The sequence below is a fragment of the Marmota flaviventris genome, chromosome 10, assembly GCF_047511675.1.
Source record: "Marmota flaviventris isolate mMarFla1 chromosome 10, mMarFla1.hap1, whole genome shotgun sequence".
Classification (NCBI taxonomy): Eukaryota; Metazoa; Chordata; class Mammalia; order Rodentia; family Sciuridae; genus Marmota; species Marmota flaviventris.
The window spans coordinates 104,234,006-105,387,438 of record NC_092507.1 but is presented as its reverse complement, the minus strand read 5'-3'; the positions used below and the strand labels follow the sequence as shown (position 1 = coordinate 105,387,438).

Here is a 1,153,433-nt window from a genome sequence, read left to right as displayed (position 1 = left end):
ATCCAAACCCACAGCTTCAATGGATGGCGTCCTACAGAATGATAAGTATTGATCCAATTATGTTGGCTGTATTACAAATGATCCTCAAACTTAGTGGCTTAACTCCAACAATACTTCTTTTGCTCATGAATCTGCAAATGAGGCACAGCTCCGTGACGATAATTGGTCTCTGCTCTGCTAGGTGTCTTGAAGGCTGAGGGCTGGGGTTATCTGTGGGCCACTCATTCTCATGTATGTTGAGTCAGTGCAGGGGCATCTGGAGCACCTGCTATGTTTCTTTACATCTGTAAAGAGATCTCTTTACCTCTCTCCTTGTGATCTCTCTAGCATGGTAGCTTTAGGGTGGCCAAAATTCTTGCATGGAGATTAAGAGTTCTAAAGGCATATGGAGAGGGCGGAGAGAGAGAGAGAGTCATCTTTATCATCTTTCCTGACCTAGCCTTGGAAAACATGTGGGGTCACTTCTGCTGCATCATATTGTTTGAAATAGTTACATAGAACCTCCTAGGTTCAAGAGGAGGGAACACAGACCCCCATATCTCTCTCTCTCTGTTTAATTTTTTTAAAAAAATTGTGTTGGACACAATACCTTTATTTGATTAATTTATTTTTATGTGGTGCTGAGGGTCAAACCCCGCGCCTCCATGTGCTAGGCAGGCACTCTACCATGGAGCCACAGCCCCACCCTCCCATCTCTTAATGGAGAGATTGTAACATCCCATCACGAGAAGAGCATGCAGAGTGAGATAGCCACTGTTTTGGACATCTTTGAAAAATATAACCTTCCGTAATTGCTTCAAGCTTTTCTTTCCCTCAAGCTTCCAAATAATCCCAGCTCCATCTCTGCACTCTGATCAGGACCTGGCTTTCAATCTCACTAGGAAATTGCCTCAAGGAGTAGAGAATTTCCACAAGCTCTTACTGCCACCTCTCCCCAGTCTCTGTGCATTTATTCTTTCTTCCCTCCTAAAGGGGCAATGGCCACTCCCTGCTGTCAGCTGAGGCCTCTCCAGCATTTGGACACCTGCTTCTACCCCACCTCCTGGCCCCCTCAAGCATATTCTCCAGCATCATCAGATTTTCTTACTACTGGATCGTTCCTGTCAGCATACAAAAATGCTGATTTTTATTTTATGTTCCAAAGAAACGTTTATGTAATCCCATCCCCCCTCAGCCTCTACCTTTGTTCTTTCTTTTTTTTTTCAGCCAAACTCATTGTTTATATGTGCTGTCTCCAGATCTCTCCCATTTCCTCTTGAACCCATTCCAATCAGGGTTTGCCCTCATTCCACTGAAACTGCTCTCTTTAAGGCCATTAATAATTTTCATGGTGCTATAGTCAGTGATTGTTTCTCAGTCAATGTTCTTGACCCATACACAGCATCTGACATCCTGAATTGTTTTCATTTGTGAGATGCTTTTTTTTTTTTTTTTCCTCCACTGTCATCTGAGTCAACAAACTCTCTTAGCTTTTTCTCTGAATTTTCTGGTACCTGACTTTTCCCACTCATTTCCTTTTCCTCTTCATCTTCTTGACCTCCGAATGTTCCAACGCCCAGGGCCCGGTCCTTGGGTGCTGCTATAGTGTGTTGGGTGTCATTTAATTTACCTGGAAATTTGTTTTCCTAGAATCCCTTTCTCTGGATAGTTCCACATTGGAGTTGGCCATAGAGGAACTTACGTGAGATTTGGAAAGTGGAGATGAAACAGCAGGCTTTGCTTTGGAAGTTGTCATAGTCAGATGTCATTGGTCAGGACAAGTGCACAGGTGCCCAGCACTTTCCAGCAGACCCATGCTCTCCTTCTGTCCCTGTCCAGTTCTTCTCCACAACTGCTGGCCCTACTGACCAAAAGTTCGGCCTCAGGCTCATCACTGAACACTTGACTATGTCCTAAGGAAGCACTAGCCACACCAAGGCCCAGAAGCATCACACAGACCTAGCCACAGGTCCCCCTTCATAGGAGTTGGACGTTTCTGCCTTCCCACATTAATCAGCTCCTTCCCTGATCAACCGATTCTGCTTCCAGGTCTTTCCCTAACTCCTTCCACAATTTTGAAGGGTCTTGTTCTTATAATAATTCCCTTATTCCATAAGTTTTGTGGTGACTCTGCTCCCTCACTAAATCCTAACACCCAAAGTTTCAGTTATTGGTTCCAAAAGTGGATCCAGAGGAATCGAACCTGAAGGGGGGCGTCTCAGGTTGAGTCACTAATCCAACTAGTTTTTTAAAATATTTTTTTTAGATGTCGATGGACCTTTATTTTATTCATTTATTTATATGTGATGCCGAGAATCGAACCCAGTGCCTCACACCTGCTAGCCCCAGCCCCAGCCCTTCCAACTAGATTTGATGACATTAAGTACCACACTGCCAATGATCAAGTGGACACTGGAATGAAGTGTCAAAACTACCTAAATGACTGCCTACAGTCCCCTGTAATCAAGCTCCTAGAGAAAGCGGGGCATTGAATGACAAGAGGTTGCTGCCACGTACGATTTTAGTGCAAATAAAAGATATAAGGAACGTAGTTACTTCTAAATGAAGTGGAAAGGTGGGGTAAAGAAAAAAGACTAGGGCTGGGAATGTGGCTCTGTGGTAGAGCACTGTCCTAGCATGTGTGCGGCTATGGGTTCAATTCCCAGCACTTCAAGAAAAAACTAAAATGAGCTCAATGCTTTCCGTTCCCAGATCCACATCCAGGTGAGGATCCAGAAAGCTTCTATGACTGCCCTGAAAGGAAACCTTACCTTCTGTAGGTGCAGGGCTAAGATTCTTGAAATCTAAACCCAAGGTCTAATCTTGAAGATGACTGATTTATAGTGCAAAGAGAATTCACATCTGTGAATGTAAGAAAAATTGTTGAACCGTGAATTGTATGGCCTGTCACTTATATCTTTAAAAAGCTGTTATGAAAAAAAAATTCAAAACCTTGAAGTGCCTATATGTAAAAGTCAGGGCATTAGGCTGGAGCTATTGCTCAGTGTTAAAGTGCTTGCCTACCATATGCCCTGGGCCAATCCCCAGCACTGCCCCAAATACCCCAAACACAAAACAACAACAACAAAGTCAGGACACTAATTGGAAAGAAGATGGATCCTGAAGATTGGGGTGGTGATCTCTGGATAATTTCTGATGAAACTGAGGACCTCGAACCCTAAATTCTGCAAAGCCTTCTTTGTGGTTCAAGCCAACCTCTCTCCCTCAGAGGAAGTTAGTCTCCCCTGTCCTCACAACCTGTAATGGTCATTCCAGAAGAGGGTCAGTTGGAAGAGACTGCTGATTTTCACGAGGACCTGCCCCACCATAGACCAGGTTATAGTTCCATCTGCAAATCCCTGATGAAGGTGGGACATCGTCTCATCCAATCTCATGGCTCTAAGTGACATTTCTGTGCTGAAATGTAGGACTTCAGATACATCTTTCCTGAGTTAGAGACTCAAGCAATCAGTTGCTTTGTTTACATCTCCACTGGGCATCTCAAAAGGGCCGTGTTAAAAATGAGCCCCTTTACCAAGCATAGCGATGCATGCCCCTATAATCCCAGCGGCTTGGGAGGCTGAGGCAGGAGGATCAGGAGTTCAAAGCCAGCTTCAGTAAGGGTGAGGCACTAAGCAACTCAGTGAGATCCTGTCTCTAAATAAAATTCAAAAAAGGGCTGGGGATATGGCTCACTGGTTGAGTGCCCCTGAGTTCACTCCCTGGTACCGCCCCCAGCCCTCCCTCCCAAAAAAGACTGAGCCCTTTTTATTCCCCTCCTCTGGACTTGCCCCTCTGTGGTCTTTCCTGTCTGAATTAATAGCGACTCCCTGGTTAACATTCTTGGGGTCTTCCCTTTCTCTTCCATTCACAGCTAAAACATTATCTGCTCTTGTCGGTACCTTCTTGTTATATCCAGAACTTGTCACTTCCGCTATCAGCACTGCCATCATCCTGGACTCTGGGACCTCGCACCAGTGTTGTTGTTTCTAGCTTTGCCCCTTTCACTATATTTCCAGCACAGCGGCCAGGGCGATCCTGTTGAAATGCAAGTCAGATCACATTCTTACTTTGCTCAAAACCTGACAACGGCTTCCCATTTCCCTTGGGTATAAGCCAAAATCCTTCCAATGGCCTGTGTCACTGGATGACCTGTCCCCTCTCCCTTCCACCACCTCTGACCTCATCTCTCTCTACTATTCTCCTTATTGCTCTACTTGCCCTGCTGGTTGCTTTAGGGGTTCACCTCACCTCAGGACCTCTGTGAGATGCCCAGCACCCAAAGAGCCACTTGCCTTTTAAGTCACTTCCTCTGTGGGACCAGCCCTGGGACCCTACTTAAAAATTTCAAGCTCCCCTTCACTCTTGATATTCTTCATGCTTCTTCCTTATTATCATTTTCCTGCATGCTGTATTTATAGGTAGAGATTTTTGTCTTTTTTTTTCCTCTCCACTACTTTTCCCTCAGTATCTAACACTGTGCATGGCACACCGTGGAGCCTTGAGAAGAAATGATTGACAGAAAAAATAAAAGTATGTAAAGCAACATGGTGTATAGTAAGAACTCAATTAAGTTAACTGTTGCTGTTAACTGATGGTTTCAACCCTAAAGCTGGCAGGTGTCTTAGACTTCCTCTCTCTCTCTCCCCTTCCCATATCTAGCTAATCCTGGAATTCTTCATTTCTCACTTGGGTTATCGTCACAGGTTCCAGATGGAATCCTGCCCTTTTCTCCCTATTTCTTTTTTAATTTTTTTTTAAAACATTGCCGCTGGAATTAGTTTCTAAATTGCAAATCTGATCATGTCAATCCTTGCTTAAAATTCTCCACAGGCTCCTCCAGACCCTTCAGGATCAAGTTTACACTCCTTTCTTGATTCTACCCTTTGACCTTTTTCTCCTGAGATTCTTCCTCACACCCTCTGCTCTCACCAGACACAGCCAGTTGATGTTCCCCAAAGAATAATGCCGAGTTATACGCCCTTGCTTTTGCATATGCAGTTCCGCTGCCTGCAGTGACCCTTTCCTTCTTCTCTCTTTAAAATCCCACTAATCGTACTCATCTTTCACATCTCATCTGAAGCATGACGGATTCTAGAAGTTCTTCTTGACCTCTCAGTCTGATTTAGAAAGCTCTTTCTGTGCACGTCCCCATTGAAGCACTCAATTGCTAGTCTGCTGGTCTGCTTCCCCACCAGAGAACACAACCTGAGGGTAAGAGCCGTGTCACACTGTGCTAGCACAGGAGGAAGAAGCCTTTGCTGAATTAGTGATGGCCATACGGCTAAGACTGTTCGATTTTAGAGGCTGCCTGGTCTGGGAGAAGAGAGGTGAGCAGGAGGCCAGGAATCAAGACATCCCTGCGAGGGATAAGCTCAGGTGGACTTCTCTTGGGGTTAGTGAGAAGTCACTTTAGATAGCGTAAGGAAAGGGACAGACTCTATAAAATGGCAATGGCAATGCACTTTGAAATTCTGGCATGAAAAATATTTCTGATATTTCTGCCTTCTCAGTCACTTCCTGGGTGAGGTCCGGCGAGATCTTGTGCAAGTCCCTTTAATGGAAAATCCCAGCCTGCCTTGACTCATCTAGAATCATCCAGGAGAAAGAGTTTGAGTTCATGATTGAGTTGGAGTATTGCCTCATGGTGATGGCAGCAAGAGTCCTTTCCAAACAGAGAAGAACTTAGGTGTTAGCTCACTTTGGAGAGCTTTGGGCTTCCTTCTGATTTTTTCCTCTCTGGATACTTCTCTCTATAATAAAGTTTGTGTGGCCTTGAACAAACCAACAAACAATCTTTCCCTTTATGCTTTCATCAAAGAGAAGGTAAAATGTGCAGTGTGCACTCGTCTCCTGCAAATTCTCTTTCTTGAGCTGAAACCTTGAAGCTTCTGGGATTTTCTTTTATGAGAGACACTGGGGTCCCTCACAGATGCTTTTAATAAATACTTGAAATGAGAAGATTTTCTTTTTCCTCTGTAGTTTTAAAATTGGTGTATTACATTTGTACATAAAGGTGAGGATTGTTGTTGTGTGTTTGTACGTGCACACAATATAACAATATGATTTGGCTAATATTCCAGAATGTTCCCTTTTCCTCCCTCCTCCTGATCCTTTTCCTCTACTCCACGGGTCTTCCTTTGATTTTCATGAGACATCCCCCCCACCCCCAACACCTTTCTTTTCCTTTTTCCTCTCTAGATCCACAGATGAGAGAAAACACATGATCCTTGACCTTCTGAGTTTGGCTTATTTTACTTAACATATTCTCTCTAGTTCCATTCATTGTCCTGCAAATGATGAAATTTCATTTTTCCTTATGTCTGAATATAACTCCGTTGTGTGTGTGTGTGTGTGTACCGTTTTTCTTTATCCATTAATCTGTTAATGGACACCTAGGCTGGTTCCATACTTCAGCTATGGTGAATTGTGCTGCTATAGACATTCACATGCATGTGTCACTGTAGTATGCTGACTTTAATTCTTCAGGATAAATACTGAAGAGTGGTGTAGCTGGGTCATATGGTGGTTCCACGCCTAGTCTTTTGAGGAACTTTCATACTGATTTCCATAGTGTTTGTACTAATTTCTAATCCTACTGATAGTGTAAAAATGTTCATTTTTTTCTCCACATCCTCTTCAGAACTTATTATTGTTTGTATTCTCTTTTTTGTGGTGGGGGTGAGAGGTGGGTACCAGAGATTGAACTCAGGGTCACAGAGCCACATTCCCAGCCCTATTTTGTATTTTATTTAGAGATAGGATCTCACTGAGTTGCTTAGCACCTCACAGTTGCTGAGGCTGGCTTTGAACTTGTGATCCTCCTGCCTCAGCCTCCTGGGATTACAGTTGTGAGCCACGGTGCCAGGCTTACTGTTTTTTGTTTAAATATATATTTTTAGTTTTAGATGGACACAATACCTTTATTTTATTTTTATATGGTACTGAGGATTGAAGCCAGTGCCTTCCACATACGAGGCAAGCACTCTACCACTGAGCCAAAACCCTAGCCCTTATTGTTTGTATTCTTGATGGCTATTGATCTAACTAGAGTGAGATGAAATCTCAGTTTTGATTTGCATTTCCCTAATTGCTAATGATGCTGAGCATTTTTTTTCTTATATTTACTGGCCATTTGTATTTTTTTGAAAACATCTGTTTAATTTATTTACTCATTTATATTTGAGTTATTTGGCTTTTTATGGTGTTAAGGTTTTTGAGTTCTTTGTATATTCTAGATATTAATTTTCTGTCAGAAGAGTAGCTAGAAAATATTTTCTGTAGCTCTTTTCACATTCCTAATTGTTTCTTTTGCGGTGCAGAAACTTTTTAATTTGATGCATCCCATTGGTTAACCCTTGACATTCTTTCCTGAGCTTTAGGGATCCTTATTTAGAAAGTCATTGCCTGTGTCTGTATGTCAGAGTGTTGACCCTACGTATGATTTGGGAGTTTCATAGTTTCTGGTCTAATTTCTAGACCTTTGATCCATTTTGAGTTGACTTTCCTGCAGGGTGAGAGGTGAGGATCTAGTCTCCTTCTTCTCCATATGGGTTTTCTGAGTGGCTTTCCAGACACAGAGAGGCATCCTGCTTGGTGGGGCAGAGGTAGCCAGAGTGGATGAGGCGTGGTGGTGGGGGGGGAAGAAAGGTGATGTGAAGGCCCAGAAAACCCCCTCCCCACAAAGGCGCCCCCGATGGTGAGCATAGCACCCCTTCATTCAGCTGTAGGGATTGCATCCTTTTCAAATAAGCTGCGGTAAGAAAAGGCCCAAATGTTTAAGCAACCGTTGGAGGGTTTGTAATTACAACTCCCACTGAGGCACATGAGATGGGAAGAGGGTGAGAGAGGACAGTTGGCTTGGAACAGAGCGTGAAGACTGTGGTAATGGAAAGCAATCTGTTCACGGAGAGGTCTTGGAGGGCAGGGAAAGCAAAAATAAAACTAGGCAAGTGGAATGGATAAGTAATGAGAGAGGCAATGATGGCTACCTTGTAATTTCTGAGAAAATACCAACATTAATAAATCCTGAAAGACTTAATATAGGATGCTGGAGATGAAGGAGAGGACTCTCTTAGAACAGCCAGTGACAAGGAGGGACAAAGTGAAGAGGAGAGGAAAGCTACCCGTAACAGAAAATAACATAAGCTAGAAGAACTAACGGACACTGACCTGCCATTTGTTTTATGTGAGTATAGAGCACATCTGTCTCTATCGTTTCCTTTCTCCAAAAATGTCATCCATTCTTATAAATATTCATCTTCACGAAGCTAGGAGAGGATGATTTTAGATTTATAAAATTTTAGTGCTGGGGTTTAGAGGTCAGCACTTCCAACTGAAGTCCAAGGAGGAGACGTGATTTGTGCAGTATCACATTCCCAGGTAACACCCCGATTTCCCTTCCAGTGTTCTTTCCACAAGGACAGGTGTTCCCAGCTTTTAAAATAAGAAGACCCGCCCCCCCTTAATGTCAAATATGTTGAACAGCATCGCATGATCTTGGCTGTGTATTTCAGCATTCACTGGCAACAAAAATTATATTCAGTAATGCTTATAAAGTCTCCTGCACCATGTTTATTAGGATGGTACCCATGTGCACTTGAAAATGCATGGTATGTCTGTGAGGGGCATATGGAGTTTCAGTCTCTTTGTAGCCTGGTGCTCAAATAGTCCATAATCCTGGCAGCTTCCAGGCTGGAAAGAGGACTGTGAGTCAGCTTTTTTCAAACCAGAATGAAAAGAAGTAATTCCACTCTCTTAAGAACAAAGGAGGTATTGGGTGAAATGAAGTACCTTAGTTGAGAAAGAATTCCACCCGACTTTGGTTAATTTCAGACCACAGAAGGGGGTCCCGTTTCATGAACTTGGACCCATAGCTTTGGTCTTGTCAGGATCATCCCCAGGGGGCTCTGACAAGCAGTAGATTGAGAATAAAGCAGAACAGAGGAGCAAATGTGGCTCTTCTGTCTTCATACTGGGAAGGAAATCCATTCCAAAATGGGGGAGGGAATGAAGGTGTCTTGGCTCTGTTTTGGGAACTGGAGGAAAGATGGAGCAGGTGGGAAGGAGAAGCCTGATAGCTGCCGAGGCCCTAGACCTGGGAATCACTGAGCCTAGAGAATCTGTAGGTTCACAGATGGGAATCCTTAAAGTAAGCTACCATGTATTGAACACCTGCTGTGTGCTGGGCAATCTGCTACACGCTTCACACAGACCTTTCATTGAATCCTCACAATAGCGCTTGGAGGTAGACCCTATTACTATCCCCATTCACAGTTGAGGATAAAAAGCTTAGAGAAGCTTTGTAACTTGTCAAAGATCTCAGGCCTGGAATTAGAACCCAGACAGATTCTAAAGCTCCTGTTCCTTGCTTCACCAAAGCAAGCAAGAGTACAGCAAGCTCAATCGGGCTAATGCATGGAAAGTGCTTAGTGCTGTGTATGGGTATTATGATTTGGATATGAGGTGTCCCCCAGAACCTCATTGCATGAGACAATGCAAGAATGTTCAGAGGTGAAATGATTAGATTATGAGAAGTGTGATCTAATTAGAAGATTAATCCACATAAATGGATTAACTGGGTAGTAACTGTAGGCGGGTAGGGTGTGGCTAGAGGAAGTAGGTCCCTGGGGGTGAGTGGAGCTCTCTCCCTCTGCTTCCTGGCTGTGGGGTCCTGAGCTGCTTTCCTCTGCCAGGCCCTCTACCTAAGGTTCTGCCTCACTTGGCCCCAGGGCTATGTAGTCAGTCACCATGAACTAAACCTCTGAAACTGTGAGCAAAAATACATTTTTTGTCCTCTAAGTTGTTTTTATCAGTTCTTTTGGTCACAGTAATGAAAATCTGACTAAAACACATCTCCTCATGTGGGAATGATGATCATCAGTACCTTCAACATCACTTTGGAAATCTAAATTGTAAGAGATCAACAATACTGGGAATGGTAAGAAAATTAGAGTGTGAAATTACTCAGGATGAAGTTAAAAAGAAAGAGAGAAAGAGAGGGAGGGAGGGAGGAAGGAAGGAAGGAAGGAAGGAAACTGTGACCCTACGTCAGGGAGAGAAACTTCCCACCTCAGGGTAGTGACTGAGCCGAGGTGTGGCTAGGAACAGAGTTTCAATGTGGATGTTGCAACCTGCCAGGGATGACCAGGTTCCTTCCCCCAGGGTGACAAGGATTGTCAGCAATGCAAGGGGCATCGTCTGAGAGAGGCAGAATGTGGGTGAACCCTGCATGAGGGAGGCCAGCTCCTAGGGTTTGATTGAGGTTCAGAGACAAGATCATTTCATTAGTCTTATTTAATATTTTCCATTTTCTTGTGTCCATGGTGTGAGGGGGGCATCTGCCAGAAAATGACATCATAATGGAAAAATACAGAGGTGGCCAGGATCCAGAGCAGTGGAGATTCCATGGTAGAAAAGAGTGACTAAGTACTAATTAGTTAATGCACTTGCTAAACCAGGAGTGTCCCTTTGAAACGTTAGTCAAAATCTGTTTTAAAAAACACGGAACCCTTCAAAAGTAGTTTTACCATGATATGTAAAAAGGAGGCCGTGGCTTTCTGGATTGAATTTTCAAAATTTATAAGTTTCATTTTAAGAGAATTAAAATTGTATATATGTAGTAAAAATGTCTTTAAGTTTCAAGCAGTGTTTTTAAAACCCTCATTCCCAAGGCAGTTGATTCATTCTCCAGAGAGAAAAGTTCTTCTGCAGAGAACCATTTAATCCATGAAACTGGCTTTACGGTTCCTGTTAGGGGATAAGATTTTCTACTTAATTTGACCAAGTGATTGAACAGGTTTTGTGGAATTTGGTGGATTTTCCTGTGGAAGTTGATATTTTTTCTTTTTATTAATTGACAACAAGGAGGTACATATAACGACGATATCCATAGATGCCAATGCATTGTTTGCGATAATAGTTAATTTGAGGAGGCTCAGACAGTATGTGCTCCTGAAAATTACTCAAAAATAAGACTGAGCCATTCTGGAAAGACTGATGAAATGGGAAGTCTCAACATTTTTAAAGGCCTCTTTGGCGCACCATTTTCAAGGTTTATAGTAAGAGGGAGAAAATATATTAACACGTCATCTTCAGGTGACATCAACACCAATTGTCTAGAGAATGACAGAACTCACGTAAAGAGGTTGGTGCTCTGATGACAAGACTCCCAAGCAGAAATGCATCATAATAGGGACAAATGGGTGTTAATAACATAAGTGGTCTGGGACAGGCACTGCACGATAAATAAGGGCTATTACAAAGTCTGATCAGGATGGCAGACCACTGAGGACAGAAAATATGTCTCATTCGTCCATATTATGTACCCAGGAAGGGAAGCTGGCCTGAGAGTTGACTATAAAAAAGAATTTGAATGTTTCTCTCATAAGCTGAGATTCTCAAACTTTACCGGTCTGGGCTCTACTTTGCATGATCTGGGCCTGTCCTCAGCCATGAGGGTTATTGCAGATGGAAATGCCTCTGAATTGACCCATCCCTGTCGGTAGCTCCAGTGAGACCCCTCGGTTCTCTCGATCATTTCTAAAAGAAATTGGGGAATCAATGTCTGGGACTTTATGTGTCAACTTGACTGGCCTGTGGGGTGCTCAGGTATTTGGTACAATGTTTATTCCAAATGTACAGGTATTTCTGTAGGGTTGTTTCTAGTTGGGATTAACATTCAAATACATAGAATAAGAAGAGGCCCAAATGGAGGTGGGCCTCATTCAATCTTTTGCAGGCCTAGAATGAAAATGTTGATTGTTCCCTCAATAAGAGAGAATTCCTGCTGCCTGCACACAGCCCCCGACTTGGAGACATTTCCTACCTTGCCTTCTAAACCTCACGTGGGGATCTTGGCTTGATGGACCTGGGTCATGTGTAGAACACTAACTGCAAAGAATCTGAGAAAGGTGTTTTTTAGCTCTTCAGCTCATTGACCTAGGAAAGGACTTTAGGAGAGAGTTGGAGTGGGCAACAAATGCCTGAGTTGATGGGTTTGTCATGTCACCACCCTACTGCCCTCCATATCCACGTGTGGTAGAAAATGTCAGTGAGAGCCCTAAATCAAATGCATGTTAATTTTCCATCTGAAGGGGATCTCAAAAATCATCTAGATCAGCAGTTTTCAAACTCTGGTTTGCAGGTTGTTGGGGTTGGGGGGCGGGGGACAGGGCAGGAGGACATTAGGGACTGCCCAGCAATCAGGGAAGAAGATCAGGGGAGGTGAAGGTCAAATACACATTAATAGCTCAGTTTTGATGTGTTTTAGGTTCTGGGCTTAAAAAAAAAAAAAGGATTGCAAACCACTGGGTAATTGAACTTTTTCCTTTTTACTGATTAGAAAACAGAAATTCAGAGATACAAATGCCTTGCCCCAGGTCACAGAACTAGTGAATAGTAAAGCTGAGACCAAAACCAAGAGTCTTGTGCTCCTTCCCCAACTGCACTGTGACACCTAAAGGAGTGTCCAGTGGGAAATGTACAGGATGCAGGACTTTCTGGGTCCAGCACAGATGGTGATAATCATGTGAATTTGGCCTAACACCCCCTGTCCCAGGATGTTGTCCTTGACCCACGAGGTCACACCACCTCTCACTGTCCTTTGCCTCTTGAGTACTGAGCACAGTTATTATGAAGAATTTCATCTTCGTATTGCTTTACGTTTGTCTCCTTTGCTGGAAGGTAGCTCCAAGGAGTAAGGACTAGGCTGATCTTGTTCTTCACTATGTTCTCAGAATGTGTCCAGTTCCAGTGGATGCTTCAAACTCCAGGAGTGGAAGTCAGGGCAGTAAGGACAGGCCCTGCCTCAAGTCGTCATTATAGGGAGGGAGTAGTGACTTCCTGGCTCCCTCTGTGATCAAGGATGGCAGACTGAGTTCCACCCTGAGCTGGGTCTCTATTTCCTTTTCTGTTAAATGCGGCTAATAATCTCATTCTAATATGACTGTTTTGAGGAGGAAAGAGAATGGCTGTAGGTTGAACCTGAACATGGACGCAGATCTTCCAGGGCTGGGCAAACCTGTAGAACAGTAATTCCTGCTTAGGTGTTCTGATACTCAAGGAAGATAGCTAAGAACATGAGGACTTTGGCTGGTCCCTAGGTCCTTGGGATTCTGCTCCTTCTTTTTACAGGGTCTTCATTTCTACAGTCTGACAAAAAAATCATAATTCATGTAAATTGTAGGAAAAAATAGTACATGTAGATTTTACAAAGAAGAAAATAAAAAAACTACTTGCGTCATCTCAGCCTTTACACACACACACACACACACACACACACACATACACACACATATGTAAGCTGTTGATAGACCTTTATTTATTTATTTATATGGGGTGCTAAGAATAGAATCCAGTGCCTCACACCTGCCAGGCAAGTGCACTACCACTGAGTCACAGCTCCAGCCCCTCTGCCTTTTAAAAATATTCTTGTTTATATGTCATAGCTCATGCAGCTTGCAACCTGTGTGTTTTCACTAATAATATTTTATGAATATTTTCATATTTTAAATGTTCTTAGATAATTATGGTTTTCCTATATGTACTCTTTTAATTTTGATTTGAGACCTTTTGTGTTTTCTAAGGTAAGTATTTAGTGTGAGAAATTTCACTGTCAGGGTTGGGGATGTGTGTTAGCCCAGAAGGACTGGGCCAGATGCAAACTTCACGGATCAGCTCAGCACAGCTTTTATTCAAGAACAGAGTGATGCCTCTGATGGACCCATTTTCCTGGTGGAAAATGAACGATCTGCCAAAGGGGGTTATACTGAGAGGTGACTCAATTAATGAGCAGGTCAGTTTGGGCTATCTTTACTGGGCCAGATGGAAGGTATGGGGTCAGTGGTCAGTAGCTGGAAAATAATTTATTTGGGGTAGGGTCAATGCTTTGGCCCCTTCCCAGAAACTGTCATTTCAGACCTGATGGATATCTCCTCCCCGTGGTCTGTCTTGTCACTGGGAAAGAATGTATTGGGAAAGGATCAGTGTATTGCCTTCTCTCTCATTCTTTCTCCCTGGGCCACATTATTTTGGGGTTTGTCATTTTCCATATCCAACAGTGTGGCTCAGTGGGAGAACACTTGCCCAGCAATTGTGATATTCTGGGTTTAATTTTCAACACTGCAAACAACAACAACAAAATAGAACAAAACCAAATCCCCTCTCAGCCATCATTTAGCTGCATCCCATACGAATAGCTTGTGTTTTCACTTATTTCTATGCATTTTTATTTCCTTTTGAACATCTTTTAATCTAGTTTTTAAGTTATTAAGTTTAGCTTATTTGTATGGCAAATTCAAACAGCATAAAGGGGTGTTCAATAAGAAGAAAGCCTTTGCTCATCTTGCATCCCAGTTCCTTTTACCAGGATAACCATAGTGAATAGAGATTCTGTGTGTCTGACAGAAAGCTTCCAATCTTCCACACAATCGTGTGTGTGTGTGTGTGTGTGTGTGTGTGTGAGAGAGAGAGAGAGAGAGAGAGAGTGTGTGTGTGTGTGTGTGTTTGGTGTTTTATCTTTTATTGGAACAACAGGAGCAGACTAGACACTGTTGTTCACTTAGCCAGGAAGAAGATTCATTACAAAAATAGTCCCAATTATTCCCTTCCTCGTTGTGATATGTTTGGAAACATGACTTTGAAGCTCTTTCCACAGAGAAGGGGAAACTATTTCTCTATCCCTTGAACCTGAGTTTGGCCAGTAGAATATGCTGGAAGTGATGGTGTGCCTGTTCCACCTGTATGCATCAAGAGGCCTGGTATGCTCTCCTGGAATTTTACCACTGCTATATGAGCAAGCCTGGGCTAGCCTGTTGGGAGAGTCCACAAGGAAGTCCATTGTCCCAGCCTCAACAGTTCCAAATTAGCCTACTTCAGCAGACCGCCAGACTTGTAAGGGAAACCACCCCACGTCAGCAGCTGCCTAGAGTCAGAAAGAAGGTCAACCAAACGATAAAAAAATGTTTTTTTTAAAACACGTATTTTTAGAGCATTTTGTTATGCCATAATGACTAACTGAAATAGAGATATTTTCATAACAGTACATTAAATCAGTTAACAATTATAAAGCACTTAGAACAGTGCTTACACCTTAATAAGCTTTTAAAGTGTTAGCTGTAGTTATTATTATATACAAATAATCCCTTCAAGCTATAATTTATTTAACTTGTACTTATTTATATTATTTCCACTTTTTTTCTACTATAAAGAACACTACAGTCATCTCAGTGTATGCATTTTTGTCTGTTCATGGGGAAAATTCTTAACAATGTAATTGCTGGGTCACTGCATATATACACTGCGATCGTTTGTTCCCTCTGAAATTCAAGCTGAAATTGAATCCCCAGTGTTAAGTAAGAAGAGGGTGGACATTTAATTTGACTGTGGTATTTATGGATGGGGCTGATGGGAGTAATTAGGATTAGATAGGGTTATAGAATGTGCCCCATGATTGAGTACTGGTAGCTTTATAAGAAGAGAGAGATCAGAGCACACACACTTGAGCTCCCTGTCTTTTGTGATGTGATGACCTTGGAAGCCTCAGGACTCTGCCAGTAAGGGCCTCACCAGATGCAGCCTCTCCACCCTGGTCCAAAACCATGAACCAAAATCAACCTCTTTTCTTTGTAACTTACTCACTCTATGGTGTTGCATTATTAACAACAAAGCAGATCACATCATACATTTAAGCAATGATCTACAAAACCAATTCACCAACCAAGGAAGTTACTCAAGTTATTTCCACCAACAGAGTGTGAAACAACGGTTGCTCTTCAGCATCAGTGGTCCCGAGATTATTTAAATGACTGTAGAGTAGTCCATTTTAATATGTGCCACAATTTAATCAGTCCTCATTATTAAACATTTGTGTTGTTTCCTTTTTCTCCCTTATAAATAAGACTGTAGAAAACATCCTGGTAGGTAAATCTCTTCACACATTCTTGGTTATTTCCTAAGGATAAATTCCTAGAAGTAGAATTTCTGAGTCACAAATTTTGCACATTTTGAAGACTTTTGGACACATAACACCACATTATTCCTCAGAAAAATTATACCATATTACATTCAAATACAGCATTAAATTTTTTTAATTTATGGAAAATTTAAAAAATATATAAGAGAATATAACAATGGCTCCCCCACAGAGCCATTCCTCGGATTTGGTAGCGATGGGCTGATGGCCAAAGTTTCATCCACAACTCCCCCCTTTGGCTAAATCAGATCTAAAAGGGGGGGGGGATTCTCAGTATCCTTTCATTTGAGCAGCTAAGTGTTAGGAGACAAGTGAAGGGCTCCCATCTCAGAGGGGGCCGTGGCGGGAATTGCTTGGAATGTCATGTGATCACTCCCCAAGGCCCTTACCAGTGAAGGATCTCACTCTGGTGCACAGGGACCAGTGGGAAATCCTTATGTATTATGCTCATTCTCTGCCCCATTTGAACCAGTGATCTGGCAGGAAAAATTAGTTCAGCCCACTTCTGAAGGTTTCAGGGCTTTTTCTGAGTCTTTGTACTCCTCAGCTGAATGTCATCCTTCATCTACATAAAGCCGAGGTAGATCAGGCAATTTTTCCATGGCTCATGTAAGTGCAAATATTGTGATTTGTGTTTATCATGATTGCTGCTGAATGAGAGGCTTTTCTTTGGCTTCTGCTTAAAATTTCCAGGCTGATTGAATTTTGTCATACTAGTCGGTCACATTGCATCAATGAGTTGGCACAATCTTAGGACAGAAATGCAAGCAATTTTCTTCTGTAAGAAAGCACAGGGATGGTTCAGTTTCTTTCTAGCATTTCAGGCACATTACACAGGATGGTACCGGGAAGCAAACTGCACTGTAGCAAAGGTGTTGCTCTGAGAGGAAACAGGAGGTAACTTGAAGACTAAGTCAGTCAATTTGCAGAGAGTAGGAAGAGATCTGTCTTCTAGACTAGAATAGTAAGTGGATGGATGATGAATACTCAAAATTGATTTCAAAATGTCAGATTCGAAGCATGTTTAAGAGTTCACTGAAGTTATTCCCAAGATACTGTATTAGCTCCAGAGGTCATCCAGCCTCGCTTTAAACAATCCATGCAATGACACTGGTGTCATCAGAGTGCAAAGGAAAGACCATAGGCTTGGAGGCCAACGGGACTGGGCTTGAATCTCAACTCTGTCATCTACTTGCTGAGCAATTTTGGGCAAGTGGCTTGTTCGTCTCCTCCTTCATCTACTCACTCAACACCTGTTGTGTGTCATGCGCTGTTGCCTGGTGTTAAGGACTCAATGGTGAGCAAGATATTGTTTCTGTCCTTCAGGAGTTTACAGTCTAGTTTGGGGGATCATGTGATGCTATGCTAGGGGTAAGGACAGAGTGACAAGGGAACACACAGAAAAAACATCAGGGGTTTTCTGAAAGGAAGTGGCATCTCAGCCAAAATCAGAGCCATCAAGAATCAGCCAATCAAGGGAAAGCTGGAGCAAATAGGGACCAACACTAGTGGGTAAGAGGAGCCCAGGCAGAGGGAACAGCTTTCAAGGTCTGGAGAAAGAAATAAAAAGCCCATTATGGAATTAAAGTGGTCAAATATATGGAGAATGGAGTTCCAGGACTGGAATTGAAAGGTGACATTGAAGGGCGAGCAGAGCCGGATCATGAAGGGACACCTAAGCAGATTCAGGACAATTTAGGGAACTTTTGCATTTCAAGCTGAGCAGCAAAGGATCAGGGAGCTGAGAGCCATCTCCCTAGTTGTGATCCAGAATGGATGGGAGGGCTGCTCCTTAGAGGGCCCCGTTGTGGTAAGGAGGTGGCCTGAACCAGAACTGTGGCAGTGGGTGGTGAGTGGTGGATAGAGCCAAGTGCTCTTTCACAGGGAGACGGCTGCACTTCCCAACTGGGGGATAGGGTAGGTAAAGCAAAAAGGACCCAGGGATAAGCACAGGGTCCCAGGGGTAAGCATAGGGAATGGTGGAGGTTGGTCCTCAATGTGAGGCTGAAGAGGTTCTCTGGACAATCATGCAAATGTGTTGGGGACTTGGAAGGATGATTTTGCTTGACTGTGAATCACTAACTCCTGGTAGGTCATGGAAGCCACCTGAGCAGAGGTGACCACCAAGGAGGGCACTTAGCAAAGAGAGAAAAAGATGTCATTACCATAAAATGGCTAGAGTCAGAGCTGCAAGGAGTAAGCTAGCTAGCACATGTCACATGCCTAGGGGAGGGGAGGGTGGCAGTCCAGTGAGGGCTCTTCTCTTCATCTCAGGTGGTGAGACGGGCCAGTTCTGTCCCACGCCTGATGCCATTTTCAGACTCAAACCTGATCTCACTGGCTTCTGCTGCCTCCTTTTGATTGAAAACCAGCTATGAAAATGCAGGCCTCCCACCCGCTGCCACCTATGCCCCAGAAAATGAGAACGGGCTGCTTAAAATGCAAGCCCTGACCCAAATCCCATTGTGTTTAGACTTTTCCCAAACAAGCAGGATTGGAGTCAGAGACCGTGGCTGCTTGCCACTCCGGGGATGAATCTTAAAGCCATGGTTTGCTTCATGATACATGGGAGAGAAATCTGGTCAGGAAACTCCAGAAAATCATTTCTCAGCCATCTGTCTCCCCCTGAATGGCAGCCAGAGATCGCTCACCAAGTCGGGTATGGCAGCTCTGTTGGAAAGGAACCGGAGCTGACTTGCCAGGGTGCTTGTGATCTGCGTTGGTGATGGCAGCCGGCTGGCAGGCTGCTCCCCAGGTCAGCAGGACCAGATTATCCAAGGACAGAAAAAAATGAGTTCCCAAACCTCCCCAGATATTTTGTAATTGAAAGTAACTTTCCATCTGATGGAATGTGGCTGTGCTAAATCCATGGCCAAGCCCTGACTCCAGGTAATGGCAGACTTTTACTGATGTATTTTTTTTTTCAATTTAGTGCTAGTTTAAGAGAAAATGTGAACTGGTTACCTGGAATAGACTCTTCCCCGGTGCTTCGGGAGCTGCAGAGAGATTCTATCATGCCCTGTTGTCCTTGGGCCTCAAAGCAGGAGCTAACTGCTCTTGCTTAGCTCTGTGGAAGTGGGCTGGCCCAGTGGCAAGCTGTGTTCAATGAACAGTGCTTTCAGGGGAGGAAAAGGAAAGAAAAGAACAAACAGGCGGTGCTCTCCAGGAGAGGCAGAAAGTTGGTATGTGTAAAAAGAATCCTTTCTGACTTCCTCCCCACCATCCAGGAGGAGCTTTGCTGACTCTGTCTTCTTGGCAGAACACACGCTGTCAGTTCAGAACAACACAGAGCAAGCAGGCAGCCTGTGCTTATCTAACCCGGTCATTTTTCATTGATATGCATCAAAAAGCAATTTTGACTGAATTAGAACCCACTTTTTGCCATTGTTCTCGTCCCCCCTCCATTTAGATGCATGGAATTTATATTTTCTTACCAGAAGAAGATAGCAAGGATGTCATGATCTCTTCTCCACCTATCCCCCCCCACCCCACCTATCCCCCCCCCAGCCTGGGTTGCATCTCTAGAGAGATAAAGATCTGAAACCAGTGGAATCATTTTCATGCAAGATTTGGTGAGATTCTTGGCACACCCTGGGATGCTTTGAGACCCAGGTGACAAAGTATAACCTGGGAGTGGGAAGAGGTCGTTTTCCTCTCTCTGCACAGAACTGTGCCCTGCAAAGGACTGGTAACCTTGGAAAGGCTTCTTCAAGCCGCTAACTGAGTGGAAGCCAGAGGAAGAGATGACTCAGGGCAGTCACAAGCGGCTTCTGCAGCCGGAAGCCTGGCCCATGCCCAATGTAAGGTTCTCTTGCAGTGGTTCCGGAATTTACCAGGATCCCCTGGAAAGGAACTAGATCCTGCCTGAGAAAGTGAGGGGCTTGCTCACGGGCATTACAATTGGGGATTAACATGAAGGTAACCCCATTTTGTACTCCCTAACTGGGAGCCCTTAGGAGATGGGAGAACCTGAAGGGAGAGTGTTGGTACCACTCTTTCTTTGCCACCACCTCTCCAGCTCCAAATGAACTCAGTGGTCACATGCAGGATCTGCCCTGGAAGAGCAGGAGACAGTTCCTCAAATCACTTAAATGAGGGATTTGTCATCAAAGGGTAGACAGCCCTGCTGCTTCTCTGGGAGTTCTTGGTGTGTGGGAAGGGAGGAGTAGCAGAGAGCCTGGTCCTGGAGCCCGGGTCAGTCTGGGAGGGAGTAAGAAATGGTTTCAGAGGGTTCGTTTGAGCAATAACTGTTGCCACTGAGAAAATTTCATTTTCTTTAGAGCAGAGCAAATTGACATGGACAAATGTCTGGGCTTCCAAGGAGACAGAAGTCAAGTCAGAAAAGCTGCCTCTAGGATGCATTTTTTTTTTTTTTTGTATTCCAGAATTTCAGTAGTGGGTATTAAGACAGGAAGTTCTACCTTGGGTACCAAAATACTCTAAGTCAAAAAATGTCCAAAGACCAACCCTAGAAGGGGACAAATAGATGAGGATATCACAAGATTAAGAGAATAATTCTATAAAATGAGCTCACTGTACTGACTCCCTGCAATCTTTCTTTGCCAAAAAGCAATGTGCCTGCAGCCCCATCTGGCCTGAGAGGACAGGAAATGTCAAAGTCCTCAACAAACTGAGGCGGCAGTGGAAGGCCTGGCAATCAGTGTAGATAATGAATGACGGGGGTTGAGAAGAGGAGGGTTGGTTATCACTGGGTGGGTTGCTAATAGCTAACTTCGGGATCACACTTCCCAGCTCAACCGGTTGCTAACACCTCCAGGGATGGGGATGGGGAGAGGGACGGCATTTCCCAACATAAGTGACTATCCCTGTGGCTCCTTCCTGCCCTTAGGCAGGTGTGTGGAGAAAGAAAAGGTGCCCCCCCCACCCCCCACCCCCCGCAGGCACCCAGCTCTGGGCCCTACTTCTTTCTGGAAAAGTCTGCCTCTGTCCATTTCTTAAATAAAACTTGCTTTCTAGTCTTCTTAGATGCCTGGGATGAGGCGGAAGAAAGACGAGGAGGCACACAAAGCAGGGCTCTGCTAGTCTTGCTGGAATTTAAAGTCTGATCAGAGAGAACTAGAGATGAGGTGACCCAGGCAGGGGCCCCGGCTGGAGAATGTGGAAGCCTGGAAAGGTTTGTGTCTGCTCTGATTGACATTGAAGACAGACCATTTTGAAAAAATACAACAGAAGTAATAATACATATGCTGCATTTTACTTGATCTGATTGCATTCCGATCTTCACAACCACTCCCCACATCCAGCTCAAAAAAAAAAAGAAGATGGGAATCATTTACCATTTTACAGACGTGAGAAGTAAGGCTCAGAGAGGTGGCATCACTTGCCCAGGGATCACAAGACCCCAAATCAAGCATTTAGTTTTGTTACTTAGACATTATTTTAACATTATTTATCTTTAGTTATAAAAATGGTATGTATTCATGAACATTTTGGGGAAAATGTATAGGAATATGAAGAAAATGAGATTTATGCATAAATCTACATTTCTGTTACCATTTTATTGCGTTAACTTGCAGTGATAGACGTACACACACACATATGAAATACTATTTATGTTACAAATATAAAGTATATATTAGCTGTACATGTTGTATGCACTATTTATATGTACATATGTTATGTATATCCTAACATATATATAGGATATATATAATTATATGTTAAGATATATAGAATCATATTTTTAGGATATATAATATATATTATGATATTTATACATTGGATGTTGTGGCTTGATTTTTTTTTACTTTATAAGCTTATCATAAGCAATTTTTCATAACCTTAGGGAGTCTTTGATGGTAGGTTTTTAGGGACCACACCTATTGAATTATATGATAATATCTTAAATTAACTCTTTGTTAGACATTTTTTAGATTTGTTCTTTTTTTGTGGGTGTAGTGCTGGGGATTGAACCCAGGGATGCTCTAACACAACACCACATCCCTAGCCCATTTTATTTTTTACTTTGAGACAAGTTTCTTGCTAAGTTGCTTAGGCCCTCACCAAGTTGCTGAAGCTGGCCTCAAACGTGTGATTCTTCTGTCTGAGCCTCTTAAGTCGTTGGGATTATAGGTGTGTACCAACACACCCCTGGCTTGGGTTGTTTTTGGATTATCTGCTAACATCAACAACTTCAAGGATCTTTACTATTACCTTTGGATAAATTCCTTAACCAACAACAACGACAAATCACTGTGTTAAAAAGAGCAAATCCTTCCAGGGGCTGGAGTTGTAGCTCAGCGGTAGAGCGCTTGCCTGGTACACGTGAGGTACTGCGTTCGATTCCCAGCACCACATATAAATAAGCAAATAAGATAAAGGATCATGAACAACAACTAAAAAAAATAATAATAAAAATTAAAAAAAAGAACAAATCCTTTCAAGTCTCTAAGGGCCTCACATGTGTTAGAGAAGCAGCTGTAAAACTGAGCTACATCCTCTGACCTCCTTTTAAAACTCTTAATACATGTTGCCAAACTGCCCCACAAATTTGCACCAATTCTATGACAGTGTCCTTTTTTACTGAAAGGACACTCTGGTCTCTGTTGTGGCTCACCTTAGGGCAAGGACTTCGTATTATTATGGTAGTACTTAGAAAGAAGAGGGCAGGCGTGAGTCCACACATCTGCTGTCCTGGTCAATGTTTGCCAGAGAGGGAGATGAGCTGGGAAGTGGGATAGAGAGGTGACAGAGCAAGTGGAGCTGACCAGGACTTGGACCGGACAGGGTGCCCCCTGGCATGTGATAAGAGGACACAGGACACATGGCCTTTTCTTTCTGTCTTTCTGTGACGAGTTAGTCTTCCTGCCAACATGTTTCAAAGCCAGAGTTCCTTAGCTCTTGGTGCTTCACGACATTGGGGGACGGATTCTAAAGCACCAGATAAATATAGAAAACAGAGATTTGGGTTCTGAGCTGGAGAAAAACTCTTTTGTCACCAATAAGTCCTATGAAATGAAATCCATCCGAGCCTAAATCCCATTTCAAGCAATTTCCACAGAGTTGAGGGTGTGTTTGATCACCATGCTTATTGCTTCAAATGCAGGGGAAACGTGGTGACCTGGTGACCGAGGGCAAGGGGAAGACAGCAGTTACTCAGATGGAGGAGACACTCCCAGGCCTCCCAAGCTGCACTGCGGGCGGGGTCTGGTTCTGAAAGGCCCAAAGCAAATGGACTATGGGTCAATAAAAGGCCTGTTGTGTGGCTCCCTGTCACTGCTCCAATTCACAGAGGGAAATAGAAACTAGAGAGCTTGACCGGCCCATCTGGAGGTGCTGAGAGCAGCAGCCCAGGAGCAGCAGGGAGCTGACAGCTGGCCCTACTCCCCCTCCCACGGGGTGGGAGGGACAACTGTAGGCACATCCTGGGCCACCTCAGGGTGTTGGGGAACGAAAAGGGAGGCAGCCAGACCTTCTGGGGACTACAAAGTCAAGGGCCACTTCTTTTTGGCCTCTCTGTCTCTCTCTCTTTAGTTTCCTCTGTTTGGTCATCTTTCCTGAGCTCCAAAAATAGACACGTGGACCCCTAAGTCAGTCTGAGTTCAGTTCCAAGACTCTATCAAACGGCCAAACACTCGCTGTGTCTCTCAATTCAAATTCCTGAAAGAGAAAAGCTGACCGACCCAGAACATTCCATGGACAGCCCCCTCTTCTAGATCAAGTGACCACTGTTGGTCCCTCAGTCACAAGCAGAGGACCGATGGATCACAGGTAGAGAGGGCTGCAGGCTATTTTAGAATGTTTGACGTGGGAAAAGAATTCTATTTCCTCTTTTAAGAAAGCCTTGTATTGTCCATGACACTAAATTAGGGTAGAGGGGAGAAAGAAAGGTGCAGGGGCCAAGCCTCATTGCAGGTGCAGAGGTAAGGTGCACTCGAGCAAAAGGAAGTCAGGGTTGGAGTCAGGGGACCTGGGTTCAAATCCTGCCTGGTCTACCTGAGAGCTGTGTGGAGCCAGGTATTTCAACTGGCCTCCCAGAGAGGGGTTGAGATGAAATGATATTATCAATGTGAAAGTGGATTTTAAGTTGCAAATCATAACCTCTCCTGTCACCCCCTTCCTCTTTCTCTCCAAGGGGCTGATCTTTTTCTGGGCTCTTCAGAGAAGTGGTACAAAATAGGAAGGACTTTTGCTCTAGATCAAATTATTCTCAAAATTCTTATCCACATGACTTCTTTTGCATCCTGAAAAACCGTAGAGGAGTGCAAAGAGTTATGTTATGTGGGTCATGATTATATCCAAAATCAAAATCAAAAATTTTTTAAAAATTATATTTAGTCACTTGTTGTAAGAAAATGATAAACCCAACAAATGTTGATACATTGACATTTAATACATTACAATGATTTTATTTGCCAGATGTGGTGGTGCATGCCTATAATCCCAACCACCTGGGAGGTTGAGGTAGGAGGATTGCAAGCTTGAGGCCAGCCTTAGGAATTCAGCGAGGCCCTAAGCAACTTAGTGAGAGCCTTTCTCAAAATAAAAAATAAAAAGGGCTGGGGAATGTAGCTTAGTGGGAAGGTGTCCTGGGTTTAATCCTCAGAAATAACAAACAAACAAATAAAAACACTCTATTTTCCAAAACAAAACATCAAGTAAAAGGAGTGGCATCATTTTACATTTTTGTGATTTTTCTTTCCATGTCTGGCTTACAACATTCAATTTGCTGGGATATATCGCTCTTTTTGAAGTAGATGAAGAAAACCCACTTCCATACATGTGTATTATAAAAAAGTATTTTGCCTTTTCAGAGAACTATGGATGTTCTTTGATGCCACACCTACTAAACAAGAAGTACTTCCTTAAAAATAAGTGGTAATGGGAAATTCAAAAACAGTTCACTCAGTGAACGTTTCCTTCTCTTATGTTAAGATCCATTGGTTCGTTAGCATTTTTGTAAGATCTTTTACTCGTGTGTGATTTGGTAACGTCACGGCTCATTTGGGAAATATTGGTTCAGTGAGTTATGTTGACTTTCCAAATGTCGACACATTTCTTTCTAAGAGTTTTTAAAAAGTCTTCATTATTTTCACCACCACCCTCATCACAAAAGTCTCAGAGTAGTGGGACACTGTTATAGTAATGGATGTAAAGTTTTCCAAAATTTTTGAATTTTTGCTCGAAAGCTCAGATTTCTGTCACTGGCAACAAGTACTGTCGGCGGATCTCTTTGATGTGGCAGGCTCACTCTGTTCATTTGAAAGCAAGCGGCTGCCAAATACCCAAGTCTGAATAACCACATTTGGTCTACCCGTGATTCTTCTAAGGAAAAATGGTGTTCCATTCAGACAGAAAAAGAAAAGAAAGATAAAAGGGCTTGTGCAGCTCAAACTCCAGCCATCCCGGAGACCTTCTCTTCCAGGCAAACACCACTTTTCAGCCTGCAGCAGGATCTGTCAGAGAGGATAGTAAAATATCCATACTCAAGGGTCAAGATGCATAAAATTAGTAATTCTTACTGCTTCATAAAGAACATTCCTAAGCAAAGCCGTGAGCACGTGGCAGTGACGAATACAGTGACCAGACAGAGTGTGGGGCCTGAGTCACAGGCAGGGACTCCGGTTCGCTCTTGGCTGCTTTGGCCATCGGTGTGAATACCAACGGAGAGCAAAGGAGGAATGACATCATCACGTTATTACAAAGCATTGTTTTACCTTAAGTGCCTCCTGAGATAGTCGCAGGGACCCACAGGGGACTATAGTCTACACTTTAAGATCTACCTTTCTAGGGCATCTGAGTTGAAAGAATTGGCACAGTTCATTTTTTTCTGAAGAGAACCAACTCAGGTTTGGGGGGTCCACTGTGCTCAGTTTTCTGGGATGCTCTCTGCCCCTGGAGCTGGGCAACTAGCTTGGCGCACACAATAGGCGAGGGCCTTGGCCCCCTGTGGCAGCCGATGTGGACACTGCTCTTGGCCCAGGCCTCCTGGACTGCCCCAAGGCAGGCAGCTCTTCCAACCCGGAGCCACACTGGGCAGTAGGCTGGCGTCCCTGTCCTCACAGACCCTTGTTCCTCAATACTGAAGTGACTGGCTCAGGTCTTTGTTCCTCTGGAAACTGCAGCTTCCCCTTCTTCCTCGTCCCCACCACTCCTGAAGTCCAAGGCCGGAAGGCCTTTTCTGTCCTCCAACATTCTGGCTGACTTGACCAGTGGACCCAGAAGTCAGTGTCCCTAGACTGTGCGTAAGTTTGACTTACAAATGTCTTTTAAAAGTTTGTATGAACTGTATTTAAAATTTCACATATTCATCGACAATTGGTATATCTGTCCTCTCCGGAGGCCTCAGAGGACCTGGCCATGTTAAGCTTGCATTTTTACACGGAGGTGATTGGCTGGGGGAGAGGGGGTGCTCACTTCATTTTGTCAAATACCCACGGCTTCCTATTGCCCTGCAGAAGCTTACCTCGCTCTCTTACTTACCTGTCTGACCTCGTTAAGGTTTGAATTTGTCATCCCTATCCCTGTTTAAAGAAAAAAACAAACACCTTTTTAAAGGGTTATCTTCTCCTACCTGGTAAACTATGCACAGGTTACAGACAGTCCCCAACTGAGAGAGCTTGATTTAGGATTTTTCAACTTTATGTTGACGTGAGAACCATATGCATTCAGTAGAAGCCATACTTCAATTCTGAATTCTGATCTCTTCCTGAGCTGGTGGTGATATGCACACAGTACTCTACAGTCCCTGTTTTCTCCAGGGAAACAACCCAAATTGGACTGTGTTGCAAAGCTGTGATTTTTTTTTTTTTTAGTTTAGATGAATGAAGGGCATTTTATTTTTCATTGTTATTATAATTATTATGTAGTAATTGTGCAAATTAATCAATTTGATGGTGGCATTTTCACACATGCATATATGGAGCTTTGATCATGTCTACCCTCCCTTCTCCTACTGCTCTACCTCCCTGGTCCCCTCCCAATCCCTTGTAGTCCCTCTTCTACTTTTGGGTCTTGTTTTTCTTTTCTTTTTTTTTTTTAGGTTTCACATATGAGAGACAAGCCTGTGATATTTATCTTGTCAAGTCTGGCTTATTTTGCTTTACATGATGTCTTCTAGTTCCATCTATTTTCCTGCAAATGACAGGATTTCAGTTCTTTTTTTCTGCCCAAATAATACTCCATTGTACCTGTAGACCATATTTTCTTTAATTATCCATCTGCTGATGGCCACCTAGGCTGATTCCATGTCTTGGCAATTGTGAACAGTGCCTCAGTGAAGGTGGGCTTGCAGTATCTCCTTCGGATGCTGACTTCATTTCCTTGAGGTGTGTAACTAGGAGTGGGATAGCTGGAAGGTTTTGTTTTTAGTTTTCTGAGGAAGATCCGTGCAGTTTTCCACAGTGACCACACTAATTTACCTCCCCACCAACAATAGGCAAGGGTTCCTTTTTCTCCACATCTTTGCCAGAATTTGTTGTTGTTGTTTATTATCATCATCATTTACAATAGCTGTTCTGACTGCAGTGAGATGAAAACTCAGTGTAGTTTGCATTTCCCTGATGACTCAAGATATTAAGAAAAATTTTATATATTTATTGGCTATTTGTACTTTTTTTTTTGAGAAATATCTATTCACATCATTTGCCCATTATTAACTGGATTTTTTGTTTTTTGTTAAGTTTTTGAGTTATTTATATATTCTTTTTTTTTTTTTTTTGGTATAGGGGATTGAACTCAGGGGCACTCAACCTCTGAGCCACATCCCTGGCCCTATTTTGTATTTTACTTAGTGACAGGGTCTCACTGAGTTGCTTAGTGCCTCCCCGCTGCTGAGGCTGGCTTTGAACTCGCAGTCCTCCTGCCTGCGGGGCTGCTGGGATTCCAAGCATGTGCCACTTCGCCTGGCATAGTTCTTTGTATATTCTTGATACTAATACTCTGCCAGATGGATGTCTGGCAAAGATTTTCTCCCATTCTGCAGCTTTTCTCTTCACTCTGTTGATTGTTCCCTGTGTTGTACAGAAACATCTTAATTTGATGTAATTCCTTTTGTCAGTTTGAGTCAATATTGCCTACTTGAGTCCTCTACAGGAATTCATTGCCTATACCAGTATTTTGAAGTGTTTCTCTTGTGTTCCCTTCTAGTAGGTTTCACTTAGATCTTACATGAAGGTCTTCGATCTATTTTGAGTGGAGTTTTGTGCAGGGTGAGAGACAGGGTTCTAGTTTCAATCTTCGATATGTGAATATCCACTTCCCCCAGCACCACTCATTCAAGAGACAGTCATTTCTCCAACGTGGGCTTTTGGCACCTTTGCTTGACTGAAGGTCAAGTTGACTGAAGCTGTATGAATTTATTTCTGGTTCCTCTATTCTGTTCCATGGATCTGTGGATTTGTTTTTATGCCACCACTACTCTGTTTTTCTTATTATGGTTTCATGTAATGTTTTGAACTTGGCTATTACAATGAATGCCTCCATGTTGTTTGGCTTTCCACGTGATTTTTTTTTTTTGGCACCAGGGATTGAACCCAGGGGCTCTTCACCACTGAGCCACATCCCCAGCCCTTTTTATTTCTTATTTTGAGACAGGGTCTCATTAAATTGCTTAGAGGTCTGCTAAGTACTGAGGCTGGCTTTTGAACTCGCAATCCTCCCGCCTCAGCCTCCTTAACTATTTGGATTATAGACATGTTTCACCACGGCTGGTTTCCATGTGAATTTTAGGATAGTTTTCTTCTAGCTCTGTGAAGAATGTCACTGGATTTTGGTGGATATTGCATTAGATCTGTAGATTGCTTTCGGTAGTATAGCCATTTGATCAATATTAATTTTTCTCAATATGTGAACGTGAGGTGTGAGTCCATCTTCTACGTCTTCTTCAATTTCTTTCTTTAGTGTTCTGTAATTTTTGTTGTAGAGGTATTTCACAGCCTTAACTGGTTTAGTCCTAGGTGTCTTTTTAAAAAAATATTTTTATTAGTTGTTGACAAATTTTTAAATTTTATTTATTTATCGGTATGTGGTGCTGAGAATCAAACCCAGTGCCTCACACATGCTAGGCAAGTGCTCTACCACTGAGCCACAACCCCAGTCCAATTCCTAGGTATCTTATTTTTGTGTATGTGGCTATTGTGGGTAGGATTCTTTTCCTGATTTCTTTTTCAGCAAGTTCATTATTGGTATATAGAAAATCTACTAATTTTGTACATTGATCTTGCTACATTGCTGAATGTGTTTATGACTCCTAAAAGTCTTTTGGTGGCATTTTTAGGATTTTCTATGTAGAATCATATCATCTGCAAACAGGGATGATTTGTCTTCTTGCTTTCCTACCTGTATGCCTTTATTTCTCTCTTGCATGATTGCTCTGGCTGGAATTTCTAGTACTATATTGAATAAGAGTGGTGTGAATGGACTCTTTGTCTTGCTCCTGATCTTGGGGAGAACTCTAGTTCTCCCCATTCAGTCTGATATTGGCTTTGTTTTTTGTCATAGACAGCTTTTATTCTGTTGAGGTATGATTCTTCTAAACCTAGTTTATTCAGGGCTTTTATCATGAAAGAATATCGAATTTTATCAAGGGCTTTTTCTGCATCTATTGAGATGACCGTGTGATTTTTATCCTTGACTCTATTAAATGCATTTCCAACTTTGGATATATTCAACTTAACAACAGTTTTATTGGGAGGTAACCCTATCGTAAGTCGAGGAGCAACTGTAACTGTTTTAGTCACACAGTTATGGCCAAGAAGACAGAGAACATCCTGCCTGACAATGTTTTCTGAGAGGAGTGCTATGTGGTCCCAAGCCCGGTTTAAAAATGGAGCTTCCCTCATTGAAGTGTGTAGGGGCTCAGAGTACTGCCTGCTCCATGGCTCAGGAACTGCCTTCACAGGACCCCTGGGGTTCCACAGAGCACTGCTTGGAAACCATGGATCTTGCTTATGAAAAACTCCTAAGAAGAAACACAGCATCCTTGATTGGCCTCAGCCAGAGATGAGGGTGTGAGGTAGCTGACGAGGCACTGCGGAGGAGCCTGCAGCTTGGAGAATACACAACAAGATGGGTCTGGAACATTTGCTGCCTGCAGAGCTGTGCTGTATCAGCTGGGGACTCAGGGGTCCTCACCCAACCCTGTCTGAGCTTGACCTGTGGGAAGCCACCAGTTGTCACTCACAGTGTACATTGTTTTCATTCAGCTGTGATTGGGGGAACATTTTGGCCAACTCCTCCTACGGTGTGGAGCAGGCCCCGTCTGGGTGGTTGGGAACAAAACTATGTCCATCATCTTGGGGAACCCACAGGGTTTCTCTGGCCACCAGCCTATGCCATGGGTCAGAGCAAGAGTTCGGGCCTGACTTAAAACACCAAAATGAGTCAGCTTAGGGAAACTGGGGGCAGGAGGGGGGACTTCCAACTCAGCATCCCTGTTCCTTTCTATTTTTTTTTTGGTATAAAAAGATCAATCTCATGTCTAATTCATTTGAAAATTCTCCACTTCTCTGTGTGTGTTTTTGGTAAAAATAGAAGTCTCTGAGGATTGCAGGCTCCTGCTGAATTTTATGAGCAACTTTTCAAAGCTTGGTAACCAGGTTCTATAATCTTTCCTTGAGTGAATTAAGCACCCGTGGGAGGCTCACTTTCCGGATGACTGGTTTGAATAAAAGACTTTCAGGGTTGGGGGTAGGAGGCTTTTAAGGTCATTTAATCAATTCACAGGCCCCAGCAAAGCACAGCTGAGAGAGTGGACAAATTGGACTCATGACCCCCTGTTCCCCTACCTCCCCGCCACATTTCTGTTCCCAGCCGTCAGCATCTCTATAACAGATCCCCAGACAGCCTCCCTGAGTCTTGCCCTCCTACAAGCCTACAAGAGTCCTCCAAAACCAAACGCGATGGCACTTCTTTCTTGCTTCAAACCTTTGGTGCTTCTTTGGTTCAGACACTACTATGGTGTTAGAAGTCAGCTTTAAGGGGGAGAGAGAGAGAGAGAGAGAGAGAGAGAGAGAGAGAGAGAGAGAGAGAGGCTGGTGATGGGGAAGGGCGTGAACAGAGCTTCTGGGGCCTACCAGTGTTCCATTGCTGCCTTGGGTGCTGGAGACCTGTAAAGTCCTATTGTGGTCATTAACAGAGGTGCCGTTATGACGTGTGCACCTTTCTGTATGCATATCATACTGCCAGAAAATATTTTGACAGTTGGTTGGGGTGTTCAATACCATCCTCCAGTGCTTTCCAAGGTGAGGGTGAAGAATGGCTTTGAGTGCTGAGGAAGGGGACGGTTGGGATTCCTGGAAAGGGTCACTAAATCTTGTGGCAGTTTTGAAGCCGGAGTTATCAGAATAAGGAATGAAAGTCAATGACCGCTAGAGAAACCGACTTGTACCCTGCCTGACGAATACAGCCATGGGACAACAGAGTGCTGGGATAATGACCCTTCCAAGAAACCTCTAGAATCCATTCCAAAAGGTTATGGTTTGGGGCTGAGCATGGAGAATTAATCCTGGCTCAGTTCCCATTTAAGAAAGGATTTGTTTCAGATGAAGGTTGATTAGGCATGGGCTTGGTCTGGCTCTTAGCTGGGTGGGAGTTTGCTCTATAGGAAAGCCAACTGAAATTTGTGATCAGGGTTACCAAGCGGACAGGCGGCCACAGGACCTGGGAAAGATGCCAGGCCTTCCTCAGGGACAGGCTGGGAAACTGTCCTTGAGAAGTGACTCTAATGACAGGAGAACCTGAAGTCTCTGGAATGGCGGGCACGGGGCTAGTGGCCGGCGAGGTTGTGGTGGACGCGCTTCCGTATTTTGATCAAGGTTATGAAGCGCCTGGCGAGCGAGAAGCGGCTGCAGCGTTGGTGGAGGAGGAAACTCGCAGATACCGACCTACCAAGAACTACTTGAGCTACCTCACAGCCCCGGATTATTCAGCATTTGAAACTGACATAATGAGAAATGAATTTGAAAGACTGGCTGCCCGACAACCAATTGAATTGCTCAGTATGAAACGATAGGAACTTCCAGCCCCTTCCTCTGGTCAGAAAAATGACATTACCGCATGGCAAGAATGTGTAAACAATTCTATGGCCCAGTTAGAGCATCAGGCAGTTCGAATTGAGAATCTGGAACTAATGTCTCAGCATGGATGTAATGCCTGGAAAGTATATAATGAAAATCTAGTCCATATGATTGAACACGCACAGAAAGAGCTTCAGAAGTTAAGGAAACATATTCAGGACTTAAACTGGCAGCGAAAGAACATGCAACTTACAGCTGGATGTAAATTAAGAGAAATGGAGTCAAATTGGGCATCCCTGGTCAGTAAGAATTATGAAATTGAACGGACTATTGTGCAACTAGAAAATGAAATCTTTCAAATTAAGCAGCAAAATGGAGAGGCAAACAAAGAAAACATCCGGCAAGATTTCTGAAAAGACTAATTTGATGGGTAGAAAGGAAGAAAAGTTGGGCTTTCACAGAATGTCAGACATCTGAACTTTCTCTGAAATACGAAGAACAGCCTCTCGTGGACACCATTGATGGTCAAATGTTTAGAAACCACAAAAGATGTGGACTTTTGTATTAACTCTATTTGTATATCTTAATGAAATAAAGATTTTCAACTTGGTAAAAAAAAAAAAAGTGACTCTAATGGGTGAGCCAGTACACAATCCATGGAGGAAGCTGGGGATGTTGGTTTCTTCCTCCAGCTGGTCCCATGGATGAGTTGAGGACGTGTCTCAGGGTAAAGAAAGAACTGGTGTGCAGTGAGTCGTGGGGGAACAGGCAGAGAGGAAATGGCTCCCTTTGCCAACTGAGTCACCAACTTGCTGAGCTTTTGCAATCATTGAGCTTTTTCTTCATTGCATTTTAGGAAAAAAAAAATTCTTCACAGCCTGGGTCTCTCTCTACTTAGTAGATTGCACAATACCTTGCCAGTTACTGTCTCACGAGTTGGTCTCCTTTGCTGGAGGCCTTGCTATCCTTGATGGCAAAAATGGCCCTTTATAACACTGCATCTGACCCCAGCACAATGCCCAGCACCTTGCAGAGGTTTGGTGAGTATTCCAAGAACAACCAGAGAGTGCAGGTCACGGAGGGAGGGCCCACTTGCACTCCACAGCTACTCTTAGTCCATTTTCTGTCGCTATAACAGAATGTCACAGACTGGACCATTTATAAAGAAAAGAAAAAAAATTTTTTTCCTCACAGTTCTGGATGCTAGAAGGTCCAACAGCATGGCACTGGCATCTGGTGAGGGCCTCTGTATAAAATGGTGGGATAGCATTAAACAGAGAGTCAGCCAAACTCATCCTTTTATCAGGAGCCCACTCCCATGATAACTAAACTACTCAAATGATAACGGTGCAAATCTCTTCATGAGGGAAAATCCCTCATGATTGAATCATCTCTTAGAGGCCCAACCTCCAATACCATTACGTTGGCAATTAAGTTTCAACCTGAGTTTTGGAGGGGACATTTAAACACAGCACATCTGAGGAGTATGACTTGTCTGCCAGAGAACTGAGGCTAAGAGAGATTTACTCAAATCACACAGTTCATGAGTGGTGGTTAGAACAGTGATTCAAACCCGGTCCTTGCCCTGAATCTCTGTGCAGCACTGAGCCTCATCTACATTGTCCTGGTTGCTTCCACTAAGCAGTCCTGTGGGGTGCTGCCTCTTTATTCAGGATAACTTAACCCTCCCCCAAGTATCCTAAAAACCAGCAAAGAGCAACAGTCTCTCTGAGACCTGGGCTCTACCTCCACTTTTGGTCCCGTCTCTAGCAACATGGTATCTTCGGCTTTGGGCAATAACTATGCTGAAATATAGGCAGTTACTTGCTAATATCAGCTTCCTTGATGGGTTTTTCTTTCTAGAATTCTAACTTTCCCATTGCTACTGGCCTAGATAATTATATATACATGAATAGGTAGGTACATAGATATTATGATGCTCTTGACTGCAAGTGCTAGAAAACCTGCCCCCCAATGGAGTCAGTAACAAGAGGAATTACCCTCTCCCAAGGGAGGAGGAGGCTGCCAGTGCAGGGCTCCAGGACTCTGGCTCCTCTCCTCTGTGACCCCCCTGCTCTGCCTGTCTCCCCACTGGCTTCTTCCGTAGGCTGGCAGCAAGACGGCTGCAGCAGTTCCAGATCTCACATCCAGACACATCCATCTCCTGCACAGCAAGAAGATGGATGCCATAGTGCTGGCTGGCCAGGCCCTGATTACAGACCTACCCTAAAGCAAGGGGAATGTATTACCCAGATTGATTTGTCAGTGAGGTTATACATCTGTATATCCTGAGGGGCGGGCACCCAAAAGAGTGGGACTCTTGTCTACAAGACAATTGGAGTAAACTTTAAATGGTATCCAGCCCCACCTTTCTGCAGAAGGTTCTTCCAGCCCCCAGAAGGCCTCCTCCCAACCCCATTTCTCACCTCTCCAGCCCCTTGACCCACTGCCTTTGGGGAAGTGGCCCAGTGCACAGTGGCTCTCTGTTTGCATGGCCTGTCGGCCCCACCTGGTGCATCTGGTCCTTGTCCTCACTTGCTCTGCTAATTGACTTGCTCTGGTGCACTGCTGAGCCAGCACGCTGTGCCTTCTCTCTGACTGGTTCCCATGCAGCTTCTCTAGGAGACTCTACCAGATTAACCCCACGGATCCGTGTTATTCCCCTCTCAGCATCCATCCAGCCTAGGGGGAGTCTCTCCATGTCCTGATATTTTACATGCAAACTTTCCAAGTTCTAAGGCACTTCTTGTCTGTTTCATAGGTTTGTTTTCCTCCCAAACAAGGATTGGAGTTCTTGACCACAGGTGATGTCTTCTGAGTCTTTGGGAAGAACTGCCCCCCCTGCCTCCAACACACATGCTCCTATGTCTTCTGATCTCCATAGCACTGTGGGGTGGTAGGCAGCCAGTGTGCCCTAAGCCTCACTTTTTGCCCTTGCCCTTTTGCTTGCAGAGAGGACAGCTGCTTTTGTGCATATGGAAGGTAGCTAAAAGGCACAGTTCCAACGCCAAGGGCCGGAAAATTCAAGGAACCATTGTTCTTTGAGGACAGAGTATTATGTCTCTAGTAATAATTTAAGCTCTATCATGAAAACCCAGGCACGGTCACACTGTTAGGATACAATAGAAGGAAACAAGAGCCCACAGAGCACCTACTATGTGCCAGGTGCTAGTTGTTGTGTTGTACTTTCCTGTCAATAGTGCATTCACCAGTTCACTGTTCGTCCTTCCTCCTGTCTCTCTGCCTGGGGGGCTGGGTGGGGGTGGGTTCTGCTAACTCTGCTCCACTCAGCTCAGAGAACACCCTGGTGAAGCATCATCCAGAAAAAGTTTCCCCAGAAAAAGTTCATTTCTCCTCCTCTGTTATCTTTGCCCTTTGTAAAACCCTTTCATTTTGTCTTAGCCCAACATAAGAGTTCCTTACTCACCTGCCTGCCTCTGCTGGTGGGTGAGCTCTTTGAGGGAGATGCCATATTTTCCTGAATTGTTGGGTCCTGTGAGGACAAATGCATGCCTCTCGGGTAAAAGGAGCTTAATAAATCCCTATTGAATTAAATTCAATTAATTGTTGCCTAGGACAACAGAAAGCAAGATTCTGAAAAAGCGAATATGGAACTTAATAAATACAATGACTCCTAAATGGGTGTTTCTCTCCTTTGTTACAGCTTGTGGATAGAGAAAGAATGAGAAAAAAGAGTAGGAGATATAAAAAGTGGAGATTAATAAGGCTTCTCTCTCTCAAAATTAGCTGTTCAGGGGTGGAGACCCTTTTACAACCCATGGCAGAAGACTGAGCAGCCAGCCTCAACCTCCCTTGACCCCAGCCTCAACCAGTCTCCAGCTCCAGAGCTGGCAGGATTCTATTTCGGGTCCTGGACTGAGGCCTTGGGTCAAGGGGACGACCAAGTCTGCATGTGTGTCAGACCCCTGGCAAAAGGATCAGTGGAGGCCCAAGGATCATATATCCTAAACCAAGCAAATAAGTTGTTCAGTTAAATATGTGATCTCCACCTGCTCTGACGATACAAAACAATAAAACACAAAATGTGTATAAAACTAGTTTTCATATGATGAAATTCAGCCAGATACCAAATATGACTGAATTGAATTATTCTTGTGTGTATGCCTTAGTGTTTGTTTGATGGGAATTGATATTGGGGTGAGTAATAGAGTAAAAACAGACATCATTTATTTTTCCTGAAAATATTAGTCATTCTATTTCCTTTTTTAAAATACAGCAGGAAAAAAATTGGCCTTTCATCACTTAGAATTTTTCAGATGATTTTATATATTTTAAGTGCAATGACTGTACATCACAATTTTTACACAGATACTATCAATATTCAATGCACCTTTACTTATTTTTCCAAAGAATTCATGGAGAAAAAGAAAAAAACATTAGAGTTTGTTCTCTCACATATGAAACAAAATGATAAAATTGCAATTGTAGAATCAGGTGGTAGTAATGGTATAAAAACAGATTATCACACATTGCATACAGTATTGAAATACCGTACTGTATGCCACAAAAATGTTTACACAATTATTATGTGTAAATGAAAAAAAGATTAATGGGGAAAAGTAGGCATTTCAAAAACTTCTCTAAAAATGTCTTTGTATTATGGGCATGTGACCTGAATGAAATTTTCATTATATATAGAAAGTGGATGCTTTATGTCCCCCATTTATGTATTTTTCTTTCCTTTTGATTGTAATGGGTGACATTAAAATACATAATCTGCTTTTTTAAAAAGCATACATCATTCATAAATTATGACATATTTATCCCATACGTTTTCATTTCAGCAAAATCACTAAATATGTTAGTAAGTAATCAAGAACACACATATTCATATCATATGTGTTCTATTGTTGATAATGATCTGGATTTTAAAAATCTGATTTTATTCAGTGTCCAACATTTCAACAAATTTTCATCATAAAGCATAGATTAAACTAAATGTAAACTATTAGAACTTGTGTCTTTTTTATGTTTTCAAAACAGTAATTTTTTTCTTTTGAAATACTAAAAGTATCTGATAAAATTAAAGGTTAAATACAATTATAACTAATGGATATAAAAATTTTAATCAATATTATTTAAATAAAACTATTCTTCAAATTTCAGTGTGCAATAGTCATATAGTTGCCAGTGTAAAGAAACAGGATCACCCTCATGCACATTTTATCTAGAGAGGTGGTTCTCGAGTGGGGGTGATTTTGCTCCCCAGAAGTCCTTGGTAATGTCTGAACACATCTATTTTATTTTTGTGGTACTGGGGGTCAGTCATTTTATTTATTTTTGAGACAGGGTCTTGCTAAATTGCCTAGACTGATCTCAAATTTGCCATCCTCCTGCCCCAGTCTCCTAAGTAGCTGGGATTACCAGTGTGCACCACTGTGCCCAGTCCGAGCACATCTTTGATTGACACAACTTGATACTGGTGTCTAGAAGATAGAGAAGGGGGGATGCTGCCAAACATCCTAGGTCAGCATAGATCTGCTCCATGCCAAGGAAGCAGTCTACAATATCAATAGGGTTGAAGTAGAGGGTTGATTACCCACCCACGCACGCACACGAAGGTAATATGAACTGTTTCATATTGCAAAATATTCGTTAACTGCTGTATACAATTGTTGTGAATACTGCACTAATTTATGGGTAACTCCAGAATCACAAGGGAACATGATGAGCAAGAAAATGGATATGTGACACACACTGCATTATGCAAGAATCTATTGCATTCTTGCTATGTGATAGGAAGGATTTGACATGTTAATTGATTTGTCTCCTCTTTGACCTCAGTGTTTCTGCCAATCAATCACCTCCCCCTCCCCAGCTAACACACCTTCTGAACTAAGGTCGATCTCCAGCTTGGGAAGCAACACAACCCCAACTCTTGACATTTCAGACAGTCACCTTTTGTTTCAAGGACCTAAGACAAGAGATGTGGAGAAGCCATGTCCTGAGACCCGGATGGTGTCATTTTCAAGAAACTGTGATCGAGGTGATGTGCGATGCTGTACCGGGTTGAGCAGCAGATCCTGAGTGACGGAGGTGCCCATGTTTTCCTTCACAGTCTCTCTGTGTTGGAAATATGGGGCTGGGACTCTAAAATGTGAAGCCCTAGATAGTGGCTTCTCTTGTCCAGGACAAAAAGCAGGAGACATGTCCTAGTATCAACCTTAGATCCTGAAAGGGAACATGGGAGAGCTGAAAAGCTGTTAATATGGGATCATTAGCAGTTTCCCAGCTCTTTTGCAGAATAGCATGCTGTTTAGCTGCCAAAATATTAGGATTGAAAGCAGCTGGCAAAAATGTTCAAGAGGAAATGAGCCTGCTTGGAAAAGCCGGAGGGAAAATTCCTCTTAGGGGGTGACCTAAGGAAGAAGCTCAGTCCCAGGTCCTCAAGTTGGCCTCACTCTCAGATGAGGGCGTCCTCAGCCCCCAGCCCCCAGGGGGTCTTTGAAGCAGGTGTGCTGTTGTTCTGGGACCAGTGCTGATTGCAGGAACTTTCAGGGGCAATGAAACTGAGGACACTCTGTCACCGTCCTAAAGATGCACAGCCTAATAACAAATTTATTTTCAGCATATGCCTGATGAAGTTGGAAAATAAAGAGAAGGAAAGAATCCACCACCACATAACCTCAGCAATTTTTTTCTAAAGAGGCTGATGAAAGAGGGATTAAAGCACACCCCCCTGGAGGGGTGTCCTAATGGTTTAGCCTCGCATCTGATCACAAGTCCCTACAAGCCCTGTCACAGTCCATCAGTTGGTCTACACCACAAACAGCACAGGTAGCAGGTTATGTAGCAGGTTACGTGTTTCCATCTTACAGATGACAAGATTGTCTTTGAAAGTTAGAATAACTTGCTCAGGGCGGTACACCCAGTAGGTGGCCCAGAGGAAGGCCCAGGTCTCTTGACTTCCCAGTGACACGAGTGTGTCGGTGTGGATTCTGGCAGTTCAAATTGTCGTGAGGGACTTGTGACTCCAAATATCCAGTAAGCACCATTTATGACCTTGTTCAATGGATATGCAACCACTTTCATGTGAAGAGGGTCTAGCATTTTTTGACACTGATTTAGAATTCTATAGAAGAGTCTAGAAACTATCCACATCATTGTATGCTGCATCAAAGACCTCCTGGCAGAGAGGTGACATCACTAGTGATGCTGGTCACAAACACTCCTAGGAGTGGAGATAGCTAGGAGTGTGGCATGAGCATTGGGTGTATGTTTGTGATGTACAATGCATTTATAATTCACATAGACACAGAATACATAGTAGGGGCTCAAAGATTTTATCAAGTGAGCATTGGCTGAACCCAAGAAGAGAAGCCTCGTGCTGAAGGGAAACCAGTCCCTGAGGGTAATGAGAGGGGAAATCAGCAAGCACCTCCCCTTCCCCATTAGGGGAAAAGGAATGGAAACAAACAGCAAAAACATTTGGCACATTGTTAAACGCTGGAAAGCTGTTGCTTTTGAAATAATAACACAACTGTGCAGTCTCATTATGAGTCTAATGGGAAAAGAAAAGAAATACTCGCAGCCAATTTCCTTCCTGTTCCTGTAGTTTCTAGCCTATTTTTAAAGCACCAAGTAGGTTAAGTCCTTTTCCATCATCCTTTGTTCATTCATTCATTCATTCATTCATTCAATGACTGTTCCTGAGAGTTTATTCTATGCCAGGCACTAGAATCTAGGAGTTGAGGACCCCACCACGAGCAAAACAGACCTAAGGTCCTGCCCTCCTGGAGCTTACATTCTAGACAGCAAAGGAAAGGGGAACGTCACAGGATATCAGTTGACAAAGGTAGACGACACAGGTGGCAAGTGCCATGGGAACAATGAGGCAGGGAAAGGGGACGTGGAGGAAGAGCAGTTTTAAACAGGATGATCCAGTCAAGCCTCCCTGAGAAGGTGATGTTCCCCCTCCTGGGTTTGGGGAAGAGAAGCAGAAGTGTGACTTTGATTGTGTTAAGTTTCATATATTATATGTATATAAATTTATATTTTCTATCCGCCTATCTGTCTGAAGTTCAAGGTAAAGGTTTTTATTTAGAGAGGAAATAAAGCCAGAGAATTGGGACCCTGGGGTTTGAGCAACCGAGCAGCCTGTGAGGCTGGCGAGGGGTTGCTGCTGGGGAGTCAAATGAAAAATCTTCCAAGAAGCATCGGTTGTGTCTGTTGTGTCCTGAGCTGGCGAGAAGCCAAGCAAAGTGAGGACTCAGGATTGATCACTGGACTCAGTAACATGGAAGTCAAGGGTGGCCTTGAGAAGAACTTCCGTGGGCTGAGGAAGTCCAGCTGTCACTGGACTATTGAGGTTTAAGAGAAATAGATGGAAATGTAATCAGTAAACATAGACTGACTCTTGAGTGTTGGGGCTAAAAACAGGTGTAGAAAGAAGAAAGTGTAGCTGCAGGGGGCTGTCAGTCCGTGGAGGATTTGGCTTTTGTAATGTGGCCAATATTACAGCAGGTTTATGTAAACACCAGTCAGTGCCAAGAAAACTTGTTGTTGAGGGCAGGAAGAGAAGAAGGACTTTAAAGAATATGATAATGGAGGAAATGGAGAGGGAAAACTGGCTAGCTGCTTGTGTCAAAACTCTAAGCGGAATGACCTTGGTTGTAAAGTAAAAGAATGTACCTGTAAAATATCTGAAGAAATCTGCGCACACAGTAGGCCTGCAACCTATCCTATATCTTGTGGGTGCAACAGGGCCCTTCAGTATATCCTAAGCTGCCCTGTGGAGGAGCCCTTGAGTAATAAAATGTCCAAACCTTCTGCATGGAGTCTTCTGAGTTCTTTATAATACGCCGGGGCTTGTGCAGCCCAGGGATGGAACATGTGCTGATGGGATGTCCAATAGAAATGTCACTGAGTAGGCAAAAGGAGATTGGAATCCCAGCACAAGTAAGAGGCTGGCCTCAGGCGCGCAGGTGAGTCATCCCAACAACAAGGGAAGATGAATGTTCCCTCTCAGACACTGGCAGGTCGGAGGTCGTTGAAATGAAGGGATTTTTTAAAAAAAATTATACTGGGGAATGAATGAACCCAGGGGCACTTGCTTTACTGCTGAGCTACATCCGCGGTCCTTTTGTTTTTATTTATTTATTTATTTATTGTGGTGCTGGGGGATTGAACCCAGGGTCTTGTGCATGTGAGGCAAGCACTCTACCAACTGAGCTACATCCTCAACTCCTTGTTTTTATGTTTTAATTTGAGACAGGATCTCACTAAGTTGCTGAAGTCTTGTTAAGTTGCTGAGGCTGACTTCCAATTTGTGACCCTCCTGCCTCAGCCTCCTGAGTCATTTGGATTACAGGCATGTGCCACCAAACCTGGCTCAAATGATATACATTGTTTTTATTCTAATATTTCATGCTCAATTTGAAATTATAGAAAATACAGAAAGATATTCAGAGAAAAATTCTCTCATAATCGTTCCCTAATGAAAGCAGCTCTTAGCAGTTTGATATATAACCTTTCAATACCCTTTCTTAGAAATACATTTTATATCTATCTATATCTATATCTATATCTATATCTATATCTATCTATCTATCTATCTATCTATCTATCTATATACACATATTACTTTTTCACTTCACATTGTATTTGACTCTTTTCCGATGTCACTAGGCAGTGTCCAAAAATATGACTTAATGTCAACACAGCAGCCCATCATGTGACTGGTGTATCATTTATTTTAAAACTTTCCTATTTTGGACATTAAAGTTCATACCAACTTTTCACGTTTATAACACACACTACAAGGGACACCCTTACAGAGAAATCTTTACACTCTGATGAATTCTTTAGAGTAAATGCTTAGAAGTGGAATCATTAGGCCAAAGGTCAGGGACTTTTTAAACAGCTTTGGTTAGGTACTGCCAAACTGCCTTCCAGAAAAGTCATGCCAATTTACACTATTCCAGCCGCATATGACGGTGGGTGTATGACATTCTTAAAATCTTTCTAAGGCAGTTGAAGTTCTGTTTTAAGGGGAATGTCAATATCTTTTCTTAAATTCACTTCATTCCCATGTCTTGGGAATGCCTCTGTGTTTGGGATTGAAAAAAAAAAAAATCAAAGACACTCCTCCTCTCCGTGGAGACAGTCTGAAGCAGCTGGACTTGTCTGGTTTGATCCCTTTCTGTGACATTTCCCTGCATGAAGACCCAGCTCCCGGGAAGCTCTGTCAAAGACTCTGGCGAACTCCTGCCGCTGATTCCTCCCTCCCAAGTTCTCTGCAAGGCTCCTCCAGCCCCTTCCTGCCCCTAGATGGCACCTCCATATCAGGGCGACGTGGCTTTTGCAGGTTTCCTTCCAAACTCCAGTAGACGAAAGTCCTTTTTAATATTCCACGAGGAAGGAAAAAAAAATATCCACGAAGAGAAATTTCATCACACCCACCGACTGGCAAACAGGGGCGGCCACAGGCGAGACACAGCTGGGAAGAGGGGCGCAGCCTGCGGGTTCCAGGCTCCGCGGGGTGGCGGGAGGTGACTTCTTCATGTTAAACACCCCTCTCCACCCAACCCAAGGAAACTGAAACCACTGCCCTGTTAGCACTATGTATATATAAAAGTAAAAGAAGCATATAAAAGAAAAAAATATATATATATATTTTCTTTTTCTTTTAAATGCTTCTTTCCCAGATATCCTAAACACTCTTTTTATTCGAGAACCAGCTTGTCCATTTTTATCCACAGACTCTCTGAACAGAAGCTTTAGCCAGAAAGGAAGATTATTCTGGCAAATTTTTGGAAAATAGAAAAACTTCCCTTTCAAACTTCTTGTTTTGTTAGAGATGTCTTTATTCTCACTCTGCTTCATTTTACACACACACACACACACACACACACACACCACATACATGCCCCCATTTAGCATGTCATATCATGCACACGACCCCTCAGACATGAGTTCATACCACACACCATGGACCGCACTGCACGTGCACACACCTCACACAAGAAACACTCCATCTGTACAATTTACATGCACATGGGTACCACACCACATACACACCCCTACACATCCACACACGTCACCGCTATGTCTGTGCCCACATTCCTACCTTACTGTACACACCACACTGCGCACATACATAATACCATGTGCCTCATACGTAGGACAAAATTGACCTGCAGCACAATCACACCACCACACACATGGCAACACACGTGTACATATCCCAAAATCACCACCATGACCTGTGGCCCCCACATACACACACCTCCGCTCTCTCCTCCCCTCCACCATCCCAGCCTCCAGCCTTTGCAAACATGTGGTTCTGGGACGTCCATGCATTGGGACGAAAGGCATGTGTGCCATCCTGGCTGCACTTCCTGTCCCAACAGACACCTAAGTGCCTCAGGCGTCTTGATTCCTGCTCCTAAAGAGGGAGGGAAAGGAGCTCTGGGATGGATCAGAGGATTAATTAGAAATTAGTGAGTCGTTTGTGAGGCAGTAGCTTTAGTCCAGAGCAAGCCTTGGACCGAGACCTTCTCCCAGCCTGTTCATTAACATGGTTCATGGAATCCACAATCTGGACTAAATTAAGTCTAGGGCAGATGGTCAGGGGTAGACAATAAGAACCTCGAAGCACCCACCCTTCTAATTTTCCTCCATGTTCTTCATTTAAAGATAAAGAGATTTAAAAAATAGAGTCTCCGATGGATGAAGGAGCTATCGCTCCACAGCTCTGCTAATTAGAAAGAGCAAATCGAATCAGTGCCTACTGTCAGGCCTACAGATTATCTGTGGTAACGTTTTCATGCCGCAGTGGTTCCTGGTTCCTGCCCTTCCTTCAAAGTCACTCCCCTCTCCCCCTTAGCCAGAGTACTCTCAGAGACCATGAGCTATTTGTTTTATTTTATATATATATATATTTGGTACTGGGGATTGAACTCAGGGGCACTTGACCACTGAGCCACATCCCCAGCCTTTTTTTTTTTTTTTTTTGTATTTTATTTACCTCATATTTAGAGATAAGGTCTTACTAGTTGCTTAGTGCCTCACTAAGTTGCTGGGGCTGCCTTTCAACTCTCGACCCTCCTGCCTCAGCCTCCTGAGCAGCTGGGATCACAGGGCCTCCGTGCCCGGCTCCATGAGCTATTTTTAATACCTGCCTTGGAAATACATCTTCAACAAGCAACCCTCCTGCAAACCACCCCAGCCAGGCACGTCAGAACCAAAGCTGAACAAAGACCCCCGGACCCCTGGGTTGGCATCACCCATGATGTTTTGTCCTTTCCTTTAGGTTGGATGATTGAAAAACATCCCCTCTTGAATAGATGTGTCAGTTGTGAGTCACTCGTGCTGAGTAAATTATTTCAACCCTTGGCACATTTCCAAATGTCAGTACAGGTGGTAGATGGCAGTAGTTAAGATCTTGGGCTCTGGATTCCAATAGTCTTATGTTTGGATCTTGGCTGCATCCCTGAGCCACAGAGCCTGAGCCAAGGTCTCTGTGAAATGGATAGCAGAAATCACTTCTAAGAGTATGTAGAAAGAATTAAATGAGATGGTGCACCGGGCCTGGCGAGGCTGCAATAAATGGTAACTGTTACTTTTATGAGCGTGTTCTAAGTTTCTGGCCCTGAAATATCTGATGAATGAACTCATCATTGTGGAACTTTTCTTGCCCTGGTAGTACTCTACAAGAGGAGATAAGGAAGGGAGATTTTAGCAGCATACTTTAAAAAACATAGACTGTCGACTCTTAGTTGTGGTGAGAGATCAACAGGACGTCCCAGTGTTGCAATCAACCTGTCCTCAGCATCTGGGGCACTGGTCACCATAGCGAATGACCACTGGGTGACTGTGTCCTTTTCTTTCCATGAGCTCCCCTAAGGAAACCACCTTTGTCTGTTTTAACTCATTCATCCGTTTGGAAAGAATCCTCCCTTCTCTGTTACGCTGAATTGACGAGTCATTATTATAGTCAGAGTAGCTGTTATTCCCAGTCGATCTCTCTTTCAATAGTAAATTATTATTATGTACTTGGCTAAAAAGGGCTGTGCTGTTTTAATGTGTAAAGGCCAATTAAGCAGAACAATAAAATTTGAAGTAGTAATAATGACATCTTGCCTTTCCACGGTGCATTTATTTTGCAAGTCCATAGTACGTCAGCAGGCTGCTCTCTGACCGCCCTTGGCCAAGAAAGCCTGGCATTATGCCTTTTATTCTGTTTGGAACCCTAAGTTTTCAGGTCACATGTCCCTTTGGAAATCTCTGTGCAGTGCCTCCTCAGGCTCTTGACGACAGCTGTGCCAGGCTGAGCCAACCCTGGTTGTGGCGAGATGAGACTGTTTTTCTGCCAACATGTACCTCTGACCCCAAAGAAACAGTTTCTTTATTATGGCCATTTATTATTTACAAAGCACTGTAGGTGTACACGGTATTTTATGAGACACAAAGACAAGGTCCCTGCCCCGTGGACTGAGAGGTTTTATCCAGCATTTCATCTATCAGAGCAGAGCTGTGGAGATGCAAGGCAAGCAGGGCTGGTGACCCAAGAGCGGTGTCTGGGGCGTCAGAGAGGAAGGAAGGATTTTGGATGAGGAATTTTAATGGAGGGGAGCTAAGCAGGCGCGTGCAACTTGAAGCATCACTCGGGATCTAGCAAAGTGGAGTGGTGCTCTGTGTTCCAGCGCAGGGAAGACAAATTCTGCCCATGTGCCTTGGAACAGGCGAGGAGGAAGAAGTTCAAAGAGTAGGAAGAGAACAACAAATGCTCTGTCAGACTCAAGAGCCTCTTATACCAGCGTGTACCTCTTCTCCCTGGCTTTTGACAGTTAGTTGTTTGTTTGGGGGAGCGATGGAGACTGGGAGGAGCATCAGTCCCCTCTCTTTTAGTGTATTACTCCCAGTCACTGAGTAGCTTTAAGCAGATTCATTTTCTTCTCAAGAAGCGTGAATTTCAGGTTGTTTGGACTTTAGTCTTCAGCTGCTCCCTGCTGCTGTCTCAGCTGTCCCTACTTCGGTCTCAGCCAGGCCAGCCGATGGTGTCTCCCAGTCATTGTAGGTTCCCACTACCTGCCTGCACCATCTCTCCATTAGCCCCACAGACATTCATGGAGTAGCTCCCAGGGGACAGGCCCTGGACTGGAAAGATGAACAAGACCCCATTCTTGTCCCCCAGAAGCAATAGACAAGTGAGATATGTAAACGCAATGAGGTTGGGACCGAAGCTGTCCTTTCCTGCAGGAGGAGACAGGGGGCTTGGCAATGTGTGCCCACATTCCTCCAAGGCTTCAGTCATTCATTTGGCACACTCCTGGGTTCCCACCCTCTGGAACAAGGGCTCCCACCCTAGGAAGGCTCAGAAACCCAGCCTTGCCCTGGGCTCAGGAAAATCTGATCACGTCCTTGGCATGGGATTCTTCCTGCTCAGAGCTCAGGGCTTAGTCCAATACCAGGCAGGTTTTGCAGCCAGAAACAGATATAAATTTGGCTGAGCAGCACTAGTCAAAGTAAAATAGATTCTGTAATGTACCAAATAGGCACCAGATGGCTCTGCTTCCTACCAGCCCTCTAGGGCTGGTTAGCAAAGCCTACTGCCCTCCATCTCCATCACCACCACCATGATCATCACCACCACCACCACCATCACCACCACCACTACTGTCACTATCACCATTACTACCACCACCATCATCACCACCACCATTACTAACACCACCACCACCATCACTACCATTACCATCACCACCACCACCATCACCACCATCATCATCATCATCATCTTATTAGAAGCCCTCTGGTACATGGTGTTTGTAGAACCCTCTGATTCTGATGTCTAGCTGACTCTCTCCCATTCCCTCCCTCCTCATTTGACTCCTTCAGCCTTCACATCCCAGTCATGGCTGTGCTCCCTCCATAGGCCTCCTCTCTCCTCTTGCCTCACTCCATTTCCCACTCTGTTCCATCTATATATTCCATTCCTCTTTTCAAGCCAGTGTCTCTCTCCATTTGAGAGACGACAAACTTTGCCCCTCACATCTCTTGCATCAGAATTTATCTAGGGGATATGGTGATGGTGCAGACTTCTGGGAACCTGTCTGCCACTCCCCCGCCCCCAATTCAGAGTACCTGATTGTGGTCTGTGGGCATTTGCCTTTTAACAAGTTCCCTGCCACAGAGTTTGAGAAATTCTGTCTAACACTCTTTTGTTCCAACAAGAGTCAAAGATTCAGCCTTTCAGCTTCCCAGTTTAGAGAGACTCCAACCAGAAGCAAGTCATAGAAGGGACACCAAGTGACATGCTAGAACTGGCTTTTCACTTGCAAAAGCAAAAATCTTTAGGAAATTTGCAAGCTGGTGGTCAGCCCTTTGATAGTTTGAAAGTCACTATGAGAGGAGCATTTACACCACAGGAATCATCAAACACTATAAATCAAGGCTTTAGAAAAAGAACCGGCGAAGCATATCCCTGGCCACCACGTAGCATCCAGCTCACTCTGTGATACGCAGATGAGAGTGAGAAGGCCCTGTCCTGGTTGCACGAGAGTCCTTTTCCTTCTTCATAAATGCTTTGCAGCTGTTGGGAGGCTGGTCTGTAAGGATTTCTCCATAGAGTTTACAGGAGTATCTATCACTCTGTGAGTCAGTTGGGGTTCTTTGATCACAAGCCACAGTCTGGTTCCCCTAAACAGAAAGGAAGCCCAGCTGAAGGGTCTCACTGAGTTCACAGAGTTGGAAGGAAGGCTGGAAACCAGGCTCAGAGGATTGAGCTAGGGTGCTGAGGGAGATGTAGAAGGGCGAAGGCGGCCAGGGCAAGATGGCAAGAGAGGAGGTCAGGAGCAGGGTCAGAGCAAAGGAGCGTGCAGAGGGTCTTCTAATGAGGTCAACTTCCTGGTTGATGAAACTGTCCGTGGACACAAGCAGGGACCCAATTAGACAGACACTTCTGTACTCATACTCTAAGTGGGGGATCACCAAAACAGACGTGTGGATACAGGGAGCACCCCAATACCAATGAGCAGAGTGTGGAGAGAGGAGAAGATTAGGAAAGGAGGAAATTCCAGAGACCATATAAAGAACAAGCCAAAACTCCCCACTGGACTGCCAGCTCTGGGGCCCCTTCTCTTCAGAGAAGTCTGTCAGTTTTGTAATAAATGAGCTGCTTGCTTGCTACCTCTGTGTCCTGTTCTTCAATTCCTTGCTGAACAGAGACAATAAACTCAGTACCCCTAGATGGTAACAGTGTCTCAGGATTCCACAGAGCAGGAACTACTGGGAGGTCCCTTCAGGAAGACCTTGCTGGATTGAACCAACTCCAAAATCCTCTTTCCAGCATTGCTTCACTTCTCTCAAAATAGTAAGTCCTTGAAGACAGTCTGATTGCACTTTGGCCCCTTGCTCATCTCTCTCCCTCTCTCCTTTCTCTCTCTCTCTCTCACCAGGGATTGAACCCAAGGGCACTCAACCACTGAGCCACATCTCCAGACCATTTTATTTTGAGACAGGGTCTTGCTAAGTTGCTTAGGTTTTCACTAAGTTGCTGAGGCTGGCTTTGAACTTGCCATCTTCTTGGATTACAGTCTTGAACCACTGTGCCCAGCCCCTGCTCACCTCTTAGCTGGGAGTATACGGGGTACCTTGAGTGACCATCCTTAAAACTGCAACAAATGAGTGAGAGATAATTCCCCTCAAAGAAATCAGGCTCCATTATAATGAGAAATGAAAACGGATGCCAGGTAGAGAATAGCCCACAAGGCCCTCTTGGCGCTTCAACATGACAATGCACTCCATGGGGCCGAACTCGGGATCTCCTCCCTCTTCCCACTGATGCCCATGCAGGTGTCATGCCCTAGGTGTGTCCTGCCTTTGGCTTTGTGCTGGCATTGGGAAACTCGAATTCAGCTTTCAGATGCTCACCTCGGAGTTCCCAGCCTTCTGTCCACGCCCTGTACCTTCTCATTGTATTGACTATTATCTAGAAGTTAATCAGGTGCGTTTTTTTCCATTGCACAGCCCCACTCTGGAAGCACTTCTCAGACCCAACTCTCCTCTCATCCTTGCTGCCATTGCCTTAATTCAAATGTGCATCACCACTTTTTGCTCTTGCGCCAGCCTCTGGTCTCTTCCTCCATCTTCATTTCCTTCTTGCCCAACCCACACTCTACCTTGTACCAACTTACTTCTTAAAACTGCACAGACCATATCATTCCCATCTGCAAATGGCATCCAATAATACCTTCCTCCTCTTTTTCTCAAAATAAAGTCCATGCCCCCTACCTGCCATACAAGGTTTCTTGGGATCTGACCTTGACCTGTCCCCCACTCAACCCATCTGCCCCTTGCTGCAGATCCTGGCTTTTGCTGCTGGACCTCTCAGCAGACATACGAAGCCTTCCTCACTCTTGTCACATGTCCTGTGCTTTTCCTCTGTATGCAGTGCCTCTGCTCACAATCTGTCCCCCAAAATGTCTTACTCATCTTTTAAGACCCAGAGCCCAAGCTAGAAAATGTGGGCTGAATGACAATGTGTCAGGTGGATGGGAAAGTGGAGATTGCCGTGAGACTCCGCTGACCTGCTCAGCCAGGTTTGATTCTCCATCTTCTCTGTTTCCATGACTCCTTGTTCATGCACTCTCCCCATCTTAGTATTATATACATTTGTATGTACCTTTCAACTTAATGGGCATTTATCAAGTTTTTGGCTACCCAGGACCTTTGCACATCCTCCTATATTGGGGGAATCCTACTTCCAAGGGCATGTATGTACTCTCCAGGCCTCCCTTGTGGCTGGGTGCAGGATGTGTGGGTACCACCCATGCCCATGCAGGACTCGGAGCCAGAAGCTACACTGGAAAGCCATGACATCTAGGAGGAGCAAAGGCAACACACATCTCCCAGTCTCAGGAGACTCTGATGCGAACATCCAGGGCCCTACATGGATGGGGTCACTGGTTCAAGTTGCACGTTAGTGCTGACAAGAGCACCAGCATTGTCTTCTCTCAGCTAGTTCTGCAAAGTTTTAGGAGCATATTTCCTAGATAAACAGCTCCCCAGAGAGTTTGTGATCTAATATTCTTTTTTTAAAAAAATATTTTTTTTAATAGATGGACACAATACCTTTATTTTATTTTTATGTGGTGCTAAGGATCAAACCCAGTGCCTCATGCATGCCAGGCGAGCGCGCTACTACTGAGCCACAACCCTGATCTAATATTCTTTAAATAAATTCATTTTCTGCTTAAAGTAGCTAGAGTTGGTTTCTAGTTTTTGCAACCAAGAACCTTTTTAGTTTGAAACACCTCCCAGAACAGAAACCACAGCTGTTTACTTATTCATTCCCTGTATACAATGTGCAATACTTAGTTGCTTAGGACTGTTGAAAGAGCCATATTGGGCTGGGAGTATAGCTCAATGGTAGAGCACTTGCCTAGCATGTGGGAGGTACTGGATTTGATCTCCATCACTGGAAAAAACAAAAAGGAACATAGAACAACCCACAAGATTAATTTTTATGTGGAATTCCTTTACTGCTTGACTTTTCCATAAAGCCTGGAATTTCATTTCATGTCATTTGTTAAAAATGTCACTATGTTCTTTCCTTCTTTTTGTTTCTTCCCCATGCAGGTTAATGGAAGGATTAAATGAATTTCACCGCCTGAAATGTGAAAGCATTTCTCAGAGATAGTGACAGCACAGGCCGCCTGTGTGCCTTCTCCTTACGAGACCCTGGAAATGATTTCTTTTTGTGATAGGGGTCTTGGCTAGCATGAGGGCAGAATTCTGGAGGCCTTTGATTTCATAGGTGTTTGGTGGAGTCTCACCTTATTTTCTCAAGGTCGAGACAGAAAATGTGAGCTGAATGATAAGACATTAGGTGGATAGGGCAGGTGGAGATGGCTGGCTGCCCATGAACATCCCATCTCCCCTTCCTCCCCAGGAGCAGGACAGCTGCATTCCCCGCCTCCCTACAGGCAGCTGCACCTTTGAGTCTAAGTTCTCTCCACTGGCATGTGAGCGGAAGTAAATGCACGCCACCTCCAGGCACGACCACAAACCTCCCACCCTCACTCCTCCGTGCTCTTTTCCCCTTTCCTTTGGGATGGTGACAAACAGAGCAACTTAGGAAGCCACAGGCTGAGGACAGCAGAGTTGTTGCAGCCTGGGTCCCTGACTGATGGTGAGAAGATGACATCAAAGTGGGGACTGCCTAGACTTTAACACAAGAGTGTCTTAGTCTATTTTATGCTGCTATAACAAAATACCACAGGCTGGGTAGTTTATAATGAACAGAAAATTTTTTGGGCTTATGGTTCCAAAGGCCAGTAAGTGTAAGAGCACAGCACCTGCGTCTGGCAAGGGCATTTGTGTTTCATCATCCCACAATGATAGAAGAGCAAGAGAGCAAGGGGAAAGGCAGCGGTGGCAAATTTGCTCTTTTCTTTTTCAGTACCAGGGATTGAGCCCAAGGATGCTTAAGCACTGAGCCACATCCCCAGCCCTTTTTTACATTTTATTTAGAGACAGGGTCTTGCTGAGTTGCTAAGTACCTTGCTAATCTGCTGAGGCTGGCTTTGAACTTGTGATCCTCCTGCCTCAGCCTCCAGAGTTCCTGGGATTACTAGCATGTGCCACCACGCCTGGCTGCAAATTTGCTCTTGCAACAATCTACTCTCAAAATAGCCACCTCACCCCTGTGAAGACATTAATCCATTCATGAAGAAAGGGCCCTTATTTCCTAATCGCCTTTTTTTTAGGCCCAATCTCCCAACACCATTGCATTGGGAATTAAGTTTCCAACTCATGAACTTTGAGGGACACATCCAAACTATAGCCATTGGGAAATAAACTCGTCAGTCTGTTCATCCTCTGAGTTGTTGGCAGGGGGGCATCATTACTGAAATGAATTTCCTTTAATACCCAGGGTTAGCTGGCTTAAAGCATATCTGAAATACGGTGGGTACCAATGCTTCATTCATTATCAACATGGACTGAGAATACCAGTGGCATGTCATCAGGCTTTGATACTGATTCAGGCTACTTGAAGCAATAACTCAGACTAAACTGTGGGACCTGTACTTATCAGATTTACAGATGACACAGAGTGAGAGGGATAGCTGGACAGATTCAAAAAGATCTCAGCAAGATAAAAATAACAGGTGTTATTTTCTAAGCACTTAATATGAGCCAGGCTCTGGGTTTAAATGCTTTCCATACATGATCTTGTTTAATGCTTATGATAATCCTATGATAGAGGAATATTATCTCCTTTTCCAAAATGGGAAAGCAGTGATGTCCAGAGATTAAATACAAAGCTGATAAATGATCTCACTGGGATTGGAATGGGGATTCTGTTCCGGACCACTTGACTTAGCATGGCTCTGTGTCCAGGTCGGTCTGGGACAGTCCTGGTTATCTCAATACATTTGTTAACAGCCAATCAGCTCCCTCTTTCAGTCTCAAAACTGTCACAATTTGGGTGACAAATTATACAGTCACCTTAGTGATTCTGCTCAGTCTAAAACTAGCAAGATAAAATTTAATGAGAAGCCACGTAGAGCTCCATACATCAAATGCTCAAATATAGAAAACCCAGTGGAGGAGTTTTGGGCTCTCTAAGATGACATTGAGCCAATGGTATGTTATGGGTATAAAAATGGCCCTGGAAACTACCACATCGCCTAATAGGTGCAGTGATCCCAGAACAAAGTGCAGGGCAGTTCTGTTGCACTTGGTGCTGGGCAGGCCCTATCAGCAGTGTGGAGATCCTTTCAAGGAACTGTGTCTTCAGAGGAGTGGACAACCACCACTGGAGCATGTTCAGAGGATGGTGGGCTAGTGCAATATTGGTAAGTTAAGTCACAGGAGAACTGGGTGAGGGCACAAGGGATGCTTTGCCTGGAGTCAAGCAGACTTTGGGGACATGTGGGCTGTCCTCATATATCCCAAAGGCTGCCATGTGGGGGAGGGATCAGGCTGATGCCAGGGACTCCAGATGGCAGATCCAGGACTAGGTGGAATGACAAGGAAGCAGATTCCAGCTCAATTTCAGGAAGAACTTTCTAACAATCTGAGCTGTCTGACAGTATGCCTGCCTCGCAAAGGATGCAGCAGCCGGTCCCTGGTGGTGTTCAAGCCAAGGCAGGCTAAACCCCAGTCAGAGATATAGCATTGGTGGCACCTACCCTGGAAGTGGGGTTGAGCTAGATGACCTCTACAGTCATTTCTCAAATTCTGTGATTTCAACAACAGAGGAGCAAACTGCTGGCGCGAGAGAGAGCATAGAATTTATTCAGTGTGTGAATGGAAGAACCCATCACGGCCTAAATTTTATTAAAGGCAAGTAGACAGTGCCCTAGATTTGCTCTCTGGATGGTCCTGTGGTCCATAATCAGCTCTGGGTATCATGGTCTGCTCAAGCAGTTTGAAGACTTGAATGAAGCTATTCAGGGATGATCTGTACATGGAGTCAGGAGATAGGGAGTGCGTCTCAGCATCCAAGGAGAAGAGTGAAAGTGGAGGGAAGAATCTCTGACCAGCTCTTGTGTAGGAACAGAGGAGAAACCAATGGAACCAGCATTGCGGTACCCAGCCAGAGAGCAGGGTGCTGCCGGTGCCTGCCCTGTGCCACCCCTGATGGAGTTGCTAGTCCTCAGACTTCTCATCCAGAGCCAACAAACTTTTTCATTTACCCACAACCAAGGGCAGGGAGCTAGGCTGATGGCCGAGGACCCAGTGATGAAGAATTTTGAGTTAGGATGTTTCTTGATTGCAAGTAACAATGACAAAACAAAATCTCAAATTTGTTTAAATGTAGAGGGGATCTATTGGTCGGTGTAATTAGTCCTGTGCCGTGGGTTGAATGTGCTTGTTCCCTCTAAAAATTATGTTGAATTTTTTTTTTCCCATGGTGAGACTTTAAGAGGGCAGAAACAATCTGATTATGGTGTTTGTTGGGTCGGGGGTGCTTTGGGAGGTGATTAAGATTAGTCAAGCTCATTGGAGTGGAGTCCCCATGATTAAATATTGGTGTTTTTATAAGAAGACAGAGGGCCGGGGCTGGGGCACCGTGGCAGAGCGCCTGCCTCGCACATGTGAGGCCCTGGCTTGGGTTCGATCCTCAGCATCACATAAAAATAAATAAACAAAATAAAGATATTGTGTCCATCTATAACTAAAAAAATACTTTTTTAAAAAAAAAAGAGGACAGAGAGCGACCAGAGCACATATATACACATCCACTAGCTGTCTTTTGCCATGTGATGCCCTGAGCGACCTTGGGACTTTGCCAACAAGAAGGCCATCACCAGATGTGGTCCCTCAACCTTGGTCCAGACTGTGAGCCAAAATAAACCCATTTTCTTTATAATTTACCCAGTCTTTGTGTTGTTATTAGCAACCGAAAACAAACGAAAATACTGATATCTGGCAATTCTTGAAATCAGTGGCTCCAGAGGCTCAAGCAGAGTGCCCTGGACCCTGTTTCTTAGCTCTGCTTGGCTCTACTCCTGGCCAGACTCCACCATCACAGCCCTCAACTCCATCTAAGCTGGGTGGTTTCCAGTAGCCCAGGAGGCTACATGCCCAGCAGGGCAGAAAGGGTCCAGGGCTCATCATGTTCAGGCAGAGCCCTGACGCTTAGTTTGACTGAAGTGGCACCAGTCACGTGCCGACCTTGAGCCAATCAGGGAGAGCAGAGGTGGGGTATGGCAGGTTAGTTTAAGCTCCACAACTACAGCTGGGTGTTGGTGTCAGTCCTACGTGAGTCACAGCTGAAGTGGGGAGGCAGGAAGTATTCCCAAAGGAAACTGTTTCCCTGCTGAAGGGAAGTAACACTAGGCTTACAGACACCTAGCAGGCATGGTACCCGAGCACGGGGAGCCTACATGGAAGCACTGAACAGTTATGACTCCAAAGTGGTGTGCCCATTACAGAGGAAGTCTGGGTGCCCTGGAAGCAGGGAATTACCTCACCCAGGCAGGGAGTGATGGGGTTAGGGAAGTCTTTCTGGAGGAAGTGACATTTACACTGGGACCTCAGCATGAACAAGATCAAACCAGCTGCTGAGGAAAAGATGGTTCTAGGTAGACGACAGGGCATGACAAGCTCAGGGCTGAAAGAAATTCAGGGTGGCAGGCACAAGGAATGCCGGGAGGCAGGAAGTGGCATATTCCCCTTCCACTGCTCTGGAAGTGGACTGTTACTGCTGAGAGTGGAGGGAAGGGGAGGTGGGGGAGGCTCATTTTTCCCTAGGAGTAGCCAGTGGCTGCAGCGGAGGCTAAGAGCTCTTGGATTGGGGACAGTGCTGGCTTATCCTCCCACTGTCTCACGGGATGATGCAAGAACTCTGAGGGAAGAGGACACAGCATGGGTCAGTGTGGCTGACGAGGACAGAGACCTGGGGCTTCCCATCTCAGCAGGGTCTAGGTAGCCCAAGCTGCCACAGTTTTGCCTAAAGCTGACTTGAGATTAAAGGCTCTGTTAAATTATAGACTGAAGTAGGCTCTGCATTAATACCTTTGGCTAGATCTTAAAGCCTGAGGTATGATTCTTTAGAGAAAAGGTCCTTATCCCAGGCTGTATATCAGGATTTCCTAGAGAGCAGTTTTAGGAGTTTTTATGGTGACGATGATTGCATGGTGGTGGCCCAAGCCCCGAGTGTATTCCTGGGCATGCTGTCCTGACAGCCACTGTCCCCTTGCTACAGTGCTGGGGAGAACATCATGCTGTGGCTGAGAGTGTGGGCGGGGGAGTTTGACAACCCTGGTTTTCAATCTCAGCTCATCCATAGGCCGTGTGACCTTGCCAGGCCTTGTTTTCTTCCTCTATAAGGCAAGGATAATGGTAGTACTGACCTCCTGGGATTATTTATTTATTTTGGTACTGGGGATTGAACCCAGGGGCGCTCAACCATGAGTCACATCCCCAGCCCTTTTAATTTTTTTATTTTTTATCTCACTAGGTTGCTTAGGGCCTTGCTAAATTGCTGAGGCTTTGAACCTGTGATCCTTCTGCCTCAGCCTCCCAAGCCGCTGGGATCATAGGTGTGTGCCACCTCGCCCAGCTCCTGGGATCTTTGTAAAGATTAAATGAAATTCTGTTAGTAAATCACCTAGGATAGACTCTCCAAATGGAAACTATTGTTACTACTGTGTTAAAGATGACTCCATCTTTCCATCCGTCCAAATGTCATTCATTTATTCACTTATTTCAGCAATATTTCCTGAGACTCTAATCCCAGGTGCTGGGAATATAGCAGTGAACAAGGCATACAAATGTCCTTGTCCTGGTGACCTTACCTTGTATTCAGGGAGACAGACAAAAAACAGATAAATAAGTTATACGATATCGGACCAAAATAAATACATAAATAAAATACGAATTTAAAAAAGTTTTACTATATCAGACAGTGACAGGAGGCTTGAGGAAAATATAGAAGAATGAGGGGTTGGCAGGGGTGCAGGGGATGCTTTAGATGGGGGTGCTCTTTAAATCTCTGAGAAGCTGACACAGACCTGAGGGGTGGGAGGGAAGCAGACATGTGGGGAAATTACAAAGAGCAGGGGTGGGTTTGGCATATCCGAGCAAGAGCAAGAAGACTCCTTGGCCAGAGCAGCATGAGGCCAGGGATGGGCTAAGAGGAAGGAAACGGAGGCAGAGGCCACTTCATGAAGGCAGACACTGCCCTTCCATGATGGAGGGTTTGCAAAGGTAAGTGATATTTTCTCGCCTGCTTTTTTGGGGGCAGGGGACACACTGGGCTTGAGCCCAGGGACATTCTGTCACTGAGTCACATCCCAACCCTTTCAATTTTTTATTTTGAGACAGGGGCTCCCTAAGTTGCTAAGGCTAGCCTTGAACTTGTGATTCTCTTGCCTCAGCCTCCCGAGTTACTGGGATTACAGGGATATGCCACCACACCTGGATCACCTACATTTTATAAAGACCACTCTGGTTGCTGCAGGGAAAACGGACTGGGAAGTGTGGTTTAGGCACCTCCTGAAGGATCACATGCCTTCGTTCTACCCTTGGGCAGCCTCCAAGATGGCTTCAATCAGCCTCACCTCCTGGTATTCATACCCTGCTGTAATCCCCTCCCTGTGAATGTGAACTGGACCTAATGAGTTGCTTCCATTGAATACAATATGGCAAAAATAACATTGTTGTGTTTTTTTCCTAAGATTAGATTATAAAAAGATTATGACTTCTGCCTTGCTCACTCTTGATAACTTGCTGGGTTGTGAGGTGTCCTATGAAGAGGTCCAGGTGGTAAGGAAATAATTTCTCCAGCTGACATCCAGTGCAGACCTGAGGCCTGCCAACAAGCACCTGAGAAACCTTGGAAGTGAATCCTTCTTCAGTTGAGCCTTGGGATGACCACCACCCTGGTAACACCTTCTTTTCAGGCTCCTGCAAGAGACTCTGGGCCAGAGGCACCCAACTAAGCCACTCTTAGATTCTGTAAGATAATAAAATTCTGTTGCTTCAGGCCACTAAGTTTTGGGGTGATTTCTTCTGTGGCAACTGATAACTGATACACTTTGTAAGGGTTGGTAAAATATAAACCCAGGGCAGCCAATCATAAGCATGAGAATTAATAGAGGTCACTGGAAGTTTCTCCCTCAGATAGGTCAAGGCTCCTGCACCTCCTTCATATCTATACTCCAGTCATCTCGGTGAAAGTTTTCTTGGCCACCCTTTAAAACATGACAAGCCACCCCTGTCTCCATGCTCTCCTGCTTTGTTTTTCTCTTCAACACTTGTCACCATCTGACGTTCGTACATCTTACTCATTTGTTTATCATCTGTCTCTCGCTCACCACCCGCCTCTAGAATGCAGGTTCTGTGTGAGCAGAGATTTCTGATGGATCACCACTGTTTTCCCAGTATCTAGAATCCTCTGTTATGTAGTAGATGCTCAAAGACATTAGTCCCCACGTTTCCTGCTGCACCTGAGCAGGGAAGGCAGGAACAAAGGAGTGACCAGAGTTGGCTGAAGACTATTATTCTTTCAGCAGTACTCCACTTACACAGAGAACAAAGAGCATCCATCAAAGCCAACCACAGCGTCCGGGAGGCCGCGAGAATTTCAGAACACAGAACTCAGAGAGCAGTCAGAGAGAAAGTGTGAAAGATGAGAGAATGAAAGAAGCAACATCTGGGGGCAGGCATCACCATGGTGAGCCGAGCTGCCCTTGGGATGCAGGTCGGCCTGATGCGATGGCCCCCGGCTGCCCACACCATGCTGGCTGCAATCAGTCCTGAGAGTGACCCCACCAGACCAGTGAGTGTATCCAGGGGGTGATGGCTTCTCTGAACTAACTCCTGTGCTCTGTGGTGTTGACTGAATTATCTAAGGCCTCTTTTTTTCTCAAATGCACATAGAAAAATCATCTCTTACATTTTAGAAATGAAGCAGGGGGAGAGGACAAAAGGGACTGTGAAAGGGAAGCATATCCCCATGGGGACCAACTAGGGATCAGAGAGTTAGACTCTTATTGATCTTTGTTTTATTTTATCTTTGTTTGTGGTACTGGACACTGAACCTAGGGGCTCTCTATTCCTGGTCTACATTCTCAGTCCTTTTTATTTTTTGTTTTTGCTAAGTTGCTGAGGCTGGCCTTGAACTTGCAATCCTTCTGCCTCAGCCTCCTGAGTAACTGGAATTTAGGCGTGCACACCTGTGATCGGCTAGGAGGTTGGTTCTTTTCGGCTTATCCTTGTTGGTTTCTGCTTTAGGGATGGCCATGCTGATTTCCTCCTTCATTAACAATCCTGTGAACTTTACTTTGGGCTCTTCAAAAACCCAAGTTCCCTATCCCACAGCATCTGTTGCAGGGAAGGCTCCTGCCAGCTTACAGGATGTGTAAATTGGAAAAGGACACCCCTTCTGGACGGACACAGCTTCACCAGCACAGGGCTTGGTTGAGGCTGATGTCTGTGCCAAGACAAGGCCTCCCTTCCTGGGGGACTGCAGCCCCGCCCTGCTCTCCTCCTTCCCTGGGCTCCTGTGCATGGTGGATAAACTCACACCCATACAATGTGGGCCAGCCTCCGAGTTCTTTCTTGCCCTCATCTATAAACATGAAATACTTAAAAAGAGTAAAGTCTTGAAGCCAAAGGTGGATGCTGAATGGGGTTGTCAAGAAATGTTCTAGAACCTATATTTCTTTCCAAACGAGGAAGATCAGATTCAGTCTGGATGTAATTCTTGCTACTAAAAGGATCCAGTTCCCACCCCAGCTCACAAGAGAGGCAACTGAACAGAGGCAAGCAGATGCAGATGATGGAGCAGAACAGCACATTTCAAGTAGAAAAAGGAGCCGTTTTGGGGGGTTATAAATAACTGTCAGTAGGCATTTTGCAGAACACATTGGAAGGGGCGACCTCCCTAGATAGCAATTCATGTGGCCTTTGTTATTTAAAATCTGAACTTTGAGAAATTACAGATGTAGAGATTGAGAATTCTCTGCAATTAGTAACAAGAGCCTTGATAAAAGAAAATATCTGTCTGAACCCAGGTCAGTATGAGCCAAGAATTAGATGGAATCGAAGAGGCAGATCAGCTGGACTTGATGACATAAAATCAACAGAATCATCAATTCCTTAGTTTGGAAGGCGTGGAAGTCAACTCGAGAACCCAGCTGCAATTTTCCAAGTTACAGCACCATACAATAAATTTTAGGTAGTTCTCATTACATAATGTGATACTTAGCCATTCTCAATTAACCTTTGTCTTATCTTTATTGAATTCTAAATTAAAGAACACTTCCCAGTACTTTCATAAAAGGTATCTGACTGGGAAAAGAGCTGTGCCTAACAACTGCTGACAGAATCTTGGTGTCCAGAGGCAGAGCCGATGACACAGTTTCCCTTAGGCAATGTCACATTAACCAGCCTCTCCCAATCCAAAAGTCTGCATTAAAGTGACACTTCATATGGCCGCTGGCCAGGCTGGCTTTCTTGTAGCCATCTGTGTAACATTTTGCAACAAGTGGCCTTTGTGTACAGCACCTCATGGCATCATGGATAACCCAGCACATTCCTGTGTGCATCTTGCAGCCAGCCTTGGGCTATTCCACCACAGGAGGATTGTCTTTGCCTTGTTGCTACCCTCTAGTGCATGTCAGGTGGGAGGAAATCAGGGGCTAATAAAATGTAAGTAAAAACAATTTTTTTTCCTGGGGTGTGGTGGCGCACATCTGTAATCCTAGCAACTCCAGAGGCTGAGACAAAAGGATGGCAAGTTTGAGGTCAGCCTCAGCAACTTAGTGAGATGGTGTCTCAAAATTAAAAAAAAAAAATTTAAAAAGGGGTGGGCATGTACATCAGTGATTGGGTATTGGCTACTATGTGCAAGCCCCTGGGTTCAATCCTCCACACTGGGAAAATATGCATAACAAAATTTGCCATCTTAATCATTTTTAAGTGCATAGTTCTGTAGTGTCAACTATATTCACATTGTTGTGCAATGGATCTCTTGCAGAACTGAAACTCTACCCTCGTGAACAAAACTCTTCTTCCATTGTCTCCCCATCTATAACTCCTGACAACCACCATTCTACTTTCTAAGTCTGATTGCTTTAGATGCCTCATATAAGAGAAACCAGGTAGTGTTTGACTTTCTGTGATTAGGTTATTTCACTTAGCATAAAGGCCCCCAGGTTCATCCATTACAGAATCTCCTTCCTTTTTAAGCCTAAATTATATTCCATTGTATAAACAGTATATACCACATCATCTTCATCCATTCTGATGGATGGTTGGGTTGTTTTCACCTCTTGGATATGTGAATGATGCTGCAATTAACATGGGTATGCACTCTGGCTCTCTCTTATACTATATTACATTAAAAATATTCAGATGTCCTGGGTGCGGCTTACATACACCTGTAAGCTGAGGCAGGAGGATTGTGAGTTCAAAGCCAGCCTCATCAACTTAGAGAGGCCCTAAGAAACTCAGTGAGATCCTATCTCTAAATAAAATACAAAAAGGGCTGAGGATGTGGCTCAGTGGTTAAGAGTCCCTGAGTTCAATCCTCAGAAAATAATAATAATAATAATAATAATAATAATAATAATAATAATAATTCAGATGGCAAAAGGATCTGAGAAAATAAAGCTCCACTTTCCCACCATGGAAAAAAATCTACTGCCTACTTTGTCACTCATTTTGGAAGCTGCGTGCTAGTATGAAAGTTATTTTGCATAAAATTATCTATTAACTCAAAGCTTTCAACTCTATTTAAAGCTTCACTTTAAAGTTTGACTTTTTTTAGTCCTTCAGAAGTTTTTATTATCTGAAAGAATTCAGAAATGTCTCCATTCATCTGAGATCTGTAGAATGCTTTATTCTTGAACAAAGGTATCCTATAATTCACACTAATATGTGAGTGACTGCTGAACTGCTCCCTAATCAGCTTTAGCTTTTAAAACAATATGTCTTCACTTGGTGGGATTGAAAGTAAGTATTTGTGGGCAGAAGTCTTCCCTTAAATCAATAATTCCCAACCCTTCCAGTCTTTTCACAAGCAAGACAATCTCTCCTGTCTACACCCAGGGTAGTGACAAATTCATGCTTATTTGCTTTATCTTCACCTCTCTCACACCCACCCAAGAAGACAAAAAATACAAGCAAACATGATGGGTGTTGTTATAGGGATAACCTTGAGTTTTCTCTGTTTAATTTTTTTAAAAAGATAGATCATCTGCAAACTCCCATATTTTAACTATTAATAAAACAAATTGCTTGCAACATACCTCAAATGATCCACCGTGCAGTATGAGCATATTGTGGTTGACAATGTTTGTCTTCAATGGTGACATTCAGCTTATCTCACGTACTGGTGGATCTGGACTTGGGAGGGGTAATGAAAGGTATGTTCCTGTCCCCCAGTTCCTTCCATCTAGGAAAGACAGAAGAGGAAGAGAGCAGAGCAGCAATCTCCCTGAGGGCCCAAGATCCCTAATATATTGTCAGCCTCTCTGCAGCTTGGGTTATTTTGGAAACACTGAATGACAAACCCCAAGTATTCAGAGTTGGAATAATAGGGACCCTGGGGGTGATGCGACAGTTGAGCTGTAAGGGTTAAATATGCTCGTTAGGGACTTCGAGTCCAAGCTCTGTGGTTTCCTACTTTTGTGAACTTTGGTGAGTTACTTAACCAAACTGATCCATCCTTGATCTTCTCATCTGTCAAAATAGGCTGTAAAACATTGTTTCGGGAAAATCTGGTATTTCATCTGCCTAGAAGCCCTCCTCTACCTTCTTCTTTTTCCCTTGGCAACCCATTCTAGGAATGAGCCCCACTTCATTCTCCTAGTGACAGGGCCAGCAAGTGACCCTTTGTCCAGTCAGAGTACTTCATCCCTCTTCTTCCCTGTGGGTAACCTGTTTTATGAGAGGAGCCCCACTTCCTATTCTCCCAGTGACAGAGAGACAGGTGACCCAGATGTACCCACATGTCCATCCTCCTGAACACAGAGTTTGATTCAGGAAGGAGCGAATGGTCCAGCTGGTCAATCAGATCTTTCTGGTGGGACAAGGAACAAGGGTTCTTTCTTCTGGAACTGCTAAAATGAGGGAATAGGAGAGTGGGGACATGGTTATTCATCTATCCTGTTACACGGGAATAGGTTCTAAAAGAATAAAGCCAACAGAAGTAACCAGAGGTTTAAGGAGAAAGCAAGACTCCTAATCATCTGATCTGCTTGTTCCAGCCATGTCTAAAAGCAGAGGCAACTCTGGATTTCCCTTTTTTGTTGAAACTGACATTCCTCACCTAAATCCTTAACTAGTATTACCTAAAAGGTTTTGTGGGAGTGATGTCTGTAAAGGGATGTAAGGTTGTGTCATGGGGTTGCATCTTTCTCCCCTATGACAAGCTTGGGGTAGGCTGGGCTTTAGGTGCAAGCTGTAAAATCTATAGAGGCCAAAGCTTCTCCCTATGGCAAGGGTTTGAGGGGATGGGTTAGAAGAGAGGGAAATGCAGAGCCCACAAACTGCTTCCCCATCTCTCCTGGCTCCATTGATGTGCATGTGATCCCCAGAAACACTGGTTCTAGAAGGCAAAGCACCACCGCATCTCACTGCTCTTTGAATGAACTTCTCATCATTTATTCATACAGCTCAGTAACAACTATGGACAGGCCAAATCTGTACTGGGTTAATTTGGTTGTAAGTTTTTCTTGATTTTTACATTAAACTCCATTTATGGAACCACAGAATACCAGAGCCGTAAGGTACCCTACAGGAGGAATTATCTAGATTGAACTCTTCAGCTCTACCATTAAGCATTGGGTTAATGGCTGGCCACAAGTTCCATAGCCAACTGGCCAAAGTAGGTCTTTATCTAGTCTCCTGGTTCCCTTATCACTTTGCCACTGAGCTCCGTGGTCAGAGCTTGTGTTTTTATCTTAGTCATCTATCTGTCTCATCCTAAGAAAAACCAGAAAGAGTGTGGCCAAAACTCTGAATCCCCTTCCTTCTTAAGTATCTCTCCCATTGTCGAGGCCCTGTCTGTGAGAACCCCACAATTATAGACCATTTCCTTGTTCCTGCCCCTCATCCTTTTGGGAGCATAAACAGATCAAGACACTTAGGGGGGAATGGGTTTATTGGACATCTTCTCTGAAGGTGCCTGAAAGGGATATGGAAGGAGAGCTTCTGAAGAAAGGTAAGATCGAGGAATGCACAGAAGGCACGGGGGATGCCGGGAAGGCAGGTATTATGGTTTAGATCTGAGGTGTCCCCCAGAAGCTCAATGCAAGAAAGCTTAGAGGTGAAATGATTGGGTTATGAGAGCCTTCACCTAATCAGCACATTAATCCCCTGACAGGGATTAACTGGATGGTAACCGTAGGCAGGTAGGTTGTGGCTGGAGGAGGTGGGTCATTGTACTTGTGCCTTTGGGGTATATATTTTGCCCCTGAAGAGTGGAGCTTACTCTTGCTGCTTCTTGATAATTGTGTCCTGAGCCACTTTCCTCCACCACACTCTTCCACCATTATGTTCTGCCTCACCTTGAGCCCTGAGGAATGCAGCTGGCTGTCGGCGGGCCGAGACCTCTGAGACCCTGAGCCCCCAATAAGCTTTTTCTCTACAAATTCCTCTTGCCAGGTCTTTGGTCACAGCAGTGAAAAAGCTGACTAAAACAGCAGGCACTGTCAGCTTTGCCTTTGGACCAACAGGGAGAATGTTAGGGTCTGTAAACAAGTCAGGATGGCGCCTGGCATTTTGCCAGAGGGAGTGGTTTGTGAAGTAACGCCAGCGAGCCATTAAGTGTGGAGATTCCTTATTGGTTGACTGCTGTATCTAGTTTATGTTAATTAAGATAAGCTGTGTGGAATGTATATATACCCCTCCTGTCCTACAATAAACGGCTCCCACTCCTGCTGTATCCATGTTCACAAGTTATTCGTCACCCCCCCCCCCGCCCCCCCCCGGTTATTTTGCTGCAGCCGGACTGCGGCAGGAGAACGCAGGCCCTGCCTGTCTCCAGCTCCAGCCCAGCTGAACTTCCGGCTCCAGCCACAACAACTGGAGGAATTTCCCATTCTGCAGTGCACTCGCATTGGCCCCAGGGCACCCTGAAAGGAGTCTGCCCTCTCAGTTGAGCTGGGCCTTTTCTTTGCCCCATGTCTAGCTCTTTCCTCGCTCTCCTGGACACTCACTCACTGTTGTAACCCTCTAGGGTCTGCTTCACTCAGGATACGGTGGACGCTGCCCTGTCCCAGGGATTCTGAGCAGCATGACCAAGTCCCCACCTGCTCCCACAGTGGGTTCTTCTCTGTCCTCTTTCCTGACTTAGCTTATTCCCTTCTATCCTTCTGTACTCCCCTTGCTGGCTCTCTTCACCTTTCCTCCTCCCTCTCCCACTTCCTGTCCTGCTTGCTACCCTCTTGTCCTTCCTCCCAGGTCTGAATATCCCCACTATTCCTGGGAGGTGAAGTCAGACATGGAAGCCAAGGCTTTAAAAGTCAGAATTTCCCAAAATATTATCTAAGACTAACAATTCCAACAGTAGCTAATTTCAGTTTTGTGGTGTTTCGAAATATTTCTGTGGACAAATACGAGTTATCAAACTTGGATGCGCTAAACTGTCATTTTTGTCTTATTTGGTTAAAGTTCCATTGACTCTGAACCTGAGCCTCCAACCCACTGGGCTAACAGAAGATTCATCCTCCATCTTCACTGACAGGCCCTCCTGACCCTGCCTGTACCATTCCAGGGATGTGAAAAAGTTCTGAGGTAAGACGGAGATAAGGACCCTCAGGGCTCAGGTTGGAGTGGCATTGGCAATGGGCTCTCATCCCAGACCTGCGTGGCCCTATGAAGGCAAATGTTCTGACCTTGTCAGGTTCTGGCTTGGAGAGTTTGGCTAGGGTCAGAGCCTCAGTACCACAGGCCCTGCTTCCTCACACACCCTGTCAGGTCCTGGCAGCTCCCAAAGGGTCCTGCCTGAAGCTAGTTTCTCCCAGAAACTCCCAACCTCTGTGCCTTTCTCATCCTGGAGAATTTGGAGTTCCTCTCTCTGCTTCTGCCTCCCCATCTCACTCTACTAGGCAAAAAATAAAATTTGTCTTTTTTTCTTTCCCTTGGGAAGGATCTAGAATTCTCCCCAAGCAAAGGCAAAGGGTGGACAAGAAATGGTACTGGGATCCTACAAAATAAGTCTCCCCTCAGTCGAAAAGTCATAAAAATCTGGGGGCTTTTTTTAGAGAGAGAAATTGGGGAAGCAAGACCAAAATGCAAAATATTACCCCAATAAATTGCCCTGTCAGTCAAGGAGAGACTTGCACTCCCCAGAGAGCTTCTTGGAACTGCTGTGCACTGTGAACCTTCATGAGACAGATAGAAAATAAAGCCTCCTTTGTATATATTTGATAGTAACTCTTCTCTGCTCAGCATCTCAAGATTCATCCTGCGAAACCCACCCTGCGAACTTCTGCATTAGAAGATGGCTGTTAACTGTTCCCAACTCTTGCTTTTGCCTCTTGGTAGGGACCAATTTATGACGTTATCTAGTAGATGCATGAAAGGACAGAGAGACACTGGAATATAGTGGCAAGGGCATGGGCTGAGGGTTCAAATCCTGGCTCTGTCACTTTTACACTATGACTTCAGGCAATTCAGCTTCTTTGAAACCCAGTTTTCAGGTCTGTAGAATGGCATGAGTAACAATACCTACCCAGTAGAAATGGGTGAGGATTGCAGATGCATCCGTGCAGCTTCTGAAATGTAGAAGAGTCAGTAGTCGTAGTAACAGTTGTTCTTGTAAGCATTATCTGTCAGCCTGAATCTGAGTGTCTGCAGACAGTAGCAGGACTCATCAAAGTGGGCTTCCAAGATGCTCACCTAACAGGCTGAGTCCAAATGGGGTGCAGAGCTTGGAAGGCCCAAGGAAGAATGAGGGAGCAGGAGCAAAGTCCTTTATGGTCACAGCTCCTCAATGTGGAGTATTTTCTACAATTAAAAGTAGCATTTTACCTAATCTAATCTTAAGACTATGATTTTTTTTTTTTTTTTTTTTAAAAAGAGGCCTTGGAGCGAAAGCAAGATGCAGAGACACTGAACCACCAACTGAACAGCCCAGGCACAAGCCCGTCTTCTTCACCCTGCACAGTCTCACAGCTGTGAGGAGGCTGTTGCCACATGGATGAGGGTTTATAAGGCTCTGAATTAGAGCACTGTACGCAAAAATGGTAGAGCAGAGAGAGAGCGAGCCCCAAGGTGGTAGGTGGAATGACAGCTCCAGGCCACTGAGCTGCCCACCAACCCGCACTGCTCCTCTCCGGCCTGTGGGAATTCTCTTGGCCTTGACCTCCTCCAGCTGGCCTTGCGGGTAGTTTTTGGTGGCAGAAATTGGACTAAGACACGAGTCAAGGCTGGTGGTAGTTAGAGATGAGATTTTATTTCTTTCTGGGCCACTTACACTTAGCACTGGTCTTTTTCCTCCCTCCAAGGACTTTGTCTAAACGGACCTGCTTCATTGCCAATCTTGCTCCCAGGGCTGCTGGGGCTGACAGACAGACAGACAGGGATCACACAAGATGTGGACACTAATGCAATACAGCTGCTGCTGTCCCCACCAACCCCTCCACGGTTGGCTAAGGACCCTGAGAGGGGCCAGAGCATTGCAAAGCAAAGTGACAGGGCACCTTCTCTCTCCCCGAACGGCTTCATGCCCTTGGTTTCTTTGCAGCTCGGATTCAGGGCAGTGTGAAGAGGATCCACTTCGAACACAAAGCCATTTCACAGGCGCAGCTGGTGCTGTGCTCACCCCCTCCTGATGTTGCTTCAGGAGCAAAGTGATTTCGGCTGCGATATTAGAAACAGGCTGTCAAGTAGTAACGGCACATTAATTTGGAGCATGTGCAGAGGTACGAGTGGCAATTCGGAGCAGAGACATTTTGTTTGTATAGAATTGAGGCTTGTGACAGCTTCCTCCCTCCATCCGTCTTCATTCACCTTTGATGCGTGCAGCCATGTGGGGCTTTCTTCCACAGCTTGGTGACGGTGACAGGCTCTATAAAACATGAGGCATTGCAGGGTGGGAATGATGTCTTAGAATCATCAAATCATAGGCCTAGAAGAGCCTTGGCTATAGATCTAATCTCAGAGCCTTGTTTATGGCATGGCCCTGAAGCCCAGAGGGGGAAGAGGAATTCAGGACAGGACTCCCAGAGCTAGGAGAACAGAGCAAGGAGAATGCAGGACGTCTGACTCCCACCTAAGTGCTTTTCTCTGCACTATAATCCCTTCCCAGCATTTGTTTTGGTCAAACCTTTTTCTCTGAAATCTCTCTGCAGAAGGGATAGTGCCAGCTCTTCCTGGGGTTGGGCTGCAACAAATCTCCAGGAATCCAGGTCTGGGGGCTTGCCTGCTCTGAAGATCCTGGAGGCATCCTTGTTCACAAGGCCTTGTTTACTGGACAGTAGATCCACAGGTGTCCATTAAGCCTTCCTCCCCGTCACCTGCTCCTCCAGCTCCCTCCCCTCCTCTCTGTCTTTAAGAAAACCTGAAGGCTACTCCCCATGGCCAGGCCTGGGTTTGCATCCACTCTTAGAGCTAGAGGGGACCCCAGAGATTAAACAGTCCAGTTGCCTGTGGGAAAACTAAGGCCCAGAGGGACTAGTTTAAGGCCACACAACCAGGAAGCAGCTGTGAGATTAAAACCTAGCTTGATACCATTTCCATGTTCTTCCCTCCCTACCCCAGGACTGGATGAAGGCACAGAAGACTCTAGGCAGAGCTCCTCCAAGGGGCAGGAAAGGGGAGATGTGCCACAGGCTTCAGGGTCCCCTGGGAAACTGCTGAGAATTCAGATTTCTCAGGCCCAGACTGGGTGGATCACAGTGGGTGGGAAACTGCTTCTGACCATACCTTTGGTAACCTCTGTGCGTGGGTGTGGCCAATATAATGTTATTAATAATTCTTAGAGCACCCAATTCTGAGAATTGTTTATTTCTGAATAGAGCAGATACAATAGAGTGGCTGTTCCACATTTACACAATGTTCCACATTTCCATAGTTTGATCCTGGAGAAAAAGGAGCTACTGATAACCAAGAGGAAGAGGCTGTGCCCTAGAGCCGGAGGGTTTTTTTTGTTTGTTTGTTTTTTAAAGAGGGGGGGGGGGACAGAGAGAGAATTTTTTAATATTTATTTTTCAGTTTTCGGTGGACACAACATCTTTATTTTATTTTATGTGGTGCTGAGGATCGAACCCAGCGCATGCCAGGTGAGCGCGTTACCGCTTGAGCCACATCCCCAGCCCAAGCCAGAGTTTTTAATGTACCTACAACTGTGTCGTCTCAGTGATCTGACCCTTTATTTATGTTAGGCCTTCTCTCAGTGTTACATATCCTTTTTCCTGGAATGGGGGTTTGAACCTCCGGTTGCTTTACCACTTTACATCCCCAGCTCTTTTAATTTTCTATTTTGAGACAAGATCTTGCTAAATTGCTGAGGCTGGCCTTGAACTTGTGATCCTCAGCCTCCTGAGTTGCTGGGATCACAGGCCTGCACCATAACTGGTTCCCTGGATGGGTATTTGGGAGGGGGGTGGGACACTTGGAAGACAGGCGAATCTGGGTTTGGATCCACACTCTACCATCCATGAGAGGTTACTTAGAGTCCTCAACTTCTCTCAGTTCCAATTTCCTCATGTGTAAATTGGAATACTAGACTCTACCCCTTAGGGTTGCTGTGGAGATTAAATTTAAACAATTTAAATCCTGATGCGTGCATTTGGGAACAGTATTGATGTGTGGGGTTCCATTAGCTCCCTGCAGCCTGTGACGGGGCATCTGAGCCTTGCTGCCTGGATTCCCTGCTTCTGAGGCTAAAGGGCCCACGTGGCTGGTGGCTTGAAAGGAAGGTGTGCATCCTGCTGTGTGTGTGTGTGTGTTGGAGGGGGATGTCTGTGCTCAACACAGGCATTCGTCCACCCAGTCAGGGCTCATAAACGGAAGAGCGGCATCATTCCCAGCGAGTCTTTAGATCCTTTACCAACTATTGCCTTCCTTCTGCACCAGGGGTGACTAGCTGAAGCTGGGGTCCTCCCTCCCCACCCGCTTCCAGAGCAGAAATGTTGATCCCTGCCCTGAATCTACAGCTAGAACCCTAGCGGGGCGGGGCCTGGAGTACCAGAGGTGCTCAAACAAAGAAGCCACACCCTGGCCCTTGCAAGGCTTCAGGCAAAGGAGAGGAGGAAGGCTAACCCCAACCATTTCTGCATCACTCCTTCAGTGCGATTGCTCTTCCTTGGCTGGTGCGCTGTCTCTGGCATGGACCACAAGGAGAGGAGACAGCAACTCCAGCGCCTTCCTGGGGGATTTCAGGTGGCAAATTTGATCCCACACAAACTCCTCTCCTTCCCCCCACCCCTGGCTTCCTCTAGAAGCCTACCTCCCTGTCTAAAGCACTTAATAGGCTGCTCCTCTGCAGTTTCAGTGTATGGATAGGCAAGTGTTCACACGCGGCATGAAACTAATTTTCTTATTCACTGCACACACATTGACCTCATTAAGGCCCGTGGTATATGTGGCATTTCAAGAGGAAACCACCCCCAGGCTGGGGGCCTTTCTCCGTGTTTCAACTCCTCATAAATAATGGGTGGAGGCCCAATGGGGACCACTGTTCTTGTTAATCTGTTCCTCCATATCACTCTCACAATAAAGCAACAAATTCCAAACAAGAAATGGAAATAAGGAGTGATCTCAATATGGAATCTATACTCCTGAGAGAGAGAGAGAGAGAGAGAGAGAGAGAGAGAGAGAGAGGCCACCATGGTCCTGGGATTGGACTAAGAGGTTGAGAGGTGCCTTGGCTCTAGGTGAGTCTCCAGCTTTGGTTTCTGATTGCAGACCCCAGAGAGAAACCTTTAAACATTTGCCCCTTCTGATCCCCTCATTTGGCAGAAAGTGGACCTGTGTCACTATGGTCCTGTCTCCACCTGTCAGCAAAGGAGCTAATTAGCGCTTTTGAGGCTCACATCAAAGGTGGCTCTAGTTGCCATTTGTAGGAATCGGATTGTCTTTAATGATCCATGCTCTTGGGGGTGGAGCCCTTGGGACATGGGCGATTTTTAAAACTACAATTTCTCTAGAAATGACTGGTGACTGTAGAAACCTCTGAGATGATTAAAAGCAGTTTGGGTGGTGGGAGTAGCAGTGGAATAGAGTTAAACACTGGGTTTTGACTCCATCTTAGCCTATTAGTTTCTCCTTTTTGTTTAAGCTCTTGGATGTACATAGACTCATATGTAGGGGCAACTCAGACATGCATTTGGTAATGGCAGGGAGCTGGACTTGGATTCAGACCTTGTAACTGACTGACTTGTAGGTTTCATGGGAGAGAAGCCCATCCTACATGCCCCCTGGGGAACCCAAGGGGTTAAAACTACACTGGCTCCAGGAAGCTTCCCTAATGATCCCCTAAGCCTTCTAAATCTAAGTTAGGTATCTCCTGTTTCCTTAGCACCCTTGGTTCACTTTTAATGATTATATGTAACAAACACTTACATAGTATTGGCTAAGCACTTTTAGATATCTTTATTCATTGAATCCTCCTAACAACCAACGAGGCAGTTACTGTTCTCATGTCTATTTTATAGATGTGAAAACAAAGACAGAGAAAGATGGGTCACCTATTCAAGGTCACACAGCTTGTAAGTAGCTGGGTCAGAATTCAAACCCAGCAAACTGGTCACAGATTCTGAGTTCTTCACCACTATGCAAATTGCATCTACCATGGCATCAAATGCTTTGTAGACTCATCTATTCACAAGTCTTTCTCCCTCACCAGCCTGCAAGCCCTGTGAGGGCTGAGATTCAATGCCAAGCACACAGTGGATACTCCAAAGCTTCTGGAAATAACACACACCATGTATAGTCCTGCCTTGGGTCAGGGATGAGCACATGGTAGCCAGTAATTTTCTCTTGGCACTGGAAAGGAGCTGTTACAGGTTGAATTGTATCCCTCTAAAAGTCATATGTTGACTTCCTAATGCCTGGTATCTTAAAATGTGAACTTATTTGAAAATAAGTTGTTGTTTTTTTTAGACAGAGGTTAAAATAAGGGCATTAGTATGGGTCCTAAAACAATAGGGAAACTTTGCGCTCAGAGATGGACATGCATAGGGGGAGATGTTGTGAAGAGATCAGGAGAAGGTGGCCATCTATAATCTGGGAAGAGAGGCCTGGGACAAGAGATCCTTTCTCCACTGCCTCCAGAAGGAACCAATACTCCCAACACCTTGATTTTGGACACCCAACCTCAAGAGCTATAAGACAGTAAGTCTCCATTTATAAGCCACGAATTTGATGGTATTTTGTTACTGCAAACTAATATAGAGGTTTAACACAGGAAGGAGGCATCCTGGTTAGGATCAGTCGGGGTACCTGCTGATGAGGACGGTCCTCCATGTCTTGTGTTGACTTGTCTGGCTCCTCCCTGCTGCCCCTCTCAGCCTCCGTCTGTGGGAGTAGCCCTGATTCTTTCCTAGGAAGAAGGAACCCCTGAGCTGGCCCATCAATGGTGCTGCTGCTGGTCTTGCCTGTCCAGATGTCTCAGTCCAGTCCTGAAAGTGCCAGCTTCTGCATCAGACCACCCCGGGTTCAAACCCCAGGGGTATTGCTTTCTATCTATGCAAACACAGAGCAACGTCTCTAATTAGTCTAAACCTCAACTTCTTGTCTAAAAAAAATGAGCATTACTACTACCCTTTCCTACCAGCACTTTGGTTTTCTCTGAGGGAATCACTGCATTTTTGCTGAGCACAATTTTGGCAGGATTGTAAATGGAGGTAAACTGTCCTCCCTGAGGTGGTGAGGCATGGACCCCAAGTTAGGCCGCTTGGACTCTCTTTTTCTGGTTTGGAATCTGGAATACAGTGACACATAGATGGAAATGACCAGGTGACAGAAGGCACGCAGGCCTGCCTGCTCCCTTTTGCCTTGTCTGAACCTAGCCTGGATGTTAGGACTCTGGGTCTTCCTTCCTCCCCCTGCCCAGTACTCACCTTTGGATCTTGACCCTGGCTTACTTGGCACTGGGCTTGTGTGGTGTGATTAGGCCCCACCCTTGAACTCCAGTACACTTGCACCACGGGGAGTGACCTTTGCTGTGACCCTGGCAGTGACCCCACCCAATTGCCTACTCTTGCTGTGGACCTCCTGTGCTCAGCATCTTGTGTCCTAGGCCCTCCCTGTTCTCTCCTCCAGCGAGAGTTTTCTGCATGTTCTTTGGATTTGAAGCTATCACACATGCAGGGGACAGGCTGAGCAGGGGGGAACTGCTGATGCCACTTTTATGTCTTTGGTATTCAAATAAAATATTTAAAGAAGAAAAAGGAGTTTAGAAACTATCACCGTCTTGGAACTTTGTGAAACCATAAGTTTCCTTCTCTATCCCTGAAGCATCTGAGCTTTCCAGGTGTTCCAAAAGTCAGTTATCCATTTACTTAATAGTCCCTGAGTGCCCGTTCTGTGCCAGGCACTACTGGTGCTGGAGATATGAGATGAGGAACCAGCCTCTGTCCTCCAAATGCCCAGGAGCTAGTGTGGCACTCCTCAGATTCCATGCAATTCCAAATGACCTGGGGATTTTGGTTAAATGCAGACTTTGATTCTTCAGATCAAGTTAGGACCCACATTCTAGGTTCCTAACAAGATATTGCAAAGCTTTACAGTGTGAGTTATCAAGTGGAATTAAGAGCCCCGGGCTCCCTCTCTCTGTGCTTTAAAAAAATCCCAGTGTCCCGACTATGATGAAATCAGAATCTCTCCTGCAGGTACCGAAGCATCTGTCATTTTTACATATTCTTAATGATGCTAATGTGCAGTAAGATTTAAAACCACCAATCTACAGAGACAAACTGTATTCATAGCAAACTGCTACTTAGTTACAAAAAAAAAAAACCACCACAAATTTGTTATATTACAGTACTGGAGATACAAAGTTTGAAACAGGTCCTGCTAATTCAATATCACTAAAATAAAGGTGTAGGCAGGGCTGTGTTCCCTCTAGGGGATCCAAGGGAGAATCAATTTTCTGGCCTCTTCCTGTGTTAGACGGTGCTGTGCTCTTGGCCTCTGGCCTCTCCATCACTCTGATGGAGTCTTTGTCACACGGCATCAATGGAGCAGCTCTCTTGCCTTCCTTTTTGATTTGTCAGGACCCTAGAGATCACAATCAGCCAACCCAGACAATCAAGGATAATCTTCTCTTCAGAAGATCAGCTGATTAGTAATGCAACATAACATATTTAGACAGTCTGGGGATTAGGACAAGGACATCTTTGGGTGGGAGGAGGGGGGTGGACACAATTCTGGCTACTTTAAAGACTGTGACTAAGATTAAGTTGCACAGGCGGCTCTACCTAGAAGGACGTACACATAGGTAAGGTGGTTATGACTCAATCTTGGAAAGAGAGAGGGCAAGCGTCAGGAAGAACTTCCCACAGACTATGGGTGTGTGTGTGTGGAGGTATGCTGGAGGTGGCTCTCACCTGTTGTACAGAGCCCATGACCAAGTATCCAGAAATGCCACTCCTAACATCTGCTGGTGGCATGGGAGGTATATGTATGCCACAGAAATTGGAAAATGTGGGGCTGGGTATGTGGCTCAAGCGGTAGTGCACTCGCCTGGCATGCGTGCAGCCCGGGTTCAATCCTCAGCACCATATACAAACAAAGATGTTGTATCTGCCGAAAACTAAAAAATAAATATTAAAAAAAAAAAATGGAAAATGTGAGTGTGTGTGTGTGTGTGTGTGTGTGAGTGTGTGTGTTTCTTTCCCAGAAAGCCAGTTATTAAACTTGAACCAGCCCACCACTGACAAGGTACCCGCAGAGCTAAGTATTGAAAGAATAGACATTAGCTAGGTGGCTACGCAATTGCCTTTGAAGTCTGTCTGTTCTCACCAAACACAGGTACGCTCCCACTGGACAAGTCCCAAATTTCAATGCCTTCAGAGCAGGGCTTCTCAAGCTTATCTAGGCACACAAATCACCTGGGGAGCTCCTTAAAATGTACAGCTGATTGGGGGAGGGGGGGCAGGACCTGAGAGTCTGGACTTCTACAAATCTCCAGTGACACCCATGATATGGCTCCAAAAACCACATTTTAAGTAGTAAGACTACAGCCCCTATCTCAACAAGCAGTCACCAAACAATACATTTGGGTCAAAAAGAGAAGGTCCCCAAATTTGTATCTACTACGTTTTATTTATCAAAGACACCACCAATTAACATTATTTTTTGTACATTAGGAAGAATGTTCTACTTAAACAAATTAAATAATGGCATGCTATTGAGGTAAGACACATCCTAATTTCTGAAAACTTAAAATGTAAAAAATGTACTTTTTTCAATCAGTAAAATGTAGTATCTGAATTTTATTTTTAAAAAATAAGAAAAGCTGGTTGTGGTGGCGCACATCTGTAATCCCAGTGGCTCAGAAGGCTAAGGTAGGAGGATCATAAGTTCAAAGCCAGCCTCAGCAACTTGGTGAAGGCCCTGGGCAACACAGCAAGACCTTGTCTCAAAATAAAATATAAAAAGGGCTGAAGATGTGGTTTAGTGGTTAACTACCCCTGGATTCAATCCCCAGTACTTAAAAAAAAAAAAAAGACTAAAAAAATTGATACTTATCACTGTTTATTCTAAGAACTGATACAGGAGACCCTGCTTGGCCACGTGTTGGATGGTTCTGAACCACGTATGACCCAGAGAGATGCAGAGGCCCAAGTAGGGGTCCCACACCAGGAAGGATTAAAATGGAATCCTCACTTGTTAGCACACTTTTTTTTTTATTTCTAGAATTTTTAGTTTTTACTGAGTTAGAGATTATATAACCTAGCTTAAACAAATAGTTCTCATAAAATAGACAAATGGGTTGCAAGGATCCCTGTGGTTTGGAGTTAACACTAGTAAAGCGCTGAGTGAGCAGTCAGAAAGAGGTAGAAATGATGTGTCTCCTCCTGGTATGAGTTCTGCCTCTGACACATTAGGTACTAAAACTATAAGGATCTAGTCTGTTCTGACAAGACATTGCCCTCCCCCCCCAAAAAAAAAAAAGAAAGAAAGAAATTATGAGAAACTCTTTTGACATGAGTTATGCTTATTTTTATTGGGGATGAATGTCACCCTAAAGAGCATGAGGTATGGTAAATTATGGTAATACATGTATGCACATTTATTTTATATAAAAAGGGCTGGAGATGTGGCTCAGTGTTTAAGTACCCCTGTATTCATACAACCATGCTTAGAGGGAGCAGGTCTGCTCATCATAATCACTCAAGGGTCCATGCTGATGGAGTGTCACCAGCTTGAATATTGCGGAGGCCCTCACATTAGCAATTAAATGCCCTGGTTTGAAAATGTCACTTTTGTTTGTTTACCATTCATTGACCCAAACTAGCCAATGGGCCCAAGTGTCAGAGACCAGAAAGTGCCTTTTTGGCACACAGGACTAATCGCTACCATGTCTCCTGATTCCCACCTGGTTCTCTTTCTTAACCAGTTGGCCTGTCTCCTGTCCAACTGGGGTCATGATCATTACAAAATACAGATGGCCCTGGATGCTTCATGCCAGAGGAAGCTACCCTAGATTAGCCTCTTCCGTGCAGAAAAAACCTGCCTGGGCTTGGACATGCATATGAATACGAACGTATCTAACATTTAGAGAAATGGCAAAGCTTCTGAACAGATAAGAAAGCCAAACTATGAAGAAGTCATCAACAAGCCCTTGAGGAATTGCCTTCTCTCCCAAATCAACCCTGTTTTGTGCCAGGAAATGATAATATTCCCCTCTTAGTCTAAGGCTAAGACCTGGGCTGAGATCTTTTCTCACTCTCCCTTCCTGGCTGCAGTGGGCATCAAGAGTAAACAGGGTTGGTGATCACCCCATTGAAGAATGAATTTAACCATGGGGAGGACTATGCCAAAGAGATTTGAAAAGCAAAGTTCATTTAGAAAAAAAAAAAAAAATCAGAGCAGATCATCTGTCTGAAGAGAATTCAGACATTTTTCACCTTCAAAGGCACATATACATCCTGATTTTTTAAAAAGAGCACCATGTGATAGATCCTAAGTACCATGGGAGACATACCTTCTTGGGGACCCCATGGGAATGTGTCAGAGCTGAGTTTTGCATGAAGCAAACTTCATTCACATTTACTACTAAATAAATGAGTGGGAAACAAAAGGCAGTGTTTAATTAGGCTGTAATTATTCATCCATGGTGGGCTCCCAGCACCATGTCCTGTTTTCATTAGAGGAACATCATCTCCTCATTAGCGACCGGAGCTGTGTCCCAATTTTGCCCGCCTGGGGGCCGGAGATGTTTGGAAGAAGCAGCAGCTGTGGGAAATCAGTGCCATGTGCCCAGGGAGGAGGTGGCCGTGGGGCAAGGAGAATGGCTTCTCGGAGCATCTACTGTGAGGCTGGGGGCGGGGGACAGCAAAGGAACAAGGGAGTCTTTGACATGAGGCATTGTGTTGCTCTGAGAATGGAGCCAGTTGGGCCTATTAAATTAGTATTAAAGTTGGGATTTAGAAAAATTAATTCCTCTTCTTCTTTTTTTTTTTTTTTTAAATCTATTACGAAACCTTTTCAGGACTCAGCAAGCTTTTTCTGTAATGACCTCCTGGAAACCCTCAAGGCTGGGTGAGATGCCTCACCTCCGTGCATGTCTTTATACCTGTTATAATGCTGTCATTATAATAGTATAATTATGTGATGGTAATTGCTTACCTGCTCTCTGCCCACTAGACCATGAGCTCCCAGAGAATGAGACACTGTCTTGCTCAGAGCCATAGTCCTGGTGTGTGAGACACATAATGCACACTGGGTTTATTTGAAAAGATGGGCGGATGGATTGACTTGTTCCAAGCCCTCAAGTGAAAACCCTTTGAAATGCTGTTGGAGGATTTGGTGCATAGGTGTGTGGTTTTGTTTATAGCAGAGATTCTTAACGGAGCCTCTGGACCTTGTGGGAGTGGGGTGCAGTCCACACAAGGAATGCAGGGAAGAACACATAAATTTGATGAAACTGAACACATATTTTATGTGACGATCATTTTTTTCTGGAGAGGACACCCCTAGATTTTATCGGTTTTTCAAAAATGATTCATGACCCAGAAAAGCATTAAAAATTCATGTGCTTGTATAATGTTTGGCCTTGGCCCTTATGGAGGAGGAATGGGTGTAAGCTCTGGTCTTGCACGGTGGCACCAGCTGTCTGCTGGAAATACTGAGTGGAAGACAGTTGCTTCCAGTCCCTCAGCCTCAGCTGATTATGTACCACTCTGCTCAGCGTTTCTTAAATACAACGAGATCAAAAGTATGTCTGAAATTGAGTGGCAACATTGGAATCCTCCTGTTTTGATTTTAAAAATACCTGAAACAGCAATCTCAAGGTAATGCAATCAGGCATGTTGAACCCAAGGCAGGCAGGAAAGAGGCTTTGTGATACAGGAAGAATTGTGTGTGCTAGAGCCTTTGAAAGGTGGAACTGGTATCAATAGGTGAATGTTACAGGGAATTAGTTTCTGCTCTTATAGGGGAAGTACTTTTTTTTTTTTTTTTCTTCAGTTAAGCTGCTTAAAAATGGAATGAACTGTCTTAGAGGATAGTGAGTTCCTTGCTACTAGAGGAATTCAAGCCAAGACTGAATGAACAAATATCAGAGATAGAGAGGTAAGAATGATTCCAGGTTCTGAGTTTTCTTTTCAGTCTCTGCTTCTCAAATAATCCAGTTCATTTCAAAAATCATCTCACTTTTCTTTATTTGATTCCTGTAAGAGATCCCCTGTCACCAACCTCACTCCTAGTTTCTAAGCTTTTATCTCCACGTTGAAGTGGAGGGCTTGGGCAGACAAGCTGACTCTAAACAAACTGATGAGATTTTGAGCAAAATCTCTTTGGATAATGCAGTGAAATATATTCTCCTAAAATATGAAACAGATCAGCAAAATACCTTTTATTCTCTTTTTTGAATGTTCTTGATGTTCAAGAGCAGTTACTTGCTCTTGAAGATTGAGCTGTCAGAGTCAAAGGCTCTGAAATTAATGGAATGCAATTTTCTGCCATTTATGATAAATTCCTGGCCTTTTTATGCATATGAGAATCTTGGGCAAGTGCAAAAGCAAAACCACAAAGCAGGAGGTTATTTTGACAAGCTTCCTCCAGCCATCCCTCTATTGTCTTTTCCTGATCACAGCTTTTTGTTTTGCACTGAATAACAATAAAATAAAAAATGAGAACAAGTGAGAGAGAAATCCAACGAAGCAATTTTAATGTTCAGCCAACAATGCAAACAGAATTAAAATGTTCTTCGATTTTAGACAAAGGAAAAGGGATTTAGTTAAGGGCAATAGAAAAAAAAATTTAGCACTTAATGAAAAGCAGGTATTGGGAATACTGTAACTTTTCTGAGCTGCAAAGAGGGATTCATCTAGAATGTTGTTTTCTGTGCTAATCCATCCTTAGGCGCTGTCAAATAAACAATTAAGGTTCGGATCTTTGTTTCTTGAAGGCTTTGCTCAGCACTGTTCCTTTTTCAGACTTGGAGTCCTAATCTTTCAGAACAGGCCCCTAAATCTAGATAAATCCCGATCTTTCCGGTTGTTTCTTTAAGCAGACTATGCTTTGGGACTTGCCATTGCACTTTATTTTTTTCTCCCCCTGCAACATCCCACCCTGAAAACCATCTCTCTGGACCAACTGAACTAAAACAGCCCAACCCCCACTCCCAGGGCTGGACACCATCAATAACATCGCTTTCCATTTTCCTCCTAACATTTCTCATTATCTGATAGTACCGTGTTTATTTATTTATTTACTTTCTTGAATGAAGTATAGTCTCCATAAAATCACGGTCCTTGTCTGTCTGGTTTGTAGCTCATTCTCAGCATCAAGGAATCAATATCTGCCGCTGGACCTGGGCCTAGGGGTCAGCACCCTCACTCCTCTTTGCCGCTTACCCTATTTTTCCCCTCTTTGAATTCTTCAGTGCTTTGAAGAACAGGCAATCAGATTATACCATCTAGTTTCCTCCCTTTTTGCAATCATCTACTGTCCTCCAGAACACCCCACTCATGATTGCTTCATCACCTGAGACACTGTTTCTATTTGTCACGACACTTGTCACTCTGTAGCCATGTAAGTAAACACCGCTGGCCTTTCCATTCCTTGGCCTGCTCCCTGCCCTAATCCTACGCTCCTCCTCCTCCTCTTAGCCTCTGTCCCTCTGGCTCCCATTTCTTTGCCTGTGATGTCATTACGTACATATGAAGGACCTCCAAACCATCACATTATTACTCACCCCCTTCTCCTATACATGTCTTCCCTCCCTCCTTACCCAGTTTAGACTCCCACAGCCGCTGATATAATCACTGCTTTGCCTCATTATAATCAACTATCTTGCCCCTTCTCATGCTTGGTATTTGCCTGGCAAAATTCCAACCCTGATTAAATCCAACTCTCTGCCTATTCCTCACCTGCAATCATGGCTGGGAAAAACACACACCCATATTGATTTGTCTCATTTTAAATTCATGACCACAAACCTCAAGTGAGCCCTCAATGCTGCCGGGCAGTGTTCCCACACACACCTAGTTAATTCACTCTCTAACTCTCCAGGAGGACTACGACATACTTCCTCCTCAACCACTCCCGCCCCTACCTGTGATCCCCTTCTCACTCTCAGCTGATGACCTTACACGCCTTTTCACTGAGAATATAGAAATGACCACTATGTCCTTCAACCCGCTTGCTCCCTGGATCCGCACAGGGCATCTCCCTCCTATTACAAGGAAGGCAGTGCCCAGTGCCTCCATCAAAGGCCAAATCCTCCACCTCCTCCCAATTCCTTCCCTTCCTTCCTCAAGGCCATGGCTCCCGAACTAACTTCTCTTTCTTCTGCATCATCACTTTCACCTTCCTTATCAGCACACAAACGCGCTGTAATCTCTCTCATCTTAAAAATAAAGTCATCCCTTGACCCCACAATCCTCTCCTCATTTCTCTGTGCCTCTTTTAAAGCATATCTGCACCATCTCACCTACTATTCTCTCTCTCTTGCTCTCCAATCATGTTTTCCTCCTAACCCAAGGTAGAGCTACTTTCAAGGTCCCCCAGCTGTCAAATCCAGCGTGTAGCTTTCAGTTCTCCTGTTATTGGATGCCTGAGCTGCTTTGGGTATAATTTATCCTTTTAAAACAATGATTTCACTTGGCTTCCAAGGTACCCCGCTCTCCTGATCTCCCACCTCCCTGGCTGTGCCTTCCCAATCACTTCTGGGTTCTCTTCTTCTTTCTAGCATCTAAACAGTGCAGGTTTCAGGGCTCAGCATTTGGACCTTATCTCCTCTCTCTCTCATTCTCTCATGTCAGCCTTTTCAGGCAGCTGAAAGGAAACACTATTAACTGGTGGCTTATAAACAACAAATATTTGTTTCCCAAAGTCCTAGAGGCTGTGAAGTCCATGATTATGGGGCCAACAGGTTTGGTATGTGGTGAGAACCAACTGTTCCTCATAGATAATGCGTTCTAGCTATGTTTTCACATGGTGAAAGGGGCTGGCTAGTTCTCTGGGGTCTCTTCTATAAGGGCTCTAATTCCATTTATGAGAGTAGATTCCTCATAATTAAATCACTCTCAAAGGTCCTCTTCTTAGATCATCACCTTGGGGGTTAGGATTTCAACATACGAATTTGGGGGGAACACAAATTCAGGCCATGATAACTTGGATGAGTTCACTCATTCTCATAGCTTTAAAAAGCATCACCCAGATATTTATCTCCAACGCTGACCTCTCTCCTGTATTCCAATCTTGAATAGTCAACTGCTTCCTTCTATCTCTAAACAGCTAATAGACACCTCAAACTTAACCTGCAAGCTGGATGCCTGATTTCCATATCGGCCTCACCACCACCAAAACTTCTCTTCCCCAGGAATCTCTGGCCCAGTAAATGGTACCACAGTTCAAGCAGTTTCTCAGATCAAAATCTGTGGGTCATTGATGACTTTTCTCTCACACATACATCCCACATCTCTAATCCATTGGCAGTCTTTTAGTTCTACCTTTAAAATGCAGATAGTCTCTCTTATGGTTGAGATATGAGGTGTTCTTCAAAAGCTTACAAGCGAAACAATAAAATAATAAAACAATAAAATAAGAGGTGAAATGATTAGATTATGAGAGGTATGACCTAATGAGTGCATTAATCCACTGATATGGATTAATTGGGTGGTAACTATAGGCAGGTCAGGTGGGGCTGGGGGAAATCGGTCCCTGGGGGTGTGCCTTTGGGGTTAATATTTTAGTGAGTGGAGCTCTTTCTCTGCTCCCTGATTCCCATGTCATTAGCTGCTTTCCTCTGCCATGAACTTGTACGAGGCTGTTCTGCCTCACCTCAGGCCCCAAGCAATGGAATCGGCTGTCTACAGACTGAAACCATGAACCCCAAATAAACTTTTCCTGTATTGGTGAGCTCTGAGGTTTAGTAAGTTAAGTGTATCAAATGTATCATTGACTTGCAATATTTTCAATTTATGAAACCCTATTGGAATAAAAGCCCATTGTAAGTAAAGGAACCTCTGCATATCCAAAATCCCTACCACCTCCACTGCTTCCATCCAGGTTCAAGCTGCCATCTATCTTTCTCAGGGATTATTGCATCATTCCCCTAACCAACACCACTAATTCCATACTTGTTTCCCTGCACCATATTCTCCACACAGCCAGAATGAGCTCTTAAAGATGCAAATCAGGTCAAAATGCTTTTTTCCAAAACCCTTCCAGAACTCCCCATCATTCTTGGAATAAAATCCTTGGTCCTTACTGGAGTCTACAAAGCTCTATATCAGCTCCATCTAATAGCTTCCTGCAATGATGGCAATGTCCTGTTTCTGGTGCTATCCAAAATGGTAGCCACACGTGGCTATTGAACACTTGAAACGTGGCTACAACAACTGAGAATCTGAACTTGAAATTTTATTCCACTCTGATTTAAATTTAAATAGCCACACATAGTTATTTACATTTGACTGCACAACCTACACAGTCTCCATGACTTTGCCTCCTAACCCTTCCCCTTCTCTCCCTCGACTCAAGCCACATTGTCCTGCCCAAAGCTCCTCAAACATTTCCAGCACATTCTCACCTCATGGCCACTGCACTTCTCTTTATCTAGAATTTACTTCCAGACACTCAAATATTTTCCTCACTTCACTTTGGTCACATGTCATCTCTTTCATAAAAATAATTTCTGAACACTCTACCCACTGAGACATCATCTCTTGCTCTCCATCTTCTTTCTCTTGCTTAAATTTTCATCTTGGCATTTATTACTACCTGACACTTGCTCATCACCCACCTCCACCATGAGCTGATAAGTTTCGGGAAGGCTGGGAGTCTGATTTTTCTCAGTACTGTATCTCCTAAGCTTAGTTGGTGATTTCGTCCTTAGTTAAATACATTCGTTAATGAAAGAGGCTTTTGCCACAAGTGAGCACCTGTGTGAAAAAACTGTGGGCATACAATAGAAACCCAAGACAGACAGCCATCCAGAAGTGAACTGAACTACAGCTGCTCACAACTGGCCCAAACTCTATAAGATAAACTCCTCACTATCACCAGAGTCCACACGAATGAAGCTCTAATCCATTAACAATACCATTTGACAACTTGTGCAGCGTTTGTTTAATGTTTCTCTCTCTTGTCCACATTCTCTGTGCACCCCATCACATTTCATTTAAAATTTCTCATGATGAAGAGCAGGGAATCCTTTGGGCCTTGAATCATCAAAGCTGTTTTCTCCTTTTCAGTTTCACCTGCAATAAAACATATATTTGATCTCTGATTTCTGTCTATTTCTGCTCTGGAATTTGGAGCCCTGATTCATTGGCGCCTCAGAGACCTCCACACCTCCAGAACTGATTCAAAATGTCACCTTTTCGGAAGCCCTCCCTGACTCCTGCAGACTCAGTGGCTCCCTCCTCTGGCTGCATGATTTTGCTCACATTTAACAAAGGGCTTAAGAGATTGTCTGGGTTATCATGGCACCAGACAGCAAGTTTCTGTTGTGTCCAGCCTGTTCCTTATCTGTCTTCCCCAAATTTCAGCTCAGGACAGGCACCTAAACATAAGTGTCTAGAAAATCCAGGAAGAAACAAAAAGCCACAACTTCTGAGACAGGGCAACGTAAAGACTCCTGCCTGGTTTTATAGTGACCATGAGAGGCCTTTCCCAGAGGAGGGCAATTATAATAAAACAAAGAGAAAACTCTGCACCCCAGACTCCAACATACATCCCCAAGAAGGCCAAGCTTAAAACAGAGTTTTCTTTTGCCCTAGTCCTATCTTGGGAAACTGGGGTTTTCCTCCTGTCCCTACCCCAACATCTCCACTAATGACTGACCCGGCTCAGCTGCTGACTAGGTCATTCCATTAGGTCACCAACTTTGGATGTAGGAAATTAGAAGCTACTACTAACACCCAACCATGATGGATCAAAATACACCAACTACAAAAAGACGTATTAGACAAGTGGATAATTTGAGTATGTAGAGAATTATTATTTTGTTAGTTTTGCTAGGGATAATATAGGCAAAGTCATATGTATTTGTCAGAAGTACATGCAAAAGAATTGACAGATGAAATAATATATCTGGAATTTGCCTTAAAACACTTTAGGAAAATAAAGGGTTGGGGGCAAGAGATAAAACAATATCGGGGGATATGTCGATAATTTTTGAAGTTAGGTGATAGATATGTAGAATTTTATTATTCTATTTTATATATGTTTGAAAATTTTTTACCAAACAAAAGTCAACCTCTTGGTCTCTACCCTCTTTGGGCTATAAATTGACAGTACCCCTTCAGGCCCCAGAGAGTCACCCCCTTCAGCAGGTGTCCTGCGTTCTTTCTATGTGTCAGATCAATAAGGACCCACAGATCTATTAGAATGACAGTTTTATTAATAACTCTCAGATTGAGCTTTTTAAAAAAACAAGCCAGCAAGAATGTCAGTAAGCTTTAAATGAGGACAAGGTAATTCTGCAAAGGTCAAGGGATTAGGAGCGCCCAAAGGGGGCCTGCGCCAGACGAGGCCATGACCTTCATCACACTGAGAGAATCCTCCTGCTGCAGAAACAGCCACATGAACTGAGGTTGATGAAAGCAGAAGCTCCAGGCCCTGGGCTCTGCTGACTGTGAGCAGAATTTGCCTCCCAGGGCCTAGCACCAGAGCCCAGACCAGCCGTGGGAGTAATTAAGCTAGGAAAGGTCATTGATTCATAATTTATGTCTGAAGGGCTCAATTTAATCATCATTCACCACTTCCCCCATTAGTGTCCACCTCAGTGGAAGGAAAGGGGCCACCTGAAGGCTCTCAGTCTAGCAGACACCTGTTTCCCGCTTTGGGGCAGATCACTCTGTGGAGCTGAGGGCAGTTTCGGCTAGGTGGGCATTACTGCTTGCCTGAGTTAAGGTGCTCAACCCGTGACCTATCATCAAAGTCACAGTCCTGATTTTCACATGAGTCATTAAAGCCGTCATCAAATCCAAATAATAATCACATAGCTACAATTTATTGGCCACTTACTCTTTTTCTAGAAACAATTGAATTTAATTTTTCCAGAAATGATCATATTTAATTCTCTTGATAATTCCAAAAGGCGGTCACACTGTCCCCCATTTTATAGATGAGGAAACAGATGTTTGGGAAGGTTATGCGTATTAAATAAATTCTCTATCCCTGACCAACTCCAAGGCCCATCCTCTTAAACAATCTGTGTCTTGTCACCTGGAATTGTCTTGCACTGAACACAGGGTCGTCTAACTCTCTGGGTGACAGTTCACTGTGGTCTTTTTGTAAGATTTTACGAGAGCTGGGATCAGTGGTGTATGCCTGTAATCCCAGTGACTTGGGAGACGGAGGCAGGAAGATCACAAGATCAAGGCTAGCCTGGGTGACTTAGTGAGGTGCTATCTCAAAGTAAAAATAAAAAGGGCTGGGAATGTAGCTCAATGGTAAAGAGCTTGCCATGTGTGAGGCCCTGGGCTCAATACCTACACACACACACACACACACACACACACACACACACATACACAGAGCACTTTGGGTGACTGTTAGCTTTCTTCTCTCTTGTACAGCACAGTGACCACTTGGCTGCTGCTACAGAGCTTGGGATAAATGTCAGAATCCTTATTTCCACTGCTAATGGTGACCACTGAGAGTCCCCACCCCTACAGGCTCCACCTTACTGGGTTGGACCCAGGCAAGGTACCCGTGGCCTGGCACTTGCTCTTTCTGGTGGAAGTGTGATAAGTCTCAGATACCCCGAACTTATTGATGGGATCTGTAACTCCTTCTTCCTCCGTAGCTCTGAGGTTCTTTTCATTGCTGGCCCTACTGTGGCATGTCGAGGAAAAGCCAGGAAGAGGAGTTTGTCTTCACTTAGGTGAGGGCACAGGTGGTGGCTGAGCACCCCAGAAGCAGAATGTGGAGATGGCCGCAGAACCAACAGCAGATCCTAGAGGAAGGGAGGGAAAGAAAACTGCACCACTGCTTCAAGGAAGAAGGTTCCAGGGCCTGGAGAGGATCTGTCAGGAGCTGCCCCGCAGTGCTCTGTAGGACCCTAGTGCCAGTCTGCAGAAGTCAGAGGGACGTGATGGGGCAGTGTCTCCCAGTCCTGGTGGTTGCCATCTACAGGAAGGACATGAACATCTACCTGGGGGATCTTCAAGGCAGGAGTTCTCACCATGTGGCCAGATTTGAGGAATCCCAGGTAGAGGAGGACATGTTCCTTTCCCACTCTGTGCTCAGCATAACTTCCCTTTGCTTTTAGACACTTGGTGGTTTTCCCTTCTCTCCCTGGCAGGGAGGAATTGATTAAACTAAAAATAACTCCACTCCCCACCCCACAAACTTCGAAACACTCATCCCAGTTATTCCACCTAATTAAATTTTATTGAGCACGTACTAGGTAACAGACACTATATAGCAAAGGCTGGAAATGCCAAAGGGGTGGGGGGAACAGACACAATTTTGCCCTCCCCTTGCCTAGGGTCTTGTCCCTGTCTGATCCTGGAGATAGTTAAATTAGCAATTACCTAAAACCTCAGGATATTTAAAACTGCAGAAATAAAGGGCTCTAGGGGATCCAACCCAGATAAGGAAGCTGAAGCCCTCCTCCCAATAAAGATATCAAAACAGAAAAGGCTCAGTGTTTGTGGCTCTGGCCTGGCCTGTGGGGGAACAAAAGGGCATCAGAATTGAGGGGGGGCTCACGGGAGGGACTTTCATGGCCCAGGAACTCCCAGGAAAGCACTGCCCAAGTTCTGCTCATCATCTCTCTGCCTCCCCCACCCCGGCACCTCCCAGGCTGAATGAAGCCACATGAAGCCACTGTGAGCCTCCCAGGACTCAGCATCTCACTCACCAACTCGATGACAATTAGACGGACTTCCAGAGAAAGCAGGCTGCTATCCTTTGTTGTGCTGTTTGGCTCTAACAGTTTAGTCCAATGAATAATGAAAGTCTCCTGCCATCCCCGCCCCGCCCCCAGGTGAGCACGGCTGTGAGGAAAACAATTGGTTTTTGGCAATTTTCACAGCACAGAATCATAAAGAATTGGACAGGAGAGAAGCCAGGCCGGCCAATCAGCCTCCTGCTGGGGCTGGAGCTACCCCATCACTGGAGCTGTGGCCTGGGGCCACCCCCAGGCCTGCTGCTATTCCCAAAGTGTCTTGGACTTCCAGGCCCCACCTGGGTAACTCCTGTCCCTGAGGCCACCTGCTGGAGCTGGAAGCTTAACCATTTTTCCTCTTCCTTCCTTGTTCTCCTCTCTTCCTTCTCCTCTTCCATTCCTGGGTGGGACCCCATCAGCCACCATGGATTCTGCTCATCAGTCAGGGGGCTACTCCACGACCCGGTGTGAAGAAGCCCACTTGGGAGCAGAAGCCTCCTTGGGCCCTGGGCCCCCTCCATGATTTTCTGAGCAGATTTTAAATGTGACCCTCTCCATCCTACAGAGGCTGCTGAGGTTCCCTGACAGCTCAATAGTCACCAGAGGGGAGAGGTAGCAAGGAAATTATCATGTGCTTTCAGGAGCATGGCTGAGAACCCCTCTGGTGGCATGTGTCTGAATGTGCTAATGCCTCTGTGTGTGTGAGAGAGAGAGAGCATGTGTAGGGGGAATAATTACTCAGAATGAAACAAAATATGTTACTATTGAGTTTGCTGCTTTTCCTACCAGCAGCCTAAACAAACAGCATCACCTGCCCACAGCCCTGGTACCTGGTCTCAGCACGGGCTAGCTCTTCAATCCCCCTATTACCAGGACAATAGCCAGGGTCTCTAGGATGGCAGGTCACTGCCACATTACTTGAAGGGTAGGCCGCCTCCATAGGCTCCTGGCTTCCTCCCTTTGAAACGTCACTGATGTTCATGTCCAAGGCTAAACTCTTCTTCTCCTTCCTCCACATCCCTTTGTTCTCTGTCACTCTCCCAGCTTTACACACACTTTGTTAATTTAGGAGAATTGAGAGTCAGAATCCGGTTTCTGACAGCCCCACCCTGAACCCCCTCCTTCCCCTACTGCCAGCTCTGGGATGGAGGGGATGGAGGAGAATGTGTGTGAAGGGAGAGAAGAGGACAGAAAGAGGTAAAAAGAGAGGGAGGGAAGGAGTGGGAAGGGAACTTTGCATTCCTCATTAGCAGTGCTAATTGCGCAGTAATGACTGTGTGTTATTATCAGAAATTTATCCTGGCAAACAGTCAGCTGTCCCAGCAGACACACACACACACACACACACACACACGCTTGCTTCACAGCGATGGCTTGACACCTGAGAAAAAAAATGAGGAGTTTCTTCTCAGAAAGAAACTTTTCAGGCCCCAAACTCTCGTGAGTTTGCAGAGGAGTTTTTGTTGTTGTAGTTTGGTTGGTTTTTGGTCCTGGGGATTGAACCCAGGAGTGTTTTACCACTGAGCTATGTCCCCAGCCCTTTTTATTTTTAATTAAGAGACAGGTCCTCACTAAATTGCTGAGGCTGGCTTTGAACTTGCAGTCCTCCTCCCTCAGCCTCCTGAGCAGCTGGGATTACCATGCCTGGCTGCAGAAGAGTTTTGAGCTGGTGCCTCCCAGCTTCCTGTAGGTTCAAGGACATCTGCTGGAGGGCTGGGGTCCGGTGTCCCTTTGCCCAGCCTTTGGACTGACTGCAGGGTCTGGGCTCTAGAGAAAAACCCAGCTGAGAGATTGAACCTCCGAGTGGTGGATGTGGGAATACTTAGCACCAAGGTCCTCTCTCAGCTCGTTGCCCCAGGCCATAAAAGTCTATCTTTCTCCTTCACATAAAGTGCTTATTTTTTTTTGCTCAAAACTGATGTCTCGGGTTGTTCCTGCAGTCTAGAATGAATATGTTCCCCTGACTCCTTCCAGTTTAAACCCTGCCTGACAAAACAAGACAAACTCCCAATGCTCAAAACTCTCCTCTTTCTGGAAGCCTCCCCTGATTGGGCCCATGTTTCTACTCCGGGATTCCTCCCGCTCTCACTCCTCCCTCTGCATGGTGTTACCTCCACCCATTCCCTTCTCCCAAAACCAATAGACATTTGCTAAACCTGGATCCATTGGTGAGACACTGAGCTTAAGAATATGAGAAAGACCCCAGCTCAAGGAGCTCACAGGTGGCGATCAATGGTTTGCCTCGCTTAGATTCCATGACAAAAGAAAGCTTTGAGTGCAGTGGGCTGACAAGGAAGGGGACATCCCAGTCAACTCTGGAAGTCAGGCTGTTCTTAGTGCTTCATGTACATCAACTCATTGAAGCGTCTCAGTAAACTGATAAGAGAGTGGCAACTGCTATCACCTCCATTTTATAAACAAGAAAATGAAGGTCCATAGAGGTTTAGTAACTCACCCGAGGTTGCGCAGCTGCTGTGTCATTCGTTCATTTGGATTGTGGGTATAAATTTGAAAGCAGGCACTCTGGCTCCAAAGCCTACCCTCTTCACCTCCACACCCCCACCACACCCTCCAGGAGCCAGCCGGGTAATGAGGAAGAAGACAGATGCACAGGACAGAGAGACAAGTCGTTGCAGAGTTCCAGGACCTGGAGAGGGCAGAGATGGAAGACAACAAACTGAGCAGAAGCAGGGAAGGTGGGTGGGCAGTGAGGAGGAGAAACAGGCATCATTGCTCTGTGGCCACAGCACTGACTGCTTACAGGGGACACCACTGTAGAGCGTCTGGGGAGGAGTCTGCATAGGTGGATGGAGGCCGGGTCTGGAGAGTGTCAACTTTATCCCAGAGGACCCAGGAGCAGTCTCTGAAGGTTTGTGAGAGCGAGGGTGGCATAATTATATTATTCTATAAGTCACCGTCGTGATCCTGAAGAGGAATACTGAGCACCTGGGTTAGAGCAGTGACAGTGGATGCAAGAATGGGAATGGGGTGGGGGAGGGGTTCAAACCACTATATGGAGTAAAAAAAAAAAAATAACAAATTTGGAGATTGAATGCAGGTAGACAATGGAGAAAGAAGCGTCAAGGAGGCCTCTGAGGTTTTTACTTTAAGAAACTAGTTTGGTTATGTCCTAATTTAAGGAGGAAGAGCGGGTTTGCAAATGTAGAAATCTCTACCTTTGACATGATGAATTTATGAGGTCAGAAGTTTCTGAACCGCACATGTAGGATCAAGGAGAAAGGGACGGGACAGAGAATGGGAGATCCTTAGGTGTGGGCCCTGGGGTGAGACGGTCTGGTTTCCAGTTCTGGCTGTCACTTGGTACACTTAGGATAATTCAGGGTCATTGTGGGGATTAAATGATAGAATGCATATTAACCAAGCAGCATAGAGCCTGGATCAGGGTTAAAAAAGCTCGGTATGTGTTTAGTACTACTACTATTAATTTTAATTTTATTTAAAATTTGAAGCCCCTCAGGTGTAGGTGAGACTACTCAGCGCCTCATCTCAGGGATAAGAACTGAACCCTGGAAGGACAGAGTTAGAGCAGAGGAGAGAACTCAGAATAAGGAAAATCCAGAGAGAAGTGTGTCACAGAAGAGTTTCACAGCTGATGTGGGCATGGGCAACTATGCAGCAAAGAAGTGAAAGAACTCATTTTAAATCAATTTCACACGTGGCCTCTCTCCATGATTAAGTGCACTCCCTCAGGACAGAGCCCCCATGCTCAGGGCTCTGCATGCTGTGTGGCTGAAGGCCACTGGGTACAGGACACAGTACAGCAACCATGTCCCATGTTCCTGGCATGAACTGGCTCTTAATAGGACCTCAATAAATGCTAAATGAATAAAGAAGTAAATGAATGATGTGAAAAGAGAGGCTGGAGTTCTAGTTCTGCCACTTTCCAGCAAAGAATCCCAAACCAGTTATTTTCAGCCTGTCTAGGGCCTCACCAGGGAGGTGAGAGTAATAATATCCACCTCTCAGGGCTGTTGTATGAAATGAGATAACATACATGAGAGTGTTATATAAACTGTGTAATACTTTACAAATGGTTCGGGGGGCTGACTCACTCAAACCAGTTCCTGTGCCGTTAGCAAACAGCAGAAATACAGATAGGGCTTGGGGGCCAGGGAAGAAAAGGATTTTTGTTTTACCAAATACATGAAAGCTAGAATATGGTGAGCAGATTTGTTCTCTCCAGGTGCTCCAGCCACCTTGATTCCACAGGGGGGCTTCAAGCCCTTGACCCAAAGCATGCTCAGTGGACTCTTCCCACCTGACTTCTCTTAATCCAGGATTAAGACCTCCTGATTTGGGCAGAGCCTTTTTGGAGTTGTCACTTTAATTCGTTTTGGCATTTTATCTGGTTCCCTTTCATTAGTGGAACAGCCAGAGTCCTGAGGTTGCACGCTCTCTCCAGGCTCCTTGGGGAGAATTATAGTCACTAAGGTCTTGGTTGTCTAAGAACTACAGCTTGGCTCTTTCCTGGAAGCTGGTCTCTGACCACAGGACACAACTCAGGTGTAACAGCGACTCCCTTGTAGCAGACACCCATCCAAAAGCAAAGCAGCCAAACCAGTCCTGACCTGTGAAGCTGTCTGGCCCCCACCCTGGATTTTGTCAATGACACCAACTTCTCTCTGGACTAGCAATTGAGTCCAAGAGGCAATTGGAATGGCTAAATGCAAAGAGGCATAGGAATAAATCTTTCTTTCACTGTTGTATAGTTTATTTCCAAATATTTTATTTCTTACAAAGTCAATTTTTAAATATCATAAACTTTTTAAAGAAAAGATGATTTTTTTTTTCCACATACCTACCATCCTCCCCGGCAGAGGAGAAGAAGGAAGGGGAACTGATCTGGGATCAGAAGGCCTGGGTTCCAGTTCTCTGCTATCTCCTAGTTTGTATGGCTGGGACTAGTCATTTAATTTTCTCATCTACCAAATGGATTATTAGCATCCACTGATTCTACTTCTCAGGGTTCAAATGAGATAAAATCCTTCTTGGCAATTTTCAGACTTACTTGCCTGGAAGAGTACAGGTTGCCTCTGTATATCTGCTGGATGTCCCTCTATAGCTGAGAAAAAGACATGTCTCAGTAAGTAGGGGATGAGGGAGGTAGAGAGAGGAGATCAGGGGGTTTTCAAGGTTGGGTTAGTGTCCCTGTTGGCTCCCACTCACTTGGTAAAGCTGTGTCACTTGTGTCGATTCCCTGTTTCTCTCCCTGTACGTCAGACAATTCAACTAAGAGCGTCAGACTGCTCCCTTTACATCTCTGCTGGGGACTTGACAGGGAGGAGGGAATAGGAAGAGGGCTCCCTATTTAGAAATTGCATTGAGATGGAAAGACAATATGACACATCGGCTCATGTCAAAGGAGCTCACTCTTCACGCCTACAACATTAGCAATTTCCTACCAAGTTTCAATTTTTTAAAAAAAATTATTATTTGGTTTTAATTTATTTTAGTTGCAGCATAACTCAACAAGACAGTGCTAGTCAGAACAGGGTGGGTGCCTGCCCAAGGGCAGAGACTTAGGGGTGGGTGGGCAGAAATATGAACTTTTGTTGAGGAGAGGAGGGCATAGGGGTGGGAGCCCCCTGATTTCTGCCTTCAACCTTCTTATCCCACACCACTTCAGTCCCCTTATCTTTTTCTGAGCAATCTGGCCTGAAGGCCCCAGACTCAGGATGTTCCAGCCATAGCTGTATGAGCAGTGGGGGAGGGGAAGACAAAAGTGATTTGGACATGGGTAAAACCATCCCTTCTAGAGTGTTATTGCTGGAAGCAGCTTCAAAGAGGTCCTAATTCAACTTCAGATAAGGACACTGACCTTATCTTACAGAACATGCAAAGTCCCCATGGCTGGTTTGGTGCATGGGTCCTACATCCCTGGACATTGGCTATCTAATACCCTTTTTTGGCCCTATCCCATATTGCCTTCTCTCCTGCCCCTTACTCCAAATCCAAACACAGAATGGTCTTTCTCTAGAGATAAGGTTAAAGGGACAACTCCACTTATTCCTACTTTTCTTCCCTTTCTGTATTTGGGTGAGATGTGGGGAGTCTGAATTTTGACTCTTCACTGGGAAGAAGCATAGATGTGTTTTGGGTTTGGGCTTGTGGGGAAAAGGGTTCTGCAGAGAAAAAGTTCCCATCTTTACATAAGGATTTTTTCTGCTTTGTGTCTGGTTATGTGACCATCACCGTATCAGCAACTGCTGTGGAGGGGCAGGTTGAAGAAGACAACTAGGGTGAGGCTTTATAATGTAAGAAAAATGTTTTTAATATCACTTTCTGAATATATGTCCCTTTATAAGTGCAATGGTCTCTGTTTCTGTTCTCTCTGTCTTCTGCTATCTCTCTATGTATCTCTTTCATTCTCTGCCCCTCTGTCTCTTTCTCTGGTTTCTGCCTCTGTTTTATTCTCTCTGCAGCTCTCAAATACTCTCACTTCTGCACTCCAAATTCAATAGGAGCCAGGGAGCTCCAGCCTCTTGCTGTATCCCTGTCAGGTCAGAATCTCCTTCTCTTTGTTAGGTTGAGAAATGCCAGGTCCGGAGCTGCTGCGGAGAGCCCCAGAGAGGCTGCAGAACCGCCTGCCGAGTGTGGAGGCTGAATCCGGGAACAATGAGAAATTATCTGTTAATTCTCAGCTCCTGCCACCTGCTCTGCTCCAAACAGGCTCCTTTGCCTTCAGTTTAGATGCAAATTCCCCTACTCGGATGTAAGCAAAATATTGATTTCCCTGCATCACAGGCCTGGGCCCTTGGACCGGTCCTGTGTTTTTTTTCATTCTCTGCAAAGGCAAAACAAGGCGCTTTGTTCTGCGAATTTCCCCAGGAACTCGAGAGGGGGAGGGAGATATCGCCGCGGAGTGACAGAGTTGCCATAAACACGGGCAGAGAGCAGTTTATCTCCATTTGTGTTTTACATAAACACAAACCCGCCGCTTTGGAAACTGCTAATGAGCGTGTAGCCAGGGACCTGCGAGCTCCTGTCTCTTCCTGGTGCTGAGGTCTGCATTGGGTGGGGGAGAAGGTTATGGGGCCTCCGGGCTCCTCAGGTGGGATTTCAGAAGCACCGGAAGGTGAATGGAGACGCTAGAACCTTACCTGTTCTTGGAACAGCAACCCAGCACCACCCGCAGGAAGGTAGCCTGGACTGCATAGTATCGCCTGGATCGTGTTTGCTCAGTACCTCCTGCCTCAGTTCCTAATCTTTCAAATCACAAACGCCAGGGGTCAGGGTGGAAGCTACGACAGTCCCCCCACCCCCACCCCCGCCAAGCGCCCTTCCCCCTCCCCTAGCCCGTGCCCACGCAATGTTTCTTCAGCACCGTGGACAGAGCCAGGAACGTCCCGGGCCGAAAGACCGCAGAACTAGGCCAGGGACCTCTCAGGCTGCCGCCTGGTCCTCGGTACCCGGGGCACTAGCTGCCCCGGGCTCGCAAGTACAAGGACCGGGTGGCTCTTCTAGCGCAGATGGTGCACGGTAGAGACCGCCAGGAGCTGGGGCTCGGAATCTCCTCCCTCCAGAACGTGAGTCACTGCCCGAGCCACTTCCAATTAGAGTGTTAATTAGGAGGAAAGACCCTCCTCCACCACCGCCCACCCGAGCACACACCAGCCCCGCGGCTTCCGGAGGCTCCAGCTAAAGTTTCCATCCCAGCTGGGGAAGGAGCTTCGGGTGAGTCCTACGTAGAGAGGGGCTGCACCGCGGACAGGTAGAGGACAGAGACTCCAGTGACTGGGCTCTGCAGGGCCCCAATCCGCTGACCGCCACGGTCCACACATTTCTAGCGCTGAGTGAGGCATCTCAAAGCCCCCCAGACAACCTGTTCCTGGGCCTCACTCCACAGTTCCTGAGAGTTCTGCTTTTTAAGTCTAGCCTCAACCCTACGGTTTAATTTTCAGTCCTTCAGGTCCTTGTTATACTTAATTGAAAAAGATACATTGTTTCTGGTGGGGGTTGCACCTGATCAGGGAGGTGAGTCTGGCGGGAATAGGGCACCCTCTTGAAATGCCCCCCATTCCTATTCGCCAGAAACTTTCCCCTCCCGTTGCCATGGAGAGAGACGGCCGCTGTCTCCCGTCGCCATAGCAACGTGCGGGTACTGTGGACCGCAGGATTGCGGGGCTCAGAAAGTCTTCTTGCAGTTTGCATCGCTCCGCAATCTTGGGGTCTTCTATCTCCGAAGATGGGACCTGAGGCAAGTCTGACTAACTTCTCCTGGTCAAGGTCCTCCCACTCACAGTCAGGTCATCTATTATGGGGTTATCTATTAGCTGCCACTTGTGTGGCATGTGGCTATTTACCCAGCGTTTCCACAAGCACTATCTTTATATCCCATGGGGCCCATGAAACACTCATAATCATTATACCTCTTTTACGGGAGAAAAAAATTGAGGCTCAGGGAGGACCAAGGTCACAACCGATACTGAATGCGGAGAGGGATTCGGGCTCTTTTCCTGGTCTTGCCACCAACCCCCTCAAGGTGCGGGATAACGGGGCTGGAACCAGCCCGGACTCAGGCCAGTCCCTGAGTGTCGAGGGGGCGGCCAGGAGGCGCCAGACTTGCCAGCTGCCGCGGGATGCCACGTGAGGGGCGGGGACCCTGCGGGGAAGTGATTAAAAGCAGAACGGAGCCGCAGGGGGCCGCTGCGGGGAGGGTCTTCTTGGGGCCGCCTTGCCCCGCCCCAGTCCCGCAGCTGTGAGGGTTCGAGAGGCTGCTCTGCAGGCCTGGGTGTCCAGGGCATGAGCGGGGTGTGGGGGGCCGGAGGGCCTCGGTGCCAGGCGGCGCTCGCGGTCCTGGCCTCACTGTGCCGGGCCCGGCCGCCTCCTCTTGGGCTGGACGTGGAGACTTGTCGGAGCTTCGAACTGCAGCCCCCAGAGAGGAGTCCGAGCGCTGCCGACGCAGGTAACGGGAGACCCAGGACCCCCTGCCTTCTTGGATTCTCATCTTGGCCGTCCCCAAGCCCCAAACACTCGCCCCAATAGCCGGGAAGATAGAGAGAGAACTCCAGCCTGGGCTTGTGGATTCGCAACCAGCCTCACACCGTCCCCTGGCCCATCTCCTGCGGGGCAAGGAGAGATCTGAAGGGAATCGGGAGAGACAGAACCCCCGGGCCCTCTCGAGTGACTATTGTGGGAACCCGGCGGAAAGCTCCCGGGAGAAGACTCGGGGCCTCAGTTTCCCTCGCGTTTCTGGGCTCGCCCTACAGGCTTCTGCCAGGGGAGGGGTTAGTGGATCCAACAGGAGCCGAGGGACGTACTGGCTACAGCAAAAGCTTGTCCCCTTTGGAAGTGTCCAGGTGCTAGAGTTCATCAGTTGATCTGACCGTCCGTTGTTCTCTCAGTAAACGCCGAGCCCCCTGGGTTAGGGAGAGAGAAACTTGGGTCTGCGGCTGGCACGAGGTCTTTGTGTCCGGGTGTCTCTCCCGCTGCTAGTGGCTTTCTGCGTCTCCGATGGGGGGCGGGGGTCGGGGAGGCGGAGTGGGGGAGGCTGTCGCGGCGTCCTCCCCCCACACCCCCCTCGCCCCTATAACTCGCTCCCTCGGTCTCCCTCTGACTCACTCGGACTCCCGGCGGGTGCGCGACTGAGCCGGTGCCTCTCGCCGACTTTGCCAAGAGGGCGCCTGCTGCCCAAGCCTCGCGGACTCTGCGCCCGACGCAGCCCCAGGCGGCAGCCGAGTGCAGGCGGGAGCCCGAGTCGAGTCGAGCTCGCCGGAGCCGGTGAGTCCCGAGCCCGAGCCCCGCGGGGCCGGGGCCCGGAGTGCAGCTGCGACGTCTCGCAGGAGTCGCGACAGCGGGAATGGCTTGTCGCGCCCTGGCGGCGGGAGCCGTAGAAGGATCGGTGGTGTGACCAAAGGCTGCTCCTGGGTATTTACCTGCTGCACCAGTGCCCTGCGGTCACGCTTGCCGGCTGCAGTGGGGTTTCTTTGTCCCGTTGCGTGGAGAGTGCCGGTGGGAGGATGTACAGGGTCGCGTCCCCTCCGGAGGACCGGCTGGGAAGAATGCGGAGTGGGGGTGGGGAGATCCTGCAGGGACCAAGGCGCTGGGGTTCCTTGGGACTCCGCAGACTCCACCTCTCCTTGTCCCTCGACCCCCACCCCAGTGGCACTGGGCCAAGGGATATGCGGGAGTCTCCCGGTGGCTCCACACCGCTGGCATGGAGAGGAGGTTTAGGGGGTCGCTAGAAGTGGGAATTTAGTCTCCCACCCTCTTCTCCAGGGACAAGAGACCAGGGTCGGAAGTGGAGGTTCCATGATCATGTACAGGTGGGGTAAGCTCCCCAGGGGTGCAGACTCCAGAGCTCTGGTTTGATTTGAGGTTAAGGGTGGGAAATAGAGGTGTATTCCAGGTTAGAAATAGAGCCAAGGGGAGGCTTGTGTGTGTGTGTGTGTGTGACTGGTCTATATCCAGCCTTTTGGTGATTTGGAGCTCACCTCTGACCTGTATGAGTTGTAGGGGTCCCTGATCTAGCATGTTCTCTCTCTCTCTCTCTCTCTCTCTCTCTCTCTCTCTCTCTCTCAATAGTTAATCAATGGGTTGATTACTGCAGCAGAAGGGATGGAGATTAGACATGAAGAACTTCTAGAGGATGGTACTATGATTAAGGCTGGGCAGTTGGTTCTCCTTGGAAATTCTCAGAACAGATCAGGCTCCCCAAATATTATTAGACTCTGGTTCTCTGGTGTCATCTGCTTCTACACCACCCAAGTCCCCATACCCACCAGACAGAGAATTTTCCTCAAGCCAGAGTCACTTCCTGTCTCCCCTTATTACCTAGCTCTCTTCTGTCTTTTCCTCCAATGATCCATCTCCAGTGGGGCATTACTGCTGGTTCTGACCCCTCATAGCCTAGAGGGTGAGAACACACCTGTCGAATTCTACCTGGGATTCCCCCTGTCTGTTCAGGGCAGAAATCCTGGTGGTGGGGATGGGGGTTGTTGGGGTGTTTGTGTGTAGCACATCCAGGCAGTAGGGAGGCATTGGTGTTCTGTCCAGAGAAATGCCCTTTAGTCTGGAATGATAGGTGCCTGGACAGCCAGGTTGAGGGTGAGAGAAGCCTGAGGAGTAAGAGTCAGTCAGTCCGGATGAATCAGTATGCCTTCCCTGCAGGCTGATTCAAAAGGCAAGTTTGAGTTGTCAGCCCTGGGGAACTTGAACTTTGGTTGCTGAGTCACAAGCCCCAGGAAGCCCAAGAGCCAAGCTTGGTGACTGAAAGGGATAGGAGAAGTAGAGAGGAGACCCTGGGTCATAGCACAAGAAAGAAAGTGGTTGAGAGTTGCTTTGGGACCTTAAGAATTTAGGTGAGCACAGTGTCTGGGGAGATGGTGTAGAGTTCAGGACCAGAGCCCCAGGTGTCTCACCTCCCAGCCTACTCCCTACATCTCACTGCCACTGCCTGAATCCAGAATCTCCAGTCAGAGAAATGATGGATCTTGTCATTTGCAGTTTTATGAAAAATGCAAGCGGGTAGAGCATGCCCAGCTCCTTTTATCATTTAACGCTTTCCCCTGCCTTCCTCCTGTTCTGAGTCTCTAACTCATTGGATTTCTAGTAACACTCTGAGATACAGACTCCACTATCATTTACTGAGACCCTCCCAATGTGCCAGAATCAATGCTAGGAATTGCATGGAAAATCTCAGTTAATTAGACACTGACTTGGAAACACCCATGCCCCAACTGTTTGAGCTAAAAGCAAATACCCTTCTTTTTTAAAACTATCAAGGCAAAGGGCCTGCTTTCCTCCTTAATACACCCACCCAAGTTAGGGTTAGGGTTAGGGTGACAAGCAGTTCTTCACCTTTCCTGTATCATGTGCCTTGCAGAAATGAATGATCTCTTCCCTTAGGCCAAGTTGCAGAGGGTTAGGTGTGGGGAGTGTGAGTTCTGGGCTCAAGGTAGTAAGCAGAGATGTTCTAGAAAATGCAGGGACTCAATGGGAGACCCAAGCTGCCTCTCCTCTCCCAGGCTGACAGCCAGCTTACCCTTGGCCTTGAGCTGCATGTGATGTTTATTCACTTTGCTAATGACTCTGGAGATGGTCTGTGATTTAGCCACCTGGCTTTGAAGTTGGTTTTTTGCAACACAGAGAATGTTTTCCCTGTGTGTGATGGCAAATTAAGTGTACAACATTTCATTAAAACAGAGTCCTGTTTCTACAATTGAATAATCAGCTACTCCTTCACTCTTCTTGCTGAAAGGAAAGAATCCTGCAAATTTTGCCATTTTTGAAGAAGGGAACAATGCCCAATCCTGAAGCACCCATGGGATGATGTTCTAACTCATGTATTTTTAAGCTTTAGTTTTCTTCAAGTGAGGTCTAGTATCTAGCACTTATAGTCCTAGATGGTTCTCTTCTCCCTCTGAACGTGGCAACTACAAGTGGGGAAGATAGTTTCAGTGTGCATCATCCCTTCAAGCTCTGTACAAAAGCTGCATGTTTTTCTAATTGTTCCAACTTTACTCTGTCTTTTACCATCCACAGTCAGGGGTGAAACATACGGCTGCAAATAATTAGGACTGGCATTGAGGCATTAGGATCAGGCCAGCTTTCTTTAGGGCCTGTGTAGAGTTGTCTGAAGTTGGGGAGAGCATGGTAAGAGAAAGTCTGGATTGAGCTAGGTAGCATCTCTGCCAGTCCTGCTGAGGAGAAGGTCCTGTAAGGACTGAGCCACCAGGATCTGCAGTCAGAGGAACCTGTGACAACACAAGTGAGCAGGGCATCCTGATCTGGGTACTCTAGATAGGATGACACTTTATCTCTCCCTTTTCTTTTGGGGTGCTAAACTCTTTTTCCTGATCCCCAAGGACCCACACAGAGCTTTCCTGTCACTAGTTGCAGATACAAACAGAGAAGAGGACAGACAGAAAAGAATCTCTCTGGCTTTCTCTCTGCCCCTCCCCTCCATTGCTCCAGCCTAGATCTTGGATTCAGAGAGGCTACATGTCCTGATGGGTCAGGCAGAAAGGTACAGTTACCATCTGCCAAAATACTAATACTAATAATTGCTAAGTCAATGTCAATGCTCCGTTAGCTATGACACATTAGTCTCCAATATATTTCTGAGTTCCTTAATGATGGTGGAAGTGGGCACCTGGTCATAAAGCTTGGTGTGGCTGTAATTAGCTTGGCATTGTCTTCCCTCTTCACAGGTTTACCAGGAACATTATTAATTCCTTCTCTGTTTGGACTCTGCTAATTATCCCCATAGGTAGTCAGTCTTGGATCTCTAAAGAAGGGAAGGACACAGTGGCCCTCTACTCCCCATTCCCCTAACCCTGCATTTTAATTAAATCCAGTTCTCCTAATGAATTTACAAGCCACAACAGAGCTTATCATTAATGTACCATGTCTGAGTCTCAGCACAGAATAGCCTCTGTTCTCCCAACAGACACACACATACACACACACACACACACTCACTCTCAGGCATATGTCTGTATGGTACTTTTCAGGGGCCACTGGTTAGTTGTCTGGTGGCTGGATATTTACTGCAGGATATTTACTTTCCAGGGAAGAAGAAAGCTGGAGGTGCGGTGGGGGGGGGCAGTCATAATCCAAGTCTGCAGGGGTCTGCCCAAGTTCAAGGTTCAGGCCTAAGACTAGAGGATGCCGCCCGCCCCCTTACCATCTTCTATTGATCACAACTTAGAAATGCTTCTCCTTTTAGTTTCTCTGTCCAAACTTTGATCCTATAGTTCTTCAGTTGCACCTCCAGTGCCCTGAGATGCCTGATTCAAGAGCCTGGATCTTGGCATCAGAAAATCCTAGATTCAAATCCCACCTCTCCTTCTTAATGCAGTGTACCCTGAACAAGTTACTTAGCTAACATCTCTATCCTTAGTTTATTTATCTTTAAAAGGTGAACACCAGTTTCTCTGGGAAGCTGTAAAGATTAAATGAGATAATGTAAAGGGCACAGTGTTTACTGTGTAGACATAAATAGCCTATAAAATCATTAATATTAATGGATCTATCCAGAGTCTCTTCACTTCCCAGCCTAAACTGTTCCTTTAGACTCTTGGGCCTCTGTCTTACTTGCTTTCTGGTCCCTGGGCTGTGCTTTGCCCATGGCTCCATCTGTGTCTGAAGGACAGCTAGGCTAAGGCAGCTTCTGCTCTGCAGGGTCTGAGCACTTACATTCCTGAGGGTCCACCAGCAGCTCCAGGCACTGGGGAAAGCAGGAAAATGGTCCTTTCTTCTCGATTCCTCCCCCCAGTTTATCTTTTCAATTATGATCTGTTACCAAGAATGCCTGTTACTGTTACAAAAAGGATTTTCCTGACATGGGAGCCCATTAGAAAAATTGGAACAATAGCAAGCGATAAGAACTGGCTGAGGAATCTGAAAACGATGGTGGGAGAGGCGGGGAGGGGGCCTAGGGCTCTGTCTCTGGAGAAAGGATTGTCAGAGGGGTGAGAAGCAAGATCTGGGCTGCTAATTAATAGCATAGCATTTTCTGGAAGAGGAGGGAGGCCATGGGCCATCACCCTGACACCCAGTCTCACTGATGGTGATAGGCAGGTCTTAACATGATGGCCTTCAGGGAGATCTTGACTTCAGGAAAGAAGAGGGTCCTGGGGTCCCTCGGATGCTTTGCCATCTCATCTGGGATCTCCTTTCTGTTCCTCAAAGGCCTCCCTTTGGGTCTGTTCTGTACACAGTAAACTACTGTCCTACACACACACACACACACACAAAAAAAAAAAAAAAAAAAAAAAAAAAAAAAAACCAAAACCCCACAAATCACAAAGAATAACAGCAACTTGCATTTTGGGGGGTATTCACCATATACCAGCATCTGTGCTCAAAGTCTTAGCTTATGTGATACTCACAGTGATCCTGTGAGATAGGAGTCATTAGATTCCTCACTCAGTAAAATAGGAAAACAAAGTTTAGAGAGGTTAAAGGATTAGTTCAGGGTCACACAATTAGAAAGCAATGTGAATAAAGTGTGCTCTGTGGTCTTTCTGGCACGAGTGCCCATCTGAGATGTCTACCCTGCTTCCGAGCACCTGTGAAGTCCAGTCCCCCAGCCAGCGTTCAAAGCCACGTGCTCCTGTACAATGCCATGTCATTGGGGTGTGTCTCCAAAGCCTGATCCCATAGCTTTTTTCTCTTCCGTAGGCAACTCTGTTTCCCCAAACCAGAAGCCCAAGGGCTACTGGAACAGAAATGGACTTCTTTTCCTTAATTTCCAGAAAAACTGCCAGGTGTGGTGGTGCATGCCTATAATCCCAGCAGCTCAGGAGGCTGAGGCAGGAGGATCGTGAGTTCAAAGCCAATCATAACAACTTATTGAGGCCCCAGGCAACTCAGTGAGACCCTGTCTCTAAATAAAGCATAAAAGGAACTAGGGACGTGGCTCAGTGGTTAAGTGCCCCTGGGTTCAATTCCTGGTATAATTTTTTTCCAGGAAAACTTGGCAAGAACATAGGATGTTCTTGATTGTACATTTTTCTTTCACAATTTTATTCTTTGGAACTCTTTGGAACTCCTGTTCACCAGCTGGGTGGTAATGGTAACAATAAAACAAGGGGGAAAGTAACAAGCAAACAGATATTAACAGAAACTTGGAAATGTGTGATCTTTGACATGGTCTGTGCTATGTCTCAAAGCACAGAGGGTCCTGGAAATGTAGGAAATAGTTATATTGTTTCTGCTGGCAAGATTATTCTTGGTTTGTAATGATAAGGTTAAAGCTATCTATATCAGTGTTCATGGTTTGCAGGTGTTCTGCCCACTAAACAAATCTCAAAACTAAGGGATGTTCAAAACTAGGCAATTCTAATAAAAGTAGCCTAACGTTTATTCCACTACTTGCTACCTTCTTAAGCGCTGACCTCAGCACTTTTGATACACTTTTGACCCCATTTAAATTTCACAAGGACCCTATGAGGTAAACGATATAGTAGTTCCATTTAATGGATGAGAAAACTGAGGCTGAGAAAGGTTACACAGTTTGTCAAACAGTTTAAAATGGAGATGGACTTTCAATGAGCCCTGTCTTCCGAGCTTCATGAGCAAGGCTTCTTTCTCTTTAAGCAGAAGGAGAGAGTAAGAAGAAGAGTCAGAGGAAGAAAACAGACACTTAGGAAGTACTTTCTTTTTTGCTGTTCTGTGTTGAGCACTTTCTCTGTCATTGGAGACTTACCTCTTGGCCAGGAGCTACTCCAGGTATACACAGGAAGATCACGGAGAGGGACCAGAGGTGCCCTCAGAATTCCATCTGCCTCCCAGGGCTGATGTTCAAACAAGCTGTTAGTGGGAAAGGGGTTTTGAAGGCTATTTGTCACCTGTAATTTCCTAGAGAGGCGACACGTACTGATGTGTTGGCCCCAAAAGTCCAAGGTAGGAAGGTACTCAACTTAGGTCATCTGGGCCTAAGCATAGTCCTTAGGCCACCGAAGGAGCTTGCATCCCTTCCCAACCTCAGTGTACCTTTCCCCAGATGCTATGGTTTGTATCTGGGATGTCCCCCAAAGGCATTTGTTGGAAGGTTGTTTCCCAGAGTGGCACTATTGGGAGGTGGAAGAAGCATGAAAAGGTGGAGGTCTTCAGATTATTGTGTGTGTGTGCCCTTGAAGAAGAAAGCAAGACCCCAGCACCTCCCTCTCCCTTTCTCTGTTTCACTTCCTGGCCATGAGGAAAGCAGTTTTGTTCTGCCACATGTTCCCACCATCATGTGTCACAATAGGATCAACTGACACAGATTAAAACCTCTAAAACTGTGAGCTAAAATAAACCTTTTCTCTTTATAAGTTGATTATCTCAGGTGTGTGTTATAGTGACGCAAAGCTGACTAACACACCAGGGGATGAAGGCTGGTTGAGTTCAAGGCCACATGTGGTAATTTTTTAAAGGGGTTAAATCCTCTATAATCATCTCCTCCCCCTGGCCTGATTCCACTCTTTTTGTCGTTTTCACCACCTTGCATACCCTGTATGGATGAATCCTCTCTGTTTGGAAGCCAATTTTCCTTGCCTTGCCTGCCTGTGAGATGTCAAAAGCCCAGGCTCTCCTGGAAGAAGATCCTCCAGGCATAGGATGGGCCTCCTGGCCTTATAGAACCAGTATTGAGTGCTGGGTGCTGATTCCCAATAATCCATATCCTCTGCCTCTGTGATTAGGGAATCACGGCTCCAAGGGAACAACAGCTGGGGGTCACGTGGCGAAGCAATCAAAATAGCAACCACACTGAGGAAAAACTGATTCCCCTGGCCCCTCCCCTCCCCCCACCTCTCTTTTCATTTATGAATTCAGTTTTTTTTTTTTTTTTTTTGTCAGCCTGAACATTTAAATGCACTCTATGCTCTCTGGATTCCCCCCTTCTCATTAAAATTCTAATTATTACCAGAGCAAGCAAAATGTATGATCAAAGGAAAGCAAGGCCCTAGAAATACCTTTTGTTTTAAGGTGACTCATATTGCAGAGGATGCATCAGAACAGCTGTTAACAGAATGGATTTGAAGGGTCTGGAGATGGCCCGACACATAGAATAAGGACACATATATCTGTAGTCGTTTTCCTGATGATCCCGGGAGGATAAAGGCTTAGAAAAATAGTCCCCAAGCCATTTAGATCATGAATGCATAACAAAAAAAATATTGAGTTAGTACCTCCAATATATGCTTACTTGTCCCCAGGTTATATACGTGTTCTATAGCAGTGAAATTGAAGAGCCAAACTGGCTGGGTTATGGCCCAGTTCTACCCCTTACGGGCTGCATGACCTGAGCAATCTATATAACTCTCTGTGTCTGTTTCTATGTCTACAAAATCAGGATCATATTGTACCTATTTCATTGGAAAGGATTGAGTGAACAAGAATATCAAAAGCATTTTGAACCTTGGACATAGTCATGTTGAATAAATTGACTAAACCCAATAATAAAATGCTGTTATTACTATCAATCTGCATATAAATTTTTGCTTTCTTATATGAGATAATAAATATACATTAAAATGATCTCTTTTCCTGTGGCCCCAAGGCATGTGCTCACCACACTAGAGACCTTTAACCTAGTCGTTAACTTAGAATCAATCAATTTTTCTGGTCCCTGGCAGTCTCCAGAGGAAGGATGAGCCCCATCTCTTGGCCAGGGGAAGGTCCTGATGTCTCTGTGCAGGGTCTTGGCAGGAGACAGAGGTAGTGGTATGTGGCTAGGAACTTGAAGATTCTCTGCTATTATTCCCTCTTCATGGAGGTACCTGGTAGAGGATCTAGGAAAGTTACCTGCAACAGGGAGTTGAAAGGCAGTGCTGGCTCCCCAGAGAGTGTGGCTGAAGTTCTCACCTCCTTCTCAGATCCCTTTGGATGTGAGACAGCTTTCCTTGAACCTGTATTCAGGGAAAGTACCCAGCCTCCCTCCAGGAAGGACTGGGCATCTTTGTACCCCAAGCCTAGCTCAGAACCTGGCACATGCCAAATGCTCCGTAAATGTTGGTTAAACTTAATTTAAATGAGAGATAATCACACGCTTTAAAAAGAGAGAGAGAGATAATTACACCCTTTTATATGCCATTCATTCACTCGCTCACTCTCATGAGCCAGTTCCTATGCTAGTTCATGAGTCAAGTCAATGTGAAAAGAACAAGATCACAATAGCCTCCAGGAGCTTGTGGTTTCACCAGGGACAAACAGACCAGGACAGTACAGAGAGTGCCAGGCCGGGCAGTGGACATCTGGACCCTGGTCTGAGTTCTGCATCTGACCAACCTGTAACTGCAGGCAAATCTCTGCTCAGGGACACTGCTCCCATCTGTAAAGGTACAGCCTGGCCTCAGTACCTGTGGAGTCATTCCTCACCATCAGTCCTAAGATTATTAAGGCACTGAAGCAGACTAATCCAGCGACTGCAACCCACCAGCCTGCCGCGGGGAACAGGGAGTGCCAGGTTGAGCTGGCAGGGAGCTCAAAGGAGTCGCCAGTTCCCACTTTGCGGAACCTAAGTCCAGCTACCAAGTCATCAGCTTCTTCCAGAAAAGCCAGAAATCTGGGGCGATGATGTATGTAATTTGGTGACTTTTCAGTCATAATGCAAGCCAAACAAAACTCTTCTGCTGACTTGTCCACAGTGACCATTTTTACTCGCTGACCATTTGGCCCACAAGCAAGCCATTGGTTCAAAGCCTTCTGACTTTACTCGGAGCAAGAAGAGGCCTGAGGTTCAGAGCTTCATTCCCAGGTTTGGGGAGGGAAGTGGATGAGAGGTCTGCTGAGTGATTTCTCACAAAGGCAGGCACCCCGCTACAGCTCTCCTGAGATAATGGACATCTCTTGGTTCAGGAGTGGGCTGGGCATGGGGCAGTGGGTGTCCACCTCCAAATCAACCACCGTGCCTAAAAATACCAGCTTTACAGCAAAGCTCTCAAAGAGCCATAGAAATGGAGAAGGAGGGCTATCAGAATCATTTGTATTTTGAGGTTAGCTTTGACATACTGTATAGATCAGATTCTAAGTCAACACGAGTATTCATGGGGGCCTCCTGCATGCAGGGCTGCAGGAAGAAGAAGCCAATCTCTGCCTTCAAGGAGATGAGGCTCGACCCCATTTCCCTGAAGTCAACACAATGAGCTCCAGCCTTGGGCCTAATGGGGGTGGGACAAAGAAGAGGGGAGGGTGAGTTAGCTAGCCTCCACCCCTACCCCACAGGGCTTCACAGCCAGCTGGGGAAGAGATCTGTATACAAAAAATCACTGTTAAAAGTCTGCCCTTAGTAACATCTCTAATAGAAATTCCAACAGCATCTAAACATGCACGCTTCACGAATTTGCACATTTGCTTAGACTGCCATTTAAATCACTTTGCCTTCCCGGTGCACATGTCAGTAGGCAGTAGAGGAGGCAGCCAGGTGCTCCCAAGCTGGTGGAGGGTGGGGGGTGGGGATAACCCTGTAGAAACCAGACGGAGGTGAACATAAGGCTGCAGATATTTCACAAAATGGACCATCGGGAGTCAACCCTAAGACCGTCTCTCCCTCAGACTTGGCAGCTTTTCTCATGACCATTCTTTTCTCTTCTTCCGTCTTTGTCCCTTCTGTGTGCTGCCCCCCCCCCCTTCCAACACTGTCACCTGCTCTCCTGTCTGTCTCTGTCCCTCCCTGCCCGGCTCGTGCCGAGGGCAGGCACCTCTGTCAGCCTCCTCGTCTTGGTAGTTATTGTGTGTGGCGTGGCCCTGGTGGCAGTTTTTCTCTTTCTCTTTTGGAAGCTGTGCTGGATGCCCTGGAGGAACAAGGAGGCCTCCAGTCCCTCTGCTGCTAACCCTCCTTTGGAGGCCCTCCAGAGTCCCAGCTCCAGAGGCAACATGGCGGACAAGCTGAAGGACCCCAGCACCCTGGGCTTCCTGGAGGCGGCCGTGAAGATCAGCCACACGTCTCCAGATATCCCGGCGGAGGTGCAAATGTCAGTTAAGGAGCACATCATGCGTCACACCCGGCTGCAGCGACAGACCACAGAGCCAGCATCATCCACCAGGTGAAGGGGCCACCCCTCCTTTTCTAAGCCTCACATGGCCAACTTCCTTTTTTTGATGCATTAATGAGATTCCAGCCTGTGAAGATCAGAGACCAGGAATAATAGCAAGTGTCCTTTGACTAAAGAATAAATCAAAGGGCGTGGTCCATGCAAGGAAGATGTGGACGGCAGGAAAGGTGTCACTAAAGGGAAACGTTAAGGTGGAGTGCTGTGGGTGGGGTGCACACTTGGGATGGTTGTGGATGTGGGGAGAATAAGAGTGGAGTAGCGGGGTGTTGGGAGTTTGAAGAGAAGGAAAAACTTTAGGCAGGGGGGAAGAGAATATACAAAGGTCCAGAGGCATAAACATTCATGGTGTGTGAAGACATGTCAATGAAGCCCCATAGCTACATCTACAGTGCATGGGAGTAAAAGCAAAAGCCAACATTTTGAGAATGAAGATTCTTTTAAAACCCTCCAGAGCTCCTTGCATGACAGCAATTGTACACAAGACATCCTTTAATTCAAAACAATACCGACAACAGACAGTGATTAAAAATCTACTCTAAATTCAGAAAACATTTTTAAAAGATGTGGTGCATACATGTACAAGAAATTGTATTTACACAAATTTAGTGCTCTGGTGGATTCCTGAGCCCCTGTAATGTCTCTCCAGGCTCCCAGGGACCAACCAAAAGAAAAGGGAGTCTGGTCTTCAGACTGGAAGGGCAGGAATGACAGCGCTAGCAATCACAGGGACAGAGTTTGTCATATGGCCTCGGGCAAGTTGGCCGCCTTCCCTAAACCTCACTTTCCCCAATTGTAAAATAGGGCTAAGGACTCTTCCAAGTTTGTTGTGAGATGTCCATTAAAGAATCCATGTGATATTAATGAGAGCTAATATATATATTGATTATTACACCTGGTCCTGTCCTAAGCATTTTATATGTTAATCTATTTCACCCTTACAGCAATCCTAAATGATTGCTACTTTTATTATCCTTATTTTTATAGCACAGAGAGGTTAAATAACTTGCCCAAAGTCACATAGCTAGAAAAGCAGCAGAGCCAAAATTAACCCATGCAATCTGCCTATACTTTTAACCCCTCCACTGCCTGCTCTATGGTAAATCGTAAGTGGTGTTGCTGGTGATGAGGATCATGAGGAGGAGGAGGAGGAGAGGTCCTAAGGTGGGGTCATGGCTTCATGGAGGAACCAGAGTTATGCCTAGTTAGGAGAGAAACTTAGAAAGCAGATGACAGAAAAGCAGGGAAAATGATTACGATAACAATAACTAACGTTCATTGAGCTTGCTGTACACCAGGCTCCATTCCAACTGCTTTACATACATTAAGACACGAAATGCTCGCAGCCAACCTTGTGCACAGAGTGTGTGCAGGGGGAAGTGGGATTGGCAAGAGGGAGGAAAGGTGAGCCACAGGGGTAGGATGGGCCAGGGCCAACACAGTTGGGTCTGTCAGAATCCCCTCCTCCTGAGCCCTGACACACTCTTCTGCCCCCTCCGCCAGGCACACGTCCTTCAAGCGCCACCTGCCAAGGCAGATGCACGTCTCCAGCGTAGACTATGGCAATGAGCTGCCACCCGCGGCGGAACAGCCCACCAGCATCGGCCGCATCAAGCCTGAGCTCTACAAGCAGAAGTCAGTGGACGGCGAAGAAGCCAAGTCCGAGGCCGCAAAGAGCTGTGGGAAGATCAACTTTAGCCTACGCTACGACTACGAGAGTGAGACCCTGATCGTGCGCATCCTGAAGGCCTTTGACCTCCCTGCCAAGGACTTTTGTGGAAGCTCTGACCCTTATGTCAAGATCTACCTCCTGCCTGACCGTAAATGCAAGCTGCAGACCCGGGTGCACCGCAAGACCCTGAACCCCACCTTTGATGAGAACTTCCACTTCCCTGTCCCCTACGAGGAGCTGGCTGACCGTAAGCTGCATCTCAGTGTCTTTGACTTCGACCGCTTTTCCCGCCATGACATGATTGGGGAGGTCATCCTGGACAACCTCTTTGAGGCCTCCGACCTGTCCCGGGAAACCTCCATCTGGAAGGACATCCAGTATGCCACCAGTGTGAGTAGAGCACTGTTCCTTGGCTATTGTGGATTCACAGTTCTGGGTTGGGTGGGGTGGGGGATAGAAGAGCTACCATGAGGTGGGAAGGGAAGGGAGTTTTTATCTTTTGGTTCCGATTGTGTGTTCTGAGATGGTTCTGTCTACTTGCTAAGCCTCAGGTTTTCCATCTATAAAACTGTACATGTCTCCTTGATCAAAGGTAAGAATTGGGCCAGTCCTGTGGACTGAATCACCCAGCAACATCTACTGAGGCTACTGATGTATATTAGAAACTGGGAACAGGCAATCAAGAACAAGTTGTTATCAGTCGGGATGAGCCAGGTTATACAGTGGCAACAAACAATCCCAGGATTTTGTGATTTAAGACTACCAGCTTTTATTTCTCATTCATATTACATATACTCTGCAGTTTGGCTGAGGGCCCTACCCAGTTTACTCAGGAACCCAAGCCAACCCAGGCTCCATCTCAATGTGTGTTCCCACAGTTAAACGTCAGGAGGAAGAGGATATGGCAAATGCCATTAGCTGTGGCATATGTCATTAGCCAAAGCAAGACTTAGAACCCCCTCCCTTTTTTTTTCACTTTAAACTGTATTGGGGATTGAACCCAGGGGTGCTGTACCTCTGGCTACATCTCTAGTCCTTTTCTTATCTTTCTTTTTTTTTAAATTTGACACCTGATCTCACTAAGTTGCTCAGGGTCTCTATAAATTGCCTGGGCTGGCCTTGAACTTGCAATCCTCCTGCCTCAATCTCCTGAGTCACTGGGATTACAGGCATGTGCCACAGTACCAACCTCATATGGCAACTCTTACTATAAAAATGGTAGGAGCAAAGCAATCGTACCATCTATCTAACGAACAACACTAATGACTACACACAGCAGTCCCTTGTCTTCGGCATTATCCTCTCAGTGTGGTCTGGGAGATGGGGCAGTTAGCTAATCCACGTGTTAGAGTGGACACTGGGCTGTTCACAATCAAGTGGAACTGACTAGGGAAGGTCTCAAAAAGTTGAGGTTCAAGTTGGTTTTTAAAAGCACAGAGGACAAACTTTGCACAGAGAACTAGAGAGGGCATACCCAGAGCCCCTAGTTGGTGTGGATGGCATGTTCCAGTCCCCTGAGCTGATAAGGCTGTGTACCATGTCCTGAGGGTGTAGCTAATACATGTCCCCCAGAGCCCACCTGGGTGGCTGAGAGCAGGCGCATGTTTGCCAAGCTCCCATGGCTTCATATGTAATGTCTTGAGTTCTGCCTGGTTGAGGGTCTCCCTGGGTGAGCCATATCTGAGTTAGAGGGCTGACTGTACTCTGTCTGCAGACCCTGCCTTTGGACAGTCCTTACTCGATATCTTTGTTGAATTTGTAAGGAGGAAGGCTGGAAAAATCAGTTCCTGCTGTCATTGATCAAGGGCACAAATCTTGATTGGTTCTGAGAGATAGGGTGGCGGACTCCACTTCCGCCCCAGGAAGGATCTCTGGGGACACTCCATTCTCATAGTCAGGGCTGACTTTGACCAGTCCAACCGAATGTCCCTGTGCATCCCCCACGTAAGCTTTACTGAAATGATATCCCACACAAGGAGCCAGCCAGACGGGTCGGAAGATGGGGCTGGCTGAACAGTGGCTGTTCGCCTGCCCAGGCCCAGGAGCAACATGAATCACTTTGAAGTCTACATCTGGTGCCGCTCCTCCCTCGTGTCTCCTAAGGTGGCAGCTTCATTATGGTGACTGGACAGGTGAAGAGTAACTCGATTTTCCCACACTGAGGCCATGTCCAGGGCTGTGAGGTCCAGGGGCTGCGGAGCTGTCTCTGCTCAACCTTCCAAGGAGCCTCCTCTGACCCCGGCCAGAGTCCCCACCTTCTTATTCCCTGCTCCAGACAGGAGTACCAACTTCGTCCTGGAGTAGGCAGTCCATGTGCAATCACGGACCTAACTTCCTGCATTCTGGAACCTTGTCACTGTCCCAAACCCACTTCCCCAGCCCAGCTTCAGAAAAAGACAGATCACCTAAAGGGCACTGGACATATCTTCACCACCTCATCCTCCCCAGCCAGTGTCATTAGAGACCTCGTCCTGAGACCATTTGAGGTCCTGAGGAGGTGAAGGAGGGGCTGTGATAGAAGACAGCCTCTTTGACCCGCGGGAATTTAATTATAGACAGGTAACGTGCGTTGGGTAGCTGGCAGAGCAAACCAGCAGATACTGTGTGTGTATTATGTGGGGTTCCAAGAGCCCCAGGAGTAATGACAGCCTGGGGAGTTCTCCCAGGTGAGGGGATTATAATGGGTAGAGAAAGATGAGTATAAATAACCCCATAGGCCAAGAAGAAAGGGATGCATTCCAGTCAGGAGCTGAGTCCAGGCCAAGCCATTTGCAGAGCTGCAGAGCTGGGGACCAGGCTCACACTTGCTTGCAGTCTGTCTGAGCTGGAGATTCCTCCTGAGGTGAGTCCCCTGGGCCCTCCTGCCTGCAGCCCCATCAGCACTGTCCTTAGGAATAGGCTCAAACTCTGGCAGGCGAGGACTCCAGCAGAGTTGGGGAAAAGGATACTAATACACTGGTACTTTTACCTGCTTTGTGGTGCAGAGTGTGAAAATTTAATTATTTTGGAACCAGGGAGACCCAAGTCACAGTCACTAGGAATGATGTGAGCACTAAATATGTATGAAATCCTGTAGCCAGTGCTGTGGGGGCAGATGGATGCAACAGAAAGTGGGCTCCTATATCTCCTGTGGACCTGGTTGTGTCCCTGGAGCTATACTTTGGACCTGAGCTCTGAATGGCAGCTCTCTACCTCAGTCAGCCTGGTCCTCAACATGCCCATCATTCCTGCCTCTTGCCTCTTCTCACAAGGGCGCTGTTAGGCCAACCTATCCCCCACCTCCGACCAGCCCACACCATTCCACCTTTTAAAGTCTCTCTGTAGCCTCCTGCACTCACCACCTCTCTTATGTATATCCTCTGTGTCCCAAGGATATACCCCCATCATACTCTGTCTTGGAGACCTGAGTCCCCGTGGAGGATTCAGGCATGGCTCTGGCTCTCTCTTGTATGTCCTCTGAGCCTAAGAACTCAGCACACTCTTGTTGAATGACTGCTGACTCACTTAGTTCAGTTAAAATGCTGTCCAAGAAGAGGATCAGGAAGAAGCAGCTGGACTCGGGTGGAGTCACCCTGGGGAAGCTTCCTGGAGGAGCGGCTCAGTAGTATTTTGCAAATGGGTAGAGCAAGGCTTGGCGGGGAGGGAACCTGCCTGTGCATCTCTTCAGAGGCACGGGATGGCCCGGGGTGGCAAAGAGACTAGCTAGGTAGAGATTAGCCAAAGATCAGGTAATCTGGACCAACACAGAGGACCCACAAGCTAACCAGGAGAGGCACTGTGAGAATCGGGCCTCAGGAGGCTGCTCTGTGGTTCATGAGTGCCACAAGAGCCAGCTTCAGCCCGGCATGTGGATCCAGGCAGGTCGCTGCCCTGGTACTGGCGTTGGTATGAAGTTGCATTGGTCTTGTTTCTGTCAGCCACTGAACATTTTTGAGCGTCAAGGCTGGGATCAGGGAAGTAACCATGTGAGGAGTTGTCTAGCTCTTTGTTAATTGCAGATCTGAAGCCACAAGGGAGGAACCCTGGCCTCCCCACCTTCAGGCTGTTCTGGAGGGAAGCCCAGGCAGCCTAGCACTTAATTAATATACAAAACCCGACAGCGGGTGAAAAGCAGGCAAGCAGGGTCTGCTGGTGCGATCAGATTGGAGGCCTGTGGTCTTCCACTGAATCAAGACACTCATCTTAGGAAGGAAATAAGTGAATCCATGGTGCTCGTTCCAGCCCTGCGCAGAGTTGCCCTGAAGCTGCCGCACTCTCTCCTGCCTGGTGGTGTGACCTGGACGTTTCCAGAAAGGTGCCACTGTCTCTTCAACCAGAGCCTTGACTGGCTAACATCACCCTGCTCTTCCCCTCCCCCACCACTTCTGCCCCCATCTCATTATTTATATATAAAGCTGCAGATTTATCATTATAATAGAGCTGCCGTCACTGGGATTTGCTAACACCTCTGTAATCTTGTAGTTATTGCTACAGAGGCCTCAGACCCCAGTGCACACAACTATTCCTGTCACCGTTCCTGTGCCTTCGCTGCGGCAGGAGGTGAAGGCTGTAATTGGTGCCATAAATATGTGTTGTGCTTGGTGGTGCTAATGGACTCGGCCAGCTTCCTGCCTTGCCATGCCCCCCACCCCAGGTTAGAAGGTGCATGAGTGCGTGCACATGTATGTGTGTGTGTGTGTGTGTGTAGGGTAGGGGTTGGTGGGCATGGCAAAGTGCTCTGTATACTTCCTGAGAGTCTAGACTCAGGGTCTGCAGGGAGGATGAGAAGCCCTGGGTGGTGAAATAGCTTCTGGTCTGGGAATGAGCAGAACAGTGCAGAAAGAGCCCAGTCTTTGGTGCAAGACACACCTGCCCTGCATTCTAGCTTTTATGTTGTCTATGTTTGAGACCCCAGGATATTATCTGAACTGTGCCTTAGTTTCAGCATCAATGAAATGGAGATGATAATGGTATCTAGACCAGTGGATTATATGGGGTACATAAAATGTAATATACAATCCACCTGGGGTGACCAGGGGGCCTGCTGAGCCCTGTTCTCCCAGTGCTTTCCTGCTGGCTCAGCCTATGGGTCCCTTCTCTACCACTCTCAGGCCTGACTTTCCTTGTCAGTTCAGACTACCTGGTTGTTAGATAGTATCTCAGTAGTCACCCCTTATGCAAAGGGGTACATTTGGAGATCTCCAATGGATGCCTGAAACCTTGGAGAGTACGCAACACTATATATACTATGTTTTTCCCCCCTGTAAATATATATATACCTATGAGAAAGTTAAATTTACAAATTAGGCACAGGACTCTTAACAACAATGGTAAAATAGAACAATAACAATATACTGTGATAAAATCAACAGCATCAGAACTCTTGGGCTTGTGGCCATTATTAAGTAAAATAGGGTTTACTTAGACACAAGCACTGCAGTTCCACACCAGTCTATCTGATAACCAAGATAGCTACTAAGTCACTAACGGGTGGATAGTGTATAAAGTGTGGATACGCTGGAGTTGGACAGCAAGATATCACCAGGCTACTCTAACTGGCATGCAACTTGAAACTTATGAATTGTTCATTTCTGGAATTTTCCATTTAATATTTTCAGACTGTGGTTGACTGTGAGTAGCTGAAACCACAGAAAGGGAAACCACAGATAAAGGAGGACTACTGTGTTCTTGTTTTATTTCTTAGCTTAGCTTAGGACCTGCATTCTCTATGTGACCTTAGAAAAGTGATTTCCCCTCTCGGGGCTGCAGTTCCCTCCCTATTAAACTATCTCCCAAGTTCTGAGATTCTTACCTTCCCTCAGCTTGTCCCACTGAAAAGTTCTTGATAGGTCAGTGGGCAGAATTTCTAGCCATACCCTCTCCCCCCTTCAGTGTTGGTGAATCAGTCCTCTCCTGAAGCCCTTGGGGAGTGTCCTCCAGAAGTTTCTGCCCATAAGGGAGTCCCCACCGACAAACTTGCTTTCTTTCCCCCTGAGGCAGTCCTACACTGGAGCTCAGTTCCCTCCCACCTGCCTCCTTTCAGATCCCCCATGTGCCAGGAATATGTGGGTCATTACTTACTAAGCTCCTACTAGGTGCCAAGGGCATGCTCTTTATCAGGTTTCATCCTCACCAAACCCTTACAATTGTCCCTTATATGTAAATACGGAAATGAAGGTTCAAGGTTAAGTGACATAGCCAGCATCATCAGAGAGCTGTAGAGACAAAATTTGAACCCAGGTCTTCAACAGACCCTTGCATGGCCAGAGGGCAGCATGGTTACTTTGCTCTTGGGACAGAAAATAGATACTGAAATTGTGCAGTTCATCAAGGGGTTCAGAAGAACGTTTGGGTTTTCCTTGTGGCTGGTTAACTTCCCTCATCTGTCTCAAAATCGGGTCATTTTAGGAACCTGCATTTCTGCTGACACTGGTATTCCTTTACCTTTTTCCCAGCATTCCTCCCGTGTGCATCTTGGGTTTAACATTCAATCCTCTCTCTTAACAAACATTTATTGAATGCCAACTATGTACTGGTCAGTTGCATCACTGAACACTTGTTGGATACAGAACGGTGGGCCAAGCTATGAAAAGAGCAGAAAAGAAAGAGCCCCATCGCGGAGGGCCCAGGCTAATAGGAACTGTATAATACGCTCAGTGACCTCTGGGCCCCTCAGACATGGAGTACACGCTTTCAGGCAGACGGATTCAAAGTGCTTATAACACAGTTACGCGAGTGACTGTACTCCATACCCTGTGCAGAGTGTTTAGAAGAAATGGAGAAAAGAAACAGTCAGATGAGATTGGTCTGGAGAAGTTTCTAGAGAAGGAAAGTGTTTGGGCAGGATTTAATGGCAGTGAAGGAGAGAGAGAGAGAGAGAGAGAGAGAGAGAGAGAGAGAGAGAGAGAGAGAAACATGGGGAACAGAGATAGGGAAATATGTTTCTCTATTTTCTTTGGTCTAGGAGAAGGATCTAGAGAGCACCTCTATCAAATAACATTGGATTTCTTTTCATTGTGTAGAAACTGCTTGCCAGGTAATCACTGTGTACCAGGCACCAGGCTGGGAACAGAGTGTCTTCAACTTCAGTCCTGTCTTCACAGCCTCACAGTCTGATGGGCAAGGTGGGAAAGTGGCTCTGTTGTCCAGGGGACAGTCGGGTCCTCACTGCCCCATCATGCTAAAGGGAGGGAGACCTCCTGGAAAGAAATTGCCCTTTCACCTTATTCCTCTTTTCACACCCACATAAGTCAAGTGAGATCCAGGAGTGGCCATGAAAGAGTTTTCAAGCGGAGACGAAGAACCGGCTAATTGATGCACTGTGACTCACTGAATCACCCTGGGATGAGGCCTCCCAGATGCTGTCAATGACCAGCAGCTGGTGCTGTGCCTTTAAAGAGCCCAGTTCAGACCTCAGGCTCCCAGGTCTTTCCTGACCAGGGGGGAAGCAAGAGGGAAGCATGATGTCTTCCATGCACCCTCAGAGAACACCCTCAGGTCCTAGAGCAATTGGGTTTCGAAGGGACACAATACGTAGTCCTTGCTCTCAAGAAGCTTCCGCTTGAACAGAATTTTCAGAGCAAGCAAAAATATCATCAAAGGAACACAATCATTTAAATCACATTAGAAGGAATAAGGGGAGATAGAGGTGACTACTAAAGCTGGGAGAGGGAGTGAGTGGGTTGGGGCATACAGATGGCAGGAGGAGAATTCAGGAACAAGAGCTGAGCTCGGAGGAACACCCACGGTCAGGAAGAGGGAGGAAGAGGGGTGGCCAGCATAGAGTACCAAGCAGAAGGAAGTCCAAGAGGAAAGGGAACTGAGAGAGTTAAGGAAGTGACAATCCAGAACTACTCATTTGACAATGAGCTCTCTGAGCATCTTCTAGGTACCGAGCACAGCCCGGGCGCTGGGGACGAGGCAGGAAGCAGGGCCCTTGCTCAAATGGAGCTTCTGCTCTCGTGGGGGGAGGCGAGTAAGTAAGTCAGATCATCAGCAGGGCATCTAGAGAGATGGATGACGTGGAGAAAAGAAAGCAGGAAAGTGTGATGGGGGAGTGTTGGGGTCAGAGAAAGTGGGTTGAAAGGAGGATGGCAGGTAAAACAGGGAAATCAAAAAGACATCCTGAGAGGGAGCCATTGAGCAGACCTGAAAGACGGGGAGTAGAGAGCCGTCAGAGGTCCAGGCAGAGAGAAAGACAAAGGCAAAGACCCGGAGGTGGGAGGACACTTGGATGTTCAAAGACCAGTCAGGGGACCTGCATGGCTGAAGCCAAAAAGGGTGGAGGAGGAGAGAGAGAGTAACAGATGAAGTGAGAAGGGAAAGGGAGCAGGAGAGTTTGTAAGGCTCTGAAGAGCCAAAACTTTAAAAAGCTCTCTCGAGCTGGCAAGTGAGGAATGAACTCACAGGCAGGAACTCAGCTGGGAGCGACTGGAATAGAGATGCTGGTAGAGGTATGAGATGCGGCGGATTTCTGGAATATATTTTGAAAGTAGAATCAGGAGGATTTGCTGACAGATTGAAGATAGGGCCTAAGGTACAGGGAAAGAGAAAAAGCATCAAGATTTTTAGCCTGAGCAGCTCAAGATGGAATGGGTGTTCATTGGGTTAGAAAATTGAACCGGGTGCAGTGGTGCACGCCTGTCATCCCTGCAGCTTGGTAGGCTGAGGAAGGAGGATTGCGAGTTCAAAGTCAGCCTCGGCAACTTTGTGAGGCCCTAAGAAACTCTGTGAGACCCTGTCTCTAAATAAAATACAAAAAAGGGCTGGGGATGTACCTCAGTGGTTAAGAGCCCCTGAGTACGATCCTTCATACCAAAAGAAAAGAAAAGAAAAACCTAGAGAACCCATTTGGGGAGGAAGATCAGGAGCTCAGATTTGGACATGCTATATTTCAGCTACCTTTTGGACATCCAGGTGGAGATGTTAAGCAGGAAGCTGGATGTAGAGTCTAGAGTCTGGAGGGGGCAGCCTTTTGAGTCAAGACAGAAAGGTCTAGGAAGGTTGACTTCGCAGAAATGCCCAACAGGGCATTTCTAAGAATGGGCCATTCCCCGGGGAGAAGGTTGGGACAGGGACAGTGGGCACCCCCAGCACAGTCACAGCCACTCAGGCCAAGATATCCCATTCCATGTGGATTTTGCAGCAAGACCTCAATATCCCTAGAATTCTACTTTAAATTCCCAAGTGCCTGGACTCCCATGAAGGACCATACCAGAATTGAAGCAAAGAGAGAGTTTTCCAAAAGAGGCCTGCAGGAGAAATCAGGGTCAATGGAAGCCCCAGGAGGTGCCCAGGGAGCAAAGCTGGCTGGGCGGCCAACCCTGAGCTGTGGAGACTGCTCTCCAGGGCCCAGCCCTGTACCCAGAGCATACTGAATAATGCATGCAGATGGCCAGCTCTGCCCAGCTCTGCTCTTTGAGCAACCCAGCAAGGCCTGGCGGAGGCCCTCTAGACCCAGCCCCTAGCTCCCCACCACCATCAAAATCAGAAGAAGCCTCCCTGTCACGGATGGGACTCCAACTCCCCCTTGTTTACTTGCTGCTCAGCGGGAGCTGATGGCTGCCGATTGCCTTAGCTGGATGCTCATTTACCCCCCCTACTCCCTCGGGCCTGGCCTCATTATCCTCATTATTCTCTGAATTGCTTTTCTTTCCTCCAGCACCCCTCTCTCTCCCCACCATGTATTCCTTCCACCCCTGGCAACTCAGAGCTCAGGTCCTGGAAAAGTGGCTCATTGCATCCAGCCCCAGTTCCTAAAGCCAACTGGACCTTGACTTTTCTGGGACTGCCCAAGGGACCAAGAAATCCTTTTCTAGAAAAGGGTTTCTGAAAATCCAGAAAGAGAAAGAGATGAGATGTGGGAGCCAAGCTCCATCATATGTGCAGCCTTCACCAGGGTCCCCCTGCCACGGTGGGTGGGTTCAGAAGATGGGCCACAACTCCCAGAGCAGAGTGCCCACCACAGGCAAGGGTTTCCACGTTCCTGACCTCTTCCTCCTGCCGAGCCATGGATGTGCACCCACGCACCCACACCTCCTCACTTGGGCCATTTGGGACAGTAACTATCCTTGGGCACATAGGGTTAAATGTTTCCCATGTGGGGTTGGAAAACAAGGCTAATTGGTCCAGACAGGGCTCTGACCTGGCCTGAAGCAGAGTTGCTCGATAACCACTCCACTGGCCGTAGGTGTTCTTATTTAAGTCGTTTCTAAACTTGGCCTTTCTCAATAGGTCCTTCCCTTCAGCTTCAGAGGAAGTGGCCGCACAACAGCCAGAGGCTCAGAACAGTGGAGACAGCTCCACTCTGCCTTGATGAGTCCCTTAGCATTCAGACAGCTCCACTGCCTGTGGGAGCTGCTCGTTGCTGAACGTGGCTCCCACTGACATCTGGACCCCAGCACTGGCTCCCCTCCCCCTCCCCTCACAGCTGGCCATGGTGGAGCGGGCAGGGCAAGTGCACTCTGCCCTGCCCCCAGCCCAGTGTGCCCTCTTTCTTTCTCCCGCGGTGCCTCTCTATGGCGTAAATATCTAATCTTTCCCTTACAAGAGAATGAATGAAATCATTAGGCAACAAGCTCATGCATCAACGAGAATCTATGCTCCAGCCTGGGTGCGCTTTCTGTGTTTCCCCCGTCTCGCTGCCAAGAGCACATGCACCTGTCTGTGGCTTCCATCACCTGATAACTCGCAGTGACATTTTCTCCTGGAGAGAAATTATTTGGTCCCAAGGGATGCAATAGCCCAATATCCCCTCTGGACACTGTCACGGACATTTCAACTCCAGGATTCATTGGGGGGGGTGGGGGAGGGAATGCCCTGAATTCCCTAGATCAGCAGCAATTCAGAGAGACTAGGGTCATGGGGGGTAACTGTGACCAGAATAGTAACTGACTTGGGAGCATTTGGGTCCTTCCTGAGGAGCTTCTATTGTTCTTGGACTCAAATGCTATGAATCCATGTTTTCATGGACCTGAAGAAGGTCAGAGGTAGAACAGGCCTCAAAGATGATCAGGTCCAACATTTTTACCTGCCACAGATGAGTGAGTTAAGAGCAGAGAAGTCACACAGCTTGCCCAGGTGGCTCAGTGATTTGATGCAAACTTGGACCTTGGACCTGGGTCCCATGAGTCCCAGTCAGTGCCCTTTGTACTGCCTGCTTTGGCTCTAGGCTTTTAGAGGGTGTTCTTCTGTCCTGCTTTGTTTTTACTTACTCCCTTATTCCTCCCCGTGTCCTCCCAGGGACCCCGACATTCACTGCCACTGCTTTCATTTTGGGTGGCGCACATCTACCCCTCCGTCTTATTTAGGAGAGGCCAACGGAGCCCCTGGGCTGACGTGCCAAAGAACTTTTACAGAGCCAACTCTACATCCCTCTGCTCCACATAAGTGAGGTCTGCTAGAACAGGAAATAGGCAAAGAACAAGCCACGTCAGCAGGATAAGCAAGATGGAAAGAGAGGCCATTCATCACGGGCCTCGACACCAAGCCAGCCAACCCCCCACTCAAAACCTCCCCATTGTACATAAATATTTATACCTTGGTGGAGGAAGGAGACAAAGCAAGCTGTAGACTCTAGGTCAACCTTGTCCACTTAGTAGCATATTTCTGTGGTTTTTAGTGTCAGCAACAATGTAGAAAAATGTGTTTTGTGTGACAGCCAGCCCCCCTCTCCACCAGTTCCTCGGCCAACCCCAGGCCCATCTGGCCCTCATTCATCCTCATCAGACATCCCCTCTAGACATATTTTCCTCTCCTGTCTGAATTGACACCTACTCATTCTCCATGAATATTTAATGTCTTTCTTTCTGGACAAAGTCCCAAGACCTTGAGGGTCCCTCCAGGGCTGCATCAGAATCTGGGAATAGAGAGATATCCATGGAGTCCACATGGCCTTGGGACGAGGGAATTGGAATAGGTGGCAGCCCATGGGACAGGGGGCCAGGCAAGATGTTCAAGCCTCTGCCCCTCTCTAGCCAGCCCAGAGTGGTATTGCTCTTAGTCTCGCAGGACTGAGAAATAGCAATGGTCACCTCAGAAGACTTCCATGTCTGTCACCTTAGCGTTCCTCCCTGCTGACGGTCTGTACTTGACACAGCTTGGAGTTCACCAACATCCTGGACTTGGGGACTGGTTTCTGCAGGAGCTGTTCCATGTTGTCAACACAGAACCGTCGCCTGAGTGCATCTGGGGTGGTTGGAGTGGAGGTGAGACCAGGAGGGGGTGAGAGAACAAACACAGATGACAGTTTGTGTGCAGAATGACAATTGCTGGTTGAGCAAGATGTCAGCAGGGGCTGCTCGGCTGCCTGTGCCAGGCTGCACTTGCCATTATTTATGTGTAATCCTCGCCATCGCCCCGCAGGGTAGGTTTTGGTAAGGTCTCCAGTTTCCAGATGAGGCAATTCAGGCCACCCTTGCATGAGGGTGGCATGAGTCAAAGGGGGGTGAGTTGGCTCTGTGAGGTGGGCTCTGAAACCCTTCTCTGTTCCACCTCTTGAGAGCTGGCTAAGAGGGACTCTCCCAAGATTCCTGCCCCTGCCTGGTGTTCTCATATGTTCCCAGTCCTTTCTGGCTCCCATTTTCTGCTTTTTGCAAAATGTCATCATTTTCTTGGCCTCTGAAGGCTCTTCCTTCACTGACCCAGTCAGGGGATATAAGCCCAGCGCCACACACCCCAAGCCAAGCAAAGTGAGTCCCAGCACCTATCCGAAGGTCTGTTGTGATGGGAGATGGGGGTTTATCTCATCTAAGTGACACATTGGGCCATGTGCTAGGACCAGCACCCACTGCCTGGTGGCACAGTGGACCGCCCTGGCTCTGGCCCCAGAGAGTGCCCCCTCCATTACCCTGTTGGCTCTTCTCCACCTTCCCAAGGCCCAGACCTCAAGACCAAACAAATAAACATACAAGGCCACTCTTTAAATTGCTCAGGGTCATTTAGTTCTTTCTGGCCCCAGCCCAGGCTTAGTTCTAGCCCCATCCTCCATATTCAAATGCCACCAGGTGTTCGGTGAATAACTGGCCATCTTCCTCAGGGGCAGTGGAGTGGGGACTGTCTTGTCTGTCCATCCTCTACCCTCAGTAGAAGGCAATCGTGGTGTTTAATGACACTTGTCTTCTCTTATCTAAAATTTGCTAGGGCCATTATCATTCTGTGATGCTATAAAGCGCCATTTCCCTGCACATGCAGGGAGGGCCTCTCTTCAAGGGAAATGTTGGGGGGGCTGCCCCCCAGAGGAAAAGGAGGAAGCTGCTTTCCACCGTGCCCTCCCTGTTCTTCCAGCCGGCTGGGAATGAACCTGTCCTTTCTACCAGTATAAGGCCAAGGGGACCCCAGCCAGGTGGGAGGACTGGATGGGGTCTCTTTCAGGAAGGAGACAGGCTTTCCAATGTGGGGAAAGAAAGGGTGCCCTTCCCCGTAAATGGGCAGAGAGTCTCCCCCGGAAGAACCAGGGAGGGGCCTGTGAAGGTGTCCCCGCTACATGACTGGCACCCGGTACAATTCCCCTGGTCACCAGTAGTATTTAGAGGAGGTAATTACATTGCCAGGCTGGTCCAGGGGTGCGAGGGGAACCTAGAGGAAGAGTTGGGTCCACCCTAGCGTTGATGTTTGAATAAGGGTGCAGGGCAGGATGGAAGGGGAAGCCAAAACCAAGGAGGAAACCCTACGGGGGGGGAAACCCATGGGGAGAGATGGGCTCCCCACCAGGTCAGCCTTCTCTGGAACCTTTTGCTGCCCCCAGGAAGGCCTGCCGGAGCACTGGCTTGGGGCTCCTTCCCTGTGGGGCGGACAGAGCCCACTCCCTCAGGGCCTTCGATGGACTCATCCAGGTGACACACTGGGCCCTGTGCTAGGAGTGGTCCAACTTCCAGAGAGGAAGGCAGCTCTGTGACGTGTCCTGACAAAGCTGTGAGATGCTTTTCCCTGGAGGATCTGGGGACAGAGCTGGCTTTGTGACTTGAGGCACTCGCTTGAAAATGCCTCCTCCACGTTGTCTCAAAGTGTCTCCCGGCTGAGTCACTCCTGAAAGTCCTCTCAGAGAGATCCTGTAAGGAGCCCCGCCCGGCCCCTCACCAGGATCAACATGTCAGATTAACACCAGAGCAGGAACCAAGGGGCCCAGAATGACCGAGGGCTGAGCACGCAGAGGCCCCTGGAGAAAGGCAAACTCAGGTGAGGAGCGTGCAGAGCCCTAGCCTCCTGGGAGGGCAGGCCATTCTGAAGGGTCAGGGCTCTGCAGAGGCTTTAATAGGAAATCACCAGGACTTAACGTTCTTGTTTCTGTTTCTGGGCTTTTTTGATAGGTTGGAGGAGAAAAAGAGGCCAGGGGAAAAGGAGGAGAGAATGCCTTCATAATTCCAAGTCCTGCTGACAGGGCTTTTTTTTTTTTTTTTTTTAAATAAATCCCATCCAAGCCTGGGCAGATACCCAGCTCTCTTTAGAGAGTGAGTGTTCCCTAAGGAAAAATATCCCCCACCCCCCGACCCTATTTGGGAAATCTTTACCAGAGACACTCTGGCTCAACTCTCTCCTCTTGCATGAGATAGGAAAGGAGAATCTCAGCACCGTCCCCTGCTGCCCACCTGGAGTCCAGCCAGTTGGAGTCAGACCCCTGGCAGTCCCAGGCGTGTGGGTACATGAGCGCACTCACGCACACAGCACACACGCCAGATCCGGCACACCCCGGGGGAGCTGGGAGGACCTTGCTCCAATTCTGTTTGACTGTCTTTCCGTCATTCCTTCCTCCCCCACCAGAGGACTCCAGCTACCCCCCTGAGAGGGACACTTTTTGGTTCTCATAAGAAACTGCATTTGGAAGAGAAGATCTTGCACTCTAAAGACTATGCAGCTTATTAATACCTAGAAGGATGGTTATAAGTTTGAAACTGTGTCACCTTGGATTGTGTTTGAAAAAGAAGGATGACAGTGATCTCTGTCTCACTCATGGGGAAGCTGAGACACTGATAAGGGATAGAACTGTTCAGGGTCACACATTCAGCCAGGCTATGGGTCAGTATCCAGGAGGCCAGCAAAGCATTTGGATTTGGGACAGACTCAGGGCCAGCTCTCTAGAAACCTGTAGGGAGGCAGGGCTTGGAGACAGGAGACCAGGGCTTGAAGCCTGCCCCTGTTGTGTGACCCCAGAAAAATCACATCACCTCTCTGTTTCCTCAGTAGTCACATATGAAAAATAACCTCCATTGCGGGGTTGTGATTAGGACACAATAAAATCTCAACAAGACCAAGGAACTACCTGGGTTCTTGCCACAGTCTATTGCTCCAATACCTAATGTGTTTATAGATAATTTTCCAAGTATATTATCTCATTTAACCTTATCAATACAGTAAGAAGTCAGTATTTCCATTTTATAGATGAGGAAAGCTAGGGAAATTCCCTGGAGTCACATGGTTTTAAAGTAATAGAGCAGAGAACCCAAACAGAGCAGTTTTTCAAAATGCTGTATCACTCTAATATATATTTTACCCTGCTTTGCCTCAAGGCAAACTATTACACTTTTGTTTTAGATATTTTAGAAAATACAGATATAAAAAAAAAAAGAAAGAAAAGAAAAAGAAATGCCCACTCTCCCAAGGACACCATGATTAACATTTTGATAATACCCAGAGAATGTCTGTTGCTTAGAAAGTCATATGAATGCCACGGGGACAGGAATCTACTCTGGACTGCGAGAGGGGGTTGGTGCATTGGCTAGGTTAGGCCTGGAATTTTCCAGGATTAAGTGGTTCTGGAAGAATCCTGGAAAGAAGGGAAGGATGTGGTGTGGAGAATAGAGGGAAGAAGATCGGGAGGTGTGCTGGCTGGGGGCAGGCAGTGAGGTTCAGAGGTCTGATGGGCCCCAGGTCAGACTCTCACAGAAGACATGGCCACTGCCCATTTACCCTCAGTGAAGCTTTGGGTTCCCTGAGATGTTAGGAGTGGGAAGGGCCATTGGTCTCCTCTCAGATGATGTGATTGAGACATCCTGAAGACTCTCTGGAGCACACCTGTAATCCCAGTGGCTCGGGAGGCTGAGGCACGAGGATGTGAGCTCAAAGCCAGCCTCAGCAAAAGCAAGGCACTAAGCAATTCAGTGAGACCCTGTCTCTAAATAAAATACAAAATAGGGCTAGGGATGTGGCTCAGTGGTCAAGTGCCCCTGAGTTCAATCCCTAGTACCAAAAAACAAAACAAAATTCTGCAGAGCCCTGTAGTCTCACAGAGGACTAACAACCTAACTGGGTGAGCCCTAGAGTCATCACCTATCCCTCTTCTGCAGGTGGGCTCCCTAGTGACCATAGTAGCGGGGATAGGTTCAACTAAACCCTGCCTCCAGCATGAGAAGTGCAAGGTTTGGCAGAGCTCCATCGCCCCCCCTCCCCTTCAGTGCAGCATCAGTAGCTCCTTTGCACCATGCAACTGAGTGTCATTTCTGTGACATAGGACTAGATCTCAGCTAGCCAGGTTCTCCTCACCAAGCCCCGGGTCCAGACCATTCATGGCCCCAGGGAGAGAGACACCATTATTTTTTTTTTCTTCTGATACTGGAGATTAAACCAGGGACACATTACTACATTCCCAGCCCTTTTTTGATTTTTTATTTTGAGACAGGGTCTCACTAAGTTCCTGGGGCTGGCCTTGTGGTCCTCCTACCTCAGCCTCCTTAGTGGCTGGGATTACAGGTTTGTGCCACCTCATCCTGCTTTTGAATAACATTTTCAGGATCTGTTTGAGTCAGCTTTTCACTGCTGTGACTAAAAGACCTGACCAGAACAATAGTAGAGGAGAAAGCTTTATTGGGGGGCTCACAGTTTCAGAGGTCTCAGTCCATAGTCAGCCAGCTCCATTCCTCAGGGCTGGAGGGGAGGCAGAACATCGTGGTGGAAGAGTGTGGTGGAGGGAAGCAGCTCACATGATGATCAGGCAGCAGAGAGAGTCCATTCCACTCACCAGACACAAAATATCTACCAAAGGCACACTCTCGCCAGCGACCCGCGCTGACGAGATAAACTGGGTTCAAAAGAGCTGGCTGCCCAGGACACAGAAGTCATTTTCATATCGAGGGTGGGACTACTCTGCGACCTCAAGGGTCCTCTTCCACGCTGGAAGGGAAGAGAGCAAGTGCCCTTTATTTATAGGAAAAAGGAGACAAAGGATTTTCGACAGAATATTCTTCACCAAATAAGACAGGGGATAAGGTTTCAAGGGGCATCATGGATTCCATTGGGTCGAACCCAAGTCCAGAGCTAGAACAAACTTCTTTGCCGAGCGAAGGTGGAGGTCACCTGCATCGTGCAGCCTACAGCGTGCAATGCCAAACCAGCACCCCCGGACTCAAGGCTGAGAGAGGATGCTTAGCCTCCCACAGCATGCCCCTAATGCCCACCTCGTCCAGCCATACCCACTCACCACTCAGTTGATCCTTCTCAGGAGATTAGTTCACTGATTTGGTTAAGAGTCTCATAACCGTTTCTCCTCTAAACCTTCTTGCATTGTCTCACACATGAGTTTTGGGGGGTCACCTCATATCTTCAGCAGAACAGGGTCCTCCCTAACCTCATCCTCACTGTGTTCCTGGGTTCCACGGGAGCCCAGGCCCCTCAGCTCTCCACTGCCACCCACCAGGCTTGTTTCTGTGGAGGCCCCCTATGGCACTGAACCCTGGCCCTGTATTTAGTAAATGCTCAATGTATACAAGTGAGATGGAATTGTAAAGGAAGAGAAAGGGATTCCACCGTAAAGCAGGAGCCAGAAAATTCCATTTGGCATCGCAAGACCACACAACCTTTTAAAACCTCAATTTTCTGATCTGTAAGCCGAGAAGGGACCTTTGTAATCTCAGAGCATTTCTGAGCTCTCTCTGCCTACCACAGCGAAGTCTTCACTCTGAAACTACTAACTGCAGCAGAGGCTCCTCGGGGAATTCCTTGGAGGCATTAGGCAGGCAGGTCCAGTTCCCACCATTTCTTCCAGGAAGGAAATGGGCTGAAGCAGAGCCGTTGGGCAACCTGGCAGGACCATAGCATGTGGATGGCAGTGGTCAAGGTTTCCAGGAGCCGAGCCTGGTGGAGGAATCTGATTTCCCACTGCAGGACCCGCTGGGAAGGGGCTAACTTCCACTCTGCCTCCTTGAGAAGGAGTCGCCTCAGCTGCCACAGACAGGAGATGGCTGTGTCTGGTGTGAGAGGAGAGGCAGATGGGGGTGGGGGAGGCAAGAAGAGGTGAGAGAGGAAATGCTAGTGCTGTGTGGGAGGCAGGAAGAGCTGGGCACGACTTGGAGAAGAAGCCTGAGCCATGGGGAGAGCCAGGGAGCAGCAGGCCGCTGTCAGCAGCCACCGCAGGACCCGGGCCAGTGGGCCTGAGGGCCAGGGGTGTGGCCTGCAGTAAGACCCACCTCCAGGCCAGGCGGCGCTTCCTGGGCCAGCTGCTTTTCTTGGATCCTGCAGTGCAAAGAGGCAGTTCCTGTTAGACAGGGAAAGAAAGAAGGATCTGGAAACTGCTGTGGAGCTCAGGCAGCTCCCGGGCTGTGTGGTCCTGGTACCAGGGCAGGAGGAGCCTCAAAATTCTGCATGGATCCCTTCCTCCCACTCCCAGCCTGAGCCTCACTCACTGCTGGGGAGGGAGGAAATAACCATTAGTGTCACCTGCTCACCAGTGGGAGACATTAGCCAACTCTGGCAGAACATGCGGTCTATAATTTTTGGAGGAGTTACAATAATGGAGCTAATTTGGCATTTCATCATCTTCCTCCCCGGCGAGCAGAGGGAGGAGGGAGGCCTGGGGCCTGCTGCAGAACAACCTCCCAGCAAAGAGCTCCAGTCTTCCTTGAGCATCTTTGGGATCCTGGAGCCCCGTTCCCTCCTCCTTCTTCCTCTTCTCCCACACGACTTACTTCTCCTTCGGTGACGCAGTGAGGCGTGGTCCAAATGCATCTCAGAGATGGCTAAAGCCAGCCCCAGGTTGCCACCAGACAGTCAGCGGGACGTAGCAGGAAGGGGCACCACAGCTCAGGGAGGCACAGTGACTTGCCTACCTCATCCAGCTGGTCAGCAGCACAACGGCCATTCTAACCTAGTTCTCTTGGCTCTCAGCTTGACATTTCCCTAAGTTCATCTGTTGCTGGGCACCTGAGCTAGAACCTCAGTACTGAGAGGGCCTTGAAGAACCCCTCCCCAATCCCACCTGATGAAAGTCTGATAGGGAGGGAAGCCCAGGGTTGGGAGGGAAGGAAGAGGCAGCCTGCAAATCAGCATAGCTTCCCTGGGGTCCCTAAGCCTGCTCTGGCCTCTGAAACCAGCCCAGAGAATTCCTCATTCCCACACTCCACCCAGGGACACCCCCAAGGCAGCTGCCCCTTCCTCCTCTCAGATATCCACAGGGTATACCTGGTCCCTCAGCCCATCTGGCAGGCAGATGGGACAGCATTCTCAGCACATGCAGGGCCACTGCCCATATCCATATGGCAAGAGAACGAGAGGTTTCCAGATTGTATGCTTGCTGCATGTGAGTTTTGGTTTGTCTACTAGCAACTGGCCATGCCCTCCTTGTGGTTGCTTCCAAATCAGGGGCTTAGAGGACCTGCCCAATAGGGAGCCACCTCAAGCATGACAATACTGCCAATGGTCAGAGTCAGAGAAGTTCAGTGACCTTCATAGTCAAACAGCTGGAAATCAGTAGGGCAGGGATTTGAACCCCAAACCCCGTGCATGCCCCACTGGGACTGTTTGTACTAACGCCTGATCTCTCCCCTCTAGTTGTATAAAGGATCAATACCCCAGCTTCTCACTAGAGCCCCAAGTCAAGAGTTGGTTGTTGACGGCTTATCATGGATCTAGATGAAGGACACCAAAATGTCTAAAAATTTTAGAAGGCCAAGGGCTCTGAGTTTCTTTTGGAGAAGAGAAAAATTGAGTCAAAACTGATACAGGCTTTGATGACTATGGTGGTGCACGCCTGTATTCCCAGCTGCTTGGAAGGCTGAAGCAAGAGGATTGTAAGTTCGAGGCCAGACTTGGCAGGTTAGTGAGACCGTGTCTCAAAATAAAGATTAAAAAAAGCACGGAGGACGTAGCTCAGTGGTAGAGCATTCCAGGTTCAGTTCCCATTGCTGAAAAACAAAACAAACAAACAAACAACCCTGGATTTCAAGGCATAATGCCTAAGCTAGCTAGGAGGGAAGGGACTAGGTGCCCCAGCAGTCATTGGCTTGTGCCACCCCCATCCAGCACTGGCGGCTGAACTAAGGTCACTTGTGTGAATTTGGGGTGATGCAAAATAAAACACAGACACAAATTACCTTGATAAAAGCTTCAGGACGGCTTTCCCCGGCTCTCGGCCTCAAGCTCCCCAAAAGGGAGAGCAAGAGAAAGTCACAAGAGGCTGACGAGAGAAAGGGAGGCACATTCAGAAGTGAGCTTTTATTTGGGGAGACACTGTTCTTAGAAAGTTCTGTCCATAAAAGGGCAGAAGGGGTAGGATTACCAGGGAGCGGGAGAGTGTGTAACTCAACCCCAGTGTGTACGCCTACACCTGAAGACACGCCTTGCTATCCAGGCTGGTACAATGCCCGAGTCACTATGAAACTAGTAATTGGTCAGAGCCCCCTGCTTCAGGACTGGAAGGCGTGGTCATTCAGAGTGGCTCCCCATAGGCTTGGACATCAAGGTGGCAATGTCTGAGTTCCAGGGTAAAAGAACATGAGAAAAAATAGGAGTGAGTTTTTTCAGAGGTGTTGATTGTTTAGTGTGGTCCTGCATGGGATCCGGGACTGGACAAATTGACCCATCACTGTGGCCTCTTGCGTCCTAGTGATATGTGATTGGAATTGCCTTGCTATGGTCCTTAAAGATCCCCAACCGAGGGAAGGAATCTCAAGATTGACACCCTTGGCTGGGCACGGTGCTGCTTGCCTGTAATCCCAGTGGCTCAGGAGGCTGAGGCAGGAGGATCATGAGTTCAAAGCCAGCCTCAGCAAGGGTGAGGCACTAAGTGAGAACCTGTCTCTAAATAAATACAAAACAGGGCTGGGGATGATTGACACCTTTGACTTTCCCAAGAAGCCTATAAGGATGCATACCCGCCTCACTCTCTCCCCAGAACCCCAGGAAGCAAGAAAACAGAAGTCCAACTCTGCAGGAGATGGGGGAACATTTCACTTGCTCATAACTTCTTTATGTACAGGGGTTTCCTCATCATAGTGCTGGGGACTGTGCCCCAGTCAGCTTAGATGGAAACATCTATGCATGGGGACAAGAGCAGGGCCCAGGGGTTCTCTCCACTGCTGGCCCAGCTTCCTGCTCTTTCCTCATCTCCTATGAGGCAGTGACCACTGGAGCAATGTAGCTCTTAGTGAGATGATGACATACCAGGTGCTTCTGATGATAAATGACAGACTGAGGCCAAGGTGCCTCACTAGATGGTTCAAGTGAGCAGGAAATTGATTCTTTCACAATCTGTAATGCAGGGGGACAACATGCATTTGTCTCCTCTCAGGTGGAGGCTGGTAGAAGGGGGCTTTATACTCTAAGTCTTGGAGGTTCCTCACTAGTGCTTCTCCCTTCCAGAGTACCAACACAGGTCCTCAGCACCCCTCCACCTCAATAACCAAAGGCAGAAGGTGGGGTGGAGGGAAGTGTATATGGGTGGATTGAACTGTCCACATCACGTCCTATGATGCACAGGAAAAAGGCCAAGGATGATTGACAGCAAACACTCCACTTGGACCAGGACCAGCCCAGGCTTCCATCCATCAGAACCCTCATTTGCACCTAACAAAGAAGACTCCTCCCTACTTTTTTTTTTTTTTTTTTGGTACCAGGGATTGAACCCAGGGGCACCTAACCACTCAGCCACATCCCCAGTCCTTTTTATTATTTTTTAATTTTTGAAACAGGGTCTGGCTAAGTTGCTTAGGGCCTTGCTAAATTGCTAAGGCCGACTTTGAACTTGCGATCCTCCTGCCTCAGCCTCCTGAGAGCAGAAGAGGCCCTTGTATAGTTGTAACTAGCCCAGCAGCCCTGGTACCAAATGACATTGGTTGCTTTAGGACATATTCGTTGTTGCAATGGCTGTTCTAGTAGGGTCTGACCCAGGGCAGTCTCAGAATCTCCTCTTTCCAAAAAAAATCCTTCTCTTTTCCCTTTTATTACAAACCTAGGATACTTAAGACTCACCTGAGGAGCTTGTCAATAATTCAAACATCCAGGCCCCACATTGTGACCCTCCTGGGGAGAGCAGAGGCTGAGCCTGAGCATGTGCCTACTCCTGTCACCAGTTCTTTTCAGCACCTTCTTAACCAGGCAAGCCCCACAAGATTGAGTTGCTTATAATTCAACAATTGCCAGCATGTAGTATACACCAGCCCCTGTGCTCAGGACTGGAAATACAGTGGAGAGTAAAACATAAAATGCAGACAGGCCAAGGCCAGCAAGGCACCCGGGGACAACATTTAAGGGGCATTCCCTCTTTTTTTTTTTTTTTTAACAATTAAGCCAACAGAAGTTTTTCAAATTTTATTAGCTTATTTTTATGTGGTGCTGAGGATCGAACCCAGTGCCTCACGCATGCTAGGCAAGCACGCTGCCTCTGAGCCCCAGCCCCAGCCCCAAAGGGGCATTGCCTCTTGAGGAGTGCACAAACCCAAGAGTGAGCACCTCGTTCACTTTTGCACCTGGTACCTTGTTTGCCCCACCCTCATCCTGGTGAAACAGACCCAGGCCCCACATCATCTGGAGTGGGCCTGGTGAGGGAGGCAGCCTGAGGACAAGTGGGCATCTGCCATGTGAAAAGATGGAACAGAATGATCAACAGAGGGAACAGAAATGTTCTGGGGGCAGGAAAAACCCAGGTCCCCGTGAGGATCTGAAAGTCAGTGAGGCTGAGCACCGTAAGGAGAGCCATTGCCCGGGTGAGGCTAAACAGTCAGCCCAGTGGGGAGGGCCTTGGGGGTCTGGGGTTTTATTCCTCATACAAGGGGAAACCATTGGAGGGGTTTCTTTGGAATGGGGATTGGACCCAGGGGCACTTTGCCACTGAGCCACTCCCCAGCCTTTTTTCATTTTTTAAATTTTGAGACAGGGTCTCATTGAGTTGCCTAGGTTGGTCCCAAACTTGTGATCCTCCTGCCTCAGCCTCCTGAATAGCTGGGGTTCCAGGCTGGCGCCACTGTGCCTGGCCATCGGGGGGGTTTTAAAGGGAAGTGTAATGCCATCCTTCTGACATTTTGGGGACATCACCTTGGCCACTGTGTGGCGAATGGGGCAGGTGAAGGAAGAGAAGCAGGGAGATGGGTTAGGATGCAGCGCCTGCGGGCAGGTAGATACCACCTGGGCTCCTTGGGGCAAGGGAGGTGGAAATAGGTGGGGCACTGGGGACAGAATTTGGAGATAGAATTGGCAGAGCTTGGTGATGTTGGAACTCGTTGCAAAGGAGAGAGGAAGGCGGGGTCCACGTGCCGCCTCATTTCTGGTTGAGCAGAGGGGCAGATGGAAGGGCCGTTTCCTGACTTGGGGAAAATGAAAGGTGAATGTAAACGCAAGAGGAAAAGGTCACCTTGAGCCTCTGAGGCGTTTTTTGGCTTTGGGAGACCAACTGCGTGGCTATGTCATGCTGGATGTGTGAGTCTGGAGCCTAGAAGAGAGGTCTGTAAAGGGGCCATAAATTGGGAGTCATGTGCGTGGAGACGGGCATCAACATTGTGGACGAGCCAGGAGAGAAGAGGGCCCAGGCCTGAGTCCTGATGAGCTCCTCCACTGCACGGAGGCCCATAGAGGAGGCTAGAGAGGTGGGAAGAAGGCCCAACGGAAGTTCAGCAGGACCAAGAGGTTCTGGAGTGTGGGGAATAGGAGTTGGGGAAGGAGCTAAATCTTCAGGGTATCCACCTCCAAGGAGACAAAGAAGCCAGAGTCACTGACCAGCCTGTGCCTCTGGCTGAGAGGGGAACCCTGCCTGCGTGGCATCCCTCCTCCAGCCCATACCTGTTTACAGAACCAGCTGCCCCAGGGGACCACCTCACTAAGACCAGAGCATCGCCCCTCCTACAGAGAGGGACAAAGAGCAGATGGCTTCCTGCTGAGATGCCCACACCCCTCCCTGGGGGAACTGACATCCCCCAGAACAACTTGAAACAAGAAATGAAGGTTCCTATCCCTAAGGCCATTACTGTGCCATTTCCTCCAGCCCTGACCACCATCCGTCATAATGAAGAACCCGTGGCAGAGCAGATTTGAGGTGAGGTCCCAGGCACTGGCCTCTCATGGAAGAATGCTTCAGGGTGCAGACTCTCTGGCTTGACCAGTGGTTGCCCCCATCTCTTCTAGAACTTCTCCAAACTCTGCTCTCCTCAGGCTCCCTTCCGCACCCTGGTGTCCCCTCTCCCTCTCCACCCACTTTCTTAGAAGTCATTAGCCAACCCCCCAGTGTGGTTCTGACTCATGGATATTTGCCCAAAAGTAATGGTGCATGTGAAAGACTAAACCTCTTTTCAAGGGCGGGTTCACAGAGGAGGGGCTGAGGAAGTCTCCCAAATAAAACCATCTGTGTCCCCGAAGATGCTCAGATACAGAAAAATGTGCCTCCTGCTGATGTGCTTTAGTCTGTCTACGGGTCCCCCAGGATCCAGCACAGCCTGGAGGATCTCACCCTTCTCCCCCACTCCTCTGCTCCCCATGGACTGGAGGGCCCTTCTCCTCCAGGGAAGGTCCTGAACTGTCAGTGGCCACACTGCAGGCCAAAGCTGGGTGTACTGAGTTTGTTTAAGACACCTCAGTTCTGGTTCATCATTTATTCATGATGCACTGAGGCCTTTAGGGCAGAAAAGCACTTGAGAGAAAAAGAAGGCGTGGAACTCAGAAGAAACACAGGCTGCCCCAGCCCTGCAGGAGCCCCAAGCCAGAACGTCACAACAGACACATCCCGCCCTTCCACCCCAGCCACCCCCAGCATTCTGCTGGATCCCTGGAAGCCCAGGCCTGAGGAGGTTCAGGGAACCAATCCACAGTCACCCAGGCCCTGTGCTCACAGCAGGGAAGGAGCACCCACCTCCAAGGCTCCCCTCTCCCAGCAGAAAACAAAGCCAGCCATGGGGGTGCAGGGCCAGTGGGGCGGACTGAGTGTCAGTCTCTGCTCCCCTCAACAGCAGGTCACCAGATCCTGCTGATTTTCTCGAATATGTCCTGCCTTTGTATTTGAGTGTTATCACACTTGTCCCCAGAACTGTACAACCCAAGGGCAAAGGGAGCACACCTCCAAATGAGGGCAGGGAGTCAGGGGAGGTGACCTACAAGGAGGCAACAGGACAGCGGCCTAGAAAGGACAGTGTCATTGTCCAGCATATTCCGGGGCAGGGAGAGGTGATTTCAGACAGTGGGAAGAACAGGGAGGAGCGTGGAGGGGAGAGAGATCTCACAGAGTTTGGGGAGAGGGACTCAGAGGCAGGATGGGGTACAAATGAAAAGTGGGGACTCCCAAGCCTGGCTTCACAGCTCAGCTCTGCCCTTCAGGAGCTGCGCATCTTGGGGCCAGTGTGTCACCTCTTTGTGTCAAAAGTGTCTCTGTGTAAAAAGTGGAGAGGCTCATAGTAACCATCTCATGAGGTTTTTGTGAAGATTATATATATATATATATATATATATATATATATATATATATATATATATGCCTTAACATGTAAAAACACTTAGAACAAATGGCACATAGTAAGCACTCAGTAAATGTGAATGGTTTTTATGGCACCTGGGGTAGAATGGAGGAAGGCCAGGGCTGACTCATGAAGAAGCTTGACTGCCCTTTGACTCGGTGGGTCTGTGATTTTCAGGCCAAGTACTAGAAGCTCCAAGGAAGTAGGCTGAGGGATTGACTCAGGAGCTCGGGGTGCCCTTTCTCGGGGCCACTTTTCATCATTATATACATTTGGGCTTTGGGGGTGACACGTCATCTGAAGACCAGGTTGTCCAACTCCAAAACAAGAGTGAAATGGGGAGCCATTGAAGAATTTTGAGCAGGAGAGCAACCTCCTGACGCCAGCAGGGAGGCTGGATGGGAGGGGAAGGGCAGAGTTAGAAACAGCAGCGGTCAGGAGAGAGAGGGTAGAGGTGAGAGGTAAGGTAGCTCAGTGGGGAGGGAGAGGGAGGGCCCAGAGACACCTAGAAGGGAGAGTGCACAGCTCGGTAGGTGACCGGATGTGGGGGCTGCAGAGCGCGAGGACTTGAGGATCCTTCCACTCTTCCCTCTGCCATCCGCTCCTTCCAATCCTACTAGTCTCTAAACTGCTTCTACACCCGAGAGGGCTCTGCTTCTCACAGGGAATGAGAGCCAGAGGCCTTCAAGACTTCCCTTGTCCTCCCCCTTTCTATCTCTCCCTGGTCCTCATTCTTCACTGTAGCCAGGACCAAGCCACATCCCCTTCCACACAGGTGCCAGGCCCTGGCACTCCTTGCTCGCCTCTCTACCCACCACTGTCCCTTCTACTCTTGGCCGCTGTGTCCTCCTGATTCTTCGAAACCACTCTGTCTAAAGTGGCCCTTCGCCTGGTTTGTGACCCTCACTGGTTCCCTTGGGTACTGTCTCGCTTTCCTTATTTTTGTCTCCCTTCCCCAAAATACCAGCTCCTGGAGGGCAGGGACTCAGTCTACTTATCAGGCCCACCTCTCCAGACTCACAGTCAGTCGATGCGTAGGGAATGCGTGATGCCCACTCTCGTGGTCTCTGGCGTCAGGGACTGGATGGAAGGTGACAGTGTGGGCTGAGTGGGAAATGGAGAGCGGAGACAGTCTCCCATCACCTGCAGAAGGAAGGAAAAACACCTAAGTAAGGGCCACGAGGCCGGCAAGGCTGGGCCCTGCCCCTGTTCCCAGCCTCATCTGTCCCCATTCCCTCCCCAACCCTGCCTTCTGTCCACATGGAGCCTGGCACGCTCCTAAACGCTCCACGCCCCTTCTGTGTCTTTATACACTGCTGATCCCTCTGTTAGAAATGCCCTTGCTCGGTTTTCTCTGCTAAAAAAGCTCCTTTCACTCACCCTTCTAGATCCTGTCACCTATCAGGGCTCTGAGCAGCCTACCCTGATTCCCCTGGCAGAGTTTATTGTTCGTTCCTCTCCTCGTCCACATCTGGCCCACACCTCTATTTTTATACTGATCAAACCAAACAGTAATACTTACTTCCATGCCTTTCTCTCCCCTGCCTTACCCCATGACCACAAGTTCCTTATAACAGTAATAATAATCATAACAGCAGCTGATACATTCTCAGTGCTTACTCTATGCCAAGCACTTTGCACAAATTATTTCATTTAATCTTTGCAACAGCCCTAAGAGGAAGGTCCTAGATTATTCCCATTTTGCAGGTTAGGAAACCAAGGCAATGAAAGGTTCAGTCAGTTCAATGACTGCTCATAGGAGTCACAGCTGGAAATTGGATCTAGGCCTGACCCCAAATCCATATTCGCCCATCACTTCCCACGCATCAGGCACCGAGTTAGACATGAGAGGTAAAATGACGATTAGAACAAGACCCCAACCCCACCCTCAAAAGGCTCTAATAATTAGGAACCCAAGCATCCATCATATAACCCTCAAATTAATGTAAAAGGTAGGACAGGATCTTATGCAGAGAGGGGTGTTGCTGTGGGAGCTGATTCCCTGGCCCTGAGTGTCTGGCCTCCATGCTGAATCATCTCTGTACCCCCAGCACCGAGACTAGAGCCTCCACAGAGGGGTTGCATACTGGATGTTTCTGTGCCCATCAGAGCCAAATTGGCTTCCACCCATTTCTCTTCCGGCCCCCCTGCCCCAAAGTAACTTAACAGCACTTCCTGCCCAGTGCTTCCAAGATCATTTTTAGGTCTCCTGTGACTTTTCTGAAAGTGTAGTGGATGCTCCTCTGCTGATGATGAGAGACTCAGACAAGTTGCTTAATGATTAAGAGACTAGAAGTGTTCTCTAAGAGATGGGGAAGCACTGTTCTTGCTTTGCTCAGCTTGGATTCCCAGGGCAGACTTGGAGGCATTGATGCCACTCATCGCCTCTTTAGGAAGAAGCATGGCTAGCTCTGGAGAACAGTAGGGCATCCAGGGACTGAAGGAATGAGAGCATTTGGATTTCAAAATGAAAGTTCTAGATGCCTTGAGGAGGGCCACGGACACCAGTCAAGCACCATTGGGCTGTCTCAGTTGATGGTGGTTAATGATGGATTTTCCAGTTTGCATCCTCAGTCCTCACAATTGCCAGAACATCATCTAGTACAACCCCTTCGTTTCATAGATTAAAGCTCAAAGATGTGAAATGACTTGGTCAAGGTCTCATGGCTAGTTAGCAGCAGAGAGACTAAAAGTCAGGCTCTCTTTGACTTGTGGCTCACTGCTTTTGGGCAGCCAGCCCACAGATAGCATCCCCACCCCTCATGCCTAGGGCTATGTAAGTGCATCAAGGAGAAAAATCTGTAACCGCTGTGCAGGTGGGCCGCTCTGGTACCATCAAGAACAGTGCTGCAGTCAGTGGACCCTTCAGAATCTCTCTGCGCAGGCACCCTGGGCACTGCTCAGGAGCATGCCACTATTATAGGCAAGGATGTCAGGCAGACAGGCTGCCCTTGAGGACAGATGTCTCCTGGTTTTCCCTCCCCTGGCAGCAGACCCACCCCCTCCAAGCACTAGTCAAGACTTGAGGCCAGCGGCTATGGAGCTCAGATCCCCTTCATTAGCCCCTAGGTGAGGAGTTAGGAGGGCCAAGCTGGTTTCTGCAGCTTTCTGGACTACAGTGACCTCTCCTGCACCGGGGAGCTCATTACCAGTCAGGGGCCCTAAGGCGGCCTCTCCGACAGCAGGTAGAGATGAAAGCAATAAGGTGTTGGCTGTTCTGCTGCCCCTGGTCACCCCTGGTTTTATTAAAGTCCAAAGTCTCAAACATTTCTAATGTGGATTAGAAGTCTGGTAAGGTATGTGGAATCTAGGGCTGAAACCCCCTGAGACAGAATGGGGCAGAGAGAGGGTCAGGTGAGGGTGGCCATTTGGGTTGAGCAGGGCTCAGCTTGCCAGAGAAGGAGGGTGGCCACCAGGAGATGCTGACTATCTCTGTTTGCTTTAGCTCCCGTCTCTCTATTTACTCAAAATTAACCTATTTATTTTCCTTTATCAAATAACCCAGTCCTCTGCTGCCTGCTTGTTCAGGGGAACAGTACCTCTTCAATCTACTGAGTCAAGAACAGCCAACTTGCCCTCAGGCCTGATAAGGCCAGATCATCTAAAGCAGAAGCCCCAAGACTGGGCTTCAAGGGTCCTGGTCCCATTTCCTCTCTGCCTCCTTGTCCCAGTAGGATCCTGGATCTATCCCTGAGCTTGTATGGGCCCACAAATGGAAGGTGGAAGTCACTGTTGGATGCAGGGTCTGGAGTGGGGGCTCCACAGTGTACTGCAGACTCAGTACCCACATGTCCCTCAGGTGCCATGGTCCTATAAGGAAGGAAAGCCCTGCTAAAAAGAGTGTCTGTAGGCCCGAGCTCCTGGAAGGAGCCAGCCTTGAGAGCAATTCCTAGAGCCCCAGAAGGTTCCATTTACCCTGAAGGTCCACAAACAAACTAACTCAAACTCCCCAGTGGAGACAGGCTGTGAAAGTACAACTTAGCTTCTGTAGGATGGCGGTGGTGGGGACATGGTGACAGTAGCGTATTTACTCCCTCTCAGAGGGGCTGTAGCAGCTTCCAGAATTCTTCTCAGGGCCCTAACTTGATCGTAACACTGATAGAGAAAACTATTCTTGCCAGGGTTCTTTTAGCTAAAATGGAATCGTTCCCTTCCTGCAGGCAAATATGTAGCCACTCTTGTGTGCTGTTGGGTACCTCTGAAGCAAAAGTCAGAGTGAGGGGACTGGGGCTGTGGCTCAGTGGTGGAGTGCTTGCCTAGCACATGTGAGGCACTGGGTTGGATCCTCAGCACCACATACAAGTAAATAAATAAATGAAGGTATTGTGTCCATCTACAACTAAAAAAAAAAATACTTAAAAAAAAAAGAGTAAGGCAAGAATCTTGTCCCAAAAGGGCCTCTCATCATTATATGCTGGGGGTGGGGGGCACAGATGCAGGTCAAAGGTGACTTGGTGGTTCCTGTGAGCTCTTTAGGGCAGAAAAGACTGCAGGATGTGGGGGAGATGCTCAATGCAAGCTGGACCCTGAGGCAGGGTCCCTGGGGGTAAACAACCCTGGGTCCCATAGCAGGTATAGATTGTCCAAGCGAAGAGGAGAGAGAGAGGCATTCTGGCAAAAGTGACCAAAGATACACCAACCGTGTGGAGCAGAGAGCTGGCAGAGAGGGAGGAGAGAGAATCAGGTGAGGAGGTAAGACAGAGCCCAACTGTTGAGAGCCCCAAATTCAAGCAAAGAGGATGAGCCTTGATTCAGAAGCCAAATAAGGGGAGCCACTGAGGGCATATGAACAGTGGCATTGACACAAAAAAGTCTGGCACCAGAGCACTCACTGGCCACGCAACCTTGGGTGAGTCCCTTAACTTCACCAAACATTCATTTTCTCCCTCATGCAATGGGAATAATAAAGACACCTGCCTCATAGGGCTATGCTAAGACTCACAGAAAGAATTTAGCAAAGAACTTTGTAGAGTACCTGGCATGTGCTCGGTGGACAGTCCATTACTGGCTTAGCGAGTCTGAAAGGGCTTATGTAACTTTGGTCAGGCTCAAACCTCGGGGAACTTAAAAGGGAAATAAAGGGAGTTGGGCTACCTTGTTTCTCTGTCAGAGATGGACCATTCAGTCAGCTGCACCATCCCTGCCACAGGAGATCTGACCACGTTCCCACAACATTGGGGAATTCTTCTGTGTTTCCCTCCATTAACAAAGAGACTAGGGAGACAGGAGATGCACCTGAGGAATAGGGGGGTACTAGCATTTTCCTTGAACTGGCTACACCCCCCTAAATTGCATGAGTTAAGGGCGGGGTGGGGAGTGGGGAGGAATATATACTCTCCATGAAGCACCGTACCTTTGGCATTCAGCAAACATGAATGGATCATCCAACAATAACAAAAAAGAGTGCTGCGTGGTCAAAGGGACATCTCAAGGTTACCTTGAGATGCACCCTAGTGAGCTGTCAGGGGCTCGGCTCATGGTGGAGTGTGAGGAGCGCTCTCCCAAGAGATGGGGCTCAGCTAGCCGGGCAAGACTTTTCAACCTGAGTAAATGCAGGATGTAATGGCAACAATCCCTGCCTCCCAGAGCTGCTGTGAACCTCAAAGGTGGAAAAGCATCACAGACAAGCTGCATAGGTGGTGGTCTTGGATCACCGGCTCTGTGGAGGCCAGGGGCATGTGTGCTGGAGCAGGTGACTGGCCCTGCCGGGGTATCCCCACTCTGGCTCCAGTCTGACCCGCCTCCTGGGGAACTGGGGGTAGTCACCTTCTGTCACTATGCCTGGAATTTGACTGGGCGCGAGGATAGGTGGACAAAAGGCAAGTGTGGGGTTAGGGAAGGGTGGGTGCCAGCGCCACCTAGAGGGGAACTTTGGGATCACATGCCCTGGAAGGGGTTGGGTAGGGGGAGTCTTGGCTAATTCTCCAGGCTGGTGGGCTGCAACAGTCTCCAGTAGAGGGTGATCCTTTGAGAGGGGAATGGACAAAACCACCCAACTGCTCTCCTGCTCAGAAGTCACCTCCTCAGGAAGGCCTTCCCCGGCTAAAATTACAACTGTAACCCCATCCTGGTCATTTCATATCCTCTTCTCTGCCTTACATTTTTTTCCTTGATACTTTTGATTATCTAACTTATTTATTTACTTTTTAAAATTGTCCTTGACCCTAATAAAATTCAAGCTCCACACAGGCAGGGATTTTCTTGTCTCTTTTGTTCTCTCCTGTATTCCCAGCACTCAGATCAAGACCTAACACATAGCAGGTGCTTAATAAATATTGTTGAATGAATGTATGAATAAGCACAGAGGGCCCCATCTGACATCAGGGCCTCCCCAAACCCTGAGCTCCACTTCTTCAAACCTAGCTCTGGGAGCCCTATGGGAGCAAACATCTCTGTAGCTTGCAGTTCCAAGTCAACTTTACTCCATTTCAGTAAATGGGGAACAGGAAAAGGAAGCAGTCTGTCAGAGTGCTAACTGATACAACAGATGGACGTGCTTGCCGTCGTTCTAGGAAGATATTAAAACTTCTAGGGAGGAAAGTTCTGTTTTCTCAGAAAACTTCCAGGGATCCCCAGCCATGATGATTCTTGGGACAGGAGAAGCAGCGGAGTGTGTGTTCCTTGCTGGGTTTATTTTTGAAGGATGATCACATTTAAGGAAAAAGGTCAGAGCAGATCTAAAGCCTGGGGTCAAGCCAGGGATGGCAAGGGTACATCTCCTTGGGTGGCAGCATGTCCCAACCAGGGTGTCAGTTCCTTTTAAGTCCACACCAAGACTTGAAGTTAGAGAGCTGGGTGTGTTTCCGGAAAGTTGGGGATTGGCAAAGAATGACCGTGCTGAGGAGCAGAGGCAGAAAAGAATTGCAGATCTGCTAGGAGAGGGGCCACCTGATGGCTAGAGCTTGATCCCACCCAGGACATTACCACAACCACTAACCTGGACCCTGGATGGGCATGAAGTCAAGGGGATCAGAGATGGGGAAGGGTGAGCTGGAGAACTGGAATGGACCATCCAGGGCGGCTGCAGTCAAGGGGTGCCCACAAGGCAAGTCAAACCAAAGCAGAATGGGAAGGACTGGGACCAGAATCTGATCAAAAGCCAGAGAGAAGCTGGGCACATGTTGGCACCTGCCTCTCATCCCAGCTAATCAGGAGACTGAGACAGAAGAATAGCAAGTTTGAAGCCAGCCTCAGAAACTTAGGAAGACCCTGCCTCAAAATTTAAAAAGAAGTGAGAAACAATATTGAAGGGGGCAAATTCTATTGAAAGAGCAATATTATTATTTTGTACCCAGTTACTCCTAGCATGGAGGCTAGTCCCTTAGGTCTTGAGCACATGGTCCTGTGAGTCCCAGAGTTTTCTCCTGGGCCCCAGAGTGCCCCATGGCCCCTGCACAGGGAGAAAGCCCATGTGTGCCTCTCACCTGCCTTCTTGTCTGCTTCTTTGCAGGAAAGCGTGGACTTGGGAGAGATTATGTTCTCCCTCTGCTACCTGCCCACAGCGGGCAGGCTAACCCTCACGGTGATCAAATGTCGCAACCTCAAGGCGATGGACATCACAGGCTATTCAGGTATCTCTCTTACTCATGCGGCCTACCATGCAACCTCCCCAAATCCAGACATTAAGATTTGGTTGAGTGTTCAGGAAGAAAGGGCAAGTCCTGTGCTATTCTTAGACTAGGAGCACCAGCTCAGGAGGCAAAGACCTGCATCCAAAGTCCACTTCTGTCCCTTCTTTTCTGTGTAAAGACTGTGGTTTCTGTGTTAGTTTTCCTTCACTGTGACAAAATACCTGAGAAAAATCAACTTAAAGGAGGGAAGATGGGGCTAGGGGTAAATGGTGGGGCGTCTGCCTAACATGTGCAAGATCTTGGATTCAATCCTCAGCATTGAAAAAATTAATACATAAATAAAAGATTTATTTGGGCTTACAGTTCCAGAGGTTTCAATCCATGTCCTCTGGGCCCTGTTGCTTTGGTCTGTGGCAGCATGGGACCTCATGGTGGGAGCACATGGCAGAGGCCTGTTCACCTCATGGAAGCAAAGAGAGGGGAAGAAGAGGGCCAGGGTCTTAATATCCCTTCAAGGGCATGTCCCCAATGACCCAACTTCCCTCCACCAGCCCTTACCTCCTGAAGGTCTCCTCTACCTCCTATTAGTGCTATAGGCTGAGGACCAAGCCAAGAACAAATTGTCCTTTAGGGGCCATTCAAGATCCAAATTATTGCAGTTTCCTAATGTGAAAAGCGAGTTAGTCCACGTAAACATTTAGCCTTGTGCCTGACACATCATGAGCACTCAGTAGAGACGAGCTATTACCACCATTCTTTCTCTTAGAGGAAGGAGAGAGAATCCAAAGGAAATATATAGGAGACAATATATAAAGACAATCTTCACAGTTTATATGAGGCCCCAGGACTTCAAGAAGGGTTATGTCAAGTTTGTGCAAATGTTTGCAGGCCCACACAGGCCTAGGGCAGCAGCCCTGTGTACTGAGTCAAAGGAGCAAATCCACTGAAAAGCAAAGCGCATTTTTATCTGAGCTTTTCCTGCAGGGCTCCCAGCCTGAGCCTCAACACCAAGGGAGCTGAGCTCCAGCAGAATAGAAATACCGTGCCATGCCAGCAACGCAGGAGAGGCTTGTTTGGAACAACTGCAGAGACCTGCAGGCTGGACATGGCTTGATCCTCCATGATTCCACAAGTGTAGAATTAATTCTACAAGTGGTCGTCGAAGGTATTTGCACTTGGAGATAACGAAGAAGCAGCTTGAGGCCTGGGAACCTCCTTCTCCATCAGCTCGAATTGCCCCCAGGAGTAAGAGAGATAAAGCCTCCCAAACAACAGCTCAAGCTCAATGGCTTGTAGAATGTTCTGGACATTTAGGACAGCAAATGGGGGGAACGTCTCAATTTATTTCCCTAGACCCTCACCAAGAGGCCCTTGTAATGATTCCAATTACCAGTGTAAAACCACTCAGGAGACAACTCTGAACTTGGCTGGGAATGTATGGAAAAGTTTTCCTTTGTATTCGTTAATTACTTATTCTCTAGAAGACTCCTAGGTATAACCACACTTGTCGTACAGGGGAGAAGGTCCTGCTGAAAATACCTGGGGCAAAGAGCAACCTGGTGAAGGTGGAAGATGATGAGGTATCAGGCCTAGGAAACTGTGGTTTTAGGAAAGAGTGGTCAGGAAATATTAATTCAGTATAACCTGCATTTATTTACTGCACTTCCTCTTCCATCTCTCATACTGGCAATTGAGCCCAGTTGCTTTCTACCACTGAGCTGCATCCCCAGCCCTTTTTATTTTTTATTTTGAAACAGGGTCTCTCTAAGTTGCTGAGACTGGCCTCTGATTTATGATCTTCTTGCCTCAGCCTCCCCATGTACCTGGGATTAGGGGCATGTGCCGCTGGCACCCAGTTTATTTACTGCACCTTTGAACCTCTGGGAGCCTCTGCTTCAGCCTCCAATTGTTTCTGTGGTACCCTTCACCAGGCCAAAAGCCCCCCAAGGAGACCCCATTCCCCAACCTCCTCTATCTACCGAAGCTGCTGACACACATCAGGACACAGTGAAGAGCTTAGGGAACCTTTGCTGACATGCGGAAAATTCTCAGGCAGCAGTAAGTCAGCTTCCCTCAAAATACAGCCAATGTCGATTTTATTTTAATACCAAAATAAGTGTGTGCTGGGGGCAGAAATTCACTAAGGACTCTCGGGGCTCCTGAGGGAAATAGGATTTTGCTGTCCTGGTCCTCACACTATCTTCTCTGGTATAATTAAAGTGATGTGAGGGGGGGGGGCTCATAGTAAAGCCATAGGTAATCACAAAGACTGTTCCGGATCAGAGGGTTTGGGGTGAGAGGTATTTTTATGCCAAGTTCTAACATCCCTCTCACAATTATCCCTCTTCTCTACTGGGTTTTGAAATCTGGTATTAAATCTCAGATGGATTCTGAAAAAGTAGGGGTCCTCTTTGCATCAGAGATGTCTATTTTGTTCACCAATGTAAGTAAGTTTGTGGAACATAAGAAACATTCATTAAATACAGATTAGTGAATGAACGAGCGAACGTATTTGTGTGTATTATGAGGACCTTGGCCCCAAGGGTGGCACAGGGCATGTGTGGGTGCCAGGGGCCTCTCAGACTAGATTTCCTGTTTTCAAGGATGAGTTTGACGTTGCCTTCAGCCGAGACTGGTTTGATGTTGGACTGATCTGGGGAGTGAACGGAGTTTATTAATTGCCTGTTCCAGACATACATGGCATTGACCTCTAAAACCAAGGATCTGTTTTTCTTGATCTAAAATCCCTGAATCAATTCTCTAAACCCTTCTGTTAGAACCATAGCAATTAAAATTGTACAAAATAATGATAAGGACCAGCATGCTGCAAACGGGTGGGGAAGAGAGTCAACCCTCTCATCTGTACCACATCTGGTCTGTGCTGCTTAGAGTCTAGGGGTCAAAAATGTGAGAGCTTTGAAATCAGACCTGGCTTCAATTCTGAAGCAATTTCCTTCCTCCCCCTAAGCCTCACTTTTCCTATTGATGAAGTGGAGATTTGATGATAAATATTTCATAGGGTTGATATGAAGTTTAAAGGAACCTGATATGTATACAACTCTTAGCAGAGTGCCCAGCACATTCCAAATGCTGGATTCTGGTGGCTTCTGTGACAATGAGGTTGAAATGCACTGCTGATCTTTGAGCCCCCTCAATCCGCTGCAGAGAGGAACAGGCCTCACATATCACCAGAGGCCAGCATTCCACTAGACACCATAAACTTTTGTCCGGGAGTATCCTAGGGAACAGTCATCTCTGCTTAGCCTTGTGAGAGTGTTGGTTCCTGCGAGGAAATATGTTCACTAAATTATAAATTGGATATGCCTTGTAGGGATGAGCAGAGTTGGGGAGGGGTGCTGAGGCATTGGCCCAGCAGCCTATGGGACAAGTGGCTCTGCCTAGATTTTTCCAAGCCTCGTGACATGAACATTTGCTCTTGAGTGGGAGTATATGAAATCAGGTACAACAGAGAAAGGGGAAACACTTGGGCAAACTCATGCCTGAAGACACTTTCTAAAGCTATGGGCTTCCTTAAGACATTGAGTGTTAAAGACAGGTCTTGGGGCCTGCTCTTCTCACCTGTCTGCTAGGACCTGAGCAGTGTCCTGGGGCATGTCCATGGGGAATGAAGCCCATGAGCCAGAATGCTGTCTCCTGTGGGTTCATTCCTCTCCTCCCTGTTTACTGAAAATCCCTCTGAGAGGGGGCCCTTGCAAATGTGTATCAGAGACAGCAGGTTGATTGAATTCCTCATGGTCTCCCCAGTTCCTCCATAAACTTAAGTGTCCCCGTGGTTAAGGCACAGCTGCCACTGTCACATTGGTTAGTCAGCAGCTTATTTACATGTCTACAGAATAACATTAAGGCTTAGAGTTTCTGGTCGGGTGCTGCAGTTTCTCTAGTTTCCACCATGGGTATGCACCTCATCTGCTCCTGAATGAAGCCAGGGAGCCTGAGGGCCAAGTGGGTCTTGGCTGCCCAGGAGATAGAACCGTGCATCTCTGAATCGCAGAACCAGGGAGCGGCTGCCTTGACTAGCACCTCCTGACAGATTCACATGAGCCCTGGCTTCTGGGCATAAAGGTGTCTTGGCACATCAGCATCTCAACAGCTATTATTACCTGTGAGTCACCCTCTTGTTTCTTGAGCCGTCCAACATAAATACTAATTATGACGGTGACCAAGACACCTGTGCTATGAGATACAATAGGTGTCACTTCATTTGGATGAGAAGAAAATTTCAGGGTAGAGTGATGACCGTGAAATACCTATTCAGAAAACTAACAAAGAGACAGGATCAGGAGGCACATGGAGTTTAATAAAAAAGACATCTCTTTGCAGGATGGAGAGCGTCCAAGATCCCACTGAGAAATGAAATGTCAACCAGCTGCCCTGAGTCTCAGGAGACCACCTCACTCCCTCCCCTGGCCAAAGCTCCCTCCTCCTCCACTGTTCAGAAGTTGGCAGGAAATGGCTTCCAGGGAAGCAGAAAGCAGGGCCACTTCCTCCTTCTTGATGCCAAATGGCAATGAGATTATTGGGACACTGGGACCCAAAATCAAGTTGTCAGGTGGGGAGGACGTGAACGGCATTGCGATTGTCGCTGTTCATTGCACTCTGACATGTGGCTCTTTCTTGGCCATCTTTGAGTTCTATTTTTACCCTCTTTATCCTTTGGTTAATGATGTTGGCAAAGAGAAGAGAGAGAGAGAGACACACACACACACACACCACTCCATAGACTCCATATAGGTGAAAGAAACAGTGCTTTTGTCAGCTTCAATAGCCTTTTGAGCCAGCCAGCCATTGTGGGACTGAGATTCAGGGCTAGGAACTGCACACCCCTGGGCAAGTGTCCTGTCTGAATTGGGGCTGGCTTCCCTATTAGTGAAAGCCCATTAAGCAGTCTCCCACGAATACCGAGGTAGCTAAAGATTCTGTTTATTAAGCACAGAGCCTCCTCGGAGACAGGTGTGCTACATAAATACAAGGTGGTTTAATTATTTCAACAACCTACCGATACCATCTGAGGAGCAGCAGCAGGTCTAGGGCTTCAGTGCCTCTGCTGCAAATGATGTTTGAGGACATCTGTTGAACACATTCCCTTCCCTTTGCACTGCCCCCATTGGCACAGATCCCTACGTCAAAGTGTCCCTGCTTTGTGATGGGCGGAGGCTGAAGAAGAAGAAAACAACCATAAAGAAGAACACTCTCAATCCTGTCTACAATGAGGCCATCATCTTTGACATTCCCCCAGAAAACATGGATCAAGTCAGCCTGCTCATCTCAGTGATGGATTACGATCGGTAGGTTCCAGTCCCAGAGGGACAGGATCCCCTGCCCCTCTTCCCCCCCCCCACACTCCAATGCAGCATAGGGCTCCTTGACCTTGACCTGTGGTTCAGATCTCAGACGCCCATTGGCATTGGCTTCAACTCTGGCTCCACCTAAGAAGGGCATAGGAGTTTGAGAAAGAGTGCAGACTCCCCCTTAGCAAAAGTCTCCAGCCTCCTCTCCCAGCTGCTCTGTTTCCATTGATGAGGCAACTTTACCAGTCAGCGTCCCCTGAATTCACCATTCTTATTGGTCCACCTGGCACCAAGTCCTACCTACCATGTGTCCTTTAGAATACCTTTCTGTCCTCTCCACATCTGTGACTGCTACCACTCTCACTCTAGGATAGCTATTGAACCTCCATTCCTCCCTTTCCTGATCCAGCAAACAGACCAAGGACACACCTTCCTGGACACTTTCTTCCTGGTCCTGCCCTTTTCAAGATCCATCAATGGCTCCTGTTGTCCATAATCTTGACCCAGCAGATCCATCCCACCTGACCTCCCCTTCCTTGAATTTATTCCTTCTCTACTGTTTCTCCTGCTTTCCCATCAAGACTGGCTCAAAAACACTTTCCAACTACTCCAGCCCCCATGACCCCTTCTGTCCAAATGTTACTTTAGCTGGAGGCAGAAACCATACAATAAACCCTCTATCCTGGGTTTTTAGCTCAAGTTCTCAGGCATACTAGATGCTTCATGAACAGACTTGAGTGATGATTCACGTTCTTCCTGAGTGAATAAATCACACCCCACCCCTGGGGACATGGAGAAACGATGCTCAGAGCAGGTTGATTTATTTCCAAGATGTCTCCAGAGAGGCTGTAGTATGCTGGTTTAAGTCAAATAAAGGAAGAGACAAACTCTCCCAGTTTCCAGAGTCGGGCCACCTGCAACTGTGTCCTGAGATTCCAAACGAGTTTATAACCTTTTGTTCATCTCTCCATGTCCAACCCTCACCTGAGGAGGCCAGGCAAAGTCTCCCAGACGCTGACATCCCGAGGCCCCCCCCAGGCATCCGTTTCAGAATTTGATGCACTGGGCAGAGTCGCACCTGGAGGGACTTTCCTTTCTGACAGCGTGTCTTATAGCCAATGTTGGGACCTATGCTTCTCCCTCAGAGTGGGTCACAATGAGATCATAGGAGTCTGTCGTGTGGGGATCAATGCTGAAGGTCTGGGCAGGGACCACTGGAACGAGATGCTGGCATACCCACGGAAGCCCATCGCACACTGGCACTCCTTGGTGGAAGTAAAGAAATCCTTCAAAGAGGTGGGTGAGGTCACCTGGTCCCTGGCATGTTTGTTGCATGGCAGTGTGGGCTGGAGAATGGCAGTTGGCTGCTGCGCCTCCCTCAGCCTTTGGTGGGAAGGGGGCATGGGGGCCACATGCTTCTCACCCAGTGCATAACACATAGACGGGGAAAGAATGCGGAGGCTGCCTGGCAAACAGCCCTGATGTCAGCCGTTTGAAAGCAACAGTGAGTTCTTAATGGAAAATAAAAACTTTGAAGAAGACTTCCCAGCAGGCCACTGTGCCAGGCCTAAAAAGCCTTCACCAAGCTGGTGGGCCAAGTGAGTCCTTTAGGAGAGAGCCCCGAGGGGGTGAGATCAGAACTTGGCAAGAAGTTCTACCTCTGTGGGAACAGTGAGTTCCCTGGGGCTCAAGCCCAGCAGTCACTTGGCAGTTTTCACAGACTGGCTGGAGGTGTGGCCATAGAGCAGATTCCTCCTCTCGTGAAGGTTGGTTCTCACCATTGCGGGGGCGGGGGGGGGGGGGGCAGGAGTGTGGCCTCAAGGTGTCACACTTTCTGGCTGAAGCTGGGTTCCATCAAAGCCGTGGACTGGGCGTCCTGAGACTTGGGCTTCCATCTTGGCCCCTCCTGACTTGCTGTACAATCTGTAGCCTGCCACTCTGTCTCAGCTACCAAGAAAATGTCCCTTTGAGTAACGCCCCATCTCTACCCACCAGACCCCACCAACTTAAGATCCTTTGATCTATCACTCTGATGACCTGCTTTTTTCCCAATTGGCTTGGGATATGGGGGTGACCAGGCAAATCTGGAAGCTCATTTTTTAATATCGTATACTCCAGTATATCCAAGAAAGCTGGGCGTTTATTCTCTCATCTTAACAGGCTTCAACCCTACTAAGTCCAGAGAGCTGGATAAAATTGGAAAACTTTAAAGCTTTATCCCTTCCATCCTATGATCCCTCAATTTAAAAGCAAACTCACCTGAAAAACAGTTACCCCCTCCCACTACTCTGATATAGAAAAGGTAGGCGTGGAAAAACCCGGGGGCGGGGGGGACCTGCCGGCTTCCTTTCCTTCTCAGGGTGGGCAAATCATTTCCACCTGCTTTACAGCAGTAGGAAGTATGCCAGGAGAGACTGGGAGCTGAGGGAACTGGGCACAAGGAAACTCGTGGGAGATGGTGGCTTCCCAGGAGCCAGGCCCTTTGACTTACCTCTCCAGGGAGCCTGTGCTTTGTGAAGCTCCTGACCTATGGCCTGTAAGGCAGCATCAAGGACTCAGGCATAGATCCAAGTTCCTGTCAGTTGAGGCCTTGGGTTTCTGTCTCAGGGTTGTCTTGATTTTCCCACAGCTGTGGAGCATTAATGCGGCCAGACCCTCTGTCTGCAGCTACCCTAAGGTAGCCCTCCCCTCTCTTCCAGGAGGGCCTCCCTGCAGTGGGGGCAAGGTACCCACCACCAGCCACAGGGGGCGCTATTGGGCAGAACCCTAGGCAACCTGATGACAATCTAGGCCCTCACTAAAGGCAGTGTGGATTCAACCCAGGAAGTGGCCATGATAACCTGCCCCCACATCTTGTGGAAATATTTAGGAATAGAATAAGCGTACTAAACTGTTTAGAGTGGCTTAGGGGCAGGGCATGGAATGCAGCCAAGATACCTCTGGAGCAGACCCCTTGCAGCTAACCCCCTTCCCCATCTTTGCTTTTTAGGGAAACGTGGACCCTAAGTGACCACTGGGCCCAGGAGCCCACATGTTGCACTGTGACTGACTTTCTCACCTCCACTCTGTGTTTACCATAATCCATCAGGCTTACCAGGCTGGGTCTACCCTTGGCAAAGGAAATAACTGGTCAGAGCAGCAGCCGGAGCAGGGGTGTAGGGTACCACCAAGGTGCCAGAACTGGGCCCCCGAATGACAATGAGTACAACCTAATTAAGTCAAATAATTGAATCCAAATTCTGTTTCTTTGAGAACTCTGACTCACTAGTCCAGACTACAAAAGAAAGAAAGATAATGTAGAATCAAGCCCTTGAAAATGAATATTTGATGAGACAGTAAGAGGCAAGTAACAGTATATGGAAAACGAAAAGAGAATAAATTGATTCAGATCCTTTGGGTTTATTTTTTTTTCTTGACCTCACACACTGTGTGCCCGAGACTGCCCCTCCCACCCCTGCTATCCTACCATTTTCTGCTCAGCTGATCATTTCTCTGTATAAAGAAGCAAAAAATGACATTCATCTCGGCAACTTAGGATAGCAATAGTATGTATTTGTATAGAATTTTCACTGACACTTTTAGCACCCACGGTTTTAAGTATCTTTGTAAAAATGCATCTAAACCCCACCAGGCTGGTATTAAGTGAACCTCTGGGGTTCACGTGAAGCTTTGAGCTTGAACACACATCTTCTCAGTCACCTTGAGAGCTCCCACTCTGCCTTCTTTTTGGTTCTGTTCTGGCCATTGAGCAAGAGCCTTGTTCCTGAAACTTAGATCTCCTATTTGTATAATCCATAAAGAAATCTTCTCCAGCTCCCGGGAAGATAAATGGCATCGTATCGGTAAGCACTCCATATTTATCTTGCACCTTTCTCAGCAGAGCCTCAAGTGTTGTGATCATTTCTTTTTTTTATTAATGAGAACAGAGGACACCATACTTACGTGCTGGTTTGGTGCTTAAAATAATGTTGAGGGGAAACAAATTAACTGAAAAGGTATTTTTCCCTGCTGGGATCTCTCATGAATAAAAATTCATTAAGCTACAATGAGCGCCCTTCCCCAGCTGCAGCGCCAGCCCCTTCCCTCCCACCACACACAGGGCCTGGTTGACCAGTGACTTTCTCCAAGGTGCTTTATCAGGAAGGCCAACTTCAGATCATCTGCCAGAGATTTTAGATCTCTGCTGGAATGTGATCCTTTTCAGAACAAAAGACCCTCCCCCTGGAACAATAAGTTCCCGCCTGGAGGGGACAGGTTCTGTGCTATTTCAGAGCCATCTCCAAAAGCCTGGGAATCATTCACCTTTCCATTGTCCATGAACCTCATCTCCTCCCTTTGTTTATCTTCATGGGCAAAATCAGGGACTAGCAGGAGAGCCAGTGTTCCTTCTTCATTTGTTCTGGATAAACAATTATGCTCTGTGTGACTATTCTTTGGGCTGTTATATAAGGGTAAAAAGGTATTCTGTGTAGCCATTTCGTGTTTTCTCCTCTGACCTGGCCTATCAATCAGATTGTTTAAGTAGCAGGCTCACCCAGGGGAGAAGCCAGTAATTACAATGTACCTTTCACTGACATTAAAGGTTGGAACAGGAAAAAAGAAAAAAAAAATCCAGCTCCTAAAATGAAGGTCTGCTAAATGAAAGCATTAGTGATCGTCTTCTGTCACTTTCTGGTTAAGAAACACTTGAGTCAGAAGTCACAGTGGGCTCAACAACCAGGCATTTATTTATCTAAAATATTTCACCAGGGAAACCCTCGGTTGTGATTTCATTCACGTGGATGCTGCAAAGCAGAGAGACTACCACCTGGAGTTAGGAGTAAGTACCTGGTGTGGACCCAAGGAGGTTAGGTTTCTTATTACATTTTGTGTCTCCTTCCCCTAGTATGGCCACGTGCTAAGACAGAGGCAGGATGAAGGGGAAAGAGCACCCAGTTGGGAGTGAGGAGACCTGGTTTCAGGTCCTCGCTCTGCCCTAACTGACTACCTCTTGACACCACCTGTGTCTTTGTTCTCTTATTTGCAAGAACAAAAGGGTTAGACTGGAAGATCCTAAGCCTGTGTCCATTCTGACGTGCTGAGATTGCTCAGGTCTAGGTCATATAATGGTGGCCGTCGATACCTGATTGCCCAGTGCTTGGTTAGTTGTAAAGACCTTCAGGTTGGCCTATAAAGGGAGCACTAAGGAACCCATGCAGAATTGGGCCCAGAGAAGAACAATGCAGACTGTCCCTAGGTCTGGGGTCGTGGAGGTAGTGCCTTAGGTCTGGTCTCCCCTCAGCTTTGTGACTTTCCCACTTAGTCTTCCTGGCGTGGCTCAGCTCTGCCTAGAAACAGCCATGTTGAGTAGGGAACTATATCCTCCTCCAGTCACCTCCCGAGGTCCCCAAATGCACGGTTATAACCTCTACTCAGCCCTGTCACTCCACCATGGAGACCCCCTAAGCTCATGAGAAGAAGGAGGTTCAAGGCTGCCCTTGGGGTTCAGAAGACCATCTTGACCCCTTACTAAAATCCCTCACTCGAGCCGGGTCTCACAGGCATTAAGGGAGTATTCCGTCTCCTAAGCCCACGAAAGGGCGAGTGAGCAGGGGACACTGACTCACTCTGAAGTTCCGCCACCCCCAGACAGGTCAAGAATATTCATGGGGTCCGGTCCTTGCCTGGGAGACACTGCTACGGCTATGACTGGCTTTTCCATCTGAAGCCCTCAGCCCTCCTTCACTCCATTACACCTCATTGCATCACCCACTTCCACAGAGGGGTAGAGCCAGGCTGAGAGGAGGCCATCTGGGAGTCAGGGAGCTGGGGAGGAGAAAGGGTTTGGAGGGGCCCAAAGGGGAAAGGGTCCCCTGTCCTCATACCTCCTACCGCTTCACAAGCCCGGTGTGAATGCTCGTAGGATACATGAAGGCCAAAGAAGAGAGCCCAAGACCAAAGCAATATCAGGCTTTTTTCTTTTTTCCTTTTGCTGTACTAACAGCTCCCAGACAAATTGCTAATAATTCATGATCGTGGGTTCTTGGCAGTAATGCCACACTCTGCAGACTGCCTCTTTCGCTGCTAACATAATCTGATTTTCAGTGTGAAAAATGGCTGAAGCACTCAGAAATGGTCCAGTGGTAGCACCTTATTAACACACACACACACACACACACACACACACACTCTACATTGTGAAGAGAGCCGAAGTTACTTCTGCAGTAGTCTTTTTTCTTTTTCTTTTCTTTTCTTTTCTTTTTTTTTTAAATCAAGTATTCCAAACTAGAAGCTGTAAGCTGTTTTCCTTATGTTTTTGCATGGCTGACAGCAAAATTCAAGAAAGCTTACTGAAAAGCTGGGGAAGGTGAATTCAGTGCATGGGCCAGTTAAGTTTTGGAAGTTACAACGTTAATTCCCTTGGCGATCAGTAACTGGCGCTTTTTCTCCTCCCCACAGTGGCAGGGCAGAGCTGCCAGCTTCGACAGCGAGAGCTCATGCCCGTCTCCAAAACCACCTCCGACGCCATGAGCCACGAGGCCGAGCCACACCAATGGGACTCAGCAACGTTCTTTTCGCACTTGTTCAGCCGTCTAAATGCAGTGTTGTGCAACCACGGTGCGCAGTGGCCGTCTGCCGCTCCAGAGTCTTAACTGCTCCTGTGTAGGTCAAGGCCGAGACACTTGTCGTGTGGTCAGATCTGTCTTAGTCTTTTCTGTCTCCCAGGTGATGTTTTTGTGGTTTTCACTTTGTATGGGTCTGCTGTCAAGAAAAGAAGAAAATAAAAAACAAAACAAAACAAAAATCAATAAGGGGAGGGAAAAAAAAGGTTGGAGAGCCCAGAAGTTAGTTCTGTAAAATGAAATGTAAAATAGTAGTGGTCTTTGCAGGAGAGGTAGATTGAGTTTTTTAAGATTTTTGTGTCTCCCCCAACCTCTGCCACCTTGGAGAAGGAGGCAGTGGTGTGGAGCTATGGCTACCTTTTCAGTGCCCTGCAGGGACGGTGCCAATCAATTCAAGAGTAAGTGTTACTCTTTGAAGTTCTTCGCTGGTGTGACTTAAACCAAGTTGCGGACTCCTGATCCCATGTTGAAATTACAGGACCTCTGCGGTGTTTGTGAACTTCTGCTGATGTGCAGGGGCTTCTCGCTTGCCTTTCTTATTGGCTTTCCTCCTGAACTGAAACCATCTTGATTCCTCACTTTCTTTAGGAATGATTCTGCTAAAAACTAACCATGCCATATGTCTTCTGATGCATCACAGTTAATGATCACATTTGTTTGAAAACAGGATCTTTGTTCTCGAAAATAACCTTGGTTGTAAAGAAAGACAGGCGCATATGTTCCAGAATGATTTCTGCATTATACATAGCTTTGTAGTTTTATGAAGTGTCAAGCAGCTGTTTTTCAATGCCTCAAGAGATCAAAAGAAAACCTAGATAGAATATTCTTTTCTGGATGGGAAGTTTCAAAGTCCAAGTCACAGCTCGAGTCCCTCTTTCTGGGAAGAGGAGCTTCTTGATTGAAATCCAGTCAGCCTGAGCCTATTTCAACCCCCATGGACTCTGGGACAGTACTCATCTTAAATTTAGTTCTATAAATCACTAAGAATTCTGTGTTTGTTTTTGTGATAGTGAGGGGTCTGTTTTTGTTTTTTCCTTTAGATCTCTACCTTAGGCCAAATTCAGTTTAGAGAAAAAAAAAATGTTTGAACTAATCTGTATTGTAACGACACATTCCTGTTGTGTTAGTAGTGGCCTTTACACCAACCCCTATAACTAGGCTGATTTGCTCAATCTCTGTCTGTATGGTCCTGGGAAGTACACGGAGGAGGGTTTCCACTTCACGTTGTGACTACACAGTTCCAACTTCCAGAGCTGCGAGAATGTCCCACACATTCAAGAAGCAAGTCAGGAAACAACCCCCATCTTCCAACCGTGGAAGGTTAAGAACGTCAAAACTATTCACACACTTTGTGTCTTATTCTTATATATGTCACATGCCACAAGAGGAGCAACTTAAGAAAGTAACCCTCATTTTAAGCCAAGTTACCAGGTTTCTCTGCCAATATAACTTTAGCTAATGTCTGCTAGCCCTAAAAGTGACCAGATGGGCTAACAGGATATCATGGCAAAAGAAATTTCCAACCTAGAAAAGTAAATGCAGATGAATCTAAACTCTACTCTGTGTCGAGCTTTAGGCCAAGGACTAATGTGCAAGGTCTTCCTAGTCAGGTAGTCCTGCATTTGAAGTGAGAAAAAAAAAAATCATGACCAGACTCCTATTGTGTTTCTTGACTCTAGACTGACCCCATCAAGATGGCCACCTTAATCATTGAGCAGATGCAGCACGTCTTGCAACTATGAAGGGGACAGTTGAGTTCCCTGGGTTAACAAGGAGCCCAGAAATAGTGTGAGAGGCTCCTCCCAGAATTGAGCTCAAAATGCATGTCCAGCTGCCATCTATAAACCCTTAGGCAGGAGAGGATGGCCCATTCTAACCTTCTGGAGGAGGGAGTGTGATCAGTGTGAATTGTGGGATTGCATTTTTCATCTGAGAGATTTATATCCAAGTAGCTTTCTCCCACAAGGAAACATTCCAACAGTTTCAGATCATTTCCTGAAAAGATTATGGCCAATCCCACAGCTCCCCAACCAACAACTACTACTATGGCTCCAGCAGGCTAGGTAAATTCCTACAGGCATGGGAACCCACCCAGGAAGGCTCCTGGACCCCACCACCACACACACACACACACACACCCCAGCGCCATCAGGAGAGGCCAGTCCTCGACCTGATGCATGAATGAGACCTAAAGAGCTGCCAGCTTCATCATCTAGCCCAGTATCTCTTCCCTTGCAGATGAGAGTAAATTGAAATACAAGTTTCAGAATACGCTGAAATTCAAAGTGATTCATTTGTCCTCTGCTTCCTCTGGCATGAGAATCCTCCTGGGTGGTAGTTGTGGGCTTTGCTGAAGTTGTGATAACCAGGGCCATTTGCACACAGATGTTGATTTAAAAAACACAAAGTTCCCTTCTCCTTTATTTAGCAGTGTTTCTGGGCTGTCCCCTCCCCCTCTGCGCTTACCCAAGATGTTAATTAATTGTATCATCATTTAAAAAATTATGTTGTTAATTACTGCTTTGTGTCTTCCCACCCCTGTCACAGCCTGGAGTTTTTATTCAATTAAATCTCTGTCTCTTGCCCATTTCTCTTGTCATTTTGTGTTCCTGAGGTTGGGCAGGCAGCCCACGCACAGGATACTGACAAGCTTTTAGTTTTAATGTTCATTTCACATAGATAACCACTTCCCTTCAATTAGGGGGACACAGAAGGGCTTGTTGGTTTCTTACTCTGCCCCAGGAGTAGCTGTGCACCCCACCAGACTAGAACCCACCTGTGCTTTGTCAGGCTTGCGGCTCACAGAGCATTTGGGACACAGGTTCTGCTGTTCCTTCAGCTGTTCAGCAATACAAGCAGCCCCTCCAGATGCCGAATCCTCTCCAGGGAAGTGGGTCACATTGGTATCTGGAAAGTACAATGCTTTCCCCCACCAGGAGAAGAATCCTGCTAACTCTTGTAAAACACAACTTGGCAAAGCCATGGGAAAATACTATTCCAGACTCGAAAATTTAAAAAGAACATCCCAACTTAATAGAATAGCCTCTCTGCTCCCCCCACCCCCCAGCTTTTAATTAATTTAGAAGGTGGCCTGTAGAGAGGAGAGTGGAAGGTACATCCATTTCTGCACATCTGCATCTAAATTACTGGTGCTCTACAGGGAGCTGAACAGCTGAGAGAAGCACTCTGCTGCCTAAGGAGGCCACTCCCTCCATGCTAGTGCCTTCCATCAGGTCAGCCAGCAGGATTCAGTGATGAGCTCTTCATATCTACAGCTAATACCCAGCAGGGTAAAAGTGTCTGTCAGTATGGGCTGGGTTGTGCTACAATAACAACCTTCAGATCTCAGTGACAGAAAAAGGCTTATTTCTCTTGCTATGTGCCCACCATAGGTCAGTAAGGGGAACCCTGCTTGTGGTATTTATTCAGGGGACTCAGGATGACCAAGGAGCCAACATCTCAAACATTGCTATGGTCTCATTCATGCTTCAGTTGCCATGCTGGAGGGAAAAGAACAGTAAAGATCTCATATGGCCTAAGTGCTCTGGTTAAAAAAAATAATAACATGTGTTGCTTTTCTTCACAACCCACTGACCTCCCTTCACCTCCGACCTCCCAGAACATAAGGGGTTGGAGTGCCCAGGGGAAGAAGACTGGAAATACTTAGTGAGCAACCCTCGGGAAGACTACAGTGAACTTAACAGACCTGTGGAGGATGACAGCTACTAACAGCTGATTCCATAAAACCAAGAAAAGGAAACTCTATTCATTGTTGCAGGAAACTTGCCTACAAAAAGCTTTCAGTCTAGTAAAATCGCCATAAGTGACAATAGTTCAAGGTAGAAAGTAGAAGTACAATAGGGGAGGGGGAAAAAGAAAGTTAAAGATACCAAGAAAGCCTATCACAGCTTGCAGAATGAGCAAAGGCTTCCAGAAAGAAGTGGCATCTGATCTAAGTCTCTAAGAATGAGTAGGGCCAGGCATGGTGGTGCACACCTGGAATACCAGTGGCTTGGGAGGCCAAGGCAGGAGGATCAGAGGTTCAAAGCCAATATCAGCAACTTAGCGAGGGCCTAAGCAACTTAGCAAGACCCTGTCTCTAAACAAAATATAAAAAGGGCTGGGGATGTGGCTCAGTGGTTAAGTGCCCCTGGGTACCAAAAAGAAGAAGAAGAAGAAGAAGAGGAGGAGGAGGAGGAGGAGGAGGAGGAGGAGGAGGAGGAGGAGGAGGAGGAGGAGAGAAAGAAAAGAATGAGTGGGATTTGGAGATATGGAACTTGGGGAGGGGAGAGGCATAGTCCAGGCTGGGGGTCCAAACAAGTGAAGACCCAGAACAGAGGAGTTCCTAGGGCTGCCAAGCACCCTGGATCCAGGGGAGACCGTGAGTCCCATTCTCCAGCTGAAGTAACACCTTACTTGCCCTGGCCAGCCAGGCAGAAAGCAGGACTTGCACCTGAGGTTCTCCTGTCCCCTGTCCTGAGCTCCACACCACCATTCTAGCCCTGGCCCCAGCCTAGTACCCTAACCACCTCTCCTGGGAACTTGCCCCATTTCCCCCTTCCCTTTGCTGACTTGGTGCCTGCTCCCCAAAGGGCCCATCCCCTGGAAACACCAGACTTGCCCCATCTTGAGAATAAGCCACTTCCTGCTTAACCCCCTCCCCTCTCTGGGCTACTGCTCAACCAGAAGCCACTGAGTACCTTCTGATTTATGCTTTGCCCTTCTCCCCTCCAGGCTGAGACCTGTGTAGAGTCTGAGTCCCCAAGCAAGGGAAAAGGATGAGCCTCTCCCTGGCTTCCCTCTGGCTAGTTCACAGCAGCAAGCCCACAAGGGCAGAGGGGGCTCAGAGAGCAGTGGGCGGCTACAGAAGCCCACTCAGGAGGGGTGGAAGCCTGAGGCAGGGCAGGCACTACACTAGGGAACAAAATGTAGGGGTCGCCGAGGGGAAATGCAATCGGCCACAGTTGAGCTGAGCTGGGAGACAAGAGACAGGGAAGGAGGATTCCTAAGTGTTGTTTTTACACTTGGAAGCCAGGTGCTCTGTGTCTTCCCGAGAAACCAGCAATAGCAGAACAAGGAAAATCGATGAGTCCAGTTTGGTCCAAACTGAGTTTGAGATGCTGGAGGGATGTCTAGCCAGACAGCTGCAGTTCATGATGCGGCTTGGCAGAGAGGTCAGAGGGTAATTTGCAGAATGCTTACACACCAAAATGAGACGTGAAGACAGAAGGCGGATGCTGCTCCGTGAGTACCTGCATGCAAGGGAAGCCTCAAAAAAGAGGCTCTTCAGGAGCCATCAACATTTAGAGGTCAAGGAAGAAGAAAGTAAAAAAAAAAAAGGAAGAAAAAAGTGACGTGAATAACAATGGAGAGGTACCCAAGCCAAGTTGATCAATGAAGACTCGGATGAACAAAAACAGATCAATCGAGGGTGTTATAAAATGATTCTTCATAATAAACTCATCCAAGTGGCTTAAATATAATCCTATTCACAAAAGTCCATTTTCACTCACATTTATTTACACTTCCCCCACCCCGTCCTCTCAGCTCAGCCTTTGCCTTTTCAAATAAACATAACAAGATTTGCCAATTTAATCAGTTTTAAGTATAGCGTTCAGCCGCACTCAGTATATTTACGTGGTTGTGCGACTGTCACCATCCATTCATAAAGAACTTTTTTTCATCTTCAACAAGACCTCTCTCTTCCTCCCTTCCCCAGCCCCTGGTAGCCACCATTCTACTCCCTGTCTCTATGAATTTGACAATATGAGTTACACTTCACTGAGTGGAATCATTGGATATTGTTTTGCAGCTGGCTTCTTTCACTTTAAATGCCTTTAAGATGTATTCATCTTGTAGCATGTGTTAGAATTCCCCTCATTTTTAAGGCTGAGTAATATTCCATTGTATGCTGGGTGCAGTGGCGCATGCCTGTAATCCCAGTGACTCAGGAGGCCGAGGTAGGAGGATGGCAAGCTCAAAGCCAACCTCAGCAACTTAGCAAGGCCCTAAGCAACTTAGCAAGACTCTCCCTCCAATTTTTAAAAATAATAAAAAGGACTGAGGAGGTGTCTCAGTGGTTAAGTGCCCCTGGGTTCAATCCCCAGTACCAAAAAAAAAAAAAAAAAAACCCACCACTACCAACAATAACAAAAAGTTTCATTGTATGTATACATCACATTTGGTTTATTCATTCGCCTGCCAGTGAACACTCATGTTACTTCCACATTTGGGTCTTGTGAATAATGCTGCTATGAACATTAGTGTACAGATATCTGTTTGAGTTCTTGCTTTAAATTCTTTGAGGTATAAATCCAGAAGTGGAAACGCTGGGTCATAAAATTCTATGCTTACCCTTTTGAGGAACCACCATCCTGTTTTCCATAGCAGATGCACCATTTTACATTCCCATCAGCAGTGCAGAGTTTGGATTTTTCCACATCTTCCCCCACATTTGGTTTTTTTGATAGTAGCCATCCTGATGGGTATGAAGTGGGGTCTCATTGTGGTTTGGTTTGCATTTTCCTAATAATTAGTGATGTTGAGCATCTTTTCCTGTGCTAATCGGCCATTTGTTCTTCTTCTTTGGAGAAATATCTGTCCAAACCCTTGGCCCATTTTGAATTGGGTTATCTATTGTGTTGTTGAGTTGTAGGGGTTCTCTATACAATTTGGATATTAACATCTCATCAGTTACATGATTTGCAGAATTGCTTCCTGTTCTGGGGTTGTTTTTTAATCCTGTCAGTCATGCCCCTTGGATTACAAATCTTTCTATTATTTATTCTGTTCTTTCATTTATTTATCTATTTATTTATTTTGCAATATTGAGGATTGAACCCAGATCTACCACTGAACTACATACCCAACCCTTTTTAATTTTTTATTTTGAGACAGGGTCTCACGAAGTTGCAGAGATTGGCCTCAAATTTGTGATCCTCCTGCTTCAGCCTCTCAAATAATTGGGATTACATGCAGGTGCAACCGTACCTGGCAAGGTTTTTATTTTGATGAAATCCAGTTTGTCTGTTTTTTTTTTCTTTTATTGCTTGTGCCTTCAATTTCATATCCAAGAAATCATTGCCAAATCCAGTGTCATGAAGCTTTTCCCCAGTGTTTTCTTCAACAAGTTTTATAGTTCTAGTTCTTTATGGATAGCTGTTTGATCCATTTTGAGTTTTTTTTTTAATATGCTACAAGGTAAACGTTCAACTTCATTCCCTTCATTTGAATATCCAGTTTTCCCCGCATCATTTGTTGAAAAGACTGTCCTTTTCCCATTTAATGGTCTTGGTATTCTTGAAAATCATTTAACTATTTATACAGTGGTGTATTTCAGAACTGTCAATTCTATTTCATTAGTCCATATGTCTGTCTTTATGCAGCCAACATCTATTTTTATTATCAAAGCTTTGTGTTAAGCTTTGAAATCAGGAAGTGTGAGTCTCTATCTTTATTCTTTTCCAAAATAATTTTGAGGGCTGGGGTATAGGTAAATGGTACAATGTTTGCATAGCACAGACGAGGCCCTGGGTTCAATCCCCGACATTAGCCAAAAAAAAAAAAAAAAGTTGTTTTGGCTCTTTAGGTTACCTTGGAATTACACGTGAATTTTAGGATAAATTTTTCTATTTCTTTAAAAAACATCATTGGGTTTTTGATAGAGATTGCAATGAATCTGGATCACTTTGGGTAGTATTGTCAATCACCCCACATGGTACCATGGGCTTACATTCTGTCTACAAATTTGACCCTAGTGAGGATCCCACATGTTGTCATCCTTACTGTAGGACCAAGCATGGTTATGGATGTCAAACCTAACTAACCATTTCTTTAACATCAAACATTTAACTCTTGCCAATATCCTGTGGAAATCATCTCCCACAACTGCAAATGTGCTGGCCCAGTTCCCAATCTGCCAATAAAACTCTGCAGCCCAATTTCTCTCTCCCACCCCACCTCAGCCCCAGAATCCAAGAACTGCAGCTGGACTTAATTTCCTCAGACCTCGGCGTTCCTGCAGGCTAGCCAGCTCCCTGTCTTCTGGCATCTCTTTCCCTACGGTACCAGAGCTGTGACTCTCATCATGGCAGAAGGGTGTGGCAGAGGACAACTGTCCACCTCATGGCAACCAGGAAGCGGGGCGTGGGACTGAGATTGGAAGGGGCCAGTTTTTCTGCATGTACCTAAGTATTTGCTCATTTATTCATTGAAATATGTTGAGCACCAGGGATAACATGATAGAGTTAAGGATGAGCAAATTAATAATAACAACTAACACATATTAAGTATTTACTACATTCCAGATACTGTTCTAAGTGCTTCACATGCATAAACTTATGTGGTCATGGCCAGCAAAGTTGGGGGGTTCTTCTTTCTGCTGAGGAGGGTGTAAGACACTTGAGAACATACTAGAATAATTAGTAAAAAATAAAAGACAAAGAGTCAGAAATATATTTTCAAAAGTGGAACCCCTGATAAATCCAGTCCACACGGGAGCTGGAATTAGACAAGACAAAATGGCTTCAGTGGTTTATTTCAGGGGGTACATCAAAGGCAGGGGTAAGGTTTCAAGGGTGGAGTCTTGCAGTCAACAGGTTGCTTGGCATCTTGGCAGATTCCCGCCCCCCCATATCAGGTGCTGTGGGGGACATGACAGAACAGAATAGGAATTCACAATGTCTCTGGGCAATTTTACACAGAGGAAATGTCCACTGGTAGTTTCCAGACACCAGATGTTCTTATCACTGGGCTATGATGTGCGGTGGCCCATACACAGCCCATGGATGGCTCGTGACATAAACTCATTTAATTCTCCCTGCAATCCTAACAGTTTAAGGTACTTGCCCATGGTCACACAACTGAATCAGAGCTCACATTCTCAACCATGAGGCTAAGCTGGCTTCTAATGAAATAGCTCTTCAAGGATCTCACAATTCAGAGTAGAAGAGAGCCACATAAATAGAGTGCTCTGCAGTAGGGTAGGATGTAAAGCCTCCTAGAGAAGGTTCACCTGACCCAGACATCTGTGTATATACTCTTCATAGTGCCCCCCAAATGTACCTCTGAGACTCCAGTCTCATCCCTTCCCAGACAGGGATCTGCAACAGCCTATTTGAGAACTATCAGTCATGCAGACTAATTGGATCTCCGACATCAGTTACTCCTCTACAAACCACTAAGGCATTGTGGGACTGCCCATTGCACCAAATCCCAACCAGCTACCCCACAAATACGTTGCATATTGGTTAGCTTCTTGTTGCTGTGACAAAAATCCTGATAAAATCAACGAAGAGGAGGAAAGATTTATTTTGACTCCCAATTTCAGTCCATGGTCACTGGCTCCATTGTTGTAGTCCATCTCATGGCAACCAGGAAGGGGGGGGGGGTGGTACTGAGATTGGAAGGGGCCAGGGTCTCAGTATACTACCCTAAGGGCACACCTCTGGTGACACAGCTCCTCCAACTAGGCCCAACTTCCTAAAGTCTGCACCACCTCCCAATAGCACCCACATCTGGTGACCACGCCTTGAACACATGAGCCTTTGGTGGACATTCCAATCCACACCATGTTTTCTAGGATGAACAATGCAAGGAAGGGCCAAGTCCTGGTGCAACCTAGAAGCTCTGGAAGCAGCGTTGAGCTTAGTAAAAGCAGAAGGACCCATAACTCTACCACATGCAACTCCAAACAAAACCTGAGCCATTAGACTTGAAGAGAAAGGGAAGCTAATGGAGAAGGCATGCAGAATTGCAAGGGTTCAGAGGAACCCCGCAAACTCAGCGTTCCCGCAGGCTAGCCAGCTCCCTGTCTCCGGCATCTCTTTCCCTACAGTACCAGAGCTGTGACTGTCCAGCAGGGATCTCAGCTGAGGACAACTAGCTCAGTAAATTAGTATTAGAGGGAGGAATGGAGGAGGCTGGTGACTCTTTTTCCGCACAGATTGGGGAAATTTGGTGACACATCAGGGATTATCCAGAGAGACACTGAGCACCGACATAGGCAGGAGCCTCAGGCTTTCCCAAGACATGTGACATTTCCTCTCTCTGTGGCTTCATCGTGCAGTCTGCGCTTGGGCCAGGTTTATGGGACCCTTCAGGCTGCAGCAATGAGGAATAAAAACCTCTGGCTAGAAATTCTAAGAGTTTTTGGAAATGTGAGTCCCCGAGATGACAGAGGACTTGCTAATCATAGTTGAAAGGGCTGTGGCCCATTGTACCCTTATCTTTCAACTCCCTGGAGAAATTACTGACAATGACACACGGCAGTTAAAATAGATTGTGAAATCAAAGAACCAGGCGAGCTTCAGATACGATCTTCTTTAAATTACCCATAACTTTCTCTTTGAAATATGCCTGACTTACTATGCAGACAGATGCCTCGCGTCCGTTCTGGACTCTGACCTGTAGCTGCCCTTCTGTTTCTGGCTCACTCTCTCCCTGACAGTGTAGCTGGGGGTGGAATTATATTCTCCAGCTTAGATACTTGTCCTGTAATATTTCCTGACAGATTTGCCAGGTGAGGACAGATTTGGCTCTTTGACCCTGTGTTTCAGTAAACTCAGGAGCTCAGAGACATAATACTGGGTTAAATCCGGGCCTCTAGAGCTTCCCCAGTTGCTATGGCTTAAATATCCCCTCTAAAAGTCATGTTGAAATTTATCTGCTATTGTAATAGTATTAAAAGGTAGGACCTGTAAGAGGTGATTAGGTCATGAGGGCAGAGCCATTTTTATGGGCACGGATCAGTCATCACAACTGTGCATTCCTGATTTAAAAAACAAAATCAAAACTGGGCTCGCCAGATTTTCTCTATCTTGCATACTTGCCCTTCCCACCATGTTATGACACAGCACAAAGGCACTTGCCAGATGCTGCCACAGTATTCTCAGACTTCCTGACCTCCAGAACTGTGAGCCAAATAAACTTTTTTCTTCATAAATTACCCAGTCTGTGAGAGTCTGTGATAGTGGCAGAAAATGCACTATGACAGCAGTCTAGCCCTGGATCACTTAATCTCTTTGAGCTGCATTCCCTCGTCTGTAAAACAGGGGTCTGACAGCAGTGACAGCAATAATTGACTCAACTTCTGACCTGCAAACCTGAAGCCATATGGCAGCATAGAAGCCTGGACAGTCTCCTGGTTCTCTCAAGGCCTCTGCTCACCTCTCACAACTGGGTAACTTGAGAACAAAGAAACTACTGCACCGCTCTGAAACAGAAAGGGTAGGAGGGAGCAGGAAGGGGGGACGTAAAGAATAAATCAAGTGGCTGTGTAATTAATTTAGAATAACTTAAGCTCTCGGCATTAAAGAGAAACAAAAGTAGTGACATTTAATGGATGCGTCAGTCGATATCTCACTCATTTCAGCTGTCTTTTTAAATGTCAAATATCTCACAATTCCCTTTTCTTGGGGCTGGAAGGTGTGTGCTAACCACAACAGTTCTGGCTTCTGCCCAGTGGGTTAGCACAGGCACACGACTTCAGAAACAGGAGGTTCTGCCTGCTTCAGGAACAGGAGACCATGACCAGTGCCCCCAAGAGAGCTGGACCCTGCAGCTGCTCCTTGGTCCCCCACCAATTCATTCTAGTCCTCACTTACCTTCTTGCCATCCACTATAAAAAACCACACAAGATGTCAACACCAAGGGGAAAACAGTGTGTTCTCCTGTTGAGTCCCCATGGTGCCTCTTCAAACTTCTCAGAGCTTTGCAAGTTTTTAAGACAAAACCTTAGCTGAACTCCAGAGAGAGAGAGAGAGAGAGAGAGAGAAAGCCAGGAGATGGTAGCTCCAGAGAACTCCGGGCTCAGGAATTTCCATTCTGAGCTGATTGGCCCTTGGTTTGGCCCTCTAAAAATACCAGATACTGCTTCAGAGACAAACTAGGAGGGAAAAAAAAAAAAAAAACAGCTGGATTTTCACTTTGGGGGAAAATGTGAAGCCACGCAGCACCACCAAACAGTTTTCACCTCAAACTCCAATCCCCACCCCCTAGAGCAAGATTCCCACTTCCAGCCACAGCTGAGCCTCGGATCTCTCCAACTTATAGCCTGGGGTGCAAATAGGGGGAGCAGCTAAAAACCCGACACCAGCCAAGGTAGAAGTCAAAGTGACCTCAGGGGACTTCAAAATTCCAGCCAGCCCAGCTCATTCACCAGAGTGCAGCTTCTGGCTGGTGGAACCGAGAAGGGCCATGGTGTTCCAAGGCCACTTAACAGCTCAGCCTTGGCCAAGCACAGGGAATTCACAGTGACATGCTGAGGACAGGCCACCCCCCCCCCCCCACTGTCAGCTACAGCCAGCCTCTCAGGCCAAGCCAATGACACAGGAACTCCAGTGCCTAAGTGCACCCACATTTAGAGATGGGAGCCAGGCCACATGGACACTCACCCCCACTGTCTTCCCACCAACACATAAAGCCGATGGCTTATTAAAGGAAGCATTCCAGGCCATTTTCTTTGAGGTTCTATCCTTATCTGACTCTGGTCTCCTTCATGGGATCCAGTTTTGCTGTCATGCCAACTCTTGGACACATGGTCCTAGAAGCAGGAAGCCCCACAGCCCGGTCCTCAGCCTCTACCCAACTTCTGCCTTCCCCTGGACACTTCTCCACCAACGCCTGCCCCCTTCCCATCACCACCCGCTCTGCAACGGGTTGATCCGTACCCCCAGCTCCATTACCCTTCTGAGCGCCAAACTCCCAAGTGCCCTGAGACAAGGCCTCTAGATGTCCTGCTGCAACCTAAACCCAACATACCCTAAGGGGACCTCTCTTAAGAGCCAGTCTCTCTTCTCTGTGGACTTCAGTAGCATTGTCCTGGTGGTTTGACCATGACTCCCCTCCTGCCCTCAGTGACTGTCATGTTTATTTATCCTTTTGTGTTATCCTCCTTTTTCCTCATCTCGACACCCACTCTCTCTGTAGGCCACCAATACATCCCTCCTACAATTCTGCTGTGGTCTCTCCGACTTGGAACCTCAACTTCCCACCCTCCTCTGTGCCAATCCAGGGGTTAAATACTCCTGTACCTTCAAGGGATGGCCAGATCGCCCAGCCGTGTGAGGACATAAAGAAAGGTGGAGGGAAAGGCTGTGGGAACTGGAGGGTGAAAGAATCTGAAGATATCCAAATTAAAATTTGAAAAAAACAAAAACAAGCCCTCTGGGCAAACAAATCCTATTCAGAGGACCCGTTCTGCATCCTAATGAACTCTTCTCCACTTTGCTGGTAGCTCTATCACCCTAATAGCATTAACCAAAGATTTTACCACCTCCCCTTTTGCCCACAGGAGAGGAAAGGGATGATGAGTCTCCGAAAACATTGAACATTACCAAGGACTTTGCCTTACGTGAATCTGACAATGCATTCATCTGGTGCTCAAGGCAACTCGGGGACCTTGACCAACCACTGCTATAACCCAACACGACCTCTTCCTCTCACTGTGCTTTGCTTATCCACCCACGGGACGCCCTCCCCCATGCCCTGGAAACAACCTCATTCTGTGTTTGCAGCCTGGCTCCAGCCTTCCCAGAGCCCTGTGGGCATGCTGGTGTCTCCTGGCTTTTTCCTGTGTTCTCCAGTGGCCAATAGGAGCTCCTTTTTTCTTCTGGATCCCTTCCACTGCTCCGCCCACCTAGGTGCTTCATCCGCCAGGAAGGGAAAGTATAAGCCAAGACTGGGATCAAGTACCCAGGTCCAGAATACCAATACTTGGAGCTCAGAGAATACTTTCTAAGAAATCAAGCTTCAGAGTTACTGAGGAGCCAGGCATGGTGGGGCATACCTGTAATCCCAGCTACTTTGGAGGCTGAGGCAGGAGGCTCTCAAGTCCAAATCCAACCCGGGCAACTTAGCGAGACCCTGTCTCAAACATCAAATTGAAAAGGGCTGGAGATGTAGCTCAGTGGTAGAGTGACCCCAGGTTCAGTCCCCAGTGCCACAAAAAATAAGCCAAATAATTGAGAACTGTCTCCCTCAGCGACTCTCAAACTTCACTGTGCCTTGGAACCATCTGGAAAGATGGTAAAAATATAAATTCCTACCCACAGAGATTTTGATGTACTAGATGTACATTGGGGCCTAGGAATCTGTATTTCCACAAACTGGCCAGTGGTTCAGATGCATGGTAACATTCAGGTCCACATATCCAGGAACATTAGATCTTAGAGACTGAGCTTGGAGTGGGACAGTTGTTCCTGAAAAGACCCTAACCCAGAGGTAGCTCCCGGGTGATTGCTCTGAATTCCACCCAGTAGGGCATCACAGAGGTTTGTGTCTACCTCAGCCTGTTCATAAACAGTCTGGGGGTGTGGTCCCCACCCCTACACCCAGCATCTATCCAGCAGCCCCCCTGTGTAGCATGGTGCCAGCCTGAACAGGAGATGGTCTTGATGACCAAGCACCCACTCTGGAAGCTCGGCCCAGTGCCCTGAAGTTCATCCACCATCAATGTCTCTGCAACTCAGCCCCCATTACAGTAGGGCCAGCCATCTACTACTCATGACCACATCCCTGCTTCTCTCTCCAGAGCAAAAGCAGAGGCAGATGGTCGATCGTGACTGAGAACACCGAATACAACCAGGCTGACCTCAGGCTGGGGATAAGCAGGGGCAGGAGGCAGGGGGGAGTGCTGCCCTGGCCCTCCACCCACCCCCTTCCCAAAACCAATCTTTCCCTTCCTGCAGTCACCAGCATTGCCCAGGCTCCCAGTGACAGACACAGAAGAATCTTAGGAGGCAGAGTCCTGTTCCCTCTGCCTCAGACAATGGGGGGATTGTCTGAGGCAGAGGGAACAGAAGGAGGTGAGAACCTAGCAGGACACTAGTCCTAGCCACCAAGTCTGAGAATGAGAGGTAAATGGAGCCTCAGTTTCTCTACCCAGAAGAAAAGATTTTGAGTTGCTTCAAAGCAGGGACCTCTCTCCCAAGCTCCAGGCTCTTACCCTCCTGCTGGAGAGCGCGTGGAGAGCTACAGGAAGCTAACTCTGGGCATCCACCCGGACCACTCTCCTCTTGCCTGGCCCCAGTCCTCCTGTATCCCCTCTCCTAATTTTAGGACACCTTTAATATTCTCACCTCCAGGCCCAGAGCCCCCAGTCATCTTCTTTCCTCCTCCCTCTCCTCAGTCCCAATTGCTCACCAAATTCTGTCCACTCTACCTGTAGAACGCGTCCTACCTCCTCAACTGTGGGAGATGGCATGTGCTTTAGCTCAGGGCCTCATCACATCTACCCCAGGTGATGCAAGAGTGTACTAAGGGGTCTTCAGATTCCTGCTGGTCTGCCTCCCTACTTCTCTGGTTCCCAGTCTGGCCCTCTCAGATACCTAGTGGTCTTTAATACAAAACAAACAAACAAACAAAAAACTATTGTACATTTGCCCTAATAAAGTCTGCTGTACTAGTCATAAATGCGATATGTTGAATATTTGAAATTAAACTGTCATATCTACAGGGTAAATTAATGGAAGAGGCTTCTTGGGACCCACTGCCAGTCTCTATTCACACAGTCCTCTCTGGCCATCTCTCACGGAGTCTAATGTCACTTCTCTCCAGGGCCTCTACCTTCAGAGACCTCCCTGTGGTGTTCAGGTCCAGTGCCACTAGGCCCTACATACTTCCTGTCTCCAACCAGGACGCGTTTCCCAAACACCTATGCATTTCCACTTCTCTGTGACTCTGCTAATGCCATCCCTCCATGCTAGAATGTTCTTCCATCCCTCCTTGTCCCTTGAAATCTTTCTTATTCTTCATGTTTTCTGGGTTTGAACATGGTTTGTCCCCTCTGAAACTAACGTTGTTGAAATTTGAACCCATTGTGGCAATTAAATTTCAGGAGACAAAGTCATGGAAAGGGACTAATGCCTTTCTCACAGGAATGGGTTTATCCCCAGAGTAGTGGGTTCATTACAGCAAGAGCGGGTTTTCATAAAGCAAAGTCATCCTTTGTGTTTTGTTTCTTCTGCAAGTGCCCGCTTGCCATTTTGCTTGTCCACCATGTTCTGATGTAGCATGAGACCCTCATAAGATACGGCAGCCCAATCTTGGATTTCCAGCCTTCAGAACCATGAGCTAGATATAAATAAACTTAGTTTCTTTATAAATTACCCAGTCTCAAAATATTCTGTTATAAGCAACAGGAAATGGAGTAAAAAATGTTCCTACTCAAATGTCCCTCCTCTGTCTTTCCTGAGTTCAGCACCTTCTAGGTCTAAATTAACAGCTCCTTCTCCACCCCATGAAGTCCAGCGCTTGTATCTTTTTCTAGTACACATTCTGATGTTATGTTCTAGTTAGGGTCTCCCCCATCAGAGTAAAGCTGCTTGAGAACTGATGTCCCCATGGTTCTGGGCATAATGCCTAGCACATAGTAGGTGCCTGATGAATGTTGGGTAAATGGAAATGTGAATGAACGTGTACAGGTACCATCAACATCATCATAATGGCCCAGAATTATACTGACTCCTACCACAGTGCACTGAGTAACTTCTGATTGTCTAAGTGCACGCACTGCCCCTGTTGCCTGGAATGGTCACTTAGGACCAGAATGGCCCCTATCTTCCAAAGACATGAATGCCAATCATAGTGATTATTGTTTAATGTGTCAAGTCCTTTACGTACTTATCTGATTGAGTTCTGCCACCAACCCCACGAAGTAGGTTCTATTAGTATCATCTCATTCTGTGTATGAGGGAGGAAATAAGTACCTTGTCCAAGGTCAGAGGGAAATCTAAAATTCAAACATGGAAGGGACTGATCCTCACTGCTCTATCCTGCCTGGGAGGCACAGGCCACCTCCTTAGTCTACACCCCATTGGTTCTTGCTGGGCCAGCAGCACAGCTGACAGGTTCATCTCTTGCCAGAAACACGGTGAGGCCCACAAGACAGATTGGACCCACACACACAAAGGACAGACCACTGACTGGGCTTGCCCTGCCCTGGCCAAAGCACCGCTCCCCCACGGGCTCCAAAACCCTGCCAGGAAATGTCTTCCTTTCTGCCTGAGAAACTTGGGCCCAGGCCACTGAGTGTCATCAGATTGAAAAGTGTTGCTTTTGCCCCACACCAGCCTTCCTCCCTCCTCAGGGCTGTACCTGGGGTCCTGTGCCTCTGATGATGGAAGCTCTCAATATTTTGGCCAGTTCCACTAAGAAGGTTTGAATAAAAACTGGGCCAGCAGGAAAGGGTAATTAGGTAGCGTTTTCCTGATGAGGTAGAAGGATCAGCAGGGGTAAGCTCAGGGGTCTGGGTCCTGGTGTGCATTTAATTAAGTATCGCTGTTCTGTTCACACACTGAATGCCAAGGCTTGGGAAAAATCCCAGTCAACCTCTTTCCTCCTAATTCCTGGGGCCAGAGTGTAGAGGAAGGAGGCCCAGGGTGTACCCCCCACAAGACGGTCAACAGAACAAGACAAAACAAAGCAGCCAGAGGCCCAAGCCTTTTGCACACTCAGCCCTTGATGATGAAAGAACAACAAAATGGAAACAGAGAACCCTGAGGAGACAGGGCCCTGGACAACCCATCCCGGGCAGACAAAAAGAGTTGGAGGAAGAGGAGAAATGTTTAAAAATCAGTTAGGCTGCAGCTTCCAGTCACCCCATTTAAATTCCAACTAGGCCCTGTGTTCTGAGATAACAAAGGCCACTGTGTTTAATTAAGGGAATAAATGGTAGAAATATGAGACAGGAGCTTTTACGGGCTGTTAATGAGGTGAATGGGAAACCTCTAAAAATAAACCAGGGCAAGTTGAAAGGGTAATTAGGAGTGCAAAAAATAAACAGAGGGTGTCAAGTTGAAAGAAGTTCCACGAAAAGGCTCCTCCAACGTGTCCTTAGCAGGTAGGGAGGTGGAAGAGAGCCCCCCAAGGAGCCAAGACACACATGTCTTCTTAGCTTGCCTTAAACTTCTAATAAGATAATGAGCTGCCCACACCCAGCACCACCACCACCACCTAGATGCACTTCGAGGCAGGCTCTGCCTCATGGAACAGAGAGTCCCCAAAGACACTTGAGCAAATATTAGGTGATGAGAAACCTAAAGAGCTAAGTGATGAAAATCAATCTAGTTCCTGCCTTTGCGTTGGTAGCCAGGAATTGTGTTTAAGAGCGTCGGTGCACGGCTCTACAAACACAGTTGCCCACGCCACGCGCTCAGCACACACAGACAAACCCCCACTTATCTGTTGAGATTCCCAGCCAAGGCCAGTTGCTCATGAATAGTGAGTAGGTGGTTGCTAACCTTTGAGGTGCATTTGAGATGTTCTTGTGTGCCTCCCGCTTCCCACCTCCACAATATCTTTCTCCCCTTTGCCATTACTGCTTGAAGTACTACCATGTTAGGAAGTTGTTCTGTGGTCAAGTACACTTGGGACATTCTTCTTATAATATGCCCCTCTAGCTTGAGATCTCCTAGCTTTGTGATGCACTATGTAGTACAAGGTATTTATAATTATCAGATCAAGAACATGTTCTCGGTCCTTCTACACTCTCCTTGGTGATTTCATCCACTTCCCGTCTCTTAATTCCAAGGGACTGTTGAAGCATTGGGAAAACATATCTCCATCTAGAACTCTCTCCTGAGCTCCAAGTCTGCTATAGTTTAGGATTTATTATGAGAATATAAGCTGGGCATGGTGGCGCACACCCGTAATCCCAGCTACTTGGGAGGCTGATGCAGAAGGTTTGTAAGTTCAAGACCAGCCTGGGAAACTTAGTGAGACCCTGTACCAAAATAAAAAATAAGAGGCTATGGATACAGCTCAGGGATTGAGCACCCCTAGGTTTAATCCCCATTCATTAAAAGAGAAAGAGAGAGAGAAGAAAAGAAAGAAAGGAAAAGAAAAAAATAACTGAAACCCAATGAACTCCAAGGACAGAAAAAGAAAAAGTCACAAGATCTAGAAACCAGGAAACAGAAACAGCAGCTCTGTCTCTCCTTTTTGGGGGCCATGAGCCTCCAAGAGTATGCTTTGTTCTCCTCCCACCCCACCATTTTCCTTTTCATACTCATCTCCCCCACAGTGTTTAGGACCCAACTCCAGAGCCCAATCCAAATGATAATAAACTCTATGTCTTCTTGTTCAAATTTTGGGAGATGAGCCCATCCATTCAAACCAGACAACAGAAGTCATGGGATTGGCTACTCTGGGTTAAGTGTCCATCCCAGATTCCATAGCTATGACACTAGAGAGGGAGTGGACCACATGATATACACAGCTGTCCCTTCCAACATCACTGGGGAGGACAAATAATGGAAGCCTGTTGGTTTTATTCTTATAGCCCAAGTCTATAAGACCTTCCCAAGGCCAATGTCTACCACCAACTGCAAATAAATGGCTTGGTTGGTTGAAACTCTCCAGAGACAGAATCTCAGAATCTGATTGGCATAATTCCTCTGTTTGCCTGCCTGCCACATATAACCGTTCCCCTACTCAGACATTTCCAATGCTTTCATCTAACCCGATCACATTCACAACTCCAAATCATATACGTTCTCCCCATAGGAAATAACATGAAGTCATATCTGCTTCTCATTCAGAGGTAGCAAGTGTCATGAGATCATCTCAAAGTCTATTTGCCTGCCCCAGAATGCATGACCTTCAAATTATGCCCACTCCTCTTTTAGTTCTGTAAGATGGCCCTGCCCCCAACATGCAACAGCGTGGCAAAAACAGGGAGACAAAAAATAATTTACTTAGAAAAAATAGAGGAAAGAAAGAGATCTTTAGGACAAAAATCATGACCTATCTTCCTTGGCCAAGTACACATCAAATTCTGAAGCTGTAAAGGACCCTGGATAGCAAGGTAAGGCCAATGTCCTTGCGAGGCTACCTGTTCTCAGTTGAAATGAACCCTGAGGATAAAGCCTATGATTTTTCTGTTGTTTAGAACCCAGGATTAGCACCTTCAATCTATTCTTCTCTTACTGGTTGTTACCATATTTTAACCAAAGGGATGTAGCCAAAAAGCACTGGGTATGTCATTCCTGATCTGTCTCTTCTTATCATATTGCAATCCTAGTAGCGAGGCTTGCCTCTCAGTGGGAAGGAGTTTTCTTTTTCAATGGAGAAGGAAGAAATGCTTTGGAGGAACTTTTGGGGGTGTCATGTTCCCCAGCAACTGCTCCTCCCAGATAGTCCTTTTCCAATGGCCTAAATATCTTTGTCTTTGTCAATCAGAGCTTTAGCTTTGGCACCAGAAATTCAATGAGACAGAAAATTAGGACTAGAGCATAGTTTGGCAAGGACCATTAGTTTCTGAACTTGACTCTAAGTAATCAGAGAGCTCCAGCTACAGGCAAAATGGGCTTCCTGCACCAGAATTATATAATCATCCTGATTTTCTTATTTACTGATAGACAGGCATTCTGATAGAAACCTGTCTCTTCGCTGCTGGTTTTATCTAAGGGAAACAAATAATAAACAATAAATAATCCTCATTCTCTTACATTCAGCCATCAAGCTTCCCAAAGCTTTTGGTATGCCTGTGGTCTGGATCTCAAGGCACTGCAAGTGAAAATTAGTTGTTTTTTTCTGCCAAAAATAACAGACTGTAAACTTCCTATCCTTTATATCTCGTTTCAATGATACCATAGTTAGTCTCACATTTTAAAGCTCTAGTCCCCTGAAACCCCACTCCTGGTACCAAACTAAAGTTTCTTTAAAATTAAATATTTAATATCTAAACGTGTGTGTGTGTGTGTGTGTGTGTGCGTGCACAGAGGGAAAGAGGATGCAGAGAGGATTCACAAAGACAGCCAGGTTCAAGAAAACTAGAACTGAAAGTGGGAACATCAGCTAGGCACCTTCTCTTTATCTTTCTCTGAATATCTTTCTGTCTTAGAGAAACAGAGATGGCAAGATCATGGTTAATTCTTCATCAACCTGTGTCTGTTTCACTTTCTTTTCTTTTCAGGCCTTTTAGGAAGACATTGGGGACCAATTTGCTGTCCTCTCAACAATTCACACGTGAGTCCCATGGCTACCACAATCCAAGTCTATTAACACCTTCCCAGGAAACAAGTGGCTTGGTTGTTTGAAACTCTCCAGGGACAGAATCTGACTGGCATGAACCTGAACACATATGAAAAATGACTAGTTAGCCAGTGCATTGGTTGCCCTTGTTTCTGACATCTATCCCATGTCCTGTGAGCTTCCGTAGTCATGTGGGAACCGTGCAGTCTGTAATTCTGTCCCTTCCTGGAGTTATGAGCAGCCAAGCACCATAAAACATAAATAGCAGAATGTCCAAGTAATATACATAAAATATATATAATTACTACATGGGATCCATGGTCCCTAAAATGAGTCACAACTCAAACTGAAATTCTCATCTTTCCATACCCCAACGTGTCCCCCTTCCATGATTCTGATCTCAGTAAATGGTACCACCATCCGTATAGTTCTCCAAGTAGAAATGAGGTGTTAATCTGCACTGTTTCTTCTCCTCCACTCCCCAGATCTAAACAAACATCAGACTTTATTGACTTTATTTCCCAGATATCCCTTGAGTCCATCCACTTCTCTGCAACTCTCCAGCATTATCCTAGATCAGGCTATTCCAACTTCATTATGAGTTTATCCCAGCTGCCTTCTATCCCTCATCCTGTCTTTCTTTCTTCCTAAACATTTCCCATATGACATTCAGACAAATCTGGTCATGTCACTCTGCATAAAACCTTTCAGCAGTGCTCCAGCATTCGAAGGCCTTCATAGAGTAGCTTCTGCCCACCTCTCCAGCCTCCCTCTTGACTTCACTCCTAGAACCTTCCTGAATAGTTTACAGTTCCAAGTAGCCACATCTTCCTATTTTTCTTTGGGCTCAGTTTTGCCCAACACCCCTTCAGGAAACCTTCCCTGACCTCTCCTAGTCTAGATTAGGTGTGCTTTCTGTGTATTCTCATAAGGGTCCTAGCATGATCATAGTTACTATCACTCTGGATTAAAAGTGCCCATTTCCTTGTCTGTATATAGCACAGAAACTTCAAGTTCTTTAAAGGCAAGGACTGTGTCTTTTTTTATCATTGTACTTGACACACACTCAACATTTTGTTGAATAAAAAAGGTACATTTTCCTGTTGAGATATATGTACACACACACACACACACACACATCTCCCACCCCATGTAGGCATTTCTTGGTCATGACAATGATTACTAGCTTTTATGCAGGATCTTCTATTTTGTAAAGGGTATTCACAAGTCATATCTCATTGGATTATCCCAGCAAACCTCATCCAAAACATTCCCAGCTCTGGCACCATGTCAGGAAAGAAGGAAAGGAGGGATGCTATTCTTATTTACCTAAGAAGGTATTGTGCTTCAAATAAACTAAGTGACTTGCCTGGCTAGTTGCCGGTTCCTGTTGGAGAAATCCCACAGCCAGAGAGCAGATGCCAATCTCTGATAGCAAAGAAAACATAGGAATAAGCAGGTTTGAAAGAAAAATGTACTATGAGTAGTGAGATTGGAGACCCTATGAAATAGGGTTAGGAAGACAATGAGGGACCTATTCCAAGAGTTTGTAACTGCCATTTGAACATCAGGGAGGAGGGGTGACTTTGTGTTCCAACCATTAGAGTGGATGTTACAGTCCTTAAGTGATGATTTATGATGCTCCCTAATGGCAGCACACATGGCTACACTGAGCAAGGATTAGATACAATACAACAAGCTCAGTAAGCAGCTAAAAATCACTGGCCAGGGAAAAGTTAGGTACAGGGTGACCTGATTTTCTAGAGAACAGCATGACAAGGTAGACCAAACAGGGAGGGAATCAAGGGTCAGGAAGAATGATAGAATAAATACAGAAGAGGTCAACCTCAGGCGACATTGTCCCAGCTGTATTTCTTTTTCATTTTTTTAAAATATTTTTTGGTTGTACATGGACACAATACCTTTGTTTTATTTATTTATTTTTATGTGGTGCTGAGGATCAAACCCATGCCTCATACGTGCAAGGCAAGCGCTCTGCCACTGAGCCACAACCCCAGCTCCGTCACGGAGCCTCCTGTCCTGATGATCCATAAGAAAAGCATTATTGCTACTGTTGTTGTTTTTATTATTATTTTAGGGCCAGGACATCAGAATATGGTAACCAAAAAAACAAACAAACAAAAAAACCTACTTCACCTATATTCCAATAAAATAGAAGATAGTGAAGACATCAATAAATTCCTTAAGTCATATGATTTGCCCAGACTGAGTCAGGAGGATACTCACAACTTAAACAGACCAATAACAATAGATGAAATAGAAGAAGCAATCAAAAGACTTCCAACCAAGAAAAGCCCAGGACCGGATGGGTATACAGCAGAGTTTTACAAAACCTTTAAGGAAGAATTAATACCAATACTTTTCAAGTTATTTCAGGAAATAGAAAAAGAAGGAGCTCTGCCAAATTCATTCTATGAGGCCAACATCACCCTGATTCCGAAACCAGACAAAGACACCTCAAAGAAAGAAAACTACAGACCAATATCTCTGATGAACCTAGATGCAAAAATCCTCAATAAAATTCTGGCGAATCGGATACAAAGGCACATCAAAAAAATTGTGCACCATGATCAAGTAGGATTCATCCCTGGGATGCAAGGATGGTTCAATATACGGAAATCAATAAATGTTATTCACCACATCAATAGACTTAAAAATAAGAACCATATGATCATCTCAATAGACGCAGAAAAAGCATTCGACAAAGTACAGCATCCCTTTATGTTCAAAACATTAGAAAAACTTGGGATAACAGGAACTTACCTCGACATTGTAAAAGCTATCTATGCTAAGCCTCAGGCTAGCATCATTCTCAATGGAGAAAAATTGAAGGCATTCCCCCTAAAATCTGGAACAAGACAGGGATGCCCTCTATCACCACTTCTATTCAATATAGTTCTCGAAACACTGGCCAGAGCAATTAGACAGACAAAAGAAATTAAAGGCATAAAAATAGGAAAGGAAGAACTTAAATTATCACTATTTGCAGATGACATGATTCTATACCTAGAAGACCCAAAAGGGTCTACAAAAAAACTACTAGAACTAATAAATGAATTCAGCAAAGTGGCAGGATATAAAATCAACACGCATAAATCAAAAGCATTTCTGTATATCAGCGACAAAACTTCTGAAACGGAAATGAGGAAAAACACTCCATTCACAATATCCTCAAAAAAAATAAAATACTTGGGAATCAACCTAACAAAAGAGGTGAAAGATTTATACAATGAAAACTACAAAACCCTAAAAAGAGAAGTAGAAGAAGATCTTAGAAGATGGAAAAATATACCCTGTTCATGGATAGGCAAAACTAACATCATCAAAATGGCGATATTACCAAAAGTTCTCTAAAGGTTTAATGCAATGCCAATCAAAATCCCAACGGCATTTCTTGTAGAAATGGATAAAGCAATCATGAAATTCATATGGAAAAATAAAAGACCCAGAATAGCAAAAGCAATTCTAAGCAGGAAGTGCGAATCAGGCGGTATAGCGATACCAGACTTAAAACTATATTACAGAGCAATAGTAACAAAAACAGCATGGTGCTGGTACCAAAACAGGAGGGTGGACCAATGGTACAGAATAGAGGACACAGAGACTAATCCACAAAGCTACAACTATCTTATATTTGATAAAGGAGCTAAAAGCATGCAATGGAGGGAGGATAGCATCTTCAACAAATGGTGCTGGGAAAACTGGAAATCCATATGCAACAAAATGAAACTGAATCCCCTCCTCTCGCCATGCACAAAAGTTAACTCAAAGTGGATCAAGGAGCTAGATATCAAATCAGAGACTCTGCGTCTGATAGAAGAAAAAGTTGGCGCCGATCTACATATTGTAGGGTCGGGCTCCAAATTCCTTAATAGGACACCCATAGCACAAAAGTTGATAACAAGAATCAACAAATGGGACTTACTTAAACTGAAAAGTTTTCTCTCAGCAAGAGAAACAATAAAAGAGGTAAATAGGGAGCCTACATCATGGGAACAAATTTTTACTCCTCACACTTCAGATAGAGCCCTAATATCCAGAGTATACAAAGAACTCAAAAAATTAAACAATAAGAAAACAAATAACCCAATCAACAAATGGGCCAAAGACCTGAACAGACACTTCTCAGAGGAGGACATACAATCAATCAACAAGTACATGAAAAAATGCTCACCATCTCTAGCAGTCAGAGAAATGCAAATCAAAACCACCCTAAGATACCATCTCACTCCAGTAAGATTGGCAGCCATTATGAAGTCAAACAACAACAAGTGCTGGCGAGGATGTGGGGAAAAGGGTACATTTGTACATTGCTGGTGGGACTGCAAACTGGTGCGGCCAATCTGGAAAGCAGTATGGAGATTCCTGGGAAAGCTGGGAATGGAACCACCATTTGACCCAGCTATTGCCCTTCTTGGACTATTCCCTGAAGACCTTAAAAGAGCGTACTACAGGGATACTGCTACATCGATGTTCATAGCAGCACAATTCACAATTGCTAGACTGTGGAACCAACCCAGATGCCCTTCAATAGATGAATGGATAAAAAAAATGTGGCATTTATACACCATGGAGTATTACGCAGCACTAAAAAATGACAAAATCATAGAATTTGCAGGGAAATGGATGGCATTAGAGCAGATTATGCTTAGTGAAGCTAGCCAATCCCTAAAAAACAAATACCAAATGTCTTCTTTGATATAATGAGACCAACTAAGAACAGAGCAGGGAGGAAGAGCAGGAAGAAAAGATTAACATTAAACAGATACATGAGGTGGGATGGAAAGGGAGAGAAAAGGGAAATTGCATGGTAATGGAGGGAGACCCTCATTGTTATACAAAATTACATATAAGAGGTTGTGAGGGGAATGGGAAAATAAACAAGGAGAGAAATGAATTACAGTGGATGGGGTAGAGAGAGAAGATGGGAGGGGAGGGAGGGGGGATAGTAGAGGATAGGAAAGGTAGCAGAATACAACAGTTACTAATAGGGCATTATGTAAAAATGTGGATGTGTAACCGATGTGATTCTGCAATCTGTATTTGGGGTAAAATTGGGAGTTCATAACCAACTTGAATCTAATGTATGAAATATGATATGTCAAGAGCTTTATAATGTTTTGAACAACCAATAAAAAAAATAAATTTAAAAAAAAAAAAAAACCTGCTTCACACATAGTGGGAAAAGTTCAGCAAAAAAAGAGAAAAATTAGAAAAAGACCTGATTCCATTAAATAAGATTATATCTAGGAAACCCACAAGTCATTGACAGATCCGCAGTGACAGATGCACTTCTCCATTTGTATTGCCAGTTGTACAGAAAGGAAAAGAATGAAAACAGAAAGCTACCAACAAACAGCTTTGCCTGTGGGCAGATCTCAGCAGGCAGGAGTTCCTTTGTTGGGTCCAGTCCTTGTGGCTGAATTCAAGCTCCCTGACTGCTGACACGGTGGTTCTACAGCTGAACATGTGTTTGCATAATTGATCGAACTGAGAGGAAATTTAAGATCTGTGTTTCTGGGCTCTGTGGCTAGAACACATTGTCGTATAGCCTAGTATGGAAAAAGCAATTAATTCCAGGAACTAATAAACCAAGGGTTTTGCCTGAATATAGAAAACAACAATTTTTAATGGGAAGTGATTTCTTCCAGTTGTCTACTGCTATGGTTCCAATCTTTAATGTCCCCAAAAGGCCCATGTATTGAAGGCTTGGTCCCCAGACCACAGCACTACTGGGAGGTGTGGCAGAAACTTCAGGAGGTGGGTGGGGCCTCATAGAAGGAAGATAGGTCATTGGAGGTGTGCCCTTGAAGGGGATATGGGCCCTGGCCCCTTCCTGTCTCTCTTTGCTTTCTGGCCACCATGAGGTGAACAGGCATCCTTCCTCACATGCTCCTGCCATGATGGGCTATGCCACCAGAGGCCCACAAAGTGAACATGGACCCAAAATCCTCTGAAACTGTGAGCCAAAATAAACCTTTCCTCTTTTTAAGTTGATTGTTGCAGATATTTCATTAGAGCAATGGAAAGCTATAACAACCTTGTAAAATTGCAAAATTTTGCCAGGCACAACAGCACACAATTATAATCCCAGCAACTGGGTAGACCGAGACAGGAGGATAACAAGTTCAAGACCAGTTTGGGCCACGTAGTGAGACCCTGTCTCAAAATAAAATTAAAAAGGGCCTGACATGTGGCTCATGAGTAGAGTATCCCTGGATTCAATCCCAAATACAGATAAAATATATATGTACAGAATTTTATTCTGAACTTCTTAGCCAGCCCACTAATTCCCATAGTTGTACTGCTAGTGGAAGCTCAGCGTATTCCTAATACCCAGGACATAAATTTGACCTCAGGCATAAACAATTTGAAGTAGTTTAGTTCCCCACTTTTCCATCCCCAATTTGAGAAATGCAAACACTGGTATGGAAAAATGGCCCCCACACCGTCACTTTCATAATAAGCCTTGCCTGGGCTACTCTCACATCCCTCACATCCAGTCTGCACTGATGGCTCTGTCTCTAAAAGCTCGAGTTCCATCTCCAACTCCACCCCTGCCCCTTGAAATCGTCACCGCATCTTTTCTCTCTTTGGATTACCACAAAGGCTTCTTTACTGGTCTAAGGCAGCCCACAAAACTAGAATTTCTCTTCCTTAAAGTAAGTTATAGGAACTCTAATATTCCTCTGCCATTCTGTCTTGGAGCTATCCATAAAGAAATTCTCTAATAGCCGGGCACGGTGGCTTATGCCTGTAATTCCAGTGACTCAGGAGGCTGAGGCAGAAGGATCACAAGTTCAAAGCCAGCCTCAGCAACTTAGTGAGGCCTGAAACAACTTAGTAAGACCTGATCTCTAAAAAAAAAAAAAAAAAAATTTAAAAAGGGCTGGGGATGTAGCTGAGTGGTTAAGCTCCAATGGTCTCAATTTTGCCTACCCCCCCCAAAAAAAAATTCTCTAATAGTAGATCATAACCCCCACCACCACCTTTCAGAAGGAGTCTTGCCCCCATGCCTGAGAGGAAGGGATGCTTCACAGAGAGGCCAAGAAGAATCTGACAGACAGGCCTTGCTGGGTTTCCAGTTAGCCTATCACATCAGATCATACTCTTTTATCCAATCATCTTTCTACATGGGTGTTCATGTGTCAGTCATGCCCATGTCATCGTCTCCATAAAAACACCAAGGACAGGATTCAGAGGCCTTCTGGACAGCTCAACATGTAAAGGGTTACAGGAAGGTGAACAAGACCTCATCATATGCTGGGAAGGTGGCCACCCCATGGGACCAAGCTCTGGCACTCAGACCCTTCCAGACCTTCCCCCATGCATCTCTTCATCTGGCTGCTTATTTGTATCTTTTAAAATATTGTTTTATAATAAACCATTAAATGTAACTGATTCCCTGAGTTCTGCAAGCCACTCTAGCAAATTTATCAACCCAAAGAAATGGTCATGGAAACCCAATTGGAGCTGATTGGTTCCAGAGGCCTCAACTTGCAACTGGAACTGAAGAGGGGACAGTCTTGGGGACTGAACTCTCGAGCTACGGGATCTGCTGCTATCACCAGGTTGAGAGTGTTGGAATTGAAATGGATTAAAGGAGGTCCAGCTAGTGTCTGCTGTAAAGTTGTTTGTTCACTTGCTAATGGGGAGAAATGTCTGCACATCTGAGGTCACAGAAGTGATCTGTGTGGTGAGCACGTAGCAAGAGAAACTGAATTTAAAGTTTGTTTTTCTTTACAACGTGAGATCCCTCCAATCTGTTCTTCACACACAATAGCTACATTTTTGTCTTTGTAACTTCTAACATATTTTTTAACCCAGGACCTTGCACATAACAGGCAAGCATTCTACCACTGAACTACATCCCCAACCCTTAACATGAATTAAAAAAAAAAAAAAAAGACAGGGCTGGGGTTGTGGCTCAGTGGTAGAGCTGTGGCTCAGTGGTACAGCGCTTGCCTCACATATGTGAGGCCCTGGGTTTGATCCTCAACACCACATAAAAATAAATAAATAAAGGTATTGTGTCCAACTACAACTAAAAAATATTTTTAAAAAAAGACAGATATTATTACCCTATATACACGTATGATTACACTAGTGGAGTTACCCTGAACCATGTACAGCCAGAGGAATGAGAAGTTGTGCTCCATTTGTGTGCAATATGTCAAAATGCATCCTACTGTAAAATTAATTAATTAATTAAAAATTAATTAATTTAAAAATTTTAAAATTTTTTTGAAATATTTTCTGTAAACACTGAAATTGTTTATTAATAATTAATTAATTTTCAAAAGAAAAAGAAAGTAACAAGTGCAAGTTTCCCATCTAAATGTACTAATTGTATTGAAGCACTGTGATGTACTAACTCCTGGAGATGGGCACTGCAAAAAAGAAGGAAAAAAGAAAAGAAAAAGACAGGCAGGCATAGTGATGCCCACCTGTAATCTCAGCAACCCGAGAGGCTGGGGCAGGAGGATCACAAATTTTTCATACTGGGGATTGAACCATGGAGCCACATCTGCAGCCCTTTTAATTTTGTTTGAGACAGGGTCTCACTCAGTTGCTTAGGGCCTCACTAAGTTACTGAGGTTGGCCTCAAACTTGCAACGCTCCTGCCTCAGCCTCCTGAGTTGCTGGAATTACACCAGCACACATGGTTGTTTTCATTTCTTTATCAAGTTTATTACTATCTGAAATTCTCTTCTTTAACTTATTTGTTTACCTGTTTGCCAGGATGTTAAAATAGAGGTTTCCCATCTAAATGCCAAGAGACAATAAACGTGAAATTTCAAAGATAGATAACTACAGGCAAACTCTAGAAAAGACATGGTCAAGAATCTTTCTATAATTCTTGGACTCTTCAGTCAGATTAAAAAAAAAAAAAAAAAAACATTAGGAAGGGTTGGGGATGTACCTTGGTGGTAGTGTCCTTGCCTAGCATGTGGGAGGCCCTGGGTTCCATCCCCAGCACCACCCAAAGCAAACAGAAAAGATGTCAGAGAATGAAGAACAAGGGATTTATAGAGGATTTCTCTTGAGGGAGTTGTTGCTGTCTTGGAAGAGAGGTGGGAAGATGGGGAGTTCTTCAAGCCTGGAAAGAGAGGACCACTTAGAGACCTTACTGTGTGCTCTGTCCAATGGGAGAGGGGTGTTAGATATTAGACGTGTTTAAGTCTCACCCAAGAAAACTAAAGCAGGTAGGCTGGGAAATAGTAGAGAGACCATTTGGGGTTCATTCTATATCTCTAAAATCTATTGTAATGAAAGATGTTTGAGTATTTCTTGTGGACCCATGTAGACAGTTTTAGTCCATTTTATTGTTAAGTCAGAATACCTGAGGCTAGGTATTTTATTAAGAACAGAAATTTATTTCTCAAACTGTTGGAGACTGGGAAGTCCAAAATCAAGGTACCAGCAGGTTTTGGTGTCTGGTGAAGGCCTATTCTCTGCTTCCAAGATGGCGCCTTGAACACTACATCTTCTGGAGGGGAGAACGGTGTTCCTCATATGGCAGAAGAATAGAAGAGAGAGTGCCCACAAACCCTTATATGGCAGCACTAATCTATTTGTGGGGGCAGAGCCTCATGACCTAAAAGCCACCCCCCCAAAGGCCCCACTTCTCAACACTGTTGCACTGGAGATTAAATTTCCAACATGAGAATTTTGGAGGACACATTCAAACCATAGTCTGGGCCATGTAAAAAAAAAAAAAAAAAAAAAAAAACGGAGAAACGTGGTCTTGGGTGGTTCTGCCCAATGTGGGCACCTAAAAATGCAACACAAGAAGCAATGAGAAACTGAAAGTGAAGACCTATTCTTCCTCAAGGTTAAGGAAGAAGAGCAAATAACTTCACCATTAAGATGCATCTAACTGAACCAAAGTTAAAGTAAGTTTGAAGCACCCTCAGGCCCAGAGACCCCTCAGTCTCATAGGAACTGCCCCATTTCCTTACCACCACACACATGCATATTTAACCCCTACCCTCCAAAAAATTAAAATACCATCCAGAAAGAGATAAGATGGGGAAGAAGATGAAACAAGAGAAAGCAGAAGCTGGCTACATCCTGTCCTTAGTCAGAAAGTCATCAAATACAGGCTATAACTCAAAGATGCTAATTCAACTGTGGGATGAAATTGAAACATCTAATCACCTTCCACCAGACATTCCTGATTTTAGATGGAGGCTGTTTCCAACTTAAAGTGATCCAAAGGATTGTCTATTGCCTGGGAGTGAACAGAGCAACCAGGGGATCCACCCCATTTCCACCGCAGGAACAGATCACCCCACTTGGAATGGGCAGTGGAAAACCAAAAGTAAATTACACTGCAACATTACAAAGCCTGTACTTGACACACCTGCCTGTTGCCTCTCTCCACAACCTCAAAAGATTGGACTCTGTCATCCTAACATTGTACTCCCAAAACCAAGAAGAAGATCTGGTAGGTAGTAGGAGTAGGCACCCCATAAACACTTAAAGATAAATATCATCCAAGATATTTGGGCTCATCTTTAGGCTCCCTAAGTTGTAGGTCCTCAAATAACTGAGCTTCTGCTTTGGAATTCATTGGAAGTTTCTAGGATAGCTCTGTTAGATAAACTGTCATGACAACAACCCCATAAATGACTGGGTTAACACAGAACAAGTGTATTTTTTGCTCATGAAAAGTTCAAAGATAATACTGTTTCCCCTCCAAACAGTGGATCTGGGATCCAAGTTTCTTCTATCTTGTAATGCCACCATCTTTAACCTGCTATAAGATTGCTATAGAGGAAAGAAACAACTGATCATTAATATCGTTAGCTCAGAAACAACACACACCATTCCTACTTCCATTCTTTTGGCCATAGTCCTTTGGGCCCAGATAGAGAGAACTCTGAGGATTTCGGTGTCTCACTAAACAACTGCTTTCTGACAATACCTCTCACTGTGGAAGGAGAGTGCACATCTTTGATGGTCAGTTACCTTTGCTGCCACAATGGCCACCTGGAAGAACTGACTAGAGACCTGCCTTGCTTGTGCAAATAAGTCCTCCTCTCCATAGAGTACAGTTCAGACCATGGACCCCAGCTAGATAGCTGGGCCCAGCTAACCCCAGATGCATCTTCCTGGTGCCAACTGTAATTTAGTCCAACTCCCCACAAAAGCCTCCAAGAGCCCTGCACACCCATTCTTCACTTTACAGATGAAGAACTGGAACCTGGAGCTGACTGGTGTGTCCAAAGTCACTCAGCTTTGCCAGTGGCAGAGCTGGATCAGAGCGCCTCTCTTGTCCACTGTTTCCATCACACCACACATTATCAAAACCTCCACCAGTGCTCACTTCAGCAGTGCATAGACTAAAATTAGAACAATACGGAGAAGATTAGCATGGTCCCTGCACAAGGATGACATGCAAATTCATGAAGTGTTCCATATAAACAAAACAAAACACCTCTACCAGCTGACTCTTGGGCACCTCCTCTCAATACCCAAATCACCTCCTGTTCTACTGAAGCTGAATTGTCATTGTCCCCATACCCCAAGAGCCTTCCCACATCTTTTACTTCCCCCTCACCTCCTTCGCTTGACCCCCAAGTCTCACCTTACCCTAGCAAGTCTTCCACCTGTTAGTCTTGTATCTCATTCATTCTTTCTCCTCAGGTAGCACCTGGAAGTTTTATTCAATACAGAATATCAGAATCAAAAGGGAAGTCAGAGGCCAGGGCCCCATCTCCCTGGGCCTCACCATTAGGAAGAGGGTGCTAATGTGTCCTGAGGGTGGAAATGGGTCACCAGCTCACACTGCTGGATGTTATGCAGTTTGAAGAAAGTGGGTTTGAAGATACACCTTCTATTCCATCCCTTTGAGCACTCTTGACACTACCCCTCTGCGCAGCAGCGGGTCCTTCTTGAACCAGGCCACCTTCAGGTGCACACCTGGTCACCATCCCCTCAGCACTATCTCCCTCACACTCAGGGCTTCCTGCCTGTATCAGAGAAACGGGGAAATTCTGGGAAGCTTGCCTTGACTACTTTGTGGAGGGACAAACCTCTGACAAAGAGGGATGGGAACTGATAAATAAATTCTTTCTTTCTCTTTCCTCCAGGTACAGTTCTGAGACACATGTCAAATGGCTTCTCAGGCCGTCACACATGACCAAGCAACCAGCAAGTAGCCCACTCGATGACACGTCTTCAAATTCACTCTCTATGCTGCCTCCCTCCTCTGGCTCTCAAATGTCCTATCTAGTTCCCACTCTCCAGTAAGATCCCCACGCTGGTCCTCGTGGCACACACCTGTAATCCCAGCAGCCCGGGAGGCTGAGGCAGGAGAATAGCAAGTTCAAGGCCAGCCTCAGCAACCTAGTGAGCCCCGAAGCAACTCAGTGAGACCCTGTCTCTAAATAAAATATAAAGGGCTGGGGATGTGGCTCAGTGTTTAAACACCCCTGCCTTCAATCTCTGGTAATAATAATAATAATAATAATAATAATAATAATAATAATAATAATATCATCTCCACATGTAAGTCTTTGTCCTCTTCTGTCAAGGAACCCAGGCTCAGACGGAGACAGAGACTGACCCTGGCAATGACTGCTGCCCAGCTATGTCCCCTGAGAAGGTGTTTATTAATGCACTGTTCCTCTCGGCCTTGTTGGGTCACTAACTGAGCTCCTTCAGAACTTTCTCAAGGGCAATTCATGTTACCCAGGCCAGAGGACACCCACCTGTTTAGTCACCACAGAAAACATAACTGTCAAATAGTCCAGACCCTTGAGCACACCTTACCAGGGCATCTTCTCCCTGTAGGTGAGAAACTTGAGAGGTCACCTGGCCAGAAAGTCCTTCAGTGAGCAGAGAATCCCTAGTGATTCTAGGGGATTCTCAGCTTCTTGCCACATACCCCTCAGCTCAGTCGCTTGAGGACCTCTGGAGGCATCAGAAGTGGCCTTGTCAAGGAAATAGTAGGCGAGTCTGCTCAACCAAGAACACCTCTCCCAGAACAGAACACAGATGGCATCAGACATATTCACCCCTGTCACATCCTATTTTTATGTTTCTGTGTCATTATCATTGTTTTTACTGTTATTATTGTAAAGAGGGCAATATTTGGGGAAACCATTAACATGCTTTTTCTCTTTTGCCTTTCAGAGGGTACGACCTTTTCCCTTGGTTGGTCCTGAGCATCCATCTGCCTGGGGAGAGATTAAATTGTTACAGAATAATACAAAAAGAAATAAGAAGTTAATATTCCGCTATTGACATTTAAAATGAGATTTCTCAGCAAGGCACTAATCTTTAGATCCAGGCTATTATCTTGAGAGAGAGAGAATTTCCAATTGGCTGAAAGGACAGACTCAGAGGCACAATATCTGGGCCTCACCCAGGTTCTGCCAGTTATCAGTTATATGACCTTGGACAAGTGTGACTGAATTTCTCTATGACTTAGTCTCCTTATCTGTAAAATGGGAATAACAAGAATATCTACCTCAGGGGATTGTTATGAGACTTTAACAAGCTAATTCACATAAAGCATATGTTCAAGGAATGTTCATTGCGGTTTTTTTTTTTTTTTTTTAGACGCCAAGCGCTGTAACACTTAGAAGTAGTTAGGAAGTGTCTAGAACAAAATATTCAATAAGTACAAGCTGTCATCTTCGAAGTTCCTTGATCCTTCCCTTTAGTGTATCAAGAACCAGCTTTTAGAGTACCAGGGTGTCCAGGAAGCTTCTCGGCGGTGGATGGGGGCTGTGACTCTAGTGAGGACTCTTTCCTTTCTATCCCAAGAGTATGGGAAAAGGAGGTGAGAAAAAGAAAGAAAAGAGAAACTCTCCCCATCATACACATTCCACACCACACACACACACACACACACGCATACGCACCCTAGAGCCTACAGCACACATACCACAGCTATGCTATATACCACAGATGTGTACATGCTACACCATACATACACACCATATGTCACACATAACACATACCACACATACACACCATAAACCACAAACATGACACATATCATACCACATACGTTCCACAAACCTCCAACACACACATATTATTGGCGCTGTCTTTATGAAATAACTAGAAAATGAAAAGTACCAAGGACATAAAGACCTCATGTGGCAAAGCATAAATGTGAGGGCCAAGTAGCCGTCGGGCAGAAGGGGGTTTAATTTGCTTGCCTGTGCTTCTCTCAGCTCCAGATCCTTCCTGGAGTCTCAGCAAAGAGAAGCCTAGGAGCTGCCCTGGGGCAGGGGAACCTGGCAGAGGTGCAGCAGAAACTCAGAAGGATCCCCACCCAGCCAGGAATTCTGAAGTCAGCCTGGGAGTAACACAGGGCCCCCATGGGGCTGAGAGAAAGCAGGTCATAAATCCCTCTAGCTGCCAGCTTCAGCAGTGCAAGCCGTGAGTGGGACTAGAGGCCAGAGATAGAGCCCTGGTGACCTCAGGAAGCTGGGAGACCATCACATGATTCCAAGGCGGGGTGGAGGGATGGGGGAATGTAGGCAGAAGGCTTGGAGAGCCGGAAGACACAGAAAGACTGACTGTTTCCTGGAGGTATTGCTTACATGGTTAACTGGGAATGGACTGAATCCAGATTTTTTCCCCGCTTTCCCAAGGCTAGAGATAAACTAGAGATTCCAATTCCCTCTGGTTTCCAAGATGTGGGTGTTATGACCTTGACATAACATGTATTGTCATTTGAGTGGACACTATCATCTATTGAGTCCCTTTGTTTCCAGGACAGTCCCAGCCAACAAAACACAACATCTTTCTGTAAAGAAGCCCTGACTCTTCTCCCTTCCACCACTCAACCCCATGGATGACCCGTCCAGAGTGGACACGTGGCCCAGCCTGAGACCATCGGAATCTCTGCCCTGGGATTTGGAGATTTCCATACAAGGAAGATGAGCTGTTATTTCTGAGATGTGCTCATGGGATATTTCCAGACTCCCAACCTACTACAGCAACTCATTGGTGAGTCTTAAGTGGATTCAAAATGGCAAGTCCTTAAATGTGGAAGTGATTTTTATACCTAATAAAAAGGGGATGAACCAGGAAGAAGTCATAAGGTAGCCAGGTGGGTTGGGGACTCTGGAAAGAGGGTGGGGAACATATGCCCTAATGAGTGGGAACATACAAAGAGAAGTCTGAGAAGTTCTACTTCGTGCAGAGAACACCCAAAAGTGGCCAGCAGTATTCAAGTTTAGCATGACCAACCTTTGTCATTGTGCACAGACTTTTCCTAAAATAGATGCAATGATTAGAACTTAATCACTAAATTATAACCATACTTTAGTCCTACTTTCTTGAGATTCCCTAAGAACCTCAAGTGGAGTTTGGGGTGTTCCTAAATTCTTGACTCTCACATTATGGACAGTCTCTGAGTTTGTTCCCAGAGATAATCACGTCTATTGAAAGTTGTTTTTATTCCTTCATCTCGTTTCTCTCTGAGGCAACCTTAATTCTAAGCTCTTAGAGGGTTGCTCACTCCTGCTAAGCTCGTACTAGATTCTTTTTTTTTTTTTTTTCTAACTTTTAAACCTAACTGGATAGCCTCTAGCTCAGCCCTCAGCCTGGTCATCTGTCCACTATCCACGTGGGCTCCCTCACTTTCTTCTAACTACTTGATTATCTGATCCATCTAGTCAGATAGCACTTTAAGGCTAAAACCTATTAGTTCAACTGTTTTTATTGGTCGCCAATGAAAATGAATCGAGGAGCTTTCGTAAAGAATAGATTCCAAGGCCCCCATTCAAACCTGCAAATACGGACTTCCCTAGGAGCAGCTCAGTCATTTTGGGGTGGGGGGACTCTTCCTTGGTGATGCTAACAGACTTTCCTGATTTTAAAACACTGCTAAGATGTGGTTTATTCTTTAAGAACATTTCAGTATCCTCATGAAAGAAGACAAGTAGATGAGATCACTGAGAGGGGCCAGGGATGGTCACCTAACCACGCTGCCTCCAAGTGGGAGCATGAAGACAAAGTGAAGGAAAATCCCCCTCCACCACTACCTCTGCCTCAACAGAAGGCAAGAGGAGAGAGAGAGAGAGAGAGAGAGAGAGAGAGAGAGAGAGAGAGAGAGAGAGAGAGAACCATCGGGCCAAGAGTGGTGGTGCATGACTATATCACAACAATTTGGGAGGCTGATGTAAGAGGATCATAAGTTCGAGGCCAGCCTCAGCAACTTAGCAAGACCCTGTCTCCAAATAAAGGGCTGAGGATGTAACCCAGTGATAGAGTGCCCCTGGGTTCAATCCCTAATGAAAGAGAGAAAGAGAGAAAGATCCATCAGGACCCAACCCTATTCCAGATGAGAGATGATGGTGGATTTAATTGGGAGGTGGCCCAGGATGGCCAGAAGTACATGAGTCTGAAATATATTTAAAAGGTACAAGTTGCCAGACTTGCTAATTGAGGGCTAAAGAGAAGGGAAGGAGAACAACTATCAGGATTCAGGCTTAAACAGCTGGGGAGGGTGATGCCACTTACCAAGAGAAGAACAGTCTGGGGAAAGAGTGGAAATCAGGAGTTTCATTCTGGACATAAGTCTGAGCGCCTGGGAGGCATGCGAGGAGGAATGTCAATTAGGGGCTGAATGTGTCAATCTGGAGCTCCAAAGAGAAGTTGGGGCTGGAGATGGAAATGCGTGAGTCACCAAGGATAAAGATGTTATTTAAAGCCCTGGGAAGGGATAGAGCCACCTAAGGAGGGGAGGTAGATTCCTGCCCTTCCGGCCTGACCTCCACACTGCACCCCACTCCACGGGTCACTTTAAGATGCAAATCCAATCCTGGCGTTCTGCTTAAAATTACACAATGACATTTGAGGGTCTTTCTTCTTCTTCTTCTTCTTTTAAGCTTAAATGTTACTAAAAATTTTCTTTAAACTGTAAAAGGAAAAGCTGTGTTAACACGTTGTACATTGACCTAGTTTCACAGAAGAAATTATATAGCACTGATTAAAAGCCAGTACAATATTTGGAAAGTTAAGCAGAAACAGAGAACGCAAAGAAAAAAAATAATGAAGGCAAGCGAATAATTAAATTATTGCAAATGTGTTGCTTTTAACATCACTTTCTCAGAGTAATTAAGATAATTCATATACCCTGTTGAAGATTTTAATTGCTTCAAAGGCCACTCACTAGCTGTGTGACCTTGTAAACCATTTTGACCTGTCGATGTCTCCTTCTGCTTTTTCCTCTAAGGTGGGGATAACGATGTTGACACTGGTTTCCTGGAAAGGTTGTCGAGAAGGCCAAGTGAGATAATGGAAAAGTAAACACTTTGAAAAGTGTGCAGGAGGAGGAGGAGGAGGTTACAAGCTCCTTAAGTTCAGGGACCACAACACATTATACTATGTCCTCTCTGCCTTGCAAAGTGCCTAGAGTTCATTATAAGATTATTATCAGAGAGAGGGGAAAAAATGTTTCAAGGGCTCCCTATTAGCTTCAGGAAAAAAAAAAAAATCTCAGCAGAGTCTAAGATTAAGACTTAGATGCAACTGGATGCAGTGGCACACACCTGTAATCCCAGTGACTCCGGAGGCTGAGGCAGGAAGATCGTGAGTTCAAAGCCAGCCTCAGCAACTTAGCGAGGCCCTAAGCCACTCAGCGAGAACCTGTCTCTAAATAAAATATTTAAAAAGGACTGGGGATGTGGCTCAGTGGTTAAGCGCCCCTGGGTTCAATCCCCAGTACCCAAAAAGATGCATATAGTTCCCGAGGAGATCCAAAAAGCAGGCATGGTAGCAAGAAGGATACCACTACCAAAGGCAGTGGGGATAAATTCCGTGAGACATTTACAAGTCACTTCTAGAACCATCTACCTGACAGGTGGCCAGAATATTGACCCACCAGCCCCAGCCCCTCCACACGTGAACTTGTCCTGGAGGACATTAAGCACTCTTCCCTCCCTCAGTGGAGTTTTTCCTGTGGCCTGGGAGATGCCCAGAGGAAGAAAGTAAAATGTGCTTGAGTCGGAACCTGTCGTGAGCCGAGAACCTGAGCTTGCACAGAACCCTCCACCGCTACCCTGCCAAGAGACATGATGCAGGGCACCCAAGGCTGTCTGCTTCCGCCCAACACGTGTCCTCTTCTGTGGTTTGAATGTGTTCTCCAAAGTCTATTTTGCCGGAGCCTAAACCCTTACGCAACAGTGTCAGGAAGTGGGACGTTTAAGAGGTGATTTTTTTCTGAAGGCTCTGGATTAATGCCATTATCAGAGGAGGCCTTCACCAGATGCAGCCCCTTAATCTTGGACTTTTCAGCATCCAGAATCATGAGCCAAATAAACTTCTATAGTTTATACACTACCCGGTCTGTGGCATTCTGTTAAAGCAACGCACAGCAGACATCCCCCACACCAGCTCGAAGCCCTCCTAAGGCAGTTTTCCCTGCCATCACACTCTGCTGAAGAGGCAGCCCCAAGGGCTCTCTTTGTCCCTCATACCCCTGCCCACCTCCTTGTGCCACTATTGCCTGGATCAAGGACAGGTATCTATCCCAAGGACAGCCAAACTTGTAACTCATAACTAGATAAGAACAACCAGTCAGGTTTATTCAAGAGAATGAGTCCATCAGCAGTACATATTGAAATGGACGGATGAACAGTTAGGATGGGACTATAAGAATATATCAGGATAGGTAGAACCAGGCACGGTGGCGCGCACTTGTAACCCCAGTGGCTCAGATGGTTAAGGAGGATCCAAAGTTCAAAGCCAGCCTCAGCAACCTAGCAAGGCCTTAAGCAACTCAGTGAGACCCTGTCTCTAAATAAAATACAAAAAAAAGGGCTGGGGATGTGGTTCAGTGGTTGAGGGCCCCCAGGTTTGATCCCTAGTATGGGGGAAAAAAATAATAATAATAGGTCAAGTTTATCAGGGGAAAATTTATCACAAAAGAGATCATTCTTAACTTAGTCTGTATTTGTATGTTTTTTTGTTTGCAGTACTGGGGTGCTCTACCACTGAGCTACATCCTGAGCCCTTTTTACTTTTAAGACAAGGTCTCACTAAGTTGCCCATGCTAGCCTTGAACTTGGGATCCTCCTGCCTCAACCTCCCAAGTACCTGGGATTACAGGTGTGCGTCACCATGCCAATCTTGGACTGTCTCCAAGGTGACCAAGTGTTAGCCAACAGACAAAATAAGGTGAACTATGAGCAGACTAAGATGTTGAAAAATTAAAAGGCAAGATGAGGAAGGGTAAGTGAGGATGAAAATAAGACAGGTGGTGGCAGGTAGAGTGGAGATTCCCAAAGAGACAAAGAATTTCCTTAGAGGAAGACCCAAAGCTACCATGATGATGTTGTTCCTGCTGTGCCTGAGGCCAAGTTGAGAGGCTTCCCTATGACTGTCCCATCTGACCATCACACACCCCTTCAGATAAAGTGTCTCAGAGGTTCCAGACACCCAGAAGTCTGTCATTCTCTATTCGTGCCATCTGCTCTGATGTCAACCCTCCCTCAACTTCCCAGGCCACTCTGTTTACCCTTTAAAACTCAGTTCAGACATCAGGCCTTTCTGACTCCACTGTATCCCTGGAAACCTGAGTTACACGCCTTTCCTCTGTCTCCCCACTCCCCATCTCCATTAGAACATTCTTGGAGTTCTGATTATTTATATTCTTGTCGGTACCATTACACAGAACTCCCTGAGGAGGGGAGCAATTAAGTACCTGTTCATTTAACAAATACATGTTGAGTGCTAACTATGTGCCAGTCATTCATCAAGACATTGGGAACATAAAAATGAATAAGGCAAACAGAGTTCTTGCTCTCATGGAGCTTACACTTGACATGTTGGATGGATGGATGGAGATTAGTTGGTTGCATGGACAGAAAGATGAATATGGATCATGGGTGGTTGGGTGGATGGATGAGTGGGCAAGTCAATAAGTGAACGAATCTTTGATGGGGGAAACCCCACTATGCAGTAACAGAAGCCCCCTCCCACTTCAGTTAAACTTTTAGAGTCACCTCTTAGTCCCAGCCCAGATCCAACGCCATCCCTGTATTAGCTCCCTATTACTATGTCATGAATTGCCCTATGACTGAGCAGGTTAAGACAGCAATTATTACCTTAATTTCTTTGTGCCCTAAATGTGCCTAAGACTCAAAAGGAATGACTTGTTTCTGTACCTAAAATCCTCTGAAGGTTTAAGGAGGCAGTGTCTGCTTCCAAGGTGGCTCCCTCACAGGGCTGTGGCAGTTTGGTTCCTGTCTATGGAGTCTCTCCACAGGGCTGCCTGGGCTTCTTCACAACGCACAGTTGGCTTCCGCATGAGCAAATAATCCAACCAAGAGAGAGCGAGGCAGCACTGGTAACGGGTTGCGACCCAGCCTCAAGTCACACCCTGTCACTTTCACCATACTCTCGTCATTAAAAGCGAGTTACTCCATCCGGCCTGTATGATTAACATTAGACTTTGTCTTTTGAAGAGAGTAGTGCCAAAGAAGTTGTGGACATATTTTGTGCTCATATATTGGATTGTTTTTTTTTCTCCAACTTCTGGCAGACTCCTCCCTCCATAAACTTCCCCCCACCCAGTAGAATAGCCTCCCCAGCTTCACCCCATCAGCCCTCTCTAAACAAGTCTTGGCCCTTTACATTTTAAAGATCTTACTGCTGATCCCTACAGAAAAGAGAGGTTAAAAATGACAAATCTTGGAGCTGTGGTTGTGGCTCAGTGGTAGAGCACTCGTCTAACATGTGTGAGGCACTGGGTTCGATCCTCAGCACCACACACACAAAAAAAAAAAACACAGAAATAAACAAAATAAAGGTATTGTGTCCATCTACAACTAAAAAAAATTTTTTAAAAATGACAAATCTACATAAATTATAAAGTTATAAGACAATTGATAAAGAACCAAAGAGGTTACCATCCTTAGGATTCCCTGAACCCATCGGGTCTTTCAGATTCCCCTTTAGCCAGCCCCACAGGACATCAGTTCTCATCCTGAGACCCAGCGTACTTTCCATCTGGTTGATTGGCAACAATAAGCTTCCTAGGCTTTAGCACAAGGATATCTATTTGACACCTTTCTACACCTGATGGAATTTGGGAGCTCTTCCAGAACCTTCTTCCAACTCTCCTCATTCATTATAGGACCTTAGGCTATGAGCTGTTCTGCTTTTAACCCTACAGCTGCCCACCCTGGCACTGGATTGTACCTGATCCCTGAGCAATGGCAAAGGAAGACCTGGCTGCAAACCACACTTTCGGATTTCTCCCCTGGATTTGGGGTATCCTACACAGCTCAGGGCGGGGCACAGCCCTGTCATTTCTTGCTTGAAGAATTTCAATAGTACCCTAATTATTCTCCCTCCAAACTACCCTTCAACCTCAACCAGAGGGCCCTAAGTATATATCTGCTCACTGCTCCAGTTCTTGAGATGCTTCAATGCCTGCTATTGCCCCAGGACAAAATCCACACTTGTAGACAAGTCCACAGGCCATTCATGACATTGCTTTGATTCCTCTCCCCTGACAGCTTTCAACCAGAAAGATCTAAGTACACCTAGTTGTCTCACCTGAAGGCCTTTATCCATGCTGTTTGTTCCACCAGGGAAGTTCACCTCCCCTGCCACCAACCACGCCAAAGCCTGCCTTGTTCCTATTGGCTTTCAGGTGTCAGGTGGGGTATTGCTTTCCCAGGCTTCACCCCCCAGCTTAGCACACAGGGTTTGCTCCTTCTTTCACACTTGATTGTGTGTTCCTTGATTATTAGTCTATTTATGCTGTTAAAACCTTGAAAGCCTATGCCCAGCCCTGTGTCCTTACCCCCAGACACCACACCTGACTCATAGTTCTTGCTCAATGAACATCTGTTGATTAACAAGTGAGTGAACAGATGGTCTTTCACCACCCTCCTCTGGGCACCCATGGCTCTGTTCTCTGGAAGGCCTGCCCTGGTCCCATTGTGTTTCTGTCACATGCAGTAGCTGAGCAGCAGTGACCTAGGCAAAAGATGGCTGCTAAGGTGGTTTCAGCTCTTTTGTGACTTCTGCTGTCCTGAGACACTATCAGAGCTGCATCTTGCTAACTGGCATGTGATGTGGCAGACCAATGCCACAGTTAGCTCCAACCCAGTAATCCATGTGACAGGTCCCTCCTTCCTCCAAATTTCCAAAGGGCAGGGGGATTTCCTGCTGTTTGGTCATCCTCTCTGCAAGGGTAATCAAAACTGTGGTCCAGGCTGTCAGATGGCCACGGAGCGTGGTCTCCCCTTTGTTGACACAGGTTGGCTGGTCTTCACCAGACTGTTTGGCCACACCTCTGATGGCAGTTGAAGCAATTTCTTACCAGGGGCATCCAAAGCTATGAAGAGCCAGAGCACTAAAAGTTGTGTCTATCTATTCCATTTCCTTGAAGCAGTACGTACCGGGTTTCAGAGCCATGAGATGGAGCCTGGTGTCACCATTCACTAAGTGCCATGACCTTGGACAAGTCCCAGAAATTTTGGGTCCTTCAGTTCCTCATCTGCAAGACAGAGATGGATAGCAATAGTGCATTCTCAGTATTATGGTGAGGGTTAAATGAGACCAGTCATGGAAAAGTCAAGGATAACTCCAGTAAATGATAGCTAGTATTATTTGTACCTAAGGGGCAGCAAGGTCCCAGGTGGGACATTCCTCATTCTGTAACTCTCCTCTTTGACCCGCTTCTTCCACTTCCCAGTCCTCTGTTGAAGCCTTTCCCCCGTGGAGCTGTTCTTCCCCTCCATGGGATGAAGAGAGACTTGGCCGCCCCCTTCCTGGTCCTGCTAATCTCTCAGGTATGGCAGGGTCGTCCTCCTCTGCCGGGGCTCTGCTAGCTGGCTGAGATTTGCACATGTGTGTTGGGGGAATGAGGACCAGAGGTATTTGAACTCCATTTTAGTTTCTCTCCCCAGCAAAGGCTGCAGTCTGCTTTTCCCTAAATGGCCTAAAAACAAACACCCCTTGCTACAGCAACAATTAATCTTCTTCCAAAGACCACAGCCTAGTATTTAGAAGGAGTGCATATTCTTCCAGTTGACACAGCTTTGACCCTACTCTTTGAGAAGTAATTATCTTAGCCCTATTACCAAAAGGCCCGTCCACTTACTGCCTGTCCTGTTTTTGTTTGTTTGGTTGTTTGTTTGTTTTTATTATTACAAAGCATCTCCCCGTTAACCAAAAAGGCTTCCTTCTGAATGGAGAGACTAATGGCACCATCTCCTTGATGTAATTTCTCTGGTCCCCAAGTTTCTCTTTTAATAATGGTTGTTTTTCTTATTGCTCATCCTGTCTACTTCCATCTTCCTAGCCTGAAGCTCCAGGCCCTTATGGGAACTCCCACTCAGAGGCAGTTTGCAGCCTGAAGGGCACCGCTTGGTCCCAGCTTACTGCAGAGATGACTAACACATCCTAAACCCAAAGATGAATCACTAAGGTTAGCAGCTCCCCTCAGTTATCTCACAGACCCTGTGACTCCCTCCAGTGTCCACCCCATCCCACCCCTGTCCTCCTGGAACTGGGCACAATTCACACCTTCGTCCCTGTCCTTCCACCCAGAGTGCACCTGAGCCCACACTCCTAGCACTAGGGTATCCCTGGATGTTCTCTCTCTCTCTCTCTCTCTCTCTCTCTCTCTCTCTCTCTCTCTCTCACACACACACACTCTCTTTCTCTCTCTCCACTTTTATGCTTATTGGCATTAATTTTTTAAAAAGTCTTCAATCTTCAGTCTTCCACAACTGAGCTATACCATACACCCCCACATCCCATTGAGAATCTTTGTAATCTATCTATTGTATTCCTCTCCTACAATGTCTCTCCATTTCTTAAACATGCAACAACAACAAATACAATTCCTTCCAGGGAAGAGAAGGCTCACCCCTACTCCCCAATTCCCCAAGAAACCCTTGAGAGTTAACTCCACCTAAATCCCAAGCCCCATATGCCCAGAAGCATCCAATAACCAAGCGCCCATAATGGGCTCTCTGGTTCACCGCACCTCACCCTCCGCCCCAATTTTCTAAATCTGCTCAGCAACCAGAGCCATTAAATCCAGAAACTAATTTGTAAGGGAAACAATGAGAAGAGTAATAGTCTCTCTGTAGGATTCCAATGGAAGGTCCCATCAGGACTGGTGTGCTGTAAAGAACTGAGAAGGGCACCTGGAGAGAGATGCCTATTAACATTCAAACCCCAGTGGAATGGAAGCTGACCGCTGCAAAATGGAAATCTGCCCCAGCCCACAGGGGCCAGCACTCAGGTTCCCATTATTTATCCTGCAAACGGAGGAGTTGCTAATAGCAAGCAATCACTGACCCACTCCCTGCAGCTCAGGGGTAGCCCGCAGAGCTGTCCCCAGGATACCTGCCTCCGTTACTTTGGAACAGTGCTATTTAGAAAAGGAGAAAAAGGAAAATAAAGCTGGAAAGTAGGAGGGGGAGAAAGATCCAGGAAGGCTGAAGAGGGAGTGAGCGGCAGAGGAGGCAGTCTGGTGGTCTGCACAGCCCCCGCAGAGACAGCCAACCTTGCCCAGGGAAAGTACTGATGTGCTCTCCTGTTCTCAGGCACGGGGGCCGGGCTCAGAGATGGGTAGAGATTCACCTTGAGTCATCAGTGAGTCATAGGCAGGAGGCAGAAATAGATCACTGTTCCTTGTCACCGACGTCTTGTTGAATCTCTAACAACTGGGGATGGATTCCACTGCTCCTTGCAGCCGGGTGGGTTCAACTGATGAGATCTCGGTCTTCTTCCATTCCAAAGGCAAATGATTTAAAGTCAAGAAAGACCAGGATCTTCCAGCAACCTTTCCTGGCTAAAGCTTCACTCCACTCATCAAATATACCTGTTTGCATCCTAAGCAAGGTAACAACTCACTCACTTCCTTTTTCTCTTTTGCCTCTACTGCCTTCCGGCTTTCACATATCACAGGCCCCAAGAACAGCTAGGACTCTTAGATTTAACTGGGAGCCCATGCATTCCAGAAAGTCTTCCTTGATTAGATCGACCCAATTTATATGTGTGTGTGTATATGTATATATACATATACGTATATGTTGTAGATGGACACAATACCTTTATTTTATTTATTTATTTTTATGTGGTGCTGAGGATCGAACCCAGTACCTCACATGTGCTAGGCAAGCACTCTACCACTGAGCTACAAGCCCAGCCCAGATTCACCCAATTCTTATCTTTTCTCTTACATGAGTTCTTTTAGAACTTATGACAATGTGGACTGCCTTCCCAGCATTCTAGTGAGATGGGGACCATCACAGAAACCAAGGAGAGATGTACTCCTGAGGCCTTAACTCATGCCCATTAAAAGTATCACAAAAACTGGATGAGCCTGATCCTGCAACTATAACAGGACTTAGAGAAGCTACTTTTGCTAAAAAACACTGACTTCATGTGGACCTGCTCATACCTGGTGGGTAGCTAAGAAGGATAAAGGCTTGGCCTCTCTGCCTTCATTTGGTATCTGTCACCTTTGCCTTAAACTTTTCACTAGATTTCTGCTCAGCTCTGCAGTTAGGCATGATAATCACTTAAAGATAATCTAAAAACTGGTAAGACAAGGTTTATGAATCCTAAATTTACCTAACCTGTCTCTTCCCCTCTTTAGGACTGAGGACACCAAGAGAAGAGTAGCCAAGTTATTTTTTCAAGATTTACAGGAACACTCAACTGCCAACTTTTAAAATGTCCTATTCCAGACCCCCTGGAGTGAGACCTAGAAGTTCCCAGTCATTGCCCTAAACCTGCTGGATTTCAGGAACAACAGATCACCCCATGAGATCACCCACTAAGTGGAAGCAATTACCCCATGACAGGAACTGAGGCTGCCCCATAACAGGATAACCATTTCCTGGGAATTGAAGTGCCTCCTTAGGCAATAAGGGCTTCTTTAGAGTCACCTCGTAAAACCAGAACCAGTGATCAACTGGAGCATAGCCCACCCCAGATATCAAGTAGAAGGCTCATCTCTTCCCTTATCGCAGAAGCAGCCTGATCTCTTTCTCCCTTGGTACTATCTCCCCTCTCCTTGAGGTAAAATCCCCCAATTAAAGCTTTGGTCAGAAGTGCCTGTGTTCATTGTCACTAGGGTCCCTTCAGGTCCAGTGGCATGAGAAGCAGATTTAGCCCTGACTTCCCACTGTGCTCAGGAAAGGTGTCCCATCCCCCAGCCCATTTATGTTTTATGGACTCCTCATGTGAGAAGGTTCCTGTCTTAAAATGTGGGCTTTATTATCCTTCAGATAGAGTGAAGGAGGCAAAAACAAATAAGGAGGCAGTTGCAAGATCAGAAGAGAGAGCAAGGGAAAAGGGGGGGGGTGGGGCAGAAGCCTTGAGGCAAGGTAAACAGGTTTAGGATTAACTAGTTTAAATAATTTCAGTGGGCTCTGGAGCATAAGGACTGTCCCTTATGCTTGTACCTGACCTTGGTGTAACTAGGGCATGTAGATGGTGGCCTAAAGTGTGAGCACCTCATAAAAGAGGCGGTTAGGGGTGCTGGCTCTGGATTACTCTGTAAAGGAACAGAGCACTCCTGGGAAAATCATTTACTTTCTCCAGGAACTGACTGGCCCTGGGAGAAAAAAAAGTTTCTCCAGGGTCATCAGGCAACCAGAGGTCAAAGCATGGAAATACAGAAAATGAAGGATGAATGCTCTGTCCTTTGGAACTGCTGCAGCCATCTTGTGATGTAGGAAAAAGCCAAATTCCTGAGAAGTGCCTTCCAGGGCCCCTTTGCTTGTTAAACTATCAGGGTAAACAACCCTGAATTACCTGATTCTAATATTCTCATTATACGAGACAGCAAATCCCTTCCCACTTGAGCTACATTATGTTACTTGCAGATGAAAGCATGTTAACTAATATATTTAAGCCTTCAGTTTACTCTAAGGTAAGTACAACATGTTTTGTTGTGTTCGAAATCCCACAACTGGAAGAAACAGGGAATAATCTTTCCCACCACGAAAGATAAGCCATGGGAAGGCCGTGGATACCAGGACCAGAGGACCTCACCTTGGGCACCAACTCTGTTATATACCAATTGGGCCATTTTTGACAAACTACCATAGTTCTCTGAGATGAAGGAACATTGCTAAAATAATTGTCAGTAATAATACCACTTGGAGGGATCTGGGGTTGTAGCTCAGTGGTAGAGCACTTGCCTAGCAGGTAAGTCTGTGAGGCACTGGGTTCAATTCTCAGCACTGTATATAAATAAGTAAAATAAAAGTCCATCCAAGAAATTTTAAAAAAAAAAAATACCATTTGTAGGAGATAAGAATAGATTACAAATGGACATGTGGAAATGTTGTGTGGGGGGATAATACATTCATTATCTTGACTGTGGCTATAGTTTCACAGGTGTGTACATTTGTCAAGACTCAGCAGACTACATACTTAAAATATTTGTAGCTTATTTTACATCAATTATACCTCAATAAAGTTAGAGGAGAAAGATACACAAAAATGTAAAACAAGCCAGGCGCAGTGACTCATGCCTGTAATCCCAGCAACTGGGAAGGCTGAGGCAGGAGGATCATGAGTTCAAAGCTAGCCTCAGCAAAAACGAGGCACTAAGCAACTCAGTGAGATCCTGTCTCCAAATAAAGTACAAAATAGGGCTAGGGCGGTGGCTCAGTGGTCAAGTGCCCTTGACCACTGAGGAAGGAAGGAAGGAGGTATCCCTGTGCTCATCTTCTTTCGCTCCTGACTTTTGGATCTCCATGTCTGATGTTTCACCTTGAAAACACAGAGTTGAGGTAGATGGCATGGTTGGGAGGGAAGATGTGATTCGTAGGGGGTGAAGGTAATGAAGTACAGTCGCTATTAGACTATAGCACCAAGTAGTTAAAATGGAGAAAAACTCTCTTGGAAGTGAGAAGACAAAGTTTCTAATGGCTGGGGTGCAGCTCAGTGGTACAGCGTATGCTTAGCCGGCATAAGGACCTGGGTTCAATCCCCAGAATCCTCCTCCCGCTCCTCCCACCCATACGAGAATAGAAGACAAAGCTTCTAGACTCAGCTTCACTGCTGTCCAGAAACGTGCCCTCTGCCAAATCACATTACACTGCTGGTTTCAGTTTTCTCAACCATCAAATGAGGGAATTGAACTAAATTATTTCTGGTCACTTCAACCCTACTAAAAATTTCACAGTTCTAAATATAAACAGATCATCTCAACCCTCTTTGTTCTAAAATGTCAGCAGTATAGGATCAAGTTCATTAACAGAGACACAGACTGTTCCGTGAATGGGAAGAACAGGTTGTAAATGGTTTTGTTCTACTAAGATATTGAAGTGCATATTATCCATTATATTATTTTTTAAATATTTATTTATTTTTAGTTGTCGTTGGACACAATACCTTTATTCCATTCATTTATTTTTATGTGGTGCTGAGGATCCAACCCAGGGCCCTGTGCATGCTAGGCCAGCGCTCTACCGCTAAGCCACAATCTCAGCCCCCACTATATTATTAACACTAACATTGCAGGTTGACTTGGGTCCCTCTCCCCTAACCTCCAGTACCTATTTGGGAAAGGGGTTCCTTGGTTCCTTTTTGTGCTTGTTGTTTTTAATTCTCAATTTCATTGATTTGGGCTCTGATCTTAATTATTTCCTTCTTTTTACTGGATTTGGAATTGGTTTGTTTTTCTTTTTCAAGGACCTTGAAATGCATCATTAGGTTGCCTATTTGGGATCTTTCTGATTGTGTGATGTCGTCACTCATAGCTAATAAACTTTCCTCTTAGAATTGTCTCCATGGTGTCCCAGAGGTTCTTGTACATTGTACCACGATTCTCATTTGAGTCTAGGAATTTTTAAATTTCTCCCCTGACTTCAATCACCCATTCATCATTCAAGGTACGTCGCTTGGAGCCAGGTGTAGAGATGCAGTCCTGGAATCCCAGCAACTTGAGAGTCTGAGGCAGGAGGATCCCAAGTTCGTGGCCAGCCTCAGCAAATTAGTGAGACCATAAACAACTTAATGAGACCCTGACTCAAAATTTAAAAATTTTTTTTAAATGGAATGGGAATGGGCTTGGTTTGTGGCTCAGCAGTGGAGTGCTTGCCTGGCACACGCGAGGCACTAGATTCGATCTTCAGTGCCACATAAAAAAATAAATAAATAAAATTATAACAAAAATGGACTGGGGATGAGGCTCAGTGGTTAAAAACCCCTCTGTTTTCAATCCCCAGTACCTAAGAGCTGCTTTGTGGCCTAGGGAAAAGGGTCCTTGTAGGTGTGGCTAGTTAAGGTTGTGGTCCTACTGTTGTATTGGAATAGGGAAGGCCTTTAATCTTAAATGATTGGTCTCCTTATGAGAAGAGAGAAAGAATGCCAGGTGAAGACACAGAGACACACAAAGAGAAGGCAGCCAGAGACAACTGGGTTGATGCATGTCCAACCCAAGGAATGGAGAAGGTGTCAGGGAAGCAAAGCCCTGCAAGACCTAGACTTCAGGATTCTGGCCTCAGAACTGTGAGGCAGTGCCTTCTGTTTTCTTTTTTTAAACCACCCAGTTGGTGGTGCTTTGTTATAGCAGCCCTAGGAAATGAACACAGCTACTGATAGCTAATATTTACTGAATACTTGCTGTAGACCGGGAGCTGAGCTAAATACACTCTGTGCGGAATCTTCTAATTTTCACCTACAATCTTACGATGTGTATTTTTATCCACATTTTCCAAGCAGGGTATAGAAGCTTTGGGGAGTTAAGCACTTGCCCACAATCATCCGGGTAACTGATGGAGTTGGAGCTTTAAGGCGCAGGATCCTTTGTTGTAAGGATCTTAAGCGTGATGAGGATTTAATCTCTTTGAAGCCTCTGTGGGTACCAAGCTTTCTATACTGTTTGTGATGTTCTGCCTATTTATGATGTGTTTGTTCAACCAAACTCTAAATTATTAAGTCAAATTTAACATGTCCAAAATAGTAGTCTTCATTTTCTCTTCCAAATCTCGTCCTCAATTTCCCAAATGAAATGTTTCCTTCACTGTTCTCCCTAATCATAACCAGTGGCTCCGTACATTGACTCAAGCCACAATCCTCACTTTCTCCACCTACCTACCTCTCACTCCCCACCCCAGGAACCACCAGCAAATCCTGAGTCCTCTGACTGGATATTAAATCTAATCAGGTCTCACGGTCGCTACCCTGGTCCTAGCCACCAATGTTTACTGCTCTATCAAACAAGATCACATTACTATCCTGCTTGAAACCCTCCAAAAGGCTTTTCCATTGCACTTCAAATAAAAGCAACTGTTTCCATGATCCACAGGGCTACTCTGATGCGACCTTTGTCTCTATAGACTCATTAGCAATACTTTCTGTGGTCCTCAAACATTCCTCAAGACTTGTGTACAAAAACACTGTCTTTGCCAGAACCTTGAACTTGCAATCCTCTTGCGACGCCTGATTACATGCATGGGCCACTATACCAGGCTAGGGGCCCTACTATTCCAGGTTCATTTCAGAGAAAAGAGGAGACAATGGCCTATTGATTCAAATGTAAACATATATTAATTTTTAATGGATGTCTGTCCAATAGAAATTAAACTCCATGAGCCAGCCGCGGTGGCACACGACTGTAATCTCAGAAAGCTGAGGTAGAAGGATTGCAAGTTCAACACCAGGCTCAGCAACTTAGTGAGAACCTGTCTTAAAATAAAAAAATAAAATGGGCTGGGGATGTGGCTCAGTGGCTAAGTGCCCCTGAGTTCAATCCCTGGTACCAAAAAAAATAATAAAAATATAAACTCCATGAGTGGAGGGGCTTCATGTGACTTTTGTTATATTGCTTATTCCAATGCCCAGAATAGAATGTGACCCATAACAGGAGCTTCATAAAGGCTGCCGGGCTGCCTGAAGGAAACCTTAAGATTCTCAAACCAGGGTCTGTGTTTTTGTTATGTCTGTATCTTTTGCCACTCCCAGTTCACAGTACTCTGACCCAAGCAAATGTTCACCCAGTGCTTACTGGTTAGATGATCAGATAAAATTTTCTTCTAGAATCTCCATTCTTCTTGAATATAGAATTTTCTAGGTGACCCTAAAATATCACATTCAGAAACCCATTACACTGTGTGCCCAATGAGACTCACAAACATGCCCTCCATATTTGTTCTGTAGTGTGTGTCTCTGTTCACCAAGATAGTCATCTACCATGTGCATGAAGCGCTGACCTGCCTCAAACTTGGGACCTGACTGGCCAACTAAGCTTAGATATGTAAATGCTTCCTGGATTCTTAATTATCTCCAACACAGAAAACACATTTGGAGCCCCTTGCTAGTCATTCTGCATCTCTTACCACTCCGAACAGCTTAGGAAAATGAGTTTTTTTTCTGCCACAGGAGAGAAAGAAAAAAAACTAAGGTCTATTTTTTTTTTTTTAATTAAGTCTATTTGGTGTTATTCTCAGATGTGTTGCATCTATTTGTAATAAATGGAAGTCAATCGGGGTTTCTTGGAAGTTGATTTCTCCATTCCCCTCAGTTCACTTCTTCCACTGGCCCACTGACTTAAGCCCCTCCGAGAGCTGTTCCCAACTCAAAATCCACTGGACAGCTTGTCCGTGCCCAGCAGTAAGAACTGTGGCAACAGACTCCTTGAGGCCCTTGGAAAGTCTGCAGGAAGCCGAGTCAGCTGAGAGGAAACTGAGCCTTAAATGACAAGTCTTGGACACAGTTAATGCTATTGTGACAATATAACATTGCACAGGATGACAGTGTCCATCCTAGGGTTGTCTCCTGGACCCACCCTACTCACACATTCCCATCCTGGTCTAATTACTCCAAATCAGGAAGTAGAAGGAAAAAAGTGATTTAAAGAAAGTTAAGTTAGCCTGGCATTAGCCTCCAAGAAGGAATAAACAATTTCTTTTGGACAATATTACTTCCCAACCAAACCATCAAAATTCCTTTTTTGTTTTGTAAAAGGCATTAAGAAAGCAATCGGATTATCATTGCATTTTGGTTAAGGTAGTTTGGTTGCAAATAACAAAAATCCATTTGAGCTAGCTTAAATAAAATGGGAAAATGAATTATATGGATATAAGAGTATTTCATAGACCTCAAGATAAGGGAGAGGATATGGGTCTTAGGAAAGATTTAAGCAAGGAGTTAGAAAACCAGGAGGAACCCAATCAGTCGTTTCTTATCTTTCAATCTGGGATCACAATGATGTCCATCTCTGCTTCTTCTTGTACCTCTATTTCATGTTTCTCTTTGCAGACTGCCTTTTTCTTCTTCTCTCTACCTGATAGCAACCATTCAACACTCAAGTTCAAACGTTCTCAGTTCTAGGTACATATAGGACCTCACTCTTCCTGAATCACAGCCCCAGGTTCCCAGGAGAAGGAATGTGATTGGCCCAGCTGGAGTCAAGTATCCATTCCTGGTCCAATCTGATCCACTCGTGGGCCCAGGCACTGACATGTACTGGGAAACGTCCCCTTGAGTACATAGAGCAAGGCAAGGGGAACTCTCAGGCAAAGGGGTTCCTGGGGGCGCACCAGCGATACGCCAAAATATCTATAGCACATCAGTGCACGGCAGGGACATACAGCCCCTTGTTACCCTGCTACCGTTGTTCTGTTCCCTTAAACTTTGTTAACCTCAAAGTTGTTAAAAGGGACCATATTCTGGTCCTTTATTTGTTGCTTTTCTAGTTCTAATCAGCTTTTTCACTGCTGTGACTAAAAGATCTGACCAGAACAGTAGTAGAGGAGGAAAAGTTTATTTGAGGGCTCAAGGTTTCATAGATCTCAATCCATAGACAGCTGGCTTCATTCCTCAGAGCTCAAGGTGAGGTTGAAAATCATGGTAGAAGAGTATGGTGGAGGGAAGCAGCTCACATAATGATCAGGAAGCAGAGAGAGAGGGGGTAAAAGGGGGAGAGGGAGGGGCGGGGGAGGGGAGGCGGGGGGAGGGGAAGAGAAGGGGAAGAGGAGGGGGGGGGGGAGACTCTACTCTCCAGACATAAAATTTAGACCCCATAGCCACTCCCCCAATGAACCACTTCCTCCAACCCCTGCTCACCCGCCTCCAGTTACCACCCAGTTAATCCCACCAGGGATTAATTTGCTGATTAGGTTAAGGCATAACCCAATCATTTCTCCTCTAAACCTTCTTGCCATTGTCTCACATATAAGCTTTTGGGGGACACCTCACATCCAAACCATAACAGTACTATTTGTTATTAGGACTTTCAAATCAATCCTAAAATTCATTTTCCAGGATAGATTTTTTTTCTTCTTTCCGGATACCTGAACAGGGGTCTCTAATCCCTTAAGTCCTAATTACTTACTGTTTTTTGGCTACCATGACCAAAAGACCTGACAAGAACAATGAGAGGAGAAAATGTTATTTGGGGATCATGATTTCGGAGGTCTCAGTCCATAGGTGGCTGCCTGCAGTGCTCTGGGCCCAAAGTGAGGCAGCACATCACAGGGGGCGGGTGGGTGGTAGGGGAAAGAGGCTCAGGACATGGCAACAATGAAGCAGAGAGACTACTTCCCTCACCATGGATAAAGTAGAACCCCCAAGAGCATGGGCCATTGATCCACCTTCTCCAGCCACACCCTGTCTGCCCACAGTTACCACCTAGTTAATCCCTCTCAGGGGATTAATGCCCTGAGTAGGTTAAGGCTCTCATAACCCAATCATTTCACCTCTGAACTTTATTATTTCATTGCCTCACACAGGAGATTTTGGGGATACATGACATCCAAACCATAAATACTGGGAACTGAGGGAATGGTCCTGTGGCCATTTTAAGGTTAAGATATAATCACACCAATAATAATAACAGTGGGGAGAGGAAGGGTGAAGATGGAGAGGAAATGGTCAGGGAAAGGAAGGAGCTAGCATTTATTGAACACTTACAACTGCTAGGCATTGTTGTAAGTGAGCATCTTAAGGCACTCAGTGGCCAATCCCTTCCTCAAGCAATTTAGAGACACTGGTAGCTATAATTGTATTATCCACCCACGTTCAGGATTGCTTCTCTCCCCTAGAAGTCTCTGCAAGTGCTTAGTTTGATTGCACAAAATATACTGATTATTTTCATTTACACAAATAGCTTTCATTTATACCTAATCACCCTGTAGCACAAAGATGATTACGTGTTGATTAACTTTGCCTTAAGATTAATTTCAACATTAAACTGTGCCCATTATTTCAGGCTTCTTAGTGTGTTGTGTGTACAGAATTGATTGTCTACTCAAACTTAAAAATAATTAGAAGAAACATTATATCCTGTAATCCTGGGTTAGAATACAGATGGCTCCCAAGTCCTTCCCAAAGGAGGACAGGATAATTGAATATTCCGAACAATTGATCTTCAGATATCTAAATATCCTTTTGGAGTGGAAAGGATCTTTGAGTCATGGAAGCATACAATATGGTCTGATTGCATTTTTTAAAGTGCTAAATAGAGGGCTGGGCAGCAACAGGCTATAGAGGAGTGCTGGCAATCAAGTTCAATGCCATGGCCAGCCTGTACCCAACTATTGCTGGCTCCACTAACTCAGGAAAGTGGAGATGTGGGATTGTGTACAAGGAACTAACATTTGTTGGATATGTACTGTTATACGAACTGGTACTGCCAGATACTTAGTAATAGAAGCTGCAGTGATGATAACAATAATGCAGAAACAAGATAGCATCTATTAAGCCCTTTTTGTGTGCCGTGCATTATCATATTTAATCTCCAAAATAACCCTAAAGGATTGGTGCTGATATCATCCTCAGCCAACAGAAGAGGAAGCCAAAGCTCTGAGATGTTCATTAACGAGAGGAAGGTCACGTTGATAAATCACAGGTGGCCTGAATCCAGGTCCGTTGGGTGACAAAACTCCAGTTCATTCCAGTTCTTCTAGGTTTTTTTTCTCCAAGGTTAAATGGTCCCCAACCTCTCAGAATTTCAGTTTCCTCATTTGTAAAAAGCTTTATAGTGATATTTTACTTAAAACACAAGGTCTTTATGTGGTTTAATGGGATCACACAGCTGACACAGCATATATTATAAAACACTAGCAAATATGAATTTGTTAGACACTTAGAAAATGTATCCATTTTCCTTGAGCAAAATAGACTTTCTTTCTTTCCCTTCCCTTCCCTAGTTTTCTCCCTCTCCTCTTTCTTTCCCCCGACTCTTCTCTTCCCTTTCATCCCTTCTACTCTTTTATTCCCCTTTCCCAATGTCTGCTTTCTTTTCATCCTGAACCCAGCCCAACCTTGCCTAGTTCAGGAAGGAATTAACCACAGAGCCCAGAAGAGTGTGCATTTTAATTAGTCATCTATGAGTCACTGGAAAATGGCTTTGTTGCTCTGAAGGCAAGAGACCTGGAACTTTCTCATACAGAGCTGGCTGCACACTCAGCAGGGGCTCAGGGCATAGTTGTTAAAAGATGGATGATACCCTTGCTCCAGGTAGGAAACTCTCTGAATAAATAGGAGCGATGTCTTTTTATAGGATCATCTTCATTCTGTGTCCGGGGCACCAACCTGGGAATCTTCTACAAAGAAACTGAACATCTGCCTTTGGTGGGTTGGGTTGAGTCACAATTGTGACACTATTTTGCTCTGTAACCTTGGGGAAGTTATTTACCCTCTCTGAGCCTCAATTTTCTCATCTATAAAAAAGATAAAGTGAGCCGGGCATGGTAGCGAATGCTCACTGCTGGTAATCCCAGCAGCTGGGGAGGCTGAGGCAGGAGGATCATGAGTTCAAAGCCAACTTCAGCAACTTAGTGAGGCCCTAAGCAACTCAGTGAGACCCTGTTTCTAAATAAAATACAAAATAGGGCTGGGGATGTGGCTTAGGGGTTGAGTGCCCCTGAGTTCAATCTCTAGTACCCAAGTCTGCCAAAAAAGATATAGTGACCATGTGCAGTAGCTCATGCCTATAGCTGTAATCCCAGCTACACAGAAGCCTGGGGCAGAAAGATCACAAGTTCAAGGCCAGCCATAGTAATTTAGCAAAACTCTGTCTCAAGAGAAAAAATAAAAGTGACTGGGGATGAAGCTCAGTCAGTGGTACAGCACCCTGGATTCAACCCCCAGTACTCCAAAAAAAAAAAAAAAAAAAAAAGGGAGGAGGGGTAATGATTACTATGTGTTAGAAATGGGAGTTTTAAACGAGATAATGGGTTCTTCATAAAGAAATGTGATTAATCACAGATGCTAGTTGTGATTATAATCATAATTATGCATTTTTCCCGTAACAGGGAGAGAGCAGGGGCAAAAGCCAGACCTCTCAACAGAAGGATTTATAGAGAACACACCAGTTTTCTTCTAGGAGGTTCACTCATGGATAGTCCTTTTAGAATTTTCATTATTGAGAAAAACAAGCACAGATGTCACTTACCAGAGCACACAGAGTCACACCTGCCTCTGAGACACTCAGTGATGATGGGGGGCAGCTGGGAAAAGTTCACAAGACTAGGTTCTGGGGAACAGGGGCCTTTTCCCTGAGGGCTACTCCCAAGGGCTAACTGAAGAGTGGAGAGGCAAATGTCTCGTGTTCGGAGTCTGCCATCACCCCAGAGTCCCCATGAATCCCTACCCAGAAGCTGTGACCTTTATGAACTGTCCTCCTCCACCTCCACCCCCAGCTGTCCAGTCCAAGTCATGTTAACCTGACTTTGAGGGCAGGAATGCTGGCAGGAGGAAGAGCCTCAGTAAGGCTTGCCCCGGACACCCCTTCCCCTCAGCATCAGGGCAGGCTCAGATTTCAAACCTCCCCAGGTACAGGTGTGAAACACCCGGACTGGGATGGGGTTCCCCAACATGCACTGAGCTTCATTTTGGAAGACTGGGAGCCACATTCAAACGATAATGCAAAAATGCAAAATAACTATGGGCAAGTCTCTTAATATCTCTGAGTCTCAGCTTCCTCCTTTATCAAATGGAGATATTCAGATTTCCCGCCCCCCACTTCCTCACGTTGATAATATGAAAATCGCGTTTACAAGCAAAAACCATGAAAACAAAGATGCTATTTAAATGTTTCATTTTAGGAGAGCACTGAAACGGTTAACAGCAATAAGCTAGATGTATATGTGGCAATATGGTTGGGTTTTAAAAGCATGGTCTTGAATAGAAAATTCAAGCAACACAATGAGCTATAAAACATAATACTATTCATGTAAATTAAAAATGTGTTCTCACAAGGCAATCATACATGCTTCTTAAAAAAGATTCAACATTAAGTAAATCAGAATAGAAACGGGACTAAGGATGGAGGATAAAATGAAGTAATGAATGAATAGCGACAGGGACCTTCATGGACCAATGGTTACAGCGTGACATGAGCTGAGGGGAAGCTTCATCCAACCCTGTGTACTTGAGATCCAAGAAAAAAAAAAATGTTTATTATTATAAAGCATCAGCTTTGTGAAGTAAGAGATCGTTGACAATTCTCCCTTCTGGAATGTTCGATTATTTATTCATTCAATAAGCATTTGCTTAACATCTACAACAGCCAGACTTCACCAAGTACTGAGATTAGACAGCTTGAAGCAAATGTCCTGCCCTCACACCCTTTTGTTTATAGACAAGGAAACAAATGACCACAATATGGTAGGTAGTATCTGACTGAGGTCCAGACAAAGGCACCTCAAGGAGAGGTACCACCCCAGCCTGAGGGAGGAGGAGGAGAGATGCTCAAGCTGTGCCAGAGCAGAGGAAGAGTCAGTCTGGTGAAGAAGGTGGGGACAGAAATACCAGGCCTAGGACTGGGGCTGTGTGGCTCAGTGGTGGAGCGCTTGCCTAACACGTGCGGGCACTGGGTTTGATCCTCAGCACCACATTAAATAAATAAATAAATAAAATCAAAAGTTATGAAGGAGGAGGAGGAGGAGGAGGGGGTGGGGGATGCCAGGCTTAGGAAACCACAAGTTCAGTGGCACTGAGACCAAAAGGAAAGAGTGGCTCAGAAAAGGCCCACATAGCATAGCAGGACCAGAGACACAGTCACACTGAAGGACCCTGGGGACCAAGAGGAGTTCAGATTTTTCCCTGAAGGCAAGGAATCTGATGTGGCTTGACTGGGAGAAGTTCACATGCAGATGTGTGTCAATCCAAGTCCAGTCCTGGGCACAATGTGGAGAACAGATTAAGGGAGGGAAACTTGAGGGTGAGGAGCCCATTTAGGAGGCTATACAAACCCTGGGGACCTGAATGGAGGTAGTAGCTTTGGAAATGCAGAGAAGAAAGCAAGATCCTAAGAAAGTAAGAGAGAGAATTCAGGAGTATGTTGATAGATGTCTGACTAGATGTGGGGTAGAGCAAGAGAGAACCACAGATAATGTCTGGATTCCTGACTCAAAAACCAAGGCGTAGCAGTATGGAGATTCCTCAGAAAACCTGGAATGGAACCACCATTTGACCCAGCTATCCCACTCCTCAGCATGTATCCAAAGGACTTAAAATCAGCATACTAGAGTGACGCAGCCACATCAATGTTTATAGCAGCTCAATTCACAACAGCTAAGCTATGGAACCAACTGAGGTGCCTGTCAACAGATGAATGGATAAAGAAAATGTGGTACATATACACAATGGAATATTGTTCTGCCATAAAGAAGAATGAAATTATGGCATTTGCCAGTAAATGGATAGAACTGGAAACTATCACAGTAAGTGAAATAAGTCAATCCCATTAAACCAAAGTCTGAATATTTTCTCTGCTATGCAGATGCTAACACACAATAAGGGGTTGGGGGGAGGAAGAATAGAAATTCACTGGATTAGACAAGGGGGAACAAAGGGAAGGGAGCGGGAATGGGAATAGGAATGACAATAGAATGAATTGGACAGAAGTTTCCTATGTTCTTATACAAATACATGGCCAGTGTAACTCCACATCATGTACGACCACAAAAATGAAGAGTTATACTCCATGTATGTACGATATGTCCAAATGTATCCTACTATTGTGTATAACTAAGAAGAAAGAAAAAAAAATGGCTTGGTTCTAGCCATTCTCCAGAATAAGAAATCCAGGAGGAAGGACAGCTGCAGGTAAGACACTGAGCTCAGTTTGGAGAGAAGGGGTTTGGAGGGCTGGGTGGGTGGTTGTATGCACACACACAACTTGGAAGAGGGTACTGGGTTGGAAATAATGCAAAGTCATGGAGGAGATGACATCAGGGATAACGGAGAGCACAAAGAGAAGAGGGCCAAGGATGGGCCATCCAGTTAAGAGACAAATGGAGAAACTGGAACCCGTGGAAAGAACTAAATAAGAAACCAGAGAACAAATGAGGGGGACACTGCACTATGCACCTGTTGTCCCAGTTACTCAGGAGGCCGAGGCAAGAAGATTGCTTGAGCCCATGAGTTTGGTGCCAACCTGGGCAATAGAGTGAGACCCCATCTCTTAAAATAAAGAAAAAGAGATGAGTCATGGAAATCAGAGAGAGGTTTCAAGGAGATAGCAGGGATCAACAAATAATGCAAGACTGAGATGAATGTAACAACCAACACGGATGGAGATACAGGACCTACAGAATCCAGAGGAATGGTGGGAATGCCTGTCTTTGCCTCCTCTGATGCTGTTTTTTGTAACCAAGCATTTGGGAAATGTTGAGTTGCCAGAAGCTCAATGTTATACTATCTGACAAGTACATGGAGTTCAGCTCCTCCCTGTTACCAGTTGGGGGCAGACCCAAATTCTCTAATAGGCTGAGCTAGAGATGGGCTGTCAGCCACCTGTGGAAGGGGAACCTGGCTAGCATTCATGCTTGGCTGGCAGGAGAACCTCTCGCATATAATACCTGTCCTCAGTGCAGACAGCCTTGGCATTTAGGGCATTCCAACTTTAAATCCATATCCTCCTCCTTGCCTAAGAGCAGAAAAACAATTCATTCCCTCTTTTTAAAATTCTATCAACCCTTCAAATCCATCTCAAAAGCACCCATCAAGCCTCCCTCACTCCCTCCACACCTGCTCTTCTTCCTCCTCCAATTTCTCCATCCACCCTTGGCTCTCTTCTCTTTGTGTCCAGCCTCCTCCCTGTCTCCCTGTCCAACCTTCCTGGCCCATACTCACTGCAGGGGCAGGGGATTAATCAAGACCAAGCAGAAAAGGTGAGTACAGAGAGTGATTCATAGGACATACAGAGGTGGACAGATTGATTCCCAAACCCCCCTCACCTACTTCAGATATAATGCCTCAGTCTCACCAGATCAGCTTGGACCCCCTAAGACTTCAGGTCTGTTCTCCAGAGGAACTTGTCACTTTTGTCTTTACAAAATGTGCCTTTAGTCAGACCTGGTGGCACACACCTGTAATCCCAGCTATTTAGGGGACTGAGCAGGAAAACTGAAGTTCAAGGCCAGCCTGAGCAACTTGGCAATACCCTGCCTTAAAAAAAAAAAAAAAAATGAAGGGTTGGGTGTGTAGCTTAGTGGTAGGGAGCCCCGGGTTCTATTCTCAGTACCAAAAAAAGAAATATATATATATATTTTTTTTTTCTTTTTTTTGAAAAAAAATATATATATATATATATTTAAGTATATACTCAGCCTCCTGAGTAACTGGGACGACAGGTGCAGAGAGCAGTGCCCAGTTCATTTATTCTCTGGTTTCTTCTTTAGTTCTTTCCACAGGTTCCAATTTCTCCATCCATCTCTTAGGGCCCACCCTTGGCCCATCTCTTTGTGCTCTCAGTTATCCCTGAGGTCATCTCCTCTTTGCATTGCAGTGCTCCCTACATATATTTTAGAAAGGATCATTCCAAGGCACCAAAATACCCAGAAATGATATCTTTTTTTTTTTTTAATGTTTGTTCAGGACTTTCCCCATACCCAGAAAATGCCTGAGCATATTCACCAGATTCTCAATATCTAAAGAGAGTAAGAATCCTTGGGCTGGGGTTGTGGCTCAGCGGTAGAGCACTCACCTATCACGTGCGAGGCCCTGGATTCGATCCTCAACACCACATAAAAATAAATAAATAAATAAAGATATTGTGTCCAACTACAACTATAAAATAAATATTAAAAAAAAAATCCTTGTTCCCAGACAAAAATCATGGCCCACAGGCCAAAAAGTGGCCCTCAGAGGTTATTGGTTTGGACCTCACAGTGTTTGGGGAATTTCTGCCAACATATAAAAGTCAGAGGATTTCACACAGAATTTTGGAGTTCTGGCTTTTAAAAGATTTTGGGAAATGAGGCATCTCTGAGTCTACATTCCCTGGTGGCAAGAATTGGCCAGCTCAGAGTAGCAGCTGCCCTTCAGATGGGGCATCATGATCTGCCTCATCCCCGCTGGGAGCCAATCACTCCTTGATGATTCTGCCTTCCCTGCCCCAGTTTAGGGCCTTTGTTTTAGATTTTTATAAACCTTTCTCTTTCAGCAGTTGGTTTTCAGCGCTTCAAGCCCCTGCTCTCCATGGGTAGTAACTCTCCCCACCTGTGGTCAGCAGAGCCTCGTGCACATTCCTGCCCTTAGACCTGGTGGGTGGGGAGCTCTTCCTTCAGTCCTGTGGTGGCTCCACCCTCATCCCTGATTAGCCAACAGACAGGTGGGTAGAAGCTGCTTCCTTCCTGGCTGAATCCTCCTGGCTTGCAAGTGGGGCCTTCGTGCTCCTGGGCAGGAACTTCACTTCCCTCTAGAGGTGAGAGTTTTCATCAGTAACAAAGGTGATACTTTGTCTCCACAAGTCTAAACATTGTCTCTTTTCTCTTTAGACCCTTGCTCACCACTAGCTGTGTGACTTCAGCCAAGCCACTTAATCTCTCATCTTCCTCAGTTCCCTGGGCTGTAGAAAGAGAAGGATGATGTGAGTGTCACCCTCATAACACTGTCACAAAGGTAAAAATGAGATCCTCCAGTGTTAAAGGTTTAGCCTAATATCCAGAACTCCGTAACCACAATCTATTATGATTGCTGACCTCAAGTGATTTAAAAATTAAACCAAAACAAGGAAACCAAAAGCAAAATAGAGAAAAGCAGATTTTCTCTGCCTGGAGCCTGGTTGTTCAGCAGTCCCCTTCCTCCCTTCCATGGCCTCTGAAGGCTCCAGGAAAGTCCCAGGGGTCCTCTGACCAGTAAAACCACTTTCCTAGCTGTTTGGACAGCCCTCCACCAGCCCCATGCTGCAGCCAGACACCTGAGAGTCCCATTAACATGTCTCTCCCTCTGTGCATGCAGCCATCCCAGGTCCCTAAAGGCCTGGCAGGTACCCTAAACGCCTCCCACCTCTCCCCTTTCCCTGCCCCACTGTGACTAACCTTGCCATGTGGATTTTTCCTTTCATCCATGAAATTCAATAGTTCACAGATTAAAATTCAAATATCTAGTTGAATATTTATCAATACCTTCTGGGTGTGGAGGAGCACTGCTGTAGTTACTACAGTCAGCAGCGAGCAAGAAACATCTCTCAGGGAGCCTCCATTCTACTGGAAGGAGACAGAAAATAAACTTAAATAAAGATATGGTGTGGTGGGTAGAGAAAAATAAAACATGGAAGTAGCCTGGGGAGTAGAGGGTATGGACTATTTAAAATAAAATTGTTAGGAACGCTTCATTGAAAAGGAGACATTCAGGACTGGAGTTGTGGCTCAGAGGTAGAGATCTCACCTAGCATGCATGAGGCGCTGGGCTGGATCTTCAGCACCACATTAAAAAAAATAACAATAAAATAAAGATTGTGTCCATCTATAACTAAAAAATAAATATTTTTTTAAAAAGAAAAGAAAAGGAGACATTAAGGCTGGAAGGAGGTGAAGAAGTAACCATGTGAGAGCTGGAAAGGCCCTGAGGTTGGTATGACAGGCACCGTCAAGGGTTGGTGTGGCTGAGCCGGGGAAGACTAGGTGGGAGACAGAGTCATAGAGATGATGGGTCAGCCCATGTGCCACCTGGAGGGTCACTGTCATGGCCTTTGGCCCTTACTCTGAGTGCAAGGAGAACATGACTGAGACATCCCACTTCCCACTTGCAACCTGTTGTGGCTTCCTATCTGGCCTCCCTGAGGCATCTGCCCTGCCTGCTAGTGTCACCAGACTCAGCTCTTTACAACTTCCATTATTCAGACCTTCAACAGGATGCCAGAAACTGTGCTTCTCTCTGGAAGAGTTTACAAGCTTGTGATTGGGACTTAGGCTGACTTTTCTACTGCCACTGTCCCAGCAACACCCTCACCTCAGTAATGTGCAAAGGACCCTCACTCCCAGGGTCAACCACGGCCTCTCACATGTCTTTTATTCCAAATGTATGCAGCATATATCCCCTCTCCCTCCCTTCTCTCTAGCTGTTCAAGAGCTCTGCTAACCACCATGGAGGTGGGAGGAGATATGGCCAGCCAGGAGCTTCCCACTGGGGGCAGATCTCACTGTCCATCCATTCATCCATCTGCCTTAGAAAGCAGGACAATGTCTTTTATTTGTCTCAGTATGGCTATTGCTCAGCAACTCCTTGTATGTAATAGAAGCTCAATTAAATGTCAGTTTAAAAAGAACAAGCTCTTTTCTTTCCCTCTTGATACTCAAGCCATTAAGTTAGCATTGGTCTTTCTGCTCTCAAGCACTTGCATGCACTTGGGTTGCTGTACTCATCACAGCCCAATCCTTATTGGTTCTGAGTGTATATATGTTAGATCCTTACTTTACCCTTGACCCGGTCACAAACTAACTAACCATGGATTTTTTTTTTTTTTCCCTTGAGACAGGGTCTCACTAAGTTGCTTAGGACCTTTCTAAGTTGCTGAGACTGGCTTTGAAGTTGAGATCCTCTTGTCTCAGCCTCCCATGTTACAGGCATGTGCCACTATGCCTGGCTGGAATTCATTTTTATATCCACACTTCCTGGAAGGGTGCCTATCATAGGGTGAGTCTTATAAAACTAAGAATAAGAACTTTGGGATTAGTCTGGCTTCCTGCCCTGTGTGGCATTGGCCAACCATTTTACCTCTAAGCTTGGTTCTCCTTCCTTGCAAAATAGAGATGGCAACGGTGATGCCTATGTCATAGTGCTATTGAAGAAGTCAAATGAGCCACTGCCTGGGGTTTGCCATTGATTAAGGGCTCCACAAAGGTAGCTGTTGTTGGAGGCACTGTGGAGTATTTCTCAAACTTGTGTAAAGCCCAGTACTTTCTAAAAGAGGACATTTTTCACAGGATGCCTGAGAATACATATACAAAAACCCTGACTTAAAACTAAGTTTTGTCTTGCCGGGCACGGTGGTGCATACCTGTAATGCCAGTGACTCAGGAGGCTGAGGCAAGAGGATGGCGAGTTCAAAGCCAGCCTCAGCAACTTAGAAAGCAACTTAGCAAGGTTCTGAGCAACTCAGTGAGACCCTGTCTCTAGATAAAATATTTTTTAAAAAGGGTAAGGGAGGGGAGTGAGGGGAAGGGTTGGGTGGTGGGAATGGGAAGGATAGTAGAGACAGACAGACATGTTTACCCTATATACGTGTGTGATTACACTGCTGGTGTGACTCAGCACCACGTACAGCCAGAGGAATGAGAAGTTATGCCCATTTGTGTACAATATGTCAACATGCATTCTACTGTTATGCATAACTAATTAGAATAAATATAAATAAATAAATTAAATAGGTCTGAGGATGTAGCTCTGTGGTTAAGGATCCTTGGGTCCAATCCCCAGTACCAAAAAAAAAAAAAAAAAAGGCAAGCACAGGCCCTGGATTCAATCCCCAGCACCAATCAATCAATCAATCAATGGAGATAAATAAATAAATGGTACGAGAACTTTTGGTAAAGCATATTTAGGCAATGAAAAATCAAAACTTAAGCAATTCTTGGACAACTTGCAGAGCCTAAGATGGAGTCTTCAGGTCCCACTCTGAGAAGCTTCTGTTTACTAAGCTGACTTGGGGCAGAATCACAGGGAGAGGAAGGCGGGAGGCCCCTTCCCATGGCAGTGTGGTTTCCTTCCAGAGGACATTCTTCTTGGTGGTCTGCAGAGACCAGAGCCTTTTGTTCTGCCCACAGGGGCAGGAGGGAGTGCTATGAGGAGGAGACAAAAGGCCAGTGGTTTGTCCCTGGCAAGTCTGGCCTGGTGTGGGTCCAGGCCGGGTGTGCTCTGTGCTTGTCCTCCCCACCGGCCCCCAGCCCTGGAGCCAGCAGTGCTTTGCACAAGGCTGAGGGGAGCGGGACTGTGGCAAGAGCAGGGCTCTGGGGCAGAGGCAGGAAGAAGTTCAGGGAAAACAAAGTAACTCAGAAATGTTACTTGTCTAGCAGAAGAGAAACCACCAGGGCAGAGAGCTGGATACTAAATATAGAAGTCTCTGCCCCTGCTTCTTCCCTGGCCAGACCCACAGCATCAAAGGAAGCCCTGCAGGAGCTGAGGACCCTTGGGGTCTGCTGCACAGATGGTCTCTAAATGCCATTCTCAGCCCAGCCTCCCCAAACACTCTCCCTGCTTCTCTTCTCCAGCAGAAGCCAGTTTCTGGGAGTCACCCTGGCCACAGTCTCAGAGTGGAAACATCTAGAGATTTTCCAACGCGGGTTTTAAAGAGATCTGGAGAGCGCCCTCCCTAACAGCTGCATATGGCAGCTTTCCCCACATAGTTAGCGGGCCAAGGCCTCAGTAGTAAACAGATCAACCGCTCGCCGTTCCCCTTCCCTAAAACCTAAACACGAGTCTAAATGATCATGACAGCAGCCAGCAGCCTCATTCTGCAAAAGCAAAGGGAGATCACTGACATGCAGAATTCATCTGGGAGACAGCCTCTGCCACCCTGGAGGAGGGCTTCCTCCCAAGTCTGCTCTTCTCCCAGACTCTTCTTCCTGCTTGGAATGTCATTTTTCTTCCCCCAGGAGACTTTGGAAAGAGTGAAATGACATTAAAACAAGCCCAGCACCCTACAACGTTCCCAGTGGCAACTCCGTCAAGGCGCACAGAGCTGTTGTCCTGCAGAGATGGAACATGGAAGGCTCCTGGGAGCTGCCCCCGGCAGGGCTGTCAGCTCGCCCACGACAGCACTGGTGGAGGCAGAACCCCAGGGATAAGGTGCCCCCAGGAAAGGTTTTGGATTAGTGGAAGCAGCAGCAGTGTTCTAAATCACCACAGCACACAACAATCTACCGGTTCTAAAGGGAAGACTTGACTGTTGATCCACAGAACCCAAAGAACCAAGCAGAACCCCTGCTCCCTCAATCATCCCCCCCATTCCCCTCATCCCCAGCCTGGGCTTCCTTTGCCACTGTAAATAGGAAGGGCCTGTCAAAGATTTAATAAGTTTGACTTCTAGGAACTTACCCCAAGAAAATAATCTGTTTGGTTTTGTCTGAAACTCATGTGTCCTCACCAGGCATGGTGGCACACCCCTATAACCCCAACCGCTCAGGAGGCTGAGGCAGGAGGATTAAAAGTTCAAAGCCACCTTCAGCAACTTAGCCAGGCCCTAAGCAACTCAGGCCCTAAGAAACCTGTCTCTAATAAAATATTTTAAAAGGGCTGGGGATATGGCTCGGTGGTAAAGCACCCTGGGTTCAGTCCCTGGTACCAAAAAATAAAATAAAAAAGGGAAAAAAATCATGTGTTCTCTTTGGAATGCTCTTTGTAATAAACATAAATGACCTAACAGTAAGGCATTGATTAATTGATGAGATCTTTATACAGTGGAATATATCCAGCCATCAAAAATCTTTTGAAGAAAAAAACAAGAATGTCCAGGCATGGTAGTACACACCAGTAATCCCGGTGATTTGGGAAGCTGAGGCAGGAGGATTACAAGTTAGAGACCAGCCTCAGCAACACAGCAAGACCCTGTCTCAAAATAAATAATAAAGAAAGGGCTGAGGGTGTATCTCAGTGGTAAAGCACCCTGGGTTCAATCCTCAGTACCAAAAAAAGAAAGAAAAAGAAGAAAGAAGGATATGAGAAAAATTCTCATGCTATATTAGGAATCTTTAAAAAGCATTTTCCAAAACATTATTTGAGTATATTTTCAATGACAGACAGAACAAAAGTACAAATAAAAATGACTGAAAAGATATATTGTTGTGTGGTGGGAGTATGGATGATGTTTTTCTTTGTATCTTTTAAATTTTCCACAATTAACATATATTACTTTTTTTGGGGGGGCGAGGGATTGCCAGGGATTGAACTCAGGGGCACTCGACCACCAAGCCACACCCCCAGCCCTATTTTGTATTTTATTTAGAGACAGGGTCTCACTGAGTTGCTCAGCACCTCACTCTTGCTGAGGCTGGCTTTGAACTCACAATCCTCCAGCCTCAGCCTCTGGAGTCACTGGGATTATAGGCATGTGCCACTGAGCCCGGCTAACATGTATTACTTTTTAAATCCGGGTATTAAAAAACAATAAATTGTCTGTCTTCCTAAAAGATATGAGAAAAATTCTCATGCTACATTAGGAATCTTTAAAAAGCATTTTCTAAAACATTATTTGGGTGTATTTTCAATGACAGAACAAAAGTATAAACAAACACTTTTATTCTTACTAAATCTCTCTCCCCAATTTTTTATCACCTTGCCCTAAGAAAAAGCCAGAGTTGGCAAAAGGCAGATGAATACAGGGCAGAGCCACTGGCAATGAAAGTGCCATTAGTAGACCCAACTACATAATTTCGAGCCAGGCAACTTGGTGCCCACCTGTAATTCCAGCTACTCTGAAGGCTGAAGCAGGAGGATCACAAGCCCAAGGCCAGCCTCAGCAACTTAACAAGACTCTGTCTCAAAATAAGTTCATTTTTAAAAAGGGCCGGGGGTGTAGTTCGTTGTCGAGTGTTTGCCTAGCATGTGCGGGTCCCCTAGTTCAACCCTCAACATCAAAGGCAAAACCAGAAAGGAATTTCAGGACAGCGACAGAAAAACATCAAACCAGCCATGGAACCCGAGGGTCTTGTGTGACGGCCAGGGTCACACACCCAGGAAACCAGCCCTGGTCGGGACACCCGGACCCAGGGTGAGGGCCTGTAAAGGGCACCACACCTTGAGGTGTCGGAGGGAAGTCCCCGTGCCTCCTCACCTGTCACTGAGTAGATCTGCACTCTTGTGTGTCCTGTGTCCCAGCCATCAACCTTGGGAACAGGACCACACTCTCATATATATGCAAATCAGAGCCAGCCAAGATTATTTAAACCCTGAATCATAACCTCTTATTTTTTTTAAAGGTGGCTTCTTATTTATCTATTTTAAGAATACCAGAAAGATGTCCAGCCACCTGACAGTCTTTAACTGAGAACAGAATGTGGGTGGGGGTGGAGAGACCCTGATTCTGGTTATTTTCCCTTCAGAATGATCAGGAGCCCTGACTTGCAGAGTATCATGGTCTTTCCCTGGTCCAATGCCCATTTTTTTTTTTGCCAGTCCTTTTTTCTTTCTAAGGGCAGAGAGGAAATTCATTAACAAATTCACTACAGAGCATTATTCATTTTGCTTTTCTCACTCAGAGGTTTTTAATATCAGGAGTTACAGTAAATCACCCCTGAGTTGTGCCCACATGAATGGTAGAGCCATCTAACAAGGTCCACAGGGCAGCCTCGCTGCTAATAACCAAGCACAGGCAGGGGCGGAGGGAGCCTGTTGGTTCCCCTTATCTGAGGGGGAGCAAGCTCATTACCTAACCCTTGGATTAAATTATGTGCAAAGCAAATGTCTCCCTCTGCAACCAGTCCCAGCAGCTGCCTGCCACAGAAATGCAAACAGCAGATTCAGACCACAGCCAGCCACCTGCCTGGGCCAGAGCTGGTGAAAAATGGATGGGGATTAGTTCAAGCAGGAACATCCACACTGAACTTCTTCCCCTCACCTGAGGCCAGGTTGCAGGGGGAGAGGGGGCAGAAGCTCAGTTCTACCCTCCGCCAGAAAAATCCTTCTCATTTCCTAAATGCAGCCATGTGATGTTTGCCTAATGGCGGGCCCTTCCGATACCTTTGAACCTTTTCCCTCTGGACCTTTCTTCTTTCTCCCTTGCTAAAAGCTGAAACAAAATTTGCATGGTGGAAAAATATTGCAAAGGGCATCTATTTCCACTCCTCGCCTACTTCCAGGAACAGGGAGCTCACTACCAGAAGGGAATAAAGCCATCTTTGGCACACAGATGATTTTCCCTCCTTCTGTGAAGTGGGATTCTGTCTATGTAATTTGTAGCCATTCAGCCTAGTTCTGCATTTGGAGCCAAATAAAATAAGTATTGTCCCGCTTCTTTACGAGGACTTTCTGGTGTTCAAAGACAGAGCTCTTATTTCCCAAAGGTTTTTTCTTAGCAGTGTTTTTCTGTGATGTTATTTCCTCCCCTTCTCAGGGACCTTGGCATGAGACTTACCCTCTCAGAGGTTTAGTTTTCTTATTTATGAAATGGAGGTAATAACCATCTACCTTCCAAGATTGCTGTCAGGATTAAAGAGAATGCATGCAAAGCATCTCTCCGGAGCCTGACACATAGTAGGTGCAAAATGCTACTTCTCCAGCCTGTCCAGGGCAGAGCAACACAGGACTGTTTCCCCTCCTCCACACTAAGACTGTGTAATGCAGCCTAAGAATATTATCTTTCTGAGCAGCCACATCACATAATATCTATTTAAGAAATCTTCACACACTCACACACACAAAAAGAACACACCCTTAAGTCTTTTTTTTTTTTTTTCTCAAACCTATAATGCAACTATAGGTGGTTGTGAACTGGGAAGGTGCCTATCTAGTATATGGGGCAAGAGCTCAGGAAAGGCTAGCACTGTTGGTTGTTACCAGGGGACCATGATGGCCAGGAAGAGTTGATGGAATGAGGGACTGGCTGTGGGTCTGCTGCAGATGCAGTTGCCCCTCACTTCCCCTCAGTTTATTTCAATCATCTCTCATGGTTCCCTTCTGCTCTCCCTCCCCTGACTCTGAATTGCTCCCCATCCTCACCCTCAGCAGTTTTTTTTTTTTTTAACTTAAGGGTGCTTAACCAATTTGAGACAAGCTCTCGCGAGGTTGCTTAGAGCCTCCATAAATTACTGAGGATGGCTTTGAGCCTGCAGTCCTCCTGCCTTCAGCCTCCAGAGCCGCAGGGATTACAGCCACCTTGCCCGGCTCAGTGGATCATTTTCATGTTACTTTCCCAACGAGGGTGGGTTTTTCCAGCAGGAGCGGCTCCATTTCCACTGATTTCTTTGTCCCCTCACTCCAGTCTCTCATCAGCTTTGCCCCTCCTCCCTCCTCCAGCCTGGGCTCCTCCCTCTCTATTCTCCCCACTCTCCACCACTTCTTCACTCTCTGTCCAGCTCCTACCTACTCTCCTCTGGGGGAAAAAGGTTTCCCTTATCTTTAAAAATTCCTCCCCATATGTGATAATGAGCATGATAATGAGATGCCACTTAGCACTCTGGAAGCTGGCAAAAATCAACAGGTGTCACCACACTGAGTGTCGGGGACACGGGGAAATCAGAAGACAGAGTGGGCTCTGTGGCAGTGTCTGGGAAAATTAATGACAGACTGAGCTGGAGCACAGCAGTGCTTCCATGGCTAGGGATCCCTAAAGTGACCCTCTCCTGGGGCATGAGACATGGCCAGGCTGTTGCTCAGCACCGCTGCTCGCCCTGAGAAATGGCAGTGATGGAAGGCTCCAGCAGCAGGGAGGGGACGTGGCTGAAGCAACGATGGCTCAAGTGAGAGAACCAGGGCTGTGGTGTCATCACGGGCAAGCTCAAAAGGAACATGGCAGTTTTTTAAAACTACACATATGTATTTGGAGATGATCCCTTTTAGGTGAATCTTAAAAACACACCATGATACCAGCAGGATTAAGTCTGAGTGGTAGTTCATGGTTGCTAATTATGTATTATTTTCTGTATATACAAAATATTTCATCATTAAAAATATGTTTTAAAAACCTTCCCTGTAGATGCTTATGTAATTTCAATTCTGAAGGAATTTTTAAAATGCTAACTTATCATGTTCACTTTCTTGGGAGATTAAATAGTCTTTAAAATATGACCTTAGTAGCTATGTAATAATCAATGTATAAGTGTGTGATAATTTTTAAGGGTTTTGTTTGTTTTTGGTTCTGATTGAACCCAGGGTGTTTTACCATTGAGCTACATCCCCAGTCTTTTTTGTTTTGGGGTGGGGGTGGGGGATAGGATCTCACTAAGTTGCTAAGGCTGGCCTCCAACTTGCAATTCTGCTGTCTCTGTTTCCCAAGTCTCTGGGATTACAGGCATGCGCCACTGCACCCCGCTATAACTTATTTGTAGGTTCTATCTTGGTTGGCTGTTTCCATTTTTCTCTACCAAACTAGTACTGTTCCAGAAATAAATCAGTAAAGCCTTCCCTCAGCCCTGCTTCTTCCCTGCCCTCTCCTGCCCTGCCTGTGTGTCTGGTCAGCATTTCTGCAGGAGTAGCTGCTGTTTTTCTGCCCTTCTCCCTGCCTCGTGCCCGGCTGCACGTTCCCTTCCGTCTCACTATAGCTCCCCGCCCTGGTCTGCCTGACCTGGCTGAACGCTGGGGACTCCTGGCAGCCGCCTTCTTCTTGGACCTCTGTGGGATTCAGAGATGAGGACGTTTCCTGGTTCCACTCAGTCTCTCTTTCACTGGCTCCTTTTCATTCTCCCAGCCCCTGGACTCAGATGCTTCCTTGAACCTCACCTGTCCTTTCTCCCTCAGCAAGCTCACCCACTGCCATGCAGTCGCTACAACAAAAGGGTCAAGAGCATGAGCTTTGGAACCAAATGGCCTTTGGCACAATTTTCTACTCTGGGTGGAGACCTCATGAGGGGCAGTGATGTATGATCTTGGATAAATTTTGTGTCCCAACCTCAGTTTCCTCATTTAAAATGGGGATAACAACCACGCTAATCTGTAGGCTTGTAGCAGTGGTTAGGCAGGGTCCATACTGGTGACTCCACCCCTGTTACTTACTGATCATTCACACAGCTTCAACATTCTTAGCTTCATCCAAATGAGTCCCTGCAGCAATATGCCCTGGTTGGTTTTATTTTATTGTTTTTTGTTTGTTTGTTTGGTTTTGGATTCAGTTTTTTTTGTTTGTTTGTTTGTTTGTTTCATTTTTATTATTTTGTTTTGTTTTGCTTTGCTTTGCTTTAGTTCATGGGTTTTGGGTTGGTTTGGTTTGGCTTTTATCCTCTGCATTCATATTTCCATTCACAGAAAACTCACCTGGCTCTGTTCCCCGGCTCTGCGTGCGCCTGACCACTTCCTCCACTGTGTTGTGCTGGCCTCCTCCTGGAACACCCTCTCAGTCCCTCTTTCCTCTAAGAGCCACTTATACCTTTCTGAAGCCTCTTCAACAGTCCCTCACTGGAGTGAGACATATTTCTCTTTGGAATTCGCAAAACACACTGTCCCTCTCTTGAGGCACTTACCTTAAACCACTAAGGTGGGCTTAGGGAGTGGAGAGAAACCTATTTTATCATCCTATCCTTCACCTCCTCCCCACCCCAAGGAGTCGTAAGCTCCTGAGGGCAGAAGCTCCCATCCCCTCCTCAGCCCCCAGCACAAAGCCTGGCTCTGGTGAGATACCTGTTGGAGGGAGCAATCGTTTTGAAGCTTCAGACCACTGCACTAGTGCCCTGTCCAGCGGGTAGAAGGGGCCCAGCAAACAGCGCTGCTGTTCATTATTTCTGTGAGTGCAAGAGGCCAGAGGTGAGTGACCTGCAGAAGCTGTAGCCCAAGGCGATGGTGCATTCACGGTGAATTCAGAGTATCCAGGTGTCACTGGACACAAAGTTGGCAAAAAAAAAAGGCTGTTTCCAGATTTACAAAGAAACTGGGTGACAGCAACTGGGCTGTCTCCTGCCTGGGTTCTGGCTCCCTGGCGGCTGGCCTTGGGATATTTCTATTCTCAGGAGAGGAGCAGCTGCTTCTTGGGGAGCACACACCTGTGAAAAGACATGGCATCAGGGCGCTCATCCCCATGCCCATGGTGAATGCCCTGGGAAGAAGGGGACAGACAGCCCCTGGGCAGTCAAAGACCCTCCTTTCTTCCTTTGTGCCTTCCAGCCTTTTCCTCTCCTGAGCCAGACCACTAGTCATTGAAGTTGAAAAGAGAAAGTCACTGTCCTGGCTCTCCAGGAGGGACTAGTTCCCCACAGAAAAGGTCAGGTTCAGTCTATTCTCTAGGGGAGAGGGGCCCAACAAGGGAGGCGAGAGTTCCTACCCTGGAGCTAGGAGAAACTTCTGGCAAGGTTGATAGATGCCCCCTGCAAAAGCCAGTTCAGGGGCTGGGGATGTGACTCAAGCGGTAGCGCACTCGCCTGGCATGCGTGCGGCCCAGGTTCGATCCTCAGCACCACATACAAACAAAGATGTTAAAATTCTCTCTCTCTCTCTCTCTCAAAAAAAAAAAAAAAAAAAAAGCCAGTTCAGTGATCATGCAGCAGTGACTGTGGGTATGGAGAGGAGTGTCCCTCGGACTCAGAGTGTGGGCCATCACCCACCCAGGCAGGGCTGGGGTAGCAGGTCCTCTTACCACACAGAACCATTAGTCTCCAAGCTGAGAAGACAAGGCGATGTCTGGGATGGGGTGGGGTTCAGATTTATTTTGCTTTTTAAGTTGTTGTTTTTTTTTTTCCCTAGATGGGGTCTCACTCTGTTGCCGAGGCTGGCCTGGAATTCCTGGGCCCGAGTGATCCTCTTTCTGCCTCTCGAGTAGCTGGGACTACGGGCACACACCACTGCACCCAGCTTCAATGTCTTTCTTGTTTAATTCACTGTTGTGATTAAATTAAAAAAAATAACACACAGTAAACACGCCATTAATATTCATTAAGTTTTTAATTAATCAATTGTCTATCCCAGTTGGCTTTGACTCTGAAGTATTCCCACAGATTCTGCAGCTTACATGGGTTCCATTCAGACTTCAGCATCTCTCAATGGCCAGCCCTGACCCTAACCCTTGTCTTGCCCCTTGATTTTCCTTCTGCTCCATGAACTAAGCTCTTAGGTCTTGCTCTGCCCTGTCATGCTGGGTTTTTATTATTATTATTATTATTATTTTTATTTTTATTGTGAGATAGGGTCTTGCTAAGTTGCTTAGGCTGGCCTTGAACTTGTGATCCTCCTGCCTCAGCCTCCCAAGTAACTGGGATTGTCAGCATGAGCCACTACACCGGGCTTATCATAGTGTTTTGACTATGCACCCCAAATGCCATTTCTGGATTTGTATTTCCTGCCTCCTGATGACCACTCACAGAAGTTGAGAACCAACGTGGTCCAGGCAAGATGGAGTTCATATCCCCTCTGGGAGTCTGGGATATTCACAATTCACTTTTGTTTTTAATAGTTAGCTCCCCTAATTATGACTTTTCATTTGTACAGCATCCTTTTGCTTCTCCTTGCCAGACTGATTATTGACATGTTCTATCCTTGGCTGCCCCAAACCCAGCACAGACAGGAAACTCAGCTAGGTATTAAGTAAGTAATGAGAGCAGTGGCATTTGTGTAGCTTTATGATTTACAAAACACTTTTATGTACATTATCTCATTTAGTCATCACACCATGCCTGCAAGAGAGAGATTAATACTGTTGCTATCTTACAGATGAGGAAACCGAGATCTTGCAGACAGGAAATAGCTGAAGTACAGCTTTGAACGTTGGCCACCTGCTCTGCGTGCTTCAACTACACTGCCCTCAGAGAAACAGAAACGGTAAGCCTGCCTGATCCTCTCCACACCACAAATAGTAAGAGTGCCTTTCTGCTTCACCTGCCCTTGTCAGAAACCCACAGAACGTAAATCACATTTTTATTATTATCATTATTTCTGACCAATAATGTGTTGGTGATTTGTAGGCTTTCAAGTGAATACTGAGATTTGCTTCAACTAAGATTACTTCTATCTCAATGTAAAATCCAGTGGTACAATTAGCCTTTCCCATCTCTCCTTACATACTTAATTATCCTTAAGTGTTTTCAGATTATACTTTTAAAACTTTCCCTAGGCATCTAAGTAATATACCACAATAAAAACCATTTCACCTCAATTAGGACCAAAGAGTGCAGGAAAGGACAGAGAGGGGAAGAGAAGAGCATTTGCTAGATCATATTTAAGAATTAGGGGAAATTCACATCTATGTATGTTAGTCTCCCCTGTGCAAGAAGGAGGAAATGTGAGATTTCAGGGACCAGAAATCATGGCTTCCTTGGACACTACATGTACTTATTTTTGTAAGTCATGGCTGAACTAATACCGTGTGAGGAGGGAACTGGAGAGGGGTGTGTGTGGTAGGTCGGATACAGTTGCATGACTTGAAGGACTGAACCATTGGTTTTTATGGACTCTTCCAGCTTCAAGCAGAAGATGTTTCTGATCTGTGGAATACACTGCCATAATCCTTGAGTCTCCAATAAAGGGATGGCATCCATGCTGACTAAATTTTTCAAAGCCCTTTCATTCCCGTTCTGCCCCTGACCCAGAGTGGACAGCTGATTAGAAACAGTGATGGAGATTTCTCAAAGTAGACCCAGTGTCTTCAGGGAGAACTGACAGGTGACAGCCAAAGAGGAGAGACAAGAAACACTGAGTAGAAAAGCAAATGCATAAAGCAGCCACGTTCTGTGTGGCATAATTGGTTCTGAAGGCATCAGGGCATCGCACTGCAGTATAGTAATTGATGTTGATAATGACTGAGTCATCAAGAGAAGTTAAATTACAGCTATGTCACTGGGAGCTGGTCACTCAACTCATTTACAGAATATTTATTGGGCACGCAGTATGCCTTGACTCTGTCTTGACCCTGGGGGTAGAAAAATGGAGAAGGCATGATCTCTGCCCTCAAAGGGCTCTCTGGATTTCAGTTTCTCCAATGAAAAAGATGAGAGAGCCAAAGTAGATGATTCCTAAGAGCCCTTTCTAGAAGTTCTGAATGCTTTATGCATTAGGGTTTGAAACTCAACCGTCCTAGGAAATGACAATGCAGGCGATATAGCCCCATTTTGCAAGTGAGCAAACTGAGATGCAGAGGGGTTGGCATCTTCCTCAAGGCCACACATTTAACAAGGCACAGAGCCAGGACACTCTGGCACCGGGTCCACTCACGCAGAAATGGAAGGTCATCTTACTTCCACCCTTTTGCTCTTTCCACACTACCTCCCTCTTCCAAAAGGGCAATCAGTATAGATGGAGAAGAGCTCACGTGTTTGACAACTGCGTGGATTTACAGGTCTGGAACACAAAATTCTGCAACTACAAAACATTATTGTCATGTGCAATTGGACAGTAATAAATATCTGTAAGATGAAGTACAACCAAAGCTGTGTTGAAGGATCTGTCAAAATCAAGAGCAAGATTAAGTTTAAAAAGTCAATAGTGATGGCTACTAGGGACACATGCTGGATAACTAAAATATCTTTGAGAGAAGGGAAAAGCCAGCTTGGGACTACTATGTAAAACTCTCTCACTTTCTCTCTCTCTCTGACACACACACACACAGAGTTTCTGGCAGAGCAGAGCTGGTCCAGGCACAGAGGTGGAGCAGATGATGGACATACCTTGCTTTCTTCTCTGACAGTTGGAGCAAGACACTTGTCAACTCTACTGGTAATGCAGAGAGCTGTGATAAGAAACAGGTGCCACTTCCCAATAGTGCTATCAGCTGGGGACCGAGCCTTCTACACATGAGCTTTGGAGAGCCCTTAAGATCCGAGCTATAACCACCATGAGCAAACAGAACAGAAAAGAGTAACTGAGCAGGCTGCCTGCAACGGGCCGTGCCGTGGGGGTCTGACTTGAGGGATCCTTGGCAAGATGATTCAGAACAGGGCTCCCGCAGTTCTTCCATTAGTCCTCTGAGTCCTCTGGGAATAACACTCTAAGCAGTCATTGTCCCAGGAGCCCAGGGCATGGGGTGCTTTTTTTCATGGAAAGAGAAGGGAGGGAAGGTGAAGATGAGGAATTATCTTTGGGTTGCAGGAAACAGAAACCCAGTCATACTAACTTAAGCAAAAAAACAAACAAAGCAAATAACCCCCCAAAAGGGATATTTATTTTAAGGATTCAGGCATTTTGTAGAACCCAAGAGGGTTCTACTGTGAGCTCAGGAGGGACAGCTGGAGCCAGGCCCTGAACACCAGCCAAGATCAGCGGCTCTCTCCCTCCTGCCTGTTTCTGAACATCACCTCGCCCTGCAGTCTGGCTTTCACTGCCTCTCAGCGAAGGGCAAACACTTCCTCGGATCTAACATCTCAGATCTGTAATTCTTAATCCCCAGGAGACAGAGTCTGATTTGTTCCTCTTGGGCCACACAGGTATGGACAGGGAGCAAGGAGGACATGCTGGAGTGTTCTGAAGGGAGAGGTGTTGGACCAGAGGTATTGTCAGAAGCCCAGGTTTTGATGAGAAAGGTCTGGGGGCTCTTCTTTTTTATTTTCTCACCCTGTCCTTTCAATAATACACTGACTTCCACATTTCTAATTCTTCTGTGCAGTTATTAAGTCCATAGACCAAGATTTAATCTGTGAAGCTCTGCCTTGAGAGAGCAGAAGTTGAAGAGCAAGTGGAGAAGAACTTACCCTCCTTGGTGGCTGAGGCAGAGGAACCCGGAGGCTGCAGCGGCTGACAGGGCTGAGCTTGCAGGAAACCCTGCTCTCTGGCCAAAGAAAGCAGAAGACTTCCCTGGGTCACACTGCAAAGCTGTCAGAGAGAAGCTGACAGCAGGCCCTGAAGAGGCCTATCCTGAAGGTTAGGAGAATTGCCAACAGCCCAAGAGCTCTCAAAAAGAGCATGCTTTGACGTAAGCCAGGTGGACAGGAAGCAGTGCAAAAGGACATCCCCGGGAGCCTCAGGGAGGGGCGCCCATAGAAGAAGAGTAACTGAGAAGGGATCCAGAAAAACCTGAGGCTAGAGGAGGAAGAAAAGGAGGGAAAGGGTTTGGTTCCTGTTTTGCTCTGGTCCCATCCCAGAGGAAACAGTGACAGCTGAATCAACAACTCCATCCTTTATATCTCTGCCCTCTGCCTCCCCACCATCCAGGGCTCTGATGACACTGGCTACAGGCCTCGACTCAAAAAACCAGATGAACACTTGGATTTCTACTGCAGGCAGGAGCTAAGACCAGCATCGTGGAGGTGAGGACATTGAGAACAAAGGGGAGAGCTTAGCAGGTAGGGCAGGAAACCCTGACCCTGGGGGATGAGGGGACCCTCTCAACCGTGTCTTGTGATGGAAAAGCAACAGTTTGACCAACAAGCTGGGCGACTGTACCTCCACAGCCATGGCCATTCCTGGCTCCTGATGCTAGCCTCCCCCAGCCCCCCTCCTGGCTGCTGACTGTCCTAGGAAGGGGCTGGAGACAGATGCAGAACTTGGACTTTTAACCTCTTCATCCTCTATTAGGGTCATTGCCTTCCGCAGTCTTTTGTTCAAACAAACCAGAGATTTCCTCCAAGTGACAGGCCAGGGAGGGTCTGAGAAGGGGTGATGAGGATGATGAAGCTGCTTTTTGACCATAGGAGTCAGCTACCCAGGCTGTTTCTTTGAGCTGCAGATAAATTAGTTGAATGAATTTGGACAGTTCACTGCATCTGCCCACATGGTTCCACTCACCTTCCAAAATGCCTCTGAGGGCTGGGGATATAGCTCAGTTGGTAGAGTGCTTACCTCACATGCACAAGGCCCTGGGTTCAATCCCCAGCACCACCAAAGAAAAATATATAGATATATACCCCCCACACACACACATATATACATAGCTTCCAAAAATAGCACTAGCTACAGAAGCCAAAAAGGAAACTTGAAAAGGAATAAACGACAAGGCCCCAGAGATGTCTGCCCTTTTAGAAAAGTCTGAGTGAACTTCTCCAAGGAAAGTTTAAGCTTAAAAAAAAAAACAATTCCCAGAAACATGTTTTCCCTTTGTCATTGAGGAATGAGGCAAAGAAAGACACCACAGAGACAAGCACGCGCTTGTGTGAGCAGAAGGACCAGGTCTTCATGGGATTGGCATTAAAAATGTACTTTGTATACTTGTTCCTTGAATTGATGTCATCTACACACACAAAGTATTGGAGCTGTTTCCCTGTCAGGGTCACCAAAAAGCCTCCCGGATGTTTACTGCTATTTCAAGGAAACTACTGCTATTTCAAGGAAACTCCACAGACCCAGTCCCACCCTCTAGTAGCTCCCCATCAGACATGGCCAGTCACACTGGGAAGCCACCAGTAAGCCCTGCCCCTGCACACGTGCACACGCGAGCGCGCGCGCACACACACACTCACACACACACACACACAGTCCCCCAAGCCACACGCACACACACGTACACAGTCACAGTACCACACTGCAGTCCCTTGTCGCCTGGACCCTGCTCTCCAGGCCTCCACTGAGAACTCCCTTCCTCCTCCACACCCCTTCCTGTGCGCCCTGTTCTGGAGCCAGATGTTCCGTGGGCAGACCCCTCTGTGGGCTGACAGGCGGTGATTACTGTTGCCAGCCCCACATTAGGAGAGAATTGAATGGGAGTGAGCCCCCACCGCCCAGGCTCCCTACAATAGAGCCTTTGTGAGGTGCCTCCCTGCCTTTCTTTCTCCTTCCTCACCAACCTACGTCAGGAGCAGCTCTGTCTGAGGAGAAAAGAAAAGAAGACAAAAGGAGGATCTCAGGCCCTGAAGGATCCACCCTGTCCTGGGCGGAGGGAGGGAGGACTGCACTTTGGAGAGAAGACTGTGTTCCTTCCCCCTCCAGCAAGGATAAATAACCCAGAGTGCTCCCAGGGCTACCTCAGGCAAATGAGGCTAGTGCCTTTTGTCCATCAGGCTCCTGCGTGCTAAACGTGGGGACAGTGGTGGGGGTGGGGGCCATCGGGCAGAGATCAGCAGAAGCCTGAAGCTCCCCCGCCCACATCCTGTCTTCCCCAGATTGCCATGTGCAATCCTGTGCCAGAGGCTGGGCACTAGCCTAGGAAGGGTTAAGCTCCCAGGACTCTAGGGCAGTCTGCAGTCAGGTCCCAGGACTGGGTTGCTAGGTGGAGTGATGCGGTGGAGAGAAGGGGATGTGTTGGGGAACTGGTGAGACCAACATCTGGGATAGCCACTGCCCCTCCTCCAGGCCCAAACCGCAGACGCTGTGGCAGCAGGAAAATCAGAGCGGTTCAGACCAAGGATTGTGCAACCCAGCCCCGGGGAAGAGCCCAGAGTTGGATGTGGGAGTTGGGGTTTAGGGAGAGGGACAGAATCCACTCCAGAGGTAAGACTTAGTCTTCAGTAAAAACACATGTACTCTGCATTCTGGTTTCCACACTGGACTACAAATAAGTAACATCATTTTCTGGTTCAGAATCCTCTATCAGAATTGGAAGGGCTGCCCTAGGTCCCAGTGTCTTGTGGCCAGAGGCACGGCGCCACTGGCAGTTCAGGGATGGCTGCTGTGGTGGCTGGTGGGTGTGGAGGCAGGCCTTTTGTCCAACCTCCTAAAGTGGCGGGATTCTGCTGCTTCCCAGGCGCCTCACAGTAAAATCTGTAACCAGAGAAGCCCTTACTCTTGCAGCTCAGGGAGCCCAGCCAAGTTCCTAATGTGAGAGATGGGCGGGAGGGATAAAATGATGGGCCATGTGGAGAACTTGGTATGAGGTCTACCCAAACACACACAGGAGAGGAGGAGTGGATTTTTCTTTTAATGCAAAATATTGCTATACAAAATGATGCGGAGAAATCCCCATTCTTCAGACACTGGAGAGATTTTTTTTATAAAGGAGACAGGGCAGACGTGCGTCTCTGTTTTCCATTCTTCTCCCCACTGGGTCATACTGAGGGCAAGAATACTGTAGCCTGATGCCTGGCATTTTCCCATGAGGGAGGATCAGAGGACCGGGTCTGGGTCCTTTGGGGCCTAATTTGTGGACAGGGGGAAGGAGAACAAGAGTGAATATTTAGGATTTTTACTCTTTTAGCTATAAAAAGATTACTCAAGATCTGGAGTTCCATATGAAACAAAGGAGCTGTGAGAATTTGGTTATTGTTGGTTAAAAAATAGGGGATCTGAGGCATAACTTGCCTATATTTGAAGAATGAAGAGCAGGAAATCTAGTAGGGATATAAATGTATGGGGATAAGAGATGCAGAAACGACCAGGCTAGCTGCTCAAATTTCCTCCTCTTTCTTCCTCATCTCCAGCTTGTAGACAATCTGGTAGCCATCATCCCAGGCATAGAGCTGGCGCTCACGGGGGTTATAGCGGAGGCTGGCGTGGGCACCATATCGACGGGGAAAGTAAGAGAGAGCAGCCTGTTCAGGGGTCAGTGTCCCACTGGCATCAAAGGAGCACTGGATGCGGGCCCGACTGGCAGGGCGCGTGTTATAGACGACGTACAGGGTCCCACAGATGACGAAGGCAGCCTCGGCATTCTCCCTGGGACATGGCGTGTCCCACTGCTGCTCTGTGTCCAGTGTCTGTGGATCTAATTTGGCCAGACACAAGTGCCTGTCATCCTCCCGGGTGGCATAGACTGCCCAGATGCCCTCCTCATCAGCTGCCAGGTCAATGTAGGTGTCTGTCGTCAGCGCATAGGGGGGAATCAACCTCTCTGCGGGGAACACTGAGCTGTCCACCACTGTTCTGTTTGCCAGGTGGAATTTGATGAGTTGCAAAGTGTTCTCCAACTCACTACCCCCTCCAGGTCCTCCAGGAGGCCTCCGGGCATAATAAAGAAAGCCACCATATACCAGCTGCCCCGTGCCTACCCAGGGGAAGGGCACACGAACTCTGGAGGCTTTCCGGGCAGCCATGGTAAGGGTGAAGTCACGTAGCCGTGGGAACACAAAGGCTGTGTCGTTCTGCGTTCCATCCAACACGTAGATCTTTTCTGTTGGCCCCAAAGGATCCTTGGTCCATAGACCTGCTGGGCCACCAAACCGCTTGAGGATCTTCATTGATCTCACCTGAGAAATTGTGTAGCCACAGTCTGGTAGAGAAGGAGAAAAGGAAACAGAGGCAGGAGTTAGATGCCTACAGTGAGGACTCCAGCTGGGTGGCCCATCTGGGGAACAGCTGGCATCCGCTCTGTGGATGCTTCCAGTCTTAGGGAAGATGGAGAAAGACAGGACTCCAGAGACCCAGGTCCCTAGAAACTCTTCTTAACAAACTTGTCATTACAGAGATTTTTCCCTCTAACAGATTCCAGAAGCCACAGTGGACTGGGACAAAGAGAAAAAAGTAAGAAAAAGTTTCAGAAGGTGTGAGGGACCCGCTTTGAGATCACCTACCTGTCACCATATCGTACTTCTCATTTCTTCTGCCTTTGCCTTTGGTTCCAGGGCCTCCATTCACCTTCTCATCAAGCTCTACACAGGGTAGAGCTGGGTTCTGGGTCTCCAGATAGTCCACCTCTCGTTCCAGACGGTCCACTCTCCCAGAGATGGTGTCAGCCTCGGTTCTGAGTGCCTCCCGCTCCTTCTCTGCCACCTCCAGCAGGGGCAGCATCTTGTTCTTGAAGTCCCGCAGCTCAGCAGCATGCCGACTACTTTGGTCCTGGCACTGGGCCAGCCGTTCCTGAAGGGGTGGGGGCATAGGGAGCGAGGGTGGGCTGAAGGGTTACCACTCCCAGGCAGGGAGAGGCCAAAGCAGGGAGTCAGGAATGGGAAAAGGAACAAACTCAGCTAAACATGCCCTTCCACTCCCGCAGCAAAGGAAAGCAGATGTTCAGAGGTGCTCAACGTGCAAGGAGCATGGCTCAGATTCACCTAGGCCAGAGTCCTTCGACTTGTTCTCTCTGAGCAGTGCCATCTGGGCCTCTAGGGAGGTTTCAGTGCATGAGGGTGAGAAGGGCTCTCTGCTCCATTGTGCAATTCTCCTCTTGGGAATTAAGATGCTGTGAACTTCGATGTGTGTGGGGGGAAATGCTAGGGACTTGAAACGGTTTTTGAAAAGGAGGGTAGGAAGTTGGAGATTCTCTGGGAACCTCCAACTTCAAAAGAATCATCAGCTCTTCTTTAAATGCATTCCCTCAATCCTGGCCCTTATTTCCACTCTGTCCTTTTATCTCATCTAACCCCAGGGGTAAAACACAAAGGTCTATCTGCTCAGGAATTGCTCTACGTGGAGAAAGATCAAGGCTTGTAATTTTGAGGCTCATTTTTATTAAAAAGCAGAATTTTCTGTAGCTTCTCACAGAGCCCTGTCTTACCATTCCCAGAACCCTGATGAACTGGTTGAATCAATAGAAGATATTGCATCGTCCCAGGCTGGGCTAGAAGAAAAAGGGGTCCCTCACCTCTAAGGCTGCAAGTCGGCGTTCCATGTATTCCACAAGGTGGTGCTGCTGTCCTTGAAGGGGTCCGGACCATGACAAAAGGATCAGGACGAGGAGAGGAGCGCTGGGCCCCATGGCAGTCTAGAGAATGGGGCCAGAGTAGGAAGAGTGTGTTGTTGGCCTCTTCCCCTGAGCCCGTGGGTTAGCCATGGAGGCGGGGCGGGGGGTGGTGCCTTTGCTCTGTGATCTCGGGTCTCTCTCACTACTCTGGAATGCTTTCAGGCTCTCGCAACCCCCACCCCCTCCTTTCCGCCAGGACTGATCAAACACAGATGGCCCCCTTGCACAGCAGCCAGAAACCTCAACCACCTCCCGCCTCTCGGCTATAGGCTCCTCAGGAAAGGAAAGAGATGGAAATCTGAGGGTAGAGGCTTTCTGGGCAGTGACAAAGGGAAAGGAGTGAGCTGCAGGAGGCGGAGACCCCAAAGAAAACTCATCAAGCTCCATTCCTGCTCCTGCGTTTCAGGAGAGCGCTTCCAGAGCTGATTTGTAAGAAACTGGCATCATTAATCCTCCTCTTCTCCAGCAATAATAGAGTGGGTTGTCTGCCTTGTTCAGTGGAAGGTGGAAGCAGAGGCGATGAGCTTTAAGGGGAGGCGGTGGGAAAAAAAGGTCTAAGTGGTCAAGTGGAACTTCTTCTATAGCTCGCTGGCGCCATCTTGTGCTGAGCACCTGGTGCTATGTGTCTCATGATTAATGGTGAAACCAAGACTTTACTCCATTTGGAAAATTTTCCACAAAGCATGCCAAGTGAATTCAATTTACAAGAATTTTCTTCATTAAAATGCAGGCTTCCCTACATACTACTCAGTTTCTTTAAGAGCTATGCCAGCCTCTCTTAACCCAAAGATGAAATAAAAGTAAAACACCAGGGGCTGGGGGTGTGGCTCAGGGGTAGAGTGCTCGCCTAGCATGTGTGAGGCACTGGGTTTGATTCTCAGCACCACATAAAGATAAATAAATAAAGGTATTGCGTCCATCTACAATATCTTTATTTTTTAAAAAATCTGCTCTGTAGAAAATAATTCATATTCAGTGGCTTATGTTGTGCATTTCTTATTAAAAAAAAAAAAGTAGAAACACCAAAAAACAAATCATTGAGAGGTTGGTTAATAACTTAATTATCTGGAAGTGAGAGTAATAGCAGAGCTATTATTCTACATGGCTCTCCAGGGATATTCTCTTATCAAAATTGCAGAGAGTTCAGCAAGTTCATACTATTTTACATTCACTGGTATGGGGGTGGGTCTGAAAAAACATTATGTTGTAGTCTAAACCAAAATAAAATAGATTTTTACCTTCCTATTACTGAAAGAGAATAGACTGCTGGTCATTTCTCTTGATTAGGGTTGAAAAGGGTATTCCTAACAGCTGCCCATTTCTGTATTCCAACAAAAGTTGCAGAAGCCTAAAATTGATGCATCTTATTTTATTCACTTTAGAATCAAGAGAAATCTAATCAAAGTGCTCTGTCTCTAACAGTACAGCTCCAAAAGAGGGAAAGCATCTTCCTGTGGTGACTCTATTTTCATTCTGCTACCTTAGATGTTTGGTGAAACAAAGTTAAATTAGCTTATCTCAGAGTCTTCTACATTTTTAAAAGGGTCAGGTTCAGTCATCTTATCCTGGACCTCCATTCATGGGAAGAATTCCTTACCAAAGGATATTTGTTTCCATTATGTAGATTTGCATGAAGAATGAAATTGTTCTATGCTCTACTAATGTTCAAGTGCCATGTGTTTTTAGCCACTCCGAAAGTGTCATTTGTTGTACGCTTTTGTCCCCTTATAACAGAAATAAAAACAGCCACATGAATCAGAAAATTTACCCATTTTATTGATGCATTGCAATTGCTCTACATTTTACCATATTATGTAGAAAATACTGAAAATACAAGCTACTTTGTAAAACCAAAGACAAACATTGAATCCAAAGATAAACTATGTTTTACACAATGGACCCTTTTCCCGGAGTTAGTATTAAATTTTAAATATCTATTTCTTTTGTTAAAATGATTATTTTACATACTCCCTAAGTACATCTGCATCACAAACAGCTCAGTAATTCTCAGAGACTATCTGTTTCTAGAGGCTTGTTGTAAAAGGAAGTGCACAACCAGAAAAGGGAGAAAGCAAAAAAAAGTTTAAAATCGCGCACAATAACTAGCATATCAAATACATTTAATAAAGTAGGAATTCCACTGCAATATCAAGGATTCAAAGCAGAAATACTAACATCACATATAATGTACATATAATGTACTGCTACATGTAGTGAGATTATTTTTCAAGCTGAATTGAAACCACACATTATATAAAGTTTAGCAACAAACAACCATGTAGACATGCTGCACCATCCATCAGTTTAAAAGAAAAATCAAAATAGGAAGCAGGCTCGGGCCATTCCTTTCACTGAGAGGCAACTTCATTTCCTATTCTAAAACAAACCATCTCAACTAGTGGATTTCTGCATAACAATGCTGAATAAAACACACAAGACTGTGCTTGCCTGGTTAAGGGCAGTCGAGCTTAGCCCCTCTAGTGGAGGAGGATGGATGAGCAATCACAAAAGCAGGCTGAGAATGGCCAGAACTGTTTGAAAATGAAGTTCTGATTTGTGGGGTTGGCATTTCAGCTGAACACTGACAGTGGCATCACCTCCTGAGAGCTATTTAAAACTCCAGAGCGATCAAGTGTCCCGATGAGCCTCCCTGGCTCTACCTAACCCTTCCCCACACTTCCTCTCTCACCAGGAAGGGGAGAAGCTGGAAGTGCAAGTTCTGAGAGGACTTAAGGACTTAAAGCCTTAAGCTGGTTTGAGGTCAGGCCATGGTGACCCAGGCCAGCTGCTTACTACATTCACAACGCTTCCCCCATGCTGTCAGGGCCAGCCATATTAAGCCCCAGGGACAGAATGTAAAGCCACATGGAGCACATACACATTCAGCAGACACAGGTGGATTTTGATCTTGGCAAATCTGAAAGGTCAGTTGCAGACTAAGACTGAAAATCTCTAAGGTTTTTAAAGCCACACAACTGCTAGTCAGGTGACCACAATAAACTCTTGGGTGTTATCTTTTCCCATGGAGTTAAGACTCCTATCTTAATGGCATCTACTCATTAGACTTGGAGACAGGAGTGTGGGGTTTGTTTCCCCCCCTTCATCTCATCACAAAAACAACCAATCTTGTCCCTTGTTCAGGAAAGATAAGGAATAAAATGTGTTTCCATTAGAAACCAGACCTGCATTTTAAAGAACATCAGAATGTGCTTGGCAAAAGGGAGACACAAAAGGTGACACACACTGACCAGAAAACTGTATAACACTAGTGACAAACTACACAAACTGCTTGGTTGTCTTGACCAATATAGTGAACATACAACTCAATACAATGATAAAAAAAAAAAAAAAAAGTACGGAAAACACAACATGTTCCTGGGTAGGCTGTACTGACTACCTGCCCCATCTTAGAAGCCCTTACTCCCTATGAGGAAGAAACTCCAAATACTTTGACAGCTCCTCGGTGTTCAACCTGGTTCAGAGTTGGCTGACCAGGCTCCATGAAATCTCCCATCTCCATCCTGCACCTCCTTGACACCATCTCTCTAAATAAAACCAGTCCTAGAATTATCCCTCAAATATCATTTTCAATTCAGATGGAACACATCTGTATCTTAGGGTTAACCTTCTTCCCCCAAATCCTTTATGGGCAGGAAAGTCCCCGTCCCCAGTACCTTCTCTATTTGACCCAGATCCGAGGAGGAGCTGAGAGTACTAGGACAATTTCACAGCTTGAAGGGCCCCAAGAATATAAAAGTTGTTAAAAAGAAACCTCAGAAGTCTCAATGACTCAACAGGCTTTGATGCTTTCTTAATATTCTTCACCGGCTAAGAAACCTTTCTGTTGAGTTTCTTGTCACCAGCACAGCATGACAAAAACTCCTCCTCATAGTATGGGGACATGGTAGGCAATACAACAGGCTCTTTGGTATAAACACATCTGTTACATGTTTTTTTCAACAAGCAAATATTTTACTAGCAATGTCAACTATCTGCAGGAAGGACTGCCACATGGGAAAAGGAAAAAAAAAATCTTTTTCTAAAAGTGATTGCACATATTTTTAAAAAGAAAAAAGAGAAGAAATGCATATTAATATTGGCTTGACTTCCTTGCGCCTGCTTCCTGAATTCTCACAGAAACAAGGTAGCAATGCACAGTGAGAGAGCCATGTGGGGAAAATGCTTCTGTGAGAACTCAGCTAAGAATCCAAAATGTAAAGGGATAGGGGTGGTGGTAAAGAAGAAAAGCTGCTGTTTTTATTTTTCAATGTTGGCAGGGAAACTGAGAACAATGCATTTACACAACACAGCTACTAATTCTGTTCTGATAAATCCCAGTGAACAGCTTAGGGTCCACGGGGGCTTGCTGGTCCATCCTAAGGCAAGCTCACTGTAAACTCTATTAACCACTACATTATCATATAAGGCACTACAATAAGGGAAGGGAGGAGAAAGGGAAGGAAGAGACACACACTGAACAACTCCTCACCAGACACACCTGTGCAAAACAATTCCAAGGGTCTCCTCTCCTTGCAGGCAATGCCCCTGCTCATTCAGCACTACAGTAATATGCTCTAATATAATTGCAATTAGTTCACATACATTCCAACAAGTATCAGTTCATTTTGGTTTAAATACAATGGAGACATTAATTCCATCTCCGGGGTAACACTGGAGGATCAGATACACACTAAATACACAATTCAAGTGTAATCACTACACATTTGATTACAAATAACATTTTGGGTTAGCAGGAAAAATTGCTTGTTATATTTTTCTAATCAATATGTACATATTTAATTATGCAAAATATTAAAACACCACCATTACAAAACTTCTAAAATATTTTTAAATTCAGTAATAAACTTTTAAAATATTTTTTTGCAATTCCTACATGCACTTATTATATAAGTCTTAATAAGAGAGCATTCAATTTGCTGCTGGCATACAAAGGAAGCTACTTTAAAGTATAAAAGCTATACACAACAACGTTCTCATCTGGTTTCAGATCCTTTAGCTTCTCCCCAAATAAATCACATAAAACATAAGGGAGAGATGAGGAAAACACAGAGGCGTATTATTGAAAATTCATAGTGATCTTTAGGCCAAGTTCATCAACACCAACAACCTGTAGGCACAGCTCACCATACCAGTATCTCATAAGAGAAAGAGATTTTGCATATAGTAAGACAACTACCATACAATAATCACCACCTTCATGGCTTTTCTAGTAATAAAATGCAAGTTGGATCATAGAGGAATTTTTTAAAATTTTTAGAAAAAAAATTCATGGTGTTTCATTTAAAAGCATAGAATACTTGGTACTTTCAAGGTGGGCACTGATTCTCTCACACTGAGTTACCAGCAGGTGGTGAGCTACTTTTTAACATCACTTTGTAATAAACGCAGAAGCAACTAAGAGAACTGCAAAACACATAACTGGTTTTGCAAAAATTAAAAAGTTGTCCTTTAAGTATAATTTGACATAAAAACAAAATAAAACACTGCAAATTTAAATGTCCCATAAACAAAGGTAAACTTTTTTTGAGGAGAAATGCCTGACAGTAAAATGTGGACTTGCATAAGCTGCTCTGAATATAAAACAGGCAATTAAGTTTTGGTTTTTAAACAAAAAATAATAATTCTTCTTCTCTCATTTGTTACCATATTTCAAATCCCTCTATCTGTATTTTCCTTCTGACCAGTAATGGCAATAAAACAAAGTTAAATAAAGAGGGGCTTCACTTATTTTCAAATGTGTTTATAGAAATCAAGTCAGAGAGACAAAAATTTTTCAAAGGGAAACTTCAGAATGATCTCTCTTCCTTGGTAACCGCAGAGGATGGGTTTCTGAACTCTTCCAAATACCAAAAATGCTGTCATAAAAATAAAGAATTAAAAATAGGGCAAACTGGGAGACTACAACAATGCAGTCAACACTGAGACAGGTTCCCCAGAGAAAAGCCTTCTGCTTCAGTGGGCCCCTGCAGAACAAGTTGCTGGCTAAGGAGTTTCAAGACAGGGTAAAAGGAGGTGCTTACCACAGCCCATTATTTAGAACTCAGGGCCAGGAGCAGGCAGCCATGAACCCTCCTCCCTCATGCTCACCAACTACAAATAAGAATACTGGCTGATCTTGGTAGGACTCAGCGGGTATCCAGTGTAAATTGTTGAGCCTCGGGAAGACCCAATGTAGGACTGGGTGGCAAATTGGTGTTGGTACTGAGCAGGGGCCACACTGGCAGAAGTGAGGAGGCTAGGCCCAACACTGACAGGGACCTGGTGCACCAATGTGCTAGGGTGGGTGGTGTAGGCTGCAGCATGCCTTGAGGAGCCCTGCGGGGAGAAAAGATGAGCAATGGAGCTGGTGGAGCCCAATGCAGCAGCAGAGGTGGGGGCAGCATACGTATACAGGTGAGGCTGGCTTGGCAGGTGAGCAGGGGCCGGGGCCAGGTGTGGGTGCCCCGTCGAGTGCAGTGGGCTGCCATGCTGGAAGGCGTAGGGGGCTTGGGAGAGCGGGGCCACAAATGCCTGCTGCCTGCGGGGAGCAGGGTTGCTGCTTCTCTCCTGCGAGGTTGGAGCTGACGATGACTGCTGGTTCTGGAAGGAGGAAGAAGGGAATAAGGAATCTTGAGGTAACTCTGGTTTAGGGCACTACAGGCCAAGGGAAGAATGGAGGTTCTGAAGTGCACTGTTTCTGGACTGCCACAGCACAGAATCTCCCAAACTGGCAATGAATGCTGTCAGAAGTCACCACCCATCCCTCTACCTCTAGGCAGAACTGATCCTAACCCAGCTCAGACAGCAGCAATTTGTTCTTAAGTGTGACAGAGGAAGGGGGAGAATCAAGAGTACAAGGTTCACAGGGTTGCCCATTCCTGCAAGTTAGTGACTATTAATTCACCCCCATCCTGGCGTCAGTGATTTTGACTTTCCCTAACCTTTTTTATTGCTATTGCTTTCTTTTGTTCTAAGTTCTTCATGTCCCTCTTGAAACGTGGAGCCTAAAACACATGCAACTAATTTAAACTTACATTTGCATGTGCATGTGGTCTCTTTCTCACACAGTTATACCCTATTGACACCTTCTCATTATTGGTAGGTATCACATGAGCACCAGAATTCTGGCTGAGAAAAGAGTGAACATAAACGAAAATAAAGTAACCTCACTACTCTATCAGATAATGAGAGGGCAGGGGCAAATCCAACACTTGAGCCTCGAGCAACAGGGAGAATTAGAACCAGATGATTAAATGAAGGGGTGGGTGGAAGACACACACAAAAAACTTTCCCTGTCTCTTGACTCAAGTAAACAGTGTGAGGCTCAGGTTATTTATGGCATGGGAGGGAGATAAGAGAAGAGTCTGGTCTCAAAGCATGTGGTGATGCAGGACCAGGCATGGCTATAGTATCCTAGGCTCTATCTAAATTCCAGACATTTCTCTAATGTTCCAGGCTAGAGAAGGAAGTCTCCAGGAAAACCTGGAATGCACATCCCAAACACATTCACAGAACAAATGTAGACACAGCACATGCAGATACGACGCAGGCCACAGAACACCAAATCAGTGACACAAAAGGAGCTTCATTTGGCTTTATTCAGCAGTCCAGCCAGAAGCAGGGTTCTTCAGAGAGTAACAAGAGGAGGGCACCCAAACAGAAAGCTGCAACCCCTAGCACTTACCTGGCTCAGGTTGAGTGGCTGTGCTGCGCTGGTCCCCCCGCGTTGCGCTCGATAGCCTGTAGGGGTGATACAGCATCCAGATGACTGCCCACTCACTGAGGCCACTGGCTTGGTCTTACTGCTTAGGAGACCTAAAAAGGAGTCAGGGCTTAGTATCACTGAGCTAACATTAGTAGTCCACATTTGCACAAAGTTTATGAGAGTTAAGGTCTCAAGTGTATCTTACTTCTTTAATTACATCTATACTGGAAGAGAAAGTTTATTATCTATTTCTTTTCTGTATTTCTAAACTTCACAAAGGATCCTCAAAAGGTTACTTGAATAAATATTATCTAATCACCTATTATATACAAGACACCACTGGAAATACAAACATAAGGATACCGTCCCTACCTCCAGGGAGCATACAGTTTTATGTAGGATAGGATTAAGTAAGTAACAAGATGACAATGTGAAGCTGATACATTGGTAATTTTTAGGATATTTAAATGTCAAAAGGCAAGATCCTATCCTATTGGGTACTTGCAGTCTTCACATTTCATTTGAATGCATTTTTTTTTCCTTTCTATGTTTCCCAGTAGGCAAACTGAAGCACTGAATTCTCATTTACTTCTGAGAGTCTATATTCTTTGGGCCTAAAAGGGGGCAGAGGTCCTAGTAGAATATTCAGTAGCCTGGTATCAGGAAGTTCTACCTTATATTCTTTTTTAAAAAATATTTTTATTAGTTATTGATGGACCTTTATTTATTTATTTGTTTTATATGTGGTGCTGAGAATCGAACCCAGTGCCTCATACATGCTAGGCAAGTGCTCTACCACTGATCTAAAACCCCAGCCCTCTTCCTTCAATGGGGGCAGTCTGAAGAGAACTGAGGCTTGAAATAATATCCTCAAATTAGAATCCTGTTTGAGTATGGCAGTAACTTAATCCTAATAAAACACCATTTATACAAGTATAATACAGATGGCTATGCTGGTAACCAAAAATTAATCCTCCCCTTCACTGGCATAGAGTTGCCACTGAGAAGCTGCTGCCTAGACAGACTATACTTATTAGGCCTCCCTGCATGTATCAGGGGCCCTAGTAGTGGTGTTCACTACACTTCCAGGCTAAAGAGGTTAAGAAAGGAGGCTTGCCTCCTCTAAACTTCGTTTCTCCTTTTGATTGATGCTGAGGGTTGCAGGGTTCTGTGGTCCTTAACTTACTATAGGCCAACCAGAAACACTTGCACTGGGAAGTGACATGAGTAAAAAAGTATACTATCATGTTAAACCACGGAATTTTGGGATTTGTTACTGCAGCTCAGCTAACACAATAACTGAATCAGAGAGCCTAAGTTCCAGTATCTAACAGAGCAAAAAAGAGAAGAGATTAGGCTAATAATAAAACCAACAAAAGCATCACTACTGTGACATTAGGTCAGAACAAAAATCTAAAGGACATATGTTTTCCAAAACACTTTTGTGGTCATAGTCAATATTATCAAGTCTTGTCCTCTTCTAGATTGCCATATTCAAACTATCTGTGACAAATCTAATTGCCTGCTCATTCTTCCTGCCATACGATATAAGTCTTGTCTACTTCCTACCATCAGTGGTGAATGTGTTTAAGAAACTAAAATGACACCAAATACAATCTCATTTTTATATTATTCCAAGTAAAACAAATCCTGGAAGATAACTGATGGCAAAAATTAATTTCAAATCATAGAGAACTGATTTCTGAATTAAGTACTTTTTAAGAATATCTATTCCACTGGTCTGGACCATGGCATAAGTATATTATAACAAAATTCTAAGCATACACTGATTAGAGAAGAATTCATTTCTAGCTGTGAAGATACCACCTACCTGAGGCCTGTGTTGCTACAGTGCAGTCACCAAGCTGAGTTTTCATTGGAGGTACAATGATGGTACGGGTGCCAGTGCCATCTGCCACAACTCTACCAGGCCCCTCCAGCAGCGGCCCACTATTGCCCCGAAGAGCACTCAGGGTATCAGTGGAATATGGGCTGCTCAAGGAGGAGTCAGAGTCTGGAGAATCATTGACAGTGACATAACTGATGACATTAGACCTCGGCTTCAGGCCAGAGCTGAGGAAAAGAAAATATGTGAAAATTCAACTGCCCTTTTAAGCAATATGCCTTACATGGTCTCTCATTCTTTCATGAGAACAATTATAATAGTAATGATAACAGCAATAGCAAACTTCTAAGTGCTTACTATCATGCACTATTTCTTATGTTCTATGTGCATCTCGCTGAGTCCTTACAATAATCCTATAAAGTAGTTACTATTATCCCCATCTTTTTTAAAAAATTTTTTTAGTTGTAGTTGGACACAATACCTTTAGTTTTCATTTGTTTTTATGTGGTGCTGAAGATTGAACCCAAGCCCTGTATGTTCTAGGCAAGCACACTACCGCTGAGCCATAGCCACAGCCAATATTATCCCCATCTTTCAGATGAAGAAACTAAGGCAGAGGGAGATTAAGGAACTCATTCAAGGTCACATAAAGAACATATGACATTTCATCTCATAATGGTTGGAGATTTTATGCAAATTTTTTTGCAAAACAGTGGGGTACAACCATTATTTGAAGCTTCCTTTTTAAAAAAATGCACTGGTATTACTTAAAAATCATTCTCTTTGGTGCAAGTTTAGGATTCATGGAATACTCATAAATATATGCTAATGTGGTGGCGAAAATTATGCAGTAAAATAATAAAATATGGTAAATGGTAAAGACAGAAACTCAGACTCAAGGCAAAAATGACTCCAGAGTTCACACCTACTCCATGTTGCCTCTTAGTCATTCTCATGCACAGTTATTTCAACAATATTCTTCAAACACCACTTTTTTTCCTAACACCTCTACAGACTATAAATGGTTCCTTACTATCCTAGTCAAACTTCTCACTATACTTTTTTTTTTTTAAAAGATTCCTTTGCTGATTCCTCCCTTACTGTTACAGATTAGATCTGGAATATTCCCCTCAAAGACTCATGTATTGAAGACTTGGTCTCCAATGCAGCAGTGTTCAGGTGGGGCTTTTGGGAAATGATTGGAAGGTGGTAGAAACTTTGGAGGTGGACCTAGTTAGAGGAAGTGGATCACTGGGGGGATACTTTGTTGAATCTCTCTCTTGTTCTGCTTTGCTCCACCATACCCTTCTACCACGATGTATTATACTGCCTCACTACAGGACCAGAAATAATGAAGCCAGCTGACAATGAACCAAAACCTCTGACACTTTAAGCCAAAATAAATCTTCCCTACTTTTGTTTTTCTTGAGTATTTTCTCACAGTGATAAAAAGATAACTAACTTTAACTTTACCTTATTTTTTAATAAAACTGGGTCCAGTCAAAGCAATCAGGCTGATTATAACTCATACATAACTTTTGCTATTAGTACACCACTTTCCCTCACTGGAAAGTCTACTTTTTCTCTTCCCCGAATCAATTCAATGACACCTTTCAAATCCCTATCTTACAATAGCCCTTTTGAACTAAGAGACTCTAAATTCTTTCTAAATTTACTCTTTCAAATTAATTTAAATTTTACATTTGTATGACTCTGTAAAGTCTCTGAAGTTTCTTTCCTGTGTGAATCCTAATTTCTCAGGTGAAAGCAGGATTATTCCCTCTTCTATATGCCTAACACCAAAAGCTCAATGAAGAATATAATACAGAAGAATCAAGGCAATCAACTATGCTCACACTGAGAGAGAGGTATGTATCATAGTTCTTAAACTTACCTACTTCCTTTCAGTAAACTGCCTAGTTAAGAACTTGAACTAAGGTGCTAGGATAGGAGGGAATATCCTGGTATTTAAATTCTTCAGCTTTCAGACCACATAGCAGGGGGCAAAAGAAAGGCAAGCCCTACCAACACTGTACCTCTTAAAAAGAGGTCTGTTCAGATTAGGAAATTGAACAAATTTCAAGTATCTCTTATCTACCTACTCATTCTAATTAACTGTTCATATATTCAGAAGTATGGTATCTATTTTCAGATTATAAACCTCCCTGAGGATAACAGTCCTGTCAGTGATATAATGTTCATTCCAAGCTAGAGTAGTCAAACTTCTTGATATAAATCTGTTCTCTTATATATCAGGAAGACTGATTTAACAGACAAGTATGTCTAACATTAGGGAAAACTTAACAATGCTGTTACGGGAACTTAAGTGTTTTGGCTGACTCATCCAAGGTCACACTTCCAAAGCACCTTCTTTTGTCCTTTTTTTTCATAGTCAAAACTGCATGCCATGCCTGAAGCCAACAGTCTAAGTCCAACAGAGCCAGGGAACCATTCATCTGTCTTACCTATTGGGCTTATATTTGTTGTCTTCTTCCTCATCAGTGTCACTACGGATAGTGATGACACTCACAGGAGGGCTGGGAGTATCTGGAATGATGATCGGCTGATGCTGATCTTGGACAGGGACTAGGGAATTATAAGATGTGGTACGGAGAGGACTGCTCCCAACCAAAGAATAAACTTGGGAAGGAAGAACATCCAGAGAGGATCTGCAGGGGAAATTCACAAGGAAAAACTGATCAATTATTTTTTTTTTTTTAATTTGGAGATGGACACACAGTATCTTTATTTGTATGTGGTGCTTAGGATCAAACCCAGTGCCTTACACATACCAGGCAATTGCGCTACCGCTGAGCTACAACCCCAGCCCTCAATTCTTGGTCCCCCTAATTGCACATCTTCTCCTGAGACTGCTTTCCAGATTACTTTTTGATTCCTTTTTACCTAACCATTAGGCTAACACACTTAACTATGTAAATTTTGTTTTACTTTGTTTTATAGTACTGGGGATTCAACCTAGGGGCAGTCTATCACTGAGTTACATCCCCACTGAGTTAAATCCCTCTTTATTTTTTATTCCCAAGCTGGATGTGAATTTATAATCCTCCTATCTCAGTCTCCTGAGTAGTTGGGATTACAGGTGTGCCCTATAACACCTGGCTTTAACTATGAAAGTTTTGGTGAAAAATTTACTACTCTGCCTAGAGTTTCCAGGGACAAGAATAGCAAAATACAAAAGAAATTTATTTTTGTGTGTGCCCTTTACCCTAGAGTTAAATTTCACTCTACAAAGTGGGCAAGAAAAATTAAAGTATCATAAAAGTGGCCTAGATTTAAAGATGCAGAAGAGAGAAAGGATGATCATAACCAGGCACACACCTGGTGTGCATGTCTAGATGAAAATGTCAGCTCTTGCTCAATTTGGCAGGTACTGCTGCTCAGACCACAAGTATGTATACAACATTCCTACACTGGGCAATATGTCTCAAACTGGCATAGTTTTAACCATCAGCTCTAATGAAGACTTACTTAGAAGAGACTGAAGTAGACTGCTTATTCTTCTTTGAAGGGAGGGAACTGGATTGTTGTCTTACAACATGAGCAACACCAACATTCAGGGGCTGAGCAGTGGCCAATGTCACATGGTTAGTCAGCAAGGATGGCTGCTGCATGATAGTGCTGTACTGGTTACCATGAGAGTGGGCATTCCTAGACCAACAGAAAGAAACAGAAGACTGAATCCCAAAACCACTGAAAAATCAGGACCAAACAGTTATTAAATGTGCTTAAGACAACTAAATACAACTGCATTTTAAAGTCAGGGTACCTGGATTATAAAACTTGAGGATTTTAATATATCATTTCTAATTACTTAAGACTGTTTTTTAAGTATGGAATGAATGATTCCTGATCTTAAAACCTATTATTTTATTATATTCAAAATTTACTTATAATTCCATCTCCTTGCTATTATGAAGTTTTTAATTTATTTATTTATTTTTTATTTTTTTAATCTTTTATTGATTTTATTTTTTTAAATACATGACAGCAGTGGAATGCATTACAATTCTTATTACACATACAGAGCACAATTTTTCATATTTCTGTATATAAAGGATATTCACACCAATTGATGCCTTTATACATGTACTTTGTTGTTGTTTTTTTGCATTATAATTCTTTTTTTTTTTTTTTAATTTTTGTTGTTGGTTGTTCAAAACATTACATAGTTCTTGATATATCATATTTCACACTTTGATTCAAGTGGGTTATGAACTCCCATTTTTACCCTGTATACAGATTGCAGAATCACATCAGTTACTTGTTCTAATTAGTTACACATGACAGTAGTGAAGATTTTTTTTTTCTTTTCTTTCTTTCTTTCTTTTAGGGTTTCATTTCAAATAGAGAAAAATGGAAGGTACTTGCCTCCAGTCTGCTAACTGCTGACCACTCCCCATGGACTCTGGAATCACCGCTGTGGGCTGGACAGAGTTGTGTAGTGCTACCCCAGGCAACTGTTGCCAAGTTGAAGGCAGGAGAATTTGTTGAGTTCCACCAGGCCAAGCTTGCTGTAAGGAAACACACAAAAAAACATCCAAACTTGACTCATTTTTGCCTTTTTCTTCTGATTTTTTTTTTGTTGTTTGTTTCTTGTTTTTTTTTTTAGATTGAAATAATATTTTTGTATCTTAAAAAAGTTGCTTGTAGACTGTTAACTTGCAGTGATTAATAAAGAAAGTTCAGAAGGGCTCATGGCTACAAGTCGTATGAAAAGCAAATAGAACATACTTTATTTTTGGCGGTGGGGGGGCCTACCTCCACAACCTAGCTAACAGGGTGCTAAAAAAAATGAAGATCCCTGCAGTTAAGACTTCATATTATACTGGAGAGAAAAGAAGTCTGAAAGTTCAGAGGTCAGCTCTGGTTAAATGTTGGAGCACCATTTTTGTAAAAATTGTAAAATATACATCCCTAGAAAGAATTTAGAAGACTCCCTTGGGATTAAAAAATAGAAATGCTAAAACTGGAGTGTGCCAATCAGATAAGACATCATGTCAATTCAACCCATAACACATAGAGCAGAACTGTTCCCTTTTTTTTTTTTTAAAGGGTACTGCTTAGAAAAAGGAGCCAAATGTAGATGAACAAACATGCTTGGCATAAGCATAACACCATCATTTGTAGCCATATGAGAGAATTAAAAATTAAAGCAGTAAAATATTTGAGAAATCCATGCAGAACACATTATATTGTTTTTAATAGTTGTCTAGCTATATTTGCTTTATGTATCATTTATAGAATTATCCTTCAACATTAAAATTAATTACTATAAGAAAAATACATGAGTTCCAGTTTTTAACAAGCTATGTCACTTGCAAAAGACTGAGAATAAATGTTTTCTGTACATCTTACAGAAATTCTGGCATTTTCTGAAAAAAATGAGAACATATTTGGAAATTTCTTTTTTAAACTTGAATTCTGCAGTACAATTACCTACAATACTTGGGTACATATGGTTCTGTTTCATGAATTTCAAACTGCAAGGCCATCAACACCCTGTTTTAAAAATATTTCTGCAAGTAACAGATCCACTTGTTACAAGTACCGGTTCCAAACAAGAAGCCTTCAAAGCAGAGAAACTGCAAACACGTCTGCTACCATACGCAGAATTTAAAACAAAACAAAACAAAACAAAACAGAAAATAAGAGAAATATGTTAAGTCACACCATGCGTCTTTCCATAAGCCAACACCTGCACAAGACAAAGCATGTAGTTTAATACAAAGCAAGAAATAACATTCCAACGTGAGGCAGAAATCTGGCGCTCCAAGCGACGAACTGTTTTGACAGAGGAAGAACAAAAATATGCAAAGCTTAGCAAATGGCTAGTGCAAACTTAAGAAAAGCAGCAAAGGAGAAGTATCAACTAACATTCCCAATCTCAAAACTACAGGTGAGTGAGCTGAAAGCAGAAGCTTGGATTGACCAAGTTGGAAATATATCTGATTCCCTTTGCATTCAGGTTTTGTTTATGACAAAATTGATCTAGAAATGACAGAGACTTTTAAACTGGAAACCAAACAAGTTCCAACCAAATATGTTTCTGGAAGCGTTTTCACTCATGTAAGTATTTTTAAAAGAACAAAAAAAAAATTTAAAACTACTTTGAAAGATGAGAAATATCAGGATTTAAAAGTAGCAATTAGGTCTTCAAATGTTTACCTAATTTTAAATTTCAAATAATGAAATACTGGAAATTCTAACTCCCCCAAATAAACAAAAACAAAAAAACAAAAACCATCCAAAGATCACTCTGAAGGTTACTAATCCTGAAGTACACCTCAAAGTCCTATTTGTTTTTCCTGTTTCTAAGCCTGACACTACTACAACTGCATCTATGAATTTTCCCCATGACTTTTAATAACAAAGATGTATTCACATAGTTTGTCAATTGTGTTTTCATTCTTGTATTTGTAAAATAATTAATTTTTCTAAATACCCCTAAAAATGAATCCACTTTTAATTTCAATAAATCAAGTGATCTATAGGCACTTTCCAAAGGGAACATCCTTAAATGGAAGATAGAAGCTGCCACTGATCATGAGTGCCAAAAAGAGCTATCTTCACATGTTCATAGAAGGAAGGTTAATGTTAACTGATTAAGCAATCAATTCAGAGCATCTTAAGTATTTCTACATGCAGACATTTTAGAAGCTTCAAATAGCAAAAAAGGAAAGAAGCTAACTTGCCAAGGAGTTCAAATTTTGGCCATCCAGGTACCTGTAGCAAAGCCCCACACTAAAGGCCATTTCCTTTATTCTCAAGGATCAAAGCATAAAAGGTAGGGCAGAAAACAGGTAATAGTGTTGAAGCTCTTCTGAAGCTATATCAAGAGCTTTGACCACACAGGGCTGGCAAAGAAGAATCAAACTGGCTCTTTATAGAGCCTCACTGAACATCAGAGTCAAACAGTGCTTCAGCAAATGTTGAGGAGGAAAACAATGAGACATTAAAGATGTAGCAAGAACACAGCCACAAGATGGCACATGCTTCCATGCCCTCTGCAAAGACTAAGCTAATTTTTTTTTAAATAAGAAAACCAGAAAAAAAAAAAAAAAAAAAAACAGAACAAAAACAAACAGGAAAAAATAAAAAAAGAAAGAAACCAAAGAAACTCCGTTAGTAACACAATCAAGTGAGGGGAATTACCAGTACAGCAGCAGTCTGTTCAACCAGCGCCGGCCGGCCGGCTGCGCAGCTCAGAGTAAAGGGCACCGCATACTGCGGTGTGATGGTGGCTACTTGAGGGTGGAGAGTTGCTACCATTAGTGGTGTACAGCTTCCCTGAAATGTAGATTAGGCAGGTGAGTGAAACAAACACCGAGGCAGGTTATCTGGATTCAGAAGGGTTCTCATTCCCCCCAAGTTATTACCAACAACCGTCATTTCAAATCACCTAAAATGCATGTACAGAATATAACTTTTCCCCTTCAACTAGCAAAGCATGAGCCCATTTGGTCAAGTATTAATGGCATAAAGCAAAAAAGTGTAGAAATCTTTCTTGGGCCAGATTCAGATGATCAGCTCTAGGAAACAAAGGCATTTATCAAGAATTCTTCCTCCTGCTCACAATGTAGGGTTTTCAGATTTCAGAATTTTCTTTGTGTTATGAGTCATAAACATTTCCATATAGATTTTATAAAAATCTCAAAGTTGTTATACTGCATAAATACTTCATGGTTTTCTCAATCACCTTAGTTTTCTGTCCCATGGCAAATGTAATTTTCAAAGCACTGTACAACATGGTTAAACCCAAAGAATGAGAGAATATAATACTTGAAGAGGCATCCTGATGTGATTCAACCTCTCAAATGATAAAATTCCAAGAGTAATAAGCAAAAGGAACACAAAAGGAACCTTATCTTTTGGAATCAAAACATTGCATGTGTACTATATCTTTAAAATGCGGTGGGAGAGAGGACTTCATCCCACAAAATTAGAGTAAACTTACTCAAATGACCACTTCTCAGTGTCTGGATACTAATCCTAGCTAGACACTGGAAGAATTGCAATAATGTTAGGAATGAGAATACAGTTCCATTATAGATGTTTCATTTTAAGACCACTGAATCATAACCAAGAAAGATCTTATATTCCAAGCAAATACCATTTTCTAGGATGAAACACCTGATTCTCAGTAGTACTTCAGCAATACTGAGGTTCCACATTGCTCTGGTTTTTACCTGTGTAAGAACTCCTGACTGTATCTGTAGCGGCTGAGCAGCTGGCGCCTGGGGAACAATTGGCACAGCGTTATCCATCCTCACAGGGAATCCAGAATGCTTTGTTGTTGCTTGCAGGCCAGCTAGTGAAAAGAGTATCACAATGAAATTGCTTAGCTGGATCTGAGAGTACTATTTGGGAAATTTTTGTTGTTTATTTTTTAGCTTTTCCACTACTTAGACTTTAGTTCTAGACATTTAAGACAAGGGAGTTTCATTCACAGAACTCTCAGGAGTTAAAAATAAAAAAGTGTTGGGGGGGGGAGAGGTGGAGAAGTGGTTCCCTTCAGGTTAAATTAATGCAAAGATGTGTGCCACAGAAAGTGGTTTAAGGGAATTCTAATTGTTTTTAATGTTATAAAATTTAAAACCAATACTCATCCCATCCCCATCAATAGTACAGGCAAAAAACAACCAATCACCCTTCAGTTAATACACTTTTTTTGTTCTTTTAATACACTGGGGTGGGACAGGGGGAGATTTTTAAGTATCTCTAAAATGATAATCTATTAAATGAGAAGACTTGATTACAGTTATAATTTTGGGTTAAACAAGAAAAATTATGAAACTCAGTAATTTTAAATCTAAGTTACCTTTTTACTAAGAATGCTTCAAGAATTTTTTCCCTCATTCCTCAAAAAATATAACCCAGTTCACAGTCTGGGTTTGTATCAGCCAACAAAAAATTAAGAAATTATGTCTAGGATAAAAGTATTTTAAAAAATAGACATTTTGGTTCGTGGAAACTTTCTTTTTATTTTAGAAATCTGTTCTTGTCATTGACAGTTTTTAAATATGATTCATTTGTGGCCAACTAGGAAAATCAAAAAGTCTTTGCTGCCATTAAAACACTGACCACGTCTTATATTTCTTCTTATTCTTTATGCTCTTCACACACATTCGGAATAAATATTTCCAATAAATAAGAAAATTTCATTCTAGGGAAAGGGGCTCAAGATAGTTGTTGCTTCTTGACAAGCCTCAAAAAACAGCTTGCCAATGATTTCTTCTAAACCTAACCTATTTAAAACTTTCAATATAGAAATTTCAAGTTCCTATTATGCCTGATCCACTTATGCCTACAATGACAAACATTTTAATTAGAAGACTCCATCACTGACATTTTCTTGGTATCATCAACTACTTTCTCTTAACATTACTAAATTAGTGTCAAATAAGTATAACTCATAAACCATAATATTGCTATTTTCACCAAGTCAGTCTTCTAATTTTTCATCTCAGTAACTTAGAATATCCTAATGATAACCTTTTTAAAAAAATGATACTTATATAACAACAAAAAGTAACAAATTGAGATATCAAGAATAAAAGTTGCCAACCATGTTACTTCAGGTAAATAAGAAAGTCAAGCAATAAAATTTTTGTCTATAGTCCTAGGACACATGGCTAACTTCAATGGCCTCCTATATACTGACAGGAACTGAAGAGGTAAAATTTAGGAGGAAATGTTCAGTATAGAAACTCATCTACGGCTCTCAGAGTAATAAAGTAAAAGGAGACAAAAATTACAAAAGAATAGTTACCCCTAAGCAAAATGTGTATCTATTTTTGTCAACTGGAAGAATTTGTGGAAAGTAATTTATAGTACTGACCTACAAATGTGACTCTGAGTATGAGATTGTTATAGTTATTTAGGCTAAGCCACAACAGTGGAGGTAAATTAAAATTCTTGCTTCTTTCCTACACAAAATGGAAACAAAGAGTAACAAAAAGGCAACACTTTGGAAAGGTTCTTCCTGAATCCTGATCTAAAGGATTAGTGTTCTTTTCTTTTTTTTTTTTTTTAATGTTACTTTTATTTTAATAAATGTGGTCCTTGAATATAAAAAAACATGGATATATGGAAAGAAGAGTAAAACTGCCTAACTGATGAGGGTCTTTCCTGCTCTAAGTATAGGCATCTTACAAAAGAATGGAAGGTGAAAGAAAAGTGGGCAAGCTAGACCAGAGGATTGGGGCAGAAATGAGCATATGGTGATGGCTGGCAAGTCAACTGATACCTCTTTACAATTATATGAGTTTAAATACTGAAAGGCAAAATGGAATAACACTTCAAAATACCTATATCATGAATTCCCTATCTGGGTTCAAATCACGGTTCTGCCATAAATAGTTATATAAGACTGGGCAGATGAGGATTTCCTCATTTATAAATTGGGAATAATGATATTACCTACCTCCTAGGATTGTGTGTGAGGATAAATTAAAACATAAAATCATCCAGAATATTAACTAGAATATGGTAATACATACCAGGTATCATTATACCACCTGAATTTCAAAAATCCCTTTCATTTGAAAAATTTAAGTTTTCTCTATTAGCTCCTTATGTTATTTAGACTTCCTGGATAGAAAAAAAAAATTCTAAATCTTATACTTACCTAATTATACTTTCCCCCTCTACCTCTTTAGTTTACATTTTGTTTTATTAAAAGAATCTGAAAGTTCTTCTGCTTCAACTGTGATGTATCATCTGAGAGGAAGCAGTAAACTTTAGGGCCCCACATCTGAAAATTGTTCCAGTAAAACCCACTTTCGAAAAGGCTGGGGAAGGGGTGGCTAATTATCTAAAATTAGTAGAAGAATCACTCAGTATCTGACAACTCAAAGTACAGATTTGACTACTATGAAGCATATGTAGAAAGTAATTTGGTAAGTTAGGCTAAATTTGCATTTACGGATTTTGAATCTGCTTCTCCGCTCTCCCTATGGTTTCTCCCTGGTTTACATCGCTATCGCTCTCCTGTCCTCCCAGTAATCTGTCAGTCTCCCCCAACCCCTCATTTCCTTCTGCTTGCTCCGACTCTGTCAGACACCAAACACACACAAGAGTCACAGTCAATAAAAAACTAAAAAGTAAAAAAGATAAAAAGGCTACCTGCTTTTATGTAAAATGCTATGACAAGCCTGAATCCCGGTTTATTCCCACAGGGGACTAACACTGACTTTCTATTAAGAAAGTCATGCATGTCACCATGAAATATCTATAACATAACTAAGCCTTCTACATGGCTTATCCAACCAATAAACAAACATTTCCTATATTTGAGAAAAAAAAGGAACTGGACAGACTGGATTATAGAACAACAATAAAAAAAAGAGAGAAGGATGGGAATGTGAAACTTAACATCTTACTATAACACATGGAGAAAGTCTCTTTCTTTTTTTTTTTTAATCTTCATTTTCCCTTTATTGTTTTTTTTAAATTGGTTGTTCAAAACATTACAAAGCTCTTGACATATCATATTTCATACATTTGATTCAAGTGGGTTATGAACTCCCATTTTTACCCCGTATACAGATTGCAGAATCACATCAGTTACACATCCACGTTTTTACATATTGCCATACTAGTGACTGTATTCTGCTACCTTTCCTATCCTCTACTATCCCCTCTCCCCTCCCCTCCCATCTTCTCTCTCTACCCCATCTACTGTAATTCATTTTTCTCCCTTGATTTTTTTTTCCCTTTCCCCTCACATCCTCTTATATGTAATTTTGTATAACAATGAGGGTCTTCTTCCATTTCCATGCAATTTCCCTTCTCTCTCCCGAGAAAGCCTCTTTCTTCAGCTATTTTGTTCCTGTTAACAGAACTTGCAGGAACAATATGATTCATAAACTGAAGCATATAATCTTAATGCCTCCCCACACAACAATTTCAGCTTGTAGAATTTTTCAGTTTAATAAATGATCTTTCTTACTGATACAATTTAGGAAGTTTTTATATTCTTAACCATGATTTTTACATTTTAAAATAAAATAACCTTTTATTTGGGACCTAATTTTATTCTATGATGGAATGATATAGAAAATTAGACTCAAGATACAGCAATTATGCTAAAAAAATTTTTTCCCCAAGATGTGTATATTCTACATGTTGGGAGATACATGTTTATACAATATATTGATACAAGGTCTCAATGGGCAAAAAAATTAGTAACAGATACATCAATTAAAAAACATAAATTGAGTTTATAGTGTGTCAAATAGCATCATAAGTAGACAAATATAAAAAGAAAAATCACCTTTGTGATATTATCCAATTTCAGTTATCATTATCATCAGAAACAGAGTTTAAACTTATTAGAGATCAGAACTAAACAGCTAGATCTGCCTAACGCACGCAGGTCTGCTAAAATACCATACAACATAGTTTCCCCACTTACTTTGAAAAGCAGGTGGACATACTATAAATGTTTGTTGGAATGGATCCGTCTGTGTGCATATCTGAGTTGTTCCAGGCTGCAAGGAAACACCCTGCTGTGCAACTCCAGGAACTGGTGCAGCAGATGATGGGTACAAAGCTGACTGGTAGTTTAGTAATGAGACGTCTGAATTAGCCAGAGAAAGAGTAGCAGCTGCTGCAGTAGAACTGGAAGCTAGAACACTGGCCTAAAAACAAAAGAATTATACTTATATACTGCCATAAAGTAGAGATAGACAATATATATATATATATATATATATATATATATATATATATATATATATATATATATATATATAATCTATCCTGAAAAACCTAGAATAAAGTTTTAAAATGCAATGTTCATTATCTTTGAAATAACTCTGCTTAAGAAATTTTCCCAATCCCTAAAATTAAGGCATACTATATGGTCAAATAAGCAAAAAGATAACAAAAGAATAACAAGTAGTTATTCTTTAATCCTACACTGATTATAGCTATCTAAACCTTAATTACCTCTGCACAAAAATTGCTAGATGGGAGATCCCACTACACCTCATATTCCCTTCCATTTGGAATGTAGACCTAGTTAAGAAGCCGTGAAGCTTACAAACTTCTGAAACAAACTTAAATGTAATTATCACTAAGTTAGCAAAAAAAAAAAAAAAAAAAGCAAAAAATTCTGCAGGAAGTCACCCATGAAATGTGTGTGAACCTTTTCAACACTGAAGGCAGCGATGGGGAAGGTCTGATGTTTGGGAGCTTAACGTGGCAATTCCACTGTCAAAATGGCTTAATACAAATGAACTCCTTTCTCAGTTCTGCCCAGAAAGGTCCCATGTAGCACTGGAGAAGGGCATGACCCATTAGGAACCGAGCAGTCTACCTGCCCCCACCTCTATCCTGTTTTGGTGAAGAACTTTCTGTCGAATCCCTTTGATCTATTCCAATATAAATACAGCAAGCCCAGGCTCCCTTCTTTGTTAGAAGATGCACCTGTCTGGTCAGCTTGGCCCAATGCTTCCCCAGCTCTGAAACTATTTTTCTGTGGTCTGTGGTTATTTCATAGTACTACTTTCCCAGCTTTTATTTCTTAGCCAGCCCATCCCTCAAGAGGAGAACCTTTTCCCTTGCCCACATGGGACATGAGCAAGAAACTACCTTTAATGTATTGGAAATACTCTTCAATAAAGTAGTAAGACACAGGTCCTTCTCCTAACTTGGAGAAAGCAGTAAATAGTACAATAGCCCATTTATTTGATTATGCTAAAATTTATGAGGGAATGGATTAGGCCTTTGTTTTTTTGTCAGCAAGCGACTGATAGGTAAAAACCAATCTATATTGTCTTCCATCATTTTTGCCAAGTAGAAAATTCTTATGAAGTAACAAGACCACCAAAACAAAGACTCATTTTGGTTTCTTTACCTCACCCTGCACTCCTACTAGTCTCTATACCACTTAGGCTTGAGTTTCCAAAATCATTTACTGAATACCTGATTGTGCACTGCATTGAGCTGGTTGCTGAAGCTCATGGTTAGGTTTGTGCTTGTATTTGGTGCAACATGTGTAGTGAAGGGACTCTTGATCTGACTCACTGTATCATACATGTGAACCCTCCGCTTGCAGATCTCCATGTTCTGGAAACAAGATTTAACACTGAAAGAGATTAAAGATTCACTAAATGAATGCTGAAATTTAAACAGACAGCAAATAACTCAAGACAACTACACAAGTTTTTTTTTTCCCCCACGCACTTTCAGAAAAAACAACTCAAGAGATTTTATAATCAAAACAAGGAAAGATATGCATCTAATTTTTAATCTTGTGACTTATCAATGAGAAAGAAAAGTATCAGTAAGTCAGATAAACAAACACCAAAGTTGCTTTTAACTTGATAGTTCCATATAAGACAGCAATTCAGTCAAGAACGATATCCTGGCAAAAGTCCCAGACTGTACCATACTTACTGATTGCTATGTGGAAAATCCAGAAGGTGAGTCATTGTCACAAACTGATGGTTAAGAGTTTTCAGAGGAGTAATTCTCTTATCTGCATCAATTGTTAGCATTTTTTTTAACAGATCAATGTATTCTCTTCTATCTGCCTTCTCTGCCAACATGTCTGTTCCCTCTAAGTCAGTAGACATATTCACCTTCCAAGGAAAATTTAGAAATATTATATTCTTCATTTAAGATAAACAGTAGACTTAGCACTTAATGCATCTGCTTTTTTTCCAAAAAACAAAAAATAAATATTTAATGTTGGCATTTGAAAAAAGAAAAACCTAGGGAAATTCTTTTTATTATAGTAAATTATAATACTATAATATAATTCACAGAAGGGAACTCCTTATGCTGCCTAAGTGGTAGAATAAACCTGAACCAAAACCATCTTTAAAAATTGGAACAGCCAAGCATGGTGTCACACCAGTAGGCATGGTGGCACACACCTGTAATCCCAGCAACTCGGGAGGCTAGGGCAGGAGGATTACAAATTCAAGGCCAGCCTCAGCAACTTAGTAAGACCCTATATCAAAACAAAGCTGGAATGTAGCTTAGTGGTAAAAGTGCCCATGGGTTAAACCTCCAGTACCTAAATAAATAAGTATTTAAAACAAATGCCTTAAGCAAAAGTGATTATTATTAATTGAATATAAAAGTTTCTATTGTTGAAAATTAAATGGCATAGTAAGTAAAAAATGTTTGAACAGAGTTTGGAATGTAAGAAGCACTCAATAAATGTTAGTTTTTATGTAGTTAATTATTCAGACAAACAGAACAAGAAAAAAACCTTCATAAACAATATTTTAAAATACTGATATGTAATAAGACCATGCTTAATGCAAAAGCAAGAAAGAAATATACTCAGATTGAATATCCCATATTAAAAATTCTTGGATTTTGAATATTTGCATTGACTTTACCAATTGGTCAGGCATTCCTAACTATAAAACCCAGTAAGAGGGGGCTGGGGATGTGGCTCAAGCGGTAGCGTGCTCGCCTGGCATGCGTGCGGCCCGGATTCGATCCTCAGCACCACATACAAACAAAGATGTTGTGTCCGCCGAAAACTAAAAAATAAATATTAAAAAAAAAAAAAATTCTATCTCTCTCGCTCTCTCTTTAAAAACAAAACAAAACAAACAAACAACAACAAAAAAAAAAACAGTAAGAGCTGTAATCTAAAGCTCTTTCAGCATCCTGTCAGTGCTCAAAGAGTTTCAGATTTCAGAGCATTTCCGATTTGGGGTTTTTGGATTAGGGATGTTCAACCTATAATCCTAAAAGTATTCTATGTTAAGATTTAAATATTCTTTTAACACACGGCAGAATACTAATTTTTTTTCTGTAAAAACTGAAAACTAGTACTAAAAGACACAGATTAAATCTGTCTTTAGTATAACCAACAGAAGTGTGTCTCTGATTAAAGAAAGACGTAAATGTCTTTATGAAATTTGCCACATTTACCTGAGCCATGTCATCCAAACAGTTAAAAATGTACTTCCGAGCTTCTTTTGATTTTATTCCAGTCTCCAATTCGTGTTCTTCAGGTGTCTATAAAATATGGATTTTTAAAAATTCAATCTGTATGCTATTTTCACATTTTAGCTAATTTCACCTTTTATTCTAAATTAAAACCAGAATACAAAGAGGCAAGTATTGTCACCTTGCCAACCGTAGATGGCATAGATTACAACCAGAAAATCTTCTGGTAGAGAGTTGTGATTCTGATAGCTGCCTACCCTTTCAACAGTGATTAAAATAAACAAGCAAGAATGATGCACCACACCTCCTGAAGAAAGTCAAATAAGATCCATTACCATTTTTCTAGGGAAGCCACTTTGAAATGAACTGATATCGCAAATGCTAACTGTTCAAGAGACTCAGAGGCATAGTGTCACAAAGTTAATCAAATCACTCTGATTTCTCAATTTAAAGGAGTAGGCTCAGATACTTGTTTCAAGAAAACATAAGGCCTAAATGAGGACAGTTTGAAAAATATATTGTTTTATCATGTTTATTGAAAATTCTCTACAAAAGTCATTATTTCTCTAGTTCTTCATACCACTTAATGATAAGCACTATTCTCGACATCCCCCTCAACTGCTAAATCAAAATATACAAAATAATCTCAGCTAACTGAACCAGCACTTATTTTGTTTTTAACTAAGGATAAGGCCCACACGGGTACAATGAACAGTTTTTAAAGTATCTCCTCCTGCAAACATACCTTTCCCACCTCCTTTCCCTCTTCTACCTCAAAAATTTAATAACTGAAGTCTGAATTCAAAGTTGTGGAAGGGGAGGACAAGCATAGGTAATACAGTAGCAAAGACAAACCTTAAGCCTCCACAGTGGATAACCCAAATTAGGATCTCTGTTGAAAAACCTGGTTGTTTTTGTTCCAGCACTGAGAAGATATTCAGCGGGCAGGCCTTGAGTTTGTGAAATGTAACGAATCTGAAACGTTAAAACCATAAAACATCAATTTGGAGTGAAAAAAAGGAAATCACTGAACACTTTTACACTAAAGCATTAACACTAGCCAAAAAAAAGGAAGGTATTGCAAATAAATGAACTCTTTAATCAATACAACTGAAATTTACCTGTAAATAAACATAAATATGTAATGTTAATCCATTCACTTGTACTACCCAAATATTTATTTAGTTACTACCATGCTATGAGAGATGCTATTTAAAAGGAAACCCAGTCTTGATATTTATTTATTTAGTTGGTTAGTTAGTTATTTTGGTATTGGGGATTAAACCCAGAGATACTTAACCACTGGGCCATGTTCCCAGTCTCTACTTGAGACAGGGTCTTGCTAAATTGCTCAGGAACTGAGGCTCATCTTGAACTTGTGATCCTCCTGCATCAGCCTCCTGAGTCCGTGGGATTAATGGTGTATGCCACTGTGCCCAGCCCAGTTTTGAAAATTTTGAGTGTAATCTCACTTTTTTGTTAGATTTCTGATACAAAGTTCAGAAAACTTTAGATTTCTAAGACATACCAGAATAGTTTTTAAAACCTGTTTTTCATGAAGTAACTTTTTAAAATGCATTATCAAATTGGAAAGATTAGGAAAAAGTTCTGCAAACTCCTTCTTCGTTGGGTTCTATAGCTCTTATCAACTGTCCCTACTCTAAATACCCACGGAGTTTATTTCTCAACTAACACATTTAGTACTTAATTTAGCTTCTCTAGCCCCACATCAATAGGGGGCTGGTACTATATTTCATTCAGTTAACATTTAATGATCACCTCCTGTGACTAGGATAGCAGTTCTCAAAAGTGTGCTGAGGCTCAGGGGTAAGGGGTCCATGAAGTGAATACTATTTCCATAATATTAAAAAGTTATTTACATTTTTCACTCTCTTCCCAGAAATATACAGTACAGATTTCCAAACGTGATGTGAAGATGTCATTGTTCTGATAGCTATAAAATGTGTATGTATATTATTTGTTTTATTGGCTGGGCGTGGTGGCGCACACCTGTAATCCCAGCATCTTGGGAGGCTGAGGCAGCCCTAGCAACAGTGAGGAACTAAGTTCAAAGCCAGCGCTAGCAACAGTGAGGCATTAAGCAACTTACTGAGACCCCGTCTCTAAATAAAAAAGAGAAAGGGCTGGGGATGTGGCTCAGTGGTTGAGTGCCCCTGGGTGCAATCCTCGTACAAAAAAAAAAAAAATTGCTTTATTGTTCACACCTGTTTGCTTCTATAACAACTCTGCCTGACCAGAAAAGCATCAGAAGGGTAATCTGCTTCTCTCCCCTCCCTTGAGAGTAATAAGAGGCAATTTTTTTCTTACAAACCCCCACCACATATAAATGGCTATAATTAACATGAAATTAGAAATAAATATGTAAACAAGGAAAAGAATCCTGGCCAGGAGCAGTGGTGTATGCCTATAATCCCAGCAAATCAAGAGGATGAAACAGGCCAACCTCAGCAACTTAGCAAGACCATGTCTCAAAATAAAAAATAAAAAGGATGCAGGATGTAGCTTGGTAAAGTGAACCTGGGTTCAATCTCCAGTATCCTCTCTAAAAAAAAAAAAAGAAAAGAATCTTATTTTCCATCACTCTCCACCTCCAAAATTCCCAGCTTTAATTTCTAATGCAGTATGTATTGATAATAATAATATAAGATCCATAAACAGAGTTCTTTAGGATCAATTACTTTTTCAATTAGTGGAAAGCAGGAGTAGAGAAACTATGGCCTATAGGCCAAATGTGGCCTACCATCGTAATGATTTTAAACAAGTTATTACTCCAAATACATGGGCCCTACCTCACCAGAAACAAAACAGCATTAGCAAAATGGGGGTGGGGGATCTTAACCCTGAATAAGAACATTTTAAATGTGAACTACTTGTGTGTATGAAAAGGTGAAGTATGTTTTAAATCCAGGATAAAATTTGCATAATGAAATATTATGTGGACATTTTAAGTGATAAGGTAGAGGGTATTTATTGACATCTAAAAGTATTTTACAATAGATTATGTAGAAAGGCATATTATAAATTAAATAAATCTCATTTTTAAAAACAATCACTACAAAAAAAAAATCACTACACCGATTCCAAGAGGCACATTTATTCACATTAACATCTTTGAAATCAGAATATGTGTTAGAATTGATAGCTATCATGGTTTAACTGGCACATTCTTTTCTTCTTTCTTAGAAGTACAGAAAATCATGCTGTCTTAAATTTGATGAAATAATGTATGTGCTCCTTCATTATCCACAATATATATATTTGGAATGTATATCTATTCCATATATATATATCCACAATATATGTATTTGTAATGTATATTTTGAATGTAGTATCTAGTCATTCTTTCTTTCAATAAGTGTTTATGGAGTCAAGCAGTGAACAAACACAGTTCTTGCTCTCATGGAGTTTGCATTCTAGTAAAGGAGACAGAGACTGAATGTGTAATTCAAACTGAGTTAGCATTGTGAAGAAGAAAGAAAGTCTTCTATAAAAATACATAAAAAAAGAAACCTGGCCTCGACTGAGGACTGGCTCTTTGGGGAAGTGACACTTCAGGGGAAAAATGAGTAGACACTCACTAAATGAAATGAATAGGTGAGAGCAAAGTATTCCAAAGGAATAGATGAGAGCAAAGTATTCCAAAGGAAGGGTGCAGCATGTGCCTGTGCTGAAAAGAAGCATATTATTTCATTCTTAGTATTAGGGATTGAATCCAGGGGCACTTTACACCTGGGTATATCCCCAGCCTTTTTAGTTTTTATTTAGAGTCAGGGTTTCACAAAGTTGCTGAGGATCTCGCTAAAGTTGCTAAGGCTAGCCTCAAACCTGTGATCCTCCTATCTCAGCCTCCAAGTCGCTGGAATTACAGAGATGTGCCACCACACCAGCAAGAAACATTCTTAAAGTATGTTAAAATGATGCTGATGAGGGCAGAGGAGAAAGGTAGGGAAGGGGCAGTTCCACATAGAAGAAGCTCAGAGGTCATATTAAGGATGTAGTCCTTCATTCTAAAAGCAATGGAAAATCATTGAAGTCAAAAGGTATGACATATTCAAATTCGTGATTTGAAAAAAAAAATTACTCTGGAAAAAAGATTGTTGAGATACCAGAGTAGGAAAGGGACATGGTCTAGTAGGTAAGTGACAAAGACAGCCTGGACTCATGTAGAAGCACTGGAAAAAAAATGAATATATTATCAAGAGGTATTTAGGACATAAAAAGTTACGTGAGGGCTGGGGTTGTGGCTCAGTGGCAGAGTGCTTGGCTAGCATGCGTGAGGCACTGGGTCCTATTCTTAGCACGACATATAAATTTTCCTGCATAGAATTTATCTTAATTGGACTATAATTATCTGTGTGATTACTTATTTAATGCTTTTCCCATTATCAAAACTGTGGCCTGGGGCTGGGTTTATAGCTCAGTGGTAGAGCGCTTGCTTCGCATATGCAAGGCCCTGGGTTCGATCCTCAGCACGTAAAAACAAATAAGTAAATAAATAAATAAAGTTAAAAAAAAAAAAACTGTGGCCTTATTCAAGGGCAAATACAATGTTTGTTTTATTTCTGTTGAATCCCTAGTGCCTATGGTACCTGACAGAAAATTTGGCACCCAATAAACACATAATAAAAAATTGACAATATATAATAAAATAAACACAAAATATACCAAAATATAAAGGGTTACCTCCAAGTCATACAGGAAGTTGAGATCTTTGTCTCTTGGCTTATACCATCTTTTCTGATTTTTCTATACTGGTGCACTCATGGAATTTCTTTGTTTTGGTTTTTTTTTTTTTGGAGCTGGGGATCGAACCCAGGGCCTTGTGCATGCAAGGCAAGCAGTCTACCAACTGAGCTATATCCCCAGCCCCACTCATGGAATTTAAACATTTAAAATTTTTGGTATTATAAAATGAAAAGTGTTTCATTATGAAAGTAGAATCACCCTAATTTTTCCACAAAGCTTATCAACAAGAAGTCCATATTTAAGCAAATAAAAAATATTGTCATTTGTTATTTTAAACAATTACAATGTTTTTGACAAATTTGAAGCTATTAACCAGTTTATAAAGAAGGTACACACACTTCTGACTGACAAACATGTGATATAAATCTCAGCTATAACATCTATGAAAAATTCACAGCTAACATTATACTTAACAGTGAAAAACTGAACACTTTTCCCATAAAATGAGGAACACAACAAGGATGTCCACCATAGATATTTCTATTCAACACTAAACTAGCACTTCAGTGCAAAGCATTTGGATTAGGGAAAAAAGGATCAAGATGGAAAGGAAGATATAACACTATATTTGTAAATGACATGATCTTGTACATAGAAAATCGTAAGGGACTCATAAAAACTATTAGAACTACAGTTATTAATAGTTCTAATAGTTTTTATTCTATTAGAATCAACAGGATATGAACTAAATTACAAAAATCAACATTATGTCAATATACTAGTAATAAATAATCTAAAAGTAAAAATTTTTAAAAATCCACTTACTGCCAGGTGCAGTGGTACACACCTGTAATCCCAGTGATTTGGGAGGCTGAGGTAGGAGGATTGCAAGTTCAAGGCCAGCCTCAGCAATTTAGGAAGGCCCTAAGCAATTTAGCAAAATCCACTCTCAAAATAAAAAATAAAAAGGGCTAGGGATGTAGCTTAATGGTAAAGCACCCCTGGATTAAATCCCCAGTTCCAAAAAATTAAAATTAAAATTTGAAAAAAATTCATTCACTAAAGCATAAAAAAAAAAGACTTGAAAATAAATTTAACAAAAAAAGTACAAAACATGTACTCCAAAATTACAAAACATTGCTAAAGAAAACCTAAATAAATGTAAAGTCATCCCAGGTTTATGGATCAAAAGACTTATACTGTTAGGTGCTGATACTTAAACTGATCTACAAATTCAATACAATCTCAATAAAAATCCCAGCTGGCTTTACGAAGAAATTGACAAGTTAATCCTTCTGAGTTCATATGGAAATGGAAGAGTCCCAAATAGTCAAAAGAATCTTGAAAAAAAAGAACAAAGTTATAGGATTCATACTTCCTGATTGTAAAAATTACTACAAAGCTTAAGTAGTCAAAATGATGTGGTCATATATAAAAAGATAAATATAGATGCCTACACAATTTAATGAGTAAAGAGGTCTTTTCAGCAAAGGTTTTTTCAGACACTGTGAGAAATGAATATCTGTATCAAAAGAATTAAATTGTCCCCTTACCTTATACCATTAACAAAATTATCTTAGAATCAAAGAAACTTAAGAAGTTAAATTATAAAACTCTTAGAAGAAAACAGAGAGGAAAAACTATAGGACGTTGGATTCAGCAATGACTTCTTACATTTGATACCAAAAGTATAAGCATCAAAAGAAAATGTGGGCAAACTGGACTTTGTCAAAGTAAAAAACACTGGTACATCAAACAATACATCCCTAGGTAAAATGCAACCTATGGAATGAAAGAAAGCATTTGCAAAACACTGTATATATATCCAGCATATATACAGAACTACAACTCAGCAATAAAAACACAATACCCATGATCAAAAATGGTCAATGGACTGAATAGACATTTCTTCAAATAAGCTATACAAATATTCAATGAACACATGAAGAAAGACACTCAACATCACTCATTACCTGGGTGTGGTGGCACACGCCTATAATCCCAGCAGCTCAGGAGGCTGAGACAGGAGGATTGTGAGTTCAAAGCCAGCTTCAGCAACTTAGTGAGACCCTATCTCTAAATAAATACAAAAAAGGGCCGTGGATGTGGCTCAGTGGTTAAGCGTCCCTGGGTTCAATCCCAGGGATCAAAAAAAAAAAAATTTACTAATTAGGGAAATGAAAATCAAAAGCACAAAGAATACCACCTCATGGGCTGGGGATATAGCTCAGTTGGTAGAGTGCTTGCCTTGAATGCACAAGGCCCTGGGTTCAATCCCCAGCACAAACAACAATTTTAAAAAAAGAATACCACTTCATACCTACAAGGATGGCTACTATCATCAGAAAACCTCAGAATAAAAAAATGTTGGTTAGGATGTGGGGAAGTTAGAACCCTCATGCATTGCTGCCAAGAATGTAAAAATGGTGTGGCCTGTGTGGAAAACAACTTGATGGTTCCTCAGAAAGTTAAACATAGAATTACCACAACCCAGCAATTTTGCTCCGAGTTATATAACCCAAAAGAACTGAAAACAGGGACTTACATATTTGTACACCAATGTTCATAGATGCATTATTCACAATAGCCCCAAACAGTAACAACCCAAGTGTCTACCAATAGATGAATATATTTAAAAAATAATGGAATACTGTTTACCATAAAAGGGAATGAAGCTCTGAAGCAGCAATAGGGAAGAACCTTGAAAACATGCTAAGTAAAAAGAAGCAAGTCACAGAATACCACGTTATATGTGATGTATATGATATGCCAGAATAGGCCAATTTATAGAAAGAAAGTAGACTGGTGGTTGCCGAGAGGTGGGAGAAAATAAGGTGGTTAGGGGAGAATTGGGGATTAATTGCTAATAGGTACTGAGTTTATTTATGGAATATGGTGAAATGTTCTAGAACTGACCATGGTGATAGCTCTACAACCCTGTGAACATACTAAAAGCTACTGAACTGTACACTCTAAATGACTGAATTGTACAGTATGGGAATTATCTCTATAAAGTTGTTTAAAAAAAAAAAAAGCTGGATCTTTCCATAGGAATCCTTGAGACCCAAGGAGGAGTAAGAATCAATGGCTTGGTTCAACCAACACTGTGGTTTTGCAAAAAAATAGATTAAAAACTTATGAAACAAAACATAACTGATTATTTTTTTTTTTTATTTTTAGTTGTAGATGCACAAAATACCTGTTATTTTTATATATCCATTTTTATGTGGTGCCAAGGATCGAACCGAGTGCCTCACATATGCTAGGCAAGCGCTCTGCCATTGAGCCACAGCCACAGCCCCATAAGTGGTTACTTAAAACAAGCCATTTTTATATTTCACTAAGTCCAAAAATGTCAAATTTTTGGAAGGTGGTAAATATTGCATCTACTCTACAACAGACCGAGATAAAAATCCTAGACCGAATAGGAGAAAATACTGTTTCGCTATTTTTTTTCCTTCTAATCGTTCATTTTTTGAAAAAAAGAAAAACCAAAAAAAAGTAAACAGTGTCAGAAGGAGCTTCTATATGTATAGAGGGTAAATATTTCTCCCTTTTTTTTTTTTTTTTTTTTTTTTGGTGGTTCTGGGGATTGAACCAGGGCCCTCTACCACTGAGCCACATCCCCAACCCTTTTTATTTTTAGACAGTGTCTCACTATGTCACTGAGGCTGGCTTTGAACTCATGATTCTCCTGCCTCAGCCTCCCAAGTCACAGGAATTACTGGCTTGCACCACTGGGCCCAAATTAAAAAAAAAAAAATCATCTAAAGAACAAGATAATTCACAATTTACTTCTATGGCAAAACTGTTCCCTTCAATGGACCAATTACTTGAAAAACTGTAACTACCCTCTCCTAAAGCTTTTCTGTTTTAACAAAGAAATTCCTGTATTAAAATACTTTACAACAGATTCATCTCATAAATTCTATTTTACAGTGACCCAAACTATCATAGCTTTTGGCACCTAGGTATGCCAGTCTGAAGACAGTATTTACTTCAGTATGTGTCACATATGTATAAAAGGAAATAAAAACAACTTAGTAAGCCAAAGTTCAGTCTTAAAACTCCAGTCCTTTATCCTTACTTTTACATCTCAACTCATAAGATAGTCGTTAACTGAAGCTAGGTCTCTAATAAATCATAATAGATATAAAAGTACCAATCTTAAGTAATAGAAAATAAAATCCTTTTGTTTATTGTAGATTTGCAAATATAATATTAGACCAAGAAAGATGGTATAAATACTAGACCAAGAAGAAAAGTAGAAAAAAATTCTACTATTTGTTTAAAAACTCTTTAGTAATAATTGGATTCCTCTTTTCCTGTTATCTAAGTACTTCTATTCCTCTGGAATCTACTTCACTAGTAACTACAGTTGACTGATCCTTGAACAATGCCATGAGGTGCTGATCCTCAATCCCATGGCTGAAAATCCACATGTAACTTTTGACTACCCCAGAACTACTAATAAGCCTGCTATTGACCAGAAGTCTTACCAATAACATGAATGGTAGATTAACACATATTTTTATGTTTTATATATATATTACATAGGTGAAAAACATGCAAGGACCACAAGATATCACTTTTTCCTGCTATATGCAGTTTACAGGAGCGAGTGTTAGAGTGGAGACGATTAGCATCACTTAACATTTTAGGCAGATAATCAACTACACTTGAGCTCACCACAACTGCAACAGGAGACTGCTATGAAATTATTATAATAGTACAGTATGTACTACAATTAATTTCATGCAGTTATGATTTAATATTTCATGTTTATATTTCTCTTAACTGAATGGCATCATGTATAGTCTATATGTATAAATTATGAACTTTTTATAATAAATGTACATATATTTTATGGTAATAAATGCTAACAAACCATTATCTACATATATTTTATGCATCCATGACATACCTAATTTTTCTTAATTTTTTTCAATATTTCTAGGTTACATGGTTGATCAGTGAGTTTTTTCAAATTATTCAAAAAAAAAAAAAACAGTCCATTCAAGTGGACCCATGCAATTCAAACCCATGTTGCTCAAAGGTCAATTGTATTTGTTATTTCTATTTCTATCCACATAAACATTCTTACCTGATCATATTCTGAAGCACCAGGATAAAGAGGCCATCCCAGGAACAGCTCAGCTATTACACAGCCCAATGACCACATATCAATAGCTTCACAAAATGGTAATCCAAGAATAATTTCAGGGGCTCTAGCCAAAACAAAAATATCAGATAAAAAAGTAAACATTAATGGGAGAAATTAACTATGTTGACTAAATCCTGTTTTAGCATCAGCTAAAAATTCATTTATTTAATGAAACTAAAAACAACCAGTCAATTTAGAATTCAGAATTTTTTGAATCTTAGAAAGATAATACAGAACATAAACCATGTATTACATAATAATCCCAATGGGCAGAGCAATGCCCCATAATCAAACACACTGATATTTCTGCAACAAAACCAAGAACAGGCATACGAAGCTAGCCAAATGAAGACTTTATTTTATTTATTTTTTTTTATTTATTTATCCATTCATTCGTTCATTCATTTATTTATTTATTTTTGGTGCCAGGGACTGAACCCAGGAGCATTTAACCACTGAGTCACATCCCTATCCCTTTTTATTTTGAGACAAGGTCTCGTCAAGTTCCTAGGGCCTTGGTAAGCTGCTGAGGCTGGCTTTGAACTTCCGATCCTCCTGCTTCAGTCTCCTAAGCCACTGGGAGTACAGACATGTGCCACTGTGCCCAGCTAAACAAAGGCTTTAAATAGCTCCACAATGGTTTAAGTTAGGTCTTGACAATAAATAAATTGTTTATAACAAACTTGGGGAGCATTTTCAATTTTTGAGAGCTTTCTGAAGGTTGGAATCATAAAGAAGCATAATTTTTTCTTTTTATTATTAAACCTTTTTAATTATTAAAAAAAATCAAGTAAACGTCCTGGTCAATAATTACACCTTTGTGACAAAAAAATTTTTCTGAGAAGATATGGTGGTTGTCAGTTCACTCTAGAGCCAGCCGATCAGGGACTGAAACCTAGCTCCATCATTTAACAGCTACGGTAGACACAACACTAAATCTCTGTGCCACAGATTCCTTGTCTATAAAATGAATTAAGAGTATCTATCACACAGTGTTGCTGTGACATTTAAATAAATACATTCAAGTTCTTGGATGAGTATCTGGCACATGACAAGCGCTAGGTGTTATATATAATAATAATTACTGTTATCATTATTTTAAAACTTTGAACTCTTTTTTGTGCTTGTAGAAAAAAATCATTTCTATTAATACTCACATAAGAAACATAACCATCGGGAACCTTAAAGAGAAGAACAAAGTAATTCATAAACTAAGAGTTTTATATATATGAACACATCTAAAATATAAGTGTTACCCCATTTATAGAGGATGAAACTAAAGTAAAGAAAGATTAAGTAATTTGCCCAAAATCACAATAAATAACAGAGCAGTCTGTCTGGCTCCAAAATTAATATAACATCCTATCTTTCAATGAATAAAAGTTACAAACATAACCATCTACATAAATCTATTTGGCATGGTGGTATACATGAGTGTTTCTGGCTAAAATTAAGAGGAAAGAGTGGGTTCAAAAAAGGAATGGTACGGTCTGGGGTAATAATTGAGTGGTAGCAGACATAATGCCTTGGGTTTGATTCCCAAATATCTGCCCCCCTCCAAAAAAAAGGTACAAGGGTGGGAAATAATAATAATAGGTAATACTACTACTAATAATAATAAATGACATATAGTGCTTACTATGTGCTATGCATTGTTCTAAGTTCTTTATAAATGTTGAATCACTTAATTCTTATAATAAATCCTAAAAAAAAAAATTGGCATTATTGTGTGTCACCAACTCTAGCTGGGATTATAGATGTTTGTCAACATCCTTTCTCAAAAAAAAAAAAAAAGAGCTGGGGATGTAGCTCAGTGGTATGGCACTTGCAGGCATGAGGCTCTGAGTTCAATCTCCAGTACTGCCAAAAAAAAAAAAGATTGTTCATGTTATAGGTAGCTAGAACCATGTATTACTGATGGAATTTCAGAGTTCTATTAAATTTCCAGCATTATGGCATATTTTTAAGATCACATAAAATTGAAGCATTAATAAAGTAGAGAGTAAGAGTACCCAGAAACAATACAAAAGCTTTTCTAAAATTGAAAAAGAACAAAACTTTCTACTGTCAGTGAGCAGAATCATTAATTTTCAAATTTATGACAGTGCCAAAAATAGCTGGCAAGGAGTGTGCAAATGGCTTTGTGCCAAAATTAAAAACTGGGCTTAGAACATTGAAAGCATCAACTGGAAAGCAGAATGATTTTGCCATTCTCATAATGCCAAGAAGACATTTTAAAGCCCAAAAGGTAAGTCACAAGGGAATGACCAGACCACCCAAACTTACTTCTTTAAAAAGGTAGCACATGATATATGATAACTGGTAATCCTGTAAATCTTAAAGTCTCAAGGAAATTAGAGGAAATACTAATTCCACTCCTAAAACCCCATTAAAACACACACCCACACACACACACACACACAACTGAAAACTGGCTGGAATCAGTTTTTTCATTTGGTCTCATCCTGCTTCTGTGACAAGAAGCAGTTACGGATTTTCAGCAAAAAACTCACTCAAAACAGCAACTATTCTCTTACAAACAGCCAAGTGTTAAAAATAAAGCCGCTCAGTCCAAGGGCTTTTTTCATCATTAGGGCCTAGAAATGTTAGACTGAGCTAACTCTGGGAAGCAAGAAGACTGAAGTTATCTTCTCCTTTACTGAACAGTAAAGCATCATTAGGAGTTTTGCCTCTAAGAAGGTAAGAACTGAATGTTTTAAACTCTGATTTCAGATTATAATTCTTGGAAATATTTTCACTACATCTTTTCCCTTGGCCTCCATTCTTTCTCAATCTGTCAAAATAGAGTCTACAGAGGGAATGGGAATATCATCAGTGAGAGCTTACATTAATGAGGCCCTAGGTTTAATCCCCAACACACACACACACAGTCTATGGACACTAAAACCCTGGTTCTACATCATCTATATAAGAAAGCTGAATTAGATAATGACTTTTCTAGGTGCCTTTCCAATTCTAACATCCTAACTGGGCAATTAAAAAGATTATCTACTCAAGCATAGAAAAAAGAAAGCTAAAAACAAAAACAAAGCAAAAAAAACTTGACAGCATTCACTTCAGTAGGAAAATGGCATTAACTGTGCTTCGAACACAGCAGTCTCTTCTTTGAAGATACATCCCATTCTCAAAACCAAACACTAAACATGTTCTAATTACTATTGCCAAGTGGAAGAAATAGCATCCCTGCCTTTTGGATTCCTAAATTCAAACTTCTTTGTATTGAAAAGTTCCTTCAAGATCATAAAGTTTTATTTCACTGGCACCCAGATCAAGCTGAGATTGGGATAGCTTAAGAGTTCAAATCATTTTCTGGTCATTTTCATGAATAGTCTTGTTACTTTTTCCCATTTCAGATGCATCAAATCTACTTACTTGCCAGGTCAGAGATGTTACATTAAGTCATACATCTGTGGCTTAGTTGAAACTGTAGTTTAACTGTTAGAGGAAATTAGGTTGTTGTTGGCTATACTTACGCTATTCTTGTCTTCTCTAGATTTTATCCTTCTATAAGTAACAAACAGCTTGAAACAGAGGCTAGTTAGTTTGTTCAAAATGGAAAAGCATTACACTGGGCATGGTGAAATCTCAGCAACTCACGAGGCTGAGGCAGGAGGATCACAAGTTCCTGACCAGTCTCAGCACTGTCTCAAGATAAAATTTTAAAAAAGAGTTGAGGATGCAGCTCGGTGATAGAGTGCCCCTGGTTCAATCCCCAATACCACAAATAAATAAATAAGAATAAAAAGCATTGAGCCTGTAAGTATGGCAAAGCTTTTTCCCTAAAACCCAACCCCAAAAGATGGCAGCTTTTCTTGGACATTTACATTGTATATTTACAGTGGGCCAGAGAATAAAGTACATTACTTCTACTGCCAGAATCATTTAGCCATGCCCATGGCCAACAGAAATAGCTCTATGGCAAATTTCTGTCTAATGAAAATCTTTTGGCATGTATTAGTAAGACAAAACAATGTAAAATTAAAAAGGAGGGTAAGAAAGAAGGCTATGTTTGGAGCCAGAATGATTTGCCAGCCAAAAAGATTTCACAGAGATTTTCTGAAAGAAAAGGTGAAGACTTAACAGATTCTATAATGGCAACAAAGCAACAACAAAAGAAGCTTAAGAGGACACAGTGATAATGAAGAAATGCCTGAGCTGCTATTCCATCTGCCTTAGGCTCATTATCCAATGTTACTGTTAAACAACACAATGCACATGTTAAATCCTAAACACAGTTAAGTCATGGATGGTTAACTTCAACATTAATTTATTATTACCAGTAATTAACCTGGTAATAAACAGAATGAACTCCTGTTTTTTAAGAGCTAAACTTAGTTCAACCTAAAATTATTTTTATGTCAAAGACCAAAATGCATGAGAAATACAGGAAACATTGTTAAGCTCAAACGACAGCTTAAATTAAAAGGATAAGTAAAGGGTTACAAAGATCAGCAACTTAATACTGAAAATAATTCAAATGAATTGCACATTAAACTAAATGAACCTCTTATACCCTCAAATCTTGTATATAGCCTTTAAGTGAAAATTCCATCAAAAATGATTTCATGAAATAATAATTCTCTTTGCTAGCATGCACAAGGACCTGAGTTCCATCCCTGGCACTGAAAAAAAAACTGCTGTTACCTGTCTTTAACAAGGCACACAAGTAGTTAAAGAACACCTGCAGGCATGGAGTAAAGATTGTGAAAGCTGATAACCCCTCATCCTTCAGCTGTGATCACCCTCTTATCTCCTTCAATACTCTGAAGGGGATGCTGAGCTGAACTTCACTTAGTGCCCCTATAGTGTTTTATATAGTTGTACCATATGTACGCAATACACAACAGTGATGGGATTGCTCAAAGGAGAGTATTAAAAGCAACTGTAGTTGGAATCTAAAACTTTTAAGGTATAAATAAGTGAAAGTGAAAATCTCAAAATGGGCCAAGGATGGGGCTGGAGTTGTGGTTTAGTGGTAGAGCGCTTGCCTAGCATGTGTGAGGCACTGGGTTCAATTCTCAGCACTGCATATAAATAAATGAATAAAATAAATGTCCAATAATGTTTAAAAAAATAGATTAAAAAAAATTAGCCAAGGTTGCCTTATGACAGCATGAAACCAGAAACCAAAGGCTCTCAGTTTCCTTACCTTGTCTCAAGTAAAAAATGGCATAGTTTTATAAAACTATAAAAATATTAAAATAAATAAGTATGGATAAAACATAATGTTAACATGTGAGAAACAGTTTGGTGGTTCCTCAGAAAGTTAAACCTAGAATTACCATATGACCCATTAATTTCACTCCAAGCTATGTACCTAAAAGAACTGAAAATAGGAACTTAATAGACTTGTACAGAAATGTTCACAGCAGCATTATTCACAATAATCAAAAGGTGGTAACAACCCAAGTGTCCATCATCAGATGAATGGATAAACACAATATGATATATACATACAATGGAGTATTATTTAGCCACAAAAAAGGAATAAAGTTAAGATTCATGCTACAGCATGGATTAACCTCAAAAACATTATTCTTACTGCTAAGTGGAATAAATGAGACACAAATGGACAAATATTGTATGATTCCATTTATATGTAGACTCTAGCCTTCTAGACAAATAGAAAATCAAATAGAGGTTACTGGGGGTAGGAAGAAGAAAGAATAGGGAGTTACTACTTAATGGTTACAGAGTTTGTTTTGGGTGACAAATAGTGTTGATGGTTTCATTTCTTTCTTTTTTTACAAAGCACTGTAACGTATTTAATAGATAGTGGTAATGATTACACAATACTGTGAATGTACTTCATACCCCAGTGAACAGTATCTGTTATAATCTGGATCTTACGTATCCAACAAAGGCTCGTGTGTTAAAGATTTTGTTCCCTGCTGATGGCACTACTGGGAGTTGGTAGGACCTTTAAGCGCAATCTAGTGGAAGTGAGGTCACTGAAAGCCTACCCTTGCAGGGATAATGGAACCTGGGTCCTCTGCTTTCTCCCTCGCCCCCTCTCTGCTTCCCAGTTAACATGAGGTGAACAATTAAGCTCTTATCACTATGATGTTCTGCCCTAGCACTGGCAAAGTGACCAGACCAAACAGCCTAAAACTGAACCCTCTACAACCATGAGACAAAATAAATCTTCTTTCTTTATAAGCTGTTTATCTTAGGTGTTCTGTCACATTACTGGAAAGTTATCTATCACAGTACGAAATAGCAAAAATAGTAAATATGTGAAATACAGATTTTACAATTTTAAAAAATTATGTAGATGGCATTTTTTTCTGAGTCTTTGTATGAGCAAAAATATTCTTCTGTTATTTTCACACAAACAAAATTCTTAGTTCAGTATATTTCCTCAGCTAAAGGCATTTGTCATGTTGGATATATTCCCTTATAAATATATTTTGTAGTTATCTATTTTTTGTTGATTGTTTGAACTGTTTCATTTGTTTCTTTCTTTTTCTTTTTTTGGTAGTGATGAGGTTCAAATCCAGTGCCTCGTCATTCTAGACAAGTGGTATATACCACTGAGTGACACTTCCAGCCCATTTCATTTCTTTATTGAATGCCTACATGATCTGTATTTGATGCATGACTACATATCAGACTCCTTAAAATTAATAAGTAAATAAAGGAGGTGCTAAGAAATAAAAGCACATTTAAAAAGAGCTTTGATTATGGTATAGACAAAATTTATGTACTGTCCCAATAATTACTATACATTAAAAAGGTAGCTACATTAGAGCTATCAAATCTAGAAATATGAATCACTAAAGTATAAGTTACTGCATATAAATAAATTAAATAAATGTCCAATAATGTTTTAAAAAATAGATTAAAAAAAATTAGCCAAGGCTATTCTAGGATAACCAAATAAGTTCCAAGTATTATAGATATTGTTACAAGACAAAGAGACCATAACAATCACCTAATCTAATTCTCACTGTTACAGAAGAAAAAAATAGAAAAGAATAAAATGCTGCTAGAGTTAAACCTGGAGTTATTCCCAAGGCATTTTATCTGCCAAGATATGAGTTTGGAAAAAATAGCAGCATATGCTGAAATTCATCACAAATAAGTAAGTATCCAAGACTTCTTAAAATAGGAAAATTAGATATAATGGTAGTAAAGACCAGATGTTAGTATAATTCAGCTAGTAACCTTCTGAATCAGACTGAGTTAATTTTTCTAGTGCTAAAAAAAATTTCAGAAAGATAACATTACATAGAAGAATGCCACATACATATGTAATGAACTAAAACATATCTTATTTCTACTATTCACTGTTAAAAGTTGTCTGTAATAAAATGTTAAATATAAGGACAGCTCTCTAGCCTAACATATAATTTTCAATATTTTCTACTTGCCTGTAGTAACGTGACTGTAGGTAGGTTGAACACACAGCTTTGGAAACGTGACTAGCAGAACCAAAGTCAATGACCTTCACTCGGTAGGGTTGGCGAACTGGATCGACAAGCATTATGTTTTCAGGCTTAAGGTCAGCGTGAATCAGACCAAGACTCTTGAGCTTCATCAGGGCTGTGGCCACCTGCTGCAAGATTGGTCTGATGTACTTGAGTGGCAGTGGGCTAAACTTGTTCTGCTTCAGAAAATCGTATAAGTTCTGCTCCAACATCTCAAACACAAGGCAGGTATGGTTCTTATGCTGAAAGCACTCATAAGAACGGACAAAATTATACTCATCTGCATTTTCACTGCTTAGGCGAGAAAGGATGCTCACTTCAATCTGTCCTTGTCTGGCATAGGAGGGGTGGTTCTTTAAGATTTTAATAGCCACAATTTCCTTGGTGCTCCGCTTCCAGCACTTAGCCACCTGTCCAAATGTCCCCCGGCCTAGGAACTCCAAGACTTCATAGCTATTGGTCATAGAGCAAAGGATTTCATGCTGGACCAGCTGATAATCCCCTTCTCCGCTAGAACTGCTACTCTTTGTGGTCACAGTGGTGGTTGTGGCAGCAGCACCCACCACAGTTCTGTTTTGCAGCATGAGAGGGGGATGTTCTTCTATGATCTGCACGCTACCGTTGCTGTCAACTTCCTCACTTTTTCTTTTCAATCCACATTTTTGATATGGCTCAAGCAAAGAAACGTTGCTTCTGTGAGTCAGGGTCTGGCTGTTCTGGAAGGTTGATGTAGCTGCACTGCCAGAGCTATCAGCTGCTGTTACAACAATATGCTCCACTGCAGGAGCCGGAAGGAGGAGACCCTGGTCGTAAGCAGGAATATTGAAATTTGCTACCTGGTGAGAGGAGTTGGCTTGCCCTTGTGTAGCTGGGAGGGTTTTGCTGTGGGTATAATATTTGTCGTTGCTGCTCTGTCCTGAAACATCCCAGCCAGAGGGCTCTATTTTCAGTTTCTTCGCACTGCAGAAGGCACTCGACGACACTGATGGGGGGGAAAACACCTGCAGCTGTGATGCCATACCTACATGGGGAGAAAATGAGAATTAGACCACAAGTCTTAGCAACAGCTTATATGAAAACACTTTAGTTGATAAAAGAAACATGATGCAATAACGTTCCCCTTTTCAAAGCTAATTAACCTACATTCACAGAAATAGTGTCCAGAATGTACCAAAGTGAAAACTTGGTACATTCACTCTGTGCAGGTCATACATACAATGTTTGAAAGAAGAAAGAAAAAAATAATGTTCATCTCTGTCTACTACATTTGAAAAGGAACACTGAAAAACTGACCAGAAGAAGTAACCAGGTTGATGACATGGTTAGACAGTATCTTTTGATGATTAAGGAAAATTAATCTTAGGAAAATACAGGGAGAGGAAAAGAGAACAAACAGATCAGCTGTCCTGAGTATCCCACAGATACCTCAAACACAATAAGCCCAAGGACTAAGCCAAATTTTGTTGTTGTTGTTGATGTTTGTTTGTTTTTTCAGGAAAAAAAAAAAAAGGCTAATAATATTTGACATAGCATACAAGCCATTTCATATTTATCTGCTCCTTCCTCAAACATCAGAGACCCTGGAATTCTATTTTAATACAACTTTTTTTTTAATTTAGTTTTTAGTTTTAGGTGGACATGATATCTTTATTTTATTTTTATTTGGTGCTGAGGATCAAACCCAGTGCCTCATGCATGCTAGGAGAGCACTCTACCACTGAGCCACAATCCCAGCCCCTTAACACCCCTTCTTTTGCTCCACTTTCCCCTTTCCAATAAATACTAGCCAGAATTAGTCATCTACAAAAGACTCTACTATCTCTATTTCTAATCCAGACCTCTCCTGAACTCCAATCCATAATATCCAAATGCCCACTTGATACTGTAATTTAGTTATTTTACAAACACCTGAAATTCAACATGTCCAAAATTAAACTTATGAGCCTCCACCCCATCCCCAGTTTTCTATCTCAATTATGAGATGACACAGCATACCCCAACACCTCAAGCCAAAAATCAGGGAGGCCGTGAGCTTCAGTATCCCAATCCATAAAACAGTAATAACAATAGCTACCTCATTATTGTTCTGAGAATCAAATGACTAAATACATGTAAAGTGGTAGTGCCTAGCACGTGTTTAATTATTATCATCCTGTCTCATTCCTCTCCCTATCCTCCACATATAATCTATATCGTATCAATTCTCCCTCTTAAGTATATTTCAAATCAGCCATTTTTCTCTCCCTTATTGGCACCATTCTAGTTCAAACTGCCAATAGTCACCAAATTAATTGCCTTAAAGCCACTTGGGATCTTTGCTTTTAAACAATGCAAGTCAGTTAACTATTCTTTCTTCTTGACCATCCTTCTCCCCTCCCCCAAGTTTTCCATTTCCTTGGGCATAAAGTTTTAAATTTCAACCTGCCTTAACTAGCTCTCCAAAATTTGCTTGCTGTCTTCCAACATCTGTCCACTTTGATTCTTCCACTCTAGCCACACTTTCCACTCTAGCCCTTCTTTTCTTGCAAGAGTACTTCATAGTCTCTGAACTCCAGGCCTTCTAATGCATTGAAGACTTTCTTCTGGGAATACTGTTCCCTGACATCCCACCACCACAGTACTGGGGGGATTGAACCCAGGGACACCCTATCTCTGAGCTACAACCCCAGCCCTTTTTATTTTGAGACAGTGTCTCAGTAAATTGCCCAGGCTAGCCTTGATCTTGCAATCCTCCTGCTTCAGTCTCCTGAGTCACTGAGGTTATAGGCATGGGGCCACCACATCCATGGCTGTTCCCTGACACCTGTCACAAACATACAAACACTCCCCACAATCATCCCACCACCACCATGCATTCCCATGGCACCCTGTTCTTTCCTTATAACTTGAACATATTTATTTAAGGCCATATTTCCAGTCACAATATAAATTCCATGCAGACAGGTACTGTCTGTTTTGTTCTTCACTTGTATCACCAGAGCTCATCATAGACTATTAACATTTAATATCTGTTGGATGAAAGATCCAACTCCTGCCTATTAACTTCACATCCTCTACAACTCCCTACCACGCACATGCTAAACTGCAGTTATTTTCAATCGCTTAAGTTAGATTTGGTTTTTGTTGTTGTTGATGTCTTTAAATCATCTTCCCTCTTATCTGCATGCATCATTCTTAAAATATGGAAGAAGTCCCCACTCCCATACATATAAGTTTTACTAGTCATGAGAGAATATACACAGACAATTAGGGAAAAAAGAAAAAGAAAACATGACAAAGAATATTACAGAACATCAAAAAGCAATGTGTAATAGCTAAGCTGTGGAAACAGTTTAGATGGCCTCCAATAGATGATTGGATAAGAAACTGTGATATATATACACAATGGAATACTACTCAGCCTTAAATAAGAATGAAATTATGGCATTCACAGGTAAATGGATGGAATTAAGAGAATATCGTGCTAAGCAAAGTAAGCCAATCCCCCAAAAAACCAAAGGCCAAATGTTTTCTCTGATAAGTGGATGCTAATCCACAATCAGCAGGAGGCAAGGGAAGAAGGGAGGAACTTTGGATTGAGCAGAGGGGAGAAGGAGTGTCGGGGGAGGCAGTAAAATGATATGGACATTATTACTCCTACATACGGGTATGAATGCATGAATGGTGTAACTCTACATCATGTACAACCAGAGAAATAAAGAGTTGTGCTCCATTTGTGTAAAAAAATAAAGGACTGGGGATATAGCTCAGTTGGTAGAGTGCCTTGCATGCAGAAGGCCCTAGGTTCAAACCCCAGCACTACACAAAAAAATAAATAAAATAAAAATTATTAAAAAAAAATACAATGTGTAGCTGGGCATGGTGGCACATACCTATAATCCCAGCATCTGGGGAGGCTGAGGCAGGAAGATCATGAGTTCAAAGCCAGCTTCAGCAAAAGTGAGGTGCTAAGCAACTCAGTAAGACCCTGTCTCTAAATAAAATACAAAATAGAGCTGGATTTGGCTCAGTGGTCGAGTGCCCCTGAGTTCAATATTCAGTACAAAAAAAAAGTAACGTGTCCATTTCCTTGTGACTGACTACAATTAAGAACTATCTGTACCAGACTAGTCAGCTGGAAAAAAGAACATATCTTCAACCTTCAATTTCTAAAATGTGGGTTGGATTTACTTTAAGCGAGAGTTTCCATAATTTATACAAACACTGAAGAGGAAAAAAAGTATAAATTAAAAGCTAAGGTCAGTGCAATTTTACTACAGGGTTACAAATACACAAACCATTCTGTTCTACCTCCATCACTGACATAATACCAAATTTAAAAGAAGTGTGAAACCAAGTAGCTCCTTTACAAAATTTACATATGAAAATACATGCAAGACACATACATCTATAATTCCAGTAACTCAGAAGGCTGAGGCAGGAGGTCACAAGTTTAAAGGCAGCATCAGCAACTTAGTGGGACCCTGACTCAAAAATAAAAAAGGACTGGGGTAAAGCACCCATAGGTTGAATCCCCAGTACCACAAATAGATAGATAATATGCTAAAGCATTTCTTGTCATCAGAAAATGGAACCAGAACAAATTCACTTTCCTTATCTGTTGAGCTGCTAATTTTAACAATGCATCAAAAAAACATGAAAATAACCTTCATGTCATTAAAAGTATTTAGTGAAATACTTTTTAAAAAAATATTTATTTTTTAGTTGTAGTTGGACACAAAACCTTTTTTATTTATTTATTTTTATGTGGTGCTGAGGATTGAACTAAGAGCCTCACACGTGCTAGGAAAGCACTCTACCGCTGAGCTACAACCTCAGCCCTTAGTGAAATAATTTTAATGAATACAAAATTTGCCCTCTGCAGCAACTGTCTAGGAATAGGGGTCATAATTATATAGCAATATTTTATTTTCAGTAGTATAATAACACTGAAAAGACCTCATGAAATATAACATTTTTAAAACATGCTCATAATTTGATAGTCTTTGAAAATATCACATTACCAGAGTAATGTTGCTGCTAACTTTTTATCCAATAAAATAAGAGAGACTGATGACTTGGTATCTTCATACTGAACACTGCAGAAAGACAAATTCTAGGACATTTTTCTATACAAATGAGTAGAATTCTTATTCTGAAAGACAAGTGTAATCTACCCAAAGGAAAAAGAACAACCCAGAATTTCACTGGCCTTCCCTCAGCAAGGGTATGCTATATGAAAATCAGTACACATCTCACCATCAAGGACTCTCTTAAAATGTGGCTGACACTCATTCCGACCTCAGCTAGCACAAGGTGAGAAGAAAACACAGAATCAAAGTGGCCTAGAAAAATCAACAGAGTCTTATTTATATTCCACTCTGAAATTAAGGTTAAAACAGCAATTTCTAGACTCAGGATAAAGTATATGTTCCACAATACATCTTCCCAATAGAAAGGCAATTTTCTTCCTAGGCAAAGACCTCCCAAACAAAAATGTGGGATAGAATTAAAATCTGTGGAAATTTTACTATGTACACAACTCTGTTAAGCAAATTACAAATATTTTCAACTCATAAAAGAATCCCCAATAAATATGTCATTTCTGATTTCCTGAAAATGTTGTACCTCTCTTTTCATTTAAAACTTCACACTCCAAGGACTTAACCAACTCAATATGACAAATTTGTCCAATGCATTAATCCCAAACTAGGACTGACAGGCAAAATGCTATTGGTACTTGTACTTACTACTAAAAATAAAACCGAGTCACGCTAGAATGCACAGCTTCCCAAAAGAGTCAAATTCACAGCTTCCCCATTCCTGGCATGGTCACATCTATTAAACATCATTTATTGGGATGTACTATAAGTACTATAGGCAAACTGATAAGAATTCAAAATAACCCTGAATGAAAAAGTTGGGCATAACAACCAAGTTAATAATTTTTCAATGTTTTGTCCTTAATCCTCAATAGCTTCCATCTTTTCCCCAACACACCTACAACAAATTCCTGCTGCTTTTGCTCAGTATCATCTTGGTCTCTTTGACACAATTTAATAATTAGTGACCTACATAATTTTAAATCAGTATTATATACTGATTTCTTCCTCTAGCACTTGTCCTTGGCTGACATGTACACGTATGTGTGTATTCTCCAGCACACACTCTGATAATACATGGTCTTATAAGGCAAATAAGAGTATGTATTTTGTAAAACACAAAACGTTTGGGAAGAAAATTCTTTCACTAGAACACCTAAATCTCTCTCTACTTCACTCAGTTATATCCACCACTCCTAGGGCACAATTCTGGACTACTTTTAAACAATCCAACTGGTCTCTCCTTAATTGTACCTTCAAGCCACCTTTCTAAGCTCCCCTCTTGGATTTATTCTTCACCTAAGTTTTTAAAAGTGCACATCTCGAGAAAAATGCATTCTGTCCCCCATATAAAACTTTAGGATAAAGCCTCAAAGCTCTATAATTTGTGCTACCAGGTCTTTCATGACTTGGACCTTGTTTCATCTACTTTACCCCAGGCACTCTCTTTCAGTTGTACTGTTTCTCTGGTTCCTAGAGTAGGCCTTGCTTTCTCCTGTCCTAGTTCCTTCATACATAATGTTCCCTTTGTGAACTTCATTTCCCCTCTGAGCCTTTTCCTAACTTGTATTTATCTTTCCAGTCTCTACTTAAAGCTCACTTCTATAGTGTGGCAGAAGCTGTTTGATTAAAATCTACCCTCCCCTTCATCCCAAGATGGACTACATTTACCAGTCCTTCTCACCAATGGAAAGTGACAAATGAGTGAGCTTTTCATATAGTTCCCTATCTACCAGCAGAACCCATGGAGACCAAGCTTTCACTAAGAGATGACACCCAAGGAAAGACGGATCAAACAAGATAGAAGGAACATGTGTCCTGAATGGTCATGTATAGCTGAGCTTACTGCCAACCTACAATAATCATTTTGACTTATAACACTTATAACACTTCAAGCTGTTATGAAAGGAGGAACTATTTTCCTTCAGCTCGATTACTATTTAGATAGTCTTAGGCTGACAAATACACTCAGAAAAGACTTCCCAAGGGTCATCTCATATTAGTTTAGTTTCCTGGTAAAGTCTCCTAAAACACCCTCTATCACTCCTTTCTAAGCTTCCCTCTTGGATTTATTCTTCACCAAAGTTTTTAAAAGTGCACATCTCGAGAAAAATGCATTCTGTCCCCCATATAAAACTTTAGGATAAAATCCCAAAGCTTACACTTAACTATTTCATTTACACTTATACTTAACTATTTCATTTATTCCTTAAAACTTATTGAGGACCTACTGTCTGTCAGGGACTGTTCTAGAGACAGGAGATAACAGTGGTATTCAAGATAGACAAGATCCCTTATCTTTTAGAGTTTACATTCTACTGGGGAGACAGACAGACAGACAGACAGACACACACACACCTTATCTTTTAGAGTTTACATTCTACTGGGGAGACAGACAGACACACACACACACATACTCTCTCTCTCTCTCTCTCTCTCTCTCTCTCTCTCTCTCTCTCTCCAAGAAAACAACAACTACCGATAAGTGCTATGAGGAAAACAAAAACAATGATGTGATGGAGATAGTGGTCAAGAAAGGCCTTGTTGTGGTGGAAGCACTTAAGCTGAGACTTCACTGACAAGGAGAAAGAAAAAATGTAATGCAAAGATAGACACATCCTTGGCCCTTTTGAAGAAGAGGTAATTGTAAAGGGAACAGAACAATGGAGGAAATAGTAGAAACAGGACCCAACAAGGCAGGCAGGGACCAGACCACATGATAACTCATAGGCCAATCTATATTTAAGTATGACCATTTGTAATTATTTATTCAAAACCTGACTTCCCATCTAAACTGGAAGTTCTAGAAGGACAGTCCTCAATAGTACAGCAGTGGTGTGTCATAGTCGTTTCCCCTTTTCTTTCTTTCTTTTTTAAATTATCACCAGCATCTATCACAGTGGCTGTCATATAGCATATGCCAAATATTGGCTAGAATAAATGACTGTAAAACAGATCACATTACTTCCCCACATATATAATGTAAAAAGAGCTCAGAAGTCATTCCAACTAAATTAAAGAAACACATGATAAATCTGGGGGCCGGCCTCATCATTTAGTGAAGTCCTAAGCAAGAGAGCAAGACCCTGCTCAAAAATAAAAAAATTAAAAAATAAAATTAAGGGCTGGGGATGTGGCTCAGTGGTAACGTGCCCTGGATTCAATTGCCAGTACAAAAAAAGAGAAAAGAGAAATATATAAGATAGAAATTAGTCTTATCTGCAAGATAATATATATATTAGTGTTCTAAATACAATAATACTAAAGAAAAAAGTAATCTGGAAATCCTATGAACACTATTTGAATCAAAGTCTCCCACTCCTTTTCCTCTAGTACTTCCTTCCTTCATGTGGAACTGTATGACAAGTCACTTCCCCAACCGGTATTGCAAAAAATAGGGTGTGGACAAAGGTGGTGGTAGTTGCCAGCAGAGTATACAATTCTATGTAACTTCAGCCATCTAAATCAATTTTTAATGTTTAGGTAAACTGCTTTCTAGGCAGGATTTTTTCCCCTAAATTTCAATAGTTCACTTATATTCATTGGTAATGACAAATCTATAGCAACAAAACAAAAGAAAAATAGGTGCTTTGTGTTAATAATAAGGTAATATTTTAGTATGTGTAAAAGATAGTCTACAAAATCTATACAGTTTAGAATAAAAAAACATGAGGAGTTTCCAACATAAGAAAAAGGCCAAATCAACAAAGCAGAGATCAATATGAAACACACATAATGCTTAAGAAAAGACCCTGTTTGGATCAGCCAGCAAAGGTGGAAGGAAAACAGTTACCATGTTTGGCAGATGGGAGGTAGAAGAATGAGGCCAAGCCCTGTGGCAACTGCCTGTAATCCCAGCTACCCAGGAGGCTAAGGCACAAGGATTGCAAGTTCTAGGACATCCTGCGCAAATTAGGGAGACCCTGTCTCAAAATAAAAAATGAAAAGGGTGGGGTTATAACTCAGAGGTACAGTATCCCTAGGTTCAATTCCCAGTATGGGGCGGGGGGGGGGGGGGGGGCGGGGATGAGATGACTTTTGCCAGTATACCAAGGGATGTAAAAAAAAATGTCAGACATGGTGGCTCACACATGTAATACCAGCAACATGAGAAGCTGAGGCAGGAGGATCACAAGGTTCAAGAACAGCCTCAGCAACCTAGAGAGACCCTGCCTCAAAAATAAAGAGCCAAGCACCACCATGCGTGCCTATAATTCCAGTGACTTAGAAGATTGAGACAGGAGGATCACAATTTCAATTCCAGCCTCAGCAACTCAGTGAGGACCCAAGGAACTTAGCAAGACCCTGTCTCAAAATTTTTTAAAAAGGTGAAGAGATGGCCCCACTGGGAATGTGGCTCAGTGGTAAAGCACCACTAGGTTCAATTTCAGTACCAAAAAAGTTTAAAAATTAAAAAAGAAAAATGAAAGATTGTATAGAGTAAGATGTGCTTGATTAGAAGACACTGGCAAAAAAAAAAAAAAAGTACAGGATTTTTATAGCTAAAAGGGACCTTAAAAGATCTGTTCTAAAATCCTCTAATTCCAAGATGGAAAAAAGGAGACTCAAAAAAGCCAAAAAAGTTTTACACAAAGCTAATGAGGAGCAATGCTGGCAAAGAATTCAGGTCTTCTGATTCTTTTTCATTAAGCATGCTGGGAAAGCACAGTACCAGGTGCCCTTAAAGAATCCAAAAGAAATACAACCAAGTTTCTCTACCTTCAATAACCTTGGAATGTTGCTGAGTTGATAAGACACACTGAAGAAAGGAAAGAAAGAAAGAAAATACATAAAGAATGTTAATCTTTTAAGTGCCAAATTACGTACTATACAAATATATTAGGCATCTAGGAACTGGATTTCAACAACTAAAGGAAGATTAGGGACAACACCAAAAAGAAACCAAGCCAGGCATAGTGGCACAAGCCTGCAGTCCCAGTTATTTGGGAGGCTCAGGCAGAAAGATCACTTGTAGCCAGAAGTTTGAGGTCAGCCTGGTCAACACAGCAAGACCCTGTCTTCCTTAAAATAAACAAACAGATGGAACCACAAGGCAAATCAGTGATAGCTTAAGTGGTAGTTGAAGCAAAACAATCTTGATAACTGGTGTTGGAAGGGAATGAAATATAAGGGAAGAAATTGAAGAGGAATTAATAGAAAGATTAAAAAAAATAGACTGCTGTCATTAAAATGAAAATGAAAACAAAGGGCAGATGGCAAATCAAGCAGCTTATGTTTACAAAATTACTTCAAATTATAATACATAACTAACAAGCTGCACAAGTTCTAAGTGTAAGAAGTTCACAAAGCAGGTTTTGGCTCACTGATTTCTACCAATAAACCACTGATGGAGCTGTGCTTATAAAAACAAAAACACAGAATGAAAGAATTCTATTTTCCAGACAATTGTGAACTTTGACATTTCTCTTCTTTTTTTTTTTTTAAGAAAGTTCTGGTTTGGTTTAAACGTTGTTACTAATCAACATACTCTAAAATCCATAAAACTACAATGTGCAGAGATGGACAGACTGTCCCTGAAGATGAAACCAGCAAAAGACCTACTTGTCAACCAGAGCCAGTATATTTATAAGATCTCATTCACCATTTCACTCCTCAGATCGTTTATGGGCTTGGCTGCCTCCAGTTTCAACCACAAGTACTTTACCAAAATATCCTTCAAGCCAAGAACACTATCTTAAAGTCAGTGACTACGTTCATCTTGCCCAGTAGTATAACATAAAACCCTGAGATATACTGCATGCAAAGATCCAAAATTACCAGCTGAGTAACAATGATTAGGTGAAATGATTTGTTAGTAGATGTTTTAATGTTTTACAGAAAGCTTTAGGCTTCTATATGAAAAAAAGCTGGTAATGGTTTGCATTCTCTATAATCTTACACACACACACACACACACAAAGTCTTACAGGCCAGGAATCAAAAATAGCTTTACACAAACAAGAGCAAAATTGTAGGTTTTGGTGAGGGCATCAGCCACTTAATTTAGCCCCACTTCATCTAAAGCAGGAAGCCACACTGCTGTTTCCATCAGAGTTACTAAGAAACAAATAAGATAAAGAACAGATTGAGGCGGAAGAATCTGTAGGTAAAACTAATATTTTGATGCAATTCCTGAGAATTCTCAGTGTCATTAACCGACAAGAAAAAACATCCAGGACTACCTTAAAATTCGCCTATCTAGAACTGAATCGGTTAAGTAGAGAAAAGACTTATTGGAGCTTGGGATTGTTTTTTCTCCCTTCCCCTTTTCAGCCCCCTCCCCAAACAGGAAGGAACGCGCGCCCAGCATAAACACAGGCCATTGCTCAAGGTTCGTCACCACAACAAACTGGAGGTTAGACGCTCCTGGAGACCGAGCCTTAGGTCTGGGTTGCTAGGCACAAAAAGGGACTCTTCCCCACAAACCTGTGAATAGTGTGGACCTTACCCAAGAGTTTTAGTGGTCTCCTTTTTCCGTTTTCTTTTTTTTTTAAACAAAGCTTTGAAAGTGGCGACAGGCAAGCAGCAAAAGTTTCTCTCTGAGCCAGACCTCTAGCCTTGCACACACACACATCAGGAGGGCTGTTCCCACGTCGTCTCCACCATCATTACAAATTACAAACGTAGCGATTACAGAACATAAGCGGAGAGGACAGAAAAGCTTCCACACCCACCCTCCCACCCCCACTGTCTTCTCCAGAAACCGCTTCCTGGTCCCAAAAACACAAATAACCCCTAACCACCGCGATAAGCAGAGCTGGGAAATATACACGCACAAGTCACACACTGGGAACCTGCCACAACAGCCGGGGAGGGGGAAAAGAACCGGCCGGGCGAGGAGATGCAAGGCGTCCCCCTGTCACTTGAGGACAACAACACGCCTAGAGGAGAAGTGGCAGGAGGCAGGGGGAGTTGCCCCGCCAACAAGCCCGCAGTAGCCCACTTTCCCGCGAACGCAATCCCGTTCCGTGACGGCGAGCTGCCGGGCCGCAGGACGCGGTGCCCGATGCCAGACGGGGGCGACTGAGGGAGGCGCCCCCCGCAGGCCGGGCGCCCAAGCAGAGCCCGCGGCCGGCCGAGCCCGCCTCGGGGTGCGGATGGGAGGTCGCTCCCCACCGAGGCCCCCTCCCGCCCGGCCTGACTCACCGCCGGTGTGTCTGGTTCTCAGCCGCGAGCTGGGGCTACCGTGAGGAGGCGGCGGAGGAGACGAGATCCGGGGCCCCGCCGCCGGGTCATCATACCCCCCGCGCGAGCCGGCTCGGGCCCCGGCCCCCGCCCCCGCCCCCCGGAGCCGTCCCTGCGCCCGTCCCGCGGGGGGAGCCTCTCCAGCCTCCCGCCCGCTCCGCCACCCGGCCCCTTCCCGCCGCCGCCGCCGCCGCCTCAGCCCTGCGCGCTCCCGCCTCGGCCTCCCGCTGCCGTCCGGGGCCACAGCCGGGCCCCTCACTCCGCAGCCGCCGTTGTCGCCAGACCCGACGAGCGGAGCCCCGAGCGACCGCCCCTATCTGGCCAGCCCCGCCTCGCCGGAACCATCCACCCGCCTGGCGCCATGACACCTACTGAGGCGGAAGTGCGAAGGAGCCCGCGGACTAGGACGACCGCATAGTACTGATGGCGGCGGGAAAGGGTACACCTCCGTGGGGAGCCAGCTTGGCCGAGTGCGGGGGTCGCACCCTCCGCACCACAGGCTCCGAGTGGTTTACAGGTGGCGGTAGGGGATCCAACTGTAAAATGTCATCCCAGCCAGTGTGACATCACCGTAGTTTAGAGTATACCCCAGAGATTGGGCAGCTCGCAGAGAGGCAGTGTCTACCCGGGAAACCTTCCTGGGGTGAGGAATTACCTCCACTTAGGCTTTCGTGTTTCGTTACCTTGTAGAGACGCCCTAGCAGCATGACATCCATGTACTGGATGTGAAAGCCTTCAGGGACATCGGATGCCCTTTAGGGATCTGATTGCTACCTTTAGAATCTGTATTTGCATTAAGAAGTAAGATGAAATAGCTGTGCTCTAAACGCATCCTCTCAAAACGCGAATGAGCGAATGCCAACATCATAATTTTCTTGCCTCTACCAAAGGTAGTAAGGGTGTTCAGGAAACAATGCACTGGGCACAACGTTCTTGAGAAAGCGGGCACTGCTTGAAAACTAGCTTATCCTAATAGAAAGACAGTCTCCCAGCCTCAAGAGATTCTGGAGATGCACCTCCAGTTGTGTAAAATGCTGTGTGTGAATTGGGGAATATTTTAGGGAAACTAATATAATTCATTTGTTGCATCCCACAAATGCTAGAGGAACCAATGATCTGAACCCTAGAAAGTGATAGGAGCCGGGTGTGGTGGCACAAGCCTTGTAACCAGATACTCAGGACGCTTAGGCAGGAGGATTGCAAATTCAAATTCCAGGCCAGCCTGATCATTTTAGCGAGAATATGAAAGAGTCTGGACCCGTGGGTTGTGCATTTATGCAATCCCAACGACTGGGGAGGCTGAGGCAGGAGGATCCTAAGTTTCAGGCCAACCTCAGTAACTTAGTGAGACCTTCTGCAATTTAGTGAGACACTGTCTAAAAATAAAAATGACGGGAAAAACTGTCCAGAATCATGAATATTTGCATATACTCTTTGAGGAGGGAAACAGATGTGGCTGAAACAGGATTCTGCTATCCATTTCTATTTCTATCTCACTCATTATACATCCTAGATTTCCTTGAATCCCTATCTCCTCAAAAAAAGACAAAATTTTTGTAAAATGTTCTAGGGTCCCTTTTAAGGGAAGTAATTTGGGTTTCTCCCTGGCTAAACGACACTGGGAGCAGTTCCATTTTATTGGGAACAGGGAAGTTTATTTCCCTAGAGGACCAGGGTTAGCAAAAGTGTTCAATCCCACAGGGCAGTTTTGTTTGCTTATTTTCACAGAAACTTCCTTCTTACTGTTTAGAGAACATAAAGTCCCCACATCGGGCTGACCCTGGAAACATTAAGACATGAAGAGTGAGGGAGGGTGCCTGCCTGGTAAACCAGGAAAAAGGCAGAAACCTGAGGCTGGGGATGAACAGGTCCTGCTCCAAAAGCAAGCTTCAGGCACGCTATTTACCTTGCCTTGGTTCAACAGCTCTCATCTCCTACTCTCCCAAGTTATATCTCTTTCCTCTTTTCAAACATACCTCAAAATTTACCCTCAGGGGATCCTTTCCCGAATGACTCCCATGTTATCTTCATTCTGCATTGCCTGACAACTTAGATCATTTATTTATTTGTACCTTATTTACTTGTTGATCTCTGTTTTCAACTGTTCTCAATCTGTCTTATTATGCAGGCAGTTCGTTTTCTTATTTATTTATTTATGTGTTTATGGTACTGGGGATTGAACACAGAGGCATTCTACCACTAAAGTGCATCCCCAGCCTCTATTTTTTTATTAAGATAGGGTCTTGCTAAGTTGCCCAGACTGGCCTAAAATTTGCAATTCTCCTGTCTCATACAGGTGTGTGCCACTGGGACCCAGCAGGTAAGGAGTATCTTAAAATCTAGTACTTTCTTCTTTCTAATGTCATTCATTCATTCATCCAGCAAACTGCTTGTATGCCTGCTCTATAGAGCCAGACACTTCCCTAGACACTGGAGCCAAATGTAAGATGAATGGTCTTTTCCCTCAGGGAGCTTACAATCTAGTGAGGAAAAAAAATGAGTGAGAGTCAGAGAACATCATCAGAGAAGGTAATATTTGAATATGATATGGTTAAAAAAAACTTAACAATTTAGAGTCATTTGTCCATTCGACACCTATATATAGGGCATCTTCTGTGTGCCAGACACTGCATTAGAAATTAAAGGTGCAAAGAAGAAAAGGCAAGTTCTATGCCCTGGAGAAGCTTATGGTTCTATGGAGAAGGGTGTGAAATTAATAAGGTAGATTGAGTCCATTTTTGTTTTCTCCCTTTTTGAGGTGGCTGGAGATTGAACTCAGGACCTGTGCAATGTTAGGCATGTGCTCTACCAGAGCTACACCACCATCTCCTGTGTTGGTCTTTGAAAGGCAATGAAGAGCAATTAGAGGTTCAATCAGACAGGTAATAGGAGAGAACTGATACTGGTAAGGGCAGCTGGCTGGAGAAATGCAGCCTAATTAGAAAACAGGATGAGGGTTCAAACAAAGAACATGAAGATAATGGGCCAGAAATGTGAAATATTTCCTCCCAGACAAAGTCAGGGCAGCTGGAAAGGGAGATGAGGCTGTTAGTAATTAGAAGCTTTGATGCCACAAGATGGATATGATCCCTCCAGGGCTTAGAGCCTGGATTCAGTGTTGCAAGCAAGAAGTCACTTGTTCAGGAGCTGCAGTGCTTAAGGACAAATAAGAGAAGCTGACCAGAAGGCTGTACCTTTGGAGAAGCTAAATCCAAAAGGTTAGCCAATGCCAGGTGTGGTAGTGCATGCCTGTAATTCCAGCTACTCAGGAGCCTGAGGCAGGAAGATGACAAGCTTGAGGTCAGCCTGGGCAACTTATGGAGACGCTGTCTCACAGTCAAAAATAAAAAGGACTGGGGATGTAGTTCAGTGGTAAGTGCTCCTGAGTTCAGTCCCCAGTACCACAAAAATTTTTAAAAATCTAGGAGCAAACAATCCAACTAGTAAGTCCAAAGTTTTAGGAAGAAAAAGAGAATTCAAGAAAAAGTCAACAAGTTGTAAAACTGGGAAATCCAGATGAGTGGGAAGGTCTGAAGTGAAGAATAGGAAGCAAAACCTGGGAAAATCCCCTGAGCCAAAAGGAAGGAAGTCTTGATGATTTTTTTTAAGTCCAGATCCCAGATATAATTTCAAACATACAGAAAAGTTGAAAGAATAATTTTAAAAAAGCACCTATGCACCCTTTACCCAAATTCACTGATATCATCTCTCCCCTTTCTTTATTATTTGTGTTCTTAGATTACATCTGTAGGTAGGTAGAATAAAGGTATAAAACACGTGCACATACACATACATTTTTTTCTTTTGAAAGTAAATTGCATGCATCATGCCCCCACTTGCCCCTCAATACTGGAATATCCTAAGTACATTGTCTTACATAAATATAATACATATAGTTATCAATTCCAGGAAATTTAACATTGATATGATACTTTATCAATAACCCATATACTAATTTTTGTCAATTGACCCAATAACATCTCTCTTAGCATTTTTCCCCTCCAGCACAAGATCCAATTTAGAGTTATATATTGCATTTAATTGTCCTTTCTCTTTAGGTTCCTTTAATCTGGAATAGTCTTGTAACCTTTTTTGGTCTTTGATTTTTTTTTTTTTTTTTTTTTTTTTTTTGGTACCAGAGATTGAACCCACTGAGCCACATCCCCAGCCCTTTTTTATTTAGAGACACGAGACACAGTCTCACTAAGTTGCTTAGGACCTTTCTAAATTGCTGAGGCTGGCTTTGAACTTGAAATCCTCCTGTCTCAGCCTCCCAAGCTGCTGGGATTACAGGCATGTACCACCAGAACAGACCTCCCCACTCCATAATGGAATGTTCCTTATTTTAGATTTTTTTGTTTGTCTCATGTTTATTCATTATTAGATTCAAGTTATCCACTCTTGGTCTAGATACTACATAAGTGATATTGTGTCCTCAGAATTTCTTACCCAAAGGGCGTGATGACTCTTTGTCCCTCACCTGGTCAAGATGCCTGATTTCTCTGAAATATATTTACTAATTTTTTCCTTGTAACTAATAAACAATATGTAAAGAGACACATTAGATCATTCATTATGCTTCTATGTTTATCATCTACTGATGATTCTTATCTATACCAGTCCTTCTTTATCTCTTATTTAGTTATTTGGTTGCCTATTTATTGCTGACAGGGATGCATGAGTTACTATTTTTTCTATGGTTTGTAATTCATTATTCTCCTTAATTATTTTTGTGCTAGAATTTTTGAAATTTAGTAAATAGGTACCCTTTCAAGTTGGCTTCTATATCCCTCTTTTTTTTTTTTTTTCTTTTTTTGTATGAGGATTGAACCCAAGGGAGCTTTACCATTGAGCCAGCCCTTTTTACCATCATCCCCAACCCTTTTTGAGATGGGGGTCTCACTAAGTTGCTTAGAGCCTTGCTAAGCTGGTGAGGCTGGCTGTGGTCCTCCACCTCAGTCTGATGAGTTGCTGGGATTACAGGTATGCACCACTATGTCTGGTTTTCTGTCTTTTTTTAGCATTGCTGAATAATAGAAGTTCCAAGTTCATCTTTGACTTATCCTGGCCGAGCCATTTCTCTAAGGAGTCTTAGTCCTTTTTGTGGGAATTATATTAGAAAAGATCTGGGCATTAATCCCAGAATGACTTATTAGATGCTTGTGGCCTTGGGTATGAATGCCAACCCTGAATGGACAGTGTCCTTACTATCCTTTCCCTGAGTACAGCAAGACTGGAATTCCCAAGATTTTTCTTTCCATGACTCCTTTAGGGTATCTTTAGTAGAGAAAGCTTGAATAGGGGAATGAGGCAGATTTTCATTGCCTATTCCATGAATACTTAGTTAGCTGCTGTAGCAGTCAGCCCAGTCAGCCTGTCCCCCATATCTCTGTGGCTTAACCCAATTAAATTTTACTGCTTGCTCACATCATCAGTTCATTGTGGGTGGTAAGAGTGAGATGTTTGTTTTGTCCCATGAAATCATTCAGGATTCCAGGAAGTTCATCCAGATTGTTGTGGTTTCACTATTCCTTTTAGCCTTGGATTTTACCACTAGATTTTAAATCTCAGACCAGAAAAAAAAGAGGGGGCGGGATATGGATGATTTATGTAGAGTTTTTATAGGCCAGGCCTAGAGGTATCAAATACATGAATCTATTCTACATTCATTGGTAGGAACTCTGGAACATGAATATTGCTAACTGTAAGGAAGGGTTAGAAAATGTAATCTTAATCATATACACAGAAGGAAAATAGATTATAGTAAAATTAAGATAAACCACTTTCTGCCTCACCCAAAAGCCATTCCCTATATTACTTCTTTCTTATTAATCCCAGTTTTGTTCAGGTAGAAAGAAGATCCTTTGGTTGCAAGGAAGGCAAGTTCCTCCTCTCACTCAGGAAATAAATCACAACTGGTCTAAACCAATCCTGGTAATTCCATTTCTCTTTGAAACTGATAGGTCTAGGGACGGGTCTGGGACTTAGTTCTGGATGATGAAATACGACAGGAAGTCTGCTGGGAGGCTCCTGAGGGGAAAGTCTTTTTGTGTAAAGAAGATAGTATTTTGAGGGGAAAAAAAGTCTTTTGCTCCTGCCTCTATCTTATTTCTCAGATAAAGGCAGGAAGACAGGTAGCCTGGAGCTCCCAGAGCTATGTTATGACTACAAATACTACAACAAAAAGCAACCGAGAGAAACAGCATGCTGATGACAGAGGAGAACATGGGAAAAGCAGGTCGTGGAGGAGGTGGTTCAGCTTCTGAATGAACTTGGCACTGCCCACTTCTGAACTTCCTCTTCTTTTGTATGGTACTGGAGATTGCACCCAGGGGCATTCTACCACAGAGCTACCCCCAGCCTTTTTTTATTTTTATTTTGTGACAGGATCTCACTAAATTGCTGAGGCTGGCCTCAAACTTGCCATCCTCCTACCTCAGCCTCCCTGTTATACTTTAACCTCCTGTTACATAAGCCAAACATGCTTACCTGATACTGGAGAGAACAAGGAGATATTTTCTAAAAGAAGGAGCTATTCTGTGCTGGCCACAGGTTCTGAGAAGTAAAGGAAGATAAAGATAGAAGTGTCCTACAGATCTGGCAATTAAATAGTCACTGTTAATTTTATAGCAACTTTAGTGGCATAGTGGGGGCAGAAGCAGCGTGGTTCCTCCATGAGATTATGCATGGTATGAGTGACTGACAGGCTGGGAAGGAAGGTTTGGCCCACCTTGATGATAGAATTTATTATGGGTAATACCTTTATTAATACCTTTATTCAGCCCTCAACATCCAAGGAAGTTTCTTGGGTTTGAGCTGTCCACATTGGCTACATCTGGGAAGTCATTAGCAGAATTATTTTGACTTTCTCTCACTTCTCACAGAAATAAGCCAAGAAAAGTTCTGGCCCCTTACCGGATGTCATGAAGGATAAATCTTAATCTAATGACTTATTAGAATCATAATCTAATGACTTATTAGAGGCCACAAGCGTCTAATAAGTCATTCTGGGATTAATGCCCAAATCTAGCATAAGTTATGGGGATTAGACTAAAAAATTTTGGGGACTGGGTTCCAGCAGAAATGATAGCTTGATGGAACAGGAGTCTGAATGAAGGGCAAGCCTATATGATTTAAGTGGAAGATTCTAATACAAGCAGTTAAAAGGGGAGTGACAGTGGAGAGTGGCAGCAGTTGCACAGCAATGCACTAAATGCTATTGAATTATACATCTTAAAATGCTTAATTGTATGTTATATGAATTTTACTTCAATAAAAATGGAGACCAAGGGAGGTTTTCAGAATTTAGAATGTGTGTGCGATTTCATCCTTAATTTTCAAGGGCCAATCCTGAGACTTGTTTTGGGAAAGAGCAAATTCCTTAAATTTTCACAAAACCAATGTTTACTACTACTCAGACCCTCCTTCCCCCATAATTATTTCCAATGCCCCCTTTCTCCACATAAGCATCTTACTCTCACTTTTATCAAGTACCAACCCTTTATCCAGCAAAACCAAGAGTCGGGACTTTTCCCCCCTTTCCCTGGGCGGTTATTCCTTGTTGTCATGTTGGCTCCGTTCTGTAGCTTCTTACCTTTCTTTAACCAACTCTACACACGCTCTTAGCACCTACACCCTATATGTCTTTCCCTATCATCAGTTCTAAGCAACATCAACAACCAAAATAAATGCTCTGGGAAGGCATAACAGGTATCCACAAAGGAGAGGGCAATGAATCAAGAACTTGAAATTTGATAATTGAAGATTATTTGTGTTAAATTACTTTATACTTCCTGCAGACTCAGAAATCAAAAAGGCCCCCATGAAGTGTTCCTTGTGCAGCACAACTCCTGACATGTGGTTGGTACTAATAGCTGTTCTGGTGAGTAACCTACTGAATGTTTATTCACAGTGCCCCAAACTTCAGAATTCAGTTAACTAGATCAGGCTCAGTGGCCCTCGCCTGTAATCCCAGTGGCTTGGGAGGCTGAGGCAGGAGGATTGCAAGTTCAAAGCCAGCCTCAGCAACTCAACAATGCCCTAAGCAACATAGCAAGACCCTGACTCAAAATAAAATTTTTAAAAAGGTTTGGGCTGGGGATGTGGCTCAGTAGTTAAGCACTCTAGAGTTCAGAACTTGTTACAAAAAACAAAACAAACAACAACAAAACCCCACCCTGTCTCAAAATAAAAAAGAAAAAGTGCTGAGTTGCAATCCCCAATATTGAGCATGCACACACACGTGTACACACACACACACACACACACACACCACAAATCCTAGAATCTGGGGAAATGTAACCTCTAACACCAAGGCTTGGGTTGATTCCACAGTCTGTAAAACACAATTTTTTTCTTTTAAAAACATAGTTATTGGGCTGGGGATGTGGCTCAAGTGGTAGCGCACTCGCCTGCCATGCGTGCAGCCTGGGTTCGATCCTCAGCACCACATACAACAAAGATTAAAAAAAATAGTTATTAAACATATCTCTTATAGAAAATAGTGTTCATTAATAAAATATTCCAGTTATTTACTTATATTAAAAATTAGCTCACTTGTTTTTTTCTTCATTTCTTCCATATGTGTATTTATATACTACTTGTGTGTGTGTGTGTGTGTGGTGTGTGTGTATGTATATTTTTTAACTATAATATATGTGTATAATATATGTACATATATATGTAACTATATACGTAGATCCATATATGTACACTTTTCCTTTGTAAAAGAAAAGATATTGCCCTGTATTTGCTTGTACTATAAAAGAGGTGACTCTAAAACATTCATTTCATACCCAATAGCAAGCCCCTTTCCTCCCAAACTCCAATTTAGTTCACCACTATCTCTCATTGCTGCAAGAACTTCCTGACATTCTGCTTTCATTCTTTCCCCATTTTCCATCTGTTGTTTTTAAAAATATACATCAGATCATATCACTCCTCTGCGTTAAAGCACTCCAACAGCTTCTTGTTGCACTTAGAATGAAATCCAAACTTTGTGTACATGGGTGCAGGTACACGTGTGTATATGTGTGCATGTGAGTGAGGTTAGTGTATGTGGTAGAAGAGAATGAACCCAGTGGCACTTTACCACTAAGCTACATCCCCAGCTCTTTTTAGTTTTCATTTTTGAGACAGGGTCTTGGTAAATTGCTGAGGCTGGCCTCAAACTTGCAGTCCTCCTGCCTCAGCCTGCTGAGTCACTCGAATTCCAGGTGTTTGCCACCATGCCTGCTGGCCCAAACTTCTTTCCTTAATCTATCAGTCACTTCTGATCCAACTCCTGCTTCCTCTGTGAGCTCATCTCTTTTTCCTATGTCCCTCTGACACACACTTTTCTTGAGGATTCTTAGGCACAAAACTTACTCCCATCCCAGGGTCTTTGTGCTGATGCTACCTGTGCTCTGTACCCCTAGGCATCTCCTTTCTTTTTTTTTAAGTTTAAAAAAAACATTGGCGTGGGGCGGGGGCGGTACTGGGGATTGAACTCAGAGGCACTCAACCACTGAGCCACACCCCAGCCCTATTTTGTATTTTATTTAGCGACAGGGTCTCACTGACTTGTTTAGCGCCTTGCTTTTGTTGAGGCTGGCTTTGAACTCACAATCCTCCTGTCTCAGCCTGCCGAGCTGCTGAGATTACAGGTGTGCACCACCATGCCTGGCTTAAATTTTTTTATTTGTTCTAATTAGTTATATATGACAGTAGAACAAATTCCGACTCACTGTACACAGATGGAACACAACTTTTCATTTCTCTAGTTGCACATGATGTTGAGTAAAATCATACATGTACCTAGGGTAAAGATGTCCATCTCATTCCACAATCTTTCCCACTCTCCCTCCCCTCCCCTCCCCACACTCCCCTTTGCCCTAGCCAAAGTTCTTCCATTCTTCCCACGCCCCCCACTTCCCATTATGGATCAGCATCCACTTACCAGAGAAAACATTTGGCCTTTTGTTTGGGGAGATTGGCTTACTTTGCTTAGATTGATATTCTCCAACTCCATCCATTTTCCTGCAAATGCCATAATTTTATTCTCTTTTAATGCTGAGTAATATTCCATTGTATATATATACCAGTTTCTTTATTCATTCATCTATTGAAGGGCTTCTAAGTTGGTTCCACAGTTATTATGAATTGAGCTGCTATAAACATTGATGTGGCTGCATCACTGCAGTATGCCGATGTTAAGTCCTTTGGGTATAGATTAAGGAGTGGGATAGCTGAGTCAACTGATGGTTTCATTCCACGTTTTCTAAGGAATCTCCAGATTGATTTCCAGAGTAGTTGCACCAATTTGCAGTCCCACCAGAGATGTATCAGTGTACCTTTTCACCCACATCCTCGCCAACATTTACTGTTGTTTGTATTCTTAATAGTTGCCATTTTGAGTGGGGTGAGATGAAATCTTAGTTTTTTTATGAAAAAAAATTTTTTTAGTTGTTGATGCACCTTTATTGTATTTATTTATATGTGGTGCTGAGAATTGAACCCAGTGCCTCACAGATGCTAGGTAAGCACTCTATCACTGAGCCACAATCCCTGCTTCCCTTAGAGTAGTTTTGATTTGCATTTCTCTAATTACTAGAGATGTTGAACATTTTTTCATATATTTGTTGATCGACTGAATATCTTCTTCTGAGAAGTTCTGGTTCAGTTCTTTACCCCATTTGTTGTTGTTTTTTTTTGTTTTGTTTTTTGTTTTTTTTTGGTGTTAGGTCTTTTGAGTTCTTTATATATCCTGGGATTAGTGCTCTCTCTGAGGTACGTATAGAAAAGATTTTCTCCCACTCTGTAGGCTCTCTCTTCACATTACTGTTTCCTTTGCTGAAAAGAAACTTGTTAGTTTGAATCCATCCCATTTATTGATTCTTGATTTCTTAGGCTGTAGGAGTCTTGTTAAGGAAGTCAGGACCTAATCCAACATGATGAAGATTTGGGCTACTTTTTCTTCTAATAGATACAGGGTCTCTGACCTAATTCCTAGGTCCTTGATCCACTTTGAGTTGAGTTTTTGTGCAGGGTAAGAGATAGGAATTTAATTTCATTTTGCTGCATATGGATTTCCAGTTCTCCCAGCACTATTTGTCGAAAAGTTTCTATCTTTTCTCTAATGTATGTTTTTGGCACATTTGTCTGGTATGAGATAACTGTATTTATGTGGGTTTGTCTCTGTTTCTTCTATTCTATGCCACTGGTCTACATGTCTATTTTGGTGCCAATACCATGCCATTTTTGTTACTGTGGCTGTGTAGTATAGTTTAAGGTCTGGTTCTGTGATGTCTCCTGCTTTGCTCTTCTTGGTAAGGATTGCTTTGGCTATTCTGGGTCTCTTATTATTCCAAATGAATTTCATGAATCCTTTTTCTGTTTCTATGAGAAATGTTGTTGGGATTTTAATTGGAATTGCATTAAATCTGTATAATGCTTTTGGTAGTATAGACATTTTCACAGTATTAATTCTTCATAACCAAGAACATGGGAGATCTTTCCATCTTCTAAGGTCTTCTTCAATTTCTTTTTTTAGTGTTCCGTAGTTTTCATTGTAGAGGTCTTTCACCTCTTTTGTTAGATTGATTCCCAAGGTTTTTGGTTTTTTTTGAGGCTATTGTGAATGGGGCAGTTTTCCTAATTTCTCTTTCAGAGGGTTCATCACTGATGTATAGAAATGCATTTGATTTATGGGTATTAATTTTATATCTTGCTACTTTGCTGAATTCATTTATTAATTCTAGAAGTTTTCTGGTGGAATTTTTGAGATCCTCTAAATATAGAATCATGTCATACTGGAGATTTAACCTAAGGGCTCATAACCACTGAGCCACATCCCTAGCCCTTTTTATTTTTTATTTTGAGACAGGGTCTCACTAAGTTGCTTGAGGCCTCATTAAATTGCTGAGGCTGACTTTGAACTCAAGATCCTCTTGCCTTAGCCTCCTAAATCACTGGGATTAGAGGCGTGTGCCACCACACCCAGCTAGCCAGCTCCTTTTTATCACCCAGGTCTGATCTTAATTGTCAGTCCCACAGAGACGCCTTCCTTGACCACATCTAGAGTGCTCCACACCACCATTAGCTAATTGCATATTCTTTACCCTATCACTCTCTGATCTTTCTTTATGTATACCGCCCTTCTCTCCTTTAGAATTCCATGTAGAGAGGACTTTATATCCCCAATGTCTAGAATAGTGCCTGAGACAACATAGATGGTCAATAAATACTTGTTTAATGAACAAATGAATGAATGGATTTATCTACTCACAGGATAGCTGCAAGATATAGAGACATATAAATTGTCAAACTGAGCATTCAGTAGTTGTCAGCTCCACAGGGCTAAGAATTCTGCTTTATTCCCTGCTTTAGAGAAACATTATTGATGGAAGATTACCTAAAGAATGTTCAACCATCCATTATTCGAGATTCATTCATTTATTAATTCAACAAAAGTTTATTAAGAAACTGCTATGGCCAGGCATGGTAGCACATGCCTGTAATCCCAGCAACTTGGGAGGCTGAGGCAGGAGGATCACAAATTTAAAGCCAGCCTCAGCAACTTAGTGAGGCCCTAAGCAACTTAGTGAGAACCTGTCTCAAAATTAAAAAATAAAAAGTTGGGGTTGGGGATGTGGCTCAATAGTTAAGGACCCCTGGGGTTCAATCTCTGGTACCACCCCCTCCCCCCAAAAAAAGGAACTTACTATGTGTCCTAGACACTAGTGACGCAGCAGTGAACAAAACAGACCAAAACCAAACAAAAAATCCTGGGTTTTACATTCTAGTAGAATAAGAAACACAGTAAATTAAATAAGCAAATGATATAGTATAACAAAAATATAAGTGTTTTATGGAAAAACAAAACGAAATACACCAAAAAAATGGGGGCTAGGGAATTTCAGATAATGTGGTTGCAATTTTAGTTAAGGTAATCAAGAAAAGGCTTGCTGGACAAAAACTTGAAGGAGATGAGGGAGCCATGTGGGCATCTGGGTTGAAAACACTTTATGGAGAGGGGCTGGGGATGTGGCTCAGGCAGTAGCGCACTCGCCTGGCATGCGTGCGGCCCAGATTTGATCCTCGGCACCACATACAAACAAAGATGTTGTGTCCGCCAAAAAATAAATAAAAATTCTCTCTTTCTCTCTCTCAAAAAAAAAAAAAAAGAAAACACTTTATGGAGAGAATAAATGAAGCTGAGAGCACTCACCCAGCACAGCGCAGTGGGGGAAACAGAAGTAAAGGGTGAGGGAAAGTCGACAGGGCAGGAAATCATGACGGGGATGCAGACCACCATAGGGAACTTTGGTTTTTACTGAGCTGGATTTCAACAGAGAAGTAGCATGATCTAATTCATCTCATCCTTCCTTTGGGGACTGGACTATATACTTGGGGAGTAGAGAGGGGCAAGACTAGAAACAGAAAGAACACTCAGTAGCTCGGAGAAAAAATATGTTGCTTGAACAAGGGTGGTAGAGAGAAAGATGGTGAAAAGCAGTAAGATTTGAGGCATATCTCAAGGTGGAGTCAACATGATATACTGAAAGTAGTAGTTTGGATGGAAGGGGAAAGAAAAGAGAAAGGGAGAATAGGAAATGGAGACCACTAGAGAAACATAATAGGACTCCTTGGCAGTAGGGAAGGCCATTTTGATATGAGATCATGAATTTTAAGTAAAATCAGTAGGCCTGGTTGAGTGGTTTTTCCAACAACATCTAATCTAGCTGCTCCATTGCAGACAAAGAGTAGATCGATAGTATGATCTATCCGGAATTGAAGTTGGATCATGGGATACAGTCAAGTCCAGATTCAAAGGGAGACTGGGAGAGGACTTATGAACAGTAGAACATTGGCCAAGCAGGTACTTGAGCAAATAAGCTGGGCAAGAAGAAGGTTCAAAATTGAAATTTCAGATGTAATACAATTTCTGGTAATGACAGAGTGGTAAACTAGAGGGAGAATAAGATCTTTGGAGATGGGGGAGGTTAAGAAAATTGAAGCACTGAAGTCATCTGGAATGATCAGAGTAAACCAAGAGAAGGCTGTGAATCAGTGACTTAAGCCTCAATAAATGTGAAGAAAGGGTGTTATGGCCTGATGGCAGGTGCTTCAGAGGAGGAAAGATTTTCACAGGCAGGAATGGGATGATGGTCAGAGGCAACAATGGGAATAAGGAGGATCTCAACTTCACCTCCTTACCCTGAGGTTGGAGAAAAGAAAAATGGACTCTACTTGAGAAAGCTGGCCAGAAAGCAATGTGCTCAAAGGAGAGACAGTCTTCCATTTCGGCAAGAAAAAGGAAGGCCTTCAGAAAAGATATTGAAGCCACAGGGGAATTTGTTGATCACAGAGCTAGAGATCTGAGATCTCAGTGAAAGAGGGTTGGGAAGTGTGAAGATTAGATCTTAAAGACTTGGACTTAGAGTAACTGGAGTTTAAACAGGGTTTCAAGTGTAGAAGGATTAATTCTACCATTTCTGGGATTGATGGTCCGGGAAAGTTGCCACAGGATATCACTGCTTGGTACTCCTAATGCTGAAAGACCTCTTTTAAGGCTTCATATGTTGTAAGAATTTGAGTCATAACAGTTTAGAATAAACACTGAGGTACATGGGAGAAGGGGGTGGATCAAGGTCATAAGGAAATGAGAAGCAGCTTTAAAGATACCAGAGGCTGAAATCTGTGACCATACCAGTTATATGGTTTGTTTCTCTGATGGTTCTGCATTCCTTCTGTAGGAGTTGAAAAGGAGAATTCTAGAATCAATTCAAAGTTGATGGTTTATAGAGATGATGTGGGAGAAGAATTGAGAAACCAGATCAAGCACACTGCTGGCCCTTCATTTGTGCACAGTATTCTGAAATGTTCAGCTCAGGCTGCTCTGTTCTGCACAACTCTTTAGACTCTGGGTCCCTGATCTGCCACTTGTTCTTGGCCTTGCCTTGGTGGAATTTTAGTTAAACCTACTCAGCATCACACTTGAGACTTACTGTGATTTCAACCTTACTCTCCTTTTTCATCTGGACAAATGCATCTTTGAATGCTTCAGGTACTGGCTCTTTCTCTTCTTTTCCTTTTTTATGTTTTTAATTTTGGGTACTTGGGATGAAACCCAAGGGCACTTTACTACTGAGCTACATCCCCAAACCTTTTTTTTTGCGGGGGGTGGGGTGGGGGTGATGGTGGTACTGGGGATGGAACTCAGAGGAACTTGCCCACTGAGTCACATTGCCAGCCCTATTTTCTTTTTGTTTTTGTTTTTTTATTTAGAGACAGGGTCTCAGTGAGTTGCTTAGTGCCTTGCCATTGCTGAGGCTGGCTTTGAACTTGTGATCCTCCTGCATCACCTCCCAAACCGCTGGGATTACAGGTGTGCACTACTGCACCCAGCCCCCACACTTTTTTATTTTTTATTTTGAAAAAATGTCTCACTGAGTTGCTGAGGTTTGGGCTCTGGGTGTAATTCAGTGGGGTGTAGTGCAAAAAAAAAAAAAAGGGGAAAAGAAGATCAAAAAATAAAATGCTAAATTGCTGAGGGTAGCCTCAAATTTGTGACCCTTCTGCCTCATCTGCCTTAGCTTCCTGAGTTTATGGGATTACACACTTGTCACTGTACCTGGCCCTTCTGACTGGACTGGGCTCCAGGGATCTCCTTACCAAGGAAGTACCTTGATTAGCAAATCCCTCATTGGATTTTTGAGTCTGAAAGGTAGGATTAGCTAGTGGCATTATATAGAGCATGCACTGGGAATATCAGCCATTGACTACCACTAAAATTGAAGATATGGCAGGGAGAATAAGGCAACATTTAAAAAAAATGTGTAGGATAATTTTGTCTGCTTTGGTCACTTTGTCTCATGTCATTCTCTTCCAAATCCTATGTGGTAGGCATTATTAATTCCTATAAATGAGAAAAATTAAGTGCCAAAAAGCTAAATTATTATATACACAGCTAATAAGTCATGGGATCACTATTCCCAGCACAACTCGTCTAACTTGAAAATCCATGCCTTTTCCACTGTGGCGTACTATTTTGCGGATAGGAAAATCCTGGGAGATAAGACTAGGGACAGGTTGGGCCTCAAGACTCATGAACCTAAAATATTCTGCTAGATAGTTTCGGTCCTTGAAGGCTTACCAGTACAGGAAATGTCTACTCAGTAAAAGGTAACTTAAGAATTTTTATCCCATTGACAGGGAAATTCAAAAACAGATTTTATGAGCTGGGCATATAGGCACACACCTGTAATCCCAGCAACTTGGGAGACTGAGGCAGGAGGATCACATGTTCAAAGCTAGCCTCAGCAATTTAGCAAGGCCCTAAGCAACTAAGTGAGACCCTATCTCAAAAATAAATAAATAAACAAAAAGTACTGGGCATGTGTCTCAGTGGTTATGTGCCCCTAGGTTCAATCCCTAATGAGAGAGAGAGAGAGAGAGAGGGAGGGAGAGGGGGAGAGGAAGGAGGAAAGAAAGAAAAGAAAGACCCAGATGGTCAGTGTATGAGCTAGTAAAATGGGTGTGAAAATTTAAAGAAACAGCTGCTCAAGGTTTTGTTTTTGTTTTCTCTTCCTAAAGGCAGATGTCCAAGTTTTTATTTTATTTTTTATCCCTGACTCCCTAAACACCAGAAATCTGGGCCCTCCTAATGTTTTGTTACTATAGAGCCAGATCCAATTTTCTTTGTTAAAAGCACATTGAGGATTGGACTATAGCACTGAGGACAATTCTGTCCTTCACTTGTAAAAAGTTGTGTGGGAGGAGTTAGGACTGGCAAAATAGCCATAGTACTATGGTGTTTAAGTATGTATATATTGTAAGGGGGGTGGCCAACAAGAAGTTCAAATCCAGCCTATGCAACTTAGTAAGGCCCTACACAATTTAGGGAGATCCTCACCCAAAATAAAAAACAAAAAGGGCTGGGGATGTGGCTCAGTGGTTAAAACATCCCTGGGTTCAGTCCCCTGTACAAAAAAAAAAAAAAAAAGTAAATATTGCAAAGGAAAGACTAACCCATGGTGAGCCAGAAATTTTACACAATTGAAAGATGATTCGATAAGTTATCTGTCAAGAAAAAGAACAAAGCCTCAAATCAGAAGGGCATTTCTTGATCTAGGAATGAGACAGACAAGGTGGAAGGGTGTAGCTAAATAAAAGCATTGTGGTCAAAACAAAGACAAGCTTAACCATTCTGAGAATCCCTGACAGGCAGTTGCTGATTCAGATTAATGATAAGGAAGAGCAGCAGCATTCTGCACAGGTGTAGGCGGTATGTCCTGGGGAAGAAAAAAGGGAAAACACCATGAACCCCAGACAAAAGAGCTGGAGGTGGTGGCAGTTGGGGACAGTGGGCAATGGGAGGCAGGTAGCACACTAACAACTACTAATTAATGTTGCATCTAAAATATGTGCACATGGACCCCCATACAGATTTTATCCTGCTTAAGAATTACTCCAAGAATGCAGAGAGAACTGTCTCCCCAGTCTTGGGTTCTCTACCCCAAGTCTGTTCTTTTTTTTTTTTAGTATTGGGATTGAACCCAGGAGTACTTCACCACTGAACTATATCCCTAGCCTTTTTTTTGGTACTGGGGATTAAGTCCAGAGATGATTACCCACTGAGGCACATGTCCAGCTTTTTTTTTTTTTTTAATTATGAGACAGGGTCTTGATAAGTTGCATAGGGCCTTGTTAAATTGCTGAGACTAGCTTTGAATCTGTAATCCTCGTGCCTCGGCCTCCCAAACTGCTAGGGTTATAGGCCATGCGCCACCATGTCCAGCCCCTTTTTGTTTTCGAGACAGTTTAAATTTCTGAGGCTGGCCTGAAATTTTCAATCATCCTGCTCCAGCCTCCCAAATCTCTAGATTACAGACAGGCACCACTGCACCTGGTTAAATCTCTTTTCTGATTAAAAGAAAAAAAAAAAAAAAAAGCATATCTATCTATCTCCTATTTCCTAACACAAAGGACAATCTGGGTTAAGAATGAGAGATGGTCCCCAATAGCCTGTCAGGCAGATATTTTTTTAAAAAGGGACTTAAGCCATTATTACAGTTCTTGTGGAAAAGTACAAGTTCTCCCACTGATCATGAAACAACTAATGGATCTCTAGGGAATTTTCTTTTTTAGGCATCTTCAAGCCTAATTGCAAGATCTTCATACTTCTTTGGGGTCATCTTTAGATTCTAAAAATAAGTTAATTTTAACTGGCTAGTTAAAGATATAGGCAATGCCGCATTTTTATATAAAATAGCTTTAAAAAAACAAATAAGGCACTACCAATATCTATTATGTCAGACATTTTTACCTTAGTAGTTTCTTATTATTTAACATGCAAACATGTCACCAACAACTAAATTCCTTAAAGCCTTTTGTTTCTGCTCCCCCATCTGAATTCACACAGATCCACTTTAAGTAATATGTGTGACACAGCATGTGCCAAAAATGGACAGGCTTTCTTGTTGCTAGAAGATAACACAAATATGGGGGGCCCTGTACTGAGAACTTCCTTATCTCTCCCAGCCACCTGTGGGTCACACGGAGGTGAGATAACTAGAGGCTCAGAGAAAGTCAGACATAAATATTATTATTTATTATTATTACATACTTCATTGCTATTAGTAAATATTTATTGACTTAACACAGAAAATGACTTTCCACATCTTAACATGTACCACTCTAGTAATATCATTTGAACTTAACAAATCTTCAAGGTATTTTATTTTTTGTTTGGTACTGGGGCTTGAACCCAGAGGCACTTTACCACTGAGCTACATCCCTAGCCCATTTTATTTTTTATTTTAAGTCAGGGTCTTACTAAATTACTAAGGGCCTTGCTAATTTGCTCAGGCTTGCCTCAAACTTGCAATCCCCCTGCCTCAGCCTCCCAAGTGGCTGGGATTATAGGCAGGTGCCACCAACCTCTGCTGCTCAAGGTATTTTAATGTTCTCTTCTGCAGAAAAGATGGTAAAGAAACTTTTCTGGGAGGTAATTTGGCACAATCTGCAATAACATTAAACAGAAATCCTACTCCAGTAATTTACTCTGAGGAAATAACAAAAATACCAAGATATGTGCATAATGATATTCACTGTAACATAAAAAAATTTTAATAGTATGCAAAATGTTGGATAATATGGGATTTCAATAAGGCTTATTCACATAGTAGGGTATTATACAACTATAAAAATGTATGCTTTTGAATAATTTTAATGGCAGTGAAATGCTTATTTACAGACTAGATTTCTTTTTTTTTTTGGTACCAGAGATTGAACCCAGGGGTACTTAACTGCCAAGACTCATCCTCAGCCCTTTTTCATATTTTATTTAGAGACAGGGTTTTGATGAGTTGCTTAGTCACTGCTGGCTGTGAACTCGTCGTGATTCTCCTGCCTCAGCCTCCTGAGCCCAGAGTAATTTTTTTTTTAAGAACCAGAAGCTAAGAGCACCAACTGTGAGTGTTGCTTGAAATTAAACTTGAGGCCTCATGCACACTAAGAGTGCATTCCTCCTGCCTCAGCCTCCACTAAGTTTTATCCCTAGCCCCAAGAACCAACATTTGAAATACCCATCATGTGACAGATGTGGAGCTAAGAGAATTTTACCTATTATTTAATTTCCATAGCAATCATGAGTGGTAGGTATCTCCATCTCTATTCTATAGCTCAGGAACTGAGGCTCTACTAAATTTAAGCATTGTGCCCAGGGTGCCCTGGATTCAAGCCCAGACAATACCCAAGTTTCCTGCTGTACCACGTTTCACCTGCTGTGGCTCCTAGTAGACCCTTGGGAGGCTTACAGTGAAGGTCACTGACAAAACAGAGCTGTGTATAGCTTTCTCAAGAGCAAGGGCTTATTTGGCTTTCTAACTCTTCATTTCTTCCTCCAAAAGTAGAAAACTCTTAACCCCACTATTTTGTATAATTAGTAAGTACAAATTTTTTTTTAAAAATAGTACTATATACATATGTATTTTATTTTATTTTTAAAATAGCCAACTCTTTCCCCCTTAGGTAAGGAATAGCCTTCATTTCTAAGGCTTGAAACTCCATGCTGAAGCTCCAAGTGTCTGTGCCCTCTCAGAGCCAATTTCCTCATAGCCATGGGATCAGCTGTCCTGCTTATTGGTTTGGCATTTTGTCAGGTTATGAGCAAATGGACAGGGCAGAACTGCACACCCCCATCTCTTCCAGCCAGCTGGTTCCTTGGTCTTTTCCCTGGATACTAAAACAAACAGGCTGTGTGCTCTGGCTCCCTGCTCAAACCAAGGGGGGTGGGGGGCACAAAAATATCCCAGCTATGTGAACAATCAGAGGAATATCTGGCAGCACATTTGATCTTTTGTAATTTTATTTACACTTTATCCTTCAGCCAAAGTCAGTGCCTCTAGGCAACCAGAAGCCCTCATACCCTAAGCCTTAATGATCAGCTGGGTACTGCCTTGGTGAGGGGTACCCAACCCCCTTGCTGGTTCTGTTCCAAATGGGTCCCCAGTGACACTAACTGCACCTCCTCAGAAGAAGGCAGATGTGGAATTTTTCACCAGTGTTCCAAGGCCTCTTCATCATTTCCTCTTCCCTCCCAGAGGCAGAGACAGGAAGTTACTTGGATGGGGTCAGAGCAAGTCAGTGACACCCGGGTTTGGAACGTGCTGCTTAGGTCACCACTTTATCCTTCAGCACCACAGTTCATAATTAAAAAAATAAAACTACCTAGGGACTTTCATCTGGAAAGAGAAGAAGGGGATGTGGGGATGGCACATGACACAAAAAATAACAATGGGAATAACCTGATCCTTTTTGATTCACACTCTGACTCTTTCTGCACCCACATAAAAGGACTGTATGTTCATAAAAGTTTGAAAAATAGAGGGTTAAACAAAGTTAAACAGATTAAGTTACTATAGGACTACTAAGAACCTTTAATGTGCTCATGCACACTCTGAAGGGTTTATAATGAAAAGTGTTTCTTAAACATAATGAACTATTAAACTAAGGAGTTCATAGACACCTTGACTCCAATGAACAAGCTTTATGAAGTGCTGCTCTAGGGTGAGCACATAGGATCCTGAAAAGAGAAGTAAGGCCCCAAAGAAGCTTTCACTATAGTCTTCAGTTACTATCTTCAAAACTGTAGTAGTGTATCTGACAAAGTTGTAGTTCTCCATTCTCCTGTCTCTACTTCAGTGAGGGCTGATGGTATTTTTCCACCTGCTGGTCAAAGCTTTTGGAAGAGAACCCTGCCTGGAAAAAGTTCACTGGAGTCAGAAGGTATTTTAGTGCCAGGCTCCTGAACTCAGTAACTAGAAGTGGGGCAGCCTTGCTGCTGTGAGATGGGGGAGAATCATGGCTTATCCAATCACTCTGGTCCCCTGTGGCTGCTGGGCCATTATTGTCTTCCCTAGGTATCAAGGGTGGATCTAAGCCAATTTCCTCCCTGGGTTTTGGAGAGATAAATTTTTCATCTGGAGTCTTTAACTGCACTGAAAATCCCAAGGGGGCAGTCAACACAGTCACCATCTTCTGGGATTCACAAAAAGGAGCTGCCTTGTCCCATTCTTGGCTGCAGAGGTCTGGGAAAAACTGCTTCTTGACCCTCAAAGAATGGGGGGGATGTTGCTTCTCAAAGTCCCTTGGCCAGGGAGAAAGGTTTTCTTTCTTGGTCTTCTTAGAGTCCCTGTCAGCTTGCGATTGATCAGTGTTTTCCTCAGGGGTTTCAAACACAACACCCTGGATTCTTGGCCTCTTTAGCTTCCTTTCTAACAGCCAGAGAAAGCTTGGTTTTCTAGAGGAGGAACTCATGTATTGCTGCACAGAGTCCGGAATCAGGGGCATAGAGAGCCTGGGACTCAGGCTGTCCTTAAAATAGTCTCCACAGGGCTGTCGACTGACAATGGGCAGGACCTGACAAGGCTTCAGTGCTGCAACAAATGTACGAAGCTCAGAGTAGGAGGAATGGTCAGAGTAAGGGATAATATGGATATCAGGGTGAGAAGTGTGAATTTTTCGGCTTGTGGGAAGAATAGCAATGGTAGGGTGGGACTGGTTCCAATGCAGCATGGAGGAACGGCAGATCTCTGTATGGTCCACAGCATGGATGCGGCCAGCCTTCTCTTCCACTGTGAAGACATCTGCCAGGCCCAGCAGCTGCACCAACTCCAGACGCCGGGGACTCAATACCACCCAGGTCCGAAACTCTAGGGCCAGTTGCTCCAGCAATGACTCCTTTCCTAGACTATAGAGTCCTAAATAATGTTAAAAGGATTAGGAAAAGTAAAAGGAGAGAATGAAGCTATTGGAGAATCCTAATAAATCAACCAAATGTTTAACAAAAATAAAAAATTCATGGGGAAAACCAGGGAATCAAATCAGGGAGGAGGTGGCATTCGAGCTGAGATAAAATGGAAAATGGAGGACAGGAGCAAACACAATCTACTCATTCATTCAGTTCAACAAGAGAAAGCACCTACCAAGTGTGAGGAACTGCAAAAACTAACAAACTATAAAAAGGTCTCGATCTTCCAGGAATGCCATCTGGACCCAGAAACAATGCAATCAAGAACAATAATAGAGATATACATACAGTGTTAGGAGGGCACAGAAGAGTAGCTAACAGCCTATGGAATTAGGGAGTTTCTGAAAAATGACAGCTGAACTAAGTCTAAGAATGGGTTAAGATTAATCTGGCAAGGAAAGGTTATGTCAGAAAACATTTTAAGAGGAATCATTCAATGTTACTAAAGTAAAAAAAAGAATTGGTAAGTAGTGATACTAAAGAGGTAAGCCAACATCATTAATTAGCCGTCCTGCATGTATTGGTAGGGAGCTGGGACTTAATTCTGAATGGCCTGAAGCAGGAATATGGCAAATTCTAATCAGAAGAATAATATGATCAGAGCAGGACTTTAGGAGAAAACACACACACAGTAGCAACATTAACTGATTACCTGAATGAGAAAAAACTTGAATCAATTGGAAGGCCCAAATAGTACTCATATAGAAAGAAATAGAGACGTAAATTTGGGCAATGGTTATGGAAATAGATATGGGAGATATTATTTAATAATTGTTCTCAGATTTTTTCTGATGTCTCTATCAAATCCATAACAAGATTGTGAACTACTTAAAAGAACATATATTTGTTAGACATCAACTTCATTCCTGATGGTTCAAATTTTCATTTTGGGGCACAAACATACTTGATTTTCTTCCCTTTACATACTCCTAGTTTTTTCCTTTCCCTAGGCATACAGTAGGGATTTACATACTTGCAAAATAATCAGGCTCTACCACAGCACCCTCCTAGGTACTTCTATGGAAAATTCCTAAATAAAAATTTTAAGAAAAGCTAGGACAGATGTTTCTTTACGAGCAGTCAAGCAATCCTGAGGGTAGGGAATATTTCTCAATCAATTTGATAGTCACCTGGAGGGTCTATAATTTTTTCAATATTTTTTTAACCTCATTTGAAACTCCTTTCAGGGTTGCGAATGTCCTTTTAATATATTCATAATGATGGCAGATCTTTTGCCTTTTGTGGACTTAGAATTTTGGAAATAACCAAAAAGTCATTTAGAATTATATCCATTAAACTTTTTAAAACAAAGATTGATTTTCATAAACTATCTTCCAAAAGGCAGCTCTAATTGAGTCCCCAAAATGTGTTATATCACTAGAATCACTAGAAATAGCAGTTGTTTTTTCAGTGAACCTAATTTAAAGCATAACCCTCACTTAAATATCTATGTTCTGATAAATTTCATTCATTCAAATAGCAAATATTTATTAAATGCCTCAGTGGTAAGCACAGAACTTACATTCTAGCAGGGAGACACAGAAAATAGAAACTAAATACAATAAAGATATACATTATGAAATATATTATAAGGCAATGAGTGCAATATTGTCCCTCTTCTACTTAAAACCCTTCAACAGCTCTTTGTTAAGTTTAGGATCAAATTCAAAATGGTGCTAGGTATGGTGGTGCAAGCCTGTAATCCCAAGACTTGGAGGTTAAGGCAAGAGGACTGCAATTCAAGGCCAGCCTCAGCAACTTAGTGAGACTATGTCTCAGAATAAAAAAATAAATAAAAAGTACTGGGGATATAGATTAGTTAGAGCTTCCCTGGGTTCAATCCACAGTACCAAAAAAACCACAAAGTCCAAAATGACAAAGCAGCCCTCTATCCCCTCCCACCTTTCCAGCATCCTTGCCCACCCAGTGTCTGTCGTATTAGCTGCTGCTTCTTTGTTCCACAAATACACAACTTCTTCCCATTTCCATCCATGTTCTCAAGGAGTTTAGGTGTGTGTGTATGTATGCACCAGGAGAAGTGGGGAATAGGCAATAAATAATAAGCAATAACATATTAAAATGCAGGGTATATTGGGAAGTGATGAGTAGTATGAAAAATTAAAAAAGAAGTTGAATTGATCTAGGGAATCAGGAGTTAGAAATGTGAGAGTAACAATGGAGGGCAGGTTTAACTTCAATAAGGAGGTCAGAATAGGGTTCATAGAGAAGGTGAGAGCTGCTTGTGAAAGATTTGAGAACACTCAAAGAACCTAGATTCACTAGCTATAGGTGGAAAAAAAAAGGAAAGGAAACAACTCACCAATCTTTATGTTATGTTGTGGGTACTTGCGAATGAGCCGGATAATCTGTTGGGCAGCTTCTTGTCGAGAAGGAAGAACCAATGCTGGGTTGCAATTGGTATTGTCTAGGTATAAAGTATGGATCTGTTTCCCCAATGTCAGGGCTGGCTCCTTCAGCATGGATGGCGTATATCGAAAATCACCTGGAAGAGAATATATGGAGGGCAGAAGGTCAGAGACAAAAGAATAGAAGAAAACTCTCCCCCGCCTCCAACAACAGATTGGTTGTTGATTTGTGGAAAAACTAGCATGTGTCCTGGCACTGAACAGTATATGCATTACAGCTTCTTTGTGGAAATGTCTCCATCCTGCTCCCATTTATACTAGGGGTTGAGCCCAGGGTTGCTTAACCACTGAGCAACATCCCAGGCTTTTTTTTTTTTTTTTTTTAACGTTTTGAGACAGAATCTCACTAAGTTGCTAAGATTGGTCTTCAACTTGCAATCCTCCTGCATCCGCCTCCCAAATTGCTGGGATTACCGGCCTGCACCACTGTGCCCTGCTCTGCTCCTGTTTTAATCTTCACAAGGATTGAACTGTCAAAGAGTGGGCAATCAGATGAGAAGGGGTCACTGCTTATAAATGATGAAGCCAGAAGGCCTCCAGACTTCTATTGTGAGTTAAAGTTACTCAAGAAAAGTAGTATCTCAGCTGGGAATGTGAGCAGGATCCCTTGGGAGACCCACCTGTATAAAGGATGGTTCCAAAGTATCCTTCAAAGAGAAACATGACAGAGCCAGGGCAGTGATTGGCATCGATGAGGGTTACAGTCATGGTCTCTCTTCCAGTTTCATCTAGAGGCAATACATGGCTCTCACCAACCTCCAAGGTTCGGATCCATTGCTTAGACACCTGAGGAAACAGTTGGGTCATCCCAGTAACCACAGACTCCCCTCCTGGAAGTACCCCTTACATTGATCAAAGAAAGGTGACCAATCCTGAGCCACCATGGAGTAAAAATTGTAAAGAGGCTTCCCAAGCAATCCCCTCTTCTACTTCCCACTCCCCATCCCACCCTTTGTATAGCTTTAAGAGTTTGAAAACAGTCTAGATAGTGATTCTCGAATTTTCTCTAGAACATACTAATCCTTTGGGGACAATTGTTAAAAAAAAAAAAGAAAAAGAAATCTTGCCAGATTTTTCAGGATCTCCACAAGCCATAGCTGCTGAATCAGATGGGACAAATGGGGGCTGAAGAGTTTGTATATCCATGTTACTTTTAGTCTTTTTTGGGGAAAGGGGACAGGTACTGGAGATTGAACCCAGAGGCACTTTTATCACTGAGCTGTTTTTATTTTTTGAGATAGGGTCTCACTAAGTTGAGGCCTAGCTAAACTGCTGAGGCTGATCTAGAACTTGTGATCCTCCTGCCTCGATGGGATTACAGGCATAGGCCACCACACCAGACTAGGTGGATTATTCATTTGTTTTTGGGTGCTAGGAATCAAAGCCAGGACCTTGGCAAGCGCTCTACAGAGAAACCACATCTCTAGCCCAGATGGATTCTTAAGGCAAGTTTGGGAGATACTAGCCTAGCTTATGTGAAAGAAATAATTCCTTTGGCTGAACTGATCTACTTAAAGCTAAAACATCTCAACATCCCCAGTCGTTCTGTTGAAAGCCGCACTCCTAACGATACATTTTGGGTTTAAACAATTCCTGCATTCGTAAAAATTTGTCCTGTTGGCCCCCACTTTGTGACTCCAAGGTTGTGACAGATCAAGTCCCCACCCAGATGCCTGGACCAGCTCTTAGAGAGGATTACTCCAGCTCCCATACCTGTAGGTGACGGTGCAAGAGGTGGGCGGTGATGGGGGAGCAGTAGAGGGGTCGGGCCCAAGTGCTAGACAGGCCTACGGTGTGGTCCGAGTGCATATGGGACAAGAAGAAGAGCCGAGCAGTACTAGCCCGGCGCAGGCTCCAAAAGTCCACAGCAATGGGCGTGTGGGGAATCAGGACCCCGTTCATGGTGGAGAGGATGGGCTCTACTGGAGCAGGGCTCCTGCGTGAGGATTCCACATCGGCGCCCCGGTGGAAGACATGCCGGGGCAAAAACAAGGCCGGAGGCCCTAAGGGAAAGCCAACCCAAAGGAGGAATAAGTTACTAGAAGGAGCAAAAAGGAAGTGACAGTGTTCGAGGGAGTCGGGGAGAAAGCCCACATCGCGGAAGTTGCTCTCTTGAGTGCCACTCCCACCCGAGCGCGGGATCCGAGGCCCAGCCGGCACTCAAAGCGCGCGCTGCTGGGAGGAGACAGGCCCAAGTAGCCGATTTCCGATTGCCAGTCGCAGCTCCACTAGGAGCCGCGCGGCTGCGCCTGGAGGTGACAGGTTGGGGGAAGGGCACCTTAAGGTCGGGTTCGGCGCTCAAGGCGAGAACTCAGTGAGGACTCTGGGGGAGAGGGCGGGACTTCCGCCAAAAGCGTGATTGGGTCTCTCCGTGACGGCCAAGGCGCGGAGGCAGAAGAAAGGCTGGAACTGGAGAGGGAGGGATCTGCGGCCGGTCGGCGGCGGGGATGGAAATTCCGTGCAGGCCTCGAGGTAGCTGGAGAGGTCTGTGGGCGGGGCGAACAGCCTGCGGGGCTGGGGTTGGGCCTGAAGGCCTAGGTTGGGGCTCGCCCGGGACGGGTGGGGGTTGTAGCCTGAGTGTCGGAGAGAATGGGTTCCAGCTCTGGGGAAGCTACTAAGGCTGGGGCGAGATGTCGTCTTAAATAGTGGTTTTTGTTGTTGGGTTTTGTTTTTGTTTTTGTTTTGCACTGACCCAAATTTTCTTTGCTCAGGATCCCACATCAAGACTGAGAGTTTCTTAGGTACCGCGGGAACTGCCCCGTGAGTGTTCGAGAAGATGCCGTATCTTGGCTCCGAGGACGTGGTGAAGGAATTGAAGAAGGCTCTGTGTAACCCTCACATTCAGGCTGATAGGCTGCGCTACCGGAATGTCATCCAGCGAGTGATTAGGTATCGCCCAACTGCCTCAGCCTGCCAATCCTCTGCACTCCCCTTGCCCCACCTTGTAGTCCCCTTCAGGGATCGCCACCCCCAGCCACTCTGAAAGAGTAGAGGAACTTTCATACTGTTTTACCACTTCATCTTCATGCTTCTTCTCCAGATTGCCACCTCATTCTCCTTTTTGGGAAATCCTTTACTCAGCGAAATCCCTTCATAATACGGACTGAACAATTACACATTACTGTTGACTCCCTGATATATCTAGTATGGAGATCATTTATAGCTTCAGACCCACATTTACCACTGCCTGCTTGGCATTTCCACCTGGATAGTTCTTCAAAGGTATTCCCAAAACAGCACCAGCGTTCTTCCCTCTTTCCCAAACCTGTTCTTCTACTATCGTGTTGATGAATGTCACCAGCCAGTCTAATAAGCATGTCAGTCAACCTTGATGACACCTGATTCTTCACTTTGCATGTCAGGTGGTCTGAATAATTCTAAATACCCACTTCTGTTTTGATTGAGGCCTTCATTACCAAAGCCATTGTAGTTTACAATACACTGGTTACCTTGCTAGCTCGTTTATTTTTATTTATTTTGTTTTTTGTGGTACAGAGGATTGAAACTAGGAACACTTTTTCACTGAACCACATTCCCTGCCCTTTTTATTTTTTATTATGAGATCGGGTCTAAGTTGCTTCAGAGCTTGTTAAATTGCTGAGGCTGTCTTCGAACTTGCCATCCTCCTATCTCAACCTTCCAAGTTGCTGAGCTGCTCATTTTAGTTAGAATTTTTCCACTATATAAATCTGAGTTCATAACTCTTGCCTACAGCTGTCATTCACAGTCTTTAGTATGCACAAAGGTCCTGTGGGGTGCTTTTATGTTTTTTTTTTTTAAGGAAGTCCAGCAGTTGATTCTAATTTTAGTAGGATGGGATGGAACCCTAACTAACATCTCTCCTGATGCCAGTAGTTTGATTCCACAGTTTAATAATCATCTACAGAATAAAGTACAAACTTACTACTGCCCAAGGAAACTCTACTAATGCAACTGCCTGTAGACTCTCAGAAGAATGTTCTCTTTTTGTTCACATCTATATGTCTCGCAGCATGTATCATTAACTAGAATATCTGTCTGATGAATTTCCTGATCATTTGGCTGAGACATTACTTCTGTGGAGAAACATTTTCTGACTTCCTGGTAGTGTTAGACCTCTGGGTCCCCTCTGTACTTTGTACATGACTTCTGTTTAAATACTTATCTATTGTACTGTAATGGTATTCTTGTCTGGTTCTTTAGTTGATTTTGAGTTCCTTGAGGTTTGAGACTTCACCTTCTTTAAGATTATGACCCCAGAGAATAAACTTGGAATATAAAAGCTGATTCATTGGAATGTACTAGGGATTCAACAAATGTTGAACAGTTAGAACAACAGTGTTTATTGCATACCTACATTGTGAAATATTGTGTGATATAATAGACAAAGTAGACCTGGTTGCATCCCTCTGAAAGATCATAATCTAATTGGATAACCAGAAAATGGAAAAGTAAAACTTCCTCTGTTGTAGGTTGGGGATTTTGTAATTTACTTCTTCCTGCTATGTATCTTGATTTCAGGCACATGACTCAGGGCTTGGACATGTCTGGTGTTTTCATGGAAATGGTAAAAGCCAGTGCCACTGTAGATATTGTTCAAAAGAAGTTGGTTTATCTATACATGTGCACATATGCACCCCTGAAACCAGATCTGGCTCTCCTGGCTATCAATACACTGTGCAAAGACTGCTCGGACCCCAATCCAATGGTGCGAGGGCTGGCATTACGAAGTATGTGTAGCCTCAGGTGAGCAACCTCTTCCCTGCCTGGTCCTCAGAGGCTGATGAGTTCAGAAAGCAATGGGGCACATTTTTTGTTGGTTTGTTTTTGTGATGCTGGGGATCAAACCCAGGGCTTCACACATACTAGGCAAAGAGCTTTACTACTGAGTTACAATACCAGCCTATGGGTCAGGTATTTAATGAGAACAATTTATTTGAGCTCTTAAGTACTAGGGAAAATACTGCTATACCCTTAACTCAGATTTTCAGCCATCGTTGACTTAATAAATTGTATCATGTGGTCTTATTAAAGGAGGTTTTTTTTGGGGTACCAAAGATTGAACCCAAAGGCACTTAATCACTGAGACATATCTCTAGCCCTTTTTATTTGTATCAGGGTCTCACTAAGTTGTTTAGGGCTTTCCTAAGTTGCTGGGGCTGGCTTGAACTTGTAGTCCTCCTGCTTCAGCCTCCTGAGCTGCTGGGATTACAGGCATGCACCACCACACCAGGCTTAAAGATTTTTAATTCTCACTCTTGGTAACAGCCCTCAGTTTGGACTAAAAAGTTAGATAACTACTACTATGGGGATTTTTACTGCCCTTGTAGCATTATTCTAAATGAAAAGTAAAATTATGGCATTTTAAGTTTGGGATAGGTTTTCTCTAGTTGTTTGTGATATGACAGATGCATACTCTGACACCTACTAAACCCTCTGTTAAGTGAAGAGGGACCTAATTATTTCAGGATCTGGTTGACTCCAGGATTTGTCGTTTAGGATGCCTGGTGTGCAGGAATATATCCAACAGCCTATTCTCAATGGTCTGCGGGATAAAGCTTCATATGTCCGGAGGGTGGCAGTCCTTGGCTGTGCCAAGATGCATAATCTTCATGGAGACTCTGAAGTTGGTAAGTTCACAGTAATCCACCATGATCAATATTTATTCATGCTTCTATTATGTGTATGACTTTATAAAAGATTATATAGCCTCAGTAGAAAATAATGTAGTTGCACTTCTGTGCATGTCTCTTAGTAGGATTCAGGGCTAGGTAGTTTCTGATATTAGAGAACTCATTTTGGGGGGCCCAAGAAAGAACTTTGCTTTAGTTACTTAGAACAATTTGGAGATGGAAGTTTTTTGCTTTACACATTTTTTTTTCTTTTTTTTAAACTCCTTTTTTTCATCCTTTGTTTCACTACTTTTATCTTTCTCCCTCTCAGTCTGCTTACATTTTATTGCCTTTGTCATTTTTATAGCAGAGAAGTTCAGCTTTATCTGCCTGGAGCTATTACTCTGGCCCTCTTCCTATAATTCTGAAGCTTTTCTTCTTTATCTGAGATCTTTGTTCTTTTTTATAGATGGTGCCCTGGTAAATGAATTATACAGTTTGCTGCGTGACCAGGATCCAATTGTGGTTGTGAACTGCCTGAGGTCTCTAGAGGAAATTCTGAAACAGGAAGGAGGTGTTGTCATTAATAAACCCATCGCCCACCATCTTTTAAATAGGTTTGGATGCCTCTGTGCTCTTTTTTATTATGAGGTCTGCATCCTGATAGAATTTTGTTGATGTATTAAATTAAGGAGAAATCTTACTGGGCATGGTGGTGCATACCTGTAATCCCAGTGACTCAGGAAGCCGAGGCAGGAGGATCATACCCTATCTCAAAATAAAAATAAAAAGGCCTGGAGATGTGACTTAGTGGTTAAGTACCTGTGGGTTCAATCTCTGGTACCAAAAAAAAAAAAAAAAAAAAAGTCTTGAACAACTTTTTTAGGATAGAAAAGAGAGGAGACTTAACCATGATTATTATCTTCCTCACATTTCTTTTATTTGCTTTAATTTCTCTGACTGATATGTAAAATCATAAAAATATCCTGTGGGAATACGTTCTTTCCTCATGTACAGTCATTATGTCCCCAAACTAAGCCTTAATTATATCTTAAAATTTAGGGAATCTGGCCGAGTGTGGTGGGGCAGACCTAAAATCCCAGTGGCTTGGGAGGCTGAGACAAGAGAATCCCAAGTTCAAAGCCAGCCTCAGCAAAAGCAAGGTGCTAAGCAACTCAGTGAGACCCTGTCTCTAAATAAAATGCATAGGGCTGGGGATGTGGCTCAGCGGGAGAGTGCCACAGTTCAATCCTGGTACCCCCACCCACCCCCACCCACCCCCACCCCCGCCAAGAAAAAAATTTAGGGAATCTGGCCAATGTGTAGTGACACATGCCGTAATCCCAGATCTACAGGAGTCCAAGGCAGGAGAATCATAAGTTTGAGGCCAGCCTTGGCAAATTAGCAAGATCCTGTCTCAAAAATAAAAGGGGCTGGGATGTAGCTCAGTGGTAAAGTGGTTGTATAGAATTCACAAGGCATCGGATTCAATCCTCATTACTGCCGGAAGGAAAGGAGGGAGGGAGGAAAGATAGATATGAATCTACTGTATACTGATTGTGGGATTAGTTAGGTGAATGTGAATTTGTACCATCAAATTATCTTAGAATTTTCAGTCTATTTTGCATAAATTTAAAGAACATGTGAAAAGAATGATTTGATTATGGCTTACCCCATTTTTAAGAATTCTCCCCATGTTATGATGAACATAGCAGTATCATGGAGATGGTCCTAATTTTGCTGTAAAAATAATGCTTTTGTTTTCTTTGTTGAATAGAATGTCAAAACTGGATCAGTGGGGCCAGGCTGAAGTATTGAACTTTCTGCTCCGCTACCAGCCCCGCAGTGAGGAGGAACTATTTGACATTCTCAATCTGTTGGACAGCTTTCTCAAGAGCAGCAGCCCAGGAGTGGTGATGGGAGCCACCAAACTCTTTCTAATTTTGGCAAAAAAGTTTCCCCACGTACAAACTGATGTGCTTGTGCGAGTCAAGGGACCTTTACTAGCTGCCTGTTCTTCAGAGAGCCGAGAGCTTTGTTTTGCTGCCCTCTGTCATGTGCGCCAGATCTTGCATAGTTTGCCAGGTCACTTTAGCAGCCACTACAAAAAATTTTTTTGCTCCTACTCGGAGCCCCACTATATCAAACTACAGAAGGTAGAGGTGCTATGTGAACTGGTAAATGATGAGAATGTGCAGCAGGTGCTAGAGGAGCTTCGAGGGTACTGCACTGATGTGTCTGCTGACTTTGCACAGGCTGCCATCTTTGCCATAGGTAGGTATCTGCTGCTTTTCCTTCTTGGAGAAAGAGCCTAGATCAGCCAGCTTGAAAGCTGTAGTTAGAGGAACCATAGAGGATAAAAGAGAATGAATCTTGCTTCAGAGACAAAGTAACACACACTATGGAATTGGGTCAATGATTACAAGCAAGGGGGAAAGGAGACTTTTTTTTTTTTTTTTTTTTTTTTTTTTTGGTCAAGACTGGTGTTGTCATGTCTTCCAGGCTAAAAAATTCAGGTAACTCAAACTATAATACTTAATTTTTTTAAAATAATTTTTTAGTTGTCAATGGACCTTAATTTTATTTATTTATAGTCAGTGCTGAGAATTGAACCCAGTGCCTCACACATACTAGGCAAGTGCTGTATCACTGAGCCACAACTCCAGCCCCTGTGATACTTAATTTATATTGCCTTTTGTGTCTTCTATCCAAAATGCTTTCCTGTACTTCATCTTTTTTTTTTTTTTTTGGTACTGGGGATTGAACCCAAGGTGCTCTACCACTGAGCTATGTCCCCAGCCCTTCTTTAATTTATTTATTTTGAGACAGGATCTCACTAGGTTGCTTGGGTTAGCTTCAAACTTGTGATTCTTCTGCCTCAACCTCCCAAGTCACTGGGATTATAGGCATGCACCACCAAGCTTGGCTTAACTTCATTTTAAAGATGAATAAATGTGGATATAAGATTATTACATTGTCTCTGGGCATGTGGCTCACACCTGTAATCCCAACAGTTTAGGAGGCTGAGGCAGGAGGAGTGCAAGTTCAAAGCCAGCCTCGGCAACTTAGTGAGGCCCTGAGCAACTTAGACCCTGACTCAAAATAAAAAATAAAAAAGGCTGGGGATGTACCTTAATGGTTAAGTGCCCCTGGATTTAGTCCCTGGTACACACAAAAAAATCATTTTTTATATATATAATTTACTTATATTGTGTGTGTGTCTCTCTCTCTCTCTCTCTCTCTCTCTCTCTCTCTCTCTCTATATATATATATATATATATATATATATATATATATATATATATAATATATATATATATATATAATTTTTTTTTTTTACTTATATTGCCAAAAGTTCCTATAGTACCTGAACTGGAATTGGAACCCAGCTATTCTAACTCAAAGTCCTGTGTCAGTTCACCAGTCATTTATTGACCTTCTACAATCATAATACTGAATGCAGGCTAACACAGAATAATTCCTTGATTTTAGAGACTTTGGAATAAAGGCTAGAGAGACAAAAAAAATAAAAGCAGCTGAAGAACTGTTTTAGAATGCTTCAAGTGGAGAAGGGGGAAAACTCTCATATTTGGAATAAAGTATGGTTATTAGAGGCAGAGAAGAGGGGCAAAGAACAGAGTAGAAATCCTCACAATTAAGAGATTGCCATCAAGTGTCCACAGTGGAAATATTCATGGATTGATGCACTGCAACAAAAATGGTGCTCCTATCTAGCTCATAAATACTTTGTTACTGTGTTTTTAACCTTGTTCTGTGGGAAACTTTGTGTCCATGAACTTTCAGTTATCTAGTGGTCAGTGAGATGGATTGGATTCTTTTTTTACCCAAGTTTCTTTTACAGAAAACTCAGAGTCTTATTTTATCAAGTAAGGAGTGATTGTTTGTTTTTTTGCTTGCTTGTTTCTGGTTGTCTTTAACTAATGGAAAATAATTTTAGAATGACATGCTACTATTAGACATAATAGTAACATTTTTATCTATGTTTTCTTCCTCTGTAGGTGGAATTGCCAGGACTTACACAGATCAGTGTGTGCAGATTCTAACAGAGTTGCTGGGGCTTCGTCAAGAACACATAACTACAGGTAATGGCTACCTTTCTAAAATTTTTTTAAGGAGCTGGCCTATTGTAATTTCCTCCCAAATATTTTTGTTGTTGTTGTTGAATGAATAATATAGAATTTTGAACTTTTCCTTGCATCATGTGTTGTTATCAGAGAAGCTTAGGATCTATAGATATAATAGGGTGGAGGCTTAAGGCTGTCATGAGTCACCTGGTGAGGCCGTAATAGATATATTATAGATAGGGAAGATACTACAACAACCTTTCTTGTCATTTCCCTATCATTACTTTTTTTTTTTTTTTTTTTGGCTACGTTGCAGTGTACTCTAGTCAATTGTTTCCAAGACTAGGACAAGGGTGAAGCAAGCCAAGTTCCCTAGGATGCAAAATTTAGGTGAGCGCTCACTCTTAGGTTCATGCAAATGCCAGCTCTTTATGTTTCTTAAATTTTGCACCTTAGCACCTCTCTTGCCTCACACAGTCTCAGTCCTGGTGACTTTATTTTATTGTCTTTAGAGTATCATTCAACAGCAACAGTACCCATGTTTGCATGCAGCTTTATATTTTACATAGTGCTTTTCCATATATTAGTTCATTTATCTCCATGTCAATTTGATAATAATAACATTCATGCAAGAAAATATTGTTCATTGGGGCTGGGGATGTGGCTCAAGCCGTAGCACGCTCACCTGGCATGCGTGCGGCCCGGGTTCGATCCTCAGCACCACATACAAACAAAGATGTTGTGTCTGCCAAAAAAAACTAAAAAATAAATATTAAAATTCTAAAAAAAAAAGAAAATATTGTTCAGGTAATCAGTGATCCCTCCAGAATCTTTTTTCTCAGGAATCTAGTCCAAATGTATAACTTCTTAAGATTCTTGCCTGTGTGGAGGCTCTAATGCTGTGCTCTTGTATCCTGGGCTATGTTGTAGTGGTGGTGCAGACGTTCCGAGACCTGGTTTGGTTGTGCCCTCAGTGTACCGAAGCAGTGTGTCAGGCCCTGCCCGGCTGTGAGGAGAACATCCAAGATAGTGAGGTAGAATATAATTTTCCTTTACTTCTTGGCATAGAGGGAATGCTTAGGACTTGCTCTTCTAAAATGTAATCTAATCATTCTTTCAACCCTATTTCTGATGTGCAAATCTTAGGATTGATTTCACCTCAGATTCTCTTTTGGATGTAAATGACATATAAATTATAAAAACAGGATTTATGTATGGCTTTTATTACAAATCCTATATATGAGGGAGGGCTGTGAGGTACTAGGGATTGAACCCAGGAGTGCTCTACCACTGAGTTACATCCCCAACCCTTTCTTTAAGTAATTTTTAAAAATTTGAGATAAGGTCTCACTAGATTGCTGAGGCTGGCCTCAGACTTGCCATCCTCCTGCTTCAGCCCCTGAAGTAGCTGGAATTACAGGAGTGTGCCACACTGTTCAGTGTATACGTTCTTTGCTATTGCTGTTCTCTTTAACAATTTTGAGTCAGATATTTAGACTATGAAGATTTCAGCTGGAATCAGAATCAGAATCATTTGTGGAATCTTTAAAAAATTTGGATGTCACCCAAGGTCTGCTGAATTAAATGTTCAGGGGTTCAAGGCTGAGGTTGTAGCTCAGTGGTAGAGCACTTGCATAGCATGTGTGAGGCAGTGGGTTCAATCCTCAGCACCACATAAAAATAAAATAAAGGTATTGTGTCCACCTACAATTAAAAAATAAATATTAAAAAAAATGTTCAGGGATCTGTCTACCTATGGACCTGCACACTGCAGTGTGCACTCTAGGTTAATAACCACTTTCATGAAACATTTAGAAAAATTATTTCAGTAGCTTCCACTGAAACATTAAACCCCAAATTGGGCCAAAGGCCCCAAAGATGAAGAAACCTTATTTATTGCTTAATCAGCATAAGTTATGAAAGTTTGGGGTTTTCTCCTGTGCATTAGAATTTCATTCTTATTTGTTGTAGAGAGTTCAGTAGGAGAGACCAATACAGTGCAAGTTGAAATAAATAAAAGATTACCTTTTTTCTGCAGGCAAAAAAAAAGCAAAGCCAATGATTGTTCACTATCTTCTGTTTGGGAGAACCAAGTGTTGAGCACCTGTTCTTATCCTTCCATTCCTAGGGAAAGCAAGCACTTATTTGGCTACTTGGTGTTCATGGGGAAAAAATCCCCAATGCTCCTTACATATTAGAGGACTTTGTAGAGAATGTGAAGTCAGAGACATTTCCTGCTGTTAAGATGGAGCTACTCACTGCACTCGTGCGCCTTTTCCTCTCTCGCCCTGCTGAATGCCAGGACATGCTGGGACGTCTGTTATATTACTGCATCGGTAGGTTTTTTAGAAGGAAATAGTACTTGCCATGGCCCATGTTAGAAATTCTCACAGCTTTCTTTGTTTGTTGAATCACATCTGGGACCTGAAAAGAAAATGTTAATGCTTTTTTAGGATTTCCTCTCTACATTTTTCTCTCCTACTGTGGTTGGCACAAGGGTAAGAGGAGAGTGTTTTGTTTTTAGTTAACTCTTTTGTTTGATTTCAGAGGAAGAAAAGGATATGGCTGTGCGGGACCGAGGTCTCTTCTACTATCGCCTCCTCTTAGTTGGGATTGATGAAGTTAAGCGTATCCTGTGCAGTCCTAAATCTGACCCCTCTCTCGGACTTTTGGAGGATCAGGCAGAAAGACCTGTGAATAGTTGGGCTTCTGACTTCAACACTCTGGTGCCAGTGTATGGCAAAGCCCGCTGGGCAACTATCTCTAAATGTGTAGGGGTAGAGCATGGTGGTTCAGAGCATTCTCACACAGCATCCTTTGCTGTATCAGGTAAAGATGGTCCTTTCCTTATATCTTGTTATGAAAAATCTTTAACTTTTGTAATGACTGGTAGGAAAGTAGAGTACGCTAGCTAAATACCAGACTATTACCTGAATTCAACACCTTTGAGCAAGAAAAGAGCTCATTATTGTTTATTTAAAACAGTCACGGTGTATACTTTTGGGAATGTAAATTTAAAATGTAGCTCCTACAGATTCATAAATCTCTTACACAAGCTTTCTGACTCTTTTAGGACACCTGATTTCTGAAGAGAACAAGGGGAGAGTACAAGAAGCCCCTGATTCTGAAACTCTCATGCTGGTCCCCAATTGCCAGCTTACCGCTGAGTATTTTGAGAAAACTTGGCTTAGCCTCGAAGTTGCTCACCAGCAGGTGCTGCCTTGGCAGGGAGAAGTCCATCCTGACACCCTCCAGATGGCTCTACAAGTAGTGAACATTCAGACCATTGCAATGAGTAGGGCTGGGTCTCAACCATGGAAAGCCTACCTCAGTGCTCAGGATGATACTGGCTGTCTATTCTTAACAGAATTGCTGTTGGAGTCTGAGAACTCAGAAATGCAAATCTCTGTGAAACAAAGTGAGGCAAGAACTGAGACACTGAACAGTTTTATGTCTGTATTAGAAACTGTAATTGGAACAATTGGAGATATAAAATCATAACAGATCCTTGCTGCTTGGCCTCAGTGCAATGAATAGCTATCAGATTTCCTTTGTTTTCCTTATTTTAGCTGCTTATGAGTCCAGATAATATTAGAAACAAAGGAGAGTTGGAAATACAGAAATCAGGATTCTTGTGGGTGGGGTTCACCCCCACCCCCCATACCAGGGATTGAACCCTGGGGTGCTTAATCACAAAGCCACATCCCCAGCCCTTTTTTATTTTTTATTTTAAGACAGCATCTCACTAAGTTGCTTAAGGCCTGGCTTACCTCAGACTTGTGATCCTCCTTCCTCAGCCTCCTAAGTCACTGGGATTATAGGCATGCGCCACCATGCCTGGCTGTTCTCATATTTCTAATCATGCTTTTTAGTCCAGGGTCCAAAGTCCTTTGTGTACCATCTAAAGTACCTCTTTAGTGTCATGTATCACCATTCCCAAACATACCCTCTTCTGACAAACACAAACCACTTTCAGTTTCCTGAATGTTCTTATGTCTGTGCCTTAACACCTGCTTTTATTTCCTGCCTAGAACATTTCCTCACCCTTGTATTTTCTTTAATTAACACCCACTGTGTCTTTCAGTATTTAGCTGAGTTACAGCCCTTTCACAAAGTATTCTATGACCCTCACAGCCTACATTTTGTTCAGGCTGTCAGAGTGGCCAGTGCATACCTCTAGCACTGCTACCGTAACTTATCTCTTGTCCTCACTTTTTATTTTATTCATACCAATTACATCTTGTACGTTGAGACCACTAATACAAAAAACAGTTCTAATAAATAATGGTAAAATATAAATAAGACTAAACTATCCAGTAAGGGGAAAATGAAAATATTGGTTAAGGCCAATTGGGTTGGGATGGGGAAATATACAAATGTTTAGGCTAAAAGGGTCGACACACATAGTGTGTCTCAGCTGTGACTCTATAGATGTCTAGGCAGTCATAGTGAAAGGAAACATATAATTGTCAGCAAAGAGGAAGAAATTTTCCATTTTTAATTTCAAAGAGAAATTTATTTATAGTTTCATTTAGATGGGCACAAAGCCATATATATATATATCTCCCTATAGGAAATTAGTAAAACTTTCACATGACTTTTTTTTGCAGGAGGGGTACTGGGGATTGAACCCAGGGGCACTTACTTTACCACTGAGCTAAATCTCTAGTCCTTTTTTAAAAAAAAAAAAATTAATATATTTTAGTTAATATTTTTTTAGTTATCAACAGACCTTTATTTTATATATTTATATGTGGTGCTGGAGATTGAACCCAGTGCCTCAAACATGCTAGGCATTTGCTCTACCACTGGGCCATAACCCAACCACCCCCCATCTTTTAAAAAATATTTATTTTTTAGTTGTAGTTGGATACAGTACTTTTATTTTACTTATTTATTTTTATGTGGTGCTGAGGATTGAACCCAGGGTCTCGCACGTGCGAGGCAAGCGCTCTACCGCTGAGCCACAACCCCAGCACCCCCAAACCCCTTTTTGAAATTTTGAGACAGGGTCTCACAAGTTGCTGAGGCTGGCCTTATACTTGTAATTTCCTACCTCAGCCACCTGAATTACTGGGATTATAGGAGTGTGCCACTGCTCCCAGCTGTATGTTTTCTTATTGGGTTCTTCAATAAAATCAGAGAGCATAACTTGAACATGGAGTTTAATTAAGGAGTATCTTCAAGGACTTCATATAACATTGCCCAAGTATGTGGTCTTCATCATCCAGCTTAATTCCAAGACTTCTACACCTAGATTTATAAACTCCATGTGCTTTAGATAAATTTTTGCTTGTCACTTTTCTCAACTATGTGTTCTTCACAGGAGTACATAATAATATTGAATTTTCTAGTAAGAGCCTGAACTTTTTAAGTTGTTTATTAAAGGGTCTTCTCGCCCCACTGGACAATTTATGAACAGTGGATGTCTTTCCTTCTGTGTTCATGGTGCCTGCCACATAATATTACTCCGTAAATAGTAATTGACTGTAAGTAATTAAGATTCCAATAGTGTTTTGAGATTGCTGCTTTATTATATTGTATCAATTGTAGAGAAAATAATGGAATTTCATCTAGACCAGGACTTCTTAAAAGTGGCAGTTTTGACATTTGGGGAAGGATAATTTGTTATGGGAGGATAATTTGCTGTGGAAGGATAATTTGTTTCCTGTGCACTATAAGATAATTGTTGGCAGAAACTCTGGGCTTCTACGTAATGGATGCCAGTAGACATTGTGTTGTGACAACTAAAAATGTCTCCAGACATTTCTAAAGGACCTTGGGCTGGGGGCAACATTGCTCCCATTTGAGAATCATTAATCTAGATTATAAATCCCCCGGAAATGGAAAGGGAGAAATGAGAACTTCTTCAGAATTGCTTTTTTCCCGTATTTTTATTTGTTCAGTTAATCCGTGAATGTCTAGTTAAGGTATTATGAGAAATGAAGTGTGAAGTGCTTCCAATTTAAAGTATGGCAAGAAAATAGGATATAGGTTTAGAACTTGACTTTTTAAAACGAACTACTGCAGCCAGGTTTGGTAGCACATGCCTGTAAACTTGGGAGGCTGGATTTCAAGTTCAAGGTCAGCCTCAGCAACTTAGGCTCTAAACAACTTATCCAGGTCCTATCTCAAAATAAAAAGGACTGGGGATGTGGGTCAGTGATAAAGTTCCCTGGCTTCAATCCCTAGTACCAATAAAACAAAATTTAAGACTATAATTGAATTGTTAACCTAAAGAAATTTTTATATGACTCACCAGTTGAATAAATGTTACTAAAGCACGCGAGGCTCAGTGGTGCATGCCTGTAATCAGAGCCTGAAGCAGAAAGATTGAAAGTTCAAATCTAGCCTGGGCAACTTAGCAAGACCCGGTCTCAAAATAAAAACTAAAAAGGGCTAAGGATGTACCTCAGTGATAAAGTGCCACTGAGTTCAATCCCCAGTATAGGGGGAAAAATTGTTTTTAACCTAAAGTGATCCCAACTACTGGAGCTTTTAAAAGAATAAGTTCTAACTTGATTGCTTTTTGTAATAAAAGAAGCATATATAGCAGAGTATGAAATTGTTTCTGGAAAGTGTATTTATAAAATTTTCTCAGTGGAGAGGTGTGATGGCACACATCTGTAATTCCAGCAGCTTGGGAGACTGAGGCAGGAGGATCACAAATTCAAGACCAGCCTCAGCAACTCAATAAAAAGGGCTGGGGATGTGTTTCAGTGGTTACGCACCCTTGGTTTCAATAATTAGTGAAGGGCTGGGATTGTGGCTCAGTGGTAGTGCACTTGTCTGGAATGTATGAAGCACTGGGTTCTATCCTCAGCATCGCATATAAATAAATAAATAAAAAGGCATTATGTCCATCTGCAACTAAAAATATATATATACTTAAAAAATAATGAAGAATTGATTTTTTTCTGTAGCTTGTTTTTTTTTCCATTTTTCTTTTTTAGTTTTTTTTTTTTTAAACTGGTACATACATATTTACATTGTATGTATTTATGGTATCATGTGGTGTTGTAGTTTGGTTTTAATAATTTATAAACAATATGACCAAAGTTCAAGTATCCTATGAAGTTAATTCTTAAATGTTTCTTGCCCTTAGGAACTATATCTAGCATCTGCATACATGTGGATTTTTGTGTTTTTGCTGCTTAAAAACCCACTAAAGTACTAGGGATTGGACCCAGGGGTACCTTACTACTGAGTGATATCCCAGCTCCTTTGTATTTTTTGAGACAGGGTCTTCTGAAAGTGCTTAAGACCTTGCTAAATTGCTGAGACTGGCATTGAACTTGCGATCCTCCCGCCTCAGTTCCTATCAGTGGGATTACAGGCACACACCATCACACCCAGCTCATACGTCTAGTTTGATGGTGTGATGTAAGTGGTTGCTTACCTTTTTTAAAAAATATTTTTTAGTTGTAGTTGGACATAATACCTTTATTTTATGCTGAGGATCGAACCCAGTGCCTCACACATGCTAGTGAGCACTCTACCGCTGAGCCACAACCCCAGCCCCCTTGATGCTTTTCTTTAAAAGTCCTTGAGGGTAGTTGATACTGTGTTCTGAGAATAATAGTCTTCTAATGTTAGCCTAAGTTAATGAGTAATCAGTATGTAACTTATATAATGAGTACCCAGGAAGACATGGTGTGGAACATGGCAGAGGCAGTCACTTCATGATTACTGATCATAATCTTATAGTTGTGGACCAATGATTGTAATATGTCTCCATTCTCCCTCTTTTTGAATGGGAGTTCTATTAGAATTATTGTGTCCCTTTCTCAGATATTGGGTGGTTAGGGGAGAGGAGACATATGACTTGTTTTTTATAGGTTTCCATGCTGAGAAGAACTGCACCCTAGGATTCATCCACATATACATTTGGTGCAAATGACAAGATCCTGGACTTCCATCCAGGATAATATAATAAGAAAAAGTTTTTCCAGGAGGGACATAAATTGTTCTGGCCAGAGGGAGGCAAGAGAAACAAGTAATAATACCAAATTCTGGCTTCACAATTTTTCAGTAATAATTAGGAGTGCAATAGTAAGACTTCAGGGGTGAAAGTCTGTGGGTTGAGGGGAAAGGATAGTTTGGAAGGGTGCTACACAGAAGGCCCAAAGTGAAGTAAACAAAGGATGAAAATTTATTCCACACTGCCCATTAAAGCCTATCCTGTTTCTATAGCCTTACAACATTGCTTATATGAAATAATGCAAAGGCATCAAGATTAGGTTCCAAAGATGGCATTTTCCATAAGCGTATCAACAGTGAAATGAGGAGTTTGAGGTAAAATAAGTCAATTAGACTAACATTCCCTTTTTTTGTAATAGACTTTGTAATCTAATTCATGAATGCACTTGATATAAGAAAATCACAAACAGATACCATGATAGGTAAGGCTTTTCTTAGAAATACATATTGATTCACAGAGTTTTTGCAGTTTTCACTCCACATCCTTAGCCACATGTCAAACCCAACTCAGAAATACAAAACTCTGAGGGCTCTTTTGATGTTAAAGGTCTTAAAACTATTAGTATTAACTCAAGTTTCAGTCTTTTTGTCTTATAAAGAGGATGAGTGATAGATGATAACAAATGAAATTGGCCCTCTAGCTACAAAGGAACTTAATTTCTCTTCCTAGTGCAAAAGCGATTTATGATTTATTTTAAAGATTTTTTTTTTAAGAATTTAACCTTTTATTTATGTGTTTTTATGTGGTGCTGAGGATCAAATCCAGTTCCTCACTGTGCTAGGTAAATGCTCTACCACTGAGCTACAGCCCCAACACTAAAGATATATGTGTGTGTGTGTGTGTGTGTGTGTGTGTGTGTGTGTATTTTTTAAGCATTTTTAGGACTAGGTGTGGTGGCACACTCAGTATCCCAGCAACTCAGAAGGCTGAGGTAGTGAGGTAGGAGGATCCAAGTTTGAGGTCAGTCTTGGCAACTTGGACCTTGTCTTAAATTTTTAAAAATTTAAATTTATAAAAATAAAAAGGGCTGTGGTTGTAGCTCAAAGTAGAGCTCCCCTGGGTTCAATCCCCAATACCTAAGATGAATAAGTAAATAAAAAGCAATTTCAGGTTCACAGCAAAATTTAAAGTATAGATGTTTCTCATATACTCCCTGCTCTTATATATACAGTCTTCCTCACTATTAACATCCCCAACCATATAACTGTTACAACTGATGAATTTGCCTCATCAATTATCTATCACTTGAAGTCTAGTCATCTAAATTCTTCCTTGTCATTTTTTTGGGGGTGGGGGTGGGTTGGAGGTACAAGGGATTGGACCTAGCAGGACTGAGCCACATCCCAAATCCTTTTTTATTGTTTATTTTTAAGCAGAGTCTCACTGAGTTGCTTAGGGCATCACTAAGTTGCTGAATCCGGCTTTGAACTTGTGATGCTCCTGCCTCAGCCTCCCAAGCTGCTGGGATTACAGGAGTGCACCACCATGCCCAGCCCTCCTTGTCTTTTCATTACTTGATGGCTCATTTCTTTTTAGTGTTTAATAATATCTTATTGTCTGGATGTGTTTAATGTTTATTCATCCCTATTAATCTACTGAAGGACATCTTCATTGCCTCCTAATTTGAGCAGTTATGAATAAAGTTTTCATAAATATTTATGTGCAGGGTTTTTTTTTTTTTGTGTGTGTGTGTGTGTGTGTAGATATAAGTTTTCATTCCTTAAGGTAAATACCAAGGAGTGAGTTGGCTGATTATATGATAAAGTGAGTATGTTTAATTTTATAAAAAGCTCTTCTAAAGTGGCTATATCATTTTGCATTCCCACCAGCAATTAATGAGAATTCCTATTACTACATATCCTTAGCAGCATTTGGTGTTGTCAGTATTCTAGACTTGGCTATTTTAATAAGCGTGTAGTAGTCATTTGTACTTTTAGTGTGGAACAGACAACAAGATTGGCTCTGATTATTCTGAGTAATTGACTTGCTATTTATGCTTGAATCTCATTAGTTAGGGCTGTTAATAATTTTATCAGGTCAGACAGGTTTAAATGATAGGGTTGTTAATAGGTTTGAGTGATGCTTCTAAGATGCAGACCCAAAATCTGGATTTAGCAAAATTAAGAATGCAGCCATCACAGGTAAGTGTCTAATCCTCAGATCTCTTAAAACAATAATGGAATTTAATCCTTCGGGAAAATTCTCTTGTTAGTGAATTTCTGTTCTCTTTCACCTTGGTCAGTAGGCCTTGGGCTAAAAGGAAGATCCTTAACATTTGATGCATACCTGACACTTAAGATAATCCCCATAACATTATTTAATTCTCACAATTTCCCTATGTTTTGTATAATCACTATTTATGATTCATCAAACATTTAAGTTGGGATTTTTCCACCTCTTAGTCATTATGTGTGCTTTCCCTTCCACCTCAAATAGTCTTAATTTCTCCTTTTTTGCCTGGTGAATCTCCTTCAGAACTCATCTCTGATGTTACCACTCTTAAGGAAGCCTTCCCAATCCCCTAGGTTTGCTTCCCTATTATAATCTCATTTTGTGTGTTATGTGTCATTTTCTGTGTTATTTGTGTCAAGTATCATTTCTTACTACATATAGGTGCTCAGTAAATAATCACTGTATGATTATGTCCAGTAAGTACTATAATCAGAAGTTGAATGTTGATCTCTTCAAAAACTTCCTTTAAATTACAATATACACAAAACCTAACAGGAAGTATTTCTTAATGAAATTACCCAAGAGACTCTTCCTCAACTTGATCTCAGATCTAAATTGGCTATCTAACAATAAAAGTTATTCATTACTCTATGTATACTGGCTAGGGTGTGATTCTGAGCTAAGAAACTGAAAGTCTTCAACAAGACTCCCCAGTTCCATTTGCTAGGCAAATGCTCTACCACTGAGCTACAGTTCAGCCCTTCTCTTAAGAGAAGTCCCACCTTTCTGATCAGCTATTTCTAAAGAAAGCTGGTGGAAAAAAGTTTCCAGAACTACAAATTCAGTTAGGAAAGTACAAGCTGTGGACACATCTGCTGTTTTACCAGTATTTCTAACTTCCTGTTGAGCTGAAAACTGCTTGTTTTGTGGAAGAGCAAAATTTAATAGCAAACATCTAAAATGAAGAGTCCCAAAACTTTTGAGGAACAAACAGAATGCATCGTGAACACTCTACTCACAAACTTCCTGAGCCCAACATTGCACATTGCCAACCGGGACCTGGGCTCCATAGACGAACCTGACTCAGGTAAGGCTCCTGACCTGAGATGGTGATTACAATGAACCAGAGAATCTGAGTGTACTTTTTTTTTTTTTTTTTTTCATCTTAAATAAACTCTAAATTTCTAGCAACCCCTGAAGGGAAAGAGATTCTCAGTGAAGGTAAATTTTCTGACTACTGGTGTTGATAGCACATTGAAGTTCTTGGGGAGAAATTGTTTAAAAGACTAGAGAAGTTTTCCCCTTTGCCCAGATTCCTGATACTTATTCCATCAAGCATTGTGACCAATTTGTTTCCTCTTTCTTAGGAGAGGCTTGCTGCTTTGATGTGGCTATCATTGCTGGTCGCCTTCGGATGTTGGGTGACCAATTCAATGGAGAATTGGAAGCTCCTGCTAAAAACGTCATTGCAAAAACCATTCAGGGACAGGTCAATTGTTTACTTCTTGCTATTGTTTTTTACTCTTTTCTATTTCAAACCTCCTTTTCTTACTATATAAACTGTGACTAGGAATGTCCTGTGAAAGATTTGAGGGCTTATATTTATCTAAGGGGATACAGCAGGAAATGCCCATTGCCCATTCTTTTTTTTTTTTTTTTTTTTCTTTTCTTTTTTTGGTACTGGGGATTAAACACAGGTATACTTTACCACTGAGTGATATCTCCAGTCCTTTTTATTTTTTATTTTGAAATAGGGTCTTGCTAAGTTGCTTAGGGCCTCATTAAATTGCTAAGGCTGACCTTGAACTTTCAATCCTCCTGCCTCAGCCTCCTGAGTTGCTGGGATTACAGGTGTATGCCACCACACCTGGTGCATCCTATCAATTGACACAAGATTTTATTTTGCTTTTCCACTGTGAAGTTTACTCTTTTCCCCTGTGTAATTAATAAGTTTTATAAAGAGGTACTTTGCAACTATGCAAATATCCTATAACCCATCAAAATTTCAATCTGTTTACTTTTATATCACTACAACTTATGAATTTCCACATTATTCAAATATTCACATTACTCAACAGGAAGTTATCATCTGTTACTATCATTATTTAGATGCTCAAATTGTCTCGTATTTCTCTGGTGAGAATCCTTTTGATTAGGACCATGACTCTTTTATGTGTACCATACTTTGAGTACTTCTTTAATTTCTAGTAGAAGATCTTTACTTTCCATGCTGTCTGGAGTCATCCATTCTCCAGGGAGCTGTGTTTCTTTTAATGAAAAAACGATGTTCAGAAACTTAGATCTGGGTCCCCTTCCATGTGATTCCCTTCTTAACTTGTTTGGACTCTTGACACCTTCCTCTGACTGTTAGTTCCCCAAACCCCAAAAGGCCATGTTTGGCTCCACCTAATGGCTTTTGGATGAAGTCATTTGGAAAGGGGAAAGGAAAGATGAAAAGGAAGAGCTTTGTTTCTTTTTTCTTTTACTTTAGAGTTGCCTAGAATTTTCTTAGTCATGCAAACAATACGTTTACAATTTGGCCTACTGTACTTTCATGTACTTAATATTTTTCTTTCAAAAGTCATTTTTCTTTCATTTTATTCATCCTAAGCAATCTGAAACCATGGATCTGATGGGCTATTTCCATGTTTTTCTAATACTCATTAAAATGTTAAAAGGAGAAAAGTTTATCCATCTGTCCCCTAATATTACTTCAGGTATCACCAATGGCACATTGGCCACTCTTTGGGAGGCACTTTCTCTACTGGATTCCTGTATTGGCAGTCTCCTGTACTTTTTGAGTGATGTACTCTACTGATAGATCCTCTCTCTCCTCAGGTAGGAGCTGTACTCCAAGACACAGTGCAGTTCCTCAGCAAGACCTGGTGTGCTCAGGATTCCAGCCTAGTTTATGAGAGAGCCTTTCTGGCAGTGTCAGTGAAACTTTTTGAATATGTGGCCCATGTGGCTCCTGAAGTGGTGAGACAGATGGCTGTCCCCATGACGAGTATGATCAATGGGAACCAAGCCATCCGAGAGTTCATTCAAGGCCAGGGGGGATGGGTAAGTATGTTGGGGCCCCTACCTTTGCTATGCACCTGCACTGTTTGGTATTAATACCTGGGACTCTAACTATGACCCTTTTTGTAAATTGGAAACCAAGCCAGAAAACAGGCCTCCCTACTTGGCTGAAATTGTTGCCATGGGAAAGGGGAGTAGAAGAAAGCTCAGCCTGTGGGGGTTGGGCTCCGGAGTCATATTGCCTAAAGTGTTGTCTACAGACTCTATATTCATCTCCACTTCCTTCCAATAATCATATATATGAAGTATACTGTTGGTAGAGTTCTAATCTCTGCTTGGCTTCAGTCTGTTCCCTGGTGAATTTCTGGGTCTTTTTTTTCTAACATCCTTTAATGTGTTTTAAGGAAATTCAGAACTTTAATATTATCTAACAAAAAAGCAGTTTATCTCATCTGTTATAGTGGTAACTAAAAGACATTCTAAGCCTAGGTCTTAGTAATTGTTGGAACCTCTGCTATCATAGAGTGTTTCTCTATTTCTAGGATGTGGGGTGAGGAGCAGTGTGTGGGGGGTGCCTATAACCTCAAGAATTTGGGAGGCTGAGGAAGGAGAATTGCAAGTTTGAGGTCAACAAGAGCAATTTAGTGAGACACTGTCTCAAAATAAAAAATAAAACTGTAACTCAGTACAGCACCCCTCAGTTCAATCCCCACCACCAAATAAATTTTTAAAAATTAAAAAACAAAATTGTTCCCTAGATTATCTACAGATCATTCACTGATTTCTTAGGAAATTTTTTTTTGGGGGTGGGGGAGATTGGGATTGAACCCAGGGGTGCTTAATCACTGAGCTACATCCCTAGCCCTTTTGATTTTTTTATTTTGAAATAGGGTCTTACTAAATTGCTTAGGCCCTCACTAAGTAGCTGAGGCTGGCTACAAGTTTGGGATCCTCTTGCCTTAGCCTCCTGAGGTTCTGGGATTTACAGGTAATGCATCAAACTCCTGACACTTAGGAAGTTTTTAAAGACCATTCTTTGACTATAGGATTTTCACTATTCTTCCTAGGAAAATCTGGAGAGCTGAAGAAGTGGAATTATTCCCCAGACCAACATCACTTCCTCTTTGACTGAACAGGGACTGATTTCTGGCAATTAAAATGGACCAAAAAAAAAAAAATCAAAACAACTCACTTCATCTGGCAGAATTGAACTTAGCTGAATAAGTAATTTTCTACTGATTATTAAAGTTAGGAGAAACTCCCAGAAGCCTACAGAGATTTTATACTTTCTTTCTTTACATGAATTTTAATGAGATTTTGTTGAAGCAGAGACCTCCAGACACAAAGTAATGACTTGTTATGAGTAAACTTCTAGGCAACAGGACAGGCCTTTGCTGGAGATATTTTGGAGGAAACAGAGAACACTAGAAATTATTCTTTCAGATTTAGCCCTGTATTTTGGTAAGGATCTTGTCTACTAATTTTGCAATCTAAAGGGAGACTTTTGGTTGAAAAATCTTACATTATTTCAAGTTGATTTTCTCTCAAATTTATCCCTAAATTTCATGTTAATTTCACCTGAGCAGAATTAATTTTATGTATTTTAGAGGCTGAAAGCCAAAAATTGCAGTTTGTTCATTTAGCCTTTTACTAGAAAAGGTCAAAGGAAGATTAAAAATTATTGCATTTTTATTACCACAGGATGTAGGAAGTGCCAACCCACATTTAGGACTGTAGGGCCACCCCAGTTTAGATGAAGCTAGTTGCGTACCACAGAGTTTTTGTTTGTTGTTTTTTGTACTGGAGATTGAACCCTGGGGTGCTTTACCACTAAGCTATATCTGCAGACCTTTTCATTTTTTGAGACAGGGTCTTACTAAGTTGCTTAGAGCCTCACTAAATTGCTGAGGCTAGCCTCAAACTTGCAATTCTCCTATCTTAGCCTCCTGAGTTGCTGGGATTACATAAGTGATCCAATGGGCCTGTCCAGAGTTTTTAAAAGTATGGTCCACCTAGCACTTGTGAGTCTTATTAAATTGCTGATTCCCAAGTCCCACCCCTAGAAATTTTGATTTTGTAGGAGCGGAGACTGGGGCCTGGGAACCTATCATTTCAACTCCATAGGTGATTCTAATGCACATAGAGTTTGAGAACCATCACTTTAGAAAAAAAGTTGAAAAATTACAAACCATAGGCCAAATCTATCCTGCTCTTTTTCTTTTTCTTTCTTTCTTTTTTTTTTTTTTTTTATAAATAAGTGTTATTGGAATGTAATGTCACTCATTTGTCTATATATTGTCTGTGGCTGCCTTAACACTACAACAATAGAGTTGAATAGTTAGGGCAGACACCATGTGGCCTATCGAGTCTAAAATGTTTACTAGCTGACTCTACAGGAAAAGTTTGCTGATCTCTGCTCTAGAGCTAAATGAACATTTCTTCTGGAGTAATTTTAAACTTTGTTACAGTTCTGATAATTTCTATAAACACAGTTGTAATTAGGAATTAAACTCAAAGTTACTAAGCCCTTTTTTCAGAACTTAGTTTGAAGGTGTCTTATTTTTGTTTTTTAAATTTTTTTTAGGTACCAGGGATTGAACCCAGGGGTGCTCAAACACTGAGCCATATCCCCAGTTCTTTTTATTTATTTATTTTTTAATTTTGAGACAGGGTCTCACTAAACTGCTTAGGGCCTTGCCGAGTTGCTAAGGCTGGCTTTTGAACTTGCAATTCTCCTGCCTCAGCATTCTAAGCCTCTGGGATTACAGGCATGTGCTACCATGCCCAGGAGAGAGGCTTCAGTCAATCAGAGAGCTCTGTGGTTCCTGAGTTTCTGATAAAAGGTATATATTTCTTTGGCCTTACAAGTGAAAGTGATTGTAAGTAAAAATTATTCTATGATCTGTGTGTCTCACAGTAGTCCTTAAAAATATAGTCAATTAGTAGGCAGTCATCAGCTACAGATTCTAAAACAACAACAACAACAACAGACTATTTACTTGAATGTCAGGAAGAAAATACTGCTATATGTACTTATTAAATCAGGTGTTTGTGACTTTGGCTGAATTTTACCAAAGCTAACTACTTTCCCTCCCTCAGCCAGCCATCTCTCTGGCTTTTAAGTGCAGAGAAGTAAATATACGATTCTGTTAATATATTTTTGCTTTTCCATGTAATACTTATTTTTTCTATTCCTGGAAAAAGATCACAATAGGTTAATAATCCAGAGACAAAATTTCTTTTTTCTTTTTAGTAGAAATTAGCCATGTTTACTACCACCTAAGACAGTTGATATATATCTAAGTCCCTTATATAAAAATCAAGATGGTGAGTTTTGTGATATTTGACCTCTTAGGCAAAAGCATAATATTTTCACTTTGACTAATGCTGTTTATGAAATAAAATTATTCTGTTTATGCATTTGAACTCAGTTTTAGCAAGTGCAATCTAAATTGGATAGTAAACTGGGCATGGTGGCACATGCCTATAATCCCAGTGGCTCAGGAGGCTGAGGCAGGCTTTTGCAAGTTCAAAGCCAGCCTCAGCAACTTAACAAGGCCCCAAACAACTTAGTGAGACCCTGCTTCAAAATAAAAAATAGAAAGGACTGGGGATGGGTCTCAGTGTTAAAGTGATGCTGGGTTCAATCCTGGTACCAAAAAAAGTCAGGCCAGCCCCTCCTTTTTCTTTTTTCCCTCTTATCATACCAGCTCCCTATTTCATCCTGTTTTGCCCCATAAAACATCAGACTGTGAATTTAGTTCCAATTATACCGCAGTGTATTGAGGTTAGAAGATACAGTGCCCCTTGAGATGATACCAGGCAAGTGGGTCAAGCAGCTCTGGCTTCATGTTGCATCTGTTGCTAGGTCATCCCATCTTAGGAAAGCTTAAGTGATTGGGCTGCTGGAAGAAGACCTTGTCTAGCTCAGAGATGACGAATGCCTTCCGATTACCTAATTTTAACAATTTAATTTCACTGTAGGGTAATTATATGACTTTGGGCAAGTGACCTAATTCCTCTGTGCCTTACTTTCCACATCTGTAAAACAAAGATTATTTAGTAACTACTTCATAAGAATATTGTGATGGATATATGAAACAATATACTCTGTAAAGGGCTCATCTTAGTACCTGGCATAATTTAACACTGTACTGTTAGCAATTTGGAACCCCTGTGATTTGGAGTTCCTAAGGTTCTAGATTGGCTTTTTTTTCCTCCATTAATTTTGTCTCTCACATACATAAGTCAGTCTTAGAGCTTCATCTTTCACTCAATGTGAGTGATTCCTAAGTATGATTTATTTTTCTTCTTCTCAAATCCACAAACTAATGCTTATTTCTGCATGCCTTTCTTATCTCACACTCTCCTAGATTGCCATCCAACTGGCTCAGTCATTTTTACCCTTTTCCCTCTTTCGTCCTAATCATCCAGTTAATCTTCCTCTTTTATTCCTTCCTGTCTTCCCTTATAATATGTGGGTCTCAGAGTCAGAAAGCATTACTCACTGTTTTTTGTTTTGCTTTGTTTTTTAACCAGAGCGCTTGCCTTGCATGTGTGAAGCACTGGGTTCAATCCGCAGCACAACAAACAAACAAACAAATAAATAAATAAATAAAGATATTGTGTCCATCTACAACTAAAGATAATATTAAAAAGAAAAGAAACACTTTCCAGAAGCATTAGTTTGTTTCCATGCTCTTAAAATCCTTTACTAAAACTTTTTAGGGTAATTGAGTATGTTTATTATCTTGATTGAGGTAATGGTTTCATGGGATACATACATGTCAAAAGTGTACAGTTTGACATATGTAGCTTGTTGTATGTCAGTACTACTTCAATAAAGTTGTTTTTTAAAAAGAAATTTGAGGTTGGAATGTGGCTCAGTGGCAGAGTACTTGCCCAGCATGTGTGAGGCTCTGGGTTCTATTCCCAGCATGGCAAGGTTCCTGGCTTTCCACCAGCCTGGGATTCAAATCCCCCCAGGATGTGACCCCAACTGCCCTTTCTAGCCTCTACTGCTTTCTGTTTCATATTGCTTTTTCTCATCTCAACCTATTGAAATCTTCAAGACCAACTCAATGATCACTTCCTCCATAGAGGCTATCTATAGATAACCCCCAAAAAGTGATCTTTGGCTCTTTACACTTATTTGCATCACGTTTATGGTTCTTTTCACAAATAGCCTTCAATTGTAGTTATTTGTATATTTGTTGTTCCTATTAGAAAACAGGATCCTTAACGGGTACTTAGTTGTACACTTCTCTAACACCCCTCTCCTCCATTCTCTCACATGTGTATGGATGTTATAAATCTTCATTAAATGAATAAGTGATTAAAATGAAGCTTCAGGTTTGATTATACATTGAGCAAGATTCAAAGCCTCACCAAGAGTCCTGACTCTCTATTTTTTAAAGGTTAAATTGCTTCAATTGCAAGTTATGAATTGACTTTTGCCTCTTGGGGTTTTTTTTGGAACCAAGGGCAGAGTATGATCCCCTATGTGGAATATGGGAAGGTGACTCTGAAGTCTGTAGCAGGTAAACTGAAGAGCTTGATGAGGTTTCAAAATGTTGTCATGATAAACAGCAGATTAAGGGACCTTTCTTCTGAGGACAATGTGAAAAACACGACAAATTAAACAAGCTTCATTATAGGTATTTTATGAGTCTCTTCTTCATTGCTTTTGATATACCTGAAATTATAGGTGGCATTTTGCATATCCTCTTTGGAACAAGTTTCTCTTTTAAAATAAGTCTGTTCTGGAGCTGAAGGAGGTCATTTCTTTCTGGCCTTTCTGAGCTGGACTCAGAGCCTCAGTAGCCCTACCACTTGGGAAGCAGCATTTGGGGAAGTGCTCTTTGCCAAGTTCCTGGGCCTCCCTGTAGTGAAGGCCCATCTGCTCCTGGCATAGTGAAACGGCCCAGCCAGAGACTGGAAACCTAGACTGTGCCAGCATAGAGACCTGGAGTAAATAGTGTAATGAAAAACCAAGATGAAGTTGATTTTTCACCAAAGCCGAACCACTTAATACAGCATACTTTATCACAACAAATTTCTTTTAAGTATGCTCAAGACATGTTGAGTACAGTGAGTTATACAAATGCATGGAAGACACTATCATTGCCTTTGATATACCTGAAACTATAGATGGCATTTTGCATACCCTCTTTGGAATAAGTTTCTCTTTAAAAAAAAATTATGGGGAGCAAGAAGCATATGAATAATTTTAAAAACTTCTATATCTGAATATAAAGACTTATATTGTAGGGGCCCAAACTAAGAGAAGATCATGGCAAGATAGAGTTAGGGGCAAGAGTCTTAAAAAACAGGTGACTGAACTTTATGGCTTTATTTTCATGCTGGGAAGATAGGGGTAAAGGTAAGAAGTAGCAAAAGAAGTGGTAGTAGGTGAACAGTCTGTAGGTGATGTGATTGGAGAGGTTGGGTGGGGACAGATGATGGGGAAGGATCTGGCAACAAGCTGAGGAATCTGGATTTGTTCCTAAAGCCTATCAGTAAGTATTTTGGTACTTTTGTATTAAAGTGAAATATAAGAATTTGGGGGCTGGGGCTGTAGTTCAGTGGCAGAGCATTTACCTAGCATATGTGAGGCACTGGGTTCGATCCTCAGCACCACATAAAAATAAACAAAATAAAGGAATGATATCCATCTACAACTCCAAAAAGAAAAAAAAATAAAAGAATTTTCATCTACCTTTGTTGCCAGGAGACTCTAGACTGGAAGATATATAAATATATGGAAGATCACCTAAGAGCTCATTGCTACAGGAAAACAGATGTGAAAACTGGAATGGTAGTTAACATGAGAATAGACAGGACAAGTTGAATCTAAGACATTAAAGAGAAAGGACCAACAGGCCTTGGTGAACAAGAGAATGCTTACAAGGGACTGAGCATTTCACAGATAATGCCCATAGCCTACATTGAATCAATGGCCCAGGGATATATGGAAAGGTAAGAATTGTGAAACTAAAGCTAAGATCGGGTAAGTGGCTTCCCTAGGGTAAAACATGCCTCCTCATAGAAGGTTGTTCTGAGAAACTGGAGTGTTTTTCCTATTTGATTAGTTTATCTTGCCCTAATAACTTCCCCCTGTAATTCTCCTTAAACTTTCCTGCTCTCTAATTCCTAATTCCTTCATGATGGTGATATTTCCCCTCAAACTGGCACACCACCCTCTTGTTGGAGCAGGTGACTGGGACTGGCACTCCTGTTATCTTCTTCCTTCTGAACATAAGAGGCAGCAGTGAGATTTTAACTCCTCCAAGTGCACATCTGCACTTTCACTCCCTCCTAGAGCTCACCCTTGATGGTTTTGGCAAATTGCTTATGAGTTTTTCATTGCATGCACCTCTGAGCCTGGCTAATCTATTTTTGCTCAACCCCATATTTCAGAACACTCTCTTATGGTCCATGCCAGACTGGTTTAAATGATTCATCTTAAATTCTTCTAAGTATTTGTCAAACTTTGTTGCATGACTTGGTTCCCCTCTGCAGCTCTTGAACTTCCCATAAGATACAAATGAATCAACACTATCTTCCTTGAAAAGCATTATGCTCTTCTTGCCATCTAGTATCTATAGAAGGAAATATGTAAAAAAAAAAAAAACTAAATAACAGCTCAGATTGTTAACAATAAGACTAAAGGTTATTTTGTTTTGTTTTCTCCTTAAGCTTGTTTTTTGCTCACTTGAGTGGTCTACTCAGGAAATAGCCCTGTAGCTAAGTGGGTTTTTGAGGTTAGTAATTTTACAATGTTTCTATACCTTTTGGTTTTACAGTAGAGTCAACTCCTAAGAATAGCTGCTTGCTTTAAAAAAAAAAAGTGCTGCGATTCTAATAAGACACTATGTACAGATCCTTAGATTTGAGGTAAAAAAAAAAAAAAAAACAACTATGTATGGCAGTATGTAAGAAAGTTTCTTTCTTACATTTATTTCTCTTTTCCTTCCCTAAGGAAACTGTAAAAGAGTGTTCTGAAATTGGGGGTTGAGGAAAAATAGATTAGCCAAGCACAGAGGTGCATGCTTATAATCCCAGCAGTTTTGGAGACATAAGGATCACTAGTCTGAGACCAGCCTGAGCAAGACACTCAGCAACTTAACAAGATCTTGTCTCAGAATAAAAAGGACTAGGGATGTAGCTCAGTAGTAAAACATCCCTAAGTTTAAGCCCTAGCACAAAAAAAAAAAAAAAAAAAAGATTTAAGTTTTATTAGGTATCTTTTAACTTTTATCTAATAAAGAATAAAGTTCTAATTTTGATGATAGTGAGGAACTACTAAGGTGACAGATTATGAAACCATATATCTTATTTGTTTGAACATGGAAGATTATTTTCATTTTAGGATTATGCTTTGCTACTCTGCAAATAATTTAATTTGGAATATTTCAATTCTTATCAGTAATCATGTCTAATACCTTTAGTTCTGAGATGTTTTATTAACTGGTTAAGGATGTTACCATTTTCTGCTTTCTTACATTGTATATCCAGAACTAACAGTGTTTTGCATTTAGTGGGTACTCAATAAAATTATTGAACAAATTAATAAAACTTTTAAAGGTTTTTTTTTTCCTAAGTAGAAAGCAAACTTTATTTTATATCATACTAAGCTTTGAACTTCCGAAGTATAAAATACCAAAGCTTTTCTGTGTCAAATAAAAATCAGGAATGTTGGGACTGGGGTTGTGGCTCAGCGGTAGAGCGCTTGCCTTGCACATGTGAGACACTTGGTTCGAGTCTCAGCACCACATAAAAATAAATAAAAAAATAAAAGTATTGTGTCCATTTACAACCATATATATATATATATATATATATATATATATATATATATATATATATATATATATAAAATCAGGAATGTCCACCTTTACATTAAAACCAAAAAAGAAAAAGAACAAAGTCAAAATATTCAAGCCAGGCACCATGGCACATGCCTGTAATCCCAGCAGCTCAGGAGGCTGAGGCAGGACGATCATGAGTTCAAAGACAGCCTAGCAAGAGTGAGGCGCTAAGCAACTCAGTGAGACCCTGTTTCTAATAAAATAGGGCTGGGGATTTGGCTCAGTGGTCAAGTGCCCCTGAGTTCAATCCCTAATACCAAAAAAAAAAAAAAAAAAAAACCACCAAAACAACAAAATTCAAGACAAGGACAAAATTCAAGACAAGGTTCAACAATAATAATGTAAAATCTGGAGCGAATGACCAAAATTTCAAATTATCAATATAGCTCAGTTCGATGGATCTCTCAGTAAATTTCAACTTGAAACAACAAAAAAGTACTATTTACCAACAGTAAGTATAATAGTGATACTGTTTATATCATCTAATTTGAGGTATATAATCCATGGCAAGTTAAAAAATACAAACCACACACTGACCAAGGGAACAGAAAATAAAGCAATTAACAATTATAGGAATCAAGAGAACACCTAAGCTTATAAAAACTTTCTCAATTAGTAGCATATTCTGTATATGATGTGCAGAAAACTATAATTAAAACAAGGTAGTTTTTTTATTAGTTGCCTAATTTTAAAAATGAGGAAATTTTTAACTATATCTCTAAAAGACCACAGAGTTATCACTGAAATATACATTTCTCAAGACATTGGGCAAAAAGTTCCCATTTATGGGAAATATGTTCTTTTTTTTTTTTTTCCCACACAGTGAAACTGAGAAAAATCATATCAAATGATAAATCTTCTCTAATCTTAAATACTCCAATAATGCAAACCTTGAGAAATGTAATTTTTTAAAATTCAGACTTGATACAGGTTATTATTAAACAAAGATGTACAAATATTATTGCTTTTTTCAGATTTTTCAAAATTATACATTGTTTAAACAACTATAATTCTCTTAAATCATACTGTAAACTTTTTTTTTTAATTTAAAGCATAATTTATTTAAACAAATTGATATCTTTTTTTTTATTATTAGTTGTTCAAAACATTACATAGCTCTTGACATATTTCATACATTCAAATTGATGATATCTTGTAGTTGCATATTTATCATGTTTTCGTTGCTGGTTTTTTGTTTTTGTTTTTTTGGACCTCAATGATGGTTTTTTTGTTTGTTTGTTTTTGTTTTTTATTAGTTGTTCAAAACATTACATAGCTCTTGACATATCCACTTGAATACTGTAAACTTTTATACCTGCTTTTATTTTCTTAATGAAAACTGTTCAATCCAACAATCTAGGTTGAATCCTGTACTATATAAAGCAAGTCACAGTTCACATAAAAACAAATGATCAAGCCAGACGGCCTGGTGCACACCTGTAATCCCAGAGGCCTGGGAGGCTGAAGGACCACAAGTTCAAAGCTAGCCTCAGTAATTCAGAGAGGCCCTAATAATTCAGCAAGACCCTGTCTCTAATTAACATATAAAAAAGAGATGGGGATGGGACTCAGTGGTTGAGGGTCCCTGGGTTCAATCCCCAGTACCAAAAAAGAAAAAGTGGTCAATCTTCAGTTTTTATTAAAATCATGATGTTAAGATAACAAAACTGGGGCTGGGGTTGTGGCTCAGTGGTAGAGTGCTCACCTAGCATGCATGAGGCACTGGGTTCGATCTTCACAACCACATCAATGTAAAATAAAGATATTGTGTCCACCTAAAACTAAAAAATAAACATTTTTAAAAAAGGTATTTGGGCTGGGATTGTGGCTCAGCAGTAGAGCGCTCACCTAGCATGTGTGAGGCCCTGGGTTCGATCCTCAGCACCACAAAAAAATAAATAAATAAAATAGAGATATTGTGTCTAGCTACAACTAAAAAATAAATATTTAATAAATAAATAAATAAATAACAAAACTGGGTTCGATTCTTAGCACTGCATATAAATAAAGGAGAAAAACATTCATTTTAAAAAAAATTAACTAGGATTTACCAGTGGACAACAATGGACCCACAGAGCATTGTCTTTTGCATTCTGTGAAAAGTCTGTTTGTTTCTTCTTTACTTTCAGCTTCCTCTTCTGAAACATCTTCTTTATCAGCCTTTTGTTCCTCCTCCACTTTTTTCAAAGGTTGAGAAAATTCTAGTAATGAGTTTTTTTTTTTAAGGGTATGGCTGTGGTTTGTGCGCTTTTGAAGGACAAAGGCAGTCCGCCATAAATATCATACAAAGTCCTAATAACGGTCCTGAAAGCAGAGTTGCTAAAGCAAAAAGTGTGTATGATCCCCAAACTGGTAATCCAAGGTCTTCAATAAAATAGTTGTGGCAAGTAGAACAGAACCTGGACAAAACCATGATGAAACAGGTTCAATGTTCTTTACTCCTTTTCGATTATAAAGTTGATGGAGTCCTTCTTAGCCCTTGATTCCAGATAGCGCCTAAATTCACCATCTTTACAATGATAAATTGTAGAAAGAACAGTTGTGATAAACTCAGTCCTGTCTGCTCTGTGACATCTACTTTTGCAACGTTAACCTCAATAATTCTCTCCATTCGGCAAAACTTTCCAATTTTGGTTGAAGATTTTGACACACAGGACACCAAGTGCATGAAATTCTGTCATCCACTCTCCTTCCAGCAACTCTCTCCAGTTAAGCAACAGCACCAACATGGTCAGGGGAACTATGAGATGCCCAGAGGGTGCTATGAATTAATGAATTTCTATGAGTTTTTTCTAATTAAGAAAGTTGTATAAGTTTAAAAGCATCCTTAATTCCATTACACACAATTGACTCTTTTTTTTTTTCATCTTTTAGGCTTCACTACATATATTTTATTGTGATTTTAATTTTTTTTTGTACTAGGAATTGAACCCAGGGGCATTTTTACCATGGCCTTTTTTATTTTTTGTTTTGAGACAGGTTCTCACTGAGTTATTTAGGGCCTCACTACGTTGCCGAGGCTGGCCCTGAACTTGTGGTCTTCCCGCCTCAGCCTCCTGAGTCTCTGAGAATACAGGCATGGGTTAAAATTTTGTATTCTTTTTAATGTAAAGTTTTCCCATATTTTATGTGTTTTTAAATAGTCAAACACTGCATTATTTAGAGCAGCAAGAAAGTCACCTTAATGCTAGGTGGGGATAATCTGAGAAATATTATCATATTCCAACATTATTGCTGAGGAATTATAGTTCATTTTAATTTATGTGGACTGGGATCAAAACTATTTGGAATATTGGCTTCAAGTTGCCTGTAACCAAGACACCTCAACTATCTCCTTCCTTACTGTTGGGCCCAATAAAAAGGATGCAGCCTCTTGGTAATATTCAGAATCATGATTTCCTGAAGGGAGTTTGAATAATGTTGGGAAAACAGAAAGGATTGCTAATATCTTAAATAGAGGAAGTCCAAACAACATATTTCCCAGTTTTCCTCAGGATTATTTCAGACTAATTTTGTTTTCATATCATTTATTGAACCAAGATAATATGCTCATTTCGGTTTATTCTCACACTGAATTAGACCTTGGGTGGATTTGTACCCACTGAGGAGAGAATTTATGCAAACTGAGGCACTGAAGCTTTTTCAAGAACAGCTGTTTGTCAGGGCCAATGCCACACATACAGAATGACTTCCTGAAACAATATCTGTTCTAAGACATTCATTGCAGAGTAAAAATGTCTACTCTAGAAATTGTTCTTCAGGCTTTGTTTGTTTTGAGACAGAATCTGTGTATGTTGCCCAGGCAAGATTTGAACTCCTAGACTCAAGCTATCCTCCTGCCTTAGCTTCTTGAGGTGCTGGTACTATAGATATGCCTGGTTCTCAGGCTTGACCTAGAATTCACACTGTAGTCAGAAAGGTAGTTGATTTTACTTTCTTTTTGTTACTGTTTGCCAGCATTACATTCTGGAGATATTGTGCTGCCTTGTCAGGTACTCTTGTCAAGGACCACTAGCTCCTGGTTCCATGTAGACCAGTGCTCTTGGCCTTTATGTCCAGAACCCAGGTGAAGCTCAAAGAGCTGCTGGGGGGTTGAAGAGGTGCTGAAATCAATACTTCCCTAATGGAGTGCAGGACTTCCCCAGCTCTGGGAGAGACATAGACTGTTAGAAGCAGCTGACTTTGCTTCATCCAAAAGAAAATATGAGGTCTGTATGGCAGATTTTAAAAGCTCTGAATAAAAATCCTTCTCTGATGAACAGAAGTTTACTGTTGATCACACTGACAAGAAACTTTTGGGAGAACGGTCCAGGTAGAAGATGTGTCACTCCAAACACGGTTTCCTTTCTGGGCCTAACTGAACTTTGTAGAGTTCATATGGAACATGAAAAAAACCAAGATGTCAACAGAGCCTTTATACTCACTGACAAAATGGGGAGAGGCAAAAGTTATCCATGAGAACTGTAGTTCTGCATTTTCTCTGGAAAGCAGAAAGAAAGATGAATTTTGCTTAAAGGTGATGGGGTGGAACAGTCTCAGAGCTAAGCAGACAATATTTTAAGTTCTGGTTAGCCTCTTGTTTGTTAAAAACTTGAATTGTAACCAGCTTTCTTTGTTGAAGGAAGGCGCTAGGGCCCTGGAGTGAGATGATGGCTTTGTTGTGTGACCACAGAGGCTGGTTTCATACTAATTTCCTCTAGAGCTTGTGATGAAGTCAGTAAACCACAGCCTTCAGCATGCTATGTTCAGGCAGCAGCAGTGGCTTCTTGGTGGTGTCTCGGCCATGACACACATTTGACATGCCCTCCCTTAACCTACTCACAGACTGTTTCTCTTACTCTGCAGCATGGACCAAAGAGAAATTCTGCAGAAGTTCCTGGATGAGGCCCAAAACAAGAAAATTAACAAAGAAGAGTTTGCCAGTGAGTTTCTGGTGAGTCCTGTGTGTGACGCTCTCAGAGCAGTTACATACACTATTTGACTATAGTGATTCAACTCTTCTAGACCAAATTGCTCTCAGGACAAAGTAATTATCAGACCTTGAAGGAGAAGAAAGAGGGCAATCTAAAAGTCTGACTGCTCTGGTTTTGATACATTTAGGTATTTTATTAAAAATACTGTTTTTAATATTCTGTTTGCTAGTGTTTTAGAGTTTGGAAATCCTACAGAGGCAAAACACAACTCCAGATGTATAAATACTAATGTAATATTAATTGAACATTCAGAGTTCCCTAGGCATCAGAGTTGTGGTTTATACTTCAAATCACTAATTTTAATTAATATTAAGAAGAAAGAGAGCACAATTAATTTTTTATAGAATATTGTTTTTAACCTCCTCATGGGATGCCATTTGGATGACAGAGGTTTTTGAAAAGCATCAAAACTACTGATTGTCACTTTTTTCTTTTCTTTTTCCTATGAGAAAAATATTAAAACGTGTTTTTATAATAACAGGGTTTCCCTAGCTTACATTGCTTAGAGAGGTGGAAAGGCTGGGGTAGGGAGTAGAGACAAGTGAGGGCCATGGAGAGAAATACGAGCGTAGCCTTGGGTCAGATAGATTGATTTTGCAGAGGAACAATGCCTTCCTCTGAAGGAACTGTAGGTATTGGTGCAATGGAAGTTGGATAGACCTCATTCACTCTATTACCTGGCACATCAGTGAATATAGGATGTCCGATAGTACCTCTCATGTGTTTTGGAATACTTGCAGCTGTATTTCAGAGCTATAAGAATCACTCTAAAGAAGAGGGAAAAAACAAGAAAACTGATACTTCAATTAAATTGTAGACTATTTGACATGTTCCTTAATCTTCCCAAATCGCTGTTTAAAAAAAAAAAAAAAAATATATATATATATATATATATATATATACTATATACATATACATATATTTTAGTTGTAGATGGACACAATACCTTTATTTTTATGTGGTGCTGAGGATCGAACTCAGTGCCATACATATGATAAGCAATCACTGTAGCAGTGAGCTACAATCCCAGTTCCCAAATCTCTTATTTTCTATTTTATAAAATGGGTATAATAATTTATGTCCTAATCATTTTTATAGATTTGTTGTGATGATTAAATATCAATAATAATAATAATGACTATAGTGATAAAATGTGAGTCGTGTGCTATGGTGCAAACTTGTAGTCTCAGCTACTCAGAAAACTGAGTGAGAATGATTGCAAGTTCCAGGCCAGCCTAGGCAACTTAAAAAAAAAAAAAAAAAAAATATATATATATATATATATATATATATATATATATATATATATATATATATATATATATATATATAGTGGTTATTTGGTAATATTTATTGAGCATGTACCATGGATCAAGTTCAGTTCTAGGCAATACAATAGCGAACAAAATGAATAAGTCTTTGCCCTCCAGAGCTAACATTCTGGTACCAGAGAATAGATAATAAAATACTTTGTAAAGTCTCCAGTGATCAGATATTATGGATGAATGATGAGATGTTATGATAGGAAACCCCTATGTTAGTTCAACTTGGAATAATATCATGGTGTCATAAAAAAAAAAAATGTGCTTCTACTGCTACTAGCCAGGCATTCTGAGCCTCTCTGAAGAGATTTACCAAAGAGAAGGTAAGGAGCATATTTGTCTGTGTAGACACATGCCTGCTCTGGGATTGTGATTCCTGATCCAGATTCTCCCAAGGATAGAGGCAAAAAGTGAGCTGACAGGCAGTGCCAGCCTCTGTTCTATTTTGACTGTATTTTTTAAAAATAGTACAGACTGCTTTCCTAATATCTTACCGTTTTAAAGCTCAGGTCATTATACTCTCTTACCAAATTACAGCAGCTACCTTTAACTGGTTTCATTGCTTCTAGCCTTTCCCCACCTTCAATGACTTTTCCGTTCAACACCCAAGTGATCTTTTAATAATATAAATTTGGTCATTTTTTTCCTTTCTTAAGAACTTTTAATAGTTCGTATCTTTTAGTTGTTTATAATAGTAAAATATAATAACATTTAGAAGAGTATGTAAGACATGTAAGTATAATTATAAAGCAACCACCCAGTCAAGTAATAGAGCACTGTCAGACTCCAGAAGACCCCAATATATCCTTTCCCCAGCAGACCCCCTCCACCTACCCACCTCACCTTGCCACAGGGATAATCACTATCCTGACTTTTATATTAATCACTTCCTTTCTTTTCTAGCTCCTGATTTTAAGAATCTTGTTTTTGGGTAGTGATTAAGTGGAACCTCACTGTTCACTGACTCATGTCCTCCAGTGGAAAAACAGAGTCTCGCCCTGAGCCCCACCTAAAGGTTCAGCTGAGACACCAGAGGAATAGCAGTGGGGGAGTGGGGGTGGAAGTGAACGGGGTCAGATTGCTCATTTGGACAAGCTAAATACTGCCATTAGATCAGAGGGCTTTCCACCTGGTAATGTCCCACAACCCACCTTCAGCATTTAATGTCTTCTCCCAGCATGTGATGTTCTGAGAATTGAGGATTGTGTGACACAAGGCCACTGCTTGTAGGTGGTATTCTTTGTGGGACTTACCAAAAGGTATCCCTCTTCTGGAGAGATGCCCTGTGCATCTTTTCCCCTCCTCCATGGTTCAGATTTCAGTCCTCACTTCTGCCTTATCCATGTATCTTTGTGCAGAGCACAATATACTTAACTGGAACTGGCAGGCCTACTGTGACAGCTGATGTAAAATGCCATGCTGCTTAGGTCTGTTCTCTGTGCCAGGACTAAACTAAATTCAAAACTTTCCAGTGACATACTTTCCCTCTGCCTTGAGCATTCCTCACATTCCTCTTTACCTAGTTAACTTTTTTATTTTTTATTTTTATTTTTATTTTATTTCTCGCTAAGTTGCTTAACACCTTGCTTTTGCTGAGGCTGGCTTTGAACTCACAATCCTCCTGCCTCAGCCTCCTGTGCGGCTGGGATTACAGGCATGTGCCACCATGCCTGGCCCTAGTTAATGTTTCATAATTCTTTAGATCTACATTTGGTGGGGCCTTTTTTTCCCCTTCCTCTTTTTTTCTTCTTCTCCTTCTCCTCCTCCTTCTTCTTTAATATTCTTTTTGTGGTACTAGAGATTGGGCTCTGGGGCTGGGTGTGGTGGCGCATGCCTGTAATCCCAGTAGCTTGGGAGGCTGAAGCAGGAGGATCACAAGTTCAAAGCCAGCCTCAGCAATAGCAAGGGGCTAAGCAACTCAGTAAGACGCTGTCTCTGAATAAAATACAAAATAGGGCTGGGGATGTGGCTCAGTGGTCAAGTGCCCCTGAGCCCTGAGTTCAATCCCCCATACCCCACCATCCCCCAAAAAACTCTGAGCCTGGAGCATATGAGGCAAGTGTTCTACCACTGCACTACAGGCATCTTCAGCCCTAAAAAGTTTTTCTTGACCTCCCTGAATAGACCAACTTTCTTATTATAAAAGTTCTTATTGGCTCCATCTGGTATTTATACTTCTCAAAATTCCAATTTTATATTTATTTGTGTGGTGCCCATATAAGGACTTGGATCAAGAAGTAGGACACTGCCCACACCACAGAAATCCCTTGGGTATACTTCCAAATAACAGTCCTACACCAGTAAGATTAGTTATAAACACTATCATGATATAGTTTTTTTGCATTGCTTTAATATCTAGTTCACTGAACAACAGAGATTAATTGTATCTGTCTTTGAACTATATGTAAATAAAATCAAGTTAAATGTTCTTTTTTAAATATTTACTTTTTAGTTGTAGTTGGACACAATACCTTTATTTTATTTATTTTTATGTGGTGCTGAGGATGGAATCCAGGGCCTCGCACGTGCTAGGTGAGCACTTTACCTATGAGCCACAACTGCAGCCCCTAAATGTTCTTTTATGTCTTGTTTTCTCACTCTACATTCTATTTGTAAAATATCAATTTCATTGGGTGTAATTTTTTCTAATCATTTTTATGAATTCTATCAAGGGTCAATAGATGAAATTACTGATACATTGAGAGAGGTAAGTAGCCACTTAGGGTGACATGTCTATTTCAAATTGCTATAGTTAGTGTCCAATCTTTAGCTTTGCTGATCTAGAAATTCAGATGTTTTACTATATCCAGCATTGATCAAGAGCAAGCAACTGGCTCATAATAATCAAACACAAGAAATTCACTAGAAATCAGAAAACCAATTTATCAGTTTTTAAAGGGAGAAAAGTAACTGTCAAACAGGGTAGAAGTTTGGGCTGGGGATGTGGCTCAAGTGGTAGCGCGCTCACCTGGCATGCGTGGGGCCCGGGTTCGATCCTCAGCACCACATACAAACAAAGATGTTGTGTCCGCCGAAAACTAAAAAATAAATATTAAAAATTCTCTCTCTCTCTCTCTCAAAAAAAAAAAAAAAAGGGTAGAAGTTTGCATTGACTGGCCAGTGTATTTCCTCTTTGTAGGAAAGAAAGTTTGAAAAGTCAACTGTAAACAGAAAGTATTTGATGAACCAGGTGTTGTCACCTATAATCCCAGCAACTCAGGAGACTGAAGCAGGAGGATCACAAATTCAAGGCCAGCCTCCACAATTTAGCAAGACCCTCAGTAACTTAGTGGGACTGGTGATGTAGCTCAGTGGTAAAGCGCCCCAAGGTTCAATTCCCAGTGCTAAAAAAAGGGAAGTGTTTGATGAGCATGGTGATTTTAGTGGCCTCAACTATGATGGTGTGATGTCTCTGTCTCCTTGTTTGAAACTTCAGGCTGGTGACCAACAACCTATCCCAGATAGCACTAGGGACATAGTATAAGTGCTTGTTGTTGTTTTTCCTTTTTCCAAAACAAGGACTATCCTTTTCCATTAGCATATCCTTTGTCAGATACATTGCAATTTATAAAGGAATAAGTATCCTCTTGGACCAGTTACTGCGGCTACTTTTGTTCTTATAATGTGTATGTTTCAGTCATTATAAATCAGTTAAAGCTTGGTTATGTGTTATGTGTTGGTCAATTTTGCTGCATGCATTTAATGTTAAGAATTTCTTTTCTACACTGGAGGCAGATGAAGCATCTTCATTTAAAAAGTATGTGTAAAAGTATGAATTGTAAGTCAGGTATTGGGCTAAATATGTATATATAAGTTCCTTGGATGTCTACATCTATTTATTTGTAAGAATACAGAAATATGAACATAGCTTTACGCAGATATGGTAATTTGATTAATAGTGATTTTCTGCCTTAAAAAAAATATTTTGGTATCCAAATAGGAATCCAAACAACAAAAAGACAACTGATACCACTTTACCTATCAAATGGACCCATATTTAAAATATTATAATTCTAACATTGGTCAGAATTCAAATATATGCAGTTTTATATAATACTGAAATGACCTTTCTGGAGGCAAAATTTGTATACAGTTTCAGCAGACATAATAATATAGATCAAAGTTTATTATAATGAGAAAATTCTTTGACCATTCTTACAAATTCATCTGAAGGAAATAATAAAAGATATTTATGGTTTGGCTACATACTATAGTATTGTTATAATTATGAAATATTGAAAGTAGCTTTAATGTTCAACAATAAAAAATAGGTTAAGAAACTTTGGTTATATTCCATATAATGGAATATATATGCCACTATTTAAAAAAACAAAAAAACACCACAAATTGGTAAGTAAAAAGAGCAAATTACAAAACCCTGCCTGTGATCCCATCTTTATTATAATAATGCGTGGATAAAAAGTTGGAGGGTACTATTATAAAATAATAAGAGTGGTTAACTCTGGATAGTGGGATTATAGATGATTTTTATCATCTTATTTTTGTTTCTCTGTATATTCCAAATTTCCTTCAATGAGTATGTATTTTTTACCTTAAAAATATATACATTTATGGGCTGCAGTTATAGCTCAGCTGTAGAGCACTTGCCTAGCATGTGTGAAGCACTGGATTTGATCCTCAGCACCCCATAAAATAATTTTTTTTTAATTAAGGTATTATGTCCATCTACAACTAAAACAATTTTTTTCGAATATTTTTTTTAGTTGTTGATAGACCTTTATTTTATTTATTTATATGTGATGCTGAGAATCAAACCCAGTGCCTCACACATGCCAGGCAAGTACACTACCATTGAGCCCCAGCCCCAGCCCCAGCCCTAAAACAATTAAAAAAAAAAAAAAAATCTCTATTTAGGGCTGGGGCTATAGCTCAGTGGCAGAGCATTTGCCTAGCATGTGTGAGGAACTGGGTTTGATCCTTAGCACTGCATTAAAACAAATAGAATAAATGCATACTGTCCTTTTACAACTGCAAAAAAAAAAAAATCTATATTTACAAATTTCCTCTAGTGTTGTTGGATTCCATTCAAACAATAAAAAAACAAAATAAAAGTTTTATGTTTCTTGGGTCAAAGATATTTCTGTAGAAAGATAAATATGATATTCATTAAATATTAAGACATATTTACTAAGTATGAAGGATTCATTGAGCTCTAATAGGAAAAAAGATGCTCAGTTCTGAAGGTCAGGTTTAATTGCTAATGTTGGTTTAAAAGATACTAGAAATCAGACTGGTCTTATAGCAACTTCATAGACAGACCAGGGAAGACCTAGAAATATGTTGTTTCAATGTTTTTAAAGTAATGATACTAACTAACCAGTTGTGAACATAGTACCTCTTGCACAGCAAGTGTACAAACATCTGTTGAATTGAAATGATTCATTGGTGTGAGTCAGCTTATTGCTTGAACAGACTTATTAACATTTCTTGATTTTTATGCACATTAAGATGATTTTTTTTTTCTGTTGCCACCAGAATAATTATATCACATTCTCATCTCCAGCCTCTCACTAGGGTCCATCTAGTCCCACATTTTCAGTTGTTCACAGGACATTTTTAACAAATATCTTGATATTTCCTTCTATTTTATGTATCTAAACTTGCATAATACCAGTTTGGCTATTGCCTACCCACCTACCCATTTACCCCACTGGTGATTTGGAAACTAGCCTCCATAAATTTTGGAAACTAGCCTCCATAAATTTGATTATCTTGTTAAGAGATAATTATGTGCACACTCAGGGCCAGTTCAGTCTGTCCTCTTTTCCTACTGGTAGTACTCCTGTTTGCTGGGTTTGAAGGCCAGAGCTCCTAATTCTACCCCTTAGCAGTCATGCTTTCTTTCTCCTGTTGGAGGCTTCATATAATACTGACCTACAGTTGTAAGCTCTGGAGACAGTCCAACTTTAATTTCTTCTTTCCCTAGCACAACAGGCCAGGTTTTTTTTTTCCCCTTTCCAAAATACAACTTATATTATGCCTTCTATACAGTAACCTGGTCCTTCAAGGCAAAGATATTGTGGTCTTTTCTTTTTTGGAAGTGACTTTAGTTAATTTATAAGTCTATCAGATTAAAAACATGCAAAACTCAGCCCTGATTTCTAGAGTCTTAGCGCCAACCCCAGTTCTGTTCTTTTTTGAAAGGAAAACAATAATATAGTCCACAAACTGATTGAACTTACTATTGGCTTATCAAGCACACATAGATTTTGGTTTCTCATATACCACCCTATTTCAGAGCCCACATGAGATGCTGGCCTTTTCACTTGATTCTCCCAGAAATTCTCCCCTGGATTTCTCTTGATAGTGCCTCCTCCATGGAACTCACATCCCCTGCCTTGTGGCTGACCAAGAAATACCTAGTTTCAACAACAACAAAACAAAAGAAAAAACCACCTCTCTCCCCCACCCCCAGATATATACCATCTCTCCTTTGGGTTGGGAGTGTAGCTCAGTGGTAGAGTGCTTACTTAGCATGCACAAGGCTCTGGGTTTGATCCCCAGCAGTGGAAAAAAAAAAAAATCACTGCTAGTCATTTGAGAAAATTTCTTATTTCCTTACTTCTTTTTATTAGTTTACTCTGTGGAAGATAACAGACCATAGTCATGGCTGAGAAATGCAAAAGGAGTACCAAGGATATATTTATGAGAAAGGAAAGAAATGCCCTAGTTTAAAAGAAGTAATATATTACACATAATTGTCAGTGACATCAATTTGTGCCATAGTGAGAGAATCTAGGAGACATCTATAGATGCTTTGTAACTGGAAGACAGTGGGAAATATGGGAGAAGCAGCTTGGGGTCCAACTATAGAGAGCCTTGAGTATCTGGCTAAGGAGTTCAGTTTTTTATTTCCTAGTAGCAAAAGTGATTCATTGGGGTTGGGGCTGTAGCTCAGTGGCAGAGCACTTGTCTAGCATGTTCGAGGCACTGGACTTAATCCTTAGCACCATATACAAATAAAATAAAGGCATTCTGTCCATCTACAACTACAAAAAAATTTTTTAAAAGTGATTCATTGAAGTTATTTTGTGGATAAGACAGATGAGAAAAGCAGTATTTTAGTAAAATTAAATTAACAGAATTATGCCCAATGAATGTGGAGAAAGAAATGCATGAAGATGAGTTAACAAGTACCTAAGAGTTAACAAGATTTAAGGAAAAAGCCTAAATGAAGGTATCTCTAGTAAGCCTGGGAAGGAAGACTGATGCAAGACATTTCATGGTAAGAATCAGTTGAATGTGCTAACTAAAGTAGAGGTGGAATTGTGGAAAGGGGGGAACTCCACGTGACTTTCTAAAGTGTGGTTGTTTAGAATAAAGATAGTGCCATTGACAATTATAGTGGGGACGATTATGACTTTGGTTTTAAATGTACTGAGTCTGAGGCTGTAATAAGATTCTCAAGTGTCTAGGACATGGATTGGGGATATAATTCTATTTGAATCACTTAAATAAATCAACAAACACTTGTATGTCTTCTATAGGATATAGAAGGATATGTATAGGATATCTCTGAGTAAATGTATGTATAGTAAGAGAAGAGCAGAGAATTGAAGATTTAACATCGGAAATTTGTGTAGTTCTCGGAAGATAGAAAAGCACAGAGGATCAAAGAGGAGAACCAAGATAATTTAGACAAATAAGGGCCAAGGAAGGAAGAAATTTCAAGAAGAAAGTTACAGAGAATGAATATTGAGGAGATGCTGAGGGAGCTAGTACATAGGAGGTAATCAATGCTCCTCCAATGACCAATTCTCCAAGGTTGAAAATTAATAAAAGTTATTTTCTTTAGTTTAATTCAACACAAACTTTCATCAATTATCATAAATGTTTCTCCCTTTCTTCTTTAAGATGTTTCTCCCTCTCTTCTCACAAGTCAGATCTAGTTGATATGGATTCTTTGGTAAGGGAGATAAAATTTGGGACAAGTTTGATCCCTATCAAGGAGCCAAAGAGGAATTATTATTTCCTCTGACCTGAAGTTTTGATCTATAGTTACAGTATTAGAAAATGAGAATATAATTTTAAGGAGTAACTTCACTGTCTTGTTCAACCATATAATGCTAGCTCTTGTTCAACCATGTAATGCTAGCCCCTGCCAGCCTAGATCCTGTTCTACCAATAGAATGTCATGCTATTTAGAGCACTGTTTGGCTGAAGGGTAGGTTCAACGTTTAAATCACACTTGATTCCTTTTGGGACTGCAATCTTTGAAATTTATCTAGCTTTAGGCAGATTTTATTCAGTTTAAGTTCTATTTCCATTTAGAAAAAAAAAGTGATCTGAAATAAACTAATGGAACTTAGTAAGCTTCCTGTTGACCATTGAACTAAAGAGTACCTATAAAGAAAGTAAAGTCAACTTTTAATATCTCCCCCATTGGGCATAGCATGTAGCTTGCTTTCAGAAGACATTTGGTTTTTAAAATATTCATCAGTTTAACCTTTAAGTTTTAGCTATATGTGGCTCAACTGCAGTAAGTGTGATCTTTTCACTTCTCCAAATGTCACTGAATTCTGCAATTCTTGTGCCCTGTCCTGAATGGAGTCAACCCCAGAGGATGCTAAAAGGGTTGAAGTAGAATGTTTCGAAAGTGGAGAAGGAAAGCTCCCTAGAGGTAGCTTCTGACCTCCTTTCTTTAGGAAAATTAATTATTCTTGGTATTTTATTACAGAAGCTGAAAAGGCAATCTACTAAATACAAGGCAGACAAGATCTATCCTACAACCGTGGCACAGAGGCCCAAGAATATCAAGAAAAATAGATATAAGGATATTTTGCCCTGTAAGTTCCATTTTTCTCTATAAACATGTAATTACTCTCACGTTTAATCATTTTTCCTTTATATTGTACAAATTATAATTGTACAATTAAGTCTGCAAGAGATATTTATTTATTCATTCATTCACTCACTTACTCGACATTCACGGTATCTACTGTTCACAATATTAGGCTCCGACTTAACCCTCTATGTAAGCCTTTTTAGTTACACTATGTCTTTCTTTTGTTATTACAGATGATCATAGCCGGGTAGAACTGTCCCTAATAACTTCTGATGAAGACTCCAACTATATCAATGCCAACTTCATTAAGGTATACTAAAAGGAAATAAAAGCATTCCATTTTTTTCTCTAGGAACCTAAAAAAGGGAATGGGAAAAGGACTTGGTGAGAAGAGGGTATTATCTATAGACATCTCATGTAATTTTTGTTTTCCTTTAGGGAGTTTATGGACCCAAGGCTTATATTGCCACCCAGGGTCCTTTATTTACAACTCTCCTCGACTTCTGGAGGATGATTTGGGAATATAGTGTCCTGGTAAGTGCAAAGTTGTGTCTGTTACTTTATTCTCCAGTTCTTAGGGATAACAGGGCTAGAGTATCAGAATGTGACAAAAATTTCCCATTAAAACCAAAGTTTTTAAAATTGGTTGATGGGATTTTAGGGTTCAGACCACTTTTATTAAAATTACAATGTCATTCTTGTTCAAGGAAATGAAAGTTCCTACCTTGACAGGCTTTTGGTAAGACAAATTTTCTGATTTGAATAGAGAAAAGGGAAGTGGGGACAGAAAGAAGGAAGAGTGAGAGCAACATTTTATATAAGTTACTAGAATTTCTTTTCTGGTTAAAAAACAAAGCAAAACAGAAAAACAGTGAGTAATGCTTTCTGACTGAGACCCATATATTAAACTGCCCTTTCTGTCTCTATGGCTGCTTTAAGTTTCTATTTCATCTCTCCAGATCATTGTAATGGCATGTATGGAGTTTGAAATGGGAAAGGTGAGTTATTTTCTAGTACCTGTTGACCTGAAGGTAAAGGAAAAAGGGAAAATTGGCAGCAGAACTTAAATATGCCTAGGTAAAAATCATGTCATCTTCCTAGTTTTCACTTTGGGAATGCCATACGACTCATAGGGTTTTATCCACCCCTAAGAACCCCCTTTTCTCCATTTTCTCAGTAGACTTTCTCTTTTAAAATAAAAGCAATGTTTGCTTTTTAAACTAACAATTCATTTTCTAATTTCTTTTTTTAAAATATTTTTTTAGTTGTCAATGGCCTTTATTTTATTTATTTATATGTGGTGCTGAGAATTGAACCCAATGCCTCACACATGCAAGGCAAATGCTCTACTACTGAGCTAATACCCCAGCCCTCACTTTCTCATTTCTGTTAGTCAGATTTTTTTTTTTTGATAGTTGTAGATGGACAGAATGCCTTTATTTTATTTGTTTATTTTTATGTGGTGCTAGTGCCTCACACATCCTAGGCAAGTGCTCTGCTAACACAGCCCCAGCCCTACTCAGATATTTTTAACTGCCAATCAGAGCTTCTAATCTTGTGCTGTCCAAAATTGTATAAACTAGTCACATGTAGCTATTAAGCAATCAAAATATAGCTAGTGTGATCAAGGAACTAAGTTATCTTATTTTATTTTAATTGATTTAAATTTATAAACAATACTCAGTTTAGTTACTAAAAAACTTGTTACGTATGATTGGAACAACTTGGGCATATGAACCTTTTTCAAATGTGAATTTTATTTAATCTAAGTGGAAGGAAAATATTTCTAGTAAAAGTTAGCATCCTAATTAAATTACTATAAATATAAAATATACACAGGATTTTGAAGATTTAAAAAGAAAGAAAGGTTAAATATCTACTATTATCTGTTGATTACATGTTGAATTTTTTTTTTTTTTTTTGTACCAGAGATTGAATCCAGGCACACTAAACCACTGAGACACATATCCATTCCTTTTTAATTTTTATTTTGAGATAGGGTTTCACTAAGTTACTTAGGGCTTCACTAAGTTGCTGAGGCTGGCTTTGAACTTGTGATCCTCCTGCCTCAGCCTCTCGAGCTGTTGGGATTTTAGGTGTACACCACTGTGCCCTGCCAAAATTTTGTATAACACTGAGTTGAGACATATTATTAAAAATAATTTCTTATTTTTCATTTTTGAGTGTGGTTATCAGAAAATCACATATTTTTTTCTGGACATCACTATTCTAACATACTGTTGCCATTAAGAATTGGCAGTTCTAATGAAAACCAAGGAAACTTCTTGTGTAACTGTTTTTGTAAACATATAATTTCTTTTAGTTCTTTTGAAATACTAAAAATAGATCATAGATCCCTATTTCTATTTTTTCAGACTTCTAAGAAGTCTATGATTTCTATATCCTTTAATGTTTGTCTTCCCATCCTTTGGAGATTTCATGAGAGTCTGGATGTAGGGGTTGAATCCCAAAGGGATTAGAAGTGTCTAACCTAAGGTGAAAGACCTACTTCTGAATGAGGGTTGGGGTTTTATTTCCCAGAACAAACTAGATTATAAAGAAGGAAATCACTGCATTGTGCTTTGTGTAACAGAAAAAGTGTGAGCGCTACTGGGCTGAGCCAGGAGAGATGCAGCTGCAATTTGGCCCTTTCTCCATATCCTGTGTAAGTATGATGCCTGTTCCCATTATAGCTGAGCAAAATTCTACCTTACAGACAGCTTGTCTTTGAAATTGCCAATATTTTAAATCTTCTTTTTCTTAGGAAGCTGAAAAAAGGAAATCGGATTATATAATCAGGACTCTAAAAGCCAAGTTCAATAGTGTAAGTATAGAACAGAAATGAATGATAAACTCAAAAGCCTACAGAGATCAGGCAGCTAAATATATATGTGTGTTAGTGAGGCTAGACATGAGACTATGGGGAGTAGTGGGGTCTTTGGTATCCTGAAAAAGTCTTTATTTTCAAGAGACTTCTGATATAATGCTCCCCAGTCTAGTCTACATATGACATACACATAAAATGATAATATCTGTATGATGAATAGAGGCTGAATAGTGAATAGACTGGGGCCAAATTTGAGAGCTCAGACTGCCATAGGCCCTACTCAGCCTTTCTAAAGGTAAAGGGATTTAATATGTCAGCATGTCTGATGTACTACTTGGAAAGATCTGGTTTGGACCATTTTAAAAAAAATCTCTCTCTTATGAATGGGGCAATTGAGGATTAGGCAATAGTAAGAGACCTCAAATAATATTAATTGTTCTCAAAGGAACCTAGTTACTCGAGATCTATAGAGAATAAAACAGAGTACATTGCAAAAGGAAAAAATAGATGCAACTTTGTAGACTAATCTTTTGGTAGGATGAGGTGAAGTCCCAACCTTGAACTCTCCTCTTATTCTAGCTATTTTTCTTATAGGAAACTCGAATTATCTACCAGTTTCATTATAAGAATTGGCCAGACCATGATGTGCCTTCTTCTATAGACCCTATCCTTGAACTCATCTGGGATATGCGTTGTTACCAAGAGGATGACAGTGTTCCTATATGCATTCACTGCAGGTAGGTTGCCATATATGAACCTTCTACTTAGAATGAACCAAATGTCAGTCTGGCCAGGACTCCATGATTGAAAGGAAAAGGTCAAGAGCAGAAGAAAACTATAAAATTCAATTGGAGCATTAAAGTCATATTTTTCTGTTACTTGTGAATAATATAGCTCTAGTAACTCTTGGCTGTTGCCTAGGACCTGTCCTGAGATTCACTGTAGCATGGCAAACATGCTCTGATAAATGGTAGGGTTTAAAAAACTTAATTACCTTCAGATTTCTTCTTTTTTCAAATCTACTATTGAAATTTTCTGGCTATTGTCAATGATCCACTCTCTACAAGTATACATGTAACTGTGATCTTTAATTTCAGTGCTGGCTGTGGAAGGACAGGTGTTATTTGTGCTATTGATTATACATGGATGTTGCTTAAAGATGGGGTAAGTTTCTTTCAGCATGAACTTCCTGTTTGCTTACTCCATTGCTTTCAGACTTAGGAATAGTTGGTTTTTCAAAACACTCTCATGATTCATCTTTTGTGGAAAATTCACATGTAGATCCATTTTGTCAGATGATTAAACATCATTTCCTAAGTAGGTCGTTTTTAAAGTATGGTCCTGGGTGCTGAGGGTAGCTCAGTGGTACAGTACTTAGCTTGCATGAGGCCCTGAGTTTGATCCCCAGCACCGCAAAGTGTGGCCCCAAGACAGAAACAGCAGCATTATCTGAGAAGTTATTAGAAACACAAATACTTTGGCCTTATACCATGGGTTGATCACAGAAATTTTGGAGTTGGAGCCTAGAAAACTCTCCATGTGACTCATGTGCATGCTAAAATTTGAGAACCACTGCCCCAAATTACATAGTTATTTGCCCTTTTTTCATCCAAACTGCTTTAGCAGATGGATGATGGACTCAATTTACCACAATCAAAATTTGTATTTTAACCAAAAAATCTTTTGGGGGGAGGGATGGGGGGGATCTAGGGATTGAATCCAGGGCACTTTACCTTTACTGAGATTTTATTATTTTTAGTCTTTATTTTTTTAACTTTTATTTATTTTATTTATTTTTTGTGGTGCTAAGAATTGAACTCAGTGCCTCACACGTGCTAGCCAAGTGCTCTACCACTGAGTGACACCTGGGCCCCCTTTAATATTTTTTTTCCACTACCATGGATTAAACCCAGGGTTTTCCATATGATAGACAATTATTCCCATCCACAGCCCTTTATAAATAATTAATAAATACCAACTAGGATATGGGAAGTTTAAAATATGGGCTTTAGATCCATCTGCTAATTTCTTTTGTTTCATAAAACTCTCATATTTGCTTATCTACTGAGCCTTGTCTCGTGTATCTTTAGTTTCAGTCATTTGATCACCCCCATGTGAACTCACTTTAAACTTGTTTTAAAATCTTCTAAGGAAAATACAAGTCTTTAAATCATGATGCAACTGATGAGAAACCATATTCTTTTTAAAAATGCATTTTTTTCTGATATTATCCCATGGTAAGAGAGCAGATGTCACAGAAGTACAAGACTATGAAAGAGTGGGAATGATTTGTTAACAAAGGATATAAAGGAATAAGATATTTCCCCTTTTATTTAATAGATAATTCCTGAGAACTTCAGTGTTTTCAGTTTGATTCAGGAAATGAGAACACAGAGGCCTTCGTTAGTTCAAACTCAGGTATGCACTATAGTGAACAGATCAGAACATGTGTTTATGAGTCTTGCTTCATTTCTGTGTTTAATCGTAAGATATCCCAAAACCACTGGCTGTTGTAACACCAATTTGCTACTAAATGCTCTTCTCTAACTCTTTTCCCAGTATTTTTTCTATATCCCTCATCCTGAGTCAAATTATTTTCATTCCTCATATTTAACTGTCGTTTTGGAAAATGTTAAGAAGTCAATATTATATTTCTTATTAAGAATGTATTAAGGGACTTTCATGTCAACTAGAAATTTTGTAGTAATCTCTGAAATGATAGAAAAGCAGGGAATCATAATTTCTTTCTTTTTTTTTTAAATAGCTGGTGGGGGCTGTGAGGTATATAAAGGGTTTTTTTTTTTTTTTTTTAAAGAGAGAGAGAGAGAATTTTAATTTTTATTTTTTAGTTTTTGGCGGACACAACATCTTTGTTTGTATGTGGTGCTGAGGATCGAACCCGGGCCGCACGCATGGCAGGCGAGCCCGCTACCACTTGAGCCACATCCCCAGCCCGGGAATCATAATTTCTAGTTTAGAAGGTAGTAACATTTAAACTGTTTAAATGATCATTTTAGGAAACCACAAAAATTCAGATTAAAATCAATCATATTCTAGCAGGGTACAGTGGAATATGTCTATAGTCCCCACTGGATTTACTATCTGGAGGCTGAGACAGGAGGATCATAAGTTAAAGGTCAGCCTCAGCAATTTAGTGAGACTTTGTCTCACAATAAAAAGTAGAAAAGGGGAACTGAGGTGTTGCTCAGTAGTAAAGCGTTCACCTAGCACACGTGAGGCACTGGGTTCAATCCTCAGCACCACATAAAAATGAAATAAAGTTATTATGTCCACCTACAACTAAAAAATAAATATGAAAAAAAGTAGAAAATGACTGGGGATGTGGCTTCAGTGCCCCTGGGTTCAATCCCCAGTACAAAAAATTAATAATAATAATAATAATAAATTATCTAGAGATAGTTAGTTACCATTTTCTATAGTTTTTCTTGTCCTTAGTGTATGCATACTTAAAAAAAATAATTGCAATCATACTATATTATGTATCTTTAAACCCTCCCTCAGATTACCCATGCTTGTTTACTCTATTAGGATCTCTTCCTAGCTCAAATCTTTCATAGACTACAATATTAATTTCACTCATGAATCTGTATCAGTAATTTCTAAGTGGTCTCCATCTTTAAGATGGAATTTAGCATTTACTCTTTCACTCATCAAATATTTATTGATGTTTAGTATATGCCAGGGTTTTTTGTTTTTGCATAATTGTTTACTTTGAAGTAGGAAGACCCCAAAGTGTTTCAAGCACTTATAAATGAAGTTGCACCTAGATTTAAAGATAAAACAACTGACAATGGCAGTTTAGAAATTTTAATCTAGAATTTGTGAACTGAAGGGAAAATATGAAGGACTATTTGTTGGGCCCACACAGGCTTTCCACTAATAGCTTGTGGAAAAAAAATTATTTTTTTATGTGTTGACTGTAGGTGTTTTCTACAATCAACCTATAAGGGGAAAGTTTATGTGAAATGAAAGCATTAGCTGGTTTGGTGCTGTCAGACTTGAAAGAAGGGCGATCCATAAAAATACAGGAAGTATGCAACCCAGTTGTAATACTAAATTAATAAAACCATACCCCATTTTAGAAAAATTCTACTCCAGGTCTACTGTGTGTATGTGTGTGTGTGGTATCAGAGATTGAACCCAGGGGCAGTTAACCACAGAGCCATATCCCAGCCCTTTTTATTTTTTATTTTGAGACAGGGTCTCACTAAGTCCAGACCCTACTTTCAAGAGTTAGAGACAGCTGAAAAAGCCCTCACATTTTGGCATTATCAATGACTCGCTGAACAAATATCTTAACAGTCATAGCTGCTTTTTCTGACATTACTTTAACCACAAAATGACAGTGTAGCCAGATGAGTATTTCCTGTTTGATTTTTCTCTCTTAAAAAAAAAAATTAAAAGAGTGTACTATAGCTGTGTTGGGTAATATAAGACCCTACATTGTTTTCCTGCTAAAAGTACCTCTAGAAAAAGTTTTTTTTTTTAATTTGAGTGGGATAGTGTAATATATCAGAGAAAGTAGTTGAGTAGACATAAAGGAAAGCATTCAGTAGTGAAAATCCATAAACCTTATAATAGTAGAGGTATCATTTCTCTATGGGTATCCTTTTATAATCCCAAATTTCCAAGCCTTATTCACACATTTATTTTTCTTTGATATTTCCACTAGGATAAAGTTTCAGCAACTTGATTCAATTTTTAAACCAAGTTCTAGAAATTACTTCCGAATGACCTTGGACAAACAGTCTGTAAATAGGCATAATAACCTACCTACTTCGCAGAGCAATTGTCAAGTTAGATAAGGCATATTTTAGCTTGCTCTCTCTCTCTCTGTATGCCAACTGTTATCTACCTTTTTCCAGAAAAGTAAAGGTGGCTTACATGAAATGCATCTAGGATGAAATAAATTTTTTAATTGTGAGCAAAGAAAACGGAATTAGAGGAATGATAATGGAAGGAAAGATAAGTAAGAAAGTGGGGTTAAAACATAAAAGAAATATGCCATAAGATCTTGTACATTAGCTAAAATGATGTAAAATATTCAGCTATTTCTAGTAGCCTAAATGTGCTTTGAAATCTGAAATGGACTACATAAACATAAGGCATTGTTATTAAGTTTAATAAATTATGTTGGGTGGTCCTCTCAGGTCTGCCATATTGATATTTGATGGGTATTTATGTTCCTGAAATCTTATTCTGTAGTTCACCAAGATTTTTGGTTTTCTTCATTTGTTCTGGTTTATGATGCTCTTCAGGAACAGTATGAACTGGTCTACAATGCTGTGGTAGAATTATTTAAGAGACACCTGGATGCCATTGGAGATAAATACTCTGGGAGAGAGGTAAAGTTTAACTTGGATACTTTGTAATTTTTTTTCCATTCTCAGGTTAGTTGTATGATTTATCTATTTACACTCAACTAAATTAGAGTATCAGGTGTGCATAGGGCTGCACTGAAAATCTCCAGTAGAGGAAAAATTAATTTGAGGTGAAAGAACTTAGAAAATTAATCTTTTGGTTAACTTATTATTTACAGTCCTCACCTAAAGTTAGAAAACAGTTTACTTACTCAGGGCAAACATATATTCTGATCCCATGTTTTAGACAGTTGTTGGCAAGTTAGAAGTATAAGTGACAAATATAAAATGAAGTCATGGCCACACTAGTCTTATTTTGTTTGTAGATTCCCATCAAAAATTTTAAGTTTGAAAAATTGTTAAATAAAAATTCTCTGCATTTGTGGTGTACAACATGATGTTTTAATACATGTACACATAGTGGAATGACTAACTTAAGCTAATTAACAGACCTATCATTTTTTTGTGGTGAGAACCTTTAAAAATCTATGCTCTTAGCAATTTTTAAGTATACAACATATTGTAATTAACTATATTCACCATCTTGTATTTATTCATCTTCTCTAACTGAAATTTCATATCCATTGACCAGCATCCCTACAATACCTCTCTTTCCCCAGTCTCTGGTCAGTCTCAACATTGTGCTGTCTACTTTTATGAGTTTGACTTTTTTAGACTCCACATGTGACATTATGCAATATTTGTGTCTCTATCACAAATGACAGAATTTTCTTCTTTTTTAGGCAGAATAGTTTTCTGTTGTCCACATGAGCATATTTTCTTTATTCATCCATTGATGGACATTTAGGATAAATTCATATCTTGGCTATTGTAAATAATGCTGCAAAAAAACCCTAAGGAGTACAAATATCTATTCAGTATACTGATTTCAATTCCTTTAGATATACTCAGATCATATGGTAGTTCTATTTTTAACTTTTTGAGGAATATTCATATTGTTTTCTATAATAGATGTACTAGTTTGCATTCCCACCAACACTGTATAAGTGTTCCCTTTTTTCCATATCCTTGCCAATACTTTTTCTCTCGTCTTTCCACCTGCCCTGGGTGCTAGCAATTGAACCCATGGCCTTGTGCATACACCACTGAGCTATACCCCAGCTCTTGTCTTTCTGGTAATAGCATCCTAAGGAGCATGAGAAGATACCTCATTCTGGTTTTAATTTGCAAGTTGAACATTTTTTATATACCTGTTGGCCATTTGAATGTTTTTTTGAGAATCACCTTTCCGTGTCCTTTACAAATTTTTAAATCAGGTTGTTTTCTTGTTATTGAGTTTTATGAACTTCTTGTATATTTTAGATATTAACCCTTTATCATATTTATGGTTTACAAATATTTCCTTCCATTTCATATAGGTTGTCCCTTTATTTTGTTGATCAGTTCCTTATATCATTAGATTTTGAGAATATTTTAAAATGTACAAAGGATTTTTTAGTTGAAGTTCTAAGATAAAACTATTACAATTTGGCCAAATGCCAATTAACAACTGAAGCAAAAATATAATGCTGTCTGATGTGGTTTGAAATATCTTAGGAGAAATGTTTAAGATGATTATATTATAGTAGCAGGAAAGGTAAAGGAGATGATTTCTATACTTGAACTGGTACAGTGATAACACCAGTAAACTGATTTTATATCTATATCTGAATATACAAGCATACTTACATATAACATTGCATATTATATAACATAAATAATACATGTAATATATGAAATACCTAGAGCCACCACTAAAAAGTTTATATAAAGAGATACAGGCTGGGGGTATAGCTCTGTGATAAGAGTTCTTACCTAGCACAAGGAAGACCCTGAATTCAATCACTAACAACACAGAAAGAAAGAAAGAGATACACACACTCTTAAAAACACTACAGGTAGGCATGTTGCGAGCCAACCATGGGCTGTGTGTTTGTGAACTATGAGCAAAGTACATGAGTGGACTGGACTGACACTGCCTCTCTAACTGGGATGTGCACGTTATGTGTCCTTTTCGCTTGCTCTGCCTTTTAATCCCACATAGCACCAGAGTTGGGTGTGACCTTCCAAGATGTCAGTCAATCTGCTCACCACAAGACATCAGGAAGCTAGACTCAACCCCGAAACCTGACCCCTCCTCTTTGTGTCTTCCCCTCAATAGGAAGGGGCTTCAGAACATCCTCTTCCTCTTTTGTCTGCTTCCCTCGCCTCCCTTGTGGGAGCCGAAGCAGAGAGGCTTTGCTGAATAATCCCAAAGAAAAATGTACTTTCTGTGTCTGTGTATTTAGTCAGCCCAAATTCACCTGGAGTGATCCTGATTGATTTAGACGTGTGTTGGTGGCACATGCCTGTAATCCCAGCAGCTTGAGAGGCTGAGGCAGGAGGATTGCGAGTTCAAAGCCAGCCTCAGCAAAAGTGAGGTGGTGCTAAGCAACTCAGTGAGATCCTGTCTCTAAATTTAAAAAATACAAAATATAGGGCTAGAGATGTGGCTCAGTGGTCAAGTGCCCCTGAGTTCAATCCCTAGTACCCAAACAAAACAAAAGAAAAAGAAAAAGAAAAAAACCACTATGGGTAAATTAAATAAAATTCTAAAAGATTCAGGAAAGGGAAAAATTCAAGAAAAAAAAAGAGAGAAATGAGAAACAGAAGACAAATATAAAACCAAAATAAAATGTCAGAATTAAACCAAATCACATCAATAATTACATTAAATATAAATGGTCTAAATATACCAATTTATATTTGCTGTAGAGTGAATAAAAATATGCTAAGAGAAACTCACTTTGAATATAGAGGTTGATTGAAAGGGTTAGGAAAAGGATATATCATATAAACATAAGTCAAAGGAAAGCAGGAATAGCTATATTAATATCAGATAAAGTAGACCAAAGCCAAAAAAAGTCATTATTGAGACGGGAAAAGACATTATACAATGATTAAAAAAAAAAAAGGGCAGTCCACAAAAAAAAGATGTAGTAGACCTAAATGTTATGGACTAAACAACAGAGCTGCAACAAAATATGTAAAGAAAAAGGAGCAATAGAGAAATCACAAGGGGGGTTGGGGTTGTAGCTCAGTGGTAAAGCGCTTGCCTCGCATGCGTGAGGCACTGGGTTCAATTCTCAGCACTGCATATAAACAAATAAATAAATAAAGGTCCATTAATAACTAATAAAATATTTAAAAAAGAGAAACCACACAGATAATTAGAGATTTCAATAACCCCCCTCCATAATTGATAGAACAATTAGACAGAAAATCATTAAGAATATAGAACTCACCATCAACTGATAGGATCAAATTAGTACTCATAGAATATTTCATTCAACAATACAAAAATTAACATTCTTTTAAAGTGCCCCTTGAACATAGAAAATATCCTGAGTCACAAAACAAATATCAAAAATTTAAAAGAATTAGAATCACAGAGAATGTATCCTAATGTAAGGGTCCGGCGAAGTGTCGGAGGAAGAGACCACCATGAGACTGACTCATGCAATTGCAGAAGGGGATTTATTGGGGATCCATTCCAGTGCGCTGGGGCTCCGTGCTCACTCAAGAAGGGAGAGCAGCCCAGAGCCCAGAGCAGGGGCTGAGCACTGCTTAAGTACACTTCTTGGGGAGGGCGGGGACTTTACATACATCACAGTCTCCTTTAACAAATCATCATACACCGCGGGAAAATCAAACAACAATTCCTAAACATGATTAGTTCATTCATTGGCGGGAACAGGTCGGGCGGGGGTCAGTTCTAAAGCGGGGTACACATTCAAACTGATTGGTTTAGGCCCTGCGATGCCTACGTGCAAGATCGCACAGGGCCCTAGGCTATTAATCAACTAAATGGCCAGTAGGGCGTTGTCTTAACTGCCTCAGGAATTTCAGGTTCTGGGTGTAGCAGAGGAACTTAACAATACCTAGTCCTTCACTTTTTAACTCAGGCCTTGCAGCTTAGGAACTTTACAATGCCCGGTCTTTTACATTTTAACTCAGGCTTTGCAGTTTAGAAGCAGCTTAGAAACTTTACCCTTTCACTCTGACCACAGTGGAATCAAACTAGAAATCAGTAACAGGACGATACCAAGAGAACATCCAAACATTTGGAAACCAAACCACACCCTTTTAAGAATCCTTTGGGCTAAAGAGGAAGCCTTTTTGTTTTGTTTCAAGAAAACAGTTTATTAAAGATGATGTTCAGCTGAGTTGTAGCACATGACTGTAATGCCAACTACTTGTCTGAGGTTGGAAGATAAATCAAGTGCAGAGAGCCTAGACAACCTGTCAGGATCTCAAAAAATGTACAGGACTGGGGACATAGCTCACACAGAAAGCACTTACCTAGCATGTGAGGTGTAGGTGTAGAAATGCATCCCCAGCACCCAGAAAAGAAATAGCTGGGGACAAAACAGCACTTCTCCCTTGGCAGATGCCTCCCACCCTTGGACCTAGCACTGAGCAATCTTCCCATGCAAATCTCAGCAATGGCTAAACCTCTGCTGGTCCCAGGTCCAAACATTCCTAGCCCCCTTTGGGGTAACCAGACTCAAAGGTACATGGGAACCCAGAGAACATCTAAAGTTTGTAAAAACCCTGAATTCCCTTTGTAGCTGAAGGGTTAGGACTGGAAATTCCCCAAATTGGAACGTTAATGCCAAAACAATTGACTGCTAGAAATTAGGCATATAAAAAAATAGGCAGAGTTAGGTGTCACAGCAGGGTACCCAGTCATAATGCCTCTAGGGGAAACTAATTCCCTTTTCACTCTAGCCTCTCCTGTTTGGGTGGGGGGGAGCAGAGTAGGGTCCCTGAGAACAGGATTTTCACTATCGTCTACTCCTGACCCTTTCATTTAACAAGCTGGTCTTATTTTCATCTGAAGAATTAGTTCAGGCCAGGCTGGGAATGGTGGCTCAAGCCTGTAATCTCCAGAGACTCAGGAGAGACTCAAGGAGGACTGCAGCAATTGCAGGCCAGCCTGGACAACTTAGGCCATCTCTACAGGCCTGGGGATGTGGCTCAGTGGTTAACACCCCTGGGTTTAACCCCAGGAACCAAGGAAAAAAAGTTAGCCTTCTATGGTGGCATAGAGTGTTATTTTTGTAGAGCTGGACAGTGGTGCAGAAGTCACGGACATCCAGAAGTGTAGCTGTTGCAGCTTGCCTTTCTCTTTTCTCACAGAGATGTGGTATGGTATGTTGCAGGTCAAAGGCACACTCCCAGGATGCCTCCTCAAATAGTGATAAAGAAGAAGTCTTCAGGAAAAAAAACTGGGGGTGGGTACCAGAAATTGAACTCAGGGGCACTCAACCACTGAGCCACATCCCCAGCCCTTTTTTTGTATTTTATTAGAGATAGGGTCTCACTGAGTTGCTCGGCACCTTGCTATTATTGCTGAGGCTGGCTTTGAACTTGCAATCCTCCTGCCTTAGCCTCCTGAGCTACTGGGATTTCGTTTCAGGAGTGAGCCACAGTGCCTAGCCAGAAATTTTCGAAAAAGACACTTTGAATTGGGCAAAAATGAAAATACAACATATCAAAATTTATAGGATAGAGCTCCAACAGTATTGAGGGAAATTTATGTTTTATTAAAAAAATTTTTTTTTTAGTACTGGGATTGAACCTAGGGGCACTGTGCCACTGAGTTACATCTTAGCCCTTCTAATTCTTTTAGAGACAGGGTCTAGACAGTTGCCTAGGCTGGCCTCAAATATGCAATCTTCATACCTCACCCTCCTGAGTCACTGGGATTTGTGCATATTAGAAACTAATAAAAGTTTCAATTTGGGCTGAGGTTGTGGCTTAGAAGTACAGTACTTGGGACTGGGGTTGTGGCTCAGCGGTAGAGCGCTCGTCTTGCATGTGCAGGACCCTGGGTTCCATCCTCAGTACCACGTAAAAAATAAATGAGTGAAATAAAGGTATTGTGATTAAATATTTTTTAAAAAAAGAAGTACAGTACTTGTCTAGCATATATGGGGCACAGGGTTCGGTCTTCAGCACCACATAAAAATAAATAAAGGTATTTTGTCCATCTATAACTAAAAATATATTTTTTAAAAGTTTCAACTCAATAATCTAAGCTCTCATTTTCAAGAATATAGAAAAAGATAAATAATAGTGGGCAGAAATCAATGAAATTGAAAACATAACAAAAAGAAAAATAATGGAGAATATCAGTAAACCCCCCAAAATAGAGAAATAAGTGAATCTTTGAAAACATCAATAAAATTGATAAACCTCTAAGACTGACAAAGATAAAAAGGGAAATAATAACAATTACCAATACCAGAAGTGATACGGGAGCTATCAGTATAGATCCTGCAGATACCAAAAGGATAATAAAAGAATAGTATAACATCTGTACACACAGATATTTGAAAAGTTGTACAAAATGGCTTACTTCCTTGAAAAATACAATCTACCATAACTCACTCAGCATGACATAACTTGAATAGTTCTTAATAATTAATTAAATTATAATTTAAAAACTCTCCAAGAAGAAATCTCCAGGTTCACAAGTTTCATCAGAGAATTCTACCAAATGTTAGTTTGTACACCAGGAAATGGAAAAGGAGACATTTTCTAATTAATATTTTTATTGGGTTAAATACATCATTTCAATTTTCTATTTTTAAACGTACAGTACAGTAGTATCAAATACATTTACAATTTGTGTGACCATCATCACTCTTTACTTCCAGAATTTTCTCATCATCCTAAACAGAAACTCTGTACACAATACCTGCCCATTCTCCCCTCCCACTAGCTCTTAGAAACCAATATTCTACATTCTTTTTTGGAGTATATGTGTTAGGAATTGAACCTAAGAGTGCTTTACCACTGAGCTTAATCCCTGATCCTCCTTTTATTTTTTATTTTGAGACAGGGTCTCACTAAGTTTGCTGAGGCTGGCCTTGAATTTGTCATACTCCTGCCTCAGCTTCCTGAACCACAAGGATTATAGGCCAAACCTGGCCAAAATTCTACTTTTTATCTCTATGAATTCAACTACTGTAGGAATCTAAAAGGAATGAACTTTACCTTTGTGTCTGGCTTACTTCACATGGCCTAATGTCCTTAAGGTTATCCATGTTGTAGCACGTGTCAGAATTTCTTTTCTCATTAAGATTGAACAATATTACATTGTTTACCACATTTTATTTATCCATTCATCCATTGATGGACAGCTGAGTTGCTTTCATATTTTGGCAGTTATGAGTAATTCTGCTATAAACATGGGTGTACAAATATCTCATGTCCCTGCTTTCAATTCTCAGAAGTGGAATTTTTGGATCATATGGTAATTTTATGTTTAGTTTTTCGGGGAACCACCATACTGTTTTTCATAGAAGTTGTACCATTTACATTTCCTCTAGTAGTACATAAACTTTATGCTTTCTCTATATCCTTGCCAATACTTGATATTTTTAAAATTGGTGTAATATAGTTATACAAATAGAATTCATTGCGATATGTTTATACACGCACATGACATAGTTTTGGTTAATTTCATTCTGCTGTTCCTTCCCTTTTCCATCCCTCCTTCCTCCCCTTTGCTCCCCCTTCCTCTATCCCACAGTTCTCCCTTTTATTTTCGTGAGACCCCACTCACCTTTTAAAATTTTTCTCTAGCTTCCAAATTTAAGAGAAAACATTTTACCCTTTATTTTCTGTTTCTGGCTTATTTCACTTAGCATGATATTCTCCAGTTCCATCCATTTACTTGCAAATAACACAATTCCGTTCTTCTTTGTGGCTGAGTATAACTCCATTGTGCATATATACCACATTTTCTTTATCTAATTGTCTACTGAGGGACACCTAGGCTGTTCCCATAACTTGGCTGCTGTGAATTGTGCTGCTATAAACAAACATTGGTATGCACATATCACTATAGTATATAGTAGGTTTTTAAAAAAAATTTTGGTTATAGATAGACACAATACCTTTATTTATCTTTATGTGGTTCTGAGGATTGAACCCAGTACCTTACACATGCAAGGCAAGCACTCCACCACTGAGCTCCAACCCCAGCCCCTGATTTTAGTTCTTTTGGATAAATACCAAAGAGGGGATAGCTGGGTCATATGGTGGGCCCATTCCTAGTCTTCTGAGGAATCTATTACTACTTTACAAAGTGGTTATACCAATACTTGGTATTTTCTGGGTTTTTTTTCACCTTCTTTTGTATGATAGCCATCCTAATGGGAGTGAAGTAGTATCTTATTGTAGTTTTGACTTGCATTTTCCTAATGATTAGTGATATTAAACATCTTTTGTATGCTTATTGTGCATCTGTATATCTTCTTGGTAATTCACATGAAATACACTGATTCTTTCCTTTTTAGTCCTGGGGGTTGAACCCAGGGTCTTATAGGCAAGCACTCCACTACTAAACTGCATCCTCTGCTGTATGTCTTCTTGGAAAAATATCTCTTCAAAAAAAATCCCTTCAAGCCTTTCACGCATTTTTTAATCGGGTTTTTATTTTGTTGTTGTTGACTTTTAGAAGTACTCTATTCTGGCTATTAACCCTGAATCATATATTTGATTTACAGATATTGTCTCCTATTCTGTAGGTTGCCTTTTTACTCTGTTGTGAGCCCCTCTTTCCAATCATTTTTCCTTTTTTTTTAATGTGGTACTGGGGATTGAACCAAGTGGTGTTCTATCACCTAGCTACATCCTCAGCCCTTTTTATTTTTTGAGACAAGGTCTCACTAAGTTGCTGGGGCTGGCCTTGACCTCGTGATCCTCCTGCCTCAAATCTCCCAAATTGCAGAGATTATAGGCATGCACCCTTGCACTCAGCTTGATTGTATCCTTTGATACATGAAAGTTTTAAATTTTGATGAAGTTAAATTTGTCTATTTTTCTTTTGTTGCTGTGCTTTTGGTGTCATATACAAGAAATCATGGTCAAACCCATTATGTAAAAAATATTCCAGTTTTAACATTTTAGCTCTTACAGAGATGTACATGCCATACATAATTGTCTTTGATAAATTTCATGTTAATTCTTGGATATGCTTTTGTATATTTTGAAGGTACCTCATTCTTTTGGATATCTAGTTTTCTTAGAACCATTTATACTTCATTGAATGATTTTGGCACCTTTGTTGAAAATCATTTGCCCACATAATTAAGGATTTATTTCTAGGCTCTGTGTTCTATTACATTGGTTTATAGTCCATCCTACAACAATACCTCACTGTTTTGGTATTTTTTTTTAAAGAGTTGGAGTCCTGCCATGTTGCTCAGGTTGGCCTCTAATCCTTCTGCCTTAGGCATGTACCACCGTGGCTGGCCCACAGTGTTTTAATTACTGTAGATTTATAGCAAATTCTGAAATGAGGAAATATGAGTTCTTAAACCTTGCCACTGGGCTTTTGATAAGCATTGCAATGACCCTATAGATTACTTTAGGTAATACTGTTACCTTAAGAGTATAAAGGCTTCTACTCTATGAACATGGAATATATATTTATATTTTGTTTAATTTCATTCAGCAATGCCTTCTAGTTTTCAGTGTACAAGTTTTTTGCCTCCTTGGTTAAATTTATACCTAAGTATTTTACTTTATGTCATATATAGAATTATTTTCTTTTTTTTCATTTAATTTAATTTTTAAAATTTTATTGGTTGTTCAAAACATTACAAAGCTCTTGATATATCATATTTCATACATTTGATTCAAGTGGGTTATGAACTCCCATTTTTACCCCATATACAGATTGCAGAATCACATCAGTTACACATCCATGTTTTTACATATTGCCATACTAGTGACTATTGTATTCTGCTATCTTTCCTATCCTCTACTATCCCCCCTCCTCTCCTCCCCTCCGATCTTCTCTCTCTACCCCATCTACTGTAATTCATTTCTCTCCCTTGATTTTTTTTCCCTTTCCCCTCACATCCTCTTATATGTACTTTTGTATAACAATGAGGGTCTCCTTCCATTTCCATGCAATTTCCCTTCTCTCTCCCTTTCCCTCCCACCTCTCGTCCCTGTTTAAATGTTAATCTTTTTCTCATGCTCTTCCTCCCTGCTCTGTTTTTAGTTGCTCTCCTTATATCAAAGAAGACATTTGGCATTTGTTCTTTAGGGATTGGCTAGCTTCACTTAGCATAATCTGCTCTAATGCCATCCATTTCCCTGCAAATTCCATGATTTTGTCATTTTTTAGTGCTGAGTAATACTCCATTGTGTATAAATGCCACATTTTTTTAATCCATTAATCTATTGATGGGCATCTAAGTTGGTTCCACAGTTTAGCTATTGTGAATTGTGCTGCTATGAACATCGATGTAGCAGTATCCCTATAGTACGCTCTTTTAAGGTCTTCAGGGAATAGTCCGAGAAGGGCAATAGCTGGGTCGAATGAATGGTGGTTCCATTCCCAGCTTTCCCAGGAATCTGCATACTGCTTTCCAAATTGGCCCGCACCAATTTGCAGTCCCACCAGCAATGTACAAGTGTACCCTTTTCCCCACATCCTCGCCAGCACTTGTTGTTTGACTTCCTAATGGCTGCCAATCTTACTGGAGTGAGATGGTATCTTAGGGTGGTTTTGATTTGCATTTCTCTGACTGCTAGAGATGGTGAGCATTTTTTCATGTACTTGTTGATTGTATATCCTCCTCTGAGAAGTGTCTGTTCAGGTCCTTGACCCATCTGTTGATTGGGTTATTTGTTTTCTTATTGCTTAATTTTTTGAGTTCTTTGTATACTCTGGATATTAGGGCTCTATCTGAAGTGTGAGGAGTAAAGATTTGTTCCCAGGATGTAGGCTCCCTATTTACCTCTCTTATTGTTTCTCTTGCTGAGAAAAAAACTTTTTAGTTTGAGTAAGTCCCATTTGTTGATTCTAGTTATTAACTCTTGTGCTATGGGTGTCCTATTGAGGAATTTGGAGCCCGACCCCACAGCATGTAGATCGTAGCCAACTTTTTCTTCTATCAGACGCCGTGCCTCTGATTTGATATCAAGCTCCTTGATCCATTTTGAGTTAACTTCTGTGCATGGTGAGAGAAAGGGATTCAGTTTCATTTTGTTGCATATGGATTTCCAGTTTTCCCAGCACCATTTGTTGAAGATGCTATCCTTCCTCCATTGCATGCTTTTAGCCCCTTTATCGAATATAAGATAGTTTTCTTAATGTTCTTTTCATATGGTTCATTGCTAGTACATATAGAAATGCAACATTGATATTATATCCTGAAAAATTTACTGAATTTATTAGCTCTAGCAGGTTTAAAAATTTTTTTTTTATTTGTTCTAATTAGTTATATGTGACAGTGGAATGCATTTTGTTTGACACATTATACATAAATGGAGCATAACTTTTCATTTGTCTGGTTGTACTGATGTAGAGTTACACAAGTCATGTAACCATATATACACATAGGGTAATAATGTCTGATTCCTGTCCCCATGACCCCTCCCTTCCCTAAATTCCCGCCTAGTCCAAAATATCTCTATTCTTCCCACCCACCCCTAGCAGGTTTTTGGTGTAATCCTCCTGACAGAAGATCGTATCTGAAAATAGATAATTTTACTTCCTCTTTTCCAATTTGGATGCCTTTCATTTTTTTTTTTTTTTTTTGTAATTGGTTAGGCTAGAACTTTAGAACTCTACAACTTCAATACTATGTTGAATATAGGTGGCAAAACTGACATCCTTGTCTTGCTTCTGTTCTTAGGGCTTGTAAAGCTTTGAGTCTTCCATCATTGAATATATTGTTAGCTGTGCATTTTTGTATGTGATATTAATAGTGTTGAGAAAGTTTCCTTTTTTTTTTTTTTCCTGCATCACTGGGGATCAAATCCAGAGCTTCATACATTGTAGGCAAACACTCTACCACTGAGCTACATCTCAAGTCCAGGAAGTTTTCTTATATTCCTGGTTTGATAAGTATTTTTATCTTAGACTTTTCTGCATCGATTGAGATGATCATGTGGGGTTTTTCCTTTTATCTTATTATTGTGATGAATTATATCAATTCTTCATGTTGAACTATCCTTGCTTTGAGAATAAATACCACTTAGTGATGGTGTATAATCCTTAAATTATGCAGTTGAGTTTGGTTTGCTAATATTTTGTTGAGGACTTTAACATCAATATTCATAAAGGATACTATTTTTTTTCCATACTGGGGATTGTACTGAGCTTTCCCCAACCCTTTTAAATTTTCTTTTTTGGGACAGAATTTTGCTAAATTGCTGACACTGCCTCAACCTCCTGAGTTGATGGAATTACCGGGATATGCCACTGTACTTGGCTTGTAATTTTCTTTTTCTTGTAGTATCTCTTGTCTGGCTTTGGTAACAGGCAAATACTAAGTTCATAGAATGAGTTAGGACAGGTGCTTTTCTATTCAATTTTTTGAAAGAATTTGTGAAGGATTGGTGTTAATTAAAGTTTGGTAGAAACCTTTTGCTACTAGACATTTCTTTGTTGGGAGGTTGTAGGTTGTAGGTCTATTCAGATTTTCAATTTTTCTTTAGTTTTGGTAGATTGGCAAACCCATTTTTATCTAGGTTATCCAATGTGTTGATGTACAAGTGTTCATCACATTCTCTTATAATTCTTTTTATTACTGTAAAAGTGGTAGTAATGTCCACATTTTCATTTCTGACTTTTAGTAATTTGAGTCTCTTTTTTTCCCTTAGCCAATCTATCTAAAGGTTTGACAATTTAGTTGATCTTTTCAAAGAACAAACTTTTAGATTTGTTCTCTGTCTTTTCCTAGTCTTCATTTATCTCCCACTTTAATCTTCACTATTTCCTTCTTTCTGTTAGCTTTGGTTTGATTTAATTTTCTTTTTCAAGTTCCTTATAAAAGTTAGGCTATAGATTTGGGATCTTTCTATTTTAATGTATTCAGTTACAGCTGTTAAGTTTTCCTTTTAGCACTGATTTCACTGTTTCTTATAACTTTAGTTGTCTTTTTGTTCTCATTTGTCTCAGGTATTTTCTAATTTCTTTGAGATTTCTTGTTTAATCCATTAATTGTGTTAATATTGAATTTTCAGGTTTTCCTTGTGTTATTTCTAGTTTTGTTTCATTTCATTGTGATTAAGAAAATATGATTGCAGTCTTTTAAAAATGTGTTGAAACTTGTTTTGTGGTCTAGCATATGGCCTATCAAGGAGAATGTTCTCTGCACTTGAGAAGAATATGTATTCTGCTGCTGTTGGGTGGAGTGTTCTATATATGCTTGTTATGTCTCTTTAGCTTACAGTGTTTTTCAAGTCCTCTATTTCCTTACCAATCTTCAATTTGGTCTTTCTATACATTATTAAAAGTGAGTATGAAAGTCTCTATAATAGTTTGCTAGGGCTGGTGTAATAAGTATTACAAGTAGGAGGCACTTAAAACAACAGAGATTTATTTTCTAATGGTTGTGGAGGCTAGAAGTCTGAAATCTAGGTGTCATCAGAACTAGGCTCTAACAGCTCTAGGGGAAGAGTCTTTCTTGCATTTTCCTTGTTTCTCTGTTTGTTGGCAATCCTTTGCATTCATTGTCTTTTAGATAACATACTCCAATCTTTGCCTGTATCAGACCTCATCTTAACTAATTACAATCTGTTTAGACCTTATTTCCAAATAAGATCATGTTCACAGATATCATGGGTTAGATTTCATCATACCTTTTGAGGTGACACAAACCCATAGCAAGTAGTATTATTTTTTTTACATTTTCACATGTCTGAAATCAGCATATACTTTATTATTTATTCCAATCAGTTATACATGATAGCAGAGTGCTTTTTGGTTCATTGTACACAAATGGAGCACAATTTTTGACTTCTCTGGTTGTACCTAAAGTAGGGTCACACCATTTGTGCAATCATACATGTAACTAGGGTAATGATGTCTATCTTATTCCACCATCTTTCCTACCCCATGCCCCACCCCTCTTTGCCCCATCCAAAGTTCCTCTACTCATCCCATGCCCCACCCCAATTATGGATTAGCATCCACGTATCAGAGAAAACATTTGGCCTTTGTTTTTTTGGGATTAGTGTACTTCACTTAGCATGATATTCTCTAACTCCATCCATGAAATCAGCATATACTTTCTAATCAATGGTACCTTAAGAGTCCATGAATCACAGTAACAAATTTCTTTTTCTTTTTAAAAAAATATTTATTGTTTAGTTGTAGTTGGACACAGTATCTTTATTTTATTTATTTTTTTAATGTGGTGCTGAGGATGGAACCCAGGGCCTTGCACGTGCTAGGCGAGCGCTCTACCGCTGAGTCACAATCCTAGCCCCAGTAACAAATTTCTTAATTTTTTAAAAACAAAATAAAGATTGAGAGTGGCTACATAGGTCTGGGAATATGACTCTAGGTTGAGTATTCAGGGACAATTTCCTTATGCAGATGACATTTAAGCAGAGATCCAATTACTTAGAAAGAGGCAACCATGCAAAATCTGGAAGAAGAATGTATAAATCAGAGGGAATACTAAGTGTAAAAAGCATTGGACTGGAAACAAATTTGGCATGTGAAGAATGGCAAGCAGACCATTATACCTGGAGCAAATGAGAAGGAAGACTAAACAAGATGAGATAGATGCAGGGACCTAATAAGCACCTATTAATTGATTGACATGCTAAAATTTCTGAAGTTAGAATGTTCTAAAGATTGAAGTTACCCCTAAGAACATTTTAAAACTCCTGTGTTTGAAAAGATGATGCTATTAGTAAATTCATCCTTTATCTAATACTTTTTTAAAAATTTTATTTTATACCTTTATTTATTCATTTTTTTTTAATGTGATGCTGAGAATCAAACCCAGTACCTCATATGTTCTAGGCAAGCACTCTACCACTGAACCACAATCCCAGACCTATTCTGATACTTTTAATCTCAGTATATGAACAAGTTTCTGCTGGGTTCAATATTTCAGAAGCTCATCTAAATCTTTCATGAATTAGATTTTTGTATTTTCTGAAAAATTACTTCTTGGTCCTCTGAATGTTAAAATATTTCATGGACATGGCCTTACTAAAAAACCATCTCTGATTTCTTTCTTTTGAAGATTCAAGCAGTGTACTTCATTTCTGAACAAAATCTTACTCAACAAACAAATTCTTGTTTCCCTAATTTACCAGAATGGTGAGTACAATTTTACATACCCAAATGTTGACTAATTGGGAGAAGAATATCATGCTTGTACTTCATTGTTACATTGGGAAAAGCCCTCTTTGAGGCATGGTATTGTCATTACTCTTTTTTTTTTTCAGCACCATAAAAGAAGAGAAAATGATGAAACAGCAGAGCAAACAAAGGACAAAGGAAGGAATTGCAGAAGCTTCTTCCTTCAACTTTAGGGTTTCTGAAATAAGTGCAAAAGAAGATTTCACTTTGCACTCTGCTAAGTCAAGCCCTTCTTTTGACTTTTTGGAGTTAAATTATGATTGTAACAAAAATGCTGACACAACCACGAAATGGCAGACTAAGCCATTACCAGTAGTTGGGGAACCCCTTCACAAGCATCAAAGTTTGGACTTCAGCTCCAGTTTGTTTGGGGCTTATTCTAATTCTAAGCCTGTAAATGCAGAAGGAAGGGGTTTTAATTCAAAGGGGCCAATAACACGGACCAAATCAACTCCTTTTGAATTCACACAGCAGAGAAAAAGCAAGGAGTTGAACATTCAGGAAACCTTTTCATATTTGGAAACTCAACCTCATGATTCTCATTTTGTCAAATTGCAGTCTCAAAGAGTGATGCACGTTTCTTCAGAAGAACTGAATTATTCACTGCCACATAACTCTAAGCACCAAATGTGTAATGCCTCTAATGAAAATCAGCATGACTCCAGTGCATTTGGTGTCTGTTCTTATATGTCTTTGGTGGAAGATCCTTATTTTTCATCATTGCCTCCAAGTAGTTCTGACTCTAAAATGTCCCTTGATTTACCTGAAAAGCAAGATGTAACTGTTTTGCCTTCTTCATTGCCAACATCCTCTCCAACCCTTTTTTCTTATTATAATTCATATGATTCTTTGGCATTGAATCCTCTGACCAATTCTCCATCACTGAAACAAGAAGCAATCACAGTGGGTAAGTTACTTTTTAAAGTTTGTAGCCTGTTAGATTTCACTTTGCTCTACAGAATATTTGGTTTCTTCTCATCCTATCCCATCTCTTCCTCTGCTTCTTTTTCTTCTTCTCATCTTTAAAGAAATAAACTCCAGAGTATTTTAACAATGTGATAAGCTGAAAACAATATCAAATGTAGTATTCCATGAAACAGGTGGTAGAGAAGGCACTCAGATCTAATAAAGGATCTGAGTCAACAAGAGAATTCCTGAAGGAGGCAATCCTCTTTCCTAGAAATGTTTATCAAAGGCCCACAGTTAATATACATAAACAGCTTCCAAAGAACAGTGGAAAATATCTGATCAGTAGTATCACATGTCATTCAAAAGTTGTGTTGCACAATCATATTGCTCTAATGAATTTAACATATTGTTAAAGCATTCAATTCTTTTCCTGCAGGAGTTGAAAGGGGAGGACCTGATTTCCTGCCCTTTTTGTAATAATTTAATAGATGAGAAGATCTGCTTGGCATTTTGTGTAAAACTTTTATCTTAGGACACACCTTTACTTTCATATTTTATCTGTTTTACAATTCTGGATTCTGCATATTATATATATTGTTTAATGGATTCATTTGAAAGTAGAAGTGAAGATCCTGCTAAGAAACTATTATAATTATTACTTCGAGGGGCTAGGGATTGAAACCAGAGCCTCAGGCATGCTATGCATGTTTTTCACCACTGAGCTACATCTCCAGCTCAGGTTATAATAATTTGATGTGAAAGCAGGTGAGGGAAAGTAAAGAGTAATTTTAATTCTCTTAAGCATACCATCAAATAATTTACTAAGAACATTCTACTTAGTAGAGAAAAAGTTTTGTTTTATAACATTCTTTATTGTATAATTTCTTTTCGTTGGTCCCAGGAATGAAACCCAGGTCCTGATGTATGCCAGACAGGGCTTGACTTCTGAGCTACACTCCCAGCCCATGTACAGTGTTTCTCTATAGATAGATGTGTAGATTATTTGTAGTTTTGTTGCAAAAATATTTTATCTGAATTCTAGGAAGTTTCTTCTTTGATTACTTTATATACTTTGGTCTTGTTTTATAATTTAAGCATATCTTCTTTTTCTACACAACCAAAATACCTAAGATTTCTCAGAGCATCATAATCATTAAAAGAAAAAAAACAAAAAAAACCCCACAAATCCTTATTTTCAAGGATTGTAGCAACATTGACACATATGCCATCTGGTGGCAGTTTCTTATAATAGAATTTAAAATTTTCTGTAAAACCTTTGTTTTGTAAAAAAGAAATAAAAGGAAAAACATCCATATTCTTGGGATTTTGTGTGGAATAAAGAAGGCATACTAAAATCTTTATAATTTTATCTGCTGTATGATGGAATCTTCAGCTTGTCAAAGTGCTTACTTTATTATGTATTCAATATAAAAAAGAAAAGAAAAAGAGGAAAGAGTTATGCAGAAACCAGTCCAAAGCATCCTAATTCTTAGTGACTCAATCAAAAATACTTTTGGGCTTTTAGAATAAAAAAAATTTGAAGAATAAGTAAAAACTTCCTGGGTTTGCACCTAAAGACAAATTTGTTCTGCTGCTTTTATCCTTGAGTGAATAAATACCAGCTTTAATGGTATTTAAATATAAATTCTATTAAATTTATGTTTAGCATTAGGTTATAATGTAAGAATTTCCTTTGGATTGTTCTTATTAAAACTTGTGATTGTATTTCTGACATTGTGGATAGCAACTTTTCCTAGAATGGATGATGAAATCCCCCCTCCACTTCCTGAACGGACACCTGAGTCTTTTATTGTAGTAGAGGAAGCAGGTGAGTACAGTTGAATAAGTATATAATATGGTGCTACTTCTCAGTTCTCTTCAGTGTTCTGTGTACTACTGATGAGCAACATTTTGTTGTTGTTGTTCCTGGGATTGAACCTCAGGGTGCTTTGCCACCAAGCTACATCCCCAGCCTCCCCATCCCCCCTTTAAAATATATATATATATATATTTTAATATATATATTTGTCTACAGACCTTTATTTTATTTATTTATTTATGTGTGGTGCCGAGAATTGAACCCAGTGCCTCTCACATGCTAGGCAAGCACTCTACCACTGAGCCACAACTCCAATCCATTTCCAGTCCTTTTGAATTTTTGAGATAGGGTTTCACTAAGTTGCTTATGGCCTTGCTAATTTGCTGAGACTGGCCTCAAACTTACGATTTTCCTGCCTCAACTCTCAGCCACTGGGATTATAGGTGTGTGCCATGACACCCAGCAAAACATTTGATTTCTCAAAGAAGAGCACCACTCCTAAGAATTGGGCCATATTCACTTTCTTCTAGGCGAATTCTCAACGAGTGCTCCCACATCCTCATCTCCAACTGTGAAGGTGAAAATTGGAACCTCACTGGAATGGAGTGGAACATCTGAATCAAAGACACTTGATGACTCTGTGAGACTTAGGCCAAGCAAGGTCAATAACTTTTTTCTGATTTGGTTCATGTAGATTGAACAGACTATAATTTCATTCCATGCACCTATCATTCTCTTAAGTAGACACTACATACAATGTTCTAGAGGATGTGGGGAATAAGAAAAATGTGAAAGACACAATTACTGACCTTAAGAAACTTGAAGTTGAGATACAGAATGTATACATAAGTCTTCATCTTATTTATACTTATTATAGCAAGATAAATATGATCAATGTTCTGTAAAAGATAAGGAGAGTCAAAGCATAGAAGATACTTTCAGGTTGGAAGTGATCAAGAAGACAGTGAAAGAAGAAACATTTGGGCTGGTTCTTAAAGTTAAGGCAAAGAAATATTTTATATGATGGTAGCTTTTTCATAGTCTGTATCATGTTAGTTTTGATAACATTATAAAGAGTAATTTTTAAAATGACATGTGTACATATTATTTAAGATAGACCTTTGGAATATGTTTCCTGCATCTGGAAGAAAAAAAATCTACACTTCTAACAATCTGCTATGCATTTCTGTATATTCTTTGAACCAACAATATTAAAATTGCAAAAATAAAAAAAGTAACTAACTCAACACTTAAAAGTTCCTACCATTACAATGATGATAGGTAAAATATTTTATACCTCTTAAATTATAATTTTAATGTACCAGTAACTGTTGTTATTAATGTTAATAATATGTACACAAGTAATGGTCTTTATCTTAACTCTCAGAGTAAAGAACAATCACTCCTTTTCTTTTTTTTTTTAATTTATTGGTTCAAAACATTACAAAGCTCTTGACATATCATATTTCATACATTAGATTCAAGTTGGTTATGAACTCCCAATTTTACCCCAAATACAGATTGCAGAATCACATCGGTTACACATCCACATTTTTACATAATGCCCTATTAGTAACTGTTGTATTCTGCTACCTTTCCTATCCTCAACTATCCCCCCTCCCCAATCACTCCTTTTCTAATGTCATGAAGTGACTACAATTTCAACAACTTACTTCCAAGTAAATTTTCAAGAAAGTGTTTTAGTAGGAAAGAAATAAGTCAGAAGGGGATCAATGTTTGACTAATTGCCATGTGATATAAGAAAAAAATATGTAAAATTTTATATAAAACTGTACTGAAGCACACTTATGAATTAGGAAAAATTTGGTATACATTTCACCTCTATAGATATATTTTGAAAAATAATTTACAGAAATGCCATTTATTGCTTTGAATTTGTATAATGTATATATATACATATGTGTGTGTGTGTATATATATATATATATATATATATATATATATATATATATATATATATATTATTCTTTCACTTTTCTTTTTTTCTTCTAGAACGTAAAACTCCAGAGTCCCAAATCAGGTAAAAATTCTTTTGGTTGTATATGATATTTAGCCCTAGTATTTATACTGTAAGAACAATTCATTAAGTTTAGAGTAATTTACCTCAGGAGGTCTCATTGTTCTCATAGTAACCTCTGCTAATTTATTGATTTATTTCTGGTTTTCTCAAACTACAACGTTTGTTTTGTTGTGGGCAAGGTGAAGATGGATTTTAGCATTCTGTTCCTTATATAATCTTTTAAAAACATATTTCAGATAGGATCTTTTAGAATTGAGCAAAAAGAACAAAGCAAGGGAAGGGAATGAAAGGGAAGGGGAATGGGAGTAGGAAAGACAGTGGAATGAGTTAGACATCATTTCCCTAAGTACATGTATGAAGACATGAATGGTGTGAAAATAGTTTGTGTATAACCAGAGACTTGAAAAATTGTGCTTTCTCTATATAATATGAAATGAATTGCATTCTGCCATCATATATAACAATTAGAATAAATAATTTAATAAAGAGAAAAAAACAAAGCAAAAGGCATTATACTACCTAACTTCAAAATATACTAAAAAATATGCTGCAAAGTTATAGTAATCCAAATGGCATAATATTGACAGTAAAAACACACATAGTCCAGAAGAAAATAATAGATATCTTAGAAGAAAACTCATTCATCTACTGGTTTTCAACAAAGATGCTACAAATATGAATTGGAAAAATGATGGTATTTTAAATAAATGGTGCTGGGAACGTTAGTAAATATCTTAGTTCACAGTTTCAGTGGTTCAGCCTCTGGTGGACCAACTCAGTTACTCTGGGCTCAAGGTGAGGCAGAACATTGTGGTGAAAGGGTGTGGTGAAGGGAATGCTGCTCTACTAAAGTGGCCAGAAAGCAGAGAGAAAAAGGAGAACGGGCCTCAGGGAAGATGAACCCTTCCAGGGTATACCCCAAGTGACCTACCTTCTCCAGTCATGCCCCCTTGCCTATAGTTGCCACCCAGTTAGTTTGATTGTAAACTATTCTCACAATTCAGTCACTTTACATAAACTCCAAGTATTCCTGCATTAAAACAGGAGCTTTGGGGGCACATCTCATATGCAAACCATATCAGAAACCCACACGTACAGGAATGAAACTAGACTCTTATCTCTCTCCAGTTACAGAAATCAATTCAAAATAAATTAAAGACTTAAATGTATGACTTGAAACTATGAAACGACTAGAAAAAACACAGGGAAAATGCAAGGATTTCTTTGGACAAGACTCCAAAAAACATAGAAAGGCAAAAATAAATAGGATTACATCAAATAAAAGTATTCTGTACAGCAAAGGAAACAACTATCAGAGTGACGTGATAACCTACAGAATGGGAGATTGGTGGGAATGTAAATTAGCACAGCCATTAGTGAAAACATTTTGAAAGTTCCTAAAAATTTAAGTTAGAATACCATATATCCCAGCAATCCCACTACTGGATCTGTATCCAAAAAAAATGAAATCAGTATGTTAAATATCTGCCCTCCCATGTTCATTGCAGCATTATGCACAATAGCTAAGAAACAGAAACAAAAACAAACTAAGTGTCCACCCACTTATGAATGGATAAACTAAATATGGCACGTATACACAATGGGATACTATTCAGCCATAATAAAGATGAAATTCTTGTGACAACATGGATGAAACTGGAGATTTTAACAGTAGATATTGTTATAATTAGATAGGAGTATAAAGTTCTGGTGTACTAGTGCATAGCAGGGTGACTCCAAAAACAATTATACACTGTATATTTCAAAAGGTAAAAATCAAGGACTTTGAATGTTTTTATCATGAAGAAATGATATGCATTAGAGGAGATTTATTTAACCTGGCTTAAACATTACACATTGTATACATGTATCAAAACATCACATTGTATACTCCATTAATATGTACAGTTTTATTTTATTAAAATAAAATTTTTTAAATTTTTTGTCTTAATTAATTATACATGAGAGTAGATTGCATTTATGCGCTTTGATATATCAAACATCGATGGGATATAATTTCTCATTTTTCTGAGTGTACATGTTGCAGAACCATATTGGTCATGCAGTCACATATAAATAAATTTAGTTTAAAAAATTAGTAGCATTCCATTATATAGATTTTACCATCATTAATAATGCAAGTCTCAATTATTTCTGCTCATTGAATTCTTTAACTTTTCGGGAGCAGTGGTACACATTTGTAATCCCAGCTACTTAGAAGACTGAGGTAGAAGAATTACAAGTTAGAGGCCAGCCTGGGCAGTTTAACAAGATTTGAAGGACCTGAAAGCTAGTTGGATGAAATCTCTATAACAGGCAAATCTATAAAGCACAAAGCAGATCAGAGTTTACCAAGGGCTAGGGGAAAGAGGGAATAAAGGGTAATTACTTAATGGGTACAGAATTTCCTTTTGGAAGTAAAGGAAATGTTCTGGAATTAGTGGTGTTAGTTGCACAATACTGTAAATGTACTAATGGTAAATCTTATGTATATTTTACCATATACACAAAGATAGCCAGAGGAATTTAGTTTTGTGTTGTTGTTTTTTTAATTGCAGTACTGGGGATTTAACCCAGGAAACTCACTACTACTGAGCTACATCCCCAGTCCTTTTAATTTTTTATGTTGAGACAGGGTCTTGCTAAATTGCCCAGGCTGGCCTCAAAGTTATAATCCTCCTGCTTCAGTCTCCTGAGATACTGGGATTACAAGGATGTGCCACTGTACCCTGCTAGAAATTCAGTGTTAATGCAGTAAATAATCAATACTGTGAATCCTTCATCAGTGGAGTATTCAGATGAAACTGTATATTTTAGGAAGATATCTGCTAGGATATTTTTAATATATTCTAGCAGATATAGTTGACAGCTATAGTTTTCAGAATATTTCCTAATAGCAAACTAAATGATAAACTACTTTATCAAATATTTATTAAATGCCTATATATGCCAGTTATTATATTAGGTGCTGGAAATAAGTATTGTACTTTTACATATTACCCAGCATAGAGAAATAAACAAGAAAACTTGCTTAATAGACAAATTCAAAGACCTGAAAAAATTCCAGTGACCAATGACAGGTGAAACAATAGTACTTAACTGCACTTTCATTTTCAAAGGTATTCACATAATGTTTTTTTACAATATTTATTTTTTAGAAGTAGCCTCGCACGTGCTAGACGAGCTCTCTACCGCTGAGCCACAATCTCAGCCCCAAAAGTGAGGACTTCCTATTAGTTATGGTTCCACTGGGGCTCGAACCCAGGCACATAATATTAACAATACTCAGCACTGTATAATGAGAAGCTTATGTCAATGGAACATCATCTGAATCTTTAGGAGTTTACATCATGGGAAAATAGCTCTGTTATTTAAAATTCTTTATTATGGAGAATTCTAAATATATTTTAAACCTACCATAATAATATTATTATTAATTATTTTTGGGTTAATAGTAATTTCTTAATATTACATAACATTGAAACTGTTCAGTTTTCTCCACTTGTCTCAAATGTCTTTCTATGTTGATTTATTTGAATCTGGATTCAAACAAAGTCTATACATTGCATTGGGTTTATATATTACCTAAGTATTTTTAAAATCTTTAACATATCTTTCCTTTTTATATTTTCTCATGTATATCTTGAAGAGAGTGGAACATTTATACTAAAGACTGCTTAAAATTCTGAATCTGACTAAATGTACTTTCAGATTTTATTTAATATGTTCCTCTATTTCCTGGATTTCCCTGTCAAATAGGAGTTAGGATTAGAAGCTTGATTAAATTCAATTTCAATTTCTTTGGAAGAATTCATCTGCAAGTGAGCTATAAGTGTTTGATGAATCATAGACATAGTGGCTAAAGAGAGAGGAGAACAAAGTCTTGAGGTTGTGGTTAATTAATTATAAAATTAATTATAAAAGTTAAACAAAGCCAAAAGTCTTTCTTTTTTGTGGGGGTGGGTACAGGGAATTGAACTCAGGGGCACTGGATCACTGAGCCCATCCCCAGCCCTATTTTGTATTTTATTTAGAGATAGGGTCTCACTGAGTTGCTTAGCACTTTGCTTTTTCTGAGGCTGGCTTTGAATTTACGCTCCTCCTGCCTCAGCCTCCTGAGCTGTGGGGAATACAGGCATGTGCCACCGTGCCTGTGCCTGGCTTAGCCAAAAAGGTCTGGACATTAAGACTTTTAGCTGATAGTTTTGTTTTGTTGTATACTTTTCTCATTATAGATTTCCATCAAGATTCTTCTCCCTCACCACCTCCACTCCCAGAAAGAACCTTAGAATCCTTCTTTCTTGCTGATGAAGATTGTAAGTTGCAGTACTTTCTTTCCAAAAAAGTTATAAAAGTGAGAATGTTAAAAGGTTAATAAAGACCAAATGGAAAACAACAAAGAATGATTAAATAAGATAAAGGAATAAATATTCTTTTTTTCTGCAGTGCTGGGTATCAAACCCAGTTGCCTCATGCAGGGTAGGCAGATGCTCTTCCACTGAGCTAAAAGAACACATTTTCTAAAGCCCACAATGTATAGTAAAAATAAAGCCAAAGAAAGTCAAGAATTACTGAGTATATCTGAATATATATCTATGTATATCCTAAAAGCTTAAGAAACTATGCAACAAAACATTTTCCCCCCTTTTATCTTTGTTCAAGGTATGCAGGCCAAATCTGTAGAAACTTATGCTACTAGCTGTCCTGAAACAATGAAAAATTCAACATCTTCAAAACAAACATTGAAGACTTCAGGAAAAAGCTTCACAAGGAGTAAGGTAAAGAAGATTGGAGATTTAGGAAACATGCCAGAAGCTTTCCTTACTAAAGGTTTCTCTCTTCCCCAGCATTTAGATAGAAAATTAGATTAAACCTCTTTACTAAAACTGTTTAACTCACGATAATCAAAATTAACAGAAGCCAAAATGAAGAAAAAAAACTCTTTGAGAATTTATTTCTCCCTAAGGCTGATTAATAAATTTAAGAGATGCTTAATGAAACTACCAACTTCTTTACTACTGGAACTAGACAAACTGATTCTAAAGTTCATATGGGTAGAGGAAGGAAAACCAAGAATAGCCAGAAAACTGCAGATAAGCAAGCAAGGAAATAAATAAACAAATAAATATAATGAAAGGAGAGTATCCTTACTAGATATTAAAATATTGTAAGGTCTCAGTAATTGAAATAGTCTGATATTGGTGTATGAAAAGAACCACCAACAGAATAGGAAGAGAATAGATAAAGATATATGTAGGAATTAGTCTGTGATGAAGGCATATCCCAAATCAGAGGATAAGGATGGATGGTTTAATAATTGTGGTTGCATTAAATAAATAAACAACTACCTAGGGGAAAAAAAGGCAGGATATATAACTCCCATCTACACCAGAATAAATTCTAGATTGCTAAAGGATTTAAATTTTAAAAAACAAGTAAGCAAGCAAGCAAATAAACACAAAACTCCCAACTTATAGAGGTACTTAAAAAAATAACTTGGAAAGATTCCTTGGAAAGATTCCTGGAGTATTAATGACCTTTATAATTGGGATTAATAAGCCAGAAGCTATGAAGAAAAAGACATATAAATTCAACCAAATAAAACACAAAATTCTGCATTGTCTCCCCCCAAAAAATCACCTTAAAAACAAAAAACAAAGAACAAATTGGAGAAAAATATTCTTGCAACTGGCATAAAGCCCATAAAGGTTTTTTTTTTTTTTTAATAGTTTATAGTTAAAAAAAAAAAAGTTAGTTTATAGTTTAAAAAAAAAAAAAAAAGAGTTGCTAAACGGCTGGGGTTGTGGCTCAGCAATAGTGCTTGCCTAGCATGTGTGAGGCCCTGGGTTCAACCCAGAGCACCCGCATAAAAATAAATAAATAAAGGTATTGTGTCCAACTACAACTAAAAAATAAATATTAAAAAAAGAGTTGCTAGAAATTAACAGAGAATAATAACCCTAAAATAAAAATGGGTAAAAAATACATGCTCAGATATTTCAAAGAAAACAAATGAAGGGCTGGGGATGTGGCTCAAGCGGTAGCGCTCTCACCTGGCATGCGTGCAGCCCGGGTTCGATCCTCAGCACCACATACAAAGATGTTGTGCACACCGAAAACTAAAAAATAAATATTAAAAAATTCTCTCTCTCTCTCTTTAAAAAAAAAAGAAAACAAATGAAGTATGTTCTGCCCTTTAAACATCTGATATTCTCAACCTCATCCACAATAAGAGAAAAAAAGTCACAAATGAAAAAATGTTGCTTTTAATCTATCAGAGTGGCAAATTCCAAAAGTTTGACTATAATCTATGTTAGGGATGCTATGGGGAAATAAGCATACACCTATTTTGCTGGTGAGAGTATGAAATGGTACAATTTATGTAGAGGGTAATTAGTAATATAAAAATTACAAATACATATATCCTTTGACCTAACAATTTCACTTCTAGGAATAAATTCCTACACAAATGCTTACATGCACATGAAATTGTATGTATACCAAGTATTGATTTCAGCATTATTTATAAGCAAATGACTGGAAACATCACAAATGTTAATCATTATATATATATATATATATATATATATATATATATATATACACACACACACACACACACACACACACACACACTAGAATACTATGTAGCTAAAAAAAGAATGAAGACTCTCAATATTCTTAAAAATACTTACTTTTGCTTAAAAGGGGGAAATGTGATTTATCTATAAGTTTACTTGTATATCCATTAAGTAACTCTGGAAGGACATATAACAAACTAACTACTACTATGGGGCAGGGGGAGCATTAGAAACTAGGTAGATGGAGGACAATGATGGGAGCTTATTTATTTAGTGGAACTTGTGATTAAACCCATGGCCTCTCAGATACGAGGCAAGTACTCTACCATTGGGCTACCTCCCCATCCTGTATTTTTTTTGTTGTTAAATTGCCCAGGCTGGACTCAAACTTGTGATCCCCCTGCCTTGGCCTCCTGAGTAGATGTTATTATAGGTATGTGCCACCATGCCCAGTTTGAATGGGAACATTTTCACTAAAATTTTTGATTCATAAATAAATTACTTCCCCCGCCCCCACAGGTACTGGGGATTGAACTCAGGGCACTCAACTACTGGGCTACATCCCCAGCTCTATTTTGTATTTATTTAGAGACAGGGTCTCACTGAGTTGCTTAGTGTCTCTCCATTGCTGAGGCTAGCTTTGAACTCTGAGATCCTCCTGCTTCAGCCTCCCGGAACTCTGAGATCCTCCTGCTTCAGCCTCCCAAGCTGGTGGGATTACAGGTGTGCACCATTGTGCCTGGTAAATCAGTTATTAAAAATCTAAAAATTTCCAAAAAAATAATTTCTTAATTATCTATTATATGGAAGATTGTGGTTCTCTTAGGTATTAGAGAAATAATAACACTTGCCTGTATGGTTATTAGACAGAATAACTATGTGATACCTATATGAAATATTAAGAACAATAAAGTAAGAATGGAGCAGATTAAAAACATACATGCAAGGAAATGTGGAATAAAAAAGAAATTTGGGTGGGTTCCTGAAGAAGATGCCTCTATAAAGGAGGCTGACCAAGGACAAGGGCTGGCTGAATGGTGAGAAGGAAGTATCATAGTTACAGTAAGGGAGTGGGCCTAAGTAAACTGAATATAATAAAACATGATTGGCTGGAAAAATTCTTGGCTGGAATGGGAAAGGTTATCAGTGCTATATGCAGAAGTCATTGTGGGTTCTGGAATGCTCCTAATAAATGAGAGAAGTGGAAACTTCATTTTTACTCATGACATTCTAATAGCATTATTTCTAAATTTGTGGTATGGATACTTATATGGTAAAAATAGCAAGATATAATCAAGTGGAAATTGTACACTGAATTAAAAATGGAAAGATAAAAAATTATGCATTTTTCATGGTTGTTTTTAAGGAAATTAATCCTTTGTACTTAAATTTATATTTCTATTTGTTAAAATATTTTGATTTTTTATAGGGAAACAAACTAACCTTTTTCCTTTCTTCACTTTTGTAGAGTTTGAAAATTTTGAGAAACATGAAAAAGAGTAAGTTTCTGTGTATTATTTTTTACAATATCTATCATTTACGATTATGTAATTTTCTTTATATAGCCTCCTTGTGGAAAAAATGAATACTATCATTCCTAAAACAGAGCCTCTGCAGAGTCTTATGGATCAGAGCAGTCACCTCTGCACCTTGTACTATGCTGGGTTCCACAATGTTAACATTGGACAGGGAGTAAGGGGACCAAATGTTTTTTGTTAATAGGATAATAATTAGTACAATGTTTGTTTGTTTTTGGTCCCAGGGATTGAACCCAGAGGCGCTTTACCACTGAGTAACATCTCTAGAACTTTTTATTTTAAGAGAGGGTCTCTCTAAGTTGTTTAGGGCCTTACTAAGTTGCTGAGGCTGGCTTTGAACTTGGGATCCTCTGGCCTCAGCCTCACAGGCTGGCAGGATTATAGGTGAGCACCATAGTACCCAGCAGTACAATGTTTTACCCATCTTGAGATGCTGTCATACAAATGTGTTATTTAAAACTTCCAGGAGTCTAACTTTTTTGAAAATAGTCACAGCAAAGCATATTGTGAAATAAATGTGTTGATTTAATGAAATAAGCAAAGCATTGACACATTTCCATTTTTATCAAGTATTATTAGCAGGAAAAGTCTGTTGCTTACTATTTTCACTATGTTGTAATGAAAATAAAACTCAGACTCTTGAAACTTTGGGACATTATCTTAAAAATCCTATTTACAAAGTATATAAAACATGATGATATACCTCCTACAAATTCAGTTAGTCATGAAGGAATAAATAGTTGATAGTGCTATAGGGAGGGACAAAGAGCACTGAGAAAACTTGATTTAAAGTATAGACTAAGTAAGAAAGTTATAGTGGAATATTACTTTATTCTTCTGAGTTTGTACTAGCTACAGACTACAGATTGTTGATAGTTATCATTTGGCATCATAGTGGACGTCTAAAATGAACTGATTTCTTACGAACCATGATGGCTAAAGAGAGGTTATAAAATATATCATCATTCTCCTCATCATTCAAAAGAGAATTTAAATATTTCAATTAGCATAAAACCCATAGGGGTATTTTTGAATATAAAAGAGGAAATTCTGGTAGAAAACAGGAGAAATTAAAGAGCCAAGAGCCAAGAAATTAATGAATTGAGCAGTCAACCAAAGATGGATTTGATCTGCTTAGCTTATGAAACACCCAATTTTCTTTTTCAAGATCTAACACTGTATAGGGATATCAATAAAGAAAGCACAGACTCTAGGTAGATTTATGTTGGCACAGCTTCAGGATATGGTGGGACTCTTTAGAGACTGAGTCTTATTTCTAAGTAAGAGCTCCTAGGTCATTCTCTGGATGTAGGCTGGGCTGTATTTCCATTTTTTAACTACCTTGATCCTGTAATCTTTTGCCCTTAAGTGAAGAACAATATCTAGCCCCCAAATTGATTCTGAAAATTTTAGATTTACCCACCTATACTCGTGTATGTGTCCTCCACACCTCTAGATGTTTGGTGACTCCAGAATTCCCTGTTTCTCCCTAGACTTGCTATCTCTTACCATCCGATCTGTAAAGCTTTTAATGAAATAAGCACTTTTCATCTGTTATGCTATGTTATCTAAGTTATCATTCATTCATTCAACAAGTATTTTTTTAAGCACCTACTGTGAGCCAGGCATTATGCATGGCACTTGTTATATGATGGTGAATAGACCAGATATCAGCTGTTGGACTTTATTTATTTATTTATTTATTTTTTGGAGAGAGACTTTTTTTTTTTTTTTTGAGAGAGAGAGAGAGAGAGAGAGAGAGAGAGAGAGAGAATGAATTTTTTTTAATATTTATTTTTTGGTTTTTGGCGGACACAACATTGTTGTTTGTATGTGGTGCTGAGGATCAAATCCGGGCTGCACACATGCCAAGCGAGCACGATACGGCTTGAGCCACATCCCCAGACCTGGACTTTTTTTAGAATTTAAGTTTAGTGAGGGATTCAGATATCAAACAAGTGAATTCACAAATGTGTACAAAACATATTGTGATAAATGCTATGAAGGAAAACAAAAGAATTATAGAGAGAAAAACACAGGGGATCCACTTTAGAAGAGGTGGCCCAGGATTTAGTACTTTCTAAGGAAATGACAGTTGAATCTGAGACATGAAGGAACAGCTAGCCAGGCAAAGAATGGGGAGATGACTCTAGATACAGAGAACATTATGTACAAACTGAGGTGTGAGAGTTTTGTATGCTGTAGGAACTCAAATGAAGCCATCAGAGCAGCAGAGCAGTAAGGAAAGAAGAGAGAAAAGTAAGGTTAAGTCAGGAATGATGGAAAGACAGGGGAGAAGTAGTTAGATTTTTATAGGTTATATTAGAATGTCCTGGGTTCAATACCCGGTACAAAAGAAGAAAAGAAATATAGTTGCAAGTGACAGAAAACCCAACTTGAGCTGATTAAAGCAGAATTGGCTTTTAACCACGGGTTTGAATGATATAATCAGAACATAATTTCTCATTCCATAACTCGCAGATTTGTTTCATTCTGTGATAGCATACTCATAGGCAGGATTTTACCATGTGGCTTTAGGCTTGTGTCAGAAAAAAGAAAATAATAAAAGAAAAAGAAAAAGATTAGCCCTTTCTGGGTTGCTCAAGCAACAGTCTGATGACCAGTGCTAATTGGGTCTGATTGTCTTGGCTTGGTCCATTTGCCCATTCCTGAATCAGTTCTTACCAATATATTCAATATTAGGCAGAACAACATCCTATCTGATATTTAACAGTTGTTACACGTGGACACTGATTAATCAGGAGAGAGATCAGACCTACAAATCTGGTATGACCATGCTAATGTACCAAGTACAAAACAATGAAAATGGAACCTAGTTATTAGTCATTTCATTGATCTAAAAATAGAATCAGTTCACCAGAAATGTAGAAAACTGAAAATTAGGGAAGGATGAAAAGGAAAATTCAGTTCTATTTTCAGAAGAGGGAATGCATGTAGGGCAGATACCATAAAAATACCTTAGATAAGCTAGTTCACTCTAATAGACACATGCAGAATCTTTGCCTCTTTTGTAATAAATCAATATTTCCCTTTGGGATAGTTTTTTTTTCTTTCTGAGGGATGTTTACATCTCTGAGTTTACATGCAAATCTACAGATTACTAATATCTCCTGAACTTCCTCACCTTATGTCTATTCTTAGTGCCAATGTTTGAGATAGTTAAGTATTAGTTAACTGAATATGATTGAAATCTACTATATATTCCAGTAATTTGTATTCTAGTATGTCTCAAAAGGGCAAGGTGTTTCTAGAATCCTAGTATTATTTATGTATGTGCAAACACTTTTTGCATTGCATTTTGAAGTGTTGAAAACAAAAAAAAAATTAATAATTTTTTTCCATTTATATACTCTTTGTCAGAAAGTATACACAAACCTTGAATTACCCTTTTTCACTGTAAGACAGTGCATATGCAAAATGTGGAGCAAAATTTTCACTGGATTGTTTTCAAAACTGGGTAGAAACTGATACATGTACATATTGAAGTTCTGGGAAGACAATTATATTTTTAAGCCTACATATAAGTAACTAAAATAGCAAAACAAAGCTGCACAACAGTGCTTGTGGAAGACTATGAACCTAAATTAGAATTATCTATGGTGGGAAAAAAGTAGGCTGGAAAGTGGAGTGAACAGTGAAAGAGATTCCAGGAATAGAGGATAATGTTAAGAAAAATCAGACTTGCCATAAATTAATGTGGATATCTAGGAGTGTACTAAGAGTATATAAAATAAGATGGAAGTTCAAAGACAAAAATCTGAATCTCCCAAGAAATTGATTAATTATATATGATGGTTCTTATTCCTTTGGTAATTTCCCTTAGTATTGGGCTTTACTAAATAGTGTTATGCAAAACAAAACAAAAAAAACCCTTTTTAAAAAAAGAAACATCACATAAACGAGATTATAATGTCAACTTATCTATAAACATCTATATTTTAACATTTGATGCCGATGTATTTATTTGGAAGTGCTGGTTACTCTGGAAGAAATGTTTAATCTCAACAATATGCACTTTGATAAATAGTAATCTATCTTCATTCTTTCCCTTGTGTTTTTTCTTTTCATTACAGATATCTGTAGTTCTTCCCCACCAAGCAAGCCTGCAGAATCTATTCAGCCAAATAACTCAAGCTCCTTTCTGAATTTTGGTATGTGCTATTTTACAGCAGTTTTTAAAAATCTTGTAAATTATTCATGTATAGTATGAAACAACTTCAAATACCAAGAGATGTGGTTTCTTCTTCCTCTTCTGGTCTTAAGACACTGGCTTTATGTAGCAATATCATGTCAGCTCATATTCCTTTGAAGAGAACTTAGATGTGACATAACTAAATTATAAGAGACTGGCAAGTATTAATATTGCTGAGCAGATATATACAGTGTAACTTTTTAAGAAATTATTTTTAGTTATAGATGGACATAACATTTTTTTATGTGGTGCTAAGGATTGAACCCAGTGCCCCACACTGCAAGGCAAGTGCTCTGCTACTGAGCCACAGCCACAGCCCTACACAATGTAATTTTATTTCTGAGGAAGAAGCAGAGAAAGATTTTGGTGCAGAAGCAGCACCTGGGTTATGGCCCCTATCTCACTTAGAGAAAATATTTTAATTAGAATCTCTGGAGCTGCTTTTTGGCTATTAAGTTTTATCTAGTTTAAAATATTATACTTTTAACAAGTTATGGTTGTACAAAATAATTTAGTTGAAAACATTCATTTAGAATATTGAATAAACTATGGAAGAGGCACCCAACTTTGCCTGGGACATAAATGTTTTCTATTTCTTTTCTTTAAATTAGTGATCCCACTTGAGTAACTTAAGGTCCACCTAACTTTACAACACAGTCTGTGCTTCTTTTCAAATATGCCTAGATTTGAATAATTTACCTATTTGAAAAGCAGCATGTATTTTTCTTTGCTACCTTTTATAAGAGGCAATAAAATTATACGGATATGCTACTCAAAATTGTGGTTTATTTTTCCTGAAATGACTCACATGCAGGGAAAAAAAAGAGAAAAAGGCTTCTCAACACTATTGAGAACTGACCAGTGAAAGAGACTGAATTACATACATATATATAATATATATATATATATATATATATATATATATATATATATATATATATATATAATCACTGAAATTTAAGATACTTGAAGTGGTCAGGAAACACATCCTTTTATTCCCAACCTACTTGAGTTACAGTCAAGATTTATTGATGAGATGATTTTGACTATTATGTGCAGCTACTTAACCTGAATCATTTTTCTTGTTATCAGAGTAAAATGTACATCAAGTAGGCTGTGCATTCCTCTCCAATATTTTAAATCACTGCATAATTTTTAGTGGTTTCCTTCCTTTTTTTTTTAAATCTTCTTTTCTCCATCTCTACTCTTCTAGTTCTGATATAGTTTTTGTTTTAGGTTTAGGTAACTTATGAGTAGTTATTAAGTAAGATGATGAAATTAAAAGTTCAGGAATATCTGAATTTTCTATTATTTGTTCTCTCTGTATTCCAAACCTTTCATTTTCAATTTAAGCACTTAAAGTTGCTAAGTGCTACGATACCTTGAAAATATACCACCATCAAAGAAAAGACAATATTACAAGGGATAAAGAACGTTATCAACCTAAAAATCTTTTGAAAGCATCAAGAAGTAGCCTTCATTCTTTTTTTCAACTTTTTTATTGATGCATTATAATACTGGAATTTGTTGCTACATATTTGTAACACACACTGTATAACAATATAGTTTGGTTAGTTCCCTTCCCCACTAACTTCTCTTTCCCTTCCCTCCTTCCTCAGTAGCTTTGATTCTTTGAAAGATTTCCTCATCCTTCTTCTTTGTGGTAGTAGGGGGAGTGAATTTAGATAAATGCTATTATGCACTAAATTATCAAAGGCTATTTTAACCAGGGTTCTTTATTCAATTATTACTATTATTAAATTTACATACTAAATGTGCTCTACACATTTAAAATATGAATATTTGGGTTGGGTGTGTATATCAGTGGGTAGAGCACTTGTCTAACATATAATAAGACCCTGGGGTTCAAATCCCAGCACCACAAAAATAAAATAAAAAATTTAAAAAAGTATTCTATTGTTATCACTTAAGCTTTAGTTACTATAATGCTCTTATAATCTATCATTAAATTGCTCAGATGCTGTTTCACCCTTTGAAAATAATCCATGAATCTGCATATAATAGTCTAAAATTTATCTTTCTATTAAAAAAAATCCATTTCATTCCATTTTATTTTCGTTTCCAGGTTTTGCAAATCGTTTTTTAAAACCCAAAGGACCAAGGAACCCACCACCAACTTGGAACATTTGATAAACTCTGAATTTATAATATAGACTGCATCTGCAATAAAACTACTGGAATACACTAGCTAAAATAAATGCTAAATATTCATAATATTAAAAAATGAAGATATGCTAATGTGTTAGTGGTTTTTAACAGAAAAGCAATATGAAAAAAAAAATGCCAGCAATTTTGTATTTTCATATCTTACATTGGATGGGAAACTGCAAATAAAAGGTTGTGATTTAAGCTTATGTTGTAGAGAATGCTATATGAAAAAATTTAAAATGGATTTCTTTTTCATTTTTGGAAGTTATCCTATTTAAATGCACATTTTTTGTTTGGGGGTTTCTTTTGTTGGTACTGGGGATTGAACTCAGGGGTGCTTAAACACTGAGCCACATCCCAAACCCTTTTTATATTTTATTTAGAGACAGAGACTTGCTGAGTTGCTCAGGGCCTTGATAGGTTGCTGAGTCTGGCTTTGAACTCCGGATCTTCTTGCCTCAGCCTACAGAGACACTGGGATTACAGACCTGCACCACCAAGGCTGTCTGTTTTGGGTATTCTTGAGTCTGAGTTTTGCTATGCTGCTCTGCCTGGTCTCAAGTGCTCTTACCACCCAGCTCTCCAGTGATGGCACTATAGGTACACACCACCTCACCTAGCATAAATGTAAATTTAAGAGGTTTGTAAGAACCAGACCTCAATTGAAGTTTTACACTGTCAGAGTTTAGTATAAAAGAAAAAAAAGAAGTTAAAAAAAAATCTGACCTTGCAGTTGTACAAAACTACTGCTTCTGACAATAACTATTTTGGGGGAGTTATTTTTACCTAAATGGATTATTCTTCACATATCTTCCCAAATATTGTGGGAAAGCAGAGTAGTAAGAAGTTATATTTAAGAGAATAAAATGTGCAAATAATAATACTCATTTTTTAACATTGGCTTTACCAACTAACAAGACATTATATAATGTACATTGGGGTAAATTTTAACCAAAGTTACTCAATTCCCAGTCCTAGAAAAGTAATCAATGAAATAGCTATCTTTTGTTAACATCTTCATATAAAATATTCTATATAAATATTTGCAATTTATATCCAACCAAAGGTACTGATAGTTTAAATTTCTGTATAAACATGGAGTTGTCTTAACAAAATGTGGTATTTCAAACCTAATTTTATGTAGCCAATAAGTTAGAAGATCATTATTATTACAAAGGAGTCCTCGTACTTTCCCTAATGACGTAACCTCTTGTTTTAAAAAAGTTTAACTTTTAGAAACAGTATTACATATCATTTGCTCTTAATATTTTTCATTAACAAGGCTAATTATAGGGCAAACTGAAGGATACATTGTTACCTGTGTATTGTAGTACAATGTACCCAATAGGTAGAAAATAAACTTTTTGTTTTTAAACTAACTTCAATGCATTAGTGTTCTTTTAGCCGAAGCAAATATTTTCCAGGAATTGGTGGTATCAAACCACAGTAATTTTATCTACCGAGTACATCATTGTAACCAATAATATCGTTGTCAAGGACCACATACATTCAAAGAATCTTAGGCAAATGCCCAAGTGATGAGTTTCTTAATGAATTTCTGAGCAACAACCGCCCCTTGATGAACAGCGACGATTTTTGGAGGGTTCTCTGGTAGACACTTTTCAAATTTGTGCAACTTAATACCTAGGACTTCAAAAGAAAATCTTGTTACAATTTTCTAATTTTCACCCCCCCCCCCGCCAGCTGTAGGGGTATATTCAAAATAAATGCTGGACTCTACCTTTTCTGCATTCGCGGGGCTGCGGCTGGTGGCGAGGGGGGACCGCACTCACCCGGCTCCCAAGCGGTTCGTGCACCTGCCTTCGTAGTAACCAAAGCAAATGCCCCTGAAAATGCCCCCGAACACTTCCGACTCGCAGCCCCTTTACATTTGGGAACAAAACTGCCGTCATTTTTACACAAGTGCTAACTCCTCTTTTCCCGTTCGTTTTGTCAAGGGTAAAAGGCCGGAGATTCTTTTATCTCACAAAGGTTATCAAAGAAATGTGAAATTTAAAAGTCACTATGGAGACCACCTACTCCGTATCAAATGACGAAAGGGACAGGAAGACGATAATGTGAACGCGCCGCCACACTGAAAGCCACTAACATTGTTTGGGCCGTTAAGGCGGTTGGCGGCAACTCGCCGGCTGGCGGCGGTTGCGTCGCAGCCCGAAGCGTGACTCGGCGCACGCTCCCTTGCGGCTCCTCCACTCACAGAGCCGGGGACGCGGCGCGGGGCGCGGGGCGCGGCGGAACTACCGCTCCCGCGAGGCTTTGCGCGGCCCAGGACGCTTTACAATAGAAGCTCGGTTGGAGAGGCCTGCGGAGAAGCGCTGGGAACTGCTGCTTCCGGCATGTTCAGCTCCTCACGAAGAGCGGCCGACAAGTGGAGGGTGGGGGAGAGACTCCAATGCCCAGCGGGCCGTGCGCGGGCGGCGCTTGCGCGATACACGGACGGGGGGGCGGTCGGGCCATTTAAATGTGTGTTTGTGGGTGAAATGGCTGCGCAGGTCGGAGCAGTGCGCGTAGTACGGGCGGTGGCGGCGCAGGAGGAGCCGGACAAAGAGGGAAAGGAGAAACCCCAAGCTGGGGTCTCGCCGCGGGGAGTGAAGCGGCAGCGCCGGGCAAGCAGTGGGGGGTCTCAGGAGAAGCGGGGGCGGCCGAGCCAGGACCCCCCTCTCGCTCCCCCTCACCGGCGGCGTCGCAGTCGCCAACATCCCGGGCCGCTGCCGCCAACGAATGCTGCCCCAACCGTCCAGGGCCCTGTTGAGCCTCTGCTCCTGCCGCCTCCGCCGCCACCTTCGCTGGCTCCCGCCGGGCCCGCTGTCGCTGCTCCGCTCCCGGCCCCAGGCACCTCGGCCCTCTTCACCTTCTCGCCCCTGACGGTGAGCGCGGCCGGGCCCAAGCATAAGGGCCACAAGGAGCGGCACAAGCACCATCACCACCGCGGCGCTGATGGTGACCCCAGCTCCTGCGTTCCGGGCGATCTCAAGCACAAGGACAAGCAGGAAAACGGCGAGAGGACTGGAGGGGTGCCTTTGATCAAGGCCCCCAAGAGAGGTGAGAGCAGGCGAACTGCTGGGGCTGGGGTTCTAGGTCCCTTGGTTCTGGTATCCCGCCCCTTTAGGATTGAAAGACGCCTAACCCTTATTCCCTCCTGCTGCTCTTCTGCCCTGAGCCCACTGAGCTGGACTCTGGACTTCAGGCCGTGGTCACGGTTTGACCTACTTGAGGCTTCTCGCTCCGAGGCCGAGCTGTCAGTTACCAGCCCCCTTCGCAATCCCCCGGAGCCCTCGCAACGTTTGTTTTCAAAATCCGCAGGGTTTCCGCGCCGCGCGGTTCTTGGCTTTGGATTAATAGGTGGAAAACTAAAAACTGCCTTTTTGAAGTAAAGGCTTGTCTCTAAAATCTCTTCTCCCTGTTTTCCTTCCTGGAAACCTTTTTTTTTTCTTTTTCTTTCTTTCTTTTTTTTTTCCTTCCTTAAACTACCTCCTGCTCCAAAATACTCACGGGTCTGGTTCGGGACTTTAATGAGTTTGATTTCTTACAGAGGTTACACAACTCACTGGTTGCCTTAGCTTCTGCAAGGTTAAAAAAAAAAAAAATCAAACACGGTTTCCTTTTCTTTTTTTAACTTAGAGGTAAACATCGCTTAAACTTTTTTTTTTTTTAATTGGCTGTTTTAATTCTTAGAATGGGGATGGGGTTGGGGGAAGGTTTTCTCTCCCATTTGACCCTAGGAAATAGGACCAATAGAACTTCTGAAAAGAGGAAAGTGTGTAGTAGGTAGAAGGGACAAGAATTGCAGTTGTATTTTATTCTGTATAGCACAATTGGAGAATCTATGTAATTCCAATAATCCTCAAGAATATTCAACCTGGAAAATATAGGGCTATTTAAGTGTGTGTTCTAGAGAAATTAGGTTGGCCAGAATTAGTGTCTTTTTCCTAATTACCTGTAGCATTTATTTTTTATTATTTATTTATTATTATTTTTATTATTTATTTATTCTTTGTGGAAGAAATGAGGTGTGCTTTTGATTATGCCATTTGTTTGTACTTAATATATGATTACATAATCCGTTATATCTCCAGTTTGGTTATATGTGAATGTTAATGATGTTAATTAGCCAATTTTTCAATACAAAAATTGAAAAATGTTAGATGTTAATGCGCCAGTTTTTCAGTCTAAAATGTTGGAAGTCTTGCATTCTTTCCACATATTTGCTTAACTTTGAGCTATCCAGTTTTTTGTGTGCTACTTCTAAATACTGCGGTTAGGTTCAAATGATTGTTTAATAAGGATTTATTGACTAGAATTAAATCTTCATTTTGTGGTATCTAAATTTCATCTTCAGGCATAGAACTTGTGGTAAGTTGACAGGAGTGCCAGTTTCCACCACCAATATGCAATGATCTTTTACTTATTCCCCACCTGTGTGTGTGTGTGTGTGTGTGTGTGTGTGTGTGTGTTTATCCATACAGAGCTAAAGGGAATCTTAGCAATTTTTTGTTCTAAATTTGTGTTATAGAAGAAGGAACCAAGGCCCAAAATAGTGAAGAGACTTATCTAATTAATTCATGGTTAATTAGTACCAAGCACAAATATTTAAAAAAAAAATAATTAAATCAATTATTGGCCTAATAGGCAGTAGAACCCACACTCCTGAATCTTAGTTCAGCTTTATTGCCAAGCTGCATGATTTTGCTTTCTCTTATTCCTCCCCACCCCCACACACTTCTTTACTTATCTTTTCCTTGTGCCTAAACATTGTAGGCAGTACCTGACTTTAAAGATCTGACCTTACCCCCTTTTATGGTTGCAATGAAGTTGTTCTTCTCTGAACATTGCGTGCATCCCATGTGCTTTAAAAAAGCAAACAAAAACAAGTCTCTAATCCAGTACTGATGAATAGAACTTTCTCAGATGATGGAAATGTTCTCTTTCTGTGCTGTCTAATATGGTAACCATGTGTGGCTCTTGAGCGGACTTGAAATATAGCTAGTGTGACTGAGAAACTGAATTTTTAAATTTATTTAATTCTTATCTTAAAATTGGCCACATTTGGCTGGTAGCTACCACTACTTGGATAGTACAGCTCTCAAAATTGTAGTTTGCCAATATGTAAGAAGAAGGATGGGTTAAGATTAGGCCATTTTATATTTTAACTTTTGGCTGAGTGGGAAAAATTATAATGTAGGTGTTCTAGATTCCTGACATGCATTGGTATTTTAAAAGTTCTGAAAATTCTATTTTAACTGAGGGAGAAAACAAACTGGTTTGATGTCAGACTTACACAGAGTTTGGTAGTCCCGTCCCCCCAACGTCCCCATATGTTTTTTTGGTTACCTTCGTGTACAGGAAACATGCCTCTAGAGTTAATCTGAGTTTAAATTGTGGCTCTTACCACTTACAGTGTGACCATGAACAGATTATTTTAACCTCTTTTCAACCTCAGTTTTCCCATTTGTAAAGTGGGGTTGTGGCATTTTCGTTATAAGATTTTGTGGATTAAATGGGGTAGTGTATAGAAAGCACTAAAAATAGTGCTTGGCTCATGGTAGGCACTTATTTAAAAACTGGCTTTTATTATTTTTAATGCCTGGTCCTTGAAGGAGAGTGAATAGACACTTATTACTTATAGAGCTATGTCTTCCTTTTGCTTATCATCATATTTTTAGAAAGTATTTTAATTTTTCACTTAGAGATAATTATGGACTCACAGGAAATTGCAAAAATAGCACAGAGAGGTCCTTACCTTTCACCAGTTTCCTTCAGTGGTTACATCTTACATAACTATTGTATAATACCAATACCAGGAAATTGATATTTATTTGTACAGTGTGTAGTGCTGTGCATTTTTACCATGGGTAGATTAGTGTAACCACCACTGTAGTCAAGGTACAAAATCATTCCACCTCCAGAAAGATTCTCCTTGTGCTATACCTGTATAGTTTTAGGTACTCCCTCTGTCTCTTTTCTCTAACCCCTGACAATCATTAATCTGTTCTTCATCTTGATACTTTTGTCATTAAGAATATTATATAAATGGAATCGTACAGTATTATAATCTTGAGATTCACCAGGTGTGAGATCCATTATGTGGTATGTGTATTAATGTTCTACTTTTCTTGCTAAATAGTATTCCACAGTATGGATGTACCATCGTTCCCCTATTGAATCATTTATTGATTGAAGGACATTTTGGTTGTTCCTAGTTTTGGCCTCTTATGAATAAAACTTCTACAAGCAATTATGTTCAGATTCTTGTATGGAAGTACATTTTCATTTCTCTGGGGATTGTGATTGCTTGGTCATATTGTAAGCTTTTTTTTTTTTTTTTAAACATATTACCATTCTATTTTCTAGAGTGTACTAGTTTACATTCCCACTAATGTTGTATGAGAGATCAAGTTTTTTCACATTCTTGACAATATCTGGTATTGTTTTAGCTGTTTTTATTTTAGCACTTTCAATAGATGTGAGGTGGTTTTTCATCATGGTCTCATGGAAAATGATATCAATCAGCTTTTCATGTCATCATTTGCCATTTATATATCCTCATTAGTAAAATATCTATGTCTTTTGCCCATTTCTAAATGAATTTTTTTACTATTGTGTTTTAAGAATTTTTTTATTGAGCAATCTGTATATTACAGGCCCAAGTCCTTTGGCAATGACATCATCTGCAAGTATTTTTTTCCCAGTCTGTCGCTTGTCTTTATATCATCTTAACAATATATTTCACAAAGTAAAACAAGCAAAAGTTTTAAATTTTGTTGAAGTTCAATTTGTTGATTTTTTTTCTTAATAAATAATGTTTTCAGTGTCACATCTAAAGTCCCAAGGTTTTATAATTTTAACTTTTAAATTGTGATCTGTTGGAGTTAGTTTTGTGCAGGTGTAAGGTTTAGTTTGTGGTTCTCTTTCTCTTTTCCATCAATATCCAGTTGCTCTGGTATCTTTTGTTGAATTCTTCCATTAAATTGCTTTTATAAAAAGTGAGTTCTACTGCCTGTTTTTGTATAACCGGTGAGGAAGGAGTTTTTCTTTACTTTTTAAATAGTTGCAGAAAGCCTCATGAAGTGAAAATAACATGAAATATTTCAATGTCCAGAAATTAAGCTTTATTGGAACATGCTCTCTTCATTCATACATATTGTCTATGGCAGTTTTTTGCACCATAGTAGCAGAGTAGAGTAGTTGACACAGAGACCATATGGCCTGCAAAGACTGCTATCTGGTTTTTTATCGAGAAAGTTTGCCAGCCCCTGAACTGAGTTAAGAGACGTGATCCTGCACACTATCCCAGCAGCACTCAATCCAAATTCATATGTAGATAATTACAAATCCAGACATTGGGAGTTGTTCATAAATAGTTGAAACAAAAATTTAACCTGTAAATGCTGTGGTAAACTTGTTTTACCTGTAGAAAAGGAAGTAAAGTGATTTTTAAAGAGGTGAAGTAACATGCTAGAAATTTTTAGCTAATGATAGAACTGAATATTGAACTCAGTTTTTTTTTTTGACTTATGGTCCAGTTGGCTTTTTCCTTTCTGCCTTAATATGTTGAGATTGATAAGTGAACAAAGAGATATTAAAATGTCTTTATTTTTAGTGAGCAGTAGGCTGAAGTCTGAAACCTTAATTTCTTTTTTTTTAAAAAATATTTATTTTTTAGTTATAGTTGGACACAATACCTTTATTTCACTTATTTATTTTATTTTTACGTGGTGCTGAGGATCGAACCCAGGGCCTTGTGCATGTGAGGCAAGTGCTCTACCGCTGAGCCACAACCCCAGCCCTGAAACCTTAATTTCTTTCTCTCCTTATTACTACTTATAAAAGCATTGAACAGGGGCTGGGGCTGTAGCTCAGTGGTAGAGTAGCATGTGTGAGGCACTGGGTTCGAATCTCAGCAACATATATAAATAAAATAAAGGTCCATCAACTAAACAAAACAAAAAACCTTACAATCAAAAGAAGTAATGCTTTTTAAATACTTTGTTAGTACATTTATGATTTTAATATTTTAGTGTATTTTTAGAAAGAAAAGGAAGGGGAGATTATTCCCTAGCTCTATTCACTGGTGCCATTAAATGATAAGGATGCTTACATAGCACCCCTAAGTCAATCTTCCTTTATTATAGTTTTTCACCTTTTATCAATGACCTAACTGCTATCATAGGGATAGTGTTCCTAAGCCAGAAATTAATGGAAATTTTTGCACTTGTGTCAAAAAGACATTGACAGGAGTTTTGAATCTGGAAACAATTGATTGTTTTTGGTGATAGGGATGGAGGAGAATTTGGATTATAATGAGGAACAAGCAGATCATCTCATTTATCAGGTAACATAACAATGTCCTTAGGGACTGACATTTCTACTGTCCATCCAGAGAGACAAAAATAACTTTATGTAAGGGGTGAAAACTCATCTTTGTGATTATGAAAAATTATATAATGGTTAGTAAGTAAAATATTTTGTTAAGTAAAGTAATACTTAATACACCTCAAGTCCATTTATTGTACCTACTGGATGATTTAATTTATCACCAAGGGAGGGGTCGCAAGAGGAGGTGGAAGAAATAGAGTATAGTTTAGTGTGTAGTATTGGAAGGGTTTGAATTTTGAATTTAGGTGAGAATTTTGATTGTCACCTACTGGCTTTGTGATCTAATATATTAAATACCTCTTGTTTCAGACTGTTTCCTGCTCTGAAGAAGGATTTCTATGTTCATTTCACCAGTTTATTGGCAGATTAAAATGAGATAACATACATGGTCCCTAGCAGACACTTGGTGAACAATAGTTTTCTATCTTCTTTTAGAGATATTTTCTTACATTTTATGTGTTTCTTATGGTATCCCATATTGTGCTATAGCTAGTAATTTCTAGCTCTAATTTCTAGAATTGTAGCCAGTTATTTTAAGGAGTGTTACCTAATACTTTTATTATGATTGTGATAATCAAGCTGATAAGGTTTTTTATGTCAGATACTATGATGAGGACCTCACATTTACTGTTTCCTTCAATCCTTACAATAACTCTTGAGTTAGACACTAGTATTAATAATATTTTATGATAAGAAAATTGAAGTTTAAAATATTTTTGAGCTTCCCAGAGATCTTAATAAGCAGTAGAGCTGACACATTAACCTGAATCTAACTGTAAAGCACCTGATTTTATCTTAAATAGCACACTCTGCCTCCAGAATTTATCTGTTTGGGTGAAAAATATAGTAGTTAACATGTAATGAGTATTTGTTATGTTCTAGGACTATGCCAAGTACTTTAAATGCATTTTTCATTTATTCTACATATTAGTTTTGTAAGAAAATATTGTTTCCCCTTCATTTTTTTTAAGAGAGAGAGGAGGAGAGAGAGGGGGAGAGAGAGAGAGAGAGAATATTTTTTAATATTTATTTTTCAGTGGACACAACATTTTATTTTATTTTATGTGGTGCTGAGGATCAAACCCAGCGCCCCGCGCATGCCAGGTAAGCGCGTTACCACTTGAGCCACATCTCCAGCCCATGTTTCCCCTTCATTTTACCAATGAGAAGCAAGGTACAAAGCTATTAATTCATAAACGGTTATCTGCCTCATTCATTATTGGTAGAAATGCAAAATGGTATGGCTATGTTGGAGGACAGTTTGGTGATTTCTTACAAAATGAAACATGTTCTTACTACCTAACCCAGCAGTTCCACTCCTTGGTATTTACCCAACAGAGTTGAAAACGTGTGTCCACACAAAAACTTGCATATGGAGATCAATAGCAGCTTTATTCATAATTGCCAAAACTTGGAAGCAACCAAGATGTCCTTTGGTAGATGAATGGATACATAAACTGTGGTACAGACATCGGAGCATCAGAACAAGTAAATTATTCTTAATCTTAAATGCATATTACTAAGTGAAAGAAGCCAGTCTGAAAAGGCTATTTACTGTTTGATTCTGGCTAAATTACATTCTGAAAAAGGCAAAGTAAAAGGACAGTGGTTGCTACTGATGAGGTGGAGGGAGTTATGAAAGGCAGACCCCAGGATATTTAGGGCAGTGAAACTACTTTGCATGATACTGTAATGATGAATCCCTGTCATTGTACTTTGTCCAAACTCACATCAAGGGTGAACCCTAATGTCAACTGTGAACTCAGGTGCTATAAAGATGTAACTATGGTAGGAAGTGTTGATAGTTGGTGGATGGGGGACGATGACACGACGACAACTGTGCATGTATAGGAATGTATAGGAAATCTTTGTAACTTCTACTCAGTTTTGCTGAGAACCTCAAAATGCTCTAAAAAATTAAAGTCTTAAATGAAAGGCAGGGGAAAAGGTCCTACTGTCAAAGAAGTAGTAGAACAGTGTTTCAATCCTACCCAACTCCTAAACATTAGAATAGGGTAGGAGGGTAGGGTAAAGCAATGAAAAAAAAAAATACAATGATTCACAAAAATTTGGCCTTCAAAGTGAGTGTTTTTTTTTTCTTTTTATTAGGTTTTTATATAGAACTGGAAGAACTCCCAAGAAGACAAAAAGTAATATATTTTCAGAAAAAAATTTAAGTTCTTTTCTTTATTATGAATAATAATGGGTAAACAATTCCAATTGTTTTGCTTTTGTAAAACAATCATTTTTAGGAACTGAAGGTACTATATTTTCTAAGGTATAATTCAGGTGTATGAATGGTATTGTAGATTTAAGTTTTGTTATTGAAAAACTAATTTTTTGCATTAATTAAAAAATTTTCAATAGTGTCATATTAAATACATTATGCTGTTTAATAATTGATAACATTAGCATATGTGAATGTACTACTGATAGTGTCATGTATTAATCTTAGTTATAGTGATGTTCTTAAAGATAGCCAACAATTTATTTCTTAAATCAATGTTTGTATTTTCCTCTGCAGAATTACATACTTTTATATTGATTCTTACAGTTAGATATGTGAAAGCTTTCCCTAATATAGGTGCAGTGTAACTCAGCTTCTTGTCTGTAAAGAACTGATGCCAGGACTGGGTTTGTAGCATAGTGGTAAAGTGCTTTGTTAACAGGCACAAGGCCCTGGATTTGATCCTCTAGCACTACAAAACAACAAATTTGATGCAACAAATTTAGCTTTTGCATTATGGGGAAATACTCAAAATCTGACTTCCTGAATACATTCTCTATTAGAAACTAAAACACTCTACCAGAAATGGAAAGATTGTGAAGTCTTTAGACATAAAATTTAGACTTTTAAATGTTTTTAATTCAAGGAAAGGCATTTGGTATCTTTCATGCATCAATGGCCAACTTTTCATAATAACTTCCAACAACTTGTCGATACTTATGCTGTTCACAATTAATTGCCTCCACAATAACTTAAGAATAAATTTTGTTTATTCATGGAAATTCATTAGCAAGCATGGGATCAGTAGTCTCAAATTTCCCCATTTATAAAAAGACAAGCATGGGGCTGGGGTTGTAGCTCGAGGTAGAGCGCTCGCCTAGCATGCGTGAGGCACTGAGTTCAATCCTCAGCACCACATAAAAATAAAATATAGATACATGGCCACCTATAACTAAAAAATAAATGTTAAAAAAAGACAAGCTTTCTATATCAGCCTTAGAAAAGAGGAAATATTTGAAAAACAGGATTAGTGGGAAGGTAGATTGAAATTTATTTCATATTTAAACTTTTTAATCATGTTATTATATGAGATTATGGTCAGTTTAAGGCCCTTATTATTTCCTTGTACAGTTTTTTTTCTTTTGTGGAGATGGACTAATTGAATGGTTTCCATGTAACTAAATTTTGGAATAAAACCCACAGAGATTTAACCATGTTAGAAATACCATATGGTAAGATGATAGTAATCTAGACACAATGTGTTATAGTCAAGACCATTCCTTCTTGGTGTTAATTTCAGTGGCAGATCTAGGTCACAATTCATCTTCTGCATACCAAATACCTCTTCTGAAGCTTAAAACAACAAGACCTATTCAGAATGAAATATTTTCTTTTCCTGTGGAATCGCTAAAACATTTAGTGGAGTGTAATTAGATGGCTATTTTTAAATTGGCCTTTTATATTTGATGGCATTTAGTTGCTTAGGAGAATTGCCTATATTACTGATTTGGTATTAGAAAAAGTATTTAGATTAATTTTATTTGGTAAGAAACATAAGTGACTTGCTAAGTTTTAACTAATCAAAGATTTAGTTTTACGTAGAATAAAAAATTGACTGCATTTTCTTAGCAGTTTAAGCAATCTGATTTCATGTGTATGATCTCAGTTTAATTACAAATAATGTTTGCAAATGAAGTTTGAAGTTTTTTTTTGTTTTGTTTTGTTACTTAGCAGTGTTGGGGATCAAACCCAGGGCCTTGTGCATGTTAGGCAAAGGACTCTACTATTGATCTATACCCCTTTCTGTAGGGTTTTCTTTTTAATTGTTCTTAAAAGCAAATATTAGACATAGTGAAAGTTATTTGCCATTTATACGGTGTAAAGTCTTTTGACTTGAACTTTAAAACAGGTTTAAATTTTTAAAAATGTTTTTAATTGTAGATGGACACAATACCTTCATTTTATTTATTTTATGTGATGCTGAGGATGGAACCTAATGCCTCTCATATGCTAAGCAATGCTAAGCAAGTGCTTTACCACTGAGTTACAACCCCTGCCCTAAAATGGTTTTAAACTTTATAGAAGGTTTTATAACTTGCATATAACTTGTTTTACAACTTATATATTATACCAAGTAAATTCTTTTTGTTGTCGTTGTTGTTAATTTTTTTTTTTTTTTTTAGTTGTTGATGGACCTTTGTTTTATTTATTTGTTTATATGCAGTACTGAGAATCAAACCCAGTGCCTCCCACATGCTAGGCAGGTGCTCTACCACTGAGCTATAATTGCAGTCCCCCAAGTAAATTCTTTACTTAAAATTATTGGAACTTGTTCTTCCCAGATCTAAGAATAGGATTAATTGGAGTATGTTTGTTAACACTGAATTACTTGAATTATGTCAAAATACTATTGGTTGGTAGATAAATTCTATACAATATTTGCTAGACCAAGCTTAAAGATTGGTTACAACTACACCTGGATTTCTAGCTAGGTGTATTTTGCAACTAGTAAATCAAAGATGCTTTTCTATCCTGGTTATGTCAATCTATGATAATCCTTCAGAAATTTAAATTAAGTTTTTAAATTATAAGGTAATATGTTCATTTTAGAAAACAGAAAAAAGCTGGACATTTATTCTCCTACCACTCATACCATTAATACCACCCTATGATAATACCTTAGTATATATTTCTCCAGACATTTTTCTGTATATGTATTCACATTTCACATACATATACATATTTCTTAAAAATAGGTACTAAAGTCAAGGTACAAAGGTATAAAGTCAGGTACAGAGTCAAGCAAATTTTGTCTTTTCTTCAGGTCCTTTTGGGTAGTTTAAAAAAAAAAAAAGCTTGGGAGACATGTTTAGGCTGTAGGTACAGAAGTTGGATCAATTAGCACATATAATTAGGGATAGCATTAGATAGCATTAGAATGGAGAGGACATCTCCATTCTAAGGGTAAAATCCTGTGATGTACCTGGATTTAAGTATAGGTACATGGGAAGAGACCAGAAAGACTGGGATACAGGTTTCCAAGATTTTAAGAATGATATAGTGATAAAAATATTTACTAAGGTCCTTTGCTTCTCTCTAGAATATTTCCTCCTAAATCTTCATATGCTCATCTTATTATTTAGGACTCAGTCTAAATATCACCTCGTAAAAAGAGCTTCTCCAGCATCTAGAAAAACCTACTTATGGGCTGGGGTTGTGGCTCAGCGGTAGAGCGCTCGCCTAGCATGTGCGAGGTGCTGGGTTCGATCCTTAGCACCACATAAAAATAAATAAATAAAAGGTATTGTGTTCAACTACAACTAAAAAATAAATACTAAAAAAAAGAAAAACCTACTTATTACTAACTGTACTTTCTTTTCCTTGTTTGATCAGATTGTAATATTTAAGAGAGTAAGACCGGGCATGGTAGCTCATGCCTGCAGTTCCAGCGACTTCAGAGGCAAAGGCAGAAGGATCACTAGTTCAAAGCTAACCTCAGCAATTTAGCAGGCCCTAAGCAACTTAGTGAGACTCTGTTTCAAAATAAAATAATAAAAAAAGGACTGGTGATGTGGCTCAGTGGCAAATTGCCTTGGGTTCAATACCTCATACCAAACAAAACTAAACAGAGAGAGTAGGGATTCTACCTGTCTTAACCATTATATCCTTAGTGCCCAGATATATACCTGGCAAATGAATGTCTAATATAAAAATGGGATCAGAATATACCTGTATCTAGTGCTTTGGAATGAAAGGTAAGATATATATCACTGAGCTCAGTGCTTACAGTTTAGAGAGGAGGTGAAAAATTAAATATGTGATAACATGGAGTATGATAAGTGCTGTGGTAAAAGTACAGTGCTAAGGGAGCAGGGAGCAGGAATAGCTATTGCTACATATTCCCTTAGGTAGGGGAGGAGTTATTAGAGTAAGCTTTCTAGAAGAGTAACATTGTAAGCATTTTGTAACCTTATAATTTGTATGTCAATTCTTTTCATCTATGGTGTATAATGGCTGGGTAATATTTTATAATGTGTAAATATCAGAGTTTAATCGGTTCCTGATTATTAGGGGTTTAGATTAGGTTTTTGTTGTTTTAAATAATACAGTCATTGATATCTTTATAGATCTTCAATTATTTTCTTAAGTAATTTTGACTTGGAATTGGAGTTTGAGGTCTTGAGAATTGTAAATATTTTCAGGGATTTTGATATATATCATCAAGTTTTCCTCCATTTTTGAGGTTGTATATAATTTATAATTATAAGAACAATAATAGAGAATGAATCCTGCTTCTAAGAAATACCTCCCTCTAACAAAAACAAAAACCCATATACCAAAAAATAATGACAATTTTGTAGGCAAGATTTTGTCATTTTGTTTTATGACTTAATTCACTGTTGTTTGATTAGCCTATAGATAATTTATAGACTTAACAGTAAATATGAAATATGACAAGCTTCAATTTAAATTTTACAAAGTTTACTGAACAAATATTTTATACAGTATGTCAGATTTGAAATTACTTGGATATTTAGGGTTTTTTTTGTGTGTGGGGTAGGTACTGGGGATTGGATCAGGGGCACTAGACCACTGAGCCACATCCCCAGGTGTTAGTTTCATTTGTTTCCTGAGGCTCTAAGTTGTAATAGCAAATTCTGAGAATTGAGAGGAGGCTATTTGATTTGAGTAGCTTTTTAGTACCTTAAGAAGCTTGTATGTTGACATTAGTCCTAGCAACTAACTTTTTTTTAATTATTGTGGCCAGAAACACCAGATGAAAATGGTAAAACCCAGAGAGCTGATGATTTTGTCTTGAAGAAAATAAAGAAGAAAAAGAAAAAGAAACATCGAGAAGACATGCGAGGAAGACGCCTTAAAATGTACAATAAGGAAGTACAAACCGTCTGTGCTGGCCTGACCCGCATCAGTAAGGAAATTCTCACCCAAGGACAAATAAATAGCACTTCAGGAGTTAATAAGGAGTCCTTCAGGTATCTGAAAGATGAACAACTGTGCCGATTAAATTTGGGCATGCAAGAATATCGGGTACCCCAGGGAGTACAAACACCTTTTATGACTCACCAGGAACATTCTATTCGTAGAAATTTCTTAAAAACAGGTACTAAATTTAGCAACTTTATTCACGAGGAACACCAGTCCAATGGTGGTGCTCTTGTCCTTCATGCTTACATGGATGAACTCTCATTTTTGTCTCCAATGGAGATGGAGAGATTTTCTGAGGAGTTTCTTGCTTTGACATTCAGTGAAAATGAGAAAAATGCTGCTTACTATGCTTTAGCAATAGTGCATGGAGCGGCTGCTTATCTCCCAGACTTCTTGGATTACTTTGCTTTTAATTTCCCCAACACTCCAGTGAAAATGGAAATTCTTGGCAAGAAAGATATTGAAACAACAACCATTTCAAATTTTCACACTCAGGTAAGGTAAAATTATTATTATTTAGTAAATATAGTATCTCAACAACGTTGTCTTCATTCTGCTGCGTAGCTCACATCACCACAGTTTGATTGATAATGGTACTTGAAATTGTTCCTCCAGTTGTAAAGTCTTAATTACTGAGGTCTTTGTGTGGAGCTTTTATTTGCTTGAAGAAATGCTTTATACATATTATGCTTCATTACAAGTCTTTATGGAAAACCAACTTGAAAACTAATTCAGTCCTTCACAAATCAGCTTATTTAGTGTGGAGGATATGATTTAGATCTGATAGCCTTGGTAACTTTAGTTAAGACTTTTGGTCATAATCATAGAACATGTGAGGATATTAATCTATTTATTGGCCAGGTTTTAGTTGGGTTTGTTTCTCTTCTTTCAGTAACTTGTTGGCAGTCTATCCCAGAAATATACCCCATTTATGTGACTTGGGAGTGTCACTAGGAAGACCGCCATAGTCTCTGCTCCTTCTGCCTATGCACTCTAGTAGGTGAAGATATTTTTTAAAGCCTTGCTTAGGCAGCTAGGCTTAAGTCAGCAGGGAAACATTGCCTTCCTAACCAGTTTTTAACCAAACATTTTTTCAATGAGGTTATTTTAGGGCATTAAGAAGTTAATAATGTATCCGAGTTTTTTCTTGCTTGCTTTCCTCATAAGGATTGTGAATATGAATGGTCAGCTATAAGTTTATACTGTTTATACTGTAAATTTAAGTTTAGTAGAGACTGTTTCACTTTTTAGAGATTCATGATTATATAGCCTCTTTTTTTCAGGTTATCTAGTAATTTGCTGCCATTCTTTTCCCTTAGGGTTTTTTTTTTTTTTTTTCTCTTTTTTAAAGGTAAATAAACTGTTGTAAAAATAAGACTCTCAGCTGCTTACATTATAGTGGTTTCAAGCCACTTAGATTTATCTGAACCCTCCTCTAACATGAATCTTTTTAGTAAGTCTCAACATCTTTGCCTCCAGTGAGGGGAGTATCCAGTTTAGATTTATGAGCCTCAGAATTTCTCTAATTGAAGTTCTCTCTGCAGTAGAGAGAGCAGGAGCAGCCAATCTGGAGAGGTCGCAAGATGGGGCTGCCCAAGATGTTGGAACACGATGTGCAATAAAGGGCTTCGTCTTGGATTTTGGCCTTGTTACCACAATCAGGTACCGAAGTGCTGACTTTTGTAGTAGATTTTCTTTTTCTTTTTCTTTTTTTTTTTAAGGAATTTTTCCCTTCAAAGGTTAAGGAATCCTATTTTTATAAATATTGCAGAAGAGACTAAAAACGATTCTGATGTAGTTCATAATTCCCGTAAGTCCCTACTTAACAAAGAAAGAAATTGCTGAGAGCAGAGTTAACATGATCTATCCCTTTTTCAGTTTAGAGAAATGCAGCAAATTTTCTGATAGACCAGCAAGCATATTTGAGAAATAACCCAGAAATTTGGGGGCATGTCCTGGCTTTGTAAGGGTGACTATTTAACTTTCCTATTGTACTATATTGGATCAAGTTTATGTGTCAACCCAGTCTAAATAGTTAATAAAAGAAGACATCTTGAAATATTCCCTGCTGATTTTTGTCCTCCAATTTTTTAAAATGGAGCTGAAATTTAAATGACTGTACCAACAACTTACCTTGAGATTTACTTTGAGTTTTCTAAAATAACAACTTTAAAATAACAAATCGCATTATTACATTATATTAAACACTTTCACCACATATGAATATTGAGGACTATTGAATGGGTCTTGTACTCTGGTGGTCCTGGAACTTAATATTATTTATGAATTTTCAGCCATTGGAGAGAAGTATTAGGCAAATTTAGGAGGTTGAATTAGCCCATGAAGCTTTAAATTTGCATCTATAAAATCTTTCACAGATACTGGGATAGATGCTAGCACAATAATTCAGATTTGTTTAGTAGAAATGCTTTCAAATTCACATCTGAATATTTTAAATAACGGTGGGGGGGGGCATAGTAAGCAATTTTATCTATGTTATGCATTGAAGAAACAGGCTTTGGATGTGTATGATGTTATCCAAGGTCATAGAGCTAGAAAGTAGAAGTCAAGATGAAAACCTAGGCTGTCTGAACAATGTTCACAATATTTTGCCCTATTCTCTCTTTTACTTCAGCTATGGGAGAAGAAATTAGTGCTTTTATTTATCTACGCTGTGGTCAATGAAATTAAAGTATCTCAGTTTAAAACAAAATTCAAAAGGCTTTGTTTTTAATATTTTTAACAACTACCTTTAGATTAGGGGGAATTAAATGAATTCCTAGGGTATTTTTACGAAGTCTTACAAAGTTTTATTAACTTACAAATAAGATCAAGTAAAATTTTTAATTACCTTAGAGACATAGCTATTAGAAGTTGTTTGTTTAAATATATAGCTATAATAATTATTCATGACTATATTTATGGAGAACCTACTGTGTACTGGATACTCAGTTCTTAAAAGGACCAATTCATGAAATCAGATTAGTGGGAGAGATGAATAAACCAGCAATTATAATGCAGTTTAAGTAGTAGAGACTTGCAGTAAGGAAAATCCTACCATGGAGAGGGAAGCACAGTTACTTACATCAGACTTGAAGTGATTAGAAAAGGCATTTTAAGGCATGTGATGCTTGAGTATAATGTTGAAAGCAGATTAGTACTTAGCTTAGTAGGAACATTTTTAATCAAAGGGAATAATAGCCAATGTAGATGTACAGAGGGAATTTGAGAATGTGCCACATTCAGGGAGCTGTAAATAGCTTAAATAGGGCAAGAGGACATGCTTGCTGTAAAGGGGTGGTTGGAGTTGGGGGTGGGATAGCATGAATGAATGAAAATCAAGAGTGTGGAGAGTGTTATATACCTTAATATACTTTTTCCTAAAGGTAATGGGAGAGGTATTAATGAATTTTATCAATTTATGTTTGCGAAGATTACAAGGAAATGTGGAGGATGAGATTGAGGGAAATATGTGATGGCAAGCAAGAGTACTGGTTAGGTTGGGATAGTCATTAGGTCAAGAATGATCCATGCCCAAACTGGTATTGACACTAGAGAGAAAAGAATAAGATTTTGAGAATTACAAAATAGAGATTAAGTGGACTTTGTGAAAGAGAGGAAGAGTCTTAAGATGGGGTTTGGACAAAGAGAGGATAGGATGGTGCTGCATACAGGGTTGAAAAAGCTTGGGAAGTAAAAAAAAAAAAAGCTTGGGAGACATGTTTAGGCTGGAGGTCCAGAAGTTGGATCAATTAGCATATATAATTAGGGATAGCATTAGAATGGAGAGGAGATGGAGCTAAGGGTAAAATCCTGTGATGTACCTGAATTTAAGTATAGGAACATGGGAAGAGACCAGAAAGACTGGGATACAGGTTTCCAAGATTTTAAGAATGATAGGGTGGTAAAAATATTACTAATTGTATGAGGGATCCAGTAAGATAAAGATGGAAAAGTGTTAGGTTGATCAGTTAGTAATTTAATTGGAAACATTATCAAGACCAGTGCTTTGCAAACCCTGGACATTGAATTATTGTCCTTGCTACTCAAAGTGTGCTTGTGATATGAATTTGGCACCTCTGGGATGCTTGTTAGAAATGCAGTCTCATTTTTACTCAGATCCTCTGAGTCATAATTTGCATTTTAAAAGATCCCCAGATGATTCGTATGCACATTAAAGTTTGAGAATCACTACTTTAGAATTCATCTGCTCTAGCAAAAGGAAATAAAATGTAGGTTTGTTTTGTGCAAGAAAAATTATAGCTTCTGTTACTTTTATATATTTTTAGATTATTGTAATGGCTAAAGCTAGGATCCACTTATAGAACCTTTTTTTTTTTCCTTTTAACTTTTTATAATACTCAAATATTCTAACATCAAAGGAAGTATTTCATGATATCACTTTTACACCAGGCCAATACTTATTTGTTTACTGAAATTTCAGCAGTTTGGAGTTTCAGCTAACTTATTAAATTTGTTTCTAATCTAAAGGGCTACATGTATGTATTCAGGTCTAAGTTTTATTGGCTAACTATCAGTTTGAACTAAAAAAATCCCAAGTGTTAATGGGACCGGTTTCATTTGGTGGAGAAAAATTAATGTTCACATTGAAATGTACTTCTCTTAAGAAAAAATCTATACAAACACACACACTTTAATAGGAATGAATGTAATTTATTATGTTTTTGATTAGGCATTGTATCTTGTAATTACAATACTGGCTATCTGAAAGAATTTTAAGCAGCTTTAAACTTTGAATTATTATAACTGCAAGACTATGCGATCCTTGGCTCCCCCTTTTTATAAAAATTCTATTGCAGCAGATAAATTGATTAGAATTTCAGATCTTTGGGTTATCTTATGGACTAACAGGGCTTTAAAAAAGGAAAGAGCCATTTTTCAAGTACCATTTTATAAATGAAAAAGGTCATAATTTAGTTGGGATCTTCTCCCAGGACTATTTAATAATGGCAGATCTTCAGAGAGGAATTATTTTTCTGCTGTCTCTGAATGATATAATATCCTATAGGGTAGGGGATAGGAAATTTTAATATGCATATAATTCAACTGGGAGTTTTGTTAATGTGCAGATTTTGATTTTTGGAGGGCAAGGGCGGGATTTTATAGTTTACCAGGTCTCAGCTGATGCCGATATTTCTGGTCCATGGACCAGCAAGGTCTAAGTCTTAAACTCTACAAATGAATTGCAAATGAAAACAATAACAAAGACTAAAAATATAGTGAAATTAGTCAGGGGTAGTGCACATTTATAAATTCCAGCAATGTGGGAGGCTGAAGCAGGAGGATCAAAAGTTTTAAGACCAGCCTGGGCAATTTAGCGAGACCCTGTCAAAGAGCCTGGCTCAGTGATGCACACCTGTAATCTGGTCGGGTAGGAGGTGAAGGCAGGAGGGTCTCATGAACCTGGACAACTTGGCGAGAACCTGTTTCAAAATAGAAAATAAAAAGTGATAGGGATCCAGATTTGTGGTAGAGTGCCCCTGGATTCAATCCCTAATTGTAAAATAAATAAATACATAGTGAAGTTAAATGGGAATTGTTTTAAATATCACCATCTGAGAATGGTATCTTATAGGAACTAAGTAATTGAAGTGTGTATATGGAGAAGAATCAAGAATCAGGTTTATGTATGCTGCGGGGGATACTGGCAAATGTGCATGTTTTAATTTATTTTTTAAAAACCCTTCTGTGTATATAATATAGAGGATTCTCACTGAAAAGCATGGTGTTTTAACTTTATTAATGTAGCAGTAGTTCTTAGTTACTTTTATTACTCTATAAAATGGTAATATTTTGTAGGATTAGAGTATCCAACTTTAATGCCTACTGTTTCAGAGAAAAACAAAAAATGTTATTTCCCCATTGAGTGTTGGGGTAAGGCCTTAAATGGGCTTATTATATACTCTCTGATCTTTGATTAATGTAATTAACATTTTATAGTAAATTGGTAGTGCTAATGAAGAATGAAACTAGTAGAGTTTATAGTAAATTGATAGTACTAATAAAGAGTAGAACTTGAAGAGTGTGTGTTGGGGAAATAACTGAACCTTTAAGGAACTCTGCATATCAGTGCATTGTATAAAGTGAGAAATAATTATTTTAAGTAGTTGGCTTTATAAAACCACATAAATAAAAGTGGTGGGTTGGATTCTTTTTTTCTCTTATTCTAAGTAAAGCTTGTTATAAACTCAGTTGACCCACTCATACCATTTTCACTGTTTGTTTCAAAGTGGGAATTCCTTTCCTACTAACAGGTGACAAGGTTGGGAAGATTGCTGGCTAGAGTTTTCTTTTCTGTTTTTTAAGCATTTAGTTTAAATAAGCTTCTTCCTGAAACATGAGTTCTGTGGAATAATGAACCCCTACCCTCTTTTCACCCCATACACAGGGTTTCCATATAGTGAGTTTCTGCTTGGTGTTTCTTGAGTTTTAACTGATGTATGATGACCTTTTTTTTTAAGTTGTTGATGGACACAATAACTTTATTTTATTTATTTATTTTTTATATAGTGCTGAGGATCGAACCCAGTGCCTCACACATGCTAGGCAAGCGCTCTACCACTGAGCTACAACCCCAGTCCCATGACTTTTTTTTTTTTTTTAAGAAGTGTTAGGCCAGGTGCAGTGGCAGACACTTGTAATCCCAGCAGCTCAGGAGGCTGAGTCAGGAGGATCGCCGAGTTCAAAGCCAGCCTCAACAATTTAGCAAAGCCCTAAGCAACTCAGTGAGGCCCTGTCTCTAAATAAAATACAAAATAGGGCTGGGGATGTGGCTCAGTGTTGAGTGCTCTGAATTCAATTCCCGGTACCCCCCCCACTCCTGCCCCGCCCCCAGCAGAGAAGTGCTGCTTATAGGGGACAGAGTCAAGCTTGCATAGCTTTCAGAAAATTATACAGGATAACTTTGTCGAGTTTCTAATCTAAAGGATTACATACATGTTGACATAGAGCAATATGTATATTTAAAGATAATTATTTGATATTTTATAGCTATTGTAAATGCATTAAATATTTTGAATGCATGTAAAGCTAACTACTATTTTCATATAGGTATATTTCCCTTGATTCCACATTTTTCTTCCTCCCCACTATACTCTTCTGATTTTAATAAAAGTGTGAGTTTTCCCTGGCATATGTCTTTGGCTTCCATGGAAGTTTTACTTTTTTCTGTTCTTTGGTCTCTACTTAATTCCTTCCAGTCTTTACTTTTGTTTCTTCCTCCATTATGCCTAATACATACACAATGAGAAGCTGTGAAACAGTTTGTTTTTTTTGCTTTCAGATGTCATTTCCAGGCCAGAGTGTCCCAGACTTGCCAGATTCAAAGAATAATCTGGAGTTCCTAGTTTAAAATATATATTAGAATCTGAGGGTTTTTTCCTGGACATTTTGAGTCATTGAATCTGGAGCAAGGCCTGAGATAATTTACTCAAGGTGATTTCTCTGATCAGGCAAGTTTAAGAAACACATTTTACACCACATATGTCATCTACCATTCTCTAATTCCTTTCATTTGGTTTGTAGGTACTATCTTCTTAGAATTTCGTTGCATTATAATCTAGGAGACAATGTTGTCTAACTTCTACACAGTACAATTGAAAAAAAATTTTATGTATTCATTCGGGATCTTATTTGTTTATAAGGTTTCATAAGGCTTCCTGTTGGGCCTTCAGCATTGCCTAGGAAGCTTGGCGGTTTTTCTTCGGTCTGCCTGTTTGCTTGTTCTTCATAATGACTATTCAAAGTTTTTATCCGTATGTGTTTTTTCTTCATTTCTTCCTGTTATAAATAGAGAAGATATTTCGGTTTTTCCTCAAAGACTAATCCTTCTACTTGTGTTCTGGATTTCATCTCTAGGCCTGTTTAGGATTTTTAAAAAATTGTCATAAATATACATAACATAAAATTTGCCATTTTAAATGTATAATTCTATGGCATTAATTACACTCTCAATGTTGTAGAACCATCACCATTGTACATTTCTAAAACTTTTTCCATCATCCCAAATAGAAATATTGTATCTATTTGCTTAGGATCTTTTTTTTTTTTTTTTTTTAAATTTTTTATTGTTGGTTGTTCAAAACATTACATAGTTCTTGATATATCATATTTCGCACTTTGATTCAAGTGGGTTATGAACTCCCATTTTTACCCCATATACAAATTGCAGAATCACATCAGTTACACATCCATTGATTTACATATTGCCATACTAGTGTCTGTTGTATTCTCCTGCCTTTCCTATCCTCTACTATCCCCCCTCCCCTCCCCTCCCCTCTTCTCTCTCTACCCCCTCTACTGTCATTCATTTCTCCCCCTTGTATTATTTTCCCCTTTCCCCTCACTTCCTCTTGTATGAAATTTTGTATAACCTTGAGGGTCTCCTTCCATTTCCATGCAATTTCCCTTCTCTCTCCCTTTCCCTCCCACCTCTCATCCCAGTTTAATATTAATCTTGTTCTCATGCTCTTCGTCCCTACTCTGTTCTTAGTTACACTCCTTATATCAAAGAAGACATTTGGCATTTGTTTTTTAGGGATTGGCTAGCTTCACTTAGCTTGCTTAGGATCTTGAATGATAGTTACACATCCCCATTTCTTCAAACTTTTCCTCCTCCATTTCAAATAAATAAAAGTATAAATTGTACTAAATGAATTAATGCTTTGTGTCTTTCACTTTTTAAAAAAATAATTAACTTTTCCTTTCTCCCCAGAAGGTAAATCTTCATTTTGAATTTCTAGTTTATCATGTTTATTTTACTACCTTATATATGTTTTGAGGGTCCCCAGTTAAACTGGGGTTCTAGTACCAGAGCAACTAGCATCCCTGCCCTAATGAGAAATAAAGGGGAAATGGATATAGGTGTTTACAGTGTGCCTTTCGTGGGATACTTTTACCTGGTAGACGGCCTAATGCCTATTTGTTTGATCTTCACAGAAAATTTCCTTATATATGTATATCCTTATGGCTCTTATCTGATCCATCTCTAGTTTTTGCCTGCCTGCCCATCACTGTGGTGCTGGGAGCCTAACTTTGTGTTCCCCCTGGTTTCCTGGGGAAAAACCAGGCTTTTGTTGTCCCTGGTTCTTTAGATGGCAGGCTCCAAATTCTATTTTTTTTTTTTTAATATTTTTTTAGTCATAGGTGGACACAATGTCTTTATTTTATATTTATGTAGTGCTAAGGATCGAACCCAGTGCCTCGTGCATGCTAGGCGAGTGCTCTACCTCTGAGCCACAACCCCAGCCCTCCAAATTCAGTATAATACCATCAATAGGAAAAAAGTTCAAACGCTTTTTACTTACAGATCCTAGATAGGGAGGGCACAAGAGTTAGGAGGGTAGTCCTCTGTCCTCAGGTTATTTGAGGCAAGAATGAAGAGTCAGGCAAAGAGGGAGACAGAGAAGGAATTTGCTGTGCTAAAACATAAAACAACATATGTAACTATGTTTTAAAATTTAATAAATAATATATTGCATGTATCATTCTTCAGGTTGTTTTGGTTCAGTATTGTTTTATGAGGTTATGTTGATTCATGTATTCATTTTATTTTTTGGAGGTGGAGTTTACTGGGGGTTGAACCTAGGGCCTCATATATGGTAGGCAAGCACTCTACCACTGAGCTACATCCCCAGTCCCCTAGTTACTTCATTTTAACCACTATATTTAATTAAATTGTTATGAGTATATCATAGTTCATTGGATTTCTATTTTTTTCTTTTCCTGTTCTAGTATTCTATAACTATTACTTGACTCAAGTAAGACCTCACATGTATGAAATTCTTCTACTATAACATTTGGTTAGTAGTTTAGATAGATATAGAATTTTAGGTTGGAGGTCATTTTTCTTCAGATTTATGTAGGCATTTTTCCAATGTCTTCAAGCTTCTAGTCTCCTATTGAGAAAGCCAGTGTTGTCATGATTCTGGATCCTTTTTGGGTATCCTGTTTTTTCCTCTGGAATCCTTCAAAACCAAGCATAATATAAGGTGCTTTCAGATAGATCTTTTTTCCTTTATTTAAAAAAATTACTATGAATATTTCATACATACAGAAAAGTATAAGTAATGAAGAATTCTTCAACTGAGAACCCCCACAATTTTTACTCCCATTGGCTACAATTCTTAAAACTGAGTTATAAAAGGAGGTAAGTGATTAAGGGAATTTTGCTTAATCCCCTGCTTTCAGTATAACAACTCTCTCTTATAGCTGATATCCTCATGTCTGTAGTCCTTTTGATTTACTTTCTCTAAAAATTGATAAAGTAAGAAAAGGAGTCTCCTTGGTTTTTAGTTGCTTGCTTTGTTTCCTTCCTTCTATGATACTTAGCCTTTCCATGGTTCTGCAGCACAAACTGGCTTCTTGAATTCCTCTGTACCAGTACTCAGTATTACATTTTTTCAGTCAACTAATTTTCATATAACTTTTAAACTTTCAAAGATATTTTGGTAGTTTTTCTTTTCTTTGACTTTCTGGAATTTATAGCCTTTCTATGTTACTGTCACTTGATTGGAATTTTGATAAGGAACAGAGATAAATCATATGCTCAATCTGTCATGTTTAAATCATAGGCCTTTTTACTGTTTCACCAGGTTCTTCCCATTAGTATTAAAATATGATTCCTCGCAATCTCTTTATTTTTGTAGGGGGACCAACAAAGGAGTTTGATAGAATGTTCTTCACCAAATAAGGCAGGGGATAAGGTTTCAAAGGTGGAGTCTTGCTTTGTGATGTCTTGTGGTCAGCGGATTGATTGACCACTTGGCAAGTCATACCCATCTCAGGTGCTCTGTGGGATCATTAGCAGAGCAAGTGGAGAGGCGAACTAGCATTACCCAGCCCAATCAGTGTGCAATGCCAGACCTGTCCTCTCATATGGCTATAGTGCACATAGCTCACACACACAGCCTATGGATGGCTTGTGACAATTATCCATGATTTCTGAGGATTTGAATGCCTTTTTTCCCTTTCTCCACTAGACCAGTGGGAGGCAGATAGTCTAACTACTTAATACTGAATTTACCTATATGAAAACTTTACTAAGACATATGGGAGATACAAGAGAGGCTATGGGATACCAGGACATTCTGATCAGTCCACTCAGCATTCACAGTGTTTTAAAAAAAACAAAACAAAACTATTTTTGGATAAAGGGAATCAATATAAATATGACACTTTTCCTAAACTGCAAATTGAACACCATCTCCCCCAAAATATGAATAGTTGATTTTTCTGGGACAACCAAGCTAGTAAGCTAATTTTGAAGTTTTTATGAAAAAAATAGGCAAGTACAGCCAGAAAAGAAAAATAATGATGGAGGAGTTTCCTGCCAGATCGCAATACATTCTGAAGATTTAATTATTAAGTCAGTGTATATTAGTTTAAGAACACTGTTCAATGAATCAGAAAATTAAGTCCAGAAATAGATCAAAATACATAGAGGTATTTGATATATAAAAATATAATCATATCACTAGTGGCAGAGAAAAAAGAGAGTGTTAGGAAATCTGGATACCTACTTAGTATTTATTTTTGTATCCATATCACTGTATTCCAAGGTAAACTGCAAATGGGATCAAAGATTTAAATGTAAAAAATGGGGACATAAAAGAAGACATGGAAAACTTCTATTATAATTTTGAAATGGGAAAGGTCTTTTGAAGTCTTATCCCCCAAATGGAAAGCATGGTAGATAAAGTCATAAAACAAGTTATGAAAATTATTTACAACATATATCACCGACAGAGCATTAACTTCCCTAAGAACCCTAGTATAGATAAATACCAACAACCCAGTATGAAAATAAGCAATATGAATAGACAGTTCATAGAAAAAGAAATACAAATGACCCTTTAACCTCTAAAATACACATCTGCACTCCTGATAAAAAAGAAATTAAAACTATCAACATGATAAAATTTTCTTATCGAATTGTTAAACATTCAAAATTTTGACAAGATTGTGTCATTGAAGTGTGGGACAACACATACTTTTTTTTCTATTGTTCATGGGAATCCGTTTATACAGCCTGTACGGTCTTTCCATCTTAAACACTCTCCCTTGATCCCATTTCACTTTCTGTCGATCTAATTTTCACAGCCAAACTTTTTAGAAGAATTATTTATGTTCGCTGTCCTCACTTTCTCATCGCTTCTCAGATCATACAAATTTGATTTCTGTCCCCATGATTTCTTCAAAACACCAAATGAGCATTTTTCATCTTTTTTTTTTAAACTGAAAGTGTCAGCAGCATTTTGACCAAGTTTTTCATGAACTATTTTCTTAACATTGCTTCTTAATCTCTCTATTTAACTGTTCCTTTACTTTTTTCTTTTTCTTTCTTTTTTTTTTTCTTTGCCAGTATCCCCCACCCCCACCTTTTTTTTAACCAAAACTTTCTAAGGCCTCCTCTCTTTGAACTCTATGACTTTTCTCTAGTGAGATCTCTTAATTCTAAGGTTTCAGTTACTGCTGGTGAATAGGATTTATATTCTTAGGTAAGACTCTTCTAATTCCAAACCCAGTAGCCTTATTTTTACAGGGTGTAGGGGAGTACTGGGGATTGAATTTAGGGGCACTCAACCATTGAGCCACATCCCCAGCCCTATTTTGTATTTTTATTTAGAGACAGGATCTCACTGAGTTGCTCAATGCCTCGCTGTTGCTGAGGTTGGCTTTGAATTTATGTTCCTCCTGCCTCAGCCTCCTATGCCACTGGGATTACAGGTATGTGCCACCTGCCCGTCCCCAGTAGCCTTCTTTTTTTTTTCTTTTGTATCATCACTAAAAATTAATCATTGTTAACATATTTGATTCTCCTTTATTCTTTTTTTTTTTCATTTTGGTCACTTTATTAAATGACATGACATAGTTTGAAGTTTAGTGAAAACACAGTATCATACTGGAATGCTTTCCTTTAAAAACACAATTCCAGACCATATATATATATGTGTGTATGTATGTATGTATATATATATATATATATATATAGACTGTATATATACAGGGTCTTGGAAACTGGTTCTAGTTCTACACTTGGTTCTCTCTCTATATATATTACAAAACAGCCTTAAAGGAATAAGTGACATCTTTTTTACAGTACTCAAGATACTCAATATAGAACTGAAAAGCAGTCTAATAGAAACAAAGGCAAATCTCCACAGCTGTATGATTTCAGCAGCCAAAGCTGGATGATGGACTGAAACATTACAACTGGGACAAAACATAAACAATATCACAATACTATGCAAAAATGCTTTATGCCCAAAGAAATAAAGCAGGTTACAAAATGTGGAGAATTTAGCAGGCAAAACTATATTATAAGCAACATTTTAAATTGTCATTTTTAAGCCATTGCCACTATTTAAAACAAATATAAAAATTAGTTTTATATCTTCTTTTCTTTATAAAAAAATCACCATTTTGTAAAAGTTTTTACTTGCTTATGATATATTTTAATGTGGAAATGTAAAAATATTAAACATTTTATAATAGCCCAAACTCCTCCATCTGGAATTTTTTTTAAAGGAGATCACAATTAAAACTCCTTGCTTAAAAAAAAGCATCTTTTTAAAATGCAAATGTGAAACTGGAAAAATAAATACATATTTTTAAAAAAAAAATGGGTTCATGGGATAGAAACTCTTTTAAATTAAAAGAAACTTCATTTCATTTTATATTAATAGATGTGAAACAGAAAAAATTTTGAACTTCTAATAAACTCACTACAATAAAAACAATAGTCTCTTGATATATCTACAAAAGTGTTTGAGATGTGCTAGAGAAGAACTGGTTCTTGTTCTACAAACTCTGGTTTAAAACAGCACAAATTTAGTCCCTTACAATTCTGAAGTCCCTGAGGGAAAATCTATATTTTGCCTTTTTAGTCTATATTTATTGTGGCTCCTTCGTGCATCTTCAAAATTCAGCATTTCACTCTTCTTCCTTCTCTGCTCTAGTCAAATCTCCCTCTGCCACAGTCTTATAAGGACATCTGTAATTCTATTAAAGATAATCCAGGCAAAACTCCCCATTTCAAGATTCTTCATTTGTTCACATTTGCCAAGCTCCTTTTGCTATAAGGTAACATGCCCAGGTTCTAGGGGTTAGGACGTGTACACTTTGGGAGCCATTATTCATTCAAGCTCATGGTGTCCAAAATGGAAGATAGCATCTCTCTTCTCAAACCTGGTCCTCTTCCAGAAGAGTAGTTTCTCTGTATGTTTGCAAATGGCATAATTGGTAGTCATTTTTGATACTCTTTTTTCTTCTTTATCATATCCGGTCTTTGCAAATCCTGAGAATTTTATCACTCAGAAACTTTTTAAATGTCTTTTTTTTGTTTGTTTGTTTTTCTTTTTAAAAACCATTCTACTGCTATTAGTTTAGCTTGTCTGTCCTGATTTGGAAAATTATAAAACTCTCCTCACTGTTCTCTTTTTCTTCCATGCATCTCTTGAGAACAAGGATCACTTGAACCTGGGGTTAAAGAACAGCATGGGCAACAGAGTTAGGCCCATCTTTAAAACAAACAAAAAAACCCACAAAAATTTAAAAGGCAAATTAGATAACATTCTTTATCTTTCTTCAATCCCTTTAGTGACTGTCCGGAATCCTTAATGTGGTCTTCAAGGCTCTTCATAGTCCAATCACAGCTCATTTGCCAAGTCTCATCTTTTTTCTCTTTTGTTTTCTGTTTACTATTGTTAGCTTTCTTTTTGACCTTAGAAAAAATAACAGTAGATTTTGTTTGTCTCTAAATTTGTTCTTTATCTATTACCTCTAAAAGCACTTTAGTGTCTGCCCCTCCCTACTAGACTTTGTTGAGGACAGTCTCAAGCATATAAAATTATATTGAATGAATGGTTCCTCTTTCTATATAACTCTTTTGTTTAAGGTTATATAAATCTCTTTGTGATAAAGACTCTTTTAGTCAGATTTGTGTTGTTATAACAAAAATACCTGAATTTGGGTACTTTATAAAAAAAGATATTTAAAATAGCTCACAGTGCTGTAGTTCAAGAGCACAGCACCAGTATCTATTTGCTCAGCTCCAGTGTGGGCCTCATGGTGGATGGCATCACAGTTGTGAGAACTTGTATGAGAGTGGTGAACAGTAATGCAGAAGAGAGGTTCAGAAGAGGTGCCAGACTCCCTTACAACAGCCCTCTTGAATCCTGTGAGGACTGTGGTAATCTCTTCTGAGGGTCCTGCCTCCAATGACCTAATTACTTTCCACTTGACCTGACCACAGTGTAAGACCAAGCTGCACATGAACCTTTGGGCGACAAATCATAGCAGGCTCCAAATATTTGAAGACTGTCATGTTTCCTTCTTTAATCTTTTCAAATTAAATATTTTGAAATACTTTTAGTTTCTTGTACTTTTCTTCCAATTTGTATGATATGTAAATCCCTAATCACCTTCATTATTTTCTGTTGGGTGTGTCATAGTTACAGATTTCTTGTTAGCCCAGATTAGGAGATAATACTCCAGATATCATTTGTGTGATGAATAATATTTCCTAAAAAAAGTATTTAAGATATAGGCAAACCCATCATAACAAGGAGACCCCCATATACAGTGGCAGAAAAATAGTTTAACAATTCAGAGGTAAGCAACTCTAATTCCATGATGTCCTCCAATATTCTAGTTTCCTTTAAGTTTTGCTGTTCTTGCTGGTGGTGTAATGTGCATGGTTGAGCCTCGCTCTCCATCACTCTGTATTTCATCTGTAAAAAGAGAGAAAGAGGAAGTGGAAGGCAAGCCTTTTACTTATTAAAGACATGCTCTGGAAATTGCCTATGATACTTATAGTAATATCCTATTGGTCAGAACTTAGTCACAGTCTATACTTAGCTGACAGAGGCTGTAGCAATTGGCCATACACCCAGGAAGTTCTCTCACTACAAGGAAGAAGGATGGAATACTTAGGGATAATTAGTAGCTTGCTTGTTTGGCATCAATTGCACACAGTTGGTACATGTTGAATTTGTGGTCATAAATGTTGTTCATATTCTATCTTGTGTTGCTAATTATTAATATCACAAACATTTACATTAATAAAAGTTGTAATACAAGTGACAGACATTATTGATCAACAGCTTTTCCTCCTTTTTTTTGTCAGAGTTTAATAGTTGGTTACTTCATTTCTAGCCTTGGTATATATAAGTTCAACAAATATTTTTTATCATATACATATTAGACATTTTGTATTACGGATTTTTTCTAGTAAATAATACATATTATTCTCTTTCACAAAGTTTATATTAAAATATATTGCCTGATTTCTTTTCTGAGTAGTTTAAATTGGAGGTTGGCAAACTTTTTCTATAAAGGAATATAATAAATATTTACCCTCTAGGGGCCAAAATTTCTCTCTCACAAGTACTTATGACTTAACTGCCATTGTATTGTAAGTGAATGGGTTTATGAAATGGGAAGGGGATGAGGAAGAAGGGCTTGTAAATTCTTAGCTTGGGAACTTGAAAATGATTTTCATTAAGTGAACGGGTATAACTGTGTTCCAGCAATATTTTGGCGGTCCTGAATTTGGTCTTTGCATTGTAGTTTACCAACACCTGGTCTAAATCAATAATATGTGTTCCCTTAGAAATCATTCGTTAACTTCCTTTAACCTAATTATTTAGTGAAAATTCCTTCTGGGGAATTAATGCCTTCCTAGTCTGCCAGTTCTTCTTTCTTTTTCTTCTTATAGGGTGTTACTCTGTTGACAAGATTGTTATCCAACTCTTGGGCTTTAAGTGATCCTCCTGCTTCAACCTTCTTTCTAGCTGGAGTTCAGGTTCCTAACTTCACCCATCTCTCACAGTTTCATTAGCTAACAAAGAAGATCTTGTCTCAAATATCCATTTTCCCTTTAGTGCTGTTCTTGATCCTTTGTTTCTCTATATTCTTTTCCTCAGGTCATACTCGTTTTAAAAATGATGCTTTGTAGATAACCCTAAAGTCTGTGCCTCTTGTCCTTAAAAAAAAAAAAAAAAAAAAAAAAAAACTAGCAGTAACTCCAAATCAAACTTGTCAGATCCTATAAATTTTTAATGTATTTTTATGTTTTTAAACATAAAGCCTTATTTTGATTACTTTATTCTCTTTAATCTGCTAATCACCTTCAAAGATAAATAGAAGTTATAAAGGTGGACAATAACACGTGAAAGGTTGTGGAGGCAATCCAGATTATTAAGAATGTGGAAATATCTGTTTAGAATGTGGCAAATATGGCAGTTTTGTTTTGTTTTGCTTTGTTTTTAAATAATAGACTAGGAAGACTTTGCCAGCCATGAAAAAGATTTTGAGTGTTGATGTTGTAGGTAATACGGTACTACTAAAGAACAGGAAAGTTGAATGGCAAAATATTTTCCCTATAGAGATACTTGTAGGTGGTATGTTGACTGTAAGAATCCTGAAACAAGGATACTGGTTAAGAGGCTTTTGCAGTTAGGTGAGAAATGATTATTTCCTGAATTAAGGTAATGTTACTGCAGATTTAAAAGGATAGATTTTTATATTTAAGGCATGAGGAAGAAGGGCTTGTAAATTCCTAGCTTGGGAACTTGAAAATGATTCTCACTAACTGGTGAAGCAAATACAGAAGGGATAAAAGATGTGGCGTGAAGGGGGAACCTTATAAGAAAATGAGCTCAGTTTTTTAGGTATTGAATTTGAGCATGTCTGTGGGCTGTCCAAGAGGCAGTTGTATGTAAAAGTCTGACTCTGAGGAACAGTTTTAATTTATAGAAATAGATATGGAATGTAGCAGGGTACAGGTGGTAGTTAAATCTGTATTATAATTGAAACCACCCACAGATAATATGTTGAATAAGAAATAGGCCAACTCTGGAACAACCGCATTTTGGAGAGGATGAAGTCTGAAAGGGAAGTCAAAAAAAGAAAGACTAAAAAGCATTTCTTGAATTTGACTGTGAGGAGATCATTAGTGATTTGTTTTAGTGAACAGGCATGAGCAGAAGCCTGATTGCAAGGATATGAAGAATGAATAGGAAAGTGAGGTAGAACAGACAGGGAATAGAGACACATATTACAGAAGTAGGATTCTGATGTGGAAAAGGTGTCTCAAGCAAGTTGTACAATATTCAATTTAAAAGTTGGGTTTAAATGATAAAAGGGATTTACTGGTTTATTAAATGGAAAGGTCCAGAACTGTTCTGGAGTATTTTAGGTTTGGGGTTTAGAGGTAGGGGTGGTGAAAGGACTAGGATAGAATATGAAAGTGTTTATTAGAGGGATAAACCTTGAGAACAAGAGGGGACTGATGCACAGGCAAAGGAAAGCCATAGGTTTAATTTAGTGTAAAGTAATGAAAGCGGGAAGGACTTTGTCTAGCTAGGTTAACTTAGCTACAGTTTTCCAAATAGGCCTGGTACATTGCATCTCTCAAAATCGAGTCTTGGTGTTTTGTAGAACATTTATTCACTTGATAAATAAAGTAAATATCTTTTGCCATTAAATAAAAATTTAACACTGTTAATCATTCTTAATCTTTGGTACTCATGTACTCAGCTTTGGTATTCACACAAATGTTTGAACCTGAAGAGGCTTTTTAAGATGAGGGGTTTTTTTGTTTGTTTTTTGGGGGGACAGTACTGGAGATTGAACCAAGTGGGGTTTTACCATTGAGCTATATCCCTACCCCTATTTGTTTTATTATTCTGAGACAGTGTCTCCCTAAATTGCTGAGGCTGGCCTCCAAATTTTGAACCTCCTACTCAGCTTCCCCTGTAGCTGGGATTACAGGTATGTGTCACCAAGCCCAGTTTAAGAAGATTTTCTTATGCGTAGATGAAAATAAACTTGTTGGCCTTGACAAAATTATGAAGTCATAGAAGCTTTTTATCTTTTGTGTTATATCCTCTTTTTTTTCCTTCTTTTTTTCCCTATGCCCTGCTTTAGGTTTACTTTTTTTCTCTTTCCAAATAGGAAAAGATGCTTTATATTTATTCCTGTTACATATTAATTATTCTAGAAGTCTTCTTTTTTAAAGTTGTCTTCAAGTTCAGTGCTGTTGAATTTAGTGGTATTTGAATTAGGTAAACTTGAAGTAGTGTGATATAAAAATATGAATTCACTCTCTTTGCAAAATTTAAAGTGATATGAATTTCTTTGAATTAATAATGTATTAAAAGTAGCATAATTTAAAAGCTAGCAGGCCAAGTAAATTGAAAACTGCCACATGGAAATGTACTTTTTCAGGGTTGGTCTTAAGGAGCTTTGAAGTGTGATAGGTTTTTAGGGCATTGCTCTTATAAAATGCCACTGCCCTATATAGATTGAAATCCTTTCTTTGTAAAGGAGTTTCTGCTATGTGGGAGTAGTTGGAATGGTGTTTGGTAGGGACTGATATTTCTTGTTACCCCTGAAAACATATAATTCCTTAAACTGATACTGAAGATTAAATCTGCTTTAGTTGTTGCAGAGTGCTTGGCTTAGAGAGTTAGAATAATGATTAGAAAATCTTCCCTTTTCCCTCTTCCTATGTCTATACACCATGATGATCTTCTTTCCTGTGCTGCCTCCCCTGACATATCTTAGCATTGTGATCATATAGACCTACAGAAGATAAATGCATACAAATAAATGCAAGGTAAGGGATAGGGATGTACCTCAATGCTAAATTGTTACCTAGCATACATAAATCTCTGGGTTTGATTCCCAGAAGTGCAAAAAAAAAAAAAAAAGGTGTGTGTGTGTGTGTGAATTATATGCAAGGTAATTCTGGCCTGAGTGGTTTAGGTTGAAGATCACCTAAAGTGATCTTGGTGGAAGGATTTATTAGAATTTAAGAAACCTCCACTATAGAGTAAGTCAATCAGATCAGGGGTAGAGAGGAAAAGAGGGGAAAAGGAAGGTACTGGAGAATGAAATTAATGAAGTTATGTGCATGTCTGAGTAATGGCATAATAAATCCCATTATTATGAATAATTATAGTGCACCAATTAAAAAACTAGTGAAACTTCCACTAGTTGAAAAACAAGAGCTAAGGCCCCTTTTTCTGTGTATAAGTGCAGGTGATGTTAAATTATCTATGGAAAAAAAGAGGGAGTGCTCAAAAACTAATGGTGAAGAATTATTGTAAGAAATACTAAATGATCATTTATGCAAACTGCTTTCTATTAAGGCAAAATAGGTGGCATTTAAAACAGTTAACAATCGATTCTTAAAATCATTTTGAATATTCATTAGAGACCCAGCTTATAAAAAGCACAGCTATGTATTAGGCTTTTCAGTTTAATCTACATCTTTTTTTTTTTAAATGGATATCTTTTTATTATTCCGCCTGTTTCTTCACCAAGTTCCACTTGAACATTTAATTTACTGATGCAAGTTCTTGCAGTTTTTTTTTTAAGAGAGAGAGAGAGAGAATTTTTTAATATTTATTTTTTTTTAGTTTTCGGCGGACACAACATCTTTGTTTGTATGTGGTGCTGAGGATCGAACCTGGGCTGCATGCATGCCAGGCGAGCGAGTTACCGCTTGAGCCACATCCCCAGCCCTAACCTACATCTTAATTGAAGTAGAAAATGCTAGGTAACTGATCTGAGGTGAAAATTCTGGTTTAGAATTCAACATTTAAAATCTAGTCCATCTCTATGCACAGGAATGATATCAGATTGTCTAAAATCAATTGATTGATTCTATTTAAATGCTAGATAGGCTATGGCCAAATTTGTGTAGGATATGCCTTAAATTCACTTGAGGGTTGATACAGGTTGAAGCCTTTCTAGTCCAACACTCAAAATTTTCAGATTTTGGAGCATTGCGGATTTTGAATTTTTGTATTAAGGATGCTCTTTTGGTAAATTCTATGTAAATATTCCAAAACTCAAAAGATCTGAAATTCTTGTTGCAAGAATGATATATGTATATATATAAATATATATATATATACATATATCATTGAACTCAGGGGCACTCAACCACTGAGCCACATCTCCAGCTCTATTTTGTATTTTATTTAGAGACAGGGTCTCACTAGTTGCTTAACTTAGTGCCTGGTCCTTGCTAAGACTGGCTTTGAACTCAGGATCCTCCTATCTCAGCCTCCCAAGCCACTGGGATTATAGGCATGAACCACTGTGCCTGGCTTTGCAAAGGGTTCTTAATTTATACAGAGAAAATGTGTATGTGCTTGCAGGTAACAGACTTTAGAAAAGGGGAGGATAATAGAGGGTGATGAGGAAGATTTCTGTGGGGGGAAAAACCTTGAACTGATCTTTGAAAGATGGTTAAGATTTGGGTTGACAGAAAACGGAACGTTTCAAGTTGGGCAGATTCAAGAGGAAACTCACTGGAGATACAAATAAGCTTTTCATAAGTTGAGTGGAGAAAAAAGATCAGTCTGCCTGACATAAGGAAGTAATGGGAGACTGAATTTGGTAAAGTCATCCTGGTACCTGGCCTGAAGTGAAGACTTTGGAACTAGAGAATACATAAAGAATATGGAAGATTAATCTGAGCATGGTCTTTTTTTCCCTTCCCTGCCAATTTTACTATTTATTTATTTGAATTTCACTATTTTATTTTAATTTCACTAATTTTAATTTTAAATTTCATTATTTATTTTCACAATTTCACCAAGATCACACTGTAAAGTGGTTTTTACAGTTCAACAATCATCTTAGAAAATGTTTTCTGAATGTCTCCATATTTCTTTGAAACTATAGGTTAACTTGCACATTGAAATTTATTTATGGCACATATCATTCTAGCGTATTTGTCAGTGTGCTTGGCTGCCTCTCAATAACTAATTTTTATCTAAGAATATATTCTTAGTATGTAGAAGAAATAGTAATATTAAAAACAATACCCTATTCTCATTCTCTAATTGTAGTGCACTTCAGTCTTTTTCTTCCATCCTCCTTTTGTTTTATCTCAGGTCAACAGGACATACTGCTGTGGCACCTACCGGGCAGGTCCTATGCGACAGATAAGTCTTGTTGGAGCAGTAGATGAAGAAGTTGGTGATTATTTCCCAGAGTTCCTTGATATGTTAGAAGAATCACCATTTCTGAAAGTGAGTATTAATTCAAATTATTAAAGTTCTGATCATTACTTAGGTGAACACTTTAAAGTTAACCGCGTCTATTAAAAATAAAACCTTGCCTATTAAAATTAAATTTTATGCAGTGTTTTGGATAGAAATGTTTAAAAAATACTAGTAGAACATACTTATTTTCTTTTATATAAATTTATATAAATTACTATGTAACGAACATTATATCATGTGCAAAAAAAAAGCTTTTTAGAATTTTTGTCTGGGTGAGAGATATTTACCCTATAAATGGTGTAAAATTTTTAAGAATGTGATTCATTCATCTGATTTCTAGATGACTTTGCCCTGGGGTACACTTTCCAGCCTCCGACTACAATGTAGGTCCCAGAGTGATGATGGGCCTATAATGTGGGTAAGGCCAGGAGAACAGATGATCCCTACAGCAGATATGCCAAAGTCACCCTTCAAAAGAAGACGGTAAACATTTATTTTTCTCAAATAAGCAAAACTACTTTTTTTTTGTTTTAGTTGGTTGCTTATAAAATGATTGAGACCTAAGCACAGTTTGAAAACCACTTGTCTGGATTATTTAAGTAAATCTAATGGTGAGTTCCTTAATCCACTCTCTCTGTATCCAGTCATCAGCATGAGGCGGCATCCTAAACAACTAATTTTTACTTCTTTTCTTCAAACCCAGGTCCTGTCTGCAGGATAAAAGATCAAACTCTTTAGTGTGATATACAAACATCTTTCATAATCTAGCCCCAGTGGTACTTCAGTATCTGCTTCTCAAGTCTTCTTTAGCCATAGTAAATCCAGTTTTCAAACCATGGCCCTTCAATACTTTTTGTACTCACTTAGAATCACATCCCTTACCACATCTTCCTTTCTACCAGCAAACTCTTAATAAGTTTCAAAACAACTTAGATGTTACCTCCTTTGTAAAGCTTTTCTTTGTTCCTTTAGACAATTAATTGGGGCCTTCTCAGTGCGCCTGCAACATTCTATTCAATAATGATCTATTTATATATATATATATTTTTTTTTTTTTAAATAAATCTTTTTTATTTTTTTAGAGAGAGAGAGAGGGAGAAAGAATTTCAATATTTATTTTTCAGTTTTCGGCATACACAACATCTTTGTATGTGGTGCTGAGGATGGAACCCGGGCCGCACGCATGCCAAGCAAGCGCGCTACCGCTTGAGCCACATCCCCAGCCCCTATATATATTTTTTTAATGCTAAATATTGAGCTCCAGTACAGGGACTGTTTTATTCATCTCTGTCCTCATGATAGATAGTAACTAATCAGTATTTGCTGAATGAAACTAATAATGTGCTGTAATATAGAGCTTTGATAATTCATATTGTGCTAATGGTATTTTGTGTATCTACAAATGTAGATTAATTCATTCTAGTGCTTTGAAAAGTCTTATTTAATAAGACTGAAAGTGATTTATATCTGCTTATACTATGGAAGTAGCAACTCAAAATAGGGGCCCCAAAGTAAATTTTAATGAACTAGTTTAAACCTTAATTTAAACCACTGGAGAATGATACTTGAGCTAAGTATAGAAGAATACAATAACAAGGTACATGAAAATATTTTGTACAAAACTATGAGTACAGAGTAGAAGTGTGGTAAAACCTAGCAGTTAATCAGGATTTATTTAACTAATTCTTCTTCATTATAAATTGCTTCCGACTTTTCAGTATAAATAGTATCTTGACAAACATTACTTTTGTGCCAGAGCCAGTTTATACCTGTTCATGGGGGCATCACCTCCTGATTCTACATGGAATGCTATTATATTAAAGCCTGGAGATTGACCATGTTGGGAGTGTTTATACAAAAAAATTAGCAAATCATCTACTAATCAGCCACCTTCCCCTCCCCACAGCCAGATGTTAAACATGTATAACATACCACCGATTAAAGATGGATAGGTTGATGGTAGTTGATAAATATGTATCTTTGTGCATATGTATGTTTGTTTTCTTAGTAGAAATTTCTAAAGGCTTCAAAGTATACACATTTCTAGTGGATTTCCAGAAGTGTACCAATTTATATTCCTATCCGTATAGTAAGACAGTATCATTTTCTGCACATCCCCTACTAATTTCTTTTTTTTTTTTAACTTTGTTGACATGATCAAACAAAATTGTCTCATTTCAGTTTATTTTTCTTTGTTATTTCTTTCTTGATGATTCCCTTTTAATTTCCTTTACATTTCTAAAAATTTTAATTTGTTATATATGACAACAGAATGCATATTACACAATTTATATTACACATATAGAGTACAGTTTTTCATATCTCTGGTTGTACACAAAGTAGAGTCACATCCTTCATGTCTTTATACATGTACTTACGGTAATGATGACCATTGCATTCCACCGTCTTTCCTACTCCTATGCCCCTTCCCTTCCCTCCCCTTCCTTTATCTACATTTTTATTGATGTGTTTTTCTTTATTGTTTGTTTTTTGTAAAAATTCTGTGTATATTATGACTATGAACCTTTTTGTTTTATCATTGCAAGTTTTTTTCTTTTAACTTCAGTTTTTTTTCCCCTTACCCTCAAAAATTTTGTTTTTATATAGTCGGCATTATGAATCTTTTTCTCTGAGGTTTCCTGTAATAGTAGGCTTAAGAAAGGCTTTCCTCTAATATTTAATATTTAATCTACCTAGAATTGGCTTCCATATAGAGGAATAATTAGGCAGCTGGACCAACATCATTAATAATATATTGTTTCTTCACTAATCTAAGCTACCATCAGATTTTACCTCTATTGGGATTAAGTATTCTTTTTTTTTTTTAATATTTATTTATTTATTTATTTTTAGTTATCGGCGGGCACAACATCTTTGTTTGTGTGTGGTGCTGAGGATCGAACCCGGGCCGCACGCATGCCAGGCGAGCGCGCTACCGCTTGAGCCACATCCCCAGCCCGGGATTAAGTATTCTTAAGTGAAGCATTCAAAAACACTTTGAATTAGGATGAATGAATTGGAGTGTAAATACCAACTTTGTCTTTTTGTGTATTGTAATTAAAATTTCTTGTTGCTAAAAATAGTGAAAAACTGCCTAGTTATCAAGGGCATTGCCCATGAAGATATTTTGATTTATGAATGCTATAATTAAAGAAATGTATGCTTAGAGTTGTAAAGAAATTAAATAGAATAGTAGGGCTTATAATGAAAAATCTTGCCCATCTTTCCTTCCCAAAGGCAAATGTATTTTTACTATAGGCAAAACCCATTTATTTATAATGCATTTTTTTACTCCTTTTCTTTTTTTCCCCCTCTTGAAAGGCCCTGTCTGGTGTTGACTCTTTGGTACATGGATATTTCTTCCTTTGAGTTGTTCTGAATAGTAAGATGACCCCTGCTTTACCCCCTTCCTCCCAACTTCTTTCTGTTAACTCTACTTACATACATTGCTGAGGTAGAATCATTCTGTTTTAAAATAATAAGTAGAATTGGAAAACAAGTAAGTGGCAATTATGATATTATGGGTAGATATATTTACTGCAGATCCAAGTGGGCTCAAAATTAATTAATCAAATGTTCCCGTGTTATATTTTCATTCAAAGGAAGAATATGCAGAATAATCTTTCTTTCAGAATCTAGGTATTCAGCCATTTGCCTATAATCCCAGTGGCCCAGGAGCCTGAGGCAGGAGGATCGAGAGTTCAAAGCCAGCCTCAGCAATTTAGCAAGGCCCTAAGCAGCTTAGTGAGACCCTGTCTCTAAATAAAATATTAAAAAAGGGCTGGGGATATGGCTTAGTAGTTAAGTGCCCCTGGGTTCAATTCACGGTATTCCCCCCCACCCCCGCCAAAAAAAAAAAAAAAGAATCTAGGTATTCAGAATCATGCCACTATTTGTTTTTTTATGTAGTTCATATTTTAAAATATTTTTATTGTTCTGATTTCCCTTAGCGTCGGATTTGACAGAGGGCATACACTTAACTGTATCTGAGGTATCTTCTAGTCTGCAGGCTAAGATGCTTAACTTTCTTCAGGAACCACAATGACTTTCTCATCTATTTAACTTTCTTAAATAACTTTTTTTTTTTGAGGGTGTTATTACTTACCTTGCTTTTGTTTATATGTCCTCAAGACATTTTCAGAATTTTTGTCATATGCTATCTGTTCTTACACATCAGTTTAGTTTTTTAAAAAATTTTTAATTGGCACATAATTGCCTATAAATATACAGTGTGATAATTCTAAACATGTAAATGATATGTCATGATCAAATGGGCCTAATTAGCATTTCTAGTTCCTCAAATTCTTATCATTTCTTTGTGTTGACAACCTTTGAACTCCTCTAGTTATTTTGAAGTATATAAATATTTGTGAACTGTAGTTTTACCCTTCTGTGATGTAGAACACTAGAATTTATTCTTCCTATCCAACTGATTGTACCCATTTTCTAATCTCTCCCTTCTTTTCACCTCTGGTGACCTATATTATTATTCTTTCAACTGTGAAATCAACATTTTTTTAGCTTCCAAATAAACACATTGATTTTTTTATATGAAAATCTTTTGGAGGTCTGTGTTCTCCTACATCAGTGTGAAAGGCCTGTTTCACAAGTATCAACCTAGGAATTCCATTTAATGCTTTCCTGCATTAATCTGTGGTCATCATCCTTCCTGCAGTAATCTGTGGTTCATTTCCTTTACTTGTTTGAAAGTATTATCAAGTAATATTCTAAGAAAAGGAGGGTATTCTGAGTTGTTATATATTTGAAAAAAATTTTTTTTGTCATTAAACGTGATTGTTAGTTTAGTTGGAGTCCATAGGCTATATTTTTCTTTATAGGTTTAATCATCTGTGTAATTTTTGTTCTTTTCTGGGTAATGTATTCTTTTTTCTTGTCTGAAAGTTTACAGCATCTTCTACCACTGGCAGTCTGATATATTTCAGTGCATGTTGGTTTGGGTCTTTCATTCTTATTCTTCATTTTTCTTTTTCTTTTTGAATCATGCTTTTTATTGTTTAGTAGGCCCTTAAATTTAAAGATTCGTGTCTCTTTTCCTTTCTGGGAATTTTTCTTGCTTAATTGCTTTGGTAATCCCCCGCCCCCTTTCCCTGAAACTGTTAGCTGAATAATAGATCTCCTGATTGGATTATTTTTCTTGTTACCTTTTCCTTTTGATTTGGGAACATTTACTTGATTTTTTGTCTTCTAACTTTTCTTTTGAATTTTAAAATTTTAACATTTTTATTTTGGTCTTTATCAATCTGCTATCTTCAGATATCGGGTAATGCTTACGTGACTTATTCAATGTTTTGGAATAAAGCATGGGGCTTATTGGAAGTTCTATTTATATTTCATTTAGGTTGTCAATAGGTAGGTTTCACTTTAAATAGGCATAAATATGGACATTAAATGGTATGTCCAAATGTCAGGATTATATTAGTTGTATTCATGTGGCAAAGTCAGTGTGTTTCCAGAAGAACATGCAGATTTTTTGTCTGAAATTTTATTAGGATGGTTTTGGCTATAAGCAACAACAAAAAAATTGACTCAAAGTCGTTCATAAAATAAAATGTTATCCTATGTATTAAGAAGTCTGAACAGGTTGGCTGTAGGTACTTTTCTTATATTTCTTTCTTAGGAAACTTCCCAGAAGACTCCTCAGTAGATTTCATACTATCAACTAGAATCAGTTCATATCCCTTCTTAAAGAAGTCACTGGCAATGGGAATGAGCTTATCATAATTTGCTAGAACTCATCCATATCTACCTCTGGAACTTGTAAATGAGACCACATATAGGATAGGATCAAATGCCTAATGAAAATCAAGATCTGTCAGAGAAATAAAGGGTAGGGAATTGTTGCTGGGAGTAGCCATAGTACGCTCCATGGAGGTAATGTCTGCTTGCATTTCTGCCTGCACAAGTGGCAAGTGACAGGATTATCTGGAGAACTGTACTATAATTCCCCTTTTCTCAGCTTGACTTTATTTCTGTTCCTTATTATTTTGCCTGGTTGTTTTTTGACCCAGGCTTCTCCAAGGTCTGTTTGGTAGGTCTTCTACCTTTTTGGTTGCTGATCCCCTCTTGTATATTCTAGGTCTGTGGTTTATCTCAGCATGGTTTTATTAGTCCAAGACATTGTAATCATTTTCTGTCATGCAGAAGATTTTTGATACTGCTCACTCCCTAATTCCTTTCTTTTTATTCATTCTTTTACTATCACCTCTAGATTGTTTTATTTAGAAAATTTTGAATACATTAAAAACAGAATATAGTAAACTTCCATGCCTTCAGTATCAACAGTTAATAACTCACAACTAGTTCTATTTCACCTATATTCCCATCAGTTCCCCCATCAAAACTCTTCCCAACATTATTTTGAACCATTTTACTTTCATTATAACATGGAAGGAGGTCTCATGGATGCCCCGTTGCCATGTTGAATTAAAGATCTAAGAGATTGTTTTAAGAATTAGAAAAGAGTTGGCTGAGGTAAAACTTAAACTTTGAATTATATTTTCTGTTGCTAGACATTCAAATGTTATATGTTCATGTACTCCATTTGGTTCTTATCAGATATACAGCTTCTTTTTTATGGGTATACAAGGAAAGGAAGGAAATTATATTAATCAATATAGTATAAATGCTAATGATCAAAATCATCCTACCCCTCTCAGCCCTAATCTTATTTTAACCTAGTATTTCAGCACCTTTTCACCTTATTGCTATTAATTTTTGCTTGTTTCCTTCTTGTTTCTCCTTACTTCATAATAAAATCAACTCTAGATCAATGAATGAAATTAAAAATCTCCAGTACCTACCTCGGACCAGTGAACCCCGGGAAGTCCTCTTTGAAGATAGGACAAGAGCTCATGCTGATCATGTAGGTCAGGGGTTTGACTGGCAGAGTACGGCTGCTGTTGGGGTTTTGAAAGCTGTACAGTTTGGCGAATGGTAAGTTAATGGAACTTAACTGTGATGTTGTCTAGGAAAATGGGGACTCTCTTTGAAAGACTGGGTAGAGACCATTCTTAAACTATATGGGAAGTTTAACATTTTTTAAATGTATGTCCATTACTATGAATTATAATCACATTATTGTGAAACAAATCTCCAGAACTTTTTTATCTTGTAGAACTGAAACTCTATGTCCAACAACTCACTCCCCTTTTCCCCCCTCATCCCTTGACTCTGGTAACTTTTTTTTTTTCTCCAACTCTTTTCAGTTGTTTGCATAAAGGTGTTATACTAGTCCAAATTAAAAGCAGATCCCAAATGGTTACATTATACAAGCTGTGAGGTTTTTAAACCTGTGACAAAGGACAGAAGGGAAATTCTACTCATTGCAAGGAAATCAATCCTAACTTAAGCTTCAGTGAGCCACAAGAACTTAAAACCCATGAACCTTCAGTTGCTCATCCTTAGCCAGTCCAGTCTTTATCAGGAACTGGCATATTTCTTGCACTGGTCACCCTGTATGTAGCTGAATTACTTCTCCATATTCTGGATACTCAATTATAGTGCCATCTTAAACATCTTCACTAATTTCTTTTTATTGTAATCATCATGATTCCTTGGACAGTAAAGATCTTCCTGACACTTCTCTTTTGAATTCTTATATGGATATAATCCCCAGTGCCAGCAGGAAGCAGGTCATCATCCTTACTTGCATCAGCAAGAGGGTCAAAAGAGTGAAGGTTCTGGATAGTGGGCATATGATTCCTTTTCCTTGGTGGAAACGGCCTGATGAAATCTGCTGCAGGAGAAGGCAGGTGGGGGTGGGCTGGGATAGTGGAGGGGCAAGGTGTCTGGAAGCCTAGGGGCTCAAGGTGGAGGCTGCTGAGTCCTTGGTGGTGGCTCAGTGACTGGCCTCTTGTAACTACTTTCTGTTTCTTTAAACTTAACTACTTGAATATCTCATAAAAATGGAATCATATAATATTTGTCTTTTTGTGACTGGTTTATTTTTCTTATAATGTCCTCAAGGTTCATCCATGTTGTAGCAAGTATTGGAATCTCCTTCCTTTTTAAGATTGAGTGCAGTCTACCCCACCCCACCTCCACACACACATTTTGTTAATTGATTAATAGATTCTTGGACTGCTTCCATCTTTTGGCTATTTGATTCTGGATGTGGGTGTACTAATCTCTCTTTCAATTTCAATTCTTTTGGGTATATACCCAGAAGTAGAGTTCTTGGATCATATGGTAATTCTATTTTTAATGTTTTGAGGAGCTGCCAAACTGGTTTTCATACTAGCTACACTATTTTACATTCAGATGGAACCCAATTTTAACAAATTCAGGACAAAGAAATGCAAATTAGTAAGAGAATTGCAAATTTATCTCATTTAGAATAAAACTGTTCTTTCTAGGCATTTAAAAAATTTTATAACAACTAATGTGATTTATTTTTTAGTTGTAGATGGACACAATACTTATTATTTATCTATTTATTTTTATGTGGTGCTCAGGATCGAATCCAGTGCCTCACACATGCGAGGCAAGTACTCTGCCACTGAGCCACAATCCCAGCCTCTTAATGTGATTTAAAAAAAAAAAATAATAATTTTGTTAGTTTGTTTTTATTTTTGAAAATTGATCTCAAGAAGCAAGAAGTTGTTGTACCTTGTATTTCTTTGCTAGTAGTAGCAGTTCCAGGAACTGGGAGACTAAAATTTGTCATTGCTTTTTGTTGTGGATGCTTATCCCTAAAACATTAATTTTTGTTAATAATAGGAGTGACCAACCTCGCATAACCAAAGATGTGATTTGTTTTCACGCTGAGGATTTTACTGATGTTGTACAGAGACTTCAGTTAGACCTCCATGAACCTCCAGTTTCCCAGGTAATAACCCTTGCTTTTTATTATTCTTTGTGTGAGATATTAAAAATAAGTATTCATACCCATTTTGAGTTTTGCCTTATAACTGGATACATAGGATAGTGAATTTAATTTTTCTTGGGGCTAGGGGAGGCACTAGAGACATCATTAAAACAATTTCCCAAGCAAAATGCTTGAGATCCTTTTAATCTTTGGGATGCCAGGTGGATCTGGAATGGTCAGAGGATCCAGGGTGCTCAGTTCTGGCCATGAGTTGTCTCACATGTTAACCTTATTGCACTGTGGGCCCTCAGCAAAAAGATTGAAAGAAACTAAAGGAGGAGATAAAATTTTGCCTTTATGTGAAGCAAAGAATACTGATATTTAGCTACACTTTCAAGTATTTTTTTAAATGATTCTATATAGGCCATCTCACTTTAACCTGCTCTTTGTTACTAGAGAGGTAGTGAAATGAGAGGAAAAATGTTTCCCAATAAAACATTTTAGAAAGTTAGTCTCATTTAGTATTGCTTAAATTGTTGTTTATAACACATTTTATCACTGTTTTCCTATGCCAATTATAATGCTTTATTTGAAAGAATTGTTACATATGTTAAAGTCTTATGTAACTTTTTGCCTTTCTTTAGTGTGTGCAGTGGGTGGATGAAGCTAAACTAAACCAAATGAGACGGGAAGGCATTCGTTATGCTAGAATTCAGCTATGCGACAATGATATCTACTTCATCCCTAGAAATGTTATTCATCAGTTCAAAACAGTGTCAGCAGTGTGCAGCTTAGCCTGGCATATAAGGCTTAAACAGTACCACCCTGTTGTGGAAGCCACTCAAAACACAGAAAGCAATTCTAACATGGACTGTGGTTTAACTGGAAAGCGAGAATTAGAAGTTGACTCCCAGTGTGTGAGGATAAAAACTGAATCTGAGGACACATGCTCAGAGATGCAGCTTTTGACAACTGCTTCATCGTCCTTCCCATCTTCATCAGAACTTCACCATCTACAGCAAGATCAGAAGACTCAGCCTATTCCAGTTTTAAAGGTGGAAAGTAGACTAGACTCTAACCAGCAACACAATCTGCAGGAACATTCAGGCACTCCTGTGTGACATGTACATATTCAAACACATTTTTTAACTTTTTTAAATTTTGATGTGAAGTTATAGTTTTATAACTGGCTTAAGTTAAGTTTTATTGGAGAAATCTTGCCTATAATTCTATAAAGAGAAATGACATTCCACAAATGTCAAGCATATCTTTTTTACACAGATTATGCAAAGAGTTGTATCTTATCCCGTTAGTACAGTATGTAATAGTGGGTCTGCTGCTACTTTCTGTTTTAAGGTGTGAGGTAACAATTCAATCTCTTCTTCAAATCAAAATGAGAATTCTCTGGAATAACAGATTTAGTTCCTAAATTATTACTTCCCTTAATTTTATCTTGCCTTGCCTCTTGCCATGTTTGCTGTTTCTATGATAGAAATCGGATTTATCGTTTAGTACTGTGTCTTTATGGCACATATTCAGTTTCTTCAGTAAAAATGGCATGGGTTGCAGGAGAATTCCTGCATCTGGTACATGGGCAAGTAAGTTATTTTGTTCCAACCACAAAGAACAAGTAGTGTCTAAGGAAAATTCAGTGGCTCTCTGGTTTCTTAACAAAAGAGAAAGCACAGCACTTTCTGATCCAAACTGTCTTTTTTTGTATCTGTTATTTAAAGCCCAGTGGATATTTCAATTAAAAAAAATCTAAAGATAAATAGTCCTTGGTCATTCATTATCCATGGTTCATTAATCTCTTCTAGAATATATGGTAACTATGGAAGATATTTTGGGTAAACAAAATAATGTTGATATGATATTCTCTTATTCCACTTCCTAGCATCCTCACATTTCTTGTGGTTACTTTTGTTTCCTAAACTGATCACAAATATCAAAGTTAGATAATGATATCAATTTTTCTGATGAGGCTGCCATATTTTGAGCATCAAACTTAGGAAAAAATATTCTTGTGACTTGGCGTCAATCTCTTCATGCTGAATATCTATTTTCGAGACACTTTATAGTTTTAACTGGTGAATGAATAACTGGGTTTATTTACACTTACCTCTATGTTGCTATTTTCTAATAAAGAATATGGCACTAGACTTCATCCTAGAGTTGGAGGTAGCCTAAATTTAGCTTAGTGCCTGAGTATTTAATTTTTTTCTTTTTTCAAACAGGCACAGTTCATATAGCTAGTGTGGTCTTAACTTTCCATTTTAGAATGTTAATGTGATACACATTATACTTTCTCTTAGTTAGTAATACAGTAGGCCTTGTTTTTATTGAAGAGTATTCCCCACACCTAAGACCAGATTCTTGTATCTACCTGGTTACAGTGCAATTTGAAGTTTTTTGTTTTTTTTTTCCTGGATGGTGAAATTTGAAATATTTACATTAATATAGGCAAAAAAAAAAAAAAGATGCTGCTTTATTATGTCTGTCACCATGAAAACTTAGCTGCATCTTTTGAAATATCGGATATGAATTTTCTCTAAAATATTCTGAAATAGGTTAAATCTTATATAAATATTACTTTGTGCAATATTGTTGTGTAGTTAAATGCATATTAGCAAAGTATAGAGGTCACTGTGTAAACAGATAGAAAAGTAACCATCAGCAAATACTACAGTGATTAGTTAGAATCTGTATTATTCCTTATATATATGTATATGTATGTATTCTCTGTTACAAAGGATGAAGACAAATAGGGAAACATTTCAATGTAAACCATTTATGAATTGGAAGTGATGTTGGTTTTTAGTTATCTTTGTAAATAAGGTAATTAGAATGATATGAAAGGTAATGTGATTATTGCAGGGGTGTTTTTAAATCCTGTGTATAAATTCTAGGGTAAATTCTAGTTTATCAAGACTAGTTTTTAAGGGACCTTTGAGGGTGTTTTTGTTATTTTGGGGGGAAGGGGGTTAATCACAAAGTGTGTGGATTTGGGTTATTTCTTATTTTTATTTTTCTGTCCAGAAGAATTTCATAGAGCTTTACCAGGCTGTGCAAAAGTAAAATTCTTCTCAGGCAACATTTGCTTTTTAAAATAATCATGAAGAGCAAGGTTGTTAAAGCAAAAAGTTTTTATTTTTGTTTCTCTTGTCTTCCAAGATCCGATTTCCCCATTTCCCACTTGCCATCCAGCAGATGCCATCTGTCATCTAAGCTGGTCATTACTAATAAACAAGGAGACTGTCTCCTGACAGCCAGCACTGTGTGTAATCACTCAGGAACCAGCGGATCTGCAAAGACCTACAATCAAAAGCAAATCCCCGTTTTCCTTTTATAAAACATTCTACCCTCACCTCCAATATAAACACATTAAAGAATATAAAAAATGTTTAAAAATTATGTACTAATAAATTCATTGTATGTTAGAATTGCAATAGAATGAAGAGAAACATTTAGCTAGTAATGTATCTGGAAACTGAATGTCCTATGTGAGTATTAGATTTTGATAGCATGCTTTAAAGACTGATGAATATAAAAGCAGAAGTTTTAAGCTTCTTACTGCTTTCAAAACTGTATCCTAGTTTAGTGATACAAATGATTGCAATTTTCTGAATCATTAAATTATTTGGTTTGGTGGAGTGAGGCATGAAGCAATCTGGCGTCTTCTGATTTGTAAAGTAGTGATGGCAGTGAAGTTGTAATTGAAATTTAAGCTGAGCTTCCTTTTTGGTATATTATCCTTTGTGCCAACTCTTGAGATTACTTGCAGAATGTGGCTATACATTTTAGTACTTTGTGGAGCGGAGGGATATTTTGAAAATGTGCTTATAGAAAGACCTAATAAATGAATATTCCTAACAGTGAATAGAATGATTTTATGGTATCTATTAAAAAGGATAAAAGTCTTCCCCTTGCCCCAGAAATCATTCTATAATTACCAAGATATGCTAGGAGTACGATTATGATTTTAAGTGTTATCCCAAATTCATAAAGCAATAATAATAAAAACCTATGTATTAGTTCCCTCCTCCAAAGTTTTAACTCTTTTAAAAAATATATCCCTAGGTTTAATTGTACTTTTAATTTGCTTATTTAGTACTTAAAATTTGTTTAACTGTCCATCATTTTCCATTATTTTGGAAAGTGCCCTGTCCCCACAGAGACAGTTGGACTATTGGTTGACTAATATTACAAGCTCTTGTAGGGGGAAAATAGGGAGCTTATTAAATGAAATTCTTTACTAAACTTTAGAAAAGATATCTTGCATCATCAGTCTTAATAGGCATAAAGGTTATAAAGACTGGAGAAACTTTTGCTTATTGCCTTTCCCTGTATAAATATTATTGTCTAGACTGAAAGATAATATAGAAAACAAGACTCCAAAATCCGTGGAAATATATTCTTAGTGAATATATTCTTGATCATTAATATAATCCCATTATATTTTCATCTATATTTGCCATTAAAATTTATTTGCATTTATACTTTTAGGATAATTGAGTTTATGTCTTCAATAAGTCTGTTTCATCATTACTATAGGTTTTTTTAAAAAGAACCTTTCGGTAGCACATGCCAGAGGTTCACATTTGCGCTAAGTTTTATGTTTTAAAACAGGTTGTAGCTGTATTTATTGGTCATGCGAGTAGAGGAAATGCACAGTACATGTTTTTCTTAAGTGCATAAAGGACTTGTCCTCATCTGAAAGTTTTTTGCTTTAAAAGCAAGTACCTCTCCATAAATACTATGCCCTTCCATTTTCTTCATAAATTTTTTAAGATCCACTTGTGCATGTAGTTGAGACCACTGTCTCTTAAAATATAGCACTTTTCAATTCTCTCTAAAGAAATACTTATGTACTACTTCTATCACATGTTGTAAATTTTCATGTAATAGTGTTTCTGTGACTAAACTCCATTTTGATTGGCAGCTAAGACTTTTTTTTCCTGTGGCTTTAATTTATCTAAGAGGTCTTTGCATATAGATGAAATGTATAATTTGCCTGGCGGACTATTTGCGTTGTGTGGCCTTAGTTTGTTTATTGACATTAACAAGTGTTTTAAAAGGTTTTTAATGAATAGTCTTAAATCTAAATTTGTGTGAATAATAATCCTTTTAACAGTGCTTTTTTGTAGCTGTCTTAAGTGTGTTAAATTGTTAAGCTATTTCTTTGTAAAATAGGACAATGGAATGCATAGAGGTTTTTTTTTTTCCTGTAAAGTATTTTTTTAATAAACAAAGTCTGATTTGTCCTTTACTTATGTTTCAGCACAAAATGAACAGCACATGTGAATTCTAGATACCTGGACCATGTATTTATAGTACTGACACCCTTCCCCCTTACCCACCCCAACCCCACCCATTACACACACTAGCTCTATTCTGCTGTAGTATTATTCATATTTTTTTAAAGGAAATCTTGGACTTTTATTCCCCCCCCCCAAAAGGTCATAAATATTAGGAGAAACCCATCTATATTGAGATGAAGAAAAATTATGCTTGTGATGTGGCAGGACTCTTGCTTGAATTGGTTTATATATATTTATTATTTTTTGGTACTGGAGATTGAACTCAGGAGCACTACCACTGCCACATCCCCAGCCCTATTTTGTATTTTATTTAGAGAGAGCGTCTCACTGAGCTGCTTAGTGCCTCGCCATTGCTGAGGCTGGCTTTGAACTCAATCCTCCTGGGATTTCAGGTGTGGGCCACTGTGCCCGGCTGGTTATGTATACTTATGAGAAGACAATCTTAGATTTCTATTTGTAGATATTCTTGAAAATGCCTGAAGACAGTGCATAGACTTTTCAGATGAGCTGTGTGACACGAAATGGTTCTTTTATCCCCATCGGTGTTTGTCTGAACTTCTCTTTAATTGTAGTCCTAAGCACTGATAGCTCTTGGTTCTGATTAGGAAAGGAAATTGAGAGGAATGTTTTTGGAGTAACTGTTGTGGGCCAGGCACTTTACATGAAGTTATCTCATTTAATTCTCACAGATTTTAGTAGAAAGTTAACTCTGTAATTACAGATGAGAAAACAGGCTTGTTAGGTTGAATAAATTGCCTAAAATCACACAGTTCAGATCAAGGATTCGAGTGCAGCTCTGGGTTCAAATCCCATGCATGCTAAACAATGAAGTATTATTGCTATTAATGTTATTTAGGTCTTAAAAACAAATGTGAATCTTTATTAATCTTTTTTAGTCAAGCCTTTTGCCTTGAAACTAGACAGAACTGTTAACACTCAACTCTAAGGAAGGGAAAAGCTGACAAGGGGCAAAAGCAGTAGGAAACCATCACCGATGTGCTGGTGAAATAATTAAAAAAGATTAAGCCTGTGGGAGTTTAGTCAATTTTATTCCTTAGTAAAATGGAGATAACTTTCATTTTTACACCTATTGAACAGACCATAAGAACATCTACACAATGTTTAATACAGTACCTCTTAGGCTTTCTCCAGTGTTAGCTATTAGCTTTACCTGCCTCAAATGCTCCGTGCTGCAAATAGGCCAAGAACAGAGCTTCAAAAAGAGAATGGCCCTTAAGGGTTAGCTATTTATGGCAGGTGGGGAAAATAGATGGGGAAGAGGAGGAAAGCTGCTTGAAACCCTACCAGCGTATCTACATACTTAAGGACGCAATCGTTCTTTCTGTGACCTTTATCAAACTGCTTGAATTTTTAACCTGCCGCCACCTTCCCTAATTCTGGAAAAAGCCTTCAGCAGATTCCTAAGCCTGTGTCTTCCCTAATCCTTGAGCACCAGAAAATAGCAGTTGAGGGGCTGTAGAGGAAGACAATCACCGAGAGGAAGCCTGTCGGGCTCTGCGTCCCAGGGCTGCGTAGTAAATTCACAAACATTCGTTCATTGAACAAATGTGCAAGGCTTGTGTCAGGCCTCAGTCTGACCTCGTGGAGACCGCAGCCCACTGGCGAAAGCCGATATACGCAATGAAACAAACGTAAGTACTACAAATACACGAACTGGAAACCTAGAACATGGGAACCGACTTCCCACAGATCCATGGGTGGGAAAGTCGTTTTTGAGGAAATGATTTTTAAGTTGAGACTTGAAGGGTGACCTAGGGGAGCTGGTCTTGGCCACGGATCGCAGCGTAGCTCCGCAGTCCCTCCGTCCCGCCTCTGGACCGAGGCTCTGCAGGGAGGCCGGACGCCGGGGGCGGAGCCACCGCGGCAGCTGTAGCCGGAAAGCGGAAGCCCAGGCCAGCGGCGCTGTGGTCTGCAGAGCTGTTCTCGCCCAGCTCTCCGCCGGCTGAGTCACCGCCCGGCCGGGCCGGCCCGGCCTAGAGGGGACGCTCGCCGTCGCCGCCTCCTCCTGCCGCTCCTCCTCCAGGGCCCTGGGCCTTTGCACCTGTCTTTTACAGCCCAGCACCAAAGCTTTTGCCGTTGCTGTAGTGACTGGCGGCCTAGCGAAGGCCCTTCCTTTTTTATCCCCTTCATTTTCCAGCTCATTCTTTGCTTATTTTATGGCCCGTCCGGCGACCTCCTAGGTCGGGCTTGGAGGTGCAGTGTCTGTGTCAACAGACTGCTCTCCTCTGCGCGCAGGGCGGCCGGCTGCCTCCGAGGCCCGGGCGGCCGCCGCGGTCTCCATGGTAACGGCCCCGCCGGCGTCTCGGCCTCGTGGGGAAGATGCGGCCTGCCGGGCCCGCCGCCTCGCCCCCGGCCTCACGACCCGGCCGGGGCCACTGAGGAGGAAGGTCCCGGCCGCCGGCCAGCCGGGCAGCGAGCACCAGGTGAGAGCCCGACGCCGGGGGTCGGGGACGGGTCAACTGCGGCGATCTCCCTTCCCTCCTTCCCCTGCCTCCGCCGCCGTGGACACCCTGGCGCAAAGTATTGCAGAGGATCCTGCGCGGGTTTGTTGTTTGGGTTCCTCTCCGCTGGCAAAGAGCCAGAGGAGAGACTGCGGTTTATTGGAGTGACTGAGAAGTAGTTTCAAGTCTACCCAAACTGGGAGAGTAACCTTCACCAAAGAGACTCACCGACTGGGTTTCCTTCATTTTCAGTGAAATCCCACTCTCTGGCTGGAGACACAGATGGCCTCAAATGAGAGAGATGCTATATCGTGGTATCAAAAGAAGGTAATATCAGTCATTTTAATTTGTGAAGCATACTTCCTGCAGAAAGCTCCCCACAAAGAATATCATGGTACTTTCCCTGGAGTTTGGTAATGCCGGGTATTCTTACACCGTATCTCAACACCAAGGGGAAAAATTGATGTACAAGGTCATGATAAAACCAGTTCCAAGTCTCAGGATAAGATTTTCAAGGCACCATCTTTCTCCAGGATGCACACACAAGCCACAGCAATACTTTGAAAGTTTGCTTATGATTAACCTTTTTTTTTTTAATTTTAATTTTTTTTCTTTTTTAAACGACATGAATGAAGCCTGTATCTGTAGGGCTCATATCGGTACTATTGTCTTATTGAGCTGTCCCTTATCTTTTATTCCTCTCTGGTATTCCTACTGATGTTTTCATTAAGAATTGGAAATGTCTTTGAAGATAATATCTAATTTGAAATATTTTGGTTATTGCTTTCTAACTAACATTTAGATGCAGCTGTTAAAGATTTTTGAAGGGAGTAATCCTTAAAAGTATTAATTTAGCCAGGCACTTGGCAGCATGTCTCTGATCCCAGCAACTCTGGAGCTTGAAGCAGGAGAATCCCAAGTTGGAGGTCAGCCTTGGCAATTTAGTGAGACCCTGCTCAAAATAAAATTTAAAAACAGGCTGGAGGTGTAGCTCAGTGGTAGAGTGCCTCTGGGTTCAGTCCCTGGTACCACACATACACAAAAAATATTAATTTATTCTAATTCTAAAAATCATAAACATTTTCCAAACATCATAATGATACTTAATAGATTCATAACTTTTGAGGCTTGACTTTAAATACAAGGATTGCCTTTGCATCATTTATAAGCCTGCTCCTTATTTCAGATTGGAGCATATGATCAGCAGATATGGGAAAAGTCAATCGAACAGACTCAGATTAAGGTAAATTGATTTCTTTGATTCTAGCTTTATTTTACTGCATTAATGTGAAAAGTGGATATTTTTTACTTTTAAAAAAATTTGCACTTATCCACCAAGTATGGTATTCTTTATTTTTAAGTTTATAAGAAAAACAATGGAGCACGCCTAATGATAAAATGACTGTTGACATGTGACCTCAGTAGCAAATCTCCCATATAAATGGGACTATGGTTACTCAGCTCTGGTCAGTTTTTAATACATGGCGATTCAGGTCCAGTATTGCCAGAGTGTCAGATTTTTCAAGAGAAGCTGAAAATGTGTATTTTTAGGTTAAATATCCAGAAGAAAGTGGTGGTTCTCTTCCTTCTCCTCCTCTTCCTCCTCCTCTTTTTCTTCTCTGTCTTCTTCATCATCACTGTGCAAGCCAATAAAAATCCCTTTTTGGCCTGAATCCAGCCTGTGAGCACCCATTTTTTTGATCACTGGTTTAGAGTATGGCATTTAAGTTTTTCAGGTTCTTAAACTTTTTTGTATACTATTCTTAAAACTGAGCAGATAGATTCTTATGTTGTTTCATGCTAATCAAGAAAAACAGATGCCAGTTTATTACTTTTTAAAAGGGGAGAGAAGGGCTTAAATAATCTAATATATCAAAGTAATTTAATATACCAAAGTCAGTTTTGTCGGGCTAATGACGAATATCGATGCTGGTGCAAATTAGTCATCAAATTGTTGCTTGGTAGCCAGATGGAATTGGACAGTCTAAATGGGGGAAAGCTAGTTCTCCAAAGAATGTATCTCTCTACTGACATTAGTACTTAAATCTACATATTCAGGGTCTTGCTTCCAGATTCTTGTTTTTGGATTGTGTTTTAAAAGGTTTGTTGTAGACCCTTTATTTACACTTCTTAAAAAACAGGGGTGGGGTGTGGCTCAGAGGTAGAGCACTTGCCTAGCATGTGTGAGTCACTGGGTTCCATCCTTAACGCCACATAAAATAAAAATAAAGATATTGTGTCCACCTACAACTAAAAAATAAATATTTTAAAACAATGGATGGATATGACTTAATAGTATACTAGGACTTTTAAAGCTCTTTGGTGAAGTGCATTTAACCAACACTTAAGTGCATTTCTTCATATAAGCCAATCAACTAGAAAACTGAACTACATGGTACCCGTGGCTAACTTCATAGTTTTGTACAGGCCTTGATTATATTAATGGGAGATAGGTTTACGATTGATAAAAACATAAATTTTATTTTATAACTCTGTAAGCTTTATCCTATTATTTTGTGAGGCTACATAGTAACAATAAATACAGTGTAATGGGAAGAGCTTAGAACTGGGTGTTAGATTTTGTTTTGTGACCTTTAGCTTTGTGATCTTGAATAATTAACAGTAGTTTATATGGATTTTGGGTTCTTATCCTTAAAAGGGTTTTACTTCTTGCTATGGAGTAAGGAACCTCTTTTCCCTACCCAATTTTGATTTTCTCATTTGATACATATCTTCCTTTTGTTAACCTGTCTGTGTTCATAGTCCTCAAAGGCAGGAATTATGTCTGTATCCCTCACTTAGAAATCTTGATTCATACTAGGAACTTAGTGTCTATTTCAGTATTTAATTGATTTCCATCCATTGTGCATATTTTCATTCATTGTTTTCTCATAGGGTAATCTAACATCTCCTTAATGTATACTTTTTAATCTAGCAGCAGTGGAAAGAATGAAATTAAAGCCAAAATAAAATTTTACTGAGCTACTTAATATGCACACACATACCAGTTGCTAAGAATACAGTGAAAAAGATATATGGGGTTCTTGCCTTCCTGGGTTTCACGATCTAGTGGTGATGGGGAAAAAAGCCAAGATACTTTTAAAGTGTGTTTAGTTAGGTCTTAGTCTATAATTTGGTCAATTTTTTCCTATTTAATGTAATTTAAAGGTATGTTCATACAGCTGGGTATGGTGACACATGCCTGTAATCCCAGCAGCTTGGGAGGCTGAGATAGGAGGATCACAAGTTTAAAGCCAGCCTCAGCAAAAGCAAGGCACTAAGCAACTCAGTGAGATCCTGTCTCTAAATAAAATACAAAATAGGGCTGGGGATTTGACTCAATAGTCAAGTGCCCCTGAGTTCAGTGCCCCCGGTACCACCACCCTCAACAAATAATAATTTGTTGAGTACCTGCCTTTTATGTGTCAGCAGAAACTATGTCTACATAAGGGTGAACAACAATGCTCATTTTTTCTTTTCATGCAATTTGTGGTAAAGTGGGAGAGAGAGAGAGAAAGCAATAAAATTCTGGCAAATCAAATACAAAAACACATCAAAAAGATCGTGCACCACAATCAAGTGGGATTCATTCCATGAATGCAACGTTGGTTCAACATACGGAAATCAATAAATGTAATTCACCACATCAATAGACTTAAAGATAATACTCATATGATCATCTCAATGGATGCAGGAAAAGCATTTGACAAAATATAGCACCCCTTTATGTTCAAAACACTAGAAAAACTGGGGATAACAGGAACATATCTCAACATCATAAAGGCTATCTATGCTAAGCCCCAGGCCAACATCATTCTAAATGGAGAAAAATTGAAGGCATTCCCTCTAAAAACTGGAACAAGCCAGGGATGCCCTCTTTTACCACTTCTATTTAACATAGTTTTTGAAACACTGGCCAGAGCAATTAGACAGATAAAAGAAATTAAAGGGATACTCATAGGAAAAGAAGAACTCAAATTGGCACTATTTGCTGATGATATGATTCTATACTTAGGAGACCCTAAAAGTTTCACCAGAAAACGTCTAGAACTAGTAAATGAATTCAGCAAAGAAGCAGGATATGAAATCAACACCCATAAATCAAAGGCATTTCTGTAAATCAGTGATAAATCCTCAGAAATATAAATGAGGAAAACTACCCCATTTATAATAACCTCAAAAAAAAATACTTGGGAATCAACTTATCGAAAGAGGTGACAGATCTATATAATGAAAATTACAGAACCCTAAAGAAAGAAGTCAAAGAAAACCTTAACAGATTGAAAGATCTACCTTGCTCTTGGATAGGCAGAATTAATATTATCAAAATGACCATACTTCCAAAAGCACTATACAGATTTAATGCAATTCCGATCAAAATCCCAATGACATTCCTCATAGAAATATATTTATATAATTTCATAATTAGAAAATCCTAAGGCATCTACCAAAAAATTACGAATTGATGAGTTTGGCAAAGTCTCAAGAAACAAGGTCAGTATATGGAAATCAGTTACTAGCAGTAAGTAATCAAAAAAATGTAATTAAGAAAACAATCCCTCTCACAATAGCTTCAACGAGAATAAAAATACTTAGGAATAAGCTTGACATAGAAAGTGAGGACATGTACCCTGAAAATAAAACAGTGTCAGAGAAACTGAAGATCCAAATAAATAGAGTAACATTTCATTTTCATGATCTAAAAGACTGAATATTATTAAAATGGCTAGTCTCTCCTATTATATCTATATGTGCAATATAATCCCTTCAAAATTCTGGCTGTATTTTTTATTTTTGGTAGAAATTGATAAGCCAGTATAGAATGCAAAGGATATAAACATTTTTAAAAAAATGTTACAGAGTTGAATGATTTACATTATGTAATCTCAAATTATTATTATAAATCTGTAGTGATCAAGATAGAAGGTATTGGTATAAATAATAAATTGATGGAACAGAATAGAAAATCTAGAAATAAATCCCTGCTTTTTGGAGAAGTTGACTTTTGACAAAGATGCCAAAGCAGTTCAGTGAAGGAAAAAGAAATTTTTCAATAAATGGTGCTAGAACAACTGAAAACCCACAATATAAAAATGAACTTTGAAAAAAAAAAATTAACTTTGATTCTTACCTTATACCATACACAAAAATCATTTAAAAAGGATTATAGATTTAAGTGTAAGGACTAAAACTGTAAATTTTCTAGAATAAAACTTTGTCACCTTGGTATAGGCAAGATATTTCTTAGAAACACATCAATAAAAGAAAAAAAATTGATAAAATGGATTTCATCAAACTTTAAAACTTTTTTTTTTTTTTTCAAAATGTATTATTAAAAAAAATGAAAGACAGGGCTGGGATTGTGGCTCAGTGGTAGAGTGCTCGCCTAGCATGGGCCGGACCCGGGTTCGATCCTCAGCACCATATAAAAATAAAGGTATTGTGTAGTGTCCATCTACACCTAAAAAATAAATATTAAAAAAAAAATGAAAGACAGTACAGGCATGGTGGCATGCACTTGTAGTCTCAGCTATTCAGGAGGCTGAGAAGCAGATCGATTACTCAAACCCAGGAGTTCAAGGTCAGCATACACAACACATTGAGACCCTGTCAAACAAAACAAAACAAAAGCTACAGTCAAATTCTGCACATACTGGAGTGTCTGTATCCAGAATATATAAAGAACTTAGTACCCCAGTTTAAAAATAGGCAAAACATTTGAACTGACATTTTTACCAAAGTAAATAAATAAATAATGGTCACATGAAAAGATGTTCTACATTATTAAAGAAGTTATTAAGGAAGTACAAATTAAAACCACAATGAAATATAACTATACTCCTGTTAGAATAGTTAAAATTCAAAAGATCAACCATACCAAGTGTTGACAAGGACACGGAGAAACTAGGACTCTTGTATACTGCTGGTTTGCATGGAAAATGGAAAATAGTTTGACAATTAAATATATACTTCCCATATTACCTAGCATTTTCACCCAGGTACCAAAGTAAAAACAAACACATGCAAATGCTCATAGAACTATTCATAATAGCTGAAAAATTGAAAAAATCCAGATGTTGATCAACCAATTAATGGATAAATTGTTATATCCATAAAATGGAATATATTTCAGCAATAAAACCTATGAATATATTCTACAAGGTGAGAGAACCTCAAATATATTATGCCAAGTGAAAGGAGGACCCAGACACAAAAGACAACTTGCTATTTGTGTTTGTATGAAATTTTTAGAAATACATAAGTATATACGACAGATCAATGGTAGCTTGTTAATGGCAGGTAGGAACAGGAATTTACTGCCAACAGCTGCTATGATTTGGATATGGTTTGAGTATCATCCAGAGTTTCATGTTGAAATTTCATCCCCAATATGAGGTATTAAGAGGGTGGAAATGTAGTCTGACTGTGGTGTTTAAAGGGGGGCTTTTCAGATTAGGTAAAGCCATAAGAAAGGAGCTGCCATGAGTGATTCCTGGTGGCTTTATAAGAAAAGAGGGAGAGAGACCAGATGAGACATGTATACATCCATGTTTTCCTTGTCTCTTGCCATGGAAAATCCTGTGCTTCCTCAGGGCAGCCAACAAGAAGGCCATCATCTCCAGATATGGCCCTAGACCTTACAACTCCAGAACTGTGAGCCAAAATAATATTATGTAAATTATACCCTAATAAAACTATTAAATTCACACCAGTACCAAGGAAAAAATCATAATGTAGTACACAAGTTTATGCAAACAATAAAAATTCTCTTCTAAAATTTGAGAATATATTAAAATCCAAAGTCTGTTGGTTTTAAAATGAGCAAAACATTCTAATCTTTTTGAATTTTTTTTTTTTTGCTGTGTTTTCTAATATTAGAACAAAACCACTGTTTGAAAATGACTTGATTTTATCCTTAGAAACTAAAAAAGGCTAGTCAAGCTCAGAGGCTATTTTAGCTATATTATTTATAGTGTTTTGTTTCTTAAGCTGGATGCTGGATATATGACAAATGAGCCTCCTCATTAAAGATGACAGTTTGAATATGTGCATTAAACAACATTTGATCTCTTCCTGAAACCCCTCTAAAATTACAACAAATAAAAAAAAAGATATCAGTTCGCAGGGGGCTGAGAGTGGAAGAAAAGACTATAGTAAATGAGAGCTATTGGTGTAATTTTGAAAGATGAACAGTGAAGAAAGTAAAAGTCTTTAAGTATCTGTAGTAAAGAAGTTTGGTAAGAAACTACTAAAACCCCGTGTTTAAATTCTGAAAGATGGGAATTAGTTGTCTCAAGTAAATCTGCAGGAGAGAGGCGGAGCTGAAAATAGGACTATCTGAGTACATATGTAGGGGCAATAGATCTACCTCCAGATTTATTTCCTAATCCCACATAGCCACATAGTTCCCCTGAGAGGGAGGAGTGGCCAGAGGGCAGAAGAAAAGGTGGACATGATAAAGGCATGACATATACATGTATGTAAATATTGCAGAGAGACTAATTAGTTTGTACAGTTAATATATGTTAATAAATAAGAGTAAGGAACTTGCAAAATAGTTTGGTATCACCACCATAATATTAAAACAATGTATTTTCTAATTGTGTCAGTAAGACAATATAGACAATACACTTAAAGATGGCAAGTACAAGACAGCATTCTAATTTCAGATGTTTTTATTGATACTTAGAAATACTTTGAGAAATAAATGAAAACAGAAGGTAGAGATTTTTTTAAGTTTTTTTCTTCAATAGTAAGAAATGAATGGATAGCATCTGAAATTGAAGAAAACACTGTAAATATTTTATTTAGAAATAAAGAAAAAAATAGCCAGGAAATGGGAATCAAGGGTGAGGATGGTTGAGGCCAGAGTTATTTTTTATTATTATCCTTGTAATGAGTATTGCTCTAATAAAAATAAAGATTAGTTTTAAAAAGTACCCCTCGAAAACATATTAAATGAAGTTACCTGAGTAATAGCAGATGTGTGTGTGTGTGTGTCCATATATTTCTGTGATTTGGATATGGTTTGAGTGTCATCCAGAGTTTCATGTTGAAATTTCCACACGACATAGGTAGATACAGAGATATGAATGTATAGGTTTATTGACTCTACCAATACCCTTTATACCAGTGGCAAAAGCAGATCTAATTATCATTTAGGCATGAGCTTTCATGTCAGATAGACTTAACTGTGTGATACTAATTTTTTAAATTACATGCACTCTGCCTATATGTGCAGTACCTTCCTATGGGAGAATTCAACCACTTTGGTTGGCCAGTGGAATGTGAGCACAATGTGGCCTGCTTGGCATGGCTCAGTCCTGTTCCTTGTCTTACTTTTCATATTCAGTGAATGGCTTTAGAGTTTTTGTTTGTTTGTTTGTTTGTTTTGTTTTGTGGTGGTGCTGGGGATCAAACCCAGGACTTAATGCATGCTAGGCAAGTGCTCTACCACTGAGCCACATCACCAATCCTTTAGAGTTTTCCTGTGGCTTCATATTCATACTAATCACATATTTTCAGTTACTCATTTTTCTAGTTCTTACTAGCTAAATATCTTTTGTTTGTAAGTGCTTTTCCCAGTTCATGCTTCTAATTGGCTGCTCTGACCTATACCTAGTGTCTGTTCTCCTCTAGTTGATAAACTACTACCTCTGGGCAAATGTAGCTGGAACCCTTCTTGGTATGCTTGTTCTGAAACCATACTCCTAGCACAGCTGTGATCTTCATAGTGTGACTTCTGGTTGCCTTTCCAGTTTGCTTCCTTCACCCATTTCTTGTTCCCTTTTTGTTTCTGCTCTGTGCTTTAGGCCTCCTGAACTTTCTTCAGTTCTTGCCACCATTTCTCTTACTTCTGGGTCCTCTCATATGCTTTTCTTGATTTCCCCTTTTTGCTAAGTTTTGAAAATTCTTGCACATCTATCCTTCAGTTCTTTGTTTAGATATTACTTGCCTTTGGAGGTCTTTGACTTCTTGAATGTGAGAAGGTGCCCTCTATGCTCCTTCCTGTGTTGCTGTAATTGCCGTGTGCTTGTTTTGTTGTTCATCATCTGCCCTAGGTCAGGGGTGAATTCTCTTTTTTATGCCAGACAGTGTAGTAGTTTTGATTCTTTTAATGGCAATAAAATGAAATGTTCAGCCCACTAGGAAATAGGTATTATAGGGTTTCACTTGACTTTAATTCCCTGTTAAATACAAAGTCAATAATATTGTTACAATAACTTCAGTGTCTTTGTCTCTCTACTTAAAAGAAGGAACTTCATTCGGGTACTGAGCTCCTGATGATATTGCATAGTTATGTTGGGGCTTAATAACAAGTGACAGCTGAGTATGGCCTCCAGTTGGGGTCCTCAGAGAAGTTCCAGGCTGGCACTTAGGCAACTAGTATAGCAGTATCCAGAATTTTGCCTTGGGCTTCTAGGATAAAGGTTGTGGCCCATAAGGAAATCCACTCACAGCTCTCCAGATGTTATTCCTATTAAATTTTCAAAGTCAAGCTGTCTTGTTTGATCTTAAACAAAACCTCTTTCTTTATTGATTAGGGATGCATTTTTACCATAGAGTGAAAGCAGGATAATGTCATGGTTAAGAACACATCCTTTGGAATGTAGATGCCTGGGTTGGAATCTCTGTGCCTGGGTTTTTCATCTATAAGGTGAGGATAACATAGGTATATATCTCACAGGACAGCTGTAAGGATGAAATGGCTTAAAGAAACTAATATAAATATTTGTAAAGTGCTTTAAATAGTTCCTGGTTCTTGCTTCTTCCAATTATACATATTACACGATGTGTAGGATACAGCAAGGAATCTAAAACAAAAGCATGCCGTATGTTTCTCTCTGTTCAACATATACAAAAGTATATGAGTTCCATCTCTTTAGGGAAGAAAAAAAGGTAGGGGAGATTCAGGGCATTTTCCTAAGAAACCCTCATAGATTTGGCTTTATTATTTGTTTTCCTTTCTATACTGTGCATTCTTTGAAGATAGAGCCATGTTTTGAGTTACTTATTATTTTATGTTTAATAAGTAGAGAAGCTGGCATAAAAAAGAAGCATGTTGAATATTTGTTGACTATTTTTGTTGCTAAGGGAGGTTTGCATACTTTGGTATTTACCTCTAGTAAATGTTAATCCTAATTCTATAATGTTATAGGTAAAAAGTGTAAAAAGTGAAGAAAGTAGAAAAAATATTTTGGCTCTAAAGTGAAAAGCACTTGAAGCTCCTTTATTTAGAATGCTGTATTTCCACCACATTAACGTATATTTGAATATCCCATGCATCCTACTTTTGCACTAAAGACAGTTTAGTGATAAATGATTTAAAAATTTTTTTCATTTAGTTCTTTTTTTAAGAAAATTGTTCTTTTTAGACTTACATGACAGTAGAGTGTATGTTGACATATACACACACGGAGTATAATTTATTCTGATTAGGATCCCATTCCGTGGTTGTACAGGATGTGGAGTTACACTGCTCGTGTATTCATATATGAGCACAGGAAAGTTCTGTCTGATTCATTCTACTATCTTTCCTATTCTCATCCTTACTCCCTTCCCTTCATTCTTCTTTGTCTAATCCAATGAACTTCTGTTCTCCCTCCAGCCTTATTGTGTTTTAGCATCTGCATATCAGAGATATCAGGAATTGACTTATTTTACTTAGCATGATAGTCTCCAGTTCCTTCCATTTACTGGAAAATGACATAATTTCATTCTTCTTTATGGCTGAATAATATTCCATCGTGTGTGTGTGTGTGTGTGTGTGTGTGTGTGTGTGTATCACATTTTCTTTATTCATCTGTTGAAGGGCACCTAGGTTGGTTCTCTAGCTCAGGTATTGTGAATTGAGCTACTGTAAACATTGATGTGGCTGTGTCACTGGAGTATGCTGATTTTAAGTCCTTTGGATATAAATACCAAGGAGTAGAATAACTGGATCGTTCCAAGTGTTCCAAGTATTCTGAGGAATCTCCATACTGCTTTCCAGAGTGGGTGTACCAATTTGCAGTCTCACCAGCAATATATGAGTGTATCTCTTCCCCCACATTCTTGCCAACATTTATTGTTACTGTATTCTTGATAATTGCCACTGATGAATGATTTTTAAGTAATACTGGCATAGTTTTTTAAACAAAGTTTCACTATAATGGGCACACCTCACTTTTTGGTTAAAAAAATTCATAAAATCTACAAGGATTATGTGGTGAATGTGGTGGGGCTGATGCAAATGTACACAAGGTTTATGTCTACTAGTGTACAATACAGCAGTTTTTTTTTTACCTTTTACATTTTAATTTCTGATTTTGAGTATAGTATAATTGTTATTCCAATGAAAAAGTACTCTTATATAAGTAGACATGCTTCTTCAAAGGGTTTTTTTTTCCTCAAGATGTCTTATTTTCAAAATTCAACTTCTTAGATTTTATGTACAATTTAGGGTTTTGGGATATTTTTCTGAATAATCTGTAGCATATGGTTGAGATGACTAGAAACAGGGTTCACTTGAGAGAAATTACATTTATTAAACAGCTAAAAATCAATACCAACTCAATGTCTTATAATAGATAAATAGAAAATTACTGTAAGCTTTAATTTTTACATTAATTTTCAACTTTACATTAAGTTTTAATATTAGATTAAATAGCTAATTTTAAAAACATGATTAAGAATTAGCATGTACAAGTTCTGATTGAGCATGAAATTAAAATTCATATTTTAAGAGTTTAATTTATTAGTAGTAATAAAGCAAAACTGTTAGACAAACAGGAGTTTGAAACAGTAACAAAAGATAATTTCATACATTTACCCCCAATTCATAATATATATGGCAAGGTCATTATGACTTTCAAATTCTGAGTTTTTCTGTAAAAACATGCTAATGAATTGAGTTAATGCCACAGTTTTGAAGCAATAATGGTCAACTTAAGAAATATTAGAAATTGGGAATGTAACAAGTATACTGCAGAGATTCTGCAGCACATTTATCTTTTAAGAGAAATGAATATAGAATCTACTAACACTAAGAGTTCAGCTTATTTAATTTGAAATGGTAGGAGACTGAGGCTGTGAAAAATGTTCTTTAAAGAATTCATAACTGGAGGGTAGGATTAATTCATTTTCAGACATGCAAGGACTCAAAAATTATCTTCTGTGACTGTTTTCTCAGGAAGCTACTGAAGGATGTCTTCTAAGAAGACATGGGAGCTGGGTGTGGTAGAGCCTACCTGTAATCCCAGCTACTTGGGGATTGAGGCAGCAGTGTAGCAAGATTGAGGCCCTCCTGGATAATTTAGCAAGACTCTGAAAAGTAAAAACGGTTGGGGATGTGGCTCAGTGGTAGAGAGCTTGCCTATAATGCATAAGACCCTGGGTTTGATCCCCAGCTCTTGGGTGGGGTCGGGGGAATGAGATATGGGGAATATGTGGTTCACCACAGAGAGAGTTGAAGGGAACTCTCAGGATGAGAGTGAGAAGACCTGGGATTGTAGCTGTCTAATTGGAACAGGAAGATAGAAGGCTTTGGGAAGGGTGTTATGAGGATTTGTTTAAAAATAAATTCTAGCATTTATTCAAATTTGGATAATTTTCTAGCATTTATTTAAATTTAGATAATTACAAATATTTTGACTGATCTTATAGAGCAAATGGAAGAATATAAAATATAGCTTGTGGGGAACATATTTAACTGTGATCATACAATTAATACTGATTATGATTTTTAAGAATCAAACAAGTATATTGTAAGGATATATGTTTTAGGGGTACAAATTAGGATGTGGAGATTAGTGGTCTAAGAGCTTTAGTCTCACATACTATATTAAGTCAGTAGATGATTTCTTAAAGTCAGTAAATTAAAGAATATGAATATATTAGAATTACGGAAGTAAAATACAAAAAGAAACAACTTAAAAAAGAAGGGAGGAAAGGAGAGATAGTTCAAGGCATGATTATTTTTCACTTATTGATTTTTTGGGCATAGTTTGATTCTTTTAACAGTGATAAAAGCTTGTATATTATTTGATACGACTAAAAACTAAAACATTAATGATGAGTTTCTTAAAGGAACATTAGGATTAAAATGTCTATAGTAAAAGCTGTCAAATATAGAGAAAAAGAAAAAAGAAACATAAGTTTATCTTTTGTACTTAAAAGGACTCCTTTTTCTTTGTTTATTTCTGTTTTTTTTTTTTTTTTTAATCTTAGGGCTTCAAAAATAAACCAAAAAAGATGGGTCACATAAAGCCAGACTTGATTGATGTTGACTTAATTAGAGGTAAGTTTGTTTCTTGTGCATGTTGTTATGTTATTTCATAATGGAACTATGGATTAGTTTAAGATACCTTCTCTATTTGATGGTATACTTCAATTTCTAAGTAAAATTCTTTACTCATTTTGTGGACTTTAATCTTTTTTTACCCTTTGCCTTAGAACTGGGTGGTTTTGTAAATTACATGTTTTCATAAAGTTGAAAGAGGGTTGAACTTGTTGACTTGCTGTTGTGTAATTAAGAAAAACATATTATTTAACATTCAAGTGACCTGGCTTATTTTGAGATCCTGTCCTAGAGACGAGGTAAGAAGTTATTATATTTAATGACCATCGAGTTTTTTTGAACTGAACAGATTATGTGCTAAGTTGTGTTCTCACCCGTTTTTGTTTTTTTTAATATATTTTTTTAGTTGTTGATAGAACTTTATTTTTTATTTATTTACATGTGGTGCTGAGGATCAAACCCAGGGCCTCACACATGTAGGCAAGTGCTCTACCACTGAGCCACACCCCAGCCCACTCTCACCAGTTTTTGATGTGGTGCTACAATAGGCCAAAAGTCTAGTGTATATAAATATTTCTTGTTTTATTGTATGTTTAAAGGCTCAACATTTGCCAAAGCCAAACCGGAAATTCCATGGACATCTCTAACTCGGAAGGGGCTTGTTCGAGTTGTATTTTTCCCATTGTTCAGCAATTGGTGGATTCAGGTCACCTCCTTAAGAATCTTCGTTTGGCTGCTACTGCTTTACCTCATGCAAGGTAATTGGAAGAGCTGGAATAAACTATGACCGTTTCTTTTTTTCTGCTTTTGCTGTGATGGAAGGAAGACCTATTGTTCTTACCGTTACCCTTTCATTTGATGGTTGAAAGTACAAAGAAATGAAGGGACTTACCTATTTTGGGCATCATCTTAAAATTTGCTCTGAGAGAACAAACATATGATTATTTTTTTATTAAAAATTTTTTTTTTTCAGTTGTAGGTGGATATAACACCTTTACTTTATTTATTTTTATGTGGTACCAAGGATTGAACCCACTGTTCTCTCTTCAGTGTATACATTGCATTCCAGAGATATTTTCAGAAAGTGGGCTCTTTGGACTGTGGTTACATGACTTATAATAAAGGGAAGGTTGGGTGACATGAAGGAATTATGGGTGCTTATATTTTCTTTTGTCTTTCCAGTTAAAAAAACATTAAGTTATAGAGGGAAAAATATATGTGAATTTTAAATCTATAAGTTTGACATAGTTGTTCAACAGTTTATTTTTTTAAATATTTTTAGTTGTAGATGGACACAGTAACTTTATTTTTTTATGTGGTGGTAAGGAGTGAACTCAGTGCCTCACACATGTTAGGCAAGCGCTATAACTCTGAGCCACAACCCCTGCCCTTAGAGTTTCTTTAATAAAGGAAATGTTCTGTCTCTGTGCTACCCAGTACAGCGGCTGCTTAACCACACGTGGATACAGGTACTCAACATGTAGTGTCAATAAAGAATTGGATTTTGATTTTATTTGATTTTAATGATCTTTTTAATGGTTGCATAATATTCTACTATATGGACATACCATCATTTAATAGTACTGTTTACTGTTTGTATTGCAGTCTATTAACATTTACTACGAACACCTTTTTATAGCTACTTATTATTATAATAATACCATAATTTACATAACTTTTCTGCCTTAGTATGTTCAGCCTGCTACAACAAAGATATGATGGCCTAGGTAGCTTTTAAACAACACAAATTTATTTCTGTTAGCTTTGAGGCTGGGAAGTCCAAGATCAAGACATTGGAAGATTCTGCCTTCCATAAAACGGCAGAATACAATTATAGCTCATCGAAGTTCTTTGCTGCTCTATAACAAGGATTGTTTCCTTCATTTTCCAATAACATGTTATTTCTTGTTTCCATCTAATACCTCACTGGAATGGCCTGTACCCCACATTGTACCAACATTCTCTTCATGGTTACTTAGGTATTATTCTCCAAGAAAGTCAAGGCTTTTTCTATTATTTTCCTCTTTCCCTTCTGATCCTTCCAAATTCTTTTATGGAGATCAAGGCTTTTCTATAGACTGTTTAAAAATCTCTCTGGAGATCAAGGCTTTTCATTAGACTGTTTCTTAAGACTCTTTGAACCTCTAACCATTCATAACTCATTTCTAAAGTTGCTTCATGTTTTCAGGTATTTGTTATAGTAGCCCCTGTCCCCATTTTTCCATACCAATTTCTGTCTTAGTCTATTTTGGTTTTTTTAACAAAAATACCCCGGACTGGGTTGCATGTAAACAACAGAAATTTGTTTCTCGCAATTCTGGAGACTAGAAAGTCCAAGATCAAGTCCCCATCAGAATTCATGTTGGTGAATACGTGCTTGTATGCAGTCTTCTCACCATGTGGCTTATAAATTCTTACCAGAGCACTAATTTCATTAGTGATAGAGTCCTCTTGGCAAGCTCTTCTTTTGCTGTATTTTCAAATTCACTTTGATAATAATGGTATCTCAATCAACCATTCAACAAATACTTAATGCCTACTGTGTGCCAGGTACTAATCCAGGCCAGTCAGTGAACACAGTCACTTTTTAAAAGTGAATTTATGTCCACATTCACAAGTCAGCAAAGTCTGTAGTTGATTGTTCTGATGACATCATTGTATGTTGGGCTAGTGGGTTTGATCCTCAATACTGGGACGCGTAGGAGGAAAAGAAAAGAAAAAAGCATTCTTTTGGAAACTCAGCCGTAATTAAAAGTATTGAATCCACTGTGTATTCATTTGTGTATCCCATAAGAATTACTATTATGATAAAGTCTGAAAGAACTTGTCTATAAAATTGTAAATGGAATTTTAGAGATAGTATTTTATGTTTTCCTATTTCTTTCATTATTTATTTCTTTGAACATTTCATATACATATGCAAAGAGGCAATATAATATGGTAGTTAAGATGGTAGATTCTGGAGCCCAAATGCCTGGGTTCAAATCCAGCTTGGCTTATTGCTTTCTTTGTAACCTTGGGCCTTGGAGTATACCTTTTTTGAGCAGAACAGCACTGCAAAATTTATGTTTTATGGAGCCTTCAGTTCTGTGGTGGAAACTCTTTTGGAATATATAGATGATTGTGCTGCCAGAAAGGCAAATACTTTCAATATGTTATTCTTCATTTATTTGGCAACTGATGGCTTCATATTTTCACCAAGCTAATATTTAGCAGGTGGATGGTGTTCCAGGAAGTTATTTACTTTTGAATTCTCTTTAAAATGATAGATTGTAAAAATAGTTTGTATAGATAGTAGCATTCATTTTACTTATTTTTGGTATCAGGGATTGAATCCAAGAGTTGATCCCCAGCACTTTTTAAAAAATTTTTTATTTTCAGACAGGGTCTTGCTAAGTTGCTTAGTATGCATTTTAAAAATGAACTCTTAATGTTTTACATTTTAAAACCTCTTTCCAGTTATAGGGATTGTGTTGTATCTTATGATGCCTATTGTGAACGTAAGTGAAGTTCTTGGACCCTTGTGCCTTATGCTACTCATGGGAACTGTCCACTGTCAAATTGTATCTACTCAGATAACAAGACCATCTGGAAACAATGGAAATCGGAGGAGAAGGTAAGATGAGAAATTACCCTGTAGTTATGTATTTTCTGGGAGAGGTATTGTAGAGAGTTATAAAATTTTGATTAAATTAATTTAAAAATTTTTTTTCCCTCTTCTCTATATATTTTGCACCAATTTTTGACTTTTTAAAAATGAATGCTTATTCACTTTTCTCCTGATGGTTAAGAAATCTTATTAATTTTTAATCTCATGTGGGATTTTATCATTTACTACAGTTGTTTAAAAGGAAAATTCCTAACTGTATTATTCCTTATTAAAGTTTATTTTAAATAATGGTTTTGAGAAAGCATTCTGGGGCTAGAGTTGTAGCTCAATGGCAGAACACTTGTCTAATATGCATGAAGCCCTGGATAAATTCCCAGTGTTGTGGGGTGGGGGGAGGCATTCTCTTTGAAATTTGGCTTTAATCAGAATTTGTTGACAATTTACTATCAACAAGGATGTCGGTACATTAGATTGGTGCTACCAAATTTTTTACTTTTTTTTCAAAAGTGCATAACAGTTGATTTCAAGTGGTCTGAACTTTTAATTAAAATTGATTTGAATTTTTTACACATTCAATTCTTGTCAAGTTTTTACTATGTGATATATGCAGGGAACTGCTTAAGTTTTCTTAAGTATATTCAGGATCTCTCTAGGTTTTTGCTTCCCTGAGAAATTACTAAATAAGATTTTTCTTATTTTTTTCTTATTTTTATTTATTTAGTAATCCATTTGGTACAATGGATTACAACGTTTTCTTATTCCACCATCCCTTTTTTTGTGGTGCTAGGGATCAAACCCAGAGCCTTATGCACACGAGGTAAACACTCTAAACTATACCCTAGCCCAACATGTCCTTGTGCTTTATCTCATTGGTATTTGTAGAATATATCAATTAACTATTGTTAGTGTTGTCCTGATTAAATGTGCAAAAGGATGTTAGTTTTCTAACATCCATATTTATAGAAATGGCTTTTCTGCTATTGTGTGTCTGATAAGACTCTTGGTCCTAACATGTGAAAAAATGTTTTCTTTGTGACTAAACAAAATGATAGCATAGTACTTTAGTTTTGAATCTGTTTTTATCCTTAAAAAAGAAATGTTCTTGGACTGGGGTAGTGACTCAGTGGTAGAGTGCTCGCCTACCACACATGAGGCACTGGGTTCAAACCTCAGTACCACATAAAAATGAAATAAAGATATTGTGTCCACCTACAACTAATAAATAAATAAAGGTTCTTATATAATTTATACTCAGTATATGAAAGTAATTACCCTGATTTCAGGGAATCATCTGTTAGCATAATTTTCTATATTGATATTATGGGTATAAATGGAAAAGCTCTTGAATAATCTGAAACTGTGGAAAAATGTTTTTTGTAGAAAATTACGAAAAACTGTAAATGGTGATGGAAGCCGAGAAAATGGAAGTAACTTCTCTGATAAAGCCAGAGGACTAGAAACTTCAGAATCTGCGCCCATTATTGGTGGTTTTTGGGGGACTCTCTTTGGCAACAGGTGGGAGTCTTGCATTAGAATTTTTACTTGATTCTGCATTCACATAGTGAATAGTGTTTATAGGCTATATAATACAATTTAGCCATAGGAGTAAGTAGTATAGGCATGTTATCTTTGCGTTGTGATTTTTAAGTGTTCTAGAAGGATTAGCCTACTCAAAATGTTATCTGCAATGTCTTTCATGATACCTGTAAATCCAGTAATCTACCATTAAAGTTTCATTTTATTTGATTTTAATGGTTTTTTAGACCACAAGATTACAAAAGTATAAATACTCTGAAAAGTTAATATTTTAAGCCATATCAGCCAACATCTTGAGAGAAAAAGGAATTTAAAAGGATCAGGTTTGTGTGAGATGCAGCACAGGAGCCTGTAGGACAAAAAAAGCAAATGGATTAAAGACAGTTTTACCCCATTTGTAATTTTGCATGTCTGGATTGCACTAGTATGACTCAGAGAAATACTTATTTTATCATATATAAATGATAGGATTTTAAGTTATTTCACAGTTCCTTTTTGAACATGAAGTATGTTCACATCTTTTTCTAAAGACATATTTATACCCTTTAGTTTAGAGTGTTTGAGTTCTTGGTGCTGGATTCTGTACGAGGCACTGTGCCATCCTATTCTCAGTGATTTTACTGTCTAATTAGGAAGGTAAGAGTAGCAGGTATGGTGCAATGTAAGAATATTGTGAATGACTGCATGCTGACATGTAGCTTAGCAAATGATTACATGACTGTGTAGCTTACAAATGGAGTTATTATTCTGGGGTAAAGCAGTTAGCAGAAGTGATGAGGGAGTTGAGTCGCTGGGTTTTGAAGCTTGGGTGGTTTTTCTGAAAATGGACATAAAAGAGACAAATCTTCTATGAAGCATTAACAGGCAATATGAGGTAGGAGGTGGCATTGTGTTTAGAAGGATAAGTGGAGAGGACTGTGCACCTACTTCCTAGCAAAACTAAAAGTTTACACTTCTCTGTTGCCATGAAGAGATTCATATTTTCTGTGTCTCTGAGTGAATAGTTGGTTATTTTATACCCTTTGAAAGCTAGAAAATATATTTTATGAATTTTTTTTATTTCCAAAGTAATATGTTGTTCTCCTAGGAAGAAAGTAATTTCATGAATTATGTTACTCTCAGAAAAGTAGTTACTAAGATGTTTTTCCCTCTTTTTTTTTTGTGTGTGTGTGGTACTGGGGATTGAACCCAGGGCCTTGTGCATGTGAGGCAAGCACTCTACCAACTGAGCTATATCCCCAGCCCCCTTTTTTTTCCCTTTTAAAAATAGGATTAAAAGGGTAAAATTAATACCTAACAAAGGAACTGAGACCGACAATGACAATGACGCCAGTTGTCTCCATCCTATCATGAAGAAGAGACAGTGTCGACCAGATATGAAAATGTGGCAAACAAGAGAGAAAACAAAATTGGCAGATGGAGACAAGTGCCGTAGGGTAAGATCTAGATAGGTATAACAAAATATTTTTTTCCCTGTGTAAGATATTCCTATTCTTAGACTTTGCTAATGATACAAAATAGACACTAAGAGATTTGTAAGTTTGTCCTAACAAGTGGTAAAGCCACAGGTTATGAGAAAGAAAATATTGATTTAATGAACAGATTAATGAAGAGGTTGCTGTGTCATATTCCAGAGAGGCAGTGATTGTATAGTGAGGGCTTGGGAAACTGCTTTCTAGGTGTAGGAGTACGTGGTTTGCTCTGTGTCTATAACTAACTACACTTACTCTACAATCTTGAATTGTTTTCTTGTCTTTTAGACTGTGGCATTTAGTCTAATATCTATTGAGTCATTGCTACAGCTCAGCCTTGTTCTAAGCGCTTTACTTCCCTTTTTTCAGTAACCCTGTGAGATAGGTGCTTTTATTATCATTACTTTTCAGATGAGGAAACTGAGTCCCAGAGGTATGTAGCAAATTGCCAGAGGTTACATAGCTAGTAAGTGGAAGCGCTGGGACTGGGGCTTGGAGTTTGACCTGATCTTGCATTCTAACTACGGCTCAGCACTGCCTCATTATCTAGGCTGTTTAGTTTTGGTTTGTTTACTTTTACTGCTTGGTAGTTGATACACGTTTTTTGTTTTTGCATGTGCAACTTACTAGTGTCTTTCGGGCTGTCCCCTGTGAAGGCATTGCTGTTCTCTTTGTAGGAGGCTTACAGGCGTTTGGGTAATGGGATTTCAGATGATCTGTCAAGCGAGGAGGATGGTGAAGAAGCACGGACACAGATGATACTGTTGCGGAGGAGTGTGGAAGGGGCCTCAAGTGACAATGGCTGTGAAGTTAAGAATAGAAAATCAATACTTTCAAAGCACCTAAACTCTCAGGTAATTTTCATTTTTGTTCATAAAAAAAGAAAAGGAGTTTATTCCTAAATCATTGAATAGTAACAAGGTGTTTAACATGTTTTCTAGTTGTTTGTTGGTTTGGTTTTTTTTAGGTAAAGAAAACCACTACAAGGTGGTGTCATATAGTACGAGATTCAGATAGTGTGGCTGAATCAGAATTTGAATCAGCAGCCTTCAGCCAGGTAAAGCATCCTTCGAGAGATCAGAACTCAAGGTGTATTCTTGTGTGTAATAATTATTCATTCCCTTTTTTGTGGGTTGCCTTAAAGTAGTGTTTATGTGTGCCTAACCTTCCCCCGTTTCTAATTATCCACTGATTTATCTAGCGACTTTTAGATGACTATTCACCCCTAGAAAGAGAATGCATTCTTTTTCACTTTGAGTCTAATTTAAAAAGGATCATGATGATGCTCAAAAAAAGGTACTCAATCCCTTCATGATGAGATTACTTAGTATTTTTTTGAAATGTGAAGTTTATTCTTAAGTGGGGTCAACACTGTTAAGATCAGATTTTTGAGAAAGGATCTCTTTCCTTTCTCAAAGAAAGATGGGAGCAGTGAAACAATTTTCATCAAGGAAGCTAATAGGGATATTTGGAATATGATTTCAGAGGTGAGCAGAGTAGATGGTGATGTGTTTTTTTTTTTTTTTTTTCTTTTGATGGACAAGACAATTGGGCTCATGGAAAAACCTCTCATTTATGTTTGTAACTGCAGGAGAGTAGCATCATCTGCTTTCCTCTGCTCGATTATGCTTTAACATGTTGGGATTGGGCCCCTGGACACGACTAGGTCTACAATTAAGCTTATGATGATTAGAGTAAGGCATACCCAGTGTGTCAAAAGGCTCAGCCAACCCCATCGGGCAGGCCCACTGGGTGGGCACACAGGAGTCATTCCCACCCCAGGATGACTGAGTTGAACAGTCCTATGACTTGGTAATGACTTCTTAGAGTTCTTTTAAGGTCCTGCTTACTGGGTCATCAGAGTTTTAACACTGAAATGTTAAAATGTATTATATGACTCCTTGTGAGTGAATGAATATAAGGCGATTGGCTCATGGAAGCTTGACAGCCATTGCCATAGATAACTTGTTTTAACTTTATTTCAGATATATGATTGTTTTTAAAAATGAATGAAAAATTTTTTTTTTAAATTTTCATTTTAAGTGCTCTAGATCTGGTGTGAGTGGTGGCTCTCGAAGCCTCAACTTGTCAAGAAGAGACTCAGAAAGCACCCGCCATGACTCAGAGACTGAGGATATGTTATGGGATGACCTGCTGCATGGCCCAGAGTGTCGGTCTTCTGTCACCAGTGACAGTGAGGGGGCCCATGTGAACACCCTTCACTCAGGGACCAAACGTGACCCCAAAGAAGATGTTTTCCAGCAGGTGTGTGAAAGTAGTAATCATAATAACTGATGTTTATTAGGTACTTACCATGTGTCAGGCACTGCATAGTCTCACTTAACTTCAGAGTAATCCTATACAGTAATACCCAGTTTGGAAATTGAACACAGCTTAAACATGATGGTGTTGGGATGAAAACTCAAGGAAAATACTTCAGAGTTGGCCCAAACTCAGTTTTTATTATTTTCTTTGAGTGATTGTTAATATTCATTTTATATAAGAAGGGTTGTTTGATCAGCATGTCTGCCTTGTGCTATATTTTCAAAAACATTGTAAAAAAAGATATGAATTATTAGGAAATGGCATCATTTCCTTCTCTAGTAATGCATGAATCAAGAGGTGCTTTTAATTTCAGGTTTTATATTAATCATAAAATCAAATAATTCTCAAATCTGAGAGCACTCTTAGAAGATATTCAATCCAGGCATTCATCCCATATCTGTAGAAAAATATTTTTTTCCTACCATTTGTCACATGGTGATAATAGTTCTTACTTCTTAGGAATATTGTGAGATAAAGTGCTTGGCACAGTGCCTGGCAAGAGTACAACCCACTAAATGTTAGTATCTTTATGAACATCCCTATCAGATGGACAGTCAGTCTCTGCTTTAAAACATCTGGAGCTGGATGCTTGTTGTGTCCTGAGACAGCCTGTGCCACTGCTGGATAGATGAATGGTCAAGAAGAGGTTTTCAGATCACCCTTTCAGATGTTTAATGATAGTGGTTATGCTTCTTAATTTTGTTGGTTCTTTTGCCTTAATGTTTTCACATTGCCTATCAAATAGCAGTGGATGATAGATATACATTTGTTTAATTATTGAATTTTCTTGATCCTAAGATACCATTGGTTTAGTTTACATACATTCTGTCCTTGTCTACCCACCGTCCCTGCCCAATACAACGCCCAAAATCCTGCTTCAGGCTGGGCACAGTGTTACACCTCTACAATCCCTGTGACTTGGGTGACTAAGTGAGGAGGATTGCAAGTTTTAGATCAGTCTCAGTAGCTTAGTGAGACTCTGTCTCAAAGTAAAAAATAAAAAGGGCTGGAGATATAGCTCAGTGGTGGAGCACCCCTGAATTCAATTCCCAGTACTGGAAACAAATAAGCAAAAAATTCACTTAATTAAATGTGTACAATTTTTAAAAATCTAACCAGAAATAGCATTCATTTAAATCTTGCTTTTTCTAAGCTTTCTATCAGTTTGACTGTAAATGTTCTACACATTCATTCTAAAGGCTCATCTAAATCACATGGACCCTCAGTAGTAGCACATAGCGTCTAAGACACATCAAAGAATAATTGTGAGAGATAAACTCAACTATGTCAGAAAGAATTCATCATTTCCCAGTTCCCACCCACAAACTCTTTTTTTTTTTTCCCTCCCCTGATGTTTCTGAACTACCCAAAGCAAAGCGTCAGAGACATTCTAGATCCCACTGTCTGCACCCGTAATCAGTCACTTCAGGTCTCACCATCTGAATATCTGTGTGCTTGTGTCCACCTGTTCTCTCATCTCCATCCTCATAGCGGCTTCTCTAGCCTCCCGCATCCCACTTTCTTTCATTTTCCTCATTACAGCCAGTGATGCTTCTGCAATTCAGATCTAATAACGCCACTTTCCTTAAAATCGTTTTTTATTCCTTTTAGGTTTCTGTTCCTTTATTTATTCTAATATAGTCTGATCTCTAACCCTTTCTGCTCTTCACATAGTGTTCCTTTTTTTTTTTTTAAATGTTTTTTCTTAGATGTAGGTGGACACGATACCTTTGTTTTATTTATTTGTTTATTTTTCTGTGGTGCTGAGGATCAAATCTAGTGCCTCACATGTGCGAGGCAAGCACTCTACCACTGAGCTACAGCCCCAGCCCTCACATGGTGTTCCTTAACTCAACTGAACTCTTTTCCATTTCTGATACATTCCTGCTCTTGTGTGCTTTGGTCTTTACACATATGGCTTTTCTTTTCTTGGGACACGTTCTTCTTTAATACCCATTCCTGGACTCACTCTTTTTAATTTTTTTTTACCTTTTTTTTTTTTTTTCAGTATTGGGGAGTAAATCCAGGTGCACTCGTCCCTTGAGCTATATTTCCAGCCCTGTTTGTTTATTTTGAGACAGATTCACTAAGTTGCTGAGGCTGGCCTTGAATTTGGGATCCTCCTGCCTCAGCCTCCTGAGAAACTGGAATTACAGACATGTGCCACTGCACCCACTCCTTTTTGTTTTTCAGACAGGTCTTGACGGGAATGACACATCTCTTCAGGAAACCTTTCCTTACTCTTTCCTTTCTTTACCATCCTGTTAAAGGGACTTTAATTATGTCTCCTTCAGAAGCCCTTATGCTTCTCAATAGCAAGGACATGCATCTTGTTCTCTGTTGTATCCAGAGTTACATAGTAAGTGCTTAATAAATATTTGTTGGATAAATCAATGAATCAATGAATAAAATCAATACATGCTAATCAGCATTATGCTAAGCATCATGACAGAGAACAAATATACCATGTGGTCCATTTCTGGAAACTTATATTTTAGTTTGGGGACACAATGATTATATAGGAAATAAGTAGAGGATGCTATAAAAGCATTGTATAATTAGATGCTAATTTATCTCATACAGACTATAAGCATTTTTAATTTTGAAGAAGGGAAAAATTAGTAAGGCGCGTGATTGTTGAGAGGACCGAATTGGTAAAATTGTGCTTGATCTGGTACCGGAGAACAGGACATGCTCTGACAGAGGAGGATGGGGTCTGTTTTCTTTGTGGCTGTCTCCTTTTGAGCTCAAGTGCTTTGTTCTTTTCTGTGTCCTAGTTAGACTAGAGAAAGGCTTGAGTCCTCAGTTATTCGTGTGGTCTGTAAGGCTCCTAGCACCTCCCCTACTGTACTTACTGCTGCTCCCACTGTAATCTGGTTGCTCTAGACATACCTTCTTCCTTTGCAACCCTTGAATGCATTAAGCTCTGCCTCACTGGCTTACCTTTAGAGAGGGAAGCAACCTTGGAAATCGAGGAATCCTACCACTCCTCATTATAGAAGACAATTAGCCTCTCCCAGACAAAAAAAAAATGGTTTAGTAAAGAAAACATAACCAGAAATCTTCATCATATAGGTGGTTATTGAAGTGATGAGCTTTGTAAGAGAAGATAGACTGATGAGCCTGACCATTGCTTAGTATAGCCTGGGAGCTGGACTGAGGGTAAGAAAAACTAATGACAGGAGGAGTGGTTGGAAACAATTTTATATTTTTCTTCCCAGAACCATTTATTCTGGCTTCAGAACTCAAGTCCTGCTTCTGATCGAGTTAGTGCAATAATCTGGGAAGGAAATGAGTGCAAGAAGATGGATATGTCTGTATTGGAAATAAGTGGCATCATCATGAGCAGGGTAAGAGAAAATAAATTTTCAAGAAAAACTACTTAGGGGTCAGCTATTTCATAGGAATCTACTTGGTGATAAAACAATATGAGTGGTCTTTTTTGTTGTTTCTTTTGTGATGCTGGGATTAAATCCGGGGCCTCATACATTCTAGGCAAGCACTCTGCCTTTGAACTGTAACCCCAGCCTTGTGACTCTGCTTTTGAAACACAGATATATAGTTTTAATTTTGTAGTCAGTCTTTACTTGGTGGTGGTTTTTATTTTATTTATTTTTAGTACTGGTGATTTAACCCAGAAGTGTTTATTAACCTTTTTTGCCACATTCCCAGCCCTTTTTGTATTTTATTTCAAGACAGGATCTCACTAAGTTGCTTAGGGCTTCACTAAGTTGTTGAGGCTGGCTTTGAACTCATGATCCTCCTGCCTCAGCCTGGGATTGGGATTGAGTGGCTGGGATTATAGGTGTGTGCTGCTGTGCCCAGCATGGTAGTAGTTTTTGTTACATATTCTCAGCATGGTCAGTTGTTCAGGTGTGCTCTACAAATATTCCTTATCTCATTTGAGCCTAATTGGTAATAAGTCGTAAATCCATGTCTTGTTTTGTTTTGTTTGGTGCTGGGGATTGAACCAGGACCTCATGCATGCTCAGCATGTGCTGTGCCATTGGGTTTACATTCCCTAGCCCAAATATATTCCATTTTTATTTGTACTTCTTTTGAAATATTTTTGTTTTAAATAGCATTTGATAAATACTTCATAACTTCATTTCACTATGCAATAATGAATGTTAAATTAATTTCCAGGTTAATGCATATCAGCAAGGAGTAGGTTATCAAATGCTGGGGAATGTCGTCACCATTGGATTAGCATTTTTTCCTTTTTTACATCGACTTTTCCATGAGAAGAGCTTTGACCAACTGAAGTCCATTTCAGCTGAGGAGATCTTGACTCTCTTTTGTGGAGCACCACCTGTTACACCTATTGTTGTTTTGTCTATAATTAATTTTTTTGAAAGATTGTGTCTTACTTGGATGTTTTTTTTCATGATGTGTGTGGCAGAGAGAACATATAAACAGGTCAGTGAACAAGTACATAAAATTTCATACCTCTGTTTTTGTGTGTGATATTCCATTGAGATTTGTTCTCCTGATTTTGGTATATATGGGTTTAACGTTTGTGTTATTGACAGTTTATAGTTGTGGACTTAGGAGTTATTATATTGGTGATATGCACAAGAAATGTGATTTTGTATGGAAATACTATTTGGAAATAAGCCAGAATAATGTACAAACACTTGAGTTCGTGAAGTTGAGGATTTACCAATAGTCTCCAAAGAATATTCCTTGTGAATGTCAAGAGTATACCAATTTATAGAGTGGTATTTTGTTATATAATGTGCTTTGAATGAGACAGGGTAATTGAGCTATTAATGACGTTTTTTTCGTTGCCCATCTTAGTGGTCACTGATAAAAATTTCATTGTTTTTAACATTTAAAGATTTCAAAAATATTGTTGACACTTATATAAATATGCATGCAGAGATATATTTGTATATTTCACTCTGATTTTTTTAACCTCCTCTAGAGATTTTTATTTGCAAAACTCTTCAGCCATATTACTTCTGCCAGGAAAGCTAGGAAATATGAAATACCTCATTTCAGACTTAAAAAGGTGGAGAACATTAAAATATGGCTATCACTGCGTTCCTATCTAAAGGTGAGTTTTATTTGATTAACAATAGAATATATGCAGGAATACACAAGAGAATGTGTTCAATGAAGTTTATAGCAGCAGCTCCTTGGGCAGTATAGTTCTGGGTATTGAACAGATTATATCAGTAGCCAAGACTTTCGGGTACCAAGTTGGATGGATGTGTTGGTGAAACTGCTGGGGGTAAAATAAAGACTCAGAAAGGGAAGAGAAAATTTAAGTTTCCTAGGGAAGAGTAATAAATATTGCATATCTTTCTGACTTTTGGGGATATATTACAACTAAAATTGTGTGAATGAATCAGTTAACCTCTTAGTATGGGAAGGCATGGGTTTCATTGTTTGAATTGATGATGCCCAAAGTATATTAAAAATCCTGTGTCAGAAACTTCTTGTGTAGGAAGCAGTGTCTACTGTATATTTTTGTTGACCATGCCAATTTAATTAGAATTCCCTGTATCTAAAATGCTATCTTTTCCTTATGGAAAGGCATTTTAGTGTGGTTTATGTATAATGTTAAATAAAGAATATTTAATACTTCTCACATTTTATAGTTGATCTGTAAGTTCAGATGCTTTGAAGTCAGCACAGTACAATAGCAATGTAGACTTTACTTTTTAATTCTTTACTTTCTAAGACTAAGTTATAATTTAGGGTGTCTTTAAACAATTATTCAAAAACACAATACTATGGAACATCTGTGTATGTGTGGTTGGTAGTGGTGCTTTTTGCCAACTCATTAAATGGAAAGATTAAAGTAAAGGATATATAACATTAGTACAAATTTGCAAATTATGTGACTGTAAAATTTAAGATAATTAAAAACAATCACAAATCTTGGGGAAAAAAAACGAAAAGAAACTTCTTATGTGGTAAAATTCAGGGTTTTAATGTTGTGAGGGCTGTGGCTGTCTGACAGTAATCTAAAACATTACCATGTGTCTTTCTCCACAGAGACGGGGTCCACAGCGTTCAGTTGATGTGGTTGTATCTTCCGTCTTCTTACTGACACTTTCAATTGCTTTCATTTGTTGTGCCCAGGTAAAAGTTTCATATCTGATTTAATGAAAAATGAAATTCTATTATAGGGTTCATTTTCTTTTTTAAACCAGGTCATCCTGTATTTAAGTATACATTTTTAAATATGTCCACATGTCTTTTGTGATTTTGGATACTTGTTAATTTTTCTAGTGTTTTTGAAATGAATATACAGGTAATTTTGAAGTCCTTTAGTCCTTCAGCCCAAGTTTTAGTTGCATTGCTCACATTGTCTCTGTCCTTACGCATTTTTTGGTTTGCTTCTTCTATCGTCTGTCAGTAGAGGAATGTTCAGGTCAACTATGATTCGTTGTGGATTTGTCTGTCTGATTTTCCTTTTATTCCTGTCCATATTTGCTTTATGTACTTTGAGGCTGTAATGGGTATGTCCAGATTTAGAATTATTAGCCATCTTATTTGTGGATTGATGTTTATGTCCTATTTATAGATGTTGTTTTTACTATTGATTTTTCCTGAATCCAGATTCCAATTCAGAGGCACATATTGCATTTAGTTGTCATGTCTCTGCAGCCTCTTTAATCTGGAAAAGTGTTAGGCATTTTCTTTTTTTTTTTTTTTTTTTTCCTTCTGTGACCCTACAGAATGTCTCCATTTCTAATGTTTCTGCTTGATTTGGTATTAACTACATCAGCTGTGTTTTGGTTGTTTTATATTTTTACCTATCTATGTTCATTTTGGGAGTCTCACATTCTAGATGTGTGTCTCTGTGATTAGCATTTTCTTTTCTGGTTGCTTTTGTCTTAATCCAGCCTCACAGTGTTTGGATGTATGTGGCCCACTAAAACTTCACATGATTACTGTGACTACAGATACTATTTGGTATCTGTCTGATCCACCTGTTAATTTTCCTTTTTCTCCCCTCTTGTCATCTTTTTACTAATCAAATATTCCTTAATATTCCATTTAATTCTCTCCATTAATGTATTAATGTTTAGTAATATGAGAGATTAATTTATTGAAGTCTAATAAAATGAGTCCAATAAAATGATTAATTATAGCTTCCTTGATAGTGCTAAACCTTGGAATACTTTATATCATTTACTCCTTCATCTTTTGTATTATTGTCCATTATTTTAATTTTATATATATATTGAACCCCAAAAATGTGATTACTTTTTTTTCATGTAGTCAATTTATATACTCACATATTTATTATTTTCATTACTTCTTATATTTCTGTGTTTCTCTAGGATTATTTTCTTCCTCTCTGAATAACTTCTTTGCAATTTATTTTAGTACCAGTCTGCTGGTGATGAGCTCTCTGTCTTTGCTTATTTGAAATATCTTTTATCACTTTCATTTTTGAAGGATATTATTTACTGGGAAAGGATTATAGGTTGCCAATTAGTTTCTTCCTGTGTTTTTAGGATTCCCTATCTTCTAATTTCTAATTTTAGTTAGTTTTTTTTTTTTTTTGTACTGGGGATTGAATCCAGGGGCACCTTACCCCTGAGCTACTGAGCTACATTCCCAGCCCATTATGAGACAGGTTCTTGAGATTGCTTGAAGTTGCTGAGGCTGGCCTTGAACTTGCAATCTTCCTGCTTCAGTTTTCTGAGCTGCTGGGATTATATGTGTGCTGAAAGTTGTTAGCCTTATTGCTGGTCTTTAAAAATAAATGTTCTTGTGCTCACTTCGGCAGCACATATACTAAAATTGGAACGATACAGAGAAGATTAGCATGGCCCCTGCGCAAGGATGACACGCAAATTCGTGAAGCGTTCCATATTTTTGTCTAATAGACCACCATACAATAATCATGGGAGACTTCAACACACCTCTCTCACCAATGGACAGATCTTCCAAACAAAAGTTGAATAAGGAAACTATAGAACTCAATAACACAATTAATAACCTAGACTTAATTGACATATATAGAATATACTACCCAACATCAAGCAGTTACACTTTTTTCTCAGCAGCACATGGATCCTTCTCAAAAATAGATCACATATTATGTCACAGGGCAACTCTTAGACAATATAAAGGAGTAGAGATAATACCATGCATCTTATCTGATCATAATGGAATGAAACTGAAAATCAACGATAAAAGAAGGAAGGAAAAAGCATACATCACTTGGAGAATGAACAATAGGTTACTGAATGATCAATGGGTTATAGAAGACATCAAGGAGGAAATTAAAAAATTCTTAGAGATAAATGAAAACACAGACACAACATATCGGAATCTATGGGACACATTGAAAGCAGTTCTAAGAGGAAAATTCATTGCGTGGAGTTCATTCCTTAAAAAAAGAAAAAACCAACAAATAAATGATCTCATACTTTATCTCAAAATCCTAGAAAAAGAAGAGCAAAACAACAGCAAAAGAAGTAGAAGGCAAGAAATAATGAAAATCAGAGCTGAAATTAATGAAATCAAAACAAAAGAAACAATTGAAAAAATTGACAAAACTAAAAGTTCGTTCTTTGAAAAAATAAACAAAATCGACAGACCCTTAGCCATGCTAGCAAAGAGAAGAAGAGAGAGAACTCAAATTACTAACATACGGGATGAAAAAGGCAATATCACAACAGACACTTCAGAAATACAGAAGATAATGAAAAATTATTTTGAATCCTTATACTCCAATACATTAGAAGATAGTGAAGGCATAGATAAATTTCTTAAGTCATATGATCTGCCCAGATTGAGTCAGGAGGATATAGACAACCTAAACAGACCAATATCAATTGAGGAAATAGAAGAAACCATCAAAAGACTACCAACTAAGAAAAGGCCAGGACCGGATGGGTATACAGCAGAGTTTTACAAAACCTTTAAAGAGGAACTAATACCAATACTTTTCAAGCTACTTCAGGAAATAGAAAAAGAGGGAGAACTTCCAAATTCATTCTACGAGGCCAACATCACCCTGATACCTAAACCAGACAAAGACACTTCAAAGAAAGAAAACTACAGACCAATATCTTTAATGAACCTAGATGCAAAAATCCTCAATAAAATTCTGGCGAATCGGATACAAAAACATATCAAAAAAATTGTGCACCATGATCAAGTAGGATTCATCCCTGGGATGCAAGGCTGGTTCAATATATGGAAATCAATAAATGTTATTCACCACATCAATAGACTTAAAAATAAGAACCATATGATCATCTCGATAGATGCGGAAAAAGCATTCGACAAAGTACAGCATCCCTTTATGTTCAAAACTCTAGAAAAACTAGGGATAACAGGAACATACCTCAATATTGTAAAAGCAATCTATGCTAAGCCTCAGGCTAGCATCATTCTGAATGGAGAAAAATTGAAGGCATTCCCTCTAAAATCTGGAACAAGACAGGGATGCCCTCTCTCACCACTTCTGTTCAACATAGTTCTCGAAACACTGGCCAGAGCAATTAGACAGACGAAAGAAATTAAAGGCATAAAAATAGGAAAAGAAGAACTTAAATTATCACTATTTGCAGATGACATGATTCTATACCTAGCAGACCCAAAAGGGTCTACAGAGAAACTATTAGAGCTAATAAATGAATTCAGCAAAGTGGCAGGATATAAAATCAACACGCATAAATCAAAGGCATTCCTGTATATCAGCGACAAATCCTCTGAAATGGAAATGAGGACAACCACTCCATTCACAATATCTTCAAAAAAAAAAAAAAAATACTTGGGAATCAACCTAACAAAAGAGGTGAAAGACTTATACAATGAAAACTACAGAACCCTAAAGAGAGAAATAGAAGATCTTAGAAGATGGAAAAATATACCCTGTTCATGGATAGGCAGAACCAACATCATCAAAATGACGATATTACCAAAAGTTCTCTATAGGTTTAATGCAATGCCAATAAAAATCCCAACGGCATTTCTTGTAGAAATAGAGAAAGCAATCATGAAATTCATATGGAAAAATAAAAGACCCAGAATAGCAAAAACAATGCTAAGCAGGAAGTGTGAATCAGGCGGTATAGCGATACCAGACTTCAAACTATACTACAGAGCAATAGTAACAAAAACAGCATGGTACTGGTACCAAAACAGGCGGGTGGACCAATGGTACAGAATAGAGGACACAGAAACCAATCCACAAAACTACAACTATCTTATATTTGATAAAGGGGCTAAAAGCATGCAATGGAGGAAGGATAGCATCTTCAACAAATGGTGCTGGGAAAACTGGAAATCCATATGCAACAAAATGAAACTGAATCCCTTTCTCTCGCCATGCACAAAAGTTAATTCAAAATGGATCAAGGAGCTTGATATCAAATCAGAGACACGCCGTCTGATAGTAAGAAAAAGTTGGCTCCGATCTACATACTGTGGGGTCGGGCTCCAAATTCCTCAATAGGATACCCATAGCACAAAAGTTAATAACTAGAATCAACAAATGGGACTTACTCAAACTAAAAAGTTTTTTCTCAGCAAAAGAAACAATAAGAGAGATAAATAGAGAGCCTACATCCTGGGAACAAATCTTTACTCCTCACACTTCAGATAGAGCCCTAATATCCAGAGTATACAAAGAACTCAAAAAATTAGACAATAAGAGAACAAACAACCCAATCAACAAATGGGCCAAGGACCTGAACAGACACTTCTCAGAGGAGGACATACAATCAATCAACAAGTACATGAAAAAATGCTCACCATCTCTAGCAGTCAGAGAAATGCAAATCAAAACCACCCTAAGATACCATCTCACTCCAGTTAGATTGGCAGCCATTATGAAGTCAAACAACAACAAGTGCTGGCGAGGATGTGGGGAAAAGGGTACACTTGTACATTGCTGGTGGGACTGCAAATTGGTGCAGCCAATTTGGAAAGCAGTATGGAGATTTCTTGGAAAGCTGGGAATGGAGCCACCATTTGACCCAGCTATTCCCCTTCTCGGTCTATTCCCTAAAGACCTAAAAAGAGCATGCTACAGGGACACTGCTACATTGATGTTCATAGCAGCACAATTCACAATAGCAAGACTGTGGAACCAACCTAGATGCCCTTCAATAGATGAATGGATAAAAAAAAATGTGGCATTTATACACAATGGAGTATTACTCTGCATTAAAAAATGACAAAATCATAGAATTTACAGGGAAATGGATGGCATTAGAGCAGATTATGCTAAGTGAAGCTAGCCAATCCCTAAAAAACAAATGCCAGATGTCTTCTTTGATATAAGGAGAGTAACTAAGAACAGAGTAGGGTCGAAGAGCATGAGAAGAAGATTAACATTAAACAGGGATGAGAGGTGGGAGGGAAAGGGAGAGAGAAGGGAAATTGCATGGAAATGGAAGGAGACCCTCAGAGTTATACAAAAGTACATACAAGAGGAAGTGAGGGGAAAGGGAAAAATAATACAAAGGGGACAAATGAATGTCAGGAGAGGGGGCAGAGAGAGAAGAGGGGAGGGGAGGGGAGGGGAGGGGGGATAGTAGAGGATAGGAAAGGCAGCAGAACACAACAGACACTAGTATGGCAATATGTAAATCAATGGATGTGTAACTGATGTGATTCTGCAATCTGTATATGGGGTAAAAATGGGAGCTCATAACCCACTTGAATCAAAGTGTGAAATATGATATATCAAGAACTATGTAATGTTTTGAACAACCAACAATAAAAAATTAAAATAAATAAATAAATAAATGTTCTTTTTCTCTGGCTTATTTTAATAATTTTTCTTCATGTTTGATTTTGTAGCAGCTTGTTAATGATTTGTGTATTAATTATCTATTGTTGTGCAACAAATAGTGTATCCTTTCTGAACAGGTAGGCATATTTTGCTACTAGTTGTTACTGTCCTCCTTCTAGTTACAACCAGTTGTCATGGATGAGCCTGACCCAGACTGAGCTAAATGTATTCTTTGTTTTGGAAATTAGAGCTAAGAACCTGAGATATCAGTGATGGATTTTGGAGAATAAAGGTCAGAAGGGGTCAGTGGGTAAGGTGCCAGACAAACAAAGTTGCCAAAGTTGGCTTAAGCCAGAGTTAATGGGAAAGCAGAAAATACGAGTCTTGTAAGGCCATGGAATTGGTCAAGAGGTGTAGATGGGAGCTTGACTGGTTCTAAGCGGGGAAAGATGGAGAGGGCAGCTGCTGGGTGACTTCCTCTCTTTCAAAAGCTTGCATTTGATTTCTCTGAGTTCTCTGTATACTTTTCAATAAATTATTTTGCCTTGGACTTACTTGGGTAAATTACTTTTAAAAGAAATTTTAAAAACAATAAAAATTTCATCAGAAAACTTGATGTATAAGGGCTTGGGATGCAGCTCAGTGACAGAGTGCTTGCCCAGCATGAGCAAGGCCTGGGTTTCATCCCCAGAACCATAAAAACAAAAGAAAAACAAACAACCCGACACATTATAGGCACCCAATAAATTACAGATTCTGCTGCTATTATTTGGAATGCAGAACTGATTCTTAGGATTTCCTAGTAATACCAGTGTGATGGATCACACATTTTGGGGAGCTCATTAGACATGATGCAGATTTAATACTTTGAACAATGGTTACCAAATACTTGTGAGTGGGCAGTGGTGGTTAAGGTAGCTGCAAATGCATCTGTCTTGTTTTACCTACTGTATTATGTTTTTCTCCTTTGTTACTGTTAGACCCTTGCTGTCTTTCATGAAAAGGAAAAGTATCTAGGAAACTTTAAAGAAATATATATGGTTAGTTGAATAGAAAATACTTTATGAGGATCGAAATAATGAATTCTAAGTATTAAAATATTGAACTCTTTAAAATGTTTTAAAATTAAAAAAGGAGTAATTATATGATTTTAAGACAAATTAAAAACTGAATTTTTCTTGGGTCTTTTTATAGGTTCTCCAAGGACATAAAACTTTCCTAAACGATGCTTATAACTGGGAGTTTTTGATTTGGGAAACAGCTTTATTACTTTTTTTACTGCGCCTGGCCTCACTGGGGTCTGAAACCAATAAGAAATACAGCAATGTTTCCATATTACTTACTGAACAGGTATTGATGGTCTTTTCAGTTTTGCTCAGTGGTTAGAGATGGCATAATGCACTGCAAAATTTATGCTGCAGATTCAGGGTTGGATCACTATCTGACTTTCTAGCTGTATGATCTCACAAGTCACTTTGCTGCTCTGTAATTGTATAATCTTTATATAATGGATATAATATAACATATTCCCTTCACACCCCCAGGATTGTGAGAATTATAATCTAAGGGATTGAAAATACTTTGTTTACTATAAAGGTATTTTACTGGTAGTAATGGAGCATGCTTCCCCCCCCCCCCGCCCCCCACCCAGAGTAGGAATTGAAAACCAAGGGCTATTTACCACTGAGCTACATCTCTAGCCCTTTGTATTTTGAGAGGGTCTCACTAAGCTGCTGAGGCTGGCCTTGAACTTGAGATTCTTTTGCCTTAGCCTCTCTAGAGCTGGGATTATAGACCTGTGCTAAGGGGCATGGCTTGGAGCTTGCTCTTAATCTCATACTCTATATCTAGTGTTGGATTTTATTTGTTTATCTTTTTGGGTACCCGGAATTGAACTAAGGGGCACTCGACTACTAAGCCACATCCCCTATTTTATTTAGAGACAGAGTCTCATTGAGTTGCTTAATGCCTCGCTTTTGCTGAGGCTGGCTTTGAACTTGTGATCCTCCTGCCTCAGCCTTCTGAGCTGCTGGGATTACAGGAATGTGCCACCACGCCCGGCTTGGATCTGTAGATTACTTATCATTGAACCTGTTAAATCTTTTGAATTTCTTTATCAGCTATAGAATACATCATTTTCAGTGTTTGGAAAATGTGTATTTTTCAGTATGTGATATATATAATAAGATTGAGAAATGTTTCTTGTAAATACAGAGTAGTATAAGGTGATTTCTTCTTAACTTGGATTTTAATTTCAAGCTTATTTATAAACTTGTTAGGTAAAAACATTTGGAATCATTAGTTTTTTTGTTTGTTGCCTTAGAATCATAGTGGAGATTTCTTTCTCTAAGGAAAAAAAAAAAAAGAATTAGCAAGTTAAAAGCAGCTATTTTCTTTCTTTCTACAATGTTTACTGAGGATATTAAATTATTTAGGGGGTACTGAGATTAATAAAATAGTTTTTGAATTCAAGGAGTCTTCATGATAATTATAATTAATTTAAATATTTTCATTGTTTTGATATTTAAATTGCTTCATCATTACTGGTATTTTCTTTATTAAGTAGTTTTTCTTTGCCAAAAGGCCACTGATTAGGGATGAGGGCTAGGGTACATGACATATGTTTTCTGTAGAAATAGTTGCAATTTTTCAAGTAAAATTCATTTTACTTGAAAACATGGCCCTCAAAATCTGCCAGATTTTATGCAGTATAATATATACGTATCCTTTCTGTGAAATTTATCATATTCTCTATTCCTTCCCTTAGATTAATTTATATCTTAAAATGGAAAAAAAGCCAAATAAGAAAGAACAGCTCACTCTAGTAAACAACGTATTAAAGCTGTCCACCAAGTTGTTAAAAGTAAGTACTATCTTATGAGATGATTTGACTACAATTTAAATTAAGTCAGCTTATTCTCTGAGAAACAGCAATGGTGAGGTGGCCCTGGAGCCAAGGTGTCAAGGGTCAAGGTGGAGGTCAGGGCCAGAGCTTCTGGAGGCAGGACTGAAGGAAAAAGAGTGGCTCGCCATCACTACATTGAGCCACATGGTGGAAAATAAGCAGCACATGTTCACAGAGGAGCTCTGATCTGCCTCTCTTCCCTGTCTGCAAAGAATCAGAGGTCATTGACTTTTTTCTGGGGACATCTCTGACAGATGAAGTTTTGCCTGTGTAAAAGCAGACCCACGCTGGCCTGCAGACCAGGTTTATTACCATCAGGGACTAAATTAGCCATGTTGGCTGGGTGTTGGTGCTCCAGGGAGGTTGCCAGCACCATCAGATGGGTTATCAACAAGGTCAAGTTCTCTGTCATCCCTGTGGGGCGAGGCTGCTGGAGGAACAAGATAGCAAGCCTCCCGCTGCCCTTGCAAGGGCACTGGCTGCTGTGCCTCTGTCAGCGGCCTCATCCCTGCTCCCAGAGGTGCTAGCATTGTCTGGGCCTCGATGCCCCAAAAGCTGCTGCCAACGACTGGTATCCATCCCTGCAGGGGCTGCAGGGTCAGAGGCTGCACTGTCACCATGGCACACTTCACAGGGCCACCCTTGATGCTGTATGGAAGATCCTCAGCTGTCCCAGTCCTGACCTCTGGGAAGATGCATGTTTACCTGTCTATCAGGAATTCTCCACCAAGGCCTCCAGGCCCACACCAGAGTCTGCACAGAGGACCCGGGCTCCAGTTGTGGCCACCACATAGTGTTTTATATAAGAAAAATAAAGTGAATTAAGCTTGTTTTTGATTAATGAATTAAATCAATACTTCTTAGAAAAGACCCTAACAACAAATAGGTACAGGCTAGATTCAAAATGACAACTTGATTGTTTGGGATTAATAACTGTATAAGAAAAAGTTTCCAGTGTTATTACCCAGGTTCTGATGACTACTGATGTCTATCATATTTTTTAAATTACTTTTTTTCCTCCCATGAATGACACATTGCTCCAGTCTACCTTAAAAAGCTTAGCTTGTAGAAAAGTAGGTAAGAGTAGAGTCTGGATTTCTTGAGGGTAGCTTTTAAATACTAAGAAGAGATGTCCTGAAGCAGTCTCCCTCACCTGAGACTCAGAAACCAGCAAGAAATCACTGATGGCCTTTGAAAAACTGTCTTATTTCAGATTCTTGCATTTTTTTTTAGGAGCTGGACACGCCATTCAGACTCTATGGACTGACAATGAATCCCTTAATCTACAATATCACAAGAGTCGTCATCCTTTCTGCTGTCTCAGGAGTTATAAGTGACCTTCTAGGGTTTAACATAAGAGTAAGTGTGGCCTCTGCTCTGCAGCACCTTAGTCTTTTTTTCCTTTGGGGAGCTGTCTGAGTTTTATTTTACTTTTTTTATTAGAGCGTTCTGGCTGTGTCTTAGCAGCGCTGTGTGTTCTTCCTGTGCTCGCAGCACCAGGAGAGCTCTTGAGGTAAAGCAACAGGCACTCTGCTCGGCGGCCCGCAGGCTTCTCAGCTTAGGTTTCCTCATTTTACACGAGTTCAATAGACAACTATTGTCTGATCCAAACCTCAAGTTTAATGTTACTTTAATAGCATGGGCTAGGTAATGGGCTTCTGATTGAGGGAGATATACAGAGGTAGAATGAATGAGAACCAACAGCACATGAACTACGGTGTGTCATTATTTTTTTTTTTCCTTTTGATACTGGGGATTGAATTCAGGGGCAGTTGACCACTGAGCCACATCCCCAGCCCTGTTTTATTTATATTTTATTTAGAGACAGAGTCTCACTGAGCTGCTTAGGGCCTCAATAAGTTGCTGAGGTTGGCTTTGAACTTGTGTTCCTCCTGCCTCAGCCTCCTGAGCTGCTGGGATTACATGTGTGCACCACTGTGCCTGGCTGTAGTGTTCCATTTTTAATCCTGGAATTTTTAATAGTTTTTCACTATGATGTTCTATGGTTGCTGTTGCCAGAGTTGATATTTTTAAGATTCTTGGTTCCTAGTCAGTGAGTAAACCTCTACATCCCATCTGTCTTAAAAAAACTACCTTTGTTGGTGCTTTTCTTTTTTCAGCTGTGGAAAATTAAGTCATAAGCTGAGTCACGCACGTGCCAGGATTCTCTCTTGGCAGGCATCAGTACTCACCCATCAAGGAAACAGATGACTGCAGAAGCCAGTTCAACACCCACCTGCGTGGCCACAAGCACAGGTGCTCTCAGCTCTGCCCAATCTAACAAAGGGTGTTCCCGGAGGAACAAGTCCTTTCTGCCTGTGTGTGCGTGCTGAGCACCTGCACTCTCATGGTTTTCAAACAATAGGAATAGTCAGCCAACTAAAGACTGTGTGTGTTATGGTAACACAAGGGCAATTTCCTAAGTTAGGCAATTCATTCTGGGCACTTCAGTACTGTGATAGTTAAATTTACTGGATAGAGTCTTTTGGGTAACTATGTAGATGCCCAAAGCATGAAGCAAATATCTTTTACTGGAAATATGCAAATTCAGTACTTTTCTATTACAGTCTATAGAATTGGAGATTTCTCTATCACAGAGAACAAACAAACTATTTTAGGTTGAATCCAAATAAAAGAACTTTACTGGAGAATTTTGATTTCTAGGCTTTCTTTTGTGGTTGAAAGAAAAAAATAACATTTGAACTGACAGCTTCTACTCAATTGTGGAGAAATTTTTAATTAGCTTATGATTCTGAATTAATCCTAATAACTGTAGCTGTTGGTGAAAAGCTGTTGGTAAACTTCAGTATGAGAAATGTAAGTTAGTGCATTCATCCATGTCCATCCAACCTGGTTTCTGTGCTAATCTTGTGCAGCTTAACATGTCCAGCCGTCAGTACAATTTCAGGTTTTGGGTGTCTGTAATCAACAAGCCATGCCTTTGATGCTGAAGATTCTCTTATCAGTGCCCCCTATTACATACAGGTGCATATACACATGTTAATGAAAACTTCAGCATTCTTGTTCATTAAGTTACCTGCTTTGAAGACTCTTTTGAAGCAGATTGAAAGCCTGAACATTTTAATGATGAGGTTTTGTGAAACTTGATTATTACATGTAAAGCATGTACTAATTTACCATCAGTGTATCAGTTACACAGATTCTGTATGCAGGGAGATCTGTGTGAGGCTTCAAGATAAATTTCTCAACAGTTCAGGGATTGCGGTCAGATCTTTCTGGGTTTAAATCCTCTTTCTGGGTTCAAATCCTTGGCCCTGATGATTATTAGCGTCATAATCTGGGGCAAATTAACCTCTTTGTATTTCCATTTCCTCACCTGTTAAATATAATAACTACCTAATAGGGTTGTTACGGTTAAATGAGATTATCCTGTAAGGTTCTTAGCATGATGTAAAGAATTTAGCACTTTATTTGTTATTACTAAAGTTCTTCTAAAATCTCACTTCGACAATAGAAACATGAAGCAAGGTTGATGAACTAGAAGTGGATCACCAACAATTTGCAGCCATTTTGAATGCTCATGGGAGTTGTAATTTTTTTCATGGTAAAGCTCTATAGTGATTTATCTGTAGAAGGAACTGTTCTGTAGAGGTACTTCAACAGACAGTTCATAGAAACTCTGGCTTTACTATTTTCCCTGGGGAAAAATAGTAATTGTCTCAAATTCAAGACTGAGCTCAGTACAGATTTCAGATGAATAAAGCTGAAGCTTTCATCTTTTTCCCCTACCAAAAAATTTGCTATTTTAATCTGCAACTTTTGCATAGTGAATTATAGTAGTTTCCTCTTGTGGGTTCCTTTAGCTATGATTTTGGTGGTATGTGACTGGTTTCAGTTATTTTTCAGGTGGGTGAATTGTATGTAATTAATAGTTGATCATGTCAGAAACTTGAGAATCATTCTTGATTTCTTGCCCAAACCTCACATTCACTCACCAAGTCTGCATAATTATCTTTTGGATATTTTTCTGGTCAGTTCACTTTTCTCCCTTCCCACTGCCACTACCCTCGTGTATGTTGATATTCTTTGTTTTGTTTTTTTTGAACAATTTTCTGCTGGTTCTATTCTTACCTATTCATGGTTCCCCTCTTCCCCAAGCCCAATCCATTCTTCTCAAAAGATTCTACATCTTCTGAAACATTGGTCTCATCATTTAGAATCTATGAATGGTTTACTGTCATTTTGAAAATAACCAAAGTATATAGGGTCACTCTGTTGAGAGATAGTTTGAATCTTTACATTGAAAGTATATTTTGGGGGTCTGAGGCTGTGGTTCAGTGGTAGAGTGCTTACCTGGCATGTGTGAGGCACTGGGTTCGATTCTCAGCAACACATATAAACAAACAAATAAAATAAAGGTCCATACATCTAATTTTTTTTTTTTAATATTTTTGCTGAGTATAAAATTCTAGATTTAAAAATGGGGTTGATTCCTTGCTTCCTGGATTTTGTCATTTCTGAGAAGTTTCCTTCATTCTGTAATTTTGTGTTTTTTAAAAATCACTTTTATTTTTGTTCATTTTTTAAAAAACTGCTGTTCAGATTTTTATTTTATTTTTTTAGAGAGAGAGAGAGAGAGAGAGAGAGAGAGAATTTTTTAATATTTATTTTTCAGTTTTCGGTGGATACAACGTCTTTAGTTTATGTGGTGCTGAGGATTGAACCCAGCGCCCCCACGTATGCCAGGTAAGCACGTCACCACTTGAGCCACATCCCCAACCCCAGATTTTTATTTTTTTACTATTGAATTTGTACAATTTAATTGTAATGTGTATCTGGTATAGTTTTCTTCATGATTTTTGTTTAGGTTTGTTGGACTTACTGAATCTTTGGGTTCATAGTTTTCATATTGTTTTATATTTTCACAAGCAGTTATTGGAAACAGCTTCATCATTTCAAGGCTTGCTTTTATAAGCTTTGTTAGGTGGGCCACACGGTCTTTAGGGCTACCTTTCTCCACTGAGGCAGTATCCTTCTGAATATTGTACCTCATACTGTTCACTATGAGGTCTTTTCCACTTTGGCCGTGAGAACATGTATTGTGTGAGCTTCAGCCACTTTCCTGCTTGCTCTCCTTTGTGGCAATTCTGTCTCTGTCTCTGGGTACTTCCCCAGGTGCTCAGGCTGGTCCATCCTCAGCTAGGACCTGAAAGGAACTCTCTGCATGTCCCTGGAGCGCTCTCCTCCAGCTGAAGCTGCTGCTTTCTGGTGCTCCTCCTCAGCCACCCTGGCCCACATTCTCAGTTCTGTTTTCTCAGCTCTGGCAAGCCTACGAGCTTCCGTTTGGGTCCTCCCTTTCCCAGCCGCAGCTGAGCAGCTGCCACTAGGCAGTTATCTGGAGCAATCACGGGGTGCACCTTAATTCCATTACCCTGTGCTGCCTGTTGTCCAATATTCACTTCTTAACATTTGTTTCAGTTGTTTTAAGGAGGAGAGCAAATGTTTTCTCCACTTTAAGTGATACAAAGTTTACCCAGTTGCTCAAGTCAAAGGCTCCTTATCTGATCCAAGTGGAGTCACTTGGCATTCCCACCTCAACTAGGTTAAACCTCCTTCACACTCACCTGGTCTGCTGCCATTATTACCTGCTACAGTCAGTTCTCCCCAGCATGAGTGAGCTTAAAACATGGAAATATATTTCCATCGTTCCTATTTAAACTTTTCTTGGCTTCTGTGTGGTTGCCTCCAAGGCCCTTCTCTATTAGGCCTGCTTCTCAACCAACTTGATGCTCCTTCATTTACAGCCTCACTTCTCTTTACCTATGTCAAAGGACAGGGGTCAGATGAGGTTCTTTCAAGGGGGCAGTGGCACCTCCACTTGGCCTGCTTAACTTAAACACTGTTGAAAAGAATTCCTGGATGTGTCAGAGCGAGGCACATGCAAACTTATTTAAGAACATCAAAGGTAAATTTACCCCAAAGGCTGGATTATGGCCCTCACCTCTCAGTGCTGTGCCCAGGATTGAGCTCTCTGTTTATATGTATGATTTTCCTGGCAAGAAATGTACAGGTTCTCAGGAAAGCTTCTTTGAAAATTAAATCCCTTGACACTCATTTGATATTTGGGGTTCACAGTGTTCTTTTTGGTTAAGTAGTCTAGCTGCAAGTCAGATGCAGGCATATTATGTAAATCTTTGAATCTGTTGACATTTCAATTGATTATGGTTTTGTTCTAGTTCATCTGTTATGCGCATATGCTGAAGGTTTTGTTTATCTACCTCAAGTGTCATGCTTGTAGATCTGGGTCTCCATCCTCTTTCACTTCCCAAGAGCCTACCTAGCTCATGACCACCACAACGTAATATACCAAGTTCTTTCTCATTGTTAGACTTTTGAAAGTTTTTTTCTTTTGTATTGGGGATTGAACCCAGGGATGTTTTACACTGAGCCACATCCCTACCCTTTTTTATTTTAAAACCAGATCTTGTTAAGTTGCTTAGGGCCATGCTAAAGTTGCAGAGGCTGGCTGTGAACTTGCAATTCTCAACTCACAACTCATTCTGACAACAGTGGGCCGTTATCAGTTGTATCACCCTGTCCATTTCCTTTTCATGGTCTTTATCATTTCTTTTTGCCTGCTTGTGTGTGTCTTTTTCACTAAAGTGTAAGCCCCATGAAAGCAGGGATTTTTTCTTGTTCACTCCTAGGTTCCCAGAACACACATGACCTCAGCACCTCTATCCTCGGTGCTCAGTAAACATGTACAGGATGAATGAATAACAGACCTCTCGTCTGTTACCATTCATGTGACTTTTTTTTTCTGTTATAATGGAAGAGTTGTAATTCATGGTTCTCCTATCCTTAGTGTTTAATTTATCCCTATATAATTTCTAGAAACTGGTGCTTTTGAATCCAAAAGGGATGAGATTTTGGTAATATTTACGTTACTGAGAAATTAAGCCAAGATGTAAAGCTAAAATAATGTTAAATTATTCAAATATTTAATTGGAATAGAAATGACCATAAAAGTGTAAGAAAAATGCCTATCAATTTAATATTTCAATCTGCTTTTATAGTGGGGAAAACTATCCTTCCTACAGTTGTCATGGAGGTCTGATCTACAAACTTCCCAAGTACAACTCTGGCCCATGTATAACGTAAACACTTGAGAAGTTGAATGACCACATACTTGCCTAATTGGAGTATGGTTTTCTTGACTTTCAGGCCTAGGTGGAAAATTATAAATGCCAGGATGTTTCACAAAGTATAAATGTATGGGTTTGTCTTTACTTTTGGCTCACTGTATTTAGAAGCAAGTAGATCTCTGTACTGTAAAAATAATCCTTCAAGAAAATCAACTAAATGCATTTTTGAAAATTTTTAGATCAACACTCATAATAGGCCAGACTGGTCTTGCTCCAAAAGGTACTGTGTTGTTGGGGAATATTAAGAAGTGGAGCTTAATCTAATTATATATGTATTGTCTAGTAATTTTACCTTTTGCTTCTTACAGTTATTGGTGTCCATGTTGAACGATGTAGTTTAAATGTCTTGAGGGTGCAATGATTCTGTACCTCTCCTCAGAATATTCTGAGCCAATAAGCTGCAGATGTTATCCAAGTTGACAAATGGTCATCCTTTACTAAGGACAGAAAAAGCTTCTTGTTTGTGAATTTGTTAGTTGTTCTGTGTGGTTTTATTGTAAATATTATAAAATAGACACCCACAGAATTTTTTGTTAAAATAGATTAATGCTAAATTAAAGTACTTGGCTATGTTTTCATATTTTCAATGTGTAAGTAAGATTGAGTTTTCTGTTGAATTCCATCCAACTCTTTGTAAGACTTCATATTCTCTTTTTATACTTAATGCTACTTGTATAGCAACACTGAAAACATATCTGTCAGTGGGATTCTTAAACTAATTCAGCTAACTAAAGATTCTAGATTTTGTTCAATTATGGAATGCTTTAAATAAGTCATTATATTGCTGATAAACTCTTACCAGTATAATCAGAAGAGCTAAATAAACATACCTATTACTGTTTAAAAAGCAGAGATAGCTTTTAGGCATTGGAGCATGCCTTGAAGATGTATGAAGTAAATTTGATGTATTCCTCATATCAAACTGGAATGTCACATTTTGTAACAAGTCTGTGTTTATGCCAGTGTTCCTTAGTCCAAGAGCACATTACGGGCTAAGGTTTCAAACATATATTTGTGGGAAGTGAGTAGGCAGAATGCCATACAGTTTAATCTGTAGTCTCCTTGCTTTTTTGGTGGTGGTTCTGGGCAATGAACCCAGGGGTGCTCTACCACTGAGCTACATCCCCAGCCCCTAATTTTGCTTTGAAACAGGGTCTAAGTAAGTTGCTCAGGCTGGCCTCAGCCTCCCAAGTCATTGGGATTACAGGATGTTCAGCTATTCGCTTTTTTAAAAAAAATATTTATTTTTTAGCTGTAGTTGGACACAATACCTTTATTTTATTTATTTATTTTTATGTGGTGCTGAGGATCGAACCCAGGGCCTCGCACGTGCTAGGCAAGCGCTCTACCGCTGAGCCACAACCCCAGCCCAGCTATTCACTTTTTTTAACAGCAAGATAGTTTTGAGTAAAAATAAAATGCCAAATGCTTTTCTGAGTCCAGGATACCTGAAATAGGAGTTGAACCTGTTCAGAGCTGCCTTGATTCAGAGGATGGATGTGACTATATGAAAAGACAGTGCTATAGGACTGTAGGATCTTAGCCATCTGGTGTCACCGTGAGATGCCAAGACTCCTTTGCCTGGGTGACCAGTAGGACAAGACTATTTTGCTGTGACAGGTCCTGGGGTGGGGGCTGGGAACTAGGGTATTAGGTTTTATTTTAGTGTGAGTTCATGCAATGGCAGGTAGAATTTTTCTCCTCAAGAGTATTAAGTTAACCAGGGTATTGAAGCAGGTTTAAGGCATTTTGCATACTAAGGGTTAAATGAAATCAAAACAGTTCATTCTAAAAGTAAGTTAAGTAAGACCCACAAGGCTAATGTGAATGGCCATAGTGTGATGAAACTGGACTCATAAATATCTAGTAACTGAATCTAAAGAAACAAGCTGTATTTTCTCCCTGATAGCTTTATATAAATAATTTTGTTATACTATCTATATTCTTTACAATGAAATTTGAAAAATGGACATAAAGTATGAATAAGTTTAACTGTACAGGAAAAGTCACATTATAAGAATCTTGTTTTTTTTTTGCGGGGGGGGATTGAACTACTGAGTCACATCCCCATCCCTTTTTAAAATTTTTTTATTTTGAGACAAGATCTGACTAAGTTGCTCAGGGCCTCGCTAAGTTGCTGATGCTGGCTTTGAACTTGTGATCCTCAGCCTCTTGAGTTGCTGGGATTACAGGTATGTGATTGTACAATTTTTAATGGTTTGTTACTTGGGACAAGATCTATTTGAGGATTCAGACCATGATGGGAACTAGCTCCACAAACAGAAAACCACATTAAACAAAGCTGACGGTCAAAAAAATGCAGGCCATGAACTGTTTTTGGTTTTTTTTAATATCTATATAAAAAATAACGAGCAATTTACAGATCTCTTTCTCTAATCAGAACCTCATGTATATATAAAGGTACTGTACATATATAAACATTTACAACCAGTACATCCATATTTTGCTCAGCATTCCAAGGCCACATTGCTAAGTCAGTATATAATCAGTACAGTGACAAGTTACTTAGGAAGAGCCACATCAAACTGACAACATATGACATCAAATTTATGTCACAGTTAACAATAAAAATAGGATTTTTTGTCACTAATTGTGGACTATAGGGAAAATAAATCATTTCTGTGGTACTAAATTCTTAGCATTTATCAAGCCTCCTAATTTTGCTCTATTCAAGTAGTTACAATAGATGGTAAATATAGTTCTGGATGAAAGGGGATTTCAAAAGGCTCACTCTGGGAAGCATGTGTTATCTACAGGGGCTGATACAGTTGTTACATTAAAGAGTTTCACAGTCAGACTCGCAGAGGGAAGGGCCTGGACGTAACGTGTTTCACAACAAGATGAACTCAGGGTGACAGAAAAAGTGTGTTCAAATACTCCATGAGCATCTTATTCTGAGAGTGTGCCTGTATTTATAGATGCTACTGAATGCTGCTTCAGGGGACTGAAAAACTTGGGTCTAACAGACCCATCTCTAACTTCCAGCAAACATCTTTAGACTTTTTAAAAAGAACTCTGAAAAGTTTTACAAATCAAGCAAATACTTAGTCTCCCTTTTTTGTTTTAAAGTATGTTAATGCAGCTAAAAGTTAAAATTAGGACCCAGCACATACTATTTACCATATATGCCCTGACTTGCTGGCCACACAGGTTCTTTGAAATGCCTGAACTTGCACATCTGCCAGATGAGCTGGTACTTTATCTGGTAATAGACTATGAAACTGGTTTCATAATTACATCCTTTGCACAATCTAATATTTGACTCTTCAAATATATATTATGTATTAAAGACTAATGACTTTAGTAATAGATACAACCCAAATATCCAGAAATAGATAGTTGCTAGTTTTCTTTGAAAAGCAATAAGCAGTATTTCCACATGCTTTTTTGTTGGGAGGGGGAGGGATAAGGGTGACCTGAGATGCTGTAACTACATCAGGGTTGGATAGGAGGTGAACTCTTGCTTAGAGAACTTCCTCATTTTGAACATTCAATTTATGTAGGTGATATCTTTAACAGTTATTTGGAACACCTGTCCATCCAAATTAAAGTCATGAGAAAGCATTAATATCTGACTTTTTTTTTTTTTACAGTAGTGATGTTTTGGAGTTTCATTTTTAAATTGGGACATCATTGGTAGCTGTTACAAGAGGCAACTGCCATCTTTAATGATGAGCTAACAATCTCTTCTTCAAGGACTCAAATATTTCTCTCTGTAAACATGCAACATGCTATTTGAAAACATCGACTTCCAAGCCAAACCTAACTTTTTCATTACTGTGAAAATATCTGAATGAGAAAGATAAAACAGATATGATACAGCAGGTAACTTGGCACAAATACAGTGTGAGCTGTGACCACGTTAATATCAACATATATCATTTGTTCAGACTCATGAAGACGAGCCAGGCAGCCTGAGCAGATCATGTCAGAGGAGTGCCTAGATGCAGCTCCTTCCTGAGCGTGAGGGAGGGCAGCCAGGGAAGGCTGGTTCTTAGCAATCCTAAAGGCCCTTCATGCAGCCTAGGTAGCTCGATGCTCAAATTAAAATGTATCTAAGTATTTGACTTCCTGAAGGGGGGCAAAAAAAAAAATCTTTTGAGGTGGGGAAGGGGGTAAAGTGCTCTTTCAATTTGTTTTTCACCAACAGTCACAGCCGTTTCTCGGCCACGCCAGTAGTGCCTGTGACTTTCTTTGCACTTGGCACTTTCCAGGGCCCTGGAGTTATGGGTGCTTTCTTAACTAGAGAGCTACTCTCAGATTTGACCCTTCCACCTTCTTTGCATTTGTCAGCTGCCTCTAGATCTTTCCCTTTGCGATCATCTTCAGGTTCCTGCTTCAGCTTCTTTTCTGATACTTGGCCATTTTCTCCAATTCTGTCTTTACCGGGGCGCGTCTCTCCCGCGGTTGCCTGCCTTCCTCTTTCATTTTCAGACCCTACCCCACCTGCAGTGTTACCGTTCTTTTTGGATGGAAGAGACTTTTCATCCATTCTCTTGCTTTTTTTCTCTGGAGACCTTGCTCTATTTTTTTCCAGTGGACTCTGCTTCAGCTCTTTCCTGATGACACCCAATTTTTCCTTCCCATCTGGGATCTGTTCAGTATTGTCGCCAGCGTGGCCTGCTATTCTTCGACTCTCACCCTCTAATAACTTGGCGCTAGCATTTGCTGGGTCTTTGCCTTCTTCAAGTTTTTGCTGCTTCTTTGGGCTAGAAGATCGTCCTCTGCTTTTTCTGCATTGGTTCTGTTCAGAACCTGCCTTGGTGTTAATCGGACAACTTTTATTCTCCCCTTTCCTAGGGCTCAGTGAACGATCTCTGGGTTGCCTTCTGGGGTCATTTTTTAGAGGACTTGGATTTTTTTCCATGTGTTCCTCTAACTGACGATTAGCTGGCTTTTTGGGACTAGCAGATCTACCTCTTCGTGTAACACCATTTTCTATTTTCAGATTTTTCTTGTTCCGGTGCCCAGGACTGTTGGTTGGATCCCTCTTGTTCACATTTTTCTGGAGAAGAGACTGATGCTTTATTTCAGGCTGATTTTCATTTAAAGTGCTATTCTTTTCAGGTATAGTGTCCTTTAATTCTTCTGCCTTTTCACATATCTGAACTCTCGTTAGAGATTCTTCAATTACTGGTACGTGACACTCTTCAAATATGGAAGCAGAATGTAAAGATGGGGGAAATGGTGACTGTTCATCATAAATCACATTGGAAGATGAAGGATTATTAATATCCCAATCACCTAAAAAAGTGATTTGAATGGAACATTATTACATTTTAGAATTATATACGGGAACAATAAGTTTGAACTTTTGACAGCCATTTGGGTTGTACTGACTGCTTAGACAGCCGGAGGATGAGTATGTTACCCAGCTTATGTTTATGTATCTCTCTGTAAAGACAGATGTGTATACACATCTGTACATGGAGGGTAGACTGTTTATGTATATAAAACAACAGTTATTATTATCATAATACGTATATTATTATGTAAATTCTTTATTTATAAAGCCCAGTCAAATGAATAAAAAAACTGGACCAAATTACATGGTCCTAAAAGCTTACTGATTAAGGTGTTATTAATGGGTATCACTTAATGATATGTCAAAATCACTAATATAAAGTAGACCCAACGAGAGTGAGGTTCATGGGCATTTGCCAATAATTTTCTTGAATTAAGCTGTCAAATTTAATGTCAAAAGGAGACTGCAAAGGGCAGAAGATAGAAATAGATGTATTTAATAGCATCTATTTTTAATTAAAAAGAAAACAAAAGAAGAAAGTGATTTATAAGACATGCAAATTTACCAAGTCTTTTTAAGGAAAGACCAAGAAAAGCCCTGAAAGCCTTAATGTTGCTCAGGTTTCACGTAGGAGCACAGACCGGAAGGAGCCAAACCTGAAGAAGGAAGAGAAAAAGCCTAGGACTATGTGGAAAAAAAAAAAAAAAATCAGCGCAGTTAGCAAAGATGTCACTGGGAATGTATGATTTACAGGCAGATGGTGGAAGGTAATACAGTCAGAGAATCATAAGCTGGAAGGGCCTGGAGGAGGTCATGTCTACACTCATCCTACAGAAGCTCTGTGACGGGGCGGGGAGCCAGAGGAGACGAGTACTAGGTGTGGTACTGCGTTTAGGATCATGCACTCACAAAATAATTAGTGATTCTCAAGTCCTGTGACAGTTCAAAAATATACAGGGAAATTGAGGAAGTTTAGGATCAGCACAGGAGTATAGACGTGGTTCTTAGGTCCAACTCTGTGTCTCCAGGTAGGGCTATAGCAACTTGTTTCAGACAGGTGACCAGAAAAGCCAAAGGGCTTATGGTATTTACTCATTTAGAGACAAAGTTATCTTACTATAAGGAAACCAATAACATTTGTTGGTGATATGTAATTAGCCGAGGCAGGGAGATGGCTGGGATCTTCTGAAGACATTTAAAATGTTTTTCATGACATTTAAATTGTTGGCTTCTAATATGCTCATTTCTTACAGGCACATTTCTCTACAAAAGCACTGTTTTCTGATGAAATCAATCTAAAATAGATCTTATACCAACAAATGTCCTGCTTGATGTCACTTGTTTTATAATAATTCTGCTTTTAATGGTTCTGGTGTTCAACTCTGATTTAGCCAGTAAAATATCCATCCCCTCCAAATAAATACTCCTCTGCTTCTGCTGCCTGTTTCCTAATACACATGTTAGCTACCCATAGACCTTTAGCAACTTTACTTACCATGGTCAGGTATCAAGCCCGTTCCTGGTCTCAAAAGAAGAAGAACTTTATTCCCACCAGCTTGAATGAGCTCAATTGCTCGAGTATGTGTGATGCCTTGTGTAGGTTCCCCGTTGATTTCAACAATCTGGTCGCCAACCTAGACAGGGAATATTTACAGGAACATCATGAAACTCTCCATCACCCTTCAAGTTCTGCTTTTGCTAATTTTAGAGCCCTTCAACCTTGCTGGTGACATTGCTATCATGCTAGAGGTGATGTGTGAACAGCTGGTACTAGTAGAAAGGGACAATGTACAATGTTCTTTATTGACAAGAATCCTACATTGGAAATTTATATATGGCTACTATGTCAGGATGTGGGCATCTTGAAATCAAGAAACAAAGTCTAAGTTTTCCCTAGCATGTGTGAGGCCCTGGTTTGATCCCTAGAATTGAAAAAATTGTTTTCTTCCATAAGATAAACAGAAGAAGAGGTGAAGTTCTACAGTAATTCAAATGATACCCCAGAGCTACATCTGCATGTCTTTCTCCTTCTGTGTGTGTGGTTCTGGGATTGAAGCCAGGGTCTCCTGCATGTTAGGTAAGTGCTCTATCACTGAGCCCCACACCAGCCCCACAGAGCCTCTATGGGAATGAGGAATCTGGGAAGGGTACTTTCAAACTGGAGCTGAATCTCAAATTATCTCCTAGAACCTAGGAAGATATCTCCCTATTCTTGACACCTTTCGTAGAACTACTTACTCTTTGTGCTACCACTATACCATGTACAGACATGAAGCCTTAGCTAAGTGACACATTTAGAGTAAAATTCTAAAAAACAAACAAATAGTTGAATATGAATAGTTACTTAAAAGCAATCACTGGCTTTCACTTAATGACTTTAGTTTAAAATCATTTCCCTGGAAAACAAAACTAAGGATCAGAATAAGATGCCCCGGTACCATTGCCATATATTAGGAATATATTGTAAGAAAAAGGAAAAATATGGAAAGGACTTGATTAAAGCTAATAATGGTAGTGGCATTTTTTAAAAAAATATTTGTAGATGAACACAATACCTTTATTTAATTCATTTATTTTCTGTGATGTAGAGGATTGAACCCAGTGCCTAACGCTTGCTAGGCAAGTGCTGTCCCACTGAGCTACAACCCCAGCCCAATAGTGATTTTTTAACTTTTTTTTTGGTACAGGGGATTGAACCCAGGAGCACTTAACTATTGAGTTATACCTGCAGTGGGCCCCTCTCCTTTTCCCCTAATTTAAATCAGGGTCTTGTTAAGTTGCTGAGGCTGGTTGCAAATTTGCTACTTTCCTGCCTCAGCCTCCTAGGTCACTGGGATTACAGGTGTGTGCCACTGCACCTGGCAATGGCAGTGATTTTAAGATCTTTTTTTTTTTTTTCCATTTTTTTTTTAGTTGTAGGTAGGCACAATACCTTTGCTTTATTTATCTTTATGTTGTGCTGAGGATTGAACCCAGCGCCTCACATGTACTAGGCAAGTGCTCTACCACTGAGCCACAACCCCAGCCCCTTAAAATCATCTTTAAGGTGACATGCAACTGAAATGTTTGGCTTCAAAACAGAACAACTGAACAATGCAATATCACCAAAATTTCAAAAAGACAACATTCCAAATATTTGTAAGAGCTAAAACGATCCAGAAGCAACACAGAGAAAGGGACTCAGTAATTATTGAAAGAAGTCCACAGAACAACTCGGCCTCCAGCTAAAGCTTGGCACAGCAGTTGGGAAGCTGGACTTTGGAGTCAAAAATCTGTGGTTCAATCCTGGCTCCACTTCTTTTTAGCTCAGTGGTCTCATTTTTCCTCATTTGTTACATGAGGATATTAGCACCTACCTCCTGGGGTTGTTGGGAGAGTTAATGAGATAAAACACCATTGCATACCACCAAGTAAACATAAGTTGTCAAGTTACTGTAAAGTACATTTTTAGTGTGATTTAAATGTAGATGATATCTATGCAATTCAATAAAATAGAAAAATAGAGTAAGAGTTTTAAAAAAATTTTTTTAGTTGTAGGTGGACACAATATTTTTATTTATTTTATGTGGTGCTAAGGATCGAACCCAGTGCCTCATGCATGTGAGGCAAGCACTCAACCACTAAGCTACAACCCCAGCCCCAGAGTAAGTATTTTGTTCCATATTTATGAAAAGGAAAAAAGAGATGTCTCACTCTTGAAGAACAGATATCAGAAAAAAAAGATTGATAAATTTGATATTGCTGTTTAAATTGCTGTGGTTTGAATTCCCAGAATTCACTTGTTGGAAATTTAGTCCCCAAAGCCACATGTTAATTGGAAGGTGGGGGACCTTTAGGAAGTGGTTAGGCTCTACCTTCATAAATGGATTAATCCACTTAAAGGTTAATGGATTATTGAGGGAGTAGTGAGCTTTTTTTGGCATGCTTGCTCTGTCTTGCCAAGTCACTGTGCATCCCCATCAGCAAGAAGGCCTTCACCGGGTGTGTCCCCTTGGCCAAGGACTTCTAAGAAATTCCAAGAATTTCTTTTCTTTATAAATTTTTCAGTCTCAGGTATTCAGTTGTAGCAATAGAAAACAAACTAAGACACATACATAAAAGGAAAAGAACTTAAAAAAATCAAGAAACCAAAATAAGAAATTAAGGATAATAGAATGGAGAAAAATAACAACAAAACACTGTCCAGAATATATAAGTGAAACAAGAGCCAATACCTAGATTTCCCTTAGTATGTGATGAAAGAATCACTTTCATGAGGAAATACAGGTGATAAGTTAGCACTATATACATATAATCCTGTTGATAATTAAATGAAAATTAGATGATATTTGAAGTATGCTTTGGTTATGTTATAAAATGTGATTGAGGTTATAGTTAATTTCAATCATATTCTTTGGCTTAAACTGTCTAAAACAAAACTATTCTTTTAGGACATAAATAAACGGAAAATAAAACTTGTAATTGAATGGATTTGCCACCAGGTGTCATTTTTATTTTAACTTTAAAACCAAATTAGGGCAACAGGGGTGAGCTGTAGCTCTAAGATTTATAGGCCCACAGATAGGGAGACGTCGTGCACTAAACTACACACAGGTAAAAAACAAGGTACCTCTGAGAGGGAAATGGAGACATTCTAATGAAATTTTAAGTTAAACTGTGACAATGAATTTGGAAAAACTTCTTTTTAATAAAGATTCAAGTTCAGTTTTATTGAAAAATAAAATTGTAAGGAACAGAGGAAAGAGTAAAGATAGAGAAATGAAAGAAAAAAATGAAATAAAAGAAGAAAAATAAATTGGGTGTGGCGTGGCGCTGCGTGCCTATAGCTCCAGGCTTGGGAGGCTGAGGCTGGAGGATTTTGAGCTCGGGAGTTTGGGGCCAGCCTGGGCAACATAGTGAGTCCCCATCTCAAGAGATAAGTAGGAAGAAAGGGGTATAAAGAATGTTTCTTTTTAAAAAATAGTCTTTTAGTTTTAAAAAAGTATATGTAGTTTTAAAAACAATACTGACTGAAAAATATTAAAACTCCAGAACAACATTTCTAACCCATGTCTTACACTATCTACAACCTGTTAAGAAACTGTGAAATTAAGTGAAATCCACAAGGACACAGCCCTGGCCTGACAGATGCCAATATTTTCTTATAGTCTGGGGCAGACCTGGGCCTAACAGTTAATAGCATATTTATTTTCAAATTTATTTTTTTAAAGAAAAGTTGATTTAGTCATGAGATTCTAAAGTTTCTGCTCATCTTTAATGAATGACATTTTTTAGGATGACAGTGACTGCTCGAAGGTCTGTTTGCATTTTATTTGGTAAAATCATGAGGGTCCTATTTGGAACCAATATTTAAAAAACAATTATATTCCAATCTATCATTTAAGTGAATTTTTTTGTGCCACTATATATACAATAGGAGATTTAAAAAAAAACAAACATTTAAAACATGCCAACAGATGTGAGAGAGGGGGGATAGGAGGGGAGGGGCGGGGGAGGAGGGAGTGGAGGGTGAAGGGAGAGAAGAGAATCAGGAACGCCAGGAATGAGTTGCCATCTCTGTAACAGTGGCTCAAGGAGAAGCCACCTGAGACTACACAGCTGAGGAGTGGCAGACCGGAGCTTTGGTTCTTGGCCTCTTGAATTTCCAAACCCACGCTCCTCACTACTAGACTGTCTCTGCGTGAAAGTGACCTGAGGTTAGATGCAGCAGCTCTGGATATGCTGTACTGAGTGCATCTGGCCGTTAGTCCTTCTGCTTGTCCTGAACACTCCGTTGCTCTGCTCTGTGGCTCTGCATTCTCACCCTTCCCTCTTGTCTTCTCTGAACCACTAATCACAGGCCTTGCTCTGAGTTCTGCCCTTGCCCATGACTGATTTTATCCACCACCAGGGCTTCAACCACCACCCTTGTCTTCACCGTCGCCTTTCACCTGCTCAGCCAGCTGTACCTCCACCTCCACAAGACGAACCGACCTCATCAGCCTGCCAAATTCTGTCTCCCCTGGTCTCCCTAATGGTTTTTCACAGGCAGACTCTTCCTCTTATCCCTCACTCATTTGACACATGCCAGTCATCTAGGTTGGTCCTTTCCTCACTGACAGGTGATCTCCTATGCACTTTTTCTCCCCTTTAATCTTCTGTCCAAAAGGTCACCACTCAGGTTGCACTCCCACCACCACCCGGCCTGCGTGAACTGCAGCCCCTTCATCCTCCTGCAGCCGCGGATACACTCACTTCAGCAGCACATTGCTAAGGGGAAACCCTTGGCTCAAAAGGCTTCTGGGCTTCTAGAACCTCTATACTAGCGACTCATCCTACTTTTATGTTCTCATTTCCCTCCATTCCCCTATGTACCTCCTAAGGAACTCTACATGTGAAGTTCCCTAGACATGACTTACTCTTCCTTGGTATAACTCTGTTGCTCAATGACAGTGCTTTTGGTCCTCAATCTCCCTATGGAAATCCTGTTACCTTCCAGAATCACCTATTCTATGTAATTCTCTATTCACCTCTTTGAACTTGGGCACTTCTTTGGTCATTTGGAGGATGGAAGGAGTTACACTGGTTTTGGGTCATCCGTTTTCCCAACTCTTCAGTAGCAGGCATAAAGCCTTGGTTAGAGCAAACACTACATGACTTGGAAGGTTCAAGAATGCCACCAACTAGAAGCCTTTCCTAGTTATTGTTAGTATGCTACCCAAGGATCATTTGCCCTTCTTAGTAAAAGTGTTTTGTTTTGTTTTTTCTTCAAAAAAAGATTCCTTTTCCTTGATGCATACTGGTGGCAGATGGAGGAAAAGTTCTCTTGGGCAGTGAGTTATGGTTGTCTAATACTGAGAATGTCAACTGAATACAATGAATTAACTTTTTAAAAAATTGAAGACACTAACATCCAGAGAAGAAGGAAAAATGCAGATCTCTGTACAACCTGCTCTGCAGGGCCCTCTACCCAGCCAGCGTTTCAGAGTCAAGAATAAAACCTGTGGTGGAACACTATTGCCAGGAGTTCCAGTCCTTCAGATAACGGTTGGGAGAGACAAGGTTTTCCACCTCTATAGATAGCTAAGAGGGAAAAATTTCCTGGGCATACTGTTTCTTGGAAGAAATTGATGATTCTGTTTTATCCTGGCTTTTCAAGAATTTTAATAAGATGAAAGTGTATGCATTAATCCATTTGCCCTTAAATGTTGATTATAGAAATAATAAATGATTCTTCTCCTTGACCAAGGTTGAGAAGGTCAAGCAGTGTAACCATGACTAGCACAGCAGCTGAAGGGAACATGACTTTAGGAAAATCCTGCTTCTCAGATTCAGGAGGTTTCTGTGTTCCTTTTAAATCATTTTTTTTCAGAAGTTTCCAGTCTAGAGCCAGAAGCAAAGGTTGCAGACAGAAGCCAACTCACATGAATTCTGCCGTCTTTGATGGCAGGCCCGTCCTCAGCAAGGCGAAGGATGAACAGCCCCATGTTGTATTCCTTTCCCCCACGGAGGCTGAACCCAAAGCCCCGGGGGCCTCTTTCCAGCTCTACTGGGTAGCAACCAAGGCTCTGGAGAGAAAGAAGTACGAGCAAAACAAGTTCTGTGGACTGCTTTATTTACATTTTGAAGAAAAATTACTTTAATACCTGGGAGAAATGAGTTACACTCTTGATATGCATTTCTATTATCATAAGGAAGGAATGTAAGTTTTATAAACACAGCCTAAATCAATCTGAAGATGACACATTCTCTTCTAATTGGTCAATGTGCAATAGAACAATGTGCAACCAGAAAATAGAATTTTAGAAAGTGCTTCCTTTTAGTAAATCTTGACAAATTTTCCTGAAAAAACAAGCAAACAAACAAAAGCCCCCTCCATAGCTACACTATGTGCTTCCAAGTACTTCACTAAAGGATCAAATTTCTTCCACTAGAGGGTAAATTTTTGCTTGTCTTTATATCCTTTCAAGAAGCTGAAAAAACACATAGGAGGTTGACAAGAATTAGTAATTTTGGAAACAAATTTATCTGAACTGATTTGCAATAAAAAGTCACTAGGTCAGTGATGTAGCAACTCAAAAATCTCAGTTCACATGTGGGGCTTTGTTTACCTGATTGTGCCGACTGCCTACAACTGAAATCACTGCAGTGTCAGGCTGTGCAAGGTGCTTGTGGTCAGACCACGAATGTCTGTAAGAAGCAGAGACATCTTTTCCAATTTCACCTTCTAGGGCACTTCTACAGGAGAGAAAATAAGTCACTCTATAGAGCAAGACAATAAAAATAGTCCACAAGGAAAAGCAGACTCATTTCTTTTCAAGCCAACCCTTGCCATTCTCCCCTTGACCAACCCCTACAAAGACAGACTGTCTACAACCAGAGAGATGCTGGGGAGACCTGGTCGTTAACTTCAGCACGGCTTGAAGTCTGTGGGCATCCCATTTCTTGCATATCAGTATAGTTTATACCAAGGACAACTGCCCTCAACTAACTGAACCAGAGGGCAGACAAGTTGACCTTGTCTCAGTCAAAAATGTGTCTCTTGTAGTCCCAATGCCTGGCAAGATGCTGGATTTCCAGAAATCCAGTTTTTGTTTTGTGACTAATATTTTCAACAAAAGAAATATGTATAAAATTCTGGCCTGCTTTGCTCTGGTGGTCTACGAGGACAGCAATCCATGTGGGCCTGGGCTTCCCTACCAGCATTAGCTTGACCAAGAATACCAGAGCCTGACTCACTGGGCAGGTCCAGATGATCATGGCCTGCTTGGGATGTGGCTGGAAAGGGGAAGAAGGTACTGAGGGGTGAGGGTGGGGCAAAGGGAAGGTCCTGAGGGAGGAATAGGCAAGTTTTCATTTTGACTCAACAGCTGGCTTCTGCATAACTGCATGGGGTGGGGTGGGGGTGGGGATTGTGAGGAAAACCTTAGAAGAACAGCCCCACCTGTCCCCAGGTATGTGGTTGGCCTGTGACTGTCCCATGGGCCTGTGCTGCAGTGCTGGGCTTTGCCTGGCAGAGTTTGTTCCTGATGGTGGACCATGATGCTCTGTTTAAATGAGAAAAAAACAAAAATAAGAATTTGTACATAAAAATGTGAAGGTCAAGTGGATCTGTGAGAATGAAATGATAACAATGGTTACAGCTTTACCAACTTGGGTGACTAGCAGGAACCAGCACTGTTAGCTGTCCGCAATTGGAACTTTACCATCTTTTTAACATCTTTCCCCTGTGGCTTTTGGCTAATGTTTACTTTCAAGAGAATAGGAGCCATAGTCCTGCTTCTCGTTTTCACCTTGTTTTTGTCACTTGTACAATGTAAAAAACAGAAATGCACATATTCTAAGGGATCTATGCAGAAGACAGAGCTCCAGAACTGTCTTGCGGCCCATTGGGTGGGTTTCCAGAGCACGCTCCTCTTAACTGGTAAGCCATTCTAGGCAACAAAGCAAGGTGTTGGGAATGCTGGGACACAGGCCAGTCTGCAAACTACACATATATCTTTGAACATATATTTTAACATAGGAGCAGTTAGTTTGCCTGACACTGAGTACCAAAGATCAGAAAATCATCCTGAGGTTGACAAATGCTTATATAGATTCTACTGCTTTTGTTTTATAAGAATTTAAGTGAAAAGGTCTTAATAAGAATACAGGAGAAAAAGTAACATTCGTTTCTGTACCATTCCCAACAGCTCTGGATCCCCTGCTGCTCTTTGAAGGCGGACTGCATAGCCAAGCACAGTAATAGCTTGCATTCAGAACTAGATGGAAGTCATGGGAAATGACAGTTAAAAGATTCTTAAGACTGTCACACATTTTCTTTTATTTTTTCCTTCAGTACTGGGGATTAAACAGGGCTTTGCATGTGTTAAGTAAGCCCTGAGCTATACCCCCTGCCCTTTTTATTTATTTATTTTTTTAATTTTGAGAAAGGTTCTCACTAAGTTTCCCAGGCTGCTCTTGAACTTGTGATTCTCCTGCTTCAGCCTCCTGAGTTGCTGGAATTACAGGTGTGTGCTATTACGCCTGGCTCAGACTCAGATTTTTAAAGCTCTTTACTCTGTACAAATATTAAAGTGTGGGATATTTAAAATATCAAAGACATGGAGCATAGATTAAATTAAGACCATAAACACTGGAGCAAGATAGACAGTGGTTTTTGTGTGTGTGTGTGTGTAATTTTTTTTAACCTGTAGATGGACTCTATCTATCTATCTATCTATCTATCTATCTATCTATCTATCTGCTGAGGATCGAACCCAGTGCCTCGCATGCACTAGGCAAGCACTATAACCCCAGCCTGCTGCAGTCTGGCTGGACACAAATCACGAGCCACTCAAGCAGGAACAAACTTTATTTCCGAACTCCCCCGAACGCCACCCACGCGGCCCTCTCAGGGACACCACACACCAACCAGAACTCCCTCCACCAGAACTTCACCAACCAACGCGAACTCCCCAGGAATCCCCACGAGAACTCCAAAGTAGTGGGCGCCTGAGGCGGACAGCAGGGGTCTATATACAATTGAATATACAGCCTGTTTCAATCCAGCATCATCCAGTCACAGCAATTATAGACAGCTTAACTTAATTATCATCATCTTAATGGCTTGCCTCTCAACCATTACTTCTGGCAAAATGCCAGGGGCCATTCTGACTGACTGTGGCTCTCAGCATCCACCAGCCCACAGGATAGACAAGGTTTAAGCCATCATTTACTAGCTGTGTGTTCTTGAGCAAGTTAGTTACATACTTATATACTCTGCATTTCTAATCATCTCAACTATAAAAGGGGAATACGGGTTACCTCATGGAGTTCATAAACGTACATGCTTAGAACAATGCCGGGCAATATTCACTACACAAAGGTTCCTATTATAACTATCATCATTCTTATTGTCATTGTCATTACCAAAACAATATGTCTCATTTGAGAATACATTTCTCTTTAAGTAAGTATTCTGAAATATTTACCTTATTTACAATTTGTTCAATATGGAGGCCATTTTAGGTTAAGAGAACATATAGAAACTGACACATAAACAGATTCTTGGAATAAAATGGAAATAGAGAAAGTCTGATGTTAAAGATAAGAAATATGCATGTCAGGAAGCAATTTCTACTGAGGAAGCTGAAACTCAGGCTTTATTATTGTATCACCATTTTATAGCTTGGATTAAGTTATTTCTCTTCAAAGTTCTGTGGGACAAAAAACACAGATAAATAATATATTTATATTTAAGAACTACTTACAACTTGGGGAAAAAGGTAAAAAATGGCAGGAGGACAGAAAAATGGTATATGGTTAAGCCACAGGCCCCTGAGGATTCCTAAAGAGCTGTGGCTGCGGGTTTTGTGTGTTAACACTGATTTCAACTATGTGCTCCAGGTCTGGAGATGTAGGTAGGACCAATTCTTAGACCACAACTTATCCAGAGGGTAATATTTCCTCTTCAACATTAAGTATTCCAGCTATCACCTTGGACTTTTTTGGCAGGGAAGGTGGCTCTTTTTTTTTTTTTTTAATATATATTTTTAGTTGTTGATGGACCTTTCTTTATTTTATTCACTTATTTATATGTGGTGCTGAGAATTGAACCCAGTGCCTCACAAATGCCAGTGCTCTACCACTGAGCGACAACCTCAGCCCACGGGTGGCTCTTTTAAAGTACTGTTATCAAGAATTTTATTCTCCGAATTAACTTAAGGAGTTGCCTCCTAACTGGTCTCCCTGCACCAATGTGGCCTTCAATCTGCCTCCAGGACTCCAGTTTTAATACACAAATTCAAACATACCAACTGCCAACTATCTTGCTTTAAAAACAAAACAAAACAAAATGAAACAGTGCTCTTTGTTGTGTATAAGATACATCCAAATGTGTCACTGGCACTATTACCTTTTCACTTCACCTCCTGTTCAAAGTTTCCCCTTCTGAGATCCTTCCTGCCCTTAGGCACAGTCTTTACAGCACTTTTTGCTCTGTGCAGGAGTAGGACAAGGGCAGGATGCTGTTTCTCCTGTTAGAGGGCACCTCCTTGATTACACGAATCATACTTCTTCTCTTTATGTTGTCCTCATCAAGGTTAAATAAAACTTTCTCCCATTAGTATTCTTTTAATTTTTAGTTTAGTCCTTTAACTCATGCTGTGTGGTTTCCCCAATTTATTTCTGTGTTATAACCTATTCCACTTCTCAAAGTTAAATATTTATTCCATGTCAAGCAAGCCTATATTTTCTTTGAATTTTATCTGAGAAGTCTCTAAATAGTAAAGCAATGGGGTAAGCATCTCTCTCAATAAATATTAAAATTCTCCTAGAATTTCTGTGTGTAAATACCTAAGTATATTTATATTATCAGAGGATAAACATGAAATCCACAGTTAAACTATAGCAAGGAACATCATAATGAATTGATAATTATATTTACCAAGAGTAAGAGAGGCTGGGGATGTGGCTCAGCAGTAGAGCACTTGCTTGGCATGCGGGAGACCCTGGGATTGATCCATAGCAACAAGAGTAAAGAGTAAAGAAGAACCCTATGAGAGAGCTTTCTAAACTACAAAACTCTGTTGAAGGACATAAGAGATGATCTGGAAAACCCAAGAAACATCCCATGCTCTTAGGAGGAATAATTTAATATTTAAAAATATAAATTCTCTCAAGGTTAATATATTTATATATTTTTAATATATCCCAATAAGTTTGGATTTTTTTTGGAGCAGCTTAACAATCTGCCCTAAGATTTTATATGTAAAAGTTCAATGAATGTCCAGTTGATTTGGGGATAAGAGAGAAGGAAGGAGGGAGAGACAAAGGAAGAAAGAGAGATTTGTTTTAATAGATATAACAGAATGTATTATGAATTTATAGATAAAATAATCATTTATATGTAATTTACATGTATTATATATGTATGTGTATACATATTTATATGTACACACACACAAATATATCTCATATTAGCCCCCAAATAAATAAGTAGAACAGAGAGAGCCTTGTGGACTCTTGTTTATAGAGTAAGGTGATATGCAGGATGGATGGCATCATAAGTCAATGGGAAAAGGAAGTACTAGTTGCTGTGTAGGGAAACTAGCTCATAATAGGAATAAAAAATAAAACTGAATTCCTCTTAAAGCTATATGCAAAAGTCGGCTCCAGATGGCTTAAATCCTAAAGGCAATATGATAAATCTAATAGAAGTCAATGTTAGAGGAAATCTCTACAATGTGGGGCAAAATGATGATTTATCTTAAAACCTCAGAAGCTCAAGCCATACAGTAAAAAATAGGACTAACTTGATTACATTTAAGCTAAGAATCTTGGTCTAAGAAGGGACGCTGGTCAAAATTAACATAGAGGGCTGGGGATGTGGCTCTAGCAGTAGCGCGCTCGCCTGGCATGCGTGCAGCCCAGGTTCGATCCTCAGCATCACATACAAACAAAGATGTTGTGTCCGCCAAAAAAAAAAAAAATTAACATAGAAATGACAGGAAGAGATATTTGTACTTTCTAAAAACAAATGGAATTGGTGCCTATGTAATTCACAAGGAATCCCTAAGTACCAACAAGAAAATGATGGAAATCCCAAAAGAAAAATGTCTGTGACATGACCAGGCAATTTACAAGGAAAAAAAAAAAAAAATCCAAGCATGTGAAGAGCTGCTAAATTCATGGAAATTTTGGGAAATGAAAATTAAATGATGATGAGATAGTGCTTCTCCTGCTGTCGGCTAGCAAACTCAGAAGCCAATAATGCCAAGCACTGGCTGGGATTTAAAGCTATAGGGAGGAATCCTCAGGGATTTGGTGGTGGAAGTAGAGATGGAGAAGAATCTGACAGTACTGAGTCAAGTTAAACACGTGGATACCCTTGCTCAAGCAGTTCCACTTCCAGGAATTTTCAGTTTTATAAGGTACATGCATGAGGATTTATTTCATAGGATTGTTTATGATTCTGTGGAGATGGAGGCAGTCTGGCTGTCTATGGGGGAGTGAGCAGCTATATGTGGTAAATATACATTATGGAAGACTGACAAGTAGTTCAAGTGATCAGTTATGTTCACCCAGCAATGTGGATAAATCTTAAAAGCACACAATGCATCAAAGGATAGTGAAAAGACAACAGCAGACTGGAAAATACTTTTAAGTCATGTATTTGATAAAGATCTAGTGTTCGAATCCATAAAGAAGTCTTATGATTCAACAAAGATGAATAACTGAGGTATAAATGGGCAAAGGATTTGAATAGATATTTTTCCAAAGAAGATAAACAGGTGGTCAGTAAGCACACAAAAAGGTACTCAACATCGTTAGTAATCAGGGACATGCAAATCAAAGCCACAATGGGATACCATTTCACATCTACTAGAAGGGCTGGAATGAAAACCAACCAACCAATTTTCCCACCCTGTCCCCCCCAAAAAATCCAAAAACCAAAAATTAAGTGTTGGAGAGGATATGGAGAAACTGGGAGCCTCAATATATTGCTGGTGAGACTACAGAATGGAGCAGCTTCTGTGGAAAGCAGTTTGGCAGTTGCTCAGAAAGTTAAACAGAGGCACCAAATGATCCAACAAATACTCCTAGGTAATACTCATGAAAAATGAAACTGTACATTGGTACAATATTGTATGTTAATGTTCACAGCAGCATCATTCACAGTAGTAAAAAAGTGAAAACAACCCAAAAGTCTAACAAATGATTAATAAGTAAGCAAAATATATGCCTATATAATAGAATATTATTCATTAGTTATAAAAAGGAATGATGTGTACACACACACACACACACACACACACACACAAGGGTGAACTTGGAAAACATTTTGCTAAATGAAAGAAGCCAAACACAAGAGGCCACCTGTTATTTGATTCTATTTATATGAAATGCCAATAAATCTATAGGGACAGAAAGTAGATTTGAGGTTGCCTAGGGATGGGGTTGGAGGAGAATGGGAAGTGACTTTTATAGGTATGCAGTTTCTTTTTCGTGGACAAAATGTTGTGAAATTATGGTGATGGCTGCACAAACTGTCATGTTAGGAAAATGAGTTTTATAGTATGTAAATTATAGCTCAATCAAAAAGAAGAAGAAAAAAAAAAAAAAAAAGACGTGACAACTAAATGCCAGGAGGAATCCCAGATTGGATCTTGGAAAAGCAAAATATTGTTTTAAAAAGAAAAAAAAAAAAAAACAGGGTTCTGAGGGAAAAAACCCAGCATAAAAATTTCTAACACAATGTCATTTATATAACTCAAAAATAAATACTAACACAGAATAAAAATGTATTTCAAAAGATACATAAATAAAAATGAGGCATGTAAAACATACTAGAATGGCTGCCAGTGGGAGTAGTGAGAGAAAGGAGTGGAATATGGAGACAAGTGGGAATAAATAAGTGGGAAACAAAACCAAATCATGCCAACGCTACCAGAATCGCTCCAATGAGTCCTTGATAGCATTTGGTAACATGCTCAGTCTTGAAAATCAAATAAACAACACTTGACAAAATTGGAAATCAATTTGAAAGAATAATACCACACAAAGGTTTCTTTACAGCAAGGAGAAACTACCAGAATAGTCACTTTGTGTTCCATACTTGAGAACAAGGTCCCATGGGGGAGGAAGATGGGGTGCTGTGGGGAATGCCATGAGGTGGAGTTATCATGTCATGAGTGCCTAGCTCGAGAGTTTTCTGGGACTTACTCTGCCTTTTCCTTGGCAAAACAGCACAGATACTAAATAGTATCCAGTAAAAGGAAGGAAAAATGATGGTGGGAACAATAGTTCTTCTTTTTCCAGGAAACTGCCTGTTACCTATTAATAGTGAATGGCTCGGGGAAGCAGTATTGGATGAGAAGCAATGTAGTTCTAAGGAATGATCTGAATGTGTGATATCTGAAAAGAGCTTTAGAGCTACAAATATTCATTTGGCTGTGGTGAAGTTGATAGGTTTTATACTGAATTCAATGAGAAACTTGGAAGATTTACAAACCCCATGAATGAAATTTTTATGGAGAGAAGACAGACTTTCTATTTTTCCCTGAAAAAAAGAGAAGGGATTCTGAATGTTTCCAAAGTTTAATCAAAACCTACAGTACAATAAAATATTGTGTAATCACTGAAATGTGATTTTTACAAGTCAAATATGATTGTATTTTAAGAGGCTGTGCTTACGCATTGAATGTATTTTAAGAATCCATCTACTAAGAAGTTTCCTTCTCCACTTCTCTCAAACTGTGAATGCCATCATCCATGAAAGCTTGAGTCCACAAGTATTGGGCCAGAATGTCAAAGGAAACTTTTACTTTAAGAAAAGTGAGCATTTCTGGATGACCTCAGAACAGACACCATCAATAATTAATATTAATATTGGAAAAAATACTAAGAGAAAGAAATGATCTTTCTACTCAACTATCTATCCCAAGGCTACAAAGTATGGTTTGTGGGCGAGTGACATGAGCACCAGAAATATTATAGGATTGTTGACTGTTGATTATATTAATTAGTGTTGTGTTGAGTGAAAAAGTAAATTATGATAAGCGATGTGCCACGATGCAATGTGAACTGCAATACTTGGATAAATTGCAGAATTCAGATAGACTTAAGTTAATGATGTAAAGAGTCTACACCTGGGTGTACGCCCCAGACCTCACCCAGTTACCAGCTGCAAGCACCACTGAACTAGGACTTAAAAACCCAGACTTCTGGGGGGCAACAGGACTAATAGGACCCGGACAGAAAGAATGAGACCTCCGTTGCTGTTGTCCCCCCCGCACCAGACTCCTCCAGCTCAGATCGACTTCCAGCAACCCGGACTTCAGACATGTCACAGGTGAGTGTCTGGGACCCTTAGGTGTAGACTCAGTCTGAAGTGTGAGGAGCATTAATAAAATAGATTTGATTGAATGTAACTGCAACTCAGAGTCTGCAGTAACCACTCACGACAGTCAGTCAGCAATAAGATGTACAGGATGCCGAGTGTAAATATTCATGAATCTTACAACAATTTAACAGATTATTTTGTTTTTATTTTTCACTTGATTTTATTTTATTGTATTTCACAAAAATACTGATCTGAGATGGATTGGGGAAAAAACACTTGTCCTTTTCTATAGATGATATGACTGAACTTACTACTGCTAGTCCGTTACTTCTAGCCCTTTCTATCACTTAATGCCTACTGCATGGCAAAGACATAAGCACACTGCAAATATCATTTTTTTAAAAAACCCTGAAATATTATTTCTTGTGGCACAGAGGTTTGCTTTTACCCTATGAGTCATAGAATAAATGTTACAGCTAAAATGCAGGCTATGGAGATCAGATAAAGAAACCAAGAAAAAGAAATTTAACGTACATCATGTCTAAGTAACATTTCAAAATAATTTCAATTTTTTTTCATTCAAAAAAATTTTTCTTAAGTGTTTTGGACCCTTAATATTTAGCAGTAAACTGAAAAAAAAAATCTCTAACTTGAATCTTACACAAAACTTATATAATTCTAGATAATTAAGTAATCTCTAATGGCTCTGCAACAGTTTTCTACCAGGATGTGAAAATCACAATGCCTACCTAGTATTATTGTATTAAATGAGTTAATATGTTAAGAATACTAAGTGCTTATTAAGTATTACTATTATTTCCAGATGTGGTGAGATTTAAGCAGACACCTGAATGAGTAAGCCAGTCAAAACTAATGACAGCAACTTATGATATTTATATGGTTTACAGATATTTTCACCTTAATTCTTGCAATGATCTAGAAATAGATATTATTAAATCCATCTACAGGAAATGCAAATCAAAACCACCCTAAGATACCATCTCACTCCAGTTAGATTGGCAGCCATTATGAAGTCAAACAACAACAAGTGCTGGCGAGGATGTGGGGAAAAGGGTACACTTGTACATTGCTGGTGGGACTGCAAATTGGTGCAGCCAATTTGGAAAGCAGTATGGAGATTTCTTGGAAAGCTGGGAATGGAGCCACCATTTGACCCAGCTATTCCCCTTCTCGGTCTATTCCCTAAAGACCTAAAAAGAGCATGCTACAGGGACACTGCTACATCGATGTTCATAGCAGCACAATTCACAATAGCTAGACTGTGGAACCAACCTAGATGCCCTTCAATGGATGAATGGATAAAAAAAATGTGGCATTTATACACAATGGAGTATTACTCTGCATTAAAAAATGACAAAATCATAGAATTTACAGGGAAATGGATGGCATTAGAGCAGATTATGCTAAGTGAAGCTAGCCAATCCCTAAAAAACAAATGTCAAATGTCTTCTTTGATATAAGGAGAGTAACTAAGAACAGAGTAGGGTCGAAGAGCATGAGAAGAAGATTAACATTAAACAGGGATGAGAGGTGGGAGGGAAAGGGAGAGAGAAGGGAAAATGCATGGAAATGGAAGGAGACCCTCAGAGTTATACAAAAGTACATACAAGAGGAAGTGAGGGGAAGGGGAAAAATAATACAAGGGGGACAAACGAATGTCAGTAGAGGGGGCAGAGAGAGAAGAGGGGAGGGGAGGGGAGGGGAGGGGGGATAGTAGAGGATAGGAAAGACAGCAGAATACAACAGACACTAGTATGGCAATATGTAAATCAATGGATGTGTAACTGATGTGATTCTGCAATCTGTATATGGGGTAAAAATGGGAGCTCATAACCCACTTGAATCAAATTGTGAAATATGATATATCAAGAACTATGTAATGTTTTGAACAGCCAACAATAAAAAATTAAAAAAAAAATAAATCCATCTACAGATAATAAATTGAAGATTAGAAACGTTAAGTACTTGTTTAAAGTCACATGACTAGATAGCAGGTGGTCGTAAACTCTTTCTGTAGCAAGTCTTATTTCTATTAGGTTCAGGCATTTCTGTTCAGGAAATGGCACAGAAGTAAAATCTCCTGACTTTTATTTTGTTCATTTGTTCATTCATTTATATACTCATTCCTTCATTCAAAAACACTTACTGAGCACCTACTAAGTGTAACAGCCAATAATACCCTCTTCAAAGAGCTAAGTTGCCCAGGCTGGCCTTGAACTTGGTATCCCTCTGCCTCAACTCCTGAGTACCTGGGATGATAGGTATGCAATACTGCACTTGGCTCTGAAAGAAGATTTTAGAAGGAAGAATCAGCAGAGATTAGGCAGAGCCTGGGAACAGAATAGAGAAGGGAAAGAGCAGAGGCAGAGGCATCCCAGTATTTGTGGGATCCTACCTAGAACTGGAAAGGGCCTCAGAGAGCAGCTGGTGCTCATGTAGAGCTCCCCAACGCAGTGTCCTGAATGGAAAGAAGACTTTATAATACCCTAAAGAGAAAAGTATGAGAGTGGTTGGTGCCACAGGCACAGAAAGAAAGAATCAAGCAGTATAAAGGACCCAGGAACTGACTTTATTAGAGGGTCATGAGAAAACAAAACAAGAATAAACATCACAGTGTGAGGAATCTTAACATGAATGACTGGCCTTTCATGGTTCTGTTTTTGTCTTCTCCTCATTAGTTTTGAAAAAATCAGGAAAAATGAGATGAGCACGACGCACTGGTCACTTAGTAATTCATAAACAAAGAACATGGACTGGTTCAAAATGGTTCCCAATTAGAAATTCCTGATGATTAAAGAAAAGCTTTAAACAAAGGGTGACACTATTCAAGGACGGTCAGTCTGTGTCTTATGCCCTGTTTACCAGCCATTCCTACACGTTCCCCCATCCCCAGCTTATAAAGCAGCTGCCAGAACAAAGTCCTGCCCCCACGGAAAGACCCTGACATGAAAGGCTTGATATCAGAAGTGACCTCCTTTGAACTGTTTGAAGGATTTTCTCTCACTCAAGCAGAGACTCAAGACATTATTTAAGAAAATAACATCTAAAAAGTCTTACCAGTCTTTCTTTTGGGTGATTGCTTCTCCAGCACATAAATAAATGGCCACCACTCACTAGCTGGGTTATTTTTCTTAAGCTGTTGACAACTTTATAATAAACTGTCTTTTAAAGCCATTAAATGGAAAAGGCAAAGAATGAGACCCCAAAGCACACAGACAGCTCCATACTGCAGTGATGCTGGTGCACTGCAGGCTGTGCCTCTCGGCCACAGGGAAGGTGAGCCTAGGCTTCCTTACCTTCTTCAGCAACCACCGTCAGTGTGACAGTGATGCCAGCATCTTTGATCAGCTGAACAATGCTGTCATGGGATAGCTCAATGATGGACTGTCCATTCACTGCAGAGATGTGATCTCCAACCTTCAGTTTTCCACAGCGATCAGCTGGACTTCCTTCTATGACTCGGCCAATTTTATGAGGAATAACTATGAGAAAGAATCCCCAAGTTTTCCAATTATTTAAGGTAACTACTAGTGTTGGATTCATCATCATAATCATAATTTAAAAATTCAACATATAACATCAAAGAAATTCTCTGAAAATACAGCAAAGAAGCACCCCACATCACTGTCTATCCAAGTGCAGCTATTTTCAACTCCCCTCCCACTCTCTGACCACAAGCACACTTTACATAGTTATAACCACAGAGATAAAGTTCTTTGCTGTTTTCCACTTACCAGAAAACTGTTTTAAGATTGAAAGCCACTGACTTGATCTAAAAAACTTTACAATGACAGTAGCTGTTCTGCCAAAAAATGAGCCAAACGGCATCCAACAGACCACAGGTGAAGGTGAAGGTGGAGGTGAGGAAAGGGGCCAGGAATCCACTCGGAAAAGCAGATAACTATTGCCATGGAATTGGCAGGGGAGGGACAAAGGAGGGGTGTGCAAGACTGAGAATTCAAAAAAGGCTGGAATTCAAAAATTCAAGAATTCAAAAAAGGCCCTGGAGAATGTCAGAGCTGGATACGACAACAGCAACCTTTTCCATGGTAGAGGACAGGCAGGGTCCCACCTGGCTGCCGTCTGGAGACACGATATAGACACTGCAGTTGAGGGTTTGCCAAAGAGCACAGGAGAAAGTGGCACACCACTCTGGAAGGCACCCAGGGCAGTCCCAGGGTGGCTTGTGTTGGCAGCACATGTGGCCTCCAGCCACTTCTCCTTTTTTTAGCACCAGAAAGTGGCCAACGACCACACAGTCCTTGTCCAAGCCTCTTTCCTTCAGCTTCTTGTTCAGGACTTCCCTGGGGCCAGGCTCCCCACAAAGCCTTGGTGCTTCTGGGAAGTTGCCATCTTCATTAGGCTTACTCAGCAGCTCTGGAACCCATAACAGCTCTTGCTCCCTCCCTCCCCGATACCTCAATCCCTGGTCTTTTTCCAATCTTTGTAACGTAATCCTAATTTTCATGGCTAAGGGCTACTGACCTCACTGATATTGATAATATCTCACTGATCTGACATCTTGTTTGTTGTTGGCCATTAGGACTTTATCAAGTTTTCAGCTATTTTGAAATCTGATACAATGAATGAGACTCTCTATGGCCTTATTGAAGGGGCACTTATTCCCACAAGGAACCTTTTAGATAAATGCAGATCAAACTCAAGTTTAGGACTCAATAATTACTGATCAGAAATCCAGGTACAATGAAAAGACTGATCATTAAAATGAATCATATTTCTATAAAAAATTAATTTCTTTTGTGTCCTTAGATCTTAAAAGTCAAAAGCTGAGTGAAGTTAGAACATTACATATTTAAGGTTAAGACTGTTTGGCTCATGGATTCATTTCTGCTCTGAATACACAAAGCCTTGTCTCACATATCTGCAGACACTCTGTGCAGTGCTACAGCACCCCTACCTCAGAACACTGAGGGCTTTCCGAGCCTAACTGGCAAGATGCTTTGCTCTTATCACAGTTTAGAATAAATTCTTAGATAATCAGGAATCATATCAAACAAAATATCTTCCACTGTGCGATAAAGGGCATTTGTATTGGAACAAATGTTCCTTCCAGGGTCTCTTGAGAACTTCCTAGCCTAAGTCATAAACTTAATCAGGCATGTGGGCTCTGGTTGACTACTGATTGATATGAATAGGAATAATTAATATTCTTAGATGCCACTCCTTACTAGTTTTCTGAATCATATCTAAGAGTATGTTAGGGACATTTTAATAGAGCCTCATTTGGAGTGGAAAAGTTATTCTTGGTCATGATTTATGTCCTTACAGATATAGTACTTTGGCTCTTCTCAGATTATATAGTGGGAGATTTTATCTTAAAATAGAAAAAAGTCAATGTTGGAAGCAAGTGCCTTTTAGCTCTGACTTACACCCAGCACTTAAGATTCAATTTTCCTTGCAAAGAGAGTGATTAGAAATATGTCAGTGCAGTATGAGACATGTCCTGTGCCAGGCATTATGAGTGGATTCACTAACAGTACAACAGGTGGCGCATCACAAACACATGGTGAATAGCATGGTGGCCCTGTGATGACCTTCTAAATCTTCTTAGTTATTCTCCTTCTTAGAAAAGATTTCCTCGTACATAATGTTCATTCTAGATTCCCTGAGAAGAAAACTATTCAGCTTCTTGGCACACTGAATGGAAAGCAGCAAACAGAATTAACCTCTGAAGTCTCAGCCGTCCTCTATCTAATCATGCGAGCAATGTGGCAAAAAAGGAATTGGCAAACGGCACTATACAATCTCCTAAAGGGTTGGTTGTCTGGGTGAGGGGAGTGAAAGTAGATTGCTACTGTCTTGGTATTTATAACAGTGCCATCAAAACAGCTAAAAGTCACAAACAGACCAGCAGAAAGGTCCTGAATGGACTGGGACTGGAATTGCCAGGTGCTCCCTTAGAGCACACACACACACCTACAGGATAACCCCCAGCCCTTCCTTGGTTTTGGTGTGTACACAGCCTGAGGGCATTCGCCACAAAGCCACCTCATCCATCTTCATTCATCTGTGGCCTCAATCTGTCTTACAGTCTGCCTCCTCGCTGCTAAGATCACATTAGTGCTCTTCAACATTTCTTTTCAGGATCAGAAAGGACAGTAACTAGAAATGTCCCCTTCTTAAAGAAATCCTCTGCAAACAAGAACTGAAAACCAATACAATAAGAGTAACATTAAAAGCTCCAAAGTACTGGCAAAGTGAAAATGAGCAGGGCTTTTTCACCTTAAGAGAGGCCTTTTCTAAGCACAGTGCTCATTCAGCACTGAGGTATACTGGGACGCTAACCCAGATCCCAGTCTTCAACAGAGTCAACAGGGGAGAATCTCAGAATTTCTAAATGCTACGAGGAACTCTTTCTGAGATGTATATCACCTGATGAAAATACATTTACTCAGAAGAAAGTAACCTTGGTTGAGCAGAGTTCTAAGATGAAGTCCATAGTGAAGAATCTACAGACAGGATTCCTGCCTCTCCACTGCTACTAATTCCCTTGTAAACCACACCTTCTTTGCTACAGAGATTGCAGCAACTGCTCAGCCTCTGTGAGGGAAAGCTCTTCATACTCGCTCACCCCAGGACCAGTCTATCTGTATGAGATGAATGACATTCTAAGAAGAAGGCATGAGGGGTCAGCATTTTGTGAGATTATTAACTAGCAGGTCGGTGAATTCTGGTTTTGCAGCATAACAGAAAATCTCAGGTACTTTATATAAAATTTATCAACAACTTAAGCATATTTTAGCATTCAGACTGATAATCAATGAACTGCAAACACTCATTTCCTGCCACATATTAGCTGCTGCCTTGATTGTACATTTTAATTGAGCTTTAGTTCCCATCTCATTATTAAGAATCAACAAATGTTTTAAAATTTCTTTAAAAAGGTAGGTCACAGATGTGTTCGTGCAGACTAGAGTCTCAATTTTTCAGGAGACTGAGGCGAGAAGATTGCTTGAGCCCATGAATTCAAGACCAGCCTCTAGTTTGATGGAGATGCCTTCACAAAACAAAACAAAACAGGTCAAGAGCCAGTAGAAATTTCCTAAATAATGATGATGATGATAACAATGGCGGCATCAGTTAACATGTACTAAAGTTCCAGGCTCTTGATGGGTAAATAACCTACCCCAAATCAGATCATTATTAAAGACATACACAGGGTTTGAATCCAAGTTTGTATAACTACAAAACCCAACATTTAATGACACTACCTTATTTAGAGATTGATCATCTCTACGTGCAAAACCATCAAAATAACTGAAGTAAAAAAAAAAACATTAATAAGAAAACATTTAAAAAGCTAAATCTAAACAAATACTTACAAAAATATGTTTAAACATGTTTAATACAAGTTTTCACTGAATTCCTTTATATCACTTATTTTTATGGTAAACATTAGACTGCTCATTTTTGCAGTGCTAGTAAGGGAATACAATCTAAGAAGTGAGTGCCATCAAATGTCAATGTCAAGTGTCAATCTATGACACTGAGTAATAATCTTTCACTATTTTTGTTAAATGTCTGAGATTATTATATGGTATATGACAATGTAATTATCCTAAATAGTTATTTGTTTTTTAAAAGACTGACTTCCAATGATACAACACAAAAACCACCTAAAAGCTGCTTTCCTTTCATTTTTTTGACACAGGCCACATAATCATCCTCACAGCATCAGTGACAGTTCCAGTTCCAAGTGTTGCCATAGCAACTGCTTTCAGAAAATGGAAACTAGTATCAGTGAGCAGTGACCTGACACTATAGCAATAACTCATCCATGTCATAGACTCTTCTTTCTTTACACACTTGCATTAATTTTACCAATTTTTTTTTTGCAAATTGGTTTGGCTCATAACCATTTCCTGAAAGTGTTTTCTTTTTTCACTAAGGTTTTCATGACCATCTAGTCTATAAGGATCTCCCTATTCAAGATATAATCAAATCCACTGGCAAAAGCAAGGGCATATTTTCATGTGGTCAACATTTGTATTATGTGACTTAGAAAAATAAAGTTACCTTCAGACAAGCATAATATATACCAATGTGATGGTTCTCATTTTACATTCAATTGGATTTTATAATTATATATAAAGATTATCATTTCTTAGAAATATCAAGACAAGACAAACATTTAATTTGCTGAATCAAAACAGCCCCGAATTTCCCACATGTACTCCCTCCTTTGTTGATGGAACTGGAGCGTGTGCGCGTGCATGTTCATCCTTCCCAGATACAAGAATTCTGTTAAACTTGGTTCAGGATATTCAGATTAATTTTCAAAGGTTTAGCATTTAGTGAGATATATATGAAAGGTAGGAGAGAAGGCCTCTTATCATTCAACAATTTATAGCCAGAATATAGCAATTATTATTAAGTAATATGAAAGAACTAAGACATATTTGGGTTAAGATAGATATTCCATTAATCTGTTTTGCTTTTTCTCAATTGCTCCTAGTATTTAATTCATTTCTACACACATGACTTCTAAGTTAAAAACACTGTGCCCAAAAATTTAAAAAAAAATTAAAAAAAAAAAAAAACAATTTTCTTTAAATGTATTAAATCAGGTCACTCGTACAATCTTGATACAAACTGAGCTGAGACTTATTTTATGGAATCTGAGATGATGGATAAATCTGAAGCCTGGAAGATTTGGTTCAAATTTCCTACTTTTGAAAATAGAAAAATATTCACTATTTTAAAAAAAATAAGTCTCTAAGGACATTTATACATGGTTCCTAATTAATCTTATAAATTCCAGTGGGAGGCTCAGAACGGTAAACTTACAGGGAGAGATGATTATAGGAACCCTTACCTCCTGGAGGTGGTTTATTTTTTGAGGTGAGGATGACAAAACCAAAACCTTCATTTTCTCTTCGTTGCAAGACAACATCATAGGCCTCCTGGGGAGCAGGCCTAGCTGGGACCTCTGGTCGGTTCAGGCGGGGAGATCCATTCTGTGTTGAAATGAAGGCGTGAGAGCTGTCGTCCTCAGGTTGTTTCTCTACAACAAATATGGTTAGTTTTGATATTTCTGGAAAATCATAATTTTTGGTAAATAAAGTATTTTTGCTAAGCCTCTCAAATCAAATTTAGTTTCTAGTTACAAAGAATACAAAAGCAGCCTCCCAATGTGAGTTTTGAGTATAATCTGAGTACAGATATAGGCAGCAACAGTATGTGACTCCCTAAATACTTAAAGTATATATTGGACAAATATATATGATCTAGTGTCAACTCATTTTAAATAAAGTTTCTCAAAGCCTCTGTGAGGTTTGATAGTAAAAATATTCTTCTTGAAATTGTTTTAGTTATGTCAAGGTTTATAACCTTGACCAGTTATTTTAACAAAAGTAGATAATAAGGAACTACATGATAAACTTTCTTTTTATATCAACTATAAATATAAATTAATTCAGTGACGATATTCATCAATGTCTGGTCAAAGCATGAGAACACAAATGCTGTCCCATTCTAACAGTCTGCCATCTGCACAGGATTTGCCTTATATAATGTGTTTTACAATTGATGTTTCTGATCTGATGAGATTAAATGAGTTCATCATTAGCAGTTCTTGGTCTTTCTTTCCCCCACTTTCTGGGGCACATAACAAACTGTGCACATGAACAGCAGACTGTGCTGGGCACACATAAGATCATAAAGGATCTCCAGAAAATGGGCATTTAACTCACATCTTTTTCTGCCATTCAAGGATGACACTGGAATCTGAGAATGACATGATTTAGTTCTAATTGATTAAAAAAAAAAAAAAAAGGCTTGGGTAACCTGCTATCAGGTCCCCTCTTGCCTCTGTAAGAGTTCTGTTTCTATTCTTCACACTTAAATAAATTCTTATCATTTCACTCTTGCAAAAAAAAAAAAAAAGAGGCTTATTTTGTGTGATCATTTGGTTGGACATCATTAATAGTCCCAACATACTACTATGGTGGAATACACATTTTTAAGGTCTCTTTTGGCTGTAAATTTATATGATTTTAAGAATATGTTTCAGAATCTCAACATAATTCCACCAATATCCAATCACTGAAAAAAAATTCCTGCATAATGTATGGTTAGAATGAATTAGTTAAAATGTCTCTGATAATGCCAAACTACTATGATATTTCTTCATGCATCTTTCTCCATGATGTTTTTCATGATCTTACTGAATGTAGATAAGCTCTAATTCTAGCACAACAAAACTGAGGGAATTGCATTACATTCTATGTGTTTCTCTAAATGACTGATATTTACTAAGAGAGGGGGGGGACCATTTTTTTTGGATGTTGCAATCTTTTTTTTTTTTTTTTGTACTCAGGGGCACTTGACCACTGAGCCATATCCCCAGCCCTATTTTGCATTTTATTTAGAGACAGGGTCTCATGAGTTGCTTAGCACCTCACTTTTTGCTGAGGCTGGCTTTGAACTCAAGATCCTCCCATCTCAGCCTCCCGGGCTGCTGGGATTACAGGTATGCATCACCAAGCCCAGCTGGATGTTGCAATCATTTTTTAAGAGTGATGTTACAAAATAGCTGGGAGTGTAGCCCAGTGAGGCCCTGGGTTCCATTCCTAGCAGTGGAAACAAACAAATGAACAAACCAACCCCCCCCCCCCAAAACAGGAACAAACAAACAAAAAAGAATTATATGAATATTCATCAAGTTAACAAACATTTACTGATGTTTACTCTGTGCCAGGCATTAGGTGCTGGGGATACAGCAGAAACTAAATGAATAGAACAAATATATCCATAAGGTTTCTTGTGCTAGAGTTGTCTTTTTCTAAGTGAATTCGCTTTTAAAAATTCTATTTTAAAAATTCTATATTCACAAAGCTATTGGTAAGAAAACTGCAAGAGTTGTTCGTATCCTAATGTCATAGTTTAGACCCTGGGCTTGGCAATTAAACCATAACTTAATCCCAGCCTACTCCCTACCAGCTATGTGTCTCTTAATATTCCTGTGAGCTACTATACAACTAGTTCATGACAATATTTACAACACAGTGTTTTGAGAACTAAATAAAATAACTCATGCATCTGGGACATTGTAAGTACCCAATAAATGTTAAATTATATTATACTAAAACTTTTCTTGTAGAAAAATTTCACTTTCCTGGAATATCTGGGATTTCCTCAGGACCCCAAAACTTTTGATATTCAGCTAGTGGGATACCTTGATAAATAATTGTATTTGTCTAAAAAAATGAATTTTAGGGCTGGGGTTGGCAGAGCACTTGCCCAGGATGTGTGAGGCACTGGGTTTGATCCTTAGCACCACATAAAAATGAAAAAAATAAAATAAAGGCATGTTGTCCATCTGTAACTAAAAAAAAAAAAAAAAGAATTTAGCTGGGAGGCAGAGACAGGGGGAATTTAAATTTGAGGTCAGCCAGGACAATTTGGTGAAACCCTGTCTCAAAAAAAAAATAATAATAATAAAAATAAAAATAAAAAAAATAAAAAGGGCTGGGAGTGCAGCTTAGTAGTAGAGTTCTTGTCTAGTATGTGTGAGACCCGGATTCAATCCCCAGTACTGCAAAAACAAAACCAAACCAGATTTAAACTCTCATTTGATCTGCATTGCTATGTTGGTAAAATTATCAATATATCAATATAATCTTAAAGAGGTCCAAAACTTTTTCTTGTTTTTATAATGGCATTATTTCTGGATCCTTTTGACCTTACATGGCTTTCCACAATGGGGTCTTTGGTCATACCAAGTGGTTATTTCATATACTACTAAATATAATAAAATACCCTTCAAAGCCACCTAGAAAGAAGACTAAGTCTCTTTGTTTCTTTTTTAACTTTTCAAAGCAGAAACGATTCACCGACCTCCATAGAAGATCTTTCTTCTGACAGTTAATAACACATGGCCATTTCGAGCAGCAGTTGTCATTAGGTCCAAGACTTGTTTGTGTGACTTCCCTTTAACAGGAATTCCATCAATGCACATTAGTTCATCAGCTGCACGGAGTCGGCCATCTTTCTCAGCTGCTCCCAGGGGTATAATGGCACCAATATATATCTGGTAAGATAAAGTGTAGGTTGGTTTGTACTATCTACCAAGGTTAGCTGAAGATCTGAGGACTCCCTGACTCAGCAGTGTGCAAAACAACAACCTTCTGCAGTTCATCTATGAATTCAGTCAATTTCAAAAAGGTGATATCTTAGAAAGTGCCCATTCTCTAAAATGGCACTTCAAATAACCACAGTGCATAACGTAATCCTTCTAGCTTCTCAGAGTTGAGTAAATAAAAAAAAATACGAAGTTGTTCAATAACTTAAAAAGCACCATGATCTCCATCACCACAATGTAACAAAGCAAACTCAGAAAATGCAATTCTGTGGAGTAGCTACTAAGAGTACAAGTCTGATTATTCTGTCAGGAAAAATTTTCTACATATTTTTCACAGCAACTGGGATCATTTTTATGATTCTCCCATCACTGACAGTACAAGTGTTCCTCACTTGCATCTACTAGTATCCACTTGCATATCTGGTTCATTCTGCTCACCAATAATTAGACTCCTATAATTAGGCAATCCTGAATTTTAGGCTAGTTTCAGACCTGGGAGAACCTGACATTTAAGAGAAAGACTGTTCTTGAGTTGTTAAAAACAAATTCTTAAAAAGTCTAAGAAAATACTATGAATATGAAAAAAAAGGAAATAATAAAAAATACATATACCATCAAAAACAAAGTTTCTTATGTTTGCTCTATACAGAGCAAGGTGTCTTAAGCTTCATGTGGTTCCAATGATTACTGTAATTATAAACAATATGACTGTTAGAATATATTTATATATATAAAAAAGAGATCCACTCAGCTATAGAAAGAAATGTCATAAAAAAAATTAGTATTGCTTATCTAGCTTCCAAGTATAAGAAGGTAATCCTTTACTCTTTGTCATTCAATACCAAGGGCAAAACTTAAAAACAAAATTAAGTTTATGTGAGAATTATGCATAAACAAAATTCTAGATTGTAAATGCTTTGCAAATGTAGCTCTTATGCCTTCTAGACAGAAATATTAATTATTTTATATTCCTCTAGCTAACAAATGATGTAAAGTACTGAGCATGAAAACCCTACCCTATATCAAGACTAGGTGAAATAATATGCATAGGCTCATGCCAACTTTCTATGGAGCATTCAGAAAGTAGAGTGGTTGTAGCAAAGAGGACACTGGATTATAGGTCTTTTAAAGAAGAAAAATGTTTTAGAATCTGTTCAACAAAGGTAAAGGTAATAAAAAGTTAAAGTAGCCTTTCCTTCCCGGTGCTGGGGATGAAAACCAGGGCCTTGTGCGTGCTAGGCACATACTTTACCACTAAGCTATATCCCCAGTGTTACGGTTTAGATCTAGAACGACCCCCAAAGTCTCATGTGTTGGAGGGTAAGTCCTCAGTGCAGTAATGTTTGAAGGTGTGAATTTTGGAAAGCGACCTCTGACCTTATCAATAGATCAGTCCATTGATGGATTAATAATATGAATGGACTATGGCGAAATTGTAGGGTTAGGGTGGGGCCTAGTTGAAGGAAGTGGGTCATTGGGCATGTGCTTTAGGGACTATGTTTTGTTTCTGCCCACCTCTTACTGGTTACCATTGCTGAGCAGCTTTCCTCCACCAGACCTTTCTGCCTTCATGTTCTGCCTCATCTCAGGCCCAGAGCAATGGAGCCGGCTGACTGTGGATTGAAATCTCTGAAACCTTGAGCCAAAATAAATCTTTTCCCTTCTAAGTTATTTTTCTCAGGTATTCATCATAGTGGCAAAAAGCTAATACTTTCCACTCCAAACAAACTTCAATTAGTTCCAAAGAAAATAATCACTGTCCAATGAACAGCTGACATATTCAGTTTTTACCCTAAACTATACCAGGTTAACTGGGGGACTGTGATACTCATATAAATGCAGTTCTTCCTCATATTATTAAGAGAAAAAAAAAAAAAACCTTAAAATCCACCATATTTCACCAAATTGCTACTCAAAAATTTTAACAGGAATGGCCATATTCCAAAGTATTTACACTTACAGATTGGTCAGGTCCATCTCCTCCCAGCACCCTGAAGCCAAACCCTGATTCCTGTTTCCGAAGAAAAACATCCAAATCTTTGGTGTTTGGTGCTAAGAAAAACCAGAAAATGTACAGTAAATATTTTTATTTATTTAAAAAGGATCAAAACAAAATTATGTTCAATATTTAGTAGAAAAATGTTATAGAGCAATTCAGTAAACTATAATCTTTTTGATAGTGAAAATTAACATAAAAGTGTAACACACACAGGAGAATTCAACTATAAATCCTATGCTCTCAATATTATACTGCCACTAACTTTTAATGCTCTCCAATCAATATTGGAACTTTCAATTCAGAATTATTCAATTTGAGTTAGATATTTAATAGGTACAAACGATCTAAGGAACCAAATTTGAGCAAAGCACTTTAAAGCCTAGGAAAAGAGAGCCAGTAAAATGCCTTATTTCTAATCCTTTTTTATGGGGGTAAGAGAAGCACATAATTTTTATTAATATTTTCATGCATCTGAATTTCCAGAAAACACATTAGACATAGGGGCTTTTTATGCCCTAAGGAAATAAGAAGGCTTGGAAGCCAGCTTAGGAGATGCCATGTTGGACTGACAGGAAAAGAATGGAGTTCCGGAACCAAGCGCCATTGACAAACTTGGAATGTGCCATTTTCCAAAATATGAGATTCACAGCACCCGTTATAGGAGGTGCCCCCCATTTATCAGAGTCAGCATAGAAGGGTCCTGTGTTAGCTCTGTGGGAAACTTAAAATTACTCTAGAAAAAGTCAATTACGCCTTTAAAGTAATTTCTCTTTTCAATTAGCTTTGAGTAGGAAGAATGGAAACATATGGGTGAAGCGATGGAAGATGAGCCTGAGTAGTGGTGCTCACCTGTTATCAAGCCCAGGTGAAAGGCTGAGGCAGGAAGCATAGCAATTTCCAGGTCACCCTTAGCAACTTGGTGAGACTGTGTCTCAAAATCAGATTTCCAGCCTGCATTTTTCACAGGGTGCCTTATTTCTGCTCTAAAGCTAATACCTTCGTCTCAGGAAAATATCTGACATGAACCACTTACTTAGCCTAAATTTGTAAGATGGCCCCATTTTCTAGGAGGGGAAACCAAGGGCCTATGTGACTTGCCTAGTGTGACACAGAGAATGGTAGAGCTGAGATTTTAATCCAGCTTGATTTCCAAGTTCTCAGCTCTTCACCCATGCCATCCTGTCCCCAAAGGGCAGGTGGCATTCATCAGAATATTAAATGAGCAAAATCTATTTCATGACTAAGGTTTTATCTGTGGGAATATATTAACGCTATTCATGAGTAAGAAGTATATACTAGAAAGGGAAAAGAGAGAAACAATCAGGGAACTATATAAAAAGTAAGTAAAATGTGGTGTGAGGTAAATTCTTGATAATATTCTTTGGAAACAATCTCTGCGGGTAAGTACTTACTATAAGAATCACAGAACTTTAGGACTGGGGGTATAGTTCAGTGGTAGAGTGTGTACTTAACATGTGTGAGACTCTCTGTTCAATTCCCATCAGCAAAAAAAGAAGAAAAAAATCATAGAACTTTAGAAATTAGAGAAATCATGAGTCAAGTACATTTTTATGGGTGAGGCCCAATGGGACTGCAATATTAAAATTATATCAGGCTGTGAATTGGAAGTCTCAAGGAAGGAATTGTACAGTTATACTAACTTAAATTATTGCTTTGCCATGCTTACACCTGGTCTTTATCTTTCTAGATATGGCCTGGAGATATGATAATAAAGATCTACAACTAAGTTAAAAAGCATGAAGTGAATTACATATTATATTTCTATCTGGGTATATGTTTTTCATGGTACATACAGATCTCTTGTTTAAGAACAAATTTTTAAAAATTAAACCTACTTATAGCTGTAATTTTAATTTAGAAAAGATTTGTCATCAGTAGGTAAATAAATATAAAAATGAATTTCTGCATTGACTCTGGTTTCCTATTAAAATATACTCCTGCCAAAAAAATCTCTCTAAAACATAGGCCCCCAAATATTTTCCCTATAGTTAAAACCATTTTGTGGCTCTCTGTCATTTATGTGACCAACTCCAGCTTCTTCAGAAGTGAGTGATTGGCTCTCACTATCTGCCCCTGCTCTGTCTCTGGCTTCCCTTGCCAATCACACCCAGCCATACCTTAGAATCCAGGCCACACAAGGCCAACCTGCAAATGAATGCTACTCCTTCTGTCTTTCCTTTTTGTCTTCCTCATAAGCACCTCTTTGTCCTTAAGTCTTAGCTCAAGCTTTACTTCCTCTATAAAGCTTTGCCTACTACTGTGTCCCACTCACACTGATAAAACTGACCATTTCTTATTCTGGATCCAAATTAGCAGCTGATCCTTCTATAACTGTACCTGGTAGACTCATGTGTACTTATTTATATAAGTACTTATTTGATTATACATGTGGCTTTTCCATTTAGACTTAATAATATTTCTGGGTGCAGGGCCTATGTAACCTATTTATTTCTATATTCCAATTGCCTAATGTGATGTCTGCTAGACTGCTGGCAAAAAAAAAAAAATTAATACACAGTTGTTGTTTTTTTTAATTTTTTATTTTATTTTTTAGTTTTCGGCAGACACAACATCTTTGTATGTGGTGCTGAGGATCGAACCCGGGCTGCATGCATGCCAGGCGAGCGCGCTACCGCTTGAGCCACATCCCCAGCCCCAATACACAGTTTTTTAAAAAATAAATAAATGAACATTGAATGTACATGTAAGAAGCTGAGAGTCATATTAAAATGAGAATGAAGGAATAACTTCTTACTATTCTTTTGAAAGATGGGAAGGTTCTAGTTTAAAAATAAATCAATTTATCTTATTATATTCTCTCCTGAAATATTCCATCACTACTTACGTTTATCTTCATATAAAGTCTTAGACTTCAGGTAGACCTCAGAAGGATCCAACTTTGGGGATCCTGATCTGATAATGCTGGGTGGAAAAGGCATAGGCTGGGGAATGGGCTCATTTATAGTCTCCAAACTTCCTGAATTTTCCTTTTTATCTGTTTTCTGAAATGGAAAAGGGACTTACTTAGTATTTTTTAAAATAAAATGGTTGATTAATTCATAAAACTGCTGTCTGAACTAAGTACAGCGACTGAGTACAGCTGTATAATTGGCAGGGTCAAAGGCACAGTCTATTGACAGTCTTGGAATTCAATTTCATATATATATATATGAAATTAAATTTCATGTATATATCTGGCTAAAACATATTTAACTTAAATTAGAAAAAAGGGTTATAGTGATGTCAAGTGAAGCGCCTCAATTAGTCTTATGTTTAAACAACTTTTCCATTTTCTCTGTATCACCAAGACAAAAATTGACTTTGGGATGAAGACAAATAGGAATCCAACACAAGGAAGCACTTCTAAGTAAAGCAAGAGGGAGCCTCAGAGAATACCTTCATCAAATTCTTCATGAGCTCCACCTTCCAATCACTGAATTTAATTTCCAATGAAGATGTTTAAGATAATATTTTCTCCTAAGAAAATGGACTAGGGAGCGTTAACTCCAATTTAGGTTATAAAAATGATATTGAAAACTCTGCCTGGTCAATTCAAATAAATACATGTTAAGCAATCAATCAGAGAAGGGAAAACAGAGCAGCTTATTTTGATACCTTTTCTACTCAGAACTTTCCCCAAATAATTGTCGAGCAAAATGACTAAATTATAAATTTAGAAATGAAATCTAATAAATAGCCTACAAGTATAGTTTGAGATCAGCTTGTCATCCAGAATTTTTGTTAGGACAGGAGATTACAGATTTCTATAAGTAATGCTGACTAGAAGGCAAGGGCACCAGCTTGGGAAGAGGCAGTGAGGGGGTCAGGCACCACAAAGTATCATGCTACAGGGGAATCCCCCTGCTGACCTACACCCAGACAGATGGAAGAGAAGGCGAAAGCAGCCTTCTCCCATCACCCACACATCCTAGGATTCTGTCACAAGTTGTTCAATGTCACCAGAGCCTTCCATCAATTATAAAGCATTAGGGTGACTATGGCTGCAATGGCATCTAATAGATATGGTGGCATAGGAGTTAAATATGATGCTAGAGAGGCAGAGAAATGTACACAAAAATATGGTGTGACTTTAAGTGAATGGACAAAAATTTCTGTTCACACTGGACCTGATTGTACAGTTCGTAGAGAGGGTAGAAGCTGAGTGTTTCTTCCATTTTGATCCATACAACAGCAAATTTGCAAAGGATTCCTACTTAGTGGGCTAGAAGAAATTGATTCATTTAATATGGGATGGTCTTTCCTTTAATGGTGTATGATTTATGGTTATGAGAGACCTTTTTTTAATTTTGAGGTGAAAGACTCCAGAACTAAATTAGAATTTAAAAACTATAGACTTCATTTCCATATCTACATAATTTTATATATATATAAATAAAATAAATAGCCTAAAAGTATAGTTTGAGATCAGCTTGTCATCCTGACTCTTTCCAGCCACCATCTCATGAGCTCTCACAGAGAGAAATTTGACACCTCGCTTGTTGAGTAGGGAAGAAACACTTGAGGACGACTGTAATACTCACCATTTTGGCAGTTTTAGTTGGTGAAGAGGGGCCTTAAAAAAATAAAAAATGAGCCAAATTTTAAAAACAGCATTCTCAGATCATACATACTGCTAATGTTTATGATAAACTAGCTATGACTTCCAGCAGGCTAGTAAACTCTTTTTGTCTAACACTTTCTATGTGCCAGGCATTATATATCTATTGTCTCATTTCATTTTCATAACAATCCTAAGGCATATATGCTATTATCATTTAATAGATAAGGTAAACTAAGATTCTTTTCTACACCATAGAACCAATAAGTAAGGCAGAAAATGACATCAACCTGTTGGACATCAACTTCAGGTTTCTTTGTTATATTTGTCAAAGCCCTGGATAACTGTCCAGCACTAACAAAGAGATTTCCTTCTGACTTTCAGCACACTCTACCATATCACCATGAGAGAAAAACAAAAAGGTTCAAAGAAACAAGAATAAAGAAAAACTTGCTAATAAAGTGTTCATTTGTTAAAAAAAAAAAAAAAAACTTAACTAAAAAGCCAGAGTGATAAGAAAGTGTAGGACTAAATTTCATTCTTTAAAATATTAGTCATTTATAGGTACAGATGTGAGAAAGCCTATTAAAATGCAACTTTGTGGTTAGTGCTTGGAACTGGATTTATAATGCCTGGGAACAGTTTGTGTCAGCTGATGACCTTGAAAAATAAAAATTTCACCTCTTTCATATAAGCACAGTGAGGTTTAATTAACATTTACAGGCAGTCATTAGAGCTTAAGATAAAAGCTTTCTGAGCACAAGCTATCATGACTGCCTTTGCAGAACAGGTTAACAAAGCACACCATGTTTTACTTATCCATAGAGATGTGAGCTCTTTCAGAAGATTTTTGGTGTATTATAGAATCCAGATGAAACACCACTGGTTGAAAGAGTCAATTTCTATTATTTTCATCAACAGAGAAAGTGAAATTAAGAGAATATGTTTCACTTGACATAGCATAATACTGAGGCTCTCTCTGGTCATTAAACCCATAAATCAGATTTTTAAAAGAATACAGTGGGAAAGAAATCAATAATGGACACAAATGAAACCACTAGTAACTAAAACACTGCCAAAAAAGATACTGCTTATAGAAATAATCAGACAGAATCAGTGGATTACCAGTGAAATCTTCTGGGGAAAGACATTCTAACCTATAAAGAAGGACAATTAAAAAATATAAACACTTGAACATTAAGATTTTTTTCTTTGTTATGCTTTTACTCACCTCCTCTTAAGATAAGGAGTGGTACATCTGCACCTACTGGGAACTGTTTTAGCACTTCTACCACTTGGAGATGTGTTAAATTCTGCACATTTTGATGATAGATTTCCTTAATTATATCCCCTTTCTGAAGGCCTTGACACCACTGGCTATCCAATATCATTTTCACCTTCTGTCCAGTGGGGCTGTCAGCAATTGCAAACCCAAAACCTTTAGGACCCTTAATCAAAGGGATGGTCACTAGTTCAGGCTGGGAGCTGCCCGATGAGGCCATGGATGCTCTCTGCTCATTTGGATCTGATGCACCATTGAGACGATCACTAGTCAAGATATGTCCAGATTTTCCATTCTGGTCCAGAACCATTGCTCCTGGCTTAAAATCCTGAGTATTCATGCAAGTCTCTCCCTTGGTTAATGACTGTCCATTGATTATAGGGGTAGCAGCAACAATATCCACAACAGGATCTTCATTGTCATCAGGAAGTGGATATCCACGACATAAAGTGAGGTTTACATATTGATTGACAGGTACCAACTGAAACATTTGGACAACATCTGCATGGGTGTGGCCAAGGACACAGTTGCCATTGATGTCTACAATAACATCACCTGATAAAATATAATCATGTTAAAAATAACTTTTTGCTAGAGAAAAGGCAAAAGTAAATTTAACAACCAAATTTGAATTCTGGAATTACCTTACTGTTCATTAATTACTGAAAAGATAACATTTCTAACAGACATTCTCTCTCTCATGACTTCTCACTAAAAAATTTATATAAATATCTAAAAATCTTAATTATTTTAGCAGCAAAGAGTTTTGACTTCAAGTTCAAGTGAATCATTTGGGGAAAAAAAAAACTGCAAATTTTATTATCACCATTTGTATACAGAGTCCTACCTAGGTGGCCACACAAAGCTCAATATGTTGTGGTAAGTATTTAGTGCACAGAAGAGGAGCATCACTGGCTATTTGCACATACAAGCTATCCTTCATTGCCGCCTTATTTCTTGATTTTTAACAGGCCACAGATTACAAATATACTTAAAAATTTATTCTCATTGAGAAACGTAAAACTGAAATTTGAATAATGTCAACTTATAAATGTGTTTTCTTTTTTTAAAAATATTTTCTAGTTGTAGACGGACACAATATCTTTATTTATTTTTATGTGGTGCTGAGGATGGAATCCAGTGCCTCACATATGTGAGGCAAGCACTCCACCACTAAGCTACAACCCCAGCCCTGAATGTGTTTTCTTTTAGTGTCCTTCTATTTGTAGAGATTCTGAATTTATTATAAATCAGATATTTAAAAGCGGAAGCCACAACAAAAAATTCAACACAAAAAATGACTGTATTATTTAAAACACTGAAAAGTCAGCTAAATTAGTCTTTATAAAATTTAATTTTGGGCTGGGGATGTGGCTCAAGCTGTGGCGCGCTCGCCTGGCATGTGCGCAGCACTGGGTTTGATCCTCAGCACCACATATAAATAAGGATGTTGTGTCTGCCGAAAACTAAAAAATAAATATTAAAAAATTTAAAAAAAATTAATTTTGTTTTCCTGATTTTACAGTATTATAATCATTTGTATAATCCTAGCAGCACAAGAGACTGAGGCAGGAGACTAAAGCAGGAGGATCATGAGTTCAAAGCCAGCCTCAGCAAAAGCAAGGCACTAAGCAACTCAGTGAAACCTCATTTCTAAATAAAATACAAAATAGGGCTGGCACTGTGGCTCAGTGGTTAAGTGCCTCTGAGTTCAATCCCTGGTATCCACCCCCCAAAAAAACAAAAACTGCAGGATATAACAATTTGTTATCACTATAACCTTTTTAACAAAGAACCTTTTTTCAAAAACAATTATAAGCAAATCCTAGCTCCAAAAGTACTCTACATAATCAAGGAAAATCAAATGTCCAAATGGTTTTCTGAGATGGTTAATAAAACTGTAGTTTTGTATAACCAACGAATTATCTTAAAATTATACAAAATATTCCAAAAATTAATAAATTTAATGTTTCCTCTAATAATATCTGCTTGTTTTTAAAAATAGCCTTCCCTCAAGCTAGTATGCTTCTAATTTTGAGGCTAAACATTTTAATACAGTAATCTTCTTTAGTTCTATAATTCACTGTGTATATGTGTGTGTGTGTGTGTGTGTGTGTATCTCCATCCTTTTTGCTATAATATTTGTTATAGTATCACTGCTCTTCAAGTGATTCTGACAAACTCATTACCTGGTGCAATTTTCCCATCCTGGGCTGCAGGACCATCTTTAAGCACATTCTTCACTTGTAGGAACTCATCAGGCCTATCTCCACCAATAATGGTAAAACCAAATCCCATTGTGCTTTTTTTCAGTGATGCTCGAACAAGGACACCTTTAAGTTGGGATGGATCTCGAGTAAAGTGTGATTTTTCCACATCTGGGCCAAAACAAGAAATGGGTTTGAGGACAAAAATAATTATGATGAATATACATCACACACAAAGCCAATTTTCAAGATAGTCTATATAACTCAAGGAAACCATAAAGGATAGAAAATCAGAGCAAACCTAATGCAGAAAACTAGCAGTTAAGCTCATAAACTAAATCATTGAAATAATAGCTAATGAATCCCTTTCTTTTATAGGAAACCACCTACCTTTTCTTCTCCTAATTGTCTTATTTGTGCTTACTTTCTTTCACCCTAGAGTTGTTTCCTCTTATCATAGCTTTGCTGTGGTTTCAATTATCCACAGTCAACTATAAATCAAAAATATTAAATAGAAATTTCCAGAAATAAAAAATTCATGTTTTAAATTGCATGACTCTCTGAATAGCATGATGAAATCTTATGCCATCCTGTTCCATTCCACCTGGGATATGAATCAACTTTTTTTTTTTTTTAAATTAACCTTTATTTTTTATTTATTTGTTTTTATGTAGTGCTGATGATCGAACCCAGTGCCTCATTTGTGCTAGGCGATGCTCTACCACTGAGCTACAGCCCCACGAATCATCTTTTGTCCAGCATATCTGTGCTGTCTACACTATTCATGTGGGTTATCGGATCAACTCTCATGAAGTCAAGGTACTTGTCATCAAAAAACCCTTATTTTACTTAATGATCTCAAAAGCAACAAGAGTAGTGATGCTGGTGATTTGTATATGTCAAAGAGAAGCCACAGGGCTTCCTTTAAGTAAGAAAGCGAAAGCTCATCAAAGGCATTTGTGTGTGTGTGTGTGTGTGTGTGTATTATTAGCATATATATAAGGTTTTGTATTATTCATGATTTTAGGCATACACTGAGGATCTTGGAAGATATCCCAGCAGATAAGAAGTGAATACTGTACATTTCTACTAATAACAATAAAAGCATTTATTGATAGCCACAAGCCAAATATATAGACTTTTTTTAAAACATATTTTTTAGTTGTTGATGGACCTTTATTTTATTTGCTTATTTATATGTGGTGCTAGGAATTGAACCCAGTACCTCACAGGTACAAGGCAACGCTCTACTGCTAAGCTACAACTCCAGCCCAAATATTATAAACTTAAAAAAAAAATTCTTTTTAGTTGTTGATGGACCTTTATTTTATTCATTTATTTATATGTGGTGCTGAGAATCAAACCCAGTGCCTCACAAATGTTTATGAACATTTTTATGCATTAATTTACATATTTATAACCATCTTAAGAGGCAGATACTATTTATTTAGATACTGGGAATTAATCCCAGGGGTGCTTTGCCAGAGTTATATCCATAGTCCCCTTTATTTTGAGACAGGGTCTCACTAGGTTGCTGAGGTTAGCCTTGAACTTGTAATCCTCCTGCCTCAGCATTGTGGGTTGTTGAGATTACAAGCCTGTGCCACCATTCCTAGCTTTATTCCTACTTTATAAATGAGAAAACAGAGGCACAAAGGATTTAGGGAATTTATCCAAGATTACACAGATGAATTTCAAAACTACTCCTCAGCCTACACATTTAACTACTATGAATAGTTAAATGAATAGCACCTATCACCCCAGGCTACAATCATTAGTATAAGAAACTATGATCTCTTAATGGTGAGACCTGTCTTAATCTCCATCATTTTTGAAAACCCAGTGACTAGCAAGCCCTACCAGGCATATAGTAACACTCAAAAATATTTGTTAAACTCAAAATGTTTGTTAAAGCATATGCAAAACTTAAGGAGAGATTGGTCTATGATTTTAAAGAGTAGCTGCAAGAAAGAACCATTTTTTTCATAGGCAACCCAAGTAGGGAGTTCACTGAATTACTACAAAATGACCAAATAGACCCCTGGCTATAAATGACAGTTGAGAAAGGGGAAGGATATGAGAAGGAATGGATAAAATATAGGAATTTCCTGCACAGTTTTTTCAAAATACACATAACTAGGATCATTAAGATCTCATGGAATCAGGCATGTTGGTGCATGCCTGTAATCCCAGTGTTCAGAAGACTGAGGCAGGAAGATTCAAAGTTCAAAGCCAGCCTCAGCAACTTAATAAGCCCCTAAGCAACTTTTCCAGGCCCTGTCTCAAACAAACAAACAAGTAAAACAAAAATAAAAAGACTTTGTGTATTTTTAAAATGCCCCCCAAATAATTCTGATATTACTAATATCTACCTACATCATTATCCTACTAGAATATGATGTAGGCAAAGAATTTCTTAGACTTATTAGATGCTAATTAATACTAATTAATGCAGGATTCTGAATGGTTACAGACATTATATTTAAGCAATTAGCTTGGGAGAAGCACATAATGAACTAGAAATCTTGGGTGTGACCTTAAACATAAAGAAGTAATCTAATCTTCAAATTCAAACCTCAAATTAATAAAAAAATCTCTCCATTCCTTCCAATAATTTCATATTTTTTATACAGTCATGAGAAAAATCTCAGTATTCTCACAATGTTCAGATGTTTTATTAAGACTATTCATATCTTTTTAGTGGCAACAATTAGACACTGTATGTTCAATTTCAAAGCCCTAGCAATGAAAAGTTCAAACTCATTTTTATTAACTCAGCACACAAATTTCACAATTGATTTTTAGAAGAATAGTTCAAACACAAAGTTTTACCTGGTTTTGAAGACCCAATTTCAGCCTGTCCTAACTGCTTTTTTCTTTTGGCTTCCTCCACTGGATTTTCAAACTGGGTTTTCTGGTTAAGGTGACTATAAAATGAAGAAAAATATGAGAAAATTACATATTTTAAAATAGACCATCATACCATTTTGTCACCATAGATTAAGAGATTGATATGTATGTATTCAATAGGTTACAGAACACAGAGAGACTGACAGAGATAAAAAGGCCCGCAGAAGGAACCTGGAAGTCAAAGCTACTGAAGCTTATGAGACACATTAACTGTAGCTTCTCGGTAAATCCAGTCAATATAATGAGTAACAACTGTCGAAACTCCACTAAAAACCTTACCAAATGTAATCAAAAGTGCTGGTAAATTGGTCAGTTAAAAAAATTTTTTTTAAAGGAAGTTAATGATAGTAGGGTTTTAAGTTTCTCCAAAATGAAGCAAGCTGTAGAGATACTTTTGAAGAACTTTTTGAAGAATATCATAGCATATCACTTGCCCATGTCAATTCAGTAGCAACTAAGAAAAATGACTGTTTTATCACACTGCCTTATAGAATAACTCTTTCCTTTTACACTTACATTTCTTCACAATTATATAATAATTTACTTTTATGAGTACAAGATAAGTTTAACTAGCACTTATGATCAGGAACAGTCCCAACTGACTCTTGGAAAGCAGAGAAATCTGAGGGAAAGTAGAAGGATGTGGGAAGACTAGAGGGCAGGTCATTAGCCAATAGATCTCAACATTCCATGGGCAGCAGTTGTTTTACACAGGGAATACAGTGAGAGTCAGTTAAGTGAACACACTGATGTTAAAAAATAAATTAATAAAAATATGTGTAAAACTATTAGGTCTAACGTAGAAATAATGGGAACCATATTTAGCACTGCCACAAAGACATTTTAGCCAAATGATACGTTTTCCAGTAAAGTCCACTTTAACAATTGACATTACTGGGTAACAATTAAACATCAGATCATGAGAGTTTCAGGATATTATTGTTTTTGGACAGGCTTACTATTATAAAATCTACATATAAATAGCTACATAAATCAGATATATACTTTGTCATTTGTGAACATTATGGTGATAGTGGTAAAAGGGCAGCAGGGTCAAAATAAATAGCATATAGAAAAGAATGTTAGGTTTCTTTGTCATTTAGGCTTCTAGGGCATATAAATTCCACAACAAATGTGGCTGTTTAATTTCAGAACTCTAAATATGGCAAGTTCCACTGGAGATCCTCTGGGTTCCAATTTCACTAAAGCTTAAGCATGCTTCTGCCTCAAACTAACAGAGGCACATTAAGTTAACTGTTGAAACCTCTGTGAAAATGAAATTCTTAGGTTTTTATTAAATCTAAGGTTTTTAAAAAAATTATTAGGTACTGACATTTTACATATTCTTAAGAAAAAAACCAAACAAACTAAAGACTGACACTCAGAAAAGAACAAATCTGTTTAGAAAGAACCCTTGGCTCCCTTTAACATTATTATCTAGAATGACTCATTTTGCCACCCAGGCATTAGACCATAAAAAGTAGTGTTTTGTATTTATATCCTCTGTAATGTGTGGGAGAAGAGGGTAGAAGTATGCATATGATAAATCTTTTTCCTGAAAATTCTCTGACAAAAGAATAGAAGACTTAATGAAGAAAGTTAAGTGCATCTGTTACCTTAAATTATTCAGATTAAAACAAAACAAAAAATGAAAATACTCTCCTTTTCATTTAGTTACTTATATACACATATTATTAAGATGTAACAAACAAATAAGATGTAACAGATTTTGTTTTCCGTATAATTAGCCAGGGAGTTAGAGATATTCCATAAATAATTTTCTTCCTAAGAAAGAATATCATAGATTGTCAGAAAAATTAAATAAGGGTTGCAGATAAGCATAATTAAACATATAATATATATTTGGAATATCTGTATCACAATTTTGTGTCTAATATCTAGATTTTAGAAATTTACCTCAACAAATTCATGAAGAATTTGAGATAAGAAACCAGATATATATCAGAGGCCTTTTTAAAATTTTTTTTTTAAATTGTTGATGAATCTTTATTTAATTTATTTATATGTGGTGTTGAGAATCGAACCCAGTGCCTCGTACATGCTAGGCAAGCACTCCACCACTGAGCCAACAATCCCAGCCCAAGACGCCTTTAATATGATACAATAAAGCCAAGATTTTTAAATATGTAAATATTTTGTAAAGTCCTATCATTAAATTCTGAAACAAATTCATTTAAAAAAATAATCCATTTCAGAATATCACCCTTTAAAATAAAAATTCACGTAGAAAAAAAAATGCTATTGCAGTTGTTGTTACTCCTCAAAGGCTCCTGCCAAAAGCAATCATTGTGCCATCTGGTTTGACAAAGTAAGAGAGCCAAAGAGTAGCCATTCAAGTAACAGCTTTTTATCTCCATCAGTAAACTCACTGCAGATTACTACAGTTGAGATTCAAAATGTAGCTCATCTTGGAATCAAGCCACACTCTGTAGCTCAGCTGACTCCATACTAATGTGCATCTTGAGTACTGTCTGCTCTTTCTTAATCTAATAAATTATCTTCCTGTAAATGAGCTCATTCTGGGAATAATCACACAAAATCTCAGTGCTACTGCTGATGTTGTTGCTTTTAATTCAGGCTGTTCCACGTACCTCCATGACAACTGGGAGCATGTCACTTCAGGATTTGCCCTAAAGTTGCTTCAATATTATATTCTTGCTTAATGGGAACAAGATCATTCATCTCAAGATTTTATAACAGGCAAATGACTTTCACCTCTTGCCCATGTATTCAAATTTACTTGGAATGGCTAATAATGAGAATCATTATCTCAGAAATGTTCAGCAGTGTCAATGGCAAATAATAGTTTATTGAAGCCCAATTTAAATAGGCTAAACTATAAGAGGAAGAAAAAAAATCCCATAAAGCCTTTTCAGTTGGCTTTCAAATACCCCTTTGACTTGAAAGACAGCTGTTTTTTCCTTTTTTTAAAACTAAATATGCCTTAGAAAAAATAACAAAAGAGCTGCTGTATACTCTTCATATCACATTTCATCAGTATCATCAACATATTAAGTAACACAATGGAAAGAAAATCAGCATAGCTATTGAAAAGAACCAACAAGCTGCAACTGTGAAGTTATACACCTAAAGGTCAATCTAATTGAGTTGCTTTCTTAGGATACATATTGGATTTTAAGGAATTCCAAAAATCTCTCTAACCAGAGTGACTCGGTAATAACCTATATTTTAAAGACTACAGTAAAAGCCAGAGATCTTACTTTAGGAATAATTGCCAGGAAATGGCATTGTTCTATGTCAACAAGTGATGAAAAATTAGAAAGCAATCATAAAACTAGAAGATTTTACACAGGTGCAGTGGTGCACATCTGTAATCATGGCGACTCAGGAGGCTAAGGCAGGAGGATCACAAGTTTGAAGCCAGCCTCAGCAACCTCATGGGATTCTGTCTCAAAATAAAGAAATAGAAAAAGTACTGGGTATGTGGTTCAGTACTAAAGCACCTGAAGGTTCAATCCCCAGTACCAACAAAACAAACTGAAACAACCTAGATTTTTGTGCTTGTTATTTTTCCAAGTGAAAATATCATTTTTGCCTTCGCCACTCAGGCAGTAGGTTCAGACTCTGAGTTCTAGGTAAATAGTTATGTTCCTGATACAATTTTTGTTGATACAAGACACCTAGGGTTGAAATCCTATCTGTAGCATTTGGGAAAGAAGGCTATTCTAATGGTTGTAACAATGTAGTAATCAGAAAAAGAAAAATCAGTTGTGACACTGGTCTAATTTCTCTGGATAACATGCAGGTGTTTTGTGCTCCTCTCTGACACACATTTATACTTAACCATAACAGTTACACAAGAAGCAACGTTCACCCCTGAAAAAAATACTAAGCCTTCTTTTATTAACTCAAAGGAGAACACACTTTTAATTGTGTATTTCAAAATGTTGGATCCTGATGTTACGATGCCCTTAAAGTCCTTTAATTGTTTTCAGAAGCATACACACTGGTAGTGTTGGAAGTGACCTCAAGAGTTCTTCTATCCAGTGCCCTCATTTCAGTTTTCTATCTACTGCTTTTCTCTTTAAAGGTATAGAAGCAATGACATTATCTCCAGCAACTAACCCTCAAAGCAACCTGTCTCTTTTTGAGATAGGATCTCACTATGTTGCCCAGATTGGTCTTAAATTCCAGAGTTCAAGTGATCCTCCTGCCTCAGCCTCCTCTGGAGCTGGGATTACAGGCACATACCAGGCTTCCACCTCTTACTTTCTATATTTAGAAATTCAAAGCCAATTTCTGGGAGGTTCGAGGTCGGTGAAGTAAGTGCTCATTTATTGAGCACTAGCTGAAACATGCACACACTAGATTCACAGAAGCAAGAAGTGCCATATCTAGTATTCCCTAAAAGTGTATGCTGAAAGGAGAACATCTGAGAGAACATTAACTGAGATAACAAACTTACTCAACATAGTATGTCCCATACTGAGGGTCCTCTATCTTCTCCCAGCCATAAGGAAGTTCTGTAAGCAAAGAAAAATGAATGAAATGCTAGATTCAAAATCAAAGAATTATCAATGTATAAGTTTGCTCACTTTATTTCACTAATACTTGGGAGTTAGAAAGATGAGAGTTCACTTTCAAAGAATAAACACAATTTAAGTCACAGAAGCTTCTTCAGTAACCAGTGTGTATCTCAGCAAGTAATTAGAAATCCTAGAACAAAAGATGACATTAAACTAAAAATCGTTTATCTGACTTATAAATCATAAAATATAATAATTATTAAAAACCATTGACTATTTCTTTTATTTAAGAAGCCTGGTAATGCTGATGTGATATACACTTACTCTGTAGCCTAATACAAGTAGCAGTTGCTTGTTAAATTCTTCACTATTATGCATAATAATTTCTGTTATTACATTCTGACCCACTTCTCTTCTGAGGAAAGCTCAGCCTTGGATTTTTGCCATTTCAAGTGAGTAATCTGGATTTGTTTAAAACCTAAGCAAGCACCTGCATTAACTTGACCTGTGCATCTGAAATAACACCAGTTTAACTACCATAGTGCTTTGAGTAGCCTGTAGCTGTGTATTCTGTACTAATAGTAACAAAGAAATATCTTACTTTGCACTCTTTTTTTTGTTTGCTCTTTAGGTTTTTGGTGTTTTAGTTTGTTTTAAGAGGGAATGTCTGTTGCCCAGGATAGTCTCAAATTTGTGGGCTTAAGTTATCCTTCTGCTTCAATCTTAAGAGTAGCTGGGACTATAGGCATGTGCTACCATGTCCAGCTTTGCTTTTAGAGTGTTTTTTGTTTGTTTGTTTGTTTGTTTGTTTGTTTGTTTATGGTGGTGCTTGACCTTGCACTAATTCCTGGCAGGCCCTCTATCATGGACCTATGCTGAGCACTCATATATTATCTATTCTAAGTTAAAAAAATATAGTGAGAAAAACTGATAGTAAATTTCTGGTAGTTAAAAAAAAAATTCTGGCCTTTCCAATATAAACTGACTTTGTCAAGAAAGAATCTTTTTTTCCTTCCCACTTTGCATTCCTTGAAAAGTTAAGGTTTATGAAGAACCATCTCAATAGTCAGACATGGATCAAACTTGTAGGAATGTTCCTAGCAGGTAGTTCTAGTGCTATCAATTACATATAGGAGTTAAGAAGAAGGAATTTTTTAAAAAATCCACAAAATACACAATGATGTCTTATACTTTTATTTTTAATTTTTTTTTTTTTTTTTTTGTAGGGTGGAAGGTACCAGGGATTGAACTCAGGGGCACTCGACCACTGAGCCACATCTTCAGCCCTATTTTGTATTTTATTTAGAGACAGGGTCTCACTGAGTTGCTTAGGGCCTCACTAAATTGCTGAGGCTGGCTTTGAACTCACAATCTTCTAGCCTCTGCCTCCCAAACAGCTGGGATTAGAGGTGTGTGCCACCGCACCTGGCTTATTTTCAATTCTTTAGAGTGCTTCTGCTATGCTGAAACACGTACTTTGCCATGCTGGATAGCAAACAGGATTAGAATATATGAAGAAACTTATTAATGAAAGAGACAAGTTTTCTAAACTGTTTGCCCTAATAAAAATTATTATTCTGCATTCAGGATAAAAGAATACATGAATAACTTCTAGCCTACTAGAAAAATTCTGAAATCCCCTGCCCCTATTCTCCTGCATATGTTATTACATATATATTGTTTGGTGGTTTCAAAGTTTAGGGGGGATTTCCTTCTAAAAATTTGGTTGGAATGTTTGAGGGGAACAAACAAGAATAGTGGTACAGTTCAAATAATTATGTGAAAATGGTGGTAGGATGAGAAGTACGTGATATACTTCAGTTCATTTTGATCCTCTGTAGCTACAAAGCTCACAGTCATCAGTTAACCAGGTGTGATATTTTATCACCAACTAATTGTTACATAGGAAGGAATTTTTAATTATATCTGTAAAAATGCACAATAATAATATCATCAAAGCATTATAAGATTGTTATTTTTTTCTTTACTAGACATTTTCTTGAAATAGTAAGGGGACTGAATGGAGCTGAGGATGGATTAATTCAACAATGTACTACAAGTGGACTCACATTGTCTTTAGAGAAGGCTGGAAAAGTGAAGGAGCTATAGACACACTTGAAACAATACACTTAATATCTGAAAAATCTGCAACATTCAATAAAAAGAACATTAATAATTAATAAGGATGAAAGAGCCACATAAATATACTCCGGTGTTAATTTGGAAGTTGATTTAGCATTTTACTTATAGCAATTAGAAACTAACAGATTAAGTACAGCTCTTCTTTAGGATAGCAAACAAATGTAGCAATTTATCTTCAGAGTTAATATTAGTAATTTTAAACTCTCACCACTAATGTCATTTCAGCTTTTTTGCATGGTAGATTAATGTTGATAAAGAAGCAGTTCATTATTGCCTTTTAAAAATGAAGGTAATAAAAGCAAGACTAAACTACCTAATAATTTTATACACTATCTAACGGGTGGATTCATTCATTCATTTCCTTTTTTTCTTCCTTTTTCCCCTTCTTTCTATCTCTTCTTTCCCTCTCCTTCTTTATTATATAGAAATCAAAGTTAGAATCACCATATGGTACTTTTTAAAAAAAAAAATACATTTTTTTTAGTTGTAGACAGACACAATACCTTTACTTATTTATTTATTTTTAAAGAGAGAGAGAGAATTTTTTAATATTTATTTTTTAGTTTTCGGTGGACACAACATCTTTATTTTATTTTTATGTGGTGCTGAGGATCGAACCCATCGCCCCTCACATGCCAGGCGAGCACACTACCACTTGAGCCACATCCCCAGCCCAATACCTTTATTTTAATTATTTGTTTTTGTATGGTGCTGAGGAGGGAACCCATGCAAGGCAAATGCTCTACCAACTGAGCTACAACCCCAGCCCCACAATATGGTTCTTGACCTCAAGGAGTTCATAGTCTATAGACAGGAAGACAGAAGAGGCAATGACAGATGAAGATAAACACAAGCTTTTGTGGGGAGTGAAAAGGAATGATACCAACTATCTGGTAAAAGAAACTATGACTTACTTGTGCCCTGGGTTTGACCCCCAGGATTGGAAATGGAATAGGAATAGAATGGAACGAAATAAAATACAATAAAATGCCTAGTATACTGCATAGCACCAATGAATACTCAAGAAACAAGTTTTTAAATTATAAAGTTTAGAACTTTAATGTTATCAATTACATATAGGAGTTAAGAAGAAGGAATTTTTTTTTAAAATCCACAAATTATACAATGATGTCTTATACTTTTATTTTCAAAAAATAATTTTTTTTTTGCAGGGTACCACTTAGAACTTTAGAATTGATAGAACTTAAAATTAAAGTCAATATACTACAGAGATACACGCATACCCATGGTCACAACAGCACAATTCACAATAGCCAAACTCCGGAATCAACAATGGATAAATGGGCTGGGGTTGTGGCTCAGTGGTAGAGCACTTGCCTAAAAAATGCGAGGCCCTGGGTTCAATCCTCAGCATCACATAAAGATAAATAAATAAAATAAAGATATTGTGTCCAGGGCTGGGGTTGTGGCTCAGTGGTAGCCCACTTGCCTAGCATGTGTGAGGTACTGGGTTTGATTCTCAGCAACACATACAAATAAATAAAGTAAAGGTCCATCAACAACTTAAAAAAAAAAAGAGATATTGTGTCCAACTACAACTAAAAAATAAACCTTAAAAATGGATGAATGGATAAAAAATATGGAGTTTTATTCAACCATAAAGATAAATGAAATTATGTAATTTGCAGGAAAATGGATGAACTAGAGAGCATTATGTTAGGCAAATAAGTCAAACTAAAGGTCAAGGGTTGTTATGTTTTCTTTCATATGTGAAGCTAGAGAGGAAAGGAAAGAAAATGGGGGCAAGAGGGAGGTGATCACATAAAAAGCAAAGGAAGATGAGTAGAGGAAAGGGACCAAGGAGTGTGAGATGGGGAGGGAAGGGGCAAGTGCTAGGGAATGATATTGGCCAAATTATATTGTTACACTGTATGCATGTGTGGATATATAACAACAAATCTCATCATTTTGTACACTCATAATACAGCAATAAAAAAGTGGGGAAATGTGAAAAAAATGTTAGAGCTTGGTAATTAATGACATCAAAAAGGAGACAGGAAAAAGTTGGGGATGATAGCCAGTTTGGGCTTAGCCACTGGGAGATGTCATGCCATTTGTCAAGACAGGAGGGGAAGGTGCTCTGTGTGTGTGGCCCTAGAACATCCTGGTATAGATAGCTAACAAGCTTCTGGTAATATGAACCTGGTACTCAAAAGAGAAATACAGAAAGAAAAAGATTTGGGAGACATAGTGATTAAAGTCATGGAGATCACCTAAACTGTGAAGATAGAAAGGTGAAGAATAGAACCTTAGGAGCACTGACATTTCAGTGAACAGATGGAGAAAGTAAGAATAGTCAGAGGGAAAGTATCAAAGAAAGTGAAACAAAAAGGCATGATCAACATTCACAGATGCTTTGAAAAGCTGTCAGTCAGGAAAGGCTATAGTCCACCAGATTTAGCAATCAGATTAAGGGTAACTTTAAGAAAAGCAGTTTCAATGAAAAGAGGCAAAAGTCAGAATACTGCAGTCACTAAAGAGTAAAATAGGAGATATAGTCCTTAAGATGCCTTTTTGTTTGTTTGTTTTTAACTTGGGTTGTAAAAAGGATAGTGTAAAAACTATGGGAAGATTAGGGACAAGAATAATGTATTTATTTTGAGATAGGAAAGACCTAACCTAACCATCTTTTCTGAACATTTCCCCAACAAGCTGATTCCAAAGGCAAAACTATTTTTAGCACATAAAGCAGCTGGCTGGTTCTAACCCGCCCATGAATTTATCCTTTTTTCTTTTCTCTTCCCAAAATAGGATTTTCTTATTTAAGTGTATGAATTACAATTGCTTTCTCATAGTGGAAATCTATTCAGTTGGTAATTTTCTTTTATCATTCTCTAAGCACCAAAATGACATCAACATTCAATACATTTATAAGCAGCCTTTAGTAAAAATTTAATCTTTCTTTCATGGTAAGAGAAATGGGGTGGGTTGAGAGTAGAATGGATTCCTGATGCTGTATTTTTAAGATAACTACTTAAACCAAAACACTAATTATTTAATTTGAATGGAAGATAAACATGTACATCAATTAAACCATCACACACAGTGGAAAGACACAGTTGGGTTCTGAATATCAGAAGACTGGACAGGAAAGGGCAAGTATTAGAAACTGTAAGGACTTCCTAGATCTTAAATGTTCCGCAGAGGCAAACAATATCTTAAACTAAAATACTGTTATTGTTGTTATTCTTGTTTCAGTATGTACTTGATGAAAAGCACTCTGGAGAACATCAATGCGAGTCAGATAAAGTCTATCCTGAAAATAAGACTACTGTGGGAGCTATGCTCTCCCTATTGAGAGGGGAGACACAGTATATGGAGAAAGTAAAACAAGTTGGCTGAGCAGAAAACTAAGAGGCTCAATGTTCCACTTGTGGGTTCCCTGCCAGTACAGAAAATGTTAGAAAGCGGTACCCAGTTATGGGGATGAGAGGAGCCTTACATTAAAGGAGTTCAAACATTCCTAGCATACTGAATGCAATTGTGCTTCTTTTAAGAAAGATGACCATATAATGTACTGCTCACTTTCAGAATAAAATGGGGAACTATTAATTATTCTGGGACAACAGGAATAAGATGGAATAAGCCAACCAAGATGTATGGTCACCTTTAATGCAAAGGGAATTAGGGGGATATAGTCATCCTAATTCTTCAAATTTCACAGAGGTAAAAGAAAGAAAGAAACATTTTTAGTTTTCCTAAGCCCCTTTACTTTCTTCCCAATGATAAGTGGATGTCTTATCTGACTTGTGAGTTTTACAGAACAACCTCAATATGCTTGCTCAGCTAGAGACTCCAGAGTCTCTTGTTTTGGATGCCACCTGCCTGCAGAGGTGCATTCTGGTCTGTCCTCTGCCATGCCTGCCTCATGGGAGGAGACCTGCGGTTGAACACAGCAGCTAGAGACTGAGTGCTTAGCTCTGCCTCCTGTAAGGGTAAATAAAATATCATTAAGCCCACATAGCCGCAGGGCTGAAGTCACACTCACTCAACTGGCATTCTGATCTCATCTGTTTGCCTGTGTCTTATTTTTCTCTTGATTCCCAACTAGTAAATGAAGACAGGCTTACTGTTTATTGCCCTTTCCCAAACCTAACAGAATTAAAAAATATTTCCAAGGAAGGTGACCAAATTAATTCAGAAGACAGTAGCTTCTTTCCTGCCTTCCTTCCCTTCCTTTCTCCTTCCGCTTTTTATTCCTACCTTTCTTCTCTCCCTCTTTCCAAACATTTAAATCTCTACTGAAGGAATACACAATTGAATAAGACAAAACCATTGTTCTTTAAGACTGTGGTATCTAGCAGGGCTCGGTGGCACATGCCTGTAACCCCAGTGACTCAGGAGGTTGAGGCAAAGAGGATTGCAAGTTCAAGGCCAGCCTAGAAAATTTGTAAGACCCTCTCTCAAAACAAACAAACAAACAACAATAAAAGCCAAAAAAAAAAAAAGACTAGGGATGTAGCTCAGTGATAAGGCACTCCTGGGTTCAAAGTACAAAGTCAAAAAAAAAACATGGTATTATGTTATGATACAATATAAGTCATACTGAGTATAAAGAAGAGAACATTAATTTTGACATGGAAAAGAAAGACAGAAGAGGATAAGAAATTACACTTTAAGTTGGGCGAGGGCACATGCTTGTAATCCCATCAGGTTGGGAGGCTAAACCAGGAGCATCGCAAAGTTCGAGGCCAGACTTAGCAACCTAGTGAGGCCCTAAGTAACTTAGCAAGACCCTATCTCAAAATAAAACATAAAAAGAATGTACCAGGGATGTGACTTAATGGTTAAATGCCCCTACGTTCAATCCTTGGTACAAAAAAAGAAATCATATTTTAGATTTAAGCTTAGAAGAATAGTATGTATAAGCCAGGAAGACACAGGGAACAAGTTTAGTTCCTAACAGAAGAAATGGGCATATGACAAAGGAAAAAACATTACTACATCAGATTTATGACATGAAAATATTTTGAAAAGAAAATACAGAATATGGTTCAGTTATTAAAAATAATCTTTATGCTTTTTACCAAGGAGTCTGGGTGACAATAGAGAGCAAGGGAGAGGTAGTTACATTTTAAAAATATTAATTTAGTGGTATTAATTGGGTATAATTTAGTGGTATTAGTATTAATTTAGTGGTATTGAAGGTTTTTGATCCTGCAGGCTTCTCTGTAAAAATTTGAACATATACTCACAAGACATATATAAATTTATTTACGTGTACATATGTATTACTCTAATATGAATAAAACAAGCATATATAAAACCAGATGTTTAAAAAGGAAGCAATTAAATAATTATCGGTACCTTGCCACTGAACAGTGTCATACTAATTTGTCCCTCAGATACTGCAAGTAGCACATGTGATAATTTGACATATGGAATGAGTAAGAATGCTGTTACCAATCTGCACAGAAAATGATAATGAAGCTTAATTTACATATAGTAATACATTTATATTTATATATATTTGTAATAATTATATTATGGAAAATAAGTTCTAACATTCTCTTCCTGTATATCAATAGATAGTTTGAGTACCACTATTTTCATACCATTGGCATAAAGGATATATTTAAGGGATAGAATTAAGTAGAGGAAGAAAGATCAAGAATACTCAAATATGCATGGTAATCAAAATAATGAAGAAGATATAATATAAAGGAAAAAGCATGGATAGAAGAAAATAGATAACTAGATAGCTATGTGAAAAAGCAAGTGTAGGCTGGGGTTGAAGTTTAGTGGTAGAGTCTGCCCAGTGTGCTCAAGGCCCTAGGTTTACTCTCCAGTAAACCGCCCTCCCCCACCAAAAAAAAAGCAAATGTAGCAAAATGTTAATTATAATATCACAATGTGGGGATGGATATATCCATCCCCACAGAAAGACATATATGTGTGTGTGTGTGTGTGAGAGACTGCAAAATTCTGTCAGTTTTTTCTATATATTGAGTATTCTGAATAATAATATATTGGCAAAACAGGAAAAAGAAAAAAGCAACAGGGCTTAGAAACTATATAGGAAATAAAGCAACAAGAGGAGAAGAAGCAAATGTGATTGCAAGGATTTGGGTCCAGATGATTAGGAGGATGGTATACATGATAGAAAGAGAGGTGTGAGGTGAGGAGGATGTCAAATTTAATAGGTTTATTTTGGAGCTCGGAGTGTAGCTCAGTAGTAAATAGAGCATTTGCCTAGAATGTGCAAGGCCCTGGGTTGGACCCCTAGCATCATCTTAAAAAAAAAAAAAAAAAAAATTGGACAATCAAAAACAAAGGCTCAAAAACAAAAGAAAAACACAAATATAATTTGAAATAGAGGACAATACTAAAGATTTAGTAAATTGACAGTGAAAGCTACTTCTTTTGTGAAGTATGTAAGTCCTTTGGTTATTTATTTAAAAAACATTATTGAGGTATAATTTACATACTATAAAATTCATCTGTTTTAAGTATATAACAGTAATTTTTAATAATTTACTTAGTATGCTATTATCACTACGATCCAGTTTTAGAATATTTCCATCCCTCCAATAACATCCTTTCCTGTTTTTTATAGTTAATCTCTATCGCAATCCTTAGATCTGGGTAACCACTAACCTATTGTCTGTTTACATAGATTTGCCCATTGCTGACATTTCATATAAATGGAGTCATATAACATCTGGTTTTCTAGTTTCTTTCATGTAGCATAACGTTTTTAAGGTTCATGTGTGTACAGTATTTTGGCCCTTTTTATTGTTGAATACTATTCCATTGTAGGGTTATATCACATTTTATTTATCCATTCATTGGCTAGTGAACATTTGGGTTGTTTTCACTTTTCAGATATTATAAATAGTGCTACTACAAACACATGCATACAAATTTTTGTGTGGACATATATTCTCATTCCTCTTGAGTAGATATCCAGGAGTGGAATTACTAGGTCATATGATAATTTATATATAACTTCTTTTGGGGGGGGGTACTATGAATTGAACACAAGAGTGCTTTACCACTAAGCTACATCCTAGCCCTTTTTTATTATTATTATTATTTTGAGACAAAGTCTTGCTAAGTTGTTGAGGCTGGCCTTGAACTTCCTATCCTCCTGCCTCAGTCTCCCAAGTTGCTGGGATCTTAACTTTTGAAGACATTGGCACAGTGCTTCCAAAGTAGATGCACCATTTTACATTTTGTGCAGCAAAAGGATAAGGGTTACTGTTTCTCTCCATCCTCCCAACATTAGTTACTATCTTTTGAAATTATTATAATAGTCATTTTAGTGGGTATCTCATTATGATTTTAATTAGAAAACTACCCTAATTACTAATGATTTTAAGTATTTTTCATTGGTCATTTGTATAACTTTTTTAGTGAAGTGGCTATTTAAAAGTTTTGTCCATTTTCACTTTGGTTTGTAAAACAGTATTTTATAAATTCTAAACATAATTTCTTAGATATATAGTGCAAAATCTGTGACTTTGTCTATTCATTATTTAATGTATTTTGATGAAAAGAAATGTAAAGTTTTTCTTTTTTTATTGATTTTTAAAAAAATAAATGACAGCGGAATGCATCACAATTCTTATTGCACATATACAGCACAATTTTTCATATCTCTGTTTGTATATAAAGTATGTTCATACCAATTCATGTCTTTATACATATACTTTGGATAATGATGTCCATCACATTCCACCATCCTTGCTAAGTCCCTGCCCCCTCACTTTCCCTCCCACCCCTCTGCCCTATCTAGAATTCATCTATTCCTCCCATGGTCCCCCTCCCTACCCCACTATGAATCTTTTTATGAAGTACAAAATATCAGGTTTCTTGACAGGCATGGTGGCACAGACCTGTAATCCTAACAATTCAGGAAGCTGAGGCAAGAAGAACACCAGTTAAGAGGCCAACCTCAGCAATTTAGCAAGACCTCGTCTCAAAGTAAAAAAATAAAAGAGCTGGTGATATAGCTCAAGGGAAGAACATCTTTGGGTTTATTCCCTGGTACCACAAAAAAAAAAAATTTTTTTTCTTCTGTAGTTCATACTTTTCGTAGCTTCCCTAAGAAGACTTTGCTAATCCCAAAGTCATGAAGATACTCTTTTCTTTCTAAAAGTTTTATGGTTCTAGCTTTTCTTTTTAATATATTTTTTAGTTGTAGATGGACATAATATCTTTATTTTATTTTATTTTATTTTTATGTGCTGAGGATCAAACCCAGCGCCTCATTCATGCTAAGCAAATGCTCTACCACTGAGCCAAAATCCCAGATCCATGGTTTTAGCTTTTATGCTAGGCTTTTGATCCTTCTAAAAGTAGTTTTTGTGTATGGAATGAGGAATCACTGAAGCTCAATTTTCTATGTGAATATCAACTTATATCAGCATCATTTGTTAAAGACAATTTCCTTTTTTCATTGCATTGATTTGGCAATTTGCTTGATAATCAAGTAATCAGATTATGTGTGCATCTATTTCTGGACTCTATTCTGTTACACTGATCTATTTGTTAGTGTGCCATTAAAACACTGTCTTACTATAGCTTTATAGGAAGTCCTCTAAATTTGTCTGTTTTTTAAAGGTTGTCTGACTACCAAAGCCTCTGTATTTCCAGATTATTTTACAATAGGTTTGTTAGTTCCCCCAAAATAATCTATTTGAATTTTGATTTGGACAGTATTGAATCTAGAAATAAATTTATGAGAATGGATACCATTAACAATATTGTGGGATTCAATCCATGAGTGCAGTACATCTCACCCATTATTATGGGTCCTTATTAACTTCTTTCAATGATGTTTTGCAGTTTTCATTGTTAAGAACTTGCATCTTCTAACAGATATATTTCAAGATTTCCAATTTTTTTGATGTCATTATTAAAAAAGGCTGAATAATTCCATTTTCAACTGTTTTTTTTCCCTAGAAAAATTCTTCCTATTATAGTCATGCTGGACAAAACGTGGTAATTCTGTTTGATTGCACCTTATTTTCAAGAAGATATAACAAACAATTTTGGATGAGATAAATTCTACTTACTTAAAAACTATACAATTTATAGAACATATAACATACAAGACAGATAAGACTATCTAGTGATGTTTACAGAAATAATTTTTCCATTAAGTAAGAAAAATTTTGTGTGTGGCAGGGGGATATATTATAGACTTTCATTAAGTTTGTATTGCTGTCCTAATTTTAGCGAAGGAATAGTTATAGACACTAGCAATTATCCCAGTATATAATAAATTAAGTATATATTTGAATGCTCAACAGATATGACAGAGCTACATTGTGGTTGGGAACACACCTAATTTACTGAATAGTTACTTAGGATTTAAAAAATTTTTTTTAGTTATACATGGGCACAATCTTTATTTTGTTTATTTATTTTTATGTGGTGCTGAGGATTGAACCCAGAGTCTCACATGTGAGAGGCGAATGCTCTACCGCTGAGCCACAACCACAGCCTCAACTTAGAATTTTTACAGTTTGCATTTAGGGCATATGTTAAAAACAGGGAAATTTATTTTTATTAAATTTTTAAAGAGAGAGAATTACAATCCTCATACAGGAGATAAATAAAATTTCTCATAAATTATTTATATGCATATAACATAATTACCATATATGTATATGTATATATATGGCATAATTACCATACTCAGTTGATTATGATATCCATCCTTATTTATGTACACTATGGTTTGTTTAGGGTTTTGAAAAACTCACTAAGCAAGAAGAGTAAGAAAGGATTAAGAGGATAAGCATAGTATAAAAAAATTCTGAATCTCTACCTCCATCTTCACAGTCTTCAGGGGCTTTGGCTTTTTTACAGAGACGAGGATCCAACCAGGTGGTCGTCTTGGTATTGTGGCTGTAGAATAAAGATCTCAATTAGAAATAGCAAAATAAAGAGGAAGAAAAGTAATTCCAAAGCTAAGATTAAAAGTGACTAAAAAGCATATGGTATTGGAACATTTATCTCCTACAGCCTCCATTTGTATTCCTCAAATTCAATAATCTTATTGTTCTCAGTCTGTTACTTCAAAACTACCAAGACAGAAAGATAATGCTAGAGGCACTAATTTGAGAATGAAGACTTTAAAGAAGGGATCAAATGTCAAGTACAGAAAAACACTTTTTTAAGCAGTCAAAAACATTTCAAAGGGTGGGCACAGAGCCATAGACTGCATCACCTAGCCAGCTAAGTCGCATTTAAAACCTTGTTAGCTTGCTGGCTGAATTTCTTCTTTTCTTCCTTCAGAAAAATATTATGTTTCTTGAGTATCTATGATATATATGTACTGTCCTGGGGTCTAGGAATATAGAGACAAATTATCAGACAGAATTTCTGCCCTCACAGGGACTCCTTACAATAAATAGGATAAAATAAAACAAAAGTTTTAAAGTGGCTGTTTCTGCAACATGCAAGGAAAAACAATGTGTTTGTTCATCCTGCGGGGGTGGGGGGAGAAAAAAATAACTTGCCCCTGCTTCTTTCTATGAAGCAAGTCAAAGATACTTTCAGAGAGCAGTGTCTGTTTAATTCCATTACAAGCCAGTCAGCTAGCTTCAGGTCAGGTCACCATGCAGTAAATAGTAATGCTAAAATGAAACTATCACACTGCTAAGTAGACACTGTTAGCTTAAGTCTCCGAAATACAAAGATATTAAAGAAGAAAAATTTGCAGAAGAATATACAGATTGGCAACAAAATGTAAATTAATTATTAAAAGAACTGTTAGAATAACAACGTGAATACGTTTTTTCCTCAGTATCTTTAACATGAGATAAACTCAGTACTCTCTGCCTTGTCCACTCTTAGGAGATGAAGTCAGTGATTTCAGGGCATTAACCGTATCTCCTATGCCTTTTCTAACCCCAGAGCTGCTTAGAGAGACATATGAACATTTTTTTTTTTTTTTGGTCTGCTGATAACAGGTAATCTATGTAGAAAAAAAATGGAAAGTGTTTCTAGAAAGTCTGTGCTTATTTCACTCTTTCAGAGAGATAATCTCCCCAAGTGAAAATCAGTTAAATCAGTTTTAACAAAATAAAAGGAATCAGAACTCAAAGAGGTCTAGGAGTACACAGATGGTTAGAGGGAAAAAAACACCCACAACAAAAACCATGGAGGTATCCTGCTAACCCAAACTCAAAACTGCTATATGAGAAAAGCCCAACTTTGATTCCAATGAGCCAAAATTTTATTGATTAAATCAGCAGATACAGGCAATCCTGTAGAATTTTGCCTGATATTTCCCAAGGTTAAAAAAAGAGCTGTTTTTAGGCTATTCCTAACCTGTAATAACTAAAGACTATGGACCTATGTTAATATTCTTTTCTTACAGATGCAGACTTTAACACAAATACACCATGCTAGTTAAACACAAATCAAACATATTGACTATAGCAAACAAATAGCTTTATCTAGAGTAAATTTTCAAGTATTCTAAATATCAACCCCTTATCCAATATGAAGATAATTTCTCCTGCCAGTGTTCTTTGCTGTGTGGAAGTGTCCAAGTCTGATGTGGTCCCACTTGTCTATCCTGCTTTGTTGCCTCTGTTTTTGGTGTCGGAAGTTCCTGCCAAATCCAGTGTCATGAAGCTTTCCCCTGTGTTTTCCTCTAGAAAGTTTACAGTTTGGGCCTTACATTTATGTTTTTAATACATTCAAATAATATTAAACTATAAAGAGATTTCTTTTATACATTCTCTGCACCTCCATAACATACTTACTTATCTCTATTCGTAGAGTGAAGTATTGTCAGATCCAATGTCTCATAATCTGTTTCTAAAGATATTTTAGCCACTTCTAACCTTAAAGAATCCCTTAAGTTTCTGGGGTGTGGTAGCATACACCTGTAATCCCAGTGGCTCAGGAGGCTGAGGCAAGAGGATTGCATGTTCAAAGCCAGCCTCAGAAACTTAGTGAGGTCCTAAGCAACTTAGGAGACCCTGCCTCAAAATTAAAAATAAAAAAAGACTGGGGACGTGGGTCAGTGGTTGAATACACCTGGGTTCACTTCCCAATACTTTAAAAAAAAAAGTATCCCTTAAATTCCATAGACAGAAGTATATCTTGTTGTGTCTGTTTTGTATAATGTTTACATAAATTTATTAATTTCTGCATATGGTAAAGAGAATAACATATACTCAAGATCTATGTTTTATGAATACTAAATGCTACTTAGTACAGCAAGGTGCTTATTCTATGGGAAGGATCTGGAATTAGAACCATTTGAGGAAACAGATTCAAGTCCCTCACCTTAATTAACTTCTGAATATATATTCTTTGTGTGTAGTGCCCAGTCCTCAATACTTAACTGTTATTTGTCAATATTCTATAACTTCACTATATTAATCTTCTAACTCTGAACACACTGCTTTAAATGAGAATAACAAGTGCATAAAAATTTAAAAAAAAAACGTCATAATGAAACTTTTAGTAAATTATTTGCATAATATTATTCTCTGATGCAAACAACATTCAGTTTTAGGTTGATCTAATCATGTGGTATTCAGTACTTTATGAATATTACATTAATAATGCTTTCCATAAAAATTTTTACTTTTATGCATCTATAGTGTATCAGTTACTCTGAGGATCAGTGAAATTTCTTCCTATATTATTTACCTATATTGTTTGAATACATCAAACCTAAATTCTAGGACTGACAATACTTAGCTAAGATAATAATATGTACTCTGCCATGATGATAATTCTTAAAATGCTCATGAAGTTGGATAATCTACCCTAAAGTTAAAAAAAAGGGCAAAGCTAAGCCTCCTTTATTCTTTACATTTTCCATCATTAGTGAGGAGTGTATTTTCAATCTCCCTACTTCTATAAAATCAGAGGCCAAATATATTCTTCCTTTATCCAAGTCAAATAAAATGAAATGGTATCCAGGGAAATACCTAGATTAAAAATCAATTCTTACTTGTATTAAAAACATTTTTAAACAAAGAAAAAGAAATGAAAGGCACACAACCAAAATGAGATTAACACCATTCCAGACAATCCTCACAGTGACAGGGCAGATTAGAAGAGATACAGACATTTGCTTACTCAATGAAGTAGATCATCCCCGTGTCAGTGTAGGCCATCTCCCAGTTTTTGGGTAGTGGTTCCAGAGTCTCATCTCTCATCATATAATTTCTAAAGTCCACGGAGCTATTTGTTTGGTTATAACTTGGAACAGTCTTCATCCAGTCAGATGACTCAGAATGCCTCTCTCTGTTTTCTGTCATTGTTCAAAACAGAACAGCATGAAAAGTAGGCAAAGTTATACTCTTCTTTAAGTCCCTCTTCATTTCTAACAAAATGCCAAACATTTTTTATATATGTATATATATATAAAATATATAAACCCCACGAGAGAGCGTTGCCCCTTTGAATTTTCAGGCCTAATCAGCTCGTGCCGGTCCTCTAACGGACCTACTTAACCCAGTGAGGATGAGTGTGCAGCTGCTGTCCCCACTCTAGCGGGTGGGCAGCCATCTCCTTGCTTCCAATAAATCTCTTGGCTGAACCTCTATTTCGGTGTAATAGATCCACTTTCATTTCATATATATATATACACACATACACACACACATATTTGTGCAATTATATATTTCAAATTTACTTATTATGTCCTCATTCTGCTATAAATTTTGAGATAACAAATAAACATACCCAATTCTTTTCATTTACTAATTCACATTAACCCCTAGAGTATATTTGATGCTAGTATGGGAGAGTAGCAACAAAACAACTGTGGATTCAATTCAGTATAAATCCTAACAGTAGCATCACCAGTATTTATACATATATATGCATATGTCAAGCTCTATTCTAAGTGATTAACATTAACTCATAATCCTCACAGCAACCCAGTATATATTATTACTAAACTCATTTTATAAATTGAGAAAACTAAAAGAGAGGTTAAGTTAACTTAGTCAAGGTTACATAGTCATTAAATAGCAAAGCTAGGATTTTTTTTATATACTTTATTTTTATTTATTTATTTTTATGTGGTGCTGAGGATTGAACCCAGTGCCTCACATGTTCTAGGCAAGCGCTCTATCACTGGCCACAAACCCAACCCCAAAGCTAAGATTTGAATCTAAGTGGTCTTTGCTCTTAACTGCTACACTAAGCTGCTCATACATTTAAAAAACACTTTTTTAGTTGTCAATGGACTTTTTATTTTTTAATTAATTTATTTATACGTGGTGCTGAGAATCGAACCCAGTGCCTCACACATGCTAGGCATGCACTCTCGCACTGAGCTACAACCTCAGCCCATGCTCATACACTTTTAAAACAGGTCTTTAAATAAAATTTGTCTTTAAAAATTATACTCAAGGGGCTGGGGTTATGGCTCAGTGGTAGAGTGATGTCTAGCATGTGTGAGGCACTGGATTCAATTCTCAGCACCACATATAAATAAATTGATACATAAAATAAAGGTCCATTGACAGTTTAAAAAAAGAATTACACTCAAGGGCTGGGATATAGCTCAGAGGTAGGGCACTTACCTACCAACTAAATAAATAAATAATAAAATTATACTCATTAGACTTCGTTGTTAAATATAATTTTGGGGTAATATTAAAATCCTTTTAGAGTCCCAGATTCTATAATATCAGCAAGTACACTAAAATTTGGTTATTGTATAGGAAGTCAATAATTCATGCACTCACAATTTGTTTCTAGAATTTAAATGATGTTACACAATAATATCATTGTAAAAACTTCAAACTGCAGGCAATGACTAACAATCAGAAAATCTGAGAAAGGCCTTAGATATCATTCCCTATAGTATTTCAACTCCAACATCCTTTATCCAACAAAATCATACAATTCATTAATATTTCTACTTATTAATTTTCACTTTCTCCAACCTCTACCCATTTCCCTATTGCTTTTCTTATCCAACTTAAATTCCAAGATCAACCACTATAATCACTTCCAAGTACTCCTGATTCCTTTGCTTCAACCTGACTTCATCACACTTGCCTGGCTAAACCATAACTCTGCTTTTTCCACCTACTCAATGCTAGCACATGCAGTTGAACATAGACAATGCTAAGGAATTCAGCTTAAATTCATTATCACTAACCTCAGTGGATATTTGATGATACATGACAATCATAGTACATTTATTTAATTGATTCACTCTGACACGCTCCTAGTTAAATATTTCATACCTTCCTTCTCCTTCAGTCATCTACAGTAGTCCTCCTTTTCTGAGGGTGATATGTCCCAAGACCACCCCCTCCCCAGTAGATGCCTGAAACTATGAGTAGGAATGAACCCTATATACAGAGTACTTTGTCCCCCCCATATATACATACCTATGATAGTTTAATTTATAAATATGTACAGTAAGAGACTAGCAGTAATCACTGATAATAAAAGTAGAAAAATTATAACAATATACTGTAATAAAAGTTTTATAAATGTAATCTCTTTCAAAATATATTATTATACAGTAATATTTTCTTACTGCCATCAGTGTGGATAACTGAAACCACGGAAAGTGAAACTGCAGATAAGTGAGGGCTATTGTATGACTTTCCTCTTATCCTTAATTTCATTTGGTGACCCTGTTTCCCATTTCACCAAGAAAATGGAAGCAAGCAGAAGAGAACTCTGCAAATTCCCACCATTCCGTCTATACAGCAACTATACCCATTTACTTCACCATCTGTTACTTCCTGAGAATTGTCCATGTTCCTAGCTAAAGCTAATCCCCATTTATAAATATAGCCTGTCCCCTCTTGCCTACAGCAATTCTCTCATTCTCATTTTCTTCCCTATTTATTAGATCATATCCAGCCACATAAAAACATGTTATTCCCAAATTCCTTAAAAACAAAATAATTCTCCTTCTCTTCTGGCAACCATCTCATGTCTGTCTTTTCATACCAAACTACCTTGACAGAGTTTATAATTGCTACTCCCACTACCACTCTTTCAATTCTCTCAGACCTTCTCATAAAGGCTTTTTAACTTCCATTAAAAACAAACAAACAAAAACCCTGTTACTATCAAGGTCTCCAATATTGTCCACATTGCTAAATCTAATGATCAATTCTCAGTTCACATCTTACTTGTGCTCTCAGAAACATCTGAATGGTGGATCACTTTCTTCCTTGTATACTTAGTGACCCACTAACTGGTATCCCTGTTTATACCCTGCCATCCTGTGTCTATTCTCAACACAGTATGCAGAATGAGCCTGTTAAATCTGTTGTGTACTCTTTTACTCAAAACCTTATCATAGTTTCTAATTTCAGTTACAGCCAAAATTATTCTAAGTACCTACAAGACCTTGCGTAATATGCATTCCTCCCCACCCCTCATTATTTGACTGACCATACTGGTTTCTATCCTGCTCTTCTGTCTTTCATCTCTCTGCTCCAATCACACATAGTGCATTGTCTATGCTGCACTGAACCACACTGGTTTCCTTGCTGTTGTCTGAATATTGCAGGCATACTTCCAACTCAGGGCATTTCTCTGTCTGGAAAGCTCTTCTCTCAGATATTTAGAGTTTATTTCTTTCTTTCAAGTCTTTTCTGCCTATTTAAAATTGCAAACCCTGACCTATTTCTTTTCTTTTTCTTCTTCTTTCTTTCTTTTTTTTTTTTTTTTTTTTTTTTTTTGGTATTAAGAATTGAACCCACTATGCCACATCTCCAGTCCTTTTTATTTTTGAGAGAGGGTATTGCTATGTTGTTTAGGGTGTCCCTAAATTGCTGAGGTTGGCCTCAAATCCATGATCCTCCTGCCTCAGCCTCCTGAGTCTCTGGGATTACAGGTGTGTGCCACTATGCCTGGTTTGACTCCACTATTTCTCATCCATTCTCCTCTGCTTTACTTTTCTCTTTTGTACCGGCTAACACACCACCTGATATTCATTTATGCAGACCACTTCTGACTCTCTTGACTTTCCCATTATCAGGTAAAGTCCATCAGGACAGGGGTTTCTGTCTGTTTTGTTCACTGATTTATTCCCAGTATTTAGTACAAATGGCTAGCTAGCAGTTAGTAGTTTAGAAGGCACTCAACAATTATTTGTTGAGTAAATAAAAAATAAACAAAATGCATGATTTGTTTTCTATGCACAAAAATAACAAAAAAAGGTACCTAAAATAGAAATCAATCTGTAAGGGAGTTACATTCTTGGGAAATAAGTATTATGATCTATAATACTTCTAATATAGTTCCAAGTGATTGAGTAAGGGAGTTTGTATAACATCCAATGACTTGGGAACATGCTGTTTATGTTATACTTATTTTGGAAAAAAATTTTAGCATCACTACATAACATATGTCATCCTATGTGGGCATATTAGCAACCTTTGGGGTTAAATCTTTAGCAAGATATAAAATATGTATTGATGTATACAAATAAGGCACTACCTACCTTTTCCCTACTTCTACTCCTTAACAATTTTCTGGTTTTTCATTTAAATACTTGGAATATTTTCTCTTACAAAGAAATATATAACCTAATGTAAATATCCTGTGGTACCTAAACACAATAGAGAGTGTACAAACTGACTCCCACACACTCTTGGATGTGCTCCCTTTAAATATTAATATCAGAGTATGAAACATCTGGTTTAACAACTGTCTTACATGACTAGCATAAACTATTGATATTCAGATAGGTTTATCTCTTAGGGAATCACAGTGATCACCATAAAGCTCTGCATTTGGATGTTAAAAATAAAAAAGAATCTTCTTTCCTCCTAAGTCAAGAATATATAATTCCATATTGGGACAGATTCATGGTCTCTAATCCTAGTGTTCACCATTTTAAAATATTAACAGAATTAATTTTGTAGGACTGCAAATTTGACATGAATATTAAAAGTCTATCATATCATATTATGATATGATAATTTCCCTTAGTAATCTCTAAAGAATTAGGTATAAATTTCCTTAAACCTTTCCAACCCCAATTTCAGTCTTTACACCCAAATATATCAAGTAATTCATTTAACATTAAACATGCTATGTGGCACAACGGTGTGAGAAATTAGAATGATAAAATAGAACTCCCAATCTGGAGAGGGAAATAAACAATGAATATATTAAAACAATAAATATAATGTAAATGGCAATTTTTTTCACATGTGAAAAATATTCTTTATTAATTTCTCTCATTTCATTACAAAATGTATGTTGGAAACAATTTGAATAACCTACTTGTGGTTTTTTTGTTTGTTTGTTTGTTTGTTTTTGTTTTTAAATCCCTGGCTTCAAGGACTGAGAATCTCCCTATCTTTTACCAAGTATTGGGAAACATTGATTATTGTAGTCAATAGGTTATCATTCTGCTATTTATTTTCTCTTCTCAAGCTCTGAAAAAAATGTCCTCTGTATAAATTAAACAACAACACCAAAAAAATATAGAATGCTTCACAAATTTATGTGTCATCCTTGTGCAGGGGCCATAATCTTCTCTGTATCGTTCCAATTTTAGTATATGTGTTGCCAAAGTGAGCACTAAATGGCAAATTTTAATAACTGATGAAGAAAAGATCAAGGTCCTTTGGGAAAATGATATGGAGATGGGGACATGATATGCAAACTTGGGGACATGAACAATTTTTTTTTTTTTAGTTCCTACTTTGTGCCAGGCACTGTTTTTGGTACACTCCCAGTTACAAACTTAAGAATCACAGAATTATTTAGGGATACTGAATAGGATATTTCACCACTAAATTTCTGTTGGTTTTATATGTAATAAAAAAATAAGAGCATCAAAGCAAAAAAAAGAAAATTTTTTGAGTGAATTCAGAATTTAAATAAAAATATTAACAAACCTTTTGGATAATTTTTACTGGCATATATCTAAACTTCCAAGTACTTTTGTTTGAGCTAAAGGCTACATTATAAAACATCTATATTTTGCTTTTATCCTATAAAATAGGACGTAAGTCAATAAGATTTCCCTATTCCAGAGTCAAAGATGAACCTCAGATATTTTAAGGAATACAGTAATGGCATATTATTTTATTACTGGTAGTTTTTCATACATTTATTAAAATTGGGACAACCCATTTTAGTTTATAGATGGTCTACAGAAATATACATTACTCTACACACAGCCTTCTCAAAACATTGGAAGCTTTCCATGCTTCAGCAAAAACTTTACTACTTTCAATTAAATGTCAGTACAGCCAACCCATAACATCCATTAGAAGTTGTTCATCTGTTTACTGACCTGCGCTTCCACTGCCATTAATAGCATCCTTGTCTTCATCTTCTTCCTCTTCAGGAAGAGAGCTGTCCATTCTTTCCATCTTGCTGACAGATGTTGTTCGTTTTCTTTGGGATTCTGTGTCAAACTCATTATCAAAGAGGACCTGATCAACTGGATCTGGCTGGAAAGGGCTGGGTTCTGCTGGAGGCTTGGGAGTTCCATAGAAGTTTCCTGAAGTGGACAAAATAATAGCAGCTGAAATCTTCATGCTGAATTGACTCAGAATAATATGGCCTACTGTATATCCCTACTGTTTCTTACACTGAAGTTTTGGAATATCTACCATTGTCCAAAAGGTCGACCTAAGCACTCCTTGTGAGAGAAGGAGGTAGAAATAACAGAAAGAACTAATTTCTCAAGAGCCCTTTATCATATATCATCTAACATTTGAATACTACTAAGGCCAGGAAGTTGATCCATCCATCCTTCCATCCTTCCATCCTCCCTCCCTCCCTCCCTTCCTCCCCGCCCCCCCCCATCTTGATTATTGCTCCTACAAGACTTGCTTTACATGGGCTTTGAATTAGGACCTAACTTGTAAATTTAAAAGCATCAAAGCTGTCATGTAAGACGAACTAGTACAAAAGGTGGGAGGTAAAGACAATAAAAATAACTCAAATAATTTTGTTTTAATATACGTAATGTATTACTTTAGTAAGATGAGGAAATATGTGGGCAAAGGATAAAGCTAAGAACTAAGCAGTTTGCAAAGAAATATGGATTGCTGATATAATTTTTACTTTAAAAATTTTTAAATTTTCTGAGCATTCTAATTATATTATCTGACAATCTATTGAACAAATAGTGACATTATTAGTCTAATTCAATATTGGCTTATTCTCATGAAAGCAAGAAATTAATTTTCTCTTGAGGATTAGTGGTTTTTGCAGTAAAAATAAACATTCCAGAGTAGAAGGAAAACAACTGAATATCTTCTCAAATTGTCAAGTGGCTTCCTTCCTTGAGGCAGCCCAACACAATAGGAAAGCACAGCTACATTAACAGTGTGTAGCTTCCACTAGGTGTGACCTTATATTAGTTGTTATGCTAATTTTATAAAAAGTAAATATGATTAGAAAGTAAAATACTCATGATATTTTATTTTAAAAATCCACAACTTTCAATCAAATTCTTTGAAGCTAGGGAGATAATTAAGATGCTCATATATATAAGGTCAATTTATGAGGTAGATGCATTTTTTTCCTGGGTAGAAAAAAATCATAGGTTGCTCCCTGTAGCACTAAGACTCATTTACGAATGACACAGTTAATCTTAGGTTGGGAATGTTTGAGGGAGAAAGTGTCAAAATTAATTCCTGAAAGTTTAATTTTGAGTGGTGTCATTAAATAGTCAAGACAAAACAATAAACTCACACTAAAAAACTTTTCAACTACATCTGTCTCTCCCACTCAACTACTCCCTTGTTTCCAAATCCATGTTTGAAATGGTTGCTTATTTCACAAAGACAGATGCAAAAATCTGTATTAACACACTCCAGACTTTGCAAATTTCCTGGGTCCTAAGTACAAAACCAATGGAAAAGCAGGTTAAGGCTGGGAAGCAGCTCAGTGGCAGAGCACTCTCCCGACTATGTGAGACCCTAGATTCCATACCAACTATAAGAAAAAGAAAAGAAAAAAAAACCAACAACATGGGGCTGGGGTTGTGGCTCGGTTGTACACAGTGTTTACCTGGCATGTGTGAGACACTGGGTTAGATCCTCAGCACCACATAAAAATAAATAAAAAATAAAGGTACTGTGTCCAGCTAAAAAAAAAAAATATATATATATATATATATGTGTGTGTGTGTGTGTGTGTGTGTGTGTACACACACACACACACACACACACAAAAGGAAAACCACTACCATCAACAAAAACACAAATACTGGTTACTACTTCTCTGGGCAGAGAGTACAGAAATAATCCAAATAGAGGGGTGGCCAGGGAATAAAATATTCTAGGATCTCATTTTTCCTTTACTGTGGCCAATAATCATACTCTGAAGGAATAAGGATATATCCTGTGACAGAAATAAAAAGTCCACTTTTCTAAGGATGATGGTAGTCATCCATAGTCACTAAAAATTTAATAATTATTATCTAACTCTAGAAAGTTTAACTTTTTCCTAAGGGGAAAATTGGAAAAATGCAAGATATTAGAGCTGCTATCCATAATCACTGCAAAGATTTCAAAACTTCAGAATAAATTTTGGCAGTTTCCTTGTTTAGAAAGGTAATCATTGCATATACCTATAATTCCAGTGGCTTGGGAGGCTGAAGCAGGAGGACTGCAAATTCAAAGCCAGCCTTAGCAACTTGGCAAGATCCTAAGCAATTTAATGAGATCCTGTCTCAAAATAAAAAATCAAATCAAAAGGGCTGGGAATATGACTCAGTAGTTAAGCACCCCTGGGTTCAATTCATAGTACAAAAAAAAATTAATCATTGGGCTTAGTAATCTTAAACCATTGATAAATATTAACATTCCAGATGGCAAGGTATAAAATTCCAAGGTTTGTAAACCCTGACTGTAATTACTAACAGAAAAAAATTTAAAAAAAAATTTTGGAACTTTTCTTTTTCTTCCAAAGGCCGCTGCACTTTTATAATATAATTGCCAACAATTAAATAATTCAAATATACATAAAATTATAGATAACAATATTAGAATCATATTAGAAATATATATTTTATTTATATAAATTTATACTTATTTACATACACATTATCCAGATAGTACCACTGCAAGATTTCTTTGAAATTTTCCTTCTTTCTTTCTGAGGATATACATACCTAATCGTAAATACAATTGAAGCCCTAATTTCCTGACCAATCCTTCCCACTGCCTCCCTGAGTTGTCCTGAAGGTGGTACATGTCATTCTTCCTAAATACTGTATACAAATAGGGTATATATACATGCATCCATAACAAATAAATATTATTGTTTTTAGCAAAAGTCTGAGTGTTTTCATAATGTTTCATTATTTTCATAAAGAATATATTGTACATATACTTTTGTAACTTTCTTTTTATTCAATTATATTTCAAGAACATATCCATGTTATACATATAAACATATTTTATTCAATTTCTGTGTAATAAATCCATAAATCATAAATCCATCTTTATGAACAAAAAATGCATTTTATTCATTCCCCATCTACAGAAGAGTTATTTCTATTTCTATTCTGTCGCTATTTCAAACAGTGTTATAATGGATATTTCTGGCTCCTATGTACATAAATACATGGAAAACAGTTTCTCTAGGGTACATATCTAGAGAAGGAACTGCTAGGTCAGTTACTGAATTTACCAGTTATTGCCAAAATGTTCTCCAAAGCGACTGTACCATTTTATATTCTTGCCAACAATGTATGGAAAATTCAATTTCTTGCAATTATTAGACTTAATTTTTTTTTTAACCAATCTGATAGGTGTGAAATGAGGTATGATTGTTGAGCCATGTGTTGTAGCACACACCTGCAATCCCAGTGACTCAGGAGGCTGAGGCCAGCCTGAGAAACTTAGGGAGACACTGTCTCAAAATAAAAAAGTAAAAAAGGGGCTGGGGATATAGTACAGTGGGCAAAGCACCTCTGAGTTCAATCCCTAGTAGCCCAAAAATAAAATTAAATATATAATGTTTTAATTTACATTTCCTTTGAATTAAGCACATAGTAGACAATAACTGAAAATATGCAATATGCCACTTTATCATATACCAAGTTCTTATGCTTCATGGATGCAAATCTAAGAAAGTATTTTTATACTTTAAGGACAGAAGACTTTGTAAACAAAACTTCAAAAGCACAATTATAAAAAAAAAGTAATGAACTGATGTTTAATTTTTTTTAAATTTATTTTTTAGTTATAGGTGGATGCAATATCTTTATTTTATTTTTATGTGGTGCTGAGGATTGAACCCATTGCCTCACACACAGTAGTAGGTGAGCGCTCTCCCTCTGAGCCACAACCCCAGGCCCTGATTTTTAAATTTTAAAAATTCTGTTTAATGAAGAAATACAAGACAAGATTAACAGGTGACAGAATGGGAGAAAATATCTACATCTAGTAAGAGAGTAATATCTAAATATCTAAGGAAAACCCATAAATCAGAATATGACTGAGATCTCAACTTGGGAAAAAATGAACAAAGAAAATGAATGTAGTGCATAATTTGCAGAAGTTCAAAAGACTAATAGGCACATGGAAAAATGCTCAGACTCTCTTGACTACCAGAGAAACTAAAATTAGAATGAGATACCACTTCTATAACCATTAGATTGGCAAAATTATGTAACTGAATAATGCCAAGTACTGGGAGATGGTGCCATTATTATAGCTGCTACAGAAACCTTTGTGTACTTCTAGGGAGAAAAGAGACTGGAGAGGGACCAAAACTATTTCATCAGACAAGGATACATACAGTCTACAAGTCAATAACTCGGCTCTTGGGTATATATTCTACAGACATTCTCATACATTTGTAAAAAGACATGTGAGAACGTTCATCTTTACTTATAGTAACAGGGAGTTTGAGGGAAGGCCATCACTAGGAGAATAATTAAGTTAAGTGCAATGGATTACACACAAATACAGTATATCAACATGGGTGCATCTAAAAACAAAGTAATAAATGAAATGATAAAAATCTGAATGATAAATATATATGACACAGTTCAGTTGTAAACAATAAATATGCACACAAGACATAACATACATTGTGCAAGAACACATAGAAAAACATACATATTAAACACATCAGAATGATTAACTATAAGAGGGAGGCTATCTGTGTAAAAGTCAAAACAAACAAGCAGCTGTCCTTTCCTCTAAGCCTTCACTGGCAATCTTCTCTGAGGAAGATATTCCTATTCATTTCTTTAAATCCTTTGTTGTTGTTTTCTTCATAACAATTTATAGTTTTTTGACTATTTTCCCCCACTAAGAGATAGGATTAAGGCAGTGGCATTTCAGTCTTATTCATCCGAGTACTACTAGGCTCTCTTACAGTGTTTGGCACATAGTAGGTACTTAACAAATGATTGCTGAATGAATGAAATAGGACAAAATGAATGAGTGAATGAATGAATGAATGAGGGAGTCATGGTAGCTAAACCCAGAAAGGATAGTTAGATAAAACTTGTCAGGTAAAAAATGGCTGAAGATTTTAAATAGGAGAGGGACATGATCAGAAGTATGCTTAAGGAGGATCAGCATGGTAGCAATGGACAGGCTGGATTGGACAGAGGAAGAAATTGAACATAAAAGACCAACTGCAATAGGCCAGACATGAGCTGATTCAGTAGGCTTCAATGAGATAGTGAAGGTGAAAAGAAGGGCATTGTGAAAGTGGGTACAAAGGAAGAAATGACTAGATGTGGTAACTGACTGAAGTGAAGTGCAAGAAAAGGGAGGAAGTAAATGATGACTCCACTGTTTTGAGCTTGGGGTACTGCTACAGAGAGAAATTATGAAGAATTAAAATGCAAATGTGGATATGTTGTATTTAGGGTTAGATATTATTCTTCATCATCTGAGGCCCTGAAGATAATATCAAGTAAGAAAGACATGATCACTACTACTATCAGAGTTTATGGAATAGGCAATTATAATAGCACGATAAAGCAAAGATGGAAAAGTAAAGGGTGCTATGGAGTGGATAAGCTTGCCAGGAAAAAAGCATGTTAGATAAGGAAAAATAAATAGACCTAAGAGAATCATTTAAAAATTGAAACTGATCTCAACTGTACTTTCTGGAATCAAGTGGGTAGAGATATTAAAAGAAAACCAATTATTCTGTTTTTATTGCCCACCCCCCAGCAAGTTATGTTCCCTTCTCCAAGATAGTCAAGGTACATACAGGTTTTTATAAGTATACAGATTTTTATTCCCAACCACAATAGAGAGCAATCAATAAATGCTTGTTGAGTTCTGATGATGACTGTAAATTACTATGAAATAGGCATGCTAGTCAGTTTGATTTTTAGTATATTATTTACAATTAAATTTATAATATGAAGAAATGTTTCTATTTTGGTTTAATCCCATCTTATTTAGCAAATTATAAAATCTCCTCATCAAAGGAAAATTTTCCTAAGAAACTTTTAGAAATAGTATTTTACTGATCAAGTTCCCTCTGAATTAATTCATCATTCAGATAGTTTTCTGAGTGTTGTTAATATTAGGGGACATACCATCATAAGTTCCACTTTCTAACAATGCTCCACTCTCTTCCAGTGCTTTGAACTGTTCAACAGAAATGAAATTATAGTCCACCCCTGGAACTTCCCCATCCCTGGGGGCCCTTGTAGTGCCTAAAGAAAAAAGAAAAAAAACAGGTTGCAAAGTACTTTTAAACTTACAAAATATTCAGAGTATCAGAAAATTCAGTTTATAGAGGCACAGACTATTGGATATATTGCATTTGCTAGAATGAGGATCAGAAAATTTCAGGCAACTTAACATTATTAGGTGAAAGTAGGACAATAAATGTAGAATGAGTAAATATACTTTAATAAAATCTACAGATAGCCATGAAATTCAGAACCAAAAAAACCCCACTAAAATAATTTTAGTGCTAAAAAAGGCTTAATCTCTTAAAACACAACATTTAATCTCAATTATCATTACTTAACAATAAGTAGAAATAAATTCACCATTAAGAGACTTCATTTTCTCCCTCCAACTTTATTCAAGTAAAAGTTGACAAACAAAAATTGTGTCTACTTGTGATGTACAATGTGATATTTTGCACATATTGTGTAAGACAGAATTAATTAAGTACTGGGGATTGAACCCAAGGGGCCTTTTACCACTAAGCTACATCCCAAGCCTTTTCTATATTTTATTTTGAGAGGGTCTCCTTAAATTGATTAGGGCCTCATTAAATTGCTGAGGTTGGCCTTGAACTTGTGATCCTCCTGCTTCAGCCTACTGAGACACTGGGATTACAGGTTTGTATCACCACACCCTGACAACACACTTAATTTTTAAGTAGTTGTCCTGTGTATGTATCTTATTTTTCTTTCCTAGCATAAATGTAAACTTACATTCTATTTACTAGAGTCATAAAGATAACAAAAAAGAGAAGCAATTTTTATAAGTCTTTTAATGTCCTTTATTTAAAAATTTGGATAAATATTATGAAGTTATTTTAAACTAACCAAAGGTTTAAGATAGGTATTCATATATTTCATCTTAACCGTTATTCTCTTTAAGGAATTTTTAAAAATCACTGTTAAGTAAACTGATTTATAAACTGATTACAGCAACAGATCACTAAACTTCTATATATTAAGGAATTTATAATAAGGTAAAATCTTTCTTCTGTATAAATTCAGGTTGTGGCAGTATTGCTACATCTGACAAATTTCGCTAAATGAGAATCAATCACTTTTATGAACTGATATTAGCAATGTCATGTTAAATACTACACAAAACAAAAAAAGACCCAGGCTTTTCTCTGGACATGGTCTGAGACAGCCTTCCCAAACCTGTTCCTCCACATAGGCTGAGAGTCAGTCATCTCAGGCTCCTCCTTCTACTCCACATTCAGTCACCAAATGCTGTTGATTTCACGTCCTAAATACCTCTAGACATTTCTCCTGGTTCCCACAGTCACCTAATTCATATTACTGTTTGCAGCCTGTGTGGTTGGATCCCCCAGATCAACTCTTGCCTATCCTTGGCTATAACTCCCACCAAATTACAGTCAGAGACTTTTCTTAAAAAAAAAAAAAAAATTGAGCAAAAACAACAACAAAAGATCCTGTAAGCCCTTAAAAGGTTTCCCATGATTCCTGGCATTTTTACAAGGTTCTAGCAATCTTAGCCTCCTCTCCAGTTTCTTTCCCGTCTCACTCCTTTCACACTCCAGGCTTTAGCCATAGTAATCCTCTCTCCCATAACACAATTCTTTCATTGACCCCTTACACTCACTCACTTCCAAATAAGTGAATCCTTTGTTCCTTCCCTAGAGCAATTCCTATTTCTTTTCCCACTCTCACTTCTGCTAACTCAGTCATCCTTCAGGTCTTGGCTTACAAAATTTCTTTAGAGAATCTTCCCTGATTCTTACCTAAGGTATGGCAGCATGCAGAAATTATGTCTGTTTGGTTCGCAATACCCCAAGTCTTGACACAGTGCAAAGATCTTGAAGTGTTCAATGTACATAATTGTCAAATTAAGTGAAATTCTAAATAAATAATGTAATGCCTAGCAATATGCTATTATGTTATAGATTAATTAATGGGAAACTTAATTGCTCTCATATTTTAGTTGCATTACATTCGATTATATTCTGTAACATGAAAAAAATCCACAAAGATAATAATACATTAATTGTAATGACTTGAGAAAATAATGCTTAAGCCAACATTCCATGCAACAAAGACTATATTGAATTCCCCTCCTCATTTTTTAATCCAACTTTTTCTAAAAATAAATATTTCTGTTTTATATAAAAGAGGATACAAGCACTGGAAAACATTTTTTAGCATAATATAATTTTTCATTTTCAAGTATTTTGTGTTTCTCATATGAGCCAAACTACATTATTAGATTCCCTATGTCAGTAATTTTTAGCTTCATATTAAATAAAAATTAACTTTAAGAAGTAAATTCAGTGGGTTAAAATTATTATTTATAATGATCTGTAATAGATGGAACAAGCATAGCACCTCCTTCCCATTAAGAGGTGGGGCCTGTTGCTTCATCCCTTGAGACTCACCTGGATTCATGACTAGCTTTGATTAACTTAATGGAGAGCATGATGTTAAGCAAATTTAGGCGTCTAGACTTCCACCTCCACCCTTTTGGAATGTTCTTGACACCATGCAAGGAAGTTCAGGCTAGACCACTGAATAATTACAGAGTCCCAGCTGACAAACAGCACCAAGGCCTCAGACATGAGTGAGCCATCTTATTAGCCCCTCTATCCACAGTTGAGCTGCCAAAGACTGAAGTTGCGTGAGTGGTCCCAGCTGAGCCCAGCCAACTCACGGAATCACAAGAAGTAACACATGACAGTATTTTAAGTCACTGTGGGGCTGTTATGCAGCAAAGGCTAATTGAGATATTATCCAAATAAATTCTACTATTAAATATAATGACTATATAAAATCCAATTTAACAGCAAACTAGGTTATGGATAATACTGAAAAAAGAGGACTAACCCAAGGGCCAGGAGGAACTGTGTTAGTCTGAGGTTATTAAAAATGGCACAATTTGGAGTAAGACTTTAACCACTCTGGAATTCATTCTCTTTCTGCAAAGTGGTATTAAACAAAATGATTCATGGTTCTTTCCTTTTATATGTATGAATGATATATAGGATTACAACATATGTATATTTCTAAAGACGTAGTAGCTTTGATGTTAATTCTCTCTACAATATTATAAAATTTAACTTTCTTCACAAAAGCCCATACATATAAAAAGTTCTCTTCAATCCCCCATCCTCCTACTTTCCACATTACAGAAAATTTACCTTTATATTCTCCTGATACTTATATATTGCAAAGCTTTTCACATCCCCTCCTTCACTTACTACCACAGTTCTCCTTTTTACACTGATATTTTATTCATGTCTAAAATGTTTACTCCTGTCTCCAATCCCTCCCTCTCATTCTTTCCTGAGTGCATTCCAATCAGCTCATTGTCCCAGCCATTCAGTGACACATGTGCTCTGTTCAACCATAGTCTTCACTTGGCTGAACTCCATAGTTAATTTCAGTCATCATATTACCTGTCCTATGAACAAGTGATATAACTGATCATTCTCCTTTTTTAAAGTACTGAATTACACAGAAAAGTATATGAATTTTAAAGTTGAAAAACTAAAAGTAATTTCACCCATATGAAGAAATACGACACTGACAAAACCCTAAGGCCTGCACATCTGATTTTAAACCTTCAAATTTCCATCCCCCAAAGGAGCCACCATCTTGACATCTGGATGATTTCCTTTCCCATGGCTGCACTGACAAAGGAATGTGTTTCTAAGCAACATATATTAGGTTTATAATTTCATGTGAGTGGAATTATACAATAACATTCCTCCCATGTCCACACAGGATACTTGTTACTAGGTTTTAAAAATTTTTCAGTGTTGAGTGTATAAAGGCACCTCGTGGTGTACTTAATGTGCAAGTGCATTATGAGATTAAACATTCTTTTTTTATATATTTACTGGCTGCCATGATTTGAAAATGATTTGTCCCCACCTCAACTCATGTTGAAGGCTGGTCCCAAACGTATGATGTTGAGAAGTGGTAAATCCCTTAAGAGATAATTAGTTCATGGGGCTCCATTCTCATGAAGAATTTAATGTAGTTCCTAAAGAGTGGGTTAGTTTTCAAGAGAGAGAGTTGTTAAAAAAAAAAAAAAATGAGCCTAATTCTTCCATTTACTTTTTTGGCACTTGTGCATCTCTTGTGCATGTGCCCACTTTGCCCCTCTGCCATGAGGCCATTATCAGAAGAAGCCAAGCAGATACCAGTGCCAAGCTTAAAGACTTCCAGATCCATGAATTAAAATAAACCTCTTTTATTTATAAATTATCCAGTCTTGGATTTTCTATTATGGCAACAGAAAATGGACTAAGATACGAGGAACATAAATTTCCTGTTAGGAAGTGAGTATTCAAATCTTTTCTGCTCTATTGAGTTGTCTTTTAAAAATTGATTTATATTTCTTTATACTGTACATACTATAATGCACTGTCAAATCTAAGTAACCAGCAGTTTCTGAAATGCAGTATTATTTTATCTCTAAGAGAAAAAAGCTTGCCAATTATGACTGAAAGAGTACATTTATTGTAAGATGTTTTCCAACTGAAGAGATGTTAAAATGTGAAATAATTGTTTTAGTATTGAGTACTGTGGTCTGCTGGCAGATAAGTATGTTGCACATGGAATATTCCTGTGAAATGTGATTTCTTGAAACAGTGCTTATTGCACAATCATACACCCAAAACAACAGAAATTATAGAGAAAATGGGTCAGGGTTTAATTTTCAAAACAACTTTGTAAACAGAACACTAACAAAATAAAATATAATCCTAACTAAAAATATAAATACAGTTTAAAAGACATGTTAAATTCACAATAAAAAATTGTAGAGCAAAAATATTTGTCATTTAAAAATGAGAAAAAAAGATAGCTGCACAGAAAGGGGTAAAAGGATTGAAACTACTGACAAATGAATATTGTACAATCTACAATTTTAGACAGAGCACAAGGTCAAACAGAAAACAGTCACACTGAGGGGAATGGCATCACAGATACTAGTATAGTCTTCCTCAGTTACCACATTCTGTTGTGTTCATTTAGTCTATGTTTACTTACTGCTACTTGATGATACAAAACTTTAGTCTAAGGGAAATGGCACAAGAACTAATACAACCTCAGTAAAAGTGACATCATTCTCCCATTTACCAATCATATATGAAATTATTTGCATTAGAGAATAAATGTTATAGCAAGACATTATCTTTCCCCCCACTCTGATTTTCTTTTCACCTTTTAAAAACAATCTTTTGATAACAGAAGTTCTTAATTTTAATATAGTCAAATATATCAACCCTTTCCCTTATAGCTGGTGGTTTTCATTTCACATGTTAAAATGTGAAATCCTTTCCATGGAGACATTCTACATTCTTGTAAAAAAGAATTACAGCTTTGCCTTTCACCTCTAGAATTTTAATTAACTAAAATAGATTTGGAGGGTGGGGTAGAGATTAAAGGGAAGTAGCTGTCTCACTTTCCTTTTTTCCAAATGACTACTCAACAAGATTTACTGAAAAGTCAGTTTTCCCCCTTCTAATCAGTCATAGCACTTCTGCCACAGAAATATCTGTAACAGTGGGCATGTGTTATTAGGCTTGCTACATTATATTACATTATCATATTGTCATAATTATTCTGTATCATGATGAATCTTGAGATAGAGTATAGCAAGTTTATCTTAGTTTTTTTCCACTATTCATAGCCTTTCCCTATAAATTCTACAATCAAATAAATAAAAGGCTGGAATTTTTATGGAATAAGATTGACTCTATCAATCAATTTGAGAACTGATACTTTCACCATATTGAATCTTTAATCCATAAATAAGAAATCTGTCAGTATATCTACATCTTTAGTATGCCTTAATTTACCCTGCAGACGTGTTATACTTATTTAAAGGTTAATTTCTAGTTATTTACCTGCTATTATAAATGTTCTCTTTTGATAAATGTTCATTTTCTCATTGTTGATTGTATAAAATAATTAGGAAGATCTGTTCACTCTTATTGGGGCATAATTTACTTACAAAGAAATTCACTAATTTTTTTATTAATAAATTTTAATTAGGTATGTGTGACAGCAGAATGCATTTTGATTCATTGTACACAACTGCAGCACAACTTTACATTTCTATGGTTGTACACGATGTAGTGTCACACCATATATGCAGTCACACATGTACGTAGGGTAATGATGCCTATCTCATTCCACCATCTTTCCTGCCCCCATGTCCCCTCCTCACTCCTCCCTCCCCTTTGCCCAAAGTTCTTCCATTTTTCCCATGCCCCCCTCCCCATTATGGATCAGAATCCACTTATCAGAGAGAACATTCGGCCTTTGGCTTTTTGGGATTAGCTTACTTCGTTTAGCATGGTATTCTCCAGCTCCACCCATTTACCTGAAAATGCCATAATTTTATTCTCTTTCAATGCTGAGTAATATCCCATTGTGTATATATACCACAGTTTCTTTATCCATTCATCCATTGAAGGATACTAGGTTGGTTCCACAGTTTAGCTACTGTGAGTTGAGCTGCTATAAAACATTGATGTGGCTGTGTTACTGTAGTATGCTGATTTTAAGTCCTTTGGGTATAGACCGAGGAGTGGGATAGCTGGGTCAAATGGTAGCTCCATTCCAAGTTTTCTAAGGAATCTCCATATTGCTTTCCATATTAGTTGCATCAATTTGCAGTCCGACCAGCAATGTATGAGTGTGCCTTTTCCCCCACATCCTCATCAACACTTATTGTTGTCTATATTCTTAATACCTTTCATTCTGACTGGCGTGAAATGAAATCTTAGAGTAGTTTTGATTTACAAGAAATGCACTAATTTTAATAGTACAATTCTATGAGTTTTGGAAACCATCACCCCCAGAAGTTTCCTTAGGTCCCTCTGCAGTCCTGTCTTTCATAGCAGTCACTACCTACTTTCACTATACTTTTGCCTTTGATTAAATCGTATATAAATGAAATAGTATATTAATTTGATTCTAGTAGTTCTTTCTGTATAGCATGATGCTTCTGAGAGTCACCCATGCTGTTCAATTTCTTTTTATATTTGAGATCACATCACTTGTGAAAAGAGATTATTCTTGGTGGGTTTATGTTTATGGGAATTTAGTTCTCTAGTTTATCCAATATGTTAGTATATAATTGTTCATAGTGTTGTCATACCTTTTCTTATTTTTGTGACATCTATAAAGTTTCTTCTTTTACTTCTAATTTTAGATATTTCTGTTTTCTCTGTTTATCTTATTCTAGGTAAAGGTTTGTAAATTTTGCTGATCTTTTCAAAAACCAACTCTTGGTTTTATTGATTTTTTTTCTATTCTCTAGTTATCTCTGCTTAGTCTTTGTCATTTACTTCCTTCTGCTGACTTTATCTAGCTTATTCTTTTCCTAGTTCTTCAAGATGTAAGGTTAGGTTATAGATGTAAGATTTTCCTCCCTTCCTTCCTCTCTTCCTCCCTCCCTCCCTCCCTTCCTTCCTTCCTTTGGGGGGGGGGGTGAGTACTGGGGATTGAACTTAGGGGCACTCAACCACTGAGGCCACATCCCCAGCCCTTGTTTGTATTTTATTTATAGACAGGGTCTCACTGAGTTGTTTAGTGCCTTACTTTTGCTGAGGCTGAATTTAAACTCGTGATCATCCTGCCTCAGCCTCCTGAGCTTCTGGAATTATAAGCATGTGCCATTGTGTCCAGCAAGATTTTTCCTTTTTAATGTAAATGTTTCCTGTTATAAAATTCCCTCTTACTACAGTATTCACTATATCCCATAAGTTTTGGTATGTTGCGTGTTCATTTTTATTTGTCTAAAGATATTTTCTAAATTCCTAGGGTTTCCCTTTTGCCTCACCACATATTTAAGAGTACACTGTCTAATTTCCAAATTTACAGATTTTCCTGATTTCTTTCTGTTATTTAGTTTCATTCCATTAGGTCTAAAAAGATACTTGACCTTTTTGTGTGTGGCCTAACGTGTTCTTTCTTGGAGAATGTTCTACATATGCTTGGTAAGAATGTATATTCTGCTTGCTGTTCTTAGGTAGAATGTCCTATTTATGTCTGTTAGGCCCTTGTGCTCTATACTGTCATTCAAGTCCTCGGTTTCCTCACTGATAATTTGTCTTGTACAATTAAATTTACTTTTATTAGTGAATGATAATACATTATATGGACATACCATTCATTATTGATGAGTATTTGGGCTATTTCCAATTTTTGGCTATTATAAATAAAGCTTCTATGAGCTTATGTCATATATTAGACATATCTTTAAATTTATGTTGGGTTAATACCTAGGAATGGAATTGCTGGATCATATGATAAATGTGTATCAATTTTATATGAAAATGCCAAAATATTTTCTAAAGCAGATGTACCACTTTTCATTCTCCCTCACCCCCCAATAATACATAAGAGCTGCAGTTGATTTACATTAGTGTTTCCACATAAGAATTCCCTTCTGGAGTTTTCCATGGAAACTTACTTTTTCTAAATCCTAAGAAAAACCAATTGTGGGGAAAAAATGAGAAAACAGTATTATACTTACCTTGTGAGAATTAAATCTTAATAATTGGCATAGAAATATTATTGCTTTAAAAGAAATCAACTGACATCAATTGAAAGCAAGAGCATGCAACATTGAAAAGTAGAATCAGCTGTTATGCTGACATTTCCAGACACCAGGACAGAAGCACGGGGGACAGTAACAGTCACAATCTACTCAGTCAGTCTTATTAGCAGCTGTTTCCATGTTATTACTTTGTGTGCATGGTCCTATCCGCTAACGTGGGTTTTTCTTACAAAAACAACATTAGTAAGATTACATGTGTACTATACTTTATATAAATCCTGTGAGTGGTATTTCAAGAAATAACAGGTTTTGGAAGCTAAATAAGTCCTTAAATTGGCAGTTTCAACACATGACTCTGTAATGCTATTAACCTTGCTGGGAGATTTGAACGTTAGGTTATTTGAATACTATTCAATAATATTCTCTAGCATTTTCCATGTTTGAGTATTTGCTATGCACTTTGGTGCTCTGTAAATACTTTTTTAAATAATATTTTTTAGTTGTAGATGGACACAATATCTTTATTTATCTAATGTGGTACTGAGGATTGAACCCAGGGATTCACTTGTGCAAGGCAAGCCTTCCACTACTGAGCTACAACCCCAGCCATCTGTAAATACTATTTAAAAAATTCAGAGAAGAAGTAAATGTTATACACTACAACATTAAATCAGAAACTGATCCAAAATTTGAAGTGAAAGCAATACAGATTTCAAGTCAAAATCAGAAGAAGCAGAACAAATGTTTTCATCATTAAAAAGAAAACAAGATTATGTGGTACAACGTGTCCAACATGAAGATACTTTTGGACACAGTTTTAACAATTTGATGTCACTGCAAAATTAAAGAAATTTTTTCTATGTATGGAATATTTGCTACCAAAGATCAAGACCATCAGATAATGTAACTGATGCTTTGTAGGCTTTAGAAGGGAAAAGAATCAAATTTATATGTGTCATTATCTTTCAAAATTTTAAATGATTTTAACTTGGTAATTATTGAGTTAATTTCCCTTTTTTAAGGTTCTTCTATACCAAATGCCTGCACATGTAGAGATAATTTTAGATGTTATTAAAATCTTACTAGTTCATAACAACAATAAACTATCTGATTTAATCTTATCAAATACTCTCTGTAAGCACTTGGTATAATCAAGACATTTATTCCACACCAGTGTTTGCAGCCATCATCAATGCCCTAACAGCCAAGTGCAGCAGTCTTTTGGGCTCTCAGGGTACTGGGTTCCTTTGGCACTTCCTTATAATCAACCACAGGTAACACTCTTATTAAATTGTGTGCTACAGCGTAACATGAATTACGAACATACTACTTATTGGAAGGAACCTGGCAGTGGGCTTAAGCCCAAGAATAACCAAAACTAATCTCAGCCCCTTTTTGGAAGTGACTCCTGTGACCACTCTTGGTACCAAATCTGTGTAGGTCAGGATCTCAACTGGAGAGAGAAATCACATGGTGATCTGAACAAGGGCAGTTTGATTTAAAGAATTATTAACTATTTACAGGAAATTAACTATGAATAAAAGAGGACTCCCAAGAACTCCACCCCAGAGCTGAGGGAAAATATCCAAATAAGGAACAAACTTGGAAGTGAGGGACCCTTCCAAAGTCTGGGAGTTAGTCATCATTGATGAGGGTTTGGCAACACCCATGAATGATGATGAATTTTGCTGGGTTGTCTGGGTATGGGGCTGGTTTACAGTTGATGGATCAAGACTGGCAGGCAGGGAACTAACTAACCCAATGCAATTCACCAACAAGCTGTTTGCGGCTGTGGTAGGTAAAGAAGTGTTTGGTTTGGAGTTTGATTTGGTTTGGTTTGGTTTGGTTGTGGTGCTGTGGACTGAACCCAGGCCCTCCTGCATGCCAGACAAGCACTCTACCACTAAGCCACATCCTCAGCCCTAAAAGAATGTTTTGAACTTAACAGAAAACCAGATGGAATACTGGCTGGACTTGCCAGAAACCTACTGGAAAGCTATTTGCAGAGCTGTTTCTGAAATCTGAGGAGACAGCTGGGATCCACAGAATCCACCAGAAGACTGCTAAGGAGTCAGCAGGTGAGCTAGTAGAACTCGGGAAGCCACACACAAAAGTGTTGCTGACCTCCCTCCTGAAAGGACTCCCACCTTCAGCAAGTATGCATTCAATCTACCACTGGGAAGCAGTCTGCTCTAACTTTCTGAATATCTTCTTGCAGAGCAGGAGCAAAGAGAGGCTGGACCAGGAACACAATCCTCTTTATCCAGTATCCTTCCTGCGCCCTCTACTGACAAAGCTTAACATTGTGCCAGAGGACAGGAGAGAAATGTTGCAGTTCTCCAAAGCAGGGAAAAAAGAACAGATCTGCAGCCAAGAAACAATAAGTAACAAATGGTGTATTAGTTTTCTGAAAAATTCTATCATGAATGGAAGTTGAATTTTGTCATATGATTTTTCTGCATCTATTGAGAAGATCATATGGCTCTTCTTCTACAAGTCTGTCATAGTATTAATTTTCAAATGATACACCAACTTTACATTCCTGGGACAAACCCTGCTTGGTCATAAAATGTTATCCCTTTATACAGTGTTACATATTGATTTGTTGAAATACTATTAAACATTTTTTAGTCTATGTTCATAAAAAATTTTGATCTAATATTATTTTAATTTTTTTTTTTGGTCTGGGTTTTGAACTAGAATAATACTCAGATGAAAAAAATGTTTTGGGAAATGTTCCCTCATCTATTTCTTAGAAGGGTTTGTGTAAAATAGATATTCTCTCTTTCTCAAATGTCTAGAACAATTTATTAGTACTTATTTGCACAAGGTTAATAAGTTTTCTTTATGGGAAAGTACAAACTACAAATTCAATTTCTTTTTGAATAAAGAGTTGTTTGGGTCATCTATTTCTTCTTGAGTGAGCATTGGTAGGTTTTGTCTTCCAAGGAATTTGTGTATTTCATCTAAGTTGTTGAGTTTATTAGTATAAACTTATTCAGAATACTCTTTATTACCCACTTAATACTAGGATTTTAGCAATGCCACCTCTCTCATTCCTGATATTGTTGATTTCTATTTTCTCTTTTTCCTGAGCAGTCCACTAGAAATTTATCAATTTTATTGATCTCAAAGAATCAGTTTTGGATTTCACTGACTTACTCTATATTTCATCAATTTCTACTCTTTACTACAAATTTTTTTTCTGCTTAATTTTTCTTTATTTACTTTCCTCTTCTTATTTTAGATACTTAAGGTAGAAAATTATATCACTGATTTGAGAGCTTTATTATTTTCTAATATCAGTATTAAATCTAAGTTTCCCTCTAAGTACTGCTCTAGATATAGTCTAAAAATTGATATATTTGATACATTTTAATATATTGATACAATAATATTTTGTAAATTCCCTGGTAATTTTTTTGTTTTGTTCTTTTTTTTTTTTTTGGTGCACAGGTTATTTAGAAATGTTCTATTTAATTTCTAAATATTTGGGGATTTTTCAATTATCATTATGTTAATGATTACTAATTAAATTATATTCTAGCCAGATAGCATATTTTGTATAATTTGTATAATTTAACTTGTATTTACTGAGTCTTTTTTTGTGACCCAGAAATATTTCAAAAATATTTGAAAGTGCTTCATTTGTACTAAAAAGGAATGTGTGTTTTCCTGTTGCTGGGTAACATTAAAATACATAGCAATTAGGTGCTGTTGGTGGAAAGTACTGTTCATAATGAGGTGTGGTGGTGTACACCTGTAATTCTAGCTACTTGGGAGGTTGAGGAAGAAAGTTATAAGTTCTAGGTTAGCTTGGGCAATTTAAGTAAGACCCTGTCTCAAAGTAAAAAGGGAGGTAGCTCAGTGGTAGAGGGCCCCTTGTTTCAATCTCCAGTAACCCCTGCTTCCCTTAAAAATGAAAGAAAGTACTGCTCTGTTAGTCTTTCTGACTTTTTGTGTAATTTTTAAATTAACTGCTAAGAGGGAATATTGAAATATTCAAGGATGATTATAAAGTTACCCATCTTCCTTTCAGTTTTATTTCTCTGCTACTTGAAGAATTTCTTTTAATATTTCTTATAGTAATATTTCTGCTGCTGAAAATTTTCTTTTATTTGGTATGTGTGTGTGCAGGGGGGAGGAGGAAGGAAACACTGGTGATGGAATCCAGAACCTCACATATGCTAGGAAAGTATTTTAGCAAAGAATCAGTCCCAGCTCTCTCTCAACTTTGTTTTTCTGAAAAATTCTTCATTTCTCTTTTACTTTTGAAGGATATTTTTATTGTACATAGAAATATATGTTGGCTATTTTTCCCCTTTTAGCATATTAAAAATGTCCCCTGGTGGCTGATGGATTCTGGCTTGCACTGTTTTATTTGGTAGGCCTATCGTAGTCCTTTGCTCTCTTGCTGGTAATATATCTTCTCTTTTCTCCATCAGCCATTTACATTCTCTTTTGATCATTGTTTTTTAGCAATTAGATTATGATCTGCCTTGGTGTGGTTTGGTTTTTTTCCTTCTGCTTGCAGTCTGTTGAACTTCTTAGATCTGCATATTTATAGTTTTCATAAACTTTGGAAAAATTTCAGCCACTATTTCTTCAAGTGTTTTTTCTGCTTCCCCCACTTTGGCTTGATATTGTGCCATAGGTCAATATGAACGGATCATAGTCCTACTGTGGCTATATTTCACTATCTGAAAACAGATGCTACTCATATCTTGTTCGAGTGTTGTTTATGGTGAGGGTAAGTCCACTGGCAGTCTGTCCTTGGAGGCAGAAATAGAAATCTCTCTTACTTGTTCTCTTGTTGTTTGGTTGCTTCAAAAATAAGTTCACTTTTTTTGGTCTCTTTCCTTGGATTCAGTTGGATTCATTTATACTGCTATGTGTTCACATTCACTGATCTTTTTTTTTCCTCCCTGCAATTTCTAATCTGCTGTTAAACCCCTCCAGTGAAATTTTAAGTGCATTTATTCCTTTTTTTTTAATATTTAATTTTCACTTCATTGTTTTCATATTGTGCTTTAAATCCTTCAGCATATTTATAACTGTAAAATTCCTGGTATGGTGATGATATTTCATGTGTCATTTCTATTTTTTCTATCAGCTGACTTTAAAAACGTCATATGGAGAGAATCACAGGCTTTGGGAGAGGAGTCCCCATGTTTCTCCTTTGCTAAGAAAGCAATAAAACCTTCTCTTTCCTTTTTCTCAAACCATGTCCTCATTATTGGATTGGCATCCGGAATAAGGACTGAGCTTTCAGTAACAAATTTGGAGATCACGAAGGGACTTGAAAGCCTCCCCCGCTCCAACTTTCCTGGACAGGCCTGGCATTCCAAGCAACCCCGCTTCAAAGCTGAGGATACAGGGGAGCTGGTGAGTCTATTGAGGGCCGACTGCTGGAGAAATTGGGAGATGGTGTGAGTTTGCCTTGGACTGAACCAGAGGAGCTATTCCTATGAGTAAAGAGAGGACTGCTTCCAGCAGCTGCCGTCGCTCTTTTTGCTTCAGGGGACTTCCACCTTCTCTCCCTGAACTGCACAAGTTGTTCCAGCAAATGCTTTACTTTGAAAAAAGGAAACTGAACTCAGGAAAGTCATGACAACTTTGACCATTCAGTAAAGCTCCTCCAGTGTGCACACTGAGACCCTTGCTTCTACACATCTGGTTCCCCTTTGTAGGAATGTGTGGTCCCTCTTCGTGGGGATATCTGTGGTACTGCTGGTGTAGAAGTCACAGTTAAGCAGGAGTTGGGAACTTAGGATTTCCCCCATCTGGTCTGTTTCAAAGGTTCCCTGCTGTTGACCATGGTTTGGGAATTTCCTCTGGTTGCCTGTTTTGTGTTTATCTGCTATTGCCTCTTTTAAGACATGGCCAGTACTGCACTGATTCTATGAGTAGTGTTGGGAAAGATTGTGGCTGGTCAATTTAAAGGTTCTGCTGGCCATGGTTTGGGGGCTCCTCTCAGATTGTCTCTCTCTCTGTATTTCTTTTTTGTACAATCTTGCAATTGGAGTTGGCCTGTCAGAGGTAAAGTGAGTTGAACAAAGGACCACCTATAAGTCTGTCTACCATAATGTTTTACTGTAATGATCTGGCTTTTAAATAGATTTCTAGATTATTATATAATCTTGCATTTGGAGTTGGTCTGTCAAAGGTAAAATAAGTGGAAGAAATTTATATGTGCAGGTCTGTCTGTTTTAAAGGTTCCTGTCTGTCAGCCCTAGTTTTGGTGATCCTCTCTCTCTCTCTTTTTTTTTTTTTTTGTGTGTGTGTGGGGGGGGGGAGTCTGTTACTGTCCCTTTAAGACATGGGCCATACTGCATTGATCTTACCAGTAGTCTCTTGAGCAGAGAGATCTTAGCTGCATGGGTCACCTATGGGTAAAAGCTTGTCTAAGAGAAAGAGGATTTACTGTAATACAATCTGGCCTTTAAATGTTTTTTTCTGGATTATTATACAATCTTGATGTTGAAGTTGGTCTGTCAGGGGTAAAGTATATGAAAGAGATTCTGTATGCATAGGCATTGATGGAGTTGCATGCTAAGGGGTCTGAACCATAGGAACCAAGATGAAGGTGCAAAAAGGCACTGCCTCTGGTGTGAAGGATAGCAGAACACCAGAAGAAAGGGTTAAAAAGATTTAAATCTTTTAAACCCAGTACTGGCTCCCAGCACTGTTGCTCAGCCTGCAGCTGCATCTCATTTCACTATGGTCAAGGACACTACCCCTAAACCCTAAACTGGGGGACAGGGCAGGGGGATATAGAAAAGCTGCTGGGCTGCAGGACATGGCCAAAGAAAACCTGGCCTCTGTGGATAGAGACTGCTGGCCACAAAGGATGTGGCAGTAGGTTCCAGCACTGTCAGTTTATGACCGGGGGATAGGAATAATCTCCCTTTTTAAGACCTGACAGGAGAACCAATTGGCCAGGGGATATTCATCACTGGAGCAAAGCAATTCTTGGTGTATTAGTAGCCCATCAAACTAAATGCCCAGGGAGACTGGCAGAACACATAACTGCATCCAGAAAAGGAAAATACAGAAACTAAGGCCAACCTGTGTTTTGTAGGCAGCCTCCACAAGGGGGTCTCAAGGAAAAATAAAGAAAAGGATGAAATGGGCCTCCTCCATTGTATCAATATGCCTAGTATAAGAAAAAGGCCCCAGGGCTGGGGATGTGGCTCAAGCGGTAGCGTGCTCGCCTGGCATACGTGCGGCCCGGGTTCGATCCTCAGCACCACATACAAACAAAGATGTTGTGTCCGCTGAAAACTAAAAAAAATAAATATTAAAAAAAAAAATTCCCTCCCCCACCCTCTTTAAAAAAAAAAAAAAAGTAAAAGAAAAAGGCCCCAAAGGAGCCTCTGGGTACAGCTGACAATGAGGAACTCACTTGTTAAGTTGATGGCATTATGATTATGGTAACGGAGACAGGCCAGGCTCAAAAATATCCTGTGCTCCAATCCCCTGAATGTAACCTAGGAGGAAAAGATTACGGTACAGTTTTTCTGTATATGCTGGATTGTCTAATCCTCTCTTGGGATGAAATTTGTTGTGTAAATTAAATGCACAGATAACATTCATAAGGTCTGTTTTAGAATATGAATTTAAGAAATGGTCCAAAAGTAGAAAAGATAAAAGAAAGTTATAAGTATGGAAATATATTGTAGTACAGAAAATTCAAAGGTAAAAGAAATGTTTCTGGATGAGGAAGTATTTTGTCTGGCAAATTAATATTCTTTTGCTAAAGTTCAAGATGAAAGAGGGCAAAACTAAGATGTAAAGAAGTTTTGAACATTTAAGTAAGTCGCAGAAGGTTTGCAGACGGTAAATCTCAAAAAGTTTGTGTTTTGTTATTAAATTGGCTATAATTAGCACATTCAGTTAGAGTTATTTGAACTTTAATGTACTTATATGAAGCAAAGTCTGAAACATTGATCTGCTCTTACCTATTGATATAGTTTTCTTGTATTAAGTTTTGCTACTTGGGGAAATTAAGTCTTAAAGGAATTAGGGTTTGTACCTGTTTTAAAATCTTAAATGATTACTTTGTAACTGGTTAAACAAACAACTGTTATTTAGGTTTTACCCAAAATATATGTGACTAGATATATGTATGCATCTGAGAACTAACTAAGCCTTGTCTAAGTGTTATGTAAAAGTTTATAAAATGAAAGTTCATGTAAGTTTAAAGGCAAGATAACTAATAAGTGCTCTCTTTTATACATTTTATCTGACATAGAAGGTCCACACTGTCACTTGAAGACCTATCTTATATCTGTTTGCTTTGGCTAAGTCAACTTCTGATGATTAACACTGTTTGCTAAAAGTTATAAAAGATTTAAGGCTAGACTTTGATTATTGTTAAACCATTCAGATCTGTGATTATTGTTACTGTACATTCTGGATTCTAAACTGTACTTTAAAAGTTAAATTTAGTTAAATGTAAAGCTTTGGAGAGCACTTTGCCAAGTTGGTATTCTCAAAACTAAAATTAGGTGCAACACAATTCTTGGGTTTGTATGGAAATAACAAATTTGGTTGGTATTTATTTGTGTATTTGATGTTATGTAGCTGGATAAAGTAACCTATTCTCAATAAGTTAAATATACAATTTTGTGTTACTCTTCACCCTGGAATTACAATGTAAATGTATTTTTGGAAGGTATTAAGGAGAGCCTGATTTGTTTAAAGGTGACATTGTAAAACATGGAATCATTCTGCCACTTTTTCCACAAAAAGAAAGTTAAAAGCTCTCTTAACCTTTCAAAAGAAAATTAATATAGATCACATTTTCCTACTTTTGTGAATATCTATAGTCATTTTTGAGTAGATGCTGGACATTGTGGATATCATATTATTCAGTGCCATCATTTTGTTGTCTTCTATTCAAAAGTAATTTCTTTTGAAATTAATAAGAGCCCAAAATTTAATAAATGTCCAAATAAGAGCCCAAAATTTAATAAATGTCCAAACACACAGCAAAGAATAAAGGTCACAAACTGCTAAGATGATCCTGCGAACTTTTCTGGGGAAATCTAATGGAGAATAAGCTTTAGACAACCACAGTTGCTTAAGAATAAGCTTTAGACAACCACAACATAAGGACTGGGGTAAAACTAAATATGCATTTACTCACAGAATAATAATGATGATTACAAAGGGGAAGGTACAGTAATGCAAGAGTTGTTTGCTTTGCAAATGTAGACATAGCTCAATTATCAAAAATCTGTAAGAATAAAGATATAAACCTTCTTAAAAAGAGAGAGATCAAATAAAATAAGACTACATAGAAAAAGACTTATTATATACAAGACTTCCATATGGTAAAACAGAAAAACATGATAGAACTGAGGCTAAAGATGATGATTACATCAATAAATATTTTAAAAAGTTTCACAATGGTTATTGAGTAAAGATCAGAACTGCTTGTAAAACAAAGAGATCAAAAATTTTTAAGAATAAAAAAAATTAACAGGTACATTACGTAAATAAATTTTAAAGAAGGCAGGAGTTATATTTCTGAAATTTGACAAGTTAGACTTATGGAAAGAAATTATAGACAAGGAGTCATTTAAGGACAAAAAATATTTTATACCATGCTAAGGAGTCTGGACTGAAGGATAAATGACTGACCAGAATCATATGTATACTTTAAAAATGAACTGGACTAAGGTGACATGAGAGGGAGGGAATCCAGTTAGAAGGGGTCAAGAGACAAATTGCTGTAGTGCCTACTCTAGCTCGAGTGGTTTACACACAGGTTAACATTTTAATTTTGGTAACAATTATATGAGGTGTGTCGTGTTATTCTCAATTTATATATGGAGACTGAGGATCAGGAACATTAACTTGCCCAACTGAAGCAGTGAGTAAGATCCTGGAGTCAAGATTCTGAACTTAGTTTTACCTGGCTGGTACTTTGCCACTATATGATACTATGGGTTTTTTTTTGTTTGTTTGTTGTTTTTAAAGTGGGGGCAAGGAGAAAGAAAACAAAAAGAAAAATACTCTAAGCAAGAAAAGGTAAGGGTCTAAGGAAATGCAGAGGACCAGAGGAATATATATTTTTAAAACATAATTAGAGGGGCTGGCGTTGTAGCTCAGTGGTAGAGCACTTTGCCTGGCATGTGTGAGGCACTGGGTTCGATTCTCAGCACCACATACAAACAAAGTAAAGGTCCATTGACAACTAAAAAAATATTTTTAAAAACCCCAAAACATAATTAGAAACTTTGGTGACACAATATATTCTTCCAATTTTTCTACTTTTAAAAATCAAACCTCTGAAGTTCTCTGAAAGTTTTTCTCCTTATTTGTGTTTCATTCTTGTCCCCAACTTAGTCTTCACAATTTATGAGACACTGGATTCTAAATTATTTCTAAATGTCTTATTAGTTAAGCAAGGATATTTCTGCCTTGTTTCTTTTTTTTTTTTTTAATTTATTTTTTTTATTGGTTGTTCAAAACATTATAAAGCTATTGACATATCATATTTCATACAATAGATTCAAGTTGGTTATGAACTCCCAATTTTACCCCAAATACAGATTGCAGAATCACATCGGTCACACATCCACATTTTTACATAATGCCCTATTAGTAACTGTTGTATTCTCCTACCTTTACTATCCTCTACTATCCCCCCTCCCTCCCCTCCCATCTTCTCTCACTACCCCATCCACTGTAATTCATTTCTCTCCTTGTTTATTTTCCCATTCCCCTCACAACCTCTTATATGTAGTTTTGTATAACAATGAGGGTCTCCCTCCATTACCATGCAATTTCCCTTTCTCTCCCTTTCCATCCCACCTCATGTATCTGTTTAATGTTAATCTTTTCTTCCTGCTCTTCCTCCCTGCTCTGTTCTTAGTTGCTCTCATTATATCAAAGAAGACATTTGGTATTTGTTTTTTAGGGATTGGCTAGCTTCACTAAGCATGATCTGCTCTAGTGCCATCCATTTCCCTGCAAATTCTATGATTTTGTCATTTTTTTAGTGCTGCTTTTGTTCCATTACATACTTACATGGAATGGTTCTCAAGTAGAGATTATCTCTGATCACTTGCTGCAGTTTGTGGTCAATTGATCCTTTCTGAAACTGAAGACTCAGGTAATGTCGCAAATCTTTATTAATCACTTTGCCTACAAGAAAAAAAGAAAGAGAAAACAAAACATTACAACTGTTAGATGTCCACTTAAATATGGAAGCTAAGGACTTAATACCTTTAAACTATTTAATTATAAACAGGAAAAAGAAATCAGAATATTTTACATAAAGAAGTAATACCAAGGACCTCCCCGCCAATCCTCGAAAGAGCCAAGGCCCAGGCCCTGGCCCAGGACCGCCCCACCAATACTCCCCCACCCCCAGCCAAGGCCAGGCCCCAGCCCAGGACCACCCCCACCAATCAGCAGACCCACGCAGGAACCCAGGCCTACCCCACCTCCATCTTGGAACACTGCAGCCATAGCCATAGCCTTCCCCATGCAGTAGCCTCTACCTTGGGACAACAGATAGGGTCTGGAGGCAGCTGCATCTCTGAATAGGAAGCCCACCCTTTCAGCCCCATCTCTGAAAGTGGTTGCATCCATCTTGGGACACCCTCACTGCTATCTTGAGTTATCTCTGCTATTGCCACCACCACCTTTAGTTTAGTTGCAGTAGCATTTATTGTGAGACACTGGCGGGAGTTTGGAAGCCCAACACCAAGGTGAGGTACAGGTAATCTGCATGGACACTGTAAGATAGTGTAGAAACTGTAATACCTCAGATATGCAAGAAAGGAAGACAACATGAAAAAACAAGGGAGGAAAGTGCCCCAAACAAACCAAGATACTACAATAATAGAATCCATGGACAGTGCAGTTGATGAAATGTCAGAGAAGGAGTTCAGAATGTACATAATTAAAATGATCTACGAATTAAAGAATGACCTAAGTGAGCAAATACAGGGAAAAATTGATCACTCCAACGAAGAGTTGACAGCAAATACAGGCAACCACTGATCACACAAACAAAGAGATAAGGGAACCACTGCAGGCAGCAAAAGACTACTTCAAGAAAGAGAGAGAGATTCTGAAAAAAATCAGAAATCCTTGAAATGAAGGAAACAATAAACAACATAAAAAACTCAACAGAAAGCATCACTAACAGACTAGATCACTTGGAAGACAGAATGTCAGATAATGAAGACAAAATATATAATCTTGAAAATAAAGTTGACCACACAGTGAAGATGGTAAGAAACTATGAACTGAGAATTATGGGATAACATCAAAAGACCAAATCTAAGAGTTATCGGGATACAGGAAGAAAAAGAGATTCAAACCAAAGGAATGCACAATCTCTTCAATGAAATAAATTTCCCAAACATGAAGGATGAATTGGAAAACCAAATATAAGAGGCTTACAGGACAATAAATGTACAAAAATTCCAACAGATCTACACCAAGGCACATTATAATGAAAATGTCTAGTATACAGACTAAAGATAGAATTTTAAAAGCCACAAGAGAAAGGAATCAGATTACATATAGGGGGAAAACAATTAGGATCTCTGCAGATTTTTTAACCCAGACCCTGAAAGCTAGAAGATCCTGGAACAAAATATATCAAGCTCTGAAAGAAAATGAATGCCAACCAAGAATCTTATTTCCAGAAAAATTAAGCTTTGGATTTGATGACAAAATAAAAACCTTCCATGATAAACAAAAGTTAAAAGAATTTACAATTAGAAAGCCTGTACTATAGAACATCTTTGGCAAAATATTCCATGAGAAGGAAATGAAAAACAACAATGAACATCAGCAAAGGGAATCTTACACTAAAGGAAAAACCAAACAAAAGAGAAACCAAGTCAAGTTAAATATCAAAAATAAACAAAAATGATTGGGAATACAAATCTTGTCTCAATAATAACCCTGAATGTTAATGGCCTAAACTCACCAAATCAAAAGATTAGATTTAACAAAATGACTCAACAATATGCTGCCTTCAAGAGACTCATTTCATAGGAAAAAGACATCCACAGACCGAAGGTAAAAAGTTGGGAAAAACAGACCACTCACATGGACTGCAGAAAAAAGCAGGGGTTTCCATCCTCATATCAAATAAAGTAGACTTCAAGCCAAAGTTACTCAAAAGGGATAAAGAAGGTTTTCATACTGCTTAAGGGAACCATACATCAAGAAGACATAACAATTATAAATATATATGCCCCAAACAATGGAGCATCTATATTCATCAAACAAATTCTTCTCAAGTTCAAGAGACAAACAGACCACAACACAATAATTCTGGGTAACTTTAACATGCATTTTTCACCATTGGATAGATCTTCCAAATAAAAGCTAAGCAAAGAAACCTCAAAACTCAATAATACAATCAATAACATACTCTTAACTGACATAAATAGACTATTTCATCCATCAATAAATGAATACACTTTCTTCTCAGCAGCACATGGATCCTTCTGTAAAACAGACCATATATTATGCCACAAAGCAACTCTTACCAAATACAAAAAAGTAGAGATAGTACCCTGCATTTTATCAGATTATAATGGATTGAAATTAGAAATTAATGATGACATAAAAAAATAGAAGCTAGTCTAACACCTGGAGACTAAATAATATGCTGTTGAATGAACAATGGGTTGCAAAAGACATCAAAGAGGAGATTTTTAAAAAATCTTAAGAGGTAAAATACAACATATCAAAATCTCTGGACACTATGAAGGCAGTACTAAGAGGAAAATTCATTGCATGGAATTCATTCCTTAAAAGAAGAAAAAGTCATCAAATAAATGACCAAAAATTATATCTCAAAGCCCTAGAAAAAGAAGAACTAATCAATACCAAAAGCAGTAGAAGAAAGGAAATAATAAAAATCAGAGCTGAAATCAATAAAATTGAAACAACTGAAAAAACTGACAAAACAAAAAATTGGTTCTTCGAAAAAATAAATAAAATTGACAAACCCTTAGCTATGAAAACAAAGAGAAGGAGAGAGAAAACTCACTAATATAGGTGATGAAAAAGGAAATATCTCAACGGACACTACAGAAATATAGAAGATAATTAGAAATTATCTTGAAAATTTGTACACCAGTAAAATAAAAAATATCAAAGACATCAGCAAATTTCTAGAGTCATATGATCTGCCCAAACTAAATCAGGATGATATACACAATGTAAACATATCCATTTTAAGCAATGAAGTAGAAGATGCCATTCGATGCCTACCAACCAAGAAAAGTCCAGGACCAGATGGATACACAGCTGAGTTCTACAAGACCTTCAAAGAAGAACTAATATCAATACTCCTCAATTTATTTCATGAAATTGAAAAAGAGGGATCCCTTCCAAACTCATTCTATAAGGTCAATATCACCCTGATTCCAAAACCAGACAAAGACACATCAAAGAAAGAAAACTTCAGAACAATATCTCTTATGAACGTAGATGCAAAAATTCTCAAAAAAAATTCTGGCAAATTAAATACAAAAATATATTAAAAAGATAGTATACCACAATCAAGTGGGGTTCATTCCAAGGATGCAAGGTTGGTTCAACATTCAGAAATTAACAAATGTAATTCATCACATCAATAGACTTAAAGATAAGAATCATATGGGGCTGGGGTTGTGGCTCTGTGGTAGAGTGCTAGCCTCACATGTGTGAGGCACTGGATTCGACTCTCAGGACCACATAAAAATAAATAAATAAAGATATTGTGTCCATCTACAACTAAAAAAATATTATAAAAAGAGATAAGAATCATATGATCATCTCAATAGATGCAGAAAAAACATTCAACAAAATATAGCACCCCTTCATGTTCAAAACACTGGAAAAACTAGGGATAACAGGAACATATCTCAACATTGTAAAAGCTATTTATGCTAAGCCCATGGCCAACATCATTCTAAATGGAGAAAATTAAAAGCCTTCCCTCTAAAAACTGGAACAAGACAGGGATGCCCTCTTTCACCACTTCTATTTAACATAGTTCTTGAAACTCTAGCCAGAGCAATTAGACAGATGAAAGAAATTAAAGGGATACGGATAGAAAAAGAAAAACTCAAACTATCACTACTTGCCAACAAAATGATTCTATACCTAGAGGATCCAAATAATTCCACCAGAAAACTTCTAGAACTAATAAATGAATTCAGCAAAGCAGTAGGATATAAAATCAACACCCATAAATCTAAGGCATTTCTGTACATTAGTGACAAATCCTCTAAAAGAGAAAACTACCTCATTTACAATAGCCTCAAAAACAAAACAAAAAAAGCCTTGGGAATCAACTTAACCAAAGAGGTGAAAGACCTCTACAATGAAAACTATAGAATGCTAAAGAAAGAAATTAAAGAAGACCTTAGAAGATGGAAATATCTCCCTTGTTCTTGGATAGGAAGAACTAATATTGTCAAAATGACCATACTACCAAAAGCAATATACAGATTTAATGTAATTCCTATTAAAATCACAATGTCATTCTTCAAAGAACTCGAAAAAGCGATCATGAAATTTATTTGGAAAAATAAGAGGCCCAGAGTAGCCAAAGCAATCCTTAGCAAGAGTGAAGCAGGTGGCATCTCTATACCAGACTTTAAACTATACTATAGAGCAACAGTAACAAAAATGACATGGTATTGGCACCAAAATAGACTTGTAGACCAATGCTACAGAATAGAGGACACAGAGAAAAACCCACATAAATAGTTATCTCATACTAGATGAAAGCACCAAAAACATATATTGGAGAAAGGATAGCCTCTTCAACAAATGGTACTGGGAAAACTGGAAATCCACATGCAGCAAAATGAAATTAAGTCCCTATCTCTCACCATGCACAAAACTCAACTCAAAGTGGATCAAGGACCTAGGAATTAAACCAGAGACCCTGTATCTAATAGAAGAAAAAGTAGGCCCACATCTTCATAATGTCAGATTAGGCCCCCAACTTCCTTAATAAGACTCCTATAGTGCAAGAAATAAAATTAAGAATAAAAAATGGGATAGATTCAAACTGAAAAGCTTCTTCTCAGCAAAAGAAATGATTAGAGAGGTGAATACAGAGCTTACAGAATGGGAGCAAATTTCTACCACATACACATCAGATAAAGCACTAATCTCTAGGATATATAAAGAACTCAAAAAACTTGACACCAAAAAAACAACTCAATCAGTAAATGGGCCAAGGAACTGAACAGACACTTCTCAGAAGAAGATATACAATCAATCAACAAATATATGAAAAAATGTTCAACATCTCTAGCAATTAGAGAAATGCAAATCAAAACTACTCTAAGATTTCATCTCACTCCAGTCAGAATGGCAGCTATTAAGAATACAAACAACAATAAATGTTGGTGAGGATGTGGGGGAAAAGGCACACTTATATGTTGCTGGTGGGACTGCAAATTGGTGCAACCAATATAGAAAACAGCATGGATCCATTCCTTGGAATGGATCCACCATTTGATCCAGCTATCCCACTCCTTAGTTTATACCCCAAAGGACTTAAAAACAGCATACTACAGGGACACAGCCACATCAATGTTTATAGCAGCACAATTCACAATAGCTAAACTGTTGAACCAACCTAGATGCCCTTCAGTAGATGAATGGATAAGGAAACTGTGGTACATAAACACAATGGAATATTACTCGGCATAATACATAAAATATTAAAAGAGAAAAAAAATTATGGAATTTGCAGGTAAATGGATGGAGCTGGAGAATATTATGTTAAGAGAAGTAAGCCAATCCCAAAAAAACCAAAGGCCAAATGTTTTCTCTGATATGTGGATACTGACTCATAATGAGGATGGGGGGAAGCATGGGAGGAATGAAGGAACTTTAGACAGGGCAAAAGGCAGGGAGGGAAAGGAAGGGGGTACGCAGGTAGAAAAGACGGTGGAATGAGATGGACATCATTACCCTAAGTATATATATGAAGACATAAATGGTGTAACTCTACTTTGTGAACAACCAGAGACATGAAAAATTGTGCTCTATATGTGTATGGATGAGTTGAAATGCATTCTGCTGTCATGTATAACAAATCAGAATAAATAAATGAGTATGAAAAGACAAAAAAGGGATACCATTATTATAGGTAGTATGATTAAAATATGTACCTGCAATATAATGTAGGTATAATTTTACATGGTATGAAGAAAAGGTATAGGTCTGAGAATATTATAGATATCCAAGGTAATTTAATTCTGTCCCATGGCTTTAAATACCATCTACATACCCAAATTTCCAAATTCATATCATGTCTCTATCCTTGACCTATCTCTACCAAGCTCCAAACACATCCAACTCATTCATATACATCGTAGATATACCTGGAAGTTTCAAATAAGCAATTTTCAGACAGCCAAAATAGAACTCTTACTTCCACCCTCCAGCAGTATTTTCCTCTCCCTGTTTTCCCTGTCTTAGAATATAACAACACCATCAACTGGTAGAATAAGCAATAAATCTAGAAGTCACCCCTGATCTCTCCTTTTTATTTCTATCCCCTATATCCAATCCATTAGCTACTTCGTCAGCTGTATCTCCAAAACATCCCATTGCTCTTTATTTGCATTGATGCCACCCTTATCTAAGTCACCATCATTTCTCAACAGTATTTTTCTAATCATTCTCCATGAATTTATTTTATCTCCTTCCTGCCTCATCCTTCACATGGTAGCCAATAAGATTTAAAATGCAAATTAGATCAGCATTCCTATTCAGCCTCCTCACTGCCACCAGTCTCCAGCTCAAGGACTTTCTGTTGCAATTGGAATAAAATCTAAACTCCTGTTCAGGACAAAGAAGGCCCTACATGTTCTGGCTTTGGCAGTCTCTGACCCTAACTTCTTCACTCTTCCCCCATCTCAAATTATGCTCCACTTACTGTGCCATCTTTCTGCTCTTTGAAAAGGTCAAAACTGGGCCCCATATCAGGGCCTTCTGCCTGTCACTAGATTGAACAGTGCACTTGCTTGACTACTATAGACAATGTGAATAAATAATAGAGTCAAAGATTTTCTTTGTAGGAAAAAATGGGAGATAAATAGAGGAATATTAGGGATCTCAAAGAAATAGCAAACAGAGGATTGTAGAAAACTCACAGCAGTGAATTTGGAGCTTAAAAACAGAAATCAAAGCAGTCTAAACACTGCTCATTAGACAAAACTTAAGATAATAAGGAAAGATCAATATTAAGACAAAATAGATAATCTCACTGAAATAAAGAAATGACTAGTTGATAAAGTATACTCTTTGTTTTATTTGGAACAACACACTTATGACAGGTAAGGTAAACCAAAAGGTTACTATAGACCAGTTCATTCTAATTATTTTCCCATAATATTACATTTCTAACCTTTTCTTTTGCTCTTTTCTAACGTGTGAATAAAAACATACTCTATGTGGGACGGTGTTAATATAAGCAGGAAATCACTATTTCTAAAGTTCAAATATAACATTCAGACCCTAGACAAATAAACACAAACCAAAACAACTCCCTCTTTCACCTTGCTAAAAAGAGACAGTGAGGAAGGGGGAAATCTTTGTGATTGAAGGAAATAAATCTGAAAGGTGTTTATAGGAATGAACATAGAAGAATCCCAGAGGTTGATTCTGTCAGTCATTTAGGGGTCCCATTAATCAAAGTCTAATTTAGATAGAATTTTATCAGTACTTGTTCATTGGCATGTAGAAGAAATTCATAATACTGTATAGTCTCATTGCTTACTGAACCAAATTTATCTATTAAACAGTTCATTAAATGCTTTAAAAATCAGGAAAGAGAACTGGGCGTGGTGGCATAGGTCTGTAATCCAATGACTGGGAGGCTGAGGCAGAAGACCACAAGTTCAAGGCCAGCCTGGTCAATTTAGTGAGACCCTGCCTCAAAATAAAAAATATGAAGGGCTGGGGATGTAGCTTAGAGGTAGAGTGCCTCTAGGTTCAATCCCTAGTACCATCTCCTTCTGCCCCACCGCCCCGCAATAGTTAAGACTATCTCAAATGCATGGTAATTATTACACAACTGCTTTGGTTGCTATCGATGCTTAAAAGTGTGATATTCGGAGAAATTTGGTTAGAGTTTTTGAATGGACAAAGAATGCATCATTGTTTTTTTTCCCCCCATTTAAAATAATGACATAGACTCCAATATCCAAAAAATCTATCATTGGACATATTTTCAGAAAAACACTTAATATGGACAAAGGTTAAACCTCTCCAATTGGAGAAGACAAACTGGGACTGGTGCTGTAGCTCAGTGGTAGAGCACCTCTCTAGCATTTATGAGATGCTAGGTTCAATCGCCAGTACCAAGGGGAAAAAACTGAAATCAATACTTAGTCTAACTCATGATTTCCTTTTTATTTTTAATTTAAAGCTTTAAGATATGGCACAACTTAGACCTAACTATAAAATGCTAAAAACCCAGATTGGATTTTAATCTATAAAAATAACAGCCATTAAATTAGATACAATTAAAAGATACAGCCACAATAAAATCCTAAATCACAAATTATATAGCATAATGGGTCTCTTAGGGTGAATGGAGTTGAAACAACCCAATTCTTGTTTTAAGGGCCTATGAGATCTTGAGGTGAGTTAAAGCACAAAGAGATAAATTTAAAGAATAACACCTACAACTACCAAGGCTGGAATCAAAATGCTGTTTTACCCTCATATTCAGAGATTCTAGATTAATGCTTAGAGGAATAGTTAAATAAAGAAAAGGGTGAGAGAAAATTTTATTCAAAAATGTGATATTTTATCTAAAATGTACAATCATGGGCTGGGCATGTAGCTCACTGGTAGAGTTCTTGCCTAGCATGAGCAAGGTCCTGATTTGATCCCATGAAAGAAAAGAAAAGAAAAAAGGGAAAGGGAAAGGGATAGATGGGCTAGTACAGTGCTTGCCTAGCATGTACAAGGTCCTGGTCTCCAGCACCACAAAAGAATAACAATAAAAAATAAAAGTAAATAAAACAAAATGTGCAAGTGATGACTATTAAAAAGTCATTACTCCTTTGAGGTTGGAAACAAAATACTCTATCAATGAAATATCAATTATGAAAATTTAATGATGAGTACATAGGTTGACATTCTTTTAGATGAAAATTTGTAGGATATTGTAGTCATCAGAGACTTCCTTGTCTCAAGAAACCCAAAAGAACTTTCTTAAGGGACAGAATATTATGGTTCCTTCTATCATATGATTTCAAGGAATTTGTATTTTTAAAAGAGTTTAAATGTCCTGAATAGGTAGCTGACTATAGATTACAAGAAGGCCAAAAAGAAATATTAACTCTATATAATAAACTTCTGCCTTTTATTTAGGGTTAGTTCACATAAACTTGGCATTTCAAGGGTATAAAAAACATCTCCTTGGGGTTAATACAGTTGTTCCCCCAGTCCCCGGCATTGGAGATTGAACCCAGAGGTGCTCTATTACTGAACTACATCCCCAGCCCTTTTGTTCATTTTTAAATTTTGAGACAGCATTTCACTAAGTTGCCCAGGCTAGCCTTGAACTTGTGATCCTCCTGCCTCAGCCTCCAGAGTCACTGCTCTGTCCAGTCAATGTAGTTGTTATTAAACCCCAACAAGTAAGATTCTTCATAACATTAGCATTTGTATCTAGCCAGCCTTTGCTTTGAGTGTTAAGGTTATTCTCTGCCTTCTAAGTGATTTATAAGTTCAAGTGATTTATGAAACTTAAAAATAGATCCATATAGCTTACAATTATAGTTTGGCTAGGAAAAAGTCTATAACTGAAACCTCAATCATGTGGATAAATTCAGGCATTCAAGTTTCAAAATTTTAATCCTTAGTCAAAAGAACTCCAACCTACAAATTCATACTTTCTGAATATGTGCAAATTAACATCGCCAGCAATTTTCTTTGAGGAATTAGTGTATAGAATAACTAGCTATTACTTGGATACACCCTATAGCATTCTAGTATTGGCATGTCATGCAAACAGCTCTAAATCAACCCAATTACCCACATTTCATTATCTTTTTCACAAGGAAAGTCCAGGAGACTTTATCAACCACTTGTTAAAGTCAAGATACAACATGTTTTAACTATTCTGTAATACAGTAGTAATTATAAAACTTTTTTAAAAAGTAAAAAAAAAATGAAGTAAGTTTGGCGTGTCTTGTGCTTATAAATTCACACTAAATCATGGTGATCATTCTATTCTCAAAACTTAAAAAATAAACTCTTTAAATTTTGCCACATTTTAGTTTATATTAGAAAATTAGACTTTAATTTTCACAGTCTACTTCTTTTGGGAAAACTGGGACATTTGTCTCTCTTTAGTCCCTTGGTACTTCCCACATTCTCCAAGATTTTGCCAAAAAAATATATAAAATATTGTCAATAATCCTGAGATCCTGATGAGATCCTGAATCCCTTTAGCAGCTGGGAGACAACTTATTTGTCTTGAAAATGCAAATCCACTTACAGTGAATGATCCTTTTACATATTTTTTTTTTGTTTATTTTCTCCTGTTTCCAATTGTTTATTTTACCTTTCACTGTTGGAAGAGAATTCTGCTATTTCAAGATTATAGAGAAGCAAAATAAGAAATTAAGATTATAGTAGAAGCAAAATAACAAATAGGGATTGTCTAATACTGCCTATAAACTGCTGCCATTCTTCAGACAGTGAGCCTACCTTCTTGTTGCTCTTGCTCCCAACACAAACTTAAATGCTTTTTTTGTGCTCTCTGAAGTATCTTAGCTACTTTCAAGCTTTGACCTTTAAAAGGAAAATCTCTCATGTTTATTTCTTAAAGTCTACTTAGCACTGTGCAACTGTGTGATGATCGTGAGTTCCTTTCAGCTAGCAAGCACACATACCCTTTAAGAAATGGAGCTGCTTATAGCCTTCTGTATATCCATAAGAACCTCTTGACATAATTTTTTCTTTTGGAAATCTCTAGCCTTGAAACCATAACTGTAGGTGCTATAAATTTTTAAGACTCTTTTCCTCAAAGGAAATAATCATGTCCCAGTTCTCTTTCTTACCATGATGTCCAAAAGAAAACCTAGTGACCCGCTCACTTCAATAAACTGTTCACTAAAAGATAACTTGGGGGCTGGGTACGTAGCTCAGTGGTACAGCACCTGCCTAGCACATGTAAGGCATTCGGTTTGATCCTCAGCACCAGATACAAATAAATAAAGTAAAGGTAGTATGTCTATCTACAATTTATACATATATATGGTAACTTGACACAACTAATATTATTAACTATTCATTTCCCATTAGATCACACCTTAGAAGAACAGTGTATCTTACTGCTTCCTCTTCTTTATGAGCTCCACAGCAGTGAGGGGAAGCTCCATGAAAGTGGTGAGAAAGATAAAACACATTTCTAACACCAGACTGGCTCCTTGGCTCAAGGCAGGGGGTCCCTAAAACAAAGCAAACTATAGTCCACTTGTTGGTGAAAATGTTAATATATTTACAAGGCTCTTCTAAATAATTACATCTAGACATTCCATAATAAAATATGTACATGAATTGGTGTGAAATACTTCATACACAGAGATATGAAAAATTGTGTTCTATACGTGTAATAAGAATTGTGATGAATTCCACTGTCATGTATTTAAAAAATAAAAGCAATTAAGAAAAAAATATATATATATACATACACACATACATGCTGTGGCACAAAAGTTATCAAAAAACACCTTACACATTGTTAAACTAAATATCAGCCACCGCAGGGCCAAGGCTTGGTTGGTTTTAATAGACTTAGTCTTAGTACCTGGCATAAGGAAGAAACAAATTAGCTTAATTTTGCATTCTTAACTGTTCATTTGACCCTCTCTATCCTTGAATACATAAAAATTTAGAAGACACTAGTAAGCATTTAAATAATACAGCACTCTTTAATAGCCTGTACATAATTATGTAAAGACTTAAAAAATAAAAATGATTTTGATTTTCAAAATATGATAAAAACTGTTCATTAAGGAAGTAATCTATAAATCTATATAAATCTTTAAAAGTAGGTTTCATTTTAGTTTGTATGCCAATTCCTCAAACACTGTTAGTCCTTACTGGTATTTTAAAATGCATTCACAAAATGATATCTGGCTTATTCAAACATACAATAAAGCTAAGCTAACCATTTAAATCTGTTGTCTTCTGGCTCCACTGGGGAAAACAAGCCTAGAGTAGGGAAAAAAAAATCCCAACTCTTCTACTCTGGGAAGAAGGTATAGGAATGAGAATGAAAAATAGAAAAAGGAATGCTATTATTTTAGAATTAGTATTATTATTAGCAAATACATTAATTTATTTATTTTAACTCACTCATCCTAACAATCTTTGAGAGAGGTATTATTAGTATCCCTATTTTACAGATAAGAAACTAAAGAGTAGAGAGTTTAAATAATTTGTCTAAGGTCACAATGCTAATAAGCAGCAGAGCTGGCAGGTGAACCCATTACCTCTGGCTTCAGAACCTGCACTGTGCACTATAAGCACCATGCTAAAGTGTCTGTCTTTCTCTATATATTTGTGTGTCTTGTGATTAATTTCTTCTTGTGCATAAGCTTGTAGGTGCAAGCTGTTTTCTAAGAGCCCACCTTTCCATGAAATAGTCACATCTAGTCATTTCGAGTCCTAAGTAGTAGGCACATGGGGGAAAGCAGTGAATGAGCCCAAACAGAGTTTTAAGTCTCACAGAAAAGATGAACATTAATGAAGAATTTCAAACATGGAGACATTATAAAGAATCAGTACAAAGCATTATGGGAATGTGTAACCTAGATCTTCAGGCTGGGTATTCAAGGAAAATTTCACTGGTCAAAAGTTATTGGAGCTAGAACTTGAAGAAAACACAAGAGCTATCCTGGGATTTTGATTGGCATTGCATTAAACCTATAGAGAACTTTTGGTAATATCGCCATTTTGATGATGTTAGTTCTGCCTATCCATGAACAGGGTATATTTTTCCATCTTCTAAGATCTTCTTCTATTTCTCTCTTTAGGGTTCTGTAGTTTTCATTGTATAAATCTTTCATCTCTTTTGTTGATTCCCAAGTATTTTTTTTTTTTTAGGATATTGTGAATGGGGTGGTTGTCCTCATTTCCATTTCAGAAGATTTGTCGCTGATATACAGGAATGCCTTTGATTTATGCGTGCTGATTTTATATCCTGCCACTTTGCTGAATTCATTTATTAGCTCTAGTAGTTTCTTTGTAGAACCTAAATAGATAAAGCAATCATGAAATTCATCTGGAAAAATAAAAGACACAGAATAGCCAAAGCAATTCTAAGCAGGAAGAGTGAAACAAGCGGTATTGCGATACCAGACTTCAAACTACACTACAGAGCAATAGTAATAAAAACAGCATGGTACTGGTACCAAAACAGGCAGGTGGACCAATGGTACAGAATAGAGGACACAGAGACCAATCCACAAGATTACAACTATCTTGTATTTGACAAAGGTGCTAAAAGCATGCAATAGAGAAAAGATAGCATCTTCAACAAATGGTGCTGGGAAAACTGGAAATCCATATGCAACAAAATGAATCTGAATCCCTTTCTCTCGCCATGCACAAAAGTTAACTCAAAATGGATCAAGGAGCTTGATATCAAAAACAGAGACTCTGCGTCTAATAGAAGAAAAAGTTGGCTCTAATCTACATATTGTGGGGTCGGGCTCCAAATTCCTTAATAGGACACCCATAGCACAAGAGTTAAAAACAAGAATCAACAAGAGCTAGCCTGGCATAAGGGGTCAGGGGAGCATTGGCAGAGGGATAAGACAGGCACAGGTACATACTTGTGGTGGGAAAGAATGTGGTGAGTAGAGGAACTGAGAGATATCGAGTACAGCGGGCCCTTAGAAAATGAGGAAGAATTCACACAAGCTGGCACAAGAGTTCCTGGGACCAGTTGCTTGAGCAGAACCTTGTAACAAGAATTTAAAAGAAGATCAACTAACACAGCTGACACGAAAGCCCTTCATAATTGCTGTAAGCTAACAACTATGGACATACTCTTTCTATCCATCGCTATATTCCATATTGTTCTATCTTCTATCTGTAAGAGTATATCTAAGGTTATAAATTTAGAAGACCCATATCTACATAATTCTCTCAGTATGCCACACTCATTACAGGCAAACAGAAACATAATGAATTTTTAAAAAATTTATATAATTAAATTACTGTCCAGTCCCAAGTGTGAAAAATATTAAATACTCTGGAATCTCTTGAGCCATTTAAGTTCTTAAAACTAATCAGTTTTTAGCACTCTTCCAACTTGCAGTTTGAAAGAACAGGGAGACGAATGGAGCCTCATTGCATTCTTCTGCTTAATACTGTAGGTACTTAACTAGTTGGGACAAAGTCTGCTAACGGTGGGGGGCGGGGGGTCACGGTCTTTATCTATACTGAAAATTATGGCAACAGTACATGTTAAAATGGGAGTGCCCACCCTTCAAAGGCTCCTGGAAGCAGTCGTCATAAATACATTGGTTAGATTTCATCTATTGTCCTGGCTTCTACGTTGCTGAATTTTAAGGTCAAGTCTCCTGATGCACACCTTACACATCCCCAGGAAGGTTTTCTTTTTACAAATAACAATTTGTATTTACAAATAACAAATATTTCTCTGAAAAACCTTCTGATACATGCCAGGGATGAGTGGTAGAGAAAGAGTTGGTGCCCAGAGAAAAATGTTGTGTGTTTATACAGGTATTCACATGTTTGTTCATTCATTCTGAGGCAGCTATGCCAGGCCTGTCCCTTCTAACCTCCACACCTAACTGTTCACGTTATGGTTTCAGTTTTGTGTATGTTCTACTTGGCGCTTAACAGTTCTGTGAGCATATTAATATTACTAGAGCAAAAGGCCTGCTTAGCTGACCATTTGCCCACCTTGAAGCTCAGACCCAGGCAGAACTCTGGAGTAGACACAATTAAGGCCTTATGTTCACCTCTGCTCCTGCTGGTGCTAGCCACTCAACAGGGGACATGTGTCTGCTCCCTTGCTGGATCTTAAGTTATGTGAAGTCAGAAACTAGGCTTTATTCATCTTTGTGTCCTCTAAAATATCTAGCATAGCTCTCTCCTTGCTTCCTGACTGTTAGGTCCTGAGCTGCTTTCCTCTACCATGCCATCTCTGCTATAGTCTTGGGCAGATGTTCTGCCTCATCTTGGGCTCAAAGCTATGGAGTTGGCTGAACCTCTGAAATTGTGAGCCAAAGTAATTTTTTCCTCCTCTTCAAAAAAAAACCAAAAAACCCAATCAAACAAAAAACCTAGCATAGTAATGAGTAAACACTTGTCTTGCACACACACACACAAATGACATTTTAAATAATGTGACTACTACACTGAATTCATTTTAGAAAACTACTTTTATTTTGGTTCATTGAGACAGAGAAATTCTTTCATTAAGAAAAATTAAAAGCAAGGTTTCAACATATAACAATGTTATCAAATGTTTATATTGTATTTTAAATGGGAAAACGCAGGTTATAAAATAGACTTTTCAATGTTCTCCCAAATGGAAACATACTTGAGGATGTGCATATTTTAAAAATGTAAGAGGTGCACATCAGACAAAGTCGTACTTAAATACTGAACAGTACTTAAAGTATTATTGCATGATGGTTTTTAAAGTGAAAGCTCTAGTTTTCCTTCATAGTTCTTGTGTTTTCAAGAATTAAAATCTATTATTACAATAAGAAAAAGCTAATAAATTAGAAACCATATTTTAAAAAACTGTGCCCTTAAGGTCATTAGTAGAAAAGGAAGCCTGACCTTGTAGACTAATGAAGAAAAACTTCCTTCAGTTCTATGAGTCTGACATGGTTTGTCTAAGTTTTCCTTCAGTTGTTTGTCTTTAAAATAAGTATTATTTTCACCATATCTAGGTTAAACTGCAGCCCTTTTCCTTATAACTAGAACTCTCAATTATAAGCTACAGAACCAAAATCTACATTTGAAAAATAAATGAAAATCATTATTTTAGAAAAGACACAACTAAATCATGATAAATTTGCCTTAAAAAGGCGTATCTGGAAGAACAAAATAAAATGGAACCTTCTTAGCAGAACAGAGTAAAAACATAATGAATAAATAATCAAAATTGGGTCCTTTTCTGAACTTTTTGATGGGGTTATATAAATTTACTACTGAAAGAAAGAAAAAGGGAGAGAGAGAAAGAAAGAAAACAACTCAGTATTTTAAAAGTGCCACCCTGAGGCTATTCACAATTTTTTCTTTGTGACACTCACATCAGGAATCATTAACCAACCTGTCATAATGTCAGGTAACCAATGCCTGGTTGGCACACCAATAACTGCTGCATCCTTTTGACGGGAGAATACAAAGTCATCGATTGTGTTCTGTCATTTTCTCTGAAAACATAATAACTGGGTGTAGTAGACTCTGCAAACCAAAGTTATGTGCTTCAACAGAACACCCAGGACAGGACATGGAAGATGTGCTACTGATATTTCATTACAACAAGTGATAAAGAGAGAGCTGAAAAGAATACAGATGTATTTGATTACAAGTTTTATCTTACAAACAAAATTAATATTAGGAAGTCATACTATATTTTAAACGGTCTCATTATGTAAACAATCTCAACCTCTGGGTTCAAACTGTAGGCTGATATAATTAGCCACTATTATGGGAACAATTTAATAGGCTCTTCTTTAGTAGTTTTTAAAAACAGAGCTGGGCAAGGTGGCGCATGCCCCAGCAGCTCAGGATGCTGAGGCAGGAGGATTATAAGTTCAAAGACAGCTTCAGTAACTTAGTGAGACCCTGTCTCTAAATAAAAAATATAAAAAATGGGGATGTGGCCTAGTGGTTAAGTGCTCCTGGGTTTAATCCCTGGTACCAAAAAAGGGGGGGAGGGGTATTTATTATAATCCTTAAATATTTTCTAAAGCAGATAGGAAAAGGTCTCCAAAATTATGCTACACATCAAAAGTAATGACTCCAGGGAGAATCAACATTCATTCAACAAACAAAAAATTTAAGTATTTCCCATCTCCTTCTAATCTCTTTGTTTAATCAACACACTAACAAGAATTTTTAAATTATGCTTACAAAATATAGTTAAGTATAAGCTCAAGAATTATAAGAGACTTTACTAGGCAACATGACTTAAATGTAAGTCATTACAAAAAGCCTTCTCTCCAATGTACACCAAAATGTGGAGATACAATGAAAAACAGAAGAGAAAAAGTTAATCTCTGTCCATTCAAGTATCAATCCCCAAAAATAAAAAACAATTTGGACTACACTGAGAGAATGCTGGAGGTGACAAATTACTCTCTAGCCCATAATAAGCCCAGCATATTTTGCAGACTCTGAGTGGAGAATATCTGGAAGGCTGCAATGACATCCCCAGCTTATGTGGGGTCATGAGAGGGCAGAGCAAGATGAAGGAGGAACTGGAGAGGGAGGGTTATTTTCTTTCTGTCCAGGGTTCTCAACTAGAAGTGTGATGTCAGTAGACCACAGTGACTGACAGTGGAATGCTACATGTTGATCTACAAATGGAAAGCGTACGAGTTGTAACTGGGTGACCGATTAATCTACTATCAGCTTACTCTGAAGCAAAGAATCAAATTAAATCACCACCAACCCCCATTCCCATAATAAGGCAAAAAAAAAAAAAAATTAACACCTAGGAGCTGGAGGCAGAAAGATTCAGAAAGAAAAAAGATTCCCAAAACATAGTTGCCCTTGGCTTTAGCTCCCTCTCTATCCTCTACCTCTTCAGACATCTGAATAGTTAATTACAGTCTGTATGTCATACACATGGAGCTGGAGAGTCCATGATGCACTACGGTAAGAGCCAAACAGAACTGAGGTACATGGAAAAAGTAGTCAAGAATAGCTTTAAGCAAAGAAGTAACAAGATTAGACTAGCATTCTAAAAAGGTAACTGTGTGGAGAATGTACAAGGAAAGGGGTCAAGAATAGTGATGGGCATACAATCTCACTGTCCAGGTAAGAAATGATTTAGATTCATGATAGTAGTAAAAAAGGAGATGAATTTGATATGCATTCACAGTATATAGATTGAGAGTTTTTTAATACCAAAAACTATCCTTCGAAGAGGAAGCCATCTTATATTTGAATTTTAGATAAGTTCAGATTAAAGACTGGTCTACATTTTTTTTTTTTTTTTTAAAAAAAACAGAGCATTATCTGGAATAGACATGTCAGCCTGAACCTACAACAATTGCTTCAAGAGAAAATCTGACACACTAGTAAGAGAAAAAAAAAAAAAAAAGAGGAGGCAGCAGCAGAAGCAGAAAATAATAAGATTTAGTAATTATTCCTTGGGATGTTACTTCACAGTTTCCTTGTTAGATGTCACCATCCAGCAACCTTCCAATGAGCACTTGAAGAGTGATTTAGTACATACTTAGGTTGTAGGATCATAAATATACACCAACACAAAAACTCGGGTAAAAAAATTGCAGATTCAAAACAATACAATATCTCCAACAACCTGTATGAATGGAGGAGATGATCTGGAAAACTGTTAAGTGAGTCATTTCAGTGTTGACAAACCCCCAAAGAAGTAGGCTGATGAGTTTAAACTTTTTTTTTTTTTACATGAAACAGTGGAAAAAGCTGTATTTCTAAATTATTTTAAGTATATGTGGAATTAAATATTATAAGTAGAAATTTGATTATATTCTTAAAAGTTTAGACTCTTACTCTCCAATCAAAGAGGTATTTTTTTTAAAAAAACATGTCTTTTGAAAATTGGTATGGCATAAGAACATTATCTCCTCATATTTGAATACCTGGTATTGTGGGTAGAATGCAAAAGGCTTGGTGACTTGACAAGAGAGACCTCCCTCAGGGGAAGAGAGAGACCTCCCTCCCTGAAAAAAAAAAAAAAAAAAAAATCACTCCAGGTTTTCTAACATGAGCAACTAGGTAAATGTCAGTTTGATTTAAATAAAAGAAACAGAAAAGGAAGAGGTTTGGGAACTAACAGAAAATCAGGTTATGGCTTGAGATATAATGTTTTTGAGATGTTGGTGACACAGACATAATATGAAAAAAATCAAGTAAATTATTGGATACAAGTACATGGAGTTTGAGATTGGAAATTAGTATTGTACACTGGGAATCTTTAGCTCACAGAGAGGAACTAAAATCTAGCCTAGGTAGAGATGTGGGGCAAGAAGTATTTTTATGCACTGCAAATGGAAGTATAAGTTAGTCCATTTCCTTGAAAGGCATTAAGGCAAAATCTGTATCGAGAACAGACACTTGTGTACCCTCTGAAAAAGAGCTATACTAAGGTAATAGTCACACAAGTTCAAATGTATAAAAGAAGAATGTTCATCACAGCATTATTTATAAGGAATTTAAATGTCCAACTCTAGGAAACTGATGATTAAATGACAATTAAACACATCTTCCATTACTGACGCACTATGATATCTAAACAGACAGTTGAGCAAAAAACAGAAAGCTATGGGCTGGGGTTGTAGCTCAGTGGTAGAGTACTTGCCTAGCATGTGTGAGGCACTGGTTTGATTCTTAGCACCACATATAAATAAATAAAATAAAGTTATATCAACAATTAAAAAGTATATTGAAAAAAAATTTTTTTAAAAAACAGGAAACTACAGCATTAGTACATCAAAAAGCATCTGTGCACAATGCTATTTGTGAAATTGGTACACGTCTCATGTATGTATGCAAAAATGTATTCTAAAATATGTTTATCTGAGTAGCAAAAGATATTGAAGAAATTTGTCTCATCTTCATAATTTTCTATTTTGAGAAGCTTTTTGAAAAACAACAAATGCATACCTTTTTCTAGAAATTAATAAAACTTTTTTTTCCTTTTTATTAAGTGTATTTAAGAATTAAAACACAACATAATCTTGGAGGTAAAAAATAAAAACATGCGAGAAAGATCACTTTGGCTGAGCATAGCTGGCTTTCAAATTTCAGGCCTGTGTAACTAAGAGCACACTATTAAAACTGGGCACTGTTCCAGGCTTGAGACCAAACAATCAGGCTAGAGAAGTCAGTCCTGGTTGACCTAAGCCTGTAACTTGACAAACGAAATGGATAGTGACTGGGCCTTTCATAGTCACTTCAAAACTGGCTCCTGAGCCTGGAACCAAGGATCAAGTACGCTATAGCAATTTAGGGCAAGTTATGGTAAGACCACATCTTAAGGATTAGTAAATTATATAGGAGAAATACGGACAGGAGAAAAACAATAGCATGATGCCAATGAAAATAATCCCCATAAAAAAGGAAAAAAAGATAATATGATGGATCAAAATACTTCTTTAAAGTAAACAAAAACAAAAAGAATATGAGGGCAATAAAACAAAATACCAGGTGCTATGCTAGGTGCTGGGGATATAAAAATCACAAAACAGGACCTATTCTTGATATCATAGTACCCACGTTGGTAGCAGATTATCACAGATGAGTATAAACAAATAACTACAACACCCAGTTAAAAAGTACATACAGGGCATGGAGGAGAACCCAAGAGAAAACTGTGTCTGGTGCAGGAGGCCACTTAACACTGGCTGGAAGTACAGGAAGGATGGGATAGGGAGTACCATGGGCATCCTAGGAAGGGAACAGCCTGCTGGTGGAATGGGGGTCAAAAGCAGAGGGACAAGGAATTATAAAACAAGAGTGGGAGGCAGGAAGCTCTGATAATAGAAGGCTTTATTCATGACATTAAAAGATCAGAATTTTACTCTGCAGTGAAATCATTAAAATTTTATCAGGAGAATGATATGGCCAGACCTATGTTTTATATGGATCATTCTGACAACAAATGTAGACTACTGGCGACAAGAAGAACAGTGAGAGGGTACTAAGACCAACATAAGATTAATTTAATCACAACCCAATTAGTATTGGCAATAGAAGCAGTACTGAATGAGCAGCACAGCAGAAAACTGTATCGGTGAAATAGGAAATAGATCAAGAAATACTAAACATAAGAAATTAGCCAAGATTTGAATGAATGCTCACAGATTTGTAGGGAAGTGCTGTGATTCAAGCTTCAAATTATTGGTGTCTCTGAAGAAAATAAACTAAACAATTAATAAATAAGAAAACTTGGAAAAATTGAAAAGAAATGCAACTGGAATTTAAAAGTTTCACTATGGCTGGACACAATAGTTATACCTATAATGCCAACCTACTCAGGAGACTGAGGGAAGAGGATTCAAAGTTCCAGGTGAGACCCTGTCTCAAAATAAAATTGAAAAGGGCTGGAGGGCTGGGGAATTGCCCATGGTACAGCAGTTATATAGCCTGTGACAGGCCAGGCCCTAGGTTCCTCCCTCAACACTGCAGTGGGGGCAAAAAAGGATAAAAGGAAGGAAGGAAGGAAGAAAGGGAGGGAGGGAGGGAGGGGAAAAAGGAGGGCAGGAAAACCAAAGGTCTACCATGTCCCAAGGGGGGTGGGGAACAGCATCATAAAGACACATATATTAAATTCATTATTTTTTTTCTCAGAGCAGGGGAGGGTGATCTCTAAGCTATCCCCCCAAAAGAAGATATTAAAGAGTCAAAGTCTAAATAGATTAAAATGACAACTTCAAGGTGAAAGACACAATGTGATCTCTGTACTACACTTTCTTGGTAACAAAGTCTTCCAGAATTATGGTGGTAGTGGTGGTTGCAAATGAATGAATGAATTTCAACTACCTACCTCTGCTTCATAGAACAATGAAATGACTAATCCAGAGGTCTATGAAGTCAAAAGAAAAATCTTATAATTTTGAGTTGTAAATATTATGTTATATTGCTATTGTAATTAAAAAAAGATAAAATAAACAGGGATACATGAGAAAAAAAAAGAGACACAGGCAACAAGACCAACAGAGAAAGAAGGTACAATCCATACACTACCTTATTTTCATGATAGAATGTCAAAAGTTGCTGCTTTATATAGAGACATAAACTGATCATAATGAAGTTGGAAAACAAATCTATTGTAAATTCACATTAAGTCAAAAATCAACTTTTCTTTGTAGGTCCTTGAAAACACCCACATACTTTATATGATTGTATTACCTTGTTATTGATGTTATGAGACACATTTACAATTCACATGCTTGAAATTATGTTTTTAAATACTTTAATAAATATAGACAGTTCTCAACTTAAAATGGTTGAACTCTTTTTATAAATTATATAAATTATAAAAAATAAAATATAGAACCCTTTTTATAAATTACAAAGAGTGAGGGAGAAAAGGCTGCTAGGGTTTTTTTAACTTTTGTGACATAAAAGCTACACCATTCAGTAGAAATCATACTTTAAATTTTGATTTTTTTCCCAGATAGCAATATTAGGGTGATACTCTCTTGTGATGCTGGGTAGCAGCAGTGATCTGGTGCTCCCAGGCACCCATGTGATCACAAGGGCACACAACTGATAGTCTACAGACCATGCTGTGAAGCTATGCTGTTCAGGAGTCTGGGTGCATTAAATGCATCGTCAATTTATTATTTCCAACTTTAGATGGGTTTATGTAAGTCAAGAAACATGGGTAATGATTCATTTACACCTTGCCTTCAGTAAACATCAAGTAAAACCAAGTCTGCTTTTGATGCTCTTGAAGGATACTATTGGATTTAAAAGAGGAACTAGCACACAAAAACCACTATTGAAGAGAAAATTATTCTTAGTGGTGAAGATTTTAAAAGTCAGATGTGATAATTTTAGAAAAGACCTTAAAATAATAAGAAAAGCTGGCAAATAGTTGAACAGTTGTTAATGAGAAGATTAAATTTTTATCTTAAATGTTACTATTTTTATAGTTGGAAACAAAACAAGAAAAGGCCCAAACACAAAGTATACTTTGTTTACAACTATAAAGGTTATATTTATATAATTTATTATATATAGAAATATATACCTATGTACACACACACACATACACACGGAAAGAATTTACAGACATGAAAATAGAGTTTAATGTTCAATTCTGTGTCTAGAAAGCTCATTATATAAGAAACATAAAACATTTAAAAACATACGTGGGACACAAAAGATTCATAGTTGATCTATTAAAAGTATATATTCAATTTTTCTTATCAAAGTATGAACACTCTTTAAGCAGTAAAAAACATTTTAATTGGATTACCTAGTAGAGTCCATTGACAGGCCAATTTAACTGATCTTATGGTTAAATCACTGATTTCTAATTACTTGGGCCATAATTGTATATGCCATTTATGGTAATATGTTATAAAATTCAAAATTACCACTGATGATGTTTCCTTTCACTTTATAGCAGTGGTTTTAAAAAAATTAAGAATAGCATATCTGAGGAAATCTTATGTGAAATTCCAATGCATAAAAATAGACAAAAATGCAAAGTGCAATTGCAAAGTGCAATTTGAAAACTCTGCTTCACCAGTCATAGGTTGTTTATTTTTGGGGGGTGGGCAGGCTTACACACATGAAGTTGTTTGTTTTAGTTTCTTGTCTGGCTGCAATATTCATAAGCCATCTCAAAGGGGAAAACTGAATTCTGTTAATATATAATATAGTAAGGCTTCCCACGAGGCTGGCCAATTTAGTCAGATATGGTGCCCTGCTTTTTTGTTCTTCCAATAAACTTCTGTTTAAGTATAGAACTCTTTTTATAAATTACAAAGAGTGAGGGGGGAAAGGCTGCTAGGGGAAAAAAATGACATAATATTGCTGGGTGTGGTGGTGTGCACCTGTAATCTCAGCCTAGGAGGCTGAGGCAAAAGGATTGCAAGTTCAAAGCCAGTTTCAGCAACTTAGAAAGGCCTAAACAACTTAGCAAGACTTTGTCTCTAAATATAGAAAGGGTTGAGGATATGGCTCAGTGGTAAAGTGCTCCTGGGTTCAATCCCCAGTATCAGAGGCGGGGGCGGGGGGAGGATAATGATTAAGGAGTTTACAAAAATTTAAAAAAATGATCTTTGAGTTTATAAAATGATATTTGCTTTCACTCACAAGATAAACATTAATCAAATCAATACTGAGATACCATTTCTTACCCATCAGGCTGAGAAAACACTGAACAATATACTCAGAAACAGGCATTCTTATACATTGCTGGTGAATACAGTGGCATACCAAGAGTTGGGTGGTGGAAGCAAACCACCCTGATGTGCCAACAATAAGAGAGTACAATGTCTATAAGAATTTTAAATCTGGTCTGCTTTTTGTTATCATTTGCCAGCAATTCTAAACAATGTCAGTAATAAAATACTCCCTGGTGTGGGGGGGAACTTCTATTAGAAGCTAAGCATAGTGGTACACAACTACAATCCCAGCTACTCAGGAGGCTAAAGTCAGATCACAAGTTCAAGGACAGCCTGGGCAATTTATGGAGAACTTGTCTCAAAAAATAAAAAAGGCTGGGTAGTTTAGAGATAGAGCACCTGCTTAGCATGCATAAGGCTGTGAGTTCTAAAATCTAAATAATGACTGTTAAGCTTTAATATCATGTATGTAAGCTTCATTTAGCATACTTATTACTTATTTCTCAAACACTAAAATGAATTATATATGGAAGTTAACTTAGAGAACTTCTAGTTTAGCTTCTGATGTACATACTCAGTTAAACTGATTTCAGAAGTTAATTTTGTAATGTTTTGAGATCATTCAAGATTTCTCTGAATGCGGTTCACATTTTTACTCCCCTTGATACCACACATTCTTGCAACTAAACAGTAGATTCCAAATAAACAATCACAGTTATATGGGAATTCTCTTTATTAGGTTTTTTTTTTTTTTTTTCCTAGCAGGAAGTTTTAGATGAGTTAATCGGACTCAAAAATATTTACAGACAATGGGAATCAGACTTCAACAACGAACAGTAAAAAACAAAGCTTCAAAATTGTTATTTAAAGAACAGTACATGGAAACTGTGGTAAAGATCATTAACTATACAACAATAAGATCTAAGGAAATGGACATTTACATAGGAAAAATAAAAAAACTGAAGAATGCTAAGGGAGCCCACAAAGATGCTGCTCTTTATATTACTGAAGAAACCAAAAGGGCAATGTTTACTTGAATTCCTAGTTAGGAATCAGTGGATCAAATATCACCAATATTTACCAAGATTCAGTCATTTTCCAGACTTTACAAAAAAGAAAAACTTTAGAAGTTTTTTGTTTTGTTTTATTTTGTTTTGTTTTTTAAACAAAGTGTAATAGGAATCTAAGTTTCATTTTCTGGTGAAGATATTTTAGCAAACATTTTCTGTAATTTAATATTTATTTTAGTTTTCTTTATTTTCTTGACATGATCACATATTTAATATTCAATAAAAGAAAATATTTAATGTTTATATCTTGCTTTTATCCATTATTATATTCATTTCATTTCATGCTTACTACTAAAAATAATTTTCTCATATAAAAGAAGAATGTATCATAAACAAATTGTCTTGCCCCAGACACCAAACACATACTAGGTAAGCTGTGGAGTATAAAATGATATGACCAATATGGAAGATAAAGTAATGAATTATTTTATTCTGCAGATAAGAGTCATAGTTACTACTAGAGATTAAATGTAATCTTCAACCCACAAATTCATTGATACATTCTAATCCCCAGTGCAATGGTTTAGGAAGTGGGGCCTTTGAGAGGTGATTAGCTCATGAGGGTTCCAATGAGTGCATTTCTGCCCTTACAAAAGAGCACCCTTGTCCCTTTTGCCATGCTGAAGACACAGCAAAAAGATGGCCTTCTTTTTTTTCCTTAATGGTGCTGGAAACTGAACCTAGGGCCTTGCACACACTAAGCAAGTACTCTTCCACTGAGCTACATATCCCTAACTCTTTTAAAGATGACCTTCGATGAATCAGGAAGTAGACTCTCACCAGGCATCAAATTTGGTGCCACCTTGATCTTGTATTTTCCTGCCTACAGAAATATGAGAAATACATGTTTAAATTATCCATTCTATGGCATTTTTGTTTCAGTATTCTTAATGGATTAAGATAGTTATATAACAACAAACAAATAATAGGAGGTTGTCAGAAATAAGTAAGAATAGTTACCTATGGTGGAAATGTTGAGAGAAGTGAGGTAGAGGGTAGAAATAGAAAATAGAAGCAAAAATTCTCTAACGTACTTCATTTCCATATAATTTGACTTCTGAACCAACAAATGTTTTACATGTTTAAGAAAATTAAGCTAAATAAAAGAAAGCAATAAGCAAACTTTAACTGAAAATAAATAGAGATAAATGAAATTAACTGTGAATATAACCACATGAAAAATCATAGAAATATTTCAAGTCCCTTTTGGGTTTTTGTTGTTGTTGTTGTTTTGGTGGTACTGGGGACTGAACTCAGTGGCACTCTACCAGTGGCTTGGGAGGCTGAGGCAAGAGGATTGTGAGTTCAAAGCCAGCCTCAGCAACTTAGTGAGACCCTGTCTCCAAATAAAATATATATTAAAAAGGTCTGGGGATGTGGCTCAGTGGTTAAGTGCCCCTGAGTTCAATCCCTGGTGTCCCCCGACAGCCCCCCCCCCAAAAAAATGAAAGAAATCTTTAAATTCAACTAGTGGTTGTAGTATTAACATTGGGTTTTGTAATTTTATACTGTAGAATGCAGCATGTAATTATGTGACTATTATGTATTATGTGACTATTATGAGGAACCAAAATGTTCAGTGGAAGATAAAAGATACAACATAAAATTGAAATGTTAAATTTACACAGGTATAAAGATGAACCCATACCTTTAAAAATACACCTTTATATAAACAATTAGAAATATGCATGTCCTAATGAGATACACTAGAAGTAATGACACCCCAATAGTGATAAATATCTCTAATACTCATATTTTGCTTTCTAAATACATTAAGAGGAACCAGGACTCCTTGGAGAAACCACTGTTTCCAGGCCTGGGGCAGGAAAAGTGTAGGTGAGCCTACGTCATTATATTTTTCAAGAAAATAAAGAAATACTCTGAGACTAATGGAGGGCTGTCAAAGCTTTCTGAGCCTCACACTAGCTATTTGAGATAATTTGAATACCCAAAAGAATAATGACTAAAACTGATTATAACAAACTGAATAAATAAAAACCCATGAGTCCAAATGACACTCTACATAGAGAGGGGGGAAAAAGGAGCTCATCTCTATCCAGTGGAGGTGACTATAACACCAAACTTCTGTTCTCAAAACCTCGAACTAGGGCTGGGGTTGTAGCTCAGTGGTAGAGCACTTGCCTAGCATGTGTGAGGCACTGGGTTCAATCCTCAGCATCACATAAAAAATAAATAAATAAAGGTATTGTGTCCACCAACAAATAAAAATATTTTTAAAAAACACTATAAGAAAAAAAATGGCATTTATCCTGCCTTTTGGGGAAGAAGTAATTTTCCAGTTGAAAAGAGAATTTCTCCTTTGCCTAAGAATGTCAGTTAACAATGTAGAAGGAATGTCAGAACTCCCAATTCCCAAATAAATAATCAAGGCAAAAATCATCAGTAGATGCTAAACAGTTTCAAATGAAATTATTCCACCCAGATTACTTGCTAATATTAAAGTATACTATTATACACAAAAAATCAAACTCGGTATTATCAATGGTGGGATAATATGACAGCCTCCTGATGCAATGCAGCATAAAATGTATAATACCCCTATGAAGTATCCTTGCCAAAATGGCTAATCTGAATGTCACCAGCCTTTAGATTTATGTTCTAAAGGAACATAACATTCTAAAGGATTGAGGAATATAGTGTCAAGATAAATGACACTATGAGGAGACAATCAGACTAACAGAGAAGTTTAAAAACTGTTAAACTGTCTACATTCCCTATTATGTGTAATTACAATGCACCAATAAAAAGCCCATATTCCCCTTAAAAATGGTGTGAAATTATTCTGGAATAAAATAAATTAAATACATATAACACTTAAAGGCAACACATAAATCGTGGTTAGATCCTGTTAGGAGAAAAAAAATCTGTAAAAAAATTTTTTGAGATAATTAGGGGAATTTGAATACAGACTGGATAGAAAGTGATATTAAGAAGTTATTGTCAATTTTCTTAGGTATGATGGGGTATTATTGTTCTACTAGGAAATACATGCTGAATATTTTAGGGATAAAGAGTCATAAAATTTTCAATTGTTTGAAATGGTCTGGCAAAACACACAGTTAGATGAGTGTAGAATCTGGGTGGTGGTTCATAGATACTCATTGTCCTATTCTTTCAATAAGTTGAGAGCTGGAGATGTAGCTCAGTGGTACAACACCTGCCTAGCATGAGCAAGGCCCTATGTTTGCCCCTGGCAAAAGAGAAACAAAGAAAAATGTGCACACATACTTCATCAGTAGACACAACAGTAACAAATCCTAGTAATGTGTACTTACAGGACACAATCCACAAAGACTCAAGAACTCATTCGATATTCTCTGCCATTCTTCCAATTAGAAATCAATTTTACATCTTTCTATTTTCCCCAGTCAGAAACAAAACAGGAAAGTAATCAGCAACATCTTCTCTCCATTAGCAAAGCAACTTCTCTGCAGTTCTGAATTTTATCAACAGGCAAAGGATTTTCTTTCATCTGACTGCCTACTTTACCTCAGCCCAAGCAAACATAAATGCAGTTGTGTTGAATGCTGGAAGTTTTCTTTTTTTTTTTTTAAGGAGAATTTATTTTTTTTTTTGAGAGAGAGGAGAGAGAATTTTTTAATATATATATATATATATTTTTTTTTTTTTAGTTATCGGCGGACACAACATCTTTCATCTGTATGTGGTGCTGAGGATCTAACCCGGGCCGCACGCATGCCAGGCGAGCGTGCTACCTCTTGAGCCACATCCCCAGCCCATGCTGGAAGTTTTCTAAACCCTCCACTTGGTACCAAGTTTTACGCCTTGGCTTTTTCTTTTCTGATTTTTCATTTATTTTTGATCAATAACTGTACATATTTATGGGGTATAATGTGATGTTTCCATTCCAGTATACATTGTATGATGATCAAATTGGGGTAATTAGCATATCTCACCTTAAACATTTATCATTTCTTTGTGGTGACATTAAAAATCCTCTCTTTCTGCTATTTTGAAACACAATGCATCATTGTTAACTATATATAACCCTATTGTGCAACAGAACACCAGAACTTATTCCTCCTAACTATAATATTGTACCCGTGACCAACATCTCCCCATCCCCCATATTCTCCCCAGCCTCTGGAAACCACTAACAATTCTACTCTCAAAGTTGATCAATGAGATCTGGAACTTCCAGATCAACTCTGGAAATCACTAAAGATTTTACTCTCAAAGTTGATCAATGAGATCAACTTTGTCAGAGTGAATCATGGTATTTGTCTTTTTATCTACCTTGGCTCAGCCTCCCTAGTGGCTGGGACTATCAGCATGGGCCACTGCATCCAACATAACCCACATATTAAACTTCCTCCTTAATCATCAAATACTGTTGATATCATCTTCTAAATATTTCTCAAAATCATTCAGTTCTCCCCTTTTCAACAACCATTATTCTAATTCAGGTCACCATCCTCTTTGACCCAATTAACCAACAGTTTCCTAACTGGACTCCCTGCCACCAGCCTTTTTTTTTTTTTTTTTTTTTTTTTTAATGAAGTCAGGATAATTTTCCCAAAGCACAAATCTGATCACATTATACTTCTGCCTTTACACATAACCACCTGATGGCTTTCAAAAGAATTTAGTATAGCATTCAAATCCCTAATGTAGTCTGCTGCCCTACCTCCTACCACTCCGTAGTTTTCCCATTCTTTGTCCACACTCAGTGTTACTCCTAGATTCCCCAAACATTAGGCTCTCTTTTGTTACTGGGCTTTGAATATGAGGCTCCATTTCTCTGGGACACTCTTCCGGCAGTCCCTTGTTTGGTGTCTCATACACCCTCCACACCCATATTCATGTCTCTACATGGATGCTCTTTTTTGGAGGAAGCCTCCCTGATCTCCCAATTCTTTTATCTGCTCCTCTTGTTTGCTCCCCTAGTATCCTGTAATCCCCTTATCACATATGCCCACATGCCTTATCACACTGTACTATACTATACTGCCTAATTACTTTCCTGCATCAGTCCTAACTGCAAACACCAGAATAGGCCACAATTTAGCAAAAGTTCAACAAATACTTTAGAATAAATAAAATCAAACAGAAAAACTTAAAGCCTTTGTCGAATAAAATAACCTTTTTGGTCTAATCATATTTTCTTCTTTATAAAACTAATCTTATCCTCTAAAATATTCTACTCAAAATATTTACTTTTATGGTTTTCCAATGACCCAAATTGTCTCCATGATTCATTTATCTTTCAAAACTTTGAACTGCAATGATAGTTAAGTGAAAACTACAAAGAGGAAATACAGTTTAACAAAGTCTACTACCTTTTAATCTCTAAATGCAGTTCTCAAAAGAACATTTTACAAAGCAATTGTCCTAGACTCTTCAAAAATGTCAATGTCATGAAAAGACCAAAAAAGAAAAAAGAAAAGAAAGTGAAGGAAGACTAGTCTAAAGTAAATGATTGAAAAGTCTGGGCAACTAAATCAAAAGTGTTCTTCTCTGTATCCCAGATTTTTAAAAAGAAAGGAAAAAAAACTATAAAGGACACTTTCAGAATAACCAGGAAAACCAAACAGCCCCTGTTTATTAAGTGCTTTTATTATCTCATTCTTACATTTCTTGGTTGTGATAATGACATTGTGGTTATATTAAAAAAAAATCTATATTCTTACAAGATATGTGCTGAAGTATCATGATACCTGCATTACCTGAAAGTAAAGTGAAATGCAGTTGTCTAGTGTAAAAAATTACACACACATACTAACACATGGGGAAAGGGGGGATATGAGAGATAGGCAGTATGGATACTCATTGTTCTTTTTTTTTTTTTTTTCTTTAACCATTTTTGTAAGTTTGAGCTTTAGAAAAAGGGAAGAGAATAGCTAACATTTATTCAGCGATTACTATTGGCTGGTCACTTTCCTAAGATATCATATATCAACACACTTCATCCTCACAAGACCCTTTTGAGGTGAGTACCATTACTATTATAGATGAGTAGCCAGAGGCACTGAAAGGTTACATATTTTACCCAGTCACACAGCTAGTTGTAAAACTGAGGTAAAAGAAAGTATAGCCTCTAAGAGAACAAAAGGCAAAGACAGGCGGAGAATAACTGTAAATAAATAAGTAAATAAATAAGAAAGAAATCAAAGACTCACATATAGCAATGCAATTAAAGCAAAGGGAAAGAAAAGTTAGTGTCGTCCAGCAACAATAAAATATTTTTTTAAAAAAGGTCTAAACTACATTTATATTTATTTAAACCATATTAGCCATCACTAAAACAGGCATGATTTAATTGCTGTCTTCCCAAGCTATCATAATTATGATAAACTTTACCCATGAGCTTTTCAAATTATACTGCATATGCACAGAGAAGAGTTAACATAGCAGGCCTGTGATTGCTATCTTTAGAAAAGCCTGCTTGTAAATGAGCTTGGATTTAGGGAGAGTTTTCACCATTTCTTGATAAGGAAGTCTCATTGTGCCTAACCTGTGCACACCCTATGGTCTGTCATCCCTCTGGGAGTTGGGGACACCTATGTGATCAGTCTCCATAACAACTCTGGCCACTGAGTCTCTATGGAGTTTCCCAGGTATACATTTCAAAAGTGCTGTCACAACTCGACACTGGAGGAATTAAAAGTATCCTGTGTGACTCCACTGGGAGCATGAGGCTGGATTCCTCAGACTTTGCACCACTGGCCTTTTCCCTTTATTATAATACACCAGAGCTATAATTAGGACTATATGCTGAGTCCTGAGTCCTTCCAGCAGATTACCACACCTAGTAGTGGTCTTGGAGACCTATGAAACAGCATGTTGTATCAAAGGGTAGTCCCATTTTTCTAGGATAATAAAAAGTTTAAAAATCAACACATCTCCATAAAAAGTCATATCAAAAAGAAGTTTATGCCAGTCATGGTGGCACACACCTGTAATCCCAGCAACTCGAGATGGGTTCTAGGCCAGCCCCAGCAACTTGGCAAGACTCTGTCTCAAAATTAAAAAAAAAAATTAAAAAGGGGTGTGGTTATAGTCCACTGATAGAGTGCCCCTGGGTTCAATCTTCAGCGTCACCACCAAAAAAAAAGGAAAAAAAAAAAAAAAGAAAGAAATATAATAGGAGTCATTAGGATTTTATCTTAGGACTATTTTTGCAATAATTGCTTCCATCCAATAGTTAATGTAGAGTTCCCTTATGAGACAAGGAAGTGAAAAGATAATTAATTATGAGAAATTCAATAATACCTTGAAGCTATGAACTAGGTCTCAGCTTCAACATTAATGGAATTATTCTTAAGAAATCTCATTTACACACACACACACACACAAGTTCATATAAACCCCAAGACATATACCTCTAGAACAGGTTTCTGAACCTCAAAGATTACATTTTGAAAACCAGAATTCCTAATGCTTTTGTTTCTGTTGGCACAGACAGGATAAGAGTGATGTCAGAAGGCATCAGAGCCCATTCCCACGCACCCCCTAAAAATTATATGAGCTCATAGCAATGGAGGAAACAACTGTTGTTCATTCCTCTGAAGAGTTGAAACTTGAAAACAGTATATAACCAAACATGGTTAGCCACTTCCTGCGTTACATTTTCTACTGAAAAATAAGTAATAAGTTCTTAAACATTGTCTCACAATAAGTGTATTTTATAGAACATACTAAATAAATATAATTACTTTAAAAATTAAATCAGTTATAATTAGGATCCTTTTAGAGATAAAACACAATACACACTTTTTATCTATCACTGAAAATATATTTGATCTGACAAGTTTGACAGCAATTTTACTTTGGAGCAATTCTGGTAGCCACAGAAAGATTAGGTGCATTTGCCCAAACTTTAAATCACAGTATGAATGGAGGCAACTATTAAATGGGAATGGGGGTAGGAGATATGCCTTTCTAATTATAGCTGAAATTCTACTCTAATTAAACTGCCATGTTTAGGATTTAAATAATTATGCTTTTATTGCATGATATGTGGACATGCAAGAAAAATAACTAAGGTAGCAGACAATGTTAATGAATCAAAGCCAGGACACAAAAATATGGTCTTTGTCTCTGAGAACTTATGGTAGAGCAGAGGGCAAGATAGGTCGGCAATACAAGTGGTATATTTTAGAGATTCAGGGGCACAAAAGAGGATGCAGTCTATTTGAGCAATATTAAAGGATGTAACAATAGAGGGAAATTTTCCCTGCAAGCAATGAAGACTCATTAAAGGGTTAAAATAAAAGGCATTAGGATCACATTTCTGTTTTTAGACTCATCACTGGCAGCAAAGTGAAATATACATCAGGAGGAAGTAAGGTACAATGATCCAGGCTCTATAGCATAAGGAATCTGGAATAATCCCCACATATTTAGCTGGGAGGAACAAGCCAAGAGAATGTAGGGAAGATCCGATTTTGTGACTGAACTGTTTAACACTTACTGAGTTGGACAAGCTATGAAACACACAAGTACAGATAGATGCCCACTCTGCCACCAGACATAGATGCCTCATGCTCACTGAGACCAGCCTAAAGATTCTAATTCTATTGTCTTTCCTATGAAATTAACACAACTTTCCTAGCCCTGTATTTGAATACATGATCAGGGTAACTCCACATCATGTACAACCACAAGAATAGGGTCCTAAATAGAGTAAATTATACTCTTTGTAAGCATAATTTGGCAAAATACATTCTACTGTCATGTGTAACTAAAAAGAACAAATAAATAAAGATTCTGAATCAATAGTGTCAACATTTATAAGAGATAAGGGAAGACAAGAGAAGCTATAGACATAGAGAGATTGGAAGAGATACCTGCTGGGTGTCCTAGGCATTTTCACTACTATTATTTCTTTACTAGGGACACACTCAACAGGCACAAAAAAATATATCTTTTCTTTTATCATATTATTTATGATGGTAATTCTCTCAAATGGGGGCAGTTCTGTTCCCCAGGAAACATTTGGCAATTCTGGAGACTTTTTCTGAAAATAAAAGTTTTACTTTAGAACAGTTTTAGATTTATAGAAAAATTGCAAAGCTGGTACAGAGAATTCTCACATGTCACACCAATTCCTCTTATTAACATATTACTATGTCACAATTAATGAGCCATACTGATACATTATTACTAACTAAAGTTCATATTTTACCCACATATCCTAAGTTTTTACCTACAATCCTCTTTTTCTGTTCCAGGATTCTTTTCAGGAAATGATATTACATTAGTTGTCATGTCTCCTCAAGCTTCTTTTTTTTGGTGGGGGTGGGGTGGGTACTGGGGATTGAATCAGGGGCCCTCAACCATTGAGCCACATCCCAGCCCTATTTTGTATTTTAGAGACAGGGTCTCACTGAGTTGCTTAGCGCCTTGCTGTGGCTAACGCTGGCTTTGAACTAGTGATCCTCCTCCTGCCTCAGCCTCCTGAAGCTGCTGGGATTACAGGCCTGCACCTGGCATATTCCTCAAGCTTCTAAGATTTAAGGTTTTGAACAGTTTCTTAGGCCTTCTTTGTTTTTAAAAATATTTTGAGTACTAACAGTCAGGTATTCTATATAGTGTTCCTCAACTGACATTTATTGAGGCTTTCCTCATGACGATACCGGGGTTGTATGTTTTGGAAAGGAAGACTTTTGAAGCACAGTGACACTGTCATTAATTCATATCTATGATAGATATATATCTATATGTAGATATAGACATCAGTATGACTCATCACTGTTGACATTAACTCTGATAACCTGGCTGAGGTAGTGTGCCAGATTTCTCCTCCTTTCCACATCATACTCTTCAGAATCAAGTCACTATGAGGAAGGAGTTCATATTTAAGGAACAGGAGTTGGTTTCACACCTTGAGGGTACATACTTAAATAATTTTGAATTCCTCTGCACAGATTTTATGGTTTTGCACTCTTATTAAAATGTATACAATCATTTATTTATATGAATATGGATGTATGGAGATTTATATGATACTCTGAGTTATAATCCAATGTTTTATTTAATATTTGAGCTATTTTGTTGCTCAAATTATTCTAATTTTGGCTGTTGGAGCTCTCCAGTTAGCTCCTATGTCCCTCTGGCATACTATTATCATTGTGGAATTTTCTGTCCTCTCTTTTTTTGAGGCTAACCTTGCAGTTTTTTGACCCAGTCCTAGCATCTGACATTTCTCCAAGGAGCTCTGGTTTCTTAGTGGGAAAATGGTATTAGAAACCAAGATCTGAAGACAATGTGTCCTCATTGCTAATGGGGTGTCATTGCTTCTAGATCCTGTATGTTGACAGAGCAAAGAAATGTATTAATCTGTGTATAAACACATATCAATAAATATTTCTAATATTTCTCTGTGTAACTCTATTTCATTAAACTGAAACATGAAGTCACAGATGTTGGAGACATTTTTCATGGCCATAACTAGAGGGTGCTATAAGCACCTAGTGATAGAGCCGGTTAGGCCGCTAAACATCCTACACTAGACTGGCCAGTCCTTCAGAAGAAATAATTACTTGATCCAAAATGGCAATAGTTGAAAGTCAGGTTGGAAACTCTTTACCTTTATTTTACTTTATACTTCACTTTTACTTTTATTTGAGACAGAGGTCTTGATATGCTATCCAGGCTGGTCTCAAACTCCTGGACTTCTCCTGCCTCAGCTCACTGAGTACTGGGACTACAGATTCATGCAGAAGAGGAATTTTTCGTCAGAAGCCAAAATCAACAATTATTTGACTAGCTATATTGAATCTGATTTACCTGTACAGCTGCACAAGATATGCTTTAAAATATCAGGTAAAGGTTGACAATTAGAATATTGATTCAGAACTACTAGATGTCAGAAGTTATTTACTCTCTTGTTCTTCAGATTTTACATTTTAGTATTGTTTTTTTTTTGCCATCTGTCATATCCTGGAAGTATGTTCTGTGTATGGAATTTGGAATTGTAGTTTAAGAAAGCTACAAGAGTGTGAATGCTTTGCATTGTCATTAAGTAGACCACTCCAAAGAGGAGAGAATGAAAAGAACAGGCCATAAAAAATATTAAAAATTATAATCTCAAAAGAATATTTTAACTTTTCTCCCTTACAAGTTTAACAAACTATTTTCTGAGAAGAATGAAAAGGCCACAAAAAGCTGTAGATTATTTTGTAAAAAGTAAATCTCCCTCTAATTTTCAAATAGAATACTCCAAAATACTTAGATGTTTAAATGTTTGCCACAAAAAATTATGCTTGAATTATGCTCTATTCAAGGCCTGCAATTTACAATCAAAGTCAAATAAAGAGAGGTCTTAATATTTCATTTTTGAATCTTCTAGTTAACTTTTAGAATACAAAATTAATATGCTTACACATCTGCAAAGCATAACCTTGACTTCTTGTTTGGGGGCTTGGTTTTTTTGTTTTTGTTTTTTGAGAAAAAGGGGGAAAAAAAGTTGTATTGCTGCCAACAAAGGAGAAACACAGGGGACTCCTGTCCCAAAAGCTGTGATTCTGCCCATTGGCAGGAACAGAGAGCTTAGAAGAGGTGATTCAAAGGCTACATTCTATGTGTTCTATGTTGGAGTTGTAATTCACTTGTTAATTTGGGAGATAGTCATCTTTCTGAGATCTTCTAGTACCATCCCCAAAGTCTGGGTTACTACCTTACCTTGACTTCTAACACTGGATATATAGGGAAATGATTTTCTTCATGTTGGCTCCTTAGTCTTATGGATTATTTTTAACCATTTTTCTTGCCCTAAAAATAATCACTTTATTGATTTTAAATGTGGGATTGGAAGGACATTTGAATATTTTCAAGTTAAAATTACTGACTTTTGCCCCTGAAAAAAATCAACGACTAAATTTATGTCTATCAGTCTCACTCATAAAAAGTAAGGCAAGAAAACTTGAGCCAAGAAATTCAGCTTCTCCCGTACTTATGTAAAGAGTATGGCAGTAAGATGTAAAGATGATAATCACAACCTTAATCCTTAAAAATGATACTTTCCCCATTCACCTCAACTCCCCAGTACATTTACAACTGATGAACTCTAACATGTGAGAAACTGTATTTTCCACTATAATGATAATGCTCTTACATACCCAACTTGCTGCTACCCTAACAGCAATGCTCCTCAATTAATTCCATTTCCATTTAAATTATAGCTCCATATAAATTGGTTTCAGTAAATTAAGTATCCTATCTTAAAAATTATATTTTATGCAACTACTATCTGCCCACTTATAAACTACACAATAAGAAATCTTTCAGATTATCTAATCCTTTAATTGTAGAAAGAAACTGAGGAATAGTACAGATGCAAGAGCTGCCCAAGGTTGCTAAGAAAGTTAATACATGACTTTTTTCTTTCTTTCCTTTTTTAAATACTAGGGATTAAAACCAGTACCTCACTAAGCATATAATAACTCTGAGTTAAACCCTCCACCTGCATGAACTCTTTTTTGGTAGGTAACACTGGGGATAGAACCCAGGGCTTCACACTTGCTAGGCAAGCACTCTACCACAGAGCTATGTACGTCCCTGGTCCTTTCCCTTTTGTTTTTATTTTGAAAAAGGGTCTTACTAAGTTGTCCAGTTTGACGTTGAACTTCCAATTCTCCTGCCTCAGTCTCCAGACTAGTTGTGATTACAGGTGTGTACGCCAGGTCACAACTTTCTTATACTTATTTTTACTTCATCTCCTGACAATATCTAACATAATTATAAATATTAATTCTGGGTTTTAATGGCCTAAAACTAGTATTTGGAGTAAAACAACAATAAGGCATATTAAATACTCTAATTTAACTTCACACCAGAGAACAGCCCTATAATTTAGCTAAAGTGGGAAGATAGTAAGTGGGAAGGTAGGACCACTTTTTTTACTAAACCAATATAAATTCTCAGCCATCCATTCATTTAAACATTTATTGAATACCCAGTCTGTGCCAGGTTCTGTGACAAGTGGTGAAGACAAGGAGTTCTCATATCCAGGAAAAAGGGTAAGGCTGTCCCTTAGGATACTCCAACATACACCCTTCAGGATGTATGTGAAGAGATAGCTTCTCTTTCCTTCAAAACTATTTATGACATTCATTATAACTTGATTTTATTTAGTAAAGCTACTTTGGTCTTTTTGTTTGTTTGTTTTGGATGAATGGTGGTTAGTAGAAATATTTGCCCCATGAATGCAATTATTCAGTGCAGTGATATGCCAAATGTTCATGTACTGATAGGTAAATTTTTATGAAGACAGTAGCACAGAAAAATCTAATTAACCTATAATTACCTTGAGAAGGCAGAGAAGACACCTGCCATTTCATGAATCAAAATCTTCTAAACTAATCACCTACAGACATAAAAATAGAAAGTATGCACCTATGACATTTGCATAGCAAATACTGGAATTCTGTCATACTTGTGTTGAAATTTGAAACTGATATGTATACTTTGTTTCTGACTGAAAGTGGAAAACAAAGAACCAGATGAGGCAAAACTGGTATTTTTTAATTCACACTTTTAAATATTGATACACTCAATCCAACTGCTTTGAATGGCAAAGTCCTTCAAGTAATAACTGTAATGTTAACCATTTCATATTTGAGCAAAAACCAAACATACAAGTCAGACAAGCACAAACTATTTAAGAGCACCATTTAAAAATGACAATCCTTTACATTCTTTCCCAACTTGTGTTAGTATATGATGACTCTCTTGGACTATTTAACTCAGTTTGAAATACTCATCAAATAAATTATAACAAGGTCTTATAGGTCATACTTTAAGGATACTTCCCTCTGCCTGCAACTAAATTACCAGAATGCTCTGAACAGGCCCTGCTGAGATAGGAATTTAGGAAAAAAGAACACTGAGCCTCAAAAGAGAAATGTCCATAAACCACTGGAACAAAGAACAGACTATTCTTTAGCAACCCACCCATGTCCTTGCACTGACGTTCTTGGCCCCAGCTTGCTAATTGGCTGATGAAAAAACAACAAAACCTCCAAGATCACAAGGCATCTAGAGGAACCACTCCTTTAGAGGGCATGCACATCAAAGAATTTGGTCACTGAGAAATGACCCTAACCTTACTATAATGATAAGACATGCACTCCTGGGTGGAGATTTAATGTATGCTAATGTTACTTGCAACATAGGAAGTAGCATGATTAGAACATTTGAGGGTGGCAATGGAGGAGCGCAGGAAAACAAATGAAATTGCATAAGCCTGCCCTGACTCCATCTCTAGTTCAGCCTCGTAGTTACTTTAAAACCAAGACCCGGACAAGGTGACTCACTCTCTCTCTGAAATCACACGAATTCCCATTCTCTAGCGTGTGCTTTTCCTTTATAGTAAATCACATGCTCTGCTACTCGTACCTAACATGTTCTTAAATTCTTTTCTGTGATGTGGTCAAGAACCCAGAAGATCCAAGTAGAGGTCTCCTTTGCTCCTGGAGAGGCCTCCTCAGATCCCCAGATGGTGACACTACTTTGGAAGCATGGATGGAAAAATGGGTCCTGTATTTACTGGATATATTTATAGCACAGATTCTTTCAGGGGGAAAAACCCTACCCCTGAACCCGATTCAACAAAGGTGTATGGAACTACCACATATCAAGGCATCACAATGGGCATGGAAGGGGGAATATCCAAAAATAAAAACCAGTCCACACCTTTTAAAGAGCCCCTAGTCTAATGAGAAAGGCATAAACAATTAATTAAAATGCATAGTATTCATGCTGTAACAGCAATCTCGACATAGTACTATAACGATGCAGAGCTCTAGAGGTATCAAAGGATATTTGAGCAGCAAAGTAGGAGGAGGATACTCAAATCAAGCAGCACATGTGAAAATGGACTTGTGAAAGCCAAGTTTGGAAACAGCAAACAATTAAACATGTCTTAATGATATGGTGGTTGAGGAGGATCACAAGGCAGACTATGAAACTAATTCAATAGTCGAGGCCAGATCATCACTGATGGCCACTTAAGTATAACAGGACTCTCTTGAAAGTATTCTTTGCTCTCCCTTTCCTTTGCCCTTCTACTCCTCTCTAATTCTTTGGCTAAAGAGAAGCCCACCTAGATGTTAACTGCTAGACCTGTCTTCAGATTCACAGAACACAGATGGTCTTTGTAATACCCTTCCTTAGTAACTAGCTGTGGAGCTAAGGAAAACCTCACCCAGCCTCACTGCTTCCTTTCTCCATAAAAACCCTTCCTGCCCCTGACAGCTTTGAGAAACTAACCCCTCTAATTTCTTTAGAACCAGCTTTTAATAAACCTGATTCCTTCTCATCAACTCTCATCTACCAAATATTTGTACTTCAGCAGTGAGCAGCCCAGACATTTGACTCTTATAACTTAAGCTCATGCTAGAGATTAGAATTTTTCCTGTACACAATGTAAGACAGTGGAGATAATTAAGCAGGAATTTGATATGAGCAAGACTTTGTGTTTAGAAAGATAATCTGGCAATGTATGAAAGAGAACAGTCTAGGTATGGGAAAACTTTAGGGAGACATCTCAATTATAAAAAGTTTATTTTTAGTCATAGTGAAACCAGAAGTTATTAGCAGGAAGGATAGATTAAAGAATACTAAAAAGCCCAAACAGGTATTTGATGATTTGAATCATGTTAACCACATTTACACTGAGTACATCTACTTGAAATATCATGGGGACAAATAAAATTATCTCAAATGTGAAAGAAAACAAGTTAGCCCTGCCTTGGATTAAATTTACGTTAGATACATCTTTTTCTCTTAGAGGTAATTGTTCTTAGGTATAACAGAAGCATCTTATCAAACACTTGTAGGTTTTTATTACCTAAGTAGCACTTAAAATACCAACAGGAGATTATGACTTACAGAAAAATTAACAATTGCATGTTGTTTACATATTAAGAACAGGGATCATAAGTCTGATAAGTGATGACATAGAAAATATTGTACATAGATCACATTTGGGCAGGCAGGGGGGCCACTTGTGCATTTTTGTTTTACTGTTTATTAAAAAAGAAAGAATTAATTTTATGGATACATGTTCATTCTCATGCCAAGATACTGCATGTATATAATAAGGATTTAATTTATATGAAAAGATAACTGAATAATATTCATTAATGATGACAAATTGAAACATTATCCTAATTTCAGAGAAGGAATTTATAATTAATAGACAAAAATAACTCAGGGGTTATTCATTTTAGGGCTGATAGTGAAATTTTTAAATATCTTTAAAATGTGCACATGATTTTGTTGTTGTTTGGGCTGGAAAAATATTTCTGGATATCAGAATGGTAATTTGAGAACAAAAGAATCCTCACATCGGGGCATTGTAGGAAATATGCAGACAATAATAACAGCAAATTCCTCACAAAGACTTTCTTGCTTAATGTTAGGTTTGCCTAAGTGAAAATGGAATTGTTTCTATATAATATTATCATTTTCCCACTTTGTATAATTTCTTCCTACTCATTTTTAGACAGGAAAAAATCAAGAAAAGTATTTTCTCCACATTATTTATGCATAATTGTTTTCCAATTTTTAAACAGAAATGACAACATCCAACAAAGGATCCTGAGGGATTTTTTAGAAGCATCAATCATTTTCTCAGCAGGGAGGAACGATGTAGGATAAGCACAGATCAATAAAGCTTGGATGTTTCCTTTTGCTCTGGTTCCATTCTCCCACTAGAGAATACTTTCTGCATGCAGCAAAAATGTTATAGAGGTACATTTAAAGGAACAAGGAAAAGATTATCCGTGATGAAAGAAAGGAACGCATATCAGAACTCACACACCTCTCCCATTTCACGAAAGGTGCTCAAGCCAATTCTTTCCTTTCTCACACTTCCCATAGTTCCCCAAAACAAGCCTGGTTAAAGAAGGAACTGTGATAATTGCCACTAGGCAAGTTCAGTTAAACAAGGCGAGTGGTGATAGCCTCAAAGTGCATTTATTTACCATTTTAATGGACTTTGATCCTATGAGGAAAAACCACCCAGGCTTGCATAAAAACCTGCATTGCAGCCCTTTCACCAGAGGGATCAAGATCCTGATATAGAAACTTGGAAATGAAAGGACTTACCCTTAAGATTTCTATCTTTGGATCACTCTACAGAGTCTACTGCTTCCTCTTTCCTTTTAACAAAAATACTAAGGTATGCACTGCCTGTGTTTATATACCATGTTTCTTTTATTTTTAACTTGTACTTTTTCACAAATTGGCAGGAGTTAAAAGAGTGGAGAAGTGTTTGGAAATTAAATTCTTGGAGATGGACAATCATATTTGCCAATTTGTTCAACCCCCTCAACTTTCCTTTTAGTAATAAAATCTGCCTCCCTGTCCATTAAAAGGAAAACTTAACATAGGCTTGGCCCTTCACAATATCTCATTTGAGGCAGTAATAACTGGTCTAAAGGATAGACACATAACCCCCAAAGAATTAGAGTTCTTCAATAAAGTTGGCATGTAAATGGTAAGACGTAGAAGCTCTCTCTTTCCACTGGGGAAGTTAAACTGGGACAGTTAGTAATCACAATTTCCTGTCTCAGAGCAAACCTTTCTTTAATAGGTAAAAATGAGAACACATTACAAAAAGAGAACTAGTCTCTCCAGTCATTCAGTAAACATTCACTAAACACCTGCTATGTGTCAAATGTGCTGGGCACTGGGGATACAAAAACAAAACAGTATGGTGACCACATTTTGTGCATCAAAAATCAAGATATTATCTAGTCAAACATTTTCAAGTTACTTCTAGATGTGAGACATCATTTGAGAGAAACACTGTTTAGAATCAAAATGTAATTTTCAACCCCTCTGGGAGAAAAAAACACAGGATGTTCAAAGTTGGAAATAACAAGAGAAAAAGGCCAAATTTACAGGTGACACATAATACTAACACCATCATCCTATTCTTTCAAGTTTTCTTTATTCTCTCTCTCTTTTTGCGGGGGTCGGGGTTAGCACCAGGAATTTAACTCAGGGGTGCTCTACCACTGAGCTACACCCCCAACCCCTTTTTAATTTTATTTTAAGACATGGTCTAAGTTTCCTAGGCTAGCCTTGAACTTGAGATCCTCCTGCTTAGGCCTCCTGAGTAAATGAGATTATAGGTGTCCACCACTGTGCCCAGCTATTCCCTCAAACTTTCTATTTACAGTTTTTCAATATTACATAAAACAGAATAAAAACACCTACTGAAATAAGATAAAAAATGCTTCCTCTTACAAATAGGGGAGGTGACAGCATAAACTATAATATACCATGCTGAGAAGGCTTAATTGTTGAGTTGATCATCTGATGTCATTTAAAGCATACACATGTAAAACAGTAATAATAACACTCACTACCTCACAAGAGTTGAGGATGAAGGGATCTAATATACCTAAAACACTTAATGCTTTTCACAAGGTAAACAATAAATGATTTCTCTTACCTTAACTCTTACTATCATTACAACAGAAAAACACTTAGGGCCAAAGTCAAGTAAAAGTGGAGTGATCAACACCATTAGCAAAAACGGCCTATGACATTTTAAAGGAGTCTTGGAATTGTTCAAGATGAGATTTACAGGAAGACAAATTTTACTCACTAGCTTCCTTTTAATGTATCTGCTTTGTTCTTTACCAAAGGGTACTACAGAATTAATGCTGAGGGTACTAAAGTATGTTCAAATTTTAAAACATTTATGTGATTCCAAAGTGTACTCAATTAAAATGTATTAGCCCTTTCTAATGACCTTTAAGCTCCATTCCCTTAAAAATATATCTGAATCGGACCGCTTTCTCTCCAATTAACTCTGTGGTTGACTACCTTGAGTCTTGAATTCTTCCTTAAATTTCACTCTCACATCTAATCTAGTGTACCCCACATGCCTGTTCTCCTTCCTACTCCTGTTGCATTATCATCACCACAAAAACCAGGTTAACCACTTAGAATGCATTATTCTACTTTTGTATGCTACCACTATCTTATGAACATATAAATGTTGTAGAGACATATATTCATACATAAATACAGGATATCCAGTCATTGTTCTACAAAACGAATGGGATATGTTGATACATATATCTATATCAGCTGGCATAAACTCCCTCTAAATTGGCTCATACAGTGTTCTTTTTTATATCAATATAATAATCTATGCTATAATATTCTGTAATCTATTTGCCCATTCCACAATAAATAAGCATTATTTAAGGTGGAGGGTTATAGATCATGGTTGAATGCTTGCTTACCATGCATAAGACCCTAGGCTTAATCCCCTGCACTATACCAAAAAAAGGACATTATTAATATTTTTGAAGTTATAATAGTGCTGAAATAAAGGCCTTATACAGTTCTTTTATTTCTTAGTGACAGATCTCCTGAAGATTCCCTGTGGCCAGGCCTAGTGGTATACCATGTAAATGCAGCTACCCAGAAGGCTGAGGCAGGAGGATCACAGGTTCAAAGTCAGCCTGGGCAACTTTGAGACCCCGTCTCAGAATAAAATTAAAAGGGCTTGGGTTGTAACTCAGTGGTGGAGCACCTGCCCAGCATGCACAAGGCACTGGGTTTAATCTCCAGTAAAATACACACACAATTCCCAGGGACATAGAAAAGAAAATGTGTGTTTTAATAGACACTGTCAGACTGCCTTCCAAAATAGGCAATAACAACTCATATTTCTATCAGCACTGCATTCAAATAACTTCCCACATCACCATGGCCAAGTGACAGGTGTTTTTAATATTATTTTAATGTTTTCCAGTCTTATGAATGCAAAGTGAGAGTTTGATGGGGTTTTTTTATTTGTATTTTACTAACTGCTTATAAGACTCAGCATCTTTAAAGAAATACTGTTGGTATCTGAATTTGTTCTTCTGAAATTGCCTATTTCATATCTTTTGGTCATTTTCCTATTGGGTTGTTTTCTTCTTCTCACACTGTGTTTGAATATTATAAATACAAAATCTAGTATCTCTGTCATACTTTATTTTCCAAATTTGCTGTGAACTTTAAATTTTATGTTTTCTTTTACCATGTATGTTTTAAATTTTACATAGCCAAAATTCTTTTTCTTCTTTTTTTTTTTTTTTCCCTTGTCCAGCTTCTAGATTTTCTCTTTAATTAGGAAGGTACCAGGCTGGGATTGTTGCTCAGTGGTGGAGCAGTTGCCTAGCACGTGTGAAGCACTGGGTTCAATCCTCAGCACCACATAAAAATAGATAGATAGATAGATAGATAAAATAAATAAATAAAATAAAGGTATTGTGTTCATCTACAACTAAATCTATTTTCTTAAAAAGAAAGTACCCTACAAGGTGCTTTCTACTTAAATATCAAAGTTTCTTCCCTCCACATAAAATATGAGAAATCTTTTCTAAACTGTATTTTGCTAAGAGTGACCCCTCTTTCTTAAACATATTTGTTTTTTTTACTCTCTAGTTTTTGACCCTATGCGCTGCAAAATCTTGACATTCTTATCATTAAAGTAAACAGACTTTTCACAGAAATCTGAAGATAAAAAGGATAGTAGACGTCACCTGGAACTTCCTATTTATCATAGGGACTCTGTTCTTCAAAAATCACTCTCAAAGAATGATCTACCCTTTGCTCATTTGCTGTTATGAGATACTTACTTCTCTAGACCTTACCATTCCATTTTTCATAGGTCCCTATTTGTTGGGGACCGCAAATCAAGTCAAGATGGTGCCTGGCAGTTTGCCTGGAGAAGTGGTTTGTGAGGCAATACCACGAAGCCATTAAGATGGTGGGATTCCTTATTGGCTAACTGCTGTATCTAGATGATGCTAATTGAGTCATGCTGTGTGTAATCAGTTAGGTATATATACCTCTGCTGTTCCGCAATAAAGCGGCTCCCGTTACCTTGGGTTCTCCCTACCTTGAGTTCCGGCTCAGTTCCTCTGCAATAAAGCAGTTCCCGCTTCGACCTTCAAGTTGCTTGTCACCTCCCGGTTATTTTGCCCAGCCGGACTGCGGCACCTATTCATTTCATTCTAGTCACATATGTTTCATATTCTTGCTGAAATAACCAACCAAAAAATATGGAGGAGGATATAAATTAGACTTACTAATAATTTAAGTGTGATGTTCTTGCTACCGGAAGATTATTCATTCCCTCCCTCTTTTACTTCCAATGAATACTGATGCCAAATATCAGAAATGCACAAAGCTTCTGACCTCAAAATCATGAAAAAGTGGTATGCTTTTTAATATATATTCACATATGTGAATATTTAATAGATATATAGAGAGAATTACTATATAGATAAAATGCTACTCAAAATCAATTTTAAGAGCCGGGTGCAGTGGCACAAGCCTGTGGTTCAGGAAGCTGAGGCACAGGATCTTGAATTCAAAGCCAGCCTCAGCAACGGCAAGATGCTTAGCAACTCAGTGAGACCCTGTCTTTAAGTAAAAGACAAAATAGGACTGGGGATGTGGCTCAGTGGTTGAGTATCACTGAGTTCAACCCCTGGTACAAAAAAAAAAAAAAAAATCAATTTTAAGGAATTCTTTGGCATATATCAGAATAATTAGGATAATTTCAAACTAAATTAATAAGTTAATAAAGCTGAAGATTTAAAAAGTATTTTAAAAATTAAAGTTTTCACGAATTTGATTTAATTAATCAAGCTCTTAACTGTATTGTTTTATCTAGATAATCAGACAGGCCAGGCAACATAATACATATTATAAGAGCTCTAAGGAAGCTCCTAGATTGAGATACTTTGATCTCAATCAAAAAATCAGGTATTTTGAAGGGTTAGATAAAAATTAATTTTAAAAACATGTACCCAGTCCACAAATTTAAGATTGGATTTTCTTTGGTAATGAAAACTATCCCAAAACAAGAGTTGAAATTTGAAAAATCACAAACTCAAACATTTAAACGTCCTGACAATTTAACCAACTAAAAATTGGTTCATTGGGTGCAGTACTGCACACCTATAATCCCAGCTACTCAGGAGACACAGGCAGGAGGATCACAAGTTTAAAGTCAGGCTGAGCAACTAAATAAAATTTTGAAAAGGACTGGGGATGTAGCTGAGTGGTGAAGAACTTGCCCAGCCTGTACAAGGCCCTGAGTTTGATCCCCAGTATAGAAAGAGAGAAAGAGAAGAAAAAAAAAAATGGTTCAATATGAGGGGAGGAAAAATATTATTAAATGCAATCATAATTTTACTAAGAATTAAAAATCAATTAACAGAAAAACAAAATGCCAGAAAAATAAGAAACTGATTACCAATGTTTATTTAGTCAAAACAGCAGTTTACTCCTTCAAATAATTTCTAAAAGACTGCAGAACCTTACTTGTGTTTGGAGAGCAATCTGCTTGTTGATTCACTTAGTGCCAACAGTTACATTTAACAAAAGTAGGCAGGACTTCACAGATTGTGCTATCATCTCCCCATCAATCAGCATACCCATTTCCTTACTCAAACTTCAAACTCAAAAAACATGTAGTCATATGATTTTTCTGGGACAAAGATGCAGGATAGTTCTATTTATATTGATCAGAAACCCAACACTTGGCAAAGAAAAAAAAAATCAGCAAATCTTAAGTAGTAGTAGTCAATGAATATTTCAACCTGAAAATATGTTTAATTTTTGACATTGATAGTATCTGGAATTTTTTAAAGCATTATAAATAAACAAAAAAAAAGTAGTAAATTAAAGCACAATTCCTTTATCAGACTATCAGGCTAAAAGGTAACCAAAAAGTTCACAAAAAAATGTCAACCTCTGCCGAAAGCTTCACGAAGTATCAGTCAGGTTTATCCATCATGTTAAAGAAAACCTAGGAATTCTTAATGTACAATACAGACATTTACCAAATATAAAATTATGCTCTATAGATCTCAGCAGTTCTAATGATGTCAGCTGTTTTGATTTATATAGTCATAATACAGGTTAGCTTCATTTTAATATGGTAGAGTTAGTTGAGCTCCCTATGTGCTTCTAAGACATTTGTAAATCTTATTATAGAGTTTACTATAAATATTTGTTTACACCTCTTTTTATTAGCCTGTGAGGTTCTGGAAATATAAAGTTGTGTAACTTTATATCCCAATAACAAACACAAACTTTAGGCTTGAATGCATTATTCAGTTTATTAAGTTAAAGATGTTATATAAACAAGATGATCTTAATCAGATTTATTCCTATTATTTATTTTCATGAGACTTAATGAATTTCAAACATGAATTATAAACTGGCATTAAAATTAAAGGTACAGTATCCTCAAAAAATAAAAGCTGGGTGCTGTGGCACACACCTGTAATCCCAGCTACTTGGGAGGCTGAGGGAGGAGGATCACAGTTTGAGGCCAGGCCGGGCAAGTGCGGGAGACTCTATCTCACAAAATAAAATTTTAAAAACGGTACAGTACTGGCCTCACATGCACAAAGCCATGGGTTTAATCCCCAGTGCTACAGAACAAAAACAAAAGCAAAACACTACATTCTTTGTAAGTCTAAAAGCCAAATATATGAATTTTTAAAGCATATAGGCTTATTCTATTAAGTGTTACATTTAAATGATAGCCTGACACATGAGTTTTTCTTTTAAAAACTGGATCCTCTATTTTGTACTATTACTAGTCACTTAACAGTTATACTGGCTCCAATTATTTTGCATCTCAAAGTAAATGCAGAAAATGTACTCTAAGACATACTTTATAATAATTCCTATGAAAACCTAGAAAAATTAGAGTACTGACAAAAACCCATAAAGATTCTTTTCAACATAAATTTGGAGTTTTTTTAAACACTTTTAACTTATTTATTTTTAAATGTGTGGTCCTTTTTTAGGGATATATTTAAGCTATTAAAGCAGAACTGAAATCAGTGTATTTTTAAAAAACAAAAACAAAATCTAACTAGGTTAAACTATTATTAACAAAACTCATTAATTTGAATAAAGTATATAAAGGTACATACACACTGGCTCTCATTAAAAACTCTAGGTTGAGCAACCAAAATTCAAAAAAGGGGGGAAAAATCTTCAAATGGGAAAGGCCCCTAAGAGTTGTTGGTGGACATGTTAATTGTCAGTGGTCAGGAACCCAAGAAAATAGTGTGAGCGGTACTTACGAATCTATTATGATTCGTAAGTATGAGTCTATTAGATGTTCCCCCAAAGGCTAATGTGTGAGACAAGCAAGAAGGTTTAGAGGAGAAATGATTGGGTTATGAGAGCCTTAACCCAATCAGTGAATTAATCACCTGATGATCTTAATTGAATGGTAATTGACGACAGGTGGGGTGTGGCTGGAGGAGGTGGGACATTGGGGTGTGTGGCTTTGGGGTATATATTTGAATTTGGTAAGCAGAGATCTCTCCCTCTGCTTTCTGATCATCACGTGAGCTGCTTTTCTCTGCCACACTCCTCAGCCATGATGTCCTGCCTCACATTGAGTCCCCAGGAATGGAGCCTGCTGTCTAAGGACTGAGACCTCTGAAACTGAACCCCCAAATAAACTTTTCCTCCTCTACAATTATTCTGGTTGATCTTTTAGTCACAGCGATGAGAAAGCTGACTAAAATAGAATCCTACCCTTTGAAATATTTATAAAAATGTGGTACTAAAATTTTTTAAAGCTTATTTAAAGCAAAATATAATAATTTATATTTGGCAAGATAAAATACAAACACACATGCCATACCAAAAAAAATCATGTAAAGAAAGCACATTGCAACGTCAAAAGTATTATCATTGAATGAAGAGGATACAGATGACATCTATCTTTTTATTTCTACATTACTTAAATTTGTTATAATGTATTAATTTTTGTAATTATACATGATTCTCTTTATTTACAATACATATCTAGCACAAAAGCTCCTCTACTTTTTTGGTAAGTTAATATAAATTATACATAGCTTGTGCTTATTACTGCAATTAATTTCAGCTGAAGTTCTGATATAATCAGGAAGGTGATAGTATAGACCCTGGATTTCAACACAAAGAAGCTTATCAATTCTCACTACCCAGCCCAGCTTCTTCTGTGAATTTTACTACACTTTACTAATATATTCTTACAGCTCTTCACATACAGTTTACTTTCACTCATTTATTTATGTCCCACTTCTCCAAATTCTTTTTAATATTTATTTAGTTGTAGGTGAACACACAGTATCTTTCTTTATTTTTATGTGGTGCTGAGGATCCAACCCAGTGACTCACACATGTGAGGCAAGCACTTTACCACTGAGCTCCAGCCCCAGCCCTCCACTCAAATTCTTACAGATCAAGGGCTTTCTTAGATTTCCTAGAGCACCCAGTACAGTGTTACATATGTTACAGTTTGTAAATATCTGTTAAATTTTTTAATGCCATAGAATTTTGGAGTTCAAAGAGAACTTGACAAGAAATCTACCCCTAATTCCTATTCTAAGATTTTAGAGACTCTCTATTTTTATCTTCACAAAAAAGTACATAAATTATAAGAAAATATCAATAGTAAACAGAGTTTATGACCTCTCAACATTTAAAGATAGTTTTGCCATTTAGTCTTTAATTTATCTCAGAAACATTTTATTGGCTTTCAATGTCATTTTAAAAAAATTTTTTTCAGTTGTAGATGGACACAACACCTTTATTTTACTTATATTTTTATGTGTTGCTAAGGATTGAACCCAGCACCTCACCTTGTACATGCAAGGTGAGCACTCTACTGCTGAGTCACAACCTCAGCCCCTCAATGTCATTCTTAAGATGTATTCCTGTGAATAAGAATTCCATATTTTGGAAGTTATTGCAAATGGTGTTTTCATCTTCATTGTTCATTGCTAGTGTACAGAAATCTAATTCATTTTTTAAAGTTATTTATAATTGCTAGTATCTTTTTTCCTAAAAAATTATTTAGGACTTTATGCACAGATGAACATGCCACATACAAACAAAGACTTCATCCCTTCCTTTTCAACATGGATACCAGTTTTTTTTTATTATTATTATTATTCTAACTAGACCCTTCATCACAAGGTTGAATAGAAAAGGATAGGAGAGTTATTTTCCCCCCATTTTAGGAGGGAACTATGTAGTTTTTCACATCAAGTACACTGGTACCTCTACATTTCTTTCAGATTCTCTTAACCATGGTGAAGAAATCTCTTCTATGTCAGGTTTTGATTAAGGTTTTCTTTCTTTTTTAAAAAATAAGATTATTTTTTAAAATTTGTTCTTTTTAGATATACAGGACAGAGGAGTGTGTTTTGATATATTACACATACATAGAGTAAAACTTATTCTAATTAAAATCTCATTCTGTGCTCATACATGATGTGGAGTTACACTGGTCATGTATTCATATACGAACATAGGAAAGTTATGTAGAAAAGACAGTAGAGTCCATACACTCTACTGTCTTTTCTATTCCAGTAAACGCTCCCTTCCCTTTATTCCCCTTTGTCTAATCCAATGAACTTCTACTCTTCCCACCTTACCCTCTTATTTTTGTTAGCATCTGCATATCAGAGAGAACATTCAGCCTTTGATATTTTGGGATTGGCTCATTTCACTAAGCATGATAGTCTCCAGTTCCATACATTTACTGGCAATTTCATTCTTCTTTATGGCTGATTAATATTCCATCATGTATATGTACCACATTTTCTTTATCCATTCATCTGAAGGGCACCTAGGTTGAACATCTTTTCATATATTTGTTGACCATTCGTATTTCTTCTTTTGTGAAGTGCCTGTTCGGTTCCTTTGCCCATTATTGACTGCATTATTCTTATTTTTCTTTTCTTTTTTTTTTTTTTTGTGTTAAGTTTTTTGAATTCTTTATATGTCCTAGAGATTACTGTTCTAACTGAGGTGCAGGTTGCAAAGATTTTCTCCCATTCTGTAGGCTCTCTCTTCACATTCTTGATTGTTTCCTTTGCTATGAAGAGGCCTTTCAGTTTTTGATACCACCCCATTTATTGATTCTTGATTTTACTTCTTGTGCTTTAGGAGTGCTGTTGAGAAAGTTGGTTCCTAAGTGCACACGATGGAGAGCTGGGCCTACATTTTATTCTAGTAAGCATAGGGTCTATGGTCTAATGCCTAGGTCCTTGATCCACTTTGAGTTTTGTGCAGGGTGAGAGATAGGGTTCAATTTCATCCTGCTACATATGGATTTCTAGTTTCCAACACCATTTGTTGAAGAGTCTATCTCTTCTCCAATATATGTTTATGGCACCTTTGTCTAATATGAGAAAACTGTATTTACCTGGCTTTGTCTCTGTGACTTCTGTTCTGTACCACTGGTCTGTTTTGGTGCCAATACCATGCTGTCTTTGTTACTATAGCTCTGTAATCTAAGGTCTGGAATCGTGATTATGCTTCACTTTTCTCACTAAGGATTACTTTAGCTATTCTGGGTCTCTTATTTTTCCCAGAGAATTTCATGACTGCTTTTTGTATTTCTTCGAAGAATTTCATTGGAATTTTTTAAAATATTTTTTTAGTTTATCAATATTACTTAGTTTTTTCAAAGAACCAATAAAGATAGTTTTTAACAATAATAATAATGTTTATTAATTCCCAATTATTGTATAATTGTATAATCTCCAGGAACATGGGAGATCTTTCCATCTTCTGAGGTTTTCTTTAATTTCTTTCTTTAGCGTTCTCTAATTTTCATTGTTGAGGTCTTTTGCCTCTTTTATTAGATTGATTCTCAGGTATTTTACTTTTTTTGAGACTATTGTGAATGGAGTAGTTTTCCTAATTTTTCTTTCAGTGAATTCATCACTGATGTGTAGAAATAAATGCATTTGATTTATGGGTGTTAATTTTTAATCCTGATACTTTGCTGAATTCATTTATTAGTTCTAGAAATTTTCTGGTAGAATTTTTTGGATCTTCTTTTTTTAGTTGTAGATGGACACAATACCTTTATTTTATTTGTTTATTTTTATGTGGTGCCGGGGATAGAACCCAGTGCCTCATGCATGCTAGGCAAGTGCTCTACCACTGAGCCACAGCCACAACCCCTGGATCTTCTAGATTTAGAATCATGTCATCAGCAAATAGTGATAGTTTGAGTTCTTCTTTACCTATTTGTATCCCTTTAATTTCTTTCTTCTAATTGCTCTGGCTAGAGTTTCAAGGATAATGTTCTTTCTCTAAAATAGACTATATCTTATGACACAAAACTACTCATAGTAAATACCCTCCAGAGAGAGAGAGAGATAATACCCTGCATCCTATCAGATCACAATGGAATGAAATTAGAAAATCAACGATAAAATAAAGAATAGAAGCTACTCTAACAAATGGAGATTAAATAGTACACTACTAAATGATGAGTGGATAGTAGAAAAAAATCAAAGATGAAATGAAAAATTCTTAGAGGTAAATGAGAACACTGATACAACATATCAAAATCTCTGGGACACTATGAAGGCAGTACTAAGAGGAAAGTTTATTGCATTGAGTGCATTCGTTAAAAGAATAAAAAGTCAACAAATAAATGACCTAACACTACATCTCAAAGCCCTAGAAAAAGAAAAACAAAGCAACACCAAAAGCAGTAGAAGACAGGAAATAATTAAAATCAGAGCTAAAATGAATGAAATTAAAACAACTGAAAATTAAAAAAACAAAAAGTTGGTTCTTTGAAAAAACAAATAAAATAGATAAACCCTGGCCATGCTAACAAAGAGAAAAAGAAAGAAAACTCAAATTACTAAAATTCAAGATGAAGAAGGAAATATCACAACAGACATGTCTGAAATACAGAAGATAATTAGAAACTATTTTGAAAATTTATACTCCAATAAAATAGAAAATAATGAAGACACTGACAAATTTCTAGAGTCATACGACCTACCCAAACTATATGAGGAGGTCATACATGATTTAAACATATCAATTTCAAGTAATGAAATAGAAAACGCCATCCAAAGTCTACCAATCAAGAAAAGCCCAGGACCAGATGGATTCTCAGCCAAGTTCTACAAGACATTCAAAGAAGAATTAACACCAATACTCCTCAAAGTATTCCATGAAATAGAAAAGGAGGGAACCCTTCCAAACCCATTCTATGGGGCTAATATCACCCTAATACCAAAACAAGACAAAGACATATCAAGGAAAGAAAACTTCAGACCAATATCCCTGATGAACATAGATGCATATATTCTCAATAAAATTCTGGCAAATTGCATACAAAAACATATTTAAAAGATAGTGTACCACGATCAAGTAGGGTTCGTTTCAGGGATACAGGGTTGGTTCAACATATGGAAATCAATAAACATAATTCATCCTATTCATAGACTTAAAAAGAATCACATGATTATCTCAATAGATGCAGAAAAAGCATATGACAAAATATGGCACACCTTCATATTCAAAACACTATAAAAACTAGGGATAGTAGGAACATATCTCAACATTGTAAAAGCTATCTATGCTAAACCCAAGGCCAACATTGTTCTAAATGGAGAAAAACTCAAATCATTTCCTCTAAAAAGTGGAACAAGACAAGGCTGTCGTCTTTCACCCCTTCTATTCAACACCATCCTTGAAATTCTAGCCAGAGCAATTAGACAGAATAAAGACAGTTCTGATACCCAAAAGTATATTGAAAATTTATACCTTGAAATCTTTCTGGTTTAGCTGGGTGCAATGGTGCACTCCTGTAACCCCAGTGGCTCAGGAGGCTGAGGCAAGAGGATCGGGAGCAAGTTCAAAACCAGCCTCAACAAAAGTGAGGTACTAAGCAACTCGGTGAGACCCGGTCTCTAAATAAAATATAAAATAGAGCTGGGGATGTGGCTCTATGGTGGAGTGCCCCTGAGTTCAATGCCAGCTATCGCCAAAACCAGGAAGAGAAGGGAGGGGAGAGAAGGGGAGGGGAGGGGAGAGAAGGGAAGGGGAGGGGAGGGGAGGGAACGGGAGGGGAGGGGAGGGGAAAGGAGAGGAGAGAGGGAAAGGGGAAAGGAGAGGAGAGAGGGAAAAGGGAAAGGAAAAGGAAAGGAAGAAATCTCTCTGTCTTAGAACCATACTCCAGGGAACTCATTTAGAATTTGCCATAATTTACCATATGATAAATCTTTTTAACTCCAGGTTTTTCAAAAAGATTTTCAAATTAATAATGCCCTGTAAAAATAATTTGATATTTCAGAATCTGAACACTGGGGAAATTTGTATATGAACTATACAATATGTAATAAATAATATCATATCATAAAACTCCCTGAGATACATGCTAAAATATTTGGAAATAAAATATCTGCATCCAATTCTCAAAAAGGTCAGGGGAAGAAATTAACAGATAAATACATTACACACATACAGAGAAAGAAACACACACGCGCACAAAGAAAAAATGAGAGCAAGAATATGTAAACATGGCAAAATAATAACCATCCGTGACTCTAGGTAAAAGATATAGCTAAGTACTTACTTGCAGCTATTCTGACATTTGAAATTTCTCAAAATAAACAAATCCAAACCTACCTACCCGCCCACAAAAATATTCATTAAATGCCTTTAGAATTTTTAGATATCCTTCAAATAATAAGAGTTTGAGGCACAACAGAATTGAAACATTCCTATCTTAGCTCAGAATGCTACAACAGAATACTGCAGATTGGGTAGCTTAAACAGAAATCCGTTTCTCACAGTTATGGAAGCTAGAAACTCCAAGATTGGAGTATCAGTACGGTAGAATCTTATAAAGGTCTGTTTCCTGGCTTGCAGATGTCTGTCCTCCTGCTGCATTCTCAGATGGTAGAGGGCAGACAGAGGAAGCAAGCTCTCTAGTGTCTCTTCCTATAAGGGCTTAAATGATATTGGGAAGGCAATCATTCCGTTCATAGCTTATTTTTTTTCTTTTCACTAGAGATTGAACCCAGGTGAATTTGCTTTACCACTGAGATATATCCCTCCCCATCCTTTTTTATTGAGACGTGGTATCACTAAAAGTTGATATGTGTGAATGGTCTTGTTAAGTTGTGGAAGCTGTCCTTGAACTTGTGATCCTCCTGTCTCAGACTCCTGAGTCACTGGGATTACAGGCGAGCACCAACACTCCTGGCCGTTCATAGCAATTTCTAAGAAGAGTGAGCATCAGAAGTCAGTTATGAGGGATAGATCTCATGTAAATGTCAGCATCAGTTTGCTTTCATACCAAAATGTCATTCACATATGTTCAAATAAAAGGCACATTTAAATTTTCCAGTAATCTTTTTAAAAGTAAGGAAAGTAAAAGAAGAGTATCAGAGATACTCTTGTTTTTGATAATGACAAAGAAACTTAGAAAGGGCTTCATGTTCATAACCAGCACTGAAGCCCTTTCTGAATTGATGTGTAATATAAGTAATGTGGGTATAGTGGTAATACTAAACCAGAAATCAATAATTTAAGAACCTGCTTTCCAATTCTGATTTTATTAAGTAAGCATGCATTTCCTCTTACATACAAATTACAAGAGTAAGAGAATAAGATCTCTTACTTAAAAAATAGTTTAACAAACTGAAATAAATATGAAATTCTCAAATATTTTAATAAGTAAGACAGGATAAATCCTGTCAAATGACTTTTTAAGGCTTTTCATGTATATGAAAAGGAAACCGAAACCCTCAAAATTTATACATCATAATTATTATCACCACCCCGTCAATAGTAAAGACTTTCTTTTCTGTCTTATGAGCGGCACAAAAAAATGAAAGAACTGGGATAGTTCAAAGCTCAAGTTGTATAAAGTGAATTTAACTGCTAATATAATTTAATTAACACTTGTGAAACTCATTCATTTGTTTCTTTTAGTGTGTAATATTCTTTTTTGGGGGGGTGGTGGTAATACTCTTCCAGAACAATTAAAAATATGGAAATAAATTATTTTTTCCCCTTTACAATGCTAGGGATGGAGTACAGGGTCATGCATACTAGGCAAGCTCTTTATCACTAAGCTATCCACCCCCCAGTGCTGGAAAGATTTACATGGTGAATTACAAAGACAGACCTAATCTACAAACTTCTGAGATAAGTAGAGATCCTTTAATGTCTGAATTTCCACTGTGCGTAAAAAACAGGAAAACAAATATATATCTCACACTTTCCTTTCATCAGCTCATGGACACTTAGGCTGATTCCATTATTTGGCTAATGTGAATAGTGCTGCAATAAACATATTTCATTTCCTTTGGTTATATACTTAGTAGTAAGATTGCTGGATGATATGGTACTTCTATTCTTCATTTTCTAAGGAAATGCTATACTCTTTTCCATAATGGCTGTACTGATTTATATTGCTATCAATGATGTGTAAGGGTTCTCTTGATCCCCACATTGTTGCCAGGTCCTTAGCAATAAAATTAGCTAAGAAAAAGAAAGAGCTATATACTCAAAACTGAAATATAGTTACAAAAGAAATTGGAGATAGCACAAGTACACAAAAAGATATTCCATGTTCATGGATTGTAATACTTAAAATTGCTAAAATGTCCATGCTATTCAAAGCAATATACAGATATAAGGTAATTGCTCTCAAAATTTCAATCATATTTTCCAAAGAAATAGAAAAACAAACCTAAAATCCACATGGAACCAGAAAAAGACCTAGAAAAGCCACAGAAATTTTGAGCAAGAACAATGTATCTCACTACCTGACTTCAAAATATATTATGAAGCTGGCAGCTGGACCCAATGGCCCACTCACTGAAGCAGGAGGATCTCAAATTTAAGGCCAGCCTCAGCAATTAAGTGACACCTTTGGCCACAGCCGAGTCGGGATGACGCATGGCATTTTTGCCAGAATGGAGTGGCTGAAAGGTGATGCCAGCGAACCATTGAGATGATGATTTGAGTTAAGCTATATATAATTGCTGTGATGCTGGATTGATTGTATTGTATATTTGACATTTACTGTGGGGCAATGGGGCGGCTCTTGCTGCCTTGGGCGCCTGCCTGCTGCTTTGGAGTTCTCGAGCTACTTTGGAGTTCTCGTGGGGATTCCTGGAGAGTATACGTTGGTTGGGGAAGTGCGGGAGGAGGGATTTCCGGTTGGTGTGTGGTGTGTCCAGGGAGAAGGCCGCATGCGTGGCGTTCCCGGGAGTTCGGAAATAGTTTGTTCCTGCTTGAGTGGCTCGTGATTTGTGCCCAGCCAGACTGCGGAATTTGGCAATTTAGAAAGACCCTGTCAAAATAACAAAGGGCTGGGGATGTAGGCTAGTGGTAAAACACCCATGGGTTCAATACCTAGTACCTGTATATATGTATGAATGTATGTGTATATTACACCCCCCCCCACACACACACACAGAACTACAGTAATCAAAACAATATGGTACTGGCATAAAAACAGATACATAGACAAACAAAACAATACAGAGCCCATAAATAAATCCTTACATTTATAGTCATTTTATCTCCCACACAGATGCCAAGAATACACACCAGGGAAAGGATCATCTTTTTTAAATGGTTTTGGGAAAACTGGATAAACTGGTTATTATGGTTTAGATCTTCAATGTTCTCCAAAAAGCTTATATCAGGCAACACAGGAATGTTCAGAGGTAAAATAATTATGAGAGCTGTAACCTCATAATCTATTTGATAGATTAATAATTTGAATGGACTACCAGGTGGTAATTATGGGCAGATGGGGCATGATTGGGCAAGTAGGTTGCCAGGGGTGTGGCAGGGATTTTTTCTGTCCATGGCCCCTTCCTCTCTCACTTTATGCTTTCCTGGATGCCATGAGCTGAGCATTCCTCTGTTATGCCCTTCCATCATAATGTTCTGCCTCGCCTTGGACCCACAGCAAAGGAATCATCCAACCATGGTCTGAACCTCTAAGAAACATAAGCCCAAAATAAACTTTCCTCCTCTAAGTTGCTCTTGTCATGTACTTTGTAACAGTGAAATGCTGACTAACAGAAATTGGTACAAATACTTGGGGCTGTTGCTTTGACTGGGTGGTTCACAAGCCTTTGGAACTGGTTTGTGAAACAAGTTTGGAAAATTTGGAGATACAGGGTGGAGAAGCCTAAGAATTTTGTAAGCAAAGCTTAGTGGGCAATTCTGGTAGGAGTTCATAAGACCAGAATGCCAACAGGAATGGATAATAAAGAGGTTTCAGGTAGTAATGAGGACTCTACTGGGAATTGGTCTAGAGGCCATTTGTGTTATGTTTTAGCAAAGAACATTTTGTTCATGTTCTGAGACTTTCTGTGAGGCTGAATTAAAAGTAATGTACTAATTAATCAGATGAAGGAAATTTCAAGGCAGCACAGCATTTAGGCAGCAGCTTGGGTATTGTTGACAACTTTTTTTTTTTTTTTTTAGAGAGAGAGAGAGAATTTTTTAATATTTATTTTTTTAGTTTTCGGTGGACACAACATCTTTATTTTATTTTTATGTGGTGCTGAGGATCGAACCCAGCGCCCCACCCATGCCTGGCAAGCTCTTTACCGCTTGAGCCACATCCCCAGCTCTTCTTGGCAACTTTGAATCAGGTTTACAGTAAGAATCAAGAACAGGAAGTAGGGAGAAAAGATGAAAAAACAATTGGGGCCAAGGAAGCTGTTGAGGTGATAACTGCCACCAAAGGAAAGCAATCAGCAAGACACACCCATGATGGGGGTCAAGGGTTTAAAAGTGAAAACTCATTTAAGAGATCAATCATGGGAGCTCCCCACTTCCACAGAGGTGCCTAGGAACTTTTGCTCAGTCATCCATCCAGGCACTCAGAGACTGCCCAGCTGTGTTCCAAGGACCCATAAAGCCCCAATAAACTTTTCCTCCTAAGTTATTCCTGTCAGGTATTTTAGTCATAGGGACTTTGCTGACAAATACACCAATATAAAAGAATGAATTTAGACCCTTACCTCACACCATAAACAAAAATCAATTCAAATGAATTAAAGATTTAAACATGAAATCTGAAGCTATAATAACTGGAAGAAAACCTTAGACATTGTTCTGAGCAATGATTTTTGGATACGATTACTCATAGCATAGGCAACAAAAACAAAAACAGACAAATAAGACTGCATCAAGGGCTGCGGGTAGAGTGCTTGTCTAGCATGCACAAGGTCCTGGGTTCAATACTCAGTACCCTCTAAAAAAAAAAAAAAAGACCACATCAAATTAAATATACAAAGCTAATACATAATGGAATCTTATTCAACCTTGAAACAAAAGGAATTCCTGTCACTGACCACAGCAAGAATAAACCTCAAAGATACTGTTAAGTAAAATAAGTCAGGAACAGAAAGCGTGCCCATGTGATTAAGTTCTGACCAACAGTGTGTGTAACCTTCAGGTCAAGCACTTTTTACAAAGCTGTTTGCCTTCTACTTGTTTTTTCCCATTTCCCACAAACTAGAATGTGAATGTGGTATGACAGTGGTGACTCAGAATTATCTCTGCAGACAAGAGCAATACCATATGGGATGGTATAACAACAAGATAGAAGGAACAAGGTCCCTGGATGGCAGTGTGCATAAGAGCTGCCCAATGTTCAGAACTGCCTGCCAGCTCAGGCAAGCAACAGAAATAAACCTTCTATTTTCTGTGTGTGTAAGGACAATGCCTACAAGTTAATTCACTTCCCTACCTAGAATCTGCCTGAATATTTTGATAGCATATTTTCCAAGCTAAGTTTTCTAGAATGCCCTTACAAATGTATGAGCTCTCAAAAGATATGTCACTACCGAAAAAAATCATGTGAACAGGAAAAAACAAAAACAAAAACACCTCAGCATGTGTGGGAATTTGTGGCAGCATGTTAAAAATGAAAAAGAATGTATACTTTTCCTGTTGCTTCATGACTATTCATTTGATAAAACTTATTCAGAAAAATAACATTAGATTTACAATTAGATATAAAATAAAAATTTCCATGGGAAATGTTAATAGATAGCTCATAAGAAAATAAGCTTATATTCTTCATCTCCATAAGTAAAGTCTATTATGGAGCAGAAATTAACCCTTTTAACAAAAGAGAGAAAGTGATTCCTGGGACCACTATATTCCTTGCACCTTACCAGTGGCAACATTTTCTTTATACTTTTCTGTGAACTGTAAAAATAATTATTACTAAGAGTATAAACATAAAAGCTTATACTAAGTGGACAAAAATGAAGACTTTGATTCCTGAACATTAATAAATCTTAAATAAAAGCAGACTGTAAGTCCAAAGTAAACATTCTTCACTCCAGGAAAGCAAAGGAGGTGTCCCAGTGCCCCATATGCTGCCTAGGGCTCATACAAGGATTCATACAAATCCTTTCACAACCTGAGGGGTAGTTAAATAATTGTGGGAGATCAAAACTATACGACTTTAGCTGGGCATGTTCATGCACACCTGTAATCCCAGCAGCTTGGGAGGCTGAGGCAGGAGGATCAAAAGTTCAAAGCCAGCCTCAGCAACTTAGTGAGGCCCTAAGCAACTTAGTGAGACCCTGTCTCTAAATAAAATAAAAAGGCTGGGGATGTGGCTCAGAGGTTAAGCACCCCTGGGTTCAATCCCTAATATAAATATACGTGTGTGTGTGTGTGTGTGTGTGTGTGTACATAAATATGATTTAACATTTCCTTATCATATTGGCTAAAAATATACAAATGATAAAGCCAAACTTCCTGAATTCAAACTATAGTTTCACCACTAATATTTTTGTTTCTTAGGCCAACTAACTTAATATCTGCCTCAGTTTCTTATAAATGGGGATTATTAATAGAATTTGGCTTGCAGATGCCATTATGAGAACTTACTGATCCAACTGTGAGTAGAATTTGGCTCAAAAAATGCCTTCCTATGTCTCTTCCCCCCACCTTTGTGTAATGGTATTTATGTATATATCAATCATGTATCAAAATATACTATGAAACAGACATATACCTAAAATCCTTCAAAATCATTTGCTTTAATTAATTTATTTATTTGGTACCAGTGGCACTTAACCACTAGCCACACCCCTCGCCCTTTTTATTTTTTGAGGCAGAGCCTCACTAAATTGCTGAAGCTGGCTTGAACTCTTTATTCTTCTGCCTCAGCCCCGACCCAGTCCCAGTCACTGGGATTACTGACATGCCCCCCGACACCTGGCCTGTAATTTAATCTTTAGTTTCAATTCTTCAAAAGTCTTAATAGTTACAATTTTAGAGACTACTTATGTTTAATTGGTTACTGAGCACATTTTAAACTTAAGATGAAATAATCGTTGAAATTAAAATGAAAAAAATAAGGTCCTTGTTCCTAAGGAGCTCACTGTCACAGCAGCACTATCCTATAGAAATACAGTGAGAGTCACAAATATGAGCCACATGTGAGGCACTTATATTTTTAAAAAAGTAAAATAATACAGGTAAAATTAATTTTAATAATACATTCTACTTAACCAAACATAACCACACTACATTATGGTATAGATAATCAGTATTTCAAATTATTAATGACAGGGACTGGGGTTGTGGCTCAGTGGTACAGTGCTTGCCTCACATGTGTGAGGCACTGGGTTCAAGTCTCAGCACCACATATAAATAAATGAATAAAATAAAGGTCCATCAACAACTAAAAAATTTTTTTAAATTATTAATGACAAATTTATTCTTTTTTGGTAGTAAACCTTCAAAATTCAACATGTGTTTTACACATACATTTATCTCAGCACAGATGCTAAATTTTCATAGGAAATACTCTGATCACACTATAGAATGTATTTTGTGTTATGCTGCAGCCAGTAGTAACATGTAGCTACTTATACTTAGATTACTAAAACTTCAGTTGTAATAGCTACATTTAAAGGTGCTCAATAGCTACTAGTGGCTACGGATTATATTTGGACACTGTAGGTCTGTGAAGAAGACAAATGTGCAAGAATTAGATTTAGGAGGTGATCTTTAGACAGAAATGTAAAGGATAAATAGGAATTTGCTAGACAGACCAGTTGGGAAAGATTGTTACAGGAAAAAGGAATAAAATCATGAGAAAAGAGGCTTAAGAGAATTTACTAGGAAACCTATAAGTAGCCCAGAATTACTTAAGACATGAAATTGTCCAAGGCTTCGGCAGGGACCAATTCCTAAACAATTTTAGAACACATGATGTAACACAGCAGGACACTAGAGATTCACTAAAGAGGAAGTCTCTTCTCCCTAAACTCAATGACAAAATTAATAAAAAAAGAAGTTAGTGTTGAAATAGGAGGAAGAAGAGGAGAACCAAAGAAGTTATATTCATAGTCCAAGAGGCTAAATATTAAAGTATAAATATGAGCATAAACGTGTAAAATAGTAGTTTGGCAAACGTTATCTCCAATAAGCTTAACTGACCATTTTACTACCATCAACACCTTTAAAAAGCCTGTATTTTAAGTAGACAAATTTTTTTTTATTATTTATTTATTTATTTTTTAGATACTGCCTCTTTGGAAAGTTTTAAAAAATGGAATTGGAAGTGAATCTGGAGGGTCTCTTGACAATTGGTTTTAAATAATTTTGTTGTTCAATGATCTCATTTAAAAGCCAACCATGAAAATTTCAAGAGCCAAGAGACATCTGTATTGTTTAACTGCCATCTAGTTCCAGGAATAGTATTAAGAATTGTTCCAGAAAGTTTTATGATCTAAGCAGGCTTACACAACTGAACTATCACATATAACACAAAGAATTAAGAATTTAACACAAAATAAGTAAAACAAAGAATAAAGCCGAAGTTGTAGAGAAGGTATTTTGAGTCCCTTGAATCATAAAATAATAAATTTGGCTCAACTACATCTCTCAAACAAATCTTTTTTAAAACCATATTCAAAATCTAAAGTAAAAAATACAAAAACCTTCAGAAGTGATCAGAGTAAACTACTTTGTATAACCTTTACACTTTTTAGAGAATTTTTTTTTCAGGAAACAATGAAAAGTATCAAAATAGTGTTTTAATTATAAATTCATACTGCTCCAAACTGGCCCATTTAATAGATACTTGGTAAATCAGTTCCTATAGTAGAGATTTTCAAGAGTTCCTATATTTTAATTATTTGTTATTCAAAACCTATAAAATTTCTTTCAGAAACTGTTTTTCATAATTCTAAGCAATGTTCATGAGAAAATGATATGTAAAATTCTAATTTAAGACTATTCTAAATTAAATGCTATTTCAATTCATCTTAACATTTAGATAGCAATTTTGACAGTTCATATAAATCCCCAAAGAGAAGGAAATGGGATTTGCTTAACAAAGATTTCAATTTTTCCCTATTGATTTTCATCATAAACTCCAACAGGCCAGTACTAAATCTTTTATGTTTCTGATAGAGAAAAGGCAAGTTAATTTCTAGCAGAAGTTTTGTTGTTGTTGTTTTAACCAATATAACTCCCCAGCATTTCTCCCTACAACCCAGCCTCCCACCCTTTGGTACCCTTCCTCTGTTTTTTTTTTGTTGTTGTTGTTGTTGTTGTTGTTGTTGTTTTTTAAGTTAAAAAAAAAAAAAAAAGTAGCAGTTTCCAGTAACTGTTCCTTGGATTCCAAGACCTCTGGTCAAACAGTATCAAGTTACACACCCTACTACAGGTCTGCCTACAATTCCCACCCACATGCTTATCCCACAGAGGTGTTAGAAATTTAGCCTAATACATTGCCATGACTGAGAACTCATCATCATCTCAAAAGTCATCCCTTTCTCTTTAGACAGTTACGATTAGAAAATTAGTTGGAATATGAACTCCAAATTTGTCTCACAGTAGTTTATACCTTCATCTTGACTCAAAAAAATTCAATTCCTCTTCCACATGACTATGTTCCCAAATTGTGAAGAATCTTTATGAGTTTTCCATCTATTTATTTAGCAGAAGTTTTTAACATCAAAACTGAGAAAGGGAGGGAAAAAGAGTGAATTCCAGAAGAATAAAGCTGAAAAGGTTCTGCACTGTCCTTAGAGTATTAATATAGAGCCTTAATATGTTAATTTAAACTATAATAGGTCCCTGGCTCATATCACCAATTCCAAATACTCTTCCAATCCCCCAAAGTGAATTAAGAAATCCCTACCAACCAGTTTCTCTGCTAGTCCTTCACAAAACAATCTACTGGAAAAGTTGCCTCTGTTGCTTATCTCTACTTTCTCACTTCAACCCCAAACAGACTTTTGGCCTCACCTCTTCAATGAAACAGCTCTGCTCAAGGTCATCAAATATTCCTATTGTTTTAAAATAACCAATAGGTGAACTTCTCTCACTTTACTTTTTTACTTTTAATTATCTTCCATTATCCTTCAATCCAATTTATTACTTCTTCTTAAAAACACTCTTCACTAAATGAATCACAGGTTCCTACATCACTGCTTACACCATTTCAGTATCTTTTTCCTACACCAGACTTCTAAAATCTAGTGTGCCCAGGGCTCTATTCTTGGTCCTACTGTCTTTTCAATTTATCCTTATTTCCTGGTGATCCCATGAGAACCAAAGCTTCAAATACCATATATGTGATGATGACTCAATCTCAAGCTTAGCCCTACAGATTCCTATACACACCACTACCCCAAATCTCTAACAGAATAGACAAAAAGCATTTTAAATTCAATCCTTGGGAATGTCATAAGGATCCAATGGAGTGGAGTTGTATTTTTGAGCAATTATATTTGTAAGGATTAATATTTAATAATTTTTATTATTTTTTAGGTCTTTCAAAGAGTAAATAAAAATTTAACATATGTTTAAATAGAAAAACTTGCTGTGCTTAGTGGTGCATGCTTATAATCCCAGAAACTCTGGAGGCTGAGGTAGGGGAATCCCAAGTTCAAAGCCAGCCTCAACAACCTGGCAACATCCTGTCTCAAAAGAAAAAAGGGCTAGGGATGTAGTCCACTTGTAAAGCACTCCGAATTCAATCCCCAGTACCACGCACATACACTCATACACACAGAGAAAGAGGGGAGGAAGGGAGGAAGGGAGGGGGGGAGGGAGGGAGGGAGGGAGGAAGGGAGGGGGGGAGGGAGGGAGGGAGGGAGGAAGGGAAGGGGGGAGGGAGGGAGGGAGGGAGGAAGGGAGGGGGGGAGGGAGGGAGGGAGGAAGGGAGGGAGGGGGGAGGGAGGGAGGGAGGGAGGGAGGAAGGAAAGAAAAATATTTTTAATTTGCAATCACCATGCGTTTATTGGACTCTTTTTTAAATCTAAGACATATCATGGGGTCTCAGTGATCTTATTTTTTCTATATCTGGAAATCTTTCTAGTTCATCATCCTGAAATTATTTCATCATTATATAGCCTTTATTTGCAATTATATTTAAAAACTCTAATAAGAGAATAGAAGAATAATGGAATTGTCCAAAAGAATGTTATTACTGTATCATCCTTACATTTTCTTATTGTTTTACCCAAAGCATTGCCTCCTCTTTTTAAAATAAGCCTGAAGGCATCATTCCTATATTTCTGAAGATTTCAGTGAACACAGTTGAGAACTCAAAATATTTAATTTTCTACCCATAATGTCACAGAGAAGAAAGCTGGTAACAGAAAGACATTTCATAATTCCTGGATAAGAAGCAGGTAGTGGTCAAATTTCAGATTATGGATCTTCAGATGATGAAATTCTAGATGAATTTCCTCAAACTTAAAAAGTAACAAATGGACAACATATACTTTAAACACAAAAAGAAAATGTGGTATTCTTAGCCAGTTAGTATTTCAATAAGAAACTCCACCATGAAATATGTTTTGAGAACCTAGACCAATTCATTTAGTTACAAATCTTGTTATGATGTCTGTACAGCAAAATTCACTTGATAAAGTTAATAAGTGGAAAATTCTAAGGGAAGGTTATCTGTACAAAGGCATACAGAACAAAACAGATGATGTAAAAATAAAATTTATCATTATAATAGTTTATAAATCTAAAACACAAAAACATTTTTCATAGCAGTCATTCATTCTTCAACAAAATCACTAGGCATCAAAGTTTTCAAAAGCACTGCCTTTTGACAATAAAAATTTAAGAACCAGAAGTACTGATAAAATGAGAACCTATTAGAAATATATTTTAAGTCTGGAAATCAGTGTTTGTTAGGATAAATGAGAACCTATTAGATATATTTTAAATTTCGATATCAGTTTTTGTACAATGGGTATATTCCAGGCTTGTGCAGGGTCATTGATGGGCAGTTAGTTATAGTCAATGGATTTTCCCATTTCTGAATTATGTATTTGCCTTCAAAACCAGGGAAAAACAGAATAAAAAATTATGTTTGCTATATTTAAATTATTAAAAATTTCTAACAAAGTAGTTTTTGTTATTCCTATATACTTACTTCTATAAATTATTTGTAAAATAAAAAATATAAAAATTGAAAGTGAAAAAGTTACAATGGACTTATATAGTAAATGACGGGGGCTGTTTATCTTGCTGTACTGGAGGTTAATTCAGCCAATACAGAGCTTTCTCAATCTCCACCTCCAATCATGAGATTTGACAATTTCAGCAAATGGCACCACACTACCTTTGGGCACCTTCTTACAGATCAAAAAACCAAGGTAATCTTTGACTCAAGTCTTTAATACCAGATAAATTCTACTGGCTTTACCCACCAAATATACCCGGAATCTGCCTTGCCACCACCTGGACCCAAGCAATCAGCACATGCAACAATAGTGCCCTACCCATTTCTTCTACTGCCACTTTTGCCTTCCTCTTCCACATAGCCCATGAATGGCTCACTTTGTGAGGGATGGAGGGTAGGAACTCTCTAAAGGTTTTCTATCATATTTTTTTGGAGAGTTCTATATCATTTTATTGTATATGTAAATTTGTATAACCACAAACACAAACAGTACACGGAACTGTTCATAACCCCAAAGATGTCTTTCATCTACCCTTCAGAGTCCTAGCCTTACACCTCTCACTCCTAATCTATGGCAACCATCAATTTGTCTTCTTCTTCTTTTTTTTTTTTAGTTCTAATTCCATCACATTTTGAAAATCCCAACTCCTTTCTGTAGTCCACAAGTTTCTAACTGATCTGGTCCCTGACTACTTCTTACTTCTACCCCTTATCACTCTTTCTCTTTCTGACAGTGCTTTAGTCACACTGGCCTCTTTTCTTTCCCTAAACATACTAAGTTTATTGTCACTTTGTAGTCCTTTCTGCTAGAAATGCTCTGATAGCAGATTCTTAAGACTTCTCATCTTTTCGGGTCTCAATTCAAATGTCATATCTTCAGTGAAACCTTTTCTGACTCCAACTAAAGAGCTCTTGCTATAACCCATGCCATTCACAATCAACTAATACCTATTTACTTCCTCCATATTCATCAATAGTATCTTACCAGTAATTAAAAATTACTTACATACAGTTTATCTTTTCTAGCCACTCTACAATGTAATCCTCTTAAGGACAGAAACTATCTTGAATACCACTGCATTTCCACCACTGAGAACAAGGACTAGCAATTAATAGGTATTTGATAAATACTGGCACTTAACTGACAAAAGGGAGTCCATGAAAAGTATCATATACTCCTTGCTGAGGATAAGAGAAGTGTTACAAGGTAGGACATGATCTCTACTCCTACACTTAATTCAGTATTCCTTACTGAATAAGGAATAGGAATGTGTGTATATCGATAGATTATTGTCATAGAGCCTCAGATTCAAATATTGGTATTAATATGTTTAATCTGTCAGAGTCAAATAAGAAATTGAAGATGTGTGGACGGATGGTAGTGGGAGGGAGGAGGGAAGGGGGGAGAAAGGGGGGGGAGGGAGAGAGAGAGAGAGAGAAAGAAAAGAGAGGAAATATGATGTCTTTGCCCTCCTCCAAATTTCTTTCCCAAAACAAAAGCCTATTTACAAATATCAAGCAAATGAAAAGTTGCCAAATTTCAATCTCTTTCAACATTCATTTTGGTTTAGTTCCACTGAAGAAATATGGCTCAGAACATTTAGGGGCAAGCCAGGTTCTTTCTTTTCCCACGACTGCACACTACCCAGTAAACTTTCCAGCAAATACAATCCAATAAATGCAAGGGAGCTCAGAAAGTCTGAGGACAAATTAGTTTAAAAAACTTCTGTACTATCAGAGAAACAACCTACATACACAGTTGTGCTCTGCTGATTATGAATGAAGTGTTACTAACATCGCTATTTAAAAAATGCTCAAACAGATAGCTAAAATACCTAGGCATTTTATTGTCTGAAAATATCTAAGACACTTCTTTTGAATCTCTGATGGAAAAGCAATGTAAAACAATAATCCTATGAAACATACTCATAAAAAGTAATGCATTGATTGAAACTCATCAATGGCACCAGCATTCTATGCTTCTGAAAGATTAGTCAAACAAGAGCTAATATTCAGTACAAGCTAAACAAAATTATCTACATCCTGAAAGTACAGATAGATAAAACTTATAACATCTCAAATCGAACCACCAACAGTATCTCGAAACTTAAGACCATAAAATAACTACATTTTAGATGAAGAACATCCTCCTCACTTTTTAGTAAAAACACAATTAAACCCACTGTTCCATTGTCCTATATATAGGATGCCTATAAAAACTTAAATTGATAATATTGTGAAATGGTCATACTTACAGTTTCAATGAAAACCCAATCAAAATACCAATGACAGGGCTGGGTTTGCAGCTCAGTGGTAGAGTGCTCTCCTCGCATGTGAAAGGCACTAGGTTCGATCCTCAGCACCACATAAAAAAAATTAAAATAAAATAAAGGCACTGTGTCCATCTATATCTTAAAAAAATATTTTTACAAAATACCAAAGACATTCTTCACAGAACTAGGTTAGTTAAAAAAAAAAAAAAAGTCCTAAATTCATTTGGAAGAACAAAAGACCCAGAATAGCCAAAGTACTTATAAGCCAAAAAAGAAAAAAAATCAGTGCTGGAGACATCACAATACCTGATCTCAAATTATACTACAGAAGTATAGTAACAAAACCTGAATGGTATTGGCATAAAAACAGACACATAGACCAATGGTACAGAATAGAAGACGCAGAGGAAAACCCATACAAATACAGTCATCTGATCCTTGAAAGATGCCAAAAACATACAATGGAGAAAAGACAGCCTTTAAAACAAATGGTGTGAAAAAAAAACACCGGTTTTCCATTAAGTAGAAAAATAAGACTAACTCAATCACTGCTGGTGAGACTACAAATTGGTGCAGCCAATATGGAAAACAGTATGGAGATTCCTTGGAAAATTGGGAATGGAACCACCATTTGACTCAGCTAACCCTCCCCTCGGTCTATACCCAAAGGACTTAAAAACAGCATACTATAGGGACATAGCCACATCAGTGTTTATAGCAGCACAATTCACAATAGCTAAACTGTGGAATCACCTAGATGTCTTTCAGGAGATGAACTGATTTAAAAAAAAAAAAAAAGGTGACATATATACACAATAGAATATTACTCAGCAATAAAAGAGAATAAAATGATGGCATTTGCAGGCAAATGGATGGAGTTAGAGAAGATAATGCTAAGTGAAGTTAGCCAATCCCACAAAAACCAAATGCTGAATGTTTTCTCTGATATAAGGAGGCTGATTCATAGTGGGGTAGGGAGGGGGAGCATGGGAGGGATAGAGGAACTCTAGATAGGACAGAGGGGTAGGAGGGGAAGGGAGGGGACATAGGGTTAGAAATGATGGTGGAATGTGATGAACATCAGTATCCAAAGTACATGTATGAAGACGTGAATTGGTGTGAATATATTTTGTATACAACCAGAGATATGAAAAATGTGTGCTCTATATGTGTAATATGAATTGTAATTCATTCCGCTGTCATATATAAATAAATAATAATAATTATAAAAGAAAAAGAAAAATGAGACTAGATCCCTATCTCTCACCCTGTATAAAAGCTAACTCAAAAGGGATCAAATACTTACAAATCAGACCAGAAACTATGCAATTCCTAAAAGAAAATATAGGGTCAACACTACCAACATATTGATGCAGTCAATGATTTTCTCAATAGGACCTGTAAAGCTCAGGAAATAATGCCAAAAGTCAATAGATGGGATGATATCAAATTAAAAAGCTTTGCACATCAAAGAAACAAGAATATTAAGAGAGAACCTACAGAATGGGAGAAAATCTTTGCTAGCTGTTTTTCTGATAGAGCATTAATATCCAGAATATACAAAGAACTCAAAAAACTTAGCACACGCACAAAACACACACAAAAACCCTCAATCCAATTAATAAGTGGGCAAATGAACTAAACAGACACTTCTCAAAAAAAAAAAGAAATACAATGGCCAACAAATATATGAAAAAATGTTCAACATCGTTAGGTAAATGCAAATCAAAACTACACTGAGATTTCATTGTACTCTGATTAGAATGGCAGCCATCAAGAATATAAATACAGTAAGTGCTGAAGAGGATGTGGAGAAAATGTACATTTTTATACTCTGGTGGGGCCGTAAATTAATACAATCACTATGAAAATCAGTATAAAGACTAGGAATGGAACCACCATAAGACCCAGCTATACCATTCCTCAGTATTTATCCTGAAGAATTGAAGTCACCCTACTATAGCAATACATGAATAACCAAGTTTACCACAGCACAATTCACAATAGACAAACTATGGAACCAGCCTAGATGTCTGCTAGTAGATGAATGGATAAAGAAAATGTGGTATATATACACAATTGAGTTTTATTCAGCGATAAAGAAGAATGAAATCATGTCATTTGCAGGAAAACAGATGGAACTAGAGACCATTATATTAAACAAAATAAGCCAAACACAGAAAAACAAAGGGTCATATGTTTTCTCTCACGTGTGGGAGCTAAAGAGGAAAATGAAAGGGGCATCTCATGAAATGGGGGGGGCATTCATGAAAATAAAAGGGATATCAGTACAGTAGAGGAAAGAGACAGGGGGAAGGAAAGGGGAAATGCTGGGGAGTATTAGCCAAATTAATGTGTAATGTACAAATATGCCATGATGAATCTCACCACTATGTACAACTGTAATATATCAACAAAAAAAGTCAGGGAAAAACCCTAAGCTGAGCAATTTTATAGGTGTCCTATAAAATTTTATAGATGTTTATAGGTGTCCTATATATAGGATGATGGGACACAATGGATTAAGGAAAAGAGGGCCCAAAAGAACAAGAGCTATGTCATCTGCATCATTCTAATGCCTTTAAAGTTTTCTAAATCCATCCAGACATAGCAAAAACATTGCTATTTGCAAAATGTAATATTTCAAATTCTACTTTTCCTTACATTTTACCTACAAAATATAGTATGTCAAATTCTATATTATTCTCTTACATTTATAATTTGAAAACTTTCTAGAGCATAAACTCCATTAAACTTCTTATTAGACAAAAGAAAAGCATGTTCAGATTCCTACTCTAGTTACATCTGGTCATTCTTTGTCATTTGAAACTGGTTTTTTTTTTCATCCAACCCAGCTTCTGGGATAAATTCTAGTCCCTGTATTGCCACCACCCTTTTCTTAGTATTAACCACTTTCTTGCCAAAATGGGTTGCAGAGATATAGGAATATTTTAAAAGGAACAGGACTAAAAGTAATAAAGAAACTAGTGATGGCCATTTACAAGGGAAATAAAAGGAGAGTTTTCTCAGTTTCTCAAAACCCACAAAGGGTTCAAACTTAAGGGTTCTTAGAATTTGAGAGCAAAAATGAACTTTTGGGATCAGTCTACCAACCTCATTTTGCCAACAAGGAAACAGAAAGCATTCTGTTAAATGCTTTAATTAATTAATTCCCCACTTATCAATTCCTCAAAATTCTGTGTTCTGGATGAAGAATATCCACTGGCAATACAAAGAACAGCAATTTTACATTTCTTTCTTTGTTTCTATTCAGTGACTTTGACTTGAGCTCAATTTACATGCAATTCAAATCAAAGCATTTCATTCATTCTGCAAATATATATTGAACACCTGTTGTGCACCAGGCTCGAAGAAAACAAATGGGGTAGAAGGAAATACAAAATATCCTGCCCTCATTGAGCTTACTTACTAGAGAGAGAAAAAGATGAACAATCGAGGAGAGGAAAACACAGTAAACAAAATACATAAGCAATAAGTATAACATAGTATGTTAAAAATGGTAAGCACAATGGACAAAAGGCAGAAATGTAGAGTAGGTGGGGCCTGGTGGTGACTTCTAATAAGATAGTCAAGGAAGGTTCCCCTGAGAAGGCAACATGTAAGTAAAGATATGGAGGAGGTAATGGAACAAGCCATGTAGACATACAGGGGAAAATATTACAGGGACCACAACAGAATGGCCAAGGACCCTGAAGTGGAGGCCTGCCTGGCATGCCAAGGAAAGCAATGCAGATGAGTGTCTTCAGGTAAGCACTGATCTGCTGCTTTTTGTCACTACAGATTAATTTGAAGTTTCTAGACTTTTATATATATAGAATCTTCTAGTAAGAAGTCTTTAGTCTTTGGCATCTTTCATTCAACATAGTTATTCTGAAATGCACTTACATTGTTTTACATTGTTCGTGTATCAATGGATCATTTCTTTTTACTGTTGAATAGTAGTATATGCTTGAATATTGAAAGCAGGGGAGGCTCTGATGCCCCCACGAAGGTTTCCCACTTAACAAAAGCTGCTTTCAAAAAAGTATTCCCACCAATGACCAGGTTCCAGAGCTGCTGATGCCTAAGCTTTCCCTGCAATCCCGTCATATGCAAGGAAATTTGACTGACAAGACTTTCCTGAAGTGGTGGTAGTGAGCACCTCCACCATCTTTTACAACACAGTACAAATGGATCCAATGAGCACTGAGCAGATCACAGTGCAAAATGCAAATTTCTGTGTAGGAGCAAAGAGCTGAAAACATTTGTGCAGACATACTGGGATCATGTTCAACAGCTGACTGTGTGCCTGCTCAAGCCCACCCTTTTTGTCATATAGGCTTTATTCCTTAAGTCCTGGGAAAGCAGTCCAAAGACCCTATGCCATTTGCTCTTTCTTGTCTTACAGCATAAACCCTTAAAAACCTCATTTAGATGGTATTGTTTGCTTATCTTTCAGAGATTTCTATCTCAAATTGAGCAAAAGAACCCAAGGTTGATGACGCTAAGAGCTGGTAACACTAAAAGCTGGGAGCTGACAATACAATTTTTTTTAAAGCCATTCGCATGTTAAAGAGACATTTTGGATGTTTCCAATTTGGGGCTACTGTGGATAAAACTGATATGAACATACATGTACAAGTCTTTGAATAAACATGTTTTCATTTCTCTTGGGTAAATATCTAGGAATGAATTGGCTGGACTGTACCAGTAGGTACACCTTTAACTTTTTACATTTCCATCAGCAGTGTAGAGGGCTCCACATCCTATTTAACACTAGTATAATCAAGTTTTTAAACTTTAGACAATTTAACTCTGTTTCAGTGAGCTTTTAACTCTGAAGGGTATATGGAAAGCAGTAGCTCATGAGTTTTTAATTTATTTGCCTAATAATAATACAGATTTTTTCCATGTATTTATTGGCCATTTGTTTATCTTCTGGCTTATGAAGCTAATCACTTTTGGGTAGGGAGTGGAATTGAAACCAGGGGCACTTAACCACTGAGCCATATCCCCCAGCTCTTTTTTACATTTTATTTGGAGACAGGGTCTCACTGAGTTGCTTAGGGCCTTGTTAATTTGCTGAGGCTGGCTTTGAACTTGCAATCCTCCTGCCTCAGCTTCCCAAACTGCTGGGATTACACGGCAAAGCTAATCACTTTTTAAGTTCCTTTTTAGAAGCTCATATTGACTTCTTTTATACAATGGAATCTATTTCTGGGTTTATTCAAATGTATTTGTTCTTCTGAATTACATTATTCAAATTGTTGCTTTACAAAACCTGATACTTGGTAAAACTCTTTTCTCCTAATTATCATTCACTGAAAATCTTGTCTTAGTTTTTATCTTATATTTGCTCTTCTAAATAGATAAACTTTCTGGTCAAATTTCAAAAGAAATATTTTCAGTATTTTGACACAGTGAATGTATTAAGCAATTTGAAAGCATTTACATATTTAGTCTTTCATCTCATTCAGAATCATATATGGCTTATTCATTTAAATTTTCTTTTGTACTTTTCAGTAGAAGTTTATAATTTTCTTCATTTACTTGTCATATTTTCTTCATTAAGGTGTTCACTGATGCTATCACAAATAGAACATTCTTCATTATATTTGCTCATTTGATGAGCTACAGAAAAATCACCAACTTTATATTTTAATCCAACCTCTTAATATTAATTCCTACCTATTCTTATTAACTCTAACTTTTTTCATTTTCTCTTTGATTTCTAGATATAACTATTCTGCCTGCAAATAAATGAGTATATCTCTATTTTTCCAAAAGTCCAGTTTCTGATTTGTTAAGTTTTATCACATTATCCAGACTTTCCAAAACATGGCAACCTATGATGACATTTCAGTGAGCTTTTTTATTCCATTCCATTTCACAGAAATGTCTTTTCATCACATAGCATGATATTGACTATTGGTTTTAATTTGTTGTTTAACTAAAGCCTTTGTCTTTACTATTAAAGATTTAATGAAGAAGGAGGATTTGCCAGATGCAGTGGCAAAAATCCCAGCTACTCAGTAGGAGACTAAAGGCCAGTCTGGACAACAAAGTGAGATCCCACCTTAAAAAAAATAAATATTTTGAGTTTTATCAAACTTTTTATCATGTTGATTAAGATGACCATATGATTTTTTATTTCTGAAATAAAATCCATCCACACTGTTTTAATCAACTGAAAAATTCTGATTATGGCATATTATTCTTTTATTATCCTATTGAATCTCATTTGCTAACATTTTATATTGGCTTTTTCCATCCATGTCATGACTGAGCTAGGTCTATAACACTCCTTTTTGATGCTCTGTTAAACTTGAAATTAGGAAAAATGAACTGGACAGTTTACCATATTTATATAGGTATGCTATATAACAGTTTAATTTAGAAAATTACTTCCTAAAATGCTTGGGAGAAATATGTTCAACTCCCCCACCTTTTTTTTTTTTTTTGAAAAAGAGAGAATGGATTTGCAATTCTCATAATTAAAGAAGAAATAAAAATGCTATTTGACTACGTCAATATTTATTCACTGGATAAGTATTTATTCATTACCTCTCTATATGCCTAAGCACCATAGTTCCAAGGGAGAACAAAACAACCATCAACAATACCCTTGAAGTGAGTATTATCTGGTTGGAGAGAAAGAGACCTAAGTAACCAGAAGTAATTGTTAACAGTGTTACAGGAAGGAAAAATATGTGGAGCTGTGAGAACACAGGACATAGAGACCCACACCTAGTCTGTGAAGATTAAGAATCAGTTTCCCTGTGGACATGATATTTGAGCTGAAATCTCAGGATAAATAGAAATTAACCTTTCAAAATAGGGTTACAACACTCCAGGCAAAACAAACAGCATGTGCAAAGGGCCTGGTGTGAAAAAGAACAGAAAAGACAAGCAGTTGGAGGGCAAAAGCTAAAGGGAAAAGGCACCAAGTAGAAGGCAGAGAGGTCACAGCACAGAGGATCTGAAGATGTGCTGAAAGTTACAATGCAAAGGAAATTTCAAACAGAGGGGGAGTACAATCAGATTCTTCTACTTCTCTAGCCAATTTTCATAATTTCTGGCATAGTCTAATTTCATCAAAATTTCCTAATACATTGCCTCAAAACTGCATAGCACGCTCCCAAACTTTTAAGAATCTCTCCCAACTTGTAGTATTCCTCTCTGGCTTTCTAACTCATTTTGCCCTTTTCTCCTCAATTTAGATGGCTACAAATTTTTGTATTTTATTGGAATTTTTCAGCAAGTCCATGCTCATATTTATCCCACTGTTTTTCTGTTTTCTAACCAATTTCTGTCATTTTTATTATTTCTTCCACTTAGTTTTTATTTCCACCTTGACCCAGGATTTATCTTTTCATGAACAAGAGGTAAAGCCCAGAACAACGGCAACATTTCCAGACCACATGTGCCTTCCCTGGTTCCACTACTTCTTACCTATTTCTGTACCTATTCTCCAATATTGCACACCCCAGATTCACCCACAAGGCACATTTTCAACCTCACATTCTTCTTTCTCAAGGTTGATAAGGACGATGATGGCCATCACTTATTACTATACACGAGGCACTGCTATAAAAACTTTACTTGAATTAATTTAATTTTTATAGAAATTCTGTGTGATAGATATTAAGCCCTATTTTATAATGACGTTAAGTAATTTGCCCAAGGTCAGACAGCTACTAAGTGAAATGATACATGTGTGTGCTGGACAAATTTTTTAATCTAACTCTAGAGCCTAAACTACATTGCCTTCTGGCTAAAAAGCAGTTACCAACTTCCTATTCTTTTATTTTTAATAATATTTTTAGTTGTAGGTGAATACAATACTTTTATTTATTTATTTTTATGTGGTGCTGAGGATGGAACCCAGTGCCTCACATGTGCTAGGAAAGCACTCTACCAGTGAGCTATAGCCCCAGCCCACCAACTTCCTATTCTTAAGGAATTGAGTCAGGCTGAAGGTGAGACTCAACTACCCCCACAAAGAAGAAGAACCGAAAACCTAATTAAAAATATATATATATATATTCATCCTAAATAACAACTACCAAACCATTTTAGTTTTGTTGTTAATTTATAATTCTACTCAGAATTTATCTACATGTACAGTTTTCATACTTTCTATCAATTTTGGAGTTCTAGAGAGATTTGAAAACAAGGTAGTATATACTAGTTTTAGAGTACAATGTTTAATACAGAGAATGAGTCAACATTATTGTATTATTTTGCATACACCGTTTCCTTCTGATCCCTTGTTGTACATTGGACCCTGGAGTGCTAACATTTCCCACAAAGTGGGGATGGTGGTAAAGAGATGAAAAGCATGGTAAGTGCACAAGCTCTGAAATCAGATTATGTATTGCTCTCTTCTCATACTAATGAATAAATTCAGTTCTTTAACAAACCGCCTCACCAAATATTATTGTTAAAGGCCTTAACCATAAAGATCTATCATAGCTAATCATCCCTAATGAAAATACAGGCATCAGCTAAATCAAACAACAGAAACTCCCCAAATGACTCAATCTCCACTGTACATTTCCTCTATAAAACACACAGCTGTCCACAGAAACCTAAATGCTTAAGTTGAATAGACTATTTCATTAGCAGTAAGTCTTTACATTCTGTTTTCCCAAGTTACAATATATGTTTGTGTTCATTCTCATCACTTTTATGCCACTGTGTAATTATATAATTTACTATTTAATTAAATATTATGAAATACGTGCATTAAAAAGGGTGTTTCTATGAAAACTAAGATAAATATTTTGGGAAAGGTAATACCTAAAAATTGGAAATGAGAAATTATTGTTAAAAATCAGGCAAGTATGGTGGTACCCACTGTAATTCAAGCTACTTGGGAGGCTGAGACAGGAAGATCTCAAGTTCAAGACCAGTCTGGGCAACTTAGTGAGATTCTGTTTAAAAATAAAAAAATCTAAAAATCAAGTAGGATTCCATACTCAGTTTGCTTTGTAAATGTCTGTCCTTTATGCAAAATGAACCCAAAAGTAGTAAATAAGCATAGTAGGTTGTGAGGAAAGATGATTGTGGTCTATAGTCAATGTATAATGATTTACATTAAAAATCAAATGTTTTTTGGGGCTGGGGATGTGGCTCAAGCGGTAGCGCGCTCGCCTGGCATGCGTGTGGCCCGGGTTCGATCCTCAGCACCACATACAAACAAAAGATGTTGTGTCCGCCGAAAACTAAAAAATAAATATTAAAAAATTCTCTCTCTCTCTCCCTCCCTCTCTCTTTAAAAAAAAAATCAAATGTTTATAGAATGTGTTTATTAATATTTGTAATTCTCTACCTTACCTAACATTTTCAATTAATCAGTCAATTTTGTTGGCCCTACACATAGATATGTATAAGATAGGACTGGGTGATATGCCTTTCTATAAGACCCTATAATTTATAGTTACATATGCTTACATATGTATACTGTAAGAACCTGACCTTTGCATGCAAGGTAAAATGTACCCATTTGTTGGTCAACTATAGATTCCTCTTTACATTGCTTGATAATGAATAATCAAAGTCAGACTTCCTGTCATATTGCTTTGGGGATAGTGATAGAGAAAACCTTTTCATTTCCCTGAGTAAAATTCAATGAATCTTTGTAAACTTGGGTTTCCCTTTGTCCTGCTTTCCTTGTTTTTCCCTCATCTTATTTAAACCCCTTTACGTTTTGGTCTGTCACACACACTAGATGTCATTTAGTTCTATTCAAATCAACAGAGACAAAAATATACAGAAAATACTATGTTTGCAACTCTCCTTTTCTCACTATAAAATATTATTAAAGCAGTTGATTCAGATACTTTCCTGGACCACAAGTCACTGTAAAAGATTTTGGTGTGTGCTTAAAAAATAGAAGGAATATAAAACATTTGTACTTCCTTAACAGTATATGAAAAGAAGTCCAGTAATGAAAAAAAATTAAAACTTCAGGGAACAATGAGTTCCCCCTTCCCTCTGTGTGCACATAAAATTAACACATCGCGGGGCTGGGGCTGGGGCTCAGCAGTAGTGCCCTTGCCCGGAATGTGTGAGGCACTAGGTTAGATTCTCAGCACCACATGTAAACAAATAAAATAAAGGTCCACCAACAACTAAAATAAAACTAAAGAATAAAAAAAAAAAAACTTAACACATCAAGCTGGGCATTGGGGCACACACCTGTAACACCATCAGCTTGGAAGGCTGAGATAGGCGAATCCCACCTCAACAAAGGCGAGGCACATAGCAACTCAGTGAGACCCCGTCCCTAAATAAAATACAAAATAGGGCTGGGGATGTGACTCAGTGGTTGAGTGCCCAGTACCCAGTGCTCAGTGGTTCAATCCCCAGTACAAAAAAAAAAAAAAAAAAAATTAACACATCAAAACTTGGCTAAGTCTAATGTTAATGTAATAATCACAGAGAGATCCTATAGAGGAGTCATCAATCTTTGGAACAGATTCATATTAAAATTTTGCAAGGAGGTCATCATTTGTCTCACAGCTTCAAAAATTAATTAATGCCAAAAGACTTCACATGAATTTAAATTCCAAAATAGAATTCCCTACGGATATATACCTTGACTTTCTAAAAATTACAGCAGGTCTCCGGGATTGGTACATTGTCCTTAGTACTAATTCTGCTACATTCACCTTCCTGTCATTTTTTCTCTTCTACAAAAGGGAAGAATGGAGAAGTATGCAAGATCCTGTCTTTTTAGGAAAAAGAAGAGGAATCACAGTTTACATTCCAACTGCTCAGGCAAGAAAGACACTGATGTCTTTCTCTTCAATAAGCAAACACCATCCCTTCAAAGTAAAAAGTGGTCATATCAGCATGTGTAACTAGCACTTATAATGGAATACTTCAGAATCCCCAGAGTTATAGAAACATTTATCATCCATCCATCCTTGTTTACTTAACCACTTGGGGAATTGCCAATGAAAGGTGAGAGGACAGAGAGAAAAAACTTGTGAATACAGACATACTGCCATGGCAATTAATATCAGGCTGATTTCTACTATATGGTTACTTTCTCTGTAGAAAACTCGTATAAAAAAAGAAGAATGTACTAGAGAATAAAAATCACCCAATATCCCACCAGAAGAAATTATTAATACCTAGGATTATTTTCTCCCTATTTAATTAATGTCTATTTCTTTCTTTTTAAAATATTTTTAGTTGTCAATGGACCTTTATTTTATTTATTTATTTTTTATGTGGTCTGAGGATTGAACCCAGTTCCGCCTCATTCACACATGCTAGGCAAGTGCTCTACCACTGAGCTATGATCCCAGCTGGGCTGATGTTTATTTCTTTATGAGAAACAAGTCTCAAATATAATATTATTTCAGTAATGATCTTCATTATCATTTTCAGGAACCCTTGCTATGTAAAAGTGAGTCTTATGGAGTATCATAAATGAGAAAAGTGATATAACTGCATATGGGAGATAGTTTTAAGTATTTAATACTGTACAGCTTTTATTTAAAGACTTAATCTATTTAGCTATTTTCTAGGAAAATATAAATCATCAAAACTAATCCAACAAGATGAAGACTACCTGAAGAAATCAAAACCTGAGACCAAGAAAAAATACCCTTGAAGTCATTCAGAACAGGATCTTTTTTAAAGATTAAAGCCTAAAATAATATGCAATCAGTTAATTCTACAGGCTAACATAATCCTGATAATAAATCTGAATCAGAATAGTCTCTTCTAAAACAAAAGATAGATGAACTGCACTTAAGAAGATACATTTAAATTTTTCTTTTTAAAAAAACCAGCAAATTGGACTGGGGTTGTAGCTCAGTGGTAGAGCGCTTGCCTCTCACGCGTGAGGCACTGGATTTGATCCTCAGCACCACATAAAAATAAATAAATAAAATAAAGATATTGTGTCATCTACAACTATATATATAGATATAGATATAGATACAGATATAGATATAGATATTGTGTGTGTGTGTATATATATATATATATATATATATATATATATACCCAGCAAACTGAATATTGATATTGAAACTAATTCGATTGAAAAAATTTTTATTTGCAAATAACTTACCCAGAATTTCCAGGATCTGATCTGTTCTTTCTTTCCAATGGTTTATAAATTTTAATCTCAAAATGGTACAATAATGAATAAGTGTAGATCCAATGTCCCAAATCTTATAGTTGAATTAATTTATATTACCTTAACATAATAAAAATATTGAACACAACACACAAAACAAACACACACACACACCCCACAAATATGATGCAGCCCTTACCAAGGATTTCCAGTCTCAAAATAAGAATGGGGGAATTGACACCTCATGCATCACTTTCTGCATCATCATCCTCTGTACACCCCAGTGTCACTAAGTTAAGATCAGCACTTTGTGATCTGTTTTTGGACTAGGCATTCATGTCATCATTAATCCTTTACCATCCAGTATATCAAATTATCACCACCTGATATTACACAATGTTCTTTTTCTTTTAAACAACTAATGTAACATTTTTAAAAATGTGTTCTGATGAGCTGGGGCTGTAGCTCAGTGGTAGAGAGCTTGCCTGGCACGTGTGAGGCACTGGGTTCAATCTTTAGCACCACATAGAAATAAACCAATAAAATAAAGGCATTCTGTCCATTTACAACTAAAAAAAATTTTTTAAATGTGTTCTGATAATAATACAAATAAGAAATTGGGGTCACTAGTAAAAGAAATACCACTATCATTCTGAGTAGTTATATCACAGCAACCAAAGATATGTTAGCTTGCAGGACATCATCTCTAATAGACAAAGAACAGATATACTGACATACACAGATTATTTATCAATTAAAACAACCTTTCCTATTCAATATTTTAAAAAATATCTGATAATAATTCTCTTACAGGCTCACAAACACTGGTGATAATAATGTTAAAGGAGAAAGTAGGTTGGAGATAACCCAATTACTTCAATTCTCAAGCATCAGTTTGGGTAAAGAAAGGCACTTTATTATGTAATCTGATTGGCCTACTCAATAGGGAAGGACTACTCTAGTACTAATACTTACTCCTTATTCTAATGCAATCCTCAAGAAATACTTGAGAAGATCAAGTCAAGTTAGCTGTATATGCTCTCATAAAAAAAATCACTAAAAAACCCAGGCATGACTTTTAGCTTAGAGAATCATCTAAGAAACTCTAATAGCCATCTCCACATACAACTACACTGAAACAATCTTGTTGGTTTGAAGCCCAATTGAAAAAAAATATATATCAAAAGCATTATTTGCCTATTCCTTTCAATAATCTTATTTATAACATAGTGTCTACTACCAAAATTAGAACAAGACATATTCCTATTATAGCTTTAGTTTTTATTTTTGTTTTTAGTTACTAATCAATTTATCTGTGCAAGCCTACTAAAATAATTCGCACATTTTTAAAAGGGGAAGGCTTAGAATGCTATTTAAATTACACTTCTTTTTTAAAATTTTGTTGTTGTTATTGTTGTAGATGGACACAATGCCTTTATTTTATTTATTTATTTTTATGTGGTGCTAAGGATTGAAACCTAGTGCCTCACACATACTAGGCAAGCACTCTACCACTGCGCCACAACCCCAGACTCTAAATTACACTTCTTAAAATAAAAAATTAATAAATGGGATGGCATGCAATTTCCCTTCTCTCTCCCTTTCCCTCCCACCTCTCATCCCTGTTAAATGTTAATCTTCTTCTCCTGCTCTTCATCCCTACTCTGATCTTAGTTACTCTCCTTATATCTGGATATTAGGGTTATACAGTGGAGGGGGTAGAGAGAGAGGAGGGGAGGGGAGGGGGGAGGTGGGGAGGGGGGAGGGGGGAGGATGGGAAAGGCAGCGGAGCACAACAGACACTAGTATGGCAATATGTAAATCAATGGATGTGTAACTGATGTGATTCTGCAATCTGTGTATGGGGTGAAGGTGGGAGTTCATAACCCACTTGAATCAAAGTGTGGAATATGATATGTCAAGAAATTTGTAATGTTTTGAACAACCAACAATAAAAAATTAAAAAAAAATTAACTTCACTTCCTTTTAAAATTCAGTATATTTATTTATCTTTTCAAAATTACTTTGATTTATACCTGTTATTTCACATTAACAGTTTGATGTTGATTTTTATGCTTTTTTTCTTTCAAATTCTATTGCAAATTAATGATTTTATGTACCATTATTAAAGTAATATGGAATTATTTTATGGGACTTTTTGAAGAAAACATTAAAATTTTATATGTTAAAAAAAAATAAAATAAAATAAAATAAATGGGATGGCAGCAAACTAAAAAGCTTCTTCACATCAAAGAAAACAATTAAGAGGGTGAAGAGAGATCTATAGAATGGGAGAAAATCTTTGCCACCTGCACTTCCAATAGGGTGTTAATTTGCAGGATATACAAAGAACTCAAAAAACTTAACACCCCACCTTAAAAAAAAAATGGGCAAAGGAACTAAACAGACACTTCATAGAAGAAGAAATACAACTGTTCAACAAATATATGTTCAACATCTCTAGCAATTAAAAGAAATGCAAGAAATGAGGTGAGATTTCACCTCACTCCAGTCAGAATAACAATTATCAAGAAGGCAAGCAGCAATAAATATTGGTGAGGATGTGGGGAAAAGATACACTCATACATTGCTGGTGGAACTGTAAATTGATACAGTATGGAGATTCCTCAGAATGGAACAACCATTTGACCCAGTTATCCCACTTCTTGGTATACATCCAAAGGATTTAAAAACAGAATACTACAGTGACTCAGACACATCAATGTATATAGCAGCACAATTCACAATAGCTAAACTATGGAACCAACCTAGGTGCCCACCTTCAACAGATGAATGGATAAAGAAAATGTGCTGTATATATATACACAATGGAGTATTATTCAGCCATAAAAAAAATAATGACTTTAAATGGATGTATCTGGAAACTATCATGCTAAGTGAAATAAGCCAATGCCCTCCCCCCCCCCCAAAAAAAAACCAAAGGTTGAAAGTTTTCTGATAGGTGGAAGCTAACCCACAATAAGGTGGAAGGCAGGGAATAGAAGTTCATTGGATTAGACAAAGGCAAATAAAGGGAAGTGGAGAGATATGAAAAGGAAAGACAGTGGAATGAATCTGACCTCTCTTTTCCATCTACATACATGAATATACCACAGTGACTCTCACTATCCTGTACACAAGACTGGGTCATAATTAGAATAAGATATTCCATGCTTGTATAATTATATCAAAATGAACAATACTGTCATGTATAACTAAAAGGAATCAATTTTAAAAATCTATTCATTAAAAAAGTCTTCATCCCCCCCAAAATAAAATAATTACACTCCTAATCCTATTAGAATCAATATTAATATACCTACTACAGAGAATTCTTGTTTTATAATGAACATGAACAATAAAAGAAAAAGCATGTTCTCTGAGAATAAGTACTTATGCCTAAAATGTATAAAAAAACATAGTTCTCAAATTTATTTGATGAAATATCAGAAACATTTCTGAAGCATTTATATGTGTAATTTTTTTAAAGCACTAAATGTATAATTTTTTACATATGAAGCTAGTGTAAGTAATTAATAGTAGGTTTCAATTATTAAATAACATTTATAGGAAATATTCTTTTATAGAGAAGAGCCTGGAAATTCCTCAAGTGGTTAAATATAGTTACCATATTACTTAGCAATTGTGCCACCCAAGAGAACCAAAAACATATGCTCACATAAAAACTTTTATACTACTGTTCACAGCAACACTGAACATTACAGTCCCAAAATGAAAACAACTCAAAAGTTAAAACATTCTGGGGCTGGGGATATAGCTCAGTTGATAGAGTGCTTGCTTCACATGAACAAAGCCCTAGGTTCAATCCATTGCACTACAAAAAAAAAGAAAGAAAGCAGATTTACTTTCACATCAGGCGCAGTGGGCCATGCCTGTAATCCCAGCGGCTGGGGAGGCTGAGACAGGAGAATCGCGAGTTCAAAGACCAGCCTCAGCAATGGTGAAGCACATAGCAACTCAGTGAAACCCTGTCTCAAAATAAAATATAAAATAGGGCTGGAGATGTGGCTCAGTGGTTGAGTGTCCCTGAATTCAATCTCTAGCAACCCCCACCAAAAATAAATAAATAAATAAATAAATACACAAAAACTCAGCTCCCTTAACAGCTCCATCCTTACCCCTTTTACTTATTAATGTCACAAAATTATATCTTAACATACTATGTGTCACAAAACAAACTAATAATTCTTTTAAATATATTATGCTCTAAAATGTTGTAGAAAAGTGACAATAGTACTAGCTTTCAGACTAATAATTTTTTAAATTATTAAACACCAATCATGTAGAAAATAAAAAGTAGAATTATAAAATATTTTTATAGTAATACTTTTATAATTGCCCATGTATTTACTTTTTACCTTTTTTTGAGTTTGACAAAATTTATTGTTATTGTAATAAAGACATTTATCTCAGTTGTTTCTCTCTCCTCATCTTGACCTTAGGTTAATTTTTCACTTGGGTCAAGAAAAGAGTATGTAGGAGAGAGATGTTATTTTAACAAACAGTAAAATGGACAAAATGGATAGTTTGCCTACATAAAAGTACATTAAATTCATGTATCTCGATATAATTAAATCATATAAGAACTAATAGTTCTATATACATTTCCATTATTTTACTTGGGGCTTTTTCTAAACTTAAACACAAGTGAACATATGTTAGGAATATACACAGGCTACTACTTTGGAGTTACTACCTATTAAAAGAGCTCAGTGAGTAATTACCACCAATAAAATAGTCTGAAGCTGCCTCCAAATTTAACATTGTAGGAATTTTCAAGGAAATAGCTATAGCATGTTTTTGTTGTCCGTGACTATGCTCTTAAAGATGTGTTTAATTGTCACATTAAAAAATAATGTCCTTGGGGCTGGGGTAATGGCTCAGCAGTAGAGTGCTTGCCCCACATGTGTGAGGCCCTGGTTTCGATCCTCTGCATCACATAAAAATAAAGAAATAAGATAAAGGTTGTATCCATCTACAACTAAAAAATAAATAAATAAATAATGTCCAGGGCTGGGGTTGTGGCTCAGTGGTAGAGTGCTTGCCTAGCTTGTGTGAGGCACTGGGTTAGATTCTCAGCACCTCATATAAATAAATAAATAAATAAAGGTCCATCGACAACTAAAAAAAAAAAAAAAAGAGTCACCCTTAATTAAAAAAAAAATAATAATGTACATATACAATACAAAACTACAAAGCAAACACCCTAGAATACATAAATCTAACAGTATATGTGGTGGGAAAATGTTTTGAAATACATTTTCTTTTCTTCTACTTTTAGTTCCTAAAAATGTGCTTTTTAGAAGACACTGGTCAGTATGTATATACTTAAATAAACCATATAATTGCATCAATAAAAAACACTGCAGTACTTGTATTTGGGGTAAAAATGGGAGTTCATAACCCACTTGAATCAAATGTATGAAAGATGATATGTCATGAGCTTTGTAATGTTTTGAACAACCAATAAAAAAAAAAAAGAAACACTGTAGTGAGTTCAATTTAAATTGGATTTAACAAGTTAGTGACTTAAATGCTCAGACAAAAAGTTACAGAAAGTGCATCTTCTCGCTTTCTGTCTTCATACGTTAATTTTTCTCTTTCTCTCTTTTGGTGTTTACACATTTTAAAATATAAAAACAAGCCAAATGCTTAAGTAGTATGTACATTTAAATTTTTGGTGGTGGTCTGTATTTTTAAAAAAACAGCTTATCTATGATTTGCCTTAAGTTCTGGTGGACATACTTACAGGAACTAGCTACAAATAAAAACCAAGAGAAGCACATTCAGAATATCGATTTACTTTGGTAGCAAATGTTGCTCTTTGAAAGCTAATGAAGGCAGACAAGACCTTAAGGTGAGTGCGCTATTTCAAATACTAGATACTTCACATAATTTTTTTTTTAATTTAAGAGCTAAGTGTCTATATCTACTGACAGCAGTGCCATTACCTAGTATATGATGACTTGAAACAAAACAAATGCCCATAAGGAAAAAATAAAAGCTGTATTTTAATTTTATCCAAATTTATTTTCAGTCAACCGTCCAGTAACATTTTCCTCTAAGTACAATACTTCCTCTCTCTCTATAAGGCTGTTCTGGGGAGCCAGACAGTTTAGGTAATGAGGGAGTTAGGAAAGTACTGCTTGCAATTAAAAAAAAAAAATAGTAAATTATTGTTTCCCTCTTAGTGTGCTAATAGTTGTGCCTAAAAAATATGCAATTCTTTAAAAAGGTGCCATTTCTGATTTGTTATCTGTAACCTTTGAAAAATAATCATATGAAATTACAAAATTAGCAAACGTCTTGAAATCTGTATATAAAACAAATTACCTCTAATTTCAAACTCTCATTATTAGTGTAACACTCAATCTTTAAAAAAAAGAAGAAGAAAGCGGTTCCAAACATTCTTATACCATTCTTTAAAAAATAAACTGTTCCTTTTAACTTTATACCCACCCAACACCCCAATTTCAAACACAACATTTAATTGTCTTGGTCACGGACATTTCCAAGATGAGATTCTGTATTTCATTCTCACAGCTTCTGGTTATCAGAAAACCCACGTTTTCCTTTACTGAAGGAGTATGGTCCAGCTGAGATTGGTGTATCCCTTCCTATATCCTTCATCCTCGTCTTTGCTTCCGGAGGCATTTCCTCTGGTTCACTATCTTCATCTTCATTAAAAGCCACTGCTACTGAAAGGGTTTTTGGAATAAGTGTTGGACAGTTTCCTTGGGCTTACCTGACCCATGTTTGGTGGATGTGGCTGATGCTTTCCTAGTCGTCTGACTACCAAAGCAAATCCAAACTTGAAGATCTTTGGAGGCTTTGCTGGGAGGTCTGCAGCTTCTTCTTCAGCTGATAGCTTCTCAGCTCTAGGACTGGAACTTCCCCTCCATGGCTGGAAGAAACAATCTTCGTTTTCACAGGTTTTTCTGCTTCTTCTTCAGGTCCTCACTGCGGCTTCTCAGGCTTCTCCACTCCTGCCTTCCCCCCGCCATTTTCCCACCGTGGCCTCCCCTCATGTATTTACCTTTGAGACCTTTATTTTATCAAATGGCTGTGGGTTACTATCTAGTGTTCTTTCATGTCACCTTGTGAACTCCCTGGAGCATTTCTTACAGAGCAGGTCGGGTGAAAATGAAATCCCTCCATTTTTGTTTAACTGAGAACATCTTAATTTCTCCTTCACTATGAAGGGCAGTTCTGTTGGATACAGGACTCTTGGTTTTTTCCTTTTAGCCTTTGAATATGTCAACCCACAACCTTCAGATGAGAAATCTACTGAAAATCTTATTAAGAACCCCCTTGCATGTGACAAGTTGTTTCTATCTTGCTGCTTTCAAAACACTCTGGTCTTTCAAAGCATGCTTATAATGTGTCTTGGTCTGGGTCTTTCAGAATTTATACTACTTAGAATCTGTTGAGCTTTTTGGATGTTGATATTCATATCTTTTATCATAGTTTTTAGTCATCATTCCTTCAGATAGTTTCTCTTCCCCTCTATTTTCTTACAGGGACTCTTCGCAATATATATGTTGGTCTACTTACAGATCGCTTAAACTCTGTTCACTTGAATTATTTTAGATCTGCTATTCAGTCTTTTTCAGAGACTGATTGTGTTGATCTATTTTTTTTCCTTTTAATGAACCATATTTTACTATATCTTTGCATACCTTGTAATTCTTGTGTTTATAACTAGACATTTGAAACTAATAATGTTGTTAACCTGGAAATCAATAATAGCCTTCCCTCAAGGTTTTCTGGGTTTTGTTTATTCAGTTATAGTTGGTTATCTGTGCCAATAATTCACCTCAAGTATACACTTAAAATCTCCTAATTTTTATTCTATCTCACAATAAATATCCAAAACCTAGAGTATGCACTTGCTTGATTCCATTAACTCCATTGTAGGGAGAGAAAATAGTTCTACAGGCACTCAGAACAATTACATAAAACATCTTAAATTTTTCTTAATTCATGTTAATAGAACTAGATGGCTATATGAATTATTACTATGCTAAACTAATAATATTTGAATTATTTAACCTATTAAAATAATCTTATTACTATTACAACACAGTAATTCATTTTAATTCTACAAGAGTATTCTGAATTACTAAGACAAAACCTGCCATCTGCCTAAGTCTACCTCATTAGGTCAATAACCACTATTGAGCAGTTACCATATCCACAATATACTGAGAAATTTAAAAAATGTTAGCTCCCATACTCAAAGAATTTACAATATAATACAACATTGGGGTAAGCAGGTAATATAAACTGGAGACAGATTATAAATATAGAAAATCTTATATTTTGACATATAGGTAATGAGGTAAACCAATAAACAACCTGAGCCATCTACTGTGTCAGATAAAACTAGGCACAGGGAGACAAGCTAGAGGTTAACACAATAGTCAAGACAAGAATGATCAAGAATCAGGCTGGGGTTGTAGCTTAATGGTAGAACGCTTGCCTAGCATGTGCGAGGCACTGAGTTCAATTCTCAGTACCACATATAAATAAATGAATAAAATAAAAGTCCATCAACATCTTTAGAAAAATGTAAAAAAGAATGATCAGGAATCTAGACTTAAAATAACGTCAGGGGAAGAATGAGTGGGTATAGACTCTCAAGTCATACTTAGAATCAACAGTACTTGACGACTGCATATAGAGGAAGCAGTATTACCTAGAACTTAAGATAGTCATTATAGTAATGGAAAAATGTTAATACAATCCCCATCCTTTCGAAAGCATATTTGAAATTACTGGGTTACAAATTTAAAGAAATTTAATGCTAAGCCCTGCCCCTTCTGACAAAAGACAATGACAATAAGGGTCAATAAATAATTAGTGGCAACAGTATAATAAAGACTTTCAACAAATATTAAAGTTCCTTCTTCAAAATAAATTACAAAAATCTGTAAAAACTCCAATGCCTTCCATGGGTAGGGTTACCTCTTTAATTATGATATGACAAATTTGAATTATGAAAATTTGTTTTTAATGATAATTTTTAAATTATGGTTTCTAATCAAGTAAACATTTTTTGAAATATTGTACTACACAAATCCAATTAACACTTATTTTCTAAATTTTGAAAAGTAAATATAATTATATAATAATCATTATAAGAAACTTCTTTTCTGTAATCTTCTGTAAGATCCGAAATCATAAAATTATTGTATGAATTAGTAGAATATCTAGAAGAACCTATAGTAAATGCCAATAATGACTCTTGTTTTCATCTCAGTCGTTTTATTTCTTTTTTGCAGTACTGGGGATTAAACCCAGGACCTTGCACATTCTAGGCAAGTGCTGTACCACTGAGCTACATCCCTAGTGCTCCTTTTTCTTTCTATAATCTACACCTTTCACTGAAGGCAGCTCTTTCTTTCTATGCACTTCCTATATAAGGGCCATAGATACTGCCAGAATGATATTTAACCAAAATAAAGTTTCTACCTGGTCCTCAACAACACTATATTCTATGCAAAAAAAAAAAAAAAAATCAACTTTAATCAGAAGCAAAGCTATGTAGACAAAAACAAGGCCAGCTAATAAACCAAAAATTTTGTAGATACCATAAGCAGAATGATAAATAAATTATGCAGGATGCCAAGGAACTCAGAATCTTAGGTTTTAGTTAAGAAATAAATCATATATAAAGAAATTTGAACACTCTAATGAAAAAAATCTTTGTTGATCGATAGTATTATAAGAACTTCTATCTCCATACAAGTTGTTAAATCAAAATGAAAGTATGTTTTCAATGTATTACAAATTATTAATAAAGGAATAATAAATACAAAAGCCTATCAAGTTTTCTGCAGCCTAATTTAATCATAATCACTCATTAATAAGTACTTAATCATAGTTTTCATTTTCAGGCAAACTATATTGGCCCTGATTTCTATCAAGTTTTTGTTTTTTAACCACATTTTTTTATTGGTGCATTACAGTTGTACATACTGATGGGATTTGTTGTTATATATTTGGGCATGCACACAATACACAATATAACAATATATTGGGGCCAATATCACTCCCTGGCACTTCTTCCCTCCTTCCCTCTGATAGAGGGAGATGATTTCATTATATTGCCAAGAAAATCACATGTTATAGTTTGCAACATTTCTAAATACCAAGGGAGAAAACTGTCCAACCAAAAGAAACCAATTACAAAGAGCTGATGTAGCATATAGAAACAATCTCTGGGTATAAATTTTTCAATTTTGCGTGCTATCAGGAAAAGTGGAAAGGAAGATTATTTTAAGTACTGAAAAGTGAACTTTTAGCCAAAGTAGGCCATCCCTAAATGCTTAACCTCATATTTCATCAAAGAGGAAAAACTTAGAGAAAGCCCTATCCCCTCTGACAGAAGACCATAACAATAGGGTCAGTGGTGTTATACTTTGTAGTGAGTCGGTCATTCATCTAAATCTGGCAAAGAAGTATTTCAATAGAAATTTTTTAAATAATTAATAGATTTGACCTGAAGGAATTCAAAAGAATTCCTTAAACAAAAACTATTTCATGACCCACAAAAAAGCTAATATAAAATTAGATTTATGTTACACCAACCCGAATTTATTTTGCTATCATAACATTTTTTACTAAATTGATGCAAATCTTTGAGAAGGAAGACTTTAATGGGTTAACCAATTTTTTAAAGTGACCTTGGTATGACTTACAATAAAATCAATGTTTCAATAATACAGATGGTAGACTAGACAGTGCCAATGTTTTAGGCTTAGAAAATGCTTTTAATTTTTTTTTTTTAAATTTCCCCACGCTGTGTTTATTGCTTTACATATGCCTCTGACTGCCAAAGAATTGTTAACTAATCGGCACGGAGATTCATTTTGTTAGCACACAGCTGGGTACTTTAGTCATACAACATCTGCTTTGCAATGTATCTTCTTTCTTTTCTTCGTTTATTTCAAAACAATTTCTAAAAGTTGTCACAGTAAAGTTTATATGCTCCCTTTCAATATTTGGAAGCTGAACTTACAATCATCATTATGTTTATTATTACTGCATAGATTATCAGTGGCCTCTGAATGATTAAAAATCATTTAGTGAATCTAAGGATCTAGAAAATCTAGCATTAACATCAATCTATAGGGCTAGGGATGTGGCTCAAGTGGTAGCGTGCTCGCCTGGCATGCGTGTGGCCTGGGTTCGATCCTCAGCACCACATACAAACAAAGATGTTGTGTCGCCGAAAACTAAAAAATAAATATTAAAAATTCTAAAACAATAAAAAAATCAATCTACAGAACAATATAGTTGAGCTAGAGAATAAAATTCAGGAAGAGTCATGCAAGACTCAGATGCTATCTCTACATGAATATCTTTAAGTTATCTCAATGAAAACATAATGGAAAATATGGTAATATTAAAAAGAAAAGAGAAGTATGGAAGTATCCATAGAAAAGAGCATACTTCTTGCCGGGCACTGTGGCACATGCCTGAAATCCCAGTGGTTCTGGAGGCTGAGGCAGGAAGATTGAAAGTTCAAAGCCTCCCTCAGCAACAGCAAGGTGCTAAGTAACTCAGTGATACCCTGTCTCTAAATAAAATACAAAATAGGGCTGGGAATGAGGCTCAGTGGTTGAAGGCACCTGAGTTCAATCCCCGTTACCAAAAAAACAAAACAAAAACAAAAAGCATACTTCTTTCTGCAGCCAAGACTCAGATTGTGTGTGTGTGTGTGTGTGTTTTCTTGACTTTTTATTATAAAGGAACTAATTAATCGGGCAATGAATTATCTACGTCCTTGGCTTCTCCTGCTTTTTCTCTTTGGATCAGTATGTGTTAGTCCAATATTCTACCTAGGTACAGAAAAGTGAAACCCTAATTATAGGTCAATTCAATTCATGATACATCTTTCTCCAAAGGCTTGTTTTCAGATTTGGTTGGAGTCATAAGGTATTTCCCAATGAGAAAAAATGTGTAAGGGTAATTAGATTTCAGGCCAGTCCTCAAAAGCCAAAATATAGTCGAACTAGAAGAGTAATAATAGTATACAATCCAAACATCCTTTATACCACTGCTTCTATGATGAAATGTATTCCAGAATCCAAATAAGCATTTGAATAACATTACCTCTCAATCACTGGCAAAGCAGCAAGAGCTCCACAGTTCAGTTTCCCTTTTCTCTCCCAATCGCCAAAAATCAAAAGGATAAGAAGGCAGAATATCTAGTTATTGTGGAAAGTTCTGATAATAGGAATCTGGGTAGTAGGAGGCAGTACCACAGATCCCATTGCTTTCACCAAGTTCAATAAGGGTATTAGAGGAGATCCCAAACAGGCAACAACAGGGAAGAAGTAGCCTTAAAAATTATATAACTTTGTATGCCTGTAATCCAAGAACTTGGAGACTGAGGCAGGAGGATCACAAGTTTGAGGTCTGCAACTTAGTGAAAATCTGCCTCAAAGTAAAAAAAATAAAAAGGGTTAGGGATGTAGCTCAGTGTAGAGTGTCCCTGGGTTCAATTCCCAGTACCAAAAAAAAAAAAATATATCAACTTTGAATGCCGAAGCTGTAGATCTTTAAACAAAACAAAGCAAACAAACAAACAATAGCAGCCAACAAGCTCAGAAAGACTCCAGCAGTGTTAGGAGGTGGTATTGTGCTATGTGGTTGCTGTCTACCTGGTTTTTGTTGTCTAGGGAGAGAGGACAGTCAGAAGCAGCAGCAGTGACTTTTTTTTTTTTTTTTTCCAGCATTCTTAAGCCAATAAGATAGGAAAATGTCTGAAAAGTCAATTTCACAAATTGTTAGCATTTAAACATCATAAGAACATAGTTGATTTACTCTTAGTTTTTACTTGATATGGATTAAAATAATACATAGCACTTTCTTATTAACTGCTTTAGACTATGAAATCATAAGTATACTCTGTGACAGTTTTCAGCACTGTCATCACTTAGAATCATCCACCACCACCATTACTGTGGAAGACATTTCTCTCATAATATCTCTAACTTTATATGAGGAAGAAGGATGACTTGGTTTAATCTCAACCACCTGTTCTCTACTTTCCCGGTCCTTTTCTTGAAAGCTTGGATAATGGGAAGACTAGTTAGAAGAGCAGTTAAGCTATTACAGTAGTCTATGCAACTGAAAGGAGGACTTCACAAAAAGGTTGTTCTAATAAAAGATATAGATGTGGCTGACACTATCCCTTCCTTCCTAGTTTGGGACATAATACCTGCAACTCCACAAATATGACTGTGAGAAAGAAGAAGAAAATAAATCTAAGTGGAGCCATAAAAAATTTTTGTTTATGCCAGTTAGCAGTTATTCTGTTGCTTGTAGATATATGTACTCTTCTGGCTGGCTTTCTTGCTTGCTTGCTTTTTTTTTTTTTTAATACATTTTTAGTTGTCAATGGGCCTTTATTTTATTTTTTATATACGGTGGTGCTGAGAATCAAGCCCAGTGCCTCACACGCGCTAGGGAAGTGCTCTACCACTGAGCCACAACCCCAGCCTGCTATCTGTGTTCTTACCTGATAAAACTACCATCTATACAGCACATATTATGTGCCCAGCACTGCACAAAATCCTCTACATACATTATTTTATTTAATTCTCACAGCAATCCTCTGAAACTCATAATGACATTAACCACATGTTTAAAAGGGAAAACGGACAATACAGATATTAAGACACTTGCCAACGGTTAGTTAAATAGCAAACTAGAATGCAAACCCACATCTATATTAATGTCAAAGTTCATGTTCTTTATATTATACTATAACTCATCATCACCAGTTTTTACATTTATATGGGTTTTTTAAATTTTGTTTTTACAGTGCTGGGAATTGGATCCAGGGCCTTGTAAGCATACTAGGAAACACTCTACCACTGAGCCATACCCCAGCCCTACATCTATATAGTTAAGGAAGCAGTATGGCAAAGTGAAATAGTAAAAGAGGCCTGGGTTCTAGTCCCAGCTCTTACGTAGCAACTGAACAAATTATTTAACTTCAGTTTTCTGACTGTAAGAAGATAATTATATGTAATCATATATAATAATATGATAGCATGCTCTTGAGAAATTATTGTGGCAATTTAACAAATTCAATTGTGTCTAGAAGTAATAAGCACATTCCCTAGCACATAAAGGACATTCAAACTTCAGTTTTCTTTCCCCTTTCCATTCTCACATTCGAGTGATCTATGCAAAGCAGAAAACAGAGAAAAGATTCCTTTAGGTTCTCAAAAAGCCCATCATCAAGTGAGGTGACAGTCAATATAGAAATCTTAAGAAGTACACACAGGATGCTACAGAGAAAACAAAGTGTCATGAACTGACTCCAGGAAACAACCTCTTGAAGAGGCTTGAAAGACCTTGCCAGGTGATAAGAAAGGAAGGAGGCAACAGCAGAATTAATGCTCTCAGTAGAGGGAACAGAGGGAAGAGAAACTGAAATTAGGTATGGTTGGAGCTAACAATGGGAGTAACAAGAGAAGGGGCCAGAGATTTAGACAAGGAAGAGATTATAAAAACTCTTACTTAAAAAGAATGGTTGCCAGTGAGCGTTGCAGGGATATATTGGAAAAATATTGTGAACAATCAACAGTATAAACGGAGGAAATAAGACCAGTCTCTTAGCTTCTGAAGTGTAACTATGGTGCTCTAACATATGAGCAGAAATAAGATTAATTCCATGTGCTTTTGGACTGAGGGAGTAACTAAATATATGATTTAAAACTGTAATGTATTATTCAATGCATACAAAGGTAGTTGGAGAAATATTTCTGCCAGTGGCAAACATAGTTAAATAATGAATAAGTGAATGGAAAATCATTAAGTAATCCTTATTTATGTACTACCTTTTTTCCTTTTCTATTATCTAGCAGAAAAAAGACCAAAAAACAAATTAATCACAAGCTAATGAGATAGGCAAGAAAGAAAAAAGGGTCCAGAAAACTCAAGGTATTTAATTAGTTACGAATGACTGAAATAGTAATCAGTTTAAAAGGTAACATGTGCTTGTTCTAATTCCAACTTTATTCTTATTAAATATTAATAGATAAGATTGAGTTTAGTTCCATGTCTGTTTTGAGAGCAAGGGAAAAGAAAAAGATTGCAAAAGAGTATTAAAATTTAAACAATACTAGTATTAAACAGCAGTAGGTAAAAACTAGTCTAAGCATAGGAGTAGAAATGAGGAAGATTAAAAAAATCTTTTTTAAGGTTATTACTTTTAATTACCTCTTTTTAAAACAGCCTTAAAATATCTGGTACAATATTAATTTTATTCTAACATGATATCTTCTTTATTATTTTGTGGTACTGGGGAGTGAACCCAGGGCCTTGTGCTTGCTAGAGAGGTGTCCTGCTACTAAGCTACATCCCCCTTTTTGACGTCTTCTTTATTAATAAACATACAATCTTCATAGATGTTGAAAAGTTGTGTGGGTGGGGGTGGAACTTATGCACTCCTTCCCATACATAATTTAGGCACACACACTGCTCACACACAAAAAGAACAGAAAATGAATAATACACAGAATCTAATTCATCTAGCCAAAATAAATACACAGAACAATACATAGTTAATGCCTTTCTAAGAGATAGTTTTGAGTCTATGAACTTCTGTAGTACAAAATGAAAATGCGCCTTTTTTTTTCTTTTTTTAATGTGGTGCCAGGATCGAACCCAGTGCTTCACACATGCTCAGCAACCTCTCTACCACTGAACCACAAGCCCGGCCCAGAAATGGGCCTTTTAAGTGACTTTCTTTAGACTGCTTTTAGTAATAAATAAGATTTGCATTTTTTAAAAAATGATTTTAACAACGCAAGTTGTGCAGCTACAACCATTTCCCAAAGTGCTTCAACAATATCAACAAAACATGATGTTTATGACATTTGTAAAGAAGCACCAAGTCAGAAAAAAAAATAGCAATAAGCATCCCCTGCCATTTAACTATTAGCTTTACCCAGCTTAACAGTTAAATAATATCCTTTCCATTTTAAACGAATGAAAAATTATCCCCCAAATGGTCTCACTTTGGATGTTTAAATACTTTAAACCTTCTTGCTGATCTACAGATTCATCTGTTAGTCTTGTTTAAATAAAAAGACTAAAAGTCCTGTAGGCTTGTTAGCTAGTTCATCATTCTTACAAACCAACTGACCATTAGAAAAATCTATTTTTACCTCATTTTGCTTTCATTTCTTAAACTGGTCTTCTATACATAAAAATATTTACAACATAGAAGGCAATCACATGATTTCACTTATATAAGATTAAATTTCCTTATTACACACTTAAACTGTAAAGAGGTTAATGAGAGAATGATTGTTACTCAACCCTTTCCTGCTATCACATTATAACTTTCCTAAATCTGCAATTAGAATAATTTACATTATTGTATAAGAAATCTAACAATTGGGGCTGGCATTGTAGCTCAGTGGTAGAGCACTTGCCTAACACTGAGTTCAATCTTTAGCACCACATTAAAAAAAAAAAAAATCAAATAAATAAATGTGTTGTGTCCATCTACAACTAAAAAGTTTAAGGAAAAAAAAAAAAACATTTGTAACTGCTTAGGTAGTACATCTGATATAACCTGTTATAAGATGGAAACACGTTTGTATGTGTATGTTCTTCTACAATCATTATTACAAGACTCTAACAGATTTACAGTAATTAACCAGATACAATAAGCATCTCCAAATATTCTTCATTTATGAAAGATCTACAGCCTCAAACTTTCAATCTAAAATATCAGAATCTCACTTGCTACATTTTACAGAATGGTTAAATAAGATGCTAAGAAACATCAAAATACTTGCAGCTCTTTTTGTGGTCCCTTTTCCTATTTGACAAATGTTAATATTCTAGCCTTCTCAATTTTTCAAATGCTAAATAAAGATTTTAAGTATAAAATAAAGGCATCCCCCCACATATCAACTATGTATGATTTCTCTTTATATCACAGCCTTTTGCACATATAATAAACAATATTGTCAGCATTCAAAAATGTTTATTAAATTAATGGCTGAACCAAGAATGAATGAACAAATGATGTGACTATATAATAACATATTAAGAAAAATCATACTACCTCCTCCCCCCCCCCCCAGTACTGGGGATCAAACACAGGGCCTGGTACGTGCTAGGCAAGTTCTCTACCATTGAGATAAATACCAACCCCATTCTTTAAAGATAATAAGTCACTTCTCTAAATTGCCCTTAGCTCCATTTCTGTAGGCATCAATTCATAAAGTTCACATAGAGCAGGTTAGCCATTGTGAAGCAGATATTCCCAAATTAATGTATATTAATGTTTGTAAGAGTAAAATGGAGAGGGAAGAGACAAAGCAGGTATCATTGGGTTCATAATGGGGAAAATGTTACTACATTTATTATGCTGCGGGTCAAGAACTCATTTAGCTATTTAAAAGTCAGTCAACAATAATTATCTTGGGTGAAATTCAATGGAACAAAAAGCCAAAAGGGGCTATTACTATGAACAAATGCTTAGATGTTCACTATGTATTTGGCACTATACGGAACACTAAAATCTAATCTCCCTTAAGGAAAAAGAATTTAGAACTTCAACTCTGAATTCTAAAATATGTAAGATATACTGTTCTTGGAGATAAAGTACCAAGGGGGAAACAGTAAAAAAATAATAATAATAAAAATCAAAAAAATAGTATATGAATCTCATCATAAAGACTTAATATGCTTAGCTTACAAAACACACAAATTGCATAACCAAAGATGCAATTATCAACATCAAAAGAATATATTAACGATAAAAATTTTTCAAGACTAGAAAATAAAAAGACCTATGGATTCAGGAGGGACCCAGCACCACATGCCTATAATCCCAGCTATTTGGGAGGCTGAGGTAGAAAGATAGCAAGATCAAGATCAGCATGGGCAACTTAGTGAGATTTCATCTCAAAATAAAACATTTTAAAGAGGGCTGGGCATATAGCTCAGTAGCAGAGGCCCTGAGCTCAATCCCTTGTAACACACACACACACAAAAAGACTCATAGATGAAGAATTATTTGAATAAATGAATAAACAAAATTTAATATACTGATTTTGCTAAATAGCAGTATTAATAATAATATTACTTATGTATTCCAATGAATGCAAGATCCTTCCTTGTCTATTTTATTTACTTTTAGCACTCAGCACAGTGCCTAATACACAGTAGGTATACAATAAACATTTGTCAAATAGAAATAAGTAAGACATTGGTCCTTGTCTTTGATAATTTACTGAGGAGATAAGAATTTATAATCACAATTCAGCATTAACCAGTGCTAAAACACAGTAGGTTATAAAGCATAGACAGGTATAGGTACAGAGGAGACTGTCAAGAAATGCAGACACTTCAATGAAAGTAGAGGAACAGTACTCATTAAAACGTGACTGAAAGTAAGAATCAGAGAATTCAGAGACATGCAACTGAGGCAGTATGGGTCATATTTTGTGATGTAACAAAACATGAGAATGTATTGGTATCACTAGAATGTACACTCTACAAAGGCAGGAATATGTGTCTCTGTTTTTACTACTTATGGTATACTGTAAAAATAACCACAATTTGGGCTGGGGTTGTGGCTCAGCAGTAGAGCGCTTGCCTAGCACATGTGAGGCTCTGGGTTTGATCCTCAGCACCACATAAAAATAAATAAATAAAATAAAGGTATTGTGTCCATCTACAACTAAAAAATATTTTTAAAAACCCACAATTTATCTCCCCATTTCCATTTATAGCCACACTTCTTGAATGTGATTCTGCAGCTATTCCCACTAAAAATTGGAGTCTTCTATCTATCCCTTGGATTTTAGCTGTCTATATGACTTGCTTTTGCCAGAAGAATGTGGCAGAAGCAATGCTGTGCCAGTTCCAGGTCTAAGTCTCAAGGGTGTTGCATGTTTCCTCTCTCTCAGAACCTGTTGCTGCCATGTGGAAAGCCCTCTCTAGGCTACTGTAATGAGAGACATACATTCCGGGCCATTCTCACTGCCCCTAGGAGATCAGCAGACATTTTCTTTTTCTTCCCACCTCTCCTCCTAACCCCACAAATACTGGGGATTGAACTCAGGGGCTTACCACTGAGCTACATCCCCAGCCCTTCTCATTTTTTATTTTGGGACGGCATCTCACTAAATTGCTGAGGCTGGCCTTGAACTTGCCATCTCTTACCTCAGCCTCTCCAGTCACTGGGGTTATAGATGTGCGCCACCATACCTGGCCTCAGACAACTTTTTCCGTAAAGGAACAAATAGTAAAAACTTTACGTTTTGATATATGATTTTTGTCATTTATTCTCCTTTGTTTTTTGTTTTTTAATAGAACTCTTCAAAATGTAAACATTCTTAGCTTGGGGGTTATCTGGTAATCAGCCACAGATTGCCAACCACTGCCCTCGTTGATGGCCAGCCAATCCCTAAAAGCAGAACTATTTTACTGACCACAAATGCATAAGTGAGCTCAGTCAAGACCAAAATAATCATGCACTAAACCCAGAACAAATTGTCAACCTACAAAATTATGAGGTAAATAAGTGATTGCTCTTATCATTACATTTTAGGGTGGTGAGATAATCATCAAAAACTTAATGATACACTACTCTATCTTCGGTGCTTTGAGCAGTACCTGTTACTCAATAGAAACCCAGTTAATGTTTAATGAATGAAATACTAAATTGGAAGAATAACAGGAGCCTTAATATGACATTTTTTGCCAGGATTTACAAATTCAAAGGACCTTCAGGGCCAGACAAGTAAATTAATTAAGTGTAGTGCTCAATATTCAGAATAGCTTAGGCAACAATGAAAGGAAATCCACATCGCAAGGCCAAAAAAACACCTGGGAGGCCACTGATAATCCTAACAAAGATAAAGGGAGTAGAAGCATCAACAGAAAAAAAGGTACAAAGTCAAAGGTATCTAAGGTAAAATTAAAGGGTTTTAGACGGAGATTGTAAAACTGGGTAAAAATTCAAGATCCAAGTATATGTTGTCTGCAAGTAAGAATTTAGATTCAAAGAAATGGTCCTTTCAATAAATGGCTCTGGGACAATTATATATCTACATGCAACAGGTTGAATTAAGTCCCCTATTTCATATCACACACAAAAGTTAACTCAAATTTAAGTGCTAAATTATAAACCACTAGGAAAAAAATATATTTAGTATAAATCTTTGTAATCTGGAAAGGTCCCCCAGGGTCAGATAAGTAAATTAATTGAGTGAAGGATCAGTACAGGGAACAGGTTATGAAATAGTGAAAGGGGATCACACCAGGAGGCCAGAAAAACTAGTGTCTCAGTTATGACACCAAAGGCACAAGATAAGAGAAAAAATTGATATGTTGAACTTAATCAAAATGTGAAGCTTTTATGGTTCAAAAGACACCATTTAAGGGCTCTCTGCTGGGCTCAGCCCGCTGGCGCACGCGACCCTGACGGCGAGAGTTCATGAATACTTAAACATCCAGACCAAGGATCCAACATGGCGGCGAGTGGGGAGGCAGCGCTTTCAGTACCTCCTCAATAACGGGGTCAGAGAGACGCTTAGATTCGACCTGCTGAGAAACTCCTAGCAAAATTCCACTGAAGAGAGACCGGCCGGGAATTGGTAGGATATTTGGAGGTGACAGTTTGCCCCAGACAAGTAAATCTCCGCCACGCGGCGCAGAGGTCCAGACCCGACAGCCCGCACGACTCGGCGACCGTCGGCTGCCCGCCCGTGGCCCCCGCGACTGGGCGGCTAGCCTCCGAGGCGCAGCGCAGCAGGAGCGGTGCAGGGACTCTACGAACAGGTCTCTAGTCAAGCCTTCATGAAACAGCGAACCAGGAGCTAAAACCAACCAGAGACAGACCAGTCCCACCCCTCCCTTCGGACACTCCGGCAAGGAGCCTGGGGCCTCGCCATAGCAGAGAGGTGACATCACCGGAGTTCGGCCGACGGAATTCCTTCCCAGCGAAATCCAATTTAGCAGGTGTGTGACTCCCACCCCCTCCAGATACAAGCAGCCAGGAAACCTCGGGAATCTCTCCGGGGGCATGTCTGTAGGGAAGCAGAGGGGATTCCTGATCCCCAACTTCCCTTACCACCAGCGGCGACACCCAAGGTCTTAGCCGCCAGTTTCCGGGGGGCGTGCCCACCAAAGGTGTCCGGAAAAATTAAACTGTTGGTTCCCAGATCACCCCACCCCAGCACTGGGGCTTAGATGAATGACAGAGAGGGTGTTCAGTCATTCGGGATATAGGACACGCGGTGGGGCTGCAAGTGTAATCAGATCCTTGGGGAACCGCCTCTGGTGAACAGGACCTGGCTGGCTGGCTGGCAGGAGGAACGGGGGGGAGGGGCCGGATAAGTGAAACGGCTCTGGACTAACAGGACTGAGAAACTCCCAGGAGCCGCCTTACAGGGATTGCTGTCAGCACATAGAGGGCAGAAGCTCAGCTCGGAGGGCACAGCTCCGCCTACTGGAAGAGAAGAAAATGGATCTCTAAGACTTCAATTTTTTCTTTTTTTTTCTCTCTTTGTTCTTTTCTCCCCTTTTCCTTCATTCTTTCTTTCCCATTTCAAGTTTTATTGTTCTTTCCATTCTCCTCTAATCTATCTCTCTCTCCTTCTTTCTTTTTAAAAGCACCTTTCTTCCCCTACCCCCCAACTTTCATCCCAAGCATTACGTCTTCTATTACGTGTAACTGTCTAAATGCAAATAGGTAAGTGTTTCGAGGCTGTCTATAGGGCTCCTAAATACCTAGCTACTACCAAACACCCTGATCCAATAGCCTGTTAATATCCCCCTTCAGTAGAGCAATCTTCTGAAGTAGCCAAGACATACTAACCCTCATACCATCATAGCACCTAACCTAAACATAAAGTCCTAAGAACAAACAACAAATCACTATATGCATAAAGAATCCGGAAGCCTTTTATGAATTGAATAAATCAGCTTTAACGTACAATAAAGCCCAACATTTCTAGGCATAGTCTCCCACCACAAAGGGGAGACAACAGAGATATACAAAACCAAAACAAATTTATAGGAGAAAGCAGAAACACAGCAGTCAAACAGAGCTGGAAAGTAACGTGAACAACATGAAAAAACAAGGGAAAAAAAGGATTATAAACAATGCAGGACAACTTAAATCTACAGGAGGACCTAGAGGCATCAGAAAAATGGACAGAGAAAGAACTCAAGGCATACCTAACTCAGATGGAACGGAATAATAGAGAAGACATGAGACAGCAAGTCCAAGCAATGAAAGTATATTTTGAAAACGAATTAAATAAACAAATTCAAATGGCAAAGAACGAGCTCTACCAGGAGATAGAGATTTTTTAAAAAAAAATCAAACAGTAATCCTAGAAATGCAGGAAACCATAAACCAAATTAAAAACTCAAACGAGAATATTACAAATAGACTAGATCAAGTAGAAGTCAGAACATCAGATAATGAAGACAAAGTTTATCAACTTGAAAAGAATATAGTCAACACAGAAAGGATGCTTAAAACTCACGAGCATGGGCTGGGGATGTGGCTCAAGCGGTAGCGCGCTCACCTGGCATGCGTGCGGCCCGGGTTCAATCCTCAGCACCACATACAAACAAAGATGTTGTGTCCGCCAATAATTAATTAATTAAATAAATAAATATTAAAAAAAAAAAAAAAAGAAGAAAAAAAAAAAAACTCACGAGCAATCTATCCAAGAGATATGGGATGTCATTAAAAAAACCAAACTTGAGAGTCATTGGGATAGAAGAAGGTATAGAGAGAGGTTCAAACCAAAGGAATGGACAACCTATTAAATGAAATAATCCTAGAAAACTTCCCAGATATGAAAGATGGAATGGATTGCCAAATCCTGGAAGCCTACAGGACCCCAAACATTCAAAACCGTAATAGACCAACTCCAAGACACATAATTATGAAGATATCCAACATAAAGAAAAAGGAGAGAATATTAAAAGCTACGAGAGAAAGGAGGCAGATTACATTCAGGGGTAAACCAATTAGGTTAACGGCTGATTTTTCATCACAGACGTTGAAAGCGAGAAGATCCTGGAACAACGTATTTCAAACGCTGAAAAATAATGGATTCCAACCAAGAATACTGTATCCAGCAAAATTAAGCTTCAGATTTGACAATGAAATTAAAATATTTCACGATAAACAAAAGTTAAAAGAATTCGCAGCCAGAAAACCAGCACTGCAAGGCATTTTGAGCAAAATACTACAGGAAGAGGAATTGAAAAATAGCACCCAAAACTAACAATTAAAGGTATCTCAGTAAAGGGGGAGAAAAATAACCAAAGAGGAAAAACTAGCCAAACTAAAATAAATAAATAAATAAACATGACTGGAAGTACAAACCATATTTCAATAGTAACCTTAAATGTTAATGGCTTAAATTCACCAATCAAGAGACATAGGCTAGTAACCTGGATTAAAAAAACAGATCCAACAATATGCTGCCTTCAGGAGACTCATATGATAGGAAAAGACATACACAGGCTGAAGGTGAAAGGTTTGGAAAAATCATACCACTCACATGGCCCTCGGAAGCAAGCAGGAGTGGCCATACTCATATCGAATAAAATCAACTTCAAACCTAAGTTAATCAAAAGGGATAAAGAAGGACACTATATACTGTTAAAAGGAACCATCCACCAACAAGACATAACAATAATCAATATGTACACACCAAACAATGGTGCTGCAACGTACATAAAACAAACTCTCCTCAAGTTCAAGAGTCAAATAGACCACAACACAATAATTATGGGTGACTTCAACACACCGCTCTCTCCATTGGACAGATCCTCCAGACAAAAGCTGAATAAAGAAACTATAGAACTCAATAACACAATCAATAACCTGACTTAACCGACATATATAGAATATATCAACCATTATCAAGTGGATACACGTTCTTCTCAGCAGCACATGGATCTTACTCAAAGATAGACCATATATTATGCCATAGGGCAACTCTTAGTAAATATAAAGGTGTGGAGATAATACTATGCACCTTATCTGATCATAATGGAATGAAACTGGAAATCAATGATAAAAGAAGGAAGGAAAAATCCTGCATCACCTGGAAAATGAACAATACGTTACTGAATGATCAATGGGTTACAGAGGACATAAAGGAGGAAATCAAAAAATTCTTAGAGATAAACGACAATACAGACACAACATACCGGAATCTATGGGACACAATGAAAGCAGTTTTAAGAGGGAAATTCATTTCTTGGAGTTCATTCCTCAAAAACAGAAAAAACCAACAAATAAATGAACTCACACTTCATCTCAAAACCCTAGAAAAGGAAAAGCAAAACAACAGCAAATGTAGTAGAAGACAAGAAATAATTAAAATCAGAGCAGAAATCAACGAAATTGAAACAAACAAAAAAAAAAAACATTGAAAAAACTAAAAATTGGTTCTTTGAAAAAATAAATAAGATCGACAGACCCTTAGCCATGCTAACAAAGAGAAGAAGAGAGAGAATTCAAATTACTAACATACGGGATGAAAAAGGCAATATCACAACGGACACTACAGAAATACAGAAGATAATTAGAAAGTATTTTGAAACCCTATATTCCAATAAAATAGAAGATAGTGAAGATGTCGATAAATTTCTTAAGTCATATGATCTGCCCAGATTGAGTCAGGAAGACACACACAATTTAAACAGACCAATAACAAAGGAAGAAATAGAAGAAGCCATCAAAAGACTACCAACCAAGAAAAGCCCTGGACCGGATGGGTATACAGCGGAGTTTTACAAAACCTTCAAAGAAGAATTAATACCAATACTTTTCAAGCTATTTCAAGAAATAGAAAAAGAAGGAGCTCTTCCAAATTCATTCTATGAGGCCAACATCACCCTGATCCCGAAACCAGACAAAGACACTTCAAAGAAAGAAAACTACAGACCAATATCTCTAATGAACTTAGATGCAAAAATTCTCAATAAAATCCTGGGGAATCGAATACAAAAGCATATCAAAAAAATGTGCACCATTATCAAGTAGGATTCATCCCTGGGATGCAAGGCTGGTTCAATATACGGAAATCAATAAATGTTATTCACCACATCAATAGACTTAAAGATAAGAACCATATGATCATCTCGATAGATGCAGAAAAAGCATTCGACAAAGTACAGCATCCTTTATGTTCAAAACACTAGAAAAACTAGGGATAACAGGAACTTACCTCAACATTGTAAAAGCTATATATGCTAAGCCTCAGGCTAGCATCATTCTAAACGGAGAAAAACTGAAGGCATTCCCTCTAAAATCTGGAACAAGACAGGGATGCCCTCTCTCACCACTTCTATTCAATTTAGTTCTTGAAATACTAGCCAGAGCAATTAGACAGACAAAAGAAATTAAAGGCATAAAAATAGGAAAAGAAGAACTTAAATTATCACTATTTGCAGATGACACGTTTCTATACCTAGAAGATCCAAAAGGGTCTACAAAGAAACTACTAGAACTAATAAATGAATTCAGCAAAGTGGCAGGATATAAAATCAACACGCATAAATCAAAGGCATTCCTGTATATCAGCAACAAAACTTCTGAAATGGAAATGAGGAAAACCACTCCATTCACAATATCCTCAAAAAAAATAAAATACTTGGGAATCAACCTAATAAAAGAGGTGAAAGATTTATACAATGAAAACTACAGAACCCTAAAGAGAGAAATAGAAGATCTTAGAAGATAGAAAAATATACCCTGTTCATGGATAGGCAGAACTAACATCATCAAAATGGCGATATTACCCAAAGTTCTCTACAGGTTTAATGCAATGCCAATCAAAATCCCAACGGCATTTCTTGTAGAAATAGATAAAGCAATCATGAAATTCATATGGAAAAACAAAAGACCCAGAATAGCAAAAGTAATTCTAAGCAGGAAGTGTGAATCTGGAGGTATAGCGATACCAGATTTCAAACTATACTACAGAGCAATAGTAACAAAAACAGCATGGTACTGGTACCAAAACAGGCAGGTGGACCAATGGTACAGAATAGAGGACACAGAGACCAATCCACAAAATTACAACTTTCTTATATTTGATAAAGAGGCTAAAAGCATGCAATGGAGGAAGGATAGCATCTTCAACAAATGGTGCTGGGAAAACTGGAAATCCATATGCAACAAAATGAAGCTGAACCCCTTTCTCTCGCCATGTACAAAAGTTAACTCAAAATGGATCAAAGAGTTTGATATCAAATCAGAGACTCTGCGCCTGATAGAAGAAAAAGTTGGCTCCAATCTACATATTGTGGGGTCAGGCTCCAAATTCCTTAATAGGACGCCCATAGCCCAAGAGTTAATAACAAGAATAAACAAATGGGACTTACTTAAACTAAAAAGTTTTTTCTCAGCAAGAGAAACAATAAGAGAGGTAAATAGGGAGCCTACATCCTGGGAACAAATTTTTACCCCTCACACTTCAGATAGAGCCCTAATAATACTAGAACATACAAAGAACTCAAAAAATTAAACAATAAGATAACAAATAACCCAATCAACAAATGTGCCAAGGACCTGAACAGACACTTCTCAGAGGAGGACATACAATCAATCAACAAGTACATGAAAAAATGCTCACCATCTCTAGCAGTCAGAGAAATGCAAATCAAAACCACCCTAAGATACCATCTCACTCCAGTAAGATTGGCAGCCATTATGAAGACAAACAACAATAAGTGCTGGTGAGGATGTGGGGAAAAGGGTACACTCGTACATTGCTGGTGTGACTGCAAAATGGTGCGGCCAATTTGGAAAGCAGTATGGAGATTCCTGGGAAAGCTGGGAATGGAACCACCATTTGACCCAGCTATCGCCCTTCTCGGACTATTCCCTGAGGACCTTAAAAGAGTGTACTATAGGGATAGTGCCACATCAATGATCATAGCAGCACAATTCACAATAGCTAGACTGTGGAACCAACCTAGATGCCCTTCAATAGATGAATGGATTAAAAAAATGTGGCATTTATACACAATGGAGTATTACACAGCACTAAAAAATGACAAAATCATGGAATTTACAGGGAAATGGATGGCACTAGAGCAGATTATGCTAAGTGAAGCTAGCCAATCCTTAAAAAACAAATGCCAAATGTCTTCTTTGATATAAGGAGAGCAACTAAAAACAGAGCAGGGAGGAAGAGCATGAGGAAACGATTAACATTAAACAGAGATGAGTGGTGGGAGGGAAAGGGAGAAAGAAGGGAAAATGTATGGAAATGGAAGGAGACCCTCAATGTTACACAAAATTACAGATAAGAGGTTGTGAGGGGAAAGGGGGGGGGAAATAAGGGAGAGAATTGAACAACAGCAGATGAGGTAGAGAGGGAAGATGGGAGGGGAGGGGAGGGGGGATAGTAGGGGATAGGAAAGGTAGCAGAATACAACAATCACTAATATGGCATTATGTAAAAATGTGAATGTATAACCGATGTGATTCTGCAATTTGTATTTGGGGTAAAAATGGGAGTTCATAACCCACTTGAATCAAATGTATGAAATATGATATGTCGTGAGCTTTGTAATGTTTTGAACAACCAATAAAAAAAAAAAGACACCATTTAAGAAAGTAAAAAGGCAGAGTAGGCAAGTACATAGACAGAAAGTAGATGTATGGTTGCCACAGGATGAAGGAAGCATGGGGAGTGACTGCTGATGGACATGAGGTTTCTTTTGGGACTGATGAAAATGTTCTGGAATTAGATAGTGGTAATGATTATACAGCCTTCTGAATATATTAAAAATGGCGGAATTGTGTACTTTACAGGGGTGAATTTTATGACATGTTAATTATATTTCAATATTTAAAAATAAGAAAACAAAAAAAAACCCACAGCTGGGGGAAATATTTATAAATCATATAGCTAATTAAAGACTTGTTTCTAGAATACATAGAGAATTCTTATAGCTCAATAATGAAAAAACAAATAACTCAGTTTCAAAATGAGCAAAGGAACACATACAAACGGTTAATAAGCACATGAAAAGATGCTCAACTTCATAAGTCACTAGGGAAATGCAAATCAAAACCAAATTACCATTTCTTGCCCACTAAAATGGCTATAATCAAAAAGACAGTATCAAGTGTCAGCCAGACTATAGAAATTAGAAACTTTATACATTGCTTAAGGAAATGTAAAATGGAGGAGTCACTTTGGAAAATAGTTTGGCACTTTCTTTAATTTGCCATATAACCCATCAATTCAACTCACAGGTATCTACCCAACCAAAATGAAACCACATGTCCATGAGTGTTTATAGCAACATTACTCCTAACGACAACCACCACCAAAAAAACAACAACAACAAAAAAACCTGAAAACATCCCTAATGCCCCTCAACTGCTGAATGGAATGAGTTAGAAAAATGTGACATACCCATACTGTGAACACTATTCATAATAAAAAGGAACTAAGTATTTAGACATGCTATAGCACATGTGAACCTCAAAGATAATATGCCTGGTGAAAAAAGTCAGACAGAATACATACTATATGATTTCATTCATATGAAATGTTCAAAGAAGAAAGCTTTATAGATAAAAAATAGATTAGTGATTTCCTGTGATTAGAGGTAAGAATGAAAATGATTATAAATGATATTTTCAGGATGATGAAAGTACTATAGATTTTGATGATTGTATAACACTCTAAACATAGTAAAAATTCATTAAATTGCACAATTAAAACAGGTGACTTTTATGTTATATAAATTATACCTTAATAAAGTTGTTTAAGAAAAAAGAATCATCAGAAATTGGCAAATTATCAGCCAAGGTGAAAGAATATGTGGGAGAAATTCAAGCAAATACTTAGATTTTTGGCTTAATCAATTAGGTGGACAGGATTATCCTTTAATGAAAAGAACAGGTAGAAAGAAGAGTATGTTCATTGGGGGAAAACAGTATGGGGCATACTAAACATTGTGGGTTGACAGAGAGGCATTAGGCTGATGATATCCAAAACACCAGTACACAAAGCAGATTTAGGATTCATTCACTCAACAAATATGTTCTGACTGATCACACCGTACCAGGAACCATATTTGGCTCTAGAAATATATACATATTTGGCCAGAAAGAACAAAACAGGGGGGACAGGTTGGCCACTGGTGTAACTTAATTCATCAAGATAGAAAAGGAATATAAAAAGAATAAAGAGGGACAAGGACTTTGACACACATTCAGGAGTACATACATCTGAAGTGGAGCCATGATGAAGGAGACAAGAGAGTAACCAGAGATAGAAGATGAAGTAACTATGACTGAAGAACAAGAGCAAGAACTAATCAACAGTATAAAGTATCAGGAGGATGAAAACGCGGGAAATACTTTTGAATGGATTAGATTTAGCACTTCATTAATTCAACAAATATTTTCGAGCATCTATTATATGCTTAGTACTTAGGTTTCTATTATGAGTGAAATGAAGAAGTCATTGCAGAGCTCTGAAGAGAGGAATAACATGAATTAATATCTTTAAAGGATCACTCAGATTGCTGTTATAAAAAGATTAAGGACACAAGGGCAAAAACTGGGAGGCTAGTTAGGAGGCTTCTGTAGTGAACTAATTAAGAAAAGATGGTAAAAACAGGGTAGAGGTCAGATTCTAAATAAACTGTAAAGGTAGAGCCAGCAGCACTTCCCAATGGACTGCTGTGGGCTTGGAGATAAGTAAGTTGGAGAATACTGTAAAGTTTTGGGGCCTGAACAACAAGAATTGCCATCCAATAAAATGAGAACAGCTGCAAAAGGTGGGGGAAGGCAGAAAGCAGAAGTTCATTGGACATATTAAGGTTGAGATGTCTATTAGAGATCTGAGTAAGAAGTCTAATAATTATCTGGATAAAAGAGTGTGGCATTCAGGAGAGAGGTATGCACATTAAGTAGCCAGGGACACAGGAACCAGAAAAGCAGCAATAAATTATAAAGGAAGAAAACCAAGGAAAGCAGTTTCTTCAAAATCAAGAGATGAACACATTATTGACGATGAAAGACTGTTCTACTATCCCTGTAGTTCTCAACTAGGGTTATTTTATCCCCTCAAGGAGCATTTGGCAATGTCTAGAGACCTTTTTGATCATCATAACTGGAGAAAGTAGGGTGCACTGCTAGCATCTTGTGGAGAGAGGCTGGGCAGAATGCTAAATACCATATTATTCATAGGGCAGTCCTCCCCCACCTTTTGGAGAGGGTATAGCTTTAGCCCTTTAAGAGGATGACAGAAGTGCCACAGATTTTGACTGGTAAGCAATAAATAATCCATAGAGTTACCAACAATACTCACTAGGAAACACCATGAGGGTGCCAGAGGAACTTTCTAGGAGACCACCTGCAGGATGCCTTCTGAACTTTCCTGCCTCCTCTATCCCCCTACAAGAGGCTGAGGGTCAAAAAGCAACAAAAGGTAACAGCATGCCAAAACCAGAAAAGCCCCTTCCTCCTCTAGCATCCCTCCAGCACCCTCTACTGACAAAACCTAACATTGTGCCAGCTGACAAAGGAGGAATATTTCAGGGTACAACTTCTACATCACAAGCCAGTACAATGAAGGATGGTTTTGAAGCTGAGAGGCAATTAATTGTTAACTGTCAAATGCTCTCATTTCATCTGATAAAAAATATTTAAAGTGGACACAACTTTTTAAAAATCATGCTCAGGAAAACCTCAGATAGAATAAAAAGATACATAGTTAACAAAATTTGACCAAAAATTGTGACTCAATCTCTTCTGATTAAATTTCTAAATAATTATGACTACTTCTGGGGTGTTCTGAGCATAACAATAAGTCAAAGCTCTTCTTTTAAAGTGAGGCTGGGTTTTTTATATTTTTTTAGTTGTCAATGGACCTATATTTTATTTATTTTTATGTGGTGCTGAGAATTAACCCAGTGCCTTACACATGCTAGGCAAGTCCTCTACCACTAAGAGTCAACCCCAGCCCAAGGCTGTTATTTTTTTCTTTCTCTTTTGGCAGTACTGGGGATTGAACCCAGGGCCTTGCACATGCCAGGCAAATGTCTTACCACTGAGCTATATCCCCAGTCTCCGAGGCTGTTATGTTTAACCATATACACAAAGATAAAAACAGATGGCAAAATAATATGCCAGAAGTATTAATTTGTAGTTCTTCAGTTTATTATTTATGTGTTTATATTTTTCCAAACTTTATTACATATGTAGGTGTTGCTTTTTATGTTAGGGATATTTTAAAAATTGTTTTGGAATATAACTGGACACTAAATATCAATGCATGGGATTATCATTGTACAGCCTCTTATGTAACCGGATTCTGAATTCCTTTGAAAGAGCATACATTAGAAGGAAATCATTTCTGCAAAGTAAATCCTGAAGTTTTAGGTTATTTCCTAATAGCTGTGGATTTAGAGAGAATAAACCAAATGTTAATCCTTTCAAATGTTATGAACTGTACCAGCAAATTCATAGTGTTCTATTTAATGATTCAGGAGTACAGCTCTAAATAAAGATAAACAAAAATCTCCCAGAAATAAAAGATCAACCAGAGTGGCAGATCTGATCATGGTTGCTTCCCTGGTAAAATTAAACTCCAGAGGCACCTGGAGGTAGAATCGCATCACCTACTCACAAGCTCCCTGCAGTGCAAACTGGCTAGCTCCACATCCAATCTCCCACAGACTCTTCATTGAAGAAAAATCACAAATGGCCTTGAATAGAGGAAACAACGCTTATCCTCATTAAAAAAATCACAAAATATATGGCAGTTGGATCAGAAGATTTTTCTTTAAGTTTAGCAATATCAATCATGAAATAGTATGTGAAACAACAAAAACTCATCTTACTGATAGGATGGGAATTTTTTTACATTTATGGTTACAATCCTATCTTGTTATAAATATTACAAGCATCTTCTCCCAATTTCTGATTTGCCTGTTTATCTCCTATTAATGCAAAGTCCTTAATTTTGTTAGCCAAATTTATTAATTTTCCCCCTTTATAAGAAACATAAAAATCCTTTCCTTAAAAACAAGCACTTTCCAATCCTTAGGTCATAAACACCTGCCCCTATACTGAAACATTTAGTTTTGACTTACTTAAGTGAAGAGGCAGTATACTATACTGGTTAGGGCAGGAGCATGAACACTAAAGCCAAACTATGTGGGTTTATATAGGGCTCTGTTACTGTGACCCTGGGCAAATTACTTCATTTTTTCAGGGCTTGCCTCTGTTTCCTCATATAAAAAAAAAAAAAAAATAGAGAAAACTGACGTGATTAAAGAGGTAAAAAATATAAAGTATTGGAATAAGGTTAACACATAAAATTATTATGCATTTCATTTGTCTAAAATGGGTTTTCGTATCAGTGAGAAGTACAGATTCCATTTCATTTTTCCCATATAAATAACTAGTTGTCCAGCAATATGTAAAAATTTTTGCTCTGTTCCTACAAATGTGCAGTGTCATTCTGACAAATATTACGTTTCCATAAAGGTCTGTTTCTATGCCTCTATTCTTCTATATTCTTTCTCTATGCTACTACCATACCATCAAATTCTATATCACTAACATCAGTAATTATTATATTATATAGACCAAGCCCCGCCCAACTTGTTCTTTTTCAGCTTTATAGGATACTTTGTCCTTTGTAAATTTTTAAATTTTTTTTAATTGTAGATAAACACAGTACCTTTATTTACTTATTTGTATGTGGTGCTGAGGACCGAACCCAGTGCCTCACACATGGGAGGCAAGCACTCCACCACTGAGCTACAACTACAATTTGTCCTTTGTAAATTTTAAAATAAGTTTTCAAATTTCATTTTTAAAAGCTCTTGGAATTTTGCATGAATTTACAAATCAATCTGTGAATTGATTTAACTGACAGAATTAGACCAGTATTTGATCTCCCTACTTATAAACCCAGTCTTTTTCTTCATTTATTTAAAAGATTTTATTTTCATTCAATAAAATCTTACTATATTCTCCATAAAGGTCTTACACATTCTGCTTACATTTGTATCCAGGTATCTTTTCATGGAATTATAAGTTTTTAAAATATTTTTTTCATTTCTGGTCTATTTAAATGCTATTCATTTTGGTTATTACCTTACATCCAGCAGCTATACCCTAATGATTTTTCTATATACTTTAATAAAGTTTTTTAAATAGACAATGCTATCTATCATCTATAAATTATGACCATTTTATTTTCTCATTTCCAATTTTTATACTTTCATTTCTTTGCTTTATCTCATCAGTGTAATGATATCCAGCTAAAATCTCCAACTGAAAATATATTTCTAATAATGTATACAATTTATTTATTAATTATAAATAATTTACTATTTCTAATGTAAAATGAAGTAGTGATGGTGAGCATGCTTGGTATGTTGTTGCTGCTGCTGGTAACTGAACCCAGGAGCACTCTACCCCTAAGCTACATTTTTTTTGTGTGTGTGTGACAGATCTCACTAAATTGCTGAGGCTGGCCTTCAAGAGTCACTGGGATTAGAGGTATGCACAAGAATGGCTGACAGGTAAGAATCCTTGTAATGGCTGTTTTATTTTGTGTTTTTAAAAATGCTTCTATGATTTCATCACTTAGTATGACACTTGTTGTAGGTTTCTTATGGATTTCAGCAAGTTAAAAAAGTTTTCCTTCTATTTCACATTTGCAAAGAATTTCTACCACAAATAGATATGAGTGAATTTTATGAAATGCTTTTTCTGTATTCTATTTAAATGTTACACCATCCTTGCACTCCTGGTTAGTCATAAAAAATTTATCATGAGCTACTTGGATTTATATTTTTATACAAAATCACTTAGTTTGCTAGTAAATTGTTTAGGGATTCTGAATTTACATCCATAATGAAATGGACAAGTAATTATTCTCATATTGTCCTTATTAGGTTTTGGTATTCAGGACATAGTCACAGAATGAGTTTTGGCTTTTGTTTTGTTTCAATTCCCTAAGTTTATATACCACTCAAATTATCAATTCCTTAAGATTTGAAAGACTATCCGATATGTGTAGGAAGACTACAGATTGCTGCTTTAATTTCTTTATTCAAATTTTGGGGTTTTTAAAATTTTTTTCTTCAGCCAGTTTTGATAGGCTATATTTTCTAGAAACTTACACATTTCATCTGAATTTTCAAATTTTAAAGCATAAAGATGTTCACTGTACTCTCTGATCATTATTACATTCCATTCTTCCTTACTAACATTATTTTATTAGCATCTTCTCTTTTTTCCCTGATTTTATCATACAAGGTGTTTATCAATTTAATAGTCTTTAAAAAAATCTTTGGATTTGCTAGTTTATCTCTTCTGCTCTTGTCTTCATTATTTCCTTCTTTCTGTTTTGCTTGAATTTATTCTAATTTTTTAACTTTTTATATCACATGATTAACAGGTTAGTGTTCAAATTTTCTTCTACTATACTCATTTAAGGCTATGCTTATTCCTCTCAGCACTGCTTTAGCTGCATTCTATAAGCTTTGATTTATAGTAATTTCAATGTTATTCAGCCCTAAGTACTTTTTAAATTTCCATTATGATTTCTTCTTTGATCAATGGGTTAAGAAGACTTTTCCCCTTATGTTGGCTTGAGGAGAAGGGTACTAATTTATAATTTCATTACACTTTAGTCAAATAATCCAGTCCACGTAAAACAGCATTTTTGATACTTTAATGTTCTTAAGCAGGAGAGGCAAACTAAAACCCACAGACCAAATCTGGCCAGAGGCTTGGATTTATAAATAAAATTGTATTGGAATATAGTCATATGTTTTTGCATATTGTCTGGCAGCTTTCACACTATAAAAACATAGCTGAATAGCTACATGACCCACAAAGTCAAAAATACTATATTTGACATAACTTTCCTATGTACATAAATGAATATACCACAGTGAATCTCACCTTTGTGTACATCCATAAGAAATTAATTTAAAAAAACTATGAGTAAATGGCAGAAAGATCAATAGAGGGAAGGGAGCAAGAAGTTGGAGGACGGAAGGGGAAAGAGAGGTACTGGGGTCTGAATTAGAACAAGATATATTCCATGCTTGTATAATTATGTCAAAAGGATTCTACTCTCAAGTATAATTTAAAAGAACCATTAAAAAATACTGTATTTACTATCTGCTCCTTTATTTTAAGTATGCAGACATGGCCTAAAGCATGGTTAATTTCCATATAAGTTCAATATATACTTGAAAAAAATGCTGACCTTCCAACTGTTTGGAGCAAGTTTCTATAAATATATCATCAAATTTGGTACTACCGTTATTCCATTTTCTATATCCTTACTTTTGTCAATTGAATTTAAAAACTACTAAGAGGTGGATATTATAATTTCCTACTACAATGATGAATTTGCCAAAATTTTCTTGTAGTTCAGTCAGCTTTTTTTCTTTATAGTTTGAAGTTTCATTATTAGGTTCATACAAACTTAGAATTATCATAGCTTCTCATTACACAGTACACCTTTCAGAAGCTAATATTTTGCCCTAAAATACTTTGTCTGACAATATCACTATACAGAAATATTATGACTTCCTGTTTTTCCCCATTGTCTACTTTCAACCTTTTTCTGTCCCTATCCTTAAATGTGCTCTTACAAACATCATATAGCTCAATTTTGACTTTTCAGTCAGCTTATCTTTTTAATTTAAGTATAATCTATATTATAATTTTTGATATTTGGGTTATTTCTGCCATTTTACTTTGTGCTATTTTTCCTACATTATCTTTTTTCTTTTTCTTGCCTTTTCTTACATTGATTTTTTTTTCATTTCATATTTTCACTCTCATCATTTAGAAGATATCCATTGTTCCCCTTTTAAGCTTTAATTTTTAACATTCATATTTACTCAAATCCTATTTTTGGCTTCTTCCCAAATAGCAGGGCTTTAAGGTTTTAAATCTAGTTATATCCATCCCACTTATATTGTAGTATACAGTATTTTAGTACTACCATGATATTAGCTTTTTTTTTAAACTCTACAAGTTACATTGATTTTGTTTTAATCATCAAGTTATGTTTCGATTTACTCCCATCTTGCCATTTATCTAGTTACACTCCTCCCTACCTCAAACCTTCCTTGTAGGATCAGAAGTAAAGCCTTCAATGTTATTGGGGTGGGGTGTGAGTCTTATGATGGAAAACTCCATGTTTTTATTTACACTGAAATATCTTTATTTTTGCCCTCATATTTTAAAGACCGTTTCACTGGAAATACAATTCTAGGTTGGCCATTATTTTCTCTTGTTTGATTATTCTACTATCTTCAGATTTCTCTTATCTTATATATTTCACTACACTATATTTCACTACAATAAATCCATATCCTCTTTGTGTGGACTTTTTAATTTATTCATTGGGTTTCCTAGATGTGAAGATTCTTTCTTCTAGAAATTTTTTAGTCATTAATTACTTCAAATAGTGTCTCTTTCCCCTTCTGCCTGGATGATCTTCTGCAGAATGGCTCCTGTATTTTTTATTCTGTATCTTTTAGTCAATTTCCATGCCTCTGTCTCTGAGCTATAACAGCTTTGGACCTGCATTCCAAGTAAGTATTTTTTGTTGTGGTGGTGTCTAATCTGCTATTTAACATTACCACTGATTTTTTAAACTCATTTTTTTATTTTGCATTTCTGTAATTTCTACTTGGTTCATTTTCAAAACAATTTGATAATCACTTGTTACTAACTCATGTTTTTAATTTTTATTTTATTCCTTTATATGATATTAAAATACTCTTCTCATAATCTGCATTTATATTCCAATAAGTGAAGTCACTGAGGTTTGGTTCTTTGGTATGCCGTTCCTACTGATTCTCAATAATGGTAAGAGTCACCACTCTCATGAGGATTTGTCATGATCCTAGTTTCTAAATGTGTGCTCCTGTGGAAATTCCTGAAGCTTGGTGGAGGATGTTTTTCTCTGGGTAGAATCTTGTATTTGGTTCTACTAAGTATCTAAAGCATTAAAGACCCAGAGGTCCATGTTGAAACTGCTCATTTAAGCCCAATGTACAGGAGTGGCAACAAATTCTCAGAAGTTTTTGTTCTGTTTTGTTTTTTGGGTTTTGTTGTTGTTGTTGTTGTTGTTTTGCTTTTCTTTTTTACCTTTTAACCTCTTCTTTGAGACAAGGCCAAAGAAAAATTTTTCTTTGCTTACTTCTGCAGTCTAAGTGCTTCCCCACTCAACCATCCTTTCACACTTGCTAGCCCTTTCACTCAAGTCATCTTGAATCTGGCTCCCCAACCTGTAGAATCTGATATCTTAGTTCCCAGCAGCTCTGTACTCTCAAGTGCCAGTTGATCTAGGTCTGTCCATGTCTTCAGGTTATCCAGAGGCATCAAAACAATCTTACTTCCCTGGTCTCCTGTTTGGTCCCCTTTATACTCATTTATTCATTTAAAAATGACTTTTTTGTTGTCATGCTTTTATTTTTAAATCAAGCATGTTTTAAATGTTTTATAACTGAAAGAGTCAGTCAGTTATATTGTCAAAAAAACAAATCTATCAATGTTTTCTTGACTGATCAACCTACTGCCATAAACCATATCAAGTTTTTAGACATTTTCAAGCTTAAAAGAACTTTCGTAGAAGTTTCTTTAGGATAGTCTATTCCAATAGGAAAATCCCGTAGAAAAGAATTTAATAAGTCAGTTCACTTGGATGGTGATGAAATCAAAGATATTTAAATGTAAAATGTTTGTATTAGAACAATTAACCAGCTAACTGTTCTAGTGTGAATACAAATTGGGAACTATTTAAAAAACATGAGATGATTTGCTTTAATAGCATTCTATTTAAATCAGGGCAATTCACTTTCTAGTCATATATCATGCATGATGAGTTATACCAAATTACACAGCAAAACTATTGTAATTAAGTCCCCAAACACCTCTTTTTATATTCTAAAGAAATGTCACAAAGCCAAAAATGCCACATATTACTTCATATAATATGACTAGTCATTTCTACAAAAAAAAAAAAAATCACTGTTAATAGAGGGCCTTTCTTACGAACTACAAAATACAATGGCTTCATATTAGATCTAAAAGTTCTGGTAAGTATAATGCCTTTATTTACTTACTTAAACATATGAATATCCACTATGATTCAGGCCCTGTGCTGAGTACTAGAAATAGTATACAGAAGTGTCTAATTTCCAAAACCAGCAGTTACTCCAATCTCTTCTCTGGTCCTAAACTATCTTGAGCTCCATTCTCTGATAAGAAGAAATAAGGAAACATACTTATTCACTTTTATTCTCACTACTATATTGTATTTTTAAAATCTTGTCCTACGGCTTGCATTTGTGGCTTGACTATACTGATAACTCAGAATGATTCAGGAAAGGCTATGCTACCACATATTATATTTTATAATTCTATAGAGGTGCAAACAAATGAATCTCAAGAACAAGGAGGCTGGTATTTCAAAACCAATTATCTAGCTACAAGTGAACTAAGTAGCCAGCATCCACATCTCAATATCACTTTTGTTGTGGTTGTTGTTGTTGTTGTCAAAGAAGTAGCTAAGATTGTGAACAGTAATAAACTATGAGGAAGAAATGCTAGTGAATGAGGTCATTTGCCTCTATAAAGCAGCAGGGTAGATCAAATAACTTCTTCAAAATCCTTCTAATGCTATTATTTAATGATTTACACTCTGGTCAAAACAGGCAGATGGGACTACCTCTTTTCACTGTCAAACCTAATGGCACAGAATTTCTAACTGAATATTTGGTTTATCCAACAGGACCCTAAAGCATATAAACCATCTGGTACAGGTTTGAAATAAAAGGAGGAAGCTAGAGAAACCATGGGAATTTTTTGTGTCTCATTAGTAAAGTCATACATAAATAGAAAAAATGTGAGGCATAATAGCCTCAGGGGAAGAAAGGTAAATGCCATGGTGCAGCACTTTGCCAGACTGGTTAGAAAGAATGCTCAATTTAGCTCAGTTTCAGCAAAAATATTTCTCAAAGCAAATGGCCTTCTCAAAACAGTTTTAATCTACAAAATCATTAAAATATATGGAACAAACAAATTTGTTATATCACACATTATGAAATATATAAAAACATATAATCTTTTTTGGGTCTTCCAACACAGTCTTCTTTGACTACTAGGATAAAAGTAACCCCATGTACAGAACTTTTACTTGAATTCCATGAGATGCAGTATTTACTGCTTTGGGGATATTATGTAAAAGTGACTACAATTAAACTAGATCTCCCCTATAAAATCACTGGAATTGATTGGTTATGAATGAAACCATAAAATATTCAATAAAGATGAACAGATACCACATTCTTCATGTAGTTTTTACAAAAGCCTACTGAATTCCAAAAAAAATGTCTCCTATCTGGAAAACTGTAGAATTGAATTTTCAAACTCCTTTCCACATAAATTTTTAGGAATTACATGTATTTTATTTTAAAAAGTCTGACTTTTTTCTTCACCTGAATGAAAGTCATTAAAAATACATTAAAATATTGGGGTTGGGGATGTGGCTCAAGCGGTAGCGCGCTCGCCTGGCATGCGTGTGGCCCGGGTTCGATCCTCAGCACCACATACAAACAAAGATGTTGTGTCTGCCGAAAACTAAAAAATAAATATTAAAAATCTCTCTCTCTTAAAAAAATTAAAAAAAAAATACATTAAAATATAATTAATACACAAGAACTTTACCAAATAGAAGTGAGTCATTGTCTTAGCAGTAAGTTCCTAAATCTACAACTCTTTTTGAATCTCTGTTTGACCTCATGTTTGCTACAGTATTGAAAAGGAGACAATAAAACAATAAAGCAACTATGGAGTCAAAGTTTAATTCCCTAAGGCAGGGGCTATCTTTCATAGTTTTCATATCCAAATGCTAATAACAGAGGTCCGTGCATACAAAATCACTCCATCTCAGGGTTGACAAGGGCCTAAGGCTCATTTAAACCTAGCCAAAGCTTAGCTCCCCTCTAAACAAGTCCAGGATCTTTCATCCCTGTTCAACACTACTATGTCTGGGACATGTTGCTGCTTTTTGAGACTGCCCACTCCATCCTCACAGTTCTGACTGTGAGGAAAGTTCTCTCTCAGAGTGAGTACAAATCTGTCTCTCTGTAATTTCCACCCACTGGTTCTAATTCTATCCCTTGGGACCACACAGGAAAAAAAAAACTTAATCTTTCTTCCATTTTCCATATGTCAGCCCTTCCTTCAAATATTTGAAGACAGTTATCAAGTTTCTCATGTTTGTTGTGGTAGATTGAAAAATAGTCCCCTAAAGATGTTCATGTCCTAATCACCAGAACCTAGGAGTATATTACCTTATACAGCAAAAAGGACTTTGCAGATGTGATTAAGGATCTTGAAGTGGGGAGACTGCCCCTATTGGCCAATATAGTCACAAGTGTCCTCATAAAAAAAGGTAAGAGGTTATAAAGAAGGTAAGAGGGTCACAATAAGAGAAGGAGAAGCAACAAATGAGCAGAGGCTAGAGTGGTATGCTTTTAAGATGAGGAAGAGGAGCCAATAGTGGTGGCATACCAGTGACTCAAGGCTGAGGCAGGAGGATCACAAGTTCAAGGCCAACCTCAGAATTTAGTGAGGCCCTATGCAGCTTAGCAAGACCCTAAGCAACTTAGTGAGACCCTGTCTCAAAAGAAAAATAAAAAGGGCTGGGGATGAAGCTCAGTGGTAAATTATCCCTGGGTTCAATCCCCAGTACCATAAAAATAAAAATAAAAAAAATTAAGAAAATGGACTCCTCCTTAGAGCGTCTAGAAGGAACACAGACCTACATACCTACTTGGACTTCTTACCTTCATAACTATAAGATAATAAATATGATATTTTATGTCACTATATTTGTATAATTGGTTGCAGCAGCAATAGGAAGTTAATATAATCATTCCCTTTCCAAACTAAGATTTCTTCAACCACTCTTCTTTTTAGTTGTAGGTGGACACAATACTTTTATTTTATTTATTTATTTTTATGTGGTGCTGAAGATTGAACCCAGTGCCTCACATGTGCTAGTCAAGTGCTCTACCACTGAGCCCCTCTCCAACCACTGTTAATGACAGTTGAATGTCTTGCTCTTGGGATATTCCCAATCTTTCTTTTGTTGACCATCCCATGCTTTCCCCTTCCTCCTAGACCTACATTCTACCCCCAAGTCCAAAACAGTTTCTTAGGCTTCCTCTCCTTAGACTATCTACTTGCCCTTACCAACCACATTCGCAAATTGCTCAATAAATAAGTACTAAGTTGAAATGAAACAATTCTGAACAGTTCTGATCTTTAAAAGATTCAAAGGCCTTATTTTTCCACTCTTCCCAAACCAAGTAATAGTAATAATATGATAACCTTTACACTCCTCAAGTTCCTGCCATATTTATAAGGATTTAAGAGTAGATAATGTCAATTAGATAGATGTAGATGACTTCTCAGTTGAGAGTTGCAGTCATATAACTCCTTGATTAATGAAAACATTGTAGAAAAAGAAGATAAAAGCTACCTATATTTTGTATATGATTTAAGTTTCAAAAAAATGGTCTTCCTAAACTCTACACTTATTTTTAGTTATCATGTGATTTTTAAAAAACTTTTTACAAAAATCATTTGAACAAAGGATAGCATTAGTTAAGCCAAATGTTTTTAAAAAATATTTGAATGGTTATTTGATATCTTTATCTGCAAACATTAATTTCTCCCAGTGAAATAATGATGCAGCAAAAAAAGATTGACAAATACACTGTAATATACATTGTTCCTATAGTATAATTCACTTTAAAACCTTGGAATCCTTTCTTCAAGACCTCTGGTCATGGATGCTAAAATTTAACACAATGATCATTATACTTCAGGATTCTATTAGATATAAAATGGTTCACTGTAATACTCTCTCATTAAGCTTCTTTGCATAAATGCAGGCAGGTGTCTACATATTCTAATCAAATACGTCTCTACTGAAGATTAGCAAGCACAAGCCCTACATTAAAGACAGCAGGAAATGCAAAGTGTATATAAGACAGGGTCATATGAGTAAATATAGGGGGAAAAGGAATAATACAAGGCAATATAAGGAACAAGTAGCAGAGGCGGTTAAGTCTCCTGAACAAGGTCAAAAAAGAGTGCTCTAAGGAGCAGAATGGTCAAAGAGACTGAGAATGGAACTTGACTTAGGTAAGACACAAAAAGAAATGGCAAAGAAAAGCACACCAGGTTAGCGGAATAACATGAGAAAAGGCAGGAAGGCAAAGGACATGTTCAGAGAAAAATAAGCAACCAAATTAGACACTGTAGAGAACTTTTAAGTAGAAAGTAGAAACAAATGACAGGAAAAGGGTTGCAGACAAATTATAGAGCTTAAATGTAATGCACTATGATAGGTGATGTGTTGTCAGACTCAAACTTTCAAAATATACTATAAAGTTCTTAAATGCAAGACAAATAAGTTTATATTTTCTCTAGTAAACAATAAATACCCATTGTGCTTTCTGGATAAGAGAACAATTTAGGTAATTGAATCAGCAGTACTATATAAGAAAAAAGGGAAGACTAAACATTGAAACCAAGGAACTTCATGTTTGATGTGGGAAAAGCCCAAACAAGGCAGTGGATATGAAAGTGAGGATATGCGCATTACAAAGCAAGAACTGGCAAAGCTTGGTAATTGGTTTTTCTTTCCTTTTTTTTTTTTTTTTTTGAGGAGAGAGGATTAGAGTCTGATGTTATTTGGAAGTATTTAAGACTAGGTAATAAGAAAAATATATTCAGAAAATATTTATTAAGTACCTATTAAGCCACTAACTGGGTTAGGTGGTAAAGATAAAATAATGATCAAGGCAATGAACTCTCTCAATGAGACTGAAAAGATTAAAAGCAAAAAAAAGGAACTGTAAGTTATAACACTGTGATAAAATCTGTGGATGGGGAAAGTAAAGTGCCCAGGCAGAGTAGCAACATTGAGATCATGAAAAGAAACTGAAGGAAATCAATGAGGAAGGGGTGGGGGAGCAAGAAATAGAAAAGTAAAAGCAGGCATATACATTAAGTCTCTTTTTTAAATTACTCAGGTAAATAAAAAGGATTCAAGTTAAGCCAGTAGTAATGAACAAATGTAATCCACAATTTAAGACCTGTGTAGTCTAAAAAATCAACTTCTATAATAATATTTGAGTGTTTGAAACTCAAACCCTTTACTTTGATGAAATATATTGCAGGATGAAATTGAATTCTCAAAAGATCATCCATCTACAAAAGGGCACCAAGATGGGTTGGGGTTGTGGCTCAGTGGTAGAATGTTCACCTAGCACAGGTAAGGCACTGGGTTCGATCCTGAGCACCACATAAAAATAAATAAATTAAAATAAAGGGATTGAGTCCACCTACAACTAAAAAAATAAAAAACTTTAAAAAGGTCATCAAGAAATTTTATGGATGATGAAAATAGTCTGTTTCAATGGTGATATAAACACATGACTAAATACATTCATCAAAACCAACAGAATTATACACCTGCAATGAATTTGACCACGTGTAAATTATGCCTCAATAAATCTGACATTAAAATAAAAGGGTTGCCCATGACTTTCTAATTGCTAAATTCAATGGCAATCAGATGTTTCAATATTTAATGTTATATTAACAAATTAATGCCAATACCACTTCTACTATTTATAAACACTTTCCTAGAAATATGTACTTTTTTAATAAAAATGTAATTTCATAATTTTATTTGAATGCAACTCGTAAGTATTTTATCCTAAATTCTAGAAACAAGTCTTCATGCTCAGACAAAGGTTCTAACCTAAAGTTCAAAATCATATCCTATCATCATTTTAACTCAATCTTTAAAAAAATCTAGATCACAGAACTCCTTAAACCAACACTCTTTCATAATCTCCTATCTGTCATCCCCTGCATTTTAAGATTTGTTACCTTTAATACCTGATATATCTTCCTCCCCACACGTACCCAGTCTACCTATCCTGGGAAATCTGACTCTTCCTCTCTATGTTAATCTCCACCCCCTCTAATCTGTCCTACATGTCAGTGCCAGACTAATCGTATCTTCTGTTAATCTTCTGTTATTAATTATATACACCCCTTCTCAAAAACATTTGCCTATTCTCACTGCCTTTCAGATAAAATTCAAACTTTTATGACTAGCTTTCAAATCCTCCATAATCTGACTTACTTTATGTAGATAAATAAAATGGACTGGTTTTAAAGCTATAAAAAGGGAAAATACTGCAAGAAGGAGAAAGGGTAAAGAGATAAAATACCAAAAGCTTTAAAGCTTAAAAATAAGTACAAGGTCTATTTTTGGAGTATGGAATAGAGCAATTTCATTGATACAGGAGGGAATAACTGGAGGTGAGACTAGAAAAGTAGACTGAATCCACTAAGACTTTCATGCTAAACCGAGGATTTTAGTAAGCAACAGAAAAAAATTCATCATAAATTTCCTATTGAGAGGATGACACAACAAAAATGGTGCTAATGAGAATTATTCTGCCCTAGAGTACTGTATGCAGCAGTGGTAGAGCAAAACAGAAAATCAAGGCAAAGAAAGATCATAGCCATTATAAATAATGTAGGCATGCAGTGATGTTATCCTCAGTTACTGCTGGTGTATGTATACAAGCCTCCCAAAATAACCAATCAGACAGTCTTAGGTATCCCATCAGGTGTGGGTGGTTGGGGGTAGGAACAGAGGATGGTTATAAAATTCGTCCATAAATATCTGTTAATTTTAATCAATCTGAAAGCAATGGCATGGATAATTCAAAACTATCCAAAATTCCTTTAAATTTGAATGATCATTATCAGACTGTATAAATTATAATTGCTTACTTCAGCTACTGGCATTACTTATGTTACTAAAAAGACCACTGGTGGAACGTGTAGAAGAAAGCTACCAAAAACATTATAAGGAATTAAATAAAGAGACTAAAAACTGCTCAAGTTTGAAAATGCAAAAATTGGCCTCAGATTTTTACTTTTTGGTCTAGTAACACATTTACACAAATATTATGAAATTCCAGATAATAACAATATCATCATGTAAGAACTGGAAGTATGAAACGCTAAAGTTTTAATTATTGGAATCTAGCAATGTCTTACATATAAGCATCATTTATTTAAACCAGCTTTAGTAAGATATGCTAACTTGAACTGACATAAACTAATTCATTCTGTTTTATTACTATTACTAAATGGTAAATATAGCTATAGTTTCACTAAGTTGCTTAGGGACTCACTAAGTTGCTGAGGCTGGCTTTGAACTTACAATCCTCCTGCCTCAGTCTCCTGAGTCGATGGAATTATAGGCACACCCTACTGCACCTGGCTGTCCTGATTCTTTACACTTCTATGGAACACTAAAATACAGAATTGTGGCAGGGCTGGGATTCAAATGCAAGACCAATAACCAAAATCTAGGCTTTAGATCTCCTTGTAAAATGCGAAGTTATCCAACCTCCCAAAGGAATTGTCATTCAAGAAAAATGAAGCTTAGATTTCTATCTTGCAAAGAATGTCAAAATACAGGACATTCCTCAATTAATTTATGTTGAATAACAATATATAGTACTATCACAGAAAGGAATCTGGTAAGAAGACAAGGCTACCCAGGAGAAAAGTAAACCTCAAACAAGAAAGTGGAGCCTGATGAAATGTTATGATAAGACAGTGGGCTAGGAACCATACATGCCCTCCTTGTACTTCCCCAGAATCAGTAATATCAAGCAGAATAGATTTAATGGAGTTCCTCCAACATTACCTGAAATTCTGTTCTTTGAGTCACATGGAGGTTAAGAGAAAAATATCCCTGTGTAGGTTTAGCAGTGATTATTTCTCAAATCAGTTTAGTATAAAATACATTAATCGGGTAATTTTCTTGATGTCTACCTATTATATAGTAGAAAAATGCCAAGTGGTGAGGACTACAGACCAGGAAGAAGGCATAAGACTAGGCAGTCAGGAAACAGTGTGCAGACAGAAAAATAATATCAATAAGTAAAAATGAAAATGGAATAGGAGAGAAAAAAATTGGGAGGTACCAAAGGCTAATTTCACTTTACAATCTTCCTTAACTCTAGCATGAAACCCTCTCTCTCCTACCATCCGTGATGTTGTCATTTTAAGTCTTATCCCAGACATCACACTTGATTCTGACCAAACTAGTATGATTCCAAACAAACTAGCCAGCCTCCCTGAATTAAGTGTAAAAATTTTGGGAATATTTTATGGAGTAATTCAGATGTCAAAAAATAAAAACATATGTTATATTTTATACAACCCATACATATTCTGTTTATGTGATTTTAATTAATTATTTAATTAATTAATGACAAATAAACAATGTCACATCTTTCTTCCTTACTGGACTTTGTTCTCAAAGTTTTAGATTAAACAAAACAAAATTAAAATAGTACAATTAACTTTGCTTTAATTCACCTGGGTAAAGTCATTTTGTATTTGTGGTTATTTTTTTTAAAAGAAGTTTAAAAAAGCCAACTCCTGGTTAAAACACACATGGCAGATAAGTTCAAATGGACATCCATTTTAATCTCCTCCATCTCTATACTTTTATAATTCTTACTAACAACGAACTTCATTCTAATAATTTCTCTTTTTCCCTATCAAATTGGGAGCACAAGCTGAAGGGAAAAAAATGGTATTTGTGCATTCTTTTTTGAGCCTTTCCACTAATGTGAAGCTCTTCTTCAAAGGTACAGTGCTGCTTTCTAGTTTACAAAGTGTTTATTGGTTAATGTAAGTTTGGTAAGTTTTTTTCGGCATTGGTAATAGACCAATTCTATCACCAGAGCCTTCTGGGTAGAGTCTAAATTACTAGGCTAAATAGCTGCAAAATTAATAACACTTAATGACAAACTATAAAACTAAGTATCATGGAATTGTAAGCTACAGAAATGAAAATTTGAATAGGTTAATCCCAGAAATATCTCGGAAGTAAATTTTGGACTGGACTTGAAGAAGTAAACAAACACTTTGGCTGTAACAAAGCATCCATACTGGGTACTAATGAGACATGAATTTGGGAAGGTAAGACTTGAGAGAGTTGTTAGTTGTTGCAAATTAGAACACAGAATAACCACAGCAAGGAGAGAACACAATGCTCTGTTGGATCAATTGTCTTAAAATCTAAATTTTCAGAAGCCAATATAAATGTTTATCTTACAAGAAAGCATAAAATAACATCAACTAAAGATAAATAGTTTGAGTTTTAAAGACAAACATTTCTATTTTTGTTCCCATTTAAATTAGTATTACTTCTAGGTTTGATACTGACAACTGATAACCTAGTTAGTTAAATCTATCAGATAGAAACTAAAATAGCAAACTTTCACTCCTTAGAAAATCAGTTCCTAACCCAAAGCAAATGAAAAACCTGTTTGCCCTTCATACTACTATCCAGTAGTATGGATAGTAGTATTGGATAGGATATTGATTCAGTTCTGGAGCCTATATTATATGCATATAATTTTACCACTTATGTTGAAGTTTAGCCTAAGTTATATAAGCTTGTCTACCCTTTTGAAGTTCAGCTCTTATTTTTAAACAAATACATAGCAAAAGATGAAATTTTAGAAAATTGAAACAAGCCAAAAACTGAATTCCTTAAGAGTATGGAACTTAACCCATTCCCTTTTGTATCTCTGGACCTGGCATGAGGCTTAGCGCATAGTAGGTATGCTAGAAACACTTGCTACTTAAATGCAAAGGCATTGTCAAATAACGTTAATGCTTGGAAGAATTCTAAGCTACTTTCCCAGACCAAATTCTGCAACATTATAAAGTCCTAAGTGCCACACTAACTTTGTAATCCAATCAAACACACCAGAAGTATCATATTCTCTGCATTTCTGTTTTTAAAGTTGACACCAAGAGATTTTAGCCACAAATGAGTTGGTAGCAAAACTTGTTCAGTTTCCAAAATTCAATTTATTCCTAATTATAAAATATAATCAAATTAGAGTCCCACACTAATGATAACCTGTATGCAGATCCAAGATCTACCAATAACTACTAGCTACATAATCTTGAGCATATTTTGCCCCAATCCTTGGTTTTCTCATCTGTAAGATGAGAAAAAAAAAAATAGGCATTTAAAAGCCTTCCTTGGGAAAATGCCACTTACTTTGAAATACATAAAAAATAAGATAGACTACTGGACAAATAGAGGAATGTATTAACACATAATCAGCAAGTAAAGAGAACAAAATCTAGGTGGTAGGTGGTAGATGTACTTCTCATCACAAAAACAAAGAACAACAACAAAAAAAAAAACCCTGATCATTCCACCCAACCACTGGTCTTTCTTATTCCTGGAAATGGTATCACCAGCACCCCAGTTGTGCTCAAAGCAAAAATCTAGACATGATCCTTAAGTCCTCTCTTTTCCTCATTGCAATCAATCAGCACATCCTGTCAGTTCCTCTTTTAAAACATATTTTGAATCTATCCAATTCACTGCCACTACTATTAATAAGAGTACAAGCCATCAGTAATTTTCACCTAATTTAAAAGGTCTCCCTTCTTCCACTCTTGCCCACTTCCAAGTCACAGTAACTTTTCTTTTGCAATATGTAGGGGAGGTACTGGGGATTGAACTCTGGGGCACTCAACAACTGAGCCACATCTCTAGCTCTATTTTGTATTTTATTCAGACACAGGGTCTCACCTAGTTGCTTAGATCCTCCTGCCTCAGTCTCTCGAGCCACTGAGATTACAGGCATGTGCCTCCATGCCCGACCCAAATCACAGTGACTCTTTGAAATGTGTAACAATATTCTTCAACTTTATATTTCCAGTGGCATTAAAAATAAATAAATAAATCCAAACCCCTTACTGTGGTTTACAGACCCCCCACTGATCCATCTACTGCTTTAATTTCATACAAACTTTCTTGTCCTCAATAACTAGGTGCCAGCTGCACTGATCTTTCTGTTCCTAGGTTTTTACACTGAGACCTTACCATTTCACAATGCCCTCTGCCTAGTAAATTTCACGTGGCAGACTCCTTCCTTCCAGTCATTCAACACATAGATTACATGTCCCCTCCTAAGGAGGCCCTCTGAGAACACTCAATCTAAACAAATTTCAGGTGAAAGTGTTGATGAAATTCTCATTCACGTTGTAACATTTTAACAATGGGTTAATCTGCCACAATTAGGCAATTTTTCACTCTTCTATTAAGTTAGAAATTATCATAAACTAGGCATGGAAGCATGCAGCCTATAATCCCAGCAACACAAGAGGCTGAGACAGGAGCATCACAAGTTGGAGACCAGTTTGGGCAGTTTAGCAAGACCCTGTATCAAAATAAAAAATAAATAAATAAAAATGGCTGGGGATGTGGTTCAGCGGTAGGATACCCCTGGGTTCAATGTCTAGTACCAAAAGAAAGAAAGAAATTACCCTGAGAGATTATCTATTGGCTTTTCAAAGAACCATTTCCAATTACTTGTTTTAAGATGACTTTTTTTAAAAAAGGGGTTTGATTTACTAAATATTGTCTAGTTGGAATCTCTAAAACATGGGTACCAAATAAAAAGTAAAATGTTATCTATCAGGTTTCTGGAATATTTTCATATTCAGAAATAGGAAAAAAACATACATTCATATTTTGGGGTAAAGAGCACCTCCTGAATAGCTAAACCTGGACAAACTAACAGAAAAGAGAAGAGTAACACCTATGTTTACAACTGACCCCAGAGATTGGACGATTCACAATGGAGAAGTTGAGGAGCACTGTAACTGGCTGGCAAGATGGAAACAAAGCCAGCCCCCCACTCCCCCACCCAGCCTTTGGAAAGCTGAGAAGCGTGGGAGAAATGATCAGAGTAAAGAGAAAACAAAACTGGAGAGATGAACAGAGAGAGCTGCTGATCAAAGGCAGCAGAGATTGAGGCTTTGAGCTACAGACGGTCAGATCTATATTCTGTACCTTAGGAGTTCCTGAAGGCACAGACAGGAGCTGCAATAGTAAAGAGACAAAGACAACCCATGCCCCAACACTCTCTACCTGATGACTGAGCATTTAAACAGTAAAAAAAAAAAAAAAAAAAAAAAAAGCTATTCTATGTACAAGTAATTATAATAGTCTATACTATATTTATGGATGAAATTGTCATGGAATAAAAAAGTATTTATAAGAGACATTTCTTAATAGACACTTCAATCTTATTCTAGTTAAGTGTTGAGGAAAGGGATATGAACCATATACATACAAGCTACAAATGCCTCCCTGGAAATTCTCTCAGCAGAATCATACTTTGGCCTGGCATCTTTACCTATATCCCTACCCCAGAAAATATGAACCCAAACTTGTAACATACCTTCCTCTTCATGAGAGGAAGGCACATAAGGATAAATGAACAAACAAAATTCTAGAACATTCAAGTTAGTAACATAGTAATTCACAATTTCATACAATTATAAGAACAGAAAGTAAATAGACTGAATTTCTTGGAGACCAGAGCTACAGGATAATTCTATGGTGATTCTGAACTTTGGGAAAAGGAGTATGTGGCCCTTCCCTCCTGAGCTCTGCTATTAACACCACTGAACTCCACATCAAGCATCGACTTTCTCTGCTTACACATAAGTTTCATGTCTCCTTATTTTAGTTTGTACACAATTGATCATGGTCTCTTCCAACCTTGGCTCTTCCCTCCCTACCCCCACAATCAGTGATGTGTTTTGGTAAATGTTAATGACTCCCATATTCAACTGTCACAACAGTGAAAACAGAGCTAGGAAGGTTAAGTGCAGCAGCAGACCATTATACAGTATTTCTATCCAGCAGATGCAATAAACACAAAGGAACTCTAAAGTACAGACAATAGTAAAATAATTAGGAATCAACTAATTTTTAGTATTCATTACCTTTGGTTTTCATGTAATTAAAATTTTATGACACTTAACTCTTAATAATGGCTGTTTGACAATTGACTTGCAAAATTTCTGGGGAAAAAAATTTTTTTTTCTAAAAAAGAAAAACCTGGCTAGGGATGTGGCTCAGTGGTAAAGCACAGGCTTAGTTAGCATAGGTAAGGTCCTGGATTCAATCCCCAGTACCACACAAAAAATAAAATAAAATAAAAATCATTTAATCTGTTCAATTTTATCCAGAATAGCTGATTAGGTATATGGGGGTAAGTAACATTATTAACAATGACAAATCATAACTGTATATATTCTGGGGTATAATGTGATGCTTTGATATATGTAAACAATGTTGAATGATTAAATCAAGCTCATTAACATATCCATCACCTTGCTTTCTGTTATCGTGTTGGTGTCCCCCGCCAAAAGCTGTTAATGTAGGAATGTTCAGAGGTAAAGTGATTAGATGAGAACTGTAATCTAACCAGTACTAGTTTGAATGGACTGACTGGGTGGTAACTATAGGCAGGTGGGGTGCAGCTAGAGGAGATGGGTCACTGAGAATGGAAGGGTGCATCTTCCCTGTGGCCACTCTCTGCTTCCTGACCCCACCATGAGCTGAGCAGCTTTCCTCTGCTGGGCCTTTCCCCTATAATGTGCTGCCTCACCTTGGGCCCAGAGCATTAGAGTCAGCCATCTATGGACTGAGTCCTCTGAAACCATGAGCCCCAAGTAAACTTTTCCTCCTCCAGGTTGTTCTCATTGGGTATTCTGGTCAGCAATAAAAAACTGACTAAAACACTTCCCTATCAATATTATGCTGAAAAATTTGAAATTTTCTCTGTCATTCTGAAATATACATTATGTCAGGAAAGCTTAGACAGGTCCCCGCTCATCTTTTTAAGCCACTGAAATCAAAGGTTGTTGACCAGTTGAATTAGTTGCTTTGGTCAAGGTACCCTCCCCCCCCTGGATACCTGTGGGCCTGCAGGGGAGGTTCAGAACAAATGACATAAAACATAGATGGCTCAGCAGCCAATATGGTAGAGAGTTCTAATACAAGTTAACCTAGTACAAAGGTCACTACAGAAGTTAAAAATTCACTAGTTGAAATTATCATTTCAACTACAGGCTATTTCAAAAGGGAAAACTCCCAGAAATGACATTAAGTTATCAAGAATAAGCTGTGATTAAAATATTATGTCTAAGAAGATAAGTGTGTGGAAAAGTATCAGCTGGTACACAGCACCCACTTCCTTATGGTATGCCTTCCTGAAATGCATTAGTTTTTTCCAGACTCCTTTACAGCTAGTATGATGGTCCAAATTCGATTCAACTATTAGGATGCTGGACCCAAGATTCAGAAGGCAGAAGTGAAGCACAACCCCACTGGCCTAGAGCTTTTAGCTGTTTTCAGCTTGTAAACAAGGTCATAGACATGGCAGCATCTCAAATCCAGCTTTCAACTAAGACAAAAAGTAGAAAATTTCCAGTTACGGATGGGAGCTTCAGCTAAAAGGTTTAACAGTGATAAACCAACGTGGACTATACTCTTTAGTAAAGTTATTAAATTTTTAGGAATTTTACAAGTAAGCTGTTAAACACGGCTTTCACTAAGAATTAAGTTGCATAAACTTGCATAAATTACATTTAAAACAAAGGACAGATACTCAAAAATAATCATTTCCTAATTATTTTATGACCAATGGCAGAAGCAGCAGTAGCCAAATTCAACATTCCTGCCTCTGGTCACTAGTTCATGGGCATCAAGGAGAAATCCTCACAGCGTGTTGGATGCTATGTTTCACTTCAAGCAATTAAGACAACAGCAGCAGTGGCTGTTGTGTTCCCCTTGACCACAGCTACAGTGGTATTTTCTTGCCCTCTTTCACAGGCAACCTCCTAATTGCCACTTTCCTGACTATGGCAGAGGTGGAAGTTCCCATGGTGGGTTGTTCCAAGATATCCTGGAAGTCATTCTCGGCCTGATAGTCCTTTCAAAGATTCCCTACACAACTAATTCCACACATTGCATCTCTCTGTTTCCCACACTGAACCCTGACTGACACTACAAAAGAGTATATGACAAATTGATTGTAGAAATATTTTATTTAAGTCTACACTCATGCTGTTCTTTCACATACGAAGAGCCCAAGGAAGCCTCTATCATTCCCATTAGTCCTATCTAATGAATAAAGACTCCCAGAAAGGCCACCTCAATACCCTACCTTCAGCTTTGCCTCACACCAGTGAGCACTCAAGCCTCTAGAGGGCCTGAGACATCTACCCAACTTGCATCAGCAGGAACACAGACCCTCATTTCAGGTACATCAACCCTCATTACAGCCAAACAAGTTTGAGGATGCCAAGCCCAAAGTGACCCTTACAATTCATCTACTACATCCCTGAGCATCCCTGAGCCCCAAAGTTTATGTTCTCCCATTGCATTCCCTTTTTAGTCACTGTGGGGGTATCGGAGGATGAAAGCACAGCTGACTGTAATTCAGATCCACGGAGAGGGACAAGAAACAGCATTAAAGTCTACCCCACAGCAGCAACTAGTCAGAAGGATTGTACTGAAAGCATTCTAAAAATCTCTTCAATAGAAAAACTATTTTCTCAAATAACCAACAAGAAGAAATACTTAAATATTCAGCTGTTACACCAGCTAACAATTTTATAACTGCTTAAATCTTAACCATAAGCTACACCATTATGTAAGGCTAAATATGCCTTGGAAATCTGTGGCACATAACAATTAAAATTCTTTTCTTGTGTTCCAACTTCTAAGTTACCACTGCCTCTAACCACATGCATGCATGCTGATGGCCTAACAAACTGAGTCTAGCACATTACTCTTAATTCCAAAAGAATGCAGATTTCATAAAGAAACAGGGTATGTTTTAAAAGGTTTCCCCATCACCACCAATTGTTTATATAAATTCTTATGCCAGAAACTAAAATAATGAAAGGAACCAGACAATCTGGGCTCTAGTTCATGCTCTGCCAGTTTCATATTAGCCTCCTGCACTGCTATGCCTCAACTTCTTTATTTGAAGACTAAGGGTACTGATTGGATTGGTATGGTTCCTTCCAGGGAGTTACTGACTTTAAGCCTAAATAGAAAACAGCACAAACACTTAAATAATAAGAGGTGGCAACAGTCTACAACCTGCTTTAACTGCCTCTTCAAAGGATCTGTTTTAGTGTATAGTATTTGAAGCCTGCAAAAGAAGAGGTCTGCTAGACTACAATGAGTTATTCTTATAAATTCACTAAATTTTACTTAGCAACGTATACTTGAAGAGTCTGCATACTTACAAAAGACCACTAATTTCAAAATACATTCTTTCCTGTATCCACCAGAACATTTTCTAGGCTACCTATCTCAAGATAAATGTGCTAACAAACACCTACCTGGTGAGTGAATTATACAGCAACAGGATAGGCAACATGAGAACAGGTATTATTTCCAGTATCAAGTACACAATTTTCCCAAGTATATTTATCCTAAAAGTATCTAGACTTTTACACTCAACTACTGAAACTATTCTCTTACAAATGAAGAAAGAAATAAGACTTTCCATTTGACTAATAATCCTTGTGAATAACTATTTCATCATGCAGTTTAGCTATGCAGATTAAACCACATCACCACGAACTTTGTTTAGAAACAGAACCAAGCAATGAAGCTTTTATTTTAAGCACTTGCCCAATGTTTTACTGCATTTAACACCCACTCAAACAATTCAAAATTGTAGGGTTTTTCCTTTTACTAGAGAAAGGAAGAATGATTTTTTTTCAGATATCATGGACAAATATTCTATCAAAAAATGAAAAAGAAAGCCTTAATGTTGCTTCTGTTCATAAACCTCCCTGTGTAAACTCTGACATGTTAGTGCTGAACCTCAGTTTCCTCATATATAAAAGGAGATAAGATAACACCTGACTAATTGCTTTACAGAAAGATGTAAATGCCAACATACACATCCTTCTAAACCAAAGACTGGACAATGACTTGACACATGATTGTTATTCAGTAAATGACAGCTAGTGTATCCTGACAAGTCCCCAAGTCAGAATATTCTTTAGATTATTCCTTAGACTTAGAGCAAGATGGTCAGACTTGGGGTTGCCAACAAAGAGAGGGTAAATTATTATTTCACCCATCAGCATTAGTATGACAGCTCTAATTAGCAAATCTAACTCTATTTAAAGAAAAGCAAATGTGTATTCTATCCTAAATCCAAATTACTGAAGTTGGTAAAAAGTATCCTTAACTAAAAAGAATAACATTTTGACAAAGTGTTCTGGCAAAAGCTACTGAGATGGGTTAAGATACAGTTCTGTGAACAGAGGTATGGAAGACTACATTATTTTAACAATTTCATAGCTTGCTTAATCAATATGGGGAATATTGGATACCTCTAGTTATTACAGGCATTTGCAGTAGAAGCAGTAATTTTCCAAATATGGTCAAGACATCCCAAGAAGGCATCAACAAACTTAAAAAACACAAAGTCTCTGTTATTATTCTTACTGGCAAATCATACCCAATTCCATTGATGACCATTTTTATGTACAATAACTGTATAAGTGTATTTACCAATAACCTACCAACGTTTAATATTCACTATTGGACAACAGCTGGCAAAACTCCTAGTGTGAATGTTATACATAAACTAAAGGTTGATATTAAAAGCATTGTTTTTAAAGTACCAAAGCTAAAGACATTAATACAATAGTTAGAATAAGAAACTAACATAAAATGATATTCAGAGCATCAACCCCTCTCCTTAACTCTCCATCCCTACTCCAAGTACCTCTGTTCCCCCAGAAAAGACAGAAAAAAAACAAAAGGAGTCAGAGTTTTTCCTGCAATGTCTGCCAAATAATTATTTTGGTGATTCAACAGGTTCCATATTACACCACGCCTAAGTAATGTGTCCAAGTTTAGGAGTCAGTGAGGTAGTTCCTTTAGGCATAACTTCTATGAGATCATAGTTAAAAGGTATCATTAGAAATAATACAATAATGATGCTGTCTCAATTTATGTTTAAAAAGAGTATTGTTTAAAAGCAAAACATACTAGGAAGCAATTAGTTTAGAATTTCATCTTCAAAATGGTAGAATAATATTATTTTACAAACTTCATTGCTAAAGTAGACTAATAATCATTTTCTCAATGCCAAGGTAATGAAATGATCCTCCGAAGTATTCCATCTACCTAAGAGCAAGCAGCATTGATGCAGAGAATCTCCATTACTGTTTAAAAAAAAAAGAAAAAAGAAAAGTTACAGGGAGTTCTTCTGTGTACCTCAAGGTATCAACATCTCAAATACTGTTGTAGGGTATAGGGGTTTCTGGAGATTGAACCTAGTGACACTTTACCACTTTTCCCCAGTCCTTTTTATTTTTGTATTTTGAGGCAAGATCTTGCTAAGTTGCTTAGGGCCAAAGTTGCTGAGGCTGGCCTTAAACTTGCAGTCCTGCTGCCTCAGTTTCCCTGGTCAGTTGTTATTACAAGTATGTACTATCACATCAGCTCAACTTTTATATCTTAGTTTTTTATATATAAAAGCAGTTTTTATATTAAATATTCCAAATATTACATTTGAGTAAAATAATTGACAAAAAAAACCAATGCCTCACTTTTTGTCTACAAAATATATCTGTTTTTATTTTTTAAATGATAATTTTACTGGGCATGGTGGAGCATGCCCATAATCCCAGCTGCTCGGAAGGCTGAGGCAGGAGGATCGCAAGTTCAAAGTCAGCCTTGGCAACTTAGTGAAGCCCTAAAACACTCAGTGAGACTCTGTCTCTAAATAAAATACAAAAAAGTGTTGGGGATGTGGTTCAGTGGTCAAGTACCTCTGAGTTCAATCCCTGGTACCAAAAAAAAAAAAAAAGAGCTAGTGATGTGGCTCAGTGGTTAAGTGCTCCTGGGTTCAATCCCCCGGTACCAAAATAATAATAATAATAGTTTTACGACTACCATGTACTGCTATTGGCTTCAAAGTAGGAGAAATTAAATGTTTTAAGAGCAGCCATTTCTGGAGTGTTGTCATGTTAGCATCCCATCCTTTGAGGAACTGCCCCTCACTTGTTTCCTGGGGTTCTGCTACAGTTATTAATCACCCTAGGCTATCTACACCCAGCCGCAAGAATGGACATGTCACTCAGGCCTGGCCAATCATGGTATCCCAGTGCATTCTCTCCATAGTAATTGGTACCAGAGGTAACATAAGGTCTATCAAAATCCTATGTGAAATCTGTTTTGGACATTAGAAAAAGGATGAGATGCTTTAACAGTTCCATTTGAGAATTCAAAGCTACTTTTCCTGCTACACTAAAAGTCTAGCCAAGAAAGAAGCCAACTCCAGAGACTACAGAGCCAAATAATAGTGCTGGTGACCATCACTTGAGAACAGGAACTTAGCTGTTTCTGATCTATGCCTGGATTTTCATATGTTTAAGTCAATAAATTTCTTCTTGACCTAAACTAACTTTAGTAAATGTTGTCTTGCTGTAGAATTCTCACAACAGGCATGTGAATTAGGATTTTTTTTTAACTTTCCTGTTGAGGTGTACAATACAAGATACTTATTGCAAACTAGATAACCATACCAAAGAATAATATCATTCCAAAACTATTCATTAAAGTGGATTTTTAAAAGTTATTTAATTGGAAGAAAAAAACAAAGACAATTCAACTTAACTCTGTTTAAGTTCAGAAATAAGCATTTACTAATAAACAAATGCTTATTTTTTCCTCCCTTGTATTTTCATTCATAAAACTACTTCTCTTAAATATCATGTACAGTAAAATCCCACTTTTCATAGTCATATGTAATTACCAATCAGAACAAAGAGCTAAAGTGTAGCCACTCACAAACTTTCCTGAAGCAAGAAAAATAATTATGTGTTTAAAATTCAATGAAAAAAAAAAAAAAACTGTAACAATAGCAAAGAAGCTAAGATTCCAGAAAGTATGAAGTAGGTCCATTACTGTTCACATTACAAACTCGAGAAAATAAAAAGATAGTCCACTAAATAGAACAGATCATAACTACTAACAAATTGGATCTTAATAGTTTTTTTAAATCACTAAACTCGGGCTGGGGATGTGGCTCAAGTGGTAGCGCATTCGCCTGGTATGCACGAGGCCCTGGGCACCACATAAAAATCCTCAGCACCACATAAAAATAAAATAAAGATGTTGTGTCCACCAAAAACTAAGAAATAAATATTTTTTAAAAATTCTCTCTCTCCCTTTAAAAAAAAAATAATAATAACTAAACTCAACTACAGCAGCAAAGTTTAGCTCTTTATATTTCTTACTGAGTCTCTAAAACAGTATCTCTAGTTGTGTTAATAAAACAAAGTACATTAATAATTTATACATGTAATCTGTCCTTTCCTGGGTATTCAGATATATCACAAGTCAAGTTATCGTCCTCAACCCGTCTGCCCTAGCCATAGGATGACTGAAATGGTGGAGGGACTTACTTCTCAGAACCACTGTGAAAGAACTCAGTGGCTCAATCAAGATAAATTATTTGAATAGCAGAGAAAAAGAAATATAATGATGCCACTCTTGCAAGCCGATCAGCTGTGACTACAACTAAAGAGAAACTAAGGTTAAGATTGAAAAATATTTTCAGGTCCTTTTTTGCAACACTAGCAAATTGGCTTTCCCCATAAAACTGACCAGGGTTCCAAAACAACTGAAATAAGCCTATTAACCAAAAAGAATAGTACTAATGGCAATATTTTAGCTACATAATGGCTTAAATAAAAATACTCATAGTACTACATTATGAGTTGAAAATGAGGCTAAAGACAAAAAGATCATTAAGCCCCTTACCAGCACTATTGCTAGAAGAAAACACATTTCAAGTTCCAATTAAAAAAAAAAAAACTTATAGGGGAATTCATAATGAAGCAACCTATACATTTAAACAATTAATGATTTTCCCTCTACTTTGTAATTATTCTATAATGTAGATTTTATGCTTTTGTACAAAATAAAAGCTTTTCTATACACACACACACACACACGAAAAACTACTGAAGCCAGGTGCAGTGGTACTTGCCTATGATCCAGCTACTCCAGAGGCTGAGGCGGAAGGATAACAAGTTCGAGGCCACCTAAGCAATTTAGTAAGGAGACCCTGTCTCAAAATCAGGGATGTAGCTCAGTGCAGTGGTGCAGCACCCCTGGGTTTAATTCTCAGTACAGCAAAATATATATATGGGGCGGGGAGGGGGGAGGGGGAAGAAAGCGGACGGTGAGGGAGGGGAAAGACACCACACTGTAGACCTTTCTGTACTGAACGTTCTTGCCCTCTTGTTTTTCTCTTCCTCTGCTTCTTACAAGCTACTATGAAAAAGATCCCAATTCTACTCTACCAAAACCCATCCATCTTTCAAGGCCAGGATAAGTTCAAAATTCTTTACAATTCCCTCCAACCAGCCAAGTCAGATAATAAGGGCAGGTAGTAAGACCCTACCAAGATATAAAAAAGAATGAAACCTATCTTTTACCTCACTTACACATGTAAGTTCCACAAATTCATTATGCACACCCAAGTTAAGATAATGTCTTAGAATTAAAAGACACATTTGTAATGAAATATACCTATTTATTAAAGCAAATCACTCCATCTGGTATTTGATCAAAAGAAAAGAAAAAAAAAAAACCAGCATCTGACTGCAACAAGGGTGACACAGAGGTCCCAGTGCTGTACTTTATGGGCAACTTAAGAAGTTTTGAACAAATAATTTTATATATTTGATTTCCTTCTTTTGGAGACTTGAGAACCCAAATCCTTGCTAAGATATAACTCCACAACCAATTTTTAGAATAGCACACTACAGAGCCAATTAATGAGTCTAGTTTTCAGCAGAATTCATACAACTTACCTAGAGTTTTTGTTTGTTTGGGGGTATTGGAGATTGAAATCAGGGGCGCTTAACCACTGAGCCACATCCCCAGCCCTACTTTGTATTTTGTTTAGAGACAGGGTCTCACTTGAGTTGCTTAGCACATTGCCTTTGCTGAGGGTGGCTTTGAACTTGAGATCCTCTGTCTCAGCCTCCCTAGCCACTGGGATTAAGGTGTGCACCACAGTACCCCACTAGAGTTTTAAATACTGTGAGAAAAGTAAAAAGAATAAAACCTTTCCTATAAGTATTTGATACCAAAGAGTTCTTAAGCTCCCACAAAGCAGATGACCTCTTAAAAACAGAGACCATTTCTGACTCTTCACCACAGTTGCTACTGTGGTGCTGGGGATCACACACAGGGCCTAGTACCTATTAAGCAAGCATTCTACCAACAAACTAAGCTCCCTGCTCCTAACTCATTTTATGTCCCCAATATTAGGTCAGTGCTAGCACCTCTCAGAGGAGGTGGCATCAGTCAGTGCTGAGGGAATGAATATGTGCCAATAGTATAACTTTTCATTCTCTCTTGATAAAGTCAAGCAAGCACCTTCTCTTGGAAATCATTCTCAATAATATTCATTCTTCTCATTCTTCAGAGGAAAAGAAGAACAAGGAATGGATTTGCTTCTCTTCCCCCCAAAACAAGTCTCTTTACAACACCAAGCTCCAAGCTACTGAAAACCACGGTCGGCAACAGGTTTAAATTCAGAGCATCCATTCTACCAAAATATAATATTTCAAGAAACATTTTCTTTAAACAAAATATGAGAATGAAAAATAATTACAAATGGCATAATTCTCATCTTTAATACCACAATACTTATCCTATGTAAATCATCAGAAACTGGTTTTGAAATTTATAGTTTAAAATTGGTAGGTACTATTAAAATAGTTCAAAGATGAAATTCTCCCATAACACACTCCAGAAACCCTGAATAACCAGGACATTTACAAAGCACTTGGGGGTTACATAGTAAAAACGCTGTATCAGTTTATTCACCTAAGAAGACTAGGCACTGGCTTCATTAAGTCAGATAGTGAAACAAATTTAGATTTGTTTTACCATCAACTTATGTAAATTAGTGACCAGATTTTTTAAAACTACTGAAATCTGTCTCTCATTGTATTTTTTTTAATATTTATTTTTTAGTTGTAGCTGGGCACAATATCTTTATTTTATTTATTTTTATGTGGTGCTGAGGATCAAACCCAGGGCCTCGAATGTGCTAGGCGAGTGCTCTACTGCTGAGCCACAACCCCAGCCCTCACAAGAGGTTGTATTAAGGACCTCAGAGAAAAAATAATGTATATTCCTCAGGAACAGAGAGTTGTGTTGCATGAAAATCAGTTTTGGCAATAAACGGAAAAAAATTTTTAAATCATCTGAAAAGTGATAGGGCCAAATGTTAAATGTGTATACCACTAAGATAGAAAGTAATCAAAGAATTTGGGCTGGGGTTGTAGCTGGGTGGCAGAGCGCTTGCCTCGCATGCATGAGGCACTGGGTTCGATCCTTAGCATCACATTAAATAAATAAATATTTTTTTTCTTAAAGTAATCAAAGAACTTTTTAAAGTCAACCAAGGAAAATAAAATTTACAGACTAAATTATAAGAAGTTTGGAAGTATGGGCAGGATTAATAAAGCAACCAGAGTATAATACTAAAAAAATGAACAAAATTAAATATACCTAATATGTTTAAATATAGTAAGTATTCCTACAATATAATGGACAGAAAAAAAAGTTTAAATACAAGAATGTTATAATGGAATAAAAATCAAAATTTAAGCAAATCAGAGTTCTGGTGATATGATATAAGCCCATTACTCATTATTAAAGGTATCAATGAACAGAGTCCTGAACTTTAAACCCCTGAGTTATTAAAACTCTTAGAACAACAACAACAAATTGCTACCAAGAGCTGGAAAAGCAGGAAAGTTTCACATTTAAAGTTTATCAAAATTTGATCCTGTTTTCACTAACAAAGGAGCTATCTCACCAATTCTCTAGTTTCAGTTGTTTAAAGAAAGGCAAATGTAATTTGTTACATTGCAAACAGGAGGCTAGCAATTAACTGTCGTTCCTCTTACTCTTCTTCAAAAGATACAACCACCAAAAACAACTGGTGAAAATCCTAAATTACACACTAAACAAACAAACAAAAAAAAAACTAATAAAAAGATCCAAGAGTTAAGAAAAGAAAGGCAGAGAGTTTTCATTATGTGCATATTATAAACATTTCTTAATTTAAGATATTTAGTAATGTTTCTTCACCAATGGGGAATGTATTTATAGGAAGGAGTTAATTTTAACACAATCCCCTTAGAAACTAGATGTCCCAGCATCAGTGATTAAAGACTTTTACCTTTATCTAATTAACATTGTACAAGTTCTCTTTCAAATTCATTTTTATTTAAACAAACTATACCATTTTTCCCTGTGGTACATCCCTAGATGTAAGACTAGAGTTAGGGCTGGGGATGTGGCTCAAGCGGTAACACGCTCGCCTGGCATGCACGGGCGCTGGGTTCGATCCTCAGCACCACATAAAAATAAAATACAGATGTTGTGCCCACCAAAAACTGAAAAATAAATATTTTAAAAATTCTCTCTCTCTCTTTCTCTCTCTCTCTCTTAAAAAAAAAAAAAAAAAAAAGACTAGAGTTAGGGGAATTAAATGCAAAGTGTGCACGAGGCAGTAGAGGATGACTCCATGTACTGACTGTATCACTACTTAACAACCTCTGGAATAAACTACATAATTTACAACTACAGAAATATGTATTTAAAGGTGCACTAAGAAGCAAATATTTGTGTGGATAAAACTCTGCATGTTCACCATTTTGGAACAAAATTAACTTGTCTCCTTAATGAAGATAGAAACTGGTTTAATTATATACACTGAAGTATAATCAAATTAACTGGACTGGGGTTGTGGCTCAGTGATAGAGCACTTGCCTAGCAAATGTAAGGCAATGGTTCGATACTCAGCACCACATAAAAAATAAATAAAATTATTGTGTCCTTCTACAAATAAAATTTTTTCAAAAAGAAAATCAAATTAACTAATCCTGGCCACAGGACTATATCATGAAACAATTTCAGCAAAGGTCTAAAGTTCAACTTCCTTTACTACTGGAAAAACACAAAGTTCAAATTCAAGTGACAACTTTTCTCTTGGAAGAAAAATAAACACACAGGGTCATAACTAAGAAACAGGTGACAACTTTTGCCAATGAATAGAAGGCACTAAAGATTCTTCTAGAAGCAGGAAAAGTCCTGATGCTGAATTCTGTATTAACACTAAAACAATAAGAAATTCCCCAATTCTCCCAAGAAAAGTCTTAGATTAGGAACCAAATTTTAAAGAGCTATTTTTCACTTACCCATTAAAGATTATAACAAAATTTTTAAAAAGAAGGAAAAAAAAGCTCTAAATCAAAACCTGAGGCACTGACTGCTAGAGAGAACCCTCATTAAATGATTTGGTTGATGGTACGGCTCTGGCTGCACTCTCTGACTAGATGAAAGGAATAAAGAGAGGAAGAATCAATGCTGCAGCAGCCACGTCCTATACCGTCCAGTTCATCCTTCTGCCATGAACTTTGTCAGAAGCCAATATGAGATCATTCCCCATGAATATTACATCTTACAGAAATGGTTACATTTCATTCTTACAATATGCTAGCTTCTAAATGACATGTTGTGAATACAGTTTAACAAAGAGTTACCAGTTGAGATAAGAGACAGAGTGGGAAGTGCACTCTACAATACCTTATGAAATTGAAAAATCCATTTTACAAAGTTTAAAGGGAAAAAGTGAGCAGAGGAAATTTCTTTTTAAATCTCTATACTCTGTATGTTCACCCTTTTCTAAATGAATAACATCAGTATAGAATCTCTGCCACCTCCCGAGATAATATTTATGCTGTTTTTAAGGAAAACCAAAGTTCTACAAATAACCTCCTCAAGTTCTTATTTAAAGTCTTGTGTTTAACCTGCAAAAAATCTGTTTCATAATAAATTTTATTTTTAAGCAAAGCCAGTTAATATAATACCTAACATGAAAAATCAAAATTTTTAAATGACAACTTGCTTAGAAACAAGAATATTAATTTCAGATGACATAGTGATTCCACTGTGACAGACACAGTGGAATCCACTTGAAATTAATGATGCAGAGCCTATCATAAAAAAAAAAATAAGTATAGTATTCAGACTTATTAATGATCATAAAACATGCTGCAGCCATTTAATATGCTATTCCCTTCATTTTGGCTAAATATTTAAAATAGGAAAGTGCCTTTGGTTGTCAAGGGGGCAAAATTTTATTTCTATAAAAATGGTAACTTCAGTTTGGGGCACCCAGTATGTTTACTCAACACAATTAACACCACTGCACACACTCTAAACCTTGAAATATTTTCTTAAATTTCATGTAAAGGTTGAAAAATGAATAACATACAAACAAGACTAATGCTAATTAAAGAGCTATCTCTTTAGTCTTCTAAAAGAATCAACATCATTTGGAATACACCAGCTTCCTTCCTCATCAACTTTAAGACTGTTTTTTACATGAGAATTATACTCTTAGCCATGTCCCAACTAATCAAAACAAAGCAATGATGCAGATGTTCTCTTGATTCACTGACTCATGGGATCTGAACTAAATGGCACCTAGCTAGTAAATGCTGCCTATATAGTACTTTGTATATTACAGACGTGCCTACTGGCTGAATTACAACCCCATAAGTCTCTTCTGTACCCTTCACATATGGCTTTAGAAGTTAGGGCTAAGAAATAATCGTACAACTTGAAAACTAAAGGCTGTTTAAAGTCAGCCAGAGTTCTAAAAAATATTAACAAAACTTCACATAATCCCATTAACTTAAAATGAATATGACAGAATAGGCTATATAAAGAAAAATCTTAAGATTGTAGGTCTATGTGAGTGTGTGTGTATACATACCCACAATACACATATGTATACTGCATCACAAACAATCAGTTCATGTAAAGCTCAAGGACTTTTAAAGATATTTCCAAAGTTAGCTGCTGAGAATGAAAAAAAAAAAAAATGTGAGGGAGACAGCATGTTAAATTCTTATGCAGAATTTTCTCGCATTTTGCAATGAAGGGATGAACTGATATCTAGCCCATGTCACTATTAGATAGCTCATTGTTATTTTTTACACTATATATTAATAGAGCACATTCAGTTTGATTTCTAATAACGTTGTAACCATAATTCACCTACAGACATCTCAAATGACAGAACCACATTCTACCAATGCTGAAACAACAACATTCTCAACAATAAATTCATGAGACTACTACATACTACCAGATCTCACTGTACGCAGTCTGATCAATGGTTTGAAACTGGCAAGTAGGCTATAAAGGTAACGTGCTTTGCTGCAGATTTTACTAGCATAAAGACACCACAGCAACAGGGGATCTTTTTACCTACCGCTTCAACAAATTCTGTAAAATCAAAAGCTTTACAACAGCATTTACATGGCTAGGCACTTAGATTTTCCTTCAAAACCCTGACTCTATTCACCAGCTCCCCGCAAGAGCACACCACTGCCACAAAAAACATATTGCATACCCTCGTCGGTACCCAGACACCTGAACCACTTGGACTGACAGAGTTTGGCTGTCAGCTCCGAGACATCTGCTGGTGTGCAAGAAACACTGAAAACAGCTAAGCCCTCCCAGGTATTCTAAGTGGTAACCTTGGCACCAACTGTCTCCAATAGTAAAGACCTTTTTCCCTGTTGGAAGATGTACAAGATTTCACACACACACACACACACACACACGCGGGGGGGGGGTCAATCTTAAGGCTCTTTTTCACAAAGACAGCCGCAAAGGACTGGCATTCTTTAGTCAAAAACTCTTGTCTGCGTTGGGAAACAGATTATGAATTCAGGAAACCCAGCTGCCCGTTGCAATTTGGTGACAGCTCGCAGAGCAGCCCAGCCAAACCAGGGCTCAGTTTTCCTACGGGCAAAATGGGAATCACCAGCGACACCCCTCCCCCTCGCCAGGGGTCAGGCACACCCCAGAGGTCTCAGAGCACCCGGGACGAGAAGTGGTGGAGGTTGCCGCTTCTCCAGGACCACCCCCTACCCCGCGACGGACAGGCAGGGCCCGGTACCTGGCTTCACCGTCTTGAGACGGATGGGCTCGCGGAAGTGGCGGATGACAGCCAGGGTGTCCCGGTTGGTGAGCCCGCTGACAGGCGTCCCGTTCACCTCCAGCAGCACATCCCCGGGGCTGGGCGCCTTGCCCGAGACGACGCAGCAGGTGCCCCCGCCGGGCTCCTCGCGGAGCCGCCCCAGGTAGGGGAACTCGCCGCGCTCAGCGCCTCCCCGGATCTCGGCGCCGAAGTCGCCCGGGGGCCCGGCCCAGGACACCGCGCACTCCTGCACCTTGCTGAGCCAGTGCTTCTTCTTCTTCAGCGTCTTCGACATCCCGAACCCCGCTGCACCATGGGGGAGACCCCGCGCGGGCGGCCGGGGCGCCGCTCCGGCCCCTTCTCAGCCCGGGGCCCCGAGCGGCCCACGCAGCCCGGCCAGGGGGGCCTCGCCGCTCCGGCCCCCCTAGACCACAGCCCGCTGAGGGTCCGGCCGCTCCGAACCCCGAGACGCCCCCCGGACGCCCCGCCTGGCCACGCTCCCCGGGGCTGGCCGGGCTCTGCAAGGGCCACCGCGGGTGAGGCTGAAGAAAGGAAACGGGAATGGTCCCCGGGCGGTTCCAGCAGGGGTTTCGGGCGGGGTCACTGCCGTCGGCTGGCCCCCGGGCTTGGCGCCCGAGCGGCGGGAAAGGCTGAGGCAGGGGGGCGGGGAGGCCGGGGAGGGAAGAGCCGGAACGGGAAAAATCCGTCGGGGGCGCGCAGAAGCGCGCGTAGAACCGTCGCCGGATCGACCGCGGCCGCTGCGGAGCCGGAGCGAGGAGACCAACGCCTGCCGGAGCTGCCAGGAAACTGCCGCTTTCAAACCCGCCGCAACCTCCTCCTCCCTCTTCCCCTCCCCCCGCCCTCTCCCATCCCTCCACCAGAGCCCCGCCCCCTCCCACCGCGCAGCGCCCGGCGCGCTGCCGTCACCGACCCGGCGCTGGGGAACGAGCCCGGCACTCTACCCTCGCGCCGGGGATTGGCCCCCGGCGGGAAGGGGGCGGATCCTCTACGGGAATGAGGGCCGATGATTGGTTGGTGGGAGTGGAGGAGGCGGGCAATAGAATGACTGAAGTTTAGAGAGGGTGGAAAAAAGAAGTTTGGAGAGTGAGTGAGGGCGAGTGGGGAGGGGCTGGGGAGTGGAGTCGGACTGCGGGTCGCCGAGCTGCGAGAGGCCCTCCGCCCCATGGGGGGGAGCCAAGGAAAACTCGGGCACCGAGTAACCGAACTCCTCGAGGTGGGGGCGTGGCTGGTCAACCCGGCGGAGATGGGGGCGGAGCCCGAGTGGGGCGCCAGCGAGTAGCCGGCGGCGTGCCTAGATTACCCGACTGAGCCGAGTCCTGAGCGGCCTGAGGTGGCGGCGCCTTTGGAGTGGCCTGTTGTTACAACTTACATTGACTCGGTGTTGCTTTATTCGTTCATTTCCTCAAAAAATGTTACTGAAAGCCCGTGAAAGCACACTTCAGGAGTCCCGTTGATAGAAGGTCAAAGAGAGCCCTGCTGTGCGCCATCAGGCAAATGAGATAGCCTCTCTGAATCAAGCATCCATCCTGAGCTAAAAGCAAAGACGCTTATACCTATATTCCCCAGATACTGTGAAGAGTACATCAGAAACAGCATCTGCATAGTGCCTGGCAGAGGATTGATGCTTCTTAATGTTTAGTAGCTGAGGATGACGACGATTTTTGTGTCAGGTGGAAATTGTGCTAGCTTTGGGGGTTCAAAGATGAAGAAATTAAGAGGCCCTTCTCATCAGGAGGTTGCAGTTTTCTGGAAGACCCTGACAAGTCAGCAGATCACCTAGGGTGGGAGTGGAGGTGGAAAGTGGTTTGGGAGCTAGCCTCGAAGTCCGCAACCTGAGTTGAGCCCTCGCAAGCTATTTACCTACTGTTTGACCTTAGCCAAATCTCTGCTTCAAGTTTACCCATCTGTGAAGGAGGAGGAGGGAAAAGTAGCACTAAATAGAGACCTGAGATCCCTTCCAGCACTAACTTTTCAGAAACTCCTCCTGAGCCTTCTCTCCTTCCGAATTGACTCACACTTTTTCCTGTCTTTGGCATACTCTTAACCATCTCTTTTTAAAATCCTGTCCATCCTCACCCTAGAAGCCATCTTTTCCAGGTAGCCGCCTCTGATTTCTTGCTCTTCCTGGGCCAAGTGTTTTCTCTGAGCTATGACACTTTGTTTCACTTTTGAGACATGACATTTATGTTGTCTGTCTTCCTTTAATGATAGCAGAAATCCTTTATTTAAACTGTGAATAACTCCACACGATCTCACCACATCTCAGACTGGACCAAGCTTCCACAGCTGCAGCGATTTCTTTCACACCATTGTATCAGTCAGGCTCCTGGCATGAAAAAAAAAATTGGCACTTTACAAAGAAGCATGCAGGGTGTGGGAAACCACAAGGCAAGTGTGGAACCCTGGGGCTACCAGCTCCTAGAACTGTGGAAGCAAGACTCAGGTGCTGAGGGCTGCCTGACTAGAGCCTGTGACCTTCAGTCACCTGACGCAGTCAGCCTAAGTAATCACACAAGAAAGAAGCCAGAGATTTATGTGGTACTCCCCACCCTCCTCCATCCTGCTGATGCCTCCCAATGGCCAAATCCAACCAGAAGCCAGAGAGCAAGGAAGGCCTTTGATGCAGTCTGAATTAGCCAAGCCTCATGAAGAAGAAACTGCATCTGGAGTGAAAAGGAGGAAATATTTAACACAGATGTCATGTGGATTGTTCAGATATTCCAGATCTGAGATAAAGTTATTTTTTTTTAACAGTGACCTACGCTAATGGATTCCTAGTGAAATCTTGATAATCTTCACATCATCTATTTTTGCTGAAATTGGGTAAACATCTTTCCCTGTCTAGATTGTATCTCTTAAAATGCCTTTGGCCATAAGGAACAAAATATCTGATAAATAATAGCCTAAAACATGTGGTCATTTATTAGATCTTTAACATAAAGTTCAAAGGTAGGTAGTTTCAAATTTAGTCGAGCAGCACAATTATGTCATCAAGGAGCCAAGTTCTTTCTGTGTTTGCTCTCTGCCATGTTATGCCTATTATTGGCTTTTATCACCAAGATTGTCACCTCTTAATTACAGTGTGGCTGCCACAACTCCAGACATCACATCCTCAGAGGTTGTTGTATGAAGAAGGGAAAGGAAGGAAATTCTCTTCACATTTTTATGAGGGAGAAAACTCTTTCCTAGATTGCTCCCCAGTAGAATCCCCCTTTTTGGCTAGAAAAATGGTCAGATGCCCACCTTAGACCAGACACTGACAAAGGAATATCAGATTGCCACAGTTCATGAGTTGCCCCCACACAAAATAAGGGCTCTGTTTGAGAGAAGAAAGGGAGATTAGTTGTTCAATAAATATCTACCCACAGTGTGTCTGCCACTGCCTTGACCACAAATTAATTCTCAGGCAGAGAACTACAGTGAAATTTTATATTTCAGTTAAATAAACTAATTTATTGTCTAAAACTGGTATTACCCTTTTATATATAATCATGCATTTTTTTGCCCATAGATACATTTAATTGATCAAATTGATCAAATGAATCCAGCCTAAATCCACAAACAGGGAGTATTAAAAATCAACACACATTGGAAAGGGAAGTTAGTTAAGCAGTCAGATGTCAAGTTTGTTTCCCAGAGCAGAACAGAGAGAACACTGAATGAAATAGAAAATTCCAAGGGCCCATCTTTCAGTGTTCAGTTTAACTCCACCTCCTAACCAGAGCTGCTTGAGTTCCTACAGTGAGGGATGTCACTGCATCCAGCTCCTGTGCCAAGAATTTGTTTCTATCTTTTTATCTTTCCCAAGAGATCTCAAGACCCCTGAGGGCAGCTTCCCTTTCTGATTCATCCTGTGACTCTCGCTGGGGTGGCTGAGCTGTCTGTAGCATAGCCAGCACACACTGCCGCCCCCCTTCATTCAACAAATACAGCGTGTGTCATGAGCAGCCATGCTAGGTGCTGGTTTATGGCCATGAACCGACTTACAAGGTTCCTCCTTTTATGGGGAAGAAGACAACAAGCTTGAGATGAGTGCAGGATCAAGATAGCGTCAGGCAGTAATAAATATTATTATAATAAAAAAGGAGATGAAATGAATGACGTGGTGGGGTGGTTAGAAGAGGCACAGGTTCCGCTGGAGGGCTCAGAGAAGGTGCCACGGAGAAAGTGGTAACTGAGCTGAGACCCAAGTGACAAAGACAAGGGAGCCACAGGAAGACCCCAGTCCAGCCTTACCCAGGACCTCACCAAGCCCTCAGGCACTGTGTGTCTGATGAGAGGAAGAGAGTGCTAAGGTGGCTGGAGGTGGTCATGGAGGAGAGTTGGAGGAAATGAGAGGCCGCGTCACAGAAGGCCTTGTCAGCCACGTGAGGAATCTGGATTTCAATCGAGCACAGTGAGAAGTTTCGAGAAGGTCTGGGAGGTGTTTGAGACCTGATGGTTGTGACTCTGATTGCTCTGTTGAGAAGGATGGTAGGGGGTGTGGAGTCGGGGGAGAACCAGGAAAGCCAGGTGGAAAGTGGGGTGTTCTGATGTGCATACTCTGTGGTCATCCATGGTCTCTAGTTCTGACTCCCTCCCTGAGACAGCCATATATACTAAAATCTCTCTTCCCCAAGACAGATCATATGAACTCTGGTCTTGCCCTGCCTTTGTGTTTGGAACTGGCCATAAAGAAACTCTTCTAAACATAGATAATACCCCCCTTTCTGAAGGGGTCCTGCCCCATACCCAGGAGAATGGAATGCTACACAGAGGCCAGGGAGAATCTGCACAGACAGGCCTTGCTGGGTTTGCCACTCCGCCTATCGCACTGGACCACACTATTTGTGTCCCGTCACCTTTTTACACTGGTGTCTATGTGTCACTCTGTGACAACAGGTCTCCATAAAACCCCAAAGAACGCGGCATTGCGGGATTCTCGCCCAGAGAGACAGGAGACCAAGGCTTCCAGCAGAAAGCATGTATCAGTGCCAACACTGGCTCAGCAGATTTGCATCCAAAGGCTGAGCCCTGAGCTCAGCTGGGACATTGCCTGATGTAACCTTGGTTAGTTTCCTTTAGATGTTAGGGCCTTTGTCTCCCATATATGGTAACAAACGTTTTGATTAGGTATTCTATGCTACAGAGTTGCAACAGAATTACCCACGCAAACATAGACACTGACTGTGCCTTGTTGCCTTGTCCTTTATCTTAGAAGATCCCTCTGTTCCGGGTGGGCTGTTACCACAAGGATTCGGAGACCTTGGAAGTTCTTAGAGGGTGGTACACCCAGAGAGGACTGGAAGCTCCATGCCCCATATCTTCTCTTTTGCACCTCTTCATCAGAATCTTTTTTGTAAAATCCTTTATAATAAACCAATAAACATGCTTGTTTCTCCAATTTCTGTAAGAAACTGACAGGGGTCATGGGACCCTTGATTGGTAGCTGGTAGGTCAGAAGAACCGGTAAGATCACCTGGGACTTGTTATTGCATCTGAATTGGATTAAATTTGGAGATGCCCACTGCAGATTTGATGGGTTGATGTGGGAAGGGGAACCCACATACATCTAGTGGCAGAAGTGATCTGTGGTGGGAGAGGAAAGAAGGATAAATTGAGTCTGACTTTGAATTGGTTTTTTCCTATGTAGATAAATATCTTCTATATTTATAGAAACCTAGAACTGGAACACATTGAGACATGACAGTGGCTTGGACCAAGGTAGAAAAGACGGAGAGGAAAATTTGTTGAATGCTCTGTGGAAATCAGAAATTACAGCTTTAATTTTCTACACTGATCACAGTTAAAGAAATATAAGTTACAATTGCATTTAATAAAAAAGCTTTGTGGAATATAATTGCTTTGCTGAAATGTCCCTTCCCAGTAAGATAAGGAGAAGATTAGAAAATAACAAGTGAAAGTTCTTAATTAAGTTTAAATTTATACAGGTTCTTTCCTTTATTTGTTTATTGAGGGAAGCATTCAAAGAAATGTAATGTTAATTTCAGGGTTGTTTAATCTCTTTTTTGTTTCTGTTTTCAGAGCTGGGGAGTCTCCTCCCTGCAAGACAAGTGCTCTACCACTCAGCTACCTCCCCAGCCCTTGTTTAATCTCTTAAGAAAGTAACAAACACTCAAAGCACAGGATGACCTTAAAGTTTGTGAATCATTTTTTGTTCTTTTCATCTATAGAATGTGCTGTTAAAAGTAGAATGTGCTTTCTTAAGTGATAAAGGAACCCACAAACCTTATTTTAAAAGAACTCTGCCACCACACAAAATCTTTTAGGTTCTTTGACTAATTAGAAAACATCAGAGCCTTGAGTCTTTGTCAGTTTGGAAGCAAATAAGCTCTTAAGAAAGTCAGATCCCAGTACAAAACACAAAAGGAGACTCCTTTGTTTCTACAAAAGGAAAATTCTCACTTTCTTGGCTAAGCTTAGGTAGAGTACATCCAAACACACAGTACCAAATTTCACAGTAAAATTGATTGGAAGTACCACACATGAACTTAAACACAGCTTATTCAAAGACACGGTACTGTGGCCTTTCTTTTACTTACAAAGATATCAAAGCAAAGTGTATTTTTGCCTTCATTCAAAAATGAGGAATGATCCAAAGGAAAACATACACGTTGCCAATAGTTTGATGAAAAAAAAAAAAAAGCTCAACATCACTAATTATCAGGGAAATGCAAATTAAAACCACAATGGAATATCACTTCACACCTGTCAAAATGACTATCATCAAAAAGATGAAATTTATCAAGTGTTGACAGGGATGTAGGGAAAAGGGAACTCTTGTACATCCCTTGATAGGCATGTAAATTAGTCCAGCCATCATGAATAGCTATATGAAGGACCCTCAAAAAAACTAAAAATAGAATTACCGAGTGATCCAGCAATCCCACTTCTGAGTGTATATATGCAGAGGATCCTGAAGCCTGTGTGTGGAGGAAACATCACACTCACATGTTCTCAACCACCAAAATAATGGGAGCAACATGACTGTCCATCAGAGATGAATGAATGGAGAAAATGTGGCACATATACACAATGGAAAACTACTCAGCCTTAAAAGAGAATGAAATTCTGTCTTTATGACAGGAGGAAAACAGGAAGAAAAAAACCAACTCAACCCTGATCTTGGACTTCCAGCCAATGAGAAAATAATTTTTTGTTCTATAAGCTACCCAGTCTGTGGTATTTTATTATAGTAGGCTAAGTTAAGACACAGCAGTCAGTCAGTGATCCTTTGCCAAAAGGAAAAAAACCAAAAATCATGTTTTTCTTTATCTAACACCACATTATATCCCACACATTATATCCCACCACATTTCACCGAGTAAAAGCTGTTGTTCCTACAATAACCCAAAAGGGCGAAAATGCAAACCATTCTTATCCCCTCCACTGCCACCCATTTACCTCTCTCTGTTCTCACTTTCTTTCTTTTCTTTTCTTCTTTCTTTCTCTCTTTCTTTTTTTACTGCTCATCATGCTCCTATTTGACCCCATTCCAGCTATACTGACCTTTCTTCAATTCTTCCAGCATGCCAGGCATGCTTCTGCCCAGATGTGTGCATGACTCATTCCCTCACCCCCAAGCCTCTGCTCAAATGTCCCTTCTCGAGGGACTCCACTGACCTTCCCATTCCCAAATGCAGTTTCTCCCCAACTCCTTACCCCGCTCTGCCTTATCTTTGGCCACAGAATACCTCACTTTCTCATGTGCCTTACAATTTACTTATTATATCTATTACTTTTTGTCTGTCTCTACCCTAGATTGTAAGTTCTGGGACGGCAGGGATCTATGTTTTGTTTACTGAGTTGTCCCTAATCTCTAGAAGACTGCCTGTTCATAGTAGGATCTCAATAAGTCCTGGTTTGCCCAAGTGCTTTCCCTTCAAAATTTCTTCAGATACAGTAACTAGACTAAATAACTTAAACCGTGATAATTTTAAAATTATTCAATCTACAATAATCCTATGAGATGGCTGTCAGCATTTTCCTAATTGTAGTGGGTGGGTCAGGAAGATTACCACAGCCATTCACGGGTTTCTTAGCATTAATGTCAGTCAAAACTTCAACTCAGATACTTTTGCTCCACATCTAGCTTTCTTTCTCTGCCCTGGTAGTCATTCTAAGACATTTTCACAGCAAAAGAAAACATCAAAATACTCCAGTTAAGAACTGGGGGGGGGGGGGGGGGGGTCTCCATGAAAACTACATCAAAATGGTTAAAATTTAAATGATCAAAATTAACTGACCCAATTAAGTGGTAGCCGAAAAAATGTAGACATGTGGGAACTCCCATGTACTCCTAATAGGGATGTAAACTGATTCAACCACTTTGGTAAACTGGCAATTTCGTGTTGAGTTAGTGTCTGTATATTCTATGACCCCTTAATTCTGTGCACTTATGTCCTCCAAAAGAGCTATACAAGAATTATTCATAATAGCCTGAAACTGGAAACAACTCAAATGTCCATTAAGATTAGAATGGTTACATAAATCTTGAAGCATTCTTACAATAGAATACTATTCTACACAGCAATGTTAGAAAAATAAAACTAATCTGCACAAAACAAAATGGACAAATGTCAAAGCCATAATTTCAAGCAAAAGAAGGTAGACACAAAATGCTCACTGTGTGATTCAATTGACATGAATTTCAAGAAGGGTGAGAACTTGTGTGGTGATTGGGGTTAGAATAATGATTACTTTGGAGGAGGTATTGACTAAAAGGGACACAAGGGACCTGAGGTCCTGGCAGTGTTTTATATCTTGATCTGGGCAGTGCTTCACAAAGGTATAAACATATATGGAAGTTAATCTGGTTGTGTGCTTGAGACGATGCACTTTAACATGTAATACACAAACACATTACACACAAATACAAGGTTTTTTAATGAATAGTTTTTATCAATAGGAAATGATGGATTACATGTCTACATAATATCTGGCTAGCCATCTGAAAAAAAATATTGATCTTTTATCTTTACCATATTTCTTATTTAAAAATCAATGTCAGCTGATCAAATATTTACATATTTTAAAACCTGTAATCCAAGGTTTTCCTTCTTGTGAGGCTGGGGAAGAAGGATTGCAAGATCAATGCCAGCCTAGGCAACTTAGAGAAACACTGTTTCAAAATAAAAATATAAAAAGGGCTAAAGATGTAACTCAGTGGTAGAGTACTAATTTAGCTGTGTAGAACCCTGGGTTCAATTTTCAGCAAAGAAAAAAATCCAAAGGATAATGTATAGTAAATTGTTTTATAATATTAGAGGGATCTTAAACAAAACTTTAAAATGAACATTACTCTTGGAACAAATATTTACAATAATTGGTTTTTTTTTAAAGATAGAGAGGGGAGAGAGAGAGAATTTTTTTAATATTTATTTTTTAGTTTTCGGAGGACACAACATCTTTGTTGGTATGTGGTGCTGAGAATCGAACCCGGGCCGCACGCATGCCAGGCGAGTACGATACTGGCTGAGCCACATCCCCAGCCCTTTACAATAATTGTTGACAAAGCCAAATTTCCTTCTTATACAAAGAGCTCTTATAAATCAATAAGCAAGCAAAGCTAAAACAATCTGGTGGAAAGATGGTCTGTTACATTATACCATAAAACCTGATTTTCTACAAATGAAAAATGTTTAAACAACAATAAAATTTCATTTTTCATCTAATAGATTGGCAAGGATCAAAAAATTGCTCATGGGCCTGACTTGTAGCTCAGTGGCAGAGTGCTTGCCTCACGTGTGTGAGGCACAGGGTTCGATCCTCAGCACCACATAAAAATAAATCAAATAAAGATAAAAAAAAAATGTTTTTTAAAAGTGGTCATATGTTGCTGAGACAAGATTATAAATTACTATACTTCTTTAATAGGTAATATGCCAGCATCAAAATTTTAAAATTTTCAATGCAGTTTCATTACTATAAATTTTCAAAGACTTATCTACTGGCATGTACATTGTAGCATTGTATGTGGTAGAAAGTGCCCAGATGGAGGCTGTTGAGATGAATTATGATGCATAAATACAAGAATCTGTTGTGCAGAATGAGGTAGTTTCATATGCTGCTGTGGAATGATCCCTCGGGTACATTTTAAAGGTACAGAACTGTTTGCTCTTATTTGGAGTAAGCAGTAGAAATAGTGGCTGTGCACATATCCATGTGTGTGCGTGCACATGTGCACCTCTGGAGGGTATACAAGAACTGATGGCCTTGGTTGTCACTTGGCAATGTGACTGGGGGACTGGAAAAGAGAAACGCTTTTCACAGAATGCCCTTTGCACTGTGAACTATTATTATTTTTATCATCAAGTATATATATTATATGGGGAGAAAAGACATGAAAATTTTAAAAGATATATGTTTAAAAAAAAGAGGAAGTAGAGTAAAAGTAAGAAGGAGCTTGGGGAGAGCAGGTGGAGAGCGAACAGAAAGCACTTGAGACCTCCAGGTCCGCATGTCCCACATGGCCTAGCACAGAGCCTTACCCCTAGTAAAGCTCAATAAACAAAACTCCCAAATCTACTCCAACAGCCCTGAATATCATCTAAGCACCAGTTCAATATTTTCAACTCAGATTAACCTTTAAAAGTCAGACTACTTGGGGCATGAGATGCTCAGGATAGGGAATTTTCTGGTTCTGGAAGGTAGTCTATAGTGATAAGAAATTAAAGTTTACTTAATGCTTATCAACTTTAGAGGAGATGAAGGGTAAATCAACATGGATGAGAAAACACTATCACACCAAAGCAGCATGCCACCTAGCTGAAGCTAGAGATGGAGGAGTTAGAATTGCTAGGGCAAGACCTATTAGCAGAAATCGCATCAACGTAGGCTTCTGGAGAGACTTGGGGTTCTGCAAATTTGTAGATTTGGGGTGGCTTGAAAAGGAGTTTATAGCCCACATTTATTTTGATCTAAGGGGGATAATCTGTACTGAAAGGAAATTGTTTTAAAGTGAATCTAGCCAGGTGCAGTGGCACATGCCTGTAATCCCAACAGCTGGGAAGGCTGAGAAGGAGGATTGCAAGTTCAAAGCCAGCCTCAGCAACTCAGCAAGACTCTGCCTCAAAATAAAAAATAAAAAGGGCCATGGTTGTAGCTCAGTAGTAAAGCACCCTTGGGTTTAGTCCCTGGCCAATAAATAAACAAATAGAGTGAATCTAAACAAAATCTTATAGAATACTAATATAGCAACACCCAATATACATAGGCCATGAGACCTGAGAAATTACTAGGAATTCAGTTTTGAATGTATCAGTGTCGGATTGGCTCATTTTTAGAGGTATGGTAAGAATACCAAAAGAAAATACTCACCTCTCACAAGTAAGATTCTTTCCAGTTGTAGAAGTATCTAATCATCAAGATAACTGGCATAGAGTGGCTGAAGTTTAGAAACAACATTGGAGTTACACTTTCTACAAACAAAATTACAACCTTTCACAGTTGCAAAAGTAGTGAATCCTGCACAGTGAGCAGGGGACATGTCACTTAAGGGGCCCAAATTTCCGACACTGGAGGACTGTGATACCCATACCTACAGAGAGCCTCATGCTCCCTGTGCTGAGCTGAACAAGGGACATACTACTGCTGCTTCCATGAGCAGCAGAGCAGAAACAGATATTTGCAGGAGCACTGTGACCTGTGGAGGAAGATCCTCCTACCCCATTCTAGTTTCCAAGTCATCCCTTGCAGGCAGAAATGCATTCTCTTGGATTTCTTTTCACCGACCTCTGCAAAATGCTTATATAACGGTTTGGCCTTTTCACAAAAATTAGGCTCTGTGCTGGGACAAGTTGCTAGTTCTATCTAGAATTCTAAACTTTGAAATCCCCAGGCATATTATTTTCAGGTCTTGAGTGTTCATTCAGATTAAAAAATTATGACATTTCTGCAGAAATCAATCTGGATTGAATCTTAGGCTATCCAGTGTGGCCGGAGCAGAGGAGTCCATGGAGACAGAAGGTAGTAGAAGGAATTATGAAAAGAATGTTGGAAGGAGCCCAGATGCTATTTGGTAATTATGGAAAGCCCTAGAGGATTATAGAACACTATAGCAATATAATCAAAGTGGTGCTTTTAGGCCATGGAAGGTAGGAAAAAATGGAAGGAGAAGAGAGATTTTTTTAAACAAAAGCTAAGCAGGAAAGAATGTCAGGGAAGTATTACAGGTTGTTGACAGTAGTTGAGTGATTATCTCTGTAGGGTAGAATTATTATCGCTTTGCGTCTTTATTTATCTGTGTTGTCTAGTTTTATAGAGAATGTATGAATTTGTGTTGCCTTGCATTACTAAATTATGTAAATATTTATTCTACAATGAAAAATTTCAAACGAATATGAGAGAAAACAGTAATATGAACCCCACCCACCTGTCACTCAGATTGAACAATTTATCAAGATTTTTGTCATATTTTCTCCACCATTTTTTTTTTTGCTTGTTTTTCATTCTTTTACCATGTTGGCTCCTGTGTCTTTCTGACCTGACTTATTCATCCTTGATAGTTTTCCTTCTCTCCAGCACAGCAAGATGTACCAGGCTCCTCTTAATTTCCTGCCACAGGCCTAGAATCAGCCCATCATTCAAGGTGCTCTGTTTCATTTCAGTGGGTTTAAAATTGTTTTTTAAAAACCAAGGTATAAACTAACTGCAATTTTCTACAGAGATGATCCCTGGACAATCTTGGGGTGTTACCCTTCTGAGAGTTGTGAGAAAATAATTTTAAAAAGAATCAAATAAATAAGAATAGGTAAACATACAAAAATGAATCAGATTTTCAAACAGATTTTTTTCACAGCATTAAAAATGTGCCCCCCTGGGCTGGGGTGGTGGCTCAGCAGTAGGGCACTCGCCTAGCACGTGCAAGGCCCTGGGATTGAGCCTCAGCACCATTATAAATAGATAAAATAAAGGTATTGTGTCCAACTTCAACTAAAATAAATAATAAATAATGTGCCCCTGAGGTAATCCTTCTCCTGAGTGGCTTTCTTCCATCTAGGAAATATCCAGCTTCTTTGGGCTCTTGTACATAAAAACTTCATGCCACCTCTTACAGAACACAATTTAACATCTTTGACACACTAGCACCCTCACTCCTTTCTTATTTATTTATTTATTACAAGGGATTAAACTCACAGGGCTTAACCATTGAGCCACATCCCCAACCCTTTTTTGTATTTTACTTAGAGACAGGGTCTCACTGAGTTGTGCAGGGTCTTGCTAAGTTGCTGAGGCTGCCCTTGAACTTGTTAACCTCCTGCATTAGCCTTAGAGCCTCTGGGATTACAGGCATGCACCACCACACCCAGCTGCACCCTCCCTTCTTTTTTATAAATCTTAACAAAATGGTAAATAACTTCTAACATCTCCTTTTGGCTTACAGTAGTTTTCATCCCCAGTTTAGCCTCAACAGATAAAATACCATTGCTCCATTCACACCATGGTAGCAAAGATTCATTACCTTTTAAGGCAATGTTTACCTTTTCCTCCCCCTCATAAGTAAGGAATACTAAAAGTTCATTCATCACAGCAATTTTCTATCAGAGTATGGCAGGAAATGGCAGTGTATATTCCCTTAAGGACATACCTTCTGGGGGTTCTAATTTTGGGGTTAGATTGGGTTGAGGAACAATAGCATAAGGGGCTTGAACAGACATAACAGTGTTATGGAATGAATGTTTGCGCCCCTATTCATGTGTCGCAACCTAATTCCTAGTGTGATGATATCAGGAAGTGGTGCTTTGGGGAGGCAATTAGCTCATGAGGGTGAAGCCCTCATGAACAGGATTTGTGCCCTTTTAAAAGAGATTCTAGAGAGCTCTCTCTTCCCCCATCTGAGGATCCAGCAGGTATAAGCCAGGAAGATGGCCCTCACCAAGAACCTGACCTTGTTGGTACCCTGATCTTGGACTTCAATCTCCAGAACTGTGAGAAAAAATATTTGTTGAAGCCACCCAGTTTATGGTATTTTGTAACAGTAGCCCCAGCTAAGATAAGTGAATGTACATATATATGTTTAAGTAATAATGAAAACTAAAGCATGAGGGGTGCTTACCACGTGCCAGGCACCATTCTGCAATCCCTGACATATGCTGACTCTTCTAATCTTGACAAAACCCTCTGAAGCAGACACTGATTGCCTTCATTTTTATAGATAAGGGCACTGAGGGATAAAGGGTGAATATGGAAAGAGCCAAGGACCACTCAACTATGACATGAGAAGCCAGAATTCCAGTGGAGGCAATCTGGCACCATCTCAGTTATGGCTTTTATTCCCTCCCTGAGCAAATAGAAAAATCCCGGATCTCAGAACCACAGCTGGAGAGAAATTACTCTGTTTAAGAGTAAAAATACCAGGGGTAGGGTGTATACCTCAGTCATAGCAGGCATGAGGCTCTAGGTTGGATCCCTAGCACTGGAAAAAAGAAAAAAGAAAGAAAGAAAGAAGAGGCAGAGTGAATGAAAGATCAAAGCCCTTCATGTTAAAAAGCAAGAACACAGATGCCCACTATTGCCATTATATTGTTATGGCTAACTAAATAACAACATATTCACTTGACAATTATTTGGTTATATATGGTTATTACTTGAGAAAGAACTAAGTGCTCTGGGTACTCTGGGTACTGCTCTGTTTATAGGGGTACTTTTCCCATAATATGATATGTAAGCTCCATGTGGGCAGGGACAATACCGTTATCTTTATATCTCAATCAATCATTCCTGGCACGTAAGAGGCAAATAATACATAAAATAATTTTAGATGAAATAAAATTGATAAAAGCTCTAAGCTCTTTTAAAAATGTGTATAGATAAACTATATGTCAACTAAATCCAGACACTTTTGAGGGTGAAAGTGGGTACCCATGCTAATCCCAGGACAACAGACCCTACTTGTTTGAGTAAGTTTCCTGCAGAAACCACAACTGACCGAGAAACAACTGAGTCCCAGATTGAGGTGATTTACGAAGTTGTTCTGGACCATATTTCAGGAAAATAAATGCTATTTTATTGTATAAATTTGTCGGACTGCGGTTCCTTCCTCTTTACCTGCTTTTATGACACGTTAGTGAAAACTTTTCCTGCCACCTTTTAAATTCTTTATTTATCCTGCTGTTCTATTCTAAATGACATATCTTGTAGATATCTGCCTAAACAGTCTTTTTGTTAGTTGAAATTTTGCAGTACACTATAAATACTGTGCAATATTTTCACAGCCAAACTTTAGGGGCACTGTTTCCCATAATCTCAATTTTTAAGGTTTTCTAAATTTTTGGATCTTTTACATATTTTAGGGGTGGCAAATCTGACAAGCAATACAGAGAGGTACTTACTCTATTTAGTTAAAAAAATAAGAGTTTAATCTTTCCATCTTTGTCTCTATGAACAAAAGAGCCATATTTATGATTTCTATGAACTCTTGTTATATTCTAGCATTAGGGAGATAGTGGTGGTGGTAAAAATCTGGTCATTTACATCCTTATGAATGATTTAGCTTTCCTGTTTGTCAACTCAGCCATTTAAGTCTCCTGTGAGCCAGAGCAAGGATACAGTATCACTTGCAGTGTTGCTTGCAAACATAAAAGGAAATGACTGTGTGGTTCACAGATACCACTTACATTCCACTGTAGATAAGGAAGCAGGAAACATAAGCATAGTAGTTATAGATTTAAATGGTTTGCCTGATGTTCCATAAAACACTTGTTTCATTTACTCCTCCAAGTCTGAGCAATTCAGCTCAGCTACTGTGAAGCAGAAAATATTATCAATTAAAGGCACAGTATGTTGGTCCTGAATCACAGGGCTTCAGTACCCTGGCGCGTTATGGTACCCAGAACACTAGCCTGCTCCCCGCCCCAGCTCACACATCACAGCAGGGTGGGACATGTTCAGAGGCTAGAAGTGTACTGAAAATTAATAGAAAAACTACAAAGGCAAAAAAGTCAGGAAACAGGGCTGGGGATGTGGCTCAAGCCGTAGCGCGCTCGCCTGGCATGCATGCGGCCCAGGTTCGATCCTCAGCACCACATACAAACAAAGATGTTGTGTCCGCTGAAAACTAAAAAATAAATATTAAAAAGATTTAAAAAAAAAAGTCAGGAAACAAAAGTTTCTTATAAGGTAAGTTCTGGAAAACCACAACGAGGGAATAAAAGGCTCATAGAAGACCCATAACTCTTGCCCCTTTTAGTACAGTAAACCTAACAAGTCAACCCGGCCCTCATACCAAATGCAATCTATCTAAAATTGAGCTTCTTTTCTCCTTTCCCTCCCATCCAACTCCAGTTTCTCGGTCAATGACAAGACCATCTGCAAACGCTAGAAATGGAAGACATTTTAACTGAAGTCCAAGCCTCTTTCATCTCCATGGCAATCAGTCTATAAGTGCTGTGGGTGAATTTGCTTGGAAGCACTTTTTCTCTGTGATGTAAATTCCTCATTGTCATTGTCTCACTCTAATGCAGACCTTTGCTGATTTGTTCATGGGCCATTAGAACAGCTTCCCAGCTGGTCTCTCTGGCAGTACACAGCCCTCCATTTCCAATCCATCCTATATACTTTAGTAGTGGCAAAGGAATCTCAAAACATCACTTTCATTCTCTTCTCCAGGGAGGCTGGATGCCTCCATTGACTTAAAGGTCTTCCATCATCTGAATTTCCCTCCACCCTCCTCAGCCTTACCCCATTGGTTCTGAATATTATTCTTTGATTTGGTCAAGACTGTCTCTACACAAGCCCACAAAACTATGATCCCTCCTAACTGTTCCTTGGCCTTCCTGCCTGGCCTGGCCCCTTTCCTTATTCTATCCATTAAAATTCAACAAGTTCAAGCCCTAGCTCCGGTCCTCGCTTTCTCTGCATGGCAGAGGCACTCCAGACTCATCATGGGTTCTGCATCCAGAGATCAAAAATATTCAAAAAATAAATTGCATCTGTATTAAACATGTACAGACGTCCCCCCCCCCCATCAATGTTTCCTAAGTAATTCAGGATAACAACTTACACAGCATTACGTTCTATCAGGCATTAAAAGCAATCTAGAAATGACTTCAAGTATTTGGAAAAATGTGGATATATTACATGCAAATACTATGCCATTTTATACAAGGGACCTGAAGGTCCTGGGGTTCCAGTATCCCCTAAGGATACTGAGGGATGACTAAATATTGCTTGATCAACATTTCATCCTTTTTTTTTTTTTTTTTTTTTGATAATCAAGGCACTGTACCAAACTATAGGTGGTTCATTCAACACTGAACAGGAGAGACACAGAGAGGGTCATGGTGCTTGAGGGTGAGTTCTCCCATCAGATGTTCCCTTTTGAAAATGAGACATTGGGCTAGTTATTTGACCTCTCTTGGCCTTAGTTTACTACTCTGTAAAATGGGGGAAAATATACTTGCTTCCTAGAGGTGTTGAGAAATGATATGAGACAATCCAAATGAAGTATTCTACACAGTGACTGATAGGGCAAGTGCCCACAAATGTTATATTTTATTATTTATGAGACATTTTGCCTGGTCCAGGCTCATGAGCCCTATCTCCGGGAGTTTACAACCCAATGGAAGAGAACATCTCAACGTATGTTTGTGCATGCGTGCACATTTGGGACAGGGGAAATGGAGTTAGGAACAATTCTGAAGATAGAGGCACCATTAACCAAGGTACTAAGGAACCCAGGAGAAAGATCAAGTTAATGAAGGAGAGACAATGCCATTGGTTTTGGAAATGTTGAGTTTGAACTACCTACAGGACAACAGGGGGGGGGCCACCCTTGTCACATATATTTGGTTGACCCCTGCAGATCTGCCCTCCATCCTTCTCTCTCCTGCTCCAGGGTGTTGATCTGGGGGACTGCATCCATACCCTGCCCTCTGGCTTCTGTTTGAGTTTGACCAACACAAAGCCAAGCAGGAGATGAGAAGGAGGGATGGGATGAGATGCTGGTATTTATTTTTCCTCTGGCTTCTTCCCAATGAGGCCTCTTTGGGCTGTCTTCATACCTGGATAAACCATCGCTGTTCAAGGTGATCTGTTCTTTACCACTCTCTCCCCTGGGTACTGGTAAGTTCTCCCTCATCTCATCCCTTGGGTATAGGGATGACTGCCACCAGCCCCCTGTGGGTCCCTCATCCTCTGATCTTTGTAAGTCAACTCTTTGGAAATAAACCCTGGAATGATGCCCGTTTGAATGCAACCTATTTCTTGCTGGGACAATGACTGACACCATGACCCTAGGATTTCAGGGCTAGAATTTGGAAAAGAGATTGGGGTTGAAAATACAGATTACAGAAACCAGTTTAAGCAAAGGAAGTTAGTGAGATTGTGGAGAGAAGGGTGTAGATGAGGAAAGAGCACCAGAGATAGGCCCTTGGGGGCCTTCATTCCCTTCAGGAAGAGAGGACCCCATCTGCTTCCAGATGAAACTAATAACAAATCTTTGCCTGTGACCCCGATGCTCCTAACAATATCCTTCCACAAAGATGTAGAACTGCAATAATCTCATTGTCAGGGAAGTCATTTAAAAATATTGCCAGGGGTTGGGTTTGTTGTGGCTCAGGGGTAGAGTGCTCGCCTAGCATGCACGGGGCACTGGGTTCAATCCTCAGCACCACGTAAATGTAAAATAAAGATATTGTGCCCACCTAAAACTTAAGAATAAATATTTAAAAAAATATATTCTCGGGGTTCCTGACAACTTGGACTTGGCTTAAAAACACATTCTGACACTTGAATTCATTATACTTATTTATATAGGAACTTCACCTTCTGCTTTTTATTTTATTTAATTAATTTATTTATTTTTTGGTGCTGGGGATGGAATCCAGGGCCTCATGCATGCTAGGCAAGTGCTCTATCATTGAGCTGCACTCCCAGCCCTCAATTTTTAAAAATTTTAATAAGCAATACATTCACATGATTCAAAAAATCTAAAACTAAAAAGGTGCATACAGACAGTTCTATAGTGCCATTTTTATTAGCTGCTTAGATATTGTCTCCATGTTTCTCTATGTAAATCAAAGTTAATATAACCATATATTCTTATTTTCCCTCTAGAGTCTTCCATCTCTCAATACAGAGCTTCCTCGTGTTGCTTATAACTGCTTACAATTTCACAGGGAGAAGTACCATCCTTTATTTACCCAAATAATGGAGAAGCTTTGATGAGTGCTGCCTCCCAACTGCAGATCCCTCCCTACAGCTCCTAAGCCTTCTCCTGTGCCTGAAAAACCTCAACTCCCCATTACCACTCACCTCTCAGCAGGGCTTTCTCTCCAATTCTATAGAGAAAAATGGCAGACTTCCTAAGGAGCTTCCTCATTTCCTGTTACCAAATGTAAAAATCCTCTTACATCTTGGGCCTTTGTTTAATGCCAATCCTTTTATTCTTTCAGAGTTAGGATCCCATCTTCTCAGGAACTGATACTATCTCTGACCCTAATTTTTCTCCTGTATATTAAACTTTCTCCCTCACAACTGAATCACATAAAAATACAACCACATAAAAACACAAACTTGACTCTGTTCTCTCTCCGGCTACTGCCCCATCCCTCTCTTACTTCCTCAAACTTATCTGAAGAGTTTTCCACAGCCACAGACTGGATTTCCCTGCTGGAACCTCACTCCTCAATCCATTTCACCCCAATCCACCCCCATTGCCCATCTAGGCTTTTCACATGAAGCTGCCCACGACCTTTAAGTCACCCAATAAATGCACATTTCAGTTTTGGCTTTAGTTGATTTCTTAGCAACCTCTGACATTCTATGAGTCTCTTCCTTTTGGAAAAATTTCCTTTAATAATGCTAAATTTTCCCGAATTTCTTCTTATATGTTGGACTACTTTCTCTGGCCAGTGAGAATGATTCTTGGTCCACAGTTAGGTGTTTAAGAGATAAAACCAGAACCATGTTGAGTTGAGTGAAACAACTGTCTCTTGTGTAAGGGGGTGCCAGAAACTCAGTGAGTAAGATAATTGCTTTTTAATGCAACATTTCAAAAAATCAATTAATGCAAAAATCTGCATTGGACAAAACATCAAAATTTTAAATGAAAACTAGTGCTGTGCTGATTCAGAGCCTGAGGCAAAAGGAAAAATGTATGCCTCTATATACATGTGTTAATGCCTTTTTTAATGGTTACTTTGTTTCCTGAACATCAATGTGGTTGGAAAGCTGTTGAAAAATAGAAAAGTGGGTATATTAAAACATTACTTTAAGTTTAAATGTACTTATTTTACCCAAAAGAAATTTCTGATTTTGCGTCAAATTAATTAAAGATTATTTGGATCATTACTTGGTCAAGGGAAAATTTAAAACTGGGAAATTCTGTTATCTTAATTGAAAACTAGGTAATCAAAGAAGCAGATATGAAAATATTACTGATGAATTTATTTCCATGAAAACCAGAGTCACATTTTTCTTTTTGCCTCAGATACCAGTAGGCACATCACAGAACTGTTAAGAACAATCATACATTATTCTGGGTTTTTTAACACTGAAGCTCAGACTTGTTTGCTACTATCCTATCGATCTGGTTGGAAATTTAACTTCTGTTGGTTTTGAGCATCCCAGCCTAGAGCTGGGGAAAGATCTGGAAGTCATACTCATCACCAGGGCACTGGGAGAGGTCTCTGATCACGGGCCATAAATTCCTGTTACCTCCAGGATATTCTCACAGGACCACCGATTCTGCTGTGTCTAAGGCCCCCAAAAGGCCCTGAGATGCTAGGGCTGGGTGTGTTTTCCACAGTTCAAGATCCTTCAGCTCCTCTGACTGAGGAGCTTGTCTTTATCTTCTGGACATTGACCCAGAACGGCAAGAGTCTCAACTTCAGCATCCTTTTACATTAGGCCCTGCCAAGATCCCTGAAGCCAGGAATGATAAAACCAGGCTATCAGCTTAAAATGAGAGGAAAGGGGAAAATAAAAGTGAAAAAAAAGAGCAGAAACTGATATTTCCATAGACCATCCTGCCACCTCAGCCTTTTCTGCAACTCATCTGTCTTCTCCCCGGCCATCCAGCGCAGGGGCTCCCTAAGGCCCCACTCCGTATTCTGTCTCAGGCAAATCTCATCATGGCTGTACTTTCCACCCATAAACCTATGATTCCCTGATTTGTTTCTCTGGCCCAGACCTCTGCACTGAGTCCTAAGCAATTTGTCCAACTGCTCGATACCCACACTTTCATTTGGACCTCTCTCAGTGGACCTCTCCCAAACTAACTAAACCAGCTGGTGTCACACACCCACCATCTTCTTCCCACTAAGTCCTTTCCCAGTGCAGGCAGAGAAGAGTCATGGTTCAGGACACCTCCCACACCGATGCTTCCCTGAGTCCTGCCCACCTCCTCTCTTCTGGAGACCCTCAACCCTAAGCACCTCCACCTCTACTACCTTTGTTCTAAGCTGCCACAGTCTCTCACCTAGACTATTGTAAAAAAAAAAAAAAAACAAACAACCTTCTAACTGCTCCCCATCTGTACCTCCTCCAATATCAACTTCACAGTACCATCAGAGACAAATCCAAACTGTCATTTTCTGGCTCAACCTCTTCAAAGGCCTTTGGTTGATTCTGGAAATAGACCAAAACAGGTGATGGCCGTGTTTGGTCCAGGCCCTCCCTAAGCTCACCTTATTCCATTTTCCTGCCCTTTACTGTCTGAGCTACAGACACACAGGAGCATGAGCACTCCATTTCTCACATTTGTAATCACACACTGTTCATTTGTAAGCCAACGTGGCTGATGTCACGTTGCAATAGGTGCTCCATGAGAACAGGGACTATGTGCCCCCAAGGCTTCACATAGAACCTGTGATATCATAAACGAATATTTGTGGAAAATGTAATTAATACACATGTTGCTTGCATTTGAGAGTTAAACCCCTTCTGAAGTTTAGAAGTATATTTGTGAACATTTCTCTCTTTCAATAACATTTGTTGAGAATTATAATGTTCCAGAACACCAGAACATTGTTTGTTTTTTAAAGTGCTTTACATATATTAACTCAGCTAATTTTCACTATAAGTCCAGGAGGTAAATGCTCATATTGTTCCCATTTTAAAGATGTTGAAAATGTAAAACAGAGAGTTCAAATAACTCAAATGGAAGACTCTAACCCCCAAATTTTGTGCTGGACCCTGTTTATCTGGAAAAAAATAAAATACCGAGCCAAAGTGTTAGGCACCAAAGTATTGTGGACAGGAAGGGACCAGGACATCTTCAAAAGAGGAAAGCATTTTTTTAAAAGGAGATTAATGTCCATCAAAATACAACAGACACTATGCCAAAAACATATCTCACTTACTAAATCCTCTCAAAGTGGAGTAAGCAAGTACGATTATGACCATTTCATATGCAAGGAAGCTGAGGCTGAGTTGGCGCAAATATCATAGGCAGTGCAGGAGCTGGAATTCAAACCCAGGACAGTAAGACCCGAAAGCCATGCTCTCACCACTGCGAAGCTGTCTCCAGAGGAAGCTGAGAGTGCTTCCTTTCCATCCCACATCGATCAGCTGATGGATCTGCTGGTTTAGTGTACATAGAAGCACCTAGAAAACTTGTTGAAATTAGAGATTTCTGAGTTTGATGTACAGTAGTATCTGTGATTTTAAACAATCCCCCTACTCCTTGGTGATTCTGTTGGCTCCAAAACTTTAGTTCCATGACCTCAGAACCTTAGTACTATCAGAATCACTTGGAGCCCTTGTTAAGCCACAGATTATTGGGCTCCACTCCTGAGTTTCTGAATCAGAAGATCTGGGGTTCTAGATCTGACAAATTTCTAACCAATTTCTGAGTGATGCAAGGCCAGCTTTGAGATCTGCTGACTGTCCTAGGATAAGACTCTGAGAGACACTCCACTAATTGTTTAATTCTCCTTGATGCCACAACCTTTGAGTCAATTTTCAAAATACACATCCCTTGGGCTGGGGCTGTTGCTCAGTGGCAGAGTGCTTGCCTAGAATGTGTGAGGAACTGGGTTGGATCCTTAGCATCACATAAAAATAAATAAGATAAAGGCATTCTGCCCATCTACAACTACCAAATATATATATATATATATATATATATATATATATATATATATATATATATATATATACACACACACACACACACACACACACACACACACATGCCTCCACTCTGCCATCTCTCCATACCCTCCTTTTGGGAAACTGTGGAAATTCAAAGATTTAGGGCCTGGAGAACACTAGCTTGAGGTAAAATCCTTCAGCAGCTTGAGATAGGGAATCTTCTACTTTTAAAATCATACAATGCTTGTACAAGACACCAGAATGTTAGAAGTCTCCAAGTAGAACTAATCCTGGATGAGAAAGAGCAAAGCTATATTTTTTTTTCACATTTTCCTTCTCTAAGATTTAGAAGGGAAATTCATTTTTCTCAAAATGTGTGTGTGTATACAAATACATGTATGACTATATAGCACACACATTTGTAAGTATTTTTAATAAAATATAATTTTCCTTTATTTGAGAATTAAAGTCAGCATATTATAGTGAGCCACACATACCCCTGCTTATAGAAGTGCAATTCACAGTAGCCAAGTTATAGAACTAGCCTCGGTGCCCATCAACAAACTAATGAATGGGTAAAGAAAATGTGGTGGGGCTGGGGGTGTGGCTCAGCTGTAGAGATCCCCGCCTCCCCACCCCCCCAAAGTGCTTGTGATGTCCTGGGTTCCATCCTTAGCACCACATAAAAATATATATTAAAAAAATAAAGGTATTGACAACTACAACTAAAAAGTAAATATTTTTTTTTAAAACGTGATATATGCACACTATGGAATTTTATTCAGCCGTAAAGCCAAAATTATGTCATTTGCAGGAAAATGGATGGAACTTGGGAGCATTATGTTGAGTCAAAGAAGCCAGGCTCAGAAAGTCAAGGGTCATATGTTTTCTCTCATATGTGAAAGCTTGAGAGAAAAAAGGGGAAATTAGGGGGATCTCATGAAAATTGAGACCAGGAGAATAGAGAAAGGGAACTGGGGGAGGGAGGAGGAGAAAGAAAGGGGAGGTGTTGGGGAATTAAATTGACCAAATTACACTATGTGTGTGTACGAATATGTCACAATGAATCCCACTATTATGTGTGATTATAATGCACCAAGAAAAAATTGAAATTAACAAAGTCATTTAGCTTTTGGGAACTTTGGAGGACAGCGTCCGTCATATCCAACTGAATACGAGAGGGTATTTTAAACTGGAATTTAAAAACTAGACTTGAGCATTTTAAATTTAAAATATTATGCTATTCCTTAGAAAATCACTTTGTCTTAGGTTGCTGAATGCTGCCTGAGACACAGAAAGATGAAGCTGTATGTGTGTGTGTGTGTGTGTGTGTGTGTGTGTATGCGACTTGTTTAGTGTCACAGTCCAAACACAGCAAAGGGTACAAAGGAAGGAATTGGCCGAAAGGACGGAGCTGCCATGATTCAGGGCCCATTCACCTGATGGCTTTCTGAGACATGTTAGGTAATCTTTCCAGCATGTGTGATCTATGAAGATATTTTCCATGAACGGATTTGGCAAATGAGTTTTTGACAAAATGTACTTCCAGACTTCGATATCTTCAGAAATAACTCAGTCCTTTCAGATTTTAGAATTAAATAAAAGATTTATGTTCCTTATCGGCATCCATGGAGACAGCTATCAACATTTCATCCTGACAAACCTGTACAAAGATCAATGTCTCCAATGAAGCTTCTTCTTCTGGTCCTTCGATGCTTCATTTCAAGCCATAGGCCCACCTTATTCCTGAACCCCACTTGACTATCATAATGAGCACACATCTGATTTGCCTTCTGAATTCTTGTATATGCTTTGTTGACTGAAAATCAACTCAACTTCATTTATTTTCCCTTTCTCTTTTTAGTACTTCCAAAGTTAAAGACAAATAAATAACTCTTCTTTCCTACGGCTATCTACAGGAAGTGAATATTTTTAAATTACCAAATCAAATGTCTTGCTGCGTAAGGAATTGTTTTTGCAGACTCTTAATGATTAAGCTTTTTGAGAATGCCAATGGGCATCATAAGTTTTTGTTGTTGTTTTTGCTATTAAAATAGACCCGACTTCAGGCAAATTGGAGATGTATGGCCGAGAGATCTACCCTAGTAAGTGTAAGGCTAACTTGCCTCACTTAGTTAAGGAGGGAGTGGTTGAAGGCCCAGTTGTCAGGCCTGTTGGCTCTGGAACCAAACAGCACAGGTTCAGTTCTGGCTTCACATTCACTAATTGGGTGACCTGGTACAAATCTCTCCATGTCTCTGCATCTCATTTATAAAACTGGATTTTAACAGTACCTACTTAAAAGGGTTATTCTGAAGATTATATGTTAAAGACACTTGCTACAATGCCTTAAATGTAATAAGTGTCCAATAAGTATCAGTTGTAGTTGTGTTGCTACTATAATTATTCTTGAAAATTCCATATAATGTTATCACAGAATTGAGAAGCATTTTGATTCTAAGGAATAAACATTAACAATGGTTTGATTACTGGAAAATGTCATTATTGCCTATTTAAGAAAAAAACAACACAATAGTTATCTGTTTACTTGATTTCATATTAAAATGAGAAAATTCCTTTCTATAGAAAGCTATTTATTGCTAAGACATATTACAAATGTTATAAAGTGTTTCACATACACAATATAGCTTAAAAATATTCCTTAAAGAAAACAAAAAAAACTAGGGGTTAGTTATGAACAGAAGTCATTATGTTACTACCTTGAGACATTTTTGCTGAGAGGGAAGCACAATTATATAATCAAGCATAATGAATGCATATTCATTTATTTATATTTTGACTTATTCCAGAAAGGAACAGAGACTACTAAAATGAATGGATCATAGAAAACATAAAAAAAAACACCTTTAAATGTAATAGGCTGGCCTCTCAACTCACAGAGGATACATTGTAAAATTTGTTGTAAAGAAATATAAATAAGAGTAGAAGATGTTCTTCCTACATTTTATTAATGATACATTTTCTTCCTTGAAATATCAAAGTTTTTTTTTTTTTAAAGTCTGTTCCAGACATCATTCCTTATATCCAATCAGAAGCCCTGACCTCTTGGATTCCCAGTCCTCCTTGTCTATCACCATTCATCTGATAGTGTTACTAAATTAATTTTTCTAAAGTACATCTCTGATCTCATCATTAGTATGCTAAAAAATCCTTGTATTTTTGATACATTTTATTCATACCTATTTTATATAATGTTTTATGCCTTACAATAAATTTTGTATTCATTTGAGTTTCTCTACTAGAAAGTAAATACTTTGTATTATTTTGTCACAGCACTTAGTGCATTGTCTTGAGGCATCGATAAATGCTGGGGAAAAAAGAAATCTGCATATAAAACCTTAGAACATACTGTTATGTTGATATGCATTTCTAACTACTACAACTGTGTCTGTATGATAACATAATTTGATCAGGACAAAGAGAGATACAAATCAACAAATTAGGAAAGTGTAACTAATTCAAGGCCTTAATTATAGATTTGCAAGATAGTCACATAATTCCTTTAAACTGAAAAGAACACATTTTCATCTTGTTACCTACTATGTAAATTGTGCCAATTAAAATATTAATCAAAGGTTAAAGAAAGCCAGTAGAATGGGGAAAAAAAGAGTAGTTAAAAATAACAACATTTTATAAGATAGCAAGACACTAGAGGGGCTGGGGTTGTGGCTCAATGGCAGAGTGCTTGCCTTGCATGTGTGGGGCACTAGGTTCGATCCTCGGCACCACATAAAAATGAATAAATAAAATAAAGGTATTGTGCCCATCTACAATTTAAAAAGTATTAAAAAAAGACACTAGAGATTCTAATGAAAATGATAAACTGGAAAGCCCTTACATGCAAAATAGTAAGGTAGTAAGTTGGATGTCTTTGAAAAAAATTTCCAAAGACATGGACTATTAAAAGGGAGTAATTCATTTGTGCAGTTGTGATTCTGCAGACAAACAGTATTCTTGGCAATGTGCATTTAAATGTTGTGTGACCCCTGAGTACAATTATATGAAGATGAATTTTTAGCCTGTGTACAATTTGCTTTATAACACATTCGGTCTCAGAAGAAAATTCATCCAGAGATTTCATCAGACTTTACATAGAGCTCTGAAAAATAAGCAATCATTTTAATAACGACTCAGGTAAGGGAGAGATAACCATGCCTTTGTATCTATAATCATTGCAAGGATTAAAGTTTGTGTCTTTCCATATGATGATAATACCCATAGCTACTTCTAGGGATTATAATTGTTGCTATATAAATCTCCAAAATATTTCTCATCATGGTATCCTAAAAGTTAATTGAATTGAATTGAAATGAGCATTATTATATATTCATGTTTCTGAATATAAGGTATGTTAAAGGCAAACCACCCCTACTTTTCTTTGAGTATGGGCTAGATTTAGTGACTTGCTTCCAAAAAAAAAAAAAAAAGAGGTAAAGCATTGGAGAAACATGGCAAACACCATGTTAGCCACGTGATGAAGTTTAACATCTCCAATGATGTCATGTATCCCTTGATACATATAATGAAAAGGATACTTGGCCTCTGGGTATTCTCCACAAAAAAAAAAAAAAAAAAAAAAAAAAAAAACATAACCCTGGTCTAATCACGAGAAGTCATAGGACAAACCCAAACTCAGGGACCCACTACAAAATACCTAGCTAACATGCCTCAAAACTGTCAAGGTCGTGAAAAATGATGAAAGACTAAGAAGTAGTCACAATCAGAGATTTAGGGGATATGACAGACAGCTAAATGAGATATGGTTTCCTGGATTGGATCCTGAGTCAGAAAGAGGACATGAATGGGAAAACTGGTAAAATCCAAATAAAGTCCGGAGTTTAGTTAATAGCATTGCATCAACATTGGTTTATTAGTTTTAATAATAAATGTGTTATAGTGATTTAAGTTGTTAACAAAAGAGAAAATGGGGTGAAAGTGTGGGAACTGTGTATATAATCTTAGTAACTTTTCTGTAAATCTAAAATTATCATAGAAGTTTACTTAAAAACACCTTACTAGCTAGGCATGGTGGTGCATGCCTGTAATCCCAGAGGCTCAAGAGGTTGAGGCAGGAGGATCATGAATTCAAAGCCAGATTCAGCAAATTAGCAAGGGCCTAAGCAATTCAGCAGGAATAAATAAAATATTTTATAAAAGTGCTGGAGGGCTGGGGCTCAGTGGCATAGCACTTGCCTTGCACTTGGGAGGCACTGGGTTCGATCCTCAGCACCACATAAAAAATATGCAAATAAAATAAAGGCATGCTGTCCATCTACAACTACAAAAAAAAAAATCTTTTTTTTTTTTTTTAAAGTGCTGGGGATGTGGCTCCCTGGTTAAGCGCCCTTGGGTTCAATCTCTGGTACCAAAAACTAAAACCAAAAACAAACAACCAAAATAAAACCTACTTTTTCTGCCCCTGACATACGGCAGAAACATACCCACTGTGTGCCATCACCATCCCAATTTATATTGTCATTCCAGCAGCACTTGGTAGACAACAGCTTTGAGAGTAATGGACAAGAAAACATATAAGAGAAAGCTATTTAAAGAAAGAACATGGGAAAACTTAGCCAAAAAGCTTTGAAAACAATGTATCCTATTTAAAAAAATTTTAAAGAATATATCTTCCCTTTTACAGACAACCACAAAAGAGCCAAGGTAATAAAAATTCACTTTCACTCTATTGTGATTCCATTAAAATGCAAGTAATCTCTATGTTTATGCTTTTCTCAGGAAAGGCTCTGTCCTCCTGTTATTGCAGAATAGAGTTCTAAGCTACTATCACCCTCTGGGGAGAGCTATGCTTTGTTGGATTGTGTGTAACGAGGTCGCAGCCTATATGCACCCTCTGAGAGAATATCTGAGCATGCCAAGTTCTTAAAATAAAATTAAAAAAAATGTAGAATTCAGCTGCTGACTTCCTTTAAATGTGAACAAAGGGAGACACCATTTTGAAACCTGATCTATTGTAATTCTAAAACTAAAAAACAAGAGGACCATGCCATAAGGTTCACGCCACCTTTGCTCCCTGAGTGGCTGATGGTCCCTGCTGCATATTCACGGTGACTATGCCTAGCTATTGTTAAATACTGACAATACTATAATTTGATTACTAACTTTGTGAGGCTAGTTCATATTCTCATTGTAAAATTTCTTCTTGATTAAGCTTAATAAACCAATTTTTGCTCATTGTTACCAGTTTGACTTTTACCACTACTCTTAATAGATTTTAATACTTGTGATACTTTTGCAAGCACTAATATCACCAGTGCACAATTATATGTTCCTTCCAAAGGGAAAATTTTAAGAACTACTGAATTTCCTGCATACATGTCTAGATGAATGCTTTTGTATCAGATCCATCATTGAAAGATCCATTCATCACGGTGCTTGGGAAGATTATAGATATCGTCTGTAATTTGGAAATGCTGTGTTCTAATAGGGTTTGTCTTTAAGTGAAATGCTGCATAACGAATCTTATTTTCCTCTGGATTCCAATAATGAATGTTATGCGGGTTTTTGGCGTAAAGGTAGAAAGAGGGAGCAAAGTCTACCTTTGGGATGGGAAGATCACTGATAATGAGGAAGGAGAATGGAACATGGTAACATCAGGATGTGATGGCACCTGGCTCCTGGTGAGAGGATGGTACACAAAGACTGGTGGTATATGCCATCTCAAGTCTTATCAGATTAGAATGAGACCTCCGTGGGAGGGGAAGGCCACCTCCAAGGTGCAGGATGAGGGGAAGGAGGTTCACCCTCCATCCTGCCCTTTCCCTTCTCCCTCCCCTATCTCCTGGATATCCCTGCAAAACTGCATCAACAGGTTGACCTCAGCAGTGTGCTGGCTCTGCTCTTTGGGATGGATTCTAGGACATCTATGGTTCTTAATTCAGGAAATTGTGACCATGCATGGTGGCACATGCTACTTGGGAGGCTAAGGCAAGTTTGAGACCAGCCTGAGCAATTAATGAGACCCTACCTCAAAATACAAATAAAAAAGAGCTGGAGATACAATTTAGTGGTAGACCCCCGCTCCCTGCCGCCTCCAGATTCAATACCCAGTACTCAAGGAAAAAAAAAAAATCAAGGAATTACAATATTTGCATTGTTACAGCATACATAAAAGAACTTTATGTATTCTAGTGTTCCAGTTATTTAAATGCCAAATAGTTGCTGTCTTCAACAAGATGTGCATGATTTTCCTTACATTAAAAAAACATTTGTCACTTAAAAAGCAGCTCTCCATGTAATTTTCCTGATGTTAAAAACATTTCTGCTTCTAAAAGAGCAGTTTTGCTGCACTATAAAGCTAGTCTCCTTTGACCTATATTTGATTCAGGGTCTGGCTCTTCACAGGTCAAATATTCCTCACTAGTCTTCTTTCTGGATGCATTCATCAGTAACGTTGCACATATTGGACTCTGCTGCTTTCTTCTGTCCTGGCTAAGCATTTGCCAAGGAAGCCCACCAGAATGAAACTAAGAATGAAGGCCACTTCTCAGTCACTGATGATTGTGTCTCTGAAGCCTAGCACAGTGCTTGACACATAAAATGTATTTCATTCTTATTTAAAATGCCCAGGAAATCCTTTCTTATCTTCCCCTCTACCATTGTGTGTCACTACAGTGTGTACCAGATGTAGCATTCATGACTGGTGCCAATTGTGCAGGGTCAGGGTGTTGCATTATTAATGGGTTCTGGGGAGTTGTGTACAAACTCCCTGCATTGCTGTTCTTTTGGCTTGGCATGAGTTCTCACAAATGACCTGATTCTACACCAAATATCTATTACTTCTTGGTGTCTTGTTATCCACTGACCTGTTTTTTTGGGGGCCACTGCTTTCTAACTTCTCATGTTCTTAAGGTGTTTAGTTTCTTCTATTTCTGACCTCCTTTGAGGGAGAAGTGGAACAACTTAGAAAGCCTATAGCACTTTTTGGAAAGTTGAAAGGAATTAGACGGGTGGAATAATAACTCTGGTGGAGGAATTCAACAAAGGACTTAAACCAGCCCAAATTGTGAATCAACCCAGAGGCTAGATATACCACTTGCCCCTAGAAAGAAATGTAGATTGATACAAATGAGCAGCTGGATTGATACAAACGAGCAGTAACATCCTGATGTTACTATGTTCCATTCTCTTTCCTCATTATCAGTGCTTTTCCCATCCCATCCCCTGCCCCAAATTTAATCATCTTTCTAATAATCTAGATCCTCCCTCATCTCCAATACCATTCAGTTTTTCGTTCTGTTTTGTCTGCAACCAGCATTATTCTGTGGAAAAGTCTCCTTGGTCTTGTTTCCACTCCTCTCTTGAAATTCTCTTGGGTGGGCATGGCTCTTCTTCCAATTTCTGTTAACACATGGGGCTGAGAGGATGAGGCCAGCAAACCTGCTCCCTATCTCCTTTTTAGACCATTCTTTATCCAGTTTGTGCTTCCAAGTTTCCATTCTCAGCCACTTCCATGCAACAAGCAACCCTTTCTCTATCAGGCTATGGATTACACCTCTGCATCTCACGTCCTTTCCTACCAACACCACAAACACCCAAAAACTCATGCTCAAACTACTTTTAGGACATTACAATTAGTCACCTTGGTGCCAGTCTCTTCTTCTCTCACTTTTAACCCATTGTCAACCCACATGCTGATCATTTAATCTAAAAAGTCAATTTCAATCTAGTTAAGTTTTTTTTTTCTTTACTTATTAAATAAATCCTAGACTCCTTGGTCTGGCACCCCAGGCTGCCTACGATATGGCTCTAGCATTTGACTTCAGCCTTACCCTTCAGGGTCTTCCTCTCCCACCAGTCTTCATTATGTGCTTTTCCTGCCTCATGGAACTTTCTGCTTTTGATAATCAAAGTAGAAGATGCAATTTATTGAACACTATGTTCCAGGGATTGCATTAAGTACTTCATATTGAATCCACTTCTAAACTCGAACCCCATCAGTCCATCTTCAAAAACCATGTTCCTTCCTTTGTTTGAAATATCCTACTCTGTCAAAATTATTTGCATTCCCTCAAAATCATCCCAAATTCACCTTCCCTCATGAAACCATTTTTCATCCTTCTACCTAAATGGGATTATCCCTCCTCTTTATCCTCACAGCACTATGGATACTTGGCTTAGTCTTTTTCAAAAGCCAACTTGACAATAGGGTATGGCTGCAGCCTTACTGAAGATTATATACCATGTGTTCCTTATTGCCTGTTGTAGTCCCTTTGAATATGTTAGGTACTTCATACGTGAATAGTGCATGCAGCACTGCCCACCCCACGTCTGTCTGTCTCCCTCACCCCCATCTATGCATACACTGGGATATTTATGTGGAAGAATCCAACAGAATGCTTTCCCAGACCATCTTTCCCAGAATATTGTAGCTGCAATGGCAGCTGGACCTTATTTTTACAGTTGTATAAAAAAAAAAAAAGTGCATGTTCTATACTCGAGAAATTTTTTGTCAAAAAAAAATCAACTGTTTATTTATCTCTCTATAATCAAAGGCTCCATGTCATCAGTTGCTTTTTTTAAAGCTCCACTTCTTGTGGAATCTGAAGTGAAGACAACTTGATTCTCGCTCAACGGCACTGAGGGAAAATCAGGCGTGAGGAATGAGAGGCGAAAAAGTGACAGTAAGTGGCAGAATCAGGATTTAAATCTAGGTGTGTTTGACTCAAACGCCACAGTTCTTCACCAACATGCTACACTGTATCGCAAATCAATTGCCTAACCATTTTGTTGCCTAAAATATAGTCTTACTCTTGTGAAAATACGTTCTGGCCATTGGGATTAGAGTCTGTGTTTTTCCAAAACAATTTTGCTGCTTATTGGTAACTTAAGATGGTGATTTCTTTCTTCTTTTTGTTCTGCTTTGGTTTGTTGTCGACCTAGAGAAAATGTCCTACCACTTGTTCTAGGGGAATCTTTCAATGGTGCTGTAGGTTCTGTCCCTGTTAAGGATTAATATAATTTGTTGATGTTATTATTTGTCATCCTGTCACCTCCGAAGGCAACCCTACCAGAACTTACATACCAATCAGCTTCACTCTTCTGTCTTCTTGTATCTATTCACATAAAACTGAAGAGTAATGAAGAATGAGGCCAGGTGCGTTGATGCATACCTGTAATCCCATAGTGGCTTGGGAGGCAGGAGGAGCCCAAATTCAAAGCCAGCCTCAGCAAGTTAGCAAGGCCCTCTCTCTAAATAAAACATAAAAATAACTGGGGATCTGATTTAGTAGGTAAGCACCACCGGGTCAATCCCCAATACCATTTTTTTTAAACAAGGAATAAAGAATAAAATTTAACTACCTTTATGTTCTGACTTAGCATAGCCTTTTCTGAAGCAGACATGATCCAGTTTGCAATCCAATACAGTGCACAGGGAAAAGGCCAGTTTAAATTTCTGTTTTAAGAAGTTTATCAAAATAAACCTTAACTTGGTCTTCATTGCTTTTAGAAGAGCATGCAAGTTCCTTCGGATGGTGCACACTGTTCTTCATAGTGGTCCTTCTTTTCCCACTCCAGCATCTTTTCTCACCATTTTCTCCTCTCATTTCTATTTCAGACATGCTGAACTTCTTAAAAGTCTTCCCAAAAGACGTGTTCTTCCTCACCTCTGGAATCTGCACATGTTGATCTTTCCTTCTGTACCTTACCTATCCAACCCCTTGAGGATTAAACTTACACTGCACCTCCTTCTTGGCTCCTTCACTCCCCGATGTCAAGACCCTTTTTAAATGTTTATCCTCCATATTTCCCTTTGGTAGCACACGGCATACTTCTTTGCAATTGCCTATTAATTTACCTGTCTTCCCAATCAGCTTGTAAACTCCCTGAGGCAGGCACTGTCTTGTCCACTGTTAGGTGCCCCAGACTGATTGAAACACAGTAGGTTTGAAACATAGTATATTTGAAACATAGTAGGTGTCTATTACATTTTTTTTTAATTGGGTGGATGAATAAATAGACAAGAGAACTAGGTAACTTTTCTAAGAAGAAATAGTCATTGTAGACAGTCAGTTTTCTCTATTAGGACTAAATATTAGCCCCTATGGCCTTATTATTCCCTGGAAGAATTGAGATACTAAATTATAGAAGGTTAGTAGCACCCAATCATTAAAATATCTAGGCAACTGCCAGTTTTCTTCCTACCATACGCATACTTTGCATCTGGATATTTTACTTGCACTGAGATTATTCTTCTGGGAAATACAGGCATTCCTAGTGAGCATACCATCAAAAGAGATAGATCAGCCTGAATTAATCTGAGGAACTAAATATAACTAAGGGGAAAAGAAATAATGCTTACTGTTATTAAGAAGGAAAGCACACACTATTTTTTTTTCTGTAATCAATTGCAAATTTACATTTGATAACTCTGGTTGTTGTTTAATCAAAAATGATTATCTTACTTGATTAGGACTATTTTTTTTTTTTTTTGAGGAAAAGGAATTGCTAATTAGTTTGCTATCACTCTGTTGAAGGTGTTTGCAATTAAATTGAGGAGGTAAAGAAAGCTGCAAATGATCCAAATGCTGAAATGCAGTTACTAAATTTTGAGGGAGTTCCTCTTTCAAACTGTGTGAAGTTCTAAACTTCTTTAAAGACTTTTTTAAAAAAAAAAAACTTTCTTATAGGAAAAAAAAATATCTGTGAAATCTTGGTTGAGACTACAGAGGCTAATTAGTCAACACTTTTATTATGCCTGTATGTAAAATGGGAAGCAAATCACTGATGTGTACATAGATATAATTTGATAAAGTCATGATGTTAGACCATTTTAAGTTGTTTATTTTCTACCTTAATAAGGAATTAACTATCATAATAGCTACTTTTGATTAGATCACTTCCAACCTGGTACATTAGTCTCCCCAAGCTTTGAGGACTTTTATTTCTGTTATTCATTTTACCTGGAGACAAGACCAACACACAATTAGTAATGATGCATTGATTTCTTCTGTAATAACATTTAAAGATGTTTGCCTCTTGGAAAATCAAATTGTCTAAGATTATTTTTTTTTCCATCTTAACAATTTGTCAGCGAACAGCTCGACAGTGTTAACCATATGCATGTTGTTGTGCAACAGATCTCTAGAACTTTTTCATCTTGCAAAACTAAACCTCTGTATCCATTGACAACAACTCTCCACTACCCCCACCCCAGCACCTGGCAACCACCATTCTACTTTATTTCTAAGAAATGACTTCCTTACACACCTCAAGTAAGTTGGAATCATACAAGCATCTCTCTTTTGGTGACTGGCTTGCTTCACTTAGCAAACCGTCCTTCATCCATGTTGTAGCATGTGATAGGATTTCCTTCTTTTCTGAGGATGAATCAAATTCCACTATATATACATACTGCATTTTATTTTTATTTTTCCCTTATTTGTGGTGCTGGGATCAAACCCAGGGCCTCATACGTACTAGGCAAGCATTCTGTCACTGAGCTACTTCCCTAGCCCACAATGTTTTCTTTATGCATTTACCCATTGATGGACATTAAATTGCTTCTACCTCCTGGTTGCTGGGGAAAATACTGCAATAAACATAGTGTGCAAACATCTCTCTGAAATCCCACTTTCAATTCTTTAGTGTATATCCCCAGAGGTGAGCTCTAATAAGCCTACCTCTAAGAAAATGAAAGCCCATGGAAAGTTATAGACCAGGAACAGCTAAGGCAAGAATGTCACAGGCTTTGCAACTGCCCATTTGATTACTTGCATAAACTTCTGAACATATGCTTGGGAGGAGACATCCATACATCGGGGTGGGAGAATATGCGGTTAGGCAATTTCCAAGAGTCAAACATTTTAATGTTTTGTTAATTGCCACAGTAGTTTTAAGTATCACAAATATGACTTCATGGCTGAACCCCGAACTTCCTATCACAAATTAAACATTGTGATTGATTCTTGCTCCTGATGAAACAGCAAGTTGTTCACTGCACTAGCAATACAATGTAGCTGTTGTTGCTGCTCCCAAGCAGCATGTGATGTTAGGGAAAGAAAGTTGTCAACTATAGTACAAAGTGACAAGTGCTGAATGCATTCAAACTCCTGGGCTGCAAGCAACAGACACTGATCTGCTGTCTCAGGCAGAAGAAGAGGAAATATATATATCGAGGCAGGAGAAAAAATATATATACACACATATATACATATATATGTATATATAATATTTATTTTTTAGTTATAGTTGGACACAGTATCTTTATTTTATGTATTTATTTTTATGTGGTGCTGAGGATTGAACCCAGGGCCTTGCATGTGCTAAGTAGTGAATGCTCTACCGCTGAGCCACAATCCCAGCCCTAGATATATATTTTCTCCTCCTCCTCCTCCTCCTCCTCCTCCTCCTCCTCCTCCTCCTCTTCCTCCTCCTCCTCCTCCTCCTCCTCCTCCTCTTCTGGCAGTTCATAAAACTCAAGGGGAAAAAATGAAGAACCAGGCTCTCAAACAACTAAAACTTGCAGCTTCAAAGATCTAGAGGACAGAAAAGAATGGAACATCTTCTCAAGGCTCCCTAGATGGAATAAATCGGATCTATCATTTCCCAACAATTTGTCAACCATTCTCATTCAATTCAAATTCCAGAATAATCTGGTTGGTCACCTGCCCATCCCTTGACCTGGGAGTGTAAGACAACTCTACCAACAGTCCCACCGAGACTGCATGCAGCAGGGAGGGCCCATTCCCTACAGGAAAACTGAACTGATGTTTTTCGAATAAGAGCAAACCTAAGCTGTGACACATTCCCATGGGGACACATCAGGCCAGGGCATCTTGAGCGCACAGCCCTGACCAAGCGGTGAATAATTTCATTTTAATTTCCAGAGCAAGTAACATCTAAACAAAGACTTATGGGAGAAATTTCTGTAAAAATCCTTCCTCTCACATTTAGAAACAAGAAAAATGAGACACATCAGATTTTCAAAGATCAACTTTTTTTCTCTTAATAAATTCTAACACTTGGGTAGTCAAAGAGAAGGAATAAAAACGTTAAATAAATTAATGTTTGACAATAATTATAATCAGGGTACCATTTAGGATGTGTTTATTGTGTTCCGAGGATTATGATTGCATTATTTCATTTAAATCTGCCACAAACTGGTGAGGCTGGTCTACAACCCTCTAAAGACAAGACTCCAGTTTTCCCTCTTATAATTCCTCAACACACCCACAGTAAGTGGTGCTGTTTGATTTGAAGTCAAGCTTGTCTGACTGTGGAAGGCCATGCTTGAAGCAAATATTCATTAAACTCCCAGTGTCTTTGCTATAAACAAATCAATCATACGTTCTTTTATTAGTTTTTGTTGTTATGCTAACATACAAATAAAATTGACTTATTTCTATTTGAATGGTAATATTAGTAAGACTATAAAAATAGATAAAAGCAGAGCCGGGCGAGGTGACACACACCTGTAATCCCAGTGGCTCAGGAGGCTGAGACAGGAGGATCTCTATCTAGTTCAAAGCCAGCCTCAGCAATTGTGTGGCACTAAGCAACTCAGTAAGAACCTGTCTCTAAATAAAATACAAAATAGGGCTGAGGATGTAGCTCAGTGGTAGAGTGCCCCTGAGTTCAATCCCCAGTACTTCCCCCCCAAAATAGATAAAAGCTCCCTGTGGGGAGCCAGTCTCAATGATTCGCATTCTCCTTCCCAGAGTGGAGAGGCTTTGACAGTCACTACATCTCATGGTGACCTGGACATTGCCTGGGTTGTGGAAGTTTGAGGACGCATTTCAGACAAAGGCGTGTCGCCCCATGGATTGAGCTACGCTCACCTGTTCCTTTGTGATATTACCCCTTTGCCCTGTTTGGGACAGAATGTTCCATGGAAACGCCCTTTGTGTGTCCCCTTCTCTGGCTCTCCCTTTGGGTGTGGCCTTCCTAGATGTCAGTCAGCCTCCTGCCAGCAGACATCATGAAGCTGGACTCAGCCCCTTGAAACCTGACCCCTTGCCTCACTTGAATGGTTTCTCCTCAATAAAAGGGTTCTGCACGGGATAGCTCTCTCTCTTTCTGAGGAGTCTGTCACAGGACCCCAAAGGAAAAGGTATCTCTGTCTCTTGTGTGATTATTTCGTGCAGCCCAGTTCCCCTGGAATGACCCTGAGGGCTTTTGTCACAAGGAATACCACAGTTTCCAAATTTAAAAGTATGCTGACCTTATACTATATAAAAACAATTAATTCAAAATGAATCAGAGATCTGAATTTTTAAAACATAAAACTAAAACTCCAGAGGAAAACAGAGTAAAAGTGTTCTGGTGTTGAATTTGACAATGAGTTTTTTTTTTTTTTTTCTGGACAAGACCTCAAAAGCACAGACAACAAAAGCAAAAATAGATAAATGGGACCGTAGGAATCAGGAAGTTCTACACACAGGAAAAATAATTAACAGGGACTGAGGTTGTGGCTCAGCAGTAGAGCGCTCGCCTAGCATGTATGAGGTCCTGGGATCGATCGTCAGCACCACATACAAATAAATAAAATAAAGGTATAGTGTCCAACTACAACTAAAAAATAATTTTAAAAAATAACAATTAACAGAATGAAAAGTCAATTAATAGGATGGGAGAAAATATTTGCAAACCATACATCCACGAAAGGTTATTACTCAGAATATGTAAAGAACTGCTACAACTCAACAACAAAAATCAAATAACCCAATTAAAAATGGGCAAAGGACTCAAATAGACATTTCTCCAAAGAAGATAAATATATAACCACAAGCATATGAAAAGATACTCAACATGTCAAATCAATGGGGAAATGTAAATCAAAGTCATAATGAAATATCACCTCACATCTGTTAGGATGGCATTTAAAAAGTAGAAAAGCATTGGTGAGGATATGGAGAAATTGGAACAGTGCTTGTGGGCATAGAATGGTACAACTATTATGGAAAATTCTTCAAAAAATTAAAATTGATCTACAGTATGATCGAAAAATCTCACCCCTGGTATACACCCAAAAGGTTTGAAAGCAAGATCTAAGGAGATATCAGCACCTCCACGTTTACTGCAGTACTTTTTCCAAGAGGTAGAAGCAACCTGAATGTCTACTGATAGGTGAATATATAAAGAAGTTCTGGCATATACATTTTGTGAAATTGTATTCATCTCTAGGAAAGAAGGAAATCCTCTTACATGCTACAACATGGATGAAACTTGAGATTCATCCATGCAGAGTAAAACAAGCCATTCACAAAAAGAGAAATGCTGCATGATTCCACCTAAATGAGATATGTAAAGTCAATTCTAGAAACAAAAAAGATTGAGGACTGATAGAGACTGGGGGTGACGTGGGGGAACACAGAGCTGTTCAATGGATTCAGAGGTTTAGTTTAGTAAGGCAAAAAGTTTCCGAGATCTGTTGTACAACAATGTGAATATACCTAACAAGATGAAAGTATACAGTTAAAAATGCTGACAATGATAAATTTTGTTCTGTGTTTTTTATAAAAAAAAAATTTAAAAAGTCACTGTGGTCACATGAATTCTCCAATTAATGCAAATTGCCACCAAGGTACTCTCTGCCATACAGTACCTATGAAATTGATGTTTTCCAGATATCTGTATGGGGGCTTTTGCATTTATTGCTATAAAATTTTATCATATAGGGTTCAACTCAGTATTTCAAGTCCCAAATAAATTAGCATCTTGGTTTCACTGACTGGTACCACTAACTTTTCATTACTTGGAATGTTTGTTTAATGTCTTATATATTTCTCTTCAAGTCACTGAAAACAAGATTGAGCCAAGGTTAAGGTCCACAAAAGCTCTCTCTTCAAACATTTTATTTGCACTTCAGTTTTTTATGAAGTTTTTTACCTGTTCAGATAACCCAATTATTTATTCATCACCCTTTTATTTATTATCTACTATGTACCAGGCACTACGTTTGATGCAAATAATACAAATATGTATATGCACACGTACACACACACTGAAACCCTGCTGACCATATTTCTGTACTTTGTTAACAAAAATATCATAAAAGACCATAAAATGCCTAACTGGGAGTCAGAAACAGTGATCCACAATGTCAAATACTCACAGTACAAATTGTATAGCCAAGGTGAAATCTATTCTCACTGAAAACCCAGGTTTTTTAACTTCTTTTTTGTAGTGCTGATATTACAAAATCCCTATAAATACAATTAACTTTTCATTTTCATAGCCTGACTGGCCCTAAAGAATTTTTCAAATTCCAACTAATCAGGGCTGGGGTTGTGGCTCAGTGGTAGAGCACTCACCTAGCACATGTGAAGCACTGCGTTGGATTCTCAGCACCACATAAAACATAAATAAATAAAATACAGGTATTGTGTCCATCTACAACTAAAAAAAAAAATAAAAAAATCTAACCAGTTGTTAAACAATTTTTATGCTGAACTTAAATATTCAGTAAAGATTGTTTGGCTTGGATTTGTATGATTCATTAAACCCATGGTTTTCATTACAGTAATATTTAGAGGACTAATTATCTCTGAGTAATCACAGAGTATGAAGCAATTTAAATGTCATTCCCAGAACAGGTTAGAAGCAAATTTATTTATTAAATTATGAATGTTTTACTGTATACTGGCCATTGGATAATTAAAAATGAACACAACACTTAATTTCAAAGACATTTAAAAAACAGATGCAATGGCAGGAGCTCTAAATTGACTCAGAATCATCTGAACCAAGTTCATTTTCTTAAAAATTGAAAAAAACCCTTGGTTCTTGGTTATTTTAGAGTCACAGTTTTCAAATGTGTTTTCCAAGTAATTTACTTCTAATAATTTTCAATGTTCGACTATATTTTGAAGTGGAAGGAACATTTTAAAATAGGAGTTAGCAACTTTTATTCCCAAACTGGATTCATTTTGTAAATTGGATAATGATAAGACAGTATTAGATTGAACCATGTACTGTGATTTTTATGGGTCAAAAATAATTAAAAACTGGCAATTTTGTAACTCTAATGAATGTACTCCAGCATATGACAGGTCTTCAAAATAAAAGTTAGGTTTTGTTGTTGTTGTTGTTTTATAGTTTAAAACAGTACATGAGATTTTGGGGAAAAGAAAAATCCATAATCTTACCACATAAATATAAATTCCACAATAATTTTCATTTATTCTCTTCCATTATTTTCTCTTGTGCTTATTTTTACATGGCTGAAATCATAGCATTTATAAATATTTACATATATAAAAGATTGACATCACTTCTATTTTCAACTTCTGATGTTTGAATTTATAATTTTAAATAATTGTGTAATTCAATTGTATAATTGAGTATACTATAATTTACTCATTCCTACATTGTTGAACATTTAAGTGCTTCTGGTTTTAATATTATAAATGGTGTTATAATGAGCATGTTCTGAATTAGTAAGAAAACCTATCTTATATTTGTATAATATCATTTAAAAAAATCTATGTCTTTGTATTTTTCCACTATTTGGATTTTTTAATCAAGTAAATTATGATGAATACTCTTGATACCTCAGGAGATAGCGGTTCCATAAGTTTTCTCAGTAATTTACCATTACTATTCCAATCTGATTCCTTTTATGGTCATTAATACATAATGACAATGTAAAAATTTACAGCTAATATTCCACTACCAAACTTTCCACTAAACTTGTAATCAAAATGTCAGAATTCATTCCTGTCCTTGAAAATAATTATTTTGCTTCTAATGATTGATTCAAACTCCATTTTATAGATCTTAATTCTGTGTCTTGTACTTCAGCAGCAAAATGAATCCTCGTGGGAAGAAATAAAATTAAGAAGTAATAGCTTGATGCAGACAAAAGGGTCAGATGTTGCTGCTTTTGACTTTTTTTTTTTTTTTGGAAACATGGTCTTGGTATGTTACCCAGGCTGGCCTTGAACTCACAATCCTCCTGCCTCAGGCAGGAGATGTTGCTGGGATTACCAATGCATGCTACTGAAACAAACTTAAAAAAAAAAAAAAAAGTACTTAAAACAATTTAAATTGTTACACAGCTAAGCTTTTAAACATATTTTTATGTGGGGGAGGATACTGGGGATGAACAAAGGGGTGCTCCACCATTGAGTTATATCCCAACCTTTTTTATTTTTTGAGACAGAGTCTCATTAAATTGCCAAGGTAGACCTTGAACTTGAAATCCTCCTGCCTCAGCCTCCCGAGGTGCTGGGATTACAGGAATGCACCACTGCACCCGGCTAAACTTTTCTATTGATCCATTGGTAAGTTACAGTTGATGAATTTTAAAGAATTTTATTTTTGTATATTTTGAAAAGCTTGTGTTCAGTTCGTTAACATCTCAGTCCTGGCCCAGATTTTCACATCCTCTGATATGAGATTGGAAAAGACTTCTAAATACAGTGTAACTTCAGGTGTGCATCCGTGTAACCTGCTGGCCACCCTTGGGTCTCACCTCCTTACGTGCCTTACGTTCCTTACTTGTAGCCCATGAGGCAACTGGACTTCTAGGACTCATGATTCATTTGAAAGACACTTCACCATTACTCTACCTCCAAAGGGCTAAAACAACAAATAATAGGAAGTGGGTAATATATAGGCCTGTTTGTTTTGATTGTTTAATCCAGAACAGGGAGATGTAGAAATATATGACATCATCTCTCACTCATTCCCTTTGATCATTCTTGATGCTGATACTCAAGAGTTGGCAATGCCTACGTAGTTCACAAGGAAACACTATGCGGAATTAGAACAAACCATTTTTATTGAGTGCAACAATTTCCTTTCTGCCCACCATCACACATGATACAAGAGGACACTGAATTTGAAATATACCTGAGTGCCATCTCTGTGTAGAGTAAGAGGTACATCAAGGATAGCCTGCGCCCTTGCTTTTTACATTTTTCCTACTCTAACAAAAGGCTATTCTTCCAAAAGCACATCCTGAGGCCAAAACTGTTTTTGTTAGTGGTTATGCAACCTTATGAAAAAGCATGATTTTCTCCAAATTGGATGTACTATAAATTGAAGACATTAGTCATAGCTGGTGCGCCCCATCCCCATTTGAGACACAAGCTCCAATACTTATCTTTTTTTTTTTTCGAGTCAGATTTTAAGTGGCAAATTGAAATATTGGATAAGAAATACTACATGAAAATAAAGGGAGAAAGCAGGTTGGACAGATAATATTTTTAAAAGCAATCTGTATCAGAAGGAAGAGAAATAGCAGTGTCATTTTCTCGCATTTGAACCCCCTGGCATACATGTATGATTTAACAAAACACAATATGATGTCTCGCTCATTTATACACCCAGCATGTAATTATCGAACACTTGTCATTAGTATCAAATAGCAATCATCTCTGGGGTATACAAAGGAAAGAAACCTCTATTCTCACCCCCCAAAGAATGCTACGGCACCTTCTGGGAGATTAGACAAGCACTGAATCTATAGCACAAGACTGTGTGGCTTCAGGAACTCGTGGTCTTAGGAGGACTGTAAAAAGGTACTGGTCTTTAAGGTAGGACTTAGGGAACAGAGGGACAGGCAGGGCACTACAGACCCACAAGAAAAATTAAGACAAGATAGGATTGTGTATCTGTGGCAGGGAAGGGTAAGGAGACAGCCTGGACAAAATAGAGTGTCTTTGTGTCATGAAAAATTAGACTGGAACTAGGTTTGGGGTGGGGAGGGACAGAGCAGGCAATGTATGCCAGTCCTTTTTTTTTCCTTCTTGAATACTTCTAGCAATTCTATTTCCCAGGATTATGGATGAGAAAAATGAGACTCAAGACATATCCTATGATTTGACCAAGGTCATAAGGCTAGTTGTCTCCAAAAACCCAGGTCTGTCAGCACATGCTTACTCTTTCTGCTAGACCAGTTCCTTTAAGTGCCTTGCAGAGAGACTTAAACCTGGTTCTGAACAAAATAAAGAATGGCTAAAAATACTTTGAACACCAAAGACTTAAATAAATTATTTTAATGATGTTTCAGCATACAGTATGGATTAGAAGGACCCAAGACTGGGGATCACTTTCAAAATCATTCTTAAAACAGCTTTTACAACTCTCCGTATTCCTTGGAGTCAGTACAAGGTCTTGCATGTGGTTGTAGCTCAATAAGTATTTATTGAGGTAGAAAAGATCACGGAAACAGGATCCAGAAGATATGTGTTCTAGTCCCATTTAGCACCCACCAGTTTTGTGGGTGTGGTTCAATGGGGTCATAGCCGTGTGACCTTGAGTGTGTCACTTCTCCTGTATGGCTCAGTTGCCTCATCTGTAAACACAGGCATCTCGTGGTTAATGTGGGGTCCACATGGGATGATGGATACAATATGGTTATATAGTGCCTGTCTCAATAAACCTTTATTACTATTATTATAGGGGGTGGAATCCATGAATTATTTTGATTAATTCATAAAGCCAAATGGAAAAAAACCAGTTTTCCATATTAAGGCTGCACTTAGTGAATGGGTTTGAACAGGTGAATGCTTCTAAAGCATGAGGGCTGAAGGAAGGGGAAGGGAACTGGAAGGGTCTTGGGTGATGGGAACCAGGAGCACCCTGACTGGAAGAGTTCCACATGGCCTCCAGCACAAACACCATGGGAGCCTGGGATGGAAGGGAGACCAATCAGACCTGGTGACCTGTCCTATTGGTTCCTTAACCTCTGCTGACCTGAGATCCTAGACCAAGATAAAATGAGTCCAGTCCTAAAAATGCCCTGCATTCTTTAGAATCCCAACATTGGCCGTGATAGAAAGTCACCTGGTAGTTCAAGTTGCTTTGGGTTTTATATGTTATGCAATTTCATATAATATTTTAGCTTAGTCTTACAGAACATAGTTCTAGTTTAATCTTGTTCTGAAAAAACTTTCAGATCTTTTATGGAATTATACTGCCTAAACTTTATGCCAATAAATATTTCAGAGGATGAATAATGGATTTTTTTTTTTTGTCTGATAAACATATTTGGAGACATCTTTTGTCCTTATTTGCTGAAGAATGGTATTTTGAAACCAGAAGACAACAAGATTCATTTTTTTTCCTAATTAAAAAAAAAAAAAGCTGACTCTTCACAGTAAAAAACACAATAAGAATCTCCTTTATGTCTCCAGTGTGTCCTCATGCTCTTGTTTGTAGTACATAACAGCAGCTGCAAATACACCGTACATAAAAAAGGAATCTGTTGTGGTTAAATATTCATGCCCATTTGCTACTCAATGTGTCTTTTATTATTTTTAGCAAATAACAGACTATCTAATGATTCATTTAACCTAGTTTATGAACTTCCAGTATCTAGTTTTTATCCATCACTGATAGATCTCTCTTCTTTCTTAAAAGGAACACATGAATCTTGCTTTTAAGTGGCCTCACAGCCTCCTAGAAAAAAAAAAAAAAAAACATTGAGAGGGTCCTGGGCTTGGTTTTTAGGCTTTTCAGTCTCAAGAGCCAATAAAGTGCTGTTGATGAAGACCCAAGCGAGAATAGAGGCAGAACCTCTCCTGCCTGAAAGGGTAGTCCCCAGTCCAAACCAGGATTGACAGGGATAGAAAGGCCAGGGGTGGGGGGGTGGGAATCTCTGCTCACCTTCTGTTTGGTTGTTATGAAAAATATGGCATTTTCCAAAGAGTTTTTCCTTTTCAAAGCAAAGAGGAAAAGCAACCCAGAAAAGGGAGTGATGTTTCTGAGATGCGTTGTTTGCCTTTGGGCCTGGCGGGGCTGGCTTCACAGGTGTGGGACCTGAGTGGGTCTCAGAAGCATCTCGAAAGGGCCTCATGCTGGAGCTAATGCTGTGCTGTCACCGTCTAAAAGTTCCTGATGGTTTTGGAACCGGAAACCTCGCATTTTCATTTTGCACAAATTATGTAGCTGGTCCTGCGGCTTAGTGAAGTATGTGATGAGAAAGATGCTCGTTTTTCTCAAAGCAAAAGGCTTATTATATCAAGCTGGCTGCAGACAAGGAGGCAACTCCAGGAACCAAAAGAGGTGGAAAAACGGAGGGAACAAAAAACATTTCAACAGCAGTGATCCTTCACTACTAACGATGATGCATAGGCAACTGGTTCTCAAGGAAAACAAACATGGTAGGAAACAGAAATGATATATTTGATTCCTCTTTCCGCTGGCTTTTTGGTTTTTTTTAATTGATACATAATAATTGTACATATTTTCCAGGCACAGTGGTGCCCGCAGGAGGTTGAGGCAGGAGGATCATAAATTAGAGGCCAGCCTCAGCAACTTAGTGAGACCCTGTCTCAAAATAAAAAATAAAAGAGGGGGTGGGGGAGGTGCTGGATATGTGGCTCAGTGGTAGAGCGCTTGCCTAGCATGTGTGAGGCCCTCTGCCAAGAAAAAGAAAAGACAGGGGGCTGGGGATGACCAAAGCAAACACATTGTATATATTTATGGGGTATACTGTGGTATTTCAGTAGATGCCATGTGCTACTTTTTACACAAATTCTGCCTTCTTTTATTCCCCTCTCTGCACCTACCCTGCTTTACTAATAGTCATTTGGACATACTCTGTAGCTTTGTTTCTATAACCCACAATGCTACCGGTATCAAAGGTAAAGTATCTTCTGTTGGTACTTTGAAAACCAAAAGTCTTGCCATTATTTCCAGAGAAATAAAAATGCCTCTATTTATTTCTCAAGTGTAGAAATAAACCAAGATCAAACAAATGCGGAAAGCAAAGGCCATTCATTCTGAACATGCTATAGCAAGGGAGTCAGATTTCATCACAAGTTTAGCAGAGACTCCCAGAGGGCGGAGGTATGAGAAGGCTTTATAGTGGAAAATAGAGGCTCTGGGTGCACCCTGACTGGGCCAGCTAATGAGAAGTAGGGCATCCTGGGTGACTGGCTATGGATGTATACTTGTCTCTCTTGGACTGGTCCTAAGTTAAAACTGGGGACAAAAATTAGTGAAGCCTACATCATGTACAAGAATGAGATCCTAATTAGAATAAGTTATACTCCATGTATGTATAATATGTCAAAATATATTTTACTGTCATGGATATCTAAAAAGAACAAATAAAAAAGAAAGAGAAAAAAAATTAGTGAAGCTTTCAGTTACTAACCAAGTCCTGGCATGCTGAGCTGATGATTATGGAAGTGATTATTTTGCTTCTGGATGCTCCCAGAGAGAGACTGACTTCCTACCGCCCTGGCAGAGCAATGGCTTCCTGGGTTGTGTGTAGACAGGGGTTGCTTTCCTGGAAGGCTGCTGCAGACTGAGGGTCGGAGTTCTTTTTGTGTGTATGGCCTGGACATTGCCCATTTGTAGAATCATTTTCTCACAAGATCCCCTTAATAACAGGTCTCTGTTGATCTGATCACAACAAATTCCCTGTTTCCCACAGTTCCCACACAACAGGTTTTCTTCCCGCCCGGTCTAGGTAACAGTCATTTGTCACACTAGATGTACTTGCTCACATTTCCACTCAAGGAGGCTTATTAGCCAATCCATTTTGAGAGTTTATATGTTAAGAGAAGAAAACAACTTAATTTAAGCCTGGCCTTTAACAGTTCTGCTTCAGTGAAGACAACATGCATCCTTCAGTTTCCTTGTGTGTCTAAACTGCAGTCCTACCTAAATTTCCATGGAATGATTCCTGACCTTTAAGAAGGAACAAGGACAGACAAACGAATATGTTTGGGATAAAATGCTTCTAATCATTAATTCTTTTTTAATATTTATTTTTATTTTTGGTTGTAGTTGGACACAATACCTCTATTTTGTTTATTTATTTTTTATGTGGTGCTGAGGATCGAACCCAGGGCCTTGCACGTGCGAGGCGAGCGCTCTACCACTGAGCCCCACCCCCAGCCCCAACCATTAATTTTTTTTTTACAAATAACTACACATCATTTTTCCTCTGCTTGGACCTTGTGGACTAAGAATGTTGTGGCCAACAGTCTTTGCGACACCATGATTCCACTTGACAGACAAGGATTTCTGGTTGATGGTTGTTGTAACAGTATTTGACAAGCTTTAAAGTCCTAACTGAACTAGCCATGATTCCCCTTTTCCAGACAGCTTAGAAAATATCCATGGTTCATGTTCATTATATCAGTAAAACATGGAATAAAATTTCAAAGATTGCACCACGAAATAAAGTTGGTAGAAATCATTGTCATTACGGAGACTGACTGAGAAACACTTAAAGATATAAGACTAGGATGTTTGATGAACTATCAGTCCCTCAGTTGCCTGTGAGCTCACTTGCTTTCTTCCCTGGCACCCCTGTCATCGCCTGCCAGGTCCTTGACCTTTGCATATATAGGTGGTTGTAACGGCTCCTTTTGTCTGAGGCCTCTACATGGAAGTCAAGAACAAGCGTCCTGGTCACTACATCCTTCAACGCTCAGCAGCTTGGCAAAATAAGCATACTTAATGCCAGGCATGGTGGTGTACGCCCGTAAACCCAGCAGCTTGGGAGACTGAGGCAGGAGGATCATGAGTTCAAAGCCAGCCTCAGCAATTTAGCGAGGCCCTAAGCAACTCAGTGAGACCCTGTCTCTAAATAAAATATAAAAAAGGGCTGCGATGTGGCTCAGAGGTTAAGTGCCCCTGAGTTTACCCTGATAACCCCCCCCCAAAAAAAAAACCCCAAACACACAATTAACGTATGTGGTCATTTCCTACAGGTATTTTGCTACATTACATGACCAATCAGAGGTAGCTTCTATCATTTTGAAATGCAGAGACCACTCCTAAGAAAGCAAGCAACTTGCTCAAGATATCATCACCACCAGCAAGCCATCACTGACCAATGGCTTTATGACCCAGAGCCCCACCTCGTCTCTTTACCACTAGGTTCTTCTGAGTAGTAGAAAGGGCACAGGCTTGGGCTGGAACTACCTGTCATGTACTAGATATGTGGCCCTGGGCAATTTACCTACATGAGCCTCAATGTTTTTATAGGTAAAAATGTGAATGTCTTGACAATCGAATTTAATAATGAGCATAGACGGAGTTTGTGCTCTGTGTGCTGTTTTACACCGTGTGAGTATGAACCACATCTGCAAGCGGAAGGTGTCTCAATTAGCTTCATTTCGTGGAGGAGAAACTGCAGCATGCAGGAGCTGCCCCAAGGCCCATACCGAGTAGCAGAGCTGTGATTCACACTAGGCACATCTGGCTCTTAACCACTTTGGAAGGCGATTTGCATTAAGCGCCCCCACCCAAACTAGAACAGCGTCAGTACTCAATAAATGGTGGTCCATCTGACAAAATAACCCCTTAGACTGGCTTCAAGATTTCCATCAGCTACATTTCCCTGCTCCCCACCAAGTCCTCCCTGTCTCCAGGTTCACCTCTCTGATCTTGACAGTTCAGTTACCGCTGTTGGAAGAGAAAATTACTAGAGCTCAGAGCACCTGGGTACAGTCCTGGCTTCACCCTATTAACGAGGTAACTGCAACCAAGTCTATTGTCTTTACATCTTATTTCTTGCCCGTAAAATACAGAATATGTCTCTCTTGCCTATTTGACATAGTAATATGAGGTCCAGGTGCATTACCATATATGTGAATACCTTGAAAACAAAGGGTATTGATTTATTCACTTTGGGGAAGCAATTTTGAAACTCCCTATCAAAGTATGTGCCCTGGGAGGAGATCAGAAACACCTTCCCGGAGAAGCTGATGTTGAACCTGAGGCTTGAGGAAGAGAGTTACTTGGCGAAGAAGGGCCCAGCCTGAAGCAACGGTGTGAACAAGGCCAAGGAGGTGTGAAGTGGCAGGGGGAGCTCAGACCGCCAGGTACACTTGTGTGTTCTTAGGGCTGAGAGTGTGGTGGGGCTAGGTCAGGAGAGCATTATAGGTCACCAGTAAGCCAGAACGTTTGTGGCTCTGGAGCCATCAGAACAATGGAACGATTTGGGCAAATGAATTATGCAGTAGATCAGTGTTGTAAAAAGATGGCCCTGGTGGCAGAGTGGAGGTGAGATGGAGGGACTCCTAGAGCAGAGCGTGGCCAGGATCAAAGCCTTCATCAGGATGGAGAGCGGGGGTGGAGATGAGAGTGATGTCAATCAATATTTAGAAGACAAAATTAGCAGCACTTGACGATGAGTAATTAGTGTCTTTGGATAATAAAAATTGACAAGTTTGATGATGGATCCTTGGCAAAATGCTGAAGCCAATTTTTAGAAATGGTAAGAGAGCATTTAATTTAGAAATTGAAGTGGTAGATTAATTTAGTGTCAGAATAAGTTGACTATGAACAAATCATACCAAGTGTTTCTCATTTCCTTCTTTATAGAATATGTATTTTCCCTTATAAAATAATAAATGCTTATTATAGAAAACATGGAAAATACAGAAAGCTAGGGTCAGTAGGCGAAAGTTCTATCTACTAATAACATTTTGCTATATTTTATCCAAGAATATCTTTTAATGTGGTTGTGATCAATCTGTCCCCTGTGCTTAATAATGTGTAATATTTCTTTCTCTTAATATTATACTTTGACCATACTTTTTTTTTTGTATCAAAATCCTAGGGTTGGGGCTATAGCTCAGGGGTGGAGCACTTGCCTAGTATATACAACGCCCTGGGTTTGATTGGCAGCATAAAAACAAAAACAAAAAGAAAACAAAATCTTGTAAATATCATGTCAAAAAATATGTAATATTAACTTTCTATGGATATACTTTAATTACTCCGTCACTGGATATTTTTTCCCAATGCTGGGACATTTTAAATAAAAATTTCATTGCTAGTTTTACATATAAAGCACTTTCCACATATGGGACAGACTCCCTTGAGAGATCTGTTAAAAAAAATTGTATAGTACCAAAAGAAATGCATGTTTACAGACTTTTGTAACATATTATCAAATGTCTTTCCAAAAGAATTGTAACAATTTACAATGCCACTAGTAATTTAGGGGTATCTATTTCACAATCTCTTTTCCTGACATTAAAACAGCTAAACAAGGCTGGAGTGTAGCTCAGTGCTTGGCTAGCATGTGGGAGGCCCTGGGTTCAATCTCTAGTACTGCAAAAAATGAAACCAAAACAACTCAACAAAGCACTTTGCTAATTTGATGACTAAAAATGCCATCTCATTTAATTACATTTTTAAAAATATGACTAATACATGCATGTGGAGAAAAGTCAAACGGCATACGGAGAGGCATAAAATAAGAAAGCAAAAACCTTCATCTTTCTACCAACCCCAAACTTCATTCCTTCCCCAGAGCAACCATCATAAACACTTTCTTGTGTATATCCTTCTGAAAAAAATCCTACTAAAGTCTTTGCAAACCACCACTAGATACTATTTGTATCAGGCTGTTCTGGGTCTTGGAAATGTTTCCGTGTCAATGCATATAGCTGTACTCATGGATATATAAAAACTTATTTAACTAACTGTTCTCTATGGTTGGGCATTTAGTTTATTTTCAATTTTTTTTTTTTGCTATTATAAATAATGCTGCAAGGAACATCTTAGAATGAAGATATTAGTGTACTTGTGCAGGAAAAGTCCTAGGTGTGAAATTACCTTAAATTTTAGATTTAAAAAATGTTTGTGGCAATTTACAATCTCATCAACATCCTGTAAATGTTTATTTCCCCCACACCTTCGCTGATGACAAACCAACCAACCTTGAGTTGTGCCTACTGGATATGGTTTTAAAAATGTCTTCTCTGTGCATTTATTCACATTCATTGAGCTACTACGGTGTGCTCTAGATGCCCTGTTCCAGATGTTTGGGACATACCACTGAACAAAACAAAGGTCCCTCCCCCATGAGCTAACATTCTAGAACAGTGAGCAATAAACGTCACGTACAAACAAGTCACCTGGTAAATCAGAAGGAGAGAAATACCGGATGCCCTAGGACCCTCGGCTTTGCTGCCTCTGAAACAGAAGGTCACAGCTGCCCTTGGCAGGACATCACCAGGATGGATTTGGGGCAGGTGCTGCTTCTTAGCCTCACTGGTTTCTGCCCCAGATCTGAGGGCTGGAGAGTGTGATGGGTGAATCCTGGGTCATGTGGCTGCACTCTTGCTGCAAGGTCACCTCGGCAAATGAATATATGGAAATTTTGGATTCCCTACTGCAGAGCGGACTCTGTCGCACAAGGTGGAGATTCCTCAGACACAAGGATGGGTTCAGGTGCTGAGCAGCTCAAAAGAATGACAAATATCCACACACAAGGTGTCTGGTTCCTTTTCTTCAAACCTCAGGGAAGAAAGACTCCCACAGTCAAACCGAGCCTGGAAAAGTACCGAGCTCGAGGGCAGATGCCGTCTGACAGCGAGGAGAGGCAAACTCAGTACTGAGGGAGTCCCATCAGCCACTGGGCCGAGGGCATAATGCAAAATGTCACCGGTGTGAAAGCTACATCTCCCTGGATACCAGGCGATTCAGGGGGAATGTGGAGCTTGCCTTTATGTACGGAAGGGTTGTCATGTGGAAGAGTGATTGTATGTATTTTCAGAAGCCGCAGAGGACAAAGTCACATTCATCATGCATCCAACAACTATCAAGTACCCTGATATATGCCAGACACTGCTTTAGGTATCAGAAATATAATAATGAACAAGGCACATAAATCCCTACTGTTGTAAAACTGGCATGTATTTGGGGAGCAAATGATAAAAAAGGAATTACACACGTGTATTTATAATATAATGTGAGAGTTCAGTGATATGAAATAAAGTAAATCTGAGTTGAAAAAAACACAATAAAGCACGGACAGGATAGATTAAAGCCATTGGACAAGGCCTGTCTGAGATGGTGACGCTTGAACAGAGACCTGAATTAAGGGAGAAAGCAAGCCCTGCAGATGTCTGGGAGAAGAAATTCAAACCAGAAGTGAATTCCAGTGCAAAGGCCCTGAGGTAGGAAGGCGCACAGCATGGTTGGAAAACACTGAGAACCTCACACGGCTAGAGAGCAGTGAGTATCAGGAAAGGAGGCTGGAAAAACAGTCCTGAACTAGTCTTCATGCCTGAGAAGCAAGGTAAAGCATTTTGATTTATTCTCAATGGTACAGGAAGCAATCAGAGGACCTTGAGCTGGAGAATGACATTATTTGCTTTACATTTTATAAGGACTATTCAAGGGACAGCCATGCGGAAAATAGATGGCAGGAAAGGTGCAGTGGAACCAGAGGAACCTGTCAGGAGCCTACTGCCTCGGTCCAGGTTGGACGAGGTGGTGGTAATAGTGGGTGAGAACTTCAGAGAGATCCAATGTAACTTCATGTAAGAAGAACCTCAAGTTATTATAACTGTCCAAATGTAGAATGGTCTGGGGGCTACAGAGGAGGCTCTACGTTGGCAGAGTTTGATCTGGACCATGGGCCAGCAATCTGGCCTATTTTTTTCTGCTCTCAGAGATTTATTGAAACACACTAATTTATTATTGTTGTCTATGACTGCTTCTGCAGTATTACCGCAGAGGCGAACAGTTGAAAAAAAAAAAAAAAAAAAGACCATATGCCTGCAGAACCTAAAATATTTACTATCTAGAGGAATCCTCTAGATGGGTGTGCTGACCACCCATCTAGAAGACTCTCCGGGTTCTCTCTGTCTTCCAGAGGTCCTGGGGTTCCATATATAATGTTCACTTGATACTCTGGTGCTGTCTTTGTCCCACAGACTTCATAAATGCTGCAAGGAGGCAAAGCTTGTATTCTTCTTCTCAAATATGTCTTTCTGTTGCCTAGTTATAAAACATTCAGCAGATTCCTGAAAATAGACTCTTCTTTGGAATCGGGCACAGCGGTCATTATCACTCTGTGAAGAAAAAAAAAAAATTTGTTGGAAGGTTCCGGAATGTTACTGATATTTTCCCATAAAGAAAATGTCTGTGCCATTGGCAGTACTCATGAGATGTCTTAGTAGATGCGTAACAAAGTCCTCTTAGTCATTTAGAGAAACGATCCGTGGAATCTGGAGCAAACGCTTGCCATCTGCAAATGAAGACCTTGCTGCTGGTAACACACACCTCAGCTAAAGAAAATGGAAATAAGCAACTCACCAGCCCAGGGAGACTAATCCCACTCTCTGGCTTCCTCTGAAGAGGCACGTGAATCAGAACTGAAGAAACTCCGTGCCTGAACAGCCAACTGCATTTCTCTTAGTAAACGAGAAGAATGTTTGTACAAGATACAAACCACTCCTGAGATCCACTGAAAGGCAGTCAGAGCTTGTCTCTACCCTGCAAACCACTGGAATTTGAAATGCAAATAATCCTCATTTCCTAACCTGAGGGCTGCAGCACAACAGGACTGAGCAAAAGCAGAAATGCATCACCAAGAGTAGGAGGGCTTTCTTAAGGGAAGGTTCAAGATCCTGAAGAATGACATGAAAGAACAGAAGAAAAGGGCAAGAGTGGGCAGATGTGTCAGCTACACTCGTGGCCACCCAACGCCAACGCGGCCGGCTTTCCAGAAAGTGGGCCTCTCTTTCTTTCCTCTTGGCCTCTACTAACAACAACATCAGAGGGACTTCTGTTTTGGGAAAAAAAAAATGCTCTCATTAAGACCAAAGAAATTGAAATTCTTTGTTTTAAAATATTGTTCTTTAGTTGTCCATGGCACTTGATTTTGCGGTGCTGAGAATCAAACCCAGTGCCTCACACAGGCTAGGCAAGCACTTTACCACGGAGCCACAAGCCCAGCCCCAAATTGAAATTCTTAAAAATTAAGATTCTCCAAATAATGTTCACCTCTGAGTCATATAGCTAGCTAGCTAGATACACACACACACACACACACACACACACTACACAGAAGTATCTTCAAGACAATCAGACAATTCAAACAAACACCCCAAACCTGCTCCTATGAAGATCTTTTATTTCCTGTAGCTATCAATATTTATCAAAGCTACTGGGCAGTCTCACTCCGCTGTAATCTGTGTTCTTTGTACAGATGTATTAATGATCATATGGAAATCCTAAGACCGGGTTCACTGATGGCTTTAGGAATTGCCTGTGCCTATCATTTGGGCAGAACCAATCAGTGAAAATTACTAGTTTCCCCTGGGTTTTTAATTGACGTGTGTTTTAGTCAGCTCTTTTACTGCTGTGACTAAAGGACTGAAGAAGAACAATTTTAAGGAGAAAAAGTTTATTTGTGGGTTAAGGGTTTCAGAGGTCTCAGTCCATAGAGAGCAGACTCCATTCTCTGGGACGCGAAGAACATCATGGTAGAAGAATGTGATGGAGGGAAGCAGCTCACATGATGATCAGAAAGCAGAGATACAAAATATATACCCCCCAAAGCACACCCCCAATGCCCACCTGCCTGCCTTCCATTACCATTCAGTTGATCTCTGTCAGGGGATTAATTTTCTGATTGGGTTAAGGCTCTCATAACCCCATCATTTCACCTCTGAATGTTCTTGTATTGTCTCACACATGAGCTTTTGGGGAACATCTAATATCTAAACCATAAAAACAAGTTAGAGCTACTCTAACATGTTGGGCGGTCAATTTTATTATTTTTATGATCATGGGGATTGAACCCGGGGCACCCCACCTCTGGGCTACATCCTCAGCCCTTTTTATTTCTTATTTTGAGACAGAATCTTGCTGAGTTGCTAAGACTGGCCTCAACCTTGTGATCCTCCTGCCTCAGCCTCTCGAGTAGCTAGGACTACCACTGTGCCTGGCTATTGGCTATTTTAAATAGTTTTATAGAATATTAATAGGACCGCTGCATAAATACCTTTGCTTCTGGAGTCCAGCTTTTAAAATTCTTCCAAGAGCACCTTTCTTCAAATATATCTAGGCTAAAAGCTATTTGCTATGTGACGGTTCATTTATGTATACACACCCATGTTTACTCAGTGCTTCTGAATCACTTAAAGCCGATTAATCTAAGTATTACAGGCTGCATAGCAAGTGATAATATAAATGCCACCTTGTCCTCTCTGACTTCAGAGAGGCAGCGCACTGGTGAAATAATTGTAAAACTGAACCAAATGACCTGAGACAAGCCGTTGTACATCTCTGAGCTTCTGTGTGTTCCAGCTATAAAATGGTCTTGCCTACTAGACCAAGTTATTTTAAAGTCCTGGCCGAATGGACTAATTCTGAATGGGCAGCCCAGAGAGGGTTATTATCCTTATAGGATGCCTTACTTTATGTCAGTCCCCAGGATGGTTTCTTTGACATGTGTTTCTTTGAAACAGTTCTATGTCTGAGAATAATGTGGTTGTTACCCAGTAATGGCCTTCCTAAGAACATGAGGAGTAAATAGTTATGGATACCAAGATAGCATTCCCGATACAAAAGATCCTATAACTGGCCATAGCTATTTTCTTTCAGCAGTTTATAGACTCCAAACTCCTCTAATTATACCCTTTTTAAAAACTGGGGGTTCTTGTGGCCACATTTCCTAAACACCAAATGAGAACATATAGTTTGACCTGAGGGTTTTGGTCCTCTGGATCAAGCATAAGACATTTTGTGAGACGAACTGGGGATACCAAATTCCTGGGATTTCTGAAGCATCTTTTTTTTTCCATGTAAAAGAATCAGAATATTTGAAATCCAGAAAGTCCCAGATAATCAAGGATTTGTGGACACCACACATAAGACAGCCCACAGATGCCAAATTTTGAGAAGTAGAGTCTAGCTTCAAAAGCAGAAAAAGGATCCGTAGCTTGGTTCATATGAGAAAATACAAATTTAAATGAAGCAAATATGCTTTTTATCCAGTAAATTAAAATGAGAAAAAGAAGGCTGAAGAACAAACATCCCCTTATCACATGGGCCTCTGGGAGTTTCCTTCAAAGTAACCCTTCTGAATCCTGTGACCCATCGAAGCCATCGAGGCCAGGGTGGCAGGTGGGGAGGGGTGGGGCGGGAATGACAAAAGGTGACAGGTCAATATGGCAAACAGCACAGATTAAATGTTATAGGACATTTCATATGAATGCTTATTATTATTATTATTATTTTAAACTTTGCAAATTTGGGTTTTGAATAAGATTGGAATCTATTAGATTGAGTAGGGATAGAAGTTTCTTCCTTGTTTCTCACAGAAACAAGGAAGAAAAGCTATTGTGTGTTCACTCCAAATCTAGCTTCCTAGTAACCAAGGCAAAGAGGAAAATATGATGAGTTATATAACTTCTTTTTCTTCCAGTACAAGGTACAGGCCAATTATTCAAGAGAGACAAACCTCTCCTAACACGGAGCTCTGAAAATAATTTGTCACAGAGTTTGTGTACCAAGGACCTTGAGCAATTTAATGGATGATACTTTCCAGTTAGAAGATTTTACATATGTATGAGAGCCAAGTTGTTAGAGAAATACTCTTTCAGTCAGGAGAGGAAGGACAGAATCCTCCTCACTCACCTTCCAAAGGGGGTACACATCCCAGGCAGGGCACCACGGCCATCGTGGCTTTTCTGAGAGGCAAGAGATGGAGTCCCTTTGAAGTTGGCATAGCCACCTTCCCATCAAAGTGGGATTTGAAGCTACTCTTTCACTGTCTATTCTGCCGTTCTTTCTTCTTTGGAGGAGGAAGGGGGAGTATCAGGTAGGGGAGATGCCTGCTCACATCATGTCTGGGGCCAGGGTCCTTCCTGACCTGAGAGAAGTGTCAGAATCTCTGGGCTGTGATCCTAAGGGAGCAGGGTAGGGACTTCAAGACAGCTCGTGCTAGCAGGTACACAGGAAAATAGGTTCACTGGACTCTGTGTTATAGAACATGACAGCTTCTTAGAAAGATTAGAGCAATGCATAGAGAAATGTTTCTCGGAATGCCACCTTCCATGCTTGACTGCTTATTAAAGACCCATCAAACAGAACCCGGAGCAGGCCACTAAGTGGTGCTTTGGTGGATTAACACTGGGCTGCATCTTACATTGAGGTTTCAAAGAACCTTTGAAGTTAGAATGTTAGGAAATCATTTTCCAAGTCATATCACTGTTAGCTTTAGATGTTTCCTAATAGCTCGGTGACAGAAGAAGAGTTGGCTAATTCTTTAGGATTTAACAAGGGGGAGGAAAAAAAATGTTTTTCACAACAGACACAAAAGTCATAATAATATTCCATAACTAAGGAGAGAAGAACATGGGAGTTGAGCGGCATTTGCCCATCGAGTCTTTTCTGCAGGCCTTCATAAGAGTTCTGTTCCTTATTGTGGACTTACACTTTAATCACCTTAATATAAGGGTGATTTTTAAAAAATATTAAAGTTCAACTTGTCATTTAGGTAGCCATTATCATCCTTGATTTCATTAATATTACTTTAGTGACCTTTCAGACGGAGGAATATGGAGTTGTCCATAAGAATTAGTCTTCTGCCTCCTCTTGAGATCATTCAGCTTTGACTCGGGGACAGCATTCTGTCCTCATGTCCCTCAGGCCCACTACATCTGGAAGACGTTGGCTTTCTGGGTATTTGTGAGACCACAGATCCAGGTGCCTGGAGGGGCCCTTCTTACATCATCGCTCCATAGAAAAGCTACAAACAACTCACACAAAAATAAAGAAATAAAAATACACCACACTCATTAAAGAGTAGGTAATAGAAATGCAGTGCTATTTTCAAGTCGCTGCAGCATTGGGATGTGACTCTGAAGGCTTTCCTGTGATCACATCTGTGTATATTTATAAACTTAGCACAGAAACGTGCGTCACCGCTGATCCTTGAAAGCAGTGAAGGTTAGGGTGTGGGGGGACAGACGTGAAATGTGACTACGAGAGGAAGATGCTCCAAAGGTCAGTGGGGTGGAGAGGAGTAATTGTTCCGGTTGAGCAACTCTCTACAATGCATTTTTGATGCGATGACTAATTATTGTGATTATTTTCATCAGCAAAGGCTTCTGTAAGGCTCAACATATTTATTTTCTCTTTTTCTCCCTAAAAAAAGTGCGAGCTGTAGATGAATTCCATATGTCTCCCACCTAGACTTAGGAAGTATGTCTCGTATGTTTCTACAAATGGCGAACCACCTTGCTTGTCCCTGGTCTGTGACAGATTTCTCTCCCCTCTGTACTGGCTCCATTAAGCCAACCTGGGCTTAATGAAAACAGCTCTGCTAACCTTTTGAGGGCCCTTGTCAATACTGGCATACAGCTGGTAGTCAGTAAGCTAGAATTTCATATAATGAGCTGACAGCATTTCCATAGGGGGAAAAAATAGTAAGTATAGAAATGGTAGGTTTAAAAAGAAAATACAACTTTTTTACTCATTGAAATATTGTTGCCCACATTTTTATAGTTTTATATCAAATGTGGTCCCTTCACTGAGCATTTATGCAAAGAAGTTTCAGAAAAGAGTTGCTATAGTTCACGTATGCACAGTGGTAGGAAGAAGGAGAGACGAACACGTTAGATATGTCATGTATTACAACAATTTTTTGCAAATAATTCTCTCCCGCCCTGCAGGTGGTACTGGGGATTGAACCCGGGAGCACTTCACCACTGAGCCAAGTCCCCAGTGTGGGAAGCCACCCATGAATTACTTGAGGGTCTTCTCTCAGTATGGCAGCTAGGGAGATTTTAGGTTCAACCTTGGGAACTCTCTCGGTGGCTCTACCACGCAATAGATTGCCCAAGGCACATGATCTTTATCTCCGCTCTACCAGGAAGATCTCTCATAGTAGTTCCAGAGATGGGCATAATGCGTTGGGAACTGTGTATATTTATAAACTTAGCACAGAAACTGGACAGCCCACCTTCTACCTTTTTTTTTTTTTGGTGAAGAACATTCTTTGGGAGGCCTTTGATGTTCCCCGCTATAAATAAAGCATGCATGGGCTCCATTTGGCCTTTTTAGTATAGAAGCTCTATCCATGTGATCATCCCGCCCTCGTTTTTTGAAAATATTTTCTGCATCTTGTGGTTTTTTTCATATTACTATTCTACTTCATATTACTATTCTGTTTTTCTTAGCTTTTATTTCGCAGCCAGCCCATTCCACCAAGGGGAGCCCTGTTTCCACCACCCACGTGTGACATGGGCAGGACCCCAGCCCTTTTTAAACTTTTTATTTTGAGACCGGGTCTCATCAGTTGCTAAAGCTGGTCTTGAACTTGCAACCCACCTGCTTCAGCCCCCAAGTTGCTGGGATTATGAGTGTGCACCACCACGCTCAGCCGGTTTTCCAGATTTTGAGTCACCTACACTATCACCTAAACAAACGCTAATAGGGTCTTCAGAAGCAAAATGAAGCAGAGGTCATGGGAGCACATTAACCATATTATCCGACTCCGACTCTACCTCTCCCCCCAAACTGTTATTAAAGGGGAAAAAAAACTGTCTTGGCCTATATGTTATTTGAATTCATAATATTGTTGAATGCACCTGCATTGTCTGAATTTACGATACAATAGTCAATTATTTGCTCAAACGACTGTGGTGGTTAATTTGATTTTTCAGTTCTTTGAACAAAATCTCTGGTAATTTGAAATGCCTAATGGGTGAAAAATACGAGGGCCATCCTTCTTTCCATATGAATGAATTATTCCTGAGAATAATCATGCACAGAAATCAAACTATACTTCAATTTTCTAGAGCCAATTTTAGTTAAATCTATACATTCAGTCCACAACATTAAATTTCAAAATCCCAGAATTGTGTAACATTGGAGCAGGGCAGGAAACTCAGATGTTAAGATGCCTGTCCATTAAGTAAAAACACGGGAAACTAGATGGGGAATTTATGGGCAGAGATTTCAGAAAGTTTGGTTTCAAATGGCACCGGCACCAGCTAATATCCTAGAGAAGACTATAAATGTCATCATATTTCATACTGTCTTCACTCATAATGACTTCCCTTATACCCCAATTATGTCAATTTATTAGTTAACAAATTGTAGTTTTTAAATGCCTTCAGTCTTATCTAGAGATGTAATGAGGATCCACTATTAGGAGCTTTTCTTTCAGGCATTTTGGAAACAATTCAAAAATAGACTTTTCATCTTTGACTGTATGGCAGGTCTTAATGGAATAGTCATAATGGAAATTATTCATATTTATTGTGTTTTTAAAGATGGCCTTAAAATGCATATTTCACATTACATTACTGTATCGAAATGCAGCAGCCTCAGCCATCAAACCACTTGCTGCAGCACAAGTCCTAAATATCTCTATAAATGGGAAATCCCCTTTAAATTGTACTTTCTGAAGAACTGTTTTACTGCGCTTCTCTAGGTACTGCATTTCATAACTCCATTTTCTCAAATTGAACAGTAATTGGCTTTTCATAAAATCTTAAACTCGGGAGGTATATTAGTTAGGATTGCCTTCAGCTATCAGCAGCAGAAAACTTGACAAACAGCGGCTTAAATAAGTAAGGGGTTTACGGGACTCTGACAACTTGTGCTCATCCTCCTTACCAAAGTGGCCTTTGCCTTCGGGATTATAATGTGGCTGCTGCACTCAGAACGTCCATCTGCATTCCAGGAAGGGAGAGAAAGTAATAGGTGAGGGACAGTGGGTCAGGAGACTTACTGCCAGGCCCACTGAGTCTCTCTCTTAGCAGAGATAGAATTCACATAGCATAGAAATCACTCATTTAAAGTATACAACTCAATGGATTTTAGTATATTCACAATGGTTTCAGTGATTCAGAAGCACTACCATTACCACTGATTTCTAGAGTATTTCCATCTTCTCCAAAATAGACCAGTACCTATTAGCTGCCCCTCTGCCCTCTCCGTCTTCCCCAACTCCTAGCAACCACTATCTATTTTTATGTGTTCACCTACTTCATTTTATAATAGAATTATAAAATTTGTGGCCTTTTGTATCTAATTTCTTTCACTTAGCTTAATATTTTCACAGTTCATCCACTGAATGGAAATATCTATAACTTGTTCCTTTTTATGGGTGAATTATGTTTCATTGTGTGGCTATAACCCATGGGTATATGGACATCTGGGTGGCTTCCACTGTGGGACTATTGTATAATGCCACCATGAATGTCTGTGTATCAGTTTTCAGGGGAACCTACGTTCACTTCTCTTGGGTACCTACCTAGGAGTGGGAATTGCTCAATTAGTAGCTCAACTACTGTCCAAAGCTGCTGCACCAGTTAGACTGCCATCAACAGGGTGCCAGCGTTTCAATGAGCCCGTCTCCTCTAAAACCTCTTCTCAAAAAACCTTCTCCACCCCACCTCAGGACCTGCTCCCAACATTTCCCTGGACAGAACTCGGTCACATGGCCACTCCTATCACCAAGGGAGTTTGGCAAGGTGAATATTCTTGCTTCAACCTCTAGTGACAGAGAAGGAGAAGGAGGTTAGCATCTTCATCTGCTGAGGAAGTGATCCTGGTTTTCTCTGATGGGAATCCCCTTCCCAAAACCCTGCTAGAGCCGAGCACAGTGGCACCTGCCTGTAATCCCAGCAGCTCGGGAGGCAGAGGCAGGAGGATCGTGAGTTCAAAGCCAGCCTCAGCAACTTAGCAAGGCCCTAAGCAACTCAGGGAGACCCTGTCTCTAATAAAATACAAAATAGGGCTGGGGTTGTGGCTCAGTGGTAGGGCGCTTATCTAGCAGATATGAGGCACTGGGTTCAATTCTCAGCACCACATATAAATACATAAAGTTTAAAAACAAAAAACCTGCTGGGCATGCTGGCCGCTTGTGTCTTTAGTCCCAGCCACTCAGGAGGCTGAGGCAGGAGGATCCCTTGAGCCCAGGAAGAGTTCAAGACCAGCCTGGGCCACATAGTGAGACCCACTTCCCACCAACACTGTCTCAAAGAAAATAAACAAAACCCTGACAAGGAACATTCTGCCTCAGCTTGAACACTGTCAAAGACAAGGCTCAGCTCTCAAAAGAGCCCCTGTTCTACATTTGTGTGGTTCTTTTTGTTCGTGTTTCCTGTATACCGAGAAACAGATCTAATATTTTCCCTTCAGAAATAATCAAACAAAGGGAATACAGGAATGGCAATGAAGTGGGCTCATTAATAATGTAAATGTGATGTTCCAGCTCTGAGTGCCTGGCTCACAGGAGGGTTCAGTGATTGTCTCTTTCTTCCACCCCACCCCCCACCCAGCACGCCCTTCACTCCTCTGTCGTGGGGTGGCAAGAGGATGCCTTTTGTTTTTCTCTGAAATGGTACATTTCTAGGACACCACGGAGAGTGTTGTCTAATTGACTTTGGGCCACATCTACCATAACTTAAACACAGCTGAGCATTAATCAAAAAAAATTTTTTTTTCCTTATAGAAGAGGGGGGAAGACAACTGGTGATGAAGAAGCCATTCACGGGCCTCACCATTGTATTATAAGCATGCTGGGTGCTTAATGAGTTGCTGAATAATATAACACTTCTTTAGTTCTTTGGCTGCCTCATGATTAAATGCTATAAATATTTATGATTTATTACTGATGCTTTGGATAGGGCAGGCTCTGGAAGGCTCATGGATCACAGTGATTCTAAAGGAATATAAGGAAATAAAACTAAATAAAGCTGCTTATTTATAATGCTGTTCAGACGGGTCATGTAATTTGTCGGAAGCTAGTAGAGGTAAAGCTATCCAGAGGCAATGCCATTTAAACAGTTTCTTTTATCATTGACTATATATTTCTTATAACGATACATTTAGGGGAAAAAAAACGCGAGTTCAAGTTGTCACTTTGTACTAACAACCGACTCACCTTTGAAGGCGTCCATGAAGCTGCAAAATCAAAGATCAAAAATCAGCATGCTGGGCTGGGGCTGGGGGCTCAGAGGTAGAGCGCTCACCTAGCATGCATGAGGCACTGGGTTCAATCCTCAGCACCACATAAAAATAAAATAAAGATATTGTGTCCACCTATAACTAAAAAAAAAAAAAAATCAGCATGCTGCATGCTGCAACTGCTGCCAAGCTGTACATGTCACCCAGAGACCAATACAGGGTACTCTTTCCACCAAAGTCAGGATATTTGTCTATGGAACCATGATTGAGAGTGTCTGCAGTACCAAGCACTGTTGCATCTAATGATCCACTTGCAGAACTTTTTTTCCCTATTTATTTGGTTCTATTGGTTTTGTGCTTAAAAACCCACAGGTACACCTTTGCACAAGGAACATGGCATTACATTGCACAGACAGCCGAAGTATGTATTGCTAATTCAGAAAACTAGGTTTGATTCCTAACTCCATCAATCTGTGTGACTCTTCACAAATTATTTAACCTCTCTGAGCTTGAATTCCTTCATGGAATTATGATGAGAATTCAATGCATGAGAAGTATTTTCCAATAGCAAGTGCTCAATGAAGTGTTAGATATTATTATCTTTGTGAAAAAAATCATAAGCAAATCATTTGATTTACACTGTATCTGCTGGCACACACCTGTAATCTCAGCAGCTCAGGAGGCTGAGGCAGGATGATTGCAAGTTCTAAGCCAGCCTCAGCAACTTAGTGAGGTCCTAAGCAACTCAGTGAGACCCTGTCTCTAAATAGGGCTGCGGATGTGGCTCAGTAGTCGAGTGCCCCTTAGTTCAATCCCTGGTTAAAAAAAAAAAAAAAAATTTTACACTGTATCTTACAACAGAATGGACATCTCTGAACAGTGCACTAGGCAGCTGATTGATCAAAAATGAGGGAATTTTAGCATATGTGGAAAAACAGAAGCATTAGTTCTTTTCCCTGAAATTGAGTCTGTACTCTTATATGATGTATGGGGAATGAAATCATTGAGTTTGGTCTTCTTACATATTGCCTTGTTTTTTGCATACTAGGGATCAGACCCAGAGCTTCACGAGACTCTTCTGTTGAACTACATCCCCAGCCTCCCCAGCCCTTTTTAAAATTTTAATTTTTGTATCATCAAGCAAGGCTGGTCTCAAACTTGACATTCTCCTGCCTCAGTCTCCCCAGTAGCTGGGATCATAGGCATACGCCACATAACCTGGCTTCATTGCATTTTTAATGTTCACTCCTGGGAGTCATTATTATTCTCTTTGTTTTCCTGATGAATTAAATCAAGACCTCGAGAGAGGAAATGATTTTCCCATGTTGCACAAAACTACCAAGCAACCAAGCCAAAAGTGGAGCCCAAGTCTTCCAACCAATCAATATATACACAAAGAAATGGCAGGATGTGTTTTAGCTTTGTTTTCTTGTTATAATAAATGGAAAGGCAAGTTTGGGGGTGGGGAAGAGGAGGATGGGGAAAAGCACCTTCCTACGAGTCTCTGAAAGAAAAGTACAAGTTCAAAAGAGTCAGTCCATCAGACGGCCATCCATCCCATGACTGTGAAACACATCTCCTTTTCCTCGGATTTCCAATCTGGGCTACTTTCAAATATAAAATTCCACTGAATTTTTGAGCACTCAAAGAAAATTATAGTTTCTTTTTAACTTGTAGATATAGCCTGACCAGAGGCTAGGAAACCTATACATTATAAACTACAAAGGTTTTACTATTGCTTACCCCCATTCAAGCGGAAGATAAAAATTTGCCCAATTCCTAACGTGTTCATGCCAATGAAGAAAGCAAAAGGCTGCTACAAATTTGTGACTGACAGCTCAGCGTCCTCAGCCAGATAATGAAGTCTCTCCTGCATGCAGAGCCACCTTGTGCACCAAGACTGAGGTCATATATTCATGTCACCGAGGGAATTTCATCTGTTTTCCTTAGTTGAAAAAGGATTCTTAATAACTCATCACACTCATATTTCCCTAGTTTTGTTTCAGACAAAAAGAATTAGATAATCCTGTCACATACCAAGAAGAGAACATTTATAATACCCGTGAGAGTAAAACCTTTCAGGACTGAATGGAAGGTCACTCAGTCTCTCAGAACCATAAAGCCCTGATGGCAGGGAACAAAAAAAGCCAGCAAACCAAACATGGCTAGCTATTTTATGCCAAAAGGTCACCAAATGAGGGTAGTAATTGTGCCAATTGGTAAAGTTATGTGATGTAGTATCAATGAATAGCATTTATTACATATTTCATATCTGCTAGACATTCTACTAAATACTATATTTTATTTTCTTCTGCACACAATCCCACAAAGTAGAAAATATTATCTTCAAATTAGAAATATAGAGGGCTGGAGGTGTAGCTCAGTGGTAGAGCATTGGCTTAGCATGGGCAAGGCCCTGGGTTCAATCCCCTGCACTGACAAAAAAATATAAAAAATGAAGCTAGGTGTGGTGGGGCATGCTTGTAATCCCAAAGACTCGGGAGGCTGAGGCAGAGGATCACAAGTTCAAAGCCAGCCTCAGCAATTTAGCAAGGCCCTAAGTAACTTAGTGAGACCCTGTCTCAAAAAAAAAAAAAAAAAAAAAAAAAAGAAAGAAAGAAAAAAAGGAGGGAGTGGGTATTGGGGATGTGGCTCAGTGGTTAAGCACCCCTGGATTCAACCCCCAGTACACACACACATTGGGGTATGAGCCACTTTTATTATCGAAGAGTGTACTAGTTAATTCTTGCTCCATAACAAATTACCACAATCTCAGTGGCTCAAGACAACACCCATTTATTATCTGTGGGTCAGGAATCTGTGTGCACCCTAGTAGGGTCCTCTGCTTCCCCCCAGCTTACATTCAAGATGCCAGCCAGGGTTGGGATTCCATCTGAGGACTCCATTCCTCTCTCGGGAAGGAGCTGCTCACCTGGGTCTTGACAGCACTTAGTTCCCTGCAGGCTGTGGACTGAGGGCCTTAGCTCTCTGTGACCCAGAGGCCACCCTCAGTGCTAGGTGGGCCTCTCTAACGGCAGCTTACTTTGTCAGCGCCATCAAGGGCAACATTCAATAGAGACAGTCACTAGCAAAATGAAAGCTGCAGTCCCGTGTCACATCATGACAGTGTCTCTCCATTGCCTTCACTGTATTCTGGTGCTTCGAAGCAAGTCGCAGGTCCTGCTCACATTTAAAGGGAGGCGATTGTTCCAGAATGTGGATAAGAGCTAGTGAGGGGGTATCATAGAGTCTGTCTACCACAGGGAGTTTTGTCAGGTGCTCCATATTTTCCTTTATATTTCTATCAAATTCATAAACTTGTCATAAAACCCCCTGTCCAGGATAAGAGAAAAGCATACAATTATTTTTTAAATTATTTTTTTAAGTTCCCGTAAAAAAACCCCAACAGCTATGTTTGTCTCATATTAGTTGTTTTAACATTTATTTTTTAGTTATAGGTGGACACAATATCTTTATTTTATTTTTATGTGGTGCTGAGGATCAAACCCAGTGCCTCACGCACGCTAGGTGAGTGCCCTACCTCTGAGCCCCAGCCCCAACCCTCATACTAGTTTTTCTAAATGTTAGTATTTATTACTTCTTAAGACTTGAGCCTTAATTCTTATGAGTTGCATTATCACCTTGTTTCTGGAAATGAGCTCCTTGCACAGAGGAACCCTGGGGAAGTGTACCTTTAATGGGATCAGCAAGGTCATGAAACAAATATACAGCATCAGTTCCAACCCTGTGCACGCGCTCTCGCGGCCTTCCAGCCAAAGACTTTCCTGGGTCAGACAGGGGTTACCTCTGGAGGGAATTGCAAACTGGAAAGCCCTGCGGAAATGCCTAGAACAGGCTTCTGGAGGGGCAGGCTTATAGGAAACAGAGAACAAAATACTCACAAGGAGAAATTGGCTACAGGATGATCACTTTTGATGCTTTTTAGTGCTTCCAACCCCACTGTACCAGTGGAATGTACCCTGCCTGAATTATAGCAGCTTTAAAAAAATCTCTTCCTCACTATCACCACATACATATGTCTGTGTGTATATATATATGTATGCACGACACCTAAAATTTAGCACCATGAATTCTCACTGCTGCTGCAAAACTATGTTTCTTCTCAACCCTCTTGACGTACACCACATCTCAAAGAGGCTTTGGAAATCTTCCAGAGCCCGGTTATGCTGGGGGGGGGGGTGTACAAACCCACCTATCTCCCGTCTCCCTATAATTTCTTCAATAACTTCAGCGTGGAGTGACATTGGTTTACCAAGGAAAAGCTAACAGATTTTTTTCTATAAATAACTGGTTGGCAGTGCTGTGGTGACAATTTATATAATAGAACTCATGCTTAAATAATAAGGTAACAGCTTTGAACTGTGATTTTTTAAAATGTTTTATTGAAATGTAGACTGATTAACAGGCAAGATTCTTCTTCTAATTATTTTAATTAGAGGCTCTTAATGACTAGAAGCCATAGAAATAAAAACACGTCAAAATTACATTTTTAATGAAGAGGCACCTGGAAACCTTGACTTCTCCAACCCAAGTTGAGATGATCGATTGTTACCTGGAAACAATGCCTATGTGCAGAGAAGTTAGGGAGGAGTTCATTGGGGGGATAGAATTATTTATGGTCTGATTTTTCTATGAATGCAGGTAAGGTAAAGAAAACCTGTCGTAACATAAAATGAGCAGTGGACTCAGAGACTGATTTCCAGCTCTGTTAAACGGCTTGGCCGTGAGTCCACTTTACCTTTCTTGGTCTCAGTTTTTCACATGTCAAATGTGGAAGATGAAATTCATGGACTTTGAACTTCCTGTTTTAATTCCATCACTCCATGATTTCATTATTGTATTATAAAGAATAATAGCTGGGCCTGGTGGTCCACATCCGTAATCCCAGCAGTTCAGGAGGCTGAGGCAGGAGGATCATGAGTTCAAAGCCAGCCTCAGCAATTTAGCAAGGTCCTAAGCAACTTAGCCAGACCCTGTCTCTAAATAAAAAATTAAAAAGGGCTGAGGATGTGGCTCAGTGGTTGAGCACCCTTGGGTTCAATCCTCAGTACAAAATAATAATAATAATAATAATAATAATAATAATAATAATAATAATAAACAACCTTGAGTGAAAATAGGTTGAGCATATCTGTTATTAAATATTAACTTGTATGCACACATAGTAATAGGACTTCTCAGGGAATTTAGAAACTAAATTGGACCTGTACCCATGTGCCCAACACTGCACTATGTACCAGGTATGTGTAGGTGGGTGAGGCTGCAGGCATCCATTCCCTCATTCATTTCCTAAGCAAATACATATTTGCATATAACAGAGAAGCTTTCACTGATAAGGTAACATGTGAAGAGCAATCTACAGAGAATGAGAGGTGAGCCATACAGATTACCTTGGGGGAAAGCATTTCAACAGCGAAAGAATAAGCCAAAGGCTCTGAGGTAGGAGGCGGTTGTTTTGTTCAAGGATTAGCCAGGAGGCCAGGAGGGCTAAAGCAAAGCAAGCTGGGAGCCAAGCAACCCAAGACGGAGTCACCGAGGTAGCTAAGAGGTAGGTCACGTAAGCCTAAAAAAAGTATCAGTTTTCAGCGCAAGTTTGCATTTCTGTCTGTCTTCAGACATCATCTCTACACATATGTCTCGTCTGTCACTCTATCTCCTTTTTTTTTTTATAGGAATTCCTATTAGGGCCTTGCTGGGGTGGCTCACCTATTTTCTGTTTCCTAACTGACATTTCCTAGTTTTAATCTCTTTATCATCCTAGGTTGCATTTTGGGTGAGTTTCTCAATAGCATTTTCCAATTCTTAATTATCTGTTCGAATATGTCCAGTCTAGAGTTTACCCCATTGCTTGTGATTAAAAAAAAAAAATATATATATATATATATATATATATTAGTTGTAGACAGACACAATACCTTTATTTTAGTTATATATTTTTTATGTGGGGCCTAGGGTTGAACCCAGTGCCTCACACTTGGGAGGCAAGCACTCCACCACTGAGCTACAGCCCCAGCCCTCCTTGTGATTTTTAATTCAGTGATTGTATTTTTTTTTCTTCCCAGCATTTCCTGTTAGTTATTTTTTATACTTACTGGTCCTTGTTTCATCTGATTATTTTGTTTCAGAATTTCATGTTCTTTTTTTATGACAGCTAGTCCCCCCCCCCATCTCTTTGAATATCTTAGACATACCTATTTTCAGGACATTTTCTTGTTAATTTATTGTTTTCATCTCATCTGTAGTAGATATAACTCCTAGTTTAATTTTTGGTTTGTGTGTATGTATGTTTGTTTGGGGGACTGAACTCAGGGACACTCTAGCACTGAGTTATACTCCCAGCCCTTTTTATTATTTTATTTTGAAACAGTGTCTCACTAAATGGTTGAGGCTGACCTCTAACTTGCCATCCTCCTGCCCCAGCCTCCCTAGTGCTGGGATTACAGCCTCCTTCTGTCTTTCATCTTAGTTTTCTCCCTGTGGTTTGGAGTTCAGGGTAGGAGGCTCATTGTGAGTAGAAAGTCTTATGGTTTCTCTCTCTCTGTTCTCCCAGACTACAACAATTTTGTGGTTGCTTTATCTTGGCCCCTCAGGTCCCAGTGTATAGTTCCAGCCTTTTGTTTAGTTTGGGTTTTGTTTGTTTTTTCCTCTCTCTAGCAGTTTGGAAGCTCCTGTCCCTTGAAATTGAAAAGGACCCAGTTGTCCACCCAGCGGGCCCCTTGACCATGTCTCCCCTTCATTATTTCCCACCTTTCGATATGCCCGGATGTATCCTCTCAGAGCTCCAGGCAGGGATCCAGGGATCCTCTTTTCACTCTCCTTTTGTAGGTGGGGGCATCTGTAGGAGTTCTAGCTCCACTCAGTGGGGCTGGCTGCCTGTGCCCTACCCTGTACTTAGGGCACATTGATCCCTGTTACCACACCAGACATTACCAGTTCACAGCCTGTGCCCGCGGCCACACCTAGTAGCCCGTGCTTCAACCTTGCTTATAATTTGGGGGTTTTGCTTTGTTTCAAGTCCTAAAGAGATTTAATTTAATTTTTTTTTGAGTATGGACATTGGTATTTAAGCTTCTTTTAAAATATTTTTATCTCCATTATGATGTGTTTGATATTTGGAGCCCAGGGACAGGGTGTGGACATAGCAGTGTGTACTTATATGCCATCTCTAATAGCAGTCTGTTCAGGAAGAATCCGAGTCAGAAGATAGGCCTTATCTAAGGCACGTTGAGGCCCTGCCTGGCAGGGTAGTGTGCACCTAAAATATGAGGGACTCAGGAGGCCAAGGCAGGAGGATCTCAAGTATGAGGCCAGCTTTAGCAATTTAGTAAAACCCTGTTTCAAAAACTAAAATGGGGATGTAGCACAGGGCCCGATGGACTAGGTACTCAACAATCAGTGTGTAATAAGTGAATAAATATCGGGCAGATAAATTCAAGTGTTGGGGGGGAAAAACGCATTGATTACAGAAGCTGATAGAAACCCCTGTTCTTCTACCTTCTGCTCATCAACGCCTCGGAGTCCATCACAGTCTCAAAACCACACAACAAATGCTCCACTTGAAAGTCTCCCCGCGGCGTCGCCGGCACCACAGACAGCTGTCTGTTTTTCAATTCTCTTCTCGTAAACCTCTCTGCAGTGCGCTCACATCCTTGGCTTTGGCGGCACCACATTGTCCTGTCCTGAAGGCTTTGTGACAGCTACTAGGCTGGACAGCCGAAGACACAACACACAGGTTATAAGCAAGCCTTTGGCCAGGAGCCTGAACAGGGAGTGACCTGGCAAAACCTGTGCTTTAGAAAATCAGATGTGAACACAGACGGGAACGGGCCAGATTGGAGGCAGGGACAGGCTTCAAGACAATGGCAGCTAACTCAGCCTCACAGGTCTGTCAGGGATCTTTCTTGCCCGTGAGGCATTTCCTGATCTACAGGTCTCCTTAGCACTCGGTTTGCTGCCTAGGATACCAGTCCCTCTTCCTAGGACCAGGCCCCTCTGACTGACACTTTGTATAATCTTGCCAGACCGGTGTTCTGGGACTAGTTCTTGTCTCTGACATCCCAGCCTGCTGTCTGGGATACAGGTGTATGTGAGGAAGTCTCCGAAGAATGGCCACCTCCCCACTCATCTCCCCTACATGCTCTCCCTCTGCTCCCCAGTGACTTCTCCTCCCGCCCCCCCGCTCCCCCCCCCCCCCCCCGCACCACAGTACAACAGGCCTCAGTGCCAGCCGCCTATAGGCACAGAGACCAGGCAATGATTCAGGGCCATGGTTTTTGCTCTGGCATACGACACTATGAGAGGGTCAGGGGGACAGGCCTGCCATAAATCCAAACCCCCCAGTGACTTCTGAAGTGAGGCCTGATTGGAGCTGGAGCAGCCGGCAAGTGATGTAAACTAGGTCTCAGGAAGAGGGTCCCCCAAGATAGAAACCCAGTAGCCATCCTGGAGCACAGGATGATGAGGGTAAGTGCAGTCAATGATGCACAAAGCTTGTTATTCAAATGGAGGCATCGGCCAGGGCTGGACTCTCAGTCGGGTGACCAGAAATCCCTACTCTCTGACGTCCAGATTGGTCATGAGAATGACGGCAAGGGCTTAGTTTATAGGTACATATATTCAAATGGCCCAGGTATTTGGACATCAGAGGGACATCAGAGTTAGGAAACCAGGCCTAGAGTAGAGAGTACCGTGTGTGTGTGTTCTATATATAACACACCAATGTAATTCATACAGAGTGAGTTATTTCTGTATATCGAACTGTTACAGGTACAAAGATTGTGACTCAGAATCTTCTCTCCCTACAGGTTCTTTCTTAGTCTAAAATCGTTGCCGTGTAGTACTCGTGTCCTTTTTCGAACTTCCTGAATTGCTTGAGAGCTTCTTTCCTAGGGGTTGTCTCTGACATCCCAGCCTCCTCTCTGGGATACAGCCTAGGGGTCGGCTGGGGACAGTACAGACCCTCTTTGAAGGCAGTAGTCAATAGACAACTCACATAAAATGACGACTTTTCTTCCACCAGCCCGTCTGGGTGGAAGCCCTGATTCACTGCACTCAAAATGTTTTCTTATTAATTCCATCTCTCCCTTCCTTCCTTCCTAAGTTGCGTTATCTAAGTCCTGGCCCCTTGAGTAACCCTTCTCCCTCTCTATTTCAGAGGCAGTAGAGTATCTTCCCTAACAACCTACACTGTTTGGAGTTGGGAAGGAGAGAAGGACCCGGGACTGGGTCCAGGAGACCCACACACACATCAGGACACCCGCTCAACCTGCTTGGCCGAAGGTGCCTGACCGTGTTTTTCTGTTGCTGCTGCTACTTTTTCCCAACACTTTAGTGGAACTCAGGCATTTTATCCCATTGAGATAATTGATTCATCATCTGGTTCAAATCCCTGCATTTCCTGAGTCGATGATACAAGTCATTAAAAAAGCAGGGAGCTGGCTCTGCTACAAGGAACTGACAGGGATTTCATGTTCTTTTAGACTCATCTCATCCATCCATGACCTCTGAGTCCAAAATCACTTCCACTCCTTCCTGGCTTTGAGTCTCACCTTTATTTTGCTTTGAATCAAAGTTGATTGGGTCATATACCCGCATAGACAGTTTTCTTCTAGAAACTGGCTTATATGGGCTTGAAAGAGAGACAGACGTGTTCTCTCTCTCTCTCCCTTCTGCCTCCCCCCACCCTCCTTCCACTCTTTGCTCCGCATCGCGGTGGTTTGTACAGTGTGCTGTACACACTCGGGCTATTTCAGGAGATGCTATTCTTTCAACCCAAAATGGTTTGGTTGTTTGAGAAAGGCTAAAAGAGCTTTTAAAAAAAAAAAAGCGATTCATTGATTCCTCTTCCTCTGCTCCCTCCTGCACATATACCACATGATCAGAATATACCAGATGATCGTGTGCCAGATCCCGAGCCACTGTTTACAAACACCCAGGAGTAAATTCACTCCCTTCTTGGGACTTGTGTAACCTAGGATGGAATTTTCAGTCTTTCCCCTTGCGGTGCTCAGCAGCCATTCATTCTACCCGTAATTAATGAACGACGAGCCCTTTATTGGAAACCTGGTAACTGGGACCAGCCTGATGTGGAACAAGTCCCCCAATAGCACCTGTGTGTCGTGTGGAGCACAGGACACGTGAGCTTTCCAGAGTGAACCTTCATGTAACTAAATCATTCCCTGCAGCTTCCCCGTTCACTCCTGTCCCTTGGTATCATCCGGGAGAAATGTTCTTGCCGCTGGTCAGGGCTCCTCCTCTCTTATCTCCTCTCTTCCTCTTGGCAATCGGTAAAACAGCTCCCCTAGGGTTTTTGAGTCTTTCCTGGGTGTTCTCTTATCTCTGATTACTCTGTGCCCCTTTATTCATCTCAGTGTTGTTGCACACATACAAAAAAACCCTTCAGAAGAGGCTGTGGAGTGGTTTCCTGCGGCTTCCTGTTGTGAGGAAGCCTTTTCAGTTTGCTTTGTTCTTCAAGTGTTTGGGAACCTGGCTGGTGGGATCGCTGAGGAGGCCAAGTGGGCCTGGCTGCTGCTCACCCGGCCTCTCCAGCGCCCCAGCCCAGCAGCTTGCCCTCTCTCTCCCGTCTGATTCGTTGGGCCATTGTCTCCCCACGGACATGGCCCTGGATCTCATCCCCACAGGCCACCTGTGCTTCCCAAAATAAACAGGGGACAAATTCAACTGGAGTTGAGTGCCAGCTCCCATGGATGCCAGGCCCTACTCTAGGTGCTGGTGACACTCGGTCCTAGAGACCTAGATGCTCGCAGCCTCCAGGGGACCATACACATGCAGATTCAACAGCTGTGATTCTGTCATTGGTGAGGGTTAGGACAGCTGTAGGCGTGGCACTAGAGGAGCACCCAGGACCCCAGAGGACTCTCCAGCAAAAACATGGGAAAGAAAAGTTGGATTCTAGAAGCACTGCTGGTAGGGTCCGACCACACGGAAACTCGGATGTGTGTGTGGGAAGGCAACTGGAGGGGCTGGGAGGACAGGGGCCTGGGGGACGTGCTATTCGGACTGCCTTGAGGATTGAACAATAGAGGATGATCATGCACCAGCCCTAGCAAGTAGGAATTTTCCAGCCAAATAAGGAAGGAAAGGCTGTCATTGGTAGAGGACAAATGGAATTGCAGGAGCACAGAGGCAGGAGAGAGCGTGGTGCTCAGGAACCCGTCAGCGTGACAGGGTGAGGGGCCTGCTGGGGCAGAGGGTTCTGTGGGTGGAGAAGCTGGGGCAGGCAGGGGAGAAGGGGAGGGTCCAGGGGAGAGCTGCCTGGGAGCACCCATGGAGGGTCGGTGTGAGGACCAGGTAGGTTTGGGGCTATTCCCTCCAAGTAGCCAGAAGATGTTCTAAAGCAATGTGTTTTCAAACTCTTTGGCCACGCCCACAATTTTTTTTCAGAGCAAATCAATACACACACATTGAAGATTCACTCTCACTACATGATTCACCCTTATGCTCTCTGTTTCACCCCTGTTCTGTTTCTCCCCTTCCCGTTTCACCTTTTACAAATTCTGCTCATGACTATCTAAACTTATCTCGTGACCCAATGTGACATAGCTCCACGTATGAAACTGATCTAAAGGGTGAGTGTAAGTGGAGGAGTGTAACCCAGACAAACACCCGGGTTAAACAGAGAGCTGATCAGAGAATATGGCAGATTCTGTCCCTCAGGAGTCACATTTTGAATGGTAACCAGAGTGCAGGAGTCTAGGCCCTGGTCAGGGAAAAGAGAACAGGGCCCAAACTTCAGGATCTAGTTGGTGTACCAGGCAAGGATGTTTTTACAACATGAAGAAAGGGATCCTGTTTTTACAACACTGGCTGGAGTGGGCTGGTTCACCTGAGGTGTGGAGCTTGGGAAGCTGGTGAAAGACTTTGCATGTTAAATTAGAGTTCTGCCTTTTTTGCAGAGGCAGTTAGAGGCATTGAGCATTTTTAAGTAGGTGTATCAGTTAGCTAATGCTGAATAACAAAACATCCCCGAACTTAGAGACTTAACAAACTTTGATTGTTTTTCACTCCTAGTTGGCAAGGTAGTTCTGCTGCTCTGTGTTGGACTCACTATGCATTTCCAGGCACCTGCAGCTCAGCTGGGACATTGCTTTTCTATAGTGGCCTTGCCTAGGACAAATGGGCTCTCCTCCAAGGGCCTCCTTCACCCCTCCCACGCTAACGTGGGCCCACTCTTGTCGAACTTGCCGGGGGTCCAAGAGAGGAAAAAACATGTAAGTGCCCTTTGAAGCCTCTGCTTGTGCCTGGTTCATAATTATCACGTTGACCAAAGAAAGTCACATGCCTGAGTCTAGAATAAGCATGAGAAGGCACTCTCTGGGGGCGTGGGTACAGAGAGGCTTGAAAAAGTGGGCATTGACGCAATCAGTTGTCACAGTAGAGAGGAAATCAGGTCAGATTTGTTTTTGGAGGATCACCTTGGTCACCCTGGGTAAGAGGGAGGTGAGGCTGGAAGAAGGGAGGCCAGATAGGAGGTGGAGCTATTGATCCTGATGAGAGATGGTGAGGGGTCAAATTAAGGGAGTGGGGCTGGGAAGAAAGGGATTGCTGGATTTCTAGGGAGTCGATAAATCGTCCCTCTACCCTCCTGAGGTCAGCACCAATGGAGAGACAAACACCTGGGTTAAACAGAAGAGCTGGTCATGAATATGGCAGATTCTGTCCCTCAGGATCACAGCTCCCCACCGGCTCATGGCAGAAGGGACAGAAACCAGAGTGACACCTTGAAGCCTGTTGTAGCTCCACCCAAACAAGAGAGTCTCCTGTCCAGTGGGAGTGAGTGAAGGGCAGGGATGACGTGGGCAGGGGTCACGTGCTTTTCCAGGAGAGGCCCAGGGAGTGAGCATTTCACATTTTGGAGGCCACCAGGCCTCTGCTGCAACTACAGAGTTCTGCCCTCCCAGTACCTAGGCGGCCACAGGCGGTAGGGATGTGACTGTGTCACAAGAGAAATTTAGGTATGGACACTGAAATCTGAATTTTTGTGTGCCAAAAAGTATTTCTTTTTTTGATTTATTTTCAACCATCTTAAAAAAATGTTAAAAACCATTTTCAGCTCATGAGCTGGACAAAAGCAGTGTAGGTTGCATTTCCTTTGCAGATCGCTGCTATAGTGCAGTCCCTCCACAGGAAAAGACCAAGTCAGGAGAACAGCATTCCTCCAGGGCAATTGTAACCCAAGGAGGGGAATTTTTCAGGCCAGAGTCGTTCCTGCCTCACAGAAACCCAACCACCAATACGGGGATTGAACCTAGGGATGCTCTACGACCAAGCTGCATTGCTAAGCCCTTTTTAAATTTTATTTTGAGACAGGGTTTCCCTAAGTTACTGAGGCTGGCCTCAAATTGTGATCCTCCTGCCTCAGCCTCCCAAGTAGCCGTGATTATAGACATGTGCCACCATGCCTGGCAAAGGAAATGACTTTTATGATGAGAACTTCAACTGAGTCAGGGGGGCTGGGAGATAGGAAAGGAAGGATTGCTACTAATACTTATTGGTGTCTCTGTGCAATATACCTTGCGTATGATATTAACATTTTTCCAAATCATCTTAGATAGTTTTTATGGCCCCCAATTTGCTAGCGAGGAAACAGTATTTCAGAGCGGTTAATTAACTTGGCCAAGGCCACACAGCAAATAAGAGCAGAGTTGTTTTTAAATCTAATGCCCTTTTCCCTCCAGGACTCTGGTATTTTGGTCAGATGAGACTTTTGTGGCCTCCAACTCTCTGTGGGCTCTTGGGAGCACTTGTGTCCTAACCCAGAATGGCCAGACAATGGCAAGGTTTTCAAAAGACCAGATGTCCTCAAGTAAAACAAAAAGAGAACCAAGATATTCACTCAGATGCCCTCCCTGTCCAAGTGTTAGCCTTCTTTTCTTCAGATGATGGGCAAAGACTCCCAAGTAGATGAGGTTTCTTATTTCTCCTTTTGTGCCCTAACACAGCACAGTTTTTAAAACATTGAGGTACAAGTCACATAACATAAAATTAACCCATTTCAAAATATGCGATTCAGTGGCATTTAGTCTATTCACCACATTGCAGAACCATTGTCTCTGCCGAGTGCCAAACTTCCTGCACATTTTGCCCTGGGTTTGATAGATGTTCATCAGCCAGACACTGGACAGTTCATTTCCTGAGGCCAATATCTATGTGCATGTCATCTACTTAGAGATTCTCTTGTAAGCATTCCTAAGATGCTCTGCAAATCCTACTTCAATAGAATTCCAGGCACTTTCTTCCCAATTTCTTCTGAGCAGTACTTTTGAGGCTGGATTTGGGATCAGAATCTAGGCTCCTTCCTACCAGGTACCTGGTTCTATTACTGAGTCAAAACAACAAGCTTCGTGGTGAAGCAAATTCTCTGTCCTATCTTCTCTGAAGATGTTCTTTTCATCTGACTGCACATTGCCCATGTGGATATTAATTTGCATTGAGTTCTGGTTAAATTTTAAATGTGCCTCCAAATTTATATTCTGTTTCTAAGCGAACAACCACAAATATGAATATTGAGACTCATTAAATAATTAATTTTTTCTAGGATTTCTTCCACTTTGAGAACAGCAAATTTCATAAATACATAAATATGAATTGAGAACTTGTACATTGAGGCAAGATGATACATGTTTGACAACTTTGGTGCAAAATTAGAAAAAAAATAGTGTGCTATGTTTTTAAAATTATACTGTATTAATCAAGAGGTTTAAAAGAAGAAGAAGAAGAAGAAGAAGAAGAAGAAGAAGAAGAAGAAGAAGAAGAAGAAGAAGAGGAGGAGGAGGAGGAGGAGGAGGAGGAAGGAGGAGGAGGACTAGGAGGAGGAAGGAGGATGAGGAGGAGGAAGAGGAAGGGGAGGGGGGAGGGGGAGGGGGAGGGAGGAAGAAGATCCTAACCTATTTTGCAAGTTCTACAAATTGTCAGATGGAAAGTAAATCTTCCAGTTATTGTTTCAGAGTGTTTTGGTCCCTGGAAATAGCTATAAATTAGACCTATTCACCATCAGAAAGCTCCGAGTTTTCTGCATTACAATTCTATATAATTTACATGCTATGCAAATCATGTTCCACTGAATACCATCTAATGCATTTATTCTTCTTCAAAATTAGCTAAACACTGCCTTCTCTTCTGCTAAATCCATCTCCCTGCAAAGCAGGTGTAAGGACAGTTTTCAGACATGTGCTGTTGCTTATTAGCTCCTCTTTGCCAAAAAGTGTATGACTGGACAATGGTTAAAAAAAAAATCTGTGGGGCCTCATTTCACAAAAACCTAATTTAAAATCTGGATGATGCTCATGGTGTGTGGAAGGGAAGGAAGAATGGAGGCCAAGTTTCCTGGAGGGGGAGGTAGGGACTTGGGAACAGAACACAGAGGCACAGGGACTTGACTGACTTATTTTGCTATGACTTTTATTTATTTTTTTAATGGCTATGAGAAATTGACTTAATTCCAGAATAGCATTTCTCATCCTTCCTCACATCTAATTGTCCTCTGTACCTACTAGTATCACTGGGCTGACTGCATTATTAAGATGTGTCGGGAGGCAGTCATTCTAAACCTCTGATCTTCAGTTACACTGTTTGATGGGAAGGTAGTGGCATAAACAGAAGATTATTTATGTCTTTAGACCCAGAGGGGCCAGGCTTAGCAGCAACTGCACCAAAAACCATAAGGGACATTGCCTCGCAGCTGAATAAAGAGAGAAAGAGGTTTTGACTTCTCTCATGCAAGAGCTTTGCAGGAGCGATTTTACTGGGAAAGGGTCCCAGAGCTCAATTAAGAAGTGATCAACCTCATCATCCACAATTCTTATGCTGGAACCACTATGAAAACCCTGTCCATGGCTTGAAGTCCAGGAGTCTAACGGGAGGAAGCTGTTTCAAGAAGGAGCAACACACACAGGACTATATATATTTGACACGTTGGGCCAAGGACAGACACCATTGCAGGACCCCACCCTTTTGTCCCATGTGGTGGAATGAGTAGCGTGACTTAGTAGATACAACTGAGGCTCTACGGACAGAGTTCAGGACCCAGCCCTTCTGCTTTAGCCATATGAACTTGGGTAAAGTAAGCTTTCTAAACCTCAGTTTCCACATTTGTCAAATGAGGACAAAGATTACTATCCACCTCACAGAGTTGTTCAAGACTTAAACCACATAAAGGGCCTGAGAAAAATGCTCAGGAAATGCTAGTAACTGTGAACTGTCAATCACCTTCTTGTCTCCCTTCTTACCAGGACTGGGGTGACCCAACAGAAGTCTCACCTGTACTGGAAGTCCTTTGGAAGGACCCCAAGTGTCGCTGCATATTAAATATCTAGGCAGAGACTGTGTACATGCCTAGACTCCCATTTTAAAGTCTTAGATACAAATATGAAAGTGGCCCATATTTATGGAGTACCGTGTGATGTTCTGAGACGTATAAATTTTCATGATTAAATCAGGGCAAACATTTCTGTCTCTGCAGTTATCATTTTTTATGGTGAAAATATTCAAATTCTTCTCTCTTTTTTTAATATTTATTTTTCAGTTGTTAGTTGGACACAATACCTTTATTTTATTTATTTATCTTTATGTGGTGCTGAGGATTGAACCCAGGGCCTCACACGTGCTAGGTGAGTGCTCTACCGCTGAGCCACAACCCCAGCCCTCAATTTCTTTTCTCTTTTTGAAATAATAAAGTACATTATTATTACCTATGGTTACCCTATTATACTGTAGCAAATCGGAACATCTTGCTCCTTTTGAACTAAAGAATTCCATTGGGGGCAGGGGTAGGTACCAGGGAGTGAATTCGGAGGCACTTGACCACTGACCCACATCCCCAGCCCTGTTTTGTATTTTATTTAGAGACAGGGTCTCACTGTGTTGCTTAGCACCAAACTTTTACTGAGGCTGGCTTTGAACTCCCAATCTTCCTGCCTCAGCCTCCGGAGAGGCTCGGATCACAGGCATGCACCACCACGCCCAGCTAAGACTCCCATTTTTTTAAGTGAGTTTGATTTTATAACTGGGATATTGCCTCAATGCATAGATTATGTTCTCTGGTGCCAATAAAAATCCATAAAAAGCTTATATTGCTACTCTGTATCTATAAATCTCTGACAGATATTCCTCCTGGTAATGGGCTGGCCCTGACACATTTCCAGGTAAATCTCATTTTTCAGGAAAGAAACGAAATGACCTAGACATTTAACATAGGTGATAGACTTTAATGGTGATGGTCATCAGTGGGTCCTGCCTCCCGCCTCACACATTTGGATAGTTCCTGCCCACACCGATTCTGGACTTGGCCACATGACTTGCTTTGGCTGATGGGACATTAGCAAATTTGACAGAAGCAGAGACTTGACATGTACTTGCCAACTGGGCTTGACTCTCTTGTTGCTGAGAACTTCTCTGGCAACATGTGAAGAAACCCAAGCCAACCTTCTGGAGACAGTGACCTAGCTAACAGCCAGCACCAACCCCCATACATATGAGGGAGGCCAGACCCCATCTGAGCTGCCAGATGATTACAGCCACATGAATGTCTCTGGCGAAACCCGTCCCAGAAAAGACCAGCTGGTTCCAGTCCCAATGGTTGACCTCCAGAATAAGGAACTAATAAAATGGTGGTTGTTTTAAGCTACCGAGTGCTGGAGTGATGTGTTCAAGAAATACATAACTGAGACAATTTACAATTTATAGATACAGTGACAGTTATTGGTGTCTTCCTCTTTACTGCGTTTCTAGCAAAGGCATTTTTACTGCATGAGAAAAGATGGAGATGCATTTATGGCAAATACAGAAAGTCCATTTTTTCATTTATTTGATTTTGGATAAATAGGAAGAGAAGCAGATCTGTGCAATTTTCCAAAAGTCGCAGCAGAACCTTCGCCTGAACGCAGTTGAGAATTTCTGAATGGCCTGAGAGATTTGCTGGCAGCAAGGACATGCCGTGCCCCTGGGAACAACTCCCTGACATCACCCTGTGCTTGCAGCACCGACTCCTCCTCCTGACACTTAGCATGCCTGATTACACAGGCGTTTTCAGCAGTTTTTGAGGAACATAGATTTTCATCTGGCAAATGGATTCTGCCAAGTGATTGAGTAAAATCTAGGGGACACAGTTGAGGAAGATGGCTGCATAATTTACATTTACGACAAGGAAAGTGAGTGGGGAATTAACTTTGAAAGAATCTGAAGGGCTCAAAAGAATGAGAAAAGAAATGGATGTACGCAGAGCCGAGAGATAATACTCAAGTCTCTGACTTCTCTGCTGTGCTGGCCCAACATCTGGGTGAAAAAAAATAATACACAGCTGTCAGAATTCGACTTTCCCTAGCAAACAAACAAACGAACGAAAAACACAAGCAGACTTGGAAGGGGGTTGAGGTGACACCCAAATCGTCAGGCTGGTGTGTCAGGGAGTTGGAAATGTAAACTGAAAATTTCAGGATCCAGTGAAGAAGGTCAGACTCCATTAAGCACTTCTCAAGGAATCCGAGAGACATATTGGTTAGACACTTTATTCTGGAGAAGATGCTGCAGAGATTTGATTAGATGCTGGTGGTGACAAAAGGTAGAGGAGGAAACACCTAGGGGTCAACCCACAGGCTTCATTCAGCTTCCCTCCATCATTAAAAAAAAAAAAAAAAAAAAAAAAAAAATTCCCTGTTGGGGACTCCTCCTTGAGATGAGAAAAGACTTTGACTGGGAGAGAAAAATTATGTTTTAAATTTTTAATTTAAATACACAGAACATGGCAAGGCCACTGTTGTTTTCTGGGATTTACTTCTCTGTTCATGCAGTGTTGTACCCCAGTTCTCTCAACACAGCCCCAGTGCTTGGAGGGAAACGCTGGCTCCCCTGGGAGGTGCCTGTGACCTAACTAAGCCACCAGCACCTTCTAAGGAGGGTCACTAGAGCCAATGAAACGCATAAGACTTCTGGGCCAGCAGCAGGCACTTATGCCCTTCCAGAAGCCAGGCTGGCTCCCCCATTTTCCACCATTTGCACTTCGAGTCTAGGATAGAAGCCAAAAAAGGGTGGCAGAGAGCCATAGAAGGGGGGACGTTATTTGAACTTTGAATCCAGCCACATCTAAAATGATGCTTCCCCACTGTCTCATTTACGCAGGCCAATAAATTCCATTTTTGCCTAAGTTCATTTGTATTAGATTTTCCGTCACTTGCTACCAGGAGGATACTAACTATTCAACCCTTATTGGGTTTTCTTAATCTATAAAAATGGGTAAATTCTGCTAGAAGATAAATCTATCTGCAGCCTACGATTTTAAGACAAGAATGGGGGAGGAGATGCCTTATAATAGGTACTGAAATATATAATACGTAATAAGTACCTGAAAACAGGCACTTCTGGATAAACTACCTCTCAGGCTTGTAATCCATACAATAAAATTTACCGATTTGCCCACTGTACTTTAAGCACGTGCTATTTCGTTCCTTTCTGCATCATCATGGAAGGTCTATCATGGCGTTGAGTGGCATTTACATCGTGGGTAGAAATGTACCCTTGAACATGATATTGCTATAGTGATCAGCGTCTGGTAACAGTAAAAACAAAGTGAGAAAAATGCGTTCTCATCTTTTAAATAGCACTTATTGGACCTGTGTAAACATAGTCTCTACCTATTCTAAATATTGCCTAATACTGTGTTTTTTAACTGGAGTTATGCAGGCATGAAATATCCTTGGCTTGCAAATTTTCTATTAACTTGAACATCCTGGGAACAGCAATGAAGTGCTAAAAATGCCAAAGAAATTAATGGCTTTGTGCTGTCCCAGTGAAACATGTCCACTAACATTTAGAATTCCACGTCCCCAGGACGTCACTCGTGTCTGCTGACTTAAGCTGAAAGGCCTGGAATATACTGGGTGAACCGGGCCATTTCTTAAGTCTCTCTGTTGGGCTTTTGTTTTTCTCTTCCACTTCTTCTTTTCTCCCTCGTTCCATCCTTTCCCCGTCCTTCATACCCAATTTCCTGGGATTCATTTAGGATGTTATTTATAAGAGACCAGAAAAGGGCTATTTATACATTTGGAATAAGCTAAGATGTATCAGGATGAATTTCATATTTCTCAGGTAAAAAAAGAACAAATGTACTAAATATCCATGTCTTGTTTAAAATATTCACGGGACATCAATGTTTATTGGCCTTAAGATCCATTGTTTCCGGTGTCTTTAGAAAGAAACCTCCCAGGCCACATGCAGGGTCTGTGTGGTCCGACATCAAAGCCAGGCCAGGGATCTGTACTGCGGCTCTCTGGTTCATACTGTCCCTTGAAGGGTGTCGGTCAGAGAAGGCAGAGTGTCTGTGCCAACCAGGCCGGGCCCTGACTGTCTGAGGTCCCTCAGGGCTTGTGCAATCTCACGTCACTAGAAGCCCTAGTTCATATTATACACTTTGTCATGAAAATAAGGGCCTGGTTAGGGGTGTAGTCCATCAAGTACTGCGTGCAGGCCTGCCCTGTGGGGTCATTTCATTCCTCCACAAACATTTGCTAAGTACCCACCGTGTGCCAAGTTCCGAGATTGGCAGGCACTTTTGAAATATTTACCTGCCCAGAAACCTCTCCTTATCCATGTTCTCCTGGGGCTTTTAATGGATCCCATCTGCCACCGGTCTCATTCCTTACCCCGCCCAAAGGACAGTGACAGCAGCACTTGTCTTCGCCTCTGCACTCTCCACCCTGGTAAGGAGGGTCTCCCTTGTGCTAGACTCTCAGGTAAGTGATGATCCTTTCCCTCACTCACGGCACCCAGTGGTCTACCCAGTCCAATACTTGTTCTCCTCTTAACACAACTCCCGTCAACAGACCTCTCTGTTCCCATTATCCTGGCCTTGGTCCAGACCCCCCAAGATCTCTTGCTGTACCTCCCTCGAGTGACTCCAATCACTATCTACCCGCTGCTGCCAAAGTTCATTTTCTTTTCTTCTTTTTTTTTTTTTTGGTGATTGAACCCAAGGGACACTTTACTGCTGAGCCACATCCCCAGCCCTTTTATTTATTTATTTATTTTCTTATTTTGAGACAGGCTCTTGCTAAGCTACTCAGGGCCTCCCTAAGTTGCTGAGATGGTCCTTAAACCTATGATTCTCCTGCCTCAGCCTCCCGAGTCACTGGGATTGCAAGCAAGTGCCACCGCACCCAGCTCAAGTTAATTTTCTGAAATACAAATCTGGCTGTGTCACCTCCTCGCCTATCACCTCTCAGGGCTTCCTCCTGCCTCACAGGATCAGCACCCATCTCCCCTGCATAACCAGGTCCTTGGGCTCTGGATTCTGTCCATCTTCCTCTCCTGGTTCTTTCCCGAGTGCTTTGCTTCCTTCTCTCATCTGGCCTCACATCAGATGCCTCTGGGCCTTTGAACATGGTTTTCTCTGTTTCTCAAAAGCCTTTCTCCACCTGAGAGCTTCTATTTTCTAAGCATCCTTGAAGAGTCTGCGGGAGGTGCGCTCTGTGAGGCCTTGTCTTTCTCCAGGGAGTTGTTAGCGCGTCTGTCCATGCTCCCAGAATCCTTCAGGCGTGTCTTCACTAGCTTGTTGAATGTCCGATTGTGATGATCTGTTTGCATATGGAGCTTCTCTATTAGCCTGTGAGCCCCTCACCATGTCTTGTTCAGCCCCACGTCCCCACCGTGCGACACAGTGCTTGGCTTCAATCAAAGGTAGGTCCTTGGTGCTGTGTGTGTCGGAGAGGAAGAAATACAAGGCACATTTTCCATCCATCTCCTTCCAGCACAAAGGTGAGATAACACATTACTTGTGAATAATTAACTAACAATGGTAGTAAACACAGCCCAGAGAGTAATATATTCTTACCGATTTGGAAAAATAGATATATTATTTTGGAATCAGGAAGTCAAGCAAGGTATTGATTTGGCTCTTAGAGAGTTGCCCTTCAGTAAATAGAAAGGGGGGAAAGGCCACAAAGGAAAAGAGAAAGTTTGTGAGCTGAAGTGTGAAGACAGGAGAGCCGGGGATGTGCTCAGGGGTGGAGGGAGGTGGCCCTGGGTAGTGGGGTGGGACCCGGCCATGGACGGCCTACAGCTTCAGACTCAGGAACACGGGCCTTCTCCCAGAGGCAGCTGAAACTTCTTGACAAAGCAAGTGACTAATGAAAGTGATATTTTAGAACCGATTAGCAAGGGGTATGCGGGATGGAGTAAAGCTAGTAAAACAAATCAGGAAAACTACTGCACCATCCATGTTTGAGGGGCTGGGGTTCCATTCATGGTAGAGACAAAGGAGTTAGGAGGAAAGGATGGAGAGCTATTTTGAGGATCAAGTTGGATGGCCAGGGGGGCACTTGAGCCCCAAAGGGAGCAACCCAATAAAGCCAGAGATTTCAAGCCAGGGGTGTGGGAGGAACGGCAACTTTGGCAAACAGTAAAGTTAGAAGAAAGACTGTGGTTTAAGAGGTGATAGTGAATTTTATTGGAGGCTGGTTATATTTGAGAGAATGATAGGATATCTGAAAGGAAATGTCGGAATGACAATATGTGGGCTGGGGTGGTAGCTCGGTAATAGAGCACTTGCCTAGCATGGGCCAATCCCTGGGTTATGTCCCCACTACTCCACACCACCCCAAAAATAATTTGTGGAAGATAATATGTGTGAAGTTGCATCCATTATTAAATGGATGATTTTAGACTTCATCTTCCTCAACTGTAACAGGGGCCTAATTATCATATTTATCTCATAGGATCATGGGGAGGATAAATGAAATCATGCATATTACAAAGAATATCTGGCACATAGTAACAGCTCAATATTAGCCATTATCACTTAAAAACCAAAATTGTTACAATTCTCTAAAGTGCCAAGAAATTTTCATTTTATTTTCCCAACAATTAGGTAAGGCAAGTATTATTATTACTCTTCTATTTTACAGTGAGGAAACCATAGCTCAGCAAGGTTAACTGACCATATCACTAGTAGGTAGTAGAACCAAAACTCAAATCCAGGTTTTCTATGCAAATCTCCTAAGTTACTCTACTGAATTTGTGGAATCTGATTTGGGTTGGGGAACAGGGAGCGTCAGTCACACAACTTCTGAACACCACCGAATTTCAGGACTGGCTTTTGACATCAGGTCTTTAGTGTCACAATGACAACCCTACCTGAAATATACCGGGGCTATCAAGTTCAGCAAAGAGTAATAAATGAGAGTCTTTCAGGATGATTTTATTTGTTGAGCTTGGGTCCTCCAGTGCCCCACCCCATCTCCACCAAGCTTCCACAGCTCCATGATATCTTCAAAGATAGGTCTTCTCCTTTAATTTAGAACATAGGATGCTAATAACAGTCTGATACCTGTCAGCAAGAATCTTACCCGGCTGCAACAGCTGCCCATAACTCTCACCTTTCAAGTGATTCCTCCAACGTTCAAGCAATCGGGAAATTGTGTTGAAGACGAAATCAACAATGAGTTTCTGCCTGGTAGCTGTAAAAACGGTTATTGCTGACCCCTGTCTGTCTTTGAATTACTGCTTAGCTTTCTGTCTGGACATATGGAGAGAAGAAATCTTTGGGGATGTTGCCAGATAAAGCTGGCTTACCTTGGATTCCTGAACGGAAGGTATGTTTAAGAATAGACCCAAGGGGAGACGCAAGGGAACTGAATGGAGCCACAAGAATTGGGCCTTGTGTCCACCTTTCCCAGCGGCTCCTTTGATTTAAGAAGGGAATAGAGTTATGGCAGAACACCATACAGAATGGATAGTAAAGGCCCTGGACAGAAGATAGGCACTTTTGAGGAAGCTCTTTTTTATAAAAGAATGTAAGAACTGTCTGGGTAGATTGTGTCCTTCCAAGACACCAAGGCAGGAGACTGGTTTGTTGGTTTACGAGGGGTGGAGACAGGAAATTTCAAATCCTCCGCCTACCTTGGAATGCAGATTCCATCACGGCCAAGGGCGTTTCTTATTATTTTCATGCCTCTTTTCCCACATCTATAAAAAGGAGTTAATCAAAGGTGTTACTGAGGTTTAATTAGTTAATATTGTAAAGTGCTTTGAAGATGCAGAGGAGATTATAAATATCCACAGTTAAAAGTCCTCTTTTAAGAAATACAGGTTGAAGTTAAGATTTAACAAATCATATTGATCCCAAAATAGCTAAGGGCAAATGAAGGTGGCTTAGTTCTGACAGAGAACTTTCCCTGATATCACGGGATATTGCAGTCGGCAGGGAAACGATGGGACTCTCTTAGTCTTTATAGGGTTTTTTTTTTTTTTAATTGTTGTTGAGAGGAACAGAAAGGAAATATCTTGTCTCTATCAGGATAAGAAAACAGGGAGAGCTAAAGAAAAATCAAAACAGATTCATGTGTTCCTAGCACACCCCTTCCCCACCCCAGGATGATCTGGCCCATGAATTTAAAGTGAATATATATAGAGAGAGCTCCGGGGCCTTCCCAGACACATGTGCAAAAATAGCTTTTCTCAGCTCGGGGTCTCAGACATGGGAGCCTTGGAGAGGCCGTGGCATGGCTGAGCCCTGCTGCCAGGCGCACCTTCAAGCTGTGTGATGCTGAGCAAGTCACATTTCTTCTTGGAAACTTGCTTTCTTCCTCTGTGAAATGGGGCTTGCTCCTGCCTCCCAGGGTGGTGAGGAGAATCCAAAATGACTGGTGTTCCGTGCCTAGGTTGTGTTCTCCCCTCCCTTTTTGCAATGATTTCCATCCCATTTCTTTCCTTCCCACAGCCTGGGTTTCCTTTCTCCTGAGCTTCTGAAATACAGGCACCCTTGTTTTCTGCTCCGAGCTATTGGGCTGGTCCTATTTACTTTCCATGTTGCAGAATCCTGAGGGCTGATTCTTACTCGGAAACAGCAATCCAGGGGAGGAGGCCCTGTTTTCTGCCAAGGTTGCCTCAGGGGAAACACAATCTTTAAAAAAAAAAAAAAAGAAACACAAAGCAAAGAATTTTGAACTATTTTACAAATCCCAGACTTCAATGTTTCAATGTCTTTGTATTCCACTATCTTGTAGCTCACATCCGATTTTAAATTCTTCAGGATAAGGGCTCTTTAAGAACATAGCCCACTCTATAGGGAAAGCCTGGGACTACCAGGTCTGAGCTTTGCAGGCTCAGAATGGCCAAGGACCTCTCCTGTGACGTGAAGCAGCCCAGGCAGGCTGTCCCAGGCACTGTGGTAAGGTAGCACTAAGTTCTCCAAAATTTCAACCAAAAGTCCTCACTGGGATTCACGGATTCCTGGCCTGGTTAGAGCTTGGGTAGGGAATTTGGAGCTTACAAAGTTGCTTCATTGATACAGACACTGAGTTCCAGGCTCCCGAGAGATGTACATAGAAAATAGGTCAGAATCATCCACCAGGCAGGGGAGGGTCACTCAGCTCCTGACTCCCTCCTGGGCCCACCTGTCAACATGTGACATTGCTATAGAAAGAATCACCAGGGTTTAAACCTTCAGATACCTGGATGTCTAAAAGACATTAAAAAAAAAAAAAAAGGACACTTTAAAATAATTAAATAAATAAAACTTTGACTTGGGGACAGTGGAGTAGATAAATCCTTGAGGTTTAAAAAAGATGAACAGGACAAGTATGTCGGGGAAGGACTGTGGCTTCCACCACCTGATTTGTGGAGGGTTGCTCGTGTGGATCGGCATGGACTGTTGGTCTCCCCTCTCCAACTCCTGGTCATCTTCATGACCACCATGAATACTGTCAGCGTTAGCATCTTTGTCTAAAGAAGACAGGACATGAAATGAGCAGGAATAGGTAAAGAGATGCTGTATGCATTTTGTGCTTTGGATATACTCTAGGTGTGTGACAAACACCACTTGGGTCAGTTGTTTTTTTCTGGGTCTGGTTTAGGATGGTTTTTGTTTGTTTGTTTGCCAAATCCGCTGCTGCTTGAACTATAAAGAATATGAAATTACAAGGAACAGGGAATGCTGACATCTTTGATACCCGGCTAGAGCTACAGGATGTATGCAGGAAGGAGAAAGCAAGCCAAGGGCTCCCTCAGTGCTACACACACCTCTGGTGTCCTGCAGTCTCCAGGTGCTGGACCATGAAATGAGGATGGAGACGCCCCAGCTCAGGGTCTTGGCTTTCACCAGGGAAAGCGCATGCCTGCCGTTCAATGTCTAGGCTTCAGCCTGAGTTCCAGCAGGTGGGTGGCAGAGAGAATGGTATCTGAGAAGAACCCAGTCAGCCTCCACCTCACCCCCACTATTCATCTCCCAGTCTGTCCAGATCACTTACAGAAAGACATTGTTTGAATTAGCAATAAAATCATGAACACCCCAGTAGAAAAATAAGCCAAAGGAGAACACTGAAGATTAGTTAAGGAAGAAATACAAATAACTAATAAAACTTATGAACACATTTCACTTTCACTTGTTATCAAAGAGATACAAATTAAAACAATGAGATATTTTTCTCTATCAACTTGACAAGGAGAGGAACATGACATTCACTGCTATCGAGGGTTTGGTGAGATAGGCACACTGTGAGCACAAATGTAATCTTTCTGGAAAGTACTTTAGATATGTGGATGTGAGTATCAAAAGTCTTAAAAGTCTTTATGCTGTGTCCTAGTAAGCCCAGTTCTATAATAAATTACCAAGAAATAACTAGAAATATCAAACAAATCTATATGTGACATTCAAAAAATATTTATATCAAAAAATTGAAAATAACATAAATGTCCAAAAACAATATTAAAAAGTTAACTCCAAATGATAAAATATTATACAACAACATTAAAAACATGTTTTCAAATAATATTTCATAGGGTATATAAGAACATATTTCTCATGTAACATTTGAGAAACCATGGGATGAAAAATTATATATCATATGTTTCCAATTTTCTAAATTATAGACAGATAGCTATGCCTGAGGAAAAAAACATTTGAAGGATTTATACCAACATATTAGCTGAGTCTTGTTTTCCATAGTAAGATTTTTTTTGGGGGGATGCTAGGGATTGAACACAGGGGAACTTGACCACTGAGCCACATCCCCAGACCTATTTTGTATCTCAGAGACAGGGTCTCATTGAGTTGCCTAGCGTCTCGCCAAATTGCTGAGGCTGGCTTTGAACTCATGATTCTCCTGCCTCAGTCTCTTGTGTGTGTGTGTATATGTGTGTGTGTGTTATGTGTGTTATGTGTGTGTGTGTGTGCATTGCTCAGGATTGAACCCAGGGCCTTGTGCATACAAAGCAAGCACTCTGCCAACTGAGCTATGTCCCCAACCCCTGCCTCAGCCTCATAATAAGATTTTATACTAGGACAAAAATGAGCTATTATACCAAGATTAATTTTTTTAAAAGAATTACAATGACATTATTCCATACCTATGGAAATCACCAAAAATAATAATTATTATTATTAGTAGCAGTAGTAATACTAATTAGTGATACTAATAATTATTATTATTTTATTATTACTACTACCACTAATTATTATTATTAGACCAAATGCTAGCAGAGATGCAGAGAAACTAAATCATTCATACCTTACTGGTGGAAATGTGAAATTCAGAAAAGAGTGTGGCAGTTTCTTGCAAAATGTTTTCCAGAATCTTTATTCAAAATAACCCCAAACTGAAAGCAACTCAGGTGTCCTTCACTGAGTGAGTGGTTAAACAAACTGTGATACATTCATTCTATGGAAGACTATGCAACAATGGAAAAGAGCAAACTATTATTACATATAAAAATTAGTCCAACCTCAAGGGAATTATGCTGAATTTTAAAACATCCAATCTCAAAAGATTAAGTATTGTATGATTCCATTTATATGAAATTCTTGAAATGACAAAATTATAGAGATGGGGTTCTGGGGCTGTAGCTCAGTGGTAGAGTACATGCCTAGATGACCAAAGCCCTAGGTTTGATCCCCAGCATTACAAAAAAAGAAAATTATAGAGATGAGAAATAGAAGAAGAGGGTAAAGGAGGTTCAGAAAGTGGCTGTGCCTATTACGGTAGCACAAGGAATCTTTGTGGTGGAACTGTTCTGTATTTTGACTATGGAGGTGGTCATACAAATCATGTGTGATAAAGCTACGTAAAACTAAACATACTCATATAAATGAAAGTATATAGAACTGTTGAAATCTGGTTGTGATATTATACTGTAGTTTTGCAAGAACTAACATTGAGAGAAATTGGATAAAGGGCTTAGGGTTCTTTCTGCATTCTTCCTTATTCCATAAGTGAATCTAAAATTATCTAAAAATAAAGAGTTAAAAAATAAAAGAGATGGGCTAGGGTTGTGGCTCAGTGGTGGATCGCTTGCCTAGCATGTGTAAGGCCCTGGGTTTAATCCTCAGCACCACATATAAATAAATAAAATAAAGGTCCATTGACAACTAAAAAATATTTAAAAAATAAAAAATAAATAAAAGAGGCAAGAACCTACAAATTCAATGAAATTTAAGAGATACATCAACCAATTCCTATGTGTGCTTCTTATTTGGATCCTGATTCAAACTCTAAAAACATGTGACATTGGTGATACTATAAATTTGAACTGAATAGTTGGTACCATTAAGAAATTTTAATTATTTTTTAGATGCAATGATGCCATTGTGGTAATTTAGGGGGGAAAATGAATCTTTAGAGATTCATTTAAATTTCATCCAAATATTTAGAGAGGAATTCATCTGATATCTGTATGGCTTCAGAAAAATGTGAGCAAGGAAGAGGGTGGGGTGTGGATTGGTTAGGCTTAGCCATCAATGGATGCATAAACTGGTACACATTGTGATATCTATTTTTATGTCTTTTCAAATATTTCCATAATAAAAAGTTGAATTCTTTTAAATGATGAAAAATTAAAAAGAAGGCAGAATCTCCAAGGAAATTCTGTTATAGTACTTACCTGTTTCTGAATAAGCATGTGGCTTCTATCTGAGCACATTATGTACCAGGCACTGTGCTAGACTTTAAAGGTAGCTCAGTGGTAGAGTGCCTGCTTAGCAAGCACAAGACCCTGGGTTTGATCCCCAGCACTGCAAAAGAGAGGAGAGAGAGAGAGAGAGAGAGAGAGAGAGAGAGAGAGAGAGGGAGAGAGAGACTCAGATGGGGAACAGAGAAATGAGTTAGAGAAGGTCAAAACAGGGGGTGTGGATATTATATGGAGCAGAGATTAAAGGCTAATGGGAACAGAGGAATTGTGAAAATGAGTAAGTACCACTGGAGATGGGAAGTGCTAATAGGATTGTACAATGGTGGGAGAACCGACTGCTCCCTGCACCAAGGAAACAGAGCCCTGCCACCCCTTCAAGGACACGCTTCAGCCTGAGTCTGGTCGGTAGAGAGGAGAGGTCTATCAACCTGAGCTTGAGTCCTAGGCATTGCCTGTTTTCATACCAGTGCTGTTTATCTAGGATCCCCTTCCTGCCCCCAACTGCATGCATTCTTATTTTTAGGTGACTCTGCTGTCATCTTCAGGGAGAAGTCAAAGCAAGGCTAACCATATTTACTGAAGTCTTCAGCTCTCTCACAGGGAGATTCCAGCTCAGAGGCTCTCCCATCACCAGCCACTACCAGCTCCAAGGTCCTGGAATCTTCCAGCTCTGGCTCCATTATTCAGATACTGAGTCAGATGAAAACTGTTAAATGAACCTTTTCGAATCTTGGTTAGGTCTTAGGGGAAAACATAAAGCATGGGGCTGGGATTGTGGCTCAGCGGTAGAGCGCTCGACTAGCACGTGCAAGGCCCTGGGTTCGATCCTCAGCACCACGTAAAAATAAGTAAATAAAATAAAGATATTCAGTCCAACTACAACTAAAAAATAAATATTTAAAAACACAAATATGGCATTTGATGAAGACAGTGTTCCATTTACCTTGATAAAATGGAAAGTCAAGTGAGAATAAACCATTCATAGGTGTGTGTGTGTGTGTGTGTGTGTATGGGTGCACACACATAAACTCTCTATAAAATTACATTATGGCCGCTGCTAATCAGTTGTAATAACGTAAAAGATGCCACATGGTTAATAGTATTTAAGGCCATAAATTACATTTCATAGAGTGTGGTTTCTCCACAAAGCCACTTGGCAAGGCACGCTGTGATTAATGTCACACTAGGGAGACGTGACGGAGATGAGGTGGGTAAGAAGGGGTGGCAGCAAGTGGGGCACAGGGACAGTGATGACAGCAGCCTTTGTGTCACTGGGCCCCAGAGACCAGGACCCTCATGACTGGTGGACAACACCCACTTTGCTTATTTCTTAAAAAAAATGAAAAGCCACCCAACACTTCAGGAAAGCACCAACCTCTGTGCAGGAGATTGCTGATGACACGCATTATTTATCAGTGCCGTGTCCCATTATTACTAAACAGAGAATCCACAGATCAAAACATAAAGACCTGCAGAAATAACAATCACCAAATAAAGGTAAATCTTCTACTAGGACTTACCACAACGCCTGGCCACTGGAGCAAAGTGTTCGTTTCCGGCCCTGCCATTTGTCACTATTGATTCTGCCTGGGAGAGAGGAACAGCTCCACTGCTTTGACAGAGAGTGATTTCCCCTCCCTCAAAGGACCGTTTGCAGCCTTCAGCTTCATTGGAATCCTCACCTCTAGGGTCTTTTTTTTTTTTTTTTTTTTGGTACCAAGGATTGAACCTAAGATCACTCAATCACTGAGCCACATCCCGGCACCCCCCCCCCTTTTTTTAACTTGTGTATGTTATTTAGAGACAGGGTCTCACTGAGTTGCTTAGGGCCTCACTAAGTTGCTGAGGCTGGCTTTGAACTCTGGATCCTCCTGCTTCGGCCTCCCAAGCTGCTGGGGTTACAAGCTGCTCTAGAGACTTTATTCTGATAGGAGAAACCAATAGAGCAGTTAGGTTTTTATTTCAAAAGTCTGCCAACAATTTACTTTTAGTATCAAATGTCTCCAAAACCTGGAACAATTATTTTAAGGGTTACAGAGTTCGAGCATAGCTTATAGGTTTGAGTACAGCACACCACCAGGTACGCTTGCTAGCAGAGAAAAGAGAGTCCATGATGATAGTAATAAGAGAAGGAAAAGCGTCTTCACCTGTGCAACTCTTGAGCTTTGCATGTTTCCAAGGGGTTGCTCATTTATTACCTCCAGATGGTTTAATAGGCTGGTCTTCCAGTTAGGAAAGACCATTCTTTGGGAAATGGCTTAATTATCCAAGCTGTCTTTTATTTTGATAACAAGGAAAAACAACTCATTCTAAGCAAGTCATAATTGGTGAGATTAAAAAAAAATATTTTCCCAATATAATTCAACAAACGCCTGTCAAGCTTCTGTCCAACACCACTACTAAGCCCTAGGGGATGCACGTTTCTTCATCAGATATTTACTACGCACCTGTCCTTCAGGCCGTGGGCTAAGAGCTCAGGGGTGACATTCCCTTCCCTCATGGAGCTGATGGCCTGGTAAGGGAGGTAGTCACTAAACAAAAAAAAAATCATACAATTAAGAAATTCATTGACATCATGGAAATCTATAGAGGTGGACAGGTGCTGTAAGAACCAACCACGAGGGTCTTGTCTGAGCACTTGAGGAAGACTCCCCTGAGGACTTAACCCTTTAGGTGAGAAGAAAGGAAAACTAGGAGTTTGCTGAGAGAGGAAGGGTGCGGTCAGGGTAGGCATAGGTAGCAGTCTCTCTCCAAAAGCTCGCAGCACAGATAAGTCATTCTGATCCAATGAAGGTGCTGTGTGCTGTGAGAGGAAGTGGATCCCAGCAGGTGAGCCTTCCTGAGCCTGCCCTTGAACCCCAGGCTGCAGGGTGAAAGCAAAACACGGAACGAGAACAAAGAGAGACCGACTCTTCTTGGCTTGCCACCGACATGTGGTCAGTGCTCAATAAGCAGAAGATAATATGGCTGCCCGTTGTTATGCTGTTATTTCCTCTCTTGGAGGAGCACTTTAATCTCTCTTTCAAAGTGAAAATTGAAAAATGAGGATTTAACCAAGATGCAACGTATCTGAGAACTGAAAATGAAAGGAAAAAAAAAAATTCTTAGCTCAAGTGCCTTGACAGAGAACGAGTTCTCCTCCCTCAAGTGTACACTCGGCTCAAGTGTAACAAGATGCGTCTTGATGAACACCATGGGGAAAGCATTTTGGATTTCTGAAGTGGGACTGAACATAGGCCAAGTGGGTGAAGGGATTTTATGAACTTTTCATGCACGCATTCATTCGACAGCTCTTTACTGAGCTTCTACTACATGCCTGGCATTTGGCAGTAAGCAAGGCAGACAAGGTCCTTGTCCTCAGGGAGCTTGCATTCCAGTAGGAGAGATGGATACTACACAAATACAGTTTTAGGGGAGTTATAAGTGCTATAGGAAAATCAAGTGCATCCAGGTAGTGGGGAAAGATGGGAATGAGGGTAGAGAGAGTCTATTAGATCCTGTGGTGGAGAAAGTCCCCTCTGCAGGGCCAGCTTCCCGAGTGTGTGGCCAGTGCCTTTGCATATGCCACCACTCTTGGGAGGTGGCCCTGGGCTCTGCAGTCATCATCTTAAAATGTTTGGGGTGTGTGATTTGTGAGTGAGAGCAAGTGCTGGATCTGGAGCCTCAACTTATGTGTCCCACCTCCTTGGATGCTTGGCTGGTCACTCCCGGATCCCTCAAGAAACTCCTGTCACCCTCAGCCCCGGGGGGGGGACTAGCACAGGTACTGAGAGAGTCATGTGGGGAGCACATATCCCAGGGTGGGCCATCTATGAAGGTCTGCCCACAAAAATCCCTTACCCAAAGGGACATGCTGTCAAATGGCGAATTAAACCCATCATTACGAATAGAGAGAGACCACAGGGGGAAAATGCAGGAGAGCTTTTCATCCTGCTTCTTGAACAAGAAGACCTGCCCTACATTTTCCCTGTGCCGCTGGTCCCTGCCAACTATGCAGCTGGCCCTGTCCCTCTGAGGAGGGGACAGCAAGCAGAGCCCCTGGTGGAGGCAGATGTGGGTGGGGCACACTGGGCCCAGGAGACTGAGCTTAGCTAAGGCCCTCGGGAGGGAATAAGTTGGTGTTGGGGGGAAAGCAGGAAGCCTGGTGCAGCTGGTCTGTCCCCTGTCAGTGGGAGGGGGCAGGAAAGAGGAGACTGGAGGTACACAGAGCCATCTTCCTGTACAGGTCATGAGGAGCTAGCTTCCTGTCAAGACGGAAGCTGTGGGAGAGTTCTAGGCAGGAAAATTATACCATACTTTGAAAGGCTGTTTTTCTGGAGATGGTGAGATGCATTTTTAGTGTATTGATGCATTAACTCATTTCTTAATGCATCTTGTCATCAAGGGGTGGGGTTTCCCTGAAGGAAGGCAGTGACAAGGGTGAAGGCTGGTGGGTTAGTAGAGGAGGGGCAGGAGCGAGGTGAGGCCTGGGGGAGCCGAGCAGGAAGGAGCGAGCCTAGTGGGGAGAGGCCACGGCCTGCATTTTCCTCCGTGGAGCAAGAAGCAAAGTCACCTGCTAAGGATAAGGGGTGGCTCTCTGAGGAGAGGTGAGAGGGTCTGAAGATGTTTTGAGAGGAACAGGAGAGAGCTGCCTTGGGGCAGGATCACAGAGGGGGTCAGACAGCATAGATGGGCCCACTCTGGTGACAACCTCTCTCCTCTTTTCTGAAATTAACCTTCTCAGATCCCATATTTTGCCCTTTCCTGAAGGGCCTCCCACACCGAATCCCCCACTGTCCTTCCTATTCTCCTTAAAAAAAAAAAAATGCATAGAATTCTAATTTTTAAAAATTTTCAGATTTTTATTTGTTGCAGTGCTGGGCATGAACCCAGGGCCTGGTGCTGCACTCTGCCACCCGGCTTCATTCCCAGCCCAGATCTCCACTTTTAAACCCCTAAATCCCTGCGATGCAGCTGTTCCAGCAGTTCTGCAATGTCTCCTCTTCCCCTGTCTCTATCTTTAAATAATCGCTCTGTCTTCGTCTGCTAGTCCATCTTCTCATCACTCCCTCCCTAATCTCTTGCCACATGATTTTTTATTCCATTATGTTAGCAAAATGTCCCTTAAAGGTCATCCTTGGCTTTTGCCCTATCTTGCCTTAGACTTACGTGTGCACGCATTTAATCTGTATAAGTTTCTTCCCTACTTTGTCCTCGCCGCTCATTTGAAACTCTGGTGCTGTATCTGCAGGACACTGGCTCCCAAGCTTCTCCTCCTCTCTCTGATCTCCAAGCCCTTTTATCTTCTTTGCAGCTCTCTCTCCTCTCAGTCACTTGTCATTTGTAGGACACTTGGCTCCTGCTCACTGCTTGGCCCAGCCCTCAGGGATCTTATCCATTTTTCTTGCCACCGACTATCCTCAGATGAACGTGGTCTCCCAGCTTCACGATCAGCTCTTGGTTTGTGATTCCTTGTTCAAACCCATTATTCCAAACTTCCCCTGATTCTGTTGTCAGGTTCCCTACGGAAAGCCCTCATGTCCAAAAAGCAGCTCAAAACTTTCCCTACAAAAATCCCTATTCAGGTTCAAAATTTGGCCTACCATCCTTGAGTCTACCCTAGGTTCAATCATGGAGCTAATCTTCACCGCCCCTACCCTTATCCTCCAAATACTATGTCTCATCACTTTTATCCTCCGAGTGCATCTCAGATTTCGTCCTTCTTCTTTCCAATTAATTCAGTCACCCAAGATATAAACTTTGAAGTGACCTCAGAGGTCTAGCCTCACCTTCCTCCAGAGAGACTGGGACTCTCTCTCCCATGTCCTTGGTCAAAATCAATAACTTATTCACTCAGCAAATGTTGACTGAGTACCTGTTATGCATATGTGGGAAATGGTACTGGACAAAGAATGCGAGTCCTTGCTCTCCTACAGTATCTACTATATTCAGACAGACAATAACTACATGAAGCCGTTTCTGGTAGGGATAACTGGTTGCACAACTCACGGTAACTTAGCAGAGGGAGGTGATGGAAGAGGTGGGATGGGATGCTTCACTAAATGAGAGGTTAGGTAAGTCCTTTCAGAGAAGGTTACATTTCAATTGGAACCCAGATGAACAGGAGGAGACAGTCATGCTAGGCTCCCGGAGTGACCCAAGCAGTGGCATCTGTGGGAAGGTCCTTACATGGGAATGAACCTGGCTGGCTTCGTTTGGGAGGCCCAAAAAGGATGATGTGGTGAGTGCAGTGAGCGAAGAGGAGGACTGGCGAAGATGAATTCGGAGAGGCAGCTGTGGCCAGGCCACGTGGAGGTTTTGTTTTGTTTTAAACTTTGCCGCAGTCTGGCTGGGCACAAAATCATGAGCCACTCAAGCAGGAACAAACTTTATTTCCAAAACTCCCACGAACGCCAGGCACAAGGCCTTCTCTGGGACACACCACACCAACCGGACAATCCCTCCTCCGGAAATCCCGCCTCCTACCGCACTTCCCCAACCAATGGGAACTCTCCGAGAATCCCCGAGAGCTCCGGCGGAGGGGGACAGCAGGGGTCTAATATCCAAATGAATACACATCTTAACAACCATTATCGTCTCAATGGCTTACTGTCACCTTTCAACCAAAAATGCCATGCGTCATTCCTACTCAGCTATGGCTCTCAGCAAAACTTTATTTATTTTTATGTGGTGCTGAGGATCAAACCCAGGACCTTGCACGTGCAAGGCCAGCGCTCTACCGCTGAGCCATAACCCCAGCCCCCACATGGAGGTTTTTAGGCTCAGTTGAGTCATTGGAGCTTGATTCTGAGTTCAAGGAGAAGCCATAGGGGGGGGGGGGGGGGGGGCGTGAGCAAGGCTGTGATATGATTTGTTTTGCATTTTTATAAGGTCACTTTAGCCTATTGTGTAGCTCCCAGGGAGGCAAAGGGAGAGCAATTAGGAGTCTAGCTGAGAGATAGTGGAGGCCCGGGATAGGTGAGGCCAGTGTAGATAGAAATGAGTGGAAATGTATGCTAAGATATTTTGCAGGTAGAAATGATGGGATTTGTTGATGGATTGGATATGGGGGGAAAGGAAAAGGAGAAATCAAGGATGACTCCTAGGTTTGGGTTCAAACAATGACTCCTGATGTCATTTCCTGAAGTGGGGAGGCCTGGGGTGCGATATGTTGGTGAGTAGAGAGAATTCAATCTCTGCTTGAATACTCCTGATGATGGGGTGCTCACTACAAGGACAGGCTATAATGCTACTGATATTTGAAAGCTCTTGTACTGAGTCCAAATCTCTTTCTTTACAAATCTACCCACTTGTTCTAATTCTTCCCTTTCCACAGAATGAATTGTATCTCCTCTTCCCTACATGACAGTCCTTTTTCATTTTGTATTATTTTAACCTTTGTTGAGGAGAGTTACTATGCCCTTCTTTGTCTTTTCTGATTAATTTACTCAAATTTTTTCTTATTTCTGGATCATGGCCGATTCAAACTGGTTTTCCTTCCACCTCATGCCCGTCTATCATGACAAACAGCTAGATCCATCTTCCTCATGCCCTAGTCATTAATCACGGAGGGCGAGGCATTTTGCTATGTGTTGGGGAAATGTCTCCAGTAGGAGACTAAAATTAGACTCTTCTATTTCAGTTTTGCTAAGGCAAGAGGACAATAGGGACTACATTTTAAAACACCACCATGTGAAAAAAATTCAAAGTCAGTAGTCAAGAGGAGTCTTGAACTTCCAAGAAAATCCCACCTCTCTATAACAAGGGAGTTGAGAACGGAGACTTGAGAGTTTTGTGCAAGAACAATGTGTGATTGGCTGTGAATACCATCCCTCCCAAGGGTGGGAGGGGGCTGCTTCCTCTTTCACCTTAAATCATGAGAAGAACTTCAGGGTATCATTTAAAGAACTTGACATGTGGCCAGAAGGTGGGGTGGGGTACTAGGCTTAAGACATGATTTGAGGGGTGGTCCCCAAAGGTTCTTGGCTGGAGATAGATATCACACTATCTCCAGTGTGATAGTGTTAAGTAGTAGAACATTTAATAGGTATGGCCTAGTAGAAGGTGGATAGGTCCTTGGGACATGCTGCCCTTCAAAGGATAAAGGTAGTTTGGGCACCCCAGTTAATTGCCATGACAAGCTGATTTAAAAATAGTAAGGCTGGTCCCTGAATCTTTCAGGCTTCCTGCCTTACCATGTGATCTCCTCCGTACTTGCTTCCACCATGTCACCTACCATGAGGCCCTTACAAGAGGCCAACAACATGAGGCCACCAATTTTGGACTTTCAACCTCCAAAACTGTGAGCTACTTTGGTCTTTTTTCTTTATAAGTTATACAGCCTTGGGTATTTTGCTATAGCAACAGAAAGTGGACCAAGATGAGAAGCATCTTATCTTGGAGGGGCAGGCCAACAGGATGCCTGAGTGGTGTCTGACCCCTGCCTGGAGAATCTAAAAGGTAATGATGGACGGGCTAGTTGTTCTGATGGCCAAGGTGAAGGAGCAGTGGTTGTACTGGGCAGCCTGCACACACAGTTTCTGGGAGCAAAAAAAAAAAAAAAAAATGTGAGAATATTTCTCGTGGAACTCAAGTTGGATTGTGTAGGAATGAGGGTAGCCTGGAGCCTTTTCGGGGTCTTCCCAAGAGATCCACCTAGAGGTCTTGATAGAGAGGGCTGCTGGAAAACTGAGACTTAGGAGGGTGTCATTCAGAGAAAACTGCTTCAATGGAAATGTTGTCGAATATTCCGCAAGATCCCACCAAAAAGTCCAGGAGTGAACCAGTTAAAATAGATCTCCAAATTGTGTGAAGTCTTATGAGGATAGTACTAGTCACGTAAGCCCTTTCCTGTTTGCTTTAGCTGTCCCCTTGGCCCTCTTTCGCCATAGAGGAGAGACCAGGGGTCATAACTAGCTGGAAGGACAAGGCGAAAGCAGTAGGTACCAAGAGAGAAATTGCAACCTTCTCCCGCCACCTGCAAAGGACCTGATGGAAAATGCAATAGAATTCAACCTTGAGTGTTCGATTACATGGATCCCACACACAGTTACTTATTGAATTAAAACGCTGAACAGGGGGAAGCTCGCCCCATCTTTAAGAGATGGTAGGAGTCCAAAACAAAACCTTCTCTGATTCCATTTCAAGCGTCTTCCTTGCTCAATATTCTTCTTATCCACAGATGAAAAAAAAAAATCCTTCACTTCACCATTCTCTTGCTTTAAGAGCTCCCTTCCATGATTCTCTTGCCTTTTAGATTGAATCCAAACTCCTAAGCGTGGAATCGGATGTTCTCTTGTTTCTTGAGTTCATCTATATTTTCCATATGGAACCTTCTACATTTGCAAATAGAACATTTGCCTTCCATTAAGTGGTCCTCTGTGCTTTGTAATAACAACTAATATTCATTGAACATTTATTGTGTTCAGCCTCATACAGTCGGCTCTCTGTATTCATGAGTTCTGCCTCTGTGGATTTAACCAACTGCGCATGGAAATTTTTTTTTTTTAGAAGAGATTGCATCTGCGCTGAACATGTACAGACATTTTTCCTTGTCGTTATTCCCTCAACAATATAGTACAACAACTATTTACATAGCATTTACACTGCATTAGGTACCATATGCAATCCAGAGGTTATTTAAAGTCTGCAAGAGGATGTGCTCTGTTATATGCAAATACCATATAAGGGACTTGAGCATCAGCAGATTTTGGCATCCTGGAGTGATGGGGGTCCTGGCACCAATGCTGAACCACCCCTCAGCCAACACTGAGAGATGAATGTATTACTTAACCCTCACAACAACCTTTTGGGAAAGGTATCATTATTGTTACCCTCATTGTATAAATGAAGAATCTGAAATCAACTAATAAATGAGGCTGTGATTGGAGTCGAAGAAGTCTGACTCCAGGGCCCACAGTCCCAACAGCTAGGCATGCTACTTCCGCTTACCTGTATTCATATATTCTTTGATCTCAACCTATTTTGAGCTTGTCCCTTGCCCTTCTCTCTTCTGCTTATGCACCCCAAATATTTTTCAAATCCCCAGATCCAACTCCTCCTACACGGAACTTTCCTAGTTACTTTACAGTTATCTCTAGTCTCTGAACTTCCCAAACATTTAATCCTCGTCAAGGCCTTTAAAACTTGAATTCGTGCTGTTTTTTGGTTGTTTTGGGCATGTCATTTTGTTAAGCCTCTATAAATTTCTTCCAGGATAAAGACCTGTGTTCCTTGCTCTCCTTGTATTCACCATGGCAATGGCTCCCAATAATGCAGAAGTTATAAACAGACTGTTCACAAAGAACCAAGTAAATGATGCTTTAAATGTATGAAAAGATGCTGGTCTTCATTATAATAAAATATATGCAAAGTCTGACTGAGTTACTATTTATCACCTGTCAGATAGGCAAAAATCCAAAGGATGACAGCATATTCTGATGACAAATCTGTAGGGAAAAGGGCCCTCTCATATACTAATGCTGGGAATGCAAAATGATACATCCCTTACGGAAGAAATTTGGCAGCATCTAGCAACACTACACGTACATTCTTTTCAACCCAGTAATCTCACTTTTGGGACTCTATTCTGAAGATTCACTGGCCAAAATCCAAAATGCTGTATATTCAAAGCTATTCTGTGCAGCACTATTTATAAAAGCAAAAGTCTGAAGAAACCCAAAGTCAATCAGCAGAGGCCTGGTTAAATAACTATGATACATCCACCTAAAAGAGTCCTGTGCAGGAATGAGGAAGGATCACTACAGAATGTTCTAGATGATCTCCAGGATCTACTGTTAACTGAACAAAGTGAGGTGAAGAAAAAGGAGTATGGAATGCTACCATTTGTGCAAGAAAGGAAGAAATATGATTCTGTGTGTGTGTGTGTGTGTGTGTAAATTCTTACATTTTCAAAAGAAAACAAAGAAAGAATAAGCCCCAGATAATAATAATTATTGTCTATGGTGGAGAGAAATCAGTGAAGGAATTGGAATGAGAATAACTAGCTGAATGTATCTTGCTTCCTAGTTTTGACTTTGGAATCAAGAATTTTACATAATCCAAAACCAAAATAAAGGATCGAAACCAAACAGAATCAGCTATGCATATGTACTGGAATTGAATGATTAAGTAAGTGGAATGGAGCCAGATTTCTCACTGTTGAAGTGGGAAGTCACAGAGAAGCAAAGGCAGACAGCAGAAATGATCCGTGGGGTAACTGGAGTCAGAGACGCTAGTATGAACTCACGTTTAGTTTAATATAGATACAGATGGCTACACATGGAAATGTTTATAGATCCGCCTAACGTACCCCAGTTAGAATCACACGTCCATTTCCTCGACCTGATAGCTCTGTGACAGCCTGGCAGCAATGACACCCCAGTAGCCACAGCACACCCAGCTCCCAGATCTTGGTTTCTATCACCCTTCTCCAGCTATAGGAACTGGGGCATCTTAGAGAAGTGACCGGTTCTATGACTAGGGCAAGAAATATGCAAGATAATCCTGGAGCATCTTGTAGTGCCAGAAATTAAGGAAGTACTTAAAAAAATTATGGGGACATGTCAAAAACACACAAAAACAAACTAAAGAGCGCCCAATGGCCAAAGCTGGACCAATTTGAACAATAACAGAAATAAAATAGAATCGAATTATAACACAAAATGTAACAAAAATATAACTATCTATGAGTCTGTAGTGATATAAATAACAATTTTAATAAATAAATGAGAAGAGACAAATCTCTCATGTACAGGAATTCCAAATAATTTATGTAGCTATCCACCCTCAAGGAGATAAAGCAAAGTTCTCTCCTCCATAAGTACAGGCCTATAAAGGGGGTAGGGGGTTGTAGTGGACAGAGTTGACAACACTGCCTCAGAGAGGTGATAACTCACATACCCTCCATGGGAAGTTGTGAAAATGGCATTTCACTCCTCTAGTCTTCCTTTCCTAGACCCATCATGAGAAAAATATTAGCGAGTTCCCAGCTGAGTAACATTTCACCCAATATCTGAGCAGTACTTGAAACTGTCGAGGCCATCAAAAACAAGGAAGGGCAGAGAAGTTGTCACAGCCCCCTTTAGCTAAAGAAGACAAAATATCCAAAAATAATGTGGTTTCCTAGATGGGATCCTGGGACAAAAAAACCCGGATATTAGATAAAAACTAAAGAAATCTGAATGAAGCATAAATGTTAGTAATGTATCAAAAGTGGTCCTTTAATTACAACAAAAGTACCACATTTGTGTAAGATTTTAATGACAAGATAAACTAGGTATGGGATATGTGGGAACTCTCTGTACTGTCTTCACAATTTTTTCTGTACATCTAAGACCGCTATAAAAATTTTAAAATTATTTTTTTGGGGAGGTGGCCAGTGCCTCGTTAGGGGGTTCTTCTTCCTGCCACGGAGGGTATAAGCCACCTAAGAAATGAAAGTCTAGAATAATTTAGTGAAGAACAAAAGACAAAGTCTGAATTAGGTTTAAAGGATTGAAGTGCCTGATAGGTCCAGCCTACACAGGAGCTGGAGCTAGACAATTAGAAAATGGTCCCCGTGGTTTATTTAAAGGGATACATCAAAGGCAAGGGTAAGTTTTCAAGGGTGGAGTCTTGCCTCATGATATCTTACAGTCAGCAGGTTGACTGGCATCTTGGCAGGTCACTCCCATCTCAGAGGGGCTGTGTGGCTGGGTGGTTGTAGCAGGTCACCCCATCTTCAGTGCTGTGTGGAACATGGCAAAGTGAAATAGGGCTCATAATGTGTCTGGGCCGTCAACCAGAGGAAATGTCCACTGGAAGTTCCCAGACACCAGATTATCCTATTCACTACACTGTGATGGGCAATATAGTCCACACACAGCCCATGGACAGCTCTCAACATTATTTAAAAATAAAACACAAGTAAACTTAACAGTACATCAAGCTGATTCTATAAACATAAAAGAATCTTTAAGTGACTTTGAAACACAGCATCCTGAAGACAATCATATTGCACAAAGAAATCTTAGATTGTATTTGGTATCATTTGTGATGGTCACAATTGGTATTTTATACCAATTTGGAAAGAAAAAGAGAGAACAAACATGATTATGTTAATATCATTAAGAGCTAAGCTTTTAAAACCAAAGTATATAAAAACGTATAAGCTTTGTTTAAATGAGAGCATAAACTCATAATTTGTTTTTCTTCCCTCTAAATAGTGCATTTCCTAGTTTTACCCACTGAAAATGCCCAGGATCGATGGGCATTTCCTGATGCCCAGGAGCAATTAGCACCCCTAGAGCACAGATTGTAATGCCTAAGTACCATTTCCCACAAAACTGAATCTGAGAAATGGTTAGTTGCAGATCTGAGGCAGATGAGCCTGCAATATCATATCACACCTAAAATCAAGGGATTTATTGAGACTATTAAGCCATATTTAAAAAAAAAACAACCCAGGAGCCAACATTAAACAACTCCCATCCACCAAAGACAGGAAAACCTAACATGGAAACAAGTAACCATTGTAACAGATCAAACCACACTGAGTATGTGAATGTCTATGAACCCATAATGTCTCTCTCTGACAAGAAAGAAAACCTTATTGGCCACTTTTGGGAAATTTTAGGGCATCACTCATTCTGACAAATATGAAAATGAAAACCAAACGTAAATACTAAAGCTTTTATCTTGCATTCCTGTGCAGACTGTATTTTGTGGGAACCAAAATAGTTTATGAAGGAAATTTCTTCTCCATCAAAGAATCATGGCTAATAAAAAGCAGAAGGAAAGACATAAGTAGAAATCACCATGAAACAGAACTAGACAGTGATCAAATTGGCTGCTTCAACTACTAAATAAAATGTTGATGGGGAACTTTATAATGAAGAACCAAGCTGACAACACTTGAACCTGCTGATGAATTTTAACTAAAAGTGGAACAGCTGGACATCGTGTTCCTCCACCTGTGGAGTTTTCTTGCCAAAAAAAATATTGAATCTAATCAAGCTTCTACCCATCAGCTTACAGAAAGAGAGTCAGGGGAACATGCTGAAACAGTGCCGTGAAGATACCGAGAGTCAAATGTGGGGAATTCTGCAGGAGGAATGGTACGATTGCCTCAACGAATAAATAGCCCTAAAATAATGGAGGGGACTATTATAAACTAAAAGAGACATAGCAACTAAACACAGTATGTGTATCTTTCTAGAGATCTGAACAAACCAAACCGAAAAAAAAAAAAAAAAAAAAGAAATGAGGTTACTATGGAAAACTGAACATGGAGTGGGAATTTGATAATACTAAGAAAGTATAATTAATGTTAGGCATGATGGTGGCAATGTGGATATACTGAAAGAATAAAAAGTTCCTATCTGCTGGAAGAAGACACTGAAGTATTGATGGGGGAAAGAATGAAACATATGAAATTCACTTTAAAATATTATAGTCTGGGGACTGGGGTCGTAGCTCAGTGGTAGAGGAGTGCTTGCCTTGTACCTAGGAGGCACTGGGTTCGATTCGCAACACTGCACAAAAAATGAATAAAGAAAATAAAGGTATTGTGTCCATCTACAACTAAAAAAGTAATGATTTTTTTAAAAATCCAGTCTCACCCCATTCAAAAAAGTGGCACAGCTGGGTAGAATTGAAACAAGAATAACAGAATGTGGATAGTGACCAAGGCTGAATGACGAGTACATGACTGCCACTGTACTATTATCTCCAGTGCTATGTATGTTCAAAGATGTTCATGATAAATAGTAAAGCATGTATTTTTTTTCCAAGACTTGGTATGGATTTATGGGGAGATTTTGATTCTAGATCGGTGGAGGGGGAGGGGAGTCAAGACAAGCAACCCAGGTAATTCTGACCCAGATAGTTCAACACCAGGTGACAGACTATGCACCACTGTGGGTAGGAAACAAGCCCTTGGTAGGTTATTAACTAGGGGTGGGGCGTGGCTCAGTGGTAGAGTGCCTGCCTAGAGAGGCCCTGGTTTCAATCCTCAGCAAAAAAAAAAAAAAAGGAAGACCATGTTTTGATCTGGGATTGAAGTTGCAAAATCCCTTCCATACAGAAGAAATATGTGAAATATCAAATGTGATAGAATAGAAATAGGCAAAGAGAAGGCTGACCAGGGATGGCTATCTCCTAGAGTTGGGTAATATCATCTTTCTGCCCAAGGCTCTTTCATAAAGACGAATTCAGGATTCTCCAAACTCATTAATTGAAGGATCAGCCGGATTCTCAAACACTTGCTAAGTGGGTGCCAATTTCGTACTTCTCTTTCCTCCAGCTGTTGGGCTGTGCGTGATTCTTCTGTCTGGTTTATGGCACAATCGAGCGGTTTCCCTCTCCCTTTTACCCACATGCCAAGAAAGCTGTTTTTGAGACTTGTGACCCTTCCATCCTCTTGGATTTGCTTATATGCATATTTTAACTCCGTTGCCAGCAGTAATAAAGAAGGAGACCATCAGAGCCCGTGCTTCTGTTCAACAGTCCCCTAAGATCTCTGAGAAAGCAGATCTGTTTAGGTAAACCAGAAGTGAGAATCCTCCTGAGGTGTCTGAGCTACTGAGCTTAATTGGGCTGCAGCTGCTTTCCCTCCTCCCATACTCATTCCTGGTTCAGCTTGTAGACAACAGGGATTTGCCAGTTAATTGGCTGTTTCTATGATTGTCATTCACTTAGGCACCCGTCTTCCTCTTTGTTACTACAAAATGCTTCTCTTAAAATGATTTGCTTTCCTATGGATCCTGAAGACAAATGCGCAACTCTGAATCTTTAGGATCTGTCACAGAGAGTCTGCTCCATGGGGAGAGATGGTGTATGTTGTGGGACTTGGGGTGCTGTGGCGAACAGAGTCCAGTGGGGCTGGGACTGGCGTCCTAGGTTATATATTAAATAAAGATGCTGGACTTGTTTCAAGTCTCAGAACCAGTTGGGCGGGTTGAGGGAGTTTCTTTTTATTTCTCACCACCCAACTGAACAGAGGAAACTTTCAACTTCGTCAGGTGAATGGTTTACTTGGAATTGTTGAGAAAGATCAGCAAACTGAGGTTTAGGTTGCATAGTTCTGTCATCTTTTCGGCTATGGGCTAGACCCCCCAGAACAGATGCAAGGCCACAGGATTGAGCAAGAGGCCTACCAGCTCTCAGTTCAACTTCAGACTTAAGCTGCCAATGTTTTTTTTTTTTTTTTTAACTTGGCTGGCCTCTGACATAAAAAGCAATGGGATCCACTGCCAAAATCAATACATCGTATGTGTCTGTGTGTCTGCCAGCCTCGGGTTGCCTCGTGGTGTTGGGTTTTGGTGGTCACTCTATCTCCTCTCCTCATTGCTCAGTGTCAAACTGCTGCCCAAGTTTCCGCCAAACTGTTTCCAGAGCCTCCAGCCCCTGCTGATCTAATGGAAAGTTCCAGAGTCATTCTGAGAGTGTACTTCTTTGGAGCACTTGGTAATTTTTTTTTTTAATGGGAATTTTGCCATTCAGGAATCCTAATTGGTTCCTAGGAGATGAGATGATTCTTTTGGCTCCCACAACCTCTGCATTTCTGCAAGGCCATCCTCTGTTTACCAAATGAATACACTGGTCCAGGAGCCAAGCAGAAATCATCTCCAGGCCCTCTCCACTAAAGAAGCAAAGAATGCTATATGTTGTAAATCAAAAAGGAAGTCTGGGGGTTTCATTTCAACAAGTCTCTTTTAACTCAGGAATTGACGCCAATAGTAGGTGAGGTCAAATGGATTAAAGTATCTTGTAAAATATATAGTATGTGCCTTGCGGCTCAGTTGCCTCTCCCCCTCCCTCTACTACCTAGAGTAGGGAAAAGGAGTGTTTTAAAAGCCCACCACCCAGGTAGCTCCCCAAATCAATTAAATCTCTATTTATGGGAGAGGTTTTTGGGTTTTGTTTGCTTTCACTACCTAGTTCATTCCAGTGTGCTCCATGGTCAAGAACCATCATTCTAATGAGAAGTCTAAAGGGCTGGGAATAAAATTATCACTTCCCAATATACTGTCTTTGCCATTCATGAGTGTGTTGGCCTGTAAAACCATGGGTAACTCTATTGTAAAATGATTTGAGGGCTGGGGATGCGGCTCAAGCGGTAGCGCGCTCGCCTGGCATGCGTGCGGCCCGAGTTCGATCCTCAGCACCACATACAAACAAAGATGTTGTGTCTGCCAAAAACTAAAAAATAAATATTAAAAATTCTCTCTCTCTTTAAAAAATAAATAAAATAAAATAAAATAAAATGATTTGAGCTCCAAAACTACTCTATGCTTTTCTTCCCACCAGTCTCTCTCCTGGAAACAAAGAGCATCGCAGAGCCAGTTGTTTTTCCACAACACCTGGATCTTCTCTAAAGCTGTCTATCATGCAAAGTGATCTGTCTAATCAGGTCAGTGTGTTGGTGAGTCCAGACTGCCTTACTGGGCTTAAGTAAACAAGGAGTGTTGGTTTACAAAGGAAAAATACAAGGCCCATGGTGTTTCTGATCTGAATGTTGCCAACTCGTTTCAAGTGAGTAGTGGAATTTTTCTTGATGCATATTTTAGTCTCTCAGTTGTGCTACTTTCCAATTCGTCCGATGCTCAGTTAATTGGATATACATCCTTCTCAGGAATGCCTTAAAATAAAAATGGATCCCCTCTCTTCCTCCACTGATGGAAATTTAAATACTTACAAAGCTAAGGAGACTACATTATCCAAAATGTGCAATTTTTTGGTCTGGCCTGGACTTTAACTAGTTATTATTGTAGTTGTCTACATGGATAGAGAGAAGCTTTAACTCTTGAACTGAGGCGCAATTAGTCGGGCATAAAGGAACTCTAAAGGGGTACTAATTGCTTTTAAAAAAGATAAATTGAATTGAACCAGAGAAGCAGAAAATTACCTTTGTTGAGAATCATCTTGGTTGTTTAAGAAAGGGAAGGCTTGTTGAAATTGGAACAACTAAAGGAGCATGGCTGAGAGAAGGAGCTTAACCACTTTCTCGGTCGAACGTGAATCCCAAGGCAGAAACTTGGAGTATGGATGCTGCTCAGTTGAGATGAGGCTGGCTCCCCAGGCCCTGGTCACCTGCCTGCGCTTCTTTAACCTGCTCAGGGATTGTCTTGACCAGTCTTATAGCAAGGACTCCCAATGTCATTTGTAAAGATTATCTCAGAGGGTGTGTAGTGAAACTGTCTAAATGAAGGTCATTTAAATTCAGTTTCATTTTTTAAATGGTCCTCGAGGGCAGGGGTGAGGTAGTGCTCCTCTCTGTGAACCCCATGGCCCTTTAGGGTGCATTACATGTAGAATGAGTCCAATGTGTGTGGAGACTGTAGTATTTATAGCTCTGTGAGTCAACCTCAGGAGAGAGCAAAATCCAACTCAATGTGATGTGTCACAGCCACAGAAGCGCTGGGACCCAGTGACCAGAGGCGAATCCAGAGATATTCTTTCGAGGAGGAGGCATTTAGAAAAATCACCCCCCCTCCTTAATCTAGGGGGTTGAGGACATATTGATTTATTAAGTACTATGTGCTAGTGGTCCTTGTTTTTTTTTTTGTTGATGGACATAGTAACTTTATTTATTTATTTATTTAGTGGTGCTGATGATCCAACCAAGTGCCTCACACATGCTAGGCAAGTGCCACAACCCCAGCCCACGGGTTCTTGGTTTTTCCCTCCCATAGCTGAGAACACAAAATAACAAACTTTGGAAATATTCACTTAGTAAAGTCCATTGGTAACCACTAGACTCGTCTCTGCCCTGTCTCCCTCCACTTCTCAACCGCATTCACACCACTGGCCATTCCTGCCTTTGCATTCTCCTCTCTGGGCTTCTCTTCCCTTCATTGTGTCCAGTCTCCTTTGCTGGCCCTTGGCTTGCTGCCTGACCAATGCTGAAAAGCCCTGTGGTGAGCCCTGGGCCCTGGTCTCTATCTCACTTGTTCCCTTGCTGTTTTGCATGCATGACCATGTCTTTAAACTCCTTGTTCTAGCTGGGTGAGGTGGCAAACACCTGTAATCCCAGCAGCTCTGGAGGCTGAAGCAGGAGGATCACGAATTCAAAGCCAGCCTCAATAACTTAGCAAGGCCCTGAGCAACTTAGCAAGACCCCGTCTCTAGATTTAAAAAAAAAAAAAAAAAAAAAAAAAAAATATATATAGGGCTGGGAATGTGTCTGAGTGGTCAAGTGCCCCTGGGTTCAATCCCTGGTACCAAACAAACAAAAACTCCCCATATAGATCATCAGCTCAGATTTGTCCTTTGAGCTATTCACTCAAATTTCCAACTACCTTCTGGGTTTCTGCACGTGGGGGCCTAAGGGGCCATCCAAGTCCTAGAATTCTAAAATAGCCTTGGTTCTTGTCCTCCCTAGCTTGATTCTATCTTCTCCATTAAGTAAAACAGGGCCACCTAGTTGCCCAAACCAAAACCTAGTAGTCATTCTCCATTCTTCCCCTTTCCTCTAATCCTTCAATGAATTGTCAGGTTTTACCTCCAGAATATCTTTCTACTGCTCCACTGATCTTCATTTCCTCCTTCCTGTCGTCTGTCCCTAGGACGACTGTCATGGCCCCTTGGCTAATCTCTCACTTTTCACCCTTTCTCCCTACCACACATTCTCCACACAGCAGCGAGCGTGAACTTTACAGAATGTAAATCAGATCATGTTAATCGCCTGATTAAAACCCTGCAATATTAGCCCCGGAATGCAAGGATACCTATCTCATTCTGTAAAACAACACACTAACAGATTAGAGGAGAAAAGCTCCATGAGCATCCAGCTGAGTTCAAGACGGTCTTCAATAAAACTCAAAACTTACTCATGGCAAAAACTAGAATGAAGAAAACTTCCTTAACCTGATAAAAGTGATTAAAATGCAGTTTTTAAAAAAGAGCCAAAATAAAAAGTACTGGGGACTGGTGTTTTGGATTGCAATGTTAAATTGAGTGGGCAATGTAGGCCACATTAAGAAGGAAAAAGATTACCAGGTGTGGTGGGGCACAATGGTAATCCCAGCGACTCCACAAGCTGAGGCAGAAGGATTGCAAGTTCGAGGTCAGCCTCGGCAATTTAGCAAGGCCCTAAGCAACTTAGAGAGATCCTATCTCAAAATAAAAAATAAAAAGGACTGTGAATAAGTCAGAGGTTTTTTTTTTTTTTACATAGAGAGCTTTAATTTCACCAGTAATGGAACGGTTTTTACCAAAAAAAAAAAAAGTGGATGAGTAGGATTGGTGGTTGCACCTCAGTTGGATGCAGTGGGGAGAGGCTGAGCTAGGACACAAGCAGGGAGGTGGTGGGAGGATATGGGTGCAGCCTCACCAAGGACAGGGAAACTTCGGAATGCTATGGCTGAGCAGGGGAGAAGGAGAGGGCATTGAGGATGACTTACTGGTCACTGCCCAGGTGGCTTGGAAGGGGTGGTACATGACCAGGACATGAGAAAAGGAGAGGTGCAGGGGTGAGTGGCTGGGGCTGGGACCCTGAGCTCGGTCTGGGACCAGTTGCTTTTCAGGTACTGGTTGATGTTCAATGGCAAAAAGGAAAGAGTTGAAAGTGTGGGTCGCCCCGGTGTCTCTGACTAGTTCTTGAAGGTTGCCACCTTTCTGGTCAGACACCAAGGGCAATAACTCACCATCAAGTTGAAATCATTCCACTGCACCATCTTGGCACTAGGGGCTGCCCAGAAGCCTGAATCCATGTTCAGAACCTCTGGAAATCCCTGCTGCTAGCGGAGACCCCAGCCCAGGCCAATTGCATAGACAACTCTAAGACTGTGAGAGCTAGAAAGGACCTTAGCCATCTGATCCGTTGGTGAGCAACAACCCTTCTTTTTAATAAAATTTACATTTTAAAATTGACTTAGATTTATAGAAAAGTTACAGTCAGGGCAGAGCTCCCATGTCCCTTATACCCAGCTTCCTCTATTATTAACATCTTACATTAGTATATTTGTCACAATTAATGAACCAGTATTGATACATTATTATTAACTCATGTCCATACATTTAGATATCATGTCTCCTTGGGCTCCTCTAGATTATACCAATTTTTCAAACTTCCTTTGTTCTGACCTTGACAGTTTTCAGAAGTGCTGGTCAAGTATTTTGCAGAATATTTCTCAATTGAAGTTTATCTGATGTCCTCCCCCTCTTCCTCCTCTTTTTTTTTTTTTTTAAGTAGCTGGCTCCCTTTCCTGCTAACTGAAGATGGAACCGCTTTAATTAAGCCTTAGGTGAGACAAGAATAACCTCCAGGCATCTCTCTGGAACACTACAGGTCCTGAGAAACAAAGTTCAGAACAATCCCTCATTTATAGACCAGGAAGCTGCTCTCCTCGCCCAGACTTGCCTTTTCTGGTCAGGATTTTCCTCCATCGCCCACCCACTTCAGTTGCATACACCTCCTTCCCACATGAATTTCCTGCCCCACAGGGTCTTCATACTGACAGCCTCTCTTATTGTTCTGACCTCCAGCCACCCCTTCCGTGTACATGCTTGAATTTCTCATTGCCACATAAATGCATTTACATTCAGATTCTATGGCTCAGCCAGAGAGAGGGTCAGTGGGTCAAGGACTACTTTGAGAAGTTAACCAGAAAAATATACAAAGTCTCGTTTCACCATTTCAAGGGCTCATGAACCCCCCGGGAATAAAACATGGACCCCATGAGGAATCCTGAGACAGGACAATGCATGGAATCCACATATTCTATGTGAAATTAGAGGCAACAAGTGAGCAGGTGCACCCGAATACTGAGGTTTGTTGTGCCCCAGGCTCTGGTGTCCACAGACCTAGGCCAATCCTGCCTTGACCTCTTACTAAGTTGGTCTTCCTGGTGGGTCCTCTGTGCCTCCCCGTTGCACTTTGTAAAATGAGGATAATATCACACCTAGAGGTTGTGCTGAACCTGGTCCCGTCAGTGTCTGGCCAAGCTCACTAGCTGTCGTATTATTGCTGCTATTATTATTATAACTGTTGTCATTATGATCATTAATATTATCAGAATTGGCAACCTGGTGTGCTTCCTATTTCCTGTGTCGTTCTGACTCACCAGCAAACCAAGGGTGGGAAGACACTCAGACCTAACATTTTTCTGGGATCCATATTTTATGAGGCGCTGACCAAAGGGGAACATTCCCAAGTCAACTAAAGAAGCAGCTCAAAACTCAAAATGACCTTAAGATGGGGGGGGGGGGGCGGCGGTGCTTGGGCCTCATCTGGGTGGCCTTGGCTGGAGAGAGGTGCTCTGAGGGAAGGTCTCAGCATGTCCTTCCACAGGGCAGTGTTTTTCAAACTGCCCATTAGTGGAAATTGAAATCAATTTAGTGGGTTGTGACTGGAATTTTTAGAAAAAAGGAAAAAAAAAAAAAAGAAATAGACTGGACTAGAATAGAAAATATCAGAGGGCATCACTTGTAGAAAGTGTAATATTGCTTCAGGAAATTTATTTTGCTCCTGTGTGTGTACGGGTGTGCGCGCTGAATCATGCTGCAAAGAGTCTTCCCGTGGTTGGGAGGACGAGAACGTCTGGGAGCCACACTCTACAGGGTGTGGGAGGGAGGTTTGTTTACCAAGCCCACCCCAGGCCACGACAGAGTGGGGGCGGGGGGGGGGGTTCTGACAGGAATAGGGCGAGGACGGGGTAAGAACTGTGAGTGGAAGGCACTAGAACCTTCCTGACTCCACCCCAGGCCCCACCTGCACCTCGGGTTCTTCTGGGGTCCTTTTCTGGCTCCTTTTAAGGATTAGCAGTTTACAAAATAAACACCACCTGCTGAAAGGAGGGCAGATGCCTGTCTGGCGGTGGCAGCAGGGATGGGGGCCCAGTGGGGGACACTGAGCTCAGAATGAGCAAGTCATTTTTGAGGTTACTGGTGGGTGTTCAGTGACAAAAGGGGGGGAGGGTGAAAATATGTGTCACATCTATGGCTCTAAAAAACTTAGACTTTAAAAAGCCCCAAGGGCTAGAGTGGGAGGTGGCAGCAAAAGGGCTGCCTGGGCCTGAGAAGAGGCCATGGGGTGGGGGGTGGTACTGGGGGTAGGACCCAGGTGCATTTTACCACGGAGCCACATCCCCAGCCCTTTTTCGTATTTTATCTAGAGACAAGGTCTCACTGAGTTGCTTAGTGCCTTGCTAAGTTGCTGAGGCTGGCTTTGAATTTGCAATTCTCCTGCCTCAGCCTCCCAAGAGAAGAGGCCATTTGATCCCCAGCACCTGTCCCCTTACCTTCTACGGCTTCTCCGCCCCTCAAAGCACAGTCCAATCCCCTTGACCTGGCTCTCAGGACCCTTCATCTTCCTGGCCCTGGGCAGCTCTTCAACCTCATCACCTTCCAAGGGAACCCAGAGTCTAGCCACCCTGAAAGCCTGATTCCCAGACCACCGTCATGTCAGCCTCTCTTCTGGACTCCAGTGGTTTGCGCAGACTTTTCTCTCCCTGGAACACTGGCAGCCCTTATCCTCCAGGTCTCATCCCAACCATCACTTCCTACCTGCCAACACCAGAAGGTTGTCTCTCTGGGGCTCCCCAGAAGCACTTGCATGAGTAACTGCCTGCTCCCTACTAAGGCTGAGCTCCTGTGGCAGGAACTGGAGTAGCTGAGGGCTATGTTCTCACTGCCTACCAGAGGTCTGATTTGATTTTTTTCCCCCAATGCTGTTGATAGAACCAGGTCCTTCCACCCACTAGGCAAGCACCCTACCACTGAGCTACATCCCAAGCCCCCAATTTATTTTTTATTAAATGCGTCAGTACAAAAGGGTGAGCATTCTCCTGAGATCAGGTCATTCCAGGAGTGTGAAACATGGGGCAGTTGGCGAGGGAGCAGTACCTGGCAGCACCAGGATTTGTAGGTCCGTAGATGATCTGAGTCAGAATCAACAGCATCAGAAGCTCGTGCTGCCCGGTGGCAGATGGGTGGGTGGGGCCGAGACTGTGCTGCAGAGCAGGTTGCAGCTGCTCCCTCAACTTTTACTGCCCTGGCTCTGCGTGGGTTGCGGGGGCCCAGCTCCTGTCCCCGGGGCACCTTAAAGGAACTTCAGGACCTCTGACTCCAAGTTCAAAGATGGGAAAGCACAAGGTGTGTTTGGGGCGTGGGAAAGAGAACAGAGTGACTGAGGCAGTGTCTCCCAGAGCCAGAGAGACAAGAGGCAGAGGGGGCAGGGGACCCAGGCAACAGTTTTTATATATATATATATATATATATATATATATATATATATATATATATATATATATATATATATATATATTTTTTTTTTTTTTTAATTGTTGATGGACCTTTATTTTATTTGCTTATTTCTATGCGGTGCTGGGAATCAAACCCAATGCCTCCCATGTGTGAGGCAAGTGCTCTACCACTGAGCTGCAACTCCAGCCCCCCAGGGAACAGTTTTATTCAAGGTAATGGGAGACCACTAGAGGTAAGATGGACTCTAACCACCGTATAATTGTGTGCCAATTTAGGAAGAACACCATTGCTTTCATCAGATTCTCAAAAATGCTGTGACTATAAGCAGACTCGGTGCTAGAGCCTGGGAGCAGGTTTGGAGACTATTGCGCTGGCAACAGGGTGTGTGGAAGAATGGAGTTTCACTGGTGTTCCTGGTGGAAAACATGTTCCATGGCAAGAGAGTGTGTAAATATTTGAAATGTGACATTTGGGTGTTTAATGAGACTGCCTGTCTCTCTGTATATGAGTTAGAAATTTTCACTTTTAATTGAGGTAGACCCCAACTAAACATATGTCTGCAGGTTCCTAGGGAACTGGCTGTTAGCTGCAAGGTCTCCTGACTCCAGCAGGGACTTTATTTTTATTTTTTGGTTGCTTAGCCCACAGCTGGCTTTGACTCAGCCTGGGCCTCCCCATCCAAGGTCCTGCTTCTCATCTCATTCCAGGTTGCGAGGGGCTGCTGGGTCATTGATTTATTCATTACACAAATATTTTCTTGAATGCTGACTGCATGCTAGGCATTGTGGTAGGTGGCCGGGAAAGCCTGCTCTTTGACCTCGAATAAATCACATGCAGCAGGGGACAGGCTTGGGGAGTTAGGCAATGACAGCGTGTGACTGAGGGAGCTAGCCCAGGTCACCTGTGTCAGCACTGGGGTGCAGCGGGGGCAAGGCAAGTCTCATCTTGTTTCTATGCCTCAATGCCTCCCAGCCCTTATGACTTTGACTCTCCCCAGCTATGCAGATGAGTCTCATTTCAGGCCTCTGTTCAGAGTTTAAAAACAACCACTGTTAGCTTTGGGTGTTTTTTCCTTTCCCTTGCAGTTCTAGGAGATGGAGGGGAAAAGGCAGGAGTTGGCCCAAGGAGAAGCTCAAGGACTTCCCCAAGGGCAGTCCCAGAGGGTGACATGGGGCCGGCTGTCTTTCCCCTGCCTGTCTCTTCATGCTCTGCCCTAAAACCATGACTGCAGAAAGGGTACTTGGTGTGTCAGTACTTGCCTGAACGGTTGGAAGTAAGTAGGGGGAACTGTGACATGGGTGAGAAACCAATAAATTGGAGGTGAAAAAGAGAGGAGAGATTTTAAGGAATCAGCTCATACGATTGTGTAGGCTGACAAATCCCAAATCTGCAGGGTAGGCTGACAAGCCAAGACTCAGGAAAGTGTTCAATTAGTCTACTGGCAGCCCTTCCCCAAGAGAGAGGGAATTCTGCCAGGAGACTGACTTTGGACCCAGTTGAGCTGATTGGATGAGGCCCACCCACATTATGGAGGGCAAATTGCTTTACTCAAAGTCTACTGATTTACATCTTAATCCTGTCCAATAAATACCTTCCCAGACCTATCTAGAATAATATGCAACCAAATATCTACATACTGTGACCCAGCCAAGTGGATGCATATAATTAACCATCACAGGCTTAACTCTAGTTCTCTAAGTTCCCCATTATGGGGCAAGGCTGATGTAGGGAGGAGAGACAGAGACAGAGGTATGAAGGTCACACACAGGTACCTTACCCTAAGGACATTAACCTGCCTCACTTCTTTCCCTGTGCTTCTTGCTGAAATGGATTTAACAAAGCGTGTTATCGAAGTGTCCTCATTTGATCTGTGAGTCTTTCTCTTCCGTGACCCCTGGGGTGAATTATCTGGCAGTTTACTTGGGGGTATAACGACATAAGATGATTTGCTACACTTTAATGCCCAATGACCTGGCATTAGTTTTGCAATGGTGCCTTTCTGCATGCCAGGCCACTTCCTTCTTATCATCCACGGGCGGTGGCAATGAAGATCAAATCCCTCTACCCCTTCACTGAGCCCAGAGGTTTCCGGATTCTACTTAAAACAGCTTTCCATAAATATGTGTGTGGTGTGGGGACAGGAGGCCTGGAAGGAACGATGCAGTTAGCTCTGTTCTGCAGTCATTGTTTATTAGGCAGGACAGGAGCTGACAAGAACAGAAAGCAAGCAGAAGTCTGCAGATCCATCTCCCTCCCCACCTTCTCCTGCAGGATCCAGGACCTCAGGCCATCACGCAGGTTACCACCAGGTTGGAAGGGAGTCTTTGTTCTCTTGATTATACAGGATGTGAACAGGAGTGGGCAGTGGCACAGCTGGGCTCCTTATAAACAGGAACCCATTTGTTGTTGAATCCCCAGCACGTATATCCTGTCTCGCCTGCTCCAGTTCTCTGGGAGTTTGCTGGGCTGCAGAGTAGTTGGGGAGAAAGCCTGCAGACTGGCCAGTGAGAGATTCATTCCTAGCTCCCCATGTTGGAAATCCAAATGCAGCTTTCCCTAGAAGCCCTGTGATACAGGGTGCCTGTGGCCTTTAGGGTGGCAGTACCTCTCCAAAGGAGTTAAGTAGGCTTTTATCAACATCTCTGGGGACATTACTAGCATATATAACATTATTTTCCTTTGAGAAATGCATTACTAATTTCACATAATCCACTTTCAAAATCCACTTATCTATAAATTAAGAACTCCCTATACACACCCTCCCCATTCCACACAGCGCCTAAATTCAAACAAGTCTACATACTGGTGGATAGATGGAGACGGGGTCGGATTCCACCTCTGTCCTGTCTCCCACCCGATATGCCTGCAGTGATTTGGCACTCCGTCCTGCACCTGTAGCTTAGATGCCATAGAGCCTCAGGCAGAAAATGTTCCTGGTTTTTCACACTCCTCCATGTACACTCTCAGCCCCCAGTAAGTTGTGAATGCAAGAAATAGAGCAATTGCCTTGGCATGTCTTAGGAGAGACACATTCGGCTTGCAACCTTTCCCTAGGATGTGGGAGGGGTCGGTTGCAAAGGGCTGGTAAAGGATGTGTACAGCTGTGACTCTTCACCCTCAGAAGGGGTGGCCAAGACATTTCTATCCTCTTCCTCCCTTCCACTTTAGCTCTTCTGCCTGACAACCCTCCAGTCTTGTTGGTAGGGGAGGGGCTTCTGAATGAGGTCAACACAGCAGAGAGTCAGTTTCCTGGAGACAAAGCATCTGAATGAACGGAACACGCTAAATGTGAGCTGCTGAGATTCCTATAGCACTGGCCTATGTAATCTGTTTTTCTTTTCATCTGTTATGTAAACATTTTAAGAGTAGCCTGGGAAACGAATTTTGGAGAATATTTTTCAGTCTCACAAATTAGATCAGCAGTTTTCAAGTGGGGTTAGTTTTGCCCCCAAAGGGGACCTTTGGTAATGTTTGGAGACATTTTAGATTTGCATGACTGGGGAAAGAAGAAACCAGAGATGCTGCTAAAAAATCCTTCAGTACAGAGGGTAGCCCCTCCCTAAAAAGAATTATAGGGCCAGGTTGAAGAATCCTTAGTTAAATGGATATATCTCGACTGTCACCATTATGGTATTATCTAGGAAAACAAACACCCAATAACCATTTAGCAAACCTCATATTTGCATGATTAAAATGTCGATGAGGGCAAAAACATTTCCTCTGAATCTTATTCTTTACCACAAGTTTACACTACAGGTTTTAATACTATGATTTAAGAATTGTTAGCTTTTCCTTGAAGTGTGATTTCTAGCTGTTATTTTTCACAAATAAGTCAAGATTTATTACTCTAGGTAAGTAATTGTTGAGGGAACTACAAAATGTATTGAGATGAGGTGGCTGGCTTGTTTACCAATTAGCTGCGGCAGATTGTACTTTCTGAAAATGACCGCATCCCGCATGCTCTTCCTATAGTGTGAATTTGGCCTTCGTTTCATCCAAAGGAGGAACTACCTTTCCTCCAATTGAATCTGGGAGTGTTTATGGCCACGGTGCAAGTTACACTACATGACCTCTAAGGCTAGGACATAAGAGGAGTACAACTTGCTCTTGGTGCTCTTGAAACCTGGTCACCATACTGTGAGGAAGCACAAGCAGCCACATGTGTGGATGTTCTGGCCTCCAGGCCCCATGGAGGTCCCAGTGGACAGCCAATGTTAATCAACAGACATGTGAGTGAACAAGTCTTCTGCCCTCTCCCATTGAGTCACCCATTGTCTTTGAGTCTTTCCAACAATACCTTGTGGAGAAGAGACAAGCTGTCCACACTATGCCTTTCCAAATTCCTGACCTGTAGAATCTACAAGTATAATAAAATTGTTGTTGTAAGACACAAAGAGTAATTGTCATGTCATGCAAGATAAACATGGAATAGTAATTCTCCCTCAAATATATTTTTAAAAATATATTCTGCAATAAAACTTCTAAAACACATATCATGGACTCTCAGGAAAGCTAGTAGGTGGTCAAAACTCAAATTCTAAATGTTTCAATGTCAAAGATCTGCCAAAATAGTCAATAAGTGGCAAACATACTATCACTGTCCTATCCTGTACCTAAGGCGGACATCACTAATTAATAGCAGAAGTCTGTCTTCAGGAGGAGGGATCCAACCTTAAAATCCTTCTCAGCAGCTGGGTAGTTTGGCACACACCTATGATCCCAGCAACTCAGGAGGATGAGGTAGGAGGATCTTAAGTTCAAGTGCAGCCTGAGCAACTTAGTTTTAGAGCAACAAAGTTTTAGAGTAATTGTCATGTCTGAAAATAAAAAATAAAAAGGGCTAGGGATGGGCTGGGGTTGTGACTCAGTGGCAGAGCACTTACCTAGCATGTGTGAGGCACTGGGTTCCATTCACAGCACCGCATATAAATAAAGAAAATAAAGGTCCATCAACAACTAAAAAAAATTTTAAAAAGGGAAGGGCTGGGGATGTGTCTCAGTGATAAAGCACCTGATTCATTCCCTAGTATGCCCCCACAAACACCAAAAAAAAAAAAAAACTTCTCAGCAAAGAACATCAACAGCCCAGTGACTGGGGCTGGCACGCAATTTGAAACCTCTTTGCCATCCCAGTATTCTCTGTGAGGGTTGTGGCTGGTTTTCACTGGCTTATCCCCAGACTGAAGGATTTGACTATTGTTTAATCAGGTGCACACGACAGATATATGGCTTTGCAGTATGTTGTTTGTGAAAATTCTGTTATATTAGCTTAGTAGATGAATGTGGTGGTGGCATGTTTTTATCATGGTTTTTGAGAATTTGGCCACAAAACAATAGCAATCTGTTGATACTGAGAGCCACTTTTATTAAAAACAAATAAACCCAAATCCCTGGTAAATCAGAAAAAATTCTTATACCCTTTAAAAAAGGGGAAAAATCTAAAACAAAACAAAACAAAATGTTAATATGATGAGATGGACCCTGGTGTCTAGCCAGTGATGGGAGATGGCCAACTTACAGGCTAGTTCTGAAGTGGGCTCCTTCCTGGTTTTAGTCTGATGGGGTGAGCGCGTGGGTAAGGGCCACAGGTACACATTTGATTTTGATGTTTGTTCAATGCACATTATTACAACAGGTCTAGTGAAGAGCACCAAGTGAATATGCCCTCTCTTTTTCAATTTTCTGTTTGTGAATTTGATGTCTTCACCCTACAACTGACAGCTAAATTTCTCTCTCTCTCTCATCTACCAGAGATTCTGGGAAGCCTAAAGTTGTTTATTTTTTTTTTAAAAGGAATGTAATAATGGTTATTTGAAGAAAATGACTAAGGTGATTGAATTCCTGGGCAGATAAGCAGACCACATGACTCAGGTACTTTTTAAGCCAAGATTTCAAAGATTCTGGTGACAACACAGTTACCTTACTCTTTCATGGTGGCTTTTTTAAAAAATATTTTTTATTAGTTATTGATGGACCTTTATTTACTTATTTGCTTGTATGTGATGCTGAGAATCAAACCCAGTGCCTCACACATGCTGGGCAAGCACTCTACCTCCGAGCCACAACCCCAGCCCTCATGATGGCTTTTTGAACTTTGAGTCAAGTCACCTGCAGAAGCGGGTGGGGGGTCAAAAGAGAAGAGGAAAAGTTCCAGTGACTGAAATTCCCTAGTTGTCAATTTGAGAACATTTTAAAAATTGTAATTTAAGCCAAGGCAATGACCCTGGGAATGTTTTTGAAATAAGTAAAATTTTTTCTGGGCATCTCTCTGCCTGACTTCCTACGCCCCTTCCCACGTCAAACACCCCACACTCTCCCTCTTCTCATTCCCCAGTGAACAAACTAACAGACCTTAAACCCTGTGTCCAGAGGAGGGCTTCAGCATCTTTATGTCCAGATGCTGAAGCCCTCCTCTCTCCCTGTTCCTTTCAGGGTTATCACTCTCTGTCCTACCCTTCTAGAAAACTATGTGACTCCTTGGGTAATCCGATAAACTGATTCAAAGATGAGTGATTCTTGTAATTTCTTTCCTCCTAAGAGCTAACATCCCATAGGAGGAAAAATGAGAACCATATAAATTAAAATGGATTTAAATATTTCGTTTTCCTAGAAGACTACATAACAATTGAACATTGTAAACAAGGTAAAAACGTCTCCAGACATTACATTCTCACAGCTCGGTGAGATACATATTTCCTGTGTCCATTTTCCTGATGTGGAAATGGAAATGTAGGCATGTCAAAAGATTGCTCAAGGCCCCAGGATTGAGACCCACATCAACTTGACAGCCTGCTGCGCCTCTCCGCTCCTGTTTTCTATCTTGGTTTTGACAGATTTAATAAGATGATCCTTCCTGGGCAGCTCTAAGGAGCAAGGGCATTTTGCCACCCTGGTTCCTTATGGCCAACATTAAAAACAGAACACATGTTGATGACTGTGGCTATTCTGGAACACTTAGCAAATTACTTACTTTGGAGGGTTTACTCATTTAAACGCTAATTTTTAAACTATGCATGAAAATTTTTCTTAAGTGTATTATGTAATGTCTTGTCTTCTTAAGCTGGATATTCTAAGCATCATTTAGCCCTTAGCCTTTCCTTATATACTCAAGGTTCACCAGCGTGAGCATTAGCTACAGTTAACGAGGCTGTAAGACAGCAATGCCCCAGAGGACCGTTGAAGTACATGGGGCTGTTTTTAACCTACATTTTAAGTGGTCCCAGACTACCATGATATTTGAGTTCTTGTGTCTGCTTTTCATAGATTTTCTGCCATGCTGTCAACCTCTTGGTTATTGACTCTCAATGCTATTAGTATCTGTCTCTATTAGTCCTTCTTTGTCCTCTTGATTTTGCTATTTATAAAGCATGGTGGACATGAAACCCAGATATTTAGGCATATTTTGACTGAAGAAGGAGTCAATTGAATGACTGGGAGGGTCTTTTTTTTTTTTTTTTTTTTTGAGTAGAGAACATGAATTTTAGTGAATAGAATTTATAACATCTATTTTAACTTTCTGATTCTCTGGGTCAATGAAGAGAGAGCTAGTGAAGATACTAGACAACACATCCATTGGTGCCCTCCTGCTCATAGCCTCTGCTTCTTAGGTGGCCGTGTTTCACCCTATTTAGCCACGATCCCCCACATCACACACACCACTTTCGAATGGATGAAGGAAGCACCTGACCCAAGGCCAGACAGGCCACAGATCGGCCAATGTCCACGGTGCAAAGATGAGCTGTGCTTAGCCAATCCTGACCCTGGGAAATCCCAATTAGAAAACAAGGCAAGGTGGTGGGAGTGGTATTTGAAACAGAATATTTGAAGTAGAATTGTGTCCCTCGAGGCCAGGATGGATCATAGGGACCGGGGAAGCGTTGAAGCCACAGAATCGGGAAGAAAGCCAGTTGGAAGAAAGAGAAGGAAACAAATACATGGAGAGAGGCAGAGACAGAAAGATGAGAGAATGGTGAGATTCTGGCCATCTGTATCTTTATTCTGAACACTTTTTTTTTTTTTTTTTGAGGCATCTTGAGTGTGTCTCTGTGACTCCCGCCCAGAAGAAGCCAACTGTAAAAATTAATTTGAGAGCTGAGCTGTTAGTGTAACTTCCTAAATTATATCTGGACCCTCTGCAAGCAGAAAAAAAAAACACAAATAATGTAACAACACCAGAAAAATAACAGAACCGGCCATGAAAGACACTTAAAGTCAGAATTAATACAAAAGACAAGTGTATACGAAGAAAAAAACAATAACTCATGTTATGCCAAAATGTCGGACCAGCATCCTATTATATCTGGAATAATAAATCCATCAACACAGAGGCAGAGATTAAGAATCTACAAGATGAAAATGTAAAAACAATCAGAAGAAAGCCCCCGAGTCCCGCTTAGGTTCTTTTTCAATTAAGCAATTACAACAACTTGCATACAACACCTGGGTACCTGTGTGTGGGTGTGTGGATGTGTGTACATGCAAGTGTGTGGCCGCCTACCAGGGGAGCGGAGGTCCTGCAGCATCAGCCTGTGTGAAGAGGCACAGCCAGACAGGTGCTCCCCTGGGAGCTCCGCTGGGAAGAAAACAGACTAGAGGAAGACAGCTACAGAAATGAGCCAAACAAGAGGCCAAGACTCACTTTCTACCCATTGTTGATGTCCCTGGAGAATGTGGTGCACTCGATGTGTTGCAATGGAGATCCTCTGGACATTGTTCTCACACCATTACCAAGATGTCCTTGGGTCAGAAACTGGTGGACAAACATCTTCCCTACACAGCACAAGTTACTAAAAATCTCTTGTCTCCCAGGATCTCTCAGTGATTGTCCTGACCTCCCTGTGGAGGTTGGGGAAAGGAAGGAGGGCAATACTTCCAAGGGAGTGTTGCTAAAACAGAGAGGCAGAGGCCAGGCTGAAAGGAAGCCACATTGTCACTGGCAGTGGAAGAGAATGGATCAAATCAGAAGAGGCCTGCAAGATGATAAACAAACATGAGAAGCAAAACCGATGCCTAGGAGAGGTAAGAACGACACTCCAGAATGTTAGGCATCCAGGGCTGAATCAATCAACTGAATACTTGGAACATAGCTGTGCTCATCTGCAGGCACTGAGGCCAGGGTGGGCTGAAACCCGGGAAGGGCCAGACACCATCTTCTCTGCTGAGGATAGGTGGTGTTTTAGTCAGCTTTTTCATTGCTGTGACTAAAAGGACCCAATCAGAACAATTGTAAAAGAGGAAAGGTTTATTAGGGGCTTATGGTTTCAGAGTTCTTAGACCATAGAAAGTCAGCTCCATTCCTCAGGGCTCGAGGTGAGTCAGAACATCATGGCGGAAGAGTGTAGCAGAGGGAAACAGCTACTTGACCATCAGAAAGCAGAGAGAGATTCTACTAGCCAGATACAAAATATATATCCCATAGCCGCCGCCCCCCAATGAACCACTTCCTCCAGCCACACCCACCTGCCTCCAGTTACCACTCAGTTAATCTCATCAGGGATCAATTCACCGATTAGATTAAGGCTATAACCCAATCATTTCTCCTCCAAACCTTCTTGCATTGTCTCACATGTGAGCTTTTGGGAGACACCTCACATCCAAGCCATAACAGGTTGTTAAGGGTAAGAGAAGGGGAAGGAGTGAGAAGGGGAGATGGGGAGGAGTGGGGGACAAAGATGGGCAGAGACACAGGGGAGAGAGGGAGAGATCATTTAAGAGTACAACTAGAGTTGAGAAAATATGGCCCAAGCAGTTAACATCATCCCCCAGAAAATTTCCTTCCTTCCTATAACAAAAATCACCACCGAAACTCAAAAGTAATTGAGGTAATTTCCCCATGAAGCAAATAAGAGGGTTTCCCGAGATCGTAATTAACAAGCCAGCAACCTTTTATCCAGATTCTGAAAACTAAATTTGCATTGCTCCTAGTGGCTTCTCGAATTCCCCCTTGAAGGCTGGGACAACAGATTGTGTGAAACTGAACCTGGCACAGCGTGAACTGGAGAAGGCAGTGCCACCTACTACCTGTCTCTGGGGGCTCTGAGAGGCCTGCTTTCTAGAGGACTGCTCAGTGTTCTGAGGTAAACAAGGATGAGGCCCAGAAGTGAGGAGACCGAGGGAAACCCTGGCCTGGCCCACCCTGAAGTGCAAGAGGACAGAGGCGTGTAGGGCCTTCCAGAGACACCCGGCACTGTCCTCAGTACTGGGCTCTCCGGCAACAACCCAGCTGGCCACACCCTCCTTCATGAAGCATCTCTTTCTTGGGATCTGGATCCAGGGATGGTATCCTTACCTGGATTGTCCCCTCTGCCTTCCCTCATGGCTGCTCATTCTTTTTTTTTTTTTTAATCCAATTTTTAAAAAATTGGTGCATTGGGGCTGGGGATGTGGCTCAAGCGGTAGGGCGCTCGCCTGGTATGCGTGCGGCCCGGGTTCGATCCTCAGCACCACATACCAACATACCAACAAAGATGTTGTGTCTGCCGAGAACTAAAATAAATAAATAAATTAAAAAAAAAAAAAAAAAAAATTGGTGCATTGTAGTTGTACATAATGATGGGTTTTGTTGTCTCATATTTATACATGCTCACAATATAAAAATATAATTTTGCCAGGGTAACCCCAGCACTTCCCCCCTCCCTCCCCTTCTCCCATCCCTGGTCCCTCTATTGGTTTCCTTTGCTCTCATGAGATCTGCGCCCACTTTTCTTTTCCTTTTTCCTCTCTAGATTCCACATATGAGGGATAACATATCCCCCAAAAACTAAAGGCCGAATGTTTTCTCTCATTAGAGATCTATGATGATCTATGATGCGGGAGGCGGGGGCATGAGAAGAATGGAGGAACTTTGGATTGGGTGAAGGGGAGGGTGGGGAGGGGTTAGAGGAACAAAGGGGTTAGGGGTTAGGGGGGTAGGAAAGATGGTGGAATGAGATGGACCTAATTAAAAAAAATATAGAAAGAAAACATATGACCCTTGGCCTTCTGGTTTTGGCTTATTTTGCTTAACATAATGATCTTCTAGTTCCATTCATTTTCCTGCAAATGACATAATTTCATTTTTCTTTATGGCTAAATAAAACTCCATTGAGTATGTACACCTCATTTTCTTTATCCATTAATGCATTGATGGACATCTAGGCTGGTTCCATAGTTTGGCTATTGTGAATTGTGCTGCGATAAACATGGGTGTGCATGTATCACTGTAGTATGACTTTAACTCTTTAGAATAAATACCAAGGAGTGGTACAGCTGGGTCATAGGGTGGTTCCATGTCTAATCTTTTGAGGAATTCCTGAGACCTCTACTTTGTGTTTTTTTGTTTTTGTTTTTGTTTTTGTTTTTTTGAGTCAGGGTCTCACTATGTTGCTTTTTCTGGTCTCAAACTCCTAGGCTCAAGCAATCCTCCTGCCTCAGCCTCCCAAGTAGCTGAGACAACAGGTGCATGCCACCTTGCGCAGCATTTTTTTTTTCCTAATGGAAAATTTCAAACATTTATAAAAGTTGAGAAAACAGTACACTAAAGCCTTTTGTGTCCATCAAGGTTCAAAAAGGAAGCCAGAGCTCCATCCCCTTTCCTGCTCCCTCAGGTAATTTTAAGTGAATAGAATGTAGGCCCTTCAGTGTGCATTTCCAAGGACTCCCTCTTCAAAGTAATTGCCTCACTTCCATCAATCACACTCCCCAAAACAAGTCCTCAGTAGCATCAGATATCTTGTTTGTGTGCACCATTCACCAAGTATCCAATAATTACCCTTTTAAAATTGTTCTGTCTGACTCAGGATCCAAATGATGTTGATACATAGCTATTGCTTCATACCTCTCTTAATTGTTTTTTCATTTACAATTTGCCCACCACATCTTTTTCTTGCAATTTTTCTGTTGAAGAAACTAGATAGTTTAGCCTACATAATTTCTCACAATCTGGATTTTATTCATTACATCTGTGGTTGCTTTAGCATGATACTCTGTCCCTCCTATTTCCTGTACATGGTAATGAGATCTGGAGGCTCCATCGGGTTCAAGTTCCACTTTTTGGTGACACTTCGTGGTGGCACTGGAAGTACCATAGGGTTGAGCCTTTTTATTATGATAGAAACCACTAATGATCATTGCCTGACAGTTACTTCCATTAATTTAGCAGGGAATTGCAAAATGGTGGTGCCATTCCTCATTCTTTTCCCTAACTGTGATATTTCTGCAAATGGTGACTTCTTTCATCAGCTATATGGTGACGTAAGGATCCAGTGCATACAGAAAATCAGTCTGCCTGGTTTGCCCCAGCACCACTGCCCACTAGCTGTGTGGCTACGAGCAAGCCATCTAATCTGTCTGAGCTCATTTTCCATTTATACGATGAGAACGGTCCTACCACCTAACACAGACGAGTTGTAACCTGGGGATAATGCATGTCAAGTTTCTGACACGTAAGCATTTCACGGATTAAGTGCTGTCCTTGTTTTCCCTGCTACGGTGAGGATTTCCCAACCAGCACCTGGTGAACACACCACAAGGATACTGAGCAGGGGCAGAGTTCTACCACTTGTCATTACCGCAGGAGTTGTCAAGGTCATCAGAGCCTGGGCAGCCTTGGCTCCCCCAGGGAAGAGCACCAGCAGGCAGGAAGGATTCAAGGGCAATCTCCAAACATCTCTCCAGTCCAAAACACCCTCTCTCTGTAAACTCCTGTTAGGAGCCTGTTTACTCTTCTGGTTTGGGCTAGTGAGTCAATTAATTTCACTCTATTGTCAGAACAGTTGGTTGCTCATTTATGACAATAAGAATTTTACAAGGCTTTGTAAAAACCATTCAGGCATATTTAGGGCCTAAAGGCATCAAAATTGGCTCTCGGTTTGATTTCTGTATTTCTGTGCATATTAAATCTTTATATTGTCACTTACATCCTCTTAATGGTCTCCACTCAGTAGAGGATTCTTGAATCTTTGGCAGAAGTTGTAAAAATAAGAAGCCATTTGTAAGTCAGTCTAGATTTGTTGTAAATGTGAATCTTATTTTAGTGGCTTAACACCAGAAGCCGAGTTTCTGAGATTTCAGAAGGAGTCTGTGCTCGCCAGCCTTTATTTAGAAGAGGGAGGGATAGCTAGCATGGGGTGTAGTGAGCCACCACTCACAAGGAGCTCAGCTTGGAGCCTCTCTCCCTTTGAGGCCTAGGAAGAAACAGGTCTGTACTGGCTCCTTAGTCCTTGCTCAGGTCAAAAGCTCAGACTCCGGGTCAGGAGGAACCTTGTGGCTGCTCAGCCCTGAGAAAGCCGCTTCTCCTCTGTGAGCCTCAGTTTTCTTCTCCTGTAAAATGAGATAATAAAAGTTAATGAGGAAAAAATGAGATAATGTAGGTAAAGCACCGAGTACCACGTCTGGCAAATTTTAAGCACTCAATCATCCTTAGCTATTATCCTCATGTCCTTTCAGAATTCTTGTCCTGACTCGCCAGGTGTTATATCTCAATTTTTGTTTGAAACAATATTTACCTGAAATATTACTCAACAATAAAAAAAAAAGGAGCAAACTCTCAATATAAGAAACCCCTAGACGGATCTCAAGGGCCTAATGCTTTAGTGAAAAAGTCAAGCTCAAAGGGCCATATCATGTTTGAATTCATTTGCATAACATTCTTTTTTAAAATTATTTATTAGTTCGCATCAGTTATACGTGACAGGAGAAAGCTCTTCGATTCATGGTACACAAATGGAGCAGAATTTTTCACTTCTCTGGCTGTGCGTGAAGTAGAGTCATACCATTCATGCAATCACACATGTATATATAACATTCTGGAAATGACAAAATTATAGATGGAGAATAGACTAGTTGCCAGGGTAACACTAGGAATGGAGGGGTAGCAGGAGGGAACCTCGTTGTTGATGAAATAACTGCACCTTGATTGCTGTGGTGGTCACATGACTGCACAGGATCATATGCACATATTGTACCATCAATTTCCTGATTGATATTGTATTATCTTTATGTAAGATACAACCACTGAGAAAGGGAACAGGAAAACTCTCTGTGTTCTCTTTGCAACTTCCTGTGAATCAATACTTCAAAATGAACAATAAAAAGATTTAGTGTTTACTTGTGCAATCAAAACACTGCTCACAGCTGAGCCACTTGGTGTACTATGTCAACATTTCCTTTCTTGTATAACATTTTCCCCTCTAGATGTAAAAATCGCTTTGTTTTATCTGCTTCAGTCTGCCATTTACCTGGTACTAATTCTTCCCAATGTCAGAGCTGTAAAGTTCCCATCTGGGCAGTTGACTCCATTAGGAAATCCATTGGTTTTATTTATTTTTTAAAAAGTATTTATTTATTTATGTATCTTTAGTTTTAGATGGACACATTATTTTGTTTTTAATGTGGTGCTGAGGATCCAGCCCAGTGCCTCGTGCATGCTAGGAGAGCGCTCTACCACTGAGCCACAACCCCAGCCCCCATTGGTTCCATTTTTTAATAGTGACATCTCTCCTGGAACTCTACCCTCCAGTTATAATCTGCTCTCTGGGCTGATTCTCTACCCATTTACATCACAAAGTATCTGGTAGTTTATACGACAAAGTCTTAAATTATGTTTCTTACAGGGTGCTCCAATTTCAGTATATGTCATTTTTCTTTTTTGCATATGTACTCTTCTGATTTTGCTGCAAGTGACTTGTATTGCTTGTGTTATAGCCTCATTGTGTCCCTCATCGTGGAAAGAGAGAGGAAGGCAGATAGTCCAGGAAAAACAAAATAAAAGGTCTTTCTGTCAGATGCTTGAACACGCATATGGAATTCTGGAGAATGTTCTGTCAGGCTTGTGTTCTTCTCGTCTGACAAAGGCTCTGCAGGGTGCTACTTGGAAGCCATTTGCATCTTAATCTGAACTGACTCTCTCTCTCTCTCTCTCTCTCTCTCTACTGGGGATTGAACTCGGGGCACTTGACCTCTGAGCCACATCCCCAGCCCTTTTTGTATTTTATTTAGAGACAGGGTCTCACCGAATTGCTTCTAATGAGCTTCTAAGTCTTGCTAAGTTGCTGAGGCTGGTTTTGCACTTGCAATCCTCCTGCCTCAGCCTCCAGAGCCACTGGGACTGCAGGTGTGCACCTCTGCGCTGGCTCCTGGACCCTCCTGTTGTGTAGGAGGGCAGGGCTCTGGTCTTGGACTCTCTGTGGGTACCTCGATGTCCCACTCACACATAGCAGCACCCTCTCTTGACACTTTTGCCTCATTTCCCTCCTCTAAACCCCTTAGACAGTTTCCATCCCTGTGTCTCCCACCCGTCTCCAGCTCTGGCCCCAGTTATTGATCTATGTCAATATATGAACCCTGCAGCTGGCTTCAGGGTGGGATTGGCTGGAAGAGGGAGGCACAGAGGCCGAAGCAGAGGTCTGGCCCCAGAAAGGAGGGTTTAGACCATGAACAGACCTATCTCATTATGAGATTTAACCTCATCCTGATTCTCCCACAGTTCATTAGACCAATGAGTCTCTTACCTCCTTCCCAAACTTGGATTCTTTTACAAAAAGTGACCTTTTCTTAGGTACTAGGAAAAAAAGAGGGAAAAGAAAAATGGTTAAAAGGGAGTAAAGACGAAATGGTAGGGAGGCGGCCACTCCCGTCCCCAGAAGGGGTGAGCTCCACAGAACACTGGTTTGTCTCAAAATGAAGAACAAGGCTGTGTTCCCATTCTGGGACCCGGAGGGAGGTGGCACCCCCTGTCCCCCACAGCTCCACATGCTGGATGCTCTTGTGGGTGGATGTGGAATCTCAGAAGCACGTGTCTACACAATAAATCCTGAAGAGAAGAGCTTTAAATTCAGCGTATTAGGTGGAAAATAAGCTTCATTGCCTCAGGAATTCTGAGACGAAACACACCGAATGAACCATAGAGCAACCTCAGTGATCTTTCTGTTGCAGATTTTCTGTGAGCGGATTTGATGCCTTCCAGCAAAACGAAAACATGTTGAACAGCCCCCCCAATTCCCCTGGCTGGATTTATGTTCAAGACAAAGCTATTTGCAATATTTCAGGTAAATCATTCTCTATCTTCTCTAATCTTCCAAGGTTCTTAAGTATATTAAAACACTTTCCCAGAATTTTATAAGAAAAATGAGCTTCTAAAGTACAGCTCACCATATAATGGGATTTTTTTTCTTCTATGTCCATCCCATAGTTCCTTTTAACAAAATGTCATGGTTTAAGTGCAGAAGTCTCTGGGAATCCCTTGGCAAATTAAAGTGTTTTGAATTTGCTCATTTGATTTCAGAAATGGTCTGAGCAACCCATGTAGAAGACATAGCGAACCTTCCCTTAATATGTGTTGTATTTCCTTAAGTACATAAAAGACCTGGGAAATTCTTAATTTAATCAAGATTATTCACCTTGGCAAGACACCCCATGCAGATTAGCCAGCAGCAAGAGCAGAAAGCAAATCTCTGTGTTTGCAGAGGATGAGAAGAAACTGTGATTTTACTGTGGAGGCAGAATGAGGGCTGGGGACAACCCCACGATGTCATTATTAGAAGTAGAAAGACAAGCCAGGCGTGGTGGTGCATGCCTATAATCCCAGGGGTCCGGAGACTGAGGCAGGAGGATTGCAAGTTCAAAGCCAGGCTCAGCAATTTAGCAAAGCCCTAAGCAACTCAGCAAGACCCTGCCTCTGAATGAAATATTTTTTTTAAAAAAAGGGGTTGGGGATGAGACTCAGTGATTAAGCACCCCTGTTCAAACCTGGGTTCCAAAAAAAAAGAGAGGAAAAAAAAAGTAGAAAGAGAGGGCAAATTTTTTTGACCATAAATTGAAAGTTTGTAAAGAGTCCCTACATTAGGATCTTCTCTCTCTTTTTTCATTTATCCACTTGCAGAGACAAATCGTTAATGAAAATTTGTTCTGCTGAAACATTCAGAGGTTTTATTTAAAAGCCCAGGAAGTCAGAGCCTAATGGACAAATGTATGAATCATCAGGAAAAAAATAAACTATTTATTATTTCTTCAATTTTATTTTTGGGCTAAAAGTTGTTTCTTCAATGATTTAAACAATGTTGCTAAATTTAGAGACATCAGGCCCCCTTATGTTAGCCATATATTTAAAAATAATACAAAATTCATTTCCTCTCTTTTCCTCCTCAGCTTTCTTTCTCTCTCAGGAAAGTGTTAATCTCTGCTCCTTTTTCTGAATTTAACAAAATGGTGATCTCCAGTGTTTTTGGGGGGTTTTTTTGGGGGGGGGTCGGGAGAAGGGGTACCAGAGATTAAACTCGGGGGCACTCAGCCACTGAGCCACATCACCTGCCTATTTTGTATTTTATTTAGAGACACCAGCACTAGTACAGTTTTGCTTTACTATAAACATACTGCCTTTTATAATTTTTGAAATATTTTTCTGAGTAAAAGGAGTATGTGTGTTTTGGATAATTTGTAAACTAGAGAAAAGGAAAAGGGAAAAGTCCAATTTCATTGTTACCCTCCACTGTGCCCAGTAAAGTGGCCTATAGTGTGGGTACCACTTACGCTTCCAGAGAGGGGCCCTGCAGGCTCCTGCAGGGTGGGAAAGGGAGAAGGAATGGACCCACAGTTGCAAAAATACTGTCTTGGGGTCTAGATGCTTCTTACGGTTTCTCAAGCAACCCACCCTTTTCTAGCCTCGGCCATAGCATCCCACTTTCCTGAGATTTTCTGGGCTCCTGAGGAGCAAATTATTTTGCCAGTTAATTTCCCATCATTACCTGTCCCCTGAGCAGGTGTGTCAAATCTGTTAATGCTTATCTCTTTGCCTTCAAACCTCTAAAATTTTGTTGACAGCGAACTTGCTGATGTATCCTCTCATATTGTTTAACCCTTATCTCATTTTGCCGTTTTGATTCTGTCCATAGAATTTTGTAGGGTTTTCCAAATGGGTAGAGCTAGGTGCACTCCACTTGACCTCTTTAGGAGTGCCCATATGCTGCCTGAAATATTTAACAGTGTTTTTAACAACTGCATAATAATTCACATGTAAATGTGCCATGACTCGCTTAACCTCATCTTTTGTATGTTTTTACCTATTTTTTTTTTTGTATGTTTTTACCTTATTTCCTTAAGTTAAAATACTAAATATGGGGATTTTGGACCTAAGCATATGTGCAATCTAAGGACCCGGCAGGTACTTGCACACATTGGACTGTCCACCTGTGTGCCCGCAGAGGGTGATAAGTGCCCACTTTGCCCTCCCCATGAGCCCCTATGTCAATTGTTGCTCCACTTCCTCTTGGACCGTCTCTACTTGAACCGTGGACTTGATCTGTGAGACTTTTCTTCTCTTTGGCTGTTGTTCCTACACACAGATCTCCTGGGCCTTGGGGAGTCAGCTGTTTGCTCTGAGCTCACCTAAGTAGGATCAGAATGTACTCCGGAAACATCTTCCAGGGCTCCTTTCCAACGGTGCTTTGCATTTTGCATTTACCCTGAATTTCCTTTTGGCTTTTCCATGTAGAACCTTCCTTGGGATGCTGGCTCCTTGCTCTTTAGCCCTGTTACCTCTGCAGCTTATACTGTGATATTGTCTGTTTATCCACATGGTGATGGAACGAAGATTTATGCCTTCATCTTTATTATTTGTTTTTTGGTACAGGGGATGAAACCCAGGGGCACTTTACCATTGAGCTACATCCCCAGCTCTTTTTATATTTTATTTTGAGACAGAATCTTGCTAAGTTGGTGAGGCTGGCCTCTAACTTCTGATCCTCCTGCCTCAGCCTTCAGATTCACTGGGATTACAGGCATGTGCCACCCTGCCTTGATTGATTCTTAATCTTGTCATTCTGTAGACAATGGCATGACTAAGTCAGCTTGTGAATTTACCGATCTGCTCTCAGAAAGAAGAGAGCTTAACAAGTTCAAAAGCTAGACAAGTGCTGTGTGATTTTTTTGCAGGGTAAAATGCTCCTGTTTTCCAAGCTGCTAAATTTTTCACCGTCTTAATTTATTGGCTTGGGTGTATGAGAGGTAGGGGAAGAGGTCCTTGGACAGTGCACAGTCCAGTGCACTGTCCAGCATGAATATCCCTGAGCACATTCTTGCACATTCCTGAACCCTGATTCAAAATCAGGGCCGGGGAGTCCTCCACAGAGGCCTGAGCCCCCTTTGTTCCTAATCCCATTCATTCTTTCAGTAAAGAAAGCATCGCTGATACAGTATCCCCTAATGCCTGAAGTCACAAAACACAGCACTAATTTTAGTTTTTAATGATAACATTACAAAAGCCAAAAGATGGGATTGGCAGCCTCCATGAAATTCACTCTCTGCCTGTCTCTCGCTGTATCTTTTCATGTTTCTGTCATTTTATAGATTCTTTCCCTGCCTATTTCTGGATGTGTGTCAGCTTGCCCATTTCTATTGTTCACTGTCTGTATTTCTTTCATTCTCTTTCTCGATTCAGTGTCTCACTACTTTTTCTACCCTCCTTTCCCTCTCCAGTAACAAGACTATAATAGAGTAGCATTCTTCTGTTTATATTTTTGCTTTATATAGTGAATAGTTGTTCATTCCCAGTTCCATGCCTTCAATAGTTTTCTGTTACCAGTTTTAAAGAGAATTGAAGGTTGTTTTTTTTTATTGACTTATTTATTCTTTGATACTGGGGATTGAACCCAGTACTTTCCCACTGGAGACATGTCCCCGTCTTTTTTTAGACAGGTGCTGGCTCAGTTGTTTAGAGCCTCACTAACTTGCTGAGGCTGGCCTTGAACTTGTGATCCTGCTGCCCCAACCTTCTGAGTAGTTGGGATTACATGCATGTGTCACCATGCCTGGCTATCTGAAAATTTTTAACATACCTTTCTCTTTAAAGGATGAATTACTTTGAATTATTTGTCTCCCGACTGAATTTTTGTCCCCCTGCAGGTCAGTATCACCTGGAGGCAAGATTTCTTGAAGCAACTAAGTGCTGGAGTCCCGGAAGTCCAAGGACAAAGCCCGCATCTGCTGAGGGCCTTCTTGCTGCATCATCCCATGGCGGAAGGAGGAAGGGCAAGAGAGTGCAAACTGAATGTTCTTAGAATATGCACGGATCTGGGTCATGGGCTTTCCTGAATCACCTAGCTTTGCTGTGGTGCCTTGATGAAGGTGGGGGTGGAGCACACTGGTGGAGGCCTTGGGCAGAGTTCCTGAAATGCTATGATACTCTGTTCATTTTTTCCACTTATTTCAATATGTCCATATACCCTTCTTCTTGGTCATTTAAAAAGTTTTATTATTAGCATAAAAATAAGGCAGGTTTCAAATATAGATAATAAAAATAACAGCTGACATGTATGTGTACCAGGCGCTCTGCCAGGAACCGGACGGTCATCACCTGCTTTGAGTTTTACTCCAATGTCACCTTCTCAAGTGAGCCCTTCCCTGGCCACCCTATCTAAAATGCCAACCTCCTTGCCCCTTCCCATTTCTTTTGCTTTATTTTTTTCTCCTTAGTGCTCATCCCTCTCTAACACACTCTATTTTTCATGATTTAGCTTCTTGGTCTCTTTCTCTCTAGAACACGTACTCCCTGAGGTCAAAGATTTTCATGTGTGTTGATCATCGCTGAATCCGTGGCTCCTAGCACAGGGTCTGGCATTCATTCATTGTTGAATGAAGAAGTGAAGTCTTTAATATTCGCCACAGCCCTGCCCGATATGATCTCCATCTTAAAGCTGAGGAAAGTGAGGCACGGAGCAGGTGGGTAATCTGCTAAACTCACCCCATGTGTAAGTGAAAAAGCTGGTATCTACTTCTCTAGCCTCTGCTCTTAGCAATCAACAATGCCCAGCTACCCACTTTTAGTATATGTGCTGCCGAAGCGAGCACCCAGCTACCCACTACTCATTTTTTCTTTCTTTCTTTTTTAAATTTTTTTAAAGAACCATGAAATTCAAACCAAACAAAACCAAAATGTTTAAGAAAAAAAAAAAAGTTAGAGAAATGGTTGAAGCTCCCTTTTTAGCCTTTCTCATTTCTGATCCCTGCCAGCTGTCCTCAGCAATCACCATCCTGAAGCTGGTGGTCCCCTCTCCACCTTCCGCTGTCTGTTTTACCGTTTGGAACTGTCTCCTGGCATCTTCTGAGCCCTGGTGGAAAGAGGCCCCAGAGGTAGACAGGAGCTACACAATGAAAGCTCCCAAATCCACCTTGCAAGGGGAGTATTGACTGCTTTTGTTCCTTTCACACTCTTATTTTTTCCCCCCCTTTTCTACTTACACTCATTTTTCTAGCTGAAAATAGAAAGCCTTATCAGATTGGAATAACAGCCCTTCTTGCTGTAGGTTTTTTTCCCCAAAGACTGGATGCATTTGGGCCTCATCAGAAAGCCATCTGCTCTGTGCGCAGGCCTATTCAGAGCCAGAAAAAGAAAACGAAGGAGGGGGAAGCCCTGGCTTACGCATTTTGAAGAGGGGAGGTTTGCCAACCCTACCACGTCCTCCACAGAAGCTGACCATGGGCAGTGGACTGACTGGGAAGGGAAGACGTGAGGACTTCTGCAGAGTGTGTGGTGACCTTGCACAACTCTATTGCCAGGAAAGGAAAGAGGCTGACTGAAGAGGAACGAAAGCTCCGAGTAGGTCCTCCAGGAACAAGATGAATGGTTCATGGCTTGCTGCCCTTCCATTGAGGCCACCCCTTCACTGTATTTCTTGTTCCTGTGTCACACCCCACCAGTCTTAGTCCAGGTCTCTCATGGAAAGATGCCACAAGGTTCTCAGAGGGCACCTCATTTAATGCACAGGGTACCCTTGCTGCTCGAGGGACCACCACCCAGGCTGTGGTGGACTAGCAGACCTTCCACTAAGGGTAGCCGCTCACCGCATCCGCCAATGTGCTCCACCCCCACCTTCATCAAGGCACCACAGCAAAGCTAGGTGACTCAGGAAAGCCCATCAGACCCAGATCCATGTGTATTCTAAGAACATTCAGTTTGCACTCTCTTGCCCTTCCTCCTTCTGCCATGGGATGATGCAGCAAGAAGGCCCCCAGCAGATGTGGGCTTTTTCCTTGGACTTCCCAGCAGTAAGGGAAATAAATGTGTTCTTTATAAATTAAAAAAATATATATAAAATACTTAAAAAATCAATTTAAATTTTAATGCTTGCATTTTTATAAGTACAAAAGCCATATAGCCTGGTCGTAAAACATTTAAATAATACATATATACCTAAGAAAGTTAAAGGCCTTCCTTTTCATATCACAGATTATTGTTAAAAGTTTGTTATATATTCTTAAAGAATTTTTCACTATTTGTATACTTCTGATATCTATAGAACTGTATACCTGATAGCATCCGATAGTTTCCGTATCCCACCTCACCTCTAGTTATTTATTGACCATCTGTCTTTCCTACCAGACTAATGTCCACAGGACCTAGAGCTGGATCTGAGCCCAGATGGGGAGCTCTGCCATGGAAGCACATCTCATTCTCCATAATTACCCGAAATCACGTCCATGTCCCCAACCAGAAGCCCAACTTGTACCCTCCCTCCCCCATGGAGCTTTTTCCATTTTACAGAGAGGGGAAAATGTAGCACTCAGTTTTGACATTTTTGAGAGGAAAGATTATCATTATTTCCAAAGATAAAACAGCGTTCAGGGCCTGGCTTGTGAGGTTGCTTGCTGAGTAAATTATTCAAACATGGAGGTTGGTTCTGGTTGGCTGCTGTGCTACCAGAACTGTGGGCCTGGCTTAACTCTTGGCTGGCTCTGCACCCCGGTGCTCAGGGCTGTGCACCATTAGGCTCCAGGCGTTCTGGCTAGCTCAGGCCTCTGTGGTGTGGCCTGGAGGTGAGGCTCTTGATGCAGGCCCTGCTGGGAGTCTCTCCATGGCCAATTGCTACAGAGTGACATTCCGGTCCACATGCTCAAGGCTGGGCAAGGAGCTGTGGAATTGCCATCAGCTCAGAGATTCTCAGGCACGCAACCACTGGGACAGGACTGACCTCCCACATGACTCCTTTTTATGGTGTAATCCTTTTTTAAAATTTATTTCCACTCTTCCATAGACTTGGCTCATTCATTTTGAGAGGGTGCAGTTTTCTCCAGGGATGAAGTGTGCCGATTCTTCAATGTATTTTAGCTTACAAGACGTTTGTCTTCTCCCTTTCTGTTTTGATTTTGCTTTGAGCCAGTGGCAGATAGTAATTCTGATACAGAATAGCTAAAGGCAGCCCTTTCAACATTCAGTGGTTTAATCATAGAAAAAAGAAATATTCTTTCTCTTTTTCTATTCTTTTCCTTCTCTCTGGCTGCCTCCCTCCCTCCTTCCTCCCTTCCTTATTTATCTTATTTCTCCTTTCTTTCCCCTCCCCCTCATCCTTCCTATATGCACTGTTTTATTTTTAAATATGGTTTTGTACTTTGTTCATAAAAGATGTTAATTCTACCTCTCACCCCCCCCCCCAATTAGTATACAAAACTGACTTACCAGATATTAAAATATCTGAAGGCCTGGGGCTGTCGCTCCGTGGTAGAGCATGTGCCCAGCATGCACAAGGCACTGGGTTCAATCCCCAACACCACAAAGAAAATAAGAAAAAAAAAAACATAAAATATCTTTAAAAGTTCCAGGCACCAAAGTTATAAGGTGACTAAATTATGAACGAGACTGTAAAACTCCTATAGAGTTCCAAGAATATATGGGAATAAAATACATTATTAAAGAAACATTTCAAATCAATAGAAGAGAAAGGGGTTCTTCAAGAGATGGTGTTGAAAAATACTGTCTAGTCATTTGGAAAAAGTAAGCCTGAATTTAAACCTCATTTTTTAATATAAAAATAAAATCCAGAAATATTAACAAAAATTTACATAAAAATGAAACCATAAAGGTAGTAGAAAAATAAGTAAAATTCTTCATAATTTGGGGATGGAAAGACCTTTAGAACATAAAGAAATTCAAGTAGAGGGTCTGGGGTGTAGTCTATTGGAGCATGCTTGATCAACATGGCTGAGGCCAAGGGTTCAATACCCATCACTGAAAAAAAAAAAAAAATCAAGTAGAAAACAATGATAGATTCTGCTATATAAAAATGAGAGTTTCTCTCTCATCTGAAAGAAATGTACCATGTAAACTTTTGAATGAGAGCGGATAAGTTACAAATATAGGTATGTGTATCCTATATAAGATGAATAGCCTAAATATCTAAAAAGTTTTTACAAATTAAAAAAACTGTGGCTATCCTTAGAAAATGGGATTTGGCACAATTTTATTTCTACTTTTATATTCTTTCAATTTTTTTTACATTAAGTAGTTTTAATATGTTAAATCCATTGTCTATTAAAAATATTTTTAAATGTAGATGGGCATCTTTTTTTTAGTACTTAGATCTAAAGCCCAAAACAATTTTTCCACAATTGCCCAATGAGTCTGCTTTGTGATATTAATCATTATACATAGCCTTCAGTAAAATAACACTGAAAAAATAATATCCATGAGAAATAATGGAGGAAAAATTAGAAGACAAAAAGATTTTTAATATAGAGTGGCAGATTCCAAATGGAGTCCATTTGTTCTTTCAGAACCTGAGTTGAATCTAAATCTTCAGATTAAATTTGGCTTTTTTTTTTTTTTTTTAAGGATAAGAGTCCATTTAACAAAAGTTCTTTCACCCGTCAAATAATGATTTTTGTGCCAAGGTCTTTTCTTCTTATTACAGGATTTTCTTTCTCTTTTTTTTCTGCCTTCTCTCTCTCCTTTTTTTCCCCTGACATCTAAGTTGTACCATTAAATAAAATGTATGATTTAAATTTCAATTTTACTGAAGCTGCAGGTAGAATTAAAGGGATCATACAGATGAGCGATTTCATTGAATGTCACTTCACATAAATTTACATAAAGCTTCAAAAAAAAAAAAAAAACCTCTACACAGCCTCTAAAAAATTCTTCTGAAGGAGAAGGGAGAAAAAAATGCATACTTATGGAGTATATATGGTTTGTCAAGCACTGAACTGGAGTGCTTTGTTTATAGTATCTCATTTAACCCTTACGGCAAACAGGGGAAGTTAGCCTTTTATCTTGCTTGCTTTAAAGGGGAGGGGGCAGACCCTGAAAGAAGAGCTGATCTGCAGGAAATCCCACCCACCCAATTCCAGCACCCAGGCATAAACTTCCTCCACCCCCACAATCTCTCCCACATCCCTACCTTCCACTGTTAGATGAGAACTTACATGGTGAAGATTCCCAGTGTGGCCCTGGTAGTCCTTTGGTGGTGTCTCAAATTGCCAGACCACAGATGCTTCCTCTCAGCTGCTGGGAGATACCTGTATTGTCCTGGTCCTTGCTCAGCTGCACTGTTATTGCTATTGAAAATCCTTAACTTCTAGAAGCTGCTGCCTTTAGTGACCTGGTGTTTCATATTTTGGTTCTTTTCTTTTCCCATGCTCCTAGCTGATGCTTAGAGGGAGAGTCCGGTAGAGGGGTTCAAGCCCTAATCCCCTCTGCCCAAGTGACTTAACCTTTCTAAGTCCTTCTCCTTATCTGACATTCCTCACCTGCACCTGGCAGTGTTGCAGATTTAATGATCAAAGGTATGAAAGTGCTTAGCGCAGCACCTGGTAATGCCGAATTGCTTCCTAAATGGGCACATGGCTGCTCCCACCTGCTCCCGTGATTACGGCCCCTCAGCCTAGTCTGCCCTAGAACCTAAAATAACACTAGGCTTATGGAATCAATGTCGAATTAAATCTTTCCCTGCTGAAAATTGATCTGGACTACCAAGGGGAAATCAGACTTCTCCTCACACTGGAGATAAGGAAGAGCATGGCTGCAATGCAGGAGATCCCTTGGGCTGCCTCTTAGTATTAATTTTTCCCTGCTGACAATTCTGCCATAGACTTGTTCCAACAGAGTAACTGAGGGGCAGGCAGGTGAAGGAGCTTGGTCCTGGGGAGCTGTCAGCTGCTGCTGATAGGCTGCTTTTCCCTCTGCACTCCGGACCCCAGCATGTTTCCTTCCCGGGGAAAATGGAGCTACTGGGAGGCACCCTCTTCCTGAGGTCTTCCCTTCCTCCCTAACCCCTGCCTGATTTTCTGACCTTCCTGAGCAATCACTGCTGAGTGGATGCATGCTAAGGGCTCACGTCCCCATGGCCAGTGGACAGACGATTTACTGCAAACTCAGTCCCCGTCTGTTAATGGCTAGGACTCAGAGACAGAGCAGGACTCAGAGCTCAGTGCTTCCTACCAAACCCAGCCTCACTTGGTCATGCCATTCCCTTAACACACCTGTGCTCCCTCCTTACACGCTCACGCTTGTTCCTTCTGTCGGGAATGCCTTTCTTGGTCTTTGTGCATGAGCATTCTTCACGCCTCCTCTGCAAAGTTTCTAGACACCCGCCACCATTATGATCTGCTCAGGCCTCTATATCAGCAGGAATGAGTCCTCCATGTGTTCATGAGACTCAATATGCTCGGATCAAAGTGGTTCCCTTTGTGCCTAAATGCATTTTACACATAATAAAAATATTATTCTGAGATGAAGTCCATACCTCCCCCTATTTCCAATGCCATCAGAAATTTTTAAAAACCCCAGATCCAAATTGTGCTGAATGATCCCAGAGGGCAGAGACCAGCCACAGTCCTCTTCTTGCCCCCATCTCTAACCCTGCCCAGCACACTCTGTTGAGGTGAAGGTGCCAGGGCAGGTGACAGTCCTCACAACCCACATGGCAGCGAGTCCCCAAGCAGCACGTGCTGCTCAGGAGGATGGCTTGTCCTGTACCAGGGCCCAGGGTCACTCTAATTTTACACGTGCTGCTCTGCTGGCAAGCCCTGGACTGGCCTTGGGCCTCGAACGCTACTGACCCAGCTGTGAGCACCTCGGGCTGGGATCCAGCCACAGCACGTCCGTGGCTTCTCAAGGTCATGAGGACGGCTCCATCTTGGGGCTCAGTATCACAAGAGCTCAATACAGTCTCAGCAGAATTTCCTTCTGGCTAATTTGTCTTTTTTAGTATCCAAGGAGGGAAATCAGGCTCATTGTTCCACCCTTAATAAAATAAAATGCAATCTGGAGAAACAGAGAAGGCTGGTGATGTCACTTGACTGTACACACCAGCTTTTCCCTAGACTAAGCTCATGGTTGCACATAAGCATACAAAAATAATGCGACTTTTATGGTCCTGGAAGTTCCTCATTACACATTGCACCTCTCCTTGAGGGTTCTCAGTAGTGGATGGTTCAGAGTCAGAATGCTCTAGGAAAACCACAGGGATCAGACTAATGAAATGCAGAAAGCCAAGAGGGAGGGAGGAGGGGGACAACCTTCTTTGAGCATCTACCGTGTCCCAGACTCTGCATTAGGCATGTTACAAACTTTTTCTCATTTACTGTCATTACAGCCCTCGGGGTTAGGTATGAATGATGGTCGCTTTACAAATGGGGATTATGGTTCAACGAAGGTAATAAACTGGCTCAAGTGCACACAGCTCATGAGAAGCAGAGCCAGGCTTGAATTCAGCTGTGTCCAACTACAAAGTCTTATACTTCCCTATCCGTCAGGTGGCCTAGGTTGATGGCAGCTTGGAACTTGACCTTGGTTTCTAGAGTGACAAATGCTTGGCTCTTTTCACCTGGGTCTGGTCCCTGGTGCTGCCTGGCCTCACCACAATCACTGATATGTTCACTAATAAGTCAGTGAAATGTCCCACTGCTTTGCTGACGGCAAGGGAGCAAACAGCTGAAGGAGATGCCCCAAAGCTTCAGAGAGACCACAGGGCTCAACAGCTTCTCCAAGACTTGTGAAAGACAAGAAGGATTCAAGGGTTTCTAAAATCCCCAAATCCCTTCTTTACTTTTAATTATTATGATTTTATTTTATTTATTTTTTAATTATTATTATTATTATTATTATTTTCAATGCAGAGGCTCAAACCCAGGGCCTCTCACATGTTAGGTATGTGCTTCTGAGTTACATTATTTAAAAAAGAAAAAAAAACTATCTCACTAAGTTGCTGAGGCTGGCCTTGAACTTGCGGCCTCCTGCCTCATCCTCCGGAGTCACTGGGATTACAGGTCTGCACCACCACACTGGGCCCCAAATCCCCCAATTCTTAATTGTCTTTGCTCCTTGATGCGGCTGCTCTGGTCCAGCCACCCTCTCCTCTGAACATCCTCAATGGTGCCAATAGGTCTTACACCTGAGGAATAAACTTGTGACTATGGAACTCTCTGGGGGACTGGGCTAGGCAATCTGAGGGAAGTTAGGGAACAGTAGGGTTGGAACAACTTCCCTGTAAAGCCTCCAGGTTCCATTGGCAGGGGGTTGGGGGACAGTTGCCAACAGTGAAATTAGTCCTTTAAAAGGCAGCGTCCTGATGGGGATCCTGGGCTTGGTTCCCTAACCACCACGGCGGTCTTCCCTGGAGACTTTCCTGCATCCTTCCAAATTCCCTGCTGGGTGGCAGGGACCACTGCTGCCCCTGTTTCTGACCCCTGCCTGTCTGCTGTAGTGTAGCTCTAGCTGCACAAATATCTTAATACCAGGGTTCAAGGGGTGTCTGTGGGCTGGCGCAGGCCTGTGACTTGGTCCCAGGGAGGATCGGCTGAGTCAGTTGGGACCTCCAGGGTGAGACAGAGGCCAAAACTCTGTGCTGGCCCTCATTCCAATAGCGGCATGTGGTGACTTCACCATATGTCCACATATTTTTGGTACCTATAGGTGAGGTGCTGCAAATAATCAAAGCCCAAAATGTGGGAATGACTTTGGAAATGGGTCTTTGAGTGACGGGACAAAAACAGATAAAAAAAAAAAAGAATATGGCATGTTCTGAAAACTGAAATTACCTAAGAATCACTAGAGCAGAAGGTCCATTTTGGTAGAAGTAGCAGAAACTTTCTTCATTCGAACAGGATTTATTGCCAACTTGGTTCCTGATACTATGCTCCTAGCTGAGTCTGCAGCGACGAGCAGACACACAGCCTGGCGAGCTGGAAGGGAGCCCACTGGCAGCTGGGTGCATAAGCTCTCTCCCGGGCTTCCATCTGCAGTGCTTCACAGGGTCTTCTCCTTCTCTCACTCTCTACCTCCTCCTTCACTCCCGGGGCTCCCAAATCTGTGTTCCCAGAGCCTCAGATCTACTGGTGGCAGGATAAACTGAGTGCCACGAAGAGAAGGCTCTGAGACCACTGCTCGGTGAACTGCCAGGCGCTTGTGATGCTCACGGGGCTATGCAGGCCAAGCGCCAAAGAGGAGCGGTTTGGTTAATAGGAGTTTAGAAGAGAAAGAGGCAAGCCAAGATGGCTGGCAGGAGAACAGACTCTTAGGTTTCCGCCAGGCTTAGGAGTGCATGCCCGTAATCTCAGTAACTTGGGAGGTTGAGGCAGGAGGATCACAGGTTCAAGACCAACTTGGGCAATTTAGCAAGACCCTGTCTCAAAATTAAAAAGAAAAAGGGCTGGGGATACAGTTCAGTGGTAGAGCACCCCTGGGTTCAATCCCCAGTATTTAAAAAAACAAAAAAAAGACTTAATACTTCGGTTTCTTCTATCTGGTGGGCAATGTCATTATTCCCTAACTTCCCTTGAAATTTTTGGCATATTACCTACTATTATCTATCTATATATAATATCTGTTACGTTAGTTGATATGTTATTAATACCATGTTAATATGATTAATAATAATAATTTAATGTCCATCATTTATTGCATAGCTCCTATGCAACAGGTACCATTCATTAATGCACTGTGGAGTTGCTCTGTTTGGGAGTTGGGAGAACAGAATGTGCTGCACCAAGATGCATATGAGAACATGAGTGAGGACGTCCAGATATGAGGTCCCCCCATATCTGAGTGACAGACTCATTCCACAGATATTGACTGAGCACCTCCAGGATGCCCGACGTTCCTGCAGGTCCTGGGGATGCAGAGTTGGGCTGAGCTGGCTAAAAGCCCTGTCCTTCAGGAACCTGCCTTCCAGGGGCTGCTCTCTCACTTGCTGTTCCAGCCCAGAAGCCCAATGGTCCACTCACATTCTTCCACCCATCTTTTTTTGGTGGGGAGGGAGTACTGAGAATTGAACTCAGGGACACTCGACCACTGAGCCACATCCTCAGCCCTATTTTGTATTTTATTTAGAGACAGAGTCTTACTGAGTGGCTTGGTGCCTCGCTTTTGCTGAGGCTGGCTTTGAACTTGTGATCCTCCCGCCTCAGCCTCCCGAGCCGCTGGGATTACAGGCATGCATCACCGTGCCTGGGTCTTCTGTATTCCTCATCTCAGTTTGTGACATGTGTGTTCCATGTCTTAGCAAAGGGCACTCTTTCTCACACAGTTACTTAAGACAGCTGTCCCCACTTTTCCCCATTACTGACTCCAAAGCCCACCCTGAGCCACCATAGCATCCTCTATTACAGTGTGCCAAACAGGGATGGTTGCATTATATCCCCTCCTCTCCCTCTCTCCCCTCTTCTCCCTCTTGCCTTTCCTAAGGCTCTGGCTCTGGTCAGTTACTGACAGCTTTTGCTGTCTGTCTATATCAGCTGTCATCTGACTGCATCAAATCACATCACTGTTCCTGCTCCAAAATCTTCACATCCAGGCCTGTCAAAATCCATGCTGAATTCCTGCCAAGGCCCAGACTCACTGTCTCTCCAAAGGCCTGGCCTGGAGTTTCCATGCAGCCCACCCTGCTCAGCATATTGCATTTCTAAAGCAGCCTCCCCCCGGGGTCTTACCCACTCCCTTACCAGGGGTACAGACCTGCTCCTACCAGGACCACATGCTCCTCTCCATTGAGCAGAGGAGGAGGAATAGCCTGCCCAGATCTATCACAGATATGTCTTATTAACTCCTCTCCTTGCTTCTGGAAGGGTTTCTGCAGCTTACCTTTGTAACATAAGGTAAGAAAATGGCAATCACTAGCAAGGCCACTGCATTCAATCTTGCAGGGCATTTGTTGCACAAGATCACTCACTAAGGGGGAAACTGGGGCCAGAAATCCCACCCATCCCTGCTCATCCAGCTCTGCAGCCCAGCGCAGGCTACTGCTGCCCAAACCAGGCCTTCTTTTTCCAGCTTACAAAGTTCTAAGTGGAGCAGGGTGAGAATTGAAACTGGAATGAAAGAAGAAAGAGAGAAATGAGGCTGAGGACCAAGGGCAACCTGGTCCTCCAGGAGGAAAGACCCAAAGGCAGATCGTTCAAATCTAGTGTGTCCCCCAGGAACGAGAGATCCCCTGAATGACTTCCAAACCAGCCACACCCAGGCACTGAAACAGATAGAAAGGCCAACTGCTGTGGCCCTGTGGGAATGAGAAGGAGGACTTTCAAGTAGACAGAGCGCAGCCGAAGTGAGCAAATCCCTGTCTTGCACTGAGGCTGCTGTGAGTCTCTTTCCTCACCACGATGCACCTGAAGAGTCTCCACAGGTAAAGCAAGTGCCTGCAGAGGTCAAGGCCACCCCTTAGGTCCCCACCGCCACTAGCTCACTCAGTACATAGACGCTGGCCAATGACCATGCCTGGGTGTCCTTGGGTCTTTCCTTTCCATATTCCTGTTTCTGACTCTTGCGTGAATTCTGCAGGTGGAAAGAATGGAAAATGGATGCCATGATGCAGACAAATTAAAAAAAAAAACAACCTGGTGGTGGTCCCTAGCCTTCTTGTGCCTGGTTGCCACATCCTGGCTCCCCTACCCTCTGTCAAAGCAATTAAAAGAGCTTTTGCTATAGAATTTAAGAGTCAATAGCGCACCCTGCATGTCCCCCTGGCCCACTGACATCTATTTCATTGACGATGAAGTGGAGGATTCAGAGCTATTCCAGAATGGAACTCACCATTGGGACAAGGAAATGACTGTAGCCCTGCTTACTGGCCCAAGGGGCTCAGATTAAGAAGATTTTTGTTTGTTTAGCATGTGTAGTGCCTGGGAATAACAATTATAATAAACCAATTGATAGTTTTACCTCAGGCCCCCATCTTGTAAGACTCATGGGCACGGAATTATGTAAACAAATGGAATTAGCCAAATCTCTACAATCTAATATTAAATCAGCAGCTATTTCAGGAGGGCCATCTCCCCTGTCCCCTACCCCTAAGGACTGGGTCTGGCTGTGGGTGAGCTGCCTCCCTCTGAGAGCACCAGGAATTAGGGAAGTTCTCACTTGGCCACCTTCTTGGAGCCTGTCCCAGAACCTCTGTTTCCTAACTACCAGGGGCGACAGGCCACCTGTGTGCTGGCCACCTGCCAGCTCTCTAGAGCCCAGGGCCACCTCTGGCTTCATAAAAAAGTCTTTTAATTTCTTCAGGTAGTCTCTCCATCTCTCTCAGTTTGTTTATTTATAAAATGGGAATAATATTCTCCACCCTGTAAAATTCTCTTGAAGTTAACGCGATGTAACACATCCTGAGCTCTTTAAGTATCCGGCACATTAACAGACCCTCAGCAAATTATCATCATCGTTAATCTCAGAAGAAACAAAAGGACAAAACACAGGGGTCACTAGTCCAGGCCTTCTCCCTGGTGTTCCTTCTCCAGGTGAGTCAGAGTGCCCGCAGCCAGAGCGGAAAGGGCACCTCTTCTTCTCCTATGACATCTCCTGCGCTCAGGTTATGGCCCTGGGGGCTCATCACCTGCGATGAAGACCACTTTGTATTCACATCACTGTGAGGCTGAACACTGCCAGGAAAGAGGTTCGCAGCTCCTGACCTGGCGAGGCAGGTGACTGTGTACCCTGGAATAGGATAGCTTCATCAATAATAAAAGCCATCTCATACGGATAGGACCTAAGGCACGTGGCCACTTTAAAAAAAAAAAAAAATCTGCTCTTAGAAAGGCCAGGAACCAACCTTTAAGAAGATGATATTTGACAGTAACACAAACAAAAACATTAAGGGAAGGATAATAGGCTCCTGTCCAAGCCCTCATGCTGTGTCACACAGCAGGGAGAGAAGCCCAAGCTGCCAGGCTTCCATAGCAGAGGGGAAACGGTGCCAAGTACCTTGTGCAAAAGGAAACCCAGGATACTGCAGATCCGACATTCAGGGGTGATCCTGCTATCACCTCTGAAAATTGAGTTAGAAAAGCTGCATTAAGACCTTGGAGTGGGAACAGGCTCCCACTTTGCAAGCCCGAACAAAAGCGAATACGGGAAGGAAAGGGAGGCCATTTCCCTCAGTGGATCAGTGGACAGAGCCCTGGTCCAGGTCTTCTCTGGAATGTAAAGTGTCACCACTGGCGAGGTCATCCTGCAGACTCCCTCGGGTTTAGAGCCATGCAAACGGAAAGACATTGGGTGACAGGAGCTGACATGTTTTTGAGACTGGAATGACATGCATCTGAAACGGACAGCAGATAACAACATAATTTGGAGATGGTGCTGGGTTGATAATATGGGTTGAGGCATCCAGATCGAGTTACGAAGACGGGTTTCGTTGCCACGAGGTCAAAGATCCTCATTCCGCAGGACCCCGCCATCCATCTCTATGTTATTCGGTTTTTCATTGCTATGGAACACCTGAATTGCCTTTAGCTTCCATCTCTCAGTTGTTTCTCTTTGTACATTTGCTTCATTTTCTCCAGATGATTGCTTCCTCTGTACCCCTAGAGATGGCTGCAAACAGCTCCACAATCACCCTTAGAGCTGGTTACCCAGGAGGCAGACAGAGCTACTCTCCTATGGCAGCCACATCAGTGCCTAAACTGGACTCTGATTGGCTATATTTGAGTCATGTGCCCAACTCCCTGCCAATCATTGTGATAAAGGCTAGACAGCCAAAAGTAAGACAGGTACCCTCCCTGTGTTAGGAGGTGAGGTCAACCCCACCTGAATCACATAGAATGGCTTTCCCAAAGAAAATAAAATATCAGAGCAGGCCAAACAGCCCACCATGCTGAGGCTGAGGGGCCCCCCTCTGCTCTGCCCCCAAAGCCTGGCACAAGTGCATTCCCAGTCCCTGACCCCTCAGGCTGGCTCCTCCCTGTGGGTTCCTATCTGTGTTTACCAAACAGGCCCAGCTAAGCAGTAAATTCCTCCCAGCCCCAGCATAGCCCCAGGCACCAAGGAAGCCCTTGAAAAGCCCTTTCCCAGCAAGTAAAAGCAAATACTTGGGGAAGAAGTCTGAGGAAAAAACCACCTGGCCTCCCTGTCCTTAATTTGTCCTTCAGCTGATGAGAACTCCTTAAAGGACCTGGATGGAATGTTCCAGAAAACTCTCATGCATGCAAACAGAGAAAATGCCCACAGTCCAAACATACCTGTTTCACCCCAGTTGGTAGCTGTTGAGTATTTGACAACTCCTTCTCTACAAAAAGGCATTCCAAGCCAAAGGGAAGACAGCTCATTTATTTGCTGAACAAGACTGGAAGCCGCACAGTCTTGGAAGATCCCAGCCCCATCGCAGCAGGGATAATAAACTCCGGGTTTTGGCAGGTATCTCCTCCTGCCTCCCTCCATGATGCCGCTGTGGAAAACGGTCAGCAAGGCTATCTCCCACTGGGTTCTAAATGCCCACAGTAGGCAGTCCTGGGTCGATCCAGAAAAATATCTACATTGTTCTTTGATACGCTGAATTGTGGCCCCCCACCAAATTTGTAGGTTGAAGTCCTAAGCCCCAGGACCTCAGAACATAAGTGTATTTGGAGACACGGTCTTTAAAGAGGTAATTAAGTTAAAAGGAGGTCATTAGGGTGGGCCCTCGTCCAATATGGCTGGTGTCCTCAAAGATATTAGGAGACAGATGCTCACAGAGAAAGACCATGCACAGACAGAGGGAAGGGAGCCAAGAAGAGAGGCTTTGAAAGAAACCAACCCTGCAGACACCTTCCTCTCAGACATATAGCTTCCAGAATTGTGAAAAAGTAAATGTCTGTTGTGGAAGCCACCCAGATGCGGAATTTTATCAGGGTAGCCCTAGCAACCTGATACGCATGCTTCACAATTTACAAAGCTTTTATTTTTCCCAACAATCGTGATTAGAGTATCATCCCTATTTTATTGATAGGAAACTGAGACTAAAAAGCTAGTAGCAGAAAGTCAAAGTGACAGAGTCTTGACTTGAATCCAGACTCTCTGACTTCCAATCTCATGTTCTCACAATAGACTGTGCTTCCTATTTGTCCAGTGCTCAGCACCATTGGCTTTTATAGGTTTCTGCATCAGACATTTAGAGGCAGGTTCGATTTGGATCCTTTAATTTGGAGAGAGACTGAGTGATGTGCTCAGACTTACACAAGGGGATGGTAGCAAGAATGGCATTTGTGTTAGTCAGCTTTCTGTTGCTGTGACAAAATAACTGAGAAAAATCAACTTTAAAAAAATGAAAGGTTTATTTTGGCTCATAGTTTCAGCAGTTTCATTCCATGGTCAATTGGCTCCAGTGTGGTGAGGCCTAACGTCATGGTGGGATGAATGCAAGAGTGCATGGAAGAGGGTGCTGCTCACCCCATGGCTTCTGGGAAGCAAAAGAGCAAGGGACCAGGGGCTCCATGTCCCCTTTAAGGGGGGGGGGGGCTGACTTCCTTCCACTAGGCCCTACCTCCTTAAGGTCCAACCCCCTCCCGCTAGCTCCACAAGCTGGCAACCCAGCCTTGAGGATGTGAGCTCTTGGACGACATCTGAAATCTAAACCATAATAGTATTCAAGTGGCCCTACTGAAGAAATCATCATTTCTTATTTCTCCTGTTCATTCTCCAAATCCAGCTTTGCTCCGACCATAGCAGTTACCCCACCTGGAAGGCCTGCTCCAGGGGACCTTCTGTTATTGACCAGCCTCACTGCAGGGCTGGGACTGGCCAGGGCCCTGATGACCTGCTTGCAGCAGTCACCATCTACTGGAAGGAGTCCCCGACCAGGGAACCCATTACCCTGGGGCTTTGCTTTCTTTTTAAAATAGTCCTGTCTTTTCCTGCGAAGATTGATTAAAAAGTTGATATCAAATAAAGGAGCCAGATGCAAATCTCAGTGGTTCAGATTCTTTTTTTCCTTATTTGTGGGGGCACCGGGGGTGGAAGGAATACCGCCGGTCCTGCTTCCCCACATGTTGAAGTTTGAACATTGGAGAAGCATGCGAGGCAAGCATATGAAGCAGGGTTTATTTAAAAATGTGCTCGGGAGGGAGGAGGGGGCCATGGCTGGTGTCCTGGCATCCCCAGAAGCCAGGTGTTCTGCCCTTTTTTTATGTCCTGGGCTTCCTAGGCTCTCCTACCCTCTTCCCCTTATCTTTCTCCTTCCTGCCTACGTGACTAGGCCCAGGAATGCCCAGTTGGACAGCCCAAAAGTGGGACACAGGTGGGCTGAAGGGGGAAGGGCAGGAAGGAGCAGCCCAGGACACTTTAACAACCTTATGGCTCCCTGTAGGGAGGGACAATTCCTGGGACAGGTTACCTTGGCAACAGGTTGGAGCAGGGGCAGGTTCTTGATAAGGGTGGAGGAAGGGCTCTGAAGGAATTAACATCTCAAGGCCTCAGGGGACAGTCTCCAACTTCCTGGCCTCACTCAAAATCGGCCTCCCCGGATCCTGACTCCATTTCCCTATCTATACTGACTGCCCGTCTGATTCTGGCTTCAGAAGCACAGCAATAGGGCATTGAACAAGATTTTAAAGTGATTTTTTTAAAACTTAGTACATGAACACAGGGAGAGATATCAGAATACATCAAAGAAAGAGGGGATTGTACCCATAATCCTACCATTCCATTTTTTTTTTCTTTTTTGATGTTCCTTGTCCAGATACACACGTCATTTTTACGCTCATGACAAAGATGAGATTTCATATTTATTTTCATCAAGCGCCCTAATAGAAGCAATCTTTCCGAGTCATCCATAATCTTCATGATTATATTTTTTTTATTGGTCACATAATATCACCCAAAGCGATGGAATCATCATCTGCCCGACTGAAGTCCTCCTTCCCTTAGTCATTTAGTTTGTTTTCCAATTTTTCGCTTCGACTGACACATTGCGGACTCCAGGAAAGGGGCAGATCCTTGGTTTAGCTGGGAGCCTTCTGCTATCCAACAGCGGCTCTGTTTACAGGTGGGTCACCCAGGAGTTGCCCAGGGCTGTGAAGATGGATGGAAGCCAGTGTCCTGAAGGCCAAGGGGGAGGATGTCCTGGGAGCCAGTGAGCGGGGTCCAGCCAGTGTCCTTCATTTGCCCACCCAGTCTTCCCTCTGCTCAGGGAAGAGGTGTGGAGCTGTCTGTAAAGAAGGTAAATAAATGGCAGAGGGTCTCAATTTGGCTCCTGCAAGAAACAGAAGTGACAGTGAGGACCTGCAGAGGATCTGTGCCTCTAAGTCCTGCCTCTCCTCTGAGCCTTGGGCCTCCTAAGAATAAACGCCCCAGGAAACCCTGGGGACCTAACCACTCATCCCAGGAGCCCGAGCAGAAGAGCAATGGAGTGTTTTGCTGGTCTCATCAAGCTGCAGTCTGGCTGACCTCATGCTAGCTCTTTTTGCTCCCTGGCAACTCCTGCCTGAGGGGACAGGCAGTCCCAGTCCCAACACAGCCAGGCACCGCCCCCTCCAAGTCCTGCCAGTGCCAGTTGGGATTCCTGGCCCTGAACCTTCTAGCCTGGCTCCTTTGGGAAAAATACCCTGGAGATGAGAACTGCTGACAGCTTCGGGAAGTGAAAACAAGCCGGAAGGCAGAGGGTGTTCCCTGGCTTTTTAAGGTCAGCTCTCTTTGGAGAGAATTCAAGAGGCAAGCATATCCATGCAGTCACTGGAGGCCAAGTTAATTTATTGCCTCCTGGTTACAGCAAATAGTGCCACCCCTTAGGATGAGTTCGATTTTGGGGTTTGGTGGTGGGGGCAGAAAGAATCCTATGGAAATTTCTCCATCATCTTGTTCACAGATGGTCTCTAGGCCACTCTGGGTTTGTCTCAGTTAGTAATGACAGAAACAGCCTACAAAGTAGTTATTGCTCAGTGGTAGGCTAAAGAGGACTCGTGCTTCATACAGTATCTCAAATAATCATCACAACTCCATAAAAAAAGGAGTAGTATTACCTACGTTCGATAGGTGAGAAAACCGGGGCTCAGAAGGGTCAAGTAACTAAGCCCAAGTCACAGAGCAGGTGAGTAGCACTACTAGTGAAGGCTTAGATTCAGGCCAGCTGCCTTGAGTACACAAACTCCCTGCAGCAGACGGCTTTTCCTGCCAGCCTCACACAACCACAGTAAAATAGTAATAACTGAACCCTTAGTAAATGCCAGGCACTTCACTGAGGTGTTCTTACAACCCTGTAACTCTTGAATGAGGAAACTGAAAATTAGAGAAGTATGAAAGACACTATTTCCTCTAAAGTCCAATATTTCCTTCTTGTAGAATAATAAACCCCTGTTTCTTATTTATTTATTTTTGGTACTGGGCATCGAACCCAGAGGCACTTAACCATTGAGCAGCATCCAGCCCTTTTTAAAATATTTTATTTAGAGACAGGGTCTACACTAGGTCGGTTAGGGCCTTGCTAAGTTTCTGAGGCCATCTTTGAAGTTGCAATCCTCCTGCCTCAGCCTCCTGAGCCTCTGGGATTACTGGCATGTGCCACCATGCCCAGAAAGACCCCCGTGTCTAGCTGAGCGTGTGGCCTTGTAGATTAAAATTGCAGTCCCTCATTAAAAAAAAAAAAAAAAAAAAAAAAAAACCTCAAGAAAAGTTATTGTGATGATGATGAATTGCAGGCACCTCTGCCTGAGCGGATAAACTGTACAGGGGAGCGCCAAACATCACTTTCTCCATACGGGATTTAGTTTGTGCAGTTTCTACTTCTTTTTTCCAGTGGGCTTTAAAGACATTAGTCTATTGACTAGAAGCAACACACTTTAGGGGTATTGAAATGGAAAAGTACCGTGAGATTGTTATGCTCGAATTCGGGACCCCCAAAAGACCACCAGAGACCCAAGATCCATGTAAACAGCAAAGAGGTGTTTATTGCGAGCTAGCTCGGTCCTCCGCGCGCACACACAGCAACTGGTAATGCTGAGAGGCCCCGAGCCCAGGGTTTGCAGCAGTTTTATACACTCTTTGGGGAAGGCAGGGACTTCACATACATCATAGCATCTCTTAGCAAATCATCACACACCGCAGGAAAATCAACTAACAACTCTAAAACATGATTAGCACATTCACTGGCGGGAACAAGTTGGGTAGAGGTGATTGGTTACTTCAAGAGGGGAATTCATTTGAACTGATTGGTTTAAGCCAAGAGGGGTGTTCCTGCTGAACTACATGGTTTCCCAGCACGTTATCAACCACCATAAACTACTGGGAGGGTCATCTGGCATCCCAGGTATCTCCCTGTCTCATGCTGATTGGTGGCTGCTAGGGGGTTGCTACGGGGCCCCACCTAGCCTGACTGAGTCAGGGACACCTGGCACAGCAGATCTCTCCTGTTATTTGTAGATAAACCACTTAGCAGGGTGGGAATGTGCCTAGGAGTGCTCTGTGGGTCTTTCCAAGGACAAAGGTCATGTCCCTTCCTTGGACAGGCTTTGCTCTGAGATAGAGGCTGGTTTTTCAAGATGTGTTCTTTTTTTTAAATTTTGATTTTATTTCTAATAACCATTGACATTACATTTTAGGTTATCCAAATTTAATCTTACCTGATACTATATTTCTGTTTCCGAACTTCAATTTCACTAAATAAATGTAATAATTATAAGAACTGATAAAAAAATAAAAATAAAAATAAGACAGCCCCCCACTCTGTTGCAGCAGGAGTGTCCACCTGGCTAAATTGTGGGCGTGGCTACAAGCAAAGACAGTCTGCGTGGCTCCTCTTCTTTCCCCTTCTGCTAATGGAACTCAGACAGGACAGTGGAGCAGAGAAGTGCCAGCCAGAGCTCATGATGTGACAGGGTCACAAGCAAAGCCACCAGGGAGCAGGAGCCTGGGTCTCCAAGAGGAATCAGCGTCCACCTTGTGTAAGTCGCTCTCTTGGGGACTTCTGTCACTCTCAGCACCTCTTGGTCCTGATGAACACAGCGGTGGAGCTGGAATGTGAGCCACCCTTTGAATCCACAGGTCAAACCTTCCTAGGTTATTTCTCCTGCAAATCTCCATGCCCACGACCCTCCATCTCATTCTCACCCAAGTCTTCCTCTCCCTTCCCTTGGCCTGTCAAGGGCCAGGCTCCGTGCTGGGAAATAAGCAGGAATATAAAGACACGACTGGGTCGGTGCTTGAGGAGCTGGCAGTCCCTCTTGGGAGACAGATGGATAAGTAAATAAACAAAGGCAGCGCACGCAGCCCTGTCACAGGGCCATGAGCCCAGGGCTGGCGGGCACCAGGAGGTCCCCACTCACTGCGGTGCTGGCTCCCGAGCGTGCCTTGGAGATATCACACGTACCAAGTGGTGGGGGATTTTAGGTTCTAGATGTTTAGATTCTAAACAGTCATCGCTGGAGACCCCTAGAGCCATCCTCTGGGGAATCCAGAGGACTTCTGCTGGCTGGACCCAAGGCCTCAAAGAAGAATGTGGGTGGGATCCTAAGGCCACTCCCTGACGACCCGCAGAAACCAGCCCCACAGCGCAGAGACCAGACGGTTCTGTCTGCAATTGCCCTGTGCTCAGAAATGGCGTTCCCAGTGCCTCCCTTCCAGCGGCTCTTCTAATGACCGAGCTGCTGTCACTGTTAGTGAAGCCCTGACCTGGCTCTCCCTGATCAGAGCCAATTAGAACCACCTCAGAGGGCAGCCAGGGCACCTCGCTGCTAACGAGGGCAGCGGAGTGTTGGTGGTGGCTTATTGGCCCAGCTGCCAGGAGCTGGGACAGCCTCCCCGGCCCCCTCCATTACCTCCAGTATCCACTTGACTACTCCGTGAGCGCCAGCTCTGAAAGGAGGCAATGAGATTCCCTGGAGAGAGAGGGTCCGAGGCCAAACAGCACTTACCCTTGCTCAGCAGATGTTTATTAAGCAACTACTATGTCCCAGGCGTGGTGCTTGGGCACAGAATTACAATAAGTAAAATACAGGCAGAGGCAAGTTTACCACGAAGTGAATGAAGTTTATAAGCTTCAGGGCCCACCCCTGAGACGTTCTGAAAGGGGCCCTAACAACGTGCTCCTGGGTCATGTATTTTTGTAAAATTTGCAAAGGTCAGCTATTTTTGACCACACCGGATCCCCATCAAGAATCCTGTCTCTTTCCCTTCAGGCTTCCCCTCTTGTCACATGTCCCCTCATGCTGGCTGGCACTGAAGTGGTCATGGGCATTTTGAGGATCTGGTTAAAGGGAAATTTAGTTTAACAGCTTTGGGGTTCTGAGTTCATTTGGAGGGATACCAGGGGTTGAACCCCAGGGTGCTCAACCACTCAGCCCCATCCCTAGCCCTTTTTATTTTATTTGTTTTATTTTGTGGTGGGGCCTGGCTAGGTTGCTTACGGCCTTACTAAATTGCTGAGGCTGGCTTCTAATCTGCAATCCTCTCTCCTCAGCCTCCGAGCCACTGGGATTACAGGGATGCACCACTGCACCCGACAGTTTGCAGTTATTTTTGTGTCCAGTGTTCTCTGGCCACCTCTGTGCAGACATGGCTTCCAGGAAGATGACTGTCATGGTGCTGGCCTACCCGGAACTGCGAAACTGAGGTGTGGGGCCCAGGATCAAGCCAGGTGTGACAGTGTCCTATGGAACCTGCCTGGAGGCATTTGGTCAACGGAGTAGAAACAGGATTCGAATAGTGTTAAGCCAAAAGCTGTCTGTGGGAAATTCTTCCAGTCACCAGATGTGAAAGATTATAACAAGGGCAGGATTCAGTCCTCACAACATCTGGTCATATATATGAGGCATGTATTGAATAATGCAGTGAAGACAATTGTATGTTTTGTTTTTTTTTCTCTTTAAGAGGAATTATGCCAAATAGGATTTATCCGAATTCCTGTGCTTGCAGGGTAGAAACCGTAGCATTCCTACAAATAACAAGCATGTCTGGCTGTGAAGTCACACGTTTTATGCATCCCATCCATCAACAATAAACAGAATTATTTGGGTTTTTTGTTTTTGAGAAAAGTTTTCCCTAAGTTTCTGAGGCTGGCCTCAAATTTGTGATCCTCCTGCCTCAGCCTCCAGAGTGGTAGGATCACAGGTATGCACCATGAGCCTGACTTCTAAATATAATTTTTATTTTGCTAGAGAAAAAAAAAAAATCATTTTCTTTTCTTTGTCTACACAGGAAACATAACAAATTGCTGCATATGAGGAGATGATAAAAGAAAATTGAGCCAACAAGTGTAGAGGGGGAGTCTGATAGTTTGTGCAGGGCAGTTAATTAACAAAAATTACATGATTGTTTTATATTTTATGACATCCGTTGTATTTTCACACACTAAACGAAGGTTCGCTTTCGTACCCGATTTTGTGTCTGTAACTTTGTGTTCTTAGAAAAAATCCCCCAAGTCGTCTAAGCTGCAGGCCCCACAAGACCTGAGTCCACCCCAGGAACATAATTTCTTAGCATGGTCTGAGGGCAGCAGCTGTCTATCCCTCCCCTCACCACTAGGTGGCCGGCGCCCAGCACAGGCCGCCCATTGAACTAGGATGGGAACGTGAGGCTGAAACAGACCTGGCCCCGCCCATGGGCGGGGAAGACGTCCATCAACCTAACCATTAGGAAACTGGGAATAAGTAGGGGGACCCGCCTGTGGGAAATAAGAGTCTGGCTGAGACCCGAAGAATGAGTAAGGGTTGGTAAGATGAAGAATGAAAGGAAGAACATGGCAAGCTCCAAGCTCAGTTAGGAAGGGCTTGGTACAACCCAGTCGCTCAGGAAATACCTATAAATGAATTTTTTAAGTTGGGCAGGCTCAAGGTGCTATGGAAGCATATAGGAGCCACACCAAACCCTTGGGCAAGTAGCAACAAAGGAGTGAGGAATGAGGAAGGGTCAGGTTAGAGATGACCTCCTGATTTTTAGGAAGAGAAACAACATGTGCAAAGCCCCTGGGGTCAGAGAGAAAGAGCAGAGAGTAGTTCTATGTGTTTGGACCACAGTGGGCCAGATTTAGGGAGAAGGGTTTGTTGAAGGGAGATTGAGAATGGAAGAGATGATGAATTGAAATAGAATTAGCAAAAAAAAAAAAAAAAAAGAGAGAGAGGCTGGAAAGGCCTCATAAGGCGTGAGAAGATATTGGGACTTGGGACCAAGGTGATGGCTCAGTGGTGGAGCACTTGCCTAGCACATGTGAGGCCCTGGGTTCAACCCTCAACAACACATAAAAACTGATACGTAAAATAGAGGTGTCGTGTCCATCTACAACTAAAAATATATATTTTTTAAAATATTGGGACTTCATGTTGGAGGTGAAAGGAAGCTCAATTTACAGAGGAACTGTCCTATTGGGATCTTGTTGGGAAGATTGGTTGCCTGGCTGACAGAGGCTGGAGGAAGGAACAGGCAGGAAGGCCAGTCAGGCAGCTGCCAGAGAAACGCACACAGGAGATGATGGTGGTGTGAGGAGGGTGGATGGATCCAGAGAGGAACACGGTGTGCCTGGGGCAGTCAGGCAGGGGAGGGGGAAGAATCACATCAGGTGCAGCACCCCATCTCCAGGAGTCTGGGTTCTTGATTGATTTTTTTTGTACTGTGGATTGAACCCAGGAGCACTTAACCACTGAGCACACCCCCAGCCCGTTTTTTATTTAGAGACAGGGTCTCCTTGAGTTGCTTAGGGCCTCCCTAAATTGCTGAGGCTGGCTTTGAACTTGTGATCCTCCTGCCTCAGCCTCCCAAACCACAGGGATGACAGACATGCGCCACCGCACCTGGTGGGTTGATATATAATGGGGTATTCTTTCTGGTCACCCTGGTCTTCCCCTCCCAGCTCCGTGTCCTCTGACCTCTCACTGGTTTGGCCAGTGTGGAGCCATGGGGGCTGGGGACTGGAGGGAGTGGGGTGGCAGCACTTAGTCCCTGGGGTCTCCCATGCGGAGGCCCCAGGCTAGCCGTGCCCCTCGGTCTCGCTCACGTTTCTCTACACAACTTTCCTCCTTCCTGGTTTCAGAACCCACTTTCCTCCCCCTTTGCTTAGGGCCTGGGGGCTGCAGCTTGGCTGATGGCTGCAGAGTCACCCTCCCACCCCTCAGGGCTCCCCCACTCCCCTCTCACACCTTTGTAAGTCCACCTCCTTGAGTTATTCCAGTGAGTGCAACATCTGGTCCTGTTGGACGCTGACTGAGTCACACACAGCCCCTCTGACCCCAGGCTGCCACTCATGAAGTAACGCCTTGTCTGATAGACCCAACCTGATCTTTTGCTAAAATTGGGAGCCATCTTGCCACAAAGCCATGAAAAGATAATTTCGGCTGGACTATAAATTACTGAAAATTCTGAACCTGCTTGGAATGCCTGCCCGTGCCTTGAACTCACCCATGGCTGGCTCTCTGACCAGATAGCAGCCCTCTCTGAAACTTTAGTGACACCTCATAAATATTGGCCTTCCCTGGCCAGACAACGATCCTCTCTGAGGCTCTAATGGTCCTCATAAATTCTGATGTTGGGGCCAGCAAAAAAATGTAAACTACCATTAGTGTGATGCTTGTCAGAGTTCTGTTATCTGTAACCCCCCTTTGTGTAACTTTCTGGGCTATAAAGCTGGGCTGTAGGAAAGGTGGGGTTGCTGTCTTGTTCCCGCCTTTTTGGGAGGGAGAGGCAGCCCGGCCGGTCGAAATAATAAGCTTGCTTTAATTTGATTTTAATTGGAGTCAGTGGTTCCTTTAAGTCAGGCCACACCCCCTCAAGCCCACTGCCCACAAAGCAAAGAACCAAGCTCCAGCCCTTTAGCTGGTGACCAGCCAGCGTCCCCAAGCCCCTGTCCCCGGTCAAGCCCTATTTCCGGCCCCCTAGACTAGAATTGGGCTCAGATTCCTTGGCTCTGGCCCTGGGGCTTTTCCTGATGCTCATCCCACTCCTGTCTGGCCAGATGCCCCTGTGTTCCAGTCCCTGGGGCAGCCCCGGGGAGCAGGGTTCCTTTCCTCCAGCCCTGGTGAGACCTGCAGAGCCAGTTGGCGGTCAAGTGACCAGTGACCAAGGTCTCCGCCTCCCCTGAGAGGGCTGGATAAACCTGCTACGTCATTATTCTCAGACTCACTTTTCTCGAGCTCTCTGCTGCCCTGTAATCATCTGTCTGTCTGTCTGGGGTGCAGGTACAAGTGGCTCAAGGACTCATCTTGTTTACTACTGTACCTTGGGCCTGGCCCCGTGCCTGGGAGGTGATAGTGACTGGGTAAGTACTCTGGCCTTTGGACACCCCTCCAGTCTTCCCTCCTCCCCAGGCAAGATAGAGCCACTGATAGGGCTTCAGATTCCCTAACTCCACCCTTCCCGTCCAGCCTCCCTAAGAGGAGTCTCAGTTCCCAACTGTCTCCCCCCACTTAAGAACAGTGTTCTCTGGAGAGACTCCCACTGCCGGGTAATGTCCCTATTGGCCCTGAGCACTGGTAACTTGACAAGGGCTGACTTTACATGAAATTCAAAATAGAACCTTTAGATGTTGGTTTAACATTAAACCTTAATTTGTACTGAAAATTATTTTTAAAAAAAAATTCTTGCTTTTTCTGCCTGCAAAATTGTGAATAAGTTCATCACAGGTCAATTTACCCTTGTTTCAGTGGGCTGGTGACCAGTGACCAGCGTCTGTCTGTCTACTAGACACAGGTTACCTCCAGATGAGCATAATCCCATTCACCGTGTATGGATTCTACTAGAGTTTTGTTTTGTTTGTTTTTTTACGAGCCAAGGTGGAGTTCTTGGAGCCATGGAGATGACCCATGACCCCTACATGTCATGATTTTCAAATTAGGTCCGACCAGTGGGACATGGGACCAGCCCTTTATTGCAGGACATTTCCTTTTCTGATTTCCAGGCACTAGATGCTTCTAGCAGCCCCCAGTCACCCCAACAATGAACCGAAAAGAAAGCCTCCAAAATCCCCCTGGGTGGGGGAGCAGTTGTACCTCAGGTTAAGGAGCATTGTTACGCTGTGGTTGAAGACAGGTTGAAAAATGTTTGCAGGAAGGTCCTGCCTGCCCTGTCCTGCAGGTCACACCTACAAGCCCTTCCTGGGCAACAGAGCCCTGGGCTTCTCTCTCCCCTGAGTGACCGTGGTATTATTAGTACCACTCATACAGCCCTCTGTCACACGGCATGACTCGCTGTATCAACACCTTTAATATTAATTAACTCCGGGAGTTTGTTATAGAACATTTCACAATCTGCCTGTGTCCCTCTGACTAAATCATAAGTTCCCCGAGGGCCAAACCATGCTTTGCCTGGGGGAAAAGGCTATTGGGCGGGAGGTGCTCAGGCGAGGGTAGTAGAAGGTGACCGCTCCCTGAAGCATCAGGGCACCAAAGTGGGGCTGGGACCCAACTGCACACAGGGAGAGCCCAAGCTGTTCCCAGAGAAGGGACACCATGGCCCTCCTTTGGAGAATGGGACCACCTTCTTGATGGAACTGGGGGGAATAAAGTCCAATAAAGAAAAAGACAGAATGATAGAGAAGTGACAAGGACCTTGCTGAGTCACGGGGGTCCACAGGGAGGGGACTGGTCCTCATGGCAGAAGGACACTGGACCCAGAAGAGGCTGCTCCATCTGCCCACTGAGATCTCCAGCGTGGCCTTCAGGACCCTCGCAGCACAGCATTGAGGAGGGGCGAGGCCACAGGGGGACAGAAACCAGGTAGAGGTGCTGTTTTCAAGTCACGCGGGAGGCAGTCCTGAGCGAGGCTACCTATGGAAATGTGCATTGATGCATATTTTTATAAACACATCTCAGTATCATAGGAGGGACAGAGGCAGTGTTTGTGCTGGGGACTGAACCAGGGCCTCGTGCATGCTAGGCAGGCAGCACCCAGCCCTGGAAGAACCCTTTGCATCGGAGTCCTTGAAAATGGACATGAACTGGGTCTGAGTAAAGGATGGGACCCCACGTGCAGGTGGAGGCCACAGACCCAGGAAGGAGCAAGGAGGTCCCTGGGGGATGGGCGACGGAATGTAGAGAAACTAAAGAAAAATGGAAGTTGGAGGTGATGGCCTCCCCCCCACCACCCCGAGCTGTACCAAAACCAAAATGACTCTCTGGCCCTTGCCTCTCTATGCAGAGGCATTTAGGTGGCTTCCAGCAGGTTTTGAACTTCTTTCACAATGCAGAGATTTTCATCATTCAATTAAAAAATGTCTTCTCCTTGTATTTTACAGCTCTAGCCGGACAGGGCATTTGAGGGCAGACTCCGGAAGCGGAGGTGATTCTACCAAAGGGTCCAGTAAAGCAGAGTGCTGCCCTCATTCATGGTGTGGAGGTCAGTAGTAACCAAAGGGTTTATCACCAGGAATCCCCAGCCTGAATGCAAAGGTTAGCTGAAAAGAAAGAAAGGGGGGGGGAAGCAACCCCAAACTGTAAGACCTGCCGTCTTCCTTTTCACAACCCTGGCAAAAACAAGCAGGAGACAAATCCCATTTCCAAGGGCAGCAAAAGCTCTGTCTCCTCCCTGACCTGAGCCCTCTCCATGCATCATAAATATTTCCATAGTCATAAATATCACTGATGAGGAGGCACAGGGCTCTTAATTGGCTCCGAGTCATTTCATGGTGGAGGAAGCTGGGGGAAGCGCACTGAATGAGAATAAGACGGGGCACAGGATCTCCCAGGAGGAAATTAAAGTCTAATCTTCTATCTGTGATGATGTTGTATCTACGGGTTGATTTAAACCAGGAGAGAACTGGCTCAAGATCCATTGGGAGATGCATCTTCTCTCTCTGAGTTTATTTTCTATCTCAGAAATGCCAATTCCCCCCTGGCTGAACCCTGTGGCATGTTGATGATGATCTACCATAAAGGAAGATGGGATATAACTAGCATTTATTAAAAACTAACAGCAGAGGTCAGGCACGGTTTACACATATCTGTAATCCCAGTAGCCCGGGAGGCTGGGGCAGGAGGATCCAGAATTCAAAACCAGCTTCAGCAACTTACAAGGTCCTAAGCAACTCAGCAAGACCCTGACTTAAAATAATATTTTAAAAAGGGCTCAGTGGTTAGGCACCAAACCTAACAGCAGGATAAGGAGATAAACAGGTGGTTGTGTCATCACGCAATGAAATACTATTCAGCGATAAAAGGATATACCCATTGATTGCACAACATGGATGAGTTTCAAAACATTATGCACAGTGAAAGGAGCCTCATATAAAAGAACGCACAGCCCATGATGGGAAGCAGGTGTCGCTGTGCACGGTTGCCAGTTTAGCAAAGTCTAGTGAGACAGAAGGTAAAGGAGGCTCATTATACAGATAAGCAGCAAGGGACAACAGAAGCCCAGCACCTGCTGAGGGCCACCCACAAGGCTCAGGAGAGGAGTCTCTACTATGCATGTCCCACGACAGCTGAAGGATCCCCAAAAGCAACCCATCCAACCTACCCTTGCTTTTATACCCCAGGGAATGTTAAAAGACATCCTGTTTGGGATGGGGTCAGGGGGTCGGGGAGTGGGGAACGGAGCCTGGGTTGGTCTAGCCAGTTCCTTCTTATCAAGATGTTCATTCACTGTGAATCCTACAGTTATTTTTGCGAACCACAGGTGAGAAAGGGGAGAACCGGGTTGATCCAAAGCTCCCTAGAGAACTGGCTTGCATACGCTTCCACTTATATGATGTTCTGTAACAGGTAATCGAGGGAGGAAAAAACTCTGAATGATAATTTGGCAGCAGGCCTAGGGGTGGAGAGAGGGAACGACTAGAAAAGGGTATAGGCATATTTTCTGTGGAGATGGAAATGTTTTGTATAACTTGATGGGAGTTTGGATCACACCGGTATTTGCATCTGTCAAAACTTAGCAAATGTACACTTATGGTTCATGCATTTCTTTGTATCTGAATTTTATATCCAGCCAGGTGTGGTGGTGCATGCCTGTTACCCCAGCAACTCTGGAGTAAAGCAGGAGGATTGCAAGTTTGAGGCCAGCCTCAGCAACTTAGCAAGGCCCTAAGCAACTTAGTAAGACCCTGTCTCAAAAAAAATTTTTTAAACAATTTTTTTTTGAGAGGGGGGGGGGAGAGAGAGAGAGAGAGAGAGAGAGAGAGAGAGAGAGAGAGAATTTTTTTTAATATTTATTTTTTTAGTTCTTGGCAGACACAACATCTTTTTTTTTGTATGTGGTGCTGAGGATGGAACCCAGGCCGCACACATGCCAGGTGAGCGCGCTACCGCTTGAGCCACATCCCCAGCCCCCCATTTTTTTTAAAAGGGTGGGGGTGGCTGGAGAGGTAGCTACCCCCTTTTTTTAAAAGGGTGGGGGTAGCTCAATGGTAAAGTGACCCTGGATTTAATCCTCAGTATGGGGATGGGGATGGGGATGGGGGTGGGGGGGAATGCGACAAATAGATATTACATCCATTGAAAACCCTAAAAAAATACTGAACTCTAGCTAAGTATACACAAGCCAAAGTATTTAGAGGAAAGGGTACCAATGCCAGCAATTTACTTTGAAATGCATCACTAAAATAAGGTAAGGTAGACAAAGGGACAGAAAGATGGATAATTGAAAAGCAATTTCAGTGAAATGTTAATGGTAGAACCTAGGTGATTAGCATACAGCTATTGGCTGTAAAAATGCTTTCTACTTTACTATGTGTTTTCCATTTTTCACAATAAAATGGAAACAAGAGTAGTGCTGCTTAAAAAAAAAAACAGCAATAATTCCACCCCATAAATGAATCCCAGACTTTTCCCAGTCCTGGTTCTGGGGATGTAACCATGGTAGAGCCCTTGCCTAGCATGTGCGAGGCTGGGTTCAATCCCCAGCTCTGCAAAATAAATAAATAAATATTTTTAAAATAATAATAAATCAAAGTCACAACTATTTACTGGGTTCCTAGGTGACCAAGTGCTTTATAAACATTTTCCTAATCCTCCTGATTAGTTATAGATGATTAACATTCAGAGACACTAAGTGACTTGCCCAGAGACACACAGTTGAAAACATCAAAGCCAGACTTGCCTGAATCTTCTACACGCTGTTGCCTAGCAAGACTCGGGATGGGGATGGAGGGACGTCCCATTGACGCCTACCCTCCAGAGGCAGGGTCTGGCAGTTGGCATTTGGACTAACATACTTTCTCCTCAGCTGATGCCTGTCAGCCTGCAATCTCAGCTCTGAATTTGATCAAACTCAAAACGAAGAGGAATGCGTTGCGGTCAGCCCATCAAGAACTCCATACATATTAACCGAACTCCTACAGTGTAGACGGAATTCAGAGACAGTTAAGGCACGGTCTTAAATTTCAAGAAGCAGCCAGAATGGCTCACCAGTCTGGAGAAATGGACTCTCTATCTAATAAGAGCTTAAACTAGACTATCCCTCAGGATCCCCACCCCCACTATCCTGTTTCTGTGACTTTTGATCCATAGTTAATTTTAAAGGCCAAAGGACTGGGTGCAGATAGCATATGCTAATGGTGCTGATGAGGAAAAGTCCCTCAGGCTAGGGGGAATGTGTCCCCAGGGGAGAGGGAGATGGTATTCCAGAGGCAGGAAATGCAAACACAGGGCCAGGAATTGGAGCATGGAGGGGGGTTGTAGGGAAGGAGAGTGGGTTAGTATCTAGGGAGCTGGGACAGGGCCCAGGAAGAGGTTTTGACCTTAACTCTGAGAAGAAGGATCCCCCAGAGGCCTTAGGCATGAGGGTGTGATGAGATGCTATCTCAGGATGATTAATCTATTTATTTGGAGTAGAGGGAAAAAAACAGTGGCACAAGTCATCACAAATATCACATCATTCAAAAAACAATGTGGTAGGCTCCATAAGGTCCTCAAGTCTGTGTCTTTTAAGCTAGGGTCCTGGGAAGGGCCTCTGGACACTCAGCTCCCCTCTCCCATTGCCAACCTGATTTTTATGGGTTTAATACACGGGAGTTCTGGGTAAAATTTATTTTGAAACAAGGATGCAACAGACCTCAACTGAACAGTATCAGTTAATTACAGAAATAAGTAGCCAGACAAATGCGTCAGGAGGGGGTTGTCTGAGGAGGAATAACTTGCTGGACATTCAGCTCTCACAGCTATTTGAGGTGAGGCTACATTCTCACCTGGGAGACTGGGCTCTGACAAGAACAGAAATTCCGGGAAGGCTGGTTTGCAGGGCTACGTGTCTGGGCCCCTGGAGCCCTGAGCCACCTCATTTCCTTCAACCTCCTGGTCCTACCTCATTTCCTACAAAGCCCCCACCCCGGCTGCCCTGCCCCATGGGGCTGTCTAGACTTCATTCCCTTGGCAGCTCTGCAGCCTCAGCCTGTAGAATTTCCTCCTCTGTGGAACTGAGGCAGGAGGAATCAAAAATATAATAAAACATAAAAATAAAGCCATTTTGGAGGGGGGCAGAGCCTCTCCCTAACCCCTCTCCCCTTCTTTGTGTTACTTCAAACACGCATTTGAGAGCTTTTTGCTGGGAGACTAGACCAGGGTAACAAAAATAATAAACTTGGGGAAGTTACACGGGGGCTAGATTCTTGAGAGTATGTCTTTTAAGTTCCTTGACTTCAGTCCCCTTTATAGAAGATAATAATTGATAAATCTATTTTTAAATAGTTTCATTCAGACCTGACTGTTAGGTGCCATGGAGGAAAAATGTTAGTCCTCACCTGGTCTCAGGTGCTTTCTGACCCTCTGTCCCAGATGAAAAGGGTCCTTAACGGGTCCTCCAAAACTCAATGGCTCAGCATTATAATCACTCTCCATCTCCCACGGTTTCCGCGGGTCAGGTACCTGAGAGGCACCCAGCTGAGTGGTTCTGGCTCAGGGTCTTGGCAGCTGCAGTAAGTGAGCTGGGCAATCACCTGAAGGCTCCCTGCCTGTCAGTGGCAAGTTGGCTGCTGGCTTGTCCAGGAGCTCAGTCCTCTCCACTTGGGCCTCTCCTGCCGAGAGTCCTCTTGGTGTGGCCACCAGCCTCCCCAGAATAAGAAATCCAAGATGCCAAGACAGACCTTGGAATGACTCTTATGGCCTTGCCTTGAATGTCATTCTGTAGCACTTGTACCTTGTTTTACTGGTCTTGGAGGGCCAGCTCTGACTCCACGTGCAAGAAGAGGGCTACATGAGGAGGCCCCGGGTCACTGGAGGCCATCTTGGAGTCTGGCTCACCACACTGTAGAGGCATCCAAAGAAGATCAGGCTCAAAGAGAAAGAAAAGGCAGCCCCTTCATGCTCTGGAATGCACAGTAAATATTGAGTGAGCAAGCCAGACATAATCTCTGCCTTCTTGAAGCTTGCGATCTGGTGGGAATGACAGGGTTCATACAAATAATGGAATTTGGAATAAAATCCAATCTCCTGAACTTTGATCCTCCCTACTTTTTTTTTTAGAAAAGTTTTTTAAATATATATTTTAGTTGTTGATGGACCTCCTCCCACTCCAATATAAACTGCATGAGAACGCGGGCTTTGTTAAACCTCCTTCCTCACTCTCTGTCCCAAGGCTTGGGACACCACTTATTATATATGAAGCAAAACATGTATATCCTAATGAGTGAATGAAGTACCCACTTTCTGACCAAGCTGAACATATTCTTCCTTCTAGAATATTGTAAACTCCAGTACCAGCCCTGCTGCTTGGCCATTTTGCAGATCAGACAAACCTTGGTAAATTGCAGACCTATTCTAAGATCTAACTTTGCTGACTCTTTGAGCAAATGGTATATCTCGGCCTCACCTGATTCCCCACCCACTTGGAGATTGGATTGAACCAGCCCGGGCTGATGGCCTTATTTGTATTCTTCCTTGGAGCCCGGGCTCCATTTCGGATTGCCTTTGCCTGGTTTCCCATCCAACCTCCCTCCCTCCCCCAAGGGAAGGTTGATTCCAGCCTTGTTTTGCTACACTTGTGTTTTGGGCTTTCCTGAGTTGAAATATTGCAAACAGTTGCTCATTAGCATCCCAGCTTTCCTGCTTTTCAGGGGAAACAGCGTGATGAACAGGGACCCCACGCATATTTATTTTGAAAATATGTTTTTTAATTCGAAAGCAAATGGACACTGGCGGTCCACAGGTCATTTCACCTGCTGTGGCATGTGATTAGTGAGGCCTTTTCTCTCTGGGTGGTACTGCTAGCTAATGGACTCATGCCCCATATGTATGTTTGTCTTCAGTTAATTAAAATTTTGCCAAATCTTCCCTCTGCCCTTGTGCACAGCAAGGCCAAGCCTTGGCTTGTGGCACTGATCTGGGCTGGCAAGCTGGATGGGGGCGGTCATCCTATTAAATATTAATCTAGGAAGGCAATCAGGCCTGTGGGCTTCCACCCCTGAGGTTCTCCCGCTGGGAAGTCACAGATCGATGCCAGAGCTCAGCGCCTGTGGCAGCTCTCCCTGCCAGACCTGAGTCAGAGTCAGACGCAATTTTTCGGAATGGTTTGACGATCAATCTGAGCAGAATTCTGAAAGATCTCTCTTAAAAATTGGAATGAATTACACACACAGGTACCCTGGAAAGGGATGTTAACCATCACATGAAAGTGCACCTTATAAATGACGAATGGGACAGTTTGCCAACTTTTTTTTTTTTTTAAAGTTTGGGGTGCCCCGTGAAAAAATGGTGCACAAACACAGTTTGTGTTAGCTGCTTGAAATTCTGTAATCCCAGCAGCTCAGGAGGCCGAGGCAGGAGGATCGTGCGAGTTCAAAGCCAGCCTCAGCAAAAGCAAAGCAGCTCAGTGAGACCCTGTCTCTAAATAAACTACAGAATAGGGCTGGGGATGTGGCTCAGTGGTTAAGTGACCCTGAGTTCAATCTCCAGTACCACTATCACCCCCCACCCCCCCCAAAAAAAGTGAATGGACCTATTTGCCATTTTTTTTTTTTTTTTAATGTTTGGGGTCAGGTAAAGATGAGTAAAGGCATCCTGCACTTCAGATGCCACTGTTGAAAATCCATCTCTCCATCCAAGGATAGGAGAGGAGGCGAAGGTTTGAATTGGCCCCAACTAATGAAACCTCCACTGCTCCCTGTGCAGAAATGTGCAAGTTGCTGACTCACAAGTTCACCTTCCGGCCCTCTGCCCTTCAGTCACTTCCATCAAATCATTTCAGCAGATACCTTCTGCTGCCAAACGTGCAAGATAGAAAATGCACTCTAGTGTGGGTCGAATTGAGTCCCCAAGAAAGATATATTGAAGTCCAGTACCTGTCAACACGACCTTATTTGGAAATTGAACATTTGCAGATGTAATTAGTTAAGACAAGTGGATCTTGATCCAAGGACTGGTGTCCTTATAAGAAGACTTAACAGAGTCACAAGGACACACCAGAGATTGCCATGTGAGGAGGGAAGTAGAGATTGGAATGGTGCATCTGCAAGCCACAGACCTGGGGGTGGGGGGAGGAATGTCTGCAGTCACCAGACACTAAGGAGAGGAAAGGAAGCCCCTCCCCTAGAGCCTTCAGAGGGAACCAGCCCTGCTGGCACCTCAATCAGCTTCCAGCTTCCAGAGCTACGAGTGAACTTCTGTTGCTATGGCAGTTAGGAAACTAACACACACTTTACTCCTGGCCCTGCTGCTGCCAACCCCCAACCCTGGCTGCTTGTCCTCTCTGCAGACAGGCTCAGTCACCCTGATCCTCTGCCCTGCTTGGGATGTCAAGGACAACAGAATCTCAATTTTGGTTTACAAAGTGAGGAATGAGCCTAAGAAGAAAACCTCACGGTACCTCAAATCTTGCTGATGATTTTCAAAACACCTCAGTCCACGTTCTTTTTTTTTTTTTTTTTAAGTACCAGGGATTGAAGCTAGGGGGGCACTTAACCTCGGAGCCACCTCCCCAGCCCTTTTTTGTACTTTATTTAGGGACAGGGTCTCACTAAGTTGCTTAGAGCCTTGCTAAGTTGCTGAGGCTGGCTTTGAACTCACAATCCTCCTGCCTAGCCTCCCGAGTGCTGGGATTACAGGCCTGTGCCACCACGCCTGGCTCAGTTCTCAGTCTTGCCAAGTTGGAGGTCAGTAAGCATAAGAAGATCTCTCTTTAATGATGAGGACGTTGCTCAGCCTCAGGAGCCTTCACCCCAATTCAAGTCTCATGAGCTGGCATCATCAATACAGAGAAGAGGCACTGGCACGACTTTGTACTGATCCTGGAACATATTTCAGAAACTGAATTTTATATTTTGGACTAACTCTTTGTTCTTCTAGAAGTTGGATGTTAGGCTCTGAGGGTGAGCTCAGTGGAACAGCACTTGCCTAGCAAGCACAAAGCCCAAGGTTCCATTCCCAACAACACGGAAAGAACAAAAAGAAGATCAACCATTTACTTTTGCTCCCTACCCAATCCCTCCAGAATTAGGAAAAGACCAAATGTCACCAGAAAGGTGACACAGGTGAATTCAGAAACACTGTTAATCAACTGGATGGAATTGCCATCTGTAGACTGTTTCATCTCACAACAGCAGAATTCACATTCTTCTCAAGCTCATATGGAACGTTTACTAAGGTATACCTCACCTTGAACCAGAAATCCTGTCTGCTCTCAAACCACAATAAAATTAAACTAAAATTGAACTAAACATATCTGGAAAACACCAACATACTTGGAGATTTAACAACATTTCAAAATAACACCTGGGTCAGAGAATAAATCTCATAAGAAATTTTAAATATTTTAAACTATATAACAACTTACCAAAATTTGTAGAATGAAGCAAAAGCACTGTTTGGTGAAAAATGTATAGCATTGAATGTATATATCAGAAAAGAAGAAATATCTAAAATCTACAATCTAAACTTCCACTTAAGGAAAGTAGAAAAAGAAGATCAAATTAAGCCCAAAATAAACAGAAGAAAAGAAATAGTGTGGGCTCAGTGGTGTGCACGGGTAGTCCCAGCTACTTGGGAGGCTGAGGCAGGAGGATTGCTTGAGCCCAGGAGTTTTAGGCTGGCCTGGGCAACAGAGTGAGACCCAGTGCCCAAGAAAGAAGGAAAGGAAGCATGAAAGCAGAAATCAAAGAAATTACGAATAGGAAATCAATAGAGCAAATCAATACAACGAGAACCTGGTTCTTAAAATCAATAAGTCTCTAGCCAGACTAAGGGGGTGGGGAGGACACAGATTACTAATATCAGAAATTAAACAGGGAATATTGTCAGGCAACCCTCTCTTGGGACTCCACCCCCTTTGTAAGCTCCACTTTTTCTATTACTGTAATAAATCCTGTTACTCTGCTGTCAAGAAAGGGAGAGAGAGAGAGAGAGAGAGAGAGAGAGAGAGAGAGAGAGAGACAAAAGAAAGAAAATTACTACAGATCCCATGGATGTTAAAATAATAATATAAACAAATATATGCCCCCAAATGTGATAACCTAGATGAAATGGATCAATTCCTTGAAAGAGATAATGTGCCAACACACATACCAGAAGAAATAAACAAATGTGAAGGGAGCTGTAGCCACTGAAGACACTGAAGTGATAATTAGTAACCTTCGGAAACAGAAAATACTGGACCCAGACGGATTAACTGGTGAATCTCACCAAACATTTAAGTTAGAAAATTACACCAATTCTCTACAATCTCTTTCAGAAAATAAAAGCAGAGGAAATGCTTCCTAACTCATCCTATGAGGACAGCATTACTCAAATATCAAAAACGGACCAAGGGTTTACAAGAAACTTTAGCTCCATGTCTCTCATGAATATAGAAACAAAACATTGCAATATAATGATAATAAATCAAATTCAACACTTTCTTATATATCAACAATGAACAAGTTGAATTAGAAATTAAAAACATAAATTTACCTTTTATGTTAAAAACATTATCATTACATTAGCATCCTCCAAAATTAAATACACAGGTGCATATATTTATACTTTTGATTATTAAAAATGAAATACTTAGGTATGAAATTATATGAAAAAATTTACATGGGAAAACTACAAAACTCTAATGGAAGATATCAAAAAAGAACTAAATTAATATAAAGATATTCCAAGTCCCGGCTGGGGTTGTGGCTCAGTGGTAGAGCACTCGCCTCACACGTGTGAGACCTTGGGTTTGATCCTCAGCACCACATAAAAATAAATAAGTGAAATAAGGGTACTGTGTTAAAAAAAAAAAAAGATATTCCATGTCCATGGATACGAAGATTCAATATTGTCAAATATCTTTTCTTCCCAACTTGATCTGTGTATTCAATGTAATACCAATCAAAATGTAAGTCTGAAAAGACTACATACTCTAAGATCCCAACTGCAGTAGTTCCCCCATAATCTGTGATTTTATTTTTATGGTTTCAATTACCTGTGATCAACCATGGTCCAAAAATATTAAATTGAAAATTTTAGAAATAAACAACTCATAAGTCTTAAAGTGTGTGACTTTCAGAATGGTGAAATGAAATCTTACACCATTCTGCTTCATCTTGCCCAGGACATAAATCATCCTGTTGTTCAGTGTATCCATACTGTATGTGCTACCCGCTCATCAGATTCACTGCCAAGGCATTATATGGTACTACTATATCACAGTGCCTACATTATTCACCACCTTCATCTCATCATGCAGGCATTGTATAATACCATCACAAGGATAAGGGTGAGTACAGTAAAATAGATATTCTGAGAGAGAAAGAGATCATATTTTTATGATCTTGTAACTTTTATTACAGTGCATTGTTACAATTGTTCTTTTATTATTAGTTATTATTGTTGTTCTCTTACTGTGCCTAATTTATAAATTAAACTTTACTGTAACTGTGTATGTACAGAAATAATATAGCATGCATGGAGTTTGGTACTATCTCTAGTTTCAGACATCCATAGTAGATGTGTTGGAGGATGGGGGCAGGGGGGTCATTCTATATGACATTCTAGAAAAGACTAAATAATGAAGATGATTAAAAGGTCTGTGGTTGTCAGGAATTGGGGGGAGAGAGGGATGAATAAATAGCACAGAGGATTTCAAGGGCAGTGAATCTATTCTTTGTGATGCTACAATGGGTGGGTACATACATGTCCTTACATTTTTTTTCCCCAAAACATTCTTTCATAATTGAGATTTTATTGGCTGAACGGAGGGTCAATACACAGACATTTCAGAATGTCATTTGTACACAATTCTGAACACATGCACTTAAAAAGTCTTACACTGTGATTCTTTTTTCAGCTATTCCAGAAACTTTCCAGCTTTGGATTTGAAGGCAAATTTTCCTTAATAGGATATCAAATACCAGTATCTTTTAAGGCTACCAAACTGTTACTTAGGTCCTCCCGATTCACAACATGATCACACTTACTTCACACTCACGTTTTCCATCTTTCAGAACACATTATAAATAAATTATTAGGAAAACTGGAATTTCCCAACCAAAATGTTACAGAGCACACACACCATTTTACTTCTGTTAGCACCCACTAGAATGGACAATGCCAAGAGTGAACCCAAATGTCAACTATGGGCTCCAGGTGACAAGGTCGTGTCAAGGTTGGTTCATCAAGTGTACCAAATGCACGGCTCTGTGTGAGATTTCCATAGTGGGGGAGGATGTCCAGGTGTGGGGACAGGGGACACACTGAAATTCTCTGTATTTCCACACAGTTGATTTGTATTTATCATTATCATTTTGCAGTGCTGGGAATGGAATCCAGGGCCCTAGGCACACCAGGGAAGTGCTCTACCACACCCCCGGCACCTTTCCACTCAATTCTGCTGTGACCTAAAGCTGCTCTATTAATTGTAAGAGAGAGGAGAAAAGGGCAGTAGTAAAGTTCCCCTCTTTCCCTCTCACCCAGCCACACGGCCCTTTCCCTTGCCACCCTCGCTTTACCACGATGGCCAGTTTCTTGAGGGCCCTTCTAAGATATCCTTGGTGTTCTTCCTACCACAGTTGCCTCCCTCCCCCGGGGAATAAGAACGTTTGAGGTTAACCTGAGGAATCCATGCCTTCCCTGGCCCTCTCTAAGCTTCTCTTGAGCTTTTGGTGTTCAAATACCAAGTGCAAGTGCCCTGTGTTTTTCTGTTTTCCTGAGAGCTGGGGAGCTGGACTGAATGAGGGCCTGAGGTCTGAGGTCTGAGGGGCTAAGTTCAAATCTCTTCCTACAGCAGGTGACTCCACCTCTCCAAACTGTTTCCACATCTGAAAAACTGCAGGCGATCCTCCCTACCTCCACGGGGCCTCCCTAAGGAGGAGATGAGAGAGGGAAGGTAAAACATCTGGCCACATCCAGCGTCCTTCTCCCTCCCCCTCCTACGGTGTCTCCAGTGCTTCTTTAAGAATGTAGAGGAAAAGGAAAAACAAATTTCCAAAATCTACACACTGTTTAATGATCAGCCTTGACCTAATTCTACTTCAAAGCATTTCCTTCTTCTTACCTCCCACTACCTCCCACCCAGCTGCCAAGTTTAGAGAATACATGAAAACTTGGGCCAAATGGGAACCTGGAATGTTAGAGCCTCTGAGAAAACAGCTGTTTGTTTGTTCATTTATTACCATGTTTTGCTCCTGTCTCGTTTGATTACAAGAGCCTGTGGGGGAAAATAATAATCCTTGTGCACTTTAGACCAGCCTACATAGGGCTCTTCTAGCCTTTATTTCACTTCATAAAGATTCTGAAAAAAGAAAAAAGGTTCAGAAATGAAATGCTTTGCAGGCTGGGAGGTGGCTCAGTGGTAGACCACTTCCCTAGCGTGGGTAAGGTCCTGGGTTTGGTCCCCAGCCCTGGAAAAAAAAAAACAAAAAAAAAAAAAACAGAAATCAGATGTCTTGCCTGGAAGAAATGGAGCTGGAACCCAGGTCTTCTCTCTGGGTTCCTGATTTTTCCCGTGGCTGGTTGGTTTTTATATGTGATCACAACTACCATCAGTGAGGGGGCCAAGGGCCGCAAGCAACAGAAAATCCAGGTCGGTAGCTTCAGAGTCAGCCAGGGCCGAGGCTCTGCGTCTCTCTCCTTCCCTTCTCTGTGTTGTCTTTTCTCAACTAATACAGGCAGCATTAGCAAAAAATAGACAAACCACGTAAAACTTACAAGCTTCCGTACCGCCAAGGAAACAACAGAGTGAAGAAGCGACCTTAAGAACGGGACAGAACATTTGCAAAGTATTTATCTGGCAACAGTTTAATTTGCAGAATATATGAGGAACTCCTGAGACAACTTAACAGAAACACACACACACACACACACACACACACACAATCCAATTTTAATGTGGGTGAAAGAGCTGGATGTGGTGGCACACACCTGTAATCCCAGTGGCTTGGGAGGCTGAGGCAGGAGGATTTCGGGTTCAAAGCCAGCCTCAGCAAAAACGAGATGCTAAGCAACTCAGTGAGACTCTGTCTCTAAATGAAATACAAAATAGGGTTGGGGATGTGGCTCACTGGTCGAGTGCCTCTGAGTTCAATCCCTGGTATCACACACACACACAAAAAAAGAGTGAAAGACCTGAATAAACATTCTGCCCCCACAAAAAAACTATACAAATAACCAACAAGCATATATATATATATATATAAAAGCTATCACTAATTATCAGGGAAGTGCAAATCAAAACCACAATATTATCTCACCCCAGTTAGGATGGCTATTATTTTTTTAAAAAATCAAAAATAAACTAATGGTTGGGCGCTGTGACACACACCTGGAATCCCAATGACTCGGGAGGCTAAGGCAGGAGGATCATGAATTCAAAACCAGCCCCAGCAACTTAGCAAGGCCCTAAGCAACTTGGTGAGACCCTGTCTCAAAATAAAACATAAAAAGGGCTGGGGATGTGGCTCAGTGATAAAGTGCCCTTGAGTTCAATCCCTGGTACAAAAAAGAAAATAAAAGAAAGAAAGAAATGCTGTTGAAGACGTAGAGAAAGATGAACTCTCATATGCTATTGCTGTCAGTGAACGTAAACTAGCACAGTCATCATAGAAAACAGAATGGAGTTTCTACAGAAAAACAAGAAATAGAACTACCATCTGATCTAGCAATCTCACTACCGAGAACATATCCAAAGGAATTGAAATCAGTGTGTTAAAGAGACATTTGCATGCCCGTGGACTATAGCACTGCTCACGATAACCAAGATATGGACTCAACCTAGGTGTCCCCTGACAGATGATAAAGAAACTGCAGTATACACACACGATGGAATAATATTCAGCCACACAAACACAAAAAAAGGGATGCTGTCATTTGCAATAAAATGGATTGAACCAAAGGTGGTTTCGTGTAAGTAAAATAAATCAGGCACAAAAGACACATACTACATGTGCTCACTTATATGTGGAAGCTAAAAAAGTCGATCTCAAAGAAGTAGAATTGGGCACGGTGGCACATACCTATAGAGTTGGGCACAGGAGGCCGATGCAAGAGGATAGCAAGTTTAAGACCTGTCTCTGCAATTTAGTGAGACCCTGTACCAAAGTAAAAAATAAAATAGAAATAAATGGGCTAGGGATGGAGCTCAGTGGTAGAGAGCCCCTGGGTCCAATCTCCAGGGCGGAAGGTTGGGGGACTGTCCATCCATGCATCCCCACATTGTCACCAGTTTTATTTCTACTCTTTGTTTGGGAACCTGGGGTTCCGGGATCTCCAAAGCTTGTTCTACTAGCCAGCTCACAGTGTGAAAGACAAGTGTCTGCCCTTTGCTCCTTCACCAACTAACTGGGAGGTTTTAATCACAGGCCTTCTCGTGTGGCCTGACCTCCTCTCTCGTTTGGGATTTCTTGTCTGGTGGAAGAGGAGGGCTGCCATAAAACTGACCCCATTCGGCAACTCACGGGGCGCTCCTGGGATGCTGGGGCCATGGTTACTGTCACTCTAATTTTGCTGAGGAGGAGCTTGTCTGAGAAATGTTAACTACTATACCAGGAGAGGACAAAGCAGATCTTTTGACAATTCCAGTGCCCTTTCAACTTTATCATGATAGGCCATGAAGTGGGACACTGGGTGGATGTGCTTGTAGTCCTTATCAAATAATCCCATGTTTGCCTGTGGGTAGGATCGGCTCCAAGAATGAGACATAAGTGTGGCTTCCCCACACAACCCCTCACCCAACACTGGGGATTGAACACAGGGCTGCTTTACCATTGAGCTAAATCCCCAGCCCTTTTTTTATTTTTTATTTTATTTTGATGCAGGGTCTCACTGAGTTGCTGAGGCTGGCATCAAACTGGCAATCCTCCTGTCTCAGCCCCCCAAGTTGCTGGGGTTACAGATGTGTACTATCACACCCAGCTATATATTCTAAAATAAGAATCCCACCCATTGAGTTTCTAGCATTTCCATATATCAATAATAAACAGTAACAAATCTCCCTGCACTACTTTCATCACATATGTCCCACTTGCAATTAGGAGCTCACACTCTATTCTCCACACATCAGGTAGCATGTAATTAACTGCAACGTCTGTAACACTTGACCAGGATTTGGCACATAGTAGGCCCATCATAAGCCTCAGTTCAGTTAACTAATAGTGGCTGCTTCAAGGATTGTGGACGGTTAGGTTGTGGCTCAGAGGCACATGCCAGGCCCTGGGTTAGATCCTCAGCACCACATAAAAATAAGATATTGTGTCCATCTACAACTAAAATAAAATATTAAAAAAAAAAAAAAAAAAGGATTGTGGAGCCCAGATGATGGGCGATTGAGCAGTGGACAGGGAAGGCTGAGACAAGCCCACACACAGCGCAGGATCTACCTCTGTGTCCAGGAGCCTGCAGTGGGCAGGAGCTGGTAAGTTCTTCTGCCATGTGTCCCACATGCTCTGTATGGAGGAGGCTACCACTGCCACCTGTGTCCATGAGTGGACACGGTTTCTATCAATCCAGATAGGACAGCAAAGCAGAGCAGGGTTGCATTTATTCTGTCCAACAAATAACCGTTGACTGGCAGCTCCATGCAAAGCCTGGTGCCAGGAACCAGAGAGGAGACAAATGTAACTCGGGCCTGCACTAAGCCCCGTGCGGGGCTCTTCAGTACCCAAATCTGCCAGCCAGGCCTGCCAACGCTTGTGCAGTCTTCTTTCCGCAAGAGCCGCCAGGGAGGGAGGAGTGTCCTAGCCTCGCTGCCCAAGGAGGGGGCACCGAGTGTCCAGGGAGTTGGACTCACACGGGGCCTGCGCCTGCTCAGCTCATGGGGTGTTCTGGAGCAAGAGAAACCGGTCCCTATTCACCCCCAGGGAGCTCAGCATCAGCCATCAGGTGGGAGGAAGGGCCTCGGAGGAACCTCACAGAGACCCCACCGGTGTGTGAGGTTGGAGTCTAAGAAGCTGAGAGCAGAGGAGCCACCTGCAGAGGGCGGGAGGCGAATGCGTGCAGGGCGCACGTGAAGCACTTGGGGTTGGGGGTTTCAGTAACCAAGGGCTTTCTGGAGGGTTCCAATCATGGGAATAAGGCACCTGTCCCTAATGTAACGAGCCCTCAAGCTTCTCCTGCAGCACCTTTCTTTGCACCAGCAATAACAAGGGGCACAAAGGCCTTCTACTTGCCGCTCAGCAACCTCTGCCCCATTAGGTTTCCATCGTGGGCTCCCAGAGCACGAGGGCGCATGCTCCCTACCCGGAGTGAGCTGTAGGGACACAACTGCCGGCCCATCCTGAGGCCCTGTCAGTTGTTCAGGCAGATCAAGGACAGAGAACCAGGCTGAGGAGGCTTTGTGGAGCCTGGAGAGATGATTGTAATGGTTGGTGCGCAGCAGGGATTCTCCACCTTGGCACTGTTGACATTTGAGGCCAGATACTCCTTTGCTCTAGAGGGCTGGCAGGTGCACTGCAGGCTGCTCAGTAGCCTCCCTGGCCTCAGACTCACTCCCTTCCTGGGTGAGCAGCTCAGCTAGGGGCGGTGCACACACCTGTAATCCAAGCTCCTCGGGAGACTGAGGTAGGAGGACTGCGAGTTCAAGGCCAGACTGGGCAACTTAGTGAGACCCTATCTCAAAATCAAAAGGGCTGGGGATGTCGCTCATTATAGTCCAAAACAAAGAAATTGAATTCAGTTATTTACTGCTTCGTTTATTTCTAGTAAACTATTTGAGGTAGCTTAAAAGAAAAGCACACTACTGGGCAATTAAAAATTGGGTCAGAGATTAGTAATCATTAAAAGTGGAGGAAAAACCGAGTAGAAGGAAGTTAATTCTTTTTTAAAATTTATTTATTTATTTTGCTCAGAGGGACTTAACCACTGAGCCATATCCCCAGCTCTTTTATATATTTTACTTAGAGACAGGGTCTCTCTAAGTTGCTGAAGCTGGCTTTGAACTTGCAATCCTCCTGCCTGAGACTCCCAAACTGCTGGGATTAGGGACATGTACCAACAAGCTTGGCCTAGAAAGAAGTTAATCCTATCAAAAATCAAAATTAGATCAAGTGTTCACTTCCAGAGCTTCCTAGCAGTCCCTGCAAAACCGCCAAGAGAACTCACATTTCCAGGACCTCTGGGAGAGAAACTTTGTCATTAACTCCAGGAGGAAAGTTTTGTCAAGAGAGTCCTAACACTTAGTCCTTGAATAACAGAATGGACAATTTCAAAAGTAGTTCTGAGGGTTGGGGTTGTAACTCAGTGGTAGAGCACTTGCCTAGCATGTGTGAGGCCCTGGGTTCGATCCTCAGCACCACATAAAACTAAATAAACAAAATAAAGGCATTGTGTCCATTTATAGCTAAAAATATTTTTTAAAAAGTAGTTCTAGAGATGATGCTACCTACATGTGCCATCTTGGCTGTCCACCAGCAACAAGGCCTTATTTACAGCCTCATAGCTCTGTAGCTCTGCTCTGGCAAAAATGCACTTTAAGGGGGCTTACCTAGCACCCAGGAGTTCTGTGTTTAATCCCCAGTACTTGAAAAAACCAAAATGTGCTTTAAAGAGGAGACAAGTGCCCACCCCTCTAGGAGCAAATCAGGGTTGGCAAAAGCAGCAGTCCCTCTTGCCTGCTTGTGGCTGTGCAGGCACCACTCCAAGGACAAAGTTGGACCCTAGTGCATAATACTGTCAGCCCCCTAAACACTCCTGATGCCTGTGCTCTCTCGCTGTAGTTCCTCAGTAACGGGGGCCCAACGGGGACTTGGTAGTGGGCAGCCTCTGGAGCTCAGCTCCCCCAGTGCTCCACTCTGGTGGCTCTCTGAGGGGAAGTACTGCAGGAAGAGGCCAGCTAGGAGGCTCAGAGTGACAAAGGTAAACAGTTACCATGACATGCTGTGATGAGAGAGCTTGCCTCCTTAACCTCACTGGGCCTCAGTTTCCTGTCTGTAACATGGAGGTAACATTGATCTCATGCAATCATTGAGTGAATTAAGAGCATTTTTACGGAAAGTGCTTAGGGCAATGCCTGGCGCTGAGTGAAGGTTGACTTTTATTGTTATTTCCGCCCTCGGGGGCTCTCTTGTGTACTCTCAGATGCCAGTAAAGCATCCTTTTGAGGGCGGGTAGAAAATGGTTTCTGAGTCCTTTAGTCATTTGTGTGCTCAGCCTAGACCCAGGCAAAGGGATCAAACATTATTTTGTGATATGTAGGAAGAACCCTAAGCATGGGATACAAGCTCTGCTCTGACTGATGCCCTTGTCAGTGTGACCTTAGGCAAGTCCTTGTTCCTCTTTGGCCCTCAGTGTGCTCACCTCTAAAATGAAGAGGTGTGGGCTGGGGATGTGGCTCAAGCGGTAGTGCGCTCGCCTGGCATGCGTGCGGCCCGGGTTCAATCCTCAGCACCACATACAAACAAAGATGTTGTGTCCGCCAATAACTAAAATAAATAAATAAATATTAAAAAAAAATAAAAATAAAATGAAGAGGTGAGTCAAAACAGTTCCTAGATTTAACTAAGTATACCGTAAAATAATTTCAAGACATCATAAAATACTGATTTTCAGACTCTGTCAATCAAATCCGATTCTCTGGAAATGAAGACCAAGAATCTGCACTTCACTGAGTTCCTCAGAGGATTTTGATGGTCAGCCAGGTGGTGTGTGTGTGTGCTGATGGTCTTTTGTTCGTTTGTTTTGGATGCTGGAGATTGAACCCAGGGCCTTTCGAATGCTAAGCATGCACTCAGCCACTGAACCCTGTTCCATCAGGTTTGAAAGCCACCGATGAGATAGGTTCGAAGGCCTTTTTCAGTATTCAGATTCCTAAGATCAATTAATCACATACTCATCCAGCAGAAAGCAGCTTTGAGTTGTCCTGTGTCATAGTGGTCCAGGGCAGATGATCACTTGCCTATAAAAGAGCCCTGCCCTGCCCTGGTGGCTCTTCCAGAGTTGAATCATCCCTAGTGCTGGGAAGATAGGCTTTCTATCTAATCAATTGTTCCATCTCAGCAATTTACCTCCCATTCTGCTGACTTTGTTTTTGGAGCTGTGGAGAAGAGCTGGCCGGTATCCCTTCAGTATAGCCTCAAGCACTTGAAAGCTGCAGGAAATCAGAAATGTCCCTTGACTTTGGCCCCTTTATATTTCCATAGTAACTGCCCTACATGAGGTTGTTCCTAGCTCTTGTTTGGACCACATAGCTTCTTATAACTAGATTTCTGGCCTCTAGCCTCTCCTCCCTTCAGTCTTCTCTTCATGAAATCAACAGTTATTTTCCTCACCCCAGCCCTGATTGGGTCACTTCTCCCACAGTTTGTCCATGCTAACCCATCAAAACCAAACTACTTAGCCTGTCATTCAAGGCCTTTCAGAGCCTGAACCAACCTACCTTTTTGCTTTTGAAGCATATTACATTTCTCTTCCATAATTCCTTCAGGCCAAGAACCATTCTGGGTTCAGTTAACCATTGAATTTTTTTTTTTTTTGACAGGTTTTCCAAACTTGAAACCATGGAACTGCCTTATCCCTCACTGCCTAATTTTCATGGCAAAATATCTATAAGATCTCAGGAATACTGAGTGATTCATGGAGCTCAGTTTGGGGAACACTCTCTGTTCTTCAATCTGGTTGCCAATCAATGGCTTGACTCTCATCTATGATCTTCCCAGGTCTTAAACTCCAACTCAGAACAGAATAAACATCTCATATGTTATCTCAGTCTGGTTTTTTTGTTTGTTTGTTTGTTTGTTGTTGTTGTTTGTTTTGTTTTCTTTTGTTTTTTAGAGCTTTATGATTATACATAATACTTGGGTTCATTCCAACAAACTCATACATGCATGGAAATTGATTGCCATTCATGATCCCCCCTCCCATTCTCCTTTTTCTACTCTGCTAGACTTCCTTTTGTTCATCTATTAATTTGTATTAGAATGGTTCTAAAGAACCATAATGTAATAATATGTAACATAATCTTATCCTTCCCTCTGCCTTTCCTTTATTTTACTCTAACTTCCCCATAAGAAAGAAAACATTCAAATTTTTAGACTCCTACATTGCTGGTAGGATTGCAAATTGGTGCGACCACTATGGGAAACAGTATGGAGATTCCTCAGAAAATTTGGAATGGAACCACCATTTGATCTGGTTATCCCACTCCTCAATCTATACCCAAAGGACTTAAAATCAGCATACTACAGTGATGCAGCCACATTAATGTTTATAGCAGCTCAATTCACAACAGCTAAGCTATGGAACCAACCTAGGTGTCCTTTAGCAGATGAATAGATAAAGAAAATTAAACATTAATTAACCATTAAAAAAAAGAATGACTTTATGACTTTTGCCAGTAAAAATGGATGAATCCAGAGAATATCATGCTAAGGGAAGTAAGCCAATCCCCAAACACCAAAGGTCAAATGTTCTCTTTGATATGTGGATGCTAACACACAATAAGAGGGAGGGGAGAATAGAAGTTTAGTGGATTAGACAAATGGGAATGAAGGAAAGGGAGGTGGGATGAGAACAGGAAAGATAGTAGAATGAATTGAATGTAACTTTCCTATGTTGATGTGTGAATTCATAAACAATATAACTCCACATCATGTACAACCACAAGAATGGGATCTTAATTGGAGTCAGTTATACTCCATGTATGTATATCAAAATACAATCTACTGCCATGTATATCTAAAAAGAACAAATTTTAAAAATTAAACATTTGAGTTTCTGAGTTTGGTTAATTTCATTTAGCATGGTATTCTCTGTTTCCATCCATTTACTGGCAAATGTCCTAATTTCATTTTTTTTTAATGGCTGAGTAGCACTCCATTGTGTGTGTGTGTGTGTGTGTGTGTGTGTATGTATACCACAGTTTCTCAATCCATTCATTTATTGATGGACATTTGGGTTGATTCCATAATTTAGCTACTGTGAATTGTGCTGCTATAAACATTGTTGACTGTTGCTGTGCTGATTTTAGACCTTTGGAGAAAATATCCAGGAGTGGGAGAGCAGGGTCCTCAATCTGTTTTTGAATACTGACAAGGCTCTATAAAGACATGGAACCAGAACACTCCTCTATTTTCTTTTTTTCCTTCCTTTGTGAGCTGGTACCATGTTTTCCCTAAGAGCTGAACAACTCATTGGGTCTCCTGATTTAATTAAATGAGCAGAGTTGACCAGTTAGCCACCATTGTTTCCCAATAAACAGCCTTCTCTTCTTGTTATCAACTCAAGCAGGTAAATACCTACCTCTGCTGGGGCGACTCCCCATTACTGCACCTGTGACAGACACTGATGGCTGATCACAGCATTTGCCCCTAAGCCCAAGATGTAATGAGGCACACTCAGAATCCTTCTCAACACAATTCCCCAGGCAGGCTTTACCCATCACTCAGAGTTGGCACGCAGCTGAGACAGTTCTACTTACCATCCATGACCTGGTTGATTAAATAACTAATGTATTACTAGAAAAGCTCTGAGAGTTTGGATTTCGATTCCCTTATGAAACCTTAAACTAGTCTCTAGTTGCGTGTTGTCTACTCTAAGCCTTAGGATGGAGGATCCAGGTTGTGGGTGAGGGTCTATTAGAAGTCTAATTTGGCATAAGAACTGCAATAAGAAAAAGTTTCTACTAAGGATAGGCCTAGTGTGTTGTCTACTACTTATCTCTTCCTCCTACCAAAACACAGAAGTGCCAGGTGAGCTGTTAGTGTTTCGTCATAAATAAAAGCACCTGAGAGACTACAAACAGCAGCAATTGGAGATGCCTTCAGTGTCCCAAGCAGCAGCATGGTTTTCAATTTGGCCTGAGCCACTGGAACCATGTGCAATGGAAAGACCGATAGGTCTGGTCAAATAACAGACAGCTCTAGTTTCTTCTCTCTCCTCTTACCCCACTCCCTCTCCTCTGAGTTGATCACATTTCCTTGGTGATTTTCATGCTTAGTCAGTAGATCTTAGAGGACAAGTGTGTATTCCATAGGGATCTTGTCCATATAAAACACTCTGTACTAAGTAACATTATCCTCTGGAAGGTATCTTCCTTTCTATCTCTCTGCCATAAGCATTTACTCAACTCCTACTACATGCTACATGTTAAGCACAATTGCAGAGAAGACAGCCCTTGAACTCTATCTAGAGCTGCTGAGGAGGCTGTATATGAAATAAAGATGCCACTGCTCTATCATCAGAAAAATGCATTTCAGGTTGCTTCCTCTCCTCATTAGATCTCAAGAAAGCTCTGAGAGAAGAAAGTTGAGAGCCTAGCAGCTGAACTGAGGGAGTTCTACAAAATCACAAAGACCCCCCACAGTGTGAACACAGACCAGTGCTCAAATCCAGGACACTATGGAGATCACCTGAACACCTCCTGGTCTCTACTTATTGCCAGGCATTTTCTAACTGTTTTTTATATATTAAGTCCCTAAAGCATCACGACAATATTTTGAGTTACTCTATTATATTATCATTCAAAATGTGAGAAACAAAAGCACAAAGAGGTTTATCCAAGGACAGACAGCTGGGAAGTAGTAGAACTGGGACTTGAACCAATGTAGTCTCTCTCATTCCAGAGTCCCAAACTGCCTGAAACATGTACATTTAAAAAATAATAATAAGAAGAAAAGAAAATGCTGATTCATGAATTAAAATAGGGTGGAATATGTAATAACTTACCTGGAACTTTCCCCCTCAAGACATCATATCAGTACAAACAGAAGAGTTTTAGTGCATAGGAGATTGAGAGTGCCTACCTGCTCGGGTACTTTCAAGGAACACCTCAGAAATACCACCCAACCCAGCACCCCTCCACATCTCCTAGTGTCCCCTGACAGCAGACTGGTGCCCTAGTGCCTAACCCAAACCAAGTACAGTTGTGTTCCTGAATGCCAGGCATGAAGACAGATCTGCCTGGGTCCCTTTATGTACTAACACACTGTATTTCTGATTGGAAAACCAAGTGATATAATTAGTGCCTAGTACAGCAATGTCATTGGTCCTAGGAATCTGAAGCCCTGACTTATAGAATGGATTCCACCAGACTGTGCCTTAATTCAGTTTTTCATCTGCAAATATTTATTCATTCAATAAATAATTTTGAGCACCTTCTTCTTGCCTGAGCCCTGAAACCTCTAAGTTGAATCCAAGAGGTGCCCCAAGGAGCTCACTCTCTGCTAGTCAGAACTGAGAGGTAAAGAGATCTTTGCAAGGAGGCATTGTCTTCAAAGGCAGAGCCCGACCTATCTCTCCACCCTGGGAGTCTGAACAGCAAATGAGATCACACTGGGAAAAGTGCTTTGTAAATAGCAGAAGGTGAGAATGCAGTGTGTGAGGCGGAGGGAGAGAAGGGAGGGAGGAGGAGAGGAAAGGGACATGGAGGGGAGGAGGGAGAGGGAGAAGAGAGGAAGAGAAGGAAGGGGGCTGGAAGGAAGGGAAGGAGGGCAAGGGGAGGGACTTGTTCCTAGAAGCTGTCAGCTTTGTGGAGAGACCTTGGGCAGGCAGCTGTCCAAGCTGTTTTCAATCAGGGTTTGTAATAAGCAAAGCCTCCGGACACAGGAGAGAAGCCTGAAACTGTGGGTCCAGTCTCCCTACAGGCCAAGCCCAAACCTCACAGGGCTTGGCAAGCTGCTCTGGGCTCTGTCCTGGTAGGAACCGAAAACTGTGTTTACACTGCTCAAGACTAGGTGCTTTCGCAGCCCCGACATCTTCAGGGTCCCAGTTTGAATAGTGACATGGCTAGGCCCTTCCTCCGCTGAGGAAAGCCTGATTTCCCATGAAGCCTCTTTATAAAGAATAGGAAGGTAGCCCGAGAAACGCAGGCTGCCGCCGTTCTCTGTGCTGACGCGCCACCTAGAGGCCACTTCTAGTTCGAACCAACGTGTAAATTTAATTTCAAAATCTGCCTGGAGATAGGTAATGAGAGGGGGTTTTTGTTTGGTTGGTTTGGGTTTTTTTTGTTTGTTTGTTCTGGGGATTGAACATAAGCGCTCTCTGCCACTGAGCCACACCCCCAGCCCTTTTTGTTTATTTAATTATTATTATTTTTTTTAATTTTGAGACAGGTTATGGCTAAATTGCAAGGCTGGGCCCTGCTTCAACCTCCTTAGCAGGTAGAGTTAAAGGTATGAATCATGCACCAGTCCCATTAAGAGATATGGTTTCAAAAGACAAAAAGGCAGTAATATGGCCCCTGACCCTTCAGAGGACCTTATAAGTTTCTTCCCAAGCCCATCTGTGGTTTGCTGATGAGATATGCCAGGGCTTAAGTGTGTCACCTTCTCAATGGGAAAGAATTCCTCCATAGCTTGGGACCAGTGTGAGAATGTGACTGCTTCTCACACATCATAAAATCTAGATTTCAAGACAAATATGTGGAGAAAATCTTCTAGCTAGCCCTGACCCCAACCTGTTTTTCTTCTCCAACCTCAAAGTTCAGACTCAAGCTAGTTTGGAAAGATTGTTTTGCTGGAGTCAGGACCTCCTTTTTCTGAAAGCTTGCTGCTTCTGCTTACCTTTCTCCAATTAGCTGTCCTATACTGAGCATGAGCACACATTTGTCCTGTGCCATTTATTGAGAAGTAGCTGGATGTTCTACAAAGGCACCAAAGTTTGATAATTCAAAAGGAGCATCAGGTTGTTTTAGCCTGAAGAAACTCTTTGACGGTCCCAGGGTCTGCAGGGTTCTAACTTGAACAGGGACTACCCAATACCGGGAAAAGTAAACCAGGCTCCAAAACCGAACAAGGAATTGTTTTTATTTTGTTTTGAAATGCTCGTTCTTTTTTAGGGTTTTCTGTTTATTCCTTTGCCAGGCCAATAATTTAGCTCTCTGCTTCTCAACACATTGAATATTTAACTGTAAATAGGAAAAAAAAATACATGGAATATTCAAGCTCTCATTACAGCATCCTAATTCCTGCTGCTGGGGGGCAGCAGCTGTGTGCAGTGCCCAGGGAGTGCCCCCAGAGGCATCTTCACATGCAGCAGCTGCTGGTCCCTCTTCAGACCAACAGTTCAAACAAGGGATCCTTTAAGAGGAAAACCCTCAGGAAAACTGGATGGATGTTGGAATCTATTAATGCCACAGCCGTTCCCCAGGGGTAAAATGCAGTCCACTGACTGGTCTTCTGAGGGAGTCAAGTCACCATTTCATTTACCCATATTCCCAAATAAGTTAGATTTATAAAAACTGAACACTCTTTTAGGGAAAAAAAAAAAACAAAACTTATCTCCAATAGAAATGATTTTTCTTGTTGCTCACAGTAATCTTGTGAAATGAGTATTGTCTTACTGACTTGCAGAGAAGGAAACAGGTTAAAAGTAATGAGCAATTTGCCTATACACATGAGTAGCCACGATTTGAACTCAGTGTTCTGGTTCCAGAACATCTGGAGTTTTCCCGATGCAGTCATCCCTCTTGGTATGAAACCAACATATCAAGTACGGAAGAGAATATTCAGATTTCCAGATCATTATGTGGATTCTTATGCAATCTTTGTTACTGTACTGTAAGGTGGGGATTTGGGGACCAAGGATGCTCCTCATTAAGGAATAATGCTCAGTGTTGGTTGGTGCACACAATAAAATTTCTAGGAGGCTCAAAACTTCACAATTAAACAAAAATATTTCTCCTAACTTTGTTCCCCACTTAATTCTTTTCACTTAAATCAATCAGGCTTTGTTTTCTATAAAACACATGCAAGCATTTGCAACCATTGTTCTCTTGATAAATTTAACTTTCCTGGGAGTTAAGAACGACTGTAAAATAATTAAAAGTGAAGATGGTTCACTGTGACTGGAAGAATACAGTATTTCAGAGCTGATGACAGTGTATAGGCACCCTTTGCAGATGACATAAAGACTCAGCAGGGCCGGGCACAGTGACACATGCCTGTAATCCCAGCATTTGGGAGGCTAAGGCAGGAGGATCACAAGTTCAAAGCCAGCCTCAGCAAGGGCGAAGCTCTAAGCAACTCTGTCTCTAAACTCTGTGAGACCTTGTCTCTAAATAAAATACAAAATAGGGTTGGGGATGTGGCTCAGTTGTTGAGTGCCCCTGAGTTCAGTCCCCAGTACCAAACAAACAAACAAACAAAAAAGACTCAGCAGTCAGGCGACTTCCCAAGATCACAGTCAATGACTGCAGTGATGATCAGAATCCCTCTTAGTGACTCTCAGCTGAGTGTACTTTTCATTCAATCAGCTTCTAGTTTCTAAATAATCCAGCTAGGAACTTAATTCTCCAGGGCTATCCCTGCAATGACTCATTGGCAAACTGATATTTCTCATTCCCCAGCCCGGGGAGAAGATGGGCACCCCATTTCTGAGTGCCCATAACAGTACCGTAGAGCAGACACAAAGTTATTAAACACTGTGCTAGGCACTGTGTTGAATACATTATATGCATGAGCTTATCTAATTCTGCCCACAAATATATATGGTAGGCATGAACTATTTCCATTTTATAGATAAGGAGAATAAAATACAAAGCATCTAAGAAACTGCCTTAAGCAAATCGCAAGAGGTGGAAGTAGGATCAAAGTCCACCACTGACTTTAAAACCATGTGATAAATAGAGGGCCTGGCTGGCCACAAGGGGCCCTCATACACTTAGCCTGCTGTCTCTGCAGGAAACTGGCAGCCTTGGCCTAGCCATGGGAAACCCGGCTCCCCCACTGGGGACTTTTTTACCCAATACTCCTTTACCAGAGGATGCAGGAAGGGGAGGAAGAGCAACTCAGAGGTTTCACGAGGAAAGAAAACAGGTTTGTTTTCTTAACCAGAGATATTCCAAAAGCCACACCTTGCCTTCAAGAGCTTCAAAAGAAATTCTAGGCTATTAATTCTTCTACCCCTCTCTGTAACCATTTCACTAACAAGTCTTGCATCATACAGAACTTAAGACACAAGAAAGGACTTGAGAGACGAACCAGTCATTTCTCTTGACAAAACATTACTTTCTTGGACTGAGGAAAGTAATGAGCACAGCCAGCTCTTAAGAGCCTCTCCTAAGTCAAGGCTGCCCGGAAGTAGAAATAAGGACACGTTCAACAGCGGAAGATACAGGTCGTTTCCACACTTCTCCTTATCTCCCTGAGTATTTAAGTCTTTGGTGTTCAAGGGAACTTCAGGGAACTGCACACATTTGGCAAATGAAACAGGGAGACCCAGTTCTAGAAAAGGTGCAAGAAAAAAGATGAAGCTTCTGGTGGAGCAAGGGCTGGGAGGCAGCTCCTGCCAACATGATGCATTCCTCTTGCCACAGACCTGCGATTTATTCTGATTTTGTGCTTCTGCAAAAGTCACAAGTTCTCAACATCACACAGTTGATCTTACCTTAAGTTCCAGTTTAGTAAGAGCATCTGTGTAGTCCCTGAGCCACCCCCAGGTTACATGTATAAAGAACAAGGCTATTGAGGCAGCAGTAATTCACTGTTGGAAGGCAATTGTATTTCTCTGCACTAGCTGTTTCTGGCATGGAATATGTATGCGTGTGCTTTGGGAGTTTGCCCCAAATAATAAATAATTCAAGCTAGCCTCTATCAGTACTGACCTGAACCAGATAGCTATTGTTTTCAAAACAGAGGAATTTACATTGGCTTTGATGGAGCATTTAGAAAGAGCAAATCAAACTACTTGATATTTTATGTAACTCAAGAACAGTCATAGTTCCACATACAGAATTGTACCTATTGACTTAATTATCTGGTTTCCCCTTGGATGCAAATAATAAAATAGGAGCTTAAAAGCATTTACTCTTGAATACTCCAAATATCTTACTTCTTTGTTCCCAGATGCACTTATTTTTGCTTTTTTGCCCATAAAAACGTGTCAGTTTCCTGCTTTCTGGCAAGCATGTCTCAGTGTTTGCAGATGCTTTTGTCTGAACTTCTGTGAGGCTGGGGTTGCATTAGAACCTCAAGCATGCTAGCCAGTGTGTTCCCTGGCTTCATTTCCAGTTTCTCCTCAAGGGTCTGAGAATATTAAAATTTTTTTGGTGGTGCTAGGGATTGAACCCAGGGCCTTGATACATGCTAGGCAAGCCCTCTACTAACTGGGCTATATCCCCAGCCACTAAATCTTTACAGTGCATTTCAACATATAAAGAACTAACCCAGAGGACTGAAGATGTAGCCTAGCACACACGAAGCCCTGAGTTCAATCACCAGTAAGGAAGATGGGGAGAGAGGAACAGAACCAACTGGGATCAGAGGACAGTATAAACTAAAAGAGAAGGAGCTTTGGGGCTGGGATTGTGGCTTAGCGGTAGAGTGCTCGCCTAGCACGGGCGGGACTCGGGTTCGATCCTCAGCACCACATAAAAATAAAGGCATTGTGTTGTGCCCATTTAAACCTAAAAAAATAAATATTTTAAAAAAAAGAGCAGGAGCTTTGAGGCATATGACTTTAGACAAATATCATAACCTGACTCAATTTCTTTATTTGCAAAATTCAGAGCTGGAAATGTAGCTCAGTGGGTAGAGCCTTGCCTGGCATGTGTGACTGAACACACTGGATTGAATCCTTGGAACTGGGGGGGGGGGGGGGAGAAGTCTACCAACTGGCTGGGTTGCTAGAAGACTATTTTAGTTGGCCATAAAGAGTTTAGTAGACTGGATGGCTTAGACAATTTGTTTTTCATCATTCCGGAAACTGGAAGTCCAAGATCACTCAGCAGATTGGGTTTCTTCTACAGGTTCTCTACTTTGGCTTGCTGATGGCTACCTTCCCCCACCACCCCCTCTTTTTTTGGTACTGGAAATTGAACCCAGAGGCACTTTGCCATTGAGTTATATCCCAGATGGATCCTTTTTTTTTTTTTTTTTTTGAGACTGAGGGCTTTAATAAATTGCAGAGGCTGGCCTCAAACTTGTGATCTTCTTGCCTCAGCCTCCAAAGTTGCTGGGATTACAGGTCTATATCTCCTTGCCCAGCTATGTTCATCCTCTCCATGAGTCCACACATGGCCTCTGATCTTCCCTCTGTGCTCCAATTTGTCAGTGTCCAGTTTTCTCTTCTTAGGAGGATTCCAATTACATCAGATTAGAGTCTAAAGACTTCATTTTAACTTAATTACCTCTTCTTTAAAGACTTCCATCTTAAAATATTATATTCTGAGGTGTGGGGATAAGGATTCAACATGTGAATTTCGGGGAGACAAAATTCAGCTAATAAAAAAAATCAAGTGACACGGAAGGGACTTGCTAAAAGCTCCCTTTTCTCCTTTCTTTGGCATAGGAAAAGAACTTGTGCCTTGAGATCATAAAAACATCATTTCAACTCCTGGTTCTACTGCTTGTTAATTATGTGATCTGGGGCAAGTTGCTTTGTCATCTGTAAAATGGGGATAAGACTACCTCCTTCAAAGGGGCTGTTGTGACAATACTGGGGTAGGTAGAATATCTTTGCTATCAATTGCCTTATTTCTTCCCAGTAGGGACTGTGATTATGCTTCCTATATGCCTTTTTTTTTTGGTCAAAGTGCTTTGACAACTGGCTTTAGTGATGATCTGGGAACTAAATCACTGGTGACAAATCTGCAAAGATTTCAATTAAACACTGGCTGAGTAAAACAGAAGTGGCAGATGAAATAGCCCCAACAGGACCTTACTCAAGCAACTACCCACAAGTCCACATTAGGCCTCACAGTGCCAGACCATCTCCTTCCCAGTATGATGCATGTACTTCCCTTAACCTATCCTGTGATAGAATTTTTTAAATATATTTTTAGTTGTAGATGGACACAATAACTTTATTTTTTAATGTGGTGCTGAGGATTGAACCCAGTGCTTCACAGGTGGTAGGAAAGCACTCTACCAAGTCACAAGCTGCCCATCCCAGAGCTTACTGACCAGAAAGACCGTAAAGCAAACAACATTCTGCAAAGGATTCTATTCAGCAAACTCCAGCAGCAGAAGCAGCAGCTTAACTGAAAAGTTGTTTTAATAGTTGCTTTTAGTCAGGAAGGCCTCTGGACAAAAGCCCCGTCCTCCAGTTTCAACCACTCCACACCAGCAGCATTAAAAGGAACCTCCAGAAATGAGTATGACCCGTCCCATCATACCAACTGCATTGGCACAGTCCCAGGAGTGCTCCCCTAGAAGCATTCTGTACCCATCACCCACAAATGATCTGCTTGTCCCTGATGAAGTAGATATTGAGAATACAGTTAAAAAATCTTAATAGCTGTCTAACAATAATTCTATGTTTGTTGAATCTGTAATACAAATTTTATGTTTGAGGCTGGAGTAGAGGTCACTGGTAGAGCTCTTGCCTAGTGGGTACAAAGCCCAGAGTTCAGTCCCCAGCACTGGGGGGGGGGGGGGGAGCTGGTATTTTGTCAGTTTATTTTTCTAGATATTGTACTTAACAAAATCATTGATCTAAAACAATGAGTCCTGCAGCACACGCAGCTTAAACACTGGGTTACAGCTTCTAAGTATCTATGAATGTGAACAAGTATCTTTCAAAACTCAGCAGGATGCTGCCACTTAGGCCTTAGCACATCCCAATCCAAAAGAAAAAATAAATAACACTTTTTCATTCTGCTGTATGAGAGAAAAAAATAATAGTCATTTTCAGAAATTTAATAAGTTTAAATTTAATCAATTTCCAGGTCCATTCTAAACTTTGACATTGAAAGTGATCAATGCCCAGCAGGTTTTTACATTTAGAGACAGGGTCTCGCTGAGCTGCTTAGAACCTCGCTAAGTTGCTGAGGCTGGCTATGAACTCGCAATCCTCCTGCCTCAGCCTCCCAAGCCACTGAATTTAAAAGTGTGTGCCACAGCACCGGGCCTCAGACCCCAGAAAGCTTTACTCAAATGTGTATGCAAATTATGGACAAGATACACTGCTCAGACCAGGCAGTATCATAGGGGAAAATCCTGTAACCCAAGGAAATTCTTGGGTCAGGAAATCTGGATTCAAATCCTTGCTTTATTGTCTGAAAGATTTTTGATGTTGGGTATGTGATAACGTATTTCACTGCATAATTGTTGCCACTACAAAATCATAGCATCCTGGTTGTTTCAGTCCAAAAATTGTTTTAAAACTTTTCATCGCATAATTGTTGCATGGTATAGTTCTGTTCCACAGCTGCTTAAAAAGGTAAACAGGGGCTGGGGTTGTGGCTCAGTGGTACAGTGCTTGCCTCAAACGTATGAGGCACTGGGTTCAATTCTTAGCACAACTTATACATAAATGAAAATAAAGATCCATTAACAACTAAAATAATAATAATAAAAAGGTAAACAGAGCAGTAATGTATTCACCAGGGCATATGGATGTGGATCTGTTTTCTTGAGTACTGTGAGCCTCAAACCTAGAATTCTCAGTACATGAGCACTAGTCAGTGTATTTCCAAAAGCTGACTTGCGTGGCCTATTGAGAGTGCTGCAGTACTAAGGGTAAACAAACCTTATGTGAGTGGCAATGAGGATGGTGCATCAGGTAATGAAAACAAACACAGTGGCACAGAATCTTTGGACAGATGATTACACTTTCTAAGTCCATACTTCACAACACTATAGTAAATTTTCTCAAATGTAATATTTCAACTACAATGTACAAAAAAATTAATGTTAACTTTTTTTCAGAAATATGTTCATTAAACTGTCATAAAGAAATGATGTGTGGAAGTGAATCCTAACACACCCTGGGGCCCCCTACCAGAGCACAACTGGAATGTAACCCGTGAAGTTCCTCTAAACCCCCCTGTCCCTCCTGATCGAGTCACAGACTTTGGGACAGGAGTACCCTGTGTTATTTGCTAGTAAACCAATAAACCACCTTTTTCCTCTTCCTCAAAAAAAAGAAAGAAAGAAATGATGTGTGTCACTTTGGACTACTTAATTTTAAGGTATATTCACAAATATTCTAGGCATCCTAATCCTGCACCAAAGACAGTTTAGTAATAAAGATTTTTAATACCAGAAAAAATATTTGTAAAAAGTTTAAAAATGGTTGCACTCCTTTTTTGCAAAAATAAATTGGCATAAAATCCATGATTATATTGTGAAATAGAGTAATCTCACTGAGCCAGTTTCCTTAACTACAAAATGTAGATTACAATTATCTACCTGATCTACATAATAAGATTATATGAGATTCAAATGGATATTTCTGGAAAGTGCCTCATAAAGACTAAAGTGCAAGAGATGTACACAATGGGATCAATAGTTTAAGCCCAGTCTTCAAAGAGTTGATATTCTGGGGAAATGGTCCCCAGAATGGTAGTACAACTACAGAATACTGATGATCTTCAAATATTCTGTTGATCTAAGATTTACCAAACTAGAAATGTTGCCTTCAAGTTCTTCCTTGTGCAGAAAGCACTCTTACTTCCTAATGAACTAAATATGGATGTGCATATTTAGCACATCCAAATCTGCCAGGCACCACGCACCAACGTAGACACTCCGAGGGAAGAAGCAGAAGACAGCTCCTGTCCTGCACAGCTGGCAGGTAGTGGCAGGCTCACAGCAGTGTGTGAGTTGGCAAGAACCAAGAAGAGCAACTCTTCCTGTTCCAACTCATTCAGCTATCTGAAGGCTCACTCAAAAGGACACAAAATCAGAAATGAACCATTTCACTCCTGTACTTTAGGCAAGTGAAGACAAAAAGACCGTAATGTATTTTAGCTTTATTGAAGACATATTACAGTAGACAAACAAGTAGACAAAACACATGCTCTATAAAATATACATTCTTATGTGTGAGAAAATATAAATATCAGGAAAGAACCACATCGAACAACAAGTTGGCTTACACTTACTTTTCTTTAGGTACATCTAATACCATGGCTGCTCAGACTGACATCCTCTAATAAGGGAAAAAGAGAACAGGGGAAAGTATAGGGTAGAATTAAGTCTCTATGGATCAAGAGGCCACATTAAATAGCCAGGAGATATTTCAAGAGCACTTAACCACCTGCTGATCAATTTCTCTTCCAAAACAGTTATAATTGGCATAAGACCACTTTACTTCTTACATTTGAAAATAGGCACAAACAAGTCAAGCTGTTTCTTCACCTACCCACACCCTTTGCGGATTATTAGGACTGATAAGAAACAGCACACAACCTTGAAAGAGGGGGCTTGAATCTTAACTCTTAAAACACACACCCCTGGAGACTGGAGATGTAGCTCAATGGTAGGGCACTTGCCTAAAATATACAAAGCCCCAGATTTGATCCCCAACACCAGAAAACACAAACACACCACCTTACTACTTACAAGCCCTCCAGGTGATTCTTGGGGTTTCAAATGTTTTAAGTGCAATTTGTAACACATCTCTTAATACAGAACTTGGGGAAAGAAGGGAAGGAGGGAGGAAATAAATTAATTGGAGTACAATTTAAATAAATATCAGTTAACCTCAAACGAAAAGTTAAAGGTAGAAGAGGTAGGAAGGAAAAGCCCCTGCTGAGCTGAAATGAGAAAGATCATTTAACAGAAAAAGTTACTTGCCAAGAAAGCTAGCTCAACCTTCTAAGGTCCAGCTGTTTTCACAATTACCTCTATAATCTGTATTAATGAGCAAATTTAAAAATGAAAGCTGTCACATAAAATGATAGCACATTTGGGGCTCAGGGCACACACAGCTCAGGGGCAGAGCATGTACAGATTCAAAACCCAGACCCAGGGGAGAAAAAAAACCCAACAGCAAACTTACCTCTGTTGATCTATTACCCCCTTGGCATTTCTGTGGTATTATAATTATGAAAAAAGGCCACACCAGGTAAAATATTGAATATAAAACTGAACACTATAATTCCAACACCATTCCAACTGGGAATAGATAAGAAAAAAACCAAGTTCTCTCATTTCTATTTATGACATAAACACTTGAATGTGCACATATATAAATTTTTATATATGTATATAAAACATACATATACATACATGTACACATATATAAAACCTTCTTATGTCTCTTATCCATTCTCTATTTTGGAATATATCTTTTCATATTTAGTCAAGTTCAGAATTTTTTATCCAATCATTATCTTTATATATCCTAATATATCTGACACCAAAAAAAAAAAGAAGAAAAATTAATCAAAGAGCAAAAAGGAGAGTTATAATGCAACACAAGCTTTGAATTTTTCACCATAGTAATGCTGCTTGCATTAGTTCTCTTTAGAACAAGTCCATAATTTTACATTTTCAGTCATGATCATGGGTCACATCCTTTTTGTTACTCATGGTCCCAAAGTTCTTTAGTTTAAAAAAATTCTGAGCTGGGAATGTGGCTCAGTGGTAAAATGTTTGCCTAGCACATAAAAGACCCTGGGTTCAATCTCCAGTGCCATCAAAACAAAACAAAACAAAAACTGAAGTACTCTCAACTAAACACAAAAGATTTTGAAGGGTAAAATTCTAAGACTGTCAGATTGCATGGAAAGTTCCAACAGAAATAAAGAGAACTTAAAAGTCATCATGCCCATATTCCATCTCAAACAGAAATATAACACTATTAAAAGATTATTAGATTCTCAATGTACCTTTCCCCCAAAAGGCTGACTGTTCCACTTGTCAGACAAATGTGATTGTTTAGAGAGTTAACTCATATAGAATTATTAGCAGGTATATGGTGCACTTTCATGTAGATGACACCTGTCCTGTCATTTCATATGACAACCTTTAAGTTAAGGTTTTTATAACATCTCCCTTTAGGGAGATAGGAAAATGGGAAACAGTCTAAACTGCTTTAACAGCCTAAGTTCCTTTTATAACCCTTTAATGGGCAAAGTACAGGCAACACGAAAGTTACAGAAAAATACACACTCAAAGCATTCTGATGTGGCACTTTAAGGTGCAACTGTACACTGGGCCAGGTTCCTGACATTTCCTATTCTAGAAAGTAGCTTGCATACAAGGAAAGTATTTAGAAGATGCCGATAAACAGAAAGTTAATGGCTTAAGTAGAGTTCCTGTGTTAGTAAGACTTCAAGTTCAATGAAACTGCAGTATGGTGGTGCATGCCTGTAATCCCAGTGGCATGGGAGGCTAAGGCAGGTGGATCACGAGCCCAAAGCCAGCCTCAGCAATTTAGTGAAGTACTAAGCAATTCAGTGAGACCCTGTCTCTAAATAAAATACTAAAAAGAGGGCTGGGGATGTGACTCAGTGGTTAAGCGCCCCTGGGTTCAATCCCTAGTACCAAAAAAGAAAAGAAAGAAAAAACCTAAGAGGGGCACAAATTAAGAACATTTATGTATCCCTATTAAAATGAAGGGATAACTGGGTAGGGAGACAGATTTCTCTTAGCATTTGTTTGCCTTTCTTTGCAACATCCCTGATTAAATTAGCATTAAGCGGACAATGTACTGATAGAAAAAAGCATGGGTAAGCCATCAATCCTGTTTACATTAGATGGTGAAGCACTTGATCAGTGTTTTACGTGGTTAGAAATACATGCACACCTGTAATCCCAGCTACTGAGGAAGCTGAGGCAGGAGGATCTCAAGTTCTAAAAAGCCTAAGCAACTTTAGCAAGATCTTGTCTTAAAATAATTAAAAGGGCTGGACATATAGTTCAGTGGTAGAACATGTGCAAGGACCTGGGCTCAATCCTGTACCAGAAAGGGAGAGGGGGGAAAAAAGCAATTAAGTAAATTCTTCCTAGGATTAGATGTTGTAGTTATTATTTTAAGACCCAAGGTAGGCTCTTTGTATTTAGACAGATTCCTGACTAGTTATTCAGGCAAGCTTGGAATATGTGGGTGGAGGTTTCAACCATTTGAGCTGATATAAGGAAGGATAACCTGGCTCCTCAGGGCACCAGACTTTGACACCACTGTCAGCATGAGCAGCATGGAGGGAGCACACCTGGATGGAGAGAGCAGTGATTCACACACTACAGTCTCTAGAGCAGTGACGCACACCTGTTTTCTGCCCTCTCCACATATAACAGCTAATATTCGTGGGCACAAACTCTGGCAACCCAGCCTAACTCCACATTTACCACTTAGGAAAATCTCTCTTTGAGTTAGAGTACGATAACTTTGAGTACATTAGAAAGGGAAGCAAGGCACAAACTAGTTACAAATTAATTGTGGCCCACCTCTCAGATGATCTTGATACTCTGCTGTGCTGTAATTCTAGCATTCAGATCTGCTGCTCTAGAAAGCAAAGGTTGATTTTTCAACTGAGACAAAATTATTTAAGGTTACTGATGATAACTGTTTAGAAGTAGAATATTTTGCCAGGCAGATGGTGCATGCCTGTAATCCCAGCAGCTCGGGAGGCTGAGGCAGGAGGATCAGAGCTCAAAGTCAGCCCCCTGAAACTTGGTGAGGCACTAAGCAACTCAGTTGAGACCCTTTCTCTAAATAAAATACAAAAAAGGCCTAGGGATGTGACTCAGTGGCTAAGTGCTCCTGGGTTCAATCAAAACAAAATTTTTAAAAAAGAATATTTTTCCTCACAAGTATTTGTCTGTTTATGGTGCCAGGGACTGAACCCAGGGGGACTCAACCACTGAGCCCCATCCCCAGCCCTTTTCTAATTTTTTATTTTGAGATAGTGTCTCACTAAGTTACAGAGGCTGGCTTTGAATTTGGAATCTTTCTGCCTCAGCCTCCTGAGTCACTGGGATTACAGGTGTGTGTCACCATGCCTGGCTCCTCAAGAGTATTTCTTACACCATTATTCCTACTATAGAGGAAATAAATATGGATCAAGTTAGAGCAAGCAGTATCATTCTTGTTCAACTCTAACAAAATACTTCACAAAAGCAGCTTTTTATTAAAGTGGCATAATCCTCTTCAGCTCCTAAAGGAGCTAGAAAGGGCTGGAAAGAGCATCTAGTAAAATAAAATGCCTCATTTCATAAATGAGGAAATTGAGCCTAGGAAAGTCCAAGGACTCACGCTTGATTACCCAGCTAGTAAAGAGCAGAGTCAGAAGTGAACCAGGTTTCTTAATTCCTGTCAGTCCAGTACAACCAATACCACAACCTCCTAAGAAGAGAGTGCAGACTGAAAAAGTTTAGAAAAACTGTCATATTTAAGTTCAAAGTGAAAATGAACAGACTCTGACAGGTGCAAGAGGAAAAAGGTAACAGGTGCAAGAGGTAAAGAAGTGCTGCTGCCCACAGGAGAAAAACTGATTAAAACCAAGTAGAAAATTCAGCTAAACTTTATGACAAAAAGCTGAGAAAGGATGTGAGTTTAGAACCCTGGATATGCATGACTTAGATATTTTTAAGAGGTTAAAATTATATAGTTAAGATTATTAGAATAGAGAATCAAACAGTGTATAAAGAAATCTGACAGCACAAAGAAAGAACTTTAATCCACTATATTTCATTAGACTGTTAAGTTCTTTCTTCACATAAAGCTCTTTGCTATGAAATTTGAAGAAAAAAAAACTTTTTGGCTTAAATAATCACTTGTAAAAAAAACAAGGACCACTCTAAAGCTTTATAGTATAGGAACATCTTCTGTATGCTCTTCCTAAAAACAATACAAACACAGGAAGAAGCAATCTTTGGTTTCCGTGTCAATGAAGTATTTTGCTGAAAAAAGATAGTCCCCAAACAAGTCTTCTTCTGTTTATAAGGTTGTGATGAGACAGCCAGGCTCTGAAACAGCCTGGCTTTTAATGCTAGAAAGGGAATGTCACCTGGTGCTTGTAAATAGATGGCAAATGATTAAATGTATGAACCGTCTGTCGTGAAGCAGTTAATTTCACCAAGACTGTGTTATATGTGCATAATCACCAAGTACCCTGCCTCTATACATATACTTAACAAATAAGTTTTTAGAACTTTAGACAGTTTTTAGATCTAAGTTATACAAAATCTTTGATCTGAGAAGCTGCTGTCAATATAATAACTAGAGACACATTATATATAATTCTGGCATATCAAAAATATTTACATTACAACCAACACACATGGTCAATGAATAGAAAAATTATTTATAAATACACACATATTTACAATGAGTTCCCTGGGCAATAGGGACCAAAAAAAAAAAAACCTCAAGAATACAAAAACTTTTGACCTAATACCAGCTGGTCAAACTGGGATTCTTGCTGAAGACCTTGAATATCAAAGCCCCAGGCTCAACTACCTGCTTAAAACCACTGAAGAACCCCAGGCACACTTCCCAGAGGGCTCCAAAGTTATTTTTGCTCTTGGAAGGTAGAGTAGAACATCAAAGCAGTAATGTTTTCTCAGGGTTGTTCTGAGAATTAAGATAATTCCAGCAGGTTAAGCAGCAATCAGACCTTCCTGATAGGCAAAGCACACCTCGGCATATCTCCATGGAACCATCAGGAAGCACATTTGTCTTGTATTTTCCTCTGCCAGTGCTGCATAATTTTGATTTGATATACCCATTTCTGTCAGCTGTTACCCTTCCTTCATCAGGCATAAACCCAAATGCCTGTCCTACCTTGGTGTGGTCAGATGTAACCATGAACAAAGAGTAAAGCAAATGCTGACTTTGGGGTTTCTTCTGAACTCTGAGGTAGTAAGTACAAATTAGTTCACTTTTGTCTCTGCCCAGATTTTATCCTAGAGTGGGTTTCATGTACCCTCACTACCATCTTGAATGTTCCGAGTCCTACTAAATTCAAAAGCATGGTCATGTAACCTGTGGCAAGGCATGGGGGAAGAAGAGTCTGGATCTCTCTCTGCCAGGCCTTCATTTCGATGAAGTTGTGGTGACTCAAGGACTGGTTGTTGGGAAAAGGGCGGATGAGACAGGCCTAATTCTCTGTTTATGTTCCACAGAGGCTGTTGCAATGTTTCTGAGAATGAAAGACAAGAATTATCAGTGGTGACTAGGATTCAAAATTAATTTTCTAAAACTTAATGTCCTTTTAACCAAAACCCCAAAGACATAAAGATGCCCAGTATTCCTGAATAAGAACATGGAGAACAAATGTGTATTTGCCATATTCTTAGCCACAATTAAAAAAACATAACCATACAAACATTGAATACAGTAGTAATGACAATACTGTTCAAGTGCAAACCCAAAACAATACAGCTCTTGAATTTTATAAACTATCACTGTTTTTTGTTCTGTTGCCAATAGCAAACTGCTTTTCCATTAATGGAGACTCCATGCCTTTCAAGCATTTTAAATATGATAATATTTATAAATGTGTGATTTGGAGGAATTGTTTAAATTTTTTTTTCCTAATTTTCATTCTCTTCAGAATAGATTCTTTCAACAAGTAATTTTTTTTTAAAGACAGAGTGAGAGAGAATTTTTTTTTTAATGTTTATTATTTTTTTTTTTTTTTAGTTTTCGGTGGACCCAACATCTTTGTTTGTATGTGGTGCTGAGGATCGAACCCGGGCCACACGCATGCCAGGCGAGCACGCTACCGCTTGAGCCACATCCCCAGCCCTCAACAAGTAATTTTTAATAATGACTGTGTTGACTTCAATTTTTGTAGTGTAATGGCTATGTTAAAGATTAACTATCTGGTCTAACTGAAGCCAATACAGAACTTGCAGCTATGTTTTTTCTTCAGTGACAAATAAAATACTTACAAAATTAAAAAAAAAAATTGGAACTGTGGCTATTAGATCCTTATATTCAATGAATTTAACCAATTAATTTCTGAAACTATGCTGTCTTATGCTCATTCAGCTATTATTTTAGTGGTTCTGCTACACCAAAAATTAAATACTATACATACATGGAAAATAACTAAGAAGACAATGGTATCCTTATTATAATGAAAGTTTCATGATACATGAGTAATAACTGCTGATTTTGTGCTGCTGTTACATCTTTAAATGTTTTTGTTTTAAAAAACAAACAATCACTGTACTGGGGTTTTAGCTCAGTGGTAAAGCACTTGCCCCACACACGTGAGGCACTGGGTTCAAACATTAGCACCACATAAAAATTACAGAGATATTGAGTCCATCTACATCTAAAAAAATAAACAAACATCATTAAAAAAAATCATTGTCTTCTAACTTCTAGAATGTAAGAACCAAACAAATATAAGCAACAAATAATAACCAAAAGCAACTATATTAAATGACATTATCTATACTCTGGTTTCAAAAAAATCTGCATTTCTCTCATTTTTATTACAGTAGTGAACTATTTTCCTAAAAACTACATTAAACATTAACTTCATTACATTAACTTCACCTGGTGCATTTTGGGAAAAGCTAGCCTAACATTCTGGGAACCAAAACCCACAAATAAAAATCCATGTGAAAAGTAAGCTAAAGCAAGTTTTTCAAGCTTTAATATGCACAGAAATAACCTGGGGATCTTGTTGAATATATGGGCATTTTATCACTGAACTACATGCCCAGTCCTTTTTATCTTTTGAGACAGAGTCTTCCTAAGTTGCTGATTGTCTCTAAGTTGCTGCCTCAAACTTGTGATCTCTTGCTCCAGCTCCAAAGTAGCTGAGATTACACATGTATACCACCACAACCCAGCCATGACTGCCTTTCTAACAAGCTCTGAGGTAATGCTCATGCTGACAGTCCTAGCCCACACTTTGGGTAGCAAAAATCTATAGTACCCTAGATAAAGAATGGACAATGCACCAATGCACTCTTATTTGCTTATTTCCTTCTCACAGAACAGAATCAAAATTCAGGCATGCAGAAAGCTAAAAAAAAAAAAAAAAAAGATGTGCTGCACCTTTGGTTCTCCTTAAATCTTTTTTTTTTTTGGTACCGAGAATTGAACTCAGGGATACTTAATCACTGAGCCACATCCACAGCCCTTTATATTTTATTTAGCGATAGGGTCTCACTGAGTTGCTTAGGGCCTTGCTATATTGCTGAGGCTGGTTTTGAACTCTCAATCCTCCTACCTCAGCCTCCTGAGCCACTGGGATTACAGGCATGTGTCACTACATCCAGCTTTGAACCATTAAAAAGAGTCACTTAAAAAAATGTGACTTTTTAAAAATATATATATATTTATTTTTTAGTTGTAGTTGGACACAAGACCTTTATTTATTTATTTATTTATTTTTTATACAGTACTGAGGAGTGAACTCAGGGCCTTGCACATGCTAGGCGAGTGCTCTACCGCTGAGTCACAACTCCAGCCCCTTAATGCGACTCTTCTAAGAGAAGGAAAAATTGATTTAGTGTTGGTGCATTTCTTTCCTGGACACTGAATGTAAACATAGAAGACTAACTTCAATAACGGTATTTTTATCTGCCCTCTACCCTCTTGAGCAAGCTTTAGAATTGGTCTCTTAAGAACTAAAGAGTGCACAATAGCTAGACTGTGGAGCCAACCTAGATGCCCTTCAATGGATGAATGGATAAAAAAAAAATGTGGCATTTATACACAATGGAATATTACTCAGCACTAAAAAATAACAAGATCATGGCATTTGCAGGGAAATGGATGGCATTAGAGCAGATTATGCTAAGTGAAGTTAGCCAATCCCTAAAAAACAAATGCCGAATGTCTTCTCTAATATAAGGGGGGTGACTCAAAATGGGGTAGGGAAGAAGAGCATGAGAAGAAAATTACCTTTAGATAGGGAAGAGAGGTGGGAGGGAGAGGGAGGGAGAATGGGAATTGCATAGAAGAGGGAAGGAGACCCCCTTCGTTATACAGAATACAGGTATGACGATGTGAGGGGGAAAAAAAAAAGAAGTGGTCACATTAGATTAGGTAGAGAGAAGTGATGGGAGGGGAGGGGAGGGGAAGGGGGGAATGGAAGGACAGCAGAATAAAATAGACACTAGTATTGTTGTGGGTATATACGTGACTGCATGACCAATGTAACTCTGCAACCTGTACACTCAGAAAAATGAGAAATTACATCCCATCTGCCCATCTAATTCAAATGTATGATATGTCAAGATCATTGTACTGTCATGTGTAACTAATTAAAACAAATTTAAAAAAAGGAAACAGGAGAATAGAAAAAAAAAAAAAAAAAAAGAACTGAAGAGTGCATCTTAAGTCTCATCTTAGATTGCTACTCTTGCCAGAACCATCCCTGAAAAATACTACTATCTACTACATAATTTACCCTCCTTTCTAATCCTATATTTCTTACCTCCTGCCCCATTTCCAGTGCTCTTCCACCTCAGATTAACAGGAGATGACAGGGGATAAAAAGCCAAATGGTCAGGAAGATATGCTCAGGAGTACCTTTCATAGTCTAGAAAGAGCTATGTTTTACTGACCAAGCTGTTATCAAAGACCTGATCTACACAGAATAGTATTTCTTTTCCTGGGTCATGAGGACAAAAGAACCTATTCTAAAACTGTCTTCCCAATTATGGTGCTGATCATACCTCATAGGAGAAAGAAAACATCTGCCAAGTGATGCTGAAATAAAATATTTGCCTGATAGAATAGCAACCAAACAAAACATTTTAAAGTTTTCTCAGTACAAAATAATTTTGCCCATATTATATTCTAAGTATTTCAAATTTCCATTATTTAAATAAAATGGAGGGGCTGGGGATGTGGCTCAAGCGGAAGCGTGCTCGCCTGGCATGCGTGCGGCCTGGGTTCGATCCTCAGCACCACATACAAAGATGTTGTGTCTGCCAAATACTAAAAAATAAATATTAAAATTCTCTCTCTCGCTCCCTCTTTCTCACTCTCTCTCACTCTTTCTTTAAAAAATAAAATGGAAGAACAAATTACTAATACCCATATGAAACTTCTCTAAAGCTTCTTTCTATGTGGCCTTTGGATTTTCTGTAATACAATCTTGGTACCCCACAAAAGCTGTTTTCGTCCTCCAGATAAAGACTTTGAAACCCAATATGTAAAAACTTCTGGCTCTAATATACACCAGTTAACAATGGCCACTTATTCCAGTGTAACAATTTGTTTGCTTCTTGTCAAATGAGTGCTACCTATATGATAGAAGGAAAAATCCATGAGGTAAGTGAAAGCAAAATAACAAAAAAGACACCCTTACCATTGCTCATCTGTGTGCAGGGAAGTTTCTTCTCACTTTTTCTATCATTGTTAGTAGGAAAGGCAGACAGCTCTCTGTCTGCTGATATCAGGCTCTCCAAGACAGTGGCATCTTGGGGAGGATGTGACAAAAATGTCTCCTTGGGCATCTGGACCATGAGGCTGGATAGTGTCTGATCTAGAACATCCTCCTCAGCAATATAGGTGTATGGACAGTATTCACGGGTCCTTGAGTATATGTTGGCATTGTCGTAACAATCTGAGCAGATCACCCGGGTACCAGTGCCACCTAATGACAACATGGGACAGAATCCAAACCATTTTTCTGTTAAGGAATTAGTTTGCATCACCAATTTCCATCCTTGAACTCTTAAACCTTATAAATAAGATGAAGTTTCAAGATCTGTGAATGGACTCATTTAATCTTCACAATATCCTCATATGGTAGGTACTATCATCATCCCCACTTTATAGATAAGGTAACTATAGAACATAAAAGGAAGAAGGTAACTTGACAGAAGTAATGTTGCCAGAGTGAAAAACCCAGGCACTCTGGCTTTAGAGCCCACACTCTTGAATATTATGTTAAACCATCTCTGCCCAGCCCGGATAAGTCAAGTTCAAAGGGATCCAAGACAGGGCTTGCACTGTGCCAAGATACATGCTTAGCCTAAGCAAATTAAAGCAGACAACAAGGAGTTTAGGATGACTTTACTTCATGAGAGACCATGTTACTTTTAAAAGTCAAGAGGTTAGCAATACTAACTGCTAAAATTATCCCTAGTCTAAGTCCTGCCTGACAAGCATGTGGTGATAGAAGTAAAAGTTTAATAAAGTAAAGAGCAGATCTAAAGTAATATGTTCATAGTCATAGAGCTAGAAACAGGAAGAACTCGGAATCAAATCCAGTCTTTCTATTCCTTCATTCATCTCCCCATGTTTTGGCACTCCCTATGGAAACAAGAGTCCTGAGAAGTAGGGGTGAGAAGTAGGATTGAGAAGTCAGGTCCATTTAATTAGGATATGTTTATCTCTCTCTGATGTTCTTCATTATATGATGAATGAGAACCACTGTTGTACTTTATTTATTTATTTTTTTGTACCAGCCACATCCCCAGCCCTATTTTGTATTTTATCTAGAAACGGGGTCTCACTGAGGTGCTTAGCACCTCATCCTTGCTGAGGCTAGCTTTGAACACTGTTGCACTTTAAACTTTACTGATTATCTACATGTTAGCAGGAGACACTAACTTCCCTTGGATGTGATCTGAGGAATGCTCCTCCCTGAAAAGTCTTTTATTAAGACTCTGGTCAACTTTTATCCTATTTTGCATGAAGCTAAATATTTTCACTTTAAAATATTGCTCAGAGCCAGGTGTGGTATGAACCTGTAATCCCAGGGACTTGGGAGGCTAAGGCAGGAGGATCACAAGTTTGAAGCCAACCTGAGAATTTAGCGAGGCCCTATCTTGAAGTAAAAAATAAAAAAGACTGGGGCTGTAACTCAGTGGCAAAGTGCCCTGGTTTAAATCCCTGGTACCAAAAGGTAAAAAATAAAATATTACTTCAGGTTAATGGGAAAATTGAACACTGAAAAATGAATGACAGGACAGGCTGAAGTTGGTAAGCATAAACATAAATCCTTACCATCAGTGCCTTTGTGTATATATCCACTGGCAGGAGGCATGAGCTGCTGGTGACTGCCTGCCTCAGAGTTGCTGTATCCTTCCTGTGGCTCAGACAGTGTTCCTTGGGAAGACAAGTAACTAGGAATGTCTGCAGGCAAATTGAGCTCCTCTGTTTAAAAAAAAAAAAAAAGACATCTGTAACTTTCACATAAAGTTACACGGTTAAAGCCAACACTCTGAAGGCTATTTTCTCAATGTGCTCTACTCTGATACAGCTGGCCAGGGGCGGGGAAAAAGGGGCACCACTGTCCCCCTTCAGAAAAACTATGATAGAACTAATTCCTCAAATAGGTTGTTATATCAAGGAAACTGGAAATTTTAACAGAAAAACTTCCTTATGCCTGTATTAGGTATAATGTATCATAGGCTCCTAAGTTTTTGTACTTAATAATAAATCCTACTCTACATTCTTTTTTTATAAATTTTTTTTTTTTAGTTGTAGATAGACACAATCTTCATTTTATTTATTTATTTTTATGTGGTGCTAAGGATCAAACCCAGTGCTTCATGCTTGCAAGGCCAACGCTCTACCACTGAGCCACAACTCCAGCCCTGCACTACATTCTTGACTCAAGTATTAAGTCACAGATACCATCTGGGTACCACTCACCTGTGTTTGTGATACTATAGTCTTCATTTTTCCTTCTCATATGGTAAATAACAATGACCCAGATTAAAGAGGTGCCCACAACACAGCAGACCACAACAATGATGACAATGCCAACTGTAGTCCAGCCATCATCTTCATGCCCAATGCTACTCTGAGAAGAGTCACAATTGGGGGATGAAATGACATTTAGGTAAATATGGCCACGTTCTGTCCCAAGGGTATTAGACATGATACAGGTATATTTCCCGGCATCTTCTAGTCCAGCATCTACAATGATGAGAAGCTGGTTGGCAGCAGCAAAGAAGTGTCTCTCTGTCACCAGCAGTGGTCCATCATCTTTAGTCCAATTGAGGCGTGGAGCAGGACTTCCTCCAGCTATGCACTGTAATACAGCCGTTTCACCTCGGGTTACTGTCTTGTCTTCCAGAGGTCTAATAAATGAGGGTGTCTCTAAAAGGGAAACATTTAAAATATCAAGTTAGGCAATTGTTGGGGCTGGGGATGTGGCTCAAGCAGCAGCGCGCTCGCCTGGCATGCGTGCGGCCCGGGTTCGATCCTCAGCACCACATACAAACAAAGATGTTGTGTCTGCCAAAAACTAAAAAAATAAATATTAAAATTCTCTCTTTTAAAAAAAAAAAAAAAGGTTAGGCAATTGTATTCTCTAAATCCTACTGAATTTGACTGATGGGAAGATTAGAATCTTCTAAAAAAGATTCATAATCCACTTGAATCAAATGTATGAAATATGATATGTCAAGGGCTTTGTAATGTTTTGAACAACTAATAATAATAAAAGAATCTTCTAATATAATAATTCTATTATAATTCTATCTTAGAATATGTTTCAGACACCCCCCCCCAAAAAAAAAAAAAAACTTAAATTGAGGCTGGGGTACAGCTCAGTGGTAGAGCGCTTGTCTAGTATGTACGAGGTCCTGGGTTTGACTCCCCTGCACAACAACAAACAAACAACAGAAGCTCCAAAACCTAAATTTCATCTCAACATTTCTACTTTGGGCATGCTCTCCCAAAAAACTAAAAAAGTTATATGCAAAGAAGTTTATTACAAAATCAACTGCAATTTAAAAATATAAGGACATATCTAAAAATCGCTCTTCAAGAAAATAATTAGTCACATGATTCTTTATGAAGACTTTCTTTTAATGACAAGGTAATCCTTGTAATACAATATTAAACTAAAAAAAGGTAGAAATACTTAACTACATAAAAATAAATTTTAAAAATGTTTAGAATATGCTAAAATATGAGTGACTTACCTAAATTTTCTGTAACCTTAAAATTTTAAAATACTAATTTTTCTGATTAAACAAGTAACAAATCTAACAAACTTCTTTTAAAAAACCCTGCCATCTAGGGAAATACAGAACTAGAAAGAAGAATTTGCTTTAAACTTGAGAATAGGACTCATTAGAAAATAAATAAAAATTCTAGTAAGGGAGATATTTGAAGAAAAAACATTTTGCCAGAATACAGGATTATGAAGCACAATAGAGGGGAAAACAGAAAATCTAATGAGTTAATACAACGGTTATATGTTGTATTTTTTAATTAACAGGGGAAAATAATTAAATTATCTTAGGTTCTTTGTGAAACAGTATGTGGAGCATTAGAGAATGGCTAGAACATTTCTAAGAAAAACAGTAGGACTTGTAATGTGAGCTTTCTGAAAAGTTAATAAAATACACAAAGTAGAAAAATTACAGAGGGAGACATAAAATTAAGGGATTTGAATTTTCGATTTATGAGATAAAGAACCCTAATTCTGCCCTCAGCATTTCCCAAGATTTCAGTTATCTAACCCACTAATATCCTAGGCTGACATAACTTAAATAAAGTGACAAAATAATAACAAAGGTAAAAAATCACAACTGAAATCTCAAAATTATTTTGCAAAATAATAATAATTTGCAAAACAAAATCAGCTCTTAAAAGCTCCCAAAATAGTAGGGATACTTGAAGCAGTTAATGTACCTAAAACTGTTAGAGAGGCATTTGCTGAGAGGCCTCCTGCTATATTTTGCGCCATGCAACTATAGATTCCCATGTCTTCTATTTTCACATTGGCAATGAAGAAGACATCATCCTCAGGCATGACGTGCATGCGTCTTTCTCGAGCCGCAGGAAAGTCAGTACCACCATCTTTCTGCCAGGAAATCTGAGGTACAGGGTGCCCCTCTGCAGCACATTCTAATCTGGCCATGGCACCAGTGCGGATAGTCAGATCCATTGGAGTTTTCAGAAAAGATGGCATCTCTGTTCCAAGAAAGATCATTAAGAAAAAAGTCAGGAGAGGGAAAAATATACACAACATGCCAATCTGACAGGCAAAATATCAATTGTTGAAATGATGCATTTCTTTGAGAAGACATTCTCTCTGGATTGACAGTCAATACAACTTTAGAAGCCATCTTTCCTCTCAGAAACTCAGAGTATTTAGAGCACAGTGACAACTAACTCTTCTAGAATATCTGACATGCCTTGTGATTTTCCTGATGGGATTAGGGAAAGCAGAAGGCCACAAACATTTCTGAACTCCATATTTCAGAACTTGATATTTAATAATACTCTCATATGTATGAAGTTAAATGGTGCTTCCTAAACTAACATCAACACAGTGGTCAAGGAAACTGCATATTTAAAAAAAAAAAAAATAGGTCTTTAAAAATCTAAGAAACACAGAAGACAAATACATTTTTTGGTTGCATAAAGTCTAAAATGTGACACTTATACAACATAATAGGCAATAGATAAAGCTATCCTGAAGTTTTTTTTTTTCCAACCACAGAAAGAAGAGCATTAATTTAAAAAATGATTCTTTGTAACTAATTTAGACAATAATACCAATCTAAACTAAATATAGTCAAGGAACATAATTCCTTACCATTCACTATCAGTTTGGCTTTTTGAGAATAATTGGAACCAAAATGATTAGTAACAATACACTGGTATTTTCCTTCATCTGTGAAATTCACATTGAAAAGATGTAAAATACTAGTATATTCCAGAGCTTCTCCAGCTTGCTGCCGGTAACGAACAAAATTCTCAATATCCACATCATATAGGATTTCACTATTTTTGCGCCACACAGTGGACATGGGTGAATCACTGCTACTCACTGCAGTACATGTCAGAGACACATTAACTCCTCTTAGAGCAACTGTGGATTCAGGATGTGTCCTTATCTGTGGCTTGAGAAAATCATCTGAGGGGGGAAAAATGCAGTAGTAGACATGTTAATTATTTACTTGTACTTCTTTAGATTCAATTTTAAAACAAATACCGTAAAACTGTGAGTTCTATTTATACAGTGGCATATTAAAGTTGAAAAAGATTATAGAGCTGATGTCCAACTCCTTTGTTTAAAGATGGGGGAAACATTACAGGAAAGTATTTTCTGTAAATAAGCAAGTAAATGGCTTGCTCAAAGTCATTAAATCACTGGCAGAACCTAGACAGGAACTCAGGCTCCTGACGTAAGGATCCAGTTTTTTACTATCCATGACACTTATGTGCCTATAATGTATTTCTTAAGCATTACCAGGTTAGCGGAGAAAAAAAGAAACCTTAGATTAGAATTTCAAGACAAGTTCTAATTCTATTATCCCTTTCTTATTATATATTACATATATTATAACTATTACCCTTTCCATGCCAATATAGAAAATGGGGATATGTACTATTCTATTTCACAGAGTACCATCAATAATACAAAATACTTGGCAGTACTCTGTGAATACTCACAACATTAAAATAGTGAAAAAAAATCCAAGTATGTCAAATGTACAACTAAAGATTAGTGTAGGACTGACTAATCAACTATAGATTTATAAACTGTAACGCTACTGGGTTGATTCAGAGAGGTTTGCATATGAATTCTTAACTTTATTATCTTTACTGAATAATATTTCACCGTATAAAAGTGATATGCAGAATGATAGAATATAAGAGATATGTCTACATTTAATTACTAAAATCAAAAAGAAATGTGCAGCAACATATGCAGAATTTAGTCTTTATTAGATTCTTTGTTTCCTTCTTTAAAATTTGTAAAAACAATGGAAGTATTTTGTGGACCTGAACTTGCAAGTACCCCAAGTATCATTAAGTAGATTGTAAAATTAGATCTGGCAAAACAAAAGTACTCAAATGAACACAAACACTACTGGTACGCAACACAGATGTACTAAAGTCATCCCTCTATATCCAAGAGCTTTGCATCCAAGAATTCAACCAACGGAAGAATTAAAATAACAGAGGAAGTCAAAAGTAGTGGTGCACACCTATAATCCTAGCAATACGGAGGGTAAGGCAGGAAGATTTCAAGTTTGAAGCCAGCCTCAGCAACTTAGCGAGTCCCTAAGCAACTTAGCAAGACCCTGTCTCAAAATTAAAATAGGGGCTGGGGATATACCTCAGTGATAAAATGCCCCTGGGTTCAATCCCCAGTACCAAAAAATAAATAATAACAGGAAAAAATTATTTTGTTCTGAACATGTACAGACTTTTGTTCTTATTCCTAAAATTATTCCTTAGATAAAACAGTATAATTATTTACATAGCATTTATATCACATTAGGTATCTTAAGTAATTTAGAGTTAATTAATATGCAGATATTGCATTTATATGCAAATACTATATCATTTTATATGAAGGACTGAAACATCCAAGGATCTTGGAAGCAAACCCCTGTGGAAGCTGAGGGATGACTGTTCCATGTGAAGTTAAGAATCATACCTTCTACTTTAAAGGAAATTTGAATGTAAAGGCAAAATTTCCAAGTTGAAAAAGATTTATACCAGAAATTATAAGTATTAAAATCAAGACACCTTGTCTATGTCTATCCCCTCAAGAAAAAAAAAATCCAAGTCTTAAAAAAAAAATCCTTCAGTCTTAAAAATCTGCACTTAAAAATACAGCACATGAAATCAGTACCTTATTATACATAAAACTTGCTGTACATGTATAATTACAGCATTGCTGATGACGACATACACTGCTGGTCACAACACAACTAGTGTTCTTTCTTTTTTTTAGAATACCTGTGACACTTTTCAAGATCTACAATAAGTATTCATGTAAAAAAAAAAAAAAAAATCATACTTATTGATTCGGCAGAAGGATCACTTAAGCCCAGATTCAAGGATAGCCTGGGCAACATAGTGAGACCTATCTCAAAAAAATAAAGAATATACAGAGGTGGACTGGGGCACATAGCTCAGTGGTAGAGTGATGTACAAGGCTCTAGGTTTGATTCCTAGCACTGAAAAAACAAGTAAGATGACAGAGGGAAAAACTGCTAATGAAATATTAAATAAAAGAACACAAAATTTAACCTCTGATTATTAAAATATAATCACTGAAACCCAGGTTAGAGAATAACACAGAAAAATGGAAATAGATATGCTAATGGGAAAGCTAGTGGTTCTTTTCTTTTTAATTCTGTTAATACAGTTAAATAAGTAATATATAAAATTTTAAGACAAAAATACAAACCACAGACAAAATCTTTCAGGTCCACATTCAGGATGCTTTGCCCTGCTAGCCATTCAGGATGTGCACAGCTCACATTTACAGAATGATGAAAGTTATTATCAACCAGCCATTGAAGTAACCACTTCAAATGACAGTCACAGAGCAAACTGCTTGTGTTTAGAATCCTGCAGAAAAAAGAGGAAAAGTACCCTTTGTTTTACTTTTCAATATAAGTTTCTTCAGTATTAAAACCTTCATGCATTTTTCTTGCCAAAATGTTTAATCTGAATCTAATCCTAAAAGTGAAGAACATCAAAAAGGGGGAAACAACAGCAAGGGAACCATTTTTTTAAATATTTATTTTTAGTTTTCGGTGGACACATCTTTATTTTATTTTTATGTGGTGCTGAGTATCGAACCTAGCGTCCCGCACATGCCAGGTGAGCACGCTACCGCGTGAGCCACATTCCCAGCCCCGAGGGAACCATTTTAAAGAAGACTAAAAAGCCACTATAACCCAATAAAATGATTATTTAAAAAATATATTTATTTAGTTGTAGATGAATACAATATCGTTATTTATTCATTTTTATGTGGTGCTGAGGAAGTCAAAAGTAGTGGTGCATACCTGTAGTGGTGTCTCACACATGCAAGGCAGGTACTCTACAACTGAGCTACAGCCCCAGCCCAATATGATTCTTAACTGGAAAAAAATACATCTAAAAAGGACATTTTTTGACAACAGGGAAATTTGTGAACTATTTCTAAACACTGGTGTTATGATGTCTACAGCTTTTAAATGGTCACACACACAGAACAATTGTGTATACAAATATCCATGTGTGTGGCAAGGAAGCAAAAGTGAGAACAAGTCCCAGAGCCAACAAGAGGAAGAAGGGAAACAGATAAATGTGGCAAAAAAATAAATAATAATAATAACTGGTGAATCAAAATAGAGGGCATTCATTGTCCCTTTTAAACTTCTGAGGTTTAAATTTTTGAAAATTTTGAAAAGAGGGCAAAGGTTCACTATGTATTTTAGAACAGTGAGAGATCTTTGCTGTAAAGAGTATATAATTATTTCCAAATTTCATCAAAACTAAAAATACTTCTGCCCTATGGTAATGTGTACTGCAACTTAGACTAAGAGCCACTAAAATATGATTTATGACCTACAATAGGAGTATAACACATATCTGAAAAATCACCATTCTCCATGACCTCTTAAATCTCCTGATGACTTAGAAGAAAGGAAAGCAAATAATTTTGAGATTGTAACCTGCTTTGTGTGTATGATCATAATCTTCATCTAGGTTTAAAGTCTGGTATAAAGTATCTACAAGTCTGTTCCACAGAGTGTTTAAGGGTAACTCAAAAATCCATATTTCAAGGGTAATTTTAACTAAACAAACCATAGTTCCCTTTTGCATTTAAGAATTTTTAAGTACTTTTCATGCATGCATGCATTCATTCATTCATAGAGAAATATTTGAGAGTCTATCACTATATGCCAGGCACTGTTCTAGGCTTGGGCACAAACTCCTCATAGAGCTTTTGCATTTATCTAGAGTCAAATTAGCAATAAATAAATGCAAAATACAATGTCAGAAAAGTGTTAAGTGCCATGAAGAAAAACAAAGCTAGGCAAAGACATAAGAGACAGAAGCTATTAGTTTAGATAAAGTAGTCAGGAAAAGTTTTTTGAAGAGATGGCAGTTGGTCAAAGACCTGAAAGTGGTGAAAGGGCAGATGGTGCAAAGATCTGACTTAAGAGTATCCCACCCAGATAGAGGAAACCATATGCAAAGGCCTTGAGGCAGATAAGCTTAGTTTGCTCTACCAAAATCAACGAGGCCAGCTGGGTGTGGTGACACTCACCTATAGTCGCGCACTCAGGAAACCAAGGAAGGAGGATCCCTTGAGCCTAGGCATTTAAGACCAGCCTGGGCAACATAGCAAGACCACGAGCCCCTCACATCCCCCCAAAAAGGCAAGGAGATCATCTAGTATAAAGCAAAGGGATAGTGACAGGAATGAAGTCAGAGGGCTGGGCTGGGAATAAGTGCATTATAAACTAACGAAAGGAGCCAGGCACAGTGATGCTCACCTGTAATCCCAGCTACTCAAGAGACTGAGGCAGAAGGATCACAAGTCTGAGGCCAGCTCCAACTTAGCAAGGCCCCAAGCAACTTGGTGAGATCCTGTCTCAAAATGAAAAGGGCTGGGAAAGTAGCTCAGTGGTAAGGTAACACTGGGTTCAATCCCAGTACCCCAAAGTAAATAAACTAATGAAAGAACTTCAGGGCTGGGGCTGAGGCTAAGTGGTAGAGCAGTTGCCTCGCACATGAGGTACTGGATTTGATCCCCAGCATCACACTTAAAAAACAAAAAACAAACAAACAAAAAACCTTAAATAAACAAAAGTATTGTGTCCATCTACAACTAAAAATAACTTCAGTTTTACTTTTTCAGCCCTCAAGGTATCAGGAAGACACTGAAAGGCTTAGAGGAGTGACATGGTTTGGTTTATGTTTTCTTAGGTATAATATAAACTGGGCTCATATCCTAACTCCACGACCAACCTTAGACAACATACTACATGCTCCAAAATCCCAGTTTTTATTTCTGGAAAATGAAAATGAGAATGTTTACCTCAAAAAATAATTTTTAATAAAGCATTTAGCACAGTACCTGGCCACATAAAATACTTAATTCACAGTAGTTTCTTCACTTGTATTTCTTTTGCTTTCCATCCTTCACATACTGACACTGTACACAAGCACCTAATAGAGTATACTGCATTCTCCCAGTAAGTGTTTGAAATACACACCAAAATATTAACAGGTCTTTGAGTAGTGAGGATTCAGGACTCCTTCTCTCCTTCTTGGTTTAACTGTATTTTATAATTTTTCTACTATAAGTGTATAATTGTAATGAAAACTGTTTTTCAATTTATATGTAACTCTTTCATCTACCTAAATATATTCATAAAAAGCAATGCAAGTAATACTAAAAAGCACAGATTTTAATAAATGTTGACCTAAAAAGTAGTATAGCCAGGCACAGTAGTGCACATCTGTAAACCCAAGCAGCTCTTGAAGTTGAGGCAGAAGGATCACAAGTTCAAAGCCAGCCTCAGCAACTTGGTGAGACCTTGTCTCAAAAAATAAAAAGGGCTGGGGATGTAGCTTGGTGGTTAAGCGCCCCTGCGTTCAATCCCCAGTACAAAAAAAGAAAAAAGTATTGTAATTGAAGATTTCAAGTAACCAAAAAGCAACCAAAGCTTTGCAATTAAAAATTTTTTTCACCAGAGTTACTATAACAGTTTGTTCAAATCAACTGTCAGGCCAGGCACACTGGCACACACCTATAATCCCAGCAGCTGGGGAGGCTGTGGCAGGAGGATCTTGTGAGTTCAAAGCCAGCCTCAGCAACTTAGCAAGACCCTGTCTCTATAAAATATAAAAAGGACTGGGGATGTGGCTTAGTGGTTAAGTACCACTGGGTTCAATTCCCTGTACCAAAAAAACAAAATAAAAAGAAAACTGTCAGAGAAAAAAAATTACTCAATAATATTCATTAAAGTCAGCATTCCCTTGTGTTCAAGGAAAAAAAGAGATGTCTTTCTTTCCTTTGAACAATATGGGTCATTTTTTTTCATTCTGTCACCTTCTGTTCACTAAGGACCAGCTGAATCATCTGCTGGGACCCAGGAGTAAAGAGTATTTGCTAGGTGGTATGAGCAGTCAGGCATTTAATGAGGGAGATTTCTATGAAATTGAAAAACAGAGGCTAATGGTTAAACTAGAAATTCAGTTTGTTTTTTTCTTTTTGCAGTATTGGGGATTAAACCCAGGGGTAATTTACCATCAAGCAACATAACCAGCTCTTTTTACTTTTTGAGACAGGGTCTAAGTTGCTGAGGCTGGCTTCAAACTTGTAATCCTCCTCCCTCGACCTCCAAATCACTGGGATTGAAAGTGTGAACCAACACAACTAGCCATAAACTCATTTTTTTAGGTCCAGAGGAGAGTCAGTTGAAAAGACTTCTACTAGATAGTGGGTTCAAAGCACCTTCAGGTGAAGTTAGGACAAGCCAGACAATTTTACAGATTTTCCTGGTTTACAGATTGTCTCTGTTAATGTCACCAGCTATTAAAGTGAACTTTTTGAGTGATTCACAATAACAGGCATGAAGGTAGGCTATATACATGATCCATTTGCTGATTTCTCTGAAATTTCTATTAAGTCATCCCGCTTCAATTTAGAAGGCTTTGCGGAAAAGGTCTGTTTTAGTTATGCCTACCCACTAGTCAGAAGGGTGGGAAAAACTGGAGCACCAACTTGGAGAGGTACAGCCAGATATTGGAGGAAATAAGAGGAACTGGGAATTTAGAAGAACTAGCAAAATGAACTGGTAGAATCCACAGGGTGTACCATACTTTTCCACTGAAACAAAGATTTCTCTCTATATAAATACTTCACTCTTATTTACAAAATAAAATAAGCTATAGTTACTTTTGAGATTTGGCCTGAATGTCTACATAGGTGCAGCAAGAACGGTAACTGACCACAAGGCTTTTTAAATTTGCTTTGCTGGAATTTTTCTAAGAATCTCAGATTAGACTTTATGTTTTTTGTCATGTTGGAGATCAATCAAACCCAGGGCCTCTTGCACACTAGGCAGGCACTCCCACTACACTCTCTCAGGCTCCAGATTAGCCTTTTAAAAGCCTCTCAAATCCACAGAGCCAAGTCAGAAACTCATCACCAGACTTTTCCTTCAGTCTTTAGATTTGAAGGAATTCTTTTCTTCTTGAGGGTGTCAAAATACTCTGAAATTTCCAGGACTGCCAAAAGGAACCTTGCTCAATTATGAGGCCCAAAGACAGGAACCCCATAAGCAAGGTACCACCAGGCCAGTATTTCCAACAGGCACTTTAAGTTCCAGGGCTTATAAAGTCAGCGTTGGTTCTTTTGTTAAAGCTGTCTGGTCAGATCTGATTTTATACATCATTGTCAAATGATATTCCAGTCAAATCGCTGGTAATATAATCAATGTTTTCAATTGCATCCTGTTACAAGAACATATTCCTATTGAATTTATACAAATAATAATATTACTAGGAAAATAAGAATACTCTCTAAGCTCCTGAATTCTGGAGAGATGAGGAAAGGAGAAAAAGGAATTATTTCCTTGTTGTTCACAAAGACACACTTCAGCAAATTGTTTTAAGTTATAGATAGCTAAGAGAAAACAAAAAGAGTGCCTTAAATCCGAAAATAGAACATTAACAAAAAACGTCATTATACTTTATGAGTTCCTTCAGTCCCAGGTAATTAATTCTTGTTCTACTTGATCTTGGGCTAACAGTTTCATAAAACCATGTGAAGGAACAGTTTCATAAAATTCCTTCATTAGATTTCTGAAAATCTTATTCAGTCCAATTATTACCAGTATGATTATCAGTATGATTATCAGAAATGTGTTTCTGTCAGTCCTTCCCATGAACCTCTGAATACAAAGCACTTTTAGATTACAATTCTTTGAAAATGCCTTCAGGAAAATGTCAGAATAAATCAATAATTGTTTATGAATGCACAGGACTAAGAATGATCATAGTTAAAGATAATGAGTAAACAGTTATTTCTGTGGCATACAACATACCAAAATTATGACCGATAACATTATGGCAAATATATCATGAACAGTAGAGTTCTGACAAATTTCTATGAACTTTATACAACTTCTCAAGTACTTATATTACTAGGATACATAACATAAAAATATAACCTTAGCATCACTTTTTATTTAACATTTCCTACATAACTAAACATACCAAATAAACCTATTTTTATATAGAGAAAAATGCTTTAAGATTTTCCAGGAAGAGCCAGGTGCCATGGTATATTTTGTTAGTCCCAAATACTCAAGAGGCTGAAGCAGAAGAATCACTACAGCCCAGAAGTTCAAAGACAGCCTCAGCAACTTAGCAAAACCCTGTATCAAAATGGGAAAAAAAGGGCTGGGACACAGTTTGGTGGCTCAGTGGTGAAGTGCCCCTGGATTCAATCCCTACCATGGCATACCAAAAGGGCTACAAGTATATCAGTGGTACAGCCCATTCTTAGTGTTGAGGCCCCGAGTTCCATCCCCAGCAACTAGGGAAAAAATAAAAGAGCAGACCAAAAATGCAAGAAAACATATCTTTGCTAAAATAAAATTAGATTTAATTTTTCACAGATGCACTACTGACATTAAAGCTTCTTTTAAAAACTGTTAATAAAGGGGCTGGGGTTGTGGCTCAGCGGTAAAGCGCTCACCTAGCACATGTGAGGCCCTGGGTTCGAGTCTCAGCACCACATAAAAATAAATAAATATAATAAAGATATTGTGTCCAGTTACAAGTAAAAAAAAAATTTAAAAAAAAAGTTTAAAAAAAAAATTATAAGGCCAGATGCAGTGGTACATGCCAGTAATCCCAGCTACTTGAGAGACTCAGACAGGAGGATCACAAGTTTAAGGCCAACTTCAGCAATTGAGCAAAGTTCTTAGCAACTCGGCAAGACACTATCTCAAAATAAAAAGTAAAACAAAAAAGTAGGGGATTAGCTCAATGGTAAAGTACCCCTGGGTTCAATCCCCAGTACCAAATAAATAAATAAAACCTTTATAAGCCAGATGTGTTGGTACAAGCCTATAATTCCAGAGATCCAAGAGGCTGAGGCAGGAAAATCTCAAATTCCAGGCCAGCCTCAGCAATTTAGCAAGACCCTAAGCAATCTAACAAGACTCAGTCTCAAATTTTGAAAAAATAACTGAGGATATAGTTCAGTGATAGAATATCCCTAGGTTCAATCCCCAGGACCGGAGACAGGGGGAGGGAGAAAGAGAGACAGACGAGACAGAGTCAGAGACAAACACACACCTCCCATTATAATAATAAATCATTCAATTGTAGACAGTTTAACCACATGAGATAATTCTGTCTCATCCCAACCTCCTATATCCATTCAGTTCTTGTCCCCTATTTAAAATAAAAAGGGATTAGGGATGTAGCTTATTTGTAAAGTTCCCAGCACTGCAAAAAAATAAATAACAACAATCTCCATACTAACATAAATTATTTTTTCCCTCAATGAACTATATCTTCATATCTTACACATTTTCTTACCATTATTCATTTGCATAAATTAATTAGAATTGCTGACTCTTCATAATCTTTATTTCTAATGAAAACTAGGAAATAAAAAAGGTAAACTGCAATACACCAATATTCTATAAATTAAGATTTATGAATATATCTTGTTATAATTTTTAGAAGCATATGCTTAATCAGAGTTGTACAGGTCACATTTTTAATAAATCCAAATATACCTGGTTTTCTATAAAATTTAAAAAGCCAAAAGTAGATAAATTTAGACTTATATTCAGCAATTGATATCTCAGTTTGGTAAATGATCTACATATTCAATAAATAACCATTTACTTAGCAGTACAGCATTTTTGGGGGGGCGGGGAGGTACAGGGGATTGAACTCAGGGGCACTCGACCACTGAACTGCATCTCCACCCTATTTTGTATCTTTAATTTAGAGACAGGGTCACTGAGTTGCTTACAGCCTCGCCAATGATGAGGCTGGCTTTGAACTCGTGAGCCTCCTGTCTCAGCCTCCCAAAATGCTGAGTGCCACCATGCCCGGCAATGGTACAGCTTTAATGTTTTAAGATACCAAACAGGTTTTTCAAACTATTTTCAAGTAGTACCCAAAAGACCTAAGAAGAGCATACTACTGGGACACAGCCACATCAATGTTTATAGCAGCACAATTCACAATAGCTAGAATGTGGAACCAACCTAGATGTCCTTCAATAGATGAATGGATTAAAAAAATGTGGCATTTATACACAATGGAATATCACTCAGCACTAAAAAATAATAAAATCATGGCATTTGCAGGGAAATGGATGGCATTAGAGCAGATTATGCTAAGTGAAGTTAGCCAATCCCTGAAAACAAATGCTGAATGTCTTCTCTGATATAAGGGGGGTGACTCAAAATGGGATAGGGAGGAAGAGCATGAGAAGAAGACTACCACTAAATAGGGAAGAGAGGTGGGAGGGAAAAAGAGGGAGAAGGGGAGTTACACAGAAGATGGAAGGAGAACCTCACTGTTATACAGAATACATATATGATATAATGAGAAAAATTTTTAAAAAAAGTGTGTCACATTAGATTGGATAGAGAGAAAGGATGGGAGAGGAGGGGAGGAGTAGGGAGGATAGGAAGGGCAGTAGAATAGAATAGACAATTTGATTGATGTATGTACATTCCATGTACGTATTATATGTCAAAATGCATACTACTGTCATGTATGACTAAAAAAAATAAATAAAAATTTTTAAAAAAACATAATTATTGTTAAAAGTTCATTTATAAACTTTTATTCCACTTATATCTACTTAATTTACTTAACAATTATGCTTCAACTGTTCGTAAAAATTTCATGAGACATTAAATAAAGCTAGTCTATCATCTTCATTATCTTTTCTGCTGATAAAGGCAAGCATTAAAAATATTGTAGAGGGCTGTGGACATAGCTCCTTGCTTAGATGAGGAGGCCCTGCGTTTGATCTCTGGCATTGTAAAAAAAAAAAAAAAAAAAATTAAAAAACAAAACTACAGGCCAGGAGTAAAGCTCAGTGGCAGAGCTCATGTTCAGCATGCAGAAGGCCCTAGGTTCAATTCCCAGCACCAAAAAAAGAAAACCCACTAAGTTACGTTTCTGACAAAAATGGATAAAAATCACCTGTTTACCAATACAGTAGTCCACCTTCTTATCTATGGTTTTACTTTCCAGTTTGTTACCCATAGTCAAAAATATTACATAGAAAAATCCAGAAAGAAACAATTCATGAATTTTAAATTCTGTGCCATTGTGTATAGCATGATAAAATTTCCCATTGTTCCAACCAGGACATGAATCATCCCTTTGTGTAGTGTATCCACACTGTATATGCTATCCACTTAGTAGTCATCTTAAGTTATCATATCAACCGTGTTATCATGGTACTTGTGTTCAAGTAATCCCTATATTACTTGATAATGTCTCAGAGCACAAGAATAACGATGCAAAGGAGGCACCAGGTCATAAACATGGAAGGACAGACAAACTTTGGTACTATGTGACAATGTTGCAAGACATATAAGAAAAAGTACAGTATAGATAGGTTTGGTACAATCCTCATTTCAAGCATCCACTGTGGGTCTTGGGACATATCCCTTGTAGATGAGGGGAATTGTTATATTTGTGAAGGAGACATTTAAGATTTTCTTTTGCTTGATACATGATCTTATGGCGGCTAAAGAGATATCTAGGGACTATCAGAGTATCTCTAAAGCCCATCTGAGTATAAATAAAATATTTATTCTATTTTCATTCAGCCATTTTTGTTTTCAGCCTCAAGAGGCTATTTCTATGGTCTCTTATCCCTTGAGAGCCCCCAATGGAGGACAGGAAGGCAGAGTTCAAGTGATTGAGAGGCTACCATGGGACCGTGGGAAAGAAAAGGTCTAACAGAAGTGGACTGAAGGATATAGGAAGTAGGGATTTGCAGGGGAGCCTATCAAATGACTCTAGGGAAATGGAGAGAAAATTAAAGGTGGTTAAAGAGAAAGGAGAACAACAGCAATGAGAAGTGAGAAGTTTAGAGGAGCCTCTTAAGCTTCCCAAAGAGGCCAATGAAGTTCCAACAAGAAGGAGGTAGACAGAATTAGCAGAGCACATAATCGGCAGAGGATTCAAGAAGTAAGTCAGGTGACAGAAAGGTTCACATAGGACAGACTGAATCCAATAGGGGGAACAGTCAGACCTCTCAGAGTGCCAGGAAGGATTTCCAGCCCAGGCAGCAAGGGAATAATACCCAAGGGAAAGACAGCCAGAAAGAAGACCTTCCAGTCTAGCAGATACCATTCAAAAGAAGTCTGGCATTCATCCCAGCTTCCTAAAGTATCAGACTCTTAAGAATCAAAATCTCTCCTTACCAGCTTCAACGGACATTTGTCCGGAGCAATGGTTGACCAGTCTGACTCACCATTGGATCCCCGATCAATCAGTCAGGAATGAAAACAAAGGCTTCAAGGAGTACACTTGGGGTCCTGGGTGAGAGGTCCGGGGGTCCAATGATGAATCTGATCCTATCCGAGCCACAGCACCAAAACTGTTAAAGAAAAAGTTACTCAATGATACTTGTTAAAGCATCATGGTAAAGCAGACTTGATATTCAAGACCATTTCGATAGGTATAGAGAATAATGCAGCAGGATTTTGCAAAGAGGGAGAGATAACTAGGTTCAACTGTAAATAAGCATGGGCAATTGGGGATTTTATAGCCAAGAAGTAGATGGGGTCAGTAAATGGAAAATTATTAAGAAGTATAGAGAAAGGGTGGGGAACTAGAAGAAGTAGAAGGAGAAGAAGGGGGAAGGGGATTTTTGGCTAAACCAACCTAACAGGATTCTTGCTGAAGACAGGCCAGGGCAATCAGACATCATCTGGGAAATGATTTAGAACAAAAAACCTGAGAAACCTGATCAGCTATCAAGGGTACCCTAGGTTAACCACGTTAACTGGACAGGTTACTGCTAAACTGGTTTAGCAACTGGTAAAACTGATTTTACATAAAAGTACACAATCCTATGAGATTGAAGAACCTGACTAAAGTTTGGTCAAGCAAAATCTTTATGACAACTCTAAATTACTAAATGAAACTCTGAAGATTGAAACTACAATATTTGCTTTCAGCTACTATCGAAATTATTTCTTAAATTGGGTTCTTATAACAATTGTCAAACTTTTCTTACTGGCATTCAAAACAGAGATAAAAGTTATTTGCAGTAAGCTGTGTCCTAACAAGTTAACTAAGGCTAGGAAAAATAATTTAAAATATCAAGATATTCCACTACCCCCCAAAACTTTTTTTTAATCTAACAGAAAATGATTTCCATAATATTTAAATTTTTATGGTTAATATTACCTATTCAACTTTTCTTATGTGCCAGACTTTATGCTCAGCATTTTCTCAAAAACCTTCAAAGTTTCCTCAGGCATTTAGAAAAAAGAAAAATCCTCATTCCTCATAGCCTATTAGGACACACATGATCTGGCTCCTGCTTTTCTCTTTGACCCCATTTCATTTATTCCTCCCTGCCCAGAAAGCCCTTCATTCAATATTTACATGTTTTGCTGCTTCATTTCATTAAGATCCATGTTCAAATGCTGAATTTTCACAAGAGACTCCTCTCACTACTTTATCTAAAATAGTAATCCCTGTCAATCCCCACACCTCTAACCTGGTTTTATTTTTCTTAAGAAAAATTTATTACCTGATGGGATATTCTCCATCTACTGATTTATTATTTATCTTTCTTAGTAAAATTTATATAAGAATACTTCGCTTTGTTTATTATTATGCTTTCAGCATCCAGAACAGTACCTTACACAGTAGATAAAGAAAATTTTACTAAACAAATTATCTCATTTTATTTTCATATAACCCTGAGGGAAGTGCTATTTCCATTTTGAGAAGAGACACCGAGTCTCAGGCTGGACAATATATGCCCACTGTCATAGGCTGTAAAGAATACGGCAAGAATTTGAACCCATAAAGTACAAAAACTCACGTTTCCATTTTATCTCAAATTGTGTCCAGAACCGCTTTTCAAAATTCCCAGTCCACTATAAACCAATAATTACATAAACTACAACAAAAGTGTCTCAGTAATGTCAAATTATTCTAAGTTTCATAAAAGCTTACTTTGAATTTCTATCATTATCTTATTATGAATCAGTTCTGGTACCCAGACAATCCTATGTGTAGCTTCCAGACAAGGCAAAATAAATGGCTAGAGTCCAGTGGTTCTGACATCTGGCTGCATATTCAAATCATCAGAGATTATAATTAATACTAATGCCCAACTAGCCATTCCCACCCCCAGGAAATCTCTAAACCAATAAAAGAAATCATGAATGAAAAAGAATATAAAATAAATTTTTCTATTGCAACTATTAATAGTATTTGAACATTTTAGTAATTTGAACAGAGTAAAGACATCCTTTCTGACAATTACAACAAAAGCTTAGTTCAACTCACAAATTAAAGGACAAAATCACATTGATTCCTTAATTTTAACACACCCAAAGGATAAGAATTGGGAAACATGCTTCTGGTAGTCAAAAACTGAAGGAAAAAAAAAAAAAAACAGTAGGACACATACATAAAGCACAGGGAGCAGTGCTAAGATTTCCTAATTATGAGCACAAGCAAAAAGAGAAGGTCTTAGTGTCACACATTCTGAACTTTGCACTGATTATTTTTAAATTATAGGTAGGCACTAAAATAATCGAGTATTACACTTTCTTTTTCCTGCCTGAATGGCACACTTTTGGAAACATTTGGGTCACCTTCATCACACTTCAAAGCACAAGCATTAAAAAAAAAAAAAAAGCACAAGCATGGATAGTAATCTGGTGATTTTTTAAAATTTATAAAAGAAAACACTTAAGTTACTTACAGTTCTTTCAAGTGAGTCTGAGAAAAAGCATTTTCTTGGATAGACATTATAGCATTGTTGTTCAAATCTCTGAAATGAAGAGAAATGAAACATTGCCAGTCACATTTCTACAATTAAGTTACATAAACACTTGACTTTTTGTTGTTGTTATTGTTGTTGTTTTTCTTTTTGTACTGAGGGTTAAATCCAGAGATGCTTTACCACCGAACTATGGCCCCCAGCCCTTCATTTTTATTTGAAACAGAGTTTCACTACTGATGGCCTGGAACTTGTGAGCCTCTCTGCTTCCACCTCCTAAATCACAGGTATTACAGGTGTATACCACCACACTAGGCTTATATAAATACTTTAAATGCTTGTGACAGTCTCTACTAACAGTGAAGATTATGTATATAGTGAGTAAATTATGCAAAACTTACAAATGCTCAAGGGATTCAAGACCAACGAATGCTTTCTTTGTAATTGACTTAATCTGATTTCCTTGTAAGATTCTGAAATAAAATTATATTCATTAGACATTTACCTTTAAAAGGTGAAAATAAACTTAATATGCATTTTTTAAATATTTTAACAGCTTTATTGAAGTATAATTGATAAACAAAAAACTGCACATATTCAGAGTGTAGAATTTGATTAGAACAAGCATTTTTAAGAACTTATGAACTTATTAATCAATCCAAGCTTCTATTATTAAGATGCTGGAGTTCAATGAAATACTTCTGAACAACCATCCTGGCCACTAAGAAACTGGCAGTTTTCTTATGATTAAATAGGTTAAATTTCCCATTTCTCACTCTTTAACAAAAGATCATCAGGCCAAAGAAATTAAGCCAGTGTAAACATTTGGAGAAACTCTTCTCATGGAAGATCTAAAATCAACATGAGACAATCTTCTTTCCTTCTTCTAGATGAATTAACTTATAAAAATTTCACTTGATTAAACACACTTCCTGTTCAACTATAGTTTCTCAGTGATCTCTTTTACTTGAATAGAAATTCAAGTTCTATAAGTAACTTCTCTAAGTGCTCATAGGAATGCTTTGCTAACAAAAAATGCCCCATTAAAAACAAACTACTTGACCAATGTGATCCTGCAATCTGTACACGTGGAAAAATGAGAATTCATACCCTATTTGAATCAAATGTATGATATGTCAAGATCATTGTATTATCTTGAGCAACTAATAAAAAAAAAAATGTAGCTCCATATCCCTTTTTAATGAGATGTGGGATAAGTTATTACTCAAAATGCTTTAATATCTGAATAAAAATTTTGGCAGCCTAAAAAAAAAAAAAAAAAACTACTTGATAAATAACAAAGCTCCTTTCATTAGCAGAGGGGCCAGAAGGTTCAGAATTTCTGACCATATCAAAATCCAATCACATTTACAACTGGTTCTTGAAAAGACACTTTTATATAAATACATACAATTTAGTAAGACTTGTGAGTCCAGCAAAGGCTTCACTAGCATCTTCTATGGCCCATGAAATTTCATTGTTTCTTAAGTCTCTAGAAAATTTTCAGGAAAATACAAGTTATGTTAGTCCACACGGTCATCATGCCATTGAGCGGGATCCTAGCAAGACAATGTTAAGGTACATGTCCTTATTTTAACAGTTATTTATAATGAAGACCCAATTATACTTTAAAGGTGTATCTGTATAAACATGCAATACCTGATTCTCATAAGCTAAGAATTAAGCTGGGCATCCTGCTAATAGCACTAATCTTCCTAGCTAACAGTATCTAATTGTGTTAACATATTTAAAATTATAGGGCTGAGACTGTGGCTCAGTGGCAGAGCACTTGCCTAGCACATGTGAGGCCCTGGGTTCGACTCTCAGCACCGCATATGAATAAATAAAATAAAGGTCCATTGACAACTAAAAAAGAAAAAATTATGGATAGGTTCCTGCCAAAGAAGGAGAGTTTCAAGATACAAGGGATATGATTCAGAATAATGGGATTTCTGGGTGACCCAAGGCTTTCCCTGGGCCCTTAAACTTAAAATGGCTGACAAAGAATAATATCAATATAGAGCTTTACAGCTCAAGAGCAATTAAGCACACCCTCTGGGAACCAAGAATGATATACCCGTGTGTAGAAGAATCACTATTTTTTTTTTAGAAAAAAAAAAACAACTATGGATCTTTTAAAATCTACTGCTCCATTCTCAGCTGGGAGATGCAATTATACCACATCATGTGCTGATAAAAGAAATATCAGTTTAAAATATTTAATCACTTTTGCTTCCTTAGGCCATTTTATAATAAAAATAAAGCACAAAGCTTTCTGCTTTGTAAGACATAAAGCTGTATGAATAACAATAAGGAGGTAGTAGATCCCTTTTCTTGGTTACCCATCTTTACTTAAAATGAAATGCTAACAGAGTTCATTTTATTTTACTAAGGAGTAAACACTGAAAGCACCAGTGGCTCTACTCCTCAGGTAGGACTTTACCCTCTCCACAATTAAGAGAAATCATGCACAAAATTGAGTAACAAATATACCTACTCTTTTTTTTTTAATATTTATTTTTTGGTGTAGATGGACACAACACAATGCCTTTATTTTTATGTGGTGCTGAGGATAGAACCCGGGTCCCGCCCATGCTAGGCAGGTGCTCTACCGCTGAGCCACAATCCCAGTCCTATACCTACTCTTTCAAAAGCATTGGGCTAAAAGCCAGAGTTTCTCAGATTTGATCCTTCATTCTGCCATAACTATCTCTGTGAGGCATTAGACAACCACGTACTTCCTCAATTACTTTCTTAAACTTTAATTTGGGGGTACCCAGGGGCACTTAACCATTGAGCCACAGCCCTAGCCCTTTTTTATACTTTATTTAGAACCAGGGTCTTGCTGAGTTGCTTAGGCCCTTGCTAAATTGCTAAGGCTGGCTTTGAACTCACGATCCTCCTGCCTCAGCCTCCTGAGAAACAAGGATTACAGGCATGCAACACTGCACCTAGCCCCTAAACTTTAAAATCTAAAAGTAATCATCAGCAGTAGACTGAAACAATCTGTTTGCCATCCTTTGAATTATCAAAAAGCTGCAACTGCATCTGATATAAATTTCTGAATTTGCACTAATCTAGTTTCACCTCTGATAATACAGAAAAAAGGAGTATAAAAGGAAATTAATTTTTTAAATTAATTTTTTACTTTTCAAGGACAATTCTGAACAAAGTTAAAATATGTATATATATATTGGGCTGGGGATGTGGCTCAAGCGGTAGCGTGCTTGCCTGGCATGCATGTGGTGCTGGGTTCGATCCTCAGCACCACATACAAATGAAGATGTTATGTCCGCCGAAAACTAAAAAAAAAAGTAAATATTAAAAAATTTTCTCTCTCTCTCTCTCTCTCTGAAAAAAAATATATTTATCTTTAATCGCTTTTGATACATACATATATATATATATATATATATATACACACACACACACAAACACATACACACCTGTGCATGTATACAAACATCTTCACAAAATTATCCTGTTTCCTTCTCATTGATGGCTAGGTCTCACAGATGTGAGTCTACTTCTTTTCTGAAATCCTCAATGGTGAAACTAATGACCATAAAGTCCCCTATTCAAAAACTATTAACAATCTACAAACTCTGTAGAGTGTGGAGGCCCACACCTGTAATCCCACCTACTTGTGAGGCTGAGGGAGGAGGATCGTTAAGTGGGAAGCCAGCTGGGCAACTTATTGAGACCTCTGTCTCAAAATGCAAGACAAAGACCTGGGGATGTAGCTCAGTGGTAGAGTGTTTGCCTAGCATGTGAGAGGCCCTGAATTCAATCCCCATATCCCCTAAAAAAATTTTTTTCTTAATCTATAAATTCTACTAATTACTCTGTTTTCTCTTATTCTACTGTATGTCTTGAGAATGCTATATTTCATTAAAATACCTCTTCATTCAATAAAATTATATTCCATGAAGGCAAAACATTTAACTTACAGAACCACAGGATTTTCAGGTTGAAACTGCCTTTAGCAACCACTTAATTCTAAATTCTTCTTTCATATATGAAGAAAGAAACAAAAACATACCCAGGAAAAGCTAAGTGATTTTGTTCATTTCATAATAAAATACATGAGCTTTTATGTCAAATAGACCTGGGTTCTAATCCTGATCCAAACGTTTATAAATTATATGACTTTAAACAAATCATTTTCATCTCTCAGTCCTCAGCCACCTAATATGGAAAAGAACAGTAACAACCTAGTATCTGAAAGTTCCTGGTACTTACAGATAATAATTGTTAGTTTCTTCTGCCGAAAGTCATGCAACAAACAGTAACAGAACAAAAAGAACTGCTCCCACTATACATCCTGCATTTCTCAGAATGAGAACTGATATACAGCCAAAGTCAGAGAAAGAAGAAAATGACTGCATTCTTGACCCCAGCAACTATGTTTTATAACACAGCAACTGGTTCTATAAGACAGGCTTTACTATTTATGTGTTAACTCAGAATTAAAATATAAAATGAACTTCTCATGATAGGAAAAGTTTTATCTATGGATACCAAGACAAATAAGATTATTATTCCTATCATGGGCTGAGGGAAGGACAAAATATAAAAATATAACATACATAAATAGATCCCCTGATTAGTGGACTGAATTAACTTGTTTTATTTCATTTTAAACAAGAATGGATAAACTTACAGTGTCTGAAGATTGGAAAGAAACCTAAACACACCATCATCAATGTGAGTGACTCTGTTATCTCCTAAATTCAATCTCTCCAGTAAACTCAGACCCACAAAGGCAGATTCATCCAGGCGAGTCAGCTGATTATAAGACAAATCACTAAAAACAGGAAACGTAGAAGGTAAGGAATTCATTGTATTTTGGTTCAACTTACAAATTCTTACTATATTTACATGGTAAATTTAGAGTTTTCAACAAAGAATGTTTGTTAGATCTCATTACTGGCCATGGAAATGATTTATTCCAACTATTCTAGTCTCACAGCCTCCAAAAAAAATACCATCCAACACTTACAGTTCAGATAGTCTTTGGCAGAACTCCCATGCATCAGGGCTGATTCTTTCAATAGCGTTCTGGCTCACATACAGCTGCTGTAACATTCGTAAGCCATACAACCACCCCTTGTTCACTCGTGTAAGATTATTGTGTTCTAGTTCTCTGCAGAATTAGAGAAAAGAGAATATTTCAAAACAAAGCATGTCAATAGAAGTATAGTTTTAAATCTTCAATAAGTCTTTCTCAGAAAAACATATACCTTTGCTCAACCCAAGTGATACAATAAATCCTATTCAATAAATATTATCTTAAGATTCAGTGCTAGAACGTATTAAGATTGTCTAAATATCAAATCTACAAAACCAACAAGCTAAGTGGTATAATACTTGTATTCCAGATTGTTGGGAGTCCCCGGGCTCCAAAGACTAACCTCCCCATCCCCCAAGAAGAGCCGTCCAATGGTGAGTCCTGCTGACTCACATGATCCTTACCCACCAATCAGAAAGCACCCCATGCCAGCTGCCAAAACCATTAAACTGTTAAACTGTTTCAACAGTCAGACCACCCCCTGCTCTAAAATTTGCAGAGCTGCCTCATAAACGGGCATTTTCTCCTAGGGCAAGCCTTGATCGTGCTTTCACAGATGAATTCCGATAATTTTCCTCAAAGAATTTGGGAATACAAACTTTTTACATAAGAAGTTTGTAAGAATGATGACAAAAATGCCAGTAAGCCTACAAAACTTAAAAGCTTTGTGTGGCTGGGCACAGCGGTGCACTCAGGAGGCTGAGGCAGGAGATTTGCGAGTTCAAAGCCAGCCTCGGCTAAGCAACTCAGTAAGACCGTATCTCTAAATAAAATACAAAATAGGGCTGGGGATGTGGCTAAGTGGTTGAGTGCCCCCAAGTTCAATCCCTGCCCACCTCCCAATAAAAAGCTTTGTGTGAAAACTGAGGGTGCAGCTCAGTGATTGAGTGTGTATTTAGCATGTGTGAGACCCTGGGTTCAATCCCCAACACACAGACATACAGAGCTTTAAGTATACTTATTTCATCAAAGAACTGAGAAATTACTAATTTGAGAAATTACTAATTACTGTATAATTAAAGCAACTTTATTTATTTATCTATCTATCTATTTATTTATTTATTGGTACTGAGGATTGAACTCAAGGGCCCTTGACCATTGAGTCACATCCCCAGCCCAAAACAACTATCTTAACCATTTGGTACAAAAAAGTCCCAGAAAGACTCCTTTCCTTAAAATCCTCTATACTAATTCTCAGTACTTACAATTCTTCCATATTATTCAAACCAAAAAATGCTCCATCCTTAAGTTTGCTAATTCCATTCCGCTGCATTTTCAAAGATCTTAAGGAGTCAAGCCCTTGGAATGTAAGACCTTCCACAATTTTAATCCTGTTTCTTTTAAGTTCCCTTAAATAAAAAAAACAGTTTTACAGTTAGAAAATTGGTTTGCTGAATTGCTCTAACAATAGTCAAAAAAGAAAAAACACTAAGGAAAAATTATCTTCTAACAATCGATCCACTTAGTTACTCACAGGAATTGAAGGTGAGGTAGCTTGAAGATCTTAGGTGGAATCATACTAAGTCGGTTCCGGTTCAACTTTACCACTAATAAGGAACTGGATAAATTATCAAAGCAACCAGCCTCCAAAGTAGTTATCCTATTATTACTCAAATTCCTAAAATGAGCAAGACAACAGCAAAAGAAAAAAATTAACTTAAATAAAAATTCTACCACTGGAAAGCTGACCAAAGACTACGATTGAGTCCAGCTGTATCATTTAATTATATACAAACTTTACAAATCAATTAAATGCTTTATTCTTTATCTATAAAATTATTATGACAGGGTTGGGGTGTAGTTCAGTGGCAGAGCACCTGCCTAGCATGTGCAAGACCCTGGGTTACAACACCAGCAATACATACATACACACAAACACACACATACACATCACTCCTACTTCATTTAGGTTGGCATGAAGTAGTGTGTGTGAATGTGCTTTGTAAATGAAATCAATGATATAGATAAAATCATCATTATATAGGGTAAGCTGTTAAACAAACTACTTTCTATTTACCTTTTACAAAACTATTGACTTAAAAAAAAAATTCAAGAAGTATATATCTCAAAAATTACCCTGGATGCCTACCAATATTTTCTGACCACAGTGTCTCTTCGTCTGGGGTGGGGGTGGGGGGGTGACAACACCAACAACCCCAAACACCCAACGTGAGCTTTGTTTCACATATACCAAAATAATAAGCCAGTAGCACGTCCCTGTAATCCTAGTGACTCCAGAGTCTGAGGCAGGAAGATTACAAGTTCAAAGGATAGCCTCAGCCCCTTAGTGAGACCCTGTCACAAAATTAAAATAGAAAATTACAATGAATAACAGACATTTAAGGAAGATAGATACCAATAAACAGTTAAAATGCAATCTAAGGGACTGGGGTTGTGGCTCAGCAGTAGAGCACTCACGTACAAGGCCCTGGGTTCAATCCTCAGCACCACATAAAAATAAATAAATTTAAAAAAGGTATTGTGTCCAACTACAACTAAAAAATAAAAATTTTTCTTAAATGATTTACAAATCTGATTTAAGCTCTATTTTACTTACAGGTATTTAAGTTGCATTCGAGGAAATGAAGATGCCTTGATTTCTGATATTATATTGGAACTGAGGTCTAAACTCTCAAGAGCAGGGTAAAACTGGAGAGCCTCTGCATTTATTTCTGGGATTAAATTATGAACTCTACAAAACAAAAATTACATTGAAGTTACTGCCAATGATCCACCCCCAAAAAGCTATGTACTATTCATAATTTAAGTAAAAGATTTAAAATTTTAATTACTTACAATGAAAGTAGAGTGATATTAGATGTTGGTTCTCCAAAATATGGGATTTCTGTTAGCTCATTGTAATTCATTTTCCTAAGCAAGGGGAAAGAGAGATTTCAAAGTTTAACATGGGAAATGCTATCTCTTGAATTCTTTACTAATACAAATTAGTAAAGACACCAAATTTGAAAAAGCCTATAACTTATAATGAGTTAGACTAAGATAAAATCTATTTGTTGAGAAATTAAAGATTTTAATAAGAAATGCTTTTTTCAGGGCTAGGGTAGCTCAAAAGTAGACCACTTGCACAGTATGTGCTAGACCCTGGATTCAATACCCAACATGGCAGGGGCAGGGACTTTTTTCATAGTGTTGATTTAGTATTGGTACCAATGTAAGAAAGGCTGGGAAAAATTTTTTGCACATTAAACATTTTCAGTACCAGCAAAGTTCTTTGCATTTATGACAGTCAAAATTTAAGGCTATTCAAGTTAAGGAGTATTGCTTAGGACCACAGATGAAATTAATTTGTCCAACCAATGATGGAACCTATGACTAATTTTACACGACATGACATGTAACATCATTCCCAGCAGCTCTTTCAACTGACTGTCTCAAATGTTTTAGGAACAAATTTAATACAATCAGATTTCATTAACCTGGTTTTCAATCATTGAACAACCTCAACAATATAGAATATAGAAAAGAAATCAGAAGTAAACAAGAAACCAAATGAAGTTATAAAGTCCATGCATAAAGCTCATGCACTTCCCAATAAAGTGATTCCTGGCTTTCCTCAATGCATATTTTCAGCTAACAAACTTGTCAAATCTTTACTCAATATCACAACAAATTAGAAACAGCATATTTGGGACAAGGGAGAAAACAATGCAGGAAAAACAATTCATGGCCGAGCAAAGTGGCACAAGCTTGTAATCCCAGCAGCTCGGGAGGCTGAGACAGGAGGACCATGAGTTCAAAGCCAGCCTCAGCAACGGCAAGGCGCTAAACAACTCAGTGAGACCCTAGCTCTAAATATAATATAATACAAAATAGGGCCGGGATGTGGCTCAGTGGTTGATTGACCCTAGTTCAAACCCTAGAACCAAGGGGGGAAAAAAAAAAAAAAACCAGAGCATAAAGAAGTTAGCCCTGTCTATGAGGAAACATTTTCCCCCACAATGCAATCTGCTTCAGTGCCAGCAGCCTATAGACACAGAGGCCAGGCAATGATTCAGGGTCACAGTTTGCTCTGGCATGGGACACTAGAGTATGAAGAATTTAAAGACAAAAAACAAAGCTAAGGCCACGTGTGGAGGTGCACACCTATAATCCCAGTGACTCAAGGCTGAGGCAGGAGGGTCATGAGTTCAAAACCAGCCTCATCAATTTAGCAAGGTCCTAAGCAACTTAGTGAGACCTTGTCTCAAAATAAAACATAAAAAGGGCTGGGGATGTGACTCAGTTAAGCACCCCTGGGTTTAATCCCTGGTACCAAAAAACAAAAAAGAAACAAAACTAAGGGTGTCTGAGGGTATTTGGCTTAGTATATAACATAGTATTTAGCACAGGGGTGAACAGGCCCACATACCTCAATAGTTGACCCCTGGGAATATCAAAATGCAATAACCAATACTCATATTTTTTTAAAAAATCCCAAAAATGATACATTTCATCAAAGGAAAAACTTCAGTTAAGAAGAAAATTAAGGGCTAGGGTATAGCTCAGTGGTAGAGCACTAACCTAGCATGCACAAAGCCCTTGGTTCAATCCCCAGCACCACAAAAAAAAAAAAAAAAAGGAGAATCAAATGATATCAACCACTATATTCTCAAATAATACCCCAAATCCTCTACCTGCTGCTTCCATCTCACATGATATATTGAGATATTATAAAACTTCACATAACAGGGGCTGGGGTTGTGGCTTAGCGGTACACCACTCACATAGCATACGCAGGGCCCTAGGGTCAATCCTTAGCACCATATAAAAATAAATAAGTAAAATAAAGGTATTGTGTCCAACTACAACTAAAAAATAAACACAAAAAAGAAAAAAAAAACTTCACAGTTTCACTGGCTAAACTCTTAGCCAAAAAGAAAAAAGATAAAATTTACACTGAAGAGGAGAAAAATCTTGCTTTGGACCCCAGGGAAGTAGAATAATATTTCTATACAATTTGCAACTCGAAATCACCAACTCAATGCCCAGAGAGTGTGATAATAACAAAGTCAAATACAACAGTTTAGGTTTTCTAACAATTTCTTTTAATTAAAAATTTTTTTTTCATTCAATTTTTTGGAAGTATCACTGGATTAGATATCCCAAATTCAAATTTTATTATATCCCCTCAAAGAATTTAACATTAAATTAAAAAAAAAAAAAAAACTTACACTTCCTGTAAAGTTTGCGATTCCAAGCTGATGTTCCAGTCAGATAACCGATTATGGCTCAAATCCCTGAAAGACGACAAAATATCACTCTTAGTTTTTTGGAAAGTAGACTTAAAAAAACCAATGGGCACTGGGAATATAACTCAGTGGTAGAGAGCCTGCCTAGCATACAGGAGATACTAGGTTTGATCCCCAGCACCACAAACAGAAAGAAAAAAAAAAAAAATGTAACCAAAAAATTTAAAAGTCCTCTTAAATTTGAATACAGGCAAAAAGAAATGTTTATCCATAAGAATTCATCTAAATTTCAAAACAGCTATATTACTTTTTAATTTTATTTTCTTCTTTTAGTAATTAGGAAATACATTTACATGGTTCAGTAACCAAGGAGTATAAAAGAGAATACAATAAAGTCTCCCACCCTTATTTCCATCCAACCAATTCCCCTTCCCAATAACAAATGAAAATACTGCACACTGTTTCTTGTTCAGCCTTTCAGATATTTTATACATGTACCAATAAATTTTTACAAATGGCAGAATTTACGCATTATTGGTCCCTTGCTTCTTTTACTTAGTGAGTTTCTTCATCCCCTTGCAGTGGTTATATAATATTAGCTGTAAATAAATTGAAAGGTAGATTTCACAAGGCAATATGGTGAGCTCCTATATTAAAATTGGAGTTAACCACATCCTTCAGAGAGATGCAATCTTCCTACAAAGAGCTCTCTAGCTTCAGAATAATTACCCAATTATTACTCAAATTATGGTAGGATGATGACAGTGGCAGCTAATGTTTATTAAGTGTCAGGCAGTCTTCTATGCACTTTATTTAAATATATATGTATATGCACACATATACACATATAAAATTATCTAAATTCATACAAAAGCTCCTTTACAAAACAATTACTTTGACAATCCTCACTTTCCTAATACAGAAAGGAGGCACAGATAGATCAATAACTTGTCAATATAAGGTCACAACAAATACATAGGGAACCATAAATTCAAAAGTCCATCTCACCTCCAGCAAGCAGTTTGTTAGATATGGGAGAAATTTTACTGAAGTTAGTTGTACGTTTAAATATTTAAATTGGCTTTTAAAAATTTAACTTGATGTTCCCTGGCATCTTTACAAGACTGTTGAAGTGGAATCAGGGCACACAAGCTGCCCAAGAGATGTCCTATAGGTTACAATATGGCAAGCAACAGGGACACACTAGAGAAAATGACAGATCAATTTGTCTCACTGTGACAACCACATGCAGTTGGCAGATGCATGCAGGTTTGAACGATGTCTCTAACACAGCAGAACAATTTATTCTGAGCTAAATTCATGCCTGAGCATCTGGAAAATCTAGGTACTTTCATTCAAGAGCTTAATTTACACCATGACATAACTAAGGCTATGTTAAACCATCACTTTTTCACAACAGTTCTAAACAGTTCTTTTACTCCAAGATATCTGTCATGAAGTAGCAACTCAAAGATACTAATGAATACAGTGGTGTGATAGGAAACACAAGATACACACACACATATGAATTCATGCCACATAAAAGTGTCATATTCAGGATTGCAGGTATAGCTCAGTGATGTAGCAAGTGTTTACTAGCACATTCAAGGCTCTGGGTTCAACTCCCAGCACCAAAAAATAAATAAATCTTATATTTGGATACTTTATCCAACACACACTTGCTACTAAACAACAAACAATTCCATACAAGTGAAAAGTTTTGTTGTTTTGTGGCATTTCAACTGTAGCAGAAATTCAACTGTTGTAAATATTCCATATTCTGCCCCAAATTGGCTGGTACAACAAATGAAGAGATAATAACATCTGGATGTTATTAATTAGCATGGTGTTTACTAGATTCTACATATCATGACTGCTTGTATTTAGCAGCTTTTCCCCTTAAGAATTTGGGCTTTCATTTTAATCACAACAGTGCATTTCCATAGTGCCTTAAAAAATCTCAATCTTCCTGGCAGCACAACTTTTGATCATACTTTCCCCCAAGAATTCTCCCATGAATGTCACTCATCAGTGACAGAATCATTTACCAGGCAATCATTTTTAAAGAAAACATAAAGCAATAAAAAATTAAGCCCAATTTATATGATATAAATAACTTTGTACTATTAGTGAAAACTGTCCAGTTATCTATTTGGGACAGAGTAGTTTAATCTGTGTCTTTGAAGAAATGATGAGCTTTTCAACCAAACCCAGAGGATACCTAAAATACTTTCAAGCCTCTCTACAGTATAATGTTGTTTTATGCTCTGAAATAGTCTCATATGTCAGCACTCTTCTGAAACAAATCTTCCTTGAATGAGATTTAACAATATTAGGGCCGGAGATACAGGGCTCACCTAGCAAGTACAAGGCCCCGAGTTTCATCACCAGTACCAAAAACTAAAACTAAAACAAAAACACACTAAAAGTGAACTTCCAACATAATTGTATCAATCGGTATATACCAGTATAGTTGCTTAAGTTATCAAAATAGCAGATATCTAACTAGAATTATTTGACTTTATTTAATCATCAAGTATTCTTTTTCTTTTGCTGGTGCTTATTAGGATCAAATCCAGGGCCTCATGCATGCCAGGCAAGCACTCTACCACTGAGCTACATCCCCAGCCCCAGGTATTCTTACAATAAATATTTATTGGACCATATGCTATGCCCTGTGAATGCCACAAAAACTGTCAATATTACAGTCTTTTTCTCTTTCTGAAAACAACATTTATAGTTCTCACAGATAGGATCATCCCAAAACTAGACAAATTCAACATCAATTTCATTATTTCCCTTCACTGGAAATGATTAACTTTTATATCTAAATTTCACTCTGGAATTTAATCATATGACATGTGCTAACAGGAGTATAAAAGCATTGTTTTTTTAATCCACATAACTAGTACTTTAAGGCACTAAAATAAATTTATATATATCATATTGTCAATACACCAAAACATCACAAAAAGTATACTAAGATGAAAGAAGTCTGTAAGATTATTTCTTAACTTCAGTAATGCATAGCAGACATAATCTTATTCCCATAAATGTCTTTCCTATTTCCTTTTTTTAAATACCAGGGGTACTTTACCACAGAGCTAAGTCCCCAGTCAGTCCTTTTTATTTTTTATTTTGAGATAGGGTCTCACTAAATTGCTGAGGCTGGCCTCAAACCTGAGGTGGAAGGAAACTCCTGCCTCAGTTTCCCAAGTTGCTGGGATTAGAGGTGTGTGCCATTGTACCCAGCCCATCACCTCTTTTTTGAGACTGGGTTTCCACATTTTGCCTAGGTTGGTCTTGACATGAGTTTAAGGGTTCAAGGGATCCTCCCATCTTGGCAAGAGGCACAGGCTTGGGCCACCATGCTCAGCTTCTATCTTTTAAAATAAGCACTTCAAAAAGGGTGAAGAAACTGAAATTTGAAGACTTCAAATATCAGACTATAAATATCAGATATAAAACTCATAGATCAGAATTTGTATATTTCTTTTTGATTGGAGATTCCTGGCATTCTTCTCTAAGTGTAAGCATTAATTCCATTTAGTTTGCATATGCTAATGACTGTTTGTCTTTTATTGTTTTTTGTTAGGTTTTGTTTTGGTTTGGTTTTGGTACTAGGGATTAAACCCAGGGGCACTTTATCACTGAGCCACATTCACAGTCCTTTCTATTTCTATTTTGAGACAGGGTCTCACTAAGTTGTTTAGAACCTCACCAAATTGCTGAGGCTGGCCTGGAACTTGCAATCCTGCCTCAGTCTCCCAAATCACTGGAATTACAGGCATACACCACTATGTCCAGCTATTGTTTTTAAAGTGAGAATCCTGAAACAAATAACTTTCACTATTTCTCCTTGAAATATCCAAAAAATGTATGTAAGAATTAAGTCAATAAACTTTATTTTCTAACATCACTAATCTGACAATTTATGGATATGTGTCTCAGTGTTGTAAACTTAGCTCCCACTCATGTTAATCTATAAGGATGCAGCTGCAATAAATGATGAATTATTAAAGTTCTTAATACCATGTGGAGCCAGAGGCGTCCTTAATGTAGTATAAAAAAATAAAAAGGGCTAGAGATGTGGCTTATTGATATTAAAAAAAAAAAAAAAAAAAAAATCCCTGAATTCAATGAGGACACACACACACACACACACACACAAAAAAAAAAAAAAAAAAAAAAAAAAAAAAGAAAAGAAAAGAAAACTACTACTAATTCTCAGGTTTACTACATAATCAACTACCATGCTGTGATTTATAAAACGGATGATCCAAATATTCATGGGGTATGATGAACTAAACACAAGAAATTCTAATAATTCTTAAAATTTTGCCTACTTTTTATAGGTTTGCTTTCCCTTTACCATTTTTAATATAACAACTTTCCACTAAAAGCTGTCACTTCTTGAAACTGTCAGCCTTTCTGTATAGTGGCTCTTTATCTTTGTTTTTAATTTGTTGCTTCTAATCGTCAGGCTAGGAAACCCCAATGCCTGTGAGCGATGTCTGAATTAGAAGTAAATGAGATCTGAGTGAGAGTTTCCTAGAAGCATTTTCACTATGTGGTTCAACTAGAGATAACTGGAGACACTGGGTAAATATCTTCAGGATAAATAAGATTTGAAGAGTGCATGAGGCATAACACTATTCCGAATTAAACATCCTATCTTTCATTTGTATTATTTGCAATACATTTTACAATACTCTGTGTGTGTGTGTGTGTTGTTACTGGAGATTGAACCCTGGGCCTTGTGTTTGCAAAGCAAGCACTCTACCAACTGAGCTATACCTCCAGCCCATTATAATACGTTTATATAAATCCAAAAAAATGAAGATAGACGTTAGAATATTTGAGAATTTTTTTTAAATTAAAGGGACACGTTTTAATTTTTCCATTATCTGCCCTTGGGTTAACTATTAAAAATCATTAAATGATTAAAAATACTGTTTCACGGGGGGAATTCACCAACACATCAACAACAAAATAAGAAATTCTAGCCAGGTGCAGTGGCACACACCTATAATCCCAGCAGCTCGGGAGGCTGAGGCAGGAGGATCTCGAGTTCAAAGCCAGCCTCAGCAATGGTGAAGTGCTAAGCAACTCAAAGAGACCCCGTCTCTAAATAAAATACAAAATAGGGCTGGGGATGCAGCTCAGTGGCCAAATGCCCCTGAATTCAACCCCTAGTGCCAAAAGAAAAAAAAAAAAAGAAAAGAAATTCTACACAAACTTTCTTTTCTAAGGTACTAAGGATTGAACTCAGGACATCACACATATTAGGCAAGCGCTCTACCACTGAACTATGTCTCCAGGGTCTCTACATAATCATTTAAGAACAGTCTTTGCACACCTAGTTCTGGGACCTTCAGCAAGTCCTGAACTTCAGCATCTTTGAACTTCTTTTACACAGAAAAATAAGAATATCAAGGGCTGGGATTGTGGCTCAGCCGTAGAGCACATGCCTAGCACAGGTGAGGTCCTGGGTTCAATCCCCAACACCACATAAAAATAAATAAATATATTTTAAAAATAAGAACATTAATACCAACTTTATCAGATTTCTCTAAAAGTTAAGAGATTATAAATAGAAGGCTTAGTACACAGGTCACATGACCCAGCAATATCTTTTTTTCTGAGTATTCATCTATTGGAAATGTAGGTAAAATCTACTTGCCAAGGTAAAACCTTAATTAATTTCATCTATTCTCCTATATTAACTTATTAAAGTCGTAATCCAAGTATTGACTCTGGATTCATCATAAAGATGCCAATAATAAGCCCACCAAAGATTTGGGCAACTTACTCAAGTATATACCTGTACCACAAGATTTAATGATTCAGAATTACCCAGTGATACCACTTACTAAGAATCTACATATATACCCACATAATTATGAAAAGATGTCTACCAAGAATTTATAGTACTGGCAAAACCATAAAGGAAACCTATACTTATCAAGATCAGTTAAGGTAGAGCCACCCCGCACTGGGGTTCCTTAGTCACCAAAGCACGGCTCCACAGCCCAACACCAGGAAACATTCAGGCTTGAAACTGCCACTGCCACAAAACTGGGATATGGCTGCTTCTATCAAGAGACAACAGGGCTGGGGTTGTGGTTCAGCAGTGGAACGCTTGCCTCGCATGTAAGAGGTACCGCGTTAGATCCTCAGCACCACATAAAAATAAACAAACAAGGTAAAGGTATGGTGTCCATTTTACAACTAAAAAAAAAAAATTAAAAAAAAAAAAAAGAGAGAGAGAGAGAGACAACAATAAGGTCCTGGTAAGACGTCACCAAGGTCCCTGTGGTCTGGCTGCACCAGAGCTTTCTCTACTAGGGGTGCTAACAGTTATCCTGTTGCTGAGGTAACAGGGAGTCTTGCATAGGGGAGTCTTGCATAGGATTGCCTATTTCTTATTTCTCCTACTAACAGCCAACTTCCTATGATTACCCCCTTACTAGTCTTCTAATCTAACACCTGCATATTCTTAAATCCTATCTCATAAACATCTCAGCCAACTCCCAAGTCCCTGCTTCCACCATCAGAAACTGTAAACCATTGATCATATAGCTGAAAATCTACTGATCATATAGTTGAAGATAACCAAACCCATTATTTCTGTTTATAGTGGCAAAACTGTAAATGTAAAAATAGAAGTTGACTGATATATGGCTGCACGTTGGGTACATTGAGTGCTATAAATAATATCGATCTCTCCCTTAAAAGTGAGGTATTACCTGTAGGCACATTATAAGATAATAAGGCAAGAGCTGTAATACCTCAGATCTATACTACGAGAGAAGAAGACACATAGACATCATGAAAACACAAGGGAGGAAAATGCCCCAAACAAACCAAGATACAACAACAACAGAATCCATAGATAGCGCAGTAGGTGAAATGTCAGAGAAGGAGTATAGAATATATATAACTAAAATGATTTGGGAATTAAAGAATGACCTAAGTGAGCAGATACAGGCAAAAATAAATCACACCAACAAAGAGATAAGAGAGCAAATACAGGTTGCAAGGGATTACTTCAAGGAAGAGATAGAGATTCTGAGGAAAAAAAAACAAAACAGAAATCCTCGAAATCAAAGAAACAATAAGCCAATTAAAAAAACTCAATAGATACCATCACCAACAGACTAGATCACTTGGAAGACAGAACCTCAGAAAATGAAGACAAAATATACAATCTTGAAAATAAAGTTGACCTCACAGTGAAGATGGCAAGAAACCAGGAACAGAACTTTCAAGAATTATGGAAAAAAAAAAAAATGGAAAAAAAAAAGAGAAAAAAAAAAAAAGAATTATGGAATACCATCAAAAGACCAAATTTAAGATTTACTGGGTTAGAGGAAGGTTCAGAGATTCAAACCAAAAGAATGCTTAATCTCTTCAATGAAATAATATCAGAAAATTTCCCAAGCATGAAGAATGAATTGGAAAACCAAATACAAGAGGCCTAAAGGACACCAAATGTACAAAATTACACAGATCTATACCAAGACACGTTATAGTAAAAATGCCTAGCATACAGAATAAGGATAGAAGATCAGTTAAATTACTTAAAAAATTCCATATACAAATCTCTGCAGCCAGTTTAAAAAAAAAATATTTATACAAAGTGCTCATGTGTTTTTTTTTTTTTTTTTAAAGAACTTAACCACAGGGTCTTGTTAAATTGCTGAGGCTGCCGATGAATTTGCAATCTTCCTGCCTCAGCCTCCCAAGCCACTGGGATTACAGGCATGTACCACTGTGCACCTAGCCATTCCTTTTATTTTTTGAGTCAGAGTCTCCCTAAATTGCCTAGGCTGGGCTCTAACACATGATCCTCCTGCCTCAACCTTCCCAGTAGCTGGGATTACAGGTATGCAGCACCATGCCTGGCTGGACAGTATTACTTTATTTTTAATTTTTTGTAGTTGTAGATGGACACAATGCCTTTGTTTGTTTATTTTTATGTGGTACTGAGGATTGAACCCAGTGCCAACACGCATGCTAGGCAAGTGCTCTGCCACTGAGCTACAGCCCCAGCTCCAGTATTACTTTATTTAAAAACAAACTTTAAGTGCTTGCATGCACAAGGCCCTGGGTTCAATCCCCAGTACCAAAAATTAAAAAATCTAAAAAACTTTAAAGAAAGTATTGTATTATAAACACTGAATAAAGGGCCATGTTTTATTTTTTTTTTAATCTACCTTCTCAGAATGTGCCAGCAAAATAGGATATTTTTGTTGGTGGTGGTACTAGAGATTAAACCCAGGAACACTCTACCACTGAGCTACATACCAGCCCTTTATAATTTTTTTTATTTTTTTTATTTTAGAGACAGCATCTTGCCAAGTTGCTGAGAGGCTGGCTAAGTTGCTGAGGCTGGCATCAAATTTGCAATTTTCCTGTTATCAGCCTCCCCAGTCCCTGGGATTACAGGCAGACATGAATACACCATTGAACTGGGCAAATTTTAATTGTTACTTTTCTAAGATTAGAATTCTTCCTATGGGGTAGGGATGTGGCTCAGTGGCAGAGTGCTTGTCTAGCATGCATCAGTCCCTGGGTTCAATCACAGTCTTACAATTAAAAGGAAAAAGAAATCTTCCTACAGAACGCTTTCAGAATGATGCCATAAATTAACCAAATTATCACAAAGAAAAACTCAATAACTACATGATCTCTTATTTTCCTATCTGTAATATATATCTCAGAAAAAAGTAGAAAATACAAACAATCCAGACAGTTTTCAGACTGATTTATGTAGTAGTAAATTCCACTTTCAAACCCAATGTCTGGCCCTCAAATTTCAAGTTAATAGAACTAAATCTATAGTGAGCCATAGCATATTACCCCAATCCATGTTTTTAGTATCTGTCTTCCCTTCCCATTTAGAATAACAGTTCAAAAATAGCAGAATGCCAGGTGCAGTGGTGCAGGCCTATAATCCCAGTGGCTCTTGAGGCTGAGGCAGGAGAATCTAGAGTTTAAAGACAGCCTCTCTGTTGCTGAGGCGCTAAGCAACTCAATGAGACCCTGTCTCTAAATAAAACACAAAATAGGGCTGGGGAATGTGGCTCAATGGTTGAGTGCCCCCCCCCAAGTTCAATCTCCATACCAAAAAGGAAAAGAAAAAAAAAAAAGTGGAACTAATATAGTTGCTTTTACACAAAAATAGACAGAAAGCTATGACATGGAAATGAAAATGGAAAGCCATTATCATTAGTGAGCACTTTCTGAGTATCACACCTTTGTATCACTATTTTATAATTAAGTTATACAGATTTTTACAAGTGGATGGATATTAAAACAAATCATCTTATCATTTACAACGCTGATGGAGAAGGTATAGTTACAAAGCCAAGCATCAGCTGGGTTTCTAATTATTAAAGTAATCCATCACTCCTTAATACCCATAGTCTAACCTGGCACCACGTCCGATATCTCCTCAAGCAAGCAACATTTATGGTATGCTCTTTCTGCTGCATCCTGCCAAAATTTTTATTATATAAGCAAATCATCATAATAAATTTGAAACAGATAAATAAAACCAAAATGTGTAAGAGACACCCCAAATTAAGAAGCATTTAGTTATAAATCTAGATTCACCACAGTTCACTATTATTGCTCAGTTTAAATTTAAACTCACCACTAGTTATTCTGGCAATTGTTACAAATAATTACAGTCTCATTTTTTTGGAAAGGCTGGGGAAGAACAATAAAAGCAGAGGTAAAAAACACAACACAATGCGCCCTTTAAAAAAAAAAAATGGTTTACAAGATAAAACTTTAACTACTGCATTCTTCTGGTTTGGTCTCACACATGAAATTAATCATTTGGATGGGTTGTAATAATTTAAATTGCTTTTATTTGCATCAACTGAGCATCCCAACATCTTTCATGACTGGAAAAATACAGAATAAATGAGTTGTGTCATTTACTTTGGCATAGAAAATATGACATAAGAATGTACTCAAAGCACTTTTTAAAAGGTCTGAATATGATGTGATCTTTTCTCCATTGGTTAAATGCCAGTTTTTCATTAGGCTAGAAGATCTTTAAAAAGTAAAATATATAGTTAGGTGCAGTGGTGCCACCTATAATCCTAGCTATTCAAGAGCCTGAGGTAGGAGGACCGTAAGTGGTAGGCCAACCTTGATAACTCAGTGAGACCCTGTCTCAAAAAAAAAAAAAAAAAAATTAAAAGACCTAGGGATGAGCTCGGCACAGTGGCAAACATCTATAATCCCAGCTACTCAGAAGGCTGAGGCAGGAGGATCAAAGTTCAAAGCCATTATGGGCAACTTAGCAAGAACTTATCTCAAAAGTAAAATAAAAAGCTTCAGGATGTATCTCAGAGGCAGAGCACCGCTGGGTCCAATCCTCAGTATCTCTTACTCTCTCTCACATATATACACACATGAAAGACTTACCCAGAGTTCTTCAATGGAAGTTAATGTCCTATGTATGCTAAAGAACTAACCTGTTCACAACTAAAGGAACAAATGCAAATAACTTTTAAGCAGTCATTATAATAAGAGCAGAAGCGATTTTAAAACTATAGGTAACTAAATACATAAATAATTCAATAAGATTGATTTAGTATTGCAGTGGTTCCCAAACACTAATTTATGATGAAGTTTTCAGCAGTCTATAGTGAAATAAAAACAGTTAAGACAAAATTACAAATTTTCAAAAGGCCAAATTTGGCCAGACCTGGTAGCACACACCTGTAATCCCAGCATACCTGTAATCCCAGTGGCTGGGGAGGCTGAGGCAGGAGGATTGAGTTAAAAACCAGCCTCCGAAACCAACAATAAAAATTAAAAAAAAAAAGCCTCCGAAACTTAGCAAGGCCCTAAGCAACTCGGTGAAACCCTGTCTCTAAATAAATACAAAAAGGGCTATGGGGGGGCTGGGGTTGTGACTCAGTGGTAGAGTGCTCGCCTAGCACGTGTGAGGCACTGGGTTCAATCCTCAGCACCACATAAAAATAAATAAAATAAAGTCATTGTGTTCATCTACAACTAAAGATTAAAAAAAAAAAAAAAAAAAAAAGGGCTGGGGATGTGGCTCAGTGGTTAAGTGTCCCTGGGTTCAATCCCCAGTAACAAAAAAAAAAAAAAAAAAGCTAATTCAATAGAATGGTCTTTAATTCTATTAAGTAAATGTGTGTTAACTTCTTGGCGCTATTGTGAAATGACCATGACAACAAACAACTACAAGAGAGGGGTTCTAACACCCTTATTTGGCAAAACAAGAAGTTGACTATTGGTCCTACAATGTTTGCGTGTTCATATGTGCAATCAGAACAATGTGCTACAGAGCTCTACAACCCCCTAGAGAATCCAGTCAAGTTACTTTGTCCATATACAACTGGGGAAAAATAATTAATTAATTAATTAAATGACACAATCAGACAGCCAGGTGTGTTGCTGTAGGCCTGCAATCCCAGCAACTCAGGAGGATGCGACAGGAGGGTAGCAAGTTCAAGATCAGCCTCAGCAACTTAGCATGGCCCTAAGCAACTTAGCAAGACCCTGTCTCAACATTAAAAAAAAAAAAAAAGAAAGAAAGAAAAAGGGTTGGGGATGTAGCTCAGTGGTAAAGTACCCTTGGGTTCAATCACCAGTCTAAAAAAAAATAAAATAAAATAGCACAATCATGTCTTTTAATATTCTAAGAGTGCTTTAGCTAATGTAAGACTTCCATCCAATTATATTTCTGTAACAGAATTGCTCTCCAAAGCATTTCACTTCAACTGAAAATGTCAATTTCATTATAGGACATTTAAAATTTCTGAATGCCACTTGGCTTTAGGCAATTTGTCTTGATTAAACAAAAATAAAACTCTGACATAAAATAATCTTACATAAAATTATTTTTAATTATTGTTTAACTACCAGTGTAGAAACTTAGAAAGTAAGCCACATTTATTCAATTACAACTACAAGAAGGTATGTTGTTTTTATACTTACGCTAGATTTATTCTGTCATAATCAGGTAGCTGTTCCAAGAATTTCTTAGAAAAAAGTACTTGCTACATAACAAAGATGCTGTACTAGGTTTAAATCAGACTACCATACACATGAGTGCCTTAATTTAAATCAATACAACCAGAATTAACTACAGGTGTTACTATAATAAAACAAAAGAAATCATATTGATGGTGTGGTGGTGCATGCCTGTAATCCCAGTGGCTAGGGAGGCTGCGGCGGGAGGATCAAAAGTTCAAAGCCAGCCTAGGCAATTTAGCAAGCCCCTAAGCAACTTAGAGAGACCCTGTCTCAAAATAAAAAATAAAGGTTCTGAGGAAGTGGTTAAGCACTTCTGGGCTCAATCACTGATACTTAAAAAAAAAAAAAAGGAAAGAAACCATACTATTATATTGCAATTCTGTTTACACTGGATACATTTTCTCAATAAATGAATTAAGTTTCTTTCCTATCTATGCTAATCAACTTGTAAATATATAAATACTTCTTAACCTCTGCAACAGACCTTCTATTTGTATTCTATTTCCAATGAAAATCCAAAAGCCCCCATATTTTAATTGCATGCCAAAATTTTTTTAATGACTTTTTTTTCTTTTTAAGTAACTATTAGAAGTCTGTCAATTAATAATTGTGTTGCTCAGTATGTGACACGGAAATAACTGTATGTTGGTGGTTAAGAAACCTCATAATTACAGTTATTTAATACCTAACTTTTGTTCCCAATGCCACTATGCTGACTCAAGGCTAATGCACCTTTCTAAGCGCCACTGTGTAATATAGGCCTGTCAGAATTAAAATGCAGCAGTGGAGACTCCAGAATTATTCATTCAACCATTGTACTTGTTTCTCATATGTAAACAAAGAAGCCTCATTTCTGAGTTGTACACCACAAGTAAAAGCAATGAAAACAAAGCATCACATTATTTTGGGGAAAAATATACTCTTTCCCTTCTTTATAGTGAATCCTAAATCAGCTCAAGAATGCTACTTATGAAGATATTCTGGGTTAATCCTGGATCTCCTGATACATGATGAAGTTTTCAACCCTGTCAAGTATCAAAACTGCAACACGAAAGGAAACAATATATGAGAACTAGGGACAGAAGAGAATTCATTTATCTCAGGTGAACCTGTATAAAATCACGTGCCTGCGGCAGACCACTCAAGCTGAGGTACACAACAAATGATGCAGCCCACGAGGGATCCGCGCTCAGCCCACTCCCCAGCCATTCCGTGTCCCTGGTAGTGCCCAGAACCCTCGAGTACTTAACATTAAACACCCCAGCCCACCTCCTCCCTTGCCAGGAAATCACAGACTCCCTAGCCCCGAGAATCTCGACCTCAGTATTCATTCAAGTCTCCCCAAACCCTCAATACCAGCGCTTTTAGACTCCCACCACCCAAAACCAAGTTCACAACCACAGAATAGCAGTTTCTTTCACAACTCAGGTAGGCGACCACGCCCTCCAGTCCGCGGCGGAGGGGAGCTCGCCTTCTCTCGGTCCCTCGGCTTGGCCACTCTACTCACAGGGTGGCGATGTCGGGGGGCAGCGGGCCCGACAGCGCCCTCCAGCTCGACGCGGGCAGCTTTCTGCGACTGCAGTCCAGCAAAGGAATGCGGCAGGAGCAGGGTGCGGGGCAGAGGCCTGCCCAGGCGACGGGCAGCAGGAGGACTGCCTGGGCGAGGAAGAGAAGCCGGGAAAGGGGTCCGGACCGACACCCCGGGAGCTGCTCCTCCCGGACGCCTAGGGGCGCCGGCGCCATTTTCCCCTCGACCGGGACCCGGCCGAGAAAACCCGCCTGGCTGACAAGGCGGCTCCGCGTAGGCTTTTGGCCGCTGCGCGACCACCTGAAAGCCCCGGCTGTCGCCTGTATCCTCTAAAAGCAGGCGACAGACACAAGCGGAGGGACAGCAGGGGCAGCGGCTGAAGACAGGCTGCTGAGGCCCTACGGACACCGCTTGCCCGCCCCGCCCCGCGACGCAACGTCTTCACGCACAGGGCCCAGCCAATCTGTGCACAAGGATGAAGTCGCGTCGGGGGCGAGACCCGGGACCGCCCCGCTCCTTCAGGAGAAGGATGTTAAGGTGCTCCAGACTGCAGTGCCCCTCCGCGGTTCCGCTGCCGTTCCTCCGCTGGAGGGCGCAGTGGCTCTTTAAGAGAAACCGTGGGGCAAAGCCACCGCCGGAGTCCAAAGTCTTCACTCCGGATTTATCTACCGTAGTAGTATGAAAGGATCTTTCTTCTTCTCCTCCTTCTTTTTTGGGGACTGGGTATTGAACCCTGTCAATACTTTGCCGCTGAAATACATCCTCAGCCCTTTTTATTTTATTTTTTTTAATTTTGAGACAGGGTCTCCCTAAATTGCTGAGACTGTCCTCGATAATTTGAGACCCTCCTGTCCCCCGAGTCGCTGGGATTACAGGCCTGCAGTACCGCGCCCGGTGATTTTTTTTTTTTTTTTTGGTTGTTTTTGTTTTTCTTCTTCCCTAGACCCCAAGAAAGGGGAATGACAGAAAGGCCGCCTTCCAAGCCGCAGATGCGAATGGACGCGAGAGCCTCCATCCTAGCTTCAGCCAGGTCCTCCACGGGGCCGAGCTGGGCCTCTACTGCCCCCTGCTGTTCGTCTGCTGCGCGTGCTGTCCTGCTAGTGGAGGCAATCGCTGTCTGCGGAGGGTCTAGAAGTTTCCTGAAGACGGGGCCCCTGTTTATTCGTCTGGGCTTTTCCAGCTTCTGTTGTAGCTTGGGGTTCAATAAATGCTGAACTCCAAGCACCCGCATGTACCTAAGGAAAATATTCTTCTTCGATTTCAGAGGGTGGTGGTCTCCATATACACCTTCAGAAAAACAAATAGGACAGGTAGACAGAGAGTATATATCAGTCAACAAAATGAAGGCTGTGAGGAAATATTTTTATGTATCCCGAAGCAGATGCTATCTCACTATCTTATGCCTACTCTCCAAAGTTCTGAATAAAATTTTAATAATACTTTCCAAAGAGCATTTGCACCTGTTGCCTTGATTGGTCCCTCAATGACTGTGACATTGAGTTACTGCCTATAAGGAAACAAGCTCAGAGTGGTTAAGAAGTTACCCAAAGCCACAAGCAGAGTTGGTAATGCCATGGGTTTTCTGACTTGTAAATTAAAAACCTGAGAAGGCGCCCAGCACGGTAAACGCATGCCTGTTACCCCAGCTATTCTGGGTGCTGAGGCAAGAAAGAGGGAGAGTTAGAGACCTGCTGAGAGCCACAGCCAGTCGGAATGGCCCCTGGCATTTTGCCAGAAGTAATGGTTGAGAGGTGAGCCATTAAGATGATAATTAAGTTAAGCTGTCTATAATTGCTGTGACTGGATGATGCTGGATTGAAACAGGCTGTGTATTCAATTGTATATAGACCCCTGCTGTCCTATTCGGGTGCCCGCTACTTTGGAGTTCTTGCTGGGATTCCTGGGGAGTTCCCAGTTGGTTGGTGAAGTTCCTGTGGAGGGAGTTCCAGTTTGGTGTGTGGTGTTCCTGGAAGGGCTGTGTTGACGGGAGTTTGGGCAATAAAGGAGTTCCTGTTTGAACCTACAAGTGCCTCGTGGTGGCTCCGTTATTTTGTGCCCAGCCAGACTGCGGCAGAGACCAGCCTGGGAAATTAGCAAGACCCTGTCTCAAAAAATAAAGCCATCTGTGGGGGTGCACACCTGTAATCCCACTGTCTCAGGAACCTGAGGCAATATTCCAAATTTGAGGCAAATCTCAGCAATTAAGCAAGATCCTGTCTCAAAATAGAAAGTAAAAGGGGCTAAGGATTAGCTCAGTGGTAGATTGCCCCGATTCAATATCCCCTACCAAATACATAAACAAATAATTTTTCAAAAAATAGAGGTGGGGGGCTGGGGATGTGGCTCAAGCGGTAGCGTGCTCGCCTGGCATGCGTGTGGCCTGGGTTGGATCCTCAGCACCACATACAAACAAAGATGTTGTGTCCGCCAAAAACTAAAAAATAAATATTAAAAAATTCTCTCTCTCTCTCTCCTCTCTCTCTCTTTAAAAAAAAAAGTAATAGAGGTGGGGGTAGAGTCTAAGGTATGTGTCCATCTACAACTAATAAATAAATAAATAAATAAACTAAGGACTGGGGAGGTAGCTCAGTGATTTAATCCCCAGTGCCAAAAAAGAAGATAAAGCAAAGAGAGTCTATAGTTCATTACATTGTTAATTTATTACATAAAGTAAAAGGAGAAAATCACATAACTATGTGAATATATAAAATATGTATGATGCAGGGCATGATGGCATTACACACCTGTAATGCCAGTGAAATGGGAGGCTGAAACAGAAGGATATCAAGTTCAAAGCCATCCTCAGCAACTCAGGTAGGCCCTAAGCAACTTAGCAAGACCCTATCTCAAAAAAAAAAAAAAAGTTTGGGACGATGTGGCTCAGTGGTTAAGTGCCCCTAGGTTCAATCCTCCATACTCCCCCACCAAATATAGATAGATAGATAGATAGATAGATAGATATACACACACATATGACATAGTATGCTATACTAATATGACATCATATTAACTATGTCATGTATTTTTTTTTGCAGAAAGATAAAAAGGCAATGGTCATATTTTAAAAACTAAAAAGATAAAATATAGAACTTACTGTACTAGATTTCAAGACTTTAAAGCTACTGTAATTATAAAGTGTAGTATTGCCCCAGGGAGAGTTAGATAGATTATTGGTGTATATCAGAGACTTGATTAGATACTTGATTTATGACTCTGGCAGAACTTCAAAACAGTGATAAAACAGTGATAAATGAAGATGAGCTCATTTAGATAGCCAAGTGGAGAAAAAGAAATTAACTCCTTTCTGACATCACATATAAAAAACAATTCAAAACCTAAAGCCGAACCGGCATGTGGTTCATGCCTACAATTACAGCAATTCAGGAGGCTGAGGCAGGAAGATCACAAGTTCAAAGCCAGCCTCAGCAATTAGCAAGATCCTAAGCAATTTAGGGATAATTTGTCTCAAAATAAAAAATAAAAAGGGCTGGGAATGTGGTTCAGTAGTTAAGTACCCCTGGGTTCAATCTCTAGTAACAACAACAACAATAAAGACACCTAAGGATGATATACAAAACCATGAAGCTTTAACAAGAGAGTACTGGAAATTTTTTTTTCACTCCATAGTAAAAAAGTATACCTTAAGATGCAAAACAAAAATTATTAGCCTTAAAAGAATGATAAATTTGGGGCTGGGGTTGTGGCTCAGTGGTAGAGTGCTCGCCTCGCATGTGAGAGACCCTGGGTTCAATCCTCAGCACCACATAAAAATAAATAAACAAAATAAAGATACTGTGTCAATGTATAACTAAAAAAATATTTTTAAAAAAAGAATGATAAATTTGACTACATTGAAATGAATCTTCATTTCCAAAAGACACAATAAAAAGGTATTTGCAGGGCCGAACGCTGTTGCACACGCCTGTGATCCCAGCGGGTCGGAAGGTGGAGGGCGGAGGATGGAGAGTTCAAAGCCAGCCTCAGCAATTTAGCAAGGCACTAAGCAACTCAGTGAGACCCTGTCTCTAATAAAATACAAAACAGGGCTGGGGATGTGGCTCAGTGAGTGGTCAAGTGCCCCTGAGTTCGATCCCTGGTAGCCCCCCAGCCCCCGCAAAAAAAAAAAAAAAAAAGTATTTGCAGGCTCAGTGATAGAGCCTTTGAGACTTTGGTTTAATCCCCAGAATCATTAAAAAGAGAGGGAGATTTGCAACACACATAACCAACAAAGTATCCAGAATTTGCAAAGAATTCCTAAAATTAAATTAGATAAAAAACAAATAACATACACTTCAAAAAAGAAATATAAATAGTCAAAGAAGTATAAAAAGGTAGATGAAAACATCGCTCAGTCTCATTATTAGTAAGAGAATCAGGCATGGTGGGGTACTGCTGCAATCCCAGCTACTGGGAAGGCCTGGGCAGGAGGATGTCAAATTCAAGGCCAGGGATGGGCCATTAATCAGTCCATCTTAAAATTTGAGGATAACAAAAAGGGATTGGGATGTAGCTCAGTGCTTGCCTAGCTTGCACAGGCCCTGGGATTGATCCCCAGTATTAAAAAAAAATAATAATAAATAAACCACCTAGATCAAGGGACCTACCCTTCCAGATAATAAGTAATAAGACTTCAGTCATTAAAAAGTGAGGAAGAGGTATAGGGATAGGCAAATAGTCAAACAGAACATAAAGTCCAGAATTAAAATCATGTACACAAGGAAACTTATAATTCAAAGGTCATATTACAAGGCAATAAAAAAGGGACAGATTAATCAGCAAATATGCTAGGAGCTAAGGGTGTAGGTCAGTAGTGGAGCACTTGCCTAGCATGCATGAAGCCCTGGGTTTGATCCCAGCAGCGCAATAAAATTTAAAAAAAAAAAAAAAAAACAACTATATGCTAGAACAACTTGTTATTCAAAACAAAAGAAAATTAGATTCCTAACTCACACTGTAATGAAAATAAAACTCTAAAAAAGACCTAAATGTGGGCTGGGGTATAGCACAGTAGTAAAGCACTTGCCTAGCTTGTAGGAGGCCCTAAGATGGATCCCCAGCACCACAAAAACAAAAAGAAAGAGGAAGGAAGGAAGAATAAATGAACAAAGGAAAGGGGGGAGCTTAAATGTGAAAAGTAAACCTTTTAGAATAAAAAAATTGAGAACATCCATGTGTGCCCTCAGGGTAGAGAAGGTGTGACAGAGATTGCTCCTTTTCCCTGATGTCATTCTCCCATTTTTCCATAATAAGCATGTTGTAGTTGGGCACATTTCCCAGCCTCCTCAGCACTGTGAAAGAACTAAATGTTTTTGTTCTTTAAACCACTATATTTTGGGGTCTTTTTATTACCACATCTCATTCTTTACTAATGCAGATATGTTTTGTAATCATGACTTGAAGAACACCAAATGATGGGAAAATCCTGATAAAATTTGACTATATTAAAATGAAAAACAGCAGTACTTTAAAATTCCATAATATGAAAATACAAGCTATGATTTAAAAAAAAAAGATATTTATAATGCCTATTCTGCATATATTTTAAAACTCTTCAAACTGGGCAAGGTGGTGCACACCAGTCATCCCCTCTACTCAGGGAGCTAAGGCAGGAGGATCACAAGTTTGAGGTCCACCTCAGCAACCTAGCAAGACCCTCAACAATTTATCAAGATCCTGTCTCAAAATAAAAAGGATTGAGAATGAGCCCAGTGGTAAATTCTCTGGGTTCAATCCCTAGTCAAAAAAAGGAAAATCTCAAAATTAAAATTTTTATTTTTAAAAACCTCCCCAGATCAGTGGAGAAAAAGAAAAAACCCTCCCCAGATCAATGCAGAAAAGAAAAATAACCCAACAGAACAACTGATGAAGGAAATAAACATGAAATCTCAGGAGAAATCTAAATGCTATAGCTTAGATCTGAATTTCGCCTAAAGAGCTGTGTGGTAAATGATTGGGAGGGGGTGGAAAAGTCTAAGAGGGAGGGCCTGGTGAGAGGTCTATAGGACTTTGGATTCATGTCCTTGAAGGTGACACGTAGACTCCAGCCCCTTCCTCTTTCTTTTGCTTGCTGACCATGAGGTGAGAAGTTTTGTTCCATACGCACTCCCACCATGATGTGCCACCAGGGGCCCAGAACACTGAACCAACCAATCATGGACTGAAATCAGTAAAACTGTGACCCAAAATAAACCATTTTTATTTATTAGTTGGTTATCTCAGGAATCTGTTATAATGACGCAAAGCTAACACTATTAATGACAAAATAAACAAATAAAAAATGTTCAACTTAAGCCAGACACAGTGATGCTTGCCTGTAATACCAGAGACTCAACTCTGGAGACCGAGGCAGGAGGATCACAAATTCAAGACCAGCTTCAGCAACTTAGCGAGACCCAGTCTCAAAATAAAAAATACAAAGGGCTGGGGATGTAGCTGTATGGTAAAGGGTCCCTAAATTCATTCCCCAGTACCAAAACAACAACAACAACAAAAATTGAACTTTAAAAACATCAGGAAATGCAGATTAAAACTGCAATAAAATATCACTCATGGGCTGGGGATGTGGCTCAAGCGGTAGCGCGCTCACCTGGCATGCGTGCGGCCTGGGTTCAATCCTCAGCACCACATACAAACAAAGATGTTGTGTCTGCCGAAAACTAAAAAATAAATATTAAAAAATTCTAAAAAATAAAATCACTCATATCCAAAAATTGGCAAAATTAACAAAAATGTTAAAGTCTAACAGTATCAAATATTGGCAATGAGCAACAGGAACCCTTGTACCCTGTCTTTCTAGCAGATTAAATCAATATAATCACTTTGGAGGATAACTTGGAAAGATCTAGGAAAATTACCCACACATTACAGAGGACCCAGCAATTCTGTTTCTAGGTAAATATCCTAAAGAAACTCCAGTACATGGGTGGAAAGGATCATATACATGAGTATTAACGCAGCATGATTTATAATAGTTGAATGTTGGGAGCAACTTAATGTCTACTAACAGAGAATAGGTAGATATGGTAAGACCAAAGATAAATCTCAAAACTTAGTGGCCAAGAGAAAAAAGCAAACTGCCAAGAATAAGTATGGTATGTCCAAAATATACAAAGTTCAAAGTATGTAAAAAATATTAGGTAGTAAATATCTGGAAAAATTTCACAAAAATAATAAACATAAAGTTCAAAAAAATGGTTATGGGCTTGCTCTGTGGAGAGAATGTGGGGAATGTATGCATTGATGGGAGAGAGAGAGAGAGTGGGAGAAAGAGAGAGAGAGAAAGAGGGAGAAAGGAAGAGAACAATCAAAAGAGAGTGAGAGAGAGAGAGCAGGCACCCATGCCTGTAATCCCAGCAACTTCAGGGACTGAGGCAGGAGGATCACAAGTTCAAAACCAGCCTCAGCAATTTAGCAAGACCCTGTCTCTAAATAAAATATAAAAACGGGCTGGGGATATGGCTGAGGGGTAAAGTGCCCCTGTGCCGTCCTGTGTTCAATCCCCAGTACCAAAAAAAAAAGGAAAGAGAAATCAATTTCCACCTCCACAGGGGGAAGCAACACCCCATGAAAGGGTTGGAGTTGTGGCTTAGCACAGCCCAGCATTGTGCAAGGCTTTGTTCGATCCTATAAGCTTGCAGACAGGCCTCTTACAATTCAGGGTTTTTTTTTTTTTTTTTTTTTTTTTTTGTACTGGGGACTGAATCCAGGGACACGCTACCATTGTTTTTTTTTTTTTTTTTTTCAGTGGGAGAGTACCAAGATTTAAACCTGGGGCACTTTTTAGCACTGAGCTACAATTTGAGCCTGGAATTTGTGAACGTCCTGCCCTAGCCTCCAGAGTCACTAGGTTTACAGGTATACACCATCATCCCTGGCTGTGATTTGGTTTTAATTTAGTCTTCTGCCTTCCCTACATCGTAATTTTTTTTCAAGTTATCCTTAAACATAAAGCAATGAACTGTTACATTCATCAAGTATCAGAATCACTTGGAGGACTATTAATATTAAAGAGATGGTCCCCAAAAGTTTCTGATTCAATAAGTTTCCAGTGCAACGTGAGAATTTTCCTTCTAACAAGTTCCCAGGTGATGTTTAAGTGCTGGTCAATGGACCACATTTTGAGATCCACAGTAAAGTCTGTCATACACATCAAATGCATTTTTATGGGCTGGGGACATAGCTCAGTTGGTAGAGTGCTTGCCTAGCATGCACAAGGCCCTGGGTTCAATCCCCAGCACCACAAAAAAATCAATCAATCAATAAAATCTATATCATATGTATTTTTGTGGTTGTAGGGAATTAAGAACAATATAAGAAAACACGGAGCTGGGTGTAATGGCACACATCTGTTAATCCCAGCAACTGGGGAGGCTGAGGCAGGAGGACCAAAAGTTCAAAACTAGCTTTGGCAATGTAGTGAGACCCTGTCTCAAAACCAAAAAGTGAAAAGAACTGGGGGTATAGCTCAGTGGTAGAGTATGCCTGGGTTCAATCCCCAGAACCATAAAAAAGAGAAAAAGAAAGAGGAGAGTTGGCATTCTTCTTCCAATTCTCTTTGGGCCAAGGCTAGCACAGAAGCTCATAATTCTAGGTGGTGATTAGGAGTGTTGACAGGGTAGCAGTTAGGAGCCAGAGGTCAACAGAATGACTGTGATATGAACCCTTTTCCCAAAAATGCATGCCTGAAGAGATAGATGCCATGTAACTGATTGGGAAAATTACCGACTTCTCACCAAGCCATGCCCCCCATCCCACACTCTACCCCACAGCCTCAGCATAAACTCCAGTTTCATGCTTAGAAGATGTGGCAAGGAGAGTGCTGAAATGCTCACCTCCGATCTGTACCCTGTCAACCCATCCCAAGGTTGCTTGAGCTTCAGAGCTAACCTGCAGTGAGCCCCACTTTTGTCTCCAGCTATCTGGACGCATCCCCAAACTCGCTCCTTTATCCTTTCAAGAAATGAGGGGGATGAGCTCTCACTTGGATGAGGCACTTATGATGATTTAATAGGCTCTTGGGAACCTCAGGCTTTGGTCATTCTCAGCAATCAGCAAAGCACTCGTGCGTTTCTGGGCCCTTTGGCCTCACCCTGATCACCAGTCTTCTAGGCAGGGAATGTACCCACAAACCCTTTAGTTGACTAAAAGCCCAGGAACTTGCGTGCGTTCCTGCATGCATGCGTGTTTGTGGGTGCCCAGGGGGAGCTGAAGGTCAGGGCATGGAAGAAGGCCAGAGGCCTCAGGCTGGTCATTATCTCCGGGCCAGAGCATTTCTGTCCCTGAATAGGACCCTGATGTTCTGCCAAATAGACAGACTCATTCTAATGAAGTTCTCACTGATCATCCTCATGATGTCCCAGGAGACCTGAGGCCAGGGAGGCCCATCTGCTGCCAACCATGGTTCTGTGTTCCACTCCCCTGTGGAAATGAGGATGCCCATGAAGCTCCCCATCATCTCACTCCACAGAATAATGCCTATCCTTAAGGGACCCTGATCCTGGGGCTGAACTGCAATGACAGCAACAGCTTATTAATTAGACTAATGAGAGGGCCCCAGGGCAGGGAAAGAAAGAGAAGCCTAAATGCCCGTATTCCAGGCCCTTTACTATTTTACATGTATTACCTCAATTCATCTTCACAAGGTCCGTATGAGAGGAGAATCCTTATATTCATTTTTGCTAGGATCTGATCCCTGACAATCCCATTCTGGATCTCCCCGGCTTTTTCTTTGTACTATGTATTGAGTACTACCCTGAGTTACATCCCCAGCCCTTTTTCTTTTATTTTGAGACAGGGTCTCACCAAGTTGCTAGAACAGTTCTAGAACTTGCAATCTTCCTGCCTCAGCCTCCTGAGGAGCTGGGATGACAAGTGAGTACTACCACATTCTGCTGTGGAGCCCCAAGACTTTTTTTTCCAATGAATTCCAGCTTTTAATTACTAAAATCTAGGTAATGCATTTTTGTAATTTAGAATAGAGCCCAGACACTTAACAGTGCCATTGTCATGGGTGATAGCATATTAGGCAAAACATATATGCAAAGGTAACACCTTCTGAGCATTGTCAGATGTACTAGGGATTGAATCCAGGGGCACTTAACCACTGAGCCACATTCCCAGCTTTTTTATATATATATGTTATTTAGAAACAGAATCTCGCTAAATTGCTGAGGCTGGCTTTGAACTTGCTATCCTTCTGTCGCAGTCTCCTGAACTGCTGAGATTACTGGTGTCCACCACTGTGCCCAGATAGCACTAAGTTTTTAAAGACAGCAACCCCTTCAACCCTATAAGGTGGGATTGGTTTAATTTTTTTCCCCCTATTTTACCAAAGAGGAAACTTAGAGGTGAAGTAACTTGTCTACAATCACACAACTAGGAAGCGTCAGATTGCATATCCATTTGCCTGACTCCACACTGGACTTCTTACCTTAATTCATCGCCTCTCTTTTCAGGAATCTGCCTCTATCCTGAGCTCCTACAGGCGTCTTGCTTAAGAGAATGGTGAGACATTCTACTTTCCCATAGAGGAAGCTCCAGTTTGACATGGGGGAATCAGAATGGCCATGCAATTTAGCCTGGGGAACTGAAACCCTAAGCAAGTAGGGAGGGGGAGAGGCGTTGCCAGGACATGGGGCAGGAAGCTTGTTACATGCAACTGCTAGGATTCCTTCAGCACAACCCAAATCCAACTCACTGCCAGATTCAGGAAGAGGCGTGAAGGAGCGGTTAATGGCATGACGTTTTCCTTAACATTTTGAGGTTTGAATTGTTTTCTACTGTCAGCAAGGCCAACAGGGTAATCTGTACCGGCAATTTCGTCCTTCCTGTTTGTCCTCCTGAAGCAGTTCCAGATGACCAGCCACTGGGAACCTGCTGCTTAAGCAGCTGGTGATGGACTAAAAAACAGCACGAGGAGAGCTTGCAGGCAGGGGTCAGTGCCCTCATGGGACTGAAAGTCACCTTGTAGAGAGGAGCGAGGGTTGAGGACACAGGAGCACAGCTGCTGTGTGCATAGATAGCTATTCTCTTCCCTGGGCTTATTTTATTTTTTGCAAAAATATATAAATAGTAATAATAAATGATCATAGGGAAGTTCAAACTATACAAAAAAAGATAAAGTGAAATTTTCCCTTCCAGATACTACCACCCACCAGGGTTACAACCTCTGCTAAACATTTATTGTCTATGTTTTGGTAGCTTTTTCTGCACAAATCTTGGTGTAAATATGAGCTTGAGATTTTATTTTTTTATTATCTATTACAAAATGGGATTGATATGTTGACCTCTCCTTTGAACATAATCTCTCCAAAATCTTTTGCCAATTTATGCTCCCACCAATAGCATGGAAAAGTGTGAGGTTGGGAGTACGGCCCAGTGGTAATGCAGTGGCATGTGTAAAACCCTGGGTTCAATGCCCAGTATTGAAAAAAAAAAAAAAAAAGGCACATGCTAAAAATGCTTCTGCTGGGCTGGGGTTGGGGTTGTGGCTCAGTGGTAGAGCGCTTGCCTAGCATGTGTGAGTCCCTGGGTTCGATCCCCAGCACCACATACAACTAAATAAACAAAAGAAAAGCATTGCGTCCATCTACAACTAAAAATATTTTTTAAAAAATGCCTCTGCTACTCTTCTGCCTCTCCCTTTCTCTCTGCCTTTTCCCTAGCTTCCTTTTACAGTCACAATCTCTGACCCATGCTCATTACACAAAATTCCAGGTGTATCAGTAGATGAGAAATAGGGAAGAAGAATTTAGGACTTATCAACAGGGATATGCAGAAACACAACATCACCCTGTAAAAGGTGACACTGGTGCCAGATGCAGTAGCACACACCTGCACATCCAACAGCTCAGGAGGTTGAAGTGAGGCAGGAGGATTGCAAGTTCAAAGTCAGCCTCAACAACTTAGCGAGTCCCTAAGCAACTTAGGGAGACCATGTCTCAAAATAAAAAAAAAAATAAAGGGCTGGAGATGTGGTTCAGTGGTAAAGTGCCTCTGGGTTTAATCCCCAGTACAAAAAAAAAAAAAAAAAAAAAGAATTGACACCATTGTGTACATTTGCTAGAGTTCACTTGTATAAATCATTAGCAGGGAAAAAGAAATATATGGGCAAGACTCCTTCCTGAGTCTGAGGTATCACTGGATCCTCAGATAATCCTCAGAAAAAAAGCAAGCACTGTCTCCCTGTTTACAGATGGTTAAAAGGAGATTGTAGAAATCTGGGTGTAAGTTTACAGAGTAATCAAAAGTAGAACTCTAAATCACTGTCCTCTCTCCTCTATCACATCCACAACTTTTATATATGTATAAAACAAGGTGTGTGTGTATGTAGAGAGAGACATAAACTCCAAGTGCACAATATATAATTTGTGAACACATATTTAGATCACACCCCATTTTGCACATATGGATATATACTAAGTGTAATCTGAGAGTGTGCAATATGATGTATATAAAATGTGGTAGATGGTACAGAAGGCACTAAGTGGTAGTTTAAAAACTAAACTCCACCTAAATGTGACTTGGCAGGCCCTGACAAATGCATAGGTGTGTCAGGAACTAATAAAGGTTGGGCAATGTTGAATTGTAAATAAATTCTCTTATAGTCACGGTTCTGGAACAATGTTTAACAAGGGTTATGTGCAGGGAGTTTGGGAGTAAGACACACATGGATTCAAGTCTCTGTGTGTGTGGCTGGAGATTTAACCCAGGGCCTCTTGCATGCTATGCAAACACTCCACCACTGACCTACACCCCCAACCCCTCAAGCCCTCTATTAACCGCATACTAGATGTGTGTTCTTAGACAACTAAGTTAAATTCTCTGGACCTTGGTTTTATCTTTCTTTTTTTTAAAAAATTTCTTTGTAGTTGAATATGGACAGAGTGTCTTTATTTTGTTTGTTTATTTTTATGCAGTGGTAAGGATTGATCCCAGTGCCTCACACATACTAGGCAAATGCTCTGCCACTGAGCTGCAGCTCCAGCTCAACCTTGGTTTTTTCATTTTTGAAAAAGAGATAATATTCTCTGTCTCATAAGATTGTTGGGTGAGGGCTGGGGTTGTGGCTCAGTGGTAGAGCGCTCGCCTCGCATGTGCAAGACCCTGGGTTCAATCCTCAGCACCACATAAAAATAAATAAGTGAAATAAAGGTATTGTGTCCAACTAAAATTAAAAAAAAATAATAAGATTGTTGGGTGAATGAAATGAAATGTCTGTATTATAACTTTCAGTATACCTAGAACACATAAGTCTAAATTAGTTATTATTTTTATATTTCTTGTTATTTTAGTCCATTTTCTGTTGCTATAAAAAAAATACCCAAGACTCGGTAATTTATAAAAAATAGAGGCTTATGCCAGATACCATGGCACACGCCTATAATCCCAGCTACTCAGGAGGCTGAGGCAAGAGGATTGCAAGTTCAAGACCAGCCCAAGCAACTTAGTGAGACCTGAAACTGTCTCAAACTGAAAAATAAAAAGGGCTTTAGATGTAAATCAGTGGTACAGCACTCCTGTGTTCAATCCCCAGTACAGGAAGGAAAAAAATAAATAAAGGCTTATGTAGCTAACATTTCTGTAGACTGGGAACTTTAAGAGCATGACATAAGCATTTGGCAAGGACCTTCTTGATGCATCATAACATTGCAGAGGGCACCACATGGAGAGACAGAGCAAAGGAGACAGAGAGAGGTCACTTTTATAACAAAGGCACTCCCACGATACCCCACTAATTCATGAGTGCATTACTCCATTCATGCGGACAAAGCCCTGTGACCCAATTGCCTCCTGAAGGTCCCAACCCTCTAATACTATTAATACATGACTTTGGGGGTTAAGTTTCCAACACGTAAAATTTGGGGGATACAGTTAAACCATAGCATCTATATTGCTATTTTTTTTTAGATTCAACATAGTTTAGTTGCATATAAAACTAGGCATATGACTGAAGAAGTAACAAGAATAAAATTCTAAAGCAGTGGTTCTCAGTCTTTGATACCCATTAGAATGACCTGATATGCTGAAAACAAAATACTGATGTCTAGGCTAATGAAATCAGAATCTCTGGAGGTAGCAAGACTTGCTGGATTAACAGAGAGTGTGATATTTTCAGATCTACTAAAATGAATGAGGTTATGTGAAAATCAAGGCTTTAGTGAGTTCTCTGAATCGTGGTTATATGACACAGAGGATGGCTATTGAGTAATTCTACTTTCTAAGTAATTCTGTTTTCCCTCTGGAGATTCATGGAGTTCCGGGGAAGCTGACTTCAGGGGTCAATTAGGAGACCCCTAATGACTAAGGTAATCATGGCATTTCATTCACCACCACTGTAATTGGATTGAAGTGTGCTTGTGACCAAAGCTGTTGTAATCACAGTGATTCTCAGGATTGTTACTAGGATACTGGGATAAAGATGCTGCCCTTTGCAAGGAACAGTTGTGCATACCTATAATCTCACAATTCAGGAGGCTAAGGCAGGAAGATTGCAAGTTTGATGCCAACCTCAGCAAGTTAGCAAGACCCTGTCTCAAAAAAAAGAAAAAAAAAAAAAAAAAGAGCAGGAGATGGTGGTCAGTGGTTAAGCGGCTCTTGGTTCAATCCCTGATATCCTCCCCACCGAAAATCTTAGGTTCTCCACGTTCAGTGAATGAGGTGAAAGCACACTAGCAGCATCCCTGCAGCTCTGACCCTGTTGTTCTGCTCACACTTTGCATGACTCACCCGCCATCAAGGCCCTCACAAACTGGTTCCTTTCTCATTCCCCACTGTACCATCCTATTCTCTTGCAAGCTATGTACTTTTCCCCAAGTCTGACATGTTTCATGTTCCATTCTCCAGTGCCTGTGTCTGTGTGCATTGTGTGTGTGTGGTGTGTGTGTGTGTGTGTGTGTGTGTGTGTATGTGTGTGTGTGTTACTGGGAATTGAACTCAGGGCCTAACACATGATAGGCAAGTGCTCTACCACTGAGCTGCATCCCTAGCTCTTAAAGCAAGGTCTCACTCAATTCCCCAAATTGGGCTTGGATTTGCGGGCCTCCCACCTCAGCCTCCTGAGTAGCTGCCGTTACAGGCATGTGCCATCTCCTGTGCCTTTTGTACAGGCAATTTCCTTTGCCTGGCATACCCCTTCCCTTTTCTCCAAGCAGCAAACCTCCCCTGTCCTTTCAGGCCTTACTCAAATGTCAAGAGGTGGGGGACCTTCTTTGGTCTTCTCATGGTATTTGACACACACTGTATTCTAGTGCTCCTCACATGGTAGAATCAAGTGCTTCTGTACCAGTATCCCCAACCAGACCATGAATACCTCAAGAGCAGGGTCTATTAACTCTTTCATTTTAGTACGTTCCAGAAGCAGTATAGAGTGATGGTTAAGTAAACTGGTTCTGGGAGAACCTAGATTAAAAGTCCAGGTTTAGGGCACTTGTCTAGCATATGTACAGCCCTGGATTTGTCCCCAGCAATGAAAAAAAGAAAGAAAAAGAAAAATCCCAGCTCTACCACTTATTAGCTCTGTCACCTAAGGCAAACTATTTAACTTCTCTTTGCCTCAATTTCCTCATCTGTAAAAAATGGGAATTAAAAATAATACCCATAGGGGAGGGAAGAGGGAAAAAAATCCATAGCCTACATACTGTTAGGATTAAATAAGATATTCCATCTACAGTTCTCCACCGGAGCACTTAGCCCAGGCTAGTTATTATGGTGATAATTACAGTGACAATGACTACAACAACAACAATTAGCATCCACTCTCCTGCCTTGAATGTTTTAAATGCTAAGTAACAAGGTTTACATTGTTGAAAGTGAACAATGACCAGATTTCTTAACCTAATGACAACTAATTTAATTCCAGAGAGGTAAAAAGCTATTCTTGGATTACTGCTGAGTCCTAGGGACTTTGACCCCAAGGAAGGAGGAACATAAGGGAACCTTTGAGAAAGCTTACAGTTCCGCCTTTGCAGTTCTCAGTAATTAGGCCACTTCTGAACATTCCTGAGATAGTCGTTTCTGTTCTACATATAACCTATTTTGAATTTTTCCAAATCCATTGATTTTGAATTTCAAAACAGACTGATTTATTTTTTTGCCCATGTGAATAGTTTTATTTTTAAAACTTTTTTTTTTCTTTTCTTTCTTTCTGTTCACTGGGGATTGAACCCAGGGATATGTAAGTACTTGGGCAAGAGCTCTACCACTGACCTATGCCCATGCCCCTCTATTAATTTTCAAACTTGATAATTTTAAAATTTTCAGGTATTTGAGTTATAGTTTCTTGAACCGGTTGAAAGTAAATAATAACATGTTAATATTTAGTGAAGTTTCAATATATTGGAGCTAGGGTGTAGCTCAGTGGTACAGTGTCCCTGTGGTCAATCCCCAGTACCACGAAAGAAAGAAAGAAGGAAGGAAGGAAGGAAGGAAGGGAAGGAAGGAAGAAGGAAGGAAGGGAAAAGAAAGAAAGAGAAAAGAAAGGAAGGAAGGAAGGAAGGAAGAAGGAAGGAGGGCAGAAAGGAGAGCTGGGATTGTGGCTCAGTGGTAGAGCACTCACTTAGCACTTGTGAGGCCCTGGGTTCGACCCTCAGCCCCACATAAAAATAAATAAATAAAATAAAGGTATAAAAAAAGAGAGAAAAATTTTAAAAAAGGAGGAAAAAAAGAAAAGTCACCTGGTACACAATATTAAATCAATGCTTGTTTTATTACTTGTTAAGTATTAGTGTGTAGCTGACCTTGGGAGGGTGAAGGATTTATGTTGTGGAAACACAAACACTCAAAAGTTTATTTGACCATCTTTTTCCCCCACAGCCTCCTTTGCTTACCTAACTTTCAGATGTCTCTTCCTTTGCCACCTCCACAAACTCAGTTCCTTCTACTCTGTTCTGTACAATAACCAGCCTTTCTTCCCAGAATTCAACCCAGGCCTTCGTTACAGATCCAGCCTCGGTACGCACATTGCTGGCCTGTGAATACTTTCCCCACATCCTACCTCTTGGGCCACTTGGAAATATCATCCTTTCCTCTTCTTCAATAACCTTTGGATGAAGCAAGGGCCAAGACAGATTTATTTTTCCCACTAATTTGTATTTTGTCACCTCCCTTAGAACCAAGAAGCAACAACAATCAATTCTTATTTTAAACAGCAACTTTAATTATTGGGACTTATACAGTTTAAACACATATTTGAGACACATTTAAGCATACTAAGTATGTTTTATGTATTATATTTCATTGCTGTGTTTTGTTTTTTTTTTTTTTTTTGGGCGGGGGGTACTGGAGATTAATCCCAGAAGTTTTTTTACTTTGAGATGGTCTCACTAAGTTGCCCAGGCTGGCCTCAAACTTGTGATTCCCCTGCCTCAGCCTCCTGACTTGCCAGGATTACAGGTGTGTGCTGCTGTGCCTCTGTGCCTGGCTAGTCTTAGTATTTTTTTTTTTTTTAGTCTTAGTATTTTAATGATTAATATTTATAAAAAGTGACATTCTTCATACTAATCTGCATTTCCTAATTTCTGAGAAAAAGGTCAGGAAGGATGTGGCTAGTTCATTCACCCACAAATAGAGCACTGAATTCCCCTGGGGGGAGGGAAGGAGGAAATAAAGCAGACCTTGAGCAATGGTGCCTTTGGGGCTCAGTTAAAATCAGAACACTATCTGTTCATCCCCAGTTCTTCCAAAAAAAAAGAAAGGAAGAACATTTTTGACTCATGGTTTCAGAGGTTCCAGTCCTTGGTCACTTGTCCCTGTTGCTCTGGGCCTGTGGCAGCACAGTTCATTATGGCCACAGTGTGTGGCAGAGGAGTCCTCTCACCTCATGGTGGCTGGGAAGCAAAGAGGGAGTCAAGAAGGAACTGGGGTGGCAATATCCCCTTCAAGGGCATGCCCCCAGGACCTAACTTCCTTCTATTAGGTCCCACCTCCTTAAGGTCCCACCACCCTCAAAACAGTGCCACGCCTTTAACACATGTGTCTTTGGATACTTGATAGCTGAACTACACAGTGGGGACTCTCCCTGCCAGGACTGGCTTCATGGGCATGCAACCTGTGCCATTGCTTAAGGGCCTTGTGTTTAGTTTCATGTTCTGTTATTACCATCTTTAATTCTTTTTTTTTTTTCCTGTCAAGAGGCACTGTCTTTTCATTTTTTAGCGGACCCTGCAAATTATGTAGCTGTTCACGTCTTCTAATAACCATTCTTCTCCTTAAACGCCTACCTGCCTGTGCGTGCAGAGACCAGACTACTTCTCCCCAACCCAAGTGCCTATGCATATACTCCTCCTACTTGGAGTTCTGATCCAACTCCAGGCACAAGACATGCCCCTGCTCACAAAGAAGACAACCAAGTAAATTCTTTACAAGAGATGAAATTGAACTGAGTGCCATAGCACATGCCTATAATCCCTGCGACTCAGAAGGCTGAGACAGGAGGATGGCAAGTTTGAGGCCAGCCTCAGCAACTTAGTGAGACCCTGTCTCAAAATAAAATAAAAGGGCTGGGGATGCAGCTCAGTGGTAAGATACCCCTGGGTTCAATCCCTGGTGCCAAAAGAAAAAAAAAATTTTTTGTTTGGGTTGAAAGGGCTCAGTCTCATGTAGACTTACCCTATACATCAGAGTGTTTGAGGGAGAGGTGAGAGTGTTTTGTGTCATAAGAATATTCTGAGGTCCTGGGGTTGGGGCTCAGTGGTAGAGTGCTTGCCTAGCAAGGCACTGGGTTCGATTCTTAGCACCACGTATAAATAAGTAAATAAAATAAAGGATCATAAACAGCTAATAAAAATATTTTTTAAAAAAGAATATTCTGAAAAATTTGACTGCTAAGCTGGGCCTAGTGAAACGTGTCTGTAATTTGCCACCCAGGAGGTTGACGAGACAGGCCAGGAGGATCCAAGTTCAGGTAGCCTCAGCAACCTAGCGAATCTCTGTCTCAGAATAAAATTTTAAAAGGGCTGGGGGTGTAGCTCAGAAACAGAAGGCTCCTGGGTTCAATCTCTGGTACTGTCACCAAAACAAAGAATCTGCCTGCTACTCTTGTCTGTTCCCCACCTATACTCCCATCCCCCACTCTCCACCTCCCAGTCCCACCCCCAACTCACCCCAGACCCTTTAGGAGGGTTGAATTTTCCAGACCTGACATGAAAGGGATCTCCCCAACAGGAGTTTTATACTATGCAGAAACCCAGCGGTGGGAGGTGGAGGGGCGAAGGCACTCTGGTGGTCAGCCACAGTCAGAAATGGGAAGGGGCAGAGGCAAGAAGCAGGAGGAAATGGGTCACTGCCTGTGGTTGGCAGGAGCAACTGCTGTGCCTGAACTTTTATTCTGGGAACCAATCTTTGCTCTCTCCACCAGTGACCCACATGGACCATCATTCTCAACAGTAATAAAGTGGGGCAATAAAATTGGAAAGGAGGGCTGACTCCACAGCTGTGGGGTAAGAGTTCCCTGGCAGGAGAAGAAAGACTGAAAGATAAAGTGCTTTCATGGATACAAAAGAAACAAAAGAGAGTCTGAGAAAAGAAGATTAAAAAAAAAAAAGCCTGAGTCTTGACTAGTTGCTTCTGAGTGGCTCCATACCTAATATTGACCAAATTATATTGTGTGCACATACAAATATATAACAACAAATCCCGTCGTTATGTATAACTATAATGCACCAATAAAAAGTGCAGAAAAAATAAATGAGAGAAAATAATAAATAAACAAACGACTCCTCATTTTAAACACCCTTTCTGTCCAAGGCAAGGTAAGGGTGAGCAATAAGGGGAAGAGTGGCTACAGAGCCAGAGCAAACTGGGAGCTTGGAATCATGGGAGATCTTGGCAGAACCTCACTGTTTGTTAGATGAGTCCTGGAAACACCCACTGAATTGGCTACATCTTCCTTCCCTGCAAACTAGATTTTAACAAGATTCTGCTACAGTCCGCAGTGGTGACTTACCGACCTCTTGGCCTTAGCCATGTCCTCTCTTCCACCCCATCCCCAGAGACTCTTCTCTCCTTTGGCAGTTCGAGTCCCGGAGTGTTATTTATCAGTGGGCAGCAGAGGGCGATCTGGCCCTGGAGAATGACCTGGGCAACTCCCACCGAGCACTGGGGTTGCTAATGACTTGCAGCTCCATCAACATAAAGCTGAACTCTTCACAAAGAAACATTGTCACGAAGCATTTTCCTTTTCATTCTTGAAAGCTCCTCAGCTAACCTCTTCCCCTCCCTCCTGCCTTCATTCCTGCTCTTTCCTCTCCCGACCTCTTGGAAGCAGCAGGAAATGATCAAGGTCCACAGTGAAGAAAAACAAATCCCAGGCCCCTGCTGAGGGAAACCACAGGAAAATGGGCAAGTGGCATTAGCAGCTGCAGGAGCTGAAGGCCACTGTGTGTGTGTGTGTGTGTGTGTGTGTGTGTGTGTGTGTGTGAGAGAGAGAGAGAGAGAGAGAGAGACAGAGAGAGAGAGAGACAGAGAGACAGAGAAGGTATGTGTGTCCTAGGTAGCAGTACTTTTTAAACTTTGGCAGTCCTAGAGATCTCCTACAGAGCTTGTTAAAACACAGCTTCCTGGGCCTCACCCTGGAATTCTGATTTAGTAGGTCTGGAGTAGGGCCCAATAATTTGCATTTTTAACTCTCCCAAGATATTGCAATGATTCAGTGAAGGACCATAATTTGAGTAGCTCTGTTGTACACAAGTGCATGAAAAAATTGTGTAAATTTGGGTAAGGGGCTTGCTTGGATGACATTCTGAGAAGATGACCTTCCCCCAGAACAGTCCGTCCAAATTCTTTTTACTCCAGGCCAGAAGATTTCATAGATCAGCTGTTCTCTCCCCTTGGAAAAGGAGCAGAGACTGTATCAACCAGAGCATTGTTTGGAGGAGGCTGAGTTGAGATAATAGGCTGGTTCTCCATTGACTGTTTCTTTCATCCCAACTGGCAAAAGAATCACAATAGGCCCTCCTTCACCCCTGAGCAGGGGTAAATACTTGCATAAAAATGAAGTTATTCCTGACTCAAACTGTGCTCCAGGGCTTGTGCCCAGAGCCCTCTGTATCCTTCTCAATACCCTGCAGAATCTGGAACCTCCAGAGTCACAAAGGAGTTGTTATCTTCAGGACACCTAAAAGAACTCCCACTAATATTTTTCCCCTGTGGTAGGAAATTATTCCCAGGTAGCTTTACCATTAAGCTACATCCTCAACTCTTTTTTGGAGGGAGGGCCTGAGGTGGGGCGGGTACCATAGATTGAATTTAGGGGCACTCAACCACTGAGCCACATCCTCAGCCCTATTTTGTAATTCATTTAGAGACAGGGTCTCACTGAGTTGCTTAGCGCCTCGCTTTTGCGTTCCTCCTGCCTCAGCCTCCCAAGCTGCTGGGATTTCAGGTATGCAAGAGTGCACAGGCCATCCCCAACTCTTTCTAATTTTTATTGTTTATGTAATCCTGTGCCAGCCTCCTGAGTAACTGGAATCACACTTGGACTAATTTAAGAGCCACTCCCTTATGTGCACCAAAAAAGATAACAAGATAGAGAAAAGTGTTGCTTAGGTCTGAATTTTTTTTTTCTTTTAATGTGATGTACTCTTTTTAATATTTACTTATGTATTTATTTATTTTATGTGATGCTGAGAATCGAACCCAGTGCCTCACATGTCCGAGCCAGGTGCTCTACCACTGAGCTACAGCCCCAGTTCCTTAGGTCTGAATATTGATATGCCTTGTGTTAGGGATATAACTCAGAGGCAAAGTGCTTGTCTATCATAGGAAAGTCCGTGATCCCCAGCACCACAAAATGCTACTATTACTACTACTACTAATAATAATAATAATATCCCTCAAATTCATCTATTCAAACTTATTCGTCAATGTGATAGTATTAAGAAGTGGGTCCTTTGTGTGTGAGGGGGCAGGGAGAGCTGGAGATCAAATGCAGGTTTCATCATGCTGGAAAAGCAGGCTACCTCTGAGCTACATCCCTAGCCTGAGGTGAGTACTTTAGGAGGTGATCGGGTCTTGAGGACCCAGCCCTTATAAAGGAGGTATTTGCCTCTTGCATCATCTGAGGACACTGGGAAGCTCTGTCTATGAGGAACCCGCCCTCATCTGACATTGAATTCATGCTTTCATCTTGAACTTCCCAGTCTCCATCAGTGTAAGCAGTATTATTTCTGTCATTTGTAAATTACCCAGTCTGAGGTATTTTGTTAAAGCCTCCTGACTTAAGACAAGGAACACATCTTAACTACTCCATGTCTCCATTTATGAAACATGCCAAAATCAGTAGAATTGCATTTTTTTTTACTCAAGTTTCTCCAAATGACATGACTTTCAGGTTAATGAATATCCTATTAGAACCTGCTCTATGCAAAGGGGATTTAACACTGGGAATTGCTAAACACTAATTATAGGAGGTCACTGTTGTGGACTAAGCTCTTGTATTAGGTCCCAACAGACCAGGCTAAAAATCAAAATGTGGTCATTTGTGCTAAAGTTCCACATCACCAAGCTAAAACTAAGGTGTTTCTTGCACCTTTAGGGAACTCTGGATTAAAGAAATGGTCACATTCCCAAATAGGTCAGTTTCAATAAGCATGATAATGCATATTATCTTTTTTTTAATATTTATTTTTTAGTTTTCAGCGGACACAACATCTTTGTTTGTATGTGGTGCTGAGGATCGAACCCGGGCCGCACACATGCCAGGCGAGCGTGCTACCGCTTGAGCCACATCCCCAGCCCATAATGCATATTATCTAAATTCTTACATAAAAAAAGGATAACCTGAGGTAAACTGATAAAAGAGTTATTTTCCTTTTCTAGCCCTGCACTACAAAGCAACTAACACTGAAATAACCAATCTGCTCTTTATGTTCTTTTCTGCTTTCTTCGGGCTTTCTCTATCTATAAAACCAAACTTTTCTGCTCAGCCCATTGGAACACTTTTCTGCTTTATAGAATAAAGTATTGCCCAATTCTAGAGTCAAAATAACGCCAATTAAGACTGTTAAATTAACCAGGCATGGTGGCACATGCCTGTAATCCTAGAGATTACAAAGGCTGCAGCAGAAAGATTGCAAATTCAATACCAGCATAGAGTAGTTTAGCATGACACTGTCTCAAAATAAGAAGGCCTGGGGATGTAGCTCAGTGGTAGAGGCTACTGAATTCAATTCCCAATACCAAAAAAAAAAAAAAAAAAAAAAATTTGTTTAACTAAATTGTAATTTTGTCCTTTAACATATAGCATGATTTCTGATAAATCTAGCCCTACATCTTGTTAGGGAGAAAAAATAATTTTCTCCACCCTTCATAGTTCTTAATTGGGACTCCTTGTAACAAAGGAGATCTTCTTTAAAAGAATAGCAGAAGTTTATGAACACATATATAGTTTCATACGTACAAGAGACATTGGGGTAAATCTCTAAAGTAGATCTCAAAGAAAGTTAAATTAAGTTTAAATATCACCAGTCTCTGAAACAAGGGGAAAAAAAGGTGTGAGAAAAAAAGAGATTAAGTGCTTGTTAAGAAGAGCTGGCCAGGAAAAGCACCTTAAACACAGTGGGGTTTGTTATGCAAATTAAAGTCCTTGCCTTCTGCTTTATAGAAGAGCCTCTAGTGATTACTCTTGCTTCTCTTTCTCCTGCAGAAAGGGAAAGACTTTTACAAATGAAAATGTCCCATTTACATGCAAATTTTTCTTACTCCAAGGTTTGCAGTTTCTCAAAACAGCCAGGTAAAATAATCAATTTGCCAAAAAAATCTGTTTTGTTTTGTTTTCTAGTACTAGAATTGTACCCAGGGACACTCTACCGCTGAGCTACATCACTGTCCCCTTTTAATTTAATTTAATTTTTTGTTTTGAGACAGGATCTTATTAAATTGCTGAGGCTGGCCTCGAATTTGTGGTCTTCTTGTTTTACCCTCCTGAGTAGTTGGGATTATTGAAGGGTATCACTACACCCACCTAGAGACAGGTTTTAGAGTGGCATATTTTGGTCTCCTAGTCATATTTAGTGATAGTGACTCTTGAGTGCTTATATCCTCAAGCAGGCCATAGTCAGCTGGGCATGGTGGCATACACCTGTAATCCCAGCTATGCAGGAGGCTGAGGCAGGAGGATCATAAGTTCAAGACCAGCCTTAGCAATTTAGCAAGACCCTCAGCAATTCAGTGGGACCCTGACTCAAAATAAAATTTAAAAAGAGCCTAGGTTATAGTTCTACAGCAAAGAATCCCTAGGTTCAATCCCCAGCCCCACCCCACCCCCCAAAATGTCTGAAACATAGCAGAGATTTCTCAGCTTTGTTGAGCCTACCTACATGATGCCCTACCCACATGATTGGTAAATTCATTGATTTATGACTTCCTTGTGTTCTGTAACTATAAAAAGTTTACATTATCTCTTCCACAGTGAAAAATGTTATTGAAGGTAACTTAAATTTGTGTTCAGAGCCTGATAATAAACTGTTATTTCCTTTAAAGCAGAGTCAGGGTTATAGCTTAGCACTTTTTGCCTAAAATGAATGAAGCACTAGTTTCAATTCCCACTATCAACTTCCCCCACCTAAAAAAAGGCTGAGTTGTTACTTGAAGATCATCAAAGAAAAGGGGAGGGACCCTAAAAAGGACCGACTGAGCTGAGATATGCCAAAGAGACAAAGAGGCAAGGGAATTTTGTTCTTTGTTTTTGATTTGTGCTTGCTAGGCAAGTGCCCTCCCATGGAGCTATCCCCAGCCCAAAGACAGCAAGTCTTTTGAGTCTTGTGGTGATTCAGAAAGAGCATGTTCTGCTCTGAGTTACCCTGCATCATCAAGCACATCAATGTCAGTGACTGAACCTCGGATGGCAATGGTGATATGGATGGTTGGGGATCCTTAATAGTCAAAGGTATTTTTGCCAAAAACTTTATGATAGCCAGGCAAAATAGGACTTTCAGTTCCATTCCTTCTTCTTCCAAGTGTTTTTTCACTTCTGAATTGAAGTTTTGCTGGAACCATTCCGTGAACAAGATGGCTATCACCCAAGCTCTCTGATTAGGTTGCCAGAACACAGGCAGATAATTTTCCTTTTGAGACTGTGTGGGTTCTTTACTTTGTGTACTACGCCTGCCTTCATTGTATTTATATTTTTTAGTCCAAACCTATTCCTGAATCTATGTAACCTTATCCCTTACTTGTAATAAATAGCTTAGTGTCACTCATTTCAGGGAATTCTTCCAGCCTTGATGCCTTGATTTCTTTTTTTTTTTTTCCTGAGTATCAAAATTTTGTTTATTTTTTATTTATTTTGCTTATTCTGTTATTTTGATATTGTGAATGCCACACTTTGGCTTTAATGTTAGTTTTTGTTTTGTAATTTTTAAAATAAAACATGTTTCAAGACCTTATGGGATTAAGTCACTTTTTCACTTTGACTGTTCCAATGATGGTAAAGTAAATGGCTCAAGATATCCATTTTCCTCTTTTGATAAGTGCATACAGGACATACCCAAGTCTTTTTTTTTTTTTTTTTTTTTTTTTAAAGAGAGAGAGAGAGAGAGAGAGAGAGAGAGAGAGAATTTTTAATATTTATTTTTTAGTTCTCGGCGGACACAACATCCTTGTTTGTATGTGGTGCTGAGGATCGAACCCGGGCCACACGCACGCCAGGCGAGCGCGCTACCGCTTGAGCCACATCTCCAGCCCCAGCCTTGATTTCTTTTCCCCCATTTAATTTTCTCAATTACCCTACCCACTTTGCAAAAAAAGTCACCTCTTACTCTGTAAGAATCCTGCTGTGTTGCTGACTGATGTATTGCTCTGAGGTGTAAAAACTTTCAAGACATCAAAGGGACCATTCCACAATTATTTTAGCCAAGGAATCATAAACCCCACCCACTGCTTTCATCTCCTCAAGAGACAAAGTTCTTGAGATGGGGATGTAGTTCAGTGCTGAGCACTTGCCTAGCATACCTGAAGCCCTAGGGAAATCGCCTGTACCACAGAAAAAAAGAAAAAGAGAACCCTGGGTTTTGCACATGATAAAAAGAAATTTCTAAATTTTACTGCTTCAGAAGTGAAGTATTGGCTGGGTGGTAACACACACCTATAATCCCAGCGGTTTGGGAGACTGAAGCAGGAGGATCTAAGTTTGAGTCCTTCCCCTACAACTTGGCTAGACCCTGTCTCAAAATAAAAACTAAGAAGGGATATAAAGTGCCCCTAGGTTCAATCCCTACCAGCCAATAAGCAAATAAAAGTGACTTCATTGTTTTATTATAGTAATATTCACAGAAGTCATAATTATATCTTATGACTTTTAACCTTATAACACAAAATGTTAAATATCAACTTTAAAGGAGCCAGAGACCATGAACCACACCTGTAATCTTAATCAACTCAGAAGGCTCAGGCAAGAGGATCACAGGTTCAAGTTCAGCCTGGGCAACTTAAAGAGACCCTATCGGAACATAAAAATAATTAAAAAGGGCTGGGGATTTAGCTCAGTGGTAGAGCACGTGGTAAAGCACCCTGGATTCAATCCCCAATACCATGAAAGATGAAAAAATAAAATAAAATAAAATGTACAATGGATCACACAGCTTTTCTTTCTTTTTTTTTTTTCCAATACTGGGGATTAAGTCCAGGGACTTGTTAGGTAAGTCTACCACTAAACTGCACCCCCAGATCTTTATTTTTATTTTATTTATTTATTTTTGCAGTACTTGGGATTTAATCCAGGGTACTCTATCACTGAGCTACAAATCCAGCCCCCCCACCTTTTTTTTTTTTGAGACAGGGTCTTGCTAAGTTGCCCAAATTGGTTTCAATTTCACAATCCTCCTGCCTCAGCCTTCTGAGTAGCTGGGATTATAAACTTGTGCCACCTTGCCTGACTTCAGACTTTCTCTACAAAGTACAAGAGCAAAGCTGTTTGAAGACTACAGCTCTAGACCAGTGTTATTTCTGGAGTAGGAAACCCAGGATAACCAAGACTTGCCTTCCCCACGGAAGCTGTGGTCCATGACTCCTCCAGAACAAGGTCAAAATGGTCTTCAGCTTCCTCTTTAACCATTTCCATTCCCATTCCTAGCAACCTAGCAACCAGTCAGGTTACTCACCTTGGAGTCACAAAACCTCAAGAAAGGCCAAACCTGACTCAGTCACATACCCAAATACCTAGGTCAAGGTACTAAACTTCTCTGTGTCTTAGTTTTCTAATTTATAAAATGAGAATAATAAATACTACTTTTTCTATTCTACTATTATCACTTCTTAATTTGTGTAAATTACCTTAAAAAGTGCTGGGCAATGGAAGGCACTCTTATCTACATGAATACCCAAAAAAGGAAGAATGAGAAACAGAGATAATAGGCCAGATGTCAAAAGTCATTTGGTCAGTTGCAAAAGACTTGAACCCTGAAATCCTGGCATATAACCCACTCACCTTTAACTTCTGGATAGAGATTCAGATTATCCAAGAATCTGGAAGGATGACTTTTGTGTTAGTCAACTTTGCATCCCTAAGACAAAATACCTCAAAAAACAACTTAGAGGAGAGATTTATTTTGGCTCAGAGTTTCAGAGGTTTCAGCCCATGAGCTGGGAACTCCATTGCTATGGGCTTGCAATGAGGCAGAGGATCATGGCAGACAGGCCATGTGGACCAGAGCTGCTCACCTCCTGATGACTGACAGGAAGAGAGACGGGGGGCGGGGGGAAAGGGGCCAGGGCAAGATAAACATTTCTAGGATATGCCCCCATTGACCTACTTCCTTCCACTAGGCCCTGCTTCCTACAATTTCCACCATCTCCCAATAATGCCATCAAAAAATTTTTTGGTGGGGGGAACAGGGATTGAACCCAATGAGCCACATCTCCCACCCTTTTTGATATTTTATTTAGAAATGGTCTCAATGAGTTGCTTAGAGCATCACTAAGCTGGCTATTGAACTTGTGATCGCTATTGCTGAAGCTGGCTTTGAACTTGTGATCTTCCTGCCTCAGCCTCCTAAACTGCTGGGATTATAGGCAATTGCCACCAAGCACGGCTGAGATTTTTTTGATTTTTTTAATTGGGAATTGAACCCAGGGGAACTTTACCACTGAGCTACATCCCCAATCCTTCTTACTTTTCGTTCTGAGACAAGGTCTTGCTAAGTTTCTGAGGCTGGCCTCAAACTGCCTCATCTTCCCAAGTGCAGTGGCTGGGATTACAGGCCTGAGCCACCATAACCAGCTCCTGCAAGAATTATTGCTAATATTGAAGGTCTAGGAAAATGATACTCAGAGACTGGTGCTTTGAATGCGCTGAGAGTCCTCGGAACCCACCTCATAGTCAAGGTCTGTCTCGCTTTCCCTGTTTTCTCTCCCTCCCAGCCCAGCCAGAGGCTTTCTGCAAAGTCTCTTTACTACCTAACAGGATTGGCCAAAAGAGGAACACAATTGCCTCAGTCTTCTTGCTGAAATTTTACTAACCAGAGGAGACTACACTTATATTGTAAGAAGAAAGACAAGTCTTATCAATACACCTGAACAGATTTCTGTCACACAATTCTGTTCTCTATTTTGAGGACAAATGCATAATCTGTTGTTGTAAATAATTTACAATCTACTGTTGGTTCTACAGGTCCATTGGGCCTTTTCCCAGACCACTGCGTGTTCCAAAGCCCATTGGGTTCCTCTAAAATTAATTTACCATTCTCCTGACATTCCCCACTCCCTTATATAAAAGGGGGCTTATGGGTTTCTGAACCATGTTGGGCTAGTGGGTAATCACACTCCTGTGATTTACCCAGTGCCATGATTTCCCCATTTTGCACATTAATAAATCTGTATTTATCCTATTTAATTTGACTTTCTCTGGAGGAGAACATTAAAAAGTGGAGTAGAAATTGCCCTTTGCCTCTACAAATGGACTTTATCTACACTTGGCCAGCCCATTTTTATCTCCCTTCTCTTACAGATACCACGTTCTAAGCACACACTTCTTGACTCCAAGAGCGTGTGGAGCACATGCTGGAGACCACCAAGGATGAATAGAGGCCAGAGCCAGAAACCTAGTGGTAATTAGATCCTGCACAGCACACTTACACTTAAGTGGGTGCCCAGACACGGAGGTGGGAGGAGTTGGAAGGGGCAGGGTGAGCATAAAGACTATATATATATCATATCAGAGGTGGAGAAGGGAGCTAGGTGGAGCGAATAGTTCTGCAAAAACATCATGCTCTTTCCAACTCAGAAGTAAAGGCAATAGCCTGGGCGTGGTGGTACATTGCCTGTTTATCCTAGGTATCCAGGAGGCTAAGGCAGGAGAATCACAAATTCAAGGCTGGCCTCAGCAACTTTATGAAACCCTCTCTCAAAATAAAAAATGAAAAGGAATGGGGATGTAGCTCAGTGATGAAGCACCTCAGTACAGAGAAGAAGAAACCAAGGGGGTGTGTGTGTTGGGTGGGAGGCAATAACTAGCAGGCAATAACCAGGCCTAGGGAGGCACACCTGCAATCCCACCTCCTCCAGAGACTGAGGCAGGAGGATCAGGAGTTGGAGGCCAGCCTGGGTAACTTAAGTTTTTGTTTGTTTGTTGGTTGGTACTGGGGATTGAACCCAGGGGCTCTCAACCACTGAGCTACATCCCCAGTTCTCTTTTGGTTGTCTTTTTGTTTGCTTACTGATACCAGGGGTGCTTAACCACTGAGCCACATCCCCAGTCCTTTTTATTCTTTGAGACAGGGTCTTGCTCAATTGCTAAGGCTGGCTTTGAACTTGCAATTCTCCTGCCTCAGCCTCCTGAGCCACTGGGATTACAAGCATGCACCACCACACCTGGCTCCCCAGTCCTTGTTATTTTATTTTGAGACAGGGTTTTGCTAAATTGCTTAGTCTGGGTAACTCAGTGAGACCCTATTTCAAAATAAATAAATCAATAACATAAAAGAGATAATACAGAAGTCAGGCAAGGTACGGTGGAGTTTAGGAGAACTGTTTTAAGTGTTCTAATTTATCTCTCTTCAATTCTTGCCTCTCATTTTCCCATCTCTGTTAAGTGTTGCACTGAAATCCTGCCAAATTCATATAGATTAAGATGAGAGGGACCTCACTTACCATCTAGTTCAATGTCTTTTTTTAGGGGGGATGCTGGGGATTGAACTCAGGGTCATTTGTTCACTGAGCTACATTCCCACCCTTATTTTGTATTTTTTTATTCAGAGATAGGGTCTTACTGAATTGCTTAGTACCTGGCTTTTTTGCTGAGGCTGGCTTTGAACTCATGGTCCTCCTGCCCCAGCCTCCTGAACCACTGGGATTATAGGCATGCGCCAGGGCACCTGGCCTCATCCAATGTCTTTTTTTTTATTTTAATTTTTATTGTTGGTTGTTCAAAACATTACATAGTTCTTGATATATCATATTTCACACTTTGATTCAAGTGGGTTATGAATTCCCATTTTTACCCAGTATACAGATTGCAGAATCACATCAGTTACACATCCATTGATTTACATATTGCCATACTAGTGTCTGTTGTATTCTGCTGCCTTTCCTATCCTCTACTATCCCCCCCTCCAATGTCTTTTTAATTCTTTCTTTCTTTCTTTTTTTTTTTTTTTTTTAGCTTTTCCTCTCTTTCTCTCCACCCCATATTGGGGAATGAACTGAACCCAGGGCTTGCATATGCTAGGCAAATGTTCTACCACAAAGCTGCATCCCCACTAGTTTTTTTTTTTTTTTTTTTTTAGCTTTTTCATTGTTTTGTCTTGAAAATTTTTGACCAAGACACTTCGAGAAATACATTTTGGGCCAGGTGCAGTGGCCCACGCCTGTCATCCCAGCAGCTGAGGCAAGAGAATCTGAAATTCAAAACTAGCCTCTGCAATTCAGTGAGGCCCTAAGCAACTTAGTGAGATTCTGTCTCTAAATAAAAGAAAGCACTGGAAATGTGGCTCAGTGGTTAAGCGCCCTTGGGTTCAATCCCCAGTACCCAAAAAGTAAATAAATAAAAAAAGAAAGTATATTTGGAACCATGATCCGATGACTTACATCATAAAATATAGCCCAAAAACCAAGTGTCATGGAACAATTTTTACTACAAACGGAGTACTCTGATTTTAACTGTAAAACGCCAGTTGCAACCTGCTAAATCGATGACACAACCTGCTAATGGATCCCAACTCACATTTTTTAACACAGACTCATCTTTATGGATGAACACACTGAAGCGAAGAAAAAGCCCCGAGTCATCACAGAGTCAAAAACAGCATTGAAACTCAGTTTTTCCTTTACGGGGCTGGACTCCACTCTGACGGAAGGTTTTGATTGGAACTGGAAATTTTTAAAAATGTACTATTTCAGTGCTTAGACACCTTGTCTTTTTTGGTGTGGACTTTCTACCATTCTTGGGGAACTGGAAACTCAACATGCATTTGCTTTTTTTCAAAATGCAGAAAATTGACTGGTGTTCCCCGCCTGGGAGACTGTCCTCTCTCTCTTGGAAGGAAGGGGGGCAGGAGGTATTAAGGGTGGGGAGTGGTCAGGTGGGGGGTGAGGAGAAGGCACAACAGGGTTTCCTCTCTCCCTTCCTTCCCTCGTCCCTTTCTTCTTCTTTCCTTCCAGTATTACAATGCAGTTAAATACTGACCAGATCTTGCACTTGATTTTACACACAAATGCGCACGAACACACACATATACAAATCTCTTGAGTAACTAACCTAGGCGCCTCTATGGCCATCAACTTGTAATCAGTGTGTTACAAGCTACACCAAAGGTTACAGCAGTGTTGGAAGGAAGTTTCTGTAAGCCTGTGGGGAGAGGTGATGGAAAGGCTTCTCTGAAGAGAGGGTAGCTTCTAATCCAGGGAAGAAGTGGAAAAGCTGTCTCAGGCAGAGATCCTGCTTGTGGGATGGTCTTGTTGTTTTTTAAGATTAGTTCAAAATTTAGGATTAGTTCTAAAATTTACCAATTTTAGGGAAATCTCGAAATCTCCACCTATTTTTCAACTCTGGTCTCTGGAATAGGCTTAAACTGGAAAAATCTACCTATCTACCCCCATCTGACCAAACCAGTTTCCCAGAAGAGGAGCCCTCAGGCGTAGGGCTAAGAAGAGAGAGGCACACACCTATCTTGAAAGTTCTTTGGATTTTTAAATCCTTTCTAACAAGGTAGGTTATTTCTTTTTCTTTTCCTCTCTTTGAAATTAAAGTAGTCAGAAACACAGCAGGAATAGCTACTGAATATGCAAATGTTACAACTACTAGGGGAAGCTTTAATCAAAGCAAAAACAAACAAAAAAGAGATAGTCTTGCTTCCAGGGATTTAATAGTAGTGCTAGGGAACTCACCTCCCCACCCCCATTCCCTCTACAGTTCCTGGTAAGACACAGATGCAAAGGGTCAACATCTCGTCTTAGTGAACAAAACAGGAAGGTCAGGCAAAAGCTTGGAAACACAACTGTACCCCCAAATGTCAGGCCTACAAACCCAGAAGATCTTGGAATGAGGATTCTAAAATAGAAATAAACAACAATTATGTCACAACTTGAAATAAATACTTGTCGTACATTCTTGATGATCTTCATGTTGAAAATTACTTTCTAGACTAAAACTGATGGAGATGATGTTAGAAAAGTCAAATGAAAAATTCTGACACAGATTGGCAGCTTTGTCTGCAGTCTATCTTCCTGGCGATCATCAGATTCGTTAAGGTCATGCTCTTTTGTTTGGCTCACACTTTATCTTAACTAAAAATATCTGCGGTCTTTCAAGTTTATTTTAACCAGACTTAAATTTCACAAGAAAATGTCAGTTGTGCAAATGTAATTCGGAGCCACCAAATTAAAACAAAATTATAATTCGAAAGGTTTCAGTGAATGTCTATTAATGCCAGGATGTGATTTTATTTTACTTTATTTATTTTTATGCTAGAGTTCCTCCCAGGACCCAGGGCCTCAAGCATGCTAAGGACTACTGAGCTAGCTACATTCCTAGCCCTGGATTTTTATTTATTTATTTTAACATATCTTATCTCACATATAATAATTACAAGAATAAGTTTTTTGATCTATGAGATTCAGAAGTTATAGAGGTGGTGAGAACAAACAGGCATTGGGACTGGGGTTGTGGCTCAGTGGTAGAGTGCTCACCTACCATACACGAGGCACTGGGTTCGATCATCAGCACCACATAAGTGTAAAATAAAGATGTTGTGTCCATCTAAAACTTAGGAATAAATATTTTAAAAAAAGGCATTAAAACCCAAATATGCCTCTCTTCACAATCTGTGGTTTTCCTATTATACAATGTCTCCTCAACTGAACCAAAGTAAGCTCTAATTTAGTTAATTGACTAAAAGCAACAAACATCATCCTCAAGGCCAGAGAATACCCAGGGTAGCTCCTTTTTCCTTACTCAGTACCCTGTTCTCTCTTCTCAACTCCCAACCTTTGTTTTGATACAGGGATTGAACTCAGGAAGGCTTTACCATGGAGCGTCTTCTGTAGTTTCTTTTATTTTTTATTTTGAGGTAGGGTCTTGCTACATTGCTTTATGGCCTTGCTAAATTTCTGAGGCTGGCCTCAAACCTGTGATTCTCTTCCTACCTCAGCCTCCAGAGTCACTGGGATTATAGATACGTGCCACTACCCTCCTCCGCTCAACTCCCTTCCTATAAAATAAATAGTTCTCTCTCTCTCTCTCTCTCTCTCTCTCTCTCTCTCTCTCTCCCTATCTCTATCTCTATCTCTATCTTTATCTCTCTTTGGTATGAGCTGGCAGAGTACTGGTGATTGAACCTAGGGGCACTGTATTCCAGCCCTTTTTATTCCAAGACAGGGTCTCACTGAGTTGCCAAGGCTTGGCCTCAAACTTGCAATCCTCCTATTTCAGCCTCCCTAATTGCTAGGATAACAGGATGTACCACCCAGCCGGGATATAAATGGTGACCTCAAAAAGCTAGACACTTAAGCATGCTAATGGAAAATGTTGGGCCTGAACCTTTTCTACCCCCCAGTGCCACCACAATCCTGGAGCCTCGAAGAAGGTGTTAATTAAGATGTGTGAGCTGTTCTCATCATTTCAAAAGGGCTTCATACAAATTGTCAATTCTTTTTAGGCTACCCAATTCTTTTACCTTTGTCTAGAGTTCCAGCAACTCTGTGGTAAGCCTGGTTATCTTAAGGAAAAAGGAATTAATTAATCAATTAACTATTTGGCAGTTCCTTAGTAGTGAAAAGGTTAAGAATTTGCAATTTAATCTGTGGGAACAAAACCTTATATCAAAACATCAACTCCTTCAATAAACATTTGAGACCAGGAGTGGTGGCTCACACCTATATTCCCAGAGTGTGAGGCAGGAGGAACATGAGTTCAAAGCCAGCCTCAGCAATTTAGCAAGGCTCTAAGCAACTCAGTGAGACCCTGTCTCTAACTAAAATAAAAAAATAAGAAAGGGTGCTAGGGATGTGGCTCAGTGATTAAGTGCCCCTGGGTTCAATCCCCAGTACCAAAAATAAATAAAAAATAAAAATAAGGGGACTAGAGCTGTAGATCAGTGGTAGAGGTCTTGCCCATCATGCACGGGGAACTGTGTTCAATCCCCAATACCTTTCTTTACATCCTCTGAACTAATAGATGACAGTTATTGCAAAGATGAAATTTGTCAAAGAAAAATGCCTGAAACAGGGGCCGGGGTTGTGGCTCAGTGGCAGAGAGCTTGCCTAGCATGCATGAGGCACTGGGTTTGATCCCTGGAACCACATAAAAATAAACAAATAAAATAAAAGTACTGTTTCCGTCTACAACTAAAAAAGTTGAAAAAAAAAAAAAAAAACTCAGAAAAATGCCTGAGACAAAAAGCAGAGTTTACCCTGGCCCTCAGGTGGAGTCTCAATCTATTGACTCTAAGTGAGGCCCACTGCTAGGCTGCCCACAGAGTGGAGGACAGAGGTGAAGAACAAAGGTCCTGTTGTCAGAAAGCTCATCTTCTAATGGGGAGCCAGGAGTCTTGATTCTATCTGGAATGTCCTTGTGTTCCCTCCCGGCATGAAATGCCCCTCCTCCCTGTGAACACTTGGGAAAAAGCACCATCGAAAACATGTTTGGTTACATAGGGAAGCAACAGTACTTTTTTTTTTTTTTTTGGTACTGGAAATTGAACCCAGGGTGCTCTACCACTGAGCAAGATACCCAGTCCTTTTTATTTTTTATTTTGAAATACGGTCTCAGTAAATTGCTGAGCCTGACCTTGAGTTTGTAATCCTCCTGCCTCAATCTCCTGAGTATCAGGGATTACAGCTGGGAGCCACCACACTTGGTTCTACCCCTTTCTGTATTCTATCTAGAATGTCCTCCAGTCGTGTGCGGTGGCGCACGCCTGTAATCTCAGAGGCTCAGGAGGCTGAGACAGAAGGATCATGAGTTCAAAGCCAGCCTCAGCAAAAGTGAGGCACTATGCAACTCAGTGAGACCCTGTCTCTAAATAAAATACAAAATAGGGCTGAGAATGTGGCTCAGTGGTAGAGTGCCCCTGAGTTCAATCCCGGATACAAAAAAAAAAAAAGAAAGAAAGAAAGAAAAAGGATATAGAATGTCCTCTGGTTCCATTTTATCTCAAATGCCACTTCTCCTTTACAAATTTCCTCTAATCTCCTAATTCCCTCAGCATTCCCTCATCTAAAACTGAAATGCCCACGTGCTGTGGTGTGAATATACTTTGTATACATCCAGAGATATGAAAAATTTTGTGCTTTATATGTATAATATGAATTGTAATGCATTCTGCTGTCATATATAAATAAAAAATTAATAAAAAAGACCAATATGAAAGGAAAAAAAGAGTAATTTGGAGATCTTCAAGGATTATTTTCTTTTGATTATTAAAGGAAGTTTTTCCTGGGGCTGGGATTGTGGCTCAGCTGTAGAGCACTGGCCTAGCACATGTAAGGCCCTGGGTTCGATCCTCAGCACCATATAAAAATAAATAAAACAAGGGTATTGTGTCCAACTACAACTAAAAAAATAAAAATATTTTTTTTAAAAAGGAAGTTTTTCCTACTTATCCATCATCAGAATCTAAGTCCTGTATAAGATGTGATCCATTAAGAATGCATAAATACCTAATTTGTGTTATTTGTCTATATTAGTGCTCTGTAAAATTTTTAATAATAGCAAACTTTTATTCCATATCTAGTAGCTAAGAAAAAGGGGATGAGGCATCTGTTTAAGTTGGCAACTCTCTTAAGCAGGAAAAAAGAATGATGTATTTGTGTGTGAGATGAATGGAGGAAAGCAGGTACAGGGGTCTGCTCTTTCTTCCTTCTCGTTTACAAATTTCCTCTAATCTCCTAACTCCCTCAGTATTCCTTCATATAAAACTTGAAACTCATTATTTGTTACCTGGGATTATGGTTCTTTGCAAATTTATCTTTTTACCAGTTACCAGACTGTAGAACTTTTTTTTTTCATATTTATTCTTAAGTTTTAGGTGGACACAATATCTTTATCTTACATTTAAATAGTGCTGAGGATCGAACCCCGTGCCTCCTGCACGCTAGGCGAGCACTCTACCACTGAGCCACAACCCCAGCCCTTAGACTATAGAACTATAGAACTTTTAAGGGCATTACAATGTCTTACTCTGGGCGTTACCTTCTGCCACATTTAATATGTTCTCAAGAAGTGATTGCTACTGGGTGGAACTTGCCTGTAATTATAGTAACTCGGGTGGCTGAGGATAGAGGATTATTTGAGTTCAGGAGTCCAAGGTCAGCCTGAAAACATAATGAGACCTCATTTCAAAAGCAGAGAGAGGAAGTGTTTGTTGGGGTATAGATCAGTGTCAGAGAACTTGCTTAGCGTGTGCAAGGCCCAGGTTCCACCCCAACATCTGGGGTGTGAAGTTTCCATATAGGCCTCTGGACCCTACTCCTACCACTAGCCCTAGTTGTTGGATTGAATTAGAGCTGAATTAACTACCATCTGTCAAGACCTATTCACATTTATTCACCTAACAATGCCTCTCCAGTGAAATAGAATGGATCCTTCCTGTTTTACTGAGGGGCAAATAACTGAGTCTTGGAGAATAAAAACAATTGAGTTAGCTAGGCACAGGGGCACAGGCCTGTAATCCCAGTGACTCAGGAGGCTGAGGCAGGAGGATTGCAAGTTTGAGACCAGCCTGCGCAACTTAGGGATACCCTGTCTCAAAGTAAAAAATAGAAAGGGCTGGGGCTACAACTCAGTGATAGAGCACCCCTGTGTTCAATCCTCAGTACCAAAAAAAGAAAAAAAAAGAAAGAAAGAAAAGAAAAATCAATGACTCCCTTTGTTCAAGGAGCCAGCCTGACACATTAAAAATAATAATAATAATAAATTTAAAAAAAAAATTGATTTGCAGGGGCTAGTGGTAGGAGTAGGGTCCAGAGGCCTATATGGAAACTTCACACCAAAGCAAATCCAGTAGTGACTGTGCTTGTAGTTCTCCTGTTTAGTCTCTTTCTTCTCAGAGGCAATGGTGACAGCCTAGAAGGGATTAAACCCTGAATGACCACTGCAGGGCCCTGGGCCTGGACTGATGTAATACGTTTCTATAACTACCTAAGGGAAAATTTTAAAAAGTGACAAGAGGGAAAGAAAATTTCGCCCAAAGTAAAATTATTGCAAAGTAAAATCATACAGAGCTTTAAAATTCAATTTTCTTTTCTTTTCTGATGATAGCCAGGACATTTTGTCTCTGCTGTTTTTCATCTTATAAATTGCTTTGCTTGAAAGGCAAGTTGGGGGTAAATATAGCAGCAGTATCTCTGATGTAATATTTTCTGACCTGGCCTGGACATGTCTTTGACATTAACCTTTAGGAAGGAAAGAGGAGAGAAGTGTGCCCCTGCTAGTGTGTGTAAAAGAAACAGAAGCAGAGGGAAAGTCTATTAGAACACAGGGGGAGAGATAAGTGTAAATTATCAGATTAAGAATTGAAGGATGCTAGTGATTTGTCAGATCTCCTGGGTCTGGATGTCTCTGGCAGGCGAACTGGAGCCAGAGCCGGAGCCAGAGCCAGTCAATCAGCAGTATTTACTGAGGTGAAGGTGACCAGAAACCACCCTGCCCTGGAAACCACCTTGGTTCAATTTTCAGCTCTGCTGGTTGCAATTTGAAAAGTGTCCTGTCTAAAATTATTTTTATATTTTGGAAGCTCACTCTCTCCTCACTCTTTCCAGAGTCTCTTTTTTCATAAGAGAACAACCTAAGGATAGTAATAATGAAACTTTAATTTGAAAATGGCCTGGAATTCCATGCTGTAATTATGATCACATCCAGTGAGAGGACTAGGTGGGAGAATGAGGTGAGGGTCTGGGAGCTGAGAGGAGGGCAGATTAGAGACAGGATCTCACTGAATAGGGCCTTGATGAGATTAGCTTTGAACTTTTTTTTTTTTAAATACTTTTTAGTTGGTGATGGGCTTTTATTTTATTTATTTGTATGTGTTGCTGAGAATCGAACCCAGTGCCTCATGAATGCTAGGCAAGCACACTACTACTGAGTCATAACCCCAGCCTCAGGCTTTGAACTCTTGATCCTCCTGCCTCAGCCTCCTGAGCCACAGGGATTATAGGTATGTACCACCGCACCCACCTATACTGGAAATTAAACCCAAGGCAGCACCCCAGCTAAGCAAGCTCTCTACCGCTGAGCTACATCCCCAGCCATTTAAAAAATATTATTTTGAGACAGTGTCTCAGTAAATTGCTAAACCTGGCCTCAAATTTGTGATCTTCCTCTCTCAGTCTCCTGAGTCACTGGGATTACAGGCATGCACCACCACACCTGGCATATTTATTGTTTTTCTGGGTGGAGATTATAGGGTTCAATTCAACCCTTTAAACCATTTTGCTCCCCTAATGTAAAAAGAAAAGTTTAAATTACACACTACATGTAAACACATATATAAATATACAATTTCAAAAGAGAAATAGAAAATGCAATAAAAACTTTACAAATCAAAGTACTGGGCGAAAGCACTGCACTGACTTCTTCCAGAGCATGGTATATGAATGTCAGGTGTGGCTCATTATCATCATCATCATCATCACCATCACCATCATCATCATCATCACCATTTTTGATGGTGTCTCACTATGTTGCCTAGGCTGGCCCTGAATACCTGGGCTCAAGAAATTCTCCAACCTCAGCCCCCTGAGTAGCAGGGACTCAAGCATTTGCTCCTGCCCTGGCTGTATCATCATCATCATCATCATCATCAACAGTGGCAGCAGAATCACCATACTCTCCAGCTTTGGCTTCTGTGTGAGTTTTCACCAACGTGTTTCAAAGGGCCGAAGCAGCTTCTCTCCTCCAGAGGGAGTGAGCCAGAATCCAGGCATCTGAAGAACAATACCCATGCTTGGCTCCCCTTCCAGAAGGGAACCCTGAGCCTCAGCCCTCATGCTGCCTGGGGCTAAGTCTAGGAAAAACTTGCCTAATTCCAACCTAGAAAAACAGCTCTTCTCTGGAATTCAAGCACAATTGAGAGAGGTCAGTGAAATTTACAGCCTGGTGCCCAAAGAACCACACATTCTACTTTCTGCTTTACAGTTTATAAAGTACTATGAGAGGCAGGGAATCTGCATAATACACAGGGTTGGTTTTGTTTTGAGGTACTGGGAGTTGAACCCAGGGGCTCTCTACAACAGAGCTACATCCACAGCCCTTTTCACTTTTTTGAGACTGGCCTAGAATTGAAGATCCTCCTGCCTCAATCCACCCAAGTCCTTGGAAATTCAGGTGTGCCTGTGCTTCGATGAAGTTCACTTATTCCCATTTTACAAAGTAAAACAAACAAAATTAACTCAGGAAGGAAGGAGAAAGGAAAAGGCACCACTTGTCCTAGGTACCAGGCATCTTAATTTCTTGCTTTCCTCACTGTCTCACAACCTCCCTGGAAGTACCATTCTCATTTTATCGAAAGCCTAAACTCACAGCACGTCCAAGGTCACACTGCGACACAGTGGGAGAGCCAGAAGTCACAGCCTATCCTCTGACTCCTGATCTAATGAATGCGCCTTCTGCAGCCTCACAGGAGAAATAGAATCCCTGCACATTTACTGCCTTGCAGAAAGGTCATGTATTCAGTAAATGTAGCAGAGCTGACATGTGACTGTAATTCTGATCTCAAGCTTGAGGTGATATTCTCTGTTTTAACAAGATGTTTCATTTGCTGGTGGGAGAGTGGAGTGGAAGAAATGAGATGTCATGCATAAAATGATCTGTTGAGATAACTTGGGTGAGGGTGTGGTTTGCAGGGAGAGGTTCCTAAACTGAAACTTCACAGTACTAAATCACAAATCAAATGAACGAAAAGAGTAAATCCAAGAGGCTATGCTGACCAGATAACTAAATCTTAAATTTCCATCTTAATCAAGTCTTTATAATAATAACTTCCTTCCTTTATTTATTTATTTATTTATTTTGTAATACTGGGGTCCAACCCAGTGCCTCATGCACTGTAGACAAGTGCTCTAATACTGAACTACTTCCCCAGTCATTTAAAAATGACTACTTCCCCGTCTTTTAAAACTGTTTTAAAATTTTGAGACAGGGTCTTACTAAGTTGCCCAGGCTTGTCTCAAACTTACCCACCTCCTGCCTCAGCCTCCTACATAGAAAATCCAAAAGGTACAAAAGATATAACATGAAAAGTTGCTTTTACTGAATCCCCTGGACAGCAAAATCCCCATAGAGTATCCAGTGATTTGGCGTATAGGAGGTTCTAAGCACTGAAAGAGAAAGGAGGGTCTAGGCTGGAAGAGACTGCTCTTTACCTGGTGTAATCAGAGAAGTGTGTAAGAAGAGCAAATGCTATGGGGTGTGGTGGCACAAGCCTGTAATCCTGGCAGCTTGGGAGCTGAGGCAGGAGAATCCGAGTTCAAGGCTAGCCCCAGCAACTTAACAAGGCCCTATGCACCTTATGAACCTGTCTCTAAATAAAACATAAAAAGGGCTAGGGATGTGGTTAAGCACCTCGGGTTCAATCCCCCATCCCCCCCCCCAAAAAAAAAGATCAAATGCTTGGTTCAAAATATATCTCCACCAGCTTGGTACCACCTTCCCCTTCTACCCAGGTGAGGAGTAATTCTTACTGCTAAACAAAAATGGGTACAGTACTTCCGGAACTACACAGGAAAAGTGCAGTTGTCAAACTCAGTAATATTGCCTGAAGATGTTCTTTAGAGTAGCTGGGGCTACAGGCAGGTACCACCATGCTTCACTTTAAAACTCTCAGAGTTTTAAAATGTGATATATTTTCTCACAAGCCCCCACTCTCCCGACATTTTTCCCTTTTTTGGGTGGGTGGGTGGGTACTGGGGATTGAACCCAGGGGAGCTTTACCATTGTCCTGCGTACCTAGTCCTTTAAAATTTTTTTTTCTTTTTTTGTGGTTCTGGGTTTGGAATTCAACACCTTGTGCATACAGGACAAGCACTCTACCACTGAGCTACACCCCCAGCCCTTATTTTTTATTTTAAGACAAGTTCTCACCAATTTGCTGATGCCTGCCTGGAATTTATAATCCTCCTGCCTCAGCCTCCTGAGTCAAGGATCCCTCCTAGGATCATAGGTGTGTGCCACCATTTTTTCAAAAAAACAATTGTACAAAATTCTGTTATAATCTTGTAACAAACTTTCTTTTTAGTGGTGGTGGGAATTAAATACTACTGAGTCACACCTCCTACCTACAGAAAAATCTGATATTTGATTTGAAATGTGACTGCATTTTAATATGTAAATATGACATTACAAAGGATATCCAAAGGTAACAGTGCCTACAGCACAAGAGTATGGACATGAATAGCATAACTCTAAACTGCACAAACAATCAATTTAGGTACCTACTCACCTGCCAGCCACCTGTTCTCCCCGAGGCACCAGCATCATGTTCTGAAAGGTCCTGATCCTCCCTGTCCTGTGTGCCCTGACTGTGGCTTTCCTCATACTGCCCTCATCAACCACTGACTTACTAGAACTGACCAGCGATCTAGAGTTAACAACAGAGGTGGAGGGAACGGGGACCAAGATTCAACCACTGACCTAAATCAGACCACAGATCTACATATGTCTGGAGAACAAGCAGACTTTGGAATCCTCTGCTGACTTGGAGTCAGCTACCTCCAACCCTGTGGAAGAAGACAGTGAGGCCCCAGGTGATAACAATACATTTTTTTTTTTTTAGTTGTCAATGGACCTTTATTTTACTTGGTTATATGTGGTGCTGCGAATCGAACCCTGTGCCTCACACATGCTAGGCAGTGCTCTACCACTGAGCCACAAACCCAGCCCTTATTTTTTACTTTTTTGCATTGTTTCACATATGAGTTTTAGGGGGACACCTCACATCCAAACCATAACATTCCACCCGCAAAAGCTCACAACCATCTCACAATGCAAAATGCATTTTGTCCATTTCCAAGAGTCCCCCTAGTCTAAACAGTTCCAAGATTGCTCAAAGTTCAAGTCCAAAGTCTTCTCTGAGAGGCTCAAGGCAATCTCGCATTGTGAGCTCCTATAAAAATAAAATAAAAGCAATTTACAAGTGTCAAATATGTAAAGGTACAGAGTAAACATTTCTTTTCACAAAAATAGGCTCATAGAAAAAAAGGACAGGACCAAAGCAAGGCCGAAATCCAGCTAGGCAAACAAGCCCTGTAGTTCTGTGTTTGGCATCTGGAGCACATGGCATGACCTCTTCTCCAAAAGGCTTGTTTAGCTCCACCCCTTGGCCTTGTTGGTTGCAGCCCAAGTGGCCTCTCTGTTAGCTTGTCTCTGCTCAATTCCTGAAGCTTTCCTAGGATGATGTCCCACGTTATTGGCATTTCTTAATCTTGGGGGTCTCCTCTGAAGCTTTGGCTTCCTCCTCACATCTCCACACTCTGGCTTCCCAGGGGGTGCCCCCAGGGACTCCAACCCAGCGTCACTTTGCCTGGCTTTCCAGGCCTGCCTTTGTAATCTTGGTGGCAGCCTCCATGACCCACTAACTCCAGCATCCTGCAGCTTACAGAACCAGCACCAGGTGGTTGATGCCAAGGCCTGCTGCCATCTTGAGCAGTAGCCCAGCCTCCAGGGACTGTGGCTGCAGCAGCCTCTGAGCATCTGGGTGACTGAGCACATTGAAAATACTTCCTAGGCCCCATTGTCAAGAAGGGTGCCTCACTGGTCTCTTCTCAAGAGAATTTTCACTTTTACTCTCTTGAGCTTGAAATGCCCTGAAGCCACCTTTCTTATTGTTTCTGGGCAAAGTCTTTAGCATTTCCTTAGTGGTAGTATTGTCTTTAGCAACTGCAACTTCCTTAGTCCACATTTTCCAATTCTTTTTGCTCTGCTTTTTGCTCTGGATTATCACAATAAATGTGGCTAAAAGCCACCAGCAACATCCATGCCACCGCTATGCTGCCTAGGATTTTCTCCTACCAGATTAAAATCAGCCTCACAGAAGGTCTCAGGACATGGGCAAAATGCAGACAACTTCTCAGCCAGAACATAAACCTAATGGCCTCTAGTCCAGTTACTGATAGTGTCCTCCTTTTCCTCTAAACCTTCTCGAGTCCTATCTTCACTGTTCACAGTCCTATTGGCATTCTGGTCTTCTGAGCTCCCACCAGAATTAGTCATTAAGTTCCATTTACCACAACCTAATGCATTTCCAGCTTGCACTGCTACACAGCTCAAAATGCCTCCCACCAATTCCAAAACGCTCAAAAAGCTTCTGAACCACATGGTCAGGTTAGTCACAGCAAGGGCTCCATGTCTTGGTACCAATTTCTGTTTTAGTCAGCTATTTTGCTGCTGTGATTAAAATATCTGACCAGAACAACTTTAAAGGAGGAAAAGTTTATTTGAGGGCTTATGGTTTCAGAGATCTTAGTCTATAGGAGGCTGGCTCCATTCCTTGGGGCTTAAGGTGAGGCTGAACATCATGGCAGAGTGTGTGGCAGAGGGAAACAGCTCACATGAGATCAGAAACAGAGAGAGAACAATACATTTTAGACAGAGCTTTGTGAGTAAAGATTTTGGCCAAATGAGCACCATCATGGGAAGCAATGAGTCCACCTCAGGGGTCTTTAAAACAAAGCAAAGTCTTCATGAGCTGCAATATCACTCTAATATCTATCACTTTCTGAGAAAACTTGAACTTTTGCACCACTACACTATTGGATATTGCCTAATTGTACAAAACTACTGAAGCATGGGATGCACCCAGCTGAGAAACAGCAAAGTGTTAATCCTGGATTGGTGTTGTGAATTGTACATAAAAGAGAGAGGGAGCATTTCTTAGATATGTCCCATTTAATGATGGCTTACTAAATCTTCATTGGAATTGCTAAAAATAAATAAATAAATAAATTTGGCCAGGGAAGTTGAAGCAAGAGAATCACAGGTTAAAGGCCAGCCTGGGTACCTTAGTGAAACCGTAAATCAAAATCAAATAAAAAAGGCTGGGGGTGTAGCGCCATGGGAGAGCGCTTGACTAGCATGTGCAAGGCACTGGATTCAATCTCCAGTGCTAAATGTATCTAATTCTGCGAATTATGTTTGATAAAAGACCAATGATATGAACAAGAAATGATGAACTTGGGGAAATGATTTCCTATGAGAGGAAATTATTGAAAGGCATTCACTACTTCTTTTTGCTTAGACAAAATCAATGCCTTGAATTTCCCTGACTCTGCCTTTCTGTGCTATTCTGCCTTGACTTTGGAACCCTTTTATTCTTTAAGGAGGACAAAAGACCATTGTTTCTAGAAAGCCGAATCACACCTGATGGTAAACCATGTAAGATCTATTTATCTTGCCATCTTTTTCATAAAGAAAGACAATTTTTTTAAAGATGAATTTTGTGGTATGTGAATTATATCTCAATAAAAAAGGAGATGTTGGGTGCAATGGCGCACACCTGTAATCCCAGTGACTCAGGAAGTCACTGAAGTGGGAGGATAACAAGTTTGAGGCCAGCTTCAGCAACTTAGCAAGACCCTATCTCAAAATAAAAACAACCTGACAGGTAGCTCCGTGGTAATGTACCCATGGGATCAACCCCCAGAACCAAAAAAGAGAGAGAGAGAAAGATAATTTTCATGCTGGAAGAGGAAGAGTAAACAAGGTAAAAAAATTGAAACACCTTTTTTTGGTGGGGATGGATACCAGGGATTGAACTCAAGGGTATTTGGCCATTGAGCCACATCCCCAGCCCTATTTTGTATTTTTAAAAAATTAATTATTTATTTTTTGTGTGTGGTGCTGAGGATCAATCCCACTGCCTCACAAGTGCACTACCACTGAGCCACATCCCCAGCCCCCCTATTTTGTATTTTATTTAGAGACAGGGTCTCACTGAGTTGCTTAGTGCCTCGCTGTTGCTGAAGCTGGCTTTGAACTCCAAGATCCTCCTGCCTCAGCCTCCCAAGCTACTGGGATTACAGGTATGTGCCACCATGCCCCATTTCTTGAAACACATTTTGAGATAAAAGAATATGACATGTTCTGCCACTTTTAACAAGTAAAGATTTCTAGTCCTTAATACTGAAAGAAATCACCAAAGTTTCCCAGCGATTCAGGAGCCTGATACAGGAGGATCGCAAATTCAAACCTAGCCTGGGCAACGTGTGAAGACCCCGTTTCAAAATAAAATAAACAGGGCTGGGATGTAGCTCAATGGTAGAGTGCCCCTGGATTCAATCCCCAGTACTACAAAAACAAGACATAAATCACCAATGTGATTGCAAATCACAAATGGAAATATAATTAAATTTATGGACAGGTAATTGCACTTGATTTACAAGATGTAAAAGTAGGGGCTGAGGCTGTAGCTCAGTGGTAAAGTGCTTGCCTAGCATGTGTGAGGCACTGGGTTCAATCCCCAGCACCACATAAAAATAAATAAAAGATGCTGTGTGTTCATCTACAACTAAAAAAAAAGGGGGGGTGGGGGAGAGGGAATTCTTTTTAAAGACAGAGGATTGAGCAAATCTGCTTAAATGAGTTGCATATCTGGAGATTAAGATTGGAGAATAGATCATAGTTATAAAAATTATTATTATAAATATTTGGTACCACTTTATAATATGGTGGCACCTGTCTGTAATTCCAGCTGCCTAGGAGGCTGAAGCAGGAGGATCATACGTTTGAGGATATCCTCAACAACTTGGCAAGCCCCTGTCTCAAAATGAAAAATAAAAAATCCTTGGAATGTAGCTCAGTGGTAAAATACCCCTGGATTCAACCCCCTAGTACTGTTAAAAAAAAATTACACTCATATAATATGGCAATTAAGGGGCTGGGGATGTGGCTCAAGCGGTAGCACGCTCGCCTGGCATGCGTGCGGCCCGGGTTCAATCCTCAGCACCACATACAAACAAAGATGTTGTGTCTGCCGAAAACTAAAAAATAAATATTAAAAAAATTCTCTTTCTCAAAAAAATAAATATGGCAATTAAACTCTACAAGAAATGTTTTCTATGTAGAAAATAAGAGATCCTGAAACTTAAAGTTTCAAAATGTTCAATTATTCCTGGAAGATGTTTGGCATGGATTGTTAAAAAGATGTTTTATAAGCACTTAAAGGAATTGACCCTAGATGCCAGCGTGAGCCCATTAAGGGCAAGTTCATTCACTCGACAAGTATTTTTTGTGAACCTTCTGGGTTCCAGTTACTGCGCAAGGCACAGTGATAAAGCGGAAAACAAAACAAGCACATTCCTGCCCCTTGTGGAACTCTGGTGAGAAAGACAGATAATAAAAATCACAGCATAATTACAACTTGTGATAAGTGCTAGGAAAGAGAACACAGATTATGTGAACACATGATGAGCTCCCAGTGGAGTTAGCCTCATGGGGTGGCGGTGGAGGGTGCAGGAGGCTGAGCTAGAGAAATCCTCTGTGATCCTGGAAGTAGTAGAGAAACAGAGCCTGGAAGGATGCGTAGAATTTAGGTGGGCAAAATGTGAACAGCACTACAGATGAAACCCCAGGAGAAAAAGGCACGAGACAGCAACAAACTGTCCATGCTAGAGGAGTGGAGGAAAAGTGGAGGGGGCTGGAGGCCTAAACAAGAAGGAGATTTTAGGAAGGAGACCATCCAGGCAAGTGGGTACCATATTGCACAGGCAGGAACGAGGACCTTTTTTGAAATGATTACCTGGATGAGTAGATCCAAGAAATACAAAAGCACTTAAGGAAATCGAAACTAGGTGCCAAATAAAATATTTGTTTTCAGACAGTTGATCAAAATGCTTGGGAAGAACCAATTTTCTCTTCTACAATCCTATCCAAAATCCACTCACTTCTTCTATCCTCCCTAGATTAAGCCACATCATCTCTCTCTTGGCACATTACTACCAATCTTTTTTTTTTTTTTTAAGTTATAGAGGGACACAGTATCTTTATTTTGTTTATTTTTATGTGGTGCTGAGGAGTGAACCCAGTCCCTTGCATGTGCCAGGTAAGCTCTTTGCCACTGATCCACAACCCCAGCCCCTAATCTTCTTTTTAAATATTTCTTTAAGTTGTCAATGGACCTTTTTAAAAATTTTTTTAAATACACATTTTCTTTTTTAGTTGTAAGTGGACACAATACCTTTTTTATTTTTATTTTTATGTGATGCTGAGGATTGAACACAGTACCTCACACATGCTAACCAAGCACTCTACCACTGAGCTACAACCCTGGCCCCACCCCACCCCCTTTTTTTTCTTTCTACCAGGAATTGAACTCATCAGTGCTTAACTACTGAGCCACATCCCCAGCCCATTTTTTTTATTTTTATTTTTAAATTTTAAGACAGGGTCTTGCTACATTGCTTAGGGCGTCACAAAATTGCTGAAGCTGGCTTTGAACTTGTGATCCTCCTGCCTCAGGCTCCCAAGCCACTGGGGTTATAGGCAGGTGCCACTGTACCCGGCTAGAATCCATTCTCTATACCGCAGCTTGAGTGATCAAGAACCTAAATTTGAATGTCTTTGCTCTCCAGTGGCTTCCCACTTGTCACAGGTTTTACCTGAGTTCACTACAGATACAGAGATGGAATTCAGGATTTGAGATGTTTGTTAAGGTTTAATGTCTGTGAAAGAAAGGGAGAGGAAGCAGGTGCAACAGAGAAAGATCAGTGCTGGAACCCAACAAAGCTTTTGCCAACCCATCAGGGAGCTCCGAATTGATAAGAATTGGTCAGGATGTCTGATCAGAATGACTGGTCTCTCGGTCTCTAGATGTGGTGGTCTGCTGCAGGAAGCATATGTCCTTTTATAGCAGGGCTCTCTGCACTTGAGGCGGACCCTGAAAGAGCTGTCAACTCCGGCTGTTTGCTGACCATGCTTCCTGACTGGGCTTGAAGCCTAACCCTCCTGAAGGCCTCTGACCTGGCCATTCCCCTTGCTTGGAATGTTATACTTCAGTCTTCATGGAGCCAATCTCTTCTAAAGTTATTTGACTCCCTCTTTAGTTCCTAGAGCTGCACCATTTCTTTTTCTTTTTCTTTTTTTTTTTCCATATTTACCTTTTAGTTGTAGTTGGACACAATACCTTTGTTTTTATTTATTTATTTATTTTTATGTGGTGCTGAGGATCGAAACCAGGGCCTCACACGTGCTAGACGAGCGCTCTACCGCTGAGCCACAACCCCAGCCCGTGTTGCACCATTTCACTTTCATCATGCACTCAAGTAAAATTATCTAAATAACTTAATTTTTTGTTTACAAGTATCTCATCAACTAGAATGTAAATTTGATGAGGGTGTAGGTCTGGTCTGTTTTGTTCATTGTTTTAACCCCAGTCAACCCAGTCCGTACCTGGAACACCATAGATTTCCTTCCTCTCTCTCGTCTCTCTCTCTCTCTCTCTCTCTCTCTTTTGTCATTGTTGTTGTTGATACCAGATTGAACCCAGGGGCACTTAACCACATCCAAGCCCCTTTTATTTTAGGATAGGGTGTCACTAAGTTGCTGAGGCTGGCTTTGAACTTCTAATCCTCCTACCTCAGCCTTCTGAGTAGCTGAGATTACAGATGTGCGCCACCGTGACCAGGTCCTTCCTTTCTTTTTGGTACTGGGGGCTGATCTAGGGGTGCTCTATCACTGAGCCACATCCCCAGCCCTTTTTATTTTGAGACAGGCTCTCATTAAACTGCTGAGGCTGACCTCCAATTTGTGATCCTTGAATGTCAGCCTCCCAAGTCACTGGAATAACAGGTATGTGCCACCAGTCCCTGGGATTACACATGTACATAACTGTGCTCAGCCACAGTAGACTTTCAATAAATATTTGTTAAATTGAATTGGTTGAGTTGCAGAAATGTCTGTTGAATGAGGCCATAGGTAGCTATAGTTTTGGTTAACTGGACAAATTTACACAAATAATATTTATTAGGTCTTTAAGATTAACCAAAAGAGAGATTACTAGTCGACTAATACAAATTTGTCTGGCCCTACTGAGCAGTTAAAAGTCAATAAATATTTCACATAGACAGAAATGTTATAATGATACAAATTTCTGATAATACAATATGGAGGCAGTTTTCCAGTTCAGAAGGACCTGAAATTTCTGGAACAACAGAATAGATAATAAGTTGCAGTATTTTATTTTTACAATGAACTATTGTACATTAATGAAAGTGAGTAAACTACTTTCATCTAAAACAGAAATTTCACAAAGATAATTTGAGGGCAATAAAGCAGACACACACAAAAAAGAGGATAGACTGCATGATTCTATTTCATATATTTCAAAGCCAGGCAAAAAAATATTCTGTGGTGTTAAAAGTCAGGACTGTGGTTCTCTTTAGGAATGAAGAAGGGGACAATGTTTGGGAAGAGCATGAAGAGGGCTTGTGAGGTACTGGTAAGGTCTGTTTCTTGACCTGGCTGGTAGCCATGTGGATATGTTTACTGTGTGATAATGAATCAATCTGTGCACTTAGGATTTGTGTACATTTTTTTTTTTTGCAAAGAGAAAGTGCTTGAACTATGTCATTCCCAGAATTTTTATAATAACTTATTTGTTTTAATTAGTTATACATGATAGTAGGATGCACTTTGATATATCATATATAATGGAGTATAATTTTTCATTCTGCTGGTTATACATGATGTAGAATCCTACTGGTGATACAGTTATATATGTACATAGAGTAATAATGTCTGATTTGTTGTACTATCCATCCTACCCCCATACCCCCTCCCCTCCCTTCACACCCCTCTACCTGTAAAGTAACTCTGTTCTTCCCTAGCCCCACTGCATTGTGAATTAGCATCCACATATCAGAGAAAACATTCTGCCTTTGGTTTTTTGGAATTGGCTTATTTTGCTTAGCATAATATTCTCCAGCTCCATCCATTTACTGGCAAATGCCATAATTTCATTCTTCTTTAAAGCTGAGTAATATTCCATTGTATATATACCATATTTCAAAAATTTTTATTCTAATTTGTTACATATGACAGCAGAATGCACTACAGTTCATATTACACATATAAAGCACAATTTTTCATATCTCTGGTTATATACAAAGTATATTCTGTACCACATTTTTTTTTTATTCATTCATCTGTTGAAAGGCACCTGGATTGGTTCCATAGTTTAGTTATTGTGAGTTGAGCTGCTATAAACATTGATGTGGCTGCATCACTGTGATATGCTGATTTTTTAAAAAATTCTTTTAAAAATATTTATTTATTTATTTTAGTTGTGGATAGACACAATACCTTTACTTTATTTATTTTTATGTGGTGCTGAGGATCGAACCCAGGGTCTTGCACGTGCTAGGCGAGCACTCTACCCATGAGCCACAACCCCATCCCATATAATATGCTGATTTTAAGTCCTTTGGGTATAAACTGAGAAGTGGGATAGCTGGGTCAAATGGTGTTTCCATTCCAAGTTTTCTGAGGAAATCTCCATACTGTTTTCCAGAGTGGTTGCACCAATTTGCAGTCCTACCAGCAATGTATGAGTGTGCCTTTTTCCCCAACATCCTCTGATTGATTTGTGTACATTTTATATGTAATCTCACACATGGATTTTAAATTTGGGAAATGTATTTAATTTTCTAATTAAAGCTTTTGCTCATGTATATTTCCCAAATATGAATGAAAGAATTTTAATATTTCAACAGGGTTCATGGCTATTGATTTTGGTAGATAATCTGTATTATATTTATTAAATAGTTTCCTTTGATCTCTTGTTTCACAGGGTTTTATAAGAATGGCTGCTGAGGGGCTGGAGTTGTAGCTCAGTAGTTGAGCACTTGCCTCACATGTGTGAGCCACTGGGTTCAATCCTTAGCACCACATAAAAAATAAATAAATAAAAATAAAGATATTGTGTCCATCTACAACTAAAAAAATATTTTTAAAAAAGAATGGCTGATGAATAAGCTACAGTACTCTTGCTACAGGGATGTTGGGTAAAGGGCATTTTCATGCGCTGGTTACTGAAAGATAAAGTATTATAGGTTTTTCAAAAAGCCATCTGACAACAGCTATTATTTTAAAAATGCATATGGTCTTTACCCAGTAATCTTAGTCCTGGTATCTATTCTATTGAGCTAAAACTACTAGCTTAATCAAACTATTGAGTTAAAATACCATAGGACATATATACAAGAATATTATTAACTGGGCAGGATGGTACAAGCCTGTAATCCTAGTGGCTAGGGAGGATGAGGCAGGAGGATCAAATTCAAAGCCAGCCTCAGCAATTTAGCCAGGCTGTCAGTAACTTAGCAAGATCCTGTCTCAGAATAAAAAATAAGAAAAGGGTTAGGAATGTGGTCCAGTGGTTAAGCACCCCTAGCTTCAATCACTGGTACCCCCCCCAAAAAAAGTGGTCACTTTTTCGAGAAACTAAAGAAATTCATCAATAGCACATATACTATTGGAAATCTAGTAGGGTGCAATGGTACACACCTATAATCCTAGATCTTTGGGAGGCTGAGACACAATTTTGAGTTTAAGACCAGGTTGGGTAACACAGTGGGACCCTGTCTCAAAAAAAAAAAAGAGAGAAAGAAATCTGAAAGGAGGGCTGGGGATGTGGCTCAAGCGGTAGCGCGCTCGCCTGGCATGCGTGCGGCCCGGGTTCGATCCTCAGCACCACATACAAACAAAGATGTTGTGTGCGCCGAAAACTAAATAAATAAATATTAAAAAAAAAAAAAAAAAGAAATCTGAAAGGAAGGTTGTTAGTTTTTAGATACCTTTTATGAATTCCAAATACAAAAAAGATAAATTGATTACTTAGTCCCAATGTCAAGTTGTAATGGAAGATGGCTTTCCAGGTTAGAACAGCAGTTTATCATTTTAATCTAGAGAATTTTTTTTTTGTCACCTGTAGAGAATATTGCAAAGTATGACTTGTCTTTGTTTTGAATTAAATTTGCTCTAAAATATTTTAAAAGGTAGCCACTTTTTTTTTTTGATACTTTGGTACTGGGGATTGAACCCAGGGTACTTTACCACTGAGCTACATCCCCAGACCTTTTTATTTTTTAATTTAAAACAATTTTTTTGGTATAACTCCATATCATTTATAACCACAAGAATGGGATCCTAATTAGAATAAGTTATACTCCGTATATGTGTAATCTATCAAAATATACTTTACTGTCATGTATGTATTAAAAGAACAAATTAAAAATTAAAAAAAAAAAAACAACATTAAAAGGGCTGGGCATGTGGGTTAAACACCCATGGGTTCAACCCACGGTTAAAAAAAAAAAAAATGTTGTGCCCGTACTTTATTTTGCATGCCACGGAAATGACCAAATTTCCTTGCAGGTATATTATTCTTTTTATAAACTTTCATCACCTCTTTCACTCTTGAAAAATCAGCCATAACCATTTTAAATAACTATAATTTATAGTTTCTATTTTAGTCGAAGTTTTCCTGAATTTCTGCAATCAGATTCTATCCAGAATTCTCATTTTTAACCAAAAACTAGTGTCTCAGAGCCCTGTAGAAAGAGACTGCACCAGATATTTTAGTGTTGACACTTCAAATACTCCTGCGTACTTTTGATGTCATATCTTCAACAACTCTTTTTGGCGGGGTACCAGCGATTGAATTCACGGGCACTAAGCCACTGAGCCACATCTCCAGCCTATTTTTTTTTTTGATAAAATATTATTTATTTTAGCCTATTGCATAAAAACAAAGTTGTACATTATTAGTAATATACCATGTTATGTTTTGATACTTGTATACATTGCACAATGTTTGAATCAGGTTAAACATATTTATGGCCTCAAACATCTGTCATTTCTTTGTGGGAGAAACTTTCAAAATCCTTTCTTCTAGCTTTTTGAAATACACAGTATATTCTTGCAGTAATAAAGTATTATGTATATTTTACCACTACAAAAAAAAGATCCATTTAAAACAAAAATAAACCCTTGTACATCTCCCAGAAAATCTTTTTTAATCCATTTATTTATTTATTTTTGCATTACAATTCTTAACACACCATTATACCATAATTTATCATATCTCTGAATATATATAAGGTATATTGACACTAAATTCACATATTCATACATGTATTTTGTATCAGATCTTTTTATTTTTGAGACAGAGTCTTGCTAAGTTGCTAAGGATCTTGCTAAATTGCTGAAGTTGACCTTGAACTTTCAATTCTCCTGTCTCAGCTTCCCAAATCGCTGGCATTACAGGTGCATGTCACTGTATCCAGCAAAAAGCAGTCATTTTTTAAATGACAAAAAAAAAATCTGTTTTGAATGAGTGTATTTCTATTTGTCTATATGTAGTTATGTCAACATTGAGAAAAAAATGGTTAACAATTAATTTGTTAAATTGATTACTGAGAGGAATAGGGAAGAGGTAGAGTCAAGAGAAAAAGGAAAAATAAAATAAGAACCACAGGATTTTTTGGTAAGTTCTATATGAGCCAATGATCTCACATCACAGGTAAAATGTCACATGCAGTCTTCATACTGTATCCAAATAAAGGACATAATAATCTCAATGTAACTTGTGCTGTTCAACCAAAGTTAGCATATTGTATGAATTTCTGCACACCACAATAATCCCCCATCAATTCTTGTTGATAAAAGAAATAAATTATTTTCCTCATTATAGGAAGAAAGGTTAAGAATCAGTCAAACCTGGGTTCTAGTTTCTTTCATCACCTATTTAGTTCTGTGGCCTTGGGCCCCAGTTTCCTTATCTGTGCAATGGGAATATCCTCAAGGATAGGAACTACATGCTAGGAAACTGTCCTTGAGGATAGGAACTACATGCTAGGAAACAGCATCTAGCAGAAACTAATAAATAATTCATGTTGTCATTGTTATTAAAGTTAGTATTTATTGTGAAAATTAGAACTTACCTTATTCAAGGCAATAAAAACAGGACCACCATCTTACCTGCCAGAAGTAACCACTGTGAACCTTTGAATGTTTGTGCATTAATTCAATGTGATCTGTTCTGAGGCTCTAAGCAACTCACCAAGACCCTGTTTCTAAATAAAATATTAAAAAGGGCTGGGGATGTGGCTCAGTGGTTAGTTGCCCCTGGGCTCAATCCCCAGTAGGTGGGCAGGGAGAACTACTTGCTGGATGTATATGTATATGTATTAGATTCACAGCCCACATAAGATAATATGTGTGTTTCTTTCTTAGTAAACACTGGTTGGCGAGGGTAATTCTATATTCATCCCATGAAGTTAATAGGAAATTCCTAGCATACGTCAGTTAGAGGATCTCCCTCCTACAAATAACTGAGGACGTGCAATTCCACCAATGAATCCCATTAGGTATGGGGAAAGAAATCAAAGGGAGGCGTGGGCCTGTGAACAGTACATCTTCAGGTACTGTTTATCTGCTTTTTTTTTTAATATATTATTTTGGGTTTCTTCCTGACAAAAATGATTGACCTGGCAAAAATTCATAGTAATTACTCAGGAGAAAGGAAAAAGAAGAAAGAAACAAACAAAAAATACATGTGTGTGGTTGGGGAGAAAAATCTAAGAACATGGTGTTGGTGGGAGAGAAGACTAAAAGTCTGTGGAAGACACACCCAAATGCTTTTGATGTTTGACCAATTATTATCTTATTATTCTTCCTGCCATAGATGCAGCTGCAATTTTTGTAACAGGATGTTTAAAAAGATTAAAGAGAAGCTGTAGTAGGGTTCTGAGGTGATAAGAGTTTCTAGAATATGTATTTATGGACGTTTAGACTATAAGTTCCTGTACATTCTGAGAATAAACCATCTATTTGTTTTTCTTTTTTTCAAAGAAAAAGTAAAATTTGTATTTCAATATGGCTGCTTCCTGCAGCCAGTGATATAGGAATAATAGAGGAAAGAGAGGTTGGAGGTGGTTCAATCCATGGCCCCTGCTGGTTCTTAATTAGCTTTGAGCTTCGGGTCCAAAATGTTTTATCTCTATATTATACAAGTGTTCGGAATTTATTTGGATTCCACCTGTTTATCACGAATGGGATTCATCTATTGTTCTAGAAGGAGAATTGTGTGGAATTTGTTACTACAATCTTCTAATATAAAGATGAAAGTAAAAAAACAAAACCACGTATTTTTTGCTAGAGGAGTTTGGAATTGAAGTTGGAATGAATTGAATTGATTCTGCGTTAGAAGAGTATGCCATAGTATCGTAAATTTAGAGAGTGAGTTCCTGGTTTTCAAGATTTTCTGTTTTATCTTACATCATAATTGGCAAAGACCATTAAAAAGGTCTTTGGGGCATATTCTCAAAATTACTGATGTTAGTCACGAATCACTTGCTTGTTAATTTCAATTCTTTCTCCTAGCAACCTAGGCTAATACTTTGTACGAACTTGCTCGATCACTCTCTGTATGTATACATGTGGGCATAATTTTTTCTTAGATTTTTTCTGTTTGCAAATTGGTTGTAGACAAGATGCTCCTTTCTTCTAAATAGTCAAGTGTATATTTCCTAAAAGCATTGGCATTCTCTTTCATGTCCACAGTACAATTATGAAAATAAGAAATTGATATTGATTCATATGTGCAAGGCCTAAGTTCAACCCTCAACACCACAAAGAGAAAGAAAGAGAAATCAATGATTTCTGCTTCAATAGCATTTTCTAGTCTACAGACCTCATTCAAATTTTTCTCAGGTGTCCCAGTAATGTCAACCATGGTAAAAGAAATTCCAGACCATACATTGCATTAAGTTGTCAAGTATCTTTAGTCCAAAATCTAAAATAGATTTTCTGCATTTTGTCTTTCATGACCTTGAAATATTTGAAGAGTTACAGACCAATGATTTTGTAGAATGTTCTCCAACTTGAGTTGTCTGATGCTTCTTCATGATTAGATTCAGGTTATGCATTCTTAGCAGGAATACCACAGAAGCGATGTGATCTGTACATAATATCTGGAGTTGATTTGTTCCATTACTGTTAAAGTTAATTCTGATGACTTGGTTAAAGTGATGCCTGCCAGGTTTCTCCACTTCAAAACTACTGTTTTTCTTTTTTTTCCCCCTCAATATTTATTTTTTAGTTGGGCACAACATCTTTATTTTATTTATTTATTTTTACGTGGTGCTGAGGATCAAACCTAGGGCCTTGCACGTACCAGGCAAGCGCTCTATCACTGAGCCACAACCCCAGCCCTAATTTTCTTTTTATAGTTAACAAATATCTTGTTATGAGATACTATGAGACTGTAAACATTCTGTTTCTCATCAAAATTTTATCCATTAATTTTATCATCCAATGATGTTTCTTAACTGAATCAATTATTACTATAGTAGTTGTCAAATACTATTTTTTTTTCTCTTTTTTTAAATTTTGAAACAGAGCTTTGCTAAGTTTCCAAGGCTGGCCTCAAACTTTTCTTCTTTTGGTACCTGGAATTGAACTCAGGAGCACTTAACCACTGAGCCACATCCCCAACCCTTTTGTTTTTATTTTGAGACAGGATCTCTCTAAGTTGCTGAAGCTGGCTTTGAACTTGTGATCCTCCTGCCTCAGCCTCCCAAACTCCTGGGATTACAGATGTATTCCATTGCACCTGGCTAACTTCAAACTCTTGATCCTCCTACCTCAGCCTTCTGAGTCACTGGGATACAGGTATGCCATCACACCCAGTCCAAATGTGATTTTATAATTCCATTTTTTTCTATATTTTTGGTGGCATTCTACTGTTAATAAAAACTTTATCTTCTTCATTTGCTTGAACATTTATTAATACCAGTATGAATTCATAGTCCTATTTTATTCAATGAATTGTAATCGCATGTGTGTGTGTGTATGTGTATGTGTGTGTGTGGTGTATGGTCTGGGGATTAAACCCAGGGGCATTCTATCCCTGAGTTACATCCCTAACCCTTTTAATTTTTTATTCTGAGACAGGTCTCACTAAGTTGTCCAGGCTGGCCTCAAACTTGGGATCCTCCTGCCTCAGCCTCCTGAGTAGCTGGGCTTACAGGTGTATGCCACCACTCCTAGTGTACAATCTATTGTTGACAGTATTTATTCTGATACTCAAATTGTCTCTAATGTGGACAGTGGAAGTCTCTTCAAACTGTTCCATATGTTCTCAAAATTCTTTGAGCCTCCTAATTTTATGAGACAATAGGCTTGTCTTGTACATTCCTAGCACCAAACCTGAACTCAAACTTTTCTCTTAAAAACTCTTGTTCCTCTAATGGACAATATTTAAAAAGATCTGGGTTCTAGGCTGAGACAGGAAGATCACACGTTCAAAGCCATACTCAATGTGTTGTGTGCCTGAGCCCGGTAGGGTCCAGGGAGACACCAGCTAGGTGCAGGGGAGGAGGCAGAAGCCACAACTTGAGAGAGGCCCCAGCCCCTCCGCACCTGTGTCTGCTACAGCCGGTGTGAGAAAAAGAGACAATCCTTCCCTACCACCCTGAAAATCAAGAGTTTGGGCAGAACCTTTTAGCCCACACCAAGATAGTAAGGAGCCAGATGAAAAGCACAGACTATGGTGCTGAAACGGATCAATAAGGAATTTGGTGATTTGGCCCTCCAGCACAATGTTCTGCAGGTCCAGTGGGGATGATATGTTTCATTGGCAAGCCACTGTTATTATGGTACCTAATAATAGCCCATATCAACATGGTATGTTCTTTTTTTTGGCGCGGGATGTGTGTGTGTGTGTGTGTGTGTGTGTTCTCACTGGAGTGAAATCAGGTGCATTCAACCACTAAGCCACATCTTCAGCCCTATTTTGTATTTTATTTAGAAACAGGGTCTCAGGTACTTAGTGCTGGCTTTTGCTGAGGCTGGCTTTGAACTCTCGACCCTCCTGCCTTAGCCTCTCGAGATGCTGGGATAACAGGTGTGCGCCACCATGCCCCCAGCGGTGTATTCTTTTTGACAATTCATTTTCCTACAGCAACACCTTCAAACCACCTAAGGTTGCATTTACAACAAGAATTTATCATCCAAATATTGACCGTAATGGCATCATTTATCTCAATATTCTAAAATTAGAATGGTCTCCTGCTTTAACTATTTCTAAAGTTCTTTTATCCATTTGTTCACTGCTATGTGATCCAAACCCAGATGACCCTTTAGTGCCAGAGATTGTACATATCTATAAAAGAGACAAGAGATAAGTACAACAGAATATCTCAGGAATGAACTCAGAATTATGCCATGTGACGCTATCTTAAAGTCAGAATAACCTGCATTATAGCTGGAATAAATTTTAAATTTACTGTTCTTTTTTTTAATTTTCTTATACAGTTGCTCGCCTACCAGACTTCATCTTCTTTATTTTTTGTTTATCTCCCTCCATTCATTCTCATGGTCATCTGAGAAGACTTGAGTTCTTCCAGCTTTGGACAAAAACTGCTTTTTTAGAAACTATAAAATAGTTACAAGAGAAAAGTTGCCCAAGATTCAGAATTTTTTTTTTTAAATGGAGCATGTGTGTTATGTGGCCAATGTCTTCACTCTAACTTGGTTATGAGACTAAACTATTCCTCACTGCTCTAACATGCAGAAGAAATCATCTGAGGGGGTGGGAGATGGATGCTTAGTTGTCACTTAAAAGAAAGCAGCATTATTCTAGCAGCATTCATTTTGTTTAAACCTTCCACTGTTAGAGACTTGAGGTTACATGATATGCTTTATTCTCATAATGATGTGGCAAAAGAACTGGTATTGAATTTATAGCATCAGCAGAACAGAAAATGTGATGTATTTTATGCATGTCAATAAAGGAATGACCTGTTCTTATTCTACAGAGAATGGAAATTGGAAGTCAAATACCCTCTGTGTTCCAAAATAGGGTCTCAAAACATTTTATAATTTTCGTTTAAATTGTTAGGAGGCTTAGAGCTATTAGTTAATCTATCTTCTAATACACTGTTTAATATAGCACTGAATAAATGAAGCAAGTTGTCAATGGATGAGTGATCAACTAATACCTCTGCTAGTTATTGATTTATTTTTCTTCAATAATATTGCATAAACAACAAAACAAAACAAAAAAATTCTACCTCAACAACTTAACAAGGCTTTGAGCAACTTTAGGAAACCCTATCTCAAACTTAAAAACTGGGTATGTAGCTCAGTGATTAGGCACCACCCTTGGGCTCAATCCCAGTACCCCCCCCCCAAAAAAAAAAAACCCCAAAATACAGGGTTTTAGGTGTGCCAATTTGTATAAGCTGTTATTGGGCACAATGGTATGACTGTAGTCCCAGCTATGAGGGAGGCTAAAGGAGGAGTATTACTTGAGTTTGGGAATTTCAAGATCGGTCTGGGCTGGACAAAGTGGCACATGCCTATAGCTAAGGAGGCCGAGGCAAGAGAATCTCAAGTTTGAGGCCAGCCTCAGCAACTTAGTGAGACCCTTTCTCAAAAAAAAAAAAAAGTACTGGGCTATTATTTTATGTAGGCCCTCTGAGTACAGGCTATTTCATAATCACAAACACACATGTGCACATGTACACACACTTAAAGAAACTATATACTTATAATGCACCCATAAAAAGCAAAGAAGCATCTCCTCCAAAAAAGAACTCACAGTGATATTCATAGGTTTTTGTTGTTGTTGTTTTTGTGGTGCTGGGGATCAATCCCAGGGCCTTGTGCATGCGAGGCAAGCAATCTACCAGCTGAGCTTTATCCCCAGCCCAATATACAGATCCAGCTCTGTAGAGTTCATTTTAGACTCCTCAATTTCCTATTTGCAACTCCCTTCCCTGACAGTCAGCTATCTGTAGAACTACACTCTTTTTTTTTTTTTAAGAGAGAGAGAGAGAAAGAGAGAGAATTTTTTTAATATTTATTTTTAGTTTTCGGCAGACACAACATCTTTGTTTGTATGTGGTGCTGAGGAGCGAACCCGGGCCGCATGCATGCCAGGCGAGCGCGCTACCGCTTGAGTCACATCCCCAGCCCCTAGAACTACACTCTTAACTCTTACTCCCAACAACCCTCTGACCCCTACAAGTACCTCATTTTTTCTCTGACTCACTTTAGTGCAGTCCCCAGTCATTTTGAGGCCAACCTGTGCACACATACTGGCGTTAGGTCCAAAGCACCCGGTGTCGTTGATGTCTGTGATATTCTTCTGGTGCTAATTTAGGTGCAGTGCTGCCCTGTTTCCTTTGGGGCCATGATGTTGGCTGCTTTGGGCTACGATGTCTTCAATACACATTTTAGCTTGCAAAAGCACCCTTCACCCAACTTTGCTCCACACCGTAACATGACCCATCTGAAAAGTCCTAATGTGTCAGAGGATTGTATAGAAACTACTCTTTTGGGTTTGACATGCCCTTTTAGTTCCCATTCCCTAAGATTCAAACATGAATTTGGTCTGTACCCACAATCTCTTTCCTCTTCCAACTTTGTCTCGTAAGTCTTCACTCCCCTTCAGATAAGCTCTTCGTAATCCTTCCTGTACACGAGATCTTGGCAGACAGGTCCTCCAGGCATGTCTGAATGCCAGAGTGTGTCAGCTCAAATTCTCAAATCACTTCCATCATGTTTGTTGCCCTCTTAGCTTGTCTGCATTAATAGTTGAATTTGGAAACACTTTTGAAGATAGAGGACTATACCATCGCAAGCACAAAAAAAGATTTCAAACCTAGTCCAAGGATTCAATCCAAGGAAAAGAACTTCTTTATGATCCCAAGGATTTGATCCAAGGAAAAGAATTCCTTCATGATCCTGAGAATTTGATCCAAATAAAAGAACTCCTTTATGATCCTCCTGATTAATAGAGAAAGAAGGCAGCCTGGAGAACTTTCAGTTTAAAGACTGTCCTGAGCCACATTTGACCACAATAACACTATTGTCCAGAAAGCCTCTTTTTAAGCAACATCAACAATGTTACATTATTCTCCGTGGTGCTAATTCATACCTAATATATCATTCCCTGATTTCTCTTGTTTCCAACTGTGTGCATTTGAGGGAGAACTGGCCAGGGTTAGCAACATACTCTTTGGCAATGAGACAAAGGATATTAATCTATTTGTACACAGAATAAGGCCAATACTTGCCAGCTGTGGTGGTGCACCCATATAATCCCAGTGATTCAGGAGGCTGAGACAAGTGGATTGCAAGTTCAAGGCCAACCTGGGCAGTTTAGTGAGACCCTGTCTCAAAATAAAAAATAAAAAAGACTTGGGATGTAGCTGAGTGGTAAAGCACCCCTGGGTTTAGTGCCAGTACAAATATAAAAAAAGAAAGAAAAAGAAGAAGAAGGCCAAGAATTGAAAATATAATTGGAGTCATTATATTTTCCCCTACCTGTTGAGCTCATTGCTTGCAGACTAGTTATATTTCAACATTTTTTTATTAGGCAGATACTTAGCAATATGCAATTACTTGAGATAAAAATCTTCTGATTACCCAAAAGATATATATACAAGAATACATGTAAGACAGATAATTCTGAAGTAAGGACAGAGCATATTAAGTCTTCAGCATTATAGATATTATGTCTATTATGTCTACTGAAATTGTTTTCTTTTCTAGAATATAAGTAAACTTCATGAAGAAGGAAGCTTTGTTTTGTTCATTACTCTCTCTCCAGTATCTAGAACATATGCCCAACACATAGTAGATAGTCAAAAATATTTGAACAAATGAAAATATTTTGTGACATAATAGGAAGAAATTAAAATTATTAAATGAAATCCTAAAGTAATTATTTCCAGACAATAGTAGGGAATATTAATACTAAGGAATACCTTGGCAAATGATTACTATTAATATATAATCCAAAGAATCAAAACTCCCCTCCATCTCCAGTAGTTCAAAGGCTGGTGAAAAAGACATCTTTCTAAGAACAGACCTACATCCCTAAATAAACATTTAACAATTTCATGTGGTTTGGGTGTAGCTAAGGGAGTAGCCTGTGATTGAAGATCCAAGAGGCACAGTTTAAAAGGAGATTAGGCCTGGTGCAATGGTGCATCCTGTAATCCCAGCTACTCAGGAGGATCAAAAGTTCAAGGCTAGCCTTGGCAACTTAGAGAAAACCTGTCTCAAAATAAAATAGAAAAGGGCTGAGGATGTGGTTCAGTGGCACAACACTTGCCTAGCATGTGTGATGCCCTGTGTTCAATCCCCAGTACCAAAAAAAAAAAAAAAAAAAAAGAGAGAGAGAGAGAGAGAAAAGAAAGAAAACCCAAAAGCAAAAGGAAAAATATCCATATGTTATAGGGCAATTAGGAAAATGTATATCTACCCTCTTGAGGGTTTTAGGTTCAGGGATCTCGAACCCAAATGCTTTCAGAAGACAGGATAGAAGCATAAATGGGTGAAGCAGCTGGATATAATGCAACAGGGAGGAGCTGAGATGGGGGTAAAATGGGAATTGTATGAACCTTCTAAAGACATTAAAAATCATTTAAAAACAGCGACAACAAAACACTGATCAAGTCTGTGGACTGAATTCCCTTCACATGCAGTTAGAGAGCTTTAGTTTAGATTTTATATTATCTCTGTGAGTTAACATTTGCCCATGAAAGTTGTGTGCATGTATGTGCATCTGTGTCAGTGTTCCAACAGTTATTGGCTGGACAATATTAAAAAGAAGGAGATGGGTTGGGCGTGGTGGCCCATGCCTGTAATCCCGTTGACTTGGGAGCCTGAAGCAGGAGGATTGCAAGTTTGAGCCCAGCCCCAGTAATTTAATTAATGAGGCCCTAAGCAACTTAGTGAGAATCTGTCTCAAAAAAATGGGGGTAAGGGTGGGTGGGGATGTGACTCAGTGGTTAAGCACCCTTGGCTTCAATTCCTAGTACCAAAAATAAATAAATAAATAAAATAATGAGGTGGAGTGGATAGAGCACTTGCATAGTATGTGTGAGGTCCGGGGGTTGAACCCCCAGTATGGCCAATATCACATCTCACAGGGTAAGGAGATTTAAATGGGGGTCACATTTGGAGAGCCCATGTACCCACCTGAACTCTTCTGTGGAATGAGGGCCAAAGGCAACAAGCTGTCTGATGCATTTATGGTTTTTTTGATTGAGTAACTCAGAGGTGAAGAATGAGCCACTAGACAAAGGAAGATGGAGTCCCTAGGAAAGGACAAACTCTGAGGGCAATGACTGGCGCTTTCTGGAGGTAGGTGGGTAATCACACAGCAGAGGTTAGAAAATGGCAGGGGCTGTTAGACCTGAGGGCAGATTAGAAAGATTGAATTGGGTTGTCCACAGGTAACCTAAGGGGAAGGATGTAATGACTTGTCTAGCTTTCCTGGGATGAACAGAAGGGTCATTAACAGGACTACCCTTAATACACTAAAACTTGGATGTACAATAAAAGATAAAGTTGATCAATGAGTATCGCTAATTTTATTCTGTTCTACTCTTATAGTGGTGGGGTGGCAGGAGACCCATTTTGCTGGCCTTCTTTTTTTGTTGTTTGTTTATTGGGAATTGATCCCAGGTGTACTTAACCACTGAGCCAGATCTCTAGCTCTTTTTTGTACTTTATTTAGAGATGGAGGTCTCATTGAGTTGCTTAGGGTCTCATTGAGTTGCTTAGGGCCTCACTAAGTTGCTGAGGCTGGCCTTGAACTCACAATTCTCCTGCCTCAGGCTCCCTAGCCACTGGGATTATAGGTGTGTGCCACCACTCCCAGCCTTTATAGAGTCTTTTGTGGGTGAAAGTTCACTAGGCTGAAACCATGGTAACATGAGAAGTTCAAGCATGGAATATGGACTTCAGTCTGGAAGCAGTGAGTCTATGTGGCCACGAGTTTTAGTTTCTAATTAATGAAATTAAGTGGAAGTCTTGATAGGACTTGTAGGAAGTCAGCTTAAATATAGCTCCTGTCTACCTAGCAAATGTACTATAAGTTATGCAACTGTAGCAGATTTTGTGTTCAGTTTAATTTCCTCCCCTCCCGACATCGTGAGTTTGTTAAGTTACTACAATTGTTCACCAAGCCTACACTACCTTTTCTGGGGAAGATATGGAGAATAAGCGGATGAAAGTGAAAAATATAGCCAGGTGCAGTGGTGCATGCTGTCATCCTTGTGGTTTGGGAGGCCGAAAGCAGGAGGATTGTGAGTTCAATGCCAGCCTTAGCAATTTAGTGAGGCCTTAAGCAACTTACTGAGACCCTGTCTCCAAATAAAATATAAAAAAGGACTGGGGATGTGGCTCAGTGGTTAAGCCACAACTACAAATCAAACAACAACAAAAACCTAAAAAATGTGCCCTCGTTCACATTCACTCTTCTGCTACAGCCATCACAGGGAACAATATCCTATGGGAGGGCAGAGCCCAGGTGTTTGGAATAGTGGCTTGCAATTAACTGAATGGGGACCCTTTATGGAGCCGATGAAGAGCATGTGATCGGCACCTAGGAAGAAAATACAATTTCCAACTAGTAGAAGGATAATTGAGAAGGGAAACCAATATCCCCCTCTATTTTCTTCTTCCTACACAGAATAAGGACAGGGTCAGGCAAATTCCAGCAGCAACCCTGTTAAGCCCTATTCTTTTGGTGTGCGGTTAAAATCATATAAGGAATATGCCCTCGATAATATGTTGGTAAAATGTCATAAGGAGGTGAGAGTTGACTATTTGTCCTTTTTTCTTTTCTTTCCTTCCTTCCTTCTTTTCTTTCTTTTTTCCTATACTAGGGACTGAACCCAGGACCTGGAACATTGTAGGCCAGTGCTCTACCACTCTATACCCCCAGCCCTTTATTTATGTTTTATTTTGAGATAGGACTTGCTAAATTGCCCAGGCTGGCTTTGAATTGATGATTCTCCTGCCTTGGCCTCATGAGTAGCTGGGATTACAGGTGTGAGCCACCAAGCCTGGTGACTCTTTGTTCTTTAAAAGTCTTCCCTCAGTCTAAAATAGCTTTGCACATCATTACTGTTAATAGAGTTTATAAGGCCATAGCTAAAATAATCCTATTTTCTGATATGTGCAGTGGTTCACACCTGTAATCCCAAATGACATGAGAGACTAAGGCAGGAGTATCATGAGTTTGAGGCCAGGGCAATTTAGCAGGACCCCGTCTCAAAATAAAATGAAAAGGGCTGGGGACGTGGTTCAAGGGTAGAACATCTCTGGGTTCAATTGCAAGTAAAGCAGAAATAAATAAATAAGTAAATAATCCTATTTTCCAAACTGAAAATTTCCTAAATTTCATGATGAACTGCAGAGTACAGAACTTGTGAGATTAAATATGTGAAATCTGGACCTTCCCAGATAAGTTAGGACAAATGATTGCCCTGGCCAATTCTCATAATGCAAACTCATAGGCATATAATTACCACTCTTGATATTGTGTTTAATATTGGCCTCTCCATACTTACAGGCTCATTTAGGGAAGGATTAATTTCATTTTTCTATCAGAGTTAAGATTGAAAAGTAAAGTTTGAATCAGGGCATGAGTCAGATTGTCTTTTTTAGCTCTGGTCCTGGGGATTGAATCCAGGGCCTTGCACATGTTAGTTAAGAGCTCTACCACTGAGCCATATCCCCAGCCCCTCTGGGTGGTTTTGATAGTAATATATATTTTTTTCTTCTGTTGTTTTTGTTTTTGATAGAAATCTTGAGGAGGCTAAGCATGGTGGCACACGCCTATGATCCCAGCTATGCGGGAGGCTGAGGCAGGAGAATCTCAGTTTGAGGCAAGTTTGAGGCCAGCCTGGGCAGTTTAGAGAAACTCTCTGTCTCAGGACCTGGAACATGGTAGGCCAGTGCTCTACCACTCTATACCCCCAGCCCTTTATTTATGTTTTAAATAAATAAAATATAATATTTTATCTCAAAATAAAAAAATAATGGAAGGACTGGGGATGTAGTTCAGTGGTAGAGTGTTTGTCTAGAATGTGCAAGGCCCCGGGTTTGATCCCCAATAACATGGTAGCATACACAAGATGAGCTTGAAAAATATTCTGAGAGGGAAGCCAAATTGTGTATCCCAGTTACGTGAAGGAAGCTAACAAAGACAAATTAAGATCTTGTTTTAAGAGTGAAAGCCTTATTCTACCTCAATATTTCTATTGTTTCAGCCTAGTGAACTTTCACCCACTTAAGACCTTCTTTGAACAGTCTGATCAAAAACAAGGTTTTAAATGTTTTTTTTTTTTTTTTTTTCTAGATTGTTTACTTACATCCAAACCTTTAAACAGGAGGCCAAATCTCAGTGGTCAGTTTCAAATAGGTTAAGTTTGGACTGAAGAGATTAAAAATTTTTTTATAACTTTCAAATAGACATGTGAATGATGCCAGTATGCTTGACTTTATCTACTCTTCTCAAGTATTCAAGTATTTCCTCTTTCCCAGGGAATATCGTAGGGTTGTAAAGAGAATGACTTTAGTGGGTAATCTTTACCCAATCCTGAAGTGAAGACTGCAGTTGTTTGGGTAGTGACCCACATATTCGGGTTGGCAGGGTGGTTCTGCAGGTGGGACTGGGAAGGAGAAGGTCTGGAAAGTCAGTACAACCATGATAAGTGTGCCTCTGTTCACATGGCACCTATCCTTGTGCATCACCCATGTAGGCTTATCTTCTGCTTTTTTCAGTATAGGATACAGGGTAAAGTTACAAGGTGAATGTGACTACAGTTCTTCCCTTGTAATGCTGTGAATTGAACCTAGGGCAAGAACTCTACCAGTCTACCAGTGAGCTACATCCCCAAACCCCAATTTCTGTCTTAAAATTTCTGGTTCTTAAGGGCTATGGTGGTGCCCACCTATAATCCCAGCCATTCAGGAGTTTGAGGCAGGGCAATTGCAAGTTCAAGGCCAGCGTCAGCAAATTAACAAGTCCCTAAGCAATTTAGTGAAAGCCTGTCTCCAAATAAAAAATAAAAAGAGCTGGGGATTGGGGATGTAGCTCAGTGGTAAAGTGCCCTGGGTTCAATCCCCAAAACCAAAAAAATAAAAAAGTCTAGTTCTTTGCTTCAGAATGTTTCTTTCCAGGCCTTCCCAGAGAAAACAAAGTTCAGGGTGCACATTTTGTCCACGTAGTCCTTTAGTATTTGAGGAATGATAAGAGAAGAATAAACAGTTTTTGGACAAAATGAATGGCAGAATAAAGAGAAAAGTCTTTGTAAAATTATGTTGGAAAAGAACATTTTGATATCAAACTTTGGGTGAAACTGTCAAATTAATTGATTTTTGTGTATTCATATTTGGATACTGTTTCCAGAACTCGCAAGTATTTGGAATACAGTCTGAGGCCTAGGTACAGGGTAAAGTTATAAAGAATGGATAGAAAAGCACTTGCACCTTGGTCCCTGGGGGGCTTAAGTTCCCTCACCTGGTCATTTAATTGTGTGTAAACTAAAGGGATCAAGTACATAAACCAGAGTTACTGATACAAGTATGCACACGAAATTATATGAACAGCAGACTATTCAGATGACCTAGAGGACAGCAGAACAGGCTGGAGCTATTTGGCCCAGTCAATAATCCTGAATATTATTGACAATGATAAAATAGCTAATACTCACTACTTACGAGTGCTTATTATGGTCTACTAGGCACTGTCCTATGTAGTAGGTACAAATATTACTCCCATTCTTATTCTAGGGTTGAAAAGAATAAGATATAGACTAACTAAGCAAGCTCAAACTCACCATCAGACTTCAAAATTTTGTTTTGTTTTTGTGGTACTGGGATTGAACCCAGGAGCACTTTACCACTGAGCTACATCCCCAGCCATTTTTATATTTTTCTTTGAGACATGGTCTTGTTGAGTTTCTTAAAACCTTGCTAAATTGCTGAGGCTGGCCTTGAATTTGTGATCCTCCCGCCTCAGCCTCCCAAGTCCCTTGGGATTATACTCATGTGTCACCACACCCAAAGATCTCAAAGCTCAAATCTTTGAGGGGTAAGTGTGTGGTACTGGGAATTGAACCCAGAACTTCACACATGCTAAGTAAATACTCTACCACTGAACTACACCCTCAGCCCTGAAAGGTCACATCTTTCTTTTTTAATTAATTAATTTATTTATTTATTTTGTGTGTTTGTGTCTGCATGTTGCTGATAATTGAACCCAGAGCCTCAGGCATGTCAGATAAGCAGTCTGCCACTAAACTACCTCCCCAAACACTGGAAAATAAAATCTTAAAGAATTTAATATCCTTATTAAGGATATTAAAAATATATATCAGATTTCTTAGGTAAGTAAAATGAGCAATTCTAAATTGGCTTAGGAATAAATATATAGACTTCCAAATTTATTCCTTTAAAGGTGACAATACACTCTTTGGTGTGTTTATTGAGCGGTCAGAGACAGTTTAACTCACTAGTCAAACATATAAGCTTTGGCCTGGTTGAACTCCCAGTTCTGGTTCTACAACCTGCCAAGTGTTTTAACTTTAGGCAAGTTTATCAGTGCTTAGCACAGTGCCTGGCATCTTGTGAGAGCTATTTTAAAAAGGTGGGGGGGGGGTACTGGGGATGTAGCTCAGTGGTAGAGAGCTTGCCTAGCACGTGTGAGGCACTGAGTTCAATCCTCAGCACCACATATAAATAAACAAAATAAAGGTATCGTGTCCATCTACAACTATAAAAATATATTTTTTAAAAAGGCAAAGCTAGTATTATTGAGCATCTATTCATTTAGATACTACAGTACCACTTTTCCCTAACAGTTCTATAAAGTAGATACTTTTGTTATCACCAATTCATAGATGAGAAGATTGAGGCACAGAAAGATTAGTTAACTTGTTTAAAGAATGGAAGACAGTCTATCTGACGCCAGACCAGAGTTGCAAACACAATTTTATCCTGCTAGTCTCTTGAAATAGACAGAACACTAACTGTGCCTGAACACTTTAGAAGTCAGACTAAGAGGCATACTGACCACAAGTCTATCAAGAAATTTCAGGGCCTCCACAAGGTCTTCTATGGCATAGTCTGGCTGTGGTTGTGGTGGTGACTGACTAGGGTGAATTTCTGATCATCAGCCATATAGGTTTAGAAATCCAATCTGCTGTCGGGTGCAGTGCCACACACTTACAATCCCAGCTAATTTGGGAGGCTGAGGCAGGAGGATCGTAAGTTTAAAGCCAGTCTCAGCAATTTAGCAAAATCCTGTTAAAAAAAAATTAAAAGGACTGGGGATATAGCTCACTGGTGGGGTGCCCCTGAGCTCAATACCCAGCCCTGTACACATACAAACGATCCAATCTGCTGATACATAGATTATGGATTCCTAATATATAGATTGTAGATTTATCTCTCAAAGCAGACTCAAGTTCCCAGAGGCTGATATTCAAAATTAAACTACCATTTTATTCATAAAATTATGAATAGAAATAGAAAGAAATATAGGGGCCAAGTGCCATAACACTCATGTCCTATGACCAGCACTTGGAAAGTCAGATGGTCAGAGTAGGTTGCTTGCAGAGCACAAAATCAAAAACAAGGGCATTTGTTTATTTGTAGGAAGTCTGTTTTATGTTATGAATATTTATAGGTCATGATAGAATCAGACCCATCCAACTCTGAATCAGCAATTTACTTTCCTCCAAAATGAGAGTTCAGTGCAACCTTTCATCTAAGAATCCTTGGATAAACAGCACCCGCAGTTGCTCTAAGACCCTGTTTCTTCCTGAGCTTTCAGGGCTCAGCAGCCCTGCTCCTGACTAATTATGTTCTTTCTTGAATTTATATTATTGTTTTTTTCAAGTTACAGCATAATCTTACTGGCCATGCAGCTATTCATCCTCTTTACTAAAACTTTGAATAACTATACTTTGATCCATTGTGCATTGATTTTAAGATTCAAATCTGAAAGGGCAACTTTAGTTCCAAGCTCTTGGTGGGGGGTCTTCTCACTGAGGCCCTAAAGTACTAACAGCAACAACTGGAGACAGCACCCCTCTGGTAGAAGCTGCTTTCTCGTTTCTGAAGGTTTTGCCTATTTGGCTCTCCAGCTTCAGAAATAGAGACTGTCGCCATCAGATTTTCACCCGTCTACTGAAAACTAAAGGATAACAAACACTGTTTCTGTAGCTACTGAAGAGACAGACTGCTTGGACAGAGATTTAGATGGCTCTGTAGACTCCCTAGCTGTGCCAGCTCTGGGGGAGTCAGTCCACACAGCGTGAAGCAATTTTGTTTCTTGGCTCTTTGCCATAAATCCAGGCAGTTACAGCAACAGCAGCAGTTCTTACTCCCATGCAGAGCTTCCAGAAGGCCTGGGTTCTCCGGCTGATAACAACTAGTGAAAGAGAAGCTTAGGAGTCCTACCAGTTAGAGCAGCCAAGACTTAGAGGAGGACAGTTGCTCCTAGAACCCATGGACCCAGGGTCACTACAGAGCTTAAAGTCAAAGTCAGGCTGCTCCACTGCCTGCATATGCCACACAACACCTTTCACAGCAGATCACAGGGAAGAATGGCACAGAATAACTCCTCTCCCCTTCTCTTCTCAGTACTTCCAGGGTACAGGCAATGCTGGGGGTACAGAATTTTTCCAGCACTATTGGGCCACCACACTGGGACAGCACAATGAGAATGGAAGCCCCTGCCTCTCAAGGCCCACTTTTCAGCTCCTTTTTGCAGGATGGAGAGAATCACAAGTAGACTCAAAGCTCCTGGTGTGCAGACAGAGAACACTGGATATATCTGATCAGCTACAGCCTCCCTCTGGAGAGATCTCTTGATGATGCTAGGAGAGAGGAATAGGGCTGATCAGGGCAGTCAAACTAAAACTGCTGATTCTCTTCACTGAAGGCCAACCAGGTCACTCAAGATACCAGGATTTATTATCATACCCCACCTAGGTCTAATAAGTACACTTTAAAATCAATTTTCCGCTGGTGTTCAGAGGTTAACTGAGTAGGAAGCCTTGGCTCCTTTTTGACTCCAGATTCTTGTAAGAGGTCTGAACTTTCCCCACTGTGCACTCCCATCTTGTCTTTTTTTTTTTTTTTTTTTTTAAGAAAATATTTTTATTAGTTGTTGACGGATCATTCTTTCTTTATGTATGTATTCACATATGGTGCTGGGGATGGAACGCAGAGCCTCACACCTGCTAGATAAGTGCTCTTCCACTGAGCCACAACCCCAGCCCCCATCTTGTCTTAATCAGCCCTACCTACTGAGGTAGATTCCAGATCTTTCTCCCATATCTTTGGCTTGGCATAAGTCTCTCACCCCTCTGCTGTGGAATCTAAAAGCAGGGAGATGGCCAAAATAGGCAGTCAGGGAAGAGCACAGGCATTCCTATTGCATCTGCTCAGTCTCTCAGCAGTCCTCATGTCAGGGAGTCTCCCTGGGTTACCAGCTAGGGCCAGAGAGGGTCACCTCTTCTCACTCACTGTGTGAAAACAGGATGAGACACAGTGCAAGGTCTCTCAGAGGGTGTCTGCTAAGTGCTGAAAGTCAGATATAACTGGCGTTGAATATGGGTGTTCTCCATGGCTCCATTCACCACGTAGTACCTCAGAGGCATTCCCTGGGTTGGTTTGAGCTAGTTGGATGACTATGCACCCAAGATTCCTTGACCTTTCTTTGGTTGTCACTGGCTTTCAGAGGACTGGCCCTTCGTGACTACCACAGGTAACTGCTATTGTTTTGTTGTTCCTAACACTTAGCTAGCATACCTAGTGTTCTTCAACAAAAACAGGCAAAAATGACAGGCTATCACTTTAGCAAGCCTTGGTTGATTCAATGAATAGCTGATTAAAAAATATTTGTTGAACATTGGTATGGCACAATGTACTACTTGGTGACGTGAAGAGTAATAAGAAATAAGAAAATAGAAGATGGGTGTGGTGGCACACATTTGTAATTCCAGAGACTCTGGAGGATGGGGCAGAAGGATCATAAGTTTGAGGCCAGGCTCAGCAATTAAGGGAGACCCTGTCTCAAAATAAAAAATAAGCCAGGTATGGCAGTGCATGCCTGTAATCCTAGCAACTTGGGAGGCTAAAGCAGGATGACAGCAAGTTAAAGGCCAACCTCAGCAAATTAGCAAGGCCCTGAGCAACTTAGCAAGATCCTGTCTCCAAATAAAGAGGGCTGGGGATGCAGCTCAGTGGTAGAGCTCCCCAGGTTCAATTCCCAGTATTCAAAAATTAAAAAAAAAAAAAAAAAAAGTAAATCGAAATTAAAAAAAAGAAAACAGAGTTGGGTGTGGTGGCTCAAGCCAGCAATTCTAGCTATTTGGGAGGATGGCAGGAGGATTGCAAATTTAAGACCAGCCTGGGCAATTTAGTGAGACTTTGTCTCAAGATAAAATTATAAAAAAAGGCTAGTGGTAGAGTACTTGCTTAGCATATGTAAGCCCCTATAACAGATCCCATGTACCACAAAGAAAAAGGATTCTCTCCCTCATAAATAAACAAATAAACACACACACCCCTTTTGTCCTTCTGAGGATCAAACCCAGGGTCTCATGTGCATGTTAGGTGAGTGCTGTATGTCCAGCCCCTGGGAAGCTACATCCTAAAAGAAACATAAGTGTATACCCAAATCACTGTAACATAAAATGAGGATAGAGAAAGGACAGGTTACTGTTGTAGTTACTGCATCTAGTTAAGTTGAAGGAGAGCATTTTCATTTAGCAGGCCATCAGGCAGATGCTTCTTGATCTCCTGGGGTAGCCAGATTCTGTTTTTGCATGAAGCCAACACCAAGGTTAATAAAGGCTATTGTAACATATTAAACACCGCAAAGTAAATACTTAGTAATGCCCTATGTGCTTGTATCAGGAGCTCAGTGTGTAATCCCTTTCTTTTAAATTAGTAAAATGGGTTGGCTGCCAATCACTTCCCTTAAGCAAAAAAAAAAAAAAAAAAAAAAAAAGCAGAAGTTGCATTTCTCTTCCCTGTTCCTCAGGGCAACTAGTACAAGAACAAACAGGGTTCAGTACCAGGAATAAAGTTGACTCATACGCTTAGGCTTTCTCTCCTTTTAGAACACATTGATTGAAGACTTGGAATGGGATGACATTCATTCTCATAGGGAAACACATGAAGTGGCCAAAGGAGAGTGGTACGAAGACTACAGGGAATATGAGGTGAAGAAAGAGGAAGAAGTGGCCACTGCACTGGTTTTTTGTTTTGGTTTTGGGGTGTGTGGTTGTTTTTTTTTTTTTTTTTTGTACTGGGGATTGAACTCAGGGGCACTGAACCACTGAACCACATCCCCAGCCTTTTTTTTTTTTCTTTTTGTGGTGCTGGGGATTGAACCCAGGACCTTATGCGTGTGAGGCAAGCACTCTACCAACTAAGCTATACTCCCAGCCCTTTTTATTTTTTATTTAGAGACAGGGTCTCACTGAATTGCTTAGGCCTCCTTAAGTTGCTGAGGCTGGCTTTGAACTCACATTCCTCATGCCGCTGGGATTATAGGCGTGTATCACCACACCCAGCCTACTGCACTGGTTTTTGTTTTGTTTTGGTACTGGGGATTGAACCCAGGATGCTCAACCACTGAGCAACATCCCCCAGCCCTTTTTATTTTTTATTTTGAGACAGGGTCTCACTAAGTTGCTTAGGGCCTCACTAAGTTACTGAGGCTGACTGCAATCTTTCCATCCTCTTGCCTCAGACTCCTGAGTTACTGAGACTGATTACAGGTGTGCACCACCATGCCCTGCTACTTCAGGTTTTGACAAAGTCTCTTCATCTCAGAAGAAAGACTCTTCTGGGAGGATCATATTTCAAATGGAAAGCTGAGGATGAATAGAAATCATACATATTCCAAACTTCCTAGGAAAAGGCAGTAAGTTGTAATAACAAGAATAGTACCAGTACATAGTTCACAGGTCTAGAAAACTTATAAACAAATTCTACAGAGGGCCAGGCATGGTGGCACATGCCTGTAATTGCATCAGCTCAGGAGGCTGAGGCAGGAGGATCTCAAGTTCAAAGCTACCTTCAGCAATTTAGCAAGTTCCTGTCTGAAAAATAAAAAATAAAAAGGGCTAGGGATGTGGCTCAGTGGTTAAGCTCCCCCTAGATTCAATCCTTGGCACCTCACCTGTGCCCCCAAAATATTCAATAAAGTATAAATTCTAAGAATTAGCTGTAAAGAGTGGAGGTGGACCTTTCCCAAGGTAGGAGTCTCAGTGGTGCCACTGAGTAACCTCGGGCCAAGAGATGAGAACTAAAACCCAGGAGAAGTAGTCCAAGGTACATGAAAGATTTGTAAGGGGTAGAGACATATATTTTCCATACATTCACTTTAAAAATGGTGACATGAGCCAGTGTGGTAGTGCACTCCTGTAATCCCTGCGGCTCAGGGGGCTGAGGCAGGAGGATCACAAGTTCAAACCCAGCCTCAGCAACTGAGCAAGGCCCTCAACAATTTTGCAAGACTCTGTCTCTAAATAAAAAATAAAACTGGGCTGGGGATATGCTTAGTAGCTAAGAGCCCCTGGGTTCAATTCCCCAGTGCAAAATAATAATAATAATAATAACAACAACAACAACATGTGAACAAAAAGGGGGAAAACTAAAATAGGCTCTTGGCTTCCTACGTAGGAGTAACATTGATATCTCCCTCCACTGAGTTCTTACACATTTTTTCCCCTGAATTATGTCTTTGTTATCTCTTCTACTATTCATAATTGTCACTGAAGCCTGTACTTGCTATTTAAATATTCATGTGTTTGTTATATAAACTATATCAACTCAAGGGCAACTGTCATGTTTCATACCTTTGTTGGCAACTATCTCAGTGCCTGCTCTCATTAAGTCATTAAAAAATGTTGTTTGATTTGAAATTATAGGAGATTTGGGCTTCAAGGGTCAACAGCTGCAAGGTCTGGCAATCCATAGGTCTGGCCAAGAATTTCCACGAGGCAAAGCAACATTTGGCAATGACAAGGGCATTCCAGTGAAGTGAAGAGGAGTGTCAGATTTTGCAATAGTTCTGCAAATAAAATAGATTTTCTGGAGTGGCTGGGTTCTTTGAAAAACATGTGCTGAATATCTGGGTTCTCACCTTTACGGACATCAGAGAAGATATTATCTCCACCAGATTTAAATAGGAAGAGGTAACATTAATAAAATTTCTGAGCATACATGGCATTATGCTAGGTATTGGGCATGCAGAATATTTCAAAAAGTAAGACACCATTACATCACTACTGCCCTTAAGCTTAAAATCTCAATGGGGAGTCAATATGCCTGTACAAAAAATAATCAGAGGATGATGTTAATTTTATATTGAATTACAAATTAAACACGACAGCATTGCTTTCCTAAAGAAGAAAGCCTTGAGAGCAGTCTTGGGAGTCCCCAAATTTCTGTGGAGCTTTGCTCCTCAATCTTTTAGACATTTGAAACATAATAAAGTTCATTGTTTTAACCCCTCACTCCATCCGACCTTGCCTATTAATAATTCAAGATAGCATTTCATTTGCCCAGTATAACAGTGTGCTTCATATCTCTCTAGTCTCTAAATAGTCTCTTGGATCTGTAATCCTAACTTCCATATTAAGATTCACTTCAGGGGCTGGGCTGTAGCTCAGTGGTATAGCAATTGCCTAGCACGTGTGAGGCACTGGGTTCGATCCTCAGCACTGAATAAAAATAAATAAATAAAATAAAATAAAGATGTTGTGCCCATCTACAGCTAAAAATAATTAAAAGAAAAAAAAAAAGATTCACTTCATTTCATGAACTTTAATTCTTCCTACTAGAAGAACATGCAGAGGCTAAGTCCTTTTCCGAGCATCAGTCTCAAAGGTAATCTGGCTTTGGTGTGTGGGGGCGGGGGCGAGGTTTCTGCCTTATACGTAATTAACTAGTACTAGAGTTCTTGCCAGTAATTCTCTCATTAATAAAGTTACAGCCCTCAAAACTATCTATTACTAGTATCTCTGGTTTCTACGACCAGATTTTTGAATGTCAATTTTCAGTACATCTGAGTCTGTACAAATTGTCTAATGCCTGTTTAAATCAATACCCTGAATTTTGTATTCATTTTGGACTTCTAACTTCCAGAACCAGGGCAGAAAGTAAAACTTTTTGCCATGGTCCTAGAGGCAAGTTCTGGAATGAGTCACAGGGAAAGCAGTATGGTGGTAGCCTAAGGGTCTCTTATCAAATTAGTCTGGCTACTTGGCAAGCTCTGGGGTGAACTCATAAATCATCAACTTTTGTTGATGATACAAATGGTAGTCATAGGTGATTTATGCTTCAAGGTGTAAAGCAATGAAAGGGGTATTTCAGGAAGAAGGAGGAGGAGGAGAAGGCGGAGAAAGAAATCAAGGAGAAGAACATCTTGGAATAGATCAGGTAGCAAGGTAACCATAAAGGCATTATACACCTTAGCATGTCCATCAGATCAAAAGAGATACAGCATGCCAAGTACCCAGCACAGCTCCTGGCACTCAACCACTAGTTCTCTTCCGCTTGCATAGAGATTTTACAGTTTACAAAGTCCTTTTGCATACATTAAGGCTTCCCTTGATCAAAAACCTTCTGAATCAATTATTTCCCCCCAGTAGTGACTTGACCCCTCCAAAGTAGCACATAAGAAATATTGCAAGGCTGAGAGTCATACTAACATCTTCAGATACCCCTTTACCCCAGATCCTTCTATAGTCTTGTCCTAGATTTAAGATTATGAAGGCCTGTATTAGAGTGCCAACAGTTGAACAGAAATATAAGAATGATCTGTGAGCTTCTGGGTAGCTGAAATTCTTGGGGCCTTATTATTACATCCTTATTTGTAAAAGAAAAGTACTACATTTTTTTCTATTCCAAGACACATATATTGTTATATGTAAAATTTCTCTCTCTTTTTTTTTCTCATAGTGTTGGGGATTGAACCCAGACTGCTAGGCAAGCATTCCACCACCGGGTTACATCCCCAGCCCAATATCTCTTAAATTTGAGATATAATTTACAACAGATGGTGTTTTACAGGTCTGTCCGGTGATGTAGTCTAGTTGTTTGTTCATGCACAAACATGGTTGCTATTCCTGGTGAAACAAACAGATAACTTAAATCCGTGGACATTTAAGTTTGTTGACTTAACAGTTGTGTAAGGACTGTGAATTCTATTGTTGTCTGAAAACCTTCCATTGACACCTTCTAAGATCAAGAAAGCACCAGCATCAAAACTTGAAGAATGGAAGCAGAGCACTTCCTTAATAGACACAGGCCCCAGGTTTGATCCCCAGTACCACAAAAAACAAGCAAGCAAACAAATACAGCTTGATGAATGGATACCAGAGATTTGTAAGAAAACCTCAGAAAAAAAATAGTAGAGACCTCCTTGAGGAATGTGGCATAAAACAGTGGGTTTCTTTATTTTTTGTTTAATTTTGAGACAGGGTCTCGCTTAGTTGCTTAGGGCCTTGCTAAGTTGCTGAGGCTGGTTTTGAACTTCTGATCCTTCTGTCTCAGCCTCTTGAGCCTCTGGGATTACAAGTGTCTGTTATCCTGCCCAGCTGCTTTACCATTGAGATGCATTCCCAGCCCTTTTGTTTATTATTTATTTTTGATGGGCTTTGTTGTTACATATTTATAGGTGCACACAAAATAACAATATAAGTTGGCCAATATCACTTCAGAGCTCAGCCCTTTTCAATTTTTATTTTGAGAAAGTGTCTCTCTAAGTTGCAAAGGATGGCCTCAAAATTGTGATCCTTCTGCCTTAGTCTCTTGAGTTGCTAGGATTACAGGCCTGCACCTCCTCCGATCTTCTTTTTTAATATTTATTTTTTAGTTTTTCAGCGGACACAACATCTTTATTTGTATGTGGTGCTGAGGATCGAACCCTGGCCGCACGCATGCCAGGCGAGCGCGCTACCGTTTGAACCACATCCCCAGCCCCCTCATCAGAACTCTTGATAGCACTGGTAGGACTGTGTGAAAACTACCGACATCAATGAGTCAGTCAAAGTGATTCAGACCAGGTAAAGTGGTGCACACCTGTCATCCCAACTACTTGGGAGACTGAGGCAGGAGAATTGTGAGCCTTGACAAGTTAGCAAAATCCTATCTCAATAAAAAAAAAAAAAAAAAGCCAGGCACCATGGTGCATGCTATAATCCCATTGGCTGGGGAGGTGAGGCAGGAGGATCATGAGTTTAAGGTCAGCCTTAGCAATTTAGTGAGGCACTAAGCAACTCATTTAAAGACTTGTCTCAAAATTTAAAAAAATAAAAAATAAAAAAGGGCCGGGGATGTGGCTCAATGGTAGAATGCCCCTGGGTTCAATCCCCAGTAACTAACACACACACACACACACACACACACACTCAAATACAAAGTAATTCAGGTCAGATATAGTGGCACATGCCTATAGTTCTAGCTACTTGGGAAGTTGAGACAAGAGGATTGCCAAGTTCAAGTTCAGATTGGGGAATTTGGGGAGACCGCCTCAAAAACCAAAACAAAACAGAAAAAGGGATTCAGAAGACAAACTTTGAATATAAAGACATTTAGAGCTAACTAAACTGAGTTATTTCCTTTATATTTACCTTTTATTAATGCACAAGTGTGATATATGAAAAAAGTCAAAGTCTGTAAGTCTATAGAAAAGAAACTCAGTGATAGAGTGAGTGCTTAGCATTCATGAGGCCCTAGGTTTGATCCCAGCAACACACACACAAACACAAATTAAAAAGACAATATGTATAAATAAATCTTAATAAGCTCTTTCAATAAGGACTGAGTGATAAAAAACAACAACAACACTGTGTCATAGATTAACTTGCAGCATTTTAATTTTTTTAATTTGTTCTAATTAGTTATACATGACAGTAGAATGCATCTGACACCTCATACATAAATAGAGTATAACTTCTCATTCCTCTGGTTGTACATGATGTAGAATTACAAGGTCATGTAATCATATATGCACATAGGGTCATAATGGCTGAATCATTTTACTGTCCTTTCTATCCCCATGCCACATCCTCTCCCTTCACTCCCCTGTGTCTAGTTACAGCATTTTTAAAAATTTGTATGGCCTTATAAGCAGTTATGTCTTAGATTCAATGAGAATAGTCATATTATATGTGCATGAATGCTTTACAGTTTAAATAGTTAGCTCATTTTGATCATCAAAATAACCTTGTGATATTCATACCAAATTATATCCCCAATTTTACCTGTGAAAAAAGTAAGGCAGATTAGTTACTCAAATACCATAGAGTCAGGATTCAGTCCTCTAGAATAAACCTAAAATCCTTTTTTCCTCTAAAATGTCAAGGTTTGCATCAATCTTAGAACTAGTGCTTTTTTTCTTTTTCTTTTTTTTTTTTTTTTTTTAAGAGAGGAGCATATCTAGTGAGATTGACTATAACTGTTCAGAATGAACATGGAACATGCCACCCTCTTGGCAAGAAAAGTGAATTTTCAGGATTTTAACAATAACAAATTACTATTACAAACAGCCTACTACTGTGCCTAGTAATAAAAGGTATTAAGTAAATAAGAGGAGTTATGTTATTAAGAGTAATTAATGTTGGCTACCCCAGCAGCTGAACCCTGAATTCTCAGTGGCTTAAATAACAAAACTGCATATTGCACATGTCATGTATCTAGCAGGTTGGCAAGCAGCTAAGCTGCATGTTGCTATGCTCCTTACCTTCACTCCTGTTATGGTTTGAATGCCTGTGATCCCTCTGAATTTATGTTGGAACTTCATCAATGTAACAGTATTAAGAAGATAGGCCTTTAGAAGGTGATGAAGTCATGTACCCTTGTGAATGGAATTGATACCTTATAAAAGACACTTCACACAGTGTATCTATCTCCTTTTTGCCCTTCTATCCCCTCTGCCATGTGAGGACAAGGAGCCATCTTGGAAGCAGAGACCCAGCCCTCACCAGACACCATGCCTATGTCACCTTATTTCTATACTTCTCAGCCTCCAGGGCGGTAAATAGATTCCTTCCTTCCTTCCTTCCTTCCTTCCTTCCTTCCTTCCTTCCTTCCTTCCTTCCTTCCTTCCTTCCTTCCTTCCTTCCTTCCTTCCTTCCTTCCTTCCTTCCTTCCTTCCTTCCCTTCCTCCCTCCCTCCCTCCCTCCTTCCTTCCTTCCTTCCTCACTTAACCAATGAGCCATATCTCCAGCCCATGTTTTAATATTTTATTTAGAGACAGGGTCTCCCTAAGTTCCTTAGAGCCTCACTAAGTTGTTGCTGAGGCTGGCTTTGAACTTGTAATCCCCCTGCCTCTGTCTCCCCAGCATGTGCCACTGTGCCTGGCAACATATAGATTTCTCTGTGTTTTGGGGGGGTACTAAAAGTACTGGGATTGAACCCTGGGGCATTTAACCACTGAACCACATCCCTAGCCCTCCCCTCTCCCTTTTATACTTCATTTAGAGACAGGGGCTCCCTACATTACTTAGTGCCTTACTAAGTTGCTTAGGCTGACTTTGGACTTAGGATCCTCCTGTCTCAGCCTTCCAAGCCACCATGATTACAGGCATGTGCCACCATGCCTAGCTGACAAACAGATTTCACTATTTCTTAATGACTCAGTCTTAACTTTTCTTTCTTTTTTTTAATATCAGCACAAACAGACTAATACAGAAATTGATATCAAGAGTAGCATGTCAGGCTGGGGATGTAGCTCAGTTGGTAGAGTGCTTACCTCAAATGCACCCTGGGTTCAATCCCCGGCAACACACACACACATAAGAGTGGCATGTTGCCAGGCATGGTGGTGCACACCTGTAATCCCAGTGTCTCCGGAGGCTGAGGCAGGAGGTTCACAAATTCAAAGCCAGCCTCAGCAACTTAGCGAGGCCCTAAGCAACTCAACGAGACCCTATCTCTAAGTAAAATACAAAAATAAAACAAAAGGCTGGGGATGTGGCTCAGTAGTTGTGGGCCCCCCAATTCAATCCCCAGTACCAAAAAAAAAAAAAATGGTATGTGGCAGAACCAGGTGGTGATGCACCCGGTAATCCCAGCAACTCAGGAGGCTGAAACAGGAGGATCACAAGTTGGAGGCTAGCCTAGGCAATTTAGTGAGAACCTGTCTAAAATAAAAATAAAAGAGGATAAGATATAGCTCAGTAGTAGAGTGCCCCTGGATCCAATCCCCAGTAACGTCTCTGAACACACAAAAGAAAAAAAAAAAAAGTGGTTTGTTTGCTAACAAATACCAAAAATGTAGAAGCAGCTTTGAAATTGGGCAATGGGTGGAAACTGGAAGAGTTTGGAGGTACATGCTATAAAAAACCTAGGTCATCATGAACACAGCATTAAGGACAATTCAGGTGGGGCGCAGATGATGAGAGCTGTAGAGAGAGCCCAGATCTCCTTAGAGATTACTTAAGTGATTGGGATGAGAACATTAGTAGAAATACAGACAATAAAAACCATTTTGATGAGGTCATAGGTGAAAAACAAAGTCCTTGAAACTGGAAGAAAGGCCATTATTGTTATAAAATGACAATGAACGGTCTGGGGTTGTGGCTCAGCAGTAGAGCACTTGCCTCACACTGTGAGGCACTGGGTTTGATTCTCAGCACCACATAAAAATAAATAAAAACAAAATAAAGGAATTGTGTCCATCTAAAACTAAAAAAAAAAAAAAGACAATGAACTTAGCTGAATGCTTTGTGGAAGCAGAACTTGTAAGCAATGAAACTAGGATATTTGATGAAAAACATCTTTTTTTTTTTTTTTTGGTACTAGTGATCGAAACCTTTCTTATTTTTTGAGATGGGATCTCATTAAGTTGCTTAAGACCTTGCTAAATTGCTGAGGCTTGCCTCCAACTTGTGATCCTCCTGCCTCAACCTCCTGAGTCGCTGGAATTATGGGCTTCTGCCACGATGCCCAGATAATGGAAGAAATATCTAAGGAAAGGACTGAGGAGACTGCATGGCTTCTTTTGACTGCTTATAGTGAGATAGGGATTTGGGGATACAGAAAAGGGAAGGAAAGATAAGCTGACCCACTGAAATGCAGGAAACGCCCATGAACCTTTGGAACTCCTAAGCAACCCAGACCACTCCTTCGGCCTGCACCCTTGACCCCATGCTCTTACCTGCAAAACATGAGGGTAATACGCAAGCAGAGGAAAAACTGACATGAAATTGTGAAACTCTGCCCTGATTTTACTTCTAGTCCAGCCCCTAAACTGTCCTCTACAAATCTTACCCTATCCACCAAATACACCCATAACAAGGGGTTGTTCTCTATCTCTCTGGAGATAGCCCACATTCCTTGTTTTACCCCCAAAGCTACTCATTCTTGAGATAGCCCACATTCTCCCTTGGATGTATCTCTCCTAAATAAACCTTTGTGTCTCTGACTGGTTACATGCTAAAATTCTTTTTTGTCACATATGCCAAACACCCAGTTTTCCTCAGTTGAGGTCTCTGGGAAATCCTTGGACCTCCTGTGACAATAGTAAAATGTGAGAAGATAAAAAATTAAAGATGAAATTTATGATTAAAAGAGAAGCCGAATTTAAAGATCTGGAAAATTCTTAGCTTGGTGGAATTGTAAAAGCCTGCTTAAGACAGAATACCAAGGGTTTGGTCCCAAAAACCATTTGATAAGGAGATTAGTACGGCTAGAATGAGGCCAAATGCTATTCATCAGGACAAAAGAAGAATGACTCTGAGGCATTTCAGAGATTTCTGAGGCTGCCAGTGGCATCACAGGCAGAGTTCTAGGGCCTTGAGGGCAGAATGTGTTCAAAGGAGAGGCCTGTAGGCCAAAGGGGGCCTAGAGGCTCCGCCCCCTGCATTCCACTATAGCACTCCTTGACCATTCGAGGTTCTAGCTGGCCCAGGTATGCTTCATGCTGCCCTTTAGAAAATTGAGTGATAAACTTTGGCAGTGTCCTTGTTGGGCCAACTCTGTATGTATGCAGGGTATAAGAGCTGCAGAGGTTGCTGCTTCCACCTAGACATCAAAGGCTGTCAGAGAGCCTTGAGGCTTAGGCAGAGAACTGAGTCAAGGCATGGCAGCCACAGAGAGCCCCCACCAGGGCAATGCCCAGCAGAGCAGTAGGGTCAGGGCCACTGCTGAGAGCCCCTATAAAACAATGTCTAGAGGAGTCACAGGAGACTCAAAAACTGAGACTCAAAAACTATAGAACCATATGACGCAGCACCAGCCGAGAGAGGCACAGCCATCCAACTCTTACTACTAGGATTTGCAGCATGGGCTGAACCCAGAGAAGTAGTGGAGGTTTGGCTGCCTAAGGCCTTAGGAGCCCAATCTCTGCTCCAGTGTGTCCAGAAAATGGGACACAGAGTCAAAGAAGGTTGTTATGCAGCCTCAAGATTTAATGTTGTTTAATGTGGGTTTTGGACTTCCTTGGGACCTGTTACCCCTTCTTCTTGACTGTTACTATTTTGGGGAATGGGAATGTCTATCTTATGCCTATCTTTTGGAAGCACATAACTTGCTTGACTTCATGCTCACAGCTGGAGAAGAATCTGCCTTAGGATTAATCATACCTTGAGTCTCATGTGATTTAGAAGATATTTGGATGAGACTTTGAACTCAGACCTTAAGTTAAGACTTTTGGGATTACTAGGATGGAATGAATATTTCATATGTGAGAAGGACATCAATTTTGGAGGATGAGGTATGGAATGCTATGGTTTGAATGTTTGTGCCTCCTCCAAAATTCATGTTGAAACTTAATTCCCACTGCAACAGTATTCCGAGGTGGAGCCTTAAGAGGTGATTAGGCCATGATTCACTAATCATGAATGTATCTGTGCCTTATAAAAGGGCTTGAGAGGGCAAGTTTGTACCTTTGGTCCCTTCTTGTCTCCTCCAGAAGATGCAGCAATAAGGTGCTGTCTTGGAAGCAGAGAGCTGCCCTTACTAGATACCAAAACTTTTGCACCTTGATCATGGACTTCTCAATTTCCAGAACTGTGAGAAATAAATTTATATTATTTGGAAATTACCCAGATATTTTGTTTTAGCAGCACAAATGAATTAAAAAACTCAGTAACCACGATGACTCAGACTATACCTTGAAACTGAACCAAACAGAACATGTAATCTCAGAGGTTGTTGACAGGGAAAAAGGTTAGAGGGAGCACAATAATTTATACTTCCTCAGCTTGAAAAATGATATATGTTACTTCCTTCACAGGTCATTAGCCAGCTGTAATCACACTAACTGCAAGAAAGGCTGGGTAAAGCAAGGAACAGTGGAATATTTGGTGAGTACTGTCTATGGTATAGTAGTCCTTGAATTATCTCCTTGAGGGCAAAAATCTGTGTTACTTATTGCTATTTCCATAAATCTAGAAAAAGTGCCTGATGTGGTGCTTGCCAATAATTGTTGAATCAAAAATCAATGAATAGAGGCTGGAATTGTGGCTCAGTGGTAGAGCACTTATCTAGCAAGTGTGAGGCAGCACCACATAAAAAACATACATAAATAGGGCTGGGGTTGTGGCTCAGTGGTAGAGTGCTCGCCTAGTACAAGTGACGCACTGGGTTTGATCCTCAGCACCACATAAAAATAAATAAAGATATTGTGTCCACCTACAACTAAAAAATGAATATTAAAAAATATACATAAATAAAAGGTATTGTACCCATCAATAGCTAAAAAAAAAATCAATGAATGACATATAAAGTTGGTTTTCTAGAAGTATTCTGAATAGTTTCTAGATAGAATTAAATACTCAAGTTCGGTTAATGTTTCAACTAGAGTTAACAAAAAGAAAGTGTTTTGTTAAGAATTTATTTGAGGGGCTGGGGTTGTGGCTCATTGGCAGAGTACTTGCATCAAATGTGTGAAGCACTGGTTTTGATTCTCAGCACCAAATATAAATAAAAAAAAGTTGTATCAGCAACTAAAGATTAAAAAAAAAAAAGAATTTATTTGAAGCTGGGTGTGGTGGTAAATGCCTGTAATCCTAGCAATTTGGGAGGCTGAGGCAGGAGGATTATAAATTCTAGGCCAACTTCAGCAACTTATTTGAAGTTGTTGAATTCATTCTCAAATGTAGTTACAGATTACATGAAATCTTTTTTATGGGAGGCTAGTGGCTTTTATTTTTTATTTATTTTTAAATTTTGTAATATTTATTTTTTAGTTCTCAGCAGACATAACATCTTTGTTTGTATGTGGTGCTGAGGATCGAACCCGGGCCACACGCATGCCAGGCAAGCGCGCTACTGCTTGAGCCACATCTCCAGCCCGGCTAGTGGCTTTTAAATTTTACTTTATTCTTTCTTTCTTTTTCTTTTCTTTTCTTTTTTTTTTTTTTTTTTTTTTGAGATAGGATCTAAGTCACTGAGGTTGGCTTTGAACTTGTGATTCTCCTGCCTCAGTCTCCCAAGTAGTTGGGATTACAGGCACACACCACTACACCTAGCCCTTGGTTTTTAATAGGGAATGTAGGCATGAACAATATTGTAATAATTCATATGGCATTGGTTACACAGAAGTAAGTACCAAGTGATATGGAATGACAAACTGTGGGACTATCCTGGTTTGAGCAATAGGAAAGTAGGATCGAAAAGATCTCTCCCTGATAGACCCAACCTGATCTTTTCTTAAAATTGGGAGCCATCTCGCCACAAAGTCATGAAAAGATAATTTCAGCTTTACTATAAATTACTGCAAATTCTGAACCTGCTTGGAATGCCTGCCCATGCCTTGAACTCACCCATGCCTGGCTCTCTGACCAGATAGCAGCCCTCTCTGAAACTTTAGTGAGGCCTCACAAATCTTGGCCTTCCCTGGCCAGATAACGACCCTCTCTGAGGTTCTAATGACCTTCATAAATTCTGATGTCGGGGCCAGCAAAAAGTCAGAGTTCTGTTATCTGTAACCCCCTTTTGTGTAACTTTCTGGGCTATAAAGCTGGGCTGCAGGAAAGCTGCGGGGGCTGTCTTGTTCCCGTGGTTTTGGGTGGGAGAGGCAGCCCGGCCGGTCAAAATAATAAGCTTGCTTTAATTTGATTTTAATTGGAGTCAGTGGTCTTTTCTTGCATCCTGGTCTAACACCCAAATTTAATGTTTCAATTTAAACCAAAAGAATAAGGAGGATTTGGCAATGGAAAAGTGAAGAGAAAAGAATTCCACAATGAGGGACTAACACGTTCTCGTAGTTGGAGGATGAATACCCGCAGGATTACATGCCTAGTTATATAGCAGGAGAAGTTGTAGAAAAAAACAACTTGTTCAAGGGACACTGTTTAACAAACAACTTAATTAGGACCATAGGTCATATTCTTAACCTTTCAGGACAGAGCACACAATTTTCTCTTAAGGTAGACTTTCCTGACTCAAATAGTAGCTGAGCCAGTTATTTCTGTAGCCCATCAGGAATACCAACCAACCATGAGCTAGACTGATGTAAGAGATACCAATTTACAGCCTGTTTCAGAGCAAGCAGGATGAGAACTAAAGAGCCCTAAATGGCTCTCATGCAGGAAGAGGGTGGGGCATAGTGGTAGAGGGGGAAGATTCTTTGGTGAAAGCCAAGCGCTAAAAGCAGCTGCCTGTGACATTTCCGTCAGCAGCCTTTCCTCCCTCCCTCATTGTGTATGAGACACACATCAGATGTTCTGGTTTATGATTTCAGTTTCAGAGCACAAACGCTCTGAGATCCAGGCTCACATACTTCTCATTGTGGCCTGCTCATTAACTGGGTTCTAAAGCCCATCCAAGACTGACAACAATATTGGGACCCCTTTCTCCTACTCCTAAGGAAATGTGGAAACTTGTGGATTGGTTGAACCTCAGATCTCAGGTGCCTAGTCTCTATCTTTGCTAGAAAGTGATGACGTACAGCCTACCAAATAGATACTGCACAGATGTCAGAACCATTTCAGAACACAAGGTCATGTACAGCTATTACCTTCCCCCATTGATATCAACACTAAAGATAACCTGTTCTCTTTCCTTTAGAAGACACAGCAGAAGCTAACCCTTGGAGGTCTGAGGTAAGCACCACTGTCTCTGTTAGGTGGAGCAGACTAGGGAGGGTCAACTCTTTACTTTTTAGTGTTGTGTTTACTTCCCAAGCAAATAAAAGTAGAAAAATCTATTATTTATGGAGAAGATAATAAAAGAATGCTCTTAAAAAGCTTTTGCTTCTTTGATTAAAAGCACAGATCCTGATTTGACTGAGATATCAGTAAGTGAAAAGACATGGTTACACACCGATGAATCTTTAAAATTTAAAAGTTCCTAATATTCTGATCATTTAAAATATGTTAAAGATTTCTGTTAAGAGTTGGTATTTGGAAGCTTCCAAAATGCTAGGTCATATTATTTCTCAGATTATTTCCACATATTATCTCATGTGATTATAAAAACTATTGTAAAATTAACATCAACAAATTTTAAGACCAAATTACAATGATGTTAACAACAATCTGTTTTTTTTTTAAAATATTTTATTTACATTTTAGTTTTCGGCAGACACAACATCTTTGTTTGTATGTGGTGCTGAAGATCGAACCCAGGCCGAGCCCATGCCAGGCGAGCGCGCTACCGCTTGAGCCACATCCCCAGCCCCAACAATCTGGTTTTTAAAAAATATTTATTTTTAGTTATAAGTGGGCACAATATCTTTATTTTATTATTATGTGGTGCTGAGGATCGAACCCAGTGCCTCACGGAGGCTAGGCGAGTGCTCTATCACTGAGCCATGGCCCCAGCCCAACAATCTGTTTTAATCTAATTGGTAGCAGTGCCTGAGCACAAGAATGCTTTCTTTATAATTGAACACCACATTAAATGAGTTTTGTGTCAGAATTCTTTTTTTTTTAAATCCTCTATTAGTTCTTTCTTTATTCATTTTTATGTGGTAATGAGGATAGAACCCAGTGCCTTACATGTGCTAGGCAAGCACTCTATCATTGAGCTACAATCCCCACCCTCAGAATTCTTTTCTTTTTCATTTTTTATATGTTATTTTTAGATACACATGACAGTATTTTGCCATATTATACATATGTGGAGTATAACTTCCCATTCTTATGGCTGTATATGATGTGGAGTTATACCTGTTGTGCCTTTATATATGAACATAGGAAAGTTATATCTGATTCATTCTACTGTTTTTCCTATTCCCATCCTCCCTTCCCTTCATTCCCCTTTGTCTTATCAATGAGCTTCTATCCACCCCCCTTATTGTGTTAGAATTTGCATATCAGAGAGAACCAGAATTCTTTTTATAACCAAGTATTAGATCCAATTTTGGATGATTTGAATGATGGGTAGGCTTTGGAAGGAGCATGTTAAAAGTTCATATCATAGTTTCTTAGTCCACATTATTTCTCAAGCCACATAAGTGTATGTCTGAGGTAGTAATTACATTTTTTTTTTCATGCATGCTATGCAAGTGCTCTACCACTGAGCTTCATCCCCCACCCCATAACTGTTTAGTTTTATTTTTTGCATTTTTTTGGTATTAGGTATTTGACCCACTGAGCCACATCCCAGCCCGTGTTTTATTCTTTTTGAGACAGGGTCTTGCTGAGCTGCTTAGGCCCTTGCTGAGTTGCTGAGGCTGGCTTTGAACTCATGATTCTTCTGTTTCAGCCTCCCAAGCTGCTGGGATCACAGGCATGTGTCACCATGCCTGGCTATATGTAGCTTCTTTGTTTTTTAGCTTTTGGCAAATGCTAATTCAAAAACTGGAAAAAAAGCTATGTTCCTATGTTATCTAAATTACTTCTTTTCAGGGTGGGGATGTAGATCAATGGCAGAGTGCTTGAGGCCCAGAGTTCAATCCGGAACACTGCAATAAAAAACAAAACAAAAACAAAACAATCAACAAAAGAACTCCCAAAACTTCTTTTCTCTTTTAGAGTTGGAACACTGTTGCCAGCTACTACATTATATATAAGTAGGAAGGAAGAAATATGAGCCGAGGATCTTGGGAATTAGAAAATTCAACACTGTTGGATTTTAAACACTATCTATATGACATTGGATATATTTGAACTTTTTCTTCTGTAAAATAAAGGAGTTGGATTAAATTATTTCTAACCCATTCTTTAGTTTGAATTTTCTGATTCATCTGACAAGCAAACTCTTCTCTTTTTTTTGTCCTTGTTGTATGTAGAACGATCAATCATTTTCAATTTTAAAAAAAAATCACCACAGATGCTTAAAATAAAATAGCTCTCTCCCTCTCTATAGAATGTCTGCCCCTCTCCTCAGGTAGTCATGATATCACTTAAAAATTATTTTAAAACATCCAAATAAAAAAACAAAGAAGAAAATAAATGCTATCCTATGGGCATAACTCCACTACTGAGGGACGAACCTCCTTCACATTTGAAGTTATAATCTTTTGTTATTACAGGGTATGTGTGTGTGTGTGAGTTTCTGAGAATTTAATCCAGGAGTGCTCTACCACTGAGCTATATCCTTAGTCCTTTTTTTTTTTTTTTTTTTAAGAGAGAGAGATAATTTTTTAATATTTATTTTTTAGTTTGTATCTTTGTTTGTATGTGGTGCTGAGGATCGAACCCAGGCCGCACGCATGCCAGGCGAGCATGCTACCGCTTGAGCCACATCCCCAGCCCTCCTTAATCCTTTTTTAGTTGGTGATAGTGTCTCACTAAATTGCTGAGGCTGGCCTTGAATTAGCGATCCTCAGGCCTCAGCCTCTCAAATTATTGGGATTACAGGCCTGTGCCACCACACCAGGCATATTAGCATTTTAAAAATTTTTTTTAAATGGTTCATTAGAATTGTATGTAATAGCAGAATTTGTTGTTGGATCAAACCCAGGGTCTCCCACATAGTAGGCAGGTGCTCTACCCCTGAGCTACATCCTAGGCCCCTAATATTACTTTTTTTTTTTTTAATACCTGGGATTGAACCCAGGGGTGCTTAACCACTGAGCCACATTTTCAGCCCTTTCTATTTTTTATTTTGAGACAGGGTCTCACTAAATAGCTTTGGGCCTTGCTAAATTGCTCAGATTGACTTTGAATGTATGGGACAGCCTCAATCTCCTGAGCTGCTGGGAATCCAAGTGTGCGCCACCGCATCTATCTCTCATATTATATCTGTGGTCATAATTTTATACATATTTTCTTTAAAAAACAAAATTGTTGACTGGGCATGGTGGCACACACCTGTAATCCCAGCAATTTGGGAGGCTCAGGCAAGAGGATTATGAGTTTGAAGCCAGCTGGGCAATTTAGCAAGACCCTATTTGAAAATGAAAAAAGATTGGGGATATGGGGATATAGTTCAGTGGTAGAGTGCCCTGGGTTCAGGATGGTGCCACAAAAAAAAAAAAAAGTCATCACTTCGCATTTAGTGTTTTAAAACCTGAATTACTTACAACACATCATAAACATTTTCTTTACACTCTTTTAAAGCATGATTACTTTTTTTTTTTTTTTTTTTTTTTGGTACCAAGGAGAATTGACCTAAAGACACTTTACCATTGAGTTACATCCCCAGGTCCATTTTTAAAAAATATCTTTATTTTATTTATTTATTTTTATGTGGTGCTGAGGATTGAATCCAGTGCCTCATGCATGAGAGGCAAGCGCTCTACCACTGAGCTACAACCCCAGCACCCCCAGTCCTTTTTATTTTTATTTTGGAATAGGGTCTAAATTGCATAGGTCCTCCCTAAATTTCGAAGGTTGACTTTGAACTTGATATCCTTCTGATTTAGCCATTTAGTCTCCTGAGTAGCTGGGATTATAGGTGTGTACCACCTTGCTGGGATATTTTGGTTTTCAAATCCAAAACCTATCAGTTTTAAGGCTCTATTCTGGTGTACTTTTCCCATCGATATTTAGGTAAAAACTGAATTGGGGAACTGATTGCAATATAGATTCTCAGGAGTTTCCCAGAAAAATAAATAAAAACAACCAGATACAAGTGGTTTTACATTGAGCAACTCTATGTAAAATGTTACAACAGTGCCTGGCACAGAGGACATGCCTTATTAGCTGCTATTTATCATCATCATTATTATCCTGACACCTACCACTTTGAAATAATCAACAAGTTATTTATTAGTCATATGCATATATCTATATAAATCAGGTTGTAAGAAATTTAGTGATGCTTTAAGATGTGTGTGTGTGTGTGTGTGTGTATTTTTTTTTTTGTACAAGGTATTGGACCCAGCGGTACTTTATCACTGAGCCATATCCCCAGCCCCTTTCTTTCTTTTTTAAAAAATAATTATTTTTTAGAAGTAGTTGGACACAATACCTTTATTTTGTATATTTATTTTTATGTGGTACTGAAGATCGAACCCAGGGCCGCCTCACATGTGCTACACAAGAGCTCTACCACTGAGCCACAATCCCAGTCCTCCCTCCCTCCCTCCCTCCCTTCCTTCCTTCCTTCCTTCCTTCCTTCCTTCCTTCCTTCCTTCCTTCCTTTTTGAGACAAAAATCTTTTTTAAGTTGCTAAGGGTCTCACTAAATTGCTGAGGCTGGCCTCAAACTTGTGATCCTCCTGGCCTCAAACTTGTCAGCCTCCGAAGTCTCTAGGATTACAGGTGTGCACCAAGGCACAATGATACATTTTGATGAAAAAAAATAGAAAATCAAAATTTTACAGAAAAAAAAATTCAGTTTCCTATCATAATGTCCTTTGTCAGTTCAACCAGAGCCCTGCATCAAAGGTTGAGAAAAGTTCATAGCACATTGTTTTCCAAATAAATTAAAAACAGAAACCACTAATATGTAAGATAGTAAATGAAATTAATTACACAGTAATATAATGTATTGCTTTTCAACAATTCTGGTGTCTCATTAACTGGACCAAACTCCACATTTTTGTTTTTGTTTGTTTGAGAAAAAGAAAAAAGAAGTTTCACTGCTTTGCTAGCAAAGGAGAAACACAGGACTCTTGTCCCAGGGGCTATGTCCACAGGTATTTTGAATGTAAGAATCAAGGTTCGAAGGGAAATCGGACATTTGAATGAGAGCCTATCCTATGGAGGAACCAATCTCCTTTATAAATTTTTTTCCCACCAAAGAGGATAGAATGCCAACAGGGAGAGGCCAGGAGAAAGACTGAAAAACTAGCTGCTTAGAGACTAGCTTCATGGGAATGTCTTTAGCTCAGCCTTTACTATGAGTGCTTCCATCCCTGAATGCCTTTGTTTTGGTATATCTTCTAATCTACAAAACAAAGGGAGGAGGAGTAAAAGGAATTAAACTACAATTGTACAGGATATTCAATAAGTGGAAAATAGTCTTTGGCTGAATTAAAATTGTCTTGCAATCACTTTGAAAAGGAGTGAGTAAAAATCTTGAAAAGAAAACAAACTCCTAGTAGAGATTATCTCAGAAAGGTTAGTGTCCCAAATTGGCAGGAAGTCATACCAAGCATTAACACAAAATTTAAATTTCCTGCCAAGGGACTGGGGTTGTAGCTCAGTGGTGGAACACTTGCCTAGTATGTGTGAGGCACTGGGTTGAATCCTCAGCCCCACATAAAAATAAATAAATAAAAATCAAGGCATTGCGTCCATATACAACTAAAAATAAATTTTAAAAAATTCCTGCCTAATATAGACAGAAAAATTCATTTTGTGGACATTAAGCCTTTTTCTTTCTTTTTTTAACAAGGGAAAAGAATACATGAAATTTATTCCATCCCTAGGGTATGGTTGTAGTAGACTTTCATACTACCTTAAAATACATAATTTTCTCCCTCACCCCAACTTTCTCTTCAATGAAGAAAAAAGGAGAAATTTGCTTTGCTAATCTGAGGAAAAGTTTTTCATATAAAGAATGTACAAGATCACAGAATGTTTATATGATATGATTATCTTATAATCAATGTGTAATTTCTAAATTCCGTGGCTTTTGCTTCTTATTTTTTTTGGTACTGGGGATTGAATCCAGGGGTGCTTAACCACTGAGCCAAATGAAGACCTTTCTATACTTCCTTTTGAAATGGGGTCTTGCTAAGCTGCTTAGGGCCTCAGTAAATTTCTGAGGTTGGCCTTGAACTTGCAATATTCCTGCCTTACCCCTAGGAATTCCTAGGAAGTCCTTATTACTTAAGCAAATTCACTAACAGCCTTGAGGAATGCTTCCATGGAATGATGAGGTTTATAAATATGTAATGTTAAAAAAAACCAAGAAGGAGATGTACATCTAGAGGAGATAGTTCAAAACACCAAATTTAATTTGCAAGCCCATGCTTTTTCCCAAGTAATCATGAGCCCTGGGAAGGAATTAGGAAATGAAACATATTATAAATAATTTGGATTTGGAGGTGGCTTCCCTAAGCAATTTATTAGAGTAAAATAACTGTCAAAAGAAACTCGTTGGCAAATATAATAACTATGAAACCTTATTAATTCACATTAATTAGTAAGAAAAAGTTAAATGGGAGTAAGAGATTGGAATTCTATAACAGAATTCTATAACAGATCCTTTGAATCTCCCCCCTCCCCCCATCAAACTAAGGATCTCACACACACTAGTCAAGTCCTCAAGCATTGAGCTCTACATATCCCAGCTTGTGTGTGTGTGTGGGGGGGGGGGGCGGGGATGCCTTCCAGGAAGAAGTATCAGCATGTACAAAGGCTGAGGGCTCAGGGTTGGAACTATGAAATACCCTCGCATTTTCCTGCTTAGCATCCTCTTCATTCCTGTCTTATACTCTCTGGACTCTGAACAAATGAATAAAAATAGCTTAGCATTTGAGAACACAAGCTGAGTTAAGTATGCCTAAGTTTAAATCTCAGCTTTATAGTATTTATGAGTAAAAAATTACTCAATTTATGATTAAACATAAGTTTAGTGACCTACCTGTAAGCTTTGGGAAAGGGAATGGGATTGCCACAGGATCTTGGTAGAAAGCCTTCAACATTATCGTTGCAGTGAGAGTTCCCTTGGTAACTAAGTCCATGCCTCTCATTCCACTGGATTCTCTTAAGTGATCCTGGTAGTCATTACAGCCTGAATCATGTACTCCTATGTTATGGTGAAAGCACATTTGGGCAGTTAAGGCCTGTGGTCTCACCTGGGCTGGTCAAACAAGTGACTAGTGAAACAGAGAGGTTCTGCATGATAGAGTTAGAAGGCTCCCAGATTGACTAATCTTTTAATTGAAAATAGGAGTAAAAACCTATTATCCAGCCTGCCTGGGCCTGATGGAGCATGAGATGAAGGCCAAACCTAGTCCTCTATTTGGTTGCCCATCTGTAATTTATGGTTTTATGCCTCCCATTGGCCTCTTGAATGGCATGTAATTTCTCCAGATTCTAGTTCCTGCTGTGGCTAGTTTACATGAGACAAAAGTAATGAAATCTATGTACATGAGGGATTTAGGGGGTGATGAAAACAGTCACTCTAGGAGAATGTATTCTGAGCTTGGTGACTATACTTTTGGCTTTGGGATAACTCAGTAGACCGGCTATCCTGGGGGTAAGTAGCAAAGGGTATTCCATTAGGACAAGATTTCCCAGTTTCTTTCTTGCTATTATATTAGATGTGGTAAGACAGTGGGAGGTATGTGTACATCAATCTGTAAGACTTTAAAAATTCCTCAGCCTGAGACTATGACTTCTAATACACTGGAGAAAAAAGAACTTGCCCATTTGGCTGTGGAGTCTGGGGCTGAAGATTGTAAGTGGGCTCAGAGTGGTAGAAATGCCCGTAATCCCCACTACTCTAAGGAGGCTAAAGCAGGAGGATGGCGAGTTTGGGGCCAACCTGGGCAACTTAAAGAAAATAAAAAATAAAAAGGGTAGCTCAATGGTAGAACACTTGCCTAACAAGTGCAAGACCCTGTGTTCAATTCCTAGTACTGAAGAAAAAAAGAGAAAGATAAAGTTGGCCAGTTCAGTCACTGTGGCCACGATGACCACAATGAACTCATGGATCTAGGATCGGGAAAAATTATGAATGAAGCTGCAAGGAAATTGTCCTTAAACTTGAACCCAAATTTGTGAAAGGTGACAACGGCAGGCAAGTCTCCACATAGGGACAGGACTGCTAACTCTATGAGTATGAACCTGGTTCTGAGATTAACTTTTCCTTAGAGACCTTTCATAAATCATCATGGGCACCATGAGAACTTGGGGAAGCATCTGTTCTTTTTCCCCTTTCTCAGTACTGGGGACTTCCCAGCACCCAGGGCTGCTCTACCACAGAGTTACATCCCTAACTCTTTTTTAAAAATTATGAGACAGGATCTCACTAAATATCCTAGGCTGGTCTTATACTTGCCATCCTTCTGCCTCAGGCTCTGGGGTAGCTGGTATTATAGGCATGAGCCACCATGCCTGGCTCTGCCTAGTTCATAAAGACTGGCAGCGACCTTACCAGAACAGACTTCCCACCTACCTACCTGTTCATTCCTCATTTCTAACCCTCACACAATTTCTTATTATTGTTAGTTCTTCTTTTACATTAATTAAAAACAAAGTGTTAGTTTTATGGATTTTAGTTTCTTTTCAATCACTGAATAATGCATTATATAGAAATGTCAAGCAAACTTGGACTATAGATTGTGCTGTATGGGGAAGTGTTTCATGCAGAACTTCTCAGCCTTTGAATGTGGATATCTACAAGGGTATGGATTCTCCTTCTCATACTGCTTACCTTTCCTTATTATATTATACTGGGCTCATTAATTTTTTCCTAGTCCTTGAAGGTTTTTCAGTTTGAATCTTGGTTTAGATTAAGTTCAGGAATAAGTAGAGTGATACTCAGATGAAAAGACTTACAAAACATGAATGTTTACCTTCATTCTTAGTTCTCCAGGAATAGATTGCTAATTGTGGCAGGGGCCATTTCCCTGTATGGGTGAGGAGGGTCCTCAACAGTACTTAACTTCTCTAAATACACACCTTTTTTAGGGTGAGCCACCTTCCAACTGTTCTACATTCCAAGTTTTTCCGTGGGAGCATTCTCTTCTTTGAGCAATAATAAGAACATCTACCTTATTTAGGGAAACTGTTATATCCACAGTAGTATGGCTTTATTAAATGACCCCCCCCAACACACACAAACCCCATATTAGAGTACAGCAGGCATAACATCTGAATTCAACACTGTTCAAAAGGTAGGGCAGGGAAGTCTTTATTTATATACAGCTCAGAAGTAGGTTTGATAACCCCTGGACTTGTAATGTGTAGTGCAGAGCCTCCCGGCAGATTTGGGACTCTTAGAAGTAATCTCAAATTGAGTTCTATGCTTTATGCTGAGTGACCTGAAATAAAGGTGTTGAAACAAACAAACAAACAAACATGTCCTAATATCCTTACCTAAAAACTTAGTTTCTTAGAGACACATAACTGCTCTAAATTCAGATATGTATGGGTTAATTTCCCATAGTGCACCTTCTGATTTCAAAGGCGGCTTTCATAACCATTGTTTAGTTCATTTTCTTTTCTTTTCTCTTTTTTTGTCCTAGGGGTTGAACCCAGGGGCACTTTACCATTGGGCTATATTCCCAGCCCTTTTTATTTCCAATGTTGAGACAGGGTCTCACTAAGTGGCTTAGTGACTTGTGAAGTTGCTGAGGCTGACTTTGAACTTGCAATCCTCCTGACTCAGCTTCTGGAGTAATTGGGATGATAGGCATGAGCCACCATACCTGGCAAGTTTGTTTAGCTCTACCAAAGGTCTTTCTAAGTCAGGAGGGCCTCAAACTCTTGGCATTTGTCTCCTATGGTTTTAGTAGTTAAAAATGACAATTCTATTCATTTATTTTTGGTAAAAACTAAATGATAACTATTTCTTTTTCTTTTTTAAAAAATACTGGGGATTGAACCCAGGAGTGCTTAACCACTGAACCACATCCCCAGCCACACTCCCCCAGCTTTTTTCCACAGATAAATGACTTTTAATTAGTTGTTCCAAACTGAATGAAGAGTTATACAGATCAGCTAAACAGAAAGGCTGTGGCCTGTAGGTAACAATCCTGGTTGTTTGTTGAGTGCTACCTGCACTGAGCACATTCAGGTTTTCAATATTTTAAGTTTACAATAACAGTAGATACATCTCTGCTGCTGCATTATAAAGTTGCTTTATAACTGATGGGAAGGAAAGATAGGAACCCTAGCACCTGTGAGGCTCTGGATTCCATCCCCCCATTTTCCACATCCAAATTGAGGAGAAATACAATTTGGCTATTTTGGCCTTTTGTGTTTGGGAGCTTGTGGTTTCAGAGATCTCAGCACACAGCCAGCCAGCTCCATTCCTTGGGGCTCAAGGTGAGGAACCCAGTCCTTTTAAAAATATTTTTTATTTAGAAACAGGACTCACTAAGTTGCTTCAGGCCTCGATAAATTACTGATTCTGGCTTTGAACTCATGAGATTCTCCTGCCTCGGCCTCTTGAGCCGCTGGGATTACAGACATGCACCACCATGATGATTCTTTTTTTGTAGGGGGTATATCATAGATTGAATTCAGGAGCACTCAACCACTGAGACACACCCCAGCCCTATTTTGTATTTTATTTAGAGACAGGGTCTCACTGAGTTGCTTAGCACCTCGATTTTGCTGAGGCTGGCTTTGAACTTGCAATCCTCCTGCCTCAGCCCCCTGAGCTGCTGGGATTTCAGGTTTGCACCACCATGCCCAGCTATGATGACTATTTCTTAATGATTCCAGATAATACTGACAATTCTATATGATCTTGGGAAGATACTTAATTTCTCTGTATCTGTTTATAAAATGGGATTATAGCAGTATCTAGTTTACAGCATTTTTGTGAGGAGTTCATGAGTCAATACATACCAAGTATTTAGAAGGAAGCCTGGCATGCAGGCATATGTGTATATGTATGTATGTATGCATGTGTAGATTAGATAGAGATATACATAATTGAACCCAGGGGTACCTTGCCTCTGAGTACATCCCCATTCTTTTTTTTTTTTTTTTTTTAGATATACATAACAGTAGAGTATGTTTTGATGTATTATACATACATGGCCCATTTCCTTTTTATTTTTTGAGACAGGATCTTGCTAACCTGCTGAGGGTCTAAGTTACTGAGGCTGACCTTGGACTTGCAATCCTTCTGCCTCAGATTCCTGAGTCATGGGGATTACAGGTGTGTGCCACTGCATCCAACTAATACTGGCAAATATTAAGTATTCCATAAATCTTAGCTGTCATCAAATTATTGTTTTTATTAATCTGCACTCATTACATCTGCCTAAAAATACTTTACTATAGGCAGGAAGGAAGAGAAGGACGAAGGGAGGAAGGAAAAAAGATGCTCAAGGTTAGGACTTCATTAGTCAGAGTAAAGGAAGGAAAAGGTTTAGTAAGTAGGTAGGAACATGTATAGAAGGAATGCTTGCAAGGGAAGATCCTAAACAGTGGTGTAGGTAACCAAAAGCATAGGCCAACACTGCCTTATGCTGCCTGAGACAAGGAGTGGGAGAAAAGCCATACGAAATCATAGAACAGAGTGAAGTGATGGGAACTGAAATGCAATAAAGAGAGGACTGGGTGATCTGGGTGAAAACAAACTGAATTAGAGGATAAGTAGGTCAAAAAGGAATATTCTCTTGGGCTGGGGTTGTGGCTCGGCCCTGGGTTTGATCCGTAGCACCACATAAAAACAAATAAAATGTATTGTGTTTAACCACAACTAAAAAATATTAAAAAGAAAATTTAAAAAAGAAATATTCCCAAGTACTTGTTTTCTATATAGAATGTCTTGCTGCCCTTAAAGTCTTAATCATTCATTACACTTTATTATAATTTTAAAAAATTTTGTTCTTAAATCTAAATTAATTTTAGAAAATTATAAGGAAACAATGTAAATGTCCCATACTATCAATACTTTAAAATATAAGCTATAGCTCAGAGGTATAGTATTTGTCTAGCATGTGTGAGGCCCTGAGCACCATACACACACACACACACACACACACACTAGAAAATAGTATTATAAATCCCTGAAAAACTTGCTTATATATATGTGTATTAAAAAAATCCTCAAAGATCTAAAGAAGCAGGAAAACAAATCCTTGGCCACCAAAATTACCAAACACACAAAAAAACAGTGGTCAGAAATAATAATTTTGGACTAATTTCTCAGGGTGAAAAAAATTTTCTTGTAAGCAATTTGTTTTCTATCAAACTGTTTTAACTAAGTTATCTCATGTTAGCAGGAAGCCAGAGAAGTAACTGATTAGGATGCCAAACTGGTGGAGGCTAGAGATAAGTGAAGTGTCAAAAAAGGAGTAAGAGCTGAGGAGAAATGGGGAGAGGTCAGAGAGGCTTGGAGCACATCTTACCAACACTGAGTTATTCTTCAAAAAATGGCAAATTCTTCACAGATCCAGACTTAGTCCTTGGCAAATAGCAGGACTATACTTGACATCTAACAGGAAATTAAATGAAGATGCTATGAACGAGCGGGTTCACAACTTTAAAGAATGTTTTTAGGACTGGCATTATCTCATTTTTTCTAGGTGTCTTGCAATAGCATACCCTTTTCCACACATGGTTCAAAACCAAATTAGATGTTGCCTATTAAATTGTTACAAATTATGACGTGGTATTATTTTATTATTTATTTATTTGTGTGTTTATAGTTGTAAATGGACACAATTCATTTATTTTATTTGTTTATTTTTATGTGGTGCTGAGGATCAAACTCAGTGCCTCACTCACACTAGGCAAGTGCTCTGCCACTGAGCTACAGACCTAGCCCTGATGGGGTACTCTTAATTAATTAATTATTGTATCAAAAAGAATCCTTTCCTGTACTGTTTTTCTTTTTTTTTTTCTTTTTGTTTTGGACTGGGGATTGAACCCAGGGGTACTTAACCACTGAGCCACATCCCAACCCTTTATTATTTTATTTATTAAAAAAATTTTTTTAGTTGTAGATGGACACTATACCTTTATTTTCTTTATTCATTTTTAACGTGGTGCTGAGGATCAAACCCAGTGGCTCACACATTAGGCAACCACTCTACCATTGAGCTATAACCCTAGTCTCTGTACTTTTTATTTTGAGACAAATATAAAATATAAAAATATTTTTTAAAATGTAAAATATAAAAATATATTTTATTTGCTGAGTTACTTAGGGCCTTGCTAAACTGCTGAGGCTGGCTTTGCACTCAATATCCTCCTGCCTCAACCTCCTAAGCCTCTGGGACTACAGGCATGCGCCACCACGTGAGCCTTGCTCCTGTATTATTTTTTTATTAGTGAAATGGGACTAGCAATCTTCTCCTTCCTACATCACAAGGGATAGAATCAAGGGTATGCAAATTAAGTAGTTCCAGATTTCCAGAGAAAACACAATGTAGTTTTATTTTTCCTTTCCAGATGAAGCAACTAAGCAACTTACTTAGCTTGAAGAACACCTATATTGATAGTTTTCACGTCTTGCCATTTGCATTTCTCACACAGGCAATAATTTTTTAAGTTATATAACTCCTATTTTGAAATTTTTTCATTTTGCTCACTTAATAAATTTGCAAACTCACCCAGTCTATCAACCTTAAGACAGACCTGTCCTGGGAATTTTGCTATAAACCTAGAAGTCACTAGAAAGCACCATGCCTACTGTTTTTTATGGGCATTTTTCTTCAATCGTTTACTTTAACATCTTCTCTGGATTCGATGCAATGATTTCCATGGTGTAATGTGTTGGTCTTTTGGGGGTTTTTAAAATTGAGAGTTTAACCCAGGGGCAGTTGACTACTGAGCTACATACTAGGTCCTTTGTATTTTTGAGACAGGGTCTCACTAAGTTGCTCAGGGGTGGCCTTGAATTTGCGATCCTCCTGTCTCAACCTCCAAAACTGCTGGGATTACAGGTGTGCAACACTAGGCCCTGCTCACGTAATACTTTTATCTTAAATACTGTACTTGGTACACTAAGAAGAACCTGGAGCTTGGCAATCTATTTGGTTCTTTTGATCATGCCATTCATTAGATGGCAAGCTTTAGAAAGGTCTTTTAGACCTTTATTAGACGTTAATTTCCATTTCTGTAAAATGGCAGTAGGGCTGGGAGATGATTTTTTTTAAAATATTTATTTTTTGGCTAGACACAATACCTTTATTTTGTTTATGTAATTTTATGTGGTGTTGAGGATCGAACCCAGGGCCTCGCTCATGCTAGGTGAGCGCTCTACCGCTGAGCCACAACCTCAGCCTGGGAGATGATCTTTATCCTCTTCTCAGACTTAAATTTCTGATCCTATACTTCCTAGTTTATTTCATCAATGTCTCATGGCTTAACTCAGGAAGAAAATCTTCCTGAAGAGCAAGGATTTTACCTACATTATTTTATCATTTTTGCTAACTTGTGCCACCCATTTACTACTTTTCAGTTCCCTTTTATGCACTTTAAAATATTAATACATAAACATAATATTAATTCATAGACTATAATAATGTTAATTCATAAATACTTTTTTTTTTTTTTGACATTTATTTTTTAGTTCTTGGCGGACACAACATCTTTGTTTGTATGTGGTCCTGAGGATCGAACCCGGGCAGCACGCATGCCAGGCGAGCGCGCTACCGCTTGAGCCACATCCCCAGCCCAATTCATAAATACTTGTAGAACACTTTCCAAGGATTACCAATCACCTTTGCAAATACTATCTCATTATCATAACAGTTCTGGCTCATAAGTATTACCTTCAGTTTACTTTGGGGAATGAAGCCTAGAGGAGCCCAGTGAATTAATTGTATAGATAGTAGTTATGGAATCAGGTCTTCTGGTTCCAAAGTCTATACTGTTTTCACAACACCAAGTCCTGAAGATCCAGGTTTTGTAGGGTGTGAGGTGTCAACAATTTTTGTGGTTATTTCAAAAGCAGGAATATAAATTTATAGTATAAAACAGTATGATTCTGTGAGCACATTGTTAGGGCCCTTCTCAGAGCCTTGGAAAGAGTTTATTCGAGTGAGGGCCTTTAGGGTTAATCTCTAGGATTAAGTTAAATGGAAATCTGCTTTTTTTTGCAGTGCAGGAGATGGGAACCCAGAGCCTCACTTGCTAGGCAAGCATCTCACCAGATTTTCAAGATGAAAAGAAAAAACATGGGCTGGAGATGTGGCTGAGTGGTAGAGTACTTGTCTAGCATGCTCGCACCACTGAAAATAAACAAAAAAGGTTGAAATAAATATTAATTTTATTATCATAAAACCTTTTGAGGTAGGAATTATTCTTGTTGTATGGAGTGGAAAATGAGTAGCAGAAAGATAAAATGACTTGCCTAAGGGTACAGAGCTGGGAACCGGCAAGTATCAAAGCTGGAACTCAAAAGGAGATCTGGCTCCCAGGTTCTTGCTGTGCATCTACCACACTATGCTGCTCTGTAAACCTTTTACATTTCCTGGGAATAATTTTATCACTTCTCATTATATTCCATAGTGGGAATAAATTCACAGTTGAATCAATCTCCTGTTGTGTCTACCTAACCATCTGAATGCTTGCTGCCACCCTAACAATCTTAAAACACTGCTGTTCTAGCCAGGTTTCCCAACGACCTGAAGTGCCTTATCTTCTCTGCATTTATCAAATGTAAAAAACAAAATAGCTCACATTCAGTACTTGGCTTGGATTCCATATGGTCTTCTAGTAACATGTTGAAGTCTTAGTGAAAACTTTTCTGCTGTAGGAAGAGGCAAGAGTGAGTGAAAAAAAAGCAAAGGGGATCTCAGGAACCAATCTCCACTTCTCTTCAGTCTCAGGTTCTTCATTTGCAAAACAAAAACTGTAATACCTACCTTATAGGGTCTTGAAAATTGAGTGGGGGTGGGGAGAAGAGGGAAGAAAACATGAGAGGATGGGCAGGGTTCTGCTATGAAGCAAGTGCCAAACAAAAGTTGGTTGATTTGTGTCCCCAAACTTGAAAACTCTCTCCAGGCAGAGGCCTCTTCTCATACTTTTTTTTTGGTGTTTTCCAAGGGTCCTGGAAATCTAGGCACTTGTTATTTTACTTGATCACTTCAATGGACACACTTTGGTGTCTGGACTTGGTCAAGAATCTAAAATGGCACTTATAACAAAACTAAGGTCTGTCGTCTGACTCCAAATTCTGGATACTTCCTAGCTCTGTGACTTCCGGAAAGTTACTTAACCTCTCTGAGTTTCAGGTCCCTTATTTATAAAATGTTCGTAGCTGCACCTACCCCATAGGGTTGCGAGGATTACTCAAATAATTCAGGTGAATTGCTTAACAGATAACCTGCCCCTCAATACGGTGAGCTGTAATTCTATCCAGTCCCAAACATCATGTTCATAAAAATGTGCTCCTCTCCGCTCCCGATGGACACGCCCTATCCCACTGGCCAGTCTCCCCACCCTCTGACCGCTCTCTTAACCGACTGGTAACACCCACGGTTCACCAAATGCCACAGCCCGGGCAACGTGGTCAGGGAGATTCCTAAATTCTCTCACCCAAACTTCCTACGAGCCTAGGAAGTCGGTTCTCTGTTGCCATTAGAGAGAGGAAACAGGCCCAGGGAGGCTGACTTCCCCGAGGTCACCGCACTCCAGTGCCAGGCCCGCAGGGAGCCAGGCGCACGCGGTCCACAGCCCGGGAGTCTTCCCGGGTCCGAGCTGCGGCGCGTCCATTCAAACGCTGCCCAGTCCTCTCTTCCCGTCCCCATCGCGAGCCCATCGCCCCTCACGCTCAGGGTCGGGCCCCCAGGAGGCTGTTCCCCTCTTCTCAGGCAGAAATCCAGAGGGGCCGGGCAGGGGTCCCCGACCTGCGGAGGTGCGTGCCAACCCCTCGAGTCGCGGAAGGAGCGCCGCAGCCGGCGCCACGCCGCAGAGCGGGGGCGCAGCGCGCGGGTCTGGCCGGGCCGCGAGTCACGTGGCGGGGAGGGGGCGCCGGCGCGCGGGCGGGCGAGCGGGCACGCGCGGCCGTGAGCGTTGGAGGCGCGAGTTACAGTTCGGAGTATGTATGGCGGGGAGGGGGCGGCGGCCGCGCAGGCCGACTCCGCCCCCTGTGCGCATGCTCCGGCCCCCGCGGGTTATAAGGCAGCAGCGCCAACCCGGCCAGACAAAGTGGCGAGCTGCGACGTGACTACCCTGCCGCGTGGGTGCTAGGGCGAGAGAACCCGGCGGCGGGAGAGCGACGCGAGCTGGACCCTGGGGCCCGGAGGAACTCCAGCTCGAGCCGCCGCGTCACGCACAGCTCGGCGCCGCGAGCCCGGCACATAACGGTTAGTTAGGTCACAGCGAGCGGCGCCTGGCGCGTCCCCCGCGGTGCCCTGGCTGTGGGGTTGGGGTCGGGGTGCCCTCCGGCGTCGGGAACCTTCCTCGGGGCGGGGGGAGGAAGGTGGCGTGACAGAGGGCATCGTACCTGCGTGGTCTTGGTGAAGGGGACCTTGAGGCGCTGGGGACTGCGTCTTCCAGCCGATCCACGGGCCCCGTGGTCAGGTGTCGGCCACTGACCTGACCGAAGAGTCGAGTCATGGTGCCCGGTGACCTTGGGGAGTCGCTTCCCCTCTGGCCCTCTGTAGGCTCCCGGAGAGATGCTTTGATTTAGAAAAGGGGCGACCTGGGGCCGATTCACGTGTTCCCTCCCGACTCTCCCGCCGCCTTCTGGTCCCAGGGAAGGGACTCGGGGCGGGAGTTATTTTGGATTCGTGGCATGCCCGCCCCAACCTTCTCAGCCTGCCAGCCCTTGTCCCACCTGATGACTTGAGATTGGTGTGAGGAGCTGCATTGCCCACAGCCAAGGCTAGACTGCAGGGTTCGAATGGAGCGCAGAGGGCTGGCCAGCCCGCCACCTTCGGGACTGCTGCTGGCGGGGGCTCTTTGTCGTTCAACCTGTGGCTTCCGAGAGGCGCCCTCTATAGTACCCTCCGCCCTGGGGACTTTAGGCGGCCCAGTGGAGATGACTCTCAAGGTTAGCGTTATCTTTGGACGGATGCACACTTTTTGTTTCTTCAACTACATCCTTTTTTTTTTTTTCCGCATTCATTTTAACATTGCATTTCTTTGTCGTGACATATTTGGTGGAACAAGAAGCAGTTGCAAAAACTACTTTGTAATCACTGCAAAGCAGGAAACACGTGTTATTACTCCAGTTTTTTCCCCTCCGGGTTTCCAGTGGCCGATTGCAAACTGGTTGTCGCTTAATAGTAAAACCTTTACAAGCTACTTTATTTGCCATAACTAGTTTCGAAATCTTTTTTTGAAAATTCTGCTTTCGAAATAAAACGTGTACAGTTCAGCTCCCTGATAAGAGCGTGGGACTAGTAACTACTGGCATTTCGCGATAGCATGAACTCTGAATTGTGTGAATGTAAATAGGAATTAAGCCATTCGTAATTTCTATCTCAGTTCCCAGCCCCACGAGGTTGAAACAGACTGTGTCTTCAGTTTTAGTTGTTAAATAAACCCATAAATCCAAATCTTATACCCTGGGGTACAGCTTTGCCTTCAGGATACCATAGAAAATGATGAAGAATTCAAGGCATCTAACAGGTAATGAAAGATTTTTTTAATTTAAGCCAAAAATTGAATAGTAATTCATTCTCTGTTTAAATAGAGGCTGTTGCATCAGATTGCTGTAACCCTTATTAAATCTGCCCATTAATAGTCTGAGGAGCATTTTGTGACTAAAGATTTGGCTGTAAGCTTAACATAATAGGCCGTAACATCCCTAAACAGTTATTAATAAGGTAAAAAAGATCACACCACCTTAGGACGAAACCAACTGATCAGTGTTTGATAGTTTACATGTCTTTTCACCTTTTAAATATTAGAGCATATAATATTAGCTCCAAAAAGGGTCCGATTTCCTTTATTTTATACATACGGAAACTAAAGCTGGAGAGGTTAAGAGACCTAACATTTTGTGTCTGAAAACTTGTTAATGGATGGGAGAAAACTGTCTTTGACTCCCGTTTTGTCAGTTTAGCACTCCTGAATTTTCTCTAAAATTGTAAATATGGATACTTACTATCTTAAGCTAAAACTATATTTTTAGAGTAATAACTTATCTACTTCTTTTTTGAAAAAGTTTCAAGTTGTAGATGGACACAATACCTTTATTTTAATGCAGTGCTGAGGACTGAACCTAGTGCTTCACCTAGTCCTAGGCAAGCGCTCTAATCACTGAGCCACAACCCCTCAGTTCCATAATTTATCTCCTTTTTAGGTTCTGCATACCCATTCTGTTTCCAGTTCTCTTCATAATATAGGTTCCTGTGCAGATTCAGATCCCTGTGTAAATGCCTAAATGGATGACTGTTTTTGTTGCAGATGAGGATTAGGAAGATGGAACTTGGAAAATAGTCTAGAAACTTGTGAATTTCATAATTCAGCAATTTGTTATTGGCTCTTAGGCATAAGGAGAGACTTATAAATCTTAGCACTTGCCCTCCTGGAGTTTATAATCTAGCTGGGAAAACAGATAAATATATAAATTACCACAGCAGGTATTCTGAACACATTGTTATGATAGGGGAAGTACAGGTTTCTATGGGAGCTAGTACTGTGTTGTGTAGCTGTGAGAAAGCATCCAACTTAGTAGAGAAGCAATCTGAAACTTGAAATATGAATAGGAGCAAGGCAGGAAAGGGAGTTGAGGATAAGCAAAAAGAGCATTTCAGATATGAGTGGTGCAGCTATAGAATACAAGTGTAGTGCAAGAGCTCACCAAAGCTAAAGCATAAAGAGGAGTCAGAGAACATGAGAAGATAATGGAGAGCCTTAAATCATTTAAAGGAATTGGTTAAAATTCCTTTAAATGATTTAAAGGAATCATTTAAAGGAATTTTAAATTATTAAAAAAAAAGTCTGAGGGGCTGGGATTGTGGCTCAGCGGTGGAGTGCTCGCCTAGCACGGGCGGGACCCCAGTTCGATCCTCAGCACCATATAAAAATAAAAGGCATTGTGTTGTGTCCATCTACACCTAAAAAATAAAAATAAAAAAAACGTTTGAAGGAGCACTCTGTGTGAAGGTGATGGAAAGCAGTTTTTAAGGATTTTAGGGGATGTGGGGATAGCCTGATCATATTTTGCATTATAGGGGCATTTTTCTGGATCCAGTGTGGAAAGCAGGTTAAAGGAGGCCCTTGGAATGGTGGGAGACCACGGTGATGAAGTAGATGGACAGTAGTGGGAGGATGGAAGAGAAAGGTAAACAGGATTTGGTGGTGGACCAGTTGTAGAGACTGGGGAAACAAAAGGAGTTAAGTCACCCAGGTTTCTAACTTGAGCAAATAAATGAGTTCATTGTCTTCGTCTAACCTTTGGGGCGCTAAGTGGTTGTGTGACCCTGAAGGCTGCTCAGTTTTATAAAACTTGGGGACAAAATTTAAAGCCATTCCTATCCTCTGCATTTGTTGATGACACTGAGAGTGGAGTTTTTCTTTTGTATCTTCAAAACACAAACAATTGAGCCATTAATGTTTAATCTCCACCGCATCTACTTTCCTCATCCCCTTCATATTATGAAGCAAATCTATGTAAGTATTTCATCTAAATGTTTCAGAGTATCTCTCTGAAAGATGATTTATTTTTTGGTAGAACTGGGTATTGAACTGGGGTGCTTTACCATTGAGCTACATCCTTAGCCTTTTTTGTTCTTTATTTTGAGAAAGGGTCTCATTAAATTGCCCAGGCAAGTCTTAAACTCTGTCTTCCTGCCTCAGCCTCCCAAGTTGCTAGGATTAAAGGTGTGTACCACTGCTCCCATCAAAAGATGATTCTTGTTTTTTGGTTTTTGTTTTGTTTTGGTTCTGGGAATTGAACCCAGGGTGCTTTACTACTGAGCTACATCCTTCGCCTTTTTTCTTTTGTGTTTTGAGACAGGGTCTTGCAAAGTTGCTTAGGGCTTCACTAAATTACTGAGGCTGGCCTCAGATTTGTGATCTTTCTGCCTCAGCCTCTTGAGTACCTGGAATTACAGGTGTAAACCACTGTGCCTGACTCCCCATCCCTTTTTTAATTCTGAGATAGTGTCTTACTAAATTGTTGAAGCAGACCTAAAACTTGTGATCCTCCTGCCTCAGCCTCCTGAGTCACTGAGGTTTCAGACATGTGTCAGTGTGCCTGGCTGTTTTTTAACCCCCTCCTTATTCTTAAGTTGTTTAAGTTGTTTTCAGATAATTTGCTGGCTTAATTTGGGATCCAATCAAGGTCTCACATTACACTGGTTTGGCATGTCTCTTTAAGTCTTAACCTGTAGATTCTTCCTCATTTACCTTATAATTTATTTGTTGAAGGAAATAGGTCATTTTTCCTCTAGTTTCCCTCGTTCTGGATTTTGATGATCATGTCCCTCTGGTATAGTTTTAACCTGTCCTAGTTTAGCATGTCCCTTTATCCCTTGTATTTTCTACAAATTGGTAGCTAGATTGAAAACTTGGAGTAAATTTAGATTGATTCAGGTTTGATTTCTGGTTGATGGTCTGGGAAGAGAAGGTAAATACAATTCATAGGTAGTGGTGTATACTTCAGGGAGGCATAGGATATTTGATTGTTCCTCTTTCTGCTTTATTAAACCTATTTCATAACTTTGCTAGTAGTTTGCAAATGTAAGTAATTTGACCATTTTTTAAATATTTATTTTTTAGTTGTAGCTAGACACAATATCTTTATTTATCTTTATGTGGTGCTGAGGATCGAACCCAGGGCCTTGCACATGCTAGGCAAGCACTCTACCACTGAGCCACAACCCTAGCCTGCATTTCTTAATTTATTAACCAGAATACTCACATAAAAGAGAAACTACAATTTAAATAGGAAGGGCAAGTTTTTGTGTTTTAATACTGTGTGGTTAAAAAAAATACTATATGGCATATGATTGAAACACTATCTTTGGGGACAATGTATTTAATTTCTTTCTTTTTGTAGATAGACAGTATACTTTATTTATTTTTATGTGGTGCTGAAGTTCAAACCCAGTACCTCACACATGCTAGGCAAGTGCTCTGCAACTGAGCTACATCCCAGTCCCCTGGACAATGTATTTAAATGTAATAAGGTACATCTTTAGAAAGCTACTGCTTTAAGTTGGTAAAATGTTTTTAGTGCATTTGAAACTTAGAGTTTCAAATGACCTTCTTTGGAATTTTTTGGGGGAGGTACCAGGAATTTAACTCAGGGGTACTGGACCACTGAGCCACATCCCCAGCCCTATTTTGTATTTTATTTAGAGACAGGGTCTTACTAAGTTGCTTAGCGCCTCACTGTTGCTGAGACTGTCTTTGAACTTGCCATCCTCCTGTCTCAGCCTCCTGAGCTGCTGGGATTACAGGCATGTGCCACTGCATCCAACTGGAATGTTTTAAAATTATGCTCTTGCTAGGTCTGGTGGTACATGCTTGTAATCCCAGCAATCTGGAGGCTGAGTCAGGAGGATTGCATGTTTGAGGCCAGCTTCAGCAGTTTAGTGAGGCTCTAAGCAGTTTAATGAGACCTTGTCTCAAAATAAAAAAAAAATGAAAGGACTGAGGATGTAGCTCAGTGGTAAAGGGCCCTGGGTTCAATCCCTAGGAACAAAAAGAAAAGAAAATCAGCTCGTAAATTGATAGTGTTTCTATTGTTCATCTCTGCCCTTTCTTGGAGTTTATCTGTTTCCCAAGCTTCAGGGCTTTTGTTGGGAAATACCTGGTGGAAGTATTACCAAATCTAAGTCATAGGCTTTAACCAGATTCCAGATTTTAAGTTCCCTGAGAACAGAGGTTAGCGACTCTTTTGATCTGCTTTTTAAGTTAACCTGGGCATTTCAAACTCAGTGTGTCACTTAAAAGCCCATCATCTTTGTTCTCAATTTCCCTTTATTCCCCAAAGCTAGTTTTCTGGTAACCAGAATTAAAACCTTTGAATCTTATTATTATTTCCCCCAGTGGGCCCTCTGCACTATTGTATGCAGGCAGGTGCCAGTCATTTCCTCTCTAGCTTAGCTCTTGCTTCCATCCCTCTCCCCTGTATTCATATCACCACTACATAGTTTGGGCTATTGCTATGACCTTTTAGCTTCTATCATTGTCATCCTCCTTCTCTACTATGTCTTACTTGCTGCCAGTTCTTGTTCATGCCATTTCTCTAATTTCTCATGGCTTTCAGTGCCTACCCAAGTAGTATTTGCTTGGATAGTCTTCTTTAGTATATTTCTATAGGTATCATTCGTGTTCTACAGAACACACATTACTATTTATTTCTGATACTAGAAATTGAACCCAAGGGCCCTTAACTACTTAGCCACATTCCCAGCCCTTTTTTAATTTTTTATGCTGAGACAGGGTCTCGCTAGGTCGCTTCCAGCCTTGCTAAGTTGTTGAGGCTGGCTTTGAACCTACGTTACTGCTGCCTCAGCCTCCTTAGTTGGGATTACAGGCATGGTCACCACACCCAGTATTCTTTGTTTAATTTGCCCAGACACTCTGGTATTTTCCTTTGTACTTTCTTCCCTGTGATTTTTTTTCTTTGTTTGGAGGGTCGTGGGAAATTTTACAGTGGATACATATGGTAGAAAAATTGAGTATGGGTAACATGTTTGAGCTCTAGTGCCAGCCACAGCAGTCATCTTATGGAAATGGTGTTTAGAGTACATGCAATGATGGGATAAATTCACATGTACCACATCAGTGAAAATGGTGGCAAGGCCTGAGCCATTGACCATTTATGCTGCAACAGAATTCAGCTCTTTTGTTTGTCCACACTACCCTGTTGCTAATCACAACTCATAATATTGTTGAATTTGATTTTGTTATAGTGATTTAGCTTTTGTGTAAAGAAGAAATTTTTCAAAATGTACTGGTATTATAAATTGCTTATTTGATCATAGATTGAAAATGTGTTCCCTGTGATTTTGCTCTTCCTGTGTAAATCCTCAAGTACTTTTTTTTTTTTTTTGTATTAGGGATTGAACCCCAGGGCACTTTACCACTGAGCTACATCCCCAGTCCTTTTTGTTTTTATTTTATTTTATTTTTTGTGGTGCATGTGGATTGAACCCAGGGGCTTGTGCATGCAAAGCAAGCACTCTACCAACTGAGCTATATCCCCAGCCCCCCCAGTCCTTTTTATTTTGAGATAGGGTTCTGCTAAGTCCCTGAAGCTAGCCTCAAATTTGCGATCCTCCTGTTTCAGCCTCCTACCACATGTGGCTCAAAGTACTTTTCTGTTTAGTTTCTTCCCTCCATTTCCTGCCCCTCGCCCTCATCTTGTTGTTGGGGATTGAACCGAGGGCCTTGTGTAAACCACATCTTCTGAAGATTATTGAATGAATAAAAGCCTAATGAGCTGGACACTGGTGCACACCTGTAATCCCAGCAGCTCAGGAGGCTGAGGCATTGGGATTGCAAGTTCATACAATTATAGCTGTCTTGAAATTGTTTAAGCTTCTCCCTACTTCAGAAATACTATGGAGCTGGGCACAGTATAAATAAATAAATAAAATAATAAGGGCTTGAGAGTGTGGCTCAGTGGTGGAGAGTCACTGGAGAGTATTGGATTCAATCCTAGTGCTGAAGAAACAACAACAACAAACCAACCATCAACTAAACACTGGTTTTAACCATTACTGCTAGGTCTTAGTTGTTATTTTATTTTTTGGTACTGAGGATTGAACTCAGGGACACTTGACCACTGAGATAGGTTCCCCAGCCCTGTTTTGCATTTTATTTAGAGACAGGGTCTCACTGAGTTGCTTAGTGCCTTGCTAAGTTGCTGAGTCTGGCTTTGTACTCAATCCTCCTGCCTTCGCCTCCTGAGCCACTGGAATTACAGGCGTGCACCACCGCGCCCAGCTTACTTGTTATTTTTTTACAAACATCTTATTACATCCAATTAAAAATATTTTTACAGTTCTACCTTACATTTTATTTTATGCATTTAGAACATTATTCTGACAAGAATTCCATGGGCTTTTGAAAACCACCAAAGGAATCTGGCACTAAAGATGCTAAGGACCTCTGCTCCTAACTCCTTTACTTTTTTTCCCACGTGAGAGTGAAATTAACCAAATACAACATAGGCTATAGATCATAATGTTGCAGGGTTGTAGAATGATGATGTTATAGGTTAGGTAAATTCTTGGGCCATTGACTTACTCTCCTTTATTATAAATACTGGCTTCACAAATTAGGAAACAAAATGCTTATGTATATGCTAAGGTAGAGCAAAATGATGTGTTTTTTTTTTTTTGGGTGGGGGGGAGTACTGAGCCACATCCCCAGCCTTTTTATTTTTTATTTTGAGTCAGTGTCTCACTAAGTTGCTGAGACTGGCTTTGAACTTGTCAATCCTCAGCCTCCCCAGTCAGTGAGATTAACAGACATGCACCACTGTGCTGGACTAGACTGAAATAATTTTCCTTCACAAATTCAGGCAGAATAATTTTGCTTTGAATTCAGGAAGTTTGTGTTTTCAAAGGAGTTTTATTTTAAGGGCTATAAGTTAAAAGGAACAGTGGATGCCTTCATTTATTTGGCATTTTCTTACCTTTGTTTTGAGTACCTTGAAATCAGCAAATGTACTTGAAACCTTGTCTTCAACAACAGCTTAGTGTATGACTGTATGCATTTACTTTGCTCAATTGGAAGAACCCCTGAAAAGGTTGATAAACCTCAGATTTGAAATACCTGCCTCTGCAGATTACAATTGTACATCCTTACTTCAACCTATGTAGTTATATAACAGTAATATTAATTACCCACAGAAATCTGTTGGATGGAATAGAGGAAAGGAGAGTGGTTTATCAATTACTATAGTTTCCAGGAAAATAAAATGCTTATTTGGAAATTGTATATTTCTAATTAAATTACTGATATTATCTTAATGAAAACGTAGCCTGGCCTTATATTGTCAGCAATTAAAAGGGCTTTTTAAGTTTAGTATATTTTGAGTTAATAACACTAATTTCCTTTTGATTATATCTGTAATGACTATATAAATAGACATTTTTTTTGCTCTAAAAATGCTTTGCAAATAAAAATTTTTAAATGATGAATGTTTTAATTGCCCAATAGTACTCGGTTTTAATACTCTGGTGGTTTGTCTGGCACTAGTGAAACAAACAACAAGAAAAAACAACTTAGTTCTGTGTGGTCAAAGGGACTATCATAGTGAAATCTGTACTCGTTCAAAAGGTTTTTATTATGTGATTACTGAATGTACAGGAAATTATTAGAAAGGTATGGAGGCTTTATTTTTTTCTTTTCTGATATTGGGGATTGAACCCAACGGCTTTCATCCAATGAGCTACATCCTCAGCCCATTTTTAAATTTTATTTTGAGACGAGGTCTCACTCAGTTGACCAGGATGGCCTTAAACATGTGGTCCTTTTGCCTCAGCCTCTTGAGCAACTGGGATTACATATGTGTGCGCCAGTGTACCTTGCTGAAAAAAATATCTTGGAATATGGTTTGAAAGCTTTTAGAATGAGAATAAAGCTTTTAAATGAACTGTTATTACTCTATTTCTAGTCCTTAAAGATAGATTTTATTTTAAATTAAGTATAATGTTAATTCTATAATTCAGCTCAGTTTTTTGCAAGAAAACGCCTCTGTTTATCTTTCAGTGAATTTTAATCCACTTATGCTCCTTATTAGCCTTTAGAATTCTTCAAGTGAAGTAGATTCTAGCAAAAATACTAGAATCTACTAAATAAAATATTTTTAAAAAATGTTCATTTACATTCAGAGTAATAAATGATGTAACCCTGACAATATGCTGCTTTTTAATTTTAATCTAGCCATAATATTTATTTTTCAGATTCTGGAACAAGGTAGCTCATATATTAGTAAATTGAATTGGCCCACTTAGATCTTGATAGGTATTTATTCCAGAATATAATCTGGAATTCTGTCAAGCAAAATCCAGCATTGATGGACACAACATATGTCCACCCTTTCTTCGGTATTATTTCATTTTTATGGTTTATAAAACATGAAATGGGTCCATTTTGGGGAAGAAGTAAACACATGAAAGGGACATAAGACTCAGGACATAAACAATAGTTACTTTCTAGTCTGTGAAAAGGCAAAAATGAATCACTAAAGAAGGTAAATTTTTGTTGGGTATGGCTAAGTGGTAGAGCAGCCCAGTGTGACAAGAGAAAAGGAGTGGGAGGGAACCTGCACAGGAACAGAAACTTCCCTGCCTCTCTGTAGAGGGCACTATATCCAGAGAGCATAGGACGACTAAAGAGGTTTTTTTCTTGTTTCAGTTTTTTCTATTTCTCAAAAACTGGTAAAAACAAATTTCCTTGAAGCTTACCGTTTGGTCATATGTATGTGCTGAATTTTTAAAACTAGAAAAATAGCCTCTGTCCTTCATGATCTAAAAAGCACACAACAATTCAATTAGGGGAATATTGCTTACATAGGAAGAAATAGACATACAACTTGTCATGTAGAGTTTTTAAAGTACCCAAGAAACATTGATAAGGTGTCATACAGGAAACTAACTCCATGTGGTGAGATGTATTCAGAAGAGCAATTAGTTATACCTTAGTGTTAGGTAAAATTAGGTAAACTATTAATTAATAGTTTTTTTACTTTTGCAAGTTACTGAGTATTTCTTGTATCACGTTAATTTGTGAATTTGGAACAAAATTACACTTTTTGCCTTTGTTTGACTTGGTCTTTAGGACAAAGGTGTCCTAAAGTAGTGGTGTCCCTTAATGGTCATTATGTACATTTCTCCCAAGGGAAGCATAAGGTTGTCTATTTACAGCTAAAATTGCCCGAAAAATGATTCATTATGAACCATACATCAGTATTTTTAAAGTCCCTTACTTAGCTTCCTCTTCTTCTGCCTCTTTTACAGTGATGCTTATCAGAATATCTTTTTTCCCCCTTTCCTTCTTTCCATTGGTTTTATGAGACAAAAAGCCTCAATCTTTACCAGTAAGTATGAGAAGCACTAATGACACAGCAGTGTCAAAGAGAAGGAAACTTGAAAATATACTTTTTAATTGTGACTGATATAATGAAGAATTGGTTCTACTAACTTTTCTTAAAACTTTGAAATATCTTTTTGAAGTTATTTTCTAATCTCTGGACATCCTCATCTACTATCTTATGCCTATGTGCACTAATCCATTAACTCCAATCCTAAAGAGAAATGAGCTAACTTGATTCTGTAGCTTTTGTTTTAGTTAATTGTGCTTATATTTTCTACAATATATTAATAGATATACAGTATATTAATACAATATATTAATAGATATACACGCTTCTCTGTGTGCCTTTGAGAAGTAGCCTAGATTCCTGAAATGGTAAAATGCTCTGGAAGTCAGGTGTTTGCAGTGTAAAGTAAAAATAAATTCACTACTTTTGACCAGGTGTCCAACTTTTACTCAAGAGTCTTAGTGCTTAGCTCTAAATAACCAATGGTTCTATTATATTACATGGTTTCGCCAGTTTTTTGTTCATCTGATATTAAATACTCAGCAAACTTTTAATGTAGAAAAGATGTAGGTGTTTCCTTTTTTTTTTTTTTGGTGGGGGGAGGGGGTCCTGGGGATAGAACCCAGGGCCTTGTGCTTGGTAGGCACACACTCAACCGCTGAGCCATATTTCCATCTCTACCCTTAGATTTCTTAACATTAGTGTATTTTTTAATTGAAAATAGGCTGTTTCATCACACAGTGGTGAAGAGTACAAATTGATGTAATTTTAAGAGTAAGTTGGTAGTATATACCTTAGAATTTTTACAGGAATTCTAAAAATTTATCCAAAATCTCTAATTTACCACAGTAGTGTTTTATGGGATGTTTATAGAAGGAGGAAAATAAAAGAGATACCTAAGCATGCAGCAGTGTTACAGTATTGTTTTTTCTCTAATGCTGGGGCTTCCACACACTGGGCAAGTGCCCTACTACTGAGCTACGTCTTCGGTCTTTTTTATTTATGTATTTATTTTTGAGATATGGTTTCTGAGGTCATGTGTGGTGGCACACAGCTATAGTCCCAGCAACTCAAGAAGGCTGAGGTGAGGATTGCATGTTTGGTCCCAGCCTCAGGAACTTATCTGAACTCTGTCTCAGAGTTGAAAATGAAAAGGGCTGAGGATGAATCTCAGTAGAAGAACACTCTTGGGTTCAGTCTCCAAGTACCAAAAAACCAAACAGAAGTTTATGGTATTAAGTAGAAAAAGTAGGCTCTGAAGCAGAATATAATATGAGCCCCTATTTGATGTTTATGCTTCTCCATGATTATCCTAAAAGGAAGTCAAGAGAATTGACATAAAGATGTTGATAACAGGTAAGTTTTTCTGTTCACACATGTATATCTTCCAATTTTTCTATAATGAATATCTGTGACTGTGTGTGTGTGTGTGTGTGTGTGTGTGTGTGTGTGTTATGGGGAATTGAACTCAGTGGCACTCTAATTTTATCTCCCTTTCAGCCTCCAGCAATGTAACATTTTATGTATGCTTACCCCAGAATAGTTATATAGTTTCTTTCCTCCCTCCCTCCCTCCCTCCCTTCCTTCCTTCCTTCCTTTCTTTCTTTTTCTTTCATCACTGAGCCACATCCCCAGTTCTTTTACATATTTTATTTAGAGACAGAGTCTCACTGAGTTGATCAGGGCCTCACTCTTTGCTGAGGGTGGCTTTGAACTGAAGATCCTCCTGCCTCAGCCTCCTAAGCTGCTGGGATTGCAGGCATGCGTCACCACACCCAGCTCAGGCTCCATTCTTTATTGCATTAAAAAAAACTAACCCTTGATCTGTGAAGTTGTAAGGCTCATAAAGAAACTTAGTATGTACTTAAATAGTAGAAAGGCACAGTAAAATGGCCAAGGAATCCAGGCTGCCACTTTAGGAGGTTGTTATTGAGATTAGAGAATTAATATGCTATTGTAAAACATACTTTCACCTTGGATGATGTATTTTAAGTGCTAGTAACTTTTACTGTTTTTGAAGTAGCAGTGTGTTTTTGAAGTAGCACTGGTAGCAATGTGAAATTGTATTTCATGCCATGTCCCCTTAAATTTACTTGTTCCTAGAATAAGGGGCCATACTCCTGGTAATAAAAAATGTCAATTTAAAAAAAAGTCATTAAAAAATAAAACATTACTGTATTTTGTTCTCATTTATTTCTAATTGTCAGTTGAAGTAAAAATAGTTACTAGTTTCATGAACCCTTTTAATAATATTAAAAAAAATTAAGTTGTAGATGGACACAAAATCTTTCTTTATTTTTATATGGTGCTGAGAGGATCAAACCTAGTGCCTCACACTTGCCAGGCATGCGTTCTACCACTGACCGGTAGCCCCAGCCCCTTAACTATAAACCTTTTAACAGCTGTTTCACAATTTTTCATGCAGGCTTGAGCTTCAAGTTGAATCGTTACAGGGACAAATATTTTTTATTGGAATTTGTACTCAGAGTCTACTAATCAGACTCTAAGTAGAAGTTTCTCTGCCTTATTTTGAAAATGGTTCTCAATCTAAAATGCCATTATTCTTATATATTTAGCAAGTCTACAAATGGATCACTTATGAAAGAAATAATATTAATGTAGGGAGGGTAAATAAAATATTAAAACAAATTCAACAGAGGAATCAACTCACAATTGAGAATTTCTATGTTACTATTTTCCTTTCCACCCTCATTGTATAAAATCATGCACTACCTTTAAATTTTCCTGTTCACTCACCTGTAAGTATGGTCAGCTTCATTGGTTCTCTGTATTACTTTACTCTTCCTCATTTCTAAAACAACTACCAGAAAATTATAGTTGACATAATAATAGCATCATGAGACTACTATTGAGTATTAAAGTTAAGGTAAATTAATTAGAATGGTACATCAACATAGACCCAGTAGAATGGAAATATAAGTGAAAATTGAATCTTATTTGGGCATATTATATTTTCTTAATGAAATTTAGAAAGTTGAGAATAGAAAGGCACTATTTTTTATTTACTTATCATTCATTGAAGTAGGTTGTGTAGCTTTGTTCATGAAACAGCATAAGGAACTCTTAACTGCTGGTAAAGTAAAATATTGATTATCAGAAAGCTCTGTGAAAAAAATTTATGTTAAATCACTTAATCAAACAAGCCAGGAATACGTATTTTGCATGTCATTTGGCGATGGCACTAAATTCCATTTCCTGGGATTTATTCTTAAAGCTGGGTCTTTATATCTGCAGACCTCCATGATATGTGCAACTTTGTTTATGCCCTTTTAAAGAATTTCAGTCTTGAGCCTTTGCTCAACTAAGAAAATCCAACTGAACTCATATTTAGCAAAGATTCGTCACGAAAAATCATCCACAAGATAAAGTGTCATACTTGAACAATTCATACATAAAACTACACTTAAGAGAGATGCCAGAGGGGCTGGGGATGTGGCTCAAGTGGTAGCGCGCTCGCATGGCATGCGTGCGGCCCGGGTTCGATCCTCAGCACCACATACAAACAAAGATGTTGTGTCCGCTGATAACTAAAAATAAAATATTAAAATTTAAAAAAAAAAAAAGAGAGATGCCAGAAAGGTTGGTAATTAAGGGGTATTAACTGCCTTATGCTGGAGAAACCCTATTCTCAACCTCCAGCACCACCTTCTGTCTTATTTTAGGTAGTGAAAGGGCTAAGCAATCTGATAAACACTCTACTCCATCACATGATATGTTCAGTCGAAAGACAGCAGGCCTTTTCCGGATCACAGTATAAATTAGGACAGTTACGAATGTTAGGTTTTATCTGTTTTATGGTGCTCTTACTTCTAACAAGCATTTATTATAAGCTTTCCAGTTGGGGAAAACTTTGAACAAATTCCTGATTTGGGGTAGAGAATGCTGTTCAAGCTGGGCATGGTGACACACACCTTAATCCCAGCTACTTGGGAGGCTAAGGTAGGAGGATTGCAAGTTCAAAGCCAGACTCACAATTTAGTGAGGCCCTATTTCTAAATAAAATACAAAAAAGGACTAGGGATGTAGTTCAATGGTTATGTGCCCTTGAGTTCAATCCCCACTACCAAAACAAAAAAACACTACAGGGCTGGACAGTGGAATGAATATGACATATCTTTCTTATATACATGTATAAATATACCACAGTGTATCTTACCATTGTGTACATCCATAAGACTAGGGTCCTAATTAGAATAAGATATATTCTGTGCCTGTATAGAATGGTTCAACTATCATTTCATGTATAACTAAAAAGAACCAATTTTTTAAAAAAGGTAAACTACAACAACAACTACTATAGGGCTGGAGATATAGCTATGTTGTAGTGTTTGCCCTCATGCTTGAGGCCTTGGATTCAATTCCCAGCATTACAGGGGTCCAGATTATAGAGCCATGTGTGCTGTTTGCCTATAATTGCAGCTATTTGGGAGGCTGAGGCAAGTCCTGCCTGGGCAACTTAGAGAGACCCTTTCTCTCTATGGTAGGGGCTCTTGCCCAAATGTGTGAAGCCCTGGGTTCAATCCCCAGTACCACAAAAACAAACAAAAGGCTATATCGTTTGCCAAACTTTAGTGTGGTTATCAAAGAACATTCACAATTATCTGAAAAAGCTATTTACTTCCCTTTTCAACTACATATCTGCTTAAGGTTGCTTTAGTTTGTTTGTTCAGGGGGCAGGTGTTGGGTATGAGAGTGAAGAATTTCTGTTGTTGGTGTGGCTGTTTTTGTGTGTGGTGCTGAATATGGAATCCAAAGCCTCAAGTATGCTGGACAACTCAGCCCTGAAAGTGAATTTTTACTTAGAACAATAAACCCAGGAAAATAAGATAGCTTTATGAATTTCATGACACATCTTTAATATCTTGCTTCCTGGATCTGCCCTCCCTTCCCTTTCTAATGCTTTAATGATGTATGATGACATACAGAAAGCTGTAGCTATTTAATGTGTACAACTTGAGCTGTTCGGAGATAAGTCTACACTTTTGTAACCATCATCACTGTCTATGCCTTGTGCTTATCACCTCCACGTTTCCTCCCAATTTGTGTTTTTCCTTTTGTGTTAAAAAAAAAAATATATATATATAGATAGATAGATAGATAGATATACACTCTTAGCAAACTAAGTATTTGGTATAATGTTGCCTGATCGTAGGCTCTGTGTTGTACAGTGTGTGCCCTTTGACGGTTACCTTCCTATTTCCCCCTCCATCCAGCTCCTGGCAATTACCATTTCACTCTCTGCTTTGACTAATTTAGATGCACATATAAGTAAGATCATGCAGTATTTGTCTTTCTTGGTCTGGTTTATTTTACTTAGCAAGTGTCCTTTGGGTTTATCCAAATAGCAGGGTTTCCTTTCTTAAGGCTCAATAATATTCCACTGTATGTATATGCCACGTTTTCTTTATCTATTTCTCCATTGATGGACATTTAGGTCGCTTTCATTCTTGCCTTTTACTGACTAATGCTGCAAAGAACATGGAAGTGCAGATCTTTGAGATCCAGATTTCAGTTCTTTGGTGTATATATACCTGGAAGGTATGGTTTACTGACAATTTTTTTTTTTTTTTCAGGAATTTCCATGTTTTCCATAGTGGCCACATGTCTTTTTTACTGTTTTTTGTTTTTACTTTTTTCCTGTTTTTGTTACCAGGAATTGAACCCAGTGGCGCTTAACTATTGAGTCGCATCTCCAGCCCTTTTAATTTTTTCTTTTGAAACAGGTTCTCACTAAGTTGCCTAGGGCCTGAAGTTTGGGATCTTTCTGCCTCCTGAATTGCTGAAATTACAGGCGTGCACCACTGTACCTGGCTGAGATCTGCTGTCTTAAAAAATATATATTTTTTTCTAGTTTATTAGTACAAAGGTTGGATCATATAAAAAACAGATTATTAACTAAAATATTGATTTTTTTTTTTTTTAAGAGAGATAAAAATGGGTTAAAAGCAAGAATTTATTTACACATATTCTGGAAGATAGACTTGAAATGCTTCTTAAAGCATTCTAGTTAGCAATTTGCTGATTTCTCTTGGAATGAGGAGAGTGTATTTTACTTGTAATACAGGTAGGTTTTCCCCGAATGACACAGATAGTTGGAGGTTTGCAGAGACAGGTTTATACTTTTTAAATGTTCTTCATATGCAGTTTGATCAAAACAATGCATTGCTTGAGTGTTAGGCTTAGTGGTTGTATTTTTACTGTGATGGGTGCTTTTTGTTTGATTTGAGGGAATAAACTTGGGGACCTGTGCATGCTAAGCACACATTTACCATTGAGCTATACACCCTAGCCTACTTATTTATTTTTTCCTTCCTTTTTCACTGTAATCAGTTTAATAGTGGAAAATAAGGCAAAAGAAGATAAGATTTACTAGTTCTTGAATCTTGGAGATTAATTTGGGGCAGGTGGTTCTGTAAGCTATGAAGCTGGATTAGGGCCAGTTGTAAAGAGCAGAAGGTTAGCTTCTTTAGCAGCAATAGCTGCAGTAAATCAGCCTTCTGGATTTGAATGTTTCTATGTGTAGCTGAAACTTAAAACCAGTTTAAACTTAGTAATAAATTCTTTTAAGATTATTGATTTTTAGATACTTCCTGCCTCTTTTTCGATCACAAACTGCCATTGTCATTTTAGGAAATGACAGTGGCTCTGTTTTATGTGTTGATGGGAAAAGTATGGGTAATATAATATAAATAATATAAACATAATGATTATTGTTTTTAAGGGCTTTTGTAGCTCTTCTGGAGTGGACCCAAGACTTGGCGGGTGTGGAGCATAACTTTGGCTTTTCATATTGGTTTACTAAGCATAATTCCAAAGACATATGAGAAAAGGAGAGACTTCAGAAACTCTGAAAGGGGATTCTTGCTACCGTTATCATTGCTAAGAAAAATTAGGGTTATTATTCCATATCATCCTGTCTGATGCAATTTGAGCTTTTCTCATCACCCTATCATTTTTTCCTTAATCCCTCCCATCACTTATAGGCAACAATAGCTAAGCTGATAGGGAGGCTACTGTGTACATTGTAAGGATTAAAGTCTTAAAGTCCCTTTTAGCCTCTGAACATCTATATATAAAAAACGTATGTACTCCCTTTTCTTAATAGAGCTCCACATACTGGGCCAGGCGTCCTGCTTGTACCTTATTTCTTTAATGAGCCTTTTGCTTTATAGCTGAGTTTTTTGCCAGTTTAAAAGGAATAATATCCTTAAATGATATTTCTGACTTCTTTTTTCCTGTTATGTACAATAAGAATTTTTAAGTTAACAGGAGCAGCCTTTTGTTAGATGGTAGTAGAACTGTATTGAATCAGTTTGGGGGTTTTATAAATGTTCTTTTTTTTTTTTCCAAAATTATTTTGCATACCCTTTATTTCTTACACTTCATATTTATTTTTGAATCATCTTAAAGCTTTATGCAGAAGTGCTAAATCTAATTTTGACATTATAGAATGAGGTATTATTAACATGATGAGGCGAGTCTTAGTGACTAAAAATTAGAACTGCTTAATTGGGACAAATCATAGCTGGCAGCTAAGCCCAAAGTTTAATCACGTCCAGCACGTATTAGCTGTTCCAGTCAGGACTTGATGTGTTAAACAGCTCTACCGTCTGTGTGTGGGGGTGTTATTCTATGTAAATATTCTGAGATGAATTAATCTTTTTAGTAGTTCTTTGAAAAATTTCAAGTGTTCTCTTTTTTTCATATTTATATGTATAAGAAAAAACTCATAAAATTGGTGCCCAGAGGAATTCTGTTTAACATAATCTTAGAATCTAGGCTGCCTCTGTTAGTGGAATTGAGATGTTAAATAACATTTTTTATATTCAGTAGAAATTTTAGGAAATCTTGTAAATACTAGCTAAGTGAAATGCTTTTTTTTTTTTTTTTTTTAAGTTGTAGATGGACACAATACCATTATTTTATTTATTTATTTTTATATGGTGGTGAGGATTGAACCCAGTGCCTCACACATGCAAAGTAAGCACTCCACCACTGAGCTACATACAACCCCAGCCCTAGAATAAGCATCTTTAACCTTTAAACTAGGTGATATTTTTAAGGGAATTCTTTCTCAGATCATTAGATTTAGATGGAATCTTAGCTGAAAATTGATTTTTCTAAAAATGGATGCCTGAGGTCTTCTGCTTTTCTACCTTGCCTTATCTGAAGGTTCTTCCCCAAATATAAAATAAAAATATAATTTTATATTTTATATCTCTTACTCATCTCATATCTTACTGTGTTTCACTGCCCCATGCAATAAAAATCTCTAGGGCCCTAAAGGAAGGAAAAATTATAGAGGCATTGTTTTAGAGAGTCCTATGACAGAAATCCAAAGAGATTAGGTCAGAAATATTGAAGGGAGCATGAACTTATTTTGCATGGGCAAAAAATTCCTGCCTTCCCTGTTCTAAGTTCAAATTAGTTCTAGAAAAATGAGATGGTTATCACAGTGATGTGTAATTTAACACATCTATTTTAATTAAAATGAAATGTGATTTTTTTGGGGGGGGTACTAGTGATTGAATTCAGGGACACTCAACCACTGAGCCATATACCCAGCCCAGTTTTGTATTTTATTAAGAGACGGGGTCTCACTGAATTGCTTGGCACCACCCCATGGCTGAGGCTGACTTTGAACTTGCGATCCTCCTGCCTTCGCTTCCTGAGCTGCTGGGATTACAGGCGTGCGCCACTGCACCCAGCAAACATGATTTTGTTTGACAGAAATCTGTTCTACTTGGTTCAAGTTTGTCGTTGTTGTTACTACTGGGATTGAACCAGGTGCGCTTTACCACTGAACCACATCCTTAGTCTTCTGAGATAAGGTCTCACTAAGTTGCTGTTTCGCCTCCTGAGTTACGCAGATTACAGGTGTGTGCGGATTACAGGTGTGTGCTACCACACACACGGCTCTATTCCAGGTACCAGGAGTGAAACACATATTATTGCTGCACAGAAGGGTTTTTGTTTTTTTTTAGGATACTTTATTATTGACATACTATTTTAATTTTATATTCTTCAGATATTTGGATTTGAGCTACATTTTGGAATTCATCTATACCTAAAATGCCACCAGCAGTTGGAGGACCAGTTGGATATACCCCCCCAGATGGAGGCTGGGGGTGGGCAGTGGTAATTGGAGCTTTCATTTCTATCGGCTTCTCTTATGCATTTCCCAAATCCATTACAGTCTTCTTTAAAGAAATTGAAAGTATATTCAATGCCACCACTAGTGAAGTATCATGGATATCTTCCATCATGTTGGCCGTCATGTATGCCGGAGGTAAGTATGCATAAAAACTTGTTTTTTTAATAATTTTCATTAAGCAGCCAGTTTCTTTTGATAGCATTTTTAAAGTGTCTCAAGATGTTTTGAAATGTTATTTCTTGAAGTTTTGTGTTTAGAGTCATGTTTTTCATTTCTGATAACATGTCAAATCTTACTCCATTTGTTTCACTATGGTTTTCTGAAATAGAAATAAGAAATTGTGAACAGCTGTGATCTGCCCCATTCAAGTATCATTGAGCTTAAAAGGTTTCATAAAAATTATATGTATGCAGCTTTTTTTTTTAGATTATTGAAATGTAAACATATTTTTTAAAGGTGATATTGGAAGAATTAAACTAAAATAACCTGGTTAGAATAATTCAAAGTCTCAGGTAAAATCTCTTTTAATGATGTTAAAAAATCAAAAAACTAATAGAACTTTCCCTTGTTCCTTGTGATTTGCATCCCAAAATCATTTCATTTGTACTTTAAACTTGAGTTTTTATCATTTCTTTCCCTTCTGTTTTCTTTGGCATGTTATGAAAGCTATGTAGAGAGTAAATTGCTTACTTAATATTATTTAAAATACTGTTTGCTTGACTATGAGACATCAAATCACAGTTAAACATGTAAAAAAGTTAATACCATAATAAAATATGTAGTTGCTTAGTTAGCAAGAATTCTAGAGCCAAGTGCTTTTGTTTATTGGGATTGACAGTGTGTTGTTTCTTTGTTTAGACAAAATTCTGTTATATCTTGTCATTGTTAGCAATTTATTGCCTCCAATTAAACTCACATGTAAATCTTTAATAGCCATTATAAAGATTCTAGGAGCTGGGGATGTATCTCAGTGGTAGAGTGCTTGCCTAGCATGTGAAAAGATTCTACACTTAACCTGCAAATAATTTAGCCTTTGGCTGCTAAACTGGTAGCAGATTGGACTAGTACTTACTGGGCTCCATGAGTATACTCAGCACTGAGCTATTTGTTATAATAAAGAACACTGGTCCTGATCTCTTCCTCTGAGAAATTTATAATTCTTTGGAGATAATAACATAAGCTTATGAAGCAGAAATATGTAGTAGAAATCATAATTAAATTACGCATTATTAAATTTTCACAGAAGAAATAGATAAAATGGTTGCCTTGGAGGAAGATAACCTGGGTGTCTAGGAACAAGAGTGGGAATACCTATTTTTTTCACCATGTAGCTTTTTCTGCTTTTTTACAATTTTAAGATAGGCCTGTTAGGTCTTTCACATACATTTTAAAAGAAACTAAGGGCTAAATTGTAGTACTTTTTTTTTTTTTTAAGTTCAGAAACTTTGGACTTTGGACATTTGTAGTTTCTGAGCGCCTATAATTTACAGGCTTTGAACTCCAATCTGCCAGAGTTTCTAACCAGATTTTGAGTATGATGACTTGAAGAAATTGGCATAAGTATTATCCAGAGGCATTTCAGGTATTCATTGTATCTTTAAGCTGATTACAAATCAGAGGTTCACATGTTGCAATTCTAAACTACCAAAGAGCTTGGGAGCCACTTGTATTTTGCATCAAAAGTAAGTGATGTCACTTGTGCTAATTGCATGTGACACTTTCCTTTAGGGGAAACAGTTCCTTCTTTGTCCTCACCCAGTTAGTGAGATAACTAGCACATTTCTGAGTTTGTCTTATAGGCCTATAAACTACCGCTTTCTATTTTTAATTATAGCTAATTAGGGCCATCATTCCTTAAATAACTCTGAAGGACAAATTGCCTATCATGAGCTGTGTGGCAGAAGTTTTATTAAATGGTTTGTTGTTGTTGTTTCTCTAAGTGATATGTCCCCTAAGAATTTTCATCTCACAGCTGTCATAATCCTTTTTTTTTTTTAGTTGTTGATGGACCTTTTTTAAATTTATTTATTTATATGTGGTGCTGAGAATTGAACCCAGTGCCTCTCACATGAGAGGCAAGTGCTCTACCACTGAGCTACAACCCCAGCCCTGTCATAATCCTTTATCTCGTGCACTAAGACTACACTCTAAATGGTAGTATGATTTCAGCTGTGATAGTCTTGTTTTTAGTGCTTTGGGTAAGAGATAGGTACCGATAGTTATTAAGAATGTAAGTATATTATTAGGAGATTATCTTAGTTGCCTACTTTTTGTTTTTCCTTTTTTTAATATGAAAGCTTCAATTTACATATTTTCAGTACCACAATAAATTTCTTTTTGTGGGGGAATTGAACTCAGGAACACTCGACCACTGAGCCACATTTTCAGCTGTATTTTTTAATTTTATTTAGAGACAGGGTCTCACTGAGTTGTTTAGCACCTCGCTTTTGCTGAGGCTGGTTTTGAACTTAATCCTCCTGTCTCAACCTCCCAAGCTGGTGGAATTATAGGCACCACCTCACCTGTCTCACAATGAATATCTTAATACTCTGGTTTGGAATTTTGAATGCAAAATTTACAGTATTAACTTATACCTCATAGACTCAACAGTATAGCAATATTAATCTTTGTAATTCTGACTATACAAAGCTCTCATTACTGATTTATATGGAACCATTTTACAAACATTCTTTCAGTGTTCAGTTTTTCAGTCTCACGCAAGCTATAACTTCAGATTATTTTCAAATTACCTGGGACCTAATATTTTCATTAAGTGACTGTTAGTCTTTTCAGGTATCTGTTAAGAGTCTGTTCCTCATAGATGGTTACCTCTAGCTGCATGTTCCCATGACAGAAGGGAAGACAAGCACCCTCAGGCCTCTTTTACAAGGACACTGGTTCCATTCATAAGGCTCTGCCCTCATGACCTAATTATTTCTTAAAGGCCCTATCTCTTAATACTGCTCCTTTAGGGGTTAGGTTTCCTTAGGTTTGAGGGGACACCAACATTCAGACTATAGCAGTGACTTAGAAGGTATCAGTGGAAACTGTTTTGTACACACTCTGGGTGGAGCCTTTTGGGCAGCTAGTCCTTGACTCAGCCACTTACTTAGACTTGGTCCTCTGAGACACAAGGATAATCAAGTCTTGATTCCCTCTCATATTATTATGCATACATATGTCTGTGTCAGATGATTAGAGAGTGCGTGCAAACAAGTGCACAAAAGCATAAGCATGTGCACTAATGTTATCATTATCACTACCAATATTTGTTGAAGAAGACCTACTAAACACTTCACATGTGAATTCGTTTTTATTCTTTTCAACAACCCTAAAAGGTAAATTCATAATAACCTCAAGGTGTGAGGCCCAGGGTTCAATCTCCAGTACTGCAAATAATTAATAATAAAAAATAGTAACAATTACCACCACTACCTCTGGGGAACAAAGAGAAGAAAGTGATGGAGCCATAATTTGAATTAGGATTCCCTTGGATCAGAGCCTGTCCTTTTAATATTAGTATACCATGTGGCAACTCTGAATAATAAATACTAGCATATATTATCAGTGTATTCTGAATATGTAGAGTCAGTTTATGATTTTTAAAATAAACATATTGTCTTCTAGGGGAGCTAAGTATAGAAAGAAACACAGTAAGGTCAGAATGTGCTGTGCTAATAGAAATGTGGTTTGTGTCTTCTGCAGTATAACTTTGTTCCAAAACTGCAGAGTACTGTAGTAGGATAGTGGGGATAGGTTAGATGTGAAACTCGGCTCTCACTAGCTTTGTGACTTTGCAAGTTCTAGTATCGGTTCTTTTCTTGTATCTTCTTCCCTACTGAGGCATTGCATTGAGCCTTTTCCATTTGCAGTCATCTACCTTAACCAGATAGACTGATGTGTCCTGTAAACCTAGTTATCATTTCCATAATCCATACGCATGACATGACACAAGTAGTTTTATAAATATGAATAAATGAAATTCAGACAAGTACTGTGCCAACATCATGACCGATGAAAGAGGCACATGATAATGAATCTCAAAAGGATAAAAATATATTTATTTAGTAAAACTAAAGGCTGAGGCAAAGAGGATTTTGAGTTCAAAGCCAGCCTCAGCAACTTTAGCGAGTCCCTAAGCAACCTATCTCTAAATAAAATGCAAAAAAGGGTCAGGGATATGGCTCAGTGGTTGAGTGCCTCTGAGTTCTATCCCCAGTACCACCAAAAAAAGGGGGGGGCAAATTGTACTTGCTCATAGCAAGTGAGAGGCCATGTTTTCTGTATTTGAAAATTTATACATAAAATTCTTTTTCTAATTATTTTTCATGTGGTTCTTTCCCGTTCAAGTAAAACTAATCATCTTCGTACGTTTAGCTGAGAATTTAATCTGGTTACCCAAATAACCTTTCATTTCATACACCGCCTTTTTTTGGTACTGAGGAGTGAATCCAGGGGTGGGTGCTTTCTCACTGAGCTGCTTAGGGCCTCCATAAGTTGCTGAGGTTGGCTTTGAAGTCGCCATTCTCCTGCCTTAGCCTTCTCAGCTGCAGTATTATAGGTGCATAACACCACACCTGGCCCTTTTTTGTTTTGGAGTCTCGTTACAACTACTTTTATAAAATTGATTATTATCTAAATTGATCTTCTACAAGCTTTTTTTCACAGTATTGAAACATAGTAATTGAAAAATAAAAGATGTATTCAGTTCAATACCTGAGACATCTAGATGTAACTGAGAATTTTTTTTTTAATGACCTACTTGGAAAACTTAAACTTAAAAAAAATTATTATGTATTATTGTCTGTTTTTTTTTCTTTGTGACACAAGCCACATTGGTTGTAATGTATAAATAATGCACTAAAATTAGAAACCTACTCAGATGTGTTCTTACATCTCATCATATCAGAATGCCTGTCCAAAAATTGAAACTAGAGCAAACTTACTATACATAGGTTGATCATCCTGCATGCATCAAGTTCCCTGTGAACATTCATTAACAAGGTATTCCCAATGCCTTAAAAGAAAAAAATTAATGATGGACTGGGATCTTTTGTATTTTATTAAATCTTGAAATGTCTTTATTTTCTAGCACACATATATATGACTCGCAGATAATAATAGAAAGGTTCTTATCATTGCCATTTTAGAGGACTTGTTCTTTATTGTTATTCATGCCTTGTGTAGATATGAGGGAATATGGTTCCTATATATTAAATTTTTTGTTCTCCCCCAGGTCCCATCAGCAGTATCCTGGTGAATAAGTACGGCAGCCGTCCAGTCATGATTATTGGTGGCTGCTTGTCTGGCTGTGGCTTGATTGCAGCTTCTTTCTGTAACACTGTATCGGAACTTTACTTGTGTATTGGCGTCATTGGAGGTGAAGTATTATTCATTTTTGAGTGTTAATTTTTTGCTGGTCGTTTAGTACTCATTTGCGTTCAACTTTCAGATCTCTTGAATGACAATTTCTTAGAGAAATGATTCAAGTTGTACTAGAAAAGCAAACATTTTAAATAAATTGCTTGCATATAATAGGCATTTATTCTTTGTCCATTGACTTGAGTGGTGATTCCATCCCTTCTTAAAATTACACAGTGGTTAGGGTTAGGGTTATGTGCCCTTGCATATTCTGTTGAGGGTGGTCATTGGTTAATCTCTCTCCTTACCTCTTCTTCCCAAGGAGAATAGACCCTTATTGGAATAGGACAGTATTTTAGACAAAAAGCAGGAATTATAACAATGTTCAAGTAATACTTCGGAAGAGTAAGAGAAACAATAATTCCCCCCTCCTTTTTATTAGTCACCAAAGTAAGGTTATGAACCACTGAGTATAGTGAATAAAGATTGCACATTATGTCTCAATCCAAAAAATATTACTATTAACAATTTGTTTGTGCTTCCATACTTTTATGTGTACAAACCCAACCTCTTTTTAGTACCAAAAAATTAAATTTTGTAGGCATCACCAGTTTGGATTTCTTTTTTTGTTTGTTTTGTTTTTTGTTTTTAGTTGAAGTAGGACACAGTACCTTTCTTTTCTTTTTTTATGTGGTGCTAAGGGTCGAACCCAGCGCCCCACAAGTGCTAGGTGAGCGCTCTACCACTGAGCCACAACCCCAGCCCCATCACCAGTTTTTTTTCACTTAGCAATGTATCATGAATATGTTGCCCTGTCAATAAGTATTCTGATACATAACAAATTTAATGTATTATTCCATTGAATAGACATAATTTTATTTAACTAATCTCTTGGTTGTTGATTATTAAAGGTTTGGTTTTTTGTTTGTTACTGGGGGTTGAACCCCCAGAAGTGCTTAACCACTGAGCCACATCCCCAGGCGCGCGCGCGCACACACACACACACACACCCCCGTCCCCACTTTTTTAAAAATTTTGAAGCAGTATCTCATTAAATTGCTTAGGGCCCCATTAAGTTGCTGAAACTGGCCTTGAACTTCATGAGCCTCCTGCCTCAAGCCTTCCAGAATGCTGGGATCACAGGCATGTGTCACCATGCCTGCCTATTAAGGGTTTTTAAGGGAAACTGCAGTGTGTCTTTTATTTTCTCTGTTTCTTTTGCTGGGTATCTTGTGCATGCTGGGCAAACATTTTACCACTGAGCTACATTCCCTTCCTTCTATGTGTGTTATTTAAATACATATATGCTAAACTGTCCTCCAGAAAAGGTTGAATAAGAGTCCTGCCACAGTATGAGAGAGGATGTACTTGCCAACAATGGGGTATCCTTTTTTTTGTTTGTTTGTTTGTTTCATCATTTCTAATTCAATAGGTAATGAGTACCTTCAGATTGTAATTTGTCTCTGCATATTAGGAAAGTAAGGGGTAATCTAGAAAATGTTTTTTCATTTTGTGTCTAGGTCTTTTGAGTATAATTTTTTAACATGTTTTTTGACAACTGTTATAAATTCATTTTCTTACTGATATAAGAATAATGGGTGCCTTGCATGCACAAGTCCCTGGGTTCTATCCCCAGCACCGCCAAAAAAAAAAAAAAAAAGAATAATGGGACTGGGAATGTAGCTCAGTAGTTGAGTGCTTGCCTGAAGTACTGGGTATTGAGCCCAGGGAGAGTCTGTCATTGAGCTACATTCCTAGCCATTTTTATTTTTTGTACTAGATATTGAACTCGGGGCACTCAACCACTGAGCCACATCCCCATCCCTAATTGTATTTTATTTAGAGGCAGGATCTCCCTGAGTTGCTTAACACCTTGCTTTTGCTGAGGCTGGCTTTGAAATCACAATTCTCCTGCCTCAGCCTCCCAGCCACTGGGATTACAGGTGTGTACCACCATGCCCAGCTTATTTTTTATTTTGAAATAGTATTACTCGTTGTTCGGGCTGTTGCACAGCCAGTAAGTAGTGATGCTGAGATTTGAATTCTCTAGTTCACTTTTGAATTCACACTTTAAACCACTATAGAGTGTAGCCAATAATGAGATTCTTTTGTCCCTTTCTATTACTTATACCTCCTATTTTAGTTTCTTTGTCTGGTTAAGTAATATTGGAGATATTTCTGATATTTATTATAGTTAATTTTGCCCCTTTCCCTTAGGTCTTGGGCTTGCTTTCAACTTGAATCCTGCTTTGACGATGATTGGCAAGTATTTCTACAAGAAGCGACCATTGGCAAATGGACTGGCTATGGCTGGCAGCCCTGTGTTCCTCTCTACTCTGGCCCCCCTCAATCAGGCTTTCTTTGGTATCTTTGGCTGGAGAGGAAGCTTCCTAATTCTTGGGGGCCTCCTATTAAATTGCTGTGTAGCTGGATCCTTGATGCGACCCATAGGGCCAAAGCCAACAAAGAAAGAAAATGTTGGGTCCAAAGAATCCCTTCAAGAAGCTGGAAAATCTGATGCAAAGAATGTAGGTGATGCAAATACAGATCTTATTGGAGGAAACCGCAAAAAGGAAAAACGTTCACATATTCAAAAAATTAACCAGTTCCTGGACTTGTCCCTGTTCACACACAGAGGCTTTTTGCTGTATCTCTCTGGAAATGTGATCATGTTTTTTGGACTCTTTACACCTTTGGTTTTTCTTAGTAATTATGGCAAGAGTAAGCATTATTCTAATGAGAAGTCAGCCTTCCTTCTTTCCATTCTGGCTTTTGTTGACATGGTAGCAAGACCTTCTATGGGACTGGTAGCCAACACAAAGTGGATAAGACCGCGAGTCCAATATTTCTTTGCTGCTTCTGTTATTGCAAATGGAGCATGTCATTTGTTAGCACCTTTATCCGCCAGCACCTATGTTGGGTTCTGTATCTATGCGGGATTCTTTGGATTTGCCTTTGGGTGGCTCAGCTCTGTATTGTTTGAAACACTGATGGACCTCGTTGGACCACAGAGGTTCTCCAGCGCTGTGGGATTGGTGACCATTGTGGAATGCTGTCCTGTCCTCCTGGGGCCACCACTGTTAGGTATAGTATGTTTTCCTACCTCTATGATTCTGCTATCCAAAAACAACATGTGAGGCACTGGGTTCAATCCTCAGCACCACATAAAAATAAATAAAATAAAGTTATCATGTTCTTTTACAACTGAAAAAGAAATTCAAAATATAGGTGTACAGGATTGGGACAGTGATAGAAAACATTAGTGAGCTGTTTGACAAAGAGCAGATGTTTCTCATTTCTGTGCGCTCAGTGCTGGCACACAACTTGACAAAGCATAATTGCTGATATACAGAGTCAAATAAAATGGAACCATCAGCTGTACAAGAAGATCAGGTTTTTTTGTTGTTGTTTTACAGTTTTTATCCACATTGACTAGATTTTTGAACAAGGTAACAGGGACGTGGGTTACCAAAGTATCGAGCTTGTTTGGTGAATCTTCGTCCTCATGTTTTCTGGATGATTGCACTTGAATGTGATATGGGACATTCCTTGTTCCTCTAGCCCAGGCAGCTTTGAGCCTAGTATCAGTGCGCCTATCTGGAGTTCCCATTTCCTTCATCATGGCAGATTTCCAGATGTTGTGAATGTGGGTGGTGTATTCCCAGGTCATGACCTCATTGATAGCAGAACAGCCCCTCCTCTTGCTACCCTTCTTTGTGGGAGCCATTCTGCCAGGCCCAAGATGGAAAGGAAGGGCACGAAGGATTGTGGGAGCAGGATCAGATATTTTAAAAGAATATTTAAAAAATTTTCTATCACTAAAACTAACAACACATTCTTTGTAGGAGAACGATTCCACCTTTAAAAGTACTTTGGAGATTTTTGTTGTTGTTTTGTGTTTTGTACTTGGGGTTGAACCCAGGGGTGCTCAGTTACATCTCTACCCCTTTTTATTTGAGACAGGATCTAAGTTGCCAAGGGTGGGCTTGAATTTGTAATCCTCCTGCTTTAGCTGGAATTATAGGCATGCACCACCATTCTCGGCTCCAGGAATTTTACTTATTTACTTACTTACTTATTTATTTGTGGTGCTGAGGATTGAACCCAGGGCCTTGTACATGGGAGGCAAGCACTCTACCAACTGAGCTATATCCCCAGCCCTCAGGGAATTTTATTTTAATGCTGGAATTTATTCCAGTAGAAATAATGTAATAATAGCTGTTGTGTAAGTTTACAGTGGTGCCAACACTAAAGTTGTATGTATCTGTTGCATCTCACAAGGCTGTGAGGTAGGACTATTTTAATCCCCATTTCATAAGTGAAGATATAGAAGCTTGAAAATGTAAAATAATTTGGCCAAGATTATATAGCTTGTAAGTCAGTGTGTAATTTGGGAACTATTCCCTGAGGTTACTAAATACTTCATCTTGTAAATTAATAGCTCCATAGATAACACAAAGTAAGAAAGTAATTTGAACCTCTTTTGGATATGATACATACTTTTGGAATTTCGTTTTGGGGAGTGAACAAAAGTCGACAGCTATCATTTTGGTTTTTTTCTTTGATAATGGGGATGGAACCAAGGATGCTTTACCACTAAATGACATCCCCGGTCATCTTTATTTATTTATTTTCGAGAGAAGGACTTGCTAAGTTGCTGAGGCTGGTATTGAACTTGCAATCCTATCTCTGTTCCCACTTGGCTGGGATTATGCCGCCATGCCTGGCTACAATTGTCTTTTCATAAGGCTCTCTTCCTCCACTCTCTTCCCAATGAGTTTACAAATTCTGTCAAATTTCATCTCCTTAATCTCTTTCTAATGCTCATTTTTCTCCATCACAACTACCACCCTTAACCAAACTCCTGTTTCCTATTCCTCCTGATCCTAATGGTAAAATCCTAACTGGTCCTCCTGTAGAAACACCAAGTTAAATGGATTTCTTTACTATCAGACTTCACAAAGCCTTGAAGATAAAAGGAAGGGATATGCCACCCCAAATTCTTTTGACCTTTGAAACATTCGGCTCACTTTTGCACAATAGACCCAGGGGTCAGAATTCCCAGATTAAAGCCAAATGGTTGCATTTATTAGTTTTATGACCTTGGATAAGTTACTTATGTCTCTGTACTTCAGTTTTTGTATCTATACAATGAGGATGACCATGGAATGTGCCTGTCAAAATGAAGTGCTTAGAATGGTGGCTAAGTATTGCTGTTAGTTTAGTTACCAGCACAGGGCAAGTGTTCACAGGACGCTCTTTGGGAAGTTCTGCTAGAGAAAGAGCATTGGCCTCTTGTAACTGGAATAGCTTTGTGTCCTCAGACAAGAGTCCCAGACCTCTTCTGAGCAACACTTTTTCCATTATGTATTGAAGGGTTTGATTGCAGATTGATCTCCAGGTCTTTGCTAACTCAAATTTGCCTGAGAATTGATGATTTTTCAAGTTGCCAAAAATAACAATATACAAGGCGACTCTAAATAGATAATTTTTAGAAATTCCTTTTTATGCTGATTTGTCATTTGTGGGCTTGTAGAAGATTGGATCAACATCTTTTTTTTCTGACAGGATCCTTAATACTTTGTTTTTACCCTCATTGCTTTCTTTCTTTTTTATCTCTCTAGGTCGTCTCAATGACTTGTATGGAGACTACAAATACACATACTGGTCATGTGGTGTGATCCTAATTTTTGCTGGTATCTATCTCTTCATTGGCATGGGAATCAATTATCGACTTTTGGCAAAAGAACAGAAATCAGATGAGAAGCAGAAAAAGGAAAGTAAAGAGGAGGAGACCAGAATGGATGTTGGTGATAATCCAAAAGAAGTTACTAAAGCAGCAGAATCTCCAAAGCCAAAACACACAGGAGACCCCAAAGAGGAAGAGAGTCCAGTCTGAACCAAAGAGGCTGGAGCGTAAGTGGAGCAGTTGGTGACCCAGGACTTCTGAAAATACTCTACTGGCCTGTAGTCTATCAGTGGTGCTCAATACAGACAGTGAACATTTGTGTGGAAAACATACCAGTGTTCATGATGGAGTTTTTGTTTCACTCCTTACCAATAGCCTGAATTGAAAATATCATATGCTGTGGGGAGGGAGTGGTTGGCAAAGTGTGTGGAAAGAAGTAGTGTTTTTTTGTCTTGTTTTATTTTAATCTTAGCTTTTAATAGTGTCAAAAAGATTATAACATGTGCCTTAAGTTTTAGTCTTTAGAACTCTTTAGAGAGCCTTAACTTTTTAAACCATTCTGCTGAATTCATCTATTTTAAGTGTCACATTAAAAGAAAATAACAACTAACTTGTTTGAGGCAACTCTGAAACTTAATTTTGCTTCATTGTTATTTGTAATGTATTGTCAGACATTGTTATTGGAACACTTATGAACAGAAATGTTGGTTCGAAGTTGGAGGTTTTATAAAATGCTGACTAAAATATTTTTCTAGCATCAGTAGTTGCCTGGCATATGTTTGTGCCTGTTAGCTATATGTTTAGAAAATTTAAAGCATAAAACTTGAGAAACATCTTGACAGTCCTAGCCACGTAGTATTTGTCAACATCTCTCGGGTACCTTTTCCAGGATTCTTATTAGAAACTAAGTGGGGTTTTTTGTTGTTGTTGTTGTTCCTTTTGTTTGTTGGTGTTTTTCACTAAATTACTGTTCTCCCCTATTCAAAAACATTTTGAGTGGTTATAGATCATTGTCTTTTTTGAAGTCACTGGGTATTATTTTTCTCACTTTAAAAGTATTAAAGTCTAGAAAACTTTATAGTCATGGCTCCTAAGTAAATGCAACACATGTAATTAAATATAGACAGATAGTTTAAGCATCAGCTATATTCACCTTTGGTTTTTCTAAAACCTCAGTTATACTATGAGACTATTGGAATCTTTGTGTCTGTTGGCTTTGTTGTGTTGTTGGTTGCTGCTTTCTTGTTTTTGTCTAGGTGGTCCTGGGGATTGAACCCCAGGGCTTTCAAGAATGCTAAGCATATGCCCTACCACTGAGCTGTCCCCCTACAGTCTCCTGGAATTTTTCCCCTTTGATTTTTGGTGATTCAGTTTATATTTGCTTCTAGTTAGGGCTGTGTTATTCAGTATAGATAAATGTTTGTATGTCATGTTTTGTTTTACATTTTTTTCAGTGTTTGCAAATTCAAGGGGGCCAGAAAAATTTGGACCTAGGCAAACCTATAAAGATGGGGAGGGAAGTTGTAAAGTATGCTTAGTTTCAGTAAATCCTCTTTTTCTGAGTGGGCTTAAGAAGAAAATTATGACATGCTTAGAATTAATGGGCACATTCTTATCTCCACATGAAACTCAAGTTTTGTGACCCTTTTTACTTACCTGAAATGTGGAGAATGGTTCTGGTATAAGGGTAGGAGGGGAGGTGGACAGATTGGAACTAAATATTTTTTTATTTTTTAACCTAATATCTTCTAAATTAAGGCAGAAAGACAAATATATTCAGTGAATTATTCAATGCATTTAAAATACCACTGTAATTGATAAGTGAAAGTATAGATTCAAAACCTTGTATAAGAGACTGGCTTTTGCAAATAAAACATTTATTTTTAGAAAATATTTCTTCCTCCAAATGTTTATTTTGTTGAAGAAAATATTGCTGTGTCTTCATTTTCATTATCAAGTTTCAGTTTGGCCTTTGCTAATATTAAACCACCCAGTTTATGTGCCTTAATTTTGTGTATATAGCTTATTTTGTGTTGATTTTTCACCTTTCCTCTTTGCTTTAAGACAAGCAGGAGGGGAATTTGAAACCTCCTTTCCTAAATTGAGAGCATCCAGAGCAGTTAGCGTTAAGGACACAATGAGAAACTCCCTTTGTATGAGTGTTATGGCAGAGAGGAAGGAATTTGAGGGAAGAAGCCTGCTGAGAGTATTGGCAGACTGAGCCTGTTTGGACACTAAACCCATGTTTAACCTCTGTGTACCTCTTTTCCCTTCTATAAAAATGAAGACAACTATTGAGGAATTGTAAGTAATAGAAATGGGAAAAAATAATAAAGCAAGCCTTTAGAGGATTATCCCTGCTCCCCATCCCATATGTTAAGTTGCTCATGTTCAGTAGTTAAATCCTGTTACAGGAGTGAGAATATTGTGTAGATTTATCACTACTCTAGAACGAAGGGTTCTGAATTTGTTGTAATCAAAAGCAAAAGTTACTAACTGTCTCAAAGCTGGAACTATACTTGTTATCACCTGTCCAGCCCTTATTTATTTTTTTGCACTAAAGAGGTAGGTTTTAAGGATTTGTTTTCTGGTGCTGGGAATTGAACCTAGGGCCTTGCATCTGCTAAGCATGTGCTCTACCACTGAGCTAAAACCCTGACCCAGGGGTTTTATACAAGATCAGTTTTGGTGACAGCCAAGTTGAAAACTCAACACGGGTCTGCTCCATGTCTTTTCTTCCTAGTTAAGGATTAAGGGTCCTGGTTAACAACTGGCTGATCATCTCTCTGTTGTAAGTCAATCCTGGAAACATCCAGCTTTCTGATCTTTTCTGTTGTCCCTTACTTTATTTGAAGATCGACTTCATATGAATTTTTATTTCAGTTCAATGGTTTTAGTGGCTGCTGTGGGTAAAGAGATGTGTGCGTAGGACTCCTCCTACCTTTTCCTTTTCACTGCCCCCCACCCTCCTAGGTAGATGCAGTATCTAAAAGGCCTGAGACAGGGACCAAGAGTACACTCTGAAACAAGGAGCAGGAAAGTTACTTAGAAATTTGACAATTATAGGAGATCATGCTAGCATAAACCAGACCATTTATCATGGTTACATGCAAGTCTCTTAATAAAGTTTAGATCACCTTAGCACAGTTTTATACAAAAAGTACTCAGGAAAGGATGATGGTAAAACAAACTGGAAAATTTGGGCTCTTTTTATCCTTGAGTTAGTCACAATGAATAATCCTCTGGGTTTATTAAGTTGTCTGAATTTAGTAGTTTATGTCTATATCATAGTTGTACATGTCAATATTAAAGTTATATTTTAAAAAGGAAAAATTGTTAACCATTTGGTATTTTTATATGAGCTCACATTTTATTGTATTGAATTTTAATTGATAAATTGGGAATTGGTTACATGTTTGTGTGAAAAACCTGTGTCTGGGTTTTACCTTCCCTAGCAGATGGTTCTCAGCATGATAAATTCATTCATCAGTGCAAGTGTGGCCCCTCCCTCCTACCACACACTTTTGTTTGGAAAGGTAAGGAAAGATTAACAGTAAATTTCCACTTTTGCAACACGACTTGCTTTAACAAACAAGTCAGGCATTTGCCTAGAAGACATGAAGAAAGAAGTTAATGATAGTTTGTGTAACAATGAACACTCTTTCAGTACTTGATGAGAAGTGACATCCCAAACTTGCCTGGCTTGCTCCAATGTGATCAGGCCAAGTTGCTTCAGAGTTTAGAAGCATCTGGGCTGGTGTTGATGGGGGTGGGGTGAGGTTCAAGTATATCACTCCTGAAATGTGTTCTAGCATTAGGATCTTAGAGTCAGTCACCCTTTTCTAATTAAGTCTGGACTGTAGTGGCAAATTCATTCACATGTGAGCAGGTAGAAGTAATAGGATGGGTGAGGATAGAATATCTTTCTCCAAAACTGACGGGCATCATCCATTTGCTTTGTGTTAACCTGCCTGGAGGGTAGCAATAGCTAGGAAAAGGAGTCACAGCCTCCTGCTTGGGCGAAAGGTAAGCTGCTTGGGTTTGAATGGAGGCTACGTCACTTCAACCAAGTAACTTGGCCTCCCTAAGCATCAGGGTATTTCCTATTTAAAATGTTAATAATTAGTACCCACCCCTAGGTTTGTCAAAAAGATCAGCTGACAAGTGACAGCTATGTTAATAGCAAGTGCTTGATAAATGTAAACACCTATTTAAAAATTTCTTTTAAAATATTTTTAAAAAAATATTTAATGAACACAATATCTTTATTTTATTTTTATGTGGTGCTGAGGCTCAAACCCAGTACCTCCTCACACAAGTGAGGCGAACGCTCTACCAACTGAACTATAACCTCAGCCCTATTTTTAAAAATCTTAAGTGCTTGGGAAAACATTGTACTCTTACAATTCCAAAGCTGATTCTTACTTGGAAAGAATGGTTTTGCGGTGACTCTTTAGAATGTTAGCTAAGTGATCAAATTCTCCTTTTTGATCTCATCCCTCCTTTTAGTTTTCCTGTTTTTCTTTTGTATGTAAATGGATGGGAAATCATTTGTGGTTTGTGCTTGTATGTCTGGCTCTTTGCTGTGAGATGCATCCTAAAGTCCTTCCTCTTTTCTACTATAATAGCACACTCCCTCCACAATTGTGTTGATTGTATAAATGAGGAAATATAATCAGTAACTAATTCTGGTTAAAGTTTTTTGTCCCTAGCAATATCCTTAAAAGCAAATTGTAAAATTGAAGAGATTTTTATTTTTCCCTACTACATCACTGACTTGGTTTAAATGACAAATTATTGCTTGGTGGCTGAGTAAATTTGTATAACTTTTTCTTTGGAGAGGGGTACTGGGGAGTGAACTTGGGGGCCCTCAACCACTGACCCATATCCCCAGCCCTATACTGAGTTGCTGAGCGCCTTTCTGTTGCTAAGGCTGGTTTTGAACTCAATCCTTCTGTCTCAGCCTCCTGAGCCACTGGGATTACTGGCATGTGTCACTGTGCCCGGCTTGTATGACATTTTGTGAAAGCAGTTTTGTAATATGTATCAAGTACCTGGAGTTCACCTTTAAGGGGGTGTCAGTAAGTATTTAAATGATAGTTACAATGTCCTTGTGATATAAACATGTTTGCTAGACCAGTGCTGAAAAAAACCAAGGGATTTGATCTGAAGACTTCTGGCAAGAGACAGTTGTCTCCTAATAAAAATGAAGCTAATGATGATTATAAGCAAGTAATTTTTTTCAGCTTTTTCAAGGGTTGTACTCTGGTGAAAGTGGGGTGAGTGAGACATGGAACTCCAGCTCTTTGGCAACTGGACCTAAGCTGTGGAGTCCCTCTGCCCTGGGCCAGCTGCCAGGGCTCCTTCCTGCAGGCAGGTGTCTTGGAGACAACATTCCTGCGGTTCCTCTTCTGAGCATCAGCTGCAAGTAAATGTTGAACTCAGGAAGCCAGAGGTTCAGCATTCCGCCACCCCAGAGGGTTGTGGTTGTTCTGGGGCATTCTCTTTCTGAGCTCAGCTTCAGAAAACAATACACTGATGTCACAAAAAGATTGTGAGGTTAGGGGTGGGTATAGCTCAGTGGTGACATGCTTAGCAATGAGTGAGGCCCTGGATTCAAACACCAGCACCAAAAAGAAAAACAAGGTGGAATCTGCTTGTGCATACAGCTCTTACTCAACTACCTCCTGCCAGTTATCTTTTCTTTTTTTTTTTTAAATCTTCCATTCTAATGGGGAAAATAGAAAGCAACATAATAGATATAAACAATAGATGTAGGGTAAGTTTACATTAATTCATCCAAATTTTGGGAGCATCTTCAACACCTCTTGCAGAAGCTTCCCTGGATCCTAAAACCAAAAGGCATCTTTCACTATGCATGCTGTTTTTTCTCAAGAAGCAAAAATACAAATACCATTCCTAGACCGACTGTGGGCTGCTAGCCCATTGGGGAAGACTGGAAACTGATGTGGAGGGTTAGCAAACCTAACCCAATCTTAGGAGAGTGTAAAAGGATCAAAAAGTGTGACTTTGAGCAAGTTAATTTCTGGATCTTTGCTAAATATGACAATTACTGCAGCGATTAAGTCTGAAGGTACACAACATACTGCGCAGCACATGTGGTTTTAAAAATCAAATCTACGAATATTCTGCTACACAGTGTAGCAAGTCAGTTAAGTCATCAACCAGAACAGCAATGAATAAATAAAGAGCAGCTGATAATGCCCTAGCTCATCTATTTACAAAGGCTTTTCAAATATATCTCAAGCAAAATCCCTGGGAGGTAGGTGTAACTCAAAATACTGGCCCTTTAGGTGGGCCTTCATCCTGGCCCAGCACCTCCCCTGTGGTCAGAAAAGCAACTCTGCCAAAGCTGAAGGCTGTTCAGGGTGGAAGCTCTGGAAACACAAGAATGGAAGAGGCCAAATCCTGGGTGATCCTAAAGGGTGAGTAGTGGCCAAGCCAAATCGCAGGAGCCCTGCATCAAAATGAGTAAAATGGTTCCCAGCAAATTCACAATCTTAATTTATGATCCTTTCCCTTGGCTTTGAAATTCATAATGTGATTCTTTTTACACTTGGGGATTTCCTTTTCTAATATGCTTTACTGATTCCAGAATTAAAACTGAATTTCCTGAGCTTAGACTGGCCACATCCCAAGAGGAAGTGGCTAGAAGCCATTAAGAGGGCCAGGAGGGGAACTGGATGGGGATGGATTAAAAGTCACCTGGTGTGCTGACAATCTGTATAGGCATAATTATTTAGAGAAGGTTTGTGATTGTTGTAGTCTTTGTGATTTATCTTTTTCCTTTCTTCTCATTTCTTTTTAATCTTAAAATCACCTTAACGTCAAAAAAAAGGGCCTGTGTGGTTTTGCTCAGGCTTTATTTGTATATGCTTTTTAGAAAAAGGAGCTACAGAGACTTTAGATAACCTTTTTCCTTCCAAATTTCAAGTACTATCTTGTTTTCTCAAAGGCTAAGAAATGAGGAAGCCGGCCTGCAGAGTTAAGAGCCCCCACCCCACAGTATCTATCTCTACACCAGCCACTCCCTGCCCCTTATCAGTTGCCAAGTCCTGCAGATTTACTGTTTCTCCTTCCCATCGCTCCTCTTCTGTTGGCTTGATTTATAGAAGCCTCCCTGGCTTTGTTCTCACTCTCTACTTCTAATCCAGTCTCAACACTGTTGCCTAAATGAGTTTTCTAAAAGGGCCAATTCTCTCAGTATTGTTACTTAAAAAAAAAAAGCAAAAGATAAACAACTTTTTTTACTTTAAACAAACCAATAAAGATAAAAGTATTAAAATTCAAATATCATGTCATTTCTCGTCTTAAAATCCTATAATTTGAGGATAAAGTCCAAACAAGTCTAAATTCCTTGGCCTGACCCAAACTGGTCCCTCCCTGATCAGCTCCTGTCTGCTGCATTCCCAGCACTTTTATTTTAAGTTTTTATTTTGAGACAGGGTCTTGCTAAACTCCTGAGACTGGCCTCCAGTTTGCAATCCTGTCTCGGCCTCCAGAGTTGCCGCCATTACAGGTGTGTACCCCGCTGCCCACTGCCTCTACAGTTTTTTCTCTTGCCAGTATTCCACCCATACACTGCTCTCCATCTCAACTGGATTTCTTAGTTCCTAAGTGCAAGCCCTTGTCGCACAAACTGCCTGCCTTCAGACCTGCTGACCCATTCCTGGAAATGCCTCCTTTCTCCTCTGCACCAACTCCTATTTGTCCTTTCTTAGCAGTGCAGTGCATTGTTATTGTTAACTTTTAATTTTAACTGTTAATTTTTTAAAATTTTTATTTTTGGTACCAGGGATTGAACTCCCGGGCACTCAACCACTGAGCCACATCCCCAGCCCTATTTTGTAGTTAATAGAGACAGGGTCTCACTGTGTAGCTTGCTTCGCAGTTGCTGAGGCTGGCTTTGAACTCGCATTCCTCCTGCCTCAGCCTCCCAAGCCGCTGGGATTACAGGTGTGTGCCACTGTGCCCGGCTTCCTTTTTTAAAAAAATTCCTACCAGATTGAGCTTCTTGAGAAGAAACAGCATACGAAGTGAGAGATACCTTTTGATTTTAGGATCTGGGGAAGCTTATGCAGGAGGTTTTTCTCCTTGAGAAAAGTGGCCAGGGAGAGCTCAGGGAGGACCACAGGAGAAGTGACTGATAATCACGTGTTAATCACGAATTATTCACCAGGCCCCAGGCTAGCCTGGTCTCTTAAGAAGCTTTTAATCTGCTGTGGGCAATAAAATAAAATGTTTGCAATACATTGTGATCAGGGCCCTAAAGTCCACAGGCCAAACCTCAGAGGCACAAGGCCCCGAGGGCTGGTGTAGAGGAAGAACTGGCTATTTTTCTACATGCTTACACTCAACATAGAACACTTCTGTGACCAAATATCTGCTTTTACTTCCCCACACTAAGCATTTCTTGAATTCTCTGAATTCCCTTTCCTTTTCAAAGATAATCTTTGGGAGTCCTGTCATGGAGCTCCATCCTGACATGCTCCATCCTGCAAAGCATCAGATCCCACAAGTTAAGGACTTAGTCCCACGACACTGGCCCAGCTTCAGATGTTCATTGCAAGCAGTAGGCTCCTAGTTGACCCACAACTTTTGTCCAACTTGCCTAAAGGAAAAAAAAAACAAAACAGGCATATTTGAAAATAAGGGCTCCCAAATTAGACAACAGGACACTCATTTTTCATATGAAGAACACTCGAAACATTGCCTCTCTGAAAGACTCCTCCAAAAAGAGCAAATGAAAAGTTTAGGTGGGTAATTTATTTATTTATTTTTTAAGTTGAATCTGCTTTGTCACCATCCAATCCTGAGCCTCAAAAGAAAACTATATATAGCCCGCCTGGTGGTATGTGCCTGTAATCCTAGAGCTCTGCAGGACCATGTAAGCCTAGGAACTCAAGGTCAGCCTGGAACATAGTTAAGACTTTGTCTCAAAAAAGAAAAGGAAAAAAAAAATCCAGACATGATGTCACATGTCTATAATCACCTACTCTGGAGGCTGAGATAGGAGGATCATAAGTCTGAGGCCATATTGGGCAACTTTTACCCTGTCTCAAAAATAAAAAGGGCTGGGAATGTAAGCTCAGAGATAGAGACCCCTGGGTTCAATTCCCAGTATCTAAAAGGTGGGGGGGGGGGGGTGAGGAGAAGAAAAGAAAACTAGATAAAGTGTTGATAAAGTTAAGCCCTCAGATCAACAAGGTTTTCTTTAACTAGTTTTCTGCCCTAGTCAGATTCTTGGGCTCAGAGTAATCCATTTAGAAAAATGCTTTGTCAGTCCTGTTTGTCCATGGGCTCTACCCTGAACTCCATAATCTGCTTAAAAGCAGAAGCTAAATTAGAAAGCTCCTATCTAACTAAATTAGTAAACTTAAAGTTTCAGGATCTTCATTAGGAACCTTGGACTTTGTGTCTAAAATTGAGAGCAGGGGAGTGTTTGGAAACTGATAAAAAAAAAATCTTACTTTTTTTCACAAGTATTAGTTTTAAAAAGCTATGGCCAAGTGAGCAGGTAGCTTTAACTTGTCTCATTTTTGTCAGAAATACAATTTAGATTTAAAAAAATAAGCAGAGCCGGTGTGCTGGCACACACCTGCCATCCCAGTGACGTGGGAGGCTAAAGCAGGAGGATTACAAATTCCAGAACAATCTCAGCAACTTGAAAAAAGGGCTAGGTGTAGCTTGGTGGTAGAGTGTTTGCCTAGCATGCATGAAGCTGTGGGTTCAATCCCTAATATAAAAATTCTTTAAAACTAGTGAATTAGGTGAACGTAAATGTAATACAATTTTTAAGTAAAACTTTCAATAATATTTATGTGCTATAAATATACGTGTGTGTATATATGTATACTTAAAATGGTGTCAAAAAAATTTTTTTTTTGGTAATTTGCAATCTAAAAGCTAGGCTAAGATAAAAATGAATAATAGATATTCATTAAATGCCTAGAAGATTTCCAAATAAGATAAAATGCCAAAACATTAATTACTGAACATAAAATCAAACTTATCTCCTTCTGGTTTATTATTATGGAAGAACTAAGGATCTGTTAGTAAACATGTTCTGCGTCACATAAGAAAATGGTATTATGAGGAAATGCATGCATCTAGAAATTATAAAATGGGTAAATATACAGATGTTAGTATGTGGCAATTAATTCATACTAAAAATGAAAGATAAAATTACTATAAAAAGGGCTGGGGTTGTAGCTCAGTGGTGGAGCACTTGCCTAGCACGTGTGAAGCACTGGGTTCGATCCTCAGCACCATATAAAAATAAATAAATAAAACAAAAGTATTATGTCCACCTACAACTAAAAAAAATTTTTAAAAAGGAAACAACTCCATATGCAAAATATACCAAAAAATAAGATGCATTTCTTTGTGAATAAAGTTATGATATAGTCTTTTGTGGGGATTTTTTTGGTACTGGGGATTGAACCCAGGGGCTCTCAACCACTAAGCCACATCCCCAGTCCCCTTTTTTTTGCATTTTATTTAGAGACAGAGTCTCACTGAGATGCTTAGGGCCTCAGTAAGTTGCTTAGGCTGGCTTTGAACTCAAAAATCTTCCTGCCTCAACCTCCCGAGCTGCTGGGATTACATAGGCATGTACCACAGCACCCAGCTAAAGATGTAGGTTTTTGTTGATTGTTAAAAGAAAAATTAATTTTTGTCTTGAAGTATAATGACATATTGTTTTAGAATGAAAAAGGATAATACAGGGCAAAAGCTGAATAGATATAAAAAGTTGGGAAGAGCGCTGGGGATATAGCTAGTATGCAAAAGACTCAGGGTTCCATCCTTAGCACTGCAAAAAAATTTAAAAGTTGGAGAGAAAGTGAGCAAAAGAGAATCTGGTGTGGTCAAATCAACTAAATTTGAGTGGAAAAAAAATGGAGGTGGGGTACCAGGGATTGAACTCGGAAGCACTTGATCGCTGAGTCACATCCCCAGCCCTTATTTTATATTTTATTTAGAGACAGGGTCTCACTGAGTTGCTCAGTGCCTCGCCATTGCTGGGGCTGGCTTTGAACTCACAAATCCTCCTGCCTTGGTCTCTTGAGCCGCTGGGCGTACGCCACCATGCCCAGCTTGAACAAAAATTTTTAAACATATTTTCTGTTGTTGTTGTTGTTTTGTTTGTTTGGTTTTTGTACTGGAGATTCAACACAGGGCTTTTTATTTACTTTTTAATTTTGAGACAGGGTCTAGGCCCAGGCTAGCCACAACTTTCTCCTGCCTCAGCCTCCCGAGTGGCTGGGATTACAGGCATGTACCATGTCCCATATTCAGCCACCATATTATTTAGGTCTTGCATTATTGCTTATGACATTTTAGACTGCTTACAAGAAATGTACTTTTATGCATTTTAACCCTGAATTTAAGAAAAATAATTATTATTTATTTCAGGTAGACATTTGGTTTTTATCAGGAGAAAGCAAATCTCCCAGAGTTTAGTTTCTGCCACTAGGAATCATTGGGTAGAGTCAGTGAATCAGATATTTGACATAATTTATGGCAACTGTTTCCCAAACCTCCTGGCAATGCCTTTTCTCCTGCAGTAAGCCAGATGATGAAGCATTTCTGGGTTTACACTTTTATGTGGTTTTTCTTTTTTTCCTGGATTAGCTGTATTATGGTATTATTTCTTTTTCTGACCTCCCCCGGGCTTTTCATTTTAATTATTGGTAAGTCCTCTTAGAATCTCCTCAGATGGCTCCTTAAAGGGGGAGTTCCAGGTGTTGAGAAAAGAGCAGAAATATTGGATACTGGAATGTTCTGGTCTTCCCTGGCATTTGCTGCAAACTTCTGCCGGGCTGAAGAGGTTGCGGCAGTTTCTAAATTGTGGCAGCAAGCTCCATAACTCTGACTTTTCAACAAAATCAGTATGTAGGGCACTGTGGTGTGTGCCTGTAACCCCAGCTACTTGGGAGGCTGAGGCAGGAGGATCATTTGAGGCCAGGGGTTTGAGGCCAGTCTGGAGAACACAATGAGACCCTGTCTCTTAAAAAAAAAAAAAAAAAAAAAATTAGCATCAATGTCCAGCTCCTTCTCTATTGGACCTATTAGAAGTCTGGCCTTTCCAATTTTTAGTGGTTCATTTTCCCTCCTTAATCTTTCATTCTCAACCACAAGAAATTCTGCATGCCTCCTCAAATCCTCCAATTCAGTTGCCTGCTTCTGTATAATAATTGTTTTATCATCTTTGGGGGTTTTGCTTCCTGTTGGCTCGTTCTTTTGCTAAAGTAAAAATTATAGTGTGTCTGGATCCCGGACAGAGACCCCTGGATTTCACGGAAGAGCTTCTCTGTAAAGGGGAAGACGAACCTGGCCCTCCCATCCTCAGCAGAGGGTTGGTGAGATGCCTGCAGCTGGGCAGCTGCACCCTGGTCCTCTGTGAGCTCTGAGTCTTCTTCACTCACGCTTGACCCACTCCTGCCTCTCTGCCAGGAGGACTTTCATGTGACTATCCCTCTGCAGATCTCGTGGCAGAAGGGCCTTCTGGGATTGTCAGCTTTGGATGGTCAGCTTCGTGGCTTTGGAGAGACAAGCCACAGCTAATAATGGTCAGCTCATATGCTCTCTTGATAACAGGTTGCAAGGTCCTTCCATTACTTCCCTAGACCCCAGGGAAAGTGGTGGCAGCAGCCACAGGAGCACATGGGTGAGACACAGCAGAGACAGCAACCCCTCTGCATGCCCCGGGAACCAGTGGTGGGCACAGAGTGAGAAACCACCACCTTGAGGAATGAGGTTTCTAAAAGTATTCTTTTTTTTTTTTTTTTTGTACTGGGGATCGAACTCAGAGGCACTCAACCACTGAGCCACATCCCCAGCCCTATTTTGTATTTTATTTAGAGACAGGGTCTCACTGAGTAGCTTAGTGCCTTGCTTTTGCTGAGGCTGGCTTTGGAACTCACATCCTCCTGCCTCAGCCTCCCAAGCCCAGCTTAAATTTATTCTTAATATCAAAACTAGAACAAAACTAGAATTTGGCCTTCCCTTTTATAGAAACGGTTTCCTCGGAGCATTGATAAAAGGCTCTGAAATGGTTCCTTTACCTTTTAAGTTATCTGCTAAGGGATTCTGTGGGATTCTGTTGTAGTGTCTATTTGTGCACCAGTCTCCCCTCCCAGTGCTGGAGACCACATCCAGGGCCACATACATGCTGGGCAAGCCCCATACCACCAAGCAACAGCCCCATCCTGGATTCTGTATATTATGAAGAACAAAATGTCTTGTATGAGGTCTTTTGTTAAAAGAACTTAGTCTTCTCAATATTAAAAAAGCTAAGTTCTTTTTTTAAAAACTATGTAACTTTCCTGTGTTTGCAGTGAAATCTTTCTTCACTTTGGTATCGTTTCATAACCATCATAGTGATCTGTGATCCTGTTTATTAAGGTGGGTTTTTTTAGTTTGGTTTGGTACTAGGAATTGAACCCAGGGCTGCTTAATCACTGAGTCACATCCCCAGCTCTTTTTATTTTGCGACAGGGTCTTGCTAAGCTGCTTAGGGCCTTGCAAGTTGCTGAGGCTAACCTTGAATTTGTGATCCTCCTGCCTCAGCTTCCCAAATTGCTGGGTTTATATGCACATGTACTGCCACACCCGGTAAGCAACTACGTTACTGAAGTGTTCCATCTTCTCTCAGATCTACAACAAAGGTAACTTCAAGATTTAGGTTTAACATCATTTAAGGAAATTCATGGAAAACCCTAACAAGTATAGATTTCTTAAGACCGTACTATTGAACTGAGTAAGAATTTTCAGAACTTTAATGAAAGTGAAGAGTTTATGAAACTGCTAACCCAATATCAAGCAGAACAAGCATTAATGACATGGCTGGGCTCAGTGGCCCACGCCTGTAATCCCAGCAGCTTAGGAGGCTGAGACAGGAGGATTGACAGTTCAAAGCCAGCCTCAGTAAAAAAAAGTGAGATGCTAAACAACTCAGTGAGACCCTGTCTCTAAATAAAATACAAAATAGGGCTCAGGATGCAGCTTGGTGATCGAGTGCCCCTGAGTTCAAGCCCCAGT

General features: G+C 39.9%; 12 protein-coding genes, 3 long non-coding RNA genes, 7 other non-coding genes and 6 pseudogenes across 37 annotated transcripts; 12 read left to right on the top strand and 16 right to left on the bottom strand.

Moving 5' to 3' along the window:
* The first annotated feature begins 31,646 nt into the window (after positions 1 to 31,646).
* On the top strand, positions 31,647 to 32,547 carry LOC114096721 (pre-mRNA-splicing factor SPF27 pseudogene; annotated as a pseudogene).
* Positions 32,548 to 95,650: 63,103 nt separating this feature from the next.
* Syt6 (synaptotagmin 6) lies at positions 95,651 to 156,706 on the top strand. Of its 2 annotated transcripts, XM_027940288.2 has the most exons (7): positions 95,651 to 95,813; positions 107,034 to 107,382; positions 108,892 to 109,450; positions 142,127 to 142,247; positions 147,382 to 147,553; positions 148,702 to 148,852; positions 153,995 to 156,706. In XM_027940288.2, exons 1-7 carry the CDS (start codon positions 95,651 to 95,653, stop codon positions 154,064 to 154,066), a joined length of 1,587 nt encoding a protein of 528 aa, XP_027796089.1. In that variant the 3' UTR covers positions 154,067 to 156,706. The 2 variants fall into 2 exon arrangements, with proteins under 2 accessions (XP_027796089.1, XP_027796093.1); XM_027940292.2 differs by lacking the exon at positions 95,651 to 95,813 and having other exon boundaries at positions 107,111 to 107,382; positions 148,702 to 148,831.
* Positions 156,707 to 186,476: 29,770 nt separating this feature from the next.
* Positions 186,477 to 186,583, top strand: LOC114096784 (U6 spliceosomal RNA). Its single transcript, XR_003583493.1, has one exon. It is a non-coding gene; the product is annotated as a U6 spliceosomal RNA (small nuclear RNA).
* A 49,104-nt stretch (positions 186,584 to 235,687) lies between these two features.
* On the bottom strand, positions 235,688 to 239,295 carry Olfml3 (olfactomedin like 3). The gene is made up of 3 exons (XM_027940266.3): positions 238,304 to 239,295; positions 237,297 to 237,582; positions 235,688 to 236,995 (listed from the first exon to the last, which is right to left on the bottom strand). The coding sequence occupies exons 1-3, from the start codon at positions 238,415 to 238,417 to the stop codon at positions 236,175 to 236,177; spliced, it is 1,221 nt and encodes a 406-aa protein (XP_027796067.1). The 5' UTR covers positions 238,418 to 239,295; the 3' UTR covers positions 235,688 to 236,174.
* Positions 239,296 to 240,153: 858 nt separating this feature from the next.
* Hipk1 (homeodomain interacting protein kinase 1) lies at positions 240,154 to 320,351 on the bottom strand. 4 transcript variants are annotated; one of them, XM_071618216.1, is made up of 19 exons: positions 319,917 to 320,351; positions 318,824 to 318,989; positions 318,098 to 318,280; positions 281,161 to 282,238; positions 274,924 to 274,947; positions 273,707 to 273,830; positions 264,751 to 264,870; positions 263,878 to 263,964; positions 262,378 to 262,562; positions 261,904 to 262,066; positions 260,390 to 260,615; positions 256,161 to 256,282; positions 255,127 to 255,261; positions 252,343 to 252,485; positions 251,443 to 251,622; positions 250,419 to 250,622; positions 247,939 to 248,180; positions 246,087 to 246,217; positions 240,154 to 245,002 (listed from the first exon to the last, which is right to left on the bottom strand). In XM_071618216.1, the coding sequence occupies exons 1-19, from the start codon at positions 320,103 to 320,105 to the stop codon at positions 244,514 to 244,516; spliced, it is 4,191 nt and encodes a 1,396-aa protein (XP_071474317.1). In that variant the 5' UTR covers positions 320,106 to 320,351; the 3' UTR covers positions 240,154 to 244,513. The 4 variants fall into 4 exon arrangements, with proteins under 4 accessions (XP_071474317.1, XP_071474318.1, XP_071474319.1 ...); XM_071618217.1 differs by lacking the exon at positions 274,924 to 274,947; XM_071618218.1 differs by lacking the exons at positions 318,098 to 318,280; positions 318,824 to 318,989; positions 319,917 to 320,351 and adding an exon at positions 293,445 to 293,588.
* Positions 320,352 to 320,586: 235 nt separating this feature from the next.
* Ap4b1 (adaptor related protein complex 4 subunit beta 1) lies at positions 320,587 to 337,515 on the top strand. 4 transcript variants are annotated; one of them, XM_027940298.2, is made up of 11 exons: positions 320,587 to 320,675; positions 320,915 to 321,092; positions 322,704 to 322,928; positions 323,682 to 323,812; positions 324,264 to 324,411; positions 325,572 to 326,068; positions 327,814 to 327,897; positions 328,810 to 328,913; positions 330,008 to 330,215; positions 330,427 to 330,708; positions 330,953 to 337,515. In XM_027940298.2, exons 2-11 carry the CDS (start codon positions 320,980 to 320,982, stop codon positions 331,378 to 331,380), a joined length of 2,220 nt encoding a protein of 739 aa, XP_027796099.1. In that variant the 5' UTR covers positions 320,587 to 320,675; positions 320,915 to 320,979; the 3' UTR covers positions 331,381 to 337,515. The 4 variants fall into 4 exon arrangements, with proteins under 4 accessions (XP_027796099.1, XP_027796100.1, XP_027796101.1 ...); XM_027940299.2 differs by having other exon boundaries at positions 320,599 to 320,687; XM_027940300.3 differs by lacking the exon at positions 320,587 to 320,675 and adding an exon at positions 320,695 to 320,741.
* An 80-nt stretch (positions 337,516 to 337,595) lies between these two features.
* Positions 337,596 to 348,677, top strand: Bcl2l15 (BCL2 like 15). Of its 2 annotated transcripts, XR_003583479.3 has the most exons (5): positions 337,596 to 339,119; positions 339,400 to 339,521; positions 340,871 to 341,095; positions 342,121 to 342,514; positions 347,784 to 348,677. XR_003583479.3 is itself a non-coding variant. In XM_027940302.3 (4 exons), the coding sequence occupies exons 1-4, from the start codon at positions 338,993 to 338,995 to the stop codon at positions 342,136 to 342,138; spliced, it is 492 nt and encodes a 163-aa protein (XP_027796103.1). In that variant the 5' UTR covers positions 337,596 to 338,992; the 3' UTR covers positions 342,139 to 343,592. The 2 variants fall into 2 exon arrangements, 1 of the variants encoding a protein (XP_027796103.1); XM_027940302.3 differs by lacking the exon at positions 347,784 to 348,677 and having other exon boundaries at positions 342,121 to 343,592.
* A 3,286-nt stretch (positions 348,678 to 351,963) lies between these two features.
* On the bottom strand, positions 351,964 to 352,652 carry LOC114096698 (thioredoxin-related transmembrane protein 1 pseudogene; annotated as a pseudogene).
* A 2,001-nt stretch (positions 352,653 to 354,653) lies between these two features.
* On the top strand, positions 354,654 to 407,881 carry Ptpn22 (protein tyrosine phosphatase non-receptor type 22). The gene is made up of 21 exons (XM_027940239.2): positions 354,654 to 354,856; positions 364,917 to 365,025; positions 365,258 to 365,334; positions 365,463 to 365,558; positions 365,984 to 366,022; positions 367,618 to 367,689; positions 367,789 to 367,848; positions 368,446 to 368,588; positions 368,949 to 369,015; positions 370,192 to 370,269; positions 373,131 to 373,217; positions 388,292 to 388,368; positions 388,497 to 389,317; positions 391,064 to 391,147; positions 391,669 to 391,799; positions 393,152 to 393,179; positions 397,415 to 397,495; positions 397,842 to 397,957; positions 401,229 to 401,259; positions 405,393 to 405,470; positions 407,598 to 407,881. The coding sequence occupies exons 1-21, from the start codon at positions 354,770 to 354,772 to the stop codon at positions 407,660 to 407,662; spliced, it is 2,427 nt and encodes an 808-aa protein (XP_027796040.1). The 5' UTR covers positions 354,654 to 354,769; the 3' UTR covers positions 407,663 to 407,881.
* Positions 407,882 to 410,037: 2,156 nt separating this feature from the next.
* On the top strand, positions 410,038 to 459,390 carry Rsbn1 (round spermatid basic protein 1). Of its 2 annotated transcripts, XM_071618214.1 has the most exons (8): positions 410,038 to 410,743; positions 417,416 to 417,565; positions 423,073 to 423,746; positions 445,187 to 445,324; positions 445,638 to 445,780; positions 452,084 to 452,251; positions 454,037 to 454,145; positions 454,769 to 459,390. In XM_071618214.1, exons 1-8 carry the CDS (start codon positions 410,038 to 410,040, stop codon positions 455,243 to 455,245), a joined length of 2,565 nt encoding a protein of 854 aa, XP_071474315.1. In that variant the 3' UTR covers positions 455,246 to 459,390. The 2 variants fall into 2 exon arrangements, with proteins under 2 accessions (XP_071474315.1, XP_027796061.2); XM_027940260.2 differs by lacking the exon at positions 417,416 to 417,565.
* On the bottom strand, positions 452,688 to 453,012 carry LOC114096718 (eukaryotic translation initiation factor 1 pseudogene; annotated as a pseudogene).
* Positions 459,391 to 461,435: 2,045 nt separating the features above from the next.
* Positions 461,436 to 510,971, top strand: Phtf1 (putative homeodomain transcription factor 1). 4 transcript variants are annotated; one of them, XR_011708908.1, is made up of 20 exons: positions 461,436 to 461,886; positions 462,157 to 462,231; positions 463,091 to 463,147; positions 475,114 to 475,183; positions 475,783 to 475,941; positions 478,643 to 478,799; positions 480,174 to 480,308; positions 481,600 to 481,765; positions 482,479 to 482,655; positions 482,769 to 482,858; positions 483,845 to 484,066; positions 487,348 to 487,476; positions 488,273 to 488,545; positions 489,054 to 489,185; positions 490,133 to 490,219; positions 497,040 to 497,195; positions 498,613 to 498,708; positions 499,984 to 500,109; positions 500,871 to 501,006; positions 510,886 to 510,971. XR_011708908.1 is itself a non-coding variant. In XM_071618212.1 (20 exons), the coding sequence occupies exons 2-19, from the start codon at positions 462,187 to 462,189 to the stop codon at positions 500,212 to 500,214; spliced, it is 2,298 nt and encodes a 765-aa protein (XP_071474313.1). In that variant the 5' UTR covers positions 461,436 to 461,886; positions 462,157 to 462,186; the 3' UTR covers positions 500,215 to 500,263; positions 500,871 to 501,401. The 4 variants fall into 4 exon arrangements, 3 of the variants coding, with proteins under 3 accessions (XP_071474313.1, XP_071474312.1, XP_071474314.1); XM_071618212.1 differs by lacking the exon at positions 510,886 to 510,971 and adding an exon at positions 500,194 to 500,263 and having other exon boundaries at positions 500,871 to 501,401; XM_071618211.1 differs by lacking the exon at positions 510,886 to 510,971 and having other exon boundaries at positions 500,871 to 501,401.
* Positions 470,305 to 470,376, bottom strand: Trnaa-agc (transfer RNA alanine (anticodon AGC)). Its single transcript has one exon. It is a non-coding gene; the product is annotated as a tRNA-Ala (tRNA).
* Positions 480,648 to 490,194, bottom strand: LOC139707281 (uncharacterized). Its single transcript, XR_011708910.1, has 3 exons — positions 490,114 to 490,194; positions 482,429 to 482,603; positions 480,648 to 480,678 (listed from the first exon to the last, which is right to left on the bottom strand). It is a non-coding gene; the product is annotated as an uncharacterized lncRNA (long non-coding RNA).
* Trnav-cac (transfer RNA valine (anticodon CAC)) lies at positions 481,496 to 481,569 on the bottom strand. The gene has a single exon. It is a non-coding gene; the product is annotated as a tRNA-Val (tRNA).
* Positions 491,864 to 491,970, top strand: LOC114096774 (U6 spliceosomal RNA). Its single transcript, XR_003583486.1, has one exon. It is a non-coding gene; the product is annotated as a U6 spliceosomal RNA (small nuclear RNA).
* On the bottom strand, positions 508,249 to 753,716 carry Magi3 (membrane associated guanylate kinase, WW and PDZ domain containing 3). 2 transcript variants are annotated; one of them, XM_027940223.2, is made up of 22 exons: positions 752,876 to 753,716; positions 604,935 to 605,051; positions 585,221 to 585,340; positions 578,981 to 579,190; positions 572,818 to 572,992; positions 569,537 to 569,616; positions 557,535 to 557,592; positions 553,010 to 553,104; positions 550,160 to 550,348; positions 547,920 to 548,525; positions 546,672 to 546,703; positions 544,976 to 545,132; positions 542,071 to 542,162; positions 539,867 to 540,059; positions 536,844 to 537,032; positions 531,304 to 531,489; positions 520,106 to 520,208; positions 519,273 to 519,399; positions 518,586 to 518,729; positions 512,678 to 512,816; positions 511,748 to 511,838; positions 511,094 to 511,181 (listed from the first exon to the last, which is right to left on the bottom strand). In XM_027940223.2, exons 1-21 carry the CDS (start codon positions 753,189 to 753,191, stop codon positions 511,789 to 511,791), a joined length of 3,378 nt encoding a protein of 1,125 aa, XP_027796024.2. In that variant the 5' UTR covers positions 753,192 to 753,716; the 3' UTR covers positions 511,094 to 511,181; positions 511,748 to 511,788. The 2 variants fall into 2 exon arrangements, with proteins under 2 accessions (XP_027796022.2, XP_027796024.2); XM_027940221.2 differs by lacking the exon at positions 511,748 to 511,838 and having other exon boundaries at positions 508,249 to 511,181.
* LOC139707280 (uncharacterized) lies at positions 518,686 to 521,316 on the top strand. Its single transcript, XR_011708909.1, has 2 exons — positions 518,686 to 518,863; positions 520,854 to 521,316. It is a non-coding gene; the product is annotated as an uncharacterized lncRNA (long non-coding RNA).
* Positions 578,157 to 578,260, bottom strand: LOC114096782 (U6 spliceosomal RNA). Its single transcript, XR_003583491.1, has one exon. It is a non-coding gene; the product is annotated as a U6 spliceosomal RNA (small nuclear RNA).
* On the bottom strand, positions 693,239 to 707,830 carry LOC114096691 (PEST proteolytic signal-containing nuclear protein pseudogene; annotated as a pseudogene).
* Positions 753,717 to 824,805: 71,089 nt separating the features above from the next.
* LOC114096778 (small nucleolar RNA SNORA42/SNORA80 family) lies at positions 824,806 to 824,942 on the bottom strand. The gene has a single exon (XR_003583488.1). It is a non-coding gene; the product is annotated as a small nucleolar RNA SNORA42/SNORA80 family (small nucleolar RNA).
* Positions 824,943 to 949,511: 124,569 nt separating this feature from the next.
* On the bottom strand, positions 949,512 to 1,109,092 carry Lrig2 (leucine rich repeats and immunoglobulin like domains 2). Of its 3 annotated transcripts, XM_071618209.1 has the most exons (19): positions 1,108,963 to 1,109,092; positions 1,108,630 to 1,108,783; positions 990,417 to 990,482; positions 988,042 to 988,116; positions 987,803 to 987,937; positions 986,720 to 986,863; positions 986,451 to 986,594; positions 985,177 to 985,320; positions 984,838 to 984,981; positions 981,586 to 981,666; positions 980,576 to 980,647; positions 980,157 to 980,225; positions 967,605 to 967,768; positions 964,992 to 965,312; positions 964,082 to 964,363; positions 962,087 to 962,536; positions 961,436 to 961,585; positions 959,790 to 960,077; positions 949,512 to 955,646 (listed from the first exon to the last, which is right to left on the bottom strand). In XM_071618209.1, exons 2-19 carry the CDS (start codon positions 1,108,740 to 1,108,742, stop codon positions 955,423 to 955,425), a joined length of 3,066 nt encoding a protein of 1,021 aa, XP_071474310.1. In that variant the 5' UTR covers positions 1,108,743 to 1,108,783; positions 1,108,963 to 1,109,092; the 3' UTR covers positions 949,512 to 955,422. The 3 variants fall into 3 exon arrangements, with proteins under 3 accessions (XP_071474310.1, XP_071474309.1, XP_071474311.1); XM_071618208.1 differs by lacking the exons at positions 1,108,630 to 1,108,783; positions 1,108,963 to 1,109,092 and adding an exon at positions 1,003,972 to 1,004,430; XM_071618210.1 differs by lacking the exons at positions 959,790 to 960,077; positions 1,108,630 to 1,108,783; positions 1,108,963 to 1,109,092 and adding an exon at positions 1,003,972 to 1,004,430.
* LOC114096779 (small nucleolar RNA SNORA42/SNORA80 family) lies at positions 989,201 to 989,335 on the bottom strand. The gene has a single exon (XR_003583489.1). It is a non-coding gene; the product is annotated as a small nucleolar RNA SNORA42/SNORA80 family (small nucleolar RNA).
* Positions 1,061,958 to 1,062,640, top strand: LOC114096767 (ubiquitin-conjugating enzyme E2 D3-like; annotated as a pseudogene).
* On the bottom strand, positions 1,091,861 to 1,107,447 carry LOC139707279 (uncharacterized). The gene is made up of 3 exons (XR_011708907.1): positions 1,106,862 to 1,107,447; positions 1,103,582 to 1,103,667; positions 1,091,861 to 1,093,109 (listed from the first exon to the last, which is right to left on the bottom strand). It is a non-coding gene; the product is annotated as an uncharacterized lncRNA (long non-coding RNA).
* Positions 1,108,236 to 1,141,262, top strand: Slc16a1 (solute carrier family 16 member 1). Its single transcript, XM_027940332.2, has 5 exons — positions 1,108,236 to 1,108,489; positions 1,128,194 to 1,128,454; positions 1,133,556 to 1,133,699; positions 1,135,898 to 1,136,764; positions 1,139,305 to 1,141,262. The coding sequence occupies exons 2-5, from the start codon at positions 1,128,238 to 1,128,240 to the stop codon at positions 1,139,577 to 1,139,579; spliced, it is 1,503 nt and encodes a 500-aa protein (XP_027796133.1). The 5' UTR covers positions 1,108,236 to 1,108,489; positions 1,128,194 to 1,128,237; the 3' UTR covers positions 1,139,580 to 1,141,262.
* On the bottom strand, positions 1,136,973 to 1,137,434 carry LOC114096681 (large ribosomal subunit protein eL31-like). The gene has a single exon (XM_034636817.1). The coding sequence runs from the start codon at positions 1,137,405 to 1,137,407 to the stop codon at positions 1,136,973 to 1,136,975; it is 435 nt and encodes a 144-aa protein (XP_034492708.1). The 5' UTR covers positions 1,137,408 to 1,137,434.
* A 9,811-nt stretch (positions 1,141,263 to 1,151,073) lies between the features above and the next one.
* On the bottom strand, positions 1,151,074 to 1,153,086 carry LOC114096697 (nuclear receptor-binding factor 2-like; annotated as a pseudogene).
* Between the last annotated feature and the right edge of the window lie 347 nt (positions 1,153,087 to 1,153,433).

What these genes read in the sequence shown, in the direction of transcription:
- Syt6 (XM_027940288.2), top strand. Translation starts at nt 95,651, where the DNA reads ATGAGCGGGGTGTGGGGGGCCGGAGGGCCTCGGTGCCAGGCGGCGCTC. An exon ending in GAGCCAGCATCATCCACCAG is followed by an intron (nt 107,383 to 108,891) that starts GTGAAGGGGCCA and finishes CCCCTCCGCCAG; the next exon opens with GCACACGTCCTTCAAGCGCC. An exon ending in TAAAGAAATCCTTCAAAGAG is followed by an intron (nt 148,853 to 153,994) that starts GTGGGTGAGGTC and finishes TCCTCCCCACAG; the next exon opens with TGGCAGGGCAGAGCTGCCAG.
- Olfml3 (XM_027940266.3), bottom strand. Translation starts at nt 238,417, where the DNA reads ATGGGGCCCAGCGCTCCTCTCCTCGTCCTGATCCTTTTGTCATGGTCC. An exon ending in GCCGACTTGCAGCCTTAGAG is followed by an intron (nt 237,583 to 238,303) that starts GTGAGGGACCCC and finishes CCACCCCTTCAG; the next exon opens with GAACGGCTGGCCCAGTGCCA. An exon ending in GAAGTACGATATGGTGACAG is followed by an intron (nt 236,996 to 237,296) that starts GTAGGTGATCTC and finishes CTTCTCTACCAG; the next exon opens with ACTGTGGCTACACAATTTCT.
- Hipk1 (XM_071618216.1), bottom strand. Translation starts at nt 320,105, where the DNA reads ATGAACGGGGTCCTGATTCCCCACACGCCCATTGCTGTGGACTTTTGG. An exon ending in TCTTGCACCGTCACCTACAG is followed by an intron (nt 318,990 to 319,916) that starts GTATGGGAGCTG and finishes CTGTTTCCTCAG; the next exon opens with GTGTCTAAGCAATGGATCCG. An exon ending in CTACAGTCACGTTACTACAG is followed by an intron (nt 274,948 to 281,160) that starts GCAAGTAGAAAA and finishes CTTCTCTTTAAG; the next exon opens with GTTCCCGATGGTTATGTTTC.
- Ap4b1 (XM_027940298.2), top strand. Translation starts at nt 320,980, where the DNA reads ATGCCGTATCTTGGCTCCGAGGACGTGGTGAAGGAATTGAAGAAGGCT. An exon ending in GGCTGCCATCTTTGCCATAG is followed by an intron (nt 326,069 to 327,813) that starts GTAGGTATCTGC and finishes CTTCCTCTGTAG; the next exon opens with GTGGAATTGCCAGGACTTAC. An exon ending in TCTGTTATATTACTGCATCG is followed by an intron (nt 330,216 to 330,426) that starts GTAGGTTTTTTA and finishes GTTTGATTTCAG; the next exon opens with AGGAAGAAAAGGATATGGCT.
- Bcl2l15 (XM_027940302.3), top strand. Translation starts at nt 338,993, where the DNA reads ATGAAGAGTCCCAAAACTTTTGAGGAACAAACAGAATGCATCGTGAAC. An exon ending in CATAGACGAACCTGACTCAG is followed by an intron (nt 339,120 to 339,399) that starts GTAAGGCTCCTG and finishes CCTCTTTCTTAG; the next exon opens with GAGAGGCTTGCTGCTTTGAT. An exon ending in CAAAAACCATTCAGGGACAG is followed by an intron (nt 339,522 to 340,870) that starts GTCAATTGTTTA and finishes CTCTCTCCTCAG; the next exon opens with GTAGGAGCTGTACTCCAAGA.
- Ptpn22 (XM_027940239.2), top strand. Translation starts at nt 354,770, where the DNA reads ATGGACCAAAGAGAAATTCTGCAGAAGTTCCTGGATGAGGCCCAAAAC. An exon ending in CCTATATGCATTCACTGCAG is followed by an intron (nt 368,589 to 368,948) that starts GTAGGTTGCCAT and finishes CTTTAATTTCAG; the next exon opens with TGCTGGCTGTGGAAGGACAG. An exon ending in GGATGTTGCTTAAAGATGGG is followed by an intron (nt 369,016 to 370,191) that starts GTAAGTTTCTTT and finishes TTTATTTAATAG; the next exon opens with ATAATTCCTGAGAACTTCAG.
- Rsbn1 (XM_071618214.1), top strand. Translation starts at nt 410,038, where the DNA reads ATGTTCAGCTCCTCACGAAGAGCGGCCGACAAGTGGAGGGTGGGGGAG. An exon ending in TTTCAAATTTTCACACTCAG is followed by an intron (nt 423,747 to 445,186) that starts GTAAGGTAAAAT and finishes GTTTTATCTCAG; the next exon opens with GTCAACAGGACATACTGCTG. An exon ending in AAGAATCACCATTTCTGAAA is followed by an intron (nt 445,325 to 445,637) that starts GTGAGTATTAAT and finishes TCTGATTTCTAG; the next exon opens with ATGACTTTGCCCTGGGGTAC.
- Phtf1 (XM_071618211.1), top strand. Translation starts at nt 462,187, where the DNA reads ATGGCCTCAAATGAGAGAGATGCTATATCGTGGTATCAAAAGAAG. An exon ending in TGATGTTGACTTAATTAGAG is followed by an intron (nt 475,184 to 475,782) that starts GTAAGTTTGTTT and finishes GTATGTTTAAAG; the next exon opens with GCTCAACATTTGCCAAAGCC. An exon ending in CACTGCGTTCCTATCTAAAG is followed by an intron (nt 489,186 to 490,132) that starts GTGAGTTTTATT and finishes CTTTCTCCACAG; the next exon opens with AGACGGGGTCCACAGCGTTC.
- Magi3 (XM_027940221.2), bottom strand. Translation starts at nt 753,191, where the DNA reads ATGTCGAAGACGCTGAAGAAGAAGAAGCACTGGCTCAGCAAGGTGCAG. An exon ending in CTACTTGAGAACCATTCCAT is followed by an intron (nt 585,341 to 604,934) that starts GTAAGTATGTAA and finishes TTTTTTCTTTAG; the next exon opens with GCACTACAAGGGCCCCCAGG. An exon ending in GAGATGGACCTGACCAATCT is followed by an intron (nt 540,060 to 542,070) that starts GTAAGTGTAAAT and finishes TTATCTTACCAG; the next exon opens with ATATATATTGGTGCCATTAT.
- Lrig2 (XM_071618208.1), bottom strand. Translation starts at nt 1,004,207, where the DNA reads ATGGCGCCGGCGCCCCTAGGCGTCCGGGAGGAGCAGCTCCCGGGGTGT. An exon ending in TGCCAAAGACTATCTGAACT is followed by an intron (nt 984,982 to 985,176) that starts GTAAGTGTTGGA and finishes TCCTGTTTTTAG; the next exon opens with TGATTTGTCTTATAATCAGC. An exon ending in CTTGAATCCCTTGAGCATTT is followed by an intron (nt 980,226 to 980,575) that starts GTAAGTTTTGCA and finishes TCTTCATTTCAG; the next exon opens with AGATTTGAACAACAATGCTA.
- Slc16a1 (XM_027940332.2), top strand. Translation starts at nt 1,128,238, where the DNA reads ATGCCACCAGCAGTTGGAGGACCAGTTGGATATACCCCCCCAGATGGA. An exon ending in GGCCGTCATGTATGCCGGAG is followed by an intron (nt 1,128,455 to 1,133,555) that starts GTAAGTATGCAT and finishes GTTCTCCCCCAG; the next exon opens with GTCCCATCAGCAGTATCCTG. An exon ending in GTGTATTGGCGTCATTGGAG is followed by an intron (nt 1,133,700 to 1,135,897) that starts GTGAAGTATTAT and finishes CCTTTCCCTTAG; the next exon opens with GTCTTGGGCTTGCTTTCAAC.
- LOC114096681 (XM_034636817.1), bottom strand. Translation starts at nt 1,137,407, where the DNA reads ATGGCTCCCACAAAGAAGGGTAGCAAGAGGAGGGGCTGTTCTGCTATC.